We start from the raw sequence: 982500 nt of genomic DNA, 5'->3' as shown, positions 1-982500 counted from the left end.
TCCATATTCACAAAAAACACTAAACAGAATACTACACTGAATATGACAAAGATGATGATTATATTCAGTTACTATTGCTTATTGCTCTCAAGATGGTCCTCTTCAATAAAAAAAAAAAACTAAATCAAATTGAAAGATTAGAATTATTTTTTGACTGAGTGAAGGGAGGTCTAAGATTCAAGTCGACGGTTTAGCATTTCTCTCAATGTTTAAATGTTAAAATGTTTATATGTTTATATGTTGCGCATTTACGGCCGAACGCGGTAATAGATTTTCATGAAATTTGGCAGGTATGCTCCTTTTTGAATTGCGTGTCGACATATATACAAGGTTTTTTGAAATTTTGCATTTCAAGGATAATATAAAAGGAAAAAGGAGCCTCCTTCATACGCCAATATTAGAGTAAAAATCAGACTATAGAATTATTCATTATAAATCAGCTGTCTAGTGGACTATAATACTACCCGTTCAAAAACATTGAGCATCTTGAAAATGTATCTTTTCATCAACGTTAGTAGCAGACTATGATACTACCCATTCTAAACATCAAAATCTTGAAAATGTATCTGGTGGATTCACGGAGGATCGGCAGCCTTGTTTGTGGGCTGATTAGTTTGCGCTTTCCTCCCCTTCCCCCTCTCCCAAAGAGGCAAGATAACCTCTCTCCCTCACCCCTCCTTCATCCTTCCCGTTTATCTTTCCACCCACCACTTCAAGAAGCGTTGTCGAGAAGTCAACATCTTTTTTCGTTCCGTGTCTCCCGTTCCGTGGCGTTTGAGTTGAACGCAATTACCTCGTTTCGTTTTGTGATATATGTGCAATATCATATAGGCCTACGCATAAAGACAGGATATCGTCAGCAGTAACCTCTACACACGAGATACAGTCCACTTCCTCGCCAGTTCCAAGGTTAGTGCAAATTAAAGACTTACTTTTGGGGTTGTCGACGTTAACGTGAATTAAATCTTAACTGTACCCCAATCCATAGGTTTGGAGACAGGACGGGATTACCACATGGTCCACCAGGCCTGGGATATGTTCTATTTCCAAGAGATTTATTTTTCAATTTAAGTTTCAATTCGTTAATAGTAGAGTTACTTGATGATACATGCACTGATATCCATGTTAAATCCAGTTACAAAGTTCCTTCCCAAATCTCCTTGTTTATCCAATCAGTTACTTAGTTACAATGGCAAGCCCACAAGCCTTGCTTACTATTCGAGTGAAGAAGAAAGAAACTTTGTTCAGCCGTGTTCAACAAGCCTATGACTTGTTGAAGGACATCAATGATCCTAAAATTCAATCTCAATTTTTGATAAGAAGCATATCTATTGAAAATACTGTGAAAGAATATTCTGCACTCTTAGATGAAATCAATGAATTATCTATTCAAGTTGAACCTACTAAAGAACCTGAATATCAATCACTTACCGTTATTGATAATTTATCCTGTGCAATAATAAATGCTCGTGATAAATTGAATCAAATGAAAAATGAGAAGCCGAAGGAGAAAAGTGAACCTTCACCTTCAACCTCTCATTCTCCCCGTTTGAACATGATATTACCTCCAACTGAAATAAAACCGTTTGATGGCTCTGATATTTCAGACTGGCCTAGATTCAAAAATATCTTTTCATCATTGATTGTGGATGATAAATATTATTCTCCTGTTCATAAATCTCATATTTTGCATAATTTGTTGAAAGGCGAAGCAGCCAGAGTAGTGAAATCTTTTCAGATAAGTAGTGATTTTGATTTGGCATGGAAAACTCTATGCAAGCGTTATGAAAGTGATAGGGTGCTAGCTAACTACTACGTAAATGAGATTTTGAAAACTAGTTCAATCCCATTTAAACCTTCGTTACAATCGCTTCAAGATTTTCTTGTTAAAGTAGGTGATAGTATTACCACTCTGAAATCGTTGAAAGTTCCTGATTTGGCTGATTATATCTTGTACTCATTAGCTATTCGTCAATTAGACAAAATATCACGTGAATCGTTTGAGCTCGAGGTAGCTGATAAGAGCTTTCCTTCTTGTCAACAGTTGATTGATTTCGTGAATAAGACAGTTAGATCTTATCAATTATCTGATCTTCTTTAACAAGAAAATCTTGAAGCGATTGTAACGAAGGTTTAAATGGGATTGAACTAGTTTTCAAAATCTCATTTACGTAGTAGTTAGCTAGCACCCTATCTGATGTGCTGTCTGTTAATGAACAAAAATCTATCAAAAAGCCGAAAAATAAGTCTTTTCAGAAAAAGGTTGTCTTATCTACTCAGGCTGATAACAGCGTTCGAAATAAAAGCAGCTCAGTTAGTTACTTCTGAATTAAATGATAGTGCTGAAACAAAATGCTCATTTTGCAACTCAATGAATCATTCGTTATTCAAATGTCCTGCTTTCTTGAAAAGAGATCCAAAAGCTAGAAATGAATTTATTAAATCATTGAGAGTCTGTTTCTCCAAATTTCACGCTGTAAACCAATGCAAGTCTAAATCGTTGTGTTATTGTGGTCGTATGCATAATAAATTACTTCATTATCCTCGTAGTAGTGATAATAGCCGTTCGAATTCTCCTGTTCGTTATCAGAAGTCTACTGATAACATCTCTAAAGTTGCTTTGAAATCGAAATCCGTTGATTCGATCACTCAAACTGACAGCACTATGCATGTTGTTGAGAATTCAAATTCTTCTAAGCATTGTGGTATCACTGATAATGTTATTGATAAGTCATCAATTGTTAGTTTAATTCCTAAAACGAGTGTTGTTCTAGGTACTGCTCAAGCAGTTATTAAAGATTCATCTGGTTCGTTTATTGGTGTTCGTTTAATGATTGATTCTGGTAGTACTGCTAATTTCATCACAAAAGATCTTGTTATGAAACTTGGTTTATCTGTTCATGATTGTCATCAAAATTTCTCTGGTTTGAATTCCTCGAGTGTAGGAAATTCTTCTGGTGTTGTGAAATGTTTGTTGGAACCTAAGGGCTCAAATCACCCTCGTCTAGAAGCTGAGGCTTACGTGATTGATAAAATAGTTGGTTCATTGCCCCCTATTTATCTCAGTTCGAAAGTGCAAAATGAGTTGAAAAAATTCAACCTTGCTGATCCTGTGCTCTATGAACAACGTTCCGTTGATCTTCTATTGGGATGCCAGTTATTCAACAAAATATTACGTCATCATAGTCAAGTCTCATCTAGTGAAGAGTGTTCGTTTTGCGTGATTCCTACCGTGTTTGGTGACATTATTTTGGGTGAATTTCCAAATCATTCCGGTCTTCTTAATCAGTCATTGACTGCATTAATGACGTGTCCCACCTCTGAGAACTCGTTGATTAATTTGGTTCATAAGCTTTGGGAAAGTGAAGAAATTCCTAATCATAAATTTCCTAGTCCCGATGATGAGTTTTGTGAGAAACATTTTGCTGAAACTCACACGCGTGATACTGAAGGAAGATATGTTGTTCGTCTCCCTTTCAAAGTTGACACTAATCAACTCAAGTTTCATGAATCTCATGATGTTGCTTTAAATCGTTTTCTGTCGTTGGAGCGTCGTATGCTGTGTGATGCTCGTTTGAAATCTGATTGCATATCATTTATGGAAGAGTATCTTCTTTTGGATCATATGGAAGTTGCTAAAAAACCAGGTAAATATTTTATTCCTTATTTTTGTGTATTCAATCCGTCATCACCCACAACAAAGGTTCGTGTTGTATTTGATGGGTCTGCTAAAAAGAGTCACATTTCGTTGAATCAAGTTCTTCATTCAGGTCCAAAATTGTTAAATGACATATGTGATGTGTTAACTAGATTCAGACTTCACTCATTCGTATTCACGTGTGATGTTACGAAAATGTATCGTGCTATCCTCGTTGATGAAGAAGATCGTTCTTTCCTTCACATATTGTTTCGTAAAGATCCTTCCGATGATATTGTCGTTTATGAGCTCAAAACAATAACATATGGTTTGAAACCGTCTGGTTTTCTTGCTCAACGTGCTCTCATTCAATTGGCGAAAGATGAAGAAGATAAATTTCCGTTGGCAGCAGCAGCTATTCGTGATGACATATATCACGACGATTTTCTCACAGGTGCTAATTCGTTGGAAGAAATCAGTGAAATAAAATCACAACTTTGTAATCTTCTAAACTGTGCTTGTATCTTCTTGAGAGTTGTGTCATCAGAATCTACGGTGAAATGCTTCCTGTTGAAAGCTAAAACTAAAGTTGCGTCGTTGAAAACTCTGTCTATTCCTCGATTGGATCTTCAAGCTGCGTTGTTGCTTTCGCGATTGTATGTTTCAGTCCTTCCTTCACTGGAAAAAATCAATCTTCAATCTACGTTTCTGTTCAGTGATTCAACTATTGTTTTATCTTGGTTGCATATACCTCCTTACAAGTTGCAAACGTTTGTTGCAAATCGTGTTGTGAGAATATTAGAGTTGACTAATATTTCTGATTGGAATCACATTGCTACTGATTTCAATATTGCCGACGTTGGTTCACGAGGCGTTTCTCCCCAAAACTTGTGCAATTCGCAAGATTGGTTCAATGCTCCAACGTGGTGTTCTAATTCGTTGTCATGTTGGCCGTTGTCATCTATGACTTACCCTGCTACTGAAATTCTGCCTGATGTGAAACAAAATAAAGGTGTTGTTTTGAATATCACTGAAGAGACTGCTGTTATTCACATAACACGTTTCTCCTCATACATGAGATTGTTACGTTCCTGTGCTTATGTTTTACGTTTCGTGAATAACTGTGAAGCATCAATTTGTGGTGTCTGTCATAAATCAGGCGCACTTAGTGTTCAAGAGTTGAAATGTGCACAAATTTATTGTGTTAAAATTGTTCAAAAGTGTCATTTCAATCGTGAACTCGACCTATTGAAAGAGGGTAAACCTTGTGATAAGAGTTTCCAAAAATTGTCTGTATTCTTGGATTGTGATGGTGTGATTCGTGTTGGTGGTAGATTGGTAAATAGTGCTTTAGGATATGAAGCCAAGCATCCTTGTTTGATACATAAAGATAGTCATTTTACTAAACTCCTCATTGAGTATTATCATATTTCTCATCTTCATGCTGGACCAAGAATAGTGCGTGCTCTTATTCGGCGTTATTTTTGGATTGTTGGAGCACACAGTGTTATCAGAAATGTGATTTTCAATTGTACTCGTTGCCGTTTATTCAATGCAACTCCTGTTGCTCCCGTCATGGGTGATCTTCCCAGCTCTCGTGTTGTTCCCAGTGCTCCCTTTCTGAAGGCTGCGGTCGATCTAGCTGGTCCTTTCACTGTCAAAGAGAGTATTCGGCCCAAAGCTCGTCCGTACAAGGCATACTTTGCACTGTTTGTCTGTCTGGCAACAAAAGCTTGTCACATTGAGGTGCTTACAAGTCTTTCATCCGAAGAGTTTATTAACACTCTCCATCGTTTTGTTTCTAGGCGTGGATTGCCTAAAGAAATATTCTGTGATCAAGGGACGAATTTCAAAGGTGCTGCGCGACAATTGAAGGAAATTGTTGAATTTCTCAGATCATCAGAAAATCAATCCAATGTCTGTGATGCGATGTCATCTAAAAGCATCCAATTTCGTTTTAATATTCCACATGCTCCTTTCATGAATGGAATCTGTGAGTCTAATATTAAAAATGTGAAATTCCATTTGTTTCGTGAAGTGGGAAATTCGGTCTTAACTATTGTTGAGCTTTCCACTCTGTTGGTGAAAATTGAGGCGATACTCAATTCGAGACCGTTGTATGCGCTCTCTTCATCTCCTGATGACTACGAGGCGCTGACTCCCGGACATTTCCTTGTTCATCGCCCTCTGTTGGCGGTTCCTGAAATTGACGTGAGTGATGTCAACGAGCACAGACTGTCTCGTTGGGAAAAGGTTAATCGCTTCACTCAGAGATTGTGGAAGAGGTGGGAGAGTGAATACCTCCACACTCTTCAACAGAAGAATAAGTGGTTTGAGAGTGACACAAACCTTCAGGTAGGGCAGTTAGTATGGATTAAAGAGGACAATTCATCACCCTTATCATACCCGTTAGGTAGAGTCACCCAAATCATAAGTGATGCTAAGGGTGTTGTGCGCTCAGCTCACGTGAAAACTAACTCTGGTGAGTATGTTAGGCCAGTTGGGAAACTCGCCCCCATACTTCCCTATTAGTTCAACCCACACCCCAAGTTTTCCGTTTTCCTTTCCTATTCCTTTTTCCCTTCGTTTTTCCTTTCCTACCGTTCAGTGCTTGTTGTTCTGTTTTTTTCTTTTACTTTTAAATTTTAGTTTTTTTTGAGTTTATGTTCTTGGAAATGGGGCATTCCAAGGCGGGCGGAGATGGTGGATTCACGGAGGATCGGCAGCCTTGATTGTGGGCTGATTAGTTTGCGCTTTCCTCCCCTTCCCCCTCTCCCAAAGAGGCAAGATAACCTCTCTCCCTCACCCCTCCTTCATCCTTCCCGTTTATCTTTCCACCCACCACTTCAAGAAGCGTTGTCGAGAAGTCAACATCTTTTTTCGTTCCGTGTCTCCGTTCCGTGGCGTTCGAGTTGAACGCAATTACCTCATTTCGTGATATATGTGCAATATCATATAGGCCTACGCATAAAGACAGGATATCATCAGCAGTAACCTCTACACACGAGATACAGTCCACTTCCTCGCCAGTTCCAAGGTTAGTGCAAATTAAAGACTTACTTTTCGGGTTGTCGACGTTTACGTGAATTAAATCTTAACTGTACCCCAATCCATAGGTTTGGAGACAGGACGGGATTACCAGTATCCTTCCATCAACGTTGTAGACAGTTGCAGCCAGACCTGATAACAGCATAGCACTCACACTCACATTCTGGGACGACACGTCACGGTACGATAGGACAGAAAGCTCTATGTTTATCTAGGATTTCTTCTATACATTTTAAATTGATAAATAATTATTTATTAATTTTTGAGAAAACATAACAACAGGTCAATGTAACTTACTGAGCGCGAGGTCTACTATTCACAGAGCTACTAGTACCTACTTTAGTTGGAAAAAACATTGAATGACCGTCTAGGTAAAACATCGACAAGTTAAAAATATCGAACAGTGAATATCGATGTTAAAAACATCGATGTATCTATACCCATCCCTAGCTTTTTTTACCGTACCTCATTTTCGCCATTTCAGCTTGAATTGCATTTGTTCGAAATTGTTCGTGTCGGATCCTTATAGAGGAAGGACCTTAAGTTCCAAATTTTTGGGAGATGAGATATCGTGTACACAGACTGATATACATACACTCATGCATACACACACATACAGACCAATACCCAAAAACCACTTTTTCAGACTCAGGGGACCTTGAAACTTATAGAAATTTAGAAATTGGGGTACCTTAATTTTTTCGGAAAGCAATATTCTCCTTACCTATGGTAATAGGGCAAGGAAAGTAAAAAGTTTGAGTGCAATTTTTAACAATATTGAAATAAAAATTTATTTTGCTATTGCTAGCTAGCCTACTAGTAGTTCTGTGAACAGTAGACCTTGCACTCAGAAAAGTTACATTGATCTGTTATGTTTTCTCAAAAAATAATTTATCAATTTAAAACGTCTAGAAAAAATCCTAAATAAACATAGAGCTTTCTGTCCTATTGTACCGTGACGTGTCGTCCCGGAATGTGAGTGTGAGCGCTGTTATCAGCTCGAATCTTAGATCGCTTGAATCTTAGACCTCACTTCGCTCGGTCAACTATGAATTTTGTAATTATCAGTTTTGAATTTTCCCCTAACAGGCGTTATATTTACATTATCCTATTATATTAAGCGAGCGATTTCTGTATGTCTGTTTATATTTTTATATCTGGTTATTTATGTTCAACGGATCTCGAAAACGGCTCGAACGATTTCCACGAAATTTGGAATATAATAGGTTTATGATATCGGAATTCGATTGCACTAGGTCTCATATCTGGGAAAACTCGCTGAAGGACATTAAAAGGATAATACATCCTTGGCTGAACAGCTGTGGATAGTAAAAAAGTGAGTGAGCGAGTTAGTATGTGAAAAATCAAAATATCGCATCCCCAAAATCCATAAGATGACATATAGCCAGCTGTGGAATTTAAACACAATCAGTAGAGAATTGTGTTCTGTTTATCAATGAATAAAAATAACGAGCGAAGCTCGGTGCTCCGATATTAAATTATTGATGAATCCATATACAAGATGCTAAAACCCAAAACGTATGATGATCTAGTCCATTTCTGATGTAAAATATGACTAAACAGGAAACCACAGGATCAAACATAACCTATTATATTGAAAGAGAAACATTTCTGGTAAAATCTTCATTTATTAACACTTCTTCAAAATGATTTTCTGTTATTTATACTACACTACTACACTGCTTCGGTGCTTCTTCTATGGACATTTATTAATAGGCCTAGTCATTAAGCATAAGAGGTTTTTTCCAACTAAAGTACTAGTAGTTCTGTGAACAGTAGACCTCGTGCTCAGTAAGTTACATTAACCTGTTGTTATGTTTTCTCAAAAATTAATAAATAATTTATCAATTAAAAATGTCTAGAAGAAATCCTAAATAAACATAGAGCTTTCTGTCCTATCGTACCGTGACGTGTCGTCCCGGAATGTGAGTGTGAGCGCTGTTATCAGGTCTGGCTGCAACTGTCTGCCAACATTTTCGGCATTTAGCCGCCATCTTGAATTGAATTTGATCGAAATTGTTCGTGTCGGATACTTATATTGTAAGGACCATAAGTTCCAAATTTCAAGTCATTCCGTTGATTGGGAGATGGGATATCGTGTACACAGACGCGCACATACACACACACACACACACACACACACACACACACACACACACACACACACACACACCACACACACACACACAAACAGACCAATACCCAAAACCACTTTTTTGGACTCAGGGGACCTTAAAACGTATAGAAATTTAGAAAATGGGGTACTTTAATTTTTTCGGAGAGCAATACTTTCCTCACCTATGGTAATAGGGCAAGGAAAGTAAAATCAGACTATAGAATAAATTATTCATCATAAATCAGCTGACAAGTGATTACACAGATGTGTGGAGAAGCCAGTCTATTGCTGTATTTCCATAAGGTCTATAGTTTCAATCAGGTACTTGTGGATGAGAATACTGCGTGAGGTCTTCTGTTCACAGAACTACTAGTAGTCCACTAAACAGCTGATTTATGATAAATAATATTCTATAGTCTGATTTTTACTCGACTTGAATCTTAGTCACCTCACTTCGCTCGGTCAACTATGAATTTTGTAATTATAAGTTTTGAATTTTCCCCTAACAGGCATTATAATTTACATTATCCTATTATATTAAGCGTGCGATTTCTGTATTTCTGTTTATATCTTTATATCTGGTTATTTATGTTCAACGGATCTCGAAAACGGCTCTAACGATTTTCACGAAATTTGGAATATAGGAGCGCGATGTATGGAGGCGTCATGTTCAGTAGGCCAAAGTTCACCCAGGACTGTAGAGCTAAATGAAGTAAAATTAAGTGAGTATCAAATTTATTAATAAATAGGTCTACAAATAAATTATTTCTTTCCTATGAAATAAAAGATATTGACATAATGTGGTAGAAGTATGAAAAAGTACAGAATAAGTGCTTAAGTTCAAAATTCATGTTTCTAAAATTAAGTTTTTTTTTAAATTTGATGAGTTTATAGATTGATTGCTTGATAATTATTGGAAATTATAAAAGTTGGATGACTTATTGTTAATCAGCAAAGTATTTTGAATAAAGTGCAGGGGTTTGAGTGAATTTGAACAATAAACTTTCTGAACATGTTTATAGATTTTATCTTCAATATCCTAACACCATGTACAATATTCGAGAAATAACACAACAGTTACATTTTCATTGTGAAAACAAAAGAGGAAAGATCTATATCCGTCTGGAAGGATGAATGTTCCATTTATAACAGAATTTTATCAATAAAATGGAACTATGTCTATAAATTATTGTCTATTGACTATTCTATTTATTATGAATAAACTATTCACGCCGATGTATGCCAACAAAAAAAGCTAACAAAATCTAATAATGTCTAGCTGTAAAATCATAATCCATAATAGTTTAAGATGTGGTTTTAAAAATCTTGTCAGTCATTTATTTGTTAAAGCTTTACAAAGCTTATCATCGTAGAGTAAGGTAATATGGATAATTCATCATTTCTATACTGAGTTGGTGAAAATTATAGAAACAGCTTGATATTTCTTTCACAAGGATAATTTGACAATAGGTTTCATTGGGGATTGTATTTGAGTAAAAAATACTACTTTGTTGTCGCTGAAAAATTTTGGTCCGCTATCCTGAATCCGCCATTCTGAATCCAACTTCTTTTTATTAATGGGAGGTGGACATATTGTGATAATGATTCCGGGATTCCGATACAAAATTTAAAAAGGAAATGAATGGAAAAAACCGCCCAACAATATATCGTACCGTTTCAAAGATAGTAACATTGAAAGATACTGATAAATCATAAACAACAAACGAAGAGTTTGATTTTTAATGTAGGCCTACTCATTCATTTCATTTCTAAGATTCATTAGTAATATGTTTCAATATCTCTGAAACCGTTCGAGATATCGATGTGTGGTTATTTTGCCATTCATTTTCACTTTATTTGATTATATATCAAAATCATGTATCACATGCCCACGTTCCTATAAAAAATATTCAATTCAAAATGGCGGACCAAAATTTTGAAGCGACAGTATAGTAGAGTAGTATTTTCAATTTGAATAGGATCCCCAATAAAACCAACTGTCAATTTATAATATAAAAGAAATAATATATATTTAAAAAATATATTTCAAATATAAAAGGAGCTGTTTCCATAATTTTCACCAACACTGTAGGTAGAAAATAAACAATTTTTTTCGCATATAATTTAGGTACCAGAAATGTGATTGCTGAACAAAAATATTTTGTGCAATAATGAATATAATTCATAAATACGAAGTGAGAGTCTTAGAAAATTACAGTACCGGTATCATGAATTAGCCAGCAATAGGCTACAAGTGGAGCAGAAACCTTCACCATACTATACAGGGGCAATATATATTGATAAAAACTCTTTTAAAAAATAGAAAACCCTATTTTTCAAAAGTACTGTACAAGATTTTCTAAACTAATCTAGACTAATCTAATCTTGTGTGTTTAAATTGCAGTTGTGTTTGAAAATGTTGAGTTCAAATAATTGTCTCCAGAAATTCTAAATCTCATATCGAAGAACGATGCCCAATTTTCTACAACTGAAGGCAGTTGGATGGATACAATCAGCAATGTTACAAGCAAAGACACAATCTGGAAGAATAAAAGAGAGTTTTATTAAGAAATAATTATAAATAGTTGAGAGTCACTTTCTATTATTCAACTTCGATTGAGTGGAGTAATATATATCGTGGAGTGGAGTTCATATGAATATCGTAGATACGTTCATTTCAGGCATAATCATAGTTGAATATATAGATTTAATTCGAAACTACTGTATATCAACAACAAGTTTAGAGAAATAATTTTTATTTAATTTACTAATTGTTATCTAGTCATGAGACTATAATGAGCAAATTTTTTATCGAACCTAACCTACTGCTAGCCTAAATCAAAATAAAATACAGTGAAACTCTCACTAGAATCTCTTACTGCTAATGATAATATTATGATTTTATAATATTGCTTCACTCAATCACTGCTCTGCTTTTTCACTTGAAACCACTTGCACTACACTAATTCAAATGGCTTCCTCCTTTTGAGCCTCCGCACCGTTGTCTAGCAGCTAGAGAAATAAATGAAATAGAATAATAATATAATGGATTGAAACATGGAATTTATAGAGCTGAAGATTTAACAATAACAAAGCTTCAGAATGTGAAATTCGATATCTCTTGAACTCATTACTAGACCTGTGAAATTAACCTTCTGGATTGAGACGGAATGAGTTGGATTTAACAATAGATAAGCACATATTGGTTTTGTGAGACCGAGACAGAGCCACCGAAAGCCCATGGATGACAGGTACCGATAGAAGTTATATAGTGACCCTTCCAGCGGTCGCCAATAAAGGATAATCAAATCAAATAATTCATTCAACAGAGGAGAATATTACATTCAACAACAAATTCTTCCATGTTGGGTTTTGAGGGCCCTATGACCCAACATGTTGCATGTAGTCACATAATAAAATATAATTGCTAAAGCATGAACATTCTAGTCAATTCAACCTTTCTAATAGTTTCATGGATTAATAATAATATATACCGTAATAAAGTTATATTTTTTTTGAAGGTAACATTTATTTGCAAAAATCTTTCCTAATAAATGGATTGATTTTTATTGACATGTGAAGGGTCCTTGGCCTCAGGTCCCCGGATCCCAGAGACCTGAAGTCAAAGACTTCAAATCCCAAGAAGGTGCATTTTTGCTGTTGAATGCAACATTTTTTCATACTAAATGGATCCATTCATTATTATTTATTTCATCCCTTCACGAATGGCCCAGGGCTTTAGGGCCCCCGCCTAAGTACAAGGACCCCTAAGGCCCTGAAGACTTATCAAGGTAGAATCGGCTTTCTTGAATGCAACCATCATTCATCTGCAACATTTCTTCCTGCTAAATGAATTAATACATTCTTTTCATAGGGTCCAGGGAATTAGGGCCCTCCGCGCGGGGATCAAAAATCAATTAATTTTGTGGATTATAGATCCTTGAATTAGAGGAATGCCAAGAGGTATATTGTATATATTATGTATATTGCTTCTATTGGGATTTTTTGCTGAGGGTGATGCCCACATGAAATCTAGGCTTGTGTGTTTGTAATAAGGCGAATGATAATGAGAGATTAATGGGCCTACAGTTTTAGGTGAGTCTCCGAACCACCAGCAGGAGTGATTTTACAACTCATGAATAATAAAATTCATAGATTTATTATTCATAAAATATTATCATAATGATATAATATATTGTATATAATTAACTGAAATAATCTTGGGCAACTTAATAAATAAATCTTATATTCAAGTACAATGAATTTTATTTGAAATACAATGACAATCATTACTTGAAATAAATTGAAATAATAATAGGCAATTAAATAAATGAATTTCATATTTGAATGAGATTGTATTTGTAATAAAATGTCTGTCATTACTCGAAAAAATGGGAAAAATTATATTTTAAATAAATAAAATAAAGATAGCGATTGGCTAACTGAAACACGCTGCATTAACTTCAATATTTTTGTGCTTTGTTTACTATATGCTCATTCTCAATGTACCTAGAATACACTCTAGAATATATACCAAGTACATTGCTTATTCTAAACTTTCACTAAATGTGGAGAAACCGTGAAACAAATAATTTATTTGTGTAAACAAAGAAATAAATTCATAATTCAGTATGAAAAACATTGTAGATAGAAACTGAGACTAGCAAAACGTTAATCAACTACTCCTTTCAGATGCAACTTATTTGAAATTTCATAGAGTGATTATTCAATTGCCACTGCAATACCTTGACATTTTAAGGGAACCATTAATAGGCTCAGTAGAAATTTCAAAAATGTTTTATATTTATTTCCTAATCATCCAAAACAATATCATTCCAATCAACACTTGCAAAGTTATATTTTTTATATTACTGATCAGTATTTTATCAATTTCACAAATTTCTTACCATTTATCCCAATAATTTCCAAATTTTTCCCCATAGAAGATGACAATATGAGTTTACAGAGAAAAGAAAAATTGAGAAATCTACTGTAACACATAAGATTCAGAAATCCTTTTTCCTGTGTTATCATTATTCTTATTTAGTCCAGTCAAGGAAAGGTTTTAGAGGGAAAAGTTGGAAAGACAATTTTTGATCCCACAGTTCTGTTTAGGGTGGTAAGGAGGTAGACATATCAAGAGTCCTCATCCCTACCCACTGTGCTAAGGGGTACCATTGAAGGTACCATTTTTTGGTTTCTCGCATAAAACTAAAAAACTATGTATCCTAAGGACTTGACTGTCATATAATAAATTAGAGCTTACATAATTTCCTACAATATTCATTTCAAAACTTTTTTTATATCTCTCCTCTAGTTTCCGAGATATCTGCTCTTGAAGGTGTGGTGACATTTTTGAAAAAATCACGTTAGCCACCGATTTTTTTCTATTTTTCCTATTTTAATTCTTTAAGAATTGACGGGGAAAATCCATGCTGATTATGAGCTTATAGAGCATTAAATTTTCTTCAATTTTATGTATAAGTTCACGCTTTTACGTATTTCCCTACACCTTTTGCAGCAGCTTTAGTGTTGAGTGTGAAATCTCCATTTTTGCAACAATAGCCCAATCGACAAAGGAATTTTGGAGGGTATGTTTTAAACAAAATTTTGAACTTTGCAGCTTTGTTGAGACTGGTTAGGAGGAGAACATATCAAAAGTCCTCATTCCTAACTCATGTGATATAAGGGAATGGGGGTGGTTTAAAAGTTGCATTTTTCAGGATTTTGCTTCCACGCTCATATCTTGAGAAAAATGCATTCAACCGACATAATTAACTATTCGAAAATGAAGCTTGATAAAGTCTCTACACTTTTTGTTCAGTGGAATTTTGTGATATTCCCAACAGTTCACGAGATATTCGCTCTTGAAGGTGTGTAATTGTTAAATTAAGAGGTTTTTATCAGATTTTTTGCTGTTTCAGGGCTCATAACTATACAACAATGCATCGTCAAGATATGAGCGTGGAAGCAAAACGCTGATAAATAATTATTCATCCCAATAATTTTCAAATTTTTCCCCATAGAAGATGACAATATGAGTTAGGAATGGGGACTTTTGATATGTTCTCTTCCTAACCAGTCTCAAAGCTGCAAAGTTCAAAAATTTGTTTAAAACATTCCCCTCCAAATTCCTTTGTCAATTGGTCTATTTTTGCAAAAATGGAGATTTCACACTCAACACTAAAGCTGCCGCAAAAGGAGTAGGGAAATTTGTAAAAGCGTGAAATTATACATCAAATTGAAGAAAATTTAATGCTCTATAAGCTTATAATCAGCATGGATTTTCTCCGTCAATTTTTAAAGAATTAAAATAGTAAAAATAGAAAAAAATCGGTGGCTAACGTGATTTTTTCAAAAATGTCACCACACCTTCAAGAGCGGTTATCTCGAAAACTAGAGGAGATATAGAAAAAGTTGTAAAATGAATATTGTAGGAAATTATGTGAGCTTTAATTTATTATATGACAGTCAAGTCCTTAGGATACATAGTTTTTTATTTTTATGCGAGAACCAAAAAATGGTACCTTAAAACCACCCCCACCCCCTTAGCACAGTGGGTAGGGGTGAGGAATTTTTATATGTTTCCCTCCTCACTACCTTTAACAGAACTGTGGGGTCGAAAATTGTCTTCCAAACATTTCCCTCTATACCCTTTTTTGAGCATTCATTGCCTGGACTGATTGTTCTAGATCTTATATAACATACAATGCAATCAATATGGATTACAGAGCAAAAAAATGGTTTTGTTGGAATTCGAAAGAGATCATCCAGGTCATAGTTTTTCGTTCTTGCAACAATTTAGATGAGAACAGATAAAAAATAGAGAAAGATTCAAACAAAATAGAAGCCTATAATAGGTAGTCTATTGTTTCTTTATTTTTAGGTTGTGATTTATCATCTTGCTAGTTTATATGATTTTTGTAAAATTTTATTTATTTATCACAGAACAACTATTACAGACTACAGGCATTAAGCCCAAAACAGTCTTCACTACCATTTACAATCGAATAAAGTAAGTTACTAAAAGAAATAAAAATGAGAGATACAGTTCATGCAATTCACAAATACATAAGAAAAATGATGAGTATGAGTGAAGCATAAGTAATTGTAAGTAGTCTAAGCATAAATAATAAATACAGAATAAAACTAATCTAACTTATCCAAACTTATCTAAAACTTATCCAATAAGTTATAAAAAGAATAGGCCTACAATTGAGCATAGAAACAGGTTAAGGGAAAACATGTGCCACTGTGGGAAGAAAATTGATGAAAGCAGAGAAGAAAAAGAAAAAGTTTTAACAACAAATATTCAAGTATAAAAGTTAAGTGATTTTAACTGTAGGTTTGATCAACTCTATAAAATTAATAAGAATCATGGACATCATATTAATTGGATCAATTCAGAAACTGAATTCAAATTCAATTATGAATAGCCTCAATAATGCGCCTTCTAACCTCACTAACAGGGCCATGCACATCAACACCTTCACAAACGCTATTGAATAGCCTCAGAACCCTATTAATTGGAGAGCAGAAGTTATGAAGGGTCCTTGATCTTGGTACATGAAAGGTCCTAACTCTTCTGACATTGAACGTGGGTACCTGGAAACCAATCCTAGAGAGAAGAGCGGGTGAATTAATGTAATTTTTCAAAAGTGACACCACAAACATCAATGAAAACCTGTCACGTCTAGCCCTCAAAGAGTCCATATTGAAAAGGGATCTCAAACGTCCAGAAGGAAAACCCAAGGGACAGGCTCTTCTAAACTGCATATAAAATAGGAAGCGAAGAAGCTTATTCTGTACTTGTTCCACTCTTAATGTATCCTGATGAGTAGAGGGACTCCAGACAATAGATCCATACTCTAGGATACTTCTGACTAGCGACTGATACAGAGTTGCAACAGTCTCAACATTATTGAAGCCGGTAGAGTTTCTCAGAACAAAGCCCAATAGCTTGTTCGCTCTGCCAATGATGTGATCAACATGTGCTGAGAAGGACAATGTACAACTGAATACATTACCAAGATCCTTACACATTGCTACCCTCTCCAAGCACACACGTCCAAGAAGGAAATGAGTAGGAATGAGTAGGGATAACGAGCTGGATCAACCTTTCTGGAGAAAGTCATACATTTACATTTTTTTACATTGATATCAAGCTTATTCACATGGCACCACAATGCAACTCTATCAACATCAGCCTGCAAGGAATAGCAATCATCCAATCCTCTCACCTCTTTGTAGATCTTCATATCGTCAGCGAATATCAAGCACTTGGAGTTGGGTATCTGAAGTGGTAACTCATTTATTAATAGCAAGAACAAGAGGGGTCCCAGATTGCTACCCTGGGGGACACCAGACGTACTGAAATAAGCATGAGAGACCCTTCCTTGAACAGTTATAAAATTTTTTCTTTGAAACAGGTAACTTCTCAATAAATTAACCAAAGCACTACTAAAGCCCAGCTGTGACAGCCTCTTCAGCAATATACAATGATTAACACGGTCAAAGGCTTTACTAAAATCAGTATAGATCACATCCATTTCTCCACCGGCATCAAGTACATTGGAGGCATGCACTGTAAACTCCAATAAATTTGTCACAACAGATCTTTCAGGAAGAAAACCATGCTGATTTTCAGACAGTATTGGTCGTGAATACCATAGAATCTCATCATAAAGAGCCCTCTCATAAACCTTAGCAAAGACAGACAATATACTGATTGGTCTATAGTTCATGATGTCATCTCTCCTGCCAGACTTGAAAATTGGGATTATCTTCGAGACCCTCCATCTACTTGGAAAGACTCCATTTCTCAGTGACAGGTCAAATAAATATTTCAACGGTCTTATTAATAGCTCACCACAACCCTTAACAATGAAGGAAGGAATACAATCAGGCCCAGGAGCTACTCTAGGCTTTAATCTTTTGATTGCATATTGAATACTTTTCTCCGATAATGATGCAACTTCCAGAGTACTATTGGCTGTATCATGCAAAAACTCAATCCCATCACCCTCCTCAAAGCAAGCGGTGACTGGTGAGAAAACAGATCCGAAATAATTGGCGAACCCTGAGGGAATTTCATCTCCAACAAAATTTTTGTCATGCAGAGTCATTTTCTCACAAAATCCATCGGACTTGCGCTTCTCATTAACAAACTTCCAAAAATTCTTGGAATTGGAACCGAGGTCAGACTCAACTTTCAGCAAATAATTCCGATAGGCAACTGCAATCAAAGACTTATTGATTCTCTATGTAAATATTTTTTTAAATCTATAGCTTTGTATGCAAATAAAATCTTGAATTTGATAGGGTAATAAATCGTGCAATTAGTACTCACGCCCGAGAATGTATCCCTATCAAGTTTGAACGTTTTTCTTTCAAAGATCCGCTTTTTCAAGTAGTTAGCCTCAGCTTCATAGAAAAATATCTGTGAAATTTTAACAGACAATTATTCTAAGAATGCAGTTCAACTGAGTTGATAACAAGTTATAGTAGCAACTCTAAGACAACTCTATCAACTAGTAATGTCTCGCAGCTGAATAAATTCAGCAAAATCTTTCGATCATTATTGGTATTATCAAAGACAATATGAATATAGGGTGATAATATAATTCAATTACTCTATTGTACTATTAGTATTGTATTACTGAATGAAAAGTTACGAGGATGACCAAAATGGCCTCTATTCCAGACAAGCGACTACGACAAGGTTTGTTAATTCTAAATATCCCTCACATCATATAAACCATTGAAGAGAAATTGATTGACATAATAGAATGTAACAAAATTATTAAAATTTTTTTGTGAATCAACTAGTACCAATAACATTCAGAGTGTCTACTGGGTCTTCAAACTGGCATTCCCGCGACCTTTTCTCAACCATATTTTATGATAATCCAAACCTCTATTGAAGTTCTATAACAACACTTGTTCTAATTGTACAGGTATAATCACAGAATAATAACTAAAAACTCGCTCTATAAAGACATGATGGTATTTTTATTATTTTTGGCAAAAATTATATGACTAATTATTGTTAAGCTCTCTAGAGTCTCAAAAACTATTGAGACAAAATGACTTGAAATTGTGTAAAAAGTGTGTTTTCAAATTTGTAAGATTGAAAATACAGCACTGAATTACATTTTAGTAGCCGATTATAATAATAAAATACATGTATATATTAATTAAATTCACTGTCAACGATATGATATTTTTTACAGATCTTTAGTGTATCATAACAAAAGTTACATAATATTAATGACTTAGCACTTATATTGTAATTCAAGTACAATAAAATTTCGATTATCTTGTAATAATTAAATGGTAATACTAGCACAAGCGACCACATAATACAAATAGACGAGCGCGAAGGCTGAGAATTTAAATTAATTGTACCGGTACGGTAGCATATAACAAAAAGTGACCAAAATAACTTCTAGTTTTTTTTCTTTGTAAATGGAATAACTTTCTCAAAAATTTATATTTTTATGAAATTTTTGTTTTACGTTCAACCAACAATACCATTATGTAGAACTTATCCTCAAAATGTCATGAATTTATCTCTCACCGAATTTGAAATGATCTGTCACATAAATTTGAACTTTAGACGCTCATATCTCATAAAGTAATAATTGAAAAAAATATTTATCCTAAAAAAACTTTTTCACTTTGATAACTATATAGTACATATACAAATCAAAAACTCAGTAAAAAGATACCAGTATAAAAAGTTGTTTCAGCCTTTTGCACAGCCTTAAAGTAAATGTGAATAGAAGATTACTTGTAATTTCCTTCATGATGAAAAATATTGAGTAACAGCCCTAGATATACTCTAGAAGATACCATAGTTAATAATTATTAATGAAATAATTTATATCTGTCAAAATCAAGGAAATGCCATGCATAATTCAAAATACAAACGAAATTGGAAAACAATAGAATGGTCTCAAATTTCAATTGCATAGAATATAATACCTATCATGTAATATCAAATAACCGTACCTGATTCCTGAGTTCAGGACAGTGGTCTTCCGCATCCATATTTCTAACAAGAAACATCACTGCTCTATTCTGTGATAAATAAGACTTGAGTTATTTTTTATTAGGTACTTTATAGAGAAATAGAAACGAAATTATAGAGATGAGAGATTAGTATAGCTTACTTCATATTTTTTCAATTATGAAGACAAAAATAAAAATCCCAAAAGGTGATAATCATTTCGTCAATATTTTTCATTCCGATTAAAAAATAGTTTTTTGTTTGTCAATCTCTAGCAGAATTTCCTAATTATAATTCACGAATTATTTTACTCTAGTCTCTTTTAAGTACTCACTAATATGTATCTGAATCCATCGAATTGTTTAAATACTGTACTTATTTTATTGCATGATCCTGATAAAAATATTAGTGAGAAAAGTGCACCTATTATTAGTATATGTAGTAGTAGCCTATTATATAGAAATTGGAAACTATATTTTGTGCCAAAATATCAAGTGTAGTTGCAATTCTACTACAAATCAACCAATACCATTCAATAATTGACTTCAACTAATTTCATATTATTCTCATCTATGATTTAAAATGCAGTAGAGAACATATTAATGGGAAGTTCAGAAATGAATTGCGTTAGAGAGCTCTTGTCTATAAGCTCTATTTTTCTTGTATGATGTTTTGTTTTAGTGGTAACTTAGAATTGAATTGGAGGTTAACTGTAAGAGAGGGCCGGCTAAGCCCTAATTATTCTGTCCTCCTAGGTTTTAGATAAAGGCAGCTAATCAATCTTTACTGTTACCAAACCTTTACAAAGACTGTAAAATCAATTTCAAACTACAAATAATACACAGCCTACTATATTGGTTCAAATAATTGGATCTTCATCCATACATACCTATGTTAAATAATTGATTCTATGTAAAAAGGCTACTAATACTGACCTCATTGAGAAAGTAGCCAGTTGAAGACGTCAATACATAAATATTGATTAACATCAAAGACACATCCAGAAACATTTTTTTGTGTTTAGCCGGATTGGAAGTGAACAACAGAACGTTGCAATGATGCAGGATGATGAAAGTTCTCAACAGTATGAAAAGCATAATTCTTTGCAGAAAAGCATCATAGAAATGTTTGGTGGCCAAGCATAATTGACCATGTAGGATTCTCAGCTCCTCCAAGTTCCTTGCCATTAGTTGACAATTTCCTCTGGCTTTCATTCCATATTTAAATTTCATTGTAACATTCTTCATGTCCGCAAATCTTAATGATATTTCGTAACAGATAAGCAAGTAGAGAGTATTCACGTCAATGTTCCATAGAATTTCCATCAGAATATTGAGTAAATATTGAGCTAGGAAATCGATATCGTTAGCACGGTATCTATGATAAGCTGTTTTTGCCATTCTAAGAATACCTAATGACATCAAAATCAATATCCAGCAGTAGATTTTATATTTCTTCCATGGAGTTTTGGTGTAGTATGAGTTCAGTTTTAATTGTATATCAAAATCTTCTATGGCTACCAATGCTTTAAGCAATGTATTATCCGTCAGATTGCAGTTAAAAAAATGAGCACAACCCAATATAGAACAGACAAGATTGAAGACAATGGCAGGCATTGGGATATCATCTCCAAAATGATAATAAACAAAAACATTCAGTAGCAAGAGTAGAACAGTGCCTATTGATATCCCTCTGGAAGGCTTCAGATCGTAGGCATGGTGGCAAAAGACATTTCTCAGAGATATGCCACCAGTGAATTTCATCAGGATAACCAGTGGACGGAGAGTTGAGGAGTAGAGGGAGAAGTCCAGGTCTTTGTTTAGCTTCTCCATAATCTACCTACGGCGAGAAACAGAAATAATTGTGATTTTTAATGAATTGAAATGCAGGTTGACAAACTAATTATTACAATTAATCATGGTGAGCAATTAATGCATGACTGTATAGTAGTCTATATACCGGTAACTATTATATAAAGTATTACTATACACGGAATCCTACAATGTCTATGATACTAATTTGTATTATTATAGCCTACCTATAAAAAGGTATTATTGTATTACTACTAGCACAGAATACAGCAGTTATAGTAGTTTTCTCTGCTACTAGTATGTTCCTTTTTAAATGAAGATCATCTTCACTTTTTAATACCGTACTGGTCACAACAAACTATATCAAACTGGCCTGCTAAATATTGGAATCATTGTTCCTCGGTTGGTAAAATCATTCACTGCTAGCTTGGTCTGATATATGAAGCGAATATTTTATTCTTGAAATTACCGGAACAAATTATTAAAAACCCACATTAATAAGAAAATCGACCATTACAAAGAGTATAGTGGATAGCTGGATTTGAAGCATTTATTGCAATGAGCTGGAAGAGCATAAACCTATGTTGAATCGATTTATATTTGAAATAAGGCTCAAATCCTCGTCAAACTTTTCTCCACAAGTGTGCGTGCATGAGTGTGACTGTGGAAGATGTGTCTCGTAGATGTAAAGATTATGTTTGTGTAACGCATTATGTCGAGTTTTTACGTTCCTCATGTGAACCAGTTTACCTAAAATTTATTATATTAGGTATGCCAATTTATATTACACAAAATAGTTTTATCATACTGAATAGTCATTTATATTATTGAAATATTGTAAGGTACTTATGAATTTCTAGAAGAAATCCTTCCTCAGTCACAGGCAACTAGGCCAACTACCTACTAAAGTGAGGAACCTTTTCCGATGTCTCTGTACGCTATATAGTATTGATATTTATACAATATAGGCTAAAGGATTGTTTGATGAAGAATAGAATATTATTCCAATTTCTATTATTCAAGTGGTTTAAAAATGGATAATTTTATCTAGAGACATATGGAATGATTATGAGAAATTTCAGCATACAATTTGTTGATACAAACATTGCTGTGATTAATCATGGTAATTTTAACATTGTAATTAGCTACAGATTCTGTAGTCATATTTTGAATAAGAATAATTTTATTCATTCAATGCATTAACAATGCTATCGGAAACGTCAATTTGACCGTACATAACTTCACATTACAGGATTTTAAAGAATATCAATTTTTTATTATCTCTTTTTTTAATTAATCCTGTTTTTGATAATTTAATATAGGTACAGAGTAACTAATCATTTATGTGATCCTTCAAGTAGCAAGGTGACATTTTGTAGTAGTATTTTTTGTGATCAAGTTGTTAGCTTATATAGAGCTGAAAAAATAAGTACATTCATTTAATTAATTCTGAAGCAATTTATAGAGTTGTGAATTTATGGATTTATTCATAAATCTATATTTATGTAATAAACTTATATAGTTTATTGCAATCCTATTGCACTTTTTTAAAGTTAAACGGAGTGTAAGAGCAAGATCAACTTTTATCAAAAATTTGATTCCCTTGTGTTGGGATAGCCAAATATTCGATTAATAAAAATCAAATTTCTATGATCTGATAAAATATATATGGTCATAGCATTTCAACCTCATGAAACTACCTTTTATAGTACCTTACGTCACATGTCCGGTAACGATAATTTACTGAATAAGTATGATTGTTTCTGCCCGAATTGTAGTTGAGGGCATAATTATAATACTAATGCGGTAAATACATTACCGTACAAGTAAGGTAGATATTTTTTGTCATATTTATCTGAGAAAGAATAATATTTCTGAGAAACAGAAACTATTACCTGCTGATGCTCGAGTTACTGCATTTTATAAACATGACCTAGCCCATAGCGCCTAGTTCATAACAGACACCATTCAAACCCAAATAGAATATAATTATAATAAAGGCCTATATTGTAAGATTTCAAATGAGTTCTTAAATTATTCGAGTTATTATATTGATTACTCAGATGTTATTAGGACTCAGTGGACAGTGTCTCCTAAAGCTATTTTCTAGAAGGCTGAATGAAGCACACACTGAGACACTGTTAAGTTAGGAATTTGAATCTGGATCAGTTTGATTGGGATAAGAAACGTATTCAGATGTTTTTTGATCATGCGGTAATGAAGGTTATCTTCTCAATAAAGTTCTTAATAATAAGAAGTTAAAATTTTTGTTACCAAGTAAAGACTATACCTGCAGGCTATTATGCAAACTATTTTGGAATAAGGAATTTTGTAGTTGTAGTTGACAAAACTTTCACCTGGAGCGCTGAAGGCAGCTGTTTGAATCAAGGTCTATAAATACAGGTCATGACACAATCCCATGATGCATTGCAAAATCGCCATTTTATGGAGTTCTAGTTCACCAATTTTCAAATTTATCAGCTGTTATCATTATAGATTGAACAACATGATGTGTTATTTTATTATATTGTTCAAGGGATATTGCTTGGCTTTGAATTGTAAAATGAATTGTTCTGACAGAATAATAATATTTAGATTCCAAATAGGAACTTAATTGTTGATCTCTAGATTTAATTGATTGGGAACTTGAAACTCTTTTTGAAGTTGGCCTCACATATTATTTACTGTCTAGTCCCAATGCCTTATAATAATCATAATCATTAAGATACTAGAATAAGAACAATTTTTAATAATAAATAAAATGAATAATTGAAGTATTTATTATAGAAATTTTGTTGTTAAAAAATTGAAAACCTGAATTCACATATTATTTGAACTAGAATATTGTTTTTAAAATGCATAATTTTGTTACAAGCAAATTGAATTAGATTGGATTTTCAAATGTACTGCCATAAAGACCCCATAAAATGGCTGCTCCATAAGGAACACAAGTGTCATGACCTGTATTTATAGACCTTGGTTTGAATGTTCCTTTTTTGAAACTAGGAAACACACTCGACTGTAAAGAAAACATATGATCTCTTTACAGTATAGTATGATGTAATGAGAATCATATATTTATTTGTTCCACAAACAGCTGTTTACCGGCTTGATTTCATGCATGTAAAACAGCTGATATTGAATGACTATGACAAAATAGTATATTTCGCACCTAGAGCAGAAAATGAGATTTTTCCGGCTCAAAATCGGTTTTCAAGTCCGAGGCTGAGGACTAGAAAAGATTGAGAGCCGGAAAAACATTTTTGCCCATGGTACAAACGATATTTTTCACCACACTACAGGTATTGCTGACAAAATAAATAAAGAATACTTGTTATATTGTAGGCCTACCTATCTCTTGATTTTAGTGGTAGAAGATTTGCAGTCAGGATTTCAGATTCTTTTAAAATTTCACTTGGAATATCACGGGCATCATAATCTTCAAGCATTTTTGAAAATTCGGAATGCTCTAATCAACAATAAATAATTGAATAAAAATGGTTGCACAGCAAATGCTTAATTAGTTTGATTCGAAATTCGAACTGAAATAATGGCGACTTCAGATGAAGAAAGTTGACACTCGCCCGATCTCTCAGATGACTTATTAACTACGGACTTCCATGTTAGCGGCTGGAAAGAGTACTCTTTCCGGCCTAGGCCGGAAAGAAACCTGTTTCTTACGTCAGACGAGAGTCGTCTGCAAACAAGGTCTTTCAGATCTATGTAGGGACTGGAAAACAGCTGCTTTCTTTGCAGTGTGGTGAAAAAATCATTACTGTATCAAAAATGTATGTATGTGGCTTTTCACCAACCCACCTGTATAAACCAATTCCCATTTAATTCATTTTGGGAAAGGATAAACGTGTGATGAATTATTTTGGTAGCTATAAATTATACTCATGAAGAAATAAGATTTATTAAATGATTTGAGAAAAATATTAATTGTTGTGTATTTCTAAATCAAGAGCTTGGCTTTGATGGTGTAGTATCGAGATTACCTATGTAGCCTATTATCTTTGTTCCATTATTAATAACAGATCAAATTTAATTCAGATCAAACAGAACAGATTTAATTTACAGCATTTCACTTGAATTTGCATTTAACTAATTGATTGATTGACTTGATCTTCTAGTTGTGTTTTTTTTTTTTTATATTCATGACCAATTTATTGTTTTTATTGTTGTTATTTTTATATACCGGTAAGCTTATGATGAACTGCCAAAAATTGAAAACATGAACATGCAAGGAATAAGTTGATTGATTGAATTACAGATGAAAGTGTAACGATGAGGTATCATGAATCGAAAAATGTGTATCTTTTTTGTATCAAAGTGTATAAATATTTAACAAAAACATATCATATTCACAACTCTCCAAGTAGTATTCTTGGGTACATTTTTGATCAGTTTTTGGTACGGTAGGTACCCTATTAAGGTAGGCGCACACAGATCGTCATCGGACGGACGGCACGCATCGGACGGATCGTACTTTTTTGAGGTGATGCGCACACTAATCGTCATCGGAGCATTGGCATTTTAGTTCATTGCGACGTATGTCGAGTCGAGTGTGAATTAGGAATTTGATGAACAAATATTACAGTATATAAGTGATGGATAGCAGTAACGGAGAAGAAGTTATAATTGTTACTTGTTTGTTAGCCGAAGATGAAGAAGAGGTACAGCGACGTAGGAAGAGAAAACGAAAAATGTGGATCCATACAATTAATCAGAAAATGACAGAATACGGAGAATTTAATCATCCATTTCCTGATTTAATTGAATACGAAGTTAAATTTTTGATATACTTCCGCATGTTGCAAGTAATGTTTTTTGAGCTTTTGAATGTCCTCAGACAACATATATAGTTGAACTGAAAGGCTTATCGCCGTGCGATTGAGCCTGAACAGAGATGAGCAATCTGCTTAAGGTACATATTTTAAAACTTTTTAGTTAAACCATTTCATGTCTGGATTTCTATATCTCGATCAAAAACTTCTAAAGACGTTTAAATTAGCATTGACATAAGGCAAAATTTCTAACTAGTGACATTAACTAGTTTCTTAAGTGACATTATGCATAATATCGTATGTTATTTTTTTGGTGTGATTATGGATTTCTATTTATTCTAATATTATACTATACTAAATATACATTACCAATTAATTATAGTACATTTATGTAATACAGTATATTAATAGCTGATATTTTACTCTACTGTATTTTGATACATTATTATGTTAAGGACATAGTTAGTTTTGATACTGATTTAGGACATATTTAATAACAATCAAAACTTTAGTATATATTTTTAAAAAATTAAAACCCTATCAAATAATATTTATTTTTACACTCTACAGAATATACAAGGGAATAAATAAATGCCGGTGAGTCATTCAATCCGATCGGAGCCGTCGGCTTCAATGCTCCTCTCGGAATTCCTGACGGCATTTCCGATCTACGATGCGTATACGATGCGGATAGGTATGCGCACTCCAATTGAAAATAATGCATCAAATCTAATCTTCCGATCCGTCCGATGCGTGCCGTCCGTCCGATGACGATCTGTGTGCGCCTACCTTTAGTTTTCTATGGTATCTATTTTTTATGTTCTATAGTATATTATGCAAAAATTGCAATGGATTGATCTAGCCATGAAGTAGGCTTTTATACTATACTTACAAAATAAACAAGCTATTCATTCATCCATATCAAGAGGACACATAATGCTTTTTGTTTTGAAGTTCCAATATACCAGTTGAAGGAACCTGAAAAAATCACAAATTTTAAAAATCCTTTTCAAATAGAAGGGACAGCTTCACAGATTTTTCAATCTCATCGATGAATAGTTAATAACTCCATCAAGTAGAAATCTCAAAAAGTGCCCTGAGGTCAAGTGTTTTGATAGTCATCAGAAATAAATAATTCTCTTATCTTTTTTTCTAAGACTATGAAGACAAAAATATTAATTTTCTAATTGAACGAGCCACCTATAAGTTATTTTCCGACAAAAGAAGGATGATTTAAAAAATTCATGCTCCAAAAATTAAGGAGGATGACAGGTTAGAGATTGATTTTGTAATAATTGAAGGATGATATCTCGTAAATCTGAAACTAGATAATGAACTAAGTCCTTCGAAAATAGTCGGGGAGTGCAGGTGTCTGAGTGTAATCGAACAATGAACTTTTTGAACATTTTTCTTGATTTTATCTTTAATTTCTTCATTCCACCATGTAATAATATTATTATTTATAGAATAGAATTATATAGTACCCTTTGAAATTAATAAAATAATAGATTAAGAATCTTAATCTATTATTTTATTAATTTTAAATGGTACTATATTATTACATGGTGGAATGAAGAAATAAAGATAAAATCAAGAAAAATGTTCAAAAAGTTCATTGCTCGATTTCACTCAGACACCTGCACTCCCAGACTATTTTCGAAGGACTTTGTTCATTATCTAATTTTAGATTAAGATTGTATTCTTAATCTATTATTTTATTAATTCCAAAGGGTACTATAATACTACTTTTTTAATAAAAGAAAGTAGCCCTGAATTCATACATTTCAAGAGAATGTTATGGGTTTGGGTTGTTTGAAGTTGATTTTGCTAGTGGCTACATCCAATGAATGAAGGAACAATGATAACTCCTCATAAATACCTACCGTACCCTCATCCGAGAACACGTATGCTGGTAGGCCAAATACGGAAAATAGATGAGTAAAGCACTTCATAACAGTAGTTGAGCAGAGACAGATGTAAACAAACGGAAAACGAGATTATTCATCAACAATTGTTAATATTCACATTTTCTTAGTTCTCAGTGTTGGATGACAGTCTGAGATCGTTTGAAATCCACATGGAGGCGGTTCATTGGAGCAGTGGATTCTAGCCTATTGGATACCACTCAGGAGTTGGCGTGTTTAAAAGAGGCTCTATCAAACATTTGGGATCAGATTTAATTTAGTTATCAGTGACGAATAGACCAAGATTATTGAGTAGAATGTTTATTGAATTTCCATGAGAAATGTTTGCTTATTATAAATAAAAAAATCCCAATTTCTCAATACACTAAATCTGCGTTTACACCAAAGTTATTTAAAAAAATGTTAATAACTTAATCCTTATAGATTCTATTAGATTGAACATCACTTATCATACACATAATGAACTTACTGTATGTGTTTGTCAAGCTCTGTTCAATCTGATAGAATCTATAAGGATTAAGTTATTAACATTTTGTTAATAACTTTAGTGTAAACACAGCTTTAGAAAAAAGTTTCTAATTCAAGTCATATAAGTTACATCGATTTTTTCTTTGTTCAATGCCTTCACATGTTGTAAACGTTTTGTACTAATGACTCAATTTCAAACCCACAAATGATGAATTTTGGTTTGTCCCAAATCATTCATTTTTTTAATTGAAGAAATTTTTTCATGGTTCTCAACTCAATTAATTTTACTGGTCAGTAAAATCAACATGATAACAAGAAGACAAGTTCGTAATGTTTTTATTGCCTGATTCAGAAAAGATGTTGGTACAAGAGGTAAACAGGTACACTGATATAAAAAAAAGAAACAAAAGTAATACAAAAATACACATACCGGTACAAGATTTCATTTGTAATCATGTGATCATAATTAAATCATTTTAAAGTCTATTGTAATTTTTGAGCTCAATAAAAATTAATTTATTTATTATAAGGTAGACAAACGGTAGAAACCCATTTTGCCATTTTATATAGAAAAAAATATAAGTTTTTCTACATCAGCTAGGTACACATCAAAATTGAATATGATTAGTCCTATAGAAAAACATATTTTTAAATGATTAATAAAATATGATATAAACAATAATAAATATCAAAAGCTCAGATACCAAATGAAATTCCTAACAATAGCAAATTATAATAATATAGCAGATAGAATTAGCCAGCAATACAAAAGCAGATAATTCAGAAGCCCTCCACCATACCAGACGTAATATATATTTAATTAAAGCAATATTATCAAAATCGACAACCCACATTTTTAAAGTATCACAAGATTTCATTTAATTGGCTACTTTACATTCAAGAAAATAGTTATTTGTGCAACTAGTGCGCAAAGTGACACTTTGCTGCACTGAAAGAAACGTTTACGCAGGAGCCGTAGGCGAGTGCAGAATGGTTTCCTGAGTACAGGAATGGAAATTTTATGCACGTATTTCTCATTAAATTTTTCCTACAGTTACCATTAAATAATATGGAAAGTGAGTAAGTATGGGAAGAATGTCCTGAAATCCATCAAATGTTTGTCTGTATGATTTTGTAATTAATAACAAATTTAATTAATTTGAAAATTCATTTGTTCAAAATAAAAATGTTCTATTTGTAAATTTTAAAATTTCTTAATCTTTAAATTTTCAAACTTTTGAATTTTTCAATTTAAAATTTTGTAATTTTTGTTTCAAATTTTGAATTTTTTCAAGTTTTAGTTTCATTTTTTTAATTTTCAAATTTTTATATTTTCAATGTTAATTATTTATTTTGTCAAAATTACATAATTTTCATTGAAGTTGAAAATTCTCAGCCAAAAAAAAAAACTGTGAATGAATTTGAACTCCCAACCTCATCATCCTTGTCAATATTTCCTTTTTGTCATAGTCATTCAATCTCAGCTGTTTTCCATGCATGAGATCAAGTCGGTAAACAGCTGTTTGAAGAACAAATAAACATATGATTCTCATTACAGCACACTTCACTGTAATGAAACCCCATATGTTTTCTTTACAGTCGAGTATGTTTCCTAGTTCGGAAATGGGAACAGCAAAACTGCTACAAAAAAAAAACCACCTCCAGGTGGAAGTTTTGTCAACTTCCACAAAATTCTTGATTTGGAATATGTAAACTAGGTTATGTTTATAGAATGCATTTAGTAACTTCAGCACAAGCAGGTAATGTTTTCTATTTCTCCTCACAATTATTCTTCTTTGGATTATTATGACAAAAAATATTGTACGTTACTTGGACGTGAATGTCTTTTGCAGTGCTTGAATGAAATTCTATTCTCGGCTAATGCCTCGACTAGGAACATCATTCTCACCTGCAAAAGGCCCCTTCCCGTCCATGTGACATAAGATACTATTACCAGTCCAGTACGCTCTCAACTAAGCTACTGAGCCACTCTCTGATGATTGACTACTATTGAAGGGGGTTCATCTTATGTAAGCATTGAAATTACTACCACAGTCAGTGTTACCAACTTAATTTCTATTTTCCCGCACTGGTCCTCTATAAATAACCTACTAACTATTTTGCATTGTCATGCTGCAAATCTGGAGTACACAAAGTACTTACTTTGCGCACTAGTGCGGAAAAGTGATTCTTTGCGGCCTGCAATCGGAAATGGTCACTTTTCCAGATATCAGTAGGAAGAAAACATTTTCAGAGTAAGCCAGCCTATGTTATTCACATAAACGTATGTCATTATTCTAATAAGCACATAAGAGTCCTAGAAGTTGATAGAATTATTGGTAATTCCACACAAAACACTCTATCCCACATAATTATTCTCAAAAGTCAGATATCAATAGAAGTCACTAAGTTTGAATTAGAAAATATTTCATCGTTATTCCATTTCTGAAGGTAATACAAATCACTCATTCCATGAATTGGAGTTGAATTGTAGGTTCAAATTATAGTTGTGTTCAAAAATGTTGAGTTCAAATTGTCTCTAGAAATTTTAAATTTTATAATGAAGAATGAAGCCCAATTCTCCACCACTGAAGGCAGTTGGATGGATACAATCATCAATGTTACAAGCAAAGTAACAATCTGAAAAATGAAAGAGAACTTTAATTCAAGATAGTTGAACTTTAATAAATAATTGAAAGAGTCACTTCTATTATTGAACTTTGATTAAGTGGAGCAATAATAAAAAATATGAATACCAAAATTCAAGTGATTTCTTCATTTCAGGCATGTTTGCAGATAAAGAAAAGGCTGTCACCACTCGGAAAAATTCAACCACTTGAGTTTTAGAAGAATAAAATAGAGTTCACTGTCATAGGCTGCATTAGTTTTCACATTATATTATTATGTTTGTGCACTACAAGCTGATTCTGAACCTTATTTGAAACACGGTAAATAGAAGAAGTATAGAATACTTCTATAAGAATAGAATAGTTTTCATCTAAATACCGTGATTTGAAATTTCATAGACTGAGTGTGAAAAGAGTGATTATTCAATATCCAATGCCAATACATTAAAATTCTAAGGAAACATTGCACTCTGCACAATAGAAGTTTGAATGTACGGTATATATTTTTTGGATCTATTATTATCTATTCATTCTGAAAAGATAATCTAATCAGCACTTGTAATGTTGTCAATTTCGGGTGAAGTTATTCAAATTCAAATTCATTCTATTGAGCCAAAAAAGAACATACAGGCCAAGTCAAAACATAAAAATAGACAGAATAACAATAATAATGTAAAATTAAAAATTTAAGTATATAACAATGGTAAGAATACATTCATGATACAACATCGCATGATATATTATCGCACAGAGTTTAGAATTACTACATTAAATACTTACATTTTATACTCTTTACATACTCTACTTACATTGTATACCGGTACTCTCTGCACACAACACATTAATGGATAAAAGTACAATACAACAAATCTAGTGCTGTTGAAATTCGAAAGAGATTATTCAGATCATAGTCGTTTATTATTCTTCAAAAAACTTTCAAGAGGATTTGAAAAAATATAAAGTCGAATAATATAGCCTACCGATTAATAGTCTGTTGTCTATAATAACTTAATTTTTAGCTGATGATTTATCATATGTAACTGTATTGTGTGATCTTATAACTTGATTTGTGTATGAAGGAAATTTCGAATCTCATTCTGTAAAATTTTGTGCAATAAGTACTTACGCTAGAGAATGTATCCCTATCAAGTTTGAACATTTTTCTTTCAAAGATTCGCTTTTTCAAGTAGTTAGCCTCTGCTTCATAGAAAAATATCTGGAAATTTCAACATGACATTGATTTCGAGAAAAGATTTCAACTGGTAAAAAGTTGAGTTCAAATCATCACAAATTTTGCATCCATACATGAAATGAAATGATTAGCCTATGAGACTTCCTATTGATTGTGTGTCCTCCCTCTCTTATTTGTCATCTTACCAATATAACTCTTCATCAAATATCAACCCCCCCCATCAGATATTGCGCTCGCAGTAGGTGAACTGTTTTTAAAAACATAGCTATTTGTACGTTCGCTAAAGGGACCTAACCGCTCTATATATTGTATCATTGAATAAAAAGTTACTTACTTACTTTACTTTACTTTATCTGGCTCTACAATCCTGGGTGGACCTTGGCCTCCTCTACATGACGCCTCCATACATCCCGCTCTTGTGCTCCCTGCCGCCAGTTTGCCACACCTAGCACACAGAGATCTTCTACCACTTCGGTGATCCATCTTCTTCTTGGCCTCCCTCTTTTTCGGGTGCCCATCATCCTTTCATCAAGCAGCTTTCGTGGTACTCTTCCATCACTCATTCTTACCACGTGACCCAGCCATTCTACTCTTTTTGCTTTGATACACCTTATAATATTTCTTTCGCCAATTGCTTCATCAATCTCATTGTTAAATCTGGCTCTCCAGTTTCCTTCAACGCAGACCGGTCCCCATATCCTCCTGTACATCTTTCTCTCAAAAGACCTCAACGCTCTTTCATCTTTATTCAAAATTTGTTTTACCTATATTTATTCCAAGGCCTAAAACTGTAGCTTCCTCCTTGAGTGTGCAAAACATTTATTTCAGGCTATGCTCATTCCTTGCTAACAAAACAATATCGTCCGCATAGGCCATAGCTTGGCAGGTTCTATTTATGATTGTTCCTGTCGTACCCAACTTCTGCAGTGTTTTTTCCAGCACTAAATTGAAAAGAGTAGCGGAAAGAGCGTCTCCTTGCCTAACGCCAGTTGTGACACTGAACACTCGGCTCAGCTTATTTCCGATCTTCACTTGAGCTGTTGACCCGGCCATTGTTGCCTCTATGAGATTGACAAGCTTTCTCGGCACTCCATACTCAAGCAGTAGTCGTATCATTTTGCTCCTCTTGATGCTGTCAAAAGCCTGTCGAAAATCCACGAACAGCATATGGAGATCCGTGTTGTATTCAAAGCATTTTTCCATGCACTGCTTCATTGCAAAGACCTGATCTGTTGTACTCCTTCCCTGTCTGAAACCGCATTGATGCTCACCAATTATCTCCTCAGCATACACCACTAGACGCCTCAGTATCAGAGCAGAGAGAACTTTGTATGACGTAGATAGTAATGTTATCCCTCTATAATTATTACAAACCATTTTGTCTCCTTTCTTGAATATGGGATATATTGTACCTTTGGACCACTCTTCAGGCATTTTATCCTGCTCCCATATCCATATTATTAGGGTATGCAAAGCTCTCAAAAACTTATCTCCTCCGTACTTTAGTAGTTCAGCTGGTATTGCATCACCGCCTGGTGCTTTATTATTTTTCAACATTTTGATAATGTCCTTTACTTTCTCAAACGTTGGCGCATGAAGCATGGGTTCAGCGCTTGAATAACAAGTAAAAAGTTACTTGGAAAACGAAAAATTGTTTTTATACTCACAGTATACAAACCAGTGAGAAAATATTGATTGACATCATTATTATGATTTGTTATTATTGGAATTATCAACTATTTTGTCTGTGTGAATCAACTATATAGTAGGTACCCTATGACTTATCGTTTTGTAGATAAGTAAAAAATAAGTGAAGTTAAGTGAAAAATTACAAGTTTAATTCTTTAAAAGTATTTAGGAGCCCTAGAAGATACCATCCATTAATATAATTATTCATATCTTCGAAATCCATTCTATGTATACCGGTACTCTAGTACAATATACTTTCAAATTTAAATATTATAAGATGGGCTATATTGTAATTAATAGAATATACCTGATTTCTAAATTCAGGACAGCGGTATTCTTCATCCATACTTTTAACAAGGAACACCACGTCTCTATTCTGCAAGAAAAAAGCTCCAGTTATATTCATATATAATTATTTTATGACATAAATTATTGTCATTTTATTTCATTATTTTCACATTGTAGTTATATTTTGTAATTATTATGTATATAGTAGTCACTGTGCTCGTGCTAGTGCACTGTTTTCTATTCTTCCTTTTTCAAATTGTTATTTTGTAAGTATTTTTATTTTTCATAACTTTATTGTAGTTCATAACTTATTCTCACTCATTTTTTATTTTCAGGTTACAATAAATTCTCTTTTGTGCTTCAGTATTTTTTTTCTTAATACAAGCTCACGGTCAGACATTAGTCTTGTAATCTTCAAGTTTTTTGTACTGTTAATAATTTTATTTTTGTTAATATAATGCAATATTGTGTATAGGAATAAATAAATTCAAACTTGAATTTGAGTTCTATAGGAAAACAGGAAATGAATTATAGAGTGTTCAATATAAATCGTATAATTTTGAATTTCTCAAGCTGAACGTGGAGATATCAAAAGGTGATAAGATGTTTTTCTTTTCCCAATAGAAGTTTCTTTCTTGTCGAAATTCATGCACGATATTCAAACTTGGGAGTTTTTAACTTCATCCAAATCATTTATATGTTGGAATATTTTCACTGAATTTATTGCACTAATTGTATCACAGTTACATTGTGAAATTTCAAAAAATGTAAAATGTAAAAAATTTAACCAAGTATACAAATACTTAGCAAGCCTATAGCATTCAAAAAAAATTATAAATATATGAAGGAACCTATATTTCTACATAAACAGCACTTCTATATACAGATTGGGTGAAAAGTCCGAGAACGGCTAAATATCTCATACACAAAGGTAATTTGTTGGTGGGTGTTATTGGGGATCCTACTAAAATTGAAAATACTACTTTACTATAACTTCAAAAATGTGGTCCACCATTTTGGATCCACCATACTGAACGCAACTTTGTTATTTTAAATAGGAAGGTGGTCATGCGATTCATAATATTTCGATACGGAATTTCAAGAAAAAATTAATGGCGAAAACCGCATATCGATATCTCAAACCATTCCGAAGATATTCACATTATTAATCAATACTATTCAAAGCAGAAAGAGAAGAAAAAATATGAGAACAGCTTAGTATCTCATGGAAAAATGTGATTTCAAGGTGGGTGTGGTTGGCGATCCTACTCAAATTATAAATACTACTTTACTATGAATTAAAAAATCTGGTCCGCCATCTTGGATCTGCCATTTTTAATGCAACTTTATTTTTTTAAATAGGAAGGTGGTCATGCGATACATGATTTCAATACCGAATTTCAAGACAAAATGAACGACGAAAACCGCGCATCGATATCTCAAACCGTTTCGACGATATTCACGTTATTAATCAATACCACTTATCTATTAAATTTTATTTTTGATCTGATGGTATTGATTTATAATTTGAATATCTTCAAAACGGTTCGTGATAAGGATGTGCGGTTCTCGACATTCGTTGCCTTGAAATCCCATATTGAAATCATGTATCGCATGACCTCCTTCCTATTCAAAAAATAAAGTTGCATTCAATATGGCGGAACAAGATTTTTGAAGTCATAGTAAAGTAGTATTTTAAATTTTAGTAGGATCCCCAATAACACCCACCGTCAAATTACCTTTGTGTATGAGATATTAAGCCGTTCTCGGATTTTCCACCCACTCTGTTTATAATGTATAATATTGATGCGTATTTCTTACTATATTGGTTAAGTAGTTGAATCTCTATCATGATATCTACATTGATTAATTTTAATCTACGCTACTTAAATAGATATAGGATGGTAATACTCACCCGATTAAAAATATAGTCTGTTGAAGACGTCAATACATAAACATTCAGCAGCATCAGGAAAACATTAAAGAATATCACTTTGTATTTACCTACATAGGATGTAAACAAAATGAATCTTGCTTTGAATCAAGTTGATGAATTCAACTTTCAACTGAAAATTGAAAAGGTGTATGCAAAGCATTATCTAGTCAACATGACTGACTTTTGTGAGCAAAATGGCTTTGTTGAAACAAATGAACCCATGAATAAAATCATGTTCTTGAAGAAAACAAAGCACAAAGTCTCCATTGATGTGTTAGTATTCAAAGGTTGTTTCAAGTTGCTTATTTACAAGATGATGACTGTGAATCACATGATGAAAGGGTATTCCCCAGCACACAATGATTAGGAATCCTGTGTTATGCCGGGATTCAGAATAGCATAATTGCTACGCAGTGTATGGTAAGAGTCCATAATTGTGTCTTTTTTCTTTCCTGTAGCCTATTTTCTTGGCCCTTAATCTTTTCAAATTTCGATTCTTTCCTGTCTTTGTGTAATGTTCAGTAAATTTCTTCTATTATGCATATCTTAACCAATCTTGTCCATAGTCATTTAAATTTGTATTTTTCTGAAATAATTTTGGAAGTTAAAATAGTAGCTTATTTTCCTAATCTTTAAATTGTTGATAAAACTTAACTTTTCTAAAATCTATACATTGTAGTGTAAATAATTGTTTGCTTGTGATATATTTTTTCATCATGTATCACTTATGTGAAGTGTATCAATTTTGTGTATATTGTTTTAGGGAATTTATTTACCAAATTTTCTTTTTCTCTTGTTTGTATTTTTTAGGGAACTTATTTACCCATTATCCATCTTGATCATCTTTGTATTGTAATCTTGAAATGTTTGTATTTATTATACAGTCTTCAAATTATGAAATTATTTAAAAATAAATGGTTCAATTTAGAACATGCTGAAATCTATTCTTATGTATAAATTCTTTTGTTATAATAAATAAACTTAAAAATTTGAAAGTATTAATGAATTGTGTAGCTATATATATGAGATGTATTAATGAAAGTTAACTTGAATAATAATGTTTTCATTAAATAAAAACGTCTTGTTATATTATTAATTGAAATGAGTTAAAGGTTAAAATTTCTCTAAAGTTTTTGTAATTGATGTCTTTTTCTTAATTTTAAAACTGTTTGTTCTATAAATTTTGATATGATTGATTATCGTTTGAAATGGATGCTGGAGTGTATGTGGAATTTTAGTGGGGTTTGTTGATTAGAATTTTGCTGGTATGTGATTGTTTTTTGAGATGGAAACCCATTATTGCCTAAAGAAGGAATAACAGAGGTTATGACTTAGAGAGGCAGTAATGAGATAATATTTTTTGTGTTGATTACTTATGTTGATTGCCATAGATGCAGATGATTACTTACGAATATTGATTGCCTTTGAAGCAAAATATTATTGATGTTTTGAATGATTTCTTGTTTAATGATTGATAGTAAAGTTTTGTCATGAAATGTAGTTTGTGTTTAGAACATTGAAAAGTCGAAATAAACTATAGTATCCAACAAACGATGATTAATAATATTGAATAATTCGCTTTTTATAAAATATTTGAACAATGAATAAATGGAAATGAAATTATTTTTTTTTCTAGTGAAATTTTGTAATTGATGTCTCCAAATTTCACAATTTATGTATTGCTGACTGTATAATAAGATGTTCACAAATTTCAATTTTATATTGATTATATACTTAAAAATAATTTTCATATGTATTAGATTGTATTGATAGCCTAATCAAAATTTTCCTTTTAGTTTATAAGCATTTTAAGATAACAGGTACAGCATGGACATTAACATCAAAATAATTAGCACGTGAATCTTGAAATCAACAAGTGAACGCCATGAAGAGTGTTAAGAACATTTGGGTGATTTTTGAACTAGTGTGACTCATCAATTGAATATCTACACCAATATCTATGCTGATGCCTACACCAATAACTACGCCAATATCTACACTGATGCCTATGCCAATATCAACGCCAATATCTGCTCTGATGTCAATGTCAACGCCAATATCTACACCAATAACTACACCGATGTCTACACCAATGCCTGCGCCGATGCCTGTGCTGATGCCAATGCCAATATCTACGCCGATGCCAATGCCTACGCCAATGTTGATGCCAATGCCTACGACAATGCCAACGCCAATGCCGACACCAAAGCATACGCCAATGCCGACACCAAAGCATACGCCAATGACAATGCCAACGCCTATTGCTGACCATGTAACTCAAACTTCAACACTACCACATTACCTGGAGCTAATTGCCATCCATGTTCACGTTCGCAACTTTGAATTCAGAATAACAGTCACAGTATCATGAAAGAATTGATTCAAAAAACCTCTCCTAAATTATTCCTGTATGCAGAACTCTAAACCTTGAAAGCTGAAAATATCAAAAAACCAAACCTTACCTAAATTAATCCTCACCTAAGTTAATCCTGTATGCAGCGTCTATCTCTTTTCCGAAAAACGAATTACATGGTCATTTCAAGCCTGAAATGTACATTGTATAATTACAAATATGATACAAAATTTACGTGACTCTGTATTGAGTTTGGTATGCAGCCGTCTACTACAAGCATGAGGCAATGCTAACTGAGATGTCACCTGTATCGAGTTTGGTATGCAGCCATCTACTACAAGCATGAGGCAATGCTAACTGAGATGTCACCTGTATCGAGTTTGATATGCATCAGTTGACTACAAGTATCAGCCCAACACTACGAGTATTCGGATCAGCCCAACACTAACATCATCACACTGAAGTCACACTTAACTGAAAATCATACTGAGTGCCTTAACGGACTGTTTTCCAAAATTTGCATCGATAAAATCAACCGCATCAATAGTGAAGAAATGAACATTTTTGATTTATTGAAATTTTATGTGAAAATTCATCAATTCATTTGAAAAAAAAAATAATAATAAATTTTTTATTCAACATACTAATTTTTTTCATGCAATAAAAATTGAATTTTTCTATCTATTAAATTTATGTGCAATTTCAAAAAAATATTCTTTATATATTAAACTTTCTGTTGAGATATTTTCCTTTAAATTATAAAGCTAAATCAAAAGTAACTTTGATATTCTATACTTTGAAATATTGTTTGAAACATATAACAAATGCTATTGATGAATTTTTATAATAATTTTCAATATTATAGGACAACATGTAATGTTTTTATAGAAAAATTGTTACTGTTCTCGAATTTACAATTCAAAATTTCCATTTGGGTCAATGTAATTTTTTTCTTTAAATTTTCAAACAGTAAAAGTTTTTTATGTCAAGAGGGGGGTATTTGTAATATTACATTTTTTCTTGATTGGAATCGAATCTTCAATTCGAGATCTATAAAACTTTATAGTAAATATCAGAGTCATCGATATACAGACAACTTTTTGACTGAGAATTTATCGTAAATGATTGTGTTGCATGTTCAATGGTATCACTGAAAAAACAAACTCTGTAAACAGAGTTAACAGAATTAACAGATATATAGAGGATATATAAATTTAAAATAACAGTTTCAAAATAAAGTTTTATTGAGAACAATATAAAATGTGAATTCTAAACTTGTAATTTATAATTTTTTTGGTGACGTGTCCATGACATCGACACTGTTTGAAGTTGGTTTGCTCTGTACCTTTGTGCCTGCCAGGCTTCCGTCTCTCTGAAAATAATGGCTGACTGCGTGTATTCTAATTTCGTGCTCTCTGAATATTTTTCTGTTTAAGTGAATTTTTTTTAATGTTTTAAATTGAGTTTTGAACAGTTTTATGGTGTTCTAAGTTTGTGTATTTTGATTTGTGTGTATACAAGCCTATAGCCATTGTTTTCAACTATATAAATGGATAAGTATTTAGCTTGTAGTGACTTTAGATGCTTAAGCGTGTAAGATATTGTTCTTTGTGTATTTGTGTAGTGTATTGCCAAAATTCTTCTAAAGATTATAAGTTCATTTGCTCTGAAAACTGGATTTCTCATTCATAGGCGATAGATCCATTCATAGTTTACTAAGAATCTATTATGTTGGAGCCGATAACCTTCCTTAGGTTAATAGGTGTGAAATGCTATCCAACCGATTTAGGAGAAATTGGTAGCACGGCAATACCATCCATTAATATAATTATTCATATCTTCGAAATCCATTCTATGTATACCGTTACTCTAGTACAATATACTTTCAAATTTAAATATTATAAGATGGGCTATATTGTAATTAATAGAATATACTGATTTCTAAATTCAGGACAGCGGTATTCTTCATCCATACTTTTAACAAGGAACACCACGTCTCTATTCTGCAAGAAAAAAGCTCCAGTTATATTCATATATAATTATTTTATGACATAAATTATTGTCATTTTATTTCATTATTTTCACATTGTAGTTATATTTTGTAATTATTATGTATATAGTAGTCACTGCTCGTGCTAGTGCCTGTTTTCTATTCTTCCTTTTTCAAATTGTTATTTTGTAAGTATTTTTATTTTTCATAACTTTATTGTAGTTCATAACTTATTCTCACTCATTTTTTATTTTCAGGTTACAATAAATTCTCTTTTGTGCTCCAGTATTTTTTTCTTAATACAAGCTCACGGTCAGACATTAGTCTTGTAATCTTGAAGTTTTTTGTACTGTTAATAATTTTATTTTTGTTAATATAATGCAATATTGTGTATAGGAATAAATAAATTCAAACTTGAATTTGAGTTCTATAGGAAAACAGGAAATGAATTATAGAGAGTGTTCAATATAAATCGTATAATTTTGAATTTCTCAAGCTGAACGTGGAGATATCAAAAGGTGATAAGATTTTTTTCTTTTTCCAATAGAAGTTTCTTTCTTGTCGAAATTCATGCACGATATTTAAACTGGGAGTTTTTAACTTCATCCAAATCATTTATATGTTGGAATATTTTCACTGAATTTATTGCACTATTGTATCACAGTTACATTGTGAAATTTCAAAAAATGTAAAATGTAAAAAATTTAACCAAGTATACAAATACTTAGCAAGCCTATAGCATTCAAAAAATTATAAATATATGAAGGAACCTATATTTCTACATAAACAGCACTTCTATATACAGAACTGCACTTTTCTTTGGGTGAAAAGTCCGAGAACGGCTAAATATCTCATACACAAAGGTAATTTGTTGGTGGGTGTTATTGGGGATCCTACTAAAATTGAAAATACTACTTTACTATAACTTTAAAAATGTGGTCCACCATTTTGGATCCACCATACTGAACGCAACTTTGTTATTTTAAATAGGAAGGGTGTCATGCGATTCATTATATTTCGATACGGAATTTCAAGAAAAAATTAATGGCGAAAACCGCATATCGATATCTCAAACCATTCCGAAGATATTCACATTATTAATCAATACTATTCAAAGCAGAAAGAGAAGAAAAAATATGAGAACGGCTTAGTATCTCATGGAAAAATGTGATTTCAAGGTGGGTGTGGTTGGCGATCCTACTCAAATTATAAATACTACTTTACTATGAATTAAAAAATCTGGTCCGCCATCTTGGATCTGTCATTTTTAATGAATGAATGAATGAATGAAGTTTTATTCTCAATAAGCACAATACAAGGAAATGTAAAATACATGCATATCAAAAACAAACAATCAAGATTATTATATACAAAATCTTATAATATGAGATATTTAATATTATAATGCAACTTATTACTTATTGAGAAAAATACAATCCAGCACGTAAGATGCAACTTACGGACCGCTGGAGGGAGTCTAACACACTATTTTACTAAAGCAATAGAATGGACTGAAAAAAAAAGAAAAAAGAGAGATAAAAAAAAACATTTATGGGCTGTAATCAAAATAGGATATTATTATTTAATTATTAAAGAGATGATGCTAATTAGAGAAAGCAAAAGAAAATCATTAAAAATAGAGATTCAAATTGTGTGAAAAGATTAATTTATTGATTTATGTTGCAAAAAAAACGGTAAGAAGAGCAGGGAAAATACAAAAAAAAAATAAAGAGGAGAAAAAATAAAAAGAAAAGCAAGATAACAGAATGCAAAGTTAACTGAATGGAAAGAAAAATAGACGGATTAAACAATAATTATGAACAAAAACTCTAGAGCTTCGGGAGTGAGTGACAAAAGCCAAATTTTAATTAATCTCTAATCTTATTTCCACAATTACATGCAGCAATGGCATTCTTGACCTCAAGCGGCAAAGCATTATAAAATCTAGGTGCCAGGAAAATGAACGTTTTACGAAAAAGAGTGCAATTGGTAATGATAATTGATAATGCAACTTTATTTTTTTAAATAGGAAGGTGGTCATGCGATACATGATTTCAATACCGAATTTCAAGACAAAATGAACGACGAAAACCGCGCATCGATATCTCAAACCGTTTCGACGATATTCACGTTATTAATCAATACCACTTATCTATTAAATTTTATTTTTGATCTGATGGTATTGATTTATAATTTGAATATCTTCAAAACGGTTCGTGATAAGGATGTGCGGTTCTCGACATTCGTTGCCTTGAAATCCCATATTGAAATCATGTATCGCATGACCTCCTTCCTATTCAAAAAAATAAAGTTGCATTCAATATGGCGGAACAAGATTTTTGAAGTCATAGTAAAGTAGTATTTTAAATTTTAGTAGGATCCCCAATAACACCCACCGTCAAATTACCTTTGTGTATGAGATATTAAGCCGTTCTCGGATTTTCCACCCACTCTGTTTATAATGTATAATATTGATGCGTATTTCTTACTATATTGGTTAAGTAGTTGAATCTCTATCATGATATCTACATTGATTAATTTTAATCTACGCTACTTAAATAGATATAGGATGGTAATACTCACCCGATTAAAAATATAGTCTGTTGAAGACGTCAATACATAAACATTCAGCAGCATCAGGAAAACATTAAAGAATATCACTTTGTATTTACCTACATAGGATGTAAACAAAAGAATGTTGGAATAATACAGGATGATAAGAATTCTTATCAGTATGAAAAGCATAATTCTTTGCAAAAAAGCATCATAGAAATGTTTGGTGGCCAAGCATAATTGACCATGTAGGATTCTCAGCTCCTCCAAGTTCCTTGCCATTAGTTGACAATTTCCTCTGGCTTTTATGCCATATTTAAATTTCATTGTAACATTCTTCATGTCCGCAAATCTTAATGATATTTCGTGGCAAATTATCAAATAAAGAGCATTCACATCAAAGTTCCATAGAATTTCCAATAGAAAATTGAGTAAATATAAAGCAACAAAATCTAAATCGTTAGCACGGTATCTGTGATAAGTTGCTTTTGCCATTCTAAGAAAATTTAATGACATCAGAACCAATATCCAGCAATAGATTCTGTATTTCTTCCATGATGTTTTGCTGTAGTTTGAGTTCAGTTTCAATTGTATATCGAAATCTTCTATGGCTACCAATGCTTTAAGCAATGTATTATCTGTCAGGTTGCAGGTGAGAAGATGAACACAACCCAGTATAGAGCAGACAATATTGAAGACATAAGAAGGTATTGGGATATCATCTCCAAAATGATAGTAAATTAGAACATTTAGTAGTAAGAGTAGAACAGTGCCTGTTGGTATTCCTCTGGAAGGCTTCAGATCGTAGGCATGGTGGCAAAAGACATTTCTCAGAGATATGCCACCAGTGAATTTCATCAGGATAACCAGTGGACGAAGAATTGAGGAATAGAGGGAGAAGTCCAGGTCTTTATTCAGCTTTTCCATGGTTTACCTGCGGTGAGAAACAGAAATAATGTTGATTGAGCCTATTAAGGTTGTACACTACGCTTTTGAAATTTTAATACTGTTTTTTTAATAATGGCGAATTGAATACTAGAATGGAGTGGTATTAGCCACCAGAATAAAATAAATTTCCAATGAAAATAGTTTATCTATTTCACCTTTTGAGATATGAGCGCCTAAGGTAGTGATCTTTGAGATAAGTCGCTTCAAATTGGTAGCAAAGAAATTCATGCGATTTTGTAGAAATATTTTTCAAGGTACTGTTTATCAAATAAGATATTTCATTTCTCAGAATATAATTTCTGGTAAAACTTTTTCCAATATAAAAAAATCTAAACTTTAATTAGTTTTATATACTACAATGAAATTTTTTGAGATTTATATTCTGAGAAATGAAATTCAATTCAATAAAAAATAATATTTTATACAGGACGTTTCCTCAAAAATTCATTCATGGATTTATTTGCTATAAGTTCTGAAATGACTTATTTCAAAGATTTCAACTTTAGATGCTCATATGAAACCACAAACATATATTCCTACAATTGGAAGCTGTAACTCAATTTATAGAAAAATGCTGTATTTCATTTTTTGAATCCTACTTCACTGAGAGCTACTTCAGAGTCATCAAATATGGAGATTTGTATTCTGATCTGAGTATCTGAACAGTTACTGTTATATAGTTAATATAGTTAATATCTGTTAAATATTCAATTTTTGATTATATTTAATATGTGAGTATAATATAATAATTTACTACAACCGTTTCATGAATGGCGGCTTTTAACAATTTTTATCATAATGTTGAATCAAAATATTTAAAGTCAACACAACCGAAATTTGTAGTTGTGACTTCAAGTAGGCCTACCTATGTTTCTTGAATATGAATTACTAGCAGAATATCATCTAGACTAATACTCAAAAGATGATGAACCACAGCGCTTGAAGACGCAAAAGTGATTCAGTGATAAGTTTCAAAGATCTTGAGAAAAAAATATATTATGATAATTATTTAATTCTCATTACACAAGCATAACGTGTGTAATAAGTGGGTTCTGTATTTGTAAAACCATATACATCACACAATCTAAATTTTTCAGGAAACAATAATTTTAATGCGCTATTAATTGTTTGTGCAAGTTATTCCTTCACAGTCACAATTTCGCCCTCAAAATACATAACTTAATTTGTGTGATTTGACTTGTTCAACCAATGCTCTAGACCTACAATTCTCCAATTAATAACATTATGACTTTATGCAGTTATCGAAAAAGTGATGTAGACCTACGGTATCTGGCTTTGCAAGACTACTCAAGAAACGATTCAAGTAATAATAATAAATCTTCAATTGTTATTAAAACAATAACATACAAGAAAGTAATAATGCCTAGATAACGCTATGAAACACGAATTAAAAGCATGCGAAATGAGAAGTAAGTAAACCTTTTATCCTCTGTCCTGACCTATACATTCACATTAATTTAATTAAAAAATAGGAGTTTCAATTTCAAAAGTATTTAAATCAGTATGTATTTCAGTTTCCACATCATCAATATTATCGTCATGTAGGGAGTGTGATTGACAATATTATTCTACATTTTCCAGGCTTATCTACCTTTCCATAAAAATTGGATTAAATATAAGTAATAAATTAAAATGATTAATATTTTGTGGCTACTTAAAAAATGTTATGAAATGTCAAATAATAGATACTTATTATTAATTCAGAATTTTGACGACGGATTATTAATTCATCAACACTTTATAATAATCTTTACTATAATAAAGGAAAGAACTGTCTTAAATATACACGAATACACGTACGGGATAGGAAAACTATGTTTGACGCATCATCACGTCTGAACTACTTAATTGATTAACTTGAAATTCTGCTTATAGATTCTCAATTTACCGAGGATAATTATAGGCCTATTTTGAATTTTTCTAGATTTCAGTAAGTCCAGTTTTCAGTTTATCAAGTTTTTAATTTGACCCTTGCGGAGCACGGGCTACCTTCTAGTATAAAATAAACGGGATTCCTGAGCATGATTCAATTCTTGGATTATAATAACAGCATACTATCAATTGATCAGACTTTTGTAAAGATTCTTGGGAAAATATGAAACGAAGCTATAGGATCTGAATAGTGAGTATATTACTTTCTCAAATTTAAAAATCAAATCTATTATTTATTTTATTCAGTTTATGTATTATTATGATACTTTATAATATGTCAATAATCTCATCTAAAATATCGTTTCACTCCACTGTTATTCCCTCTCTGGGTAGGCCTACTGAGTAGTGACGTTATATGATATTGTGGAAGGTTGCATGGAAAGACTTGAAAGTTTGTCACTCCACTCCTTCACTCCATTCATTAGAATGAGGAGGAGCTAATTTCAATTGTTATACATTTATAAATATTCCATATATATAAATATAGAGAAAAATAAAATTATCTGTGCAACAGGGGCGTATTTCTTTATTAAACTTGATGTTTGATTCTATTAACATGTGAATAATTTATTGATTTGTTAAATTTGAACTGTGATTATAGGCCATGAAAACCAATCAGAGAAGCATTCTTTCAAAAAAACCTTTTCTGATTGGTTATCTCAATTGAAATTTAACAGGCTTTTGTACAACTGGGCCTTACAAGAAATAAGATATTTTATTAATTCAAATACGTATATGCTGTAATTGATTCGAATTACTAAATTTAAATTATTCAAGTCTAAATTTTTTGGCGTAACATGTAGATTTTGTTTTATCATTGTTCAAACTATCATATTCAAATTATAGTTCATTGTTAATCAATATGTTTGGTATTAGCCTATTATCATAGTTTACTATTTATTATGCTGTGCGTCATGTTATGCGACGAGTATTAACATGCAAATGAATTGATCTATGAAGTATACTTACAAGTAGTGTATAAGCTACTTATCCTCTCATATAAAGAGCATAGAGAATTCGTTTAGTCTTGAAGTTCTAATATGAAAAAATAACCTGAAAAAATAATACATTTCAAGTAGATTATGGACAAACATTTTTCAATAGGAGGAAAGCTTCACCAATTATCAAATCTTATGGTTAATAAATGACCACTTCATCATGTAGAAATCTGAATAAAGGATTATCATCTTTGGGTTAACTTAATTGTTTTGATAGTCACCAAAAAAAGATTATTTTCTTCTCTTTTGTTTCAAGACTTCATGGAGGCGAAAATATCAATTTTCTGATTGAATTAATTACTTAAGCTATCTTCTGACAGAATATGGGATGATACAATATTTAAAATGTATGTTCTGAGAATAGAGAATGGGTGACGAAATTGATTGCTTGATAATGGAAGGTAGCATACGTTCTAACTCTCTATATCTATGAGCTTCTCAACAAAAGTCTTTCAAAAGGAAGTTTCGGGAGTGCAGGGGAGTGAGTGAGTTTGGACAATAAACTGTCCGGCCATGATATAATCTAGATTCAATTTTGGGAATGATTCCTCCTAAAAATTAATAATTAAGTAGCCTACTGTTTTAAAAATAATGAGGACCGTTCAAGATATTCAAACGTTTTTCTAGACTAAAATATAATATCGGGGACCGAGCTTCGCTCTGGAGTACAAAAGCAGAAAAAATTATAACGAAAGAAGAAATTATAATAACATTCATAGTTCATACAGAAATGTTCTATCTAATCACAGTAAATTGAGAGTAATTCCCAGAGGAATGCAAAAGCTTCCCTCACAAAGGCCCGGTTGCACAAAAGCCGGTTAAATTTTAATCCTGATTAATTTCACATGAACCAAAACAGAGAGGACCATTTCAAAAACATGGATCTACTGGAATTAATCAGGATTGAAAATAACCCGGCTTTTTTGCAACCGGCACTAAGAAGCTGATTGAATGATTACAAAAGTTCAACAGCTGAGTCATAATTTTGACACAGTCCCACACACATGAAATCGCTCACTCACTTCCGTCATCAACAGACGACGAAGTAATTTATTATAATCAGCTGTTTTTCTAAGGATCAATAATAATTATTATCCTTTTAATGTCCTTCAGCAAGTTTTCCCAGGGATGAGACAATGTGCAATCGAATTTTTATATTATAAACCTACTATGTTCTGAATTTCGTGAGAATCGTTAGAGCCGTTTTCGAGATCCGGTGAAATACAAGCATATAAACAGAACATATAAACAGAAATTGCTCATCCTATTATATTAAGCGAGCAATTTCTGTATTTTTATATATGGTTATTTATATTTATTTAAATCTGGATATTTATGTTCAACGGATCTCGAAAACGGCTCTAACGATTCTCACGAAATTTGGAACAAAGTAGGTTTATGATATGAAAATTCGATTGCACTAGGTCTCAACCCTGGTATAACTCGCTGAAGGACATTGAAAGGATAAATACTTCCTTGGAAAAACAGCTGGAAATTTTGTCGTCTGTCGATACCATGATGGAAGTGGGTGAGCGAGTGCATGTGTGGGTTATTCCTCAGCTGATCCCACGAGAAGAATAATTCAGAAAGAGAAATTTATTATTGTTTATTTGTCTTTTTTTAGAAAACATGTTTACTTCATGTTACATAATAGTAACTAGATGCTGTTAGTGTAGAATAGTACATAGTATATTAACAAAAATAGTGTAGCAAACATAGTATATCATTCTAAATAGAATTCATAGTATATCTATTTGTAATTGATGATGTGTTTGTTTTTGAAGTGTGAATAAATTGTTATTTTGATGAGTGATAGTAGCTTAACCTAGATTTTGATTTGGACTGTAGTCTAAATTTGAAAAGGGACAGTTTTGGGCATAAGCCAGTTGTGCTCCTCATATAACTGTAAAAATAATTGTATGACTGAGAAAATTAATAAATATATATATATATATATATATATATATATATATATATAATATATATATATATAATATATATATATATAAACTATGAATTCAATCTTTCGTTACAAATTTTTTATGCTTTTACACTCCAGATCGAAACTCGGTCCCCCGATGTTATCATTTAATCTGAAGATAGGATTAATTGACCGAGCGAAGTGAGGTCTAAGATTCAAGTCGACGGTTTGGCATTTCTCTTAATGTTTGAATGTTAAAATTTTTAAATGTTTATATGTTGCGCATTTACGGCGAAACGCGGTAATAGATTTTCATGAAATTTGACAGGTATGTTCCTTTTTTAATTGCGCGTCGACGTATTTACAAGGTTTTTGGAAATTTTGCATTTCAAGGATAATATAAAAGGGAAAAGGAGCCTCCTTCATACGCCAATATTAGAGTAAAAATCAGACTATAGAATAATTCATCATAAATCAGCTGACAAGTGATTACACAGATGTGTGGAGAAGCCAGTCCATTGCTGTATTTCCATAATGTCTATAGTTTCAATCAGGTACTTGTGGATGAGAATACTTCGTGAGGTCTACTGTTCACAGAACTACTAGTTGGACTTGTAAAGCCGTATTTGACTTACATGTGCCCAGCTGGCAGTAGTCGGTATAGCAAATGAGATTTGAATATTTTTTATATTTTTGTGCCTGATGAAATTCAAATTCAAATTCAAATTTATTGTTTTCATTTTCCATTACAATCAAATTTGATAAATCCATACAATTATAAAACTAGCTGCAAATAATAATCAGTGGATATAATGAACAACAAAAAAATTATATTTAACAAAATACCAAACCACCGTGATGCTGATTATCAAGGCCATTCCACACAGCACGTGGCGTGCGTGGCTGGACGCACGCTAGCTACTTTTCAAAACATCGCTTCCCAGCTAATCAAATGAAGCAATTCACATAGCAGCCACGGCCACGCGGCAACGCTTGCTATACTAGCCACGCGTGGCTACCAATCGCTCTCTGAGCGATCTTTTCAAACGTGTCCGGCCACGTTTTGGTCCGAGCATGCGCAGAACGTATACTAGACATATACTATCGTATAGAACATATACTATCATTGTCAGCCTCAAGGTCGCGCATTAAATGATTGAATTCGCCATAGGTCTTCCTTTTTTTATTGATTGGATGTACCCACTGGTCCCGTGCTGTCACCGAATACAATAAAACCAGCTCATTATCGTTACTACTGCTGCTGCTGGAGTCATCAAACCAAGGTAAGCCACAAGAAAATCCAGATTCACACCACGGGACCGTCGGAGTTGACATCTTCCTGCATACTGACGGGAAACGTGGTCGGTATAGCATCGCAACAGTCGTGGCGGTGTGAATTGGCATGTGGCTAGCGTGGCCGGCGTGGCGTGCGTCCAGCCACGCACGCTACGTGCTGTGTGGAATGGCCTTCAGTTGGATGATACTGACGTATGATGTATGACGTTGGATGATATAGCTTCAACTGGATGATGGAGATGATCAAATTTGAAGCTTCATGGAATAAAATTTATTGCAAACAATAATGTTTTACTACTCACAAAAAAGCAAGAAGCTTTCGTACGTGAGTAGGAGTTGAAAAAAAACACATTCACACACACAATCACACACAAGTATGTTTTTCAATCATAGACATATTTAATTTTCAATGAAAATAGATATTAGTATTATATATACCGTATCACTAGTATAATTTAATTAGTATGATTTAATTAATTGGAGCCTATAAGATCATAAGAATAATTTGAAAAAAAAGAAATTTTGTATTTAAAAAGTAGGAAGTACAACAAAGAGGAAAATCACAAGGTTTTTTCAAAGAGAAAAGGAAGGGAAAATTGCAAAAGCTTATACATTCATTCAAATTAGAAATCATCAGCCCACCACTCTAAAAAGGTTTTCTAACTCTATTGGTGACTGAAGCCATAGCCAAATTTTCAATTTATTGTAGAATTTCCTGTAATATCTCTCACTTCTAATTCCATTTGGTAGAAGATTAAAAAACTTGGGTCCGAGAAATGTGTAGAAATGTCCGATAAATTTCATCTTTGAAATGTAGTGGAATTTGGCTTTGGGACTTTCAACATCAGTTGCATTGATTGATGTGTCACCCGATGATCATCTTCATGAATGGGTCTAGCTGAAAGTCCTATACTACCACTCATTCTGTAAAACAAGGATAACACCTTCAGCACATAGATGTATCTGAAAGGGAGGATTCCCAACAGTTGGAAAATTGGAAAGGTATGAGTCCTTCTATTCACACCATGAATAATTCTTACCACTGATTTCTGCAGTGTGATTAGGCTTTTAAAATGAGATAGGAAAGTAGACGCATAACAAGAAATTCCATATTCCAGTCGACAATTGAAAAATGCAAAATACATGACACGTAAAATACTCACTGGAAAGAATTGCTTCAATTGATGGAATCTTCTTAGCAAATATAATAGGTACATCTTGATTTTCTGTGTATGTAGATTCCAAGATAAAAATGCCTTATGGTTCTTACCAGCTCTTCAGGGAGCTTATATAAAATTCTGCTATCAATTGGTGCAAAACTGCTGCCACTTTATCAATCTGCAATTCTTATCGCTGCTCTGATTGACTCCACAATATTATAGATGCTGAAGATATAGATAAATTTAAGGGTTCTAAATATTGCACAAGACAATAAATATATGGTATCGACACCAATCAAACTCACTACCATCTGACAAAGGGGTCAGCAGTGTGAGATAATACCGAGTGTGATCGAAGACGGTATTTGGTTAGAATTCCTTATACCTTCTATTGATTTGTAGTACTGTTTCAACTTAATTCTATGACCCTGTATTTCAGTCAATTCGATTTCAGTAATTATGTTGAACCATTTAAATTAATCTTGAGAACGTAATATTTCTGAAGATTTAACGATCAATGCTGTATATCGCTGATGTATCCAACACATTTGATGAAGAATATTGTTGGTTAAAAATTTTATTAATTTGTCAATAACGATAAAATATGCTAGTTCTAGATTAGTCATGCATGAAGACAGGATTATAAATGAAAGGTACACCATTCAACAAATAAAATATATGATTTACACAAATATATATTATATCCAACAAGCAATAATAAAATATGAAACAATAAATATAAAAACAATATGAGAAAGTATGCAAGAAAGTAAATATCACAGATAGCTCACTAGAAAATCTTACTATGCTTACTAGCATCGATTGATAAATCTTGTATTTTTCCTATCAGCATATATTATATATATTTATATGGCTCAATGCTCAATCTGTCAACTTGCTTTCGCTTGTCGAATAAAATTCATAATTCTGTATTTCAACAATATCAAAAATCAAATATTTTTAAATCTCAGGGTTTGAGTTCGACCGTCAGTGGAATTTAGATAAAATGAATTATCTTAGGAATTTTGAGCTTCTGGTAATTCTTTTATAATTATATTACTGATGTTAAAAAATATTAAATGAGCATATAGAGTAAATTATATTTCAATGAATATTAGTTCTGTGAATACTTAAACATTTGGTTCTCATCAATGTTAATTAATTCTCATAAATTAATTAATTTTTAATTAATTAATTGTGCAAGTGAGTGCAAGCTTGATTTTCAATTATGACCCTCGACGAGCTAGCTTCATTTATATTCACAAATTCGCAGCACTGAGGATTCTCTAAATATTTATAACTCACATGTGAAGATTTTCCCCAAATTTAAAGATGTGGCATGGGTTTCACCTCGTGTGTCCTGTGCCTTATTTCTGGTGGGCTGATGTCATCCTCTCCAGTAGGGAAATAATTACTAATTTATTAACTCTTGTCATACAACGACTTCACTGAGTTATGATAATTTAATTTAATTATAGCTAAAATTTTAAAATTGGTATAAATTACTATAAAATAAGGGTTCAGTCCAAGAGTCCATGGATCTCAATTTTTGCTGGTGACTCTCGTGACCCCTGGCAAGCAAGTGAAGAGATCTCGCTTTCACATTTTCTTATGATACTTCCTTTTTCTGAATTTGCATAGTAATTTGCATAGTTGCTACTATTGGTGGATTTCAACATATCCCCAATGACGTGATTTGACTCTATCAAATAGTTAGCAATACAAAGACATAATACTCAATTATACATAAATATTTTAACACTTAAATCTGATCCCATGCCAGTTATGATTATACATAAATTTTACAATAATTGTATATTTTTGTAATTTTAAAAAAGACCACATGGTGACTTTCTGAAATATATATTTTCAGCGCCTACTAAATACTGGATTCTGATTGGTACATCACCAGTTTTTGTACAAAATGTGCTATTGTATTACTGCGCTTAATTAAACTAGATTCCGTTTCCTTTTCATTTTCATTATATTTTTGTAAGCTTGTCTGCTTGTATATACACAATAAATATTTTTATATGTTTTCAAACGTTTATGTCCCTTATTTAGCATGCTAGAATTTACAAAACCCCTTCGTCCTCGCTTTATTGAGTACTGTAAACTTGCAATTATTTTGCTGGAAAGTATCTGACTGAATTTCAGATGTACAGCTTGACCGCTGTTGATGTTGCCGACAAGCTCTATTACCAAAGAGCCTAACCTCGATACTTTATTATTGTTTTATATTAAATAAATAAAAAATGACTTCCATTTTCGTATTGTTGCAAATAATCATAGCCTTTAGAGTCGTTATTTTCTTATCTCTATTATTCGACTGATAATATAACTGATGATAAAAGTTTCTGGTTTCTTTCCATGAGACCTAATAATTCATTTTAACAAATGAATTTCATGTGTGCCAAAATGCACCGTTATAGACTATAGAATTATTAATAATCAATCAGCTGACAAGTGGATTATTTATTGAATTCATTACACAGATGTCTGGAGAAGCAATGTCTTTTTCTATAAGGTCTATGGTTTCAATATTTTGTTTTGCATTCTTGGTATTATTATGCGTGCCCATCAATATTATATCAATATCCTCACATTTGAAAAAACAAATTTAATGAGTGATTAAAAATAATTGGATGAACTAAATAATGCTGAAGAGATTATTATTTTTGATTGAAAAAAATAGTCTTCTAATATTTTTATCAGATGGAAAGATTATCACGGAACTGGATGATTTATCATATTATGGAATACAAATTCAAACGTGAACTGAATTTGTTAACATTTCAAACAGGATACTTGAATAGGATACTAACATCAGATACTTGTGGATGAGAGAACTGCGTGAGGTCTACTGTTCACAGAACTACTAGTAATTTTATGAGTAGCTTAATATTCCTTGTATTGATATCCGTTGGGTCCATGAACATCCACATTTTGTTTAAGAATGTAGGTTTTATAGAGATTTGCTTTTCTGAAATAAATGTATTTATAATGTATAAATATAAATGTATTTAAATATAATTATACATATAAATGTATTTAAAAAGTTAATAATAGATTATTTTTAAATTTTTAATCAACCTTCAGTTAACTGTAATATATTATTTCATTAGTAAATAAGTAAAACACTTCATTTTATTTCATTAATTTATTTGCTGAGTGTAATGCCCACATGAGCTCTAGGCTTGTGCATTGGTAATGAGGCAGATAATAATGAGAGATGAACACAGTCCGAGCCACAACATAAAATCATAGAACTGTTTATACAGAGGTTAATTAGCATATAACAATTTTGCACAGAATATGATATCCACTTCAAGCTTCAAGCTTGGGAGAATTATTTATATGAGCAGTTTTTCAATCACAAACTAGTGAAAAAATATTTAATTGTTGAAATGAAGAGAATTATTTTTGAATATGTGATAACAGTTTGAGATTGTGGCACTGACTGAGTTGAGCATGCGATGCATGCTGTTAGTTGATGGTTGACGCTTTATTAACGTGTCCGAGCTGGTCTCCGACTCTACAACAATTCATACAAAAAAGAAGTCTTCTCTTCTTCCTTCCATTCTCCTCTTCATCATCACGTTATCATACTTTCGCTCTCACTCACTTTATCACACTTTCCCTCTTTCTTTATCGAACCTTCCTTTATCCTTGCATCCTACTCTTTCACTTATTCGCTCACTCACTCACCCATTCTCTCTCTCAGTCTCGTGTTATCTCTCTCACTCTCTTCAGCATGCTCCCCTCTCCTCCACAACAACGCCCCATCCACCCAATCCTGTCTCATCAGTATTTCCATTATAGTATTCTAAACAGTGTACTGTATAGCATTGTGTTGGAGTCGTGTACATGTGCTATTCCCTCTATAGTACGACAATACCTACAGTAGTAGTTCAAAACCATGAACGCTTACATACAGATGCTAAGATGAATGTTGTTCAAATCTAGTTCCATAGTAAGGTATCTATTATGTATTATTGCAAAGGACACTAGGACAGAGTGGATGCCTATAGATCGCTAATATATGCTAGAGCTCCTAATAATTTTTCATATTATCATGAACTACCTATTAGAGAATTTTGTCTCATTAGAATAAATTTTATTCAGTCATCATCAAAATTGCGTCGTCGTCATCCTAATGTTCATCTTCATCATCATCATAATCATTAACATCGTCAGCCTGATCTTCATAACAATTTTTTTAATAATAATTTTAGTGGTGGTCTGGTGGAACTCGAACTCCCGCCTGCACATGCACAATAATGTGAAGGTACGCGCAATCACACACGCACACCAACACAGGGCAAGCTTTCCCACGCGCAGGCGCTAGCTGACCCAGCTCCCACTGACCCTCCTCACCTATCAAACAGCCCCCTCCTCATAACCCTCCCCCCTCCAACAACCCATCCAGAAGTGAATATCAGGACCAAAATACTACTACGCAGTAGTGACTACACTACACAATATTACAACAATATAGGACCAACCGAAACAAAATATTCGTCATTCTGTACTCAACTCAGCTGCTCTCAGCTGTGTTTTGCTTGCTTTGTTCTGTTTACATCGTGCTTCTGTGCTCCTCCTCTCACTGCATCCTTCTTGTTTCCACTTCCTTCTCTTCCTACTCCTTCATGCATCTCTGCTGTGGGGTTACAGTTCTTTTATCGTATGAATTACAGTTACAGTATTATAGTCTACAACAAATTTGTAGCGCAAGTAGTCGCACATCTACTTTTATTATTTTCAACAATGTGTGGAACTGTAGAATTGAAAGGAACATCTGATAAGGTTCTCAACTTCAATTATTGTCACAGACTTAAGACTTTGGAGTAAAGTTTTGCAACAGTAAAACAATAACTGACAAATAAACTGTGAATAACAAACCTAAGTCATTTTTCAGTTAATCTCTTCTGCTGCTACCTAGTGATTAGCTTTCAGTACAAAATTGTTGAAAGATATTCATGAAAATAAAACAGAGATTATTTCCTATTTGAGGCCCGAGTCAGAGGCATCATTACGTCATCAGATCATCACTACAAGCAGTAAACAACTGGAACCTTTCAGTACCTAATAAAATTAAATTACGTGTCTTTTATACCTTTTTCTTTGTTCCTCTTCCACCTATGCACCTGTTTCCTTTTTCACCTACAGTACTTGTTCTTTTCCGATTTGTGACTCCTTCAACATCTGCGTCTTCCTTTATGGCTATCATTTCAAATAATTCAATATACAGACATGATTTTCCACTTATTTCCTTCTCTCGTTATTTTGACTCATTTCCTCCATTCTCTTAATTCATTTCTATTCTTCGCTTCTTCATTATACTTCATTTGTTGTAATGTTGAAAAAATGAAATACAGCTAATTTGATTTTTTTACGTTTTCTATAGTGTTGGTGTTCTTTCAATTCGTTATCCACTCCCTCTAAATCTCTAGAATGCTGATAAAACTATCAATGAACATTCTGATAATCTCTAATTCTAAGCAAACGAAGAAAAGAATAAGGAGTATTGAATAAATTTTTATCCCAACTTAATGATAATGAATTAATAAATGGATAGGCTACCAAGTTAGAAGTTACCAATCTATGCATTACTTATGACTATGCACTTTGTTTTATTCTCTACTGCATTTTTGTCTTCTCTGTTTGTATGATAGGATAGAGTAACTAGAGTGGTGTAGTTAATTTTCGATATTTTATGTTATGCTTATTCTCAGTTTCTTATCCATATTCTGACTTTTCTAGTTATTTTTTGGAACAATATAACTTATTACTATTTACTTATTACTCTTTGAAATTTCTCTTGTTTTAAATTCTTATTCCAGTACTTATTTTTCTGTTCAAATTCTACACAAGTATCTGTTACCTTCAAAGAGAAACGAATTTTAATTGAAAACTCTATTTTCGTATAACTCTGCTTCTACTATCCTTTTCCAATCTGATAATCTCACTCGAAGAGCACTGCACAATGTACATCCACATCAGCTGTAGTGATCCAATTTTATACAATAATGCAACAGTAACCTTCATAGCAGTTCCACACTATACTGATAAATCATCGCGCTCATCCAATACTTAAAAGAGTTTCTTCTCTCTCTCTCACTCTCACGCATCCCGTTCACCATCTTCAACCATCCTCCGTTACTCACACTCACTATTATATAGATTCACTTACTCCTTCTCCATTTACTATTTCGTTCTCACTTATTTGTGAATATTGTTTCTCGCCTTATCATTCCAACTAGGCACACTCCATTTCTCTCACTCAGATAATTTTTATATTCTGTTATCTCTCTATAATTTGTTCTCACTCATTTGTGTTTGTGCTACGAAGATTGAAACAAGTCTCGCGACCCGTACAAGTCAGCTGATCAAGTTGCCTCTCTCACTCAGTCTTCTCTCTCACCCTACTCACTCACTCTTTATCGACCCTCAATTTGACGCGCTCTTTCTCTACTACACTTCCTTCTTCTTTCACATTCTTTCTTCTTCTATTAGTGCTCGGCCTGGATCGTTTGTTTACGAGATATCAGCTGACGCCTCTCTTCTCTTCATTTTCTTTCTCTAGTCACTTCTCACTTTTTCTCTATCGCCTTCTCACTTGCACTCGTGTCCGTTTTCAGCCGGGACCAACTCTGTGAAAAGTGAAGTCAGCTGACGTCGCCCAGTCTGTTTACTTGGAGCGTTTCACAAAACAAGGATCACTCACCTTATTCTGTGTCATAATCATAATACTTTTTTCGATGCCCTACAGAAAAATATTCAGTGGCACAGCTAGCGTGATCGGCGATTCTGCTAGCGTTGGTGCAGATTAGCGAATTTAATTGGGAGTAAAACATTAGTTTTCTGGTTGGCTTACGATTTACTGAACACCAGAGTTAGTAAAAACTTGTCTCCATCAACCTTGCTGAAAAGTAATATAATTAGGGTTCGGTTTTTTGATAGATTCTATTGCTTCATGTAAACATCCGTTTATGAGAACGTTTGAGCAGTATTAGAAGAAAGATAGGTACACATTATGGAATAAATGTAATAGGCTGATACAACATATTATTATGTATCATCAGATCACACAAATTTGAAACGATATATCTTTATGCGCTGTATGTCAATAAATATGTGTTCTCCAGCGCCCTCCAAAGAAATCACTGCATGATTGTATTTCGGGTGCGTTTTTTTCATACGCATGAGGTAATAAGCTAGGAATATAAAATCGATTTTTTCATGACTACTTTAAGATAGAGACTTGCAAATGGACTCAATCTCTTCTTTACAACAGGCCGAATAAGAATATTGATGATGGAAACGACAGAAATATTCGACATCATTAAAAAATTCAAGATGGTGGTCATTATTGACAGAAATTTTTATATCGCTTGCTATTCAGTTATTGTGAAAGATATCGGATTGATTTTACCACCAGAGTGTTTAGAATTCACAAAACTATAATTTTCGAGAAAATCGTCTCATTTGGAGTATTCTTTTCATGATTAATTAAATTTCAAAAGCTTGAAACCTACATTTTTCGGGGACAATATTTCACTTTCCACTCTGTAAATGTATTCGCAGTGGATATACACTAGTATTATTGACCTAGTGATGTACAATATTTCCAAACCTTCAAAATGGCATCTGATTGAAGGCTTTAAGTCCATCTTCTATGACTGGGGCGTCATCGGAAGAGAGAAAAGTACTGTTTGCAGTGGAAAACACGCTTTTTCACCATATGCCAAACCTAAACAATTAGAAAACCGTGTAACTAATGACTCCATGAAGGTAAGGGCTTGCAAATGAAATAGATCTCTTCGTAATGATGTGTAGATAGAGAATATACATTATGAAAATCTCAAAAATATTCGTCATGATAGAAAAATCCAAGATGGCGGGCATCATTGGAAAACACTTTTTTAACAGGTTTTTTAAGGTAATAGTGAGAGATATCAAATTGATTTCACCCTCAGAGTATTCAAACTTCAATGAACAACAAAATTTAATGAATGAATCCCATTTGTAATATTTATTCCATAAATGAGCATTATAAGCCTGAAAACCCCAATTTTTCTGGGCAGTGAAAATTCACTTCTCTCCTTATAAATGATTTTTCAACAGAAAAATGTCAAACTTATTTCAACAATACTGAAGTATCCTTCTCAAGCGTTCATTACGTAGGCCTGCAGCATCAATAGAAAAATATAACAAAGTATTGCATGCCAGGCAAAACTTATATTATATTCCAACATGATAATAAACTACCAATATGAAATTTACATGGTTATCACGATTACTAGATACTTTGAAATATTTTTAAAAATCAATGTTTCCATTGATTGATTGATTGATTTGATCACTTATATATTCATAGTTGGCTACCAAATATACGGTAAGTATGTAAGTGAAAGACCATGCAGTAGATGGTAGAAGATTCATAGCATAAAATATGGTGCTAAGAGTATTTGAAAAGTGTTAGTCTTAAGTATGTTGAAAAACTGTAATATTGTACATCCCCTCTTTCTTCATATGCAGTAATAAAAAAATATGAGAGGGTACTACATGTTTTTTATTCCATTAGTGTAATTTCATGTATGCAAGCAAGCAAACATTTCACAAGAACTATTATAGAAGATTAATATTATTAATAAAACTGTTTCGGAGCTCTCAAATAGAGAATTCGACTGTATTATTGAAAAGTGTTGATCGTTTATATCAGTGGATGAGTTATAGGCCTAGTGAGTCCCAGTATATTGATATTTATTCCATTGACAATCACAAATATCATCATTATTATAATATAATATGAATATCGGGGACCGAGCTTCGCTCTGGAGTACAAAAGCATGAAAATGTATTACGAGAGAAGAAATTATAATAACATTCATACAGAAATGTTCTATCTAATCACAGTTAATTGAGATTAATTCCCAGAGGGAAGGCAAAAATTTCCCTCACAAAGGCCCAGTTGCACAAAAGCAGGTTAGATTTTAATCCTGATTAACTTCACGTGAACCAAATCAGAGAGCACAATTCAAAAAAGATGGATCTACTGGAATTAATCAGGATTGAAAATAACCCGGATTTTTTGCAACCGGCACTAAGTACCTGATTGAATGATTACAAAAGTTCAACAGCTGAGTCATAATTTTGACACAGTCCACCACACATGAACTCGCTCACTCACTTCCATCACCAACAGACGACGAAATAATTAATTATTATCAGCTGTTTTTCCAAGGATGATTAATAATTATCCTCTTAATGTCCTTCAGCGAGTTTTCCCAGGAATGAGACCTTGTGCAATCGAATTTTTATATTATAAACCTACTATGTTCTGAATTTCGTGAGAATCGTTAGAGCCGTTTTCGAGATCCGGTGTAATACAAACATATAAACATCCAAACATCTAAACATATAAACTTAAAAACAGAAGTTGCTCGTTTAATAGTATAGGATTTGGAGAAGACTACAGGCATAGCACAAAACTGTATTTCTCCAAAATGTATCAGGTTTCGGCTTTCTGTGACCTAATAGTAGGGATAAATGAATGAATTATGAAAACAATTAGTGGCAAAACTGGCTGGTATGAGGAGCTGGTAGTGGTAACTGACGCCAGTCACGTACGTCTACCATGTCTGAGGTTTCTTTCTGTTTTGCCTTCTTCCGTTTCTTGTCCTTTTTCTTTTCGGGTCAAAGGGGCTCATGAATGAATGGATTTGCGAGGAGGGATGCAACGACTACTGCATCAACAATTTCATCCCCTTCCTCCAACTATTCCACAAACCCCAACCCTCTGCAAAAACTAGACTCAAAACAAGTACCTTTCAAGGGAAAGGTTTCTGCTGGATTAAGAGTGTCAACTCAATTTTTCGTTTCATGATCGTGATCGTGTCTCAACAAGAAATATCTTGCATTTCGAACGGTTAATGAGGAGGCTTTCACGAGAAAAACGTTCTGGGTAGTAGATGGATGGATGAATGAATGATTGTGTAGAGTATAGAGTAGATTGATCAAGCAGAGGCAGTAGACTAAAGGCACTAATATTAAAACCATTCAAATTTTCATTAAAAGGAGTTCATATAGATTTCCGGGGAGAATATTTACTATATAGTAATATTATTTACTAGTATTAATAATATACTAATATTATTTACTATATATAACTCATATAGTTATAGAAACCCGGGGTGAAGTCTTGTTCACTCGAAATCCTTTACCATTCTTTGCTCTATCCTTCCGGTAATTCTCGTTGTTGTACTTTCTACAACAGTTGAACATTTTTTAGTTTTAAATTGATTTGAAATGATTTCAGGAGTTTTCAGTTATTTTGAATTCCCCCAAATACTCCAACCACTACATCTCATTACATGCTGAGGTGAGGCAGTTTTACATTGTACAACTGCCTTTTACAAATGCCTGTTATTGCCGTTTGTACTTTTTACAAAAGCGCTAGTGCTCACATAGGCTAGTACTTTCTTGAAGGCCAGTGAGTGGCTTAAATAAGAGGAGAAGTATTCAATTATAGTTTTTTAAATTCAATATTGACGTTGATAAATCTATTTATCTTTCATCTAAATAATTGACTGTTGTGAGAAGTACAACACACGGGTACTCATGTAATACTACCAATACTACTAGTAGTTCTGTGAACAGTAGACCTCACGTAGTTTTCTCATCCACAAGTATCTGATGTCACCTGTTCTAGTTGATTCAGTTGAATCATAATTTACTCTTAAAAACTGCTATTTGTTTTCTCTAAGATCAAAAACACACTTATGTTAATAAACTCAGTTCACGTTTGAATTTTTATACCATAATATGATGATTTATGCAGTTCCGTGATAATCTTTCCATCTGATAAAATTATTTCTCAACTATTTCAATTTTTTTTCAATCAACATCATTATAATTTCTTCAGCATTATTTAGTTCATTCAATAATTTTTTTAAATTTTAAATCACCTATAAAATTTTTTTTTGAATGTGAGAATATTGATACTGATGGGCACGCATCATAAAAAAAATTGAAACCCTACCTTATAGAAATAGACACGGCCATACATCTGTGTATTGCATGCAATGAATAATCCACTTGTCAGCTGATTGATTATGAATAATTCTATAGTCTGATTGATCCTATCTTCAATGTAAATGATATATAGTGATATTTGAGTATGGAGCAATTACTTTCCTTTTCATATTATCCTTAAAATGCCAAATTTCAAAAAAACCTAGTGTATACATCGACGCGCAGTTGAAAAAGGAATATTCCTGCCAAATCTCATTGAATTCAATCAACGCGTTTGGCCGTAATCGCGTTACAGACAAAAGAAAATCCGAGTTAAAGCATAGACCTCACTACGTTCGGTCAATTAGCACTAACTCACTTATAGGAAAGGAGATTGTGGAGATGGTGTTAACCATTTAAAAATTCACCTTAATGCAGTGTGAGTTGATAAATGCATTTGATTAGCTGAAAAATGTCCTTATAATAGTGTAAGTTGATAGAATAAGAATGCTTTGAAATATTTTATACTTTTTCAATATCTTATAATTGAATAAGTCAACTTCATTAGGTGTCTTCTTCATGTATAATTCAGTTGTGCATTGTAGATCAACCTGGAGTCAACACTCATTCACACGGAAAGTATATATGGAAGATACCGGTTTATTGAGAAATACAGTGAGTGACACGAGTAAATACCAAACCCAGAGACTAGATACGAATTTCTAGCAATATGTGCCGGGAGCCGGGAGAGGAGATTCAACTCAAGGTTGCATTCAAAAAAGATTGCATTCTGGTTTTACTTCCAGTTGGCAGTGTTTTCGGTTTTCGATTTTATTTGATTACCTGGAAAAGTGATATTGAAATCTATCTGAAAAATTGAACGTCAATATGAAATAGAAATCACAGTGTAAACGTGCGTGATTGTAGATGTAGAGAAGGTATTATTCATTGTTAACTTATATATTTTCATCAGCGAAATACGCGTGTTGGTGGCGCATAATTCTGTACGCACCTTTAGATATAGACCATTTAACACATGAATCAAATAAAAAGTGAATATAATTTTAAATTCGGGAGAAGATCAAAGGTTTGAGCCTCCCGTTTACATATATAATTTTTTTCAATTTTATTTACATAATCAGAATCATGATAATTATCAAAAGTGTAGACATTTATCTACTCAATAATTTTCATTATCCAATGAAATAAATTGATCTTTTCAATAATGAAAAGTTTTTATGATTGAGTTCTGTATGAGATGAATAAGTAACGGCTCAACAACAATATGGATAACAGCTGAGCAAGTTACAGTCCTTATTAGGTATATCGTGATGATTCTTGGGTGAGAATAAGATTTTAATTGTGAATTAAGTGTTTTCAACCCCTGTTGAGTAGATATCATGAATCGTGACACGGTAATACGCTAAAGATTTAAATGTTATACATATGTCCTCTGTAAATACCGTACTATGCACTTTCTTCTGCACAAACTTGGATTTGGAGCAATTTGGCGACAGGCCAGAAATCGCAAACGAAAAGGTTGGAGTAAAAACTTGAATTTCAGCAAATGGCTTCACTCATCTCATTGTTAACTTTGCAATTTAGGTTTCCAAGGTTTTGTTATTTGTTGTGTGCAGATATTCATAAGAAGAATTCCAGTACTCTATTATATTCATAGAAAAGTGAAGCCCTAGGTACATGATGTACGGTAGTAAATTGTTCATTGATCACGATAATTTTCGGATTTAAATGGAATATAAAGGCCAGTACCAAGGAACCAGACCTACAGACACCTCACATCTCATTTATTTTCTTCAGTTTATTTGAAAATCCCAGTCATCCATAGTTACAATTAGTTACAATTATTGTACAGTACTTTAAACTGATTAGAATGCGACCTCTATTTTCCTATTCAACAAAGGAGGAGACAAAGACGAAGAAAAATAAAAAGGAAAGAGATGATAAACAAGAAGGGCTATGGATAGGGGAGAATGGCTTGTATATTGTCACCATTGTTGGTCATATCGACCGTACTGTCTCTCTCCTTCAACTACAGTACTGTACTTCTCTACCATAACTTTTTCATCCTTTTCTCTCCAACTCACTCACTCTCACACACTTTACCTCTCTCGCTTTTCCTCCTTACCTCATCTTCATCCATAGTTCTTTAGGTCACAACTGTCATAGGGGAAAGACTTGCAGCTTTTATTCAGTGGCTTCGTTACATACAAAGTATTTGTGCTTGTGGTGGATGAGTAAGGCTATAGTGAGAGGAGTAGAGGGGAGGGTTGGAACGTGAAGACTTTTCTTTACAAACCCACCATTTCGTAGATTAAAGTTGGTAGAAATTGAAATGTTTAAAACTGTATACTTTTGCACTAATGCCCATGTACAAATATTTTTGCTCCTACCATTCGTTGAATAATGTTGTGGAACTTTTTCATGGTCGAGAAACACTGATTTTATTGTCAATTCCACTTTGTTCAATATTCCATTTACAGAACTGCAGGTTCATGTTGAAACAGGTTCATAATTAAATGAAAATTTACAATACAACGGCTCAGTGTCTCTCAGTTATTTTTGCTCAATCAGAATCCAATCACACCTCGTGTATGAAGGTACATATGAAGGAAATTCAGATCACCTGAAAACTTAATAGAAAATTTTAATAACTTTGGATTTATGAGATCTTTTAGTATCCATACTGAGAAGAGTATAGATATATAGACTGTAAATAATAATATTTAGACTGTAGATTAGAGTGTAATGACAATGAATTCTCTGAAAGTATAGTTTAATAAGAAAGATCTCATTCACTCAGAACTAAGCGTTTTATAAGTTCAAAGATAATTTTTTCACATTATAGTAAACAAAGACATTCTATTCATATAACTGTTATGATTTCTGATGGGTAATTATTTCTTCAAGTTAGTTATCTACTGCCATTCGAAAATGTGATTATTGAGTTACTGAAGAGAGAAACGAATGAACTGAGCTATAGATGATTTTTATGGGGTGGAATTCATTAAAATTCAACAAAGAAGGAGATAGTGACATAGCGTCAAAAAGAAAAGAAAGCATTTGCTTTACTGTATGAGAATTTCTTTTTGATAGTTTTTACAATTTCTGGAGAAGTTCATGAACTCAACATTTTTATTTCGAGTGTTAAGAATGTCTGAGACGTAGAATTTGCACGTTTTGAAGGAAATTAGCTTTGATCCTTTGACGGAAAAATTCAAACTCAGAAGTACAAAAGTCACAATCCAATTGAGCTAGTTCACCAAAAGTAATGGAGAGTTAATCCAAAATTGGAATTCCTTAATCCTAATGAAACCTGGCTGCTGGCTTACCTATTCAGTATCTATTTCATAGTAGAATATTCGAGAAAGCATAACCACAGCATAATACGAAGCCATAATAAGGCATAGAAAGTTGGAAACACTGTGATTTTGTATTGGAGATACAAGATATAATCCACCGTGACATTAGAATTCAAACGATATTGGGGAGATAAGTAGATGAGTTTTTGTGAACAAACAAGATGTTCCTCACACCATAATCTTGAAGACACCAATGTATTGAAGACACCAATATAGTGCAAATAATTTTGTAGCAGTAAGGTATCAAGGCAATTTCGTTCACCTCTTATGAGGTTTCGAGTTGAGTACACAACATTTTACCCAGTTTAAAATTAAATTTCGTTTAAAGGACATACTCTGTTTAATAATTATTGTTACTTAAACTTCTCCCAAATTCGGACAACGGTGGAAGTGGATCAGTTGTAAAGTGGTCAAGGAGAAAAATATTACTTTTCAGAGCTCCAGTCCGATCTTTATGGTGTTCTATACTACAGTAGTGTTCCTCGCATGATGAATGGAACAGATAAAAGAATGTTCGTAGGCCTAAATCTCACTAAAAGGTTTCTGTGGAGGTCAATAAAACTGGAACTAGCGAAAGATTGACCTCTCTGAGTTGGACAGGAGGAGAAAGCGCTCTAGGATGAAATAGGCCTGTGCTGAGCTGAACTGTCCTGTCACAGCATGCAGGCTGACAAATTGAGTTTGGGTCTAGAGGAAAATACTCGCAATTATCAATTTTATTCCTAATAAACTACAGTATTTTCTAACGAGCATCATTGATTAAATAATTCAGTAAGATTAATAAAGATGACGATGAAAAGATAATGCATTCAAATTAACAATAATGACTACTGTATTAAAAGATAAGGCGGTATAATTGCTAATTGATAATGATGACGATTAAGAGGTAATGCAGATTAGTTGAAAAATAGCCCTGATAAGTAATCGATGCAGGAAACAGACTTTGACATTATGTTTGCTATTTTTATATCAATGCATCATTTATTATAATTATTGTTATCATCATGGAGTCTGTAACATAATTTTGAAGTTTGTGAGTAGTAATTCTAGTCTTGAGCAATGGAAACATGAAAAATTGAACAAACAAACTTCGGATTCAACGATGCAGATGACTTCGATATAAGTTTGAGGAGCCTCCATACTTCACTCCAATGACTAATTTCAAATTTTCATTATTTCGGACTTTGATAAGCAAACATCAAGCTGAAGATTTCAAGATTGATCCAATTGTTCTATTTCTCCTCGTATAACCATCAAATAATCAGGAGAATAGTGTTATAGAAAGCATTTCTAAATTTTGAAATTATCAGTTATTGTTAATGTATTTGCTAAACAGTTATCTATCGAGCTTTACCATGAAATAAAAATGCAGAAAGTACCTAAGTTTTATTTATGGCTTTAATAAGTGAATACTGCAATCACGTATTGGGAGGTCATGATAATGCTTACACAAACACTAATGTTAGTAATCATATCTGCAGAGGGAATGAGAATAACTTATAAATAGAATGCAATGATAAATAATCTATATGAGAGAATGAATGTAGAAATATCGGATAGGAACAGTGATTATAGAATATAACATTCCAGGTAAATAGAATGTAGAATGTAACATTCTATACTCACTGGATTGGAATGATGAAATATTCTAAATGAACATTTATTAATGCACGATAACCAATTTATTGTTTCGCTAAATCAGAAGTTTTCAAATTTCTTTTGTTAGACTGAACTCTGAAAATGTTTGTTGACAATCGATTTTGCTGAAAAGTATATTTTAATATGTTATTGTCTACCAGATTTGATCTTGATAATCAAAGAGTATAGATATACAGTAGAATGTATTACTTTCTATACTCTTCGGTGTAAATCCAGTATAGAGTATAATATTATAGCCTAAACCACTCGAATGATTTACTTCATTCGATCATATTAGTGGAGTCAATGACTTATAATTTTTAGTAGAATGTATAGGTATCAATAAGGTGGGGGGGCTATTGAATGTGTTCAGGGCTTCAGGGGGAAAGTTTGTGTATGAGCTGGAGCTCAAAAACAAATCTTGAAATCGAAGAACAGAAACTACTGAATAAAATATAATGTTACCTTCAATTTGTAAGAAGAATGGCACGGATGGTAGACGTGAATTTTGAAAATCGTCAATCGAATGCACCACAACTGGGTCTTTGAACTAAGAGTCTCTGTTGTGATATTTTATCGAGTGATTAGTTTGTTGTCACCTTGATGTACTACATGAAACCTTCATCGCTCCATTGTCAATTTTTTCATTCTCCCAAGTAATTCCATCCCCCACCCTTTTCGTATTGTCGTATTGTCAGCGTATTGTCACCCTTGTCGTATTGGAAGCTTCTGATTCTGATTCACAGTGTACAGTGAAATCATGTTGTGTAGTGTTTTTGTTTTAGAATTATTGTATTGGAAGGTTAAAAGTGTAAGAGAGGGCCGGCTGCGACCTAACTTCACCCTCCTAGGTTTTAAATAAAGGCAGCTAATCAAACAATCAATCACCTTTTTTCCATTGTCCCGATCTTTCCACAAGTCTCGATTTTCAAATGTTTGTCCCGATCTTCTCTTTAGCTGTCACGATTTCTCGGAAAACCTGGAAAACCAATATTGAAAATCTTAGCATTTGAATGGTCGGTTTCGAAAGCTTCTTATACGATCTCAAATTTGAATACTTCTTTTCATCTCTTACATCTTCTACAATCTACATAATTGCTTGCCTGACCTTGACAAACGTATTCTGGCGTATCGCGTCATGACACATTAACAATTATTGAATGTGACTCTGCTTTGCAATAGTGATCGATCTACTTTATGTGTGTGTGTGTGTGTGTGAGTGGGAGTTGAAAAGAATCAGTAACAGTGAGTAATGCAGTACCTAGGTAGAATGATAGAGACTGAGAGTGGGAGAAGAAGAGTGATCGGATGCACAAAGTAATATAAATATCGAGTATGAGAGTAATAAAATATGAAGCCGGAACCGATATTGTTCTATGCTGGCACAAAACGTCATCAGCTTTCAAAATTATTGAACTCTGACGTCGAACCTTTCAATAAACAATAGGAGTGAATTAAAATTGACTATGTTTTCAATCAAATTAATTGGCACAGAGAATCTTGAATATTGTTGATAGAAGGTGTAAATAGAAAAAAGAATACAAATAACTGAGTTACTGAAATATTTGAATAAGATCTTATTTTGATTCAAATAAGATGCTATTTTGAGAGTTAGCTATCATAAAATAATGAATAATCTTATGTCTTGAGTCCCATGACATGAGACAGATGCAAGCATATTTATGTAGCCTAAAATTGTTTTGGCAAATGAGAAATTCAAATGCATCATACATTTTCCTAATATGATTTGGAAAAGATTTTAGTGAATTCTGTATAAGACATAGTAAGTTATTCCGCCAGGTAAATAAATACTTAGCTGCACCTCTAAACAACAGAGTTCTACTTTAGGTGAGGGTTAAGCAATAAAATAAACTGCGGTTGAATCTCCTTATTCATGTTTCATTTCCAACTTCACAAGTCAAATTCGAAATAATTTCTGCTCAGCTCATTTCTAGGTGAATGTTTTACTATCTCAAAACTTGGAATATAAAACAATATCTCAAAACTCGTGACAAGCCTTACTATCTGAGATAACAAACTTGGGGAAATGCTGTATTACCTAGCTACAGTAACTATTTCCAACTTTAAGATAGTGGAACAAAAGCAGTATTGTGAGATACGCTTTCATTGTCAGCATTTTTCGAATGGAAAGCATTCATAGGGAATGCTCACTGTTTCAAGTGATTCTCACTATAGCAATTGACACGAGTCAGCAAGAATATATTATAATCAAGACATAAACTTGAAATGGAATAATGGACTTGAAATTTATTACGGGAAAATTGAGAAAAATTAAATTTTTGGAAAGCATTCTCATGAATTAACCATCAGTATGTCCTGAATAAATAAGAAGGCCAATATTTTTTATACTGTTTAAATTTTAATACCCTGATTCACAGACGAATATGTATGTATTAGTCATAGTCATACTAGTATTCACATACTAGTCTACATTGAATATGGATTGATATGATGAACCCCACAATCATGGCATACTGCGTCACTATAATTACTCCACTTCCGGCTATTGAAATACAAATTTGAAGTAGCAAAAATAATAGGCAAGGAGTATTTAATGAATGCCAGCTGGAGCGTTGCCATCAGAACTTAGGACAATAAAAAGTCAGACTGTTTGTCGTCTTGAGTTTTATTACCACTTGTGCAAGCACTGTATTTACTCCTCTTATCTACCGTGTAAATTCCATTATTAACCCATATTTTCGTTTCAAATACAATTTCTTCCATTTACCACTTTCATGTTTAAAATTTTCTTATACAGTTTATCAATTACATGAATCAATGATTTAGTGTACAATGATATGCTAATCGAGCTCTTTGTAAGCAATATAATTTATTCACTTTGATGATATCCACTGTCTACTACACGATACTGATGGTCAATTTCCTAATATAGGCTACTGCAGGGTATTTTCTATAGTATAGTGTGTACCGCTTGTACATGATTCTAACAGTTTAACACCTGTCCAGTAATGGTCTGCAATTTTGCTTTCAATCAAAAATGAAATATAAGAACTGCTAGAATCTAACTTTAGATTAAGAAATTGTATTGTCGAGAAATGTTATTATTATATTTAGAGAATCTATGAAACCATATACGAGTAATATAGCTCATAATAAAAAATAGTGTATAGTATAGGTAGTAGTATAGGTATAGGGTAATTCGAGTTGCCTGAAGCTGTGTCCAGATAAGGAATTCTATAATCCCGTAATCTACAATCTAAGGAATGAATATGTCAAGAAAATACATTTCTCATATTTGAGAAACTGTGGCCTAATTTCAGCTGTGCAGTAATATTCAGTGTGAAACAGTATAACACTGGGATAACATCGTGAGGATTATTCGCAAATGAATATTGTAGGAAATTAAGTTGGAAGCTGTGATGGGAGGGGAGATGTAGCAGGGAAGTCTATGAAAGGGATATTTCATTGTGGAGGTGGTTTCAATGAAGGGTCATCTCACTATATAACATAATAGCACTAGAGGGGTACTTTCCTATGTACCATGATCTAATATTATAAAGGTTGGCAACGTAAGTAAGTATAAATAAGTGAGTACTTAGCAAGCAATTAATGATTACCGGTACTGTATCACATAGTTTCCAATCCTATTCAGTTGACTTTTTTAAAGTTTTTTGCGTTGGTTCAGTCAACTGGAAGTCTGTATTTGACGGGAGCAATCAAGCTCAAATGAAGAATGCCTGATGTTTTTAATCCTGGTTCTTCCAGTCGCGGGTCCGACTGGACCCTGGCTAGACGGATAAGGCGAGTGAAGCCGGCTAGTTGATATATATTATAATTACACATTATTGTGTGTACTGTGTGCTTGTACTGTGTGAATCGTCATTGATACAGTTTGTATTTTATACATTACAGGATTTAACATTTTTTTATAGGTTAAGCTTGAATCAATATAAATTATTGACTGTAGTTTTTGCACTTGTGTTACCTGTATAGATTGTGTACTCTTTCCCCGCGCACGGATCAACAGTCCATGCGGGGAAATAATTATTCTGTTCTATATATATTGGAAATATGTACCAAATGTACCAAAATATGTATTGAAATGTATTCATTCATCCAAATCCTTGACCTATTTATCTTCACTATTTGACCCCCCGTACTGTTACTATAAGTATTAATAATTTGTTCATTCTGTCATTCTACTTATGACCTTATTCGGTATAACCCTGATTGAACAGTTGGTCATTATTTCTAATTGAACGAGCGTTAGCGATTTCGACTCATGATAAAAATCGTTTTACGTCTATTTGTATCTATTTGTATGTTCTACAATCACTTTGGAAACTTTCTTTTTCAAATTCTGTACACATATTCTTCGAACCTAGCTACATTTGGACTGTTGTATAAATTAGAATTTGAACCGTTTTGGGCTTATAAGCCTGTGGTACTTTTCTGTAAGTTGTGTAATTCTAAATGATTGAATAAATAAATAAGCCTTACAGATCTGGTTCGTTGGACAATGAAATTAACTCACTCTTTCGTTTTTTTTTTCAAGATATAACAAAATAACATTGAAAGTTCATAAGAAAAAAAAATGTTGTAATTTATCATTAGTCACCTGCCTTATTAATTGCATGCAATTACTACAATTTTTTCATCTATTTATAGCAGCTGACGCTATTTGGGAACTATAATTACATACACACTGTCCTAATCCTATTATATTAAGCGAGCAATTTCTGTATTTTTTATTTGATTATTTATATTTATTCATGGTTATTTAGGTCCAACGGATCTCGAAAACGGCTCCAACGATTTTCACGAAATTTGGAATATAGTAGTAGGTTTATGATATAAAATTCGATTGCACTAGGTCTCATCCTTGGAAAAACTCGCTGAACGACATTAAAAAGATAATTCATCCTTGGCTGAAACAGCTGAGACTTTCGTCGTCTGTGGATAGTAAAAAAGTGAGTGAGCGAGTGAGTCTGTGGAAAATTAGAATATCACATCCCCGAAATTCATAAGCTGACGTATAGCCAGGTGTAAAAAATAAACACGATCATTTTAGAGAATTGTGTTCTGTTTATCAATAAATAAAAATAACGAGCGAAGCTCGGTGCTCCGATATTGTTCACGATATTGTTCTCATACTTTTTTCTCTCCTTTCTGCTTTGAATAATATTGATTAATAATGTGAATATCTTCGAAACGGTTTGAGATATCGATATGCGGTTTTCGCAATTCATTTTTTCTTTAAATTCCGTATCGAAATCATGTATCGCGAGACCACCTTACTATTTAAAAAAATAAAGTTGCATTCAATATGGCGGATCCAAGATGGTGGACCAGATTTTTAAATTCATAGTAAAGTAGAATATTCAATTTGATCAGGATCCCCAATCACACCTACCGTCAAATTACCGTTGTGTATGAGATATTAAGCCGTTCTCGGACTTTTCACCCACTCTGTGCCTACACATGGTTTTTGCTGATCAAGACTCATCATTTTACAACTTTCACATCAACCACTGTCTGCTGCTCTATCGTCTGTCTGTTGCTATACTATGACAGTAGGCCTAATATTAGTTTGAATCTGAATTATTTACCAATACGGAGTAAACTATAAAATCTATGGATTCGCATATTAAGTTTACAAGTTGTGGATTTCAAAGATCAATAAAACATTTTTCATGAGCGAGTTGTCCAGCCCAGGGGGACACTAGTATTCAAATAGTAAGTACATATTTTTGATAATAATTGCTAATAGGCAATGATAAGACATCTGGTAAAGGTAATACTATAATTATCATATGATATCAAATACCATCGTTCATTGTTTTCTTTAGAAAATCAATTGCAATTCGCAATCTAGCAACTGCCACACTTATACAGCAACTGATTAAAAGGTTGATTTGATTCGCCAGTTGTACGATCATGTTCACTGCTTCAATGTTCAATCTCACCCACTTATAGGACGATTCGATCTGTATTTACCCGCTCGGGGAAATTATTTACCTGCCATGAGCTGAGAATTCGAGTGAGCGAACAGAGGGCACTTGAATATTCTCGGCAAATGGATGGGGAAAAGGGGAAGCAGTGATGCAGACAGCACTGCGCTGAATAAAGTGAAATCAGACGAATATTTCCCGTCTGCTTCCGCCGATATACATAGATAAGAGGACACTTATAACGCGCCAGTGAATCGGGAATTTATTATTAGAAATTTCCAATCAATTTTCTATGTTTCTTTCATCAAACAAGATCGCTCCGGTCTTCAAGTTTATTAAAATATGAAGCGTTCATGAGCACTTCTTATCAATTGCTGAAGAATATTGTTGATAACTGAACTGAGCCACATAATCTCATTATCATATTGATGAGTGTAGACTCCACCTTGGCATTGTATGAGTCAATGTATTATTTATATCGCTAATCCTGATGTAACACGCATACATAATGTAATGGACGGTATCGAATCTTTTAACGTTGTCAATGTTAGTAATGCTACTAGGCATTTAATTAGGCGAAAACGCTGAAGAAGAAATCGATGAACGCTTGGAATAAAATATTACTCATTCCACTGAGATTGAAAGGAGAATAATATTTCTTGGACTTGGAAGATCTATACGAAACACAACACGGGAGAAAGAGAACAATCAACATTTATAGGAGCCTGATTATGAAAATTGTAATAAAAAATAAATATGTTATAATTTTCCAATTATTACAGTTTAAGAAATTAAAGAATGAATCATTTAAAATTTATCACTGTTTACTGTATGATATGTAATATTTATATGATACTACTCAGATAAGATCCTTCTTTCCTATGTGGATAGGCCTACTGTTTTTGTTATGAGTAAATTAGAGTGATTAGTTTTTATTATACCGTACGTAAATATTGATAGTATTAGTTTCGTTCTCGTAGCTTATATTTGTGTGCATTCCTCTTTCTCACAGCTATTGTGATCATTTGTATGATTCGTTTAAAAAAATGAATTAATTATTTGAATTAAATTTTGGGAATATGATATATTATGAGGGAACGGATTATTATGATGAGTGATTCAGTAGATTTTTTATGATTGAGGATTATGTGAATTTTGGTGAATCACTGATTCCGTAGATTCAGCATGTTTGGTGATTTCATAGATTCTGATAAATGGTGATAAGATTACGACTGATAATTTGCAGGAAGTCTATCAGGAAACCTGTCCACGCTGCTAATCGATAAGTCTACATTTCACCGGAAGTAGTGATAACGTACTGAACACTACTCATAATTTTGGAGTGTATTACAATTACAGTATCTATTATGAAAGAATGGATAGTTTCATAGTTCCTTTTATGAATTCAACCAAAGAAAAGAGATACTAGAACTGGGTGTTCCCTGTTCTTGAACCATTTTTCAAATGGCAAGTAAAAATCAAATATATTCCGAATGTTTGAAATACCGTATCAATTCATGAGAAATCAGTTGAACTCGACTGTATAACGTAACTTATCATTATTTAATGAGCTATTATTCATGATAGTGGTGGAATTGAATGATATGAAAGCTACGTGTAAAAAATAAGTTGTTATGATTGATGGAAACCAGAGCTCTTCGTTGATAAATAAAGAAAGTTGAATTAACTCTTTGGCTGATATTTTCGCAGACATGACGTAATCCATTCATGTTAAACTTTTAGAGAAAATAATTAGTTTGTAGAGATATTTATCAAAATAGATTAGAAATGACAAACCTACAACTTCTCTCTGAAAATAATTTATTGCCCAACAAACAGATTATAATTAGTGGAGTATTGGAGAATAAATTTAGGAATATTAAAGGTTGCATTATTTGAACTCTTTTGTTCTTTTAAGAATGTAAATAAAACTATATTATTATTATTATTACTATGATTATTATAATTTGAACTCCAGAAATAATATTAAAATAACATTCACCACTTTTGAAATATCCATGGATACCGTGTTATCTTTTTTCCAGTACAGTAAAACTCTTTTTTTAATGTTCAATAATTCTGCAATTTATCAATTCATTACCAACATAAGATGATAAGATAAGTAATACTCTCAAATTGCACATTTTTTGAAGGTTCGAATTAGAGAAGTTTAATTGCATGACTTTGAATGAAAATGATAGATTTGAATGATCGATCTATCGATCACAATCCTCGGTTTCAGGATAACAATCTTCATAGTTTCACAGAAACCCCATATAGGTCAAGTTGATTTACTGTAGTGTGGTCCACGTTATAATGGCAGTGAATAAAGATAGAAGAATAGCGATACCGATTCTCTGCATTAATTAATTATATTTCTACACTGTCAAAAACATAATTGTCATCGTTGTGGACCTAGAAAAGGATAGTATCACCGGCTTTGTCGAATGATAGACAAGGATAGCAAAACTAAAGTTGATGAAATACTGTCATTATAACGTGGACCTCACTATAGGCATATTTTCACTTTTTTACAAATAGGATGATGCAGTACTAATCTTTGAAATCACTCTACTGTAGTACTCTATCGATAAATGTTCCCATTAAGACGACTTTAAAATTACTAGTTGAAAGTGTAATTGTGTATTCTGTCTGCAGCTAACAGTGAGAATTATTTCAAACTGTATGAATAGCATTAACACTTCCAATTAAAACAATGCTGACACATTCAAGTGAATCTCACTACGGTAAAGTTGTGAAAGCGACACCCCTCTTCAACTAAAGTTGCAAATATGGTTTCCCTTGATAAATCGATAAAGTGCTACCAGCTTTTCCGAACCCCATTCACTCAAAATGTATTCTTTCACAATTTTAATACGGTTCCTGATGGTCCTATTACCTAGTAGCATAGAGGAAAGAATACTTTCCCATAGTAATCTTCTATAATATAATAAAGGAAAAATTCGGCTTATGCAAGTAATAGATAGAAAATTCACGAATGACGCATCATCACGTCTGAACTACTGGACTGATCAACTTGAAATGTTGCATATGATTCTCAATCCACCAAGGATGTTTATAGGCCTATTTTTAAATTATTCAAGATTTCAATAGATAAAGTTTTCATTTAGACCCTTGCAGAGCACGGGTTACCTGCTATAGTGAGGTCCACGTTATAATGACAGTGTTTTATTAGCAATGGTATTGCTATCCTTGTCTATCATTGAACAAAGCGGATAGCGCTATCTCTTTCTCGCTGTGCTCTATTGCCAGATCGCTTTTATTAACAATGTAGCATTAATAATTAATTAACAACATATTTCATTATTTCATCCTAATTATGAAAAGTCATAATGAAATTGATGAAAAATATAATTTCTTGCTTAATAAAATATAATTTATTATTTTAAATGAAGATGAACAATTAAAATTACATTTAATAAACCTGCATCAGCTACCGTCAAGAAGGCAAGACAGTGAGGATCGGCAACGTTGTTCCCCTATCTATCTCCACTGCCATTATAACGTGGACCTCACTATAGTATTTAAATATAGTAATATTTCATCTCTACTAGTAGTGTATGGAATACTTCTACAGAAGAGAGAAGAATGATAGGTAAGTTGAATTTTTGTCAGACCAGAATTCTGATTATTCGGAAATTCGGAGTCGTGCTTCATCACAGCTCCACTAATTACGTACCGTAAACCAACACCTGCAACAAGATCATCTCGACTCAAAGCCGCTACCACTTTCCTATTAATGCACCGCCCAGGCCATCACCTCACATTACACGTTTCAATTTTCAAATGAGATAATCGTGTGAGTATTTGTGATAATTATAGTGGGTTGTAACATAGTATAGCATTACATCATTACAATAATGTTCTAAATAATATAATAATAATAATAATGTAGCAATGATGGTTAGACCTTAATATACTTATGATGGTTGACGAAATTATACTCAGACAATGACTAATCTTTTGGAGTGGCTAATGTATCTATAGACTGGTTAAAAAAATATAGATGAGTCATATAATCGCAAATAATTGTTATAATAATGGAGAGGATGTAATGATGTTAACAGTAATATGAGGAGCATAATAGCTATTTCCGACTTCCTACACAATATTTTATTCAATATAAGTACAAAGTTTCAATTAATACTAGAATCATATTCCTCATTTTTTAAATGAATTTTTGTATTGCAATGCCCTTGTTTATTATTTGAAGAATAATGGAAGCCAATCGACAGCTTTAGGCTACTTGATAGGAAATTTGATGATGTACAAAAATGTCAATCAATCATCTAGCAGCATTAGGCTGGATTCGCATTTATCAGTATTTGATAAGTGACTAGTTCAGTGAAAATATTATTCCCATGAGTAATAATGGGAATTTATTACCATATGAGTACTAAACCGTTCCCACTCAGCGGCGACATCTGGGTGAGAATAGTCCAATTAGAACTCAAGGGAAGAATATTTTCACTGAACCGGACACGGATACTGGCAACTGACAGAACTGGGAACTGATACTCGGACTGACATGTGGGAATCCATTCTTATACTGTGGGTATTTTAAAAATAATGCAAGTGATTTCTTCTCTTATTTCTCTAGACGCGATAGCGCACTTGCAGTGTGGCCTTGCTGCTTAAAAACGTTCCTCATAAACATATACGACTTGCCCTTGAAGCATCGTTACAATTTACGTTGAAGTTGAAAACGTATTCAAAACGTACTCGTTGCAGGATTGTTCTCCAGAAACGTGATACTAACGCTACCGGAAATCGAAAAGGAAAGGCGTTACAGTAACGTTTAGGTGACTTGTTTGAAAGAAGGTAACGTATTACTAACGTATGGTAAAGCAACGTAATACTTACGTTAACGACGGTGTGTATGGGCCAGCCATTCATTGGCTCTAACACGGTGCATTAACGTTACAGAATAATAATGTTACCGTTTTCGATTGGATATGGAGTGAAATAAGGGATATAAAAATGTGATTGTACAATATTATTCCATATTAATTAGGTACTGTATATTAATAAAGAAAATATTGTGGTTGTAAACTGCTGACTGCAGTTTACAACTACAAAAATTATCTTCAAAATTGATAGATGAGAAGTGATTTGCTAATTTTTGCCTCATGTTTCAATTAGCCCACTTACTGCGAAAGTCTGTTCAACTGAAACTAAATTACATGTCTATTTTAAAAGATTAATATCGTGACAGTAATTTACGAGTTAAGTTTCTTATCACTACCGGTGCCGTACTAAGATAGTGTAGCCTACAATATTGGAAGAGAGCAGAGTTTAGAGTTTATTGAAACTTGGATTTTTTTCTTGGAGGACTTCCGTGAAATTATTGTATGGCACAAAAAATATACTCGGTGTCCAATTTTAAAAGTATAAGATGATTTTCATTTTGTATTGTAAAAAGTGAGTATTTGAGATTCTCTAATGTAAAAATTTCAATATTCCAAAATGTGAGCGTTGAGCTTTGCATCAAAAATATTTTGCTAAATGATCTAATGCCGAAATTGCTTGATGTGCTGGTTGCTAAAATATTACAAGTTCTCTCGTTTTGTGCATGTTGCCTGCACTAGAGAAACAGAGCAAAAGGAAAAGGGCCATTGAGCATGTTAAAAACTGAGAGAGGGGATCCGATGGATGAAGGGAGAAAGCTGTAAAGACTGCAGCGCTCCAAAGTCCAACTCCAACGGCTTACTACTGAACTAAACACTGCAATGGGAACACCACTCAGTCGAACAGTTATCGTGGCGTGCTTGTGAAGTGACTTTCAGCTCGTAATCTCTCTTAATTCGGATTGTATTTTGAGTGATGTGAACGTTTAATTTTGTTAAAAAGTGCGTAATGAACATGGGTGATATTGTGAAAAATGAAGTGTTGACGAATAAGGACAATGTCGAAAACAACATGACGAATAACGCCATAGCAAAGTGCACAGATCAGATTAATCTCTCAGCAACGCCATCTGGTGGCGAGAATCGGAACTACAGTTCAAAACAAGCCGCGAAATTAGCGGATGGCGAGCGATACGAAAGGAAGAAGAAAACCCGTCGAGGTAAGCCAAAAAGGAAGAATCCCTACAACAAAGAAGATTCATCCAATCGTTCAAAATACCAGAAACGACGATCTATCTCTAAGTTTAGAAATAGACAGCCAGTTGCTCCCTACAATACCAATCAGTTTCTTATGAACGATCACACCGATCTCCAAGGATTAGATGAAAGACTTCTTACAAAAACAAACACATCCGTCGAAGTCGAAGCCCCAAATTCACCAAATTCCGTAGGAAACCGACCTGCGAGAGCTAGGGATTCTAGTTTTACAAGTGCTGATTCTGTTGAAGACTTTTTTTATTCATCACCCGACGACGAAACTGAGTTTCTAACCAAAGAGTTTTCCAACACCTACAAAGATCTTCACGTTGAATCATTGGCTTCCATGAGCAAAGCCGATTTAATACAACAATTAATTCAGCTGGAAGAAAAGGTTGACTTTCTGCAGAAAAAAATGAACTCCAGAAATAATGATGACGACAAAATAAGCGAGGATGAAGCTCAAGTACGTGTGAAATCTAAGCGCGACTATGAAAACGAAATATCAAGGCTGTCAGTGATCAATCAACAACTGGAGGCCGAGAACGAGAGGTTACGGAAGAGGATTCAGTCCCGAAACAGTTCTATGGACTCAGAAACTCTAGATTCTGAAAGTGATAGCTCATCTTCATCAGCAACTTCATCACGTACATCAGGAAGTGGAAGGAATTCACCCAACGTCAAAGAAGCCCCTGAAGAAGTCATCGTGAATGGAAATCATTCACTTGAAAGTTTCATGGAAAAAGAAGATATGACCTGAGCAGGTACTCTCCCTAATGTTTCCACTGTAGAAATTATTGTGTTGATATTATTTTGTACAAATTTTTCTGATGATAAGGTTAATTTATTTTTGAATCGACTTCCTTGATTTTTCCATTAGGCTATATCCAAGCACCCAAGACTAATTCATTGAGAATTGAGTATGAGTATCAATGATTTCTCTCTATACTCAAAAGGTTACAAGCATCGCAAGTTTTTTAATTATTACAATTTCAAGGATGATTGGTAGCCTACAGAAGACGTTTTCAAAGACCTAACTTCGTTTGATAAGGGATAATCCTTTTTAGTGAAATATCAATTTTTCATAAAAAAAAACTATGACTTGCTCAGAATTGGGCATGAAAAATGCTATTTTTATACTATTATAATGTCATTAACTTGGATAGCCTATATTTGAAATGTTTAGAAGATAATAATTAATTGAACAATAATCCAAATGTTATGTCCGAATTCAATACCGTATAATTTTTTTCAAGTTTTTCTTCTACTTATAATCTAATAGTAACTGAGTTCCTTTTGCAAAAACTCAACAGTACAGTAGGTACTTAAATTTTGAGCCAAGTCCGAACGCGATTCATGGCACTGTCCCATCTTCAGCGTGAACAAGGATTATCTTGGTACTGGAACACGTGTTACCTTGCTTAATACTCAAGGTTTATCAAGGTACTCCTTCTGCTCTGAAGATCGACCTAGCACCTTGAAACGCGTCCATTCCTTGCTTCAAGTACTATACTATTGTAAAAATAAAAGTAGTGATCTATTAAGTTTTTTGTTTTGAAAGAACTGTTTCTTGCGATATTATTTGATGCTGACCATTCCACTCAAATGTAGATGATTATTTGGTTGGTGAATTATTATTTTGAATACAGTATTAATAACTTTGTTTTTCAAATATTCCGAAGAGTAGAAGAATCCAAACTATATTAACAAATAAGATGAAAATGAAGGAAATGCACTATAATGAAAATATGCATTGCAAGATGTGAAAATCAAATAGGTATCGTAGCCCACCGGCTTACAAAGGTTTAATTGAATGGTAGAAGTAGTATTTAAATTCAAATGTCATTTGAAATGATTAGTAATCCATTACTGTTATATTATTGTGTAGACATGTAGGCTCAGTAGTACCTAATTAATATTACTCACGCTTCGCGTTAATATTATTCCAAACACATCTACTTATTTTATATTACGTTGCAGAAACAATAATTTCTTTACAAATAAAATAGTATTATTGCCGATAAGGATCTATATTTTCAATTTTTTGAATAGGGATGATGTTTAGGTTTTTTTACTTGGTATTGTAAATCAAACTATCTTTTTGCATTTATTAATCCATCTTCATTTACGTTACCTTTAAAAATAGGAAACTGCTGTGCTTAAATGGAAAATGTTTCACATACAAATTGCATCAGATTTTATTTCAATTTCCATAGCAGTTATTAAGCCATATGTTACCAAATTAGAAATCTAACGTTTGTGATTTTCTATAAAAATGGTTTAAACTATCTAAAGAATATATATTTATGTAAAATATTTTCATGTTTGTCTGTAATATACTGAACTACGTACAATATTTGCTTCATTGATTAGCCTAGTCTATTTTTCTATGAATCAAATGAATAAAGTTATGTACATTTCAAATATTGTGTTTATCTATTAGGCCTACTGTCCCGGAAATTTGATTCATAAAAATTATTCCTGAATATAATTAAAATAAGGATTATTATGATAATAGCCTACAGCTGAGGGCCGGTTTCCGAGCTCGGGATTCAGCTAAGTTCTAGACTTATAGACTTAAGTTATTTTTAATTATTTAGGAATGTTTCATTTCGTCAAGGAAAAACGTTTCCAATTTATTGTAGAAATGAGAAAATGAAGATTATCATAAAAACTACGACTACGTCCCGATTCGGAAAGCCAATTTTCTGACTCCAACTGTTTTAAGTCTAGATAGAACTTAGCTGAATCCCGAGCTCGGAAACTCTTATGCCGAGTTTAGGCCCGCCGGAAAGTAGACCCACGCTAATCCACGCCACTCCAACCCACGCCGTGGGATGTTTTTTTTGCTAGGCTTCTCCAGACATCTGTGTAATGCATGCAATGAATAATACACTTGTCAGCTGGAGATTAAAACCATTCAATCGGATTCGTAACTTGAAATTTTGTGATACAATATTAATTTATAGTATTTGAAACGGAACAAGCTGATCTTCAACTCTTCATGCAACATACAAGGCTACGAACATACAAGCTGATTGATTATGAAAAATTCTATAGTAATGGTTTACAAAACCTTCCACGGCGTGGGTTGGAGTGGCGTGGATTATCGTGGGTCTACTTTGCGGCGGGCACACCAGAGTCGTCAACTGAGTTTGCGGTAAGTTTTCCACTGCGTTGCTCTACATTTCAGAACATCAACATATTCATGGCATAAAATCTCTTTGTAGAAAACTATTTGTGGACAGCTTTGGTGTAAACGCAGCTGTAATATACATTTAAAACTGTATTAAACCAGTATTCATCACATGCATGTACGTTGCTAAATAATGTGATTTTTTCTTGAAAAATTGATTTCATTATATTCAGTATACTATAGTTAATTAACTATTTTAAACTTGTTGAAAATTTTCAATGATGGAAGAATTGCACAACTTGTCGTGTGCAATTATTATTAAGCTGCGTTTATGCCAAAGATAATAACTTAATCCTTATGGATTCTATTAAATTGAACATAACTTATCATACACATGATGGACATATGTGTTTGTCAAGTTCCGTTCAATCTGTGGAATCTATAAGGATTAAGTTATTAACATTTTGTTAAACCCAGTTAACATTTTGGTGTAAACCCAGCTTAAAATTACATATTCAAATTTTCTTAAGAATAATGAATTTATAGAAAATTATTTTGTCTACTAATTTTTGAAACTGATATTCCACTCTGATAAAGCTAGCCACCTAGCCTATACTTGTAAGGCTGGCCACTAACGATAGAACTTGTTTGATATACATGTTGCGTCATCACAGCTTCAAGCAAAATATTTTCAGGTTAGGTTTTCGTATCTCCGATTTTTATGTTAATTTTTCTTCGCCGCTCTATTTGAGGTTAAATTATTTTTCTATCCTAATTTGTTATTTTCCAATGGTTTATTTATTGGTATTGGTTGTTTATTATTTATGTTAGAAGTCTCTCGCTGATAAGAAAACATGCATGCATGTGTGTTATGTTCATGCATGTTCTACCGTTAGTGGCCAGCTTTAGAATAAACAAGAATTAAGAAAAATCAGTAAACCCTGAAAGTTGGTGACAATTTTGCTGCCATTATTGAAAAATTTAATATTTGGTGAGATCGGTTTGCTCTGCAAACTGAAAAATTGTTAGATTTTAAGCACCGTTATTGTTATAATGGTTACTTTGTAACAATCGAAACTAGTACCTCATTGTTCAAAGTTAATAAAATATTCTATTAATAGAAGGCTAATAAGAATAATAAGAAACCCAGTTTCGATGAAGGAAAGTAGAGACAATTCCAAGTCTCATAATTCTATAATATAGGCTATGTAGGCCTATAAAAATACTGAGAGGAAACTTTTAGCTTGTTACTTGCTGCTTTAGTGCTTGTAACCTGTAGCTGAATAAAAAACTTATGTACTTGAAAATATTTATAACTGGCTTAATAAAAACTTCTGTACTTAAAAACATTTATAACTATGGCTGAACGTTGCAGACGACATAACAGATGCCTATTTTTCTTGAGCTCTGAAATCTTCTTTGAATTAGGAGAATAGCAGATAATATAATAAATATATTATGATGATCATCAATATTTATCTGTCTAGGGATTCTCTTGGACAAACATAATATAGCCTGAACGAGACAGCCCAAGTAACACAAAACGTTAATTGTTCATTCAGAGTGGAATAAATATTTCAATACCTAGTTAATTTGATTTTGAATATTCTTTCAACAACATGTTGGTTTATTTTCAATTTTGAAATGGTAAAATTATCAATTAAATAAGTTTCTGAAAACTTAGTACGAAAGGCTACCAATAGTAATAATAAAAAATTAATAATATCAATGCGAAATATCAATGTGAAGACTATGTAGTTGGTGATGATGGTTGAAGCTGAAAATGAGGTGTTTTTCACAATACAAGGAGCATTGTTGTCAGGTGAACCTGGAAATCTATATGAGATAGAGCGCTCTACCTGATCTCAGATTGTAGAGCACAAAAATACGCCCAGAGGGATTTTGAATTATACATCTAAATGGTAACAATCGGAAGATATTGTTGATCAAAATCTAAAATTCATCAAAAATTGTTTTTCTCTTCAAATTTCACTCATTTTTGAAAATTCATAACTCAGTACTCATTGGAGATAGAGAGCTCCGAATGATCTCATTTTTTATATGAGAATATTTTTATAAATATTTCTGAAAATAATTTTTCGCCCCACTTGGATGTAATGAGCTGGTTTACGTGCGTCATATGGAGGCCGAAAGTGATTGTTTTCCGACCAGGCCGGTAAAAGTTTTACGGCCCTAGGGCTGTAAAATAACCTTGAAGTCAGCTGATTCTGATTTGATGTGAACGTGTTTACAAAATAGTTTATGAAACTGAATCAGTTTATGCTTCTAGAATTGAATAAAGTATTTTGCAATAAGATTCTATCATTTTATTTGGATGAATGAAATACAAATAAGATATTATAAACTATTCAAATTCAATTTTCAGAGTATAATAGAATCTAACCTCAAACCTCATACTACTTCGTTTATCACGAAACATGGTGAATAATTTTGGAACTACTTGGGCAATATCCATGGTGCTGAACGTTTTTACAAATAATTTATGAAACGGAATCATTTTAAGCTTCTAGAATTGAATAAAGTATTCTGCAATAATATACTATCATTTTCTTTGGATGAATGAAATACAGATAAGGTATATGTTATAAACTATCCAAATTTGATTTTCAGAGTAGGATAGAACTTCTAACCTAAACATCCCAAGTCGACGACAACAAGCATTGTTGACGTTGACATTCAGATTGGCCAAATTTCAAGTGTGCTAAAACAGCTGATCAAAAAACTTTTCATTATTTGTGTTTATTATTCAATAATTAAAACATTTATAAGAATATCATCTTATTGTCATTTGAAAGAATAAAAAAGTATAAACTCAACCTCCCACATAATTGAACTTAATCTTTTAGGTTATTTTAAACAAATCAGAATAAAAAATAAAAATACTTGGACAATTTCCTGATATTCAGATTACCTCAGATTTGCTAGAGCTATGACCTTCCTGTTTTGCTTTCGGAAGTGCCTAATGAACAATTATTCTCATATTTATATTGTTTATTTTTCTGTGTGGCGAAAAATAACGTTCTCACCATGGGCAAAAATGTTTTTCCGGCTCTCAATCTTTTCTAGTCCTCGGCCTACGGCCTCGGACTTGAAAACCGTTTTCGAGCCGGAAAAGTCTCATTTTCGGCCCTAGGTGCGAAATATACTATTCAGCTGATAATTTCTTTTAAATATTTTTTTATTTGATACAAAATAAATCAGCTGTTTTGGAACAGCAGTTCTTGAAATCAATGTTCTATTTGCAATCAGCTACAACCTAAAGGTGCGTACAGACTTTCGTTCTGCTCCAAGACCGAACGTCACTCCAGCAGAGCGATTGATGATCGACCGGGGATCAACAGTGGTTCGACCGGGGAACGCGAGAAGATCTAACATTTTCCGTAACGTTCATGATGGGTGCGTGGGCGGTGCGACTGTGGTTCGATGTTGGTACGAGGGCAGTACGAGGGCGGTACGAGGGAGGAGCGTGGTCGGTGCGGGTTGGAAGCGCGAGTATGTGTACGCAGCTTAAGAGTTATCAGTTCTCTCCTCATAAAACAGCAAATTTTTGTGGTGTAATGTACTACATAAGAATACATTTTATCCAACTTTTATTCAAATTTAGTTTACACAGCTTACATCATTCTTTTCAGAATTAAATTCTCTACTATTTTTATTGCCAAAAATTATTTGTTTACTGGTCATTAAAGAAAGTTATTGGGCATCAAACGTAGAAGTCTGTGTTTTTCTACTTGAATTTTTTGCATATTTCAACTTTTTTCTCAAAAACTACTCACAGAACAGATTCCAGACTAGTTTTATTCAATTTTTCAGATATTTTTCCATATGAATCCAGCATAAGTTTTTCAAAAACTAGTCCCCAAACAATTCAGCATCGGTGTATTTCACCAGATGAACTGAATTCCGGGCGAAATCTTTCACCCTGTATAGCTCGCTAATGAAGCGTTTATGGATACATGTTTATAAGAACTTTTTTTCTTATTTTTACCTCTACTATCACGTATTAAATTATTTTACCATAATTATGAATCAACCTGTATATATATATAAAAGCGAAATGGCACTCACTCACTGACTGACTGACTGACTCACTCACTCGCAGAACTAAAAATCTACTGGACCAACAACGTTCAAATTTGGTAGGTATGTTCAGTTGGCTCTTTAGAGGCGCACTAAGAACGGATTTGGAAAAATTTCCAAAGATACGTCCAAGATCTGCGTTTTTTGGCGTTTTCTCAGCTTTATCGAGAACAAATGAACAGAAAATGTTAAAATTCAGTACAGAAGCTCAGCTAGAGTGTAAAAATTTTTTGTTAGAAGGGATTTGCAATAACGTCAAAGATTCGCCCAAAATTAGCGTTTTTCCAGCGTTTTTTGCTTTTTCTCAGATTTATCGAGAACAAATTAACAGAAATTGTACAGAAGCTAAGCTAGGGTGTAATAATGTTGTGTTAGAAGGAATTTGAAATAACGCCAAAGATACGCCCAAAATCTGCGTTTTTCCAGCGTTTTTTTGCGCTTTCTCAGCTTTATCGAGAACAAATGAACAGAAAGTGTTCAAATATATTACAGAAGCCCAGCTAGGGTGCAATAATGTTGTGTTAGAAGGAATTTGCAATAACGACAAAGATATGCCCAAAACTAGAGTTTTTCCAGCGTTTTTTGCTTTTTCTCAGATTAACAAATTAACAGAAATTGTTCAAATTTAGTACAGAAGGTAAGCTAGGGTGTAATAATGGTGTGTTAGAAGGAGTTTGAAATAACGCCAAAGATAGCCTACGCGCCCAAAATCTGCGTTTTTTGCGCTTTCTCAGCTTTATCGAGAACAAATAAACAGAAAGTGTTCAAATTTACTACAGAAGCTCAGCTGGGGTGTAATAATGTTGTGTCTGAAGGAATTTGAAATAACGCTAAAGATACGCCCATAATTTGCGTTTTCCAGCGTTTTCTCAGCTTTATTGAGAATAAATGAACAGAAAATGTTCAAATTTTAAAAGATTACGAGATTTGGCAGAGATAGCTGAAAACTGGAAAATGAGCCGAAAATACGAGGTTTTTGGGCCACTCTGTATCTAGCACAAGGAAATTTTGCATGAAGAAATTGGTTCTGGACTTCTCTTATGTACGCAAATAATATATTAAAAAATCAGAACTACAATATAAATTGCAAGCACACTCCTTTTTATGTCTATATTGACTGGACTATATGAATCAATTAGACTACCTAATGAATTTATGCTCCAATTTATGAAAATTCATTACAGTAGGCCTACTGTACCTCAATATCTTAAATGGATGGGATGTAGTTCTCAGTTTATTATATAAAGAATTTATGTTTATAATATGAAGACATTGCTTTAAGAAGCATTTTGCATTCCAATCCATGATATAATTAAATAAAATGTTTTATAGGCATATGACTATATGTCTGTTTTGATAGGACTGTTACAAAAGAGGTTCATATCAGGTTTGCTAGCTCAAGTTCTGCTACCCTTAGTCATAGGCCTATTCAATAGAAATCTTGTAAATTTTCACTAACTAGGAATAATTAGTTTTTCTAGACACTATCTAGTCATCAGCTTAAACTTTTAATGGCTAAAATATAAAGGTGCATTTTCGTTTGTGCGTAAACTTCCGCAGTCGACGACGACAAGCATTGTTGACATTCATATTTTCCAAAATTCAAGTGAGCTAAAACAACTGATCAAATAACTTTTCATTATTATTTGTGTTTATTATTCAAGAATCAAAACATTTCTAATATCAATATACTACAATTTAAAAGTATAAACTCAACCTTCCCCATTAAAACATAATAAAACATAATGCGGTCGACGACAGCATTTACGCACAAACGAAAACCCAGTTTAAATCTGCAAGGGGGTCCATTGGATTTTGAATCTATTGTAGCTTAGTTGGGGGGGGGGGTGATTAGCTGAGAGGTTAGAGCTTAGAGGAAATAGTTATTATTCTATACAGAGTTGGGGAGGATTATAAAAACGGCTTAGTAATTATTTGTTAATGATAATTTGACAGTAGGTTTGATAGGGTTTGATATTCCATTAAAAAAAAACTTTTCTGTGCCTTCTTAATTCTGGTCCGCCATTTAGAATCCAAATTCAATTATATTTTCTTAAACGAGAGGAAATATTACCTTAGTGCCAGTTTCCGAGCTTGGGATTTAAGTTCTAGACTTTAAACAGGTGAAGTAAGAAAATTGGCTTTCCGAAACGAGGCGTAGTCGCAGTCCACGTCTAAATTAAATTTAGAAAAATTAGAAAACTGAAGAGAAAATAGTGTAAAGTTTCAGCTATTTTGAATTATTTAGGAATGTTTCAAAAAGAAAAATTGTAAGTGAAGAATAATAAATTTATTTAGAAAATGAACATTGAGAATAAAGACTTAAAAAAAATAATAATTGAAATAAACCATTTTTGTTATGCACTTCAAATTGAATCCTGTTATATCGTCAAAAAGGACGTAGGAGTGAGTCGGCTTGTTTGGCTAACCAACTCGACAAGTATAGCCTAATGGTTCAAATAATATACGCGTATCTTGAAAATTTGAAGTTGATTGAAGGAATCAATAGAAAATATTTCGAACGTATACAGAGCCCCTGAAAAGGACAACGGAGCCAGGCTCTAGTCATCAATAAGGACTCGCTACGGTCGTTCAGTTATAGATGTGATTGGAGATCGTCCCACAATTTTTATTATAAAATCTGTTTTAAGATCTACTATTTCATGCTTACAGTTCTCATACCTTAACTTATGAGGCTTAATAATTTGAGGATTGGTTTTATTAATTGAAACACAGGTTTGGTAAAATGAATGTTACTAATGATATAATGAGCAGTGGAGTAGCTTGGCCTGGAGGGGTATCAGTGGAAAACCTCAAGAAATAACCTTGTATAAAATATAAAAAACGATTAGAGTGAGTAGCTTGGCCTGGAGGGGTATCAGTAGAAAACATCAAGAAATAACCTTGTATAATATAAAAAAAATATTAGAGTGGAGTAGCTTGGCCTGGAGGGGTATCAGTGGAAAACCTCAAGAAATAACCTTGTATAAAATATAAAAAAACTATTAGAGAGAAGTAGCTTGGCCTGGAGGGGTATCAGTGGAAAACCTCAAGAAAATACCTTGTATAAAATAAAAAAACGATTAGAGTGGAGTAGCTTGGCCTGGAGGGGAATCGGGGGAAAACCTCAAGAAATAACCTTGTATAAAATATAAAAAAACGATTAGAGTGGAGTAGCTTGGCCTGTAGGGGTATCAGTGGAAAACCTCAAGAAATAACCTTGTATAAAATATAAAAAAACGATTAGAGTGGAGTAGCTTGGCCTGGAGGGGTATCAGTGGAAAACCTCAAGAAATAACCTTGTATAAAATATAAAAAACGATTAGAGAGGAGTAGCTTGGCCTGGAGGGGAATCGGGGGAAAACCTCAAGAAATAACCTTGTATAAAATATAAAAAACGATTAGAGTGGAGTAGCTTGGCCTGGAGGGGAATCGGGGGAAAACCTCAAGAAATAACCTTGTATAAAATATAAAAAACGATTAGAGAGGAGTAGCTTGGCCTGGAGGGGAATCGGGGGAAAACCTCAAGAAATAACCTTGTATAAAATATAAAAAACGATTAGAGAGGAGTAGCTTGGCCTGGAGGGGAATCGGGGGAAAACCTCAAGAAATAACCTTGTATAAAATATAAAAAACGATTAGAGTGGAGTAGCTTGGCCTGGAGGGGAATCGGGGGAAAACTTCAAGAAATAACCTTGTATAAAATAAAAAAACGATTAGAGAGGAGTAGCTTGGCCTGGAGGGGAATCGGGGGAAAACCTCAAGAAATAACCTGTATAAAATATAAAAAAAAACGATTAGAGAGGAGTAGCTTGGCCTGGAGGGGAATCGGTATGTGCGTCTGTGTACACGATATTTCATCTCCCAATTAACGGAATGACTTGAAATTTAGAAATAATTAAGGTCCTTACACTGTAAGGATCCGACACGAACAATTTCGATCAAATACAATTCAAGATGGCGGCTTGAATGGCGAAAATGTTTTCAAAAACAGGGTTTTTCGCGATTTTCTCGAAAACGGCTCTAACAATTTTGATGAAATTTATACCTAAAATTGTCATTGATAAGCTCTATTAATTGCTACAAGTCCCATATCTGTAAAAATTTCAGGAACTCCGCCCTATCTATGCAAAATTTGATTTTAGATTCCCAATTATCAGGCTTCAGATACAATTTAAACAAAAAAATTAAGTGGAAAAGATTGAGCATGGAAATCTCTACAATTAATGTTCAGTAACATTTTCACCTAATATTGAAAATAAGCTCGAAATTCGAGAAAATGTGATTATTCAATTGCAAACTGTTGGCAACTGTTGATTCTATTAAATCATTCACTATGAAGAGGTAGCAGACCTCGTGTGTCTCCAGCATTATTGTCCTGTCACCAGCTGACTCAGATCTTCGAATAGTAGACTTGAGATGCGCGTGAACACTAGCGTCAGGTGATCAATTTCATAACGGCAAGGAAAGTTGTGTGAGTGCGCCACACCAGATTTTTTTTCAATGCAATGGTTAAAAGGTTACCATTTACTGTACAATAAGTGAAAAAAATATTTTTTGAATATATCATCTGATAAAATATAGGCTAATGTCCCCCATTGGAATCTATACAACTCTCAATTTTCCCATGAAATTTTGCAGCATATTGACTAGCATTCCATCAACTTCATACCGAACCCGTTGTTTTTGGGCTGGGATAGTTCTTATTCCAGAGTTTATCCAGATCGAGCAGTAGGCCGTGACTTGTTATGTAAACAACATTGCCCTACAAGAGTTGCCGTGAATGCTTTGTTTCCTGATGGGGATAAATACATTGCACCCCTCGCGTACCACAAATTTGACAAACAACAATCTTATTCTATGAAGCTACTTAAAAACAAACGTTTTCCTAAACGGTTCATTCAGAACTATCCCAGCCACGAAACAATGCATCCGGGACGAAATTGAAGGAAAACCAGTAAATATGCTGCATAATCTGATGGGAATATAGAAAAATTGCAATATTATATTCCAATAGTGAACATTAAGCACATGATATATTAAATAATGACACATCTAACATGATAATACTCCGTCCTACGGAGGATGACGAAGTCGCACATGTACAGAGTGCGGCAGAACCGATTAAGCAGTTTTCGGGAGTATAAAAAGTGACTCTGGGTAGATAGAGAAGATCTTTTTGCATTATTTTTATTAATTGGTAGAGGCACATTTTATATTGACTGAGTTGTGAAATTAAAGTCCTGAAGATGGCGGCCGTTAGTATCAATACATTGTTTGCGATTTCTGAAGTTTTTAGCAGCTCTTGCACACATTTCGAGGAGTATGACATTAACTTCAAAAATAGTTTGTTGTTTTACGGTCTTTCATGGATTCGAGAGTTTTCTTTAGCCGAGTAGCAGTAGTGTTGCTTATTCACTCATCTATCGAGATGAAAACATGCCTGGCTACTGCTAAGGAAATCTGAATTTGGAGGGATCTGAGCAAGCAGCTTTGCTCACATAAATTTTGTCAGTTGCTGTAGTCTGCAGGGCAGACATGTGACAATCAAAGCAAACTGCTTGATCGGTTCTGCTACACCTTAAAGTAAACTTGTAAGCCTGAGTTGAAAACAGTGGAAGGTAGATCTTAAGACATAAATATCACTGAGCTAAATGAAAATTTGAGGTAGCAGTAGCTATTGCTACTATACCAGACCAGAGTTACATCTCATTTTATCGTTTGGCAATAAGATGAGGACATTTATATGGAGTTGAAAAATGAACTATGAATAATTCGATATAGAAGTTATACACTCATTTTCAAAGGGTACTTAATTTCTTTTCTTCTAGTGTTACCATTTTTACAATGAAAACAACAGTAGCATTATATGTACACTAGCCGTCAGGCTCGCTTCGCTCGCCATATCCGTCTAGCCAGGGGGCTCCGCCCCCTGGACCCCCGACTGGATCGTCCAAGAATGAGATCAGCAGGCTCGCTTCGCTCGCCTGCATTTTTCATTTGAGCATTTTTATCATGTTAGGACGATCCAGTCGGGGGTCCAGACTAAACGTCTGGCTAAACGGATATGGCGAGCGAAGCGAGCCTGACGGCTAGTAATATAATATTCCCAGGGATAGCTCTGATTGAAGTAGCAGTGCCCAATCAATTTTTTCCGCGATAAATGCATTTCAATCTTCAACTTGGTGCCAACCTATCAAAGTCAACTCAACTTAATGCCAACCTGACAAAATTATTAATTTAGTTACCAGTTAACAACTGTTTCGAAGAGGTACTCTCTCTAGATTATACTGTAGTTCTATATTAACATATGGTTTGGACATTTTTCAATTATAATTAAGAGAATAAGAAGAATATACATGCTAAAAGAAGAACTTTAAACCCTCAAAAACCACCCTTAGAGTTAACATATTGCCAAAAGATTTCTTAGTGTGCCTCTAAAGGGCCAACTGAACATACCTACCAAATTTGAACGTTTTTGGTCCGGTAGATTTTTAGTTCTGCGAGTGAGTGAGTGAGTCAGTAAGGCAGTCAGTGAGTGAGTGCCATTTCGCTTTTATATATATAGATAAAATAACACCTGTAAAAATGGATCACGATTTTGTCAAATCACTCTTGAACACGTGGGGAAAGATTGATGACGGAGTCCCGTCATCTGGCCTTATCTGCTGCCATGGGAGAAACGGCGATGGTTAAGTTGTAGATTGTAAATAAATAAATAAATTTAGTTTTCTATGAAAATGGATTGTAGTTTTCTATGATAATAGATTGTAGTTTTCTATGATAAAGATTGTTTTTTTTTAGGTTTCTATTACTATATTTATATGTAGTAATGACGAATAATTCACTGTTTGGTGTAGCATTTCTCGAAACTTCATTATTGTGTTGTAAAAAGCAAATGCGATTCTCAGTATGTCTAGGAAATATGAAAAATAGAATAATGTTTTATTTTTTTTGTCAAAATCACGTGAATAATCTCAATCAGAGTTGAGAATTATCAGAAAAATGTTTGATTCGTCACGAACCCACAACTTCTCTTTCATTCATAAGTCACGCATGATATCAATTGCGCCAATGAATCATTTGGCGAAAGCTCTGTTTCGGCTTTTATCGTTTCATAAACTTGAATCATAAATTGACATTTTTTCTTTACTATTCAATTGTAATTAATTGATCAATAAGAATGAAAATAGGCCTTTAATCATCGTCGGTAAATTAAGAATCTTTATGAAAAATTCCAAGTTAATCAGTTCAGTAGTTCAGAAGTAATTAGTGTATTTCCATTTATTAGTGTATTTTCGTCATAATATACATGTATAAGCCAATTATTTTCTTTATAATATTATGTTGATAGATAGATAGGTGACCACTCAAGCAAAGCTTGTATCACAAATTGGAAACTTGACGAACTAAAAACTCGACGTACGGTACTGAAAATCTGACGAGTTGTAAACTTGAGAACTGAACATAGGTCTGTAACCATCCTCGGTAAATTAAGCATCTTTATGCAAAATTTCATGTTGATCAGTTTAGTAGTTCAGACGTGATAATGCGTCATTCGTGTATTTCCTATCGCGTACATAAGCCAATTCTTTCGTGATTTTTTCTGCCACAATAATTGAGAAGACGACATATCAACCTTCTGTATGGTTTCAAAATGCCATGCATCAAGAGAAGCTATTCCATTTCTAAGCAGTGGTGGCGCTTCCTTAAGGGCCAAGTGGGCCGGGCCCACCCAAATGAAACAGTAAAATACATTTTAAAATGCTAGGTTATGTGGATGATTATTATTGAATAACATACAATATAAATTAATTTTGAACTGTCAACTGGTAAAAATTCTCGTTGAAATACCATGCAAATGCATCCATGGCCATCGTAGAATACGTACGAGTTCAACGACGGCCACGGATCATTACGTAGCACATTGAAGGGCCTCAGAATTCGGGCCCTTCTAGTTCTCATAAGAACGTATTGACAAGACAACGCAAGCCGGCGGCGCTAGACTGGCTGGGAGCAATGCATTGATATACGGAGCAAGTGGGCCAGTTTGATTCACAGTATTCTCGCTCAGACTGCTGAGCGCTAGTATAGATTTGTGTTTGTTTACATGCCAGCCATCATGTAAAATGTGAATTGCATCCGAATCGGCAACAGGTTTTTTATTATTTTATAAAATTAATAAGTTAATACCTTCAACTACTTTTGTGCTAATATTTGCATAGATTAATTAGCAATAATCCAACTGTAGTGATTGTGGTTGTGAATTTAAAGGCGTGATTTTATTGTGAAGTGCTATATTAGTGTGTGGTGATCATGATTTAAATGAGGTTAGGTCTACTTTGACAAGTCTTTTGGTGAGTTGCATATTATGTTGTTTTAATTTAGTTTATAGAATAATAAAGTTTAGTTTAGTTTTTTTAGAAGAATGGGCTGCGAGGGTAATCTCGCTAACTAACAATGGCAACGAGGTAACTAATCGAATTCACTCAATCGAAAAACATCAAACTCATCTTCTTGCCACCAAATAGATTAATAAAGTTTAGTTTAGTTTACTTCAAACTAAAGTTTAAGTCTACCTGCGTAACAACTTGTAAAGTTGAATATGCTTTATAAAGCACCCCCCCCTTCACATCCACGCCCCAACAATTCCCACCACTGGCCCAACCAACTGTTCAAGTCAAGCGCCGCCACTGTTTCTAAGGCACTGTTTCTCGTTTAAAAATGAGTGTAACTAACTCAAATTATCCATAATTCACTGCCCAACTCTGTATAACAAGATTAATTTCTAATAAATAACATAATAAGACAGTTGGCAATAAGATAATGACTTATGATGTGTCAAAAATACTATGGAATGAATTGGAAGAATCGCTTCTGTCTAGTGCTACCTCCAACAATTATTTAGCGCAGTCCATATAATCAAGAATCAGTAACTTTTTCACCGGGTGATAATGATTATTGATTAGAAAGCTATAATAAATTTTAAACGGTTTTAATCCATACAAAGAGTGAAAGAGACGATTGCAACCCTACACATAAATTTGATAGTGACGAAATTACAAACTTGGTTACGTTGAAAAACTAAAGAGAGAAAAGCACGATCCGTTCAGTTGTTTGAAGGTAGATAAATAGTTCGACTGCCTGAAAAGTACAGAAGTACTAGTAAATACAAGCTTGTTGTATGGAACTAAAAACTTGAATTTCAATAATTTTGATTTATACAACGCACAATAGGCCTCAGACCAATAGTTTTGGCTGTAGGGAGGACTGGAAACAAAATTTCCTAATAACAGCCAGTAAACCATTGACTGATTCGTCAGTGAAACGAGTGAAGTCATGTAAAAAAAGCTATGAACAAATTTACAAACTTCCATTGATAGCTATTTTGTTTGGCAAATGTTATTTAAGAATGATGGTATATGTGTTCGTATATAGGAGCAGCAAGAACAAATTATATTATTGAAGAGAGCTTTTGGACTCGACAGCAAAACATGAATTAAGTTCCAAGAGATGTTTGCTTATTTCCCATTCAATATTGAAATTAATACTTCCAAGAAGCGGAAAATTAGTTTTGAGGAAACTATTCAATTCTATGACATCGTATTGATGAAGTGAATCAATATAAAAGCTGTGGAATGTCTCAAGTGCAAGAAATCTTCAACATAGAATTATGCATTAAAAGATAATTCTCTTTCAGATCGATATAAATGTGAATTGTCATAAAATTAATTTTAAACCTACAAAATATGAAATTTGAGATCAGGTGGAATCTTGATATTAATTTTTTTCTATCCTTTTAGGCTATTTGATCATTTTCTATTGTAAATCAGGGTGTCATGTGCCCGCCCCATACAGTCTTACCTAAGGGACTCCATTTGGACTTTGATATACATGTATTGTGCATGCGTAGGTGTTTGCTACACCAGTTGTTTTCCATTTTCAAAAATTGATTGTACGTATATTGGTTTGTTCGAATAAATTATTATACTAATCATTACTTTTATTCAAATACATTGCACATAATATGAATAGATTGTAAACATGATTCAATAGACGAGAATAATTCACAAAATTCTTACTTACATAGTTTATAGATCTAGGAAGCCACCTTCTTTATTTTCACTTTATTTTCAGGCGCATTGGGATTAGTCTGCTTATAGAACTCCTTCAACAAGTTCATAGCTTCATCACCAAACACTCCACTGAACACTGGACACGGATTTCGATAAAATTTAGATGTATCCAAGACAGAATGACATCCTCCAAACCTATCATTAGCGCATCCATAGGTGATTCCCGCGATTTCTAAATTATGTAGAGCACTAGCACACATTATACAAGGCTCAACTGTTACAACCACATGCGTCTCTTTGAAGACCGATTTCCAATCGCGGTATTTCGCGACGATTTCGTCGATGCAGTTAATTTCCGCGTGTCGGGTCGCGTTTTTCGTCTCATTCACGATATTACTACCCTCCGCTATTATTTCATCCTTATAAATGAACAGACAACCGACGGGGACTTCACCCGAATCTAGAGCACTTTTTGCACGGCTCAGAGCTACTCTCATCCATTCTTCCATCATAATATCTGAAATAAGAATATATCTGATATAAGAAATTGGAATAAAGTATGGAAATTGGAATAAAAATAAAAATGAAATAGAACTTAAATAGAAATAGAAATAAGAATTTGATGTGTTATTAAAGTGTAATTCATCACAAGTATTGAGACAGATAAATCAATGTACGCATGTAATATTAATATGGTGTTGGAATATTGTCAGATTGCTTTTTCTTCATAAAGAGAAGTAAATGAAACATAGAAATATTAGGAAAATGTAAAATCTAATAAAAATAATAGAAAGGGATATTAAGAGAGTATTTTAAAGAAAAAAGTAGAACAAGAAAAAATTGGAAGAGTTCCTTCCAGAATTGTTACGGCAAGGAACTACAATTATTCAAAACTTCCAAACTTACTTTTACGAATCCAAGTATTTTATAATTTTTCAACACTAGATAAAATACTAGGTTCAATGGTAACATCGTAGATGAAAAATGTTTGTTAAAATCAAAAAGGTGTTTTTCCAATGCATGAAATTCTTTTCAAGTTTTGAAAAAAGGATTTTATGCTGCCGCCCTCTGTGGTAGAGTAAAATAGAACAAACAAAATTTATAAATTGATCTACATATTACAGAACAACATTATTTCATTTATTGTTTTCAGCATAAAGTGATAACCAAATGCAACAGTAGGTAGGTGCTCCTAACTTGATACAAGGCATCCCACCAATTAGAGCCATACGAATATCATTCGTATCATTACATTCATATCATTATTATCAGTACAGCGATTATATATTGGAATTAACTCTTACAAATCAATCGCCACAAAAATGCATTGATACACAGAAAAGAGCATGCTTGCCACAAGCATATCGAATCTTAAAAAAAACAAACAATTATTTCATGTTTGCCAGGTTTCAATAGCAGTGCTGACAATAGAACCACACCGACCACACTCATTTAGCTTTATAAATTGATAGTATTCTTTATTAACCTCAAACATCATGTAATCCAATTGCTTCTATTGGTAAAACGCTTATGTGGTTTCAAAGGGCAGAAAGGGATGTGTGAATGCTAATCATTCAATTCAATTGCCAGGGCTGACCAAAGAGCAGGGTGACCGGGGCCAATTTCTAGTAGTTGGTGATGATGGTTGAAGCCGAAAATAAGGTGATTTTCACAACGCAAGGATCATTGTTTTCAGTTGTACCTGGAAATCTATATGAGATAGAGCGCTCTACCTGATCTTAGATTGTAGAGCACAAAAATACGCCCAGAGGGACTTTGAATTAAACATCTACCTAAATGGTAACAATCGGAAGATATCGTTGATCAAAAACTATAATCCATTAGAATTGATTTTTTAAAAATTTACTCATTTTTGAAAAATCATAACTCAGTACTTATTGGAGATAGAGAGTTGGGAATGATCTCATTTTTATTCAGAATTTTTATAATCTAAAACAAAGGCTAGAGCAAATTTTCCGTCCGATTACTGGATTTGGCAGGAATAGCTGAAAACTGGAAAATGAACTGAAAATACGAGGTTCTGGACTTTTCTCATGTATCCAAATAATATATTAAAAATCAGAACTACAATATAAATTGCAAGCACACCTCCTTTTTTATGTCTTTATTGATTGGACTAAGGAGTTCATGTGACAACTATAGAGGAATCAGCTTGCTAAACACTGCTTACAAAATCTATAGCATGATTATCAAGGAGAGGATGCAGTCCATAATGGAAGTTCTCCTCCTGGAAGAGCAATGTAGCTTTACTTTTAAATAATACCTTACCGCGCTATACTTGGGGGGGGCATATCAAAATCTCGCCCCGGGCGCCTATTAACCTCGGGGCGGCCCTGTCAATTGCAATTGAATGTATAATTGAAGCCAAGAATGTATATCTATATAATAGAAACGACACTACAATATGTCAGCTGCTACTTACCTTTGGAATTCAAATTTCGTTGTCAATCCTCCAGTTGCAATGAAATTTGTTACCAGGTTTTTGTTTCTTGGAAATAATTTAAAAGGCCATTTTCACTCAAACAATTTATAACATTTGGCATCCATTCTTGATTGCTCTTCGGATTTCGAGGACTTGGATGCATTATATATACTACCTGAAATTAAGACATAGCAAGAAATTAAGACTCACAGTACAAAATTAATTATGTTAGAGATCCAATTTATTATTAAATCACAGAAAAGAATTGAATTGAATGACTGCCTTTATTTTGACCTAAGAGGGCGAAGTTAGGGCGCAGTCGGCCCTCTCTTACACTCAACCCTCCAATACAATACTAAATCATAATTTAACGATACTCAGTGAAAGAAAAATTAAACAAAACAATATTTTATATGAAAGAATAGTAAAAATAACAATAATAAGTGGATTAATTGAATAAACTTGAAAGTAGAGCATTCTTAATATGTGAAATGGCAAAGATCTGTTAGGAAATAAATAAAAAGTTTATGACTAAATGATAAGATCGAAGAAGCAAAGAAAAAAATTCCAATATGGCTACAAACCTTACAAGCAAGATGAGAAAATTAAGGAATTTATATTAAATACTTCTAGCATGAAATTAATTTTGAGAGAGAAAAAGAGTATTTCTTACTATCTCTCTTTAGAGTTTTCTTTTAAAGTTGAACTTGAATTTCTTAAAATTTCACTAAATTAATTAATTTTGAGACTGAATATAGGAGTATAATTTCAAAAAGGGTACTGAGATTTTCATTTTTCTTTATATTTGTATAAATGGAAGTATCAAAACTATGAAAAGTATGAAAGCAAGAAAAGAAAACACACACACACAAGCGCGTGCACCCGCCGCTAAGCCCAGCCACCCCCACCAACCCTGATCCACCGGAAGACAGCCGGGCCGAACCGACGACTACCCTCAATGCGCTTCAATTCAGCCGGCAATGAATTCCACAATCCGCAAGCTGTCACAAGAAAGGACTTGTTGAACATGACTGTCCTGTGAGTTGAGACAGCCAGTAGATGGGAACCATGCCGTGTACCACCCCGACCGATATCACTCAAATATTGAAAATCCTCCGCAATAGACTTAGGGGTTCCAGTTTTCAAGGTCTTATGCAGGAAAATAACAGCATGAAGCCTCCTACAATCATGCAGCTTCATGAGATTAAATCTGTCAAAGTATTCAGTCACATGGTCATCACGTCTAAGGTTGAAGATGAAGCGTACACAATAATTGTGGGTACGCTGCATCCTCTGTAAAAGTTGAACTGTCACATCAAGAGTCACTATGTCACAGTAATTGAGAATCGGAAAAATCAAGGTCTTGACCAACAAAAGACATTATTTGGAAAGAGAGAAAATTGAAAAATTTTCCAATTTATTTATCATATCACAAACAAAAACCATAATTAGAACGAGAGAAAATGAGAAATTGTACTATGCTTTATGTTAAATTATACAAGGGATAATTATTTTACATTATAAAGAGTGAGCACAAATTATTGAACACATTTCAAGGTGAATAAAAAACAACCAAAAGTATTAGCGCGCCTATTTTTGTGGCAAGCATTGGTGTAGCTTCTATATATAATTTGTAATGACCTTCATAGAAACACAGTTGACTTACAGGTGAGGGTGACAGAGTGTCAGGAGAAAGCTATGTGCGTTCTGTGGTTTCACAAAATCGGTTATTATCATTCAAAGATGTATTCGTTTAGAGTATGGCCGTGAAAAATAAGTTGTATGCAAAGAAGTTATGTAATATTGATGAACTAAAAAGAAGAATTCAGGACATCAATCCAGATCGACAATGTATGGCGTGAAATCTAATATCGTCTAGATATTTTATGTGCAACAAAAAGTGCTCACGTAGAAATTTGTCATGGTTGTTCAAAAGTTGTCATGTATTATAGATGAAACTATTTAAAATTGGCTTTTTAAAAAATCAATATTCATGTAAGTACACTTATTCGTTATTCTTTATTCACTTATGAAATGTGTTCAATAATTTATGCTCACCCTATATTATCTCCTACTATAATATTTCAATCATATCGGGAAGTTATAATCATAGTCGATGTAGCTTGATAAGAAACAATTCAATCATACAGAGTAACTTATATTTTTGAAATGTGTATTTAGATTGCACCGAACAAGATTACATTAAATTCGGAATCAGCTCACGTCAAGTAAGTAAGTGCTAGATTGAATCCATGGCGGTCTGGATTCAACTACAGGACTAATGTAATTAAAGTACAGTAGGCCTACATAACCAAATCCACGGAAGTCACTCTGAACAAGAAACTTAAGTAATAGTTGGGATATGAAAAAAATGAGAAAACCTTGTATAAAGGATGATTGTGAATGTGCGGAGGTAAAGTAAATGATTGACTTTACGAATTAAATGAATTTAAAAAATCTACTATTTTATTTTTTAATGAAATAACCTAAATATAATTTTATTCTCACCTCTACTACTTACATGAACATTTTTTGGCGTTTTCTTCAGAGCAGCATTTACTCGTTTCTCAGTATACCTTCCAATGGCAATTATAACTTCGATTTGCAATAAGTCTATCACCGAACATAAACTCTCATCACAAACACTTTCCAGTTCCTTTTTTTCAGCCGGCTAGAAAATAACAATAAAAAGCTCTTATGAATCTATTAAAACTATCAATAATATGGTACTCTATCAAAGATGAGACTTGCATGTCTCGCAGGGAAACGTTGATTTTTCTACAATATTGATGTAAACACATTTTCATTTATTGAAAATAGACCATTGGACTGGAGTGGAACGTGCATTAGCATAAGAAAATTTTATAACAATGGTGAGATGATTATATTCAGAATCATCCACACAGAGAATATTCTGACAGAATAACAAGAATTCGACGTCATAAACGAATTAAACGTTTCCCTGTGAGGATATCTTGAAGGCAAGGTGCACAGTATACATTCTACAACAATAAATAAACGATAGTTCAGGTTCAATACAACAATAAGATATGATCTTCCATGCTGAATGAACACCTTTGAATTGTGTAACTGATTTACACGGAAAATTGCGACAACATATTCTTAAGAAGACTTACAAGCGTTTTCAACATCAACAAGCATTATATGAGAAGGTAACCCGTGCTTTGCACCGGGGAAAATTTTGTGTTGTAAAATGCAATATTCTCATACATTAAAAAAATAATAATTACGTAGATAATATTAATCAGAGTTGAAAATTTGAGCAGAATAAATTAGTTTAATTGGTCTCGAACCCTCAACCTTTCATTCATAAGTCACGCATGCTACCAATTACGCTACTGTCACTTGAAAAAAGCTCTTTTATCGTAGCGTGAACTTTGAATCACAAATTGAATAAATTTGTTTCAATTATTAAATTGAAATTGAATTATATATGCAGTATGGATAGGCAGTGGTATAAAAAATAAATAAAAAGAGACAAATAAGCTATAAATACATGCATTTTTTAATTTTTTAGCAGGATTATGGCCTCGTCATCTGCTACATGCAACTTCTGTAACCCTCCCTGAAATCTTGTCAATGAACACTCGGCAATGATGCGGTTCATAATTTGCTCCTGACTATGTTATTTTGTCACCTCTCCTGTCCTGTTTTGAATCTGTTCAGTCTCACCCACAACTGGCGAGGCAGCTCAAAGCCATTCACTCTCCTAGTTGGATCATCAACTATGTCTTTGTTTCCCACTGAAACAGATTGCCAAACCTCGGTCCACTGTTGATGTGTTCGAGGGTTTGCTGACTGTGGGGAGGATCTGCCAGAAAGATTTTCTGGATTTGAGCCTCAGTGGAGTTGGCAAATTTAGAAGCAAATCTTTGTGAATTGGAAGCTCTGGTAGCTTGCTTATCTTACTCATTTCTCTGCAAGCTAACTCTTTCCTTCTGAAATGTGGTGGGCAAATGTTACTGAGAACAGGGAACCAGTCTGTCTCAGTCTGCATCAAGCAGCCAGTTATCACTCGCATTGCACTGTTCAAGGCTATATCAATCTGACGAGTGTGGCAGCTACCCAACCATACAGGAGCTCCATATTTTGCAGCACTTTGAATGAGGGCCAAAGCTGCAGTCCTCAGAGTATCAGCCTTACTCTCTCATGAAGGACCCACCAGTCTCTAAAGCAGGTTCACTCTAGATGATAATTTTCCCTTAACTTCTGTAGGTGCTCTCAGGTAGGTCAGGATGTCCCAAGGTAGGTGGAGTGGTGGTTCATTGCGATCTGCTTTTGACAAAAATTCACAACAGGTACTTTACTCGCCTGCTGGTTTTTCAGGTGGAAGGATGTGATTTTCGTCTTGCTAGGATTTGGCTTCAACCCCCAGCACTGCAGGTAGTTAGTCAGTGTTGATATCGCTTGAAGGATCGTTCCTGTCTGTTTGATGGTGATAGCCTGTGCTGCTATTGCAATATCATCCGCATATATATATTTCTTGCGTTCAGTATGTGGGATGTCTGATGTGTAGATCTTGAATAATACTGGGGACAGAACTGATCCCTAAGGTACTCCATTGTCTAGCACTTTCTTTCTGCTTACCTGCTCACACAGATATACTTTATACATTCTATTTGATAAGAGCCTATCAAATAGTCTGATGAGTTTCGAACATCTGAACATTCTCCCCAGCTTCAGCAGAAGACCTGTCTTCCACACAGTATCAAAGGCTGCACTGAGGTCCACAAGCACTGCTGTAGTTATCAGTTTTTTCGGAAGCCCCTTTCAATGTGAGTGGTAAGAGCCAAAACCTGATCAGTGCAGCTCATGTTTCTCCAGAAGCCAGCCTGCTCAACAGGAATTTCCTCCTCCACTGTAGTTTGAAGCATATACAGAGCAGTGATATTGGTCGGTAGTTTTTAGGATCATTTGGTACCTTGCCAGGTTTCAAAACTGCAATTATCCAGTGAAGTAAGGATAATCGTTAATGTACTAATGATTAGTACATTAATCATTGCCGAATAGTACAAATTAATCAATCATTAATGATTGATTCACTCAATCCATTAATCAATCATGGAGTAATGTTTAAGGAGTGTAAGACTCCTTACACTCACATGGTAGTCTGCATGTTCTAATTACATCTGAGTAGAACAGGACAACCATCTGACTGCTTTACCTCCTAGGTTCCTAACAAATTCTGCGAGAATGCCATCAACTCCTGGTGCATTGCCAATTGGTATTTCTTTGATGGCAGTAGAAGCCTCAGCCTCATGCACAACCACCACAAAATTGGTAGCATTCTCATGTTGGGAAAGAACTTTTCTTAGCTGTGCCTTCACTCCTCCTTTAGCTTCTTTGCTGATAATAGGCTTGCTGTTATCTTTTAGCACTTTGGCTACACTGTGGGCACAAACAACTGAGCTAAGCGAGGCTATGTTAGTAGTAGCTGCGCCTCGGAAAACAGACCAAGCCTTTCTAGTGGAATGCTTGAAGTCAAGGTTGGCTGTGGTCTCCTCCCAGTGCTACAAACGTCCTGCATCAAGTTCCAAGATTAGCTCATCAGCAGCCTCCTGGTCTCCGGATTGAGCCCTCTGCAGCAGTGTTTTGCACTTGTCAGACCAAAATGGAATGTAGTTATTTCTGTAGCCTCTTGGGATTGAATTTTAAGCTGAAGCATTTATAACGTCAAGAAACCACCGATAATTATCCACAACGGGAGGGATACGGTTGATAGAAAAATTAAATGATTGATAGCAATGAGAATACGTCTATATCCATCCTCTATGAATTCGGAATCTTCATGTGGAATCGCAAGTTAAAAGGTTCAGTAGTTACTACATGATGATGCGATAATCATGTCAATCGATTTCTTATCTTGTACATGTATAAGTCAATTATTTCCTTTACAATATTAAAGATGATAGATAAGGAGAACATGGAAGATGAAACCGTTGAATACCCAATTCACTCTATGACCACTCAAGCAAAGTACGGTATCACGAACTGAAAATAGGTCTGTAGCAATACTCGGTAAATTAAGATTCTTAATGCAAAATTTCAAGTTAATCAGTTCAGTAGTTTAGACGTGATGATGCGTCAATTGGGTATTTCCTATCTTCTACATGTATAAGCCAATTCTTTCCTAGATATCGATAGTTAGATAGAAGATAAACCCGTTGAATACACTATTTCATCTATGAGAACTCAAGCCAAGTACCACAAACTGTAAACTTCACGAATCCAACTCCATAAAAACAAATTCAGCATAGTAAATTCCATTGATTATTTAATTATATTTCGTCGAAATGAGAATAATGTTTCAAGAATTGTCTGTACTCTTTAGGCCTCCTTGCAGTTCTGTGCTTTTTATCTGAAAATTACACTACAAAACGAGAATGTTTGATCACTGTTCCGATCCATTCCAGGAATGGAATATGACGATATTTGAATCAATGTTCGCTGTTTCAATTGCTGTAGACATGCAAATGTTAATAGAATAAATACCACACAAGATGATTAGCAGTTCAGATTAGCAAAAAATCCCAGAAAAAATGAAATCTCTGATCTTGATTAGGGCCCGGGGATAGAGGTTCAATATCCCCCCTCCCCCTGTGGGGGCCATGTGGTGAACACCGTCACAACATCCTTGGAGCATTTCACGACATCTAGCAGTCGAACAGAGTTAGGTTATATTTGTTTTCAATAGCCATGCGACTTGTTACTTCTTACCGGAACACAAATACGCTTGCCAAATTCAAACTGACATAATTTATTATGTACAGACACTGCGATTGTCGACGAGGCAACAACATGTCGCATGTTGGTGTGTGAAGGCTTGCATTTGCCAGCATTGGATCTCAATCACAAGGACCGGGACGACATGAGTGTCGCGTGTCTGTGTGTGAAAACGCCCATTGGAGACTAAGAAATTAATATTCCTTTTAGAGATCTACTGACTTACCTTGAGATCAGCAGGAGTCACGTTCTTGCCAGATTCAGTCATGAGAACGAGCGGGAAGTAATTGTGAACGAAGCAGTTACTGAAGAAAAGTGCAGGGTTTCCATGACTGAGTTGCTGAGCGAAAGCCCAGAATCTTTTGCCGCTGACTTCGATTCGTTTGCAGTCAAAACCAGAGACTGGTCTGAGACGGTGTTCCTTCAAAGGCTTTCTTATGACACCAGTTATTTTCAGCCATTTTTTCACTGATATCACATCACCGAATGGTACCTGCAAACGTAAGAGATAATTCTAGGATAATTGTGTCATAATTCTGTGATAAGGAAATCAAGCTCTAGTTTAAGCATGTGTAATATTTAAGACATGTATATCGCATAGCTGATACAATAAGAGAAAAATTGGATTTGCTTTGAAAAATGTGTGTCATATCAGAAAGAAACACTAGAGGCTCTGTAGGATTTGACTTGCCAGATCATTCAATGCTCAGGGAACTGGATGTGGATATATTGATAGAAAAGTTTGAATATAACTAAAACTAATGAGCTTATTCATTTTGGATGAATGGTTGGAAGAAGGAAGAAAACAGTTGAAAATGTTTACATTGTTTTAGTTCAAATAAACTGTTGTTACATTTTTAGTTTTTCCACTAAATGCTTTGGACCATAGTATTTATGTTTATATGGGAGTGGAGAAAGTACGTGAAACGTCCGCGCCATATGCCAATCCTGAGTGAATTGGTGCCCCTTTAAATAGCTATTGCATTCTTCTCAACTTGTCAGCTCTACGACTGAGATCAGATACTAGATAATAAAATACATGATTTCGATACTACAGAGTTTGAGTGGTCATCATCTTATATACCGGTAGGGGAAAACTTGGTACAAGATTCAACATGAAGAATTTCAGTGATGACCATCAAAACAATCCTAATTTACAATTGTATTTAATTTCACAGCAACAACTTCAACTATTTAAAGTATGAAGCTTCAAATAAATAAAAACCTGAACAAAAATAAAAATGTTAGCCCCAAATTAATTTAATGAAATATCAACTGTCAACTTTTCCGCCTACGTGGTCTGGTGATCTCAAGGCTTACAACTTTAGTCTGTTTCTATCTTCAAACACACGATATTATCATTTTTATTACTTTCTTCCGTTATACAAAGATGTCTTTTAAAAATATTGAGATATTTGAAAGATATCGATGTATACTGGCAGAAAGTAGTAACTTGTTGATAATCACCGCACTCCTTTCATTAACCAAGCACAAGTAATAAAAATCTGGTTTGGCGCACTCACACAACTTTCCTTGCTGTTATGAGAATTGATCAATTGACGCTAGTGTTCACGCTCATCTCAAGTCTACTTATAAATAAAGATCTGAGTCAGCTGGTGACAGGACAATAACGCTGGAGACATACGAGGTCTGCTATCTCTTCATAGTGAATCATTTAATAGAATCAACAGTTGCCAACAGTTTGCAATTGGATAATAACATTTTCTCGAATTTCGAGCTTATGTTCAATTTTAGGTGACAATGTTACTGAACTTTAATTGTAGAGATTTTTATGCTCAATGTTTTCCACTTGAAAATTTTTGTTCAAATTGTATCTGAAGCCTAATAATTGGGAATCTAAAATCAAACTTTGCATAGATGGTGCAGTGCTCCTGAAATTTTTACAGATATGAGACTTGTGGCAGTTGATAGAGCTTATCAATGACTTTTCTAGGTATGAATTTGATCAAAATCGTTGGAGCCGTTTTCGAGAAAATCGTGAAAAACCCTGTTTTTGACAACATTTTCGCCATTTTAGCCGCCATCTTGAATTGCATTTGATCGAAAATGTTCGTGTCGGATCCTTATAGTGTAAGGACCTTAAGTTCCAAATTTCAAGTCATTCTGTTAATTGGGAGATGAGATATCGTGTACACACAGACGTACATACACTCATACACATACACACATACAGACCAATACCCAAAAACCACTTTTTTGGACTCAGGAGAGCTTGAACGTATAGAAATTTAGAAATTGGGGTATCTTAATTTTTTTCGGAAAGCAATACTTTCCTTACCTATGGTAATAGGGCAAGGAAAGTAAAAAAGACATACAAATATTTGACTAGATATAAACGATCAACTGTCTAGTAACTTCATAATATGATAGTACATGTTATGACTGTGTAAATTGATGGCGCACTAAGACAATACAATATTTCATGAATCCTATTTTCCTTGTTTCCTCCTGGAACAAGAATTCTCTTAATCATATAATATATAGCCTCATCACATCCTAATTTACATCGACTAGGTTGAAAAAATAAGTAGCTTATTCGATCGAGATATCGACAAGATTGTGACAAAATATTAGGACTTGCATAAATACATATCTAGTCTGAGAAAAACCTCATACGAAATTCGTATGTATTTAAAGAAAATGTATTTTTAAAGAAGGATAAATTATTTATAAATACATTTTTTTTAAACAAATCACAAATAATATTGAATACAAATTGTATTATTCAATGAGGATAAATATATACTCAAAACTTTCAATTTTTACTAAATAAGTAGGCAAATATTTTACTAGAAGACCAATGACTAAATATGGGCGATCAACTAATAAGCACTAAATCGTTTTTTTTGCTGAGAGTGATGCCCTCATAATCATATAGGCTTATGCGTGGATAATGAGAGATGTATGGAGCTACAGATTTAGGTGTGTTCCGAACCACCGGGAAGCGATTTCACAACTCATGAATCATATTCAGAGGAGTTGACGATCATGAATCATATTCAGAGGAGAGAAGACGATCAAAAGATGATTCCTAACTTATCCAAGAGATGGCTTATCAGTGCGACCACTGAGTAAAGCCGCTCCCTCCAATCCATGATTACTACTCTCTACTGTAAAACCAATCCGTCTTACTAAAATTGTTTGTATGTTGACTTCTATAGTGAGATCACGTTATAATGGCAGTGAAGGAAGATAGGAGAACAACGTTGCCGATCCTCTGTCTTGTCAATGCCTTCTATAGACGGTAGCTGATAAAGGTTTTATGTAATATTAACTGTTCATTCTCTTTTTAAATAATAAATTATATTTTATTGAGCAAGGAATTATATTTTCAATAATCTCATAAATCTCATAATGTATTTTCATAATCAGATGAAATATTTTGTTAATTATCCTCATAGATTCTATTAGATTGAACATAACTTATTATACAATAATGATGAACATATGTATATGTCAAGTTACGTTCAATCAAATAGAATCTACAAGTATTAAGTTATTAACATTTTGTTAATAACTTTGGTGTAAACGCAGCTTTAGTAGGTGATTCAGGATTTCATGGAGCATGAAAATGAAGATGAATGCACAAGCATTAATTGTTAATTCAGGACTAAAAGCTTTCAAGTTGAAGTTCTAAAAGATTTAAGTAATTGGTTTACTTATTGGAGAAGTTCAGGCAAAAAACTTTTAGGCTACTGTAGTATGTTGAATTTATAACATGAAGTTACTGTAATTGTGCATTGATAGCTTCAAAACTCTTATTAGAAATCATTTTCAAGATAAATTTGTTTTTTAGTTAAAAATTTTTTTATTTGAAATCAAGTTTAATTTAGTTAAAAATATTATTATTAAATGAGGTCAGCTATCCTAAGAATAGGAAGAATGAGAAGTTCCAATAAATAATTTCTCACCCCTGTTTGCATCATACCCCAAGGTCCAGGATTCATTCCTAGAAATAGTATTTTCTTCGATGATGAGCAATATTTATGTACAAAATTTTTATGAACATCGTAGGCATATTCCAAGGGGTTGTAAATATATTCTACTGTTGACCTAAGAAGCAATGTTGTATTAAAATCTGTCAATCTATTTACTAATTCGTTTTCTAATCTTAAAAATTCGTCAGCAATAGAAGAATTATTATCTTTAACAGTATTTGAGATTGAAATACTGGAATTACTGTTATTTGAAAGATACATTGAAATTTATAAAATTTTAGTAGCCTACCGTAAGCCTAGCCTAGGTACCGCAATTTAGTTTTACTAGAATTTCAAAATTTGTATTTCACAAAAAAAAACTATATTAAAATTAATTGGTCCATTTTTAAAACACATAAACTTACAAACCAATATTCTATTTGAAGTTTTCCTAGTCTATTTTATTAATTTTAAAACAAAAAGCAAGTTACTGTCAATTTTTTAACCTAAGTTACGAGTTACGAGGTTATGAGCAATAAACAAAACACAAACCGATCAAAATTTACGAGTATCGAGACTCGACCTATCAATTACAAGGAAAAGAGAAATTCGGTATCGATTATCGATGTATGCCATTATCAATATAATTCTAGATTGGTATCAAACATTCTTGACATCGAAAGAAATTCTGACCTTTTTTCCAGAAAATTCTATTTATCGGTATTTAAGATATCAAATAATATTCTTGAACTCAAATAATATCAAGCTCAATTTTCGAAAAATATCGGTATCTGATATTTCAGTAATCAATTCAAATTCATCGGTCTTTGAGGATCGATATTATAATTACTATCGATGGTCAGACAAATTAATCGATAGCCGATTCAATTAGTCGATATTAGTTGGTAGACCAAATTAGTCGATACTCTATTGATAGATAGCGGTAGTTTTAAAAATGGTACATCAATATCAATAAATAAAATTGAAAAGCTTTTAATTTTCAACCCAGTAAGTTGGATGTTCTCATGGCTATTTTTATAGGTTACAGTTGAGCTGATAGTGTTTGAAGGAATACAGTGATACTGATAATTATTCTGTAGGCTACATACTATTATAGCTTGATCTCCTGGAAAGAAAAACGCCAAACTCGCCTCTCCCTTGAAGCATTGCACACAGCACACGCCGTTGTGTATCGCGTGCGGGACGGCGACGGCACAGTATACATATCTATTCTTTGGCGACGGGAGCAGGACAATTAGCCGTGATCATATAGTTTGGAACTACCTTGCAACATAATTCATCCTTCAACTCTTTAGAAAAGTGTTCGGAACAAAATAACGTAGGCCACTGAATTGTGCCTTTCGCAAAGAGTTGAAGGATGAAGTCGCCGTCCATTTGATTTTGTTTTTTTTATGAGGGCGATGCCCTCATGAGCTTGAGACTTGTGTGTGGGTAATGGGGAGGATGAATAATTAGAGATGAATTTGATGGTTAAGTTTTGCTACAGCCTTTGGTGGGTTTCGAATCACCGGGAATGATCCACCGCACCGGAAATGAAACGAACGACAAAAAGAAAACCAAATATTCATGATAATGTTTTCAATTTTATCGAAAAAATGAAATTTCCTTTTAATGCTTCAACTCTGAAACTTTTTCAGCATTACTGGGAAATGGGTATGATATTCTATACATCCAATTCTGAGGATAAATTGAAAATTAGAGAAAGTTGCAGTTTTAGACGATTTAGCAACTCTGTAATTTTTTGGGATGGAGGGCCAAGTCCGAACTTATATTATACTGAACATAGTAGGACATTTTAAACAGTTTAGTTGACTTATTATTTACGATAACTAACGATTTCATGGAATCTGCTAAAAAGGCATACTACACAATCATGCAGTACGGTAATTTTATACGGGATATTCTTGAAACTCAACTTACAAAGCCTACGGTACACGTAGTAAAAATAAAATAAAACCATATCAACACCAAGAATGTTTCAACTACTTTATTTTACAAAAATATAACAATGACATGAAAAACCTATTTCTATACAGGATAAAAACAAATTGTTGCACTTGAATCAATTATGAAATATGTAAGCTATTAAGTCTTTGATATAAAAAACTTGATGAAACCAAACCATTATGGATGGGGAAGAATAAGTATCCTCACAAAATAAGTTTCATTGGCAATAATATAAAAAATAATCGATACTGATAGAGTTTTAGTTCATGAACAACAAAATCAATGAGACATAGCCTAATCAATAATCAATAACACTATATCAATAATAAATATAATTATGTACGATAACTAATGCTTCAAAGTTATAAGTAGAGATTCTGCTTAAACACAATACATTGTAGATTACCGTCATGTAACCTATTAAATTTTTAATATATAAAATTCACTTCTTTGAAGACAAATTTTTGTTTCATCACGTCACTCCCCCTCAACAATCAGATTATCAATCTGTTGTGTAGATGAGGGGGAGTTCTCATTAGGATGATGGTGCTTATAAGTGCAAGCTGAAGCAGAAATGCACACATTGCACACCACGGCTCCTTATACTAAACGCTGTCATCATTTTGTGAAATGCTCCCACTCTGAACACACTGAGCTACACTTCCTGCACCTTGTGGTGTCAGCACATTGCTTGAAATACCAGCCTTTTGAAATTCACATTCTTGCTCTTTTACTCTTCTCCTTTTTTGTTCAATCCAACGCTTCTCATTCTCAGCAACTGGAATCTCCCTCCTTGCAAGAAAATTATAATTTTGATGTCTTGTCTCTTCCCAGATGTCCTGCTCTGTCTCCTCAAATGATAACCCACAAAGAATAGATGAAGACCCTTCAGTGTAGGAGATTTCAACATCTTCTTCACTGATGGACACATCCTCCATCTGAGTAGAATCATTATTAGAGATGACAGAGAACCGATTCCATGACTCAGGAATTCCAGGAATAGGCAAGACAGCAGTATTCGTCTTGAAAGGGTGGAGAGACCATTTGGCTGCATGTCCTAATTGTCGGATTGGATGCCTCATTGAACACTTATTACTCCGTTTTCTCTCCTGAGGTTTGGAAGGTTCCACATCCTTCCTGAATTTCTTGGCTGGTACATTTTATGCTGACACAACTTGTGCAACCAATTCTGAAGGGGGCGTTGCTCTTGCCACTGTACTAATCGATTGCATCGGTAAAAGACTGCAGGATTATTCGACCCCATTGAAACGAAACATTGAGACCATGAAACGTCATTCAATTCACATTGTATACCAATAATGAAGCACATGAATAAAAAACGCAGCCCACGATATTTAAGCACAGGACATTTTATAGTCTTTGGCACCAATGTAATAAATGACTTGCTGTCAACAAAATCCCGATCTTAAACCACTATATAAAAGTTAGTTTTCAGCTTTCATGACAATAGACTATAGTTTGAGTCAGAAGTTTTGAAGGTCCAAAATCGCTGGTAACGAACAGCATTTCCAATTGAAGTACGAGTCACTTTATCTGTACGTTTTTCATGACTGATTGGCACTCAATCTATGAACTAATCGAATTTGAATTCACGTTTACAGATGGGACACTTATTGGAGGTTTTCAGACACTGCCTGAGGCATTCACCATGGAATATGTGATGACAGGGAGTGATCCTAGCCACTTGCATCGAACTCAAGCAGACGGCACAAATGTCATCGAATTCGGCCAATTCCTCAGCTGTCGCGTAACGGTATTGACCCAGGACAGCTCTTTCCATGTTCAACTCCCTCAGACAGTTCAATGTCATCTCTTTGTATCTGCAACCAAAATTTCAAATTATCAATAAGAAAGTATAACATATTGAGCATCAGTGAATTTTCTAATTGCATTTGACATTAAGTTAGTTGATAGATAGTAATTCAATTGGCTTAAGTCAGCCTAGTTTGATAATAATCAGCCTAGTAAAATAATCTAGCAAATTACGCAGATATTAATCTGCAGAAAAGAATGCAGTGGTACGGACATGTGGTAATGGACATTTTGATTATTATTCCTTCACCTTCTAAATGCATTCCATTATATTTTATTAATCATACTATTGTTTAACGATTCTCATCTATCTCATTATCCATGACGGACTGCAAGTAATAATCCGTTTTTGAACTATTTTTCACGACACTACAGTCTAATATATTTGAATATTAGTTATTAAATTTAGTACTCACTGTGGAGCGCTTTCGGATTTTTAGAAATCCATTCTCAACACTGATTTGAAATCCATCTCACAGTTTTGAGGATGGATTTCTAAAAGTCCTGAAGCGCTACAAAGTTACTACTAGTTTTAATAACTAATATTCAAATATATTAGACTGTAGTTCCGTTAAAAATAGTTCAAAAACGGTTTAAAGATTCTTATTAAAATCCGTATATTGATTATGTATGTAATTTGTAAATTTTGTTGTTAGTTTTCCTGCGCTCAGGCTTATGCCTTTGCAGGGTTTTTCCTAATTATTCTGTAAAATGTTAGTTCGTGAGATTTTATTCTATTCAATTTATAATTATAGCAGAAAGGAAATAAATTTGATTTGTTTTGATGTGAAGAGAGGGGAGGAAGGATAAAAGATCGACCACTTAGATGTCGAAGGCACTAGGAAGAGGGCAAGACCAGGGAAGAAATGGGAAAATTGTATTGCACAAGATCTTGTAAAGAAGGGAAATGCATTCACCAAACTGAACTTTTTGATTAAGAACGTATAGTCCAGTCACTATATACATTGGTGTATGCAATTTTTATCATAGTTCTGTTTTTAATATATTATTTGGGTACATAAGAGAAGTCCAGAACCAATTTCTTCATGCAAAATTTCCTTGTGCTAGATACAGAGTGACCCAAAAACCTCATATTTTCGGCTCATTTTCCAGTTTTCAGCTATTTCTGCCAAATCTCGTAATCGTACAGAAAAATTTGCTCCCGCCTTTTTTCTAGAATATGGAATTCTGAATAAAATGAGATCATTCGGAACTCTCTATCTCCAATGAGTACTGAGTTATGATTTTTCAAAAATATAGAAATTGGCCATTTTTTGTGTATTGGAATATGGGCTTTAGTACACTCAACAATAAATTTTCCACTTTTCGACCGAATTTGACTTATGATGCATGATTTTGGACCGCCTTGACGAGCCGAGAAGAATGAAATGTAGTACGATGAAATCTGAGCATTGTTTCAGAAGTTATAAGTGTTTGAAATTTTGATCCTTGAGGTGTCCTTAAGCGTGCCTCTCCACTAGGAAATACAGAAATGAAGTGCATCTAACGGGTGATTTTCATAGAACATAATCTTATGAACTCATTTCATTCTGCGAAATATCAATGTGAAGACTATGTAGTTGGTGATGATGGTTGAAGCTGAAAATTAGGTGTTTTTCACAATACAAGGAGCATTGTTGTCAGGTGTACCTGGAAATCTATATGAGATAGAGCGCTCTACCAGATCTCAGATCTTAGAGCACAAGAATACGCCCAGAGGGATTTTGAATTATACATCTATATGGTAACAATCGGAAGATATTGTTGATCAAAATCTGAAATTCATCAAAAATTCATTTTCTCTTCAAATTTCACTCATTTTTGAAAAATCATAACTCAGTACTCATTGGAGATAGAGAGTTCCGAATGATCTCATTTTATTCAGAATTCCATATTCTAGAAAAAAGGCGGGAGCAAATTTTTCTGTACGATTACGAGATTTGGCAGAAATAGCTGAAAACTGGAAAATGAGCCGAAAATACGAGGTTTTTGGGTCTCCCTGTATCTAGCACAAGGAAATTTTGCATGAAGAAATTGGTTCTGGACTTCTCTTATGTACCCAAATAATATATTGAAACATCAGAACTACAATATAAATTGCATGCACACCCCCTTTTTTATGTCTATATTGACTGGACTAGTATTTCTTCAGGGCTACTTGATTTGTTAGTTGTATTGCATTGGAACGTTTTTAAAAGGGTACTATGGTATTATTTTACAACTCAACTATCAATGTTTATTTAGTTTTAGCTATTATTATAATTGGCTGGGAACTTGACTTACCTAAGATGAACATTGAGATAGAGGGATGCGAAAGCTAATCGATAAAGGTTCATGAAGAAGAGTGGTAAAGTCAATACCATCGATACCACAATAGTGAACGCCTTGAGGCCGACAGTTATCCATAGAGATTCTAGACTCTCGAAAACTGGTAACTGCAGGAATTTCGACAATCCTATGATCAACTCCACCAGGACCTGAAACAAAATTCAAGGATTGAGTAGAATTATATCGTGAAAATTTTACCAAAAGAAATGAGTAAGATGATTAATGACTGTGAATTGACCAATTTATTGGACAACTAGAGGCATCCTCTATGACTTAATGGAAATTAAATAACGTGAAATAACTATTATCTGCACCCAGTGGCGTATCCAGAGAAAAATTCAGAGGGGAATCAAAACATTGGAGTAGAAAAAACTTAAATTTTGTGGGAGACACCGGGGGGCATGGGGGTATGAAATACCCCCCACCAAAGGGGGGTCCGGGGACACTCCCCCGGTAAATTTTGAAAATATACCTCGAAAACAAACATTCCATTCACGTTTTTTGGTCTTCAAAAGGCTACTTATTTCGATTCTCCTCTGAAAATGTCTTAGGCCTATGGTTTTTCGATTAGATAACAAATAGAATGAATGAAGTAGAATTTTATTAGTCACATAAAAAAAAATCGGCCAAAACCATTTTTGGGTCCCATTTTGGTGGAAGGGGTGGTACATCCCCATATCCCCCCCCTGGATACGTCACTGTTCTACACCGGATATGTAATATATAAAGATCGATTTGGAGAATAATACTTGAAAAATACACTTTTGCTGAGAATACTTCTTGGAGGTAGAAAACCAAACTGTTATATTATAAAGTTGACCAAGAATATTTTTTTATCTTGCTCAGACAATAGTTCTGCTCTCTCCAGCTTAAAGTAGCAAGAAGTGCAAAATAATAACATAACTTATATAATAATTAGATGAAATTTAGTGAAATTTGTAAAATACTGAAAGTAGCTAACATTTTGAGCATTCTGATTTCTAATTAATAGTCTGAAAATATTATCCTAAAATTGAGATCACTTGAGGGGTGAAAATATAATTTAAAACCATATGAACGGAATGCTGATTACTAAATAATGCATACAAGTAATAAATTACTAGCTGAGATGTGGAAGAATGAAGGAGATAAAATTCTACTGCTAATTTTGATGATATGGAGTAAAGAGGAGTTACCCAAGGATTGTAGGATGGTACTTATTTGTCCAATATATAAGAAAGGAGAGCAGATAGAGTACAGCTACTATCAAGGAATAACACTTTTAGATGCTGCTTATAAAATATTGACTTTACTCTTGAAAAGAATGAGCTCAATATCTGAGAAAATTATTGGTGAATATCAGTATGGTTTTAGAAAAGGAAAAGGAGCAACTGATTAAATTTTCGCAGTAGACCAGTTGATGGAAATATGCACAGAATTCAATGCAGATTTTCACATGCTATTCATAGATTACAGACAAGCATTTGACTCTGTGATAGATAAAAAAATTCTTAGAAGTCCTCGAAAATTTTGGTTTCCCTAGAAAAATTGTGAGATGGTGCCTATGGTGCCAAAGTGCTAATTGAAGGTAAAATGAGCAGAGAATTTAAAATTTGTCAAGGAGTAAGGCAAGGAGACGCTTATTCGGCACTGCTTTTCAACCTTGCTCTCCACAAAGCTGTTGAAAAGCTGAATCTTACTGGCAATATAGTTTTCAAATCCAAGCAATGGCTAGCATAAGCCGATGATATAGTAGTATTGGTAACTCGTAGCATTATAGCTCTGAAAGAATTAATGTTCCACACTTTGAAAAATAAAGAGCTCAACATAAATGACAACAAAACAAAGTATATGAAAGTGACTTCATCTATGGCAAGGAGAGTAGCTGAAGATCTGGAAATTGGTAATTATGGATTTGAAAGTGTTGATAAGTTAATTTACCTTGGTACTGAACTCAATGTGGATAGCAATCTCACCAATGAAGTAAGAAGGAGCATTAACCATGGTAACAGAGTCTACTATGCCAACAGGAAGTTGATAAAATCCAGACTGATATAGAGAAAAAATGAAAATATATCGAACACTGATAGGACCTGTTGTGACTTATGATTGTGAATCTTGAGTTCTTAGCTCTCAAAACACAACCCCATCAAGGATTTTTGAAAGAAAAGTTTTGAGAATTTATGGTTCGATATGTGAGGAAGGTGAATGGCGAATAAGAACCAATGCTGAAATCAATACCATTCTACAGGGAAAGGATATAAAGCGGTACATAAAGTCTGGACGAATTAGCTGGCCATGCGCAGAGAATGGAGGTGAGTAGGATGCAGAGACAAATGCTGGCTGGAAGAATGGAAGGAACAAGGAAGAGAGGCCGCACTAAACAAGCTGGCTGCAGGATGTGAAGAGATATTTAACATACTTGGGAGTGAGGAATTGGAAGAGGCGGGCATGTCAGCGAGTAATAAATTCTAGTCAATACCAGAATATTATCATTGATATTCAATAGTAGGAGCGGATAAATACAAAAAAATAGAGCGTAAATTACCACTCTTAGAAATAGTTACATTTCTTTTGAAATAAGTAAAAGAATAATAAAACTTGAAACAAAACAATCTTTAAATGTTGAATAATATGACTATATTCAACGCTTTGAGTATTTTATCAGTTTTATTATTAAGTTACAACCATTATAAATTCAACCTCTCCAAGTAGTGTCACAGTGGCTCAATGACAGGGCATTTTATAGTATTGGTGAATATTTTGATTTTGATGGACAGTGTAGATTTTGATTTTCTATGTTATGATGTACTATACTGTATTCAATGGCGAATAAGTATTCTATTCTTCCACAGACATTCATTAGGTATGTCACATATCAGGCAGTTCTCAATTTTTAATACCATGAGAAGCAGTTGAATAATTATGTGAAGTACGGTACTTCATAAACTTTGTATAAAGTGTTTTGCCATATATGGTGAAATACTGTTATTACATTTTATTACTATTTTAATAGTGTCATGGAAGCTTACGAACTATACTATTCTTACAAAGGAATAGCTAGGTTTTTGTTTTACCTTTTCGGTAGCCATATAGTAGAGCCACGTGAAAATAGTGTAGAAAACTGTTGGACGATAGTTATCAAGTCCCTGTTCTAGGCCGAAAACTAGAAGCATGAAAACCACAGTTATGATGAATGTGACGGCTTTGGTCCATTCTAGCACAATTTTTGTGGCTGACATAGCCAGATGCTTGATATTGGAATGATCAGTCATGTTCACATAGGGTGACCAGTCTTCTTTCTCTATTAGCTCCTTGATGTAAGATATGCAGTAGGCGATCACATTGTAGAACATCAACGAGTAAAGAGAGGTCACCTTCTGATCAGGTACAAGTAGTCTGTCACAAAGCATGAAGAATACCAGCTGAAAAGAACAATAGTTATATTTTCAAAAAACAAGATGTTACAAACACTTGAAATGTAAATTACAAAAAAATAGTAATAATACGGAAGGACACCTCACCATGAATGAGGGACATTATACATTATAATAAAATCTAAATTGAAACTGTAAGACGTTTTTCACTTAAATTTTAATACCATCGATTGAAAAGGTATCCCAATTAATTTTAAAGTATCTCACATTACACATAGTGACAAGTTTAAATTATTTTCTCATGTGCAACACAATTGAAGCATACAATTCATTCAGGAAAGCAATTGAGAAAATAGCAACTTAAAAAATTATGCAAGTAGGTAACCAAAATAGAATACTCGGATCTATCTATCTACCTTGTACTCATATATATCTATATATCAATATATATATATATATATAATATATATATATATATATATATATATTATATATATATATATAATATAGAATAAAAAAGGGTTACATATAATGTGAATTGTATACATGACTAGCAAGGTACCCGTGCTTCGCTACGGGAATTAAAATATCAGATTTATTTTGAAAAATATTTATAACCTTAATTCTACCAAAGTCATTACAATCGCTTTTGAGATCCATCATACAAACAAAAATTGCTTGCTGAATATAACTTGAATAATGAATTAATATAGTCTCCTTACTGTCATAGAATTTTGTATCTGAAAAGGAGCTCTCCCTAGATTAAAATGTTATTATATATAGGACCGTTTCAAGTTTCATTCAAATACATTTCTAAAATACTTGGTTACCCAAAAATCGTTGTCAGTAAGTGTGATGATTAGTTGCGTTGCTATCACCTCACTTTGAACCACGGTAGCCTATATAGAAGAATATTTCATCTAAATACCGTGCTTTGAAAAACATATTCAACACTGTTGAAATATACATTCAATTGCGTATTTTAAAAAGCAATCAAGTTAGCGATGCCTTATGGTGTCACCCAGTTGCTCTTATTGGTCTCACTTGAGCGAAGTGAGGTCTAAGATTCAAGTCGACGGTTTGGCATTTCTCTTAATGTTTAAATGTTTGTATGTTTATATGTTGCGCATTTACGGCGAAACGCGGTAATAGATTTTCATGAAATTTGACAGGTATGTTCCTTTTTTAATTGCGCGTCGACGTATATATACTAGGTTTTTGGAAATTTTTCATTTCAAGGATAATATAAAAGGAAAAAGGAGCCTCCTTCATACGTCAATATTAGAGTACAAATCAGACTATAGAATTATTCATCATAAATCAGCTGACAAGTGATTACACCGATGTGAGGAGAAGCCAGTCTATTAATGTATTTCCATAAGGTCTATAGTTTCAATCAGGTACTTGTGGATGAGACATGAGAATACTGCGTGAGGTCTACTGTTCACGGAACTACTAGTGTTCTCATCTTGACATCAGGGAATATTTTTATTGAATCATGCAATGTTTTAAAATTATATTGCTTAAAATTTTATAATCACAGCTGTTAATTTTCCCTCTTCCTCTCTTTAGTTTTCAACAAACGATGGAAATTTCTGTTTCAATCAGCTGCCACTTGGATGATCAATTTTTCCTCTCAAGTTATCTCAGAGATGAGACTCAGCTCAAATTTTTGTATCACGGACCCAATATTTGCTAGGAGCATCTTATGATCCTGCCCTCTATCGGCGATAAATAAAGAAATTAGGCCACAGCTTGGCATGAAATTTATTGAGTCTAAGCATTTGAATAATTAATTGATGTGTTGGAAGTGCTCTGTAGAATAGTAGACTAATTGCAGCGAATTTTGTGGAATATTGGGCGGGGCTTAAAAGCCGACCTCGACTTTATCCATTGGCAATTAATATTTTCCATTAACAGTTATCAAATTAGCAGTGATAATGTTATTTTTGCTTTTGCTTGATGCAATTGAAAATTAAATTCCAAATCAAGTTTATTTGGAATTTGTTGACTCTGGTATCCATGGATCTCTTGCTTATCCTGGATTTTCTGGCCTATCGCTTAAGCTGGTTTACACCAAAGTTCTTAACAAAATGTTAATAACTTAATCCTTATAGATTCTATTAGATTGAACGGAACTTGACAAACACACATGTTCATCAAATGTTTACATTTTGTTAATAACTTTGGTTTGAATGCAGCTTTACTCTTTGTTTTACTTATTCGAAAGTGTAAAAACAGCCAATCCACTGATTATTTCTTACATGGAAGTCCATTTATATATAAGGGTACATTTATAATAGTTAGTCTAACATTTAATGTGGCTGATTTCTCATGTCCTAAACTTTACTATCATAAATATTAAAGTGGGAGTTTTCAAGTGGATATTTTAATGTTAAATTGCATAATTCTGTATAGTTTATTCAATCACTTTGACTATTGACTACCATTATATGATTTCTTTCTTTAATCTTAGCTTGAAACCAAAAGCTTAGGGATGAAAATTTGGATTAAATTAACATGTAACTTGATTTAATTTCTATCTAAATTGACAACTTTAGTATTTACTTATGATTTATTAATATCAATATCAATAGCTGTGTTTTGTGTCGTAACGACATCATGAAAGGAAATAGGACTAGCTGATGGAATATTATGTTTTTTCGATATAGTTTTTAGCTGATTTTGAAACATGAAAATATCAGGCCCAGTAGATCAAAAGCCTGTTCAATTTCAATCATGATTAAACTTCATGAGAACTAATCAGAGCAGGGATTTTTCAATAGAAGGCTTCTCTGATTGGTTCTCATGATATTTAGTCCGGATTTGGAATCAACAGACAGTATAACTGGCTCTCTCAAGGCCATGGCTGCATACAAACATGGAGCAACAGAGGAACCAATACAACAGAAGGTGAAGAAATTAGTCGCATTTCTATCACCTCACAATAAGCATCAATTCAACTACCATATTTTTGGAGAGATCGATTTTAAATTTATTTTGCTATCATCCGGTCACTTTCTGTATTCTTCCAGATGTTCTAAGAATACTGTAATGTTTTAAAATAAGGTCGCCAAATTTGGTAACTTAACTACAGCTATTATAATATTTTTCACTCGCTCACACTTTCTTTCTCACGTTTTCAACAGATTATGAAAACTTTTTTATCACCTGCTACTTGAGGGACCAAAAATCCTTTCTAAAAGAACTTCAGCGAATTTTCCCAGAGTTGAGACCTGTTCCAAAATAATTTTTTTATCGCAAACGTACTATGTTCCTGATTTAATAAAAATCATTAAAGGCGTTTTCGAGATCCATCAGACATACATACATATCCACAAACACACATTTTCAAACATAAATTGCTTGCTTAGTATAATTGACTTCAATGATTATGATTTCATTTAATGAGAGCTTATTTCACATAATAATCATAATAACTGGTATAAAAAGCAAAAATGTCGAACATAATAAATTGAAATCGAAACTAATAACAGCTGGCATAAAAAGAAAAATGGCAATCATAATTTTGAAATCGAAACAGTAGCTATCATCTTATCTTCATCTGATCTAATGTAAACAAATTACAGTAAGATTCACATCAATGTGTCAGCATTATTTGAATGGGGAGCATTGATGCTATTAATGAGGTAATCAGAATTTCAATTCAGTTCAGAGTTTTTAAATCAGTTCAATAATTGAACTCCTGAATCATGAAGTATCTGTACTTCCATGCATCCCTACAGTAGCTTCCCACAATCCTCCAGTTCTTCCCGTCAAGGTGAGTCTTCAATTCGGCGTCGAGCAAGAGACTCCTTCCAAAGTGTTGACGTCTTATCTCCGCCAGAACCGGACACCTGGCGACGAAATGAATTATGTCCTCTTCCTCTTTTAGGCTACACAGAGAGCAAAGCTTCACCGCCTGGCTGTGAGAATATTTATTGAGTTGGACTAACTCCGTCCTTGCCTTCATAAACCATTTAATAAGAGTGAAGTCGGTCAGCTCATGGACGTAGTCTGTGAAGGGTGCCAATTCTGGGTACAATGAACATCTCCTACTTTCCTGCAGTCTTCTCCTAAATCCTGACTGAAGTTCATCGGCCACTCTGGCCAGCACTGATGGTACATGACATGTGATCAGATCCGATGCAGAAACTCCATACATATCCTGTAGACTCAACCAGTCGTTGTATATGAACAGTTTCTTCTCAATGATCTTCTCCAATAAAACACGAGGATATCTGTGGGCAGGCAGCTTCATACTCCTCTGCAAGAACTTAATATGAAGCTTCAATGTATGGACAAGCAGTGGAACCGCCTGGGTCTCAAGATAGAGACAGTAGTTTGGAGTCCACACAGGTAGGCTGAACACTTTCTTGAGGAAGAAACGCTGCACTTTTTCCACCTCTTCAATCATTCTTCCCCCCCAAATCTGTGCTCCGTAGCATACAACCGATCTCGAAACTGCCTCAAAGACCTTGAATTTGGATTTGAAGGGTATATTTTTTTCTGCTAGCAAACCATTGAACATATTTAGTGCCATCTTTCCCGAGGAGGATTTCTCTTTAAAATGTTCTGTCAAAGAAAGTTGCGATGTCAAGTTCATTCCCAGATACTTATAGCTTTTGACCACTTCAATTGGTTCGTTTTTATATCGCCAGACATCATGTTTGCTAGTTTTACCCCCCCTTCGGAAAATCATTATTTTAGATTTGTCAAGGTTCACCTGAAGGTTCCACCGTTCACAATACATTTCCAGGTTCGCTATCATCTTCCTCAGCATCAACCTATCCGGTGCGAGCAGGACTATATCATCAGCATATGCTAAAAGCTGGATGCACACGCCACCAACGCTGACTCCTCCCTCCAAATAATCCTCCAGATCGTTGACGAACAATGAGAACAACAAGGGGCTCAATAGGCAACCTTGCTTTACTCCTGTGTGAGTTTCAAACTTTTCTGAAAGCCCTTCTTGTCCCCAAACTCTAGCTGTTGTTCCATTATACAAGTTTTCCAACACATTTAGCATTTTAAGCGATACTCCAATTCCAGAAAGTTTATAAAACAATGCTTGTCTATCGATCCTATCAAATGCAGCAGAAAAGTCCACAAAGAATGCATATACTTTTTTTCGCTTCTCATGCAGCTTGATGTTGACAATGCTCATCAAGTTGAATATATTATCGATCGTGGAATACGACTTTCTGAACCCGGCCTGAAACTCCTGTAAAATTCTGTGATGTGTAGTCCATCTCTCCATCTTGTCGAGCAGCGTCCCAGTAAAAAGCTTTCCTATGGTGTTGCCAAACGATATTCCTCTGTAATTTTTTGTTTCATTTCTGTCCCCTTTTTTAAATATGGGATATATAATTGTTTCTTTGAAGGCTTCTGGGATCCTGGAAGAGTCGTATAGGCCATTGAAAATTACCACCAATTTCTCTAAGAAGGCAGTTGGCGCGTGCTTGAAAAACTCGTAGGTGATTCTGTCTTCTCCTGGTGCTTTGTTCTCTTTGACTTTCCTAAGAACATTGTCCAGATCCTGTAGAACGATTGGTGAGTCCAGAATTCTATCCTTGACATATGGCACAGCATATAAAACTCTATCAGCTACGATGGTAGGATTCAGCAGTTGATCAAAGTGTCTCACCCAATCTTCTAAACAAATACTTAGTCCAACACAAAACTGTTTTTTCCTGTAACACCTTACAAGCTTCCAGAAATCTCCTGAGTCATTGACCATCTTGAACCTTTCTGTCAATGTACACCAAAATGTCTTTCTCTTCTCTATGCACAGCAACTTAAAAGCTCTATTTGTTTCCAAATACTTGACTCTAATTAATTCCGAGTTTGTTTTTCTGAACAATTTCAACAGACCAAACGATTCTTTTCTCTTCCTTTCACATTCTAAGTCGTACCATAATTGGTTCCCTTTCACCCTTGAATGGCTGTCCATCTGTCCAGCAGAGGCAAACTGACTTATTGCCAACAACAAATACCTCAAATCATCCTCCGGCTCATTCCAGCTCCGACGCGCTCCAATCTTGACACTGAGAACTTGCTGATACCTTATTTTATTCTGTGGCTTCCATTGAAACTTCCCTCTTATTGGGATTGCACAGGTATTTGTCACTCGAGCATGCTCAGACAGGCCAATCGTGGTCACTATCGGCAGGTGGTCAGAAAACATTTCCGGAAGGACCTCAAACGATGAAATGAGGGGCAAGGCATCCATTGATATAGCACATAAGTCAATAACGGATGACCCCTGAGCTCCAATGAACGTAAATTCCCCCTCTGCGTCCGCTTCCGTACGACCGTTCAAGATAACCATACCAAAATCTTCAAACATGGTCAATAATTCCTTTCCATTTGCATTGGTTATTGGTTATTGGAATATATTTTTACATTAGGAAAAGCAACAGCTATTTGGCCGTTTTATAAATTACCCCTTTCTTTCGTCAAGTTAAATTCTGGCCGAATTTCCTCATTCTTTGCACACAGATTCCACAACGGACACTTCTGAAGTTTTAAAAATACCCTCCATTTATCATACTGAATAATTAAAATTTCATCGAAATTATTTGAGCAGTTTACGCGATCTGTCAGATATACAAACAAAATTAGTCTTGATAGAATAGGATCAATTGATAGAAGCAACTCCCGTCATAAAAGTTTGTTTCATGAAACATAAAAATTATCTATACTCCCAGGAATAGAAATAAAAAATATTTATAAATCCGAGTATCCTTTTCAAAATTATTTAGCACAACATGTTTCGGCTATAAATAATGCCATTATCAAGTGATTGGAAAATAAATAATAATATAATAGGCTATTCCCAGGAATAGCTCTGATTGAAGTAGTAGTGCACAATCAATTTTTCCGCGATAAATGCATTTTAATCTTTAACTTGGTGCCAACCTAACAAAGTCATCTCAACTTAATGCCAACCTGACAAAATTATTAATTTAGTTACCAGTTAACAACTGTTTCGAAGAGGTACTCTCTCTAGATTATAGTTCTATATCAACATATGGTATGGGCATTTCAATTATAATTAAGAGATTGGAATAAGAAGAATATACATGCTAAAAGACAAACTTTAAACCCTTAAAAACCACCCTTAGAGTTAAAATATCGCCAAAAGATTTCTTAGAGAGCACCTAGGACTTACAAGGAAGCTATATTTCAAGTTTTGTTACAATCCGTCCAGTAATTTTCCAGAAATCGTGATCAGTGAGTGAGTGAGATAAGAATTTTATAAGTATAGATAGAGATATTACAGTAACTATATTACCCACAGTATCGCCATTGGAATTTTTTCCCGCCACCGCCATGAAGATTCCAAATATTTGAATTGTACAATGGAGCTTATAGGAGATTATAAGTAAAATCACGTGCTTTTACTTATTAAAGTATATTTTTGTAATTATTAACTTTGATATAATTTCTTCCATGTTTTTTCTATATTCCCAATATAGTTTTGGAACTTGAAAAAAGTAAATCGTAGATAATGAGTAAAAATGAAAGGAAGGTAACGTAACCTAAAAGCTGAATTTCCAAAAAAATAGCATAAAAATTTTGAAATGTGTCATGATATTGCAATAAATTTTGTTCTATTGGCAAGAAAATGTATTTCTCATATATATATATATATATTATATATATATATATTATATATATATATATATATAATATATATATATATATTCTAGAAATATGATGGAATTCTCATCAAAATAGATTCCATAACATTTAAATAGTTTGTTTTATTCAGCCAATAAGTCTGACGAAAATATTGTAGAGCACAACATTGGATATAAATTTTGGAAGAGCTACTAATTGTTCTAGCCATAGTAGGCCTACTACTTGATGAATTTAATAAACATGTAAGCAATTGAAAAATAAAACACATAACCATTATTGTTTATATTTAGTGATATTTCAAATCTTAACCACTCCTCGTGGTAATGCAACTCGAAAATCATATCAATAGCCATTAACCAAGTGAACATGTTATGGGTAGGGTACTCAGTACTGAAGAGAAGTCAAGACGTCTCAGCACTTAATCATGGTTAAATATTTCATAAAATTTTATATTCAATTGAGCCACAAGAAATATTTTGAAATTGGATTATTTAAAGTTTGATCCAATAAATTGGATGAGGAAATACAACAAATTCAAATTTATCTTTCTGCATATTTATAAAGATCACTGGTTCCCAATAAGTTGTCTGCGAAAGCTACAGAAGTGGTCTGCGAGGTGTCCGAGGAAAGGAAAATTGATGTTTCAAGCTTTATTAGTGATTTTTAAAATTATATTTTTTGTCTATATCAAAGTATAATCAATTTATCTTCGAAAATGATATATCAAACTCATCTTAAGTTCATAATCTGTTTCCAATGGGTAAAATAAGTGATAAATTCCAAATGTCTAATGCTATAAGATAGGACTTAAAAGTTTGTTTGGAATCTTAATGGCGGATTTGTACCATGTGACCGAGCTAACCAATCAGAAGCGTGACAGTCAATGGCCATACTGTGGGTAATATCAATACCTACTATTACTTAGTATTACTATTACTATTATACCTAAGTAATAGTAGGTATTGGTAATATAGAAATATTGGTTACTGTAGAGATAAAAGTTACAAATTGTGGATAACCCGTTTATAAATCAATTTAATTTTTTTTAATTACGTCTTGGAAACTCCAGTTGTCAAATATAAGACAGATTGGTAGGTAAAAAATTTTATACAATAGATACTTGAAATTTTATACTTATCTAAGTCAACACTAATTCGAGTCAGAGAGGAACTCTTGTACTCTATACAGGGTTTTATCTACTAAATACTTTTTCAATTATTTTTAAAAAATTTCCATTGTTATGAAATTCCATTCCAATGTAATAAGGTTTTTGTTTAAATAAACTACTATTATGACTGATTATGTGCTCGAAAAGTGGATTATGTGTGTGAAAAGTGGAATTTCAACAAAAATCAAGTGACAAGAAGAATATAGCATGTTTTTCTCATTTAGAAATGCTCTTGTTACACGAGTATCAATACTTTCATAATGTCTTATCAATTAACTGGAGCAATTTCAAACCATGTAAAATTTTAATTTTGAACTTCAAATTTAAAATTAGTATAATTATTGACATTAGTTCAAATACAGTACCTGATTAGACATGGTGAAAATGTTTGATAGTCTAATGTATGACTGTTCAAGTCTGTTGAGTGGCCCATACATCCAATAAAGAAAACTCAACGTGGGATTCAAATAATATTGGCTCCACTCTGAAAATAATAATGAAAACTATCATCATCATAGTAAATGCAGAATAACCATAGAGAAAAGATAACATAAGCTTATTATTTTTCTACTGTATAACTAAAACAATATTACTTTGAAGATATACAAATGTTATCCTATTATGGATTATTGAATACATAATTGTTGGATTATATACATATTATTAATAATAATATAAGTGAGTGTATTTATTAAATTCTTAGATATTCAATAGACAATGAGAAATACTAGCAGAGAGAATATTTCACTAGTATTCATGAATGATGAAAAAAATTAGGTCTATTATTAAATTTTGCCTTCAACTTTCCATTTATACTGTACACTCTATTAGTAAAATATACTAATACTCTATATGAGTATTTGAAATCTTTACATTTTGCTCAATCTCAATTCCTTGTAACTACCTTATGACATGAGAGCCCAGAATTATACGGTACGCTAATAAAAACATATTTATTCAGATTCAAAATTCATAATTTATTCAAGATAAACAAATTTATTAAAATAATTAGGGAAGGACCAGCAGGCAAATCCCAAAACTGTTCCTACCCCGAATTTTGATTCATATTTATTTATTTAATTGACAATCACAAATCATAATAATAATATATAATATGATTGGGAGAAGACAACAGGCATAGCCCAAAACTGTCTTCTCCCAAATTTTTACAAATAAAAGTTTCAAAAAAGAATTAGGTTAAGATTTCACTTTTCACTTCAAAAAGTCTAATTTCCACTTCAAAACTAATAACTGAACTAAAAATTTTAAATTTTGATATTTAAAAACTAATTAAAAACAAAACTATTTCACTCAAACCTCTACAAATTGGAAATTTTTAGTAATTTTGCAAAATTTTGAGTACCTATTAGAATTCAAAGTATACTAATTTGAAAAGGTTTTTTCCAATGTCGACGCAATAAGTATCAATTTTTTAATTCTATTCTACATTGATTAGTTTTTCAATCTGAATAACCTGAAAGACTAGGGAATAATACTTTAACCTTGAAGATGGTCTATAAGTGATAACGATGAAATGAAACAAGTTCCAAATAAGAGAAGGCAGTATTATAATAATTGACTTATTTACATAATGGAAATTCTTGAGGAAAATGTGAACTGATCGATGCTTGCGCTTTCTCTTAGCGTTGATGTCTTGTCAGATTACTTCCTCTCAATAGAGAAAAGATTATAGTTGCAAAGAGGAATTGATGAACGTTATTAAAAATAGCATTTACTAAGAAGAAAAGAATGAATGAGGCAGAAATAAATAAATTAAATATTCCAGAATCGACTTGATCTAATAGAAAAAATCAAAACCATTACACACAAAATTAATTCTACTGAATCCTGAATAAATATAATTTTCCTATGAGATCTTTCTTCAGAATTCCATTCTATCATTATTTATTATAAAATTATGAAAGAATTTCAATCAAGAACTCGATCCACTTAGTAAAAGTGACATTTTTGTAGAACGTAACTTTGTATAGTAACAAGTGTATAGTAACTTCTTCAGTTTTCAACATTATATGAACTGGTTCAGGTAAAATTTTTATATTGTCTCCATTTAATACGTTCAATATGTTCATTGCTAAAATTAACACTCACTATGAACAGAGATGTTGTGGACATTTCTGCACAATAAGGTGAAATGAAAGAGATGTTGTCAGTTCCCCATAATTAAGAAGAAAAATGATGTGGAGCTAACAACAATATATTTCTTTGATTTTACCTTGATAATTTATATTTCGAGAATATGTTTTATGAATACATCATGAGCCTGAGACTAAGCGAGATTCCTCAAGTACCTATTACTAGTCTGTAGCTGAACCCATGAATTATGATAATTAAAAATGGAATTAAAATTGCAGAACATTTTTGTTCACTAAAAGCAAATTCGGCATTGAAATAAAATAATGTATGTCTTGGTGGATTAAAGGAAAATGTGATGATGGTTTTACAAGTTATGTAAAATACAGCAAGTAGAAGGTGAAATGAATAGAATGGATAAGTACTGTATCTGAATGAAGAATAACTTGAAGAAAAGTTAAATTACCCTCATGAAATCATATTAGTTTTCATAAAGGGAGAATAAGATAAAAATGTCTAAAGTGGGTAGGAAAAATTTATGAAGAAGCTAAAAATATTAAAGTAGGCACATGGACACTAAGAAAATTGATTTTGTCATCTTAACGTTTGACAAGAATAACTTTCAAGTAGAAGACAGTTTGATCAATTTTCTTCTGGCAAATTCTCAGTATGAAGAAGTTGATGAATTAAAAAATGACCTATTGACCTATGGAATGGGTTAAGGAACTTCAGATCAGTTCAGCAGCAGAGGATGACAATGTTCTTCATGCTTGGGTGACCAATTGATGGAAGGAGTGAGATGGTGGATACGCTTCTCATTTGCATAATCATTTCATTTTTTTCGAAGGGGTTGGAGGGTTTTTAGTGACGTCTTTTCTAGTATAAAAAGGAGCCACAAGATACCAGAGTCACTTGTCTGGATCAGTCAGCTACACAATCCATATCAACCGTAAGTAGAAGACAGAGGACACCTCTGTACCAAACATTCAATAAGTTGCTTCATCTAAAATAACATTAAAAAACAAACAGAAACTGCTAAAAAAAATCCAGTATATCTATTTAAACGTAGTATAATATAAGACTAAGCTTTAAAAGCTATTTAACCATTTCAAATACCGGGTTTTAACAATATTTGAAACTACTATACCTTCAACTTTCAATACTACCTATATCTTCAACTTCTCAACTACACTAAAAATAATATTTTATTCACTTGTCGTTTCAACCTCATTTTAAAGCAATTCTGTTGAACAAAAATCTTTATAAAGTGATATGATAAATAATGAATATATTATGTAGCCCACTAGCCTGATTCCAAAACACAAGAGAACATGAGCAATATGCACGCTGACTGAGTTTGGTGATTTGTGAACAAAAGTTGAGTATCCTTTGTTGAAATTTCATGTCTGACGCTACTCTAAATTTAGAATCATTGGACAATGTCCCTCTCTACTCTGCCTGTTTTGGCATGACATCTTATTTATTTTTCTCGAGATGAATTTCGAGTGGAAGATTCTAAGAAATAGCATGTGACTTAAATTCAAAGGCATAAGCAAATATTGTCCTTCATTGTTTTATGTTTTGAATTCTGAGTCAGCGAAAGATTCCTGTTTACTTAGCTAATACGCTTCGAATTACTGTAGTTCAATTTTTTATGTAAAACAGTTGCCAAATTTAGATTTGGAAAACGTCTCTATAACAGTGGAAAAGTACAGCACAGCAGTAAACGTAGCCTACATATTGCACTTATCTTGCGTAGGAACAAAGAATTTTACAATCTCCACTACATAATATGAAAAGAACAAAACAGAAGGGGATAAAAAGAAGGAAGCTAGTACGAGATGTAGGCTACTACAGACATAGTGCAGACTTCATCCTTATCATCCTTCTTCATCATCATCCTCAAACCGCACGGAAGTCATTAAAAAAGAAAGCTTTTGAACGTTCAAAAATAATTTTTCTAGTAAATAAGTTATTCAAAACTCGAAATGTTCGGATTAGTCCTTAAACAATACATTTGAAATTAAACAGTACGATTGAAAAACATTTTTTGATGGGCTCAGGTTTCTTATTATTAGTAGACCTGTACAGCTGAAAGTTCTTCATCTGCATTGAATGGAACTCATTCAATAACATTGAACTTTACACTTGAGCACAGCTTTATCAAGACGGTACCGTACTAATTATTATGTAAACAATAGTGTTGAAAGTATCCAAACAATTCAAAATAGAATACAAACATATAGTTCCTCATCAAATAATCATTACTGGTAGTTTTGTTTGGCAATCACAAACACAACATCAATAAACGTTATGAAGAAGTCAACTAAATGAGCTGGTCAACATTGATAAAAAAATAAATTGACAAGAGCAGAGTAGGGAATTTTTAACAAACATGAAATACAATTAGTAAACGAAGAACATGCTTCTAAACAGTTATCTACTGTTTAGATATGCATGTTTTAGAAATGTTCAGATCAATTTATATGAATTTTTCAAGACTTATATATGTGACTATAGTTATTAGTTTGTTCACAATTCTATTGTTGGGCTCGTTTACAATATATGGGTTTCATATGTCAACACTGATGATCTATTCTGATTTTAGAATTTTATTCAACACGAGATAATAAGTTTGATCTATGAAGAAATAACTACGATAAATGGCTACCAATGAATGAAGGATTCTACTTTAGTCATTGTAAATTGTAAAATAAGTATAGGCTAAAGAAAATGAATTACTTGATTGAATAAGAAATAGAATTTCAAAAAGATCTTGAATGAATATTTCAAGAATAATGTTAGTACTTAATTCATAATTGAGTGTTTCGCTATTCTTACCAGATACTTGAGTGGTGAATCCCTTGAAAGCGCTAACTGGATATTTGTAATTGGCCGAAACCACCATTGGAAGAACAAGACATGTATAGATCAGTCCAACCAATATGGAGGCCTGACATCTTGCAAAATAGGGCAACAGTAGAACAATTGACAGCAGGCATACTGCAAATAAATTATTAAATTAGAAGTTTGATTCCATTAAAAAATATGAACTAACACTTATCAAGGGTATACTCACAATTATTAAGGAGGCTGGATACCATCCAAAATGATCAAGTTTCACATTGAATCTCTCATTTTATAAATTTGAGGCAAATCCCTCAAATGGAATCATTATATTTTTTCTTTGTTATACAAACTAGTACCGATATTCAAAAATCATTATAATTTCTATTGATATACAAACTAGTATTGGAAAATCATGAGAAAATATATTCTCTGGAAAAACTTTCTCACACCAGTAACAATCAAACATAAGGTATTTATTTATCAACAGAACCACAAATCATAATATTATACTATACAATAATATTACATGATACATACTATTAGTATATGATGGGAGAAGACTAGGTACGGTTGGATTATTGGACTATGACTGATGTCCAAGGATAGACTAAATTTGAAATTTTTATTTGGAAAACGATAAAGCAGAAGAAAAATAAATGTAATCTATTTTTAAACGAAATACTTCAAAATAATCTAGCATGTGTGTATTTCTTGGTTACCGTGAACAAAAGAATTTTTCATGTAGACGAATCTTTCATCCATTTTCTATTGATAGCCTACAAGCTAGGAAACAGAAATATGACTAGGCTATGAAGTTGGAAACAGTATCAATAGCACAGAAAATAACTAGTTGGTAGAATTTTGAGCATACAGTATTTAAAAAGATGAATGAGAATTTAAGAGATTTAGATGTTTTAATATCTAGCGATAGGCCTAAATGACATATTAAATTAAATGCAGGCCTTGAACAGATTGATCCTAGAATAATAAAAAAGCAATAGGCTGTTGAATTTGCGCTGAAGCTTCTGTTTCTGTAAACCATAATCTTCAAAAAATCAATGCGAATGTATCATTATAAGTTATTAGAAATCGTCATATCGTAAAAACACACTTGAAGAGGATAGGTATTTATAACAATCAGAATTGAAGTAGGCCTATATGAACGAGTAATCCACATTAGCCGCCTACTTCGTCATCGCACCTCAATAACGTTTTCTACAACATGCGTTTATATCTATGAAATAAAAGCTAATAATTCATATTAAAATTTGGATATATAAGCTGACGACGACCCACTTCTCAAATAGGTTATTATCTTCAATAATAAATAATGTTTCAAGTGTACAGGATACATTATGTGTTTGTGGTAGCAGACACGAGCTTATAGAAAAATTCCTGAGAGAAATAAATTTCGAATACAGGTCAATGTGTGAGATGTTGTTTTGGAAGCTTCACCAGCCGTCATCATTAACAGCCCCTTTCTCTCACAGTAGCCAAGATTTTTCTCTCCCTCGCTCACAACCTACACTAATCTACCCTTCCTCACTGTCATTCACAACCTAAATAGAAAAGTTTCTGGTTCACCACGAATATAAATCAAGCAGCAGACAACCACATACAAACAATACAAACTGATAGAGCGATTGCTAAAATATATATATAAAGATATGAACAAGTAATTTCAATACTCCGACTCAATTGATGAAAATTGACGAAACGAGATGTGTGTTGTTTACAAATTACGTTCTTACTGATAAAAGACCAAATTAATTCAATTAATTAAATTCATTCCTTCAATGATCTCTTCTAACTCAAATTCAAATATTTTATTAAGTTGTTTTCTGATTCATTTCAAAATTTCTTTTTACACTTCATTAGAGTCAATATTATCTGAGTTTATTAGTCATATAATGTATTATTTATGCTGAAAATATTACTGCAATAGTAATTTTCATGATGATATTAATTTAGAGAATTTTACTATTTGAATGAGTTATTTTGCTGGCTGATGTCCATTTAGGCGTTTGTTTGTAGTTGGGTGATGATGATGATACTGTACTATATGACCAATAACTTGTTTTCTAATCAATTTTGCTTACTTCTAATTCAACAATTGAGTTAAATATGACAAAACAGGATACCGAAACCGTATAATAATAATGCCTCCAGTGATCTCAATTGGTTATTTCCAATAATAACATTTTTTAAATCAATTTTTGAGAGGCCGTAAGTTATTTACTTTTGATATACTTCGTGTTTGGAAACATATTTGAAGAAGAGTCAGCTTCTTATTAAGAATTAAAAGAATCTCACCTTGATTATAGTTGATTCGTGAAACCGACAGAGAAATTCTATCAATCATGCAATAGTCTATTTAAATTGTTATATCAGTTGAGAAACCACAGTATCAGTGTGTAAGCTATGACTTCTACTCACAAAGAGTCTCAACTAGTAAAACATGAAAAATGGTCTTTTTATCTTTTCAAAAAATACTTTGATCAATAAATAGTATTTTTACAGAAATTTTCCACCATGACTAATAAGTGTCGTCTGGGGGAGAGTCTCAACTGGTTATTTCTATAGTAGTAAATAATGGATCTTAATTCATGAAACTTAATTCTATCGAAACTTATTGATTGAGGAGCATTTTGACGACGACGACGACTCACCTGTTTGTGCAGTCTTTTCAGCTTGCAGTTGTGAATCTAGTTTCGACACATATTGTAAATTGTGAAGACGGGCTCGGAACCTAGTGATTATTGCCATCACTATTTCTTATTAGAGTCCTACAATAGGAAAAATCGGAGATAATCATGATCTGATACACAAATAATCTCAAGTTGACTAATAAAAATAATACAAATTATTCAAGTATTTCTGGTTTGTTGAGGAACGCAGATACTGAGATATATTTTATATTATTGTTCATGAAGCACCAAAACAGTAAATGAAGTTCATAAACATGAACAATAAATTGTAATAACAAGCTATTTCTGTAGATCCAGCAGAACGCTACTGAATTTAATTTTCACAAATTATATCAAAATTGGCAGAATTCCAAAAATTATCATTTATTGGGAAATTTAGTAGTACCATAATTTACTAAACATTGATATAGTAAGATGGAGAGTAAGAGTTATATAATTTATAAAGAGGTTGCTAAAAATGTTGATGGTACATTACATTATTGAGAAGGACTGCCTTGTAAAACATAACATAGCCTTGTTTAAGGTATCGTATTTGAATTTTTATAACAATAAAACCAGCTTATTATTAGAACTGCATAATTAATCTTATGCAACTAAACTAAAAAAAAAAACAATTTTGTCTATAAAAACAGCAAAATCTGGGATAAGGCAATTTGAGTTTTTATTCCCTGTAAAAATTAGTTTTTCAATTAACATTTTTTGAAAATGAAAGGTATTATCATCGATAATTATCTTGTATGTGGTTTCAAACGATAGATTCCAAATAAATTTGTAACCAAATCGAAGTATCTATAGCAAACTATCACGCTAAATCATAGTTCATGTTGGCGCTTCCATCATATCGATCAATCAACAAAACTTCAATTGAACAAAGATTATATAAACAGAGCGCTAAACATGAGCAAACTGGCGGTATGTGAATGAATAATTTGTTGAGAAGAGGAGTGAATTATGCATGGAAATAGATAAATGTGAGACGGAAGAAAAGTCATCTGCTGGAATCACCACCAGGACCAGACACCAGACACGAGACACCAGACCAGGCTTGCAGGCCAATCATATTTACCACTATAGTGAGATTCACTTTAAACTGTCATCATTCCTTATATTAATAACACCAACGCTTCTCATTCAGCCAACACTGACAGTATGAAGTGCATCTCAATATAGTAGTCACACTAATAATCAGAATCAAGTAGTGGTCAAATAATTATTCTAATGAAACTACCCGAATTCGAATAATATAGCATATTCAACAAGGAGTTTTAAACAAAGCTTTTTTATTGCAAACGATCAAGTATTTTATTTTGTTGATATAGCCTATTCTACGATATCATTGTTGAGTATTATGTTGCATGCAACTTATAGGTTTAATATAAAGTTGACCCAATCAATCAATCTGTATCCCGTACGGATAAAAGTAATAAGGTGATGCTAATCCTATTATATTAAGCGAGACATTTTTGTATTTTTATATCTGGTTATTTATGTTCAACGGATCTCGAAAACGGCTCTAACGATTTTCACGAAATTTGGAACATAGAAGGTTTATGATATAAAAATTCGATTGCACTATGTCTCATCCGTGGGGAAACTCGCTGAAGGACATTAGAAGGATAATTCATCCTTGGAAGAACAGATGTCTGTATAATTTCGTCGTCTGTCGACAACAGAAGATGCGTGTGCCTGTGTGGGAGATCAGCTATGTAATCATTCAATCAGCTTACCGTATCTCGCGAGAAATATTATCTAGAAATTTTATCAAAATAATCGGTTTGTTGACATGACATGGTTTATCACTCTAAATTAGAGTACATCATAATATTCAAAGTTAATCATTATTTTACAGTTTCAAGTGATTAGTGAGTGTTATTTTGTTATTCAATTTGGTTTGTGAACAATCTAAATTAGAACTTTTCTATTTTCAAATATTTTGATTCAAAATTGGACCTGAATTCAAGTCCAAACACATGTCCAACACACAAGTCCAGTTATGTTTCAATATGAAACATAACTTACTTTTTGGACCATTTATAGTGTATAAATGAAAATTCGGGGAAGAAACAGTTTTGGGCTGTGCCTGTTAGTCCTTCCCCAATCATTTTAAATAATTGTGTTCTGTTTATCAATAAATAAATAACGAGCTCGGTGCCCCGATATTTATTAATGAATGAGCCAAGATGAAATATAATTTCATATTATGAAAGATTCAATGAAGATGCTGACAACCCTATTCAAGTGATTCAATCCACAATGACAACCAATAATCATTTTAGTACCGGTACCAATAACAGATTTTATTAGAGTTTATTGATTATTTCCACAACAGTTTTTTTCAGGCGATGTGAGAGTGTTCACAAGTTTACTAATAATATACAAAATACAATGTAGGCTATAGAATATTTAGGGGTGTTTTGTGTGATTTTTCAAATAATACAAAATTTTATCCAGATTTTTATTGGTAATTCATAGAGAGCACATTACCTACTGAAATTATTCATTACACTTTGAAATCTACCTTCACCTTTAGAAAATTACAACTTTTCATGGGTCAGTATGACTATAGAAATTCCTCTATTACTTTATTTATGGAAATATTGTTTTCAATATTATCATTTTATAGAGATGGAAGCAAACATTCTTTTTTATTGCAATTTTTTAACAGACTACAGCAATGTTTATATGTTGTGGATCGTATATCGCCATAGTGGTTATAAATCGATTGAAAAAATTTCTTGACCTACCTGCAATTGAGTAATTCATAGATCCTGTTTGGTTTCACCTTGTGACTCAATAATGAGTGGAAAATTGAAAAACTATGTCCAACAAATATATCCGTTTCTTGTACAAAACACTTTGGGGAAAATCAGAAGGAACCTCCCTGACGTGTTGCTAATCACAAACTGAAATGATTTCTGATGCAAACCGAGAAAACATCTCTACTCATCGTGACCTGTAAACAAGCAAAAAACAGCAACGCTTCTCTGTTGGGTGAGGGAAGGAGACTTTACTTTAGGGGAAAAGTGGGGTAACCCAAAAATAGCATGTGTGCTAGTACTTTCAGTGCAACTACGCCGTTTGAACCCAGATCAAAAACTTATTTCAACCTGTTGACAAGCCAAAAAGAAGAGAAAGGCAAGAAAAATAAGAAAGCGTAAATGTTGTGACGTAGATGCAGTGTGCCTCCACGTACACACTTCCGGCCAAATCATCATGTTTTGCGGCCTTCAACGTGTTGTTCTGCTGCTAGACCGAGACCCACACATTTAGTCTCCATTGATTCAGATATTATTTCATGTGGGTCTTTTCTCTTTTCACAGGCAATAGATGGGTTCACACCTCGTCACAATTAATTCAGGAATTATTTTTTACTGGTCTGTGGGTCTTTCCATTTTTTGGAGACAATAGAGGGTTTTGACTCGTCTCAATCGGTTTAGAAATGTTTTTAATACTGGTCAGTGGTTTTATAATTTTTTGAGGATTATAAGTGAGTTGATAGAACTGACATATTGCTGTAGAAGCAATATAAAGTAAACAAATAAATATAATGTCACTACATTACTTCAAGTAAACAAGTCAACAAATGTACAAATGTTTGTAGTTAATAGACAATGAAAACAAACGACACATTAATATCGGGGAATTCAAGTGGGATATAATTTGACTAGGACCCCTAATGCAGTCAAGAAAGAAAAATAGAATTGAAGCTAATTTTCACCGAACTTAAGCGTAAGACTATTATTAATTCAAGATGAAAACCCTACAGAAATGATCTGTGAATAAATCAGGATGGTAAATATTGAATAGAAAGAATTTAACAGATCTTATAACAGGCAGGAAATTCACAAATGATATTCAAAGGTTCACTGAAGAGGATCCAATGGATAAACAGAAAACAGTTGTTGAATTTTTCAATTTAGAATAATTTACGACATAAAACATGAAAAATGTCTCAAGCCTCCCACTTCTCCTTTTAACGACAATGTTCAGAGGACTCCAGCTCATCTAGCCTATCAACAAAAATAGCGAAACTTCAGCTACCGTACAAAAGAAGATTTATAGAAGATTAAAAGTAAAATTTTTAGAAGAATTTTGAGTAGAATTTTTCAATTTAGAATAATTTATGGCATAAAAACATGGAAAATGTCTCAAGTCTCTCACTTCTCCCTTCAATGACAATGTTCAAAGGACTCCAGCTCATCTAACTACAAAAATTGCGAAACTTCAACTACCGTACAAAGAGGATTTACAGAAGATTATCAATTATATTGGAATTCAGAAAACCATTACATAAACTGTAGACATCTTGCATCACTATTTGTATTTTCTCATGAATTACCAGCGTCAAAGTTTGACATGCACAGAATCACGTAGATTGCGTCAACTAAGATGCAATTGTTTTTGTTTTATAACATGTTACAAATTCCTTTTATAACTAATTTTTCTAAAAAAGCTACTTATAACAAAGTTACTCAGTGTAAACTTAGCTTAAGGCTGTGCTTTTAATGTCGCGTATGCGGTCTATTAATTTGAACATTTGTATCAGTTGAATCGTTTCTATTTTTATGAATGGGGGGAACTCGCGTTCAGGCACATGACCACACATTTGAGTCACAGGGAGAAAGAAAGGTGCATGTGATTCTTTACAAAATAGATTCTAAAATAGTTCTACATTAAAAAAGTGAGCAAAAACATCAGTTCTTTTAATTAATGTTGGGAAATATTATTTTGTCCAATACTAATAGATACTTCTAATAATTATTTTCCACTTAAATATTGATAGGTACTAATTAACTGATGACAATAATAGAATTTTAATTATTAGAAAGAGAACAACAATAACTTTTCTTATACCCAATTGTCAAAATCCATTTTTCTTAGATGTCTGTTGGTCTAGTATCTTATCATATTAATCAATTATTAATCATCATTTATCTTGCATCATTGTCAATAAATACTTTGAAAAATATAAGATTGGACAATACTTGCATGATAATATTGAAAATAACCTATCCTACGTGTTGGCTTTAAAATTTTCATACGAGAAAATTATAAAAAATATCCAATCTTTTGTGACTTATCTTATTCTAAAGATAGAAATTCGTAAAATATTAATACTTCCATAGTATGTATATCACAAAATAGAAATAAAAATCTCAGTACCCTTTTTTGAATTATTTTATTACAAAATGTTTCAACATTCATGCCATTTTCAAGTGATATGAAGTAAATAAATAAATACTGCTGGAAGAGTAAATATTTATTTACTTCTTATCACTTGAAAACAAAGACCTTAAAGATGCATGACCTTATCTCTTTAAGGTCTTTGCTTGAAAATGGCATGAATGTTGAAACATGTTGTGATAAAATAATTCAAAAAAATCTGGTGTGGCGCACTCACACAACTTTCCTTGCCGTTATGAAAATTGACCAACTGACGCTAGTGTTCACGCGCATCTCAAGTCTACTATTCAAAGATCTAAGCCAGCTGGTGACAGGACAATAACGCTGCAGACACACGAAGTCTGCCATCTCTTCATAGTGAATGATTTAATAGAATCAACAGTTGCCAACAGTTTGCAATTTAATAATTTTATTTTCTCGAACTTCGAGCTTATTTTCAACTTAAGGTGAAAATTTTAGTGAACATTAATTGTAGAGATTTTCATGCTCAATCTTTTCCACTTTAATTTTTTTTTTGTTTAAATTGAATCTGAAGCGTGATAATTGGGAATCTAAAATCAAACTTTGCATAGATGGGGCGGAGTTCCTGGAATTTTTACAGATATGGGACTTGTGGCAGTTGATAGAGCTTATCAATGATTGTAAATTTGATCAAAATCGTTGGAGCCGTTTTCGAGAAAATCGCGAAAACCCCTGTTTTTGACAACATTTTCGCCATTTTAGCCGCCATCTTGAATTGCATTTGGTCGAAATGTTCGTGTCGGATCCTTATACTGTAAGGACCTCAAGTTCCAAATTTCAAGTCATTTCGTTAATTGGGAGATGAGATATCGTGTACACTATTCAAAGTTTTCCTCTCATTGTTACAGCAGCTTCAATGTAGGGGGTGAAATTTTCATTGCTGCAACAATTGATCGTTTGACAATGACATTTAAAGAGGGTGTCTGTGACATAATTTTTGACTTTGCAGCTTGATTTGGACTAGTTGATAGGTGAACATAGCAAAAGTGCGCATCTTTATCCCCTCTGTTGAAGGTGTGGAACCGCTGAATTGACACTTGTTGCAGCAATGAAAATTTCACCCCCTACATTGAAGCTGCTATAACAATGAGAGGAAAACTTTGAATAGTGAAGTAATACATCATTTCGAAGGGAATTCAATGCTCTACGAACCAAAGATAAGCATAAGTTTTTATGATGCATTGTTGGAGAGTTATAAGCCATGAAAGAGCAAAACATTGGATAAAAACCTGTTATTTTAACAATTACACACCTTCAAGAGCGAATATCTCGGGAACTGTTGGGAATATCACTAAGTTTCACTGAACAAAAAGTGTAGAAAATTTATCAAGCTTCAATTTTGAATAGTTAGTTATGTCGGTTGAACGCATTGTTCTCAAGATATGAGTGTGGAAGCAAAATGCTGAAAAATGTACCTTTAAGCCACCCTCATCCCCTTAGCACATAAGTTAGGAAGGGGGACTTTTGTTCTCCTCCTAACAACTAGTCTCAACAAAGCTGCAAAGTCAAAAATTTTGTTTAAAACATTCCCTTTAAATTCTTTGTCAATTGGTCTATTGTTGCAAAAATGGAGATTTCACACTCAACACTAAAGCTGCTGCAAAAGGTGTAGGGAAATTCGTAAAAGTGTGGAATCATACATCAAATTGAGAGAAATCAAAAAGAGAATTCAATGCTCTATATGCTCATAATCAATACGGATTTTTTGAAAAGTTATAAGAGCAAAAATAGAAAAAAATTGGTGGCAAACGTATTTTTTTCAAAAATGTCACACCTTTAAGGGCGGATATCTCGAAAAATAGAGGAGATATAAAAAAGTTGTGAAATGAATATTGAAGAAAATTATGTAAGCTTTAATTTGTTATATGACAGTCATGTCCTTAGGATACATAGGTTTTGAGTTTTATGCGAGAAACCAAAAAATGGTACCTTTAAACCACCCCCACTCCCTTAGCACAGGGGGTAGGGACTTTTGATATGTTTACCTCCTTACTACCCAAAACAGAACTGCGGGGTCAGAAATTGTCTTCCCAACTTTTCCCTCTAAACCCTTTTTTGAGCATTCATTGCCTGGACTAGAGGTATTGAATTTAGTTAGTTTAATGACTACTTTAAATGCTTCCTCATCTGAGCTTAGACCTTCTAACCTATTTCAAATGTACCTTTTTAAAATAGAGAGCATCCCATGCTATTTAAATGGAGTTACTTTAACGCTCTAGGGAGTTTTTCTGTTTTTCCTCCCGAGAGCAAAAAAGCGACACTTTAGTATTATGTTCCAGGGAGTAAAGTAAGCACTTTAGACAGGAGGTGGAGGAAAAAAAGTTACGTGTCAACACATAATTATTATCATAATAAATATTTAATTGAAAAAATCATATGGATTTTATTTAAATGATAAATAAAAAATAACGCATTTTACATGAGTATTTTGCAAGTGTTGTGTGACTGCCATATTTATTCTAACCAGAAATATGATATCTATCATTTGATTGAATGGGGGAGGAGCTGGAAGGGAGTATAATACTTTGTAAAAATATCGATTGATCATGTTTTTCTTGCTGAAATTTGAACAGTACAAATTTTAACTCATTCTGAATTTTTTAATTGATATCCATGGTTCCGTTCAAGCATTGCTTACTTTTTGAAGGCTGCCTTTTCTTTTCCTTTGTTTTTTGTTTCCATGACTTACAAAAATAACATTGACAGGAATTGAATCTTATGCACAGAGACAACAAATTAATTAAAATGCCTTGCATCCATTTGACCACAACGAAGAATACAAGATATATTATATTCGAAAAATAAATAAAAAAGAGAAATAATAAACTGCTAGTTGGATTTCCTTGTTTTATTGATACATTTTTATTGATCACAGAATACAGGAATATAGCTTGAAGGTATTACTATCAGTATTACTTGACACATGATTGAGTAAGTATAGATTTGGGAAATTCTTATCCACATTAGGAAAATAATAATCAACTAAACTAACCATAATAATATTGTTTATTATTTTATCAACATTTTTGAAAAGATCTTTCTTTCAAATTCCCATTTTGAAGTTTAGTAATTTATAGCTAGAATGCTTTCCAATTCTCTTCGTGACACGAAAGTTTTAAAAATCTTCTACATTTGCTTCTGAAACAACATAAAAAACTTCTACTTACGTTTATGATTATAATAAATACCAATAGAATTAGGATACAAAAATAAAAGTAAAGAGTAACCTGGCTCGCTCAGATCTGTAGTATCTATTCAGGTTGTACCTAATCGATTTCAGGGCCTGATATGACTCAACGGCTGTTGAAATAAAGCTATTTTAATAGAACGTTCTTTTATTTTTTAAAACGCTTTCAATAATGAAAATAATTTAGTTTTGAGAAGACCACTATAATCATCTAATTTCAACGTTCAACTACCAGACCGGTGCATAAATGTATCAATGTGTATTAAAAAAATAGAATTATTTGCTCTTCTAATGAGTTAATGGTATTTGAATGGAAGCGCTATTAATTAATCAGCTCGATAGGAATTTTCAATTGAAACCCATACTCATTTGTATTTGTGATTAATATATAGCGTATACAACATACTGTTTTTGTACAACAACCATGTTGTTGGGGGGGGGGGGAGGAATACTGACTATTGAAGAGCTGGCATCGCAATGTGATAGTCGTGTACTTCAAGAATGAACAGTAAAGAACAAGACATAGTAAATGTTTAGAGTAATGAAGAAGCAGATAAATACAGTAGGTACTGTACCAGTTAGCACCAGTGCCATAAATTCAAGGTTGTTTAATGATTTAAAAAATTATAGAATCTCGTAACTATTGGTAGGACTATGTAAATAATATCAAATCAAAGATTTCACTTCAAATAATCAATATGAAATAATATTACTTATTTTGACATTATAACACAAGTCATTACAATCAAATAAAACAAAATTCTAACTAACTAATCTAAAAGTAAATTATTTTATCATTGAAATCGGCTGAGCGGTGTTCAGGTAATTTGGCATCGTGGCTTTTCAAATTTTCGCGAAGTCATCATCAAAAAGCTGAATGTCTTCAATAGACTTAATAATGTCCAACTTCTCTTGTTTTACACCTTTAATTTCGTTGAAAATAGTCATTAGCTTATCTTCCAATGATAGAGAGAATTCAGTAGACTTACCAACCGATACTTTATCATCAGAGATAATCTTATCACTTCCGCTGTCCAACGTCTACGAACGAAGGCCAGATCTCAGTTTCTTGTTAACTTCAAAGTGAACAAAATGATCTTATTAAATTTTGAATCATGCAAAGAGAGCATGAGAAAATTGTTCGACTGCTACACCAATCAGAAATTGGTACTATGATATTGGTTCATAAGAACTACGATGCTAAAATTACTGACTTTCACATGTAACACCAACATGAAGTCATTAGTTCAACATTTGATTGTTGAAGATGTCTTTAATATAGCATTCAAGTGCTCCGGTTAGTGAGTCGTTGAAAAACTGTTTAAAACCGTTTATATCCATTTGAAATTATGTTTGCATGTTCGGTATTTTGAGTGAAAATTGTTATCGGCTATACTAAAATGTAATGATTGTACTCAACGTCATAAATAACTTGAAATTTATTGTTAAAATAAAAAATATATGAAACCCAAAATAGGAGATAAAAATCATGATCTCAGAATTTTAATTAGAATCGAAAGATACGTGGAAAACTCACACATTTTAAGCCACTCAATTTACAAGAGAATTTATTCTAATAAATAAGAAATAGAAAACTACAGCAAATGAATGTTGTAAACCAATTCACCGAGACCAGAATTCATAGACTGGAACTTACAAAACAGAAGCTTATCTCTTCAGGATATTTACAAAATATAAGTATCGTAAATATTACAATGTAGTATTTGCAGTGAGCTCTTATCGGTAGTTGATAAATATTGGACACTAGTGACCGGCTACAAAACCAACTGATACCGGTATCAATCGTTTAAAAAGCCGACCAATCAGAGGCGTAGGACTCAGTTCTGTCTGGACGGCACAAGGGAATCTATAGTTAGTTGAGTTCTAACCTGGCTCGAACAGCAGTTCTAAAGGAGCATCACTAGAGAATGGGTTGTGTAAAAGCAAAATTTTCTAATTTATGCTTATGAGCCCAAGAAATCACTCGGATCATAAGCAGCTCTGGTTTATCTTTGAATGATTGCGAAGGTAAGAAATATTAGTAAATTTAAAATCAATTTAAATTTTACTTGATGCTGGTACTTTTTACTTGATATGATTGGAACGAATTATTTGAATTTATATGGCCACTAGCCGTCAGGCCCGCTTCGCTCGCCATATCCGTCTAGCCAGGGGGCTCTGCCCCCTGGACCCCCGGCTGGATCGTCCAAAAATGAGATCAGCGCGCTCGCTTCGCTCGCCTAAATTTTTCATTTGAGCATGCTTCGTTCCATCAGAAAGTCAAAATACTGAGAAAACGTAGGAAAGCTGAGAAAAACGCTGATTTTGGGCGTATCTTTGATGCAATATTAAAGGTTTAGCTAAACCTCTGTACCAAATTTGAAAATTTTCCGTCTATTACTTGATGAAATAACTGAGAAAACGCTAATTTTGGTAGTATCTTTGTCGTTATTTCAAATTCCTTCTAACACAACATTATTACACCCCAGCTGAACTTCTGTACTAAATTTGAACATTTTCTGTTCATTTGTTCTCGATAAAGCTGAGAAAACGCTAAAAAACGCTGGAAAAACGCAGACTTTGGGCGTATCTTTGGAATTTTTTTCAAATCCGTTCTAAGTGCGCCTCTAAAGGGCCAACTGAACATACCTACCAAATTTGAACGTTTTTGGTCCGGTAGATTTTTAGTTCTGCGAGTGAGTGAGTCAGTCAATCAGTCAGTGAGTGCCATTTCGCTTTTAAATATATATATTTTAAAAATTCGCGGATGGATGAACATGCTAATATATCAACCGGGTACATCCGATAAGCAGTTTCACTTACTTGCTGACGTTTCGCCATTATAACAAATAATGAAATTACAGGGTTGCCAAATCGTGTGAAATTGCAACTTTTTCAAATTTCCAATTCAACGTCAGAATTGGATGTATAATATCATCCCTGATATCCTAATGGTGCTAAAAAAGTTTCAGGGTTGAAGGATTAAAAAGAAATTTAACTTTTATGATAAAATTGGAAACATCGTGAAGATTTGTTTTTCTTTTGAATATCACTTCTCTCAGAATCATGTAGCGTCGTAATGCGTAATAATTTTATATAAAATCAACGGGGAGACTGTCTCCTTTCTATTGGTGTCTGGATCATTTTTATCCGACCCATAGATATTTTTTAATTAATAATTATGTTCGTCAATGTCGAGACATTTCGAGCAGAAAGCATGAAATTTTCGACATGCTGGAAACTTTTTTGTTTCGAAAGATAAGTGGGTGGTGAAAGCGAGAAAGTTTCTCAGAAATAATTGAAATTGTTTTTTAAATTGTCAAAAGTGGTCAGAAGATCGTATTTTGGTCTCAAAGGAATTTTAAAGTTAGAAGAGTGGCTGCATGGTATGCATTGTGTACCAAATTGTATGCTAAAGGCTGGCAATTTACAGGATTATTTGACTGAATTATATTTCAAACGCAAGCAGCTGATTGCCTCTAGAAAGGCTGTAATGAAACACCGCTTGGATTATTCAAGGCGAGGTTGTCATTTTCACTATTATTATGATCTTCTGGCTTGCAGTTGCTGAATTTTTCAATCGTTCTGTATTTTGAATTTGTTGATCCTAGCTATTGATAGCATAAATAGCGGAACACCATTCAGCCGCTATCCTTGACTTTGAAACTCCTGAGAGGCCAAAATACGTTTTTCCTAGTACGTTTGACAATTGGAAAAATAATTTCAATTATTTGTATTATGTTTTAAAGATGATTTCTAGCATGTCGAAAATTTCATGCTTTCTGCTCGAAATGTCTCGACATTGACGAACATAATTATCAATTGAAAAATAACTATGGGTCGGATAAAAATGATCCAGACACCAATAGAAAGGAGACAGTCTCCCCGTTCATATGATATAAAATTATTACTCATTACGACGCTACATGATTCTGAGAGAAGTGATATTCAAAAGAAAAACAAATCTTCGCAATGTTTCCAATTTTATCATAAAAATTTCCTTTAAATCCTTCAACCCTGAAACTTTTTTAGCACCATTAGGATATCAGGGATGATATTATACATCCAATTCTGACGTTGAATTGGAAATTTGAGAAAGTTGCAATTTTACACGATTTAGCAACCCTGTAATTTCTTCGGATGGAGGGCAAAGTCTCAACTTGTTTTACACAAACTATAGTGTCCAGGAGTTTCGCCGGTCTCATCATTACATTGCAGAATGATTCAATTCAATTTGCTTCAACATATCTTAAATTTAAGAGTATTGTGAAGACTAGTGTAATATTATTCCTCCAAGTATAATACTCTTCATAATAATGTTCTAGTATAATACTCCAAGTGGAATAATATTTATCGTTTGTTCTTAGAATTATTTATTTTATGAGATTCCTATTATGCACGTTGTGAGTTATATAATTTTAAATTCCAGTACAGTATGCTAAATGTATCCACTTGGCATCTAGAATTGGTATTTGAGTTATGTTTGCTAATCATTCTTCAATAAAAATGTTTTTCGTGTTCACTGAGTTTCTGTTAGTTAGTTTTTTTTGGGGGGGGAGGTGATTTTTTAAATAAAATACTTTTATAAATTTAAATACTTTCAAGAAGTTAAATACTTTTTCAAATTACTCAAAGAAGGTTGTCATGAAATGTTTCATTGCCTAGACAGCCTAAACAGTTTGGGTCTTACAATTTCAAGATAATAAATTCGGCTGAAAATTTCCAATTAATTACACAATATATTATTATTATCGATGTTGAAAATGAAAATTATACCAAACAACCTGGAACGATTCTATAGTGAAACTGAACATTATTCTTTGAAGGTATAAATCTCACTCTCTAAACAAAGACATTATATTATTAGAGTATAATCCTATGTACCGCATTATTTGTCTACACACTCTCGCGTTTATTATGGGTATTGTACCTACACATATTTTGTATTTCACTGTTGTAATCACTCAACATCCACATTGAGCAGTGCACATTTTTCGAATAAATTTTCAATAAAACTTAATTTATTAAAACTTCTAATTTTATTTACAAAATTTATCAGTTGGGAGGATAAATATGAAGTGTTATACGAGATCTTGACCATTGATCAAATTTCTAGTTTAATGAATAGGTGGAGTTATGATAGACATAAAGCAGGACTTGAAACAATGATCGAATTAAGAACATTCGCAGAACTGATCAGTTCAATAATTTGAATATTTTTCAAGCAAAAGCATGATTGGCACAGGTTAATAATGGTTGCAAATTTATCGGGCTTCGAAATCGAAAGACAAGTAGATATCAAATTGAATTTTGACTGAGTTGCAGCTGGGTCAGGTCAATTCTCGCCACCCTTGAAATCATGAAAATTCTTGATCGGTGATATTTGATATTTGTGCATAGTTTTCACTAAGTAAAACTGTTTACTACGGTACCCAAGTAGATTGCGTTAATAGGCCTATGGTTGTACAAGGTACAATCTTATCTATCAAGGTGTTGTTCAGGTACTAATTAAAAGATATCCGATAATATTTTATGAAGCATTCAATATCAACATTGATTATAAAATATTATATTAATAAAATATTGGAGTTATCAAAGCTGAGAAAAATATAACAGAGGGTCAAACCATTATAGCTCAATTAGTTGATAGCCTAAATGGGTTTTAATAGATATGAAATCAACTTGATAAGAAATTACTAATTATTTCGAGTTTATATTATAACTACATTGATCAAGCACTTTCACGTAAACAATTGAAAGAAAATGCAATCGCTGTTCAATTGGCATGTCAAATTCAATTCCATTCATTCCAAGCTAAACTGACAACTATTTTCTAATGACACTGAAATACTGTTGAAAGCAATGTTGATCATGGTCAGTATTCCTGCTTCTATTTGTCAGTTTATAAAGTTTCTTTCGAATGATTGATTGGCAACTGCATTTCAAAACATTTTGGCATGCTGTTCGAATTCTCCAAGTGTTAGTAACTTACATAGCTTTTTTCAGTGAATTAAATAAAGACAGTATTAGGCATTTTAAACGTTGTTTTCAATCTGAATTCAATGATGAACTATCAATAAATAACCTTCAACTACTTTCACTCACCGCAAACTGCCAAACTTCCCATCGACTGCAACATGATTTCAAACTGCCAAACAGTACGAGTGTTATTCTGAACCTATGAAAATGATAAAAATGCATTTATCAACCATCATGATACTTTATGTAAGGAAAAGAGAAATACCAAATCTATAATTCAACATCTTCAACTAAAACAAAAACTAAGGAAAATGTGAACAAACAACTAGAAAAATTACAAAAAAATCATTGTGGAATATTTGTCACATTCATTATGAGGTTGTAAATATACATGCATCATATTCTATAAACAATTAAATAACAAGTATTTACTATGGGAATACCAATAATTATATTATTGTGAATTATTTCGATCACAATCAATAATTAGTAATAGTAGCAATCAACTACAATTCATTTCGATCAATAATGCGATTCGGCTCATTGACATTATCTTATAACCAAATAATCTCTTCTACACGTTCCTTATCTGAATAATTCTTGTTTTTCGATAGAAGAAAAACAGACTATACAGGAAATTCCAACTATCATTAGTTGTTTTTCATTTTCATTTATTAATATGAAACTCGTTTTTCAATGATTATTTTCTAATCGATAGTCATTTAACAGTATTCATGCCTTTAGCATCAGACCATATAACCAAATGTGCAGATCCAAGAATAAATATGATAAACAGAATAGGTAAAATATGATAAATTGATTTCAAGATTAGATGCAAAACAAAATATAACTACTATAAATATCAGATCATTTTTGCCAGTCTCACTGCTTTTAAAACCTTTCTAGAGTAATGTTAGTAAACTTTTGCAGTAATTTGATTGTTTTGTGTTGTCAGGCCACAACATGCAGTCCCTCTTCCTCACAGCACTCCTTAGCTCAATCGTCATAGTTCTGGCACTACCAGAATGGTAACTATACATTTCTATAACATATTTAAATAATTATCAATAACTACTACAATACTTTTAATTTAAAGTATAATTGAATTCTAGATTTATTGTTGATTAAACATGAGATTTAAATTACATTATTTTTATGAACTATTAATGAATGATTTTAAACTTTTCAATTGTATGTTGATCAGTTAAAAATTATTAGAAAATTTAATTGAAGAAATAATAGAATTCTGCATAATATTTTAATTGTTTTATTAATTTTTACAGCTTTCCATTTTATCGTATAAAATTTAACAAACGCTAGTTGATGATAAATTTGTTGATGATTATTGGGCTTTTGATGATCTTGTGGGACTCCAACGAGATACAAACGAATTGACATTTCACCCGATTCTCAGATAAAATGAAAATTAGAAGTACCGGCAACGGTATTTATGCCATTATTCAATTTCAATTGGAAGCTTGTAGACTAGCTTCAAATTTTCGGAAGGTTTCACATTTTTGAGCAACTACAAAATTTTAAATGTAGGCTACATATTTGTAATGCTTTCAAAAGTTACGGTAGCCTCTAATAGTAATTGAATATTTATTATTGAATATTTATTATTGAATTGATGTTATTAAAAATTGAATGTTATTCCAAAATTCATTTCACGGTACGTACGGTACTTGATTAATGGAAAAATGGGAGATTAGAGAGGTTAAGAGTATTGCGAGAACTATGCAATTATTAAAAACTTTCTTGATTTTGTTGTCGAGGAGTTTCTTACGGGAAGGTCCAACCTAGCATAATATATATAAGTTTCATTTCGTGGATATGGAATTTAGATTTGCCAAAAAACCCAGAGTTGGAATAATTTTATGGGTATCAAACGAGTTGATTGACAGTTTTTATTGTGTTATGCAGGTACGAACATAGAGGAGAAGTGCCTCTGCAATCAAGGAGTGCAGTGAATGTGTGCGGAGATGACGTCAAGTGCCACTTTGGAGGTTACGTCATCCGAAGAGGACAAGAGTCAAGATGTTTTTGCTACAAGGTGAGATACCTCACTAGGTCTACTCAAATTTCAATACTTCCATTCACAATAAAATAGATTTCGATGAATATGACGGATAATACGTGGAAAAATGTTTTGAATTGAAAAAATTTGAACGAAATAGCTTGAAAAAATTCAAGCAATTAATGAATATTACTTCTTACTGGGAATGAGTCTGTGAGAGAGGAGGGTAAACTATAGAATTAAAACAATAAATGTAAAGCTGGAATAAAAAGTATTGTGCAAATTTGTTTTCTGAATAAAGTACATGTTTTTACTTAGACATTCTGTAATGCAAGAACAGTGCATGGGCACTAAACATTCCCTTTTTTCGCAAAATCTCATTCTTCAAGATACCGATATATTTTGTACGCTGTAACCGACATTTTATTGATTGCTAAGAATGATTTTGCAATTACAGGGTCCAGGCGAGGTCTGCGGAGGACACGACAACATTTTCGGTGCATGTGAAACAGGATTAGAATGCAATTCTTGCGGGAAATGCATAGGTTGCGCACACAACATATCTTATGGCTTCAAGTGCTACGATGACAACTGCATGTAGGCTAAACGCAATTTCGCAAATAATCACCACACTTGGCATGTTCGATTCTGGATCGAACCACCGACTTAAACCACATTCCCAATTTACCCAGACAAGCATCTCCAGGAGGAAATTTCTTTAGCAAAAAATTGACGTCAAATCTAGGCTAAATGCAATAACACCACAACTGGCATGTTCGATTCTGGATCGAACCAGTGAACCACCGACTCAAACCACATTCCGTATTTGCCTGAACTGCTCCAGAAGAAAATTGCTTTAGCAGAAAATTGACGCCTATTCTAGTCAATAATGTGATTCTTAACGAGAATTTCCATTACAATTATTTTTGTTCGGTAATACAATTAGTGCATAGAAAATCTAATTTTCTTTCTACAGCGAGAGCTGAAACTCATTTAAATTACCTTTTTTTCTATGTTCGTTAAAACAATTACAAATACTGTATATATTTTTATGTCAAGTTTTAGATTCCTCTCGCAATGTTTTAGATTTAGTTCAATAGTAATAGAAATGTATTATTTGTAAAATGCAAGTTGACTAAATTTCTTACTCGTATTAATCTTGAAACCTATCTTAATAATAATTATTGTTGTGTGTTAGTTTTTCCATGACTGTGTTGAATAAATCTTGCTATAATCCTAATTTTATCTGTGATATGTTTGAATTTATCTGTTTCTAATGGTGTAAAAATATGATTTAATTTGTTGACTGAATAACATTATTGGAAAGAATTGATGTTTTGCATAACTTTTCTTGTAGGATGTGTTCTGAATTGATCCAAAATAATATATAAACTTCAACTGAGCGTTGAGTTTTCATTTACATTCATACCAGATTATTATTAATACAATGACTTCATAAATGATGAAATAAAAACTTTCCTTTTCATTGAGGAAAGTTTACAGATAGATATAAAGTTTAGTTGTTTAGTTAAGAAAGTTTAGTTGTTTTGCATGCATGTATGTACGAGGTCATTGTCATACATGAATAATAATAATATTTTCAGAAATAAGTTTACTGAATACAATTCGTTCACTGATTATAGAAAGGTCTGGTTACTCAGTCGTTCCACTTTATAGTCGTTAATAACTTTATTGAATCTATAAACATGAGAAATGCTTTTCTAGAACGCTCCATGAACTTATTGAATCCATAAGCTTAAAAAGCTGCGTTTACACCAAAGTTATTAAAAAAATGTTAATAAATTAATTCTTATAGATTCTATTGGATTGAATATAACTTTTCTTACACATGATGAACATATCTGTTTGTCAAGTTCCGTTTAATCTAATAGAATGTATAAGGATTAAGTTATTAACATTTTGTTAATAACTTTGGTGTAAACCCAGCTTGAATCTCTCGATAAACTATAGTGCCAAATAGGCTGGATCTATATTTATGGAATGGATAAATGTGTCAAATTTTCGGTTGCAAACGGAAAATTAAGTTACAAAAATTAAATAACAATTAGTGTAATCACCAGTATTATAAAAATAAAACAGATTCAAAGTTGTACTATATTTAGCATTGCTAGCTCTTATTGGTGTCAGCCATCTTGTTTTGGAGAAATCAGCCAAAAGATGTCAGTACCGTGAATTAACCTTCAACTTAACCAATACCTACTATTATAGAGTAGAAAAACGTTTATTGAATAAGCTACCTTAAGCGAACCTCAAAGAGGCTGCTTGACAAGGTACTATTATACAAAACATGTAAATTCAAATATAATTATACATATATCAGTGAACTTTATTTTTACTTAACAAAATTTAAACTTACGAACTTTAAATTTACTTACAGAATTTACTTAACAGTAAAAATTATCATGATAATACCTAATACCTAAGTAATAGTAGGTACTGACTTAACTCCCATCAAGCAGAAATAAACAACCAAGATTTGGTTGGTTACCATGGTTAACATAACATCAAGGCCCGGTTTCGCAAAAGCCGGTTAAATTTTAACCGTAATTAATTACACAAGAACTAATCAGAGAAGGCTTTTTTGATAAGATGGCTTCTCTGATTGGTTCTCGATAATTAATCACGATTCAAATTTAAGCGGCTTTTGTGCAAGTGGCACCAAGTTTGTTTACAAAAGTGGCCGGTTTGGGATCATGCCATGTTCATTGAACAGATAAATCGCTCCATAGCTATGGATTCTATAAATATGTTTAAAAATTTATTGAATTCATAAAGTTATTGAATCAATAGCTACAGCGTTGTTTATTGAACGACTGAGAAACCGGGCATAAGTCAATCAATTGATTGGAATAATTCACAGGGAAAAAATCACAATTAAATTGATATAACACGAAATATTTTGTTAATTCTACAATGAGTATTTGACATGAATAATATTGCAGTATTATTGACAGCGTATTGTTTATATATTTCCAGTAGAAAAATTGTACAAGTATCTGTATCGATGGGCATACTACAAAAATCTAAATTGAACATTGAAATGAATTTCATGTATATAATTATAATCTTACATTATCTTCATTTAATTTAAATAAACGTAACAATATAAATTATTCAATCAACTAACCAGCCAACTAATAGTCCACGCTCAGTAGCTGATACTGATTTTTGCCCTTTTTTATGAGAAATCCATGATTGTTCAAGGATGAGAGGAAAGCGAAGAAATCGTTGACTACAATATTGTTTGTGGCGGCCGTGTCTTTCATCTCATCAACACTAAACATTGAACTGCCTTTGTGGTCCGCTTGTCTTTGTAGAACACTTATGAAACGTTTGGCCTGCGAAAAAAAAACACCGGAGATTAGATAAGTATAAATAATTGATATTACAATAATATCAATTGTTGAATTATACAGTGTACGTATTATAAAGGTTCTATCAAAAATTAGTAAATATATTATAATAGAAATGACATAGGTATATTATGATATTATAATATTGGGAACTTACTTATTTACTACTTTATTTATAATACTGGAAAATTATTTCGATTTCTCTTCATATTATAACCGCTTTTCAATCTTTCACTTGTAAAATCATGCTGAATCTTGAAAGTTTTATGATTCACTCCATTTGTTGAAATGAATAGGAAAAAATAGAAGTGAGTGGATTTGTAATGGATCAAGAAACAAGCACGAAACTGTAGGATGCTATACTCTTATAAATCTGACGAGGTATACTCCATGGATAGAAAACAAATACCATGGCTCAGAAGACCTTCTCATATACTTTGGATATTTTTGAAATTCATTTCACAACAAAAGTTATTTACTTGCTCAATTGTTTCCAATATCGAACTATTCATAGCCAAACTAATAAAAAAATCAGTAGTCCATCACTTGCGAGGCACGTCAATGACTTGCACATTTTCAAAGCATAGCTCAAGTATAGGCCTAGTTAAATTTTTCTGACAAATCAGTATTGACACTAGGCATACTTATCAAAATTTGAGGATCTCAATTGTCATATCTATTCATGTGAAAATTATAAAGCACAGCACAAAGCTGTAAGACTTATAGACTTAGGACTTTACACTTAGTGTAATTTGCTGTCAAACTATTTTTACCTGAGCCAGCCAGGTCACTCGATATTATTATTACTTTTATTTCAATTCATCAAGGTAATACGATGGTTCATATAAAATATATTATACTCTGAATAAAATGTGAGACTTTGACAAAATGTTCGTGCTGCCAAATTGTGCAAAATAATTTCAATTTTTGAATGCAAGCTCATACGACATGATATATTCGATTTGTCAACACAGTCGATGCAGAGATGACAATTTGAAAACATCCAGTCAAGGCTGGAATGAAAAGATTGAAAATTTTCACAATTTGCGAACACGGTTATTTTGTCAAAGTCTCAGCATGTTTTATTCCGAGTATAAAAATAAGACTAGTAGTATTCGTTTTAATCCAAACAAGGTAACCGGCTTTCACTGGAAATGATTCCAAACAGAAAAAAGTATTTGTAGGTTCATTAATAATGATATAATAATGAACATCTAGAACTATAGCTCAGCCAAACCTCACGCCAACAATACTTACATTATTTTATCTCTATTTCTTTTCCATTTTATGGATTGACTCTATTCATCAATTAAAGAGCTTTATGCTTATATCTTCTTTGTATTTATTAGGATTTTTTATAAAACTTTCATTAATTTATATGGAACAAGACTTCTTATTACACTTCTTCTTGAAATCTTACTACGAAGAAAAATGATCAGTAATGAATATTCACATGATTTCACAAGGATGCTCAAATAACACGTTATTACGGCCAAAATCAATTGTGTGATTAGTACCAAATTGAAAATAATGCATAATAATAACTAGTGACCCCCTGGGTTGAAGGTTATAACTAATAAAATATGTTTGCCTGTGATTTCGACTTATCATCATCACGATCCTTGTTATGCTAGACCTAACGAAGAAATTGAGACATCTTCCACGGCTGTTTCTCAAAAATGAGCACGGATTGCCTATTCATGACTTTTGCGCCCGGACTATAACAGCGACAGACTACTGATGTTTAGCAAAACCCGTACATCGATATCTCAAACTGTTTCAATGATCTCAACATTTAAATGAAGCCTAATAATAAATTATACAAAAATAATATGAGTATCTACATTGAATAATTAAGTGTTAGTAAACACTAATAGTAAATGTACTCACAAATTCAACACTTTGAACAAAAAAATTGTAAACGTAATAGCGATTGCTTTCACAAGTAGTATTATTGATTACGCGTATGTTACAGACAGACAATAGACAGGCTGACAGACGTTTACGGAAGTGAGTGAATATAAAAATTATAGATTGAATATGTATATTATTCAGCTAAAATCATGTGTCGGCACATAAAGTCTGTCAGTCTGACAGTATGTGTGATAACTCCCAAATAGCATCAGATTTTTTAAACTAGTGATCCCTTGGGTTTGAGATCTCGCTCAAGAACTGTTGTATTGTAATCTTTGAAACCCGCAACTTGTAATTATACAGTTGATGAAAATTATGGAAACAGCTAATATTTATTTTACAAGAATAATTTGACAGTAGGTTTCATTGGGGATCCTATTTCAAGTGAAAAATTACTCTGTCGCTTCAACATCTTTGTCCCTCACATGAACCCAAATTCATTTTTTTTTAATGAGAAGGCTTGCTTGTGATGCATGATTTCGATACAGAGTTCCAAGGAAAAAATGAATGGCGAAAACCGCACATTGATATCTCATCCCATATCAGTTGATTATCAAACGTTGATGATAAAGTTGTAAATTATGTTGTATATTAACCAGCTGAAATTTTGTGTCAGCGCATGAAGGTCTGTCTGTATGATAGCATAGAGAAACAATATGTTCTCTATGATGATAGCTTCAAATAGTCTCAGCTGATATTATGAATGAATGGAAAAACTGTTGCAATTGCATGCAATGAACTCTTAGCTGACTAAATGATAAACCAAAACAATTTTTTTCCCTAGGCACTTTCAATGTTATTTGTTATATCCTGAGAAAGAACAAAGGAGGGGGTCAATTTTGTTGTCCAACGAACTTCATCATCTAAATGATAGGGAGAGAAAAAATAAGGTAGCATTGTGCTATTCCTCTCCCTAATTTAGATATAAAATAAATTTAGAACTGAAATACAATAATTCTCATAATATCCCAATCAAGAGATTTTCGCAACCCTGCACTACATAATTCAAAGAAAACTAGTAATTGAATCGAGCCTGGAAGTCTCTTTTGACTTTTTGATGGAAGGAAGAAAGCTGAATTGAAAAATTTCTGGATGATCTAGCCGGGGGGTCCAGGGGGCGGTGTCCCCTGGCTAGACGGATAAGGCGAGCGAAGCGAGCCTGCCGGCTAGTGATGATGATGATGATAATAATAATTGAAGCTAAAGTAGTAAAGTTGTTAGTTTCGAACCGATATAATGATAAAATGAAGGATAAATATGGCGTTTACTTGATTCCTCGAGCTCATTCCAGAGCCATGCTGGGATCGCTGGAAATCGAGACCGCCAATATCGGTGGTGAATGTGTCCACCATGCTCCATCGCATCAGCTCCACCACTTCGATGGCATCCAAAGCAGTCGCTATTTCTCGTAGCTCCAGTTTGGCTCTAGCCTGCAAATTATGCAGCGATAAATTAAATAAAGTTTCGTTTTTGAATTATCTGGAATGACAGGGTTAAATAAATAATACCAAATACTTTTTCAAATTTGTTATATATGTGAAAAAAATTTATAGGTGGTTGTCACGAAACAAAATTTGGCTGCCATTGCAATTTCAAGCTTTTCCTTGTGACTGAACCATATATACTTATGTTACAAAAATCTATAATTTGCAATCTTGCTCACACTATATGTAACTAAAGTACATTTCATTGAATACAGCATAGAATTATAATATTAAGAAAAGAAGAAACAGCCAAATGTCCGAAACGTCTTCCATGACTCAATTTGTCTCATAAATGTTCCAAATATTAAGTTTTCAAATTATTTATAATAAAAATTGCAAGTCATTACTCTTATTGCTAATGACGCATCAGTTTAAAATTTGAATCGTTAAGGTAATCGGGAAAACAAAACAAATTTAAAATTCACAGAATGAAGGATGAATAAATAAATCAACCATTCTTTGCAATAGATCTCCGCAAAACAGGAATAGGAAGAGTTATTTACTTTTGAGATGTGTTTTTCAGATAAGCGATATATTATTTCAAGATAAGTAATAATCAAAAAATATGTTATAAAAATGAAATTAGAACTGTTACCAACTCTACTCAAGATGTGAATCAAATAGAATTATAATTAAAATAAATTATTTGAAACATTCATTATCACATTAAAAAAACAATTATAAGATATTCACAGTAGAAAAGGATTGGCAAAATAATTATCAAGATATTGAGGCAATAAATTACTGTTTGATTCTCAATTATCAGGCTTCAGATACAATTTAAACAAAACAAATTCAAGTGGAATAGATTGGGCATGAAAATCTCTACAAGTAATGTTCAGTAAAATTTTCACCTAAATTTGAAAATAAGCTCGAAATTCGAGAAAATGTGATTATTCAATTACAAACTGTTGGCAACTGTTGATTCTATTAAATCATTCAATGAAGAGATAGCAGACCTCGTGTGTCTCCAGCATTATTGTCCTGTCACCAGCTGGCTCAGATTTTTGAATAGTAGACTTGAGATGCGCGTGAACACTAGCGTCAGGTGATCAATTTTCATAACGGCAAGGAAAGTTGTGTGAGTGCGCCACACCAGATTTTTTCGTGATGCTATGTGCCGCTGGTAGTCACATACTGTGCAGTTTTTGTGTAGTTGAGAAGTTGATATTGTGGTATTAATTCATATTGAATGAAAAAGACTAAGAAATTGTCAAAAAACCACAGATTTATTCATACTTAGAAATTCCGGATTCGGTTATTACACCATTGTCAATCTCTGATAAACTAAAACTAAATACAATAGCAGCAGAATTTATACTAGTAGGCGAGTACTGCTATTCTAGAGGCTTTAGATCAATAATTGATTATGTTATTGTCAATGATAAGATGAAGAGCTTAGTACAGGACGTCAGGGTATTTAGGGGATGTGATATTTACAGCGATCATTATCTCGTAATTAGTAAAGTTTTGATATTAAAGAAATGGAGGACTGTCAGGAAATGCAAAATACAAAAGGAAGAGGTATTCAAGATAAACCTTTTACAGGATGAGAGCATACGCGGTTTATATCAGCAACGCTTACAAGAACACCTCATGCTAATTCCAACGGCAGAAGACATTGAAACGGAGTGGCTCAATATAAAATCTTGCATGCAGAAAGCTGCTACTCAAGCACTTGGGAAGAAGATAATGAGAAGAGGTAGAAGACAATTGCGAATTTGGAATCCCGACATAGAAGAGGCTATTCATGAAAAGCAGAAATCATATCTCATTTGGTTGCAGAAGAAAACTCCACAAGCAAGGATAGAGTACATGAGACAACGTAATTTTGCAAAACAAGTTGTCAAGCAGGCTCAACAGGACTCATGGGACAGGTTTGTTAATGTTATTGAGACATGGCAGGCAGCAATGTGCGTATAAGATCATGAGATCAATGAATAAGGTTGAGCGAGACAATGCTCCTTTAAACATTATATCGGATGAGGAATGGCTACATCACTACAAGGCGCTATGGTACGATGAAAATAGTCATACAAATTATGATGCCGAGGCCGACCCAGTCATCAATAAGTCAGTGGACCCAATTACAACTGAGGAATTGCAGTATGCCTTAAGAAGCATAAAACACAGGAAGGCTGCTGGATTAGATGGATTAAACGGAGAGCTCTTTAAATATGGAGGCTTGTTCTTTGAATTACGATTTCTACACCTGTTGAATGAATGCTGGGGTATCCAGTATTGTATCCCAGAAGAGTGGAGGAAAGCAGAGGTTATTTCTCTTTTCAAAAAAGGAAGTCGGAATGACTGTAAAAACTATAGAGGAATTAGCCTTCTGAATGTGGGATATAAAATTTATTCCAAAATAATCAACTGCCGTGTAAAAACAATAGCTGAAGCAATTCTGAATGAGGAGCAAAATGGATTCAGGAAAGGAAGATCTTGCTCAGACAATGTTTTTGCAGTGAAGAGAATCATTGAGAAAAGGCGTGAATATAATTTGGAAACGCATATGGCTTTTATCGACTTTGAGAAAGCGTTCGATAGAGTTGATCGGATTCGGCTTTGGGAGATTCTGTGGAAGAGAGGATATCCAAGGCACCTGGTTAATATTGTCAAAACCTTATACCGCGATACAAAGATAATTATAAATACAGGTAAGAATAGACTAAGAGAAATTAATGTTAATCAAGGAGTTAGACAAGGGTGTAGTTTATCGCCTACTTTATTCAACATTTACATTGACGACATTTTCAGAGAATGGAAATACAGAGTAGATTTAGGTATTAAATTAAGTGAAGACGTTTACCTGAACGCACTATTGTTCGCGGATGACCTTTGGATAATACAAGAAAATGAAGATAGCCTCCAAAAGTCAGTCCATGTACTAAATGAAATATGCAAGGGTTATAATTTCAGGATTTCTTAAAGTAAGACAAAAATTATGGCATTCACTGGCAAGTATCCCACACGATCAAAGATAGTTATTGATAACAAAGTATTAGAGCAAGTGTCACAATACTGCTATCTTGGTTGTGATATCAGTTTCAAAGATGATTTAGATGTTGAAAGGAAAATCGGAAAATTCCAATCGATATGTGGTAACATCAGCAGAACTTTAGGGAAGAAAGCGAGGAAAGAAACTATAATGAAGTTCTACAGAGTGATGGCTGCCCCTGTTCTCCTGTATGGAAGTGAATCATGGATCACCACGAAATCACAGGAGAGCAGGCTGCAGGCAGCAGAAATGAGATTCCTACGCAGAACGAAGGGCTGTGACAGACGAGACCACATAAGAAATGAAGAAATAAGAAGAGAATTGGGTGCCTTCAACATGAATGAAAAAGTTGTATGTCATCGAAACGAGTGGAGGGAACATATTATAAGAATGCCAACGGAAAGAATTCCTTTAAAAATTTTAAATTACCATCCGATAGGAAAAAGAGACATTGGTAGACCTCGGAAAAGATGGCAATAGAGGAAATCAAATAAGAATATAGAAAAAGCTGATAAAGAAATTCAAAATTAATAACATTTTATACTTGTATAAGCTATAAATTTTAGATATAATATATTCCTCCAAAACATTTAAATTTTTTGTAGAATGCTGTTGTGAGTCGGAACAGGCAAAAGCCTAATCCATGAAGGCAAGAAGAAGAAGAAGAAGAAGAAGAAGAAGAAGAAGAAGAAGAAGTAAATTTTGTTATCATGGCGATTCTGTTGCTTAAGCCGCCATTTCGTCACACCGTTGAGTGGGAGGAGACTGTCTAGCTGGGCCAATGGCAGGCGTTCATGCCCTTGACCAATAGCAGTACTTGCCTACTAGTATAAATTCTGCTGCTATTGTATTTAGTTTTAGTTACCAACTGATGTTAATTACAAAAGTCAATAACATCATGTTAAGTTGCGTTTAAACAGGAGTTGATAACATCAGTTATTAATAAAAAGTTGTCAACTTGACTGAATCGACAAAAATTTCTCGTAACAAAAGTTAATACCTAACTCGTGTTTTCAACAGAAAATTCCTTGTTATTAACAAGATTTATGTTATCCATTGAAAGTCGGTGAAGATCAAAGGAAATGTGTTATGTTAATAACAAACGCCTCTTTTAATGCATTATTTTTGTTAATAACAGATTACTATCTTCCCCGCAACCCCCTCGCCCTGCAACTCTACCCTACAACTACAGCTGTTCGCTAATAACTACAGCTGCAGACGAAACATGTGACAAAGTTATTAACTTTTGTTGATAACAAAACTAGCAGCCAAAAGAGAATGTTATTAACTTATGTTGAAAACTTTTGTTTTGAACTCTGGTGTAAACGCATTATAATTTACGCATTATAATTTATAAGCAGGACGGGTACCCGTTCTTCGCTACGGGAATTAAATGATCAGATTATTTTTGTAAAATATTTATAACCTGAATTCTAACAAGCCGTTATAATCGTTTTTGAGATCCATCATACAAAAAAAATTGCTTGATGAATATAACTTGAATAATAAATAAATATAGTCCTGTCACTGTCATAGAATTTTGTATCCAAAAAGGTGCTCTCCCTCGATGAAAATGTTATTATATATGGGACTAATACTTAGTTACCCAAAAATCGTTGTAAGTGTGATGATTAGTTGCGTTGCTATCACCTCAGTTTGAACAACACATTCAACTCTGTTAAAATATACATTCAACTGCGTATTTTAAAAAAACAATCAAAAGTTAGCGATGCCTTATGGTGTCACCCACTTGCTCTTATGCACTCATCTTGACATCAGGGGATATTTTTATTGAATCATGCGATGTTTTAAAATTATATTGCTTGAAATTTTATATTCACAGCTGTTAATTTCCTCTCTTCCTCTCTTTAGTTTTCAACAAACGATGGAAATTTCTGTTTCAATAAGCTGCCACTTTGAAGATAAATTTTTCCTTAGAAGTTATCTCAGAGATGAGACTCAGCTCAAATTTTTGTATCACGGACCTACTATTTGCTAGGAGCATCTTATGATCTGCCCTCTATCGGTAATAAATAAAGAAATTAGGCCACAGCTTGGCATGAAAATTATTGAGTCTAATCATTTGAATTATTAATTGATGTGTTGGAAGTGCTCTGTAGAATAGTAGACTAATTGCAGCGAATTTTGTGGAATATTGGGCGGGGCTTAAGAGTCGACCTCGACTTTATCCATTGGCAATTAATATTTCTCATTGACAGTTATCAAATTAGCAGTGATCGTGTTATTTTTGCTTTTGCTTGATGCAATTGAAAATAGAATTCCAAATCAAGTTTATTTGGAATTGGATGACTCTGGTATCCATGGATCTCTTGCTTATTCTGTAATTTCTGGCATAGCCTATCGCTTAAGCTGGTTTACACCGAAGTTATTGACAAAATGTTGATAACTTAATCCTTATGGATTCTATTAGATTGAACGGAACTTGACTAACACATATGTTCATAAAATGTTTACATTTTATTAATAACTTTGGTGTAAACGCAGCTTTACTCTTCGTTTCACTTATTCAAAAGTGTAAAAGCAGCCAATCCACTGATTATTTCTTCCATGGAAGTCCATTTATATATATATATATACGAGTCCATTCATAATAATTAGTCTAACATTCAATATGACTGATTTCTCATGTTCTAAACTTAACTACCATAAATATCGAAGTGGGAATTTTTAAGTGGACATTTTAATGTTAATTTGAATAATTCTGAATAGAGTTTATTTAATCACTTTGATTATTGTTGACTACCATTATATGATTTCTTTCTTTAATCTTAGCTTGAAACCAAAAGCTTGGGGATGAAAATTTGAATGTAAATTAACATGTAACTAAATTTAATTTATCTAAATTGAGAACTTTAGTATTTACTTGTGATTCATTAATATCAATAGGTTTGTCTTGTGTCATGTAATGACATCAATATCGGGGACCGAGCTTCGCTCTGGAGTACAAAAGCATAAAAAATGTATTACGAAAGAAGAAATTATAATATCATTCATAGTTCATACAGAAATGTTTTATCTAATCAAGGTAAATTGAGATTAATTCACGTGAACCAAATCAGAGAAGACCATTTCAAAAAGATGGATCTACTGGAATTTATCAGGATTGAAAATAATCTGTTTTTTTTTTTTTGCAACCGGCACTAAGTACCTAATTGAATGATTACAAAAGTTCAACGGCTGAGTCCTTGAATCCTAATTTTGACACAGTCCCACACACATGAACTCGCTCACCCTCTTCCATATGACAAAATAATTATTATCAGCTGTTTTTCCAAGGATGAATGATAATTATCCTTTCAATGTCCTTCAGCGAGTTTTCCCAGGGATGAGACCTAGTGCAATCGAATTTTTATATTATAAACCTACTATGCTCTGAATTTCGTGAGAATCGTTAGAGCCGTTTTCGAGATCCGGTGAAATACAAACATATAAACATCTAAATATCTAAACATCCAAACATCTGAACATCTAAACATATAAACAGAAATAGCTCGTTTAATAGTAAAGGATGAAAGGAAATAGGACCAGCTGATGGAGTATTATGTTTCTTTCGATATAGCTTGTAGCTGATTTTGAAACATGAAAATATCAGGTCCAGTAGCTCAAGAGCCTATTCAATTTCAATCATGATTAAATTCCATGAGAACTAATCAGAGCAGGGGTTTTTTAATAGAAGGCTTCTCTGATTGGTTCTCGTGGTATTTAGTCCGGATTAGGAATTAACAGACAGGACAACTGGCTCTCTCAAGGCCATGGCTGCGTAGAAACATAGAGCAACAGAGAAACCAATACAACAGAAGCTGAAGAAATTAGTCGCATTTCTATCACCTCACAGTGAACATCAATTCAACTACCATATGTTTGGAGAGATCGATTTTAAATATATTTTGCTATCATCCGGTCACTTTCTGTACCTATTCTTTCAGATGTTCCATGAATACTGCAATGTTTTAAAATAACATTGCTAAATTTGGTAACTTAACTACAGCTATTACAATCTTTTTCACTTGCTCACACTTTTTTACTTTCCTTGACCCATTACCATAGGTAAGGAAAGTATTGCTTTCCGGAAAAAAATTAAGGTACACCAATTTCCAAATTTCTATACTTTTCAAGGTCCCCTGAGTCCAAAAAAGTGTTTTTTGGTATTGGTCTGTATGTGTGTGTGTGTGTTGTGTGTGTGTGTGTGCTCTTGTGAATGTGTCGGGACGAGATCTGGTATATGGTTGCACACCCACGCAGCGAGATCCGCTGGCTCGGCGAGATCCTATCCCCCGGATCTCAGTGAGCGAAAGCCTCTGATTCGTTGTCTACGCATCGAATTCATAGAAAAAAAGTCCCCCACTTTGTTTTTCAACTTGGATCTCATTTTGACTAATATTGTCTGTGCGTGTGAGGTGTAAAGCTTTTGAAAATTGATACCACGTCGCGCTAGCGTCGCCTACACACAGCAGCTCAGTGTTGCCAAAGTAGGGAATTTTTTGTAGACCTAGGGAATTTTTCTCTAGCGTAGTGCTTGGACTCCTGGGCTGTTCCCGCTTCCTTATCCTCTTCACAAACTCCTGGAATGTTCATGTTCATGTTCTGTAGGAGTGATGTTTTGTTGTGGCCACTGCAGTCAGAATTTTCAGAAAAGATGTGCATTTATGGTTCACGTTTCAAAGTGCAGAGAAAGAGACAAGGTAAGTTGAAAAAATGCTTCCTCACGTCTTAGTTGGTTTGCAATCTAGCCTATCTAAATAAATTACTATCAACATTTTAGCATAAAATGTTCCATTAAAAGGCTCTATGCTATGGTGTCTTGTAGCTGTAGGCCTATAAGTAATTCAAGGTACTTGCAATATCAAAGATCTATTTTAAAATATTTATATTATAATACAGTAGGCTATAGGCCTATATAATATAATTATGATCGTTTTATAAGGCCCTCAGATTCTGTAAATCTACTATAAAAACTATTGTATCGGAGTGAATTGCTGACTGGAACAAGTTTCAAATAGATCATGTCACAGATTATGGAATAACTTAATAACTTGGTAGCCTAATAAGTTTATTCAAGTTTTGATAAGTTACTAATTTTAGAGCATTGCAAACAGGTTAGCAATACCTGCCTAATCGTTCCATAATTCAAATTATATGTGAGATCTTTTTCATGAAACTTGAAACTACCTACCTAATAATAAGTTACAACAATTTTCTGTATGAATTTTATCTGTTATTTTTCTTGAATTTTGAGACTTGAAGTAGTCTTTTAATAAGGCCCTTATCTGGCTTAGCATCATCTGTGATAATAGAGATCCCATAATATCTATTATAATAATGACTGTGGCTACGATATAATGCCCAGGCTTTGATCGAGAACATGGAAATTATGTGTAATTCTCAGCTTTGTCAGGACAGTTGTCGAGCTGTCTACGAGAGTACATGTACATCGAAAAGAGAGTGACCCCAGCAATACTAATTTGCTCTCAAAGACAGCTTCAGACTGTCCTGACAGAGCTGAGAATTAATAAAAGGCATTTGCCTACCTCCTAACTAATTGGCGTCAGCTGTATTTATTCATGTATTTTACTTGGACATTCATAAATTTTAATGTATGAAAATAATACAAAAAACTTTCTCACTAATCATATACTATTTAGGCCCACGTAATGAATGAAATAACATTTCAAAATTATGAACTCAACAAGTTTCTGAAACTTGAATACAAAAAAAACTCATAGCCTACACAAATTATCAACCACAACTCAGAATTTACAAATATTGTGCTTTGAACTGAAGCTTTATTATGCTTTTAATTCATGGAAAAATTTCACACAAGAACCCATTTTTCACCGTTCTTGTTGTAGCAAACCTACTAATTGTACCGTAATTATTATTTGTAATTATTTGAGTTGGTAATAAATCAGTTCCAATTAAATTCTTGTTAAAAATATAATTGGGGAAATGGTTTATGCATTGGCGGTATTCTTATTGCATTAGATGAATCATTTTTCAAACAATAAATTAGGCCTATATGTTGTTTGTTTAGTTTCCTATTTTTTAAATACAATATAACCTTTAGCTATCATGGTACCTACTACCAGTACAAAAATGGTTTAATGTTCTAGGTTGCAGCTGAGTCCAAAGATAGTTCAGATAGTTCATTGAATTATGACTCGGACAAGGATCCCCCTTGGAGTCCCTCTGGGAGTGAATACTCTTCAGGTAGGCAATTTTTCTCTATCGCTTACTATCTTTTTTTTATTCATGTATTTTAAAACATGATTGGAATTTTTTCTGTTTCAAGGCTAGAATATCCAACATTTCAATTTACTTCAACTTATGGGAAATTTTTTGCAAAAATCTTTTACATTTAAAACAAACTCACATTCATATCATCAATTTAAATTATGTGGCATTGACTAAAAAATTATTGTCTGGTTGTTATTTATGAGACTTAAGTTACAGCTGGGAAAATTGGGAAATTGTTCATTTCAAGGAATAAAAGGGTCTTATGCCACGTTTACACTGGAATGTTAATAACATTTTTGTTAATAACTTCTTTGAATAACGTACATATTATTATGTAGACTTATATATTATATAGGCCTAACTAATTATAAAATGTTATTAACAAATGTTATTAACATTCCAGTGTAAACGTGGCTTAAGGATGGTATTACACATTAATATTTATAGTATCATAGTTCATCATGATTATGAAAAGAGTTGAAAATCATATTTTCATATCATCAACTATGATAATAGAACTATTACTGTGTGGATCTTGCACAATTTATTGTAAACAAGAGTAGTGATGTGAAAGAATGCCCTCCCATTTAAGTTAGGACAAATTCTCAGGTTACTGTACAGTTCTCAGGTTACAAACTTTTATTTATTTTGAAGATCAAGTTATTATAATTTGTATGTAATGTTTTTCATTATTCAGCCTAGTAGGCCCAGGGGATATTTTTCTGAATAACTTACTTATAAATTTTTTGTTTGGTTTGGCCTAATGAAAATGTTGTTTGACTAATTACTTGTTTTTTTTCAAGTCCAATAAATGGTAAAGCTATTTATGAAAATTTTATTTGTTCAAATAATAGTCACATTTGACCTATCATTGTAAAGCTATGTTTATATCAAGCACAAATTTCTAATCAGAGATATTTTACGTCATTAGTTTGGAGAATACAGGCTGTTCTGTATTTATAAGTTTGGTTTTAGCCAAAACAATTCCTTCCAATAGACCTTGAATAATGCACATCATACTGAGAGCAAACTGGTTTATTTATTGCTCTTGAATTCAATGTGTGAATTGTTGTGCTTGATTCCTGCTAAGAGGACCCCCAATTAGTTTTGTACCATCCCAACCTTGAAACAGACAATACAATTTCTCTTACTTGAAACCTCAGAAAACTTGTTTGAAGACAAAACTCATTGTTTGATTTCAGACTGTGAATCGCCATTGACACAAGAGCAGTTGAATGTTGTAACTGAAGCATGTAACTTCGTAAGTAACTTTTGATCTTTGTATAGGCTACGTGTTAATAATGATATGTTTTTTCAAATATTCATCTTCCAGTGTTTTTCAGAACTCAGCTGAATTATACCTTAGGTCAGCGGTTCTCAAACACTAGTACAAATAAAATATATATTTTTAAAAGTCCCAAAAATGCTTTGTTACTAAGATAAATATGGCGGAAAATTGCAGATTTTATGTCAAATTGGCTGGGAAATCTGTTAGAATCAGATGTTTGTGAGTGCAGTGGTTATTGAAATTTCATTATTATTGAGATTTGTCAAAATATGTTGGAAAACTTGATGTTTCAACTTTGAAGGGATAAAACTTGATTATTTGTTCGATAAACCAGTATTTTAAATTGATAAGACTTGTAGAGAATTCAATTCTGGATATAAAATGGCCTGTCAAATAACTCACCCAAACCTAGATATCAGGATTAAAAGAACAGACAAAAACAGCAAAAATGAAAAATCATTTTGTTCTGTTCAATAGAATTCCATATTCATGAGATTTAGATCAGGTTTTAACAATCAAATGGGAAATCAAGTTTTTTTTAGCCCATCATGTCAAATTTGCATAAAATTTGTCCATTTTCATACCTGAAAAACTCATATTGGTATACCCATATACCACTAATATTTCATAAAATTGCATATTTTTCATAAAATATACAGATGAAATATATATATTTTCTATAATTAATTATTAATTCCCCTCCTAGTTCTCTTCTAGTGCCTAATATGTTTCCTTATCCTACATTTGAAACTTCTATCCGGCTTGACTGGCCTGTATAACAGGCTTTACTATCAGCACAGTTTAACTTTCACTCTTATACCACATATTAATTTTGTCCTTACTACAACTAAATAGGTGTTGTTCTAAAAGCTACATCAGGACCATCCTGAATGTCTGCTAATTTTATGAAATATTCTATCCACCATGAGTTCCTCATACCCATTTTTGGCAGCTATTTGCTTAATGATCCTTATCTTCTGACTAAAATTATTATGGTGGGTCAATGGTATAGTTGAAGCTCTATAAATCATAATATTGAAAGCAGCAAGTTTGTGGGAAATAGGATGACATGAATGATGAGGAATTATTAAATACCTTAGTAAGGTCAGTACAATACCTTTGATTCAGTTTTACCATGAAGTAGTAGTCTAATAATTTCTAGTCTTTATTCACTAGAGATATCTACCACAATATCATCTCAACTACTTATTACACATGAAGTAGTGGTTAATCTTTTGTTCCTCTTTCTAGCTTACTGATTGGGATCCTGATGAGTTTGAAGAAGAAGGCTCAGCTGGTGGGCAGTCTACAATTGCTTCTGGTGCAGGCCAATCTACCATCTCAGCTGGTGCTGAAGAATCTACTGGTGATGGGCAGTCTACAATTGCTTCTGGTGCAGGCCAATCTACCATCTCATCTGGTGCTGAAGAATCTACTGGTGATGGGCAGTCTACAATTGCTTCTGGTGCAGGCCAATGTACCATTTCAGCTGGTGCTGAGGAATGTACTGGTAGTGGACAGTCTACTATTGCTTTGGGCGCATGCCAATCCACAATTTCAGGTGGTGTAGAGGAATCTGCTGGCGGTGGGCAGTCTACCATTGCTTCTGGCGCAGGCCAATCTACCAGTGCTTCTGGTGCAGGCCTATCTGATGGAGAGAACATTAATGTAATGGTTGCCAAAAAAAGACAAGATGGAAAGAGGATTTGGGACAAAAGAGATTCTTGTATTTTTTGTGATTTACTAGTCACAAACTTCATAAGACATCTAACAAGGAACCATTCTGAAGAAATGAAAGTTGCCGAAATTTTAGCTCAACCCAAAGGTTCTGCAATGAGGAGATCTATGATCGAAAAGCTCCGAAAGAAAGGAAATTTCAATTATAACACAAACGTTCTGAGAGAAAAATCTGGTAATATTATTACCGTACAAAGACCAACTAATGATTGTAATATTGAAAAATATCTCCCATGCAAATTATGTCTGGGATTTTTTTCCAAAAATCGACTGTACCGACACATGAAAGACTGCAAAGAAAACAGTGGAAAAGAAAGCTCTAGGAATGCGCAGAGTGCAGGTCAAGCCTTATTGGTAGTTGCTAACTTTTCATGTTCAGACAGCTTGAAAACAAAAATTTTTCCTATTATGAGAAATGACAAAATAAGCAAAACTGCACAGGAAGATGAACTTATATGTGAATTTGGGTTGAGGTTGCTCAAACAACATAAAGAACAACATGTAAAACCAATAATATCCCAAAAGATGCGAGAATTAGCAAGACTGAAGATAGAACTTCTAACAAATAAGCCAACAGCAATAGACAAGTCAGGTAAAATTAAAAAGCTTCAAACACTTGAAGACTATTTAGACCCTGACTTTTACAATGATGTAGTTAAGGCGGTTAACACAATTGCCGGATTCAATGAAGAAAATGGTAAATACAAAGTGCCTTCATTGGCCTTGAAACTAGGGCACTCCCTTAGGAGCTGCTCCGAAATCATTGAGTTCAAGGGTACAACAACAAGTAACGAATATTTACGAAAGAGAGGAAAGAGGTTTCATCAGCTTTTACCCAAAATGTGGAAGTATGATGTATCTTCCAATGCATCAAAAACTTTGAGTACAGCAAAGTGGAATAAACCCACAAGAATTCCCCTTGCTGAAGATTTGAAACAACTTCATGATTTTATAATAAAAGAAGAAAAGAGTTTGTATGACCAAATGAAAAAGCTTCCTTCTGAAAGTGTATGGAGGGAACTAGGAAAAATATCTTTAGCCCACATCATTCTACTGAATAGGAGAAGATCTGGCGAAGCCCAAAGAATTGAGGTTGCTCATTACCTAACTATAAATAACCCCAAGACTACTTCTGACATTGACACTCTGTTAACAGAAACTGAAAAAAAATTGTGCAAGACATGGGCTAGATTTCAATGTCGAGGCAAAAGAGGCGCCCCTGTCCCTGTTCTCTTAACTGAAGGGATGAGAAAAAATATGGAACTGCTTATGACAACAAGGGACATAGCAAACATCTGTATTGAAAATCCATATTTTTTTGCCATACCAAGAACCAAAAACAGTTGTTTTCGAGGTTGTGATGTTCTAAGGCATTTTGCTAAACAGTCTGGTGTGCAGTACCCAGAGCTGATCAGGTCCACCAAATTGCGTAAACATGTAGCAACAATGTCTCAACTTCTGAATTTGTCTGGAAATGAGATTGAGTGTTTGGCTACATTTATGGGTCATTCTGTCAATGTTCACAAAGAATATTACCGGCTCCCAGACGATGTGGGCCAAGTAGCCAAAATAAGCAAGTTACTACTAGCTTTAGAATCAGGTAAGTTGAAAGAAATGAAAGGACAAAACTTTGATGACCTTCAAGTTGACATGGGCAATGATAGCTTAACAGAGTCAGATGCTAGTGATCATGAAGATGAGGGGACAAGAAGTGTTGAGATAAATGAAGATCAACCTTTGACATCTCAAACTTATGAAGCTGACTCAAACACTTCATCCCCAGAAAATAAAAGTGAAAGGCCTCATGATGGACAGTCTACCGTTGCTTCTGGTAGAGCCAACACTAGAGTGAAGAAACGTAGAGTTACTGTTGTAAGAAAGATGTGGTCCCAAGAAGAAACCGATGCTGTAGTAAGACACTTTCAAAAACATATAATCATGAAAAAGGTTCCAAACAAAGAAGAATGTGACCGGTGTTTGGAAAAAGAAGCTTGTTTGAGCAATAGGTCATGGTCTAACATTAAATATCATGTGAAAAACATGTTTAATAAACTGCGTTGAAATGCAATTAATACCTTAATCTGTGCATACATTATCAATTTTTTCATCAAATTCCCACAAATAAGAGAGCTTCAAACTCCTCCCAATTGCTTCAATTTCCTTCAAAGAAATTCTATTATTAAAAAACAGTTTTCCCTTTATACTGTTTCAACTTGTGAAGAACCTAACTATGAATGTTGTAGTTTTTAAAGCTTAAACTCAACTTCAAACTTATTCTAAAACAATATCTAAATATTTTTAGCAACGTTTATGCACGTGATGTCGAAATAAAATACATGATAGGCCTAAACCTTTTTTGCTATTAAAACTCCATAATAAATTTGATTTTGTATTATTTTCCATGTTCATGGAATGGTTTCTCTCATTCTATTTCATATATAATTGATCACATGAAATAAGGAACTCTGGTTATATAGTATAAAATACTTCTTATTTTGTCTACAAATAAACTAAACTATTGAATATGATTGTACAGTTAGCATTAAGATTATGATTATTACTTTTGTGAAGTGAACTAAAATTCCAACTTGTCTAGAAATTCTTACATAAGGAATGTGAAGCTTTTTTATTTGAACTAATTTGATGATGAATTTGAACATGTACTCTTAGTACATTCTATAAAACATTTGGTTTTGGATTATTTTCCACATTCATGGAATTGAATTTTTGTTTTATTTCGAGTATAATTGATCATGTGAGATAAGGAACTCTGGTTATATAGTATGAAATATTTCTTATTTTGTCTACAAATAAACTAAACTATTGAATATGATTGTACAGTTAACATTAAGATTATGATTATTACTTTTGTGAAGTGAACTAAAATCCCAACTTGTCTAGAAATTCTTACATAAGGAATTTGAAGCTTTTTTATTTGAACCAATTTGAAGATGAATTTGAACATGTACTCTCAGTACATTTTATAATACATTTGGTTTTGAATTATTTTCCACGTTTGTGGAATAGAATTTTTGTTTTATTTCGAGTATAATTGAGAATGTTTTATTTTGAGTATAATTATACATGTGAGATAAGGAACTCTGGTTATATAGTAAAAAATACTTGTTATTTTGTCTATGAATAAACTAAACTATTGAATATGATTATATAATAGTTAGCATTAAGATTACGATTATTACTTTTGTGAAGTGAACTAAAATCCCAACTTGTCTAGGAATTCTTACATAAGGAATTTGAAGCTTTTTTATTTGAACTAATTTGATGATGAATTTGAACATGTACTCTCAGTACATTTTATAATACATTTGGTTTTGAATTATTTTCCACGTTCATGGAATGTAATTTTTGTTTTATTTCGAGTATAATTGATCATGTAAGATAAGGAACTCTGGTTATATAGTATAAAATACTTCTTATTTTGTCTATGAATAAACTAAACTATTGAATATGATTATATAATAGTTAGCATTAAGATCATGATTATTACTTTTGTGAAGTGAACTAAAATCCCTACTTGTCCAGAAACAACTACATAAGGAATTTGAAGCTTTTCTATTTGAACTAATTTGATGATGAATTTGAACATGTACACTTGATACATTATATAATACATTTGGTTTTGATTTTCCACGTTCATGGAATGGTTTTTCTCATTTCATTTCATCTATAATATTGATCATGTGGAATAAGAAACTCTTTTTATATACTTTAATATGGTTTATATGAAATGTTCTATGAATTCACTACCGTATGTAATATGATTGTATGTTCTATACAATTGTTTGTTTTAAATTTTCCATGAATTAACTATTGAATATGATTATATAGTTAGCATTGCCATCACCTATAGTTATAGTTATTAATGCATGTATTGTAATATGCTACCAGCACGTGGCTTTTTTCCTCTTCTCCTGTCAGGACTTGCAATTTATGATTTTTGATATCAATGTAGCCTTATATAGGCTAATATAGACTCTATTGTATTGTTTTGTTTTTCACCACCACAAAATTATACAAAACCAACCTCTTTTTTTGTTGTTCTAAAAAAGTATATACAATTTTTGGTGACTAAAAACTTTTTGGTGACTACAAATTTTATTGTGACTGACATCAGTCAGTATTTAGATTTTTTTGATTCTGATATAAATTAGAGCTGAAATTTAAAAAAACTAAGATCCATTGTCCGCTGAAAGTTGAGTCTGGAGATCTAATGTTTTGATTTCAAATGAATTAATTTATTAGTGAAATGTTTATTTAAATTCAATTGTTTTTTTCTATCAAGCTTGAACTGATTTCTATAATAAGAATTTTATTTCACTATGTAAGCCGTTTTGGGTCATCCCGTGGCTTAATATTGTAACTTTATAATGTAGGCTATTATTATTATTCATAATTTTGATAATTAAATGAATATGGAATAAAATTGATTTTTTTTTTCATTTATTTGATGGTGTCCAATCTTAATTAGTGATAATTGGAGTCCTACTTTATCAGATCAATCAATATCATTCATTGTTATAAGGAATAAAGAGGAAAGATTATTCATTCATGCTTATAAATTGAGATGGCAGATGGCAGACTACTCTAGTTCTATATTCTGGTACCCAAAAGGATGCCATAAGAGATTTTTAGTGGAAACTACTCACTTTTAAGATGGAATTAAAAAGAGTCCTTCAGCAATTCCATTGTCGCTATTTTATCCTCTACTTTAATTACTCAACATTAGATAGTGAACATTGGATATTTATTTTACTGATTATAAAATTTGATCAGAACAGTCAAACAGAACTTTTCTACAGTAAACTTTTTGAATAAAATGAGTGAAAGTACAATGTATAATGAGACATTCTCAACTCATCAAGTTTTTTTTTAGTTCTATCGATAGCCCACAATTATTCTCATTTTTTTTCTAACAGCGTTTTATTCAACTTGCTTTGGGGGTTGTTGGTCAGGTTGGAATTTTGTCAATTAATTTTCATCCACTTCCTAACGAGCTAGAGACTTGAAACTTTCAGAATAGATCAGAACCTGTTGACATTGCAACCTTCAATAGTTTTTATTATGATTCATTTTGTATTTAGACTAATTTTTAAAAAACTAAATTCTATATGGAGGATTTAATGTGTATAAAAAATCAAAATAAAGATTCATTCCATCAAAATAATAATTCAGTTTATTATAAGGCCAAGGCCACATGTGCAGCTATTTGCTGCAAATTTTGTCAGCACTGTGAAGATGCCCCCGCCCTGAAAGAGGTACAAAACTTATTCAGCACCAAGTTATGGCACAATTTTGATTGAAATCTGGACAAAGTGATTTTTGTATTATTATTTAAAAAACACCTTAGGCCTATATACTAATATAATGAAATGTTTCATGCAATGCAAATTAATCATATTTATTGATGTCTTTATAGTCAGAAATAATGTTGCTGATTAAAATTATATCTCATAATAATAATGATAATTGAATAATATCACACATCAATTAGTGGATCTCACAGTGACCATGTTGTATTGTTCAGTGTGTGAACAGTTTGGATGACAAGAAAGGGAAAAAATACGGTGCGCCTCTAAATTGCTGTTTAGTTCAGATCTGGCAACACAGGTATCACTTGGCAACGTCGCATTAGGCGGATCTGCTTCCAACCGCAATCAACCAAGGATGTGTATTAGTCGGATCTGCTTGTGACCGTAATCAAACAAGGGTGTGCTCTCCCCACCACTTTTCAAAGGTTGATGGATCTCACAGCGACTCACATATTGGATCTCGCAGTGATAGCACCCAACTCATTTTGATTATTGGAATAATGATAAAACAAAAGTGATTGCAGTGATGTAGAAGATTGGAACTACAAAAGTGTCAGGTATTTTTCCTCTAAAATGGCTCCTTCTGCTGGATCTCGTTCAGCTGGTGGAACACATGGATCTCAACTCGGCTTATAAACACGTATGTGTGTGTGTGTGGTGTGTGTGTGTGTGTGTGTGTGTTGTGTGTGTGTGTGTGTTGTGTGTGTGTGTGTGTGTGTGGTGTGTGTGGTGTGTGTGTGTGTGGTGTGTGTGTGTGTTTGTGTGAGTGTGTGTGTATTAGTGTATGTGTGTGTGTGTGTGTGTGTGTATTAGTGTATGTGTGTGTGTGTGGTGTGTGTGTGGTGTGTGTGGTGTGTGTGTGTGGTGTGTGTGTGTGTATGAGTGTATGTGCGTCTGTGTACACGATATCTCATCTCTCAATTAACGGAATAACTTGAAATTTGGAACTCAAGGTCCTTCCCCTATAAGGATCCGACACGAACAATTTCGATCAAATGCAATTCAAGATGGCGGCTAAAATGGCGAAAATGTTGTCAAAAACAGGGTTTTTCGCGATTTTCTCGAAAACTGCTCCAACGATTTTGATCAAATTTATACCTAAAAAAGTCATTAATAAGCTCTATCAACTGCCACTAGTCCCATATCTGTAAAAATTTCAGGAGCTCCGCCCCATCTATGCGAAGTAAGATTTTAGATTTCCAATTATCAGTCTTCAGATACAATTTATAAAAAAAATTTCAAGTGGGAAAGATTGAGCATAAAAATCTCTACAATTGATGTTCAGTTACATTTTCACCTAAAATTGAAAATAAGCTCGAAGTTCGAGAAAATAAGATTATTCAATTTGCAAACTGTTGGCAAGTGTTGATTCTATTAAATCATTCACTATGAAGAGATAGCAGACTTCATGTGTCTGCAGCGTTATTGTCCTGTCACCAGCTGGCTTAGATCTTTGAATAGTAGACTTGAGATGCGCGTGAACACTAGCATCAGTTGATCAATTTTCATAACAGCAAGGAAAGTTGTGAGAGTGCGCCACACCAGATTTTTTCTCACGTTTTCAACAGAGTATGGAAACTTTTTTTGATCAGCTGCTACTTGAGGGACCAATAATCCTTTCTGAAAGAACTTCAGCGAATTTTCCCAGAGTTGAGATCTGTTCCAAAATAATGTTTTTTGTCGCAAACCCACTATATTCCTGATTTAATAAAAAAAATTTAGAGGCGTTTTCGAGATCCGTCAGACATACATATATCCGCAAACACACATATTTAAACAGAAATTGTTCGCTTAGTTAATTGACTTCAATGATTATGATTTCATTTAATGAGAGCTTATTTCACATAATAATAACAATAGGTATAAAAAGCGAAAATGTCAAACATAATTATTGAAATCGAAACTAATAACAGCTGGCATAAAAAGCAAAAATGGCAATCATAATTTTGAAATCGAAACAGTAGCTATCATCTTATCTCCATCTGATCTAATGTAAACAAATTACAATAAGATTCACATCAATGTGTCAGCATTATTTGAATGGGGAGCATTGATGCTATTAATGAGGAATACTGACAGTATCAAGTGAATATCAACCAACTGTTATGCATATTATCCAATATTTTTATCGAAGAAAGCTACCTTCTATTTTCTTTGGTAACACAACTAATGTTTGGGAATAATTGATTCATGGGAAATGCGCCTTACTTCTATGGAAGATATTTTTACATTAGGAAAAGCAAAAACAGCTATTTGGCCGTTTTAATAAATAACCCCTTTCTTTCGTCAAGTTAAATTCTAGCCGAATTTCCTCATTCTTTGCACACAGATTCCACAACGGACACTTCTGAAGTTTTAAAAATACCCTCCATTCATCATACTGAATAATTAAAATTTCATCGAAATTGTTTAAGCTGTTCACGCGATCTGTCAGATATACAAACAAAATAATTAGTCTTGATAGAATAGGATCAATTGATAGAACTCCCGTCATAAAAGTTTGTTTTATGAAACATGCAAATTATCTATACTCCCAGGAATGGAAATAAAAATATTTATTCTTATATTTATAAATCGGATTACCCTTTTTGAAATTATTCAACACGACATGTTTCGCCTATAAATAATGCCATTATCAAGTGATTGGAAAATAAAATAATAATATAATATTCTCAGGAATAATCTTTTTAATCTTCAACTTGGTGCCAACCTAACAAAGTTAACTCAACTTAATGCCAACCTGACAAAATTATTAATTTAGTTACCAGTTAACAACTGTTTCGAAGAGGTACTCTCTCTAGATAATAGTTCTATATTAACATATGGTATGGACATTTCAATTATAATTAAGAGATTGGAATAGGAAGAATATACATGCTAAAAATGAACTTTAAACCATTAAAAACCACCCTTAGAGTTGAAATATCGCCAAAAGATTTCTTAGTGAGCACCTAGGACTTATAAGGAAGCTATATTTCAAGTTTGGTTGCAATCCGTCCAGTAGTTTTCCAGAAATCGTGATAAGAAGTGAGATAAGAATTTTATAAGTATACATTTACACTAGTAGTTCTGTGAACAGTAGACCTCACGCAGTATTCTCATCCACAAGAACCTGATTGAAACTATAGACCTTATGGAAATACATCAATAGACTGGCTTCTCCACACATCTGTGTAATCACTTGTCAGTTGATTTATGATGAATAATTCTATAGTCTGATTTTTACTCTAATATTGGCGTATGAAGGAGGCTCCTTTTTCCTTTTATATTATCCTTGAAATGCAAAATTTCCAAAAACCTTGTATATATACGTCGACGCGCAATTAAAAAAGGAACATACCTGTCAAATTTCATGAAAATCTATTACCGCGTTTCGCCGTAAATGCGCAACATATAAACATTTAAACAAATGAGAAATGCCAAACCGTCGACTTGAATCTTAGACCTCACTTCGCTCGGTCAATTAGATCAGATGAAGATCATTATGTTAATGATCACACATGTTGCAATTTAAAGTATTTTGAAGACTATTTTTGCTTTTTATTCCGGCTGTTATATCATATGAATACTCTCGTTCAATGAAATCATATGGAAGTCAATTATATTGATAACAAGATTTTTGACGATTCAGTCAAGTTAATAACTTTTAGTTGATAACTCGTGTTATTAACTCCGGTGTAAACACAGCTTTACACTCTCATTCCAACAAAACAAGGAATTTTCAGTTAGAAACATGAGTTATTAACTTTTGTCAAGGGAAATTTTTGATGATTCAGTCAAGTTAATAACTTTTTGTTAATAACTCGTGTTATTAACACTCTCATCCCAACAAAACAGTAATAATCGACAGTAATCGGCTTGAGTTAACAAGAAATCAGCTTGAAACTTTTAATCAGCATGGGATATCTTCTTGAGCTATCTTTTCTCTATGATAATAGTAAAAAGTGACTATCACATGTTATAGTCACATGTGACTATCTATGTTTACCTGTGTTAGTCGAATAAGCGATTCGAGCTGACGAGTTGTGATGGGCGTGGCATCGAGAGTCTGATGCTGTCTCCTCAGCTCCAAGTAGAAATTCTGTAGCACGGTTGCCGCCTCCGCCGACAGCTCAGGAGAAGGAATGTACTTCTTAGCATAAGCGATGTATTTCCTCAGCAGCACTGCTGATATGGGACTGATCTCTTCTCCGGGACACAGTTTTAACCGTTTACTGCAAAAATATCAAACCATAGATATTTATCATTCCAGTAATAATATTCGTATTCGTATAACTTTTATTGGTGAAAGTCCGTGCCGGAGTCTCCACCTCGCTCAAGTATATAATTCAAGCCGAAAATTGGCATCACGACTGAAATACATGCTGTCTATTGAATAATTAATATCAGCCTAATCAATGTAATTAACATATCAATATACTGTATACCTAATCAATATAAAAACACTTTACTTATATGGGCTACTTTTGTACAAATTAGTAAAAACAATATGAACACTTGTAGTACCCTTTATTATTTGAAACTTTAAAGTATTACAACAACTAGTTTCGACCATAACTTGGATCATTTTCAAGTTGAAGGGTACTACAAGTGTTCATATTGTTTTTACTAATCAATATACAGAATATACTATATATCAGCCAGGTTAACCAGGTGCCCATCCGATAACAAGGGAGTGGCTGGCTGACCTGGCTGAAAACTTCTGTTCATATCCAGGTTTGAACCAGGGACACCTGGACTGCTATGCAAGCACTATATCCACTAACCACGGATCACTCCATTATCAAAATTATTGAGATTATATAAATTATAATAGACCACAGTAGTAGTTATTCAAAGTTAAATTTTTGAAAGTCAACAGTTGCTCAATGAAACTTTCAATATGGGATATTTAAAAAAAGTAAAATTTTTAAAAATCAACCATTGCACAAAAAATTAAGCTTCCAATAGAGGTTATTTTTAACCTGTAGAATAATTTATTGTAAATATGAGTATTGTTCAAAATAAATACCATATTGTGCACATATAATGCTTTAAGAGAAGTTACTCTACCACCGAACAGTTGATAAATAAGATTTGTGATGTGATGAATAATGTGTTAACATAAAACGTCATCAAATAAAAAAGTTATTCATTCTTTATATGTATAGCCTATTGCATTTAACTATCGCTTCTACATGAAAGTTAGAATTGAAAGCATAGTTGTTGAACATGAATAGTGGCAATTGGAAAGCATAGTTGTTGAACATGAATAGTGGAACCATAGAGCTTACCTGAGTGGAACATTTGGATTGAATACATCGGGTTCAGTGCACGACATGCTGCCGACAAACGAGGAAGTCTCATCTGCGTTACTCGAATGTTTCAGATTTGAGTAGAGAGACATCACATGCTCAGATAGAAGGGTATCCAAGTACTGCAAAAATTGAAACGTCATTTAGAACTATTTTTCAATCTGCAGCTATTGGAGATAGTTTATAATGTCACGAACATCACAGGTGAATAACATTGTTACTTTTGTAAATACAGAATGTCCCAAAATTAAAGTGCCAAACTTCGGGAATAGGTTTTATCGGTCAAAATAAAGAGAAAATGTAGAATATTTTTTTCCTAAAACGCTTCGTTTACGAGATATTCGCCATTTTGTATTTTTTACAAAATAATTTTTATATTTATTGTTTTCCAACCGATCGCTATAAAAGTCGGTAGGTATGTTCAAATAAGAGAGATGAACTGTAGAAAAAATATTCAACTTTGTCCAATTCAATTCCAATTCACTTTAAACTGGCCGCCATTTTGAATTGGACAAAGTTGAATATTTTTTCTACAGTTCATCTCTCTTATTTGAACATAACTACGGATTTTTATAGCGATCGGTTGGAAAACAATTGTAACCGCCCCAGAATGGGGGTGGAATTAAGAGATCTCTAAATTCTAAAGGGCGAGTCATGGGACTTAAACAACAAACTTTAGCATTCTATTAAACTTGTAAAATTTTATTAAATGAATTAAACTAATTTAAATTTGGACTATAACAAACATAATCTATATCGGTTCATTGCACATTCTAAAAATTCAAGATGACTGCATGTAAGATTTTGCTAACTGCTTATTTGGATTCCAACTGTTCACGAAGGTAGCGTGGACTTTACTCATTTCTCAATTACAAATTTATGACACTAGGGACTCGGTCATTCAAGGGTTTTTAGCATAAGCTAGAAAATATAATGGTACTATCAATCGATCAATTTATAAATTCATTACTATTTAGAAATTTTCACTACACTGATTACTCATGGATAACTTACTAATTTAAACAAACATTGACATATTCACTTCAAATAATTAATAAACTACTTCAACTTAACTCACGGCGAAAAATAATACATATTAACAAACTTAAACAGCAAACAAATTCAACACACACGTTAATTTTGAGCCCTCGAGGCCCGAGGCTACATCTGGATTTTAAATGTGAATTCGGCCGCGGCTTGATTGGAACTGAACTATTCCACGCAAATTATGTTCCCCTTCCACCAACGAGACAACGGTCCACGTGGAGACGAGCATAATTCCGTGGGAAAGGAAAATAATGCAAGTTTAAAATATTCCCAAATACTCGTGTATTTTCCATCGCTAACGGAAATACAGTTCCGTGAGAATACCTCAACCCTGCATAAAATTGGAGTCTTCCCGGACGCAAGTTAGCAAAATCTTAATGTGAGAAAATTATTTTTTAACAGAAAAATAAATTTCTCACGATAAAAATTTACACACAAAATTCAGCTACAAGATCACTAAAGTCTCATTGTTGAAGTCCTAATTCTACACTTTTCGAATGAACCCATACTAAATTTATCTCTATAAAAACACAAAACCGTAATTAATTAATTTATCTCAATATCATCACCATCACACAATAAATATTAAAATTATTTTGTAATAAAAATGGCAAATATCTCGTAAAAGAAACGTTTTAGGAAAAAATGTATTCTACATTTTCTCTTTGTTTTGATCCATAGAACCTATTCCCGAAGTTTAGCACTTCAATTTTGGGACACTATGTACAGGGCCCGGCAAAAAAACCTGACGATTTTTGAGGGATAATAACTAAAGAGTCTTTCGTACAAATTAATCATATAATATATCAAATTGAAGATCAAGTTTTGCAATTTATAGTGAATTACATAGATTACTCACAAAGGTTTTTATTTGTAGATTATGTCATCCAAATGATTTCCGTTACTTTACACACACTCACTTAACCTAATTCTAAAATTTGCCATTGCTCGCTCAATCATCACTTGTGGAATTGCTTCAATTTCTCGTTGAATGACTTCCTTTAGTTCTGTGGATTATTGGCTGCTCAATAACGGTAATTTTGTTTATTCACAAATCCCAAAAAATGAAAATGTTCCTATAATCACTTGAAAGAATAACGGCATCCTGGTGGAAATTTTTGAGAATGATCTCGCAAGCGGCTTTGCAATGTGCCCAATAATTTGCATTAAGTTGTTACACTAACATTATCTTATACAGATGAAATTTTAGGCCGGAATGGAGAATTCGTCGTACACTTCAATCAGAAATGGCTAGCGCAACAGCATGTTTCGCTGCTGTACGTCGTGGAGACCGTGTAACACCTACTCAGGCGTTTTTGAGGAGTTATCACGGTTCGTTTTCGTCCTGTTGGTTTCGTTTTTAAAGCGGACAACGTGTTCCTGGAATTCTTTACCCACAACAAGATCGTATTCCTACTGGGAACAGGCGCGTGTCGATTTAAATTATTGAAATGTCTGCGATATAAAAGCTGTGTTAAAATAACTGAGTCTTTTAAAATAAGCTTCAATCACAATCGCTTGATGTTCACTTGACCACGTCATACTGGCTACTGAAATGGCAAGAATTGATGTACAAAATTCCCGCCTTTTCAATGACAGTGGTTCAAACATAACAATTACTACAACATCGTCAGATTAATATACCGGTCCCTGTATAAATGCCACACAGCTAAAACCGAAATATAACGTCGTCACTGGAATAAACGTCGCTAGCTAGGATTTACCACCTTTCATTTGTGTTGTCAGACATCATACCACATGGATAGTTCGATTCAATTCATTCTTTATTGTCGAAAGAATTTGTTCAAATACATGGACATAATCAGGTACATAAGAGCAAATATTACAAAACAATTAATTACAGTCATACAATAGACTAGATATCTGATTACACAGAGGTTTAGTCAACACTACAATTCAACACAATACAATATGCAGTGAGACAAACGTTAGCGGAGAGCCACTCTCTTCAACACCCGTACATTTCCAAACCAAACTAAACATCCATCTACTTCGTATGCCAGCAAATAGACTTCCAATTCAAGCTTGGCACTACAAACCCGATGGGAGAAGAGGCGTCGGACGACCGATAAAGAAATGGATGCCGGAACAGGCCAACAGAGCCTAATCCTTGAATGACGACGATGATGAACTAAACATTTTCACTATAAATATTCTCATTTGAATGATAAACAATTGAAATTGTAATATTACATTTTTCTTCTCACATTTGAATCGAATCTTCAATTCGAGATCTATGGAACTTTATAGTAAATGTCAGAGTTATCAATAGACAGATAAACTTTTTGACGGAGAATTTATTATCGTAAATGTTTGTTGCATTGTTCCATGGTGTCACCGAGGCAGGGTTAAAAAATTACTAAATAAACAGTTTATTTAATTCGAGATATATAAAAATTTAAAATAACATTTTCAAAATAAAGTTTTATTGAGAACAGATGTAGAATGTGAATTCTAAACTTATAAGTTATAATTTTTTTGATGACGTGTCTGTGGAGATCGATATTGAACAGGGCGTTGTCTTTGTGACTTTCAACTTTGCTTTTCCTGTTCAGCCCTTCTTTCTCTTCGGAAAACATGGCTGGCTGTTGCTTGTGTAATTTTGTGCTCTGAATTATTGTCTGTTTAAGTGAATTTATTAATGTTTTAAATTGAGTTTTATATAAATTTTTGTGCATCATTAGCTATTAGTGTAGTAAAGCCAATAGCCACTGTGTTTCAACTGTAAACTAGATAAGTATTTTAGTTTGTAGTTATTGAAATAATTAGTCTTAAGATATTTTCTCTTTCTGTATTTTGTGTATTTTCATCTGAAGATTATAAGTAATTTGCTCTGAAAACTGGATTTCTCATTCATAGGCAATAGATCCATTCACAGTTTATCAAGAATCTATTTTATGGAGCCGACAACTGTCTTGGTTGATAGGTGTTAATGCTATTCCAACCGTTTAAGGAAAAATTGGTAGCACGGCAAATGTTACCCCTGTGGTGGACCGAATTACAAAATAAATATGTCCCTAATGGTACACCATGAAATCCCTGGTTATAGAAATTATTAGTGGATAGATATCTTGATAGGTTATGAATGGTTTGTTGCTGAGTGGGAAGTCGGTTCAAGGGGATCAAGTTTTAATGAATCAGTGCATATTACAAAATGGCAAACATTAAAAATGATCTGAATCTTATAGCATTCTTAACACAAAGTTTGATAAGCTAGATGCTAGATTTGATGAGCAAAATGCTAAGTTTAATGCTAGATTTGATGAGCAAAATGCTAGATTTGATGAGCAAAATGCTAGATTTGATGAACAAAATGCTAGATTTGATGAGCAAAATGCTAAGTTTAATGCTAGGTTTGATGATATGAAGCAAGAATGTACTAATATAAGACTAGAGCAGGTTAGTATAAACCTTCTATTGAAAAGTGCACATGAAACATTGAAAGATGAAGATGAAGATGAAAACAATTGAAGCAGGATGATAGTAGTGTTAAGTTACAAGATCAACTCATTCAAGTTTCTGACAATGTAGGCCTAGTTACTGTTGTTGAAAGGGTCAACCATAGTGAAAGTGTAGAATTGAGTAAAGAAGTAGGTAGGGAGTTGTCTTCATTGAAAGTCAACTATCAAGAAAGTACTATTGCTACATTGAAGTTAAGAAAACAGTAAACAAATCGAATGTTTCTATGGATCAGATTACTACATTGAAGGTTAGGAAAACTATAAATAAAATGAATGATTACATGAGACAGGTTTCTGTAGAGGTAGGAAAAATGTAAACAAAATGAATGTTGCTTTGAGTCAAGTTGATGAGTTCAACTTTCAACTGAGAATTGAAAAGGTGTATGCAATGCATTCTCAAGTGAACATGACTAACTTTTGTAGGCAAAACTGCTTGGTTGAAACAAATGAACCTATGAATAAAATCATGCTATTGAAGAAAACAAAACACAAGTCACTATTGATGTATTAGTATTCAAAGGTTGTTTCAAGTTGCTTATTTACAAGATGATGACAGTGAATCACATGATGAAAGGGTATTCCCCAACACACAATGATTAGGAATCCTGTGTCATGCCGGGATTCAGAATAGCAATGACCGTAAATACTACGTATGGTAAGAGTCCATAATTGTATCTTTTTTCTTTCCTGTAGCCTATTTTCTTGGCCCTTAATCTTTTCAATTTTCGATTCTTTCCTGTCTTTGTGTAATATTCAGTAATTTCTTCTATGATGCATATCTTACCAATCTTGTCCATAGTCATTTAAATTTGTTTTTTTTTTCTGAAATAATTTTAGAAGTTGAAATAGTAGCTTATTTTCCTAATCTTTAAATTGTTGATAAAACTTAACTTTTCTAAAATCTATCCATTGTTGTGTAAATAATTGTTTGCTTGTGGTATATTTTTTCATCATGTATTACATATTTTAATCATGTCTATTTTTTTTTAGGTATCATATTAGGTAATTAGGTTTTTCAGAGCAATTTTGTCCATGTTCTCATCTTTCATTGCATATTGTGCCATAAGCCATATGTAATTAGGTTATAGTTTTCTTCTGGGCTTTTAACCCATTTTGCATTTTATTTTTTCTTTGCTGTCCAATACTTTGGATTTTTGGTAGACAAGTAGGTGTGATTCTTTTAGAGGTGTGGGCGTGAACCACATACGGCTGGACTCGATTATCTGACCTACTTGTTTGCGATATAAAAACCTTATGACTGCAACAACAAATGTTTGTAAAACCTTTTGCATACTTTTGTTTTTGTGGTCCGATACTAGAGTCTGCTATCACATTGCCTTACAGACATCTAGGAACTATCCACCCAGTCACAATAGTCAACATATTTTTTTTCTTCACCAGTTGTTTTTGTGGGAGTGATAGCTCACAATTATAACAATTAGAGTCATACTTGGAATTTACAAAATTCCATAGTAGTATATTTTATTAAATATACTTCCTCATGAAAGTTCAGTACTGACATGTAGGATAGGCTCTAATTAATCTTTCTCTTCTTTGTATTGTTTTAGGGAATTTATTTACCCAGTTTTCTATTTCTCTTTTTTGTATTTTTTAGGGAACTTATTTACCCAGTATTCATCTTGATCATCTTGGTATTATAATCTTGAAATGTTTATACTTATTATACAGTCTTTAAATTTTAAATTATTTTAAAAAATATATTGTTCAATTTAAAACGTTTTGTTATATTATTAATTGAAATAAGTTTTTGTGATTGATTTTTTTTTAATTTTAAAACTGTTTGTTCTATAAATTTTGATATGATTGATTATCGTTTGAAATGGATGCTGGAGTGTATGTAGAATTTTTAGTGGGGTTTGTTGATTAGAATTTTGCTGGTATGTGATTGTTTTTTGAGATGGAAACCCATTATTGCCTAAAGAAGGAATAACAGAGGTTATGACTTAGAGAGGCAGTAATGAGATAATATTTTTTGTGTTGATTACTTATGTTGATTGCCATAGATGCAAAAATAATGATTAATAATGTTGATTGCCATAGATGCAGATTACTTATGAATATTGTTTGCCTTTGAAGCAAAATATTATTGATGTTTTGAATGGTTTCTTGTTTAATGTTTGATAGTAAAGTTTTGTCATGAAATGTAGTTTGTGTTTAGAACATTGAAGAGTCGAAATAAACTATAGTATCCAACAAACGATGATTAACAATATTAAATAATTTGCTTTTTATACAATTTTTGAACAAAATTAAAACTAAATAATTTTGAAACCCTGAATGATAATCATAAATGTGAAATGAACTTGCTATAAATGCTATAAATGAAATGTTATATTAAATGATAATGAAATGCAGACATATTATGAAATGATTGTGAATAGAAGACCAAATGTCTGAAATTATTGAAATATGTATTGAAATTAAATTTTGTTGTGATGATCTGATGTGTTTTACAATTTTGATAATGATATAGGGTGTTATGAAATTATATTTCTATTTTGAAGAATGGATTAAAATTTTGATAATTGAACAGTGAATAGATGAAAATGAATGATTTTTTTTTTTTTTAAATTTATCATTGATATGTCCATATTTCACATTTATGTATTGCTGACTGTATAATAAGATGTTAACAAATTTCAATTTCATAAATATTTAAAATAATTTTTATGTGTATTAGATTGTATTGATAGCCTAATCAAGTTTTTCTTTTTAGTTTATAAGCATTTTAAGATAACAGGTACAGCACAGACATTAACATTGAAATAGTTATCATGTGAATCTCGAAATCAGTAACAAGTGAACGCCATGAAGAGTGTTAAGAACATTTGGGTGATTTTCAAACTAGTGTGACATAACTACGCCAATATCTACGCCTAAATCTACGCTGCGGCCTACACCAATAACTACGCTAATGTCAACACCAATATCAACACCAATAACTACGCCAAAATCTACGCCGATGCCTGTGCTGATGTCAACGCCAATATCTGCGCCGAAGCCAATATCTGCGCCAATGCTGATGCCAACAACAAAAATCAATGCCAATGCCAAAATCTGCGCCAATGCCAACAACAAAAATCAATGCCAATAGCTACGCCAATGCCTGTGCCAATGCTGTTCAGTTCAGTTCAGTTCAGTTTCAGTTCTTCGCCACAGTCAATTGACCGGGGAATTGTCAAGTTTTATTATTAATCTCAATATCAAAATTTGATATAAATAAAAAAAAATATATTTATTTATTTTTAATATAAATAATCTAATTGTCAAATCTTAATAGTTTCTTAATAATTTTCGCAAGTGCTGGAAAGTATGTTCCTCTGTGTATTCAGAAACTGCATAATATGGCCTTACAATCAAGTATTTTTTTAATTCTGAGACAAATAATTTTTTGCTCTCAATAGTTTTGAGATGTAGCGGGAGAAGGTTGAAGAATCGTGATCCTGTGCAAATTGGAGATCTTCGAAATTTATCTAGTCGGTGCCGAGTGATATTCATATTGGTCTTATTTCTTGTGTTGCAGCTATGTTGATTGCCTCTTAAAGGTGGATTTGAGTTTTTTGCTAGTATTATAGTTTCCAAGATGTATATAGATATTACTGTAAAAATTTTGTTTTCCAGAAACAGAGGCCTGCAGTGCTCAATTACATTCGTTTGAAAAATTGTTCTTATTGCCTTTTTTTGTATTCTAAGTATTTGGTCAAGACAGTTTTGGGGTGCAGCTCCCCAGGCAACAATCCCATATCGCAGGTGCGAAGTAAACAGCGAATAGTAAGCAGTTAGAGCCGTTTTTTCATCCGTAGTATTTCTTATTCGTCGTATCACATAAAGTGCTGAGGATAATTTCTTAGATAAGTAGTCGCAATGCTGTTTCCAGCTCAAGTTCTTATCGACCATCACACCAAGAAACTTAGTAGAGCCCACCGCCAGCATGCTGTCCTCTCTCAACTCCTCATCCTCTCTATTGCAGTTGTTTGGTGTGAAGTTGATGAGCGTTGTCTTTTTCTTGTTGATATTGAGTTTCAGACTATTGCAGATTGATGTGGCTTCTTCAAATGCTAGGCTAACTCCACTATTGTTTGCTTTCTGATTGGTAGGTAAAATAATGGTAGTATCGTCAGCAAAAAGGATGCACGTTTTGTTTTCTGTGAGTAGCTCTGGGAAATCATTAATATAAATAAGGAAAAAAAGAGGTCCTAAGATTGACCCCTGAGGTACTCCCCTAGTGACTTTCTTCATAGATGAGTGGATGTTTTGTAAGCTTGTTTCGTTCTGGTATAATATGTCCACGTATTGAAATCTCTCAGAGAAATAATTCTGGATCCAACGTAAGGCCAGTTCGCTTATGTTGAGCTGTCTGAGCTTAGAAATCAGTATATTTTGGTCAAGATTATCGAAAGCTTTTTGGAGGTCCAGAAATAGTCCTGATGCTATCCTTTTATCCTCCCAGATCTCATTTATTGTGCTGCATAAGTCGGCTATAGCTGTGTTAGTACTCCGCCCCTTCCTAAACCCATGTTGGAAACTTGTTATCAGTTTATTATTCTCCAGATGGTTGACTAACTGATCGTAAACTGTTCGTTCCAGAAGTTTTGATACAATGGGCAGGTTGGCTATCGGCCTATAATTGTTAGGATCTTGTTTGTCTCCCTTTTTGTGTGTGGGATGTACCTTGGCTATCTTTAATTTCGTGGGTAAGGCTGCTTGACTAAGAGAAGAATTTATAATATGTAATATGGGCTTGATTATTTCTTTTTTACAGTATCTTATCATCCTTCCCGATAACTCGTCAAATCCAGTTGAGTTATTTGATTTAAGTCTATTGAAAAGAATGTCCAAATGAGACTGTGTAATTCTTTTGAATGTTAAGAGAGCTGGTATGTTTTTGTTTGGAACTATTTGAGTACTATTCTGTTGGTTAGGATGAGGGTTTGGTGTTGTAAACTGTTCATTGAAAATATTACTGATCAAGTGTGGATCCATAATTTGATTGCCCTTGTCAACAAGGCTGATGTTTTTGGAATGACTGCACTGCTTGTTCCGCTCTTTATTTACATGTTTCCAAATTGCTTTCGTTTTATTATCAGACTGCATGATTTTGGTTATGGCATGTTGTTTTCTTCTCTTTTTCACTTCCATATCATAGATTTGTTTAGATTCTTGGTACTTTATTTTATCATTAGTTGATCCTGTAAGTGTATATCTGTCTTGGTCTTGTTTTAAATGGGCTTTCAATTGGATAATTTTGCTGTCCCAAAATATGGCTTTCTTAGTTGTATTAATCTTTTTTGATATCCTGGGCATAATCTGGTCAAGAGAATTGCGCATTATCCTTAAAAAGTTGTTATATTTCATCTCAACAGAGGCTGGTGTGTATACTGATTCCCAGTTTGTTGATTTTAGTAGATTTTTTAAATCAGACAGTTTTGCATTTGAAGAATTTCGAGAGTATTGAAATGTTGGTTCCTGGGCTCTGTTCTTATTTTTTATTTTACATATTAAATGGTGATGATCGGATATAGCTGAGCTTTCTGCTAGAACGTGTATGTCTTCCTTCTGTATGTTTGTGTAGCAGCCATCAATACTGGATGCTGTGCTCTGAGTTTTCCTTGTTATAGGAATGTCACAAATCCGGCACCCATATTCAATCAGTAAATTTTGCAGGTCTTTTACTCCTTGGTTGTCTGTTTTTAAAATATCAAAATTCGCATCCCCCAAAATAACAATATGATTATTATTTCTTGCTTGGTGCTGTAGAAGATGGGCTAATTTTTCTAAGAATATAGCTGTTGTGTTAGCACTTGGGGACCGATAAGTTCCTATCAGAATGAGGTTACGAGATCCATATTTCAACTTCATTGCTACAGTTTCAAAGATTTGTTCAGCTGGCTCACTTAAATCACCTAGTTGAATCTTTTCAATCTCCAAAGATATGTCATTTTTTACGAATAGTGCAATGCCACCCCACATTTTTTCTGACCGGCAGTACTCACTTAACAGTCTATATCCTTCAATATTTGTTATATTTAATTGCTCAAATCTCAAACCATGTTCCGAAATGATCAATATGTCTGGAGAATATTTGTCTATCTCGATAAGCAGTCTGTCTAGTTTACTTTGCAGTCCTCTTTGGATGTTGAGATGGAATATTGTTAATGGTCTATTATATCTAGGTGAGTTTTTTGTTATTCTATCATTCCTATTCTTATGGTCCTGCTTATTGTTTCTATGAGGATGAGTCTTTTGTCTGTCTATTGTATTTGCTTGATAATCTGCACAAGATTCACTGGCACTTATAAAAAATTATTTGATCTGCTATTATATGAATCCAAATTTGAAACTCCAAAGCAGCCAATTTCTACACTATTTACTCTATTTACATGTGATTTACTAAGCCCAGTAACATCCTTATTGGTTCTTTTGCCAATAACGTGTCTTGTAATAAGTTTCCTCAACTTCTCTTTTCCACTACTCTTGTTCAAATGTAGGCCATGCCGAGTATAATCTCCTCTTTCGAATTTCGCTAGGTCCAATATATCTATATCATCAGTACGAGATATTGCCCTGGTCAGCCATTCATTAAATTTCGTGACTTGAAAGTTCATTTGTGGTCTGTCATATCTACAGGGTACAGTACATATTGATAGATTCGTTCGTTTTGCAGTTTCAAAAACAGGTTGCAGGTCAATTTGAGTTTTATGTCTCGTGCACTCGTCGTCCATATCATTGGTTCCGGCCATTACCAAAACTCTGTCTTCAAAATCAAAGTCTTTTGTCATTTGAGCCAAGTCACGTGTTACTGCTTTGAAATTTCCGCCAGGTTTAGCAACCACTGTCACTTCAAAGTCATCATTTCGCAGATCGTTGTTCAGATCCCATCCCAGGTCCCTACCGTGACTGTCGGCCATCACCAACAATTTTCTCCTTCTTTTTTTCTTCTTATGAGTTTTCTTAGTTTCATTACAAACTCTATCAATTTTGTCGTCCGCCTCCGTGTTACCGCTCTGAAAGATTCTGAAAGAGTTATCTGTCGGTACTGTAATGAGATTCTGTTGTCGGCGCTGGGCTGTGCTGCCTGGTGAATAGAATGATTTTAGGTCTTTTATCTCTAGATCGAGTGTTTCTTTCTCATTTTTTAAAGTGGAGTTCTCAGCTTCCAGCACCTCTATACTAATCTTCATGCGATCAGTTACCTCCCTGCACTCTATTAGCTGCTTGTCCACCTCAATGCAATGGTTCAACGCATCATTCCATTGCTGTCTCAATACAGCCATCTGTTCAATCAAGTCTAGATTTTCTTTTTTCAATGAATCAATGCATGTGTTATTGTTTAAATTCAATTCATTCGATTCATTTGGACCAGGGTGGAGGGAAGAATTTAAATTTATCGGAGTGCTGCAATCAGTATCCGTCGGTACACCAGAAACGGAGGACAGAACATTATCCGTATCGTTGAGAGAGTCGAAGTCGTCAACAATAGTTGTCTCTTCATTAAGAGAGTCTTCGCCGATATAATCGGATCTGTTGTCAGGAGGGGGGTGATTATGTGAGATTGACTGACTCATTTCTACTATCTTTGTTATTTCCCCGTCTGTTTTCAAAGCAGCCTTACATTTTTTGTTTAAGCAACGCCATTGGCGTAAACCAGCAGCATTAATATTTGTAAACCTGTAAGTAAAATAGCGAAAAGTCAACTTAGGGTTTCCCTTATTAGTTCTCCCTATTATGAAATCCTCCATTGCAATCCTCTCTTGTAATCAGAGTATCAATAGTAAACCTCAATTAGGTATGTCCTGAGATTTAGTAGAAAAGAATATGAATAATAACTTACAAATATGCTCTATTTAGGATGAGAGAGAAAAAAAATAGTATGATTGGATTCAAGTGTTAGTAATGTAATATTGATAGAGGAATTAAATTAGAATTAGAAACATCCATACAGACGATTAATTAGGATTATATTTGACAGGATTAATAGTAATTATTGTAATAGTGATGTAATTAAAATTACATGTAATGTGTTATTCACAATAAATATAAAGCAGTATGTGGGTGAAAAATAATGCAAGGAGTCTTCAGAATAAATACATGGAAGATGATTAGAGATTTAACTTTTACAGATACCCAATAACAGAAAGTTATATTCAAGTTATAATGTATATGTAAGTTATATTAAAGTCCAATTTATTCTGTTTATGTAACAGAAAGTTATATTAAAGTACAATGTATTCTGTCTATGTAACAGAAAGTTACATCAAAGTTATGTTAAATATTACAGAAAGTAATATTCTGATTCAGAAAGTAATATTCTGATACAGAAAGTGATATTCTGTGATAAAAACGTTTGAAAATTTATTCTGTCTGGTCAATAATAGTGAAAGTTACAACTGATATCAGTCTGCACGGCGTCAGGAATCAATATAGCAAGTTAAAGTAACGATTTTTTATAGAGGTTAGAGATGCCGGTTTATCTCTTGTTTTGGGACTCTATCACACGATAAGCTCCAGAGTCAACGTCGACAATCAGAGATAAACGCTAGCTAGGAAAGAGACACTCAAAAACACGAAACGGTAGTACTGTACTATATTGTAGCTTGATGTTGAAAGGAAACGATAAGAAATTAATTTACTCGTATTCTTTTATAGAAATCTTTGAAGAGTTCGTACCGTAGAGTATGTATAGAACTTTTCAGTTAAAATATCCTATTTCAAGCAAACACCGAGATTTAGTCTGCCCCTCACTGAGAACCAAGTTACTGTTAATTAATGTGGCCCTTTTGATTCCAACAAATAAATATCGGGCGTATCCCGTCCGCCTCCGGGACAAGCCCGAAAAATGCCCAGAGCAAGGCTGCACAGAGTTTACAATAATAATATACCCCTGTACACCGCTTACAAGGACAAGTGGAACACAAAAGAATGTATGTTTGCCACTTAGAATATCGAAAAAGTCTCTGAAATAGGTAATTGTTGTTTGAAAAGTTATTGAGTAATTAATTAGTTGATTCGTTGTGAGAAGCAGATCAGTAACTAATCCAAATCCCAATGGAATTACAATTTATTAAAAACTTATCAATCAGCCTAACTGAATTGTTCAACTGTTTGAGATGATAAAGAAATAAAATTTGGAGTGTGAATTACCAGAGATCTATTGAAGAATAATCACTAGAAACTCTTCACGTATTGTAACAGTCTATTAACAAATTTTCTAGATGAGCTGAGGTTCAGAAAAATATTTATATATTTTTAATGTTCTCTATTATTTAAAACTGGAATAATAAATTCTGACAACTCTCAATGCTGCCGTACAGACTCAGTAATATCAGTCGACGAATTAAAAGTATAGGAGTCAGAAGGAAAAATAAATATTAAATAATTATGGTGTTAAGTGATTAGTAATATTTGCTACGATTGGGCTATATTAATCAATATTTATACATAAAAAAGAAACAATTTCTAGGTTATGAGAAAGTTCAGTATTAAAATTGACAATCAAGAAATAGAAGTAAACAGGCTATCTTATCTGAACCGGAGCTGCTTGGAAAACAACCGTCCTCTACCACTGCCTCGACTCGACTCAATAGGCTGATGCCTACACTAATACCTACGACAATATCAACACTAATAACTACGCCAAAATGCCAAAATCTACGCCGATGCCTGTGCTGATATCAATGCCTGCGCCAATGCCAATAGCTACGTCAATGCCTGCGCCAATGCCAAAATCTGCGCCAATGCTGCACCAATGCCAATAGCTACGCCAATGCCTGCGCCAATGCTGATGCCAACACCAAAATCAACGCCGATGCCTGTGCTGATGCCAAAATCTGCGCCAATGCTAATGCCAATGCCTATGCCAATGCCAATGCCTGCGCCAATGCCAATATCAACGCCGATGCCAAAGCCGACACCAAAGCATACGCCAATAGCAATGCCAATGCTTATTGCTGACTCTGTATCTCAACCTTCAACACTACTGCATTACCTGGAGGTAATTGCCATCCATGTTCACATTCACAACTTTGAATTCAGAAGAACAGTCACAGTATCATGAAAGAATTGATTCAAAAATCCTCTCCTAAATTATCCTGTATGCAGAACTCTAACTTTGAAAGCTGAAAATATCAAAAAACCAAACCTTACCTAAATTAATCCTCACCTAAATTAATCCTGTATGCAGCGTCTATCTCTTTTCCAAAAAACGAATTACATTGTCATTTCAAGCCTGAAATGTACATTGTATAATTACAAATATGATACAAAATTTATGTGACTCTGTATTGAGTTTGGAATGCAGCCGTCTACTACAAACATGAAGCAATGCTAACTGAGATGTCACCTGTATCGAGTTTGGTATGCAGCAATCGACTACAAGTATCAGCCCAACACTACGTGCATCCAGATCAGCCAAACACTTAACGTCATCACATTGGGGTCACACTTAACTGAAAATCATACTGAGTGCCTTAACGGACTGTTTTCCAAAATGTGCATCAATAAAATCAACCGCGTCAATAGTGAAAGAAATGAACATTTTTTGATTTATTGAAATTTTATGTGAAAATTAAATGTAACAATTCATCAATTCATTTAAAAAAAATATATATATATATAAATAATAATAATAAATTTTTTCATTCGACATACTAATTTCTTTTATGCAATAAAAATTGAATTTTTCTATCTATTAAATTTATGTGCAATTTAAAAAAAAAAAAAACTATTCTTTACATATTAACTTTCTGTTGAGATATTTTTCTTTAAATTATAAAGCTAAATCAAAAGTAATATTGATATTCTATATTTTGAGATATTGTTTGGAAACATATAACAAACGCTATTGATGAATTTTTATAATAATTTTCAATATTTTTGGATGACATGTAATGTTTTTCTAGAAAAAATTGTTACTGTTCTCGAATTTAAATTTCAACAATTTTCATTAGGGTCAATGTAAATTTTTTCTTTAAATTTTCAAACAGTAAAATTTTTTTATGTCAAGAGGGGGGTATTTGTAATATTACATTTTTCTTCTCACATTTGAATCGAATCTTCAATTCGAGATCTATGGAACTTTATAGTAAATGTCAGAGTTATCAATAGACGGATAAACTTTTTGACGGAGAATTATTATCGTAAATGTTTGTTGCATTGTTCCATGGTGTCACCGAGGCAGGGTTAAAAAATTACTAAATAAACAGTTTATTTAATTCGAGATATATATAAAAATTTAAAATAACATTTTCAAATAAAGTTTTATTGAGAACAGATGTAGAATGTGAATTCTAAACTTATAAGTTATAATTTTTTTGATGATATGTCTGTGGAGATCGATATTGAACAGGGCGTTGTCTTTGTGACTTTCAACTTTGCTTTTCCTGTTCAGCCCTTCTTTCTCTTCGGAAAACATGGCTGGCTGTTGCTTGTGTAATTTTGTGCTCTGAATTATTGTCTGTTTAAGTGAATTTATTAATGTTTTAAATTGAGTTTTATATAAATTTTTGTGCATCATTAGCTATTAGTGTAGTAAAGCCAATAGCCACTGTGTTTCAACTGTAAACTAGATAAGTATTTTAGTTTGTAGTTATTTGAAATAATTAGTCTTAAGATATTTTCTCTTTCTGTATTTTGTGTATTTTCATCTGAAGATTATAAGTTAATTTGCTCTGAAAACTGGATTTCTCATTCATAGGCAATAGATCCATTCACAGTTTATCAAGAATCTATTTTATTGGAGCCGACAACTGTCCTTGGTTTGATAGGTGTTAAATGCTATTCCAACCGTTTAAGGAAAAATGGTAGCACGGCAAAATTGAAATTGAAATTTATTCACAACACTGACATATTTTACAAATATTTTTACAATGTAATTATTATAAAGAAACAGTATCATGATGGAAAAAAAGAAAAGAGCTTCAGTAGCTTAACAGCTGTGATTGAAGTTCTACACTATTGTTATTGTACATTATAATATGAACGAGACAGTCACTTGATTTTGGTAACTAAAATAAAAAAAAGAAGTCTTTTTGCAATTTCACACAAACAGAATTAGAGCAATAGTAAAAAACAAAAAATAAATAATAATAAAACCTGAAAAAAAAACAAATAAAATATAATTTCCTGAAGTACCTAAACATCTATACAATAAATATATAACATAAAAAGAATAAATAAAAAAATGAATAAATAAATAAACCTCTGTCACCAGTCAAATTTTTAACAATTGAGTCTAAAACCAGTCAAATTGAGCATCAGTAAAGTAACAAATAAAGGCAAAAGTTAAATTTAGTACAAAATTGTTCAAAATACTACAAGGAAATACTGAGGGAGAAATACTATTAATTCAATAAAACCGATTTACGCGGGAAAAAAATGAAGAAAGTCTAAGTAAAATCAAAAACAGTGACAAGCGTCTTGAAAAGATGGGAAAAAGAGCAACGAGAAATATATGATATTCTAAAGAAAGGATTAGTTGGCCTCTAGAATATTTCCTCCTCAATGTCAATCCCACATATCCACTCCTCAATTTCATTCCTGAGCTTTCTGCTACCGCTCATATTTTCTATGAATTTAGTCGGGATTAAATTTATCAGCCTCTGAGAGACGTAAGAAAATTGTCTTCTACTCACATTTAAGTCCATTCTATTTTGCTGAAATATTTCTCTAGTAGGGCGTAAGTTCAAGTTGGAACCGGTTACACGCTTATTAAATTTATGTTTATTGTTTTTTATGTAAAATATTAGGTTTTTTATGTAAAATATTAGGTTTTTTATGTAGAGCTGTCGAACGGTTAACACTTTAAAATCATTGAATAGATCACAGTTGGGATAACGTCTGGGCTTGCCTAGCATAGTTTTAATTACTGTATATATTTTTGAATTATAAATAGCTTTTTGAAATGTGTATCCAAAGCCCCACCCCAAGCCCGTATACCATATTGTATAACCGATTGTGCATATGAGAAGTAAATTAATTTTGTAATTTCCAAGTTATTCAGTTGTCTAATTTGATAAAATTTATATATTAGGTATTTAAGTTTTAAGCACATATTATTTATATGAGTGTCCCACCTGAGATGAGGATCTATCAGAATCCCTAGATATTTTACTTGCTCTTTTTTATGGATCTCTGGACAAGGACAGAAGTCTGTAAGACTCTGATTATTACAGTCAACTCTGTGTATTTTAATGCTTTCCAATGCCTGAGGTTGTGTTGCGGCAGTAGGTGAAAAAGTCATAAAGACGCTTTTGTCAGTATTTAAAGTTAACAGGTGTTCATTAAGCCATGATTTTGCTACCTTCAGACCACTCTCTGCCACTTGTTACACCTCTTCCCAAGAATGGCCAGTAAAAGTTAACGCGGTATCATCAGCAAATGATATAATATTACAATGATCAATATCCAGTTTGAGCAGGTCATTTATATAGATCTGAAATAGAATCAGAGAAAGAACTGTTCCCTGTGGCAAGCCATATTCTGTGAGTTTTTTATTACTAGTAACGTTATTTAGAGTTAGCAGTTGATGACGATCCGATAGGTAGCTGTTGAACAATTTTCAATTTTTTTTTAATTTCAATATATTTATTCACGTATCATACAATTTTAACAACACAATTACAATTATAAAATGAATATTAGAACCCACATAGACTATTACGTCCGTGTGTGGGAGCAGTTCTTAAGATTAGTTGTGTTACAATAAAAAATATTGGGCTATAAGTATAAGATACATATGGTAAATGAAATAAAAATAGATTATATTTAATATATTTTTAGGATTAATTATATAAAAAAAATCAATTTGAATTTGAGAAGGAAGAAAGATAGATCCATTGGAAGAAAATTAGACAATCGGCTTGAATAATACCTATTTTTATAATTTATTAATAATTATTATTTTCATCACACCAGAACAGCCGGAATTGCTTTTTGCAAGATGTATTTGGTAAGAAAAACAGATTAAAATTTGAATTTCAAACATAAGGTGATTTGATTAAATTCTCTGCATCCTGCCATCCAACATACATTAACCATTCAGAAATTCTGTGCTTTAACACTACAGTGACTCGGCCCGCCCCAGCCTCAACTATTTCTGGAGGAAGGTTTCTATACAGCCATTGCGAAATGTAAAATGAATTGTGCCTTTGCAAACTGATACTAATAGTAGGATTAAATAAACGTGACATTGTTTGGTTTCTGGTTAGATGACTGTGTTGAATCTCTCTGAAAAAAGTGTCCTTATTATTGAAAATGTAAATTACTAAAGTTTTTATGAAAATCTGCCTAACATTCATTACTGGAAATATATTGAATAGTAGATTGGTGGGAAAACGCTGGTTTTTTTGTAATATGGTTTTAATTATCAACCTCTGGGCGACCGAAAGAGGCTTCAAGACCGCCAATGACGCACCTCCCCACGCCAGAATGCCATACTGCAGCAAAGACTGCACATACGCAAAGTACACAGTCCTGCAGCGATCCACAGTAAGCACTTGGCCCAGCCGTGAGAAGGCATAGATTAATTTTCTCAAACGGTTCTTCAGCCCTTGTACATGAGGAACCCAGCTTAATTTACTATCCAGGATGACTCCTAAATATTTATAATGAGCAACCCGTTCAATTATGCCACAGCCGCAGGCCTCCGACTGAGGATCGTCACAGGTGTGCATCCTTAACACATAGCGATCACAGTCAATATCTTGTCGACCAATAAATGGAAGATGTTTGGTTTTTTCAATATTGACTGTAAGAGAGTTATGGTCAAACCAATTTCTAATTTTGGCAAGGTCATGGGATGCGTGCTTGTATGCCTCACCCCACGTGCAGCCCTCAGATACCACAGCCGTATCATCCGCAAACAAGAACAGTTTCCCTTTAATTTTCAATCTGCTTATATTATTAATATAAATCAAGAACAATAGAGGGCCCAATGTACTGCCCTGGACTACTCCGTACTCTATTGGTAATAGTTTGCTAAGAGATCCATTGATTGAGACAATTTGTGAGCGATTCCCTAGATAACTAGAGAACCACTCCAATTCTCTATTTCTCACTCCTATTGTTTCTAGTTTTTTGTAAAGCTTTGTCCTATCAATCGCATCAAAAGCTTTTGCTATATCTAAAAATGTAATCAAAACCTTCTTCTTATTTCCTAATTTTGTAGCTATCTCTTTGGTTAGGTCAAACAAAGCATCTGAGGTGCTTTTGTTGGTAATGAATCCATATTGTTCGTCTGCAATAATATTTTCCCTAACAAGGTATCTTGTGAGCTGAACTTTAACACATTTTTCTATTATTTTACTAACAACTGTAAGAAGAGAGATTGGCCTATAATTGCTTATTGTTGACTTTGGTCCTGCTTTGTAGATGTTTTTAATGATGTTGGAAATTTTCCTGTATTGATACTCAGGTTTATGATGTGCATTAAGGGTTGTTGTAATTCATTAAAGTTATTTTTAATCATTTTAGTAGGTATACTATCTAAACGCAGGTTTGTTGAACAATGTAAGTGGTGAGTCTCTAATTCCTAGGTGTTCCATCTTTTCCAAGAGTCTAGACTGCGATATGGTATCAAAGGCTTTTGCCAAGTCTAAAAAAGTAGTTAAGGTTTTCTTTCTATTATTATCTCAAGTAACTGAGTTAAAGCATCTTCTGTCGATTTTTTAGTTTTAAACCCATACTGATTTATATTTATAATATTAAATTTGTCCAAGTAGCTTACAAGTATTTTTTTAATTATTTTTCCATAACTTTAGCCAGATTATTTATCAAGCTTATTGGGCGATAGTTTGTAGGATTTGTTGAACACCTGACTTATGAAGAGGCACTACTTTGGCCACTTTAAATTGTTTTGGAAAATGACCTATGAGAAAACATTTATTTATGATTATTCTAAGAGGATTCAAGATGTGAGTAGCCACTCTTTTCAGGCATACTGGACTCAAATTATCAACTCCAGGAGAAGAATTACTTTTCAGAGACATTATTGTGTCCAATATTTCATTATTATCCGTCTCAGTCAAATAAAAGGAATCATGTAGAGGGATTATCGAATCAATATGAGTTCGTGCCCTAGGATTTTCATTCATTATTATTTTATCTGCATACAATTGACCTACATTCGAAAAATGATGGTTTAAAACTTCTGCATCTATGCTGGGTATTTTTTTAACTTTTTTAGCATTTAACAGGTCATTAATACATTCCCATGTTTTTTTAGAGTTTCCTCTACATTGACGCAATTTATTATTGTAGTAGTCATATTTTGTTTTTCTTAGGAGGTTATTTAAAAGGTTTCTATAATTTGCGTATTGAGATTTAAGAACGGAGTTCAAAGGTTGTTTTTTCAGCGCTCGATGCATTGTATCGCGCTTTCTTATTGATTTAATGAGTCCGGTCGTTATCCAGGGCTTGAGTGGTTTAAGTCTATTTGCTACTGTTTTTATCTGAGTCGCCCTATCCATCTCTTTGATTAATGTATTGAAAAAGATATCAACTGCATCATCGACATTTGATTCAAGCTGTGAGTATAAGTCAGTCCAGTTATAATTCTTAAGATTCCTTATTAATTCAATGCAATTTATAGATTTTTTTAAATGTACACTTGGATTTGTTTCTTTTCTATTCTCGTCAAGACAGAGAGTAATGCTTGTTAAGTAGTGGTCGGTAATACTTGTTTTCATTATCGACCCGATAATGTATTTATGATAAAAATATATTGTTTTTTTTGTAGAAAATATGATCAATTCAAGAATTTGATCCGTTTGACTCACGAGTGGGTTTGTTGATAAAAGATTTGAATCTATTCGATAAAAGAATATCGAAATACTCACTTACAGTGTTCGTGTTTTGGTTTATATCAAGATTTATATCACCAGTAATTATTATATTCTGGCAATTTATATGATTCAAAAAAGCAATACAATCCCTGAGGCAATCTAGGAAAATCTGCAAGTTTGAAGAGGGAGATCGGTAAATAGCAACAATAGTGAATCTTATATTTGTATCGGGCATTATTATACTCAATATTAAAGAATTTGACTCAAGTATATCGAAAATTATAGTCTCTACTTTAAGAATATTTCTAGTAAAAATGCAAATCACATCACATCTATTTAGTTTACCTGGTGCATTAAGAATTGAATAGCCACTCAAATTATAGTTCGGGGCACTATTTACAATCCAGGTCTCACTGAGAGCAATTATATCAAAGTTCGTCTCACAGTTTTGCAGAATATAAGCTAGGTCGTCAAAATTCCTATTCATACTCCTTATATTCATGTGACAAATGTTTAAAAAATTCTCACATGCTTCATCTGTATGATTCTGTGGATTAAAAGTAAAGATATCATCCACCTCAATAGTGTTGTAGGACTCACTTGCTATTTCATCTTCGAAACTATTTATCAGATCATTCATCATAGTAATAATGGAAAGAAAAGTTTAAATAATAGAATGAATATATAATGCTCAAAGTAGACCCAAGACACTCTCTTCTAGTGTGATATAAAAGAACATTTGGGATGACCAAGAGACTGAAAATTGAACAATTTTCAACATAATGACAAAATATAAACATGAGAGGATGAAGATTGATTACAAGGAAACGAATCACCGTATAAGTAGATTTCAAAAACGTTGGCAGTGACAGTAGGCCTACTGCAAAATCGGATTTTAAAAAGGATAATATAAAGGTAGTCATTGGTATTTCCTGGTTGAAAGGCACTACTATAGAACAAGAAAGTCACAATTTTTCAAAATCACTCAACGAAGAAATTTTCACACATGGTTTGCCCTGCTCTTTCCTCATGAAGATCCTCCCCTTGTCCACCCATAGATACGTGTAGTTCTTACTCTTCTTTGCGTCCCTGGCAGCAGCGTATATCTTTCTCCTTCCTGGACTGAGACTCTCATTGATGTAGACCGGAGCCGGGGGTTTCTGTTGGAAACCGAGGTCCTGAGTAGACAAGTTCCGCTTAATCTTCCTCTTTCCTATTACTGCAAATTTGTCCTCTCTTCTGACAAACTTCACAATAATTCCTACGGGACGTTTCTCGTGTTTCTGCTTCTCCAGTCGATGACACACATCAATCCTATCTCGCGAGATATTAACGTCGAGCGCGGAACACACCCTTCGAACCGTCTCATATACATCCTCGTTTGCAGCCTCAGGTACCCCATGAATCTCCAACGAGTTGGACCGTGAGTACTGTTCTACATCCTTGAGCCTTACCTCGAGATCACAAACTTCTCGTTTGAGTTTAGCGTTTTCCCTTTTCAAATCCTCAATCAATCTGAGACACTCATTTAGTTTTATTATCTGATTTTTAATAGTGCTTGTTTGGTCATCTATTTTACTGTTAACGAATTCAAATGAATTATTGAAGTCCTTCTCCATCCGATCCCTATCCCGCTTTGCCTCGTCTAGCATAAAGATTATCTGCGATAGGGTAGGGTTGCCGTCTTCAGCTGCAGACACGGCTTTCATGCTCTGTCTCCTCAGCTTGGAGCATGGAGGACATCTCCATAAATCACCTTCGGCAATGATAAAATCCACATCCGCCTTCAATTCCAAGAAATGATTTGATATTACTAAGGAGAATATTGAAAACTTCGAATGACTATTCTCACCTCATCTGGTCGATCTTGAAGAATGAAAACCAGGTCAAATCTGGACAGTAGAGCAGATCCGAGTCGTAAGTTTTCTGAAACAGTTTTTGCCCGATTGTAATGGCCGCCAACCGGATTGGCTGCTGCCAAGATGGATGTTCGAGCTGGCAGCGTGCAAATTATGCCCGCCTTCGTGATGCTGATCACTTGCTGTTCCATTGCTTCCAGCAGAGCCTGTCGACAATTCGCCACTTACTGAGATTCACTTCAAACTGTCATCATTTCTTATAACCAACACCAGAGAAAGTTGGTTTATTCTATGCTAACACCATAGCTTTCCATTCAACCATCGCTGATAGTTTATGGTGAAATCTCACTATAGTTTTTTTATTATTCAATCTATCACTTAATCATGTTTCATTGCCAAAATAAACTATAGTGAGGTCCACGTTATATGACAGTGGAAAAAGATAGGAGAACAGCGATGCTGATTCTCTGCCTTGCCAGATTATATTTCTAAATTGATGGATAACGATCTGGTAGCGTTGCGGAGCTAGAAAAGGTTAACGCTATCTGCTTTGTCGAATGATAGACAAGGATAGCAACACCAATGTTAATCAAATACTGACATTATAACGTGGACCTTACTATACATTAAGCTCAAGGGATTCATTGCAAGAATTAAGAAAAATTGAAAATGTAAATGTTAATTGAAATTCATTTCTTGAAAAAATACAGTTAACTTGATGATATTAAAACAGTATAAATAAAATTGAAAAATTTTAAGATACAACATTATAAAATAATGTAGAAAACAAAACAATACATACAACTTAAAACTAGCAAATTAATTTTCCTTCAGCACTGCCAAGATAAGGAGAATTTTGTGTATGACAGTGAGTCGCAGGTTGACACTCTCTTCTCACAATATGAACCCTGGTTTCAAAATACAAAAAAAAGAAAACAACCCAGTTCAATGAAAACAAAACTCAGGAAGCAAGAGAGGGGATAGGACGTGCGAAAAGAGACATACGGTACCAACAGTACTCAGTGGAGCAAAGCCAGACTGAAATCTCCTCGGTGATACTGATCTTTTTAAATGCTATTTGGGGGGTAAATAGTGTTTTCCTCCATCTACTGTCTAGAGTGCTTACTTTACACCCTGGAACATAATACTAAAGTGTCACTTTTTCGCTCTCAGTAAAAAAAAAAACTCCCTAGAGCATAAAAGTAACTCCATTTAAATAGCATTAGAAGCATCTTTATTTTAAAAACTTACATTTGAAATAGGTTAGAAGGTCTAAGCTCAGATGAGGAAGCATATAGAGTAGTCATTAAACCAACTAAATTTAATACCTTAACCAGACATTTGATCAATATCAAATGATCATATCAGTATACTATAAAAATGTTTGAATATTTTTTTATATTCCATGTTATTCAAAATACCAGCCAACGAATATTCCTCATTAACTAATCAAATTTGAACTGGAACTTCATCATAGTGTTGTAGTTGAGTCGGCCATTGTTGTTACAACTTTTGTCGACAGATAGCGCTGTCGACGGTGAACTGTGATTACAAGCCAGTTGTTTACTTTTTAGGTTATGTTATAACACATTGTTACTGGTCATGTAAGTTTTTGAAAATTATTTTATTTGCAGTTTTTATAAAAATGTAGGTGGAGGAAAAATGTTGTGTATATCACGAGTGAAAAATGCTTTTTCTGCCTCAGGGAAATTGTTGCCCTCGGATTCGCCTCGGGCAACAATCTTTCCCTTCAGGGAGAAAAAGTGGCATTTTTCACTCTAGATATACAAATAACTATTTATTCTTATTGAATTCAGTGAATGACTGAATAAGATTTATGTTGGGCCGAAGTAGCAAATTGATTGAGGCATAAGAGAAAACCCTAACAATCTCAATGTGAAACCAGTAATGATTTAGCTCTTACAATGAAACTTTTTTGACCAGAGAAAACTAAAGCAATAATAATAATAATTATTAAGAGAAACCCTTTTTCTTAAATGTGAAATATTTGTAATTAATGTTAAATTATCTGTGAACTCAGTGTTATTGAAGAGTTCGTAATTGTATTCATTCCCCATAAAAATATCTTTAATTCAGAGAGAAATCTATAAGAAATCTGGACCGCGCGTTAGCCCAGCAGTGACGAAAGGGACCTGCCTAATTAATTATTGGAAATAATTAATTCAATCCACGAGACCATCAAGAACGTCATTAATGTGAGTGATAAATCAAACGAGCTCGTTTTAGGCCTTTCTACGCATAATTAGGGAATTAATCAAAAGCGCTATACAAGTTAAATTAAATTAAAGGAAAAATCACAACGTGTTGAGTGCTATCACATAATTTATAAGAACAGTTTATGAATTACTTGATATATGTAGGAAGCTTACTTCCATGCACGGCCTGAACTCATATAAAACCCTGAGATCTCATCGGTGATACTGATCTTTTTAAATGCTATTTGGGGGGTAAATAGTGTTTTCCTCCATCTACTGTCTAGAGTGCTTACTTTACACCCTGGAACATAATACTAAAGTGTCACTTTTTCGCTCTCAGTAAAAAAAAAAACTCCCTAGAGCATAAAAGTAACTCCATTTAAATAGCATTAGAAGCATCTTTATTTTAAAAACTTACATTTGAAATAGGTTAGAAGGTCTAAGCTCAGATGAGGAAGCATATAGAGTAGTCATTAAACCAACTAAATTTAATACCTTAACCAGACATTTGATCAATATCAAATGATCATATCAGTATACTATAAAAATGTTTGAATATTTTTTTATATTCCATGTTATTCAAAATACCAGCCAACGAATATTCCTCATTAACTAATCAAATTTGAAACTGGAACTTCATCATAGTGTTGTAGTTGAGTCGGCCATTGTTGTTACAACTTTTGTCGACAGATAGCGCTGTCGACGGTGAACTGTGATTACAAGCCAGTTGTTTACTTTTTAGGTTATGTTATAACACATTGTTACTGGTCATGTAAGTTTTTGAAAATTATTTTATTTGCAGTTTTTATAAAAATGTAGGTGGAGGAAAAATGTTGTGTATATCACGAGTGAAAAATGCTTTTTCTGCCTCAGGGAAATTGTTGCCCTCGGATTCGCCTCGGGCAACAATCTTTCCCTTCAGGGAGAAAAAGTGACATTTTTCACTCTAGATATACAAATAACTATTTATTCTTATTGAATTCAGTGAATGACTGAATAAGATTTATGTTGGGCCGAAGTAGCAAATTGATTGAGGCATAAGAGAAAACCCTAACAATCTCAATGTGAAACCAGTAATGATTTAGCTCTTACAATGAACCTTTTTTGACCAGAGAAAACTAAAGCAATAATAATAATAATTATCAAGAGAAATTAGAATAATTGATATGAATGAATGAAACTTGTAATTATGGGCCTACCTGATGTTGAGATGACATTTTGTCGAACTCATCAATGCAACAGCAGCCTTGGTCTGCCAGCACAAGAGCTCCGGCTTCCAGTGCAAAATTGCCTCCACCCTCCCGCGTCAGGGTCACTGTTAGTCCAGATGACGTACTAGTGTTGCCGCACACATAAACTCCTAACAAACAACAAATATTTATTGAATTTTAATGCCAAAAACTTTTTCTATATTTGAAAAGGAAAAAACCACCGATGAATGATAGGAGAATAGCAACAATCCAATACGTTTTTCAAGTGAACTTTAAGCCGGGTCCACCACAGAAACATGTTAGTTGAGGGACTCGGACAAAAATTTTTAAAAGTTTGAACAATAATTGTTTGTCAAACAAAAAATTACTGTTTTTCCAAACTGTGTCTCCTGAATTTGCGGCGCACTCCAAAACCTGTTCTCCCCACTTACAAATATTTTGTTTGGTGTCGCGTCCACACTGGCCACGGGCAAACATTGTTTGTCAAACTTAATAAAATTTCAGTTGTGTTGTATTTTGTAAAATTTGTGTTTTCATAATAAAATTTGACCACACTGCTTCTACAAACATGTTTGTCGAACAATTGTACAGTATGGAGGTAATTTAGGACCTTGAAGAACTATAAAATTCTTTCTAATTCAACAGGTAGTATTGGAATTCATTTATAGATGAGAGTTCCAACGAAATTTCATTAAAAAATGGATTAGATCCATATCAAGTTTCGCTTGTTACAATGTGGTTGATTTTGAGTTTAAACCAGCAGATTCAATTTAGTTTAAGTTTTTACTGTGCAAATGACCCTGAAGCAATACCTAATATTACTTAGTAATAGTAGGTATTGCCTGAAGCACGGAGTAAAGATCACTTAAATCATTGTTAATCAATTTTAATCATTGTTATGTATTCTGTGCCTGGAGTAACCAATATTTGATTAAAGCTATTGGATTCTTAGTGCCTACTGATTCTTATCAGAAGGGCCTTTATAATATTGCAATATAACTCCAAGTGCCGGTTGCACAAAAGCTAGTTGAATTTTAATCGTGATTAATTCCACGAGAACCAATCAAAGAAGCCGTTTTATCAAAAAGTCCTTATTTATTTGTAGAATAACATCATAGTACCCTTCTTGAGAAGTTTTTAATATGAAATAGCAAAATAAAAACACAAATTAAAAACAACTAGTTTTAAAATAAAGTGGATTTTAGACAACATTTCAAGTCTCTTCAATTAGGAAATATCAACTAATGAAAACTAAACTAACCAACCATTGAACTGATTGTTCAACCAAATAATTAAAAAGTTAATAACCATACTATCCAAGTAATTAACTAACTAACTAATCATATACTAATAAATAATAAGAAAATGGTTGATTGATCCTTAGTTCAAAATTTCATTTCTTGATAATCAGCAAAACAAATCTTCTTCTCATTGCAGCAGAGATGGACTTTGCGAAGAAAGCAGACTGATGTCGGTTTTGATCAATCGCTTTCATTGCGCAAACTTCATATCGGGCACGACTGATATTGTACTTTGGCCAATGAACTCCCAAGTTTCCCAGCCGGACATCCTTCAACGTTGAATACCCTGCTTTGCACCTCTTTGTTGGTCTTGTTTCGGACGTCCCTGGTTGATCACTATCTGAACGTCTGTTTGTTTTTTTCACATCTCTGTAAGTGATCAGCCCCATTGCTACCTGCCGGCGGACATCTAGCACACTCTGCTTTCTATGCATTTCACATGAAATTATGCAGAGTGGGTGAAAAGTCCGAGAACGGCTTAATATCTCATACACAAAGATAATTTGACGGTGGGTGTGATTGGTGATCCTACTCAAATTGAAAAAACTACTTTATAATTACTTTAAAAATCTGGTCCGCCATCTTGGATCCGCCATATTGAATGCAACTTCATTTTTTTTAAATAGGAAGGTGGTCGTACAATACATGATTTCGATAGGGAATTTCAAGAAAAAATGAATGGTGGAAACCGCATATCGAAATCTCAAACCGTTTCGGAAATATTCACATTATTAATCAATACTATTTCAAGCAGATAAGAGAGAAAAAAGTCTGAGAACGGCTTATTATCTCATAAAAAGAAATGATTCCAAGGTGGGTGTGATTGGGGATGTTACTCGAATTGAAAATACTACTTTAATATGACTTTAAAAATCTGGTCCGCCATCTTGGATCCGCCATTTTGAATGCAACTTTATTTTTTTAAATAGGAAGGTGGTCATGTGATACATGATTTCGATACGGAATTCCAAGAAAAAATGAATGGCGAAAACCGCACATCTATATCTCAAACCGTTGAGAAGATATTTACATTATTAGAATAGAATAGAATAGAATATTCATTTTATTCAACAATAATACAGAAAATGTCCATACAGTTGAATAACGTCAGGAAGATTTACAGTCAAAAACTTTATAAAAGATAATTCACACGGCAAGTTATTATGTAAATCATACATTAAAATTACATTGGCATACATAAATAACATTGAAACACACTACATTCCATTTAAAAATTCGTCAATACTATAGTAACTCTTATCAACTAAGAACCTATATAAGTCTGTTTTAAAAAAATGCGTCCTAGGATTTAAATGAGTTGGCAGCCTATTCAATAATTTCACACCAATATAACTGGGCTTTTTCTTATAAAGAGAAAGTCTATGATACTGAACACTGATATTATTTCTATGCCTGGTATTATGATGGTGTACATCTGAATTTGTTGTAAAGCTGTTTATATTTTTTACCACTAACATAATCACTTTATAAATGAAAATACAAGGAAATGTGAGAACTGAAAGACTTCTGAATGCATCTCGGCAAGTGTGGTTAAAGCCTAAACCTGCTAGGTATCTTATTGCCCTTTTCTGCAAAATAAATATTTTATTCATGTTCTGCAAAGTTGTAGCTCCCCAAAGTTCAATGCCATAAGAAATGTGTGAATAAATCAATGCAAAATATAGGACTCTTCCCGTGTCTAGGGGTACATAGCGTATGATGTTTCGCAGGACAAATAAATTAGTACTTATATGGCTGGCAAGTTTTTCAATATGAGCATCCCAAGAAAGGCTTCTGTCAATTACCAGACCTAGAAGATTTGCTTCTTTGACATGTTCTACCTTCGAGTCTCCAATATTAATGACCGGTTCAAAGAAATAATTTTTAAAACCAAATTGCATATATTTACTCTTATTTGGATTGACTGACAAAAACGACTCGTTATAATACTGAACAATGAGGTTAGTAAGAGTGTTGGCATTTATTTCAAGTTCATTGAGGCTCTTATCATTAAACATCAAGGTTGTATCGTCGGCATACAGAGTAACATTAACACCTACTGGGACAGATGATTGCAGATCATTGGTGTACAACACAAAAAGCAAAGGTCCCAGAATAGATCCTTGTGGTACACCTCTTGTGACCCTGAGAGGCATTGAATCAGCTACCTGGGTATCAGAATTTATTGTAACATATTGATAGCGGTTGGACAAGTAAGACTTGATCAAATTACCCCCAACACCTCTTATTCCGACGTTTGAAATCCTACTGATAAGGGATTTGATATCAACACTATCAAATGCTTTAGATAAGTCTAATAGCACCCCGATTAATAGATGGTATTAATAGATACCACTCATGTATTTCATTTCTGATTTGCATGGTACTGATTGATAATGTGAATATCTTCTGAACAGTTTGCGATATAGATGTGCGGTTTTCGCCATTCATTTTTTCTTGAAATTCAGTATCAAAATCATGTATCACATGACCACCTTCCTATTTAAAAAAGCTGCATTCAAAATGGCGGATCCAAGATGGCGGACCAGATTTTTAAAGTCATAGTAAAGTAGTTTTTTCAATTTGAGCAGGATCCCCAATCACACCCACCGTCAAATTATCTTGTTATTATGTGTATTATTATGTGTATGAGATATTAAGCCGTTCTCGGACCTTTCACCCACCCAGTATATGCATTGACAAATGCTATAACAAGCAGATCAAAAAATATTCTGTGCCATCATTTTTTTCTATTTTATGTTGACACCATACAGTACTCTGTACCTGTCAGCTTGATCAACACCACCCATGTATTCGTTGTAATCTGAAACGGCAGTTGGACAAGGGCCTCTTTCTTTATCCCATATTTTTAGGTTCTCTTCACCTCTGTTACTTCTGTGCCATGGTAGTTCGAAAAAAATTGATTGCATTGTTGTCCTGCCACTTGAAAAAGAAATTCCCATATCTGAGACTCGGTAATCATGATCTCCCCGTTTCAACTCTTCATCAGGTGTCATTTTTTCTGGTACACCTTTCCGGTTATGGCGGATTGTACAACATGCTAAAATATTTTCAGTCTTCAATTTTTCTACCAATCCCACTGAGCTGGAATAATAATTGTCGAACCAACCTATTCTATTTGATCCCTAGAACTTTCGAGTGAGGCTCAACACCACTCTCTCCTCAAAGCCCAAAATCAATGGAATCATTTTGGATTTTGTCGTTTTTCCCCTGATAGATATGAAAATTTAATATATAACCCTTCAAGTCAGGAGCGACATCGACTAGAGCCAAGTTTCCCTTCCCGAAAACAAGCGCCCCAAAGCCACTGTCTCATCAGTCACCACCGGCACACTCGAGAGGTACGACTGCCAACTCTGCCCAGCTACACACTCTGTTAACCAAACCTGAGGACGACTCAACCAACTACCTTGGTCACACCATCGGAGGCACCAGCCTCTCTTTGTTCGTGAAGACAGCCACACCGCCTCTCCCTACACCACCAGCTCCAAAGGTACACACAGACGTCATAGAAGGCACCCACCCCACACAGAGTCCAATGACGATGCAACCTACCGGCCAGCGCATCCATGTCCACCTCATTGTGAAACCACTGTACGCCCTGCTCGACTCAGCAGCCACCCACAACTTTGTGAGAGCATCCCACCTTTCTCACAGCCCAGATGTCCAGACAACGGAAAAGAAGGTGATGTTCGCTAATCAGCCCACAAGTTGCTCCACCACTCTCCAGGGGCACCTTGACCTGAAGATCCAGCAACGGCCACACTCCATATTCTTCCTGGGTCTACAGGACTTACGAGAGGAAGTGATCCTGGGCCACCCCTGGCTCACAGATATCCACGCAGTGATGGACTTCGAACGTGATCGCCTGATCATAGGCCGCCAACAACGATAAGCCATATTCAGGACGACTCTGCCGGTGCCCCCACAGGAAATAAATCTAATTCAATGTAATCTTAAAATGATAACAAAAATAAGAGTATGGGAAACGCATGGTAGCCTACATACCTCGGGGAGCTATCATGGAGCAAGCCTGTAGCATCTGTGACTTTCCCAGCCCGGGGTCACCGACCACGAGTATGTGGGAGTCCCCCCTCCGGCAGCCCCCTGCACCCCCCAGCAGGCCCAACAGCAGTCCCGCTTTCACCATTTCGTGGCCGTAGATCGAAGGACACAGCGAGTTCACCGCCAGCCGAAACAGCTGTGCGTTCGCTTGCAACTCCTGACAACAACCAAACATGGAAATCATATAAATATTTATTGACCAGAGAAAAAATACATCTGCACATATAATTTGTATTTATATTTTTTTGGAAATTATTGTATTGTGTGAAAGAGGCGAAATTGGTTTCTACGTGTTATATCTATTCTCTATTAATAACGACTTCACTGAAGCCCAGGCAATGCAGTACATATCAACCGTTGACGTGCATTTATAACAGTGTGCAATCTTCAAAATTTGACAAAAATGCCATATTATTCTAAATAATAAATCTCCATTGATAAAGATTATTTATTATTGTTGAAAAATAAAATATATATTGAAAAAATTTAAATAGTGATTGGATCATTAATATCAATAAGAAGACGGTTCAACATTTATGAAGAAGCGCTGACAAAATTTAGGGCCAAGTCATATGAAGCGTTTTTCAGGCCTTTTCAGACGGTGTTTTTAGAGTCGGCAGGGCAGGAAGCTCTCCAATTGGCTGATTGGGTTAGCATTTGGGAATCAACCAATTGGAGAGTTTCCTGTCATGCCAACTCTAAAAAATCCATATGGCTTGTCCCTTATTGTCATAATAATATATTCTTCAGAACCTTTTCAAACAAGAACGCTATTGCCAAGCAACCAACAAAAGAAAGTCAATCAGAACGAATTTGGTAGCTTGTTCATCGATATTGATTGCTTCGTAGAGCGTCAGGTTTTTTATCAAGATTATTAAAAATAGTTTATAAATACGACCCTAAATGTTGTCAGTGTTTTACAGCCGCATTTCTAAGAGCACTTGTGATTGAAGAAGAGTAAACCTACATCATATTCTTTTTTGTTTAATATTGTGATATTGTGGTCGGTTTCTATACAAATCGAATGTAGTTTCTTAGCCTGGGTTTCTCGTAGCATTAAGATCAAGAAGAAAATTCATAGGCCTATAGTTAAGTTGAAATAATATGCGCTATTCATACATTGTATTTCTTCATTCTATAATTGACCAAATTTATTATTATAACGAAAGGCTAGTTTACGTTGAACAATTTGATGACCGTAGATTTTTTAATGTAAGAAATTGCAGTTAATTAGTGAAAGAATGTAGGAAATTACCTGAATTGCATAGTAGTCGTTTGTAGTGAATTCGACATCACTACTTTGCTTAGGTGCAGATGAATAATTCTTCGTGTTCAAAACGGATTTACCTTCAATATAAATCAGGTAGACACTTGGTGCTTTACTTTTTCTATATGAGCTTTCATCACTGCTGCGTATCTGAAATTGACAAATTTGAATAGATCCAAATCTTCATAGGTAATTAACATTGTGCATGCTGCATCACTGCTGCGTATCTGAAATTGACAAATTTGAATAGATCCAAATCTTCATAGGTAATTAACATTGTGCATGCTGCATCACTGCTGCGTATCTGAAATTAACAAATTTGAATAGATCCAAATCTTCATAGGTAATTAACATTGTGCATGCTGCATCACTGCTGCGTATCTGAAATTAACAAATTTGAATAGATCCAAATCTTCATAGGTAATTAACATTGTGTATACTGGCTATATAAGAGAATACGGTGGAATATGCGAAAATGAGATGATATCGTTACAAATTATACTTTTGTATTATCACAATTGGCTGAATGGCAGAAACTCAATCATGTGAACGAAGCTGCTTAGAATTGAAAACAAATCACACTCAACTATTTTTAATCAATATTTTTCCAACTATTGCATCATAATTGAGGCTTCGATCTTGTATGGCACGAAGAATTTAGTGATTCAATAAGTTATAAATTATCTGGTGACAGATATTTGAAATATTTTTGTAAGTTATGCAAAATACAAACGTGCTGTAGACGAGGTTGAAGCATGAAAGCCTCTTTCACAGAAAAACGTTTGTTGAGAAACAGAGAGAGGTTTTTGTGACATTTGTGGATCTGAAAAAGCATTTGACAGAGTCAGATGGACCGACTTATGGATACTCTGAAAAGAAGAGGTGTGGAATGGGAGGAGAGGAGACTAATCAGGAACCTGTATGTCAACCAGACCAGCAGAGTGAGAATAGAGGGCGAAATTGGAGAAGAGAGTAGAATGGGAAGAGGAGTGAGACAGGGATGTTGTATGTCACCAATCCTTTTCAACGTTTACCTAGAGGATATATTGCAGGAGTGTTTGGATGGCAAAAGAGGAGTCAGCATTGGAGGAAGACACATAGAGTGCATAAGATTTGCAGATGATATGGCGATCCTGGCTGATAGCTGGACAATGATGAATGGAATGTTGAGAGATGTGAATGAGGCTTGTGAGAGGTATGGAATGAGGATAAACGTCAGGAAGACAAAGTGCATGAGAATTGGTGCAGGGAGAGCAAGAATGGGGAATGCTGTACTGGAGGGTGAACAGTTGGAACAGGTATCATCTTTCAAGTATTTAGGAAGCATAATGGAAGAGGATATGAAATGCAACAAAGAAATCAAAGTAAGAATTGCTATGGCAAAAACAGCATTCAATAAGAAAAAGAGAATTCTTTGTAGCCAACTGGACAAGACACTAAGGAAAAGGCTAATAAAGTGCTATGTTTGGAGTGTGGCACTGTATGGTGCAGAAACTTGGACGCTGAGAAAGGAGAATAAGAGGAGGCTTGAGGCATTGGAAATGTGGATATGGAGAAGGATGGAGGGGATCAGTTGGAGGGATAAAGTTACAAACGAGGAGGTGTTGAGGAGGGTCGGGGAAAGAAGGAGTCTGCTGGATGTGATAAAGGGAAGAAAGAGGAGATGGCTGGGACATTGGATGAGACGGCAATGCTTGTTGGTGGATGCCATGGAGGGGACCATTCAGGGAAGAAGAGGAAGAGGGAGAAGAAGATACAAAATGTTGGACGACATCAAGGAGGGGATGAGCTACTACGCAACGAAGCGACTGGCAGAGAATAGAAGAGAGTGGAGGGCTGCTGCCATATAGAAGGACCTGCTTACGAGCAGAAAACTACAGACAGACACAAATGGAGCTCTAACTTGTTGTTTGGCCTTTGTTCATTTGTATATAATAAAATCCTATAGAAACTTTTGAAACAAAAATGATGCTCAACTTATATTTATACTTACTTTAACGATTCCAGTGATTGAAACAACATCACCAGGGGAGCAGCAATCAACCAGTTCGTCATTGAGTTCACACTCAACTGTTCTAGGCACTCTGCCTCTGTCCCTCTGCAAAAACCATTCATTGAAAAGAAAACTGGATTCAAAGTTCGTATACATGTGATGTTTAGTGGAAAAAACTGAAAATGTTCATGTAGCCTTTCCATTGCAATTTCTTTTGAAGATGGACAATTTATTAAAATTTCAAATTTAGATTCGAATCTAGATAATTATTTATCAGTGTCAAAGATTTTATCATTCATAAAAGTTGAGGCTTTTGTACATAGTGCACACGACTGCGATTCGCATGACGGCGACAGTAACTGCGACGATTTCAACCATTCAATCACTGGTTAAAACTTCTCCCGCTCCCGAAACGCAGTGGTGTGCACTGGACTATAATAAGATCATTGTTATGATAGTTCTCTGTTGATGCTGATTAAGCTGGCGAACGGTCTCATTCACAATTCAACGATACTATACAGGAAAGTAACATACCAAACATGAAACAGAAACGACAAATTACATAACAATGCCAATATGATTATATGACAATTTATCTTATTAACAAATTAACAAATCTTATGTAACTGATATTTTACTGTTACTGGTATAGTTCAATCACTCAATTTCCTTATTCAATACATACAATGTTATATTAATAGAAACAATTATTAAAACTTAGTTTACATTGTTTTTACTTTCCTTGCCCTATTACCATAGGTAAGGAAAGTATTGCTTTCCGAAAAAAATTAAGGTACCCCAATTTCTAAATTTCTATACGTTTCAAGGTCCCCTGAGTCCGAAAAAGTGGTTCTTGGGTATTGGTTTGTATGTGTGTGTGTGTGTGTGTGTGTGTGGTGTGTGTGTGTGTGTGTGTGTGTGTGTGTGTGTGTGTGTGTGTGTGTGTGCGTCTGTGTACACGATATCTCATCTCCCAGTTAACGGAATGACTTGAAATTTGGAACGTAAGGTCCTTACACTATAAGGATCCGACACGAACAATTTCGATCAAATACAATCCAAGATGGCGGCTAAAATGGCGAAAATGGTGTCAAAAACAGGGTTTTTCGCGATTTTCTCAAAAACGGCTCCAACGATTTTGATCAAATTCATACCTGAAATAGTCTGCAGGACTACTACTAGGAATAGTTTCTGCAGGAGAGGCCTTTGGCCTATATACTGCAGGGGTGGAAGGTGGATTCAGGAGTCGGCTCCTGTATCCGGGAATTTTGGGTTTCGGCCCCTCACACCTGAAATAGTCATTGATAAGCTCTATCAACTGCAACAAGTCCTACATCTGTAAAAATGTCAGGAGCTCCGCCCAATCTAAGCAAAGTTTGATTTTAGATTCTCAATTATCAGCCTTCATACACAATTTAAACAACAAATTTCAAGTGGAAAAGATAGAGCATGAAAATCTCTGCAATTAATGTCCAGTAACATTTTCACCTAAAATTGAAAATAAGCTTGAAATTCGAAAAAATGTGATTATTAAATTGCAAACTGTTGGGAAGTGTTAGTTCTATTAAATCATTCACTACGAAGAGATAGCAGAGCTCGTGTGTCTCCAGCGTTATTGTCCTACGCCAGCTGTCTCATATCTTTGAATAGTAGACTTGAGATGCGCGAGAACACTAGCGTCAGGTGATAAATAACGGCAAGGAAAGTTGTGTGAGTGCGCCACACCAGATTTTTATTAATTTGAATAAAGTAGCCGATATAAGTGAAGTGATTTTAATGTTATATTGTACATGGATGCGTCATATTTGTATTAAATAACAATTACAGTAGAGCACCGTTTACCCGGACATGGGCTATCCGGACGACCACTAGGTGATGGAATTAATTGAAACCAAAACTACTCTGTATAAAAGAACCTTTACTATTCTCTGTATTTCAAGCGGCTGAATGATCCACCTCAATCAAGATGCAGTACAACATATATTGGTAAATGAGATGACAGATGAATAAGATTTGGGTTACTGTGCTTTATTGAATTACACAACATGGTGTCAACTTCACCTAAAATGTGAATGAAATATAAGTGTATCACATATATAACACGGACCTCAAACTTATACTTTATTCCAGTTGTCTGCAAAGTTTCAATTACGTCTACACAAGAGCTAGTAAAATCGATTATCCAGATACTGTCATGCATCAATTAGTTCAGAAAATCGGTGCTCCACTGTATAACATGAAAAAAACATAAAACAAAGAAAGAAAACAAGAGTAACAGTCACTCATGACTGGATTTGCCAGTTGACAGTTGAATGTATTGCTAACCTGATCATCAGCAAGTATCTCCTGGAGCTTGACAGTTTGCCAGTTGACAGTCTGCGTGTAGGGCGACGAGTAGAGCGGCGTGAATGATCGCGACTGACAGGTGGCCTGCAGACATGAGGTGGGGAGGGTGCATGCGCCGTCTGTCTGCGCCACGCACTGCACATGCGCACACCGTTTGCAGCCAAACGCAAGCCATGCGCACAATAGCTTCATCTGCCCCACACGGATCACTGTGCCCTCAATTGCTACCAGTTTACCTGCACATCAAACATTTTCAAGTATACTCACTCATTTCAAGAATCATCTTCTATTAACTTGAATTGGAATAACCGAACTGTTCATTAACCAGAGTGTGAAATTGCAGTCAAATTTCATGAGAAAAATCAAGAGTGCTTCGCAAGCTTGGAGAATGCAGTCCAAAAGTGACAGACATTTTTTTAGAAGAACAAAAGAATTATGCGAATATATTTCAAAAAACACGTATTAATAGATAAATTATTAGAATTGCAATAAAATTTCACGTTACATTATTTTATTATTAATATTATTATTACATTACCTAAATAACATGAAGACCTATCAAAGATTTCGTAGATAATGACTTTGAATATTATAGTGTTAGTTATTAATGTGAGATAGGCTATATTTAGATGGTGATTTGCATCTCCTAATTTATGTGAAATTGGCAAGAAATCTGTTCTGATAAATTTTATTGTAATTTAGAATGTAGTTGTTATTGCCGATTAATAAAATTAAAAGAGCCTAACGCGAACAACCATGCCAAGCCAAGCCATGGCTTAGGGTCATTGAGTATCTTAGTTTACTAGAGTGGTCTTAAAAAATTGGGCTTGGTAAGCTAGTGAACTCAGTAGGTTGAATTGACCGGTTTAGCGAACAACCATGCCAAGCCAAGCCATGGCTTAGGGTCATTGAGTATCTTAGTTCACTAGAGTGGTCTTAAAAAATTGGACTTGGTAAGCTAGGGCACTCAGTAGGTTGAATTGACCGGTTTAGCATGGTAGACTGAAACTACTGCTACCTTAGGTTCTACTAGTCTAGAGATGGCCGGGATTTGATATTGTATTTTGGATTAGTTGCAAACCAACCTTTCAATTATCAAAAAAATATTAATAATGAGTCAGGCTGAACCTTGTTTGGAACTAGTTAACAGAGTGTCTATAATTTACTCAAGTCAGCATTCTTCATATATAAATATAATATCAACCTAAATATAAAGCTAACATTCAACCAATCCTGACCGTCTGAAGTGATTTCACTATAGTTATTGTGCTTGAAGATGACTGAGGTATAAAAATAATTCGAGCACTAGGAACAGTACCGGCAAAGTGAGTCATATTTAGTTATAAATACATAATATAGACAGTGAGTTACCGTATGTATTAGCGGTCAAATGCTTCATCTGCACCACTGGCTCGTAATTGATGAGTCTCACTTTTATCATTGGAAGACTTATTTCTGTTACCACATTCTCTTCTTCAAGTTCTTTTTCCATATGAGTCAAAACAAACTGGAAACCATACAATAAAAACAATTTGATTTCAAATTTACTAACAGTTTAAAGTATATAATATAATGCATATTATTTGTATATTGTATCTAATATAAGTATACCATATTACTGATCTATTAGTCAAAATGTATCTGATCGACTACTGATTCTTCGACCCAAATACAGACCCTTGAGGTCAATATGGGCGATTAACAAATGTTTGCAATTTATATGCTTGTTTTGTTGGAAAAAGAATTTGAATTTGAAAAAAGTGAATCACACTATGGACATCCCAAAAGAGAATCCCACAATAACTCATTCTCACAGCCAAACTCCATGAGAGCCGACCTCAACTAATGACAATAACAAATAAGATGAAATTTAAACTGGAAAAGATGTATCTGATAGAATTTGAGAATGTAATCAAAACTATAGTGCGTTCAATAATATTCTACAACAAGCAAATATTTTTGTATAATAATGTGAGTATTTGAATTTACCTGATGCATAGCAAGGGACAGACAATTAAGAGAGAGATCAGGCTGATTGGATAAGTTCTCTTCGAAATCTGACCAGTCGTCCATAAATTCGACGTCTCTTTTCAAAACTTTCAGATCTAGATTGAAGGCTTTCCTTTTCTCAATTTCAGAAATGATGAACAGATCTTTGTTTTTATTGATGTACTTCTCGAACGATTTTATTTTGTTAACTGTTGGCGAAGCTGTGTTATACTCTGAAACAAATGAGATTATGAAGCTATTTCACAAATTATTGGATGTCAATATATCGCTCACCATATTAAATAAATGCGTTTTTTTCTATGAGGTTACTTAAAAAAACACGATTTTTCAAAACGATCCACCCAGAACCAATTAAAGTTATCTCAAATAATAAATTTATGAATTTTGTGTTTTACAGACAGTACATAGCTTAGTATTCCTTTAGATACTAATAAAATGAGACTTTATCGGACATTTATTAGTCCCAAAAAATGAGACTAGAAACAAGAAAAAATTTGGCACACAATCTTTAGCCAAACGGCGAGATTAAAATCTATATAAATAAAAATCGAGCCTCAAATTTTTACATTCAATAACTTTTTTATCTGTGCAGCGAAATTGATGATTTTTTAGCTGTGTTTGTTATGTTCAGGAGCAGGTTTTTAGCATATCAAATTTATGATCCGACTTCAGGACTCTTTCCTACGGTCCTTCAAAGTTTATATGTAATCCTTATGGGAGAAGATTTGTGAGCTGGCCACACACAGAGATAAAAATCAGCTGTTATAATCATTGCGTCATCCAACAGCCGTCGGTAGATCTGTTTTTACTTTCCTTACCCTATTACCATAGGTAAGGAAAGTATTGTTTTCTGAAAAAAATTAAGGTACCCCAATTCCCAAATTTCTATACGTTTCAAGGTCCCCTGAGTCCAAAAAAGTGGTTTTTGGGTATTGGTCTGTATGTGTGTGTGTGTATGTGTATGAGTGTATGTGCGTCTGTGTACACGATATCTCATCTCCCAATTAACGGAATGACTTGAAATTTGGAACTTAAGGTCCTTACACTATAAGGATCCGACACGAACAATTTCGATCAAATGCGATTCAAGATGGCGGCTAAAATGGCGAAAATGTTGTCAAAAACAGGGTTTTTCGCGATTTTCTCGAAAATGGCTCCAACGATTTTGAACAAATTTATACCTAAAATAGTCATCGATAAGCTCTATCAACTGCCACAAGTCCCATATCTGTAAAAATTTCAGGAGCTCCGCCCCATCTATGCAAAGTTTGATTTTAGATTTCCAATTATCAGGTCTAAAATATAATTTAAACAAAAATTTCGAGTGGAAAAGATTGAGCATGGAAATCTCTTCAATTAATGTCCAGTAACATTTTCACCTAAAATTGAAAATAAGCTTGAAATTTGAGAAAATGTAATTATTCAATTGCAAACTGTTGGCAACTGTTGATTCTATTAAATCATTCACTATGAAGATATAGCAGATCTCGTGTGTATCCAGCGTTATTGTCCTGTCACCAGCTGGCTCAGATCTTTGTTTATAAGTAGACTTGAGATGCGCGTGAACACTAGCGTCAGGTGATCAAAGTTGTGTGAGTGCGCCACACCAGATTTTTCTATTTTCTTTCTACTGATTTACAAAATTTAAATTCTAATAACAATGCCACGGTACGAACGACATCCAAGCTTGGGTCGTAGAACTCGAAATGCTGTAAATTTAGAATATGCATGGGAAAATCAGCAGCAAGGAGATATACCATTCAATTTCCCAACAAGCTGCATTCAACTATATCTAAAAATACAAACTGCTGTTAGTTGTGTACAACTAACAAAGCACATATGAAATCCATATTGAGATATAAATGTAATTACTGATTGTTGGATAATTTTCATAAAAATATACTGCATCAGATTAAGCTAAGGCTAAGCACACCTGAGGAGACGCGGCTTGGTGAAGAAAGTGTTGATCTTATGGAGATTGCCTTATCACACCGTTCCATGCCATGCCCTATTCAGTGTGTATGAGTTCTTCAATTCAAACCAATAAGCAAGAAGCACCTGGATGCAAAATGCCGCATCGCGCCTCCTCAGGTGTGCATCCAGCTAAAGTTGGTCATGAGATGCATTTATTAACTATTTGGCGGTACGAAGTTCGCCGGGCCAGCTAGTGATTAAATGAATCTTCAAGATTATTTTAATTTACTAGTTCAAAATATGGAATAGAAGAAAGGTACAATAAATGAAAAAAATTATATTCTACACAATTGATAGATTATATACCGTAGATGAAATTAACATGCACGGGATAGCGAAAACATTTTTGACCCATCATCACTCCTGAACTATCAAAATCATTAACTTGAAATTTTAAATAAAGATTCTGAATTTACCGAGTATGGATATAGGCCTATTTTCATTTTCATCAATTGATTTCAATTTAATAATTAAATGAAAGGCTGTGGGTTTGAGTACAACTATAGTCCTTTTTTTGCTGAGGATTTTCAACTCCAATGAAGATTATGTTTTACTTGTCCACGTAATTTTGTCAAAATAATAAGAACATTTTTGTTTTTAATTGTGTTGACGCAGTTTGAATTTAATGGAGTTTGGCACTGAGTAGTTAGGTTCAATCTTCCCCGTCTACTGGCGCACTCTAGTGCATAATTGTTTAATTGTTTGTTTTGTAGTTTTCAAGTTCAGTTGGTTTGCATGGCTGCCTTCGTTGACAGGATAGTTCGACTCGTTCGTTGATTTGTATTTCAATAGGAAATTATTAATTGTAATTCCGTGTTTCCGATCATAGGGAGTAATAATTGATTTTAAAGTACATGTGAGAATTTGAGTATTTTTTATATTGGAAGTAGTGAATTAATAGTAAAATTGAGAAGCAGAATTCCATGCATGATTCAACAACTCTCAGCAGTACCTGGCTACATCATAAATCATCAGAGGTGATGATTTATATTTATAGGTTATTTACATTTCTCTATTCCTTAATTCTTTCCTTTACCTTTTTACCACCCAAACCTATAGGTAAAAATCACTTTGACTTACAGCATAGATCATCAGCCAGGGTAAGTTTTAATAATAGAGATTTTCATTGCATCATGAATGGATTCATTAGTATTTTTCTGTCAGAATATATTGAATATTAAATCGATTAAAATTACAGTCCACTTAATCAGGAATTTGTATAACTAAATTGAATTGTCTATTCTTGGTTTTCAATTTTAATTTTCAGCTCTAATTCAATCATCACAGAAACTTTGGGAGCGTGGTTTACACCTGTTAGTTTTAATATAAAATCTACTAAATAACCTCGAATCTTCTTAAGCTTCCCATTAAAATTTTGCAGCATGTAGACTGGTGTACCTTCAATTTTGTCCCAATTTTTTTGTTTAGGGGCTAGGAATTAAGATTACTTAAAAAATACCTTCCATAGGAAAATACAGCTTCCATGCTTTGTAGCAGCCTGGTATTGGAGTGAACAGTCTGTCGATGGCAATCTGTTTGGTGAGCTCTGTGGGCGTTGTGTACGACTCCTCAGGCGAGCACTGAATTCCATCATTAACTGTCCAATAAAAAAAAACGTTTTTTAGTTTTCAAGAGAATAAAAATTAGATCAATTGATCAGCATTGGGAAAAAATGAAGAAATGTAGAGTGTGAAGTGGCTCAGTTTAGTGTCAGAGTTTCCAGGTAGTACCTGGTCGATTTCAGGGCTTCTAACGAATGATTTTAGGCAGCAGGAAACGACTACTTAACGTATCTATCAGAAACACGAGAAGGGCACAAGAAAAATATCCGTCCTGGCTGAGATTTATACCCATCGTTTATAAATTATAAAGCCAGAGTCTTGGTGTAAACCATTCAACTACAGCCACTTCACAGCAGGCAGAGTAATAAAATGGAGAAAGCATAAATGAATAAATGAATTTATTTCCTCCTCAAATTACAAAATTAGAAATTAAATAGTATCTTGGAAATTATACTGATCACGTATCCAGTTGTGTGATCAGATAATCAAAGTATAATTAACAAGGTAAAAACATAATCAACTTGAATAATAAATAATAAAAATAAAAATAAACTAGTATAAAAATAAAAGCTGTGAGTCTAGTCTAGGTAATTAAGATTGCTAAATCATTACTGAAACTACTGCCTGTAGCGCATGAGATAAAAAAGACAGAAAAACAAATAAATTGAAACAGCCCAGAAAACAAAAAACTGGAATAAATGAAATGCATTTAAATGTAATAATTAATGTAATTCATATAATACCGTACATGCCTTAGTGGAATAATGATTCTTAAATTGAATAATAATATTTTTATGAGAATGGTGCCGTTGAACAATGCTAGCTCAGCCTGCACCATTATCTAACAACATTTCTAACCATCCACACGTCGTTCACTGTAAATAAGCAGCTCTTTGCTCTCTCACAAAAGATAATACAGGAATCACACCTTCTCAATTCAATTGGCAATTTATTGTAAATATAAAACCTGTGCATGCTTTCTCTCTGGTCATATGAGAAATAATAAATGATTTGGACAATGTCACAAAATCTCTTAATGAATTCAAATAATAAATCAACTCCAATTCACGTACTTGAATAAATATTTTGTCGATTTTTTGGTACCTCCAAGTACCAAATTCTACCTATAAATGGTAAACAAGCACAGTGAAGAAATCAAGTATAAGAGCTAACACCTACTAAAACATTCAATGGCTTATCACGAGATAACTCAGCAGCACCTAGTTAGAGATTAATTAGTTAGAATCAGTAGTTGAATGGAAAACTTCATTTCCAGTTTCATCAGTGCTTTTTATTGATTCTTCCACTAACTTATTATGTTTTTCTATCTTATATTCTGATTGAACTGAATTATAAATTATACGGCTGGCATTCAATTGAATCGATCGCCAATAGATTATTGAAGAAAGAAACGGGTTTAAATTGTGTTTCAAGTAACTATTTTTCTATAGTGGGAAATCAATACCTTATTCCTGAAGTTATAATAAAATTAACAAAAACGTTAATAATGTAATTATAGCTACTGTAAACACTTACAAACAAAAACTAACCTGATATACTACCTTATCTAATACCATTTCAGTTTTAGTCGGATTCAATGTTAATAATGCATTTACCTTGTTCTCGGTCGTTTGTGTTGTTTGGTCTGTTGTAGCCTCCATTCCCTCTACCCCTCCAGTTTCCTCGCGCTTTCCAATTTCCTCTTCCTCTCCAATTTCCCCTTCCACGCCAAAACGATGATCCCCTTCCCCTCTTTGAACCCGAATTTGAGTCACTCATGATGAGACATCAAATTTCTAAAAAATAAACATCTAATAGTTGTAACAAACATTATAGCATAGTGAATAGTTATTTAACATATAGCAAACATTTCAAAATAAAACAATTCACATTATCGTTTGTTTTCTAGAGCGGCAGATCTCATAACAAATACGTAGGCTAAAGCTTGGTTGATTTGCAATTTATATTCACTGAGATATTTGATTGTGATTTTATTTTGTTTTCAAAAAATTATTGCAACATATAATTGCTCTAAAAATAAATCTGTAAAAAATCAGTTAACGGATCTGAAATTACTTATCTAAGATTTATAATTATAACCTACGGTACTTGAAACTGTTAGGTCTATTCTTTATTATCTCATACTAGGCCTATAGGTATAGCCTATCATTTCAATATTTTTTCTGATAACAAAGGAGAAAAATTAAGGCGGCGCCCTATTTCAACACGTTTTATGTCAGAAATGACATAAATGTTGAAGTTGCCAAAGATAAGATCACCAACAAACCATCGTTACTTTGTTTTGTGTTGACCCATTTGGGGCCCAACGTTGTGATATGTGGCAACTTAACTGCACTGATATAACCTTTATGAGGAACATAGCTTAGGCACGGACCAATTAAATATCACAAATATCGAAGGTTTCAAACTGTCCTCCAGTTATTGCCTGAGTATGTGGGGTGGCATAGCTTTTTTTGAAAAAAATTTCCTGTTGACATAGATGAGCTTCAGTTACCATAACAATGCAAACCAAAGAAACAAGTGTTTGAAACTGTTGGATTAATACTCAGATATCAATCAACAAAATTGAATAGGAACGTACAGATCTCCTAGCACTGATACAGCGGAATTTTTAGAAAAATTGGAACAATTACTGTGACAACATACAAAGAAGCCAAATGATATAATAATACTGGCAGATGCAAACTTTGACATACTCAGACCAGATGAGCGTAGTGTAAAGGTCCTTCGAAATGTGTTATCTGAGTTTGGATGCAGAATAGATCACATCCTTGAAACAAGGAAAACCCGCACTACTGTATTCAGCATTGATGGGTATTACACAACTATCAAACAAGAGAAGATTGTGGTAAAAGCACACAATACACCACTGTCAGACTACCATTTGTTGCTATGCAAAATGAAAAATAGAAGTAAAAGTTGCCACACCACTTACAGATATTCTAGAAATGTATCAAAAAACAGATTAACTGAACTGAAGGAAATGTTAAATACAACCAAAGTCTGTTGTAGTAAAATATTTCTACATACTTTATTAAATACTTTACATACATATTTCTAAATACTTTCTACAAATAATGCGCCATAGCCTTGGCCACATTATGCCTCTAGGGCAGAAAAAAATGAATATACAAAGTGGAATGATTTTTATGGATTGTGAGTTGCAGAGGATGGAAGTTTGCATGACAGATACCTGCTGACAGGATCAATCGAAGAGACAGGTTTCAAGAATCAAAGAAAATCGATGACATTGAAGTGAAGAGGAAGAGAACAGATCAACCATAATAATCCCATCAGACAGAGAATCCGAAAGCAATTATATAAGCTCCGACACTTGAAATGGCCACAAATGTATGTAGGATACTGAAGCTATCAATCAATAAAGACAAGACAGTAAATATAAACTTCACTCCAAAGGGACAGATATTCAATATAGACAATGTAACCAATGAACCAACAAATACAAAGGATTGTACAAGATTTCTTGGTATTATGATGGACAAGAACCTAAACTGGAATGAACATATTGACCTTTTGTGTAAGAAACTAGCTTCAACCACATAATTATGTACTTCGTAGAATAAGATGTACCACTCATGTCAGTACCGCTACCACATGTCCACATTTAGTGCGTATCATGCCCTATTCGCATCACAGCTGCAATATGGCATTGTTGCCTGTGAAGCTTCAGCCCAGGTGCACATGGACAGAGTTCTACGAAGTCAGAAATAACCTTGTGAACCATCCTAAGAAGAGATGCATTGGAGCACTGTGGACCATTATTTGGTGAAAACAAACTGCTTACAGTGGTCCCAATCTAAATACTTGAAACCATAACCCTTGTCATAGACTCAATACCGAATCTCAGAAATAGTTTACATACACACAAGAAGCGAACTGAACGTTGAACTTCCGCAGCACAGGATCAGCAAATTCAAGAATATAGACCTACGCTGGCTCACACTTCTTCAACTACTGACCAGATATCCTAAAGACTTTGAGGGATTCCGGACAACATTCCACAGACAGCTGAAAAAATACCTCATTGCAAGACCGTACTATGCAGTGACCGAATTTATTGAGGAGCATACGTACCACCACCTTAGAGTAGGTAGTGCAAGATACTTTATACACCTTAACGACCCTGACAGAGAAGACCAAATCCATTGACGATTCCCCAATCTCAGGACCGTGAGGAAGACATCGGAAGTACCCTAAGAGTAAGACTAAAAATTTGACTTCGTTTCAATTATTGATAAAAAAAAATTTAACTTCATTATATTTTATCTATTTAACTTTATTTTCCAATTTTGATAAAAAATATAAAACCATAGCAAAAATTACAGTAACAAACAATGATATTTATTTAAGTCTTGATTACAATTTTATAAAGTCAAGAAGTAACTAGGTACTTACTTAATATGTAGAGAAGTTTGTTAACTTACCAACTTTAGTATGAAAGTAGTAGTTTCACGAAAATTGTAAAACAACAGAAATTGATATGGTTATAAATGTCTTTACTATTAGTGTAGTGACGTTTATGGATTAGAAAATTTAATTCTACAGTACGGTAACCCTCTATAATTTGTTTATTTTTTTAAAAAGCGCTCAATAACGATTATTAACGTTCCTGTTCTTAATTTAAGTAGAGTAACCGTAAGTATGAAGTTAACTTAAAATAAATAACAAAGAAAAATTAACTTTAATATTTATAAAGACTTGACTAAAATTGAAGTTTACATTACAGTTTATAGGGTGAAAAATGTTGGATGATTGCCGCCAAACTTCAATAGGCCTACATGAACATGCGCAAAACATAACCTAAAAAGTAGAAAACAGCTGGGTGAAATTCATTTTGACACGTATTTCAAATTGTCCATATTTCAACTTTTCTTCAAAATCTATAAGATATTTTAACAAAATCTTGAAAAATGGTCATCTACTTTTCATCTACAGAAAACCACCAGCCCTGAAAACCACCACAACAAAAAAATTGGGCTCTCTCGTCAAACTTGGAAGACGACAAACTAGGTCTATTTTCGATCCGGCTTGTCGCTTCACGCACACGACAATAGTGAGGTCCACGTTATAATGGCAGTGGATAAAGATAGAAGAATAGCGATGCCGATTCTCTGTATTAATTAATTATATTTTCACACTGTCAAAAACATAATTGGCATCGTTGTGGACCTAGAAAAGGATAGTACCACCGGCTTTGTCGAATGATAGACTAGGATAGCAAAACCAAAGTTGATCAAATACTGTCATTATAACGTGGACCTCACTAAAGCTTGGGATAGTGAGGTCCACGTTATAATGACAGTGGATAAAGATAGGAGAATAGCGATGCCGATTCTCTGAATTAATTCATAATATTTCTACCTGTCAAAAACATAATTGACATCGTTGTGGACCTAGAAAAGGATAGTACCACCGGCTTTGTCGAATGATAGACAAGGATAGCAATTTCAAAGTTGAACAAATACTGTCATTATAACATGGACCTCACTATATACATCAATTTGTATGAGTAATAAATGATATTCCATTTTAGTCATCATATTCAACTATCAATTTTGAGTAACTGGTCAAGCAGTCAACGGCTCAGTCAATAGAATTTTTCAGTTGAGTGGAGCCAGGATGATGATCATTAATAATATTAGAACTAACCTATAGAATAGATAACTCAAATTCAAATTGACCACTTTCTCTGATATGCGCATATTATATCTATAAATATCTTAGTTTTGTTTTCAATACAGTTAGATAATATTAGAACTTAAAAAATCAAGTTTATCTGTTACTCACTGTCTTCTTCATTTCATCTTCCTGACCTTCTTAGGTATCATAGTTTGAATTGTTTATTCCAAGAGAGTGAGGAATGTAACTGTAGTATAGTGTCCAAAACCATATCTATAAAGTATTTGGGCTTGACTGTAGATGAGCTTCTAACTTGGAATTTGCATATCAGGAAACTGAAAAGATCTTGCTTCCTTCTCCTAAGAAAGTTTTATTACATCAGAAATGTTTCCCAAATAAAATTATTCGGAGCATGTATTTTGCATTTGTGCAGTCCAGGTTGAGTTATGGTATTTCTTGTTGGTCCTCGACATATTTATCACATTTTATGTCAATTATTATATTGCAGAAGGCTTTTATTCGAGTTATCTGTGGTGAAAATGGACGTTCTCACTCTTACCCCCTTTTCAGAGAAACATCTATATTTCCTCTGTGTCATTTATATGTATTCAAAATTCTTTCCATGTTTTTTAGGCTAAGTGGCAATCAAGGTGCGGATGTTTGTTTGTTTTTAAAGCTTCCCAGAGACTCTAATCAGATTATAGGAATTGTCAAAAATTTATAATACATACAGTATTACAAAAAAAGAAGAAAAAATCACACAAAGGAACCCTCTCTACACACAAACTCTTCTGTGGTATAGAATACTCCAAGCATCAAAAAACTTTTTAATTCCTTCTCAAAAACATTGACATCTTCACAATTTTTCAAGTGAGTAGGAAGCTTTCTAATATATTTAAGGCTCATATATGTAGGTTTTTTCTCAAAAAGAGCTGTTCTGTGATACAGTGAAGCATAGTCTCCTCTATTTCTAGTATTGTATCCATGCGAATCAACATTTCTAGTCATTGTCTGTCTTCTAACATGCATAATCACCTCATAGATATAAATAGAGGGCACGGTTAGTATGCTTAATTCTTTTAAGTGGTTCCTACAGGACTCTAAAGGCATAATACCTTTGATCGCTTTAACAGCTTTTTTTTGGAGCTTGAACACCCTCTCCAAATTCTTGCACAACCCACCCCACACAATAATGGCATAGCGGATGTGTGACATTATGAGTGAGTGGTAGACTGCCATTGTGAGTTTTGTATCATTCAATCTTCTTATTTGTCGGAGTGCAAAGACTCCAGATGCAATCCTCCCACAGAGCTGATCAGTATAGAAATCCCAAGAGAGATGCTGATCCAGAGCAACCCCTAGGAATTTCACGAAATGAGGCTGGTTAACATTTTTTTCATTTACCTGTACATTAATAAGTTGATCTATCCTGGAATTATTTCTATGTTTAAATAGTAAAAAATGGGATTTTGATTCATTAATTCCTAATTTGAGTTGAGAGAGGTACTGGGCTATGGCATTAATGTTCAAGAAAGATTCTATTTCTAACACACTTGCATCCTGAGAGCTGTAAATGTGTGATGTGTCATCGGCATACATTAAAACTTTACCCTGGGATATAACTTTTGGCACATCATTTACATATAGCAAAAACAACAAAGGGCCAAGTATAGAGCCCTGTGGTACACCAGCCTTCACTGATACTCTATCCAATAAGTAATGAATTATCTTCCCTTTCTCTTCCCTTGTTATTTCCACACACTGAGACCTATCCAGGAGATAGGACCTGAACCATTCCAGTTCAACATCTCTCACACCCACCAACTCCAGCTTCCTTAACAAAATTGAATGGTCAACGCAATCGAAAGCTTTGCTTAGATCCAGAAAAAATCCAACAGCTTTCTCACCCTTATCCATCATATCAATTATATCCTCAAAAATGGATACAATTGCCGTCTTTGTTGATCTTTCTTTCTGAAACCCATGCTGCTCCTTGGCCAGAATTTGATTTTCAGCAAGATGTTCAACAAAGCAAAACATCTCTCTACACTTCTCAAAAACCTTACCAATAGAATTCCCAAGAGTAATAGGTCTGAAATTATTTGCAACGTTTCCCTCACCGCCTTTGTGAATGGGTACTACTTTTGACTCTTTTTATTATCAGGTAACATATTCAAAGATTCATTTATCAAATGGGTGAGTGGATCTAATAAATATTCTTTACAAGACTTCAACACCATAGTAGATATCCCATCCAGACCAGTTGACTTTTTACCTTTCAGACTATTAATATCTTATCCATCTTCTCTCTTGTAAAAGGAGCAGCTATGAATTTATTCACAATACTTGTTCTGTCATCGTAGAGTCAGAGAAAATGTTGTCATTCAATTGTACAGAAACATTATTCTTTATGCCAGCCTCCTGAAAAAATGTACGGTATTAAAAAAATTGGAAACTTCAAAGCCTCCTCTCAAAACCGTTCCCTCTTCTGTTACAACTTCGTCTATATAACAGTTCTCATTCCTCCGTTTCAACACACCCCTCTCTTCATTTATCACCCTCCTGACAGAAAGATTCAAATTGTTGGACTCCCGTAAAGAATCTGCTGTAAATTTACGCTTAGCCTTTCCAATTTCATTCGCATAAAACTTCTTCAATCTAATATACTCTTGTTGGTGTGCATGGTCTCTACTTTGTGTGAAGCGTCTAGAGGCAGCTCGTACATTATCTCGCAACTGCAAGAGCTCATCATTAATCCATTTATTCTTGATATTTCCTCCACTTATTATAACTTTTTTAATTGGACAACAGACATTATAAAGGTAATTCAGAGTTTGTACAAAATTTGAATACTTTTTGTTGAGATCATTTCCATTATAAACTTCCTGCCACTTTTGTTTTGATAAATGGATATTTAGACAAACCAAGTTACAATCACTTACATCTCTCAAATTTTTCGAGATAACTCTCTTATCCGGAGATACAAAATGATCGCCCCGCATTTTAATAGATTGAAAAGTGTGGTCAGATAATTCAGAATTTTGTACTGCAACAAAACTATCCTCTATATTTGTTATAATATTATCTATTATAGTCTGAGAGTCTCTTGTGATTCTGGTAAATTCACTAACTTTTATTATCAGGTCGTTTTCAGCAAAAAGGTCTTTGAAAGCATCACTTAAAGGGTTTTTCACATGGAGATCAACATTAAAATCACCTGCAATTACTATCTTATTAAACTTTGGTGTTAGGTTTTGCAAAATTGTGTCCATTTTGTCATGGAAATCATTCCACTGGGCGATCTATATACTCCAGCAACAGCAATTTTCCCTTTTCCTTTTCCTATTTCTACAGCAGTGATTTCTAAATTCATTTCAGTGGAGAATTGATTCAAGAATGAGAGTTTCTGAACTTTAATGTTTTTCTTTACCAAGATACAAACGCCGCCACTCCTGAGTAAAGATCTACAATAACTTGCACTTATGCTATAGCCTTCAAAACTTAATTGCGTTATTTCAGATTCTTTGAGACCATGTTCAGTAAAAACTACTACATCTGGCTTTTCAGCTCTTGGGAAGACATTTATTCTGTCCACTTTATTACTCATATACTGAATGTTCTGATGTATGATAGTGCATACTCCTGTAATATTTGATTCAGTTAAAGGTCCAGAGTATCTAAAGAATAATTTCCAGAAATATCATTTAAAATTGGAATACTGGAACAGCTCTTTGTTGAAAATTCGGATTCCTTTACTATAAATGTCTCAGTGCTTTTCTGGTTGCCTATTAAATATTTTTTTATGAGTTGAATGAGTTTGGGTTTGCCCTTGTGCTTGTTGAAATGTGAGTGTAATCTGTGATGTCTAGCTCATTCAGATCAATCATGCCAATTTTATTATCACTCATTAACTTAAACTCCTCAGACATCCATGTGTTTAATCTACTCACATTTACATTCATTAGAGGTCTGTCATACCTTAACGGAATCGTTGATATAGCCACATTTGTTTTCTCAGCTATTTTCTTTATTGAGTCAAAATTCAGGTTAGTGGGCTGATCCACTCTGTCAACTACATCGTTTGTCCCTGCTAAAATAATCACAGTGTCGTCCTTTGTGAAATCCTCAGTAAAATCGTCAATATCATGAATTACCGTATTAAAGGAGCATCCAGGTCTAGAAAGTACAGTTGCCTCATAGCCTTCACATTTCACTTCATCATTCAAATTCCATCCTAAATATCTTCCATGACTGTCTGACATTACTAGAACTCTTTTCTTATAATTTACTCTCTTTTTGTTTGCAATTTTTCTTGCAACATGATTTTTTTCCTTAATCTTTTTCGCTATCTTATTTATGACTGGTTCACTAGGTTCTTCCAACTGATTTAAAATAGGTACTGAATGAGTTTTCCGTATGCACAATTCCGCCGGTCAGAGATTCGTTTGCAATTGTTTGACCTGGCGAGTAAAAATTGTTCAATTCTTCGTAATTTAACTGGATTGTCTTATTTTTAGCTCGAAGACAACTGTTATCGGCTTCTAAAACCTCAATTGTAGTCCTCATCTCGCTTAATCTCTGCTCAAAAGTTTGATTTTCTCTCTTCCTTTCCTCCCTCATTTGCCTTTTCAACTCATCCATCAACGATTTATAGTGTTCAATCTCGCTCTCTTTATCCATTTCACAAGCTTTCAATCTCGAATCGAGATCCCTTGCATGCTCAATTACATCGACAGACTGTTCATGTCTCATCTCCCTTAGGGATGAAACCGCTTCCAATGTATGTGCAGGTGATTCAGTTTCCAAATCAATCAATTTTTGTTCCAAGACAACTGCTCTATCTTTTAGTGCATTTTTCATGAACTCCAATTTAGCTACTCTCTGTCTAAGATAATTATTTTCTTCGGATATGGATTTATATTTAGGTGGATCGGGCGTGAGTGTAACATAGGGAGAGAGCAAGCTTGTTAGGGATGGCGTCTCATCATCAGGTGTTTTTTGCGGTGACCCACCAAATGATGAATCACCCGCTGCATCACAATCAGCCTCCTCTGCTTCATTTTGCTCTGATGTTTTTTGTCCCGCCGACTATGTTTTATGATTATGAACACTCGGTTTTCCGACAACAGTCGACTTGAGCGAGTCTGTTTTGATAGTGGATGAGCAAAGCTTAACTAAAACGAAACCCTTCATACATGATTCCTGGTTGATCTCTTGAAGTTCTTATTATTTTGAGTGTCATAGTTAACTGCGATGATGACTTACAAAACAAAATAGCCAGTAAGATAGGGAAACAGTAACAATAGGAAGATATATATTAGTAGAAGCAAAAAAAAAAAAAAAAAAAAAAAATTATAATAATACTGGACTACGGAATTATATTATAATTACGAAAAAGTGTTATCAAATTAACAACAATTTATTTATTAGCTGTAGTAATAGTATTTTAGCAAAAATTAGTCTGTAGACATGCGAAAGAGAAAAACAAAACCATCATGCTTACGTGCAGCAAAATAGAAAAGGAAACTTTAAATTGATTGATTCTTATTTATTTTTTTTTAAATTCTAGAAAAGGGAAAGAGATTGCAATTCTTCTTAAACGTCAAAGTATATAACTGACAGTCTTTGTGATTAAAATAGAGATAATGTTGAAAACGTTTTTATTTCTATTTTTTTTATATGTTGCTTATAATACAAGAGGTAATACTAGAGGGTTAATAATTCCACCCAGATCATACTGCACTCTCTTTCAAAAGAGCTTCATTTTCTTGGGTCCTAAATTTTTCAATAGTCTGCCCGTCGAGATTAAAAATTCAAATAATCTTAAATCTTTCAAATCTAAATTACACCTATGGTTGATGGATCATTCTCCGATTGAGATTAATGAGCTTTTTGTCATTCTTAGATGAATACACTTGACAGTCACTTGTTTCAATTCTTCCATATTTTTTTTAATTAATTATGATTTCTCCATGGTGTGTGTGTGTGTGTGATGATTATTAAGATAATTAAATTTGATTAAGATAGTATTTTCATTTGAGTTTATAGATAAGAATTTTTAGTTGAGTTCTGAATGTATTTCACTCCTGTTTGCAGATAAGATTTTTCTTAGGCAAACAGTATTGTATTCAATGATCTGTAATATAATTTGTATAATGGAATTTGTCATGTAAGTGATATCATTGGATAAAACTTGATTTGATTTGATTTGAGATACTAGAAGGAGATTAATTTGATTCCCTGAATATGGTGGAATTCCCCAATATGCGAATATTACTAAAACTCCCAATAACTTCCATAATGAACACTTTTAATAGGCCTATTTACTTTTCAGCCTTTCCAATGTTACTACAAACTAAGAGGAAATATCGGGGCACCGAACTTTGCTCGTTATTTTTATCTATATATATAAAAGCGAAATGGCACTCACTCACTCACTCACTCGCATAACTAAAAATCTACCGGACCAAAAACGTTCAAATTTGGTAGGTATGTTCAGTTGGCCTTTTAGAGGCGCACTAAGAAATCTTTTGGCAATATTCCAACTCTAAGGGTTGTTTTTAAGGGTTTAAAGTTCGTCTTTTAGCATGTATATTCTTCTTCTCCCAATCTCTTAATTATAATTGAAATTTCCATATCAGGAAACTGAAAAGATCTTGCTTCATTCTCCTAAGAAAGTTTTATTACATCAGTAATGTTTTCCCAAATAAAATTATTCTGAACATGTATTTTGCATTTGTGCAGTCCAGGTTGAGTTATGGTATTTCTTGTTGGTCCTCGACATATTTATCAAATTTTATGCCAATTATTATACTGCAGAAGGCAGTTTTATTCGAGTTATCTGTGGTGAAACTAGACGTGCTCACTCTTACCCCCTTTTCAGAGAAACGTCTATATTGCCTCTGCGTCATTTATATGTATTCAAAATTCTTTCCATGTTCTTTAGGCTAAGTGGCAATCGAGGTGCTTATAATACAAGAGGTAATACTAGAGGGTTAATAATTCCACCCAGATCATACTGCACTCTCTTTCAAAAGAGCTTCATTTTCTTGGGTCCTAAAGTTTTCAATAGTCTGCTCGTCGAGATTAAAAATTCAAATAATCTTAAATCTTTCAAATCTAAATTACACCTATGGTTGATGGATCATTCTCCGATTGAGATTAATGAGCTTTTTGTCATTCTTAGATGAATACACTTGACAGTCACTTGTTTATATTCTTTCAAATTTTTTTAAAATTAATTATGATTTCTCCATGGTGTGTGTGATGATTATTAAGATAATTAAATTCGATTAAGATAGGTATTTTCATTTGAGTTTATAGATAAGAATTTTTAGTTGAGTTCTGAATGTATTTCACTCCTGTTTGCAGATAAGATTTTTCTTAGGCAAACAGTATTGTATTCAATGATCTGTAATATAATTTGTATAATGGAATTTGTCATGTAAGTGATATCATTGGATAAAACTTGATTTGATTTGATTTGAGATACTGGAAGGAGATCAATTTGATTCCCTGAATATGGTGGAATTCCCCAATATGAGAATATTACTAAAACTCCCAATAACTTCCATAATGAACACTTTTAATAGGCCTATTTACTTTTCAGCCTTTCCAATGTTACTACAAACTAAGAGGAAATATCGGGGCACCGAACTTTGCTCATTATTTTTATTTATTGATAAACAGAACACAATTCTCTAAAATGATCGTCTTTATACTTTACAGCTGGCTATACGTCAGCTTACGAATTTCGGGGATGTGATATTTTGATTTTCCACAGAATAACTTGCTCACTTTTTACCATCCACAGATGACGAAAGTCTCAGTTGTTTCAGTCAAGGATGAATATTATCCTTTTAATGTCGTTCAGTGAGTTTTCTCAAGGATGAGACCTAGTGCAATCGAATTTTTATATCATAAACCTACTATGTTCCAAATTTCATGAAAATCGTTAGAGCCGTTTTCGAGATCCGTTGAACATAAATAACCAGATATAAAAATAACCATATATATAAATACAGAAATTGTTCACTTAATATAATAGGATACAGGTTCAGTGCTGCCAAGAAATTATAGATGTAAAATAGGAATAGACCCAGTTAGTTTGTCACTACTCCACTTTTCAGGGCTGATGGAATTCCGGCAATCCGTTTCACTTGGCAGCAAAATGACTATAATTGAATGTACCCGAAAGACTATCCACATACAGAGCTTTGGTAAGGTTTAAGTTTCAATGGCAGTATTCGATTAACATTGGTGTTGCTATCCTTGTTTATCAATCAGATGAAACTATCCTTCTCAAACTTAGTAACGTTGCCAGATTATTTCTTAACAACTTGAAAATAATATAGGCCTAATTAATCTACAAAATATCTGATCTCAATCATGAACATTTTATTATTAAATCATTGAAGAATACATTTTCTCGACAAATAGAATATAATTAATAATTGATTATTTCAAACACGAATAAACAATCAATAGTACATCAGATTCACTGATATCTATCTATTCACAGCTACCTTCTATAGGAGGCAGTGCAAGGGAGAGAATCGGCAACACTGTCGTTCTATCATTTTCACTGACATTGGAAAAGTGAAATTGTTAAAGTTCATTGTTATAAACTAACATAAAAGTCATTGTCTATTGTGTTATTAAAATATTTACTATTATTGAGATTATTTATTCTATTTTGTAGCATTTATCTGAATTTCTGGATAAAAAATCGATTTGAGCAGCTTTTTTGTTCAGTACTTATACACTTCAATAAATTACAAATTGGAATAAATCAAGTATTACATAAATGACATTAAGGCCTGATTAATTACAAAAATGCATTTAGGAATGTTGATACTCTCATAAAACTCACTCAGTATTAAAATGGGCTCTATACCACCAACCAAACATGAACTTTTGTTTTAAAGAGCTTTAGGGGTGTACTCCATATGAGGTTAGCAGTAGGTTATTGAGCATCTCGTTTTGCCCAACAGTTTCAAAACTGATTCTTGACAATCTCTGGTACTGTAGGCCTATTTACGGAGTGTAGATTTTCTAATGTATAGAAAACAGAATAGATTATGCAAAGATGAATTATAGTTAAAGTTATATTTTTTTATTAATAATAGTCTACAGCGTTCTAAATATAGTGAATTGGTAACTAATTATTTGCAGGGTTTTTCGCACAATGAAAATTTCGTTTATGAAAGCTGAATTGTCCCATAAAAGAATACCATAATATAATTATTATTTAACGAAAATCCTAGATAAATGCTGTAAATCACCCCGAAGACTTCTGCTACTGCAGACATTGACAATAGGGTTAACAGCTAGATGGAAATTCGATGAGAACTACTATCCAAAAATTAGTTGCTAGCCCGTAGTAGTTCTCATCGAATTTCCATCTAGCTGTTAACCCGGTTGTCAATGTCTGCAGTAGCAGAAGTCTTCGGGGTGATTTACAGCATTTATCTAGGATTTTCGTTATATAATAATTATATATTAATTAGCATTTGAATAAATGCATTCTCTATTTAATTCCATCTGTAAACACCATAATACATGATGCTATGAAAGGATGAAAAGTATGCTGTCCTTTGAAAATATTTTGGGCACTACATTGGCTAGACTTCTCAGCAAATAGATTACTTGGCTACAGAGCTTAAATATTCTACACAAGGCTCTCAAGTAAATTTTGAATCCATATGAAAATCTGGAAATTCCACACTAACTGGATTATTGTAGCGGCTCAATATTTTTAATTGAAATTGATTTGTTTAGTATCCTCTGTATTTGATGCAAAGTCATTTGTCCTAAACTAGAGAAATGCTCGATTCATTGTATAACTTCAATCTCCCGCATAAGGCCTCTCAGATCAGCGCATGGTGTGAAGGAATGTGGAATAATCTGTTTAAAGTACTGCTGTAAGTTATGTATTGGACCCTATGTGGGCTGGCAGGTCGTTTATCATTACAAAAACTCTGTGGCACATTCACATTACTCTTCTTACCATAATAGTACTTATTCATAATAATCGTCACTAGTATGCAGCCTACATGTGCTTTACACCTTTGGAACTCCTTTGTTGTATTTGTAATGTTATCCAATAGAAGTACGGTACTGTATTTACATTTCACATTTTGCTAAATGTATATTGTCATTAGTTAATATTCAATTGATCTTCAATTTGCTTATTTCATTCACAGTTATATAATTCTCATCTTAATTCTTATGCACAGTGAATTTTCCAAATTAGATTATCATTATTTAATCCAATAATTCAATTTTGTTTGACTTGCGCTTCACAATAGGCAGGGGCTTTGCCATCTGGGTATAAAAGCCTCCGCGCTTCACGCTTGGTAGGGGGCTTCTCCTGCTTCACCGAGGGTGAAGACCCTTCCAATCACAAATTTTCCCTGCAGTCGTCTATTTACTACTCATTCAGATGGTTCTTTTAGTATTATTTCCTAAAAGGCTATCATCATTTAGTATTATTGAAATATGATTAATGTTATTATGCAATAGAACTCATTTGAATTTTGGAATCATGGATTCTCACGACTACTGAACTAGATTACTGGAATGGGAAAAAACAATAATTATATACGACAGCCAATACAAAATTCCTTTATTTTATTTATGTTCATCTGGTGTATACTTTACAAACTTTTAAATTCTTTCTGAATATAATATTTTGTAACAGACAAAATAAAAAATCCACAGGTTAATTGAGTTTCTGTCTCTATATAGATAACAACATGATTATGCCACATGAACCAGTACAGTACTATAGCCGAATAATGAGAGTCTCAATTTATAATTCTTTCATAGCACTGATGAGGGGATTGATTGGGCACTCAGTCAAAGATAATTAATATTTTAAAAATTGAATCGTAAATTCTCAAATTTCAAAGCATGCAGTACCGGTATTTAGGAGCTTGGGTAGGGAACATCGATTCAACAAATAATGGGATGAAGACTGGGATCTAGTTGACTTTCAGTTATTGAAAACATTTCCTTTCAATTCATGATAAACTTCACGTAATTATGAAATATTCGACTTGGCGTGATATTATAAGAACATGGCAGATTATTCATCGGGGATTCAATATGATGATTATTCTCAATAATAACGATATTGGATAGCTTTTAATTATTACATAGCTCAGTTGGAGTAATCAAAGATGGTAAAAAATGTGTATTGCACAGAATGAGATTCTCACACCAGGATTTCCTATAAAGGTACTACTGTATGTAGGAGGTCCTGCTCATATCCAATATAATATCAATATCAAAGATTAAAATAATCAATTTGTATGTCATGTGGCATATATTCAATATGATGATAATGATTATGAAGAAGACTCAGTTGTAAGAAATATATTAATAAAATACTTGATTCAATAGTGATGTTATTGATGTTACAAAGATTTCATTTGAATACAGTACTGTAGTACGTACTACTAGACAATATCTTTAGATGTACCAAAATATTTACATTGAAAACATAACACATTATTAAAACACTTTTCAAAAATAAATAATCAAAGTTTATGCTACATTTTCTAAATACTAGAGACTCTAGGCGATAAAACACTTTTGAATACATATTACAAATATAAACAACTGATTAAATTGCAAGTTTTCATAGTGGATACATTCTAATCTTTCTTTACCATTTAACGAACTTACATTGAAAACCTACCTTTTCATGCGAATAGGAAAATTACAAATAAAACTTTATTATGATTATTCTGCACGACATTCATATAGGCCTACTATGAAGTTTTACAGCTACATTTTAATGCATGTAGAGGCCAACTATGATAATATTAAACGTGGTCTATTTACATTGCTTTACAAACATTGATTTTTTTTGTATGGTGAAGAAATAAATAAATTAAAAGATTAAAATTCACGGAATAATGAAATGAATTAAGAATTAAACTCCGAATAGAGGCCTGTTTAATCATCATTAACAGTAGAATTGTAGTTAGCTGTTGGAAAATTACTGTATGCAATACAACTTAAAAGTAAAGATAGTAGAAACCTTAAAAATATATAAATTCTTATTAAAAAAAGAACAAGAATTGATTAGTCGATGTGATGATTGTGTGGTTTATGAACTTTATCAATCCTTTATTGAGTAATACTGACTGAGAATACAAATAAAATGAGAGTAGATAACAAGTTTTGTTAATTCCTTTGAATATAAAGTAGGTCTAGTAAATTACTACTTGAAACTTTGATGTTGAAAATGTTAAGAATTTTACAAGTAAGATATTGATTTTCTTGGATTAAGTTATTTCATTTCGGAATCAATCAAATAAATGATCTCTTTCCATGAGGTAGTTTGTTCAGAGCTATTGGAATAATGAAATTTAATGAGTATGACACTAATAAGACACTCCTAGTAAGCTCTATGTTGTACATACAATACATATTTTCAATGATCAATGCTTCGCAAGTTCATGAATTTATTGACAAATTTACTGATAAAACGGGTAAATCACAAGAGTAATCGGATTTTGACAAATTCGAAACTTGATTATACAATGTTGAATATTATTTAAAATAGATAGATTAAAAGTTAAGTTGTATGTGGAGTTGAAGTGGATTTGTTACTCGTACAACAAAGTTGTAAATAACTTACTGTTCACAGATTATACATTTTCGTACTATATAGACTATTGATTATTCAGAGCAATATTGTGCATATTCTTTCGAATACGTCATAATATTCTATATTTCATAAGATCAGGAACAATACTACAGTTCACACAGAATACTCCCCTGACATAAGTTAATTATTTGTTGAAAATTATCTCTTGAATACTATCACAACAATAATTATATAGGTGTTCACACCAATGCATAGCTCTACAGAGAATATATATTGAAATATATTTTCATAGAGGAAAGTATGGGTAATCATGCCTTTTTATAATTTTTTTCAATGATCCAAAATGGTTCAGCATGTTGAGAATTGCATCACTTTTACTAATAGAACATTGTAATAATAGAATTGTTAACAAAATGTAAATGCATTTTTCCCAATGGTGGAGGGATTAATAACTATATAAAATCTAACTGTACAATTCGCCTTTAGTTTAAAGGTGTAGAGAACTTAAGAGTATTAATGTAATATCATTTCACATAATATAGAAATAATATAAAACATATATAGATATGAGAGTGAAACATGTATCCAGTTTATTTCAAAAAGGTATGTTATTTACAAAATAAAAAAGAAACTGGCAAATCAAATCAACTTTTCAATGGCTTATTAACAAAATGAAGTTGAAGACAAAATTGTTGCCTTACTTATACACAAATCAAGAGGCCCCTCCATAGAATGTAGGTACACACGATTCTCTGCGCTGCGCTGGTCACGCTTGCTGGGCTGGCATAGGCTACTCACTCACGCACCACATGTTCATACTGATTGCAAAAACCAAAACCATCACTGGGCCTGCGTTTGGGCATCCGGTATTCCATTTCACTAAAACGTCTTTCACTCAAAACTCTATGACTGCTCGTTGTCAACAAAAGAACACTGCTGATAATAGTATTAAAATACACCATAATAAATTGTTAAATACAAAAATAGAAAATGTATAAAAATTTATTTTCAAATAAAATATTTCGTTAGAATAATTAAATGACAATGAAATAGATAAGCAAAGACTAGTGGGCAAATTAATTGCAAAAAAAATTATAAATTATTGTGGTCTAAATTTAAGCCAGAACGATGTGTTGCAGTCTGCTATTGAGTATTGTGAGCACATATCGGTAATTCAATATCATGTCATTATTTTTCTGTCAGATAGAATATTTGGATATTCATTTTGAAGGCTATTGAATTGAGTTTTAATAAAAATTAATACCATACGTAAAGTTCAATGTTAGAAACTGTTTGAACAGAATAAGCATCAACTGGGAACATCCGTCATGTAACTAAAATTCTGTGAGATTTTCATACGGTATCTAATAATTTCATATTGTAAAAAACCATCCATTTTCACAAATATATTATTCTCCAAAATTATAATAATTAAACATGGTTATGGTTTATGGTGGAAGGGTATGAACAATCTCTGAATATTTTCTTGTTTTTGAGAATGGATAAAATAAATTTGATCGATCATTTTCGTTCCATTCATACAAATTTGACATGAGTTTTCGTGCTATGGATTAGGTGGACTGGATTATTTGTTTTCGCAGAATTAAATAGTTATATCCTTTATAAATAGGGAAAAGAAACGATCTTAATTGCTTGAACAACTGCTGCTTCATTTGAGTGAAGAGATTGAATAAAATATACAAAAGGGGCCTCAATTTACTGAGTGGATGAAAAAGATAGATTTTTAAATTTCAATTGGAATATGATAGGTAATCATTTTATAATATATAGACCTATTTGTATACATTGAAGCTGCATCTTCACTTTAAATTACAGTTATTTGACTAAAGTCGAACATTTAGGAAAATTGACATAGGTACAAATGAACAGAGTTAGCGTGAAGGTGAAGGTGAATTCAAAAGAGTGAATTCTGAAATAGAATATTGATACAACTGTTTGCTGACTTATTAGTTGTAGGCTAATCATAATCCCAATTATTATTTTTGGACGAGGTTTCAAGATTCAAATAGAGATTGACGAGAATAAATTTTTCTCTAACGACCGACATCTTATAATTCGTTTGAGGTAGCTAGTTTGTGGAATCAACTTCAAACTTTGAAAGATTCTGTTTTTATTTAATTATCTCCAAATGTACTGTAGAGGATGTTGGTAGATTAAAAATCAACTCATCCTTCTTGTTTCGAATTGTTGGTATTGAAGTAAGGTCCATCTATAGAAACAGGAAACATTTTTTTTGTATTTTTTATATTAAATTTCAGGTTGTTTTCCTCTTACTACAGTAGGAACCTTCTTTCCCGAGATAATTTTGTCTTTCACTCAAACTATGCTTCTCAATAGATCTTCAGTCATATTTTTATCTCTATCAATCGGTGTTTGCGGTGATCTCCAAATTCTACTGTTGAATAGACCTACTTACTTACGATTTTCTTAGCTCTCAATTAGTTGAATTCTGAATTTTCTGCCCATGAGCTCTTGTAGTCAAATTGGAACTATGCTACATCATACGAACGTATTCCTGAGCGTCCGACATCTCAAATTGCCAGATTGGCCCGAGACCACTGGTGTGTTGCACCTTTCAGTCTGCTAGCGCTACTTGTCGTGGGTACGAATCCTGCCGGTAGGCAAGGACGTTTGGTCATCTCATCAAATCACTCACGCACTTTCTACTTCCCACGCACAAGCTAGGAGTTCATGTGGGCATCATCCGAAAAAAAACTATAAGATACAAATAGTAGAGGCATTGAAATAAACTCCCGTTGGAATGGTGGCTGCTTGAGTCAACTTCTTTGAATATAATTCATGAGTTATAAAATCACTTTCCGGTGGTTCGGAACCCACCTAAAACTTTAGGTTCATTCATCTCTCATTATTATTTGCCTCATAACCCACGTACAAGCCAAGAGCTCATGTGGGGATCACCTTCAGCAAAAAAAAAACATATAAAAACAACAATTTACACTGTTCTTATGCAAAGTAGTCTAATAATTGTAGAAAAAAGGCTCTGTCAAGTAGAAACTGTTTTTTTTTTGTTTTTTCTTATATTTTTGTTTCTTGATTCTTTTACTACATTATGCGATTCACATGCCAACATTTGGAATCTCACCTTGTTTTCACAATAATTCTGTACTGAGATTGACATTTGGGTGCATTGACACACACTAGCAGGCTGCACAACATCGCTAAAGGCCAAGGCTAACTCCTAAGGAAAGAGAAGAAAGAGACAGACACACAGTGACCACATGACGATAATAAATAGAGTACTGAGCACAGAGATATATACAAAGAAGGAGAAGAGCCGGCTGGCGGCAGTGATTGGCGGTGGTTGGTGCAGTGAGTGGGCGTTGACGATGTGCGTGGGGCGTGGCTGTAGGCGTGGCAGAGCTATGTGGGAGGGGCCAGATAGTCAGTAGCATTTCTTGGTGCAGGCGCACTTGCGCACAATTTCGACGTCCTTGGTGTAGCGCGTGCCGTCGTTACAGATGAGCCGCACCTTGCGGCGCTTGGACTTGCGTGGCCGGCAACAGGTGGCGCCACACGAGCCCTCGCACTTGGCCATCTTGACCGGCTTGCGGCTGCGGCACCCGTTCTCCGAGTAGTACTCGCGCGTCTGCTCCTTGCGGCAGCTGGGCGCTGCTGCAACAGGCGTAAGCATGTCTGCGCAACTCTTTTACTCAAATCAATGGTTAATCACGTTAAAAGCATGCATTAGCAATATTTGATTAGTTATTCATTAGGTATTCATCTATTATGTACATAAGCATAGGCTACTCTTCTAATCATATTCTTCACTATATAAAAGTAAAATCATAGAGAAAAGATGGGATCAGTAGATATCCCAAGGTATAGGTCGTTTATATTCCAAATTACAAGCCGATTTTTGAAAACGGCTTGTTTTTTTCAGTAAATAGCTTGAATTACTGTCGGCTACTGTCTATTATTACTGTTTTTGTTATTCTATCAGCAATAACAATCAATTGTATTCTTCCAAACAGGTAGGCTATGTTAAAAGGAATTGAATAACATTATTATTCTATTAATTTCTTGCAGGAGGGTGAAACTAGGGCAATATGCGCTCTCACAAAATAATTGACCTATAGTACCATTGCAAATTCTTGTCACAAATTCTACAAAAACCATAAGGTAGGTACTGAATAAGGAAAACATTCACTCTGAATTAGCTATAATAGCTAATAGCATTGGTTGTTAGAGAAGTTCCGAAAATTTGTGGTCTGCAAATGTGTTAAGATTTTCATAAGATCCAATGATACCTGTGCTCTATTTCTGCAGAGCAGAAAGTGTTCAGAATGCTCTCATGAAGAACTAATGAGTTCACACATTGGCAGACTGTAAATCCTTCAAGATCCAATGGTATTAGCTACTATAATTACAGTAAATTTTTTCCTATTAGAATTCATTAGAAACCGGTGTTTGAATATGAATGTAAGCATATTAACACGCTCACTAACGAAAATAATGTTTTGAAACAAAAATGTGCCGACCTAGAGTTACAAAACACGGACAATAAATCACATATTTACCGTCTGGAAAAGGAAATTCACAGTCTCCAACAGTACACTAGACTGGATAACTTGGAAATAGTTGGGATTCCCGAAACTAAAGAAGAGAATTTGCCGCTCATCATGGAATCGGTAGCTAAAACGATAAATGTGAGCTTCAAGAAGGAGGACTTATCCATCGTTCATAGAGTTCCCAATGCTAAAGGGTCTTCTTCAATTGTCGCAAAATTTACTTCAAGATCTAAGAAGATTGAGTGGATCACAGCTTCGCGAAAGAAGAGAGTCATTAAATCCAGCGATATATGCAGTAAACTACCTACCGCAACGGTCTACGTCAATGAACATTTATCTCCATTCTTCAAACGTTTACTGGGTAGAGCTAAGGACCTGAGAATGAAGAAGAAACTCGCGTTTGTCTGGGTTCGTGATTGCAAGATCTTCGTAAAACAAACTGAAAATTCGCGAACAAGAAGAATTATGTGTGATGAGGATTTGGACGAATATAATAAGTGAATAATAATAATTATGAGAAACCGTAAATTCTGAATTAATATTTCTCGATGCGCAGTGAACTGGTTATTTGATTTTGTTTTGTTCTATATATTTACAATTTTTTCTGTCTCTAACATTTTTCCATTTGTTTTTTTTTGTTTTTGTTTTTGTTTTTAAACATATATATTAATGAATCATGAGTATAATTTTGATGAGGTGATTGAATTGGAATGTTTTAATGCAATTGAAAGTGATGATATCTTCGGTTTTGATCCAGTGGTTCATGTGGATGGGCATGAGATGGGCAATACAAATTTCCTAAATATATTACACATGAATATCCGCAGTATTAGTAAAAATTTCGATGAATTCATTTACACTGTACAAAACTGCAAGATTAAATACGATTTAATAGTATTAACCGAGACGTGGATGACTGAAAACAGATCTTTTGATTACAGAATAGACGGTTACTCGGTTATTGATAAGCCAGGCCAGCTGAACAAAAGTAACGGTCTGTGTTTGTTTGTGATGGATGGCATAAAGTTTGACTGTGTCAATTGTGAGAGCTCGGAGGCTGATATCGTCTCGATTAGATTACAAGCATTCGACTGCTTCGTATCGTTGATTGCCGTGTACAGATCACCCTCTGCTAATATTGAAGTTTTCTTTAACGAGTTAGATATTATTCTGAGAAATATTGATAAGAATGAGAATGCGGTTTTAATAGGAGATATAAACATTGATATCTTACGTAACAGTAGTTTGGCAAATGAATATAGCGGTCTAATGCAAATGTATGGCCTGAGATCTCTTATTAATATACCTACTAGAGTAACACACAATACAGGTACATGCATAGACCACATTTTTTACAAAAATGCTAATTTTAAATATGAAAACATAATAAGCTCTGTTCAAAGGACCTGTATTACTGACCACTTCTGTACTACACTACACATAGGAAATTCAAACCCAGTCTATATCGATGTAAAGGAGAATATTATTAAACGGATAAACTATAAGAACCTTACGGACAAGTTGAGACAGGAAAGTTGGAAGAATGAAACTACTTTTAATGAGGCTAATCTTGATTTGGATGACAAAATAAATGCTTTCTTTAATAAACTGATGGACCACATAGATTCTGCGACCGAACAAATTAAAATGACAAATAAAAATAGACCATTAAAAAATGGATAACTTCAGGGCTAATAAAATCCATAAGAGAGAGGGACAAACTACATAAAAAACTAAAAATCCAACCATTTAATGCTACACTGAAAGCTAGATACAAAAACTATAGAAATCTACTTAACACATTAATTAAGAAAGCTAAACTAGACTACTTTAAAACTAAAATGTCAACTTGTAAAGGGAACAACAAAAAGACGTGGCTCTGTATAGAGGAAATTTTAGATATAAAACGAAATAGAAAAGCTCCTGACATCGACCCTATAATATTAAATAATTATTTCTCGCAAGTAGGTAGAAGTTATGCAGAAAATCTGAATAATAGTTTGAACTCAAGTCACCCAGTACCAACTTTAGTTCCACATACTCAACATTTTCGAGATTCGTTTTTCATTTTCCCTACAAATTCCGATGAAGTTGCTGCCATGATAAATACATTAAAAACTAATTCATCTCCTGGTATTGATAATATAAGCAATGTTTGTTTGAAAAATATATCAGAATACATATCTCAGCCTTTATCAATTTTGTTTAACAAATGTTTCGAAACAGGTCATTTTCCTTCACACTTTAAGGTTGCAAATATAATTCCACTATTTAAATCAGGTGAGAGACAAGCTCCTGAAAATTATCGCCCTATTAGTTTAATAAGTAACCTGTCTAAGATTTTTGAAAAATTGATGAAGGTACGTATGATGAAATATCTTCAAAGGCATAATTTAATAGCAGAAAATCAATTTGGTTTTCAAGAGGGAAAATGCACTGAGGATGCAATATCAGAGCTGGTGAGGATTGTGACAAATAATTTTCAGATGAACAGAAGGACCTTGGCTGTCTATTTGGACTTAGCCAAGGCCTTTGATACTATTCCTCACATCTTTCTCTTGAGAAAGTTGGAGGGTATAGGTTTTCGTGGCACAGTTTTGAAATTTTTTGAGAATTATTTGAAAGACAGATCACAAATTCTGACTATAGATGGAAAAACCAGTAAACTAAATTTAACTGAGTTCGGCCTTCCACAGGGAACGGTTCTGTCACCAATTCTATTTCTCCTCTATATTAATGACCTATTGAGACTTGATATAGCTGGTTGTCATTCGATCTCTTTTGCTGATGACACGGCATTGGTCTTTACTGGTTCAAGCTGGGATGAAGCTAAGCGCTTGGCAGAGTCTGGTCTCACGCGTGTTAAATCATGGCTTGACCAACACATTCTTACACTGAATGCCAATAAGAGTGTATATATGGTATTCTCACCAGCAGTGAGCTCTCTCCCCAGAGATATTCTGAATACTGGTATCAGAATACACTCTTCAATCTGTCTTGAACGGGAAAGATTGCGGACTGGTGATGGAGATTGTGATTGTCACTCATTAAAAAACGTGAAAGAAACTAAATATCTAGGAGTCTTTGTAGACTCTCATCTTAAATGGAATGCACATATAAATAACATGTGTAAGAAAATGAAACACATAATTCACAAATTCCATAGATTGAATGAGCTCAATGACCCAACTATAATAAAGATGGCTTATTCAGCATATGCCCAGTCCATATTGCAATATGGTATTAGGGTATGGGGTGGAGCATTGGACATCCATTTTAATAAAATCTCCGTAATTCAAAGATATATTTTGAAAGCTGCACTTGGAAGACCAAGACGATATCCCAGCCATAGCCTTTTTGCAGAGTTCCCAGTTTTAACAGTGAGACAACTTTACGTGAAAAACTTAATTCTAGCCGTTCATAAGTATAAAAATCTCTTTGAAACTAACATTCCGTCGTATAATTTCCGTTCATCATCTCATTACCGCATTCCTAGAACAAATTTAACAGTATGCCGCAGGCAGTTCATATACATGAGTAATAGATTGATGAATATTTTGCCAGACCAATTAATCTCAGATAGATTTAATAAATCAGCCATTAAAAATATAGAGAGATGGATCAGAAGTAACAATGTTTTTCGCCTCATGTACAGTTAGAATCTACTTTATTAAAAAAAAACTTTTTTCTTTGATATTATTTTCACTAAGTTCTATTTTTTTCAGATATTATATTACCACAATTATTATTATTATTTAAGTTATTTATTTATTCATTATTGTTATCTTTATAATTGGCAAATAAATGATTTTGATTTTGATTTTTTTTTTTTGAGTAAATTGTTTCCTATTAGAATTCATTAGAAACCGGTGTTTGAATATGAATGTAAGAAGATGTTGTAAAGTTTTAGTAATTCTTGCTTCACCAATGAGATTCACTTCAATCTGTCAGTATCCCTAATAAATAGCAGTGACACGTCACATTTAAACAGTTTAAAGTACGGTAATCATTCTCGCTATATTGATGTCTGCCAGGTATTATCATTAGCACAAGTCAGTTAGTTCTATTAAAGTATCAGTATCCGATATAAAGAGTCCAAAAAGTCACTACACTATATCATAAGTATTTCTATAATATAAACTTTTCATTAAACTTCCTGTTTATTTATAATATTGTTTCTAAAATTGTTCGGTATTAAACGAACAATGCCCAATTGCATAGGATACCGCTCCAAGCAACAATATCAGTTTCATTATAAATAACCGTACCTTTCAATAACAAGTAACTATAGATGGTTTTCGGTAAAACATCAGGTAAGTTACAATAGTTGTGTCTGTTGACATTAAACTTGTCTTAACACTCCAAATGGTTTTAGAAGTCAACTAATAATCAGAATTGAAAGATTAAGACGTTGATAATAAGTCTGGAAAGTTTTGACTTTGATACAATCAAATTATTGACTCATAATCACTTTCTAGTAGCTTATTAGAATGGTCTTGCAAAATTGAAGCCTATGATCAACAAAATCTCCCAATAGCTCATGTGAGAAGCACGTTATGTAATAATTATCGAAATTTGGTGGTAGCCTATTCTTCTCTATAACTCACCCTTTCATAATAACCTTTTTTCAGGGTTGTGTGGCAGAGAGGACCTAGAGTCCTAACTCCGCCCTGAATAAAGGCAATCATCCAATTCAATTAAAAAAAGGCGGAAAGTTTGAAAAACTGAAAATGCATAAAAGGTTAGCTGAGGTGAAACTATCTTATAAGCTGTGATTTTTAGGCCACTATTATTAGTCTGTGTATCATGATTATATTGATAAGGGTACCAACCTTGTTCGCAGTACTTGCCAGTCCAGCCGGGCGGACATTTGCAGACATACTCGCCCGGCTTGCGAGGCATGCACTTGCTGCCATGACGGCACTGGTTGTTGGCACAGGGGTCGCTGTCCTCCGCCTCCTCGTCGTCGTCCTCGTCCTCGGGGTCATTGACCCGGCCCCCCTCCTCCTCCACCATCTGCTCCTCATCCTGCAGCAGTGAGCAGCCCGGGGTCACCTTCTGCTGGCGGGCCGCGTTCGTGAAGTCCACCTGCTTGTGGTTCACCCACAGCTCTCGCATGCAACCTGTCACCAACATGTCATTGCAAGTCAAAATGTAAAACATACTATCATAATGCTGTTGATCCATTCATTTCCCTTTCAGCAGAATATTAGGCTATACACAATTTTCAAAACTAAGCTTTTCAGAATATTACTCACTGCCATCTGATTAAGATGCAGTCAGTCTGAGGATTCTAGTACAATACAACATAGCGAAACGGTCAACACTCCCATAGTCTATACAAAATTACTTTTGACTTGGAGGGACATGCGCAGTAGAAAAAGGTACAAGCGCGATGTTGCCATTCTAAACCGGCCAGCGTTCTCTAATTTCTGGTGAGTGCTCAAGTGCTCATGCTACACATAGTAGTTTCCTGTCTGAAAGCTCTGAGTCGACTGAATCTAATAGACAAATTGGCAACTGCACTTCTACTTATTCATCACTGTAATTGGCTGATCTCCCTCCATTCCTCTGCGCCGCATATATTCCTCCAAATCAAAACTAATTTTGTATGGACTACATCAGTAATGCCCACAAAGTAAAAAAGATCTTCCTTCTCTGTATAATACCGCAGCCACATGTTCACCCAGTCACTGGCCTAGTAAGCTGGCCCAGCCTGGTAGCCCAACGTGTAGAGGTCAATGAAGGCCAGTGGAGGCCAGCGCTGGCAAACCACCCATGCCACACACTAGCGATGGTCGACATTGGGCCAACATGTAGATGCGGTATAACAGTGGGTAGACGCTTTATTACTACTTCAAGGTTTCAAAAATTGTGTATAAATAATTATATTACCACATCTCTATCAATTCAATTTTCAAAAATTATTTCTCTTATGGTTAGGCATGAAGGGTTGTCAATGATAGACGTGAAATGTATAGATCAAACTAAATATATAAATATTATATGTTCGAGAATTCTAGAATTGGAATTGAGATATTTAATTAATCCATGCATTACAATGGAAATTAAATACGAGTTAGAAAAATAAATTAATAATGAATGCATTTTACTGTCACGAGCGCTTGAAAAGGTAATTAACTAAGTCAATTATGTTGATACGAGTAAAATACGTTGGGTGAAGATAAATCAATTGAAAACATAATTTAAACCGGCCTTATTACGAGCCGAATGTAGAATTATTATGTCTAATTGAGCTAAGTCATCACAAAATTTAATCTATTATGGAACCTGCTGGTTTAAAAACTAAGGCCCATATAGAGGCCGCAAAATTTGTTGTTGCTTCTGGCCCCTCAAACGCTGGAAGTGAGTATAGTAGGTAAGTAGGTATTTGTGGAAGAGGTAAAGTGTGGACTTCAATGGAATGTAAGTGTCAAACGTGAAATAGTTTCTTACCGTTGAAGCTGGTGAGATTCCTGAGATGCCATTGTGTGAAGGCATTCTGGCCTGGCTCGGGTGGCACACCTCCAATGAAAAGCGGCGTTGTCAGTTTCAGAAACTCCTGAGATCCTTCATTGATGATTGAGCGTGCTAGCCCTCTATTCACTCGCATCGTGAAGTTCTTCTTTATGGCAAGTAGCTCCACCATGTGGTACTTACCATCAGACACCATCTCAAAGCTGCAATCATTAATAAAGAATGTACTAATTGGAAGATCACAATCATAATTAAACCACATCCCAATAAAAGTTGAGAGTTCCACTCGTACAATCGTATCAAAACAATAGATACTGTTGATGGTGAGATATTGTGATAGCTATCCATAATGAAAACACTGAGTTGTTGTAATGTACTAATTTGTTTATTATTCATTTATTTATTACGGTACTCTTTTGTGCCGGCAGGCGGCATGGCTTGTCTCATTGTATTTACAGTATAGAACAATGAGTGATCTGATGGAGCCAATTGATGCTTCACCAATTGAGTGCACTGAGTGGACGGATATTAATGATTTTTCTTTAAAATTTCCTATTTTAACTTCTTCCGGAAATAGGGACAAGACGATTTCTCAGTAATTCACATGAACATAAGAAGTTACAAAAAAAACATAGATGAATTTTTAATAGTTTTAGAGAGTCTAAAGCATCGTTTTGGCTGTATTATTTTGACCGAGGCATGGCTGAATGACGATAGTGACCTGCTGGATATTGAGGGTATAGGCTCCTTAGATCCTACAAAAGTCTAAATCAATGCGATGGTGTTGTAGTGTACATAAATAATGAGCTTTCAGTGTCTTGCAGGGAGCTTCAGCTGTGGTGTGGCCACCTGTCTATCAATTGAATTCGACTGGGAGGGGTCTCCCTGTGAACTTCTTGCAGTTTATAGAAGCCCAAACTCCAATATTATCAATTTTTAAATGCTCTTGACACCCATTTCAGAACCACATCAGGAAGCAATAGGAAAATTCAAATTCTAGCAGGGGATATTAACTGTGACATTCTTATGTTGCTACAGGATCTATAGAGGAGCAATACATTGATGTACTGAACGATGCAGGATTAACGGCCTGTATAGATAAAATTACCAGGCCAGTTAGTGGAACTTGCATCGACCATTATTTTGTTAAACTTCCTCACTCATTTGATGTTTCAACCACTGTAGTCCAAACCTCTGTGACTGACCACTATGCTATATGCATGAATCTAGCAAAAATTCTACAAAAAAATATCTTCACAAAATAACAACGAATATTTTTCCAAGATTGACTGGCATGGTATTAATAATGATATTTCTTCACAAAATTGGAGCTCTATCCTTGATGAAGGGGACGTGAGTGTGGCAACTCGTCTCTTCAGATACACTCCAGAAAACAATAGAAGTGAACACAAAACTAATTAAAGTGACAGCAAAAAATAGTAAATTGAAGCCCTGGATTAGCTGGGTTTAGTTCAATCAATCAGCACCGGGATAACTTGAAAAAAGATTAAATAGACAACCTTTTAATGCAACTCTAAAAAATGAATTTATTCAATACAGAAATAGGCTACACTCTCTTATTAAACAAACAAAATATAATTACTATAAGAATAAAATAATTGAAGTCTCAAATAATCCTAAGAAATTCTGGTCAACTGTGAATGAGGTCTCGGGGAGGCCTGCCAGGGTGCATGCATTTCCTGTCAATGTGTTCGCGCGGGATGGTCGGGCTCCTGCTCAAATCACTGCAACCGAGGTTAGCAATAATTTCAATGAGTCTTTGCCTCTGTGGGAAGCGCTTGGCTGATTCTTTAACTCCCCTTGGCGAGCCAGAAATAAACGATTCCGATCATGCTGTTGGTTCTGTGTTCGAGTTTCGACTTGTCACGCGAGAAGATCTCATGCAGGTGATCGGTAGCATGAGAGGTAATAGCGCCCAGGCCATGATCGTATTCCAGCAAGAGTAATCAAGGACAATATTCATACCCTAATTGATCCTATTCTTCACCTAATTAACTCAAGTATTCAGACAGGTAAATTTCCGGACATGCTCAAAATCTCAAAGGTAATACCCATCTATAAGTCAGGTTCAAAAAATGATTACACCAACTACCGTCCCATTTCTCTTCTGCCTATTATTTCTAAGATTCTTGAAATGTGTAAAGACCCAGTTAATGCAGTACTTGGACCAAAATAATATTCTATCCACATCACAGTATGGTTTCCAAAAATCTAAGAACTCTTCTGATGCTTTATTCGACCTATCAAAATATATAGCTGATAAAGTAAAAATAAGAAGCAATTAATGATAACTTATCTTGATCTTGCTAAAGCCTTTGATTCTGTTGATAGGGAGAAGCTATTGTTCAAACTTGAAATGGTTGGGATCAAGCAGACTGCTCTACAATGGTTTAAGAGCTTCTTACAGAACAGGACACAATATGTCCAGATCAATGACAGTGGAAGTGGTTTGGAAAAGGTTGATTATGGCGTTGTGCAGGGAAGTACCCTTGGCCAATTCTCTTCCTAATCTATATTAACAATCTCCCATTGCTTGACATAATAGTAAAATCTTTCTATTTGCTGATGATACAGCTGTAGTATCATCAGGAAAACAGTGGGACGATGTATTCAAAAATGCTACTTCTGATTGGCCAGAATAAAGAGCTGGTTCGACCATAACTCCTTAACGTTAATATAGATAAGACCAAATACATGCCCATCACAACCCGTAACCAGCAAGATCCAGAGCCAGAGACTTAATACTTCATTCGTGCAGAGATCCAACATCAACTGTCTGTAATTGCTCTAAACTAGAAAGAGTAAATAAGTACAAGTACTTAGGTATTATAGTTGATAGTGGTTTGAGTTGGGGTCCGCATATCCAGTTTGTGAAGCAGAGACTTAGAAGGTTATTGTATGCATTCTCCCAGCTAGGCCATGTTTTGTGTGAGGCGCACTGTAAGACTGTATACTTCGCTTACGTCCAGTCAATCATCCAGTATGGCATTCTTGTCTGGGGGGGTCTGCACGCTACTCTCTTGGAGCCGCTTGCGGTGTCGCAAAGACATAATTAAAACAGTTTTGAAAAAGGAAAGTTTTGACTTTGATACAATCAAATTATTGACTCATAATCACTTTCTAGTAACTTATTAGAATGGTCTTGCAAAATTGAAGCCTATGATCAACAAAATCTCCCAATAGCTCATGTGAGAAGCACGTTATGTAATAATTATCGAAATTTGGTGGTAGCCTATTCTTCTCTATAACTCACCCTTTCATAATAACCTTTTTTCAGGGTTGTGTGGCAGAGAGGACCTAGAGTCCTAACTCCGCCCTGAATAAAGGCAATCATCCAATTCAATTAAAAAAAGGCGGAAAGTTTGAAAAACTGAAAATGCATAAAAGGTTAGCTGAGGTGAAACTATCTTATAAGCTGTGATTTTTAGGCCACTATTATTAGTCTGTGTATCATGATTATATTGATAAGGGTACCAACCTTGTTCGCAGTACTTGCCAGTCCAGCCGGGCGGACATTTGCAGACATACTCGCCCGGCTTGCGAGGCATGCACTTGCTGCCATGACGGCACTGGTTGTTGGCACAGGGGTCGCTGTCCTCCGCCTCCTCGTCGTCGTCCTCGTCCTCGGGGTCATTGACCCGGCCCCCCTCCTCCTCCACCATCTGCTCCTCGTCCTGCAGCAGCGAGCAGCCCGGGGTCACCTTCTGCTGGCGGGCCGCGTTCGTGAAGTCCACCTGCTTGTGGTTCACCCACAGCTCTCGCATGCAACCTGTCACCAACATGTCATTGCAAGTCAAAATGTAAAACATACTATCATAATGCTGTTGATCCATTCATTTCCCTTCCAGCAGAATATTAGGCTATACACAATTTTCAAAACTAAGCTTTTCAGAATATTACTCACTGCCATCTGAAGATGCAGTCAGTCTGAGGATTCTAGTACAATACAACATGGCGAAACGGTCAACACTCCCATAGTCTATACAAAATTACTTTTGACTTGGAGGGACATGCACAGTAGAAAAAGGTACAAGCGCGATGTTGCCGTTCTAAACCGGCCAGCGTTCTCTAATTTCTGGTGAGTGCTCAAGTGCTCATGCTACACATAGTAGTTTTCTGTCTGAAAGCACTGAGTCGACTGAATCTAATAGAAAAATTGGCAACTGCGCTTCTACTTATTCATCACTGTAATTGGCTGATCTCCCTCCATTCCTCTGCGCCGCATATGTTCCTCCAAATCAAAACTAATTTTGTATGGACTACATCAGTAATGCCCACAAAGTAAAAAAGATCTTCCTTCTCTGTATAATACCGCAGCCACATGTTCACCCAGTCGCTGGCCTAGTAAGCTGGCCCAGCCTGGTAGCCCAACGTGTAGAGGTCAATAAAGGCCAGTGGAGGCAAGCGCTGGCAAACCACCCATGCCACACACTGGCGCTGGTCGACATTGGGCCATCATGTAGGCTACATGCGGTATAACAGTGGGTAGACGCTTTATTACTACTTCAAGGTTTCAAAAATTGTGTATAAATAATTATATTACCACATCTCTATCAATTCAATTTTCAAAAATTATTTCTCTTATGGTTAGGCATGAAGGGTTGTCAATGATAGACGTGAAATGTATAGATCATTATTATGTCTAATTGAGCCCAGTCATCACAAAATTTAATCTATTATGGAACCTGCTGGTTTAAAAACTAAGGCCCATATAGAGGCCGCGAAATTTGTTGTTGCTTCTGGCCCCTCAAACGCTGGAAGTGAGTATAGTAGGTAAGTAGGTATTTGTGGAAGAGGTAAAGTGTGGACTTCAATGGAATGTAAGTGTCAAACGTGAAATAGTTTCTTACCGTTGAAGCTGGTGAGATTCCTGAGATGCCATTGTGTGAAGGCATTCTGGCCTGGCTCAGGTGGCACACCTCCAATGAAAAGCGGCGTTGTCAGTTTCAGAAACTCCTGAGATCCTTCATTGATGATTGAGCGTGCTAGCCCTCTATTCACTCGCATCGTGAAGTTCTTCTTTATGGCAAGTAGCTCCACCATGTGGTACTTACCATCAGACACCATCTCAAAGCTGCAATCATTAATAAAGAATGTACTAATTGGAAGATCACAATCATAATTAAACCACATCCCAATAAAAGTTGAGAGTTCCACTCGTACAATCGTATCAAAACAATAGATACTGTTGATGGTGAGATATTGTGATAGCTATCCATAATGAAAACACTGAGTTGTTGTCAAAATATCACTTATTTATTTAAAAAAATCACAAACATGTTTCAACACCAATGGTGTCATCTTCAGTGTGAGAAACTGAAAACTTGATGATAAATAAGTACAGTAAGTAATGATGAATAAGTATAAGTATAGAAACTTACTGATAAATAAGTGATATTTTGACAACAACCCAATGTTTTCATCAAAACAATAGTTTTAATCGTATTACACAAGACAATTTTCACTCTATGACAATTTATTCTTACTCTCAGAAGTGAACCAAAATATAATACCTGCTTTGCCATGAAACATGCTTTACCCTCGGTGAAAAATTTAAATCGACGGATTTTGTATTATTGATGTGTCTCTAATTTATTTCAAAAAAGCAATACAACTTTGCAAACAACAGGCATGATAGACCAAAAGTGTTTCCTCTACAAAAATTATTACACTGTAAGATATATTAAACTGAACAATTGAGACAATTTAAGGTTGTAGAGGAAGGGTGAGTGGTAAAGGAGGGGGTGGAGGACGAGAAGAAGGAGACGAGAGAGGAGGTGATGAAGATTGAAGAAGTTGTGTAGAAGCAGAAGGAGGTGGTAAAAAAGATAAGAAGGATGAGGAAGAGGAGGAGAAAATAGATGACTAGAAGGCAGAAAAGAGGTTCAATTTGATTACCGACTTGTAAATCTTTCTTATCCACACCATCATTTTCAGATGTATTTGAGATAATTACTCACCTCAACAATAAATCTGAACAATTTCAACACTAAACCTGATTCAGCCTAGACATACAATACATTTTTCAATCCATTCCTGATATTCTAAAAAAAATTGTTATTCATTCAAGAAGAAAAGCATGATTTGAATGTGGAAAGCAATCGCTGTACCTGTACATGGTGGATACTGGATGATTTCCGATGTCATAGCTGACTCTTATTCGTCCGTTGAAGAGTTCGACAGCGAAATGTTCGGACTGGCCGTCGTAGAGCAGCACACCGTTCTCCTGGCTGGTTGAGAACACAATGGTCACATTCGCTTCCGGCTTGGTTCGCAGCGGCTCCAGCTCAACAAAAGATGTGTTATGAACGAAGCTCAGGCTCGTTAGATATTCACATCTCTTACCTGACAAATCAAACAGAAATATTTCAACATCTAGCTTGCAATTGGAATTTGACAAAGTTTTGTTTTTGAAAAAATGAGATATTGCCTTCATTCAAATTAGGTTATTTTTATTTTGGAGCAGAATTCAATTCTATTTTAATAAATTATCACCAATATTACAGTATAATATTTGAAACATCAAAACGTGTCATTTAGTGAACATATTACCCAAGGTACCTAGAATACATCAATGTATTGATGACATGTGTCATCTCGGTTGCACGATTTTCTCCAAAACTGTATAAATATGATCTCCGATTTTGTATATGAAGTTGACCATGCATTTTTGAAAACGTGTCCAATGTCAATGAAGTTATTTCTATAACAAAGTTTTGCTTTGATGAGAAGTTTTATATTTTTCATAGTATCTATTACTGCTCGCATTGAGACAAAATTCTGTTTGATTTCAAGTAGCTACTAACCTGAATACCCAGGAGCACACTTGCAGATATAGTCATTCGATCCCATTGGTTGAAAACAGATGCCATTTTTGCAGTCGTGATGCTGGCAAGGCGAAGTCTGGGGATAGAGCATGGCTACCATGGGTGCAATTTCACAGAATTTGCCCACATAGTCACCAGTGCATTTGCACGCATAATCGTTCACTCCATCAACACACATGGCACCGTTCTGAAAAAATCACATCGAATAATCAATATGAATAGCTAATATTTCTTTGAGATGGAAGATTCTATTAGAAATTCCACTTAACCAACTGCTAGGGTATTATTACTGTATAATAATAACAACTTCAAATATCCAATAAAAGCTATATAAATAGAACCAAGAAAAAGCCACTCCGCTGGCAATGGAGAGGTACCGGGTTCAATTGCCGGTCTAGGCACAATTTTTGAACGCAGTTTCATTCTTCAAATTCCCTTCATCTGCTTGTATGCTCTTTATTTAGTATTGTAGTAGATACTATTGCAGTAGCAGAAGTCCTCAGTTCTATTTGTATAGCTTTCATTGGATATTTGAAATAATTACTATACAGTAATAATATTTTTTAATGATTTGCATATAAAGAATAATCAGAATGAGAAAGATTATTCATATGTTAGCTGAAATGAGTTAATCAGAAGGATAATCAAGTTTTTCTACTAGATTAGCTAAGTTTAGCCTGAGTTACCTTAAGTGAATTCATGATTCAGTTGAAGCATATAAACCTGCAACTTAAATATTAATAATAGTCCTACCAAATACATTCTAATTTAGATTTTTTAGTTTAATTATTCATTTTTTATTCAAGTTATTCATTTATTGTTCAAAGCACTATAACCATAGTAGCCTATAAGCCCATACGTAAGACCATGGAGGAAAAATTAGTCATTGCCTGTACATACAGAGAAACAATAGCGTAAGTAGATATCCCATGGTATAGGACGTTTATGTCGCAACTTATACTGTTACCTCAAGCCGATAGTATACGTAGTTCTTTCCCGTGAAGCTGTGTGACGCTCGTAGTCTCTCATACTGTGCCGTTCATTCACTCTCACCCCAACAAAACAGTAAAAATCGACAGTAATAGTTGAGATAACAGTAAAAGCTGCAACATAAACGCCTTATACCATGGGATATCTACTTACGCTATTGTTTCTCTATGGCCTGTACGATTTCTCTCACAAACTTTTGATTGAAAGTTAATGATAACCAATAGTGTCTAATATTAGGTTATAAATTCACACATCACTGTTTTCCACTTAATTTGCGGCCCAGGAATAAAGTTATTAGAAAATTTTAAATTTTGTCATTGTAGAATTGTTTTGATAAATAAATTGTCTTTTATTCCATTGCTTTTTTATGGAATTCAAAAAATAGAATCGAATCAATTCTATTCAAAAAGTCACTAGAAATTGCTTACTTGGCACATATGGTTCTGGCAGTCATCAATGTTGACAGTGCAGTTGTCGCCTGAGAAGCCAACGGCGCATTCGCACGTGTAGTGCGTGAAATGGTCGCTGCAGCGCGCTCCATTCTTACACGGATTGAATTCTTTGGTGCAGAACGGTATCTTGGTCTCGCAGTATTCACCTGCAACAAACAGTTATGACAATTGAATCGATTAAGGGAATAGTAGTTGAGTGCACTGTTTACAGGGTATTGGGATAGATATTGATTGGGTGAAACGAGTAGAATGAATGAAGTTTTGCTGCTACAGAATCATTTAAAATCTAGGTCAGATTTTTATAATTTCCAGCTCCAACTGGTGTATGGAAGCGGTAGGAAGGGGAAGGAAAGGAAACCATTTTTTGTAATAAATCCTGCTTATTAACAAGTAGACAATGTACATAAACATATTATAAAATCACCTAAATTACCTAGTCCTTATCAATACATGAAGTACCTTTATTAAAGAAGTTATTTAATATTGGAAAAGAGATAACATCAAACTTTGAAAGATCGAACTATATCTTTAAAATACTGACAGCTAGTCTATATTGATAGAATTTTACAAATTTTGTACGATTTGTTGTAATATTTTAACAAAATGCTTTCAATAATACTATCATATTCTTATGGCTTTTATAGGTGGGGAGTAATGCTTTAGTTTTTATCATTTTTTTTAATGTTATAATTCTATTTCCTATCAAATTTTGAAAACTCGTAATGAGAAAAGGCGATGTCACGTGGAGGGAAAGTTAACTTGTATGTATCCCGTATGCATGTTGAAATAATGTTTGAAAATATTCAAAATTCCTTTTTTGTAATTTTCTTTAACTACAGGGATAATTAATATAGATCTTCACCTCACAGTAAATATAATACGATAAAAATGGTCCAATTCGATAGAAATCTACTCAATTTCAAGGTTGGTGAAGAAAGACCACTGCTTTGAACTACACGGTAGTAGTTCACAAAGTTTCTGGCTCCAATTTGATGTCCATTTTCACAACATTAAATAATATTACATTAAGTTACATCGTTAGAAGTAGTTTCACCCAACTTTAGCTCACCCATAAATCCTGGTGGACACTGGCATTTGTAGGCTTGCACCAGATCGATGCAGGTGGCGTTATTCTCACATTTGTTCTCAAGGCAATCGTCAACATTACTCTCACATCTGATTCCGGTGAAGCCAGGAGCACAATGACAACTGAAAAAAGAACACAGTGAACGAAATGAGTTTCCTCAGACCTCTCATTCAAAAATTGAAAGTTAGAAAAAAAGTTCATCAAGTTGAAATTATTCCTACTTACTCAATATTTTGTTCATCTATTGAAGAAAATTGCACTTTCAACTTCATCAGGGGTTCACCACATTACTTTGATAACTAAATTACTGTAAAAAGTCACTTCAAATTGGAATCCACGTCATTTTTGTTTATTTTACAAAATAGTCACTTGAACTATTTACATAATAAATTTCTCAATTATTACATTTTGGAATACCGAAGTCGATCAGATTATTTCATTCTTGAGCTGTATTTTATCATTGCACTATTCTAATATATTTTTTAACATATAAGAATGATTTGTTTATTTGATTACAATAACATATATTGAATATCTAGTTGTAAATATATAGTAAGAGGGTTATAAATTTATCTAATATAAGTCAAGAAATTTAATTGATTCTAAACTTGACTGGACATATTAACCACATTTGGTAATAATATTGATAAAATTTAGGTTAAACAATATTTATCTCTGTTAAGGTACGTTTTCGTTTATGCTATCGTAACTGATAACTGAGAAAGAATATAGGCCTACCTTATATAAGCATTATAATATTGAAAATATAACGAAAGAGTCCTTATTCTTAGTCTTTCCATCTTTGCAAATTTTAAAAATATTAAAGCTTTATGGTCTGTGTTAACAATTATTTTCCCAACACCCAAGTAGTTATTTCATTTTGTCAAACCAAACAAAACTGAAAGACATTCTTCCAAGAAAATCTGTGAATAGCCTACTCTCTTATTTTTTGGTCCCAAACACGAGAACCTATATGTTAAATTAGAACCCACTCAGGTCCAGGTATAGGAGGAGCTTGTTCAATGCATATTATAACAATTTTTCAAAGTTTTGTTCGAATTATCGGTGTCCTAAACTTGAATAACTGAGTGTCTTGGACTGTATTTATGTGTGTAGGTGTTGTCCTTTGACATGATCTTATGCATCAATATATTCTAAAGATCATGAAAGATATCTGGTATCTATCTATCTATATGCTAATTATGCTTTTTTTTTTTAAGTGTGACTGACCTGAACCGGCCTTCCTCGAGCAGCTTGCATGTGCCGGCGTTGCGACAGGGATTGCCGTAGCAGGCGTCGATCATGTGCTCGCAGTGAGGTCCGTGGTAGCCAGGGTTGCAGCGGCACTTGTACTGCCGGTCGGCCTGTGGCTCGCACTGGCCCTGGTTCGAGCATGGGAATGTGAAGCATGCGTCGCACTTGGACAGGATCTCATAGCTCACCGAACCTACGCACAAGTCATTTGAAATAGGCTATTGAATAAAAAAACTTAAATGGGAAGTCGAAATAGCATCTATATTATTGGCACATGATATATTAGCATCTTAATATTTTTCATTATCATTACATACGGTACAGTATGATACCTACTTGAAAAAATATAGAAGAAAGTAAGCATGACCTGGCCTAAACTTATTTGAAAAGGCAACAGGAGGTTCAACTTATAAATATATTTTTCATAAAATAATAACACGCACGCTATATGCTTCGACTAGTAATAATTAGCAACTGATAATTCAATTGACAATACAATTAGCAATAAGACAATAAGTAATTCGCAAGATAATTGGTAAGTTATAATTCAGCAGCAAAAATTGATGAAATCATTGTGCGCAGCGTTTATTTATCAACCAAGAAAAAATTTTTTTTATTTTTTTTAGAATAATAATAAATTTATTGATTCTTCTTCACTTTGACAACAATTTATTGAAAAAACACAAAATAATTTGTATACATCATAAAAATATAAAAAAATCAAATGACATTGAAATGCAGTTTGACTTTACATTATAGCTCTATATTATTAGCTCATTATAGCAGTAGATTCTAGCAATTCACACTCTACGATGCAATACGGTGGTGGTAGATTGAAAAGCTACAGCAATAAAGTTGATCTCTTTGGCCCGGTTGCACAAAAGCCTGTTAAATTTAAATCATGATTGAAACCCACAAGAAACAATAAGAGAATGGTTTTCTGAGAAGAAGGCTTCACTAATTGGTTCTCGTGCCATTTAATCCTGATTAAAAGTTAACAGACTTTTGTGCCACCGGTGTATTATGTATAGTAGTTAGTTATACGTTTTATTAGTTGGTATGTTTGTTGATAGTTCATTATAGTTATTGAATAGTGTTTGGATCAGGCTACCTTTGCACTGGAAGGAAGAAACAGGCGCCGAAAGCAGGAGTTTGTCCTTCATGGTGGGGGGCTCGGCACAGCTGGCAATGCCTGGCTCAACAAAGTCGCGCTTCACCCACTCGGCCAGCCAGCGAAGGCTGCAGTCGCAGTACAGTGGATTCGCGCCCAACGCTCTGCAGTCAAACATTACCTATTTTTAACTAACTTATCACAATCCATTATTGTGAAAGGATTCGAAGTTTTTATTGGAAGGCTATACGGTATGCAAAAATAAATTTAATATTGAAAGTTTTAACGAAAACTGCAAGTCGCAATAAATTATAGTGCAATTCACTTCAAACTGACAGAATTTCTTCAAAATGATATTCATGCTCTCCATTCATCCAATGTTGAATTTGAAGTAATTCTCACTGTATAAGAAATATTATTCAAATGGAGGCTCCTATTTTATTGTGAATATCTTGCGGGAAACAACGTAATTATTATAAGTTCCCATCGCATATTATAAAAAAGCAGAATATTATGATACAGTAGATCATCAAAAGCCCGTTTCATACCTGCACACATGGAACGTTCACTAGCAGCATTTGAGATGTACCGTACATTTCCGTACCTACATTCCCAATTCCCCGTTCCCGTAGCAGCTATAGTGGACGCTAAATGTCCCTGATTTGAGCAGCGTGCTTTATGAATTATGATAACCAGAATGAATCGATAAGTAAGGTGTTGAGAGCCTTGGTTAATAGAATGAATTATACAAGAGAAAGTGTTCTAGGCAATTTTTCAATTTTTTCTGATGAGCAACAGCTATCAAATAGATTATTTGAATAGTATTAACTAAAGAGATAGTGAATATTATTATAAATATTCAACTTACAAATGAGTAATGGCATGAAGATCAGAAAATGCTCCATCAGGAATCATAGAGATGTCATTTCCATGCAGTGATCTGTGGAAAATAAATTCATTAATCATGATTGATGTGGTTTGGAGATCTGAATCGCAGTAGTAATGGAATAAATGTCCATAGTTTATAGTTTCATAACTACAATGAATATAATATATGATTATCATCATGACAGGAGTGGACTCACATCGAGGGTTAGGCTAATCTCTATAATATGGTACAGCATTCTATCAATCTTCAAATTATAAGCTTTTGGCAACGATCAATCATACTCTGTTGAAGATCACTCTGAGTGTTGTAAGTGGTCTTAATTATTTTAATTAATTACTGTGATTCTTGATAGGAATCGAGAAACTTTAGAATTACAATATTATGCATATATTCAGTGCAGAGGAAATAGACGCATAGGCCTACATTTAATTTTGGAGATGGATACGGTATTCAACTTACATTATTCTGAGCATCTTCAATCCAGCAAGTGCATCTCTTTCAATGCATTGCAGTTTATTGTAGCTTATAATTCTGAAACAAACAATTTTTCATAATTAATTCAATCAATGATGGAAAAATACACTGAACATGCGTGAAACATCTTTCGAGAAGAGGAATAATTAAAAAAAGAATAATGAATTAATAAACAGCATATGCTTATATTCATTCTTCATTTCTGAAATATTACTTACTGTATAATGTAAGAAATTTCTAACATTCACAATAGAAAATGTAATAATAACATGGAAGTAGACCAATACACAATACCGAGGCTATAATGTAAATTAGCATGGAAAGAAAAATCACAAAGCTGTACTTACAGAGTGGAAAGTTTCGATAGACTGACAAAGGTGAAGTTCGAAAGAATCTTAATTTGGTTGTTGCTCAAATCTCTGCAAAAAATCAAAAATAGACATGAATTAGTAAACGTACCGTACCGGGTATGTCAATCCTGCAATGAATCAATATTCAATAGGTATACTAAGGGGCATTTTCGTTTGTGCGTAAATTTCCGCAGTCGACGACAAGCATTGTTGAAATTCATATTGTCCAAATTTCAAGTGTACTAAGACAGCTGATCAAATAGCTTTTCATAATTTTTGTCTTTATTATTAAAGAATCAAACATTTCTAATAATACTGCCAAAAAGTATAAGAAAGTGTAAGCTCAACCTGCCCCATTAAAATACAGAATGGGTGAAAAGTTCTAGAACGGTTTAATATCTCATACACTAAGGTAATTTGACGGTGGCTGTGATTGGGGATCCTACTCAAATTGAAAAAACTACTTTACAATGACTTTAAAAATCTGGTCCGCCATCTTGGATCCGCCATATTGAATGCAACATCATTTTTTTAAATAGGAAGATGGTCATGCGATACATGATTTCGATACGGAATTTCAAGAAAAAATGAATGGCGAAAACCGCACATCGATATCTCAAACCGTTTAGAAGATATTCACATTATTAATCAATACCACTCATTTATTTCATTTCTGATTTGCATGCTACTGATTGATAATGTAAATATCTTCTTAACAGTTTGAGATATCGATGTGGGGTTTTCGTCATCCATTTTTTCTTGAAATTCCGTATCGAAATCATATATCGCATGACCACCTTCCTATTTAAAAAAATTAAGTAGCATTCAAGATGGCGGACCAGATTTTTAAAGTCATAGTAAAGTAGTGTTTTAAATTTGAGTAGGATCCCCAATCACACTCACCGTCAAATTACCTTTGTGTATGAGATTTTAAGGCCGTTCTCGGACTTTTCACCCACTCTGTATAATTGAACATAATCTTTTAGGTTATGTAGACAAATTGAAATCTACCTACCGTATCCAATCTTAGATTCTCTCATTGTAGTGGTCGACGACGCATTTACGCACGAACGAAACCCCAGCTTCACTTAACCGTCTCCTAACTATAGACCTACGCTAATATAATATAGGCCAACCGTTTCAGAAGCTGTCCTGGACTTTTTTGAAACCATATAGTAGTTAATCATGGGGGAACAAAAACATTTTCAACTTTTGAATGTAAGGATTCTTACGAGTCTCAAAGAGCACGTCACATTTAATTCTCATTTTATTCTTTCTCTGTTTCAAAATTCTTATGCCTATTCCTGTACTGATTTTATTTTTTTTTAGTACTATATGACATTGTTCTACTTGACTCATTGTGCACATTTAACACTTTAACTCATTTTTCTCTTGATACTAGTTATCTTATGAGTTCGGTTCATATAGTAGGTAGGCCTATACTAGGTCCTATACTATTATTGTGACTACTATAATAAATTGTATATTCAGCTAATCGAATAATAAATTGAATTGAAATAATAATGCTATTTTCAGACAGAAAAATTAAAAATTATTGTTAATTGGTAAATATTGTTATTGTTTGAATGGGAAGAGAACCAGCAGCAGACAGATTTCTCTCACTTCTATTCAAATTTGTAGAGGAAAAAATAAAATACATGGAACATTTTATTAGTAATTGCAGTTGAAAAATTGCTGGAATATCAGCACTGTACAATAATTATTTCAAATATACAATGAAAGCGATATAAATAGAGTTATATAAATCTCGTATTTGCTGTAGCAGAAGTTCTTAGAAGTTCTTATTCACGGTATTTAGATGAAAACGGTAGGTAACACGAAATATGGGCGCAGTGACCAGCCAGCTAGATTGCGTCATCGCCAACAACCGAGGTTTTTAACACCTATTGGCAATTTATGAAACTTATTTATTAAAAACAGATGATTTGATATAGAATGACGTCAGCTACACCGGAAATTTAGCACAAACATGCGCGTGACACCTACCGTCTTCTATATACCGTGGTTCTATTTATATAGTTATCATTGGATATTTGAAATAATTACTATACAGTAATAAAAATAGAATTATAGCTGTGTTAACAATAAGATACCCCTGAACGCTGGATACACTTACAATCTAGTCAACGACTTGAGGTGATTGATGCGGTCGACGTGAATCTTGTGTATCTCGTTGAAGTCGAGGTAGAGCTCGGACGTTTCGGGCGGAATGCCACGCGGTATCTCGGTTAGCTTGGCGCGGGAGCAGCGGACGACAGTGCCGGTGCAGACACACAGTGGCGGACAGTAGTTGTCGCCCAGACAGCCCTGGTCGTTGTCATTGGTGCACTGCAGCTCGTGGTGTGGCAGTTCGTGGATGGCGGCGTCCTTGACTCGGGCCGGGCCTGCGCACTTCGGGCCGCCTCCACCGGCGATTGTCGCTTCGTGGCCGCGAAGCCACTCCGCAAACCACGCCAGGTGGCAGTTGCACATGAACGGGTTCGACAGCAGGTTTCTAAAAAACAAGCAAACTCATACATTCAACCTTCAAATGAAATTGGGATTCTTCAACTAATTAGGTACAACTACTATAAAAATGAAACTTCATTCTGCCTTTTAAAAATACACCAATTATCAATACAATATATATTTCAAAATTATACTGACAGCTATTGTATAATATCATAACCACCTCTAATACAATTAATATTGTATTAGAGGTGGCTAAGATAATATACATTGCATCATATTATGACGCTGCCAGTTAGAGATTCTTCCAAGTATACATTTTATAATACAGTGATAAGAGTTAGTACATTATTATTAGCTACAGCCATTGAGGTACAGTACAATAATTATTATAAGAATCAATGAGAAAACACTTCTTACAGGGAAAGATAGTTGAAGAATCTGTTTGAATTGATAATTTTCCATCATCACTACCTACTAATAAATATTATTCTTGTATACGTGAGTTACCGTGTCGTAGTTCAGTGGGTTGATATCAATAATAATTCTTATTAGCCATACGGCTCTATGAACTTCGATTATCTGTGTATTGTTATTTCTGATTTTATATTCTATATCTTGTGTATGCAATCATTTGGTTTGAAGATGATAAATTTAATAATTTATGTATTGATTGTCGTAATTGTAGATTGAGTATTGAATACTCTATGGATACTGATTCAACAATTGACAAAGTTGTAGGAGAACCTACATTGTTCCAGCCAAAAACTGTTTCTCTCGTAAATCTTGAAAAAATCAATCCAATTTGAGGTTGAATATACTGGATCGAGGTTGTCTCAACTGAGGAGTTTTAATACGATAGAAATGACATTTGAAAATCGAATCAACAATTGAAAATCGCAATTAAAGAGAGACTAATTAGTAGAAACCTCATTATAACGTTATTAAAAGATGGAATCCCCTCTCTTCAAATTCTGATTGATGAATAAGACTTACATGAAAATGATAGATAGCTTAAAACTTACAATGTCCGTAACGTAGACATGGAGTCGAATGATCCAGGCATCACACAGGTTATCTGGTTACCGTAGAGGTTCCTAGAATTTACATGGAAACATGTTATTCTCGAAAACCTCAGTATAAACAGGCATACGTGGCATAGACCTGTATACATCACTAATAGTTGTATCCACTTCAAAATAGCAAAAAACTTCACAATAGTTTGATAAATCAATTAGATGATAAGAATCAATGAAAAATTCAATTTTTCAATTTTTTTCAATTCAAAAATTAATTTATTTCGCACACAACATATTATTACAAAACATTGTACCGGCTAAAAATACAAGAATAGAAAAAATCTATAAAAATCCACTTTGAAAAACAACTTATTTTAACATTTTTTGTTTTGAATACAATATAAAATTGAATACAGTGTAACTGTTATCGAAGATAAATGCTACATTGAGTAATGAAATTATTATTATTGCTGTCGTTGGTAACAAAGATACATTTTTCAATGCCATGAAAACTCGAACTAAAGTTACAATACTTCACTTTTTCCAAGAAATATTTATTCACTGAACTTAAGGGGACAAAAAAATAGACGATCAACATTCTCTTCATAACTATGTTGGCCAGGAATTGATTCACAGAAAAGATGAATAGCACTATATTGAACGCTTACTCGCATTAAAAACAATACTCACAGGGTCTTCAAGTTGTGCAATCCAGTGAACATTTTATTATGCACTTCTCTCATTTTGTTTTCAGCTAACAGAAGCTCTGTTAGTTTGGAACAGCCTTCGAAAGAGTTTTCCTCGATTCCAGTCACGTGATTTCTCCTCAAGTCCAACTTCTGCAGATTCGGCAGTCGTCCGAACAATCCATCAGACTTGATTCGTCCGATCTCGTTATCATTGAGAAGTCTGAGAAATAAATCAAATACATCAACTATATAATACTTGGAATAATAAAATGGGGGAAACACAATTCGTAGAATTCATCTTTCACATGATTCGAAAATAATAATGATTGTTAGTCCATAATGTAATGTTATGAATATTCTCTACTGGCAGAAAAATCAATATAAAAAACAATGATATCCTGATTTTAATAAGTTATATTCATAAAGTATTTTTCTGTCTTCACCAACAGTCGATAGACTGGAGGAATGTAGGAACCATGGAAGTAGTGCATTTTTGGTATTCACCCAGGGTGAAAGTACTTTATGATTAACGTGCAGTCTGATCATAGTGAAACACTCATAGCATAATAAAGTTGGACACTCTTGAGAACATTTCAAACATATCATGTTATTGAAAAGTGGTCAGTTGTTTACACTTAAATAATCAGGCTTGGCATTTAGAGCTTATATAGAATACAGTATGTCTGCCAGTGTATTAAAATAGAAATTGGATGGAACTGACGGATCAAAATTTAATTTATTATTGTTGGTGAATTGAATAAATAGAAGGGAAAACGTAAACTATGACTGACCAATAAAATGAATAAAGCAATTAGAATTAGAATACCAAAATTAATTATTATTTGATTTATTATAATTCCAATGTACTCACAGTTCGGTGGTGTACATTGGTATATCTTTTGGTATTTCCTTTAGACCACGGGCTGAGCAGTCAACGATGGTGTTATCACAAGTGCAGCCACTAGGACAGGCGCTGTCTATCAGGCAATCACCGGCGTATCGCGTGCGGAAATCTTCGACACCTGCAAAATAATATTAAATGAGTAAAAAATAAAAATAGCGTAGCAATAATAATGAAATATGCTAATAGCATTAGAAGAGTTCATATTTTGAGTAGGCTATATAATATTATTATTGTGCGTCAAATTCCCTTATATGGAAATCGCTACTTTGGATGCCGTACTAGATCCTTATTTCTTCGATTCTCCCGATTTTTTTATTTTGGCCGATATTGCCTCTCTTCTTTCTTGGGAAAAGACCACATTCCTCCTCTTAATTTCTACTGGACGTATTTCCCACTTTGCAATACTCCTTCTGAATTGGGTTCTGTCAAATATTATGTCATCATCAATTCCTGCATCAGATAAGTCCTTCGTAAGTATGAAATCAAAGATATGAGCTTTTCTATGGAAAATTATCTGTGATAAATATTATTTTGGAATAAATATTGAGTTTAAAACCGTTTTTCATCTTTGTAGGAGAATAAGACGTACCGTATCCTACGTGTTGTCATATAAGAGAGGTGTTATGTGTCCAAGGCTTATTTTCCATTGAAGTATTTTGAATTAAATTTTGGTTACCTTATAAGCACAAAACTTTTACTTGCACCTGTCAAGTAAAGGCTAAAGAATATAATCATCTTGTTGTGAGATTCCAACAAATTCAGTGAGTGTTATTGTGTTCTAACCGATCAACTTCGACTTTAACTTTGCTTTAAATTGACTTTGAAAATAAACTCAATATAAAACTTGATAGATCACGCAAAAGAAGAATAATTTATTCAATTTATAAAATCCAGAAGCATAAATTTCATTAATTCAACAACATTCAGAAATATTACAGTAAACTATGATTAGATATTAAAAGAAGCCATTCACCCAAGTTACGGTATTAGACGGTAGATACTAGGAAGCTGGGATAAAGGTTCAGGGAAATGGGTCAGTTCATAATATATTATATTTGTGCACTAACAAGATTGAAACTACTCTCATTCTTCTTGTTGATTTCATTTGAACGTGGGTACCTGCTGTTATATTTCTGTGATAATTAAAAAATCAAGCTCCTCAAAGGAATTACTAATCTCATATTGTTCCTGAAACATGTTACTAGACATGATCACTGAATTTATCTTTTTCTGGAGTTATGAAAGATTTGATTTGAATGTTGAATGCTTGAAAAAATGCTATTCAAATGATACTGCGTTGATGAATATGATAAGATATCACATTATAAGCATTGAACATGATTTGACAACGTCATAATAGTATTATTGCTTCTATTTTAATATTTCTTGGGTAATTTTTTCCAATTTGAGATGCATCTATTTGATTATTTTATTTTGAAATACTTATTATTATAAGGATATAATAATATAATACTTATTGGGATCTAATAGAATTAATAGTTAATCATACCATCACGCACAAATATCAGTAAGGCAATATCATTTTCTCTAATTCAACAGTATTCTTGTTTATGTCTGGTTTCGATTACAAAAATTCTAGAAATGATTCGCTTCGACTAAACTGTATAGATGGATAGATCATTTAGAAGCCATACTGACCTCAGTATGACAGTTGTAATGTGGAGTCCATACTTCTATCAGTACTTATTATAGTTTTGAGTGTTTTGAAATTATTTGCTCTTGTTCAACTGAACTCAGGATTAGATGAAACAAATTCTAGTGAATGTAATATTATGATATAATAATATGAATATATGCATAAACTTCTATTTAGTTTTATGATGAAAAATATAAAGTTTTGATATACAGTATTTTAGTTCAAACAATTATTGAGGCCTGCTAATAACACATTTATTAGTATATTAAACATTATTTTATTAGCTTTAGAGGGGTTAAGGAAGCGGTGGAGTGAGAGGGTGGTCACATACCGTATCGAACTGGGCTGAAGAGAATGGCTTCGCTTACCCTTACATTTGAACTTTTCGTCGCGAAGAGCCTCGATGCGACGCCGCTGCATGCGCTTGGGTGTCTCGCAGCGGGCGCCCGACGTCTCGATGCCTGGGTTGCGGTGCAGGTACTCGGCCAGCCACCGCAGGTTACAGTCGCAGATGAACGGGTTGCGACCCAGGTGTCTGCCAACACACAAATCGAATCATTATTCTTGAAAAAACAACAATGAATTGGTACAAGCGACCCCGTAGAACTACAGTAGAATCCCGGTTAACCAAAATAAAGGGGTGGGGGAGCCATTTGAAAGGGTATAAGCCAGCAATCCCGTAGAACTATGCACTAGAGCCCCAGAATAAAGATTTGGCGTAGAAATTGAAATGGACATAACCCATGTATAATAATTGGACAATTTGAAACTAAATTGGAAATTGAAAAAAATTTGGGCAATAGCAGGCTTTTTCTTTTCCGATTATTGAATTGTTTGTGCTAACATAATAAATAATAAGTAAATAAAGGTTGAAAAAAATAACAATTTTTTTGGTTAAACCTTCATATTATTATGCCAAAAATAGCCTACTAATATAAGGTGTGTATTTCACAAACAAACTATATTTAAATAATACAGTGTTTCATTTCAGCTAGAAAAAAATTATTAATGGAATACAAAAAATATAAACTGGACAATTGAAGTTAATGGAGAATCATGAATAAGATTGTAAACTAAGGAAGTAAAATAGATAATGTACAATAATAATTAGTCTCAGTTGGACAAAATTCTGTTAAATTTCAACCGAATACATTGAATACCATGTGAACCGATCAGAGAAGCCTTCTATCCGAAAAAGTCTTCTTTGATTGGTTTTCGTGGCATTAAATCATGATCAAAATACAACTTGCTTTTGAGAAACCGGGTCCAAGTGTTACAGTAATTAGTGATATGTCTGGAATTATGTAACCATTTTGTTTGACCCAGGTTTCGGTTAACCGGGTTTCGGTATATATGTTGACTTTTAAAAATTCGCGGATGGATGAATATGGTAAATTATCAACCGGGTACATCCGATAAGCAGTTTCACTTACTTGCTGACGTTTCGCCATTATACCAAATGACATCTTCTGAGCGCAGTCACTGAGTCACACCTACACTGACTCCTGCCTTTGCTTCGAAATTCTTCCTCGTGGTCGAAGGGAGTACTTCCTCCCTTCTCCTTCTTCCACGTGTTCGGCCTGGCGCTGCTGGGTGAATGGAATACCCGGAGAAGTGTCTGGCTTTTGTGATGTGTTTGTTGTGTTCAGAATGATTTTCCAAAGAGAAGAGATATTTGTACTGTCATCCCTTTTGTTAAGGCTACCTTGTTTCTCTATTTCCAGAGCCTCTCGTATAGTCCTAACCCGAAAATCTTGAATATTGGCTATTTGTTTAGAATTGTTGAAGTTTATTTTGTGCCCTGAGTTTTTTCGTGGTTGTAAAGAGCTGAGGTTGATTGTTTGTTTTTATGCTCAGTTTGTGTTCCTCTATCCTGGCTGAAATTCTTCTATTTGTTTGACCTACATACATCTTGTCACAATTCAGGCATGGGATGTTGTAAACGCCTTGATTTTCTAGCTCTAATCTCTGAACGGGCTTCTTTAGTAATTTCGAAATAGTTTGTGGACAGGTTTGATTTGATGTTTTTTTTAGTATTCTCCCGATACGGTCGGTGGTACCCTTAATGTATGGAAGGGGGAAGGTTTTTTCAAATGCTTTCTCTTCCTTGAGTTTTTCTTCAGGTTTTGAAGGTGTCAGGTGTTTTTCAATTATTATATTATTGTAACCATTATACTTCAGTATTGATTTGATTGTCTTGATCCTTGATCTTTGATGGAAATCATGGGCCATGGGGTACATGGATGTTGGGGTACATGGGTACATGGATCATTTCCATGTACCCCAACATTCCTGTTGATGAAGCCCTAATCATCATGGATCAAAATGCACACTTTTCTAAATCAATCATTAACCTGACAAGCCACTGCCTGAAAAATACATATTTCATCCACAATAACCAATACTACAGACAAATTGAAGGTGCCCCCATGGGATCATCCCTCTCTCCAGCCATAGCCAATCTCTCTGATGGAATGAAGCATGCTCAAATTAAAAATGCAGGCGAGCGAAGCGAGCCCGCTGAACTCATTTTTGGACGATCCAGTCGGGGGTCCAGGGGGCTCCGCCCCCTGGCTAGACAGGTATGGCGAGCGAAGCGAGCCTGACGGCTAGTTTCAATATAAAAAATATATTCACTAGGGTAGGTAGTCTTGATTTGTTATAGAATTCAATTATGAGAATTTTTTCATATCATTTCGACTTCTAAATATCATTCAGAAGAAATTGATCGAGATTCTTTTACTTACAAAGTTTGTATACTTTTCATAGGATCGAAGGTGCCGTTCGCCAAAGATTTGATGTTGTTGTCATAGAGAGATCTGCGAACAAGGAGCAAACGTTAACGTCATCAACATCAAAATAATAATACAATGTTATAGATTATCACTGTTTCAATATCATGAGCCGTCTTCTATCCATTTTACTACAGGAGAAAATTGACTTTTCATTTTTCAAACGGACAATAAATAGAGAAACTAATTCCATACATCATATTCAAATACTATAACGAGTCTCGAGGTCCTGCCAGTAAAATATGACAGATATGTAAATTGTGGTTTTGTAGCCAACAACGATTGATAAATTATATACTGTATGATAATAATACCTCGATTATTAAGTAAAGATTATAATGTAATGATCGCACAATATTATAACACAAAGAAATATAACAGGGCAAAAAACCAGCGATATAATAAAAATGTGGAAAACATTATTGTCGGAGTAAGCTATTCAGTGTTATATCGGTTTACGATGAGTAAGAAACTGTGAGGCAAAGAATACGTAGTTGGTATTAGCTGCTAGGTAGCTCGCACTCTCTTTTCCCCCCAACGAAAATAAAAAGGGGGTACGCGGTTGTAAAAATGCGTTTTTACGCGACGTCTACGACAGACCGACCGACGCGACGCGATCTGATAATATCGGCTGCAATAAAAAGGTTTCGCTTCAAGAGTCATGATTGTCTGAAATCAGCAGATACGCCTATCGGTGTTTTCTTAGACTGCGAAAACGTACTTCTCAATTATTTATGGTTTACATGTTATATTTTACATTCTCATTTAAATTTAAAAAGGTATGTTTCAAAAGCGTGAAATCTAACTGGTACTGTGCAATGTATTATAATGTTTATGAGTCACGTTTAAAAGTGCTACTGAAATTGAAAAAATTAAATTTTGATTCAATCGAAAATTGTCCGTTTGAGCTCAATGAATCAATTTTCATAGTTTTTTTATTAGACTATTTATTTCCTGGAAATATACAATTTTTTAGATGGAAGCTTAGTCACAGATTACACATACAGAAGACCGTCTATTCAAGTGGATAGTATTTGAAGACTAAGACACACACACACACACACACACACACACACACCACACACACACACACACACACACACACATACAGACCAATACCCAAAAAACACTTTTTTGGACTCAGGGAACCTTGAAACGTATAGAAATTTAGAAATTGGGGTACCTTAATTTTTTTCGGAAAGCAATACTTTCCTTACCTATGGTAATAGGGCAAGGAAAGTAAAAACAGCCATCTTAAAAAACAGTTTGATATCTATAACTTAGGTAAGAGGAAATTAAATTGGTTGTCATATGATTATATCCATTTATGAATTATTCATTTGGTTTGATTATGAAATTATTCCAGTGCAGAGCAATAACATTTTTTAAAGTCATTGTTTAAAGATAATATTATTATAACACCAGATAATTGGATGAGTTTACATGAATAATTATTAGAGTGGAATAATTGAAATAATAGTAAGTGGAATTGGACAGGGGTTTACAAGATTATGGAAGTGGAATAATTAAACTTCAGGACAACTAAAATAATTTTTTAAATTTATAATACTGCGTGGAAGAATAATTTTGAACTATAAAATGATGATGATAATAATGAATTAATAAACCAGCAATTGTTGAAAAATATATAATTATGTGTTAGGCTACTTTTCTTGATGAGGAGGGCAAAATAAATTACAAATATGTAACAAACTAACAAATTTCTCAGCAAATGATGGATGAATACAACCTACAAATTATATTATCAGCTCATTTTTACCTGTGGTAAACTTCTTAAATCAAACATTCTGCAAGTATTAATTCACTCAGTTTAGATTCAATAGGATCGCGAAATATTGACTTTCAGCTATATTTTGTCAATAAAGACCTTATAACATAAGTTATTCCACAAATTGTCAATAAAGACCTTATAACATAAATTATTCCACAAATTGTATATGGAGCTGATATTGATCGACGTGGACTGTTTCAGGTTCTTGAAACATGACGTTATACATATACAAACAAACAGAACAGTAATGAATCATACAGTTTATATTTTATAACATCAATCGATCAAACCCAAGCAAATTTGTACATGCAAAGTGTGTATTAAGACTGGAATATTGTGATACACAATATAATGGAGAGTTATCATAATCATGTTTATAGTGGAAGAAAACAATCCAAAATTCTTCTTCACCCCCTAGGGTTCACTGAACTACGAAAACTGTTTCATCTGCAAGCAGAATACTTCCATATTTCATTTTCCATCAGAGTTAAGCAGCAGCAGCAGCAGCAGCAGCAGCAGCAGCAGTGAAGTGCAGAAGGGTGGTCTGCACTTTCCGAATAACTGACTTGCGATACTGACAAACAGCGCTTCAAATATGAAACATTCGACGTTTATGTGACTTTGAGCAATGGAAGAAGGAAGTCGAAATGACGTATTGGGAAGAAGTAAGATCACCTTCCCGGGTCCCGCTCTTCAATATCGAGTTTCTTCCTCATCAGTCAGGGAGAGAACTCTGCGACCAATCCTCAACCATCTTCCTAAGATTATGTTGGTTTATATCTCTGTTTCTAGAAAATCGTACAGTCAGTTTCTGTTTTCACAGATTATTTTATTTACAATACCTAATATTTTCATAAATTAAATCATGGTGAATTCTGATGAACGAAATAAAGCTTCGGTATATATAGTAATAGTATTAATAGATAGAATCGTACAGGATGCTTGTTTCAATTATAGAATAATATCATTTTCATCCAGTCGATATTTTTCATAGTAAAATAGTACTTTAATTCAGACAATCAATTATCATTCTCGAAAAATTCAAGTAGATGAACAATTTCTACATCATACAGATAGATATACACCAGAGTCTATCTCTGTCAATGAGAGTATATTAATTGAATGAAAATTGAAGTATCATACAGGTATTAGTAGAATGAATGGGAGGATATGGGGACCAGAAGGCGATAAGAAAACAAAACAAACCATAGATAAAAATTGCGAACGCTTCAAGGGGAAGGGAATAGACGTTCTTTTCACAATGACGTTCACAACAAATTTCGCACAATAAGGATCACGTTTTTTTAACGTGGGTCTAGGAATGAGAATGACGGAGAAGAAAATTGAGAGGCATGATGAAGAAGAAAGAGAGGAAGGAAATTACGAAATAGTGGTGAGAGGTACAGCTCAACAGGTAGCTACAGCACTTAAATCCCCCAAAATTCCCTCCCCCCTTAACAACTACAGCAGTTGAATACTGAACAGTTGCTGTAGTATGCGTCTTCCTTATTCTATTTTACGCCCTGAACATGCTGCCCTCTCTTTCCCTTCACTCACACACGAAAGCACCCACAGCCATTATGTAAATATTTCCATTACAGACAACGCGGCGATCTCAACCTCAGGGCTGATCTCGATTTACGATCCAGCAGGAAGACAAAGTAGGAGGAAATTCATTGTTACCCAATTTGACAAAATTATCACTCTTACTAACAACCTCATCATGGAGATAAACAACTTTTCATGAAGTACGGTAATATAGGCCTTAGTTGGTGTTCAATTGGGTGTAAACAAAATTTTTCTCAACGAAATTTAGTATTAAAATTATGTTTGGTACAGTAATAGACTATCGGTATGTGTTTTGTTTTTGTTTTCGCGAATAAGGATTTTTGGTTCTAAAACAATGAGATAAGAACTTTTGATTCCTTCAAAAATACACATTATACACGCTTGAATGAGAGCCGTAAATAATTAATATACATATTCGAAAAATTTATGTCGGTTTTGCAAGAGACATTATCATGATTGATGATTGTGATCTAATGACTGTAATTACTGTAATGTAAGTGTTGTCCAGGATTATAATATATAAGGATAACTCCAAGTGTTACTATGGTGATAAATAATATAGAATAGTGCATAAAATTTATTGATTGGGAAAGGCATACTGCAGTGAAACATAAAATAACATGTAAACTTACAGTAATTTCAACAGATCCCAATGCCATGATCTAGTATGATTGTTGAGTAATTATTATTGTTTCGTAAAATATAGTACCGTACTACAGTACGATGTATTTGATAAACAATATTGCGAAATATTCTGCAAGTTGTGAATATGATCAGTATTATGGCTTCTCTCATCTTATATGTTCATATTTCTTATCTACATTCATCCCCTAGAAACTCTATATTTGTGAGATTATATAATCAATATTTTTGTATCAAGTTTTCAAAGTCTCTTCATTAATAGTGAGTAGGTTTGTGATTTTGTATTCAAATGTTTTCAAATAAGTGCAATCTTTCTTAATTTTTTTATTCATTGTGATACATTCTGTGATTCATTTGTAGTATCATGTCAACCTTCAAAATTCTAAATCTTCAAATCATTATTCCTTGACAAGAATCAAGTGACAAAGCAGTGTGTTATAACCTCAAACTTTGGACAACATTAACTTTTTATCAAATTTTTTGGAGAGAAATAGTACAGGCTCAGCCTAGTTTTTCCTTCAATGTCATAATTATTTTACGAATGTAGTATTTTGTACAATAGATGAATAAATAAATGAATAATAAAATAATATCTTGAGGGATGAGGAATCTCAGGTTTCTCAAATCTTTCAATAGCCACCAATAAAAATCAATACAAATATGCTATCGTGCTATGAAAAGCCAAACAAAGCAAATTTCAAACGATCTTGGAGAAAAGTTGGAAGCAAGATTCTGGACGACAAGAAATAAAGTAGAGAAATCGCAGTGTCAGCGTTGTTTGCCGACGTTCTCATCCGAACGCTACGAACAACGCAGTGAAGCAGCTATACTGGGAAGCATGCAACCCAAATCTTGATAGAAGCAGATCGAAGAAGAGGCGGAAAGAAAAGAAGGTCCCCAACATAAAATGGCGATGCTACGATAAACAGGATTTTCCAGTCAGTGTTTTCCGTTCTCGAAAGAAGGAAAACATATTTTCCTATTTCTTTGTATATTCTCAGGTTTTTGCTGAAATCTAAAATTCACAATCTAAATCCCAAAGTTCTTTCAAGGTTCAAGCTTCAAGGTGACAGAAATTTTTCAAGAAGTAATGTCCATTTATCTGGATGTATTCTAAGAAGAAAATCAGGAAAATGTCAGACGTTCTCAGAGGTTGATAGAACCATCATACCTGAAATATTGAATTATCATGACTGGTAATCTACTTGATCCTATTGGTATTTGTATCATACTAATGCATTTATTTTCAAAAGAAAAAAATATGAAAAGTGAGGAACATTCTCATATTTTATTTTGCTGATGGAGTCCACATAATTGAACGACTTATGCTTGAGTACTATGGTTAGTGAATTACATGCCAGATGAAATGGGAATCGAACCCATGACCGCTACAGAGTTATTCAGTGTGATAACACACTGAAGTTGCGACGGCAATAGACTACCTACACTCATAGGAGTATATTGTGTTAAATATCCTGTCACTATATACATTCAATATTATTGAATAATATGAGCACTATCCAATACATGTATTCAATGTAAAGTATAGGTACTTGATTCTTGAAGATGAAGCTGAGCAATATTGATGGATGGAAATAATCCATAACTCAGTAAAATATAACAACAGACAGTTGTATTAACTGCAGCCAATATTGAAACAAGATGTACAGTTTCCACTGAGCTGGAATATTAACGAACATTACACAATATTCCGTTACATAATCATCAAGTCAATGAGACAAGAGCCTTGTATATTTTTTTATTCTTTGCAAACTACTGCAAAAGATAACAAAAAAATGAAAGTTGATCGATAGGCGAGGAAATATTAGATACTAGGAAATGAGCAATGGAAGCATATGAATAACGAAAAGCACAAAATTGAAATAACAAGGAAGACTAACTTAACGGAGTGCAAGAATGTCATAACGAGGAAGAGCAACAAAGAAGAGAGGAGAAACTGATGAATGAATGATTTGAAGAAGTGCAAATTATAATCGAGCCAGATTCGTTCTGCCTGCCTGATCTTGCAAGGCAGCGAGCAGATGTCACATGATGTCACAACCCTTTGTGCTGTTAATTAATGCAAGGCAAGGCGCTGCTTCAATATGGCCGCCTTGTCACGTCACGTCATAGACTACACTTCACTTCACAGACTGCAAGTCGGAGGGCACGTGGGCTAAATAATATTACTTATTACTTGTATATGTATGCACTGATCGTGTACATGTCCCTCTCGTGATCAGGGTGTGGGAGTGGTTTTCTGGAAGAATTTTAATTATAAAAATTTTTCGAAGATAAACCTAGTGAGATGATGAAATATAATGAGATGTTGATCAAACTTACAATAAATTCAAGCTATGTAGGTCTTTGAAAGTGTCCTTCCTGATGCAGGAAATCTCATTGGCGTTCAGTAATCTGAAAAAATAAAAATAACATTTTAGAAATTGCTCAAGTAGGCTACTTGAGGTTTAATATCATTTTTCCCACCTCATAATTCTGAATGAAGAAGAATGCTGCTATTCCAATTTACAATAAGACACTACTTGAATAAACGATCAAAACAGAAGAATATTTGAATGCGAGTGCACGATATAGCATTGTTTACTCTTTTTGAATGATTGAAGTCTGACATTCCTAACCAAGGAATTTTCAACAATGGAAATATTAAAAAAATTTAATGGAGATTTAATAATTCCGCTACAAATATCATGAACTCACAACTCACAATATCTGGTTTTTATTATGAAAAGTTTTAAGTTCAATGTCACATCAAGCACATACTCAGAACATCCCACAGGAAAGTATATATATATAGTGTCAAGTATATTTTCTTTTCTCAAGGATAGAAAAGCTGTACTCAATCTTGGTAGATATTTACTGGTAAATGCTCCAGAGCAACCCACCTGTATATAGCACTCTCTTCTTCTAACAAGAACTGAGAAACAGCTCTCAATCTTATTAGATACTATTAAATGTGGTAAGGAAGAGACATTTCGAATGAGCTGAGACCAGTTTCTCATTTTCAAATGCTGTCTCATATAAAGCTTGCATCCAGCCAACACACAACAACTTGTTCAATGTTGAAGACTGCACCGGAGTTGTAATAAAAGTGGATTACAGTCGTAAGCTGCTTACGTTCGTGCTAGAATTTCAAACTTATTTTGTACTCAAATACCTACTCAAGTCAGAACATTTAAACTGCTTCAAAGTATTAAGCGCCTGAGAGTTATGTAAAAGAGAAGACTTGATTCTCAGTTCAACTCTGTATGTATAAATAGACCCCATTGAAATCTCACATACACAACATGTTCTGCATAGGCATGGTATGGGTGAGAAAGAACATTTCAATTTCTTCTAGTCGATAAACTCCATATCTTCTTACAAGATGAGAAAGATCAATATAATTCAATGATTGATTTGATATTGAAACAAACTGCTGATATCTTGTCTTGTAAAGGAATATCCAATGAAATTTGATTACTTTCTTTTTGCAATTAATTGAAATACCAAAAAAATCAATCATTGACGGGATGTGACACGCATACAGGAAAACATGGCAATAATACACTAAACAATATTGACAATTATAATAATAATTGACAATTGAAAATCATTGATGTTTCAAGTGAGATTTACATATTCATAGAATAGAATAGAATAGAATAAGTTTTAATGTAACCGCTTCTGAGGTCTTCAGAAGCATTACCTCCGTCACAATGTACAGCAAATATCACACATACAATACAATAATAATACAATACAATAATTGGAAATATACTATTCTAAAAGAACTACAATATCATGATATATTAATATCATGTCCAAACAAAGAAAGATATTAAAATATATATATATATATATATTCAAATATAAGATATTCTGGTCTTGAAATATAATGCAGTCACACAAATAAAAACGAACAAACAGAAATGAAAAGTAGCAGTAGTTGATACAGTATTTACTTAATGTAGGTACCTCAACATAATATTAATAATTTTACAAAGTCCTAGCCAGTTCATAGAACTCCTGGAAAGTGTAAATGGGGTTACTGATTAGGAATATCTTCAGCCTCTGCTTGAAAACTAGATTTGGCAAACCTCTAAATTGTTCAGAGAGCATATTAAAAAGCTTCACACCAATGAATAGAAATGTTTTTTGCGTGCTAGAATACTCGTAGCGGCTGGTGATCAAATTATTCCTGCCTCTAGTCTGATGCTCATGGGATACTCCCTGCTCAACAAAACCATTCAAATTCTCCCTCACATAGGTCAGACACTGAAGAACAAAAATAGAGGGAAATGTCAGTATTTCTAATTCTTTGAAGCTCTCTTTGCATTGAGCACGTTTTGGCAGACCACAAATAAGCCTGATTGCCTTTCTTTGAATACGAAAGAATAGCTTACAAAATATACTGTAATAGCATAGCTACCTCTAATATTAGAGGTGGCAATGGTAATAGTGATGTTCTGATTGATAACTAGTCTACCTATTGATCATAATAGTAGAATTGGTAAAGCTGAGTTCCAACGTGATTCGCGTTGCAAATTTATTAAAGCCTTGAATTTATTTTACAATGTATCATGCAATATTAATCAGATAATCTATTTTACAATGTATCATGCAATATTAATTGGAGAAGCACTCATCTACAAAATACAACTCAACAATGGAAAAACTGACAAACAGAAAATTTGTTCAGTACATCACCTAATTTTAACAAATTTGGATTAATTAGCATTGGGGTTTTCCAAATACTCTAATGAATATTACTTCTTCACTTGTTCATATTTTCACTAGCTCGATGAAACTACTTATAAATGGAAGGGAATCCAAAACCCCACACAGAAATTTGGAGATTTGTGAATCCATAGTATTGAATCATTCATCAATACTATCACAAATCAAAATAAAGATATGGGTGAGAACAATAGGTCAAGCCCAGAACTGCTCTACTGCCAAATTCCATAAATAGGGAACTTTCTAAAAGATAGGTCATATTTATCTTTCAAGAATTTAAGTCCAATTTTATGTCCAAAAAGGAGAGGCTAGAAATTTTTGATTTGGGAAGATGAAGTACTGAATAAGAAATTAATATTAAAATCATTAAAAACTTTGGGTATTTCAAAAAATTAAAGTCAAAATATATATGTATTAATGTGAGCTGTGAATATAAGTGATTTAATTTGAATATTTAATCACTATTCCGTCATTGATTAGAAAAAATTTTCATCATCTACCACAGTTAAACGAAGTATATTGATTTATCTCAGTATCATTTCAAATGCATGATCAGCTACGATAAAGTTAATTAGCTATGCTGGAAGTGTACATAATCAGTGTTTGAACATTGTAGATGGAATCAGGTTCACTGGAATACAATATCGTTGTCGCATGTATTAACTCGGGCTAACCTTTGCAGTGTGTCATACCTTGTTCACATTGTTGACTATATTGTTGGATCACTCGTCAGCGTCACTCGACTAAACTGAGCTACCTACGACGCCTCACGGTTTGGCTCCGTGGTTCTCAAACTTGGGTTGCCTACTCAAGAAATTTCAGGCTTTGGGCGTAAGTTAATGGAAAATTCTATTACTTCACTTAACAAACATTCAACAAAAATGTTCAAATGAAATTACTTGGCACATTGACTTTTAAATACTTGGATTTTTGGCTCACTTCCACAGGAAGGAGTAAAGGACTGTAGCAAATAATGATGCGAAGATCTTACTCCACTTTCACACCTAATATGTGAAAGAGCATGAGCAATATCATCCTTATCTATATTTTTCGCCACGGGTTGGAAGAATAACACACCATTCTCTAAAAACAGTGAGAAGAGTTGAAATTTGATGCGAATTAGTCATTACTATTTCAGTCTTAGAGGATGAAAAATTGAAATTTCTATGTATCTAGTTTAGCTGCATGTTGTTGCCTGAATATAATAAGTGTAGACATAGAAACACATGAAGAAATAAATTATTGTTTGAGATATACTCTCAGCTCATAGAATAGCTTATTATGAAGCGGATTCTATATCTGAGAAATGTAAAGATGAATTCAAAATCTACTTCAATCAGGTTAAATATAAACGCAAACATTTAACGCACAATCGCAGTAACGGGCATTATGTGCCCTTTTCGGGAGTCTGCAGCACTGATAGAAAGATCGAGCAAAAGAAAACAGGACACTATGAATGCCTCTTTTCTATTGCTACATGTCCTAAATGTTGTTTGCTTTCTCAATAAGCAGGGAGATTTACTGCAAACAACTAGAACGGTTGTTCTGTACTGCACTCTTTTCAATTCTCCCTCTTTCTGAGCCCTCCGTTCCACCACCATTGAAGAATGTCAGAAAGAAGGAATGGAAAAGGAAACGGAAAGGTTAAGAAAATAAGCGAACAGGAACCTCAAGGGAAGAAACTCAGATGAATTGATGGAGAGAGGGAAGAGGTATGAATGAGAGGGTGAGGGAGACAGAAATACAATCTTGAAGACGGAGTGATCGAGGAAGAAGGAACAAGAAGGCAAGTACCCTTCTCCACATCTTTGCAGGGTCTTTGAAGATCCATAAACTTTCCATTTATCACTTTCAGTTCATAGAACTACTGTTTTGTTTAGACAGAGAATAAGCCAGATGCATCAAGTTACTGTTGATTTACGAACATGTTCCAAAAAACTTTAAATCTCAGTTATGCTCTTATAGCTCATAAAATAAGAACGTATACGGTAGTCTTTAGTACATATTGTTAAGTATTCGTTTATTCACTTAAATAAGACAAAATACAACATTAACTTGATGCCATTAGGTCAGAACAAGTATTAACTATTTATTCTAAATTACATGGTAACGTTCCAATTAATCATATGATTTCCCAATACAGCCAGGTCACTCGATATTTTTATCATTATACTTTCAGATATTTTATCATTTTTAGTACATATCCCTGCAAATAAAATTGACAAGTAGACTGTAATACTAAATAAAGTTACCTAACAGGCATGAATGTGAATGTGAACTGCAGATGCTAGACCACCAGTATTCCATTGTTATTTTCTTGAGCTCATGTGATTTTCTTTCCTGTATCTGTACACTTCTTTGCCTCTATCTTCTTCTTTCTTTTCTTCCATTGCAATATTTCTCTCCTAGAATTTTGTTCACTTTCTATTCATCCTACTTCTTCATCATCAACTCTCATATTCGAATTCTAAATATTCTGCAGAGCTAAATTGTAAAAAATATTCTTGACCTATACAATTAAAATTTGATATCGTTAACTTTTTTCTATTTTTCCATTTCTTCCATTACCGAATATTGATATGTTTGATTCTAAAGGATGGTTCAAATGCAAAGTTACAGGATGAGATCTTGAGTTGAATCTTTAATAAATTAAATTAGGAATTTTCTACTGGAGTTTGCATCACTATTAGCATGGTTCCATATAAGTAAATAGCCCAGTTACAGAAACACTGATATATCATCATAAATCTCACCCCAGTCAATACACCCCAATTGAGTTTTTGCAACTGACCAAATGCAATTTCATCATACTACTTTTTTATAACTCACTTCAAGATTCAGAATGTAATTTAGATCTCATCTCGCTAACTGTAGATGAACATATTGTTTGATGGCCAGGGTATTGAACTGGGATTCTAATGACTAACTATATTAGTTCCCGGGCGAACAACACATTGACATAAAACATAAAACGAATTATTTATCGCTCCACCTATTATTTTATCGTCGGATTGCCCAACGTCTCTGGTATTAAATGAGAATAAAAATGCCCTCTTTGTAGTCGCTTGGAAAGCGAGACATTATTACATTAATGGCTGGTTGGCCTTTGAACTCATAGTGTTCACTTTTTGAATCAGCTCTTTAGCTTAAACTTCCTCGGATTTATATCTGCAGTGACTTGTATCTTGAATAAAATAGAAGTAATAAAACTCAAGTACATCAGATTTATAAATAGATGCAAAAAATGAATTTTGAAAGACTTCATAGGCAAATGGAATTGAGATAAAGGATAGAGTAAACCTCTAAGTTTGGGGGTGCACCTACATCAAACAGTTTGTGATGTGGGAGCTATGGATCTGTATGATTAGATATGCAAAATATTTACTATTTCTAATTTACTGGAGCATCCAACCGAATAGAATCCAACTTTTTGGATCATTTCGATCATTTTTACTTTCCTTGCCCTATTACCATAGGTAAGGAAAGTATTGCTTTCCGAAATAAATGAAGGTACCCCAATTTCTAAATTTCTATACGTTTCAAGGTCCCCTGAGTCCAAAAAAGTGGTTTTTGGGTGTGTGTGTGTGTGTGTGTGTGTGTGTGTGTGTGTTGTGTGGAAAGGTTAAGAAAATAAGCGAACAGGAACCTCAAGGGAAGAAACTCAGATGAATTGATGGAGAGAGGGAAGAGGTATGAATGAGAGGGTGAGGGAGACAGAAATACAATCTTGAAGACGGAGTGATCGAGGAAGAAGGAACAAGAAGGCAAGTACCCTTCTCCACATCTTTGCAGGGTCTTTGAAGATCCATAAACTTTCCATTTATCACTTTCAGTTCATAGAACTACTGTTTTGTTTAGACAGAGAATAAGCCAGATGCATCAAGTTACTGTTGATTTACGAACATGTTCCAAAAAACTTTAAATCTCAGTTATGCTCTTATAGCTCATAAAATAAGAACGTATACGGTAGTCTTTAGTACATATTGTTAAGTATTCGTTTATTCACTTAAATAAGACAAAATACAACATTAACTTGATGCCATTAGGTCAGAACAAGTACTAACTATTTATTCTAAATTACATGGTAACGTTCCAATTAATCATATGATTTCCCAATACAGCCAGGTCACTCGATATTTTTATCATTATATTTTCAGATATTTTATTATTTTTAGTACATATCCCTGCAAATAAAATTGACAAGTAGACTGTAATACTAAATAAAGTTACCTAACAGGCATGAATGTGAATGTGAACTGCAGATGCTAGACCACCAGTATTCCATTGTTATTTTCTTGAGCTCATGTGATTTTCTTTCCTGTATCTGTACACTTCTTTGCCTCTATCTTCTTCTTTCTTTTCTTTCATTGCAATATTTCTCTCCTAGAATTTTGTTCACTTTCTATTCATCCTACTTCTTCATCATCAACTCTCATATTCGAATTCTAAATATTCTGCAGAGCTAAATTGTAAAAAATATTCTTGACCTATACAATTAAAATTTGATATCGTTAACTTTTTTCTATTTTTCCATTTCTTCCATTACCGAATATTGATATGTTTGATTCTAAAGGATGGTTCAAATGCAAAGTTACAGGATGAGATCTTGAGTTGAATCTTTAATAAATTAAATTAAGAATTTTCTACTGGAGTTTGCATCACTATTAGCATGGTTCCATATAAGTAAATAGCCCAGTTACAGAAACACTGATATATCATCATAAATCTCACCCCAGTCAATACACCCCAATTGAGTTTTTGCAACTGACCAAATGCAATTTCATCATATTACTTTTTTATAACTCACTTCAAGATTCAGAATGTAATTTAGATCTCATCTCGCTAACTGTAGATGAACATATTGTTTGATGGCCAGGGTATTGAACTGGGATTCTAATGACTAACTATATTAGTTCCCGGGCGAACAACACATTGACATAAAACATAAAACGAATTATTTATCGCTCCACCTATTATTTTATCGTCGGATTGCCCAACGTCTCTGGTATTAAATGAGAATAAAAATGCCCTCTTTGTAGTCGCTTGGAAAGCGAGACATTATTACATTAATGGCTGGTTGGCCTTTGAACTCATAGTGTTCACTTTTTGAATCAGCTCTTTAGCTTAAACTTCCTCGGATTTATATCTGCAGTGACTTGTATCTTGAATAAAATAGAAATAATAAACTCGTAGCTTGGATCAAATGAAAAGTACATCAGATTTATAAATAGATGCAAATAATGAATTTTGAAAGACTTCATAGGCAAATGGAATTGAGATAAAGGATAGAGTAAACCTCTAAGTTTGGGGGTGCACCTACATCAAACAGTTTGTGATGTGGGAGCTATGGATCTGTATGATTAGATATGCAAAATATTTACTATTTCTAATTTACTGGAGCATCCAACCGAATAGAATCCAACTTTTTGGAGCATTTCGATCATTTTTACTTTCCTTGCCCTATTACCATAGGTAAGGAAAGTATTGCTTTCCGAAATAAATTAAGGTACCCCAATTTCTAAATTTCTATACGTTTCAAGGTCCCCTGAGTCCAAAAAAGTGGTTTTTGGGTGTGTGTGTGTGTGGTGTGTGTGTGTGTTGTGTGTGTGTGTGTGTGTGTGTGTGGTGTGTGTGTGTGTGTGTGTGTGTGTGTGTGTGTGTTGTGTGTGTGTGTGTGTGTGTTGTGTGTGTGTGTGTGTTGTGTGTGGTGTGTGTGTGTGTGTGTGTGTGTGTGTGTGTGTGTTGTGTTGTGTGTGTGTGTTGTGTGTGTGTGTGTGTGTGTGTGGTTGTGTGTGTGTGTGTGTGTGTGTGTGTGGTGTGTGTGTGGTGTGTGTGTGTGTGTGTGTGGTGTGTGTGTGTGTGTGTGTGTGTGTGTGTGCGTGCGTGCGTGCGTGCGTGCGTGTGTGTGTGTGTGTGTGTGTGGTGTGTGTGTGTGTGTGTGGTTGTGTGTGTGTGTGGTGTGGTGTGTGTGTGTGTGTGTGTGTGTGTGTGTGTGTGTTGTGTGTGTTGTGTGTGTGTGTGTGTGGTGTGTGTGTGTGTGTGTGTGTGTGTGTGTGTTGTGTGTGTGTGTGGTGTGTGTGTGTGTGTGTGTGTGGTGTGTGTGTGTGTGTGTGTGTGTGTGTGTGTGTGTGTGTGTGTGGTGTGTGTGTGTGTATGAGTGTATGTGCGTCTGTGTACACGATATCTCATCTCCAAATTAACGGAATGACTTGAAATTTGGAACTTAAGGTCCTACCCCTATAAGGATCCGACACGAACAATTTCGAACAAATCTAATTCAAGATGGCGAAAATGTTGTCAAAAACAACATCGCGTTTGTCGCGATTTTCTCGAAAACGGCTCCAACGATTTTGATAAAAACTATAAATAAAATAGTCATTGATAAGTTCTATCAACTGCCACAAGTCCCATATCTGTAAAAATTTCAGGAGCTCCGCCCCATCAATGCAAAGTGTGATTTTAGATTCCCAATTATCAGGCTTCAGATACAATTTAAACAAAACATTTTAAGTGGAAAAGATTGAGCATAAAACTCTCTACAATTAATGTTCAGTGACATTTTCACCTAAAATTGGAAATAAGCTCGAAATTCGAGAAAATGTGTTTATCCAATAATGCAAACTTTTGGCAACTGTTGATTCTATTAAATCATTCACTATGAAGAGATAGCAGACTTCGTGTGTCTCCAGCGTTATTGTCCTGTCACCAGCTGGCAGATCTTTGAATAGTAGACTTGAGATGCGCGTGTACACTAGCGTCAGGTGATCAATTTTCATAACGGCAAGGAAAGTTGTGTGAGTGCGCCACACCAGATTTTTACTTTTCTTGCCCTATTACCATAGGTAAGGAAAGCATTGCTCTCCGAAAAGCAATAGTGTGTGTGAGTGTGTGTGAGTGTGTGTGTGTGTGTGTGTGTGTGTGTGTGTGTGTACACGATATGAGTGGAAAAGATTGAGCATGAAAATATCTACAATTAATGTTCAGTAGCATTTCCACCTAAAATTGAAAATAAGCACGAAATTCGAGAAAATGTGATTATCCAATATTGCAAACTGTTGGCAACTGTTGATTCTATTAAATGATTCACTATGAAGAGATAGCAGACCTCGTATGTCTCCAGCGTTATTGTCCTGTCAACAGCTGGCTCAGAACTTTGTTTATAAGTAGACTTGAGATGGCAAGGAAAGTTGTGTGAGTGCGTCACACCAGATTTTTAATCTAATATTGGCGTATGAAGGAGGCTCCTTTTTCCTTTTATATTATCCTTGAAATGCAAAATTTCCAAAAACCTTGTATATACGTCGACGCGCAATTTAAAAAGGTCAAATTTCATGAAAATCTATTACCGTGTTTCGCCGTAAATGCGCAACATATGAACATTTAAACATTTAAACATTCAAACATTTAAACATTAAGAGAAATGCCAAACCGTCGACTTGAATCTTAGACCTCACTTCGCTCGGTCAATAATTCGAAATAGCTCAAACCTTACACTACTTCTCTTTATTTTATTCTGTGTTCAATATTCTAGTTTTTCGAAATTAAATTCGAACGTGGACTGCTGCCCCGTTTCGGAAAGCCAATTTTCTGACTCCAGCTGTTTAAAGTCTAGAAATTAGCTAAATCCCGATTTCGGAATCCGGCCCTAAATCTTCTTCATGGATAAGCTTGCTATTCGTACATGAATATATAGATAACATACTGTTGAGTACTCATATTGGGAGGAACTAATATTTCGTTAAGTAGTCATGAATGGACGGACTCTACACTTACAATTATTAAACTACACGGACACTAACTGTAACAGTAAAATGAAGCTACCAACGAAAACTTCCACCATAATCCGACAATGAATACGAAGTCGATGTTTGTCTCACCACTACAAGCAATCATACTCATCCTCTTGCAAATGATCGTAAATAATAAGAGTCTCTCGACTAGAACTGTTCTAATGCTCTTCTACAAAAGTTTGAATTGATCCCGTCTTAACCCAGAAGCGATCGTACGTACGGTTCTTCTTTTTGTAGTGGACGAAAACATTCGAATTGGGAATTGGCGCGAAAATAGGATTACTGTAATGAGCTTGTAGTCAATAAATCGCAAAGTTCAGTGCTGTTTCCCCAGTGGAAAATCAAGACCTCTCTCGTGATTCCGATTCCCAGTTGCCGCTCAACTATTCACTCAACTAAGCTGATATCCGTAACGGTACCGTATCGCTCTGAAGGGGATCGCAATTAATTTCAGTAGTTTTATTCATAACTAGTATACTACATAGTTTAGTTACTCGGAGTGGGTGAAATTTTACATTAGTCAGGCTGTTAACTACTTCAAGATTCGAACTATTATTCAGTGATTAATAATACGTTTTTCATAATTTCATTATATTTATAGTATCCATGCGGTATAGTTATAATTTATATGTAATTAAATGAGATAATCTTCTTGTCTTGAATTCGGAAACAGTATTTCTCATGCAATGGGCTTTCATATAAATATATGTCAAGTCTTTATCTCTATTTATCAAAAGATCTGTTCAGAACCCTTTAGTTTGTAGTATGAAATTACTATCATACCTGGGACATACGACTACTGTGAAGGTGAAATATGATGTCCCAAAAATCAGATGACTGCTCGAACTTTACTATCACAACCTCCTTCAATGCATGGGTCGACTCAATCTGAGTTCTTCCCTATTTTCTTCCTCATATTTTATTATCACATTCCACTTTCTAGATCTCCGTTGAGAAAAATGAAAACAGTATCTCCTGATATCTGATCGGAGCTAAATTTTTGTCCTCAACCACTATTACTCATTTTTTCCCCTTTTCTGAAGCAAATTGAACATTTCTATTAATTCACTTTTTTGTGTTCTCACATCAAAATGATTAATCATTTTACGTCTGACTGATTATTGAAAAATAGATGAATTACTATATTCAAATATATGAAGGATTTATATTGGACTGCAAGATCTTCCATGGCCAAAGTAGCCAAGTCATCAGAAAAAAATTCATTCAAGACAAAAACTGCAACTGCGTTTCGTAGTTACCGATAAATTTTATTTCAATTGCAATTGATATCCCATTATCAATCAGAAATAGAAAATTAAGGTGATGATATGAATCAAACTGATATCAACTCTTTCTCCAGCTAAGTGAATCATAATAATCTTGAAGGATGGAAATTGATTCTTTTCTTTCATGAACCAATACCATTCAATTGGATCGCGTGAAACCGTTCACGTCTATCAATTTCTATTCTCATGTTATTCCAATTTAATACCTAATCCACTTCTACTTTAGAGTTATTTCAATCATGCTCTCAACTGGCTCGATCAAGTCAACCACTTATATCACGGCACGATCATATCAGCCATATCATCGTACAGATTGGCAGCAGGGAATCAAACGAGACTGGAAAGTCGTCTTTTTGTTCCAGTTAATTGATTGCGATTAGCAGCCGCTGACCGCCGTTAGCTGCGTTGAATCACGATCGACCTCTTAATTGCAGCGCGCACGACGCGTTTTGACCACTACAGTCCATCTTCAGAAAACTATTTAACGACTCTTGTGATTGGTTGGTGCTCGATTAATAATAGTGCACCAATCATCACCATAGCATCACGCGGCAAATTGTGAATCGAGCCTGTAATCTACTGAGAATCATTAAAAAACAAATTTAGCCAATTTCGATCTTGAATGGACATGTTACGCTTATTTGTCATGGGAAAGGGAAAGGGTACATCCTCCTCACATGTTTCCCGAAGCTACTTTTGAGCTAAAACCGACCGAATTAATATTCTCTGCTACTTAAAAAGTCGTTCGATAAATTGGTCTCATGAAGCGAAAATATTAGAGAGGATAGGTTTATTAGACGCCATTAACTATAATTTAGTGCCTGTAAAATATCTATTACCTTTTATGAAGGATGGACCGCAACTTTCTTTTTCGATTGAACTTTAGTGGGTTCATGGATGTGTGAGCGTGTGAGTGTGACTGAGGAAGAGTAGAGAAGATGAATCGAGAGGGATATGAAAGAGAGCGAGGGAGATAATGAATGAAAATGTATTGGATGGGAGAGGAAAATCAGAGTAATAGAATAGAATGGAAGTGAACGAGAAATAGATAAAAATGATTACGAGCTAAAAGAATTTACAGAAAAAAGAGCTGCAAGAGGAATGGAGAGAGGAGAGTGCAGATTGTGAGAGAGAAAAAGAAAATGCATATAAATATGTCTTAAGAACTGCAGTGAAAATTAATCCAACGTCATGTTCATAAAAACTTTAAAACTTTCAAAATAATGAAGGCTCACTCGGTGTACTGGAGGACATACCTGCTCATTCATAATAATAATGTATGAGTAATTTCATAGAGTTTAATTTTTGACCGGATATCATGTTGGATCACTTGATGATGATTATGATTTAATCATATGAATAATAATAATAGTGTCACTGATTAAAGATACTGTCATACTGTGAATATATTCAAAGTTTATTATCAGCATTGAACAAGAGTAGATTCAATTCCAATTCTGAAATAATAAAAAATCAACAAGTTATCATTAAGAACACATCGAAGTTCACATGGAGTTCAATTAAAAATTTGTGATTTATAAAAATGGAAACATAGTTTGAAAGTGACTTACAGTGACGTGAGAGACTTCAGGCCTAGAAAAGCATCCACCGCTACTTTCGAAATTTGGTTCTTGCTCAAGTCTCTGAAATAGAACAAAGTAAATTATGCCATGAAAAATGAACGAATAACAACATATTGAACGTACAGTGATAATGAATTAACAAAATATAGAGGGTTAAACATTTTTTTTAATGTAATAGCTGTGCTTGTAGATTTCTATTCAAATAAGTTAATTCATGATTTTGATAAATAGTTGTACTGTATTTTGCCTCTATCATTAACTGTAACTATTATTTGTTTTGAGAGATGTACACAAATGACCAAGCAGGTTTCTTCCAAGGCGTGATAATAGGCCTATGCACAATATACTACACCATGAATGAAACTACAGTACCGTATACTAGGTTATGAAAATTCTACTCGTAAAAGTAGAGACCTATCCTTGTATATACATTTACGAGCCATCCTTCTGTGTCTGCCAGCCAAACAAACTTCCCTCACTCCTTGTAATTCCATGCGTTGGCTTTTCCACCCCCAAGAAACTCAGACTGGCTTACATTAATATTAGAACAAACGATAGGAACGCTCTTCCATTCCCTTCTTCTTTCAATTTTCCTTAATGATATTTCTCTTCATTCGTCTTCTCCATTCTATTTTTTTTATTTATATCTTATTCCAACCTCTCCATTCTATTTCATTTCTGTTTCTTCTTTACGATTTATAATTTCTTTTCTAGTTTCATTTGTCTCCAATCCCCTTCCAGTTTTTCTTCCTTGAGTCCTTCATCTCTGCTCTCTTTTCCACAGTTTTATTTTTTCTTCTCATTTATTTTTACCACTTCATGTTACTTTTCCATCTCTTTATGTTCATCACTTTTTTGCAGGTATTTTGCTACTTTCTCTTATTCACCTACCTTCATCCATTCTAATTCTCGTCTCCTTCTTCTTCTCCATCATCATCTTCTTCTTTTTCTTTTTTCTTCTTCTTCTTCTTTAATTTCATTCCCTGCAATTTGTTTTTTTCATTTTCTTTTCACTTAAATCTACCATCTTCTCCGTATTCTTGGTTGAGCCCTTTCAAATGCACTTTTCAAGGCAGCAAAATAATGTCTATTTGTTGCCTCAGTAGTGAATTACTCTCTGCTTGAAAAGTATATAGGCTGTCACCCCACTCCGCCCCTCAACAGCAAGCATCCCTCTTTTCCAACACTCTTCACTTTGAATAACAATCACCGATTTATCACTGCTGCTTGAAGCACTTTCAAGTATACGGCAAGTCTGATGAGTTGTAGCCGCTAAGGACTGATGGATTATTATTTTATTAATAGTATATCAATCTATTGGAATTTATCTGGAAGTTCAATTAACAAAATATTTAGCTTCACAATGGAAAATGAAGTTTGTTTCATATTTGTTAGAAATTGAAATAAAATACCCTGTAAATTCTATCACTTTTAATACCACTGTGTTTGTATACCAATATCATATTTTAATGGTATTTCTGATACCGTACTTTTAAAGCTAAATATCACTCAGACTAATAAGAGAATCTATCAAAAGAGAGTGGTCGAGGAAACTCTGATGTACAAAATGAAAAAAATATCAATAATTATGCTTAAATATGCACATAGTCAGATAATTTATAACGAAAAAATCAATACTTACATCCTTCTCAATCTTTTGTAGGACGCAAATGCTTTGGCAGGCAGCTCTGTAATCTCATTTTGCTCCAAACGCCTGTGAAATGAAATAATACGAATGAATCTTTGATACTGTATTCATGAACTCTATATTGTTGAAATAGCACAAAATATTGCTTAAAACAGAATGTCACTGTGAGTCATAGTATACAAGGAAGATTTTATTCAGAATATAAACGCTGAAGAGGAAGATAATTTTTTATTGATGAGAGTAAAGTGGACTCAAAAACTTATTAAATAGGTGTGGAAGTGGATAACAACTGGATAAGAATCCTTGAAGATATTGATATGGCGCGAAAAAATTATTTATAAGCCTTGAATAATAAAATAAAATGTGTTGTTCAAAAGGGAATTCTAATTATAACAAAATGAAATCTCTATAAAAAATGAATAACTAGTAATTATTAATTACATAATCAATAAGTAGATGATTCCTAGATTGACATGGATTAGAAAGCATATTGTATAAATAAATAAATGAATATCTTTCAAATTCGAAAATATGTTGTGTTCTATGATTTTCATACTCTCGAGATATTAATAATCATTCTGATGGCAATGAGATTTGTGTAGGCTTCCAGATAACTATTTTTATTGTGGTTCGCAATTGAGAGGGAAGTTAAATTTTGTCTATACGAAAAACGAGAAATCTTCGCAACTTTCAAATTCCAATTTAGCACAAAGTGGAAGAATATTATCGTAATTGAAAATACTGCGAGAAGAAATAAATATACTGATTGTTCGTGAATATATCAAAATGCTATCTTATAGCTAGATGTACTATTTGGCTGTTCCTAAAACCATAAATAACATCATTCTCCAGCAAGGTCACTCAAGTAGAGACTGGTCATGTAAACATAGGACAACTCCATTCCAACCGGATCAAATACATAATACTTTTCCGCGCAATGAATTAGATCTGCTGGATGTGGTGTGTACTGCATGAGAGGCCACGCACGCATGCGAGTGACAAGAGAAGTGGACAGTTTATGATAACTGGCGAGAGAAAGAGAGCACTCGAAGAGAGAGAGAGAGAATGATAGAGAGGGAGTGAGTGGATTGTAGGAATATGACGGGGGAGAGAGTAAGATAAAATGAGTAATGCAAGCGGAGGGAGAAACACCCTCCGTAAAAAGAGTTATGAACCACGCTGTATAAGCCGACCACACAAGGAGATTACAGTGATTCGCAACGCTTATAATGTATTGTTATTATATGAGTGGAAGGCAAATAGACTTGTACTGGCCTCTGCAATAACTTTTTAGCTCTTTAAATAAAAAGCCTCCTCAAACTAACACTAACGCAAAGTCTCTAAATGATTTACAGTATTGCACTGTATCTCTCCAGACATTTATCGTAGGATGAGACACTACAAAGAGTTATTCACTTTGATTTATATTACATGTAATTTCCAGAACAAGCACAATCAACGGATAGAATTTCTCAACTAGTGAAGGATTGCAACAGAGTCCAATAATATTTATATCCAGTTCTAATGCAGTCGTACTTATAAGTGCATCTATCGTGTAGTGCACGTATACTAAATTGGGAAAAGTACATTCATCAAGCTAGTCAAATCAATATTTCGCTGGCCAGATTCTATTTACAATTTGATGAAATTGTTGGCAAATCGCCTGGGAAAATGGTGAAAGAGTGAAAGTAGGAGCCTTGGCGGAATAAACAGCATCGTCTGGAGAAATTGATTCAAGTTGACCTGTTCGAATTAGAGAAAGAAATCGATTACAGTACTTGGATAAAAAAAATATCAATTATTCAACTCCACAAAATGAAAACTCGAATACACTAAGTGCCGTTTGCACAAAAGTCGGTTAAATTTTAATCGTGATTAGCTCCACGAGAACCAATCAGAGAAGCCGTCTTATCAAAGTAACCTTCTCAGATTGGTTCTCGTGAAATTAATCACGGTTATAATTTAACCGGCTTTTGTGCAACCGGGCCTAAGACTTCATTAACCTATTTATTAATGGAGACAACAGGTGGAAGGGAACAACTACAAGATTCAACCTATTTCGGATTATGTGTAACCTTATCTAAATTTGGGATAGGAATAGCACAAGGTTACATTATTTTTTCTCTCCCTATCATTTTGATGATAAACTTATTGTATGAATCAATAAAGAATAAATCCATTTTGCCCTCCCTCACACAATACAATAGTTTTTAACATAATAAAATTTTTAATAAAAAGAATATGGAAAATATGAATAAATTAGAAATATACAACTAATTATGAAATAGGATGAAAAATAGAAGAAATATACAGTTACATATAAAATAGTAAAAATGTAGTGACTGAGTATGCATTATTTTGTAAGCAACAGTAATGTTAAATTTGATATTATAGTTTTGACAGAGACGTGGGTTCATAGTTCTTCTGCTTTCAACTTCAATATTGATGGCTATTCCGTTGTCAATCAAAACAATAGATTCACGAAATGTGATGGCCTATGTGTTTTCGTAAATAACGATATTAAATTCAATAGAATTGATATCACAATAGACTTTACAAACACAATCTGTCTGGATTTTGAATTTGATAGCAAAATGTACAAATTGTTGGCTCTTTATCGATCTCCGTCCTTAGCTGTTAATAGTTTTCTTATCAGTTTGGATTCATATCTGCAGTCTTTACGGCCAGACAGTTCCGTCATCTTGATAGGAGACATAAATATAAATATTCTCGACAATGATAATTTAAGTAATGAATATCTAGGTGTCATGCAACTGAATGGATTCAAGTCATTTATAAATAAATCCACTCGAGCTCAAAACTATAGCAGCAGCTGCATTGATCACATATTTTTCAAAACAAGATCCGTTAAAGAGAGTGATACATTTGCAACTATTATAAAATCTACTATCACTGACCACTACTGTACCTCATTCCATATAAATTGCCTTTCTAATTCTATCCAAATCCACCTGTTAAAAATACCGTTATGAAAATAAACTACGAGACATTGAAGAATGACTTAGTGGGAGAAAATTGGAATTGTTTAAATATGATACACTCTGAGGGCATTGATAAATTGGTAGATGTTTTTATTGACAAATTAACCTATTACATAGTTAGACACACTGATATCATACACATATCACATAAGAAAAGGCCATTAAAAAAATGGATTACACAGAGTATGGTGAGTGCAATGCGCAAAAGAGATAGAATGGCCCAAAAACTGAAAAAGCAGCCTTTCAATACAGTTCTGAAAAATCATTATAAGAATTACAGAAACACCTTAAATAACATTGTTAGAAATGCAAAAATTGAATATTTTAATAATAAGTTTGAATTGAACAAAGGTAACACAAAAAGACATGGGAAAATATTAGAGAAATTTTAGAAATAGAAAAAAACTCAAAGATAGAACCAAAAATAGATGCTGAAATATTTAATGATTATTTTGTAAATGTTGGGAAAAATATGCAGAAGCACTAGATAACAATAGAAATACATCTCCCCTACGATCATCATCCATACCTCCTGTAAATAGTCTCTATCTACATCCAACAAATGCTGTTGAAATTTCACTCACGATAAATTCCCTAAAAATGATGCTTCACCTGGAGAGGATAAATTCACTGGTCGCTGCCTGAAACAGATCTCCCCTTATATTGCTGGCCCACTTGAAATAATAATAAATAGATGCTTCAGTGAGGGTTACTTTCCAAAACGTTTTAAAATAGCCAAAATGATATTAATCCATAAAATAGGCGATAAGACCAATCCAGCAAATTATAGACCAATTAGCCTACTTAGCAATTTTGCTAAAATAATAGAAAGACTGATTAAAAAGAGATTGGTTGACTTCCTAAATAAAAATAATTTAATTGCAAAAAATCAGTATGGTTTCCAGTCTGGTAAATCAACCAAAGATGCTGTTATGGTATTGATTGATTCAGTTAACAGGAATTTCAATAAGAACATTAAAACACTGGCTGTTTTCCTAGACTTGGCCAAAGCTTTTGATACCATACCTCATTCGACATTGATAGATAAGCTCAATGGATGTGGTATCCGTGGAGTGGCAAAAAGTTGATTACCAGCTATCTGCAGGATAGATCACAAACTATGACCTTTAACAATAAAACTGATACAAGAATTCTAACAAGTTTTGGTCTTCCTCAAGGAACGGTCTTATCGCCAATATTATTCTTGATTTATTTGAATGATCTTCTCAAATTAAATATCCCGAATTCCACCAAGATATCTTTTGCTGATGATACAGTATTGTTATTTACTGGATCATCATGGAGAGAGGCATATGAAAACGCAAATGAAGGATTAAGCATTGCTAAGCGATGGTTTGATGAGCAAACTCTCACATTAAATTCAAATAAGACAAAATTTATTGCTTTTACTCCAACAAAAACTGGTGAACCACCTATTGAATTAGATATAAAATTCACAACCATGACTCTCATATCGTCTCTAGACCCAATAATTGTATCTGTGGAACAATCGAAAAAGTCAATTTTCTAAAATATCTTGGAATAATAGTTGACAGTCACTTGAAATGGAACTTTCATGTACAACACATAATATCTCAATTAAAATACCTAATATACATTTTCTATAAATTAATACTCTAAAGGATATCAAAATCATAAGAACCATATATCATGCATACGCTCACTCCTTGTTCCAATATGGAATAGAATTATGGGGGGTACCTTTGACACACACTTTAATAGAATATTTACCCTGCAAAAGCATTTAATTAGAGCCGCTCTAAAACGGCCTAGACTGTATCCAAGCAGGAATTTGTTTGTTGAATTTGGGGTTCCAACGCTACGACAGGTCTTTGTAGGGAAAATCATTACACATGCCAATAGAAATAAGCAGCATCTTACTTTGAATACACATTTACACAACCTTCGTCCGTCTGTACTCAATCCTTATACTCGAAACTTTACAAGATTAACTATAAATAAACATCAATTCACATACTTCATGGAATACTTTGCTAATATAGTCCCATATCACTTTATAAACAATAGAATAACAAAAAACTAAGTAGTGAAATAGAAGAGTGGGTAAAATCTAGAGTTTATTTTAAGATAAGTGTATGAAATGATATTTTGTAATAACTATAAGATCATAGTGTATAATACGTCTGTTATAGTACGTTTTTCTTGATTCTCTACTATGGATATTATAGTATATATCCACTTTTAGTCTTGATTAATGTTAGGCTATAATATTTGTAATTTTCAATCGCACTCACTGCTGGCGAACAAGTTCCACTTATGCCGGTAGTGCCTTTTATATAAATTCACTTATTTATAATATTACTTATAGTATCTATCATATTTTTAATGTAAGTACTGATTGTAAAATGTTATGGCAAATAAATTTCAATTTCAATTTCAATTTCAAAATTTCAATTTCAATTTCAATTTCAATTTCAGGTGTGGAAGTGGATAACAACTGGATAAGAATCCTTGAAGATATTGATATGGTGCGATGAAATTATTTATAAGCCTTGAATAAGAATAAAATAAAATGTGTTGTTCAAAAGGAAATTCTAATTATAACAAAATGGAATCTCTATAAAAATGAATAACTAGTAATTATTAATTACATAATCAATAAGTAGATGATTCCTAGATTGACATGGATTAGAAAGCATATTGTATAAATAAATAAATGAATATCTTTCAAATTCGAAAATATGTTGTGTTCTATGATTTTCATACTCTCGAGATATTAATAATCATTCTGATGGCAATGAGATTTGTGTAGGCTTCCAGATAACTATTTTTATTGTGGTTCGCAATTGAGAGGGAAGTTAAATTTGTCTATACGAAAAACGAGAAATCTTCGCAACTTTCAAATTCAAATTTAGCACAAAGTGGAAGAATATTATCGTAATTGAAAATACTGCGAGAAGAAATAAATATACTGATTGTTCGTGAATATATCAAAATGCTATCTTATAGCTAGATGTACTATTTGGCTCTTCCTAAAACCATAAATAACATCATTCTCCAGCAAGGTCACTCAAGTAGAGACTGGTCATGTAAACATAGGACAACTCCATTCCAACTGGATCTAATACATAATACTTTTCCGCGCAATGAATTAGATCTGCTGGATGTGGTGTGTACTGCATGAGAGGCCACGCACGCATGCGAGTGACAAGAGAAGTGGACAGTTTATGATAACTGGCGAGAGAAAGAGAGCACTCGAAGAGAGAGAGAGAGAATAATAGAGAGGGAGTGAGTGGATTGTAGGAATTGACGGGGGAGAGAGTAAGATAAAATGAGTAATGCAAGCGGAGGGAGAAACACCCTCCGTAAAAAGAGTTATGAACCACGCTGTATAAGCCGACCACACAAGGAGATTACAGTGATTCGCAACGCTTATAATGTATTGTTATTATATGAGTGGAAGGCAAATAGACTTGTACTGGCCTCTGCAATAACTTTTTAGCTCTTTAAATAAAAAGCCTCCTCAAACTAACACTAACGCAAAGTCTCTCAATGATTTACAGTATTGCACTGTATCTCTCCAGACATTTATCGTAGGATGAGACACTACAAAGAGTTATTCACTTTGATTTATATTACATGTAATTTCCAGAACAAGCACAATCAACGGATAGAATTTCTCAACTAGTGAAGGATTGCAACAGAGTCCAATAATATTTATATCCAAGTTCTAATGCGGTCGTACTTATAAGTGCATCTATCTTGTAGTGCACGTATACTAAATTGGGAAAAGTACATTCATCAAGCTAGTCAAATCAATATTTCGCTGGCCAGATTCTATTTACAATTTGATGAAATTGTTGGCAAATCGCCTGGGAAAATGGTGAAAGAGTGAAAGTAGGAGCCTTGGCGGAATAAACAGCATCGTCTGGAGAAATTGATTCAAGTTGACCTGTTCGAATTAGAGAAAGAAATCGATTACAGTACTTAGATAAAACAAAAAATATCAATTATTCAACTCCACAAAATGAAAACTCGAATACACTAAGTGCCGTTTGCACAAAAGTCGGTTAAATTTTAATCGTGATTAGCAAGATGAGAACCAATCAGAGAATCCGTCTTATCAAAGTAACCTTCTCAGATTGGTTCTCGTGAAATTAATCACGGTTATAATTTAACCGGCTTTTGTGCAACCGGGCCTAAGACTTCATTAACCTATTTATTAATGGACACAACAGGTGGAAGGGAACAACTACAAGATTCAACCTATTTCGGATTATGTGTAACCTTATCTAAATTTGGGATAGGAATAGCACAAGGTTACATTATTTTTTCTCTCCCTATCATTTTTAAGATAAACTTATTGTATGAATCAATAAAGAATAAATCCATTTTGCCCCCCTCACACAATACAATAGTTTTTAACATAATAAAATTTTTAATAAAAAGAATATGGAAAATATGAATAAATTAGAAATATACAACTAATTATGAAATAGGATGAAAAATAGAAGAAATATACAGTTACATATAAAATAGTAAAAATGTAGTGACTGAGTATGCATTATTTTGTGAGAGAGTGACACGGTAATTTCTTTAAATTTGATTTATTCATGTGGTTACTGAGTGATTTGGTCATGTCCCACAGTTAAATAAACAGGAAGGACCGGCCGCTTTTCAAGATTTTGGTGAAGACAGAAATTCAATCCAATAAGCGATTCAGCGCTTGGTAGAATCTGGTCTCACACTTGTTAAATCATCGCTTGACCAAAACATTCTTACGCTGAATGTCAATAAGAGTGTATATATGTTATTCTCACCAGCAGTGAGCTCTCTCCCCAGAGATATTCTGAAAACTGGTATCAGAATACAATCTTCAATCTGTCTTGAACGGGAAAGATTGCGGACTGGTGATGGAGATTGTGATTGTCACTCATTAAAAGACGTGAAAGAAACTAGATATCTAGGAGTCTTTGTAGACTCTCATCTTAAATGGAATGCACATATAAATAACATGTGTGAGAAAATAAAACACATAATTCACAAATTCCATAGATTGAATGAGCTCAATGACCCAACTATAACAAAGATGGCTTATTTAGCATATGCCCAGTCCATATTGCAATATGGTATTAGGGTATGGGGTGGAGCATTGGAAATCTATTTTAATAAAATCTCCGTAATTCAAAGATATTATTTTGAAAGCTGCACTTGGAAGACCAAGACGATATCCCAGCCATAGCCTTTTTGCAGAGTTCCCAGTTTTTACAGTGAGACAACTTTACGTGAAAAACTATATTCTAGCCGTTCATAAGTATAAAAATCTATTTGAAACTAACATTCCGTCGTATAATTTCCGTTCATTATCTCATCACCGCATTCCTAGAACAAATTTAACACTATGCCGCAGACAGTTCATATACATGAGTAATAAATTGATAAAAATTTTGTCAGACCAATTAATTTCAGATAGATTTATTAAATCAGCCATTAAAAATATAGAGAGATGGATCAGAAGTAACAATGATTTTCGCATCATATACAGTTAGAATCTACTTTATTAAAAAAACTTTTTTCATTGATATTATTTCCACTAAGTTACATTTTTTCAGATATTATATTACTACAATTATTATTTTTTAAATTATTTGTTATTATCAGTACCATTTAAATAAAATGTTTAATCATCTTTTATGTTTATTTTGAATTAAATGCCATCTTTTGGTACTCGATGCTAGCACACAAACTTAGGTTTTGCTGGCAACGCCAATTAAATTTTAAGTTTAAATTTTATCTTCATTCTGTATAAGTATGAAGTATTTGTTTTATTTATTATTGTTATCTTTATAATTGGCACATAAATGATTTTGATTTGATATGAATACGTCCCATTAGAAACAGTTTGTTTGTTCTCACTCATTCAAAACTTTTATCAAATACACACTATGTAGATTACATGAAGTGGAATCTATGAATGAACATCAAGTAAGCATACTTACAATTCGGTAGTTGTTTCGGGGAGGTGGTCAGGCACCCTGGTGAGTGCCTTCTCACGACAGTCGACGATGCCATCAGCACAGCGGCACGGGTGCGGGCACTGCGGCTCGGCGCGGCACTCTCCGCTTGGCCTCTCTGCCAATCCTGCAACAATCCACAAATCGGTCAAATTGGTCGACAAACAATCGTTCAGAATAGTTGAAGAACGAATGTTCAAAGTACTTGAAGATATTGAGAATAGTTGAATAACTATTGTTTCTAAAAGTTGGAGATCGATTGTTAAAGGCAGTTAAAAATGTTCAGAATAGTTGAAGAACTTTTGTTTATAATAGTTGGAGAACGATTGTTCAAGGTAATTGAAGAAAACTGATTAAAAAATCTGGTGTGGCGCACTCACACAACTTTCCTTGCTCATTGAACTGTAAGCCTCATTCTTAGACGAGAATAATTTAGGGGAATAACATAATGACGATTGGCGGCAGAATATTTGACACTACGATCAGACTACTGTATAATATGTGTATATATATAATTGTTTTCAGAGTACTTTTTCCTTCGTGTAAATTGTGAAATTCGATGAAATTTTTAAAAGTCGTCAAAACAGCTGTTCTACAGATGAAATATCTCGACTATGATTGTGTTCTTTTTATGAACTGCTTTACCTACCTACCTCATGCACGAGAAGGAGGTTACAAAGTCCATTTCTCAAGGATGGGGTGGACCCCCCATCAGTTTCCCAGAAAGGAGACTCATGCCAGTTAATAGAGCTGATAAATAACTATACAGGATATGAATTTGAAAAAAATCGGTCAAGCTATTTTTGAGAAAATCGTGAAAAACATGGTTTTTTAGTAATTATCCGCCATTTTTCTCAAGAATATTACGGAGCTCCTGCGATTTTCGCAGGAAATGATAGGGCTTATGAATAATAATATTTATGGTATAAATTTGAAGAAAATCGTTAGAGCCGTTTTCGAGAAAACCGTGAAAAACATGGCTTTTCCGCCATTTTTCTCAATAATATTACGGAGCTCATGGAATTTTCCCAGAAATGAGACTCATGTCAGTTGATAGGGCTTATAAATAGCTATCCATGGTATGAATTTGAAGAAAATCGTTAGAGCCGTTTTCGAGAAAACAGTGAAAAACATGGTTTTTTAGTAATTATCCGCCATTTTTCCGCCATCTTGAATTGAATTTTACTGAATTTCTTTTATTGTCGGATCCTCATGGTATAAGTTCCTTAAGTTTTAAAATTTCAAGTCAATCGGTTAATTAGGAATGGAGTTATCGTGTTCACAGACATTCACACATACACACACACAGACCAACACCCAAAAATAATGTTTTTGGACTCAGGGGACCTTGAAACGTATAGAAAACCTGAAATTAGGGTACCTTAATTTTTTTTGTAAAGCAATACTTTCCTTACCTATGGTAATAGGGCAAGAAAAGTAGAAAGTTGAAGAACGAATGTTCAAAAATGTTGAATAACCATAACTTGACTAACAAATCGCACAATTGATGAGTGAATACTCATTATTTGTTTGATTGAATTAGTTGGACAACTATAGTTTAAAATAATTATTGCACAAAACTTGAGAAACGTGCATTTGAATAATTAATGAGTAAAATAATTGTTGCATAGTTCATGAGTACAATTTTGATTGTGTGATTTATGCTTGACTTATTTTCTTTAAATAGTTGTAAAACTAAATACTAACGCATTGTTAGAATATTTATCGCCCAAGAACTCGAGAAACAGACATTTTGTGCAGTTGATCAAAAATATTTATTATTTGTTCGTATTTTGGAATGATTCCTCATACTTGCTATAAGTGAATGAATAAACTGTAAGTGGAATGATTGAATTAGGGTAAAATTTTGCATAATTAATGACGAAATATATTCATTATGATATTTGTTAGTATTTTAAAACAATTCATAGTAACTCGTTATAATTCAATACATAAATAATGGAATAGTGGAAAAATAATATAGGGAATTGAATTAAAAGACGAATATCAATGATATTTTTAAGATTCTCATTTGATATTTGAAATAATATTCCATTGAGATAGCACGATTCTTTAGGTGGTGAAAACTTGTATAATGTATAATATTTCTCTAAAATCCTTTGGAAATATTTACTTGAAGCATGAAAATTCTTGTTACTACAAATCTTCAAATTTGTTATTGTGGCGATTGGATGGAAATACATGAGCAATTAAATGTTTATAAATTAAATCTCTATATCAAACGTAAAATTATTGTTCAGATCCTGAATGCCATAATAAGACTCAATGAAGTTACCCGTAACATGAGTGCATTGCTTATAGTTTCTCTTTAATCTTGAATATTGTTGTTTTTAAATTGTGAATAAATGAGGTGAAACGTATATTTAATACAAGGGCTAAATTGAAAAAAAAGAATCCGTACAAACACAGCATCTCATTACTTTTTCAAAAACTACAAAGTCATCAAACTATAAACAGGAGTGTGCTTTGTTGGAACACAGTAGGCTGCATGTTAAACACAGGGAACACATCGTCTGCCAATCAAACAATCATACAAGCGCAATGGCATGCCCGCGGCGTTTGTCTTAATTAAAACCAAACATTGCAGTCTTCGTCCCCTACAACATTGAACTAATCAATTGAATAACATAATAGTTGACAGTGGTAGTATCTACGTCACACTTCACCCAACAATAATTTATTGGGTGGAAAGCGATAATTTTGGGCTTGCATAGTATCATTTCGGTAATTGCCTAGCTTGTAACTGAAGCTCAAGGACAAATTATTAGAATGGGCTTCAATTCAAATTGGAATAAGGAATTATCTTGTGCAAAAATCATATTTGAGGTGGAATTGAAGTCTATTGATATACTAGTAATAGAGTATAGTAATATAGTCTAATAATAGATGCTCTCTAGAAACCAGAATTATTGAAGTATATAGCGCGGAGCCGAGAGAAAACTAGTACTTTTGAAAAATATGTACCTACTTCTGAATCGCAAGGATTTATGGATTACTAGCAGGTAACCCGTGCTTCGCAAGGGTCTATTTTAAAACTTGACGTAATGAAATCTAGAAGAATCAAAATAGGCATATAAGAATCCTCGGTTGATTAAGAATTTATATGCAGCATTTCAAGTAAATCAGTAGGCCTATGACCACCTTTCAATTAGAAAAATAAGTTGGATTCAAAATGGCGGTTCCAAAATGACAGAAAAAATTTGGGTGCGACCGAAAACCTGTTTTCATCATTCGAAAAGGATCCTCAATCATACTTATCTTCTAATTTCCCTTTTAAGAGAAATGTTTTGCTGCTTCCATACAAGAGAAATGTTCTGCTGCTTCCATACAAGCTGGAAGCATGACAAATAATTTATTGAAAACTTGACAAACTGAAAACTTTATGTAATCAAATCTTGAAGAATTTAAAATAGGTTTATAACCATCCTCGGTTAAGCAAGAATCTATATATGCAAAATTTCAAGTTAATCAGTCCAGTAGTTCAGACGTGATGATGCGTCAAACATAATTTTCCTATACTTGACACCTGTATACGTGTATAATCAAGTTCTTTCCTTTATTATAGTATAAAAGATGATAGATGAATGGATGATCATTGTTATTTTACTAAAAGATAGAATAAGTTGGATAGTTTCCCTTTCAGAGGGAGTTTTGACAACACACAAAACTAATTTTTCATTTGAAGATATAACGAAAAGGTACATATGACCTAATTTTTTTGCTCAGCTTGCCAAAATACCCCTCATTCCAATATTTAAATTTTCGACTGACTGTACAGTGAATCAGTCATTCTATCAGGGCTCGAATAATTTTGAAATTTCAATCCAATAAAAATGGAAGAGAATTATTTCTTTAGGTAAATATCAACACCTTTATTCAAAGACATATTAACTGCATGCGTTTTCATATTGCCGATAGAGCATTGATGAAACTGTGGACGTTTATTTAGCACTTTGTCTCAAAAATCTGTTCTAGCTGAAAAATTAATAATGCATGCCACGTGTAGGCCTGAACATTGCATCAGGAAAACGAAGTTTCAAAACTATGGGCCAGTTGCACGTAGGGTTGCCACCTTTTTTTAAGAAAATTAAAGTACTTTGGTAATCACAGGCCTAAAAAATATAGTACATTAGGTTTAAATAAAGTACATGTCATTTTTACCTGTATATTCAAAAAGGCAGCAAAGTTCTTTGTGGCATTCTTATATACTCACAAGAATACACATTATTGACATGAATATCACTGATTACTATTAGAATCCATTATAATTATTCTATTAATAATGACTAATGATAGAATAATTCGATTTATCCAAATAAGAACATGATAGCTAGGAAAGTTATTAACTACATACTGATGACGAAAATAATCATAAATCCTTAAAAAGATAAATTGATTTCATTTGTTACAAAGAATAATTGTTTAATCTGAAAAAACATATAATTTATTTTATTTAATCCAAAAAGTTTTAGAGTTGATCTTCTTAATTCAAAATGTAAGTTATATGACTTGAAAAAATGCATGATATTGTTACTTTTCATCAATTTAATCAACTCTAGGCTATTGCAAAATAATTTGAGGAACACAAGATTGAGAAATTCAATGCAAAAAAATTGCACCCCTCTGGCTAAAAAAATATGTACTTCTCAAATTGCAATTTTAAATGATTTATTAAAAATATAAAGCACTCTTTATTTATATGAGATATTTTAAATATTTTAAAAGAAAGACCGGTTTCAGCTTATTTTAGCCATTTTCGAGTTCAAATGAAAAATGAATAAATAAATAAAAAAGTACTGACTAATTTATGTACATATAAGACTAGTCTCCATATTATGTTCTACTTCTAGGTTTTCATAATTTTATAAAAAATGGAATTATATAAATCGAATTGAATGATATTTATTAGCTTATTACCTTCAAATTTTTCTGTAGTGTAGATATGAAATCTTCTTTTAAATTAATTTAATTTACTGCTTTTGCTTCCAACGTTTAAAATCTTCATATTAGCATTTATATCAATATATTTATGGTTTTCTTCTATCAAGTGCTCCACAAGGCTGATTATTCAGTAGTATTTTTTATTACTTTCCTTGCCCTATTACCATAGGTAAGGGAAGAATTGCTTTCCAAAAAAATTTAAGGTACCCTAATTTCATGTTTTTTATACGTTTCAAGGTCCCCTGAGTCCAAAAACATGATTTTTGGGTGTTGGTCTGTGTATGTGTATGTGTATGTATGTGTGTGTGTGTGTGTGTGTGTGTGTGTGTGTGGTGTGTGTGTGTGTGTGTGTGTGTGTGGTGTGTGTGTGTGTGTGTGTGTGTGTGTGTGTGTGTGTGTGTGTGTGTGTGTGTGTGTGAACACGATAACTCCATCCCTAATTAACCGATTGACTTGAAATTTTAAACTTGAGGTCCTTATACCATGAGGATCCGACAATAAGAGAAATTCAATAAAATTCAATTCAAGATGGCGGATAATAACTAAAAAACCATGTTTTTCACGGTTTTCTCGAAAACGGCTCTAACGATTTTCTTCAAATTCATACCATGGATAGCTATTCATAAGCCCTATCAACTGACATGAGTTTCATTTCTTAGAAAATTTCAGGAGCTCCGTAATATTCTTGAGAAAAATGGCGGATAATGACTAAAAATCCATGTTTTTCACGGTTTTACCGAAAACGGCTCTAACGATTTTCTTCAAATTCATACCATGGATAGATATTCATAGGCACTATCAACTGGCATGAGTCTAATTTATGGGAAAATTCCATGAGCTCCGTAATATTCTTGAGAAAAATGGCTGATATAACTAAAAAGCCATGTTTTTCACGGTTTTCTCGAAAACGGCTCTAACGATTTTCTTCAAATTTATACTTTGGAAAAAATGGCTATTCATAAGCCCTATCATATGACATGAGTTTTTTTCTGGGAAAATCGCAGGAGCTCCGTAATATTCTTGAGAAAAATGGCGGATAATTACTAAAAAACCATGTTTTTCACGATTTTCTCAAAAATAACTTGACCGATTTTTTTCAAATTCATACCCTGTATAGTTATTTATCAGCTCTATCAACTGGCATGAGTCTCCTCTCTGGGAAACCAATGGGGGGTCCACCCCTTCCTTGGGAAATGGACTTAGTAACCTCCTTCTCGTGCATGAAAAAGAACACATAGTCGAGATATTTCATGTGTAGAACAGCTGTTTTGACGACTTTAAAAAAATGACGACTAAAAAAATCATTGAATTTCACAATTCACACAAAGAAAAAGTACTCTGAAAACAATTATATATACACATATACAGAAGTCTGATCGTAGTTTCAAATATGAGCAAGGAAAGTTGTGTGAGTGTACCACACCAGATTTTTCTGATTTTAGATCTTGAATGTGCTCCTAGAAAAAGTAAATGAAGGGTGCTTTATGTTTTTAATAACTTTCATAAGTAGCCCATGCAAATAAAGTAATTTCAAATGGATATTCAAAATACAATAAATGAATATAATGGAATACAAAATGAGTTTAATAATTAATTTTTAATTCAATAAAAAATCAATTGGTTATTCTTGAAAATTTATTTCTTATTGCTTTTGGCCATCATCAATGAATAATTGTTACTGGTAAACAGTTGCAAAGCATCTTTGCAATCAAAATTCAAATTGAAATAAATCATTAGGTAGTTCATCATTTGTTATGAGATTCAAAGATGCTCTGCTCCTCTCATCTCTCCACTTATTATTCATCACCGAAAAAACCCTTTCTACAATAATGTTGAAATGGCAGAGATAAAGAGTAGATGAAACCACTTTATACAAATTCTTGAACTCATCAGCATCACATGCACTGAAAAATGTAGCCAATATTTAGTTTAAATCTGACAGTCTCCGCCATTCTACTAACCTAAAATGTTTTTATTTCCTCGTACTTTATTTTATAAAAAATACTTTATACTTTATTGAGCAAAATCAAGTATTTTTGCGTACTTACTTTATCTTGCTTACAAAGTATAAAGTACAAGACCTCCAAATAAAGTACAATACTTTATTACGGTATATAGTACGGCAACTATATAGTAGTGGCAACCCCATAGTGAGATCCACGTTATAATGACAGTGGATTAAGATGGGAGAACAGTGTTGCCGATTCTCTGCCTTGAATAATTATATTTCTACTTTGTTAAAAACAGATTTGGCATCGTTGCGGAGCTAGAAAAGGATAGTACCACCTGCTTTGTCGAATGATAGACAAGGATAGAAAAACCAAAGTTGATCAAATACTGTCATTATAACATGGACCTCACTATAGCTGCATGTAGGCCTACGTCTGTATATATGGACATTTTAACGCTGATTAACAAATCAGCGTTAGTTTTACGGATTCATTTCTGTTCCACAAAGGTCGGTTAGTTTTTAATTCCGATAATGTTTTCTGATTAACTTACCAAGATTTTAACGGTTTCACAATTCGGCAACACTGTAATATAACCGACAGTGGAGTTATTATTTTGAACAATTGACACAAAAGTGAGGTTATGTTATTGAATTTGTGACTATTCATTACACATGCGCCAAAAAATGTTCTGTCTGTCGCCAGTGTCGTGCTATCTGCAGACTAAATACTCTTTTCTATTTTAAAATTCATTCATATATTTACATGTTAGCTCATACTTTGAATTCTGTAGTTTTTTTTACCAAAAACTAATTGGAAGATTGATTGATTGATTGATTTTTATTATGACGAGCTAGGTCTCGATAGACCCATTGCACTACACAACAGTACAATACAAAACAAGTATCAGTGACAGCTATCAGTAGGTACCTGGACGGCATTAGTTGGATTAATTCCCCGTGAATGGCCTGTTGAAATTTTTTCAAGTCGATTAGTTTAACAGGCGTTATTTTTCGATTTTTCACTTTCCTTGCCCTATTACCATAGGTAAGGAAAGTATTGCTTTCAAAAAAAATTAAGGTACCCTAATTTCAAGTTTCCTATACGTTTCAAGGTCCCCTGAGTCCAAAAACATGATTTTTGGGTGTGTGTGTGTGTGTGTGTGTGTGTGGTGTGTGTGTGTGTGTGTGTGTGTGTGTGTGTGTGTGTGTGGTGGGTATGTCTGTGAACACGATAACTCCATTCCTAATTAACCGATTGACTTGAAATTTTAAACTTAAGGTCCTTATACCATGATGATCTGACAGTAAGAGAAATTCAATGATATTCAATTCAAGATGGCGGAAAAAATGGCGGATAATTACTAAAAAACTATATTTTTCACGGGTTTCTCGAAAACGGCTCTAACGATTTTCTTCAAATTCATACCATTGATAGCTATTCATAAGCCCTATCAACTGACATGAGTCTCATTTCTGGGAAAATTACAGGAGCTCCGTAATATTCTTGAGAAAAATGGCGGATAATCACTAAAAAGCCATGTTTTTCATGGTTTTCTCGAAAACGGCTTCAACTATTCTCTTCAAATTTATACCATGAATAGCTATTCATAAGCCCTATCAACTGACATGAGTCTCATTTTTGGGGAAATTGCAGGAGCTCCGTAATATTCTTGAGAAAAATGGCAGATAATTACTAAAAAAACCATGTTTTGCACGATTTTCTCTAAAATTACTTTACCGATTTTTTTCAAATTCATACCCTGTATAGTTATTTATCAGCTCTATCAACTGGCATGAGTCTTTTTCCTGGGAAACTAATGGGGGGTCCACCCCATCCTTGAGAAATGGACTTTGTAACCTCCTTCTCGTGCATGAGGTAGGTAGGTAGAGCAGTTTATAAAAATAACACATAGTCGAGATATTTCATCTGTAGAACAGCTGTTTTGACGACTTTTCAAAAAATCATCGAATTTCACAATTTACACAAAGGAAAAAGTACTCTGAAAACGATAATATATACACATATAAAGTAGTCTGATCGTAGTTGCAAATATTTTGCCGCCAATCGTCATTATGTTATTCCCCTAAATTATTCTCGTCTAAGAATGAGGCTTACAGTTCAATGAGCAAGGGAAGTTGTGTGAGTGTACCACACCAGATTTTTCCTTTGTGTAACCAAATTTTCTTCATTTCAGCTAATAGCCGTTAAAATGGTGCCAACTAATTACCCCCAGCTTTTCATATGTCGGTTAACATTTAATAACAATTAAATGCTGTACTTTAATCGAGATGTGTTAACCGATGCATTTTGGTTTCACAAAACAAAAATTTCAAGCGAGAACGCCGATTAAACTAACCGGCGTAAACAATTTTTAATTCTGATTAGTTGGCACCATTTTAACCGCGATTAGTTGAAAAGAAGAAAATTTGTTTGCACAAAGGTAAAAATCGAAAAATAACGCTGGTTAAACTAATAGACGTAGTTGATTTTTAACAGGCCATTCACGGGGAATTAAATCCAACTAACGCCGGTTAGGTACCTACTGATAGCTGTCTTCCAATTGGTTTTTGGTAAAAAAACTAAAAAATTCAAAGTATGGGCTAAATATATGAATGAGTTGCATTCATTAATAAAATAGAGAAGTGTATTTAGCTGATATTAGCATTCAAAATTAGATCTGATTTTCAAGGTTAGTTTTCGATCTGTTATTGTTATTGTCGTCTGTTAGCAGCATAGCACTTGACACTGGCGACAGACAGAGCATTTTCATGGAGCATGCATCTGTATTGGAATGGTCAAATTCACCGCTTCAATAACATAACCTCATTTTTACCTTGAAACATACCTATTATTATCAGTTTTCTATTATGTAAATATTCTCTCTTATTAGAATTGAAATTAAACTCATTTTTTCATTGTGTAATAATATTGGACCATGATCTCGTTTGTTAATATTTTTTCATTTTAAAATTCACTGCTTCATTAACATAACCTTGATTATTTTGTGTAGGTTAAATTACAGAGTTGCCGGATTGTGAAACCGTTAAAATCTTGGTTAGTTAACCGGTAAACTTAATCGGGATTAAAAACTAACCGATCTTGGTGGAACAGAAATGAATCCATAAAACTAACGCTGATTTGTTAATCGAGGTTAATGTCCATATTTAACAGACGGACGTGCAACTGGCCCTAAGAGAAGGAATTGTAAAATCCTGTAATAGATTTATAGGATAGGATAAAAAAAATCTGGTGTGGTGCACTCATACAACTTTCCTTGCCGTTATGAAAATTGATCAACTGACCCTAGTGTTCCCGCGCATCTCAAGTCTACTTTTCTAAGATCTGAGCCAGCTGGTGACAGGACAATAGCGCTGCAGACACACGAAGTCTGCTATCTCTTCATAGTGAATGATTTAATAGAATCAACAGTTGCCAACAGTTTGCAATTGAATAATATTATTTTCTCGAATTTCGAGTTTATTTTCTATTTTAGGTGAAAATGCTACTGAACATTAATTGTATAGATTGTTATGCTCAATCTTTTCCACTTGAAATGTTTTGTTTAAATTGTATCTGAAGGTTGATAATTGGGAATCTGAAATCAAACTTTGCTTAGATGGTCCAGTGCTCCTGAAATTTTTACAGATATGATACTTGTGGCAGTTGATAGAGCTTATCAATGACTTTTCTAGGTATATGAATTTGATCAAAATCGTTAGAGCCGTTTTTGAGAAAATCGCGAAAACCCCTGTTTTTGACAACATTTTCGCCATTTGATCGAAATTGTTCGTGTCGGATCCTTATAGTGTACGGACTTCAAGTTCCAAATTTCAAGTCATTCCGTCAATTGGGAGATGAGATATTGTGTACACAGACGCACATACACTCATACACACACACACACACACGCGCGCGCGCGCGCGCGCGCGCACGCACGCACGCACGCACACACAGACTAATACCCAAAAACGCTTTTTTGGACTCAGGGGCAAGAAGAGTAAAAATCTGGTGTGGCGCACTCACACAACTTTCCTTGCCGTTATGAAAATTGATCACCTGACAGGGTGACACTCGCGCATCTCAAGTCTACTATTCAAAGATATGAGACAGCTGGTGATAGGTCAATAACGCTGGAAACACACGAGGTCTGCTATCTCTTCGTAGTGAATGATTTGATAGAACCAACAGTTTGCAATTTAATAATCACACTTTCTCGGATTTCAAGCTTATTTTCAATTTCAGGTGGAAATGTTACTGAACATTTATTGCAGAGATTTTCATGCTCAATCTTTTCCACTTGAAATTTTTTGTTTAAATTGTATATGAAGGCTGATAATTGAGAATCTAAAATCAAACTTTGCATAGATGGGGCAAAGCTCCTGAAATTTTTACAGATATAGGACTTGTTGCAGTTGATAGAGCTTATCAATGACTATTTCAGGTATGAATTTGATCAAAATCGTTGGAGCCGTTTTCGAGTAAATTGCGAAAAACCATGTTTTTGACAACATTTTCGCCGCCATCTTGAATTGCATTTGATCGAAATTGTTCGTGTCGGATCCTTATAGTGTAAGGACCTTACCTTCCAAATTTCAAGTCATTCCGTTAACTGGGAGATGATATATCGTGTACACAGACGCACATACACACACACACACACACACACACACACACACACACACACACACATACAGACCAATACCCAAAACCCACTTTTTCGGACTCAGGGGACCTTGAAACGTATAGAAATTTAGAAATTGGGGTACCTTAATTTTTTCACAAAGCAATACTTTCCTTACCTATGGTGATAGGGCAAGGAAAGTAAAAAACTGGCTTCAACGAGATTAATGATTGATTGTAAAGATCAGTAACAGTTGTGAAAAGGAGAACTTCAAAGAAGACCTGGAAATTGTCAGCAAAATCTTATTTTTTGTCATCAAAGCAATCATTATAGATATTCATTTTCTACTGAAACAAGAAAGAATGAGTTGAATTAGAGTGACAGAACTCCAATTGATTTATTATAGAATAGGTTTACATTCGCTAGCAGTTAAAAGTGCGTTAGCCCCTAAGGGTAAATCCATAAATGGTATGGAAATCAGTTGTACATGACCAATGAAAAAAATAGATTAATAATAACAAGAGAAATGATTTCATATTGACTATCTCTCCAGGTCTAATATGAGCAGTTTAGACAAATTGCGTCTTATTATCCAAATATAGCCGATATAATGGGCCGCTAATAAGGTGAAATTGCAAAGACCTCGCGGTACCGACTACCTACAGGTGAGAGAATAGCAAGAGCGTGACTCACCAATCATCTCTCCTATATCTATAACAATCTTTACTCTACCTATAATCTAACCGTCCACATCTATGCAATGTCGTTAATGAATATTTAACGAATTTACGCTCATACAGGCAAAAGAAGCACATAATAGTTATTGTGGTTGAATATGCTCTCCTTTTCTGCAGTGATGAAAGCTGCGTACTACTGCTCACATCCACGACACCCACACTTTTCAAACCACAAGTTGAAGATTAAAGGTATGGGTTTGCCTTGTGCTGGTGGTATAGAGAGGATGGGCGTAGCTGGAAGATATGAGTGCTCCACAAGGAATCAAGTAGGTGTTGGTCCATTAGTGTTTTACAACCCAGTTAAGACCATTTAGAACGCCTTGATAAGAAAAGTACTGGATTTTTTGCTCTGGTCAATATCCGCAGTAAATAAACTGCGCGCCTTGTATAAATGTAGCAATTTTATTGCCGATATACCTACTCATGTGGCTATTTGAACTAAAATACAAGTAACAAATGTTTTAAATAAGGTTCAAGCTCTCGAGAGATGGCTTTGGTTGCATGTGCAGCCATTATTGTAATAATCTCAAGATGACCGTCGTAAATATCATTAGAGGTGGAAGACACGCTTTAAGAAGTTAATAGTTGTCTTCCCATATCCACTTGTTTTTCACACCTATGGTTGGAATAGTAAAAACACCAGCAATAAGAGAGACAAACAACAACTCCATACCATTCAATAGACATTATTAAGTCTTTTTCTCTCTCTTTTAGATCTCATTCTTTCAAAGATAGAGTTCAGAACGAAAACAAGATTTGTGAGCGTAGTTTCAGAATACTGTCATCAGTATTATTTATTGTTTTCTCAGATGAATGGGCAACTCTAAAGAAGGTGCTCAGGATATTTATATTTCCAATCATGATAATATGATCATTTCTCACATGGATAAATGATGGAGGAATAAAAACTTCAATTTTATAGCTCAATTATTTTATGTAGTTTTATAATAAATTATCCAAGAATATGGGCAGGTTTTGGTAATAGGCATATCTCAAGTTTTAACATTAGTAAAAAAAAATATTTAAAAGTAAGTGTTTGCATGATAACTGTATAGTACCGGTACCTATTGTATGCTTGTTTTTATAATGATCAATACAGCTTAATGGTATACATGGCTAGTATAAGGGAGCCTCTCCATTTTTAAAATATGCTCTATTGAATTTCATGGACAAGCTTGTTTTGATGAAAAGAGCTCTATAACTAAATTTCAGCTTCCAAAATCATGATGCGCCATCATAAAATTCATCCTATTTTTCATAATTGAACAAGCAAAGTTTGTGAGAATATTGTTTCTTAATGCTTTGTTTGATTGGTTGTTGTACTATGTTTGTACAGTACCCATATTTTCATCCAATTACAAATCATAATATAATTATGATGGGGAGAGACCAACAGTCTCAACCGAAAACTGTTCTTCCACAATGTTTGAATAGTCTATAGTCGATTTGAAACTACTTCCAGCTTGGAGGGACATGCGGAGTAGGGATAGAGCGGCGGCGATGTTGGCTGGCCTGCTAAAGCGGACAGCTTTCTGTAGTCTTTAGTGAGTGTTCAACAGCTTATGATACGCATACGTAGTTCCTCAGAATGAACAATCTACAAGTTTAAACAGTATAGAAGTTTCATCTGGTAGTTTCTTCTCTGGAAGCACTGCATCAACTGAGTCTGATCGACAACTTGGCAACTGCGCTTTTTCCTATGATTCTATTCATCACTGAGATTTATTGTCTGATCTCCCTTCATTTCTCTGCTCCACCCATCCATCCAAATCTGAGGTTGTTTAATACTGTTTATTGTTGATGAACGATTGTTGCTTACCAGAGCACTTGAACTCCTGCTCATGTAGGTCGGCGACATTCTGGCCCTTGAGTTGGTTGGGCGAGAAGCAGCGGGTGTAGAGGGCGAGGCGCGGGTTGCGTCTCAGCCAGCGAGCCAGCCAACCCAGGTGGCAGTCGCAGATCAGGTTGTTCTCAGACAGACGCAGTGTGCGCAGTCGGTATGCGTCCGCGAACAAGTCCTCCGCCAGCGTTGTCAGGTTGTTGTTATTCAACGTTCTGCAACACACAAACGAACATACAACATTATTATATCAGTAGATAGTCAACATCAATGTTAGTTGATATGTGTATATAATTCCTTTGTAATGAGTGAAACACATTGATGCAAAATAATTTTTGCAAAGATAATGTAATGGTTTGGTAATAATTTTTTATATTTAAATGATCTCATGTTAACCCTTCAAATCAATAACTTATAACAAAATTCGAACTCCAGGCTTGAACAAGGGTAATGCGACAAATGATCATAAGAGATGAGTTCAAACGAGAAATCGAAAGTCGAACATAACTCCTCCACGGAAGCTGGTGCGTGTGTGTGGAGTGGGATAGACGAATTAGGATAATTTGAAATGTATTTGCACAGATTGTTTTCGATTACAGTCATATACTAGCTTGCCCGGCAAACTTCGTACCGCCAAAAAGTCAATGTATCTCATGTCACACTTGACTTTATTTGGTGAATCATGGAATTTATCTGACAATCAATATTTTCATTTACATCTGGTGAATCATGGAATTTATCTGACAATCAATATTTTCATTTACATCTCAATACGGACTTCCTATGTGCTTATTCATGCAGCATTTATTATTCCGAAAACATATTCTTCTCAATCCATTGGTAGTAATATCTATTAGTAAAGTGTTGAATAAAAAAAATATATAGGTTAAATCAGTGTTTCAAAGATGAATTCAATGTGGTCATAGTTGTTGATTGTCAATGGATGGTCCAGGAAATATGTAATGTACGATGAATCACACAGAATTCCATATTCTTTCCATCTTTCATTTAAGGATGAATATAAGCTAAGCTAAATTAGAAAAAAATAGATTATTCTAAACTATATGAGCAATATGAACAACTCTCATGAGGTGAATAATTTTTTCCAACTTCTCAATTATAATAGGGGACTGATAATAATTATTTGTATAGGTCTTCTAAGGATCCATTATTATCTACAGCTGGTACCAATCAACTACACTTCAACACTTGTGGACAATTTATCACAGGGTGACCTGTTTATTACAGCTGGTAACTTTAGATGCTAAAGCTCGGTCGGCCGAGAATTTCGAAAACATATGTCTGTGAAATGGATTAATACATAATTATTATTATTATTAGCCCCCCTATTAAAATTTCTGGTCAGAAACCATCCCTAATATTCACACAACATATTCCCAAAGTTTCATGCCGTACTGGTCAAGTAGTTTTTAAGTCTATAGGGAACAAACAAACAAACACACAGACATTCATTTATATATATATATATAATGATATATATATATATATATATATATATATATATATATATATATATATATATATAGATGAAGATCATCTTGGGAAAGTGCAATTAGGAGAACAGTGAACAGTGAATTAGGAGGAATATTTTGACTAAACTCTATTTTATTCCATTATTGTGATGTAATTCATAAGTTATTAAATTATTCAATAAGTTAGAATGGTCATCCTAAATGGATTCTCATTATTCTTCTGGTGTTCAATTTATAGCCATAGACTATTACAAAATGAACCACCAAAAACCGTAGTTACAGAATAGATTATCTTTATTACTTTTAGTTCATAGAAACGCTTTAGACTTTAAAGTCTTGATAATGTAAGTGAATATTGTGGTTCTTAGAATGAATCTGTAGTAGTCGTGCACTTCCTACACCTATGATAAGAGCCAAGAGTAGAATTTCTAGGTTGATATAAGGACGGCACTGAAATCTGCATTCCTCAAGGAAATTAAGGGCCGATCAAGTCACTAGACTGGACCAATGCTTTTCAAAGACCCAAGTTGTGAAACAATTTCCCATTCGCCGAAAAAGCCCACAGTCGCACTGTTTTCTCCGAGAACATGGCTCGTTTATCAGGAAGCACATTTGGAGAACCAGAAAGAAAAGGAAGGAGCACATCAGTAAAGTATAAGAAAGAGTGCGATAGAGGAAGAAGCATCCCGTTCTTATATGCACACAAGCCAAACCGCAGTGTTAACTCTGCTATGTTGGAAGTATACCCAGTCAAGATAACAAGACTGTCGGTTCTGAATTTATTGGTTCGACTGGGCGCTCTTCACAAAGCTGTTTCCTTTCCACTCACTCGAGCAATTTCTTGCTCTGCTCTGACACAGCAACAAACGTCACCGAACGCTTTTATTTGCAGCTGTCCTTCTATTGTAATTAAACAATAAAACCCTTTATTTCACGACTTCCAAACTCATAAAATTTCTATGGATTCCATCAGCTACAGCAATCCAATCCTGAAGTTTGGAAGAAGACTCTGAGAGGGATAACTCCCTCTAAATTCAGTGGCAAGGCTTGCAATTGTTCAATAATCATCGCATTGAAAAATATCTGCATGGCTTTTGCTTTGGAGGTTTACTCAAATTAGTAAATTGATTACGGATAAGTTTTTGATGAGTTGCATTATGTAATTATTTTACAACATCTTTTAGACTAACTAAATTGACAAAAATATACACGAAACTAACTAATTCGCCAGTATTAATATTTTTATCTCATCATAATCTCTGTGGAATAGCCATAAATACAATGGAATACAGAGAGCCTGGTTGATATTTCCTGAATTAAAACTCTCATTCAATTGAGCTCTCCCAAAGTTGATTTACAATGTAGAATAATATCGTCTTGAAGTTGATTGCAGACCAACCACTTTTCAACTGCACAGTGCAGATCTCTATGCGTTCACTGCAGTCAAGACAGCACACCTCAGTTTCATATAAATGGTTGTATAGTAGAAGTCGTGATGCAATGAACAGTCCTATATCGAGCATCGCTCCAACTGAAGGCCCAATCTCTCCAACTCTGACACCTCTATCTTTTCCTCAGCACAACCAACCAAGCAGTCCGTTATATCTTTTCACAACAGCTGACAGATAACCCCTTCGTATCCTCATCCTCATTTTATATATTCTCCGCGTATATTCAACACCGACCATCCATCTAAACTGAAGCACGACAGAAAGTCTGGCAGCTGTTTCCAGATTAGACATTGGACCACGAATCATATCACGACTCCTCTCTTCATGCCTCTTCTTATTATTCTCTCTTTCCCGTATTCCTATAGTGAAGTCTATAATGGCAGTGGGGAAAGATAGAACAGCGTTACTGAATCTCTGCCTTGCCACTGCCTTCTTTAGAAGATAGCTGATACCAGTTTATCTTATGTCAAACTATTAACTGTCCATTCTCGTTAATAACAATCAATTCGTCTAGAAAATATACTTTTATATTATTAAATAATACATATTAATTTATTTATTTACTAGGAATTATTTATTTACCTAGGAAGAAATACTTCTCATAATAGCCCTCTTGACACAACAGAAATTACAATCCTAATATATTAATAGTATAAGTCTAATCTAATATAGTAAAATTCACTAAATTAAAGAGAGATAGAAACTACAATACTTTTTTAACTAAAATAGGAGATAAAAAAGAGGAATATGATGATGATAAGTATAAATAAATAAGAGAAAAAAGAACAATTTTATGATTGAAAAATGAATATTTTGTTGATTGATCACAGTTCTACATTGATGAGAAACGATCTGGAAACGTTGCGGCAATGAATAAGGATAGCCCTATTTGCTTTGTCGAATGATAGACAAGTATAGCAACACCAATGTTGATCAAATACTGCCATTATATCGTGGACCTCACTGAATTTTTCTCTCCGCCTCACAGGTCTTATGAGTTGTCTTTAATATCTTAAAGTTGCGATGTTCATTTTCTTCAAATATTGATAAATTGGAAGTGTATGATTCTCATGTAATTAATTGTTAGCCTGGTGAGGTAGTGGAGAGAAAATGATGCTTTGCCAGGCAAAGCGAACCATGAGGTAACCTATTTAATAAGCATGTTATTATATTTTCATACTATATAATATCATTTGTGATACATGCACTAAAATATTTCAATCTTTCTTGATATACAACTTATGGGAGCAATCTGTTTCTTCCTTATCAATCATATATGTGAACTGATCGTCAGTTCAGATAGCTCACAAGAAGATGAAGTATTCTGAGTCGGGTACTTGTGCTGTGTAAATCATCATTCATACAGTTTGTATTTTATACATTACAGGATTTAACATATTACAGAAATATTCTCCATTTCCTTATACCTTTTCTACTTATTTCATTTTTTTCTACTTCAGTTCCTTTCCTAACTAATTATCTAATATCGTATTCTCTCTTTCTTCCAGTTTTTCCTTGTTTTATTTTCAATTCCATTCCATCAATTTGACCATACTTCTCCAATTTCTTTCCTATTTCATACTTTTCCTATTTCTCCGATTTCTTCTCCTATTTCTTCTTCCCCTTCTTCTTCTGCTTTTTCTTCTCCTTTCTCTTTTATAATCTCCTCCTTCATATTTTCTCTATCATAATACGATACATCGTCTGCACAAATGAACGAATTTATTCTCATATACGAATAGAGAACGGACTGACAGCTCTATTATGAATCTGGCAAAACACTTTACGCACGATCTGTCCTGATGCTCTCTTCCTCTTACACACTCTTCCTCCCACTTCCTCTATAAATCTCAGTCTCCTTTGAAGAGGACTGTTCATACTGGATGATGATTATTTACTTCAAATATGGAACCGTACAGAAATCGGTCAGGAGTATGAAATACTCATTTTCTCATAAATATTGGATAGCAGTTGGATAGTTTGATATATTATAAAGAGTTTAAATTCAAATGTTCGCAAAGTAAAGAGAAGAGGGAAGAAGAAAAGAGGAGAGAAGAAGAAGAATGGAGAAGAGAAGTGGCATTCAATCAAGATTCGTTGCGAAACTCGTCAACATGTAATGGAATGTACTCCAAACTCCAACACAGAATTATTATGATTTTTTATGAAGTAAAGAGTTCGAGGGACTGGTCGATATCAATTGGACGAATCATATAAGTTATTTTTCAACAAGAAAGATTTTGTTATCATCACGGGATCTTTCTATTGATGTCATCTTTCTTGTTTTAAGAAAGGCCTTAAAAATGATGTATCACACTGGTTATTAACATTTGAAATATTTGAGTTACAACACCTCATCTCCTTAAAAACTAAAACTTCAATCAGCCGCCATTTTGGATACAAGTATCATAGAACATTTTTATTCATGGCATCTTTCTTGTTTTAAAAAAGGCCTTTAAAATAATGTACCACACAATTGGTGTTCCATTTGATATATTCGAGTTACAACCCCTAAGTCATCCCCTTATGAGGGGTTAAAATTCAGTTCTATGTCAAAAGGTAGAGTATTTGACCAATAACTTATCCTGAAAGTTGAAATATTATATCTACAACGGTCTCCAACTTATTAAAGGGTTCCCATTCACTCTGTATAATAAACCTTCAAGTTTAGAATGGAATATTGTTGTTGGTGGATCATATAATATGGTTCCAATCAGGTAAGAACTTGATTACTGTTTTGGTCTTGACTAATTAGAGGAAGGTGAATTAATTTACTGTAGTTTTTGCTGATACTTTTTTAATCAGGAGTATGTCAGTTTGTCTTTTTCACTTCAGATACGAAGCAGTACCTTGTAGACCGTTCGGAAATTGATAGATTGAGTCAATATTTTCCATTAATGAGAATAAATTGGATCTCATGATAAAATCAGTTTCTCATCGACCTCCTGTCTCAAGCAAGCCCAATTAATCAGCAATCAAGTGGAGCGGTGTTCGAGCTTTTTCAAGGAAAAACAAACTCAAACTTGATCGTGATGTTTGCGTTAATAATATCCTCAATTCACAAAATGTTCCGCTTTATTTAACAAGGAAATAATGTAGGGTATTTATCATGCCATTCTATCTATGAACCACTCATTTCGAACCACACATCTAGGATACTCTCATTAGTTTCATCGGATGCTCTATAGTGATATGAAAGATAAACAAGTCTCAATCATCCTTTCCTCAACTCAACCAAAAATATGAAATAGAATATGATAGATGTTTATCACTTCTTTGCTATATCAGCGTAAACTGGAACCAAACAGATATTTGGTTAACTGCAATTTGAAATGAATCCTCCATCAAACCCAAACAGTTCGAGGTTGAGGTTTACTAGTGGTAGAGAGGACTTAAAAGTCCTAACTCCGCCTAATAAAGATTTTTTCATTTCAAACAGTCATTGAGAACTGATTATAATTGAATAGTGATGAAGAACCAAAAGTAATGCGATTTCAAATCTAGTGTTGGATCGAAGAACCATATAAGGGATATGCTTCAAATAAGGGATACTAAATAATAAGAAAGTTATATAAATAATAAATAATAAATAATAAATAATAAATAATAAATAATAAATAATAAATAATAAATAATAAATAATAAATAATAATAATAAATAATAAATATAAATAATAAATAATAAATAATAAATAATAAATATAAATAATAAATAATAAATAATAAATAATAAATAATAATAATAAATAATAATAATAATAATAAATAATAAATATAAATAATAATAATAAATAATAAATATAAATAATAAATAATAATAAATAATAAATAATAAATAATAATAATAAATAATAAATAATAAATATAAATAATAAATAATAAATAATAAATATAAATAATAAATAATAAATAATAAATAATAAATAATAAATAATAATAATAATAAATATAAATAATAATAATAATAAATAATAAATAATAATAATAAATAATAAATAATAAATATAAATAATAAATAATAATAATAATAATAATAATAATAAATAATAAATTTGTGCAACTAGTGCGCAAAGTAACAGTTTGCTGCACCGAAAGAAACGTTTACCAAAAACCTAAAGAAGCGGAATGGTTTGTTGAGTGCAGCAGAGGAACTTTGCACACATTAAGTTTTTCCTACAGTTATCATTGAATATGAAAAGTGGGTAATTATGGGTAAAATTCCCTGAAATCCATCAAATGTATATCTGTGTAATTTTATTATTAATAATTAAAATATAATGTATGTGTGTTTGAATGGCGGGGGGGGGGGCGGCTGTGTACTGTCAACTGCTGTCATCCAATGTTGTCTACCACCTAAAGATTCTTATAACGTGCACCACAGTCACAGTTACCAACTTAATTCTGATTTTGCTGCACTGGTGCTCCATATAACCTACTAACTATTTTGCGTTGCCATGTTGCAAATCTCGAGTGCAGGAAAAAGTTTTCCCGCACTAGAGCGGGAACTGTAGGAAAACTAATTTCTGACAGAGTAAGAATAGGCCTACATCGACCCTCTCACAGTCATAGCTACAACGATAAACATTGTACAAAATGAAATTTTCATACAAACTAGTTTACTTTTAGTAACTTTATAAGCATAGAACTATAATTTAAAGATTATTCTATAACTGAATTTTCTCTAGGACCTAATCAGGCCTCTTTTGTCACAAGGAGTCCCATCAATACCTAAACCTGGAATTAAAAAGTGATCCTCCCCTGCCAGCCAATAGGTAAATAATATATGACTGCTAATGTAATACATGGTTGATTAACATGCTATTGTTGGTAATTGCCTGTTATTATTGGTCATTTCACAGTAGGCTATCAAGTACTGTACTTGGAAAGACCAAATTACTTGAATTATTTCAATTTTTGGTATTTGGCAAGAGTATTTATTGAAATATTATATTCATCATTGGAAAATTATCAAGCTTGAAAATTTTTCAATTCAGCCATAATTGTAATTGTTGAATTTTTTATAATTGATCAAATCTGAATGTTTAGTGTGACAGACTCCTTGAAGAAAAAATAAAATACAGCGAAAATAGTATTTCATAGACAACTCGGCTATCAAATATGGAAAATGTTGATTTTCAGAGAATCAGGACTTGGGTATCAGTCAATAATTAGCATCCTTGACAATATCAGATATAATAAAAATGTTTCCTGGTGACAATAGAGGAAATGGAATGAATATGTAATGAAGGAAATCAAATCCCTATACACACGAATCGCGAATCTACATGGTTGTACGTTAGCTGATAATTTCATTCAGATTCATGATAGAGGGAAAGAAACCACATCAGTCCAAAAAACCGCTATAATTTATCAGTTCCATTTCCATTTATGAGCAAAAGTTCGTTAGCATGAATTTCACAGTTTGATTCATCATTCGGCATTCGGCAGTGCTGCATACATGATATTGCAATTAATATGACAATGAAGTATACTGATGAAACATCAGAAATTACAAAGCTTCTAATAATTGAGTTTATCGTTCAGCAGCGATGTATGCTGGTATTTAATTAGCGAATCAGGAGAGGAAGAGAGATAAAACTAGATGAGAGGAATTCCAATCGACGTTCTGAATTCTAATCTATTTTTTTACTATTTTATTAATCGTAGCTTACATTGTACTAGTAGATTCAACAATCTAATCCAATAAGCCTCAAGATTCTGATGAAATATTGATTCTATCCAATATTCAACACTATACAATTCAGATTGAAAGCGGAGTATTAAAAAATCTCAGAAAGTTACAAAGTGAACAACTTGATTCAACAACTAGATGGGACCCATGGATGGAAATAATTACACACTTAGATGCATACTAATATTCATCTGAGCCGCTACCGCCCTCACCAATGTAAAGTAATAAATTTTCCGGGGAATTTGTATGCTATAACGCATAGCGGTCGGCCAACCGCATACATCTTTCCTCACGCCTCAAAGTATTTCAATAGAAACTAATCTTCCCCAATGCTTTATAACTCCAACTGAACGAAATTATAACAAATGTCGCTGCACAGTCTGACAAATCCAGTCGCTTTCAAGGTACCACTTTTAGACTGAATAGAGCTATACCGAATATTTTTTCATTGGATTAATAATATTAAGTGATGCTTTTAACATAATAGTTACTGCACCTTGGCAGCATTACAAGAAAAAAACTGATTAGATTCTCTATAAAGATATACATCATTGATTAATAATCTACAACTGTATTTTTCAATGATGTCGAATATTTTCGTTATTTCCATCATCAATATATTCGTCTTGTTGTAACGAAGAGATTGAGACCATTTGCAAGTCTCTATCTTAAAGTAGTCATGAAAAAAAATCGATTTTATAGTTCTAGCTTGTTACCTCATGCGTATGGAAAAACGCACCAGAAATAAAAAAATCAGAAATAATAGATGCAGAAATAATAAATTTCTCTGTATCTCTCGCACAAAAAAGTTATGATGGAATGAAATTTGAACAGATTCAAAAAAATATTTTTTTGGGGTCGAGTCTAGAATAATTATTTACTCATTCAAAGAAGGAAGCAGTTTGGATAGAAGTCATTGGTTGGAGCCAAGAAAAGTAAGGAAATAAATAGAAATGAAATAAATTTGATTGGTGGGATGTTATGGTTAGTGGTGTATTTCAGTAAACGATGATCGTGGAAAAGATTTCTAGCAGTGACTGGCAAGCTACTACTCAAATACTGTACAACTTCATATAAATGTGGATTTATACATTATATATATATATATATATATATATATACTATATGTATGTATACCATAGACCACACTTTACATAAACGCACAGCACTCACGCGCAAGATCGCAGAAGAGCCGCTACCGCCCTCACCAATGTAAAGTAATAAATTTTCCGGGGAATTTGTATGCTATAACGCATAGCGGTCGGCCAACCGCATACATCTTTCCTCACGCCTCAAAGTATTTCAATAGAAACTAATCTTCCCCAATGCTTTATAACTCCAACTGAACGAAATTATAACAAATGTCGCTGCACAGTCTGACAAATCCAGTCGCTTTCAAGGTACCACTTTTAGACTGAATAGAGCTATACCGAATATTTTTTCATTGGATTAATAATATTAAGTGATGCTTTTAACATAATAGTTACTGCACCTTGGCAGCATTACAAGAAAAAAACTGATTAGATTCTCTATAAAGATATACATCATTGATTAATAATCTACAACTGTATTTTTCAATGATGTCGAATATTTTCCATCATCAATATTCATATTCGTCTTGTTGTAACGAAGAGATTGAGACCATTTGCAAGTCTCTATCTTAAAGTAGTCATGAAAAAAATCGATTTTATAGTTCTAGCTTGTTACCTCATGCGTATGGAAAAACGCACCAGAAATAAAAAAATCAGAAATAATAGATGCAGAAATAATAAATTTCTCTGTATCTCTCGCACAAAAAAGTTATGATGGAATGAAATTTGAACAGATTCAAAAAAATATTTTTTTGGGGCTTTTGAAGGTTTTAACTAAAAAATATGCGTTTTACGGGAAAATTTTATAAAACAAAAATTGTAGAGGAAGATTTTAAAAATATTTTCGTCTCCAGAAATGGTTGAATATATTGAACGGTTATTGAAATACAAACGATAATGATAAACCCTGAAAATTTTGGCGGTCATCTTGTTTCCGAGGTGTTTGCCTGTGATTTCGACTTATCATCATCACGATCCTTATTATGCTAGACGTAACGAAGAAATTGAGACATCTTCCACGGCTGTTACTCAAAAATGACAACTATTTGAATACTTCCAATATTCATTTTCGGGACCCATTTCGAGACATAGTTTAAAGTTAAGTCACTGGATTGTGAAAGTTAATGTGTGAAATACAAGATTTAGAGGTTTTGTTTACTCACATCATAGACTTAGCCTGCTGGAGAGTGGCCCGTTTTATTTTGGAATAAAAATATTTAATTCAATCCCATCTCACATAAGAGAAATTGATGGCTTGAAGGAGTTCAACACTCAGGGAATTCCTTATTGTATTGTTTCCTTACAGGTTAGCAGACTTCTTTGTTGATTAATGTTTGATCAATGTGTGTTATGTGAAATCTGTTGTGTTGAAATATGAAGGATGGTAGATATTAGATTAAACTTTGACGTGTCATATACTGCGGGATCGTTGCTCCCTTTATGCAGTTTAATAATTGTGACGAACAAGAAAAGTGAAGTAAAGTAAAGTGTGTTATGCAAGGCAAAACATCAATCCTCCCCCCCACCACTTACTCCTTATTGGTCGGAAATTAATAGAAAGTACTGAGTGAAGAAGAAGAAGTTTACAACTTCTTAAAATACTAGAATATAAGATTTCTCAACTCTCTTGATTGGTGAACAATCGAGACGTACAGTAGTTCTGAATTCTGCAACTTGATGGCAGTAGTAGCTGAGTGTTCCACAAATCTTCAAATACATTTATGGAAACAGTCAATTTAGATGGGATATTTTCAAACACCCTTAATACCGTGTGATATTTTAATACCCTTAGCTGTACATATGAATAGAATATTGGAGATGGTCTGTCCTCAAAAAATATCAAGATAACGCTGAAAATACTTTGGAAATGTTATTGAGAATCAAAAATTTGTCATCCAAGAATGTCAAATCGACTGGAAAAGTATTTATTGAATTTTAGAACACGCGATATTTCGATCAAACTCAAAATATGGTGATTGAAATAAAGCGCAACTTACTGATTTTATATTGTTAATCCAAACATTACTACAGTACTTATATTACCAAAATATTGCAATAACAAATACTAATTAACAAAATAAGACTGTTTCACAACTATTACTATTAAATGATACTCTCATATTGTTCAATACTACCTTGAATTTCAATGTAAAATCATCAAGTCAATGGATACAGTTCAGAAAAAAAAAGACTAAAAACTGAACTGTGTTTTCTGTCCTCAGTGGTTACAGGTAGCTGGAGAGTATTGAATTATCATTTTACTACATTCCAAAAACTATTGTTACGATGTTAAGCGAAGTTGATCATTCACAAATGACAAACGGAAACAATTTATGCAAAGAAATAAATAATAGAAATGATTCCATTGTCAAGAATGCTATACTTGTTTTTCTCACTAAGTTATAACTTTTGGAATTTTTTGGGAGTAGTAAAAATACTCAATTTGATGGAACTGAAGCCTAAACTCACCGAATGGCCTTTTTATTACATGCAAAGAGTGTGAAAAACTGGAGTGTCTTGAATACTTGTCTGAGAAACTGGTTTCACTTACAGAGAAAAGTACTTTACGTAATTAGATTTTGAAAAACCATTGGTTTTGTGATTCTAAACATCTGAAAAAGCAGCATGCAAGTCCAGTCAAAACTCTCAGCATGCACACGCGTAAATAAGAAAACATAAAACTAAAAAAAGGTTCAGCGGCAGAATGAGAAATATAAATGTGAACAGCAAATCAGATCTTAAAAGTTTGTTGGAGAGATAAAACGATGAAGATTTATTTTGGTAAGGGTCCATTTCCTTCGTAAAGAAACGTGCAAATTTCTCTCCTTCATAAATTTCAAATGATTTCTGATTTTCTACTGTATTCTAATGATTATGAAATTATTCCAGTGCAGAGCAATAACATTTTTTTAAAGTCCTTGTTTAAAGATAATATCATTAGAACAACAGATAATTGGATGAGTTTACATGAATAATTATTAGAGTGGAATAATTGAAATAATAGTAAGTGGAATTGGACAGGGGTTGACAAGATTATGGAAGTGGAATAATTAAACTTCAGGACAACTAAAATAATTTTTTCAATTTATAATACTGCGTGGAAGAATAATTTTGAACTATAAAATGATGATGATAATAATGAAGAAATAAATCAGCAACTGTAGAAAAATATAGAATTATGTGTTAGGCTACTTTTCTTGATGAATAGGGCAAAATAAATTACAAATATGTAACAAACTAACAAATTTCTCAGCAAATGATGGATGAATACAACCTACAAATTATATTATCAGCTCATTTTTACCTGTGGTAAACTTCTTAAATCAAACATTCTGCAAGTATTAATTCACTCAGTCTAGATTCAATCGGATCGCGAAATATTGACATTCAGCTAGATTTTTGTCAATAAAGACCATTTATATTCATTTTTATTTATTTATTTATTCGTAACAAATTTATTAGTAACAAACTCCTATAATTCCTGTTATTTTAGCGATAAATATGCAATGTAAAAAATTAGTATGACAAATCAAACATCGCAAACATTCCACAAATTGAATATGGAGTTGATATGTTGATATTGATCGACGCGGACTGTTCCAGGTTCTTGAAACATGACGTTATACTCATACAAACAAACAGAAAAACAGAACAGTAATGAATCATACAATATATATTTTATAGCATCAATCGATCAAACCCATGCAACTTTGTACATGCAAAGTATATATATATATATATAAATATATATAGAAGTGGTTACTGGAATATTGTGATACATAATATAATGGAGAGTTATCATAATCATGTTTATAGTGGAAGAAAACAATTCAAAATTCTTCTTCACCCCCTAGGGTTAAGTGCACAACGAAAACTGTTTCATCTGCAAGCAGAATACTTCCGTCTTTCATTTTCCATCAGAGTTAAGCAGCAGCAGCAGCAGCAGCAGTGAAGTGCAGAAGGGTGGTCTGCACTTTCCGAATAACTGACTTGCGATACTGACAAACAGCGCTTGAAATATGAAACATTTGACGTTTATGTGACTTTGAGCAATGGAAGAAGGAAGTCGAGATGACGTAGTTGGGAAGAAGCAGGACCACCTTCCGGGGTCCCGCTCTTCAATATCGAGTTTCTTCCTCATCAGTCAGGGAGAGAATTCTCGACCAATCCTCAACCATCTTCCTAAGATTATGTTGGTTTATACCTCTTTTTTTAGAAAATCGTACAGTCAGTTTCTGTTTTCACAGATTATTTTATTTACAAAACCTAATATTTTCATAAATCAAAGTATGGTGAATTCTGATGAACAAAATAAAGTTTCGAATGGATAGAAGCGTACAGGATGCTTGTTTCAATCAATTGAAATTTTAATCAGACTGAAGATATGATATTCCCAAATACAAAGGAAGATATTATAGAATCAGTGATGTAAACGATTTTCACACAGTGATTGTTCATGGAAGTTTCGTGTTTGATTGAATATGAATTTTATAAAATCAACATGAGACTGTTGATAAATCAGAGAGTGACGAATACTCTACTATTAAGGATAATATTGACAACTAAGGATGACTACTAATAAACGATTGTGGATTGATTACTTTTCATTTGTTTGTTATTAGTCTGATGTACACAAAGATGTGTGAACTGGGTATTAAATGATATAATATTAGCGAATATATTGCGAAAATGTTATATACTGATCAATCAAAAAAGATTAGATAAATATGATCGAAACAACTAGGGAGTACAACAAAGAGTGCTTTTAAGTGCAATAAACAATGCTTCTTGTAATTAGAGTATGATTGCTTTACAGATTCATCATCACAAATATTATTAGATATTTTCATTTCCAAGATAATGCAGTTTACTTACAGAACTTCGAGATCTTTCAGACTTTTGATGGCCATTTCATCCAAACACGTCAAGTGGTTGTTGTCAAGTTGCCTGGAAAAAAATTATGATGCTTAGTAAAACAGTAATGAAATCAATGGATACAAATATTGCAGGATCATGATTATGAGTAATGAGTATATAGCACTTCAAATTCAAAGATTTGTTTGCAGTAAATTGAACCAATGAATTTTTTCATTAACATCATCTTATTTTCTGTGATTTTTATTTCTGGTTGATCATTTTCTCGATATGCAGGATTTTACCATTCTACCAACCTTATTCAGTTTGCAAACATTAAGATACTCATTTTTCGTTTTCTCCCATAAAGGCTTCACCATTATTTCATGTAGGCTCTTATTTTTATTTTAACTTCTACTATCATGTTCACAAGCTAAATACATCTTCATCTTTCTCAGGAATAAGTTTTCTGACAAGCTTGTTCCAGATATTCAATTGGGAGGAACTATTCTTCAATAATATTCATTATAGATTCTTCTTCTTAAGGTGCCAATCCGTTACGAATGTTGGCGATCATCATAGCGATCCGTGCTTTGTTTGCAGCAATCCGGAACAGTTGTGTAGATGTTTTGTTGAACCAGGTCCTGAGGTTTTTAAGCCACGATACCCTGCGTCTTCCTGGTCCTCTTCGTCCAAAGATCTTCCCCTGCATAATTGTCTGCAGCAAACTGTATCTCTCCTCGTTTCTCATGATATGACCCAGGTATTCCAACTTACGTGCCTTGATTATGTTCCAGGTCCTTTTTCACCATCCTCAAAACTTCTACGTTTGTCACCCTGGCAGTCCAAGGGATTTTCATCATTCTCCTGTATAGCCACATCTCGAAAGCGTTGATCTTTTTGGTTGTGGTTTCATTAAGCGTCCAGGATTCTGCACCATAAAGGAGAACGGAGAAGACATAGCATCACAGGAGTCTCAATTTAGTGTCAAGGGTGATGCAATTGAAGGTAGATCTTGCCTTTCCTATGCGTGCTTTTATTTCCTGTGCATTGCTCCAGTCCTCATTAATAATGGTTCCTAGATAATTGTAGTGATCAACTCTCTCAATAGCGGCTTGGTTTATGAATAGTCGGCTTCCTGTGATATTTTGTTTGCTGATTATCATAAGTTTCGTCTTATTTACATTGACTTCAAGCCCATATTGACTGCTGTGATGGGTAATTTTGTCCACCAGGGCTTGCAAATCTTCAAGATTGTCAGCAAAAACAATGGTATCATCAGCATACCTGATGTTATTCTGTCTACATCCATTTAGCAGAATTCCCTTGTCCATGCCATCCAGGGCTTTACCGAAGATGTGCTCCGAGTAGAGGTTGAAAATAAGAGGTGAGAGTATGCAACCCTGTCGGACACCTCGTTTTATTTTTATGTAATCCGTGTGTTCTCCTTCCACTCTGAGGTTAGCGACCTGGTCCCAATAGAGGTTCCCGATTATTCTCAGATCTTTGTCATCGATACCTGCTTCATTCAGTATTTTGACCATCATTTCATGTTTTACTCGGTCAAATGCCTTTTGATAGTCAATCAGGCATGCGTATACATCGCAATTCATGTCGCGGCATCTCTGAAATAAGACTTGCACTGCAAATAGTGCCTCTAGTGCCGACCGCCTTTATAAAGCTAAATTGAGTTGGGGATATTTGGCTCTCACACTCACTATATATTCTCCTGTGGATGACCTTGAGGAACACTTTTAAGAGGTGACTCATAAGAAAAGGTGACTCGCACAAAGTATTGTGCGATACTCTTCACACTTCTTTGGTCTTGTATTATAGATTATCAATAAGGATTTCCAACTATTGAATGAAGTTTTGCAAAAATCGTTCCAACACGACATACTCAGCACAACGTAAAAGAAGGTTAGTGGAAAAATAAAGATAGAGACTTTGAAACTCTTCACCAGTCTAAAAATAAATGCATCATTTCGCTATGCTAGTTTCTGAAATGAGAAAAATAAGGCATGCATTTCATGAAATTAAGAAGTCTCTGGTCATTTTTATAATGACTTTCACTTTCGTACCCTCGACTTCCAACCAGCGACTTATTTTGCCTCAATCTATTTCTGGATTTCAACAAATTCCTCCCCTCCCTTCTCTTTCTCTTTCCCTAGACATCAATCCTCCATTCTTTCAACACTCTCCATATCCCGTCCTAACAATTTCCTACGTCTTATAAACCGGCAAGAGTAATGCAGATCCATTACACTAGAAGCACACGCACACAGACTAGAACGGAGTAGAAAAATAAGTGAATAAGTAGGAAAAGTAGAAGACTGTAGTCATATGAACGCCAGCAAGTGAAATTGAAATTCTCCAGCCTCTCACTAATTTAATATATTCGCTCTGCTTCAGTATTAAGGCAATGTAGGCTATATCTATGCATCGTACATAGTCTACAATTTATGTCATCCACCACTTGTGACTTCTTCTTCATCAACATTTGGAAAGACGACTTATTATTTTATTCTCCCTCTCTCTCTTCCTCTCTTCTTATTTCCTCTTCTTCTTTTCCTCCTCTTCTTCTTCTTCATCATCTTCTTCTCTACAGTCACGCGAGCATTCCGATTCAACGTCTCAATTCATAATATCTCATTTCTTAGTTGAGGATTAATTACCGAGTAGTCATAAATAATATTCACAGTCATGCACTGGAATTATTAGACAGACGCGTGCAGACAAGAACTGGACTGTAAATGTGAAGGGAGACGGGGCATAGCGGAGATATGAGATAGAATGAGAGGCTGTGAGTGTGAAGAGCATGAGATTAAACTGAGTAGGGTGGCGGTGGACTGCTCTCTGTCTGTGCAACAAATGGATGAGTTTCGAGAGGTCTCCTATCTGGTATTATTTTATGGAAGAAAAGCTTTAGTAATAGATGTCGCAGCAATGTATAAGCTGATAATAATAATTGGAAGCTGTAATAGCGCAATGACTATAAAGGGATATAAGCATACAGGCATTCATGAGGATGTGAAGAAGTTGTCTTGAGAAGACAGACGATTATTTCAGTTTTTCCAATAATTTTCACAATAATTTGGAAATCAGTCACAGTTGATCCGACTGCGCACTCTTTGAATCGATTCAGTGGATTGATTAAACATTCTAAGCGGGTTTTATTTAAAAAACAGATCAAGACAAACTTGAATGATCTACGTTGATGTAGGCTAACAGTAAAATTGACACATGAACAAAAGTTGTACTGACTATTGGTCGAAACTTCATCAAATGCACTTCCTCATCTACAATCATCTTATTCACAATACTATCGGATCAGTTCAATAATGAAAAAGAATGCATCTACTAAGTGTATGAGAGCTAATAAATGAATTATCAAATATCATTTAAATAAAGTAATACGTAGTATGATCTCAGTTGATGATTAATATCTATGAATAATTATGAACTATGTGATTTGAAAAGTGATCCACTGGCACTGCTACACATCGTGTTGCTATCGAAAGAGAATATTAAAACTCGAATAACAAGGAGACAAGACTGGGTATCTTTTACCTGAAGTTTTACAGAACAATGGCAATATCGTTAATAGCATAGGGTAGCGAGGCATGGGGTTTAAACAGACAAACTGAATCTTGTATACAAGCTGTTGAAATGACATTTTTACGAGCGGTCAAAGGTTGTAGTAGACTGGATAAAAAAGAAATGTCAACATAAGAGCTGAATTAAATGTAGAACCGCTATTGGATATTCTGAAGAAATATCGGGAAAATTGGTCTACTCATTTATTCAGAATTGCATCCAATAGGCTCCCAATATAAGCATGGGAGTACAAACTCGGAGGAAAGCAAGGCATAGGAAGACCAAGAAAGAAATGGATGCCCGTACAGGCCAATAGAGCCTAATCCTTGTAAGAAAATGATTATGATGATCTATGATTTGAAATAATAAATATCTCATGTGTTGCATTGCCACACGAGACTTGTAACAATAACACACTACAGTAACAGTAGCAATGTAACAATATTACACTATACAGGGTTAGTATTCAAAGGTCCTTCACGTCCTTTCTCACTTCATGTACGATTTATTATTGGTACTAAATCTATCACGAGATGGAAAATAAGAATGACAAGAAGGATGAGAGCACAAGTTTGGGAGAAATGTATAAGAGCGAAAAGGGATGAGACAACAACTCAGTCACTAATACTCATAAAAGAGTGCACATGCCAATAAAATCCTTTTGTGTATTTCCTTTCCGAGGTGGATTTTGGAGCGAAACCCACCCTAATAAAGTGCTTAAATAGCGCTCGTTTTATTATCGTGTTCAGCAATGAAGATAAAATCGTAGGCGGCTCACCGCTGCCAGAAATGACCATTCCAGTCGCTGTCATCGGCATCACTGCTTGCAAAGAATTATTGCCACTCAACGTTTTTCGAAATTACGATTCGCTAATCTAATTCGAGATAAAGTTTGAGGTGTTAAAATATATTTATTTATTGACGATCTGCTTGAAAAATTTATTGGTTGCATGTTTGTTGCATTGCCGTCAATGAGATAGCGGTGATAGTAATTTCATTGTAGCCTACTTCTGCTCTTAATGAATTCAGTTTCCGAATAATTAAAACTCACGGATAATAATTGGAAATTTTTATTAAATAATCGTCAGATTCATCTATTGATTCCACATTTTTACAGGAAGAGGATTATTTGGAAATAATTGGACATTAAGAAGTACATGATGTGAACAAAGATGTGAACTTACAGAGAATCACTCATTACAAGATTGGAATGGGTCAGAGCACACACCTTTTCATCCAATCAAATCATAAGCAAATGAATGACACTCTTTCTTTGTATTTTTCTCCACCCATTATCGTGGATGAAACTGAACAATTCAATGAATTCTCCCTTATTCATTCTAAGACTTTAATTATACAACTTATATCAACCCTATATTATTTCATGTGAATCGTACGGTATGTTTCCCTTCCCATACCAGAGTTATCTGATGATAATACATAAGAATTTGTTACGAAACAGATTACTTACAATGTCTTGAGAGCTGGTATCCCCCTGAGCGTCTTGCGACCAATCATTTGCAGCTTATTGTGACTCAAATCTCTGAAACAGACAAGAAACACAGAATTTGAATTGAGTGCAACAACAACAGTAGTAGAACATTCGATTTAAAAAAATGCTGATGGAATACCATGCAGGTTTGAATATTTAATAAATGAATTGATGAAGAAAGATATCATATCGCTGTTGTGACGTTGAAACGCACAAATTTGAATAATAGAACAACAATAATTGCGATTGCGAACATGGATAAGTTTTCCAAAGCGATCAAAAACTGTTTAACTATAAGAAGAGTCCTGAAATCGAGAAATGAGAATCCAACATACACCTTCGTTCTAAGTTTAATTGATATTACAAGTCTAATCACTTTCTAATTTCATCCTAGCAACAGATAACTATTTCATTCAATCTTCTTAACTCCGAAACCAAAATACCCACTAAATTTTACATAAATCAAGTATCAAAGACCTAGTTTTAAGAGAATAGTGGATAAAAATCATGAACCAGAACAAAACAGAAACTATTTCAAGCCTACTTTTTATGGCGAATAGCAGACGAAGTGAACCCTCAAGTTATGAGCGCGACTTAATGACTTCACATAATAAATTTGAAGTCGGACTATGAGCTGAGTAGAGCATGACAGAGAACATATTATCAGTGGAGCTCAAGATCAAAGCAAAGAGATATACCGAACATCCAGATTGGTTACATTCAATTTATTTTGTCAGTAAAAAAGTGACATGACCAAGGCTGTATGTAGGTGAGAATGTGATCAATCAAGATGAGACACGGTCAGCTTGGCAGATCACTGAATTTATGTGAGCCCAAATCTGAAAGTTGAGAAAAGGAAAAAGGAGGAGATAGGGTTGAGAAGTAAAGACTGGTGAGGTGGGTAGGAGGAAGATGGATACGACAAAATCAAAGAGGTAATAGGAACATGGATAAATAGAAGAGAGAGAAGAAGAAACATTAAAGCCAATAAAGGCGAATAAAAAGGAGTTAAAAAGAGGTGGGCAAAAGAGAAGGTGAGGAGGAAATGAAGAAATAGGGAACTTAGAAATATAAAAAACATAGGAAGAAAAAGATGGAGAAGAGAGATAACAAGGAGATGGAGTATAAGAAGATGAAAAAGTGAGAGGGTAATAAGGAAGAATCGGGATATTTTTTCAGTGAACCACTTTTACAGTGACGTTTGAAGCCACCTATATTACACGCGTTAGTAATTTTGTGGCGTAAAGTACTTAGCGTACGATATACGGCGCACAGTTGTGTCAAAAAGCGGTCGGTCTCATTTTGAGAGGCGTGAAAGATTTGTCTGGAACCAACATCACAAGAAAAAGAAGAGTTATGGGAATCGAGAAGGAGAATCTAGTAGAGAAGGGAGCTAGCAATACATCCTGTCTCGCTCTGGCGGCCAGATTACAATGTAAAAGTCAACCCGTCCCACAACATGAGAGGCGCTAATTAAATTTCATAAGAAGATAGATGACAGGGCTGGCTTATTACCACTAAACACTGCTGGAGGGAGCGCTTCAAAAATAGTCAAGCCCAAAAATAAATATCAATTTTTGAGTGATGTAAGAAGTACGATAAATGAAGGGTAAGGGTCGATTGTACCAATATAGGATGCAGAAGTCGGGTAGTTTTCGTTACAAAGCATTCGTTGATGTGCATCTCACTAACTAGCAGACATGTACTGGAGCTGCACGTGTTTTATGAAACATTTTTACGATCCAAACACGTGGCCAATACCTCAGACGAAACAGATGCCTGTGATGCATAGTAGTTATGATGCGTGTGTCAAGACTGTGCAAGGCGTTTGGAAGGATAATAGTTACTCAATAATGATTCAACAGATCGACAATGACCAACTTTCCAAAGAAAGTAGATTATTTGAAATTTCAATAAAATTATTGAAATCATTGCACACAGCTATTTGTCTAAAAATGCGTACAGACTTATGCTCCACGATCAAGCGCATTTCGCTTCTCATCAGGTGATGCTATGCTTATTATATCTGTATTTGTACAGAAAAAGTAATATACAGATATAATAGGCATAGCATCAGCTGATGAAGAGCGAAATGCGCGTGTTTGTGGCGCATACGTATGTACGCAGCTCAAGATACACAAACATATTCTGCAAAATTCACGCTGTTATAGACCACAATCCACAATCCAGAGATCAACAACATGTGGATCAATCACCATTCAAACATTCTCAAGTACATCACGCAATGTGCGAACGGGCGCAGCAGCAGGCCAACACGATGCACCAGCCCATCAATATAATAATCAAGTAGAAGCAATCATGAATCGTTTCCATTGCCATTCATGAATCGTGGCGGAACTTGTTAGCGATCATGATGATCGCCACTTCATCAATGAATATGCATCCGGAATATCCAGAACCTGCTGCAGTTATAACAGTACATATAGTTATAGTTTTAGTTACAGATATATATATATATATATATATATATATATATATATATATATATATATATATATATATATATATAGTGGAGTATAAAGCAAGCGATGGATGCTGATCTACATAACAGACTAAGTTGATTCGTATAACTTCATTACGAGGTGGAATGCACTCGATTTGAAGAGAAACCCATCAATTTATGAGCATACAGCATACTAAGAACTATCAATAATAATAAGAACATAAACTTCGATAATAATAAGAACTATCAATCTTCTAAGCACTAATGATGGATTGTGGAGCTCCGTATATTCTAGAAATTTATAGCCTAGTAGTAGGCATCCTGCTCTATCACAAATGGAATTGCTTCTATTGTTGAGCCATTAGAGAGGTTTTTGTGTCCTAATAATTCGATTGTGACAAGGCTAGCGATCTCTCTAAGATAATAATGTTCGAGATTCAAAAGTCTTTGAACTCTATCAAGTCTTCGTAGTTTGCAATCCTTGATGTGATTACACAACAAATAAATGTACACGATTGCAGGAAACGTATAAATGATAGATGAAACGTTTTTTTGATTAAGTTAATGGTTATATTTTGTTATAAGTTTCTCGGAAATTTCTAATTGTTGTAGACGAAAAACGAGTTACGAGAATCGAATAATAAAAAAAATCAAATCAAATGTTAATTAATCAGTAGTAGTTCTGAGAATAGTAGTCCGATGATAATATTATAGTAGCAGAACTCACAAAATGGATGGAGCGTTCATGGAATAGAACGAATATTGAGTAGAGAGATATGCTGATTCTTTTTCCAGTTCACTGGAATAGGCCTGCTGTATGAATCGAATCAGATCAACGCTGTTCCACCAACAAAGCACATCCCTGTTTACATGAGAACTTGGCAAAAAATGCATAACTCGTCACGATCGTCATTCAACTGCTGCTGCAGAGACAAATGGGTCAAGTGTGCACACCAAACCCAACAAACGTCATTTACTCAACAATCAATTGTTTCCTCTCGTCCGAATTCCCATCAGCGGGGTGAAACATCCCCTCAAATCAATCGCGAGCCAGTTTCAACGACAAACATCCCATGGTGCGCTCTCTCACTCCTGAGGGCGACTGCACAAAACCTTCGGCTTTTATTTGAAAACAGTCGCGGTAGTTTTTGTTGATGCCGTTTCAACGTTTCCACAGTTTAATTGCTTTTGATAATGTGTTGATGCATGCTAGTCACCACAGCCCCATAGAGCACGCTGGGTTTATTTCACACTGGGGAAATAAGCAGCCCTTGATCATGATGATGCTATCGGGCACTCCAGGGTACACAACGTCAAACAAATGTACGTACATATTAGAGTCATGTATGTATGATTTGTTCTACAGAATCAGAATGGCAAAACGCTCTTGTAACACATACAAAATCACGCATGCAATGAGCACGTGAATACATTAGACGACTCCCTAAAGGCGAAATGAACACTTTTTCACGTGTGCACTTCTGTTTCACATCATGTGAATAGCTTCATACAGGAGCTTATTCGTTGAAAGGTTCACGGATATGCACATTTTGTGTGAGATAATTCGACTGGATTATCGAGCTGTTTGCCGCGAATTATATGCTATTACATGATCCATGATTTGGTTGGGGAATATGTGAGGTTCATGAACGTGAGAGAGATTGGAGCTTATATTAGAAACAATGGCCTTTATAAAGAATACTGTGTGGAACGTACAAAAATCCATTCAATTACTGTCGATAATGGAATCACTGCCTCACATGTGAATTATTGGAAAGATGCCAATACATCCGTTCAAAGGTAAATTTTTAAATGTAATTCAACTATTTAATCATTCACCTCCATTTTTCTAACAAATCAGACTCAGTAGACTATGATTGTAATACTGTACTTTCAGATTTTTATTTTACTCAAAACAAACGAAAGCCATTTTTTTTAATTAGAATTATCTATCAATGTTTATGAATGTTGTTCAATTCAAGAAAAAGATTCTGTTCTGTAAAAATATATTATTTCATTGAATCGCAATTTCATAGAAGTACTGATAGTTCACACATCCCAGTGTAGATGTGTAGGTTTATGCATTTGAATTAACTTTTAAATATTTCAACAACTTTTGGCCGAAAAGTGAGGCCGAACACTTTTGACCTTATCTTGGAGAAACGTAGAGGGTATACTTCGTATTTTTACGACCACAGGTTTATCACGTGAAAAAAAAATGTTTATGAACTAAAAAAATGTATTCATCCATTATATACTTTCATCATTTTGTCAAACTAAAATCAAAAACATTACAAGAAAAAATTGTTTATCTAATAAAAAAAACAAAACTATTACCATTCCTTGGAAAAACACTGGAAATTAATATATTTTCGAATATTTACATACAAAACGTTCTTGATTGTTAAAAATATTATGTTCTATTGATAGTTATATGTGATTATGGGAAAATGTATCAAATTGCATCTAGTTTTAATACCTGCAGAGATCAGTAATATTTACTCCTGATTTGTAATATTGCAGAAATGATGTGTAACCTCTATTTGTCAATTTGGAGTTACTGAGCGGCATTTTGTCGAATTCAACAAAGATTCAACGGAAATCCTAGGTAAGCACTGTCAAATGTTAATTATGATTATGAAGATAAATGATAATGAATGACTTGAAAAGATTAGATAATATACCCCGCGAAAAGTTTCATAAAGGTATACATTCGTAGAAAAATCTGCAATCCCTGTCCTAACTCAATAATTTATCAATCAGGCACTCAAGTCAGTACTATAACATTGAATACAAGTGGTTAGAATTGGCACAATAGCTTTCGTTCTTGTATAACAATAAAATTGATCGATTGTAGAAAAATTACGAATGCATACCAATTCAGGTTATAACGGTGCATTTTGGCACAAATAAAACTCGTTCATTGAAATGGATTATTAGGTCTTATTTAAAGAAACCAGAAACTTTTATCATCAGTAGTTGTATTATCAGTCGACAGTAAAGATAAGATAATAACGACTATAAAGGCTAAGATTATTTGCAACAATACGAAATGGAAGTCATTTTTCAATTATTTAATAAAAATAATAATATTGTATTGGAGGTTAAGTGCTTTGTAAATAGCGCTTGTCGGCAACATCAACAGCGGTCAAGCTGTAAGTCTGAAATTTAGTCAGATACTTTCTAGCAAAATAATTGAAAGTTAACAGTACTCGATAAAGCGAGGACAAAAAGGGGTTTTGTAGATTCTAGCATGTGTAACATATTAAAATTCGATAGGCAAGCAAAATCGCTAATTGGAAGAATTTTATAGGTCTGAAGTAAAACAGCTATTCTATTATCACCAAATGCGATAACAACAAATGAAAGATTAGATAATAACGGGTACCATGGCTAAACTTAGAACAGCCGAATAGAAAAGAATTTTATTTGCTACTTATTATATTATATAAAGTATTGGAAAATTTGAGGTTAGGCTTAAAATACCTACTGATCGGCGACCTAATAATCGAACAAGTCGTGTAATGTGAAATCTAGCCAGACAACTTGGCAAAAATTTGTTGTAAACAAATAGTATTCAACTAGAGGATTTTGGAAAGCAAATGGCTAATTGTTGTAGGGGGGAGAAACAACTTATAAATTCCAAAATATTTATTATCTGTAATGAACATACATAAACCACCAAATAAAAATAAATTTGAATATTAAGGAAGTAGGATATTCCTAGGCGCATGGATACATTAGAGAATTTGCATGAACCAATAAAATTACAGTAATCGATGGGCGGCAATAGAGAGCCGATTCAAATGTATATATAAATATTTTTATAAATGATAAGAATTTGTAAATTATCACTACTCAGTTTATGTATCGGATATGGTCCGAGAAATTATAAAATGTTATACCTAAGATATAGGTAATAATTTAGTAGATTGGCACGGACTATTTGATCCTTTTAATGGCGTAGTAGTGAATTATTTAAATATATGTAAATTTGTAAGTCGGAAATGGGATTGTAGAAAATAAGGGTAGGACCTGCCCACTTGCCTGCCAGACGCCACTGTGGAACGACACTAAATTTTGTAGAGCACAAGCCCCTTTGTTAAATTGTACTTTTGAAAGACTTGAAGTTTAAATTCATTAATTAATTTTTTATGAGACTTAGTGATGCTGCATTAAAGCGAAAGTCATTTAAATATTTATTTATTCCCTTGGAGAGGACGACTTCGGCCACCAAAAATCCAGGACGACCAGGAAATTCAGATCGCCGCCAACATTTTGTGAAATTCAGCACGTGAGTGATCGTAAGAGTTGTATCAAATTTATATATCTAAAGATGCACAGATTAAAGGAGTATTTAAATTTAATATTATAAATGTACATATGCTCACTCAATCTATATTCAGAAATATACTGAGATCTATAGATATTAATATATTTATAATTTATGATTTGTCAATTGATTATTTTTATGATTTTTGGAAAGAAGATATACAGTGAGATTTTTAAATCGACAAGCAGCAGCAAGTCGATACCTAAGCTGCATATACTAAATGCATACTATTAATGAATTGAAAGCACATGGTAACGTTTTGTGCTAAAGAGCTGAAAAGTAGTGAGTCAATCTGTGTTATTTTATTTTTGATATATTTGTTCTTATTTTCATTATTTTTGTTTGTTGCTCTATATATATATTTCTACATTTATTTGGTCATTAATGTTTTATTGTACAATATATGTATCAAATTTTTTATGGTGTATCCTTTATTTGATTCTCCACTTCCATGCATGACCAATCTCATATTTATTTATCGAATTATCAGTATTGAAATATTAAGAAAGTTACCATCCGATTTTATTCTTCACAGAATAAGCTGGTTTACTCAGCGATATATTGCATTGATAATCAAATCTTTGGAAATAATACGTTCCAGAGATTTATATAAATTGTCCAAGAGCAGTGAACTGTGGGAGCTCCTGAGCGAGCCTATGAGAATTTTATCTAAGTTGTATTCTAAGAACCAAAACCAGAGTTAGACTATATATTTTTGTACTCATGCTTTACCGACTGCAGCCAAGCCAGGCAAACCGTTATTCACAAAAATAACGTCAGACATGCTGAATAGAGGACATGAGCGTTTGCATGCATATATAAGTATTTATTGTATATATACGAGCAAATAAAAATCATAAAAATATAATAAAAATGAAAAGAAAATGGGATCTAGTTTTATTAGGCGTATTGATACAATAGCACATTTTGTACAAAAACTGGTGATGTACAAATCAGAATCCAGTATTTGGTAGGCGCTAAAAATAAATATTTCAAAAAGTCACCACGTGGTCGTTTTTTAAATTATAAAAATATATAATTATTGTAAAATGCATGTGTGTTTGTTACTAACAAACAAATCAAATTTAAATGTGAATTTAATCATATATAACTCATTACTATGCCTTTGTATTATGAACTATTTGACAGTATCAAATTACGTCATTGGGGATTTGTTCAAATCCACCAATAAGAGAAGCTATGCAAATTTTATGTAAATTTAGAAATAGGAAGTATGGTCGAAAAAGAATAAGGGAGGATCACCTGCCCACTTGCATGCCAGAGATTGACTGGGACACCAACCAATATGAGAGCATTAGACTGAACCCCTTATATTATTTAATTTTATTTTTGCCAAAGTTTAAATTTTAAATGTTCCTGTTAAATAATCGACATAACTCAGTGAAGTCGCTCTATGACATGAGTTAATAAAGTAATTATTTCCATTCGAGAAGACGACAGCAGCCCACGAGAAATAAGGCATAGGACACATGAGGCAAATCCATGCCCCATCATTGAATTTGAGAAAAATCGGCACACATGAGTTGTAAAATATTTTAGAGGGCCCTCAGTGCAAAGAATTTATAGAAATTTGATAAAGCTAGCTCGTCGAACATTATATTTAAAAATGAAGCTTGATTTAAACTTATTTGCGCAAGTAATTATAAGTAAGGGAAAAGTCTTATTAAGGTGCGTACAGACTTTTGCTCTGCTCCGCAACCGAACGTCACTCCAGCAGAGCGATTGATGATCGACCGGGGAGCAAGAGTCGTTCGACTGGGGAACGCGAGAAGATCTAACATCTTCCGTAACGTTCATGATGGGTGCGACTGCAGAGCGGGGGTGGAGCGACTGCGGTACGATGGAGGAACGAGGGCGGAGCGTGCTCGGTGCGGGTTGGAAGCGCGTATATGTGTACGCAGCTTTAAGGACATTGATGAGACTTAAATATTTAAGTATCTATCACTATTTAATTCATGGTATGTGCTCATTTAATGTATTTGAATGTCAGTCTTATTTTAAAAAGAATTACCAGAAGCTCAAAGTTCCTAAGATAAGTTATTTTATCTAAATTCCACTAATGGCCGAACCCATACCTTGAGAATTAATATTAAAATTTTGATATTGTTGGAATACGGAATTAAAAATTTTTCATTCAATGAGCGAAAGCAAGTCGAACGATTGAGCCATATAAATCTATAATATATGCTGATAGGAAAATTACAAGAACTATTTATCGATATTAGTAAGCATAATAAGAGTTTTAATTGAGCCATCTGTGATATTTTTTCTTGCATATTGTTTTTATATTTATTGTTTCATATTTTATTCTTGCACATTGATTCCATATTATGTATTTATATGTTTCATTTGTTGAATGGTGTACCTTTCATTTATAATCCTGTTCTCATGCATGAATAATCTTGTACTAGTATTTTTTATTATTACTGACAAATTAATAAAATTATCAACCAACTATATTCTTCACTGAATGAGTTGGACAAATCAGCGATATACAGTATTGATCATTAAATCTTCAGAAATATTACGTTCTCAAGATTTATTTAAATGGTTCAACCTAATTTCTGAAGTCAAATTGACTGAAACACAGGGTCATTGAACTAATCCTAAGCAGTTTTACAAGTCATAGAAAGTACTGTATAAGGAATTCTAACTAAAATACCGTCGTCGATCACACTCGGTATTATCTCACACTGCTGACCCCTTTGTCAGATGGTAGCGAGTTGGATTGGTGTCGGTACCATATTGTGTTGTGCAATATTTAGAATCCCTATATTTATCTACCTCTTCAGCATCTATATTTGTGGAGTCAATCAGAGCAGCGGTAAGGATTGCAGATTGATGAAGCGGCAGCAGTTTGCAGCAATTGATATAGCAGAATTTTGTATAAGCTCCTTGAAGAGCTGGTAAGAACCATATGGTATCTTTATTCCAGCAGGCGCATAAATATAAATATAAAAAATATTCAAATCTCATTTGCTCTACCGACTAATGCCAGCTGGGCACATGTAAGTCAAATACGGCTTTACATAAACTTGTCACAACCAACGTGGGGCGTATATTCTATGTGTACCCAAAAGTGACATTACAAGGTTTAAGAAACCAAACATGAACAAGAAGTCTAGTTTCAAAATTTTTTGGACGCCCAATTGACGTTCTTATAGTGAATTCTAATAGATAGAACATGAATTATTGGCACATAAAAGGTGTGTATCTGCACACATCATGTCTTTGCCAAGTTCCATTCAATCAGGGAATTCATATACATGGGAGGTCCTGGGCCTTAACAATCTTATACAATTTATAAAGCATCATAAGAAGTCATCATCAATTTGAAGCAAATAACAATGAATCTAATTCGATATTTTTCAGTTGAATTTAGAATGTATTGGAAAATTGGAATACCCTTGAAACAGAAAGTTTTTTCTGCGAAAAGAAGATGATGTTTATCGATCATTTGAGACAGGCGAGATGATATTTCCTACCGGGAAAGCAGATTCAATATAATACAGGCATTATCGATCACCAACAAAAACTTTTCCTTGTGAAGGCATCTATAAGGGAAAATTATGAAACCAGTAATTCTTTTCTTATTTTTTCGTCTTCTTCTTCCTTGAAGGGACTTCTAATGAGAACTCAGCGACACGTTAATAATTCCGAAGTTATTACAAGAGTTGGGCAAAACTTTGTTTCTCCATTGTCGTTTCCGCTTCATTTGAGATTATTATGCCTGTGCGCCCAAAGTAAAGACCAGCCACTCCACTTCAGTAAACAGAAATTTTAATATCTAGAGAGAACACTCTACAATAGAGTTCTGCTGGACTGCTTTTCAAAAACTCAAAACACACATTTGATTCTGGTGAGTGAACTTGTTGTTACAACTGATCGGTAGTTTCTTTCTCATAACAATGTTTTTCTCATGACAAATATTTTTCACAGAGTGCGATGTGATGGTTTGAGGAGTTTTGAAACTGTGTTTTCCATTGAATTGGAATGAAGCTTCCACAAACTTTTATTCTTCTTGAATCATATTTTTCAATAGATTTCTTCAACCATGACATAATTCACAGCTTCACCAATTTCTATAAGTACTTATGTATCTGTTTAGAGGATAATTTATTGTAGAGTAATTCGTAGAATAGTTTGTATCATAAACACACTTCAAAAGGAATACTGATCATATCCAACCAGTTGAAATCATAATTTTTCTGTACTCGCATAGTAAATTTCAAATTGCATTCTCCATTTGATTCATTTCCTGTATCCATGAACACTTTACTTGTTACACTGATTTCATGAATCTCTCTATTCACTCACAATAAATAAAATATCCATTCACGCTCCATCCTTCACTTCCGTCAATGTACGTACATTTTCAAACTCACTTCAAACCCATTCTCACCATAACATGAACCACATTCTAATTCCAACTACATTAATTACTACACAACAACTTCGCGCAAACTTACCCGAATATTATTACCATTAGTGGTTGCTGCTAGCAGCTGACATGGCCAAAATCGCAAGACGACAAGAAGAAATTTAATATCTCGCCAAGAAAGTTCAACGAGCTTTAATCAGAAGACGTGAAAGCCACACCGCAGACATCTGGATGGTAATATCCTTGTCATACGGGTTAATGGCTTATTAATAGTCTTCGTAATACACATAGCGCTTATGAAGTTATGAAGTTAACCCACACATACACCCACCCACCTCTGCGACCTGCGACCACCCAAACTCTCTGATGACATCCAATGTGATTCTCGCTCTCTCACTCTCTCTCGAGATCTATCCATCAATCCTTCTCTCCCTATCACTGAGTGCTGATCTCTGAAAGGAAGCCGCTTTGGTAATTTTGTTCAGTGAACTGGAGCGCGAAAGCCATCAAAGCAGCATCAACTCTCAACCTCAGCCCACACTTCTCACCTGCCAGTTCACCACCTTAATTGATCTCGAATATCTTTAATTATCATAACTGTGTGTGAGCTATTACCTATGAATCAAAGCCGAGCGAGAATGTTTGGTGCATGTTCAGTTGTCAATCAAACTGGGAACCGAACTTCCTGCTCGATATCATTGACAAGCTGTAGTGAGATTAACTTCATACTGTCAGTATTTGCTAAATGGGGAGAATTGATGTTATTTATGAGAAGTGCTGCCAGTTTGAGATCAATCTCATTATACAGGTGTTTAAAGAGGTTTCAACCTGCCTGTAAAGTTTTGGTTAGCTACTCGAGTTATTTTTATTTCCTGGAAGGCATCTTTTGATTTGGAGGTATCTTTGGAGATTCAAAAATGTTTCGAAAGTTCAATCCATATGACAATAACGAGTAAGATATTATCACACGGAATAGAATGATTGCATAGAACTAAAATGAATAACAAACTCGACTGTCAGGGCCAGAAAGGTGATTTTCTTTTACTTTTTGGAAACCGAAAACGAAAGATCATGTTGTATTCACTCAGCTGTTGAAGAATTTAAATTGAACTCCCTGAGTGCATCATCAGAAAGATGCTTTGTTGGGATGGCATGAGAAGACTAGAAAAAGGTGGAATCAAGAATCTAATAAATTTGAAGAGGTAATAGATTGAAGGGTGGTCGAAGTAAGACTGAATTAATGTTTAGGGCGCTCACTAAATCTTTCTAATAATAAGAGGTCTCGTTTCACCATTAATATTCATTAACAGTCAGTTTGAGTTTAATATATGTTGGTTTTTCGTGCACCGGAGAAGTAAATTACCAACTAATTATAAGGAACTGACCAGAGGCCTACCGCAGGTATTGGGGTGCTAAGTGTACTTAACGAGCCTAGAAACCTCTACGATCTACAATTCAATTGACTATCAAAGGTCAGGATAGAAGGCAAAATTGAATTATGTAGTGATCTTTATTGCTCCCACACATATGAATAACTTGAGGCCCAATCCTTGTAAGAATTCATTAGGCAATCTTTAATCATAGAGAAATCGTGTTCTGATAGAGAGTTGGAAGAACATCACTGTGATGATGAATTCAATAATCTTTTCAGAATAGATTGATTTATCACATTAGACTTTTCGTATTCTAAGGCAATTCTAAATATCACTCTGCTGGAAGCTCATTTTCATAGAGCAGAATATCGAATATTATTGGTGAAATCGTTGCAATTTCAGTTCTATCATTGTACTGGGTTCGATACTCATACCATCAGAGATTTATTACTTATCCCTCAAACACAAGTAGTCATAACATGATGCACATGATGCAGCATTCATGCACAGATGCAGTTCACAAGTGACTTTGGAATTGTTATGAAAATCTTTTTTGAACGCTATTCTACATTTTTTCCTTTACTTGCTGATCATGATTGATAATGATAACTTCCGTAATCCATGATTCATCATCATAAAAATGTACACTTTATTCCATCCATACATTCAATAGATTTAATGTTAGGCATTATCGCCTATATTGGAGAAAACAATCATCTCAGTCGAAGGCCCAACCAATAGTCTTAGAATCAATTCATCGGAGAGGATACTTCTCGATTACTTTTATTTCCTAGGGATTTTTTATTCCCTGTTGAACAGAATTTGAATTCATAGGCTACATTGTAGCATCCGCATAATCAATTATATTGTATCATCATGATCATTGTAAATGGGAATGTTACATAATGTATTCATAATTGGAACTCAGCAAAAATACTTGTGATTACACAAAGATGAACCCACAAAAAACTCTTGAACCATTTTTTGGAAGATTTGTGCACACTACTGTTCCATAACAGTGCACCTAATGTTCGGGAGTCCTTTGAATTTCCAAGTATTTTTTCAGGTCACTTCATATTCAACACAAGGATTTCCTTATGAAAGATTAATATTTCTTCAAAGGCGAAAGACTAGAGCCACAAAAGTAACAAGAGAAAAGCAAGTTTATTCAACTTGGGTGGGTGAGCCTGTCAACGATGCGGAAAAGGAAACGTTTTAGTAAAGTACGGAAGGGGTGGAGAGGGAGTAGGTGAAATGGTGGATGAGAGGGAGATGACACGTGACAGAATGAAGAGGAGAATAGGAAAAAATGGAGGATAGAGATAAAACCAAATCGAGGTTACAGAAAATTAAAAATAGAAAGAGAAAGATGGGTAGGGTAAGATAGGGGGGAATATGATACAGAAGAGTAAGAAGAAAAGTGATTAGAAAAAAAGAAGAACATGATGGATCAAGAAAAAGAGAAGTGAAGAGGTGGATAAGAGAAAAAGTAAGTAAGAAATGAAGAAAATGATTAAAACAGAATGAGTGAGGAAAGTGAAAGCGAGAGGAAACGAGAAGATGGATGATTAGGTGAAGAAGGAGGAGAAGCGGAAGAGGAAGAAAAAGAGGATGAAGAAGAAGTAGAAGAACAAGAAGAAGAAGAAGAAGAAGAGAAGAAGAAGAAGAAGAAGAAGAAGAAGAAGAAGAAGAAGAAGAAGAAGAAGAAGAAGAAGAAGAGAAGAAGAAGAAGAAGAAGAAGAAGAAGAAGAAGAAGGAAGAAGAAGAAGAAGAGAAGAAGAAGAAGAAGAAGAAGAGAAGAAGAAGAAGAAGAAGAAGAAGAAGAAGAAGAGAAGAAGAAGAAGAAGAAGAAGAAGAAGAAGAAGGATGAGAAGGAGAAGGAGGAGGAGGAGTGGTAGGAAGAGGAGGTGGATAAGGGGGAGAAAAATATACAGATAAAAATGAGATGATTTGAATGAAGTTAATCTGAGAGCGAATAAGGAATACATATATTTGTGGAGGATGGAGGACGAGGGAGTAAATAGTGATGGGGTGCTGAGAGAGAATAGGAGTTAGAAGAGAGAGAAGTTGATGGAAAAGGAGATGACTCAAATAGGAAGCGGCGCAGGAGAGAATCGGAGGAGGAGAGAGGGAGGAAAATCGAAAAGTAGAGCTAGTGGAGACGAGAAGTAGAATAATAAAGAAAAAAGATTAATGTGATAAGGTGATGCTGAAAAGTAAAGTATGAGGTCGAGAAAAAAGTATGAGGAAGAGGAGTAGAGTAATTCAAGAGGTCTACAAAAGAATAATTTGAATAGGAAGAATGAAGAAAAGTACAATGAATAATAGGTTAGTAAGGAAGGAAGAGGTGAGACATTAGGGAAACGCCGACTGGTTGTCTACTACGTCGTCAGGGGCTCTTCTGCGAGATTTGGCCAGAAATGTATGGTATGGTAATCCTCGGGCGAAGCAAGGCTGGATTTATCGGCGCCGGCCAGCCGAGCAGGCGAGCGAGCTGCCCCTGATAAGGAGATGCACCGCAATCCGCACTACACACTGCCACCAATATGAAAGAGAAAGAAGATAGCACCGAGAAAGCAGACCTGGAAGAGAGCGACATTGATCGACATTGTAACACTACAACTGTAGTGTTAAACATTGATCCAAGTTTTCATTTTATCCTATTTAGAATCTCCTACGTAAATAACATGATGATATTATCATAATATGATATCAAAATTATATTATTAAAGATTAGTGATTTTGTGATCAAAATATAGGCTATCGACAGCTGAAAGTGAGAGAGTGCAACAAATCTCTGAAATAATATGGTTTTTTATAAAATTTAAACAAAATCCACATAAAAAGAGATGAATCTACTCATAAAACAAAATTTCGTGATTTTCAACGTAATGGACAATGTCCCTGTTCACTTATTTAATCACACTTGCTCATCATGTAACTTTTTCCAGATCTTGGTGGAGATTACAACCGGAAATCGATAAGATAATCTTTTTCTTCAACACAGTACACTTTATAATATACAGTTGAATAACGTCAGGTCTTAATAAGTAACAATAATAAATACACAATAAAAAGCACACATGGAAGATTAGAGTAGGCCTACCTACAAACTATGCTACCTTCTATCACTAAAATCCTTCACACTGTAGTAGGCTTGTGAAACCAGGAATTTATACACTTTACTCTTAAAATTTTTTATATCAGACAAGGACTGCAGCTCGGTAGGTAAGTCGTTAAACAATTTAGCTCCAATATAAGAGGGCATTTTCTCGTACAGCTGCAGTCGGTGTTGTCTCAAAAACAGTTTATTCCTCCCTCTGGTGTTATAAGAGTGGATATCAGCAATTGTATTCAGATCAGATAAGTGCTTGTGAGTGAAAATTAACAGTTTGAATATAGTATGAACACATGAATACAGTTTCAACAGTTTGTATAAATTGATGGTAGCGTAAGTATATTTAAGTCAACAAAAGCCTGTTTACAAGAATCCTTGACTTCAGCCCCGCCAAGTAGCGGATTGCTCTTTTTTGTAGTCTGAATATTTTTAAAAAGAGTAGCTCTGCAGTACTTCCCCACAACTCTATGCCATAAGCCACATGTGAATAGAACAGTGAAAGATATACCATTCTTGAAACTGACATTAGAACAAGTCTCACAATGTTTCTGATAACAAATAAGCCTTTACTGACCTTGTCGATAATAAAATTCACATGCTCATCCCATGCAAGTTTTGAATCAAACTTTAAACCAAGTAATTTTACATAGTCTGTATTGCTAATAACATCGTCCCCTATGTACAACTGAGGTTCAAAAGCGTTATTTCTTCGGCTGAAGTCAATGAGACTACTCTTCTTTGAGTTAACTGTGAGGGAAAGTGAGTTGAAAAATTGAACGACTCTATTGCATATCAAGTTACAATTAATCTCCATCTCATTCAAGTTTTTATGTGAAAAAATCAAAGATGTGTCATCCGCATATAAGGTAAGTTTATTAAGAGGGACAGTTTTTTAATGAGGGATAAGTTGAAATTGGGAATAGAATGCGCATTTACCGTTGCAAATTTAAGCAATAGTCTAATTTGCTTAATTTCTTGTGTTATCCAATGAGCACTACGCGACTTCCTAACTGAGGATAGAGCTTTGGTCATGACAGGGCAATGAATATTGTAGTAGTGGAGGAAGGTGCAATGGAATAACCCGTATTTTATGTTTGTGTCCTTTTCCTCGGTAATGAAATTCCAATTTATTCCAGACAAAACCGCTCTCAAATTGGCCAGATTATGAACACTACAATTACGGAAGGTGGTGCGTGTAACATTCTTTGGTTGTCCCATACGAATACCTTTTGTTAGATGCAATTCAATGGACTGGGCTGTATGATCAGAAAGCCAAGAATCTATGACGTTAATATTCTTATGCATTAATGTAGAGCTGGTGATTATATTATCTATAGCCGTTTTACTGGTTACTGTTATCCTAGTGGGAACTCTGACGTTATATTCCAAATTGAATTGATCCAAAATATTCAAAAAAGTTCTACGTTTAAAAGAGTCAACCAAAAAATCAACATTGAAATCTCCTGCACATATTAATTTAGTTCCAATATTGATCGACAGATTTTCTAAAACATTTATAAAATTGTTAAAAAACAAATGTATATTACCATTAGGAGGCCGGTAAACACCTAGGAGCACGTACTACTATTGTTCCTCATTTATATTGAATTTAAAACATACTAGTTCGATGCAACCCTCCTCACAGAGATCACTCACATTTAGTTCAGCAATATTTCGGAGCTGTTTATTGCAGACTATTTTGTAAAAAATTGCAACACCACCCATGCTTAACTAATGCTGGTTTAACTAATCCACTGACCGAATGCTTGAAATCAGATTCAAAGCAATTAACAATGTCACGGCCATGGCTACTCCCAAAAATTTCCACAAGTAACGTGACTAGCAGAATAACTCTTATTAACTCTACAATAACAATCAATGAGATGCATATTTTCTATATTGATACAACCTAGTTCATAATTTTTTAGGCCATGCTCAGTCAGTATGAGAAAATCTGGTTTTTCCAAGTCAATGAATATTTCCAATCTTTCTATTTTATTGCTCAACGAACGTATATGTTCTGGTGGACAACCTTGACCATGAGAGAAGCTGACTTTGATTTAGACCGAAGCTGATTGTTGCAAGTATTACTAATTGGAAAATCAGAAAGGTTATACGTAGGTCTATTAGTTGTAAAGCTGACCGAATTATTATATTTTTCAGTCTGACAAGATATGGAATAATCACCCCTATAATTCATGTTAACTGTTTTATTTATATTATTCTCCATTAATTGAGCTCTTTGGTCCTGCCTAACTAATCGTTTAATTTCTTGCTTTCCACAAGCAGGACCGTAATCTAGTTTCCCACAAAGCTATGAAATCCTAAACTTCCTGGCTGCATCATTATCATGTGCTCCGTTAATAACATTTTTTATTTTTTCTGCGACTGCAATCCCTATTCTATTCAAATGCACGCCATGCCTTGTTAACTTGTCTCTCTCAAGGTCAGTGATATCAATAATCCGTGCATGATTAATTTTGTCACAAATTCTTTTTATTTTACCATTCATTTCTCGTATCTCGCGGTTCACACAGGACCAGTCAGGAAGATCAATCATATCGGATAGGTATGGTGGTGACAAGGACATTTGTGAAATTCATCACAAGAAGAAGAGGCAGTAAACCTTTTGGAAAGACTGAAGACTGATTGCAATGTACATCATTGGCCCCTCCCATGATAATTACATGATCGCTTTTGGAGAGATCCTTACTATCACTCATGATGTTAGTTGCAATCGAATTGAATTTCGCCCCTGGTTTAACTAATCCACTGACCGAATGCTTGAAATCAGATTCAAAGCAATTAACAATGTCACGGCCATGGCTACTCCCAAAAATTTTCACAAGAAACGTGACCAGCAGAATAAATTTCATGTGCATATCAAGTACGGTAATGTAATGCAGTAATGCAAACTATACCGTGCAAACAAAAAAATATCCTAATCTCAACTTGGCCAATTTCAAGAGTAATTTTTAGTGGAAATATCTTGAAAATCTAATATCAGGTATTGTTTAAAAAGAGTGCGTGGGACTAAGTACAGAGAAACACATATTGCTCTATTGTTTTGATAATCGAAGCATAATAAGATGAGCTCATCGAGCAGTAACCTTGATGTTCTTTGACATACTTCTCATGCGAAGTTTAGCATTGTTAAACAGTAATCGTAGTTTCTATCCATCCTATTTAGAAGCTTCTTCATAAATAACATTATAATTATTATTAGGTGACTTCATTGCTCTTTCTACTCTCGAGTCTGAGCAAACTCATTATAAATTAATATTCAATATTTACTATGAGAAGAAATGTTTCAATTAGACTTGAATTACTGAAGCGATAAAATGACATTACTCAAATGACATAAAGTCATTACTCTCACCATTCCACCATCGGTATTTGGTATTGACCGACAAACTGATACGCCAAGAAAGCAAGATATAAAGAATAACATAACTTAAGTCATAGTTGTTCTTTGATTTCCTATGAAATAATGCATAGAGATTACACCAGTTGTTGAATAATTTCAAGAGACCCACTGCAAGCTGACAATGTTTTGAAAACAAGTTCTTCAATACTGAGAGAAATAACAGACAATAACATAGGAAGATTGTGGGAGTATCTAACCAATAGAAAGTTAGACACAAGCTTATAGCTGAGAGTCCCATCGGGTTGCTACACACCAGGGGGTAGTTAAAGGTTCCCTTTGCCTCACCAATCGACCTTTGACCTCATATTACAGTCCTTTAAGCTGCTAATGAGACAGCGATGCAACCGCTGTCTCACCCACGATCGAGAGAGGTCTACTCCTTCACCAATTACACCGACAGCAGAGCTCCTCCAATAATTAGTATCCTCCATACCACCCTTGAGATCATATACTCGACTGCAGACCAGTAAAAAAGCTACAAATTACGTCTGTAATAGTCGAAAATTATCTGTTATAAGAGTATGATTACCAGTTACCATAGAAGATACGCTGACCCCACGTATATCAGTCTCGTTGAAGAAATTGGAATGTGATGCACTCCTATATGGGTGCTATAACTTGTTATCCATAAAGGACTCCAACTAGCAGGTTATAGACTGTATTCCTGATCATCACAGGAATATTATTGAAGAGGAAAGGATTTTTAATATTCCAGTGGAGTTTTCTAGGTCTCAATAATTTTTGAGATTATAAAACCCAGATCAAATCCATAATATCCATAAGAATTAGAAAATCTGAGTACCCTGTTTTGGAAAATTCTTTCACAAAATATTTCTACTTATTGATGCCACTTTCAAGTGAAACCCTTGGAAATGGCATTAATGTTGAAACATGTTGAGAATAAAGGTTTTCAAAAAAGGGTACTCAGATTTTTTATTTCTTGATAAATAAGAGTAGTTTTCACCAAAAAGTTAATAGCATAATCCGATCATATTTCCAAGACAATGCAATGAGTATGAATTATATATGAACTCTACTGAAAAATTTATACCATGTAATAAATTAATTTTTATAAGCAAGCAAAATCGCTAAATGAAAGGATTTTATAGGTCTCGAGCAAACAGCTGCTCTATTATCGCCGAGTGCGATAGCAACAAATGAAAGATTAGATAATAACGGGTATCCTGGCTACAATTAGAACAGCCAAATAGAAAAGAATTTCATTTGCTATTTATTGTATTATATAAAGTATTGGAATTTTGAGGTTAGGCTATAATACTTACTGGTCGGCAACCTAAATAATCGATCAAGCCGAGTAATTTGAAATTTAGCCAGACACCTTTGGCAAATATTTGTTGTAAACAAATAGCATTCAACTAGAGGATTTGGTAACCACATGGCATGCTATTATAAATGGAAAAACAACTTAAAAAGCTCATAAAAATTTATTGTATAAAATGAGCATGTACAAAATACATAAAATAAATGAAAATATTAAGGAAGTATGTATATTCATTGGGCGCATGGATACATTTGTGATTTTTAGAGGAACCAATCAAATTGCAGTAGTTGATGGGCGGCAATAACGAGCCGATTCAAAAATAACCATCAGTAATTATATAAATGATAAGAATTTATAAGCTATCACTACTCAGCTCATGTATCGGATATAATCCGAGTAATTATAAAATGTAATACCTAAGATATAGGTAATAGCCTAACAGATTGGCACGGACTATTTGATTTTTATAATGGCGTAGTAGTTGGATATTTAAATATATGCAAATTTGGAAGACGGAAGTATGATCATAGAGAATAGGGGTAGATCAAAAAGCCCACTGGCTTGCCAGACGCCACCATGGAATGCCACTAAATTTATAGAGCACAAGTCCCTCTTTGTTAAATTGTATGTTTGAAAGATTTAAAGTTAAATTCATCAATTAAATATTTATAAGACTTAGTGATGCTGTATTAAGGCGTAAGTGATTTAAATATTTATTTATTCTCTTGGAGAAGATGACTTCAGCCACCAGAAAATCGAGGACGACAGGAATTTCGGATCGCCACCATCATCTTGAGATTTTCAGCACATGAGTGATAATTATCGAGAAATATATAAATCTAGTGCGCCCTCAGTGCTTCGAGTGAAACAAAAATTTAAAAAGCTAGCTCATTGAAGGGTTATATAAATATTGAAATAAATATAAAACTTACGCAAGTCTTCAAAAGTACAAAAAACGTATTTTACTAGTTAAGAACTATATCAGATTTATATATAAGGATGCACAGATGAAAGAAATACTTAAATTTAAAGTTGTAATATATATATGCTCACTCAATCATTAATTTTATTAGCAAACTATAAAGATATAAATGAAGCTCATGTACACCAGACAAATTGATTTATCCAATATCCACCAGAGGCCGAACCTTTAGCCCTGAGATATAATTATACTGAGATATATAAATATATATTAATATATTTGAGATTTATAATTTATCAATTGATTATTTTTATTAATTTGGAAAGAAGATATATATGAATTTTAATCGACAAGCAGCAGCAAGTCGATAACTGAGCTGCATAATCTAAATGCATATGGTTAATGATTCAAGAAGCACATGGTCACGTTTCGTGCTAAAAAACTAAAAACTAATTTCGAGCTAATCTGTGATACTTTTTTTTTATATATATATTTAGTTCTTATTTTTGCTTGTTGCTCTATACATATCTATATTTATTCATTCGTTGATTTTTGTGTATATATATATATATATATATATATATATATATATATATATAAATTTTTATGGTGTATCATTTATTTGTTTGCCTACCTCCATGCATGACCAATCTCATTTTAATCTATCTAGTTACCAGTATTGGAATATTAATAAGATTACCATCCGACTATATTCTTCACCGAATAAGTTGGTTAAGACAGCGATATACAGCATTGAAAGTCGGATCTTTGGAAATAATACGTTCCAGAGATTTGTATAAATTATCCAATATCATTAAATACGACCAGAAGAGTCTCAAATTCATAGAATTAAGTTGTAGCAGTGCAAATTCTCGCATCTATACTTGCGGATTTCGACAAATCAGTCACAGAAATTGTGAACTGTTGGAGCAGCCGACGGCAGTAACCGGCAAGAGCCGGCAAGAGAATATATATTCTAAGAACCACAACAAGGGTTATACAATTTATTACTGATGCTCTATCGACTGCAGCCAAGCAGGGCAACCCTTTATTGAAAAAAATAACGTGACAACCACCATGAAAAAAGCTGAAGTGACTGGATTGACTGGATTGGATACATTTGACTAGATTCTCCGAGTTTTTTCCTACGACTGTTATCAATTTAATGTCTAATTTGCCATCAGTGACAAGAGACAATAATAATAATGAAAAACATGACTAATTTAGTGGAGAGAAATCGAGAAGGTAATTCAATCCAATTGTAACAATCATTCAACCAATTAATTTGAACTCCTAGTTCTTAAAATTTTGAAGCAACTAGTGATGATCTGGTATCAGCTTTCCTTTTTTTATGACCAAATAACTCATTTCTCATCATTTCGTGTATGAGACAGAGTTTATTGTACGTTATTTGTTTAATGGAGGCTGCTCGTAATTGCCCATTCTCACCCTCTAGTCATTGTAATTAGCTTTATTGCTGAATGGCGTCAATTAGCTCATTGTTCTTTTGCATATTTGGGCAAATAAACACACATCTGCCGTCTGCTAACAATTTTTAATGGATCTGGTAAAACGCCGGAGATGATTAAATTTGATGTGACAACCTGATTTTGGACATGAAGTCCATTCCTCATATCTCATTATAATTATGCATAGATTCTTCATTCATTCATGAAAATATGATATTCTTTTCCATTTTCAAATTTGTTCAGAGAGACGATAATTTATTTGATGAAATTTAAATTCGTTTCTATTCTATACTAATCACTAATTTCGAATACGGTTGAAAAAAATTCAGGCCGTAATAGTATATTTCGCACCTAGGGTCGAAAATGTACGTTTTCCGGCTCGAGATCGCGGTTTTCAAGTTCGAGACGAAGTCGTGAACTTGAAGTGTTCGAGAGCCGAAAAAACATTTTTGCCCGTGTTGCAAACGCTATTTTTCGCCACACCAAAAAAAAAAAAAATAATTTCATTTGCTATTTATTGTATTATATAAAGTATTGGAATTTTGAGGTTAGGCTATAATACTTACTGGTCGGCAACCTAAATAATCGATCAAGCCGAGTAATTTGAAATTTAGCCAGACACCTTTGGCAAATATTTGTTGTAAACAAATAGCATTCAACTAGAGGATTTGGTAACCACATGACATGCTATTATAAATGGAAAAACAACTTAAAAAGCTTATAAAAATTTATTGTATAAAATGAGCATGTACAAAATACATAAAATAAATGAAAATATTAAGGAAGTATGTATATTCATTGGGCACATGGATACATTTGTAATTTTTAGAGGAATCAATCAAATTGCAGTAGTTGATGGGCGACAATAACTTGCCGATTCAAAAATAACCATCAGTGATTATATAAATGATAAGAATTTATAAGTTATCACTACTCAGCTCATGTATCGGATATAATCCGAGTAATTATAAAATGTAATACCTAAGATATAGGTAATAGCCTAACAGATTGGCACGGACTATTTGATTTTTATAATGGCGTAGTAGTTGGATATTTAAATATATGCAAATTTGGAAGACGGAAGTATGATCATAGAGAATAGGGGTAGATCAAAAAGCCCACTTGCTTGCCAGACGCCACCATGGAATGCCACTAAATTTATAGAGCACAAGTCCCTCTTTGTTAAATTGTACGTTTGAAAGATTTAAAGTTAAATTCATCAATTAGATATTTATAAGACTTAGTGATGCTGTATTAAGGCGTAAGTGATTTAAATATTTATTTATTCTCTTGGAGAAGATGACTTCAGCCACCAGAAAATCGAGGACGACAGGAATTTCGGATCGCCACCATCATCTTGAGATTTTCAGCACATGAGTGATAATTATCGAGAAATATATAAATCTAGTGCGCCCTCAGTGCTTCGAGTGAAACAAAAATTTAAAAAGCTAGCTCATTGAAGGGTTATATAAATATTGAAATAAATATAAAACTTACGCAAGTCTTCAAAAGTACAAAAAACGTATTTTACTAGTTAAGAACTATATCAGATTTATATATAAGGATGCACAGATGAAAGAAATACTTAAATTTAAAGTTGTAATATATATATGCTCACTCAATCATTAATTTTATTAGCAAATTATAAAGATATAAATGAAGCTCATGTACACCAGACAAATTGATTTATCCAATTTCCACCAGAGGCCGAACCTTCAGCCCTGAGATATATACTGAGATATATAAATATATATTAATATATTTGAGATTTATAATTTATCAATTGATTATTTTTATTAATTTGGAAAGAAGATATATATGAATTTTAATCGACAAGCAGCAGCAAGTCGATAACTGAGCTGCATAATCTAAATGCATATGGTTAATGATTCAAGAAGCACATGGTCACGTTTCGTGCTAAAAAACTAAAAACTAATTTCGAGCTAATCTGTGATACTTTTTTTTTATATATATTTAGTTCTTATTTTTGCTTGTTGCTTTATACATATCTATATTTATTCATTCGTTGATTTTTATGTTATATATATATATATATATATATATATATATATATATATAAATTTTTATGGTGTATCCTTTATTTGTTTGCCTACCTCCATGCATGACCAATCTCATTTTAATCTATCTAGTTACCAGTATTGAAGTATTAATAAGATTACCATCCGACTATATTCTTCACCGAATAAGTTGGTTAAGACAGCGATATACAGCATTGAAAGTCGGATCTTTGGAAATAATACGTTCCAGAGATTTGTTTAAATTATCCAATATCATTAAATACGACCAGAAGAGTCTCAAATTCATAGCATTAAGTTGTAGCAGTGCAAATTCTCGCATCTATACTTGCGGATTTCGACAAATCAGTCACAGAAATTGTGAACTGTTGGAGCAGCCGACGGCAGTAACCGGCAAGAGCCGGCAAGAGAATATATATTCTAAGAACCACAACAAGGGTTATACAATTTATTACTGATGCTCTATCGACTGCAGCCAAGCAGGGCAACCCGTTATTGAAAAAAATAACGTGACAACCACCATGAAAAAAGCTGAAGTGACTGGATTGGATACATTTGACTAGATTCTCCGAGTTTTTTCCTACGACTGTTGTCAATTTAATGTCTAATTTGCCATCAGTGACAAGAGACAAGAATAATAATGAAAAACATGACTAATTTAGTGGAGAGAAATCGAGAAGGTAATTCAATCCAATTGTAACAATCATTCAACCAATTAATTTGAACTCCTAGTTCTTAAAATTTTGAAGCAACTAGTGATGATCTGGTATCAGCTTTCCTTTTTTTATGACCAAATAACTCATTTCTCATCATTTCGTGTATGAGACAGAGTTTATTGTACGTTATTTGTTTAATGGAGGCTGCTCGTAATTGCCCATTCTCACCCTCTAGTCATTGTAATTAGCTTTATTGCTGAATGGCGTCAATTAGCTCATTGTTCTTTTGCATATTTGGGCAAATAAACACACATCTGCCGTCTGCTAACAATTTTTAATGGATCTGGTAAAACGCCGGAGATGATTAAATTTGATGTGACAACCTGATTTTGGACATGAAGTCCATTCCTCATATCTCATTATAATTATGCATAGATTCTTCATTCATTCATTCATGAAAATATGATATTCTTTTCCATTTTCAAATTTGTTCAGAGAGACGATCATTTATTTATGAAATTTAAATTCGTTTCTATTCTATACTAATCACTAATTTCGAATACGGTTGAAAAAAATTCAGGCCGTAATAGTATATTTCGCACCAAGGGTCGAAAATGTATGTTTTCCGGCTCGAGATCGCGGTTTTCAAGTTCGAGACGAAGTCGAGAACTTGAAGTGTTCGAGAGCCGGAAAAACATTTTTGCCCGTGTTGCAAACGCTATTTTTCGCCACACCAAAAAAAAAAAAAAATAATGTTAAGTTGGCAATTTTGAAAGCAAAATTTTAAGGTTATGCTACTATAAATCATACAATGTTAATGAGGCTATGATAGTATCATTGTATTCTATTGTTCGGTATCAAAACTACAAAATAATTCATATCAAGTTATAGAAATGATCATCTATTGATAGTTTAAATACCTATTTAATTATATTAGATACATAAATACAAATTAAATTATAAAAAATGAGCATTATTGACAGTTAATTCTTTGTTTTTCACGTAAAATAAATTATACAATCATTATACTTTTTATACAAAAAATCTCTATTATTTTATTCTTTATTATTTAAATAGAAGTTGAATGTGCAGTTATGATTGTTTGAGAACATGAATCCTCTAGCAGATTCTACTACTTTTTTCTGAGAGGTCAAATGTACATTCAAATTGTTTGTATTTACAGTCTATTCTGATTGGTTTTCATGACATTTAATCTCAAATATTTAACAGACTTTTGTGCAATCTGGCCTTATAATACAGTATTATAAATAATACTTCCAAAATAAATAATAATTCATCCATTTATCCATGAAATATTGCACTGGGCGCAAAAGGCGAAAAATAGAATTTTCATTACTATTTTGAAATAAAGTGATGAAAAAAATAAATATAATTGTATGTTTCACAGTTTTGTCTCAAATTACTCAAAATATATCTGAAAAATTGATTGAAATTTAAAAAAAAAGTAAGTACGGTAACTAATATAAAAAATAGCTAATAAAAGTCGAAATTCATCGACAAAAAAAAGACATTGACTGAGATTCGAACCTTGATCATGTTGTTAATCACCGAATTATGAATACTGTTGTATTACGCCTTTATGCTCTCGGCCATTGCATATTGTTGAATGGCAGGGCCTGACTCATAAGACTTAGCAGACACGTAATACTGTACTGTAAACTAGACTTCTAAAGTTTACTTCACTCCTAAAAAGCGTACAACAGACTTTGGCTCATGACTTATATTATTAAAATTAATATATTATCTGTCTCACAATAAAATTTTCACTCTGAATTAAGTCAGGTAACGTATCTAGGCTACTACTATAATATAGTGTATAGCGGCAAATTTGAAGCCGGTTTGCCGGCATTTTCACAACAAAATATTGCTCTGAAAATAGTTAAATCATATAGAAAACATTCGAAGATTCAATCTTGAATGGGCCTAATGTTTTCTCCATATGGTTTAATATTGAAGAAAAATATTATCTAACAGTTTTAATAATGAATTTCGGAAAAATTACTAGGAATTTTCAGTCAAGGATGAGTTTCACCAGTAGGCTTACCTTAAACTTCAGAACTCTGCTGTATTTTCTTATTATTATTGTTGATTGTATTGCATTAAGAAGTGGAATTCGATAATAAAAAGAAACAATAATTGTTAATAATTATTATTACTTTTAAATATTGATACAATTATTGTACTTTGATTTCAAATTCGATTCTTCACTTTTAAATACTAGTGATACGTACCTTTCTGACAATGGACAATGCAACCAACATTATATTGTTGAGGCTATTCATAAATATTAAATTATGAAACAGTAATTTATAAAATATATTATAGACATAATACCGCGATTCACGTTACATTATTACAGTTATTATTAAAGATTATTACAGTCGTTATGAGATTATCTCTCTATGATTTGTGAGATCGGACACGATCAGCTGTTATTCAAGGTCATTTTACAGCCTAGGGCCGTAAAGTTTTACCGGCCTGGTCGGAAAACAATCACTTTCGGCCTCCATATGACGCACGTAAACCAGCTCATTACATCCAAGTGTGGCGAAAAATCTGTTCTCATGAATCTAGAAAAATAAATTATATAATTCCCTATAACAGTTTTTATCCTACATATCGACTCCAAGATCTTTTTCTTGCAGATTTTCTAAGCCTGTGACAATTTTCCTATTCATTAAAGTATTTCTTCACCCTCCGAGAGTGGAATGTAGTATGAACTTCTCTCCTGAGTCCTGATACTTACTTACATAATATATATTTATTTAAATCCAATAGATTATTTCTCCGATAACATTTGATCTCATTCATTGTATTATTGTCGATGCAGTGTAGAAAAAATTATAATGAGTATTACTTCAATTCTCTGTATAGTGATTCTAGGTGGAAAGTATTCTAGAGCTATCGATCTATACTACAGTATTCTTATTCCACTGCTTCATTTCCGATAAACTCTCCAATTTCTATAATATTTCATAAATCAATAAAAACTCCAGGAATGATTGTTCTATTGCAAATTTTTTCCAATCCATACTTGCTAGATGACTCTTCCATTGCTACAATTTTCATGAATCTATACTAGAATGATCGTTATTGAGAAATGATTGTTTTATGCTTGCTTTCAACTTTCAAACTTCTATCATGTTCCTTCCCAAAATGCAATACCCAGGAAACAAGGAAGTGTTGCCTCTTCCTGCCTCACATCGCGCCAAGAAGTGAAGACAGGTGAATTCTTTGTACAAAGGGCTTCATAATATTCGAAGCCAGTTGGAAGCCGAAACAGGTGCGTGTGGTATTTCGCGCGCGTCCTTTGAAGTGTACTACGATTCACTTCCTTCTGTCAGCGTCAGTTGAATGTGAAGCGTTGATTCGATTGATGAGGAAAGCTGACAGTTCGAATAGAAGCTCACAATAGTAGTCTGCCATCCGAAGTGTGTTGCTCAATTCTGGGTCTGCCACGATTTTATTTCGACGTTGTAATAATAGCAGACGACTGAGAAAAGAGCTACGAAGTGCTCTGAGTGAAATCGTCCCGGCTTTCTGTTTGAAGAAATCCGATATTGTTTCCTCAACGGAAAGCAGTTTCATTTCCCTCTTTGAAAATACTTGTGCACAGAGAACACTGTGATATCTGTAAATAACTCTCCTTCTGTCCACACTCTTTGTCACCTTTCTCTCTTCTGCTTTATCTTCTTTCACTGTTTCTGTTGCGTTTCCCATTGAGCAGGGAAGGTTCAGTACAATATTAATGCAGATTTGTCTTTGTAAAATATAAACTCATTCCAATACACCGATGAAACCGTTCATAAAATCTTCTAGAATGATCAAAGAAGGCGCATAAAGGTGCAAAAAATTACGATTAGAAGAGCATTATGGGCCGACGAAGACGAATAATAATCCAAAAATGATTGAAAATAGCAATAATTTGCAACTGATTCCTGATTTTGTTATTTATAAGTATTTTTCCAGTCGCATCGTGAGTTTATGTATAACACGCAATGTAATCCTGGAAGCAACTTACTTCCTGGAAATACACGCTAGCTATGAAACTGACTCATGAAATACTACAAAGCAATAATTATCAGAAACGTTCCTTTTCAAGTTTGTAATTCACTGATAACGAGTTTGACCCACTTGAATTCGAGTTTGATCTACTTGTTTAATGAGTTTGATCCACTTCAATTTGCTGGTTCTATCAAATTTGAAATAGGAGAAAGTGAGTGATTTTTCAGTGGATTTCAAACTTTGAGTGAGCATTAGACGTTTTCAATACATGAAAATGAATTGCTGATAAGGGTTGAAAAGGAAGAAACTTTCGTGGAATCAAGTGGAATTTCCAAGGTTGAATGAAAACCACTGAGAAACTGGGATCGATAACAAGGTAAGATCAAAATAGCCGTGGAGGAAAATTGGTAATGCTACTTGAAAAAACATGAAGTTTCAAGTAGGAGCGCATCAAATTTTGAAAGTTTTTGAAAGTGTCGTGAGAGGGTCAAACCCATTGGGATTACAAGTTTTCGAGGGTTACAGAGGACACGGTTCACCAAGAAAGCTCGTCATTGCATTCATGAAATTTTAAGACAGTAGGGCTGCAGACGATAAGTAGAAGCAAATGGAAGGTCATGGGGCTGGAATTCTATTATCTTCATGTGAATTGAATAAAACTATGCTCTCTAGATACAAGACATTCGTCAAGCATGAGCCGTAAAATGGACATAACAGTGTTGAAAGAAAAACCGAAGTTCTTGCATTTATCTCATTGTACGGTACTCATTATTCTGTGCTACTGTTCAAATCACAAAAATGAATGGATTTGGGAAATATATCTATGAACTGGAGTTTTAAGACATTCGCAATAAATGTTATGCTAGTTTACATTTTTAAACATATTTATACCTTTTATCGAAACTATTAGAGCAATATCATATATGCATGGAGTTATTCAGTTTTGTAAATTTGGAGTCACTCATTTGAAGAATGATAACAATATTAATTTCAATTACTCCTTAAAAAATTCGTGTGTGTCAAGACGATAACTCATGATTATTTATTGTCAGGTTGATGATTTAAAGGTTGAGTGGTGGAGAGGACGAAAATGTCATAACTTCGGTAAATAAAGAATGTGAATGATAGCCTAATTGAGATGTCTTTCAATAGTGTGTTAATGGTTATTTAGTCCACGAATATAGTGCATCTTCTATCGTAAAAAGCAGTCTACATCATTATGATGAAATGTCCTGAAAATCACGATATTAATAATTATAATAATAATAAGTTTGAATTCAGCAATGCATACGAGATAATGCATTATTCCTAAGGAACAGAAGGTAGTGCGAGATCGCGAGATATTATACCCTGCGTGAGGATTAGAAATAACGGATTAGATACCGCTCTTTAGTAGTGTAGGCTACTAATGAATGCTGCACACTCGATTTAATAATTTCAGTTCTAATTTTCACCCGGAAATCAGTGCATATCCCATCAATGCACAAGTCGATTATCACGAATTCCCCACCTGTTTTGCCTCATCTCCGACATAAGTCTGTCGGAAATTATCTCAAATCATCGTTTAATGGCAATTAGAACTTGTCCAAGAGCGCATAAATTGATAGCAATCGGCCATCTCTTGATGGATAATCGTTGCAGAAAAGCGTGTGAACGTGTATGATGGGCCATGAACATTCACTTAGTTCCACGATAGTCGGGATCAGGCTCTACATTTTGCTAGCTGAGGTGAATTTTGATGTGAGTTATAATCAATGCACCGATAATTGAATTAAAATGAGAGAATAGAGGGATTGGGATAGATTGAATTATGTATAATACTGTGAATTTCCACAATCGGGAATAGACGGATTTAGGCCCAATGCCTAACAGTTTGAAATTGGATGAAGTCATAATTCAACTGTCTGTCACTGGTGTTTACGAAAGCCAAAACAAAAATGATAGGGAATTGGAACAAAACTTGAAACAACATTCATTCGAGATGCAATTATTTTCGCATAATTCTAATTATGTGAATTAAAAAACAAACTGGAAGTATAAGAATAAGACAACATTTCGGAATAGAATTAGAAAAAAAGTATTAAAAAATATAAAATTGTGAAAAAACACACCTAAAGCCGGAAGCTTCTTCTTTTCTTAACAATCAAAACCCACTGAGGTTATTGCCACCTCTTTATTTCATGACTAGTCTTCATTTGACCTGGATCATGAGCAAGGTCGATTTGAAGGCCAGCTTGAGAGCAGCAGCTCATTCTTGCAGTGTACCTTGAAAGGTCGGACTGGAAGTTAGTGAATGAACCTGGCCCTGAATCCATCTTAGTTCCCCCAACAACGCGTCCCCTGGTGACAGAAGTCGGTAATAGAATAAGTCGAGGCACCCAACAAGGGTTGAGGCTGAAAGTAGAGAGGAAGATGATGTGCCCCAATAAGTGTTCATTGCGAGAACTGCGTAGCTCACCGAGAAAGAAAGACGCGGTGAATAAAACAGGAAGGAAAAACCTTACGACGAACATAGACGAAGAGAAAGTGTTGGAGAGGGACTGAATAAGACAAGGAGGGATGATGACACGTGGTATTTGGCTGATCGCTGTGTTAAGGGGAGAATATCTTAAGATGTGGAGGAAGATCAAGACCCTAAAAGAAGGCCCCTGGGTACAATGATTTCTGGAATGTCTTCTAAGGTCCCCAGTACTAACAGCAGATATGTCTCAGCCTCCAGGCTAAAATATCTGGTATTTTCAAAATCGCGGAGAAACCATTACATATCGAAAATAGTGTAGAAGTAGGCCTGGAACCAACTAGAAAACAGATAAATCGAATTATTTTTCAAGGTTTGTGGATAACACCATAGAGTAAAAATATCTACTGTAGTGGATATTTTCTCCTAGATTATATTTGTCTCTGATAACTCTCAACCTTCAGAAAAGACTCTCAACCTTCAGAAAAGACTATATAACAGAATACTTGAGAATTATCCACCAAAATATATCTCCTATCCTTTCCAGATCTTTCAAGATACCTTGAAGACCCAAATGCTCCCAAGGAGTGGATGGTTAAAATAAATTATATTATTTCCAACGTCATAACAGTGACAACAATTTAAATGAGGAATGACATTTTCAAGATATATGAATTACGAATAGGTAAGAAAGATAGGATATCTGAAGATAAGGAAGATGAATGTGATTAGGAGATAGTAAACATGTAATGACATAATATGATATATGAATAAGGAAGATAATCTTGTTATCCAGTGTGAATGATTATAAGTTACTTTTTACTTTGACTTCCAACGAGAAACGCACATGCGGCAAAATCCAGAAACAACCTTTTTGGATTGCAGTGAAGACGCGAAAATAGTAGAAGTGCCGGCGGACAATAATCAGAAGCGGATAAGACATTATTACGGCTAATAGAGCTATGAGTCGAGATTTATCCTTGTAGCAGCAGTGGAAGCAGTAGTAAAACGTAATGGAGCAGACAGTAGTGTCTATCTTGGCCGGCCACCCTACACTCGCTCTCCTATTTAATCTGTGTGGAGTTGGAGTTGAGTGCCCCCAAGGCAGACCCCTCTATCGGCAAATAACAATTCTAAACACTCTCAATCCTGCCCAGTGCCAAAGCTCGACTATTTTTACGGATTCGGAGGTGAGACGGGTGAGGGGATAGGAGGACTAGGAGCCAGTGAGGAAGAGGAAAAGCAAAACATGAGAAAAAGAGGAGGAAGGTGTGTGGCGAAAGTGATGTGGGGAAGAGAAAAGTGAAAAAGGAGAAACAGAAAGAAGAAAAGTTCTAGGTCTAACAAATGTTGGGAGAGACAGAAATTGTGAGAGAAAGAAAAATTTTAGTAAGATAAGAGGAATTTCAGTAGAAATGATAGAAAGAAGAAAAGATAACCAAAGGAAGGAACAAAAGAGAATTGAGTTAGAAGGGTAGTCGGAAGATGAATGTAATAGAAAAACTGAAGGTAATTGAATGTGCTGATGAATGAGGTTGAGGTAAGTGAATAATAAAAAAGGAAAAGGGAGGAGGTGAAGGAATATGTGATATCAAGTAGGATATCCTTAAGGTAAGGATGGACATGGTATGAAGAAGCAAGAGAGGAAGATGAGAGAGGCGAAAGAAAAGTAATTAGGAGAGAAAGAAGAGGGAAAAAGGACGTTTGAAAGAGATGAGTTGTAATGAGCCTGGAGATATAGAATATAGAAAAGCGATGTTGAGGAGTGAGTAGCAATGAGAAGAAGGAAGAATGGTAAAGATGGAGCAGGTGAGAAAATGATGAAGAGAGACAACAAGAACTGGAAATCGAAGAAGACAATAAGGATGTGAGAAGAAGAAGAAGAAGAATATGGAGCAGGTGAGAAAATGATGAAAAGAGACAAGAAGAACTGGAAATCGAAGAAGACAAGAAGGATGTGAGGAAGAAGAAGAAGAAAAGGCTGCAAGAGTGAAAGTTATGAGGAAATGTAAGAAGAATGGGAATACGAGTGCTAAGAACCCTTGTTGGAGAAGGGAGAAGTGCGAGCGCAACGATAATCTACTTATAGGACAGAACACATAGCAAGTGTCTGCGTCTTGCCTTATGGAACCATCCACATTCATTATTACCTTCGACTAGTGCAGAAAACTGTGATTCCACGTGTATTATTGTCTAGCCAACACATGATTTCACACGCTGCTCACACACACACAGTAAGAAGGTGAACTTGATATTCCAATGTCAGACGGAAATAAAATATGAATCAGTACAAATTCATACTTTAAATTTACATCATTATGGGAAAAGTTGAATTAATTTGTCAATTTCCAGTGGAAGTTTGATAAAACATTCACATTTGACTTCAATTATGGTCTCTTGAAAAACATTTATTTGAATGTGTGCTTTAATCTTGTTCATTGATATTCATGCTGAATTTCAATCCCTTTTCCAGAAGCTGATTCATACAACTAAAAGCCCATGTAACTTAAAAAGATTAAGAGAGAATGTAGGATAAAAATTTATTATTTGGCAAAGTTAGGACTTTCATGTTCTCTCTACCACTCATCCTTGAATATCGTGATCTAAGAACTAATTTACCCACTTGCCTTACAATAGTGGTAATATCAAGTTCATATTTTACTTCCAGTTTTTCAATTGAGGAGAATCGACCATTTCAACCAATATCCATCTCCCAACATGCAGTCGATATATTTGGGAACAAAACTGATCTTGTATATTTGAAACTGTTGACAAGATAGGGAGAACTCCTCCCAGGAAGTCAGTCTTTTCTTTGCTTGGTAATGAAGTTTACAAAGCGACCAGAGCTAATCTGTCGTGCAGAAAGCAGTGTCAATATTAGAACTGACCGAATCTGATCCAAAGGTGGACGAGCGACGAGGCCGCCAGAGGAAGGAAATTGCATAACTACGTCGTCGTGTGGACGAGATTCGGGGGAACGACCATGCACTGAGCAAACACCACGGATCCAATTACAAGGTGGAGGGTCCAGACGATCTCGGGGGTGAGTGAGGTTGGGTCAGGTGAGGCAGAGGCGTAATCAGAGGTCGTGCCTCACCGCAGAGAACCCTCAACCCCTCCCCCCCACTCCAACACAGCAACATACTGCCTCAGGAACGCATTTAAAATCCCATTAAGTGGCAGAATCAGGTCATGAATCATCACCCACTTGCAGGCGTACCTTGTTCACATTACCTTCACTATTGTGATAAGTATGTTGTTAGTAATAGTATTGTTGTACCTCCGTTATCGTGATTCATCCCCCTTTTCCCCCTTAATAATTATTATGATAATTCCTCTCACATTTTTTCCCCTTCTCAAAAACTTTTTTTATAGAAGCTCTAGAAATAGAAAGAAAAACCAGCCCTGGAAAGAATGCATGCGTGTTAGCCAGGGACACATTAGCATCAAATACAGATATTATACATATTCAGATAAAAGTTTTCTATTGTAAGCATGAATAGCTGCTACTCGTTCACTGCTACCAATGTTATTATTGTCCTCTTTTATGCTACTTGAACCTGATTTATCCATTATTGAGTCGAAGTGAATGCAACTTATTGAAATGTATGTTGGTTAAGTGATGAAGGCAATAGAATAGAATAAGATAAGTGAAAATTGAATATAAGCTGGCTGATTGAATGTATTTAAGTTACTGAGTTATTTGAATGTGTTGAATCTATTTGATTATTGATTAGGGATTACCTTGTACCTTCTAATGTGAGCTTGTTGAATGTTAGCAATCCATGGTAATATTGTTTATTGATTGTAATGTGGGTACTTTCATTGTTCGTGGTTGTATGCAAACTTATAATTTATTGGCTCTTGTTATTAGTTTGATCTATTGCCAAAACATTTTGTTCATGTGGTTTAATTTAGTCATTGTTAGAATTTGTTATACTCAACTCATTTGTATGGTTATACCGTGTACAAATAAAATGATTTATTATTATTATTACTATATAAGCTGGCTCCAAATTATGTACCATAGAAGTAACTAGTTGGCTATATTGCAACACACAAGATCGTAAAAATGTATTGTTCACAATATGTGAACAAATTGTATGTGTAAAAATTGTTCACAAAATAGAATACTTCATTTTGTTGACCAGCAAATAATTCAACCGCATCATCCTAAAATTAACTTTTACAATTGAATTTATTTAATGTCTCAAAAGAGTAATTGAGATCACCAATATCTTCAATAGATACTATACTATAAAGGCCAAATACTCGTGCAAATGACTCAGATTTTCAGAACCTTTACTGGATTAATCGATAAAAAGTAGAAGAATTAGTTTTTCATTTTTTTTCACTAGATTCATACATTCCAAAAATAAATGTCTCTAGTGGTAATTTTGGGAGCTCGAGAATGTGTTTTTCATAATGGTCAATGTGGAAAGATTGTGATAAAATCATCCTGAAAAGTTGAACATGTTCAAATATTGATAGAGAAGATTGAGGAAATTCTACTGGCCAAATCATAATATTACTTCCTGAAGAAATGATATGTATAGCTGGAAAATATTATTTGAATATCATCTACCGTATATAACAGATAATATGTAGCCTATTCGAGTTCCCACAATCAGTGTAACTCTATTAGATTTGAAATTCTCTCACAATCGAGAATTTGAACATTTCTGATCAGATAATTTAATTGGATAAGAAAAAATAAGTTTGAAATGATATAGTTTATGATAAGCATTATCATAAGAGACAATATTGTTTCAATAAGCAATGTATTCCACTTTGTATAACCGGCCTGAGCGCGCCTAAACTTTGTTTATTAGACATGCAATTTCCATATAGAAGATATTGTTTTAAAAATGTTACTAGTTCCCTGCTGATAGCCCGTTTTTTACAAAGTCTTTTTATGGGCCTCTCTCATATGAACTGAAAGCTTTACCGTGTCTTCTCAGCCCACAAGCCAGGTACTCGCTCCCTTCCTCTGACTCCTTACTCCTTCCTACTCCAATTTTTCATCCATCCAATGTTTTCTTTCCTCTATTCTTGCAGCGTCGCCTTCCTCAATCTTTTTTCTTTACTTTACATTGTGTATTTTCCTACCGCATCATACTAACTTGAGAAACACAATACGGCATCGTTTATGGCACCTTAGAAATAACAATAACCACCTCTTTGAACGTTTTTCTTGTTGAGCTTGTGTGAATTTATTATTGATCAGGCTACAATGTTACACAAGTATCAAATAAATTAGAGGAGGAAGTCAACTCCAACTTCCAAATTCACTCCAGTATTAACAAAATACTGTTATTCGTTCAGAAACGTAATACTTCCTGATCACAGAATTTTCATGAAGAATTCTAGTATAGGGATGTAGAAACAACAAATATGTTGATGGATTATACATGAAAATGGAGCATACCATGGATGCTCAATATAGGAATAGAGAAAGTAAGAATTTGAATATAAAGTAAGAAAGAACTAAATGCCCCGTTTTTCAATCACTACCAAGTACGCAACCCCAAAATTCTTTCAACAATTCAAACAACCCTTGACACTAAGTACTCGTCACACACTGATCGATCAGTGAGAGCTTTTTGAAAGCTGAGGCGTGCACAAAGAAAGAAAACAATACTGAATTGTTTGCGACACCCATTCTATTCTTCTGACACTTCACGAGTCTTTCCACCCCTCCGCATCCGTTCACGAAATCAATTCTATCGAATTATCAACCAGTTGCAAGTAGTACTTAAGTGGCGAGGGAGGTAGGGGTAGCGAACTAATGTGATCCCTTTCCCGTATTCAGCTGCCATCTACAATTTAAGCAGTGCCACATTCGGCTAACGGAAAATTGGGAGCGACTATTATAATGGCCGTGGCGCCACTCACCAATAGATAGAGAGGTGACACAACGTCACGTTGCGTGTAACAACGCCCTCTGTTGCGTGGCGCGTTCTCTACGTGTGTTGCATTCATGCTGGCATTTAAAGCCAGCACACGCACACACGTTCCAATCGCTTCACACATTCGTCTCTTCTCCAACTTTGTATATCCTATTCTCTCTTCTACTATTTGTATGGCTCTCCTCGAATTTTCCATTTCCTTTTAATTACGTATTTTTCTTCACTACTCAATATCACGTTAATTCTCCATACATCATTCATATTTTATTTTTCTCCAGTTTCATTCAATCTACAAAACTCATAAGTCTTAAATAAATCTATCCCTTTCACTTTCATTCTGAAACATCTCTTTTCAATTTTCAAAACTCTATCTATTCCACTTATTTCTTATTCTCTCTATCCCTATTTCTTCAATCATCACTCTTCCTCAATTGAATTTCCTCATCATCTATTATCTATTGCGTTTCTCACTTCTTTTCTACTTTCCTCACAAGCATATAAAATCAAAATCATAGTTACAATGTATGCCACTATGCAACAACCTATAAGACTTGAAGAAACTACAACATTATTATTCGCAGTTCAATTGTTCTAATCTAAAATGAATTTCTCGTTTCTTCTCAAGATTGTATGGAAATATCTATCAATTCTGATACTCTTGCAGCCAATTGAGATATTACTGTGTATCATTCTTTCTCTGAGGGTCGTATCTCTGCTCAAGGGCATAATTTCAAGTTGATGCGATGAACTTACTATACAAGAAAAGAAGCTTTTAGTGAAGTCATAGAAAATGATTTAGGGTTACTATAGTTTTTCCATCTGTAGTAAAGCTTAGAGTACATTGGATCATTAGTTTTCCAATTTCTTGCTCTCTAATCATCGCATTACATCTGACAAAGATAGATCCCTTACAAGGAAAATTGAAGATCTGACTCTAAAATTGATTAAAATTCATTCATCATACATCATCTGAACTTCATACGCAGGTTCAGAAACTTCAAACTGGTCCTTGAGAAATTTCATACGATAATAGCAAATTTGAACAAATACAGTCTATACAGAAATTCTAATGAAGCAGAAATGTCGAATTCACATTCAATTTACATAGAAACACAAGGACTTCTTTTGAAATCATGAACAGATATGAAGAAATCACTTCGATTCAAATGGAATGAAATTGTGTTGATGGTGGGGGGGGGGTGGGGGTTGGTTGGCGAGTAATCGAAGCCAGCTGAATGGTAACTGCAGTCGCCACCAATGATTGGAAGCCTATGAATAAAATAATGTGTCAGGTGAAGAGAGCAGAACAATGGCTGGCTACTACAAATGGAATCCCCGCCCCTCTCCCTAGAAACGTGGGTAAAACACCCTGTTTCCATTTCCACAACTACTACCACCACCCACCTCCAGTCATCCCACGTTTCAGAGTTTTACTTTAATACAATCGCAACCCCACCCTGTGCTATAAGAATATCAGCAAACAAAAGGGCAACGGGGTTTGTGACCCCTGAACAGTCTCTTTGGCACCATTATTCAATTACCGAACAGTATATTACAAGCGAAAAACGCGGCCCTCTTCCAGATCGCTCTGCTCTCCCGTTTTCATCAAGAAGTGCCGCCGACAAATTCGATTCAATTGAATCTTTGCATCGAGAGCATTGTTCATAGAGGCTGACAGGCCAACGCTACACGTGCAGTTTTTGGAAGAATGAAGCTTGTCGAGCTCGAGCGGTCCCCATCGATTATTATTCATTGTTTGAGTTTCCCCAAGTATGTTCTGATTTCTACCAGTATGAGATATTATTTGAATTTACTTTATTGAGAAAATAACATTGTTTTATTGTAACATTGAGCACATAATTCTATTTGAGAGAAAGAATACATTGAAAAACATAGAAATATTTGATATTACAGTAGATGCTTTCCCCGATAAATTAATAAGACTTGTTTTCTAAATTTTCTAAAAATTTACGTTGACTTGATATTGCTCTTGTTAAATGGGTATAGTGACTGCTTGTAGTGAATTAATTAATGAATTCTCATGCATTAATAAATAACTACTCAAATTCAGAAAGTATAAACAAGATTAGAAAGTCTCACTCTTCTGCCAACATTTCCCACGATAAAGTTGAGCCAGAATCTCAAACTCACCTGAAACAAAGCAAAACAAAACATTATCAATTAGGCCTATCAAAATTTTCAATTTTTCGAAATTATCAAAATCATCAAGTTCAACAATTAATGAAAATTATTACGATGAAATTACCAGGAAATAAATGATATGAACGATATATTCTCAATATTCAATATTGCGTATTGCATACAAATACATATCTGACTAAATTGCTCTAATAGGGATATTATCGTCTTTGCTCTAGTCTTAGTAGGTTGATGATGATGCTAAAAGATGCTTTCAATAATTACTGTTAGAATACAAATCTATCTGAATTTGAACCCAATTGATTAATTAATTATTTTAGCCCTTGATCCTGATATAAATCTAGTCCTTCATTCAGATAAGGCTGATTGGTAGGCTTAAATATACTATTAGCCTCTACTCTAACTAATTCATTGAACATTTTTTCTATCCCAAATTAAATCACAACTTAATTTTGAACTTTCCAATTACTGATAACATAAGACACCGGTCCAATTTCCATTTATACCCCACTGTATAAGCAGAGGAAAACGTAGAAGAAGCCTCGTCCTCGTCATGTTTTATAGCGTAGCAGGCGCAAATCCATAACAACGCAATTAATTACGCTGATACGCTGAGGACGGGTGGTGGAGGGATGAATTAATGGAAGAGCGGGCGTTGAAAATCCAGTGGAGGGGCAGGGGAGGGTAGTCAGGCGCCAGGATGCTGAACGATAATATAAAGCAGTTGTAAACAAAGCAATCCCCAGCAAGCTTGTTAAGAGAGTTTGTCGAGCTGTGTTTAAAGAAAGGAATCGTTTCAATTGAAATTAGTTAACACGTATGTAGGTGGGTGGGTAGTCACTCATACAAACAGTCTCATGTCGTGCATACAGAGACGCTTTTTCTCGCTTCACTGAGTGCAAACTAGCACATTGCACACTGCACTTTGCTCACACATATACACAGACAGACAAGCAGCGAAACAAATGTTGCTAATGATTTGTTTGAGATGAACCCGGAAGGAATCTGGTGACAAATGAGAGCATATTATTTGGAAGAGTGTCTCCTCCACTACTATTACGCTACGCTTGAAATAACAACATTATTAATTATACAATTGATACACGATCTGGAATAATTAATTCAAGCTTTTATTTTCAATATTTATTCTACTTTCAATTTGAATAATTAATCTAATCACTGATTGAAATTAAAATTTGAATAGTATACTGATATTGTTGAATTTCAATAATATACCGATGAATCAATAATATTAATGGTATTAATTGATCGAATAATTCTTCATAATTTCACTTAAGAAAACCGTTAGGAGAAGAAAAGCTATTTTTCAGTAGGCTACCTTCATAGGAAAAGGATCATGAGTAGAAATTATTGTTCTCAAATTGTTTCCTATTGATTGAACTCATATTCAATATTCATATCAAATATCCTATTGAGGTAATATTTAATACTAACTATTATCCTGATTCAAGCAGTACGATGAAAGAACAATAAAATATTGATAAAGTCTGATAGTTATACATTTGCACAGAAATAATACTAATATTGAGAGTATTCTTGTATTTATTTCCAAGAATTCTTTTATTTGGAAAGAGAAAATAATTTATTCATGATGGTGAGAGAACAACAGTTTGCCCAAAACTGTTCCTTCCCTGATTTCCATAAATATGATGTATCAGATTTGGATGGTTTTCATTTCCTAGATTCAAGTCTAATTTTATTTCAATGTTGTATTACAGTAACTAGGACCCGGTCACACAAAAGCCTAAATCTAACGAGAACCAATCAGAAGCTTTGATGAGAAGAAGTCTTCTCTGAATGGTTATTTAGGCATTTAATCGCGGTTAAAAGTAACAGGCTTAAGTGCAACCGAACCATTGAATTTTTTATTTAACAGTCGAGAAGTTATCCAAATGGATCCAATGATTCCATAAACTCGTTAATAAGACAAGATAAGATAATCAAGGATGTGACTGAATGTCTCATTACTTTACATTATCAGTTGTGTTGCAAACATGATCTTGAGTTCAGTAATGCTAATTTTTCAGTGGGGCTCCATTCTGGCACCTCGCTCTCATGGGGGTTAAATGCCGTGAGAGGTGGCCAACAGTTGGTGCAGCTTGTAACGATGAGGCGCTTGTGTTTCAATTGTTTTGTGCGGCTAATAACAGCGACAAGTCGAGCCGCGCACATTGGCCGAGTGTGTGTGTGTGTGTGTGTGTGTGTGTGTGTGTGTGTGTGTGTGTGTGTGTGTGTGTGTGTGTTTGTGTGTGTGTGTGCTTTGTTTTGTGCAGAATATGCAGCGCTAGCCTCCAGTACAGAACAGTACAGTACAGTGAGGCACGCATTCAAGCCGAACAACAATGCTGGAACATCGTGATGCAGGTGCAATCCACTCCCACAACAAGAATACGATAACCTAATGGGAAGGGAATTGAGAGGGAGGTATGGGCAAGGAAAGAGAAATTGGTGAGAGATAATGATGATGAAGATGATGACGATGAAGAAGAAGGGAAAGAAGACGAAGGGAGAGAGAAAGAAGGGAAAGAAGAAAGAAGAGAGAAGAAGAAACAGTAAGACTGGAACGTCAGGAGGAGGGGAAGGACGAAGTGGATAAGGTGGAGGATGGAGAGTAAGATAAGGAGAAAAATGAGGAGGAGGAGCGGGAGGAGGAGAAGGAGGAGGAGTAGGAGAAGGCGTAGGAGGAGGAGTAGGGGGAGGAGTTGAAGAAGGAGTAGGAGGAGGAGTAGGAGAAGGAGTAGGAGGAGGAGTAGGAGGAGTAGTAGGAGGAGGAGTGGGGGAAGGAGTAGGAGGAGGGGTAGGAGGAGTAGGAGGAGTAGGAGGTGGAGTAGGAGGAGGAAAAGCGTTGGAAGGAGGTGGTGGAGGTAAAGAGATATGATAAGTATTAGAAGAAAAACAAGGAGGAGAATGAGATTCAAACTGAAGAAAAAACAGAGAGGAGCAGAAAAGGTATGAAGCCCTAAAGCAAAGGTAGGGGAGAATAGACCAGGGAAAAATCGATAAGGATAAGCCGAAAAGGGAACATAAGGATTGAAAACGAGAGAGCAACAGAATAAATAGATGAAATATTGGAAGAAAGTAGAAAAAGAATAGGAGGGTGGGCAGCAGGAACAATGGAATGAAGAATAATATCAAAAAATAGAATAATAAGAACAAATATAATGAATGATGAACGGAAAGTACTATGAAGAATGTGAGACTGAAAAAAAAAACAAGAAAAATGAAAAAGAGGAATAGAATAGAATAGCTGCCTTTATTTTTACCTAGGAGGGCGGAGTTAGGCCCTCTCTTACACTCAACCATACAATACAAAAGCTGAATAATTCAAGATTAAATAAATCAAATTGTGAGAAAAATATATACAACATTACAAACAAGTTTAAGAATTAGGATAATGAAGAAGGTAGCCCACGATGACAAATTAAAGAAGAAAGAATTGAAGAAGAATGATGATAGAAGTAGGAAATGGAGAAGAAAGAAAGGAGAAACTGCACCTCACTCCGGAAGTAGTCTCCATACTATAATATATTCTTTACTTGCACTTGCTCCAACGAGCCCTGGGTCAACCTGTACATTGTTTACAGCAGTATGAATATGATATAGGTATAAAATCAATTCTACAAATGGATTCTAGCTGTTGATTATAGGTATAACGAACACTGGTGCAATATCCTCCCATAGGTCCTTGGCGTTTGAACGTTGTGCTGTAATTTACTGCTCCATTCATAGGTAAACCCTTGTTTATAATTTCCTATGCATTGTATCGGTCCAGCCAGATTGGTGTAAGGCAGGGTTGATCACGAACGTTTAGCGGAATGCCAATGCGAAACAATGTATTGGAGGGGGGGTGAGAGGTGTACATAGTGCAACAGAGAAGTAATGTAGATGGGGGAGAGTAGGAGGCTAGAGGGAAGAAGGGGTCAGGTGATTGTTGTCATTTGGGTGGGACAAGAAGAAGGAAGAAGTGTCATGAAGTAATAATAAGAAGAATGGAAAAATGCTCACGAAAATAAAGTGAGCAGGCCAGGAACAAAAAGGATACAGAAAACTAAAAACACATGGAAGTATTGTTATCTAGGTAATGCTGGTTAGACGGATATAGTAACCGTCTTTCCATTTCTTTTTTTGAAAGAGTAGGAGAGCAGAGGTTTATGGGAAATAAACATTTATATGATGAAGAATGTGTTGGTGAAAGTAATGGTGAAAAATGAAATGAGATAGAGCAAAATCATGCACTGTTAATATTATTAGGAAATTTTGTCGTTTATGATAATCTGTGCCATTCATCAATCCATTAATCAATCGTTCCCATACAGTAACAGCAGTGAATGGAGTGATTACACAATATGAGTTGTTATGATCATTGATTATCAAAGGCATAAAAACGCTTATGAAATAAAATTATTGTTGATTAGATGGGTTTTCAAATACCAGGGTGGTGATTTCATTGATAATATTTCTAATCTGAGGTGGTAGTTAAGTTATATACTACAAGACCAGACGTAATCTATTTCGGACTATGTGTTATCTAAATTTGGGAGAGGAATACCACAAGGTTACCTTATTTTTCCTTTCCCTATCATTTTGATAATTTACTTATTGTATAAATGAATAGATAAGGAATATACCATATTCTTACTCATGATACTATTTAATATTTAATTAGATGAGATGAATGTCATTGGCATTTTATATTTCAGGAAAACTCAAGAGAGACACTTTATGAAACCACAAAGTTTTAAAAACATACAAAATTTCCCAAACGGAAAAGGAAAAAAATAAACGACAGTCAGGATTCCTCCACCAAGAAGGGACAAACAGAAAGGGATTCGAGCAGCGACAAATAACTTTGTCGTGACTAGTTGATTAGTTGTGATATTGGACAAGTAATCTGTAACTCTCGGTGAGACTCCACTCATTAGTAACACGCGATTTTCGAGTTTAGAAACAGAGTCCACAAATAACCTGATTTGAAGCTGAAGTTAAACTTGAACTAGAAGTAGGAAGGTGATCAAAACTACTTCAAGTGAGTTTGAGTTGGAAGTTTATTTGAGAGTTAATAGGTTATTGGGAGTTGTCAACTTAATAATGAATCAGATATAGTGAACAGAGAGTCCATGCAGTTACTAGAAATAGAAATTACGACCCAAGAAAAAGGAAAAGAAGATACTTTTTTCAATACGTTAGAATGAAGATTATACATGTAACTAGAAAAGGATGGTAATCATTGTGTAATGACCTCTTAATTGCTCGATTTTCAACTGAACTAAATAATAATAATAATAATACGAAATAAACAGGAGAAGGTGAGCAAAATCAAAGCGTACGAGTTGAGAGTTCATTTAAAGTTGAGTACTCAACTTTTATTATTTGTGAGTTGAAACATGAAGTTTCCTTAGGAGAAACGTTAAAGAAGAGACTCTATAGGAGAAGAGTTGTCCAAGTCCCAAGTTTCACTTGCCGCCTTAGTTGAGTGGGACCATTAGTGAAGTAAGCGAGAGAAAAAGAAAGAGTGAGTTGGAGGAGGAAGGAGAGCATCCAAGTCGTCCGACACCAATTTGTAGGCAAACAGCGTTAATGAGCAGGTCGCAGGTGTGCAAGGTGTACAGGAGAGCACAGATACAGATCGGTATGTCGCTGCTGTAGTCTACTTGCTTGAAAGGGTTCAGGGTGCAGTTCACAACCACTTGGTCTGTGTGGCATCCCACTTGCATTTATGCACTGTTTACCGTCTTCAGCTCCTTGGAAAGACCTTGGATTACCTTTTCTTCTTGTTACCTACTCATAAACTGGACTCTGTTCTGAAACTGTTGAAGAAGGTTTTTTTTAGAAAATATCAAACCTTGAATTGGTAAAAGTCAAAAATATTAATTGTTGATTATTTGAAGTGTAAGGTATACCTTACTATTTAAGGTATATCTGAAATGTAAGGTATCAAGATCTCTAAAAATATTGTTTTAAACTTCCAGTTCTGAAGTTCTATGAAATACTGGAAAAGTGAGCATACTCTTGATGATCTTTTTACATGATAAAATTCAATACGGTACCTCAAAAAATAGATATGGCTAATAACTGATGAAAAATATAAAAACTGACAATCAATTGTATAAAAAATCTATGGCTGAATTGTATAGGAACTAACTGAATAATACATTATTTTGATGTGTGAAAAATATTTGTTCATTGATTGTTCTAGCATGAATTGCGAATGCGGTTGTTGTATGAGTTGAATGCGATGCGTTATCATTTATGAATTATATCCAATCTTACATATATTATACCATAGAGGCATAGAGTAAAACTTTTTCATAGATTTTTCGTCTCTGATTATACCTAGTTGCGGGAATATTCTCAAATATTATATAGTGAGGTCCACGTTATTATAAGGGCAGTGAAGAAAGATAGGAGAATAACGTTGCCAAGTCTCTCCATTTTGTAACTGAGTGTACACAGCTGTTACTCAATTCATCCCATTAAATTTGATCTAATAATGATTATCATATCCTTGATAAAATAATCAATTAAATGTAAAATTAATCAAATTTATCAAGAAAATATATTTTTTTCATAATTTGATTCAAAAATTTGCTTTCATAACTGAGATCAAATGTTTATTTTTATACAAACCTGAAATGGCGGCTAATTTAAAAAGCTGTGATACACCAATCTGAATTTCAAAACAACAGAAATTGAGTTATATGGTAGGTATTCTATTCCAATTTCTTTTAAAAATGCAAATCCTATTCAAAATAAGTAATTTCATTGGAAATAATTCTGAAATAACCTTGCAATATTATTTATACCGGTACGATTAGGTGTAACCTTTACGTGTAGGCTAACTGAAGCATGAATGAAGTCTAGGATGGTTAGTTATCAACTTTTAAAATGTCATTGAAGGTATTTCAATTTGTGTTTCTTATACGGTAATGTCTGAAAATTATTTCATTGTTTCAAAAATACATTTAAAATCAATTAAGTTATACGACTTGTGAACTAAAGTATTTTGATAGAATTAAGAAAAAAATGGCAGCTGAGAATTGTTTGTTTACTTTTGTACAGTCACTGTCAAAAGTAAAAATAAAATATTCTGGCAAACAGACAACATTGCAAAGCTAGAGAGAGATAGCGCTATCTGTTTTGTTGTGCGATAGAAAAGGACAGCAACAGTATTGTCAATCGAACACTGTCATTATAGCGTGGACCTCACTATAGGCGTAAATATATATATTTTTTATTAAATATTTTTCATATGATATTATATTGTTGATCCATAACGAAAATATCTCAGTTCGATTTTGTAGAAAATTTTGATTATTTTGAAATATTCCATAGTTTCATACGGTTCTAAAACAAAACGAACCTAAGCAATATTTTGGCATTTTTTGTAAGATCTATTTGAACCTAATGGCGGAGGACTAAGATATTTAAATTTTATGCTAATTTGAAAGTCGGAAATAGGATCTGTAAAAATTGAGAAAGGAGAACCGAGCACTCGCCAACCAAATGCCACCAGGAGAGGACCCCAAATATTGTAGAGCGTAGTACCTTGATAATGATTTTGTAAAAGTTAAAGTTAAATTAAATTATTAAATTTCTTAAAAGACTTCGTGATGCTATTGTGAAGCGGAAGTCATTTTTATTTTTCAATTAAATTTATAACCCCTTGGAGGAGATGATTCCGGCTACCATATTCCCAGACCACATGGAGTTGGATCGACAACGGCGGCTTACAAGAAGATTTTCGACACGTGAGTGATAAATTTGAATTAGTGATGGGCGCCCTAGTGCTTCGAATTAATCTAATAATCAAAGCTAGCTCGTCGAAAGGGTTTTTATTATAAATTAAGAAATTAATAAGAGTAACACTTGCGCAAGTAAAATTAGTATTAAAGGTATTTTATTGAAAGAAAAATATAGATCAATATTTCAGAAATTTCTATTAAATCAAAGAAGTATAAAATCTAGGCTATTAAAACATATGCATATGACATTTAATTTTTGCAATATAATTTGCGATAGTTTATTATAGCTCTAATTCACTAGATGAATGGCTCTACCTATTCCGTCAGGTGCCGAATCTTGCACCCTGAGATAAAAATATATATTCGATATAAAGAAATCTACTAAGTACTAGAGATTTTAATATATATATATTTGGATTATTAGTGGCTAATTTATCAAGCTGATCTTAAAGCACACATTTTTAATTGAATTGTCCAAGTCGACAAGTATTAGCAAGCGCATATCGCAGCTACATGCAAAAGAATGCATATGATTTTAAGATAAAGGCACATGGTAATGATTCGTGCCATAAATCTAGAGTATAAAGTTTAGCCTGTGATATTTTATTGATTTCAATTATTGTTCTATTTTTATATTATATTTTTATCGCTCTTTATATATTTCTTGCCTCGATTTATTTTTTGCATTATTTGTGTAATATATGTATGAAACGTTTATGGTGTGCAATTTATTTATTATTCCTCATCACTATTGTATAAGTATCATATTTATATATATTTATTTTTTATTGAATTACAAGAGTTATAGGAGAAGCCCATACCTAGGCCTATCAAGATTTTTTAAGACTGAATACTATTAGAAAACCACGACCTAATTATATAATTATATCAAATCTCATGCTTTACCGACTGATGCCAAGCAGGAGGCTAATCGTTATTTAAATATAAAGAATAACGTGACACCACTAATGCGTTGTATTCTTCCAATACAGTATAAAAGTGACGTTGATCATTATGACAAAGGTCTTCAGAAGCAGTTATAATGACCAACAAAAGAAATATGGGAAAGAAGATACGAGATCGACATCGGATAAGCTCGTTTATGGGATTGGAGATAATGGAATAAAAAGTGCATAAAAGCAGTCATTTTCACCCTATAATTCGACGTCTTTAAACTTGTATAACAGCCGCAATAAACGGGTAATGTGATTATTGAGAGCCGAAATATTCTAAGGTGTGAAAGGTTTCTGAGATGTAAAAAGTGTAAGGTAAGACAACCTGTCATGTCGACCTTTTCCAGAAAACATGTTTCGGGTAATCCGAATGTTACAGTTCCGGTTGTAACAAATTTGTAACAAAGCTATTTACGACACAGTTCACGTCGATCCTCGTTTAATGATACAATAAACGGATCCAGCGTTTAGATGGTGCTGAGAGTGTTTAGATGATACTTCACTTTTGAACCATCAGTAAAATACAACCTACAGTGTCCCATATTACTCATTGGTAAATTACAAGATAAAAAAGAAATAGAACGAGGTAGAACTTAAAGAGGTAGAACTTGCCCCAACTTACTTGTAGAATGTTGTTCATGGGAAATGTTTTGTACTTGATTGGGTTGATCATGTCAAAAGTAAATAGTGTTGTAAGATCATTTGCTTTCCTTCATAAGTAACTAGTCTTACCATAATATAAAGCCATTCTTGTAACTTGATCTCAAATTGGCTATGTTCATTACTTATTTGGTTCCACTGAACCTAGGCAGTAGGCTGCTCAAATTTTAGAGGATCAGTAACTTTTCATGGGAGAAAACGTTTCGACTTTCAAGGAGTAAGCTAGTGCTCTTCATAAGTACTGTGGCTCAATTTTCCATAAAAATAATATCATAAGGGGGGAACAAAGTACTATAGAACTTGTCCTTACAATAACTTACTGTCTCAGGTGACACTCTGAAAATACTGGTCCATTCAGTTCCCATAGTTGATTACAATATTATTCTGTCGCAAAACCCCTTACCGATCATTACCTTCCAAAGCTACTTTTTATTCCTCCACGCAACCTCATACTCTGTGTGGGTAGAACTTGGAACTTTCCCTCTCATCAGGTTAAGGATGCCAGCATTAATTCAATCGCTTTGTTATGTTGCAGTCGCAGGACTCACATTTTATTCCTTCAGTTCACAAATTCACCGATAGTGGCGCCAGTGTCGTCTTTATAGGCGCGTCTACTGAATTTCCCAGACCATAACACTTTCTCTCAGCCTTCCTCTTTTCTCCCCATCTTTCAACTTTCCATCTCCTGTTTCTTATTTACTGCTTTCAAAACAACATTTCCAATGATTATAATGTTCTTATAGCGTCAATAAAATTGCAATTCCAATGTTTCCGGATGAAGTAAATCGAATAAATAATCCGACTTTCAGCAACTTTGGAAAGTCTTCTGGAATAGCTCCCGGAATAATATTATCGATTCAAAAATAATGGATTGAGCTTCAAATAGAGAAACATACTACTTCATATTCTGAAAACAGCAACACATTTTCACATGTAGTTTAGTTTGGAACTCAATTCTAGAAAGTAGAATTACTTATCTAACTGAATGCTTCTTTTACGACGTTGTATTTTGTATACAGAACAATCCTATTCAACATCAATTTCAATGTATACAAGAATCTGTGATCCGATCGTTTCAATTGGAGTCGGCATTGAAGGATTCCAATTGTATCCATTTGAAGGATTTCATTAATACAAATAATTCAATTACTGACACCATTATCAGATCATAGAAGCGCTGGCATTGAAGGATTCAAATTGTATCCATTTGAAGGATTCCATTAATACAAATAATTCAATTACTGACACCATTATCAGATCATAGAAGCGCTGGCATTGAAGGATTCAAATTGTATCCATTTGAAGGATTTCATTAATACAAATAATTCAATTACTGACACCATTATCAGATCATAGAAGCGCTGAAGACGTATGGAAAGCTGAATTCCCTACATCCTGAAGAAAGCCAAAAAAATCACCTCAATCGCCATTATTGAATGACTTTTGTTGGGGAAGACACTCAAAAGGTAACCCATCAGTTCACATAAATAATTTCCAGAACTCCTGGGCTGGTTTGAGGTCAGAAGCATGTTCCTTCTCAATCAATCAAGCTCCTAGGATCGTTTCCTCACAATAATTCTTTACTAGATTCGGAGCCATGATTCCTCCTTCTCAGCTTCTTAGTTAATTAAAATTCTCCCCAATTCTCGACTATGAACGAGTATAATCTCAATAAAAGCAACAGTGTTAGCAGTCATGATCGGGGCTTATCCCACGCAAGACTGAAATCCCAGTGGGATTAGCGGAGATGCCGATAGTGCGGAAGGATAGGGATGGAAATGTAATCAAAAGATGACGTAATAACCTCCCCTCCATACTGGAGAAATTTATTCTATAATAGTGACGTCACATCCCGCAACTGTGGTACAACATATGGTTTCTTATATGAGTTTTCGGGGGATGAAGGGGGAATGGAGTGTGAATGATTGGAAATAAGACGGAATAATCTAACCAGATATATACTAACATCGCTACCGCGGGTTGGGCATGCTGATTTTCATTCCGTTATAGTTGTCACCCCTCTGCAGGGGGTAGATGACCTCGTGAACATAGACTGCCTACATAGGCATAGTTGTACTATGAGAGCTACTATCTTGATTGCATCCAACTATAACAAGTTCAATATTCTATGTGACTCAGCTGTCTACTAGAATTCACCCCTCCCACTTTGTCGCCCTCACACTCACACCTACCTCTCTCCGCCCAGCCAATAACAAAATCATCCACGATCCTCCCTCTGCATCATGCAGTCGAGAACAGAGAGGGTGATTCGAGGGTTGGTTGTGAGAGAATGCGATGAAAAGTGTGATAGTGGAAGAGTAATCTAGCACATGATGCATTAGGTTGCAGCATTGTGACACGCATTGCCCTTGGGGAACCGATGATAATGTCCTCCAATTTTCTGAGTCACAGCCTTTTCTCCGGCGATATTGTCGGTTTTGGGCCATTCAATGACCCCGAGTGCCACTTGAATCTCAATTGTTTCACTGTTTGATGCCAATGCATCCTATTGAAACAACGGTATAATTAATACCATCGTCGATGCTGATGACGATCATTGATCATATTGATAAGGGTGGAGGAATAGCATGTTTCAATTGAATAGAATAGAGCTTGAATAATATAAGTTGGATAAAGCAAGCCATTTAGCTGAAATGATTTGGTCGGAGTTTCAACCGGCAACTATCGATTAATAAGCATCCTTCTGCATTTTAACAATTGAGCATTGAGCCTATTATAACATTAACATTTCATATGTATTAATTTTATGTTCATTCGTGAATCACAATACAGCAATAAATACAGAACTGTTGCTGCAATTTTCGTTCTCCTGTGGCTTTCAAATTATTCATGCATGAAAACTCCACAATACAGATTAAAACTTGTTCGTTAATGATTATTTGAAGATCCAGTGCTGATAAATTACATTGAATAAGACTATGGAAGAGTGAATCGTATGCAAGAGAATATATTTATTTGAATATCGGGAGAAGACATTTACAGAACGTACCCAAATTTCGAAGATTTTGAGAATCTACTCTTCCAAGTTGAATTGGCAAATTGATATTGCATTTGAATAATATAGTTGCGTCGAATATTGTATTCTCTACAATACTGGAATTATATATCAATTCAGAATAAACAATCAAGTATAGAAGTTTTCTCTGATACTACCCACATTACAATGATTTCAATTCCAATGCATGTATAACTGAAGATATTTCTTATTAGACTAATTCCGTCACATTTGAATATTGAAATGAAAATATTAACATGTGTGAATGGAGGCTTGGATGAGTGACATTGTCGATGCGAGAAGAGACAAACTGGATAAAACAAGAGATAGATAGATGGCAAAGGATGAAGCGAGAACGAAGGAATGTGTCAGAGATGACTGGTCGTCCCGAGGGAATGAGGGAGGGGAGGAGAGCATGTGTAACCTCACCAGGATACGAAGAGGGTGCCCGTAATTTATATGTTAATATGCATTCCTGTAATACGGGGTGTCTGGGGTACTACTGCGACACCTCCCCTACTACATGAGCCCCCTCATCCCATGATTCCTCACTGATGCATCCTGTCTCACTGGCTTCTGCCTTTAATCACAGATTGAAAATCCTTTCGCCCTCAGCCATGTCACGTTTGGCTGGTGATGAGGAACACATCTACTGACTCATTCCAAAGTGAACGAAATTTGGAGTCAGGAAAGCCTAAAAGAAGTTAATTCCATGTTAAAAATATGAAAAATGAGCTGAAAGTCAAAGGTGATGTTCTACTCAATAATGATATCCCACTCATTTATGAATAAAAATCAGTAGACCTATCTAGTCATTACTCGCGGTAAAAAATGAACTATCATCCCTTCATATGCCAATATTTCATCATTTCTGGGACTATCTATTGTCGATCGAACTATGTGAATATGTACTGTAGTTGAATGAGCTAATAACATCCAATACATTATCTCTTTCAAGTTAAATAGGAGTAGTCGTAGGTAGAATATACATATAGGAAGGAAACCTTAATTCACTCCCTCACATCTACAGCAGTATCAAAAAGGTCAAGCTATTAATAGGCCTACTAGGGAATATGTTCTCTTGACGAAATGCGAACTGAGGCTAACATTAAAATAATAATTTACAATTCAATCAAATGATTGGATTTACCTATAACCATTCAATCATAGAAATTATTATTCTATGATTAGTTTGAAGAGAGCACGAAACAATATTTATTAAGCTCTAGCCAAAAATAATGTTTTATCGTGGAGCTCAGATAGTGGAGAGGTTAACAACTGACTACAACCACAAACAACTCGGCTTCCAACACTCATTTAGAGGCTTTGGAAGCACTCTGAGGCATTACAGTAGTCTGAATGAGATAATCAAGAAGTGGAACACAGAAAGAGAGCGATCCACTTAAATTCCACGTCTGGAGTCTGTTAAGTGGATGGAAGGAAGATACAACTCGCTCTAATGCTAATCAAATGGGGATCTAATCCGTGACTGGCTCCAAACTCCGAATCGAAACTTTTAAAAGCACCTCTTAATTCGTCAGAAGGCAAGAAATCAACGCAAAAAGCTACTTTGAGGTTAGACAGAGAAGTAGAAGTGAGGGAAACAGTCTGTTGAGGAAGGATAAGATTCAGAACTCATTTAAGAGTGGAATATTGCTAATACAAAGAGAAGAATGATCAAATTATATTTTCCAATTATCAAATTCATTTTATGAGTTTCCCATTAGCCTTTTTTTGCAGTTATTTTGAGAATACTTCAGTATTAGCTTGTCTTGTTGTGTATTTTCGAGTTATGTTTGAGTGAATACCATCTTATTGGGTTTCTCACATTGTATACTATTGAATACTTGATCTAGATTCTAGATTAAATATTCTAGAATACACTCTTTATTGAATTTCGAGGTATACCATTTTTATGATCATGATTACAGATTTGTTATTGTGATATGGTGCAACTGATCCTTTCTGAAATTGATTCTTTGGAATGTTAGCTGGATTATATTCTTTAGTTGACTTATATTGTAGACTACTGGAGGAGAAGGAAACCAAGTAACCTTGGAGTAAAATAAAGCGCTGGAAAGGAAAGAGAAAAATATTAATTTGAAATTAACATAGTATATGAAATTTTATCATAATGAATTTCAACAAGACACTTTTTATTTTTAGAAGTATTGGAACAACATGAACATCTGAATTCGTGTTGTCTGAATTGGGGTAAGTTGGAAAAATGTGGAGAAATGCAGTTCCACTTGTTCACTTCAAAGTCGCAATCTGCTACGAAATTGCATAATCAACAGCCTGTAAGAATTTCCGATTTAAATGTACAAAAAGCGTGAAATAATGTAAAACCAACTTGCTGATTTTACTTCCCCTCTAACCTACAAAACAGAAAGGACCCCACCAAATATCATCATCTTTCACAAGCACTCCAGCTTTGTAGTCGCTACCTCTGTGCGAAATCGCTTCTAACGATTCCCCCCCACTCGAAAGGGTGTGTGCCGGAATTATTATTATCATCACCATCATCGTCGTCATTATAATCAAAATTGGGGGGGAATTTTTGTGGTGGTGGGAGGAGGAAGGTAGAATTGAAGTTTTGAAGGAAATTCTTTGAAGGCGCAGATCAAACTGACGACGCTTCTTCCATGAGTTGCAGGCGGAATTGGATTTGGCAAATGGCAGTCAAGGCAGTCACCAACAAGCAAGACAAGAAGAAGAAGAAGAAGAGAAGAAGAAGAAGAAGAAGAAGAAGAAGAAGAAGAAGAAGAAGTACAAAAATGTACTCAGAAGAAGGTATGATAGTGGAGAGGAAGAGAGGAAGGAATGAGAGAAACAAAGATGAAGAAGTGAATAAGAATGAAAGTCGGATTGAAATGGAAAACAGATTGGGAAGTGTAGAATGAGAAAGCCAAAATCATGTGAAGAGTATAATAGATTGAAAGAAGAGGCAAAGACGAAGCTGACAGAGGTGAAAATAAGAATGAGAAAATTATAAAGGAAGAAGAAGATGCGAGAGTATGAGGATAAAAGTGTGAGGTTATGATTAGAGAATACAGAGAAGAGTTGATAATGATACAGATTTAAAGTTGGAATAGTAAAAGACTGTCAATAAAAATATCACTTTATCATTTATATGAATATGTCTTCAACAGTATATTACTAGAAGTAAGAAGTAAGAAAAAGAAGGAGACAAGGCGAGGAAACAAAAAGGAAAAGAAGAAGAGAGGAGGGAGAATAGATGAATTATAGAAAGAAAAGAAAATATGAAGAAATGTAAATTGAGTATTGAATGGAAGAGGTAAAGAAGACAAGAGATGGAATGAACGCCATGAGGAGAAATGAACGAGAGGATGAGATGTGGGGCAGAGAAGAGAAAGGGAAAGATAGAAAGTAGAAGTAGTAAGCAAGGGTTGAACTGCAAAAAAGTCGTCGGGATGACTGTGATATGGAGGAAGGGGTTGTTGATGAGGGAGGATGGGGAGGAATATTTTATTTCGTTGAGAAACATGGCAAAAGGTGAAAGTGACGGATGATGATGATGATGATGATGATAGCAGTTATTACGACGTTGCTGACGTGAAATTTTCCGCGAGAGATGAAAGAATTCAGTCATTTGACATTGCTTCCTCTGTCAAAATGCAAAGCGGCAGCAGTAACATCATGCATAGCGGTCTTCCCCCCCACTCCCAACTCATCATTCCACCGCAAGGGTAACAGACAAGAAATAAAATTTGCCAAATCTTCGCTCATATAACGAAGTAAACCCCTCCTGCCCCCGCGAATGTTTCTCTACTCGTCTGGTTTCATACGGAAGCCAACTCTCTTCCAGTTCTGAGCACGTTCTAGTTCCTTCCAGCCTGAAATGAATTACCTGTTTGAACATTTCTATTAATTGTCGATCGTAGTGATATGATAACTGCGACATTATTATGAAAAACAAGAAACAGGATATTATCAGCCCGAATTGCCTTCTAAGATCAATTATTAATAATAATTTTACTATGTTATAAAATAATTAGTTACTTCATTGATATTATGATTTAATGGTGAATCAATGAGTCAATCAATCTTCCAATTGCAAGCTATTATTAAAATTATCTTTCTTATCGGATGAGCACGTTCAACTGTCGGTCCCCACTGATTCAACGATAGTCCCATTGAATCATATAGACCTCCTCAGGCGAGATGGAGCTTCCATCAAGGACTACCCACCAATAAAAGCCATACGATTATTATTATTGGTATTATTATTATCAAATTGGAAGAAATTTGACTTCAACTGATGAATATTTTTGAAACAATGAACGCATTACCGATAGTTTAATCGATCAATATTGACTAGTGTATATATTGATGGATATAGTGGATTAAAAAGATGTATATTTTTTATAACAAGAGAAGCGTTTCAAATACCAAAAGTACATTTTCATTGGAGGAAAGAGAGACCATCTGGATGAGCAGAGACCTCCTTCTTCCGGAACAAGAAAATTTGAGCCACGTGTCACTAACCTAGTGCATGTGTGAGCCGAGTATTTTCGAATTCAGTACATTCGGATCCAGCCAGCCGGAAATGGGTGTTACTCATTTCAGAAATCCAGTGACCATTTAATCAAATATCTGACAAAATTTGTCACAAAAATAACTTTGGATATATTCTAAAATAGACAAGCGTTAGAAAGCTACTTCATTCATGAGATAGTATAGCAGTTTGTAGATATCTTTCAGTGCAGACTAGCGAATTATATTAATGTTATACAACTGAGATCTACTAATGACATTGTATGGTATTCTATTGCATCAAAAATTATTATAAAATGCGGTTTAGAATTCCGATTTCGTATGTTATTCGAAGCTTCCAAAATGATTAATCCTTGAAATCATAGTTATGAAGAAATTGAACAGTAAGACGTTCTCTCCTAGATTCTTCACTTTAAAAGTTGGAAACTATACCGGGAGGAAATGTTCGATAGTAATGTCATTATAAATGGGCAATCTTATATTGGATAACGAATCGTTAGCAAGAAAAATGAAAAAAGTATCTCAGATTCAACCTTATGGATAGAATAATCTAAACAATAAGAGAGTGAGTTGAAATACTGCAGGATTAACATCAGAATGAAATGACAAAGCGCGAATGTACTAATCAAAGCATGCTTTCGATTTGTAATCTATTATTACGTTCATAAGTCATATTGAATGTGTAGATAACCCCCTACTTTTTTATATATTATAATGTATTACAAATTTATTGATTTTGGTTTCCTGTGTTTTATGAATATGTTAATGAAGTCATATAAATATATTATATGAAATAATATATGTGCTTGAACTTGACCATTTTATGTAAGTTTTAATAGTATTCTGTACCATTTAATCCCTTTACGAATCAATTTTTACTAATGCAAACTTTGCATTCAGTTCTGACCAGTTGCAACAAAAGTCTCCACAGGCCAGTTTTGTGATGGAATGAAAATTCGTATCAAGTAGAAACTTGGAAAAACACGAGGGTTGAAAAGATATCCACTCCGAAAACGGATATACACCGACAAAAGTCAGGTGGATAGGAGTAAGAGGAGAAAGGAATAAGTTTTGAGGCAAGATTTAATAAGAAGTTTGTGAGGTTGGGAGTATTGGGGATGGCGATTTGAGGCAAAGGCAGTGGTCAGCTTGGAACCTGATGAGGTTTCTACGTGAGTGAGCCAGTCCCGTGAGGTTACGTGAGGTTCGGGCAAGACGATACCCTCCACCACCTCACCGCCTCACGCCACCTCACATTCCGACTGGAATCGAATTCATCTTTATTTCATTTATTCCGGTCACCTCTCGTTGCTACTTTCCAGCCGATATTTTCTCCTCTCTCTTTGCTACTTCCTTCTCATAAAGGAACTACTCCTCTCTCATTCTTCTTTTTGTCTGTGCGTCTGTCATCTCAAAGGACTGGAAATGAGCGTGAAGAAAGGAAACAGGGCGCACTCGAAGGTGAATCAATTTGCGGTGGATAATTGAATCGAGTGAAAATCCCAAGAGTCGCGAGGTCGATCATCAGCACCACAAACACGTCATGGGTATCGTTTTCAAGTAGAATGAGTTTGACAAGCACTTTTCAGACACTCAAAAATTATGAGGAATGGAATGACATGGACTAGGCCTATATTTAATTCATAAAACTTTTGTATTGAGTTCACGAATTCATCATAAAAATAGTAGTAGCAAAGTTCATTCGATTTTTAGTAACTTGATTTCATTCAAGAACACTGAAGCGTGAACAATATTTGATTTATAATATCAAGAATAGGAAAAAATGGAATTAAAAAAGACCTAAAACATACGAATCTAATTTGAACCATGAAACTGTCAGCGGATTAACAGATTTCATAGAATATCAAATCTATCAATTATGAATATCAAAGATGTGCTACACAACAAAAGAATATACCGCACCAATTATTCCATCAACAGTGGTATTCAGTGGTTGTTCAATTTTCGTAGTGACAATACTTTCAAGTTCCACAATTCTAACGTTGAGGACAATGAATGATAATAATCTTTAGTCTTTGAAAAAGATAAATTGAAAAATCAAAGTTGAATAATGGAGTTTAAACACCATTTCAGAACTTTCACATAATTCAATGATTTTTCTCCATCTTACAGTTCCATTCACTTCAATTACTCGTAGATATGCCAGACTTCAATTACCCAATAGACATGGCAGGCTATTTACGCAGCATCCGCTGCAGGGATCGTCCACATAAGTTACTTTCGTTTGCGCAATAGAATACAGTCAAGCAAGGAGAGAAACCAGCAAGGCAGATTCTGTTTGGGAGAGAGTGCTTTTGTAATGGGTGGTGCAAGGCAACCGATCAGGGGAAAAAGAAGGAGAAGTGTCTTAGGAGATAGATGTGACAGATACTTGCTGCTAATGAGGAGCATCTCTCTGTGTGACAAGAAAAGAAGAAAGGATAGAAGAAGCAGAAATATTTGAACAGTAGTCTCATCACTTGTTTCTCTGTTTCCAGCATCATATATTGAAGCTCCATTCCCCTCTCACGCACCATAATGAATTTCCCAACACCACCCTAATTTCACCAAACCCTATGTTTCCTCCATCTTTAAACGTCATTAATGTAAACATTCCAAAACTTAGTATGGAATTCTTCCCTATTTATTCAAGGTCTTGTGAGATTAATCAACTACTGCCATTGATTTTCACATAAGCTATCCGCTTATCCGAAACAACAACAAAATTGAATAAACCCATCTCAAAACTTCTGTTTACTTGTTTCTTTTTTCATCCGCGAATCTTCATCATTACTTCATTGAAATTCATTCTACACCTTTCATATGCATTAATAAGTTAGGCATGTCTGGTACTCAACAGAAATCAGTTCCTTAATTTTTCCGAATAATGAGTAGCTGTGGAAATATCAAGAGGTGCATTTAATAAGGATATTTACCACAATATTTAAATCACCTACAGTTGAATATCCTAATAGTTGGTTCTCCAACTCATCCTCCAAATTGCTTTGTTTTTTCGTCTCATTATCAAGAATGTGAAAGAACCTTCTGCCCAATCAGGGCCATGCTTTCTCTATTATCCCTACTTCTTAAGTCCCCTTTTCTCCTTGTACCATCCTCATCTCATCACTCCAACTTTATCTTTCTCTTTCTGCGGTCTGTCCCACTGCTGATGCAAGCATCCCGTATTTCTTGTATTTTCCTCTGCCCCATTCTTCTCATTACAAGTCTCTTCCACATAAATCTGAGATAAATTGGTTTTGAATGTATTCCAAGTGTGGACATCACACCACATTTGAATAACACGTACCTTAGCGCACCTGCAATTAGAGTTAACTAACAAGCTACATTGAAAAGATAACAGCCATTAACGACGAATTTCTTGTGGATGTGATTAATAAAGCTAAGTAAGTGGGTGACAGTAACAGGTTTCGTGCGTATCCGAAATGGAGGAGAAACATTGGCTAATTAGAAGTCATTGAAATAAATACTAGAATCAGTGGTAATTGACTAATGGGAAGCTGCGGGGAGAGCCAAGATTAAAAATGAGGTGAACTTCATTTCAAATACAGTTAGGCGCTTGTAGTTAAAATCTAATTGGAATAATGTAAAGTTTGAAATTCCTGGAAAATTAAAGACAAGACAGTTAAATTTTGAAGAAGAAGAAAGGCATGCAAAGAATTGGGATACGTCCTAAAATGATAATATATTGATGATTGTTGCTAAGACAGATTATAAAACACATATTATCTAGTATTGTTATAATGTGAGTGATTGAAGGTGTGCAATGCAAACAAATCATAGAGAATTCAACAGTTCGTCGGCAAGAACGCACAGCTTTCGAAAATAAATTGATGAGAAATATTCTGAGTCTAATGATATTTGATAAAATTCGACTTCAAGAATGGCCTTTCCCATACTCAACGAGAATATGGAGATGGCACTCATAAAAATTGAAGACTGTTGATTCTAAAAATGTTTTAAAGAGATGAATTGAGAAAGAACTTATTGATTAGGGAAACATTATACAATGTAGAAAGAACAATAGTATGTTTGAACTATCGAATGAAGGCAAATACATTAAAACAATGACGCATTTGGCAGCGTATTAACCTAAACAACTAGCATAGACTACGAGAACAAAGAACGACATTCCATGCTTTATTTATGCGTAGAGAAAAACTGATAAGTGCGAAGTGGTACTTATGGGTTTCAGTGAACCAGGAGGAGGGGAAGGGCAACAATCGCTGTTGAGATTCAATTTAATAGGACACGGCAGACCTGCAGATGCAGCCAGCTGAGAAATAAAGCTCTTGTGCGATGTCCTTGTACCTCCAAGAGGTTCCGGGGTTCTTGGTGGAGAGAGGGACTTACTTTAGAACTGATGAGGGGCAGGGTGAGTAAGCAGGCGACAGAATAGGATTGGAGGGGTGAGTGGAGGCTAGATTCGCAAAGACAACAAATCGCGCTGCTTTGTCTCACCAAGGACGGTGGAGAGATTCCCTTCCAGCTATCAGCGTTCCTTATGAATTACAACTATAAATACCATTCGAACAATGCTGACAGATCAAAGTGGATCTCTCCACAGCTTCTTCTCAGAAGGAGGATGGATGCGCTTCAGTCGTGAGAGAGCTTAGCTTAGCTGCCGCGAGCTTAGGGGAAGCTAATTGAATACTCGACTAAAACCACAAAATAATATACTCACAGCCCTCCAAGTGATATCACTCTATCCTCCTTGTTTCTCTCACCGACACAATGCAGAGTCTCTCTCTTGTTTTTACACTCTCCACTTTCATTCTCTGCTCCTTTCATTTTATCATTGTGTCCATCAAGCCAATCTCTTCCACTCACTTACTCATTTCTATTGTTCATACACTTTTCTCATTTTCTCTTTTTTTCTTGCATTGTTCATTTCTAAAAAGATCATCCAGCAGATAGTGGAAAAATATTGATGAAGGAAGGTGAGAGAAAATATGCAAACCTCAACATGCAGGGTCTCATTTAAGTCTCTTGTAGATTTGTAGAACTTACCTGAAAAAGAAAAACATTCATTTAAAAATATGGAAAGCAGGAATATAAAATAATTCACACTTCATCTTTGGATAATCCATAAAGAAATGGATGGGATATCAATTTTCACTCGAAGAGTAAATTAAGTTTAATACATGGATATGTAAGTTAACAGTGTACTCCACTCAAAACATGCAGAGTCCCCGGAGTATATCAAGACAAGTTGCCTCCGTAGAATCAAATCAATAAATTCAACTTAAAAAAAAACAAAACAAAAAAAAAACAGTGGAAAACATAGAGAAAGCAATGATGAACATATTAAATTGAGTAAATTTTCTTGTATGATGGATATGGTGGAGTGTTCGAGATCCAAATTACCATTTAAATATTTGAATTTAAATACTTGATATTCATGTCAGCTTCAAATATAGTCATACAGTATCAATATTCTGTAACAATGTTTGTTGAGTGCACTTAATCCTAGAGAGACTACATTTCCAGCTTTTTAAAACCTATTCTAGTATCTGTAAGCCTGAGGGGAAAATGTATTTGACACTAATCACTCAATAATTTCAAGAGTTTTCGATTGTTGATATTTTCGAACTTCCCAATGAATTCATCTATTTCCCTAAATTCCAATGTCAAAATTTTGACCACAGGGAGACATGAAAGAGGACTGCTTCCGTGAGTTTGTGAGTGGATTTCAGCTTTGTTTTGATATCATGTTGTGGGAGTTCTGAAGGATTAAACCGCTCACGGACGAGATTAGAAGTATTTGAAACAGCAGTTTAGGGACACGAGCACAACTGACGGGGGCTACTGAGGTTCCGACTATTATTCGGCAAAGTTTTAATCTCGGAAATGTGTTGCCCCACTCCTGCGCTGTCAAATACATTCTCAACAGCTGAATAAAGGTTGTTGGACTCAGTAGTGAACCCAGCAGATTTATATGGTTGGATGTATGTTTGAATATACATATGGACTAAATATAGTCGTATAAGTCTTAATCTGTGTTGCGAACGATTCAAATGAGAGTTTAGAGCAGTGGATCACTGTTTATGGCTCCTTTGTCTTGGCAATGTCACATTTGTTGGAATTGGCGCATTTCAAAGTTCGGTCCCCTCTTAATCCCGAGGTAATCATATGGAGACCGCAATATTTATGAAAGAAGAATATAAAAGGAAGACTAAAAATCTTTTCAGATTGAATACAAGAATCATTACTAGATATTTCCGTGCCTACTGTCGTAAAGATTACATGCTCATTTAATTGGGGATACATTGGTTTCAATTTTCAATGATAGTTAACATTTTTTATACATTTGAATAACTCTGATCGAAATTCACTATCCGACAATCGATCCGAATCACACTAAACGTTTCGAAATTCAATAAGGAAATCTATTATATGCTTTATAATTATAATATTTTAAATTATTATATGCTTCAAAATTCCGGATTCCAGGAAACATTTATAGAAAAGTGTAATAGAAATAAAGTCTTACAAAAAAGACCACTGAAGATGATGTTCACTTAGTGCATTGAAACTTGAGTTTGGCTTGAATAAATTATGTGGAACTGACAATATCGTTTTTATCTCACATTAATATGGAGAAATGACACAATTATTCTGTACATAGTGGGAATTACATTGATAGAATTGGAAGTGATTTGTATCGAATTAAAACGGAGCATTGCACAAAAAATATATTCATTCCAACACAAAATTAATAATTATGCAATTCAATTCTAGATTTATAATGAGTATGAGTATATGCCAGCGGTACCAAAGTGTACGACAAGTCATACTTTAAAGCAGTATGGTTATGGTCATAAAAGCAGCCTCCTTTTTGTGGTTTGGTCCTTCACATAAAAAACGTCTCCTTCCACCGTTGGAAGAAGCATATACGGTTGTCTAGTGGTTTTCCTGTTCGATGCTCGCTTTTCAAGTTCCAGTACAGACAGTGACACTAATTAATTATAGGCTCTTTGGTGCTCGGTCTTCTCTTCAATATCGGACACCCACTTTCTCGGTGTGTCTCTATTTCTCTATTTCCTTCTACCCTCCTTCTCCGATCCTAGCTCCCACTCTTCCTCTTTGTTTGATCTTTCTCTCTTGTCTTTTAATTAATCTTTGTAGGCCTCCTTTGTCCAGCGACGCCCAAAAGCGTTCATAAATTGTTTCAAGGATCCAACCACTGGCTGGTCGCTTCTCTCTTCGGTTTTTCTTTATCGCATCCCTTTTTGTCGTGGCGTTTTTCTCTCCATTATCAAGTGTGCAAAGCTGAAAGAAAATGGACTGGCTTTGACAGCTTATTAAATTGAATTCGTGGCCACTTTGCTGGCGAATTCGGTTCTGGAGCGGCGACACCACAAGCGAGTTTACCCTAATTTCTGGCTCATCAAGTTCAAACCGGGTTCAAAGTTGGAAAAGGTGCGGTGATAGCATTTTATTAGAACAGCTGCTAACAGGATGGAAGTGGAGGAAGTTGGAGTTCAGCTTCAACCTTCCTATTCACATCTTATTAATCCATATCACGCTATTCAATATAATTAATAATAGAGATATCTAGCGGACGATTTATAGGACAAGTACATAGTGAACACGAATAGTAGAGAAGAAACTAGAATTTGAATGCTGTATTTTTCTTGATTAATACAAAGGTATATTTCAGCAATCGCTACTTTCTTGTATGAGTCTCTATCGATAGATCAAACTTCAATGGAAACATGGTTAATGATACTTTGAGCTTTCATTGATGGAGAAAGCCTAGTGCTTAAAAAGTATTGGAATGAATCAGTGGATTACGGTTGGCCAGTATTGGTTTATTCTGAACCTTATTCTACAAGTGGATCACTTTCATAAACATACCTCAGCAGAACGAGAGATTAAATTTATCTGGATTTATTATTCGCCAAGTGACTATGGCTATCTTAGTGATATGTGTACTACATCCTGGAGTATTATATATATGGTGTAATATTTATGACTGCTATTCAGGAGTGTAAAGGCGACGGGGAGTGTAAGAGCAGTCAGCAGTCATGCGGAAAATTCAAAAGAGTTTCCTCCGCATGAGAGACAGAACAAGAACATCAACTCACAAACAGGGATGGAGAAGGAAGAATGTATATGGGAGGAGAGGGTTGGGCGGAATTGGAATTGATGATGGACACCTCAATTTTAGCTGGACAGTGGACATGCCCTCCCTCCCAAATCTGAGTTCAGTGATGCGAACACTGAAATTCGCGAAGAGGGATTCAAAAGGAAGAGAGAAAGTTGTAGAATGGAGAAGGAGAGGGAAAGGGACAAGAGATTGACGAGAGGAAGAGAGAGAGAGAGAGTGAGAGTGTGTGTGAGAGATGAACACTAATATATTACATGTGCAGAAGCATTCAACTAAATTTATTGTGAGATGGACAAATTGAATAGTAAACAACAACGGATATTCACAACCATAAACTGAAGCTGCGCAAATTTTAATGCCCCCTATTCATAAGGCAGCGTCACATTTGATGTGTTCTTACAGTTTGGTGCACAATTATCCCTCAGTCAAATGAAGTTTGATCATCGCAATGCGCTTAACTGGATTCACACTTTGCATCGCAGTTTAAAAGTGATGGATTGTAATTTTATAATTTGGATTACTATCCACAAAAATAATTATAAATATTCATGGAAATGTGGAAAAGTAGTTTTCATAGTTTTTTATGAAAAAAATATGAATAGTTGATAATGGAAATTATAGCCATGGAAAGTCTGCCATTAGGAGAGAAAAGAAAAGTCTTCGCACTCTATTCCTTTGATGAAGAATTATTATGTTAATATATTTTGGATAGAATACTGTCTTGTATGGGAGAAAAATGTCCTGGATATTTACCAATACACTCAGTGATGTAAAAAGTTCTGATGGCTATCACGAATTCCAGATTTTTAGTTTAGTTAATTCGACTATCACCACTCTACAGTAATCTTGTTACAAAATAATGTGTGTTCGTTTGGAAGATTCAACGTTATGAGAGTTTCAACTGACTTGGATGTTTCCAGAGACAGAAATGATACAAGTTTTAAACAGCATTTTTATACTCTATGATGATACTATTACTTTAGCATCAATGGCCGGCTACCCACGTTGGCATGAGTTTCAAGAACGATTCAAACAGTGGAAGACACAGAAATGTAATCATTCTGAACTTGCCACAAAATTGAGGGTAGTTCAACCCCTCCAATAATAATAATAACATTGTCCGAACACAGATTTCAGTAGCAGTGATGCGAGAAAAGAGAAAGTGTAATAGACAGAGAGACAGACTGATACATGAAGAAAGGGCGAGAAAGAGAGAGAGTGTGATTGTGAATGAGTAAGTGGGTGGGTATGTCACAGGATGGTGGGAGAGGAAAGGAGAGCTCAGTTTGTTTACGAGATTTTTCCTGTCCGAGTTTTTATTAATTGTTGGTGGGATGGGAGGACGATGGAGATTGGCGTTTAGTTGAAGGGGGGCAATTAGCCGGGGGCGACCCCTCACCACTCCCAAAACAGCTTATGCTTTCCGCGCGTCCGCACCGCGCGCGCCCGTGTTGATTGTCGAGTTTTCACCCGTAAAATTGGATTACATTCCTTGAGACCTCTGCGCCAGGCCACAACAAAGCTGTGCCTCTGTTGCTCTGCCCTCCATGCGCCTTCGGCCGTTCCTCTGTACCATAATGTTTGTCAAACACCCTCCAAACTCCTTATGCTGCATCTCCACTCAATCCTTCTCTATCAAGTTCTCCCATCCTCATTCTCCAACATCCACTTCTTCCCCTAGACTTCAGTATACTTTCAATTTTTTCGTTCTTTCCCTTCTTCACTCCCTCCAACGTGGCTTATTCCACATATTTAGCATATATTTTCTACATTTTACTTTCTCCTTCGTCTTCTCATACCCTCCGTTCTTATTCATGATCACTTGCACTCTGTGCTCATTGATCTTACTGAATTAACCATTCACTCTTGAATTGAAACAGAAGAGTTCTTTCTAGAACACTCTGTATCGTTTAATACTCTTATTCTTGAGTTTGTGTGAAAGTTTATAGTTGATTTTGTTGTATGTGAGAAAGAGAAATTCTAGCCAAAACTGCTTGCTCCCTGATAAATGATACTCGAAATCAGTTACAAGGCCAGGTCAAACCTCCGTTTACCTGGAACGCACCAAATTTTTTGGAACATCTAAATCAGCTTCGCAAAGTAAATTCATGAGATGCTTTTTGTTCAGCTCGTCAATATTAGTCAATATAAATTAGAAAAATTCAATCGGGTTAGAGAGATCCAAAAAATACTTTCGAACGGACCTTCATCTACTTTGAAACGTTTTTTATTTCTTACCCTATCCAGTCATGAATTGAATAATATGTTTTTGTTCTACTGAGATATCATAGACACTTGAGAAGGTTGAATTATGTTGAATGAGACTCTCAACATTTCATCAACACGACTCAGATAACTCGCCTACGCAATTTGACAACTCCTCAACTCCCATTCGATAAAGCAGAGTCCAACAAAGGTCTGCCAGCACCGCTTATCGTCACACAGATCGATGAATAAATTTCTTTAATCTCATTATGACTGCTAATAGAAGCAAACGATGAAATTTAATCTTATTAAAAGTGTAGCGGTCAATAAAGAGTTGAAAGAGTTGCCCACATTCCACTCGAGACCTGAGACAGCTTGTTACTTGCATGCAATTATGCATAATGCAACGCTACTCTAAATAGCTGGATACAGTACCCAGTCATTCAGGTCCAAACGTTCATGCAAATTCGTCGCCTATATAGATGTAAATTGCTGAATTAAATATTATCCGACTCATAATAGATATTCACGAGGAATTAATGAGCTGTTATTGTGGCGCGAATCAATTTATCATTGCAGGTGGGTGTTGTAAGAACACCGTAACCACTACTACTCCATAATACCAATACAAAACTTTCATACACATTTTTGTCTGTAGCATTATCCAACTATCAACAAAGGGTGTCTGATATTATTCTCTATCACCTTCTGAATTTGATCATTTCTTTTAAATGAGTCACTGATTTCCATTGTCATCAACATTTTTCAAAGTTCACAAAGCCCACACCTACAGTTTCACGGTCAAAACACGGTTACCTTTTTCTACCAAAACCATAGTTGATATGAAATATGGAACTGTGAAAAAAATAGGTAAATGGAAGTGAGTGTATTATAATATATGTCAATGTTTATCCATTCTACAGCAACAGTTCTTATTGACTTCTCAATCTTATTCAATTATAATAAAGTGGGAGTAGTTGATGTATTTTCATTCTATTCAAATACTGTGACCCTATTTGTGACCAATAAAAAATGTTCAATGTTTAGTTATCGGCATCGGTGATGGGATAGACAGGTTCAAACTAAATAGATAATGTAAGATTTCATAATACGACTTGAACTGGTAACTCTAACCTAATTTCATCTTTTATAGATCAATAATGACATTAAACTTTCTTCACCTTATTCTTTTTTGAAACTTTTATTTGTTAAAATTTGGGAGAAGACAGTTTTGGGCTATGCCTGTTGTCTTCTCCAATCATATTATATTTATTATAATTATGATCTGTAATTGCCAATGATATAAATAAATAAATAAAACTTGAGACAATACTGTGGGTTTCATCCTATAATTTCATACGTAATAACCACTCCAAATTTCGTCATAAATATCACTTGTTTTCAATCAATTGAAATGTCGATTGAGATCGCTCAAAATAGTTGAGAGATTCGCAATCATTCATTCGAGAGAAGAATGACTCCCTGAAAAAAGTAATATAATCAGCAATTCAATAAGTTTAATGCTTTAAATTAAATTATCACTCACAAAATGGAATGTGATTCACACTGAATTTAACATGCTATGTATTGTCAATATATTTGTTCGTTTAACATACAAAATATCATCAATATTGATGAGAATTTACCACACTATATATATAATAGATCTATTGTTCTCAAAGATATTCATTAATTGACCGAGCGAAGTGAGGTCTAAGATTCAAGTTAACGGTTTGGCATTTCTCTTAATGTTTAAATGTTTATATGTTGCGCATTTACGGCGAAACGCGGTAACAGATTTTCATGAAATTTGACAGGTATTTTCCTTTCTAAATTGCGCGTCGACGTATATACAAGGTTTTTGGAAATTTTGCATTTCAAGAATAATATAAAAGGAAAAAGGAGCCTCCTTCATACGCCAATATTAGAGTAAAAATCAGACTATAGAATTATTCATCATAAATCAGCTGTCGAGTGGATTATAAATCCCATGCTATCACGCATGCAATTCAATATCTCAATTTAACTTGGTAAAAAATCAGCAGCTGTTTAGACTATAAATTGCATGCCTCATTGAATGCAATTTTTATGCACTATTAAAAATAGGATGCAAAGAACTTATAACTGCTTGTCTGGGTGCCTAGATGTCTTCTGGTTTTCTCGCGCTAAATTCCGGAAATAAATATGATAATTGAATCTTGTGTAAACATGATCTGATCAAATAAATAGTTGGTGTATCAGTGTGGATGTGCTTATGGTTTAGGACGTCGTTCAGTTATAAATGTTATTTATTCTATTGATAAAATTTTTGTTCATTATTTGTTATTATATTCATTAATTTTTATAAGTTTTGGAATTTTGAATTCTCAATTTGTTTTATTTTTACGTATTTGAAATATTTGTATTTTTCATTTTTGAATTAGGTGGTATTTTTGTTGTTTGTATTATTTATTATTGTATAAGTTCGTATTATTTTTATCATTATTTTTTTTTCATTTGTATCTGTACAATTTTTATTGTTAAGGAGACATATTTGGGGAAACCCGTTGTCTCCATTGTGAATGAATAAATAAATGAACTATTGATTGCGTGCAATAACGCATGCAATTAATAACTAAAATAACATAGTATTGTCTCTCGAGCTTTCTCTGCTTTGAACTTGGGCTGTCCTGTTGCCAGTATGTCTTGAAGGAGATTAGCTTTTGATGTTAGCATTTTTGATACACCGCCGACACGACATACAGACAGGATTTACTCTGATGGACAGTATAAGAGGGGGCTGCGATTTATAACTGTGCGAGGTCTGTTCACAGAACAGATTACTGTTCTGAATATTACTGTTCACAGAACTACTAGTAATATTGCTCTCATTACAGACTGGAAGATTGATATCATCCACCCTCTCGTACCTAAACTTTTTTGGTTTGACTAAGTTTTAAGAAATTCGATTCAAGTATAACGTGTTGAAGGAAGGTATTTGTCAGTGCCTTTGAGTTGGTTGAAATTGAGCATGTCAAAGTGAGAATAAAAAAAGCTCACGCTTCCATTAATTGGATGTTCCTGAAACTAAATTACATGCTGTCAGCAGTTATCAGTTGGCACGTGAGCGTCAGTGCTAACTTAATGACGGTCCATTGAAATATGTGATCACATGTATGTGAGCATTGTAAGCATATAGGTGTCAGTGAGCAGACATGAATGATGAATTAATTACCGTACAGACGTTTGCTATCAAGAGCAATTGAGACAGGTGTGTTTTGTTCTTCAACATGGTCTCATTATTCGAATAAACGAACATACTCATGTGAGTAGACAACCAACCTGCAGACTAGAGTAAGCACTTGCTATATACTTGCTCGTATTGTAGAATTCAAATTTAGGATCAGGATTCTTTAGGATTTAGTGTATTTCCAATAGTATTCTATGGAATAATGAACATTGATGAGAATATTATATAATAAGAATAATAGTCATATGCTAGTGGGGAATTTCGAAGGGAAGTTAATATGTGCTTCCGATCATATTAGCATGTTGACAGACATCGATGTTCATGAATAGTTAGTTATCTGATTATTGTATATTGTACATAATTAGTTGAATGATAAGTTGTTGAGGGAAGTGATAAACAGAGTTACAAAGAAGCTGCTGGGAAGGGAAAGAGAATAAAGATGGAAGTGTAGCCGAAGAATCGATTGGAGGTTGAATATGCAGCCTTCCGCGAGAGTGAAAAGGAAAGATAAGGAAGATGGAAAATAATCAAATTCCAATACTAGTTTTTGTATAATGTTTTTCGATATAAAACCAATTAATTTTGAGGAAATATTGCAAAGTTGGTGATAATCCAACACGGAAAACAATGCTCCATTTTCAAGGAGGAAACTGCTGTTTGGAAGGGAAAGTTTATGTCCAACGTTGAATTCTCAAGTGAATTACGCAACATTCCAACTTGCTAACAAGCTGATAAGGGAAGAATTTCTCGGAAACTGTGGCATGTCAGTTTTTATTTCGATGTTTGGAGACAGTAACCCGATGACTGCTGACATCTGTATTGGAAGTCCTTGTCAACTTGCACTACTATGCCAGCCTGGTTATAACGCTTTCCCAAGTCACCCCAGCGGGGAACAATAAAAGATTTCCCGTTCCCGGATTTTCTCATCTCATTTTCCGCCGAGATGTTTGACATGTTTGTCGTTTCTATCGTTTTCCAAATATCTTTCTACAGATTTCTTTTCTCATGTATTTATAGCGCTGATCTCTGATCTGATATCTGTTTTTAATCCTAGGCTTGTTTTTCTCCTATTATTGAGAGGTTTGCCGATTCTCAACAAACATGTCATCTCTCATACAGTCGATATGCTTGGGAAAGCTACGAGGCATTTTCTGTTATCACGAGGAAAAAATTAAAATGTTGATATCACAAAAAATGTATTTTATTATTCACGAAGATATTCTGTATTATTTATTCTAAATTATGAAGGTTTTCAACGTCTTTAAATGTGCTTCAATTAGTGCAAGTAGTTTCAAGAAGTATCAATGGATACCATAGTAGAACAGAGTTAGAATTATTGCTTTTGAAAAATTGACAATATTATAGTTGGAATTTGATATCCAACCGAAAGAGTAAACCACACTTATAATCGATGAAATCTCAGCTTCTTAGAATACTCAGAAATATCAGCTTCCAACATTATTAAAGGATGATAACAACTATCCTGATTGTTCGAAAAAAGTTTTGAGCACGAATTGTGCTAACCTCCCTAAATTTAAATTGATATCTTTCACTCCAAAGTTATAACTCATTTAGCTCCTGTTCGATAAGAACTGAATTATTACATGTTCAATAATTGAATATTGTACAGAAATTATTTTTTTCTTCTTTGCCCATTTTTAGGAGGCATTCTCAATGAATCCTCTGCAACATCACATGTTCCTTGTCAAGATTCAAGTGTGGATGCCTTTACCGCAGATCTTCGAATTAATTAACAATGGTGTGGGTGCGGCTAGTGCCTAAGGGCAGAGGGATGCGCATCGATTAAGGAAAGTATTATGATGTATGCACGGGGAGTGACGAGACAAAGGGTTAAGGGTGAGCTGATGGGATAATTGCATGTTTGAGATCAAAGCTTCTGCCCTTCGTCATTCAAGTCAAACGTCGGTGAACATCACACTCATTCTCTCTAATTCGCTCCAAACCTCTCTTATCCCTCTCTCTTCTAATGGCCATTTCTATTTCGTTATTTCTTGCATCCTCTCTTTGTTTGTTTCATTTTTCTACTCACATTCCTGTATCATTACAATTCCTGATTATGCATGAATGAAAATTATTTACCAATTGTCACTATTCCATATCGACGATTTGTTTCCTCTTCCCATTCATCAACTCTACATAGTCTTTCTCTCCATGACTGTTTGTTCACCTTTTTGCAGTTGCTGTTACTCCTAGAGGTCTATTCTCTATCATTCTAGTTCATATCCTAATAGATTCTTGTAACCCTTTCTTGCCTTTCTTCGAATCTATCCACATATTCTATCTCTGCCTATTCATTTTGCTCCTCTTTATCGTCCTATCTCAGTTCCCAAGCTATACTATTCTCCTTCTCTATTCATATACATTTAACCTTTCTACCTCTTTCGTACAACTCCTTATTCGATTTTCTGTTCCACTCCTCATCCTTCTTCATTATGCATTCTCTTCACTCTTCATCTTCTACATTTTCATGTTTGCATCTTCGTAACTCTTCATTTCTTCAACTCTACTCATTCAATCCTTCTCTCAATCTGTTTGGTTTCTCCTTCGTAGATTTCCTCCTTTTACAATTATTATTCGATCAAATATTTTCTGCTTGTTATTCTCCCACCTTTTATCCTCCAGCCCTTCCTATTCTAATAAATAAATTCAACTCCCCTTTTTCTCCCTTGTCCTCCATGATTAACTCCTTCCATTCCTCCATTTTTTCTATTCTAGTTCCTGTATAATAATAATTACTCTAATAATTTCATCTTTATACCATCGAACTCTCAACTCGTGTTAAAATGATACTCTTCCTGTCTTCTCGTCCGTCTCTCTTTCGCTCTCTTTCTTTATCCATTCTGTTGTCACCTTTCTCTCTACATCTCTAGCTTCCTTTATCTATACGCGATCTCCCAATTTCGAACTCATCCGCCTTATCACTCTTCCTACTTCTCTATCATCCATTCTCTTCCCTTTCCTTCCCTACATCCAACTAACTCCTCCTCTCCATGATATATTTCTCTCTTTTGATTTCAACCCCTCCCATCATATTCTCTTCATCCGCTAACATTTCCTAAAGCACGTGAAACAGTCACAAGGAAACAGTGACACGAAATCTTGAACTTGAGCTTGCAAGGGGTTTTGTCTCAATGGCTGTTGAACAATGAGCGACTTGGATGCTCTTCCTGTATTGTGGCAATGCTCCAAGAGTTCCCCACTCATTATTGCACTACTAAGCTTCAAGAAACTAACAGTTTCCGTCGATCTTCACCGTGAATGCACATCAGACATGGATACGAGTAATCGCAGTTATTAGCGGTTGAGATTGTGTTTGAAGGGTTGCCCATCCTATATAACCCGACATGATACATTCGACATCATCATTGATGAGCTGGCAAGCAGGAATTGGTTAAAATACCCCCTCACATTCAATACTGAGCTCCTCTGAAACATTCAATATATTTATTCACTTTTCTGAAATAGAATAATATTGAACATTGCACCACTCGGTAAAGTGAATTTTCTCATGATTAACACTTTTGCTAATAACTCAACACATTGTAACTCGCGACTGAGACCTATACAACACATTGTTTTAGTTTGCACTTGAGAGCCTAAATAATTGTCAAAGTACTGAATTCTGAATGTAATGATGCTATTTCTGTACCTCTGGGGTTTTTAAAAGAATGAAATTCCATTTTTATTCAAATCATTGAGTTGTAAAATTTAACGCATCGGATAGCTCATGGAAACTTCTAAAAATCCTAGTTCCATCAAAAAATGAGTAAGTTATTTAAAATTTTGAATCTATTGCATGAGAATATAATTCCTTCTTAGAATTGAGAGAAACTGTATTGAGAGAATTCTTAGTGCTTTTGAAACAAATTGATAAAGAAAATATTAATTTCGAAGAGCATGGAATAAGTACTGGCCTATGATTGACAAAACATGCAAAGGTTACAGTGATTAATTATCACTGTTCACACTGACCGACACATTGTACGATTCATTGAATCTCACAGACTACAGCCACACATTTGCAGTCACAAACAACTGCAAATTCACTCCAAACAGCCAGAATTTCTTAGATAAATAACATCATCGCTTTACATCCAACAAATGCTGACATTATGGAGTGAGTCCGATTCACTTCACTATAACACTGATTGCATACATTTGGATTCATAGAATCAGGCTTTATCTTACTGGGACATCAGTCAATTTGATTTTCATTCACTGTTCCTTTGAGATAGAGCATGATTTAACACAGTTTCATAATACTTTGTACAATTTGTATGAATATGGAACAGTTTATTGTACATTGAAATCTCGATTTTTCAATCTCAATGGAACATGGGATTTAGAGGGTATATTTTCAGCATTAGTCCTGATGTCTCTATAAAGTAAGATATGAGAACATAAACATTTCTGCCGGAATTATCAAATATATGAGCACTTTGTCCACATGAATACAAGTGCTTCATAAGAACCTTGCGCCTTCCTTTTGAAACACGTCGGAATTTAAGAGGGAATAATCAGCACTCGAATCTGTTAATTAATTAAATTGGATTGCGTGCGTGTAGTGAGTGAAGTGCAGGCTTCACCAGTGTTGGAGCGGAGGTGGTTTCGTGTTCAACAAAACTTTTATTGCTGCCACAAAAACACGAAAACTGGCCGGGAAACAAAGAGAGGACAAGAAGATCTTTGTCGATAACATAATAAGGACATGGTGATGGTGTTGGCCCCTAGCAATGGGGCTATGTGCTACACGTCACTCTTGCGCCTTCACAGCGCCTTTCTATTATGTGATGTAGCCTCAGTTTCTACTTAACAAGGCCTATCCCCAGGTCAAGTGGAGGAAGCTCAAATGAGGAAACGTTTGAACGAATTTAAACTGACAGAATAGAGGTCTTGAAGAATTCGAACATAGTAAATGGAGAGGTAATAAGATCGTATGATGCTAGAGAATTCAATTAATATAATACTTTGATTTGTTCAGTTGAGGCATCCTAATAGAGCTTTTGCATAAAAACGGAATTTTAATAATAATGTGATTGTGAATGATTTTGACTCTATATTCCAGATATCAGAAATTAAACGGACTTTCAAGATGTTTGTAAACCAATTTATTCCTGGTAGTAATATTCCTAACAAATATCAATAGATAATTCACTCGATTCAAGAAGTTAAGCTATAGATAAATAGATAAATATCAAGTGGGATTTATTGTAACACACAATCCCGAATTTTCTGATACATAAATACATTGACAACACAAAATTCCATTCATATAATCCTTTTACTGTCGTAAAGAACACTGCCATGCTCTGCGAATATGAATCTGTCAGAATTGATTAGAAGAGACCAAAATAGCCCGAATTTTGAATAAATTCTGTTTTCTGTGGGTACCATGCGATAAGTGTTGATAAGCTATAATTACTATGCGATAAGCTATTATTCATAGTATTGTTACCATGCGATAAGCTATTATTCATAGTATTGTTCTGTAGTTCCAACTTGATTTAATGTTGAAGCTCTCGAGGTTGGATATGAATACCACAGAATATAAAAATATTCTTAAATACAATGAACTAACTACGTTACGACTGACTGAATAATCGATAGATATACAGTTAACTGTCAGTGTATACTAACAACATCTGAATTGATCTTCTCTTTCTATCCGCAGTCACTCCTCTTCCTCACACTACTCACTACTTATTCAATAATCATCAACTAACACTCTCACCTCTCACTCCTCACCCCTATTCACTTTGCCTCTTATCCGTAGATCTTTCTTCTTCAATTCAGAGAAAACATTAATTCCTGGTTTGTTTTTGTGATGTACGAGAAATTATTGAACCTACTTTCGGAGAAGAGGTTGAATGTGTGTAAACAAGATGAAAGATAAAACGAACATCAATTACATCACACAGCGTGTGTGATTATGTTAATCAACTTCCCATTTTTATTCTAACTTTCCAGACTCAGTAAATTATTACTCCCTCATGAATTCATGTTTCGTGATAACTGTTTCTACAGAATTTTTCACTCCTGTACAAAGCTCATCCCCCTTCATAATCATTTCACGAGGCCTAGATTGTTGTCCAGTATAATTATTAGAGGCCTCAAAATATTATAATAGTTTCACTAGCCATAGGTTTCACACAAGTTTCATTTGAACTATATTCAATCATTAAGAGCAAAAGTAATTCGTTGAAAACGAAACATATAATAAGGAATACTGGACTCGAAATCAATCACTAGAATGTAGAAGTTCACTATCTATTTAATTCCTGATATAATATGATCTTTGACAGATAGAAAAAAGATTCTCCTAAAATCTTGAGACTACAATTCTATTGGATCAACTATCAGTCCATCCATGTGTTTGAACTATTTTCGAACCAAAACGTAGCTAATCAATACATTTTTGTATAGGAACTAGATTCACCTGGTATTTGTGATTGTAATATTCTATAAAATGATTATATTGATATGATTCATTATAAGGCAGAACAATTGTGTCTAACGTTGCAGTTTCGTTTGAGGATCGTTCATATCAGCTCTTGAGAACCACATCTTTCCTCCAGGTTTGACACTGATGAAGATACTTGAATACCGTAAACCAGTGATTTTCGTTGACTAAATAAGTGAGGGGTATGTACAGTATATCATCAGGTTTTATAATCAACATGCTCAATTCCCACAAAATTCGATGTTCTTTTGAATATCTCTATCTAGTCTATTATGAGGTTGGCTAGTCCACAATTTCCGACTTCTCTTCTCTCACTCACTCACACACTCACTCTCCGACTGTCTCTCTCCAACTTATTTACTCACTCATTCCACAGCTAGTTTGGCTAGCTGTCAACATAATAACATTGGAACCTGCAATTTGGTCGCTATAACAATCTAGAACCGGTGATTTACGGCTTGATAATGTAAGACTAGTTTGCATTCAGTCAACATTAATCAAAGGGGTGAATGCTTGTTATGCGTAGGGGTCGATTTACAATAGTGATACACTAATAGCAATTAAGGTGGTCAACCTAAAACTAGCAATATCACATTCAGTAATATTGTTATGTTAATCTTATCAATAAATTATGAGATAATAATCAACTTACAGTCTTATCAGATGCGGCATGTTTCCAAACAGAAGATCAGGGAGATGCCTCAGATGGTTGTTGTTTAGTTTTCTGCAAAAGAGGAAGAAAACTTCATTGTAAAAAATTGCAGGAGACGTTACTTGATTCAAGTTACTTAAAGTATATGAGAGATAAATTTTTGAGTTTATTCGAATGCAGGATGTATTGGAATTGGAATGGAATTATGGATAGTTTCAGTGTATATACAATACACTCGGATGTATGCAATTGTCTTAGATTAAATTCACTAGAAAATAACTTGATAACGTATTGGTCATCAAATAATATAGTGAACTCAGATTACTTTATTGCAATATTGCCATTTTCCAGTGTATATAATCATTATTTTCTGAACTACAGACATGTGTGAGTAACACAGATTTATATTTGCTTCCAATGCGACGATTCTATACAACACTCATATAGAATGAATAAAGAGAATGCTGAACTGGAGGCCCAAACTGATGGACATTTCTAGGCCATCCACAATGGGCTGTATCGGCTGACAATCAAACTTGGTCGATATGCTTTATCAGAAGGAGACGTCGCAGACAGACAGACATAATGTGTAACAAACGCCCAATCCCAAATCCAGCATTGTCAGAGGCAAATAGATGATAGCCGCCAGTGCAAACAGCAGTCAAGCTGATACGCGTACAGTCTGCAGACTTGGTTTATGGATCCAAGTGGCCAGGATACAAATACTAAATCGTCATAGAGAATGCGGGCGGTCACTACAGAATGCTCTCTCGCACACTCTCTCTTCCTCTCTTCTCCTATCACACTCACTCTTTCTTTGTCCCTCTTATGCTTAGGAGTGTATTTTTGTTTCTTCTCTTACATCCCTCATTTGACGATGCTCCTTGTGGCTAGATGGACACACATACTCGATCTCTCTCTGTCTTTGTACTCTGAAAAATAGTAGTATCTCTCTCAAAATCCTTACTATAGACTCATTCTATTATTTACTTCTTATAATATTTTCTCTTCAAACTGGAAAAGGGGATATCTCCTCTTTCTTAATCTTATATCAATGTATTTCAATTTCTATCGTTCTTACAACTGCTTGCTTTCTTCCAACTTCTCTACATTATAGAGCCCAATGCCTATCTTCCTGTCATCTCTTAACTCTCTTCAGACTCTCTCTACCCAGATTCTATGCCTTCTCTAGCATCGTTATTCACACGCATCGTTATCCACATGATGCCACATGCCACATACCACATGTCCTCATGCATTATGTCCATCACGCACTGCAAATAAGGACTATCACTGTCGCCCGGAGACAATTTCGTAGAGAATTAAGTTGGCGTGACTCGACACTGCAACAGAGAATATATTAGATTGAGCCCTCAGCTCTCAACTGCCTAATTCGTTTATGCAGACAGCATTATTGAACGAAATTATCTTCCAAATTGTTCGATTTGATTCTTTTTTCACCGGGACAACGTTTAGGAAGCATGTCATCTCATATCAGAATGCTGTACGTGTACGTGATGTCAATCTCAATTCCATTAGTCTTTGTTCTTAGTATCACATTATTCATCTATAATTTGGTTTTTAAAATATCAAACAATGTGCTAACAGAGCACTTGAGCGTTGATCTGTAACTGTACGTAAGTTAAGGTTGACCACACATAACAAAGAACAAATGAGTGTATTATGTTTAGGATCAGCCTTCGACACTGATGTTATTAACAGACACCGATTAATATCGAATTGATTCCTTCAAATTTAATTCAATTTGCTCACTAGAGTTCAAGTATATATAATTGTAACGTATTCAAGATTCGTAATCAGTTAATTTTCCCAGACAGTTACAAATTCAGGATTTCATCATTCATTGAAGATTGATCATTGATTTATAAGAAGTGAAGAATTGTATTTCTAATAATTGGAAACGAGAGTGGCTCCCTGGTAATACGAACAACCTGCCCAATGTTAATCTCTATTGAATATTTTCTCGTAATATTCTCAATTTAAGATACTGCATCAAATGGATGAAGAAGTATAACGTTTGAAGAGATATATCAAATTGCAAAACATTGTACCTACAACTTATTTCCTAGTAGCATCAATATTATATGACTTGTGAACAAAGTTTAACTACGAGATATAGCTCTCTCTATAGTCTACATTCACCCATCACCCTTACGAAAGCTTAAACTGGCTCAATGCTGCTTCGCAAGAGATAAAACGTAACGTTGCCTTCTATACTACTAGGAAAACAAATCACATTTGGAACATCTAACGTCTATCTACTTAGAAGTATCGATAATACGTCATCAAGTTGAAGAAGAATATCTTCCAATATTATGCATGTGCAATGAAGTATCCTATCATAGGGAACACAATAAGCTCAACCTATTTTTCATGGAGAATTAACAATAAACAATTATGGATATAACAAAATATCATCATACAATGAATTATAGCAGAATCTAGACCAATTCGTAAACATGAATGTTACTGTTGTGTATGTTGAGAACAAAACATGACTCCAGTTGATAAGTTATATGTGTGAGTAGAGGGGAAGTGCACGAAATTGTAGGTACAGCCTACAGGCTCAACATGATAAGTATTATTACCGCCTTCTCCAACTCAACACTTTCAACTGAAATCTCTTTGCATCTGATCAACTAGCCCTGAAACAAGAGGCATTAACTCAGCCACAGCGTGAGATCGCATAACAAGGGCCCATGTACTAGCAGGGCAGGTCTATCCTAGAACTCAGAGCTACTATCATCTCCGTCATCGAAACTATTTCTCACGTAGGTCTATTTCGGAAGATGGAAATGGTGTAGAATGTGGAAGACGCTAGCTGGCTTCTATGTTTGTTCATGTCCGTTCCCGAGATCTATGATGGTGGTTGTTTATGTTCATTATTTCACTGGTACCTGGGCTCAAAATACTTTACTTTTCGACCTACAAAGCAACGGAGCGTAGTCTATGTTTTATGGAATGTTAACTATAGGCCTATTCCCTTACATTAATGTTATGAGTAATATCAAAATATATTAAGCAGATGATTATGACCCTTCTTTAACAACTAAAATTGGAATGATAGGACCTGATGAAATGTATAATTATACCAATTGATTATGCTGGTGTTGATGGAGGGAGAAGGAATGACAATATTATAAATCTTTTGGAGTTTCAATTATTGTATCGATATCCATTTTCGATCAGTACTCATCATTATATTTTACCAAGATATAGACAATATTTTAACAAGAGAATAAAGTTATTTATCAAAAATGTGACATGACGAAAGGTATGAATTGGAAAAAACGAAATTGAAACAGAGAATCCCACCTATTTGACAGGAAGAGAGCAGGTCTTGGCAGGGTATGTCAATAACACAGCTCAGCTGTCAATCGGGTTGCGACCCCTGGCCAGGCTGAGCGACTTGAAGAGATTGGCATGAAAAAGGGATGTGAGAGAATGGTGAGGTGAGGTGGGAGCAATTGATGGATAAGGGAATGTGAGGGGTGAATGAATTTGGTGGTAGCACAGTGGGGTACTTTTAATTAATTCTCCAAATGCAATGTGACAACTGCCAGTGTCAACCTGTTTCCTGAGGGGGTGTACAGAAGGGTTATCCTCCCCCCCACAGGAATGAGGGAGAGAAACAAGCAGAAACATTCATACGGTTGTGATTTTTTCCCGAATTTGGTCAAATCCACATTCATGGAAGAGACCTGTGCCACCCACCCTTGATTATTGTTGAGGCTACAGTCTAAGCTTGAAAACAATGAATGTTCTACCAACTCAGCGACAAATTGCTAGTATCCACTATTCATTATTTTCACACTTTGATTGAAAAGTTGAGATTTGATTTTCAATTTTCCAAATGAAATTTTCATTATCACTTGAATTGGATTGAGACTCGTGGAATATTCATTAATTGATTCAAATAAATAGACATGATAGAAAGATAGATGTTTTCAAGCAATAAATAATAGAAAATTCAACACAAAAACATCGCTGACAATTCAACTGAATAAATCAAAAAGTTTCCGATCCACATTTTATTACAGACAAGAAAGGAGCACAACTGATTTTGATTCAGAGTCCTGTCTATTCGGAAGTACAGTCAAACTAATGTATGTTAATCTAATTGGTGATACTGTATGAAATTGATCAATTGGAAACTTACACTACAGCTATTTAAAGCTTCTCATTATCTTGATTATTTCTGTAGCAATTCTCATGTATTCCTTTATCATCCCCTGAGGAATAGCTATCCTTAACTGGAAGAGGGAAGCGTCACTGGCAAAAGAAATGATTCGAAAATAGGAGCAAGAAGGATAACTGCTGACTAACAAGAGGTGATTACCGAGCGTGAGAGAGTGTAAGAATAGAGAGCATGTAAGAAAGGACAGCAAGAGAGGTAAAAATAGAGAAAATGGTAAAGAACCGGGTGGAAAGAAATAGCATGAGGAGCAGAAAGTGGCAGTTTTGTTACGTTAAGTTGCGTTGTGGTCGGTTTTAAAGCAGTTTTATCTGCCAACAGTGTAGCGGCATCCTTATATATTTCACCTCTAATTAGTACGGAGAACGAGTCAGAATTAACGCATGGTCTCCTATCTCAACACTGCGTTACTTTTCGCTGCTGAATATATATTTTTGTAACACACGTTAAATGAATGCAGCAACTTTTCTCGTTAATAAAAGTGCCTTGGGCCATCCCACCAATCGAGGCTTATCATTTTTACTTTTTTCCAGCTCCTCTCAACACACTGCTCTGTCGACACCTTGGATAGCAACACTGGAAATATTATTTATTTGAAGTGAAAATCGGACTTACTATGCAATGCATAACAAAAGTCGCGGCTGATAATTTTTTGCAAAAAATAGTTCATACATAAGTACACCTGCAACTCTGAGAAAATGATAACGAAGTTAGAAGTTAACCGGCTGAGCAAAATTATCTATCGTATTTTTAAACTGACGGAGCTGAACTTGAGAAAAGTTACGCCATGTCCTCCTCGAAAGAAAGTCTAAGGTTATTCTTGCTATCGCATCGAAAGAGAAGTTTCAATGTGAGAAAAGAGATATAATTAATAAAGATAAACATGTGGAAAAACAGTGAGATTCAGTTGCAGTAATTCAATACGATTGAGAATAGAATAGAAGTAGATATGAACTTTCTCCTGTGATGTATGACTACCTCAATAATCATTCATTTCCAATATACGATAGAAAAATGCAAACCAATCTTTTCCATTTATTTATTCGTGGATACAATCACAAATCATATGAATATGATTGAGAAGGAACAACAGGCCTGGCCCAAAACTATTCCATTCCCAAATTTTGATAATGATTAACATGTCCAAAAAAGTAGGTTATGTTTCTACTGCAAAAAGTTCAAGCTCAATTTTAGTCCAAAAATTTAGTTAGAAAATCTCTCACAGGAGAGATCTATTTCCCCGAATTGAGATGCAACTCAACTTCAAGTGAGATGGATAATGATATTTCAGTCTTGATCAAGATAAAACAATAAATCATTCTTAATCCATACAATGATCAGAAATATAATTAATGGAATGAAGTTTCATGAGATGGAATCAGATCTCAATCTTCCAAAATTCTAAAGAACCCATAAATCAAACAATTTATATTATGAACCAAAGGAGGAAACAATAGATACACATGATAACAAGATACTATAGATGCATCAAAGTGAAAAATAATAAAACAGTTAGAACATTAAGAAAATTGAGTGAAAATCACTGACAATTTCACTGAAATATTGGAAAGGTTCCGATTCACATTCTAGTGACAGCTAAGGGAGGGGAACTGCTGATTTTGATTTAGAGTCGTGTCTATTCGTAATATGGGACAAAACGACGTGGATGCGTTAGGATAGGAGCGTGATTGAATAGAGCTACTGAAGTGTGATCCATAAATTGGAGACGAAGATGATTCGCTCCTGGCGCCTCCAAGTCGGCGAATCTTGTCACTGTCCTTCTCTTCAAGTGCGATGAAGATGAACAACGATCGAGAGAACTCCTCACCAGTTTGTTGTATCTCTTCACTCTTGTACCCCTATACCCCCAATACATTTCAATAATTTAGTTATTTGAAAAATGGAACTAGAATTGAATTGGAGAATACTGTACATCGAATTACATAATACTGTTTACTACCAATCTAGATAAGTTAGTGGTTATATTACTCAATCGCAATTGGATTTTATAATGTGGTGACATAAGTGGAATAGACATTTTTAGAATGAGCAGTACAAGATCAGTTTATAAGACAATAAAATAATTTTGCTTTGCTGCACAAATAAAGAGCATATCTTACCATTTCATGTGATTATGTGAGAAGGATTTTAGGACTTTTTATGTTCATGAAACGATATAGTTCTATCCTTGTTAGTGCAGCAAGAAATAATTCTAACTTGTAAGTTGATTTTGTACTGTTCATTTAACAATACCAATTTCCAATAATTCACACTATTAATATATGAGAATAGGTACATTTTAATGACAAATCCTCTATATGAGATCAATATTGAAGATAATGCTTCGATAAACAATTTTCGAAGTGGGGAAAGTAGCTATTATTCCAGCTTTAGTTATAGATGATCTTGTCAAGGGAAAGAGCTCGGTTCTCTTTGGGCCGCTAAAGTTTCAAGATATTTCTCATGACTGATCCATCTGATATCATAACTTTGTCATTATAAAAACTAAGATAGCCACAGAAATTATTCCAAGTGGATGTTAACATAACTCCTTCCGCATGCAACTACACAGTAATTCTAGGAATGTTTCAATATAATAAATAAGACAAAAATAACATCTAGCAAGAAGACATTCAACCGAGTCTATTTATTCAGATCATCTAATATTTTCTGAACTTGTTTCCATTTGGGAAGATCAATGCTCTAACAGAAGGACCGACAAAGAAATTTGATAATAAATATGTCAGTAGCACTCACCTCCTCTCACACCCCCCAGCGAACCTCCTTCTATTTCTTTTTGCTATTTTTCAAACTCATAACAGTTACCGGAGTCTACTAAGCATTTGGCAATGACTCAAACACGGTAAAAGCATCAGTGAACGGACTTAAATTATTGTCCTCTGTTGTAGTGAGTCAAACCGATGAATGGTTGAAGAGAGAATACCAGAGAGAAGAGAAAATGAGTAGACAGTGGAAAGGATAAAGATGAGAGAGGACGATGGAGACATCGTGAAGGAGAGAGAGAGAGAGAAAGTGACTGGGTGATCAAGAGAGAGAAACTTGCAACACATGACTTCATCCACTATACAAATAAATTATGCAAGCAATTGCGTTGGGTTCACACTTAATTTATTGTCGTGACAATTAAATAGCTCGTTAGGAACCCAGAACAGTGTCCAAAATCGTCTTGTTATGCATACACAAATAAGAAGATGATTTATTTTGAACGAAAGCTTTGAGTTTTTATTGAAGTGTGTTACGATCAACTCAATTTTCATGCATCCTACATTACTTTGATGACAGTAGAAAATGCTATGAACAATGGAGTCAGGTGAAATTGATATTGTACCATTCATCCTCAAAAAACCTTATGTGATTCAGGTATCTTCCTGATGGAAAGTTTGTCTAGTGAGATGGAGAAGGTTGAATTTATTTTGATTCTTGTGCTGTTTGTAAAATGCATCTTGAATTATTTATGAAGTTATTCATAACTTCCTCTTTTTTTGATCCGTCTATTCTCCTTCTCAATCACGACTTTATTAGTCTATTTTTTTATCATTCTTGTTAGTATAGTATCGTAGTTGAGGAAGAAATAATAAAGTATAACTGATTTCCACAAAAAACTAAATCATCCATTGTGAATTTCAATTAAATAATGAAAAAAATCATTTCAAATTTAAATGATAATAATGACCTCAAGATGTTGAGAATTCATTCTTTTCCAATGATTCAAACTATCAACTACTTGAATATCGATGAGTAACAAGAATAATTCAACAATTGAAGAATTGAATTCATTTCAGCAATGAAATATTGCAATATTTTCATTTAAATCTATATTCTTTGTCATCAAAATTTTCAATTGAGAATTGAACGATTGAGAGACTATATATTTTTTACATATGTGTATTTCAGGTCGGATTATGTGGTTGCCATTGGATGAATCACTCACTGACCTTCCCTCTGATACCGGACCAATAGAAGCATATCACGATTACTGGAACTTGACTCTGATTCATAAATCAATCGTCTACTGTCTAGTCATATAGTCGAACTGACTACAATATTCTCCTATTCATTAAATTCAACTTATACGATTCAAATAATGAAAATTCATTTTCAAACACATTTTGGTGTGAGACTTCAATTATAACTATAATTTATTGCTCTTGATAGAATTAAATTTCAATACAAAAACGATATTATTCATAACAGCACAGTCAACATACAATAAAAGATCCTACCAGACAATGCTTTCTGAGACATTAATCAATTGCTAAGTGAACATCCTCACCACAAACATTCCTCTCCAGCAGCTACAAATCAAAATGAATGAATGGAAACGAGATAGTGAATTGAACTCTGATCAAATTCCATTGACATCAATAATCCGCGTTTGATCAATGTGGGGAGGGAACTCATCTCTCAAATGGGTTGCTTGTATCTATCTGAGTAAGATGTACGTATTATTTATTATTTCAAAGTCTACATTTATAATCGCGTTCTATGTGACTGTACACAGAATGACTCATCATCTGAAAATCATAAATCAATAGTTATTGGGCTCATTTTGGGAGCGCGGTCAACTCAACCCGTTCCATCATTAGGAGCAATTGTTCAAACAAAAGATTCATCATGTCCCAATAGTGAGTGGAGTGCACCAGAACTGAGTAGACAGGGACAACTCAGTGTATCAATATATCATTCAGATTATTACTGTAACATCTACAATCGAAAATGGCTGATACCTCCCTTACGTACAATATAGGACAATTCATTAGTGAATAGTCCTTTTAAATCATTTAGAGCCATCACCTACTAAGCATGAGACTTGACCAGAGCATTTCAATTTCGTACATCAGATTTTATCAACGACGTTCTATTCTAACGCTCTCGAAAGTGATCTTTGTCCCCTGCACCTCTACTGATATGAGGTGGGTTAGCAGCTTCCGCGCCTTGCGCTCTGACTTGGGGGCCTTCGATTCTAGTTTGTTCACTCAAAAGCTTTGAGAGTAATGCATTGAAATATTTTATAACTTATAGATGAGATAATATTCATTGGATAAATTCAATCATTCTATCGAACTATTTGAAAAAATATACTTGGATTTCATACAATAGAAAAATATTCCTTGGAAATCTTACTATTTGTTTGTCTTGGATGACATTGCATTTATGGTTCTCCTCTTCTGTCATGTTTAATACATTCCGATTACTCTCATCACACTAGATTGGTCTGATAAATGAGTTTCAATAAAAATAAATACTGAATTGGAAGCATTCAACTTCTAATTGACTCAGAGTTCAATTATCAGCCAAAGGTTTGAGTAGAACTGGTTACTATTTACCATTATTTAGGAATTCAGGAAAACACCCTTCTGGTCAACGTTCATAATTCCGTGACCAATCAGCTACTCATTTCAAAATGTTAATGGAACAGTTAGTCGGATTATAACTCACACAACATGTATAATAATTCGAATGGTTGAGAGTTATGCAGCTGCGGCCCAGTTCTCCCTAGGGATGGATTAAACAGGAATATTTAAGCTCATATAAAGGGGTGAATTGTTATTCCGTTAACAAGCTAATACCTCCCCGGTGCAAGATGAATGAGATTCTCGTTTGTGGAACTACAAGTTATTGAAGAAGAATTCAAAGCCGGTAACTCACGGCATTCCTGAGCCACAGAATGAGAAGAGATGAGATGGGATGTAAAAGGAAACATTGGATATGGGATGTTTGAGTACAACTACTGTTCTCCCTGTTGCAATAGATAGAGAGCTTTCTGGTTGCAGAAACTCGATGTGGAGTTATGATTATCAAATACGAGCGATGATAATTTTCTCGGAATTGCGAGTTATTTGTTGAAACGTATCTCGAAATAATATTACGAAGCATTTTGAGGGTGTGAGAAATATATAGATAGATCACATGAATTCAGGGCTACTTTCTTGTATTTATAAAATAGAATTATAGTAGTCTTTGGAATGAATAAAATAATAATTATTATTATTTTATTCATTTTAAAGGGTACTATAATTCTATTTTATAGATAGAACACAATTGCATCAAATTAAAGATCGAGATTTTGATGCAGGTATTCAATTGTTATGAATAGTTCAAATAGCATTCATAGCCAATAATAATTGGATAGAGCAAATAACCAGATAGGAGCGATCAAACAATTCACCTAAGTCAACATGCAAAGCACTATCTCTATAATATCCATTTCAGATGAAATTAAACATGACGTTTTCGTTGAATACACGTTTTATTCGAAAATAATCAAATTATTTTTGTGAATCAATTGGTGAGAGATTAATCGTAACTCAATGACGTGTTGAGATGAGGCAATCTGTCAACGCCATCAGTCGGATTGCAAATGATAGCGGATTAGAAGATAAGTGATTTCACATAGTCGTCCAATAGAATTGTATGCAGATGAGAAAGGGTTCAGCGAGAAGTCAATCCAGGGCTCTTCCTGAGGCTTTTGGGATTTTTTGGAAATCACCACCACTTCCCCCACCCTCACCACTATGGTAGGGATTAATGGAGCAACTCCCTTCTCTGAGAATTCCCTGATGGTGACCCGATGGACAGGCAGCCAGGCGGTCTCCAGGGATCGATTCAACATTTGCTTTTCTCCAACACCCAAAAACGCCTGTAACTGGCTCTCTATCTCTTTCTCTCTCTATCGTACAGGAATATTACTCTTCACACTTTTTCTATTTCAATGAAATACTCGTACTCACTCTACAATGCCTACTATTAATTTTTTCGTCTTCCATGTACTATTCTCCTCCTACTTTTCTTTACTCCTCATCAAATATTTATCTTATTTTAGTTCAATTTCCTTCTTGTACGGGAGTACTACAGCCCAATATGAGCTTTGGCCGCCTCCACTACCGCTCTCCACGCTTCTCGGTCCTCTGTTAATTTCATTACTTTGTTCAAAACTCTTTTCATCCCCATTTTTCTTGTTTCTCTTCTCCTTCCTCTCTCTCCCCTCTCCACAATCATCAACTTTTTTCCTCCTGTGTTCTCGATTTTTCTTATGAGCCCTTCTCTTTCCATCTACTCCAATTCTCATTCTCTTTTCTTCCCCAGTATGATCTTCTCTCTTCTCATATTCTATTATCACTGTTGTTATTCTATTAACACTATTATCAGTTCCACTGTTCTCACTCTAAATATTGCCCTTTCATTTTCACCTTCTATTCTTCGCCATCACCAATTTATTATCAGTTCTCCCAATCGTTATTCATCACTCGTTCTTTGTTATTCTGCCCATAATTCCGCTTCCTTTTTTATTCTTCCTCTCCCTCTTTGTCTCTAAATAAATCCTTAGTTTAATTAACGGAATTAACGTTTTGGTAGAGAGTTAGTGGGGATGATATTTTTAATATTCTTTCCGAAGAATTGACATTGATATGTCCAAAGCTCCGCCAATTTATGTAGATGCATAACAATATAATTATCTACAGTTATTACAGATTGCTTTTCATATCATATACAGTTCAATAATTATTTTCTTAGTCTATATTATGCAAATTCATCTATAATTTTGCTCTATTGTAAGCTATTGTATATAAGTGTATAAGCCAGTATATATTGTAATCTACATAAATAAAGTACTCAATCAATCAATCTCTTCCACTTTCTTCCCTCTTACAATCAAGCTCACTTTCTTTCTCTTTTTTCCTTTCTCTATTTCGGAGTTTTCTCCCCCTCCAGGTTTTCTCTTTCCCTCCTTCCCTCCCCCTAACTCTTTCTCTCTCCCGGTCTCTGTCGTTCTCTGATATTTGACTTCTGGATAAAACGTGAGGCGATTGGCCACGTGGGAGAATGCCATGACATTAAACGTGTACTAGTTGCCACCTTACTGTTCAAGGCGGAGTCCACGTGTCATGTCAGGCCCACACCTTCCCTGAATAAGGTTGATTACTGTACCTTAATGAAAGTTTGAATAGATGGATGGGGGAAATTATGAATAATCAGGAATATGTCAAACTTCCTCTTTTAATTATGATTAACTAGCAGATACCTTGATATACTCTAGTACTATTCCTTCTTTGTTGTTTCGGATATTTTCCCCCATTTGCCTTCTACGTTTTGCCATCCTTTTGCCTTCCAATATCTATTTTACAATCTTTCAAGCATCATGTCAGAAAAATGAGATGAGAAATAGCTGAAATAGCATTAATTCATCAACACACAGATGAAGTCTACTTCTGATAATCAATCAATAAAAACGAATTGATGACAAGGAATAATATTGAAGAAATGTAATCTGTAGAGTTGACTTCTAAAACAAATAACCAGAGAATGAATGTTCCAATCCTATTAAAACGAAATATATGATGTGCCTGTATTTTGTATTCTAAATGAAAATGAGAGGAGAAATATGGTGAAAATAGATTGAGAAGTTGAGCACATCAATCTTACAATCCAGTCTATTATATTATTTTGCAGATTTTGAAGAGAATAATCTACCCATAAATTCTTTTGACGAATACTGTGTGTTGGTGTAAAATCATATAATTTGTGAATTCTGAATGTATTTGAGCCATTACACATCATGTCTTGAAAAACAAAACAAAACATAAACACAAGAATTAAATCATATTATAATCTCAAATAGATGTATATTTAATTCTAGTTACATCTCAGAGACTTTCTAAGATATTGATGAATCGAGCCCTCCGCATCAATTACACATTCTGAATTCGTCCACCATGATTTTCAAATCGAAACAAACGTTACAATCATCGCAAAAAGTGACAAAAGCCGAGCACAATCACGCTGAGTGCAGTGTCAGAGCAGTTCGCAGTTCGGGTTTGGAGAGCTTCAATTGATGCTCTGGAGGGAGTGGTGAGGAGGGGGAGCAGGAGGAGAATGTTTCCCTTAATCCTCGAAACTAACGGGTCATTTTCCCCTCGACAGAAAAGCTTTTGGTGGTTGCACATTGCACTACGATCAGTAGCAAGGACACACGAAAGAAGAAGAGGAGGAAGAAAGAGCAGAAGAAGAAGAAGAAGAAGAGAAGAAGAAGAAGAAGAAGAAGAAGAAGAAGAGGAAGAAAAAGAAGAAGGAGAAGAAGAAGTGGGAGACGAAGGAGTAAAAGAAGGAGAGGGGAAATAAGAAGGAGAGTTGGAAGAAAAAGAAGAAGAAAATCTCAATGATGATACCTTCTGGTGATCGCCTTCCCTTTGAGCACATGAGCTCTTGCCAACAATAGGCCGGAATATTAGGGATTGTGCATTTCTACTCTTTATTCTCCGACTTTCCAACTCCTCTTCTTGTCCAAGAAACAATTGTCAGGGTAAAAAACTAGTGAAGTCCACTTCTGATCCTCCCTCTTCTCGCACAACCACACAAAAGTACAGCCTTTCCAGTTTGATGCTCATTCTCTGTAATATAAAGTACAGAACAAGCTTCACAGATGGATTGATTTCTGAATGAACAATCTCTTTCAAATGAAACTATGGATCCATCTAGATAGGCTTTCCGAATTGTCATAATAGACAACCGACTGGTTCCTAATGATACAGGCAACAACATGAATCCACTTCACAAAACGTTCTGTTTTTGAGTATAAGGAACATTTTTGAATGATGTGTAGAGTGAGCTTTGTCAGATCTAGATCATTCAGCTATTATTCACATATATTAGCTCTTTTTGTGATTTGATTTTCTTCTCTACGAATATTCTATGATAGAAAAAGGTCGGAAGAAGAGGCGTAGACCACCCGAATTTTGGACCAAACAGGTATATTCTGATATGGTAGACAGAAATCTTAATTAAGGAGATTAAGGAATTAAGGAACAAATGACATCTAGAATGCTAGAGACAGCTAAATGTGTAATCAAAAACTCATATAAATACATTTATGGAAATAGGAATTGGTTCAGAAATATTCCGATTAGGGCGTTTTCAAAGTCAATTCTGAACCGCTTCCCAGGTGAATGACCACAAAACGTTTATTCTTGCTGTGTCAAAGGATGAAGGTCTGCTAAAGTGGCAAAGCACTTATCGTTTGGAGCAAAAAGGAAAAAGATGTTAGAAGCGATGGATTTGGATGAAGCAATTTGGCAGACGAGTTGGCCACCTGGACTTAGCCGCTTTGAAGCCGTGTGCGATTCCAATTCAATTAAGTGAACAGCAAAAAAATAAAGAACTATTAACGCTCGCAGATTAAAATGGATTAATTTATAACAAGAAGGTTGAGGAAGGCACGGAGTACTGGAAAACGTTCAGTAGTAGCTTCTCTTTTTTGTGGTTCAGGTGTCTTGATGATAATGGCTTTTGATGGCTTAATAGAATAGAAATACTTAGAATATATTATGACTAGAGAATTGTGTTGAACAGAATTCTGATACCATTGTCAAGACTTAAAGTATGCATTCTTTCATGTATTCTGATAGTTTGATATATGGACATAGATTCATTCATAGCAAGAGAAAATTGATCATCATTATATATCGGGTTTATAGTTCATTGATACATTGATGTATCACTATAACTTGTACGATACCTATGAGACTCTTTCTAAACTCTGTATTTCCCGTAAACTATAGATTGGTGAGAGTTTACAAAAAAACAACAAATTGGAATCTTTTGGGAGCTCAAAACACGCCACCCCATTCCACGGAAAAAAATAATCACCAACGCACAAGTTATGAGTTTAAATGAAATATTCCATGGAAAACAAACCTCCACTGATAAATAAATCTAGCACAAACCTTCTCCTCAGTAATAAATTACAAGACGTTAAAATAGGTCGAAGGGTTATAAAAATGCAGATAATATTGTAATTTGTTAAGTCCGGCGAACTAAACCAACAAAGAGGCGTTCATATTAGTATGCATTTCAACAGGCGATGCGTTCTAACGAACCTTATTGATTAGGTTAGAGCACCATTTGTCTTGGATCAGATTGTGCATACATTGACGACTGATCGATCGACCTGGACATTTTATGGGTATGATGTCTTGTGAAATGTTGAATATGTGAGAGTGAGCACCGTAGGGAGAGATATCATCAAGTAGATGTGTGAGAGTATGTGTGTGGTTTGTGTGTGTGCGTGGAGGCGGTGCTATAGTGAGATTCACTACAATCTGTCAGCATTCTCTATGAATAACATGTATTCTTCCCATGCAACCAATGCTGACTGGAGTGAATCTGACTATAGGGCCACAAGTCGACGTCTCATTAGGTAGACAATTTGACGGCTTGTGAAAAACGTCCACCATCGTTCTTCAGTCGCCTCCAGTAACCATAAATCTCACTTTCCTCTCTCTTCTTTCTTCTCCTCATTTTTCTTTTCTCTTTCCTCACCTTAATCCTCCCACAACTAATAAAGAAGCTGGAACAACGTGTGTGTCCCATTTGGGTAGACTGCTGGTGGGAGGTGCATGTAAATTAATTGGATTCTGTGGATACTCTTTTACACAGTAAACGGAATATTGATTTTTATGGAATGTATTCAGAGATTTTGTTAAGCTTAAAATGATTCATTGCGATCGATCTAGGTTCCATTTTGAATTTTGACATTGTGATGTCTACCCATAAATCATATTGAAAAATTAACTTATTGTAGTAGAGCATGTTTTGCAAAATTCAGTGATGGAATTCCACATTCTTTATCATGACTTGATAGTTTTTCAAACGTTTTCCAGAAAAGATAGGAAGAGATAGGGGTGATCAAGTTCCATAAAGTGATTATGCCTTTCTTTGTACATGCTGTTTTCAAAGATTGCAGAATTTATTTAAAATAAATTATAGAGAGAAACGTATCAACGGTTGGTAACATTGACTATTCAAATCATCAATTGGAATAATATATTGTGGGTACTTACTTTGATATCATAATTTTATACCCAATGAACCTAGAATACATATTGATCATACCAGATACTTTTTGCAATAGTTATTTAGATAGCATGCTTGTAGTAGAAAATAATATAATTTTGGAGATTTACGCCAGTAAAAACATGATTTTTCCAATATTGGTTTACCTGAATCATGGAATTCATTATCATTGCTGGATATTATAATATCAATAACTTCACGGCTAATTATTTGCAGTTTCAATGAGACGAAAGTAATTCTACAGAAATATTTTTTTATTGTATTGAATACAAAGAAATTGTGACTTCCTCTTCATAGTTCTCTAGAGTTAATGAATCTGTGGAGAAATCAGATAGATGAGAAGCTATTCTCCACTCATAACTTACTGGTTGTAAGCATTTTGTTTATCACAAAGTAATTTCAGTCAGACAACGATATAGGACCGAAAACTGAAGTCAGAACACAGGTATCTTATCTGATACATAGAAAGAGTGCTTACACACCCATTAGGAAGGGTTTGACTCTTAGTAGCTGATTTTTCGAAGAATTTTTTTGTTCAAACTCGTGTAGGCTTTGACAATAAACAAAACATGTTATAGATAAGGTTTAAGGGGTTCTGGCGTCTCCGCTTTCAACAATATAGACGAAGGTAGGAGGCTTTAAAAGAAGTTACAACTTTCAACAGTGTATGACAATCATTGAGATGTAAATAACTCACAACGGTGGGAAATCTTTTTCGGATTTGAATGAAATTATAATTTAAAAACTTTATCAGAGAAATGAATGGAATGACGCTCATCAATCCCATCGTGTAATAATTTTCATACTGCGAAATTTGTCCTCATTTATTCATTTACTGATACACAATCATTGAACACATACTCTCATTATTAGCTGATTGGAGAATCGTATTATGTGATGTGCTATCGCTATGATTTGGCAATTACCTAATAGGAGAATGAGAATTTTTAAAATTATTCTTTCTCTTATCTATGTCACTGAATGCAGATTTAAATATTATTGAAACATTTGGTGAGTTATCCTCTTATGTATTGGCATCCCTCTTTTTTACATATTTTGTATTCAATTATTCAAACAGTCCTAATTTGAAATCTACTTAGCCTTAGGTTTTCAAACAGTGAGCGATTTATTATACAAAATTCATCATCTATATGATAAAAGAGAGTAGGGTTGTGTTTGTTCGTGTGTTCGTTTGTTCACATCAAAACATGTCAACTTGTGGATTGCATACCGGAAAAACGGGAATGATTTAGATCTCCAAATTTTGCACATAGATTCTAAAAATATCAATCTCGTGCACCTGGAAGCCCAAATTTCAATTTTCCTTCCATATTTTTCTAAATATTGTTAAAATTCCATCAATGGTACATACGATTTCATAAAAAAATCACCAGATCATATGGTCGGAATTAAAAAAGGAACATCTGTTTCTATTATTGCTTTCCACCTGATACCACTTAACCTCAATAATATTGTTTTGATAATCTATAAATATTTTCATTGAAAATATAATAATAGTATTGTTTTGATAATTAATGAATATTTTCATTTTCACAAACTCTGTATAATGATATGTTGAATGTGAAACAGCTGCATCAAAGAAATTATCTCAAAAACATCTGTTTAGAAAAAACATAGTTTTGAAACTTCGATTTCCTGATGCAATGTTTAGGGTGCGTACAGATTCACGCGCCGCGAACATGAGCAATTCACTTTTAATCAGCTGATGCCAAGCTTTTTATATCTGTATCTTACCGTTTCTGTAAAAAAACAGATATAATCAGCTGATTAAAAGTGAATTGCTCATGTTCGCGGCGGTATATCTGTACGCAACTTAAAGCTGCGTACACATATTCGCGCTTCCAACCCGCACCGAGCACGCTCCTCCCTCGTACCGCCCTCGTACCACCATCGAACCACAGTCGCTCCGCCCACGCACCCATCATGAACGTTACGGAAGAAGATGTTAGATCTTCTCGCGTTCCCCGGTCGAACCACTGTTGCTCGCCGGTCGATCATCAATTGCTCTGCTGGAGTGACGTTCGGTTGCGGAGCAGAGCGAAAGTCTGTACGCACCTTTAGGCCTACACGTGGCATGGATTTTTAATTTTTGAGCTAGAACAGTTTTTTGAGTCAAAGTGCTTAATAAACGTCTACAGTTTCATCAATGCTGTATCGGCAATATGAAAACGCATGCAGTTAATATGTCTTTGAATAAAGGTGTTGATATTCACATAAATAAATTATTATCTTCCATTTTTATTTAATTAAAATTTCAAAATTATTCGAGCCCTGATAGAATGACTGACTCACTGTACAGTCAGTAGAAAATTTTAATATTGGAATGAGGGGTATTTTGGCAAGCTGATCAAAAAAAAAATAAGATCATATGCACCTTTTCGTTATATCTTCAAATGAAAAATAAGTTTTGTGGGTTGTCAAAATTTCCTCTGAAAGGGAAACTATTCAACTTATCTTTTCTTTTAATAAAATAACAATGATCATCCATCCATCTATTATCTTCTATACTATAATACACGTATACAGGTGTAAAGTATAGGTAAATTATGTTGGACGCATGATTACGTCTGAAGTACTGGACTGATTAACTTGAAATTTTGCATATAGATTCTGCTTAACCGAGGATGTTTATAAACCTATTTTAAATTATCCAAGATTTGATTACATCAAGTTTTCAGTTTGTCAAGTTTTCATTTATTTGTTATGCTTTCAGTTGTTGTAAGGAAGCAGCAGAACATTTCTCTTAAAAGGGAAATTAGAAGATAAGTATTAGATTGGGGATCTTTTTCGAGTGATAAAAACAGGTTTTCCGTCGCACCCAATTTTTTTTCCGCCATTTTGGAACCGCTATTTTGAATCCAACTTCTTTTTTTAATTGAAAGGTGGTCATATGATACATGCTTCCGATACAGGATTTCCAGAGAAAAGGTATGGTGAAAACCGCACATCGATATCTCAAACCTTTCAAAATTTATTCTCATTCATTCCATCATCCACATATCTATCATCTTCGATATCATAATAAAGGAAAGAACTGGCTTGAACACGTATACACGTGTAGAGGATAAGAAAATTATGTTTGACGCATCATCACGTCTGAACTACTGGACTGATTTACTTGAAATGCTACTTATAAATTCTTAATCAACCGAGGATTCTTATAGGCCTATTTTCATTAATTCTTCTATATTTCATTACGTCAAGTTTTCAAATAGACCCTTGCGAAGCACGGGTTACCTGCTAGTAAGCTATAAAGAAAACGTATGCTTAAATAATTTAATTGACCAAAAGGATCCATGAACCTCAAAAAAGCAGACCTGAAAATAATGGGCTGAATTGTTTGGCGGAAGATTGCGCGTCTGTGTTGTCAAGGATTCTATTTTCTTATTTATTTATAACCATCATATTATATTGGTCGTCTCTTGTTTTATTCCAAAGCAGGAGGTGATTGAAAACTACAATAAATACGATAGTGAAGTCTAAATACTATTATCGATAAAATAATTCAAAAGAGCTCATTTCATCCACTGTTTATCTGAATAATACTCATTCAATTAATCTTATTCATTTTTTTTAACAAAATCGAAGCAGTTAACCCATGATCTGATCGAATACCAAAATTTCTTGATATACCCACAACCCTCAAATTCGTATTTCTATCACTCAGAAACAGACATTCTGAAGAAAGCTCAGAAACTCACGCATGACGAGTGCAAAGTTAAGAGGAGGGGAGAACGGTGAAAATGATTGTTGTGGCTGGAAAACGACGCGATTTTTCTCAATTGTGTTTTGTCTGGTGGATAGAAAAATGAAGTAGAAGAGAAAAACAATAATGAAAGGAGAAGTGGAAGGAAACGAAGGAGGAGAAGAAGAAGAATAATGGAGAAAAATAATAAGAATGAGAGACGAAAGAGCTGGCAATGTCCGGGTGCCGGAGACGAAAGAAATTTAATGAAATAGAAAGAAAAGTAAGGAAAAGCACAGTCAAAGGAGAGTCTGTAGTCTGGTGGAGCGGATAACGTTTGAGAAAAAGTATTTTTCACTTTTCCGGGGTGCACAAGGTTACGCTCGGATGCTTCCGGTGACGATTTGTTCTTTGGTCCTTTTACTACGAAAAAGAAAAAGAGAAGAAGGAAGAAGATCTGGCAAAAGAATAGCGACCTGTACACACTCTCGGCGACGTGTTTAAGGACGGTGCATTATACGGACCAGACTTGGAACCACTCTACTACAACTTACTCCGGCCAAAGGGCCGAGCAACCCTTTTCTCCTGCTCGCCTTTCATACGGACCATAAATAAAGGCCCACTTCGATATTCGGCTCGAAAGAGTTCTCTCTGTCGAAATAAGTGCTTTGCAGCGATTTGGAACAAGTTTGGCAATAAAATTTGATAACCGAGCGCACTTTATCAATCGGAGGGTGCAGCGATTGTTCAGTCAGATCGTGTATACAAAGAAATATTGATTCATTTGGACATCGGTCTACGTGTGCGATCAGAGCTATAAATAAAGTTAGCGCCGGAAATTGATGGTGCTTTATCACAGATTCAAGTATGGAGCCAAGAAACCCAAAGTTCAGAAATGTATGCTGTACGGTACTTTGTAAGATCGCAAGGATATGAGAAGGATGTGACGTATCGGATATTAAGCTTTTACAATTTCATTACGTTAAAAGAAAACAATTATTATGATCACCATTTGTAACCAAGTTATATATTTTTTAAATATTGGGGGCTCCACCACTTCCCAGATGGGAAGAAGAGTTACAAAGGAGAAACATAGCTAAAGATGGTAGAGCAGATATTTTAAAAAAATAAAAAGAAGAAATCATTCTAAGAAATACAAAATTTATTGGTTTACAATATTTTAAAATAAATTAATTTGAAATGTATAAGTTAAAAGTTATATAATTTAGGCTATGAAGAAAAGGAAAACAGATTATTATCGAACAAATCTTAATTATCTTATATAAAAAGGAGTTTTATTTATTTTCAATTTGATTAATTTTTAAAACTATTTAGGTATTTAATATTTTGAGGATTTTCCTCTTGGTTAGAATTCTCTACATTTTATTTATTATTCTTCAACTCCTATAAAAAAGAAAAACAACATGACATTATAACTAATAAAATTATGAATAATTAATTGAGTACTATACCAATCCCCTTTATGATGACCATCTCGTCAGCTTTGGCTGGAAGGTGAGGTCTAGAGAAAGGTTCAGGTCCTGGCCAGTCAGAGTATTTGGGTGTTCGGAGGAGCGGCACAAAAGAGACTGACTCAAAAAGTGGAAAAAGTGGGAAAATCTAATATGAAAATGCCGGCTGGTGGGGAGACTGGAAAGTTCCACCACTCTGAAGCTCTTCGATTTTTCATTCAGTCAGCGCAATTTGGCTTTCTAGTGATCCTGATTTTATTATTGTAAATTAAAAAGTAAATTTTGATATGCTTGAGGATCTGTCAAAACCCATAGTTTATGACAAGGATTTTACATCAATTTTTGTTTATGAAGCATTCAAAAACTTTGACATCGAGTCAATCACTGATCAATAAAATTACTGATCATTGAAGTAGGCCTAATCTATTGGATTTGGTGAAATCCAGAGACCTCTATCAAACCGACTTCGTATTTTACAAAATGATTTTATAGTACTCACTCATAATATGCAGTGGAAAGAATGATTCAGAAATGTAACAACTCACCTGGAAATAAACAAGAGAAAATTAGAGTGATGCAATTTGAGCAATAATTGGAATTGAAAACGAACAGGTTCACCACAAGTTTAATACTTCATAATAAGTTTAATACAGCCCCGACAAGGACATTACCGATCAAAAACAGAGAAGAAAAATAATGAACATGTATTTAACATCGTATATAAAGTATATAAAGCAATGTCAAACGACTATGAAATGCTTTATTCATCAATTGTCTGTACTTGTGAGTTTTTCTGAACTTGAATTCATTTAACGATCATCCTAACAATATTATTTTTCTTTTCAGAAGTGGAAGTAATATAGTGCTAGGCACAAGCTTACTATATTACTATTTTACCTGAAAATTTTGAATTGCAACAGACACTTACTTATAAAGTTATAATAAACTTTCAATAATATCATTTCAATCCTTATCAAATCTATCAGTTCTTCGTAGATGAAATAAAAATTATAATAAAACATATTTTTTCAATATTCCTACAATCATCCTTTCACAATATCACATCGACAATAAGTTCTACTTTTCCCGAACATGATAATATATCAGTTTGAAATCTCACAACATCCTTATCACAATAAACATATATATTATGGTAATTCAACATTTTAAACGACATCAGGTTTGTTCAACAGCATTTGACAAGGAACTGAGTGCAGAGAAAATATTTTCACTCCATGTAGCAGCCCCGACAAGGACATTACCGATCAAAAACAGAGAAGAAAAATAATGAACATGTATTTAACATCGGCTCTCAATGTAACGCCATTAATTCATTTCAAGGGATACTGTTATTTTTCCCCGGCAAGTCGGTCCATTGTTGTTTCAGTCCAGTCCCCATGTCCTGCAGGTGGAAACATGCTTATAAATTCAAGCAGGCGACATCTCAGCATAAGTCACACGATTAAATGTGGCCTCAGCACATTCATTCAAACGAGTTCCTCGTCCTTAAAGGGTCTAGTGCATGAAAAACGACAAAAACTCCTATTAAAATCGTACGTGATGTTCTTCAAAGACATTTTCAAACCCTTGGTATGTGGTCCTTCATCGGAACATGAATGACTGGTGAAGATATTGAATAATTATGATAAAAATTTTCATTATAAGGTATGATGCATAGATTCAGAAGCTAATAGAAGAAATTCATGCAAGTCTTTCTGATTGGTATAAAGTTTGAACGATATGCTTTGCCAATTCCAGCGTTAGAACTTAGTAAACCTGAGTACCTTCGTTGATGAATTGATATTCCATATTAAATTCAAATTCTGTTCACTGTTCTACTATGTTTTTTCTTTTCAATTTAAAATTACACGCACAACATCACATTGACATCTAGGATCAAAATCAGCATCGACATTGGACTATTCATCTTTATAGTAAGGATAATCAATCCAATTGAGAAAGAAACTGAAATTCTGATTATAAAATCATATATTGGTAAGTTACAATGGGAGCTTGAAAAATAATAAAACCAATGAATGAATAAATCTATAACAGAACAGAAGAAGCTGCTCACCATGTTTAGAATGAAGGGGAAGAATTGGAAGTGAGTGATACAAGAATGAGAAAACGATCAAATATTTGTAGAGCAAGCAAAGGCAGGCGCAAGCCTCTGCGCTCACATTGGTCTAGTCTGCTTTCTAGGCACGAGCAGAATGTAGACACAATACATATTCACTTGGGACGATCAGCATAAAACTAACATTAACTTTAGGAGAGGCAAAATGTGAGAAAAGGAAAAGATAAAGGAATAAAGGCGGGAAGAAGCTGGTTAAAAAGTATAACAGACAAAACCAACCCCTTTGGTACACATCGACTAGGGAACACACGGGCCGAACAAACAATATTGTCTGGAACAGAGTGAACGACGCTCAAATGATATTCACGTGAAAATTGTCTTATTCCATGAACAATGCCCATTTGAACTAACATTTTAAACATGAGAAATTCTATTCAATTTTTCAATTTAGTATTCTTACAAAGTGATACACATTGAAGTCTTCATATGTATTATATTAAATGCAAGGTTACCTTATTTTACTTCTCCCTATCATTTTGATAATGTACTTATTGTATAAATGAATAAAGATTATTTGTCTTTTGTTGCTTATTTTTGTGCAGCAGAACATCCGCTTATTATAGATACTGAATTTCACAATAAAACCATACATTGAAAGGTCTCTTTATTGAAATAAGTATTCTCAAAAAGGCCTTCTCTGATTGGTTCTCGTGGAATTAGTCATTGTTGAAATTCAACTGGCTTTTGTGCAACCGAGCCTCAGTGTTCGAATGATACATTCAACACTAGTATTCTCAACTTTTCAATTTTTCAACAGAATATTGTGATGCGTTGGGAAGTGCTATTTCCAACTGATCTCTTGAATCATCAATTCAAAATAAATCGGCAATTATTTACATCGTTGAAATTAAAAGATAGTTATGTTCTAAGATAGCCTACTCGATTTCTTATATTCAATGCGGTTCATACCATACTGAAAAAACGTAAATTCTATCTATCCAATATAGTATCCGATTTCTCCTAGAACACCATGGGAATTAAAGGGGACCTCATTTGTATTTATGCCAAGAACACTCTGCAATAAGCAGCTATGTCACGTTCCAGTTTGATGATTCCCTTCATATCAAGTACAGAAAAGTTGGCTGGCGGAGTGCATAAATTGGCTCAACTGAAGATCATTGGGCCTGCACTCAAAATAGGCATCACAATATTTTGGAAAGTTTGAGTTCTTATCCAGATATATCAACCCTAGATTGAATGTATATCAAAATGGATTGAAATCAGACTCTTACAAATAAAGAATATCATCACGATAATTCATTATTCAGAATGAACAAAACTTTCTTCCTCTATATTCAATAATTTGAATAGATTTCCATCATACTTCAATTCTGAAAACAAATAAATATACAATTTCCACAGCCTCCTACAACTTTTACTCCATCAACAGATAAGAACGAAGATTCTCTTTCACAACACCTATACTATTAGGGAATTCTTGCACAACTACGAAAGTTGTAATCCATTTAGATTTGTACAAATTCTAGTCGAATAACTAATTCACATCTGTTCCATCGCTATCAGTATAAATTGAATTGGAAATTTCTTATTCAAAGTCTACAAACGAGAGGCATCTCGATATCTGATGATGGTATAGCGTATATTTATTCAGATTTATTCAGCTGAGATCTGAATGTAATGCCGAATCTAGCGCTGCTCCAATGCCTGCTTCGTCACCCTTCACCCTCAGCCCCACCAACTCCTCCTCTACACCATCTCAGTTGTATTATCGGATTTCAGATTTGCGTATTCGCCTCGTCTGATGGTATTAGGACTTGTCGCCTCTCACCTTGGATTAAATCAGCGCACTTGTCTTACCGCCTGTTATCTCTTATCAGACGGAGTTGCTTCTCTCCAATGCATCTGCTAACCTTTCACTGTTGCTCGATTTTATGATCAAATAGTTGAATTCCCGTTCAATATTCAAATATTGTCAGTTATCCGTATTCAAGTAGTAAAATCCTGGATACTTAACTTTGTTTTTATGTTTCAGTACAGATTTCTGTAGACTATTCAAAGTTGCATGTTTGCTTAGAAGCATGCTGGAATATGCTATTTTGCTTGAATATACTTTACAATGCTATTCAGTCTTCAACAAATCCGCTTTTCGAATATTAAAACAATATCGTAAAGCGAAATAATAAAAAAATTGTATAGATATAAAGACCCTCACTTCCAATACCCCCCAATTTAATGAAGATTCCAAGTTCACTTATACTCGCTATGCTTTACACTAGCCGCCAGGCAGAAAACCAGACCTATATAGCCTAGCACTTTTCTTGTGACTGAATCTATGAAGAAAAAAATCTATGATGAAATCGATGGATTGAAGTTCTAGTAGAATTAACAAACAGAACCCGAAATTAAAAAATTGTATTATAAGGGATGACTAGTAGAAGCCTTCATTTCTGGAGCAGTTCGACTCCAATCTGCTAACGCTATTTAGTACACAGGTCTCATTTCCATTCAGTTCAGTATTCATTTTAATAAATATAGGTGATTCCTTGGAACCATTCTACGAGTACGATGAACATTGTCAGCATAATTTATACATGTATGTAGATTGAACGAAGAAAATTTTGTAAAACAAGAGTATATTTTCCCACAAGAATCAATGAACCGACTGATTCAATCGTGAAATCTGAGCCACTCATTCAAAATAAAAGTGAGCAGATGGTGGTTAGCCAACACTCTATGATTTAGTGGTAACCTAATCATGCGGGTTCCCATATGGAACCGACCATACTAATTCAAAATAGCTATGATGCCGATGCTGATAGTTTTAACAACGATAGTGTGGATTATCAGCTTGATGATAATCAATTGAAAATCAATAACAATGAATCAAATTTGACTAGGTAGAACCCATGAACCATACCACACAATTAATGTCACAGTAAATTTACATCAATCCCATTCTGGAATTGAAACCTACTGACAACAATAAGAGCGGCAGGGAGTTGAATCAATTTATGCAGGAAGGATTTTCATTATACGGTTTGAAATACGAACATGATAATTTGTGTTTCAATGTAGAGATAGTTTGAGAGATTGAAGCAGACGGTATGCATCTGAAAGGCACACAGGAAAAACAAACTTCTACCTTCCATGGAAGCACAGCGAAAGACCCCGTCAATATACACTGAATACATACTCGAACTCAATATGGAAGGGCCATTACACATACTTGTGTGCAATGCAATTCAACCAGAGTTGGCATAGTTGATCTGGTGAACTTTCTGTGTGAACTATGCTGTTAGAGCGAAATGAGGAAGACCATTCGTTTGTGCATGTGGACAGGACAGCATAGTCGGCTCAGTTCGTACCTTGTTTGTTATTCAAATGCCAGCAGGAATTGCAGATCAGACAAGCGCATCCATTTCGTTACTACTTCTTGCGCCATTTGAATAAACGCAGTACGTAGATTTGTTGTGGTGTGCTGTAGAGGGAAAAGATGCAAGATGAAGTGAGAAGTGGTGAAGCTGTATAGGAAGGATGGAGAGTGAAAAATTGAAGTTGATGCTCAAAATATAAACATAGAGATAAATAACGAAGAATCTAGGGTGAAATGTGAAGAAAAATATTGCATTCTTTGATATGAATATATGAAGAGATGAAAATGAGATCTTGTAAATAGGAAAGATGCTCATTTTGAAACAGTGCATATTTTCAATTAATAGTGATCAATTATCTCATTAATATCGATAGCCAACTTCTTGTTTTATGAATATTGAAACTCTAAAATTCGAGTCATAATCATGAATATCATTTGAATATGTATAAGCATTCAAGAAAAAGTTACTGAATCGATACTTATTACAAAATGATTTGAATGGAATACTGCAAGATAATCGCCTTCCTCGTCATTGCTCGCAAACAGTCATATCGCTAACTAATCGCTCAGTTCACTTTCCTCCCAAAGGTTTTGCTTCTGTGCAAGTATAGCCTACATTGTCGTTGATCATATCGCCATATCCATCAATACTTGCATTTATCTAATGATTGTTTCTGATAAGAGCAAGTGAGAAAAATCATTATTGCAATTTTATTGATAATGAGGGAGTGAGTGATGACGTCACACACCCCTTAATATTGGGGTTGTTTTCATCCCTATTAGATTGCATTCTCTTATTACTGCACTACTTGGCTGCCATCCATGTTCCTCTCGCTCCCCTTTGGGGTTTCTCATCATTTGTACCCCTCTCCCTCTTCCATCAACATTTTCCATTTCTGTCAACACATTTCTCCTCCACGCGATACAGTAATATTATTTATATTTACTTGAATAGTGGCAACCCTCTTCTGAGACCACACTCCCCACAATTCCACATCCCTTTCACACAAACATGTGATTCTAATCCATGGGATTCCCATTTGATGAAGCATTATGATATTTTCATCAACACATGAAATTGAAATTAAATTGAGTGGATGAAGTGGATGGTCCAATGCATGTAGACAAAATATTGAATATTCGAGTTTTGAAATCTTTGAATTGGTGTTATGGAAGTAAATACTTTTTATTCTCCTAACCGAGTTGTTGATCTGCAATGGAACATTGCAGTAAAAAGAAATCGTCTCGTGTGTTAAGCCAATTTCAAGGGAAACGTGAGCTCCGTTAAGTACTTGTTAGCCCATAGCTCATAGCAGAAAGCTGATCATACGAGAAATCCACTGCACTGACTTGTGGAGGAAACAGAGATCAACGAAATTATGTTCTTAGTAAGGGAATAATATAGTTCATGCTAAAGACAAACTACGAAGAAATTTTCGAAATTGAAATTGAAATTTATTCACAACACTGACATGTTTTACAATATCATTATAATACAAAATTATTATAAAGAACAGTAACATGACGGAAAAAAGAACTTCAGTAGCTTAACAGCTTTGGTTGAATAAAGTAAAAACTTTCAATATATTGTAGCTTGTACAGTAAGGAACAACATTTCGTTTGATGAACGAAGACAATCCTTTCAATGCAGAATCCGAGTCCCAATTCAACTTTGACAAGATATTGATTTGAGATCATGTTCCTTAGAATAGCATGATTTCGCTAATGTCAAATCTCATTAGCTCATTATTTTGTGAAATTTCATCAGCTAAATCTCTGAACATTCTCATCGAAATGTTTCTAGGAAATACCTTTCTTCATTGACATTCACTCTATCTTCTTATACCTCTGCTTTGTCCAGGTTTACTTCCAAGAGTAATTCCACCTTTTCACTCTTCTAAGCGGATTCAGAATTACCAAGAGACGGAGAGGCAGCACTGGACCCCGAATTGACTTCACTTAAGGTATTACTTCCAGACAAGGCATGCAAATTGAATCTTGCTCATTGTTTATGTATTGAGATGGGATGAGGTGCTGAATTTGCAATATTCATCACTGTCGTTGTCTTATTCTTATTATTCTTCCTCTCTTATATGCGTTTCCTCATTCTTCCTCTCTGATTTCTTCTTTCTTCCTATTAATCTTTCTCGTCTTGCTCATTCTAAATGAGCCTGTTCATTCTTGGAAGTGTTCAACATAATTTTCATCAATTGTTCTACACAGAGATCCACTTCGACATTCTACAAAACTTCCTTCCGATGAACAAGATTCAAATATTCATAAAAAATACTCAATGTTCTCACTAAAAATGGAAAATTACAGAAGAAAGCAACAACATAGATTATTTAAGAGGGTGATCGAGATTAGTGATGATTTCAACAAGTTAATTATATATTATTTCATCAAATAAAGAAAGTGTAATGTAATATGGGGAATATAGAGATGTTTGAATTGTAGATTTTTGTGCATTTCTTTCAGGTTGTTGAACTGATCAAAATTGAACTAAATTTTCCCAATATGAACCCCAGTGAACCTTGTTTTTGATAGTTAAAGAATTTATTCATATACCAAGTAAGCGCCTAAATTTTGCGACGCCATAAGAGTTTTGCTAACTTGCTTCTTATTCATCCAAATTATTGCAGTCTTCTACCATTCCCATAGTACTGGTTTGGATTTCGTTATGAAATTAATGCAAACGTATTTGGAAATGGGTACTGCAAGTGGTTGGCTTTTCACATGGATAGGGTACTGGCCTATGTCACAACCCCCTGACTAGGAGGACCAGAATTTTGGGTTTATTCCCTGGAGTATCAGCCGCCCAATATGGGTACAGACGCTGTTTGAAGCCGCCCAATCTCTACATGAAAGAATTATTCAAAATAGAGGCAACTGGTGCAGTCATTTGGATAGAATGCCACCTGGAAGAATTCCCGTTGTAGTCCAAAACTATAGACCTACAGGAAAAAGAGATGTAGGGAGACCAAGAAAGAGATGGGTACCGGAACAGGTTCATTAATGAACCTAATCCCTGAAGTGAAGATGATGATGATGTATTTGGAAATGTTTAAACCGTACGACCCCACGACGTTTCAACTTGAAATTAGGCCGGGCGCTCCACGTGTTTTCTTGCCAATTGGAAAATTTGAGCTCCTGCACTCCAGCAGTTCTAAACGAGTCGTCACCGCGAGAAGATGAAGTCACAGAACAAGTCTCGGCCTCTAAATTAGGCTTCGGCCTATTTAGATGGGAAATATCCTTATTATATTTTATTTTGTATAATTTAAAAAATATGTAGTCTGGAAATAGTAGTTAAAATGTAAACGTGAATGATTGTGAGTGCCGATTTATTTGTTAAATTTTCGATTCCATGGTGTGTGCCAAAATTAATTTATTAAGCTCGAATAGATAGACCAGATTGTAGGATGAGTTAGCAAATTGTTGTCTGAATATTAATTATGAATCATTACGATAAAGTCTTTATTTGAAAAATAATAATTGGGATTATTTTCTAATGTAATTTTTGAAACAAGTAATTCAATAAATAACTGCATTGTTTACAGTGAAAATTATTATTGGATGTAACAGAATTTCAAAGATGACCGATAATTATTCTATGTTTGAATGCAACTAATAAATCAATGTCCGTAGCATTTCTACCAAATCTTTTATTTAAAGTTTCTGGCTCGTGATAAGTTACTTAGTTGCTGAAACAGGTGTTGTTAAACAATAGTGAAAATCTTGACATTATTTGCATGAACGAATCCATCCAAAGCTCCCAATCGTGGATTCGAATAATTTGAACAGGTTAATAGTTGACATTTTTAAAGCAATTATTATATTTTTCATCGTTACAAAATGGGGTGACAAGCAAGTTCCCCTGGCCTCGCACCGTTACAAATGATGTCAGGTGTGGGGTAGTGTAATAAATACCTCCACCGGTTACAGTAAGAAGAAATAACACAGAGTACAAGCCAATCATTGTATTGCTAATTCATGAAAAGAAAAACATGACATTTTCATGGGGATTGGATATTCTGGCAGTTTATGATGATAAAAAAATATGATTACAAAACAGTGAATGTTGAAAAAAATATTGTAACACCTATCTTCTAACACCAAGTGAGAGGAATTTAGCAGTATGTTACGATGTAGTGGTAAGCCGCAATAACATCAAAAGAAAATGAATGGTGTTGTTTCCTTTGGGTGGCTACGTTATTGAGTTCTCCCCTACATGACTGCATGTTTCTTTCAATTTGTTGAAGGAAGTTCGCTGTCTTCGTCGTCTATCCTACTACTGCTACTCAAATCCTTCTTCCTTCTTCATCCTACTCTTCTTTCACACTGCTACCGTACTATTTTCTCCTTCTATCTCCATACTTCACTATCATTCCTTCTTTCTTGATTTTCTTGTTACTTCGTCTCTCCTTTCCTCCTGCATCCATTATTTATCGATTAAGAATGGCGAGAGGAGTTGAAAGGAAGGCGATATTGCCTGGGTGCATCCAATAAAAGAGGCCGGCATGTCTTGCTGCAATGCTACTGGGAATATCCACCCCTCGCAAGATGGAAAACCTTTCTGCATTGCACTGGCTCAGTTTTCCTTGCACTCTATCACTCTCCTCCACTAACCCTTCTCACTCTCCAGACACTTCTTATCGGCGTCTTGTTCCTCCTCCACACTCCGTCTTCGACCTTAACCGGAACAATTCCTTTCCTGCCCCACCGTTCATCCACCAGAAGTTCATTTGGTCTCGAATTAACCCGTCATTAGACGTCTCTTATCGTTTCTTTTCTTCGCCCCTCTGTTTTGTTGAAGGTAACTCGTGTTTCCTTTGTTGTGAGCCTATCGTTTTCTTGTGTGATGAGGTTGTAAACATGCTGGCCTGGCTGACTGTGAGTGCTGATCGTTTGCTCTGACATGCGTTGGCTGCTCTCTCTTCATTTAGAAGCAATCTACTGTTAGAATGATGTGAGATCTCTGGTAATTTAGCGGGTGTTCAAGTTTATCCCTCCAGTAATGAGAATTGTATTGCTATGAACAAATATGCAGTTCAAGAGTTATCTTTTATTCGAACACTATATTGAAGCGAATGAATGGGATAAGTATCTGTAGATAAGATAAATATTTTTTGAAAACCTACAATTCAAAAATAAATTAGGAATTTGGTGTATGGTTGTGTCAAGCTTTATTACGAAACACTCCAGACTCTAGCATTAGCTTTTGTAAGTATAGTATTTTCTAAATCTAGTTTTTGGAATCTGAGAATCTGATGATTCGACATTTCAACAAACACAAAGTTATAAAAATATGTCACAGACTGTAAGATTTTGTTGTTCCATTTATAAGATTATCTATGATTATGGTGTGTTGATTCCCGTACTCATCATTCGAAATTCAAATTCACAGGTTTTAAACTTGTTAATTTGTTGAGATAGTCTGATAGAAGGTTCTACTTTCAAAAACAAAGATTATTCTTAATTTAAATTGATTTTCTGTTTTTATTTGAACATTCTAAATTAATATATTACAAAAAATAAATCAGAAATGAAAGTCAGAAGTCTGTCTTTAAAAATTTACCTACATATTATATTCTGAAACACGGTTAAATCAGCGAGTCAAAAAGCCCTGGATTCTGCAGCAGGTGAGAGTTAAATATTTTCAAAAGGAAGTGCATCTCGTCAAATGAAAATGGGCAGGACACGTGGTGAGGATGGCACCGGAACGCTGGGCAAAGATCTGCACCGAATGGATTCCGCGGGACACAAGAAGAACGAGAGGACGCCCTGTCATTAGATGGAGGGACGAGATCGCTCAGCGTGTAGGAGATATGTGGCCGACAACAGCCAGGGATCGGAGAAGGTGGCAAACAATCATGGACAACTTGTAAAATTTGTAATTTCAAGATGTTTTTTAGTAACTGCCAACCAAAAATTGCCTCAATTGAGAGGCGTTTGTCCATTTCATGAATGCCAATAAAGCTATTATTATTATTATTCCTTTTATAAGCACGCTCTTGCGGAAATATTTTCAAAGAAGGGGCACTTTAATGCCACCTTCCTTCCATCTTTATAACACTGTTTGACTATCTTATGAACTTGCGCACAATACGTGCAGTGTCAAGGAGGACAGCTTTTTGTATTCTCTTCAGCACCTCGTCTACCAAGTCAATACTTCGATAAATTTCCACAACCGACTTGAGTATCAGGCCATTGACTGTAATTACAATTGGAAGTACTCTCTCACTGTATTCAGTCCATACATTTCCTTCAGCTCAAATGATAGCTCTTGGTATTTTCTGATTTTATTATTATTATTATTATTATTATTATTATTCTTATTATCATTATTATAGTAATTCAGTATCAGTTCAGCACTCGATGAGAACGGTTGTGTCGATTGTATCCGTCTAATCAGTGACCTTTGCCGCTGCGCGCGATTGCTCAAGTGAAAACTTTTCTACTAAATTTACGCAAACTTTTCAACTAAGTTCCGTCATGGCTCTGTGTTTTGAATGTAAGATTTCTTTTACTGTGAATGAACCATCGATTGACTGTAGTGAGTGTAAATGGGCTTTTCACCCAGCATGCACAAGACTGGAAAACATCGAGAAATTCAAAAAGAGGAATCAACAAGCCAGAGCTGCATGGAAGTGTGATTACTGTTTGCCAGAAAGGAGTAGTTCTTTGGGTCAGTCGGACATTAATATAAAACAATTCTCTGATTTACTAACAATTTTAAGAACTGAACTCACGGCAAGGCTAGATGAACTCAACTCAAAATTAGAAAACTTAAATACTAAAACTGATGATATTAAGACACATATTAACACGCTCACGAACGAAAATAATGTTTTGAAACAAAAATGTGCCGACCTAGAGTTACAAAACACGGACAATAAATCACATATTCACCGTCTGGAAAAGGAAATTCACAGTCTCCAACAGTACACTAGACTGGATAACTTGGAAATAGTTGGGATTCCCGAAACTAAAGAAGAGAATTTGCCGCTCATCATGGGATCGGTAGCTAAAACGATAAATGTGATCTTCAAGAAGGAGGACTTATCCATCGTTCATAGAGTTCCCAATGCTAAAAGGTCTTCTTCAATTATCGCAAAATTTACTTCAAGATCTAAGAAGATTGAGTGGATCACAGCTTCGCGAAAGAAGAAAGTCATTAAATCCAGCGATATATGCAGTAAACTACCTACCGCAACGGTGAACGTGAATGAACATTTATCTGCGTTCTTCAAATGTTTACTGGGTAGAGCTAAGGACCTGAGAATGAAGAAGAAACTCGCGTTTGTCTGGGTTCGTGATTGCAAGATCTTCGTAAAACAAACTGAAAATTCGCGAACAAGGAGAATTATGTGTGATGAGGATTTGGACGAATATAATAAGTGAATAATAATTATGAGAAACCGTAAATTCTGAATTAATATTTCTCGATGCGCAGTGAACTGGTTATTTGATTTTGTTTTGTTCTATATATTTGCAATTTTTCTGTCTAACATTTTTCTATTTGTTATTTTTGTTTTTGTTTTGTTTTTTTAAGCATATATTATTAATGATTGATGAGTATAATTTTGATGAGGTGATTGATTTGGAATGTTTTAATGCAATTGAAAGTGATGATATCTTTGGTTTTGATCCAGTGGTTTATGTGGATGGGCAATACAAATTTCCTAATTACACATGAATATCCGCAGTATTAGTAAAAATTGCGATGAATTCATTTACACTGTACAAAACTGCAAGATCAAGTACGATTTAATAGTAGACGTGGATGACTGAAAACAGATCTTTTGATTACCGAATAGACGGTTACTCGGTTAATAGAAAAGCCACGCCAGCCGAACAAAAGTAACGGTCTGTGTTTATTTGTGAGGGATGGCATAAAGATTGACTGTGTCAATATTGTGAGAGCTCGGAGGCTGATATCGTCTCGATTAGATTACAAGCATTCGACTGCTTCGTATCGTTGATTGCCGTGTACAGATCACCCTCTGCTAATATTGAAGTTTTCTTTAACGAGTTAGTTATTATCCTGAGAAATATTGATAAGAATGAGAATGCAGTTTTAATAGCAGATATAAACATTGATATCTTACGTAACAGTAGTTTGGCAAATGAATATTGCGGTCTAATGCAAATGTATGGCCTGAGATGTCTTATTAATTAATATACCTACTAGAGTAACACACAATACAGGTACATACATAGAACACATTTTTTATAAAAATGCTAATTTTAAATATGAAAACATAATAAGCTCTGTTCAAAGGACCTGTATTACTGACCACTTCTGTAGTACACTACACATAGGAAATTCAAACCCAGTCTATATCGATGTAAAGGAGAATATTATTAAACGAATAAACTATAAGAACCTTACGGACAAGTTGAGACAGGAAAGTTGGAAGAATGAAACTACTTTTATTGAGGCTAATCTTGATTTGGATGACAAAATAAATGCTTTCTGAAACTGATGGACCACATAGATTCTGCTACCGAACAAATTAAAATGACAAATAAAAATAGACCATTAAAAAAATGGATAACTTCAGGGCTAATAAAATCCATAAGAGAGACTACAAACTACATAAAAAACTGAAAATCCAACCATTTAATGCTACACTGAAAGCTAGATACAAAAACTATAGAAATCTACTTAACACACTAATTAAGAAAGCTAAACTAGACTACTTTAAAAATAAAATGTCAACTTGTGAACGGAACAACAAAAAGACGTGGCTCTGAATAGAGGAAATTTTAGATATAAAACGAAATAGAAAAGCTCCTGACATCGACCCTATAATATTAAATAATTATTTCTCGCAAGTAGGTAGAAGTTATGCAGAAAATCTGAATAATAGTTTGAGCTTTAGTAGTACCAACTTTAGTTCCACATACTCAACATTTTCGAGATTCGTTTTTCATTTTCCCTACAAACTCCGGCAGCAACCATGATAAATACATTAAAAACTAATTCATCTCCTGGTATTGATAATATAAGCAATGTTTGTTTGAAAAATATATCAGAATACATATCTCAGCCTTTATCAATTTTGTTTAACAAATGTTTCGAAACAGGTCATTTTCCTTCACACTTTAAGGTTGCAAATATAATTCCACTATTTAAATCAGGTGAGAGACAAGCTCCTGAAAATTACCGCCCTATTAGTCCAATAAGTAACCTGTCTAAGAATTTTCGATTATTCCTTAACCTGAGTTCGATTATTCCTTTAGCCCTTCAGATTTTGTGTTTGGCACGTTTGTACTTGTTAAGCACCAATCAAAAACGATCATTGGAATAGTTGATCCAAATTTGGTTCAAGGAACAGATCTAAGTGAAGGTATTAAGTGGGGTCAGATCGAGATCATACGTTCTCTGTTCTTACCTGTTAATATCTCAGCTTCTATCTGAGCCCTTCATCGACTTAGGAATAAAAGTTCCTATCACAGAGCAGAAACAATTACAGCGTAAAGAATCATACATTAGAGCCTGAGACTTGGAAAGATTCTGTCCGCGAAGTATCTTCCGAACGGCATTTGGTATATCAAACCTAGCCTAGACCGTCGGAATTTATTAGTGGCGCAATCCCGCAAATTATATGCACCAAGTTCCTTGCTCGACCTGTTTGATTTTGTACACTGTTCACAATACAGGTGATAATTTAAGGTCTCAGAATCTGGTGTCTAGCAATTGCTACACTACGACGTATACTTGCAAAGAATATTATTCTCATAGAGATAGTCATTGAACAGATCAAGGGTGTGCAGGAGTTTGTGCCTCCCGCGATTTGGACTATAAAATTGAATCTTATATTGAATCTCTCAGTCTGGTGTTCAGTAGAATTCATACACATACTCATGAATTTGAGATTACAATACCGAGGGTTCAGTGTAAGATTTTATACCTGTGTGACGGCATTTAAATAAGACCACCTCATAATATCTAGGAGTCTTTATAGACTCTCATCTTAAATGGAATGCACATATAAATAACGTGTGTAAGAAAATAAAACACATAATTCACAAATTCCATAGATTGAATGAGCTCAATGACCCAACTATAATAAAGATGGCTTATTCAGCATATGCCCAGTCCATATTGCAATATGGTATTGGGGTATGGGGTAGAGCATTGGACATCCATTTTAATAAAATCTCCGTAATTCAATGATATATTTTAAACAAGCAATCCCCTTTTTTTATAATCTGCCAATAATAAACAAGCCGCTTTATAATTTTATTTCTGCCAAAGAATTTTCATTACTGCATGATTAAAAATTTGCATGGTTCTCTTATCGCTTTATAGATAATATGACTACTATCATGAATAATATTCAATTTTATTTGAGTGATACCTTGACTAGGCTATCTATTCTTTCAATTCCACAATTCCACTGAAGATTAGTTGTTTACCTCAAAATTATTTTATGGTGAAAAGACACAACGTCATAATAAGTATGAAGTATTTGCTTCATTCATTATTGTTATCTTCATAATTGGCAAATAAATGATTTTGATTTGATTTGATTATTATTATATTCTGAGAATAAGTACAAAATATAACTAACATCATATATTTTTTCTTTATAATAACAAAGACAATAAAGTTCATTGTTTTCACTCATATTCAGAAAGACAGAAAATACTTTCACCTTTCTACCTATAACTGATTTTTCTACCTTCTAAATATATCACATTCTCTAATATTAATGGAAACAATATGAAAACTTGTAGTACCCTTTATTATTGAAAACTTTAAAATATTTCGACGACTAGTTTCGACCATAACTTGAAATGTGGAAAATAAATAATAGTTATCGAAATATTTTAAAGTTTTCAATAATAAAGGGTACTACAAGTTTTAATATTGTTTTTATTAATTTGTACAAAAGTAGCCATTTTAAGTGATGTGTTTTTATCACATTCTCTATATCTGAAATATTATTGAAGGCACCTTTTACAATTCAATTCAATGCAATTTATTTCACCAAAACACAGAAAACAGTACAAAGATGTGACAATCAGAAAAAAAACAATAATTATTATTCTTAATATCTTTATCAACTATCTGTAAAATACGACTGGAGGTGAGAGTTTGATATATCTAACTCAACTGTTTCTGAATCTTAAGCTAATAATTCTAAATGGAATCTTTTTATTCAAACAATGGTAACTATATTTAAAATAAATGCTATCAATTGTAAATTAATCCTGACAATGATGAATAGTTTTAAAAGCTGAAAAAGTTTTGAACTCATAAAATATTAAGATGGGAGTAATAGTTGTGAAGTATCCAGTTTTTAATATTTATTGGAGCAAACTTAATAGGTACACCGATGAGCTCGTTCGGGATGCAGTCTACAATCTTTGGAGCGATGTATATCAGCTGCTTACGAATGACCATTGAATAAGAATCATAAGTAACATATCTATGTAGATTGTATCTTGTTCTGAGTTACATTGATTCTTGAAAATGAACTTCTATGTTTATTGAAATATTTAAATATGCTAAGCACATAGAGTTGACGGATTGACATGACTCTCAGTTCACTGAATGCAATTTTTGAGGGGAACAATATGGGTTTATTTTATATGGTTTAAATGATAATTTTCTGGATAATGGATAGTGGTAACAAAAAGTGTCATAAGTACCTCCCCAAACTACCAAGCCATAATTTAACAGAGATTGTACAATTGCAAAATAAAGCATTCTCAACTTTGATAAATCAAGTATCGACCTCAACTTATAAAAATTATAGGAGACAAACCTTAGTTTATGCCATAGATATTTAATATGAAATATTCTTCACTTGAATCCCTCCTCGATTATCAAGCCCAAATATTTTATTTGACTATTCCTTTCAATCTCAGGACATCTACAGGAAGCATCATCAAATAAATTACAATTTAAATGAAATTTAAGTGTTCAATTTGTCTCTTCATGTCCAGAGATATTTCTTGAAATGCGATATAGTTGAACCTTGTACTATATTTGAAGGCGATACCTTGAACTGTTGCTGATTCTACAAGTGAAAATTCCATATTTCTCTACAAACTATCGTCTGGCTTGAAATATATCCACGATTTTCTCGACATACAGGAGCAAACGGGCGACATAAATCATGGGAATTCCACAGCGGAATAGAGCAATCGAGATTACAAGTCGTAAAAGAACGTTTGCAATATTATCAGTGAGAGGTTTATGGGTTATTATTTTCGGTCTAATAACTAATGGCCGTTTCTGAATGTAGCATGCAATACGTATTGCCAACTTGCACGGCCAACGTTCAATTTCTTCCGCTACAGCATTGCTTCTGGAAACATGGAAGGGTTTAGCAAATCCAGAAAATAAAACTGTTATAATCTCTAAAGTAGATCAAGCTCGGGTTTAAACTTAGCCGCTCTTTTAAAACTTGATTGTAGTTTTCTGAGATATGTGTTCAATTTCAGTGTATCTAACACAAATCATAATAGTATGCAATGCCCTTTCCTTCTCAAATACAGTTCTTATAACGTGAGAAAGAGAATGAGAAAGAAGATTCATTCATTTTTCTTCAATGGTAATACACTGATAAATATTTTCATCAATATTAATATCTGTGGATTAATAGAATACTGTCATATGATTCACCCCAACACATATAATATATAGTGGGGTGTATATTTATTCATTGAAATTATCATTTATTCATTGTTGAAACACCGCTGATTTATGTAGTTATATTACAATACTATATTATCAATATTCTAATGTTGCATTCAATCTTCATTGTAATTAATAAGTTTTCATAATATGTGAAATTTGTTGCATAATTGGCTGTTGTACTGTAATTTATTGTAGATTCGTGTATGTAGAATGTATATTGTATTATAATTTCTTCTATAATTTATAATCTTAGGAAGATTTGGAAATGCACTTTTTTTTTTTTTATTACATTTCTTGAGAATGTATTCACCTTTAAAACTTTGGAAAACTAAAATTTCACTGCAATACGGTAATCATGTGAGAGTTGACTTGATACTTAACTTCTCTAAAGCTCAAAATAAGTTGCTGAGGTACACAAATTTTCAAAGTAGAAGGAATAAAATTACATTTGAAGGTCTGTTAACAAGAGAAGATGTGTAGAAATAAAGTGGGGAGCGCTTCTAAATACTTCCTCAGGGAGCTCCAGATACTCCTCCCAAATAGGTTTCAAGCAAAAAATTACAGAACAGTGTATAACGTTGACACAGTTTTTGTCATTGTTCCATCATTTGTGTTTTAAGCGCATAACTTCGCTTGAGTAATATGCTTCCGGTTCTTCCGGACAAGTAGTATCCAATAAAACACAAGGTTCCCCCAAAAAGATAAGCACCGAATCACACCCTGGCGCTATAAATAACATTTTTCAAGTAGTGTCAACGTTACGAATCTGATATTGTAATCGGATACATGTTCGCTCACGGAAGTTGTAAAGAGCTTGTAAGATAAAGTTTTTTCGCTGCGTTGTTGTTTCTTGGAGGCCATTTAATCCAATTTTGGTTGCGCTGCTAATGTCAGGGGAGTAATAATCCCAAGGAGCCCCTCTTTTAATTTCGAAATCCTCCTCGTTGGTCGATGATCGTTGTCTTCGGGGTGGAAAGAGGCCTCTGGTGGAGGGTGATGTTTGATGATATAACGCTCTCAGTTGTCCCATTGACGGACCATTATTGCGTCGCTCTTAAAAAGAGGGAAACTATTGCCTTGGTGGGGGGGGGGAGAGGGCTGACGTCGTCTTCAGGGATATCTATCTTCTAAGATATGAGACAAGTACGATTTTGGTGAATAGAGGCTTTTGGGAATTCCACTGTTTTTAGAACAAATTTATATTCCACTAATAATCAACTCAATTATTGTTCATGTTGATTTATTGCACGGCGTTTGAAATTTTTCTCTATTGCGTCAAACTGTAAGTAGAATCACTGCCATAGAGAGAGCCATTACATAGAGGAATTAATCTGAATCGAATACATTTAATAAAGATTTGATGGTCCATTTTGTTCAATAAATGACCTGGAAACCAGTCCTACACTAGTAGTGGTACATCAAGTCATAAAGCATGCTTCCTTTTCACAATAATTATATAATTTTTAATCAATCAAACTATATTGTAATCTTATAACAATAGGTACAACAGTCCTTAGGTACAATTCTCTCTTATACGATTCAATTCTATCTGTACTGCAACCTTAATTATTGTAGGATCTTTGTATTAAGTATACCACACATATCCTATACTATTAAACGAGCAAGTTCTGTTTATATGTTTAGATGTTTGGATGTTTAAATGTTCATATGTTTAGATGTTTGAATGTTTAGATGTTTGGATGTTTGGATGTTTAGATGTTCATATGTTTATTGACCGAGCGAGGTGAGGTCTAAGATTCAAGTCGACGGTTTGGCATTTCTCCTGTTTAAATGTTTGAATGTTTGAATGTTTGAATGTTTGAATGTTTGAATGTTTGAATGTTTGAATGTTTGAATGTTTAAATGTTTGAATGTTTGAATGTTTGAATGTTTGAATGTTTAAATGTTTGAATGTTTAAATGTTAATATGTTTATATGTTTTGCATTTACGGCGAAACGCGGTAATAGATTTTCATGAAATTTGACAGGTTTCATTTTTTAATTGCGCGCCGACGTATATACAAGGTTTTTGGAAATTTTTCATTTCAAGGATAATATAAGGAATAAGGAGCCTCCTTCATACACCAACATTAGAGTAAAAATCAGACTATTGATTACCCAGTCTAATTCATCATAAATCAGCTGACAAGTGATTACACAGATGTGTGAAGAAGCCAGTGTATTTCTGTATTTCCATAAGGTCTATAGTTTCAATCAGGTACTTGTGGATGAGAATACTGCGTGAGGTCTACTTTTCACAGAGCTACTAGTTGATCGAGCAAAGTGAGGTCTAAGATTCAAGTCGACGGTTTGGCATTTCTTTTAATGTTTAAATGTTTGAATGTTTAAATGTTTATATGTTGCGCATTTACGGCGAAACGCGGTAATAGATTTTCATGAAATTTGACAGGTATGTTCCTTTTTAAATTGCGCGTCGACGTTGTCTATATACAAGGTATTTGGAAATTTTCATTTGAAGGATAATATAAAAGGGAAAAGGATCCTCCTTCATACGTCAATATTAGAGTAAAAATCTGCTGTGGCGCACTCACACAACTTTCCTTGCCGTTATGAAAATTGATCAACTGACGCTAATGTTCCCGCGCAACTCAAGACTACTATTTAAAGATCTAAGCCAGCTGGTGACAGGACAATAACGCTGCAGACACACGAAGTCTGCTATCTCTTCATAGTGAATGATTTAATAGAATCAACAGTTGCCAACAGTTTGCAATTTAATAATATTATTTTCTCGAATATCGAGCTTATTTTCAATTTTAGGTGAAAATGTTACAAAACATTAATTGTAGAGATTTTCATGATCAATCTTTTCCACTTGAAATTTTTCATTTAAACTGTATCTGGAGCCTGATAATTGGTAATCTAAAATCAAACCTTGCATAGTAGGGGCGCAGCTCCTGAAATTTTTACAGATATGGGACTTGTGGTAGTTGATAGAGCTCATCAATGACTATTTTAGGTATGAATTTGATCAATATCGTTGGAGCCGTTTTTTGAGAAAATCGCGAAAAACCCTGTTTTTGACAACATTTTCGCCATTTTAGCCGCCATCTTGAATTGCATTTGATCGAAATTGTTCGTGTCGGATCCTTATAGTGTAAGGACCTTAAGTTCCAAATTTCAAGTTATTCCGTTAATTGGGAGATGAGATATCGTACACACACACACACACACACACACACACACACACTTTTTTGGACTCAGCGGACCTTGATACGTATAGAAATTTAGAAATTGGGGTACCTTAATTTTTTTCGGAAAGCAATACTTCCCTTACCTATGGTAATAGGGCAAGGAAAGTAAAAATCAGACTGAAGAATTATTCATCATAAATCAGCTGTCGATGCAATAATTCTTTATCTCAATGTAACTTGGTAAAAAATCAACAGCTGTGTATACTATAAATTGCATGCCTCATTGAATGCAAATTATATGCACTATTGAATAGGATGTAAAGAACATTATTATAACAGCTTGTCTGGGCGCCTAGATGTCCTCTGGTTTTCTCGCGCTAAATTTCGGAAAGCGTTATAAATGATAATTAAATTTTGTGTAAGCATGATCTGATCAAATAAATAGTTGGTGTATCAGTGTGGATGTGCTTATGGTTTGGGACGTCGTTCAGTTATTTATTCTATTGATAAAATTTTTGTTATTATATTCTTTAATTCTTATAAATTTTGAATTCCCAATTTGTTTTATTTTTAATTTTTTCATAAGTACTTGAAGTCTTTGTATTTTCCATTTTTCAATCAGGTGGTATTTTTGTTGTTTGTATTATTTATTATTGCATAAGTTCGTATTATTTCTTCATTTCTATCTGCACAATTTTTTTTTTTTTTTTGTTAAGGAGACATCTTTGGGGAAACCCGTTGTCTCCATTGTGAATAAATGAATAAATAAATGAACTTTCGATTGCATGCAATGAATAACTAAAATAACATAGTATTGTCTCTCGAACTTTCTCTTCTTTGAACTTGGGCTGTCCTGTTGCCAGTATGTATTGAAGAAGATTAGCTTTTGATGTTAGCATTTTTGATACACCAACCCCAACAGCCATTTGCCGTTTTCACACCGATATCTCGCCGACACGACATACAGACAGTATTTACTCTTATGGACAGTATAAGAAAAGGCTGCGGTATATAACTGCGCGAGGTCTACTGTTCACAGAACTACTAGTATGTTTGTATTTCGCCGGATCTCAAAAACGGCTCTAACGATTCTCACTAGATTCAGAACATAGTAGGTTTATAATATAAAGATTTGATTGCACTAGGTCTCATCCCTGAGAAAACTCGCTGAAGGACATTAAAAGGATAATTATTATTCATCCTTGGAAAAACAAATGATAATAATTATTTCGTTGTCTGTTGATGATGGAAGTGAGTAAGCGAGTTCATGTGTGTGGGACTGTGTCAAGATTATATGACTCAGCTGTTGAACTTTTGTAATCATTCAATCAGGTACTAAGTGCCGGTTGGGTAAAAGCCGAGTTTTTTCCAATCCTGATTAATTCCAGTAGATCCATCTTTTTGAAATGGTCTTCTCTGCTTTGGTTCACGTGAAGTTAATCAGGAATAAAATTTTACCGGCTTTTGTGCAACTGGGCCTTTGTGAGGGAAATTTTCGCGTTCTTCTGGGAATTAATCTCAATTTACTGTGATTAGATAGAACATTTCTGTATGAATGAATGAATGAATTGAATATGATGTTATGAATGTTATGAATGTTATTATAATTTCTTCTTTCGTAATAAATGTTTTATCCTTTTGTACTCCAGAGCGAAGCTCGGTCCCCGATATTTGAATCCTATATAGGGTATTATAAGTTTACTAGCAGATACCCGTACTCCGCAAGGATCTATTTCAAAACTTACAAACTTGACAAACTGAAAACTTAATGAAATTTTGAAGAATTGAAATAGGCCTATAACATAACCATCCTTGGTTAATTAAGAATCTACATGCAAAATTGCAAGTTTGTTTCAGTCCAGTAGCTTAGACGTGATGATGCGTCAAACATAATTTTCCTATCTCGTACGTGTATATGCCAGCTCTTTACTTTATTATAGATATAGTTAACGACTGCAAGTGGTAGGACTGTGGAACAGAATAGTGGTAAAACTATGATAGCGCGAGAAGTGTCTCAAACACAATAGTAGGTTACTGCATGAAATTTTTGAAAATGATTTTGAAAAAAATGTTAAAACAACAGAACTGAAAGTTGTGAACCTTTACCTCTACCTCCATTTAGAGATACTTTTGTTTGAGCCGAATGTAAATCTATATACATAAAAATGGATGTCTGTTTGTATGTTTGTTTGTTCCCTACAGACTTGAAAACTACATGACATAACGGCATGAAACTTTGGGAATGTGTTGTGTGAATACTGGGGATGGTTACTGAAGAGAAATTTTAATAGGGCGAGTAATAATAATTATTTATTAATCCATTTTACAAACCTATGTTTTCGAAATTGTCGACAGAGCGGCTACCGAAGAACGGAAAAATGATCATGATTCAAGATCATATTGTGATAATATGATTGAGCACCTGAAGTTACCAGCTGTATAATAAACACATCACCCTGTGATAAATTGTGTACTGGTATTAAAACAGTAGTTTGGTGTTGAAGTTAGTGTAGTTGATTGGTACCAGCTGTAGATAATAGTTCCTTAGGATGACCTCAAGGACGACCTTAATCGTTCCTTAGAAGACCTATACAAATAATTATCACTCTCCTATCATTGAAAAACTGGAAAATGTTGGAAAAAAATTTTCAACTCATGAAAGAGAGTTGCTTATATTGCATCCATCAATTACTGAAGAATAAAAGAATAATTTAATTTTTTTTTTAATTTAGCTCAGCTTATATTCAATTATTCATCCTAAAATGGAAGATGGAAAGAATTTTTTGTAACATTGTAAAAAATTATTTTCCAATAAAATTGATTGATTGATATGGAATTCTGTGTGATTCGTCGTACATCGCATATTTCCTTGACCATCTATTGACAATCAACAACTATGAGAACATTGAATTCATTTCTGAAACACTGATTTAACCTATCTATTTTTTTTTTAATTCAACACTTTACTGATAGATATTACTACCAATTGATTGAGTAGAATATGGTTTTGGAATAATGAATGCTGCATGACTAAGCACATAGGAAGTCCGTATTGAGATGTAAATAAAAATATTGATTGTCAGATGTATTTCATGATTCATCCAAAGCTTTTGATTGTGTGAACCATAGAATATTATTGGAAATACTAAAAACTGTAGGTGTGAATGGTATAGAACTAAAATGGTTTGAATCATATCTCATAGGTAGAAACCAGTGTGTTGAGCTTACCAAGGTGGATGGGAATGAAATAGTAAAAATTAAATCTCAAAAACTGGAGGTCCAGGCTGGAGTACCTCAAGGCTCAATTCTGGGTCCCTTACTGTTTCTGTTGTATGTGAACCAATTACCAAAAGAGTTAAAAGATCACAGAGCTCTGTTGTTTGCTGATGACACATCGCTTATCTTTAACAATTATTTATTAGATAGTCTAGAAATAAATGCTTTTACTGGAGTACAGTCAATTGTCCAATTCTTGAAGCAAAGGCAATTAACAATAAATAGTAAGAAATGTCAATTCCTACAATTCAAAAGTAAATATAATTCAGTAGAGGATAGAGAAATAAATGTGTTTGTAGAGGAAAATGAATTAGACCAAGAAGAGAAAGTAGCATTCTTGGGAATTTTATTGGACAGGAAATTAACATGGCATCCTTACATTGAGAGGATATGTAATAAGATATCATCTGGGGTATTTGTCCTGCGGCAGCTTGCTAGGCTGAATGATAAAAAACTACTGTTAACTGCTTACCATGGACTTATACTATCTCATATTAGGTATGCTATTTTAGTATGGGGTAATTCATCTCAACAAAATATGGACAGAGTGTTTAAGATTCAAAAGAAGGCACTCAGATGTATAGAGAAAGTGAATAGGTTAGACTCTTGTAGGCCTTTATTTAAAAAGCTTGGTCTATTAACTGTGCCATCTTTGTATGTATATGAAGTTGTAATGCATGTGAAAAAGAGTGGTGTGATCCAGAATTCAGATGTTCATGAGTATAATACGCGAAACAGAGCAGATTATCATATAATGGGTCACAATAGTAGGTTATTTGAACAAAAACCAGATTATATTGGTAGGAAATTTTATAACAAGCTACCTCATATCTTGAAAAGTAATGATGATTTGAAGATTTTCAAAAAACAAATGAAAAAATATTTAGTTGATAAAGCATTTTAGTGTGTACAAGAATTCCTTTCAAACCTAAACTAGGTTGAACTACTTAGTGTTAGAATTACTATGTAATAACATGACTTGTCTTATACTCCATGACTGGAGTCTTTAGGACGTAATCTTAAAAAAAAAAAAAAAAAAAATATATATATATATAACTGCGCGAGGTCTACTGTTCACAGAACTACTAGTATGTTTGTATTTCGCCGGATCTCAAAAACGGCTCTAACGATTCTCACTAGATTCAGAACATAGTAGGTTTATAATATAAAGATTTGATTGCACTAGGTCTCATCCCTGAGAAAACTCGCTGAAGGACATTAAAAGGATAATTATTATTCATCCTTGGAAAATTGCAAAAACAAATGATAATAATTATTATTTCGTTGTCTGTTGATGATGGAAGTGAGTAAGCGAGTTCATGTGTGTGGGACTGTGTCAAGATTATATGACTCAGCTGTTGAACTTTTGTAATCATTCAATCAGGTACTAAGTGCCGGTTGCGTAAAAGCCGAGTTTTTTCCAATCCTGATTAATTCCAGTAGATCCATCTTTTTGAAATGGTCTTCTCTGATTTGGTTCACGTGAAGTTAATCAGGAATAAAATTTTACCGGCTTTTGTGCAACTGGGCCTTTGTGAGGGAAATTTTCGCGTTCTTCTGGGAATTAATCTCAATTTACTATGATTAGATAGAACATTTCTGTATGAATGTTATGAATGTTATTATAATTTCTTCTTTCGTAATAAATGTTTTATCCTTTTGTACTCCAGAGCGAAGCTCGGTCCCCGATATTTGAATCCTATATTGGGTATTATAAGGTTATTAGCAGAAACCCGTACTCCGCAAGGATCTATTTTAAAACTTGACAAACTGAAAACTTAATGAAATTTTGAAGAATTGAAATAGGTCTATAACATAACCATCCTTGGTTAATTAAGAATCTACATGCAAAATTGCAAGTTTGTTTCAGTCCAGTAGCTTAGACGTGATGATGCGTCAAACATAATTTTACTATCTCGTACGTGTATATGCCAGCTCTTTACTTTATTATAGATATAGTTAACGACTGCAAGTGATAGGACTGTGGAACAGAATAGTGGTAAAACTATGATAGCGCGAGAAGTGTCTCAAACACAATAGTAGGTTACTGCATGAAATTTTTGAAAATGATTTAACAGAACTGAAAGTTGTGAACCTTTACCTCTACCTCCATTTAGAGATACTTTTGTTTGAGCCGAATGTAAATCTATATACATAAAAATGGATGTCTGTTTGTATGTTTGTTTGTTCCCTACAGACTTGAAAACTACTTGACATAACGGCATGAAACTTTGGGAATGTGTTGTGTGAATATTGGGGATGGTTGCTGAAGAGAAATTTTAATAGGGGGAATAATAATAATTATTTATTAATCCATTTTACAAACCTATGTTTTCGAAATTGTCGACAGAGCGGCTACCGAAGAACGGAAAGATGATCATGATTCAAGATCATATTGTGATAATATGATTGAGCACCTGAAGTTACCAGCTGTATAATAAACACTTCACCCTGTGATAAATTGTGTACTGGTATTAAAACAGTAGTTTGGTGTTGAAGTTAGTGTAGTTGATTGGTACCAGCTGTAGATAATAGTTCCTTAAGATGACCTCAAGGACGACCTTAATCGTTCCTTAGAAGACCTATACAAATAATTATCACTCTCCTATCATTGAAAAACTGGAAAATGTTGGAAAAAAATATTCAACTCATGAAAGAGAGTTGCTTATATTGCATCCATCAATTACTGAAGAATAAAAGAATAATTTAATTTTTTTTTAATTTAGCTCAGCTTATATTCAATTATTCATCCTAAAATGGAAGATGGAAAGAATTTTTTGTAACATTGTAAAAATTATTTTCCAATAAAATTGATTGATTGATTGATTGATTGATATGGAATTCTGTGTGATTCGTCGTACATCGCATATTTCCTTGACCATCTATTGACAATCAACAACTATGAAAACATTGAATTCATTTCTGAAACACTGATTTAACCTATCTATTTTTTTTTTTAATTCAACACTTTACTGATAGATATTACTACCAATTGATTGAGTAGAATATGGTTTTGGAATAATGAATGCTGCATGACTAAGCACATAGGAAGTCCGTATTGAGATGTAAATAAAAATATTGATTGTCAGATGTATTTCATGATTCACCAAATAAAGTAAAGTGTGACATGAGATACATTGACCTTTTGGCGGTACGAAGTTCGCCGAGTAGGCTAGTTGTAAATAAAGCTTTATTATTAATAGTCAACGCTGAAGAAAGACAGGCTCAATCACCAGGAATACTATAAATTCTATGATGGACCAGTAAGCCATTAATTTTGAGTAGTTCAATCACTTCCACTATGGACACTGGATACATTATGGACAATCAATGAATCAATACGTTTTGGTAATTCAATTCAATTCAAAAATACGTATGAAATTTATTAGCTACAGAATAAAAAACTTTTGATTGCAGTGACCCCGACTACTACAATATGAATAGCCATTTGGATCAAATATAAGGAATTACTCACATCTCTCATTAACTCGTACTTTTTATTCACAAAATATTAACGAAAAAAGTTATATTGAATGAGCTCACGGCTAAGGTTTGCCTTTTTTGGCCGTGCTACAAATAAATGTAGGTATATGTTCGACATTTTTTTTTGTAATCTTGTTGTCTATTAAGAAAGTTTTCAATGTGATTTTTGATGGCAATAGAATTTGAATTTGAAAAAAGAATTATCTACAAACTCCTAACAGAAGAAAATCTTCGTGCTCTGTTCTAATCGGAATGCATGAGACTTCATAATACAGCTGAAAAAAGGCGCAAACCGAACTGGCCAAGAATACAACAATGAAACATACACGTGACAATAAGCTCGCGCTCTCGATTTACGAAAAATTAATTTGATCAGCTGATTGATAAGATTATTTTAAGCTTTCCAATAATTACAACATATGTTAGAATATGATGTATCAATATTATCTCAGTTTCATATGGCGTTCACCTTACCATGTTCATAAACTTACTTAATAGGATCCTTTTTCATCCTTTGAAATCCTTAGAGGCAAAATATCTCAAAATCCGTTCTTAGTGCGCGTTTGGCATATTTGAAGAATATTTGTGCAAAGTTTCAAGTCTGTAGGCCAATAAGTTTTAGCTGTAGTGTGATTTTACATGAAAATTTTCGAAAAAACCCCTCTTCTGAACCCCCCTGTGCTCCTGATCGGAATTTTTCTGCATAGATCTAATTATTTTTCGTAGCTGAACAAAAAAGTTCCTCATGACTTTGCTGTGGAATGAGCGGTTAAAAAGTACAACATTTTTGGGGGGCCCCAGCTCCCTCAGGGGGGCAAATTTCTGAAAATCCTTCCTTAGTGGATGTTTTGAGGCTACCATAAACAATTGTGCAAAATTTCAAGTTTTCAGGCTCAGTAGTTTGGGCTGTGGTGTGATCTCAGTCTGTCGTGTCTTAGCCTTTTATAGATATAGAGAGAAGATAGAGAGTATATGTGTGTAAGTTACATTGATTGGAACTATTTTCAGGTAGTAATTGAAGCCGATTCATAGATAATTTTTGGATTTCCAGTTAAAGTCACTTCAAAGCATCCCCAAAGAACATTTTGGAAGTTCATCAGACTGGAGTAACGACCCCTGGTAATAAATAATTTTACCTAGTTTCATTCAATTTGAATATTCTTTCTTAAATAGGAAGTGAACGTTATTGTATGACTAAGGAAGGTGCTATTGGAACATTAAGGAACAAAATTTGTCAAAGACTTTGACACGGTTCAGGCATAAAGGTTTGAAGTTCCAAAATTTCATATCAGAATGAAAGTAACAAAGGCCGAGATAATGAAATTTCTAGTTGGTCTAATAGCTCGTGACACTCTTCACTTGTTGATTGCTCCTCTAGTAGTTTTGGTAGAAGCACTTTGTTTCACGAGATGTCACCGCTTTTGCCAAGAAGCTCTTCGCCTGAGTGCCACTATCAAACCAAGTTCCACTATCGTTTCTCTTGAAAGTATGATTCTGGTATAAGTGCTCTTCAAAGTTCTCTTGTAATTTGAGACAAGGTGCTGTAGGTAATTTGTGAAAGGCTTCACAAGAGTCAAACAGTACAATAAATATGATCAGTTTGAAAAGGGTCACTTTGATTTTTGATCAGTGATTTGACAAATTAATAAAATAATTTTAACCGGAAGTATATAAGCAATTATGATAACGGATATTGTACTGTTTCACATTAATAATAGTTTTCGTGAACATAGAAATGAAATTATAATAGTAGCAGTGAAATAGCATACGTTTATAGTAGCATTCACAAAGATATAATATTAAGAGTAGTGATATCGTCATTATTGGAATATTATTAGAGTGGTATTAGTGAGTGATATATAATAGATTAATATGAGTATGAAAGAGATTCTCTCATATGGGTATAAGAAGAAACTTGATAGAACTGATGATAAAGAGAGAAGACAATATAATCTTTATCAGAAAATTGAATTGAATTGAATTGAATCGCTGCCTTTATTAGAAACCTAGGAGGGCAAAGTTAGGGCGCAGCCGGCCCTCTCTTAAACTTAACCCTCAGAAACATGGAATTTCAAAGAATATTAATAATGAGATAATTATGAATACGAAAATGAATTTATTCCAAAACAAGTACCAATATAATACCAAAATAAGTATCGAACTACTGGTGATGCATGAAATGGGTGAAGAAAATAGAGAAGTATGATAGGAAGTGATGCAAGTTCCGAGAGAGCAGATTATCCTACAACGGTTCTCATTGATCTTCGTTGAGAACTTATCAATCAATCGCTTTAGAACTGATCAAAAATCTATGAAATGCTCAAGATTGGTCCAGTCGGCTCATATTTACAACACACAATGGATGGGTCAGACCATCTATAGTATAATATTATAGATAGATGGCCATGGTTAAACTGTATTTAATCGAAGGAAATCATTTCTCCAAACGAGAACCGATAAATGAAGTTGTGATACAAAACCACCAGCTGCTGTTAACTTTCAGATGAGTCACGATCGCAAATGCATTTCCTATTTACATCAGCCTACAGTATCAAGTGTCGGTTTGCTACTATTGACTCAACTCTTGAGAGCAAACTGACGACTTAAACTATAGCCCACACTATACACATTAGAGCAAGAGAGATGGTAGAAAGAGTAGGAAACGACAAACCTAGAATGAACAGGAGTAGTTGTTGAACAGTGGCCACGTGTCAAGGGTTGATGAAGTGGGATGGGAGCATGAGGAAATTAGAAGGATGGTAAGAGAACGAGAATAAGTAAGAAGGAGGGATTGATGTTTTCTAAGAGATCGCTCTTTATCAAGGATGCATGTCATATTTTGAGATATAAAACAGGAGTTCCGGTTGCTGCTATTAAATTGAAGAACACTGTGATTTGTCTAGATCATATAAATTACGATTAGACTAGCTGAGATAAAAACTCCTATTTTTTCAAACACAGTTCTAGATCTTGAAGCATGAGATCAGGTTCTCTCAGGTCCTATTCACACTGCAAAATTGTCCCCTGAGCCACCTTCCTGTGAAATCATGATTTGAAAAGAAGGAAAGCACACAGTTTCATGAACATTAAGCTCACCATCCATAAATATCACTCATAAATTTAAATAGCATGATTCTTGAAACTCGAATTTATCCAATATTCTAGATTGGAGGAGAGCATTGAATCTTGAGCATAAAGCTGATTAATCAATTGAAGTAAGTATCATGATTTTGGTCACTAGGAAAAATTCATCTTACACTAAAATACTCTACTGGAGCGTTAACGGGAAGCTTATATATTTTTTTAAATCTCTGCTAGAAGTTATTATATTGTGAATTTCAGTTATTCAAATAAACGTGGTATTTCCCTCCAAGAGCCACTATTGGCTTTCTAAGTAGACTATTGAGAGTTTTGTCTCACTCCAATATTGAAGCCAGAGTGATTAGGCACACGAAATTTCAATTCCGTATAAATTCGATATTATTTTATTGAACCTACTCGAATTCAATCTGAATTCAATCCAGCTACTCATGCAAATAATCCTCCGAACAGGTCCAGTCTTTTCTCCCAAGTGATTTGAAAATTGTGTGCGTTTGTTGAAGCGTATTGTGTCTGACCAGAAGCTTTCAACAGCTCCGTAGCAGGACAGAGCCAGCCATAGGGCCTAAGTTGTCTGGCTAAGTTCATTTGAAAGCCGAAGGGATTTCGTTGAGAGCCGGCCGGACGAACGATGACATTGGTGTGGAACCATTTGAATAATTCATGCCACCTGTATATGTATAGAGACATCTATTATTGACTGTGTTGCATTATATAGATGTTGGCTAGGATTTTGTTCGTGTTAAATTCAAAGCGCTACATGATAGGTCTACAATGTTCAAAGCAAAGCGGCCGTACTCTTCGTCATGGGAGAAATGGGCATGACAGCAGAAAAGGAGGAGGAAAAGAATAGTGAAGACAGAAAGAGAGGAACACAATTTTCTCTGTTTTAATCTTTATCTTATTCATCATTCTCAACTTCTCCACATTATCCATTTAACTCACATAATAGTATGTTCGACTTATCCTGTTATTGATATTGTAATGATGTGAAGTCATTGAAATCAATTGTTCTAATGTTGACAAAGTCATTTTCTAGAAAGCAACGTTTATTCTGGACAGCTCGCTCTAAGGAAATTAGTTTCTTCAACTAAATCATGAATTTTAAATCGTGAAATGATCCTGGAATCACATCAATTTTTCTTCTTTTAGGGAAGCGGGTGGAATAGAATTACGTTTCAAGAGAGAAGTACAAGTCAAAACGAGTGAAGGTTTCTTGAACTATTCAGACAATCGATGGACGAAGGACACATAAAACCTCATACTTCAAGCACGTACAGGTGATTCTTTTTGGAGGCACTGAAATAAAGTTCTTTCAATTTGTTTTTCACAGCACCCAGTAAAATAAACCGTAAAAGTGGACACAAGAAGTTAGGCGTGAACAATTACGTATACGGTAGTCTGAATAGAACAATGGCGTGGGAAAGGCGCGACTCCATCCTATATACATATATAGGAAGAGTGCGATCGGGTCTGCTGGGATACCTGTGTGGCGTTTAATTGTCAAACGAAGGAAAGACGTCTCTAACTTATCGGCTACTTCGTCTTCGTTCAGCAACCTCCCTAAGTCCCTTTTTGGTCGTCCAGTACTTGCCGATAAGCACACCCCTCCGCACTGATATCCAGCTAAGCTCACGAAGCCCGCTAAATCGCTACTGCACGAACTTACGAAGTACGGACTTTGTGCGACCGCTATCTCAAATATAACACGTGTCTTTCTAGTATAGCTACTGTATACTGCAGATGGCTGCACTTACCTGCAACGCAGTAAAAAGTTAAAAACGTGTTTGGAAACATTTTCATTGCTGGATTTCACATCAATTGATTTTGGCGAAAAAATCAAGAAATTATGCAATGAGGAAATCTACTCGCACACAAGAGGAAAAAAATAAGCAAGCAGTGATGGATGAACTTGTCTACATATCTTCCGAACTATGAAGTTCTATCTTTCGATCACTTGGAGTACCAACGAAAAATAAGTTTCAAACCTCCCATTCAAATGTTGAAGAGTTTTATCCAAAAATCAAACATAAGATATAGTTATGTACTAGTGAACAGATGTCACTTCTACTCAACTGTCAAAAATGAATAAGTCGAGTAAAGAACGCGTTGAACCTCTATACCTAAAACAGGTCCACCTTCCAGAGGATTAAGGCGTCACTATTTAATAGATAAGAGGACGTGGTAGCTAGAGTTATAGTGAGAAGCATCAAAAGGGGAGCTTAATGCGTGCTACGCACAAGTAGTTGTTCAGGATTATATTTTGAGAGGCTTCTGAGGGATAGGTTATTAGACAAGATAGAGATGAGGGGAGTGTGGGAGAGAGAGAAGAGAGCGAGAGAGAGAGAGAGTAAATGCTTAAAAGAGGGGTGGAGATGAAAAATATGGAAAGTTGAGAGCAGAGAAGTGGAGGAATGAGTAGCATGAATCAGGTGGAAAGAAAGAGTGGAACGTAACGAGTTGATCATGAATCGAAGATAAAATTTAGAGCGAGAAAAGAAGAACCATTGAGACAGTCTGAAAGGTTACCTGATTATAAAATGAAAAAAATAAAAACATAGGAAAAATTTTCTGTTATTGATGTTATTATTAGAGTGAAAGGAAATAAAGCGGATACTCAAAAAATATCATAATATTGAGAACAATATATTAAGGGAATATAACTGGAGAATGATATGAATATAATATGTAAGCTGAGAAGTGGAATATTGAAGACTGACACACTTGAACTATCAGTGAACTACATATGAACTATGAAAAAGACGGAAAACCAGTTAATGGAAAAAATTAAGCTTCAAACGAGAGTTCTAATTATTATTGATCGGATGGTTAACTCATAGTATATAACCCATGCTGAAATAGAATTTCAATTTGATAGATAAGTACAGCTCAGATTGAATCCAAACTCAAGAAAATATGCATCGACCACGAATGGTATTGAAAGATGAACATAAAAAGGCAAAGAAAAGAATAATGATGAAGAAACGTTGCGAAACAGTGATTTCTCTCACAGTAGTGTATCATGGTGTTCCGCCTTCCAAAATACAAAACGTTGCACGTGCAAGACGAGTTTCAAGTGCTTGCCCCATAAATATATGATAGACCTTAACGACGCTAATGATGCCAGGTTACACAGCTCACCTACCTACTCAAACTCCAGCTACAAACCAAATAGACAGCCTAGTCACAATTCTCATGTCTGGAAGCCTTCATCAACTCATCAGAAGATATGTGGTGTTACAATGTTTCGATAACCGTGTGGAGTTTTTCATTACACAGTATAGTACATTGTGAAGTGGGACCGAAGGAGGAGCGCATGCAAAAGTTCTGTCAAGCTGTCAGAAGGGACACCTTCAGTGGATTTACTTTGCATTGTTCAACAGGCTGTTTGTACATTGTTGTAAAGATAAAGTTTCACAAATACAAGTGAAACTAGTTTCCCTTCTGAAGTGAATTTTTTTCTACTCATTTCTCGAATTCTTGGGAAATTTTCGACGATTGTGAATGCTAGAAACGATTATACTAAGGAACGGATTTTTGTTACATCAGACAACAATAAGTTACAAATCATGAAGATCATTTGCATCATAATTAAAGTTTCAAAGCTTTGATCTCCGGTGAAAATGAGCGCAGAAAATTTTATTACATCATCGCTCAGCGGGAGTTCAAAATTAGAATTAGCTGCGCGCAGCAGTTCTTAATTTTTTGATTTAGCAAAATGAAAACAGAATGAGGGCTGGTCGTGAAGAACAGGGGTTCCAAGTCGTTATTAAAGCCTTACTGAGGTATCTGATGATGTTTGCCAAATGCGGAGGAAGTGAATGAAATAAAGGCGGGTTTTGGGAATCCAGCAACTTTTTAATAAACAATGGATGGGGAAGAAATGAGTCAATGGAAGGAAGGGATTATTGGTTTTAATTTCAGAGGGTTGGATTTACAGGCACGGATCGTGAATTATGAGGAAGTTCAGATTAGATTTCAAATTGAACTATTTTTAATATAGGAATATAAGAAGTCTAACTTCATGATGTCTTCAACTAGTACACTTCATCATGTAAACTAATAATTAATTATTTCCATCATATATTCCTATAAATGGACGATTCTCAATTCAATTTGGCGGTATTTTCGCGTGATTAAAAATCAGTAACTAAAGTAGTAAGTAACAGGTTACACAAAACTAAAAGGCTTGCAATCAGTATGGCTATCAACCTTTCTTTAATATAGTCTCCAACTTATAACTCAAATAAAGACTTATATATCATAATATTCCTTCACCAGTATTATTCTGCCCAGAACCCCTTTCAAAAATTACTATAAATCAACAAACCCTCCAACATCCCCTAAAACAACAACGAAAAGTCTGTGCTCATATTTATTTCGTGAAACCCATCTGCTGGCGAGCCGGCTTCAAAATTAAGAGTTCGATCAAGATCAACAGGAAGGGTTGAATGGTAGACTAGATTCAAACTTGCAGCATCACTCCTCATGAATAACACCACAGCTCCCCCCCCCCATCCAACTAATGCTGACAGTTAAAGGAGAATCCCACTCTAATAGGACTGCAACAACGAGAGATGGGGCACCGCTTACACTGTTTTAAAGGGTAGTGTGGAGTGTGGAGTGGGAGGCAATGGCAGTGGAGGTTGAAATGGGGAGTGATAAGAGGGGAGGGAGAAGGGAGTCGCCGCCAAGATTGTCTTGTATGTCGTAATTATTCATTAGACAATTTCCGGAACAACAATGTGTACAAGTTCTCCCTAACCAACTCTACACGTGCTCTAGATGTGGGCATATTCATTCATATTAAAGGGTAACTCAGCACGCTACTGCAGCCCGCGCTAACACAAAGAAATCAACACCAGCCAAAGATAAGAGATCCAATCTCAATTATCTGACATCTTCCGGGATCACGGATTTACTGTTGCAAGCTTTAATGTACCGCTCTACCTCTCTCTATTGCTAAGTAACTGAGTGATGCCCGGTTACAGAGTCGTCACATAAATTTAAAATCAGGCGTTTAACTTATTTATGAAGCCATAACTCCACTTTTCGTTGCACATATGTCAAAGTAAACTATAGATCCCATAAAACTGAAAACGCCCAATTAAACACATGATTTCGTTGCAGAGTCGTCAAAAAGAGCTTATTTATGTCCCCAATAGCTAAAAACGGTCATTTAAGTTAAGGGCCCGAAGTCGTGCTGTTAAATTCAATATCTACACTCGCCAAATGCATTTTAGAGGTTGTGATAGCTTTTTTTGAAACATGTTTATTAAAAGCCATATTTAATATTATCGCTAAATATGGTGAGAAATCTCGCCAAAAGCCAAGATTTTAGTTTATCAATATGGCCAATATAAGCCAAGCCATATGGTTTTGACCATAAGACCAATTTTATGTGAGGTCTTTTATGTCTGTTCACAGTAATGTCGATCGAAACTTTCCCCGATGTCTGATTTTAAACTATGTCTCACATAGCTATGTTTGATTTTACGTAACGACTCTGCAACCGGGCATCGTGTATTATGTGTGCGAGTGATGTGTTGCCCAGACGCAAGTGAGCTGATCAGTATTTCTATGAATGATGGATTTCACATAATTTTTAAACAAACTCTTACATTTGATGCAAGCACAGTCCTCGTAATCCTCGAGAATGTTGTAAGTTATAACCATCACGAGACTTTCGAGTATCCAGTGTTATTAAAATGGATGGAACATCATATATTTAACAGCCTGCCTGTACACTGAAAAACAATATAAAATAAGAAAAAGCTATAGCTAAAGACAACAATAATTTGATAAATAATAGCTATAAATCATCATCAACTTGGGAAAAGCAATGTCAAGTCAAATAATTGACATTAGCAGAAAATTCTATTGTGAAAATGCATACAGTTCTTTTGAACAGTTGGGTAACAATAGGAAGACAATAGCGATTAAATTATGTTGAACTGACATGAATAAGTATCAATATCGGGGGACCGAGCTTTGCTCTGGAGTGTAAAAGCATAGAAAATTTGTAACGAAATATTCAATTTATAGTTTATATTTATTTATTCATACAAACTGTCCCTTTTCAAATTTATACTACAGTCCAAATCAAAATCTAGGTTAAGCTACTATCACTCATCAAAATAACAATTTATTCACACTTCAAAAAAGAATGATATACTATGTTTGCTATTTGTTAATATACCATGAATCACTAACAGCATCTAGTTACTATTTTGGACTTTCTGAAGTAAACATGTTTTCTAGAAAAAAGAGAAATGAACGAAAATACGTTTCTCTTGCTGAATTTTTCTTCTCGTGAGATCAGCTGGATGATCCCACACACATGAACTCGTTCACTCTCTTCCATTACGGTATCGACAGATGACAAAATTTCCAGTTGTTTTTCCAAGGACGTATTTATCCTTCTAATGTCCTTCAGCGAGTTATCCAAGGGTTGAGACCTAGTGCAATCGAATCTTCATATCATAAACCTACTTTGTTCCAAATTTCGTGAAAATCGTTAGAGCCGTTTTCGAGATCCGTTGAACATAAATATATACCCATATAAATTAATATACAGAAATTGCTCGCTTGATATAATAGGATAGGATGTCCGAGTTTGGAACAAGCTTGTAAGCCCCGCTCACACACTAAGGGCCGGATTTAGCTAAGTACTAGACTTTAAACAGCTGGAGTCACAAAATTGGCTTTCCGAAACGGGCGTAAACGTAGTCCATGTTTAAGTTAAATTTCGAAAAACTTGAAAATTGAACACAAAATGAAATAAAGATAAAATAGTGTAAAGTTTCTGCTATTTTGAATTATTTAGGAATTTTTAATTTCGTCAACGAAAAACGTTTCCAATTATATGAGAAAATAAAGATTGTTATAAAAACTGCGACTACGCTACGTTTCGGAAAGCCAATTTTGTGACTCCAGCTGTTTAAAGTCTGACGTTTTTGTTCAGTCTGTACGTTTTGTTCGTTTAGTATTGCTAATATCGGGGCACCGAGCTTCGCTCGTTATTCATTCAATGATAAATAGAACACAGTTCTTCAAAATCATTGTGGAAGGACAAACAGGCACAGCCCAAAACTGTTTCTTCCCCGAATTTTGATTTATACACTATAAATGGTCAAAAAAGTAAGTTATGTTCCATACACTTGAATTCAGGTCCAATTTTCAGTCAAAATATTTAAAAACAGAAAAGTTATAAATCGGATTGTTTACAAACCAAATTGAACAACAAAATAACACTCACTAATCACTTAAAACTGTAAAATAATGATTAACTTTGAATATTATGATATACTCTAATTTAGAGTGATAAACCATGTCATGTCAACAAATCAGATTATTTTGATAACATTTCTTGGAGATACGGTAAGCTGATTGAATGATTACACAGCTGATCTCCCACACAGGCACACGCATCTTCTATTATCGGCAGACGACGAAATTATACAGACATCTGTTCTTTCAAGGATGAATTATCCTTTTAATGTCCTTCAGCATAGTTCATAAACCTACTATGTTCTAAATTTTGTAAAAATCGTTAGAGCCGATTTCGAGATCCGTTGAACATAAATAACCAGATATAAATATAAAAATAACCAGATATAAAAGTATAAACAGACATACAGAAATTGCTCGCTTAATATAATAAGATTCTCCGACTACTCATTATCCAGTACGATACCTCTAAATAGGAAATCTCACAGATTCCAAGTTCATGCTCCCCAATAGCAGTACAAATATTGAAACAATAAAAACTCGCATCCGAATTTCTTATCCTGTCTCAATTTCACGTGATAAAAAATAAGAGCAGGCCTGTAGCGCATAGCAAACAAAAACCGTACAGCCACTACTACCGAGGAAGAAGTAATCATGGATCTTTATATTTGTTTGTCGAACAAAATAAACCCCTCCGCTCATTTCTGAATCCCCTCTCTCGATATCACTCATCTCCACAGCATCAAGCCACCCCCCCCCCACCAAGACCTAATCGGTATTACTTTACCCCTCACACGTTTCTGTTGCCTTTCTCCTTCTTCTTAGCAGTTTCGATCATTTCCTTCACTATTAATACTCGTATGTTCCATTCTTCAATCTGTGCTCACGAATCAAGAAACATATATGGTTAGTAGTTATGGGCCAATCATAGAGAAAACATGCAGGAGTGTTACTGAACCTGCACTCGAGTATATCTCCTCTATCAATGGTACTTGAATTTTTGGATATAATATACTGGAGCATCCAAGCAACCCCTTCTTCCTTATGCGGTTTCGAAACACAAATTTCTTCGATTTGAGAGTGGTTTAATCAATGATCAAATCCATCATCATCACTAGTGGGATCAATTGAACGATCATTGAAATTTGTGTAGAGCATGAGAAACACAGTCGTGATTTACTACTCACATCACTAAGCTCTATACATTGAACGTGATCCAAGAAGGTTTTCACAGACAATCTGCAACAACACTGCATTTTGCTCAGCAATTGTGTTCCACCCACCCCCCTCCATTAATCATCCATGATCTCTCATTTGTTATCCACAATCTTGAATCGCATAGATGATAATTGACGAGTAGTATTTTATCACAGCCATAGAAAGTGTACATTGACTCATAGAATCGATTGGGTACATTCCTTCATCCAACACTTTTAAAAATATAGAATTCAATCATGACATTCTTTGACTTCTGGAAAAGGGATGTCAAAACTTGGAAAATTATTAGAATAAGGGAGGCTACAGTGATTGATGAGCATTGAGTTGGATAAGTTAAAGCCTACATTACTGTTCACATGCTCAGTTCAACTGAATATCATAGCTATTCGTATATACAAATTCTCTTCAACTCTTGAATACATGTTGGACTTGTTATACAACCATTCAACAACCGCAACACACAGAGTTACTTGACTCCCAATTAGAATCAACAATCAAAACGCAGATGATAGCTGACAGAACATTTCAATTATTTGAGTGAGTGTTGACGACAGCTCCAACATCAGTTTGACAGTTGCGATTGAGCAAATCAAGACAAACCCACAAGACGAGTAGATAGGGTGTGCTCCGAGAGTGTGCAATTCAAAATTAACTGAAGGAGATCGATTCAACAAGATAGGTGGAATTGAATGAGATGGGGGCGTAAGCATTTGTTCAAGGAAGACACTACTGTGGGTTTGGCAACTGTGTTCCCCTCACTCATTAAACTTACACTGTCTATCCATTCCTCTCTGTTATCTACCTTGAACTATCTCTTTCCTTCAAGAATTACCCTGACAATCGATCTCTCTCGTTTTACACTATCGACCTGCCTCTCTATCAATCCATCTCTCTCACTCATTCCTCAGCCATTACTTATGAACGGTTTCAAATTTCCGGACGATTAAGTTTGTAGTACGGAAGGAAGTCGAGGTCTTGGCTGTAGGCTTTTTCTTCCCTCCACCCCTACAGTATTGCAGGGGGTGGTGAGCTCCCCCAACGCACCCCGTATGAGGAAGAGAAGTAACTCGTATATATAAAAGGACTCGAACCCAATACGCTCAATTCATCATGCACTTGCCAGTTTCTATCCCTTAGGGCTGCACCTCACTGCTGGTCCCTTTTTAAAAGAATTGCTTTACAGTTCCTCCTAAATTCCCCCTTTCTCCCTATCAAGCTATGATGGCTTTCGAAAAATTTGATTTTCTTTTTCCCTGTTGCAGTGCCCTCTCCCACATCCGGGAATTTCAATAACATCGCCTGTATGTCAATACAAAAGGCATGTAAGTAGCTTAATATCAAGAGTTCAGACCGGTTTTTTTGCACAATCCGCGAGAAATAAGGAAAAATTTTTGCGCAAATCCCCCTCCCCCTCCCCCTCCCCCTCTGCGCCCCCCTCTCCTCCCCCCTCTCCTTCTCCCTCTCCCTCTCCCTCTCCCTCTCCCTCTCCCTCTCCTTCTCCCTCTCCTTCTCCTTCTCCCTCTCCTTCTCCCTCTCCCTCTCCCTCTCCCTCACCCTCACCCCTCTCCCAGTGAGGACGAGGGGGAGGGAAAAAATAATTTCCCTTTTTCCCTTTTCTACTGTCAAATTAAAGTGAATCCATCTTTCTACTGTCAAATTAAAGTGAATCCATCTTTCTACTGTCAAATTAAAGTGAATCCATCTTTCTACTGTCAAATTAAAGTGAATCCATATTTCTACTGTCAAATTAAAGTGAATCCATCTTTATACTGTCAAATTAAAGTGAATGCTAAATGAATGAATCCATCTTTATACTGTCAAATTAAAGTGAATCCATCTTTATACTGTATGGTTTGCTTTCCACCCGACAGTTAAGAAAAATTTCACAAATTTTCTATGTGCTGTACAAACCTGCGGGCGTTGCTTTTTAAGTGTGCTCTCCGAGAATATCTATAGTAAATTTAGTACGAACAAGCATTCCAAAAATGGCTATAGATATTCTCAGACCTATATCACTTGGGGTATCAACATCATCAATATCGGTGCAGTTCTCTTAGGAAAATTCGATTTCCACTGACATTAAGTTCCCACGAGCGTGAAAGAAAACTTTTAAGTTTATGCTTGTTTAAGACTAGAGAATACTCATTGGGCAAGTTGATAACCTCTTTAAAGTCTCCTTCACTATCAATTATGTGTATGCAAATTTCACCACTATCAGGAAATGTGACATTGGTTACAGTATACCAATCGTAAGCCAAATGGTCAAAACCCCAATTTGCTTGTGGGTCTGCATCAATTGAAAATTCATTAAAGCTTGTGCAATCGAAATAAGCACTCATCTTATCAGTTCGAACGTTTCAAAGCAAATGACACCTTCTGTTGCTGCAATTCGACGTGTGCTATACTTTCCTTATCTAATGTGATGTCCAGCAATGCTTACCACTCGTTATAGATTTTCTTTTGGGGCTAATACAAACCCAGCATATTGAGCAAGACCCATTTTCGATGTAATCAAATCTCCCACCTGTTCCTCAGTCAAATTATGTTGTTTAGCTTCTATCCAATTCATATTAAAACTAACTTTTGCGTAATTCCTTACAATATCGTAGGCCATTTTGTGAATGAATAATTTTAAATAATCTATAAAAGCGGGTGAACATTGCAGTCTCATCACAGTATCTTTTTCAGAATTTGTAATCAAGGTTGTTAGTTCATCATTAACCTTTTTAACAGCAAGATCCAATTCATCTTTCTTAATAAAATCTTTTAAATCAGTTTTTTGTGCATATTGCTCAGTAATTTGTTTAATCAGACCATTAACAGCATCCTTTGTAACGAATTGTTTAATCCCATCAAAAATAGTAGCTTTTATTGCGTCTGCCATTCCAGATAATCTTTTTTCAAATTCTTCCTTAGTTATATTTTTACTAGTCAATTTCTCCAAAACAGTATCTAAATATTTATTATCAATTACTGACGGTTGTGTTTCATTCACTTTAGTAAAAATTTCTGTACTAAGCTGTTTCAGTTTAGTGTTAAGATAGTTTCTGTCCAAGATCTCTAAATTTTTAATTTTATCAGAAATGGCTTTCAATTTTTCGTCCAAATAAGATTTATCAACCTTATTTTTGTCAATACTAACCAACTGGGTTGAAAAGGTATCTGATAAATTTTTCACTTCTCCTAATGCACTCTGTAGAGTTTGTGTTCTCTCTATGATAACTTTATCAATATTTGCACTAAAAGTCTGTAATGAACTTTTAACAGCTTCACTGATTCCCTGCTGATTTATTGAATCAATTATAGTCTGTGTTATGACATCAATATTACAGGAAACCTCAGCAGTTGAAGCGGTAGCAGTAGGTGTTTCAATCCGTCCGAATCGATGCAAGGTCATCGTGACACTAAATAATTAGTTTTGCTTCTCTGAGCTCTTCTAGTATAGATGAAATCTCAACATCATGAGCAGAATTCCCAGAAGCTTTTGAGGAATAGAGTAAATTTAATCTTTCCACTAGTTCATCAAAACTATCAAAGTATTGGTAATTTCTTTCATGAGAAATATTTTTTGCAAAATTCAACAAACCTTGTCCCTTCTTTTTAACAAGTTTTTTACTGGGAAATAATTTCTGAATCAATTGCGATTTAATTCCATGATTACGTTTAACATAGCCTCTTCGATCTAAATGTACACCAGTAAGTAATAAGATACGTTTGTACTTGTCAAGGTCATCATTATTATAAAGATTTCTGTTTGGTCTCGCTTTGAATAATAATTCGAGTAATCCGCGAGTTAATTGAATTCTTTCTTTATCAACATCTATATATCCATTATCAAATATTACCTGTATATCACCGATATAATACTTTTCACTTTGATCTTTGTATGAAACTCCATAAGTAATTGAATTATTCAACTTTTCCTTATGAAACACTGTTAGGTATTTGCTCAACAAATCATTGATTCTGCTAGCACCAACATCATCATCATCATCATCATCCTCCTCTCCCTCTTCCTCATCTTCATACTCATCATCATCATCTTCATTATCAATTTCCATACTCTCTTGTTCCTCTTTTACTTCTTCCTTTTTTACATCATGATTAGAATGTAATGTAGATTTGGTTTTTCCCAATTCAATTATAGGTTCAATTAATGGCGAAAGAGATTTCCTATTGAATTCATCCGTTCGTTTTTCAAAATTAATAAGGCTTTTATGCTTGTCACTAATCACCTTTCGTAATGTCTTAATCGTTTCTATTAAATTCTCCTTCCTGTTATTTACTAAGCTATTTCCTCTCCTCTTCCTCCCCCTCCTCCTCCTCCTACTCTTATGTGTTTTAGACAACATGACTGTACAAAGAATTAATCTCTACTGAGGGGAAAGTATCGTGTCCAGTGAATCCCGATATTTTCAATAGATTATTTACAATTGATTATTTTTCATCTAATAATTGATCTTTACTAATATAGCTAGGTTTAGAAAATCCAATCCATTTCACTAACAATCCTTTTTTATCACGTTTTAATATTTTTTCAATCAAATACACTTGTCTCTCCATTTCGTTTAATTGCGTTTTTTTAATTTCTTCTGCATAAAACCGCCCACTAATTACTTCACCGTTTAGATCTCTCAGTGAGTAGGTTATAGGTTTGGAAGGAAATATAGAATGAATCACAAAATACTCTGCGCTCCAGTTTATGTTATAAGATTTATCGAAAAATAATCGTTTCTTCGAGATTCGCACGATATCGCCTAGCTTAAATTTTGGTTTTGAATTTTTCAATTTATATCGTCTATTGAATGCAGAATTCAATGACGATAAAACATGTGTACGATCTTTTTTCCCCACATCTTTAGGTTTCATTCTAATTGAACTGTGCACTGTAGCATTATAATTTTTAACTAAACTGTCTAGATTGGTTAACCAGTTTTTTGTTCCATGCTCAGTTAAATATCTATAAATTTTTGCTTTAAGTGTTCTAATCAGCCGTTCAACTATGGATGCTTTCTTATCGGTAAAAACATGGTAATGTTTAATACTATATTTATCTAATAATGCTTTAACTTTTGAATTGAAGAATTCTGTTCCCTGATCTGTTTGGAACAGCTTAATGCCCTTATTTTTAGAAATAATTGGTTGGAGAGCGTTAAATACAGATTGACTTGTCTTGTCTTTTAATGGTACACAATATGCAAATTTTGTAAAACAATTAATAACAACTAAGATATATTTATAACCCTTATTAAAACGTGATAAACTTATCATTTCAATAAGGTCTGCTTGAAGGAGATCTTTTTCACTTTTCAGTTCATATTTGCGAGTGGGATAGTTCACACGCGGCACGCTATGAAGCTCTAAAGCTAGCTTAGATCTAATAATATTCATGATATTTACAACAGACAAATCAAATTAGTGGTGTTGGATGATTGTCACAGCACATACTGATCAATCAGTTGAAGTGTTGAGACTATAATGACCGAAAGGGAGAGTATTCAGACCATCTTCTGCAATGTATCTTTTATCGTCATAAGGACTCAGACAAATTTTTGCACATTCGACCTGAAACATACTATGGTTATAGGATCTTAACATACTAAATTTTTCTACATGTACACTACGTTCAAACAATGATTTCTTATACAAATTAAAATTAAGTTTTCTACATTTAACCGATGACTTTACTCCTTTTGCTACGCATTTATTTACAACCTCGTCATCATTCTCATTACCAACTAAAAAGCTGTAAAGTTTCGATCTAAGACCTATAAATTTAGAGATCGGCCTTGAGCCCGTTTCATCCTTAAACTTACCTACAACTTTATTTCTTTCCATGGAAAAGCAAGGGTGGGTAGGTGGATAGTTAGAAGTATCGAAAAGGGTCAAATTATCTTTGATCAACTGATACACATCTTCGACTTTTAGGTTTAGAAGAAAACTGTCGGTGTCGGTCATACAGAGTTCTACGCGGTTCCAGGGTACGATTTTTTGTAATTTGCAATAAAAGAATTCGTACATATGGAATTTACTCAACTCCAGTACACTGAAGCCGGAATAGACAGGTTTGTTCATTTTAAGTTCCAACTTGCGAGAGAAAACCGCGATCACGTCCGGACTAATTATTTGCCAGCGTTTGCATAACGGATTTGAAATGTACTTGTCTAATCGTTTTTCGTCTGTAATAATTTTAACATTAATGTGTTTCCGAACTGATTGTATAGTCTTACCAAAACAAAGATTGCAACAGGCCTTAAAGAAGGATATTTCAAATTTATTTTTCGCGTTCTGTCTATTCCGGATATTGAAGTCGATGTAGCTTTTCAGCCAGGGAGATTGGGAAAAACTAATGACGCGATGCACTTTCAATAATTTCAAACCGAGCTGAAGGTAGAGTTTTAAATTGACATAGTGTACAATGTACTTTTCACGGTTAAAAAGTGTGTTCATGAGTTTTCTGGTCACTCCCTGACCGTTCTCATTTGTCTGATACTCGGACAGCAATTCCCGCGGGGGAGTTAAGTGTAGCGGCGCGTACTCCAGATTACATTTCGTGTTATTTCCATAATTTCTCCGGTTTTGATTCGCATTTTATTCTGAAATCGCTCGGTAAATGTAAAAAAGAAATTTCCTGCATCGCAAATACGTCAGAAAGATTTTTGACACTTTCAGTAGGCAAAATTAAATTTCTAGATTCCTACAAGTTTATGTCTGAATCCTTGGAAGTATTGGTGAGTAATTTGGTAGAAAGTACAGACATGGAAAAGAAGTTCGAAAGATTATTTTCGGTGTTTCATGATCCACCTCGCGAACACAGACAGCTCTTGTTGAAAAAAGGAGTATATCCCTACTCGTACATGAGCTGTCCCGAAAAATTCGCGGAAACATCGCTCCCTCCCATTGAATGTTTTCATAACGACTTAACTGATACACCTCTGTCTCGCGAAGAATATGAGCATGCGCAAAGAGTGTTCTCAACATTCAAGCTGAAAAATCTGGGTGAATATCACGATTTTTATTTATGTTTGGACGTAATGCTATTAGCAACAGTATTTGAATCCATGAGGTCTACGCTTTTTAGCTCATACGGCCTCGATGTGACCCATTTTCTTTCCCTCGCGGACTTCACCTGGAATTGCATGTTGAAGTACACTAAAGTCGAATTGCAATTACTTACAGATCCGGACATGCATCTCATGTTCGAAGCGGGAATGAGAGGCGGGGTCTCATTTATCGGTAAACGTTATTGTGAGGCGAATAATAAACATCTACCTGAGACATACGATCCCTCAAAACCGTCTAATTATCTCCTTTACGTGGATGCTAATTCTCTTTACGCGGATGCTATGAGCAGACCCCTCCCTTTTGGGAATTTCAAATTCCTCACAGAGGAAGAAATTTCCAAACTTGATTTCGCGAATTTGGACAGCAATTCAGGAACTGGTTACATAATTGAATGCGATCTCGAGTACCCGAAAGATTTACACGATAAACATGCCAGCTTCCCTCTCGCGCCGCTACACTTAACTCCCCCGCGGGAATTGCTGTCCGAGTATCAGACAAATGAGAACGGTCAGGGAGTGACCAGAAAACTCATGAACACACTTTTTAACCGTGAAAAGTACATTGTACACTATGTCAATTTAAAACTCTACCTTCAGCTCGGTTTGAAATTATTGAAAGTGCATCGCGTCATTAGTTTTTCCCAATCTCCCTGGCTGAAAAGCTACATCGACTTCAATATCCGGAATAGACAGAACGCGAAAAATAAATTTGAAATATCCTTCTTTAAGGCCTGTTGCAATCTTTGTTTTGGTAAGACTATACAATCAGTTCGGAAACACATTAATGTTAAAATTATTACAGACGAAAAACGATTAGACAAGTACATTTCAAATCCGTTATGCAAACGCTGGCAAATAATTAGTCCGGACGTGATCGCGGTTTTCTCTCGCAAGTTGGAACTTAAAATGAACAAACCTGTCTATTCCGGCTTCAGTGTACTGGAGTTGAGTAAATTCCATATGTACGAATTCTTTTATTGCAAATTACAAAAAATCGTACCCTGGAACCGCGTAGAACTCTGTATGACCGACACCGACAGTTTTCTTCTAAACCTAAAAGTCGAAGATGTGTATCAGTTGATCAAAGATAATTTGACCCTTTTCGATACTTCTAACTATCCACCTACCCACCCTTGCTTTTCCATGGAAAGAAATAAAGTTGTAGGTAAGTTTAAGGATGAAACGGGCTCAAGGCCGATCTCTAAATTTATAGGTCTTAGATCGAAACTTTACAGCTTTTTAGTTGGTAATGAGAATGATGACGAGGTTGTAAATAAATGCGTAGCAAAAGGAGTAAAGTCATCGGTTAAATGTAGAAAACTTAATTTTAATTTGTATAAGAAATCATTGTTTGAACGTAGTGTACATGTAGAAAAATTTAGTATGTTAAGATCCTATAACCATAGTATGTTTCAGGTCGAATGTGCAAAAATTTGTCTGAGTCCTTATGACGATAAAAGATACATTGCAGAAGATGGTCTGAATACTCTCCCTTTCGGTCATTATAGTCTCAACACTTCAACTGATTGATCAGTATGTGCTGTGACAATCATCCAACACCACTAATTTGATTTGTCTGTTGTAAATATCATGAATATTATTAGATCTAAGCTAGCTTTAGAGCTTCATAGCGTGCCGCGTGTGAACTATCCCACTCGCAAATATGAACTGAAAAGTGAAAAAGATCTCCTTCAAGCAGACCTTATTGAAATGATAAGTTTATCACGTTTTAATAAGGGTTATAAATATATCTTAGTTGTTATTAATTGTTTTACAAAATTTGCATATTGTGTACCATTAAAAGACAAGACAAGTCAATCTGTATTTAACGCTCTCCAACCAATTATTTCTAAAAATAAGGGCATTAAGCTGTTCCAAACAGATCAGGGAACAGAATTCTTCAATTCAAAAGTTAAAGCATTATTAGATAAATATAGTATTAAACATTACCATGTTTTTACCGATAAGAAAGCATCCATAGTTGAACGGCTGATTAGAACACTTAAAGCAAAAATTTATAGATATTTAACTGAGCATGGAACAAAAAACTGGTTAACCAATCTAGACAGTTTAGTTAAAAATTATAATGCTACAGTGCACAGTTCAATTAGAATGAAACCTAAAGATGTGGGGAAAAAAGATCGTACACATGTTTTATCGTCATTGAATTCTGCATTCAATAGACGATATAAATTGAAAAATTCAAAACCAAAATTTAAGCTAGGCGATATCGTGCGAATCTCGAAGAAACGATTATTTTTCGATAAATCTTATAACATAAACTGGAGCGCAGAGTATTTTGTGATTCATTCTATATTTCCTTCCAAACCTATAACCTACTCACTGAGAGATCTAAACGGTGAAGTAATTAGTGGGCGGTTTTATGCAGAAGAAATTAAAAAAACGCAATTAAACGAAACGGAGAGACAAGTGTATTTGATTGAAAAAATATTAAAACGTGATAAAAAAGGATTGTTAGTGAAATGGATTGGATTTTCTAAACCTAGCTATATTAGTAAAGATCAATTATTAGATGAAAAATAATCAATTGTAAATAATCTATTGTAAATATCATGATGTACATTTGTTGAAAATATATTAGCTCCTCATAAAAAATTGGTTCTCATTTCGTAATATAAGAATCCATAATCTGTCTGATGATGTGGAGAGGAGGTGGTCTGCATTCCAATCTCTGGGAAACGCCTCTCTATACATCATCATCACCTCGGTCATTGTTCAGTGGCTTATCAGATCACGCTCTGTACGTTTGTAATCATGAGCCAATTACCAATTGTTAACTTTGATACCTTAATTACAAATAAAGAAAAGCCTACATTTTGTAAAAATGGGAATCTGCTACCTCACAATGCGCGAATGTTAATAATTTCTCCTAGTGCTGGAGGAAAAACAAATCTCTTATTTAATTTAGTATTTGCTGAAAATGGTTTAAAATTTAAGCACATTTACTTATTTAGTAAAAGTTTATATCAACCAAAATATGTCTTTTTAAAACAGGTATTTGCAGGTTTGAAAAATATCGGATTTCACATGAAAGATGATGTGAGCCAAATTCCCCATCCAAACCGAATCCCTGAATATAGCTTGGTAATTTTTGATGACTTGCAACTGAGTAATGTGCCACAGATTAGAGAATATTTTACAATGGGTCGTCATCGTAATATTGATACTGCATATTTAATTCAGAGTTATGGTGCCACACAGAAACATTTCACTAGAGATAACGCAAATATGATTATTATTTTTAAGATGGATTTATTGAGTCTCAAATTAATTCACAGAGATCATGTTGGAGGAGATATGTCTTATAAAGATTTCAGTAAACTTTGTCATACAGTTTGGAATCGTAAACCACATAACTTTCTTACAATTTTAAAAGAATGTACTATAAAGGAAGGAAAATATCGGGATTCACTGGACACGATACTTTCCCCTCAGTAGAGATTAATTCTTTGTACAGTCATGTTGTCTAAAACACATAAGAGTAGGAGGAGGAGGAGGGGGAGGAAGAGGAGAGGAAATAGCTTAGTAAATAACAGGAAGGAGAATTTAATAGAAACGATTAAGACATTACGAAAGGTGATTAGTGACAAGCATAAAAGCCTTATTAATTTTGAAAAACGAACGGATGAATTCAATAGGAAATCTCTTTCGCCATTAATTGAACCTATAATTGAATTGGGAAAAACCAAATCTACATTACATTCTAATCATGATGTAAAAAAGGAAGAAGTAAAAGAGGAACAAGAGAGTATGGAAATTGATAATGAAGATGATGATGATGAGTATGAAGATGAGGAAGAGGGAGAGGAGGATGATGATGATGATGATGATGATGTTGGTGCTAGCAGAATCAATGATTTGTTGAGCAAATACCTAACAGTGTTTCATAAGGAAAAGTTGAATAATTCAATTACTTATGGAGTTTCATACAAAGATCAAAGTGAAAAGTATTATATCGGTGATATACAGGTAATATTTGATAATGGATATATAGATGTTGATAAAGAAAGAATTCAATTAACTCGCGGATTACTCGAATTATTATTCAAAGCGAGACCAAACAGAAATCTTTATAATAATGATGACCTTGACAAGTACAAACGTATCTTATTACTTACTGGTGTACATTTAGATCGAAGAGGCTATGTTAAACGTAATCATGGAATTAAATCGCAATTGATTCAGAAATTATTTCCCAGTAAAAAACTTGTTAAAAAGAAGGGACAAGGTTTGTTGAATTTTGCAAAAAATATTTCTCATGAAAGAAATTACCAATACTTTGATAGTTTTGATGAACTAGTGGAAAGATTAAATTTACTCTATTCCTCAAAAGCTTCTGGGAATTCTGCTCATGATGTTGAGATTTCATCTATACTAGAAGAGCTCAGAGAAGCAAAACTAATTATTTAGTGTCACGATGACCTTGCATCGATTCGGACGGATTGAAACACCTACTGCTACCGCTTCAACTGCTGAGGTTTCCTGTAATATTGATGTCATAACACAGACTATAATTGATTCAATAAATCAGCAGGGAATCAGTGAAGCTGTTAAAAGTTCATTACAGACTTTTAGTGCAAATATTGATAAAGTTATCATAGAGAGAACACAAACTCTACAGAGTGCATTAGGAGAAGTGAAAAATTTATCAGATACCTTTTCAACCCAGTTGGTTAGTATTGACAAAAATAAGGTTGATAAATCTTATTTGGACGAAAAATTGAAAGCCATTTCTGATAAAATTAAAAATTTAGAGATCTTGGACAGAAACTATCTTAACACTAAACTGAAACAGCTTAGTACAGAAATTTTTACTAAAGTGAATGAAACACAACCGTCAGTAATTGATAATAAATATTTAGATACTGTTTTGGAGAAATTGACTAGTAAAAATATAACTAAGGAAGAATTTGAAAAAAGATTATCTGGAATGGCAGACGCAATAAAAGCTACTATTTTTGATGGGATTAAACAATTCGTTACAAAGGATGCTGTTAATGGTCTGATTAAACAAATTACTGAGCAATATGCACAAAAAACTGATTTAAAAGATTTTATTAAGAAAGATGAATTGGATCTTGCTGTTAAAAAGGTTAATGATGAACTAACAACCTTGATTACAAATTCTGAAAAAGATACTGTGATGAGACTGCAATGTTCACCCGCTTTTATAGATTATTTAAAATTATTCATTCACAAAATGGCCTACGATATTGTAAGGAATTACGCAAAAGTTAGTTTTAATATGAATTGGATAGAAGCTAAACAACATAATTTGACTGAGGAACAGGTGGGAGATTTGATTACATCGAAAATGGGTCTTGGTCAATATGCTGGGTTTGTATTAGCCCCAAAAGAAAATCTATAACGAGTGGTAAGCATTGCTGGACATCACATTAGATAAGGAAAGTATAGCACACGTCGAATTGCAGCAACAGAAGGTGTCATTTGCTTTGAAACGTTCGAACTGATAAGATGAGTGCTTATTTCGATTGCACAAGCTTTAATGAATTTTCAATTGATGCAGACCCACAAGCAAATTGGGGTTTTGACCATTTGGCTTACGATTGGTATACTGTAACCAATGTCACATTTCCTGATAGTGGTGAAATTTGCATACACATAATTGATAGTGAAGGAGACTTTAAAGAGGTTATCAACTTGCCCAATGAGTATTCTCTAGTCTTAAACAAGCATAAACTTAAAAGTTTTCTTTCACGCTCGTGGGAACTTAATGTCAGTGGAAATCGAATTTTCCTAAGAGAACTGCACCGATATTGATGATGTTGATACCCCAAGTGATATAGGTCTGAGAATATCTATAGCCATTTTTGGAATGCTTGTTCGTACTAAATTTACTATAGATATTCTCGGAGAGCACACTTAAAAAGCAACGCCCGCAGGTTTGTACAGCACATAGAAAATTTGTGAAATTTTTCTTAACTGTCGGGTGGAAAGCAAACCATACAGTATAAAGGTGGATTCATTCATTTAGCATTCACTTTAATTTGACAGTATAAAGATGGATTCACTTTAATTTGACAGTAGAAATATGGATTCACTTTAATTTGACAGTAGAAAGATGGATTCACTTTAATTTGTCAGTAGAAAGATGGATTCACTTTAATTTGACAGTAGAAAAGGGAAAAAGGGAAATTATTTTTTCCCTCCCCCTCGTCCTCACTGGGAGAGGGGTGAGGGTGAGGGAGAGGGTGAGGGAGAAGGAGAAGGAGAGGGAGAGGGAGAGGGAGAAGGAGAAGGAGAGGGAGAAGGAGAAGGAGAGGGAGAGGAGAAGGAGAGGGAGAGGAGAGGGAGAGGGAGAAGGAGAGGGGGGAGGAGAGGGGGGCGCAGAGGGGGAGGGGGAGGGGGAGGGGGATTTGCGCAAAAATTTTTCCTTATTTCTCGCGGATTGTGCAAAAAAACCCGTCTGAACTCTCTAATCTAAGCTACTAATGCACTTGAACGCTCACGAACTTTCCTCAAAACTTCAAAATTAGATTTTATCCAACATCAATGCAGAATACAGGTAACATTCTCAACATTATTTCCTACAAATAATATTATCAAAAGAGAACTGTTACAGCATAAATAGTATTCATCGAGAATAGAGATCTACAAGATGTGTGGGATAAATACTACATCTATTATTATTTATTGTTGTTAGTTATGTTATTGACTGTTTTGATTATTTTAGAGTATCATTTTGTACAATAGACAATAAATTTAGTGACTGTTCATTTGACAATAATTCTGTCACTGAAAATGATTAAGGTAATAATATCCAAAATTACTGATATCCATAAAATGATCGAATGATATGCATAGTGATTATTGGAAAGTGATGGCTATTGAAGCTTCTCATAAAGCTGTCCCATGAATGATGAATTCGTACTATATAAATCACATAAAGACACTGTTCACATCCCAATTTATTCGTCACAGTGTATATCAGAGAGCTGAATAACAAAGCTCACCAATAAATTAAAATTCGAATTATGATTCCTCAATGATATGATCACCCAAATCAACAAGCAATGATTAATGTTAAGCCCATTTTCCAAAGCGTTAGTTATCCAGCCCGAACCAATCGACCATCGTAATGCCAACTTACAGCCTCTCCATTGCCTTCATGTACTGGAACGATCCGCGCTCTATAGTGTGCAGTTGATTGTCCATCAGATGTCTGCAAATCATAGCAAAATATTCAAACTCTACCATGCAATCAATGCTGGTGCACATAGGCAAGTGACATACTGAATGAATATCAGTTCATAGAAAAAACATTAATACAAATACAGGAGTAGTGCATCTGCAAATTTCAAAATAGTGCAGGAAAAGGTAGGCCTACTTACACTAGGAAAACAGCGAAAAAATTTCAATTCACGGAAAATGCAAAAACTTTGTATAAAAGTTGGCAAGAGGTGAAACACTTATGAAAAAACTACAGCGATACTACTGTATAACCATCAACCAGTACATTTTGATTTCGATTTACTTATTTGAGAGTGCAGTGAACTATAATTTCTTATTGCTTTTTTTTAGATTGATTTCCACGGCTGTTGTAGATTTGACGCCTATTGAGATGGTAATTCTCAATTTTAGATCGCCAATTTTCATTATATTTATATATACCTGTATGAAGTGTCTCGAAAGAATTTATAATCCTCGAATAAATATTAACAGGCTTTTATATGGGAGAATTATTTTTCGCCATTGTGAAGGGTTTATAACTGGAGATTGACAGAAGGTCCAAATCAATTCCATCAGTGATTTATGAAGCCGTAGTGCAAAATACAAACAATCGAAAAAATCCCTACTAATACCTAATCAACAATATTACTATTCATTTATGTAAGTTAGTTAGTATATTGGATGACTGGATCTATAATTCTCCTCAACTAACATGATATTATATTATTTATATTGGAATATTAGTGAAGTACAGCAAAAATAATAATTCATAAATTCATCTTTACTTACAAGTAGGAAGATGTTTGTGGACCTTTTAAAATAATTGGATAGTTGGAAAAAGTATTAAATTGAAATAGTTTCGGAATACACTTGTTTGAATTAGGAGCAATCAGACACAACTTGGATCAAAATTGTTCATGATATCAACCATAGAGTTTGTTATTAAAAATGAAAAAAAAACATGCAACATACTAATGACCTTCAACAAAACACTACATTATTTTCATAATATTCCGTGACATCCACTTTCCAAGCTCATACAAATGCACAGTACAACTCATTCTTTTCCCGCTTCGTGCCGCGAATAAGAGCAGAGAGCAGCGCTTCAAGATAAAATCTGAATGTAACAGTCGTCGTGGCTCTCGAGGAAAACAACCTGAACCCGCATTTCAACTGAACACTTTCAAAAGAATGATACTGCGCAGGCGCGGCAATCCAACGATGTTCTTCGGAATGGTCGCACTGAACTTCATGTACGTTATTGTGTTCTTCAAACCAACTACTGCTCAACATACTATACAATACTGTACAGAATACATCCATGAAAAGCACGACGCGAATTTGCTGGTCTCTATGCTTTGCACAAGTTACATGGCTCTCATCACCATATCTACGACTCTCAATCGGAATAAGCAAACTACTTTACTCTGAACAAAATTCATAACGAACGCTTTTTATAGTGCTGCACTCTGCAAAGGAGTTATTGGCAAAACGTTACTGCCAGGACATTCAGGATACTCGAACATATATCAGGATGAAAGGAACGTGAGGAAAGAACTGCTGCTAGAGCTTCGTAGAAAGTTATGTATACTGTTTTGTTGTCGTACTTGGTTCTGTTATTACTTGGTCTGTGAGAAATGTGTTCGTTTCTCTTCTTCTTATATTCAATTTCTTATGAATCGAGAGAGTGGACAATAGTAATCAGATATCTCACACAAACCATTGCGATAGAAAAGTTTCCAACAATCATTTGAGTGAGATACACAGTAAAATAATTGAATTTATCGTGATTAATGCTATTTTTATATGCAATTCCCAGTAGACCTATTACAGCATTTTTGAATGTCTCTCTTCATAATGGAATACAGAAGGAGAGAGAAGTTACTGAGCAACACTGGGAAAATAATTGAGCATTGGGCAACACTCTTGTCCCGTCTTTTCCAAGGATTGAAGAAAGGTTTTCAATGGAATCTGAATCTAAAGTATCTTAAAGAGTGCTATCAAGTGATAGATTTGAATTGAAAAAAAGAATTTCTAATGGAAAATTCAAATTGACAATAAAGATCATTATCCTAGTATATTGGGGAAGTAATTGAATGTTTGTGGATATGTTGTACGTTCGTGAATATTATGTTGTATTTTTGTGAATTCAACAGAATTCACAGAATTCAACTACATGATCACTGAAGACTCATTGTTGAAGTCCTTATTCTTCACTGTTTTGAATAAACCAATCAATAGATAAATCTTGAGGAACACAAACTCCAATATATTCCTTTTTAATATTATAACTATTACACGTAGATGGTACAGTATTGCAGAAGTTCTTGTGTGAAACAAATATTTTTCTTCAATGAGAATTTATTCTCTTTTGGAAATAGTAGATAGCTTCCACGGGTAGTATGCATGGGGAACTAGTAATAAAGCGATAATAAAATTGTATAAAATACCTAAGTGATTTAAATTTATCCATGAAAGATCTCAATTCCAATAACTGAAATGAATACAAGATTTCATGTGATAATTCTCATTTTCCGTGCTGCTTAAGGCTCTAGGTGTGGCAAATAACACAAAAACTTATTACAATTCAAACGACCAGAAGCCATAAAAGCTAATCCTGAGCTCAGACGAGCTTCCTCATGCAAGCAAACTGAAAGAGCATAATAAACGCTTGTTGTTAGCCTCAATTGCACAGTTACAAGCATCATTATCAACATACTGCAGACAGTCAAGTGCTTGTGCTAAAATATTACTTGTAACTATTTTTATTATTTGCCTATAATTTCCTGCTATGGGGATCAGTATTATTGATTCATTTTGACTGGTTATTCCTCACAGCACGTGGCGTGCGTGGCTGGACGCACGCCACGCCGGCCACGCTAGCCACATGCCAATTCACACTGCCACGACTGTTGCGATGCTATACCGGCCACGTTTCCCGTCAGTATGCAGGAAGATGTCAACTCCGACGGTCCCGTGGTGTGAATCTGGATTTTCTTGTGGCTTACCTTGGTTTGATGACTCCAGCAGCAGCAGTAGTAGTGATAATGAGCTGGTTTTATTGTATTCGGTGACAGCACGGGACCAGTGGGTACATCCAATCAATAAAAAAAGGAAGACCTATGGCGAATTCCATCATTTAATGCGCGACCTTGAGGCTGACAATGATAGTATACGTTCTATACGATAGTATACGTCTAGTATACGTTCTGCGCATGCTCGGACCAAAACGTGGCCGGACACGTTTGAAAAGATCGCTCAGAGAGCGAACGGTAGCCACGCGTGGCTAGTATAGCAAGCGTTGCCGCGTGGCCGTGGCTGCTATGTGAATTGCTTCATTTGATTAGCTGGGAAGCGATGTTTTGAAAAGTAGCTAGCGTGCGTCCAGCCACGCACGCCACGTGCTGTGTGGAATGGCCTTAAGACGGACAAAATATACTTATTAGATTCTAACGGAAGTCATTTTATCAGCATTTGAAAGTACTGAGTCAGTGTAAAGTTTGCAGTCACTTTTCATTCTAGGAATCTTACTCAAAAACTTCAATTAAGGATCAATGCCTATTTTGTGCTTCAATCATTCAGTATAAGCATTCAGATTAATGTAATTAATGAAACAGTAAGAACTCCACATTGACTCTCCTAAACACATTGACTCCTCAGGTGAAGCTGGGGAAGAAAGAGCACCTCATTTAAAAATTCGTCTTGAAAATTTTCATTGGGAAATGTTATTGACTGTCAGTTGAAAACATCATCTGACAGTAGAAACCAAATGCAAGGTGATTTCGGATGCGTCCGCAAACTTGTAATTGATTCTTTCGATTTTCACTGAAAAAATCTACAAGTGCGATTGAGCTGAAGGTAAAAAACATCCGACAGCGGAGAAGTCGAGATAAATAGAGGAAAAACCAAAGAATCCGCCCCTCTCAACTTTTTCCCAGCATGAGAGAAACTTTTGTGCGGAAAACCGAAGCTTAATGGGGTTTTTTAATGCCGCTCCACAGGATCACTGCCAAAGTAGAGTATGCCTCACTATATTAGACGCGCGCGTACCACCAACAGACTTCAAACAGTGTTTGGCCGGCTGAGGAAAGAGTGCGCTATTAAATTTTCACAGGTCACAGAGCTTCACCAATAGGAATGAGAGAGAACAGAGATGCCGTCAAACGTCCGAGATTATGGCTGACAAAGAAAGAGGATGGATTTGAAGTGACTATCAGAAGAAAGTTAGAATAGGTATGCGGTTGATTGCCCAGAAGTAAATGTTAAGGAAAAGTGAACTATGAAAGTGAAGTAATTGGATAAAAAGATAATAAATGGTTGGATTATCATGAATAAATATTGTGTTACAATTTTTCACAAGTATTCAATATCAATTAGAGAAGTTTTCTTATCGATTTACCACTCAGGACAATTTCAGGAGAATAATTCATGTTGATACCTAATCACATAGGTAATGTACAGAATATTTGGACTGTGAGTTTTCTTGATAATCAAAAAAACTTTCTATATAACTTCATATATCAATGGAACAGCTCTAAAGTAGGGAGTATGAGGAAGACATGTACTACGGTTTATCAAAATAAATAGAAAAATAATTACGTGGAGATTTTTCATGCTGGAGGATTCGCTGAGATGCAAATGAATGGAAGAGGGAGAGTAGATATGAGTGAAAGGTTTTTGATGAAAGGATAACGCCGGTTAGTGGACCGCATGTACAGAGTGAGGTCGGAAATAGCGTTTCATTCCAATCGGAAATTTTATAGAAGTTGGATTGCTCCGAAAACATTCTTGCTTCCATTCATTCACTCGACTGAAGTTATTCTAATTGGTGAACTCCACTTTTACTTTACAGAACAAACTTTTCATTCTTTCTCTCTTCCCTCTATCCTTCTCCACTCACTTATTTTTGCTCTCTCCAATCTGATACTCAGTTACTTTCTTTCAACGTCTAATTGAAAAACTCTTCCTGGCAGCCTTTGTCTTTTATTCTTACTACACGCTGTCCACAAGAGTGGCATTGGAGGTTGCAGCTTGCAGGTCTGTGCTTTTGAGTTCGTGTTTGCTGAATTTTATCCAGTTAGAAGCACCATAAAAATCAGCTCCAACAAGATATAGATATAAATACAAGTGCTGAAACATTCCCAAATTCACATAATATAGTACAGTGTTTTTTGTCTCCATTGATTGGGCTATTGGACTTTATATGACGCTAGACAGGATTCGGGCTTGGATTGATCATCCCAGATGAAGTGAGCAGTACACATGTATGAGCCACGGTATTCAAATGAAACGCCCATTTTCACTAACTTCGAGTATTGGAAGTGCCTATGAATATACGATATCGAATACGATGAATATACGGGAAGATTATACAAGTAACTACTATTGAAACTTCCTAATTCAATAATGTAGGTCTCCTTTTTTGGTCACCACATCATTTAAATCAGAATTCCAAATCAAAGAGAAATTAATATTACTATTACTAACACTGATTTCATTAAGAAAAATTGTTTTGTTTTTTAAAGTTGTTCCCAACAGCTCTGTACAATATTTTCGAATCAATTGATTATTGATTGGATAGACTTTCTCTCATTTTTTTAATACATTTTATAAGATAATCAATTCATTCAACAAGATAAAGATACAAAAAGTTTATATAAGAATTTTATAATGATTTATTAGCTCAGACAAGCACCTACAAAGCTTTTAATAAGTATTACTAGTCTAGAAATACTTTTTCAAGGATTAAAGCAAAAACATGTAAAACTACTCACAGAATTCGTAGATTAGCCATCCCCTCGAAGTCATGTTCGAAGATGACCGTCAGGTTATTGCCCTGTAGGTCCCTGTTAACACAAGAAGAAGAGAATTAGATAACGAACTAAACATAGGATAGAATCAATATACATAATAACATATAAACTTCTTCATGATCCTTCTCACATAATAGCCACTACAAAATAGCTGGACATGAACAAAAAGCTGGACAATCAAGATCGATCCTCAAAAATATATTATTTTCAATCTTTAGAGACAACCAATTTTAGATTTTACTGTAATAATAGAAACCAATGTGGGTTTTTATACTTTGATGAGTTGAAAACTCAAGTTTCAATGCTCATGGCATCTTCAGTTGTATGTTGAGTTGGAAGGTTTCTATCAATCCAGATAACAACTCAAATACAACTTACTAACAATTACCACATCAATTTGTAATGTGGAAGATTGCATATTGAATATTTTGTTTCAATCAATCCAATTGTGATTTTGTGACAAGTCGGACTCGAAATATCCACTGATGAATTGAATTCAACTCATAAAATTTTGTTAGTGATCATAATTTGATTTTTCAGTTTAATTTGGCTATAGGAAATGGTATCGATTCAATGATTCCATACAATTTAAGCCCAAAATTCGTATGACAAATAGTAGATAACTTATTTAACTATTATATTCAATTTGAGGATGATGCAGTTGCATGTTGAGATGAAAGTTTCTAGTGAACATTAAAAAAGAAAAGTTCAAATGTAATTAAATACTGTTATATTCTATTCATTTCAGAATTGGGCTTCATTGGAATAATTGAGATATCAATTTCCGAGGACAACCGGAAGATGTCATGTACCAGAGATAAAAACAAAACAGGAGACGTTAAAATTTGTGACTATCACTTGTAACACAAAGGTTAAAAAACCACGAGTTAATAAAGTAACAAGAATTGTGTGACATTTTGACACTCTCGCTGATAATTTTAGCGAACCGAGACAATGCTACATGTGAGCAGCTTTTAGCAAAGTTTTTTCATGATGGTTGATGTTGAGGGATCCTCCAAAATAAGCTATTTGTTTGCAAAGAGGGTCATTATTTTTTTCAAATGATGATCCTCTGTTTTGAGGTATTATATATTGAGGATGTTGTCCCATTCGTTTTTTGTCCTATATGTAATAAATATTTGAAGAATCATCAGGTCTACGAAACTGACAGAGGATGAATCGCCACAAGCTGTGGTTAGTTTGCAGGATTGAAAATGTCAAAACATATTCAACCTAAGGTACTTCCAAGAGCAATGATATGATAAAAGAGATTAAACATCTATGAAGATTTTTGTGATATCCCACTTCCGATTTTTTAATACTAGTCTAGAAAAGCGGGTCTAGTTTTCAATGAAACGAAGAATGGATTCAATTGAGTATGATTATTTTTTGCATACATGGATCATACCTCAAATCAGGTAATTTATTCTCTTAATCATTGTTATTTCAATACTTGAATTTCTAAGCAGCCAACTGGATAAAATCAAATTCAAGTGTGATTGAAATATTTTTTCTTTATAATCGATTTGATGAGCTGATCATTATTGAAAATGGATCGTTGATATCCTCCACATGAATGCATTTTCAACTGGGAGAAGACTGGAACACTGAAACGTTGAATTGAAATAGTCCATGTAATATTCCTGTGCTCCATTCACACTTCTGAGGCACAGAAATAGAGTCGAGCATATTAATTTAACAGAAGATGACATCTGAACATCTATTTTGAAAATGACATCTATTTTGAAAATTTTCGGATCCGTTCCAAAACGATGATAGTCTATGATTTTTACAGAGAAGCATGAAATCTAGAAAGATAAAAACGTCGTAGAAAATAGATTTCTGAATATGCTATGGTAAATTGGAAATATTATATTTTCAACAGTGGAAAAACCAGCTCAGGGATATTTTTCTGACTTCACCAAACTAATGTACGTAACTACTATTTGAACAAGCTATTTCCAAGTCTGTCATGTCCTTGCGAAGGATGATTCAAATCCTATCAATGTAGAAAATCCGCAATCCCTGCCAAACAGGTGTCATACTTATGAGTTTTATCCTACAAGCAATGAACCTGCTTCAAATGAAATGTGATCAACATGAATACAAATCCTGTTGAACTGGTTCTGTTTATTGATTATTATCTTCATCTTGAAAATAAACGGCTTGACACCTGAGATTGTGAGGTATTTTTACGGCTACTTTATTGTACGAGTACACCAGCTTGTCAATAAAGCTTTGAGTAGGTGCCAATGTCTCATACTTGTTATACTACTGATAGCTGACATATCTATGAATGTCAATACTCGTTCTCGTGTAGAATTATTGCAGGCAAGATTGACGAAGTTCTCCATATTCTTGTAAGAATATGAAATGTTTCTATCTAATACTGAGAATTTACATGCACTACTCATATTATATATTATCGTATCACTTGATAGACAGCCCCATCTATTTCAAATCTTGATCATTTAAATGTAGATCTGAATGATTCCACTAGGAAAATTCAAAAGTAAACTCTGTGAATTGGAAATAACACTTAGAATTATAAGGGGCATAGTAAATAGTGTATGTTCGAATGACAATATGGAATGAAATTGCTTTAACATAGAACCGTGTTGGTGAGCTAGAACTAATTTTGAGCTAGAAGGTTTATTTTGATTTTTGTAACAGTAAAGTAGTTGGCCGAAACTGCTCCTTTGTTAGAATACTATTCCTTAGAATAGAAAATAACTCATTCTCAAAAACTACGCTAGGTGAAAATTGTTTTCCCCAACAAAATTCGAGAAAAACAAACGATGTAGACGATAAAAACGAGAAGTAAAAAATAAGGGAAACTAAAAAGCAAGAAAGAAAAGTTGCAGCCACCAATTCGCAAAGCACAAGCAAGAATTTCTACGCTATTCATATGCAAATATGACGCTCTATAGCGAAGACACACACCCACATGAGGGAGGCTTTAGGCTGTCATAGTGCAATTTACTGATATTGTGACACCCCTGAAACTCCACTTTCCTTCCTTTACAACAAACCAGTTTCCTCTTTTCATTTCTGTTTCCCACACGATTTTCCTCTTCTCCTCTCAGTCGTACACAGCGTTTTCTTCTTCCCTTCCCTCACTGCAGTTTCCACAATCATCTCCTTCCTCATTACCAGACGCGAGCCGGTTGAATCCACAAAAGCGCCGCCTAAGAGTTGTTTCCCGCCACTTTTCACCACAGGAAGGAAAAGCGCGGGAAACCGAATGTGCGGCCGACACTCGCCAGCACAATAACATTTTGCCACTTCCTCTCCTCTCCACCATTCTCTTACACTCACCAACTTTATCACATTCTCTCATGCTATTTTACTTCTCCGTTTTCACCTTCTTCATCTTACTCTACTAAAATTCTCTTGAACGTCCGCTATTCTCTCCAAATTCTTTTTATTGTTTCTCCTCTATCTCATGCTTTATTCTGCCTATTCGTTTCTAATTTTCTGCTCCTTCAATCTCAACATGGGAATCGAATGATTTATCTCCCACATACCTCCTCTTTTTCTACTTTTTCTCTTCCATCCTTAACTCTTCGCCATTGGCGTTTCATTCGGCATATTCGCTTACAATTTCTCTGCATCACCAGTTTTTTGCAACTGTTCCTTTTTCAATCTTATGATTATTCCCTTATTCAGCCTATACTGTTATAGAAATAGCATCAATCCATTCAATCAACTCCTCTCACTCTCTAGTTATTACACATCCTCAATTTTTTAAGTTTTTCCTTGTATCATCTTCTTTCATCTTAAACTTAAATAATTTTATACTTCCCATATTTCTATACTTCTATTGTGTATGCTCGTCTTCTTTTGTTCCATCCTCCATTTTTCTCGTTTATCATTATCCTTATTCTATGATCTGATTTCATCACTCCTCATCTTTCACCAGTTACGTTTCTCACCCCTGCTTCACTCCCTGCCCACTCCCACCTCCTTCTTTTCAACCTATTTTACACAAGCATGAACAAACCCTCCTCATTCCACATTCTGAAACGGAACCTGATTGCGAGATCTCCAGAATTACAACACCTACTCAGCATCTCTGGTGCAAATCACTAATCTCACGCGAATTTTAACAAAGCCGCGCCGCCGCTAAATAAAGTACCGTCTTTTCAACATCTATTTGTCAGCTCCCATTCACTTGAGCCAGCTCTAGCTCGGCTGTTGAATGCCTTACATCCCCGTTCAACTGAACCATTTGTCGTTTCAAAATCAAGTTACAAACTGAACTGTGCAGCTTTCATTCTGCACATGACTGATTGCTTCCACTAAACTGTCCGACGCCTTCCCATTAATTGCACTCCCTTCACAGCTTTTAACACATAAATTATATGTACTCGGTTTATGTGCACTTGTAAAGTGATATTCCCTCACGCCATTACTGCAAATGCAAAAGCTCTCTGAGCAAGTCAACAACATAAAGGTCAGCAGAACAGAAAACAAATTATTTAAACATTCTTTCAAAATTTAACGCGAACGGGATATTTTTATGTTTGGTTATTGACATCTCAATTTCACATTTATCAATCCATCATCTCGAATGATTTCATAAACCTCAATAACGATCCATAAGGAAAAATATATCACCGAAGAAATGAGAGGGAGAAAATAAAGAAGGGTATAATAATGAATCAATGAAGGTTTGGACTGAGATAAATTATTTTTCTGATACTGGCAAACACGTTTGTAAAGTCTGGAAAAGGAAGTAGAAAATTTAGAAGATAGATGGAACTATGACCATTATATCAAGGATACTAAATGTAAGTTTGGAAGCTATCAACGTTTCAGTCCTTAATAAGTCGGAAAAATAATCATATTTATTTTAGCAAATATTGAAAATTAAGAATCGATGTTAGATATATCGGAAAAGTATTTCCCTGAAGTATAGACTTTAGAGTACAGGACTGGATCACGGAAAACTATCTAGATTCAGCTCTTGTAAAAGAGAAAAATGAAGAACAACTATAAAAACATGGAACCTATAAAGTGACGATGAAGGGAATAGAATGAAACCGACAAGGAAATGCAATAAATCTCTGGTAATAGAGATTCAAATAGCTGCCGCATAATTGAGTGATACCAATTACCCGCTCATTTATATGCTGCAGCTAGTAATGGTTGTATCAACACCACGATCTTCTTTCAGCTTCCGCCAATGGCCCTCAAGTATTGCGATTGCTCTACTCCACAAACAATCTGCCTGGTTCTCCTATTAAAATAACGTTTAAAACAAGCATAAAACTGATTGCATCCAACTATAAAAGGCCGTGACTTGATTATTCCACACATAAAATTTATGAGTTGTTGGACTTGCAGGTTTGAATACAGGATAAAAGCAAAAAGGTCCATACTTACTTAGTATTATCTTGAACTTTTCACAAAAAGTTTGGGGAAAAAATTAGTTCATCTAATTTCGTCGCAAAATTTCCTGATTGGTACTCAATCAGTAAGCTTCTCTCATATATCCGTTTCCGTCGAACTGAGAGTGCTAAATGGTTAATGGAGAGGCCTCACACTGATTCAGTTGGATGATAATAAACACAGGTTGAGAGAAAACCTGGTAAAAAGTTCAGGTTGGGAGAACTTTATGCTCTTGATAACACCGTCAACACAGAAAGTCAAAACAATGCATGCGACCAGAGTGTATATTACAAATATTTTATTCTATCCAGAGAAAAATCAAGTCCATAAATTCTATCAGAGTAATAATTATCTACTGATTTTGGTCTGAAAAACCATGATGAACTGCTGCTATTAGTTGAATTGATTACAATTGCATTAGAATTATTGTCATTCCTAATGGAATTTACTATTATTCGGAGAGGAGGACTGGAGAAATCTTCTAATTGACAATAATAATAATGATGATATCCTAAAGGCTTAAAAGTTATTGATTTCAATAGAACAAAAAATTTGAAAATTCTTACTTGAATACTTCTATACGAATAAATTTTAATTGAGAAAAATTTTTCTAAACCCATGACTTTTTTGGAATTGGGAAAGGATTCAGATAAATCTAAATTAGCAATGACATTGGGTAGAGCCTTTAAAAGAATGTATCCAACGCAGTTTGCACTCATAAGTGTTGTAATATTACACCGGGTATAACTTACTTCAACCTTCAAGAGGTATAATATCACAAATTGTAACAAAGGATAATCTTTTCCGTTTCATTATTATCTGCGAACGAGATAATGAATACATTTTATACGGTAACAAGGACTATTTTCTATTATATTCAAAATAACTGGAGGGAAATAAAAAAATCTGCATTCGAAATCAAGATACAGTGTGCATGTTGCAATATTGTGACTCACATAAGCTGATAGTATCAGTTATAGTATACAGTAGTCTAGGATTAGTATTACATGACAGAGAGATTGAAAGTCCGCAGAGTTTAACGCGACAAGACTGATTTTATCTTTATTCCACTGTCACTGATATTGAATTTTTACTGATAGTCCACTCCCTGCATCTACATTACAAAGAAAAAAATTGTTGGACTGCATATAGTTGGCGTTAATAGAGAATATGATACAGAGCTCCTACATGGTTGGAACTCACATTTCAAGCGAGATTTATTATCATTGTCATTATCAACTAAGTATTCTATTGGTTTATCTGATCTTTATTGGATAGATGATCGACAAATCTTGAATAACAGAAAGTTAATACAGTTGACTCAACAATCGAATTTATTAGCATAACATCTTTTATGATTTATATCTTAATATCGGGGCACCGAGTTTGGTTTTTTTATTACTTTCCTTGCCCTATTACCATAGGTAAGGAAAGTATTGCTTTCCAAAAAAAATTAAGGTACCCTAATTTCATGTTTTCTATACGTTTCAAGGTCCCCTGAGTCCAAAAAAATGATTTTTGGGTGTTGGTCTGTGTGTGTATGTGTGTGTGTGTATGTGTGTGTGTGTGTGTGTATGTGTGTATGTCTGTGAACACGATAACTCCATTCCTAATTAACCGATTGACTTGAAATTTTAAACTTAAGGTCCTTATACCATGAGGATCCGACAATAAGAAATTCAATGAAATCCAATTCAAGATGGCGGAAAAAATGGCGGATAATTACTAAAAAACCATGTTTTTCACGTTTTTCTCGAAAACGGCTCTAACGATTTTCTTCAAATTTATACCATGGATAGCTATTTATAAGCCCTATCAACTGACATGAGTCTCATTCCTGGGAAAATTTCAGGAGCTCCGTAATATTCTTGAGAAAAAAGGCGGATAATGACTAAAAATCCATGTTTTTCACCGTTTTCTCGAGAACGGCTCTAACGATTTTCTTCAAATTCATACCATGGATAGATATTCACAAGCACTATCAACTGGCATGAGTCTCATTTCTGGGAAAATTCCATGAGCTCCGTAATATTCTTGAGAAAAATGGCGGATAATGACTAAAAAAACCATGTTTTTCACGGTTTTCTCGAAAACGGCTTTAACGATTTTCTTCAAATTTAAACCATGGATAGCAGCTATTCATAAGCCCTATCAAATGACATGAGTTTTTTTCCTGATTTTCCTGAATTTGACCTTGAGGTTGTGAATGAAAGTCATACATAATTTCGCTCCTGGGTTTTGGAAGATTTTGTGTTATAAATAGTCACGGATAAGTACAAATTTTGTATTAATTTCATTATTAATTGTTTCTTGATCACGTTTTATCATTTTGTTTTAGATTTTAATTCTTAATTCTATTTTATAAGCCAAACATCGTTTAGAGGTTATTTTGAGGTTAGGTTTTCGAGATTTAAAAATAAACATAGATAGTTTACTTGACTAAAATTATAACCAAATTAAAATCCTATCATTTATAAATCAATTATTATTATTGCAAGTAATATAATTTCTTAGATAGGAAGATGAGCTCAAGTAAAACACCGAAGGTTATTAATAGAAATGTAAACATAGCGGGAGTACTTACGCGTTCCCAAAACCAAAATTCTAAAACGCCAAAACCAAAAACCCCAGTTCCTCAAACTACTTTAGCCGAAAAAGTTGCTCAACTACAAAGTAGCCACACTAATTTAAAAAACCAATTAGAAGTAACTCTAAAAACGTCTGAGGAAGAAAGGTTAGGGATGGTAGAAGAAATTAAATCTCTGGAACTGATTATAAAATTACAAGATGAAGACCATAAAAAAGAAATACTAAATCTAAAAAATCAATGTAGTCTAATGTCGGAGGAAATAAAGAAACTAAAATCTAAATTTGATAATACTAAATGTATGATAGAACCTCCGTCCAAATGCAAAAAAAATAGAATCTAACCTAAATGATGGGAAATGCTCTGAAAATGGTCGAAATAAAACGTACAGTGAGGTTTTGAAGACAGCAACCAAAAATGCAGCTGAGGGAAATAAAGATAGGAAAGGGAGAGTTCTGCTACTGACGTCCAGTCATGGACGTGATTGCAGTGATCTCCTTGATAAAAGATTGAAAAATAAATTTGATGTCCAATGTTTTTTCAAGCCAAGTGCATCAATTAATGCAGTTGTAGAGTCAGCTAGGGAACAAACTAAAGACTTTGATGAAAATGACTATCTAATTGTACTGGGTGGCTCAAATAATATAAATGAACCTAACTTGAATCATCTTCCTCAAGTAACAGAAAAAATCAAGGAAATTGTGCCACTCAGCAAAAAAACAAACTTAATAATAAGTACTATTCCTAATAGGTTTGATAGGCCAGAATTAAATGAAGCAATCAATTCGACAAACAAATCAATCCATAATACAATCAACAGCCTAAAAAATAAGAATTCTAAACAACTGGGGATTTGTTTTCTAAATGAAAGGCTGAAAAGACATAACTTCACTAATCATGGGTTGCATCTAAATCGATCTGGCAAAGTAATCTTTTGTAATAGATTGGCAGAGCTGATTGAAAGCCGTTTGCAATCCTCTGGTTTAAAAACAGTCAAAAAAACAAATAACGATTTTTTAGTAAATTGGCTCAAAACAGGGAAAGGGAATTAGTTACAAATGCTAGAGATAGAGTAGCACAAGATGGTAAGGTTTTTAGTATTTATCATCAAAATATTCAGTATCTTCACAACAAAATTGACAGATTAGAAGTATTTCTTAAACAGGAGGATCCTGACATTGTTATTTTCACAGAGCATGGCTTAAAAATAAAGGAAATAAATCAAGTTAGGATTCCAGGCTATTCACTGAGATCAGAATTTTGTAGAATAGCTCATAGAAGTGGTGGTGTATGTATATTCACTAGCAATGCTAAACATACCCAAACTTATGAACTGGATTTTGTTAAGAGATTTTCTGTTGAGATGGATTTAGAGGTGACGGGACTAAGGTTAAAAATTGATGATCGATTTGAGGTAGCAGTGTTAGGTATCTATAGGTCACCAAATGGAGACTGGCAAAAATTTTGTGAGCTGCTCCATACACTTTTGGAAATTACAACCGCTCGTTTCACAAATGTTATAGTAGTAGGAGATTTCAATACCGATTTTGCCAGGCAGGATAAAATGACAGAGGATATTAGAGATATTATTAATATGAATAATTTAGAAATTAAGGTCCACGAATATACAAGAGTAACTCGAACTTCACAGACAATTATTGATAATATCCTCACAAATATAGAAGGTTGTAATGTCAGGTTAGGTAGCTCAGATCTATCAGATCATAACTATCAAATTTTAGATGTTAAGTTGCAGGGCCAGAATCCAAGCAGAAAAAAACTTTTGTGAAAGAAATTCAGCAATATGAGCTAGGAAATATAAATTGTTTGAAGCAGGAACTGCTTCAAGAAAATTGGAGTAGTGTTTATAACAGTTGTAACCTAAATTACAAATATAAGCAATTCATTGATACTCTAAGATTTCACATTAGTGTATGCTGTCCAATAAAAAAAGTCAAAGTAAAAAGTAAATTAAACAAAGTAGATGAATGGATAACTGAAGATATTCTTACTCAAAGAAATATTGTTAGGGAAGCTTATGAGGAATTTAAATTAGTGAGGGATGTTCCGAGTGAAGTCAAATACAAATGTCTAAAGAAAAACTATGCAAAAGAAGTGAGGAAAGCTAAGTGTAAGAAAACAGCTGAAATATTAACAACTAGTACCAATTTTAACTCTGCTGTTTGGGAGGTAATTAATAGAAATAGGAGAGCAGCTCAAAAAGATACAGTTACTAATGTCCCTAGGATAATCGATGAACATGGAAATTATATAGATGATAGTATAGACATTTGTAACTTTTTCAATAAGTATTATCAACAGGTTGCATATAATCTCCAAAAGTCACTGAACACTAATACTTATAATACAACTACATTAAATGCTGAGCCAATTGAAAAGGTATTTAAATTTCATCCATTATCAAGAGATGAGTTGTCAAGAATAATAAAAAATTTGAATAACAAAAAAACAGTAGGATTGGATGGGGTCTCAAGCAAAATTTTAAAAGAATGTGAAAATGAATTACTGGACCCTTTATTGCATCTCCTTAATACTTCACTAGAGCAGGGTATTTTCCCTGATGATCTGAAACAAGGAAAAATTTTGCCAATTTTCAAGAGCGGTGATTCTGAAAGAGTTGAAAATTATAGACCCATTAGTATTCTAAATGTAATAAGTAAAATTTTTGAAAGAGTAGTTTTAAATAGGCTATTGATGCACCTGGAAGAAATTAATTTCATATGTGATGAACAGCATGGGTTCCAGAAAGGGAAATCTACTAAGACTGCAATAGTATCCCTTGTTGAAAGACTAATAGATATAATAGATTCAGGTGAGAAGGCAGCCGCAATATTTCTTGATTTATCCAAAGCTTTTGATTGTGTGAACCATAGAATATTATTGGAAATACTAAAAACTGTAGGTGTGAATGGTATAGAACTAAAATGGTTTGAATCATATCTCATAGGTAGAAACCAGTGTGTTGAGCTTACCAAGGTGGATGGGAATGAAATAGTAAAAATTAAATCTCAAAAACTGGAGGTCCAGGCTGGAGTACCTCAAGGCTCAATTCTGGGTCCCTTACTGTTTCTGTTGTATGTGAACCAATTACCAAAAGAGTTAAAAGATCACAGAGCTCTGTTGTTTGCTGATGACACATCGCTTATCTTTAACAATTATTTATTAGATAGTCTAGAAATAAATGCTTTTACTGGAATACAGTCAATTGTCCAATTCTTGAAGCAAAGGCAATTAACAATAAATAGTAAGAAATGTCAATTCCTACAATTCAAAAGTAAATATAATTCAGTAGAGGATAGAGAAATAAATGTGTTTGTAGAGGAAAATGAATTAGACCAAGAAGAGAAAGTAGCATTCTTGGGAATTTTATTGGACAGGAAATTAACATGGCATCCTTACATTGAGAGGATATGTAATAAGATATCATCTGGGGTATTTGTCCTGCGGCAGCTTGCTAGGCTGAATGATAAAAAACTACTGTTAACTGCTTACCATGGACTTATACTATCTCATATTAGGTATGCTATTTTAGTATGGGGTAATTCATCTCAACAAAATATGGACAGGGTGTTTAAGATTCAAAAGAAGGCACTCAGATGTATAGAGAATGTGAATAGGTTAGACTCTTGTAGGCCTTTATTTAAAAAGCTTGGTCTATTAACTGTGCCATCTTTGTATGTATATGAAGTTGTAATGCATGTGAAAACGAGTGGTGTGATCCAGAATTCAGATGTTCATGAGTATAATACGCGAAACAGAGCAGATTATCATATAATGGGTCACAATAGTAGGTTATTTGAACAAAAACCAGATTATATTGGTAGGAAATTTTATAACAAGCTACCTCAAATCTTGAAAAGTAATAATGATTTGAAGATTTTCAAAAAACAAATTAAAAAATATTTAGTTGATAGAGCTTTTTATAGTGTACAAGAATTCCTTTCAAACCTAAACTAGGTTGAACTACTTAGTGTTAGAATTATTATGTAATAACATGACTTGTCTTATACTCCATGACTGGAGTCTTTGGGACGTAATCTGAAAAAAAAAAAAAAAAATATACATATACAGAAGTCTGATCGTAGTTTCAAATATGAGCAAGGAAAGTTGTGTGAGTGTACCACACCAGATTTTTTATTAATAAACCATAGCCTACTATCTAAAGTAAGCCATGACAGAGCACAATTCTCTAAAATGATCGTGTTTATAATTATTTTACAGCTGGCTATACGTCAGCTTATGAATTTCGGGGATGCGATATTTTGATTTTCCACATAATCACTCGTTCACTTTTTACTATCCACAGACGAAAGTCTCATCTGTTTCAGCCAAGGATGAGTGATCCTTTTAATGTAGTTCAGCGAGTTTTCCCAAGGATTAGACCTAGTGCAATCAAATTGTTATATCATAAACCTACTATGTTCCAAATTTCGTGCAAATCGTTAGAGCCGTTTTCGAGATCCGTTGAACATAAATAACCAGATAATAAAATATAAACAGATAAACAGAAATTGCTCGCTTAATATAATAGAATGGAAAAAATTGTTCATTCGTCAAGCATCTCACGTAGTCCATGAAACTAGCAATGCAGATGAAACAGATACATGATAGTGAAATACAATGCAGTGATAGCCAATCCTATGTGCAATTTTCTTATTCAGCACATACACCAAGACCTTTATGGAATACCAAAATCTTATAACTTCATAATATGAAGTGAACTGTACTCATAAACGATTTCCTTGTATTGATCAACAAGCTAAGAACTGAACTCTTAAAATCTATTAAAAATAGTTTATTTGTGATTGTATCTCGTATTTGTCAGAGAGGTGTTTGTCATAGAAAATGAACAGTTCCAAATCTGATGCAACTCGGTCTTGTCCACAAAATTATTGATAGAAATATCAATGAATCTCGAAAAACGAAATAGTATCACTGAGAATAACTGAATGAGCTGCTTTTGGTCTAATAATCGGAAGTAAACAGCCGGTTATCATCCTAGAACCAGGAAATAGGAGGAAACATTGTACTTATTCACCGCTCCTATTCCTACTGCCTAGAAATCAATGGACAATGCAAACATAGTGAGGAAATACGTTAAGGATTACTACTAGAAGGATGTTGACCGAAACGAAGCACAGGCACGCTTTACAGCCATATACGGTGCAAATGCAAATTTCTGGAAGATCTCAAGACATCAGAACTTCGTATTGATGTAAGTAAATGACCAACGTTGAGAACAGGAGAGTGTGTGAGAAATTGAGAGAATGGAGATAACGAGGGTGAGAAAGGAGAACAGGGAGGAAATGAATCGAAGAAAAGAAGATGTAGATCAAGACAGACAAAAGACGATGTGGAAGTGTATTATTTTCTCTCAAGAGAAGAATATTCTTCTCTGAAGAAAATAAGGTTGAGGAAAAATAGAAGAGTAAAAAGTAGGAAGTAGGAAGATAGGAGGAGGCAGGAGATGGATTAAACAAAGATTTCTCTGTTTTCAGCAGAAGATGAGGGGAATGAGTTCCAAGAGAATAATGATTAGATAAGGGTTTCAAAGGGAGGAAGTTTGCCAAAATGGACAAATCGAAAGATCATATATAGGAAGAAGAGTCAAGAAGAGGTGTCGAAATTGGATGATAATACAATGAGAGAAGGAATGAAGAGAGCAGTATTAAAAGAAGAAAATAACATATGACAATCAACATGAATATGGATCAGGAAACTGAATGGGAGTGAAACAATATTGAGAGATAGTAGATGATTATGATGGAGATGAGTGAGAAGAGAAAATTGAAAGAATGGAAGCAGTAAACAAGTAACAGAATGAAAAAGGAGAAAGCAACATCTAAACAAGCAAGGTAGAGACGAGCCAAAGAATGAGAAGCTCGCTCTTATTTTAGTGACTACCCATAACAAACACAGCACACTGTCAATTAAAACAGGACAGGCTCAACATTTAAAGACGGAAGCTAGTTGTGGTGTCAAGATACTATCTCCAAACAACGTATGTAGGACTAGAACAACTTGCGTCCGATTGACTTTGACTACGAATACGTCAAGGGTGGTCGCTGATTGTAGGACTTGGGATGGAAGGCGTGGGAGAAAAGTATTTTAATTGGGTTGGGAGGCGATCCCGGGTGATATGAGCCCAGAAAGAGGAAGTACGCTGCAACTAGCAGACAGAGACAGACACTCAACCACGTGATAGCTGATCCTAATTTGGGTGTGACATCTGATCTGTTGTCACTCAACACCTGTAAATTCAATCCTTAACTGGGACCACATCATATTGCAACCCTGCTCTTCCCCCCCCACCGCCAACACATCACCGGGCGTCATATTTTGGTAACCTGATGACACAAATTATATTAGAAAACACCAGAAAAAAGCTCTCCTATAAATCTCCTCCAGTTGCACTCAGAAGGTAGACTCACAAAAACAAGCATTTATGGACTGCTGGATAATTCGTTTGTTACAAAAACTTGTTGAGGCACCACCAAAATGAAATGGATATTGTGATAGCTGTGCGGTTTGAGGTGGATATCACTTGCACCTGTCTTGTATGAATCACTTACTGCATTCAGCAGCTAGTCAGCTATGTTTCATATTGTTTGTGAAGATATTTGCGGTTGAAATCAACCGCTAATATCATAAAAAAGCGTTTTGAATAGAATGAACAGGAATAATAAAAAGATTAGAACATGAACACAGCCACATTTAACACCATTGATGCATACAGCTAAGAAATCGGGTAGTCTCACTAGGACATTATTTTTTTGTTCTCAACCTATCAGATCGATCAATCAACATTCAGAAGTGGAACCTGAATTGCACAATAGTCTCATATATTTGGAGAATAGAATAATCTACCATATATGTCTAATAGTAAAAAAAAGTACATTCGTATGGCTTTTGTTGGTGGGGAGTCCCTTGCAGGAAGGTCCTACCTCGCCTGAATATAATATAATTTAAGCCGTCAATGTGACTGTAATACTTCAGCCGGCTCCGACAGTTTAACCTGGTCATCAGATAACACGGGTGTTTTTGGTTAAAAAAACTTTGGGTAATAAGAGGGTTTGAACCCGGGATCTCTATGCTGCTACGCAAGCACTCTATCCACTAGACCACTAATAGTGATTGGATATTTGTTCAGTGATCAGTGATCAGTGTCTTCGAAGTCAGTTCAGAATCACTGAATGGTTCAAAATATCCCAGTTAGTTTTAAGTACTACAGTACTACAAAATTATTTCAATTCCAAAGTTTAATCACAAAATGAACACAATATTTCCAAGGGGAAGTGAATTTCGCCACGCTGTTTACTATTTCATGAATAAATATCTTAATGGTTGAATAACATTTGATGGTTGATAAAACTTTGGGGTTGAATAATTGAGAGTTGGAAAAAATATAGGAGACCCCAAAAACCACTGATAATCCCATGACAACAGAATACTGATGTTTCACAATTACCAACATTTGATTTTATCACTTTCAAATCCAGTTCACACCACACCCACATCAAGACAGCAATTTGTAAGTTTCAAATCGCCGACGAATCGCTCATTATCTCTCAACATCGTTGGTCAACAAATCACACCAACACTTCTCCACCAGAAACAGCGAAATGGATAATTATTTGGCGCTCTCTTAGTGAGAAAAAGAGCGAGAAAAACAGGGAGTGAAAAAATGTTAGAAAAAGATGAACAAATAGAGGTTTGATGAGAATAATATATCGAGGGAGAGGGGCTAAGGAACCGTACGGAATTGGTGAAAATGGATTGGATGTAGGTTGGAATAGAGAAAAAAAATAGAGAGACATGATACATAGGATCATAAGAGATAGAGAGCTAAAGTGAGACAGACAATGGAGAGCAGTATCACTTGGGAAAATAAGAACAAAGAAATAAGACACATTGAAGTAGATGTGGGGAATAAAACTGAAGTAAGAATTGACAAGGATTAAAGATCAACAGAAAAAAGAGGAAGAACAGCAGAAATGAAGAGAAGATGAGGAATGAGACACAGAATTGAGGAAAATTAGATGTATGGATGAACTAAGAATAGAGGAGAGACTGAGAAAAAAGTGAGGTGAAATAATTAATAGGCCTAGTATCACAAAGAACAAAGGCCAAAAAAGAAGAGCGGAGGAAGAAGATAGATGGGAGAATTAGTAGAATAAGAGACAAAAAGAAGATTAGATGAGAAATAAGAATGGAAAAAACAGAGGACGAGATTCATAAATATAGAGTCATAAGGACGAGATTCATAAGTATAGGAGGAGAGCTAAGAAAAGGATGAGAGAAAGAGAAAATACTGGTACTCTTAATCGCAACGTACTTCAATCAGGTAGAACAAATGAAACAAAAATCCAGTCTTGTTGAAATAATCGTCTGCGACCTTGTGCGAGCATATGGGGCGCTTGATTCCAGATAACATCTGAACATAATGTGCTGGATATCACAGAGTTGTTCCCCTACGTGCAGAGGCAGTCTGGCACTGTCTGCAGCATTGCTCGAGAAACCTGAAATCACGTAGAAGGACGGAAAGTAAGTGATTCTGTGTTTCGAGCGTGCAGCCCACATCGTTGTGTTGTGTCCTACCTAATCCGGGGTAGTCAGTCGATCTTGTAAGGCTTAATGAGCGGGAAAAAGCCAAAAGACAAATGGCTTCTTGAGGTGGACACAAGCGGCCATGCTGGATTCAACTTGCCATCGTCACGCTGACACTCCATTTTTCAAACCACCTACAACTTCAACTGTTCTACCCTTCACCCAGACCACCAAACCTTACCTCACAGAGACACCTTGAAAGTGAAAAATTGACGCCGCTACTTGGCAACACTCGCGTACATCTACAAACACAGCGCGCCGATTCGTTATTTTGCCACTGAAATTAGACAACCATCTCTCCAGGCTACAACATTTTGACCACAATGCCTGTTCGGGAGTCAAAGATAATTGTCAGCTTGGTGGAACTGATTGCGTTCGTATATTCTTTAACGTTTCAGGGTACTAAGATGTTATTACTGAACATTGATGGAGCCTCGTAAAATTCGCAAAACAATATTTATTCATTTACTTATTTATTGAATATAATAATATATTGCATTCTTCTAAATAATTTTTTTTCATATTCTGATGAACTTCAAATTTTCTATAATTCTCAAACATTAGGGTATGAACAGAACGGTCAGTCAGATCGATATGTAGATTACAGCTCGCGACCAGCTTCCTATATATTTATTTATTCATCTATATCAATGACTACAGAATATTTTTGTCATTGCCATCTTTTTATTGGCATCGTGGCGTTGACCGCGACTTACTTGTTCTCTTCGCTCTCTCATCTTGAATGAAAATACTGGACCACATACATTATCAACATTGGATTTACAAAATCAGACATTAACACTTTGAGAAAAATAATATGGGTCAACAAACAAACCACCTACAAGGGAACCAGACCACACCTCTATCAATACAATAAGGCACTCAGTGTCATACATTCGTGTCACCATAGGTCACACGCACAGCGTGAGTGGAATCAGTCTATTATGGCAAACATTGTCACACTCAGAGAAAGGGTTGTTTAGAATCGGATCTCTCGCTATTCAATAGACAGTATTGTGTGCTCTTTGGAAAGCATTGGAAAGAAAGCTGAGACAAGTTTGCTAATACATTTCCACTTTCCAAAGTAGACGTGAGAGTTTTATTTTGAAGATTCATTCTGTTCAAAAATAATTCAGTCATTTTGAATAGCCGAGTTAGGAGTATATTGCGATATTTGAGTTCGGTATTTTCTCATTTTTTGAAAGATGGAGATGCATCTTGACAGCACTATAGCCAGAGCTTCAGTTCAGGGTGATTGAATGTAGCAATATTATTGTTACTTATCTAAATCATTTAACTTAAAAATAGATGAAATAAAATGAAAATTTCAGAAAATAATTCTCCGAATGTGAGTACGTTGTAATCGACCAGAAAATTGATAGATATGATCAATACATGACGAAATTGATCATATTGAAACGTTTTCTAAATGTCTATCTCTCATTCCTTATTCGTTGTTCGCTGTAGCAACTGATACTTATGGTCATTGACCTGGCAAGTAGGCCTATGATAGAGTGGACAGACTGATCAGGGATCCATTCTCTAATAAATTATTAATCAACTCCTGAACCAAACTCCAATTAGTCTTGATCACGACTCCTTCGCTCTTAAAAAAAACTCAGAAGATCTAGCTGTGTTTGATAAAGTGGTTATCTTTTAAACTTTTCATTTTTTGAAATGTCTTTATTCTCTTCTGTGGTCGGTTAGCCTTCATAGCTTACTACCACTTGAATCTACTACACCCAAGATTCGTTTTAGTTTAATTTCAGTTCGAGTATCATGAAACGAAGATTCAATATTATGAATTTACAGTACTACATGGAAGTTATTTCTAGAATCGAGGAGAAGAAATTTCTAGAGAATCTCTCGCAAATCTTCTAACTTTATCCTTACAATGAGGTAAAGCTCAGTGAAACCGTTACTTCAATGTAACGGACACATTCTATCTGGAAAGAACTCAGCTTGCAACTAATGGCGGATGATAGCTAGAAACTCTCTGTTCACTCTATTGTGATGAATGAGCAGCATAAAAGTGATCATTACAAAGTATGGAAATGGAAGTATATACTTTCAAGGAGTCTTCAGTTTTCTCAGAGTGCAGACAACTAACAGAAATAAGAAGCTGGGATGAAGCGATGGTTGAAAGATAATAAGCAAGAAGAAGGAAGATAGATAGGAGAAACAAGAAGTTGAAGATGCGTTCTGGTGAGCAAGGAGCATGAAGAAGAAGAAGAAAAGAGAAACATTAGAAGGAAAGAGTAATCAGAGTAAGCAAAGGAGAACGAAAAGGTGAAGGATATAATAGAAAGAAAAGGAAGACAAAAAATAGAAAAAATTAACAGTAAGGAGTTGAAGGATGATGATAAAGAGGTGAATCAGGAGAATAAGATGAAGAAGAAGGAGATGCCAGTCTTTGATTATGAATGAGCGTTTAATTTGAAGAGTAAACTTAGCTGAGAGCAAGTCTCGCGTCGAAACAAAGAATCTGCTAATGGAGTCTTTGCTTTGTTGATAGGACGAACGGCTGCTAACCGCCACGGTCATGATACAATTTGAGATAATCGCCCTACAATGTTTTTGTCTTGGCTCCTCCAGCACTGCCGTCTTTTTAATTCGGCTTTTAGCAGACTCTCAGCTGAAATGACTGAATATTGCTGGGCATCAGTCTGGAAAAAGCGGTCTTGACTTGTGTGATTGTTGAGGTTGTTCAACCAACTCCCATCCAATGATTGCTCGATCTTATTTCGAGTCGATTTTTGTATTCAGCTTTTCAAACCATATAAGACTAATCATTCTGGTTATTGAAAAGACTTCTTGTTAGATTATAATAATATAAAATATAATCTAACAAGAAGTACTGTATCAATTATTTTATTGTAATATCAAGTTCTTACTTTTTGTGATATAATGTGTTTCAATAATGGACTAAAAGTATGTCCAGTTTCAGTGAATTGATTGATTTTATGCTAATTTTGTAAATTGTTGATGCAATTCATGAGTATTGATCCTCGATTAATCTAATAAACAAGTTGGGATGACGATTATAAGTACGAGATTTAAACACTGTATGAGATGAGAGATGTTCTTAAATTTTAATCAATGATTGGAAGATATGTTTCTTCCGACGATATCAGAGTTGAAGATATACTAAAGATTGATACTATAGATATTAAACTTCACTATAGAGAATAATTCAAAATACAGAAGTAATGAATACTTTTCATAATTCGGAAATCAGTAAATATGATAAGTGACCAGTGAATAATTAACAATAGTTTTCAAAACCACCTGCAAATGATGAAACTCACACTCACTTGAAAATCACAAATGAAACCTTGACAATAATTTGAAAATATCATATTCATAGTTGATATCCGGGGATGGTCTATCCAAGAATTCGATTGTAGAATGTGTCTAATTGGAAAAAAAATTTCATCCATCACGACAACAAAAATTAACAAAAAAATACAGGTAGCGTTCCAGTTTGGTTATCCACCTACCACATTGATATTAGACCAGAAAAGCTTGGAGAAGAGAACAGATTGGGATCAAATGGAGAGGATTCCATGTCCAAACGGCCCTTTTCACGCCCTATTCCGTTGAAATCTCCGTCTTTTCAATTGGATTCTTCGCCACGCCTGCATCCAAGGTGGAAGATAAACCAAAGAAGGAAATAAAGAATGTAGAAAAGAATAAGAAGGAAAGATGGTCCTGAAGCACGAGGAAACGAAGAATAGTAGAGTTAATAAGAGAATGAGGAGAGAAAATAGAAAGGTTTGTGGCAGCCATCCCTTTATTGTCTAGAATTCCAATGTAAGGTTTTCAATTCAAAAATTGACAATCACTTGAAGTCAATAGAAGACAGAACAGCAGAACACAATACGAGGGAAAGAGTGAGGATTGGGCGTTTGCGGCCTTAGAAGGCAATTACAGCCCGGGAGGGTGTCCAAAAATGACAGTAAGGGTGGGAAAGCCAGTGTATTTGTTTTTGGGCGGGTTGAAACAGGAGTTACGTAGCCTGAGGATGATTTTACACATACAGTTGATGAAGTGCGGTTTGACAAGTGAAGATACAAAGGCTGTTAACTACTAATAATTTCGCCTAAGATAGATTTTCAAAGTTTATTTTTAGTGCTGTATTGTTGTGGACGCAAATTATTGTTCAAGTTGAAATACAATTTTAAATTAAGATAGAACCAAATCAAATAGAATTTATTTCTTTTCTGCTATAATACAAAATAAAATAGAATAGAATCTCACGGACTAACATTTGGAAGAGAAGTTTGAATTACCAATAGTCATTCATCTGAGATCTCTCAGCCTGGTATGAATGAATACTGTTATTTAATATAATAATTTTGATAAATGCATTGAATATTATACGCGTTACCCGCTTATAGGTCATTACTATATCAGAATGTGATGTTGCTGACTTCCAAGAGCATTGATATCTCATGATTACTGTTCTCAATTCCACGAAGTTACTGAAGACTACTATTAAAGCTGTAGAGTTATACCACTTGATTTGCTGGCCCATTCAGATGTTTCGTACAGCGAAAATATGTACATACATTATTCAAAATTCCCCTCGGCTTCTTCTCCTCTCCACCATTCTGGGGAATCAGGGTGTGAATGAGAATTGATTGCTAATTTTATTCAAGACTGTTTCCACACAATACCTTTGACAAAGTACTGTATTCTCCGGAAATGAGCCCACCCTTCTAAAGCTTCTTTCCATTCTCTTCTCCTTTTGCATCATTTTCTTCTTCTCCCCGCTACATCTCGCTTTCCCTTCTCTTCCGGCTTTTCAATTGTGCAATCAATTTCGTCTACTATTTTTCCATTCTCCACCCTCACATCGGCTTTAGCGGCTTTTCTCTGTCTCCCCTTCGCCATAAATATGCAAATTAACAACACAAAAACTGCACTTATTGTTGGTAGCATTTATTGCATTGTGAAGCGTTGATTACAAGAAGCCAAGTTCGCTCTTGTTTTGAGCATGATTAAGTATTTTATATTCATATGGTTGTGTTTGATATGAAATACAGTTGACAATACAAGAATAAAAAAATGATACTCTATTTTTGAATTGGTTTATTTCTTGATTTATACGTGTTCTTACAAATAGAGGGGAAGACTTGAACAATTAGTGTATCACTTTTTCATCCAAAGATCAAATAAATAAGTGAATTGGAAGGATATTGATGACATCCATTTTTTTTGTTCAAGCTTGAAGATTATTATCGAATTTGTATGAATGCCGGAATACTCTTTTCTTTGGTATTTTATTAACCATTATCACTTACTAAGAACTTGGATGATATTGATACTGCTGGAGTGCTGATGATGAGAATCATGATAATAAGAAATTCCAGAATAGTTCTCCAATCATCTTCTCCAATCTTGAACTTGGTAGAAAAATGTACCGAACAAAAAATCTCATTTGACAAATTATAACCGAAATTAAGTCCAGACTCATCAGTTGTGGACAACTTTGATATTATCAGGTTGATTCATTGTTAGCTCTGACATTTTACTGTCTGCGGTAGAATGTAATTGGGAATTTATTAACGACTGTTGTGGAGGAGAACAAGTTTATAGTTGACCACATGCACAGATAGGAAAGTGAGAGAGAGAATGAGATTGCAGGAAGAGGAATTATAAGCCTTTATTAGGGCGGAGTTAGGACTCCTGGTGCTCTCTGCCACTCAACCCTGAAGAGGGAATGGGGGACGAAAACCATCAGTACTGAAAGGAGGAACTGGATCAATGTGAAAGGAGTTCTAAGAAAAGAGCATGATGAATTTATACGATGTGAGAGAAGGAAACAAAGATTAAGAATAACTTCAAAGAAGAGCGAATAGTTTAAGGAAACAAAGATTAAGAATAACTTCAAAGAAGAGCGAATAGTTTAATAGTTTTACTAGTTAATCAGACACATTGTGAAATTGGAATCTCCCTGATGAAGTTGAATAATAATAGGGGGTGAAAAATTATAGGATGGATGAAGCAGGATTAGAAAAGATGAGAACAAAGATTTTAGATTGAGTAGTAAGGAGAAAAAGGCAAATTGGAGATGATGAATGAGACATATATATATATATATATATATATATATATATATATATATATATATATATATATATATATATATATATATATATATATATATATTAGAGATACTAGGAGATGACAATGAACTATGAATTGGAAAAGAAGAATGAAGATATAGAAAAGCAGGAGGACAAGAGGGAACAAAAACTATAATGTTCTATAAAAATTATAGAACTTTCAACTATAAAGGTGGAAGAGAAAACAGATTACAAGGACTGAGAATTTAGGATCATTAAAAGGAGAGAGAAAGCACAAGAAAAGTGGAATAGCGAGTAGGGAGAAAGTTTGAGGACAGTAAAGAGAATTGGAAGAAGGATTAAGAGAAAAAAAGAGTGATATCATTACAGAGAGGGAGCAAACAATAGAAGGTGGAGAATCGAAGTCCATGAGATGAAAACGAAAAAACTAAGAAAAAACAAAGTAAGAATGAGTGAAGCGGAAGAGTAGAATGCCTTAGAGGAAGATGAAGAATACGTGTGAATGGTGATGGAGTGAGAAGAAACATTCAAGGAGAAAGAATGACTGGTAGACTGATGAATTGTAAATGTGAAAGGGTAGATTGATGAGCGGCTGATTCCGATGTTATGTGAGTGGAGGCAGTGGAGTGAGGAATGCACCGCTGCTTGTTGGGCACCTCGACATCTGTACTTGTCAACCGATACTTCCACAATTCCTCTCTCGAGAGAGAAGAAAAGTACAAGAGACTAGCCGCATATTGAGAAGGGACGCGACCCGAGTCTGATGGACGAGTTTGTATGATCGTATTATAATTTGCATATTGAGACGAAGCTGGCACATGTGAACATTATAATACGATCATATATAATAATTGAATCATTTAAAAGTCACGTCGCATCGTGTCTCAATTCAAGACAAGTCTGATTGTTGTTGAGTTTTGTGGTCAAAGACTTCAGTGATAGTCAGTAAGAGCATCAAAATTGGAGCTGACTGCTGGGCTTACTTGTGCTCTAATTGTATGATTCTATAGAAACTGGTATAGAACCATGGATAGCACTAATCAGACGACCAAATTGAATGTTTAGTTTCATGGTCAATGGATTTACTTTGTCTGTCTATGCTATCACCATACACAAAATGGAGATCTCTCCATCTTTTCGCTACGCTATTACACTTATCATATTCTTACAATGGCAAAACAGTTGTTCGAAAACGAAATATACATAATCTGATACGAAAAAATTTGATTCCCAAATCAACAAGCAGAAGTTCTTGATCCAGATAGAATGCTCACGGATCAGGGGATAAAATATCTTCTGTTGAGGCGTGCTAATCACAAACTTACTCTCTGTTTCTGTGAGCATTGGAGCGAGGGTGAGCATCTTTCTGCTTGAAATACCCTCGAGGATACACACGTAGCAACCGGAGAAACGAACCTCGTGATTAGATTTGCAGCGGAGGTGGCGAGTGATGAGGGGAACGCTCAATGAAGAGATTATGGAGATGAAGGCGGGAGATAAGGAGGAAGCAGGAGATGCAGAGAAGGAATGAGGTTAAGAAGAGGAGAATATATGGAAGGAAGAGATAGGAGATAAGAAATGAGGTACAAGATGAAGGTGTATGGAAAGAAAGAAAAAGAAGAGTAAAAAGCATGAACATTTTGAAGATGAGGAAGATAGGAAAGTGAAGTAAGAGCAGTAGAGGCGTAAAGTATAAAGAATAATTATATTCGGGTGAGAACTTGACGGAAGAGAAGAGAGAGAGAATTCAGTACAATAAGGAGTTGAAATAAAAGAAATGAGGAGGTAAAGCGGGCAAAGAGAAAGAAAATGGTGAGAAGGAGTGATTTCGAAGGACACAAGAAGAGGAATAAGAAGGAACGGGAAATGGAAAAAAGAAAATGAGGTATATAAAATGAGGGATGGGAGTTGGAGTGAAAAATAATAAGAAATGGAGAACTATTAAAGGATAACTTTAGAAAGATCTTCGTAAAGGAATCAATAGGAATGAATAGCCTACAGGGTGATGTAAAAGTAGAAGGAGATAATTCAGAAAAATGGAGCTGTGAGACAAAAATCAAAATATTATTATGACCTTGAAGGGGGCATAAGAGTGAGATGATGAATAGTGATGGAGGTAAATTGAGAAATGGTGATTGACATAGACTGTGGAAAGAGCAATTACTGAGAGAATAATGAAGTAAAAAAACTGATTAAGGTGATGAAAAAAGAAGTGGGAGTAGAATAATGTATTAGAGAGGACAAAAAAGAAGATTATAAGAGTGTAAATAAGTTAGAGAAGGAGGTTTGCTGGTCGATCAACAACGAGTGACAGAGAAGTGGAGTTGGATAACAATGCTAAGTAGGAACCAATTTGCAGGCGGGATGCAGACGTCTAGTTGTCCCGACAAAGTTGTCCCCGATAAGGGAAACACGCAGGATCCGAATTTCAAATGAGAGTGGGACAAACCCCCAAGCTCCCCTCATCCCTCACCGACCGTCTGTCACTAGTCTGGTTCTTCTAGGACTCCCCTCAGAAGGACAGGGGCTCCTTACACCCTAATACGAAGGAAGAGGGGGTCGCCATCTTCTCTACGCTACGCAGTGTTCCTTCATAAAAAACGCATCAAACATGCGGCCCGGATGCCATGGGGGAACAACATAGAAAATTGTTAGTTGATGACGCTGCGGCCTTTTCCCGAGTAAGGGTTGTTGATTGACGAGTAACTACAATAACTCCTGTTTGTTCACGGAAAACCAATACTGTCACATGTTTGGAATCAAGCTAGCCACTTCTGACAAGAAAACTGAATATGGGATTCCTCGAAATATAGTCTTATTTTCATTCTCCTAGAAATATTATAAGAAGTGGTACCATAACCTTATTCAGATCTGCTCTTCAACTATCTAAATTCGTGGGAGAAAGAGTTTTGGATTGATTCTCCCCTAATCATTGTTTTGATTTTGTGCATGTGTAAATGAAATATTAGCAAACTACTATTATTTCATATTGTAACAAGTAATTACTTTGCAACGCATTCTCTTCATCTGTCTAACGTATTTTTATTCATTGAGTAAAATTAATTGGATACTTGAATATTTCAGTTGTCTTATTCAACAGATATATTGATCACTTCAGATAAATAAACACTAGGACTCCTGGTGCTCTCTGCCACTCAACCCTGAAGAGGGAATGGGGGACGATGGGAAATGGGGGGAATATATATATTAGAGATACTAGGAGATGACAATGAACTATGAATTGGAAAAGAAGAATGAAGATATAGAAAGCAGGAGGACAAGAGGGAACAAAAACTATAATGTTCTATAAAAATTATAGAACTTTCAACTATAAAGGTGGAAGAGAAAACAGATTACAAGGACTGAGAATTTAGGATCATTAAAAGGAGAGAGAAAGCACAAGAAAAGTGGAATAGCGAGTAGGGAGAAAGTTTGAGGACAGTAAAGAGAATTGGAAGAAGGATTAAGAGAAAAAAAGAGTGATATCATTACAGAGAGGGAGCAAACAATAGAAGGTGGAGAATCGAAGTCCATGAGATGAAAACGAAAAAACTAAGAAAAAACAAAGTAAGAATGAGTGAAGCGGAAGAGTAGAATGCCTTAGAGGAAGATGAAGAATACGTGTGAATGGTGATGGAGTGAGAAGAAACATTCAAGGAGAAAGAATGACTGGTAGACTGATGAATTGTAAATGTGAAAGGGTAGATTGATGAGCGGCTGATTCCGATGTTATGTGAGTGGAGGCAGTGGAGTGAGGAATGCACCGCTGCTTGTTGGGCACCTCGACATCTGTACTTGTCAACCCTTCCACATTCACTCACTGCTCAACTAAAACTACTATCAGCACACGCCACATTGTCAGTCCCATACGTTGTCCAACAAATGCTATCACCTAACAACACCTGAGCTACTCAAAAAAAACCTTATACCTATTATTTGACAAAGGATCACATTTGAGGAGGAACAATTCATAAAGAAAAGTAATTATTACTTGTATGGGGATTAACACTGTTGCAATATGAAATCTTATTTATTCTCACAACTTGTGTAGTGATTGATTGAGGATTCAAGCATTTACTGATCAATAGGTGTGAGTATTTTTTGTAAGTGTCTTGAATGATCCAGTGTTCTAGCTTTGAACCGATATATTTCCATCAATCTACATGTTCAATCACTATATAGGACCCTTACAAGAATACAAAGTTGCAGCCAGACCAGCGTCTTTATTATAAGCACACTTGTTAACTCAAATCAATCCTAATCAATTCCACGAGTCAAATCAATCCTAATCAATAGGATACCTTTGATTAGGTTCAATAAATTCCATATATACATTGTTCTTCACTATCTTACGTAACGATGATTACCTTAAAATCGACAGAGAAGTCTACCCTTGTTGACCGATACTTCCACAATTCCTCTCTCGAGAGAGAAGAAAAGTACAAGAGACTAGCCGCATATTGAGAAGGGACGCGACCCGAGTCTGATGGACGAGTTTGTATGATCGTATTATAATTTGCATATTGAGACGAAGCTAGCACATGTGAACATTATAATATGATCATATATAATAATTGAATCATTTAAAAGTCACGTCGCATCGTGTCTCAATTCAAGACAAGTCTGATTGTTGTTGAGTTTTGTGGTCAAAGACTTCAGTGATAGTCAGTAAGAGCATCAAAATTGGAGCTGACTGCTGGGCTTACTTGTGCTCTAATTGTATGATTCTATAGAAACTGGTATAGAACCATGGATAGCACTAATCAGACGACCAAATTGAATGTTTAGTTTCATGGGCAATGGATTTACTTTGTCTGTCTATGCTATCACCATACACAAAATGGAGATCTCTCCATCTTTTCGCTACGCTATTACACTTATCATATTCTTACAATGGCAAAACAGTTGTTCGAAAACGAAATATACATAATCTGATACGAAAAAATTTGATTCCCAAATCAACAAGCAGAAGTTCTTGATCCAGATAGAATGCTCACGGATCAGGGGATAAAATATCTTCTGTTGAGGCGTGCTAATCACAAACTTACTCTCTGTTTCTGTGAGCATTGGAGCGAGGGTGAGCATCTTTCTGCTTGAAATACCCTCGAGGATACACACGTAGCAACCGGAGAAACGAACCTCGTGATTAGATTTGCAGCGGAGGTGGCGAGTGATGAGGGGAACGCTCAATGAAGAGATTATGGAGATGAAGGCGGGAGATAAGGAGGAAGCAGGAGATGCAGAGAAGGAATGAGGTTAAGAAGAGGAGAATATATGAAAGGAAGAGATAGGAGATAAGAAATGAGGTACAAGATGAAGGTGTATGGAAAGAAAGAAAAAGAAGAGTAAAAAGCATGAACATTTTGAAGAGGAGGAAGATAGGAAAGTGAAGTAAGAGCAGTAGAGGCGTAAAGTATAAAGAATAATTATATTCGGGTGAGAACTTGATGGAAGAGAAGAGAGAGAGAATTCAGTACAATAAGGAGTTGAAATAAAAGAAATGAGGAGGTAAAGCGGGCAAAGAGAAAGAAAATGGTGAGAAGGAGTGATTTCGAAGGACACAAGAAGAGGAATAAGAAGGAACGGGAAATGGAAAAAAGAAAATGAGGTATATAAATTGAGGGATGGGAGTTGGAGTGAAAAATAATAAGAAATGGAGAACTATTAAAAGATAACTTTAGAAAAATCTTCGTAAAGGAATCAATAGGAATGAATAGCCTACAGGGTGATGTAAAAGTAGAAGGAGATAATTCAGAAAAAATGGAGCTGTGAGACAAAAATCAAAATATTATTATGACCTTGAAGGGGGCATAAGAGTGAGATGATGAATAGTGATGGAGGTAAATTGAGAAATGGTGATTGACATAGACTGTGGAAAGAGCAATTACTGAGAGAATAATGAAGTAAAAAAACTGGTTAAGGTGATGAAAAAAGAAGTGGGAGTAGAATAATGAATTAGAGAGGACAAAAAAGAAGATTATAAGAGTGTAAATAAGTTAGAGAAGGAGGTTTGCTGGTCGATCAACAACGAGTGACAGAGAAGTGGAGTTGGATAACAATGCTAAGTAGGAACCAATTTGCAGGCGGGATGCAGACGTCTAGTTGTCCCGACAAAGTTGTCCCCGATAAGGGAAACACGCAGGATTCGAATTTCAAATGAGAGTGGGACAAACCCCCAAGCTCCCCTCATCCCTCACCGACCGTCTGTCACTAGTCTGGTTCTTCTAGGACTCCCCTCAGAAGGACAGGGGCTCCTTACACCCTAATACGAAGGAAGAGGGGGTCGCCATCTTCTCTACGCTACGCAGTGTTCCTTCATAAAAAACGCATCAAACATGCGGCCCGGATGCCATGGGGGAACAACATAGAAAATTGTTAGTTGATGACGCTGCGGCCTTTTCTCGAGTAAGGGTTGTTGATTGACGAGTAACTACAATAACTCCTGTTTGTTCACGGAAAACCAATACTGTCACATGTTTGGAATCAAGCTAGCCACTTCTGACAAGAAAACTGAATATGGGATTCCTCGAAATATAGTCTTATTTTCATTCTCCTAGAAATATTATAAGAAGTGGTACCATAACCTTATTCAGATCTGCTCTTCAACTATCTAAATTCGTGGGAGAAAGAGTTTTGGATTGATTCTCCCCTAATCATTGTTTTGATTTTGTGCATGTGTAAATGAAATATTAGCAAACTACTATTATTTCATATTGTAACAAGTAATTACTTTGCAACGCATTCTCTTCATCTGTCTAACGTATTTTTATTCATTGAGTAAAATTAATTGGATACTTGAATATTTCAGTTGTCTTATTCAACAGATATATTGATCACTTCAGATAAATAAACACAAAAGATAGAAACCCAGGGTTTGAGAGACTTTTGGCTCAAAATATCGCCAAATAAAATATGTAGATACATTCAAATACATTCGAGTAATATGTAGAATGTGGAACTATACTGTGTATTACTTAATAAGTAGAAAATTTTTCATTCACGGATTTACAGCTTTTTCGAAAAAAAATACTCGGTTATTTCCATCTTATTTCCATCGGTTATTTCTATCTCTTGAAAACGGAAATCCGATATCTAGGAAAGTATATCGATAATTTCAGGTTACATAGCGAAATCTGGTAATTTCTTGATAGGATATTTTGCTCAACAAATCAAAGCTCATCATTGCCATCATGCCAATCCAATCATCTGCTTCTTTGCAATAATTCCAGGCTCATATTCATAATGCTTAGAATGCTGACATTGGCATTCCGTACAAAATCTGGTAATATGATTTTTGATGCACGATGAGCTGTGATGGAATTTTGTGAAAGAGCATTTCTGGCTAGCTTCTGGTCTGAAAGGATATGATGTGTGGTTGTGGAGAGGGGAGGGGGCTTTGTGAGCTCGTTCCAGAGATGTGAAACCTGTATGCTGGACTTTGAAGAGTGTAGGAAGGGTAGGGAGATGGAAGAAAGGATGCTGGACCGGAGGAGGGTGCAGGAAGTAGAGGATGTTTGGAAATAGAAAGATAGCTAGTCTGACCACCGCATATCGCAATTTGCTACTTATTTTCATGGGCTTTCGCTCGTCAATCTGGAGAATTTGAAACCCATATCAGTAGCTTTCTAAGCTATGGTGAGTATTCTACTCCCACCTCTTCTCCATTGCATATTTTGAAACATTCTCTTCTCCATCAAACAAACCTCCTGCCCTCCCGTTAAACAACGTTTTTCTTTACTCTTTAGTTGACTATTACTATAGAATGCATGATATTACCCACATTCCATCCTTCATAATTGATTCCATCCTTTTGTGACAATACACCACAGTACCTGTGATCGTTACCATAAATCATGGCAATTTGCAACCTCGGAGCACAAATAATGGAGCCCACGTGATTGAATAGTTCATTTCATAGATATTATTGAATGTGAAGCTAATTTCACATGAAATACATACAAACATACTGAATGTAACCTTCTTACTCTAACCTAATATAATATTGTATTATACAGAGTGAGACATATGTATGGCAATAGCTTAATATTTTTTCTAAAAGGATTTGAAAAAGGGCTTTTCTGAAGCTTTTAAATTTTTGAAAGCTTTGAACTCCCGACATTTTTTGAATCAAACCTCATTTTTTCAAGGAAGGTGGTCATGTGATACATGATTTCGATACAAAATTTGAAGAGGAAATGAATGATAGAACCTTATATCGATATCAAAAACCGTTCGAAGGTATTCACATTTAAAGGTACTAATAAATCATACAAAAGAGAAATAGATGAGTAATTGTAAATCTAAAAATGATCTAGAATATGGAACTTGTGTTATTAAAAAACATTTATAGTAGCATCTATTCACATCTTAAACACTTGAAAAATTAAAAGTAAAGTAAAAAGTATTCAAGCCAATGAAGAAATGAACCATACCAAATTCCATGATTGAGATAAAGGATAGTTTACAATCATTAGAACTAGCATTCCTCCCATGTGATCATGCCAAACTCCAAATTATCATAAATTTCACGGAAATAATTATGCTTCGATTGGTTTCATCAGTGATTACCCTTTGCATATTTATTCGAATATATTAATCCATGATTCGAGAATAACATTCTATCTTCTCTTTTTTAAAGGAATCTCCTTCAATTTTCAGCTTTCCGCATGAAATACAGCATCACCGGCAATATCCGACAGATTTGAGCATTGTCTGACAAACGTGCTTTGTTTGAAATAATACTTCTTCAAAGAGTTGAGATCGTTGTCGAGAATTCTTGACGTGTATTATATGAATATAGCAAGCTGTATGTTATGACAAAGGAGCACCAAGTCACAAGAACTGGATGAAACGAGACCATAATGCGAGAAGAATTATTAATGTTTTTCCTATGCTGTGGAACCAAGGTGGATGAGATATGGCCCAAACAGTGACTTAATAGATGGGAGGTGAGGAGATGGGGTTGATGGAGGAACGGACAGAGAGAATAAAAATGAAGTGAGATGTGAGGAACATGGTATGAGAAACGGAGAGAACGAATGGGTTGAAGTAGACCATAAAAGAAAAAGAAGAATGAGGAAGTGACAAACAGAGGGAGAGAAGAGCGATACAGAGAGGTCATTATGAAGGAGGACATATAATAAGAGAAAAGACAGATTGAAGAGAGGAGTAAAGGGGAGTCAGTGGCGTGGTAATGAATAGAGGACAGAAAATAGTATTATCCAAAAAGTCAATTTGAGGTAGAAAATGACAATAAAGAGTGATTGATGATTTTAAGGGAAAAAAGGAAATATGAAAAAGCTTAGGAAGAAGAGGAAGAAAAAAAGGCATGAATGAAGGGAGAAGTAGAAGTGCAGGAAGAAGTAGAGTTAAAATATGGAGTAAAATAAGAGAAAAATGTTTAAAAAGAAGAACAGAACATGAAATGGAAAGGAAGGAAAAATGAGAAGAAGAAGAAGAAGAAAATTAAGTGATGAGGAAGCAGAAAAGGAGAATAAGGAAGAGGTGATGGAGGAGGGAAAGTTGAGGAGGAAGAGAAAGAGCAGGAAAAGAAAGACAGAGAAAGAAGAAAACGAACAAAAATGATGAGAAAGAAGGAGTAAAACAAATAGAACTAGAAAATGCTGAGGAAAAAATAAGAAGACAAGAACAAAAATAAGGATAAGAAGTGGTGGTGAGAAAGAAGAAAGAGAGTGTGGATGTGACTTGGCGTGAGCAAGCGAGCATTGTTGGCCATTATTTATGGCGTGGACTAGTGGTGTGGCGTGGCGTGGCGCGAGCTGCACCAACCTCCAAGTGTCGTGCTCCTTTGTCTCGCCACAAACAATACGAGACACATCAAAATATGTCGCTTCTTCTGGCCAAATTGGAGCAGGCGACAAAAAAGTTGCGTCGGAATCTCGGCGACAACTTGTGAGAACATGGTGTTGTACAAGGCGGGCGGGGACCAACGCGACCTTTGATATGAATGAGCTTAAGCAGCGAGTTTAGCGTTTCAAGCGCATACTTGCCGCTCAATGGAATTCGGTTACCAGAATAATAAGGTTCGAACTTCGAACTACGACCTTTCATGTAACCCTACAAAAGGGAAATCATAACCTTATTTCGGAACTTGTTATCTAAATTTGGGAGAGAAATAGTACAAGGAGTATCCTTACTTTTTCTCTCACGCGGTCAGTGCTCTCTTTTAGAAATGATAAATGGAAAATAAAGATAAATATCCCTAGGAGAAGGTCATAATATTTCACCGTATCACAATTGAATATATCAATGTAACTAAAATACCAGGTATTATGAGTACCTTGGAATATATGGTGCAATAATACTGTCCCAACATTTATTTATTATTTCACAATGGGAGCAACAGGTAAAAACCCAGATATGCTCCCTTAACATCACAATAAGACAAGTACAATTCGTATTCAAAACAAAATTCACTAAACTAACCTCAGAAGAAGTACTTAAAAAACCTAATTGAAAAAAAAACAATTTGATAAAAAACAACTTGAAAAAAATGATATTGAAAAGTAGAGATAAGTGAAAGAAAAGTTGAGAAAAGACATGAAATGGTGATGGAGAGATGATAACAAGCATGAATGAGAAGATGAAGAAGATAATGATGATGATGATGATGATGAGATGATGATGATGATGATGATGATGATGATGATGATGATGATGATGATGATGATGAGATGATGATGATGATGATGATGATGATGATGATGATGATGATGATGATTATAAATGCCAATGATAAACTATGACAATAGAGGGATAATTAAGGGGCTATCACAAAGTATAAGTGTAAAAATTGTGTGCATTCTTATTTTCAATTGTTTTGATTTAGTCTCAAAAGCAAAGTCACTTTGTGCTTGAAACTTAATTGACTATTGGAAAACACATCTACCCCGCCCCCAAGTCCATTCAACAATCTTGGAATATGGTTGAGGGGGAAAAATATGCACCCACTGTCCTACAACTATGAACAGAAAATGGGGGATGCCATCTCCGCCTCAGAGTGGGCGCAGCGAAACCAATTTCTTCCCAGGAGGTAAGAAGAATCAAGCTCATGAGAATCTTCTCAATAATAAAATCGAATAAATGGAAGAAAGGAAGATTAAAAGAAATTAATGGAAGAAAGGATTTTGAAAGTGCATAAACGGAGTTTCACATGCTAAAAGATAGGATAATAATCCGTACATCCAATTGGCATTGTAGAGTACCTGTGGGTCTAGAAAGTTGTGACTTCCCACTAACCAAAATGACTAACACTTAACTAGCCTCAGACTATTTGCTTAAAAACAAATGCTAGAAACTTTTTTTCGAGAAAAACTTATCTTTCCTCATGCTGGAATGAGAATCGTAGTATAAAATGCGACGTCAACAGGATTTTTGTTACAATTTGGGAATTCATTTGGAATTTGAAAATCATAAAATCTAGGAAAGTAGACTCGAATCTAAACGATCCGTTTAATATTGCACTCTCATTCACAAGAAACCTAAGCTTTGACATTCTTGAACATCCATTTTATCACTAACAAACTCCAAAAACGAACGCATCAAATCGATGTTTTTCGATCGAACATCGGAATGCGATATAATTCTGACACCTTCACGTCTCATCAAACAGACCGCTTGTAGTCTGATCCATTCTTGACGACTATTCAGGCATTTCAACATGATTTTTTCCCAGTCTCCTTAGCCCATACATCTACTTCCACGAGCGAGTTCCAGGTAAGTTGATGTTTTCTGCTGACTCGAACTCATTTGTATGTGAGCCTTGTTCCAGAGAACAGCCATTTTGGTGTATTTTATTAAGCTGGATTCGAAAACAGCAAGAACGCTAATTTGGACATGCATAGGTCACTTTTTGTTTTCATCATTGGGTTTCTTCAGATTTGTTTGAACAATTTTCATGAATTGGCTGAATTCCACTAGAAATAAAAGTGCAATTAACGAAAGTTGTTGCATCCATGGCTTGAATAAAAAAGCTCTCGCCAAACTCTAGCTTTTGGGAGTTTTTGAAGATATAATACATACAGGAGTGGGAGAGAGATTGAATATAGAATAAATAGATAAAATGAGCCCGCATAATAAGATAGTAGTGTGTACTAACTCAATCATTTCTCAAAGCATATACTTGTGCAGTTATAGAGTATAGAGTAGTACAAGAATGGGAAATGAATAACGACTAAGAAAAAGTTCAGATACTGTTGTTGTTGAGATGTTGTGATATATATCCATAATGAAAACACTGAGATATGTTGTCTGGAATATCACTAATTTAGTGATATTTGAATTATAATGGAAACACTGGGATATGTTTCAAGAAATATCACTAACTAAGGGTTTCAATAAGAGAATTGTGCCTGCACCTTTTAAAAGATAATAGATAAGATAATTTATAATAAAATTTAGAATTTAGAAATAGGCCGACACATCTAGAAAATACCTGAGTCTATACCTAATTCATGCAGGTGAACGGGCTAGAGTCAAGAAAACTTCAATTAATCTTGCCATCTACCTAAACTTATCAAAAAAAATTTCCTATTTCCCTCAAACATTCTCCCATAATAATTTCCGAATTTTCCTAATTTACTTGGGTTGACCTTAAAAATCTCAATATTCACTTTCACTACTACTATAATGATATTCAACTACCAGACGTGAGACCAGAATACGTACGTTGACATTACAATAATTTCTATCATCCTTCACGGAATTACAGAATACAAAAAATTTATTCAGCACTTAGAATCAGTTTTTTCTCACATGTCCTAGTTTCTTCTACTCATTTTTATTCTAACGTTAAACCTTTCAATATCAATGATCAATTTCAATATGAAGTTTCAGAATACTTTCAACTTAAGCATCAATGATACTTGACTTTATCTTTAAGCACTTCAAAAGATTATCATTTTAATGGTTTAACATAACTGAATAACTTTCCTGTTTCATCTACAATTATTTAAACTTCAGAAAAATTGGAGTAGCAACAATAAATTATTCATTCAACTCCAAACCTAAAATATTGACAGTTAACACGTTCACAGAATGAATTATTAAGTATAGACTCAGAAAAATTGATCTAGTATGATTAGAGTAAGTTATGAAAAATTTAATTTTTTAGAAAATTTGAATTCCAGAGATTTAAATATCTCTAGACAGCAGAGTCGGCGCAGTTGTGTGCCTGCACCTTTTAAAAGATAATAGATAAGATAATTAATAATAATTTTTACACATCACCAACAAAGGTAAACTACTGAACACCCTTGAAGCCATGGAGATCAGAATCCTTGAAAATGACTCTTCTTTAATTAGTCTAAATGATCACACAAACTTTGAGTCTCTAAAAGTATCCAGTTTTTTCTTATAATCCTATTAGCTCTCATTTCACAATAACTTGCCTATTTCTCTTGAACCCTTTGTTTTTAATTTTTTGTTTCTATTTCTGAGTCATCTCATTACATAGTCAGTATTATAATCCTTGTCCTTATTACATCAGATAGCCATTTATCAATTGTTTTTTCATATTACATTTATTTCTGCTACTTTTCTTTTAGGTTACCCAACTCCAAATCTCAACACCCTCCCCCTTTGGAAATTGTTATTACACAAATTATATCTCATCCTTATATTAATTAATCATATGTATTCCATTAAATATTTTCACTATTTGTTTGTATGTTTTAATACTGTAATAGTACTTAGTTTATATTTTTTATCAAATAGCCAACCTTTGTAAATATTGCCACACCTGTAATGTGAAAAATAACCTTTGTTTTTAATTTTTGTTTCTATTTCTGAGTCATCTCATTAAATAGTCAGTATTATAATCCTTGTCCTTATTACATCAGATAGCCATTTATTAATTGTTTTTTCATATATACATATTACATTTATTCCTGCTACTTTTCTTTTAGGTTACCCAACTCCAAATCACAACACCCTCCCCCCTCCCATGTCTAACATTTCATTTGGAAATTGTTATTACACAAATTGTATCTCATCCTTATATTAATTAATCATATGTATTCCATTAAATATTTTCACTATTTGTTTGTATGTTTTAATACTGTAATAGTACTTAGTTTATATTTTTATCAAATAGCCAACCTTTGTAAATATTGCCACACCTGTAATGTTTCCCATCTGCTTCCTGTCAATATCAGCTTCAGTTGCCACTGAAGATGTTGCCATAGGCAACGAAAACTAGTTTTGGTGAATAAAAATGTTATAGTGGAATTCGACAACATCTTTTTTCTTTTTCCTTTCTTTATCTTAATATGGAGAAGTTCCACAATATCTCTGATAAAAGTGTTAAATTTATAATAAAATTTAGAATTTAGAAATAGGCCGACACATCTAGAAAATACCTGAGTCTATACCTAATTCATGCAGGTGAACGGGCTAGAGTCAAGAAAACTTCAATTAATCTTGCCATGCCTGATTTAATAGGTTTATAGTATAGAATAACACTACAATTTGAAATAATTGAAAAATACAAACAGCTTCAATAAACATTGGCAACTAAAATCGAACAACAGAAACAACAATTTCATGTTACTTTGGTGACATTCTTCATCTGATTCGGGGGCGCATTACTATCCCCGTTTAGATAGCAATACGTCACAAAACCAAACAATATCAGTCATCAAATAACAAATAATTAACTTCAACATAAAATTACTCAAGAAAGAAAAGCCCGTTGAACCCAAATTTCGTCGATAGTAACCCATATAACCCATTTCATAATAATTTTGAATCCCCACTTTTTATTGACATTCTCGAATGAACCTTTGTTTCACTACACTGCACTTTCGTTGGTTTGTACGTTGCTTTATCGTCGGGGTTACAGTACCTTGTTTTTGGCGGTGAGCTTTTACCGGTTGAATTTGGCTTGACGGCGACGTCCTCTTACGTCCCTAGACCTGTCGTCTGAACGGGTGTCTTGAAGCGGTTTTACATAAAGTTGCGGAACCAAAGGGGTGGTAGTACAAGAAGTTGGTTTGGGGACACACATGAACCGCTGTAAATAAATGTATTACAGCATTAATTTCTAACTCTTCCTACAATTCATCAAAAGCTAAAACAGGAGTTATCTATTGATTACAATTAATTAAATTCTTTCATTCTTCGAATCCTCATTTTATATAGATTTTTATCTTTAAACTACTGATTCTTTTTATCAGAATTAATGGATCTTTCTTCACAAATAATTCAAATTGAAATGATGCTAACTTATATGATATTTTTCGTTTGGTTTGCGAAATCAAATATAATTTTCATATAGTAGCTCGGCTAGTATTGTTGGAAACTTGTGCGCCAGCCAACATTTATTTTATTTATTATTTATGAACTATAGGACGCAATCCAAGTGTAAATAACGGGCATTCGCCCAAAACTGCTCAGAACCTTAATTAAAAATGAACATTCCAGAGTTTATGATTTGATTTACCTACAAATACAAGTCCAAAAACTGGTATCAACTGAAATTATGAATTTATCACCTAATAAAACAAGACACTTTATAACACAATAAAAGAAAAAAATATTGAAAATTTCACTTTAAGGAAAGATAATGTTTGCCTTATAAGATTCACCTTTAATTAAATAAAATTAGTAGACACATAGAAAATAATTTAAATTGTATTAAAATTTGAACATTCATTAATATTAATTTCCTGGAGAAGAAAAACTTTCTTCTTCATCTATTAAGATTTCTATCATAAAAAATTTACTAAATCATTCAATAGCCTTAATGACATAAGAAAACAGAGTCTGAAAAATATAAATTAAAAAATGTCATAAACTCAATATGAACAATTCTTAAAAGTTTCATTTCAATTTAAAGGCTATCTTCCTGACTTTCAGCAATACTCTACGATAATATATCTCCAGGAACAATAACTCAAATGTAACGTAACTGAAAACTTTCTATACTTCTGTAGAAAAAAATTATAAGTATCTTCCATCACTAATAAAATCAAAAGGATTATTCTCAATCAATATTATTAACTTGAAAAATAACAGGCTTTGTTGATAAAATCTTTTGATTGAAGTTTCACTTAATTAATTTCCCTAAATTATATTTTAACCTTATTTTACGTACCTTAGCGGTTATTTGAAGAAACAATTATTCGTACATGATGAAGAAACACAATTAAACCTTTCAGGACATGGCACTACTAGTAAATTTAAACATTAATAAAAATAAAACTAGCTCCTACATTAACTACTGAAATAAACTTATAAACCTGCCCAAAAAGGGGGAAACATAGTGACTACATCTTTACTCTCGTAGTGCTCCTAGCAAAGTGTCCTCCGGAACGTAATCTGGTCTCTCGACTGGGGAATCCCCACTACTGTATTTAGAAACAGGTCTCCTATTGGGCGAATGGAATCAATTTGACCAATCGTCGCGTGGCTTCTACAGCCTTTGGACCAAATAGTAACTGCAAAATCGGTAGTTTGTTATAATTTCAATGCTTGCTGTTTTCCAACTTATCGCATTTTATGTCGCGACAAGAAGGCTAAGTTTTAGAGATAATTCCATAATCTACATTCCTCGACGACTCGGAGCCACAATTTTTAAATATCTATCATGGGAAACTCGAAGTCATGGCCGTTCATAATAGAGAGAGAAAATAATTTATTTCGCTAACTCACTTACAATAATGGCTCTAGTCTATTGCGTATTAAATTTACTATTATAACTTGGGAAAAGGCCTGAATTAAAGAGAGTGCCCGGCACACTCCCCTTCCTTCCGGTGTGAAACACGCAAAAAGAAATCTAATCAGGATATGTTACCATAGAGGCATTCTGTATGATTTGGAGAGTCGAATTTCTGGATTGATAGTAGGATCCAATTTGAAGCGGGCCCTCTTCAAAAGAAATCTCTTAAATCATTCCGAAATTCAGCCAAATGTGTAACTAATTGAGATTTGTGGCAAGAGTCTTTAAAACTGTGGCAAGAGTCAGGACAAAACAATATGGACGTGTCCACCTTTTAAGTAGGTACTAAAGACAGACCGAGTAGAATAATCTTGAATACTTCAATCACTTTATTGAGTCCCTGGTTATTTTCTTGGCAAACTCTAACAAGGGAAAACGTTTAAAAGACATCATAGTTTTAATTGGTTCTATGTTACTCTGCTGTTGTAAAATATGAAGTACATTGATTATAATAGTAAAGGATGAAACTTTTTCACTCTGCTGAATGTATTGAAATCTAACTATCATTACTATAGAGTTGAGAGTGCAACATATTTTTAACAATATAAAGCAATTCAGTAGGCAATACTATTCTACATAGGCTACGATTCAAAGATAATAATGGTTGAAACTGCAACGCTAGCGAGTCATCGGAGAGCAATGACACACGCTTGATGTACATTCCGTAGCTATGAAACTTTTCTATCCATTATTGTATTCCAGCCGGAAATCTCTACCACTGAATTATATTGAGTGAACTAAAACGGAAGCAGTTAAACTGAATACACCTATGATAAGATTATAATTGTATTAATCATGGAAGGTAAACTAATAAAGAATAGGGATATCAACAAAATAATATGAAATATAAAGCGAATAGAATATAAAATATGAAGCCTTAGACATTATTCTTATTATTTTATGAATGAGAATATATTCTATCTATATGTACTAACTCCTAACTATGTGAATGTATAATTCTTAACTATGAATGGATGAGTATTAAGCTATTGAAAATGGGTATAGTATAGAATATTATGATAAATCGTCTTATGCTAAATAACTTATTATTATTAGAGACATCACATACATACATTGCTACATAGGATATTTGACTGTTGATAACTTCAAAAATTGATCATCACCCGATTTGCCAAACAATCAATTATCTACTACCGTGAGAAAACTGTACAATTATTTCATTTACCGCGAGTATGCAGCCGTGCATGAAATAAAATTAAACCTAATTCACCTACCTAAATATATTTAATATTACGAAGTTAATAACATAATTTAATGACTAATCTAGTTGCGCAAGTTATTTACATTCCGGAATTTCTTCTATATACATTATATTGTCACGTAACAAAATCTTTGACTAATAAACCCTTCATGAACCCGTAATGAATCCTTCTAACAAATACGTAAATATCTCTATCATAACTCTTTTTCTCTTTTCTCCTTCTCATTCATTAGGAATCATCTCGTTGAGTGTATAGAGACAAGGCTATAGAGTGGCGCCATACTCACAAAAACCTATCCAATTATAACTCACGACAACAAAACTTTTCTTCAATAGACTGATCTGTTTCCTATTTTTTCCTGATCTGTTTCGGATATTTTTCAACATGACTCAAGCGTGATTTAGCATTCTACAATCATGAAAAAACACTTTTCATTATAATAATCCAGTAGGATACTTTTACCACAGAACGCTAGTCAAAACAAAACTATGATCGAGTGCCAGGCTATTATTTATCGCAAACTCAAAGTACGTGACATTTTCTCTAAACACTGGAAGAGTAATTCTCAAGGCATGATTTAATAATATTAAAGTTCAGCTCTAACTTAGCATTGATGAACTTCTACTGCTTGCCTTCTGATTACCAACATCATGAAATTTACCAATACACTAACACATTAATAGACTACTATTACTCTATTACTGATTTACAAGTGCAATGACATTTCCAACCTTACTGGAGCCTCACATAATTATTTCTCAACAATAAACTTCATATCCAACTAGTTTCAATTACTATACTAGATCTCAAAATATCTCAACTTATTCACATGGAAAACTTGATTGCAATTTTACTATTCATCCTTAAAAAAAAATTATCATTTCATAAGAGATTTTCTTATTTTTTTTTTATTTATCTATTCTTTTTGACTACTTATCTCTAAAGGGTCCTACTACTGTTAATTACCTCAATTCAATTTTCCCAACAAAAATTCTATTTCCTTTTTGACACGAATTTTCCTACATATTTCTACCTTATATCCCCATTTAAATTTTTAATCAACCTTTCAACTCTCAACTACAGAATAATTTAAACTCATGCTTAACTCAAGAGATTTTCCCTTTTCATTTCAAATTCAACTAGAAGAATTTCACTGTTAATTTTATTTTAATTTAACCCGTTCAGTACTGTTCCAATATTTATTTCTACTTTCACTGATAACCATTTTAACATTACCTAGGTACTCGAAAAAGTTTCTCTGTTATTTTATTTGTATACCTTAACTAATCACTTTAAATATTCATTGTCTAAAACCTTCAATTTTCGTTACCATACCAAATTTCTAAGCAACTTTAAACTCAATAATACCCCTTTTTTTTACCAATTATTACTTGTGTTTTTGCGGCTGACTTTCCTACCAAACATTAACGAACCTTTTGACTGGGCTTCCCTAAACTGCATTACGCTGATTGTTTTCCTTACAATCACTACGAAGACTCACTAAATATTCTAGATTTCGGTTTACGTTATTCTACTGACGAGCCCCATAACTCTCGAATGAACCAGACCGTTTACTAGATACAAAAAAATCTTAGCTCACACCATCTTCGGTGCCTTTCGCTAAAATTATACAATTCCACCGTACAAATTTGCAAGGTTAGTCACAGCTAAATTCCTTGATTTGTTACATGGACAACTTTCGGGCAGTGCTCCGTTCTCTCTGGACACGGACCTACACTCGCGCCGATTACCTAAATTCAACAACACACACAGGCAGGACATCCCCTTGTCCTCCTCTAAATCTTGAGTCTCAACTAAACAAACAAAAAAATTCCCCACAGTCTACAGGAAACGTACCAACACAACGGATCTTTACACTATCACTACGCATGCCTACCGCAAAAATCACACCTAAAAAAAATATTTCCAATAATAAAACTGATTCACCTTTTCGAGAATAAACATTACTGATAAAGGGACTTAACAACCTCATCTGAATCAACTTATTTTCATACAAATTCCCAAGGATTTGATTATCGTTTCAACTTTAATCTACAATACCCAATTATTTAGTTTAAACATCTCAAGGCCAAAACTACTCATCAACTTTTCAAAACTACATATCAACAATAACTAATAAAACAGTTTCCTATTTATTCTCTGATTACCTTCGATCTACCTAAACTTATCAAAAAAATTTCCTATTTCCCTCAAACATTCTCCCATAATAATTTCCGAATTTTCCTAATTTACTTGGGTTGACCTTAAAATCTCAATATTCACTTTCACTACTACTATAATGATATTCAACTACCAGACGTGAGACCAGAATACGTACGTTGACATTACAATAATTTCTATCATCATTCACGGAATTACAGAATACAAAAATTTATTCAGCACTTAGAATCAGTTTTTTCTCACATGTCCTAGTTTCTTCTACTCATTTTTATTCTAACGTTAAACCTTTCAATATCAATGATCAATTTCAATATGAAGTTTCAGAATACTTTCAACTTAAGCATCAATGATACTTGACTTTATCTTTAAGCACTTCAAAAGATTATCATTTTAATGGTTTAACATAACTGAATAACTTTCCTGTTTCATCTACAATTATTTAAACTTCAGAAAAATTGGAGTAGCAACAATAAATTATTCATTCAACTCCAAACCTAAAATATTGACAGTTAACACGTTCACAGAATGAATTATTAAGTATAGACTCAGAAAAATTGATCTAGTATGATTAGAGTAAGTTATGAAAAATTTAATTTTTTAGAAAATTTGAATTCCAGAGATTTAAATATCTCTAGACAGCAGAGTCGGCGCAGTTGTGTGCCTGCACCTTTTAAAAGATAATAGATAAGATAATTTATAATAAAATTTAGAATTTAGAAATAGGCCGACACATCTAGAAAATACCTGAGTCTATACCTAATTCATGCAGGTGAACGGGCTAGAGTCAAGAAAACTTCAATTAATCTTGCCATGCCTGATTTAATAGGTTTATACTATAGAAAACACTACAATTTGAAATAATTGAAAAATACAAACAGCTTCAATAAACATTGGCAACTAAAATCGAACAACAGAAACAACAATTTCATGTTACTTTGTTGACATTCTTCATCTGATTCGGGGGCGCATTACTATCCCCGTTTAGATAGCAATACGTCACAAAACCAAACAATATCAGTCATCAAATAACAAATAATTAACTTCAACATAAAATTACTCAAGAAAGAAAAGCCCGTTGAACCCAAATTTCGTCGATAGTAACCCATATAACCCATTTCATAATAATTTTGAATCCCCACTTTTTATTGACATTCTCGAATGAACCTTTGTTTCACTACACTGCACTTTCGTTGGTTTGTACGTTGCTTTATCGTCGGGGTTACAGTACCTTGTTTTTGGCGGTGAGCTTTTACCGGTTGAATTTGGCTTGACGGCGACGTCCTCTTACGTCCCTAGACCTGTCGTCTGAACGGGTGTCTTGAAGCGGTTTTACATAAAGTTGCGGAACCAAAGGGGTGGTAGTACAAGAAGTTGGTTTGGGGACACACATGAACCGCTGTAAATAAATGTATTACAGCATTAATTTCTAACTCTTCCTACAATTCATCAAAAGCTAAAACAGGAGTTATCTATTGATTACAATTAATTAAATTCTTCATTCTTCGAATCCTCATTTTATATAGATTTTTATCTTTAAACTACTGATTCTTTTTATCAGAATTAATGGATCTTTCTTCACAAATAATTCAAATGAAATGATGCTAACTTATATGATATTTTTCGTTTGGTTTGCGAAATCAAATATAATTTTTCATATAGTAGCTCGGCTAGTATTGTTGGAAACTTGTGCGCCAGCCAACATTTATTTTATTTATTATTTATGAACTATAGGACGCAATCCAAGTGTAAATAACGGGCATTCGCCCAAAACTGCTCAGAACCTTAATTAAAAATGAACATTCCAGAGTTTATGATTTGATTTACCTACAAATACAAGTCCAAAAACTAGTATCAACTGAAATTATGAATTTATCACCTAATAAAACAAGACACTTTATAACACAATAAAAGAAAAAAATATTGAAAATTTCACTTTAAGGAAAGATAATGTTTGCCTTATAAGATTCACCTTTAATTAAATAAAATTAGTAGACACATAGAAAATAATTTAAATTGTATTAAAATTTGAACATTCATTAATATTAATTTCCTGGAGAAGAAAAAATTTCTTCTTCATCTATTAAGATTTCTATCATAAAAAATTTACTAAATCATTCAAAGCCTTAATGACATAAGAAAACAGAGTCTGAAAAATATAAATTAAAAAATGTCATAAACTCAATATGAACAATTCTTAAAAGTTTCATTTCAATTTAAAGGCTATCTTCCTGACTTTCAGCAATACTCTACGATAATATATCTCCAGGAACAATAACTCAAATGTAACGTAACTGAAAACTTTCTATACTTCTGTAGAAAAAAATTATAAGTATCTTCCATCACTAATAAAATCAAAAGGATTATTCTCAATCAATATTATTACTTGAAAAATAACAGGCTTTGTTGATAAAATCTTTTGATTGAAGTTTCACTTAATTAATTTCCCTAAATTATATTTTAACCTTATTTTACGTACCTTAGCGGTTATTTGAAGAAACAATTATTCGTACATGATGAAGAAACACAATTAAACCTTTCAGGACATGGCACTACTAGTAAATTTAAACATTAATAAAAAATTGTCCAAATTGAACAAAGGTTTTTGGACTTTCAACTCTGTACCCTTCCAAGAGTACATATCTTCAATCTCTTGTGCTTCCACAGAAGCGGAACTGAGTTTCATCTGCATGGAAACTGTCTGAAAAAATTATACTGAAAAACCAATCTTAATTCATCCTTAGAGCATAACTCTGATACTGAATTCACATCTATCTTGATTATGAATGGTGAGTGTCCTTTTCATTGATTTTAAATGTTAAATAATTTTTAGTAATGTTGCAGATAACAATGAATTCTTCCATGATTGAAAAATCATTAACAATTATTGTTCCCAGAGTTATTTGTATTTCAAGGCTACTTTCATCAACAACTACAGTTTTAAATTCCATAGTGAATAATTTGAATATTGGAAGTTAGTGGATAATTGGCCCAAACCTTAAAGCGATGAATTGGATTGAATTCAATCGATAGAAGAGACGTGATGCCAAGAAGATTATTCAAATAACTTCTTCCATCATTACACGACAAGTACAGACATGCAATTGATTATTCATACAGAATTAAGTACTCGACCGATTTAATGGAGCCAAATTGATTCATATTTGACAAAAACGTAATTATACCCGTTCCACTCACAGAAAACAATGGAAATATTGACAGAAATGATATTTTTGGCTTCCAATCATTTTTCAAATCGAGTTCATCTTATAAATAATTGACATCAACCAGCGCTATGCCATTACTGTCTTGTTGGGCTTTTCGAAGAATTTAATGAAAGTAGCTTGAAATAGAAGAGACCAGACTTTTCTATAGTTTTTTCATAACCAATGCCGATAATGTTCGTGGAGCACAATATTGGAGGAATCGACAATGAACCCATTGGACATTAATTTGATTGGCTTTTAGTTGAAAAGATCAGTGATTGTACGGTATTCCAGCTATTGTATTTTTCATCGGAGCTTCAAGCTAGATATAAAAACGGAAAGTTTTAGAAAGAGTCTTTGTCCATAAAGTGTGAGGAATAATGCTGTAGAAATCAACGGTGGGTAATAATTTCTATTCAACATATATGAGACTAGAATGACAAATCATCAATCATCATTGTCAATCATCAATCATCAATTTGTCAAGTATCATTTTCAGTATTCTGTCTATAAGACCTTTGCAGAGGGCCTCCCTACCAGTCTCCAGTGAGACATTTCATGGCAAGACATACACTTTTGTTTCATCGTTTTTGATACTGTATCATTTCGGTTATAGAGATTTCCAAACACTCATGGATTTGAGGGTTACATAAGCAGCATATTTTGAATGGAGAAATAAATGCATATTCTCATTTCTTGAACAATGTAATACATTCTGTTCATTGTAAAATACGTGTTCCGTTTTACTGGATATCGAGTAGCCCTAAAGATACTTCATATTGATTATCATGATAGGAATAATTGAAACTTACTCACTCCCTCCGTATAAAACATGATCCACTTCCATTTGAGAAATGGTTACACATATTCCAATAGATTACTCACCTGCAACAAGATGAAGAAATAAATTAGAATACAGTTATTGATACAATATTATAAACCAATGTCAATGATAGTGAATTTATTAACAAACTGAATTGTTCCACATGTACAGTAGTAATGCATTCTCAAATTTATTAATCATCACATCCAAGACAAGTTTGGAATTTGTAACAAATATTCCCAAATTTAAAATATTTGAAAAGAGTGCCCCGGTTTATCGGAAAAAAATTCCCATTGCTTCTATTATCATCGATAAACCAATTGGAGTTTAAGATACACAGTGTACCATGTTACCGGTCAACTTTGAAGACTACTAATAATTGCCCCTTCATATCAGCGTGATGCAATGTGCAGAGCACAACTCCACAGCAAGCACCAAATGCACAGATTCACCTCAGAATCGAAGTCGTCGATTTCCAATTCTCAATACATTTTTGCATCTACTCCAATATCCCACATATGATATTATTGGAACTTCATGTTCAATTCCCCTAATCAATCCAATTTTTCCAAACTCTTTCCTAATCGGTAAAGCCTTTTGATGAACAGGAAATGTATGAGACGGATTAAAAATAACCGCATCCAAAATTTTTGATATATTGCAGCCACAAATCTTGGTTGCAGCCATGGAGGCTGGCACGCAGCACGTTCTGGATATTAATTTTTGGATGATGCATTGTAGGATATTCTCTTACAAGATTTACATGGGCCGCTTTTGCGGCTCTGTCAGGAATTAGGGAGAAGGAAGTTTTTTTCTTGCCATCACACACACATTTCCAAAAATTCAGAGTAGCCCCTACCTTGAGAAAGTTATATTAACTCTGAGATATGTAATTCCTGCTATCTATTCAAGACTTTCCTCAGTCACGAACATTACTATAAAGTTGCAACTACTCACAACATTGTATTAATTATATCGTCATAAAACTTCAACAAGGCTTCCGCACTTATTGTTACATAAAAGTGGTTTATAATAAATAGTCACAGTAAGGTGATGTTACACTTGAAGTGAGGTGTTATTATGATAAGGATCTTGGATAGAAGATATTGAAGTTACAGTTTAATGATGTGATTATATCCAGACAGAACAAGGCCGTTTTGTATGGAGAGCAAAGTCAACATTCCCAGAGCAATCATTCTATGAACAGTTGTAAACGTTACCCTTGTTTGAACTGTTTCCGATAAGTATATTTAACAACCGATACTCGAGTATCTTATTTATTCAACAGCATCGATAGCAGTCGATAGAGCACGATTCAACTTTTTTCTACTATGGGAAAAGAATTCTCGCTTATACTTCATTTATTGTACTTTAAATATTTACTCGGCCTTTCGTTACGTTACCAGTTTGTAGTTTGCCTTGAGTTAACCTTTCTCAGCCAGGCAAGCAACGGTCAAGCAACCGCCTGTTTAGTCATGCTTAGGCTACCGTTTAATTCTTCAACTGCTCATAGGAAGCTAAGCATAAATTTAAAGTGCGAACTTAATAAGTTTCTCGCCTCACCGTCATCCTACGAAGCAGACAAAGCAATACCATAAATAGCCCTCATTCAGGAACTTACTTACTTACTTACTCCTCGGCTCTACAACCCATTAAGGGTCTTGGCCTCCCGCAATATGCCTATCCATTCGTCCCGATTTTGAGCTTTCCTTCTTCATCCTCCGATACCCATCTGCCTCAAGACGTCATTCTCCACGTCGTCAATTCAACGCATTCTTGGTCTTCCCCTCAGTCCTTTTCCTCCAGGATTCATTCTGTGGACTATCTTTGCGCTCCTTGAGTCATCCATGCGCTCAACATGTCCTAACCAACCTAGACGTCTCATTTTTATTTCAACTACATTGTCTGGGTTGTTGTAGAGCTCTCGCAACTCTTGGTTAGTGCGGATCCTCCACTCTCCACCACTATAGTTGGGTCCGTAGATTTTTCGGAGTATCTTTCTTTCCCAGACATTGAGTATGGTCTCGTCCCTCTAAGTAAGTACCCAGGTTTCTGCACCATATAGTTCCTCATTCAGGAACACAGTACGTAATCTGCTGCAGTTTCCATCTCGAATAAGGAATAAAAACTAACAGAAATTTCTATGCGAAGATTTCAATATTACGGATTCGATATTATGAAGATTACAGACCCACTCCTATAAAAAGGATGATATGAATAGCAACAGTTGATTTCATAATTAATTACAGACGAAAAAACAATGCCTATTGATTACTTCTCAAGAGAGAAAACAAACTAAACTGTCTCCTTTCATTGAGATTATTCAATGAATCAAAAGGCTCTGGTCAATTATAGAAACACCGGTTCTATAAATTCTAAACCCTGGTCTCTCATGGATGATTCAGGGGAGATCTTGAAACTGGTCGGTTTTAATGAGATCACTTCATGACAGTGATATTTTCTGTGATTGTGTATCAGATTGCTTGTGTATTTCATAGAAGACTTGTTGAATAAAGTTCAACTGTCTCATGAGAAGCATTGCATTGATTTGAATACCTTTTCCCCTCTCAAGATACAATGTATCATTCATAATAAATGATTTCGGTTTCTAAAAAGTAATCTGAGAGTGGCCCATCCAGCAAAAGTTCAAGCAAGTCAAACCGCACATCGATTAAAACCTGCCGCATTCCTTACAGGCCTGCTCATGCCCATTCATATGAGCCGGTTCACACACTTCAAAGTATACAATCTCACAACCTGTCGAAACTTAACACCCACAATAATTTACGCATTATTGGTTGTTTTTTCTTCTAGATTAGACAGCAAGGTATAAAAAAACAGTGGTAGAAGAAGGAAAAGATGAGGAGAAAGTCAATGATCATGAGGAATGAAAGAAGATAAAAGTGAATGAGGAAGAAGAAGAAGAAGAAGAAGAAGAAGAAGAAGAAGAAGAAGAAGAAGAAGAAGAAGAAAAAAAAAGAAAAAGAAGAAGAAGAGAAGAAGAAGAAGAAGAAGAAGAAGAAGAAGAAGAAGAAGAAGAAGAAGAAGAAGAAGAAGAAGATGAAGAAGAAAGAAGAAGAAAAGAAGAAGTATAAGTAGAATAAGAGGAAAAAGAAAAAGAGGGAGGAGAACGGGGAAATGATGAGGAGAAACAGTGGCGGTAGTGAGAAAAATGAGAAAAGGGTAGATGGTGAAAATATAATTATATTGTGGAAAAAGTCTTTCAGGTGTTGATGCGGGACGTGTAGACCCCTAAGTGTAGGCCTACCTGTACGTACGGACTCGACCTATAGGTCACAATCACAGTGAATGGAGAGAATACGTTGGGTGGAAGAAGAAAGATAACATATATAATATAAACTTGTGAACATGAATTCAAAACTAGCAATGTGCATAGACATCATGTAGTTTCACCTGCGTGCCAGTAATCAAACATAAGATAAGGTGGGCAGGCGAGTTAGATCACCTTCCAGCTCCAGTCACGACAAGCCATATACAATTTGAGTTTTCACTGTATGGAATCCATGTATTCTATTCCTCTCCATGTACACGTTCATACCATGTTCATTGCAATTCATCGACTATTGGTACTATAAACTATCAGTTTGATTATAATCATATGAAGTGAACTATTTACAATTAAGGTGGTCTTGTTGAATTTCTTTACATCTTGATTACTCCTGGATAGTATCATATATTTTCAATCTCAATATATTTGCAATTGGTATGTAAGTAATGATCAATGTGATCATGTCGCGTGAGGCCAGGAAGTATTATTAAAAAAATTAGGTAACATGTTGTATGAATAAAGTGTAGCCTATAACTTACAATATACGATAGATATACGATGAAATATACATGGATATAACTTGGAATATACGAATAATTATCAACTTGATGAGTACCGGTAAGGTTGTAACTATTCATTCCTCCACTAGCACTTTCCCGACCAACAATGACTTCCATTCAAAATTTCCTCTCATCATCCAACTCAAATATTTTCTTAAAATTTTCGAATTTCATCCTTTCAAAATCCCTTTGAGTGATAAAACTTATTTTAATTCCTTGATAGATCCGTTACTGAACTCTTTCAATCTGAAATATTTTTGAACTCAAATGACGATATCCCTTCAGCTTCACTGAACACGTCCCATGTCTGATTATCTTTCTCCTGATTTATATATCCATCTGATTACAGTAACAGATTTGTCATTCATTCAAAATAGAAAACATCACACTTTCTTTCTAGAACCAATACTTTTTCTTCTCCAAATAGACTTTCAATTACAGTTTATGTGATATTTTCATCACTGATGATGATTGGAAAGTAAAATGAATTCCACGTTATCATAATCAACAATATAATTATTGCAAACACATGAAATATTCTATTTTTTCAGACGGATTGCAAGCAAATCCCTATCACTGTTTTGGTATGTACACTATTTCCCCATCATCATCATCCTGGACAATTATTGCAGTTGAAATTCGCCAATTTTAGCATGCAAGAAGGCCAGAAATTGCAGAGCCGCGTGACAACTAATGCTTAGCAACAGGTGTTGGTACAACTCAACTCGGTCACTACCACTACTGCAACGCCAACAGAACTGAGCACCTGTCACAGAGTCTACTATTAAAAGTGTATTTATTACCAGCCAGCACACACCGCAATATCACTCTTTCACTCTCACTCAACCAATTACTCCTTCAAAGTTCCCCGACAGCTGTCTCACTCATTCTCTCATCATTATTGAATCACGGCTTGTAGCTTGTCCACCTAATCCTAATCCTACATCACATTGTGCATATTCAGTAGAGATATAGATTGATCGTTATGCAGTTGAATAGTAATCATCATACTAGGATTCTGCCCACCTGAGAAATCACTGTGCCTCTCTCTCTTGGTTATGTCGAGTGAGTAAACGTGTGTCAGTTCGGCTCCGTCTTCTAACAGATATTTCGTAGGGTTATACAGTTCAATTCACTTCAAAATTATACATCTAGTTATTCAGTTTCTCGAGCCTTATTCAATAGTGAAATTATATTTTTGATTAACTCACACTCTTTTTATTTATCTTGAAAAAACATTCCTAATTCTTCAGTCTACCTTCTCGCCTGTAAAAGTGTAAATCCACCTAACGGTACACGATGGGTCGACCGAACAGAGGCACGCCAAGGAATGAGGTCAATGCTCCGAAGCCAGGGCCAGCTATTTCTGGATCACTGTCTGAAGAGACCCTCCGAATTATTCGACAGCAAATCGAGGAAACTGTGCATCATGCCGTATCTATGGCAGTGAAGTCCATTTTTGAGGAACTTCAGGCATTGAAGGAGGAGAACAAACAGCTGCACAATAGAATTCGTGAGCTAGAGGTGTCTTGTCACCTGAAGGTCGACGACCTCGAGCAATACGGGCGCCGACATTCAATACGTATTTTTGGGATCCCGGAGAGTGACAAAGAAGACACGGACCTGCTGGCGCTTGATGTCTTCAACAAGAAGCTGAACGTGCCCGTGACTCTGGCGGATGTCAACCGCTCGCATCGCGTTGGAAGGCGTCAACCACCTCAACAAGGGCAAGCTAAACCCAAGGACCGACCCATCATAGTACGACTCTGCAGCTACCGGACCAAGAAGATGATCTTCGACGCTAAGAGGAAGCTGAAGGGTTCCGGCGTCACCATTCGCGAGGATCTGACTGCGGAGCGTCTCAAGATCCTCAACGCTGCGGCCGACCGTCATGGGCATAGGAATGTCTGGTCATCGGACGGGAGGATCAAGATCTCTATCGGCGAGGGAGGATCCAAGAGGGTCCACACAGTCGAGAGGATGACCGACCTTCAAAAAATAAAGGTAAATTAAATCATTTCAGGATTCGATGACTAAGGTGCCCTTCACTACAATAATAGGAAATTCGTATTAATACATTTCACAGTAGATATACCTTGGCATTTTTCATGAGCTGGCTTTCTGTTCTATAAATTAATCTTTCCACTGCTATTTATGATTATATATGAGGCTATTATTTCAAACTAAGGAGATCCACATTTGTTAATACTGATTAATAATTTATCTTGATATTAATTCCCAAAACTACGTTCAATGCATCAACTACTATACTCCAGAGGGTACTTAGAGAATCATTATCTCTATTATCTCTATTCTTAATAATAATTATTACATCTCTTACCAAAATTATTTCCATAATTAATAATTTTCGAAATGCTGAATTTCAAATAAATTGGATGATTAACATACGTTATAGATATGGATGTAATCTATAGGTAAAGATAGTAATCTCGTATATAATGATATCTTCTACTGTTGCCACAGCTTGAACAATAGAAGCTAATGTGTGAAGAATTATTGATAGAGCAGAGGGGTGTGTAGTCTGTTCATATGCTTATATAGGGGCTGTGTTTCATTTAACGTTATCTTAGACATTCATCACTTAACTATTACAGTTCTCAATTTACTACTTTTATCGTTACTGCAACTCCCAATAGTTAATTATACTTCTAATACTATATAATATTTTTCACACTTCACCGTTCAATACTATTTAAAACTCATCTAAAATAATCTAGCACTTTCTCCATCGTCTCCTCTACTTCTTATTTTTTCTTTCTCGTTTCTCTTCTTGATCTTATATTTATAATGATTACTTGAATATTGTTGTTTGTGATGATGATTATTATTCTTTTCTATTCTTCTTCTCCTTCTTCTTTGTCTTCTTCTTCTTCTTCTTCTTCTTCTTCTTCTTCTTCTCCTTCTTCTTCTTCTTCTTCTCTTTCTTTTTCTTTTCTTCTTTTTCTTCTCTCCTTGATTAATTCAAGATCACAATGCGATGTTCTATTCTTATTCTATAGTTCAGTTTCATAAGTTCTTCGAAATTTGTGCACATTCCTTCTTTCTCTTCTTTTCTTCCCTATTATTATCATTATTTTCCCTGTGATTTTTCCACTTGCTATCCAGCATGTTCAAATGTTTATTTCTCTTTCTATATCTATTTATCTTTCTACCTTTTCTCTTTCTATCTGATTACCTTCTACTAATATCCATATATTATATTATAATATCCATATATTTATCCGTATAATATTCGATTCTCTCCCACATTAAATCATACTATTCCTCTTCAATTTTATGCGAATATTATTCATTATCAGTTGTATTATGTATCTTTCCTCTATTGATAACTTTCTTCAAAGATTTTTCGTTTTTCTGCTGGCTTCTTCTTCTCTTTTTCAGTTGTTACTGGATCCCATTTCGCTCTATCTCCACCATGAACACGATCTTCCACTACTGGATTTCATCTCTCTCTATCTCCACTTGGACTCGATCCTCCACTACTGGATTCCTTCTCGCTCTACCTCCACTTGGACCCGATTCTTCCACTACTGGATACCTACTCGCTCTATCTCCACTTGGACCAGATCTCCCACTACCAGTTCTTCCTCAATCTTCATCTTATTCATCATTAGGATTATTCATCACCGAAACTCCACACATCTACATCTTATTGTGTTTAGTGAATTTTTGAACTAGTGCTTTAAATAGTGAAGGGAGCCGAACTGTCAAGGCATACTGAATGCACTCGAATCAGGAGACTTTTTCATTTAGGTTAAGTTTTATCAGTTTCATCCCCATTTCCCCCGTCATGTGTCGTTCTGAGGTCGGTTCACGATTGGTCTGCGGCTTCCATGATGCCTCTCACTGACACGTCAGCTCGCTCGCCCTCAAGTAGGTATGATTATTTTAATAATAGTCATAATGACGCAGGTATGTTTCTAGCTCCACTCTTTCAAAAAACTTTTCAAGGCTGCTCACCTTAACGTACAATCCCTCAGTTGCCACATTGATGAACTCAGAGCAATCTTCCGTTTTCAGGACTTCAATATAATCGGAATTTCCGAATCATTTTTGAAGCCTAGTATTTCATCAAATTTTGTTGCATTGCCTGGATATAATCTTTTCCGGAATGATAGATTAAATAAAGCTTGTGGGGGTGTAGCAATTTATGTGAAAGATGGTATCAAAACAAAAGTTTTAATCACATCTAAACAAGAGTATTGTTCCAGACCAGAGTTTATGCTACTTGAATTATCCTTATCTAGTAATGATAAATTACTCGTTGGTATCTGTTATCGCCCACCAAAAATAGGTCATTTCACAGATTTCGAAAATGCCTTGCTTTCTCTTATGCCTTGTTATAACCGTATACTAGTTATGGGGGATATGAACACCGACTTGAACATGACGAATCGTAACTTTGACTACTTTCAACTGACTACAATTTTCCAATGCCTAAACATGACTATTTTACCCCTCGATCCAACTCATCATACTAATGAATCAGACACACTCATTGACCTTCTCATTGTTAGTGATCCCAATGAGGTTGTTCAAGCAGGCCAAATCTCAGTCCCAGCTATTTGTAGACATGATTTGATCTACTGTGTACTTTCCCATAAGATACCCAAGCCAGAACAGAAAATTATCACTTATAGAGACTTCAAAAACTTTGATGAAGCCGCCTTCCTGACTGATGTGGCTCAGACTCCATGGCATCAAATTGAAGCATTACCCTCAGTTGATGACATGGTCAAGACTTTCGAGAATTGGACTTTGACTTTGTATGACAAACATGCACCTTATGTGACAAGGAGGATTAATAGAAAACGACGAGTACCGTGGATGACTGAAGACATACTTAAGATGATGGGACGTAGAGACAAAGCACATAGAAAATTTAAAAAGACATTTGACTTGGACAGTTTGATAGAGTATAGGAGCCTTAGAAATAGGGTTAAACAGGAATTACGGAACTCAAAGATTAGGTATTTGAATTCGTTTATGACAAACAATAGACAAGACTCTAAATCACTTTGGCAGGGAATAAAAGAATTCGGGCTTGGCAAACAGAAATCGAATCCACAAATTGACTTACCATTGAATAATATAAATGACCATTTCGTTTCACACTCTAACCAATGCGACGAAGTTGTCATTGCTAATCATATAGATGATCTTGAAGAGCAGGTTACAAACTTAGATTAACCAATCACTGATCAATTTCATTTCCATCCAATCTCAGAAGAAGACACTTTCAGAGCAATTCAACGTATTCATAGTAATGCTATGGGTGTAGACAAAATTCCTATTAAATTTATCAAGAAGATGTTATTTGCTGTTTTACCAACCATCACATACATTTTCAACAAGTCACTTGAAGAAGGCATTTTCCCTGAAAACTGGAAGTTTGCTCTGGTTCGCCCTCTAAATAAAGTTCCATCACCCAATAAAGTTGAGGATTTTAGACCAATCAGTATTTTACCTGCATTGTCCAAAGTGCTAGAAAGACTCATTCATGCTCAAGTTGTAAAATTTCTAGACAACAATAGTAAGCTTCATAACTTTCAATCAGGCTTTAGAAAATTCCATTCAACTGAGACAGCTCTGCTTCGTGTCACTGATGATATAAGGTTAGCTATGGACCAAAGAAAATGCACCATCCTCACCCTATTTGATTTTTCTAAAGCATTCGATACTGTTGATCATACAGTCCTTCTGAATAAGTTGACTATTCTTGGTTTCAGTCACAACTCGTTAGTTTGGTTTAAATCCTATCTATTAGGTAGGAAACAATGTGTATCTGTCGGTGACAAAAAGTCAACTTGGAAAAACGTTATGCATGGAGTACCACAAGGTTCAATTTTAGGCCCTCTCCTCTTCACTTTGTATGCTAATGACCTTTCTTCCATTATCAAATTCTCCAGTTCCATAATTATGCAGACGACCTTCAAATCTATTTAAGCTGTCCCATAACAAAAATTAATGAAACAGTTGGAATAATGAATCAGGATATCAATTCGATAGTGGAATGGACAAAGAAAAATGGCCTTAAGCTTAATCCCATCAAAACACAACCCATTATAATTGGATATTCTCGTCTTATAAACAATATTGACCTTGAATCGATTCACAAAGTTAGTGTAGACGGTAATGACATTCCTTACTGTAGCTCAGTTAAAAATTTAGGCATTATTATGAATAATACTCTTGACTGGTCAGAACAAGTGAACAAAACTTGTAAAAAGGTATTCTCAGCCATGCATGCATTGAAGAAAATGCACGATATCCTCCCTAGAAACATTAAATTATTATTGGTTCAATCTCTCATCTTCCCACATTTAATGTATTGTAATTCTGTTCTTAATGATATGCAAGTCACTCTGAATGATAAACTACAGCGTTGCCAAAATTATTGTCTACGTTTCGTCTACTCTCTCCAACGCCATGATCATATCACCCCAGCCCACATTGCTAGTTCAACATTGAAGCTTCCCGATCAGAGGCTTTTACGAATAGTCAAGCTTGTTAGAGATATCTTGAAATACGATAATCCGAACTATTTTAAAGATGATTTCAAATTTGTCTCTGAAGGTAGGAGGATAGATGCTTCACATACTAGAACCGGAGAAAGTACTTTAAGGATACCCAATCATCGAACTACTATTTTCACAAAATCCTTCTTAGTCAGTGCCTGTCGTGCATGGAATACACTTCCTGTTTCTATCAGGTCTATCGAGAGCCGAGCGAGCTTCAACCTGACTTTAAAAAATCATATTTTGGAACAAATGACTGAAACTGTCCGGCCCTAGAACGATCACATGACAACCATCCCTCACCCATTCCACCAATATAAACCTTTAAACCATGTTATAGAACGAATTATATATATATATATATATATATATATATATATATATATATATATATATATATATATTATATAAACTCATGTTATTTCAATTATCCACTGCATACTGCTGTATATTACTGAAATTTGATAACCCTGATCTACTTTCAGCCTACTTCATTTTATTAATCAATTATTTGATCTTATCTACCTATATAATTATTTTACTTTATCAATTTTCTGTTTTTTTTATCTTCAATATTCATATTGATTAAAGCTTTTACAATATTTCCATTAATAAATAAATCCTTAGTTTAAATAACGAAATTAACGTTTTGGTAGAGAGTTAGTGGGGAGGATATTTTTAATATTCTTCCCAAAGAATGGACATTGATATGTCCAAAGCTCCGCCAATTTATGTAGATGCATAACAATATGATTATTATCTATAGTTATTATATTACAAATTGCTTTTTCATATAATATACAGTTCAATAGTTATTTTCTTTGTCTATATTATGTAAATTCATCTATAACTTTGCTGTATTGTAAGCTATTGTATACAAGTGTATAAGCCAGTATATATTGTAATCTACATAAATAAAGTACTCAATCAATCAATCAATCAATCAATCAACGAGTATTGAATTGCAATACATTGACAGCTAATACCCATCTGATTTTAAATCCAATTTTCAACCTGCTTTTGGCTAGAACTGTTTACAATGGAAAAGCTTGACAAAACCTCTTTCAAATTTGGAATCTGTATCTTATTGACCACAGCAAAATCCTTGCAAGGAATTTGAATTTCATCTAGATATCTACAATACTAGAGGAAGAATAGTGTACAAACATGATTCCCATCATCAGATCATTTCAAGATGACGCCTTTGAAATTTTCGATTGGCAAGAGAATGTTGGTCGAGGACATATTACGAAAATCTAGTAGAACAGACAATACTCAGTAGGCTAGATGGTTTGAATTCTGTTGCAAGAAAGGTGAATGTTATAGAATTTACTCGTACACTTTATGTCAAGTAAAAAATTCGAGTATCTACTTCATCCCTAGCAGCTCAACGAGGTAGCAGGATTAGTGTTAATATGATTTGAATATCATATTGCAAAAAATCAATCAACAAGACAAATGAGTGTAATAATTTCAATGACTTTGCATCAAGGCTAGCGGCATAGAGTAGAGAAGAAGGGTTCCTTCTTCTGTGCTAGCAGTGAGTCTTCTGAATCTGAGTCTAGTGGAGAGAGGTGGAGTGAGAGGTGGACTGGAAAGTAGGTGGGATCACGAATGATGAGAAGTTATAAATTAGCAGAGAGATAATGTGAAATATGATCAAGAGTGAATGGAGCCAGATTCATTTGATAGGAGTATCAAAACTGGGAGTAAGTAAGGGTAATGGAGTTGGAAAATCGAGGGATTAATAGGAATATTCATAGTAACATTCAACAAGCTATGGGTAGCTCGAGGGTTCGAAGTTGGGAGTTCTGGGTTAAGACCATGGACAAGGGAGTTTGAAACAGGAGTTAGAATAGAAGTGGATGTATCAAGAGAAATCTGAAAGGAATAATTGGAAGATGAATTTGAAAAAAAACGTGAGAGAAAGAGAAAATTGGTGGGAGAAGAAGGAATGATCAGAAAAATTAGAGAAAGAATAGGGAAGTAGTAAGAGCAAGACGGAAGAGGTGTAATTACGACAAGAAGTAAATTGATTTGTTAAACAAAAGAAATTTAGTCATGGAGACTGAAGACATACAGTGAACACTGAAGAGAAAAACGATAGAGTGAAGGCAGAGGTTGAATAAGAAAACAAATTACAATATTAGACCTGAAACATAAATAATTTTAAAGTTGGAAATAGAATAAAGGGAAAGCTGAAGATAAATGAAGGAGTAAGAGTGAGGACGAGGAGCGAGTTGGTAAGGCGATAAGCATTCGAACATGTACAATCTTCAGGTACTTACACTCAAAACTCTTGGAGAAATACAATTGTTGAAGTATCTGAAATCTGAATAAATTTGAAGTATCTGAAATCCAGAAAGACTGATTTTCCAGTTATTGCCCAATAACAAATTCTAGCAACACTACTTGCCCCCAATTACAAAGCCGGCTCCTGTAGTCGGCTAAGAATTTCCATATTGGATTATAATATTTCATTGTGCGAGTGAAGGGTGCGAATTTGTGAGCGTGAATCGAACAATAAAGGAGGTGGAGGTGGTTTTGTGTTGGCCAACACAGCTGACAATAGATCATCCCCAGCGACGAGACCTCAGTGGAAATATTCGTCTTGCCAACCCTCCTCTACTCTATCAACCTCCTCCACCCGCCACTGCCCCAACAACAGACCCAGTAGAGGGTTGCCCCCTTGCCCTACCACTCTACACCCCATAAAGCAGCACCTAATTCGTAAGGGAGGATCAGCCGGCTGCTTTTTGTATTTTATTAGATCTGTATGCATAATAACGGCTGCGATATGAATGCACAGCGTAGGTTGTATTTGGATTTAATTGCATTATTACATCCGAAACACAGTAGTAACGGAATTGAGAGGTAATAATGAGATTTGAGATTGCTTCCTTGCAGTTTCTTCCCAGAGTTGTTTTCAAGTCTACTTGTCCACTGCCAAAAATAATCGGTTGATAATCGTATATAGGTACGAGGCAAATAGTTGATTTTTTTAACCATAAAATACAAAAATCTTCTACGTCACACCTAAATAAATGCGCTGAATTTTTGTACGGGCACGAGCATACAATCAATAAAGATAAGAGACCCTCATTTCACAAATGATGAAATGTCAATTTCCATCTCTCTATCCTATCCAGGATTAATATTATTTTGGAACCCATTGAACGTGCATAAACCTTTCTTTTGGTATAGCAAAGTGTCACTTTGCACACTAGTTACACACATAACTATTTTCGTTCCTCATCACATATTTGAATAAAACTTGCACGATGCGCATTCATTTTTTGTTCCAAGTTATTTTTTTTTCAACAATAGATATGAAAACTAACTTTCAATCATCGTCATGAAAAGGAGCTTCGAAATAAATTATTATATCATGAAATAGTATTCCGTAAATTGAATAAGCATGTACGAGAGCGATCGAGAAAATAAAGGATTTATATTCCTCAAACTATTGAGGTAAGAAGATAATATCCGTCGATTTGAACTGCGCTTGAAGATTTAAGTTGAGCAGAGCTCATGCTGATATGAGCAGACAGCACGAATATCATTAGAAGATTGGAAGAATGCATTGATCGGCAGACATACGTGGCGCATCGAAAGCGAACGGGGATTAGTGAGTGATATTATGTAACAAATCGGCTTGGGGCTTTTTGAGAATAGTGCGCAATAAATAAAGAGCGCACAATCATAAATAATACGATTTAGACGCAAGGATGGATGGATAGGAGCCTACTCTGCGGGATTCAAAACTTGTACAATGGGAATCGCCGCCCCTCAACTCACATCCACCTTGGCATCAACGACCACGTTCTATTTTTCTCTCGTTCAAATCACTCATCCTTTTCTCCCATCCACATCTCTATCGGTTCATCTCTCTTCTACGATATCTCACCATCACAAAACATACAAACGTGACTGCTTCAAAGATGTGTCACCAAACACAAAACCAGATCACAGATTTTTCAAAGTAGGATCGGAAGTGGTGAGGCACGCTCGCGCATTCATACAGCTAACAAAAATGTCCACATGCTGTTTGTTAGTAATGGGTAGCCTACATTTTTTCCCATTTCAAATGATCACTGGGTTTTCCTATCCTTTTTGAACCCTAATTATTATTGAAATTCCATATTCACATTGTGTCAGTTTGTTCAACAATATTCAACTGATTCAGGTTAGATAGTTGAAGCTGCGTTTACACCAAAGTATACCACAGTCAAGGTGTTGATACGTTTGCAGTCTGCAAACAAATATTTCAATAGATACATTAACACAGAATGATATAAAGTTAAAAACAGACCCTATATATTCTATATATTCTATATATTCTTTTCAGATGCAAACTTCTTAAACACATTAATATACATTGATCTTACATTAATTCAATTATTTCATTATTTTTACATGAATTCATGAAAAACGTTAGTGTTGATCATATTTTTTTGTCAGTCAGAAATCATTGGCTTTGATCTTTCGCTTAGATTTGATAAATAACGTGCATTCTGTTCCTTCTGCTATATATTATTTGCTGATTTTTTGAAAATTATGGAAACGTTTTTTAAGACTTTTTTACACACAATTCAATTATTTATGAATATATTTTTGTCTCTATTGTCGTTTTCTTATACTCTTATACATTCTTAGATAGGTACTCTCTATTCCATTCTTCCACTCAATTCATTATCAAAGGATTCATTTTTTGCAGATTATTTAGACTGATTATTCAAGCTCCTCAATCTTGATACTAAATTATATCTTCTCTGTTATGCAATCAATAACGTTTTTCCTCAATTATACGGTCCTGAGATCTTTCACATTGTAAATAAAACTTTCATATAACAAGTCATAAATACCCAAAATAGAGAAAGTGTGCAACAAGAAACATAAATTCCATTGAATAATCATTTGATCAATAATTAATTATCATAATCTTAGCAACATTCTATCTACACATCTCGAACTTCCTCGTTAATATTTCAAAATATCACCACAATTTGCATAAAGCCAAAAAACGACGATGATTCCAGAAATTATTGTACAAGAATTTTAACAAAAAATCTCACACAACCAGTTCTAGTATCACAAACCAGAACTGAATAACACATCGTCTTCACATATCTATACATGATTCACTGTGTACCCTACGGCTAGTTACACACACATCGATTTTTGGTCGTACGATATTTTGTCGTCACTATGAATTCTATGAGATTAAACGGAACTTGGCAAACATCATATGTTTGAAATCATCTGTTCAATCTAATAGAATTTATAAGGACGGTAAAATATCGTACGACCAAAAATCGATGTGTATGTAACTAGCCTACATCGTCATATCATATATATTCATGCAAACTCCACATAATCGTGTAAATTAAATATTTTATAATAATAGTATGTTGTTTTTTTATCTGACAGTTATCACCTACTACATGGAATACCGATCATTGATTGTGAAGTTTTTATATAAGTTACTGTGAAGATCTAAGTAGGAGTAGAGTTCGAAAAGCGAAATATGAGCTAAAACCTAGAAGTGGAATACGAAGCGGCCAGAAAGCGAAAGCTGTAAAACAAGTAGCCACTCAGCTGTGATCGTGAATGAAACGATGAATGAAAGGATAGAGAACGCCAAAGATCATGGATAAATCCGCTCAACATACTCACTCTCACCAGGACCGACCCAGAGGAGCAGGGAGCTCCGTTAAATGAGGCGTAGATGTCAACATTATCCGGAAATAAATATATATCGGAGAGGTGGTAGACGTGTATTGTATTCGCGCCCCAAGACAGATTGCTGTTGTCTCTCTCCCCTCTACGGTCTCTTTTCTTCGGTGCCCGTCCTTTTTTCTTTTATTCGTGGTACTCCCATTCCTATTAGTGGACTGCTATTATACAGAGATATTGCATGCAGCATACAAAACCCAAATTGATTAATACACCTACAATGTTAATGGGCAAACTCCCTTCCAGGATCTCTTTCTCTCTCATAATGTTCTCTTCTCCCCATTCCATTCTATCTATTCTTCCTCTTTCCTTCTTCACCACTCTCACTAACACCATCCTCTCTCTCTCTCTCACACACTCCATTCTTTCCTCTCATTCCTTTCTCTTCACTCTTTTCCAATTAGATTAGCCACTGTCGTCCGTGATCCATACAATACTTATTTTCGTAGCCAGATTTCCCATCGGCTCCCACCCCGCAAATTATGATTAACATGGCTACTGGGCGCTACTATCATTCATATTTTGCACCTTCCTTATTATTATGGAGGCGGTACGGCTTTGTCGCTATTCATCTGTGATCATAATTCAACATTAAAAGTTTCTCTCTCACGGCCAGATGATTGAGGAGGAGGGGGCTTATCTGGACTTCTAATAATATATAAGTTTTGATTAACGATAGAATAAACTCTATGATGTGAACCAACTTTATGAAATCAATGAGGCATCATCAACACATCGATTGGAGAGGATATGCAATATATTTATAATGATAACATATACTTTATGTACACAGTGTGTTGATGTTCCTCAACTACGTCTTACAGTTATTTGAAATGTTAATACGAGTAAGATCTTCGTTTTTGTGAAAGGTGAATGAAGTTTGTGATAATAGTTCTTTTCCAGTACAGTACTATAATTGGAAATTGATGAAAGAAATCAGAGGAAATGAAAAACCTTCCCTTTTTGAAGCAAATAGTATTAGAAGATTATTTCAAGTCAGATAATTGAAAACTCACCAATAAATGATTTACAACATCTTAGCAAATCAAACCAACAATGGAAATTTATTATGCAACATAATCATATTGAACAACATACAATTTTGTGATATTATGGTTGAACTTCCACTACAAAAGAAAGCCAATTTGTGAGCTCAGAAAGTTAAGTCACCAAGAACAACAAACCTGGCAGTAGTCAATGATGTTGAAGGAGCCACCATCCGTGAACACTTGCACCTAATCCTCGTGAAACATGTTAGAATCTCCAATTACAAAGGCGTGCGGCCTTCCTGGAGCAGCAGAGCCAGAGAATCTCGAACTTTCGAGCCCGGGACTAATCGGTGTAAACGAGTTCGAGGCAAACTTTTATAATCTGAAGCCTGCTAACCGTGAAATTAATCGTACGTCTCGTCAGGCCACCAATTTCATGGGACTTTCGTGAAACTTTTCTCCGATTTCAATTCCCAAAAGTGTTTACAACTTGGCGAATTTGCAGAATAAAACTGTTGGTCTTATCAAAGTGTAATTTTCGTTGTATGCACATCAGTGCACATTGCCAAGAGATTAGGAAAAACATTCGCTTTCAGAAGCTGAGCTTTCATCAACGAATCAATCTGTGAAGTACTATTACAAATTATAACCATTAAAAACTGGACGCGCATATAAAAACTATACTATACTTTAGGTTTTCATGAGGAGCATCGATCCAACATTTTCCCAATATAACATTAGTAATCTCGAATAATTTTCTATCTCTCCATAACTATCATGTTCTTGGTCCCTCTTTTAATCGTGTCTTCCATTCATCGATTTTATCAATTTATTCATCAATACAATCACAAATCTTAGATGATATGAATGGGCAAGAGCACAAGACCTAGCCCAAAACTGCTATACTCCCATTTTTTTTTTTTTAAACATAGGTTATATTTCACTGCTGGGAATTCAAGTCAAATTATAATTATGTTGAAAGTGAAAAAACTATGAATTTTGAACTTGAAATATAGAAGAATGAAGCACTGGATTATAAACTGATGTTACACTTCAAAAATCACTAAGAAATTGTAAAATTCAGTTGAGAATTAAAAAGTTCAAAAGAACCAAATATATCGATGGTGCCTTCAAAATTTACGAGTTTGGATGAGATTAAGATTAGTTCATTGGCCAACGATCATTTACAGTATATCATGATTATCATAGATCTTGAAGCATTTGAAAAGTTTCACAAAACAGCAACTCCCCACTCAAGAGAAAGCTAGATTATAATCCCAATGTTTATTTCGATGAGAAAATAGACATATTCAAATAACAGTAACAACTTTCATGATGTCAGCACCTATCTACCTTTTATTGTCATGAATTATCATTTATAGCTAAGCAATGAAATCAGCATTTTGATTCGCTAGTTGATCAATGAATAAAGAAGTGCGCACACCTACATGTTGAGCCACACAAGCCATGGGCGTAGCTGTGTAGGCATCAGTCTTATCCGTTGAGTAATTCGCGTAGGCTTTTTTGAATAAGTTGACCATCATCTCGAATTTATTATCACGAAATCAATATTTGACTTGCTAGTTTGATTTGCTAATTCTGAGTTGAGCAGATGTTTTCTTGTAGCGACGAACCAGTTTTTGGGGCTCATGCAAGTCTTCTCCGGACAAAATTAATAGCTCAAGTTTATTTATGCAGTTCTAAATTTCTTCTGCGAACGTTGTAATTACACTTAACGTTCATGGAATCGATGAATTGAATTAGGCCCGCGATTTAAAACCACTGAGAGGGGGATGGTTCATGAAATAAGATCGATCTTCTATTTCTCAAATTATACAGTTTCATATTGCATTGGACACAATCGAATTCAATCCTAACCTCACGATGATTGTCAATATGATTGCATTTGTAATGCATGGTATTCATGGAAAAACGTGTTGTGATGTTATTCTGATATCTTTATTCCTTGATATTGTTGGGAACATGTTCTTCGACCATAGAAGCATGTTTTGAAGTGTGTTCTCTCTAATCTTGACAAACAGCAATGATACTTCAATACGATCCTTACAGCATAGGAAGAATCAAACCTAATTCTCTTCCATAAGAAAGTCGTATGCTTTCCCAATAGCCTACCTATTCAACCATCAATCATCGATCAATACAGCACATCAACAATGAATAAAGAAGTAATTGGAATAAATGGCCGCATAAAGGAATTCTTTATTCAATTGAGTGAACACTATTATTATACTCTGAGGCATTCCCAAAGGCTCTCTTAGTACCTGTACTACAGTGGAACTCAATTATTGATGAGAAGACGTGGAGGAGACTACAGGTAGGTAGTACTATTGTATGCTACCCTCGACTGCAAGTATTTCAATTCATTATGTATAGTGGTTCTCCTCACCTGGTAGTCACACGCACTCACACTCACACGCAACAAGCACGTGATTGAGCACGTGTAACTAGGCCTACTGGAAAAGGAAGCCGTACTAACGCACGAAGATCTAATAATTTATTGAATAGTTCATGACCGTGTAGGGTCGGAATTCCGTTTCTGGATAGGGTCTCGATATCTCAGTTCAGCATCTCAACTGATAATTTATAACTCTTCCCCTACAAGTTTCAATTCCAACAAATAGATGTATTACTTTCGTGACGAGTGTTAATAATTTTTATATTAATTTTGAACAATGCGGGATCGAATAAAATGATCACATGCTGACCATAGTGGCTGAATATATTTATTGGAGCCATTGCACAATACATTATAGTTCTCTGTAGGTTACACTATCATAGAAATTGTAGGATGTTTCCATTTGTGTAGCATGTCTTCTGAGAATTCATGTACTCACTGGAAAAATAAAGAGGCTTTATTTATATCTTGATTCATCAAATCTCACATCTGGATTCCGTGAGGTTCAAATCGAAACATATGATGAAATGGGTAGAAAATATTGGTGTCTCTCCAATCACAATGATCTTAATAACATAAGAATGAGTTGAGATTGGTTATTGCGGAGGAAGGGGAAGGAAAAAGAAGAGTGGGAGGTGGTTGGGAAGGAGAAATTGGAGAAGTCAAAGAAGGAGGAAGTGCAAATGAAGAGGATAGTAATAGTAGAAGCAGTGGTAATGATAGGAGGGAGATAAGGAGGAGGAGGAGGAGCAGTAGGTGGAGTGTGAAGAAGGGCGATCATTTCGAAGAAGGAGAAGAGCTTGAATGGAGCGATGATGATTGTAAGGCCATCAGAGGATGGAGAATCATATGAGGTTGTAATGTATTAATGAAGATGTAGATAATGCAGGTTGTAGAGATAAGATTGACTTCATATAAATGATCCAATATTGTGCTTGGGATTAGTTTATGATCGTCTTGTTTCCAATGAACAATTGCTTTATTAGTCGATGACTTGTATTCGAAAACATAATGAGATAGTCTTTATACTACATATAATCATTTTATGACTTCATGAAATTATCGATGAGAGTGTGAACGTAGACATTATGTGCAAATAAACAATATTTGTGGCTACTGAGTATATATAGAGAAATTGACTAGTACATTAGAAATACTCTGAACGATAACAAAATCTGAAGGATATACTGGAAACTGAAGACCTATCTCATGAAACCAGTGAAGTTTATAGAGTTCCACATAGAAAGAAGAAAATCAAGCCATGGAATATTTTGCCAAGCCAAGCCATATTTTAATAGTATTTTTCTTGTATTATTCTTAGATGCTATAATATCATATTATTATAATTGTGTATGTTTTTTGAGAAAGATTTTGAAATATGAGTTCGAAGATGAAAATTAGAATTAAAATATACCGCAGTTAACAAATACATATACTGAAGATGGTAGACATTTCAAGAAGTGGAAAAATTTATTATCACTTATTAATTGAATAAAATTGATGAAATGGTCACATTTCATCGATTGCATACCAAATGTAGATAGATATCAATGTGAAATCAATATCAGAAGTATTTTTCAAAAGAATCGATAGCATATCAAATGTAGATATCAATGTGAAATCAATATCAGAAGTATTTTTCAAAAGAATTATTTTGTTTCTGTTCGTTTTATTTTAACTTCATGCTTGCATTAATAAGTTACAGGTGACAGCATAATGAAATGGAGAAATTAATTTTATTAATCTCTGTACCACCAGAGATTGAAATTATTAGAAGCCTCTTCAAATGCTTGCTACCTAATCAAGAATATACATTTCAATTTGATTCCTTAATCCAGTGTACGATCACCCACTTCATGAAGTGTTTCACTTTCTAAATCAATTTAACTCTTTATTTCATTAAAGCATGGTAAAAATTCAGGATTATGGAAAAAGGATTAATCGAATATGGGGATAGCTCACCAGAAATACAAGCCCAACTACCATAGTCAATATAAATAATACTTAATTGAAGTCAATAATAGTACGGAAGTAATTGTGGAGATGTGGAGGTAGCTCAACCCTGAAGCATCCACAATGCACACTCGAAAGTGGTAGTAAAATCATAATATAAATATGCAGTATTGATTGAAGTCATATTATGTAAGAATGAATAAAAGAATCAAGATATATAGCTTATGAGCGACCTTCCCATTCACACACCCGCTCTCAAAATAAGCGCAGCGATATCAATCAGTGATAATGGAGAATAATTTAATCAGGCAAGAATGACCTTGACTGAAGACAAGATTTCGCCACCGAAGCCTCCACGATCTCAATTCCAGTCAAGTTCAAAACTATTATCAATAAATACGCACACCGTCAAATGTCAAGTTCACCTCACCACTCACTCTCTCTCACACACTCTCATGAGCTAGTATTAAAACGAATACTTATTGAGGAGCCGATGAATGCTTTGACAGCAGGCTGTCAAGTAACTTCTTCTCATGTCGTATTATAATTTTCGTCTATTTTGAACGTCTCCTCTCCATCAACATCTTTTTTTAATATATTTTTTCTCTAACTTCAACCCTTCTCCTCTTCGAAAAGTCATTCTGATGGTCGTTTTATGATGGTATTCCTATATCTATGTTTCTTCTTTCAGCATATTCCCATCTTTGTTTCCTAATTTCAGTCTTAATTGCGAATTCCTTTTCTTCATTTTTATTTTTGATTCTTGCTATTTCGAAGGTTAACAACATGAATATCTCCCATCATTCTTACATTCATTAACATCCAAACTCCACTGCATTCACTGACTGTTACTTCTATTAGTTGAAATTTTTTCAATCTTGTTTCAAGTTTTGACTGTTATTTCCATACTATTTATTCAAGATATCTATAGAATTGGAAGATTTATTTGGAACCTTGGATCTTGTGATATTCAAGAACATCTTGAATCACATCACTACAACTCTGTTGGAATCGATGTGTGAGACACAATACCTCTATTGTAGTCTTGAAGAGATGATTACTAATATTCGTTGAGAAAAAAACGGTCACCCCTGAAATGGTTTTACAACCCCAGCCACTATGAATCTACCACATAGTTCAATGTATTCAAGAACAAAACAACCCACAACTTTCTTTCATAGTAGGGAATCAATCATATTAGCCGGACATGTGAGAGAAAGGATTTGAGGCGAGTGTCATGTCGAGATCGAATGGATGTCATCGCAGGAGAGAGAAAGTGTGAATAAGAGGTGAAAGGAGAGAAAGAGACAAGAAGATTGTGGATGAGCAGCGAAGAAGCAGCATTCTATGCTTGTTTCCAGAGCCAGGGATGATCTGATTTATAACACTGGTCTGCCCTGACAGGCAGTTACACGTTTCGGGGCAAAGGCAGTCAGTCATCGGATGGATGGTGAGAGGGGGCAAGGGTTCAAGGGGGCGAGGGGTCTAAGGTCAAACTGACTCGTCACATTTCCAAAGGCGCCGCGAAGTGTCATCGACGCTGTCGCTCTTTTTTGGAATGGCGCTCACTATCCTCCAAATCTACGGATGTGGAAGAAATTTGAATCAGGAAATTGAAGGAGACAGTTCATCTCTTAATCGAAGTTCAGGCTCTGTAGGTAGAATCTATTTAGGATGTGAACTGAAATTTCGAAATTATTTGGGATTTAAGAAGCAGAAGAAAGAGAAATAAATGGTTTCCAACAGAAGTTACCTCAATGAAATGAATGGACAAAACTATATTGAGAATGAGACGAATTTGAGAATGGCTTTATTATAGAACAAGAGAGATGTCCTGAGATATCTAGAACAAGAAATAGTTTGATGAGAACAGTTTGATAGTTTGATGGGAGTGATCATGAAAATGAAACGATCTTTGTGAGGAGATTTGAGTTTCAATTATTGATAAAAAGGAGAATCATCATCTCACAACTTTCTGCATATTCTGAATTTCATACACCAGTTCAGATAAGAAGTCGTGTACAATACAATAGTTACCTGATAACTAAAAGATGCATTATAGCACGGTGATCTTCAAGCTTCCAAATGATACAGATATACACATTCTGTTGTTTATTAAACATCGTTACAGCCAAGCAGTAGCTTTGGATCCTACCTAACTGATATTGATAAGGGCATGGCAGCCAAATTGGGCTTTGTTGTGAAACATGAGGCTTCTCGAAAATATGATCTGCTTGCGGTATTTCCTCTGGGTGGGCGACATCTTCCCCCCTAAGATACCTTTGAGAGCCCTTTTCCTACACGTGGAGAGGGTCACCCCTTGGCCCTTAAGGGCTGTCACCCGCTCTCTGATAATAAGCTGTCATCTGTCGATAAGGCATGGATCCAATAAGGGGGAAATGTGGGAGACCAAAAAGCCAGATGAATGGGGGAAAATGAAATTCAAGGGGAGTGTAGGTTCTTTCTCTTTTTCAAACACACAATCACTATTTGGAGAAAAAATTTCCAGAATGTATTTGATGAGGTGGAAGTTCACATATTGAGAAATTCTCAATCATGATTCTTTGATGAGATACCTTTTCAAGCTCTGCTGAGCTAATTTCTAGGAATGCGATAAATTAACCTTATTTCCTATTGTTGGATCATGCTCCAATAATTGTATTCAGACGTAAATGAAAATGAATATGTTATGTGGAACAATGAGATATATACATGTTTTCAAAAACTGTTTCCATTTGATTTGATGCCTACAGGTATATTAATTCACCATTACTGTTCTTCAAGAATATGTAACACAACATGGCCACTCAGCTAATGACTCAACAATATGTAACACAACATGGCCACTCAGCTAATGACTCAACAATATGTAACACAACATGGCCACTCAGCTAATGACTCAACAATATGTAACACAACATGGCCACTCAGCTAATGACTCAAGAATATGTAACACAACATGGCCACTCAGCTAATGACTCAAGAATATGTAACACAACATGGCCACTCAGCTAATGACTCAACAATATGTAACACAACATGGCCACTCAGCTAATGACTCAACAATATGTAACACAACATGGCCACTCAGCTAATGACTGAACAATATGTAACACAACATGGCCACTCAGCTAATGACTCAACAAAATGCAACACAACATGGCCACTCAGCTAATGACTCAAGAATATGTACCACAACATGGCCACTCAGCTAATGACTCAACAATATGTAACACAACATGGCCACTCAGCTAATGACTCAACAATATGTAACACAACATGGCCACTCAGCTAATGACTCAACAATATGTAACACAATATTGGCCACTCAGCTAATGACTCAAGAATATGTAACACAACATGGCCACTCAGCTAATGACTCAACAGTATGTAACACAACATGGCCATTCAGCTAATGACTCAACAATATACATGCTGAAGCACTTGAAATTACAAAATGATGTTTCGAGAGTACATTAAAAACATTTTTTTCAAACCTTACATATTTCGAATAATTAAAAAAAAATTTTAGACTTCACTCTGTTCAAGGAAAAAAATTCTATGATAATTTGTTCCGATCGAAGTAAAAGTATATTTATTCCATTTTCTACATAATATATACAAGTCCAAATACGGAAAACATTGGTTGTTTCGCTCTTGCAGCAAGCAAATGAAAATTGGGAGAAAAGAATGAAAATTCCAAGCAGAGAAATGAAATATTCTAGATAACTAAATATGAGTTCCACTCTAAAGTAGAAAACATCCGTAATCTGGGAAAAAGAAAATGAATCTTTGCAACTAGCTTATCGATCTTATCTGAGTAAGAAGCAGGAAACGAAAGTCGCTTGATGTCATCTAGCTTGGGTCACGTTTCTGCAAGTAAAAACTGTCAGGAAAAACAGTCAAATCAAGAACGTCAGCTGATACAGTTATATTTCCAGTTTTGCTCTATATTTTAGCACCTGGATAGATATATTTTGAATCAGTACAAGTCAAATCATTATGATGATTAGTTCCGGTGGTTGATATTCATTTATAATGAATCTTCCAGATTCATTTCCTGAGATTTTCAAGAGTATGCGGTAGGTTTTATTATTCGCTCGTCTTAATCGCACACTCTGAAAACCGTTACACCACTTTTACGAGCTTAAGCAAAGTTATCTACGAATGAAATTTTATTGCTTTATATACTGGAGAGTTTAGCAAACTCATTAGAATGGAAAGCTTGATTATTACTTGAAGCATTAGACTAAATTCGTTTTGGTTTTTTCCGTTCGATTGGAAGATTGATTGAAAGGGAGCAGGAGTCTTCCCAATTTCAATCAAATGAGAATAGATTGCAATTTACAGGTTCTTATGGGATATAATCTCAAACTTTGAAATTAAATATGAATCCGTTATTGTACTAGAGCAATCTCTGGTGATTTCAATTTTATCCATGGCTTTCAAATCTTATCAATGTTCACAGATTGATGGAGCCACTTTTTGATTGAAAAAGCATGTTGATACTCTAAGACAAAACTATCAATGAAATGATTGGAAGATGTATAGCGGAATATTCATTTATTAATTAACAAGGAGAGGTGTGGTGAGGGAGGACGGGTTGAGTGATATTCCATAGAATTATGGATAATTTAGAAGAAAGATTTAAAAAAATACTAATGTAAAGGAAGTTGACGAAGTGTACCCTTTACATTCTACAGTATCAATAAATACAAATATAAGATTCATTATAAGAGAAACTTGATGGCAACAAATACAAGAATGGGACATCCTACGCGAATATCGAGAAATATTGATCTAATAATATTGAACCGTATAAATAACAAATACTGATCAACTCAAGAAGGATACAGTGGTAGGTACAGTGGATGGATTTCAAGGTCCAGCTATTATCGAACACTAAATCAAAGAATATTGATCGATTAAATTTGGAATCTGGGTGTGACCTTGCTATTCAGCCAACTGGAAGGATATTTATTAAGATTATAGGCCTTGTTTGGGCCACCGAAACTTGCCGAAGGCGCAGATCGATTCATGTCGAAGCACGTACGAATATTTTATGAATGAAGTTGAGTTGTGAGGAGGGGAAATCGATCTCCATCATTTAATTCCTTTACAATTAAAAAATAAACGTTCTAGTGTATCGTATTTCTCTCTTCACCCTCCTTCACAAATTTCCGTTCCAATTCACCCAGGTTTTGTTGCCATCGTAATGATCTAATGATTTATTCATTCCCTGCTTCAGTGTATCGTAAGTCGATTTTAATGAGTGGAATACTTAGCGAACTAAGTGAAGGAAATGAGAAGACCAGATGTATCGGGAATCAATAGGCTTTGTACAGATGTCCAATGTTAAGGACATATTGTTCAAACTCTGCAAATTGTCATGTTTTCTGTAAAATTCAGAGATATTATGTATTCTCAATTTTCAACTCAATTCAACAATGAACAGGGAAATATGCTCGACTTTGTCAAATGGAATAATTGGAAAGGAAATTAGAGTTCAAAAGAGACTGGAAGTTGGAATTCAGGATTATTCTGCTTCCACCCAGAAGAATTAAAAACCCAGAGGCTGTACTCCTCCCTGGATTCTTCAAGAGAATTGAATAAGAATTTGAATGGATTGAGTAGCTGGATTTAATTGCCAGCAGCTTGATAATTCCAACCCACAAGCTTAGAACAACAATGAAGCTGCTTCCGCACTTGGATAATTACGGCTATAAGTGATTCAGAACACGTTCTGTGAGAATGCTCGCAGCTGCAATGTTGAATCTTCTTGTCGTCTAATCACGAACGTTTTGAGACGATTGATTTTCGTATTGGACAAAAATGAGACATTAATTGGAGGATCTTTTCCTATTCAAAAATTATAATAATCGATCAAATTGAACAGAATATATCATAATTCAGTAAAAGTAGTTTAACATCAAAACATAATAGTCATATTATTATTGTGTTCAGAGTACTCTTGAGGCTCCCGGAGATAGCAATCGAGAGTACTCTAAACAGAGCAGGGGCGAGGCGTGACTTTTTGGCTCAGTCATCTCCAGGAACAATTCAGTTGAAAGTTTGAATGAAAGCTGCACCCATCTCCACTACTCAAAAGATAATGTTTCATTTTGGACGATTATTTATCGAGCAATATGACATCTAGTATAAGATAAGCTTACTATTAATAATCCTAGAGTTGAAAAGTCTAAAACTTGTCTAAATCTCAAGCTCGGAAACAAGCCCTCAATAATTAAAATTAATTTGAAAAATTAAAATGAAATTCTCTATTGATTCATACAACAAGTAAATCATCAAAAATGACAGGGAGACAAAAAATGAGGTAACCTTGTGCTATTCCTCTCCCAAATTTAGATAGGTTACACATAGTCCGAAATAGGTTAAGTCTTGTCTGTTGTTCTCTTCACTAATATTTTTCAGTTCTTAATTATTTTCACAAAGTAGATTTTTGAATTTGGATGCTTCAAAACCAAACATAGAAGAAATAATAATAATCAATCACAAATTATCGTACGGTTTGCAACACTGGCGCGGAACAGTGGAATCGCAGAAAATAGCGATGTCTTTGACCGTTTTCTCCATCATTGTTCACGGGGAGAGGGAGAGTGATTATGCAGAAGAGTGGTGGTAACCAATGCTAAATAGCATTACTGGAATCGCATATTTTTGAGAACGGATTGAACTGATGATGCAGTAGTCTACTACTCTACTTTATTCAAACTTGGAGCGCTCGCAAAAAAACGTTTCTCTTTTGGTTTCTTCACAATTTTTTGTATTTATTTTAAATATTTTCAATTGAATAATATACACATTACATATCAATTTCTGTCCAGTCATCGGCGAATCCAGAGATGACCGGACGCCTTGCCTCTGAAACAGAGACTACTCATACTCTAGAAAAACTTACTAAGGGTGGCCTCTAACGACAGGAAAAGTGTGTCGAGCATGTGTGAACGGACATGTCTGCCAACGAAGAAGACATTCATGTGAAAGGCTTGGACCGGAAAAAAGTTGTTTGACAGCAGCTTCTAACTTCTAATATAAAATAAACAGCCAATAACAATAAATTACTGGGGAGTGATTAAAAATGATAATGATACTGAGATAATTCAACCTCAAATAGAGCAGGTAAGAAATAAACATGGACAACAAAAATCAAAGATATAAAAACTCAACTTCAAAAATTTTGTTCGAAGCCTTTCGCTGATGAGACAACTTGTGTGTTCAAAAATATCCTATCGTTAGTGGCCACCCTAAGAGCTACAAGAGTAAATTATTATGAGTGAATCGAATCATCATCATAACAAATGATCTGTGAACTGCCTATTGAATTTAAATTGGTGATAGAAACAGTTTTGGTCGAATGACTGTTGGCTCATCCCGAATTATTGCCAACTAATAAATAAACTCATAAGCAAACAATATGTGGGGAATAATAATATCGATTTTTCCATTGTGAAATCCTAAATCTATAATCAGATGTCACCTAAAGTCTCTCAGTTCACATTGTCTCTCTCTGTTTCCCGCACAGCTTCAGTCATACCTCACTCTCTCTCGCTTTCAGTGGCACACCTCATTGGTGATCCACTCCAGGCCCATCTCCTGTCACCTACACACTAACACACACGTGTATGACACGAGAGATTATACAAATGTTGGCTTGTTTTCATTACACATCCCTTTATTATAGCCTAGTCTCATCCAGCCCGCAAACAATTATATAAATTTCAGCAGAGCTAACTGCTAGCAGCTAGCACCAGCAGCAGCAGTAACAAAAGCTCGTTGAGCATCTCCACTCTCACTCTCACATGGTGCGATGGTGGCAAAACTGTCAGCCATAACTCGTGCCTGCTACTGGAAGCTGGAGCTTCTCATGGTGACGGAGTGCACGCGCCAACCCATGGATTAGCACGTAATGGCTCCTGTATTAAACGTGTTCAAGTCACCTGTACGAGATGGCTCAGAGCTCATTCATCATGACTCTCGTTCCCATTTATAGAGAAGTGTTTCAATTTGTTATCAAAATCATCAGTTATCTGTACGCTTCATATCGTTCAACAATTATTATTATTATTCGCGTCTAGCTCCCTTAATGGAAGTCGCTAAGTACGTCTATGAACCACATTTCTGGGTATTCTCCGCTTTTTCTACTCCCAGTATGCCTCCATTCTCTCTGAGAATGCCTTCTTTCTATCTCCAGTCCATCTAGTCCCGCTCCTTCTACAAGCTTCTACTGGCCTGACCTCTCCCAGTTTTCAACGTATTTCCGATGTGCGTTGTGTTTATACTTTTTACACTTGAGACTTGAGCAGCGTACTACATGAATAATACTTCAGTTCAGGGAGAAGCTCATTGTTAAAAAGTTGTATTTAGAGAAACACTGGAGTAGATGAATACATCCTGCTTTTGAACTGCATTTACGGAGAGGAAATAATAGTGTCACTACCACACAACAATGTCCCACTATGACTGCGTCACTACGATTTTTCGATAACTTAGGTCTTTACTGGTGGAAATTTCTCAAATTTCCGGTGATGGCAATCATGAATAAAAGCTTGATGGAAAGAAAATAGCACTAGAAGAGGAACCTTAATGGATATAATATGTGAAAAGGTTATTTCTCTAAATAAGGAATCAGGGTATGAACAGGGAGCTGTATTTCAATTGAACGATTAAAGTGATAATTCCAATTAGAATAGAATAGTATCTGATCATGGTAGGATGGCAGAGAAAAGAATAAATAGGATATGGGAATAAGGAGGATGAGACTGAGACGGAAAAAGAGGAAATCACAGAAATCCACCAATTTGAAAAGGGAGAGGGAATTAATAAGCCGGAGCAGGAAAATGAATATATAAAGATAGTACAGGATTATAGGAGTTTTCCTAGCTGAGAATATATCTGTTGGATTGTGGCTCCACCACAGACGTAAATAATGTTCAAAACGCAAAATCCATGTTCTTTTAATGGATAAGTGGAAATTCCCAGACATTTTTGGAACACTAGTCAATATATCTTTCTCTAATCAAGCTATCCAAGACACATTAAGGTATACATTAAATTCATACTATCATCCACCCTTAATATGGCCCCTTAGGTAGAATTTACCACAATAGTGATGATAATTGGAACTGATAAAAATGAGTTACTTTCAAGTGCACCGTGAGTAGCAGATGGATTTATAGGTAGAAGTAAGTTGAAGTGATATGAATAAGACATTAAATTCAGGAGCAAGTTGAAGTCCAATAAATTTCAAAAGAATTCTCAAGTAATAATTTGAAAGGCGAGTTTGTTATCAGAAAAGTTTCCGTTATCTTCTTCGAATGAGCTTTCCGACCAGAAGCGTCTACTTTTCTTGAATTCTCTCTCCCCTCGCAGTTTATTACTTATGCCTGCATTTCGCAGAATATTTATACTCCTTCTTTATGCAACACTTTCTTCCCATTTTTCTTTCCAAACTTCTCAGAAAGTTCTCTTGTAATGTAGAACACGTGTCACTATGAGTTCCACCGTGAGACAATTATATGAAGTTACTCTGACACATTTTTTTTCAAATTATTACAACTTGAAGACATTTAAACACACATTGATGATAGTATATTCTACAGGACTTTCACTTTGACATCCATCCCTAATCAAATAATAATCGGATGCATTTCAAATGAGAAGCGATTGCAAGTCTTCTTACCCAAGCTGGGAATATGTTATCAGAAACCAAGTCCTAATTATTATTAGATCATAATCGTAACCACTACATTCTCATAATAGTCCAGTCATTATATACATTGGTGCATGCAATTTATATTGTAGTTCTGATTTTTTAATATATTATTTGGGTGCATAAGAGATGAACCAATTTCTTCATGCAAAATTTCCTTGTGCTAGGTACAGAGTGGCCCAAAAACCTCGTATTTTCGGCTCATTTTCCAGTTTTCTGAATAAATATTTTATTACATAAATCTAATATTTTTATTAAACATAATTCTAAATAAATGAGATTATTCGGAACTCTCTATCTCCAATGAGTATTGAGTTATGATTTTTCAAAAATGAGTGGAATTTGAAGAAGAAAATCAATTTTGATGAATTTTAGTTTTTGATCAACAATATCTTTTGATTGTTACCATTTAGATGTATAATTCAAAATCCCTCTGGGCGTATTTTTGTGCTCTACAATTTGAGATTAGGTAGAGCGCTCTATCTTATAAGGATTTTCAGGTACACCAGACAACAATGTTCCTTGTATTGTGAAAAACAACTAATTTTCAGTTTCAACCATCATCACCAACTACATTGTCCTCACATTGATATTTCGCACAATGACATTGACATAAGGTCATAAGATTATGTTCTATGAGAATCACCTGTTAGATGCACTTCATTTCAGTATTTCCTAGTGGAGAGGCGCGCTTAAGGACACCTCAAGGATCAAAATTTCAAACACTTATAACTTTCGACACAGTGCTCAGCTTTCATCGTACTAGACTTCATTCTTTTCGTCTTGTCAAGGTGGTCCAAATTCATGCATCATAAGTCAAATTCGGTCAAAAAATGGAAAATTTATTGTTGAGTGTACTTAAGCCCATATTCCAATACCCAAAAAATGGTGAATTTCTATATTCAAAGCTGCATGTCTTATGAAATACTTCTGATAAAATTTCCAAATCTAGTGAGAATGTGAAAATTGTTAGAATTTTATAATCTAAAAAAAAGGCGAGAGCAAATTTTTCTGTCCGATCACGAGATTTGGTAGAAATAGCTGAAAACTGGAAAATGAGCCGGAAATACGAGGTTTTTGGGCCACCCTGTATCTAGCACAAGGAAATTTTGCATGAAGAAATTGGTTCTGGACTTCTCTTATGTACCCAAATAATATATTAAAGAACCAGAACTACAATATGAATTGCAAGCACACCCCCTTTTTTATGTCTATATCAATTATAATGCTGTTGATTTCTCTCACTTGATGACTTGATAATGAGTAAGAAATGAGGGTTCTCACAAACCAGAACATTTTCATGCCAGCCAGGTTATTTGATGTTTCTTCATTTTCGCAAATTTTTAAAACAAAACGAGAAAGATCAGTAAGTTGAACTGTGAGTCGAGTGAGATGACCGAAATCTATTGATGAATGTGAAAAGACGTTACATTCCACTTTTAACAAATACTATCAAGATAATTTAATACTGAAGACATTATTTATACATTGAATATTTGATGTCATCATAACAAGATAAAGCTGTGCTTTTATAATCCAAGTTGAGGAAAGATGAGAAATCTAAAACAAACATTGTTCTATTCAGAGCTACTCAAGATTCATAGCAAGTCCACAGTTTATGATACCCAGACTCATTACTGTTTACAGTCCTCGTAAACATTCATCATCGTTACCACTCAACAGTGTGTCGAATACATTGAATGAGTAAATATAACTATGCAGTGACTACTAAATTCTATTCTCGTGAAATATGGATGCTGAAGAAGTTGAATTATGAAGTGAATGATCATAATTATTCATCTTCTGATAGAATTATCTGAATTATCTGATCTTCTGATAGTTGAATATCAAATCGAGTTGATGAACCAACTGAAACTAATGTTTACTCATCACTAGAAAACTATAATGCATCTAAATTTAACAATAAGTCATAAAAGAAATAGAATAATTGATTGATAAATGTATTAATTGAAATTTACACTCTATGAGATCAGAAGTACAATCTTCATCAACAAATTGAGAGGTTCATCAAGAATTCGAGTATTTGTTAAATGTGAAATGTGAAGTCTTTTCACAACTTGACTTATAATATAACCGAAGCACATTATATAATAAAGAGATGGAATCATATATCATAATTTATAGAAAAAATTCCAATTTTTACAATTAAAAGTTGACAATTGACGAAAAATTGGGGAGTTTTGGAAATTAACGAACGAATTGAGAGATTAATACTGTTCAATTAAAAAGTTTGGAATAATCTGCAACATTTCAGTAAATAGAACATGCCACAATAATATGGAATCCAGCATGCTGTACTCCCAACTGCATAACCGTGAACAATAGCATTGAAAGATAGGTGCACGATATGAAAACGTTGAAACAGTAGCGACAGTGGCGCCTTCAGGCGGCAAGATTAGTCGTTTGGAATGACCAGATAAGACGCGGGAGAGAGCGTCACAATGAGAACGCAAGTGACTAACCGTGGCCCTGACGTTGGAGCTGGCATAGGAAACCCTTGAGCGGTTTCTTCAACTCGGGAATCAAATGAATGATGGTACCAGATAGACCTCAGAAACGTGTGCAGGAAATTGAAATGATAGTGGCCAATGATAGCCCACTCGAATGGAAAACTCTTCTAACTTCTTTAATGAACGAACTTTGCAGACAATAGATGAGTTTATGAGTACCTTATTGAAGATAGGCTGCAAGAGTTTCTCACAGTTAGGAAGAATGTACATTGCGAGCTACGAAAGAAGTTTAAAGAGTGTCAGGAAATCAAGATGCACTATTGAATTAATGGGGACACAGTTACAAAATCATTTATTGAGATAAAAAAGGTCAATTACTATAAATAAGTATTTCATTATTTTTTAATAATAATTTCAATGGTTGGACGGAGATATGAAAGTATTCAGCTGTAATTATCAGAAAGGGATGAGGAAGGAGCTCAAAACAAATTAATGATATAAGTAGATGAGAAGCAAGAAACTATAACGAGAAATTTATAGGTAAAAAATTCTTTTCAAGATGGAGGTCAAAATTGAATTTGTATTGTAGGAATAGTTTTATTGAAATATTTGATCCCTATTACAAATACGTGGGTTTTGAAAGTTACACGTTTTTAGTCTATTTAAATGAACAACTTTCATCTTGATATGAAAATTTCCAGTTTCACCGCTATGCTTCAACCAAAGTTATTTCTATTCCAATTATTTCTGAAGCACAGCTATTGTATTACATAGATCCCTCAGAGAAAATATGAACTTTGAGAAGGAAACATCAGCAATAAAAGAATTCTAATAAACTTGCCAAGTTTCCGACACGGCCTTTGAAAAAGGTTATTTGGTGGCTTTCAATTGAGAGAAACTTCAATAACAAGAGCGACAGTTCAAAAGACAGCACTTTAAATAACGATGAAGTAATAATGTTTTGACGAAGGATTATCCTCAGGCAATTTCTTTCTCGCAGCAACGAGAAGCAAAGTCAGATTAAGGTCTTGAAGTGAGTGAGATTGAAGGAGGAAAACTGTGAGCAAAGTGCACGAAAGCATGGAAAAGCCTCTTGAGACTGGAAAACATCTCAGAATATTTTTCTGAGTTTTTAAACCAGAAAACCGCCAGCTCTCTCAAAGTTACGATTTATTAATACTTTGTGATTGAATTATTATTCAGCCGTTATTACACCAAATAAATATCGCTTTCAAGAGTGAGGTTTTTGTTGAAAAGTTCTAAAGTTTCAAAATAGATAGGAGAGTATATGAAAAATCCTATAAATATGATAACTTTTTATGATGAATGGAACTTTCAAAATCAAGAATGTTTTTCCAAACTATGTTTGAAAGGCCATCTGAAAAGTAGTTACTTAGTAAAATAAATCAATCTGACTAATGTAGGGTAGTAAAACGTTGCTAAAAAAATCGGAGTAAAAATTATATAACTTCAACGATACTGAATCATGCAATAAAAAATATTGTTACCTTGATGAATTATCATTCTAATATATGGGACTAAGATTCCGAGTCATAAGTTCAGCCTACAACCGTATGAAATTCAATGACTCCGTGACAAAACATTGGAAATTCTTTAATATAGAAAAATAATAGAGAACTCTTATTTTTATTTATTAATTTTTTCAACAGTTACAATCATATTTCTCAATTAGAGCGAAACATTATCTAACTTTTCTTCTATTGGATCAATAAAAGTCAAAAACTCAATCACTTTCCTTAATAAATAAAATTGCAACATTTAAACCTTCTCGATCCATCTTCGAGAACTAAACCCAACTCGAAAGCATGACATTACTGTGTTAGTGCAACCATCGTGTTACTGCAACAACAAACAATTAGCAGCCATCTCTCCAATGCTCTGTATAACTCTATTGTATCAGCTACACCTTTCATTCAGGTTCAACGAATGATGAATGCGTTTTCGGCGAAAATTAAAATCACTCGCTGTCCGAGTTTCAGTGAAATTTGGCGAACAGACAATGGAAGCTGATATCAGTGAGTCCTGGGGAGGGGGAAGAAAAATGTTGATGGAGAGGGGTGATCGTGGGAGAAGGGGGGGATACGATTTCAACAGGCATTGAATATTTTCAAACGCTGGGACAAAAGGCCTGCAGGCCAGGAACATCATAGGCACTTTGTATGGAATGATGTGCCAGTGAATAATAAAGGGTGGCGCAATTACATGACGTGGGGAGATGTGCCAGAACCCTGATCCTGAACCCAAAACCCACCTGGTTCACCCAGCTCGGACACCCTCGACGCTCGCGGCTGCAGCCCATTTGCATAGCGGTCTATTTCGTGGACGATTTGCATATCACTCTATCATTTAGGTCTCTTGTCACCTACACATTATTATATTCTTCTTTTGGCGGTGCACTACTACTCCTATATTAATCGGAAACTACGTTTCCCCTGAATGAATAATACGGTTATGATTGGAACGGGATAGGTTTGAAATATTCAGCTGAATCTGTACTGGAAATGGACAACTGCGAATGGGACTATCATGTTTGATGAACCTCCATTTACAATTGTATGTAAAACACAGGATTGTTTGCAGCGATTGATAGGAATTATAAGTGACACGACTGACAATCAATGGCAAAGATTCTTTGGACTCTGAACGATTTTTAATATCTCCTTATATCTCTAATATAACCTATGAATAAATACATAAATTATAATTTATCAATCATGAATTCATTTTTTCATGTATCTTACTAATTCTTACTAATTGCTCCATGACTTCAATCGAATCTGAAGCGCATTTCTTCCATCATCATTTTATAAAAATCAAATAATTTCAAGTTAACCTCCGAGTCCACGTCACAAACAACACATTCTTTCACTTGACAACTATAGAGGAAAACCAGTATTGAATAAGTTATTTAAATCAATTTTTATTCAATGATTTAGTATTACTAATAAAACAGATTACATTACACTGTTTATCAGGTCATTGAATACAATACTGTCTGCTTAGGAAACTTCTCGTCTGCAAACAGGAGTGAAAAACATTCAGAGCTCGAATAAAAAGCTCTTAAAATAGACTCAAACTAAATATTTTTCTGAATAAGGTTTAATTACCTGAATCAATTCCACACAATTAATTATTTATTGAAATTGATCTGAATTGATAAAATACATCGATTTGAATAGAATAAGTCGGGCCACTACCACCATCTGGACCAACTTTCCCTTCCATAGTTGTTTATCAAAAGAGTGTACGCGATATTAAATCTCGCGCATGCACTCTAGAAGTGATATTGCGACGTCGTTCAAACGTCGGATACGGCACGACAGGCGATCACGTTCAAGTGGCTCGGCCTGTAATTAGATGGAGGAGGATGATCACTCCTTCAAACTGAAATTGGGAACAGAAAAGAATCACGACTCCCGACTATTAATCTCTTCCTCCCCTTCCTCTTCTTCATTTCTTCTCCTTCTTCATCTTCTTCTCCTTCTTTGTCTTCTTCTCCAATCTTCTCCCCCTCTTCATATTTCTCTATCTTTTCTCCCTCTTCTCCCCTTCCTTGGCCAAACCGTGACCACAGGCTTCATCCCACATAAATCACAACCGATAATTATAATTCCATCATTATCTGCATTCTGCAGTTTACAACATCATCATCGTTGTTGAACATGGTGATTCCAAATACTATCAATGAATAATAACAGTAATTATTATTGGCAAATAGAGGAGACTGGTTGGAAATTTCCAAATTGATTTAGAATAATGAGTAACAGGAACTGTGGTGCTGGTATAACAATATCAGTCAGGGAATACAGATTCTATCCCACATAGATTGGAAATAGAAAATATGTTCTATTCCTAAATACGTATTTGCATATACATTGGATTTGATAAGATGATTTTAAAATTAAAGTAATTGCAAAATTCATAATGAATTTTCATCATCTGAAAATTATATTTAGAATATTGTTAGAATCATACGATAGGATTCATCAATAGTGAATTATTATCCTGCTCTTGTGTTTTAGAGTGGAATATTCTGCACTCTTCATGTGTTTTAGATTGAAATAATCTGTTCATATGTTTCAGAACTCTTTAGTGCTGTACTGGGTGAGTTGGAGTTGGAAAACTAGAAAAAAAAATACTCATATAGTTATTGGTATTTATTTCACTCTTATTTATAGAATTTGGAAAATATCTCATGAAAACTCATTCTATCTCACGAAAGATCAATGGAATGGAATAGCCGAAATGATTCTTCTAGTAGTTTCTAATAGAAAGATCAATCATGAGCAGATTGAACAAATTCAACAAAAGTCAAGTAAATTCTCATAGCTACAGAGTTAGCAAGAGAAAACCTAAAAGTTCATTGCATAAAATAACCAATCCATCGATCTCTCCAAGTATACTTTAAGTCAGTGGTCGCCAAACTTATGAGCTTATGAGCTAGAATAGCATTTATAAATCTTCTAGTGAGCTACCAAGGAATATTAGAATAAAGAAAGTATCTTTTATCGCCTATAAAGATACATTTCTAGTGTAGAGATCTACTTATCTCATAGCAAAAAGTACAACAAAAGTTGAAATGTACATTTCAATGAGAGCAGTGGAACTCTTTTTGGTCATCAAGTATTTTCTTGACGTTGTAGCCGCCATTCTGATGCAGTTGTCCAAAACATGTCCCTATATCGATTTTTTATGAATTTCATACTTGAAAAAGATGATTTACACAAGTAGGTAGAGCTGAGCATAGCTTTCAACCTCAATAATAATTGGATATTTTTCTTTGGGGACTTGAGGCCAAATATTTCCAGTTGTAGAAAGTGATCTGAGAGACAAGATCATTTTAAAAATCCACAAATTCCATTTCAACTGAAGCCTGATCTCCACCAAAATATTTTACAACACAAGCTGCAAAATCTTCTGCATCGATCTCTACAAAAGGAGAGTTGACGAATTGTACCATATTCGATATGCTTTTAAAATCTTGAATTCGTTGATCAAACTGTTGTCTCAAGTCTGAATTGTAACGTATTCTTGGTTATGCTGAGGTACTGTGAAGGATTTTTCTCGTCATTGATTTTCTTCAGACTGGAAAAGTGTTTATATTCAAACTGGACGACATTCTTTTCCCACATCTCAAGCTCCTTGGAAACCGATTTTACAGTTCAAATCATTTCACCGATGTCCTTATCTTTCCTTGAAACTGCAAATTTAAATCATTCAACTTCTCAGTTATATCTGTGAGGAATGCAAAATTTTGTAGCCATGTTTCTCAATGCATGGTTGACAACCCAAGCATTTTTGTGAGCTACCAAAAACCACCCCACGAGCTACCGGTCGCGATCGACTGTTTGGCGACCACTGCTTTAAGTATTGATACTCTTTGGTTCATACAATAAGTCGCAATCAGAATTTTCTTGAACGAAGTTAAACTTTTTTCTGGCATAATAAATATTCTTGGAACAGCCAATACTATCGAGTGACGTGGCTGGCTCAGGTCTGGTAAGTGTCTCAGTTTCTGAGTATCTGAGAAACACAAGTTTTCACGTCGCACAATTTCTTATCAATTTCAGGGCCTCTGACATGACCAAACGACTATTTTTGGGCAGCCGGGTCCGACGAATTAAAGTGTCCACCCGAAATAGGTTAGTCCCTATAATATTCATGACTATTGAAGATAGAATAAAATGTTAAGGAACTGGAACTTCAACCCTGATCAGAAGGAATTATTATGCTTTCTCTCGAAATTTTTCAATTTTACGACCATTGGAGCTCGTAGTGTGAACACACTTGATCAAGTTTCAAGCACAAACAAAGACGACATAATTGAAACTCAAATAACATACCGAACAAACACAAAGCATTTGATCCAACTATCTCGAAAATTTTGTTCCAAGGGCATACCTCAAGATAAATCGTATGAGTATTTTGGGAAGACAGTTGGTGATAACCGATGTTGATAGCGTTCACCTTCATGGACCATCTCTATCTTTGTAAGATCTCTGCTCTCTTTGTCTCACTCTATTTCCTTTCTCACACACTCCTCACCAGAGTATTCCAAGTCCTGTTCAAGACTTTTTCCGACTACATAATGAGAACTATTTTTCACTTCAAGGATCAGTTGGCTCCTCTGTTAGACCTTCTAGCTACTTACACTATTAACTTATAGAGCATCGCCCTTCAACGAGTGAGAAATAATTATAGAACTAAGAGGAATAAACGAAAATGAGGTGGAAAAGAGAATCAATCCGAAGACTAACTGTAAAGGACAGTTGATCTGGATGAAGAGAGGGATAGTTTGAGTAAGGAAAATGGTGACAGACGTTCAACATAAAAACGGAAGAGAAAAATGGGAAGAAGAAACTGAATAGATAAATAAATTTCACGAGAGAATGTTGAAGCGTTCGATTGTCAGAATTGTGATCGGTGCAGAATGTACAGAGTGTGTCATATGAATGGGAACCCTTCAATGAATTAGAGAATATTGTAGATATAATACTGTAACTTTTAGGATAAGTTATTGGTTAAATACACTCTCTAACTTTTGACGTACAACTGAATTTCAACCCCTCATAAGGGGGTGACTTAGGAGTTGTAACTCGAATATTTTGAATGTAAACACCCATTGTGTGGTACATCATTTTAAAGGCCGTTTTAAAAGAAGAAAGATAACATCAATTAAAATGTCTATGATACTTGTATCCAAAATGGCGGCTGATTGAAGTTTTAGTTTTTTAAGAAATGAGGGGTTGTAACTCGAATATTTTAAATGTAAACACCCATTGTGTGATACATCATTTTAAAACTCTTATCCATACGAGAAAGATGACATAAATAGAAATGTTCTATGTTACTATTATCCAAAATGGCGGCTGATTGAACTTTATCAATATATTTCTTTCGAAACTAAAACCTCAATCAGCCACCATTTTGGATAAAATTATCATAGAACATTTCAATTTATGCTATCTTTCATGTTTTAAAAAGGAATTTAAAATGATGTACCACACAATGGGTGTTTACATTTGAAATATTAGAGTTACAACTCCTAAGTCACCCCCTTATGAGGGGATGAAATTCAGTTGTACATAAAAATGCAGAGTATTTGACCAATAACTTATCCTGGAAGTTACAGTATTATATCTACAACAGTCTCCAATTCAATGAAGGGTTCCCATACTCACTCTTTAGAATGAAAGTAAACTGAATAAATAGAGGTCAAGTAAACTGAAAATGAACTGGGAAGAAAATAGGAAGAATTTGATAGTATGGTGTATCATAGGAGCGAAAGAGAGATTGGAGGTACAAAGAAAGAGGATGTAGAAAAAGGGAATGGAGGAGTGGACGAAAGTGAGAGAAGAGGAGTGTAGAAGGAATAAGTAGTATTACAGAGGTTGAAGTTAATGCGTGGGGTAGGAAGAAGGATGAGAAGGAAAAAGAGTAGGAGCAGGAGGAGAACTGGAAGAAATATGAAAAGAAATGTGACGAAGAGGAGGATAAGGAGGAGTAGGAGGAGGAAGAGAAGGTGGAGCATGAAGAGAAGGAGGAAAAAGTAAAGGAAGGATAGGAATAGAGAAGGAACACAAACGAAAGGAACATATTCTAAGTAGGAAGAGGATAAGGAGTAAAAACTAAAATCTAAATGTAAAAAAAAGAGTATAAGGTCGGAATTTATTCTCAGATGCAGGTAGAAAGGTATTCCCACTTACGTTGATAACAAGTGCTGATAAAGTGCCGAATGAGATAAAAAACGAGGAATACTTAACGGTCAGTTAAAGTCTCGTTAGACATTCAAATACTTCAACGCTGGCTCTCTTTTGAAGTCGGCATTACTAGCTGAAGACAAAGTGATGACTGCTGCGCTGCTTCTGAGTTGGAAATAATGAGGTAATGAGTGTAAGATCATTAATCACTCATCGTTTGAGATAAGAGTAAAGCATGAGGATCAAAGAAGGAGAGTAAACCTAGTACTCAACAAATGTCTATCTGAGCCACAGTAACATTAAAGTAACACTACTCATTCAAATCTACTCGTAAGAACTGTAACTAATTAATTCATGTATTAATAAATAATTATTAAGCCTTGGCAGGAAGAGAACGATACTCAACTCTCTCTAGATCCACAATTTCTTCCACTAAAACTTTCTATCTACCTCAGTGCAATTTACTCATAGATTAAGGTGTGTAACTAGCAATGCCATGATTGAGCTCCAAGTTGCACAGTTATCAAAAATTATTATTCCACTAACCTCTCAGTAGACAAAATGATGTGAAGGCATTTTAAAATCAGTATTTTATTGTATGTTACTCACCGATTCACTGTCGACTTTTAAATGATACAGGTGACTTGATTTTGGTATTTGGTACTCACCTGCAATAGAAAAAATAACACATTCATTAGTAGAATTGTTCAAGTTGTATAAATACTTGAATTATAAAGTTGGAAGGAGAAATGCTTCAGAGCAGCTCTATTGAGAGACGATTTTATTGTACATAAATTTCAAAATCTATCTGCTTCGAAAATCGCCTAAAACTAGAAACCAGCTAAAACTTTATGTTGTTCATTTATCTTTTATTCAACTCACAATCTTTCAATTGAACTATTGACTTATTCAGACAGATTCTAAAACTCCTTGAATATGATCTTGAAGGATAAACATTCTATATTATATGACAATCATCATGTTGCCAACAAAGAAAAGCCCCTCACAAACTTTGTTCTGTTAACAAATTTTCTACAGAAGCTGGAGTGAAATCCCATGAGTTTTATATCCTGAATCAAGTAAACCTCCGATTCACGAACAGGACCATTCATCACATGCGTCTGGGAATTTGGGACTCTTTCAGATTTCAGAAATAAAATCTCAACGCTTGCTCCTCTAGTGAGTCGTCAACGCAACTGAATCCCACCAAATCATGAATTCAGCCTTCTTTTCAAATATATTTCATATGAGCTAAGTTTGATTCCCAGGTGTTGAATGAGCAATTTGTGAATACTTTTTCCTAAATTTAGGTTTCCCAAAATGGTTTGAAATTAATATAAATGTAATTATTGCTCATTACGTAGGATTGCTATTTGTACGATATTGATTCTACAGCATTCGGCGAGGAGTTATGCACAACAGGCGATGTTTTTATGTTATATTTCTCTCTTTCATCAATGAATGAATGGAACACTTCAAGTTCCAATTGAACAATAACATTGGAATGTTGGATTGATATGCAAGTTTACACTTGAAAGTTCATTGCACAAATAATAACGAGATTAAAAGGTACAATTTCTCTGGTATTTTTCTGTGCAATTTATCTATTTTCGAATCAACTGAAATGTTATTGTTTCAAGAAATACTCATTTCAAGGAATACCATAATTTGATAAGGAACATAATAGATTCATATAAATGAAATCACTATAATGTACACCGTGATGGATGATTCTTTGTTTCGAAAAATTATATTTTTTCCATCGTCTTCTCTTTATCAAATGAACTGGAAGGTGATAATTCAATTTTCGGAATAACTAGAATTGGGATTAAATATTAACCTCCCATTTGAAAGATATTGATGCTAGTAATTCATGAATGATGATAGGCTTACGCTTACGAATATATTCAACTGGCTCACTTATGAAGCGAGCCACATAATTTAATCCAATTCAGTATACAGCCTGAAGTTGATAGAGAACGAATCATCAAGGACTGATTGAATTTCAAAGCATTCCAACAATTTCAAATCCGATACCTGAAACAAAACTTTTTGTGAGTGCGAGGTTACACCGTTATCGGGCGTTAAGCCAGAACTTTATTGAATATTGGAGCATGTAGGTCGGTCCATTGTTTGCAGCAACAGATTGATACAAGCCCAGAGCCCAGAGAAGAAAAGACTATAACTCTATATAGCGTCCATTCAAGCACCACTACTATCGCACACAGGAGACTATCCCCATGTATCTTGAAGGCTGGAATTCTGGTTCCAACAACTCACTTGGCTTGTTATAAATTTCTAACCGCTTCGCATTTTCAAAAGGCTAGCGATAAAATCGAGATAACACACCCACACCCACACATTCACCAGCTAGTTTGTTCCACGGCAGTAGAGGTCTGCAACATTATTATGTCAACATCGCCAAAACAGATCGTTATCAACCAGTATGTGTGTGTATGTGTGAGACATCGATCGAAACAAATAAATCGGCAGCCACTATATGGGACTAGATAGTAAAACTGAGGGCTACTATAAAACGGTGGAGCACCTTTGATGACCTCCAAGCTTTCTTGGATTTTGAGGTGTGACTGATCACTTGGAAATGATCCTCCAGACAAATCTGACAAATGATAGTTAAAAATAGACAGTAAACTTGCCTTACAGAAAATTTTCAAGGAGACAATGAGCTCCAATAAAAATACAAATAGGAGATTGACAGGGTTGAAGTCACAACTTTACACATTGCGTGCGAAGATATATTTCGAACTGAATTGAAAATTCTACCACTTCAAGGTACATTGATATTTATAGGGGGAAATTGTATTGAGAAACTATATGTAGTGAATATTTTATGAGAAATAGTGTACATGGGAACCACCCTACATTAGAAACTTTCAAAGATATCTTAATCTAACCCGTTGAACTACAAATGCGGAAGTTTCTAGTACCTAAGTCCCAAACATATGCTTATAACTTCTCAACTCCAACAAGTGGCTAATACCTGCTGTGTGGAGTGAAGTTCTCCACCGCCTCTTTCCCGTGAAACTTGCTGCTCAAGTACTCAGCGCTTATTACGAAGTAGTTTCTCGTACATTACAATCTGACTATCCACATGTGGAATATTACATGGGCCAGTGCACGCTTATCAGTTGAAACGTGCACACTTCTGCACTAATTTATGGTCTCACATGTTGCATAATTATTGGAAAAATGCAACAGGATGGAGCAGATCGGCCATGCTTGAAGTAAGCTGAGGTGTTCTAAGCATGAAGAACACTGTTTCTCAGTGAATATAAACTGATATTGCTACTTCACGCCTCGTACAAATTATGTACTTTTCATAATATCGAATGTAGGTTAGTATCATGCACATTATCGTACATCGATCGATTTATTCTCACTTTCTATTGAATAATTCATTTTCTACAGAACATCTCGAGGAGACTTACTCATACTCTTGAGTAGTGAGGGTTCAAGCATCATTCTATCATTCATCAATCTCCTTATACTTTTATTTTCATATTATTTTTATAAATATATTATTATGAACATTATTCCCAAATGACTGGTCACAACCACTTCAACAATCAATATCGATTGTGTGGTATATGTATTTGTATTTTGTATGATTGATTATGCATATATATATTGTAGTACATAATATATTTTAATCATGTACTGTATGTATGTCAAAAAGAGTACTGATCATTCTTAGTTGGAGGTATCTTATCTTGTTATATGTAATCCATGTGCCACATATATAGATTTGAAAAATCAATTGCAAGGACAATTCGAACAAGGTATTCCAAGATAGAATAAAATATAAGGCACAAAAACTTACAACAAAACAAGCTTAATAAAATATCTAATTAATATTTCTAGTAAAAGCTCAATATTTTTAGTAAAAGAGAAAGATCTCCAAAAAATGCTAAATTTCAAGCATTTGAATGTAGCAAACTCCTTTCAGAGAAGAATCAGTGTTGTACTACAGAGAAGAAATAGTAAAAGAAACACGACTTTTAGACTGCTACAGACGTTCTGTTCAGACATTGAGAACAATTCCAGAGCTTGGTTCAGTCATGAACTGTTTCGGTTAACAAAATGTGGTAATTGAAGGGAAGTGATGGCTGCTTTGGCGGAACGGAATGCGATGATGGAGAGGAAGGAAGAGAAGCATCAAGAGGATAAAAGAGAGGGACAAAAAGTCTCAAAACTGACCGGAAAAACAGAAAAAGAGCAGCCGAGGTCTCATCAAACTCGAACAAAATTTTGGGAATGGTCATAATATGAGTGTCGACTCCATGGTATAGTTTTGGTGATTGTTGTTGCACTTGTGTGATGCATCGGCTAGACGGTGAATATAGTGTATACAGTTACACTGTATAAGTATATGCAGTGAATACACTGTATACTGAATACAGTGTATATTATTTCATAATAAAATAGGAGTGAAAAATATATTACCAGTAATAGTAAAGAATTAACCTCAATATTCTCCCAATTACGATTTAACGAGCAAAAGCAGGAGGAATCGGAAAATTTTTACTCCAACTAAACTGTTTCATCCACATCAAAATAATTACTGGATTTGTATAGAGGATGGAGAGAAATAAGACCACCAAAACTCGATTAATGATTTATTTTATGCTCTCTATTTTCCTTGTTTAAAAGTTGTATTGAACATTCCAATATGCTTATTTTAATACTATAAGAAAAGCAACTTGGGCAAGGTGAAGAAGATGACGTGAAAACCCAACATCGTTAATGTGATACATGCCTCATCCAATCCTGTAATTTACTTGGAACTACCCTTCAGTTCATCTTTCAATATGAATATTTTCAATGAAGATGATCTGAAAATGTTTAATTTTTTTTAAAGATATCCCCAATTTGTAGCTTGCTTGTGACTGATATAGAAGCAAAGTACCCCATTCCAATAACTTTTTCTGAGCCTCAATATGGGTACTTAATATTAAATATCAAGAATTATAAAAAGTGTTTCAGAACCGTTATAAGAACGTACTCGAGACGGAAATGCGTCTGGCTCAACTTCCGTCTACCATAAAATCGTTTTATATGGGCACATCGACCAGGTATAAAATTTTTTCAAACCATCTTCAAAATCAAAAGAGGTGAGACTCTAAAATACCGCTAAGTTATCTGATTATGACTGAGAATGACCTAATTGAAGTATGAAAATTTCCCATTGCTATAAATAGTATCACTTTTATATTAGTTTCATAAGATTGTGTGTTGGAATCATACAGGTTGAAGTACAGCCTGCATAAAAAGAATAATTATACATCAATGCATAATTTTATCAAGTTGACAATGCATCGAAATAATAGGCTAAATAGTTTGAATAATAGTCTGAATCTTCATGATACTCCAACTTGATGTCAAACTTTAACTTTTAAATCAATGTACAATTTCATATTCATTTGTTGAGATTTCATCAAGTATTGCATGAAAATTATTGGATGTTTCGATTTCTATAAACTATGTTTTGTTCATTTATCGAATAAATTGCAATACCATCTATTCATTTCAATGTTATCCATTCATATCAAGTACAGCCATACAGGTAATTTTCAATAAAATCTCGTTAGAAGTGGCTTAATGATTCAATAAATTCAAATTATGATAAAGATTGATCATTTGAGATTTGAAATTATAATCATGGATGAGGATCTGGTGGGTCTGCGAGGCCTAGTTGGTTGAAGTATCCAGTTTCGAACTCTACCATCGCTGCCCTGGTCATGGGTTTCATTCTCATTCCGCCCGAAATTCATTCCATATCCCCCTCTCTACCCAAGCACGGAGTAAAGAAATACACTACATACAGGTACATCGCAAAAAACTGATATTCCCACTTCACTCCTCCATTCCAATTATTACTAGTAACTCACGAAATACTATCACATCACAGGAGCACATCCTGCTGAAGCTAATTTCCCTTTTTGGTCCTTCAAAAGAGGTTACACCCTCAACAGGCAATGAATTGAATTAACGAGGGTGCCGAATGGCCGGTAGTCAGTTCGATTGGAAATCGATTGTCATTTGAGCAGATAAGAGTCGAATTTAGGAATCGCCAATTAATTGGGAAACTTTTTCTCTTGACAGCTGGGGAGGGAATGGAAATTGAATGAGCCCTATTAACAGGCGTAGAAAGAAATTCAATGGAAGTTGTCACAGAGTCGAAGAGAGAAGGAGTAGTACTATTCTTGTTCAAAAAGTGGAATAGTTGAGAAATTTCAAAAAATTCATTTCAATATCGCGAAAATTGACTTTAAATTGGAGATTCCATTCCAATTAAATGGAATTTTGGAGACTATATTATAAGGCTGTGCATTGAACGATCAACCAATATATAATATATACAATATATCAGACTTCGAAAGATAAATAATTGCGATTAACAATAAACAGTTTCTTCAACCTTAGCAATAATAGATACTCGATAATTTATTTTTCACGTTAGTAACTCCTGAATTATATCGAAGTTGTAATCATAATACATTTTATACAGTTCTCATTTTTGGTGCACATGTACAAGTATATTTTTCCAGGGCAGGACAGAGCTTATTCACTTTTTATTTTTCAACCATTTTTTTCTAGTGAAAGATCTTTCCAGAGATTGAGAGAAATGATATTGTGAATTTTCCCGTGAGATTTTCCATCTTCCAGATACATAATAAATATTGGTATTGGAGTATGAAGAAAAACTAAAGTATTTAAAGGAAACTTCTATAATAAATCGCCCACTTATTACAAGTTTCCAGACTGCTCTTTCAATCACATAAAAGTTCATCCATTCTAGGACCACACATTTGTGATGCGAAACAATGTTTGGCCCACATTGTCAATTCCGTCAATAACAGGGCATTAGCGGCTGGCAAGTTTAGGTGGAATTCTAGTGTATCGAAAGAGCTCTCTATCGCATCTGCCAATCAGCGAACACATTTCATGTGTCCGGCGTTTAATGACGTAGCGCATGTGTGCGCAAGCGCGTGTTGTATTCTGGGCCAAGCCACAGAGCGACATGCAAATGCTTTTATGACAATCCGCATTTTTGACGGCTGCCCCACAACGACAAGAGTTAATCGACAGCAGAACCGCCACAGGAATTATCACACGATCTGATAACTTGGATTCCGCACGCTGTTAAGGCCGGTATTAAAATTCTGGGTGGCCTTATAATTTACGAGTGATCAACTCGCTAGTTATATCGCAATAGAATTTTTTCCAATTGAAAGCAGCTATCATACAATTCTTTGGGATTACCACTTCTAAATAGATAATTGGATGAGATCTATTGAGAACATTTTAATATACCATGCTTCTCAGTAGTAGAATTAATTTATTTCCATCAATTAGATGAAACGTACAGGTTTGTTTTTAGGTTTGTACGAGCCACGAACGAGAAATATAACCTCAATGTACTGGTGGGTTGTAAAAAAATGAATTCCCTGTAGAATTCAGCCTTCTTGATATTGTAAACGATGCTATTCCATTACCAACTGAACGCTAGACTAGTTTAACTTAATTGGTTTAGTAAATGCGCTGAGAAACCCGATTCAAGTTCAAACTTTCAGATTAACTTGAACTCCATCAACTTAATTTGGTCTAACAATACTGTGCAGACGGCCCTTATTATTAAACTGATTGTTTGCTGGATATGGATTCCCTATTTATATCTCATCCTTACGCATTGTACAAAATAATGATCCTGTTAAATTCATTTTTCCAGAAAATGGCTCAAATAAGTAAATACTCAATGCATTCCGAAAATTTTAGAGTTACCATCTATTATTTATTATTTTTCTGATATTTTAATTGGAATAATATAATTTAAATCATGGCCCATTCTTCTTTCACGAGGGCCATGAATTTTGTCAAATACAATGAAGGACTTATTTCTTTCTTCATCAAAAAAGGATTGAAAGATTGGCTCCAGGGACCTAGAGGCTTTTCAATAATTATTATTAATATTTCAAGTTTCGTGTTGTCCTGATTAATTATTATGGTTGGAAGCAAATGATGAAATTTAAAACGTAATCATAAACCATGATAATAAGTAGTAGAATTTATCAAGAAACAGAAAAAAGACTGAAAACTGTTGAAATTTAAATTTTGTAGGATTTGGTGTTATTTGTATGGTCTTGAGGTCGAGATGATTGAACAAGTTTGTTTGAATGGCAGGAAACAACTGAAGCACTTTGAGAGTAGCTGAGGAGGAAGTTCAATATTTGATTAGCGTTTAGTACAAGTTCGAATCAAACAATTAAAATACTTAAAATTGAATTAGAACTCAACGAAGACATCTACACTCTTTTCTCAAATCGTCTGAAAACAGAGTGGGTCGCTAATTTTCATTTCGAGTTGGCCATAATTGAATTCATTACAATCTGCATTTGCACAGATTAAGTGGGATGAAAGTTTAGAATGGAGTTCTTGCGGCAAGACTGAACTCAATTATAATTCAGCTCTATCAATCTGTGAGTTATGGAATGGTGGATTATTCTATCCAGCTCCTTTTTCCAAGAAACTGGGAGTGGATAGCTGAACTAACTGAACTGAATAAATGTTTTTTGTTACTTGAAGTTCACCATTCATGAAATGGTGAAATCCAACGGAACATAAATTTCAACAATTTTATAATTTTTTCATGTTTCTTGATAGATTCTACATTATTATGGTTAATGATTACGTTTTTGAATATCACTTCGAAAAGAATCAATATCAATATCATTTTCCCTAATGACATCATCTATTTGACGTATCAATCAATAAATATCATATCAACAATAAATACACTCATGTTTCCATAATCCTCTCTCATCATTCAAATCATGATAGAGTTGTTTATAAATTACCATTCTGCAGAATGGAGTTGAAATGAACTATTCTTTCTTGATGAGTGAAGACAGCTACATTGCAGGCCTGTTCAATTTATGATAGTAGACTGTCATGAACTCATGACTCATATCGAATATTTCTAGCTCCGATTTCCATTCGTTTATGCTCTGAAATGTGAAATCTGGAGTATATTCGCCTATTTATTGCAGATATCTCCAATTGATTATAAGTTCAATACAGTATGAAATAAACATTAAGATTGATGACAAACTGTCATCTTCAAGTGTTGACTTAATAATGCATCTCTCACGCCAGAAAATTAGCCCAATTTCTCAGCTTCGTGAACACAGAAGGTTTCCGGAGATGAGTGGCAATATAATTTATACAAAATCCCTTTTAACGTTCAGCTTAAATTTATTGAGGAACTTATAAGTGCGTAATTAATTCGAACGCACGCATTTATCCCATATACGCTTTCAAAGTGGAGGGAGGATAGTCTTATGAGAAAATTTAATATGAACCGTATAAGTTGGAAGGGTTGTACAATAGAAAGGAGGGGAGGATATCTGAGAGATGAAATCATGAATGAATTTAAATTTTTATTCAAAGAATGACAATAGAGTAGGAAAACACTCTCCTCTTCCAGGAATCATTCTGCAATTTGTCTTTCCATGCTGAGTCCAATTTCAAGGAATATACTGAAAACATTGAATGATTCTACTCCTGTTTTTTAATCGCCATTGACAAAAAACAATTTCAGTTGTGTTTTTCGATCATTGACATTGTAGCTGATTTACGATGCCAACTTGCATTGCACAGCCAACTCCAACTATAGTGGGCCGTTTCCCAAATTTTAAACAATGGCTACAAACGTCGCTCTGTGTAAACACAATATTTTACAGCCCGTCGTTCAGTTGTTTCTGCTGATAAACGCTCCAAAACAACGCCACGCCACGGCCTTCTACAGTGTTCCGTTCAACAAAAGCTAATTTCGTCGATGGCAGTGGCTACTGGCCATATTGACGCAGCACGAAAAATTGGTCCCTAATTGTAGACACAGCTAGATGGGACACGATAAATGAAGATGATGATCATTTTGCCTCAATTTGTGCCGGAGTTGGATGAAACAGTTCTACACAAAAAATTCTGTTAGTATAGTGAATACCTCACATGAAATTTGATGGTCATCAGGTAGTTCTATGACAATTTTGTCCTGTGCTCATATTGGTTTCGTTTTCTGGGCTGAATAATCATCACTTTGGAGAAAAAATATTTTCAAAAATTATAAAAATGAGATAAGAGTGACAGTTGATGATGAATGATGGTTAAAAACCAAAGTCTCGAATATTGCTGCTCTACCAGAGATAATTTCGTAGCATATAATAGGCCATATTATGCAATTTCTATGTTAAACGCTGATCTACGTTTACATGTAGGATGTAGGCATGGTCGCAGTTAATAAAACGTGTTCCACTACGGGTTTAAACCAACAGCTGATCGATCTCTGTTTGAACCGAGATGGGCCTGAGGGTTCTTTGCACAGTGCATCCGTTTAAGGCCGGTTGCAGACCTAGTGGTTCGTCTGCAACCGGCCTTAAACTGGATTCATAGTCTCGTTTGTTGTGATTCATTTTCAGATTTAACCACGAGCTGGTTTCATTCAGCTTAGGCCGGTTGCAGACGAACCACAATCGCATGTGGGATGTGGGACCAACATACCCCAGAACAATACGACTAACGCAGAGAGACTTTCACACTACATTCGAGAAAACGCACATTAGTGCAACAGATTTTAGATGTTCGTATCATACTCGGATGTTTTTATCAGATGTTTTTATCAAATTCGAGGGAACTCTATCAAAGCGACTGTGATTGTGTTACAGAAGCTAGGGGAATCGTAGTGCTCAAACCAGTGGTACCACAATCGCAAGGAAAATAATCGCTACCACAGCGCGTAACGTCATGTGGAATCAGGACTTCCTATATAGGAGGTCCTGCCCCCTGTGGGTTGGAGGAGTTTTGAGTCGATCATCGTACTCAAGAATGTATTGAAAACGAGAATTCATCTAAAGTATCCATGCTTGTCGAAGGAGGCGACTAAAATGAACCTCAAGGCAACTCCAGAAGTTGCCTTGCCTTTCAAACCCACGGGATCTGCCCCATCAGGGCAGTTTCGGAGGGGCAAAAAACCCCAGAGACCAGAGATGGTTAAAACTCCAGGCACAAATGTAGGTCAAGAGGCTAAGTCAAGGGTGGCCAGGTGCCCTAGAGGCAATTTGGCGACCCCTCCATCAGCGGAAGGACCAACAAAGAAGCCAGGAGTGGAACTCACGTAGGTCACGAGTTTGAGGGTGACCAAAACTCACCACTGCTCAGAGAAGGGCGGCCATCAGAGTGTATGTATAAACAACTAGTAGTTCTGTGAACAGTAGACCTCACACAGTTTTCTCATCCACAAGTATCTGGTGTCACCTGTTCACCGGCTTCTCCATACATCTGTGTAAAATGCTCTATGTACGAACAATGCAAGCAATGAATTTGTGCACTTTCAGCTGATTGATTATGAATAACTCTATAGTTTGATTAATTCAATCTTCAGAGTAGATGATAATAGTGATATCGGAGTATGGAAGAAATTCTTTTTCCATTCATATTATCCTAAAAATGCAAGATTTCGAAAAAGCTTGGGTATATATCGACGCACAGAATCCTGCCAAATCTCACAGACGAAAGAAAATCCGTATTAAAACATAGACCTCACTGAGTTCGGTCAATCAAAGTATGGGGAAAGAAATAAGTATGAATAGTTCAAAATATGGCTCAGTTTATTTCACTGCATATATCAATATGATTGTACATTATTATCAAACAAGTACAACTACAAATAAAAAAATCTGGTGTGGTACACTCACACAACTTTCCTTGCTCATTGAACTGTAAGCCCCATTCTTAAACGAGAATAATTCAGGGGAATAACATAATGACGATTGGCGGCAACATATTTGAAACTACGATCAGACTTCTGTATAAGTGTATATATAAGTGTTTTCAGAGTACTCTTTCCTTTGTGTAAATTGTGAAATCCGATGATTTTTTTAAAAGTCGTCAAAACAGCTTTTCTACAGACGAAATATCTCGACTATGTGTTATTTTTATAGACTGCGCTACCTACCTACCTCATGCACGAGAAGGAGGTTACCAAGTCCATTTCTCAAGGATGGGGTGGACCCCCCCTTAGTTTCCCATGAAGGACACTCATGCTCATGCCAGTTGATAGAGCTGATAGATAACTATACAGAGTATGAATTTGAAATAAATCAGTCAAGTCATTTTTGAGAAAATCGTGAAAAACATGGTTTATAGTAATTATCCGCCATTTTTGTCAAGAATATTACGGAGCTCTTGCAATTTTCCCAGAAATGAGACTCATGTCAGTTGATAGGGCTTATTAATACCTATCCATGGTATAAATTCGAAGAAAATCGTTAGAGCCGTTTTCGAGAAAACCGTGAAAAACATGGGTTTTTGGTAATTATCCACCATTTTTTTCCGCCATCTTGAATTGAATTTTATTGAATTTCTTATTGTCGGGTCCTCATGGTATAAGGACCTTAAGTTTAAAATTTCAAGTCAATCGGTTAATTAGGAATGGAGTTATCGTGCTCACAGATATACACACATACACACATACATACATACACACACACACACACACTCACACACACTGTAACGTTTGACTTTCGGAGGATAAATAAAAATTCCTATTTGAAGAAATTTATAGGTCTAAGTGGAATAATAGGCTAATATCGCCAAAGATGATTATGTTTAAAGATTAGATAATATCAGGCATCATGGCTAAATTTACAACGGCCGAATAGAAATGAAAATAATTTTTGCTACCTATATAATATTATATAAAATATTGAAAATTTGAGGTTAGGCGTAAAACATCTATTGATCGGCGACCTAATGATCGACTGAGTCGCATAACGTAGAATCTGACCAAACACCTTGGCAGAAACTTATTGTAACGAAATAGTATTCAACTTGAGGAACCAAAGGTTCCACGTGGCTAATTGTTGTAATATGAGAATCAATCTATAACCTTTAAAAAATTACTTTGCATGTAAAAAACGTATCAAAAAACCCAGACAAAAATAATTTAATGTATTTAGGAAGTAGGAGGTTCCTAGGCGCATGTATACTATAATAATTTGCATGCACCAATCAAATGGTAGCAATTGATAGGCGGTAATAGTGAGCCGATTCAAATATATTTGTATATATTTCTACAAATGATAAGAATTTATGAATTATTATTGTACAGTTTATGTTTTGTATATGGCCCGAAGGCAGACAAATTATCAAAGATGTAACATAAGTAATAATTTAATAGATCGGCACGAACTATTTGAGCCATGAATGGCGGAGGAACAGATTATTTAAATTTTATGTAAATTTGGAAATCGGAAATGAAAAATTGTGAATTAGAAAAGAGAACTTCCCCACTTGCCTGCCAACCACCACCATGAGATGTCACCAAAAATTATAGAGCGCAATATCTTACTGTACCTTTTAATAACTTAAAGTTAAATCGAATTACTAAATTTTTTCATAAGACTTTGTGATGCTATTGTAAAGCAAAAGTTATTTAAATATTTTTAATCCCTTGGAAGAGACGACTTCGGCCACAAATAATCCAGGACCCCCAGGAGTTTGGATCGCCATCAGCAGCTCATAGAAAATCCAGCACGTGAGTGAATAATATTTGAAATAGTGATAGGGCGCCCTCAGTGCTTCGAAATGAAATAAGAAATCAAAGCTAGCTCGTCGAAAGGGTTTTATAAATTAAGAAATTGGTAAAAATACTTGCGCAAGTTTAAAGATTGTATAAGAGGTATTTTATTGGATAGTAACGAGTCAATTCATATATCAAAAGATACACCAATCAAAAGAATACTAAGTTCTAGGCTGATAATACAAATGTTCATATGATCATTAATTTTTATAATATAATTTGCGATAACATAATGTAGCTCTGATTCACTAGATGAATTGATCTATCTATTCCGTCAGGTGCCGAATCTTGCACCCTGAGATAAATATATTTATTATAAGAAATCTATTGGAAACCATAGAAATTAATATATATTTGGATTATTGATTTGTCAATTTATCATGCTCTGATTTGAGAAATAGAATTATCCAAGTCAACAAGCATCAGCAAGTTGATGTCGAAGCTACATGCAGATAAATGCATATGATCATGAAATGAAAGCACTTGTTAGCGTTTCGTGCTATAGAACTTAAAAAATAATATTAACCTGTGATATTTTATTGATTTCGTTTCTTGTTATATTATATATTTCTGTCGCTCTACATATTTTTGTTTTGACTTATTTTTTGAGATATTTGTTAATATATGTATCAAATTTTTTATGGTGTACTATTCATTTTATTCCTCAATACTATAGGATATAAGTTTTATGTATATATATTTTTTATAAATTATCAGTATTATTGTGAAAGCTCATATCTGGGCCTATGAAGATTTTAGTGAGATTATATCCTAGTAAAGCCACGACCAGATTTTATAATTATTAAAATAACTCTCATGCTCTACCGATTGACGCCAAGCAAGAGGCTAAACGTACTCCACCAAAAGTAACGTGACAACACATACACACATACACACACACAGACCAACACCCAAAAATCATGTTTTTGGACTCAGGGACCTTGAAACGTATAGAAAACTTGAAATTGGGGTACCTTATTTTTTTGGAAAGCAATACTTTCCTTACCTATGGTAGTAGGGCAAGGAAAGTAAAAAATCAATCACCAATATAAAAATTATGATTTCAGGTAATTCTTCTTTGGGGAAACCTGGTGAGGTGGGATGTACTTATTACTTTGAATAAGGCTAATTATCAGTATGGTGCTAAGGGCCAAAATACTTTAGCATCATATGATCTTCAATACCTTATTCAGTCCTCTTGATAGATTCAAGTCAAAAGTATCTGGGTATCATCCCCGAAAACCACACAACATATTAAGGCAATAATTCATAATAAATTGAAAATCTACAAGTGTTGGAGAGTTCATGCTTGACTGACCTTCTTATTATCCTAATGAGTGAAAGCACATATTAGCCCAGACAGCAAACACAGGTGTTTCCTCTTACACCTTTCCACCACCTCCTCATCCTCTTTATACTAATCCTGCTCTTCTCTCTCTCTTACACCTCATATTTCTCTTTCTCTTTCTCTTACTCATTTCCTCTCACCTCCTGATCTACTTCCTCCTACTCAGACTATACTTCTTCCTCACCTTCCGAAACTCCTAAACTTCTTTCCAATGTTTCATGTGTTTGAGATCTGTCTTGTGTGATACATGCCTAATATAATACGCATGCCACACATTATCGACTGCGGCCTTAATTTGTTTGAACATCGCGCAAGGACATGTCACACACTAGACGTTTCCACACTGGTGCTTTTATCTTTGTTGTTAGAACAACACATGGCTTCAGAACATAGATACATCATCGAAAATCTATTGTCTGCTCCAATATTATCCTAATTTACTCTATGAATCAATTAAACAAATATCGAACGTGGAATAACGTAGGATCTCGACTAAATCTTAAAAATATTGAATGAACGCTACTTCTCTGGAATACATTGTAAAGAGGAATAGATGATGGCATACAATGTTTCTGAATTTGAATTGAGATTAATAAAAATCAAATAATATGGTGTCTTCAAATTCACTTGAAATAGCATCCAATTTCAAGGGATTTAGTTTATTTCAATTGATAAATAACTCAACTTTAAACAGGTCCCTCCTGATTGATTGTCAAAATATATTAAATAAAATACTGCCCAAGTTATTCATCAATTGAAGAGAAATGATGCTTCCCAGAGCAAACATCTGATAGAATTAGGCCTAATCGAAAAAAGACTCCATTAGGAGAAGTAATAAAATTCTGAAAAAGTATCGTAGTAGCCTAATATTGAATGCTGATTGAATATGTGTATCTAGTCAGATAGGTTTAGTATATCTCTTTCAAAAAAAAAGTATATCACATTAAAATTTCATAGGTTGAAGGTTTCACGTTCATTATTCATTTCCGAGTCAACTACACTCCCTCCACAAATAAGTCATTATCTCGAGATGATAATCCACCGCAAGAATGCACCAGTTCAAAAGAATGGAGCTCAGTAATAAAATGAGCGCTAAAAGAGGAGGATAAGGGCAATATGATAAATGATTATAGATCATCGATTACACGACTCAATCGCAGCCACCCCTGGATCCGTCCAGTTTTATTATCTAGATGAAAGGTGGATGAGAGAATGATGCGTCCACCATGAAAAAAGATGAAAAAATAAATTCGATACCTGTTCTGGCCCTGCTTTATCGAGTGATATTAATACGAAAATAGCCGGCTCCGAAAATAAATAACAATACTATGGGGTTTTGTTTTTTTGGAATTCATTTTTTCCTGGATGTTATATTGTTTTGGACAAAGTTCTCGCCGTAATATATCTATACTAACTAATTCTATACTTTTATATGCAGAGCTAATAATTACTGTCGACTAGAATAGAAGTTTCCATTTCACATAATAGTAACGTAAACGAGTTAATAAAATATATCATCGGATAATTATGGACGTGCTGACAACGGAGCAAGCCAACATAGTTTATGAAAATATTCATGGGTTTCGATATAAGGGAGCGAGGACACCACCCTTCGATCCAGTTTAGGACCGCTAGAGGGAGAATAGAAAAAATAATTCGAAATGTGAAAAAGAGGTGGAGAGGAGCGGGAAAAGAGACGGAAAGAGAAAGTTGAAGTGAGAGAAGAAGATAATAAAGAAAACTAAAAATGAAAATTTGGGTAAGAAAAAATATAAGAGGAAAGAAATGGAAAAGAGAAGAAGAGATGAAGCATAGAGGATAAAAGCTAATGTTTGTGAGATAGAGATGTGATGATGAGGAATAGAATTGAGAATATTATAATGTGAGAAAGACGAAAGAGAAGGGAGCGATGGAAAAGAGAAGGAATATTGAGAGAAGCGAATGTGCATGCTGAGGGGTATAGAAAGAGCGGAGAACATAAATAAAGTGGAGGATATGAAAGTTTTGGGAAGGAGGGTATTGTAAAAAGAGATTATGGAAAAATAAAGGAAGAAAGAGGAGACGATAGGATGTTGAATGAGCACAAAAAATTAGAAGAGGGTTGAAGATTCGAAGGTGGAAAAGACAGTCTCGCAAGATAGGGCACGCTCTCACCATCTGAGAGTCTTCAACAGAGTCAGCGCGTATTGTACTTACTTCAAAAAAGAGCATATCTAGGATTTTTTCAGGTTTAGGAAATTTGAGATTCAAACGCCAAAGATAACTGCGTTTTTCGAATGTAACACAGTATGGCTAATATCATGATGTAGTTTGAATGCTTGAATTAGGGAACGACCCCATGGTTAGAAACATGATAAGAGTAGGAATGTTTAGTAGGAACCATCAGTAAGCTGCCAACCAGCGAGGAGCGTCTAGTTCACTATCCAAACTGGTGAAACAAATTATTTTTCAAACAACTGTTGTGAAAAAGAACAATAATTGTTGTTGCGGTACATTATGGAATTGAGGAATGATTCATTGTTGGTAATATTGAATTTATGAAAACTCATGAATCATCTGCAAAGAATATAATACTGCAAATAATTATTTTTCTGTACTTTTGTTGAATCAAGCAAATTAATAAATACATTAAAAAATTGATTTCCGAGAAAATATAAATAAGAGGATAACCATACAGAAACAACAATATTGCCCTGCATCCTTTCTATTCCTTCTATTCTTAGTTCAGAAATAATACTACTGTTCGGAGTTGATTTACAAGAAGATAAAAAATCAAAATCCCATTGTTTGATGTGAGAATAAAGTAGAAATTAAACCAAGTTATAGTTTTCTTCCAACAAGTCAAACCATGTCCAACTTATCAAACAATCTAAAAAATGTTAGCAGTTGATTAAAAGAAATCCAATTCATAATTCGTCAAAATTCATTTGAGAGGAAATTCCTACTGACAAAGACAAAGTTTTCTGTTCAACTTCTTGAAGTTTCTGACAACTTCCAATTGGAAGATGGACCACGTTAATACGGAAATCACTCATTCCGTATCCGTAGGATACGTTCAAAATTCAGATTTAGAGTTTCAGTTTCACATTTCAACCCAATAGGCTGAGACTGAAATTTCAGATCCTAGCTCAAACTGACATTTCAGATTGATGGAAAGTTTCTAGAGTGACTGTAAAATCACGACATCTCAAATACTGTAATCATACATGCTTTTGCGCTTAACGAGTCAATCTTCGGTCATGTTGCCTTAATCTTTTTCCATTTAGCTCAATCCCACTGACTACATCTTCTCAGGTTGATCGATTTCTCCCTACCGTGTGGATACAAGTATACTGTGTTATTGAATAATAAATTTGTAGAAATAGTTATACTGATAATGTTTGTGTATTGAGGTCTGAGGTCTAATAATTCGTACATTTCAGAGAAGACGAGCGAAGTAATTTATCCCTGTCGTATGTCGGTCACGATTTAGATGCTTTCCAGTTATTATTTTTCTTCTATTGATATAAAACGTTGAGAGCCAGCCAGGCAGGCCAGGTAGGTGCCATCTATTTATCCTCTGTCAGATCTTGCGAAGTAGAGAGCTGTGTAGTCGTGAATCGGATGGAGGTGTCACGAGCTTGCCTTAACTCTCAACTCACATTGTCCACTGCTATGCAATGCACTGCTGATCCGATAAAAATTGCACCGTCACAAACAGAGAAATTGCCAAGCTCTTCTTTCACTTCTTGCAGCTAGCAAACCCATTCTTTCAGCCCTACACTCTACACCTTTCACACATCCTTCTCATTTTTATTTTCCTTCTTCAATTCAATCTTTTTCTTCTCTCTTTCAACTTTTCCTCCTACTCTCCTACCTCATTCTACTATCTATTTTTTCAAAGTTCAGTCACAGATGATTAATAATTTTGACAATTTATGACAATTTTATGTTGAAGATTTATTTTCCCTTAGGACATTCAAATGCATAGGAAATTTTTTTTTAATAACAACATTGGCCTCATAACTTCATCAATTATCAGAATGCATACCTATCAAACTGTCCTTTCTAAAAGATATTGCTCTGACACTCAAAGTGAACATTGAGTCAGGAAGATTCTGAAGATGAAATCATTTATGTTGGCTTAAAAACAAGTGCCCGATAACGAGAGTTTTCAAATAGGCTAGCACTTTTCTTTGATGAAAATCTTCAAGAAACATTCTATTGTTGAGAGCACATTCAATTCATTTAATATCTATTTGATAATGATTACGTATGTATGTATATTTATCCATATTTGATAGAGAGAGGATACCTACAAGTTTTGTCAGCAGATAATGATAAACATTCAGCTTATTAACTTTACATTAAGTAGACAGTCCAATTTATTGGTACATACATCCAAATACCAACTATTAACTGTCTCAACTAACCATCTATCAAAAGCGTTCCGCACTAATCTAACTAGCCACATGTTCAGTTAATAGACAGAATCGATTTCAAGGCTTTTCAAGTATGATTTATTGGGTATGACATTGAAACCACTTACAGGGCATCCGCTAATGTGGAATCGAAACCTTTTTCGTTCACTGACACTGAAATATGACAATATCCTGGTGTACTATGCAATGCGTCGGCTGGCATTTGGATCACAACAAACAGCCATAGCCAATCGACTGCCAGCAATTTGATTTATTGGATGAATTGCCGCAGGTTGGCTCCAACGATTCTGTTGTTACGTACTCTTATAATAAGGTACAACATTATGATAGAAAATTCTATATATTATAATGAAGCTTACAAATAAGATTGAAATTCCACATCACTTCAAAATACAAGAAGGAAGAATGCGATAGTGAGACCTAACATATAAAAAATTCGAAATATTTTGGATATTCTAATTTGAGAATTCAATTCACTAATACAACATTTTATGACAAGAGATCTCCACAAGACCTTAGTTTTTTCTATGGTTAACCATACATTTATAATTATAATACTCATTCTAGGATTCTTTTTTAGGGTTTGTAAAGTTATTTTAAGGTATAATATTCATTAAAACTTTTTTCCAACTTTATTAATGTAGTTTTCCATATCTGAGAAAAACTTCCCCCTTTTCTACTTTGACTTATCTACTCTACGCAATGTCTTCCTTTGTTCCAATTTATATGCAGAAAAAACTTTCTCGTTGTAAAAACCTATTACATATTATTTTCAGGTTTTTTTAAAAGTTGAGGTCTCGCCATTCAAACTTATCTTACTTCCCCAATTTGAATATGTAATTTCCAGTATGAGATTCCATTCAACATCACTCCAGTCATGATAATGACAGAAAAAACGTGTAACAAGATGTGTTGTTAGAAGGATTACAGTTTAAATTGGAAAACAAATATTACTTTTCCCAGCAAAAAAACATCAGTAACCACATTACAAGAATTCTTTATGCAAAGTGTATCATGCATGATGTATGGAGCTCATATTTCATCCATTACATAATAAATTTCAATACTGGAATGAGCAACATTACCATTGACACACGCTTGAAATAGCTAACCAGAAGTTAATAAAATGAGTTGGTCGCATACAACAACTGGAGGGAACTGTTCATTGAGAAGTCAAAGTTGGCTGACCACAAGTCTCTAGCATATTATAAATGTAGTGAAAAGAGGCAGGGTTGGATAAAGATAGGTGAAAGATGGAGAGAGAATGATTGATAGGAGTATATAATGTCCAATGCCACCCTCAACACTCACTCAAGTGACTACCGTTTCGCAGAAATGGAACCATCTATTAGGGACCACTTACTTGTGACATAATTTGAAGAATCATTGGTGCGTAAGACCTAACAAGCAGCACGTGTTGTTGCCAGACCGAGCTTAATAAGAAACTTTTCAACCCCCTGTTAGGAGCCGGCTACAGTTTTGCGGCTTCATTTGGCCGGAGCACCTTTGACTTTGTCAAAGTCCTGGCACCCCTAGTACTACAACGTCTATCCAGGATGTTTGATCCAAATTAGTTTTTATAAATGATGGTATAGTTTTAGAGCAACTCCATAGTATCGAGTATGACTGATAAGGAGCAGCTGCTTGAAAAAACTATACTTGACAGCTCGTTTTTCCTTCAGCAGTTGGTTGTGAAGAGTCATTTTTTCAACTCCAGGAGGGCTGGAAAAAATAGGGAAGCAAACAAAGGAATATCTGATCCCGATGAACATACTGAAAACAAACTAGGAGACCATAGGAGCAACAAACTATAAAAAATTTTATAAAGTCTGTTATATCACTTAAATAAGTAGGCTACCATAAGATGAAAAGTACGTAGCAGTTTACATGATTTGATATTACAGGATAATTATTTTTTTCAAACGCAGAAAATTAAACGATTGACTGTTGAACCAGACCTATAATCCAGAACATAGACACTTGGATAATAGACCAACACATGTTGTGTTAGAAAAACAGAATAAGGGTATTAGTTCATTCAATAAAAACTATCAGGTACCCTTTAAGAATCAATAATCTACAATATATCCTATATTGGGAGTTTATAAATGGCTCACGCAGTTTAAACATGCATTAAGAACAGTTCTTCCAGTTCAATCAACAGAAAAGCTTGTAAAGTGGATATTGATGTTGTGGAACTTTTCCATAATTCAAGAGATTTGAAATGTTGTCAAAAATCCACTTTATTCTAATAAAAATTATTATTCTACAGGAGCATGCCTATTTAAATGAAGTTGATTTTTGAAAAAAATTCAAGAGTCTCTTCTTTTATCAACAGAAAAGCGTAGGTATACTCCTAATTTGAGAATAAAATATTTCCACCTTGCCGATTAACCAGAGAGAACGATTGATTTATTGTAAGTCTCAAGTTTTAATTACTGGAAGAAGAATTCTGATAAAAGGACTTTCAGCACCACACGAAAATGAGAGTCTAAAAAGCTGGCAATTTATTGGATTCTTATTATTCCTTTTCGATAGAACTACTAATAGAAATGTTCTGAACTGAAAAACGTGAATTCTAAGGCAATCATTCTTCTTCTATAGCACTTGAAGCACTCTGGAAAAATATTTGAGAAAAGCTTTGAATTCAGTGAATTGGAAGCTCCACATCTTAATTAGTATTAACGTTTAGCTGAACGCCAGTCAATCTATCTGCAAAAAAAACACGAAAAAAGACAAAATATTCAGAGATTTCGGAAAGGAATTCTCGATAGAGACATCTGAAAGTCTTCCAAATGCTTGCTTTAATGAGATGCACCAATTGTTATTCAGATCACAGAATAGTTGCTTGTATAGGAGTTGCATAGTAATAGGTGGACTCTCGATAAGTATGAAAGCGGGTAACAAATTCAATTAAGATTGAGATGTTTAAACATTATGTAAACAAATTATGGTCTCTCAAGGATGAGAGAATGATTTTATAATAATGATGGATCAGTTTAGTATTATCCTATTATGTTAATATTTGAAGTGATGCATGGAATGAGGTTGTATCGAAGATTAAATATAATAATAAAATAGGATGTATTCGAATGTAGGCAACATTATTAGGCATTTCTCTAGAAACTATGTTAATTAATTCGGAGACTGAAGACATTTTGACTTTTTCTCTTTTGTTATTGCAATCTAGTCGGAAAGGCATGAGCCACTTTTTCTGATATAATAATAAGTTTGATCAAAATGATAGCTTGTTTTCACCAGGACTACTATAAACTTTTATCTACTAAGACATTAAATGAGAAGTTTTTGGAACTTCATGAATCCCTTGTCTTTAAAATCTCTAAGAAATATTCGCTTGGAAATGCTCAAGCAGAAAAATGGAAGTGAGGAGAAGGATTCAATCAAATACTCCAAGTTATTGAGAGTGGTATGAAATGAACCATAGATGAAGTGGAAGCCAACTTACGAGGTGCATGGCACCCCAAGCCACAGCTTGTACAAATCCGACTGGCTGTCACAAGAGTGTGGAGAGTAACTCGAGCGAATTCCACCCTTAGCCAGAAAGTCTCCTTCTCCAGTTAGAAGTGGTGGAACCGAAGTTGCCGGACAGAGGCGGAGTACAGATGAAGAGATGCACACTCTGTGGTGGGCTCAGTGAAGACATGCGTCAGCGTCAGAGTCGTACTCACAACCACCTCTCAACTCCTTGGCGAGGGTCGAAGTTTTGGTAACGGTTGTTCACGATTATGCTCACTCTGTTGATTCATCTACCTCTCCTCACACCATTTCTCTCTCTCCAGAACATTTGTCCTCCTGTAGTTTCCTCTACTTGTTCATTTTCTTGATTATGAATAAACACTAAATTTTCACTCATTTAAAGGTAATTCAGGGGGAATAGAAATTACCAATTGGCTATGTTAGGGGCTTCCAACCAATAAAAGTCATACGAATATTATTATTATTTTCCTCAATCCCAAAATCGTCATCCTCCTCATGAGTTATTCACTCATAGAACATAAGTTATGAATTGTTGTACAGTCTACGCTACACTATTCAGACGAAATTTCATTGTCAAGTTTTCATTGTTGCCAACATCTCAAGATTCACTCCAAAGTGATAATATTATTCTTCTTCAAAGAACGTGTTTCCCACTTCAAAGTTGAGTGATGTGAAATTTTGTGTATTAATTTCTCTTGCATCCTCATTCTTCATCATTTTTCTCTCTTCATATTCCACTTAATGCTTCGTTTATTACAAAAAAACTTAGTTTTCTCTTCATTCTACATTCTCGAATTCTTCTGTAACTACCAGAGAAAATATATAGTATTATAAGATACGTTGTAAGCTACCTTTTCTCTATTGTTTACCTCTTCTTCTGCAACGTTTCTTCCAATATAACAAACACGCATGCTTATGCAACCAGCGCAACAAAACAGGAGAGCTCAGAAAACTAAACTCAGATGTATTATAGAATGTAGACTTGTGGAACCTCCCTTCCCTTCCTTCAACACAGTCATCCAATATCACATTACGTTTGTGCCCCAGGTAGACAGGCGTTCTACAGTGAGATTCACTTTCAACTGTCAGCGTTAGTTGAATGGGGATCATTGATGCTATCCATAAGGAATGCTGACAGTTTGAAGTGACTTTTACTGTAGAAATTGGGGGAAGTTCCAGTTTGGACAAAAGGGATGATGAACCCGACTGGAGGAAGCCAACGCCAACTGCCGACCTTCTGTTTCTGATTATCATGATTATCGTTGAGAAGAAGTAGGGGAAGAGAAAGAGAAAGAGAGAGAGAGAGAGTGAGTGAGTGAGGAAAAGATAATAACGTGAACTCCTGACAGGCCAAGGTGGGTTCCGACTCACTTTCGGGTCGATTATCATATTACAATGTTTCTGACTGGCCAGATAGTAGCCTATATTCAGAAGGTTTATGATTCCTGATGCCTCCACTATTGCTGTCTATGACTGGTGTTAATTTTAATTGGAGATAGTTTGGAAGGTGTGATAACATGATTGACAACTTACACAACTGTTCAACCCAGAGCCAGATATCTAGTCACTTTAGAATCGGTCTGAAATTATATCTGTATCGATATTATATCTGTATCCTGAATAGAGATTTAACAATCACTTTCCAAAGAGAAACTCTCAAGGGATAGGAGATAGGAGATTATCAATCATGGAATAACCAATCTGCTATCGATACTCAATTTTATCAATATTGACTATAGAATAATACCTAATATTCATATCAGATATAAGTATTTGAAAATAGATTCAAAATTAACTCGTATTAATTAAATAATGGAAAATACTATGTGTAATTGTGACTTACAGTCTTTAATATAGTATAAATATTAAGAAGTTCAAGAATCAAGAATAATAATATAATATAAAGATTATTCTGGATTTTTTTGTATAGCTGGAGTACTATAACCTTTGAAGAGGCATGTGTTCAATCTAATATTGGATTGCAAGTCATTCTCAGCATCATATCTTGTGATTCTATTATTTAAAGAACTGACTTAAGTATTGATATCAATTTTAGATTTTAGGCCTACCTTTTGCCATTAATTTAATTTTTTGTGAATGAGCGACCTTCAAGGGCTTCAAGGGTGAGATGACATAATCACCGTTACTTGCAACTTCCGTGCACATAAATGTCACAGTTGAAAGGTCAATTATGACTGGAATTTCGCAACAAAGAGTGACAAATTAAGCGGCAGTAGCACAGACAGTAGGAAATGACACATCGCACTCCAGACACCGGTACAGTACACTTTTCAAGTTCAGTAACTTCACTTGCTATATATATTTACTGTTTTTGATCTGGCTTAACAATTTTGTGAGTTTTGTCTTGATGTTTCAGTTTGAACCAAGGAGTAGGACACTTGAATATTCACTCTTTAATTCAGCTTCTCTCTGGAACTAATTGTCTGATGTCCCACACTTTTCATTGAATTATTAATATTTTTTATGGAATATTCTTATAATTAAATGAAGACTATGATTCTTTTCTGTGATATCATAGAATAAATTCGTACAAGATATGAACATTAGAAGCGGAATGGATGAATTCATTAGAACGGTCTCAAAGATCCTTATGAATAAATACGACTTCAATAGTTTAGATGAAAAATGAAAATGTTTAATAAATTTTTGTCATGAAATAAGCTAACAAAATTCAATAAAATGATCAACTTCTTGGATTGAACAGAGTATGACTGTAATACAGGGTGACTACGAGAAACATTTACATTTAAAAAAAAAAACAATATCAATTTTTAATAACGTTATTCAATTTTTAATTACGTGAAGTGAATAGCATATTCTAACAGCTGTTTTACTCCAATTGAATTAATAGTATCTTGAAAAATTAATATATTTTTTTCATTTCCAGAATGTGAATGTTTCTGGTGGCACTAATGCATTTATTGTTCAGGATCGATTCTGACAAGAAATGACTACAAGCAATTTTTACTGCAAAAGTTACGTTTATTATAAATTGTAATTAACGATGAATTGAGGGGCTGCATAAAGCTTTTTATTCTTTGTCAGTGCGACGTGGGTGAGCTTTAAGTTGTATAATTTCGTGGTTTGTACAAATGATCTAGACTTCTAGGATAACCTATTTGAAAATTATAATCTGAATAAGTCCAACAAATCTCAAGGTGCCCCAGAACAGTCATATTTACAAAGCATGTTCTGAATATAACAGGCCATTAGCTGAGTCCCGTCGCTTATTCAATATTAATGCGTACAACAGCCAAGGTAGATAGGTGTGAAAAGGGAGAAAGTACGTGTTGAAGAGAAAGACAGTGTCAGCGGGAGTTGAAAAATGAATAAATATGAACGAAAACGTAACAGAGACTGAGGATACTCTTTTTTAAGCTTACTGTTACACACATCATTGCATAGGATCCTTTCCAAAGAAGCAGAAGCTATTCAATATCAACGGGATATCTGTTTAGAATATATTCAGAATTTTAATGCCACCCGAAATTATCTCTGCCCTCTCATATTTATCTCTCTCCTTCTCTCAGCAGGATTTAGCTCTCTCCATCGCCTACGCCTGCCCTTAATCGATTAACTGCACCGTAATACTTATCAAAGCGTCACTAATATAATTCAAAAACTTAGCTCTGCCCACCAACAGATTGAAAGTTATAAGCCTCTGCTTGTTTTGAAAAAGCACTGTTGATAAAAACTACTCTATGATTTATTAGCTGGAAACCTTAGCTGTTTTTACTTCATTTGATTAATTACTGTATAAAAGAATTTTGTATCTGCATTATTCGTCACAATAATTTGAAATATATTATTCCACTAGTCTACGCAATCAATTCAAGTAAGTGATGCATTCATTTTCCACTAAATTTAGCAATAAGTTGATATGAACCAGCATCAATCGATTACGAATTTGCCAATTTGTGGAGAATAATGAATACATTTTTTAGGCATTCATAACGTTTCTGTCATTAGTTAGAGATCATTCATCCCGATGATTAATGTATTGAGAAATATTTCATTTGGATATAATATTGATAGTCCCTCTTCAAGATTTCTCATAACTTAGAATAAGTAGAATAATTATTAATGCGGGTTGAAATTTGATAACTCCTCATCCATTAGAGCTTCATTGAAATAAAGTTAGCAGCTTCATGCGAGGACTGAATGCGGTCGTTCAAGTTGAAACTTGCACTGAATGAAAGTCGCCCTTAAAAGGCGAGCAGCCCCCTTCATATTTTCCAACAAGAATATTCCTCCAGTATTATTATCAGAAGTTTTAGAAAAAACCGCTTAATTCTATGTTACTCATATCTAGTAAGGTTGTAAGAGTGAGTTTTGAAACATGAAGTAAAAAATTTTTGTGTGATAAACGGGCTTCGAGGAACACTCCGACACCCGAATGAGTGAGTCATTGTCCTCGGTGACCACTGGAGATGTGGAAAAGAGGAAGAAAAAGAGAGTGATAACAGTGCGTGGGAAGGGGAAAGGGAAGCTAATGGCCGTCATTAGAAGAAGACAAGAAACGCACAACGCTAATTCGGCGGACAGAGGACAACACAACAATAATACAAAGCGAGCGACACTCCAGGGACAAAGAGAGGGTATCATTATTTAAAAGTTGCGCCATTACTTGTCGAGCTCTCTCACGTCACGCGCATGCGTAGAGCGAGAGACTGTACAAAGGTGCGTCGACACAGACAACATAATTCACAAAGTTTTCGCCGTCATGGACAGGATGGGTGTCATATATAGAGAAGTGGAGGGGGAATTGGGAAATAGAATAAGAACAGATGAGGTGACAGAGAAGTAGGCAATTAGTATAAAGAAGAAGCAATAGAATCAAGAGAAGAACTCAAATGATGAAGAAAGAATGGAAGAGTAGAATAAGAAACATAATATAGACAACAAACAAATAGAATAGGAAATAAATTCCGTCGATTACGGAAAAGTAGCAAGAAGGGAGACGACCTAACAGGCAGATCATAGAGAGATATGGGGAACAAAGGACGAGCAAAATTGAGAAAGAAGAAAAATAGTATGGGAGGAACGATAATATAGCAGAGGAGAAGAACGTTCTATGATATGAAGGTAAGAGAAGAGGAGTTAGTGAGAATGGAAATAATAAGAGATGAAGAAAAAGGGAGAAATACGTACAGTGAGAAATACTGCAATTGAAGGAATAACCAACTGTGAAAGAACGAAGTGGCAAATTATTGACCAGTTAGAAAGATGGTGAAAGGTAATAAAACAAATTGGGGCATAGGAGAAAGACAGGAGAGAACGAGGAACAATATTATAAGAGGGAAAAGAAAAAGTAGGAAGGAAAGAGAGAAAGATAGAGCTAGTGAGAAAGAAATTGAATGTGATTGTTATTGAATATAATATCTAGAAGGAGGGTGATGAGAGGGGAGAAGAAGAAGGAAAGAGTTGAATTGAAGAATAGAGAAGAATGAGGTGGAGAAGAATAAGTTTCAGAGAAACAATAGGTTGGAGGAGAGAGAAGTAGACTGAAGAAGAAGCAGGAATAAGGTCAGAGAGCAGGAAGAAAAGACAGGCAGAGAAAAGCAGGACAACAAGAGGCTGGAGATACGAAAATTTATTAAGCCATTTCTCAGATTACAGGCGCCCGCCCGTTTCGGGCAGCAACGTCTTTTTCTTAATTTCTCATAAACACGTTTTTCCGCTTCCCGGAGTTTATTTTTCATTTTGAGGAAGTAGGCCTATGGCTGTAGCCACAGATTAAGCTAAGAAAAGAGAAGGCCGACTTTCTTTCAAGTCATAATTCTACACGTTAAATTCAAAACGACAAATTCTTAGATATTCCTGGGTTATTTCTGCTTCTGACAGATTCTAATTGAATTGCAGTAATCAAAAAAGCATAAATTTCTACAGCCGAATAAATAGATTGGGATGTTTCGAATATTATAGATCAATAGGTATCTACAAGTAGTTACTTTATCGCTATCAAAGATCAATAACGATCATTACAAATATGAATATTCTGTACACTATTCATGCAATTCACGTAAAGAAATACAAATCAGAGAGGTGATGTGTGATAATTGAAAAGTGCAATTCTTCAGTGCAGTTCTTTGTGCAGCAAAAAAAATTGCACTGAAGAATATTACTTTTCAATTATCACACATCACCTCTCTGATTTGTATTTCTTTTCGTGAATTGCATGAATAGTGTACAGAATATTCATATTTGTAATGATCGTTCTTGATCTTTGATAGCGATAAAGTGTGATAACTGAAAAGTGCAATCTTCAGTGCAATTTTTTGTTGTTGATTGTCAAGGATAGTATATAAAGTATAGCTATATACCATCCTTGGTTGCTGATTTGAATGGCACTCAAACATAGAACCCCTCGATCTCGTATTTGAATTGGTAATATTGTGTTGCATGCATAAATTAGTATTTGTTGGTTCAATAGCAAATTCTCTAATGACCTGATAATCTATTATGCCTTAATAAATTCGGCTCACTGGAAACCCTACAAATTATTGATTACTGAAATCTATGCAACAAGTAAAAGTTCGCGATTGAAAGAATCAAACTAGAACGTAATGCCCCATTACGTCAAAGTAGCTACCGAAGTAGTAACTACCAAACGATCTCAAAGTCAATGACATAAAACCAGCCACAATCCAATATTCATTATAAGCAGACCAGTGCGCCTTTTAGTATTTAGTTGGTCGGTTGATTCCCAAAAAAGAAATACCAATCGCTGTCGAAAAAGATGAAGAACTTCGTTGGGAGTGAAGTAATTCACCTGAATAATTCAGAAGTGGCCCAAAAGAGAAGTAGAATGGAGGAGTAAAAGAAGGTGGATGAGGGGGAAGGAGTAGAAGATACAAGTGGAGGGAATTTGTCATCGAACGAATAAAACAATGACAATTGGAATTTATCGTACAGTAGCTCACGCTATATTTTCTCAGAAGTATATCTATAAGGTGCTATCTATAAAAGCAACCAATTGAATATCCGAATCAGGGACAAAGTTTGAATAATTCAGTGGATATGCCGACTTGTGACAGAACTCCGACCGCTGCTTCCACCACTAGCTAGCGACAAAATCCAACATCGCCACACTACAATAGTCAGTCATACAATTGATTGATTGATTGCTGAACGCCCTTTCGGCAAGTTTTATTAATAATACAAAAGCCATGATGGTGCGCCAATAATGAATAACCATTATCATTGTTCTTATTCTAGTCATTAGCCTAAATCTTTTTTAACAAATACAATCGTCTAGACTAGTAGATGTTGAATATTTTATGAGTAGGTGGTTCTTAAATTATATAAGGTGTTGTCAGTTACAATATATTCTTCAAAGAGTCTGAATAAGTGGAATTTTCCAATTCAGTGGATAATTTTCCGTGATTACTGTATTGTCAATGAATGATAGATAAGATTGGAGAGATTGAACAATAGATACGGAGAGAGTGAAGACTCCCATGCAATACTGGAATATAATGGAACTTTTCCTTGATCGACTATTATTTGATCGAGACTATAATTTTTCCTTGATCGAGATTTTATTTCGCCATAATAACAAAAATGATACAATAGAAATAATAAAACATAATACAAAGTTGAGCAAAATAATAATCAATCCTCAAATAAGAACGAGTAACTTTGTAAATAGAAATAACACACTAGGCGCTGCCTGTAAAACCGAAGTTTGAGTGCTGACAGTGAGTATCAATATACATTTACAATATATCAATATTCATACACTGGTTTTATTCTCATACACTGAAACTCCTCATTTTCTTGAATGAGAAACTTCAAATCCCTATTTTTCTCATCCCTACATATGATTACATAACTCATTTGTAATAATCATAAGATACATTCTAGTAGATGGTACCGTTCAGATGGTTCTAGCATTTCATGAATAACACAAGTCAAACAACATTTGAAGAAACTAACTAGCGCACCTTCATTCCGAAATTCTTCTGAATAAGTGACATACAGAGATTTTAAAAGCAATATAAACAATAGTATAAGCCTATACTAACAATTCTTCAAACTTGAATATAAGCATTGTTTCAACATAATCTTCTACACGATACTTAAATGTAAGATTGATGGCTTGCTGAGGCTTTCACCCACTCAGACATCCAACACAGATCGGTTATCGGATTAGAGAACTAACTAGAAAGCACACAGATGGATAATAAAGATCTTGGTCTTGTTGAATACTCTTCAGGATTCAAAAGTTTCTGATAGTGAATTGATAGAACCAAGAGGAGATGAATGATACGCAAAAGCGTTCAGCCTCCTATATTGGTCAAGGATTAACCAAAGGTTATTTTTCACATAAAATAGCACAATGATGAGAAAAGAATGATGGAGAAGAATAAGAGAACGCAGAGAGTATAAGAGGAATTGGATAGAAATGAAATGAAATATGGAATTGGATGTTGAAAAGAAGATAATCAAATTAGATTGAAAAAATAGTTTAAGGATGTGGCAAGATATGAAAATGGGTAGGAAAAATAAGTTCAATTCAAAGAATAATAGAGGAATTTAACCAGGAAGATGAGATTGAAATCAATACAGAAACAGGAAAGGAAGAATTTATGTGCATTTGGGGGGTGGGATGTCACATGAGTCCACATTACCAAATTTTTTTTCCGAGAGAAGCAGACCTCAACCCACTTTCAACAAAATTTCCACAACCCACAAATCACACCTTCCTCACTAATCTCGCTAATGTAAACATCCGGCGCACAATTATAATCTCGTAATAAGTAGATTGTCATCTTTCGTGGTCTAGTAGTATCTTCTCAATTGTAATAATTGAAGTGTTTTGTCCCATTGTTTTTACAAGCAGATTTATATCTCTGTATGCAAGCATTGTCGCGCGCGCAGAATACAAATGAATACCAACCACGCACTCATCACTACTCCCTCATTCCCTCGCTCACACTCTTTCTGTATCTTTGTGGTGTATCTTTAATAATAGGATTTGTTTTGCTTGAGCGGATCCCACACACAAGAATCTCCACAGACGCTTCAATACCACAAGCAATATGGTAAAGGTGTAAAAAGTGGGATGGGAATGTCTAAATTTTATCTTCATTGTAGTATTGTATCTTATTTTCATCCATACAAGTTATCACAGAGTGAGGCCAGTGATAGATAGCGGCTTTTGAACTGCATTGCATTGCTATGATCTTCGTTAAGTTGATGTAGAGATGAAGTGAAGATTTTGACGAAGATGTATAACTTTAATCCGAACTGCTATAATTTACATTAGGATAATTTTAAGATAAAGAGAAGATGTTGATGAATATGTTTACCTTTTATCAACTTATTGGAATTGTAGTTGTAGACCAATAACATTCTTCTACTCGACTTTTACACTAGATAACAATGCAATTATATTACAATGAATTGAAATGTACTAGTTGGAATGAGTTACAATGACTATGAGGAATTGAATCTCATACTTTTGCAATACTCCCGTTTGATGTATTATCAAGTTGAGTAATTATTCTCCCTCGTGCACTTTTTCAAACAAGTTTAATTATCCTATGATACTTAGGAATCAGGCAATGTTTGACTCAGTCGGGGGAGCTTTTTTGCAGAGACTGAAGGATTAATGCTGGCTATCCAAGATCTTGCTACCAGAAACTATCAAAAACACATAGTCGAGGAAGTCTTGACAGTGGTACTTGTTTCAGATGTCACCAGGCATCTGAAACAATCCAGCAGTAACAAGTGCATGTCAGGCTTTAGCCTGACATAGTTGCCTAGTAGCAACTGACTATCTTCACTGACACAGCAAGGAAGCAAAGATCATACATCAGAGCTTAACATGCCTGCACAGCCTGTTGCCAAGTTCAGTATAATATTAGTAATATACTTCCAATGCAGTTTTGGAGAATGCTACTCAAAAGCTGTACTGAGATCAGTCTGTCCTCACAGACAAAAAAATAGCAACAATAGACCGGACATCATACTCATAGATAAGCAAAAACTGACCACTTTCCTCATAGACATTGGCATTCTCAATACGCACAATTTGGAACAGTACAGTGAAAAGAAACTTGTCAAATACCTGACTTAGCAGAGTTGAGATAAAGCAGCTGTGGCGGCAGGGAAATGTTACAATTATGTCATTATTGATGTCAGCAACAGGGGTGGTACCTAAGTATCTGACTGAGAAGTTGAAAAATTAGGATTATCAGCATGGGTGTTGAATATAATGCAAAAAGCAATCATGTTGTACACAACATCAATTGATAGAAGCTTTTTGAATATTCCACAAGAGAGAAAAAGGTATCATTTTGCTCAATAGCCAATGTCATCTTCTTACCCATAAAAAGGAGACAAAACAAAACATATATTAAAGTATTATTGTTCTTTAATAACAGACTATTCAAATCTTAGATTGAATCGATTTATTATTGAACAGCACCGTTCCCTTCATTTACTACTTGAGTGATTATTGAAATAAGATATGCTACTAGAACCAATAGAGGAAGTCGGCTAAGTTTAGATTGAGTCGGTCCTATGCAAACTTGGAGTATTGGATGAGGCGATGAGCTGGCCCACAGCTAGATTTCAATTGCGTCTATCAGTTTGATATCAGCCTTCCATTTTGGTCGGTGATTAGTTAAGATATCCTTACTTGACTAGCTATTCGGTGCAATCTAGTTCACTGCGACACTAGTATGAAAAAGTGAATGAGGAAAAAATATACTGATTGGTATATAAACTTGAATGGTATCAGTTTTCAATTTATTGGTGGATAATCACACTCACAATGTAACACAATATAACAATTATAATCCTCATGGGTATATATTATAAGAATAAAACTTTTTTTTCAAAAATATTATTCTTCCAACAAATATTTTTTTAAAACAATTACTATTATGATTTCAGATGTCGAATAGAGATTACCGTATAAAATAGACCAGTATGAATCGAAATTCTATGAGTGTTCGAAATTCAGCATTTGCCAATCAAGAGAAATAAGCTTCTTATTTATGGAGTGGTCTACATATAAGTGGTCTAAGTATATTTGACAGGATGGGAATCAAGAGAAAAAATGAACGACTTTGTCTCCAAACCACTAGAGTACAAGGGCTTTATAATATATTAAAATGACACTAGAGCACTAGTGCTCTAGAATGTATTGGAATGACTGTCCAGAAAACAAATTGTATACGAAAAATCAAGAAGAATTCGACAATTAATAGAAGAAAGTTTTGGTTAAAATGATAATACCAGGAGATAAAGTGAAATTGATTCAATTTTGAAAACTAGAATAATACATAATAGACGGAATAATTATATACCATCCTAAAATGGAAACTACAAATAGATTATCGAACAAGCTTAATCGAAGTCCACATAAAATCGAATTTTGACAAGAGACCTCCCAATTTGGATTGCCAAATACAGCTGTATGTCTTCAAGGCACTTTTGAAAAATTATTAAAATATGAGACATCAACTAAAGTAAGATAAGAAGCTGCGACCACCCAATAAATTTTACTTTAAATCAGAAATCAAAACGAACAAACTTATTCAGGAATTTGGGCGCTTCTCTCCAAAACAAGCATCAGCCCACATCATCTTGTTATCATCTAATCAATATTCATCCCAAAATGGATCCATCGAGGCTGAACATCTCTTTTCTTTGTCGTATTTCGCTACCGAATCACAAAACACACCGACAAATAATGACAGACTACTTTTAAATTGAATATTTATTGCTATGGCTTTGGCATAGTCGAATCTGACTACAATTCAGTATGAAGATGTTTTTGGTACCGAAGTCTGCCTAGAAGGTGGGAGATAATAGATTCATCTCCTTGCTTATGCATCAAGGCTGAATAGATGAGAGCTGACAAATATGAAGTTTTGGAGTTTTAGTTCATAGTTATATCACAAGGAATAATTCAATTATTATCCTACACACCACTGAACTGTAATTCATAGATACTAAGTGATGTAAAAGGTAGACCTAGACCTAGAAATAAGTGTGCCAAATGTGTAATCCAACTAGTGCATCAGAAACTATCAAAATCTGAGAACATAGAATTCTAAAACAAGAAACAGAATCTATCAATTTTTAGATTATTCTATGAGTCCACCAGAACACAATAATATAATATAGCAAATGGGACTGGAAGGTTCTTTTGAACATTAAAAATTCATCATCTCGAAGAATAATGATTGTATCTGTTCAACGGTGAAAGATTTTACAGAAGTCTTCCATTCCTGACTTAATTCAACTTACAGCAACAGTTAAATAAACAATCATATTCCATCGAAAAATCTCTGAATAATAGGATTCAACGGACCTAATTATGAATGAATGTACGATGAACATTAGGAATTATCCAATGAATATTTCCTAGTAGGAAGCATGTGTAAGGCATGTTCACAATCATTTACTTTTACATTGAAATTCTATTTACGAATCTGATTGACATTTCTTTTCTATTCACAGCTCAGCTATTCACTATAATATATAGTAATAAATAATGATTTCAAGCATTAACTCATTGTTCTACATCTTCACAATTATTACTGACAAGATGAGTACTCTTCCTCCACAATAATCATCCATATGAATGAGTTTCGAAATGATTATGATGATGAAAGTACAACCATGACATGACATGTTATGAGCATGATAAAGAAAATATACTGGACAAGAGTAAAAAGGGCCATAGATCCACTGCGCATATATACAATCAATTATTCTGAAATTATTATCTTGACCGAATCAGACTCTAATCAGATGCTTCAAATTCTACTCGCAACGGAGCCGTGACAGACAGAGGGTGGTCCGCCGCGCCGCATTCTTCCAGTCTGTCAACGCGCTATTCAATTTTTTATTCTACTCGAGACATGTGGAGCAACTCAGACATGACTTAAACTTCATTCGGCAGAATGATCTAGATAAGTTTTCCACTCTGACTGACGTGCAAGGTCGATTTTGATGGCTACTGATCGATTTATGGAGCAGTTTTTTCAAGTTGCAATAATTTAACGAGAATTGGGGAAAGACTGATGGTTTTTTAGAGTTTTTCCGACAATTTACAACAGCCCAGTTCAATGGTAAATTGAACTGATGATGCATCCTGAATGAGAATCGTAATGTGGAAAGATTGTATTTCAGCGGTGTACCTGACCTAGTATCAATCATACGCCTCTTAGCTATAATATGACGATTTTACAATAATACAATAATTATGACGATTCAGATTGATTCAAGTAGAGATTTGAATGAGGAATGGAAAGTACAATGAACAAAAAATGCATGAACTCAACATGTTAATGTATTGAATATCTGAATCCAATTATTTATTTTTCGAGTAATAATTCGTTCATGAACACTTCCTTGAAACCACAGTAGTATCATAAAAGAGTAGTATGAAACTAAATAAATTATACTACTGTATAATGTGTAATGTTAAGTTCCCAGTATAACATAGAGAGAACTGAAAAAGTTAGTTGATACATGAATGCAGATGTATATAATTTGTGAATGCAATGAGGTTCAATATAAAAAATGAAAAAGTTGATTGTTTGGGGGCTGGAAGTTTCTAAAATATATTATGAATAAGTAGCTAATACTGGAAAAATAAATCAATATTAATGAGAGTGGATGATATTCATATAATTATAATACTTTAGAGATTAGATATCAATATAATCAACAGATGGCTGATAGATGTCACTTTAGTGGATCTCAGTGATTATTCAGACAAAGAAGATCATGAAAGAGGCTAATAATGATTTTGGAGGAATGCTCTTCTTAAGATTCTGATGCGTAACTAACTCATAGTAAAAGGAGGTGATCCAAATTTAGAATCAAGTGACATCCTTGAGAAATTTGTCAGACTAAAATCTGGGAGTGGATTTAAATATTATCACTTATCATTAACAAGACACTCAACTCACTGGAAACATATCTGATGTGTCGTTAAGTCAGTGAATGACAAGTTACTTGTCAAACTATAGATAAATCAGGAACCAAGGAGATAATATGAGTTGAATGATCCGACCACAAACATAATATGAGTATGTGAACTCATAAATCTTCAAATTATATGTCACACAGAATGATAGCGAGAATACTTGAATACTTCAGTTAATAGTTAATGTCTTATTATTTAATCTATGAGAACAAATCAAAAATTTCGAGAACAAGAAAATATAAATAGCCCTCGAGTTCAACAAAACAACATTTAATTCATCTATGGAAATGCTAGCATTAAATTTGAATCTTTATCAAGGTTTCTAGGGGGAAAAACATTTCAACAATATAAAAAATAATCAGTAACTGTGATAAAACTTCAACTAAAATCAAGTACCATAGTTACTTCCACCAAAATTCAAGAAACTTGAGGAATTCACTCACGATACACAGAGATATGATATCTTTTCTCATATTCCTGTATGGAATCTGGCACACCATGCAACGTATAGAATCCAAAACTCACCTGCAAAAAAAAATATTATCAGAAAACTTTCATTCAAACGCGAGAGGAGAAAATGTTTAGAACAATTTTCCTTTTATTTTATTTTATTACATTATATGAATAATGAGAAGAATGCGATGAACTAATCAAGACTACTTAATCAAAGTAAATGAGAAACTAGACAGACACATTCCTCCAGTTCTACCATTCTTACAGCATTCACAAGTATTTTTCCACCTAAACCAGCTTCATTATCGCATAGTTCACATACTCTGTCCAAGCTTTCGACAATCGATAGAGTTGTCCGGGTCCGGTCCAGCCTACTGTCACCGACAGATGAACATCTCAATTATTTTTTACCTTCGAAATAGCATCCCACCAAATTGTTTATATACAAATTTGGCGAGCTGTATCAATCGACGACAACTCAATCGCAATAGAGACTCACAAAAGCAGAAAAAACTTCGTCGGAAGACAATAAAGTCGAACCTTGAAAAAATATTTGAGACAAAAGGCTATTCTTTTGAGGAAAAAATCGATGGCACCAGACATCTCCGGACCACACATTGAGTCTGGGATGAAGACTTCATTTGGAAAACCAAGCTTCGGAAGCCAACTTGTTTTCATTGCACGATCTTTTGTCAAAATAGAGAGCACTCACACTCTGATTTAAGTCTGTAATAATAGTCACTACGATCAATAATTACCAATAATCCATGACCGACCACGTTATCAATATTCTCTGATAATGATTGCATCCGTATTGGCAAGATGTAATAACAGGTTGTGTAATGACACGTATCGTCGTCATATGCCGTCTTATTGAAATCCCCTTCACATGTTATTAGCTTGCACCAAGCGACGCCCATATTTGATTTGCTCGTCCAATTACATCGTTTCCACTACTAACAGAGGGTACTCAGTCCAACCTCCTCTTAGGAATCACTGTTCGGACTACAGATAATTTGCTCTACTGAAATTGCCGAATCTAGCAACATGAGATCATCTCTACTCCTTCTTTCTTACCAATTTATCTTTATTGCTGATGATATTTTGTAGGATATTGAGCTAATTGATGACAGCTCATCACAAGCTAACAATCAATAAAGTTCATTAATTTTTTCCTTTTCTGAATGTTCCTCTTTCAAAGAGGATTTATTGAATTTTATGAAATATTTTCAATATTTTTGTAAATTCAATGAAGAAAGTTGAAAGATATTTGAAGGAAGATGAGATATTTACTTGGCAAACGAGAAATTGTAAATTAAGTGCGGTTCAACTGTTGAAGGAATACCTTACGAATACTGAATACTATTACATAAGAGATGAGAAGTCATCACAAACGAATATCCTGATTATATTTTTACGTCCAATTTTTTTGTCAAGCCCTTATTGGTAAAATCCAGGGAGTATGGAATGTATACTCTATACTCTAGGCAAATCGCATTTTTGTAAAGACCTTATTGGTCAAATCAACTTTCTTTGTAAAGCCCTTATTAGTCAAATCACTTTTCTCAACTGGATGTTGCCATACTACATAATAATCATGGAATGATTCAGAAGAAAGATTCCAGGAAGTTAGAATCACTATATGTATGTATGTACCAATTTTTTATTCGTGTGAAATCTTGGTTCAAGTAGAGAAAGTTGTTTGAAGATACTTGAACACATCCGAAATTTCTATTGCAAAATGATCAAACCAATACAGGACCCATAGAAGAGAGCAGATAGCCAGAATTTGGAGTATGACTGTCAATGTATGAGGAAATGGAGAATATTTATGACACTACTTAAATATCAATGACAAGATTCGAATATTTCAATGGAAAAATTGAAGGTGGATGAATGGACATCGAATTCCAACTTTATTTTTATCATGAGCAGTTCTAGAATCCAAAACAACCAACAATAATATTGGGAAAAAACTATGCTCTATTCAAGGCTGCATATTGCGGAAACGAAAACCACTCGCAGTTATTGATGAGAGTATTGATAAGTAGTTTGGAGTTCTCACGATTCGCGAACTCTTTGACATCGGCTAGAGCTTGAATAGACCGGTAACTCCCCCCCCTTTCATCAACACTTTCAAAGAACACATGCTGCGAACCAAACAACTATTCAAACAGTAAAAACAATGCGCTCAGTTCTTTGTTCCAATATTTTTCTATTGGACGTACTCCATTCAGGAATAATGTACTTTCGTTTTCAGAAGAGCCGTCGCTAACCTCTTCACTCGAACAAAAATTTAATTAAGAAAATTTTATCATTTATGGTTCCAAACACAGCTTGAATAATCTATTTTTCTCGTTCGATTGTAGAGTAGTTCTCAAAGATTTTTTCTCCATTAGATAGTATTATTACAACTGTAACAGTCGGAATTTGTTTGTGATCTTCAATCTACCTGCATAATAATATGTATTAACACTATCACGAGCGGAGCTCATTCATCTGACACAGAGATAGTTCTTGAACAAGTGCCTTCCTAGAGAAATTAATATCGCAAAAAGTGATAGTTGATATTTAGAGATATGATTCCAATGAAATTATTATTGTCACTAGTATGAATGTTGATAGTTGACTTGATTCAACCTGATGCTAGTCCTATTTCTCAAGGTGAATTTCAGCTATCATGAAAGAGCTCTAGTTTTTCGGAAAATTGTTTTATTTAAGAGCTCTTGTTATCGGAAAACTGTTTTATTTCATTAAAAAAATTATTGATAAGCTACTATTCATTGTTGCGAGGAAATAAGATGAACTCTTACTATGATTAGCAAAATTATGATATTCCCTTAGTATAGCTGGGAAATCGGGAAATGTTCATGTGATCTCAGAAAATAGTCTATTGACTTGCTCATGCTACTTTAATAAGATTGCAAAAGTTGGAAATTTTTTCGACTCTGAGTCATTTCGGAGACTGGAAATTCTGCCAAAACTATTATTTCTCTATTAAGACATCAAGTTGAGACTTGTTCACAGTAATGACACTGCAACAATAGTCAAGCCCACCAGTCCACCATATTTTCCACTCATTATTGTAACTGTAATAGATATATCCAGATAAGATGGCTAGACTGCTAGATAGCCGTTCATGGCACGCAATAGAATTGTTAATGCCACAAACAACTGGAACCTCAATGAAATTTATTGTTGAAAAAAACGTAATAAGAGAACTAAGTACATAACAGCTGTTTAGAATTCCTAAAACACGAATTCTCCCGATCATTTCCTCTCCATTTTTGCCGCCGTATCATTATAGACAGGTACTTTGCACAAATAATCATAATTGGACAATTTTCAATATATGAATTCATGAGTTAAGTACTGCATTCTGGAAGTAATCAAATTTGATATGCTTCTTTTGTGTCAAATTAGATAAATATAGTATATTACATCATGCTGAGATTTTTATAATTTCTAAAATCTATTGAATTTTGGATAATCAATATAATTATTATAATAGATATGCTGTTTAGGGAAAAATTAATGATCGTGATGGTGTCAGTCAAATTATTTGAAAAATATTAGCACAGGTAAATTACAATCATATTCAATTCTCTAATAATTGTCATACTCTACAAAGAGACGATTTTCTGGTTGGACTAATGCCCATAATTCATTATAATAATGTGTCTCCTTGGCTATAGACGTACTTATTCCTTGTTTAATATGCCTAATTGAATATACATTTTGAGAATGTTCCAAAGTGAACGTGGAAACGATAGACCTTCTAAATTATTTAAACTTATAATTTCAGATAGTGGATTGAGTATCAAAGGGGAAGACTTCTCTAGTACATTTAACACAACGCGTTGAACATATTCATATAATTTTTCGATAAAAGATACTTTCTACAATGAGGATGATTGCTCCAGTGCTTGCTCCAAACCGCCTCTCATTTTCATGTATACAGGTGAAGAGTGAGATGCTTTTATTACTTGGGCGACCACCGTAAAGAACGGAAGTTATTTGATGTTTCTTCCGCCCTTACACATTACGAGCCTCTGTTCATTCACCCACAAGACGCCGCCACCGCTTACAATAAAACACACGTTTGAAGGCAGACTGTATCAAAAGGTAACCAACAACACACATAAACAGAAGGCTTAACTAAACCAACAAACTTTACGACGGGATGTGAATTACCGTAGCTAGGTTTTCCAGAAGTGAACCTAGTATTCTTCTGTTTCAATAATCCGCTTTTCTCGGAGTTAATGTTTGGCCAGCCTGTCCCTAATAGGAAGTAGGCAAGTTGAATGCGAGAAGAAGCACTCCAGGTAACATGCTGGTTGCCGGACGCCTCGCGTGTTTACATTGGACTGTGTAGGAAGATCAACTCTGGCATGCAAATCTGACTTGGTCCTCTATCGAGTATCGACAAGGAAACACCCTCCTTCTCACACTCTCTCTTTCTATTTCTTTCTTATCCAAACGATGACACGTGGGCGAAAAAAGTCAGAAGACGAATTTCGTTATTCAGTGTTTGTTTAAACGACAGCCGTCTGCAACTTGCGACTGAACATGTTTATTCGAGAGCAGTCCTTGAAATCAACAAGTAGGTAAATCTTGATTCTTGTTGATGTGGATCTCACAATTCGTGTTACAAATGGCCAGATCGAATCGGTGATAGTGAACAATGGACGAATCTGGCTTGGCATGAGTGTGTGGGAGTGGGCAGCATGCTACCTCATTTTTCTCGCTGATTTTGATATCTACAAAGGAACGTTTAACAAATAAGGGGATCCTGGAGATTAGGGGATAAGTGGTTGAGATTTTTTATATTTCTATGGAAATGCATATATTTACTATCTATAATATAGCCTAATTTTATAACATTTATTGACAGTACTGACACCGCTTAGCTGAGCAATAAACTGAGAAATGAAGTAATTACACTTCCACAATTCACAATCTCATATATAATATGAGACATGGAGTTCTATCAATTTTGTATGAGGTAACTGCCTGAAAATGAGATGATTCTCATGTTATTTACGGAATTCGAGGTAAGACAAGTATTTTAACATCGCATGAAGTTGGAATTACGGTATGTATTTTTAATTGAAATAAATCGAATTTCATTACTCTGAACATCTGAAGCAATGACAGAGCTCTTAGGATAGTCTTTCTGAGAGGTTTACTTGAAGATCATAATATAATTTTGAAACGGCTCTTTCGAATCCTTTTCTGAAGAGTTTTAACAAATTCATAGTTTTCATCATTGCTGGTCAATTCAAGGATAATTAACGTTTATTCATCATCCAATAATATTGTCATTTTTTAATTTCTTGCAAGTTCGAACGAAATTTTGTTTCAACGTTGGCATGAGAAACATCATCCGTAGGGATCCGTTCGCCGATTCCCTAGCAAACGTGCTAGACATAGTACTGTGAATTGGTGAACGATTTTCCTATTCGAGTATTGTATAATATGTGAGGCCATTGAATGGAACATGTTATGGACATCCGCACGCGCCAGAAAATACACTAGTATTGCTCAGGAATATTAATTTGCACTACTGAATCCTACAATGGATCAAGTACATACTAAGTATTCTAAGGACGAAATACGATGCCAATCAATACCTGCTGCATCAAGTAGGAGGAAGTACACTTTATGACAATCACAAGAAATACTATGGATTGTACATTCTCAAAGAGGAGGAAAAACGACGAATATTGTATATTTGAACTTAAAGATACAATATACAGAGTAACTATAGAGATTAATTAATTTGAATTGGCTAGAGACAAGTGAGACAGATAATTAGTTGTTAATGGTTGGTATATTAAATCAAAAAAGAAGGAATGGTGAAAGCGAATGAGGCATCTGATTATTGATGAGTGTGAAGGAGTTGATAGTGTAGGGATGATTGGAAAAACTGTATTTTGGGTAAGTTTTCGTCATGACTGAGTTGGGAGTTATTTCCTACCAGAATTCTATGATCATCGACTTTCACATTGAACACCGTTGAATTTGGTTTTTTTCCATATTTCTGAAATTTCATAGCATTTTTTCTATTAATTATTAATTAAAGGTTTTCCAATTTTAGGAGTTACCTATCCAGAGCCTTTCCAGAATAATATAATGGGATCTTTAGATGGTAAATGCAATCAATGAAAATTCAACATCGCCTGCGAACGTGCAGGTTCGATTATGGGTGATAATTATCACTTCTGGGTATAAATAAATGAAATTGATTTTAACATTCCGACTACCTGTTGAGAAAATTATGCAGCGTGGAAGATAAAACTAACATTACAAGTGGAGTCGATGCAAATAAGCCAGCAGCAGCCGCGTCCCAATGAACTGAGCAGCCAATGCTTGGATTATTCTGAAACAGGATGTTGATGTCATGTGCCCAAGTCAGCATCTTGCAGATCTTGTAAGATCTTGCAGACCACGAGAGAGTTAAGGTAAGCAACTTCTCCGCTAGAAAATTTATTGCAGAAAATATAATTAGCCGAGGTCTCGGTGAACTTGCAGCTGGTGGGTCGGCGGCGTATTAAAGCTCTTCTGGTGGATGGCAAACATCAAGTCTCACCCGGGTTAGTATCGTTACACCAGAATAGAAGAATAGGATAGAGTTTAAATGGGAAGGCAATGTAGGTGAGGATCGCGAATTTATATTTTAATTTTAAGAGGATGGGAATTAATGGGCATAATTTCATAATATCTCAACATCTACTTTCTACTACTTCAATTTATATTCCACTTCGAATACTTGTAGGCCTATTTATGAGACACTCATCTTTGCTCAATTCAGTATTGGTAAGCTGGTTTGAATTCCAGAATTAGAATAGGCCTAGTATTTGAATAGGCCTACCAAATCACAATATGAATATAGAATGCATTCCTTTGTAGAAGTTGATAAATAGATCAACAAGTGAGAGTCACTGTTCACATTATAATACAAGCTTTCACATTATAATAATATATCATGTGTGTGGATATATATATATATATTATATATATATATATATATATATGGATATAAATATCTGGATGCAAGGAGTATAAAAAAATAAGCCCTGAATTCACGAATGAAAAAAAGAAGATTGATAGCGGGTCCTCGAGGAAGTCTTTTGAAGTAAGACAGTTTCAAAGTTCAAGAGGGCAAAAGTGAAAGATTTCATGTTGAAGAGACTTGTTTCACCTGCCAAGTATCTTGAGTTAGCGGTCAAGAGGATTCACGTTTTTACCGCGGCAAAGAGAACGTAACTGTGTGGAAAATGTGAAAGATTTTAGAATTAACGTCCAGAGTGCAGTATGACTCTACTCTCACTTTCTCATGACTCATCTTAGATGTTTGAACGATAAAATGCGAATCCTGCATCTAGTAACTAAATATTCCATTGAGTATGTAGATTCCATAGATGAAACTTTTAATTCAAGATTAGTTTTCCATGTCAAGTTTAATCTTATCACGAAGATTCTTCTTCCTACAATTGAGTCGAACGATCAGCCCTATTTTTTCTCTGTATGTAATTATATCAAACTTTGAGGAACCAATCTAATAAAATTTATCAATCATCTCCCATATTCCAATGTGGTGATTTCTGAGGATGTTTCTCTAGTCCTCTTCTATTTCCTACATGGTTAGGATGAAACTCCCTACCCTTACAAATGTCCGATGACATGGTTAGAACTTACTTCCACCAATTCCTCCTCTTGCTTGTCCTGAGAGATTTCTCCACTCAACAAGAGATTTTATAAATTAACATTATATTTTTCGGACACTACATTTTGAGTTTCGTCGCTCGTTACAAAGGCCAAAAACACAACACCTTCCTGATATGTGGCGCCAGTGTTCATGATTTAAATAGCTTGAAGCCAACTCGTTTCCTCCACACATGACTCAAACCAACCATTTCAACGCAAACCACACAAATTCCACCCATTTCGAACGAATTGAATCCAAGAAGTAGTTAGTTTACTTTTTCCTTTTCAACTAGACACCTACGCGGGTTAAACAATAAATTTTTACGAGCGCCGTAAATCCAACAACTAACGTTAAAACGCACAGAACTCGACTGTTGTAGACAAAACAGTTCAAAAGGAACCCAGAATGTGAAGTTGAACATGAATCAGTTTCCTCACAGAACGCTGTATTAGTATCTAAGAAATCTTTCCATTGTTCGCGCACTTTCACTTATTTTTGTTTATTTCTTTTTTGGTTTTGGTTTTGCATTTGGAGTGCTCACCGACAAGAAACAGGTTTTGCAAGTCCCTATTTCACAACTATAGCTCTATGAATGATGAGGTAGGCACAAAGGTTTGCAGCTCCATGGGGATGGGCTCTCATTGAAATTTATTAAATGATCGTAAATCATACTGAAGCTTATGGAAAATATATTAATTCTAGGTGAATGAGAAGATACTAACACGTATTCTTCCCAACATCGAAACAAACTGTGATATTGATAAGCAGAAAACTCTACAATGAAGTATGAAAATGCATCGCAGCTTGCATGATCAATTCCTTCTCTAGAAGACATGTTGAGAGGCTTATATATTTTTATGGAAATGGTGTGGTTCTATAGACATTGAATTTGACAATAATTCAATAAGTATTCAGCTTATGACAACTTTTAGACATTTTTGAGAGCTACCAGAAGATTGTTTGTGATGTAACAGAATTTCTGAATGGATTTCAAAATCCTCGATTCATGCTATTTGAAATCTGATATGAAGTTTGAAAACTGAATATTATAGCTAGTTGAGAAAACACAAATATAAGTATAGACAATTTTGATCACTACAGACTCTTCAGCAATTATTATTATTCCAAGATTCAAGATTTTCTAATAATGATAAGCATGATAATAAGAAATCATTAAATATGATTTTACAGGTGGGGTGTTAGAAATTAGTTGCACTTGAGAAAAGCAGAAATCACAAGATTGTTGTGTGAAACAACTAGATACATCAAATTTAGATACATTTGCTAGTTTCAAGCTACAAGGATATTTCTCAATGGAGCTTTATGATTATCATCAGAGTGCTGTTCGTTATGCGTTCGTTATGCATGGAAAAAACCATTCTTACTTCATTGTGAAAATATGTGTTCATTGAAATCTTATGCAGGAGAAATTTATAGTATGAAGAGTTGTGAACGGAATGACTAGAATATGTTAAAAGCACATTTGATTATAATTGTCCACCATCTGAATAAAGAAACTCATGGTTGAGAGTCATAGTTCAAACAAAGCGAATATTATGAATTGGACCTTGAAAATAATTATTTTATTGTTTTTAACTGAATTTTCTACTCACGTTATTGTTCAAGAGAGGAGTATTTTCCTTCATTAATAACTTCATTTGAGGTTAACCTTCAAATTTAATACGGTACATTAGAATAAATAGAGAAAGACAGAGGAAAACTGATAAAATAGTCCTGAACCTAATCAGGCCTAATTATTTTGTAACATAGATCAGTCTAAACTTTATATTTATTTTTGCAACTTACAATATACAACTTATTATAGTTCGCTTTTTTGAGATTTCACTTGAACCATTATGTAGGTTCTTATAATTTTAATCAGTCTCCAACCTTTTTTTCAACCCTATTGTGAATCCTAACCTACAATTTCAAATAATTGAATTTTTCACACTAAAGATGACACCATTGGTGTTGAAACATGTTTGTAATTTTACAATAGATTAGTGATATTTCTGACATCATCCCAATGTTTTAATGATATAATAGTTTATCAAAAATTATTATATTGTTACCAAATATAATCTATTGCTACTCATTTAACATAATTTTGTTTCTCACTCATTGATTTTGTAAATTATTTCATTTTTATTGAAAACTTAACGTATGTTCTCAACATGGGTTAATACTTGATGAGATAATGAACTCGGTATTAAGAAATGAACCCAATTATTCAAGGTTTAGACTGCAAACTTACAGTAAGTTAAGTGAATGAATGAAATACAAATTATTTGAATTCCATAAGCCCGAACAATAAGAGATTGAAAATATCAATTATGTCTCCACTCTACTTGAATTGGTAAGCACTTAATTGGAAAACAACCTACTTCTTATTCTATTTGAGTTTTCAAATTCAAATTGCAGCTCTTTATAGGGTCGGAACACGTACCTAACCCATGATAGCCTACAAATACACAATGATCCATGTAACAATCGAATTAAAGGAGCAGTAAATTACGTGGAGATTAGTCACACCTTCCCGAAACGTATGACAAGAGACGTTTGAAGCATCTCGTTAAAAGTCATGCTGGGTGTTTAGTCAGCTTAACTGTACGCACAGCCCACACTCACACCTTTATAAACCTCACAGCGATTAAGCCGATTCGATATGCATTGCACAAGAATGGATGGCATACTTTGTACCTGTGCCCAACACCTGTTGGATAATGATAATTGTTAGAAAGTTAATACTCAAGTTATTTGATTGAAATAGATTTAAATGGAGTTTACCATAGCTGTAGAAAGAATGTTAGACGATCCAGAACAAGTATAAAAAGCTCACAGAAAAAATAGGTTACTTCTATTTTCATGAATGCCTGAAAAAGTGAGATACATGATTCCACAAGGATCAGCATGAAATATGATTAAGATCACGTATAAATGAATTAAACAATCTAGTATTGTACTGTATAGAAACAATATTCACGCATGAGTTCTTTTGAGCAACTGCAGGAGAGAAAAGATGGCTCTCACAAAAACTCTGAACTTGCCTTAATTATTATTAAAAAAGATCTGAGATTTGAAAACTCTCGAAGCAGAATCAAATGGTGGAGAATAGGAACAATAATTATGTTTTCATCATTCTATGAATAGCACAATCTCAAAATCAGAACTTGAAAGTAGCCCGTTAAAAAGATGGGACACTCAGCATCCTCAGCACCCTATCGCGATTCTAAACATCATCTGTGTGATGTGCAATAGAATTTCCTCGAAATACTTTTTTTTAACATCACGTCTTATAAAGCCTGGTACTCAAATTGTAGTTCCAGTACCTGATAACATCTGATCGAACATAGTACGAGGGAATAAAACCAATATTTTTATTTGCTTTCAGTTTGATTAGACTCCTAATGGCTGTGTGAAGATTCCTTGTCAAGTCGTTTTATGGTTCAAGATCTTAAAACTCTCTGGATGTTGCTTTAAATTATGTGGATACACGAAGAACGGCTGAGCTCAAGTTGCCCATTGCCTCTGAATGGTAATCAGGATGAGATTGTATCACGAGAAGCCCGATTGAAATATTAAATTGATAAAAACAACTGACTGGGAGAGCCTGAGAACTACCTCCTTCTCAGCTTCTCCTCCAAAAGATTAGAAATAAGGTATTTTCTTCAAGATATTCATGAAAGATTGCAATGTGATTGATAAGAATTCATTGATTCCAGCTATGCCGAGTTTGAGTATGTAATAAAAATGCATACAAAGGGCTACAGGAATTATCATCGGGATTGGTTCCTTGAACACTAAAAAAATGTGTAAAAATTTGATTGATTAATATAGGATAAAAATAAAAATTTACTTAATACTATAATAGATATTTGAGCACAGGAAGCATCACTTAACAAGACAGATAAACAATTCACCGAAAAATATAAACAAAAATTGTTTGAGTAAGGCCACAAAAAGCAAGGCAAAGAGCAAGAAAGAGAGGTACGATAGGAGACGTGGATGAATAGTGGAAGAAAAATTGATAAACCACAATGAAGGAGACTGGAAGAGAACCTTCAGAGAAGCTGCAAGCAATTAATTACAATGAACATAGTGGATTGTGACCAATGAGAGTACAATAGTGGGTTGAGCAGACGGCTAGTATCTCTTTTGTATTGAGCAGGCAGACATCTGCTTCTAAATAGATGGCTCCAGCATTTCATTCATGCTTCAAATGTTGTCAGCCACCCTCACATGCTGAGAGGTGAGAGCACAAACTGACACACATCAACTAATAGCAAACAAACGTCAGCCCAGTGCTAAACGGTTGTAGGGAAGTGCAGAGTCCCATTTGGAAAGAAATTTCAATTGTCCACGAAGTTCCCAACAACATGACAGAGTTGTTATTGATGGTGGAACTGTATTTTATTTCATGGTATTGACTGACAAATTTCGGTATGGTTAGTTCAGTTGTCAATGTTTGAAACTCTTAGTTTTTGATGTTTTGGTGAAGGAATTGATCTAATAATTCCAGAAAAGTGAAATATAACATGTTTGGAAACGTTTATCTATAAAAACTTGGAAGAAAGACAGTTTTTGGCTCACTCTGTTGTCGCCTTCAGCGTCTGTATCTTTCAAACAGGGAGACATTTTAGAAAATGTCTTTCTGTTTGAAAAATAATAATGAATTGGACAATTAAACAGCGATGAGCTCATCAGAAAGTAGAAGAAAAAAGTAAGTTGGGGAAAGAGTAACAGAAACCATCAACTGCAGGGTACGGTAAGTTGGTAATCGTTGCGAGTGACAGTTCCAGCATCTGACAGTAATTATCTCAGACATGCAATTCTGTCAGGTGGCAATCGCTTAACAAAAAACTACAATATTTTATTGACAAATATTCGATCCCCTTGTCGGTTAACGTGGAATTCTTCCACATTCTAACAGTTTTTCGATGACAGAAGACAATTATTTATAACCGTGTCGACGGCGATGAAGGGCGAAATTATAATCGATGCAAGCGATGCGGTTGGGAAGAGAGAAAAGAAGAATGTGGAAGAAAGAGGGGTTGATAGAGGACATGTACGAGTGATAAAGGTGGAATGAGGGAATGAGAAAAAGCCGTCGTTTAATTGCAGTTTTAATTGCAATATTGCGTGCAGCATTCCCGTGCAAATGCTTTAACCGCAGTCGGCATCCCGACTTACTCGAGTGGCATCGCAATATCGATTGCTCCTACATCGATGTATCGATATATCAATGAACGGTTCGATTGATTTGTGATAGTCATGATGGGGCAAGTTTTATTATCATTCATTTGTATTGAATGAACTTCTCAAGCGTGAATTGTATCTGTAATATTATGCTATAATGTATTTTCTAATGAAAACAATAAAATTCCAGTTTCCAGGATGAATTTTGCATTAGTTTCACCAATTCAGCGTTGAAAATAATTGTTAATGAAAGCTTAACCACTATAGAATATAATTTCAAAGTAGAATAATTAGTATACTGTTATCAAGCAATATCAAACCTATTATATTACCCTGTCCACGAATAAATAAATAAATAAATTAATTAATTAATTAATTATACATAGAAAAGTATTATAGCAGTAGCCAGCCTACTTTACTTTAATCTGCTGATATTCCAATCAAGAATAAAAAAATATACATTGTATTCCATAAGTACCTCCTGCTGGGAATGACTCGTAGAGATAAGTTAAAAGTTCAAGGATAACTTTGCATGTATTGAGAGTTCAAGGGAAGATAAATTACTAGTATTAAGTTTGAAAATTAATGTGAGTTTGTCCAATTAACAGTACATAAACACGTCTGCAAGTTGATTGACTAAATAAACCCGAAATTTCGATTGTGGAAAAGCATGCATAATTTGACAGCAAGTGAAATCCGCATCATTATTCATGAGCAAACGTACATTAGTTTATGAAAATTACATAATCTCTTTTAGTTGTAATTATGTTCTCTATTCATTATCACCATATAATACGAGTTCAATATTTGGTTCACTCATGGAAGGGAAATAAGCATTCATGATACAATAGAATATTATGAACTATATCGGTCGATCAGTTGTTGAGTGACTAAATTTATGTCTATTGCGCTATAGTTAGCAGACTGGAGACGACCGACCTTGAAGGTGGAATGCCCACTGGCAGACAGTCTGTCGCCATACACCACGTCTTTCTTACTGATATTATCACTCATTAAACATACAACATTCTATTGCTCTTGGAGAGATCTTGCACCAATATATTCAACCACTTTTGATAACTACGAGAATCCATAACTTTATTTTTTTGTGGTACTAGCAGTAGGCCTATCACTACTGTAGTATAGTATTTAGCAAACATTAGTAGACAGACTACTAACATTGTCTACTACAACTCTGTATGCTAACGTTGAGTATTATAATCATATGCTGATAGTGAATGTTTTTGTGATTTTTATGGCTTCAAATTTATCGAGTTTTTTAATATTTTTCAATTTATTAATGCATTTTCAAGTGTAATAATAATTTGTTTCATCTTTCTGATCAACCGAGATACAAAATTTTCAGTATAATGTATATTTGGACTGTAAATTTTTGTGATCTTTATAAAAGTGTTTTCATAACCTCATTTGGACTATTTTTATCAAAATTAGGGAGAGGAACAGTTTTGGGTTTATCCTGTTGATTCTCTCCCAATCATTAATTTGATGTTGTGATTAAGGAATGTAATTTAATACTAGCAGAGAAGACTCATAGATTGTTTTACTCTATGATACTAAAGATGGTCTCCTAGTATAAGCTATTTGTAATATACTAGAATAGTATAAAAGGAATACTAGAGACTACTCGTAGTATGAAAAATTCCAAATAACCAAGAATATTTCTTGTTTCAATTTCTCATATACATTGAAAATATAAATAATCACTTCAAATTAATTTCAATGTAAAGTTGTTGCTATTGGTAATTCAAGTGTCACGCACTCTGGAATACAAGTTTCCATATTCATGAAACTGAATTGGATTGATTCTCAAAATATCAGGATCTACAGAATTTCATAGAATCATCTCCAGGTATTCTCCAAATTATTGATAAGTTGATATGGTTGAAATACGTGCTGGTATTGTTCCTTCCAATCTCTGTCTCTGATGGTAGCGATGATGACATTTCGTTAGTGCTGTGCAGTGCAGTGGATTGTACGATTACATTTTTTTGCATAATGCTAGTATCATTCTATATCGTTCATGGACTATCGCTTGGCGAACACTTGAGTTTAGGAATGATTGTACTTATTTCCATAGAGGTGAGGTGGAGTGCATATTCCAAATATTCTTCTAAATTATTTTCCCAAGTTTAATTTTTCATAATTTACTTTCTTATTGAATGAATATTTTCTTCTCAAACAAGAGACACGTTGCATATCTGTGCCACTCTGCATCACGTTGTGGATCTCCATCAACTTCACAGATATCAATCAAATGGTGAGTACCGAAATTGATATTGTATTCATAAAAATACTTCCTTAGAGGTAAATGTTGGATATATTTAATTAGTATTATTCATATCTTGAAATTGAATTATTAAAAATGATTTTTGCAAAGGTAAATAATGTAGTAGAATTTATTACTTCTTGACTGTAGGCCATATTTTATTTATCTTGGAAACGATAAGTATTGAACAAAGTATTTTGATGATATGTCGAGTTTTTACGCTAGTACTCTCCATTCTTCTTACTTCGAAGTAGTAAGGTCAGCTGGTACCCTTCAAGTACCTCATCAAGTTACAGTTCCTACTCTTCCAAGCCTAATCCACCCTTCGAAGGTGCGATGAAGCCGTACATTATTATCAACCATTTCATTCACAGACGTTTATTCAAGGAGTGACATCGATCATGTAATAATACTACTACTCAAGGGTTCAATGAAAAATGTTTAGAGTTAGTTTTATAGAAAAACAATCAAGTGTACACTTAAGAAAGTAAATAGAGTTATATTATGAGTCTAAAGAAACAAGCAATGGGGTATGAAGAGTGTGAATGGAGTAGAATCCTACTAAAGTAGAAAGAATGCTTTGATTGCGACCAACCTGATACTTTCCAGCTTCGAAAGAGATTCGGATTCATTTGCTGTGTCAAGTTGAATGGGAGCATGATGAGAATGATAAGATTCCCATGTAGTTTATAGAAATTCATGATCGAAGATGCATCTATCCCATTTACGAAAATTATTCTTCAAAAATAACACGAAATCACCTCGACTAAATGTTTTAAGCTTGGATTGAGCAACTGGAGAGTTCATAAATGTATAAAAATGTTGTTGGCACAAGACCAAATCATCTACTAGAACTGTACTTGAGAGTTCAACTAGCTACAATCAATGTTATCTAATAACACGTTACTAAATAAGAACAAACTTGAAGCCCAACAACCAATTGCGTTGGTCCAAAAACAGATCTAAAATCACTCGAGTAGCAGAACATCATGGAAGTACTCTCTGAAAGTATCCGGTTCTTCTCTTATAAAGGTTCCTGTCTCTCGCCTATAAAGGCTGTTGTCCTCCCTTTTACACAATTGAAAGTCCATTTATAAGCGAGTTAACGTCTACTCTAAAAGGACTTCTCAACGCGTGCCAACTCTTGACAAACTGAATAGAATCCTTTCCTAAGTTGAGAGGTGAATCCACTCCAACTTAAAATGGAGAAAGAGTAGAATAAAACGCGTGGAGCACGAGCAAACATATACACTGAGAGCAGGATCGCAATGAAATAAATATAAAATAACTGCATTGAGAGCAACAAGGAAGGTCAGGAAATAGTAGATCCCCAATAATTATTATTCCATAATCCGTAACATTGAAGGTAGCGAGTAATTGATTTGTGTGATTAATAATGACAACTCAATGTCGATCAACTTGTCAAACAACATTCGCCAAGTACATTTTAATACTCTGTTGCGAAACGTTATAAATATCAACAAGGAAGACTGAAAATTTGTTTCATTTTTTTCAAAATAGAAATTGTTCAAGTTCATTGAAATCACCATTATTGTGAGCTAAGATGTAGTTAACCTTGGATGAGTGGGATAATTTGTGTAACTCACATGTTAGCCATAGAGCTTACAGCGAATGCATCGCTTATAAATTTCATGAGATGACATTCGACTTATGTGACCTTTTCTGGTTTCTTCAGTACAAACATAAATATAAACAGTGTTTTTAAGCATTGATAAGTTTGCTGTGGAGTCAACTTTGCCTTGAAAAGCTTCAACAGTATCTCTGAATAGAAGATTGGTGCTATTTGTGGTATCCTATAATTGAGCGAAAACTATTATTGAATTGTAGGAGCTCTCCACCTCTAAGGTGCGAAATTTTCTGTAGAGATTCAAGTTTGAATGTCCATGTCTAACTCATATACTGTATGATCTTCACAACTATATAGCTATATACGCTGTCATATCCATTCAAGAATTAGTTGTGATATGTTTATGAAATTTTGTACAAGGCAAAAATTTATTTTATGGCAGGAATCCAACATTTATTTGTGATACTCCTCTAAACTATGAATAGATTCGTGGGTTTTTTCTACAACTAATACTATATATTATTTTTCCAAAAATTCCCATAACATTATAAACATATGCATGTGGATTTGACAATACTCACTGATATCGAGACTTTGAACTAGTAGATTGATCAATTTTTTGAACTTACCTGAAAAAGAGAAGGTAAAAATAATTGGTTGCACATGGAAACAGAACTTGACAACAATAATTAATGTATCAATGAAATTTTATTTATTCATAACTCTCCAATGCCCTCTCCCTACAACCTCAGTACAATATACCACTGTACTTCTCCAGGATACAAAACGGAACAATCACCACAACTACAGTAGGATAACTGAAATAGGAAAATTCAAATTTGCATTATCGGGTGTGAGTACATTGCAAATACTGTATAAATAGCTTGAAGCGTATTTTGATATATTCAATCTCACACGACTAAAATTCATTCTATTTTCTATTCATTCATTCTCACTCATTCTATTTTTTTAGAATGAAAATCTCTTGAATTTAATTTCAGGACGTGGAACTATCCCATCTGTTCTGGATTTATTCCATTGCTCTTTTCTGAATTATTTTCGAGGATAAGAACGTGGAAGCAATTATCTGAATGTGGAAGTTTATTCAGTTAGAAGATTAGTTTTTTCAACTTGAAATTATTAGAGAAATGGTCCAGCTGAAAAAGAAGACAGGGTTCAGGGATTCACAATCATTTCAAAAAGAAAATGTTTATTCTTTCTGAAATATCTTTGATGCAGTTTTAAGTGTGTCGTAAAACTAATTTATTACTAAGTTCCGAGTCCATGCGTTTCAAAAGAAGGGTCACAGTTCTAAGTTTTTTCTAACATCTAACAGAAAAGCAGACTTCAGGTTATGAACTAACTACAATGATGAATAACACAGTATTTACTTTTCAAATCATTGCAAGCTGATCAACCTGAGCACTATGATAGGTTCAAAATAGATTAAATTCAAGCTAGATAAGAATAAATTTATATTTTATAAATTCAAATTGAAATTATCTTTATTCTTCTTCTTAGAAAGTACAAACAATACACAATATACATAATTATACAAAACTTGAAGAAGGTTCCTTACATGGGCAAAGCCTGTGTGCGAGGAACGAGTTCTCTACATTTACATATACTTAAATATACAATGATAGATATGACAATGATACAATACTGATACAATACAATGATCATTGAGTAATCATCTAACAGGGTCAGAATTCCTTGAATATTTTTCATTATTCAATCGTCAACATATTTCAAGTTGTCGAACTATCTATTCGAGATAATTTAATTATCATTGCAATAAAAGTTCATAAGATGATGAGGATGTTAATGGCCAATTTAAACTGAATAACAACACCCAATCTACCTGATGAGAAATGTATAGAAGCATTCCCTTATACAAGGACATTTGGATTCGATAATCAATTCTCTCTATTCGCTGGCATTGGAAACATTTCCAAGCAGCCTCTTATACAGAACTTATGAATGAGTTTATAGTTTGGTCGTATCTGATGCATCATAAACGTCATTTGGGAACGCCCATCCAATTCTAGAGAGAGAAATTTCTCCAAACCTATTCATATGCTGACAAATTAAATGGAAGACAAATCATAGCTTTATGCTATATAAGAATATTGGAGAACACAAACTTTGAGTTTTTATTGGTGGTCAAGCGCATAATAGAAACCCGTTAAAGTCCATTCAATGTCAATAACTTTCTCGTATTTTCTAATGATTCAATAAACAAATGAATGGAGATCTAATGAATTGCCTAGCAATGACAAATTTAATACGACCGCAATCATAAATTTGATTTTGATAGCGACTTAATTGTACAATATACATGACAAGAAAAGGCATGTGATAAAATAAAAAGTACAGTGCACACGAAGTTGCTTGAAGAATATGGAGCATGAGTTTCAAGTGAATAGAAAATCTCAAATTTGAAGAAAAGTTATGTTTCCCTTCAAGAGCATTTCAGTGAATATCATTTGATAATTTATCTGCAATATTTACATGAGATAGATAACCCTATCAGTACACTATCATCCATTTGCATTACACTATCGATAGAGTTGTTTCAATTTGGAAGATGGTGAGGATTTCGAGAATTATTGTGATAATAATAATAAAAATATTTTAGAGTCATTGGTGATTTATCACAGACAAGCTTACGTTTTCCCCATTGGAACACCCCTAAATAACGACCGAAGATAAACATGGGTTGAAATTCCTTTCATTGAACTTGGTTGGCTTCCTAGCATAGATATGGATCACTATGACGTTGTAAAGATGGAGGTCTCAACAAGTAATCCTATCGAACAGAATTCTCGGATATAAGAACGCTTGAATTTGGCTGATGTGTGGTCGTGCGTGTGAATATCAGGAACCGTTGCGTCGATTAAATATATTAGCTGACAGCAGACAGAGGCTGATAAGTAGATCAGCCGCCAATAAACGGCGACTTATATATCTAATGCAGACGAATTAGGCGAACGGGAGACAGGTGGACACCCACAAATCATCATTCAAACCCACACACTCTCTCTTTCATTCTCTCTCTTATTTTCCGCTCTTTATCTACACTTCCACACTGCACAGCTGGTTGCAGCCAAATTCAGCGTACTGTCACCACACAGCACACTGCTCTTACTGGCTACCTACCGCACAGCTTTGTTGGCACAAATCTCCGCGGAAAACTAACTGCGTATTTGCTACATTATTTTAGTGTTTTACAAGGTATATTATGAAGATATTTCTTTTCAAATAATAAGAGAGGTTATTATTATTCTTTGTTCACTAGTATCATTAATACTCAAATTAAGCACAAAATATGCATGAGACGCAATTTGATTATTTGGATGCTACATGATAAAAGTGCATTGCTTCATTTTGGAGATAAACATTACTGAAGTAATTGCAGTATCTTATTGTATAAAATCAATTTCTCTTTCTACTTGAATTTGTAGTGTTTGCTCTAAATTCATCAACCTTTAACAATATTATGACCCTAATGCATTGAAGATTAGTAAAACTGAATTATAAGATACAACTCATTTTCCAATTTTGACCCTCATTCCTCACAACACTCAAATCCGACTGTCTCCACTGTCTACAATCAACTCAAAGGTTTATGAAACTCAAGCAACTCATACTTCAACTGGTGTCTAATGTTCCATCTTACAGTATTTTCACACACTGTGGATATCTGCATTTCTAAAGTTGACTTCTGAAGATAGCTGTTAAATCAAATTCTATTTGAATTAGCTGTGATTGAAGAAATATACAGAGTTGTTTGAATGAGTCAAGACTTTGCTGATGATGATTTTTAATGTGTGAATTATCGTTATGTGTAATGTGTAGGCCTATTATCGTGAAGTCTTTGTCAACAAGGAAAGTTTATTTTGGAATACTTTTGACATTTTATGGGTGTTTTAAGGAAAATACTGCTTTTCACCTCCATGTATTGATCTATCTTTGATATGTGACACACTTGGCTAGTGGGGTCAATCATTCATCAGTTTGTATCAGCTATTCAAAACTCATCATGCACGCTTACATTGGCAATAGAAGCTCTCTGTCAACGAACAGTAGACTACAGTTTGGCAGTGTGATATGGATGGGTGCATTGCATACATGCACTGCCGACAATGGTGGATCTCATGGCGAACTGGTAATGTCTTTAGATATTAGAGAGTTGGCGATTGAATATCGATGCAGCGTCGGTGATTAAGGTGGCTGTGACAATCTCGCCAGCAGGAAGGCCTTCGTCTGGAAATGTGATAAGGAAATTCTGATGACAGTCTCTTGACGGCGCACCGATACGCTCTGTCAACTAAACATTCTTCTCACATCGCTTTCTTTCCATCTTCTTATTCAATTTCTTCTACTTATTCTTATTCATTGTTCCTACTATGTCTTCTTCTTATCGTTCATACACATTTACAAGCTGTTTTCTTCTTATGCATCTTTTCATCCTCCTATCTTCTCCCTGTATGTGTCTCTCAAATACTTTCCCCCCTTCCTAATTCTCAACATTTCATTGAATTTTCCTTTTCCCAATTTTTTTCTTTTCCTCCTCTCTTTATTCTCTCCAACTACCTTCAACACTACCTTCACTTTATTTCTCTTTGCTTCTACAGGAATTTCTTCTTTTAATTCATTTTTCTGTCCCTTTCATTTTTCCCTCTTTCTCATGCATTTCTTCCTTTCCCCTTTCTGTTTTTTGATCTATTCCCCTTCTTCTCAATTCATCCAAAACTTCACCCTCTCCTTGCTGAACCATTTTATTTTTTAATTATTCACACGTCAGTTTTTCACTCAATTATTATTCATTCCATCAACATATTCAATCCCATCCTTTACAAATTCCTTCTTTTTTCCTCCCTTCTCTTTATGTTTCTTTGACTGTGTCGAGTCTCTTCAAGTTTCACGTCCTAATCCCCGTTTCTCACTCCTCTCTTTGCTTCAAAATTTCCTCTCCCATCTCTTCTCCTTTTTTTCTTGTTTTCTTCCACCTTGTATCTCCCTTTACTTAATGACTTTCTCATCTTCAGGTCCTTCTCTCCTTTTTAGTTCTTCAACCTTTCCTACTTCATCTTCATCTTCGCTTCGGCTTCATCCTCGTTGTCGTCTCTTTCTTCTTCTTCTTCTTCTTCTTCTTCTTCTTCTTCTTCTTCTTCTTCTTCTTCTTCTTCTTCTTCTTCTTCGTCTCCTGTCATATCATTTCCACCGCCTCATCGCGTACATCCACTTTGGCAAACAAGAACCGTTACACTTTTGCATCACCCTCGCTTTTTTGTCATAACGGACGATTTTGTAGTCGCGCTGCAAAACTTATCGAATTTCATGTTTTTATAAAGCGAGTCCTTTCAAGTTCTCATCCATGTCTGATCCAATCCAACTGATAGCCACTCTCCATTATTCTGATGATGATGATTATGATGACGATAGTGATAAAAAGTCAGTTTCCACTTTTATCTGTCAGCATTGTTCGAATGAGGAGCATTTATATTTTTTTAAAGGCATATTGGCAGTACAAAGTGGATATTACAATGGTTTCTTTCTTCTTATAAGACATTATAAGACTTAAGACACGTTTATTATCCCACACTCTCTTACATGCTTCATGAACTCTTTTTAAATTGACTTTCTGACATTCTCAGAAAGTTCATACTGAGCTACAAGGTAAATTACTAACTCATATAAAATAATAATTATAAAGTGTGGTTCAAAATATTCATTATACAGTATGAATTAATAGATCAATAAATAATTTTAATGAATGAGTTGAATGCTCTCAACTTTTCCAATGTTCTTTCCATGAGAAAAAGTTATTAATTGCAATTGGCTTTAGTTCCCCAAAGAATGAAATATATGAAATAGTCATCAATATAAGAAAGCTTTTTGATAACAATTAAAAACGTTTCTATCATTTGATAGGACCTTTCATTCCCATCATATTTTACAAGTTCTACATTCTTCTTGAAAACTAAATTAAAATCGTTTCTATCATATTTGATAGGATACATATTTCATTCCTATCATATACAAGTTCTACATTCTTCTTGAAAACTAAATTAAAATCGTTTCTATCATATTTGATAGGATACATATTTCATTCCTATCATATACAAGTTCTACATTCTTCTTGAAAACTAAATTAAAATCGTTTCTATCATATTTGATAGGATACATATTTCATTCCTATCATATACAAGTTCTACATTCTTCTTGAAAACTAAATTAAAATCGTTTCTATCATATTTGATAGGATACATATTTCATTCCTATCATATACAAGTTCTACATTCTTCTTGAAAACTAAATTAAAATCGTTTCTATCATATTTGATAGGATACATATTTCATTCCTATCATATACAAGTTCTACATTTACCAATTGTGAAAATCACCATTGACGTTCCTAATAAGAACACCAGTCTCGCTTCGTTCCTTGGATTATTTTAACTAGTATTTTAGTCACTACAAGTCCTATGCATATTATGTTTCTCTCTTCTTATAAGACATTATAAGACTTAAGACACGTTTATTATCCCACACTCTCTTACATGCTTCATGAACTCTTTTTAAATTGACTTTCTGACATTCTCAGAAAGTTCATACTGAGCTACAAGGTAAATTACTAACTCATATAAAATAATAATTATAAAGTGTGGTTCAAAATATTCATTATACAGTATGAATTAATAGATCAATAAATAATTTTAATGAATGAGTTGAATGCTCTCAACTTTTCCAATGTTCTTTCCATGAGAAAAAGTTATTAATTGCAATTGGCTTTAGTTCCCCAAAGAATGAAATATATGAAATAGTCATCAATATAAGAAAGCTTTTTGATAACAATTAAAAACGTTTCTATCATTTGATAGGACCTTTCATTCCCATCATATTTTACAAGTTCTACATTCTTCTTGAAAACTAAATTAAAATCGTTTCTATCATATTTGATAGGATACATATTTCATTCCTATCATATACAAGTTCTACATTTACCAATTGTGAAAATCACCATTGACGTTCCTAATAAGAACACCAGTCTCGCTTCGTTCCTTGGATTATTTTAACTAGTATTTTAGTCACTACAAGTCCTATGCATATTATGTTTCTCTCTTCTTAAGGTATTATTTCCGGTTAGTTCCGGACGTGACTTACATCGTTAATCTTCAGTAATAACTGAGGTTAACTCCAGGAATAAGCTGTTTTGTCCAGTCTCACTCAGCTGTTAGTGTCTCTCTGTGCTTAGTTGGCGATGTTAGATAATTCTATGAATAATGTTCTCCAGCTTCAATCAACGATCACATCCCGCAAGTCGCCGAAACTTCAATCTCAAACTTTGGCAAGTAATAATGTTGCTTAATAATAGAGCCTGACTGCTCCACGGTGAGCTATTCTCCTATTCAGCTAATCTCTCCAACCTTCCAACTCCTACGAGCAACGTTTGCAATGCATAATAAAACTTGATTCAGAGTACTTATTCCTCTAAGAGGGGGTTTGATTGTGCAATATCAAAAAAGTCTACTGCAATTATAGGCCTACCAATTATCATCCAAAAAGTATAAATCATAAATTCATTAATTTATTCTTTTATCTGTTAATATAATAACAAATCATAGAGTTATTATTATCACAATATAATTATGTTATCATTGATATAATATATTATTATTCTTATCATATATCGGGGGACCGAGCTTTGCTCTGGAGTGTAGAAGCATAGAAAATTTGTAACGAAAGATTGAATTTATAGTTTTTTTTTTTTCTCAGTCGTACAATTAGTTTTACATTAATATGAGGAGGCACAACAGGCTTATGCCCAAAACTGTCCCTTTTCAAATTTATAATATAGTCCAAATCAAAATCTAGGTTAAGCTACTATCACTCATCAAAATAACAATTAATTCACACTTCAAAAAACAGACACATCATCAATTACAAATAGATATACTATGAATTCGATTTAGAAAGATATACTATGTTTGCTACAATATTTGTTAATATACTATGAACTATTCTACACTAACAGCATCTAGTTACTATTTTGGACTTTCTGAAGTAAACATGTTTTCTAAAAAAAGAGAGAAATAAACGAAAATAAGTTTCTCTTGCTGAATTTTTCTTCTCGTGAGATCAGCTGGATGATCCCACACACATGCATTCGTTCACTCACTTCCACGGTATCGACAGACGACAAAATTTCCAGCTATTTTTCCAAGAACGTATTTATCATCCTTTTAATGTCCTTAAGCAAGTTATCCCAGGGTTGAGACCTAGTGCAATCGAATCTTCGTATCATAAACCTGCTTTGTTCCAAATTTCGTGAGAATCGTAAGAACCGTTTTCGAGATCCGGTCACATACAGATATATAATTATATAAACATAAAAACATCTAAACATATAAAAAGAAATTGCTCGTTTAGTAGTATAGGATTATGCTATTTTTTATGACTGATATACAAAGTTAATTTTGTACCTTGTTCTAATTGTGTGACATTTTGAAAACATTTTCATGTCAAGCTAAATGAGTATCTGAAAATTTAGCCTAATTTGATTGATGATTCTGTGGATCATCAATTCCCTGATTCCTTGATCAATTCCTTGTTTTCCCTGATTCTAGTGAAAAGACGAATCAAATGATTCAAATTCAGGATATAATATCAAATTATAATCATATAAGCTAATAAAAATCTATATGCAATCAAAATTCGGGAATGGAATAGTAATTGTCGTTAAATAAATAAATAAATAATAAATAAATAAATAAATAAATAAATAAATAAATAATAAATAAATAAATAAATAAATAAATAAATAAATAAATAAATAAATAAATAAATAAATAAATAAATAAATAAATAATAATAAATAAATAATATAATATAGGCAGTAGAAACATATTGCCTTCTTGTTCCACACATTTTTTCTCTCCTTTATATATTTCCAATGAGGGCTAGTTTGAACAAGTTATGTATGGAAAGTGATCATTTCCACTTTATAACACAGTAGTATATTCCCAAATCTCTGTATTATCAGCTATAAATTGTGAGAGAGCAATTAATATCATTTTCACGTTACCGTACATCAAATGTCTCTCTGTCTTCACAGCAACAAATTCAAATACAAACCCAAGAAAGCATTTCCAAAATTATTATGGAGAGCGTGTCATTCCCCCCCCCTCTACACCAGGTTACGGTCACGGTTAATTCACAGATTCTCTTCTCGACTGGAGATTAACATTTTTTTTTTCAGTAGTAGTAGCCGTTAGCGGTTGCGCTACGGTATAAAATCCATTCAATCTATCCCGGACAAACATTGTGGATGGAGAAAAATCCTGTTACACAGAATTTCCTGTGCGGCCGGTATTTTAATATCATCCAGACAATAATGCACTCCGAAAAGGACTCCCGTAGGGAGTGGGAGGAGGAGGAGGAACACAGGGCTATGCCAAAGAGCAATTCATCACCCCAAAGCCATCGATCATACAAGACAAATTATTTGTGACAGCCAGAAATAGCTTTTCTCCTAAGCGAAACGCGTCGGGCATGTTTTATATACATCATGAGTAGTAGTAGACAGCGGCTAGTTGAGTGAGCAGCTCTGCTGGATCAGAAGACCCCGTGAACATAAAGCAATAAAATGATCTGAATGCTTACGTTGGAATTGGTAATTATCAATAAATTATTATCAATATGGAGAATCACGGAATAAGAGTAATTCGAGAATATTTTTGGTAAATCATGAAATCTATATAATAAGAGAGAGTAGGGTTGTGTTTGTTCGTTTGTTCGCATCAAAACATGTCAACTTGTGGATTGCATACCGGAAAAACCGGAATGATTTAAATCTCCAAATTTTTAACATAGATTCTAAAAATATTAATGTCGTGCACCTGGAAGCCCAAATTTCAATTTTCCTTCTAGATTTTTCAGAATTAATGTTCAAATTCATCTTTGCTACCGTACATGAAGTTCCATAGCCCAAAGTGTATTTTTTAATGAGGAGGTTATAATGCTGTTACAAGACTAACATTTTCGCTACAATATAACGCTAGCTTATGGAGCGATGGTTCCTGGGTTCGAATCCCGATGCTTCCCAATTTTTTTGTTCTTAATTTTTTCCCCTCGAAACGTATTATATTATCAATTATTTTTTGAAGGAATTTGTTTTCATTACAATTGAACTTGGATTTTATCAAATAATTATTTTTAATGTAAAATTTTGCCACCAGTACAAATGAAATGGACATAGTCTTCATGCTGTAGGCCTATCATTGGCCTTCGTTTGTAGCATTCGTGATGTAGGAAAATTATGTTTGACACATCATCACGTCTGAACTACTGGACTGATTGATTTGAAATTTTGCATAAAGATTCTCCATTAACCGAGGATGTTTATAGGCCTATTTTCAAATTTCAAATTTTTTATTACGTCAAGTTTTCATTTTGCAGTTTTAAAATACCCTTAAAGTTTTAAAATTGACCCTTGTGAAGCACGGGTTACCTACTAGTGTTTGATAAAATTTCGTTAATTCACTTACAAATTGAATACAAAGTTGTAAAATCAACTCTGATGATTGTTTTACCGCACTCATAAACAATTTCAAAATGAATAAAAATTTATGTAAGAATCACGACAACCAACGTGAGCCTATCATTCAATTTTTGTAGAAATTATTTCACTCATAGGAAGATGTGATCAAGGAACTAGAGATGAGGGAGGATCAAGATAGTATAGAAAGTAGCCCCATTTAGTTACCTTGTATTATCTCTGAGGGAACACAACAATGAATAACAGCTGTTACCAGAGAAAAAATGAATAATTTGTTAGTTGGAACTCTAATGTAGAGTAGTTCAAATGCCGTTTATAAATAGATGTGGTATAAGAAAGGGAGGTTTCAAGAATAAGCATCTACATTTCTATGTTGAGGATATAACACCAAACTAAACTAAAATTACACGGAATATTACAGTAAGACTTCCAAAAGTAGTATCCTTTTAATGCAAGGAGGTATGGATTTTCCAACTTATCATATCCAGATGCAATTTCAAATAGGTTGTGAAGTGGAGGATGATAAATTAAGGGGGCAGTAGTAGAAAATTGAAGTTGTAACGATCCAAACCAACACGCTTCTTCGTTTGACATTTAATAAATTATACTGTTCACACTTGTTTTGATAGAAGTATTTTTCTATAACACATGACGATCATTTGAATAATAATAATACAAGAGATGACCGTTAACGCTTTCAACAGGCTAGCTCGTTATTTCAAGCTGTCATTTCAGCAAGTAGTCAACAAGCCAAGATTATTCTCTCACATTATTACAAGTCTGAGCATCTATTAATAGAAGTGTTAACGAGCACTTCCCGAGTCTGGACCTTGTTCACAGTTTGAATGGGGTTTCAATGGAAGCTGAAAAAAGGATCAACCGAAATAAAAGAAGGGAAAGGAATAGAGAACAATTAGGGCATGTCGGAACAAAGGCAAATATTGGACAAGGGATCAGAATTGAAGAGTGTGTGTGAGTAAAAAATATTATAAATAAAAATGGGATAAAAAAGACAGAAGTGGTGTAGTCATGCTTTTCTAGCTGTCCGTTTTGAAAGCCACGTTTTTATCCATTCATCATCCAACTGACAAGCAGAAGACTACATCTTCATAACTCGTGTCCTAATACACAGCATCCACCACTCCATGTGCCAGTCACCTTCAACAAATGAAGTCTTAAACTTCGCTTCAACTTCCAGTCCATTGTTTTCCAACGCATTAAAGATTGAAGATAACTGATAACAAAAACGTGGGCTATAATACAACTCCAAAGGTATGCTAGAATGATGGGTGTCTTGGATGGTGAGGTTGAATAGAGCTCGCCTTATCCTGGCATGGTTTGATATTAGTTTCTAGTTCAGTAATTACTTTTGTAATTGAGTAATCAACTGAGAGACGTGAAAAATCATCAATTGATCAAGAATCTCTCACCAAGAAGTGTATTTCATCGAACACCAGAATTATTGAGCAGTGAATATTGAATAGACCTTCAAAATCTAGTAGATAGAATGTTGAATGTATGTTCTTGGCCAAAATGATCAAGATAGGTTGTTGATTGCAGTTTTCGTACAGAAATAATTTAGATAATAACGTTCACTTGTTTCAACTTTGTCGATTCATCTTGGATCGCCTTTTACTCTTGTAGATATTTCCTCATAGTCTCCTAATAGTCGGAAAATACTATAAAAAAGATTCATGGACATTATTCTATTCAGTTCGTATTCAGCTGCGACTGATTTCAAACTTCTTGTACGGAATTATAATAAACGCAGAGTTAATGCCAAATAATATTGTTCTAGCCATGATCAAAACTCACGTAGATCCATGCAACATGGAGCATAGAGAATTGATAGCATTCATTTTTATTTTCACACATCATGTTTCGAACTTTCAAGTCTTGTTCAAGTGTGACTCACAATAGAAAAGATAGCATAACTCTATATTTTATCTATTCTTGGAGTCAACTCTGTTCTGAAATACTTAGGTGGAAGTAGCTTCATGTAGCAGTTACTCACTTTCTTGTTATTTGTATGGAGCGTGAGAATATCGCATCTTAAATATTTATAAATCTTGCAGCTATTATAAACATTTCAACGGTAACTTACTATTACCGCCATATTCTTCATCCATACTTATACCCGATGTTTGGATGGGTGCTTCATATTTTCAAATACTTACAAGTTTTCAATTTTTACTTCAACAAGGTAAAGACGTAAATGGATCTTCTACTTCATGTGCATCTACTCACATTTTTTGTATTTCATGTTACGAAGGGAGTTTTATACATTGACTGAAATGGCCATCTTCTTGGATCTACTTAGAGCGTAGACTGACAATACGATTATATGACGTTTGCACATCTTACATTGCACATAAAATACATCAGTTATTGGCTCGTTTCCTTCTTCTGCCACTGCTGCAAATCGAGTAGGAAGTTGGCAAATAAATCGTTCGGATGTCACTTAATTTATGCGCCTGCAGAGAGAAAGATGGACAGTGAAACATTTTACGGTCGCACTGATTGACGTTCAGTCTGCAATAAAAATGAAATCCGTGACCGATAAAACGGCATGAAATATTCATGCGATAGCTTTTATTGAAATATAAATAGTCAGTCCAATGTACAGGCGCTGTGCGATTAAAGTCCAACTTTATTACCGGCTGAGAAGCCCTTAAAGGATTTGTATCACGAATGCGCCGCCATTGTCAGGAATCAAGCAGAATTGCAGACGACTTTGAGGAGGAGGAAAGACGAAGAAGAAGAAATGCAAGAAGGAGAAGGATCGGTGGACAGAATAAGAAAGAGAGGATCACATCTTCTTAGAGCAGTATATATACATACACCATAATATACTATATTTACACCATATATATTCTATAACGATTGACAATAGTTCTGAAACAAAGTGTCCGAAATCAATCATTTGCGTAGCATAAATCATATAATGGAATATTGTATTTTTCAGTCAAAGTAGGTTGAAGTAGTTTGATATTTATAGAGAAAGGCACAACGTGAGAAAGGTAATATACTCAAAAATTGAATCTTGCAATATTTTAATTGATTCCGAATAGTTTCAATGAACTATCTTCAAACAATAAACCAGTCAAAGACTTATTGACTTTCATTCTAAAAATTCAAGAAACTATCTTTTCATATACATCCTCCAATATGAATATAATAGACGATTTGGGCTGACATTCATGAAGAAGTACCTGAGTAGTCCAATGATTTAGAGATCACACTATAGTGAGGTCCACGTTATAATGGCAGTGTTTGATTACCATTGGTATTGCTATCCTTGTCTATCATTCAACAAAGCGGATAGCGCTATCTTTTTCTCACTTTTCTCCAGGTTTCTTTATGTTGCCAGATCGTCTTTTAACAATGTAGAATTGATAATTAATTAACAAAATATTTCATATCGATTATGAAAATTAATTATGAAATTATTGAAAAATATAATTTCTTGCTTAATAAAATATAATTGATTATTTTAAACGAGAATGAACAGTTAATATTACATCAATAAACCTGAATCAGCTACCGTCTATAGAAGGCATTGACAAGACAGAGGATCGGCAACATTGCTCTCTTATCTTTTTTCACTGTCATTATAACGTGGACCTCACTATAGTGATTCATTTAAACAATTATTGTTATAGAATGACTCAAATCCGTTTCTTTTAATATATAATGCATTTTTAAGCTATAATTCTAGTATAGCAAATAACATTGAATGCATAGGTTGCAATGACGTGTAAAAGGATTCTGAGATGGAAAATTCAAATGTTATCATCATAGAGAATGATAGTTGAGTTGAGTTTCATCTTGAGCTCATCTTGCATGAGAGTAATAATTTTAAAAAAATAAAATGTATATATATTATTCATGAGTATTATAAATATTATCATTATTACTCTTGTCTAGATTATTTATTATTTTTTGTATACATTGTTTTTTGGGAATAAAGATTTATCCAAGAAAGATTCCATTGAATTATTTAATCGAATCAAATAAATGATTAAAAATATAATATGTATAAAGTTGTAATAAAATCTAACAAGGAAATCACTGAATTCAAGGGTGGATAGAGCAGTGAGATGAGATAATCAAAATTGAATAGCTGAACTGTCTTATTCTGTAATACTAATAGAACGCTAACAAAAAATGTATATTATACAGAAACGACATAACTTCCAATTACGCCGGGACGAATTTAAATTTAATTGAACAATTTAAATGCGGCCACAGCTATTGCTGAAATACAGCCATCTTATCTAGTAGCTTTCTACACGGTTTATTCATTAAAAGGCGAGATATGTATGGCTGTTCGATAACCAACACAACATAAAATACTTCAGTACTTTCTCGTAACATATACAGTAATATTAATTTTCAACTATACACACCAGTCTCTCGTACTATATACAAAGATAGAACAGTCTCTCGTACTATTTACAAAGTATATCTGGCTTTGTTGTTTCACTAATGACACGCAGGCGTTTTTCATTCACGAGATGCGCGATGATATTCTCTCGTGCTATTACAATGATAGCGCGCTTATCGCGATTCAAAACTGGAAAATCCAGTTTGAAGATCATAGCCCAAGTTGGCCCTGCAAGTCTCACAACTGATGATAGTTCTAATTTAGCTGTATGTTCCAGAAACTTTTGATAACTTAAATTTGTCGAGTTTATCTCAACCATAGGGCTTTTAGAATATACTTACAGCTCTTTTGTTTCTAGTTAATAGTTTGCATGACAACAATTAAAAAGTGCCAAACGCAGTACAGCACTTGATGAACAGAGTACAGAGTACGAATAGTAGCCTATCTTACTCCTGACTTGCATCGTTCCAAGAATACTATTCAAACATCACATTGGAATAACGTTGTAAACAGAAACTGATCTGTGAGTTATTAGAAAAAACTAAAAAGTGTATTATAATAATTATGTTGTATCTGTAGAGCAATACAATTCTCATTCATTCAAATTCATTCAATATGAGTGAGCTATAATTTGATTCTATAATAATTTGATTCTATAATAATTTGATTCTATAATAATTTATACTATTATAATTTGATTCTATAATAATTTATACTATTATAATTTGATTCTATTGATGAAGCCTCCGAGCGTAGGATGATGGTTGATATATAGTTTACAAATTAACCTATTGGAAAATCAAGCATTGATCATGAGAATATCCATGGCAATCATTGGCAATATTTCAACAATGATCTTCAACATTAATATTTATATATAATAATTTCAATAAGTTCAAAAATCAATATTATGAAATTACAATTTGTGTATCGAGAAACTCCAATAGAATTCAGAATATAGGCTACTTCTGTCAAAAAAGGAAACTGATTTAAATTATGGGAATTAAATCTGAATTTTCCATCAAAATCAAAATTTTTCTTTCTTTATGTCTATAAACTTGTTTATAGAATGAATGCAGATTATTCTTCATTATTCATACATTAATCTTCAGATATATTGGAAATGGTGGATTATGATTCAAAGAAAAGAATGTTGAAACGTTTCCAAGGCACTCATATTACGTCGTAAAGTGTAATATGCTTCTCCATTTTCATGGAGCCCAGCAGGAGTTATTACAAACATGAGTCGAACATGATTCAACAGGTATTGATCAATAAATGTGGAATAGATTAGAACAAAAATGAGAAATTACGCTACCGACAAGTAAAAAAAGTGACTTTGAATGATAAATGATAATTTCATTGGGAAGTTGAAAAGTACGAAAAATGCATCTCTGTTGTAGTCTCTGCAAACTCACTTGCTTCCAAATGTTTTAGGATTGGAAATAATGGAAATGAAATGAGGCTTAACCGAAGAAGGGCTTCAGATTTGAAATAGAGAACCTGTAGCCCGGTTGCACATAAGCAGGTTCAATTTTAACCGTGATTAATTGTCACGAAAATCACAAAGCCTTCTCTGATTGGTTCTCGTGGTATTTAATTATTGAAAAAAAATCTTTGAAATTAAGGCTTTTGTGGAACAGGGCTTTTAAGAGGGTGAAACTATGGGGAAACAAATATTGACAATACAGTACTACAAATAAGTTGCATCTACACATGTGCAATTTCCTACGCCGCTTCAAGTTATTCAGTATAACCATCATAAATTCCATCTAAATTATATTTGCAAAATATTATATGTTGTGATAAAAACTTAAAAGCGCAAACCAGCTCTTGCATAATAGCGACTGACAGAAACACCTAACTTATTACCTTTATCTATTTCACTGGAGGCCCTTGTACAGCATCAGCAACCCAACAAATGCACTTGCTGCAGTAGGTCATGACTATTATTACATGTATAAACTATTCACATTGCACTAGAACAAGATGCAAATTTCGTATTCATTCATGATTGAAGATTGAACCACGAACCAATTGCCCATTCACTAATAGCATTAAAGTGCCCATGCATTAACAGTTCAAGTATTACCCAATAATTCTTGAGACTATACCGAATAATGGCTGAGTATAACTGGGAGATTATTTCAGGCTGTGGTAACCAACAGGTTCTTTCAAAAAGCCCCCCAAGGAACCGGCATAACCTATTCTTTCTCTCAGCTCACACGAGATTATGCTTTAAAAGCTTATAATATGGTTTTAAAAACAGTCTGGGCGGTATAAATGAGCATCGAAACGGTTTTATCGCTGCAAAGCTCGAGGTTCCAGCCACAGACGATTACACACATCCTGGCAGAACTAATCACGAGTAAATTCTACGTTTTGAGAACGCACGTTTTTTCATCACCTACTTGACATTCATCATTCATCGAAGGAGAGTTTGCTTCCAGATTGAGTCAGGCACGTACCAGTTGTACCATGTCCGAGCACTAAAAGCCACCTAAATTATATTTGCAAAATATTATATGTTGTGATAAAAACTTAAAAGCGCAAACCAGCTCTTGCATAATAGCGACTGACAGAAACACCTAACTTATTACCTTTATCTATTTCACTGGAGGCCCTTGTACAGCATCAGCAACCCAACAAATGCACTTGCTGCAGTAGGTCATGACTATTATTACATGTATAAACTATTCACATTGCACTAGAACAAGATGCAAATTTCGTATTCATTCATGATTGAAGATTGAACCACGAACCAATTGCCCATTCACTAATAGCATTAAAGTGCCCATGCATTAACAGTTCAAGTATTACCCAATAATTCTTGAGACTATACCGAATAATGGCTGAGTATAACTGGGAGATTATTTCAGGCTGTGGTAACCAACAGGTTCTTTCAAAAAGCCCCCCAAGGAACCGGCATAACCTATTCTTTCTCTCAGCTCACACGAGATTATGCTTTAAAAGCTTATAATATGGTTTTAAAAACAGTCTGGGCGGTATAAATGAGCATCGAAACGGTTTTATCGCTGCAAAGCTCGAGGTTCCAGCCACAGACGATTACACACATCCTGGCAGAACTAATCACGAGTAAATTCTACGTTTTGAGAACGCACGTTTTTTCATCACCTACTTGACATTCATCATTCATCGAAGGAGAGTTTGCTTCCAGATTGAGTCAGGCACGTACCAGTTGTACCATGTCCGAGCACTAAAAGCCACCAACTAGCTGCACAACTTTCGATGTTTCCGATCACATTCGAGCAGACTTGAAAATACGTACGAGAACACTCAAAAGATTATTAGTTGCACGCTCATAATACCACACCATAGACATAACATAGTCCATTTCTATATTGGTAGACCTGGACCTTGTACAACTCTTCTTTTTCACAGTTTCCGACGTACACTTATCACTCAATAGTATCATCTATCACTGAATACTATTCATATAGTATTTGTACAATAGTGAAATATGCATGTGATAAAATACTATAACCAAATCAAACGAATGGATATTCCTCAAATTTTACACTTAGTCGTAAATAAGATTGTGAATGGTGTTGCAGCTGAGTTTACACTACAAGATTACTAATATTTGAAGCAAGAATATCAATATCATAAGCCTTTGAAACTCTCATTGCTGATCGCAACATGGGTTTATATTCATAAAGGGAGATATTTAAAGGAAAATAATCTCATAAATTCTTCTAACAAAAAATTGAACCAATATGAACATTGAAGAAATAAAAATTCAGAAATAATTGTTATAGGATGTTAAGAGAAATATAGAGTACAGAAACATAGTATGAATGTTGGGGAATGCATAGTGGATGCTAACAATGAAATCGAAAGTATCGGCAAGAGAATTGTGTTCACATGATACGTCGTTCAAAGTTTGAAGAGTACTAAAGATTCGCATGAACGGAGACGTTTAGTATATCAATACTCGTCGGTTTCTGCCATAATAATGAAGATAAGGAGATGAAATGTGCACAGAGGAGACGACTCAAGTGCTAAAAGCTTAGTTTCACCCAACTTGTTAGGGAAGGCCGCGGGGGGTTGTCAAAGTTTGACTGTCGACATGGCCTTGGGCAATGTTTTACGGGTCCTACTACTCTCTCGTTCTCTCTCACTCATTATTACTCTCTTATTCCCCCCCCCCCACTTTCTTATATTCAATCCCTCTTACTATCTCTTTTCAAGTTGACAAAGCGAGGGAGGAGGCAAACACACTCCATTGATAGAGAGATGGGTACTTGAGATATGAGCACCCAACTGAAGTGGCGAGCATGTATTGATACTGCATGAACATATAGCCAACAACTAATTCCACTCCAATTTGGGGGTTTCATTTCATTTTCTCGTTCACTCTCGAAGAAAGACAGTGGAGCTCAAACCAGAACTGAAAGAGCCACTTGACAGAGATCTGGGTTGTTGTCTCGTAGAGTGAAGCTGCAACTACCGTTCAGGAAGATTAGAAGCATGAAGTGTAAAGGGCAGCCAGCATGTGAGTTGAACGAGTGCCACTCTAAGTAGGATTATTGATGATAATGAGTGAATAACAGCGTCGAATTTCCAGAACAGAAAAGGTTTCCACATTAATCAACAGAAGCGATACTAACTTTCGATGCCACATTTAATGATACCCAGATACCATATAACCAATTTTCATTATTATTATGAATTTCTTATTGAAATTCATGAATAGAATGTTTCAGCAGCTGTATATATTATTCAAGAATATATCAAACTGAGAGGATGATGACGATTATTGTCAGAATTGATTTTCAAGGTGAATTTTCAGAGAGGGCTGCCCTATCTCAAAGAATCAAGTAGACTCAAAAAATGATAAAAAACAAAGAAATTGAAGACATAGCAATGAATTAACAATTGATGAAAAATGAATGATAGATTGATGAAATTGCATTGGATTATAAATATTGAAGCAAAGATTCAAAGAATTTGAAATAAGCAAGATATCCTAATAGCTTGCGAGGCTATTTATAAGATATCCTGACTTAATTCGATAACGCAACGATTGTTGCAGCATGGTTATTAGAACACTGATGAGCTAGTATATCTAGAATATACATGTATAACCTAAATGTATCTATGGTTTTGGTTATAGCAGCGTGGGTGGCGGAAGTGAGAGGAAACCACTCAGCTCATAACTCACTGCACTGTTCTACCGTAGCAGGACCGCTCACCTAATCAGCTGATGTGTCCGCCTATTCAATAGGCAGTTACTATGGAAATTACAACAGCTCATAAGTTCGGTTGAGTTTCATCATATAGGGCTGGGGGCTCAATTGTCCCAACCCCTACCAAGAATGGAATTTGATTGTATATTCTTGATTTGATACTCACAAAAATACATCCAGTAATATGGTCATCAATGTTCGTTCGATTCTTCAAGAATCAATGTGATTAAAAATCTTTGATTCCTTCACAATTCCTAGAGGAGAAATGTTTCCTGATCATCTCATGGAAAGACATACTTATCACTTTCATGTAATAATTGATCATACTCTTATGTAATATGGAGATTCATAATATGGAGCTCTGTAGAGTTCTCATAGGAAGAATGTACATTTATTCAAATGTCGAGTTTTCACAACAGTCTGTCGTTGAGACTTCAAGTCCAGTCAATATAGACATAAAATAAGGGGGTGTGCTTGCAATATATATTGTAGTTCTGATTTTCTAATATATTATTTGGGTACATAAGAGAAGTCCAGAACCAATTTCTTCATGCAAAATTTCCTTGTGCTAGATACAGAGTGGCCCAAAAACCTCGTATTTTCGGCTCTTTTTCGAATTTTCAGCTATTTCTGCCAAATCTCGTTAACAGACAGAAAAATTTGCTCACGCCTTTTTTCTAGATTATGAAATTCTGAATAAAATGAGATCATTCGGAACTCTCTATCTCCAATGAGTACTGAGTTATGATTTTTCAAAAATTAGTGAAATTTGAAGAAAAAACAATTTTGATGAATTTTAGTTTTTGATCAACAATATCTTCCGTTTGTTACCATTTAGATGTATAATTCAAAATCTCTCTAGGCGAATTTTTGTGCTCTACAATCTGAGATCAGGTAGAGCACTCTATCTCATATAGATTCCCAGGTACACCTGACAACAATGCTCCTTGTATTGTGAAAACACCTAATTTTCAGCTTCAACCATCATGACCAACTACATAGTCTTCACATTGATATTTCGCACAATGACATAAGTTCATAAGATTATGTTCTATGAGAATCACCCGTTAGATGCACTTCATTTCAGTATTCCCTAGTGGAGAGGCGCGCTTAAGGACACCTCAAGGATCAAAATTTCAAATACTTATAACTTCTCATACAATGCTCAGATTTAACTACACTTCATTCTTCTCGGCTCGTCAAGGCGGTCCAAAATCATGCACCATAAGTCAAATTCGGTTGAAAAGTGGAAAATCTATTGTTGAGTGTACTTAAGCCCTTTGATATTTGATATTTTTTGATACTTTGATATTTTTCGGAACAGGGGGATGAGGTGGATGAAGTTTGACAAAAAATTGTCAGAATGATGATGATTACATAAATATTGTTGGAATGAGAAGTTATTTAAGAAGCAATGAGTTAAGTTCATGATAAGGCTGAGATATGGATTTTTAGTGCAACACATACGCTATCTTGGATGCTCAGCAGGATAAGTGTATATATATTAGTTCACTCGAAGTACAATGCTTGAACAAGAATATAAAAGAAATTCAAGAAGTACCGGAGAAGATAGAAAAATAATAAGCGGGTAAGACGAGAATGAGCATCATTCAACAGAGCAGTTTGCAAGGAGATAGAAGATGTCTCAGAAATGTGTGATAAACGAGGATGGCACGAGAGAAAGGGAAGTAAGAGGCGTGATTTTCCCCTCGAGCAGGAAGCAATAAAACTCAACATAATGTTGCAAAGTCGTGGGAGAATATATTGTTGAAAAAAAGCGAGAAAGCAACACGAGCAATAAGTACAGTTAGAGCAGCAAGCAACGAGCTAGGCAAGTTTGCTAGAGACAGCGCGAGACCACATTGCAAAGCGCGCATTTGAGAAATCGGCACTGATTGTTAGTATGAGCCGGCCCGACCTATCAACCATAACCTACAAATCTTGCCATCCATGTTCATATGCTGGAAAACTGCGCGGCTTGCATATCACACGAACTTCATACTCATGCTAGTGAACTTTCAAAACCTGTAAAAAGCGGCTGATATAACGATTGAGCACTCGGTGAACGAGATAGTAAATCTATCAGGAGGTGTAGTAAAATTCATTCAACTTGACAGCATCAAGTGGATGGCCCAGCATCCTGTACCTACACCTGACCGCTGTCGACTTAATTGAAGTTAATTTGACAATTTTCAATCATTCATGTCTTGGTATTTCGTAGGATCTTTGTATAAAAATATATTTATATTGAAATATATATATTTTTTATGAATAACTCGATTCCAGTGAAGAGAGGATCTTTGTATATACATATATATTTTTTCATTCTTCTTCTTCCTTTTCTAATTCTTCTTATTCTTATTCTTCTTCATTTTCTTATTCCTTGTTCTCGATTATCCTTTCTCTGCTTCTTTGCTTCTTATTCCTTTTCCTTTATTGTTGAGCCAACGGCAACAATGCAACGGTAACAAGTGCGTGAAATTCTCTTCTTCAAATCTTGTCATTCGTTTCTACCAATCTTCTCCAATAATTTTCATTCTATCTTGCGCCGTTGTTTCAATCGGATTATTTTTACCGCACCTTAGAAACTAATAAAATTCATAATCTTATACTAGTGAATTATGTGAATTTGAGATTGCCGTCATAAAATTAGGTGACTCAGCGTTTCCTATACCACAATGTAACGACTTCTTGGTTTCTTATGTTATTAGAAGGGTGTAAAATAATACCAAGTTATAGAAAGGAAAGAGTCTATTAAATAACGTTTTTGTCACAGACTAATTTCCTGTTTTTTATTACTGCTTCAAAGCGAATAAACTCACACCGAACTCTCATAACCATTCGAATCACGCAACACTCTTGGCTTGCCTGGACATTCGTGTACGAGTACATTCATTTCTTCACATTAAATCACATTGTTAGGTGTTCTGTTATTTTGTTTTGCATCACAAAACCCTTATTTCCTTTCTTTTGCTTCACTACACTAAATTCAATCATCAAACACTTTCCTCCTCAAGTTTCTACAAAAGGAACAAAGTAACATTCTAAGAAGCTATTCCTGACAAACAGAATGTTCCTGAAACGTGCGACCAAGATATATGACCAAGATATTCTGTGCTGGAACAAACAAAATTTTCATTCTGTGGATATAAAAAAAATTACAGATTGATAGATTACAAGAAACAGTGGAAATTTTCATTTTTATCAAGAATTGTTTTTTGTGTTTTCAGCTTGTTGAGTGCTGGTATGGGATCAGTTTTTGATGGAATTATTTGCAGCATTTTTTTAGGATTTTCGTTAAATAATAGTTATGGATCAGTTTTTGCTGGGAAACACCAAAGACAGTAAAATCAGAGCATCTTCCAAAACATAGAACAAATCCACAATACTTTCAAACTGTCAGTCACTAGAATCGCAGTTTCTCAAATTCTCGTCAATTTATTCTTGAAAATAAACACTCATGTGCAGTGAAAAACGCATAAACTTTAGCACAGCAACCCGAAGTTGATGCACATTGGTGCTCATATATTACGAAAGTGAACACCACCCCCGTATTATACGATGATGGAGCTCACTCACCCAGCACCGAAATACCGTTTTCTGACGCACATTTTTACTGCCCAATAAATATCACAACTGTTCCTGATATTATATATGTGCAGTCTGTACACTGCGCCCTGCAGTTGTAGGCGTTGTAATTTTTATTTACAGAGTGCATCGCGAATAGTCCAACGATGTGTTTTATACCAGGTATATAAATAAAACATCGGACATGGTAAACGTTCGTAGACAGGTGAAAATTATGCTGATTGAAACAGATCAGTCGTATAGGTTTGTTTCGAACCAATAAAGCTTTTTTGAATACTGTATCAAGGAAATTATACTTATTCTGTAAGTAGTACCGGAGAAGATAGAAAAATAATAAGCGGGTAAGACGAGAATGAGCATCATTCAACAGAGCAGTTTGCAAGGACTTAGAAGATGTCTCAGAAATGTGTGATAAACGAGGATGGCACGAGAGAAAGGGAAGTAAGAGGCGTGATTTTCCCCTCGAGCAGGAAGCAATAAAACTCAACATAATGTTGCAAAGTCGTGGGAGAATATATTGTTGAAAAAAAGCGAGAAAGCAACACGAGCAATAAGTACAGTTAGAGCAGCAAGCAACGAGCTAGGCAAGTTTGCTAGAGACAGCGCGAGACCACATTGCAAAGCGCGCATTTGAGAAATCGGCACTGATTGTTAGTATGAGCCGGCCCGACCTATCAACCATAACCTACAAATCTTGCCATCCATGTTCATATGCTGGAAAACTGCGCGGCTTGCATATCACACGAACTTCATACTCATGCTAGTGAACTTTCAAAACCTGTAAAAAGCGGCTGATATAACGATTGAGCACTCGGTGAACGAGATAGTAAATCTATCAGGAGGTGTAGTAAAATTCATTCAACTTGACAGCATCAAGTGGATGGCCCAGCATCCTGTACCTACACCTGACCGCTGTCGACTTAATTGAAGTTAATTTGACAATTTTCAATCATTCATGTCTTGGTATTTCGTAGGATCTTTGTATAAAAATATATTTATATTGAAATATATATATTTTTTATGAATAACTCGATTCCAGTGAAGAGAGGATCTTTGTATATACATATATATTTTTCATTCTTCTTCTTCCTTTTCTAATTCTTCTTATTCTTATTCTTCTTCATTTTCTTATTCCTTGTTCTCGATTATCCTTTCTCTGCTTCTTTGCTTCTTATTCCTTTTCCTTTATTGTTGAGCCAACGGCAACAATGCAACGGTAACAAGTGCGTGAAATTCTCTTCTTCAAATCTTGTCATTCGTTTCTACCAATCTTCTCCAATAATTTTCATTCTATCTTGCGCCGTTGTTTCAATCGGATTATTTTTACCGCACCTTAGAAACTAATAAAATTCATAATCTTATACTAGTGAATTATGTGAATTTGAGATTGCCGTCATAAAATTAGGTGACTCAGCGTTTCCTATACCACAATGTAACGACTTCTTGGTTTCTTATGTTATTAGAAGGGTGTAAAATAATACCAAGTTATAGAAAGGAAAGAGTCTATTAAATAACGTTTTTGTCACAGACTAATTTCCTGTTTTTTATTACTGCTTCAAAGCGAATAAACTCACACCGAACTCTCATAACCATTCGAATCACGCAACACTCTTGGCTTGCCTGGACATTCGTGTACGAGTACATTAATTTCTTCACATTAAATCACATTGTTAGGTGTTCTGTTATTTTGTTTTGCATCACAAAACCCTTATTTCCTTTCTTTTGCTTCACTACACTAAATTCAATCATCAAACACTTTCCTCCTCAAGTTTCTACAAAAGGAACAAAGTAACATTCTAAGAAGCTATTCCTGACAAACAGAATGTTCCTGAAACGTGCGACAAGATATATGACCAAGATATTCTGTGCTGGAACAAACAAAAGTTTTCATTCTGTGGATATAAAAAAAATTACAGATTGATAGATTACAAGAAACAGTGGAAATTTTCATTTTTATCAAGAATTGTTTTTTGTGTTTTCAGCTTGTTGAGTGCTGGTATGGGATCAGTTTTTGATGGAATTATTTGCAGCATTTTTTTAGGATTTTCGTTAAATAATAGTTATGGATCAGTTTTTGCTGGGAAACACCAAAGACAGTAAAATCAGAGCATCTTCCAAAACATAGAACAAATCCACAATACTTTCAAACTGTCAGTCACTAGAATCGCAGTTTCTCAAATTCTCGTCAATTTATTCTTGAAATAAACACTCATGTGCAGTGAAAAACGCATAAAATTTAGCACAGCAACCCGAAGTTGATGCACATTGGTGCTCATATATTACGAAAGTGAACACCACCCCCGTATTATACGATGATGGAGCTCACTCACCCAGCACCGAAATACCGTTTTCTGACGCACATTTTTACTGCCCAATAAATATCACAACTGTTCCTGATATTATATATGTGCAGTCTGTACACTGCGCCCTGCAGTTGTAGGCGTTGTAATTTTTATTTACAGAGTGCATCGCGAATAGTCCAACGATGTGTTTTATACCAGGTATATAAATAAAACATCGGACATGGTAAACGTTCGTAGACAGGTGAAAATTATGCTGATTGAAACAGATCAGTCGTATAGGTTTGTTTCGAACCAATAAAGCTTTTTTGAATACTGTATCAAGGAAATTATACTTATTCTGTAAGTAGTACCGGTGCTGTGCTTTTACACTGGAATGTTACACATAGAATATCAGAGTCTATAGCTTGGATGAGAATTGAATAATCTCTAAGTAATCTCCACAAAAGATACATTCCTAATGTTGTCATCAGCAATTCTCATTAGTGGAATTTCCATTTCTTGACATAATTCATTACTGAATAGTTGATAGTACATGACGATACGAAAATGAGAAGCTTTTTCTAGAGAACTTGGTATAATTATAGAAATATAAAATCTTGGTGAATATAATCAATGTTAATTCACTTACATACTCAGAGTTCCATATTATTTTATGTATTTTTATGTATATATTAAGTTACACTGTATTATTTATTCAATTGCATTTTAATGTCCAAGTTGAGTGGTAGAGAGGACTTGAAAGTCCTAAGTACGTCTAATAAAGATTTTTTTCTTTTTCATTCATTTTCATACTCACGAATTATCATTTAATTATACGTTTTTGATGCTCTCATCGCTTAACCATGATCATTTTTAGAGAACGAATGTGTTTAGCAAAGTTACTCAAAAAATGTTAATTGGAAAGCATACTTTAAAGTGCAGGTACAACTCATTTATACATAGTGATGAACTATATTGGCTAGTAAGGAACTTGATGAACATTCGATGCAAGTCAAATACAGGGAGAATGATCAAGATATCAGAAACTTCCACAAAAAATTAAACTCAATTATAAGCTTTCTACGATGCACGCCTCAATAAGCTTCTAACAAACCAGAGTTTGATGAAGTGATTATTTACAGGATATTACCAACTCACTCATGCATCGTGTGGATCGATTGCTGGTGATCATTATAATGAGAAGAACTAGAAATACAAGTTGAATAAGAAAAATCACAAGTTGCGTGCATGATCAAGCTGTGAATAACTGTTCTCCGTGTTGTCTAAAAGCTAGAAATGAACATCATAGCTGCATTCATCCGTGAGAACAAGATGCTGAGGAAGGAGCTCAAAGAATATTCTGAGCACAATTTTTCTTGTTTTATTATATCTACTACTCGAGAGGAACGTGATAACCGACCACGCCTCATACAGTTATAGTTTTATAGTTGGGGAATTATAGTTATAACGATCAGGAAAAAAAGAAAAAGGATCATTGGGGAAGCTTGTTAATGAATATAAAGGCCCAATTACATTTTTTTAATTACTCCCATCCCATCGAGGCCATCTAGTCGTCTAGTGCTATCAACTTTGAACTGTCAGCATTCTCTATCAATAACAGGAACGCTTCTCATTCAATCAATGCTGGCAGTTTGGAGTGATGTTCACTATAACAGAATGTAATTAAAAGAGTTGTGCCGAAACAGATGACCAATGGGTGACCAATGTTACATCCCACTAGACAATACTCTCTAGTGAGATTCATTCACAACTGTCAGCATTGGTCAAATGGTGAGCAATGATGATATTCATGTGGAATGCTGCCAGATGTAAGTGAATCGCTGTCTTGCACAAGATCCCAAGCCTCTCGTCGATCTAATGGTCAAAGGGATTAACAATGCACACGGCAATTAGATTGATATCAACACGTTCCGAATTGTAATCAGAGTGGATACAGGTGGAAAAGCTATTCAACAGTGGGCTGTACTGGTTGCAGTGAGATCGTTCTTCCAAGTAATTCTATTTGCTATTGGAGTTTCTTGCTTTGAGTTTGATGGTGAGGAAATTGATTATAGAAGAGTTGGTGCATCCTACTTCATAGAAGGTACCTTCATGAGGGAGGGGCTAATGAATGAGTCGAACAGATATTTTGTTTTATTTCACTGAGTTGAGTGATTTAATAAATCAAGAGAAGCGTAACGAAGTATTAATATATTAGAAGGAAAATGTAATACCTCATAGATGTTACCTCATGAACGGCACTTCATAGACGTTTCATGAAATAGGAATGGAGGGGAAAAATATTGAGTTATTATAGTAAGTCCAAAAAAATTGTTTGAATGTGGGGATTTAAGAGAAAGGAAAATGCAATACCCCACTTCATAGAGGTTTCATAAAATAGGAATGCAGGGAAATTTTTATATTTAGTGAAAAGTATTTCATGAATTTGGGAGAGATATGAAGGGATTTATAAATTGATAAAAACTATGTGAAAAAATTGAGGAGATCATGCGGAAGAATGTCTATCAATCCTTTTAATTTCAATCTAAGGGCAAGATATAATAAAGAGCCAATCTGGTAATGCATGTGAATAGGGTTTAACATCACCAACTATTGATAAAACTCAATACAGGGTTTCTCTAAATATAACAAAGAAACAACAATTGAGAACCAAAATCCATGCTCCAAGAACAAGAACCGATTGCAATGCGAATCAAGCTTCTATTCATGTGTAAGACGCTGATTTCCATCTGGAAAGAGTGGAGCATTCGCAATCACGTATGTCAATAGCTAGCCAATAATAGAAGCTTAATGAGTGAGAAGAGCCAATGAATGACAACTAATCATTGCAAATTTATGGAGCTGAGGACCTGACAGGACTACACCCATCTACGTGATGTGCTCTACTAGCTTGAAACGTTGACCCACATGACAAGATGTGAGTTGCAAGATGTGTACTAGTAGTTCAAGATCTGGCACTAAAACAGCAGATTCATCTAGTCAACAAATTGACATTATATGATCAATATGATTTATAATGTAGCATAGAACAGAGATAATTAAAATACATTCTTACGTGATTCTACTTAGATAGATAATGTTTGAGAACAATATTTTTAGAAAACAAATGGTGTAATGAAATCAGAATTGGATAATTTAAACTGAACTGGAAACACAGAGAATAGCTAAATGTTCTTTATACCAGAGTGAATCCACCATAAATAATCAGTTACAATGAAATATTAAAGCACTTCATCCACAATTTTCATCCAACAGCAACAACACCAGTGCGTTATAATTAAAATCAACATATTTATTTTGGCAGCAGTCAACTGAAGAGCAACCGGAAAGTGGGAAAAAGTGAATCGTTCTCAATAATTCAGTTTTTTACCCGGTAAATAAAATTCATAGCACCGTTCCGAACTGCAAGTTGGTGTAATAAAACTATCTTAGCTGGCTTGCAGCCAATCGCTTCAGCCATCTATAAAAGCTTTGACCAACGATGTGATATGTAGCGAGAAGTGACGATAAAATAATATACCTCTTCTCTTTTCTGAGTGTAAAAACCCCATTTCGACCAGTCGAGTAACGGAGATAAGCGAATGCAGTTTTTTATCGTTTCCAGCTCCTGCAGCTCACCAACAGTCGATTTCCACATTTGAACGATTGATTTGGATTGGGATTACGGGGATTAATATGGCATATCACAGTTCATGTGTGACAGAAATGATAAGGGAATAGTTCAGACGTAAATGATAGAAAAAATATCTGGAATTATGGGGAATGTGTGACAGAAATGTTAAGGGAATAGTTTAGACAAAATGAATGAAAAAGTACCTGAAATTATGGGGATACTTAATACTATGAATGATCTTTGTGAGTTCTCCATGAAAATATAATGAATTAAAGGTAGGCTGGCTTGAACAACACTTCTGATATTATTTTGATTTGAAAAATTTAGTTCAATACCAATAATTGGTATGCATATAATTAAAACTCACATTTAAAAGGAATTTCGATCGTAATCGCTCAATAATTGTTGGGAGGGATCGCCAATATTAATTCTCTATTACTCTGTAGTTGTACAATAATTATTATTATTCGATGAATTCTGATCACCAATACTTCGAAAATTAACACTTCAATGTGTAATGTAGATAATAGATTAGAAGTGAGTGCAGTGTAGATGTATCTCGGTGTTCAAGGGCAAGGAGTCTCCACTTCTAGTTTCTCGATAGTAGATAGAGATATTTCACCAAATCCTCATGATGGAGAGGGATGAAAAATAGTGTTACATCGTCGACTGTAGCTTGAATTATCTTCAAATCACGAAAATATAATGCTCCTCTTGTTTTCGTGATCAAGGAGAATTACTTACCGTATAATCAGAGGATCGTTTTCGAGAGATGAGTTAATAAAGTCCAATATTCCACTTCTAAGGCAACAATTTCATTTCTCCGGCCTGTCATTATCCATTTTAGAAATAACTTGTCAGGAATTCCATCCTCCATATGTTGTACTGCTTTTAAGGTTACTCGGTGAATTAAAAAGTTTTACAGTGAAAGGATCTCGTATTGAAAATATAAATGCATCAATTCAAATAGATTTACTTAATTTTTGGAATTTTTATAATATCAGAAACTATCACGGTATTCGGTATAGTTTCATATGGTACCAGTGATACCAAATGAGAGCTGAAACGTGTCAGAAGGATTAATTAATTATAAGATATTCTGTGTGATTTTTGGGTATTACAATCTTTAGATAAACACAATTAATAATTTCCGTAAGGAGAGAGAACAAATTAACATTTGATTGAACAACAATGAGAAGCTATATGGCTATTCCAGCTATTCATAAATAGACTGGAAAATGGAAACATCTTTAAAAAGCACTAGAAAAAAATCTGGTGTGGCGCACTCACACAACTTTCCTTGCCGTTATGAAAATTGATCATCTGACGCTAGTGTTCACGCGCATCTCAAGTCTACTATTCCAAGATCTGAGCCAGCTGGTGACAGGACAATAACGCTGGAGACACACGAGGTATGCTATCTCTTCATAGTGAATGATTTAATAGAATCAACAGTTGCCAACAGTTTGCAATTGAATAATAACATTTTCTCAAAATTCAAGCTTATTTCCAATTTTAAGTGGAAATATTACTGGACATTAATTGTAGAGATTTTAATGCTCAATCTTTTCCACCTGACACTCTTTGTTTAAATTGTATCTGAAGCCTGATAATTGGGAAACTAAAATCGAACTTTGCATTGATGGGGCGGAGCTAGATAGCACAGATATGGGACTTGTGGCAGTTGATAGAGCTTATCTATGACTATTTTAGGTATGAATTTGATCATAATCGTTGGAGCCGTTTTCGGGAAAATCACGAAAAACCCTGTTTTTAACAACATTTTCGCCATTTCAGCCGCCATCTTGAATTGCATTTGATCGAAATTGTTCGTGTCGGATCCTTATAGTGGAAGGACCTTAAGTTCCAAATTTCAAGTCATTCCGTTCATTGGGAGATGAGATATCGTGTACACAGATGCACATACACTCATACACACACACACCACACACACACACACACACACACACACACACACACACACACACACACACACACACCACTTTTTTGGACTCAGGGGACCTTGAAACGTAAAGAAATTTGGAAATTGGAGTACCTTAATTTTTTTCGGAAAGCAATACTTTCCTTACCTATGGTAATAGGGCAAGGAAAGTAATAACAGGTTCAATTTGATGGAAAAGCAGAGTAAACATTTAGTATATTCAACTTAACCTAGTATTAAAAGCATAAATTCTATTCTATGAACTGTTCGTCCCGCTCTATAAGGTGGCTAACCTTCTATCAATGTATTTCCTACTCGATCAAATAATAGATAAGCCAATCACACTGCATTATTCACGATTTGAGCCGTCTTGTTACGATTATTCAAATAAGTAAATTGCAACTAGAGAACATGTTAATCGGTGCGAGCGTGCTTCATTGATAAAAATGATAACAAGTTGCGCGACTATAACGAATTGCTTATATAATCTCCAGTGGGGATGTCGTGGATATCATTAGAGTAAATTCAGTCCGAATAACACGCGAGCAGATACGATTCAGCAAGTTGCAACTGGAATCGCAATGAACGGACCATTAATTCATACTTGAATCGATAATCTTCTCAAGTCTATCTGCTACTTGCTTTCTAGAAAATCTAACTGCTAGATTTCACCTCACATTCAGCAGTCATGCATTGAATGATGTGTAGGCACTGCAAATGCAAATCTAGAGAAGCTCGCGATAGTGATGCTGACGGGACGCGCGAACAGGATAAATATCCATTAGTACCTTTCTTACCATCGCTATTTTTACCAATTCTTCTCAGACCGTTCTGTCAGGTCGACATGAAGGGAAAGAACTTGCTCATACACGTAAGGGATAGGAAAATTATGTTCGACGCATCAACACGTCTAAACTACTGGACTGATTGATTTGGAATTTCGCATAAGATTCTTAATTAATGGTTCTAGGCCTAGTTCAAACTCTTCAAGATTGCACTCGGTCAAGTTTCCAGTTTGTAAAGTTTTAAAATAAACGCTTGCGGAGTACGGGTTACCTGCTAGTTATCAATAACTTTGGATTGCATAACACAAGATTATCAATCAATACCTGCATTCTATCTCTACTTTGTCCTACTAAGCAAAAATACTATCTAGTACTGATTTATTCAATTGATATTAAACTGCTAAATATGCTCAGAATTTTCCATGATAACTTTGTAATAGCTTGAAAATGTTTTCGTTACTTCATCGGCATATTTTTTAAACAAATTTCATACGATTCATCGATAAAGCTCAAATGGATCTCAAGAGATCATCGAAAAATACTTGTAATTCAATGATAAATCATTAGCAGCAAATTGCACAAAACAATTATTCGATTATCTAAGAAGCTTCAAGTCATAAAGAATATGTTATTTCTTGGAATTGTTGAATCAATGGAAGAGAAAAAATAGGAGACGTTTGATACCAACAACAAAGAAGATCGCAAAAATAAATATTAAGAGACGTCGGATAATGAAGCTGTCCCAATTTGTGCCAAAATGGAACTGTATTAAAGCTTATCAACGGTAATAACGAATTCAGGTTTAAGTGGAAAAAAGTTTTATAAGCGAAGTAGTTGCGATGAATGGCACTAGAGCGCAGCAGTGAGGACAAATTTAACTTGTCATGAACAGCACAAGCCGAAGAGAAGTGTTTAAATTTTAACTAGTCGTTCACAATGACGAAGCCTAATGGAAGCTCTCCAGCGCTCCTACTTAATGAGGGTTAATATTTAACGGCAGAATATTTCAGGTGGATACAGTGTACTGGCCCAGTAATGGCCCAGCCTTTGTTCGACAATGTCCTTGCTTATAATGGGCGCCTTTCATATTTTCGCTCCACAAATTGAATATTTAATCTCCCGCAGCGACGATTTCGGAAGAAGAAATAATAAAGGCAGAAGTAGAAAGACATTCCAAATGAAGAAAATGTCGAGGAAGAAGACGACTAAAGAGAGTAGAGACAGAGAATAATGTAGAAGGGGAAGAAAAAGTGGTAGAAGAAAAAAGAGGAGGAGAACGAGTAGGAGGAGGAGTTGGTGGAGGAGGACGAGGAGGAGGAGGAGGATGAGGAGGAGAAGGATGAGGAGGAAGAGGATCAGGAGGAGGAGGAGGGGGGGAAGGAGTAGGATAAGGATGATGAGAAGAAGGAGGAGGAAGAGGATGAGGAGCTGGAAGATGGAGAAGGAGAAGGAGGAGGAGAAGAACAGGAATGAAAAAAAAGTTGATGACTGAGGAGCAAGAGAGGAAGAAGTAAAAGTAGCAACTAGCATGAAAAAGAAGCTTGTTTTATCAGAGTGGCTGGATTGTTATACCGAAAACACCTGGTTATTATGATTTGAGTGGGCTGTTGGTCTATAAATGTACGAAATAATCTAGAAGTTTAATGGATGAACACGTCCTGTATTAGTCATCACAGAAAGTTATAAAAGACCCAAAGTATTTTTAAAACATTGAAAAATAGTTTTAGTAATATCATTTGACTAAATAAACAGACTTGAATCCGTGGTAATACCATAGAAAGGCTAACTAGATATTATACTTCAAAAGGTATCAATTAGTGCAGTTAATTATTGTTAATACACTATGCTAATTTTTCAAGTTAAATAATAAGGAGAATTCATCATTGATTAAATTATTCATAACATTTGAGAAATGAAATACCAATACTTAGAGATGATTGTTTTATTCATTTCACTCCGACATTACTTTAATTGTTCTGAAATGAGGGTGGTCATCACTTTTATGATCTATTGCTTTCATTTCATCTCATTTGTCTTTCTGTACTTCTTGTATTCTTCCCCTCTTCCCATATAAAGTCAGACTTCTTTTTCTCTTCTTCATCTACGTTTTCTACTTCTTTCTTCTCAAGTAATGTCTTGGCTTTTCCATCCTCTTCTCAGTTTTCTTTCTCTTCTTTCTTCTTCTCTAGTAATGTTTGGAAGGTGGCGGGGTGCTCTGTACATTGCAGCTGCTAATGTAAGCTTATTACCAAGTCGGGTCCATTTCAGCAGCGCTGGGCGTTTTTCAGTCGTCGTCATTTGGAAGGTGCGGCTACTTGCATTTTGTAGCCATAATATCTCAATGGGCGTTAGAGGAGACGACAGGAAATAAAAATGTCCAAGGTCGGTCGCGGCTACCCAGCCAGTGACCGTTGTCACACCGGTCCCCTTCATCTTCTTCTACTTTCTCTAGTTTATACTCTCTTCTTCTTCTTCTTCTTCTTCTTCACCTCTTCTTCTCCTTCTTCTTCTTTCTATTATTATCATTCTCCTGCATATTGTCCTGTTGAATGTCCAGCAAATATAATAATTTAGCTAAAAATAACTCAAGTCAATTCTAGCTGTATGAAACTTCAACTTCTCCTCTGGAAGATCAACGGTACCATTTTTAAATATTCCATGTTTGGTTGATGATGTGCTAATTTTTTAAAGCATATTCTGTACAGTGATGTTAGATCAAGAAGGTTAGAGATTGGAGTTGAAGATACAGATATATTGGACTTGCATTAGCAGTGGGTATCTTCAGAAAGTATTCAATACACAACGATCACAAGATCCTTACATTCCAGTAGTCGCTCCATAATAGTATGATGGGTATAGCCTAGTATTAAAAGCATCAGTGAATCATCGAAGGAGACCAAAAAGAATAGGAAACCAATCAGAGAGTTTAAGAAAAGGATAGGAAGATTATAAGGAGTCGAAGATGAAGAAATTGAGGGAGGGGGAAATGACGTGACGTTGAGGAACGGCCTTTTCTGGTAGAGGGGTATTTCCTCCAAAATAAAAACTATCATATCCAGACGTATGAAATTATAAAATACGGTATCTATCCGACAAGCAGTGACCGAAAACAACACTTGAAGTATTGAGTAGCTGGTTTTTTTTAGAAATCACTTTATAACAACATTTGAGGAATGGAGTAAAGACAAAAAGAAAATACTCCAATAAACCTATGAATCAACTTTTCAATCATTCCTGTATCTAGTGATTTTGGAAGTTCATTCAGATGGAGGACCATGGAGTTGATGTTTCACAGAGCACCGTACTGTGAACCTATGCAGCGTTATTACACAAGTTGCAATCATTCACAACTCGCATCATAACTTCACTTGAATGCAGACATAGTTGGATGAGACGTCACTTCAAAACAACCGCTGCATAGTTACAAATCGCGATAAATTAAACCGGTGAACATTTAGGCGATGATGATGATGATGACGAGAGCCGCGAGTTTTGAGTGAGGAGATCACTCACGTGAGGCGGCAGAAGCACTCTGATTAAATTCCAGCTGTTCTGGACACAATGGCTCGGTTTGAGCGGTCGCGACCGACCCTTCAACTGAGCCCAACCCTTTGCTAAGACTGAGGTAGCCTAGCGAGGCACCGGCGTTGGGCGCTGTAGTCCATGTGAATGTGATGGCGGTGTCAAAACTTACAAAGCGATGAGCAATACTGACTGACAACCGAAATTACTCTCTCTCACTCTCTCTCACTCTACCGCTCATTCTAATATACGAAACGACTCTTTCTCTCTCTCATTAGCTCTTTCTTATACTCACTCTCTCTTTTTTCCACTCACTCTTTCACTCTCTCAATCTTTCTTCCTCTTTCATTCTTTCTCCATCTCACTCCCTCTCATCTTTCAATCTTTGTTTCTCTTTCATTCTCTCTCCATCTCACTTATCGATGAGTCGAGTTGTAAACGTGTGGGTAGTCGGCTCCGTCTTCTAACAGATATTTCGTAGGGTTATACAGTTCAATTCACTTCAAATTATACATCTAGTTATTCAGTTTCTCGAGCTTAATTCAATAGTGAAATTATATTTTTGATTAACTCACACTCTTTTTATTTATCTTGAAAAAACATTCCTAAATCTTCAGTTCACCTTCTCGCCTATAAAAGTGTAAATCCACCTAACGGTACACGATGGTTCGACCGAATAGAGGCACACCGAAGAATGAGGTCAATGCTCCGAAGCCAGCTATTTCTGGAGCATTGTCCGAAGAGACCCTCCTCATTATTCGACAGCAAATCGAAGAGTCTGTCCACAGTGCTGTATCAATGGCTGTGAAATCTATTTTCGAGGAACTTCAGGCATTGAAGGAGGAGAACAAACAGCTGCACGATAGAATTCGTGAGCTGGAGGTGTCTTGTCACCTGAAGGTCGACGACCTCGAGCAATATGGGCGCCGACATTCTATACGTATTTTTGGGATCCGGAGAGTGACAAAGAAGACACGGACCTGCTGGCGCTCGATGTCTTTAACAAGAAGCTGAACGTGCCCGTGACTTTGGCGGATGTCAACCGCTCGCATCGCGTTGGAAGGCGTCAACCACCTCAACAAGGGCAAGCTAAACCCAAGGACCGACCCATCATAGTTCGACTCTGCAGCTACCGGACCAGGAAGATGATCTTCGACGCTAAGAGGAAGCTGAAGGGTTCCGGCGTCACCATTCGCGAGGATCTGACCGCGGAGCGCCTCAAGATCCTCAACGCTGCGGCCGACCGTCATGGGCATAGGAATGTTGGTCATCGGACGGGAGGATCAAGATCTCTATCGGCGAGGGAGGATCCAAGAGGGTCCACACAGTCGAGAGGATGACCGACCTTCAAAAAATAAAGGTAAATTAAATCATTTCAGGATTCGATTACTAAGGTGCCCTTCACTACAAAAATAGGAAATTGTATTAAAACATTTCACAATAGATATACCTTGGCATTTTTCATGAGCTGGCTTTCTGTTCTATAAATGAATCTTTCCACTGCTATTTATGATTATGTATGAGACAATTATTTCAAACTAAGGAGATCCACATTTGTTGATACTGATTAATAATTTATCTTGATATTAATTCCCAAAACTACGTTCAATGCATCAACTACTATACTCCAGAGGGTACTTAGAGAATCATTATCTCTATTCTTACTAATAATTATTACATCTCTTACCAAAATTATTTCCATAATTAATAATTTTCGAAATGCTGAATTTCAAATAAATTGGATGATTAACATACGTTATAGATATGGATGTAATCTATAGGTAAAGATAGTAATCTCTTCTATATTAGGTGTACATAATGATATCTCCTACTGTTGCCACAGCTCGAGCAATAGAAGCAAATGTGTGAAGAATTATTGATAGAACGGAGGGGTGGGTAGTCTGTTCATATGCTTATATAGGGGCTGTGTTTCATTTAATGTTATCTTAGACATTCATCACTAAAATATTACAGTTCTCAATTTACTACTTTTATTGTTATTGCAACTCCCAATAGTTAATTATACTTCTAATACTATATAATATTTTTCACACTTCACCGTTCAATCCTATTTAAAACTCATCTAAAATAATCTAGCACTTTCTCCATCGTCTCCTCTACTTCTTATTTTTCTTTCTAATTTCTCTTCTTGATCTTATATTTGTAATGATTACTTGAATATTGTTGTTTGCGATGATGATTATTATTCTTTTCTATTCTTCTTCTTCTTCTCTTCTTCTTCTTCTTCTTCTCTTCTTCTTCTTCTTCTTCTTCTTCTCTTCTTCTTCTTCTTCTTCTTCTCTTCTTCTTCTTCTTCTTCTCTTCTTCTTCTTCTTTTCTTCTTCTTCTTTTCTTCTTCTTCTTCTCTCCTTGATTAATTCAAGATCACAATACGATGTTCTATTTCTTATTCTATAGTTCAGTTTCATAAGTTCTTCTCAATTTGTGCACATTCCTTCTTTCTCTTCTTTTCTTCCCCATTGTTATCATTATTTTCCCTGTGATTTTTTCACTAGCTATCCAGCATGTTCAAATGTTTATTTCTCTTTCTATATCTATTTATCTTCCTACCTTTTCTCTTTCTATCTGATTACCTTCTACTAGTATCCATATATTATATTATAATATCCATATATTTATCCATATAATATTCGATTCTTTCCCACATTGAATCATACTATTCCTCTTCAATTTTATGGGGATATTATTCATTATCAGTTCGTGCCTCGGGAGGAAGACTGTTCCAACTCAAAAAAGTCGTTTATTCAGGAGAGCAGTTTTAAAATTTTCATAGGTATTCAAACTTGATTTTCTGCTCTTAGAATTTTCTGCTCAATTTCTCTGATTCCAACTGTTTTAGTTCACTTATTACTTCTTAAAAGTGGCCTGTATTTATGTTTTCATTCATAATATGACTTAGTCTTCCTGTAAATGATTGCATTGGTGTTCAAAATAGGAATACTGAACATTCTGTGATATATTATAGAATAATTGGAACGAGTTTTGACTTGGAACAGTCTTCCACCGAATAAAGTGCATAGAAACCAACTAAAATACACAAGATCAAAATTGACAATTTTCGAGTTGGAGCAGTCTTCCTCCCAAGGTGCGAGTTGTATTATGTATCTTTTCTCAATTGATAACTTTCTTCAAAGATTTTTCGTTTTTTTGCTGGCTTTTTCTTCTCTTTTTCAGTTTTACTGGATCCCATTTCGCTCTATCTCCACCATGAACACGATCTTCCACTACTGGATTCCATCTCTCTCTATCTCCACTTGGACTCGATTTTCCACCACTGGATTCCATCTCTCTCTGTCTCCACTTGGACCAGATCTCCCACTACCAGCTCTTCCTCAATCTTCGTCTTATTCACCATTAGGATTATTCATCACCGGAACTCCACACATCTACATCTTATTGTGTTTAGTGAATTTTGTTTTGAACTAGTGCTTTAAATAGTGAAGGGAGCCGAACTGTCAAGGCATGCTGAATGCACTCGAATCAAGAGACTTTTTCATTTAGGTTAAGTTTTATCAGTTTCATCCCCATTTTCCCCGTCATGTGTTGTTCTGAGGTCGGTTCACGATTGGTCTGCTGCTTCCATGATGCCTCTCACTGACACGTCAGCTCGCTCGCCCTCAAGTAGGTATGATTATTTCAATAATAGTAATAATGACGCAGGTATGTTTCTAGCAAATAAGCTCCACTCTTTCAAAAAACTTTTCAAGGCTGCTCACCTTAACGTACAATCCCTCAGTTGCCACATTGATGAACTCAGAGCAATCTTCCGTTTTCAGGACTTCAATATAATCGGAATTTCCGAATCATTTTTGAAGCCTAGTATTTCATCAAATTTTGTTGCATTGCCTGGATATAATCTTTTCCGGAATGATAGATTAAATAAAGCTTGTGGGGGTGTAGCAATTTATGTGAAAGAAGGTATCAAAACAAAAGTTTTAATCACATCTAAACAAGAGTATTGTTCCAGACCAGAGTTTATGCTACTTGAATTATCCTTATCTAGTACTGATAAATTACTCGTTGGTATCTGTTATCGCCCACCAAAAATAGGTCATTTCACAGATTTCGAAAGTGCCTTGCTTTCTCTTATGCCTTGTTATAACCGTATACTAGTTATGGGGGATATGAACACCGACTTGAACATGACAAATCGTAACTTTGACTACTTTCAACTGACTACAATTTTCCAATGCCTAAACATGACTATTTTACCTCTCGATCCAACTCATCATACTAATGAATCAGACACACTCATTGACCTTCTCATTGTTAGTGATCCCAATGAGGTTGTTCAAGCAGGCCAAATCTCAGTCCCAGCTATTTCTAGACATGATTTGATCTACTGTGTACTTTCCCATAAGATACCCAAGCCAGAACAGAAAATTATCACTTATAGAGACTTCAAAAACTTTGATGAAGCCGCCTTCCTGACTGATGTGGCTCAGACTCCATGGCATCAAATTGAAGCATTACCCTCAGTTGATGACATGGTCAAGACTTTCGAGAATTGGACTTTGACTTTGTATGACAAACATGCACCTTATGTGACAAGGAGGATTAATAGAAAACGACGAGTACCGTGGATGACTGAAGACATACTTAAGATGATGGGACGTAGAGACAAAGCACATAGAAAATTTAAAAAGACATTTGACTTGGACAGTTTGATAGAGTATAGGAGCCTTAGAAATAGGGTTAAACAGGAATTACGGAACTCAAAGATTAGGTACTTGAATTCGTTTATGACAAACAATAGACAAGACTCTAAATCACTTTGGCAGGGAATAAAAGAATTCGGGCTTGGCAAAGAGAAATCGAATCCACAAATTGACTTACCATTGAATAATATAAATGACCATTTCGTTTCACACTCTAACCAACGCGACGAAGTTGTCATTGCTAATCACATTGATGATCTTGAAGAGCAGGTTACAAACTTAGATTTACCAATCACTGATCAATTTCATTTCCATCCAATCTCAGAAGAAGACACTTTCAGAGCAATTCAACGTATTCATAGTAATGCTATGGGTGTAGACAAAATTCCTATTAAATTTATCAAGAAGATGTTATTTGCTGTTTTACCAACCATTACATACATTTTCAACAAGTCACTTGAAGAAGGCATTTTCCCTGAAAACTGGAAGTTTGCTCTGGTTCGCCCTCTAAATAAAGTTCCATCACCCAATAAAGTTGAGGATTTTAGACCAATCAGTATTTTACCTGCATTGTCCAAAGTGCTAGAAAGACTCATTCATGCTCAAGTTGTAAAATTTCTAGACAACAATAGTAAGCTTCATAACTTTCAATCAGGCTTTAGAAAATTCCATTCAACTGAGACAGCTCTGCTTCGTGTCACTGATGATATAAGGTTAGCTATGGACCAAAGAAAATGCACCATCCTCACCCTATTTGATTTTTCTAAAGCATTCGATACTGTTGATCATACAGTCCTTCTGAATAAGTTGGCTATTCTTGGTTTCAGTCACAACTCGTTAGTTTGGTTTAAATCCTATCTATTAGGTAGGAAACAATGTGTATCTGTCGGTGACAAAAAGTCAACTTGGAAAAACGTTATGCATGGAGTACCACAAGGTTCAATTTTAGGCCCTCTCCTCTTCACTTTGTATGCTAATGACCTTTCTTCCATTATCAAATTCTCCAGTTTCCATACTTATGCAGACGACCTTCAAATCTATTTAAGCTGTCCCATAACAAAAATTAATGAAACAGTTGGAATAATGAATCAGGATATCAATTCGATAGTGGAATGGACAAAGAAAAATGGCCTTAAGCTTAATCCCATCAAAACACAACCCATTATAATTGGATATTCTCGTCTTATAAACAATATTGACCTTGAATCGATTCACAAAATTAGTGTAGACGGTAATGACATTCCTTACTGTAGCTCAGTTAAAAATTTAGGCATTATTATGAATAATACTCTTGACTGGTCAGAACAAGTGAACAAAACTTGTAAAAAGGTATTCTCAGCCATGCATGCATTGAAGAAAATGCACGATATCCTCCCTAGAAACATTAAATTATTATTGGTTCAATCTCTCATCTTCCCACATTTAATGTATTGTAATTCTGTTCTTAACGATATGCAAGTCACTCTGAATGATAAACTACAGCGTTGCCAAAATTATTGTCTACGTTTCGTCTACTCTCTCCAACGCCATGATCATATCACCCCAGCCCACATTGCTAGTTCAACATTAAAGCTTCCCGATCAGAGGCTTTTTCGAATAGTCAAGCTTGTTAGAGATATCTTGATATACGGTAATCCGAACTATTTTAAAGATGATTTCAAATTTGTCTCTGAAGGTAGGAGGATAGATGCTTCACATACTAGAACCGGAGAAAGTACTTTAAGGATACCCAATCATCGAACTACTATTTTCACAAAATCCTTCTTAGTCAGTGCCTGTCGTGCATGGAATGCACTTCCTGTTTCTATCAGGTCCATCGAGAGCCGAGCGAGCTTCATCCTAACTTTAAAAAAACATCTTTTGGAACAAATGACTGAAACTGTCCGGCCCTAGAACGATCACATGACATCCATCCCCCACCCATCCCACAAATACAAACCTTTAAACCATGTTATAGAACGAATTGTATATATATATATATTATATAAACTCATGTTATTTCAATTATCCACTGCATAATGCTGTATATTACTGAAAGTTGATAACCCTGATCTACTTTCAGCCTACTTCATTTTATTAATCAATTATTTGATCTTATCTACCTATATAATTATTTTACTCTATCAATTTTCTGTTTTTTTTCTCTTTAATATTCATATTGATTAAAACTTTTACAATATTTCCATTAATAAATAAATCCTTAGTTTAAATAACGAAATTAACGTTTTGGTAGAGAGTTAGTGGGGAGGATATTTTTAATATTCTTCCCAAAGAATGGACATTGATATGTCCAAAGCTCCGCCAATTTATGTAGATGCATAACAATATGATTATTATCTATAGTTATTATATTACAAATTGCTTTTTCATATCATATACAGTTCAATAATTATTTTCTTAGTCTATATTATGTAAATTCATCTATAATTTTGCTGTATTGTAAGCTATTGTATATAAGTGTATAAGCCAGTATATATTGTAATCTACATAAATATGAGCGGCATTTTTTATAATGCAAAACATGCGGCGCGCATGTCATTTCTATGACCGAACCGCTCACCGAAACGGTCAACTTCAAAGGACCACCGAAATCAGCGATTAGCCCTCAGGCAGGCCACCCAACTAATTCCAACTGGAATTTCATAATTAATTAATCCGTTCAATTAATTGAACTATGAATGGGCAGCACATTGTTGTAAAGCGAACTACATGATTGTTGTTTGCTGAATGTGACCTCCCCTTTCTTCGATAGTGTTGGTGACATATTCAACTGACCGATCAAACGAAAATACCGAGCAGTGGTTGGTCTGCCTGCCACCCACGCTTCAAACAACAGGGCCTCTAAAGGTAAAACCCCAGTACACTGGATGGGTTTTGAAAGGTATAAAAAACAAAAATTACACTAACCCAATACCAATAACATTCTTTTTTCTCCCATGAACCACCATGAATGTTTTTTATTCAATGATCATAGTTGAGTAAATAACGGAAACTCATTTTGAAAATGAGCAATCAAAAATTATCATGATTGTAATAGATCATGATACCCGTAGTTACACTATCAGAAAAGAATATTGTTATTATATTAAAAGCAAAATTTTGGTAACGAGAATTTTAAGTATTTAATTAACTTTTTTACTTTCCTTGCCCTATTACCATAGGTAAGGAAAGTATTGCTTTCCGAAAAAAATTAAGGTACCCCAATTTCTAAATTTCTATACGTTTCAAGGTCCCCTGAGCTCAAAAAAGTGGTTTTTGGGTATTGGTCTGTATGTGTGAGTGTGTGTGTGTGTGGTGTGTGTGTGTGTGTGGTGTGTGTGTGTGTGTGTGTGTGTGTGTGTGTGTGTGTGTGTGTGTGTGTGTATGAGTGTATGTGGGTCTGTGTACACGATATCTCATCTCCCAATTAAGGGAATGACTTGAAATTTGGAACTTAAGGTCCTTTCACTATAAGGATCCGACACGAACAATTTCGATCAAATGCAATTCAAGATGGCGGCTAAAATTGCGAAAATGTTGTCAAAAACAGGGTTTTTCGTGATTTTCTCGGAAACGGCTTCAACGATTTTGATCAAATTCATACCTAGAAAAGTCATTGATAAGCTCTATCAACTGCCACAAGTCTCATATCTGTAAAAATTTCAGGAGCACTGCAACATCTATGCAAAGTTTGGTTTTAGATTCCCAATTATCAGGCTTCAGATACAATTTAAACAAAAAAATTCGAGTGGAAAATATTGAGCATAACAATCTCTACAATTAATGTTCAGTAACATTTCCACCCTAAATTGAAAATAAGCTCGAAATTCGAGAAAATAAGATTAGTCAATTGCAAACTGTTGGCAACTGTTGATTCTATTAAATCATTCACTATGAAGAGATAGCAGATCTCGTGTATATCTAGCGTTATTGTCCTGTCTCCAGCTGGCTCAGATCTTTGTTTATAAGTAGACTTGAGATGCGCTTGTACACTAGCATCAGTTGATAAATTTTCATAACGGCAAGGAAAGTTGTGTGAGTGAACCACACCAGATTTTTTCTGTGTGGAAATTGACCTACTCCACTATGGCGTACCATGTTCTAGAGTAAGTTTTGCTTGTTTCTTTTTTTTGTGCGTATTATTAATAAGTTAGTGTTCAGTAAGTCATTAGGTGGTTAGTTTTTGTTTGAAATAATGTTTTCTATGTTCTGTCTTCCTTTGCTCATCAACCAATTGTGTACTATTGTTTTGAGCTTTCTAATGAACTCTCAAATAGAATACCAGTGAAATTTGTCTGGACCTTGTCAGAAACATTGCCACACCTTTAAAAAAATTCAAAATTGTTCCTCTGACTCCAAATTAAAATTGACTACCGCGTCTAATGTCCGTTCAATGCATTCCAGCTCCTGTTCATTGATAATGAATTATAATGAAGGTCATTATCACTATAATACGTAATGAGGCGAGAACAAGATGTGGAAGATAAATTTAAATTGTGCCGGCATTAAATCAAAATCGCCCAAGGTGAATGGAATGAATAAATTAATAAATAATATTCTCATTGAATATATCAAAAATCGTCTACTATGACTCGGAAAAAATAATATATCGTTTTTTTTCAAGAGTAAGAGAGGAGAGAAGAAGAATAATGGTTGGCTTGAGAGAGAAAGCAAGAGAGAGAAAGAGAGAGAGAATGGAGGTGAGGAAGTGGTTGATCTGTCAGTAAGAGCGCGATTATCCCTTGCCTAGAGGCTGGTTTAGTGAACTAGTTATGGCCATCAATGCTAAGCAAGCTATAAAGCAAGACGAGAGAAATAAGATAGAGAAAGGAACTGGTGGGGAGTAGTAGAAGGAAGAGAGCGAGATAGAGAGGTAGAAGAAAATAAAAGACGGGAAGTCCTGGACTGGAGGCTGCAGTTGGATTGAACAGTGAATGAGTGATGCGTAGTGAATGGCTCTTATCATTTACTACGAGTCTTTCAACTTGGGCTCTTACGACTGTTCTCTTCTTCACATTACAAAATAGAGAGGGATTTGCCCTCTGAATAAGATCTCTACTGCAAGATATATGCGCCCTTTTTTGAGTTTTTGAATATCCCAACATCCATCAGTACAATTGCTAATCAGAGTACGAAATTCTCTTATTCAGAAATGAAATCAATCATAGCAATATTGTTATTGCCAATATAGATTAAATTTTGTTTTTGTTTAATGCCTTCATAAGCTTTCAATTCAGCGACTGTAAAAAATTTTAATAAGTGATAATTAAGACATTAGCAAATTTGTCGTGATTCGACTATTATAGAAGCAGTTTCTCATACGTTGATGAAGCCTCATCCGCGTCGGCTAGAGCAGCCGCATATACAATATCTTAGCAATCACAATCCTGAAATTGTTAGGATTGTGTAAACCCAATCCTAAGAATCCTAGGATTGAATCCTAAGTATATGTAATGTGATAATGTCTATGTGAATTCTCATCCGAGCAAAGGGTATCATCTCTATAAGATGCGTATAGACTTTCGCTCTGCTCCGCAATCGAACGTCACTCGAGCAGATTGATTGATGATCGACCGGGGAGCAAGAGTGGAACGCGAGAAGAGCTAACATCTCCCGTAACGAGCTAACATCTCCCGGAGCGATGGCGGAGCGAGGGCGGAGCGTGCGCAGAGCGTGTTGGAGGCGCTTATATCTGTACGCACCTTAAGATGATCACAATGAATAATTGTGTTAAATAGTGCAAATAAAATAGGATAGCGAAACAAAACATAATGACAAAATGAATCAACAGCAAAGCAATAAGCATCACACCGGGAAACAAGTCAATATTAATGAAAAATGAGTGGAATATCAGGATAAATATCAATAGTGGAATATCGATATCAATGAGTGATCATTTTAACAACTCTTCTTTTGCTACTATTCAAATGACATTATAAAAAGATTTCTCCTGATTAGTGTCAGACCAAATATCAGAAAAAGAACTTCATGGATGGACCTCTAGGACCTCTAAGTAGAAAACGTTCCAAACCTGAGAGTACTGTCTTGAGTTAAGTGAATATATCAGTCTGAAAATCATAATATTAATCTACTAACAGTCTAAGAAAGTAGTTTAGTAATTGAAAGTAGTTGAATCTAAGAAAGTAGAATCCAAGAAACCAAATGCAACTTTTCTTCCCTTTACCATTCCCTCATCACAGCTCATCTATAAAGTAAGAAACAACAAGATGACGAAACCTTCTATGAAGAAGTTTCGAAGTAGATAGAATCGGCTTAGTGAGAGGGGAGCAAGTGACCGAGAAAAGGAGAGAGAGTGAGTTTATTGGAGTAATTGGGTTGGGCAGACACAAAGCGCGCTCTGATTGGTTTCTGATTAGTGCGGCGATGACAGGGGGTAAGGCGGGGGTCCATCTAAGGCTGAGGTGCCGGTCTGTGGTGACAATTGTCACTTCCTCGTTATGTTTATTGGATGTCCCAACACTCCCCTACCTACCCACTACCCACACACCCTCTGTAACATCTTGCTGGTCCCAGTGCAGTGCGTTGCCTCAATTCACTGCCTACTTGGATAATGCTGTCACTCGACACACAACATAAGCACATCTAAGCTGACAGCCTAATTCAAATCACTTCTAAAAACAAACAATATTATTCTGTCAGGACTGCTTAATACCTATGAAAAGAGCGGGAAAAATATATTTCCTACCGAGTCTAATGGTCCATCCGGCTAATGATTGTTAGCCTATTTTCCACGTTAGAAATTGAGACTGATTTTCGATTGCATAATACAGAACATAATACAATTCCACTGCAATTATAAGTCCTTTTGAAAAAACTTGGATTCAAGTTCATAATATTAAGCATGTGTTCATTGACTTATTCTTATAAAGTAGGTTGAAAATTCGAACTTCTAGGTAGCACAGATATCTTCCAGATATTTATCATTATTATTTTATAATTCATCTATTTATAGGTAGAGGAATAGATGGTTGATATTATCAGCAATCGACCACATAACACGCCAAGCTGAACTGGTGGGATTAATCAACCAATGCAATAATTGTATGGTTTTTGGTCATAAAGTATGAGGACTCAGGTTGAAGTAGATTCTTATCAATTTCTGAGGAATAAAATAATTTAATGCACTCCACATGTATTGAAATCTATGAATGTCTGTTTGTTTGTATGTTTGTATGTTTGTTTGTATGTTTGTTTGTATGTTTGTTTGTATGTTTGTTTGTATGTTTGTTTGTATGTTTGTATGTTTGTTTGTATGTTTGTTTGTATGTTTGTTTGTATGTTTGTTTGTATGTTTGTTTGAATGTTTGTTTGTATGTTTATTTGTACGTTTGTTTGTATGTTTGTTTGTATTTTCGTTTGTATGTTTCTTTGTACGTTTGTTTGAATGTTTGTTTGTTTGTTCCCTATAGACTTGAAAACTACTTGACAGAACGGCATGACAATTTGGGAATATGTTGTGTGACTATTGGGGATGGTTTCTGACCAGAAATTTTAATAGGGGGGCTAATAATAATCATTTATTAATCAATTTTACAGACCTATGTTTTCGAAATTTTCGGCCGAGCGGTTACCGAAAAACGGAAAGATGATCATGATTCAAGATCATATTGTAATAATATGATTCAGCATCTAAAGTTACCAGCTGTAATAAACACGTCACCCTGTGATAAAATTGTGTACTAACACAGCCTACTATAGATAGAAGTAAGTATAGTATAATATTATCTAAAGTAAGCCATGGTACTGGTATTAAGACGGTAAAAAACATTAAATTGAAGATGGAAAGAATAAGAAATTCTGTTTCATCGCCTATCTCCTGGACCATCTATTGACAATCAACAACTATGAAAGCATTAAATTCATCTTTGAAACACTGATTTAACCTATCTATTTTTATTTTTTTTTTAATTCAACACTTTACTGATAGATATTACTACCAATTGATTGAGAAGAATATGTTTTCGGAATAATTAATGCTGCATGACTAAGAACATAGGAAGTCCGTATTGAGATGTAAATGAAAATATTGATTGTCAGATAAATGTTATGATCCAACAAATAAAGTCAAGTATGACATGAGATACACATTGACTGTTTGGCGGTACGAATTTCGCCGGGCAAGCTAGTTTCTAATAAAACTATTACAAAAACAGCTACCATAAATCTATTGGAAAGGTTATTGGAGCACTGCAAATATTCCATCGCTAAATATAATTTATTTTGAGAGTTTAGATCATAATTAGGATAACACTCAAGTTACAAGAATAGGAGGGAAAATTATCCATAATTGATGAAAAGTGATTAACTTACTTGAAACAAATTGTTACTTCAAGTATTTAAGTTTTGTTAATCTGATACTTCTCACTAGAAGATAAAACTGTGAATGAAATTGCACTAAATTGCACTATTAAACTTGGGGTACTATGTCAAGTACGCATAAGTCTGTATAGAAAAACCTACTGTGTTACCACTGATTCAATGGATAAAATAATGAATATTTCACTTGAATGAAGAGTGTGGCTATAGGACAAGACAAGTTTGAACATGTTCAAAGTACTGATCATTGATGATTAATGTACTGATGATTTTGAACAGCATTCATTGATGTTCATTTTATTGAATAAATTATATCGTCTTGTTCAAACTTGTATTTTTGTCAACTGACTGGTGGGCCCACATAACAGGATCTAATGAATGAAGCGACAATTCGTTTGAACCAAAATAAAATGAATTATTTTGAATGACGCGACAAGTCGTTTTAAAAAAATATATAATTAACGACAACATTTTTAGAACAATTATTCATAATACTCTTCGTGATTGAAATGACTAAGGTAATGTCGATTCCTTGATTCCAACTTACAAACTCTATTAAAAGGTCACGGATTTCGTAGACATCACCTTGGTTTACTAAACACAGTTTCGGATGTATTTCTACCGTACAGCATTTACCTCTACTGGAACACGTAAATAAATGGCCTCAAGCTATTTCAATAAAATTATTGATTGAATGAATTTGAATAGTGATCTCCAGAGATCATTCAAATAGGGTAGGAAATCCATCAAAGACGGAAAGCCATTGTTTCTACAGGCGTTTTTATGTTTTTCAAGTCGCATGGTCGTTCCAAGAGCGCGACCGGCCTCAATCTCGTACCTCGTACTATTTGTTTAATTTCTCCAACGGTATCAACAAGACTTAAAGATTACTCTGGATATTATCAACGAGGTATATATCGATATGGAAATTGTAAATTCATGGCTACAAATCTAACAAGGTTTCACTTGATTTTTTTTTCAATGAAATGTACTGAATTTGCATAACTCTCAAACATTTTGTGTCGTTTCCTCAAACCAGAAATGTCTCATCACAATGAAGCCCTGACATAACGAGTCCCTCGTATCTGTTTTAGAGATTCATAAACATACCTGAATACATAAGAATCAATGTAAAAATAGGATCTTAGTTGAAACTACCCCGATACAACAGATTTTTTTTTTTTTTTGATTCTTTGAAGTACATTGTACAAGTATCCTTGCTGATAGGGATAGGGTCATCTACCAGGAATATAGGAGAGGTAAATAGGAAAGTATAGATGGGCAATGTTCGAAAGGAGATGGAATTCAGAGGTTTACGAGAGGAGGACTGCAGAGATAAGGAGCGATGGCGGAGGGGATGCGAGAAGCGACTTTCAGTTGCAAAACTTGTAAAAAAAATAGGAAAGTCTTTACGAAGAACATCCCTTTCACAAAGTTTTTTGAGGATGTATGATATTGTTTGAAATGGTACTTACACTCTCTCGGCATCAATGGGCAAGTTCCTGGGCACCTGGGTGAGTCCCCGCTTGGAGCAGTCGACAGTGAGTCCGATGCAGGCACAGGCCCATGGACACTTGGACAGTTCGTGGGGCCCCCCCGAGGCTCCCTCGGCGATGATCGGGTGACCCCCGATTCTCGTCAACTCGGCCCTCGCACCCCACACAACAAAAACAACCAAGACAAACAGATGCATTCTGTCTCCTCCTTGTCCGGCAACTACCATAGTCATTTCACCATAATAGCAACACGGGCAACTAGTTGATAAAACACAACACAATTTTCATTCACCAATCACCAACCATCGCCGGGAGGGCGACCGGTATCAACGTGCTGCAAGTCACCTAACTGACGCTTCGTGTTCCGTGAACAAACGACAAAACGATCTCCTTCCTGAACCACGGCTCTCGCACGACTGACGAAAACAGACGGCGCGTCGCGACTCAATAGTTCCAGTTCACACCGCTAGGTGCCGCTGCTCTGCAGCCGACTATTCAAACTTACCCTTCCACTGTTCTACGCACGCGCTAGCTATTTTTCTTTCCACATTCCACCCCTTGTTCAGTTCATCTTTTTCTTCGAGAAACAACGTCTTTACTTTGATCTTCTTCTGCCAACATAATGAGATCCTCTTTTCCACAACGCGTTATCAGCTAGCTATATGGGCCTACATCAGTTGCACTCACATGCTTGCAAGTGACATGCTTATAGTCAAATTCTTACGATACATTAAGATCCAATGGTGAAGTCTTAATGATTTTCTACAGTGAAAGGATCAGAGTTCAAATTCATGATTTATAATGATGATAATTTCGTCGTCTGTCGATAACAGAAGATGCGTGTGCATGTGTGGGAGATCAGCTATGTAATCAATCAGGCCGTAATAATCAATCCGTATCTCGCGAGAAATCTAGAAATTTTCATAGACTCGATCAAAATAATCTGATTTGTTGATATGACATGGTATATCATAATATTCAAAGTTAATCATTATATCACAGTTTCAAGTGATTAAGAACAGAGAACCGAGAAAATAGTACAAAACTATTTTATAGCTCTACATGTGAATAATCCATTATACCTGATCTAATCTTCTATAGTGTGATCCATGTTATAATGGCAGTGGATAAAGATGGAAAAATAGCGATGCCGATTCTCTGCATTAATTAATTATATTTCTACACTGACAAAAACATAATTGTCATCGTTGTGGACCTAGAAAAGGATAGTACCACCGGCTTTGTCAAATGATAGACAAGGATAGCAAAACCAAAGTTGATCAAATACTGTCATTATAACGTGGACCTCACTATATATAATAAGAGAGAGAAGGGTTGTGTTTGTTCGTGTGTTCGTTTGTTTGCATCAAAACATGTCAACTTGTGGATTGCATACCAGAAAAACGGGAATGATTTAGATCTCCAAATTTTGCACATAGATTCTAAAAATATCAATTTCGTGCACCTGGAAGCCCAAATTTCAATTTTCTTTCTAGATTTTTCAGAATTGATGTTCAAATTTTATTAATGGTTGTAACGTTATTTTTTTCAGTCACGTGTTGCCCTGCTTGGCTGCAGTCGGTAGAGCAAGATTTGTAAGATATATAACCCTTTCTGTAGTTCCTGGAATAGTAATAATACCAATTTCTTACCGGCTCTCTCAGGAGCTCACACAGTTCTCTGCTTTTGCTGGTTACTGACGTCGGCCGCTCTAACAGTTCACAGTTCCTGTGACTGATTTGTTGAATTCCACAAATACAGATGCAGTAGATGTAGACAGATAATAAGGGCTCTGATTATCGTGCTAGACGATGCGACACCGCCACCAATGCCAATCGCCACCATTCACCAAAGTGGTCAGCAATGAAAAATGATACCGAGTGGAATCAAAGGCGATATTCTATCAGAATACCTTATAAATTCTATGAATTTATGCTGCTGCAACTTAATACTATGACCTTGAGATTCTTCAATGCTGTGATAATCAATGCTGTATATCGCTGTCTTATCCAACTTATTCGGTGAAGAATATAGTCGGATGGTAATCTTAATAATTTTTCAATACTGGTAACTAAATAGATTATAACGAGATTGGTGATGCATGGAGATAGGGACATAAATAAAAGGTACACCATTCAAATAATGACACAAATATATTACAAAAAAATAGATAAAGAACAAAGATATATATATATATATAACCGTATATAACCGTTATATATATATATATTATATATATATATATATTATATATATATATATAACCGTATATAACCGTTATATATATATATATCCGTTAGATATATATAACCGTTGGCAGGACTGTACTGCCCGGTTTGTATTCTCTGTATTACTACTCCGTATTTATTTAGAATTTCAACTATTTAACCGAAAAATTAATAGAATTGGTAGTTTTAGACGTGAGTAATAGTTGTTACAAGTGAGTTGAAGCAGTAAGTTACCTGGATTTCCAAGTGTTTTTATCACAGTGTGTTTCGGGAGATTTGCCTATTTCTGTACAGGTTAGTTTTACGAGTTCACTGTATTGAGAAACTGTTAAAAACTCTAAGCTGAGAAAATAGTGTGTACAAGCACAGTACTGTATTGAAGTTGTTATTGCCATCGTAAAGACTCAGTAAGCGACTTGTTGATTAGATAACATTGTGTTTCGGACTTTGTATTTTGCGACTCAGCGATCAGCTGCTTTTGGAACACCGGTAACTTTTGTTTACCTGCGTAACCTAGCAACGCTCTGCTTGCAGACCAATCAACGATCGAGACGGTAGGGTCTGCTGGCGGTTTTGTTTTGAATTGCTGTACTCTCCACTTGACGCTGTTTTTACGAAGGTTTCTGATAGTTTTTATTCTGCTTGTCTCACCAAATGTAATAATATGAACTCGGCAATAAAGCAATGCAAAACGGCAAAAGGTATTCCGGCTATATTATACAAAGGTATTAAATTTGGAAAGGACTCACACACTGTAAAAGGTGATATTACGTGGAAATGCTTGAAAAAGAACTGTACTTTTACGATAAAAACTAGTTCGGATACTTCTGTGATTCATAGTTTAACGGGTCAACATTCGCATGAAACAGTGTCATATACCGAAAATGATTCTGCTCCCAGCTTAGAACAGGAGAATGAACATTTAAAGGCGCGAATCAAAGTTTTGGAAGAACAATGGAATGCCGCAATTAATCGGTCTATGGATCTTGATATTCGCCTCATGGAATTATCATCTTGTGAGTCGCGAATGAATGATAAAACTGAAAATGTGGATAATTTCACACACGTAAATCCACTTATAGATCGATTGAGCCAGTTTCTTAGAACGGAACTCCTTTCGGATGCGGACATTGACTGTTTTTGTAGTTATTTAATTGATTCGTTTCCAGGAAATTATGTGGTCCTACCAGCAGTAACAGCAATGATTATCAATGACGCGGAAGCTGATTTATCATTCTTAAGAAATAATGTAAAAGAAAATAATTTCACTGCTTTCGTGATAAATGACGGTCGGCAGGAAGAAGCAAATGACGGCTGGTGTGGTTCTCATTGGAGTGTTGTTTATGATTCTTTACACTGTAAATTTTATATTCTGGACTCAATGAACAAATGTAATGAGAGATTCTCCATGTCTCTGATAAGAAGAGTTAGCTCAATCCTAACCTACAAGAAGATAATTACCCTTCCATGTCCTCAACAGACTAATAACTACGATTGCGGTGTTTTTCAATGTATTTTTGGAAGAAGTATTTAAATATAGGAAAATGTGTAGTTCAACCTGTCTCGAGGATGGTCTCTCTCTTAATACAAACTTTGATGCTACGGTATATAGGTGGAAGATTCTGTGTAAAGTTTGTAATTTTCTAAAACCCAAATCTTGTGATTTGTTAGTCTCTAATGATTCTCCATGCAGTAAGAACATATCATATCCTAGCTCTAAACAGATAACGATTTCCAAGACTAGTGATATTTCTCTGGGAACTAAACTTGAAAAGTCAGCTAGCATGAAACCATTAAAAAACGTAGTCAGAATCTTTGGCGACAGTCATGGTCGTGATTTAGTAGATAATTTGAATAGATCTGAACTTGAAAAGACAACTAGTGGTTTTATCATGCCAAGTGCCAAATTCAACCCCATAGTAAATAATATTAAGAGTGGTACTAGAGATCTATCCAATAATGATCATGTGGTCATTGTTGGAGGAGCGAATGATGTATACTGTAATCAAGCTGGTAGTTTTCTAAAAAGCATGCTTTCTCTACTTCAGGTGCTAAATTTTACAAATGTATTAATTTCTACAATACCAATAAGATATGATTTACCGGAGTGGTCATGTGTTAACGAAGAGATTAGAAAAACTAACAGTAGAATAAAACAGTATTGTGGAAGGATGCAAAATGTTAAGGTAATAGATCTTACTGATCTTAAAAGAGAGCATTTTACTAGGCATGGGCTACACCTGAACTGGAGAGGCAAGAAGAGGATGACTGATAAAATCAAAACAATATTAGATGAAAAGGGTAATAATACAGTTATCGAGCTTCAATATGACCTGAGTCAACGGGGAAACTAATTAGTGGTCCTGTTCATATAGGTAGAAACACAACGATCCTAGAATATACTAGAAAACAGGACCGTAGCTCTGATTTGAAGGTTTGCGCTCTAAATATTCAATCTCTGAGAAATAAGTTACTTGAACTTGAGACTATTTTGAGTCGTAATGAGTTTGATGTCATTTGCTTGAGTGAGCACTGGTTACGTGAGGAAGAGATTAATTTTTATGTCCCTCAAAACTTCAAACTAGCTGGTTTTTACTGTCGACCGACTCCATATGGTGGTTCTTTAATATTTGTGAGAGAAGGAATTGATTTTAATATTATTGACATTACCTCTTACTGTTATGAGGGTTCTTGTGAGGCAACAGCTGTTAGGATTGGTAGATTAAATACTCTAGTAATTAGTATTTACCGCACTCCTGGCTCCCGTTTCAGAGATTTTATGGTTAATTTGGAACAATTACTGGAATATGTAACAAGTAAGGTAAATGGCTTTAAATTCTTGATACTAGCAGGTGATCTAAACGTAGACATTCTTAAAAATTTTGAACCAGACACACAAGACTTTTTAAATTTATTGAGATCTTTCAACCTTTACTGTACGAATTACTCTCCAACTAGGTATGAGTCATGTCTTGATAATGTAATTACAAATATATCTGCGGATTATTTTAGAGTAACGCTTTTAGAACAAGGTTTAATATCTGACCATTCTGGTGTTTGTGTTTCGTTTGATCTAGAAAGAAAGTCATCTTCAAAACTCTCTAATGAATGTAATAAATTAAATAGAGACATGACTATAAGACTTCTTACCAAGAAAAGATTGCTACATTTGAGAAAGTCTCTTATGAATATTTGTTGGGAGAAAATTTATAAAACTGACAATAATGTTGATATGGCAGTTAATAGTTTCTTAAATATCATAGTTGAATCCTTAAATCGCTCCTGCCCTAGAGTTTTGGTGAAAAATAAAAGTAAAAAACAATCCTCTTCAAAATGGCTCTCACCTGAACTGGAAAAATTACACATTCTATTATTGATTTCTTACAGTAGATTCAAGAATACACTTAGTGAATATGATAAAGAAGTCTATAAAAATATAAGAAAGCACTACCGATTCAAGTTGAAACAAGCGAAAATAAAGGTAAATAGTGAATTTATTGCAAATGCTAATAATAGGTGTAAGGCTGCTTGGTCAATAGTCAAGAGAGAATCTAATCTCATGCCTGCTTGTAAAAAACCAATACAATCTCTCCGAATGTATTGAATGAGCTCTTTGTTAATGTACCAACCAGAAGGTTGGATGATAGACAGGACCAAATTGATACGTCATTTCAAAATTTCTGATTAATGCTCCAAAGCCTTCACACAATTTTAAAATTAAGACAATTGATAAGTTAACCGTTAAATCCATCGTTAATAGAATGAGTAATTCTCGTAGTGAGGATGTGTTTGGAATGTCTAATTACTTGATCAAAGAAATAATTGACTCAACCTTGCTTCCTCTAACATATATTATAAATCTTATTATTGTCATGGGCTACTTTCCGGATTGTTTGAAAGTGTCCAGTGTTACACCTGTTTTGAAAAAAGGAGATCCAAAAAATCCTGAAAATTACAGACCAATTGCTCTTGTGCCTATCATCAGTAAAATAATAGAATTTTGTCTGCTAATGCAACTCTATGAATATTTCATTTTCAATGGCTTATTATATCCCCATCAATATGGCTTTAGACCAGGTCACTCTACAATAGACGCTGTTGAGAAAATTGTAGACTTTGTACATCAATGTTTTGAAAATAAATGTGCAGTAGGGGCAACCCTATTAGACCTTAGCAGAGCATTTGAGAGAGTTTCACATGTGATTCTCTTCAAAAAACTGGAACATTATGGTATAGTAGATAGAGAGTTAAAGCTATTGAAAGGTTATTTGGTTGGCAGAAAACAAATGGTAAAGTGTGCAGGTAAATGCTCTGATGTATTGAACATGAATACAGGTGTACCTCAAGGATCGGTCCTTGGGCCTTTCCTTTTTCTGGTTTTCGTGAATGATTTCAGTTTCAATATACCAGGTCTTTCTGTATTGTATGCTGATGACACCTCAATAATCCAATCAGATGCTGAAATTGAAAAACTTCAGGATAAACTTGACATTTCCTTGAATCAGGCAAAATCATGGTATTTATCTAATGACCTAGAATTAAATGAGCAGAAAACAGAGAAAATAACATTTTCATTAGGACATACTCTGAACCACAATAATCTTAAGCCTGTCAAATTACTAGGTGTAATATTGGATGGTAAACTCTGTTGGGAGGAACATGTGAATAGTCTCTGTAAAAAACTTTCAAGGGTAACATACCTCCTCAAGAGATTAAATAGTTCTGTTAATCTGCAAGTATTGTTGATGACCTATCACAGACTTTTCCATTCTCATCTTAGTTATGGGATAAGAATGTGGGGCAATTGCCCAACACATAAAAAAGTTTTCATATGGCAGAAAAGGGCAGTTAGAGCTATTTTGAACCTTTCCCCAAGAGAAACTTGCAAGCCTCACTTCATCAAACTGGGTATACTGACTCTGCCATCTCTATATATTCCAATTTGATAAGTGTAAAGAAGAATTCTAACAACTTTCACAAACATAATGAATATCATGCTTACAATACTAGGAATAGGGAAAAAATTATGAAACCAAATCTCAGATTGAGTAAGAGCATGAAAAGCTACCCCTATTTACAGTTGTTATTTTACAATAAACTACCAATTGAAGTTAAGAACCTGCCTCAAGAAAAATTTAAAGTTGCCATTTCACAAATGCTAAAAGAAAAGGCTTACTACTCTACTGAAGAGTTTTTAATTGATAGCATATAACGTTTTCTACTTAGAATAAAAATGTAACTTACATTGTAAGAATAGTATTGTGATTACTATGTTATGACTTTATATAGTAGTACTAGTTGTAGTGTTAGTCTTTGTGTTTCTCTTTTAATATATTACGAATTGCTATTTATCTATATGCTGTGTAAATGTAATGTTTCGAAATATTTTGCTATACCTACTGATGTTATTGAAAATGTTCATTCAAGTTTTATTAAGAATAAGATGTTGACGAAAAATGTATTTATGCTAGTGACTTACATCATATAATCTTGAACTTTTGACGAGGCCTGAAATGTACTGTACAAATGTATTTATTGGTCAATAAAACAAATTTATTATTATTATATATATATATATATATATATAATATATATATATATATAATATATATATATATAGAAAATATCACAGATAGCTCACTTATTGACTTTGCTTTTAGCACGAAATATTACCATGTGCTTTGTGAATCAGAATCATATGCATTTAAATTATGCAGCTCAGTTATCGACTTGCTGTGCTTGTCGAATAAAATCTTATATATCCTCTTTCCAAATTAATATAAATAACTAATTATAAACTATAAATCTCAAAATATATTAATATGTATCTCTCAGGGCTAAGGTTCGGCCTCTGGTGGAAATTAGATAAATCAATTTATCCAATGAACATGAGCTTCATTTACATCTTTATAATTTACTAATAAAAAGAATGATCGAGTGAGTATATAAATTATAACATCCAAATATAATAAACATTTTATCTGTGCATATTTAAACATGTAAATCTGATATATCGTTCTCAATAGAAATCCCCTTACATTTCAAGACTTGCGCAAGTTTGATATTAATTTCAATATTTGAATAACCTTTCATCAAGCTAGCTTTATGAATTTTGATTTATTCGAAGCACTGAGGGCGCCCTTGATATATTAACTATAGAACTCATGTGTCGAATTTCACAAAGTATGATGGCGATTCGAATTCTTCAATGTCCTAGGCTTTTCTGGTGGGCTGATGTTGTCTTCTCCAAGGGAATAATAAAATATTCTATATGAGTCATGCCTTAATACGACCTCACTGAGTCTTATGAAATTAATTATTGAATTCAAACTTAAACTTTTAAAACGTACAATTATTAAGAAAGGGATTTGTGCTCTATAAAATTGGTGGCTGTTCCCGGTGACCTCTGGCAAGCAAGTGGGCTTTGATCCACCCCTATTCTTTCTATGATCATACTTCTGTATTCCAAATTTGCATATTATTTAAATATATAACTACTACGCAATTACATAATCAAAATAGTCCGTGTCAATCTGCTAGGTTATACATGAATATTACACATTATATTTTATAACTATTCAAATTGCATCTGTTACATGAACTGAGTAGTGTATAACTCACAAATTCTTATCATTTATATAATAAATAAAGTATATTTTTGAATTGACTTGCTTTTACCGCCAGTCAGTTACTGCATTTTGATTGGATTATTCCAAATTTATAATGTATCCATGCACCAAATAGAATATACACAGTTCCTTAATATTTTTATTTATTTTACATATTTTGTACATGCTCATTTGACATAATAAATATTTTTGTGTTCTTTAAATTGTTTTTCCTTTTACATTAACATGCCATGTGGTTACCAAATCCTCGGATCACATTTTAAGTGAATGCTATTTGTTTACAACTAAATTTGCCACAGGTGTCTGGCTAAATTTCAAATTATATGGCTTGATCGATTATTCAGGTTGCCGACCAGTAAGTATCATAGAGCCTAACCTCAAAAATTCATTATTTTATATAATTAAATAAATAGCAATAATATTCTTTTCTATTTGGCTGTTCAAATTGTAGCCAGGATACCCGTTATTATCTAATCTCTAACTTGTTGATATTGCACCCAGCAATAATAAAGCAGCTGTTTGCTTGAGACCTATAAAATCTTTTTCCTCCACCTACTGTCTAAAGTACTTACTTTACTCCCTGAAACATAATACTAAAGTGTCACTTTTTCGCTCTCGGTAGTAAAAAACAGAAAAACTCCCTAGGAAGTAAAAGTGACTCAATTTAAATAACATGGGAAGCATCTCTATTTTAAAAACTTACATGGTGATAGGTTAGAAGGTCTAAGCTCAGATGAGAAAGCGTAATAGAGGTGTCTGTCATTTAGTCAACTGAATTTAATACCACAACCAGAAATTTGATCAACTCATGAAATATATGTTTGTATGATATTATATTCTTAATATTAGTAGACGATAAAAATTTATACAATTTTTAAAATATTTTATTCTATTCAAAATACCAGCCAACAAATATTTTTGATCTGCATTCTGCAATCCAAATCTGAACCGCGTGATCTGGAGTCAGCCATTTTTGGTACAACTTTGGCCGATAGATAGCGCAATCGGCAGTGCCAATCTGACGACCGGTTTTTAGGTTTTAGATTTTAGGTTATGTTGTTAGGAAACATTGTCACCAATACGTAAGTTATTAGAATGATTTAATTTGCAGTTTCTATAAAAAAATGTAGATGGAGGAAAAATGTTGTGTACATCACAAGCGAAAAATACTTTTTCTCCCTCAGGAAAATTGTTGCCCTCGGCTTCGCCTCGGGCTTCAAACTTTTTCCCACATGGTCGTACTTTTCACTCTAGATATACAAATAACTATTCATTTAGCGATTTTGCCAGTTATTCAAAATATTCTGTTACGTGGTACATACGATTCCATAACAAAATAAAAAAACCAAATCATATGGTCGAAATTAAAAAAGGAACATCTATTATTGCTTTCTATTATTGCTTTCTACCTGATACCACTCAACCTCAATAATATTGTTTTGATAATTGATAAATATTTATAATAATAATGATTATATTTTTATTATAGATATAACAATAGTATTGTTTTGATAATTGATAAATATTTTCATTTTCACAAACTCTGTATAATAATATGGTGAATGTGAATCAGCTGCATTGAAGAAATTATCTCAAAAACATCTGTTTAGAAAAAACACAGTTTTGAAACTCCGTTTTCCTGATGCAATAAAATGCATACACGTGGTATGGATTATTAATTTTTCAGCTAGAACAGTTTTTTGAGACAAAGTGCTAAATAAACGTCTATAGTTTCATAATGCTGTATCGGCAATATGAAAACGCATGCAATTAATAACATGTCTTTGAATAAAGGTGTTGATATTTACATAAAGAAATTATTCTCTTCCATTTTTATCAAATTAAAATTCCAAAATTATTCGAGCCCTGATAGGATGACTGACTCACTGTACAGTCAGTCGAAAATTTTAATATTGGAATGAGGGGTATTTTGGCAAGCTGAAATGAAAAATAAGTTTTGTGGGTTGTCAAAACTCCCTCTGAAAGGGAAACTACCCAACTTATTCTATGTTTCAGTAAAATAACAATGATCATCCATCCATCTATCATCTTCTTTACTATAATAAAGGAAAGAACTGGATTATACATGTATACAGGTGTAAAGTATAGGAAAATTATATTTGACGCATCATCTCGTCTGAACTACTGGACTGATTAACTTGAAATTTTGCATATAGATTTTTGCTTAACCGAGGATGGTTATAAACCTATTTTAAATTCTTCAAGATTTGATTACATAAAGTTTTCAGACTGTCAAGTTTTCAATTATTTGTCATGCTTCCAGTTGTTTTGTATGGAAGCAGCAGAACATTTCTCTTAAAAGGGGAATTAGAAGATAGGTATGATTGGGGATCCTTTTCAAATGATAAAAACAGATTTTCCGTTGCACCCAAATTTTTTCCGCCATTTTAAATCCAACTCCTTTTTTTTATTAAAATGTGGTCATATTCCGAAACAGGATTTCCAGAGAAAAGGTATGGTGAAAACCGAACATCGATATCTCAAACCTTTCAAAATTTATTCTCATTCATTTCCTTTATTATAGTATAGAAGATGATAGATAGATGGCCATCCATCTATCTATCATCTTCTATACTGTAATAAAGGAAAGAACTGGCTTAAACACGTATACACGTGTAAAGGATAGGAAAATTATGTTTGATGCATCATCACGTCTGAACTACTCGACTGATTTACTTGAAATGCTGCATATAAATTCTTAATTAACCAAGGATTCTTATAGGCCTATTTTCAATTCTTCTAGATTTCATTACGTAAAGTTTTCAGTTTGTCAAGTTTTTAAATAGACCCTTGCGAAGCACGGGTTACCTGCTAGTATTATAAATAAAACTGGAAAAATAATATTGCTGCAGTAAAACAATACTTTTCATTTTATTCGAAATATATTATATTGGTGAGCCTTCAATTTTTCAACCCAATTTCTTTTATAATATAGAATACAGGAATTCTTAAACAATGAAGACATTGTGCGGTCGATAAAAGCTGGCAGAATAAGATGGTAGGGGCATATGTTGAGAATGGGAGATGGAAGAGTGGTGAAATGTATTTGGAAGGAGAAAATATATAACAGAAGAAAAAAAGATCGACCAAGAAATAGATGGACGGATGATGTGGAACGCGATCCAAGGATGCTTGGAGCTCGTAACTGGAGGCGGCAGGCCGAGGATCGAGACAGATGGAGAGGCTATGTGAGGAAGGCCAAGGGTTGTAAAGACCTGTAGAGCTGAGGAGTAAGTGAGTAAGTAATGTATAATATAGAACTGCAAAATAAAAGTATGAAATACATGAATTGGAAATTGGCAAGAGCAAGGAAAAATTTATAAACAAAAGTTAAAAAAATATCTCGTCTTCTACGCTTTGCCCCTAAGCTAGAGGTGACCCTATCAATTTTTTTTTAAATGTATGTCATTATAATACATATTCATTCATATTTTTATCCTGATTCCATTATACTCTCATTCACACTGATAATATTAAAAAATTATATTATAGCCTACTAGTGAGCCCCCTGTGCTGGCAGAAAAACTCACTCATGTATACCGTATCATTCTGATTTTGAAATCCGCAGCTCATGGGCTCATCTGAGAGACTTTGAAAAACCTAAAAACAATGCTTTGAAGGAATTTTGCCACCCACTGGAAAATATAATACTTTTATTGTGAAGTGAAATTATAATACATACTTTACAGTATAAGTTTATTCTTATAGTATTATTCTTATAGTTTATTCTTTATATTGCACTACAATATTAGATTATATGCCATCTACTATCAATACTTGTCTACTAATATATTTTTTTTGTTCCGAATTAATTTATCTGAATTCTTTTTGAATTTATAAGTATTTTTGATCGGCGAGAGGGTATCAAATCATCCGAGGGATTTACTTGTCTATACGTTTTTCGTTGTCCACCTATTGGAAAGAAAACAAGGGGAGGTTTTGCAGACTCCGTCCTTGAGAGGAGTTGCTCAAAATCAATAAATGGATAAATTGGGATAACAATTTCTACAGAATTGATGGATTGAAATTTACTGGTATCAGATTATAAATATCCATATCAAATTTAGATTCTATCAGATTCTTTCTAATCAGGAATATTAAACTTGACTTGTGGTTGAGAAATCGAATCAGAGGATAGAAACTTAGTAATTTAATTACATCCTCTAATGTTTGAAGCTCAGTCAACCATTCAATTGAGACAGGGGCAAATATAAGAAAATAAAGAAAAATAAGTACATCAATCTAAATCTTTTAACGAATCATGTGCGAAGGCATCGATGTGACATTGTTAAAGTCTTGACCAATGTTTGAAGAATAGTAACTGAGATCTTTCTATTATCTGGTTTGTTTAGAATATATATTTTTTATGATTTAATGTCAACAGTAAAGAAGCATGATCTAGGTGAAGTAAAAATGGCGTTCAGCGCAAATTACCATAGAGAAACAATAGCATAAGTAGATATCCCATGGTAGAGGGTGTTTATGTTGCAACTTTTACTGTTATCTCAACCCGATTACTGTTGATTATTGTCGATTTTTACTGTTTTGTTGGGGTGAGAGTGTATGAACGGCACAGTATGAGAGACTACCAGCGTCACACAGCTTCACGGGAAAAAGAACTACGAGGACTATCGGCTTGAGATAACAGTAAAAGTTGCGACATAAACGTCCTATACCATGGGATATCCACTTACGCTATTGATTCTCTACAAAATTACCCTCTGAATATGAACAGCAAAATTGATATAAAGTGTCAGGTGGTGTTTACTTAAGATCACTTAACCATACATTAATCTTGAGCCCCTTTCCCCCAAGCCAAAAAAATCTATATTCGTCTTTGAATTGAGGTATTATTTTTGAAAGAGAAAAGGAAAATAATATGTGATTTTTTCCCATTCGAATCATCCTATTCACTCTTATTCCTTTTCACGTCAATGTTAAGACTTTTATCCATCACTGATATAATTTTGAAAACAAAATCTGAAATCAGAAGTTATAAATTCGAAAGGAAATGTACCGATTATATCTTAACGTCTCTGAACGAAAAAATTGATCAACCAGTTAATCGATAAACTGACCAGTTTGACTTCATTTATATCTTAGATCTGATCATCCTTTAAATAGTGCAGCTTATTGCTCATTGAATTGATACAAAGGTTCCCGTTTGCCGGGCTACGGCTACTATTGCTATTAATATTGTATTATTATGAACTCGATCATTAAAACCAAGTATAATTCAATAACGGAACTTATTACAAACGTGGATTGCTTTTTAATGTTTGAGATGCTCACGTTTCAATGATAGACTTTAACCAATCCAGTGAATACAATTGGATGAATTGATTAAGTACAATTGATTGAAATCGAACGGAAGCACCAAAAGGTATGTGAGCTGATGTTCAATTTGAATTGAATCATTAAACACGCAACATTAACAATGATTAGTTGAAATGATTCTGCCATCAATGTTCAGATAAGAAAAATGTATTAATTAATAACACTAGACTGTTTTCAAGGGACTGTTCAATTTAGATTAGTTCAACTGTAACTGGTTATTATGATTACTGTTCTCGACTATGTGTTATGCATACCGGTAGCCTACTATATATTATTATACTATACTGGGTACTATACTAATACTATTGCACTAAGATCTAATTAATAAAATATCATTCCAGTTTTGTTAAAACTACACTGAACTTTTCAACCCTTTTTCACATTCCTGTAATTAATTGTTTCTCTGCATGAATTAAGAATATTCTTGGGAACTTGATTATATTTCTTTTCATCTTGGATGTCAATACATTATCTCTGATTCATTATTTGACATTACATTATTTCTGATTCATTGAGTAATATTCATTGATCATCTCTTAAATTGTAGTGGATCTATTCCCTTCCATTGTTTCAAAATGACTATTGCCTACTAGAACCAATCAGAGATAGAATTGGAGAATATTCCAAGTTTCAACACAACAATAATAATTATTGATATAGATGTTATGAATTGGAAAGAAAAAGGTAAGAGTTCCAATCACGAAACACCGACATAAAGATCACTATTGTGATCTATGAATGGATGTTGATTGGTAGTAGTTCTGTAAAAATCTCTAGTTAGAAGATGCCTTTTTAGATAGAGCAAGAGAATAGAATATTCAGGAAGAAGAAACAGGCAATTGTCCCTCGTGAATAGAAATTTCGATTATAGAAACAAAAGTTGATCGTGAGCTCAACAAAAATGGTCGCATAAAAAGTGAGTTGTCCATTGAGCTTCAAGTGTGTTTGTTGGGAACTGCGCCCAAATACTTATTGTTATTGCAAAGTGAATTGATCCGGGCAAGAAGAGCTGGAGTTCAAAGTCAGTGCTGCCTTCTGCCTTGTGACTTGAGTCCAAGTGCAATCGCAATCGATTGACTGCTGACACCGAGCTGTTGGCACATTTCCTCCCCACCCCCCTCACACCAACAACCTCTCCAAAACTTTAGATAAACCCTCAACATGCTCCCTTGGGTTTGTTTCATTCTCCTGCGGGGACCTAGGGTCCCCTTCACTACCAATATCCCAGTGCTCCCCAAGTCCTCTCAGCTTTACATTTACTGAAAAGTAGGAAAGCTTGATTTTCATTTGCAATATGGATAGTTTTTCAGACTGATATAATCAACATTGAAACAAGATAGGGTAAGGAATAAGACGATTAGAAAACAGATTGTGCAATTTAATTGGAAAAATGTGACGTAGAACTCTAATTGATTATTTTATTATTTCAATTATCTTCCAAAATAATGAAATCGATTTAAATGAATAATTCAACATCCAAATATAGCATCGAAGGACTTTTATTCCTATAAATATTTATATTTTGTATTATATCATTTTTCCTATTCGTCTTTTAACTAATCACTTGTTCAACTAATCATTTTTATAGGAAATTTTTCTATTATTCTGTTCTAAGTTACGTGAATAATCTCTATAAGAGCAGCCTTTGATTCATGAACCGTGCGCACTTCTAACAAAGATTCGGAGTCACTTGGAGTAAGACCTGTTTGGTTGAGATTTTAAAGTTAGTAAACACTGAATCACAAATCGAATAGATTTGTTTCAATTACTCAATTGGAATTAATCGATTGATGACAATGAAAATAAGCCTATATCCATCCCCGTTGATCTCTATAAATAATCCAGAAAGTAGTTTATGTTCCATACACTTGAATTCAGTTTCAATTTTCAGTCCAAACATTAATAAACAAAAAAAGTTCTGATTTAGATTATTTACAAACCAAATTGAATAACCAAATAACACTCACTAATCACTTAAAATTGTCAAATAATAAATGACTTTGAAAATCTATATAAATATAAAAGCGAAATGGCACTCACTCACTGACTGACTGACTCACTCGCTCACTCACTCGCAGAACTAAAAATCTAACGGACCAAAAACGTTCAAATTTGGTAGGTATGTTCAGTTGGCCCTTTAGAGGCGCACTAAGAAATCTTTTGGCGATATTTTAACTCTAAGGGTGGTTTTTAAGGGTTTAAAGTTCGTCTTTTAGCATGTATATTCTTCTTATTCCAATATCTTGAAATTATAATAGAAATGTTCATACCATATGTTAATATAGAACTATAATCTAGAGAGAGTACCTCTTCGAAACAGTTGTTCTGGTAACTAAATTAAAAATTTTGTCAGGTTGGCATTAAGTTGAGTTGAGTCGATATAGTAACAGGTGTTTTTCGAGATCAAATTGACATAATACGTTCAAATTCGGTACAGAGGTTCCGCTGAGGTCTACATGCAGGCGAGCGAAGCGAGCCCGCTAATCTCATTTTTGGACAATCCATTCGGGGGTCCAGAATTCGGTACAGAGGTTGCGCTGAGGTCTACATGCAGGCGAGCGAAGCGAGCCCGCTGATCTCATTTTTGGACAATCCAGTCGGGGGTCCAGGGGGCTGAGCCCCCTGGCTAGACGGATATGGCGAGCGAAGCGAGCCTGCTGGCTAGTCTATATATATAAAAGCGAAATGGCACTCACTCACTCACTGACTGACTGACTGACTCACTCACTCACTCGCATAACTAAAAATCTACCGGACCAAAAACGTTCAAATTTGGTAGGTATATTCAGTTGGCCCTTTGGAGGCGCACTAAGAAATCTTTTGGCAATATTTTAACTCTAAGGGTTGTTTTTAAGGGTTTAAAGTTCGTCTTTTAGCATGTATATTCTTCTCCCAATTTCTTAATTATAATCTCCATATCATATGTTACTATAGAACTATAATCTAGATAGAGTACCTCTTCGAAACAGTTGTTAACTGGCAACTAAATTAATAATTTTGTCAGGTTGGCATTAAGTTGAGTTGACTTTGTTAGGTAGGCACCAAGTTGAAGATTTAAATGCATTTATCGCGGAAAAATATTGATTGGGCACTGCTACTTCAATCCTGGGAATATTATATTACTAGCCATCAGGCTCGCTTCGCTCGCCATATCCGTTTAGTCTGGACCCCCGACTGGATTGTCCTAACATATGATAAAAATGCTCAAATGAAAAATGCAGGCGAGCGAAGCGAGCCTGCTGATCTCATTCTTGATCGATCCAGTCGGGGGTCCAGGGGGCGGAGCCCCCTTGCTAGACGGATATGGCGAGCGAAGCGAGCCTTACGGCTAGTATATTATATACTCTAGTTTAGAATGATTATCATGTCATGTCATCAAATCAGATTATTTTGATCGAGTCTATTAAAATTTCTTGATCTCTCGCGAGACACGGTGTGCTGATTGATTACACAGCTGATCTCCCACACAGGCACATGAATCTTCTGTTATCAACAGACGACGAAATAATTATTATCTGTTTTTCCAAGGATGTGTAAGTTAATCAGTTCGGCAATTCAGACGTGTTTCTCCTATATCCCGTACATAAGATGATTCTTCCCTTCAAATAATATTGTAGATCTATCAAGTATCAAAAATCTAGTGTGAATTCATGGAATAATAGACTTTGGTCCGGTTGCACAAAAGCTGGTTAAATTTTAATCGTGTTCAATTTCACGAAAACCAATCAGAGAAGGGTTTTCAAGAGGATTCTTATTTGATTGTTTCTCGTGGAATTAATCATGATTAAAATTCAACCGGCTTTTGTGCAACCGGCAGTTGCAGTATATAATTACTGTATATACTTCATTTCCTACATTAAAAAGATGAAATGTAACGTACATGAACTTTCCAGAAATATTGTGAGGTTGTATGCGGATGCATAGATAACCAAAAACTCAAACTGAGCAAGTTCTTGAGTCATTCCAGTAAAACTTAACTTAAACACCTCAACAGCCATGTGCAGAAAAGAATAAGTTATGGTAAGCGGAGTCGACCTTGGAAAATGGTATGCGAAGGATAACACTATAATTGGCTGAGATTCCTTTTGCTTGGGGCATGAAGTTTATATTATTCCATCTATCCATTGTGGAGATTGCACTGGCTGTGGCAGAGAAAAGACAAGAGATGGGCTTTGTGCAAAGCCGCCATTTTGATGATAACAAAGAGATTGGCACGCAAATTGGACATGATCTTTGATACGTTGTGTCATTGTGGACCTATTGTCTCAGCTTCACCATCTCTTTCACTCACACGAGCTGGTCTCAAGTCTGTGAATCGCAAGCAAGTAATAAAAAACAATATGACAACAAATCCAAGCTCTGTGTAAGAAGCCGGAGGGTTGCAAAATAATTCTTCATCTTTTCCTGATTCTCAATCCTCTCCTTCTTCTTCACCCTTATCCCCCTCTTTCTTCTTGATCTTCTTTTCCTTTTACTTTACTCTTGCTCTTCTTCAACCTTCTTTTTTTATGAAATTTATTCTTTATAACTTTATCTGTAAACTTATTTGCATGTCTTTATCATCATGTCTTACTGCCTCCATTCCATATATGTTTTTTCTCTCTATTCCTATAACCTTTTATGTTATCTCTCATTTTATTCTCACATTTCCCATTTTTTATAGTTATTTATCAAAAAATGTATTGAGTATTTTCTTTTTCTATTTTTATTTCCATTCTCTTCTGCATCTTTATTTATTTCTTCTATTACTCCTCTCTTCTTTTTTCACACGTTTTATTCATTTTCTTTGTCTCTTTTCTCCTCATCCTTCAGCTCCTCCTTCTCCTCTTTTCCAATCCCAACCTCTTCATTCTAGTCCTCACAGTTCGTATATTGTTCAACAGAGTGTAATCCAAATCTTCAATGTGATTACAATTCTTCTTGATTGCTGCACCTCTCCGTCAAGATTCACTCTTCTTCTTTTTACTTTCTCTTTTTCCTGTCGTTATCCCGTGATCTTCTCTCTACCTCTGGAAAGAGACACAAATTCATCACTTGATTGATGTATGTGACTCAACTACAAGTTTCTATCGAATTTGAATATCAAACTAGTATAGACAGAAGCAGTACTTCACCTCAAGTATACCCACAATTTTTGCTCTTTCCGAGATTAGGTCCCTTTGTGATGTCACCTTGTACTTGATCCTATAAATCTAAAGGTATCATTGGTATAGGTGCGTTCTTGTTTGTCACTTGGAATTAATCTCAATTTTTACTATATTTTATTGAAGAATAATTATGGTGTTGAGATCTTATCAACTTATTGTGTCACAGTCTTAACACACTTAGTAGTGTGGGAAAAGGTATTGGTGATAGTAATCAGCAAAGGAACTTTGCTTAAATTATTAAATTATCTAAAAAAAAATTGTTTGAATGCTAGGTGTTCAAACTTATTGTCCTACTCTCTTTAGAAAGCCAATCGAATGTATGACTGTTCAAACCATCGTTAAACCATCGACAAAATATTCCCTGGCCAATACAATAATTCAGATCTTACGATTTTTGGTTTGACGGTTTGCAAAACCCATTCCATTCAGCAACCATGATACGATTTTCCTGATCACATAATTTATCTAAATAGGCTATAGGGTACATAATTGGTTACAGGGTGAGTTTTATTCTTCATTTCTTTGGATTTCTAATCCGGTGAAGGTTGTTTAAATCATTATTATATTCAGTGACAAAAATGATACTACAGACAAGAATGTGAAATTTGAATCTCATTTTGATAATAATTGAAGATTTTCAAACACTATATATTTGAATATGTTATAATTATAATTATATGTAGAAGAGTGTAAGTGTAGAGTGTACTAGACTAGTTCATTAGCTCCATTTGATTCATCCATTAGATCGATTAGCTGGATCTAAGCGTAACAATGCTAACAATTAGCTGGTTTCAGCCTGGCATAAGTTGCCAACTGAATGGATTGTCGAATGGAATGGATTGGAAACTAAAATTTATTTTGACGGCAAATGGAAGCAGTAGCTGATAATACGAATTTTATCAGCGTCACAAATGTGTGCCGTACAGTTGTTGAGAAGTGATTTTCGGCCGCATCTTTCTACGTTCAAACTAAAAACTGTTCTTCATACATAGAAAACATGCACACTGCACATTGTTACGAGAGGCAACAAACTGATGAAAATGATTGGAAGGTTTGAGCAAGTGGTTAACAAATAGTTGAGGGGTGGCAATGCTAATTCCAAACCATATTTTTGCTGCGAAATGAGGCGCAAACTTTCTTCTCTGGAGTCTTTTTTCTTTTTTTGCAGACGTTTTCGGTTTGGCTCTTGAACTGGTAATAATTCTTCATTCGCATTACCGTCACCAGCAGGCAAAGCTCCACAGTCAAACCAATTGTCCTGAAAATCGTGCAGCCTGCTTTCCCAAGTCACATTCCGCTCGCTTCTGCTCAAGACTAATTGTTCAATATTTTGTGCTTTTGAAAGAATCGGAGAAGTTTGGTCAATTTGCTGATAAGAAAATTGCGAGAAAGAATTAATCTGGCAATGTTGTAATTTATTACTAAATAAATCAAGTCTCTCAGAAAACTCGGCCCTGATATATATAATGGACAAAAATTCATTTCTAAAAAATAATTCGATGGAATCCACTTCACACAAGAGTTGCTTGTTTTCCTTCCTTCTATAAATCGATGATTTACTTTCATAAATATAGGCTACTTTTTGCACCAAAAATTCAAATTGATAAAAATGATGCATTCATGAACTATGAGTGCAGTAGAGTTTATTCCTCCATCACCGTAGTTTTGGCGTAATCCTGTTGATTCTCTCCCAATTATTGACTTGATTATGTATTTTTGTGAATGAATGAATAAATAAATAAGTTAACTACATTAGAAAAAGATAAAATCACTTGAATGATGCCATTATTATTTGATTGGTATTTTATTAAAAGTTCCTTACTCACCTTACTCTTTTGACATGAGTTATATTTAAGTAGTAGAGCTGGTATAGGGAGAGTCCCGAATGGATGAATGAAGTGAATTTTCACATCAATTATCATTACTATTGAGTTGATTAAAACTGCTGAGACCTGTAGGATACATTTTCGACTTGAAGAATGTTTCAAAATATGCTTTTTCCAATAATAAAGTCCAAATATGTTGGAGAGGAAGTCCTATAGAAGACTTTAGAGCTGTATGAATTATTATTTTTTTCGTAGAAGCGGCAGTTAGTAAAATATTGTGGGTGGGTTTATTAATAAACAAGGATTTTTTCTAAGATCAAGAGGAGAAGGACGCAAAGTCAAACACGTGTCCTGCTGCTATCAGCAATCTATATTTTTTTCTATAATGCTTCTTACATTTCTCTCTTTTTTCATGATATTCTACCAAGCAGCCTTAGTACTTTCACGCCACTCAAGTCGTCATTCCCTTCTCTTTCTCTCTTAGTTTACCTTGTTGAAGAAAATGAAGAAGAGTTATTTTAGAACATTCTTTTCTCGTTGCATGTATTTTTTCCTCAAAAATATTCTGAGGTAATCTCTTCTGCTCTTCACTTCTTCTGCATTTCATAATTCTCACCTATCTGCTTCTGGTCAATTCTGATTTCCTTCACTGAGCCTATCATTCTTCAAAAATGGAGTAGTATACACCAATAACCTCTACAACCAACTCTAGGAAACCTTACTGAATCTTACCTCACTGAACAGCTTGTTCCATCTATATCATGAAAGATTGGAAATGGGACTTGAACATTTTCGCCTATGGCGAATTTGTAGGTATTTCAATTTTTCAATTACATGTTTTCAACAGAATCTGTTCCATTTCAGTTGAACACAGACAGAACATATACTTATGGTTCCCATTCTCCCACTTTTAATTCTTTCCATAGACTTTTCTCTATCATGAGGTCTTACAAAATGGTTCTCTCTTAAACGTTACAAACCATTCCTCAACCCTAAAATATTCCTCTTCTCTTCCTCCTCCTACTCTCTCCTTCCTTGTATTCTTTTCTTTTTCTTCCTTTCCTTCTCCATCTCCTCTTTCTCTTTCAATTCAACCATTTTTCCTGCCTTCTCTTTTCTTATCCTCTCTGTTTTCTTTGTCTCTTTCATCAACTTTTTTCTAACCCTCTGCTTCCTTTATTCTCTGCTTGTTCCTTTCATCTCCCTCCACTTCCTCCTTCCACCGTCTTGCATTCCCCATCCAGATTTATAGCTGTGTTATGGCTAGACGGGAAGCTAGACCATGTGAGAGCAGCCGAGCTGCCTTGCCAGTTATATAATTGGACAATAAATTACCGCATAATATGATGTACGGTCTGAGAATATTTTTGTGGTCAAATGTGCAGCAAAATCTCAAGATGCGTTCGAAATCTGTTAATAAATTTGAACAGATGATAAACGGCTCTCCACTTGTGTGTCAGGAAGACCTCGAACGACTTATTCACAGCACAGTTCTTTGATAATTCTATTATATTCGCGATGCAATAAAATATTATTGTTGTCTTCAAAGCAGATTATAACTGATATTATCTAGTCTCATTAATCATAGCTCCCACTGACTTTCAACAGCTATTATTTGTAATCCTATTTCTGGCTCTTGAAATTATACCCTTGAAATTCGCACACTTCTACTTTTCAACACACACTATTTCCAACTTATTTCTAGTCCATAGAACATTTGAATGCAGTTCATTTGCTGGTAGATGTAGCAAGAAATTGTGCATGGAATATGAAAGTGAGATTGTCACAGTTTCAATGTCTGTCAAAAGTATTTTTATGATGAACCCTACAAATGTAGCAGTTTGCTGATATAGGCCTACTTGAAAACTTGAAAATGTATCAAGCTTGTTCAGTGTTCATATCCAGCTGAGCTGCAGAATTTATCATTGATTATTTTGTTAAAAATATTATTAATTATGTTCTCAATATTGAAATTCAAGACATTACGGAATCTATGGAGTATTGCTGAAATATTTCATTTTATTATCTTCACTCCTTAGTCCTCATTCACATTTTGATCAGTTATAAAATATAATAATATTTTTTTATTATTATCAAATGAATTGTCTTGTGAATCGGCAGGCCACTAACGGTGCATGACATACATAATGAACGGGCATGCACATGCACTTAATCAGCGAGAGGCTTCTAATATAAAATGAACAACCAATAACAATAAATAAACCACTGGAAAATTACAATTTATAATTTTTTTTATTGAATATAACTGTTACTAGTACTGGGACTAACGATCAGTTTTTTCTATCCTAAATTAAAACTTCAAGTCATTTTACAAAAAGAATCTTGTAATAGCTTCTCCTCGAATTAAATTAGCTCATTCATTAATCACTGCACTAAATTGATATAGGTATTAGTTTTTTCCACCTTCACTAAGCACTCCTGGAGGCTTACACCAGATCTGTTGGCTTCTTCCTTTCCAATCTCCTCATCAATGTTGAGTTGTCCAAAAGCTGGATTGCCTCAAAATGTTGGTGGTCATGTAGAGTCTCTTATTAGGTCCTTGCTGTTTTTACAATCATCTTCTTGACTGTCTCCACCTGAAGGTCTCTATGAAGGTCAGCGTTCCTGATGAAGTATGGAGCATTGACAGCATTTCGCAGAAATTTGTCTTGGAATCGTTGGATGATGCCAATATTGCTCTCTGCTGTACAGCCCACAGTTGCACACCATACAACCCTCAGTATTTGTTTGTAGAGTAGAATTTTATTGTAGGTTGATAAGCTTGAATTCCTTCCTATCAGCCAATACATCCTACTGTACTTGTAGTTGAGCTCATCCCTCTTTTTCTTGACATTGCTTTTCCACCGAAGTTTGGCATCCAGAGTAATGCCGACATATTTTGCCTCGTAGGCATAAGGTATCACGTGGTTGTTGGTTCTGACTTCTATGTAATATTGTGAAGGGCACTTCTACTGGTCTATTTGCGAAGGGCACTTGCACAGACTTCTTTTCATTCAATTTAATTCTCCAGTCTATGGTCCATTTTTTTTTATTTTTGTGAGACTTACTTGAATTTTTCTTGTTGCTTCTTCATTGCTGTCTCCTGGAGCTAGGACTGCTGTGTCGTCTGCAAACGTGGCGATGATGTTTTCTTCTGGTACAGGAATATAATTTGTGTAAAGAAGGTAGAGAATGGGCCCCAAAACACTCCCTTGAGGCACTCCTTCTTCAATTTTCGTTAACTTCGAGTAGCTATCTTCTTGTTTCACACTGAAGTACCTGTTTAATAGGTAGGATCTCAATATTGTTGAATACTGGATGGGTAGTATTTTCTGGAGTTTTCTGATCAGACTCTGATTCCATACTTTATCAAACGCCTGAGCTACATCAAGAAAGACTGCTGCACAGAAATTTTTCTTCTCAAGAATTTTCTCGATGAACAATTTATAATAATAGAAAAATAATTTAACCTCAAATAGAGCAGCGAAACTCAAACAATTTTGCCGAAGTGTTTTCTTGTGATCAAAGCTGTTAATGACAAAAGTCGACTGTGAATGTGCATGCTCGTTCAATAGTTAGTGGCCAGTCTTGACATTAAAGAGGCACTATCGGAAAATTTGATTTGAGTGCTATTTCATCAATGGGCTAATATACTAGTTTTATTAATCTATTATTTAAAATAACATTTCAAAATTTCCCGTTTCCTGTATTTGAAAATAGATTATCTAAATTGTTCGATCACTTCTCATTCTATAGACTTTTCCCCTCTTCTAATAGACTCTTATAAACTCTTTCTTCAATATTTATCCCTAGTTATGACCATTCGTGTGAGACACATTCGATTCGTTAAATATTTTCCCTTCAAACACCAGACTCTTCTTTAATATTAGATATTATATATTAAATTACTATTCGTATTTGGTGGGGGCGCAGAGCAGAGCACAGATGTTCACAGTGGATAGGATCGGAGTCTGAGAGATCTGTTGGTGGAGCATTCGCTACTCCGAACAAAAGCGAGGACGCGTGACACTGCATGCATTAGACAAGCCTTTGCTACCGGAAGATATCTCCGCCTAATCCGAAAGACGTGTGTCAAACATCCCCTATGCAGATTACAGACCGGGCCGGTCTTATCAATAGAGACTTATCAAAACCCTTTCCTTGCACTCCCTACTCTCCCTCTAACGGTGTTAGTACAGCGCGACTCACACGTTCTACAATTGACAGACAGTTGCCCACGGATGCTAGACTTGATCCAAACCTGGTCCTCTCATATTTACTTCCACTCATATGTGCTGCATCATTAATTCGAGATAATCCACATTTAATACTGTGCAAACTATACCCAGTGTTACATTATATTATCATCAAATACAAACCAATCACTTCGTCGAGTGTGTAATGTGTGATTACATATGCGGAGTGAGCTCGTTATTATTCATGTTCTACGAGTACACTCTATTCCACGGATGGATGTAATAGAGATTCGGACCCATTGTTTGTGTGCAAACAGATAACTGAAAGATAAACATACAGTATCTCCAGTCAGGTTTTATTCATCCTAAATTTTTTTTATCAGGATTTTCTTACGTCTGTATGTATGTAACGCATATACTGCCAAACGTGTTGATAGAATTCTATGAGATTTGGCAGGAATATTCCTTTTTCAACTGCGCGTCGATGAATATACAAGGTTTTTTATTTTTTGGATAATATGAAAGGAAAAGGAATTCCCTCCATACTCCGGTATTATCATCTACTCTGAAGATAGGATTAATCAGACTATAGAATAATTATTCATTATAAATTATTCATCGCATGCATTACACAGATGTATGATGAAGCCGGTGAACAGGTGACACCAGATACTTTTGGATTAGAAAACTGCGTGAGGTCTACTGTTCACAGAACTACTAGTTACTAACGAACGCCTTGACCAAGAGAGAGAGAGAGAGAGAGAGAGAGAGAGAGAGAGAGAGGAACAGAATGTATTCTCAATGATATTATCGTCAAAATTAGTTGAGTGATAACGATTGTGTTGTTACAGCTGTCCCATGGGTCACCCAATAAACTACTGCAACCATGTGGTATAGGAGCAGACCTCAGCTTTCGGCTTAAGGATTATTGAGCCTTGACAAACACCACCCAACAATACAAAACTGGTCGTCAATGAGTGGCGTGCCCAGCAATATCAATTGCAATAACTATTGTGAACAGAAGGCTAATGGCCCTAGCCATTCCACCTATTTTACACCATCAGTCACTTTCATTAGCAATGCTACCGAAATCAACCCAGACTGATTATTATGTGATATCATATCCTAATATTATAAATATGATAAATTTTCAGTGGTTCATTGATGATAAAGTTTCTATGGAAAATGTATCTATGTGGTATATGTGAGTATGCCTATGGCTGAGTACATACAGAGACCAACTGCAGGTGAGAGCAACTTGAATTGCGAATTGAGTTGCTTGTTTTTCTCCCACAAGATACAAAATTGAATGTGTTGTTCATAGTAGGGTGATAGCAACACGACTAACAAGTAACGTTGGAAACTAGAATTGCTCCAGTTTCCGTTTCGTTGCTACCAACAGTTGCTTTCTGTATGTAAACAGACTCACATTCAATTTATTATCCCAGTCTAAAGATTCAAATCATATCAATGAAACCTAAATTTTTTCACGGTTGACGACAAAATATTTTACAGTTGGTTTAACAAACATTGAGTAGAAATGCCTTCCAATGGAAATCCACGGAAAGTAATAAATCATACTACCATTCACAAGAATGCGATATTATAAAAAAAGTTTCTCATCAAGCATATAATTGATGTAATAGACTCATAGCTTAGAATGAAATTCTATCCATGATCTATTTTGGGGGTGCTGTTGAATCCGTAGTCGAGCTGATAAATTATCGTTCAGATAATCAGATCGCTCAGATTTATGCATCTGCTACTCGGGTAACCACTTGAAGAGACAACTCTGCTAAATATCACTCATGAATTTAGAAAGAGCTTCCCAGTGGTTCGGAAAACACCTTAAGCTGTAGGCCCTCTTACCTTCTTATGATCGTCATTCTTATCACCTAAGCACAAGCCTAGACGAGCTTGTGTGTGTACATCAACCTTGGTAAAAAATTGTTTTTCACTTCTAGAATTAATAAAATCCACGAAGAATTTTTTCTTGGATGTTCAAGAAATTCATAATTTGAAAAAGCTTGAATATATTTAGCATTCACTGAAGACAATGTGTTTGCTCAGCACACGGATATTGTGATCTGAGTACAACACACCGGGAACGCCCCGTTTGCTTGATGAGAGAAGTTAATAATTTCTTGCAGTTAATAATTGATAGCAACCGACGTGGTAGGTGCGGGGAGCGGGGCCCGTGCGGTTTACCTGCGGGACACAGTTTGCCTCTACTGTTGTCTTAGCCCAACTGTCATAAATATTCGATGCCCAGTAGCAAAATCTGATCTCACCGGTTCGAGATTTCAGGGTTAGAGCCCGCTTCCTCTTACAAGTTGCCCTCAATTATTTCAAAGCTGGTCAAATGATAATATGAGAGTGTGCTATCAATGAATCATCAGATTTGTGTGATTGGAACGAGATGTATGTTTTCTGAATAAAGTTACCTAATATTTAAAATAAAAAATTATTATATCATCTATGTTTCAATAATATCATCATCATTATCATAATACGTCGTTCCACTACGATCATCTACAGTGGAATTCATAGCTGTCAGCATTAGCTATATGGGAAGCATTGATGCTATTCATATGGAATGCTGACAGTTTAAAGTGAATCTCACTACATCTGGAATGGAACTACAAATAGCCTACTATAGAATACAGTGCGGTTCCTACAATAAACTGACTATACCTATTCAACCACTTCAAGAATTACGTGGGTTTCCCGAATTGGATAGATGTGTTATTCAATAATTTATTCCTATCATTTGATAATGCTCCCACATTGCTAATTCTATTTCAAAGTAGTTCTTCCATAAATTGGGTAGAAGACTATGTGGTAATTAGTAGACTATGTTATTGAATCCTCAACCCCACTCAACAACTTTTCGTCGACATAGGCCTACAATGAAGAAACTCCCTCTGAACTGGCCCAGCTATTCCCTTGTATAAGTTGAGTGAGGGTTCATCTTCATGCCCCCAGTACTTCAATTGCTATGAGTCGGCTCTCTTCCTTTAGCCTTTCTGGAAACGTAGAGTTCTTTTTCAAAAGAAGAGGGACTTCTCTTTCTTTGAAATCAAATCCGTGTGCCCAAGATAGTAGCTTCATTCACTTCCTGCAGTTGAGCAACTGAATCTGAAAGCATCGGAGTGAGTGGCAAATAAGTACCCATGGGGCCATGGCAAGGGCTTCAGAATACGGAGTGATCTTTCTGATGGCTAGTTAGTTTATGCACAGACACTGAATTTAAGAATTATTGTTATCACAATTCAAATTGAATTGGAATATTTTTTAAGTATAGAACTCTATAGTTCATCTTTGTGTATTATATTAAAGTTTCAAATTAGAATATAGTAGGCTACAACTTGATAACTTAATTAGACAATTTTTTCTAGTCGTCTTTTTGTCTTTAGAAGAGTGGTTGGCATGAACATTTTTTCTCATAATAATGATTATAGTAAAACTTTATTACAGCAAAAATAGTAAAAAACAAAATTAAATTGAATTAATGAAAATTTAAGGTGTAAAAATGTTTATTTTACACTAGCGAACTTCAAGTCTTTCTTCTTGTACTTGCTAGGAGAGGGTTGGCAAAATCATAAGTATTGCATTGCTATCGCCCAATATCCATAGATATCATGCTTGAATGAAGTTCATATAAACGCTTTATATGAATGATTATAAAAAATAATATTCTCATAACCTGATATAAACAAGTGCAGAACATGAAAGTTATCAATGAAGCGAACCAGTGTTCTTCAAAGATAGAAATCCAACTTTTATGAGAGGGGATCGAAATAGGAAGTGTACTCCACTAGCAACCTCTAATTGCTGTGATAAGGGAGCGATGGCGAAAGAAATGTGTTCGAAAACGGGAAGGGGCTGAAGAGGAGTGGGGAGAGAGAAATGTGCATGGAAGCATTTTTATTTATGAGGGGAAGAATTGGTGAAGAAGATCTCACTGCGTTAAAGAAGATATTGAGAAAGTAGTTTAAAAGAATTGCAGAGAAATGAGGGTGTAAAGAGAGAGGGTTTGTTTGTCAACAGAAGAAAAACCCATAGAGGTGGAGGAGAAAAAGGAAGTGGGAGAAGGTAGTGAAGTTGGATGAGAAAGAGAGGGTGGAGGATTAGTAGGAGGAGTGGTATTATGAGGAAAGAGGGGCCAAGTTATGTAACTTGGCAACTGTCGTTTTTCACCAATTCAAAATACATTCTTTTCACGCTCGATATTTATTGCCTCTCTCACTCTCTTCTCCCTGTTCATTCTTTTGTTAGGTATTTCACCAGAAAACTGCTTTCAACATCACAGATCCCGAGGGAGTCGTCACTCTCCTTTTTCAGAAATTGCTTCAGTTTGAATTAAAAGAATAGATTACAATATTTCTAGTGTTTAAAAAACTTTACACGAGAAAATGTCAATGAAAAAATATTTATTTACTATTATAATAGGCCTATTTGATCACGGAAAAAATAAAAATTCCAAGCCTGCTGTTCAAAACGTAATATCGGGGGACAGAGCTTCGCTCTGGAGTACAAAACTATAAGCTGGAGTAAAAGCTCTGGAATATAAAAAAATTATTACGAAAGAAGAAATTATAGTATATTATTTTATAGTTCATACAGAAAGGTTCTATCTAATCACAGTGGATTGAGATAATTTCCCAGAGGAATGCAAAAATTTCTCTCACAAAGGTCCGGTTGCACAAAAGCCGGTTAAATTTTAATCCTGATTAATTTCACGTGAACCAAATCAGTGAAGACCATTTCAGAAAGATGGTTTCTCTGATTGGTTTTACTGGAATTATACAGAATTGAAATTTAACCGGCTTTTGTGCAACCAGTACAAAGTACCTGATTTACTAAAGTTCAACAGCTGAATCATAATTTTGTCTCAGTCCCACACACATGCACTCGCTCACTCACTTCCATCATCAACAGACGACGAAATTATCAGCTGTTTTCACAAGGATGAATAATAATAATCCTTTTAATGTCCTTCAGCGAGTATTTACAGGCATAAGACCTTGTGCAATCAAATTTTTATATTATAAACCTACTATGTTCTGAATTTCGTGAGAATCGTTGGAGCCATTTTCGAGATCCGGTGACATACAAATATATAAACATCTAAACAGAAGCTGCTCGTTTAATAGTATGGGATTTAAACCATCTAGAAAACTTTTAGAAAACATGCTAGAGAACTTTTTGTCATACTTCTAGCTTCATTTTTCAGACATTTGCTCACCAGTGAATGAATGAGATGGAGTTAGCCGGTTCATAGCATTTAAAGCCGATGATGTATGATAAAGTGATAGTTAAACACAATAATCTTGGGCAACAGTTAACGCTAATGGCTGCAATTCAATTGAGCTCCACGTAGTAGGAAATGTATTGAAATCTGGTTCACTTCATCCTGTTGGAGTATATAGTTAACTATCTCGTGAGTGACAATAGAACGTATTTACTTTCCCTATTTAAATTCATCTACATTCAATTCCAATAACGGTAATGATTTTGAGATTCAATTACAACGTTTCAACTTTCAATTCAACATCAATTTTCAATTAAAATTCAAAAAATATGGTAGGCTATTAATAAAAAAACATTTAGTATATTGTACGGGTCAAGCCGGCCAATAAATGTTGAAATAATATATTTACATGTAGGTTTTTCAAACCTGGTGTGAATGTTATTAATGGTCACCTACACTCATTCACAGTTTCACTCACTAATAACATCCATAGTTCTCCACACAAATCAATAAGATTGATTTTATTTGCTTTTTTCAAAAACTTAAGGACAAGTTTTTTAATAAGACACTATTATTTCAGTAGAGTGAATTTTGATCAGAATTGATGATCTGCTCGACATTTTGCTGGGTAAGAATTATTATAAATGGGTATCAGGAAGTGCAATGATAAAGATCGTATTTGGAACTCGAAACCTGTCGAGATGGATGATTCGGTTATAATGAGGAAGACATGGCGGAGAAACACGGAGCAGCTCATTTGAGAATGTGATCTTGCCATATTTCCAACAAACCAGCAATGGTCAAGCGAAGGGCTGAAGGGGTCTTGAAAAGGGAGCGACCAAACAAGGGTTCATGAATCAGGCGTATAATTGGGGGTAGGGATAAGTTAGCACTCTCTTGGGATTGAAAGAGTGGTAGGGGGGGTATGTACCCTTTTCCCACCTCCGATGTCCACTAGAGAAGTCCAAGTTCTGTAAAAATGGACCATCACAGCATCTCTGCTCGGTCAGCTTCTAGAAAGTGAGCAGCAATAAAGGACCCGAAGCCATTAAAAACACCCGTTCTGATCCCGTAGGCTAACAGTGTTATTCGCATGAATTTCGAAAAGGTAGATGACAAAGACTGTTTCAAATGTGAGTTATTCCTGCTCCTATATTATTGACTATCGGCGATTTCCGTAAGATCCTGTAACTTCCTATTATAAGATTTCGTGACATATTGGAGAGGTTACACGTGTAAGTGACATCTATCGCAGACTATGGCCTAGAATCTTTCTTTCAGTTTCCACATGAATTATACAAATAATACTTCTAGAAAACTTATAGAAATGGAATAAAAACAAGATAATGAGAATAAAATTCAAAATGCTACAATTAAAAAGGTTCAACAATTTAATTCATGCAGACTACTATTGAGATATTTTTCAAATTGAAAAGAATTATTATAGTTTACAGATGAAAATGAATTAAAAATTGCATTCGTTCAAATGCTAGTTAATGAATAATAAATAGTGGCGCTCATCGAGTTTTCATCTATAGCTGCTGTTCACGCTGATTTGTCAATTTTGCAGTCGCAGAAGTCTCAGAAGGGGTGATTTACAGCATTTAATTAGGATTTTCGTTTAATAATAATTAATTAGGATGGTATTTATGTTTCGGTTTGGTTTTTTAGTTAGTGGACTACAATATTTTAAAATTAGAAAAAAGTCATATACTGATTTCATAATGAAAAAAGTATAAATGTATCAAATTAGGAGGTTGGAAAGGGATGGAAAAACTCATTTACCACAATATCAGGAGTAGCCTATTATAATAATATGTTATATTCAAGATAGTTGGCAAATTTTGTTAATTTGTTATAAGGAGAGAAAAATAATTATAGATTAATGGAAAAATACAGATTCATTTTTGTCTGATCCACATTTATTAAATTTACTAACAGAACAGCAGTTTCGTGTTGAAACCAACACATCTTCATCTGAATAAACCAACGCATCTTCACCTGTGTTTGTTTCAACAAGAAACTGCAGTTCTGTTAACTGTTAATTAAATTTAATAAATGTGGATTAGAAAAAAAATAAAACTGTGTTTATCCATTTGTGGAGAAGTACCACAAGATCAAAGCATATCATACATTTTATGAGGGATCAATGTTTGAAAATAAATGATAATTCTATAAATCTGTTACAAAATTCATGGAATACAGTTTTGTATTTCACTTCGATCACCTTCTAAAAAAGTTTTTTTACCCCTCACGGGGGGGGGGGTTAAGACACAAACTGGGGGGAGGGGCACCCTTGAGTTCTATATTCCTTGTCCGTGCTTGTAGACTGTTGTTAACAGGATAGATTGAGTATAGTTTCATTATTGTAAATGTAGATGTTTCAAAGCAGCAGGGATGTATTGATTGCAGCAAGTTTCAACTGGTCACTTATCCAAGTTCGAAAATGTGCGACATCGACATAAACCGAGGGGTAACGATAGCCGCATCCCAGACCCCAGGCCACCATGCCAACCAACTGAAACACGCCCGCCTCCGAGTCGAAACTGCACATCAGAGGACTGCCGCCATCACCCTGCAATTCAAACAAAAATCAGAATATTTTTAAAATCTCAGAAAACTCCGGTCAGCGGAGAAGATATTTCAATATAGCTCTTAAGATAAATAACTGAAAACTAATTTTGAATCCACAATATCCTTATGGCCAGAAATAATACGGTAACTTGTCCTAGTGGAATTCGGGAAATTAAATTTTAAGGTGAAATAAAAAGATGTTGTCAATTCCACAAAATTTATAAAACACATATTTTGTGGAATTGGCATCTTTTTATTTCACCTTATTAAGGAGAAATTCCACAACATCTCTGTGCAAAGAGTTAAATTAAATTTTTATCAAGCTTGATGATAAATACCTTTAATTTTCATTATGAAACTGTTTTAGGATTTTTAATACTCGTACTTTGTAACTATTTCATTGTAATGTAAATAAATAGACAGATGAAGTAAACAGGCTACGTGTAAGGTTTATACAATCTGTAAACTTTATTCAAATAATAAAAAAGGGGTTTCAAATATTTAAGTTTCAAATTGATGTAGATTTTCAATTCTAATACCAGAAACAATTCATATTCAGTTAATCACAGTTTATAGTAATTCAGAAATGAATTGAAACATCTTAACTGCAAGATAATTGTAGACTTCAATCACGAATTCACTATGCTTCTCCTTTCAATAATTATTATGTTTTTATGGGAATCCATTGTCTAACCGATATGAGGAATAAACAATCACAAAACAATAATTGGCATGATCTTTGCTGAACATATTATTACTTAATTGTATAGTTGTTGTTGTTGTTGTTATACAAACAAATGAAGTAGGAGTACATCGTACAACATTTATTGATCATGGTATTTGAGATATCAAAGATTATAATCTTTAATGAGTAATTGAAGTTTTACTCAATTATTGTAAACTTGTAATAATTTTTTAATTGTCTCAATATGTTGAATAGGCCTATAACTTCAGTAGCAACAAGTTTTTAGATAAGCAGGTTCAAAAATTCAAATTCATTGAAACAGACCGACCAATATAATATGATGCCGTGAAATTCTTTTGAATCAGAATAAACCATGGACAACATTCATAGCATGGACTACTTTAACAAATAAGTGAGTCAAAATTAATGGAGTAATAAAAAACATGCTCAATGCTAAAACTCAACTTATAAATGCAGAATTTAGTTTTAAATTTACATTTCTTAACTACTTAAATTTGTTTCATCACCTTTCTTCCCGTGAGATTAGTGTAAGACTACAATCTAAGCCTACTATAAAGTTCAGATAAATAGTTCACATTTCCAAATAAATGTAGCTTACAGAACAAGTATCGTTGTCATAGGCACAGATGAAGCTTTTATGCAGATTAAAATATTGTCCAAGTCTGGATTCTCTAAGTCGTTCTTGGCATTTATCGTGTTCTACAAGTTTCAAGCTTGATTTTTTTGGAACCACGTTCAACAAACTTTCGCTATCTGCAATTGAGAAAAAGAGAATTATAAATTAGTTCAATTTGTTGTATTCAAAGAAAAACAAATTTATCAAGAAAAACCCTATATTTTATTTTATAATAAAAGAATTTGCCTAAAAAGGATAATGATAACCAATAATTTTTTTAAATCCTTGTAACTGATAATTTAATATTCTGTTTCAAAATGCATTTTATTCTTCATGTAATCAATCGATCAATTTTCTTCATCTCTTTATCTTCTACATAGCCAACAAAAATAGTTCATATGTTACTCCTCAAAACATCTTGATCAATAGATTTTGAGCATTGTTATTCATATATTTTATAATAAAAATTTATCCAAAACGATTTAATATTTTTATTAAAAAATGAAAAAACATAAACATGTTTCCCCCAAGGCAACTGACCGACCGCCACTGTTGAAATGAACGCTTGCCGCCGAAAGTACTCCAGTCAGTAAGTAAACAAAAATGGTTCATTTAGGCTCAACTCACACTTACGCGACTCAGGTCGAGAAGAGACTCGACTCAAGTCGAGAGTATGTGTTTTCATAAAACAATCAAATGGTGACAGTCGCGGAGACTAGAATCGACTGGTCTGAGTGTCACCATTTGGAAACACATGCTCTCGACTAGAGTCTAGTCTCTTCTCGACCTGAGTCACGTACTCTAATAATTGACTGTATGTCGTTGTATAAAACATTAAAACGGTGTGTTAATACATTTCAGTTTCTGAATAGATTGAGAAATCATTATAAAAATAATGAGTTGAAACCATCCAATTGCTATAATACAGTTCAATACAGAGTAAAATTGAATAAAAATCCTCTTTAAAGCAATAAAATATTTCAATAGTTGCTCTTATATCTTATATAATTGCTAATAATTAATCATCGAATTCTCATCTGTTGACATTTCACTGCTCTCACTGTTTTAGAAATAAGAAAAGTTATTCTTATAATTAGCCTACTTCTTTGAGATTATGATAGTTATGGCAATATTAATTAAGTCACTTCTAAAGTTGAACTATATTACTTTTTCTTTTATCAAACTTATCAGCATTGGACTTCTAATCGAAACTAACTCGAGATCCTCCTCATTCGAACTCCTCCATTAAAACAGAGCGGTTTGCTCCTTAGTCGCGCTTGTATCTGGAGTGAGGTCCACTCATCTATAGTGAGGTCCACGTTATAATGGCAGTATTTGATTAAAATTGGTGTTCATATCCTTGTCTATCATTCGACAAAGCAGATAGCGCTATTTTTTCTACCACCGCAACGTTGCCAGATCGTTTTTCAACAATGTAGAAATATAATTAATTTACAAAATATTGAACTAGATCTCAATTATTTTGAAAATTTATTATTAATCCATTGAAAAATATATTTTCTTAACATAATAAAATTATTATAATTTCATCACAGCTAGTAGTTTCATCATTATATACGACAGGTATAAGCTATATTCTACAGAAGGCAGTGGCAAAGCAGAGAATTGGCAACGCTGCGCGCCTATCTTTTTCCACTGCGATTATAACGTTGACCTCACTCCATTATCATTTCAACTACACAAGCACAAACGTAGAGCTCATGTGAGCATCAACCTTAGAAAAACTACTTATGCTTTTCTCTACATCTTAATTGATTTTTTCCACCTTCTCATGATAAAATATGTGTTAGTGATCATTTTGAATTTTGCCTATAGAATTTATTCCTTACCAAACGATCCTTTACCCCAACCAGTAGAGAAACAAGTCGGATTGGCAGGAAATTGATCACGTTTGATGTGGAATTGAGGTAAACAAATTCTTCCAATGTGGATGTGGTAGTTCAGTGGTTTCTTCAATATTAAAATTGCAATATCGTTATGCACGTTTTTAGGGTTAAACTCTTCATGAATGATAATTTTCTCTAGAAAATAGTCTTGATGTGGGAAAAATTCTTCAGAGTTTCGTGTATCCCATTCACCAACACGAATTTTAATATCGTATTCATTTCGCCTGAAACAAAGATAAATTCGATTATTATTTAATCAAAATATCTATTAAATATAAATTAATTACTGCAATAATTTATTGATCTTATTGAATAAGAGGCCACCAACTCAGGCGACTGGATTAAGTGTAGGAGTATCCAGAGCTAATTCCATGTTTTTAGAAAGTGTTTTATATGTTCCATCTCTTAAGAAGCAAATGTTATTAACTAATTGCTACGAACAAATGTTTTCATGTAAACTAGATTATCAGATCGTTTAAAGCGTGAATGAGGAAAATGTTCATGGAATATTGATACCACTTTTTTTATTCGAAAATATTTTGCAATTGAATATTATAAATTATGTAGTTTGTAATCTCTTGTTGACGCTTCTCTGACGATGCAGATAAATCAACTTGAGTTTATAGAGTGTGTCAATGTCAATAAATCAATATGTCAATGTGTCAGTATGTCAATACATTCTGCATACTGTAAATTTGCAGAGTCTAAAATATTGTATTTTTTTATTAGGGCTACTTTTGAATAGGAATAAAAATGAAAATCCAAGTACCCTTTTTTTAAATAGTTTACATACATGTTTTGGCTATGATGCCATTATCAAGTAACTTAGCATTAAGATACTCTTATGCTTCATAATGGCATGATAGCCGAAACATGTCGTAAAACAATTTAAAAAAGGGTACTTGGATTTTTATTTCTATTTATAAAATATTGTACGATTGTAGACTATTATCATTGAACTGTAATTAGAGTTCGATTTCATTATCATATTGGGCCTACCATTATTTTTTCAAACAATTAATAAATATAGAACAAGCTCTGAAATTATTACTGGTAAGTAGTTCTGTGAACAGTAGACCTCACACAGTTATGAACCATAGCCTCCTCTAATACTGTCTATCAGAGTAAATTCTGTCCTGTCAAGTCGTGTCGGCGAGATATCGGTATGAAAGCGGCCAATGGCAATTTGGGTTGACCTACTGTATCGACAATACTAATCATCTGTTGTAACACAAGTATCACCAAAAGCTAATCTCCTACAAGACATACTATCAACTGGTCAGCCCGAGTTAAAGCAGAGAAAGGTCGAGGAAAAATACTAATAGCCCAGTCAATAAAGGTTTTTTCGATCCGAAAATTAAATAAAAGCTGAATCTCTCACCATCGAGAGAACCCTCCCAGAGGGTCGTTCTCCCAAAAGTCCCAAGAAATTCCTTGGAGCTTTCCCCCCTAGCCCCCTTCAAAGTTGAAAAATGCAGGTAATCACGGAAAATCAATTATCTAAATAACCATTGATCGGGGAGAGTTCTAATATATGTCATTCGATTCCTTACATTATGGACTACAATATTAGTTGTATCAATTTGTTCAATACTTACATTATGGACTACAATATTAGTTGTATCAATTTGTTCAATAAAATGAACAGGTTTCTTGATAAAATAATATATACATCTAAAAATTTAGGGGGTTTGCGAATTGATTTTTTTTGTTTTCTTCGATTAACTTCGAATAAAGTAATTTTTTTAAAAGAAAAATGAGGCAAATAATTTATGTAGCCACTCTCATTGCGAACACATTGATGTATATTGTTATGTATTTGCGAATCGATTTGACGCTGTGGAAGGGGAAAAAGCCGACGCGGTTCGGCGCCGCTGACTCTCTTCGCCATAGTAAACAGTGAACAGGAAATCAATTATCTCTGTAACCATTAATCGAAAAAAATCTATCATATATGTCATTATGTTCTATTCGTTACATTATGGACTACAATACTAGTCGTATTCATTCTCTCTATAAAACAAACAGTTGCCTTGATAAAATAATACATATGTTAAAATTTAGGGGTTTTTCGATTTGATTTTTTTTTTTGTTTTCTCCGATTAACTTCGTAGCAAGTAATTTTAAAGAAAAATTAGTCAAATAAATTAATGTAGCCACTTTCATTGCGAATCCATTGATGTATATTGTTATGTATTTGCAATTTGATTTGACGCTGTGGAAGGGGAAACAGCCGACGCGGCTGACTCCCTTCACCATAGTAAACAGAATAGTACTGCTTTCTACATTGCATCTCATTTACACTATGGCGCTCGATACAATTAATTTTGTCTATTGTTTTGACATGCGCTGAATCTAGATTCTCACTTTTCAATACTCTGAAAAATATTATAATTTTCTTGATTTAACCACGCTGATGATAAAAATCAGGATTTCGTTGTCTGCTCACAGAATTTTTTATATTAATTTGAAGTGTGCCTACTCAATACGAGTCAGGGGTATCACAATTATTTGATAACTCTATATAGTTTCAGATAGTGATGTTTTTCAATGAAGTTTGATGATATATTATGTGTCCGACTCCTTCATCTTATCCTTATTTTGTGAAAAATAAAGATTCAAAATTTCATTTCATAGCTTTTTTCTGCTTTTATTTGTTTGATTACTCTTTATAATTTGAACACTTGATAATGGAATGAATATCATTAGATCATGTGAACAAAGAAAATAAAAGGGTAGGCCTACCTGTGATACTATATGATAACACTGTACTCCTGATAAGTTGAAAATTTTCAAGCTGAGAGTAGATTAATTTGTTGCTCATTCGGTTAAAATATTACCAAATATTACCAATATTATCACATACAGTGAGAACGAATTATTTTGAAGCTTTCTTATTCTCACTGAACATGAAGAGGCAATACCAAGCCAGAATTGCAGTTCCGTTCACAATCATTATTATCAGAACATTCAAATTGATGCTATGTAAATTTAACTATCGGGATTATCCCCATTCTCACAATCTCCCAATTTTATCATTATCGTGATTTAGAATAAAGTAGTAGTTAATGTCTATGATCACAAAAATGAATGTACAGTACCTATAATAAATATTACAAATAACAAAATTTCTAGTAATAAAGCAACTTTTTCTAGGTACGAATTTCAAGGCTCTAAAACTGACTTTTTCTCAATTACAGACAGAAATTCAAATGATTATCATAATAGTTATTTTATGAAAATTGTTTGTATTGTTCGACGTAAGATAAACTACAACCTTAAGGAAATCAATTTATTTAGGATTATCATGCTTATGAATGAAAACGAGACTGTGATAAGAGATTAGTCAAACTGATATAAATATTATATAATGCATATTTCTGATCAACTCAAATTAAAAATGATAGTATCAAGCCGAAATGAATTGAGAAACTGAATTCCAAAGTGACTATCCACTGTTCAAATTGCAATGTGATTTCCTTTTACTTCCAAATTGATTAAATTGCTTGACTCTTCAATGTAAAAATTATTGTAAAAAATGTGAACGCCATCCAAATAGCATTTAAATTTAAATTCTCAGATATGAAATTCATAACAAACTAATTCTTGAGAGAATAGTGATGAATTGCAAACAGTGCATGTAACATTGATATGAAGCGATATACTGAAAAACAGCATCGATTAATTTAATACTGGACTTATCAAATTTATATTACCGTTAATTTATATTATTTATAAAGCTTATAAAATGTAAAACCAATATTTTAAATTTTCTCTACTGGAGCAAAACATCGATAGAAAATAAAGAAGAGCCCATTATAACCACAAAATACTTGTACTAGAATTCACTTGAACTAACTCACTTCAACCCTTCAATGATCACAATGAACTAGAATGGTATAATAACTATGAAGTTGATAATCAGGTACATTTTTCAAATAACTTCACCCAACTAAATCTGTGAATGCCAAGTCATAAGAAATAATGTTCAATACTTCAATAGATTTAATTTGAATGCTTCAACATATAAATATAAATTGATCTATTCTTTTGGTGCCCGAATAAAAATCAATAACAATCAAAATTAATCGACATCAAGAAAAGCTTCTGCCAACCTTGTAATTCCAGTATGATTCTGCTCATGCTTTACTTCCATTTATAAAGTTCTCATTAAGGCCCTTGTGTAATGAATGACAAGATCGTGTGGGCGTTTATTGCCATTCTTCTAACAATTGGTTTCGCCTCTTGAAACTCAAACTTTCAAGTTCATCATCTCTACCGTTTGGAAATCAATCTAAAAATTCCACAACTTGAAATTTGGATTATTTGTTTGGAATTCTACATGTTCCTGCTCACATTTCCACTGGGGGATTCGCCTACTGTTGGACGCTTCCATTCTTGTCTTCGCATGGCCAGATCACATCGTCGCTTGCTGATGTCCTGCTCTTTGGGTACCGTGGATTCCTTGCCTGTCTGCCTGGCTGCATCTCTTCTTCAAAATTTTATTCAGGTTACGTAAATCGTTTTAATCAACTTTCATTTACGCATGTATTACATAATTGTTCATAAAATGCTACAGCGTTTCGATAATGGACCACACTCTCTATTTCTAAGTCAAACAGTTTTATGTGCATTTATATAATTTTTGTAGCTATCATTCAACTTTTTCGGCAATTAAAAACATTTAATTGTCCATACCTTTGGCAATCGAGCCTATCTTCATGAATTCAATATATTACAGTGCATGTCTCATTGAGAGCACTGTCCTACATAATGTCAAGGTTATAATATGTACTTCATTCCATTTTGATAGCTACCCTTGGCTTTACAAGCGTATTAATATCGACCAAGATATTCAATTTTGTTGATAGCTACCCTTGGCTTTACAAGTGTATTAATATCGACCAAGATATTCAATTTTGTTGATAGCTACCCTTGGCTTTACAAGCGTACTAATGTCGACCAAGACATGCAATTGTATTTGATAGCTACCCTTGGCTTTACAAGCGTACTAATGTCGACCAAGACATTCAATTTTGTTAATAGCTACCCTTAGCTCTTAAGTGTCATTTTAAGGCCACTGACGCCTATTAATTGTTCTATTGATGTCTATCTTGACATTCAATTCACTGAAGGCCCATGTCGCCTGTATTCAACTTTGACAATCTTTACATTGTATTTGATAGCTACCCTTGGCTTTACAAGCGTACTAATGTCGACCAAGACATTCAATTTTGTTATAGCTACCCTTAGCTCTTAAGTGTCATTTTAAGGCCACTGATGCCTATTAATTGTTCTATTGATGTCTATCTTGACATTCAATTCACTGAAGGCCCATGTTGCCTGTATTTAACTTGGACAATCTTTACATTGTATTGATAGCTACGCTTGGCTTGCAAGCATGTTCTCATATTTGAGTTGTTCTATTAATGTCTAGCTTGACATTTAATTCACTGAAGGCCCATGCCGCCTATATTAACGTATTCTATATTAGTAATTATTTCACTGTATTGATAGCTACGCTTGGCTTGCAAGCACATTCACATATTTGAGTTGTTCAATTAGTGTTTAGCTTGACATTTAATTCACTGAAGGCCTATGCCGCCTATATTAACGTATTCTATATTAGTAATTATTTCACTGTATTGATAGCTACGCTTGGCTTGCAAGCACATTCACATATTTGAGTTGTTCAATTGATGTCCAACTTGACATTTAATTCACTGAAGGCCTATGCCGCCTATATTAATGTATTTTATTTATTGAGCACTATCTACAGCTTATTGTCATTTATTACTATTCCTTTTGTAAATCATTAAGATTGAATTTTGCAGCAGTAACTTTTTCATTACAGCACTCAATTATATTCGCAATTCAGGCATCATTAATAATATCTTTTCGATTATTGTCAGGCTTCAATGGTCATTAATGTCATTGACCTAATTTCATTTAAATTTTGTATTTCTCTAACGTTTTTTATTACATGTTGTAATTGTCCCAAGATTTTTCGATTCAATCTACTTACATTTGTTTTTGTATGTGGCCATCTGCCTATTATTTTATTATTATTAAATCTCATCTTGTTGACTCATTTTGTCTTTTATTGGCGTACTTACCACACTTCAAGCTATCAGTATTTTTATGCACAGAATTCAAAGATTTATTTGTAGGTATTAATACCAACTATCATTCACAGTCCACTGCCCTGACTTTGGATTCTGTCATAAAAATTGGTTTATCCAGGCCAGATTTTTTGATCCAGTGTTTACCTAGGATAAAAATTGGTCCTCCAGCCCGTTCATTTTTGATCCAGTGTTTACCTAGGATAATTGTTAATTTTTATTACCCATTTCTTGGTCCATTGAACCTTAGGGTTTCAGTGACCGTGTGCCTAATAGTCTAGCTTGATGCCAATGATTAGGTCCCACACTAGAGTATATTTTATTCCATTGTACCTTTGTATGTTTGTATTGTTTAATATTAAGCATTCACACACTTGTTTCAAATTTTCAGTACTGGCTGCAACTCAAAGCACGCTGCGACGTGTATGCACCAGCTATCAACTATCTTGTACCCTGAGAGACTGAACCACACTGAACTGGTCACAGACGGCTATTGCGCATTGAGAAAACAACACACGGCAAACTACACCGCCTTACGAGCTCGCTACTTGACTCACCGCACAGCAAGCTTGATACAACTTGCCTCAAACGCACAGGCGTGCCTCTCTGCGTACTGGACCAGCCACTACCTCCGTAAACAAAGCCATAGTGCATTCATGTGACGTCAGCACAGGTAGGGCTCCTGCACCAATAAAAACACTAGCTGATATAGATCAGCTGAAATCGACGAATTTTTATTGGTGTAGGAGTCCTACGTGTGCTGACGTCACACGAATGCACTACGGCTTTGTTTAAGGAGGTAGTGGACCAGCGCCCAAAGTTGCTTATTGGCACAGCAATCGCATTGCTACAGTGCAGTATCGTTTCGTTCACTCAGGTTTTTTCTGTTAGTTTTTAAGCATGTCTGATCATGAGGAAGATTCACTTCCTGAGCCTTCTGCTCTTTTCAATGCAAGAGACAATTTACACCAGGAAATAGATTGGTTCATAACCAACTATAACGATCATGTTGTGGACACTGAAGCCACTTATTATCAATTGTTGACTGTCAAAAACGAACTAGGTTCACTCAGAATTAAGTATGATAAGATTCATGAACAGTTATGGAATGCAGAGTTGCAAGCACAAGATACTTCAACTCATTTTGAAATACTTAATAAGTCATCTCCATTGCCTCTAAGGCAAACGCTGCATTAACTGCCTTTGAAAGCAGACAATGCAACAATGAGGCCACTGCTGGTGCTTCCCAGCGGCCAACATCTCAAAACTCACATTTGGCAAATTTTCAGTTGCCTCAGATTCCGCTTCCACGCTTCAATGGGGAGCTTTCAAAATGGCAAGCATTCTCAAGTGCTTTTACCAATATTATTGGTAATCAGGATAATATTAATGACTCATTGAAATTTTTCTATCTTCGTCAATCACTCAGTGGTGAAGCTCTTGCTAGAGTGGAACACATTGAAGCTGACGAAAATTGTTTTCAGCTTGCATGAAACCTCTTAAGGGAGAGGTATGACAATAAGAGATTAATTGCTGCCAGGCACGTCACGGCAATTGAATCTCCTCCTACCATAAAACGTAACTGTCTGCAATCATTACAGGCATTCATTGACTTTTGCAAGTCCCACATTACCGCGCTCGAAGCGCTTCAACTTGGAGTCCAAATCAAGGACTTATTGTACATGCACAAAATGTTGTTGCAGTTGGATACTGCTACTGTTCGAGAATGGGAAAAGAGTGTTGGTATACACGACATTCCCACCATTGATAAATTTTGGATTTTTTTGGAATCACAATGCAAAATCATGGAAGCTGTTGCTTCAAGCTCAGCTAACCATCATCAAGGAAATGTACAGCAAAGTACATCCAACTCGGTTGGTGCTCATAGCAAGCCGAAGTTCAATCAAAATCAATCGAATGTTCAATCTTGGATGCAGGTTACTACCTATTCTATGTCACCTTGTAGTTTTTGTAATTCTGTTGGTCATTTTCCAAATCGTTGTAATGAATTATTGAAGTTGCAGGTTACTGATTGTTGGAATGCTGTCCGTGACAAAAGGTTATGTTATAATTGCCTCAAGCCTTTCACACCCAATCATATTTGTTCGGACAAATCATGTACACTTTGTGGCAAGAGTCACCACATTGTTCTTCATAGGTCATATCCTCAATCACGAGACACTCAGCCTACTTCTAAGGATAAGGTAACTTCAAATGTTATTCATTCTCAATCTTTTGCTCCCTCCAAGGGTAAGAATGCTGGCTTGAATTCTGTCATGGTTCAGAATGCAGAAACAACTAAACAAGCTGTTTCTCATGCAGAACAGCCTCAGAAGAACTCTCATGTCACAATGAGCTCCACTTCGTCACTGTGTTTGCAACAGCAATCAACTGTCGCTTTGTTACCTACTGCCGAAGTTTTGGTTCAATCTTCTAGTGGAGAATTTATTAAAGCAACCGCGCTTTTAGATTCTTGTTCTGATTGTAATTTGATGTCAACTAGGTTGGCTAAAAAATTGTCACTTGTTACTTTGTATTCGGACACTTTGATTCATAGTGTAGGTGAGAATAAGACCAAATCATCTATTTCTCATTCAGCTTGCTTATCTTCATCTGATTGTTCGTGGTCGGTTGAAGAAAATTGTATTGTAGTTGATAGCATATCATCTAATGTTCCTAGTGTGAACATCGATCTTTCCAAAATTTCAATTCCCGTTGAACTTAAATTAGCGAATCCATTGTTTGATCAATCTAAACCTGTAGATTTGTTACTTGGTGCTAGCATATTCGCATCTATTATTAGAATGTCCTATTCCACCCTCTAGGTTTCCTAATAATTGTGAAGTATTGCTACAACGTGGACTAGCTACAGTCGGATATGGGTCGGGGTCAGTACTGACAGGTGGAGTAACCGGACCTACACTTCTCCCTCTATCCTGATTCTTTACCCTCTGCTTCTTTCGCGAGATTTTTACTTTCAGGGGAAGAGTGTTTGCCCGTGCCGTTGCTGGCCGATTCGGCCCTCGGCCTTTGGAATACAGGGTGGGTGTTAAGGGAGATTAAGATAACCCTATACAAGGAGACGGATCTGACTATCAGATCCCTACCAATAATTCTATTTATAAAGGTAGTACGCAATCTGAACCAACTGCGAATTGATGGCGAGCAAGCTGTACCTGCAAGCCCGGGATGTGGTTTTTCTATGGGGTTTAAGGTGAGGGCTATGGAGTAACGGTATGGCGGAACTATGGAGTTATTAGTAGTATTTGAGATGTGGTTAAATAGGGCACGGTATAGGGTGTAAGCTATAGAGAATAGGGTGCAGGGTATGAGGTATACGGTATAGGGTATAGGGAACAGAGAATCAATAATAAGATTATTATTCTCTACAGCAAATAAATGTCTGCTCAATAATCCGCAATCTGAGAATTGCGCTCTAGCTCTCAGCAGGCTGGACCTGCTAGCTAAATACAGTATATCAATTTCAATTATGTGGTAATTAAAATTTAGAGAATAAGGTTTGAGGTGTGGGATTTCTGAATCGCGAGCCTGCAGCTGCGAAAGGATTTTCAGCAATTCTGAAACTGCTAAACAGGATTCCCGCGCTAATCTGAAGACCGTGCGCCGGTTATTAAGGGCCAATCTGTGACTGCCCTTAAGGGTATGGGAATCACTCTCAATCGTCTGAAACGCTTTTAAATTAATAGTCAGTATGTCGACTATTATGAGAGGATAGAAAAGATTTTTCACAGACACAGTCTGTAGAATAATATCGGGAAGACAACAGTCTGTTGTTGTCAGGGTAGGAAAGGATTTTTCCAGGATTTTCCACAAGGAAAATATCGAGTCAGAGACTCCTAATTCAGGAAAAGATTTCAATAGACTTTTCCAAGTAATTGCCAGTCTAAGGACAACCAAAAGATCGATCTCTAATTTACAACTGAGATCACGGGAAAATTCGTGAATTTTCCACAGGTAAAGCCAGCAAATAATATTTGCTATTAAAGAAGACAGGTTTCTGAGAATTTTAGAAAGGATTTGCGGTTCTGAAAACCCGCGACTGGGACGATCTCGAATCTGAAACTGAGATCAGGAAGGATTTTAACACAGGAAGAATTAAGAGAAAGAAAGAGAAAGGATGCTGCAGTCTAAAAACTTCGGCGAGGAAGTCCTCAAGCTGTACCTGAGAGCTAGAAGGACTTTAGTAGAGGGAAAGTTGAGAGAAAGAAAGAGAAAGGACGTCGCAGTCTACCAACTTCGACAAGGACGAACTCAAGCTGTACCTGAGTTCTCTAGGAAATGATTGGAATTTTCCTACTAGGTATTACAGCAAGTCAGAAACTGCTAAGAAAAGTTAAAATACTGGGCCACTCTATAGTATGAAAACCAAGCAAGGAAAACTTACTATAAATGATAATAATTTCTCTGCAGGGACAAAAATTAATCGAGAAAACTATTCTCAAAAGGAACAGGGATTTCCCTACAAGAATAAAAATTAATTGAGAAAAACTATTCTTAAAAAGGACAGGGTTTTCCCTACAAGAATAAAAATTCAATGGAGAAAAATTACTCTTTAAACTAAAGGCCACCTTACTACAGAGAAGGAAAAATATACGGACTACCAGTCCTGACATACAATTACCTGAATCGACATGGATACTGATACGGAGAATAGCGAACCGATTCCCACTTCCCGTATTATAATTAAAAACGTCGTGAAGTGACAGAGTCGAGGCTTATAAATTAAGTACTCAAAAATAACCCGCTATAAGAGCCTAGCTAAATTCCCCACTCAACTATTTGTAGCACAAACTTGAGATCCCTTACAGGTTTCAAAACCAAGGATAACTCGTTCACCCCCAGTGATACGAATTTAGGAAAAATAACCGACAAGAAAGAAAATCCCCCAGGAGAATCCACCTTCAAATACAGTCGGCAATTCGACATACAATATTCCATTCACTAAAATACAGAATAGAATATTAAAACCCTCTAGTACACCACTATTAGGAGCGCCGCTCTGAACGCGGCCGTACACAAACCCGTTCACCGAACAACTGCTTCTCTCCCAGGTCTTCTTGAAGCAGTACGGGGTCGCTGAAAATTAGGAGGCCGGGGGAAAAAAGATTGCCGACCAATGGGAGTCTGAAAAGACGATCACGCCACTGGTCATGTGATGGGGTTTGACTCAGCTGCTCCTGATGCTAGGGTGCAGCTAATGATGACAATGATACTAATTGCTACACTAATTCAGGCCGGTAAACAATATTCTCACCAGAAATTACAAGAAGAATGATACCGACTCAACTCGGTAGCCGCTTATCGTTTGATGATACGGATGCTGCTAATGCAATACAAAATACGAGAACGCACAGAGTGGTAAACAAGATCTGGAAATTTCTGGTTAGATGAATCCGCTGCTGATGATTTAAAGGGGTTGACGGCGATGGTGATAATGCATATACACAACTACAAATCTAACAAAATATATCCGGCAGTCGATCCAATTCCTATTCTAAAACAGAATAAATTCGCTAATTTCACACTAGACGACGGCTCTCTATCAGTCACAAAAATTCACTTTGTGACACCCCACTCCTACTAAGGAGGGGGGGGGGGGTTGGCGATGAGAAGAAAATACAGCATCCTAGGTACCGGTTGACCCCGTGTTGAACCCATGATCACACACCTGAAGTACAGCACTCAAGAAAACAAGAAGGAAGTGAAAGAGAGAAGATAACAGGACGAATAAAGAGAGAGATGAAAGAAGAATGTCAAGCTGAAAAGAAGAATAATTAGTGCAGTAGGTCAGGCTTCTCGAAGCCACAAGATAAGCATCACCTAACGCTGAAAAAGGAATAACCTGTTGCTCCAACTATTATAACAGCAATTAGCAATAGACTTCATCGCTTGTTATCTCCGATAACACCGATAACGACAGCCCCTGGCTGACAGCAGCTGTATAATAATCTGAAAGAAAAGGAAAAGTAAAACGGCGCAGCACCTGTGAAGAATGAAAAGAAAAAGGAGAAAAAGATAAAAGAAGAAAAGAGAATCATTCACCCCTCATACGTGGCACATTAGAAATCTACTTAGTACTGCTCCTACACTCGACCACCTTTAAACGCACATTTGGCAACCCGCTCCACACATCAGCAATACTACCTATCTCTTTCGCTCTTCTCCTTGGCTCCTGTACTGTTGACAGCTGGAATACAATGAATTGTTACCAAAATCATTCACCCCTGATCTCCTTATCACGGATCGGGTTTTCAATTCTCCTTTCCCACTAAATTCGCTACCGCAACGGCGATTTTCAATTGAATGAGTTACACTACAACCTGAGGTAACTCTATTCAACTCGCCCCCCTCTATATGAGGAAACCGTGACAGTACATCCCGTACCACAACCTATATCCTGCCTATTCTTAATATTTAAAGCATTCCCCTGCTTCTCTATATTTAGGACAGGTATAAAGTTTAATAGATTCAACTCTTTATGGAGTTTTACTTTTTTCCCGCTTACAGGAGCTTGTTCAGAGATAGGTGAAAACTTTTCAAGTTTTCTTACAGGGGATTTATCTACCTTCTCCATCCCGGAGACAACTGATAATTTTCCTCATCATCCCTACTCCTTAAGCGAATACCATGAGGCTGTAACTCTATACAGCTCTCATATCACGGAGATTTTTCAATCCTAAAACCATTCGCGATTTTATATCGGATGTGATAGATACTTTCCAATTATAATTTTTCCCACAAACGATAACCGGTAATATGGGCTCCCCCTCTACTCCAAGACGGTTGGCTACTTCAGAAGAGATAAATGTTCTATCTGTCGTCGTATCAATTAAAGCATTGAGATCCATTCCACCTACTCCCACATGGACATAAATTCCACCTCCATCACTCTCACTCTCCCGTCTCTCGCTAGCTACTGTAGCAACTTTTGAGATACAATACTAGGTTCCCACTCTACAATTCTATTACGCATTTGAATATTCATATTATGATGCTTCATAAATGACATACTCAATGACACATCGTGGGAAAGCCCCTCTACAACTACCGGTTGAAATGAAACTAAAATATTTTCTACTTTTAAATTAGTTATAATTTTTGTGGAAAAATTATTATACTTCCCATTGGATAATATTTCATGGTGACTACAATTTTCTTTTCTAACACACCCTACTTGCTCTAACACTTTAAGAGCTTTTCCACTAATACAGGATACCTCTACTCCCATATCTAATAGTGCAATAAATTTTTGCCCTGCAATTTCCACATCAATAAAAATGCGCTCATCCCCCAACTTTGACCTCGTACTTAAAACACGTGACGACTTCACTACAGCGATTCCTGATATCTTATTGGTTTGTGAGACACATTTACAATAATCAAAAATTTCTCTACACTTTTGACAACTAGAAATTTCGGGACAACTCGACTTCCAATGCCCTACTTTATTACAATTCCAACACTTAGGCTCTTGGATTTCTCCTACCTTATTTTCTCGCGATGTCGGTGCGTCTTTAGACTGAAAATCACTCCGTTTTTGTTCTTCACTTTTCGTGTTTTTCAGAGATAACCTCCCGTTTTTCTCTTCAGCACGAATCGCCTCATACTCCCGGGTTACATCTAACAACTCATCCACATTTTTAACCCCTACACTACGAACATATAATTTATACCGTGGTAATAAATTTAAATACAATCTTTGAAGCATCCTATCTCCCTCATAACTACCTAACCGTCTCATTAAGGTAAGCAAGGCTTCGGCATACTCATCAGCCGGTTCGCCCTCCCTCTGCTTCCTTGCAATGATCTGACTCTCAAGGTCGTTACTATAAGATGAGGATAATAACGGAGTTTAAATGCCTCTACAAAATCAGCCCACGTCCTCCACTGGGAGCGACGATTCCGCATCCAAAGTAGGCCCCTCCCTCCATCAGCTCCGGCAGGGCTATAAGAGATTGCTCCCCAAGATCCATATGCGCCCTGGAGTTCCGCGAGCCTCTCGATGAAACTGGGAGCATCCGATACACCATCAAAATGTAAATTCCAACTTCTTACCTTGTCGCAGACTTCTCCCTGACTATACGTGCCTGAAGAGCGGGACAGTGCCGCTCTGTACCTGTTGAGAGGCAGCAGCGGTCCGGGATCGAAGGTGCTCGACCATCCTCCTCCTCAGCTCCTTCAAATTCCCCCCTGCCGACAGGCCGAGACTCTCTAGGTAGCCGACCGCTTCCTCTATTATTCAGCCGATACACCCATGACACTCTGGGGTCGGCTTCGCGTTCCGCGAGGTCCTCTTGGCGGACCACCTGTACGACTTCATCAACCTGATGAGTAGTCTCTTCTCTGTGTACACTCATCGCGGATTGGGATTCACCTGAACCCTCTTCGCGATTTCCTTGGGCGCCAGACGTCTTAGCCCCACGTTCGGAGACGTCAGTTTTATTAGAATGTCCTATTCCACCCTCTAGGTTTCTTAATAATTGCGAAGTATTGCTACAACGCGGACTAGCTACAGTCGGATATGGGTCGGGGTCAGTAGCCGTACTGACAGGTGGAGTAACCGGACCTACACTTCTCCCTCTATCCTGATTCTTTACCCTCTGCTTCTTTCGCGAGATTTTCACTTTCAGGGGAAGAGTGTTTGCCCGTGCCGTTGCTGGCCGATTTGGCCCTCGGCCTTTGGAATACAGGGTGGGTGTTAAGGTAGATTAAGATAACCCTACAAGGAGACGGATCTGACTATCAGATCCCTACCAATAATTCTATTTATAAAGGTAGTACGCAATCTGAACCAACTGCAAATTGACGGCGAGCAAGCTGTACCTGCAAGCCCAGGATGTGGTTTTTCTATGGGGTTTGAGGTGAGGGCTATGGAGTAACGGTATGGCGGAACTATGGAGTTATTAGTAGTATTTGGATGTGGTTAAATAGGGCACGGTATAGGGTGTAAGCTATAGAGAATAGGGTGCAGGGTATGAGATATACGGTATAGGGTATAGGGAACAGAGAATCAATAATAAGATTATTATTCTCTACAGCAAATAAATGTCTGCTCAATAATCCACAATCTGAGAATTGCGCTCTAGCTCTCAGCAGGCTGGACCTGCTAGCTAAATACAGTATATCAATTATGTGGTAATTAAAATTTAGAGAATAAGGTTTGAGGTGTGGGATTTCTGAATCGCGAGCCTGCAGCTGCAAAAGGATTTTCAGCAATTCTGAAACTGCTAAACAGGATTCCCGCGCTAATCTGATGACTGCACGCCAGTTATTAAGAGCCAATCTGTGACTGCCCTTAAGGGTATGGGAATCACTCTCAATCGTCCGAAACGCTTTCAAATTAATAGTCAGAATGTCAACTATTATGAGAGGATAGAAAAGATTTTTCACAGACACAGTCTGTAGAATAATATCAGGAAGACAACAGTCTGCCGTTGTCAGGGTAGGAAAGGATTTTTCCAGGATTTTCCACAAGGAAAATATCGAGTCAGAGACTCCTAATTCAGGAAAAGATTTCAATAGACTTTTCCAAGTAATTGCCAGTCTAAGGACTACCAAAAGATCGATCTCTAATTTGCAACTGAGATCACGGGAAAATTCGTGAATTTTCCACAGGTAAAGCCAGCAAATAATATTTGCTATTAAAGAAGACAGGTTTCTGAGAATTTTAGAAAGGATTCGCGGTTCTGAAAACCCGCGACTAGGACGATCTCGAATCTGAAACTGAGATCAGGAAGGATTTTAACACAGGAAGAATTAAGAGAAAGGAAGAGAAAGGATGCCGCAGTCTAAAAACTTTGGCGAGGAAGTCCTCAAGCTGTACCTGAGAGCTAGAAGGACTTTAGTAGAGGGAAAGTTGAGAGAAAGAAAGAGAAAGGACGTCGCAGTCTACCAACTTCGACAAGGACGAACTCAAGCTGTACCTGAGTTCTCTAGGAAATGATTGGAATTTTCCTACTAGGTATTACAGCAAGTCAGAAACTGCTAAGAAAAGTTAAAATACTGGGCCACTCTATAGTATGAAAACCAAGCAAGGAAAACTTACTATAAATGATAATAATTCTCTGCAGGACAAAAATTAATCGAGAAAACTATTCTCAAAAGGAACAGGGATTTCCCTACAAGAATAAAAATTAATTGAGAAAAACTATTCTTAAAAAGGACAGGGATTTCCCTACAAGAATAAAAATTCAATGGAGAAAAATTACTCTTTAAACTAAGGCCACCTTACTACTACTAATATAATAATAATAATAATAATAAAGCTTTATTGACATTCTAAATAGAACAAAAGCCTCTCATATGAGGTAATGATATTTTGTGCTGGCAGCTTGACAGTAACTTCAATAACTATTTACAAATTTACAATTTCTTGATGATTTTCTCCCATCTCTTTCTGTCCCTGGCTATTGTCGGCCACATATCTCCAACTCTTTGGGTGAGCTCGTCTCTCCATCGGCACGCTGGACGTCCTCTCCCTCTGGCCCGATCTCGTGGTATCCACTCCGTGCATATTTTCGCCCATCGCTCTGCTATCATCCTTACCACATGGCCGGCCCATCTCCATTTTATCAGGTGAGCTTCTTTTTGTAGGTATTTCACCTTCACCTGCTTCAGTAGTCTGTGTTTCGTCTTCTATGATGCAGTCACAGTCCCAAAATACTCCTTATCATCTTCGTCTGCGTTGTCTCCAATCTCTTGTCTGATTGAGCCGTCAGGGACCAAGTCTGAGCACCATATAATATAGCTGGATAAACACATTTCAGAAGCAATTTGGCTTTCACTCATTCGAAAAGTCGCCCTTGATATCTTCTTCAGTGCCCAATATTTTTTCCAACCCTGTTTATCCTCAAACTCACGTCCTTTCCTTTCGGTTCTCAAAAGAAAGCAGTTGGCCCAAGTACTCATACTCATTCACATATTCTATTCTACCACCTGTAACATCAATTCTTTCCGTGTCTGAATTCGTCATTGCTCTTGTTTTGCCTGCATTCAGACATAGACCAATTTTCTTGCTGGCTTCTATAAGTTCAACAAACATTTCTTTCATCTCTTCCGCACTTTTTGCCACTAACATCACATCATCTGCAAATCTTAAGTTGGTTAGTTGATAGCCATTTATGCACAAGCCTTTGCTCTCCCAACTTAAACGGCGAAAAGCATAGTCCAAGCAGCAATTGAAGATTATTGGTGACAATGGACATCCTTGCTTGAGTCCTTTCCTCACTCTAATACTCCTTCCTCTTCGCTCCAACTCGATGTACATTTCATTATCCTCATACAAGCTTTTCAATACTTCAATGTTTTCCACTTCAACACCCGACTCCTCCAGTGCATTCCAAATTTCGCAGTGCTTAAGGCTATCGAATGCTTTGTGGAAATCTACAAATCCTATGTACAAAGGCATCTTATACTCATTGCTCTTCTCAATTATTTGGTTCGCAGCTTGTAATTGATCCGCTGTGGAGTAACCTGATCTAAATCCGGCCTGTTCTGAGGGGTGGTTTCGTAGATCTTGTTGATTATTCTGTTCTTGATTATGCTGGCGAATATCTTGTACAGAGCCGAGGTTAGAGTGATTGGCCTATAATTTTTAATATCCGAGCGAGATCCTTTTTTGAATAGAATTATTACTTTGCTTCTTTTCCAGGCTGAGGGCACTTGTTTCTCTTTTAGTATTTTATTGAAAAGTAATTTTATAGTGCTCATTAACATATCCAACCCGGAGATTATCACTTCGTTTGTAATGTCATCATCTCCAGGCGCCTTGTTCTTTTTCAGTTGCTTGGTGGCTTGTTTTATTTCCTGCTCCAATATATCTGGCACTCGAAGTTCTGGCTCCTCTTCTCTAGTGTTCCTTCTTTCTGTCTGATGATCCATTCCATTTCCTTCTTCATAGAGCTTCTCATAGAACAATGTAACTTGTTCTAATATCCTCCCTCTTTCCGTTGTTGATGTTCCATCTTCTGTGTCCAACTTTGGTATCCATCTCTTCTTAACACTGCTTATTAGTTTATGGATGCTTTTTGTAGACTCTGAAGTGGCCATTATTGTTCTAATTACATTCTCCTCGTAATTCTTTATTTCCTTCCTTATTCGTTTCCGAGCTTCTTTTCTGAGATCTTGATGTTTCCTCTTTTCTTCTTCTGATTTGTTCAAAATTCTATTCAATCTTTCTCGCTCGTCGATCAGCTGCTTTGTCTCTTCAGATACTTTATTGCTCCTTCTTGCAGCATGCTGACGAACTCTGTTTAGACTTCTTGCTGCTTCCGAAATTGAATTTACTATTCCTTCATATATTTCCTCAACTGAACAGTTCTCTGAGAGGTCTCTGTTACTCATCTCTCTCGTCAGATTCCTGACAAATTCTTGCTCATTCAAATCGGTTGTTCTTATTTGCTTTTTCTTAATAAAATATCTCCTCTTTGGCATTATCAATTTTCCCATCAATAATCTATGGTCAGTATCGAAGTCAAGCCTTTTTTGCACCTCTAGCTTTTTATAAAATTATTAGATTTTTCTACTATAAAGAAATCTATTTCATGTACAGTATCTAGTGGAGACTTCCATGTCCATTTGTCCACTAACTGACCTTCAAAGAACGTGTTCATTATCTTTAGATTATTGCAGAGTGCGAAATCTAACAGTTTTTCCTCCTCTCGTTTCTAACTCCAACTCCGTAGATTCCGTTTGTTCTGTTCTCTCCAAGCCTGCTTTTTCCTATTCTTGCATTAAGTCTCAAATATAATTACTTTCTCTCCAGTTGTTTTTGAGCTCAAAAGATTATCCAACATGTGGTAGAACAGATCGACTTCCTCTTCTGCGCTGTCCGAAGTTGGAGCATGAACTTGAATCACAAATAGTTTGATGTTACCTATCATTAACCTCAGGATCGCCATTCTGTCGGATATCCCTATAAACTGTGTTATATTATTTTGATATTCTTGTTAACAAGAATCCCGTACCTCTATGTCCCCGGGTGGCTGCAGAATGACAGAATAAGTGGCCGCTATTTCGTTCTTCCATGCTTTCATAACTTCTTCGAATTTCCGCAAGTCCTATAATGTGCCATTCCTGCCCGTCTAACGCCTCTTCAAATTCAATCAATCTCTCTTCTCCAAACATCGTTCTTACATGAGTGTTCCCAAAATAAAATATTTCCTATCTTCATTAATCTTGCTTTTACAAATATTTCCATCTCTTGTAGTCCTATTTTTGTTTTCATGTAATTGCTAATTTTATTAGTTCCATCTTTGTTCTGTGTCTCATTCTTGTCCTCCTCTTTATTTATTCTCTTTTTTGCCTGTTTCCATGTTGGATTTTCATCAGTACTGTTCTTGAAGTATCTCTCTAATCCCCTTTCTCCTGTACTTTTTCCGTTTCTACCATTCCGATTCCCAGTTGGTTCTTTGTTTACTTCATTATTTCCAGGTGGTGAAGCCTCTTCACTTCTCGCTCTTTTTCCTTCAGATGGAGTTTTGCCTTGTTTGTCCAATTCTACCAAAGATAAAAATTTTCCGTCCACATTCAATTTATCTCTCAGCAACCTAACTTGGTTTCCTTCCTTTTTAAGACGAGTCATATGTGCAAATAGCTTTTTCCTTTTTCTCTGATGACCAGAGATAGGTCTTCTTTGATTTTCACCATTCTAAAATTTTCTGACTGTGAGAGTTTTATTTGTTTTCTTAATATGCTATTTTTGACAATAATTGAATTTAGTTTGACAATAATTGGTGATTTTCCTTCTTCCTGTTGGTCTTCCAGATGTCCCTTATACTTCCAATGTCCACATCTGGGATCAAAAACTGCAGAAAATAATCGAGAAAACTATTCTCAAAAGGAACAGGGATTTCCCTACAAGAATAAAAATTAATTGAGAAAAACTATTCTTAAAAAGGACAGGGATTTCCCTACAAGAATAAAAATTCAATGGAGAAAAATTACTCTTTAAACTAAGGCCACCTTACTACAGAGAAGGAAAAATATACGGACTACCAGTCCTGACATACAATTACCTGAATCGACGTGGATACTGATACGGAGATAGCGAACCGATTCCCACTTCCCGTATTATAATTAAAAACGTCGTGAAGTGACAGAGTCGAGGCTTATAAATTAAGTACTCAAAAATAACCCGCTATAAGAGCCTAGCTAAATTCCCCACTCAACTATTTGTAGCACAAACTTGAGATCCCTTACAGGTTTCAAAACCAAGGATAACTTGTTCACCCCCAGTGATACGAATTTAGGAAAAATAACCGACAAGAAAGAAAATCCCCCAGGAGAATCCACCTTCAAATACAGTCGGCAATTCGACATACAATATTCCATTCACTAAAATACAGAATAGAATATTAAAACCCTCTAGTACACCACTATTAGGAGCGCCGCTCTGAACGCGGCCGTACACCAACCCGTTCACCGAACAACTGCTTCTCTCCCAGGTCTTCTTGAAGCAGTACGGGGTCGCTGAAAATTAGGAGGCCGGGGAAAAAAGATTGCCGACCAATGGGAGTCTGAAAAGACGATCACGCCACTGGTCATGTGACGGGGTTTGACTCAGCTGCTCCTGATGTTAAGGGTGTAGCTAATGATGACAATGATACTAATTGCTACACTAATTCAGGCTGGTAAACAATATTTCTCACCAGAAATTACAAGAAGAATGATACCGACTCAACTCGGTAGCCGCTTATCGTTCTGATGATACGGATGCTGCTAATGCAATACAAAATACGAGAACGCACAGAGTGGTAAACAAGATCTGGAAATTTCTGGTTAGATGAATCCGCTGCTGATGATTTAAAGGGGTTGACGGCGATGGTGATAATGCATATACACAACTACAAATCTAACAAAATATATCCAGCAGTCGATCCAATTCCTATTCTAAAACAGAATAAATTCGCTAATTTCACACTAGACGACGGCTCTCTATCCGTCACAAAAATTCACTTTGTGACACTATACTTCAGCCTGGTAAATTATATCTAGCTCAAAACGCTCCCATTCTTCAGAAAACCAGTCTAGGTTGGGTCATATTTGGTTCTTGTAAAACTATTCGTCCTATTGCAGCACCTCGTTCGTGCCTCCCTGCTTCACCTGTGGCCGCTCCCCTTAGGGTCATGTCGAATTTTCTAACTTCAAATGATGTCTCTCATCAGTTAGAGAATCAGTTCAGGAAATCAGTTCTCAATCAGTTCAGGTATTAGCTACCACTTCGTCTCATAATGATATTGTCTCAGGCATAATTAATAGTTGCTCCACTTATCACAAAATTGTTCATACAACGGTGTATGTTCTATGGTTCATTTATAATTGTAGGAAACAAAATTCAGTCGCTCCGCGCTTTGGTCAATTAGCTGTCTCTGAAATTTTAGAAGCTGAAAATTGTATCTTCAAATCCATTCAAGAAGAAGCTTTCTCTGCTGAACTTAAAACATTGCATCAAAATCAGGAGCTATTGCCTAATAGCTCTATTAAAGCCTTGTCACCATTCATTCACTCAGATTCACTGCTCAGAGTTGGTGGACGTTTGCAAAATGCAAATGCTTCATTTGATTATAAACATCAAATATTGTTGCCTAGCAATCACAAATTCACTCGTGCATTGATTGTTGCTCACCATCGTCATCTAAGTCATGCTGGTGTACAGGCCACCATGGCCAGTGTAAGACAACGATTTTGGTTTCCCTCCACCCGTCGCACCATCAAAAGTGTATTGCGGCATTGCATAATGTGTTTTCGCTTTTCGGCTCTTCGTTCTGAGCAAATCATGGGTAGTTTACCAGCGGCCCAGGTAGTAGTCTAATAGCTCTATTAAAGCCTTGTCACCATTCATTCACTCAGATTCACTGCTCAGAGTTGTGGACGTTTGCAAAATGCAAATGCTTCATTTGATTATAAACATCAAATATTGTTGCCTAGCAATCACAAATTCACTCGTGCATTGATTGTTGCTCACCATCGTCATCTAAGTCATGCTGGTGTGCAGGCCACCATGGCCAGTGTAAGACAACGATTTTGGTTTCCCTCCACCCGTCGCACCATCAAAAGTGTATTGCGGCATTGCATAATGTGTTTTCGCTTTTCGGCTCTTCGTTCTGAGCAAATCATTGGTAGTTTACCAGCGTTTATCAGGCTAATTTTCCCTTTTACAATTGTGGTTTGGATTACACCGTCCTATTTCCATTCGTGTAGGCGTCCCCAAATCTCGTACTTTTTCTCCACCACTCTTCAGAAAAAAGACCCATTCCTCCACCACTCTTCAGAAAAAAGGCAAATGGCTAAACAATTGTGAAAATTTGAAGGTCAGTACAGTTGTCATCTTGAAGGATCCTGGTTCCGCGCAGTCCACTTGGAAGCTGGCGCGCATTACTGAAGTTCATCCCGGTAAGGACGACAAGGTTCGAGTTGTCACTGTTCTCACTCCCTCCGGCACTTTAAAGAGAGCTATTTCGAGTTTAGCACCTCTTCCCATTGATGAGGATTCTAGTTAATTCCCTTGCTCTTATGGTTCATTTCGTATTTTCAGGTTTCATTGTTTTTCCCCTGGTTCTCACATGGGGCCCAGTTTTCAATTTCCAATTGCCTTGCCAGATTTTACATATTCTTACTTTTTTATTGTGCCATACCCCATATGACACAAGGGGCCCAGTTTATGTAAAATCTGACAAAGCATTTATTGGAATGGTTCCACTTGTTACTCATTCCACTACTACGTAGACCTCATGTCGTCATTTTGTCCATCTGCGCTGTCCGGTGACGTCACAGTCACGGTTCTACGGCACTGCCGTAATCAAGTTGGTTTTCTATATTATTCGTCGTGTTATTTGTCGTTTCAATTTTAATATTTTTATTATTCAATTTTTTGCAATTTATTTTGTCTTTAGGCATCTTACTTTCTAGATATTTGCTACCTTTTCACCAAACGTTTGTAAACGTTTTACTTACGTTTCAAACACTTCCGGCATGTCCCTTTTTCAGCCGAGCATTAGCGGTTTCCTTGTCTCTTGATCAAGTATAGTCGGAGAGTGCATTTCGCTCCCGGTCTAAACTTTTCATCCATATTCATCTGATCTATGGAACGTTTTTAAAAAGTGAATTATTCCTTCAAATTAACTCGTTTATTCTATTCTTCAATTGTGATTCAATTATTCATCGATTTCTTCACTTATTTACGCTGATAAACTTTGTCAAAATCACAACCTCGTGTGGGGCGTTTATCGCCATTCTTCTAACAATTGGTTTCACCTCTTGAAACTCAAACTTTCAAGTTCATCATCTCTACCGTTTGGAAATCAATCTAAAAATTCCACAACTTGAAATTCGGATTATTCGTTTGGAATTCTACATGTTCCTGCTCACATTTCCACTGGGGGATTCGCCTACTGTTGGATGCTTCCATTCTTGTCTTCGCATGGCCAGATCACATCGTCGCTTGCTGATGTCCTGCTCTTTGGGTACCGTGGATTCCTTGCCTGTCTGCATCTCTTCTTCAAAATTTTATTCAGGTTACGTAAATCGTTTTAATCAACTTTCATTTACGCATGTATTACATAATTGTTCATAAAATGCTACAGCGTTTCGATAATGGACCACGCTCTCTATTTCTAAGTCAAACAGTTTTATGTGCATTATATAATTTTTGTAGCTATCATTCAACTTTTTCGGCAATTAAAAACATTTAATTGTCCATACCTTTGGCAATCGAGCCTATCTTCATGAATTCAATATATTACAGTGCATATCTCATTGAGAGCACTGTCCTACATAATGTCAAGGTTATAATATGTACTTCATTCAATTTTGATAGCTACCCTTGGCTTTACAGGCGTATTAATATCGACCAAGATATTCAATTTTGTTGATAGCTACCCTTGGCTTTACAAGCGTATTAATATCGACCAAGATATTCAATTTTGTTGATAGCTACCCTTGGCTTTACAAGCGTACTAATGTCGACCAAGACATGCAATTGTATTTGATAGCTACCCTTGGCTTTACAAGCGTACTAATGTCGACCAAGACATTCAATTTTGTTAATAGCTACCCTTAGCTCTTAAGTGTCATTTTAAGGCCACTGACGCCTATTAATTGTTCTATTGATGTCTATCTTGACATTCAATTCACTGAAGGCCCATGTCGCCTGTATTCAACTTTGACATCTTTACATTGTATTTGATAGCTACCCTTGGCTTTACAAGCATACTAATGTCGACCAAGACATTCAATTTTGTTAATAGCTACCCTTAGCTCTTAAGTGTCATTTTAAGGCCACTGACGCCTATTAATTGTTCTATTGATGTCTATCTTGACATTCAATTCACTGAAGGCCCATGTCGCCTGTATTTAACTTGGACAATCTTTACATTGTATTGATAGCTACGCTTGGCTTGCGAGCATGTTCTCATATTTGAGTTGTTCTATTAATGTCTAGCTTGACATTTAATTCACTGAAGGCCTATGCCGCCTATATTAACGTATTCTATATTAGTAATTATTTCACTGTATTGATAGCTACGCTTGGCTTGCAAGCACATTCACATATTTGAGTTGTTCAATTAGTGTTTAGCTTGACATTCAATTCACTGAAGGCCTATGCCGCCTATATTAATGTATTCTATATTAGTAATTATTTCACTGTATTGATAGCTACGCTTGGCTTGCAAGCACATTCACATATTTGAGTTGTTCAATTGATGTCTAACTTGACATTTAATTCACTGAAGGCCTATGCCGCCTATATTAATGTATTCTATTTATTGAGCACTATCTACAGCTTATTGTCATTTATTACTATTCCTTTTGTAAATCATTAAGATTGAATTTTGCAGCAGTAACTTTTTCATTACAGCACTCAATTTATATTCGCAATTCAGGCATCATTAATAATATCTTTTCGATTATTGTCAGGCTTCAATGGTCATTAATGTCATTGGCCTAATTTCATTTAAATTTTGTATTTCTCTAACGTTTTTTATTACATGTTGTAATTGTCCCAAGATTTTTCGATTCAATCTACTTACACTTGTTTTTGTATGTGGCCATCTGCCTATTATTTTATTATTATTAAATCTCATCTTGTTGACTCATTTTGTCTTTTATTGGCGTACTTACCACACTTCAAGCTATCAGTATTTTTATGCACAGAATTCAAAGATTTATTTGTAGGTATTAATACCAACTATCATTCACAGTCCACTGCCCTGACTTTGGATTCTGTCACATGCTTATGAATGAAAACGAGACTGTGATAAGAGATTAGTCAAACTGATATATATATTATATAATGCATTTTTCTGATCAACTCAAATTAAAAATGATAGTATCAAGCCGAAATGAATTGAGAAACTGAATTCCAAAGTGACTATCCACTGTTCAAATTGCAATGTGATTTCCTTTTACTTCCAAATGGATTAAATTGCTTGACTCTTCAATGTAAAAATTATTGTAAAAAATGTGAACGCCATCCAAATAGCATTTAAATTTAAATTCTCAGATATGAAATTCATAACAAACTAATTCTTGAGAGAATAGTGATGAATTGCAAACAGTGCATGTAACATTGATGTGAAGCGATATACTGAAAAACAGCATCGATTAATTTAATACTGGACTTATCAAATTTATATTACCGTTAATTTATATTATTTATAAAGCTTATAAAATGTAAAACCAACATTTTAAATTTTCTCTACTGGAGCAAAACATCGATAGAAAATAAAGAAGAGCCCATTATAACCACAAAATACTTGTACTAGAATTCACTTGAACTAACTCACTTCAACCCTTCAATGATCACAATGAACTAGAATGGTATAAAAACTATAAAGTTGATAATCAGGTACATTTTTCAAATAACTTCACCCAACTAAATCTGTGAATGCCAAGTCATAAGAAATAATGTTCAATACTTCAATAGATTTAATTTGAATGCTTCAACATATAAATATAAATTGATCTATTCTTTTGGTGCCCGAATAAAAATCAATAACAATCAACATTAATCGACATCAAGAAAAGCTTCTGCCAACCTTGTAATTCCAGTATGATTCTGCTCATGCTTTACTTCCATTTATAAAGTTCTCATTAAGGCCCTTGTGTAATGAATGACAAGATGCGAGTGGAGTTGAAGAATCGATGTGTTAACAAATAATAGAAGATGATGAATCATCTTTATCAATTCATCTTATACGGTAGGCTACTTGGTTCATGATTATTTACGAATTTTCCATCTCCAATGGACTGTACATCTGGTTTTCAATATTGAATATTCAATATTTTCTACCCTACTTGATCAACTTGTGATTATGAGGGTGTCATGTAAAACACTTTCATGATTTTCCTACTTTTTATCCATGCTTACTCTTCCTTAATTTGTATGTTGCATGGCCTTCATCTTTAGAATGTACTAAATTTTCATATTGGACTGTTTAGATATGTAGATTCAACTAGTAAGAGCGGAAGATGAGCTACTTTACAGAGAGAATCAAAGAAAGTTTCAACTCAACAAACCCGATTTATAACTTTTTGATGCCCCAGCCGTCATATATATTTGCCTTAACTGGAGGTATATTATCAACCTGGATGGAGAATATTAACTGTGGAAAACAGCAAAAACTGCACGCTATGATTTTTCAGGAAAATGCCACTGTTAACATTATTGTAATCTATGATTCATCTCAGTTTTTGACATTCATAACTTATGATAAATTATAGCATAGAATTATGATCATACACATTTATATACGATCTATTTTATTATGTAATAGTATGAATATTTTATTTTAATATCTTTGTCTGTCATAGAGTGCATGATTAAGCACATATATGACAACAAAATGATGAGTTAATTATCACATTTCATTCAAAACATAGACAGCAATATGATAGCCGTATTATGACAGTGGCATTATAATTAATTCACGTAGAAAAATATTGATTTCCTGAATAAATTGCTGTAATCAAATTGGTTAAATCTCAAACATTTTAATATTTAGAATTAAGAGAACTAAGGTGTAAATTTAGTTTCAGCGCAAGTCAAAACAATAGGTTTTGATAAAATTGTTTCGAGCGCCATAGTGTGATAAGAGTGCAAATTAGAAAGCAGTACTACGATATTATTATCTATATTATCGATATTATTATAAATACCACGTATTTTACTGCTGTTTACTATGGTGAAGAGAGTCAGCCGCGCCGTACCGCGTCGGCTGTTTCCTCTTCCACAGCGTCAAATTGAATCGCAAATAAATAACAATATACATCAATGGATTCGCAATGGAAGTGGCTACATTAATTATTTAAAAATTACTTGCTTCAAAGTTAATCGAAGAAAACAAAAAAAATCAAATCGAAAACCCCCTAAATTTTTACATATATTTATTTTATAAAGGATACTGTATGATTTATTGAGGAAATGAATACAACTAATATTATAGTCCATAATGTAAAGAATTGAATGACATATGATACATTTTTTTCGATTAATGGTTACAGAGATAATTGATTTCCTGTTCACTGTTTACTATGGCGAAGAGAGTCAGCGGCGCCGTACCGCGTCGGCTTTTTTCCCCTCCACAGCGTCAAATCGAATCGCAAATACATAACAATATACATCAATAGGTTGCAATGAAAGTGTCCAAATTAATTATTTGGCTCATTTCTCTTTAAAATCATTTGCTTCGAAGTTAATCGAAGAAAACAAAAAAATCAATTCGCAAACCCTTTAAATTTTTAGATATATATAATTTTATCAAGAAACTGTTCATTTTATTGGTAAAATTAATAGAACTAATATTGTATTCCATAATGTAACGAACTAAAAGACATTCAACAGTTTATTGAAGAATACAACTGTTTCCGATCAATGGTTACAGAGATAATTGATTTCCCGTGATTACCTGCATTTTTCATGTTTTAGGGGGCTGGGGGGGAAAGCTCCAAGGAGATTTCTTGGGACTTTTACGCTACTGGTGGAACATGTGAGGGTGAGTCATTGCACCCTAACTCGGCAGTGTCTTGAGCTATGGAGCTCTATGACTGCTCAACGTAATAACAGTGCTGAAGTGGGGGTTCCTGATATATAAGACCTTTAGTAGAGCTTGGCAATTTTATTTTTATTTTATATATTATTCATTTGTCCATAATTAAAATGTTCTAATTTTTTCATTTCAATGTGATTCTGTTTTTTCTTTTTCTAATTCAATAATTTCTGATAATCTAATTCTGATAATTTCTGATAATTCAATTTTCATTTCATTTTCAAAATACATTTAAAAAGTGAAAAAAATATGTATATATATATATTTTTTTTTTTTTTTTTTTTTTTGCCAAGTCTACTTTTTTGGGAGAAGTGGTAATGGAGAAGGGTTCTCTCCTAGGGAATTTAGTATTGTGAACAGTGGCTGACTGTCAATCAGCTGTTGGCACCTTCACGGTCCAACTGCTAACTGTCAATCAGGCCACCATTGTTGAAATGGGAGTGGCTTGTGGGTCTAAGCTGGTCGTGGTATTTCGTACATCTGCCTTATTGATGTACGCCACGAGATAAAAGCTGTATCATGAAGCTTTCGAGATGTGAGCTGAATGAAAGTTGAGTAATTGAGGGGTACTGGCATATTCATAGAGTAACCTGTTATTCACAGTGTAGTGAAAGTTGCAGATGGTTCTGATGAGTCTGTTTTGAAGGCCAAATAGACGTTTTCTATTGGTCTTCGATAGATATGGGAACCAGACTGTGGCGGCATAGATCAGGTATGCCCTGATGATGGCTGTGAATATGAGCAGCCAAAATTTCAGGGGGAGTGAAGGGGTGACAAGAAGGGGGAATAGTTGTACAAACAGCACACGACAGTGTTGTATTTCACGTTAATGTGTTTTTGAAAGTGAGTGTTCTGTCCAGAGTTACACCTAGGTGCTTGAAGGTATGGGACCATGGCAGGGCGTGGCCATGGATTTTGAGAGTGGCAGGAAGTTTAAGTTTTCGAGAAAAGGCGATAGCCACACATTTAGTTGGATTAATCTCTACCTTCCAGGATGAACACCAGGATGTAAGCAGGTTTAACTGCTCTTGAACATTCCTGGCCGCCCTATTCAGATTTATGCTGCTCGAGTGGAATGTGGTGACTTGTTTGGTCTGAAGGTAGAGATGGCATGTCGTTGATGAAGAAGAAGTAGAGGATAGGTCCAAGCACAGATCCTTTTGGTCCAAGAACAGGGACTTTTGGGAGAATGAACCTCTGGGAGGGTTCTATCGATGGTGGGAAATTCAGCTTTTATTTAATTTTCGGATCGAAATTGCTTTTTTGGACCTTCATTGACTGGGCTATAAAGACAGCTGATTAAAATCATGAATTTATAGTCTGATTTTTACAGTAATATTTGACTATGAGGAAATTCCTTTTCCTTTTATATTACCCTTAAAATTCAATATTTCAAAAAAAACCTTAAATTATTATTAATAATGCAAGGTATGATAATTATTATAATAATTATTATACCTTACATTATTATTTCGACGCAAAACCAAAAATGAAGCATACCGTACCTTCAAATTTCATGAAAATCTATTGCCGCGTTTCACCGTGTAAATGCAGAACAAACATAATAAACATACATAAAGAGAAATGGAAAACTGTTGACCTGAATTTTGGACCTCACTTCGCTCGGTCAACTAACACACAACAGTATGAGTACACACAACAATCTGTAGACTTGAAAAATTTAGCAATAAATGATGAATGAATAAAAAATGAACTCACTTTGCAACGCAATGTGCCGATGTGAGAATTACATTGCGGTCAATAACAGAGCCAGCACAGTGATATCTGTATCGATTATCTATCCTCAACAATATGGCTGCAACCCATGGAAACTCTCCATAATCAGCTGAGGAATCGACGGCAGATGACTGATTGGCCACACCACCTGCATTCCTAACTCCACAACGGTCGGCTGGTTCTCCTGACGTTTTGCTGTCCACAATGATGGTGGCATTTTTCCAGCAGCACACCTCAGACGATTGACTGCTGCAATTTTCCATTTCTACTCTGAAATTCAAAAACAATATGTTAAATATTAGAAACAATAATTTTGTTTGAGTGCATGATTTATAATTTATGCTATAAAGCAATGCCTAGTAGGCTTATTAATAATAATATGGATTGAACAAGAATCAATCTGAATACTACCATAATCTAGCTGTGCATCTGCGATCATTACAAAACTTCATAACTATTTAATTGATAATCTTATTAGTAAAACAAAAATTATAATTTCCAGTCAATTTTTATAAACAAATGTTAGAGTAATATAATATTTGCACCACAGTTCCCAATCAGTATATAATTATGATTGTTGTTAGTGTAACTCTTTTTTCTATACTCAAGTCAAAATTTGAGTCTAATCAATTCTATTTTAAGGTAAAAATAAAATTAATGGAGAGAGTAAAAATAGTTCAAAATTATTACAAAAAGTTGATAACTATGGATAGCCTAATAGATGAAAGCTTTCACACAAACATAGATATTTCACCCCGACCATGAAATATCATGTAATTCTTTCAAATATAAAAAGTTTCTGAAATCTTCAGAAGGTTGGTAGCACTTATTGAGCTGTTCTTGTTGTATAAAATAGTTCTATTGAATAAGTTCAATTTGGTTCTAACTTTTATTTCCCTCATACCCGGTTGCTACTGTCTTTGTAACACATATTACACTTTACTTGTAATATACAGGGTGTTTCAGAAGTAGTGTCGAGAATTTTAGGGTATTGTACCTGGATGCTAGGAGACTACAAATGTCATATTTGAAGTGTCCAAAACTCAGCGGTTATCCTTATAGCTGCCATTTTGTTTTTTTCACTTAAAAATTTTTATCTCAAGAACGAAATGTTGTATTGATCTGAAATTTGGCATGAATATTCATGCTATAAAGACTCAACTATAAAAAATAAAAAAAATTTTTTCGTTGAAATTTTTCAAAATGGCGGCCATTTTAAATTTTTGATGGCGAATATCTCGAAAACCGTCCATTTTACAGAAAATTTACAAGAGACAAAAAAGTTAGCAAATTTTTTCACGATTCCAATGATACCTAATTTATTGAGATTGGTCGAAGAATAACAGAGAAATTAATTTTTTTCGTACTGCATGCATGACCACTTTTCACCATTTAAAGATCAATATTAATTTTTTTTATAATTTCATGAAAACCGTTCTTATTACAGAAATATTCAAGAATAACTTTCCTCCAAATTTTATTTTACATTGAAAAATATTAATTTCACTCAAATCGGTTCACTGATACTAATGCAGCAATTGCTCAAAATGCCGTCCTTCAACTTGATTACACAGTCTGCACCTTTCAATCATGGACCGTCGAACTGCTATAAAAGCATTTTCATCATCTTGAATGGCACCTGCTGCAGCAACCACTCTTGCCACAAGGTCTTCTTCGTTTTCTACTTGCGTGCTGTAAACAAGGTCTTTCATATGGCCCCAGAAAAAAAAATCTAAAGGGTTGAGGTCAGGTGAACGTGCGGGCCACGGTACTGGTCCACCCCGCCCAATCCACCGCTGACGATAGGTCATGTTCAGAAAGTCCGTAACAACATTTCTGAAATGAGCAGGGGCACCATCATGTTGAAACCAAATATTATATCTGTTTGCAAGAGGCACATCTTCCAAAAGTTCTGGTAGTATGTCTCTTAAAAAAGTAATGTACGTGGGAGAATTCAGACGATTAGGAAGAATGTATGGTCCAATCACGCGATTACCTAAGATACCCGTCCAAACATTCAGCGAAAATCTATGCTGATAACCACGCACTTTGACCTCATGAGGATTGTCTAAGGCCCAGACGTGACTGTTGCGAGAGTTGAAGATTCCTTCTCTTGTAAAGCTGGACTCATCGGTAAATAACACATTTTCTAGAAAATTTGGTTGGATGTCTTGCTGAAGAAACCAACGGGCACAGTTTACTCTTGGCTCATAGTCGCGTTCAACCAATGAGTGAACTTTTTGAAAGCGGAAGGGGTGAAGTCTTTCCTTGTTTAGTACACGCCACACAGAAGAAGCACTTGAATTGATTTGCTTTGCAACTGCTCTCGTACTCGTTCTAGGATTGAAATCGAATTTCTGCAATACTTCCTCTTCAAAAGCAACATTTCGAACTGCTCGAGGCCTACCAGCAATTACCCTGTTCCGTTCAAATGAACCAACTTCTCTCAGCCGATTGTGAGTTCTTGTGAACACCTTGTCGGAAGGGAGACGGCGGTTTGAAAATGCAGCTGCATACATTCTTCTTGCTTCGGTCGAATTGCCATGAGCTGCTCCATACATGAAGTGAATATCGGTGTACTCCAGCAAACTAAATTCCATTACAATAATTAAATATTTGTGTAGAAGCAACGTAAGAAAATATTGAAACTGGAAATTTAAGATAGAAATAAGACCTAGAAAACGTGAGACTAAGAAATAGGAAGCACTACATCTGGTTCTTTACTTTTAATGGTGAAAAGTGGTCATGCATGCAGTACAAAAAAATTAATTTCTCTGTTATTCTTCGACCAATCTTAATAAATTAGGTATCATTGGAATCGTGAAAAAATTTGCTAACTTTTTTGTCTTCCGTAAATTTTCTGTAAAATGGACGGTTTTCGAGATATTCGCCATCAAAAATTTAAAATGGCCGCCATTTTGAAAAATTTCAACGAAAATTTTTTTTTTATTTTTTATAGTTGAGTCTTTATAGCATAAATATTCATGCCAAATTTCAGATCAATACAACATTTCGTTCTTGAGATAAAAAGTTTTAAGTGAAAAAAACAAAATGGCAGCTATAAGGATAACCGCTGAGTTTTGGACACTTCAAATATGACATTTGTAGTCTCCTAGCATCCAGGTACAATACCCTAAAATTCTCGACACTACTTCTGAAACACTCTGTATATATATATTGTCCAGAATGTCTATAGGCAGCAGTTCCTTAGATTGTGCATACTGGATACAATTTATCATAATATATTGTATATACAATCCTCACAAAAAATTATTGTCATTCATTTAGAAAATAGTTTACCTTATTTTTGGAAACACATTTACGTTACGTAACTGAGGAACAATTATATTGTTTGGGTCACAGCGATAGTATGGAACGCAAGTGCATGTTAGGACAACATCTTGTTGACTGGAATTTCTCAGTGATTCTATCAAGAAATCGAAGTCGTCAATGGACGTTGTTTCTAGATCAGTCGAATTTTCCGACTCAGAATTCCACTGAGTTGTCAGTGCTCTCGCTGGTTCTTTAGTCGAACTACCAACAATATTCACTTGTCTAGATTCTCTTCCCAACCTTTCTTGTTCTGTTAGTCCCAAGCAACATACATCTAATACACTCATGTTACCGCAATTTTTCATTTCCAACCTGAAAATGCATAAGATTGATGATCAATAAAATATTATTCATGAACTTGCAGGAATTGAACAAAGATACGGTAGGAAATATTGTTTTCGCGGTCATGTATATGGATAAAAACACATTATGTTATTGATGATTGATAACAACCTAATCTATCCAGTTTTCCTAATCTGTGAAGGCAGTCAAATAGTCTTATCCACTTGCAAATTTGAACTTTTCATTTTGGAATATTAATCTACAAAGGATTTACACTGAAATTGATAAATATTATATATATATGAATTTAAATATGTTACATGAATAAATAAGTTGAAATAAGTTTTAACCATTTGACTCAAATATACATGGTAGAATTATATAATATTGTTCAATTTGAAAGGTACTGTAATTTGAAAAAAATCTGTGAATAACAAGAACGGTAACTTCTAATAGGGCACTATAAAACCTATATAGACTAAAACAACAATGACATGCAATATGACCTACAGCTATTATGAATGTATCGTATGCATATGATGAGTATAGCCTACAGGAAAGCTCACCGAGCTCATTTGTGCAGGCTATTGAATCAGAAGTGTAAATTATTTATTCCATAAAGGTCGATGAGAACATTAGAATTATTCTCACAGTTTTATCATACTCTTTTTTACTTTCCTTGCCCTATTACCATTGGTAAGGAAAGTATTGCTTTACAAGAAAAATCTAGTGTGGTAGACTCACACAACTTTCCTTGCTCATTGAACTGTAAGTCCTGTTCTTAAAGGAGAATAATTTAGGGGAATAACATAATGACGATTGGCGGCAACATAATTATTTGAAACTACGATCAGACTTCTGTATATGTGTATAAAATATTGTTTCCAGAGTACTTTTTCCTTTGTGTAAATTGTGAAATTCGATGATTTTTTTCAAAATCGTCAAAACAAATAATGTTCTACAGCTAGCTGTTCTACAGATGAAATATCTCGACTATGTGTTCTTTTTATGAACTGCTCTACCTACCTACCTCATGCACGAGGAGGTTACAAAGTCCATTTCTCAAGGATGGGGTGCACCCCCCATTAGTTTCCCAGGAAGGAGACTCATGCCAGTTGATAGAGCTGATAAATAACTATACAGGGTATGAATTTGAAAAAAATCGGTCAAGTCATTTTTGACAAAATCGTGAAAAACATGTTTTTTTTAGTAATTATCCGCCATTTTTCTCAAGAATATTACGGAGCTCCTACAATTTTCCCAGAAATGAGACTCCTGTCAGTTGATAGGGCTCATAAATAGCTATCCATGATATAAATTTGAAGAAAATCGTTAGAGCCGTTTTCGAGAAAACCTTGAAGAACATGGTTTTTTGGTGATTATCCGCCATTTTTCTCAAGAATATTACGGAGCTCCTGCAATTTTCCCAGAAATGAGACTCATGTCAGTTGATAGGGCTTATAGATAGCTATCCATGGTATAAATTTGAAGAAAAAACGTGGAGCCGATTTCGAGAAAACCGTGAAAAACATGGGTTTTTAGTACTTATCCGCCATTTTGAATTCAATTTTATTGAATTTCTTACTGTCGGATCCTCATGGTATAAGGACCTTAAGTTTAAAATTTCAAGTCAATCGGTTGATTAGGAATGGAGTTACGTAGGTATCGCAGTTCATAAAAAGAACACATAGTCGAGATATTTCATCTGTAGAACAGCTGTTTTGAACACTTCTAAAAAATATCGAATTTCACAATTTACACAAGGAAAAAGTACTCTGAAAACAATTATGCACATATACAGAAGTCTGATCGTAGTTTCAAATATGTTGCCGCCAATCATCATTATGTTACTCCCCTAAATCATTCTCCTTTAAGAATGAGGCTTATAGTTCAATGAGCAAGGAAAGTTGTGTGAGTGTACCACACCAGATTTTTATGAACTGCTCTACCTACCTACCTCATGCACGAGAAGGAGGTTACAAAGTCCATTTCTCAAGGATGGGGTGCACCGCCCATTAGTTTCCCAGGAAGGAGACTCATGCCAGTTGATAGAGCTGATAAAATAACTATACAGGGTATGAATTTGAAAAAAATCGGTCAAGTCATTTTTGACAAAATCGTGAAAAACATGTTTTTTTTAGTAATTATCCGCCATTTTTCTCAAGAATATTACGGAGCTCCTACAATTTTCCCAGAAATGAGACTCCTGCCAGTTGATAGGGCTCATAAATAGCTATCCATGATATAAATTTGAAGAAAATCGTTAGAGCCGTTTTCGAGAAAACCTTGAAGAACATGGTTTTTTTTGGTGATTATCCGCCATTTTTCTCAAGAATATTACGGAGCTCCTGCAATTTTCCCAGAAATGAGACTCATGTCAGTTGATAGGGCTTATAAATAGCTATCCATGGTATAAATTTGAAGAAAATCGAGCCGATTTCGAGAAAACCGTGAAAAACATGGGTTTTTAGTACTTATCCGCCATTTTTTCCGCCATTTTGAATTCAATTTTATTGAATTTCTTACTGTCGGATCCTCATGGTATAAGGACCTTAAGTTTAAAATTTCAAGTCAATCGGTTGATTAGGAATGGAGTTAGGTAGGTATCGCAGTTCATAAAAAGAACACATAGTCGAGATATTTCATCTGTAGAACAGCTGTTTTGACGACTTTAAAAAAATCCATCAAATTTCACAATTATTTTACACAAGGGAAAAAGTACTCTGAAAACAATATTATAGATACACATATACACAGAAGTCTGATCGTAGTTTCAAATATGAGCAAGGAAAGTTGTGTGAGTGTACCACACCAGATTTTTTCTAATGACGATGTCCACATTAACTCAAGGCTTGTGCGTGGGTAATGAGACGAATGATAATGATGAGAGATGTATGAACACCTATAAACAGCTGAAGGTGGGTTCCAAATAGAAAATCACATCCAACGACGAGACAAAATCTGTTCGGATATGAGATGCTGAACATGTTTCAATATGAATTAATATAGGGTTATAATAGAAGTACCTAGTACAATACCTTGCTGTGAAGTATAAAATAATACTAAATCACTAATGTCAAATACTTCATAAATATTTCTTTTGAAATAGAGTATTTTCTATTTACATCATATTTATAAGAACTACTTATCAATGAAAAATCAAGTCTACCTGATGTTTTGAGTCTTATTGTTATCATTCCGTAATTTGTCAGGGTCAAGAATAGATTTGTCTGAATCACATAAATAGTAAGGAACACATTTGCAAGACAGCTCAACTTCGGATTGATTTGAGTTTCTCAGCAGTGAGTCGATGAGATGAGTTGTTTCAATACCGCTCATTGATGAAGTGGTTTTTATTGATAACTCAGTTGTGGAATGACCATTATTGCCAGAATTATTATGAGTGGGTGGTCTACTTCCAAAATTTTCAGATTTGTTTTGCAAATTTGTAATCATAAGATCTCCTTTTAAACAACAGACATCAATCGGACTCATATTGCTGCAGTTTTTCATCTCCAGCCTGAAAATGTAAAATATACCATTTTTAAACTTTGATCAAAGGGTGGATTTGAAATGTTTCTCAACTATAACTATTCAGAAATAATTTATAGGTAAAAATAGTGTCTTCTTAATTCACTTCAGTAGAAGAGAATGAGCTATAGGCTACCAATTATAATCATAACAAAAGAAGCAATAATCAAGATACAGTATAATTAACATCAATAATGTATATAGTTTACATGATAGTTAACATTTACAAAAAGAGATTCGAATAGCTCGATACATATAGTTTTACTCTGCTTTAGCAATGGTTCTGATACATCCTTTTCGTCATAAATCCGCTATTTGGTGTCTTTTTGAACATTTCCGTTACAAAGATCTGTGAGTTAATATAAACTGATTTAATAAAGGGTTGGATGATGCATGATGCATTCTCTGGCCAATTATTTGGTACTGGTAGCCTACAGTAGTTCTCGCAGCACATTTTATTATATTTTATATCTTTCTTTGGCTATATCCACCTATCTATCTAGTCCAGTGAAAATTTGACTTTTTTCAGGAAACAGATCCGAAATAGTTATTTGTGCAACTAGTGCGCAAAGTGACAGTTTGCTGCACCGAAAGAAACGTTTACGCCCGAGCCGTAGGCAAGGGCGGAATGGCTTCTTGAGTGCAGCAGTGGAACTTTGTGCACGTATTTCACATTTAATTTTTCCTAGTTACCAATGAATATGAGAAGTGGTTGATTGAATGATTATGGGTAAAATGATGGCTGAAAACCATCAAATGTTTGTGTGTGTGTGTGTGTGTGTGATGCTGTTATTAATAGCAACTTTAACTCATTTAAAAATTAATAATTCAATTGAAGTTGAAAATTCTCAGCCAAAGTTCTCATTTTTATTCATTCAAGAATCAGAAAAAATACAGATGGAACAAAAACTTCACATTCATAATACACACAAACAGCTTGTTGGCTGAACCGAGATGCAAGATGGCTGAACACAACAAGATGGCTGAACCGACAAGCGCACGACCTAGCGGGAAGAATTGTACCTAAGTTTGTTTCATCCAGCTAAAAATTACTGAAACACGATTCAGAAATTTTGACTTTTGCTCAAATTAATGAGAAAAATGCTCAAAGTAAACTAAAAAATATTTATAAAAATAACATAGACAACAGAGAATATTTATTGTAGTATTGTTATGTTTTTTATTATTTTTATTTATATGAATATCGAACAGTAATCATTTAACCTCAAAATTCGAATTTTATAATGTATATTTGCTACTTTTCTCATTTCTTGGAGTTGAAATAATAATTATCAATAGAAAAGAACTATTATTTATTATTTAATGATGAGAATTCGTACATGATGATTATTTAATTATGATTTAGATGAACATTATTCTTGTTTTGGGTTTCTAGATTGGGATTTTATCATAAATAATGTAGGGTAGCCATTGAAATGATTCTTATCTAAATCTAACCACAGTCATTTTTACAAACTTAATTTTTGCTTTCGTGCACTAATCCTCCATATAACCCACCAACTATTTTGTGTTGCCATGTTGCAAATCTGGAGTGCAGAAAAATGTTTTCCCACACTAGAGCGAAAAAGTGAATCTTTGCATTCTGTAATCAGTGCAGGAATCGTCACTTTTCAAGGTAACTGTAGGAGAAATTTTTCTCGTCGGTTTTATATGTATTTTGGGGTAGTGAATTCGAATCTTAAATCTGCTGGCACGCCAGGGGGCGGCCTTCACCACTAAAAATCCAAAAATTTTGGGACTTTTTCCAATTTTTCCATTTTAACTATTATAATATTTCACTTAGGTTTATTTCTCACACTGTATATGAGAAAAACTCCAGCAAACTGTAGAAACATCTCTCTTGTAGCCAACTCCTCAGTAGTCTCTTGAATGTTCTTCTGTATGAATGTTCTTGAATGTTTTTTGAAGTATCGAGAATTTCCACTGGTAGTGCGTTAAGATCCTTCGACTGACATGCTCTGGCTTAGCTTCAAAAAATCTTGTTCAATGAGGTTGGAGTCTCAGCATATTCCTTGCCCGTGTGTTGTAGCCATGTACGGTAGCGCCTGTAGTCCACTCATCCTTGCGGGAAAATCTATACAATGCAGCCTCCAAGATATACAGACATGGCAACGGCAGGATCTTAGCTTCCCTGCATGGGGTTCTTGGTGGCTTCCTAAACATCATTCTCAGTAGCCGTTTTTGCACTCTAAAGGCCATCAATGAAGCGGGTGCCGCACCCAGAATATCAGGCCATACGTTAGAGCTGGCTGGAAATATCCATAGTATGCTATTCAAACTATTCTCTGGTCCACCTCCCTTATCAATCTTGATATTGCAAACCCCGCTGCATTGAGCCTTTTTACCACCTGATCAATGTGACTGTTCCACTTCAGTCTTACATCAACATTGATTCCCAAGAATCCACATTCTTCCACTGGCATTATACTTGTTGAATCCACAGCAAAATTAAAGTTATTGGGTGTGTCTAAATAGCCAATATTGAAGCTCATATACGATGTTTTCTTTACGTTGACTATTAACTCATAAGCCTCACATCACTCCTTCATGCACTTGATTACTTCTTCTCCTTCAATTTTTAATTCTTCAAATGTATCACCTGTCAGTAGGAAATTAGCATCGTCAGCAAATAATACACTGTTTACGGTTGAGGGCAAATTTCAGGGCAAGTCATTAATATACAGTGAGAACAATATCGGGCCAAGTATAGTTCCCTGTGGCACTCCTTTTTCCAATTGCCGGATTTCTGACCAATATTTGTAGTTGATGATTCCCCCATTTCTCTCTTCAATCTCAACTAATTGGGACCTTTCACTAAGAAAAGACTTCAGCCATTCAAAAGCCAACCCTCTGATACCATAAAAATGAATTTTCTCCATCAGAGTTTCATGATTAAGGCTGTCGAATGCCTTTTTCATGTCTACAAAGAGTCCTAGAGCTTTTTTCCCTTTGTCAAGTGAGTCATATACTTGGTTAATGAAGTCATTTACTGCAAGGATTGTCGATTTTCCCAAACGAAAACCAAATTGACATTCAGACAAAATCATATTATTCTCCAGGTAATTGGATATTGTTTTTTGTGCCAGGTTATTTGTACAGTTAAACTCTGCATTAATGAACAATAAAAAAGAGCAAAAACTCACCAGATTTAATCCAATCTTGTCTACTTGCCCTTCGAAGCCTTTATTAGGTGTTTTGATCAGGTTCAGGGTGGGATGAAATCTGGGAATAAGACAGGTTCTGGCTTCTGGGCTGTCTTTTCACGTTCAACTTGCAGGCTATGCACTGTGTTTTGAACAAAGCTCAAACTGGATTCTTTATAAATTCAAATCTGATTCAAATTAAATCAATTCAACACTATTTATGCTGTTATACTCATAACTCACACACACGACACTCAAACAATCATTTACAAGAAATTTCCGATCAAAATTACATGACAAACACACAATTTTGGTCTTGCAACAAGACGGGCTGACAAAACAAGATAGACTGGGGCTTTTACATCGGCAAGGCCAAAAACAGCAGGACGATCTGCGCTGTCGCAAACAAGCCTGCTATTGGCAGAACTGCAGTCTGGCATTTTGGTGCTACAGTTCGAATTCTCTGGCCAGACCATACCCCCGCCTCTGAAAAACTATTTTTCAGCCAAGTTACAAAACTGAAAAAACCAAGGAAAGGAAAAATCCAGACATGCCAAAAGGAACAAAACACCAACACCAAAAAACAACACAAAAGAAAAAATGCAACAATGACAACAACTATCAAGTTGGGAGTGGATATAATTTTGTTACTAGGTCAAATACGGAAACAACGATTACACTTAAAGACACAAATACGAATAATAGAGCGAGCAGACAGTATCCAGAATTTCTGTCTGATCAAGGACAACAATAACGAAATCCCAGCATGACAATTCTTCTTGTGATGATAATCAATTAACATCGATACGAAAGCGTCGGATTTTGGTAAGATCATCTGATGACAAGTCTCAAATTCAAGTCCAGCATGAGACAAACGACCGCTGACACGAATCACGCCTTTATCAATGAATGGAGACAGGCAACGTAGGCGCATAGAACAATCTTCTCCCTTCTCTAATTGCACAAATTCAGATGAAAAATGTATCTTCTGTACCACTTTACATAGATACCTCTCAGCAACATCAAAATCTGATTCTTCTGATTGGGGTAAGATTCGTAAGAATTTGAGAACAAGAATTACAATTCTCAAAAGACGACCATAATCTGAACAACGACCAATCAATGAATATACTGCATTGCTGTTACAATCAGGAGATTTTGTGACTGTCAACACTGACGGTTTTTTCGCCTCTGGTGGATCCACTATCTCTTCCATTTCAGTTCGGACGGGCCAATCGCATTCGTCCTCTGCTATCCATGATGGACCTTAGAGCCACAACGGGAAGTTCACAAGCTCAACTGGTGATAAACCTCTAGACAAACAGTCAGCGGGATTTTCAATTCCGGCAACATGCATCCACTACTGTATACAAGAATCCTGTATTTTTGCGACGTGATTACCAACAAAAGTTTGCCATTTTGCAGATGGAGCATTAATCCAACACAAGGTGACTGTAGAATCAGAGAGTGTGACAATACGAGACACATGACAACGTTCACTAATAATAGTGACTACTGAATTCATGAGTTCTGCCAACAAGAGTGCCGCACACAACTCCAAACGAGGTATTGAAACAACTTTAGATGGTGCTACCTTGGACTTTGAACACAATAATACAACTCTTGGCTCCTCGCTCTCCTTCTGCGACTTCACATAGATAACTGCACCATAACCAGACAATGATGCGTCACAAAAACCAATCAAACTGATGTGAGAATCCTGAAACAAACCAACATGACGTGGAACAGCAAATTTCAACAATAGAGGCAACTCTTTTTGACAATTCTCCCAAAGAGTGCAGATAGACTCAGGCGGCTTCTCGTCCCAATCCACTCCTAATTTCCACAGTTTCTGGACAAGACACTTTAGAAATAATGTAAACGGTGAGAAGAGACCAAGTGGATCATAGATACGAGCCATCACTGACAGAATAGAATGCTTAGTAGCGACGACCTCACCACTCTTGACTGAAAACTGAAACAGATCAGTACTAGGTTGCCAATTCAATCCCAAGATAGCCAAGGAGTTGTCTGCTTCGAAATCCTTGTATGAAAACGATTTCTCTTCCTCCGAGAATTTCTCCAACATTGATGGTGGATTTGAAGTCCACTTTGTGAGCGAGAAACCTCCTCCCTCAAACAGCTGCTTGGACTGACGATACAGCTCCGCGGCCTCTGATTCTGTGGCGACAGATGTGACTAAGTCGTCCATGAACATGTCTCTTGGTATTCTCGCCTTGGCTGCTGGAAAACGATTTCCATCCTCCTCTACAAGCTGGTGGACGGTGCAAAGCGCCAAATATGGAGAGCTTGAAACACCAAAAACAACACAATTGAGCTGATAAATTTCGATTGGATCCTCCAGCGAAAATCTCCACAATACACGCTGATAACGACGGCAGGAATCCTCCACTAATATCTGTCGATACATTTGTTTAATGTCGGCAGTTAGTGCGATTGGGAACAAACGAAAATTAACTAACAAAACAAAAATGTCAGTTTGCAATTTGGGACCAGCATGAAGAACCTGGTTCAATGACAAACCGATGATGTTCTGGAACCAGCATCAAATACAATTTGGATGGGCGTGGTAGTGCTGCTTGCTTTCACGATGGCGTGATGCGGTATGTAGTAACCACCTCGGTCTGTCTGATCTGCTACAAACGACATGTGACCCTGACGTAGGTAATCGATCAATATTTCATGATATGAAATACAAGTATTGCTGTCAAGCTCTAGTCGTCTCTCCAAAGTCAGCAGTCTGCGTTTGGCGACAGCATACAAATCTCCCATGCTGCTGGGCGGCTCCGCAAATGACAAGGCAACAACAAAACGACCAGAATTCACACGATGTACAGACTTCCGAAAATTTACCTCACACTCCAACTCTTCCGGTTTCAGTTGACAGCTTGGTGCAGGGCACGATTCCAACTCCCAAAAACGTTCCACAAAACTATCCAACGATGGACTACTAACGAATGGACTACAGATGGCTGTAAAACAATTCGACACATTCCTTGTTGAAGTGAGAATCGGCGCTCTCCCCATCAGAATGTGACCAAAGACACTATTAACAGTCATCAATTCGTGCGATTCACCTGTACTAGGACTCCCACGTAGCAAGTGAGGAACTAACTCCGCACCAATGATGCCATCTATTCTACTAGGAAGGTGGAATTTGTCGTCAGCCAGTGTGAGATTTTCAAGATGATGAAGTTTGGATCTGTCGATTTCACAAGAAGGCAACTTGTCAATGATTTTATCTACCACTGTGGCATCCATCGAAAACTTGACGGTGGGATCCAACTTCGACTGAATCGACACACAAGTACGACCTCGAACTTCACTAGTACCACCACCGAATCCACGAACAACGGTTTTCATGGGCTGGAATGGTAGTCTCAAACGCCGACACAATTTGGCTGTAACAAAATGACACTGACTCCCGGTGTCAACCAAGAAACGAACATCACAAAGCTGATCATTACAATCTCGAACATGTGCAGTGACAGTCGACAACACAACGGTCGAATTTTCTACATCGTTTGATGTAGAACAACAACTAATAGGTGATGTGCCACCTGCCTTGGAGTTCGACGAGGACGCAACACCTTCATTGGAACTTGATCTGGAAAAGTGCAATAAAGAATGATGAGATTCTCGACATTGAGCACACTGAGTTTTACTACGACAATCTCTACTCAAATGATCCACATCAAGACAACGAAAACAACAAAACTTTCCTTTAATCAAACAATAACGATCCCAAGGAGTCATTTTCAAGAAACTTGCACAATCTACTAACCAATGACCCGGTTTTGAGCACTTCAGACAATTGGGATTTTTACTAGATGCATCGTCAGATGAATCATTAGATTGAACCACAAACACCTTTGATTTATTATCCTTTTTGTGCCTCATATTAAACGATTCAGTCTGTTTCTTATCAGAAGGAAGAGTCTTAATTTGCTTTTCAATGAATTTGACATAATCGGTATAAGTTGGCATAGCCTTGTCACGGATGGCCAATTCAAAATTTCTACGAGAACTTGGATCCAGCAATCTCAAGCCATGATAGAGGAATATCGAGTCTGACAAATCAGTGAGTGGCAATCTCTTCACTGCATTGATTGAACTGCAAAACCCATCCAAAATCGCAATACAACCTGCCTTTAATTCGGATTTTATTGGACGAAATTCAAAAATTTGTTTGAAATAGGCATCGACTTGCACCCGTGGATCGTTATAGCGGGTCAATAATGCCTGCCAAATTATTTGATAATTGTTAGCCAATGGTGGCAAATGACGACAAATATTTGCTGCTTGTCCAGTAAGTCTACTTACAAGATATTGGACCTTCTGCTGATCGTTCAAACTCTTGTTGTCATGTACCAATGCCTTAAATAGTTCATAAAACACCGACCATTGAGTCTGGTTCCCATCAAATTTCGGAAGGTCGATTTTAGGCAGTACTGACTCGGACATGACCAGCTGTGCACTAGCTGCTGTAGCTGCCAAAGATTGAGCAATAGCATCAGTCGCCTCTTTCTGTTTGAGAGTGTTAGCCGCTACTTCAATATACTGAAACAGATCTAGGTGTGAGTCGTTGAATGCTACAACATGATCTTTATTCAACTCAAGTTCCAACTCATGAACCACTAATTCTGTCTTTTCATAATCCGAAATGGTCTGAGACACCCGAGGATACAAGATTGAAAATTGCTCAGCAACTTTTGGATCAGAGACATTTTTAGACAGTTCATAAATTCTTTGCAATCTGGCATACAATTGTTCCAGTTTAGCGCGATGCACCCTGATTTGTTTCTGTATTTTTTCCTCCACCTTGAACTCATACACAAAACAATTCAGCCCCGACAATACAAACAACAGACAAATAAAACAAGAATGAGTTCAAAACTAGATGAAAGGAAGAATCACGACTAGTAAGTTATCAAAGTTAAACTTTGATTATCAATTCACAAGATAAGTTACTGCTGAAGACAAAACTATATGATTATATAATGTTCTTCCAACAACTCACAAACAAACGATAACTTGTTGAATTGAACAAACAAAATCATGCTGGTGATTAACCTTCACTAACATGTATAAAAAAAATGGACAATACAAATTCCAACAAACAAACAAATTCCTGAGAAAAGAGCACAATGCGCCTAGTTTCAGGGAATTACAATTTTAACTGAAATAAATTTAATTTCAGACAAATACAAATTGACAAGAAACCTTGCTCTAGAACAAGGCTACAACAAACTTAAGTTGAGCATAGATCAGACCATTCTCAACATGCCCTTCGAAGCCTTTATTAGGTGTTTTGATCAGGTTCAGGGTGGGATGAAATCTGGGAATAAGACAGGTTCTGGCTTCCGGGCTGTCTTTTCGCGTTCAACTTGCAGGCTATGCACTGTGTTTCGAACAAAGCTCAAACTGGATTCTTTATAAATTCAAATCCGATTCAAATTAATTCAATCCAACACTATTTATGCTGTTATACTCATAATTCACACACACGACACCCAAACAATCATTTACAAGAAATTTCTGATCGAAATTACATGACAAACACACAATTTTGGTCTTGCAACAAGACGTGCTGATAAAACAAAATAGACTGGGGCTTTTACATCGACAAGGCCAAAAACAGCAGGACGATCTGTGCTGGCGCAAACAAGCCTGCTATTGGCAGAACTGCAGTCTGGCATTTTGGTGCTACAGTTCGAATTCTCTGGCCAGACCAATGATGCTTGTCAGACCATGAACTGTAAATCTCTCTAGCTTTTTCTTCTTACTTGAATTTCCCAGAAAATCTACATTAAAATCTCCTACAACAATATAAGCTTCAAACTTATTTGCCAGGCTGAATAGGAGCTCTTCTAGCTTGTCGATAAAAATCATGAAGTTATTATCTGGGGGTCTGTAAATACATATGACAGCACATTCCATGTGTTGAATCATTGCCACCTCAAAATCAACCTCACAAGCCTGTTTTAACTCCAGTCTTGTAGCTGAAATTCCCTCTCTGGCATAGATTGCTACTCCTCCCCCCTCTTTCTCTTGTCTATTAAAAAATGAGATTAGGTGGAAATTGTGAATTTTCACACTATTTTTCTCTTTCAGCCAAGTCTCTGTGAAACATAAAAAGTCAATCATTCCCGATGTCTCTCTGTTCTCCTCCAAGTTCTCCAGCTCAACAGCTAACTCATTTGTTTTATTTCTCAGGCTTCTTACATTATAATGAAGCAGTTTGAACTGAACTTTCACTTCTCTCTCTCCTGTATTATGACCACATAAATATATTAAATTATTGATGTTGCTGCCCCGCTGACCTCTAAAAAATTTCTACTTCTTGAAGACTCTAACAACTCGATCACTGGAATTCTTTCTCCAGCATTCTTGCTTATTAAAGGGGTTATTGTATCTCTCGTTAATACGGTGCTTGAATCTCCTGCTCTATATGACTCAGTCTCTGCTTCTTCTCTAGTCAAGTGTTTAATTAGCTCTTCAACTAAAAACTTCTTTCCGTTTTGATTCAAATGGATTCCGTGTTGTGTGTGTAGCCTTCTATGCACCGTCCATATACCTATTACACTTATTGACTGATTTCGGAAATACATTAGGAGACAATGGATTACTCTGTTTATTTTTTCGCGATTTTCTCGAAAACGGCTCCAACAATTTCGATTAAATTTATACCTATAGTAATAATAATAATATTAAGTCCATATTAAGTTAATATTAATAGTAAGGTCCACGTTATAATGGCAGTGGATAAAGATAGGAGAATAGCGATGCCAATTCTCTGCATTAATTAATTATATTTCTACACTGTCAAAAACATAATTGGCATCGTTGTGGACCTAGAAAAGGATAGTACCACTGGCTTTGTCGAATGATAGACAAGGATAGCAAAACCAAAGTTGATCAAATACTGACATTATAACATGGACCTCACTATAGAATAGTCATTGATAAGCAATATCAACTGCCACAAGTCCCATATCTGTAAAAATTTCAGGAGCTTCGCCCCATCAATGCAAAGTTTGATTTTAGATTCCCAATTATCAGGCTTCAGATACAATTTAAACAAAAAAATTCGATTGGAAAAGATTGAGCATGAGAATCTCTACAATTAATGTTTAGTAACATTTTCACCCAAAATATAAGCTCGAAATTCGAGAAAATGTAATTACCCAATTGCAAACTGTTTGCAACTGTTGATTCTATTAAATCATTCACTATGAAGAGATAGCAGACCTCGTGTGTCTCCAGCGTTATTGCCCTGTCACCAGCTGGCTCAAATCTTTGAATAGTAGACTTTAGATGCACGGGAACACTAGCGTCAGGTGATCAATTTTCATAACGGCAAGGAAAGTTGTGTGAGTGCGCCACACCAGATTTTTAAAACGTACGAATCTAACTTCGCAAAAGTATATTTTTATGGAAATCATTTACTTTACACTAGAGAAAATTCTGTTCTACAATATTAAAGACCAAGTACCATTTTTATCATAACTGGTTACCGAGATGCACTGCTTTGAATATAAAATTTGACATGTTTTTGTGTTTGGAAATATGGGTTGAAGTAGCACTCAACACTCAGAAATAATTAATAAAATAATAGATAATTTCCATTTTTCCATCAAATTTCACATGATTATGATCCGCCTTGAGCTAAGAAGAACTAGCTGTGAAACGAGAAGATCCAATCATTGTGTCAAAAGTTATAAGTGTTTGAAATTTCTATCATTGAGAGGTGTCATAGCGCCTTTCCACTGGGAAATCCTGAAATCTGAGACCTGGGGAATCATGTGCATCTAAACGGGTGATTCTGATAGAATTTAACCCTCTAATAATAAATATGATGAAAATATCAATAACAATTTGATTAGTTAGGAAGGCCTCGATAACTATAACAATGGAACATTTTTATTTTGGCTGTAGGACATGGTTTTCTATTTTCGCTAGTACACGCCCTCTCCACTATACCAAATTTAATAATTTCTGACAAATCTTGTTCGAAATTAATTTTAATTTCACATGATATATGACTTTTCATCATTACTGTATAATGCTCCAAGTTGGATTGGATGTAGTGAGTTTCCAGAATTTTCAAAAAAACTTGAAAAATACCCCTTTTTTAAAATATGTAGCTCCAAACCCAGAAATCCTAGAATCCTGAGCAACCACTCAATTTATTGAAAATTTCATTCTCGGCAATTTTGTAAAGAATGTTTTTTTTCGAAAAACCTGTTTTCGAAATAAAATGGAAAAAAGTCCTAAATTTTTAGGCTTTTAGGGGTGAAATCGCCCTCTAGCATGTCAGCAAATTTAATATTCGAACTCAGCGCCCCAAAATACATATAAAATCGACGAGAAAAATTCTTTCGGAGCTGTTTCCTGAAAAATGATCATTTGACTGGACTATTATATTAATTTATATAATTGAACATAATCAGCCTCTACAATCCCACTTTAGATGCACAACTACTAGCTTGTGTGAACAAAAATGTAGCCTACCTTACTTTTGGATTGTCATTTTGATATTGTTGAGGATCGAGGATAGCTGCATTGGTATCGCATAGATAGTAGGGCACACATGTGCAAGATACCCCTTCACCGTCAGCTGAAGTTTTCCTTGCAAATTCTTTGAAAGCTTCAAAGGAAGAACTCGTTGATGTTGATGCTTCAGATTTGGAATCAACATCACTCAAAGCAGAGGGTTCTTTTCTCAGACCCCCAAACCACTCTGTAGGATCAGCAGTTGTTAAACTTCCATTTTCACCACTGAATGTTGCGATTGTTGAAGCAGAGCTCATGATGGAAGATCCAACTGGACTGATCATTTTATCATAGTTTTTGTCTCTGCTACCACTTTCCAATTTCAAAATAGAACCATTGATTGGAGATGATCTTGCGTTTCCTCCACAATCAACTAAAAATGGAAGTGAGATGATCAGAATTGCATAGATAAATACACTGTTCCTTGTATGAGCCATCTGGAATTAAATGAATGATCATAAATTCAGTTTAGAATGATGTATTGATGTGAAATAGAATATGATGCTAAAAATAAATATATATTTTTTAGTTAAAAAATAATCCGATAGTACCCTTTTTTTCTCATATAAAATACAAAAACAACTATACTTTCGAATGTTTAATCCATTTTCAAGTTTTCTTCAACTGAACATCCGAAACTAGTTGTTTTTATATTTATTAATAAGAAAAAAGATAAAAAAATACTATTCGATTACGGTATTTTTTAACTAACAAATTAAGTAGCCCTGATGAAATATGTTATTAGAATATATTTTTTATCTGTGAACTCTTATTAATTCAGTAGTATAGTATATTTACTTATCTATTAATATGTATATAGCCTATCGAACTAGTCAACACTGCGAATTAATAAAGAATCATGAGCATCACTTACTACCCAGTGCAAAATACTGTGAAAATGCAACATATTTAATTCTATTGAATGTGTTACCTACAAGAATAATTAGATTACTATACACTGTAAAATTACTATATTTTTATGTGATAATATCGATTAAAGTTTTTGAAGCCTATTAGACTATTTGGAAGCTCACATTTAATGATAAAAGAGGTTTGTGAATATTGATTAATATGCCGTTCTTTACCTTCATTTAAATGTAGTAGATACCGTAAGTGAAATGTTACTGCATCAAGTGAAGTTTCCTTAAAGCATAGTGCTCGACGACGAAAACATTAGCCTATACACGTTGAATAATTATTAGAACCTGATTAACTGATTACTCCTGTTTAATCACAAATCACGTGAAATATGAGATGCTACACTGAACCGAACTGATCAAGTCATTTGACTTCTTCTGCCGACTACGATAGGTAACTTACACTACCTACTGTTTTGCTACAGAGAATATTCGCCTTTAAAACCTGTTTCAAAGCAATGAACGAGAACTACCTACAGGAAAAGTTACAGTTTTATATGCCCGAGAATCTGAACTTGAGATCTCTTGTTCACACGCAAGTTCACAAACTGATGGCTGACATAAAAAAGTAAGGTTTTTGCAAAGTTCCAGACGCAACAGGAAACTTGAGCTGCTGGTCAATAAAGAAGTTGCTTTATTATATTAGTCTATATGAACGATTTATCAAAGCTGTAAAATGTCTCAAAAACTGAAGAGATATCCAAACAAGAAAAGTTTAACTTAAATCGTCTGATCAAGATTAAGCTGCGATATTTGAAATTGATATTTGGTTGATATGTATGATAAATTGTTGCAGATTGTAACTCTTCGAATAAATAAGTAAAATATTAGTTTTGTGTAAACTTGTTCTGAGGAAAAATATAATTTTTGCTTGAAACAAAGAGTTTTCTTGCAAAGTTGAATATTCTTTTAATTAATTCAAATGCATGATAGGTAATTTAGATCAACAAAGTAAGAAAAATTATTAAACAATATACCGTAGGCCTATATTTGAGATTGGACTATCTATAGAGGCCGCGAAAGTAGTTCTGGACCCTGTGCTTCCCTAAATCACTAAAATTTTTGAGGTATGGAGTTTGGCAGTCTACTTCTTGTCTTTATAATCCATGTTTTTTCTATGCTTATCTCTCGTCATGCATGAAAGATGGAATGGTATATTTGCGAAAACTTCTACCAGCTCACTTTCAGTTTTTTAGCTTGGGTTCACAACTCTATTTTGGCGGCTTCTACTTGTTAGGGTGGGAGTGCGTCAGCCACCATAGTTCATCAAGCTTGCATCACTTCATGTGGCTTGTTCATTAATTTAGTGAGTGAAATACACCCGTTAGGGTTCACCATAGTCGTATGAACATCTTAACCATCAATAATTTATTTTACAGTCGACAAATTAAAATTTTGAAAATTATAAACTCTTCTGTATTAATAATTTTAGGTTGGTAAAAAATACATTCTTCCCTAATGGTATTTGTCAAGGTTTATGAATGATTCATTTTTTATTTCAATTTTGTGTAACTCAGTAGAGATAAGAATTTGTTATAAGGCAACTGTAACCAGTGGTCAGAATAAATCTTCCTAATTTCTAACAGTTTTTCAAATAAATTGTCATATCGTAACTCTTATCGTTACATTACTTTTTTGTTAATTTTGTAAAGAATATTTATCCAAGGAAAATTGAGTTGATAGACTGATTGAATGATTATACACAATTATATTACTTATGTTTTATTAGTTTTTATTTACCTACATTCTAACAATCTATTTACATTATTCAGTAGCTACTATAGAATTCTACTTACAATATAATCATAATTTACAAACTATTCCAAGTAACTCTTTTTATACAATTTAAGTATATGAGTAGTACCATAGTCTTTTATTAATTCACTTGGAATATTCTTATTGACATTTCTTATCCGGTTAAAGTGTATTAAATCAGAAAATTAATATTTTTTCAAAAAATAAATAGTAATGTTGCATGAAATAGCCGTGCTAAACATTGGATAATAATAGGACCAATAATTGAGTTTTGCCTGATTGTGGATGAGATGCAGAAACCAAAATTTAGCAGGTATTTACTGGATAGTGATTTAATGAGCCATCTCATCAAAATTAACATAGCAAAGTAATTAAAAATTGAATTGAAAGTTCAACTGCTGCACGATTAATTACACTACAACACTGTTTCCTTCCAATGGAAACCACAATATTGTATTTTGTCTGAATAAATGCTTCGAATAATAAAAAAAGTAAAACATTGACAGACAATGCATTTTTCATAAATGAAAAATATTTTTTATTTATTTCACATTTTTCTCAAGCAGGAAAACTTGCCACAAAACTTTAAGGATATAAATGCAAAGTTCCTGCTTAAAAAGAGGTCAGTTCATTAGAGGCAAGTGTGACAAAATTGTATTACAAGAGATGTATAAATTAATTCTATTTTTTTGGCTTAAATTTTCCGAAATAAATTATTTTTTCAAGTTCTCAATGATTCATAAAGTGTAATATTAGCTTCTAATTCAGTGCTTCGTCCTTCTAAATTCAAAATTTCTAGTTTCTTCATTTCGGACATATTGACCGAAAATTCTGTTGAGTTTGTTATTGTATTGTATTAATAAATGAATGAATAAATAAATAATACTAAACAGGTTGTATTTGTATGTATATGTAAACCCCTTGTGGTTTATTGCCTGATCTCCGCGTCTATTACTTTATAGTCTTGACTACATAGTCAAGACTATGTAATTACATTTCTTGTAGTTACTAATGTAATTAATAGTAGCTTTTATTTGCATAGTATCAATTTTATTGTTACTTTTCAAGATTATGGAGAAATAAGTTTTAAATGAACTAACTTAAGTTTGGTTTTCGAATTGATAATAAATTGTATGTGAGAACAAGAACAGCAAAATACTTGGGCAAATCAAAATATAAGTTTGTCGATTTGTATATCATCAAGCTATCAAAATGAAAAAGTTTTCTTGGGAAAACATTTATTTTCTGATCATTACTTTTTGAGATATGAGCGCCTAAAGTTTAAATTTTTGGGACAGAACATTTCAAATTCGGTAAGAGATAAATCCATGAGACTTAATGGATGGATTCTTCATGGTATTGTTGATCTAGTAGAACAAAAATTTTCTGAAAATATAGATTTTTGAAAAATTTATTCAATCTACCAAAAATGACTCAACTGAAAGTTATTAACTCAACTAAGATAACTGAAAAATAATAATAAAAGTTATTTTTGGTTATTTTTAGTAAATTGAACAACTCTCTTAAAAATTGATATTTTCAGAAACTTTTAGTTTTACTAGATCAACAACAACATGAAGAATCTATCCTCTAAATCTCATGGATTTATTTCTTACCGAATTTGAAATGTTCTGTCCCAAAAATTTGAACTATAGGCGCTCATATCTCAAAAAGTAATGATCAGAAAAAAATGTTTTCCTGAGAAAACTTTTTCATTTTGATAGCTTGATATACAAATCGAAAAACTATGAAAAATATCACCAGTAGAAAGTTTATTTTTAGCCTCTGCACAGCCTTAAAGTGAACATTAAGTGAAAATAGATAGAAACTGCTGGGCACTGTTATACTATACTGGACACGGTGTCACTATTTATACTATATCTCAATTTATGGTCGAGCAGACAAGACTGATGTAGATTGAAATAGTGAATTACACGCACTAATATGAAGGTATCCTCCTTGAGTGTAAGAATATTCTCAAAAAGTCCAAGCTTTTTAGTTATTGGTTGATAGCATTTCAAAAATCTCCTCGAAAATTATTTAGGGCACCAGTATTATCACACGATAAGTTATTCTCAACATTTTAAACGGCTGATTACAGTTCATCGATAGCCAATGTGATGTGAGGAAATCAATTTGATGGACGAATTCTGCAGTAAAGATCCCTTAAGAACTACATCTTTCTCCATTATTACTAACAATCAAACATCCATTTATGCTAAATAATTCTATCCCTATGAGATAACTCACTAAAATATATTAATAAAAATGTAGTTCCCATGATAAGCCATAATATTCATTCAAGTTTATATTGAGTCTATGGTAGTGTAGGTCTATAATAGATAGTATACAAGACAAGTGTAGATTGATGAGTGAATTTGAGAGTATAATACGATAAAATCAATCAAATCCTCTTCCCGTGACCGTAAAATTTATATCAATTTTCGTAATTAGTTGAATATTCATTATTTTATTCTTCTGCTTCTCAAGTCGCAAGTGAGAGATGAGTAAATTTATAAATACGAGTCAAATATGAGAAAGGAAATTTATGAATATCAAGAGATAGTTTGATCAAATCGTGTAGGAGAGCTGGAGTGAATGAATGCATTATCGAAATAAGCAACTTACTCGAAGAGGAAGCAAAATGTGATTTCTGGTAAAAATGGCAGTAAAATAAATGTATAGTGTAACGATATCTAGGACGACTGGCTAGGGTGGCAGGAGGCCGACGCGTAGAGACTTTCGGCCTTGGCTTTGGCCAGATCGGAGGCTTTCTTGGCGGCATCCTTCAGCTTCTCCTTGCCAGTTTGGACTGAGGAAAGGTTGACGGCACTCGCATTGGCGGTGGCCGCACTCTGGCCGAGGCCGAGGTCGTCGCTCTTCGCCTTGGGGAACATGGCGTTGAGCACGTGGTTGAAGCCGATCACCATTTTATGGCAGTTCTTCTTCATTCGCTCCAAACCGAACGCCTGGATTGCACGGCCAAAGCCGAACACACTCGAGTCGACCCACGCACTGCGAGTCGCCACCGTCCAGTTCGCATTCTCCTCGCTCGGTTTGTACACTACCTTCTCGACAGCGGTCTGAAATAGACGATTGAAAAAATATTCAATACAAACATCATAAATATGTTTTTGTTCAAATGAATAAATTGTTTATGAATAAGATTAGCCTACTAGCTAAATCTAGACGAGGTTATAGTTGTTGAATAATCATCATCATCATCATCATCATCATCATCATCATGTATACGTTCTGGTCCGATAGACCCTAACCTTAACCTAATAGACTGTCGTACCACAAATTAGTTGTTGGTGAATAGTTCAGTTTTAATATTTAGTTATTCATTAGTACAAAATTACTTATAATTGAAATTATATTGAAAGAACAAAAACAGGCGAACCATTTAATGTTCCCGTTCCAAATTTAAGTTATGAGTTCGAAATGAGATGATAGTTTTTCTTTACACTCCACATTACAATTTTCTGTAAAAAATATTTTCACTTGAAATTTATAATTTGGAACGATTAAAAAATAAACAACAAAAATAAAATCCTACAACTGAAAAATAATATTGAATGATTATTTCTAATTAAATTAATTAACAGTTCATTAATTTTTATGTATGTACTTTAGTTTAATGCAGTAGCATATTTATATTTTTTCTGTTAAGCTTATTTGTATTTTGTTTTGGGCAAATAAATAAAATCATTTATTCATTCAAAAAATATTGAATTAACTGAGAAATTTGTAACGTAGAAACAATACCGCAGAATCGACCACAGCTGTGATTTGTCATTAATAAAGTATTAGCCCCTATTATGCCGCAGCCACATGTTGGCCCAATAAAGGCCAATAAATACCAGCGCCAGTGTGTGGATGGGTTTCAGCATAGAGAAACGAAAACTGAGTGGATATTTCATTCATCTCTGGACTCTGGTTCCAGGTTTGCCAGCGCTGGCTTTTATTGACCTTCGTAAGGAAGTGCACCTTTATTAGGATGAGCCAACATGTGGACTGGACATAAAAATTTCTTATAAGAAGCCGATGTTTGCACAACATATCATCAAAGATTCATACAGATTGGGCAGGTAGTTATGAAACAGCGATTGAAGCGGGACAATTTTAACCTTAAAATTATTAGTTTACGGGCTTTAAAATTGCCCCGCGTCCCGCGTTGGTGTGTGCAAGGCTTTGAATCTGATGGTGGAACCCAGTCTTAAGGTGCAATTCCTTAGAGGCGTTTTGAAACGCACCGCTCGAGAGGCGTGGCTTTAAGCAAGCGTGTCGAGACGCGCGCGGCTATAAGCAGGCAGCTCGAGACGCGTTGTTACAGTTATCACGGCTAGAGCACATAACCCATTAATTCATTAGATTATTCTATACTATTAAACGAGCAATTTCTGTTTATATGTTTAGATGTTTTAATGTTTATATATATATATATATATCTGTATGTGACCGGATCTCGAAAACGGCTCTAACGATTCTCACGAAATTTGGAACAAAGTAGGTTTATGATATGAAAATTCGATTGCAAGAGGTCTCAACCCTGGGATAACTCGCTGAAGGACATTGAAAGGATAAATACGTCCTTGGAAAAACAGCTGGCAATTTCGTCGTCTGTCGATACCGTAATGGAATTGAGTGAACGAGTGCATGTGTGGGATCATTCAGCTGATCTCACGAGAAGAAAAATTCAGCAAGAGAAACTTATTTTCGTTTATTTATCTTTTTTTTAGAAAACATGTTTACTTCAGAAAGTCCAAAATAGTAACTAGATGCTGTTAGTGTAGAATAGTACATAGTATATTAACAAATATTGTAGCAAAACTAGTATATCATTCTAAATAGAATTCATAGTATATCTATTTGTAATTGATGATGTATTTCTTTTTTGAAGTGTGAATAAATATTGTTATTCTGATGAGTGAAAGTAGCTTAACCTAGATTTTGATTTGGACTGTAGTATACATTTGAAAAGGGACAGTTTTGGGCATAAGCCTGTTGTGCTTCCTCATATAACTGTAAAAATAATTTTGTACGACTTAGAAAATGAATAAATAAATATAAACTATAAATTCAATATTCAATCTAGTTACAAATTTGCTATGCTTTTACACTCCAGAGCGAAGCTCGGTCCCTCGATATTGAATCGTAAAAGCACTAAAATAGCCAACACTTTTAATTCATCTGTCACCATAACGTTCATACAACATAAAAATCTAATGAGTCAACTAATCTGATAAATTTATAGGTTATGTGCTCTAGCCGTGACTGCTCTAACGCCTGCTTAGAGCCGCGCGTCTCAAGAAGCCTCTAAGGATTGCACCTTTAGAGATTCGACTAACAGATTGTTTAACAAAATTCACTTAATAAAGTCACCCTCACCAATCATCTATAACTAGTAAAATACGGGAAATCACAATGGGATTAATCGACAAGTAGGCCTACGCCACTTACCATAACAGAAGCATATCCAATGTTTCTAGTATAGGTGGTGAGTGTTTTCTGCTTGAGATCGACAATGGACTCCTCCACTATTCGGACAGTTCTGGCACTGATGAATTTTTCACCCCATTTCGGTGGTCTGTTAGTCTTTGTAAGCAGTCTTTTAGATATGAGCTTGTTGTCTCTCACCTCCCTATGTACTGTGTCTTCAGACAGAACATGTTGACTGCAATAAATAAAAGCAAATAATATACAATTGCATAACAATCAAACCTCTGAGGAGTATTGACAAGTTAATAATATAATGGCGAGTACATGAGTAGTATCATACAAAGCCACATTTGGGTCACCAAAGAGCCACCACTTTCAAATTTATGAAATGCTGGTTTAAAGATAAGTTTGTGTTATAATAAAAATGGGGGGAAGTTCCGTATCTGGTTCACGTATTGTGAATAATATTGAAAAATTGCTATTTAGAAGCAAAAACTTGATCTCCCTAATTTACCTTCAAAGCATAATTCAACAGAATATAGATTCTGAACATAAATGTGTGATTTGATTATTTAGGTGTACATACATACATATCCGTGTCCCGTTCTAGCTAGTGCCGGGTCTGGGTACGAACAATGTCTCTCCATCTTCCTCGGTCGTCCTAAGCCTGTCGCCATCTGTATCCTCTCTTCTCCAATTCGTTGACCACTGTTTCTTTCCATCGTCGTCACGGTCGTCCTCTTGGTCTTCTTCCTTCAATCCTCATCTCTTCCATTTTCTTTGGCAGCCGATCCTCTCCCATTCTCCTCACGTGTCCAAACCAGCGAAGTCTCTTGCTTTCTATCTTTCCCCTTATACTTTTCATGTCTAAAGTATTCCGTAATCCATTCTTTTGTTTGGTGTTCCAAATATTCCTATCCGCAAATCCAGTCCGGTTCCGAGGCTTGTTATTAGTTGTGAAAGCGATTTATATCTTCACTACCGACTTGCTAGGCCTGACGTAGCTACATTGGAGTACTTTTCGTTTGGCCCCTATCAATCGACCTGACCGGCTAGGGTGGCCCTACGGCCGGCATAGCTCTTTGGGTCATTGGGACACGCAAGCTCCACGCAAGGTGTTGTACTCCTTAGGTGGAGTATTTTGATGTACTATCAATAATTTCAATATCGATGTACGAATAACATATATTATTACCTGATATGTAGACCCTAAAAAAAGCATTATTGAATCCAAATTTAATCAAAGTTTTATTGTAATAAACTATTCCAGGTTATCTCATCAATATACTGTAAATACAGAATAACTGATTCAGCCAAAAACAATATTTACAAATAAAACAATTCTAAAACTGTATTAATAGCCTAGTCCATTTTTCAGGGAACAGCCCCAAAAGAATTTTTCTTGTCTGTTTTATATATGTATTTTAGGGCGCTGAATTCGAATCTGAAAGTTTCTGACACGCCAGAGGGCGGCTTCACCCTTAAAAACCTCAAATTGTGGGACTTTTTCATTTTTTCATTTCATTTCGAAAACCTCGGGGTTTTCGAGAAAAAGCAGACCTACAAAATTGAAGAAAACTAAATTTCCAAAAGGTTGAGTGGTTGCGCAAGAATCTACGATTTCTGGTTCTTGAGCTACAGATTTTCAAAAAAGGGGTATTTTTGGAAATTCTGGAGACTCACTACATTCACTCTATACAACTTGGAGTACCGGTACGGTAATGATAAAAAAATCACATACCATGTAAAAGTAGCCTACAATTGATTCTGAACAAGAATCCTCAGAAATTTTGAAATTTAGGATGGGGGGAGGGGAGTACTAGCGAAAATAGAAAACCATGTCCTACAGCCAAAATAACTAGTAGTTCTGTAAACAGTTGGTAGACCTCACGCAGTTTTCTCATCCACAAGTATCCAATGTCACTGTTTGAAATGCTAACAAACTCAGTTCACGTTTGAATTTGTATTTATCCATTTCCGTGATAAACTTTCCATCTGATGAAAATATTCCTCAAATATTTGAAAAAAAAATTTTTCCAGTCAAAAATATTATACAGATAGAAATTACTGAGATATTGCAATAATTATTCAAATGGTAATGAATTAATTATTATTACTATAATTGAACGAAAATCCAAATCCCGGTCTGACAAATAATTTTTGTATAGTAGCGCTCATCGAATTTCTATCTAGCTGTTTACCCTGTTGTCAATATTTGCAGTAGCAGAAGTCTTTGAGGTGAATTAAAGCATTTATTTTGGATTTTCGTTTAATAATAATAATAATAACAAATATTATAATTTCTCCAGCATTATTTAGTTTATTCAATTATTTTTAATTTTTATTTTCAATTTTCATTTAATTATTTATGTGGACAATATTTATCATCATAAAAATTGATCAACTAATAAATCAAAAACTATTTTAGTTGTAGGCAATATTTAACATCATAAACATTTCTTTAATCTCCAATTTCTTTTATTTAGAATTATCGTAATTTTTTTTAGTTATTTTTCAACTGAATTTTCAGTTTTTATCAGGTACAATAATTATTATTAGCCTATTCAAATTGAGAAAGACTCATTTATTGAAGAGAGAAAGCAATAGGAATGCCCTATACACACATTAGTGCATCAATTTATGAATGCAGAATGAATGAATGCAAAATTCTGAGGTGTAGTAGTCTCGCTCGAATTCGCGCTGTACATATGAGACCATGAGACAGCTCATGTGAAAGCACGAAAGTGCGGCTACGAAGTACGATTGAATACAAAGCGCATGCGCCGTTAACTGGTGTATTTCTCTTGTGTCGCTCGCCAGTGTCAAGTGAGATAGACCAGGACCTCCTAATCCTAAATATTTAGGAGGTCCTGGATAGACACGGCTTCTCCAGCCATCTGTGTAACCCACTTATCAGCTGATTGATTATGAATAATTCTAGTCTGATCAATCCTATCTTCAGAGTAGATGATATACAGAATGACACAGAATAACGGGAATTTTTAAAAACGCCATAAAACATTAGTGGCAAGGGCAAAAATGATTTTATTCAAACAAATTCCAAGTTCAAGACATGCCATTTGAGAATTATTAATAACATCTATCACTTTTCAAGATGTCTTCCTCCTGCACGAATACATTCTTGAAATCTGTGTTGAGATTCCTGAACGATTGCTGCAACATTTCAGCTGGGATATTGTTAATTTCATTTTGAATTGTCTGTTATGATTCAACTACAGTTATTAGTCAAGTTGTAAAAACGTTTGATTCGAGATAGGTCCACAAAAATAAAATCGCATGTGGACAGATCATGGGACCAGGAAACGCAACCCAATCGTGAGATTAGACGGTTACTAAACAATACTCGCACAGTTGCCATGGAATGCCGTGCAGAGTGGATTTCACTCACAATTTCACCAATAATTATTTTGAATTGATTAAAAATAAAAACAGAATAAAATGTTACAAATATAAAAAACCATGGGCTTTGTGGTTGGGTGTGTTGGAGAAGAGAAAAAAAGAGAGGAAGATACCTAGCCAACTATGGTTTCCCATGTAATAGGCAGGCAAAGAAGAGAAGAGAAGTAATGAGGGAAAAAGGTAAGGGAGAAATGGGGGAAGGAAGAAAACAGAGGAATAGGTACTCAAAATAAAGGTAAGCGAGTCCACTGAAAAATGAAAAAACAATGCTGGAGCAGAAATCTCGAGTCATATATCTAAATGGAAGAAGAAATTACTGTATGTCCAGTTTTTTATATCCAGTTTAATTTTTCCGCTGATCTTATTGTCCATGAGAAAGTGATTTGGAATGAGGTTTATTATTTTAGTACCTATGTAAATTAACTGCCTCCTTATACATTCAATATTAGTGTTATAGGTTACATATTTGTTAGCAGTGGCCCTTAGATTATAATAATTAAGTGTAGAGTTTATTGTGAGAGGAAAATCGGATCTATATTTTATTAAGTACTCAATTACGGTTTTTATGTATAATTGACGTATAGTCATGACCTCAAAATCACTAAAAACCATATCCGTTGGATAGAGCCTGGGTTTGCTTAATATAGTTTTAATTATCAGTTTTTGTGCTACAAATAATTCAGCAATATGACAGTTGAAACAGCCTCCCCAAACAACTATGCCATACTGCAGAATTGACTTGACTAGAGCATGATACATCATTTTCAGGTGGTTCTTATTAAGAATTCTGTTAACTTGGTAAAATTTAAAAGATAAATATCTAATTTTTCTACATATGTATTTAATATGAACATCCCATTTAAGGTTTTCATCAATTATGATTCCCAAGTACTTAGTATTATTGACTTTTTTAATGGTGGGACAATCACAATTACCCAAGTTTAAATTGCACTGAGAATGGAGTCTCAAATCTTGATTCTCGTTGGGCTGTCCTACTCTATTTGCAGAGAAAGTTATGTAATTCGTTTTTTCAATATTTAAACTCAAGGTATTCTTATCTAACCACTTCTTGATTAAAAGCATATTATTTTCAGCTATGGTATGAACTTCATTCCATGAATTACCGTGAAAAATAGCTGCAGTATCATCTGCAAAGGATATCACAGTTGAGTTTAGAAGTCTTAAATTTAAAAAGTCATTTACATAGAGTATGAAAAGGATGGGAGAAAGTACAGTACCTTGAGGAAGACCATAAGAAGTTAAGTTAGTTACACTAGATTGATCATTTATGGTTAGGGACTGGGTTCTATTACTCAGATAGCTTTTGAACAATTTAAGCGAGACTCCTCTGAAACCATAGGACTCCAGTTTATTGAACAAAGTATTATGAGGTATTGTATCAAAAGCTTTGCGTATATCCAGGAAGACTGCAATAGTTTTCTTATTGGAGTTTATTTTATCAGATAAAGTATTGACGAATTTTATTAGAGCGTCAGATGTACTTTTACCATTTTGGAAACCGAATTGGTTCTTGTTGATTATTTTGTTAAGATTCAAGAAAGAAACAACTCTTGACTTTATTAGTTTCTCCATTATTTTAGCAAGGTTGCTGATAAGACTAATCGGTCTATAATTACAGGGATTAGTCGGGTCACCTTGTTTGAATAGAGGTTTTATTTTGGCTGACTTGAGGTGCTCAGGAAAATATCCCTCCTCAAAGCATCTATTAAAAATGAAAGAGAGAGGTTGAGATATAAAATTGGCTATTTTCTTCAGCGTAATATTACCTAGACTATCAATACCAGGACTGCAGTTGTTCTTTAGATTTTTAATAGTTGCCTCAACCTCAACTGGGCACGTTGGTCTCATAAAAAACGTGTTATCGATCTGTATTTCAGGAAATCGATCACCAGTATTATCAGGGATATTGATAGTTTGAGCTTGTAATTTACCCACATTTGTGAAATAATTGTTGAGGGATTGAGCATCAAGTTCAGTACTCTTGTCGTTGATACTGTCCTCACCTATAACTTCGTTTATGCACTTCCACAACTTCATGCTGTTGTTATTACAATTTTCAATTTTCCCTTTATAGTAGACTTCCTTTGCATGATTTATGATCTTATTCAAACCATTACGATAAACTTTATATTCATTCTTTAATATATTGTTATTAGGATCTCTTCTGAGTCTAGAATGCATTTTGTCCCGCGTGATTATTGATCTTATGATGCCTTCAGATATCCAGGGCTTCAGGGGACGAAGTCTGTTAGGTATCTCTTTTACCTTTCTGCATTGGTTGATGAGACTGGTCAAACGATCGACAAATTTGAGGCAGCAAATGAACTGATCGAAATTAGCATTCAAACTACGTATATTCATAGACATAATATTGAAACACTCAGCATCTTTATTTCTGTCCTCGAGAAAATGATAGTTCAAATAATCGTCGATTACATCTGTTTCATTTTCTGTTTCTAAAATATTCAGAACTTCTTCAGTGTCACTCATAACTTATATCATCAGGTCCACTTCTCTTTTCCTTGTTCCATTTAACAAGCCCCTCACTATCTATGAATTTAAGTTTCTTAATTAGTTTGTCCACAGCATCATCTACTAGACTGGTTGTTAAATACCTGAAAGTTTCAGTGTGTCTAGACAAAGCGACAATCGCATGGGGCATGCTGTTATAGATTTCATTCTCCTTGTACTTAATTCTGATTAGAATAACATTTTTATGAGTTAGCCCTTGTGCTTCATGGATTGTGTGAAGTGCAACATCCTCTCTCCACTTTATAGTATCACCCACCATAAGTTTTTCCTCTTGGGTGAATGTCAATATCAAAGTGTCGGGTTGTATCAGATGGTATTCCCCATTTCTGTAAGTAGGCAGAATTGAGATAGCTCTTTCATTAATCGTCGTAATATTTTCATAGACAGTGGAAAGGACAAAACAAACATCGATAGGACATCTACGAGTTACCGTTTGCTTTGTAAAAGGTTCGCAGAATTCTGAAATTTTATGCCATCTTGTGGCATAATTACTTCTCTCAATATAGGGTATTTGGTTTGCGTCACCAACAACAATCATTTCTGAGGCCTTACTCAAGTTAGCAATAAACCCGATGTAACCCGCATGCATAAGTAGAGCTTCATCAATAAAAACTCTATCGTATGTTTTATTCTGATTATGATTTATTATATATGAGCCAACTGTTCTGTAATCAAGCTTAAGACGATTACAATGTTTTCGACCATACCTTTCAATGACAGTTTCACGGATTGCTTTAATACCTGCCCGTGTTTGAGTGAGTACTAGATCCTTGCCAGGCTCATGATGCGAGACTATAAAGTAAGATTTACCACAGCCGGGAACACCGTCATACCACTTTATTTTAGGAAGTTTACACTCATGAAGAGTTATTCTATTTATAGTTTTTATTAATTCGCTATTCAGCATAAGTGTAGTATTACGTGTGACTAAAACATATCGTTCTTTAGTAGAGAATTTTAAAGTATCCTCTTGAAATTCTACGTAACTTCCACCCTGCTCCAAGCAATATCCCATTCGGTATTTAGAGTTTGTTTTGAATAGGAATCTTTTCAAATTATTATCATAGATGTTCATATTGTTATTCAGGACGCTTATTAGTTCATCACCTGATATTGACATGTTTCTATGCGTGATCCTAAGAAGAATATTTTTATATATTTTAGCATTTTCGTTATCAGTGTTTTGAAGTAGAGTCCGTAATTCAATCATAGAGTTTATGAATGCTTCACGTTTATTATTACCTTCAAAGAATCCTACAGGGTACTCAACTCCCGGACTATCAGATAGCTTAGGTATATTAAGAAAATTAATTTCACAATAACCTCGATAATAAAAAATAAACTTCAAATCTCTAGCTCCTATGACAGTACTCAAGAGTTCAGTGGCAGGAATATCAAAATAAGTTTCACCAAGATTGTTAAAAGAATCAATTCCTATAATCAAAGGGTAATTGAATTTACTCCAATCATTTATTCTATTCAAAAGATCAATAAGTACCCCATTTTCACCATCATTTGATATGAAAATAGGAATGTTTTTATTAGAAAACAAAACTCTTATACAATTAGAATCTCGTAACACATTCAGGTGATTCCATTCTTCAAGAGAGAAATATTTTTTATTTCTAAGCAGAGAAAGTCCTTTGGATGTTTTAATACTATTTCCTATTTTTGTAAAAGATATCATAACATCAACCCTCTCACCAAAATTATAAACCAGACTTATCTTACTTTTATCAGTATTAGTTGTTACGTAGAAACTATCAATTTTGTTAAGGATGGAATTTAAAGTAATCATTTTGTGTTGGGTTGATTGCTTGATTTTACTATCACTTTTATTTATTTATCCTCAGTATATTGAATAATTTTCTTTCAGATTCCATAATCAGCATTACATAGAGACAGACAAAAGAAAATTCGAGTTAAAAAATATACCTCACTACGTTCGGTCAAAAATGTTCTATTGTAGTGACTTTTGAGGCCATCCTAGCCGATCGAATTAATATTTTGGATCACTTGTTATAAGTTGAAAATATTATTTTTTTATCAGTAGTCAATCCTTACCAATAGAACCTACCACAGAAGATACAGCTGGAGATGTGCCTGTTCTGGAAGCATTTCACTATGTTACAGATAAACAAATCAATGAAATTCTTCAGTTGAAGTCAAATAACTCCGCAGGGTTTGATGAAATATCTGGAAAAGTGCTGAAATTTTGCAAGGATGAGATAGAGCAACCAATACTTCACATTGTGAATAGCTCTCTGCTTCTATCGGCCTTACCAAAGAAGCTAAAAATATCACGTGTCCATCCAATCTACAAGAAGGGTAATAAAATGGATCCAAACAACTATAGACCAATATCTAACCCACCAATTGTCTCCAAGATCTTAGAGCGTGTGGTTTACAATAGACTAATTGCCCACCTTGAAAATAATGGTCTGCTATCAACATTCCAACATGGATTTAGAAAGGATTACAGCACAAACACAGCTATAGCCTACCTGTTAAAGGTTGTGAAGGATACATGGGAGGAAAACAATATAGCAGCAGGGGTATTCCTGGACTTGCAGAAAGCAAGTCACGATAACCTTGACAAGGATATACTGATAAAAAACTGAAACATCTGCACATTCAAGGCAAAGCTCTAAAATGGATTGAAAACTACTTCACTGACAGATATCAATATGTGGAAATAGGCTGCGAACAGTGATAACTAGTGCAAAATAAAATGTTTCAAGAAATTAAGAATAGTGTGACTCAAGTGTCAATCCTGGGTCCATTGTTTTTCCTCGTATACATAAACAACTTGCCAGACTATCTTGAAAAGCAAAAAATGTGTCCTATTTGCGGATGATACAACTATAATAGTACCCATAGCTATAAGAAAAAAGGTGACTTAGCAGCATCAACTCAACTCTTCATGCAGCGTCTAAAATTTGTAACAACTTAGAACTAACAATAAATGAGGGCAAAACAGTCAAGATTACATTTACACCTGGAAATCGAAGATCGTATCTATCTATATATATATATAAAAGCGAAATGGCACTCACTCACTGACTGACTGACTCACTCGCGGAACTAAAAATCTACCGGACCAAAAACGTTCAAATTTGGTAGTTATGTTCAGTTGGCCCTTTAGAGGCGCACTAAGAACGGATTTGAAAAAAATTCCAAAGATACGCCCAAAATCTGCGTTTTTCCAGCGTCTTTTAGCTTTTTCTCAGCTTTATCGAGAACAAATGAACGGAAAATGTTCAAATTTAGTATAGAAGCTCAGCTCTGGTGTAATAAAGTTGTGTTAGAAGGAATTTGAAATAACGCCAAAGATACACCCAAAATTGAAATTTTGAAAAAATTGAAAATTTTCAAATTTGGTAAGCTACATAGGTTTAGCTCGGGTCTAAAAATTTGTGATGAGGTGACTTTAATATTCCATCAAATATACGCCCAAAATCAGCGTTTTTCCAACGTTTTTCTCAGCTTTTCTGCGTTTTCTCAGTACTTTGACATTCTGATGGAATGAAGCATGCTCAAATGAAAAATGCAGGCGAGCAAAGCGAGCCCGCTGATCTCAATTTTGGACGATCCAGCCGGGGCTCCCTGGCTAGACGGATATGGCGAGCGAAGCGAGCCTGACGGCTAGTTTTTTATATAATGGAATAGACATCCAAATAGACACAGTTGATAACACTAAATTATATATATATATATATATATATATATATATATATATATATATATATATATATATATAATTTAGCGAGTTTTTGCAACTTCAGTTATGTCGCTTCTTGCACCCCAATCGCCATCTTTCCTTATTTATCCAGTCTCCTTCAAAGAGACCTCTACTCTCCATTTCAATGTGGACATTGGATACCCATTTCTTTCGCGGTCTTCCATGCCTATTTCTGTTCGCTGGTACCCAATTCCATACTTGCAAAGGAAGTCTTCCTTCATTCATTCTGCGCAGGTGTCCATACCATTTTAATTGTTTATCTCCAATGACATCCATTATTGTGTTTTTTGCGCTCATTCTCTCTCTTATTATATCATTCCTGATTCGATCCAGCAACGTCAATCCTAAACTCCTCCTCCAGTACATCATTTCCGCTGAAAGAAGTTTTTGAGAAGTTAATTTGTCCACACACCACACTTCTGACCCATACGTCATGACTGGCTCAATCATTGCCTGGTATATATATTTTTTTTGTAACACTAAATTCCTAGGCATAATCATTGACAAGAATCTGAACTGGCTGGACACACTAGGCAATTATGTAAAAGATTAGCCTCAGCTTTATATGTTATCCGAATAATCACGGAAACAACGAAAAACTGCATTCACTACCTACCATGCGCTGTCTGCCTCACTCCTGCGCTATGTTATTGTTGCATGGGGCGCAGCACCAATTAGCTGCATAAATAGGATACTTCGATACCAGAAGAAGGCCATCAGAATAATACGTGACAACATGGAACCCTGCAAGCCGCTATTTCGGGAGTACTAGGTCCTCACTGTAATATCAATCTACCTACTAGAGACTATACTACTAGCGACAAGTCAAAACCCTTCTTTGAGGAGCAGTCAGCATAGTGTCAACATAAGGAATCACCATAATATAGATCTTCCACAGCACAAGCGGAACAAATTCAAGGCAATATCAAATTACTCAGGGTCATACTTCTTCAACATGTTGCCGGAGCGAATAAAATTACTTAAGCACACTGAGCAGACACAATTTGTTAAGGAACTGAAGAGGTACTTCACAGGACGTCCTTTCTACTCAGTGGAAGAATATGCTAATGAGAACTCATACCGCCACCTAAGGACCCGATGACTACATTGCAGGTCGCCCTAAATGCCTGCTCGACAATCTTGAGTGGATAAAACCAATGACAACTCTCCGTTTCTAGGATCGTAATGAGGACGCCGGAAGTAAGAATCACCCGTTAGATGCACTTAATTCCAGAATTTCCTAGTAGGGAGGCGTTTATAAGGATACCTACCTTAATCTATTGAAAAATCTTTCAAAAAAAGTTTTTAAAATAAACTAGAAAAAGTCCCAAAATTTTAGTGTTTTTGGGGTTTTGAGAGGTGAAGCCGCCCTCTGAGGTGTCTGCAAATTTGAGATTCGAATCCATCGCCCCAAAATACAGTACCTACATATAAAACCGGAAAGAATAATTCTTTTGGGGCTGCTTCCTGAAAACGACCATTTGACTGGACCATAATTTATATATTATAATAAATGGTATTCATCTATGTACCTATAATTCAGAAGTTTAAAATCTTGAAAAAGTAATAGAACCATACGACCGCATTTCAGTAAAACTGAAAATGACCTTAAAACGATCTTCCAATCAAAATTTAAATATTTAAGAGTTAAATACCAATTAATATTAAAAATTCAACAAAGGTTCTAAATTAATTAGCATATTATAAAAAGCAACATCATTTGTAGCCTATAAACAATAACCTAAAAACTGATTACCGTACCTTTCAGGATTAGGGTACCGTTTCCAAAATCCTTGAGCAACTTGCTCCCATGTGAAATGAAACACCGTACTTGATTCAAAATATTTCACCATGACAATGAATTCTTAAGAAGAATAGTGATGAATTTTCCTTTTGTTATAAATAAAACCCATCAAATTTATTGAGAGATATTTAGAGAAACGTAAACTAGAACTGTTATCGTTCTTTACAATTGTCTATCCGTCACCATTCTCCTCCCCGTCCTTTGAAATCAGAACTATAGAGTACTGATAATTCGTATGACAGTTTCTGTAAATACAGACTCTATTATGAACTAGAAGTTTTTCACATCGAGTTCTCATTTTAAAACTTACACTTCAATAGGAATATCTTCAACATAGATATAAACAAAGAGATTTGTGGTTGTAAGAAAATATTTATTATGAAATAATCTCAACAGAAGTACGGAACGATCACAAAGCAACTTTCACAACCTTGGAAAATGTTTATGGTTTGTATCTACATTTTTATGTATGCTATTGTCATCACGTTCTTTTTAGCATTTTACCAAGTTTCTAAAATTATTGGCTTTCTGACTGAATCAAATTATTTAAAAGTTTTGACTTTTTAATAAATGATTCAAATAGTATTTTCTTTCAGAAATTTACAGTTTATATTTTATATTAAAATCATGACTTTATTATCAAGCAAGCATTGAACTTAGCAATCAGCTAATAATATTGACAGTTATAGGTTAGGAAATTCTAAAGAAAAACAATGAAAGACTATACATTGTACAGATTATATTCCATTACTTTCAGTTCTTATCATGTATTGATGTATAGACAAGAGGTCTGACAAAGACAATAATATTAAAGATCGTTATAGTGAGCTAGTTATGTATAATAACTGTTTGCTTTTAAAGTTCAAAGTTCTGCAAACTGTTCCACATTTCCTTTCAAGATTAGCATAGATTTTAGATAAAATAAATGTGCATTGCTGCAGTGATCACATAATATCGTGCATTCATAAAAAGATATTATATCACAAAAGTATGCCAATTTAAAAATGCATGTAGAGCTTGTAATCAAACTGTTCAAGACGGAGAAAAGCATTAGGCCTACTGCTGTTTTATGATGTTGGGTTAGTGCTTGAAATTTTTTAAATAAAAATTGTTCTTGTATAGAGAAATATGAATAATAATAATAATTGATGAATCGCCTGCGGGACCTTCCTTCTAACCAGTAATCCAAAAGGTATTATAAATTATTATTGTTCTATTACTAAGAATAAATTGATAGGCAAATTAGAAATCGGATTTAGTAAATTTGTACTTGCAGCAAACTATAGATTCATTATCCTGTTCATTTTATTAACGTAGCCTATCAAATGTAATATATATAAAAGCTAAAGCTCCACGTTTTATAATTTTAAGGTGTTTTATGGTAGTCTACCGTATTCTTATAAGAATAACCAATTTTATTAGATTTTTGTCAAAACATTCTGATATAACTATCTTAAAAGTAGTACAATAAACAAGATACAACTTTTTTTACAAAATCAATCCAGCCTTTCACTTTCTTGTCAGTCACAATATTGTCAATTACTTTTCATTTAGCCTCTAGAAGACTAGGATAATTACTTCTAATATTTGTCAATACAACCATCATATTTTTCAGAAAAACCAACGGTACTATGAGAAAAATTGTCAGTTTTGTTGGGTAATCACCAATACTCTCAATAAGATGGGTAATAATGCAGACTATATTGCACTCTCTGATGAATCATTTGATAAAATCGTCATCAAAAGAAAAGAATCCGATATTAAAGGTTTTTTAAACTATTTGGAATTTAAGGACAATGCTTTAAAGGTAAGAAAAACAAATTTACTCCTATTTTTTTATCACATAATTGAAAACCAGAATTATTAATCTAGATTTTTAAATATTAAGATTTATTTTTAATTGCAGTAAATCATTTTCTGTATTATTAGAGCAATTTTAATTTTAAAAGCAAAAAGCAGGTGGTTTTTGTTAAAATTTGTAAGTGAATAATATAATCAAAATCGGAATTCTTATCATTCACTTTCGTATAAGATATAAGATTTATCTCTTTTAAAATAAGATTAGAACTCTTGACGAAATATTGTTTTTCTTTTTTAAGAGCTGTCTCAATGACTGTACTGTAACTTGAGCACAGAGGAACAATAGCGGTGTCACTAGATCTGGCCACCAGGTGACGGCTACCAAAAATCCCGGTTTAAGGTCCCTGTAAATGGTCCCTGGAATAATGTCGTTTTGTCACTAATGGCGGCTACCAGTAGACACAACAATAATTGTTGACGCAATTATTGCGTCTACTACTACTGCTACTTCTTCTACTGTTTAATTTTCAAGGCTTCAATTCTGAATCTTGAAGCGGGATATTAACCAGACTCCAATTCGGATACAGTACTGTAATTGATTGGTTCAGATGAGAAAACCTTTATTTATTGGTCTAGTATTTATTTATTAAAAAACAATAATAGCCCAAAACTTTTCCTTTTACAAAAATATCACATTGTAAAATATATTACACTAAATTATTAAAAAAAATAATATAAGAAAATATCAAATAGTAGAATTAAAAACTATCTATAATCATATGTGAGCTCAAGTAACCTACAACATAAAATAGAAGATAAATATGTAATACCGGTATTATAAAATTAAATCATCACCGATTATAAATATTAATAATCACAAAGCAAAGGAAATATCAATTAAAAATATGAAAGCAATGAATAAAAACTATGAAGAGACAAGTCAAACAACTCAAGTGTTATCTACCACAAAGGTAGCCGCCCTAATTCTACATACGCGCACAATCGATTCACCAAAGACCGACACAGCTCACATTGAAATGGCGTTGCATCCTTTTCAACGGCTCATTATAACTGTACATTCAATTTTATTATTTTAATAAAATAAATAATAATAGGTTAACATTGTTAAAAGTAGGCTAGCTTGAAAATTAAACTTTTCCGTGCAGATACTGTTATTGAAACACTGTTTCATAGTCATACAGTAGTCATTTAATATTTATAGCCTAAACGTTCTTTGGCTACTTAACACTTCCAATAATTCATTACAATAATTGGATTCAGTAGATATTCTGAGAGTTTTAATAGAACAACTATCATATTATGTTAATTCAATGTATACAATCACATAATTAATAGAACACTAAGATAAGAATAATATCTTATGTTGAAATTTGAGGCAATACAAAATAATTTCATATGTGATATATACACCAGAATAGAATCTTTGGAAAACATTGAAATTTTATCTCTCTGTCTTTCAGGAATATATAGAATACAAGAATATACATCTTATTCTTTATCTTGTTTGCATTCTAGACTATCTCTTACAAGCTACAATATTCTCTCGTTTCCACTATCATTGTACATATTTTGATCTTATAATGTACTTGACGTCATCAAATAGAAATTTTATTCTATTCTTCAGGAACTAAATCATCTCCATACACAGATATGCAGTTGCAAGCATATCACTCGCCTTCTACCAGGATTTACTCACCCTACTATGAGTGCACTCGAAAAAATCTCAAAGAAAACCCGGGACTTAGTCAGGACGTTATTAAGCAACTGATATGTGAGTCTCCTCCATTCGATGCCACAAACCAACAACTCTCGGCCATTTCAAAGAATGTTGTCAGCAATCTTCTTCACGAACTTCTCAAGCCAACAGAAGGTTAGTGTCGAAATAGTATATTTCGCACCTAGGGTCAAAAATGATACTTTTCCGGCACGAAATCGGGTTTCAAGTCCGAGGCCGTAGGCCGAGGACTAGAAAAGATTGAGAGCCGGAAAAACATTTTTGCCCGTGGTGCGAACGCTATTTTTCGCCACTCTGAAAAATAAACAATATATAGGCCTACCGCATATAAGAATAATTGTTTATTAAGCACTTCCGAAAGCAAAAGTGGAAGGTCATAGCTCTAGCAAATCTGAATATCAGGAAATTGTCCAAGTATTTTTATTTTTATAAATGTTTTTTTATTTTTAGTATAAATAAATGTTTTAATTATTATTGAATAATAAACACAAATAATGAAAAGTTTTTTGATCTGTTGTTGTCGACTTCGGGAGTTTAGGTTAGAAGTTCTATCCTAATCTGAAAATTAAATTTGAATAGTTTATAATATCTTTTTTGTATTTCATTCATCCAAATAAAATTTTAGTATCTTATTGCAAAATACTTTATTCAATTCTAGAAGCATAAACTGATTTCGTTTCATAAACTATTTTGTAAACACGTTTTCGCCACACTTGGATGTAATGAGCTGGTTTACGTGCGTCATATGGAGGCCGAAAGTGATTGTTTTCCGACCAGGCCGGTAAAACTTTACGGCCCTAGGGCTGTAAAATGACCTTGAATAACAGCTGATCGTGTCCGATCTCACAAATCATAAAGAGATAATCTCATAACGACTGTAATAATCTATATAATTATGTATCGTGAATTGCGGTATTATGTCTATAATATATTTTATAAATTACTGTTTCATAATTTAATATTTATAAATAGCCTCAACAATATAATGTTGGCTGCATTGTCCATTGTCAGAAAGGTACGTATCGCTAGTATTTAAAAGTGAAGAATCGAATTTGAAATCAAAGTACAATAATTGTATCAATATTTAAAAGTAATAATAATTATTAACAATTATTGTTTCTTTTTATTATCGAATTCCACTTCTTAATGCAATACAATTAACAATAATAATAAGAAAATACAGCAGAGTTCTGAAGTTTAAGGTAAGCCTACTGGTGAAACTCATCCTTGACTGAAAATTCCTAGTAATTTTTCCGAAATTCATTATTAAAACTGTTAGATAATATTTTTCTTCAATATTAAAACATTTAGAGAAAACATTAGGCCCACTCAAGATTGAATCTTTGAATGTTTTTTCTATGATTTAACTATTTCAGAGCAATATTTTGTTGTGAAAATGCCGGCAAACCGGCTTCAAATTGGCCGCTATACACTATATTATAGTAGTAGCCTAGATACGTTACCTGACTTGATTCAGAGTGAAAATTTCATTGTGAGACAGATAATATATTAATTTTAATAATATAAGTCATGAGCCAAAGTCTGTTGTACTCTTTTTAGGAGTGAAGTAAACTTTAAGAAGTCTAGTTTACAGTACAGTATACGTGTCTGCTAAGTCTTATGAGTCAGGCCCCTACGTTCAACAATACGCAATGGCCGAGAGCGTAAAGGTGTAATACATCAGTACTCATAACTCGGTGATTAACATGATCAAGGTTCGAATCTCGGTCAATGACATTTTTTTGTCGATGAATTTCGACTTTTATTAGCTATTTTTTTTATTAGTTACCGTACTTACTTTTTTTTAAATTTCAATCAATTTTTTAGATATATTTTGAGTAATTTGAGACAAAACTGTGAAACATGCAATTATATTAATTTTTTTCATCACATTATTTCAAAATAGTAATGAAAATTCTATTCATCCATTTATCCATGAGATATTGCACCGGGCGCTTTGCCCGGTGCAATATCTCATGGATAAATGGATGAATTATTATTTATTTTAGAAGTATTATTTATAATACTGTATTATAAGGCCAGATTGCACAAAAGTCTGTTAAATATTTGAGATTAAATGTCATGAGAACCAATCAGAATAGACTGTAAATACAAACAATTTGAATGTACATTTGACCTCTCAGAAAAAAGTAGTAGAATCTGCTAGAGGATTCATGTTCTCAAACAATCATAACTGCACATTCAACTTCTATTTAAATAATAAAGAATAAAATAATAGAGATTTGTTGTATAAAAAGTATAATGATTGTATAATTTATTTTACGTGAAAAACAAAGAATTAACAGTCAATAATTTATTTCATTTATTCATATGCAAATACAATTCAGGTAAAAACAACAGGCATTTGCCCAAAACTGCTTCAAACCTTAATTTGGAATACACAGTCTAAAGGTTATGTAACTTACATAACTTAAATAATAACTCATTCGCACACAATTTTAAGTCCACAAAAATTACACTACAATTTTGAATTTATAAGATTGATCATTTCCAAATAAAAATTCAACATAAATCTTCCTTCACAATTGCAAAAAATATTGAAAATTTTACTCAAGTCCAAAATTAAACTATATACCGTATACAATAAATAATGCTTATTTTTTATAATTTAATATGTATTTATGTATCTAGTATAATTAATAGGTATTTAAACTATCAATAAATGATCATTTCTATAACTTGATATGAATTATTTTGTAGTTTTGATACCGAACAATAGAATACAATGATACTATCATAACCTCCATTAACATTGTATGATTTATAGTAGCATAACCTTAAAATTTTGCTTTCAAAATTGTCAACTTAACATTTTTTTTTGTGTGGCGAAAAATAGCGTTCGCAACACGGGCAAAAATGTTTTTCCGGCTCTCGAACGCTTCAAGTTCTCGACTTCGTCTCGAACTTGAAAACCGCGATCTCGAGCCGGAAAACATACATTTTCGACCCTAGGTGCGAAATATACTATTTCGCCCCACTTGGATGTAATGAGCTGGTTTTCATGCGTCATAAGGAGGCCGAAAATGATTGTTTTCCGACCAGGCCGGTAAAATTTGTACGGCCCTAGGGCTGTAAAATAACCTTGAAGTCAGCTGATTCTGATTTGATGTGAACGTGTTTACAAAATGTAATCAGTTTATGCTTATAGAATTGAATAAGTATTCTGCAATAAGATACTATCATTTTATTTGGATGAATGAAATAAAGATAAGATATATATTATGAACTATTCAAATTCATAAGATGTGAGATGAAAAATGGAAAAGCTCCTGGCTCAGACAATATCTCACCAGATGTTTTAAAAGTTGATGTAGAGACGAGTGCTGATATCTTGTATCCCCTAATCACCAAAATTTGGGAAGAAGAAAGAGTTCCTGCAGAATGGAAGACAGGTACTATAATGAAGATACCCAGAAAGGTTGCTCTACAGATTGTGTAAACTGGAGAGGGGTAACACTGCTCTCAGTGCCTAGTAAAGTGCTAGCAAGAGTAATCCTAAACAGGATAAAGGATTCTGTTGAAAGGAAATACGGAGAGAACAAGCTGGTTTTAGGAAGCACCGTAGCTGTGTAGATTTAATAAACACACTGAGGATAATTTTAGAGCAAAGTGTTGAATGGCAGAGCACTGTTTACCTGGCTTTCATCGATTTCGAAAGAGCTTTTGACTCAGTTAACAGAAGAGTGATGTGGAGTACACTGATTAATTATGGCATCCCACAGAAGATGGTGAGCATTCTGAGAAATATGTATGAGGATTGTGAGTGCCGTGTCCTCCATGCAGGAATTTTGAGTGAACCCCTACCTGTCACTTCTGGAGTCCGTCAAGGCTGTGTGTTGTCTCCCACGTTATTCTTGCTGGTTTTGGACAGTGTGATGAGAAGAGCTGGTGGAGGTAGGAGAAGAGGGATACCTTGGGGCCTAAGAGGGCGGCTAGAGGTTCTGGACTTTGCTGATGATATATGTCTACTGGCACAGCGCTTTACTGACATGCAAGAAAGCTGAGAAATATTTCAAATGAGGCAATAAAGGCCGGCTTGCAGATAAATGCTAGAAAGACAAAGGAAATGAGAGTAAATGCAAGAACAGACATGCCTTTGAAAATGGGCGACTCCAATATCGAGCTGGTAGAGTCCTTTTTATACTTGGGTAGTATGGTCACTGTAGAAGGAGGAGCTGATCAAGATGTAAAGAGTCGAATCAAGAAAGCAACGGAGCTTTTATACAATTGAGGTCAATTTGGGCAAATAAAAATATATCCAAAGCCACAAAGATTCGACTCTTTAATAGCAATGTAAAATCAGTCCTCTTATATGGATGTGAACCTGGAAGGTGACTACAGTGACCTCTAAAATGTTACAAAAATAATATAAGAAAATATCAAATAGTAGAATTAAAAACTATCTATAATCATATGTGAGCTCAAGTAACCTACAACATAAAATAGAAGATAAATATGTAATACCGGTATTATAAAATTAAAATCATCACCGATTATAAATATTAATAATCACAAAGCAAAGGAAATATCAATTAAAAATATGAAAGCAATGAATAAAAACTATGAAGAGACAAGTCAAACAACTCAAGTGTTATCTACCACAAAGGTAGCCGCCCTAAATCTACATACGCGCACAATCGATTCACCAAAGACCGACACAGCTCACATTGAAATGGCGTTGCATCCTTTTCAACGGCTCATTATAACTGTACATTCAATTTTATTATTTTAATAAAATAAATAATAATAGGTTAACATTGTTAAAAGTAGGCTAGCTTGAAAATTAAACTTTTCCGTGCAGATACTGTTATTGAAACACTGTTTCATAGTCATACAGTAGTCATTTAATATTTATAGCCTAAACGTTCTTTGGCTACTTAACACTTCCAATAATTCATTACAATAATTGGATTCAGTAGATATTCTGAGAGTTTTAATAGAACAACTATCATATTATGTTAATTCAATGTAGCCTATACAATCACATAATTAATAGAACACTAAGATAAGAATAATATCTTATGTTGAAATTTGAGGCAATACAAAATAATTTCATATGTGATATATACACCAGAATAGAATCTTTGGAAAACATTGAAATTTTATCTCTCTGTCTTTCAGGAATATATAGAATACAAGAATATACATCTTATTCTTTATCTTGTTTGCATTCTAGACTATCTCTTACAAGCTACAATATTCTCTCGTTTCCACTATCATTGTACATATTTTGATCTTATAATGTACTTGACGTCATCAAATAGAAATTTTATTCTATTCTTCAGGAACTAAATCATCTCCATACACAGATATGCAGTTGCAAGCATATCACTCGCCTTCTACCAGGATTTACTCACCCTACTATGAGTGCACTCGAAAAAAATCTCAAAGAAAACCCGGGACTTAGTCAGGACGTTATTAAGCAACTGATATGTGAGTCTCCTCCATTCGATGCCACAAACCAACAACTCTCGGCCATTTCAAAGAATGTTGTAAGCAATCTTCTTCACGAACTTCTCAAGCCAACAGAAGGTTAGTGTCGAAATAGTATATTTCGCACCTAGGGCCGAAAATGATACTTTTCCGGCACGAAATCGGGTTTCAAGTCCGAGGCCGTAGGCCGAGGACTAGAAAAGATTGAGAGCCGGAAAAACATTTTTGCCCGTGGTGCGAACGCTATTTTTCGCCACTCTGAAAAATAAACAATATATACCGCATATAAGAATAATTGTTTATTAAGCACTTCCGAAAGCAAAAGTGGAAGGTCATAGCTCTAGCAAATCTGAATATCAGGAAATTGTTCAAGTATTTTTATTTTTATAAATGTTTTTTTTTTTATTTTTATTTTTAGTATATTATAAATGTTTTAATTATTATTGAATAATAAACACAAATAATGAAAAGTTTTTTGATCTGAATGTCAACGTCAACAATGCTTGTTGTTGTCGACTTCGGGAGTTTAGGTTAGAAGTTCTATCCTACTCTGAAAATTAAATTTGAATAGTTTATAATATCTTTTTTGTATTTCATTCATCCAAATAAAATTATAGTATCTTATTGCAAAATACTTTATTTAATTCTAGAAGCATAAACTGATTTCGCTTCATAAACTATTTTGTAAACACGTTTACATCAAATTAGAATCAGCTGACTTCAAAGTTATTTTACAGCCCTAGGGCCGTAAAAATTTTACCGGCCTGGTCAGAAAACAATCACTTTCGGCCTCCATATGACGCACGAAAAACAGCTCATTACATCCAAGTGGGGCGAAAAAACATAAACTTTTGGAACATGTAATGAATGTTATTTCATTGTAGTGTTGTTTCTCCTGATCTAGACAATCTAGGATAAGTGTGATTGATGTTCTCATGAGAACTGACATTATTGTAATCAGAATCACATTCGATACAATTACAGAGTCACTCCATCACAAATTATGATAACACAACTATGTTCCAATTCATTAGCATGGAATTATCATAAATCAGAATGAATCTAATTTATGAACCAACTACAGATGTATATTGCAACTACCTAAACAACTACATTGAATTTCTTACTTACACACATTCCATTTCCACCTAAAATAACTATTCAAAATGATTGTTAATTGATATTTCATTGTCTGACTTTGAGCCATTCAGTAAGCGCTCCAAACAGTGCTAAATAATAAAGAACTTTAAAATACATCTTTCGACATATTTCTGTCTTATTACATTTTGTCTGCTTGAGTGCGTGAGCTTTTCATTCAAACTCATGCTTTATCCTTCTCTATAATTATCATATTGTTTGTTGAATCACATTGTGTACCCTCAGATGTACTTTGCTCACATGCTCGTTATTTACTCGTATGACCTGTGATGTGAAAAAAGAAACCAATATATAAAATTGAATACCGTTATCAGAAATGGCAATGAATATGAAATAGAATAGAACAACAATATAAATAATTCATAAATTTTAAATAATTAAAACAAGCCAAAATATTATGTTTTTATTCTAAAGTGCGTACAGACTCACGCGCTGCGTGACACACAAACGGAATTCGCAGGTCGCTCGATTCCGGTTCGCGCGCAACGAACTCGTTAAGCTCCCGCTGGCAAAAATTGAACACGTGGCAAACTAGCGCTGTGATTGCGATCACCGTACTTAGCGAATCCATGTTGGAGAGACGCACGTTTGTCTCGCAGCACGTAAGCCTGTACGCAGCTCGATATATTATGCTCCTTAACCTACGATAAAATTTACGTTTTTATTCAATTTCCCTTTTTAACAGAGAGGTCCAGTGGTGACTCTTCCAGTGAGATAACTCTTCTATCACTGATATCACTTGCCGACGACAAGGAATGCCTGACATTCCTCGAGAGCCAATGCAACTTGCTATGCAAATTGTGCAGCAGAGGTCGTCTGTCTCTGTGCAGGGTCCTTGTTGCTGCCGCCAGCCAATCCGACCTCCATCTCTACGAACGGCTCGTGGAAGCTGGTGACAGCCGTCACTATCGTACAGTCAACTGTCTCAAGAGGCTAGATTCGATAACGATATCGAAGATCTACTCTGAAATTCTCAAGGAAGGAAATAGATTGAATGTGAGCGAACTGTACTTGAGGACGGTGAAAAACAAAGTTCACTGGATTGAAGACTTGATGGTAGATATCCTTCTTTTTCCACTTATTAACTATTGAAATAGTGTAATTGAAAAATTTATTTGATGATTTGGAACTCAAGTTGATATTAATCCAATATTCTTCTAACTGGTTTTGAATCAGTTTGTAAACGTTTGTGATGCGAATATATATTATTCAATATCAAATTAATTGAACTATGCATTCCAACTATTGATATATCATTATTTGGAATATTGAGATTAGCTGTTTCACTGTCAGATGAAGAATCAAACTAGTGTAGCCTAATTCGAAATTGAATAGCACATTCGAAGCTACTCTTGAATAGTTCTTATCTAGAACAAATTTCATCTTGATAAAATCAATATTTCAATAGAGACCCTTATGCCTTTAACTTGGAGCAAGTACTGTGCATTTTCCAGTTGATGCACTCATATTTTCTTTGTTACAGCTTAATATCCAATTGATAAATTGATAATATTCATTTTATATTTATAAATTTGAAAACTATTATATTTTTTACAAATTCATAATCCTACTCTAGTAACCTTCAGAATTCAATGTAGTTCAAATCTGTTGTTTCTAAATGCCAAGTACTTCTATATACTTGATTACAGGGCCTATGCAGTCAGTTGCTGTTATACTCTGAACAGTGGTCGGCAGTTGATAAATTGATTGACCATCCCCTTTTCGATAAATTGAAGCCAATCCTAGTTTTTGAGCTCTGGAATACCGCCATTCAACGCAGTAAACTGTCCCTCATTTGTTTGGTACTGGATTGTTGTAAAGTAAGTATCGACTCTCCCAAAACATTTTATGCTGTAGAGTTTCTATTCTCATCATGTAGATCAGTAATGCTTATATTTATAGGCAGATTTCGCTTATTTCAGGCTTCCTGTACGGGATATAACAGAAGAAGTAGTTCAATAGCGTCATAAGCTCTGTGAGGTTTTCATTGAGAAATCGCAAACTAGTAGCAGATCGAAGAACTGACCGTAAAAGTAACGAAAAATTGTAAAACCTCCAATCTATAATAACCATCAGTTAAGATTACATATTCCTTTTAAATTTACCCATATCCTTTTCTTGTTCTCCACTTTCTTTGGAAATGCATTTATGTATTGTTTACAGATGGGAAGAAATGAGAGATTGCGTTTGTTCAAATGCTGATGAGTGTTTAATTGCATCCGAATTGATACTTTCAACCACCCCAAAGACTGCTTCTACATCGAAGATGAGCCTCATCTAATCTCCTTCTATCTGTTACCCTGTTGTCGATATTTGCAGTAGCAGAAGTCTTCGGGGTGGTTGACAACATTTACTTTGGATTTTTGTTTGATAATAATCTAGTGTATACAGTTGACAATTTTTCCATTTTTGGAATTTCTTGAATTATTGATGTATTGCATTTGAACTCATGCTATTTACATTGTAGGTGACGTTATTGGTATAATTTCCTAATAGATGAAACTTTATCAAAAAATATATTTGTATTTAGAAAAAAATGCTTAATATCAAATTATTCATAATGGCAATCTACAATAACTTTTCCTTGAACAGAGTACAGGAATTCTGGCAAGAAAGTGTATTTTACATGTATGATGAATTCATACATCATCAACATCGTCAAAGTTTCCTCAAAGATGCGAATAATTATTACAGGCCTGCTACATAATTCAGATTATGAACTTATTATAATCTTGCCAGCCGGGTTGGTCTAGTGGTAAGGAGCGTTACAAACTTTGGTCTGCTAGTACAACCTGGTTCGTGGGTTCGAATCCTGCCGATGGCATGATTGATCATCTCATCAAATTTACCATCGCACTTTCCATTACCCACGTACAAGCAAAAAGTTTATGTGGGCATCATCCTCAATAAATTAAAAAAAAAAACATTATAGACTAATTTTTGAATTAAATAAATGTTTATTTCTCAAAAAAACTAAAACTACTACATCAATTACAGAAAATATGATATAAATTACAATTATATTTAATAGTTAGTTACAATAAAAATTTCTTATGTGTACTCTACATGCTTAGAGTACATGTTTCTACATGTTTTCTGTGTGGAAATTGACCTACTCCACACTATGGCGTACCATGTTCTAGAGTAGGTTTTGCTTGTTTTGGTTTTTGTGCGGATTATAGAATTTTTGATATAAGATTATTAGAATTGATCAATATTGTTAAAGGAGTGATTCTCTTTTTTGTTTATAGGGCGACGATCCAGTATTGAATAGACTGTACGAGACACTGGAATGGCTCAGTTTCATAGTGGAATGGGTGGAGAAAGAAAGCGAGTCTCACATTGCCGATGTGAATGCTCTACTGTTACCGGCCAAGAGGTGCACTGTGCTCCATATGCTGAAAACCATGTGCGATATCACAAAACTGGATTCAGATCAAGTGAAGCAGTTTCTGACGAAAGCGCATCAAAAACAGAACCGCAATGAAAATATTGAAACAGAGTCGGCTATTTTCGATGGATTCTGTATTTTAACAAGCATTCTGGAGTTGGTTGTGATCGAGTCGAAGCTTAGCAATAAGAGAGACAAGATCCCAGCTCCGAAAAATACTTCCAAAGTTCCAAATGTAGACGACAGTCTCTCAGAGCTGGAAAAGAAAATTGGTGGTTTGAATCCACTGTATTTTAGGTAATTTAATCATTCTTATTGTGTTGTAAATTACTTTTTTCTTTATATTTTCAAATTTCTCAACATGAAATAATTAAACTCAAAGTTGATTTTCAAATTGGTAGAATGTGAAGGATTGGACCTATTTAAATGCAGTACTTTCAACCCTTAGTAGAACCATTTAAAATACAAAACAAAAATGTTAGTATTTTATTATTTCATGAAAAGTTTCAAAACATTTCATTAATACTGAATAAATCCAGCTTCAAGATACTTTGGAATTCACAATCTCAATTATTGTATGTGTAGAATAAAAACACAATATATATCATATTTTATAATCATCAAGTATTAGTAGAAAATACAACATATTGTGGTTTTGTTTTATCATGGATGAATTCAACAACATCTCTTAATACATCGTTTAATCAATCATTGGTTTCAAATAAATTTTGTAATTTTCAACAAAATAAGAACTTGAATTTCAAGTTTATTTCATAATTTACCCTGTAATTTATTATTTGCTAGCATCTCGAAATAAGAATTTGCAATAGTTCTGCCCATTCACAGATCAATAGTATTACTGAACTTTTTTTTTGATTTCTTATCAAACCTTTATTTTATAACTTATTTCATAATTTTACAGGTTAGAAATTCTGGAAAACATTTTCTCGCTGCTATTCCTGCGTTCTGAAGACTTCCGAGAAGATCCCATATCCGACAGTGGTGCCGAGGATGACGATAGAGTGATACGGGACTCGTCATTGAATATGTTTTCTCCAGAACGTCAAAATACTTTTGAAACCTCGTTTAAAGAGACGAAACTGGCTGTGAATATGGGAATGACATCGCAGTCTCTACCACCCATCGGTGAGGTGCACTCTCCTCAAATATCGAGATCTGACTTGCCGCTCTATGCGTCCCCACCAGTGCGCAGAACTCTATCGACTTCGAATCTGGCCAGTGAGAGTAAGACAAAAGAAGAAAGAAAGAAAAAGGTGAGTAAAAATAGAAAAACAGTTAATGAGAGTGAAAAGTTAGTAATATACCCCTTCTCTTGTTATTAGCTTGAGAATCTCTCTGGTTTGACTATAAATAAATAGATCCAAATTATTGAAATAACAACACTATCTTTTGCCCTTTCGACTTTAAGGGCCGGTTTCCGAGCTCGGGATTTAGCTAAGTTCTAGACTTTGAACAGCTGGAGTCAGAAAATTGGATTTCCAAAACGGGGCGTAGTTGTAGTCCACGTTTAAATAAAATTAAAAACTAGAAAATTGAACACAAAGTAAAATAAAGAGAAAATGGTGTAAAGTTTCAGCTATTTTGAATTATTTAGGGATGTTTCATTCCGTCAAGGAAAAAAGTTTTCAATTATAGAAATTAGAAAAAAAAGATTATCATAAAAAACTACGACGACGCTCCATTTCGGAAAGCCAATTTTCTGACTCCAGCTGTTTAAAGTCTAGAACTTAGCTAAATCCCGAGCTCGGAAACAGGACCAAATAGTTTCATTCACACAAAGCTTGAGTTTCAATGCTCATGGCACTATAAGTGACACTCAACTTCGAATCAAATCATATCAATTTATTTTCAATTTTCACAGTATATACAGAGCATGAAATTACCATAGTTACGGAAATAATTACAAGATAACTAAAAAATCACAATCATATCCCAAAGAACATCACAAAAATCATTATGGAAAATAATCTCAAAGGTTACAAAAACCTGTTTGGGCTGAAAAAAGGAAGTGTTACTGTTAACTTAACACAAAGCAAATTAAGAAAGAAAAAAAAACTTAAAAGACAAGAAAAAAAGGAAAGAGAACTTCAGTATCAGAAACTTAACTTTAACTTTAATGTTTAACTTTTATGTTAATAGAACTATTCAAGTAGAAAAGACAACTTATTCTGCTTTCATCTTATTGTGGACAGTGGTGCATGGAACAATTCTTCGAAATATTTGAAGCAGTATTCAACTCAAGTGTTCTTATTACATAGTTTCACATCATGAATTCCATTCTTATATATTCTGTATTTATTGTAGACTAGCAGTTAACCAGTGCTCCGCAAGGGTGCATTTTAAAACTTGATCAACTGAAAACTTGATGTAATGCAATCTTGAAGAATTGAAAATAGGCCCATAACCATCCTCGGTTCATATGCAAAATCTCAAGTTAATCATTCCAGTAGTTCAGACGTGATAATGCGTCAAACATAATTTTCCTATCCCGTACGTGTATAAGCCAGTTATTTTCTTTCTTATAGTATAGATTTACTTCATAATAATTCATATTTCTCACTCTTCAAAATGCAAGCTCTACACTGTTGTGGAATAAATACTTATTACAAATATATTTTGTAAAGCGTAGTTCATATTATATTGCATAGCATCTCTGAATTAATTACTTCTATATTGTTAATAATACGTGAAATTCTTGCAGACAAACATCTTGGAAAGAGGCGAAGGGTTCCTTTGCAATGGAACATTGGTGAAGAAACTTATATTGTTGGTGAAGAATTGTGTTGATAATTTCGATTGCACATCCGATGGTTACCATGAGATTCAAGAATCATTTCAAAGGTAATAAAGGACAATCTATTATCTATTATTTTTAGTTCTTTAAATAACTCCTTATTTATCATGATTATAATAATGTTATTTATTAACTCTATTTCTTTTTATTCTAATTATTATGTTTCTTATAGTTTCCAATTATGATTGTAATCCTTTTATTTCATTTATTGTATACTAGCAGGTAACCCGTGCTTCGCAAGGGTCTATTTTAAAACTTGACGTAATGAAATCCAGAAGAATTGAAAATAGGCCTATAAGAATCCTCGGTTGATTAAGAATTTATAAGCAGCATTTCAAGTAAATCAGTCCAGTAGTTCAGATGATGCGTCAAACATAATTCCCCTATCCTCTACACGTGTGTGTACGTCTTTAAGCCAGTTCTTTCCTCTATTATAGTATAGAAGATGATAGATGGATATATCATCCATTTATCTATCAGCTTCTATACTATAATAAAGGAAATGAATGAGAATAAATTTTGAAAGGTTTGAGATATCGATGTGCGGTTTTCACCATACCTTTTCTCTGGAAATCCTGTATCGGAATCATGTATCATATGACCACCTTTCAATTAAAAAAAGAAGTTGTATTCAAAATGGTGGTTCCAAAATGGCGGAAAAAAATTCGGGTGCGACGGTAAACCTGTCTTTATCATTCGAAAAGGATCCCCAATCATACCTATCTTCTAATTTCCCTTCTAAGAGAAATGTTCTGCTGCTTCCTTACAACAACTGAAAGCATGACAAATAATTGAAAACTTGACAAACTGAAAACTTGATGTAATCAAATATTGAAGAATTTAAAATAGGTTTATAACCATCCTCGGTTAAGCAAGAATCTATATATGCAAAATTTCAAGTTAATCAGTCCAGTAGTTCAGACGTGATGATGCGTCAAACATAATAATTTTCCTATACTACTTTACTCCTGTATACGTTTATAATCCAGTTCTTTAATATAATAAAATTTTTTAATTCCGATCATATGATTTTGTGATTTTTTTATGAAATCGTATGTACTATTAATGAAGTTTGAATATTATATTCTGAAAAATCAAGAAGGAAAATTGAAATTTGGGCTTCCAGGTGCACGGGATTGATATTTTTAGAATCTATGTTCAAAATTAGGAGATCTAAATCATTCCCGTTTTTCCGGTATGCAATCCACAAGTTGACACGTTTTGATGCGAACAAACGAACACACGAACAAACACAACACTACTCTCTCTTATTATATAGAAGAAGAAGATTACTCTTGATTCACGACAAATAAGCTATTTTATTTTATTTATACTTAATTTAAATTCAACGTTGTGAATAATTTTGTTTTGATCTGGCACCTGCTGAAAAACCCACGGGTTTAGCAGGACCCAACAATGTAAAAATGTTTTTCTAATAAAATTGTTTGATTGTTTGAAATATCCATTAGAAATGAATAAAATAGAATAATAATTTCTAAACATTTCACTTACATGGTGGAGCTCTTTCGAACTTAACATTCATCATTGACACTATGTGATAATAAAGGTAATGAAGTAAAATGTATTATATAATATCATAAAGTAGAAGTGAATCAAACATAATTTGTAACAATTTTACTCATTTGGTGGAGCTCTTTCGAATCAAGCATCCATCTTTGACATTGTGTAAGTTTTCAACCGTGATACACGTTACCTGAATGAGGCTGCTGTTTCATGAAGATAACATAGCATTGGAGTGAACCAGGAAATTGTTGAAATGAATCATTATTGTTATGCCAGGCTGAACCGGGCAGTTGAGGACGGTTTGTGGAGGTTGGAGATGCTGTCTCTGGACACGGAGCACACCCATCGCGCCGAGACGCCGGCGCCGCCCTGCCAGACCGAGTGGGTCTACCTATCTCATGCACGAGAAGGAGGTTACAAAGTCCATTTCTCAAGGATTGGGTGGACCCCCCATTAGTACCCCAGGGAATAGACTCATGTCAGTTGTCTCGTGAAAAACATGGCTTTTTAGTCATTATCCGCCATTTTTCTCAAGAATATTACAGAGCTCCTGGAATTTTCCCAGAAATGAGACTCATGCCAGTTGATAGGGCTTATGAATAGCTATCCATGGTATAAATTTGAAGAAAATCGTTAGAGCCATTTTCGAGAAAAACGTGAAAACATGGTTTTTTAATCATTATTCGCCATTTTTCTCAAGAATATTACGGAGCTCTTGAAATTTTCCCTGAAATGAGACTTATGCCAGTTGATAGGGCTTATGGATAGCTATCCATGGTATAAATTTGAAGAAAATCGTTAGAGCCATTTTCGAGAAAAACGTGAAAACATGGTTTTTTAGTAATTATCCGCCATTTTTTCCGCCATCTTGAATTGAATTTTATTGAATTTCTTATTGTCGGGTCCTCATGGTATAAGGACCTTAAGTTTAAAATTTCTAGTCAATCGGTTAATTAGGAATGGAGTTATCGTGTTCACAGACATACACACATACACACACACACATACACACACACACACACATACACACACACAGACCAATACCCAAAAATCATGTTTTTGGACTCAGGGGACCTTGAAACGTATAGAAAACTTGAAATTGGGGTACCTTAATCTTTTTTGGAAAGCAATACTTTCCTTACCTATGGTAGTAGGGCAAGGAAAGTAACTAGAAAATTGAACACAAAGTAAAATAAAGAGAAAATAGTATAAAGTTTCAGCTATTTTGAATTATTTAGGGATGTTTCATTCCGTCAAGGAAAAAAGTTTTCAATTATAGAAATTAGAAAAAAAAAATTATCATAAAAACTACGACGACGCTCCATTTCGGAAAGCAAATTTTCTGACTCCAGCTGTTAAAAGTCTAGAACTTAGCTAAATCCCGAGCTCGGAAACAGGACCAAATAGTTTCATTCACACAAAGCTTGAGTTTCAATGCTCATGGCACTATAAGTGACACTCAACTTCGAATCAAATCATATCAATTTATTTTCAATTTTCACAGTATATACAGAGCATGAAATTACCATAGTTACGGAAATAATTACAAGATAACTAAAAAATCACAATCATACCCCAAAGAACATCACAAAAATCATTATGGAAAATAATCTCAAAGGTTACAAAAACCTGTTTGGGCTGAAAAAAGGAAGTGTTACAGTTAACTTAACACAAAGCAAATTAAGAAAGGAAAAAAACTTAAAAGACAAGAAAAAAGGAAAGAGAACTTCAGTATCAGAAACTTAACTTTAACTTTAATGTTTAACTTTTATGTTAATAGAACTATTCAAGTAGAAAAGACAACTTATTCTGCTTTCATCTTATTGTGGACAGTGGTGCATGGAACAATTCTTCGAAATATTTGAAGCAGTATTCAACTCAAGTGTTCTTATTACATAGTTTCACATCATGAATTCCATTCTTATAAATTCTGTATTTATTGTAGACTAGCAGTTAACCAGTGCTCCGCAAGGGTGCATTTTAAAACTTGATCAACTGAAAACTTGATGTAATGCAATCTTGGAGAATTGAAAATAGGCCCATAACCATCCTCGGTTCATATGCAAAATCTCAAGTTAATCATTCCAGTAGTTCAGACGTGATAATGCGTCAAACATAATTTTCCTATCCCGTACGTGTATAAGCCAGTTATTTTCTTTCTTATAGTATAGATTTACTTCATAATAATTCATATTTCTCACTCTTCAAAATGCAAGCTCTACACTGTTGTGGAATAAATACTTATTACAAATATATTTTGTAAAGCGTAGTTCATATTATATTGCATAGCATCTCTGAATTAATTACTTCTATATTGTTAATAATACGTGAAATTCTTGCAGACAAACATCTTGGAAAGAGGCGAAGGGTTCCTTTGCAATGGAACATTGGTGAAGAAACTTATATTGTTGGTGAAGAATTGTGTTGATAATTTCGATTGCACATCCGATGGTTACCATGAGATTCAAGAATCATTTCAAAGGTAATAAAGGACAATCTTTTATCTATTATTTTTAGTTCTTTAACCCCAGAGAGACACACTTACTTTATGCTAACGCAGTGGACACACTGGGGTGTTAAACACCCCAATTTTATCTTGCATGTTTCTTTGAAAAATATAGAGGAAAAAGTACTTAGCCCATACTTGATTATTTTTGTTCCAAGTGCATACAAAATCGAAAGTAAAGCACTGCTTATCAATATGTATACTAGTTTTAGAAGTACGTATGTCCCGCCTGAGTGTTGGAGCTCCTAATCTGGGTTGAAGGAATGGCTTGATCATTGCCAATGACAACTTCATCAAAAACTCACGTCTCTTCATTTTATTGTTTAGAGCCTCAAGTGGTAGAGAATCATAGCATTTATTCCAATTTGATCCATCATCCCATACCACATTCGTAGTGGTCAATACAAGTAAATCTTTGTAAAAAAGTATTTGATAAAAGTCCTACGTAAAAGACACTCTGGGGTGTTGGACACCCCAAACGAAGAACAAGATTAGCTGGTGACCTTGTAGAATGCTATTACTGACTGGAAGTGGTGGTGAGCAGTTGATAATGCTTCAAACCTAATTTAGACTGAGCGAAAATTCCCATCTGTTTGATATTGTCAACTGCAGGACAGAAAAAAAATCCCCGGGGTGTGAAACACCCCAGTGTGTCTCTTTAGGGTTAAATAACTCCTTATTTATCATGATTATAATAATGTTATTTATTAACTCTATTTATTTTTATTCTAATTATTATGCTTCTTATAGTTTCCAATTATGATTGTAATCCTTTTATTTCATTTATTGTATACTAGCAGGTAACCCGTGCTTCGCAAGGGTCTATTTTAAAACTTGACGTAATGAAATCCAGAAGAATTGAAAATAGGCCTATAAGAATCCTCGGTTGATTAAGAATTTATAAGCAGCATTTCAAGTAAATCAGTCCAGTAGTTCAGACGTGATGATGCGTCAAACATAATTCTCCTATCCTCTACACGTGTGTGTACGTCTTTAAGCCAGTTCTTTCCTCTATTATAGTATAGAAGATGATAGATAGATGGATATATCATCCATTTATCTATCAGCTTCTATACTATAATAAAGGAAATGAATGAGAATAAATTTTGAAAGGCTTCAGATATCGATGTGCGGTTTTCACCATACCTTTTCTCTGGAAATCCTGTATCGGAATCATGTATCATATGACCACCTTTCAATTAAAAAAAGAAGTTGTATTCAAAATGGCGGAAAAAATTCGGGTGCGACGGTAAACCTGTCTTAATCATTCGAAAAGGATCCCCAATCATACCTATCTTCTAATTTCCCTTCTAAGAGAAATTTTCTGCTGCTTCCTTACAACAACTGAAAGCATGACAAATAATTGAAAACTTGACAAACTGAAAACTTGATGTAATCAAATATTGAAGAATTTAAAATAGGTTTATAACCATCCTCGGTTAAGCAAGAATCTATATATGCAAAATTTCAAGTTAATCAGTCCAGTAGTTCAGACGTGATGATGCGTCGTCAAACATAATAATTTTCCTATACTACTTTACTCCTGTATACGTTTATAATCCAGTTCTTTAATATAATAAAAATTTTTAATTCCGATCATATGATTTGGTGATTTTTTTATGAAATCGTATGTACTATTAATGAAGTTTGAATATTATATTCTGAAAAATCAAGAAGGAAAATTCAAATTTGGGCTTCCAGGTGCACGGGATTGATATTTTTAGAATCTATGTTCAAAATTAGGAGATCTAAATCATTCCCGTTTTTCCGGTATGCAATCCACAAGTTGACACGTTTTGATGCGAACAAACGAACACACGAACAAACACAACACTACTCTCTCTTATTATATAGAAGAAGAAGATTACTCTTGATTCACGACAAATAAGCTATTTTATTTTATTTATACTTAATTTAAATTCAACGTTGTGAATAATTTTGTTTTGATCTGGCACCTGCTGAAAAACCCACGGGTTTAGCAGGACCCAACAATGTAAAAATGTTTTTCTAATAAAATTGTTTGATTGTTTGAAATATCCATTAGAAATGAATAAAATAGAATAATAATTTCTAAACATTTCACTTACATGGTGGAGCTCTTTCGAACTTAACATTCATCATTGACACTATGTGATAATAAAGGTAATGAAGTAAAATGTATTATATAATATCATCAAGTAGAAGTGAATCAAACATAATTTGTAACAATTTTACTCATTTGGTGGAGCTCTTTCGAATCAAGCATCCATCTTTGACATTGTGTAAGTTTTCAACCGTGATACACGTGACCTGAATGAGGCTGCTGTTTCATGAAGATAACATAGCATTGGAGTGAACCAGGAAATTGTTGAAATGAATCATTCTTGTTATGCCAGGCTGAACCGGGCAGTTGAGGACGGTTTGTGGAGGTTGGAGATGCTGTCTCTGGACACGGAGCACACCCATCGCGCCGAGACGCCGGCGCCGCCCTGCCAGACCGAGTGGGTCTACAACGCTAGCGAGGGCTCCGACAGTGACCCGGAAACGTCGCAGAGCATCCCCTTTCAGCGGCAAACATCCGTCCGCCGATCCAAAAGAACCGCCACTGAAAGCACCGACAAGTCTAGCGAATCGGGATCCAACACAGGTATTAATTGTCAGAGACAATAAAAACTAAATTGGAAATAGCATTTTTTCATATGCTAATTAATGAATAATTATTATTAAACAAAAATCCCAATTAATTGGGATAAATAATAATTAAAAATAAATAATTAAAAATGTCAATTCCTGCAATTCAAAAGCAAATATAATTCAACTAGCAAGAACCCGTGCTTCGCAAGGATCTATTTTAAAACTTGACTGACTTTCATTACTTGACGTAATGAAATTTTGAAGAATTGAGAATAGGCCTATAACCATCCTTGGTTAATTAAGAATCTATAAGCAAAATTTCAAGTTAATTAGTCCAGTAGTTCAGACGTGATGATGCGTCAAACATAATTTTCCTATCCCGTACGTGCATAAGCCAGCTCTTTACTTAATATCAAAAAAAATCAAAATCAATTTATTTCCATGAAGAACAAAAAATACAAAATATTCATTTTTTACATTATACTTGGAATTTACACTGCAAGGTCTTGGGACCCGTGCGCAGTGTAAGAGTGTTGTATTTTCATTGAGTAAAATTACTAAGAAATTTTTTTAATCGTACTGTATTTGCTATGTTTTGATTTAAACTAGAAGAATATGAAAACTGTAAAAAATAAAAGAGAAAAAGACAGAAAGAACTGATAGATAAAGAAAGAGAAAAAGACAGAAAGAACTGATAGACAAAGAAAGAGAAAAAGACAGAAAGAGCTGATAGATAAAGAAAGAAACTGAAAGTTTAAAAACTAATATAACTGAACGAAACGCCATTGTTAAAGATAAGTTAAGTTAAGAAATTTTCTGTATTGAGAAATAATAATATTGAGATATAGTAGAAAAAGGGAAATATAGAAAGATATATAGAAAAAAGTGACATAATAGATTTATTTTTCATCCAAAATGTATTTTGATCCTCCATATTCAAGCATTCACTCAGAAAAGGCGATCTGTAATATTAGATTCATTGATCCATTTTTCCATTTTAACAATGAGCTTGTTATTGATGCTATTTGTTATAAAGTGATGAGGGATGAAATTTACCAATCTAGAACAAGTGAACATGAACTGTCTCCCACAAACACTCAAATTTACTCTGGAAATTTACTCTTTCTAATATAATTATTATAGATATAGTTAACGACTGCAAGAGATAGGACTGTGGAACAGAATAGTGGTGGAACTATGATAGCGCCAGAAGTGTCTCAAACACAATAGTAGGTACTACATGAACTTTTTGAAAGTGATTTGAAAAAATGTTAAAACAACAGAACTGAATCCTTATCATTCTACCTTCATTTAGAGAGGCTTTAGTTTGAGCCAAATGGAAATCTATTTATAAAAAAATGAATGTTTGATTGTGTGTTTGTTCCCTGTAGACTTGAAAACTACGTGACATAACGGCATGAAACTTTGGGAATATGTTGTGTGAATATTGGGGATGGTTTCTGAACAGAAATTTTAATAGGGGGGCTAATAATAATTATCTATTAATACATTTTACAGACATATGTTTTCGAAATTTTCGGCCGAGCGGCTACTGGAGAACGAAAAGATGATCATGATTCAAGATCATATTGTGATAATATGATTTAGCATCTAAAGTTACCAGCTGTAATAAACATATCACCCTGTGATAAATTATTGTGTACTGGTATTAAAACGGTAGTTTGGAGTTGAAGTGTAGTCGAATGGTACCAGCTGTTGATAATGGTTCCTTAGAAGACCTATACAAATAATTATTATCACTCCCCTATCATTGAGAAACTGGAAAATGTTGAAAAAAATTATTCACCTAATGAAAGAGAGTATATATAAATATATTGTATAGTATATATGTATAGTATTCATATTGCATTCATTAATTACTGAAGAATGAAAGAATAATTTACAATTTTTTGAATTTAGCTTAGCTTATATTCATCCTAAAATGGAAAGAATATGGAATTCTGTGTGATTCATCGTACATCGCATATTTCCTGGACCATATATCGACAATCTACAGCTATGAAAACATTGAATATTTTTCTTTGAAACCCTGATGTAACCTTTTTTTTAATTGAAAACTTTACTGATAGATATTACTACCAATTGATTGAGAAGAATAATATGTTTTCGGAATAATGAATGCTGCATGACTAAGCACATAGGAAGTCCGTATTGAGATGTAAATGAACATGTTGATTGTCAGATAAATTTCATGATTCACCAAATAAAGTCAAGTGTAACATGAGATACATTGGCGGTGCGAAGTTCGCTGGGTAAGCTAGTTGTAAATTAAGCTTTATTATTAATAGACAACGCTGAAAAAGACAGGCTCAATCACCAGGAATACTATAAATCTGTCAGTTTGTCGGGGCTTAGCCTTTTAGTATAGGTAGAAGAAGAAGAGGAAGAAGAAGAGAAAGAAGAAGAAGAAGAAGAGAAAGAAGGAGAAGAGGAGTAAGAAGAAGAAGCAGAAGTAGAAGAAAAAAAGAAGAAGAAGATAGATTATTATGTTGCTTTGGCCTGTGATCTGTATAAATGTCCTGTAACAACTAAAGGTGCGTCCACACATGCCGAACCGAACCGCGCAGCAAACCGTGCATTCCTCCGAACATCTTGCCTTTCAACGAACATGAGCATATGTTTCATAATGTTAAAAATCAGCTGTTAATCATTCGCCGTACCGTACTCCGAACCATTCGCCGTGCCGCTTGCCTCTGTTCTAACTGCTCGCCTCACCTCACTCAGAACGCTGAACTTTTCAGCCAATCAGAGCCCTCGATACAATTCGCCGTGCAGCTCGCTCCACAATATTTTGGCTATCCATCACAAGTGGAAAACATGCGAACATGAATACAGAAGTATGGGCAATTTTTTATTTGATTAAATTCATGTTTTGAAGAATTCATTGTTACGAATGATAAATTGATAGGAGCTTATAAATATTTTCTAATTCAAATGAAATAACTTCTGAAAAAAATAATGATTGGATAAATACCAATATTGAATTATTGTTGATCAAGAACTAAGTACATCGACAATTCATTCAACTAATTCTGTATTGATGAAATTATAATCATTTTCTCTATTGATAATCAATTCCATCAACTAATCATCAACTAACTGAAAAAAGTACTTCAATTTCCATAAATTTATTAATAGAATTATATAAATCTAAAGTGTAGGTCATATCTAAATTCACAAAGAGTTCCATTCTTGTTGGCAAGATAGATGTTATTCAATGCAGAAATCATTGTTATTTTACTAAAAGATAGGATAAAATGAATAGTTCTTTTTCAGGGGGAGTTTTGACAACCAACAAAACTCATTTTTCATTTGAAGAAATAATATCAAAAAGGTGCAGAGGACTTTTTTGTTCAGCTTGCCAAAATACCCCTCATTTCAATATTAAAATTTTCGACTGATTGTACAGTGAGTCAATCATTCTATCAAGGCTTGAATAATTTTGAAATTTTAATAAAATAAAAATGGTAGAGAATAAATTATCATGTAGATATCAACACCTTTATTTAAAGACATATTGAGTGCATACGGATAAGTACAAATTTTGTGTTTATTTCATTATTAATTGTTTCTTGATCACGTTTTATCATTTTGTTTTAGATTTTAATTCTTAATTCTATTTTAAAAAGCCAAACACCGTTTAGAGGTTAGTTTGAGGTTAGGTTTTCGAGATTTAAAAATAAACATAGATAGTTTACTTGACTAAAATTATAACCAAATTAAAATCCTATCATTTATAAATCAATTATTATTATTGCAAGTAATATAATTTCTTAGATAGGAAGATGAGCTCAAGTAAAACACCGAAGGTTAATAATAGAAATGTAAACATTGCGGGAGTACTTACGCGTTCCCAAAACCAAAATTCAAAAACGCCAAAACCAAAAACCCCAGTTCTTCAAACTACTTTAGCCGAAAAAGTTGCTCAACTACAAAGTAGCCACACTAATTTAAAAAACCAATTAGAAGTAACTTTAAAAACGTCTGAGGAAGAAAGGTTAGGGATGGTAGAAGAAATTAAATCTTTGGAACTGATTATAAAATTACAAGATGAAGACCATAAAAAAGAAATACTAAATCTAAAAATCAATGTAGTCTAATGTCGGAGGAAATAAAGAAACTAAAATCTAAATTTGATAATACTAAATGTATGATAGAACCTCCGTCCAAATGCAAAAAAATAGAATCTAACCTAAATGATGGGAAATGCTCTGAAAATGGTCGAAATAAAACAGTGAGGTTTTGAAGACAGCAACCAAAAATATAGCTGAGGGAAATAAAGATAGGAAAGGGAGAGTTCTGCTACTGACGTCCAGTCATGGACGTGATTGCAGTGATCTCCTCGATAAAAGATTAAAAAATAAATTTGATGTCCAATGTTTTTTCAAGCCAAGTGCATCAATTAATGCAGTTGTAGAGTCAGCTAGGGAACAAACTAAAGACTTTGATGAAAATGACTATCTAATTGTACTGGGTGGCTCAAATAATATAAATGAACCTAACTTGAATCATCTTCCTCAAGTAACAGAAAAAATCAAGGAAATTGTGCCACTCAGCAAAAAAACAAACTTAATAATAAGTACTATTCCTAATAGGTTTGATAGGCCAGAATTAAATGAAGCAATCAATTCGACAAACAAATCAATCCATAATACAATCAACAGCCTAAAAAATAAGAATTCTAAACAACTGGGGATTTGTTTTCTAAATGAAAGGCTGAAAAGACATAACTTTACTAATCATGGGTTGCATCTAAATCGATCTGGCAAAGTAATCTTTTGTAATAGATTGGCAGAGCTGATTGAAAGCCGTTTGCAATCCTCTGATTTAAAAACAGTCAAAAAAACAAATAACGATTTTTTAGTAAATTGGCTCAAAACAGGGAAAGGGAAATAGCTACAAATGCTAGAGATAGAGTAGCACAAGATGGTAAGGTTTTTAGTATTTATCATCAAAATATTCAGTATCTACGCAACAAAATTGACAGATTAGAAGTATTTCTTAAACAGGAGGATCCTGACATTGTTATTTTCACAGAGCATGGCTTAAAAATAAGGAAATAAATCAAGTCAGGATTCCAGGCTATTCACTGAGATCAGAATTTTGTAGAATAGCTCATAGAAGTGGTGGTGTATGTATATTCACTAGCAATGCTAAACATACCCAAACTTATGAACTGGATTTTGTTAAGAGATTTTCTGTTGAGATGGATTTAGAGGTGACGGGACTAAGGTTAAAAATTGATGATCGATTTGAGGTAGCAGTGTTAGGTATCTATAGGTCACCAAATGGAGACTGGCAAAAATTTTGTGAGCTGCTCCATACACTTTTGGAAATTACAACCGCTCGTTTCACAAATGTTATAGTAGTAGGAGATTTCAATACCGATTTTGCCAGGCAGGATAAAATGACAGAGGATATTAGAGATATTATTAATATGAATAATTTAGAAATTAAGGTCCACGAATATACAAGAGTAACTCGAACTTCACAGACAATTATTGATAATATCCTCACAAATATAGAAGGTTGTAATGTCAGGTTAGGTAGCTCAGATCTATCAGATCATAACTATCAAATTTTAGATGTTAAGTTGCAGGGCCAGAATCCAAGCAGAAAAAAAACTTTTGTGAAAGAAATTCAGCAATATGAGCTAGGAAATATAAATTGTTTGAAGCAGGAACTGCTTCAAGAAAATTGGAGTAGTGTTTATAACAGTTGTAACCTAAATTACAAATATAAGCAATTCATTGATACTCTAAGATTTCACATTAGTGTATGCTGTCCGATAAAAAAAGTCAAAGTAAAAAGTAAATTAAACAAAGTAGATGAATGGATAACTGAAGATATCCTTACTCAAAGAAATATTGTTAGGGAAGCTTATGAGGAATTTAAATTAGTGAGGGATGTTCCGAGTGAGGTCAAATACAAATGTCTAAAGAAAAACTATGCAAAAGAAGTGAGGAAAGCTAAGTGTAAGAAAACAGCTGAAATATTAACAACTAGTACCAATTTTAACTCTGCTGTTTGGGAGGTAATTAATAGAAATAGGAGAGCAGCTCAAAAAGATACAGTTACTAATGTCCCTAGGATAATCGATGAACATGGAAATTATATGGATGATAGTATAGACATTTGTAACTTTTTCAATAAATATTATCAACAGGTTGCATATAATCTCCAAAAGTCACTGAACACTAATACTTATAATACAACTACATTAAATGCTGAGCCAATTGAAAAGGTATTTAAATTTCATCCATTATCAAGAGATGAGTTGTCAAGAATAATAAAAAATTTGAATAACAAAAAAACAGTAGGATTGGATGGGGTCTCAAGCAAAATTTTAAAAGAATGTGAAAATGAATTACTGGACCCTTTATTGCATCTCCTTAATACTTCACTAGAGCAGGGTATTTTCCCTGATGATCTGAAACAAGGAAAAATTTTGCCAATTTTCAAGAGCGGTGATTCTGAAAGAGTTGAAAATTATAGACCCATTAGTATTCTAAATGTAATAAGTAAAATTTTTGAAAGAGTAGTTTTAAATAGGTTATTGATGCACCTGGAAGAAATTAATTTCATATGTGATGAACAGCATGGGTTCCAGAAAGGGAAATCTACTAAGACTGCAATAGTATCCCTTGTTGAAAGACTAATAGATATAATAGATTCAGGTGAGAAGGCAGCCGCAATATTTCTTGATTTATCCAAAGCTTTTGATTGTGTGAACCATAGAATATTATTGGAAATACTAAAAACTGTAGGTGTGAATGGTATAGAACTAAAATGGTTTGAATCATATCTCATAGGTAGAAACCAGTGTGTTGAGCTTACCAAGGTGGATGGGAATGAAATAGTAAAAATTAAATCTCAAAAACTGGAGGTCCAGGCTGGAGTACCTCAAGGCTCAATTCTGGGTCCCTTACTGTTTCTGTTGTATGTGAACCAATTACCAAAAGAGTTAAAAGATCACAGAGCTCTGTTGTTTGCTGATGACACATCGCTTATCTTTAACAATTATTTATTAGATAGTCTAGAAATAAATGCTTTTACTGGAGTACAGTCAATTGTCCAATTCTTGAAGCAAAGGCAATTAACAATAAATAGTAAGAAATGTCAATTCCTACAATTCAAAAGTAAATATAATTCAGTAGAGGATAGAGAAATAAATGTGTTTGTAGAGGAAAATGAATTAGACCAAGAAGAGAAAGTAGCATTCTTGGGAATTTTATTGGACAGGAAATTAACATGGCATCCTTACATTGAGAGGATATGTAATAAGATATCATCTGGGGTATTTGTCCTGCGGCAGCTTGCTAGGCTGAATGATAAAAAACTACTGTTAACTGCTTACCATGGACTTATACTATCTCATATTAGGTATGCTATTTTAGTATGGGGTAATTCATCTCAACAAAATATGGACAGAGTGTTTAAGATTCAAAAGAAGGCACTCAGATGTATAGAGAAAGTGAATAGGTTAGACTCTTGTAGGCCTTTATTTAAAAAGCTTGGTCTATTAACTGTGCCATCTTTGTATGTATATGAAGTTGTAATGCATGTGAAAACGAGTGGTGTGATCCAGAATTCAGATGTTCATGAGTATAATACGCGAAACAGAGCAGATTATCATATAATGGGTCACAATAGTAGGTTATTTGAACAAAAACCAGATTATATTGGTAGGAAATTTTATAACAAGCTACCTCAAATCTTGAAAAGTAATGATGATTTGAAGATTTTCAAAAAACAAATGAAAAAATATTTAGTTGATAGAGCTTTTTATAGTGTACAAGAATTCCTTTCAAACCTAAACTAGGTTGAACTACTTAGTGTTAGAATTATTATGTAATAACATGACTTGTCTTATACTCCATGACTGGAGTCTTTAGGACGTAATCTTAAAAAAAAAAAAAAAAAAAAAAAAAAAAAAAAAAAAAAAAAAATATTGCCGATACAGCATTGATAAAACTGTAGACGTTTATTCAGCAGTCTCAAAAAACTGTTCTAGCTGAAAAATTAATAATACATGCCACGTGTTGGCTATAAATTCCATCAGGAAAACGAAGTTCATAACCTTACTTAATAGGATCCTTTTTCATCCTTTGAAACCCTTAGAGGCAAAATATCTAGAAATCCGTTCTTAGTGCGCGTCTAGCATGTTTGAAGAATATTTTTGCAAAGTTTCAAGTCTGTAGGACAATTAGTTTGAGCTGTAGTGTGATTTTACATCAAAATTTTCGAAAAATGCCCTCTCCTGGACCCCCCTGTGCTCCTGATCGAAATTTTTCTGCATAGATCTAATTTTTTTTCGTAGCTGAACAAAAACGTTCCTCATGACTTTGATGTGCAATGAGCGGTTAAAAAGTACAACATTTTGGGGGGGGCCCAGCTCCCTCAGGGGGGCAAATTTCTGAAAATCCTTTCTTAGTGGATGTTTTCAGGCTACCATAAACAATCGTGCAAAATTTCAAGTTTTTAGGCTCAGTAGTTTGGGCTGTGGTGTGATTTCAGTCTGTAGGGGCTTAGCCTTTTATAAGTATAGAGAGAGAAGATAGAGGATAGAGTATAAACGTGTTTGTAGAGGAAAGAAGAAATATTCGCGTTCTTGGGAGTTGTATTGGATAAGATATTAAAAAGCATTCTTACATTGAGAGGATATGTAATGAAATTCCTTCTGGGATATTTTTCTTGCGACAGCTTGCTAGGTTAAATGATAGAAAAATACTGTTAACTGCTTATCATGATCTTATACTATATCAAATATTAGGTATGCTACAAATTCAAATTCAATTTATTTACAGCCAACAATACAAAAATTGCAAACAAGGCAAAATCAGAATATATAGTTATACAAGGTTTTGTACGGGTAGTCATTTGAATAGCTATTTTAATGCTATTGCTATCTCAGTATGGATAATTCATGTCAACAAAATAAGGCACTCAGGTGTATATAGTGGATAGGTTAGATTATTGTAGGCCTTTATTTAAAAACGTGGCTTTTTGATCTTTGTATATAATATATATGAAGTTATAATGTATGTAAAAACGAGTGGAGTGGACCAAAATTCAAATATACATGAGTACAATATACAAAACAGAGCTGAGTAGATTATTTGAACAAAAACCAGATAATATTGGAAGGAAATTTTATAACAGACTACCACAACTCCTTAAAAGTAATGATGATTTGAAGCTCTTCAAAAAACATTTGAAAAAATATTTAGTTGATGGAGTATTTTATAGTGTACGAGAGTTCCTTTCAATCCAAGACTAGGTTTGATTTACTTAGTGTTGATTATTTATTATGTAAAATATTGACCTGACTTGTCTTATACTCCATAACTGGAGTCCTTAGGACGTGATCTTTGAAAAAAACAAATTAAATGACAACAAATGAAACATTTCGAAAAGTGTTTTGAATACATATTGTGAAATTTTTCCATGATTGAGAAATCTGGTAGAATGATACATTTTATTTTGTAGGTGGTAGCTCGAACCTGAACCCAAAAATTCGAAAAATCAGGAAAAGGAAAAATAGCCGTAAATCATCGGTGCCAGTTTCTTGTACTCTGATAAATCTCATGCTGTCATCTGAAAAGAGTCTAGTAACATATTTTCTAGCTCGTAAAGATGTTGCAAAAGCAGTAGATGTCATCCAGGTATGTTTGTATACATTTTATATTTTTCATGTTAATTTAGATAATCTGAATCTTTATTTTCTTTGGTTGGTTATCTAATGTGAATTACTGAAATTATTTTTCATTGACCTTTTTTAAAATGTTAATTTTATAATTTTCCATTTTTTTTTAATTTACCTTCTCGAGATGTGTCTTTTCTAGTAAAGGATTCCATTGAATCACAATTAATTACGAATATAATTTATTTCGAATATTGATAAACCCTCCTGAGTGCTATTCGATTTATGTAAACAAATTCAAAATGAGCCTAACTAATAGCTGGTTCATATCTTCCACTAATTGCTTCTCCTTTTTATGATATTACATAACAGAAGACTTCTTATTTTAATAAGAATAATTACAATTGAGCGGCAGCTCCATCATACAATCAAGAACTATACAAATCAAGAATTGTACGCCTACCTGGTCCGGTTGAAATCAGAATTGAAACTCGGGGGTCATGATGCAGCTTCAATCTCCTTGTAATTCTCTCTCACATTAACTTACTTTGTCATGATTTTTTAAATTCTTTTTTCATTACTTTATTCTCTATATTGAATAGAAATTGTGTAATATATTTTTAATCCTCTATTCCATATTACAGAGGTTCAAATTGGAAGATAGTTCAATTGCTATTGAAGTGAAGTTCATCAATAGTTTTGCGGACTTGAAAGGAAAGCTTGCAACCGTAAAACGCTCATTTCCGAATGAGACATCTCTTCAAAAAGATTCAACATTGAAGGTACGTTGAAATGCTCTTAGCTGTCGAATTTTACAATTGCAATTTAGACCAGTCAATATAGACATAGAAAAGGGGGTGTGCTTGCAATTTATATTGTAGTTCTGATTTTTTCATATATTATTTGGGTACATAAGAAAAGTCTAGAACCAATTTCTTCATGCAAAATTTCCTTGTGCTAGATACAGGGTGGCCCAAAAACCTCGTATTTTCGGCTCATTTTCCAGTATTCAGCTATTTCTGCCAAATCTCGTAATCGGACAGAAAAATTTGCTCTTGCCTTTTTTTAGATTATAGAATTTTGAAAAAAATGAGATCATTCGGAGCTCTCTATCTCCAATGAGTACTGAGTTATGAATTTTCGAAAATGAGTAAAATTTAAAGAAAAAATCAATTTTGATGAATTTTAGTTTTTGATCAACAATATCTTTCGATTGTTACCATTTAGATGTTTAATTCAAAATCCCTCTCGGTGTATTTTTGTGCTCTACAATCTGACATCAGGTAGAGCGCTCTATCTCTTATAGATTTTCAGGTACACCTGACAACAATGCTCCTTGTATTGTGAAAAACGCCTAATTTTCTGCTTCAACCATCATCACCAACTACATTGTCCTCACATTGATATTTCGTACAATGAAATAAGTTCAAGAGATTATGTTCTATGAGAATCAGCCGTTAGATGCACTTCATTTCAGTATTTCCTAGTGGAGAGGCGCACTTTAGGTCACCTCAAGGATCAAAATTTCAAACACTTATAACTTTTGACACAATGCTCAGATTTCATCGTACTACACTTCATTCTTCTCGGCTCGTCAAGACGGTCCAAAATCATGCATCACAAGTCAAATTTGGTCGAAAAATGGAATGCGTTTTTCACAATACAAGGAGCATTGTTGTCAGGTGTACCTGAAAATCTATAAGAGATAGAGCGCTCTACCTGATATCAAATTGTAGAGCACAAAAATACACCCAGAGGGATTTTGAATTTTACATCTAAATGGTAACAATCGAAAGATATTGTTGATCAAAAACTAAAATTCATCAAAATTGATTTTTTCTTTAAATTTCACTCATTTTCGAAAATTTATAACTCAGTACTCATTGGAGATAGAGAGCTCCGAATGATCTCATTTTTTTCAAAATTTCATAATCTAAAAAAAGGCGTGAGCAAATTTTTCGGTCCGATTACGAGATTTGGCAGAAATAGCTGAAAACTGGAAAATGAGCCGAAAATACGAGGTTTTTGGGCCACTCTGTATCTAGCACAAGGAAATTTTGCATGAAGAAATTGGTTCAGGATTTAAGGTTCTTCTTCTTATGTACTTAAATAATATATTAAAAAATCAGTACTACAATATAAATTGCATGCACCAATGTATATAGTGACTGGGCTAATTTCATTTGCAGTTTCATTTTCAGTGTATATTAAGAGAGAGATATTTTTTCAATTTCCGATTGGCCATAAATAATAGAATAATATTCTCACTAAAGTTGCTGACATTTATGACCTCTCTTCAATATAATTGCTGTGGGGTATTTTGTTTAGGTTGAGGTATTTTTCATACCAGTGGGCCAGCCTACCAAAACCCTCTCCATAAAATGCTGCCGCTGAATGAGTTTAAGTGAGCTTTGAACTTATTTTGGAGCTCCTCGTTAGTTTGGAAGCTCTTCCCTCAAATTCGTGTATTGAGTTTGGGGAAGAATTAAAGTTACTAGTGGCCAAGTCAGGTCTGTGTGGCGGGTGATCAAGAATATCCTATTTGATTTGCTGAGAAGCCATTTGGTTGCACCAGCACTGTGAAGCCGAGTTGCCACAACTTTGGTTGCACCAGCACTGTGAAGCCGAGTTGCCACAACGTTTCTTCAAGTCATTTCAACTGACGTCTTTTATCGAGACCATTCACACATAACGTTTCCTGCTTAAACTCAAATCATTCTTCGTAAGATTTATTGCTTGCAAAAATCAATACTAAAGCCACCATTGTATTTGTACTAATATTGCATTGCATTTGTATTTCCATTAAAGAACCAAAGATGAAAACTTATTGACTTTTCTTCAGATATTTACCAACAACTCAGTCTGATTTTCTAGTTTGAAATATAACATACGGAATAGTACTTTTCGCCACCTATATTTGGACGCCCATCGCCAGAATCTCACTCAATCACAGGTACAGATTGTATTAAGAACTGTTATTGAAATCTATATTTTAATTGAGATGTCTCAAAAATGTTATTTTCAATTCTGAATGCAAATAATCTTTTTCTACCAACAGACAATCAATGAAGCCGCATCCTCTGGATTATTCGTTGCGTCTTTGACCAGTGAACTCGAAAGATTTTGGTCCACGACTATGCTTCCTGAAGGTGAGATAATAATAATCCACATCTTCATTAACAAAACTCTGACTCTGGTTATTTATCACTGAATATTTACTGTATCAACTACTAAATTAAACAATATATATTTATCATACACATTCATTTGTTATAAAAAAATAATCTATAACTTCTATAGCTAGAATTTTTTATAAATATCTTTGAACTAAAACTTTCCAACACTTGTACTTATCCGAGTGTTATTGTGATTCTCTCTTTTTTTCGAAAGATTCTAGTCCATGACTCTGCTTCCTGAGGGTGAGAAACTTTGAAAAAAAGAGAGAACGTTTTTCTTTTTTTTTCATCTTTCATCTTTACTTATAGTTTATATTTTTGGAAGAGGAAATATAAAATTTTCCTGTATTTGTCTAATACACGGTTTTCACAATGTAACTTCTTCTTACTAAAAATGTTGATTGATATTGAAATATAATAGTTATTATAAATTAAATGAAAGTTTAGTATTATCTTTCGGTTTTCAACTAAGTAATCTCCTCTAACTAAAGCTTTTGATTGCTATTGAAATAAATTGAAGAAAATTTTAATAAAACTTATCAGTATTATCAGTAATTTCTTCCAACTAAAACTTTGATTGTTTTGCTATAATACTATATTTTTTATTTTCAGTTGGCTGTAAAGATTATTGTCGCGGACTTGTCGTACTTGATCTAGCCCTAACACTGGATGCGTCTTTGGGTCACTCTGAAACTCTCCTGAGTATCGCCAGCAAATACATCTCAATGAATACTCAAAAAGGTAATATGAATAATTTATCATCTACTAGCGGGGTGGCTTGCTTTGCTCGCCTTATCCGTCTAACCATGAATATCCCAGTTCACTATTAACAAGATCTATTCATCCATAAACTTTAAAAGAACATGGTTATGTTGTTGAAAATGAATTGTGTGAATTACTTTTGAATTTCTCAACATGATCATATCAGTTGCGATTGCCTACACGTTATTTTAAAAACCAGTTTCACAAATTAAATAAGATTTGAGGTAAGCCGAAAATTCAATATAATCTCTTCAATAATAGAAGGAAAAAGTATATTTGTTTTGTTTCAAATTCGGCTTCAATCATCCCAACTACAACTTCTCAAATACAGTATCAGCTCATTTTTTGATGATTTTTTTCATTAAATTTCAGGTGGAAATGTAGGAGCCAGTCTTGAAAAGTTCATAACTGGCCTCACTCATAATTTACGAGAATCGAAAGTTGATTTGGCACTTCCCAGTGTTTTCTGCTCGCCGGAAATCGAAGAATTGGTGAAAAGCAATAAAAAATCACTGCAACGAAATATGTGGGCTTCTCTCGAAGAGGAAATCAATCAGTTCACTTTGTCATTGGAAAACTCACAGTCAAGCTCAGCCATCACTCATTTCTCTCAGTTGGCCAATTTCCTTACAAGAGTCAAGGGAAAAGGTTTGTCTTGCAACTTGCATTATCATCATTATGGATTTCTGTTTCCGTTTTACATTGTACCTTCTTAATCTAAATTGGCCCCTGAGTTACTTATAATTTAAAAACACAAATATTTCAAGTTTATGTCTATTCACATGAATCATTGTACGAGACACACACATATCAGTAGGCTATTCAAAACGATTTTAAGAACTTTTCAGCCAAGAGTGTTAGTTCTCCTAGCAAGCAAAACATAAGCCAATCAGAACGATCCCAGTACCTGATTGTGATTGTCTGAGATCGTTTCAAAGAATCGTTTAGAATACGGCCCTTAGAATTATTTCTTAATTCACTTTAATTTTACATTAAAGGTTTGATAGTTTAAATATAAAAAATTATGAATATTACAATTTTCCCCTAATGCACGAGTATCAGAATTATAGGATACTGCTCTAACAATTATTATTGCTTTCAATTATACAATTCAACACAATGAAACCTTGATTGTGAAATCAGGAACATTTACAAACAAACAAAGAAATTAAATGCATTGAAGTTGACTGGGTTTAGATGATACTGTTATTTAGAGAGGTGTTTTTAAAATTTTATGATTGTGGACTATTGATGTAGATTTTATTTAGAGAGATTTTTGTACTTATTGCTACAAATGTTACAAATTAGATACAATGTGTTTATTGACTAGAATTCTATAATCAATAATATAATGCCTGTCGGATGATAGATGATTATTCCATCTTCTCTGTACTGATAGTGATGGATTGTTTTTATTCCAGGGTCAAATGAAGTAAAGTGTGCCAACTATCTTCACCAAATGTGTGCCTACGTTACCCATCTCACTAGAATAACAGCTCCTTATTTATTTCTAGGTGAGTATTCTATAAGTTCTCCTTGACAGATTGGAGAAAATGTATTGACGCAACAGCTTCATTCAAGCTGGAGAACGAAATAATTTCAGTTTCTAGTGAATAATATTGATTAACGAAAGATAATCGGTTTTTGTTGATATTTCTTTCCAACTTGAATAATTTTGTAGATGAAATGTGAGTTGTACAATAAAATAGACTTTCATCTCAAAATACTAGAAATACAATACAACTTTTTGTATATTCCACCCAAAAGTATCACCGTAATTACTTATAATTTTTAGGTTGGTCTAGTAGTGTGGGGATTTTCAATCTTTATTCTGCTAGCAATGTCTGCTTGTGGATTCGATCCTGCTGCTGAGAATTGATATTCTCATCAAACACACACACTAATTTTATTACACACACCCACAGGCAAATTTGTGCTCATTATCCGCATTAAAAAGAAAGTTGGTTGAATGGTCTCCTTATCTGCTAGCATTGATTGTCATTGTTATTCCAGTGTAAATTATTAAATACTCTATGTTATTCATTTTCAATTTTTTGAATTAAATTGACGTGTAATGAACTAGGAGTATTATTATATTTTTACTTATTTTTGGCACAAAGAGAACACAAGAGTTTTTATTCCTGATTCGTATAAATTATTATATTTTATCAGAAGTCTATCAGGTACTATTCAATCTTCATTGGACTGAAATCAATGAACCACCGAAATATTAACATGCTGTATTTGTCAATTTATGCAAATGAATGAAATTTATCTGAAAATATTACATGTTCAACAAATAGGCTAAACCTCTCCTTATAAATCTAGTAATTTTCTTTATTATCCAATCTAAAATATATTTCCATTTCCAGTATCATATTAATGATAAGTCATTTTGTACAAATGAACAAATATGTTTTGAAGGGACAGATTCAAAGATCCAAAGGTTCAAAGAACCTCACACGTCAACCGAAGTTTATTAAATAAAACACCAGTTTTTAATCCGGTTAGAGTATTGCACTGTAAATTTTCAACTATTACAAAATATTGTCTTTTTTCTCTTTTAGATACGCCTTTCTCACTTCTCAGCAAGGGTTGGGTCGAAATAGTGCAAAAACTTCTATTCGAATCAAATGTAGACCCTGAGGATCTAGAACTTATGATGATACCGCTCAATGTAGATCTTTTAGGATATCTTGTTCAAATTTGTATGCCAAAATTGCCTGTCATACCACTCAAACAGCAACCTGGAATAATAATTTTAAATGAAACCAAGGTAAGAAGCTCATTTATTATAATCGAAAATCATGTAGTTCTAATAATACCAATTTAATGTTTCTTTTAGTTTAAGATGATTGACACTTGCTTGTGTGAATGGTTCAAACACGATTTCATACAAATATCCTCAATTCTCCAACTGTACAAAGATTGCATCAATTTCTAATTTTCCTTGAATTGACTTTCGAAAAGTTTGAATTTTTCATTTAGAGATAATCAATCTCTAGTAAAAACATGTTTCCTTGATTAATAATGCCTACTGATGATATTTAATATTTATTTATTCAATGATACACTACACACAAATTATTAAAATGATTGGGGAAGGACCAATAGGCACAACCAAAAACTGTTCTTTCCCCGAATTTTGATTCATACACCAAGTTAGTATCGATCGAGCAGTCGTAGCGAGTAGACGTAGTTTTTGTTTTAGTGAGAATAGTTAAAATAGTGTATGCAATAGTTAAAGTGCTGAGTTCAGTGTTTTAATTGTTGTGCGCGAGTTCAGTGCCCTGCGCCGAAAAATCAGTTCAGTGCTGAATTATCATCTAGTCCGGCTAAGGAATGTAAAGAATGTGAGGAATGTCGACTCCCAAAAGATTGCCAACTTTCCTCGTGCCAGAGTTCGAGGAGGAGGAGGAGGAAACCGATGACGACACGATGAGTCAACTTACACCGGCTAAGAGCGTTGATTCAGCGTCAATGACTGTCAACGTCAACGTCAACAGTTCCCCGGAATCGTTTCTAAAAACGAACCAACTGAAAACTGCAACAGAGCAGTTTTTGTACAATGCATGGAAAGAAGTCACTTGTCAACAGAGTGAAGTGAGAGAAAGAATGAATAAGCTGGAAAAGGAGTTGGAGAGTGCACGGTTTGAGATCAATCAGCTGAGAGAGATGTTTTCTTCAGCATCTTCAACAACACAGAAGATTCAATCATCAGCTTCAAATACAATGCAACCAGCATCGTCTATAAGTAGCAATAAAAGTTATTCACCACCGAATTGGGAGGAAGAAGAGAAAATGGTGGCATCAGAGACTGCATGAATTCTCCCTAAACAAAAGAAGAGAAAAATCCGTGACTCACCAGAAAAAATAAGGCCTGCAACTGAGTCTACAAGTATGAAACCGACAGAAAAGAAAAACAAGCCTCCACCAGTCATATTAAGCAATGTTCAAGAGTATTCGAAGATTAAAGAGGCATTGAAATCGAAAAATCTCAATTTCAGTGCCAACATGATGAACAACAACCAGCTAAAATTGAATGTTGAAACTGAACAAGAATACAGAGATTTAACTAAGATGTTAAATGAAGCTAAATATGAATGGCACACGTACGAAAACAAACAAACTCGTCCAATTCGTGTCATGGCTAAAGAGCTTCATCCATCATGCGATCCAGAGGATATGAAGAACGATCTTCTAAGCAGAGGCTTTCAAATAATCAGTGCTGTCAACAAAATGAAAAAAGTGAAGAAGGATGGAAAAGAACACATTATCAGACTCCCAATGTTCATGTTAACATTCAAGAATACTGAAGATACAAAAAATATATGAAATTAAACATATTTGCTATATGAAAGTGAAAATTGAATCAATTAGAAGCAATAAAATGATTCCGCAGTGTAAACGTTGTCAGCGGTTTGGTCATACTCAGGCATACTGTCAACATGAGCCTGTGTGTGAAGTGTGCTGGAAAACACTGGACCATTTCATGTACCAAGGCTAAAGAAACCCCAGCCAAATGTTTCAATTGTGCTGAGGCTCACCCAGCTAACTACAGAGGCTGTCTTATCGCTAAAGAACTTCAGAGAAGAAGAACTGAAAAAGACAACATAGTTAGAAGAAGTAGCGGAGTACAACATACAACCCAACAGAGGAAATTCACTTCTAGAAAGTACACTGGAGAAATATCCTATTCTCAAGTAACAAAACCCACTCCAAGCCTACAACAGGAGAGTCAACCAAAGCAGCAACAACAGCAACAACAACCAGTTGATGTTAATAAGGTTTTGCAGGAAATTTTAAACAGTTTAAACATTCTTTCTGGACGACTTGACAGCTTGGAAGGGAAGAGTAAGAGTATCGAGAAGAAAACTAAAAAATGAATATTACAAGCCAACAAGATATTAGGATTGCCACCTGGAATGCCAATGGAATAAATAATATCAATAATAATAGAAAACAAGAAATAGAAATATTTCTAAAGACCCGAAATATGGATGTGTGCCTTATCTCTGAAACCCATTCAACTGAGCAGACTCACTTCAAAATCAATGGATATAATGTTTACGAAACTATTCATCCTCAAAATCAAGCAAGAGGTGGAAGTGCTGTAATAGTGAAGGAGAGTATTAAACACTATGAAGACTCCAGTATTCAAAGTAATGAAATACAGCTAACTGTAGTTGGAATAGAGTCTATCAACCAGAAAATACTTGTTGGAGCTGCATATTTCCCACCACGTTACAATTTAAAGAAAAATGATTATACCAGTATTCTTCATCAGCTTGGAGATAGATTCATTGTGGGTGGAGATTTTAATGCCAAGCATAAGGATTGGGGTTCAAGACTCACAACTACCAAAGGAAAAGAACTCAGAGAGGCTATCCAGGAGCTGGGCTGCGAATTCCATTCAACAGGGACACCTACTTATTGGCCAACAGATTTGAATAAAACTCCAGATCTTCTAGATTTCTTCATAACAAAGAGAATATCCAGTAATTTTATTGACATTGAAGTGAGCTTTGACCTGGATTCTGATCATTCAGCTGTAATTCTCACACTCAGTGAACGAATAATAAAGAAAGAAGACAGACCAATGTTAGTCAACAGAACAACAGACTGGGAAGCTTTCAAAGTGGATTTGGAGAATGAAATCAACTTGAATATTCCACTTAGAACAGCTGAGCAGTTAGATGAAGCCGCAGAAAATTTCATGTGGCAAATCCAGAAATCAGCCTGGAAAAACACTAGACAATACACCAGGAAAACAAAAGGATGCAATTACCCACTGGAGATTCGATAACTTGTTTTAGAGAAACGAAGGGCAAGAAGAAGATGGCAACAAACACGTGATCCTGCTGACAAAAATATATTGAATAACAAAACACAACAATTGAGAAGAGAGATAAGGAAACTAACTGAGGAGTCCATTAATAACTACCTTCAAAATTTGACAACTGATGCCAGTACAGATTATTCATTATGGAAAGCAACAAAAAGAATTAAGCGACCAATATCACAATCCCCTCCAATCAGAAAACCAGATGGTACTTGGGCAAGAAATAACAGAGAAAAGGCAGATATATTTGCTAATCATCTAGAAGAAATCTTTCAGCCAAACAACATTCAATCTGAAATTGATCCTGAAGAAGATATAATAGATGATTTAGATACAGAGATTGATCTAGTTTCTATAAATGAGGTTCAAGAAGAAATAAAAAAATAATCTGAATACCAAAAAAGCACCTGGGTTTGATCTGATTACAGGTGAAATCTTGAAGAAACTTCCAAGGAAAGGTATTATCATGCTAACATATTTATTCAATGCATCACTCCGATTACAGCATTTTCCTTCAATTTGGAAGGTGGCAGAAGTCATTATGCTGCAAAAGCCTGGGAAATGTCCTCAAGAAGCAAAATCGTACCGCCCAATATCTCTTCTACCTGTAATTTCAAAGCTTTTTGAGAAATTGCTAATGAAGAGATTGGCTCCCATCATAAGTAGCAGGAATCTGATACCAGCCCATCAATTTGGTTTCAGGCAGAAGCACTCAACCCTGGACCAAGTACATAGAATCACTAATGTAATAGAGAATTCATTAGAGAAAAAATGTATATGCTCAGCAATCTTCCTTGATGTGGCACAGGCATTTGACAAAGTGTGGCATGAAGGACTGATCAATAAACTTCATAAAATTCTTCCCACTCCACTTGTAAAACTTTTAAAATCATACATCACTAACAGATTGTTCAGAGTAAAACAAGGTGATGACGTCTCTGAATTAAAGGAAATAAGGGCTGGAGTTCCACAAGGTAGTGTTCTTGGACCAGTTCTTTATGTGCTGTACACAAGCGATCTTCCTGAATTGGATGCAGTGACAATTGCTACTTTTGCTGATGATACTGCAATACTGGCAGAAGGGGAAACAGTACAAGAAGCAGCCACAAAACTACAGAATGCTAGCAACAAATTCAGTGACTGGACAAAGAAATGGAGAATCCGATTGAATGAGATGAAGTCCATTCATATCAACTTCACAAACAAAAATATCAATGATCCGATTCGTATAAATCTAAATGGGAATGTAGTACCACACAGCAACACAGCAAAATACCTTGGAATGACTCTTGACGCCAAGTTGAAATGGAAAGAGCATATCAAGATGAAAAGGAGTGAGCTGGGACTCAAATACAGTAAAATCTATTGGCTGTTGGGCAGACAATCACAACTCTCATTGGACAACAAAATATTGATTTATAAACAAATTCTAAAACCTGTCTGGACGTATGGAATTCAGCTTTGGGGCTGCTCTAGAACATCTAACATCAATCAGATTCAAACATTCCAAAACAAAGTACTGCGGAACATGGTGAATGCGCCCTGGTACATAAGGAACAGCGATTTGCACCGAGATCTACACATCCCCTATGTGACCAGTGAAATAAGACGATTGGCAGCCCATCATGAGTCACGTCTTCATCAACACGACAACACCGAAGTCATCCAACTCCTAGACAGCACTGAACTCACAAGGAGGTTGAAGAGAACAAAGCCCTTCGAGTTGGTGTAGTGCTAGTGAAGTGAAAAAAGTATAAATTAAATAAATGTATAGCGAAAGAATTTAAAGTAGAAGAATTATAGATTAGAACTGTAGGCTTCACTGGAAGACTTTAGCAATAAAAATTAATATTTTAGGATAAGAAATAAGAGAACAAAATTAATGGTTAGTCCTAGTGACTAGTTTTAATGGAAGTAATAAAAAATAAATAAAAATAAAATACACTAAGTTCAAAAAGTAGGTTACGTTACATTCACTTTTAAATTTGAGTCTTATTTCCAGTGCAAACACTTTAAAACAAGACATTTTGAATTCAGATTGTTTAAAACCAAATTAAATAACGAAATTACACTCACTATTCATTTAAAAGTATAAAATATTGATTTACTTTGAACATGTTAATTCAAAAAATTAGAAAGAAACTTATTCATTCATATGCTATAATCGATACTAGTTTCTCAAGAATATTTTTTAAATAATTTTTGTTTAAGTCATTCTATTCAATATTGACACCTCAACATCACCTTCAATGCAAATGAATGAATAAAAACAACACAACATTATAGATATTCCCCCTTGAGAATAAATCTTTATATTTAAGAGGTAACTGAATACTGAATAACCTATATTATTTTAAAGGTATGTTCTATATTTATTATCTTAATGTTTCAGTATTATTATAATTATAATGGATAATTAAATTATTGACAATATTATTTTTAAGGTTAGTTCCATATTCATTGCGGTATCTTGATGTTTCAGCCAACGAAAAAGCTATCATTGAAGAACGATGGATGTGCTCTTGTCAGCCGTCTGCTGTTGAGATTGATATGCGCCATGCAGAGCGATGGAACAAACTTTGACCGCGAGAAGGCCGCCCAGCTGTGTGAGAAGGAGGCCATCCAAGAGGTGCTGCATGAGACATTCCTGCTCTCCACGGTCGATGTGTCCGCCGTTATGATGGCAAACGACAGCCTCGCATTCCTCATCAACCTTGCTAATCTCATGTGGACTCACGCGCTATTAGTACTCGAGACTAAAGGTGTGCACGTCTAATTCAAAATAACTCATTCAGTTAATTAATTCATTTATCCATACATTCATTCAACAGTTGACACAGTCTTAGTCGGCGATCAAGTTGGTCTTTATTGTCCCCACACTATATTTTTTTTACAAGAAAGATCTCTGATCAATGATTTTTGATGATGTAATGACTTTATGAAATTTTCTATGTAATAATGAAATAATGAAATTTATTCATTTTTACAAAAACATGTATTTTGATAGGACTACTTGGAAGTTTAATTAGAAAGAATTTAAGTACCCTTTTACTATTTCAGACTAAATTAATGAAATACAGTCTAAAAAGTATCTAAAAGTGTCAAATTTTTGTTAATAGTTGGTTAAAGATGTTTTATAAAATGTTTTGGACCGATTAGGCTATAACTAAAGCGCTGCTACCGAATGAATATCTGTTCTGCTGAGAAAAAACTGACATATCAATTGATTCTTGTTAGAGTATTACAACATTTGTCTGCTAATATGTTACCACTCCTATAAGTACCAATGCTTTTTAAGGTCTTCAATGATTTAGAGAGTTAAACAGCCTACTTCCATTTTTGATAAAATTGTGATTTATTCACATTAGAAATGTTACTTCATAATTTAAACTTTATGTTTATTCATGATAATTACAGAAATATAATAATCCAAAGTATGATGGACAAATCCATCATGCACTATACTCCCAGTTGAAACAGTGACCACATCTTAGCCATCTGGCAGCTTAGTAAAATTAAGTTTTACGGTGTTGCCAGCTCATTGAGAAGTTCATCCAACTAAAGATGCTTTTGCTGTATCTTACACTGAACTCAAACTGGAGTTTTCTTCAAAGATACTTGTGCTCTACATGTTTTCACGTTTCAATTAAAATTGCAATTAAAACTTAAATTAAAATTTCTCACTATATTGAAGATTTTGTGGAATTTCTCTATATTGAAGTGTGAAGAAAAAGATGTTATTTTTTCCACATATTGATAACATTATAACTTCAATTACTTTGCTCGAACCGTCCACTCATTCATTTTTCGATTTCATCTGGACCCCATCTAAGTGTCGGAAAGCCTACCGACATTCTTATTATTCAAATTCCAAATAACATATTATTTTTTATTTGAAATTTAAATTCTTTCTCAATTTTACAGTGTAATAAATAAAAATACATTTAAAGTGCATCACAAAAACACAAAGAAATCTCAAACAAGGAAGGCCCCTGCAAAGTCAACTGCCTGATAAGCATATAATATAAAAGTGAGGAAGAAGTATTTCAAAAAATGAACTAATTGTGTTGTGACATTATGAACAGGTAAAGGCTGTGGTCTGCTATCGAAAAGCAACACTCTGAGGGATGTGAGTAGCAGTATGGTGGGCTACAACATCGGTGGCATTGGTTTCATTTCGCTGGGTCAGCTGCATTCGGCTCTCATCCACCCTTGCCTGCCGCCCACCTGTCTCGCATCCATGTCTTCGCTGTTGCCAATCACACCCAACTCTGATCCTCGCACGCTGTTCGCCATTGCCAACGCATATCAACTCACACCAAGGCTACAGGTAGCTAATTCTGAGAACGCGACTAGGTGCCACCCCGACTACTTGACAACCCGTCAACCTGTCCTCTTTTAAAACTGGTTTTTAGGGGACAAGTTGACGTGAGCCATCCCCGTCTTCTAAGGAGGTGACAACTAGTCGGGGGGACCCTCTGACGCTGACGCGAGGGTGCGAGGTGTCAAGTTGTCGTTTACGGTCATGACTAGTTGGTACCTTTGGTCCAGTAGGTGACAAGTAGTCGGGGGGACAACTTGACGGCAATGATATATTTTTACGAGGGTACAAGTAGTCGCCTATGGCAAAAATGACCTGGTGTCAGGTAGTCGGGGTAACACCTAGACGGCGACCCGTAATTCTGGTTACTGTTGTATTCACAATTCCACTACAATCTGCATATCAGAAAGCCATTTATAATATTCTTTGAATATTACTAATTTCGGATTAGCTGCACCAAGGTTATTCAAGGTTACAAGGTTATTGAAGGTTACAGGTGATTCTAGCTGTAATACCTACCTATTTTTGCTAACGAAGTGGTAGACATTATTGTTCAAACTTTGCCTCGTCAACAAATAAAAAAGTCATTCTATTTATTATATTATATTCTATATTTCTAGTTTAAGTTATTCTACTTATTGCATTGATATCAGTAGTTTTAAATATTTAAATACGTAAAAGCTGAATTGCCAAACAACAGTGACAGTGAAATATAATTATCATAAGTACTGATGGGATTATTTATATTGTTTCGGCCTGACTGATTGGCAATAGTCAGTCCGATTAGAACTTATGGCAATTATATTTTCCCTGTTCACTGTCACAGGAATCCAGCTTTATACAGTATTCCAAGTATAGTCTTGGAATAAGTCTGTTAGTAAGCCATTCTGGCGTTCAAATATAATTTAAAGGTAATTTAATTTATTGTAGTGTTTCTTGTTACATTACAGTCTACTTAAATTGATGACACTTTCTACTTATATTATTAATGTACTTACTATATCATTCATCTCCACAGAACAGTTTTTTTATGAAAAAGCCAACATATATTGGTCTCAAATTTATTATAAAACTTTCTAGTCATGAAGATCTCAAAAATGGTGAAGATCTCGACGTTTTTGTGAAGGATTTGTAAAGTTCATTGATTGGTGGAGTCTTCTACACCATGCAGGAGCATTTATTCAATCATTCAGAATTACACAACTTTCATAAGAGTACCACAGGCTTATAAGCCCAAAACGGTTCCAATTCTAATTTATACAACAGTCCAAATGTAGCTAGGTGTGTAGAGAGAGTACTTTGTGTGATTCTTCCTTCTTCTTTCTTTGTGCTATGTGTTATAAATGTTTTGGTAATTCCTACTCTGATAAGAGTCTCTGGGAAGCTTATAAAACAATCAAACATTTCGGTTACAGTAATATTTGTCACGGTTTGCTTATCTTCTTCTTCTTCGGCTGTGCCTTATCCCATTTAAATGGGGTCGGCATTCCTTTCTCTTAGTCTGCCTCTCCACAAAGCCCTATCCAATGCTTCCTCTCTCCTTCAACCACTCTCTCACGGTGTGCTTATAATAATTAATAATAATATTATAAACTTGGCAGTCCATTCGGGCGTTGAAATAGAACAAGCAACTATAACTTATTACATTGTCTGTTCTCTAATAACAGCACAATCTATTATTAGGTACTATGACAATTAAGCCCAGATTCGTTTAAAAATACGACCAGGTGGAATGGGAATCGCTGGACCTCATGACAGCCGCAACAATATACAAATGAAGTGGCTACGCTACAATTCACTAAGCTACGCTAGTTCACCAAAACGACAATTCATATTTCACAAATCATATTTGGAGATTACGTAATGTGTGCAGTCACATAACTTGAGAGAATCGAACATAATTTTTGCCAATTTTCAATATTTCAGGTGTTTTATTCCGCCAGCATTGAAAGACAACTGGAACTGTGTGTCGCAGATTATGTAAAAGCAAACGTCGAGTTGGAAGACAAGCAATTGGTAGTTCCAATTGTGATGCAGCTCTATCTTGAAAACGCCATTCTCACGCAAAAGCCTGAAAGTGAAGACAATCTTGAAACATTATCAAATATTAGTCGTGAACAGATGTCTTTCCTCTACGACTTTCTTAGAGAAAACTCAGTTTTCAGCGCTGTCGATTTCAGTGGAGTAGGTAGGTTGATAACCATTCAAGATGAGCAGGATATGGGAGGAATCAAACTTGAACTTGATAATCCATTCCTACTAGCATAATTATTATTGCTATTAATTCTTAGGTTTAAGAAGATCCTGCTGGTTACAATGAATACATAATCCAAGAGAATAATATAACTGTTCCAAGTTGGCTTTCCTAGGAGTGAATTTTACAATCGTTACTTTTAGAATTTCCAAAATAAAATTAATATTTTATTCTATTTATCGTTTTAGCCGCAGCTGTTGAATTTTTATTTTTCTATTAATATGGGAAGCATTTGAAAACATTGAAGCATTTAGAAATCAAATTTATTTACTTCAAATTAATAAAGTATTTCAATATTGCTACTTGAATTGATAATTGATGAAGAAATAATTTCATAGTACCCTTTTTCCTTAAAACTTTTCAAGTACAACAACTAGCTTCGGCTTTCAAGCCATTTTCAAGTTCTTTTCCAAAATGAACTTTAATTTCTAGTAAAGAAATATCGTCAAATATATTCTGATTACTTTATTAATTAACTTTGAATTCAAGAAAGTTCAATTAAGAAAGTCATCTCAACATAACTCTAGGACACATTCATATCCTTCATGAAACCCTTCATATGCTTCTATTCGTCTACTAACTACAGTTTATTTATATTTCAGATGTTCAAATTAACGAGGATATAGAATTCCACATTAGTATTGACTACACTCGACATGTTTCTGGAAAAACTATTTTAATGGAAGCTTCAAGTACAGCCATTGACAACAGCTGGATGACTTTTGATATAGAAAACACAATACTGAAGTACATAACTTCCCGCTCACCTCTGCTTGGAATGCTGGTGCAGAAATTCCATTTGATTGATGAAACCGAAGACTTGTCAGAGAACTGTCAGAAGCAATCCTACTTCGAAAACGAACTGACCAGTGACCGCATTGAATCTGTGGCTTGTGTTTTCGACAATAATCCGATTATGACTGTTTTGCTGACGTACCCAGATTCGAACGAGTTGTGGATGTGGCTGGACACAACGCTACAAAACAGCGACTGGGAGAAATGCATCCAGTTGCTGCAACTTTTGCCGGAGAAGTTGTTTCTGGTCGAGCCCAAACTTTCCAAGTTGAAGGACTATTTGTTTTTGAAAATGGCGCCGACTAAAGATGGCTGGCACTGGTGTCAGAGTATCAATGACATTGAGCTGATGGCGCACGGGGTGATCAGCAACGTGCAGCAGTGGACGAATGCGGCCGGCTGCAAGGCTGCCCTGCAGACGTTGGTCAGCAAACCGGGCCTCAGTCACGAACAGCTGCAGCTCGGCAGGAAAATGCTCAATGATGTCACAATCTGCCACAAGGTAAAATCTATTTCAGTCAATAAGATTTTTTCAATTAAGTAACACCATTTTTGTACTATTTCTACTACTTAGAGTTTAGTACTACTACTAATCATCTTCTTGATGTTTTCGGACTCTCACATAGCCTTTGAAACTCAAATTTAATATTCAATTTTTGCTAGATGAAAGGCGTACAATGACGAAATTGTACGCATAATTGTTCACTTATTTGACAGACGCAAATTATGTGCGCATGATTATGCGCTCCTAGCCACCTTTCACTTTTTCAAATAAGACTATTTATTTTAAAATTTTGGATTCAAGGTATAATATATCATAAAAACAAAAGAGTGTTCTATTTATAAAAGCCCAATCCTATGCCCGGTTTCTCAGTCGTTCAATAAACAACGCTATAGCTATTGATTAATAACTTCATGTATTCAATAAATTTTTATTGGTTTCTTAAACATGTTTATAAAATCTATAGCTATGGAGTGATTTATCTGCTCAATGAATCTGGCAACATGGCGTGATCCCAAACCGGCCACCTTCGTAAACAAACTTGGTGCCGGTTGCCCAAAAGCCGGTTGAATTTTAATTGTGATTAATCCCACGAGAGCCAATCAGAGAAGCCGTCTTATAAAAAAGCCTTCTCTGATTGGTTCTCGTGAAACTAATCACGGTTAAAATTTAACCGGTTTTTCTGTAACCGGGCCTTGATCATCCAAGTAAGCATCCAAATGTTGATTGTTGTGAGCAGCATCCATGCTGCTTGTTGTCAGGTAGTTATTTCCTACGGTCCAAAACAAGATGGCTGATGTCTCCAAAACAAGATGGTTGACACCAGATAAGGGCTAGCAATTCTAAATGCAACTTTGAATCTGTTTTATTTTTAAAATACTGATGCCCTACACTAATTTTAATTTTATTTTTCGATTGCAACCGAAAATTTGATCCATTCCGTTTCATTCCGAAAATTTTACACATTTATCCATAAATATTTATAGGCTGGATATTGGCACTATAGTTTATCGAGAGGTTTATGGATTCAATAAGTTTATGGAGCGTTCTAGAAACGCATTTCTCATTTTATCAATTCAATAAAGTTATTGAATGGATAAATAGTGTATGGAGCGACTGAGAAACCGGGCACTAGAGTGATGGTTTACTTAATTCATCCCCCACTCACAATGTAATCAAGCATACAATTGACACGATGTTTTCTCATCTGGTTACAGGTTCTGGATGCATTGGGCGGAGATGATTGGCTCAACATCTACAGATCCGACTGCTGGAGTGTTCTACAAAAATTGCTTTCCAAGAAGTCGATAGATTTGACGTTAGAATGGATTACTATGCATAACATGCCATCGACAGAGGACGAACTTTATGTTAGTGATGAGGTATGTTCGTCAATAGTATGGCATAATCTTCTTCTTCTTCTTCTTCTTCTTCTTCTTCTTCTTCTTCTTCTTCTTCTTCGGCTGTGCCTTATCCCATTTGAATGGGGTCGGTATTCCTTCCTCTTAGTCTGCCTCTCCACAAAGCCCTATCCAATGCTTCCTCTCTCCTCCAACCACTCTCCCGCAAGTCAGCCGCTATTCTATCTCCCCACCTCATCCTAGGTCTACCTCGTCCTCTCACACCATCCAAAACCAAATCCTGCACTCTTCGTCCAACATAATCCTTCTCCCGTCGCTGTACATGCCCAAACCACCTGATCCTTGTCTCCTGTATTTTCTTTCCCAGTGGTCCAACTTTTACAGTGCCTCTAATCAATTCATTTCTTATTTTATCTCTTCTTGTAACCTCACACATCCATCTTAACATTCTCATCTCAGTTTCTTCCATCTTTCGTTCCTGTTTCTTTGAAATGGGCCATGTTTCTGTTCCATGCAGCATATGTATAATAGTATGGCATAATATGGCATGTAAATTCTATCTACATTTAAGATGTGGTGTGATCATTCTCTTTGATGTTGTATTGTTGTGCTCTCAGTTATTGCTAATGCTCAGCTTTTTAAAGAATCTCTTCTCTTATAAATATGTGATAAAAATATATACCATTGGTTTCTCAGAGTGTTCATACATTTTCAGTTTACCAATGTGTGAAATGAGGTTAGTTTTCTCCTACCAGAGCAGAAATTTATTGGAAAGCAGGGCTTAAGTGATAAAAAGAAGCTGCATTGAATTCTATTATTGTTCGTTATTCAAAATACGTGAACTTCAATGGAACCTTCAACAGTTTCCTGTACACTACTCATACATTCTGAACTTTTTCAGATCAATCGTAATGTATAGTACAATCTATAGTAAGTAGTGGTGTAATACCTAAAGGAAAATATTTCAAACACTTCAAAATGTAAAAAATCTTTAATTTTAACATTGGTCCCTTACTTGATTTGTATAAAATTGTGGAAAAAAACTGGAATTAATAATAATTATTTGAAATCTTTCATTTCAGTTACTAGGAAATCTCATTCTGGCCCTCCTTGAAAACTCTCAGACGGCTGCAGCTTCAGATATATTGAATCGGTTGGGCTCGAATGAAATGGTCGTAAGAATATGCGACTATGCAATGGAGAAATCAAATTCGTTGACCACGTACCGGGCAATTGTTACCCACGTTATGCAATTCACTGATCTTCCCCTTGAAACCAAAAATAAGTACACAATGTTTGATATTGGCATTGATATGCTAAAGTCATTACCAGCTAGAGATCAAGTGAGTATGTTTAGCTTAGGTCCACTAGTAAATTCAGATGTTATAGAAACACCCATCAACTAAACCGACAAATTTCTATTTTTCTTTGTCCAGAAACTGAACATAAAATCTGAATCCTTTGGAAGGTGATTCGCCCATGACAATTTAACTTATTGAGAGTATTGAGACCGGCTAGACCATTCGGTGGACAATCCAACTTGAACCAAACTAGCAGAAATCTACTTATAAGAAATTGTATCCGTTATTTTTGGCTCTTTATTAACCTATTAAAATGCAAAATTATAAGTAAATATGAAATTTATATCAATCATTTAATCTTATTAAAATTTAAAATTGTTAATTTTATGAACATAACTCTACATTGGATAATTTAATGGACTAATTCAGAAAAGTAATAAGTGTTGTGCTACCGCCTGTTTTTCTTAACAATATTGTGATGTTTTTGACTTAATATATGAATTATTCTATAACCTGTATAAGAAAAAATCTAGCGTTTCTATCCACGATTTATATGAATATACCTCATTATCTTCAAGAGGTCTTCCTTTCCCTCAAACCGTTCTCCACTAATATAAATACCATTGAAAAGTGTATAGCTGTATAGTAATGGATTTCATCTTCCCCAAACACTTATCAAAACCTGTTGGATATTAGGACTTTCCAAAACAAATTCTACTTTACATCATAGGTTATCCACCAATCATTATCGAGTATTCGTAGATATCTTAACCGTAATAGAACAAAATGTTACTAATCACTTTCAAATACTCGAATTACGACATAGCAGTCTGATTTTTATGATTAAAAGCTATTAGCTTCTATTTACGTTTGTGGAGCGCTTTGGGACGCTGGGTTCTTTTTCAACAATGAGTGTGTTTTTGAAAGTGATCATTCACAAGCAGTTCGTAATGGAAAGAAAAATTGAAGAGTTATATGTTACTAAATAAACCAAAACATCTTCCCATACACTATCTACATTATAACATGGGTTGATCGATCTATCAGTTCCGAGTATTTGAAGATGATAATATAACATGTTGTTTTGTCAGAAACGCTACAACATGCTGATCAGCCAGCCGATGCTGCTGGTGGAGCAACTGCTGATGTGCACACAGCTTTCCTCGCTGGAGACGGCGCTGCACTGTGTGCGAGCCAAGCTGGAGAGTGTGCCACCTACTAGCCGAGTGTCGCAGGCCTCACTCGACATGGTGCTACGCAACTACGCGTCACGCGCCCTCGACGTCAGTGTGTGCAGATACAACAAGCCCAGGGTCAAGGTCTACGCCACCAGGCAGGTGTCCAGGACATCGTTCGTCATCCCCGAATCGCCGCCCACCAAACAGGAGTGGGTGCCTGATGATGAGGTCTGATTCAATTTATTTATTCCATTTTCGTATGCACAAAATCAAACAATGATTTGGAGATAAACAAAAGAATCAAACCAAAGCTAGATCTCTCCAAAATTTAGATAGTTTATGAGCAAGTCTGAATGGGATTATAGTACCAGTTCTCACTTTATTGCCATCAATATTACAGTTTTTGCTTCTTGTTTCCATAAAGAACGCAGAATGCATTTACGCAGAGATGTAAAGCCTAGCAACATGGTAGTGGCAGTGATTGTTGGCAGCAAGCTAAGCCCAGTTAGCCCAACTTGTGTGGCACTCTCTTTTCCTGAGTTGAGAGCCCAGACATGTTTGTGCGCCCCCGGCATAGCCACTATCTCAGCGTTCACTCCTCAACCACAGGCATTTGCCCATGTGCCTTCTTTGAATTATGGTATTACGTTTGTAATCTGTAAACATAAAGGAAGCAAGTCAAACAAATCTTTATTCTCCAAATAAATAAATGTATCATCATAGATATGTCGTGGACAAAACAAAGACAAAGAGTCTTGTTATTGTAGATTGTTTCAATGGTTCACATGGAGTTTTTTATTGAATGGCACAGAATAAAATAAATATATGGATGATCGTTTAGGAGCTCAGGTTTGCAGAGTTTATTGCCAAATAATATAAAATTGATGACTGGTAAAGATTTCAGAGATGGATTTAGGAAGGAACTGCTGTCCGTATACGTTTTTACTGAGTGGGAGTTGAAAAAGTATTATGCATCTTGAAATTGGGGTTTTTGCAAGGGAAGGTGAACTTATCTTATGTTCGGCTTCCGCAAAACATACACAGTGAGTTGTAATATATTTTGAAACTGCTAATCTATAATGTAGGGTCAATTCTAGTCAAAATTTGGGGGATTTGCAAAGTAAACCAATTAAGCCTCAAATACATTAATCGAATAATTCTGAAAAACGAATATGCATTTTTTCCAATAATGAAACAAATTTTACATTTTTTTCTTAATTTTCCATTTGACATTGAGAAATATGAATGGGGTTTCTGTGTTTTTTCTTTTATTGCTTATTTTCTGCGTGTGTATTCCGTTGCAGGTGACTGAGTGTATGTGTTGCCAACAAACCGTATTTTCCATGTTTAATAGAAGACACCATTGCCGGCGCTGCGGTAGGGTGGTGTGTGCTGGATGCTCAAATAAAACAATGAAGGCTAGTATAAACATGATGTCAACTTCAAAAACTTATACATATAATTTTCCATAATAAATTATTATAGAAATTACTAGTACTAGAATATATAAAAGAATAAAAAATAGAATATTATAATATTAAATATAGGAAAATTCTCTATATAGAATATAGTGTATAGGCTAGAGCATATAGAATAACTAGTGTATTGAAAGTACTAGTAATTTCTATAATAATTAAACAATTCAAGTAGCCTTATTAAAATACTTTTAGAAAATTCCATAAGTTTAATTGGATATGAATTTTTTATTTCAATTATGTACATTTATTAAACTTTCAGCAGTACTGATATATTTCATATAAATCTAGACGAATGTAGCTTCATTTTCTGTTCCAATTATTTGCATGTACTACCTACTCTTTTGGCAAGGCATGACGAGCTAGTTATAGTAGGTCAAAGTCTATTGCATGATTTTAATAATTTTTTAATATGCTTACTTCATTTACTTTCTCCATTCATCATCACACTACCATCCTCAATATACAGTATTAATAAATACATCTTTAATACTAATATTTTACCGTGGAAAAATCTATTAGCAGGTGATCGCATGCACGAAACCTTTCTGTTTCTGCTGAATTATGAAATTCAATTAATCTTTTTTGAGATTTGATATATTCTGAGCTATTTTATGAATTAATTTATAATCAAGCTAAATGAGTCATGAGATGTTTCATTGGGGCTTCTTTCCTAATTTTAGTTTAGTAAGTAATTCAATTAAAACATTTAGCTAATATACAAATTATTGAATTTTATAAATATTTTACTTTCTTGTTAAATTTTTTAATATTAATTTTTCACAGGTCGCTGGGTATGGAGATGTTCCCGTTAGAACTTGTAACGTTTGCTTTGACTATGCAAAGCCTAGAACTATTGAGGTTTGTGTCTGACTGCATTTTCAATTCCTTTTCTTCTAATTATATATTATAGCGTATGGCATTTTATTATTCGTAAGTCCTTGTAATTTCGCACTGTTTACAAGTGCACGTCCAAATTTAAAATGTATTGGATCGCCTGAGGGCTTGCCACAGTAAAGTCATTACTGTCACCCAGGTAGGCACGTCTGTCACATTCATAGACAATGTGTTTCATTGTCTGCAATGGAGCTCCACAATCGCACCCTGGAGAGTCTAAAAAGCCCCATTTGAAAAGAGATGCTTTGCATCTACCGTGCAATGTTCGGATTCGGTTTAATGTGACCCATGCGTGTCGAGGAAGGTCAAATCCTGGTGGCCTGGTGCACTGTCTGAGAGCATCTGGAATTATAGGGGGTGCCTCCTCTCCATCTCTCCATCAGACAAAAATTTTCACTGTTGAGGCGCTCTGCCAGCCTTATTGTTGGCCTTCTGGATTTGAGGCTCCTCATATTCAGGTGTGGGATATCCTCATGAGTTGGAAGCTGCTGGCTGGAGCATATCCTGTTGTGCAGTCGCAGGAGGGTCTAATTGTATTATATTTATATACTTTGAAAAAAATTAATAAAAACAATATAAAAATCTTGTAGTACCCTTTATTTTTTAAAATAAATAAAAAATACTACACGATTTTTATATTGTTTTTATTAATTTGTTAAAGAGTAGCCCATGTGAGTGAATTGTTTTTATAATTATACTTTGATACACGTATAGGCCTACTCTACAAAACTGACTTGGTTTCTTATTGAATCCACTTCAAACTATGACGAAGAGTGTCAACATTAGATTCCTATTAATATGATTTGATAGTCATAATTTACAGTATTACAAGAATTTTAAAACGTAACTCACACTTATAATAATTTCTGAAGCGAAAAAACTTCAAAAAGTTAATCCAGTATCACACTGGTGTGACGAATCCAAAAACTCAAACTCTGTCTAAATTAAAATCTTCAGCTCAGTGTTTTAAGTAATATTTCTATATCAATCATTACTCACTTTGAAATCTTTTTATTAGATTTTCAGCTAAAATTTTGCATTAGAATAAATTGTTTTTGTTACTGTCTGAGAATTCCCAAAATCAGTATGAAACAGCTATAGCACAGTATTGTGATTGATATTTTCATATGTATTTATTATTCACATTCAACTGAATATAATATATATTTCAATTCCCAGTATAATTCTACAACATATTGCTTAACTACTAGTTGTATATTGTTCTACAAAATCAGAATGGAACAATTTTAGCACAGTATTAATTTCCTAACTTTTTATTGTAAATTATTATTTTTTACCTCAGAAGGCTGTAGCACAATCAGATAAAGCGCTGTGGGGTACTATTGAAATAGTAAAAAATTGCTTACTAGCATTCACATTAGAATAAGTATTCATTAATTAATGAATGACAGTAGAATATTACCATTATGAGCCTATTACACTACAATATCAAGTATTTTATTAAAAAATTACCTGTTATTCTGTAAATGGTCTTTTTGAATATTTTATATCGGGTGATTCAAAAAAGACTTTACAAATTTGAAAATTCATATTTCAAATTCATATTCACACTTCAAGTTTTTTCACCTTGAACTAAAGATTTTCTATGTGACTTCCGTTGGTTATCCTGCAGACATCCCAGCGATAGTCGATTTCTTCCCAGACTCGTACTAGCATTTCAGGTGTAACTTGCTCAACAGCAGCGCAAATCCTTGCTCTAAGTTCAGGTAGAGTGACTGGGAAGGAGGTACATACACTATATATTTTATGAAACCCCACAAGAAAAAAATCCAGCGGTGTTAGTCTGGGGAACGAGGGGGCCATGCAATTGGCGCATTACGGCCAATCCACTGATTTGGAAAGCAGTCATTAAGAAAATCCCGGACGTCAGTCAGATAGTGTGGTGGTGCGCCATCTTGCATAAAGAGAACATTTCGTTCTCGGTCATCCTCATCGATTTGTGGTAACAAAAGTTTTGCAACATATCAAGGTACATAATGCCGTTATTCAAACCAAAACACACAGCTAGCACGCTCGGGTCCAGTGAAAGCAGCCATCTTTGACGTAACTGCCGCTAGCGCTTGTACGGCGCGACCAGGCACTAGCGGACTACGCGAGTCAAAACTTGGAGTGTTTTCCTTTAAAACAACACCAAACCAGCTGTGTACCTTGTTTAATAAGATTTATATGGATTTTCAAAGTTGTAAAGTCATTTTTGAATCACCCGGTAGTTTAATACGTGCCTAAAACATATTTTAATTAGTTTTTCTCTTTTCCAGGTTGCCATAGATGGTGAACATGATAAGCAGTGGCCGCCACCTTTGGTCGATGAGCCCGAGTGGCTGTTGACGACTGACGAGTCGCGCAACAAGTTGATTCGAGGCGAATTCATCTACGAGTATGCGCCCAGTGTGTCGCTCTGTCTGTCAATCCTCAAACTGCACTCCTTGGACACTGTACAGCCAAGGTGGGTCTCCTTCAATCTAAATACCATCGGTCATCATCAATCAACCACCACTTTAATCGTCATTGCTGAGTTTAATATTTTTTAAAATCGAATTGAATATTATATCCAATTTTAATCCATTAGGCACGTTGTGACGCTGAGAGTGTTTGTTCTCAGGACATCTTTCTCATTTTACTGTACTCTTATTCATTCATTCAGTCGTATGGTCCGACGCCAACACCAGCCTTGAAATTCTTTTCAGGAAATGAAATAATAATCAGGTCTTAGACCCTTGTCTCCAAAACATAAAATATCAGTTTCAGGCCTAACCTGAAAATGAAAAAATATTCAGTTCTTCTTCCAGAGTCACTCACAATTCTATTCTTAGCTGCTTCGTCCTTCGAGTGTGTCTCTTGAAGAAGAACCACATCTGTGTCCTTATATTTAGTAGATGTCAGTTCAAATCCCATTTCCTTCGGTATAAAAACTTCCTGTCGAGCTATATCTGGCTCACTGGTCGCTTTTTCCAATCATAATCGCCATACTCATGGCAAGGATATCTGACTGATATCCAAAGAGCTGAGTATCTTCGTTATCATTCGTTACTCTTTTACTTCTGTTTCTATTCGTTCATGATTCAATTATGCATAATTTCTAAAATGTATTGTCAATAGAATTGAAGTTTATCAGTCATTCAATATTTACAAAAATACATCGACTTCGTCAAAATATAAAGAAAATATATTCTATAATAGTGATAACACGTGTCCAATAATAGGGTTAATAGCGAATAACAGTATATTAATAATAGAGATAACGATCTCTTCGATCTTCTTCGAGATAATTAATAAATATGATCATTCACTTGTATTTTTATTCGATATAATATTCTCAATTTCAAGATGTTTTAGTACTTATTATCTAATATTTACATCATGATTTGTTATTCTTTCAGGTTTCTAATCAGCAAAAGTGAAACTATGCTTGCCCTACTCCGACCTCTTGAAGTGGGTGTCGTCAATCCAGAAATAGACTATGCTCTTCTTGTTCAAATGATAAGGTAATTGATTCATATACATACATACATACATTCCCGTGTCCCCGTTCCAGCTATTGCTGAGTCTGGGTATAAACAATGTCTCTCCACCTTCCTCGGTCTTCCCACCATCGCTCGTTCTCAACCTGTCGCCATATGTATCCTCCCTTCTCAAGATCGTTGACCACTGTGTCTTTCCATCGTCGTCGCGGTCTTCCTCTTGGTCTCCTTCCTTCAATCCTCATCTCTTCCATTTTCTTTGACAACCGATCCTCTCTCATTCTCTTCGCGTGTCCAAACCAGCGTAGTCCCATGCTTTCTATCTTTCCCTTTAAACTTTCCATGTTCAGTTCTCTTATCTCCTCATTCCTAACTTAATTTACATATTATTTATTTCATTCATTCAATAGCGATATTTCAGGTACCGGTATTTCATTTAATTTTTGAGCTATTATATCAATTGTAGCTTATTAATTTTTTCATTGGAATAACCAGTACCCTCATGTCTTTTCTTGAAAGATAGATACCGGTAGTTATTTCAATCGAAAAGTATCAAGAAACCCTATAAATATAAATGAAAAATTATTCTTATTTATTCATCTATTATATTTACAAGAACCATGTAGTTTGGAATATTTTATTGAGAACCTGTCCCTTTTTTATTCCAAGTCTAGATTTTCAATCAATTATGGTATTTAAAGTATTCCATTCTATTCACATATTTCCAGGGCAATTGTAGCTACCATCTTTTATTTCGATTCTCCCACTTCCATGGGTTCTAAGATTGTTGCATTGCAATGTTTGCTATTTTAATCCTGCACTGTCTATTTTGATTGGAATGAGTTGTGGGATGGGCTCAAACTGTTTAAAGCCTTGATTTAAAGGCAAAATTATAAGCATTCCAATCCTAGTTATGCCTGATGTTTCTATTGAGTGGAGGAGTGATAGAGCAGGTCATGACGGACAGGTGAGGCTTGCCTCATTCTGTTGTCTATTTTGGTTTCGTCTCGGTGATCGGAGTGGAATCGGAACGCTGCATGACCGGTGTATCTCTGGCTTTACTCAACCTACAACTAATTTCGACATAGGCATTAAATTTGGATTTTGTTTCATTAACACCAAACAGAAACGACAACACTGTGTTTTTATTGTGTTTCTACAACATTGTGTTTGTATTCCATTATAGGTAATTTTTACAACATATCTGATATATAGGTGGTTCAGTCTCGAGAAAATGCTCAGCCAGTAAAGAGTTTGTCATGTTCTTGAGAAAAATGGCGGATAATCACTAAAAAACCATGTTTTTCACGGTTTTCTCAAAAACGGCTCTAACAATATTTTTTTTTTTCAAATTTATACCATGCATAGCTATTTATAAGCCCTACCAACTGACATTAGTCTCATTTCTGGGAAAATAGCAGGAGCTCCGTAATATTCTTGAGAAAAATGGCGGATAATCACTAAAAAACCATGTTTTTCACGGTTTTCTCGAAAACGGCTCTAACAATTTTTTTCAAATTTATACCATGCATAGCTATTCATAAGCTCTATCAACTGACATGAGTGTCTCATTTCTGGGAAAATTGCAGGAGCTCCGTAATATTCTTAAGAAAAATGGCGGATAATCACTAAAAAACCATGTTTTTCACGGTTTTCTCGAAAACGGCTCTAAAATTTTTTTTCAAATTTATACCATGCATAGGGTCAACTTCCATAGGGGCATTTCCTATCAACTGACATGAGTCTCATTTCTGGGAAAATTGCAGGAGCTCCGTAATATTCTTGTGAAAAATGGCGGATAATTACTAAAAAACCATGTTTTTCACGATTTTCTCAAAAATGATGACCGATTTTTTTCAAATCCATACCCTGTATAGTTATTCATCAGCTCTATCAACTGACATGAGTCTCCTTCCTGTGAAACTAATGGGGGTCCACCCAATCCTTGAGAAATGGAATTTGTACCCTCCTTCTCGTGCATGAGGTAGGTAGAGCAGTTTATAAAAATAGCGCAGTCAATAAAGGTTTTTTCGATCCGAAAATTAAATAAAAGCTGAATCTTTTACCATCGATAGAACCCTCCCAGAGGGTCATTCTCCCAAAAGTCCCAAGAAATCCCCTTGGAGCTTTCCCCCCTAGCCCCCCTCTAAGTTGAAAAATGCAGGTAATCACGAAAAATCAATTTTCTCTGTACCCATTGATCGGAAACAGTTCTATTATATGCTATTCGATTCGTTACATTATGGACTACAATATTAGTTATATTCATTTTTTTAATAAAATTAATAGTTTTCTTGATAAAATAATATATATGTATAAATTTAGGAAGTTTGCGATTTGATTTTTTTGTTTTCTTCGATTAACTTCGAAGGAAGTCGTTTTAAAGAAAAACGAGCCAAATAATTAATGTAGCCACTCTCATTGCAAATCTATTGATGTACATTGTTATGTATTTGCGATTCGATTTGACGCCGTGGAAGGGGAAACAGTCGACGCGGAACGGCGCGGCTGACTCTCTTAGCCATAGTAAACAGCAAACTGGAAACCAATTATCTCTGTAACCATTAATCGGAAAAAATCTATCATATGTCATTGGATTCGTTAAATTGAGGACTACAATATTAGACGGATTCATTTCCTCAATAAATCGAACAGTTTCCTTGATAAAATAATATAATGTAAAAATTTGGGGGGTTTCGATCTGATTTTTTTTGTTTTCTTCGATTAACTTCGAAGCAAGTAATTTTAAAGAACAATGTGATGAATAATTATTGTAGCCACATTCATTGCGAATCCATTGATGTATATTGTTATGTATTTGCGATTCAAGTTGACGCTGTGGAAGGGGAAACAGCCGACGCGGCTGACTCCCTTCACCATAGTTAACAGAATAATACTGCTGTCTACATTGCATCCCATTTACACTATGGCGCTCGAAACAATTAATTTTGTCTATTGTTTTGACATGCGCTGTATATAGATTTTCACTTTTCAATACTCTAAAAAAATATTAGGTACAATTTTCTTGATTTAACCATGCTCATGATAAAAATCAGGATTTCGTTGTTTGCTCACAGAATTTATTATATTAATTTGAAGTGTGCCTTCTCCATACGAGTCAGAGGTAACAATTTGATAACTCTAGTTTCAGATATTGATTTTTTTCAACGAAATTTCATGATATATTATGTGTCCGACTCCTTCATCTTATCCTTATTTTGTGAAAAATGAAGATTCAAAATTTCTTTTCATAGCTTTCCTTGTGTTTTATCTTGTTCCATCACTCTTTATAATTTTAACACTTGATAATGGAATGAATATCATCAGATCACGTGTACAAAAAAAAATAAAAGGGTGGGCCTACCTGAGATACTATATGATAACACTGTACTCCTGATAAGTTGAAAATTTTCAAGCTGAAAGTAGATTAATTTGTTGCACATTCGGTTCAAATATTAACAAATATTACCAAATATTACCAATATTATCACATATAGTGAGAACGAATTACTCTGAAGCTTTCTATTCTCACTGAACATGAAGAGGCAATACCAAGCCAGAATCGCAGTTCCGTTCAAATCATTATTATCAGAGCTTTCAAATTGAAGCTATGTGACTATGGATGTTATCCCATCTCACAATTTCCCTATTTATCCTTATCCTGATTCAGAATAAAGTAGTTGATCTCTATAATCACAAAAATCAATGTACAGTACCTATAATAAATGGTAAAAATAACAAAATTTCTAGTAATAATGCAACTTTTTCTAGGTACGAATTTCAAGGCTCATAAAATGACTTTTTCTCAATCACAGGCAGAAATTCCAATGATCATCATAATAGTAATTTAATGAAAATTGTTTTTATTGTACATTGTTCGACGTAAGATAAGCTACATCTTTAAGGTAATCAACGTATTTAGGATTATCATGTTTATGAATGAAAGCGAGACTGATAGAAGATTAGTCAAACTGAAATATAAACATTATACGATACAATGCATATTTCTGATCAACTATAATTACAAATGATAGTATCAAGCCGAAATGAATTGAGCAACTGAATTTCAAAGTTACTATCCACTGTTAAAATCGCACTGTGATTTCCTTTTACTTCCAAATCGATTGAATTGCCTCACTCTTCAACGTAACAATTATTGTAAAAAAATCAGTGGAATGTGAACGTCATCCAAATAGCATTTGAATTTCAATTTTCAGATCATTAAATTCATAAAAAACTAATTCTTGAGAATTGTGATGAATTGCAAACAGTGCAAGTAACATTGATACAAAGCGATACAATGAAAATCAACATCGATTAATTTAATACTGGACTTATCAAATTTATATTACCGTTAATTTATATTATTTATAAAGCTTATAAAATGTAAAACCAACATTTTAAATTTTCTCTACTGGAGCAAAACATCGATAGAAAATAAAGAAGAGCCCATTATAAGCACAATATACTTGTGTACTAGAGTTCACTTGAACTAACTCATCACTTCAACCCTTCAATGATCACAATGGACTAGAATGTTATAAGAACCATGAAATTGATAATCAGGTACATCTTTCAAATAGCTTCACCCATCTAAATCTGTGAATGCTAAGTCATAAGAAATCATGTTCAATAGATTTAATTTGAATGCTTGAAATAGAAAATGATCTATTCTTTTGGTGCCCTAATCAAAATCAATTTCAATCAACATCAATCGACATAAAGAAAAGCTTCTGCCAACCTTGTGTAATGAATGAAAAGATGCGAGTGGAGGTGAAAAATCGATATGTTAACAAAAATAATAGAAGATGATGAATCATCTTTCAAATAATCTTATACGGTAGGGTACTTTATGGTTAAATGTGAAACACTTTCATGATTTTCCTACCTTTTATGCATGCTTACTCTTCCTTAATTTGTATGTTTGCATGGCTTTCATCTTTAGAATCTACTGAATTTTCATATTGGACTGTCTAAATAATGTAGATTCAACTAGTAAGAACGGAAGATAAGCTACTTTACAGAGAGAATCATAGAGAGTTTCAACTTAACAAGCCCAATGTATACATTTTTTTATGCCTCAGCCGTCATATATATTTGGCCCAACTGAAGGTATATTATCAACCTGGCTTGGAGAATATTAACTGTAGAAAACAGCAAACACTGCACGCTATGATTTTTCAGGAAATTGCCACTGTTAACACTATTGTAATCTATGAATAATCTCAGTTTTTGACATTCATAACTTATGATAAATTTTAGCATAGAATTATGATCATACACACATATTTTAAATATGTATATTATATTATGTAATAGTATGAATATTTTATCGGTTGCAAACAATATCTTTGTCTGTCATAGAATGTATGATTTAGCACATATATAACAACAAAATGATTTTAGAGAATTTAGAGAATTAAAATGTGAAAAATTAGTTTCATCGCATGTCAAAACAATAGACAAAATTGATTGTTTCGAGCGCCATAGTGTGAATAAGATGCAACTTAGAAAGCAGTAGGCCTACTACTATATTTTACTGTTTACTATGGTGAAGAGAGTCAGCCACGCCGTACCGCGTCAACTGTTTACCCTTCCACAGCGTCGAATCGAATCGCAAATAAATAACAATATACATCAATAGATTCGCAATGAATGTGGCTACATTAATTATTTGTCTAATTATCTTTAGATTATTTGCTTCGAAGTTAATCGGAGAAAACAAAAATCAAATCGAAAAACCCCTAAATTTTTACATATTATATATTATTTTATCAAGGAAACTGTTTGATTTATTGAGGGAATGAATACGACTAATATTTCAGTTCATAATGTAACGAATCAAATGACATATGATAGATTTTTTTCCGATTAATGGTTACAGAGATAATTGATTTCCAGTTTGCTGTTTACTATGGCTAAGAGAGTCAGCCGCGCCATTCCGCGTCGACTGTTTCCCCTTCCACAGCGTCAAATCGAATCGCAAATACATAACAATATACATCAATGGATTTGCAATGACAGTGGCTACATTAATTATTTGGCTCATTTTCCTTTAAAACTACTTGTTTCATAGTTAATTGAAGAAAGCAAAAAAATCAAATCACAAACCCCCTAAATTTTTACATATATATTATTTTATCAAGAAAACTGTTAATTTTATTGGAAAAATGAATAGAACTAATATTGTAGTCCATAATGTATCAAATCGAATGGCATATAATAGAACTGTTTCCGATCAATGGTTACAGAGATAATTGATTTCCCGTGTTTACCTGCATTTTTCATGTTTTAGGGGGTTGGGGCGGAAAGCTCCAAGGGGATTTCTGGGGACTTTTGGGAGAATGACCCTCTGGGTGGGTTCTATCGATGGTGGGAAATTCAGCTTTTATTAAATTTTCGGATCGAAACTGCTTTTTTGGACCTTCATTGACTGGGCTAAAATAACTCATAGTCGATATATTTCATCTGTAGAACAGCTGTTTTGATGAAAATCGAATTTCACAATAATTATTTACACAAAGGAAAAAATACTCTGAAAACAATTAATATATAAACACATATACAGTAGTCTTATCGTATAGATTCAAATTATGTTGCCGCCAATCGTCATTATGTTATTCCCCTAAATTATTCTGGTTTAAGAATGAAGCTTACAGTTCAATGAGCAAGGAAAGTTGTGTGAGTGTACCACACCAGATTTTTTCATTAGCTAACTCTAACTCTTCACTTTTTCCTATATTTCTTCTTTTTTCTTCTGTTTCCTTCTTTCTTCTTTCTTTTTTCCTTGTTTTCTTTTTTTAACGTTCTTCTCACTTTTTTATTTTCTTCTTTCATTCTCTCTCCTTTCTTTCTTCCTTTTCCTCTTCTTTGTTTGTTTGTTTCTTTCTCTCTTCTTTGTTACTTTCTTCTTTATTTTTTCACCTTTTTTCCTTTTCTTCTTGCTTATTTGATTTTCCTTTCTTTACAGTATTCACTCTTATTTTCTCCCTCTTTTTTTTGGTGTCTGAACGATGTATATGGTTTCAGGTCGCTGATACTGGGCGCGAAGGTGTGCTACTCGGGACTTGGTCTGTCGGCGGGGATGGCTCGCTGTGACCTGCTGCTGGGTGAAGTGGACATTCTGCACCTGTTGGTCACCGCCCACTGCTGCCACCTGCTGCCTCCCTTCCCCCTGCGCAGTCAGCCCGCCATGCGCGACCTCCGCGACACACTCATCGATCACGAGCTGTGGTCGCTCGCTCTCGAGGTACCGTGACACCTTATAAAAATGTCTACAGTATTCATTCATGTTGTAGATAACCCTCCCCTATTGATAAAATTGATTATGTAGTTTTTTCAAGTAATTTACTTGTATCTACCGAACCATGGTTCATATTATAATCTATAATATAATAAAGAAAAGAATTGGCTTATACACGGGATAGGGAATTCACGAATGATGATAACTTGAAATTTCGTATATTGATTCTTAATTTACGGAGTATGGTTATAGGCCTATTTTAAATTCTCCAAGTTTTCAGTTTGTCAAGTTTTTAATTAGACTCTTGCGGAGCATGGTTACCTGCTATTCGTATCATAAATTAGTATTCCTGGAACGAAAATAAAGTGACGAAGCAGTTATTTATTTATTTATGTATTTATTATTTATTAGAACAGTCACTAACACGATATTTGGAAAGAGAAACAGGCAATTGCCCAAAACTTCTTCAATTCCTTGATTTTGGCACATAAATAGTCCAAAGTGAGGTTAAGTTTAAAATTTCTGTTTTCACCAAAGATTAACACTCAGAGAATACGTATTCGAGATATGACTGATGAATTTTGAATTTCGAAGGGTTGATAAGAGCCGGAAATAACACTAAACAATCCGAAAGTTTCAATAATAAAAGTTTATGTGTGATTTCCTAACCTAATTTATTGATATTAGAAACTTTGGACAACATTAACTTTTTATCAAAATTTAGGAGAGAAATGGCACAGACTCAGCCTAGTTTTTCCTCCATGCTCATATAGGAAAATCTATGGCGACATATTATTATTATACTATGATTATAGCGTTTTGTACAATAACTGAGTAAATAAAATGGTTTCAGCAGCAACTGTACTGAGCTTCGATCATGAAACCATAGATCTGTAATTTAAAGTGCTCAATAAAGTAGAATTCATCATATGAATAACTTTTTCAACTTCAATATAAATGATTTACAAGTGATTTTCAAGTCATGATTCAAATTAAACTTTCGATTTCTGACTTCTTTACCAACATGCAATCATTGGCCGATAATTACTTTTTTCAAAGAAGGCTTCTCAGATTAGTTTTTGTAGCATTCAATCACGATTAAAATTTAACAAGCTTTTGTGCAACTGAGCTACAATTTTTAAAATAAGGTAAACTAGCGATTTACTTCAGCGAAGGAGCAAAGTGTATAATAGGAATTCTCTTCGGATATCGATACCCATACATATACAGAAAACTGAGGCAGCAAGGCTGGAAAAAATGTAATTTGTGAAAAAGTGCTCAAGATTGGTGAGATTTGTAGGCGGAGGGTTTGAATTTGAAATTTTTCTTAGAAATCTCTTCATGTAATATAACTTTACGTAATAAATCGTATGACTAAAACGAATCTAATTATGAAGCAATTCATATTATGATATTTCAATAATTTCAGGTGTCAACGAAAGCTGGCTTGGACTGCGGGATAGTGTGGTATGTGTGGGGGAAAACTTGCCTGAAGTGTGGCAACTGGGAGGAAGCCAGAGTCAAGTTCCTCAATTGCAGTTTGCAGAAGAAGGATTTACAGAATAGTGGAATGCTTGCTGATATCCTTCAAATTCTACAGGTTTGCTCCGATTCTATTCAATAAGCAATGGTTAATATATACAGTCTATCTATTCTGACGTTATTTTTTCAATGAATAACGATTTGCGTGGCTTGGCTGCAATCGGTAAAGCATGAGTGCAAAAATATATAAGTCTGGTTGTGGTTTTTAGAATACAATTTAGATAAAATCCTTATAGGCTCGCTCAGGAGCTCCTGCAGTTTATTGCTCTTGGACAATTTATAGAAATCTTTGGAATGTATTATTTCCAGAGATTTAATTAACAATTCAATATATTGCTGAGTAAACCAGCTTATTCCATTAATGATAAAATCGGATGGTAACTTTCTTAATAATTCAATACTAATAATTTGATAAATAGATATGAGATTTGTCATGCATGGTATTGGGGAATTAAATAAATGATACACCATAAAAAATTTGATACATATATTGCACGAATAAATATTAAAAAACCAGATAAATATGGAAACATATAGAGCAACAAACACACACAATAAATACAAGAATAAATATATCAAAATAAAATATGACAGGCTGGTACACTACTTTTTAGCTCTTTAGCACGAATCGTTACCACGTGCTTTTTTAATTCATTGATAATATGCATTTATTTGTATGCAGCTTAGGTATCGACTTGCTGTTGCTTGTCGATTTAGAAAATCTCACTTTATATCTTCTTTCCAAAAATCATAAAATAATAAATTGATAAATCATAAATTATAAATATATTAATTTCTATAGGCTTCAGTATATTCCTCAATAATATATATATCTCTTAGGGCTTAAGGTTCGGCCTCTGATGGAAGTAGATAAATCAATTTATCCAGTGAACAAGAGCTACATTATATCTTTACAAATTGTTAAATAGAATCAATGATTGAGTGAGCATATGTATATTATAAGATTAAAATGAAATATTCCTTTAAGCTGTGCACCTTTGGATATGTAAATTTGATATAACTCTTATGCAATAAAATATATTTCTTGTACCTTCTTAAGACTTGCGCAAGTTTTATAATAATTTTTAATATTTATAACCTTTCCGATGAGCTACCTTTTTATATTTGTTTCACTCGAAGCACTGAGGGCGCCCTAACTTTATATATATCGATAATATATCACTCACGTGCTGAATTTTTACAAGTTGTTGGCGGCGATCCGAATTTCCTGGTCGTCCTGGATTTCTGGTGGCCGAAGTCGTCTTCTCCAAGGGAATAAATAAATGTTTAAATGACTTTCGCTTTAATGCAGCATCACTAAGTCTTATAAAAATTAATTAATGACTTTAAACTTTAAGCCTTTCAAAAGTACAATGTAATAAAGGGTCTTGTGCTCTACAAAATTTAGTGTCGTTCCATAGTGGTGTCTGGCAGGCAAGTGGGCAGGTTCTACTCTTATTTCTACAATTTCATTTCCAACTTACAAATTTATATATATTTAAATGATTTACTACTACGCCATTAAAAGGATCCAATAGTCCGTGCCAATCTACTGAATTATTACCTATATCTTAGGTATAATATTTTATACTTTCTCGGACCATATCCGATACATAAACTGAGTAGTAAAAATTTATAAATTCTTATCATTTATAGAAATATTTATATATACATTTGAATCGGCTCTCTATTGCCGCCCATCGGTTACTGCAATTTGATTGGTTCATGCAAATTCATTAATGTATCCATGCGCCTAGGAATATCCTACTTCCTTAATATTCTAATTTATTTTTATTTGGTGGTTTAAGTATATTCATTACAGATAATAGTTTTTTTGGGGTTTATAAGTTGTTTCTCCCTTTACAACAATTAGCCATGTGCTTTCCAAAGTCCTCCAGTTGCATACCATTTGTTTACAATAAATTTTTGCCAAGGTGTCTGGCTAGATTTCACATTATGCGACTTGATCGATTATTAGGTCGCCGATCAGTAGGTATTTTAAGCCTAACCTCAAATTTTTCAATACTTTATATAATATAATAAGTAGCAAATAAAATTCCTTTTCTATTCGGCTGTTCTAATTTTAGCCATGGTACCCGTTATTATCTAATCTTTTAATTGTTGTTATCGCATTTGGCGATAATAGAATATCTGTTTTACTTCAGACCTATAAAATTCTTCCAAATAGGGATTTTGCTTGCCCATCAGATTTTAATATGTTACACTAAATAGAGTCAAATGGGAGATGAGGCTCTCATTGCATCAAATTCACCTTCAACACTTGTAACTCATGAAGTATGAAAGTAAATGCATTTATCCAATTAACTATTTCTAAGTCGCCCACTAAGTAAAATATAATAATATACTACTAATGTAACAATCATAGTTTAAGTTATAGTCAAATTTATATTTCAATCACCAAACTACCGAGTATAATTTAGAATTTAATCTTTTCCACTTCATGCCATCTAACATTTTACTATACCACCATAATACATGTATTTCTTTGGACAGATACCATCAAAATCTTTCCTATCTCATGTTGTCTGAGTTATTCCATCAATCCTACGCTGCTGTATGTTCGCTTCACTCTTTGTATAACAATTTATTAATTATTCATCAATAGTTTGTTTTAAAGTAGTTTACATAACCAACTGACTTTTCTTCAATATCATCTGTCTATTTTTAGAGAGGAGACGGCTTTGTGGATTTGAAAACCAGGTTGGCAAGATTGAAATCAGAGCCAGCCAGAAAGACGAGCATCGCTAGAGACACGGGAGACGACAAACGCGTTTACAACGAGTGCCTCTACTATCTCACCAAGTACGGCAGCCACGCTCAGAACCTGGAGTTCCTAGTCAGTCACGGCGAAATTGCACAAGTGCTCGACTACACATTGGAGAAGAACATCGATCCAAACACCTTTATTGAAAATGTTTATTTACCTTGCTTGAGAACAGCTCGAGTCCAGAATTTGCATCAAATAATGCTATCCATCGATCCACAGTTGACTGTATGGAAGGTAATTTTATTTCCAGTTCTGTAATAAATCTATTTCTTTGAACGGATTTTATCTGACTAGCTTAGTCAATAATAATGATGATCATAATAATATTCCTGTTTTTTTATGTTTTACGATTATTATATGTCATAGGTTTATTTATCCGAGAATCAATGATAAGGAATCAGTGATTCTTTGACTCTTTCACTCATCACACCAATGTCTGAAGTATTGAAACTTGTTATTTTTATGAACATTCTTTCCAGGGTATATGCGCAAACTAAGTGCACAAACCAAGAACAGACTTGAAGACTTGTTTTTGCAATCGGCCTTTGTCTTCTGGCGCAGAGACACAGTGATATGAGAGAGAATCTGCGAGCATTGAATGATGTTGCTAAAAACGTAGGCCTGAAGATAAATGGGACAAAAACAAAAGAGATTGTGCTCAATAGTTATGGAGGGGAGAGCTTTGTAATAAATGAGAGAAATTAGAGAGGGTGGACTCATTTGTTTGTTTGGGCAGCATGGTGGATCCTGAAGGGGGGGCCGAGGATGATGTCAAAACTCGCATCAGAAAAGCAAATGGGGTATTTTCACAGCTGTATGCAATATGGAGAAACAATAAAATCCCAAAGAATCCCAAAGCTGAAATCAGTAAAAGACTCCAAGTTCTCATCAATCGTTGCCTGCGAAAGATTGAGGGTGTGGGGTGGCCAAATATAATCTCAAACGAAGAGCTCTCGCACAATATAAGTTAGATGCCCATAGACATTGGGATCTCTAAGAGGAAATGGAGGTGGATTGGTCATAATTTGAGGAAAAGTTATGAAGCAATAGAAAAGTATGCCTTACAGTGGAATTCTCAGGGGAGATGAAAAAAGAGGAATTCAAGAGGATTTCTTAGAGACGAACAATAGAAAGCGAGCTTGACAAGAGGTGAGGAAGACTATACTCCCTATACTCCAACCGGAGTTGAAGGAATCAATAGAAAAAGGAATAATATACTCTAGCTTATGGATTGAATAAATCACTATTCATAAATTATCTGGTACTGATTCATTTCCAATCATTTCTAGAAAGAACTTTTAAATTCCAAATTTAAGCACTACACACATTGCATAATATTTCAGCTTGAATACTTAATTTCTCAGAAAGGGACATTTTGTTTTTCTAGATTAAAATCCCCTGAAATCCCCTCTAAGGAATGTCAACTCATTAAATTACCAATAAATGAAGAAAAATCACAACATTCTTGCACTCTTTCAACACTGCCAACCTTAGAATGGATGCATGAATTAATCCTTTGCATTTTATATCATTAATAGGAAAATCCAATGCATTTCTTGTATATTCAACCTGAAGACTTATTATGTGAATTATAATGATGATATGATTGTAATTGACAGGCACATTTGGCCGCCCTCTGCGTCTGGTGTGAACGACGCAAAATGCTGAACGTATTGTATCAGGTGCAGCTCTGGCTCAAAGACCATGTCAGAGCATGCATGACATGTATTCGATTCTTCTATTCTAACGCCCGCAATTACAGTGACTTGAAAGATTCTGTATATCATCTGACCACAGCGGTTACTCACCTTGAGTCTGCCGCTAAACAGGATACGTCAGCTTATGGTGAGTCTCTTCAAATGAATTTCCCCCATTTTGCAAAACAATTCCCAAATTACAGTATTTTTGTTATTCACTTACTCTTCTGTATTATGTCAAAATACGCTTTTATGAATGTGTATGTAAAAGAAATGAGTAAAATGAATAACGTAATTTGAATAATATAGTGGATCATACCTGCATTATTCATGATCATTGGAAAACTTCACCAAGACTTGAATTTACAACTAAAATTTGGAATACCTACTATCAGTCATTGAAATATTGTCATCCCTTGTCTAAAATGACTATGAAAACTATTTCCAATGTTGTCACTCAACCACAATGTTTTAATGTACCAATATGTTTATCTTAATGATGATTATAGTTTTTTTGTGAAATTTTGTGTTCTATTACTTGTATTAACTGAGCATTGATCAATGAGTTTGCTTGTGTTTGTGAGAAGCGTTCGTTTCGTATTATTTATCAATGTTCAACAATAAACTAAACTAGGATGTTTTAATTTTTTAAGTAGCTCCCAGCTCTTTACGATCAATTAATGATATATTAGGTAGCTTTTCGTAATGATGGTTTCAGTTTAATAATCTAACACTATTACTGACAATATAATTTTGATTAGTATATTTCTTTTTTCAATTTTCCATTGTTTATTCATTCAAGAATATTATTATCGTGAAAACATATCAACAATTATATATGGTGCTATGTTGACAAAATTGTAACGTGCTATAAATTTTCGGCTCCAAATTTATTGTCTAAATTCAATATTTTCTAAATTTGGCTTAGTGGTTTTGTGTTTTGTTTCGGTTTTGTATATGTTTGGACTCTTTAACATCAAAATAAACTCTATTCCGAAATGAAAAGTGTAAATTTAAAGTATTGTGCTCACTATAACCTAGTGTCCGGTTTCCCATTTGGGGAATTTTGGACTATATACGGCGAGGTGGAACTACCCGTGGGTCTCCCCACCATTCAAAGCTATACGCTAATAATAATATGGTGCTATTCAATCATCATATCGATAACTTAAATAACTAACTTCAAAATGTATGAATTCAGGGCTACTTTCTTGTATTTATAAAATAGAATTATAGTAACGAAATAGTTACGTTACAATTTGTATTCTTGTTTTTTAATATTTTATTAATTTTAAAGGGTACTATAATTCTATTTTATAAAAACTAACTTCAACTTATTTTTACAAAAAAAAACTATTTTTTTCACAGAAAACTTGTTCTTTCTTTTTAAAGATCCTGGGATAGTTATGAGTATGGACAAAGACGAACTGAACAGACATGTTGCAACAGTGAAGCTACAAATCGAATTGACCAGTTTCATAAATGAAACGGAATTAGCCAAAGATGTTGAACCGCTGACACTTTTTGGGGATAGCAGTGAAAAGTCAAAGCTAGCCGCAATCGTGCTATATAGTGGCAAAGATATTCAACAGAGTTTGGCCCTGACAAAAAGGTATATAACAGTTGCATTACAGTAGAACCTCAGTTATTAGAGCTAATGAAATTCAATTCTATATACTTAATTTCAAATAAAATGAAAAGGATTGAAGTAGTGAGAAAACATTTGTTTTTGAAAAAAAATAATTATCTCAATTCACTAGTTGTAATTAAGTGTTAGGATAGAGAAATCATACGTTATTACCTGTATGCTTATTCTATGTTAATAGTTGGATATTCTGTGTATCTTGGTCAAACCAAAACCCTGTTAGTCGGGGCTCCGATGAACTCAATAATATTAGAGGGTTCAAGGTTATTTAACAAAATAATTCATAAACAGTTCGACTTTCAATCAAGTCGATTTCTGTCTTATAAGGTACCTCCTGTTGAGGGGTATAAATTGCTTCCACTATCATTTCCAGATCTTTATTTAAAACTTTCTAGTAAATGATATAAAAAATACTGCATACATTATATATTGGTTTCTGTTTATCAACTAGTGAATGTAATCCTCCAAAAGAAGAAAAAATCCACTCAATCTAGTGAACACAATAACTTATTTCAATCAATATTATCGATTTCTGTCAAATATGCTGATCCTATGTATGATATTCTCAGGATAACAGAATCGTATAACCTACAACCAAAGAATGTTTATTGTATTGCTGCAAAGAAGTTGATCAAAGCTAGAAGGATACATGATCTTTTGAGACTGCAGGCGGAATTCCAATCGAACGTGTCCCTCCGTGATGAGATTTTGCTAGCCGCCTTGCAGGAAAAACCTCAACAACCAGAAACTTTGATCAATCAATTATCAAATATCTCAGTAAAGGTAAGCTATCTCTACTTCAGTAATTCGAGCAATATACTTTATATATCAATTCAAGTTTGTATAAATAATAAATAATCAGGAAATATCTTTAATTGGTAACTACACTGATGAGCGTTCATATTATTAAATAATATTATTTGTTTGTATTAATCATCAGTTCTGCATTCATTACATCCCCTTTGATAGTGTCAAGCCTGTCAATAAACCAGTAAAAAACTACATCTTTATGTTTTTTTGTTAGTGGAGTCCCTTGCGGGAAGGTCCTACCTGGCTTGAATATATCATTTAAGCTGTCAATGGGCCTTAAGACTGCCATACTTCAGCCGGGACCTACAGTTTAACGTTCCCATCCTGTTTAACATGGGAATGACCTGGTTAAAACCTTTCAGTGATAAGTGGGCTTGAACTCGGGATCTTTGCGCTGCTACACAGAGAAATAGAGTGAAAAATAATTTGAGTAAGGAAGAAACAAAACAAGTAGTAGCAGATAAAATCCTAATCAAGATTAAGGAGAAAAATACTTTGAACATTTGAACGTCTCCATTTTTATTAAATGAGAGAGAGAGAGACTCATAAAATTTGCCCCAATTTCAAATAAATTCGGTAATTAGAATAATGCAGATTATGTTATCAAGAACTACAATTCTAGTATTGTAGATTCTAGTATTGCGGATAATGTCCACATTAGCTTTTTGCTTGTGCGAGGGTGATTTGATGAGATGATGAAACGTCTATGCCTACTGGCGGGATACGAACCGGTGACCAGGTAGCGCTAGCAGGTACTGAGGGGTACAACTCCTTAGTCGTCTAAGCTATCCTGACCTGTACTCGTTAATATAATCCAGTTTAATTATATGCTTCCAAACTGTGAGACTTGATCCTTGCAATATCGGAAATTGAACCAAAAGAAGAGATAAGTCTTAATAAATCTGAGTCTCAATAAGCTATAATAATAATTTGTTATTCTTGATTCTTGACTTTTGAAGTCTTGTCTGAAGTGAAGAAGTGTGGCCAGCAATAATTATTTTTAGTACTATTTTTTTACGTATCTCTAGGCTTTCAATTATGTCGCCTAATATATTTGAGTGCTTTCTAAATCGAACGTTCGTTTTAAAATGATTTATTTTACAGATTGATGCTTACATTGAGTGTGAACTTCTGAAGGCTGCCTACCTATTAGCAGCTAAGCACAATCGCCTCACTGACATTCGAAAAGTATTGACCGCCGCCGAATGCCTCAATCAGCCTTCGATAAAGAAGATCTGTCTGAAGCGACTCAATGCTGGAGAGATAGCCTCAGAGTAATTATTATCTGTGATAAATATACTATTCATTAATTGAATGTATAACAATAACTAGTAAGTTTAAGAAAATTCAAACTATGTGCCAAATTGTCTTCTGTAGATTTTAACTACCATATCAACTCTAAAGAGTTCAAATACCATCTTCAACAAAAATATTCTTCTCAAGTGATTTTATCTACCTAGCCTTTTTTACAAGTTATATATATATCTTATCAAACACATTACCCAATAATAATTTTATACAGAGATTAAGGTTTTATTTTTAAATTGTACTTCTTAATTAAATTTATGTGTTGAGATTGTTATTATTCAGCTCTATTCGAAAAGCAATGTTATTGATAAATTATTTTTTAAACTAGTAATAGTTTATATTTTTTCTTGCTTGTTGTGTAAAACTGCTTATGAAGAACAGAGCACTACTAATAATTATTATATGCAATAATAATTTATTATTTAAAACTCAACAAGGATTTCCTGTTTCTTGAGGCGGGTTTCAATACCTCTTGATTTGTTGGCTTGCTCTGCTGTAAGTTGGTTCTCATTATGCTACGTGCATTTACACAGCCAGTACGTGATTTATATTTCTAAATTTCAGTACCGTAACTTTTTCATAGATCTACCAATAATAATGAACTTTGAATATCTTACTTGAATGCAATCAATATTTTCTTCCCTCTATTAGCAGTGTCATTCAAAACATGCTTAAACTTAAACCGCTAGTTTTCCTTACACGTCTTGTAGATGTTGAGTGTCATTTATTCTCAATGTTTTCTGTTAGTTGCATTAATAATGTACGTGATTTATGTATTATCGTGATATTTTTATACAATTTCCATTGTTATCCTAATGCTGTACATAACAAAAGTATATTTTTGTTGATTCATTTATCAGAATATAGGAAATTATTTATGTTATACCGTTCATTAACTTCACCTCTACCTCTAACCTCCAACTTACTTTTATGCGGAAAAGTACAGCTGTTCTAATGCTTGTTTCCCACATATTAGTGTCATAGTCCATGTCCGGTTCAGTTGAAATATTCGTCTCATAAGCTCTTATGGAACTATTCATACTTGCACGGCCGGGCTTCGTGGGAATAGTAGGCTACCATTAGAACTCATGAGAAGAACATCTTCACTGACACTGAGCCGGACACTGGCTCTTATACTGATATGTGGTCTTAAAGTTACAGTATTTGCTTAATTCCATTAGACAGCATCAGTGGATACTATTAGGTTCGCAAAATTATTGTGATGAATAACATCGGTTATCAACATTGTGATAAGAATCATCATTGTCATAACATCATCAATATTGTAATAAGAATAAAGATTTTTTCATTCATTTTTGTAGAATATAAGTACTCTTCAGTAAGACGTGTTAGTCAGTTTAATACCTGATCAAGAGAAAATATTTTTCAGTATCCTTTCCACTAGTTATAATAATATCGAGTGACCTAGTTTATTGGCTCAGGTCTGGTGTCAGAGTTCTTAGGTCCAGGTTGCACCTGATCAACTGTTATACTTTAAAATGGATGATGACATCAAAAACAAACTAAATCCACTTCAAAAAATCACAAATTATTCATCGAAACATATTTCAGTTTCTGCTGCCCAAAGATCTTTTGTAGCGACTAGACATGTTGGCTCCAGCTGCGTAATATGCAAAAAAGAAATATTCAGAACGTATTCATTTTAAGCAAGGTGGATATTTTGTTCTATTATATAAAATACATAATATTCATCATATTTTTAATTATATTTGCATCATACCCTGCATAATATCATAATGTTTATACTAAGACAAAGTCACCCCAAATTCAACCTAAAAGTGTGAGGACCTTCTTGTATCTAGTAGGTACTGTAACAGAATCCTAACCAGTTCAACTATGGATATTATAGATATATCAATTGTAATATTATGCAATAAAAAGGCAAAAATGAAATGTACTTGCCAATATCATCAGTCTTTTAGAAATAAGTTTTCTAATACAAATTTTTTAGACAACGAAATAACATGCAGTTTGGTTTTATGTCGAAAGTTCAACTAATATATTGAGATTCGTCAAGATATCGATTGTAGATCCTCGATAATGATTAGGGCTACGACTATCAATGTTGATCATCGGTTTTAAATATTTTTCCGCGAGGTGGGACAAAGTCACCCCGGTTGACGGTATAGGTAGCCTAGGTACTACAATTTTAAAATGTAGGTGCAAGGTACAATAATGATGGCAGTGTTTGATTATCAATTGTATTGCTATCCTTGTCTATCATTCAACAAAGCGGGTAGTACTTTCTCTTTCTCGCTTTTCTCTGTTTTTTTGAAAATAACAACAAACTATAATAAACTATAACTATACTTTTAATTAACAAACTACCTATTTAATATTTATTATGAAATCATTGAAAACTATAATTTCTTATAAAATATGATAAAATATAATTGATTATTCTTTACAAGAGTGAACATTTAATATTACATCAATAAACCGGTATCAGTTACCCTCAATAGAAGGCATTGACAAAACAGGGGCGGCAACGTTGCTCTCCTATCTTTCTCCACTGCCATTATAACGTGGACCTCACTATACAGAGAGTTAACGAACTCCCTACCAATACTGTAAATACTCTAGGGCATTGTTCCTGGGTAACAAACATATCTAAATATTATATTTAAATTGTCCGGAGATCTTCAGTTACTCACACAGGGCCATTTTGCTTTTTTCACTTATTTCTAAATAATGGTTAAACATACGAAATTGAAACTTTACACAATAATTTATAACATCTAGAAAACACAAAAAATTATGATAATTTTTCAAATTCATAAAACAAAATGGCGGTCAATTAAAACTTTTTTTCTTTAATAACTCAGAAACGGTTTGTTTTACAAATAAAAAAATCTGGTGTGGCGCACTCACACAACTTTCCTTGCCGTTATGAAAATTGATCACCTGACGCTAGTGTTCCCGCGCATCACAAGTCTACTATTCAAAGATTTGAGCCAGCTGGTGACAGGGCAATAACGCTGGAGACACACATGAGGTCTGCTATCTCTTCATAGTGAATGATTTAATAGAATCAACAATAATTTGCAATTGAATAATCACATTTTCTCGAATTTGAAGCTTATTTTCAATTTTAGGTGAAAATGTTACTGAACATTAATTGTACAGATTTTCATGCTCGATCTACTCCACTTGATTTTTTTTGTTTCAATTGTATCTGAAGCCTGATAATTGGGAATCTATCTGCATTGCTGGGGCGGAGCTCCTGAAATTTCTACAGATATGGGACTTGTGGCAGTTGATAGAGCTTATCGACGACTATTTTAGGTATGAATGTGATCAAAATCGTTGGAGCCGTTTCCGAGAAAATCACGAAAAACCCTGTTTTTGACAACATTTTCGCCATTTTAGCCGCCATCTTGAATTGCATTTGATCGAAATTGTTCGTGTCGGATCCTTATAGTGAAAGGACCTTAAGTACCAAAATTTCAAGTCATTCCGTTAATTGGGAGATGAGATATCGTGTACACAGACGCACATACACTCATACACACACACACACACACACACAGACCAATACCCAAAAACCAGTTTATTGGACTCAGGGGACCTTGAAACGTATAGAAATTTAGAAATTGGGGTACCTTAATTTTTTCGGAAAGAAATACTTTCCTTACCAATGGTAATAGGGCAAGGAAAGTAAAAATTACAATAATAACTTTTTTAGTAAATTTAGTTACCGTCTTACCTATCGATTGGTGCCTGACTTTTCAAGATTGGACCAATATTAACTGAGATATGGCACCGTTTCTAAACTTCTACCAATACCAAATTGGTTATGTAACATTAATAATTATATTGATTGATATAATCTAAAATAGATTACAAATGACATGCAAAGAAAACTGACACTGTTGCATTGTTGTGGCAGACTTTAGCCGCATGCCTTAGCATGAACTGCATATAAACCCCAGTGGTCACCTATCCCATCATTGCCATATCTTTGTTATTATTGGTCCAATCTTAAAAAGTCACGTAGGCCTACCAATCGATACCTGTTGTAAATTATTGTCATAATTTTTTTGTAGCTTTGTCTACAATTTCGTATGTTCAACCATCATTTAGAAATAAAGTGAAAAAAGCAAACGATGGCCGCTGTGTGAGTAACTGAAGACTTCCGGACAATTTAAATATGATATATTTAGATATTATCAGTGGCGTATCCAGGGGGTGGATATGGGGATGTATCCCCCCCCGAAATGGAACCTGATTTTTTTGTGGCTGGATCAGTCACAAAAATTAGCATCTAATACCATATTTTCTTTATATCGCACTATGTAAGTCAAGAAATATTTTATAAGGGATTGATTGATTGATTACTTTATTTATGTAGATTACAATATATACTGGCCTATACACTTATATAAAATAGCTTACAATTCAGCAAAATTATAGATGAATTTACATAATATAGACTTAGAAAATAATTATTGAACTGTATATGATACGAAAAAAGCAATTCGTAATAACTAAAGATAATATTGTTATGCATCTACATGGATATTAGGGATAAGAGAATAGCACTGCAGTAGCAATAATAATAATAAAATGAGCTATTTTCTTATAGACAGTGACGAGTGGTCTAGTGTGCGTAGTGACTATCTAGTCCCTAAAAGATAGAAAAACTAAAGATAGCACTTCAAAGTTAGATCACTTTTTACCATCTATTATTATAAAGAAATTCAATATAGCTTATATTGCTCTAGTTGATTATAGTTTATTCAGTTTAATGCATATCCTAAAACAAAGCTCCAGCAGCTATACTTCTAGAGAGTAGGCTACCCCCGAAAATTTCACAGTTTTATGATGAACGCAAGTAGTTTATACCGTACCATGGACAGGAGGGACACATCCCTCTAATATTTGAACCCCCCTCCAAAACACTCAAGTGAACTTTAAAAAAAATTGTTAATAGAGTTAAAACTAAGCCTATAAAGTTGGTTGAAATAGCACTTTATTGGAGCCAAAATTTCAGCATTCTAGCTTGTTGTCAGAATAATAATGAGAAGACCTTCTACAAAATCACTATTTTTAAACAATTGAATGACAAATAAAACTCCATTCCATTCCATTCAATCAAATACCAATAGGCCTATGAAATTTTCAAGGGAAAATCGAAATAATAAGTGGCTTACATACTGATCACCAAAAAAACTTGAATGTTTGTTTTCAAGTGGAAATTGCGTAAAATCGCACCATATTGAAGGTATATTTTGAAAATTTTCCCGGGGGAGGACTCCCTTTCATGGGGGTATTCCATACCCCCCACACCCACCGCCGGGTGACACCCTCAAAGTTTAAGTGCTTTCTACGCCAATGTTATGATCCCCCTCCGAATATTTTTTTTCTGGCTACGCCACTGAATATTAGGTTTCTTACCCAGGAACAATGCCCTGAGTATGGTAGGGAGTTCGTAGACACTCTGTGTAAAGCAAGGTTTACGTTATAATGGGCAGTGGAGAAAGATAGGAGACAACGTTTCCGCCTCTGTCTTGCCAATGCCTTCTATTGAAGGTTACTGATATCGATTTATTGATGTAATATTATCATATTAACTTTTCATTCTTGTTTCAAAATAATCAATTATATTTTATCAAGCAATAAATTATATTTTTCAATGATTTCATAATCATTATATTCTATCAGTCTATCACATATCATTATAATCTTATCACATAAGATTATAAACATTGTTTTTTACAGTTTTGTACATTATTTGATAATTATCATGTAGCCTATACAGTGAAAGCAAATTTTGAATTTGCCGCCTAACAGAATCAGCAATTGAGTTATATAAAATTGAATAACTCACTTTCTTATCGTATATTTAATCGAAAAATAATATAGATAGAATTTAAAATGTAATATTGGATTTGATTTTATATCACCTATAATGCTTTTGAATAATCAATCTTTTTATCAGCTGGGTTAGGTTAGGGATCAGGTTTCTTCAATCTTCATAATCATAATAAAATCATAATCGTGATTTGATATTTCCGTCTGCCAGAAGGCCCAAAATTTTCTAGTATTTATTATAATTATTGTAATTCTAGTGTCCAATTCTCTTATTTATTATGTAAATTAGTATTTAGAGTAAAATAATCTAAACAAATTTCTATCTATCCAAGTGCCTTGATGCATGAATGGTTTTACCATACCGTATTCACAAACCTGGAAGCGGTGCATTGTAGTAAAAGTTTTTTCAATCTCATATTTTTGAAAAATATCTTATTTTGTAGTTTTAAAGGTTTAACATGAATATACTCAATCGTCTATGGATTGCACTCTGATATTGTGACATGTTCAAATGCTTGTTCATAGGGATAGGAGGCCTAGGATAATCTGTTCAAAACTAACCTCATAACATTTTGATATATAGCAGATTATCGTCTGCTAGCTCGTCTATGTGAAAAGGTGAGTGATTTGACACATATATTTTAAAAAGCATTGCTTTATATCAGGATTAAATTAATTTGTGAATTGATGTCAATTACATCAGAATCATTGGATGCTTTATCCAATTATCAAATTAAGTTACGTCTGTCTTATTAACTGTTAACAGTAGCCTAAGTTATTTCTTTGCATTATTCTCACGTGATTTGTTAAGATAGAAAGGTGTATTTCTATACTGAATAATTGATTGGATGTTAACTTATACTTTAAAATGAATTTCAAGGTATATTATTTCAAATTAGTGATATGGTATTATATATCTGTGATATCCTGTGAAGGAATCATAGAATACAGATTTATGGTATTAATCTTTATCTGTAACTTGGTGTCTCTTGTAGTACCTAGTAGTGATATTTGCCTTTAGTGTACAATGTTATATTGACAATTTTAATAATAATAATACCTACAACAGGTACAGAACTAACTGTACCCACATTCTTTCTCAATAATCTTTTTAAATACGATTCATGATATTAAGGAAAACTTGCTAATTTAGTTCAGTTTGATACGATCCATTTCAATCACTATAGTTCTCAAAATCTATTAATGAAACTATAAGGTAAATTGATATCTATAAGCTCACTCCTGTATAAATATTTTTTGCTTAGCAAATATGTCCCTACAAAGGTAGTATTTATACTATCAACCAATATTATTCTTTATAATTACATCATCATCAATAATATTTCATTGTTTACAGGTAGACGACGACGAGGACGAATGCTTATGAAAATTATAAATATGTAAGTTATTTATGAAAATCCAAATTCAAATCTATATAATAAGAAAGAGTAGGGTTGTGTTTGTTCGCATCAAAACATGTCAACTTGTGGATTGCATACTGGAAAAACGGGAATTATTTAGATCTCCAAATTTTGCACATAGATTCTAAAAATATCAATCTTGTGCACCTGGAAGCCCAAATTTTAATTTTCCTTCTAGATTTTTCAGAATTAATGTTTAAATTTCATTAATGGTACATTCGATTTCATTAAAAAAATCACCAAATCATATGGTCGAAATTAAAAAAGGAACATCTGTTTCTATATTGCTTTCTACCTGAAAAACATAGTTTTGAAACTTTGTTTTCCTGATGCAATGTTTAGGCCTACACGTGGCATGGATTATTAATTTTTCAGCTAGAACAATTTTTGAGACAAAGTGCTAAATAAACGTCTACAGTTTCATCAATGCTGTATCGGCAATATGGAAACGCATGCAGTTAATATGTCTTTGAATGAAGGTGTTGTTATTTACATAAAGAAATTATATTCTTCCATTTTTATTTAATTAAAATTTAAAATTATTCGAGCCCTGATAGAATGATTGACTCACTGTACAGTCATTCAAAAATTTTAATATTGGAATGAGGGGTATTTTGGCAAGCTGAGCAAAAAAATAAGGTCATATGCACCTTTTCGTTATATCTTCAAATGAAAAACGAGTTTTGTGGGTTGTCAAAACTCCCTCTGAAAGGGAAACTATTCAACTTATTCTATCTTTTAGTAAAATAACAATGATCATCCATCCATGTATCATCTTCTATACTATAATAAAGGAAAGAACTGGATTATAAACGTAGCCTATACAGGTGTAAAGTATAGGGAAATTATGTTGGACGCATTATCACGTCAGAACTACTGGACTGATTAACTTGAAATTTTGCATATAGATTCTTGCTAAAACCGAGGGTGGTTATAGACCAATTTCAAATTCTTCAAGATTTAATTACATGAAGTTATCAGTTTGTCAAGTTTTCAATTATTTGTCATGCTTCCAGTTTGTATGGAAGCAGCAGAAGATTTCTCTTAAAAGGGAAATTAGAATATAGGTATGATTGGGGGTCCTTTTCGAATGATAAAAACAGGTTTTCCGTCACACCCAAATTTTTCCGCCATTTTGAATCCAACTTCTTTTTTAATTGAACGGTGGTCAACCGAGGATTCTTATAGGCCTATTTTGAATTCTTCTAGATTTCATTACGTCAAGTTTCAAGAAAGACCCTTGCGAAGCACGGGTTACCTGCTAGTTTTATATATAACTTACTCTTTTGGTCGATAATTATAGCCTAATCAATATTTTTTGTACAGAGTATCAATTGAGAGTCATGAGGTGTTACAGGTATTATGCCTGGTGTAATACTAGGCATTAAACCTAAAAAATCAACTATACCTTCTTCATCCGTGAACTACATTTGTAGGTTTGCTGGCATCATTCAAATAAAATACGAAAAGTAGGCCTAATACTAATATCACACCTTACAACTCATGAACCGCAGTTTAAACAGTATAATTTATGTATTTTTAAAATGCATATTTATCTACCCAATGTCATAAACTTTTAAGGTTCGTACTGTAGTAAGAAAATAAATATATCTAAATTGTACTTGATTGTTTTATATTTTCTATTTATTTTTGTAGGGCTACTTAATAGCCTAGTCCTTCAATTCAAATAGCTAAGTTAATACTCTCCTATTCTTGAAAACTTATTTTTTTAAACTGAATTGATTCTTTTGCAATAAATCAATAATACATAAAATACAGTAGAACATGAGTAATACAATATTATCAATGTAATTTTTGCCACTACCATAAGATGCCCTGTATCCGGGCAGTGATTTGCAGTTATCTTGTTTCAGTTCTGGTTAAGTACAAAATAAGCTATAATTCAAATTTGATTATGCTAAAGAAAATAATTATACCTATTATACAAAAATCATTGTGGATCAAAATAAAATCTGATAATAGAGAGTGCACCAGGGGAAACGGACGGTTTTGAATCGCGCAGTACTTGGCGGCTGGTGGTGGCGAAAATGCGCTGTCAATGACACTACTCCCCACAATCTGCCATTTAGTCGCTAATTTATTATTTCGAACAATAATGATCAGTTAATATTATCAAATCAGATATACCTCTAGCTATCCTCTAGCCTATAGAAGGCAGTAGCAAGGTAGAGAATCGGCGACTCTTTTCTCCTATCTTCCTTCACTGCCAATAACGCGGACCCAACTATAAGAAACAAAGTGAAGAAGAATCAATCACTTTGGAATTTTTTTCAAACTAAACTAAAAAATAGCCAGTCAAACATTGTTAAATTTGTTTGAAATTCCGTCCTAGATATAATAACTAGAAACAAACTAAAATCTGATAAGAGAGATGGAAGCGACTGATGGATGGTGAATCTCCTGTATTTTTGTAAGACTTTTGAAAAAAATATTCGTAAATTTATGTAACAGGCCCAGGACCTACGAACATTATAAACTCATCCTCACTCCTCTTCATTTGTAATACTTCTCGAAATATGACTTACAAATGCAAATCATGTTAATGTTATTTTTTCGAGATGATTAGTTAATAAATTCTAACCAAGCATACCCTCTTAAGAGTTTCTTATCTCATCGTTGAAACTCAAGAGTGCACTGCAAGGTTTTGTAGCTTGAATCGCCAATATTTTGTCCATAAAGGAAGGCAGAATGCCTTTACGAACAGTTATGAGCATAGCAAGCTAATCCCGTCAATAAAATTTAATTTGGAGCAAACGGCGTTAAATAGAAAAAAAAAACATTATCAACCTACAAGCATGATCAAGAAATTCATTACTTGAATATCAGTTTCATCATACTAGTTTCTGATCTATTCTCACCGTAATCAATCACTAAGGGTTTTTGATTTTCAATACTTTTTACTTTTACTATTTCGAATTCCTGCAAATGACCAAATCGTCATGAAATGATGCAATTATGTTAATCACCTATTATGATGCTGTATTACCAAGTGATTATTCTACTGTTGTAAATCTGTGTGGCCCAGAACTTGACCTTAATTAGACTTGTTATGTGAATTGTGCTCCACTGCGCATGACAATAGCTCAAGGCTGTTGAGTAACATTCCCAGTTTTCACTAATTTATTTCTGTGCCAATCCACACGCTATGTCCAATAAGTACTCGTTTTTTAACGGATTAAACTCCCATTATTGATGATTGAATCGCTCAAATTAGATACGTTATGTGACGAGTGCTTAGTACTCTCGTAGGACGGGTGACTTGGAATCCCAATTACCACTTTAAACTATAGGTTCATTCTTCTTATCTTTTATAATCATCTTCAATCTTATCATCATTCATCATCCCTTATATTACTGGGATTACTAGACTACCAACCCATTTGTGTTGTGAAATGTTGAGCGGTATTCAGAAGAAAATGTTGAAAAAATAATCTATCAAGTCTTGATTACACTAATTTTAAAACATTATTTTGTTCTCAGTTCTAAAAATGTGTTAAATTGTTGTACAAAGTCTCTTGTATTACTTATCAAATGTAGGCAAGTGATAAAACATAATTATTTAAAGACAATTGTCTCTCTCAATCTAGTTCTTCAGGGTCATAAGTTTATCATCACTTGCTATTATATTATTAACAATTATTTATGCATTTGGCCTTGATCTGAAGTGTGTAAATACTTGAGACTAGTAGGGCAAAATGTGATTTGGTGCTGTTCTATCTCTGTCTTGTTTCAGAAATGTTTCTTGTGAATGCTACTGAACAATTTTCAGTTGAATAATTTTGTCTCTGTTTTTCAAATTTATTTCTCTTGCTTAACCTGTGATTGATTCACTTTCATTCATCAAATTTATAACTCAAAATATGTGCAGTATTACTGTGTTCACTCATCAATTCAAGTACGCCTGTTTTATTGATTCCAATCTTATTCTCACATTACAAGTTCAGTCTTTGCTGGTCTTTTACTAAAGAAAAACTATTTTTTGTTAATCTGTATCAACTCGGAAATCTTCGAAGTGATTTCAAGTCTAGCTAACTGTTTTCATTAAATATATAACAGCATGAAATTGCGAACACTACCCTACCCTTCCACGACTTACTTCAACTTAACTACTACTGGAATTTTGCATTCAAGTAATGGCCAGTTGTTTTGGAGAAACCAAAAATTGGTACAATATTAATCCCAGCTATTGAAATTCTATTATTGAACAAAAAACATGTAGAAAAGAAAACATCTAAAAACTGAATATATTGTTGAGTAATAATCTAATCTTTCAACTTGTCTATCCGTGATCTTCTTTCTTGTTACGTCAGTCTCTCTCATATTGTGAATGTGTGTTTTATGTGCGGTATGCGTATGATGATAGTTAGTGGTATGAACGATGGTTGGGCTGAGTCCAGCCGGCAACAATCCAATGATTATTTTTATTCCAACACCGCAAAGAATGGAGAGTGGTAGCCAGCTTTCAGTGAAGAGCGAAAGAGAGTAGACGAGAGAAAGAGAGAAATAAAGATGAGAGCCAGAATGTGCGTATTTCAGTAGCACACCATTTGCGTTGGTGGCTTCACTGAGATTTGCGTTCAGGTCAGAAGATTTCATGTATTGCCCAGCTTTTGTGAACTACTTTCAACTTTCAAGTAGTGTGTTCTCAAAATCACTTACCCAAAATTGTAGGCCCATCAATCTCTCATAATCATCGTTCACACACAAGCTTGCGGATAATGTGGGCATCATCCTCAATCAAAATGTGAATCAGCTGCGCTTCTAAAATACTTCGTGACGATCCCAAACATGCCAACTGTAGATATACTGTATTTTTATCAACACCTCATCCTTGATACTTCGGCCCTTGCAGAACTCCTATCCTATCCTCCGCAAGCCTCTTTCAATAACCTCTGTCCTGTAAAATCAGCCCATCTGGATCTCACCTCTAGTTGATTATTAAAGAAGAAATAATCAACTAATTTTTACACTAAAAAATTATGTTTTTGTAAATATTTTGACGTAAAACATTTCAGATCTGCATATGCAGATACTTTTCTTATTGTTAGATGGATAATTCCTTTTCATTAGATAATTTTTCTATTTGAATTTTGAGCTAGTCGTCCATTTGTGAAGGGCGTACAATAAGTACTTACTTGATCCAGGCCTACCAAAGCATTACTGTATAAGTAGGCCTACCATGCTTCATCTTTCAAATATCTGTCTATACATCATCCCGCCATTATCTCCCATCTCATCACCTAGCCACTAATGTATAGGCATCATCCTTTGCAAAAATATTATACTAAGTTGATCTGAGGCATGTTTCATAAGCTGTTCAATGTAGTTGTGATGGTACGCCAAAGGCGCATTCGGTATCAAACATGCTTTAAGCTCTTCGATTGCGATAGTGAGTTAACTGTGTTTTCATTCAGTACAGTACAGCTGAATTTTCATGGAGTAGATACCAGAAAAATAAGATGAACTGTAGATAAACAGATACACACTTACTGTGTGTCTGACATTGTAGGTAGGATAGTTAGGATAACAATGTGTATATCATATGAATAAATATGTCAAATGTTATTACAGAGAGTAGGTTTTGCTATTGTATGCGATTGTATGCTACTCGAAATTCATAGCAAATATTTCAGTGCCTGTCGATTCTAAACGTAGAGAGTCATTGGGCACCTTTCCAAAATGCTTGAATGTTGATAATCTTCACTAGGAACTCGCCATCTACAGTTGATCACTTCATTGACCCAGCTTTCATAAAGTTCACAATAAACGGTTCAATTCCTACGCCTTCTTCTAATTTGAGAATGTAGATAATAATATTCTTGAAGTTTTCACCTACATATACAAATCAGACATCTATATTATTGGTTGATGTTCAGGAGAACTTCATTTTTTCATGCAAATTTTGCTTCTGTTGTTGAGTAGCTTATTTTGTGGTTTCTTATAAGCCTGTTGTATTGGACGTTATGATGTTACCGTCGTATATTACAAGAATACTGGAATATAATACAGGTCACTATTATGAAAAAGTTTTATCTATAGAATATGAATATTTAAAGAATATGTTTGTCTATGAAAGATCTTTCAACTTGCAATTATAATGATTGGGTAAAATATTAAATAATCAATTAACCAATTGATGATTGGATAAATAAAATTATGAGAACAGAAAAAAATGAAAAAGATCACAATTTGAATGGATGAAAACATATCCTACATGGAAATTAAATTCTGCAAGAAGAATGGATATTGGTGAAATAATGTAAATATCCAACAGTTATAAAGGAGTTAACATTTTGATCAAGTAAAGAAAAGAGGGAAAAATTATTGTAAACTGAGTTGAGATTGACAAGCATAAAGTAAAGCAATAGTAACGAATAAATAAATATCAATTGGTAGAAAATGATATAATTATGAGCAAGAGGAGGCAAGATATTTTTGCGAGGAGAAAATAGTATTACTATTAGAGAATAACTTATTCAATTTGGGACGGAATAAAATAAAATGACGTTTTATTTGATGAAATTTTGAAGTTTCGACAGTAATGTAAGCTAACTTGAGTAATTTTAAGTTGGGATTAATATTTAAGAAAATCATTTGAAGAACCTGTCTTGTAGAAACCTCTTGGTATTAGCTCTTTTACCATTCAGTAGGCTTATAAAGCAATTTATTGCGAATGAGTCAAAATTTATAGGAAGCCAAAATACATAGTTACTGTTGTCAACTCCCTGACACTTTTCATTCATTTGGACAAGTAGGCCTTTGGGTTGTGATCTACTGATAATACTTCAAATATTTCCACTACTCCCTCACTGTTCAGTACCTCATATCAAGTGTAAAACAATAGTATTCATGCTATCAGTTGATGAATTCATTGTCCATGACCTATCACTATGTATTTCGGCTTTCAGCCAACAAGTATTATGACCTATAGTCCATTAATTCTCACTTGAGCATTTATATAGACCCTCCCAATGTTGAGCAGCCTCAAGCCCCCCACACACTTCAATACCAGACCTTAGACCAAGACCGTTTAGAACATTATTATATGAAATTAATGATTTAAATTACTAATAAATTTATCAACTTCTACTGATGGATAATAGATTACTGATAATGATTTTATAAATTTATTTTTAATTCAACAGAATTACAATATTACTAATAACAAATTACAATATCACTATAAGGTTAGCAGATTTTTTGTTTCACTACATTAGTATTTCAATCAAGTATAGTAAAGTAATCAGTATTATGCCTTTACAAGTTATCATTTTCCATCAATTTCATATTATGAATGTTCTAGCCAATTTAAGGCTGTGCAAAGGCTAAAAATAAACTTTCTACTCGTGATATTTTCCAAAGTTTATCGATTTGTATATCATTAAGCTATCAAAATGAAAAACTTTTCTCAGGAAAATATTTTTTGTCCGATCATTACTTTTTGAGATATGAGCGCCTGAAGTTTGAATTTTTGGGACAGAACATTTCAAATTCGGTAAGATATAAATCCATGTGATTTAGATGATATATTCTTCATGGTATTGTTGATCTAATAAAACATAAATTTTCTGAAAATATCCATTTTTGAAAAAGTTATTCAATTTACCAAAAACAACAAAAATAACTCATCAAAAAGTTATTTTTAGTAAATTGAATAACTACCTTAAAAATGGATATTTTCAGAAAATTTTTGTTTTACTCTCTAAATCTTATGGATTCATCTCTTACCGAATTTGAAATGTTCTGTCCCAAAAATTTAAACTATAGGCGCTCATATCTCAAAAAGTAATGATCGGAAAAAAATGTTTTCCTGAGAAAAGTTTTTCATTTTGATAGCTTAATGATATACAAATCGAAAAACTTTGGAAAATATCACGAGTGGAAAGTTTATTTTTAGCCTTTGCACAGCCTTAAATTGGCTAGAACATTCATAATATGAAATTGATGGAAAATGATAACTTGTAAAGGCATAATACTGATTACTTTACTATACTTAATTGAAATACTCATGTAGTGAAACAAGAAATCTGCTAACCTTATAGTGATCTAATAATTATTATAACTATCCAATTGAAAAAATTCCACAATTTCGATTATTTTTGAGTACTTGCGAAGCATTTTATTAATTTGAGGGCGCTGAATCCGGATCGGAAATCACAAATTTTCTATCTTCATTTCTGGGCAATTTAAGTTTTTGACCAAGATCGACGAGCTACTGAAAACCGTCTGCCGTTTAAAGACAGTGCTACACACTACAAGACCCGAACAAAATAGTGTTGAGGGAAGCAAAAACCGTCTGTGGTCTTTGGTTCAAGTCGGCAGACGGTATAAAAATCATTGATCGGACCATAGACAGCCCTACACACTACAAGACCAGACCTTAGACTTAGACCGTCTCAAGTCTGGTCTTGAAGTAGTAGGCGGCTTGTAAGTGGAATAGAATATCTTTATTCTTCTATTGATTCAATGATACACGATTATTTTAAAAATAATTTGGTGTAGGATCGACAGGCAAAGCCCAAAAGTGTTCCTCCCCCGAATTTTGATTCATTAAAATAGTACAGAAAATAGGTTATGTCTTCTCCACTCTAAAAAATGTTGTCTAATTTTCTGACCAAACACTTGAAACAAGAAATTTTGAATTCAAAAAGATTGAAATAAAAATTAATAACAAAATTCCTCTCACTTAGCACTCAAAACTGTAAAATAATAATTTGAAAAATTCTTATTATGTTCAAAACTAGCCGGCAGGCTTGCTTCGTTTGCCTTAACTGTCTATCCGTTAATAGACAGGCTTCTTCCTCAGAACCTCCAAGGAGATATTGAAAAATTAACCTCCAGTGCATTTTATTTTTATTTTTATACCTGACACAAGTCATCATTTATGTGGGATTTACTTCAACTATACAGTATTCATATTAGTTCTTCAAGTTTTACATACACTACTAAAATAGTTGAATAGTTCAACTTTCAGTTGCAATAATGAGTGGTAAAAGCATAGTAATAAAAGACAAAATAGCTAGCTGTCTCAAATAGAAAGTTAATAATTAAAGGGATCTTCTCCATCACATCGCTGTGTTGAGTTGTAAAACCTATTTGTTATTCCCATTTGAGAGCATCATATAGTGTTAATAATTGTAGCAATGAAAACAGGTCTTAGCTAAGTTAATTATGATTATATACCACTTATAGATCAACCACAATCTAGAATGTTGAAGGTAATTGCAAACCAAGAAGGGTGTGGCATATTCAATGCTGCGATCTAGATTGATCAAAAATAGAAAGTAGAATTTGATTTGTGACAATAAGCCATGGAAATACAATTAAATACATCTTACTGTAGCCTTTCTCTTTCTTGGCTTTCAGTGGCTTGGGTTTTAAGTTTGAGCCAGTTGATTATAGAATATCTAGACACCGAAACAGTTTGGCTGTCACTCATCAAATAATTTTCAACAGAAGTAGAATGCAATGGATACATATGCAACTTTCTCTCAGTTTATGAAAATATTCTGTTATTGTTGAGAATGATTATCAGCAATCTCAGTTTTATCAGTTATAAATTTTTCCAGTTAATCTCAGTTTTCCTATAAAGTATCATACAATAACTACGTCTAGGTATTAATCTAATCTAAGTGTAACGAAGTTAACTAACTAACTAACTCTATAACATTTTTTACGAAATAAGATTGAATTTATTCAGAAATCGTGCTTATTGTTATTCACTATTATTACAAAATTTTGACGAATAAGAGATAGCCAAATTAATCTATTTAGAAGTCAGGATATTCGAAACAATAATCACTACCGGTATCTATATAAATGCTTTGTTTTCCTACTCTTGTCTGATTTTTATATTGTTTCAATATCCAATAATGTAAAAATAGAAAAAAGCTTTGATCCATTTTGATATTTTATTCTTTTATCTTATTTTGTTAAATTGTGTATGATTTGATTACTATAATCAATATTCATTAGTCTGTTCTGAGAGCTGAGAGACGATGTAAACAAACATGCGCGTGTGAGAGTGGATCTTGGAGCAGCAAGACCGATTCACAGTACACCACTACAGACCACCTAACATTTTTGTTTTGAATAATCTCAGTGCTCGATTCAGTGAGAATGTACGTCCTGAGTAGCATTGTGAGCTGGTATTTACGAGTCGAGCAATTTGAAGCGGATATCAGTCATCACTCTTATACGCACACAAGCGCGAACTTTATGTTATTGTTGGCTCTCATTTCGATGAATCTACTTTGAATGCTTTATTAGTTCTCATATTTCCGTATTTTACAATTTTTTTTCATGCTGTACAGGTAATAATATCAGGTCAATATAAATTTCAATTTATATCTTCTTAGAATGTATGAATTCAGGGCTGCCTCCTTTTAATTATAGTACCCTTTGAAATTAATAAAATAATAGATTAAGAATATAAATTATAATTCTATTCAATTTATATATATATGAATTGCAATTACACATTTAAAATACTTTTATTGTAACAGTAAGAAAAGATCATCTGCCCATGTGAAGAAAATGGTTCAATTGAATGAAATATCCCAGATATTATTCATAATCCGCAATTTGGAACCATTTAAAAATTTAATGAAAACAGACTTACAAAATTATATAAAAAGTAATTTAAAGTTTTAATTTCACAGATTTTCTACCTGCCCTGGTTGACATAAAAATAAGGTCTGGATCCGTCCAGCCATTCTCAGAGACAACATCAACTGCAGATGTTTGGATGTGGCGATAACAACATCTCCCACATTCTAGAGGTGAGCATTACTTGCAAATTCTCCAACTCTCTAAGATTTGCTTCTAGTCTATAGTCCATTCAAAACAACCTCCGACTTGAAGGAATATGCGGAGCAGACAAATGGAGGGATATCAACCAATTACAGTGATGTATAGAGTTATAGAAAGAAGTGCAGATGCCAAGTTTATGCCAAGATGAGCCTCAGTCGACTCAGTGCTTTCAAATACTAAACTACGTATGCGTATCATGAGCAATTGAACACTCACTAGAGACTACAGAACGCTGTCTGCTTTAGCAGGTTTAGCACGGAAACATCGCCGCCGCTGCATCCCTAGTTTTCTTTGCTCCGCAAACTCAAAGTCGGAAGTTGTTTTGTATGAATTTTAATGATTTGATACCTGAACCTTATATTATAGGACGTCCCCAAATACATTATAATGCTGTTACTATTTATTATATCGTTTGATGAGAAGTATTGTTAAGTACTCCTCTTTTATTAATTTATGGTTTCACTCCAAATATTTCATCTCTCAGTTCTTCATTCTCATGTGCAGTTCCTGGCTAGTTCGAGTTTCTATGTTTGACATAAACATGAATTAAACTACTACAAATCTTTACACAACATATTTTGCTTTTTTTTAAAGGAGGATCATGAATCAAACATTCGTCAAAAAACGGACGCCATACCATGACCCTAATCAACCTTGATTGTTGATGAAGTTCCGTTATCAATTGATTGTTTTAATAGAATCAACTGAGTTTTATTGTTTGTTAGTTGACTGATTTTGAAACTTATTCAACATAAATGAATGATATAAGTCTGTCATCTTGAAGGTTGTCATAATTAAAAATTATTTCAATTGCAACAATCTATTCAGAAAGTGATGGATGATTGACTTTGAAATTTCGAATCGAATCTTGAATAAAGTATCGTCCTTGAATCCATGTATGTACTATTTAGGGGTTCTATGTGAGAATCTTGCGTTGATAGAGCGTACGATTTTTAAAAGCAAATCTGAATCTTGAACCGAGTTTCAAACAAGCAGGCAATTAAATCCAAGAGGTTTTTTGATGGAATGAATAAAATACTTCTCTTATTGGTTTATCATGTTGGTTTCACAACTAAACATTTTGAAGTGGATTTGAGCTATTTTTCTCTCTTGGTAAAGTTTCCATCTCTTACCACTTACATGGGCTGTTCATGGGCTTACCACTTCAGGCCTGTTGTGAGGAGTTTTTGTATTGATTTTATTTGTCCCTGTTAAGTTTATGAGTGAAAATTAATCTTACGGCAAATTTTCCTCTCCTTACTTCACATCTTTGTGTTTTCATAGTATTACTCCAACTGTCATTCATGTCAATCAGAGAGACAATAACCTCAATACCTCATTACAACCTCATTACAATAATATTTCACAAATTCAAAAAAATTTCAATTCTTGTAAGCTACTTTGATAGAGGGAAGACTTTTAGATACTAGTAAAACATAGTTAGTTTTCCATTGTCTTTTGTCTCAGTGATTTTTTTTCTCACTGCGGATGATTCCCACATGAGCTTTTTGGTTGTGCGTGAGTAATGGGAAGTGCGAGGATGATTTTATGAGATGATCAAACCTTTACGAATGCCTTCGGCGGAATTCGTACCTACGACCAGGCAAAAGTAAATTTGTATGGCTTTAGTTCGTGTGGACTGGACTCCCTGCGGGAATGTCCCACTTCGGCTGAATTTGAGCCGTAAATGGGCCTTGCGACTGCCATACTTCAACCGGGACCGACTATTTAACGTGTCCATCCGATAACATGGGAGTGACCTATGTTTAATGGTAGCGCTAGCAGACTGAAGGGTGTAAAGCCTTAGTCGTCACGGCTATCCTGGCCAGGCATAATTTTCTCTAACTAGTTATGTTAAAATCACATTTTGCTGTTGTTTTTCTCCTTTTTTCCACCATAACCGTCGCAGTTGGACCCAAACAATATTTATTTGCATATTTCTGTTTCACAAGATTACTGGAAATGTTTTCTGTAAATTTTGGTTGGTGTGGGTAGAGAAGGTAAAAGACCTCTTTTACAGTCAACAGAGTCTGTGCTTGCTGCTTGGACAATTTTCCTGATTATTGAATGGGTGATGATAAAGTATAGGCCAGGATGAATGGGGATCTAACTCATGATCAAGGCCTTTGACGTTTTAGTTACTGGCTTCACTCGTTGTATGTTTGCTGTGATTTGTCAGTTTTGAAGATGATTTTTTTCAGTTGTGAGGATTCAATGATCTCTTTTACATGTTTTTTCAATGTTAGTGATTTACTGGGCTTCAATTTTCAAATTTGCTCTACCTTCAAATGAAAAATTTCAAGTTAATAAACATGTTTTACCTTCTATTTTGATTGAATAGTGCCTTATGAAACCCTGTATTAAGGGTATGAGATTCGCTGATCGCATAATCATATACATAGTTGATAAGTCTAACTATAGGAGTGCACCATGTTTGTTATCGATTCAACATTTTGGAAACCTTAAGTTTGTGACATTTGTTATGATGAGTGGGACTATTTCGATAGACCAATAATTGAATTCGCCGTTGACCGCAGCGTTTCTTGCAGCTTGCAACGCGGTGATGCCAGCTACCAGCTGCAGTGAGGTTCACTTCAAACTGGCAGCATTCCTTATAAATGGCATCTATAGTTCCCATTGAACTGATGCTGACAGTAGACAGTAGACAGTAGCCAGCTACAGCCGCCACTCTGCTATTTATACGCGGCTAGTGTGACGAACGCGCTCTCACGCACGCACGCCCGCCGCCATGAATAGGAGGAAGTTCAAGGCCGCCAAATACCTATAAGAGAGTAAATTCACGGTCGCCACTGTATTTATACTGCCTCCTCTTCATAAACCTCCCCCCCCTTGTATCACCGCATTATGTAAACGCTCAGCTGGGATGACTTGCTAAGTCTCCCCCACCCCTCATCTAATCTCCTCTTTCCCTGTCCAGTTGAGGAACTCAACTCTACTTCTTTTAGAAAGTGACCAACTTGAATATTGTTGAAAGTTTTGTAGATTCGCATTTGTCAGTTATCTTCATATAGAAAGAAGAAGTAGAGGGGTTGGAAAATTAAAAGAAAACGAAATTATACTATATAAGTTGATAGCTTTGCAGTGAGAGTATCTTTAGGGAAATTCCACCTCGTCACAGCCGTCGAATGTGTCTCAATTTTCAGAGTTACTCGCATGTAACATCCGGCTCACAAATAAAACAAATGAAGAGAAAATATGTTTTGTGAATACATTTGTATTACAAACGTGTTATACCATCAGCAATAAATCTGTATCAAAATAATGAAACTATGATGAATTGATTTATATCTCGAAATTCGATTGGTTTCATTTGAAGTTCTAGGTGTTCAGGGAAAGTAGACTCCGCTTTTGAAGGATTAGTCTTTGTGAGTTTCTTTCATTTTAGTTGGCAATTCAAATCCTTGTTCGACGTTGTGGAGACCCCATTGAAAGATATTCATAGCTCTGAATAATACATATTGCATCTATCTTAGTTGACTTACATTATTCATAAGAAACTTGTACAGCGCAGCTAGCCAAGATAAACTGAGTTGATATGAGTGAATTCAAGATACAACTGTCGAGAATCTTATATTCTGAAAGATGGATATCGTGGTTGTTTGTCTAGTCTTTGGAATTCTGAATTTGAACCATTTTAAAATTCGAATTTGGCTTCCATCTTCATTTATTCAAGTGATTTGTTTTGTCAATCGCTGGATTTATCTGTTTCTTCTCAAGTGAATAAATCGTCAAATTTTTTTCTGAAAGTTTACCGAATTTTTATAGAGGAAATCCGCTTTAAGAATAATGTTGATTTTATAATATACAATTTTGTTTCAGTATTCCTTTCTATTTTCTCTTACACTCCTTCGTTCTCATAAATCTGTTTTCAGTAATATTATTGAATTGGAATATTATAAATATTATGTATTGTATTCAAAATGTACAGATGTTACACAATTATTACAAGCATTTATATTGTAGTGGTCACCAATAAGTGTAAAAATTTAATTCCTTCCTGAAAGATATATTGATCAAGAGGCTGTTGTCGAATCTAGTATAAAAAATGTATTTTTTGTTATAATTGCCTAAAAAATAAATTTGATGAATCAACCCTGTTGCTTCATTCAAAAGTTCATGGTTGTCTTTATTGCTTTTTTCTAATCTTTCTCTGTTTATGTATTTTATTCTAGTTATTAATATTTCTCGCACATTGGAAAATATTAATATTGAATTTCTATGTTTCTCATATCCCAAAAATTGTTTTAAAAATGTACTTAAAGTGAAATCATGTGGAGAATTCAATTTTCTATTGACATTGCTGCTTATGAACTTTTGCAAGATTATGTATGATAAATTTTCTCGATCCATTCATGCGATAACGGTAAAACTATTATACATTTTTTCATTGTTAAATAACTCTGGTCAGATGGTTAAAGATCTTTTTTGTTTTGTCATGAATTGAATGCGCTTCAATAATAGTAAATTACAGTAATACAGTAATTAATTAGATTATATAACAGTCAATAATGTCGTTTTGTGTGGAGAAAATGATTTAATTTGCCGAGAACATGATGATGCTGACCATAAACCACTACGATGAAGAGCGCCAAGGAGTCTAGACTCTCGAGATATTTGGTGAATATTTCCATTAAAGAGAATGTGTTCCATTACTTTCAAGCTTTAAAATATAGCTATTCTTGGCAAGTGTTAGGGTTTTCAGTTTTTTTATTGTTGTTTAAACCGAAACAACTACATGATACTGGACTTGACTTGACTCAACACTCGTGATACCTGCTATCCTTGACACAGTGCTGTTAATAGAAGAGGCCCGCTGTCCTAACCGAATACTTTTATTTTCAGAAGAAAGTCCAACTGATTCACAATCCGTTGCCATTTTCAGTGCTGGATTTGATCATATGGTTTTTGGTTGGGGCTTTGTAAAACAAATAAAGACTCGATTAGTATTCTTAGTGATCTTTATCTATCATATATGGATACTAGCATTTTTCAAAAATAATTTTGGTTTGCTTTTTGAAGTGTTTCATGTAGTGAATCACGTACTTTACCAATTCATTGTCAAATATAAAATTCTAGTTCAAGCACATACTTTATTAATTCATTGTCAAATGGCACATTTGAGTTCAAACACTTTTAAGCCCGGTTGCAATGCCTGTTGAATTTTTATCATAATTGAATCCACGAGAACCAATCAGAGAGAGCTATTTTTTAAAGAAGGCTTCTCTGATTGGTTCTCTTGGAATTTATCACGGTTTACCTTGGAATTTAACAGGCTTTTGTGCAACCGGAACTCGGAGAATACACACCACCAGTATACACTTTGTTTACAGCGTACATTATAAGAGGTTTCAGCTAGGAAAAACTCATAAACATGTCAATATCATTATTGGGAACAAAAAATTACAAATACAGTATGTCTTAATATCAACATTATTGTGATACAAGAAACAACACCGCTTATTATTAATGTAAATGCTTGTCAGTTTTGAATTGAATAATTTATTAAATTAAGATACAAAATCGATTTATCGTAATTTTTTTTTGGAAATTATGATTAAATTTAGAATAATGTGTGACATTGATAAGCAAATTTGTGCTGCTGCTGTGTGAGAGGTCAAGAAACAAAATTAATATTATTAACGTATAAAGTATAAGAATTAATACTGCTATGTTACTTAGCATTGCATTGGGTTATATGGATTTTTCTATTTATATAAACATAATAATTATACAGTATCTACTACAATTCACAGTTTCCTTTTGAACGGTTTCAAAAACACATTAAAATTTTCAAGTAAATAATTAAATGAGGATCTCATAGTGTTTTGGAAGCTCAAAGACTGAGAAATTCTGGATAAAAAGTTTTTTGATGTGATATTATTCCGACAATTTTATTTTCTTTCAAGATCATCATTAGAATATTTTAGGATCCGTTTAAAAATAATAAAATTATACTTCTCTTTGATATTTTGGGGTTCTTTTAAATCATTCATGTCCTGTAAATCATCCTGAAGACTTATGCTACTGCAAATATTGAAAACAGGGTTAACAGCTAGATGGAAATTCGATGAGAGCTAGATGAAAAAAATGATGGATTTTCGTTTAATAATAATTATGCATTAATTAGCATCTGAATAAATGCAATTTATCATTAATTTTCATCTATTCCTGTCGTTTTTTGGGAGGTTCTATTTTTATTTTTATGTTAGTTCAAGCTAATTATAAAAATCTAATTTCCTATTACACAATTATTGTCAGCCACAACCGTTGTCTTGATGCCTATCACAAAACAAGTCCTATCAATAATGTTCAACAGTATCAAGCCACCAAAGCTCCCAAGTCTTTGTTGTAAATTATAATTTTATGTTTTGAAAACGAATACACCGCTATCACTTGATAGCTTACAATGTTTTATGATAATGGAGAAGACATGACACTTGGATATGCATAGAGTTATTAGAATATGAAAGATGATTGCCAGCGAAAGTATGATTGGCAAAGAAGTGACCTTAGTCTCACTCTTTCCTTTCCCTCTTCTTCTCCTTCTTCTTCACTTTGATTAAGCTTCCTTGCTTCTTGCCTTCTGCCTCCTGTTTGTGTGCCTCTGGCTTCTTGTCTTTTCTACGTCTTGACTCTGCCTCTTTCATCTTCTTTATGGCTTTCCTCTATTCTTGTATTGCACTAAAAGTGCAGGAGACGTGAAGTGGAAACGTTTCCAAGTTCAAGGCTAACCTGTTCATTTTCCTCTTCTCATTCTTCTTGCTCTTCTCCGCCAACATTGCTCTCTGCATTCAAAGTGGTTGGACTGCACTCTGTACTCCGTACTCTGCTCTGTACTCCAAGTTCACATCAGCATTCTCAAGTAGGCCTACTGTACTTGTAAGTTCAGTAGCTCATCACTCTTGATCTTCGGTTAAATTATTTTACATGACAACTACTGTAACTTCTCTATTAGAAACTGATTTGAAACTGTTAATCATAGCTAATATTCAAATTGATGTTAACATGTGGGACTTACAGCCCAACAAGAATATTGACAAAAAATTGCATATGCCTCATCCATCCTCCAATGCAGCATTGTTCTAATCATATTTTGTTTACTTATTCATATAATGAGGAATAATATAATAATTATTATCAGTATAGAAACTAAAATTCATTTAAATACACCACATTGCATTATAAAATTCTGGATTGATTTTGATGATTATAATTATATGATTTGTCATGATAGCCTACAGTGAATGTTATGACCGTACCAATAATGGAATAAAACAATGTTTTTCAAATTCAAAATTGACATGCCTTCAATATACAGAATACATTGAATTTCTATGGAAGTTAGCTAATGAATTGGCTTCTTATTATCATTTTTCTTCTATCATCAGCACGGTCCACATCACACCTTGGGTCAGATTTCACAAATGAAAAAGGATACTAGATAGAAGAAGTTAGAATAAATGACCAAGGAGGGCCGACTGATAGAAAAATAAAGAATGGCACACAGCTCAATAGAAAAAGTGCCGTTCCAGAAATAAAAAGTTTCAAAGAATATTAAGAAGAAGAAGAAGGGTTTTGGAAAGGGGGGTCCCTTTTAGTCGCCTCCTACGACAAGCAGGGACACTGTGGTGTATTCTGGTTTTCAACAAATTCTTGTTTCCTATGTTCGACTCAAAGCTCCCTCAACCCGTAGGGAGCGAATAGGAGTGAGTAGTAAATATCAAGAATAAATAGATCAGGGGTGGAATTCTTTATTTTTTCGAACTGTAATATATTCAATATCTTTGTTAATTTTTGCGTAATTAAAAAATAAATTTTTTAGTTCATTAGATTTAAATGTAATGAAATAACATGAATGTTTAATGCATTGAATTTTCATATTTTGTACAAAGGGGTCAGATTTATATCCTGTTCTAATAACAAACTGTAGAATCAATGCCATGAAACCACTAATTCCATCATCAACAAACCCTAGACGTTTTGTGTTAGTTATCATTAAAACCTGAAAGTTGCCATTTTCCTTCTACCACTTCAACTTCTATCTCAACTTACATGAAGATAATAAGAGATTATGAACACGCAATAATTCTAATAATAGTGTTTCTATCTGTATACCATCTTACTCCACCATCCACATCCTATTCTAAAATTGCATATTTGAAACGATCCATTATGAGGATTAAATATTTCCCATTGTACCCTGCACTACATTCCTACATTCCTAGCTCTTGTTCAATATTGGGGGATTCAAACTGAATTTTATTATACTAATATCAATTATTATTAGTAAGGAAATAGTCAATATTATAACAAGAACCGTTAAAAATATTATTCTGTATATTGAATGGAATGTGAATTCAACAAACTTTGAAATTTATTTTTTGTATTTGTAAAGTGCAACTGAAAATTATTATTGTTTTGAATCTCTAATGAAAGAAATTCCATAATAAATGAATTTATTCTATTATTCTTCAACACAAATCTATCCTATTTATTTTTTCTTTCTGTCGATACATTATAAATTTTCTACATTTCAACACAGTGCATATGAAATTTTAACTCTATGCAATTGACATTTACACTAATTATTCTCTATTCTGGATGAATCAGGTCATAGTAGTGAAGAAATCAATCTTTGTAATAGAAAACATAATAAATTCATGGAGGTGAAATTACTGATCAATCAGTACTTTTACGAGCAATAAGTTCGTTACCCGAGACCATACAATATGTTTTTTCCCAAGCTCACAAACATACCTAATAATGTCATTATTACATTCACAACCCATAAACATTTTTCTCTAGGTCTTGTTTCAACAATCAAGTGTTTTTACCTCGATGAACAAATTCCTTCAAATTAAAAAGCATAGAAAATTGGAATTACAACTTTGAATAATTTCAAGTGTCATTTAGTCTATATATACTACTACTTCTTCCCTCATGGTGAATAATAATTATTAAGGGACTATACGTATTTTGTGTTCAATGCAATCAATGTTTTCATTATCAATCACCATCAATTTGAAATTTTAATTCATAGATATAATTAGTCGTCGTTGGCTCCTTGGATGAGACGCTTTTACTAATGAATTTCAAAGACCAAGTCTTTCTAAGTTTCTAAGTATTATCTGAACTTTCTAAGTTTAATGTCATCCTATTCGATTTTAAATATCATCGATCATTCAGTTACTAGGCTCCGTAGTGTTTCATTATTTAATTAGATTTCATTAAATTAAAAACATATTTGAATATCATTTTTTTTAGAAAAATTGTGGCAAATTTTGGTTACATTCAGATTTTTGAGGTAAAATTATTTCTCTATGCTCATAATTTGTAATTTTCCAGTGGTTTATTTTATTTTTATTGGTTGTTAATTTTATGTTAGAACCTCTCGCTTCGTCGCTGGTGACAAAACATACATGATGAACATGTGTTTGTGCATGATAAACATGCATGTACATACCTGTCCTACCTACCGTTAGTGGTCAGTCTAAATATATTTTAGAGCTGTGAATAACAAATAGGTTTTTGATTTTGTATTCAAATTTTTAAATAAGTGCAATATTTCTAAAGTTTTTGATCTTGATGGATCTTGCATGATACATCCCTACTATAAAAATATGATATAGAGGTTGGTTGTATGAGATTTGTGATAAATTCTATTGATTATTGAGTGTCGATTACATTCAATATGTTGGAGGTAGGTTATTTCCATTTTTACTGAACTAGGAAACATTTGAACAATACAGTTCAACTTTCTTCTCTTCGTATGTAGCTTTTTCGAGGTGAGATCAGTACTGGTACTTTCACTTTGTCGTCATCTTCTTCTTATAGAATAACTGGCGGCTAAACGCGTTTGGCTTTCTTTAATCGTCGCGTTGTAAGCGAGAAATTAGTGGTGAGAGTAGTCAAACATCAACTAAAAGCCGACTCAAGTTCCTGGTGAAATGTTGTAAGTAGTAGGCTATAACTTATTCTTCCTTCAGGGAAGTCTGTTCTTCCAATTTGTTTTCATGGTGTCTCCTTTTTCTGTCTGGGTCCTAGCTATAGTCATGAAATATGATTGTCTTACATACGATTATTAATAGTAAACCTGATAAAATTACAATATCATATACTGATTCCAATTTCCTGTCAATCCTTATGGGATTGTATTAAAACTAAATTTGATTATCATCCAGGAACCAAGTATGTATTCCAGGTCAGTATGTATTCCTTTATTCATTAGTAAACTTTCTGAAATTCAATTGGTGAAATCATGACTTACCGTTTAAAAAACAGAATTCACTAATTTTTATTTTGCCTTTAAATTGAAAATCCATTAATGAAATTCCTTATTTCTCCTAGGCATTGAATCAAGTATATTATAACATAGAAGTTTATCAATAGATTTTGATTATCCATTAATTCTCAATGATTCTATTCATAGGTACCATCATCGTCAATTAGTTATAAATCTTGCATTATCAAACTGTATTCATAATGCTCTGATATATGAACATCTTCAGGTTTAGTTTAGTCTAGTTTGTCTGTTATTTAGATACATCTTCTATTTCCTTAATATTCGCATGTAGGGTATTGGGCATTGAAAATTTTTAATTTAATAAGGATGCCGTATTGAATGAAATTATTAAACATTTTCAAAACTACATAAATTTTAAAGTGGGTTGATGTGAAACTAGTTTTGGTTGTTAAACCATTATCAATCTCTAAGCCCTAGAGATCAGAAGTCACTAGAGAGATTTCAAGAAATATGTGTTGTGAAAAATTCAAGTATTTTCATTCAGTATTAACTTAACATAGCTAAAGATTTGAAAATGTGTAATATGAATGCAATATTCACAAGACTTCCTTTAATTTATACAATACCCGTTCAAAATTGTTACAGTTAGTAGGAGACTTCAATTTCTATCATTCAGTATCAAGTTTACACTGTCAAAGGCTGTAGGATCCTTTAGATTCCTTGAAATCTTGTAGTGTGTAGATGTTTCAAGATGAAACATCTTCCCACCCAACCATAACAAGCGATATCTTTGCTATCTTTGGCAAATTGTCATTTCCAAAGTAGTCAAAGTTTTATGGCAAATTGTAGAGAAATCGGAAACCAGCGTCCAGTCTCCACTGCCAACTTGTGTTGAAACCGTTGCCTATCCTGATTGGAGGCTTGGTTTGCACTGCACAGCTGATCGTGACCGGTTGCGAGCTAGGCTGGCGGGCGGGCGGGGACCCGGCTTGGTGGATTGCGGTAGTGCAGTGTAGTGGCGTACTCAGCCGAGTGCTGAGCTGATCGGACGTATCTGTCTTCTCTCTTGCTCTCAGTGCATCCACACTACTCTCACTTTGCGCCATACATCAAATTCTTCCTTTCATTTTTTCATGCGCTCCTATTGACTACATTATTTTGCTGTGTACCCCCTGACTCCTCACCGGCTTCCAAGTTTGAATATTTTACCATACTCGGGTTGATTGATGTTTTTGATGTGTGTGTGTTTCTCGCGCCCAATATCATCATCAATCTGTGATGTGTTGTGTTGTGTGGTTGTTAGCTTTACTGTTTGATGTGACTCAGAAACCAGTATGGAACATATATGGATCGATCAGATGGTGAGTGTTGATTGCATTATTGTTCATCACTGATTGAACAACTTTCATTACATGAAAATACAATACATTTTCTTCATTAAAAGGAAATTAACTAAAAATGAGCTGAATCTGCCTTGATCAACTGTCTTGAATCAGCAACATGGAATTATTATGCTGATCTGGGATATAAATAAAAAATGATTATCTCTTGTTATTCAGACATATCTGTGTAATTGATTGAGAAGTAGTTTTTGAATAATTGTCATAAAAACATCAATACTATCTTAAGCATCACGCTGATCAGTGATTAAAATTGATCTTATTTGCTGCACATCCTGCATAAATTATTTCATTAATTAGCAATATTTTCACTGATTCTTTGCCAAAAAATTAATGTAAGAAGAGTTTGATGATATTTAGAATCAACTTGAATGTTGCTTATTCTACCATATTAACAATTTGGATTTGCAGTTGACCAATTTCCACTGTAGTTACTCTGGTGAAATTACAGTTACATTGTGACAAATTACATTGACAATGTTTCAATTGAAACCAAATTAAAAAAAAAACAATAGATTCACTGATTTTATGTTCTGGTGTAATTTGTTGCTGTGAAACCTTAGACATATGGTAAACCATTTGATAAAAATTATAATTAACATTTCGCCCAACTGTTTCAACAAACGTCCCGTTAATTTTCTAAAACGTTTGTTAAACTTTCGCAGATTTTTTTAATATGCTTCAAAATTTATCGATGAACTGTCTAGCATTGTTTGTAAACATAGTTATCAACGCTTTGAAAATATTTTAAATAATTGTAAAAAAAATAGAGAAAAGCAATTAAAATAATTACCAGTTGGTACTGGCATTCGATCAATTCTGAATTAAATTAGAGTATCAGAAATGTTGTATTTATAATTAGCAAAAAATGTTTTATTTCTGTTGCAAAAGGTTGCAAAAAATCTCGTTATTGTCTAATTTGATTTTTCTACATTGTGTTGATCGGACTTCGAACCTGATAATTTCAATACCAACCTTGGATAGCTACACACGTCATAGATACAATTTTGAGATGAAATCAATTTTTTAATTGGCACTCATTATTATTAGTTTCTATCACTGAATAATTGTAACTGTGATTGAGATGAATAGGCTATATTTATAAAGTGAATTGTATGTTTTTCGAATTACATTATTGTTTTATGCATGCCTTCAATGTATTTATAACTAAAAAATACCAAATTTCTTATACACTCATCATTGATTCTTCAAATGCAAAATTATGTTTTTTATCCAGTTTCAAAATTATTTAATCTCATTTATTCTCCTTAGGAAACCTGTTGAGTGACAGGTTATATGCGTGTTATGGAACCTGATATAAAACAAGAATAGTAGCTGTTTCACTTCGTTTTGAAACCAGTTTTCACTTTTCGTAAGATGAGTAATGAACCTTCATTTAAGATAGTTTCTGTTCTCAAAACTTGTTTACATAGGAGGGAACTCAGATATTATCAAGATTTTGAAACTGCAATATTTACATCATAAATATTCATTACTTTCGGTCAACTCAATCTTAATATTATTCTAATGTATAATTTATAGTTTTAATAATATAATATACCGTTATATTTTGTTCAGGGTTATAAGATTTAAAAAAAAAATTGGAGACTGCTGCCAGAGATGTTATAGATTTGTTTTATGATGAAATAAAAACACAAAATATTGTTTCTTCTACTGAAAAGGTTTTATTGATACACAACCTTGGTTTCATTGCCCAAGGCATCATCATCATTAGTTGTCTGTTAAGTTGATACAACATGGATGATAGTTAGGTGGAAACAACATGGATTGCGGTTCCGAGGTTCAATTCAACCTTACTTACTGTTGATGCCTTGAAACCTAGGTTTTATTCCAATAGGAGATAGGCAATACCTTTATTACTGTGTTTTCAGTATTCCATGGGATTTTATATACGAAGAGTGCTTAGCACAGTGTTACCAATGTTTCTAGAGATATTAATTTGTTGCACTTAATAATGTAAACACAGAATAATAATAATGGTTGCACAGAATAATGGAAACACATCCTTCACCCACATGTCCATTATACTTTGCTAACTTGATGAAATGTTGGAAGTTTGTGCTTTGTTTTGGTTGATAATGTTATGCCATAACGAGTAAAACGAATGTCAGTGATACCCTTACATACCCTAAAAAATAAAAGGCAATAAAATCCCCGAGGATTTTAGAATTTTTAGAATGTCTGGAAACAGGGGTACTTTCCCATATTTGAATCTAGAGGAGGAATTTCATCCCCAAAATTATTATTTTATTGCAATCTCTCTTACTACTATCTCTCTATTGGTATATCTCATGAAGCATTGAAGCATGTTCATTTTCATCCGTCCAACGTCTGAATCTGTGATATCGATTTCAGTTTCAATATGACGGTGACAATGTATCTAAACTGAAATATTATCAACATCAGTTTGAGTAGCTACGGTAGACCTAAGACATATAGGTGAGCTGACGGGTAAAGTTGAATATCGTTTTTCAAAGACATCCGCTGTTGACAACTGATTCATGCATGGCAAGTTATTAATAACCATTGCTTGCCTCCACTTGTGGGTGAACGCTAAAAGCAATTTGACATCGGCATGGGCACAGTGTGCTTCACTGTTTTACTTGTGAACATCTGGTTTCGCTCAGATAACAACAGTGCGGTGCCGATGCTGGCTATGATACCTCTTATTGAAGAATTTGTCCAAGAGAAATTAGTGGACTGTATCTTATTTGTGTGGCAATGAGCCGAATGAATAAAAATGATGAGTAAGAAATAAATAAGTCTTATTACTTGCATGGACGAAATTCCACATATCCGAGATGAGTAACCACTGTGCTTGCAAGACTGATTGCAGCTTGGAGGCAAAATGGTAACTCTGATAGTAGCTAAGAAAAAAGGGTAAGACACCAAATGAAAAGATTGGTTAACAATATTCAATTTAATAAACAACAGAAAATAGTAAAAAATTTATATGAACAAAAACAGCAGTTGCTGTAACTAGATTTCAGATGGGCACATAAGCACAAAAGCAGAAAAAAGAGAATTTGATGTATCTTAAATACAAAATTGACTTTAAAATAATTGTATGAAATTAGATAAATTGCAAAGTTATTTTAATGCCTACTACTCAAATTGACCATGAATTATTAAGAAAATATAATTTTCAAAGGGGTGAATTGCTTTATGAAAATTTAATTTAGGTACTAGACCAAATTCGTAAAGACAAAACAATTTGATAATTCAATAGGTATACAAAATATCTACAGAGAACATTAGCTGTAAATACAAAGGTTAATTAGTACAACAAAAGAATAATACAATATAGGATGATATGTAAAACAGGGTATGCGCAAGATGCTAACAAAATGCTTGAATGATTAGATCGATTTGAGTCTTGAATAAATCGAGATAAAGACTTGAAACGTCTCAATCGTAGAAAACATAAGTTGACAAAAATGTTGGTAAAAATGAAAATTATTTAGTGCTGTCTAAAATTGGTAGAAAGCTCATCAATACATAATTATTACACACATCAAAACAATAGCACAATTATTTGAACGCTATATTGCGGTAGCAACCTAATCAAATTACTAAGTCAGTAGATTCAAAACTAGTAAAAATGTGACTTGAATAAAGATATAATAATAGCAAGGGCTAATTATTGTAATAACTGCAATAGGAAAAGATCTGTAGCAAGGTTACACATAGGCTAGCAAATAAAACGTTGTAAAACAAAGTAGGTTATGTAAATGGAAATGTAAACAAAACAGATTACACAAAAGAAAAATACGCTGAAGAGCGATGCAAAGACAAGTCCAAATTTGTAATGGCTTGTATCAAAACTAGTAAAGCAATACTTAGAATGCTTATGTAAATTGGGTTACAAAATATAGGTTATTATGAAATATACGCCGAAAGGCGATTTAATGACAAGTCCGAGAATTTGTAATAGCTATTACCAGAACTAGTAAAGCAATACTTAGAATGCTTATAATACAATAAACATAATTAGGAAAAACTGAAAAGTTCACTGAAGCGCTGTGGCTTCAAGGTAAGGTTATGTAAAAATTGAATTTGCAATGAAAATTGCTGTTCAAAATATGAAGCAAAGGTGAAGCTTCAAAATGCGATGTTTCAAATATATTGAACGATTAATTGTGAATCCAATAATAACACACATTAAACGGGAGATTATGACAAAGTAGCCTAAAAAAATACAAAATGAAATTGAGGATAAAATATAAAATTACTCAGCTTGAGACATGTTGAATTGAAGAAGTAGGAATGCCCAGGAGAGGACAAAGTGCGACCAGCCTCGACTTGTAGACTTGTGAACATGGAGGTCCACCAAGTATGTGTTCAAATGGATTGAACACCCGATGAAGTTGAACTCCAGACGACCTTCTACGACGAATACTGTGAGTGCACAGTAGAGATGTTGAAGCAGCAGAGTACTATCAACGGAACCTTCTAAGGTTGAAGGCCCCCCGAGAGGTGACAGCGTGGTAAGACCAAGACTGACAAGAGAATAGAAGACGATCCAGAACAGCTTGAACTGGGAACGAATTCCTCGTAGAAGTTATCCTAAGCTGCCGTGCTTAGGAGGAAGTCTGAGTTTTGCCGAAGGAAACGGCCAATGCGGAGAAAACACACTTTGAGTAAAAGTTGTCCACGAGGACGCGGTGCACAAATTGAAATATTGAGCTATTTCAATAAATAACGAAGAGAAATTAATGATTTATGACTCAAAACGTCGAATATGATTAACGTAACAAGATTTAAAACCAGACATTGGTAAAATGTGAAAAATACGGGAAACTCAGAAATTTTGGTGACTGTGACTTATGGAGAAAGACGCTAACGAACGGCCATGTTGTCGACGAGTGAAGATCCTACAACCAAAAGGGCGGATGCGGAACGATGTGGAACTAACAGGAAATGACAAGAAAAACACAACGCAAAGACTCAAAACTTCACAGAAAGTCTTGAAAGAGATTAAAAAAATACAATCGCAATGACCATAAAATGATTAAAGAGTCAGACGATAATAATACAAGACACAAAAGCAATAAATGCGTGACGAACTTACGACTGGGGAAAAAATAAGGGGAAACACATTAAGTTGGCACTGGAAGCGCGCCAGATTCAAAAATGACGAACCGAACAAAGATACAACTGAAAACAAATGAAAGTAGTGCATACATCTAACATAGAGTGGGCCCGTTGGGAAATTCAAGGAATTGCACAACAGATGAAAAATAAAATATGTTAGATGGATGCGATACTTTCAGACTCTTCGTCCAATGGAAGTGGAGCGATGCTGGAGATTGCACGCTTATAAGTACCAGCTTCAGTAAAGACCATGACAACTCTAACTTTGTTGTCCACACCTTTAATCACCTCAGTGATTCGACCTAATTTCCAGACCGCGGGAGGGGCACCTGGATCTTTGAGCAGCACCAGCGTGCCGACGACAATGTTGTCTGACGACGATGTCCATTTTTGCTTTTGTTGCAACGTAACAAGATACTCCTGTGACCAGCGATCCCAAAGTTGACGATTTAAGTCCGCAATCCTTTGCCAACGAGCAAGATGATTTATGTGGTTGGTTTTAGGTTGTTTTGTAGGAAGTGCATTTAGGGGACGACCAATTAGGAAGTGACCTGGTGAAAGATACGCCAAATCATGCGGATCTTCTGAAAGCGGAACGATGGGCCTAGAGTTCAAAATAGCACCAATCTGAGCACTGAGGGTATACATCTCTTCAAAATTAAGTATTTGATTGATAGTGATAATTTTAAAAATACTTTTGAAACTCTTAATGGAGCGTTCCCACAAACCTCCGAAGTGGGGAGCACGAGGCGGGATGAAATTCCATTGTATCCGCCAACTAGTGGCTGCGGTTTGAAGAACACGTTGATTTTGCGAATCAGCAAGAAATTTGTATAGCTCTTGAAGCTCACTGTTAGCACCTGCAAAGGCAGTGCCATTATCGGAATATATTGAATTAGGAATACCACGGATTGAAACGAAACGAGTAAGCGCGGCAAGAAAGGCCTTGGTAGACAATTCTGTGACCACTTCAAGATGTACGGCACGTGTGACCATGCAAACAAATAAAGCTATATGAGCTTTAGCAAATGTGCGAGACTTAGGGCCGCCTAAACGCAAGGTAAGAGGTCCCATGTAATCGACGCCTACATTTAGAAAAGGTGAACCAATATTCACACGAACTGCAGGGAGTTGTCCCATAATCTGTTCAGCTTTGACATGAGAAAAACGGAAACATTTGACACAGGAGCGTAGAATACTTTTGACTACACGTCTAGTAGATGGGATCCAGAATCGCTGTCTAAGCGAAGCCATAGTAGCTTGTACACCAGCATGACACAAACGTTGATGAGTGGCTATTACTAATGCCTTAGTGAATTTGTGCTTACATGGGAGCAATATCTGATGTTGAAAGTCAAAGGGTACATCAGCATGCACAAGTCTACCACCGACTCTGAGCAAATTGTCAACATGCAAAAACGGCGAAAGTGAATGCAAATTATTGCGAGAATCCAACTCGGTTTTCGCTCGCAATTGATGAAGTTCAGGACCAAAGGATTCCTGCTGAACAATTTTCAAGACATGAAGTTCTGCCTCCTGAATTTCAGCTACAGACAATTCACCAAAACAACGTGTGCTAGAATGCCGAACATTGTGAATAAAACGCAAACTGTAGGCTACAACTCGTATTAATTTGAAAGGGTTAGATAATCGAGAAAATAATTTTGAAAATACTGACACTGAAACCTCATTGACAATTGCAATGTTAGCAACATTGGACACAGCAACATTTGAAGAAAATGAATCCCAATGATCTGAGGGCTTGGCTAACCAGGAAGGACCATGCCACCATAGGTTATTTTTAGCAAGCTCTGCTGGCGTCAAACCCCTTGAGATTACATCGGCTGGGTTATTTGAAGTGCGTACGTGATTCCATGTACAAAAGGATGTAGTCTCTTGAATTTCAGCAACGCGGACAGCTACGAATACATCTTTTCTATCGGGTATAGCACGTATCCAGTTGCATACTGTAGTGGAATCAGACCAGAGAAATACATTTGAAATTGATATACCAAGTAAGTTAAAAGCTTTGACAACTCGATTTATGAGACGCGCTAACAATAAAGCGGCCTGAAGTTCCAACTTAGGAATGGAAAGTATTTTGAGTGGAGCTACACGTGATTTCGAACATATCAAACGAGTTTGTATGTTATCTGAGACAGATCGAGCATAAACGCAAGCGCCAAAAGCGGTGGAACTGGCGTCTGAAAAACCATGCAGTTCAATGGCTGAATTTGCATGTACACTGAGAACACAACGAGGAATTGAAATTTGCGGCACATCAGGTAATTGATGGAAAATATTGAGCCATTCTTTTAACAAATCGGTAGGAAGCTTTTCATCCCAGTCTAATTTCAGCAACCACAATTTTTGTAGAAAAATTTTGGGAAGAACAACTACAGGACTTACAAGACCAAGCGGATCATAAATACTAGCTACTACTGAAAGTATTTCACGTTTGGTGAAAGACGATTTTTGCAAATCTTTAGAAACGTTTGATGCAATGGACAATTCATCCAAACTGGAATTCCACATTAGACCTAATGCTTTTGTAATACTTCCATCAGCTTCAGAGACGGGCTTGATGACTGAAGTTTCAACTAAATGAGATGGAATTGATGCTAAGAGCTCAGATGAGCAAGACATGAACTTTCTTAATTCAAAACCTCCGCTTTGAAGTAAGAGAATTAATTGTTGAGCAAGTGAAATAGCTGTTTTGACATCAGGTCCGCCCGTGATACAATCATCAATGTAGAAATCCTGGTGAACGGATTGATAGACCGGAGAATCGGGACTAGTCTCTAATTCCGCAAGCTTATTCAAAGTGCGCGTAGCAAGAAATGCAGCAGGAGCGGTACCATAAGTAATGGTGTTCAACTGAAATTGTTGTAGCGGCAATGACGGATCATCTCGCCAAAAGATTCTATGAAAATTTCTATCAGAAGACTGAAGAAGAACTTGACGGTACATCTTAGCTATATCAGCTGTGAAAGCAATTTTATGCATACGAAAACGTAACACGATATCAAACAAGTCTGGTTGAACTGTGGGCCCTTTGAACAGGAGCTCATTGAGCGACACTCCAGAATTCGTTTTAGCACTGGCATCAAAGACTACTCTTAATTTGGTGGTGGTTGAGTCCGGCTTGAAAACTGCGTGGTGGGGAATGTAGTACACCTTTTCATGATCAGATGGGGGATCAACCAGAGTCATATGATTCAATTCTTGATATTCGCGCATGAATTCCACATATTGAGATTTCAACTCAGGTTGAGTGGAAAGTCGTTTTTCTAATGAACTGAATCGCTTTCGCGCTTGAAATTCGGATTGCCCTAAAGTGAAAAAATTATCCTTACGTGGAAGGGCGACCATAAATCGACCATCTTCTAAACGCATTGTGGTTTCATTGTAATGTTTTTCAACCTTGACTTCTTCAGCAGTTAGGGGTGCAATCGGAGTGAGCTCTTCAGTTTTCCAGAATTTTTCCAATTGATTAGAAATTTCAAAACTAGAGACAAAGTTCGAATTTGCATGATTGGGGCTGCAAATAGGCTGAGAAAGTTTCAATTTACCAAACACTATCCAACCTAGTCGTGTGTTTTGAATGATGGGACAACATGGATCGACCTTGATTTGTCCACCAGTCATGATGGATGCAAAAACTGACACATTAAGAAGAATATCAATTCCCTTGGGTTGATCAAAATGAGGATCTGCCAATTTGATTGTAGTAGGAATTTGAAATTCTGAGAGATCCAATTTGGATGCTGGCAAATTTAAAGAGATTTTGTTCACAACTAAAAATTCCTCTGTGGTGGACCAACTTTGGTCTGTCGACTTGACAGTTACTGAATGCACAACAGTGGATTTTACGGGAGTACTGGAAACAGTGTGAATCATGATATCTTTGTGCAACATAGGAAGTCCTAGGCGAGTAGCTAAGTGTCCAGCTATTAAGCAAGAATCACTGCCTGTATCCAATAATGCGCGGCACAAAACGGGTTGACCTGTCGAGTCCAAAACCATAACTTCAGCAGTAGGCATAATAGAAAGAGAAGACCTCTGATTGTTGTTGCTGAAAGCAGAACAACTGGAATAAATTGCAATATGATTGTTGGATGCTTTAAAAACTGGATCCGTATGAGCGGAAGACTGATGCGAACTGCCTGAGCAACCTAAGTCACTGATTGGGTATGTGCTAGTGGCAGGTTGATAACTGCTAGTCTGGTGACTGTCAACTTCTCTTGAAGACCTCGATGTCGACGGCGAGTTAATTGTTGAACATGCGCAGGAACCTAACACAGGTTGCACAGGACTAGATTGAATACTATTTGAAACAGCATTATTACCATTTCCTACGTTGGCATTGAAGGAACCTTCATGCAGCAGAGTGTGGTGCTTCCTACCGCATTGACGACAGGCACCTAGACAGGAATGTCCAAAAGCATAGGGCTTCAAACAATTGAAACAGAGTGACTTTCTCTTGACAGCTTCTCCACGAGCACTGGGAGCCAGCTTGAGCAATGATGGACAGCTGAAAACGTTATGACTTGTTTCTTTGCAAAACAAACAAGCAACACTTTTCTGAAATTGATTAGATTTAAACCTATTATTGTTATTGAATTGCTGCTGAGCAGCAGGCTTACTTGTGGAATGCATTGCCTTAGCATTGTTGCCATTATTAATAACAGATTTATGAAATTCCTTTGAGTTGCTTGCAGTACTTGAAGAAACGGCTTGCGCTACTTTATGTTGAGCTTCCATGAAACTCCATAGATTTTCCATTGAGGGAACAGCAACTAATGAGATGTGTCTTTCCCAATCTCTCAATGTGCGAGCATCAAAACGAGAAGTAAAAATATACATGTAAAGCAAACTTTTGATATCAACTTCTAAATTGATTGACTCTAAAGCATGAATGTTTGTTTTGAGATGGTCAATGAAATTTCTCCAAGAGGGAGCTGAATTTGAATTCAGAGCAGGTGGCGTTAAGATAGCAGCAACATGAGTGTCTGCTATTAAGCGAGGGTTGTCATAACGCTGCTTAAGCAAAGTCCAAGCTAAGTCAAAATTTCCATGTGGAACGTTCAAAATACGGTTAAGAGCTTCACCACTGAGGGCTTGCTTTAAGTATTGAAACTTTACACTAGGTGACACAGAAACGTTATCAGCAACTATAGCCGAGAATGATGAACGAAATTCTAACCAACGCTCAAAATCTCCTCCGAAACTGGGGAGCGGAATCTCTGGGAGTTTAAAACCCTGAAATTGAAAATCGGGCTGCCGAGTATAATGAGGTGGTGATTGAGGTTGAGGTTGATTGACTTCAGCCACTGAAGGTGACATTTGATTATGAGTGGGATTTCTCACTACTGGTTGATTACCAACAGCTGTTTGCTGAGACACATTAGGATATGTCATTTGATTATTTATGTGCAAATCTTGTACGGGCATATCTTGTGATATGTCATGAGATAAGATTTGGTTGTCACAAGTTTGATGCTGTAGCATCTGTTGCTGACTTTCGAAAGATTCACAAGTAATAGTAAGTTTAGCTATAACTTCAGTGAACTTTTGCATACAAGATACATGAGCGTCATGATCGATAGATTCATGATCGATTTGAAAGAAACAATCATCATAGAGCTCTTCTAATTTAGATAGTCGAGATCTTACGGTTAACAATTTTTGAAAATCATCAGTGTTTCTAATGATTGCATTCATATACTCGCTATGAATTCGCACAATTTCTCTAGCTACACCAATCCATTGTTGAACCATGGATTTTGGTTTTGTACTTGCTTTTGACTTGGACGACATATTGAAAAATACTAATTACAAATATAAATTTATAATACGACCTGAGCACCATCCACAGTAATAGCTGTGCGCAAAAATGTTCTTGTCACATAGAACAGTAGCAGGTTCGTTGATCTTGGGTGCAACGAAGAGCGATTGAGCGGCAAGACTTGGGCCAGCTTGTGCGCAGTGCGGTGTGGTGAGTCAAACAGGTGGTTGCAATGTTGTGCCAGTACGTAGCAGTGCGCTCGGCAATTGCAGCAATAGCATGAAAACCAGAATACACAGTGCGTTAATCCTAAGTAAGTTTAACACAATACACAGACATTTAAAAAATACACAAGAGATCCAATCATTTGGCATCGATAAAAATTTCAGCAATTACTGATTGTCCAGTGAAAGTGAAATGGGACTTTACAAATGGAAATATGAGGATGGCCTCCAAGGATCACTGAGATCAGCCGGCACGCGAGGACCAAAAACATGAAGAATTTGTCCAAGAGAAATTAGTGGACTGTATCTTATTTGTGTGGCAATGAGCCGAATGAATAAAAATGATGAGTAAGAAATAAATAAGTCTTATTACTTGCATGGACGAAATTCCACATATCCGAGATGAGTAACCACTGTGCTTGCAAGACTGATTGCAGCTTGGAGGCAAAATGGTAACTCTGATAGTAGCTAAGAAAAAAGGGTAAGACACCAAATGAAAAGATTGGTTAACAATATTCAATTTAATAAACAACAGAAAATAGTAAAAAATTTATATGAACAAAAACAGCAGTTGCTGTAACTAGATTTCAGATGGGCACATAAGCACAAAAGCAGAAAAAAGAGAATTTGATGTATCTTAAATACAAAATTGACTTTAAAATAATTGTATGAAATTAGATAAATTGCAAAGTTATTTTAATGCCTACTACTCAAATTGACCATGAATTATTAAGAAAATATAATTTTCAAAGGGGTGAATTGCTTTATGAAAATTTAATTTAGGTACTAGACCAAATTCGTAAAGACAAAACAATTTGATAATTCAATAGGTATACAAAATATCTACAGAGAACATTAGCTGTAAATACAAAGGTTAATTAGTACAACAAAAGAATAATACAATATAGGATGATATGTAAAACAGGGTATGCGCAAGATGCTAACAAAATGCTTGAATGATTAGATCGATTTGAGTCTTGAATAAATCGAGATAAAGACTTGAAACGTCTCAATCGTAGAAAACATAAGTTGACAAAAATGTTGGTAAAAATGAAAATTATTTAGTGCTGTCTAAAATTGGTAGAAAGCTCATCAATACATAATTATTACACACATCAAAACAATAGCACAATTATTTGAACGCTATATTGCGGTAGCAACCTAATCAAATTACTAAGTCAGTAGATTCAAAACTAGTAAAAAATGTGACTTGAATAAAGATAATAATAATAGCAAGGGCTAATTATTGTAATAACTGCAATAGGAAAAGATCTGTAGCAAGGTTACACATAGGCTAGCAAATAAAACGTTGTAAAACAAAGTAGGTTATGTAAATGGAAATGTAAACAAAACAGATTACACAAAAGAAAAATACGCTGAAGAGCGATGCAAAGACAAGTCCAAATTTGTAATGGCTTGTATCAAAACTAGTAAAGCAATACTTAGAATGCTTATGTAAATCGGGTTACAAAATATAGGTTATTATGAAATATACGCCGAAAGGCGATTTAATGACAAGTCCGAGAATTTGTAATAGCTATTACCAGAACTAGTAAAGCAATACTTAGAATGCTTATAATACAATAAACATAATTAGGAAAAACTGAAAAGTTCACTGAAGCGCTGTGGCTTCAAGGTAAGGTTATGTAAAAATTTGAATTTGCAATGAAAATTGCTGTTCAAAATATGAAGCAAAGGTGAAGCTTCAAAATGCAATGTTTCAAATATATTGAACGATTAATTGTGAATCCAATAATAACACACATTAAACGGGAGATTATGACAAAGTAGCCTAAAAAAATACAAAATGAAATTGAGGATAAAATATAAAATTACTCAGCTTGAGACATGTTGAATTGAAGAAGTAGGAATGCCCAGGAGAGGACAAAGTGCGACCAGCCTCGACTTGTAGACTTGTGAACATGGAGGTCCACCAAGTATGTGTTCAAATGGATTGAACACCCGATGAAGTTGAACTCCAGACGACCTTCTACGACGAATACTGTGAGTGCACAGTAGAGATGTTGAAGCAGCAGAGTACTATCAACGGAACCTTCTAAGGTTGAAGGCCCCCCGAGAGGTGACAGCGTGGTAAGACCAAGACTGACAAGAGAATAGAAGACGATCCAGAACAGCTTGAACTGAGAACGAATTCCTCGTAGAAGTTATCCTAAGCTGCCGTGCTTAGGAGGAAGCCTGAGTTTTGCCGAAGGAAACGGCCAATGCGGAGAAAACACACTTTGAGTAAAAGTTGTCCACGAGGACGCGGTGCACAAATTGAAATATTGAGCTATTTCAATAAATAACGAAGAGAAATTAATGATTTATGACTCAAAACGTCGAATATGATTAACGTAACAAGATTTAAAACCAGACATTGGTAAAATGTGAAAAATACGGGAAACTCAGAAATTTTGGTGACTGTGACTTATGGAGAAAGACGCTAACGAACGGCCATGTTGTCGACGAGTGAAGATCCTACAACCAAAAAGGCGGATGCGGAACGATGTGGAACTAACAGGAAATGACAAGAAAAACACAAAGCAAAAGACTCAAAACTTCACAGAAAGTCTTGAAAGAGATTAAAAAAATACAATCGCAATGACCATAAAATGATCAAAGAGTCAGACGATAATAATACAAGACACAAAAGCAATAAATGCGTGACGAACTTACGACTGGGGAAAAAATAAGGGGAAACACATTAAGTTGGCACTGGAAGCGCGCCAGATTCAAAAATGACGAACCGAACAAAGATACAACTGAAAACAAATGAAAGTAGTGCATACATCTAACACTTATTGCTGACCATATTATTTGAATCATTCTCATCTATTGTCAAGTTGGATCAGTTTATGAATCTATCAAAGTTCCAATGCAAATCAATATGGTGATTTCAATCAGGTAAATTATATATTATGGTCTCATTGAATCTGTCATTGTAGTCTAACTTTTGTAGTTGAAATTCATTGTAGTTAATGATAAATAATAAATACTTATTGTAGTAGAGAATTGCTTTCAAAATGCAATATTTGAGTCAGTAAAAGTTCCTTCCATCAAGTTTTTCCTTTTTTCAATTTGGATGGAGATTATTTCTCCAATTCCTTTGAAACTTTTCCTGCTACTAAAAATAACAATGATTTTCTTTAATATCTTCTCTGGTCAAATGATTGTAGCGAAAAGTATGTGAAAATTTATATAATCACGATGTTTTTTATTAGGAGGATAAAAATGATATTATAGCGCAAATATGTACTGCATTTTTCGGACTGTATCCAACAAAGATTTTACCATTACCATAAGTAGAAGGATCATAATTTACGGTATAATATTTTATAGAAATCATTCGAAGTTGGTGTAGTTTTCACTAAATATTGATAGCAAAAAATGTTGTTAAAAATTTATAAATAATAAAATTTATATTCTAGTTTTTATTTTTTAAACACAGTTGAACTAGTTTATTTCGAGCTTATGAATCTCATATAGTCAAGGTTTGATTATTGAAGTAGGCTACCTCTAATTCTTGGCTTAGACATCAAATACCATTTATTGTGCCGCTAGTTTTGGCTGTGATAGGCTAACTGAATAACTCTAATTTTCGTCCTCTCATTACTCTTATTAATTTGTTCCATTGGAAAGATAGTTGTATAATGACAAAGTGAAATACGGTATTATTCATGTGCCGTATTATAAATTCAAATTTTGACAAATTCAATTTCATTCATTTTTGAACAAATCGATTTTTGCATTTTTAGCCTACTTCTGATTCTTATCGGATATAAAAGTCAAATTCTAATAAAAATGTGACCGATATCCGAAAGAATTACCGTACGCAGTTGAAAAACTAATAAAAATATCTTGATGTAGACCGTAGACTTTGAAGCTATCCAGAAATAAAAATTATGTTAAGGGTCTGTATTGCCTAAATCTAATATTATATTTACTTTGCTTGATCCAGTAAAGATATCAATTCAAATTCGTTTTATCCTAAACAACTTTCTCTTACATAAATATTTCAAGTTGAACAAGATTAAGGTTAATAGATGAGGATGAATACTAAATTAATAATAAATGATTACTTCAAAAAATGAACAACTTGTAAAACTTGAAAACAAAAAGACAAATTAAATCAATATAAAATATATTGAAACATCTACCCATTTTATATTGTTACAGAGTTTTAATTGAAGACTAATCTATATAATAAAAGTTCCTAGGGAATTTAACATAAACAACCTTAAACCTCTTCTCTGAGTATTGTAGGTTCAATCAATTGCTGAAATTGATAAAGTAATAATCGTAATAAGTGTTGTCAGAGTCAATTACTGTGATTTGAACAATAAATGAATAAATAAATAACAAAAATTATCATGACTACCATCAATAATAAATACAAAAATAATTTGAAAAAAAATTAGATGAACCACTTCTCCAGGATGGCATCTGAATGACTTTAAGATGAAAAATTCTATTGCATTATAAATAATGTCAATGTGCACAATGTGTAAGATTGATTGTTGTGTTCCAGGGTGTGTGTGTGTGTGTGTGTGTGTGTGTGTTTGTGTGTGTTTTGGTAGTTGCTGGCATGGGGCCCTGGCTACTGTAGACTGCATACTGGCTGTGATATAGGTTTATAGGTGGCACCTCCTTCATATCATTATATATACTGTAATGTGTTGTATATTGTTGATGCCTACCTGCCATAATTTATTTCACATGGCTGTTACACTGCTACCAAAACTAATGCAATCCATAAGCGTGGTTCTGTCGCCCTGTTAATGCACTGAGCAGAGGAAAGCAAGTAGAGGTCTGTCCAAAACGAGACACATATTTTGCTAGAGCGCTCTCGATTCAGCTTGCAATTCATGTATTCCATGTTCCTATTCTAGGAATTGCTGTCTGTATTTTGTGGATTATTAGTATCATTATAATATTTCATGAAGAGCAGTGTAGGTATGAGGCGATTCATTTTATAATTCTGTTATCAAGGTGTAAACTATATTATTATTATTTCCTGTCATATTATTCATTATCTATTTGGATGGTAGACTATCTTTGTTTCATGAGCAGTTCTACATAAATACTACAAATGAGCAGTGCATAAATAAAATAATCTATTCTGGAAAGAGTCGATTCTGAACTTAACAAGAAACACATTTTTTGAAATTCATTTAATTTTTATTTAGGAAATTCTTCAGAGTTCAAAATTAAGACTAGCAAGATAATGTAAATCCAAAAACAAAATTGAAATCGTTTTGCATTTGTTATCTCACTTGGGAACAGTGTGTCACAGTTGACATGGACAAATAATTAGAAATAAGCTAAGGTTACAAAATACTTCCTGCCATACAGGTGCACTATTTCAGTGCCTTTTTCCTTCTATCTTTTTCCGTTTCGAGTGGTGATTGTTCTGGTTTACTGTGTTTTTAGTTAATTCGAAACTCATCCATGTGTCCAGTTTCCAATGCCACAAACTACTGTCGTCGTCGATCTACTGTTATAGAACATACTTGGTTGAATTTTATTCTGTGGGACGTTTTATACCTTTCTTGTCATCCAGCTGACCTACTGTTGAATAATATTGAAATTCTGATTTGTAAACGTTCGCCAAGTTCTGATATCAATTGTTGTACTAATACATGTATTCTATATTGTTCAGTATACTATTCATCAATAGGTTTGTTATTTCAAGTTTTAATTTTATGTACTTCAAATAGATTGCGAAACATCTTATATAGAATTTGGAAGTATTATTACATGATTGACCCAATTGGTTTTCCATTGTATTCTTTACTCTCATATTTCAAATATGGGAATAGAATTTCGAAAATACATACCGGTACTGCCCAATCCTAATAAATTGACAATCTATTCTCTGTGGAATTCCTACAGGCTATTAGGATCAGTACAAGATCCATATGGTTATGTGAACATAAGTAACTTCATTCCAATTTTGGGTCTTGTAAGTACTTGAGTACTTGAAAGAGATACAATCTGAGATACCTCCATGGTATGTATTCATGAGTGAATTTATGCTTGTATACTTATGGCTTTTATTGGCAAAGAAATCCTCTCGGTAACATAGCATTAGAATATCAACTTGTATAAATATATTCCACAGGTATTTTATATTCTTCAGTATACTGTTCATTATTAGGTTTGTTATTTCAAGTTTTAATTCTACAATTAAATTATATTTCAATCATTCTTCATGAATATTATTACAATATTTCATATAATGTTGAATTTTATTAACTGTTTAGAGAATTCATTCAAGGAAGGAGTTGCCTAAGGTTTCTTTAATAATTCATCTGAATACTGTATTTGTCTTCCTTCCCACATGAATTATCATTGCTTGAATACTTCTTATTAAAAATTTACTAGACTATCAAAATATGACATATACTACGCTTACTTATTCTTTTGATATTATTCAATCGAATGATTTTTAATTTAATTGATTAAGATTAACAATTTACCAAATTAAAAGTAGTAGTAGTAGTAGTAGTAGTAGTAGTAGTAAGTAGTAGTAAAAATGACTTTATTGATGATTCAAACATATTACAAAAAATGAAATTCATATAAAGAAATAGCAAAAACTAAATAAAACACCTTTAACATAATAAGAAAAAACAAGACATTATTATGGCATATCCTGTCTGCCAGGAGTCGGTTTTAATAGTTGAATTCTTCTATTAAATCTTTTCTAAGTTTAAGAGCCAATTTCAAGAAACTCATCAATTTTCCCCAATCTTTCCCATTTATCCACTCAACTACTTCTGCCTCAGTGAGTACATATTTACCTAAGTATACTCTACGAACACCCCCTAACATCGGGCAAGCCCCCATAAAGTGAAGCATATCCTCTATCTCGCCCCTGTTACATAATGAGCATCGCCATTGTGTTACTTCTCTGCCGTGCGAAAAATTGAGGTGGAAAAGATACCCCCTAGCCTTAACTAATAAACTTATCTTCCTCCTATCAAAATGACCTTCAAGATAAGATCTACTATCGTTCTGCCGCTCTAACCGTTTATACAATCCGTGAAACTGGGCTTCATTCATCCTTCGTACCCACTCATCTCTCATTTTCTCACACAAATAACTAAATTTATTCCTCCATTCACTCTTTTCATTCAAACATCTTACTAGATTACACCCAAATTCATCATCCCATCTCCTCCATTCCTTGTACCATGAAATCTTACTTATTAATACTTTCTCTGCTAATACTCTAGGCAGCCTTCCTCGGGGCAATTTCATAACTATTCTAAAAATAAATTCCACGTGTAACTTTATTATAAATAAGAAAATTGGTTCAATATCCAGTTCTAAGTGAACTATGTAATTGGGAGTCGATTGCGGTAACATAAAAAGTTTTTTAGCAAAATATCTTGGCAAGGTTTCTAGAACATCATAGTTTTTACAACCCCAGACCTGTGCTCCATATGTTGCCACTGTTCTTACTACTGCTCTATAAACTTTCCACTTCACCTTCATATCTATGTTATTGTTAGCAATGAAGTTACGCCAGACACCATTCATTCCAAATTTTGCTAGTGACGATCGCTCTCTAATATGTTCGGCAAATGATAATCTTGATGTTAGGATAACGCCCAAATATTTGTACCTGTTCACCACTTCTATCTCCTCACCACCTAGATACCATTTCTCATGCTCCGCCAAGCGTCCTCCCTTCCTAAATACAACTATTTTAGACTTTCCTCTATTTATCACTAGACCCCACCTTTCACAATAACACTGGATATCATCAACCATTCTCTGCAAAGCCTTTGGTGTAGATGCTAATAAAACTAAATCATCCGCATACAGCAGAACCTTTACGTTTAAATCATCCAACCAGATTCCCTCCCTTAAGCTATCACTCAAATCATTAATAAACAAGGAGAAGAGCAACGGGGACATCAATCAACCTTGTTTTAATCCGCATGTTGTCTCGAAAAAATTCGACATCTTTTTTCCACACCAAATACTGGCCTTTGTGTCTACGTACAAACTAGAAATAATTCTAATAAACTGGTCTGACAAGCCCATCGCATAAAGTTTCTGTATGAGCGCTACTCTAACAATTTTATCATACGCGGATTTCAAGTCTACGAAAAAACAATACATTTTCTTCCCTCTACCTTTAAGTTTCAAGTTAATTATACTAACAAGGTTGAAAATATTGTCAGCAGTCGAATATCCCTTTCGGAAGCCTGCCTGATACTCACATAACACTCTATTTACGTTCACCCACCTTTCTAGTCTTCCAAGCATCACCCCTGCAAACCATTTAGCAATCGAGTTTACAAACGAAATCCCTCTATAGTTTTCTACATCTGATAAATCACCTTTTTGAATATGGGGAAAATAACTGTTTCACTAAAACAACTTGGTATTTCTGCGTTTTGGAGTATAAAATTGAATAGCGACAAAATAATATCCAACAGTTCAACGGGAGCTTTCTTAAAAAATTCTATCGGTATTCCATCCGTACCAGGGGCTTTTCCATCTTTACCTCTTTCCAGCGCTACCTTTAACTGATCCCTTCCTATAATTGCATCCAAGATCTCACTCCTATTGCTAGGGCCCACATGTGCCTCAATACCTCTTAGAGCCTCTGCTGTAAACTGGCGCTCAAAAAATCCTATCCACTGTTCCGGTGTTATTTCATTACTAGTTAACCTTCTTGATGATTTAAATAAACTCACAGTTTCCCAAAAGTTTTTGGAGTCTCTTACATTAGCCAATTTTTCTGCCGCATCTTGATAATACTTCTTCTTTTTATTATCGCACAATAATTTATAATTACATTTTAATTCTAAATATGTACGTCTAGTGATCTCGGAATTACTATTTCTAAACAAATTTAACATTTTAAAACACCTCACTCGCGCTCTTTCACACTGCCAATCATACCACAACTGTTTAAATTTACCATTCACTCTATTACTCTCCCGCTGTGCATTCATACTCTCCTTAATTATTACAAGTATTCGATTTGTAGCGCATTCAACATCACTAACCTCAATCACATCTGATTCATTCAATTTATTTCTTATACGCTCTTGATACTGTCGCTCTATATTTCCTGGCCAACCATACCTCGGTAGCGGCAACAAATAATCCTCATTCACTCGCAGCTCACTCACAATGACTTCTACCTCTACAGGGAAATGATCAGAAAATATTTCTTGTTTCACCTTAAAATCATTAATATCATTAAGCATAACTCTAGACACACAACATAAATCTATTACTGACGCACCTGAACCTCTCGTGAACGTAAACTCTCCTAACTCATCACCCATAGTTCTTCCATTTAATATAACTAAATCATATCTTTCACAAAAGTCTAAAATCAATCTACCTCTACGGTTCAATACTAAATCTTTTGATCTTCGATCCCATGTTATTCTACATTCTGGATTTAATAATTCTTCTGGTATTACCTGGCTATTCCCTACTCTACAACATATTTTAGTCCTTTAAAAATGAGATTATTCCTTCTGGATCTATCTTCTAAATTAATGAGCCTACTCTTAAGCTGAATGTTCTCATCTCGTACAACTTTAAGTTCCTTTTTCAGTTTTTCATTCTCCGCGCACATATTTCCTAAACTGTTCTTCAAATCCTCAATATCAGATTTAGAAGCTACCATTTCAAGTTTTTGATCCAATAACCTACTCAAAACCTGCTCGATATTCTGAGATTGAACCGCTTCTGACGAATTTCCAGTCATTGTAGTTGTCGATTTTTTGGGTTGTTGCTTTCTATTTTCGTCTGGTGAACTCAAAGGTCTCTTACCTTCTCGCCTTCCACTCGTAGATTTAAAATATTTATCCACTGTATTGCTCATTAAAACCAAGCAAAAAATAAAATTAAACACTTCACAAGTCCGAACACAGTTGACACGATTAGGTTAAAGGCGATAAGAGAGCTCGTCAACAATCCAACCGTTCACTTAGGCAGCTGATAGCCGACTCTCTTAATTAATTAACAGTAGTATCATTCTATTTATAAAATCTGACAAGGGCTTACTCCTTTTTTTGATGATTTAAGAAAATGTACCTGAGAAGATCCTTGGGTATGGGTAAAATCTTCCGATTCACGCTGGTTTCCAATAGGCGAGTAATCTTTCAAAACGAATATGAGGTTTGCGTCAGCAGACCGCCTTTCTCAATGAGAACCACTTATCAATGTAGACTATTTTGGCAATAAATTTTCTGGTTGGTCTCGATTTTCCTCAACTTCTCTAGTCTTTTTTCCTCAACTACTATTCGTCGTGTATGTTACCCAAGTTGAAATAGAATTAGTTGTATTGGTAGATTGGTACCGTGAAACCTGTTGGTTGGTTGATTGTTGCAAGTTGAGTTTCTAGGCGAACATGGTCGGTCGATTTTATGTTACATAATCTTAAACTGGACTTTCTCTCTCCGTTGCTTTAATGTACAATAATTATTGTCTCAATACATGTTCTCAACATATGTAAACTGAATCGTTTTCCATTGACTGTAATGTATTGAATTGTAATCCTGCGGTTGAGTATTCTATTTTTCTATTTAATAAAATTGTGCAGGAACTTTATAAGCAATTCTATCGGCATTCATCATGGATATTCTACTATAAGGTGAGCGTTATGCCAAATTCCTAACAGCGAGTCTTAGTCATAGGCAATCGAGTTGATTTTCTATTTGCAATTTTTACTGAAGTCAACTGTTTTCTTTGTAGACACAACAGTTGTAATGTTCAACAATTCAATCATTAATATATTGTTTTCTGTGGTACATTCATTTATTCTATTTCTCACGTCAAACTTCAAAATTCAACATTTTCAAATAACTATTCCTAGACTGGAAATTAAGTGGCGAATCAGTGATGTGTGATTTCATACCTTTGGACAACATTAATTTTTTATAAAAATTTTGTAGAGAAATGGTACAGGCTCAGCCTGGTTCTTCCTTCATGGTCATAATTATAGTCTTTGGTACAATAAATGAAATTCAAAATTTGTACGTATGCCTCCCTGATAGAAAAAAAGTAGCTTACTCCCTACTACTCACACTTTATACTTCAATTTTTTATACTTACTTCCTAGTTGTAAGAACTTTACTTGTAAGAAATTGTAGCTTCCTCCCTACTGCTCACACTTTATACTTGAATTTGTTATACTTACTTCCTAGTAGTAAGAACTTTGAGAATACTCAAATCAAATCACTTTTTTATTTTGACATCATCATAAATAAATGACACTTTACATTATATAACATTTTGTAGATTAATAAACTTATCCAACTAGGATTTGATAAAACAAAATGAATTTTGTTACTATCATACAAAATCACTATAATTTATTAGTCAAAACAAAAATACTACTTGCTAAATTATAAAAAAATTTGTTTGCAAGTAGGAGTCTCTTGTGAAAAAAATTTAGTTAATGCTACTATATTCACTCGCAGATTCACTCACCATTCATGCAATTGAAGAATAGAAATTACATGTGAACAAGTGCTATTATTTTACAATTTAATTAGTTACAATGAATAAACTTTCAATAAGTTCTGGTGAAATACTAATAAGCCATTAGAAAATCTGTTTTTTAAATGGAAAAATATTATTAGTTCTTTTAATTGAATCAGGCACATTGTTGAAAAATTTGGGGCCAAGGAAAACAAATGATTTTTGGAAAAAGGTTGTATGTGGTCTAGGAAGCCTTAAAATGTTATTAGTTGCACTTCTTGTGCTATATAGGTGATCCTCCTCATATACCAGCCTACTGCGATCACCTTATAACAAACAGTAAGAAGGCAGAACCTTAAAAACAAAAATATACTGCAGTGGTAGACATTTGTAAAATTGGAAGATTGGGAACGAGTGTTCTGTTCTCCTAACACCTTTCATCACTCGGATTATTGATTTTTGTAAGGTGACTAGAGGCTTTAAATTGGTTTTATATGTAGAGCCCCACCAAGTTATACCAAAGTTAATTTTTGAGTCAACCAAAGCAAAATACAATTCCCTCAAGACTGCCTGAGGAAGCATTTTTCTAAGAAAATAAAATTTTCTCAGGAGAATAAAAATATATGTTCTCAGATTTCTAATATGATTAGACCAAGTCAGCCTATCATCAAGCACAACACCAAGATATTTCATAGAGTCGGACTGTATTACAATGTCGCAATCACAGTTTCTTCTCTTATCACAAGCACCATTATGAAATTCCAATTGTGATTGTAATTGCCAGGCGTTAGACATGGAGAAAAGCAAATATTTAGTTTTTGATACATTGAGAGCGAGCCCGTTGAAATTAAACCACACAAGCAATCTATTTAAATCTTCCTGAATCTTAATATAAAGATTTTCACTATCTTGGCTACAATATGAGGAAGCTGTATCATCAGCAAATGAAACGGGGGGATCCATTGAAGTTCCCCTGAAAAAGGTCATTTATGAAAATTTTAAATAGCACAGGACCCAAAACTGAGCCCTGTGGCACTTCATATTCAACATTCAGGATTTCACTCTTAGCATTCCCAATCACTACATACTGTGATCGACCACTCAAATATGAGGCAAACCAATTGTGCGCCACACCTCTTATGCCCGCTCTGTACAATTTCTCAAGTAATACAGAGTGGTTCACTGTATCGAACGCTTTCTTTATGTCGAGAAAAAGACCAGCAACACAGGGTGTAGTTTTAGAGTTAAGACTAACATATATAGTAGCCATAAAGCTTTCAAGAGCCATCTCAGTGCTAAAGCCCTCTCGGAAGCCAAACTGGCGACTGTAGAAAAAATTGTTCATGTTTAGAAATTCTAACAGTCTTTTTTTTATTATTTTCTCTAATAATTTAGAAAACACTGAAACCAAAGAGATAGGTCTATAATTGCCCAGAATGGAATGAGAGCCATTTTTAAAAATACTCTCATTATCATTCATACTGATCTCATTGGAGTCATCTAGTAGTGCATATCTCATACACTCTTCAATCTTCTCATATTAACTAGACTAGGAGCAATTAAAATAGGAATTGCATTAATTTTTCTGCTCCATCCGTGTCTTGCTGTACCGTCCCAATTTATTTAAAAATCAGTTTTGCACGATTTGATTTGAATAATAGTTGTACAATGACAGCGACCTTGACTTGGCTGGTTAGAGGCGGCATCAGTAGTGCAATGATGGCAGGTGGGAAGGGCCTCTCTCTCTATTCTATAACCTGAGCGATTTTATATCAAGCTGTGCCATGCACCTCTCCTTGTTTTCCCTTTCAAGGAGTCGCATAACTTACGCAACTGATCGTTTCAATTTATTTTATTTGGCTCGGCAATCGCGCTCTATTGCTTCTCATCTTAATGCTCGACTGTTTTTCACGAGCATTGTCATCTTCTATTGACTGAAATATTTCAAAACATTGAGTTTTCTCGATTATACTGTAGTGTCACCTTCATAGCTGAGGTACCTTTTAATAGGTCTACCAATATTCGGATTCAGGTTCTTCTTCAATTAAAATAATAGCAAAGCTAACAAGAAGAAGCAAACAAATACAAGCTGAATTTTTCTTAATGCAAACGAAAAGCATGAATATAACAACACACACGTTTCTCATTCTTGATAATGAATCATTTTCACCCATAATCTTCCACGTTGGGAGCTCTACGCTTAATAATAATTGAAAAAAATTATTTCAGCTTTGATTTCAAATGCCTGAAAAATATTTCTTCCTTTAAAATAATTATTCAATGAATCGTAGATCTATTCAGATGTAATCAGGAAAACCATTGAAATTACTGAAGAAATTCGAATATTGAATAGAATTCCATGAATCTCAATGAACTCTTGAATTAAATTGATTTTAATGAATCTCAATTGACTTTCATAGTTAAGGTTTATTTAGAATGCAATTGTTCAGTGTCGGTAAGTCCTGAACCTGTTGGAAGTAAGGATATTGACATGATTTGTTGAGTTTATGATGTTCGTAAGTTCTGGACCTGCAACATAAACTTACAAATATTTTCTTCTTACAAATACGGGAGAATCACCACTTCAAGTCACTTACATTATCTCTCTTCCTAGATTTTCTTGTGTTACTACTTATTGATACTCTTATTGTTACTCTTGATTTATTACTTATGTATTTGTTTTTCTAGTAACACACTTCTTTACAATATATTGACAGACGAATCTGGGTCGCCCAGAGGTTGATAATTAAAACCATATTACAAAAAAACCAGCGTTTTCCCACCAATCTACTATTCAATATATTTCCAGTAATGAATGTTAGGCAGATTTTCATAAAAACTTTAGTAATTTACATTTTCAATAATAAGGACACTTTTTTTCAGAGAGATTCAACACAGTCATCTAACCAGAAACCAAACAATGTCACGTTTATTTAATCCTACTATTAGTATCAGTTTGCAAAGGCACAATTCATTTTACATTTCGCAATGGCTCTATAGAAACCTTCCTCCAGAAATAGTTGAGGCTGGGGCGGGCCGAGTCACTGTAGTGTTAAAGCACAGAATTTCTGAATGGTTAATGTATGTTGGATGGCAGGATGCAGAGAATTTAATCAAATCACCTTATGTTTGAAATTCAAATTTTAATCTGTTTTTCTTACCAAATACATTTTGCAAAAAGCGATTCCGGCTGTTCTGGTGTGATGAAAATAATAATATTATTAATAAATTATAAAAATAGGTATTATTACAAGCCGATTGTCTAATTTTCTTCCAATGGATCTATCTTTTCTTCCTTCTCAAATTCAAATTGATTTTTTTTATACAATTAATCCTAAAAATATATTAAATATAATCTATTTTTATTTCATTTACCGTATGTATCTTATACTTATAGCCCAATATTTTTTATTGTAACACAACTAATCTTAAGAACTGCTCCCACACACGGACGTAATAGTCTATGTGGGTTCTAATATTCATTTTATAATTGTAATTGTGTTGTTAAAATTGTATGATACGTGAATAAAAAATAAATATTGAAATTGAATCGTCCTATGGTGAGGTCCACGTTATAATGACAGTATTTGATCAACTTTGGTTTTGATATCCTTGTCTATCATTCGACAAAGCCGGTGGTACTATCCACAACGATGCCAATTATGTTTTTGACAGTGTAGAAATATAATTAATTAATTAATTCAGAGAATCGGCATCGCTTTTTTTCTATCTTTATCCACTACCATTATAACGTGGACCTCACTATAGTCCCTTCAGTTGGATATTCGTCAGTTGTAGCAAAGAGGATGAAAATACAGTACATTCTATTTTATTTGGTTGTAGTCATTTTGAGAGGGGCATCTCTAGCTGTGGAGCATCTCGTCTGCAAGTTCTTTATTTTGGAAGGTTCCAATATGAACTCTTGTATTTATGCAATTTAATTTGATGTATAAGATTCCTATAATCAGTATACTCCAATCATTATTGACTCCACAGCAGACGCTTGAAATGTTTGCTATGGAATTTTGCAGCAGTAAAACAAGAAGATGACTGGCGGTCGTGGACTGTTGGTAGCTGAGTTGCCGAGCAGCAGCCGGACACGCCATCAACTCAGGCACCGTTCTTTCCTTATTTTCTAGGTGCACCTTTTATTTTTCATTTTATCCTTTGAAAACTCTTTCACTATCTGTTTCTCTTGGCTTCGCTTATCCCATTATTATCTTTCGTTCTCTCTCTTTCCACTTTTTATAGTGTTTTTCTCTCTCGTACATGCATGCAGTTTGACTGTGGTGGCCGCGGCCTTCACGGAACCAAGTGACGCGCGCACTCACAGCGCATGCGCATGCGCAGTCAAGTTCAAGGACGACAAGCAGAGGCTGCACTTCTCTACTTCCTCTGTTTCCTATTGGCTCTCTCTTGCACACTCTTCCTTTTCCTATTGCTAGTCTCTTCTGCACACATTTTTCCTTGCCTAGGCCTACCTGGTATTTCCAGACCACTCTCCTGGCTCTGCTAGCTTTCCTTACAACGCGGCTGTTTGCTTTTTATTGCTAGCTAGGAGGAAAATGTCTGATTCAGGTGAATGTCGTATCCAGATCCAAAGGGATACCTGTTGCAATTCAATTCCATCAATTTGAATACTGAGGATTTAAAGCAGCTTGAGTAAAGAGAAAAGCTGGTTTCCATTCACAATTCGCAAAAGCTAGCCATTCACAATTCGTTTTCTTGTCCAATTTGAGGTCTAACATCCAATGTTAGATTCGACGTCGGACTAAATGGGTTTGTTGATGTTGAGTCGAGTGTTGGATGTCTAGCCGGACGAGTTGGATCAATATTGGTCAGAGCGTGAGTGATGAATGATCCGACTATTGGTCTTACTACCGCTCCAACATTCTTAGACCTTCAGTCGGATAGTGTATTTTGGATTATTTATGTCTTCTTGAAAAAGTAATTGTGATAAGTATAGTGTGATTTCCTTTTTCACAAAATTGCAAAACTATCCCATATTTATTCCAGAGTCAAACTTATTCTAGAGCCCAGAACTTTGTAATATTTGTTGATAGTAATAGTAGATTGCAATTTGGTAGTAAATAATAATTTGATGTGTTGTGTTGCAGGTCTCGATGATGTCTTCTGACAGCTCAACCGGGATGGTTCACATAAAAAAAGAAGACGAGGTTAGAATTTGTCGATCAACTTCAGACACTCTGGTGGTATCAGCCACATTGGAGTCTGAAGTGAGTCTTGGTTGTTGCCCACCCCACTAATCCACTAAAATGTGCCTTACACCCTCCATGTTGGTTTTATCCTGTGGCAAATTTCTAATTATTATCATCAAAGTTGCATGATTTGTACTAATTCATAGAAGTTATTTGGGAGACTTGATTTACTTTCAATTGAAAAATAAATCAATTCAGTTGCGTTTGGTGCTCGCAGTAGTATATTATTTTCGAGTGTCTGAGAGTTTGTAATGAATAAATCTGTCTATTTTCAAAGAACTGATCACTATACTCCTTACATAAATATAAGGATTATGCAAAAAATTAAAATATGGCGGCATGTAAAGGTCCCTACAGACTTATGCGCCACGAACAAGCACATTTCACTTTCATTAGCTGATTATTCTTAGTAGCCTATATCTGTATTTATACAGATGCAGTAGGACACAGATATGATAAGCATAGAATCAGCTGATGAGAAGTGAAATGCGCGTGTTCGTGGCGTTTAAGTCTACATAAGTTCAACTTCACAATTTTTGCTAAACATCTGGACCAATTGAAAACTAAAAACCAGGGGTTGAGTGTATCCAGATATTTTCAAACAATCAATACATATATATGTGAATTTTAAAGCCCAATCTGTATTTTGTTTTGTGAACAAAAGCGTTGTGTCGATGTTCAAGCATTTTACTACTTTATACTGGTTTTGTAACTTTCAAGTAAAAATGTTGTCAGTATTTTTCTGTTAATTAGTGCATGATTGACTGTCTCGTACTGGATACTAAGAAAATCCATCGTTTCACTCAATTTCAATTCACTTTATTTTATGGAAGCTCATTTCATTCATAAAATACTCGCTTACTATACACGATACATGTAATCGTGACAATATAATAGATTTATTTACAACGATCTTAATTTATGAACATCAACTATTGGCCGTTTTCACACTCACCGATTTCTCACCAACACGACACCCAGAAAATCCTATGATTGGCTGAGAATCAGCTAATAGTAATTTAGCTGATAGCTAAATAGCTGTTGGTGAGAATTAGTCAATCTGAGGACATTCTGGGTTTTTAATATCGGTGAGTGTGACAACGCCCATTATCTTGGTTTTTAGTTTTGTAGTTTAGTAGTGTGACAACGCCCATTTTTTTTAGTTTTGTGTGCTGTACTGTTGTTGTAAATTGGATGCGAAATAAAGAATCTTATCTTATCTTACTAAAAAGAATCTCTAATCTGAAGAATTACCGTAACTTTAAATTCAAATCAATCACCCTTCAGATTTATTTTTAAAACCATATTACCATGATATTATTCTAATTTTCAAAAGTATACCAGTAGGCATAGGCTATTCACACCTACCGCTCTGAATGTGTGCGATGCATGCATACTTACTTCCTGTTGCAAGGCTATCGGAACTCACAATAACTAGTCGCAATTCCAGTTTCAGTTTTAAAGTAACTATTGAGCATCTGAAAATAGGAAATTGTTTGCAATGACCCAGTTTTTCTTGAAGAAAACGAAATTATTTGGAAGATTAGCATTGCAAAATAAGTTGACTGGATGTTCCATTGACATTTGTAGTAATTACATTTGAAATATACATGAGTTGGAGATTCCAATATTTAAAGTTTACTGTTTTTCGTGAATTTACTTCGGGCTTCAAGATTCCACAAAGTATTCTAGTCTAGACTGATCGTATTTATAAAAAGTGTAACTTTCAAATATTAAAGCTTTTAATATATGAACATTTTTGCTTGTTGATCTAAATTCGTTCAATGTTAGTCTTGTTTTCGGCTATAATTATGATGTGTTGTCTCATTCATAATCTTGCTTTAAAATGCATTAACAGTAATTCATAACAACTAAAGCGGGCTATTCACTATCTGACAATTTGGTCCAACTACATTGGGCCACCACGTTGGATCTTTCACCACTCACGCTCCGGCTGGTTAGTCCACCATTCCTCCCCACTCACGTACCAAATCGGACCTGACTAGATCATTGAGGTCGGGGACAAGTCAGAGGAACAGTTCACTAGGCTTGGCCGACTCGTCTGCCAGCATTCGCCCAGCTCACGACAACTCAATTCACGGTCCGACGTCGAATTAATGCACCTCAAGATGGACAAAATATCGGATAGTGAATGGCCCGCTTAAGTAAATAGTATTATATTTCTACGTATTGTTTTGTCCTTTTAACTTTAGCTAAATTTTAAATAAAACATATATTTTAAATTAACACACCTTCACTTACAGTATATATGCAATACAGAATACTGCAATATGCATGCATTGGACATTCGTCTAGATCTAGAAGTTTGGTTTTCAAATTGTATCTCGTAGTGCTCAGACTACTCCAAACCTGTGATCTTTTTTACAATCTTCAGACTCATAAATTAGTAGTGATTTTTCTTTCAAAAGTCTATATCTATTCGGGGATTAAACTCAGCCACCCTTATAATTATGTCTGATTAGTACATTGGTATCTTGTCAAAAATGGCCTGTTAGTGTTTTTGCTGTTAATTATATTCAACCTGCATGAAACCAAAATGACGTTATACATTTGATTTTCGTGTTCAAATTTCTCATGTAAATGTTTTTAACAATCACCAATATTCCATTATCTTGACTATCTCGTATTTTGTTTCCTAGCGAATAATTTGATGATTTTGAAACATTAGCCGTTTTTTTGGAAGAAACTGTCTAATTTGGGCTAAATTTAAATGACTAATACTGACTACTAAGTAATGAAACTAAATAAATTTTACTAAAAAATAACATCATGTTTTTTCGAATAACGCATTCCGATTCCATCATGAGTTTTGCGTATTTCCCTGTAAAATATTCATGAAAACCAAATTTTAATAGCGTTATTTATGTTATTGTTTAGTATAGGGTGTTGTTCTAATTTAATAGCTTCATGTTTTTAAGCACATTATTGATTTATCCTTGTGCAATTAATTAAAATCAAATTCTGGAATCTAATATTCTGTCAATCATGAAATTAATCTCAGTACGGTTTGTTTTAAAGAATTTAATTTATTATTTGAAGTATTTTTAGAGTTTTCTTACTATAAATTGCTTTATAACAAAATCAGAGACAAAATCACTATACTTACAATTACTGTAACTTGTAAATTAGGTACTGAATATGGAAAGGGAATGCAATTCATCCAAAGTAATAAATCAATAATTGAAATATACCCAAGGTATCTTTCATATGCACAAAATTTTAATGGAAAACCAATATAATAATAAATAGTTTATATTAGTATAAAATTCGATTTTCATGGAATATGGGTATCAAAATATTTGGAACATGTTGAAAGTTGGAAAATGAAACGTTGAACACGTTTGAAAATGAATCCCTTATAAAATAAGCGCAATTAATCCTTATTAATGAATCAATATTTAATATGTATCCAAAATATCTATCACATTCACAAGTGTTTATAACAGAACAATATTAGCCCTACCAAATAACTTATAATAAGTATAAAAATTTATTTTAATACAATATGAATGTCACATTATTTAAAACGTTGAAATTTGGAGGCGACTAACGATACGTCAGGCATCTCATGTACATGCAAACATGGTCAAGTATACGGATACCTGACCTGAAAGAACACACTAAAAATACGATGTTTACATGAGTCGAAATGACATAGTCGAAATAACTACATGGTATCATTTTTACACCTACCAAACGGTGTCGTCCGGACCCGAACGACAGATGTTGAGTCGTTGGAGGGAATCGCTCTGGCATCGACAATTTTGAACATGATTTTATCAGTTTTAAATTGGATAGTAAAGTAGAATTTGTGTTCCAGTAGCAAGTTAAAAGTTTCAAGGAACAATTAGAATGGTTATGGAGAACAAATATGACATTTTTACTCTTATGAAATGATGATAATAGTGAAAGTCCTACTGTGTGCTTAGATTACAGAAATTGTGCCCCCGTCGGTAAGTGTCGATGTCGTCCGGAGTCGTCTGGAAACTGGACGACAAAAATCGTCCCAGAATAGTTCAGTGTGAAAGCGACCATTCGCCGAAGACACAAAAACTTATACATGCGTAAATGACATGCCTAACTTATCGTTAGTGGCCAGCCTCAGACATTTTCTTCAACAGTCGTGAAGTACGTATAAGAATATTACCATTCGGTATTACTAAATTAGTTCCTATTTTTGCAGTATTGTGATACAAAGGCCTTCATCGAAATGGGGCCTCACTCGCCAGGAAGTCCTGATCAACAGCAGTTCTGTTCTTCTACAACTCAATCACTGGGAGACACAATACTAGGCCATATAGAAGTAAGCGCCATCAAACAAATGTGCATGCTATCTCGCAAATTGTGCTTGTGTTTCAAATTATTGTTCATTTACTCCTTTCCTTCTATGAAACAAATAATGAGATGAAAAATAAACACTCCTCTAGATTTGTCGCCCATTTTCATTGATAAATGGAGAAAGTGAGAAAAACTGATGAGAAAGTATTTGAAGAAAATTCTAAGAAATCGATTGAACATTTTCCAAGAATCTAGGGATTTTTCATGCTCAACTAGTCGAGTTTCTATCCTTTGAAAATAGTCTGTGTGACTCCTGCCTAGATCCGGAGCGATAAATGATCATTCATATTGTATCTATATATATAAAAGCGAAATGGCACTCACTGACTGACTCACTCACTCACTCACTCACTCACTCGCTCGCATAACTAAAAATCTACCGGACCAAAAACGTTCAAATTTGGTAGGTATGTCCAGTTGGCCCTTTAGAGGCGGACTAAGAACGGATTTGGAAAATTTTCCAAAGATACGCCCAAAATCAGCATTTTTCCAGCGTTTTTTAACGTTTTCTCAGCTTTATCGAGAACAAATAAACAGAAAATGTTCAAATTTAGTACAGAAGCTCAGCCAGGGTGTAATAATGTTGTGTTAGAAGGAATTGGGAATAACGCCAAAGACACGCCCAAAATCTGCGTTTTTCCAGCGTTTTTTTGCGCTTTCTCAGCTTTATCGTTAACAAATGAACAGAAAATGTTCAAATTTACTACAGAAGCTCAGCTGGGGCGTAATAATGTTGTGTTAGAAGGAATTTGAAATAACGCCAAAGATACGCCAAAAATTAGCGTTTTTTGCGTTTTTTCAGTTCTTTCACCAAATAATAGACAGAAAATGTTTACATTATGCAGGCGAGCGAAGCGAGTACATGCATAAGCGAAGCTGTACAAAATGCGGCAGCGTCGCATTTTTGGACGATCCAGTTTGGGGTCCAGGGGGCGGAGCCGTCTCTGGCTAGACGGATATGACGAGCGAAGCGAGCCTGACGGCTAGTATTCTTATATATGTTATGTAATGCTCCAATACGTTTGAAAACAAATATTTGAAAATGCAAATTCAGTTGTATTTTTTTAAATAAAAGAAAATGTAATAAGTGCTTTTCTGTGGATATTCTAAAGGTGCGTACAGATATACGCGCCGCGAACATGGGCAATTCACTTTTAATCAGCTGATTATATCTATATTTTCACAGAAACGGTAAGATACAAATATAAAAAGCTTGGCATCAGCTGATTAAAAGTGAATTGCGCATATCTGTACGCACCTTAACCCTTTATTTCATTGGAAATCAAGTCAGTTCCAAACTCGCTGTAGAATTTCTGAGCGATTGGTATCGCGGTCGCGCTGATAAGCTATCGATAAGCTCCATGCGCTTGCTATCCCCGTTGTAATGGTGAAACTCTTTATTCAATAGAAAAAAAAAATTCATCTCCACTGAAACATCAACAATATGTCCAATGAATATTTACAACTTGTCTAACATCCTTCAAATGTATCATTCGATAAAGCTTGCGATAATAATAAAATAGTCTAAACATAATAATAAATACAGCGAGTTTTAAAATGCGAATATAGCAGTATGTTTGCTAGATTGGAATAGTTTATGTAGTATTAATGTGAATATTTCCAAATTATCACTGGAACCATATATTTAAAACGCTTTTTATAAATATTCACAAAAGAGTTACTGTCAAACAACTGTATATGTTTATACAATATATAACAAAGCAAAAGTAATTTAATCAACATTTTTAACGTTAATCAAGGAAAGTTTACTATATTCATTATTCTTTATTATATTTTTAATTTATTTATTAATATCAATTCATTTATTATATTCTTCACGTGGATAAGTACCCTAATTATTCCTTGTTATCATGAATATTTCCATTAAAGCAAATTTTGATTGCAAGAGTTCTGCTTATAAAAATATTTTCGATTTTCCATTATTCCAAAACTGACATACATATCTCAACAAATCATATTAACTGATCTCGCTTATCAGCTTGTTTATCTATTGGAAATTTCCTGTCGTTGAATAAGTTGAGAGATTTCTGAAACCGGGACTCCAATTTTGTCCTGGTTTTCTAAAACTTGTTGAATCATTTTCCTGTTTCCCTGAATTATTTATCCTTTTTGTCATGGCGTCCCACCATGTGACTGGTCGATCTCTTAAATATTAATTTTCATCGATTTGATCGAGCCCTCCTCAGATCGGCTGCATAGATATTTGCTGGCTCCTAAAGTTCTGTTTTCCACAATGAATGCATAATATACCAGTTTATAACTGTCGTTCCTTATCGTTTATAATGAAGATGGAATTTTTATTTTTCAATTCCCGATGAAATATTTAAGTTGATTTCGTTCAAAAGTTTTTCAACTGACTGCTCCACTGATATTTTAGGTATTCCAAGATAAACAACATTTATGTCGTTTGGAAATAAATGAATAAATTTAGATTTAAAATAGTTGAGTACAAGTTATCTGAGGGGATTTATTGGTATCAACATTTCAAAACAATTTGCTATGACTGTGTGTGTAAGATGGAGGCTCAGAGTGGTTTGAATAATGTAGAAGCATGTCTACATAAAACATATTTCGGCAGTTTGAAAAAATAGTCGATTTTTCGAGAAGGACAGCTTGGTCAAAGTAGTGAGAGAGTGTATGTGTAAAGGGTACAAATGGTAATAGATGTCACTTATGGATAGCTAGTGAATGGGAAATGAAGAGTGCGGATGTGCATGTTATACAAGTATACGATGGACATTTCAAAATCTGATTCAGATGCAGATCCGCAGACTGATTGATGACTTTTCTCTTCACCTGGCTAGACAGGCCTCTGCTTTACCTTTTTGGAATCAACATTTCTTCATTTTTGTCCATCGAATTGCTTTTTGAAACATTCAGTTCGGTTGAAGTGATTTGTCCTTTTCTGATTGTGGCTGCGTCTGCTGATTCTCATTCTTTGACTCGACGCCGAATATTCACTCTTCTCCATAATCTCCTCAGTCTTCGATCTGCTTCTACATACAATTTTCGGTGTTACGCTCTAACCTCTCGGAAACTATTGTGAAATGTAAAGTGTTGAATTTTGGTGATATTTTCATATCTTGAGATAAATCTTATGGTGATTTGCTTTTATATGAAGTTGATAGTGTAGAAGGATTCAATGGTAGCCTATACAGACATTTAATAATTACAAATAACATATCAGTATTGCCTCAATATGCAACTAGGCTTATTATGCAGGATCCTGTTTTTAGATTGAATATTTTCACTGTTAAAAACGGTTTATTGATTCAATTCAAAGGAGTTCTGTACTCAACATACTCTGAATATTGCCCTCCATATAGGGGTTTTGGAATCTATCAATTCTGTATGGTCGAGCATTGGTGAAGTTATTTACATGACTATCATGGGCTAAACCAGTTCTCTATTCTTTTAACAATATTATTTAATTTATTGTTTTTGCATCTGTGAATGAATGAAATTAATTATTTGATTGCATAAAGTTCTGCCATTATATTAAACATGTCTATGAGGAATGCTTTTTAAGCCATTTTCAATTGAAAAAGCCGTATTATATATTTTTCCCTCTGATAGAAATAAATTGTCGAATATAACTCAAATTTAAAAATCATGTTGCTTTATCAAAGCATTTCGGTTTCCAATTCAGTACCTCTTACACCACTTTCAATTTAACTGATATTACTTTCTAGAAAGTTATTTTATTATCTGAATTCAACAAACCGATTTATTCAAAATGTTTGATTCCAGTGATGTTTCTCATGAAATGTATAGTGCATACATGATGTGATGTGATATGACATGAGTATAGTTACTGTTTTCATAACATGCTCATCTGTAGATTTTTTAATTTCAACTCAATTCAATTTATCAAAAGTATTTCATATTTTATTATCCGATGTATATTTTTTATAGACTCTGTTTTATTGAATACTCAATTTGAGCGTGTCATACTGTAATGTTTAGTTGTGATTTACAGGAAGGTATAAAAGAAGAAGATCTTCCTCGAAGGCTGTGCTTGGTCTGCGGCGATGTGGCTTCTGGCTTTCATTATGGTGTCGCATCCTGTGAGGCTTGTAAAGCCTTCTTCAAAAGGACTATTCAGGGTCAGTAAAAATAAATCTTTTTTCAAAAATAATAAAGTCTATAAGTGCATTAGTTGTCTATGACTATTGGTTGTCTATGAGCTAAGTGAAAATTGCGTTGAATATAGATTGAAAATTCACTTGCATATATAATCAAAGCCAGATGAATGGATCAGCCGGTAAATGGTATCTAAACTCTTACAAGAATGTGGTTACAAAGTTCATATCTATTTACCCACAACATTAAGTCGAGATGCATTATGAAGCCATGGGATTAAACCAATACGGCTTACATAAGTTGGTACAACCTCCAAGTATAGTACAGTATTACAATATTATTTCTGGTGATGGAAAACATAATTCATCGAAAGAGCGGTTGTTTTTTCTTTGTTTTTATTTATTTTTCAAAAAACTAGAACTGGTGACATAAACTACTGATGACAGCAGAGATTCAACCTATCCCAAACTTTTTTAACAGGAATAAATTTTTTTAGTGGATCTTACCCATTTGAATATCATCAATAATTTGTAAAAAAATTCTCAGTATTAGTACATTCAGTAAATGCTTAGTACAAAACTGGTCTTCATTCAAAAAAGAGAAGCTGTGAGATGTGAGACACGATTACAGTTGTTTGAAACTTTAAAACTCTGATATGAGATCACTCTTCACTAGAGAACTGGGGTTGGCCGGTTATCACCATTATACAATATTTTATATCCTAGTAATATTCTGTCCTTTGCCTCTTGTATTTGTTATTAATTTAAAAATAAATCTTCGGTGCCAGAATTGTTGTACTAATTAGTGAAACATTAAAAAAAATGTGTACGCTCTGTGAAACATTAAAATAAAATTTGGTGGACCAGGGTAGCCTAGTGTTTTGTATTTTATTTACCATTACTGCACCGGTCAACCTATAACGTAGGCCTACGTTTATTGGAATCATCAATTCCCTCATCAGTTAGCTGCCCATTCATTCAATAAGATATTTTTAAATTCGATACAGTGGAACTTGGCTATAACGTCATTTACGGCACCACATTTATTGACGCTATATCTGAAAGACAGTATAATCAGAGAGGGAAAATTAAAAAAAACATAGATTTTTTTATTGAAAACGTACTATCAATAAAGATAATTTAGGAAGTACATACTTCAACATAATGCAGTATATGTGTAGCTGAATTTTATCTAAAAACTCAAATCTTAAAATCAAAATAAATTATGAATAGGCCCTAATGTCCAAGTACGAAAATGGTAATGACAATTAACAACGTATAAGCACGATCATAGAGGGTCCCACTTCACTAAGAAGTCTGTAGTTTTCTTCTAAACAGTCCTCTCAGTCCTCGGCACAATTTTCTTGACGTTATATAAGAGGTTTTATAATTTACTGACGATAAATCTGAGGTTTTCACAATGTAAATTCTTATAGTTCGGCGGGATCTATTTATAGATGACGTTATATCCGTATGGCCGAGGTCGCAATAACTGAGTTACACAGTATTTTGATATTTTTCCTGATATTTACCTAATTACTCATTAATATAATCATTGTATTTTTTATGTTTCTACCCTATATTGCCTCACTGTCTATTTTTATTTCATCTCATATAACATAGATTACACATGACAATATGAAATTAACATTTTACATTGAATGATAAATTGGTATTGTTGTAATTGTAGGTAATGTAGAGTACACGTGTCAATATGAAATGAACAATTGATTGAATGAGCTCTCATGAAGGAAATACTGGACTAAACAGCACATTTACTTCAGACTACCTAAGGTTTAATAACCATTATTACAATAACCACAATAATGTAAATACCCAGAATATATAAGGACAGAAAATACATTGTAATCTGTGGTAAACCTGATATTATTATACCTTTTTTATTTGTTTCCACAAATGTAAAACTTTTATTCTTAGTTTTGAACTCGCAGCAGGCGCTCAGATTTGGTCCTGGACGGCTGTGCCAAAGAGAAATATTCATTTTAATTAATTGAAAAAAAACTTATTTGATTAGATTTTTCTAAATTTTCTTATTTTGTTATTTATGTAAAATGAAGAATTATTATCTATTATTATAATGATGTAGGTAACATAGAGTACACGTGCCCGGCGGCAAACGACTGCGAGATCAACAAGCGGCGGCGCAAGGCGTGCCAGGCATGTCGCTTCCAGAAGTGCCTGCGCATGGGCATGTTGAAGGAGGGGGTGCGCCTCGACCGCGTGAGGGGGGGCCGCCAGAAGTACCGCCGCAACCCCGACCAGCCCTACTCCGCCCTCCAGCACAACTACGCCTTCAAGTTCCCTGTGCCCTTAGAAGGTGGGTACAACATCCTAAACCATCAAAAAGTATATGAAATATGAATGACCAATTTGTATCATTCTCTGCCAAGGGTCTGTTTGAAGAACGAATAGATTCAATTTAGTTTTATAGTATTATTCTGATATTGAATGTTATAACAACTTGAATTATGTAGAGTAGAAAAACAATTTGATTGGACTTTTATCTTACGTAAACTTTGTATCACAAACCGAATAAATTTGTTTTAATTATTGATTAACAAAAAATCAAATATACCTATAACCAACCTCGTCAAATTAATAATCTTTAACAATAGTTCAAGTTGATCAGTTCAGTAGTTCATACGTGATGATGCGTCATTTGTGTATTTCCTTTCCCTTACATGTGTAAGCCAATTATTTTCTTTATAATATTATGGATTTTATTTATTTAGCGTATGTCAGATACACAACAAATATATAGCTAATGTGTCTCAAATGCCTAGATATACACTGTATACAGTATTTCCAATTTCTTTGATATGTTGTGTAGTATTCGGTCAGGAGAACATAAGTTTGTCTGACCGCCATTATTTGCTAGCCCATTTATGGATTATAGATAATGTCTAACTTTTCATTATATTATAGAATATGTATTTGATGAAAGATAACCTATAAATCAATCAAATATCTTTAGTTTCTTTACTTCTAAACCATTAGTTACTTCACATTCTTATCACAATTTTTTAAAAGAAATTTTGACAGTATTAGTTCATTCTTTTCCCATCTTTGAGGTGAGAAACATCCTTTTCTATGTTGCTACTCCTAGTTTTACTTGATGCCAGTAGTTTTCCACCATAGTGAGGTCCATGGTATAATCAGTGGCGAAGCTAAAGGGGAATCTAAGAGTCTGAGACTCCCCAAAATTAATTATGATTGATGTGATTATATTATTTTTTATTAGTAAGCATATATTTCTTTGCAAACTTGGATAAGAGCTGGCCAGACCTCCTTCCAAACTGTTTTATCGCTCTCTGTCTGGCCGACAGCCGACTAGCTATCTATTCATTCAACATGATGAGTCTCTTATTTATTGGACTCTTAATTCATTCATAATGGGCGTGGCGTATTGTATGGTTGCTATGACAACGTGACGTAGCACCATAGCTACGTAGTAGGACTTGGAGTCTAGGCTCTCAGCATCTCTCTACAGCTGTGTTCATAGTTAGAGTTCCGTCCGTATCGATGTCTAGATCTCGATGTATCCAACGGTCGACATCGAAGCAATCGTCTTCAAACATCGATGCTTTTCAAAATTTGAAGATTTCAATATTTCAAATAAATCAGTTGGTTTGTGGCTGGTGTAACACTCTTGTCTTTTTCTCAACCTACAACTCGTTTTGGCGGTTTGCTTTGGTTTACTTAACCAACGTTTTGAAATTTGGTTTATGAAACCAAATCCTTTTTCAATTTCGGAATTTTATCTTTAATTTGTTGAACCTTTAGCATAATTTCTTGTTTCTTAATAATTATACAATGGATGGGTGTAATGATCTAGTGAATTATACAGCTCTGAAAGAAGTAAGCCGTAAGCTTCAGTTTTCCTAGACTCCCCTTTTAGTTATAGGTAGCTTCGCCACTGGTTATAATGACAGTATCTGATTAATTTCTGTGTTGCTATCCTTGTATAACATTAGACAAAGCAGATAAGGACACTATCCTTTTCTAGTTCCGCAATGATCGATTTTGAACAATGTAGAAATATAATTATTTACCAAAATATTTAATCTCAACTATGAATATTTATAATTTAACTCAATCATTGAAAAATATATGTTCTTGGTTAATAAAATATAATTGATTATCTTCAACAAGAATGCACGGATGATATTACATCAGATATTCCGCTTTAAGCTACCCTCTATAAGGAGGTATTGGAAAGGAAGAGCAGCAAGCTGCCATTATAACGTGGACCTCACTATATTTTCTTGATAGTTGAAATGCTCTTTACAATCGAAACATTGAACTAATCTATTATTAATTCACTTTAAAATTCAAGAATCAGTAAATGCTAATGCTATTCAATCGTTCATTAGTAAGTAAATAAAAAAGCATAATACCCTTTTTTGGACGGGATTGTAAGAGCAATTGATAGACTATGTTCAAATTCCTGAGATTTATGTAGATACTAGATACAACACAATATTATATTATCATAATTTCTCTTCCTTTTCATATCGTTCAATGTTATTCATTATGATTTTTGGTGTAAACCAGCATATGTTGTTATCTGCATAAGAAAGAAATGTAATCAATCAAATATTTCAAATTTATTCATAAAATATCATTATTTGCAGTAAAATGTTATATTGAGATTTTGTCCAATTGTTGCAGATAATAAAATGCTAGAAATGTTGACGACGTGCGAGCCGGAAGTGCTGAGCTGCCTCCAACCCACAAACCAAACGAATGACTCGAGTTCGCCCGGCCTCAGTATAATCGCCATGCTAAGCGACCTCTACGATCGCGAACTCGTTGGCATTATTGGATGGGCCAAACAAATTCCTGGTGCGTATCGCTTTTCAATCATTATTATTAATCATAAACAATTAACAATCTGTGTCCGTGTGTGAAAGCAGCGATTGGATTTAATGTGTTGCGATTATTCTCGGACACCAATGGTGTGCCAGATGTGGCGAGGACTCCAGTCTTATAAGCTCCATAACAACTAATGCCCCGCGATTCGCTTGGAAACTAGTATTCCGACTGGTTTTCGAGCCTACCTTCCTATTGTAATAAAAGCCTAAAACAGTTCAAAATCAACTCCAAACTAGGCCTATAGGTTTTGAATGAAAATACTTGTGTATTCTGTATAATCACTACTGTATTACGCATTTAGTAAATACTAGTTCACTATGCAGTGATAATGGCTTAGTAACACTAGCAAACTAGTTTCTCTTGAAAAATTAGTGACTGTAACAACTTTGTGGTTCTATGGATACCTACTGCTGCTATCACTACTAAATGAGAAACTAATTTCATCATTTCCTCTGGATAGATTTTTCGGGTAGATATCTTGGGTTTGAACATGCAGTTTACCTTGATTATTTTTAAAAAAGTGGGTGTACCCTGTTTTACTCCCCCTGGGTCGTATGCAATAACTCAGTTTAAACGGTGTTAGATCAACTGATGGTTTGAGCTCGAAATGAATAACATTATAAAAGATGCTAGCATTTATCCATCTAATCATAGATAAGCGTTAAACTGAGCATATTTTGTATTAATTTAATGTATTGAATATCCCATTTTCCAAATAGTGAACTTTGTGATTTTGTTTGTAGGTTTTACGGATCTTACACTAAACGATCAAATGCGGTTGCTACAAAGTACCTGGGCCGAAATCCTGACGCTGAGCCTCGCTTACCGCTCACTCCCCCACACTGGCAAACTCAGGTTTGCCGCCAATTTCAGCCTCGACGAGAGACAAGCAAAAGACTGTGGAGCTTATGAGGTCTACCAAGTGGTGAGTTGTCAATTCACAGCAATCATTCATTTCACTGATAGTTCAGTCTAATAATGAAAAAATAAATCTTTTGTAACTGACTGGAAATGATGAAATGTGATAGTTCAGTCTAATAAAGAAAAACTATTAAATTTTGAACGAATATAAAATAATAAATAGGAACCAATTGAGACTGAGAAAATTACTGAAGATGCTTCAATTGAATTCACTTATACTATTTCCCAAAAATTCCTATATTTAAAGACTATTGCTGTTTTCTTAGACATTAATAATCTTTTGATACTGTCCCTCATAGATCTCTTTTCAGTAAACTTGAAAAATATGGTTTTAGAGGAATATTTTTTAGAACCAATTAGAAGCTTCTTGCAGATATAGAAATCAATCTTCAACAGTAAGTATGAATGTATCTTTGAAATAACTCCCTATCGCTTGCCACAGGGCACTGTGCTATCGCCAATACTTTTTATTATATGATTATGTTAATGATGTACTGAACTTGAAGCTAAAAATTAAAGAACTATATCATTTGCAGATGACATTACGTATTTTCAATAGGAAATCATGGTTTTAGGTACATCAAATCGCAGAACAAAATTTTTTGCTTATATAAAAGTGGTTGGACAGAGGTACACAGAGCTTGGATGTTGATTGATTTTATCACATCACTTTCGCATTAAATAAATCTGGTATACTCGATGAGAATCTTAACTGCAATCAAAACTCAAACAACTGTAATTTTCCTCATATAAATGAAGTTAATAGCACTAAATATCTCCTCATCGACGAATATTTAAATGGGACATTTTAACCATTTGATATTCATCTGCAAAAGAATAAGATACCTTCCCTAAGAATTCTATGAAGCAAAAAAATTATCTTTCAGCTAAAAATGTTGTACTTTGCACTAGTTCAATCTGTGATTCAATTAGAATGGGATAACCAACTGTCTAGTTCAGTGTATAATATTCAATGTGGGATAACCAACAATAATACTACGAAAACTTACCGATAAGCCTACTGTAAAATGTCACCACACTGTCACTGTCCACTACATAATTAACATTTCAGAGTAGTGCTATCTTCTCATCGCCCCTAACAATCTCATGATGTGCCGACTATACTTACAATATTGATAGTATAGCATAGCATTTGAAATAAGAATATACAATGAAATAATATTTGTAGTACACAAATATTTTATCTCATTTAAAAAAAAGGTTCAGCAATACTTTTTATAGATAGAGATTCGATTTCTTAGAAAGCAAGTAGACTATCTAAACGAGTTTTCTGTTTTATTCCAGTGTGTACAAATAATTGAAAGGTTGGAAAGGCTATCAATAGCGAAGGAAGAGTACTTTTTATTGAAAGCACTTGTTTTGGCAAATTCTGACGTACGACTGGATGACTTCTCATCGTTGAAGAAATTCAGAGACTCAATACTCTCAGCACTGACTGACTGTGTCACATTTATAAGGTGAGTTATATAGTTATAAGAGTACAATAACTCTATTAAGTGAAGACAAATAAATTGAGTTCCATATATATATATATATATATATTATATATATATATATATATATATATATATATATATATATTGAACGCTACGAACCCTAAAGACTTATTTGCAATAGAATTATTTTAAATAGATTAACAGAATAACAAGATAAAATTGTATTACTTCTTGTATAGGATAATTCAAAGTAGATCGACAGAACATTAAGATAAAATTAAATTACTATCTACTTGTACTTGAAGTTTTTATTGAATTAGCGTTTCACCAATGCAGCTATTATTCACTTGCTTCCGTTTTACGAGCTGCTTGCAGGGAAATGTATACAATAATGGAGCATATTTAAATACGTTAACATTTTAATATATCAATTTTCTTATAATTATCACTCTCCATTATAATCCACTGCAAAAAGCTCATCAACTTTTCAAAACTTCATGGATTTTGTCCCGCTTATATAATCATATTCTATTGAATTCTAACTAAAATAATATTTTTATACTTATATACTATGCATCTCTTCTGTGGAGGTTTAAATAATTCATTTTCCCTGTGATATGTGATGTATCTACTGTTCTTTTTGGATTGTTTTTCTAGCTACTTCTTATTGATAGTTCGTGGAGTACATGTGGTATGCCCATGTTAGGAAATACTATTATTATTACTAAAATATCAGTAATAACTATAATATTAGTTGAGTACAAAGTCTCAATTAAAAAAAACAACATAGATGTTTGTTGTTTTACGAAGGGTTTCTGTTCCAAAACAGAAAATATCCTGTACAAATTGTATTAGAAGTGGTTTGTTGATTTTAATTCCGATAATTGAAAAAAAAAATGATGGACTTGTGATGTTTTAGGCCAAACACAAGTACAAGTCACATGCAGAACCTGTTGCTGTGTCTGCCAGCTCTACGCCAGGCCAATCAGACGGTGCGCCGCTTCTGGGTGGGAGTGCATCGCGACGGAAACATTCTCATGAACAAATTATTCGTTGAAATGTTGGAAGCCTGCATTCGGTAAGCCAGCCTGTCAGCAAGCCCAGCTAACGCCTTCCGGGATGCCTTCTCGTTTCACTCAATTTAGTAAATTATTAGGAAGCTTTATGCAAAGTACTTCTTCGAGAGACCAAATCGATCGCTGTCATACAACTATCATCGTCATTAACTGTTATTAGCCTTTTTTATTTTGATAAGTATGTAATGTCAGCAGGTGTACCGCCATATTTACGAATTTCAAATTCGCAGGTCGAAAATATTATTTTAATGTGTAGTATTTTTATTTTATGCATTCACAAGTTTTACATAGTACTCCTGCTGCGTTACATGCCTTTTAATATAATCACAATATTTAATATTGTGAATGTTATTTTTAGATGTGTATATTGTAGTGATATTTTGTTACCTAGTTGTAAATTACATAGTAGTGAGCTATATATTATGTTGAGAATAGTTATGAGAATTCATGTTTGCGAATTGAATTGAAGTTTTAGTTTACAGTATCGGTTTTGAATTCGGAATTCTAATTCTATAACTTTTTAATGATGTCTGATACGTAATCAGTATCATTGTATGAAGCATAAGCTTATCCAAAGTTTACATTTCAGACGTTGTTGAAGCAATTTAATTTTTAGAGGGTTCCAATAGAAAAGTCTTATTTTCGTGTCTAAGTGAGTTTAATTTATTTTAAGGGATTTTTAGTCTCTGAAATTGTATTGAATTTCAGATGGCTTAAATGTTTGTGGAACTACATTTTTTAAAGTAGCATAGCAAGTTTTATCTCTTTTAATCTTTTTCAAACACAATAACATGAACTTTAAGCTCATTTACTTTCAAATAATATTATAAGTCATCAATTTATTCGTATTATATCATCTTATTCATTTATAGCGAGATCTTTGTATCTAAAGTCCATTTTCCCCTCCCATCTCCCTCCACTGAGCATCACAATTCATAAAGTGTTCATCTTCAATGTTTCATCATAATGTTCTACTTATAAGAAGTGGGGTTATATTGTGTTAATTCTAATACATGCATTAATTAAAATTCATCCCTTTAACCTTCGATATCTAGGTTGATTTATATACCTTTGAACTCTCTACTTCAAACCTTTACTTTGTAACTTCTATTTATTTATTTATCTATCTATTTATGTAAAAGTCTCAAACGTCTTCCTAGAAGATTTTTATTTCTTCACTTTAAAAATTCAAAAGAGTTGTATGTCAAGTTTATGAATTTTACAGAAAACCCAAAGATCTAATTTTCAACGCTCATGTGTCAAAGCGTTTTATTTTTTAAATTAAAAATTTGTCTTAGTTGGACTTGGAAAATAAGAAAAATGTTTAAAATTATCAATGTAATTAAACATTTGTTCGTATCTACTATAGTGCCTTGATCCTTGGCAAAATCAAACATCGATTTGCGATTACAGAAACAAATTTTTGCATAACGTTTACTTAGTAATTATAATATAGCTTTAGTCGTTGCTACCAATTGATTTTTTCGTCTTAATAAGCAAGTTTTAAGCAATATTCAAAGCAGTGTATTTTATTATTGAAACATTTGAATGTAATCAAGTATATCATTCAAATTACTGGTTAAACTCACTAAGCTTATTGACGCGCTTTGAACAAGCTTTCTCATCTTTAGAATTGCGAATTCCACTTGTGCTGAGGAGAAATGTTGCTAGGATTTACGCACAATATTATGCCGGAATACTAATTTCAAGCTGTGCAGTACGTTTTACCTTGTTTAGCAGATTTGTTACAATTTGCAGGATTAGGAATTAAGTTCAAAGATTATTTTTTTTAGATGAACATTTGAATTGAAAATAAATTACTATCAATTTTATTTCACTGTGAATTTGCTCTTGAATACAAAGAAAAAACTCTCTTGTGAAAAATATTCTATTATGATTAGAAAATTAAATATATAAGATTATTTAAAGACTTCAAGTATTATAGATAATGCCTACATTGATGAATTATTGGCAAATCCAATTCGATGCATACCAGAAAAATTGTGAAATACAAAAGTTATGGAACCAATACAGGTAGCAGTTTACTATCATATATATTGGTCTTCATTTATCTTGGTCTTTTGTCATATATGCTTACTCCGGATAAGAATTTTATCTCATTTATTTCTTTGTTGAATTCTTACTGAAATTTGCGATTACTGTATCGATTCTATCATTTGTAATATAAGTTATACCATTGCTTAAACTTTTGTTCAGTTTAATTTTTTTAATAAGACTGATAAAAAGTATAAAACAGTTGTTCCTCATTTTATAGTGATCAATAATATTGACAAGAAAGAATATAGCTTTGGAACCGCTCATTTTTAAAAGCCTTATCGGGAATGGTTTACAATTCCTTTCTACGGAATCTGCTTGACATATCATATATGTCATCTGTTGAATTTATTATTAGATCGTTTTAATCTAGTTCGATTGGTGTGTTGATTGACAATAGTTTATTTGGCGAAGAATGTCAAATAGAACAAATAATCTTAAATTGTGTCATAAAAATTGATATTTCCATAGAGTTGGTAGAATTCAGATAAGGCTACACGTTCCACTCCATAATAAGTAGCTCTGAATATTGTAGATTGCAGTAAAACTACTGAAATATTTATTGATAATAGGAGAAATATGTTTACTGCAATTCATGAAATTTCATAAGTGATGTTGATTGATTTTAGTTTTGTGATTTGCAAGTATTAAATGCGACGTAACTTCCCAAATCACGCTAGAATTATGAAAGTGAATCTATTATGTGGAAATTATGCTTCGTCATCTAATATAGAACTTCTAGAGAGTACCTACTAATTTATTACATAAGATGATGTATCACATAAATTATGTATTTTAAAACAATATCGTTAATATACAGTATATTATGTAAATGTTGTTGATCAAAATAAAGAGATTCACGATTTTTAGAGGAATTAGACTTTATTTTCATTGATCATAACCATCACGTTGCGTTTCAGAGACTATTTAGAAGTAATCAACTAACTTGAGTGTCGACTGACAAATGGTTGCCATTAAAGATTACACACTCAACGACTCAACAATGTTAATGCTATACGCCAAGGTAACTTAAGAAAATATTGAAACAATTTATATCATCATTTAAGAAACATGTACGCTCTATAGTTTCAGAATCAGAATTATTTTACTTGTGCTAATTATGGTTTCACTGTTTGCATTAATTACAAAACAATAACAGCTCTTCGACAACAGTTCAACATTGGACGCAACAACACTCTTCCTAATAATGCTTGATATGGCCACCGAGCAAACAAATTAATTAGTAGCTTCTAAAAGGTAAAGCCAGGCTAGATTGAGTGAACACAAGTTGAAACGAATACACTTTTATTAATAATCGGAGGACCAGACCAACAATAAGTGGTTCAAATTAAGTATTCAAACACATAAATCAAGTTCAAAACAACAAGGCGGTGTAAAACAGAGTCTTTCATACGAAGGTGGGAATCTCACTACTAGGCGGGAGCAAAACTTGCTTGGTTCTTATACTGTCTTTATGAATTATACACAACAATAATAAGGCTCAGGTTCATTAGGATGCGGTATCACAGGAATAAAACACTTGGATCGGATTAATCTTGTAGAAAATCAATATACATCCAACTTGGAGCGGGAACGACACGATACGTTGCAGGAAAGCGGGATCGACTCTTTGTACTGTGAACTGAGTGAACGATCACTCGAGAACGACTCCTTCAAAGAACGGTTCCTAGGTGAACGACAGTTCAATCAGCTCTGCAGGTTCTAGAGGCAGCGCTCGTAGCGGTTACTTACCGCAACTGGTTGGCTGTAACATACTCCCCCCCCCCGAAAACGGACAGTTTTCAATCCGCCTAGGGGTGAGCAAGCAATGATTGGCGGTGATCTCATCACTGGAGGCGAGTGAATCAGCATGAGCAGGCAGCGAGCTGTGAAGTAGGGCAGCATATGGCAACAGCGTTGCGGTCATAACTCATCATTATAGGCGGCAGGCGGCGATAAAACAGTGCAGGCGGTAGTTGCGTACAAAATAGCTTATGCGATGGATGCGGTGAAGTGGAGTGTAGCGAAGCGAGGAGGTAGCGGCAGTGCAACAGTGGGAATCCTCAGCGATGCAGACATGAACAGGCATTAGTCTGTGCTGCAGATCAAACAGTGGTGCGGTCATCACAAGATTGAGTAGGGCGGCGGTCATCGTTAAGCGAGCGGTGAACCAGAGTGGCCACAATAATGAGCAGCAAGTGGTGACCCAGTGAGATGTCAATGGCGGGCAGTGAGTGGCTGTACATTAACCCAGAGGTGCGGAGGCGGCGGTGACTCAAATACAAGAGCATCCATAGCGCGGGAGGCATTATTTCTAGTAGAGGTGTGCAGAAGACTTGAAACTGTAGGAAACCGTGAAACAGGAGGTATTGACGAAGCTGCATAGCAGTAGTCTTTAGATCTCGACAGAATCTGGTGGTACATCTGCTTACAATCGTTTTTATTCTTACTACAAGCATTGCAGACAACACAAATTTTCTGGCTAGGATCATTGTTCACCAAAAATGGTGTGATGCGGAATTACATAGTTGACAGCAGTATCAGAAAGCGCTAAATGCCCAAGTTCTTGATATTCATTCATAAAATTGGAGTATTTCTTCTCTAGCTTTGAGGATTTATCCAGACGCTTCAACAGACCAAGGTGACTTCGGTAAGCCTGTTTGCGGTTTGAGACAAGAGGGGGTGCTTCAGGTTTGAATGGAAGCGCGACTACATATCTTCCTTCATCATTGCGGTAGGTGGTGGCTTTACCGTAGCTTTCACATAGTTCATCAGCAGGCGATGAAATTTTCACATCTTCACGTCTTTAGTTTCCCAGAATTTGTTCATAACATCGGAGAGCAGTTCTTTTTGAGCAAACATTGTGCAAATTAATTGCATTTCTTTGAGCAGGGCCAAATATGGTGGAAAATGCGGTAGGATTTCCAGGTATAATACAACATCCCGATGTCACGAAAACATTGGGATATATGTCAGCTCCAATTATCATATCTATTCTGGCGGGCTGGTCAAAAGTGGGGTCAGCAAGGTCCAAATGAGAGAGGGAATTTTTAAGCTCACTGTTGATAGGAAATGCGGGCAAATCTCCAGCTATTTGTTCCAATACTAGAGCGTCGGTTTCAAAGGCGGCTTTTAATTGTGGTCTAGACAGTAGTGTCAGGTGAGCGGTGCCTTTTACAGCGGTTCCTTGCTCAGAGATGCCATTAAGCCGAATTTGTGCGGGTGTAACTTTCAATCCAAGTTGCTCAGCAGCTCTTGCGGTGATGATTAATCTCATGGAGCCACAATCTAGGACTGCGCGCAGGAAATGTTGCTGATTGTACTGGTTATCAACAGCAACTATAGCTGTGCCTAACTGAACAGATGCATGAATGGCCTTAACTTGAGCACAGCCACTGAAAACGTCGGGAGTGGTGGCAGAGGACACAGGAGTCATAACGGCGCTGGTTGAGACTGGCGGCAGCCTGACAGGTGTAGCAATATTATTGGCCACAGGCAGTGACGCAACAGGCGGAATGTAGCTAGTGGATATTGCCGAAGAGACAGCAGCCAAAGGCGGTGTAACAACAGAAGAAACGTGATTGTAATTTTATTACTTACAGCATTAGTTGAGTGCAAAGATGGAACTAATAAAGATTAGCAATTACATGAAAACAAAAATAGGACTACAAGAGATGGAAATATTTGTAAAAGCAAGATTAATGAAGATAGGAAATATTTTATTTTGGGAACACTCAATGTAAGAACGATGTTTGGAGAAGAGAGATTGATTGAATTTGAAGAGGCATTAGACGGGCAGGAGTGGCACATTATAGGACTTGCGGAAATTCGAAGAAGTTATGAAAGCATGGAAGAACGGAATAGCGGCCACTTATTTTGTCATTCTGCAGCCACCCGGGGACATAGAGGTACGGGATTCTTTGTTAACAAGAGTATGAAAAATAATATAACACAGTTTATAGGGATATCCGACAGAATGGCGATCCTGAGGCTAACGATAGGTAACATCAAAATATTTGTGATTCAAGTTCATGCTCCAACTTCAGACAGCGCAGAAGAGGAAGTCGATCTGTTCTACGACATGTTGGATAATCTATTGAGCTCAAAAACAACAGGAGAGAAAGTAATTATATTTGGAGACTTTAATGCAAGAATAGGAAAAAGCAAGCTTGGAGAGAACAGAACAAACGGAATCTACGGAGTTGGAGTTAGAAATGAGAGGGGAGAAAAACTGTTAGATTTCGCACTCTGCAATAATCTAAAGATAATGAACACGTTCTTTGAAGGTCAGTTAGCGGACAAATGGACATGGAAGTCTCCACTAGATACTGTACATGAAATAGATTTCTCTATAGTAGAAAAATCTAATAATTTGATAAAAAAGCTAGAGGTGCAAAAAAGGCTTGATTTCGATACTGACCATAGATTATTGATGGGAAAATTAATATTGCCAAAGAGGAGATATTTTATTAAGAAAAAGCAAATAAGAACAACCGATTTGAATGAGCAAGAGTTTGTCAGGAATCTAAAGAGAGAGATGAGTAACAGAGACCTCTCAGAGAACTGTTCAGTTGAGGAAATATTTATGAAGGAATAGTAAATTCGATTTCGGAAGCAGCAAGAAGTCTAAACAGAGTTCGTCAGCATGCTGCAAGAAGAAGCAATAAATTATCTGGAGAGACAAAGCAGCTGATCGAAGAGCGAGAAAGATTGAATAGAATTTTGAACAAATCAGAAGAAGAAAAGAGGAAACATCAAGATCTCAGAAAAGAAGCTCGAAAAAGAATAAGGAAGGAAACGAAGAATTACGAGGAGAATGTGATTAGAACAATAATGGCCACTTCAGAGTCTACAAAAAGCATACATAAACTAATAAGCAGTGTTAAGAAGAGATGGATACCAAAGTTGGACACAGAAGATGGAACATCTACAACGGAAAGAGGGAGGATATTAGAACAAGTTACATTGTTTTATGAGAAGCTCTATTGAGAAGCTCTATGAAGAAGGAAATGGAATGGATCATCAGACAGAAAGAAGGAACACTAGAGAAGAGGAGCCAGAACTTCGAGTGCCAGATATATTGGAGCAGGAAATAAAACAAGCCATCAAGCAACTGAAAAAGAACAAGGCGCCTGGGGATGATGACATTACAAACGAAGTGATAATCTCCGGGTTGGATGTGTTAATGAGCACTATAAAATTACTTTTCAGTAAAATACTGAAAGAGAAACGAGTGCCCTCAGCCTGAAAAAGAAGCAAAGTAATAATTCTATTTAAAAAAGGATCTCGCTTGGATATTAAAAATTATAGGCCAATCACTTTAACCTCGGCTCTGTATAAGATATTCGCCAGCATAAGCAAGAACAGAATAATCAACAAGATCTACGAAAACCACCCCTCTGAACAGGCCGGATTTAGATCAGGTTACTCTACAGCGGATCAATTACAAGCTGCGAACCAAATAATTGAGAAGAGCTGACAGAATCCAAGGTCAGGGCAGTGGACTGTGAATGATAGTTGGTATTAATACCTACAAATAAATCTTTGAATTCTGTGCATAAAAATACTGATAGCTTGAAGTGTGGTAAGTACGCCAATAAAAGACTAAATGAATCAACAAGATGAGATTTAATAACAATAAAATAATAATAGGCAGATGGCCACATACAAAAACAATTGTAAGTAGATTGAGTCAAATATCTTGGGATAATTACAACATGATAAAACGTTAGAGAAATACAAAATTTAAATGAAATTAGGTCAATGACATTGATGACCATTGAAGCCTGACAATAATCGAAAAGGTAATATTAATGATACCTGGATTGCGAATATAAATTGAGTGCTAAAATGAAAAGTTATTGCTGCAAAGTTCAATCTTAATGATTTATAAGAGGAATAATAATAAATGACAATGATTTACAAAAGTAATAATAATAAATGACAATGAGCTGCAGATAGTGCTCAACAAATAGAGTACATTAAAATATAGGCGGCATAGGCCTTCAGTAAATTAAATGTCAAGATAGACATAAATAGTACAAAAGGAATAATAACTGTCACGTGGTAATTTGAAACCACCAAATATTTTTAAATGAGCCAATGAAATGTAATAGAACTATAAAATTGGAAAGAAGGTTAGACCTATCCAAAGAGTAAATCAACTCAAATCAAGTATTATTAGCGAGTAGGAGTAATAGCATTATCAACAACGATAAGAAAACATGTATTATTGTGATTTAATAATTATGAGAACCCATTGGTAAGATCAAAAAATTATAAAGCGGCATAATTATTATTGGCGGATTATAAAAAAAAAAAAAAAAATAAAATGCATGAACATTGAGGTTAGAGTTACTTGTTTACGTTTTGAAAAGAATTAGTCGATCTTGGATAAATCGATAATTATTAGAACCAATACTGAACGAATCAGCTGATTATTCGATCAACCCATATGACCGGTTGAATCATATAAAATTCACTCATAAAGGATATATTATGTATACTAAAGGAAGTCGATGTGTAGAAATACAAATAACTATTATTTCTGTATAAATATTTATTATAATCCAAAAAAGCATGATAAATCAAGAGTATACAAAACTCATATAAAAACTAAATGTATTATCTATTAAAATCGTATGTTACGATTTATTTATGAATTCAATTTAAGATAAATACTCCATATATTTGTATAAAAACTTCTTTTATTTAATTTTTTCTATTATAAAGCCGAGGAAGCCCTGATTCCCAAGGCAACCAATTGTATTGAGTCTATTAAATTGAAGGCCAATCAGAGAGTAGCTTACAGAATTATTCTAAGAAGAGGCAAATTTTTCTGAAAACCTCTTTCTTCTGGCTTAAGATCCCAACCCGAGAGGATGCACATGGAGTTTAGGGCTTTTTCTTCTTCCTTTTAAAAAATTTTTAATGAATTATTAAGCCAAACCCTTTTTTAAATGTAATGTATGTTTGTTGAATGTTAATTATTTGTGAACTCAGTGCTGTCAAGGAGTTCGTAATTGTAAAGATTCCCATAAAAATAGCTTTAATTCGAAAGAAACTTATAAAAATCTGGATCACGCGTTAGCCCAGCAGTGACGAAAAGGAGCCTACCTAATTAATTATTGGAAATAATTAATTCAATCCACGAGAACATCTAGAACTTCAGTCAGTGAGTGATAAGTCAAACCAAATGAGCTCATTTTTTCTACGTTCAGTGGGGGTAATTATTAAAACAAAAAGCGCTATTCCAATTAATTAGAATTAAAATAAAAAGTCACCACGTGTTGAACAATATCACATAGTCCATAAGAACATTTTATAAATTTATTTAATATATGTAGGAAGCTTACTTCCATGCACAGCCCGAACTCATATAAATCCCTGAGATCTCATGTTTGAATATTAATTTATTAAATATTAATTTTTGTTTATTGAACAAAGTATACCATATCAAACTTATAGACCGAACAGGTTTTTATTGGTAGAATTTTGTATTGACTGGAAGTCTAAGTACCAGTATTAAAAATAATATATTTATGAATTTGAAACTCACCATTGTGAATGTTAGCAAAGCCTGTGATAATTATTCAGATTTTAGGAATAGATTATTTAAGTGAATTATAGAGATATTGAATATTTATGCATATCTGTTTTATGGGAATATATTTTGTGTTTTATGTCAGCATACAAACTTATAGAATTTTTTATTATATCCCAACTCATCTCGTGTTATATAGTTTGAGCTGTTTTGGTACCAACAAATATTTAGCAGCACTTAAAATCATAGAATCAAATAATATTAACCTTATTCAGAGCACTCAATATTTATCATCCTTTGATGATATTCATTTTATCAGCCAGAACAAGTATATTAAGAAATTATATTAATAAGGTTCCAGTTATATCATATAAGGATCCAGAGAGCTTCAAGAACTGGCGTTGTAAGTTCTAAGGAATTTTGAAAGGGTATATTGGTGAATACTTGTATTCACGACGAGCGTTTTAAGAATCAACTAGAAACAACTATAGTTGGTCCTGATTATTCTCTAGTGGTACATGGTTACTGATAATCAGTCATCAAATATTCTTTTAATTTCCTTACTGGTATTCTTCAAGAACTTCATAGAAGCAGCGGTAAGAATTACCAATTACCGATCACTGAACCTTATGGTGATTATTTGTATTTATAAAATTCATGTTTCTACCACTGAGCTAGAGCTGAGGTTTGAACCCAGTAATTTTGCGAGCCGGAAGGCCTTAATTTTTTGTGAATTTATTCGCAAAAGAGGGAATTTAGAGACTGCTCTTATAAATACCAGAAACATCGTATTATCTGTGAAGGAATTACAATCCACAACTTCTCACAATAGCTTCATAACGTGGGACTCTATCATAAGAGATAACCCCCCCAGGAGCACAACTTCACACAATGGCACCCAACCAGTGGAGCGTGATGAAAAGCTTACCTACTCAATCTTACTATCAATGATTAATGAAATTATTGATAAAACTGAAAGCTGCAAGAAACATAATCTGAAGTTGTTTCGACAAGATATATCTGATAATCTATTGTAAGTTCTGGCTAAAATAATTGAGTTGCTCTTCAAATTAAAATTTTTCAAGCTGCATAAATACAGACAAACTGTATCACACGAGTTTGATAACATAATTCTCATAATAGAGAAAATTGGATGGAAATTTCCATAAAAGTCTATAGTAAAATTTTGATTTTGATCTTTGAATCTAGACATTGTATGCTGACCAGGGTTATAGGTTATTTGAGGCATTATAATACTATCGTTATTCAGGAGGATAAGACCCTAATTAGAATTTTAAGAACTATATTAGTGTAATTTGTAAGCCATATCTGTCTATGTTGATAAGCGTACCTGTAGCACTCGAAGGTCTTTTTGTAATATATGTACATGACACTTGAAACTTTAACACAACACAATTTTATCCAGAATAGGCACTATCACTGAATCCATTTTAATATTCCTGAGACTTGGCAACACACTTGGCTATTTACTCGAAGTATTCCATAATAACGTCACCATGAACCAGTCACCAGCTAACTCGCAAATCTCCTACTTCAGCGACCACCCCCAAAACTATGTAGCTACGACACCGGCCAATCAACAACCACAGGACAACGTCGCGGAGACCCCACGAGAGAGAGAGGGAGGCAGCATATGCTCCATCAGTTTCGACCCGCAAAACTTAGCCCTTCTACGAAGATTGATAACGTCGTCGATGCGATTAATTCCGATGAGAGTCCGGCTGAGGGAGATGAGGGAGTGAGGGCGTCCAACCCGGTACCGGCGTCTTCGCAGATCGCTCCAAGCATCGCCGAGGGAGCGGAGAGTGCCGCCACCCAGTCGCCATCCGACGTGACCAGTCAACCACCAGCCGCCACCAACCTGGAAAAACGCAATACAACATTAGACTCTTCAGTCGGTTATGTTACCAATCTTATGGCAAATGAGTCTACAAACGAAATACAACTCATGTTCAGTCAACTCTTAGCAGGACAAGCTAAAGGAGCGGAAACAGCCCGGGAAAACAGCAAAACTATCAAAATAATCCAGGACAAATTGGAAGAAAATGCCAAAGTCCTACAAGAAGAGATCAAAACAGTCAGACAGGATGTCAAAGCTATGGATGAAAAATTTTCTAGCTTCAGGGAGGAAGTGAGAAATATAATAGATACCAAAATAGATATGCAATCTGCAGTCATCAAAAAATTAGAAACTCGTATAGATGACGTCACCTGTCAAATAAATGAACGGTTGGATGACGTACCAAAGGAAGTTGAAAAACAGGTGGACGTATTGGGTAAGGAGCTGGGCACCGCTATCATGGGAACTGTCATGGGAAAGGTGTTAGAAAATAAGGGCGAGATAGATTCGAAAGTGGAGGAAAATAATAAGAAAATAGTAAAAATAGTCAAGGAACAAAGTAACGTGCAGGCATGTATGGCAAATTTAGCGGAGGAGGGGGCAAAATCAAGTGAGAGATACGGCATGTTGGAGAATGCTATAGGCGGACAGCAGTTGAAGCTAACCGGATTGTATGATGAAGTGAATACACATAAGAAAATTATGAATGATAAATGGATCGCAAATGAAGAACGAGTCTCCAGAATAGAAACACGCATGGAAAATATCCCAGTCAGTTGAGTGCAGTATACACCGAATGAAGTAGTAAACGGCACTCAACTTTTTCAAAGCCTTGGAAAATTCGATAATTCCCATCGTCATATGCAACCCAAATCATTTGTGGACCAAATAAGAGCCGTTCAAGAACTGACACCCACCTCTTGGTTAATGTGGCGTTTCCAATTATCCAGTCTACTACTCGGCGAGCCGCTGATGTTTTTCCAGAGCCGGATGCGAGATATCAACAGCCTGGAGGACTTCATCTCCCAGTTCCTGCAACAGTATTGGAGCAAATGTAAACAGATGGACGCATTATCAGAAATTATTTTATGCACTTATGATAGCAGAAATGGACAATCCTACACTGATTTTATAACAGATTTGATGAATAGAAACTATCAGTTAGACGAATATCTAGCTGATTCATCACTGGTCCACATATTATCAAAAAAGCTTCCTTTCAATGTTCGTATGACACTGGCAGTATCTTCGATTTCCAGTTGTGAAGAATTGATAGAACATTTACATTGTATCCAGTCAGCTACTTCTGAGTCAAATTATATAAATAGACAAGCAGGAAATTTTACTCAATCTAAAAACAATAATAAATAGTCATTTCAGAAAAAATTATAATAGTGAAAATTATATTGCAAACGCTGGAGCAAATGCGCAAAGTGCAAAGTACATTGAAAATAATTCCAGGAACAGATCCCAATATTACAATAATAAACGGTATCACAAAGAAGCACATTATGACAGCAGACGTCATTGGAAGAGAAACGATAAACAGGATATAAATTTCACAAATCAGGACGATCATAATCAAAATAGCAATAGGCTAAACACATCCTATACAGTGGCATGCACAATAATAACAGACCAACAAAAACCTACAGTAAATCAACCACCAGAACAAATCCACCACCGCACCAGCCCGCCACCAAATAAAGAAGCCAAACATACATCAAAATCAATCTGCAAAAAGCAACCCATATTAAGCCTACTATTTCCCCCCGAGGATCTACCACCAGTAACCAGCCCACCACCGAAAATATTTTACAGCATTGACACAGAAATGATTAAAGAATTGCCAATAACCAAGCCTAAAAATAATGAACCACAGTCATGCACCGAACCTGTGTACCAGCATACAATAACCCCACAACCTACCCGGTTTGAGCAGCCACCACCCAAGCATCGTTGGATTCACCCGCGGCACACTAGGTTCAAGGAGCAAACCGCTACCAAAGCAAGCCGAAAGTGTGACCGGCAGGACGACGTCGGAGCGAACCCTAGAGTCCAACACCGGAAGGCCCACCGGAGAAAACAACAAAGAAGGCCCCGGAAGAGAGGTTACCGTCCGCATGCCAAATTCAAACACCACAAAAAAGAGGCACAGGAACCAAGCGACCAGGAAAAGAAGGCAACATGCAGGGAGGAATACCGACACCAAAATGAAGTGGATAACGATACCAACATGCACCCGAAGCACACACGGTTCAAGCAAGCCGCTTACCGTCGTGATTGCACCTACGGAATAAATAAAAGGAATATGCCAAAAGTAAATGGAGAATTAATAACGGATACGGGTTTAGAAAATGATAAAGGAAGAAATTATTATAGGAAGCTATTGGAAGATGGAATATGTGCATTAAAATTTAAAGAAGGAATGAATTGTTCATTGAAGGAAAGAACATCTGTGTATTGTTCACCAAGAGGTTATGTTACAAGCTTAACAATTATGCTGATTCATTTTGTTATGACTATTAGTACGACTATGATGTCAGGTAAAAATTATGTTGCAAATATAGTAATGGAGGGTAAAACGTGTGAACTAAAATCGAAAGGAATAGTACATTGTTTATCAAAAATGGAATTATACGATTGTTGTTTATGGAAAGGTTATGTTGGAAGAAATACAATAAATACATTGATTTATTTCGTGAATATTATTATTATTATGGCTGTGATAGCAATTAAAGAAAATATTATTAAAGTACTGATGGATGAGGGCGTGATATATGCTAAGAGAATCAATTCAAAAATTTTCAAAACCAATTTGAAACCCAGAAAAGTTGAGGATAGACAAAGCAAATATTCTAAATTATCCAAGATAAGAGAGCTGATGGAGAATCGGTCGTCAGAGCCGCCAAACAATTCACAGAATCAAAACAAAATATTTCTAATCTCAAGCCGTATTATCGGGACAATAAGCGATAAGGATATAAACAATAATATTTGGTTAAACGTCATTGGCCTACCTGACAAGATATACATACCAGACGAACGCCAACAATAAACTTAATTAGCAGACGAATATCCACTTCGAATAACAACACCTGAAAATAAAGAAATAAAAAATTTTAGAAACCATTTTTAACACCTTTCTTATTAATGAAACAAGAGAATAAATAACTTCTAATGTTAAAAGCCAACTTACCTTCATGTAGCAGGAAGAGACATCAAGATGGCGACAAGTGATAAACCGAAGCCAACATAAACCAGCTGTCCACTACGAAAACCAGAGTAGTCAATGCCTATTAAATCATCAAAGTTGATACCCCGAATAAGAAGATCAAGTGTCATATAAATGTGAATTGCATGTAGAGATATTATAAAAATATTATATTATTATTATTTATGTATAAACTATTAAGAAAATCACTAAAATTATCCGCCAAATGATCAAACCGCATAGTTACCACCAAAAGCATTAATCCCAAGTCTCAATGTATTAGAGGAATAAGAAGTTCTTGTTGATAAAACCTACCAAAGATTATCCTTAAAAATATCCATTATATGAAAACAAAGCCCAATTTCTGCAAGAGAATGAAATGAAAATGTACAAGTCACTGTTCTATGTTGAGGGAGAAAATATGTTATACTCTGCAAGTCGGAGAATTACCAGTTTGTTAGGTTGGCAATGATTTTGCACCAACGTTCAAATGTGCTTCTGGCCTGAGGGCGGAGCGTGGATTAGAAAAAAGATTTATATTATGTATGGAGGAGGAGATAGTTTATATTGTGTATTGTGTGTAGAAGGAGATTGGCCGATGTAAGGCGTATGTATTTGAATTGAATTTATTTATTGTTGTATATGTTGTTGAATTGTTAGGAGGTAGGATTCTCAGTAGAGTTATTAGCAGACTTTGTAACATGTATGATTTCTGATCCAAAACCAACTGGATCATAAAATTTATATTATATTCTCGAATTGTCGTTTTAAATCAGAAATCAGAGGGCGTTTTGTGTCACGTGGTAATTTGAAACCACCAAATATTTTTAAATGAGCCAATGAAATGTAATAGAACTATAAAATTGGAAAGAAGGTTAGACCTATCCAAAGAGTAAATCAACTCAAATCAAGTATTATTAGCGATTAGGAGTAATAGCATTATCAACAACGATAAGAAAACATGTATTATTGTGATTTAATAATTATGAGAACCCATTGGTAAGATCAAAAAATTATAAAGCGGCATAATTATTATTGGCGGATTATAAAAAAAAAAAAAATAAAATGCATGAACATTGAGGTTAGAGTTACTTGTTTACGTTTTGAAAAGAATTAGTCGATCTTGGATAAATCGATAATTATTAGAACCAATACTGAACGAATCAGCTGATTATTCGATCAACCCATATGACCGGTTGAATCATATAAAATTCACTCATAAAGGATATATTATGTATACTAAAGGAAGTCGATGTGTAGAAATACAAATAACTATTATTTCTGTATAAATATTTATTATAATCCAAAAAAGCATGATAAATCAAGAGTATACAAAACTCATATAAAAACTAAATGTATTATCTATTAAAATCGTATGTTACGATTTATTTATGAATTCAATTTAAGATAAATACTCCATATATTTGTATAAAAACTTCTTTTATTTAATTTTTTCTATTATAAAGCCGAGGAAGCCCTGATTCCCAAGGCAACCAATTGTATTGAGTCTATTAAATTGAAGGCCAATCAGAGAGTAGCTTACAGAATTATTCTAAGAAGAGGCAAATTTTTCTGAAAACCTCTTTCTTCTGGCTTAAGATCCCAACCCGAGAGGATGCACATGGAGTTTAGGCTTTTTCTTCTTCCTTTTAAAAAATTTTTAATGAATTATTAAGCCAAACCCTTTTTAAATGTAATGTATGTTTGTTGAATGTTAATTATTTGTGAACTCAGTGCTGTCAAGGAGTTCGTAATTGTAAAGATTCCCATAAAAATAGCTTTAATTCGAAAGAAACTTATAAAAATCTGGATCACGCGTTAGCCCAGCAGTGACGAAAAGGAGCCTACCTAATTAATTATTGGAAATAATTAATTCAATCCACGAGAACATCTAGAACTTCAGTCAGTGAGTGATAAGTCAAACCAAATGAGCTCATTTTTTCTACGTTCAGTGGGGGTAATTATTAAAACAAAAAGCGCTATTCCAATTAATTAGAATTAAAATAAAAAGTCACCACGTGTTGAACAATATCACATAGTCCATAAGAACATTTTATAAATTTATTTAATATATGTAGGAAGCTTACTTCCATGCACAGCCCGAACTCATATAAATCCCTGAGATCTCATGTTTGAATATTAATTTATTAAATATTAATTTTGTTTATTGAACAAAGTATACCATATCAAACTTATAGACCGAACAGGTTTTTATTGGTAGAATTTTGTATTGACTGGAAGTCTAAGTACCAGTATTAAAAATAATATATTTATGAATTTGAAACTCACCATTGTGAATGTTAGCAAAGCCTGTGATAATTATTCAGATTTTAGGAATAGATTATTTAAGTGAATTATAGAGATATTGAATATTTATGCATATCTGTTTTATGGGAATATATTTTGTGTTTTATGTCAGCATACAAACTTATAGAATTTTTTATTATATCCCAACTCATCTCGTGTTATATAGTTTGAGCTGTTTTGGTACCAACAAATATTTAGCAGCACTTAAAATCATAGAATCAAATAATATTAACCTTATTCAGAGCACTCAATATTTATCATCCTTTGATGATATTCATTTTATCAGCCAGAACAAGTATATTAAGAAATTATATTAATAAGGTTCCAGTTATATCATATAAGGATCCAGAGAGCTTCAAGAACTGGCGTTGTAAGTTCTAAGGAATTTTGAAAGGGTATATTGGTGAATACTTGTATTCACGACGAGCGTTTTAAGAATCAACTAGAAACAACTATAGTTGGTCCTGATTATTCTCTAGTGGTACATGGTTACTGATAATCAGTCATCAAATATTCTTTTAATTTCCTTACTGGTATTCTTCAAGAACTTCATAGAAGCAGCGGTAAGAATTACCAATTACCGATCACTGAACCTTATGGTGATTATTTGTATTTATAAAATTCATGTTTCTACCACTGAGCTAGAGCTGAGGTTTGAACCCAGTAATTTTGCGAGCCGGAAGGCCTTAATTTTTTGTGAATTTATTCGCAAAAGAGGGAATTTAGAGACTGCTCTTATAAATGCCAGAAACATCGTATTATCTGTGAAGGAATTACAATCCACAACTTCTCACAATAGCTTCATAACGCGGGACTCTATCATAAGAGATAACCCCCCCAGGATCACAACTTCACATAACAAATGACAATGAGCTGTAGATAGTGCTCAACAAATGAAATACATTAAAATATAGGCGGCATAGGCCTTCAGTGATTTGAATGTCAAGATAGACATCAACAAAACAATTAATAGGCGTCAGTGGCCTCAGAAAATCACTTGTAAAGCCAAGGGTAGCTGTCAAATCCAATGAATTAATAGGCGTCAGTGGCCTCAGAAAATCACTTGTAAAGCCAAGGGTAGCTGTCAAATCCAATGAAATAGTTGCTACTATTGAGTACAATTATATAGGCGGCATAGGCCTTCAGTGTTTTGAATGTCAAGATAGACATCAACAAAACAATTAATAGGCGTCATTGGCCTCAGAAAATCACTTGTAAAGCCAAGGGTAGCTGTCAAATCCAATGAATTAATAGGCGTCAGTGGCCTCAGAAAATCACTTGTAAAGCCAAGGGTAGCTGTCAAATCCAATGAATTAATAGGCGTCGGTGGCCTTAGTGAATTGAATGTCAAGATGGACATCAATAAAACAATTAATAGGCGTCAGTGGCCTCAGTGATTTGAATGTCAAGATAGACATTAATAAAACAATTATGATACATACGTAAATGAAAAATGAATAGAACGATTTACGTAACCTGAATAAAATTTTGAAGAGGAGATGCAGCCAGGCAGACAGGCAATGACTCCGCAATACCCACAGGAACAGGACATCAGCAAGCGATGATGTGATCTGGCCATGCGATGACAAGCATGGAAGCGTCCACCACAGCAGGCAAATCCCCCAGTGGAAATGAGAACAGGAGCAAGTAGAATTCCAAACGAATAATCCGACCTTCAAGTTGTGGAATTTTTAGAATGATTTCCAAACGGTAGAGATGATGAACTTGAAAGTTTGAGTTTCAAGAGGTGAAGCCAATAGTTAGAAGAATGACAATTGAAGCCCACACGAGGTTGTGAACTTGACAAAGTTTATCAGCGTAAATATGCGAAGAAATTGATGAATAGTTGAATCACAGTTGAAGAATAGAACAAACGAATTAATTTGGAGAAGCAATTCACACTTTAAAAACGTTCCGTAGATCAAATAAATAGCGATAAACGCCCACACAAGGTTGCAATTTTGACAAAGTTTATCAGAGTAAATATGTGAAGAAATCGATGAATAGTTGAATCACAATTGAAGAATAGAATAAATGAATTAATTTGCAGAAATAATTCACACTTTAAAAATGTTCCGTAGATCAAATAAATAGCCATAAACCCCCCACACGAGGTTGCAATTTTGACAAAGTTCATCAGAGTAAATATGCGAAGAAATCGATGAATAATTGAATCACAATTGAAGAATAGAATAAACGAATTAATTTGAAAGAAGTAATTCACTTTTAAAAACGTTCCGTAGATCAGATGAATTTAGATGAAAAGTTTAGACCGGGCGCGAGATATGCACACCCGACTATACTCCATTGAAAGACAAGAAACAAGCTAAAGGCGCTAGCAACAAAAAGGGAAGGCGGAAATGTCAGCCACGTACGAAAACGTTTGCAAACGTTTGGTGAAAAAGTAACAAATATCTAGAAAGTAAGATGCCTAAAGACAAATTAAATTCCAAAAAATCAAATAGTACAAATATTAAAATTGAAACGACTAAAAGTATAGAAAACCAACTTGATTAAAGCAGTGGCAAGAACCGTGACTGTGACGTCACCGGTCAGCGCAGATGGACAAAATGACGACATGATGTCTACGTAGTAGCGGAACGAGTAACAAGTGGAACCATTCCAATAAATGCTTTGTTAGATTTTACAAGAGCAATGAGTATAAGATGCCTTTGTACATAGGATTTGTAGATTTCCACAAAGCATTCGATAGCCTTAAGCACTGCAAAATTTGGAATGCACTGGAGGAGTCGGGTGTTGAAGTGGAAAACATTGAAGTATTGAAAAGCTTGCATGAGGATAATGAAATGTACATCGAGTTGGAGCGAAGAGGAAGGAGTATTAGAGTGAGGAAAGGACTCAAGCAAGGATGTCCATTGTCACCAATCATCTTCAATTGCTGCTTGGACTATGCTTTTCGCCATTTGAGTTGGGAGAGCAAAGGCTTGCGCATAAATGGCTATCAACTAACCAACTTAAGATTTGCAGATGATGTGATGTTAGTGGCAAAAAGTGCGGAAGAGATGAAAGAAATGTTTGATGAACTTATAGAAGCCAGCAAGAAAATTGGTCTGTGTCTGAATGCAGGTAAAACAAGAGTAATGATGAATTCAGACACGGAAAGAATTGATGTTACAGGTGGTAGAATAGAATATGTCAATGAGTATCAGTACTTGGGCCAACTGAGTTTGAAGATTCCATTCCTAGTGATCAATTACCTACATTTGATGGATTAAGAGTTTTGTTGCCAATCAAGAAAAATGTCTGGAGGTGACTAACCTTACTAGCAATGAGGAGCAGATTATCAATGCCAGTATTCAGTATGTGCAACCTTCTACTGTGAAATCAGAACCCACTTGTTCCAGTTATGCTATGAAGAGTCAACCTGTCAATTCCCAGAGTCATACCAGCATCAATGGTCACAATTGCGTGATATGCAAGGCCAATCAACAACTGTATAAATGCGACCAGTTCAAATGAGAAACAATTGCTAAGCGTCTACTAATTGTGAGACAAAACAAAAGATGTTTTGTGTATTTGGGATGGCATCTAAAAGCTAATTGCAATTCCACTATCTGTTGGAAAAATTGTAGATCTATGCATCATCACACGCTGCTCTGGAATAATGCTAATAATCCTCATTCATTATTAGCCACCCAGAAATGGAATGCCTGCTCCAATTACAACCGCACTGCTTCATTAATGTCACCGCCTACCTCATTGATGCCACCGTCAGGTTGTCCAGTATTCTCAAGCTGTCACTGTCAGCCTCCAACCAGAGCTGCTGTTACGTCCTTGTCGCCGGCCGCTTATGGTTCACTGTCTGCCCTAGCTCCTGGCAATGTGCACTCAACTATAATAATAATAATAATAAAGCTTTATTGACATTCTAAATAGAACAAAAGCCTCTCATATGAGGTAATGATATTTTTGCTGGCAGCTTGACAGTAACTTCAATAACTATTTACAAATTTACAATTTCTTGATGATTTTCTCCCATCTCTTTCTGTCCCTGGCTATTGTCGGCCACATATCTCCAACTCTTTGGGTGAGCTCGTCTCTCCATCGGCACGCTGGACGTCCTCTCCCTCTGGCCCGATCTCGTGGTATCCACTCTGCATATTTTCGCCCATCACTCTGCTGTCATCCTTGCCACATGGCCGGCCCATCTCCATTTTATCAGGTGAGCTTCTTTTTGTAGGAATTTCACCTCCACCTGCTTCAGTAAGTCTGTGTTTCGTCTTCTGTGATGCAGTTGCAGTCCCAAAATACTCCTTATAACCTTCATCTGCCTTGTCTCCAATCTCTTGTCTGATTGAGCCGTCAGGGATCAAGTCTGAGCACCATATAATAAAGCTGGATAAACACATTTCAGAAGCAATTTGGCTTTCAATTCATTCGAAAAGTCGCCCTTGAATATCTTATTCAGTGCCCAATATTTTTTCCAACCCTTGTTTATCCTCAAACTCATGTCCTTTCCCGAAAGCAGTTGGCCCAAGTACTGATACTCATTGACATATTCTATTCTACCACCTGTAACATCAATTCTTTCCGTGTCTGAATTCATCATTACTCTTGTTTTACCTGCATTCAGACACAGACCAATTTTCTTGCTGGCTTCTATAAGTTCATCAAACATTTCTTTCATCTCTTCTGCACTTTTTGCCACTAACATCACATCATCTGCAAATCTTAAGTTGGTTAGTTGATAGCCATTTATGCGCAAGCCTTTGCTCTCCCAACTCAAATGGCGAAAAGCATAGTCCAAGCAGCAATTGAAGATGATTGGTGACAATGGACATCCTTGCTTGAGTCCTTTCCTCACTCTAATACTCCTTCCTCTTCGCTCCAACTCGATGTACATTTCATTATCCTCATGCAAGCTTTTCAATACTTCAATTTTTTCCACTTCAACACCCGACTCCTCCAGTGCATTCCAAATTTTGCAGTGCTTAAGGCTATCGAATGCTTTGTGGAAATCTACAAATCCTATGTACAAAGGCATCTTATACTCATTGCTCTTCTCAATTATTTGGTTCGCAGCTTGTAATTGATCCGCTGTAGAGTACCCTGATCTAAATCCGGCCTGTTCTGAGGGGTGGTTTTCGTAGATCTTGTTGATTATTCTGTTCTTGCTTATGCTGGCGAATATCTTATACAGAGCCGAGGTTAAAGTGATTGGCCTATAATTTTTAATATCCAAGCGAGATCCTTTTTTAAATAGAATTATTACTTTGCTTCTTTTTCAGGCTAAGGGCACTCGTTTCTCTTTCAGTATTTTACTGAAAAGTAATTTTATAGTGCTCATTAACACATCCAACCCAGAGATTATCACTTCGTTTGTAATGTCATCATCCCCAGGCGCCTTGTTCTTTTTCAGTTGCTTGATGGCTTGTTTTATTTCCTGCTCCAATATATCTGGCACTCGAAGTTCTGGCTCCTCTTCTCTAGTGTTCCTTCTTTCTGTCTGATGATCCATTCCATTTCCTTCTTCATAGAGCTCGAATATTCAGTGGTAATTTCGGTAGACAGAACATTGTTATCAGAAAATCAGCTTGATCAATCTTGTGCCGTGCTACCAATTTCTCCTAAATCGGTTGGATAGCATGTCTCACCTATTAACCTAAGGAAATTTATCGGCTCCAACATAATAGATTCTTGATAAACTATGAATGGATCTATCGCCTATGAATGAGAAATCCAGTTTTTAGAGCAAACCAACTTATAATCTTCAGAAGAATTTTGGCAATATACTACACAAATACACAAAGAACAATATCTTATACACTTAAGCATCTAAAGTCACTACAAGCTAAATACTTATCCATTTTATATAGTTGAAAAACAATGGCTATAGGCTTGTAGACACACAAATCAATTAATTATAGACAAAATAGAACACTATAAACTGTTCAAAACTCAATTTAAAACATTAATAATTCACTTAAACAGAAAAATATTCAGAGAGCACAAAATTTAGAACACACGCTGCCAGCCATCATTTTTAGAGAGAAGCAGGAAAAACCTAGCTACAAGGAACAGAGCAAAGCTTTGTAGACACCTCAAACCAGTGTCGATGTCATGGACACGTCACCAAAAAATTATAAATTACAAGTTTAGAATTCACATTTTATATTTGTTCTCAATAAAACTTTATTTTGAAACTATTATTTTAAATTTTTATATATCATCTCTATTTAAATAATCCATTTATCTGTTAATTATGTCAACTCAGCCTCGGTGACACCATGGAACATGCAACACAATCATTTACGATAAATTCTCAGTCAAAAAGTTGTCCGTATATCGATTACTCTGATATTTTTTATAAAGTTTTACAGATCTCGAATTGAAGATTCGATTCCAATCGAGAAAAAATGTAATATTACAAATACCCCCCTCTTGACATGAAAAATTTTACTGTTTGAAAATTTAAAGAAAAAAAATTACATTGACCCAAATGGAAATTATTGAATTGTAAATTCGAGAACAGTAACAATTTTTTCTATAAAAACATTACATGTTGTCCTATAATATTGAAAATTATTATAAAAATTCATCAATAGCATTTGTTATATGTTTCCAAACAATATTTCAAAGTATAGAATATCAAAATTACTTTCGATTTAGCTTTATAATTTAAAGGAAAATATCTCAACAGAAAGTTTAATATACAAAGAATATTTTTTTGAAATTACACATAAATTTAATAGATAGAAAAATTCAATTTTTATTGCATAAAAAAAAAATTAGTATGTTGAATAAAAAAATGAATTATTTTTTTTTTTTTAATGAATTGATGAATTGTTACATTTAATTTTTACATAAAATTTCAATAAATCAAAAAATGTTCATTTCTTTCACTATTGACACGGTTGATTTTATCGATGCAAATGTTGGAAAACAGTCCGTTAAGGCACTCAGTATGATTTTCAGTTAAGTGTGACTCCAGTGAGATGACGTTAGTGTTGGGTTGATACTTGTAGTCGACTGATGCATATCAAACTCGATACAGGTGACATCTCAGTTAGCATTACCTCATGCTTGTAGTAGACGGCTGCATACCAAACTCGATACAGGTGACATCTCAGTTAGCATTACCTCATGCTTGTAGTAGACGGCTGCATACCAAACTCGATACAGAGTCACGTAAATTTTGTATCATATTTGTAATTATACAATGTACATTTCAGGCTTGAAATGACAATGTAATTTGTTTTTCGGAAAAGAGATAGATGCTGCATACAGGATTAATTTAGGTGAGGATTAATTTAGGTAAGGTTTGGTTTTTTGATATTTTCAGCTTTCAAGGTTTAGAGTTCTGCATACAGGAATAATTTAGGAGAGGATTTTTTGAATCAATTCTTTCATGATACTGTGACTGTTATTCTGAATTCAAAGTTGCAAACGTGAACATGGATGGCAATTACCTCCAGGTAATGTGGTAGTGTTGAAGTTTGAGATACAAGGTCAGCAATAAGCGTTGGCGTTGTCATTGGCGTATGCTTTGGTGTCGGCATTGGCATAGGCATCAACATTGGCGCAGGCATTGGCATTGGCGTAGGCATCGGCGAAGATATTGGCATTGGCATCAGCACAGGCATCGGCGTAGTTATTGGCATAGATATTGGCGTTGACATTGACATCAGAGCAGATATTGGCGTAATTATTGGTGTAGATATTAGTGTAGATATTGGCGTTGACATTGGTGTAGGCATCAGCATAGTTATTGGTATAGATATTAGTGTAGATATTAGTGTAGATATTGGCGTTGACATTGACATCAGAGCGGATATTGGCGTAGTTATTGGTGTAGATATTGACATCAGAGCAGATATTGGCGTTGATATTGGCATAGACATCAGCGTAGATATTGGCATAGACATCAGCGTAGATATTGGTGTAGTTATTGGTGTAGATATTGACATCAGAGCAGATATTGGCGTAGTTATTGGTGTGGATATTAGTGTAGATATTGGCGTTGACATTGGTGTAGGCATCAGCATAGATATTGGTGTAGACATCAGCGTAGATATTGGTGTAGATATTCAATTGATGAGTCACACTAGTTCGAAAATCACCCAAATGTTCTTAACACTCTTCATCGCGTTCACTTGTTGCCGATTTCGAGGTTCACGTGATAATTATTTCAATGTTAATGTCCATGCTGTACCTGTTATCTTAAAATGCTTATAAACTAAAAAGAAAATTTTGATTAGGCTATCAATACAATCTAATACACATGAAAATTTTTTCTAAGTATATAATCAATATAAAATTGAAATTTGTTAACATCTTATTATACAGTCAGCAATACATATATTGTGAAATTTGGAGACATCAATTACAAAATTTTAATAGAAGAAAAATAATTTCATTTTCATTTATTCATTGTTCAAATATTTTATAAAAAGCAAATTATTCAATATTATTAATCATCGTTTGCTGGATACTATAGTTTATTTCGACTTTTCAATGTTCTAAACACAAACTACATTTCATGACAAAACTTTACTATCAATCATTAAACAAGAAATCATTCAAAACATCAATAATATTTTGCTTCAAAGGCAATCAATATTCATAAGTAATCTGCATCTATGGCAATCAACATTATTAATCATTATTTTGCATCTATGGCAATCAACATAAGTAATCAACACAAAAAATTATTATCGCATTACTGCCTCTCTAAGTCATAACCTTCTGGTCATTTCTTCTTTAGGCAATAATGGTTTTCCATCTCAAAAAACAATCACATACCAGCAAAATTCTAATCAACAAACCCCACTAAAAATTCTACATACACTCCAGCATCCATTTCAAACGATAATCAATCATATCAAAATTTATAGAATAAACAGTTTTTTAAAATTTAGAAAAAGACATCAATTACAAAAACTTTAGAAAAATTTTAACCTTTAACTCATTTCAATTAATAATATGACAAGACGTTTTTATTTAATGAAAACATTATTATTCAAGTTAACTTTCATTAATACATCTCATATATATGGTGACACAATTCATTAATACTTTCAAATTTTGAAGTTTTATTATTATAACAAAAGAATTTATACATAAGATTAAATTTCAGCATGTTCTAAATTGAACCATTTATTTTTTAAATAATTTCAGAATTTGAAAACTGTATAATAAGTACAAACATTTCAAGATTACAATACAAAGACGATCAAGATGGATAATGGGTAAATAAGTTCCCTAAAAAAATACAAACAAGAGAAAAAGAAAATTGGGTAAATAAATTTCCTAAATAATACAAGGAAGAGAAAGATTAATTAGAGCCTATCCTACATGTCAGTACTGAACTTTCATAAGGAAGTATATTTAATAAAATATACTACTATGAGAAAATGGGACATAATTTGCTCTGAAAAACCTAATTACCTAATATGATACTTGACAAGAAAAATAGACATAATAAAATATGTAATACATGATGAAAAAATATACCGCAAGCAAACAATTATTTACACTACAATGGATAGATTTTAGAAAAGTTAAGTTTTATCAACAATTTAAAGATTAGGAAAATAAGCTACTATTTTAACTTCCAAAATTATTTCAGAAAAATACAAATTTAAATGACTATGGACAACATTGGTTAAGATATGCATCATAGAAGAAATTTACTGAATACTACACAAAGACAGGAAAGAATCGAAATTTGAAAAGATTAAGGGCCAAGAAAAATAGGCTACAGGAAAGAAAAAAGACACAATTATGGACTCTTACCATACACTGCGTAGCGATTATGCTATTCTGAATCCCGGCATAACACAGGATTCCTAATCAATTGTGTGCTGGGGAATACCCTTTCATCATGTGATTCACAGTCATCATCTTGTAAATAAGCAACTTGAAACAACCTTTGAATACTAACACATCAATGGTGACTTTGTGCTTTGTTTTCTTCAAGAACATGATTTTATTCATGGGTTCATTTGTTTCAACAAAGCCGTTTTGCTTACAAAAGTTAGTCATGTTTACTAAATAATGCTTTGCATACACCTTTTCAATTTTCAGTTGAAAGTTGAATTCATCAACTTGATTCAAAGCAAGATTCATTTTGTTTACATTGTTCCTAACCTCTACAGAAACCTGTCTCATGTAAACATTCACTTTACTTACTGTTTTCCTAACTATCAATTTGGCAATACTACTTTCTTTACTGTTGACTTTCAATAAAGACAACTCCCTACCTACTACATTACTCAATTCTACTATCTCACTAGGATTTACTTTTTCAATAACATTAACTAGGCCTACATTATCTGAAACTTGAAATAATTGATCTTGTATCTTAACACTACTAAATAGGCTATTCTATCTGGCTTTTTTGGTGGGGAGACCCAAGGGTGGTACTGTAGTTCCACCTTGCCGTATATAGTCCAAAGTTCCCTAATGGGAAACCGGACACTAAGGTTATAGTGAGCACAATACTATACTTTTTGCACCAAAAATTCAAATTGATAAAAATGATGCATTCATGAACTATGAGTGCAATAGAGTTTATTCCTCCATCACCGTAGTTTTGGCGTAATCCTGTTGATTCTCTCCCAATTATTGACTTGATTATGTATTTTTGTGAATAAATGAATAAATAAATAAGTTAACTACATTAGAAAAAGATAAAATCACTTGAATGATGCCATTATTATTTGATTGGTATTTTATTAAAAGTTCCTTACTCACCTTACTCTTTTGACATGAGTTATATTTAAGTAGTAGAGCTGGTATAGGGAGAGTCCCGAATGGATGAATGAAGTGAATTTTCACATCAATTATCTTTACTATTGAGTTGATTAAAACTGCTGAGACCTGTAGGATACATTTTCGACTTTAAGAATGTTTCAAAATATGCTTTTTCCAATAATAAAGTCCAAATATGTTGGAGAGGAAGTCCTATAGAAGACTTTAGAGCTGTATGAATTATTATTTTTTTCGTAGAAGCGGCAGTTAGTAAAATATTGTGGGTGGGTTTATTAATAAACAAGGATTTTTTCTAAGATCAAGAGGAGAAGGACGCAAAGTCAAACACGTGTCCTGCTGCTATCAGCAATCTATATTTTTTTCTATAATGCTTCTTACATTTCTCTCTCTTTGTACATTTCTCTCTTTTTTCATGATATTCTACCAAGCAGCCTTAGTACTTTCACGCCACTCAAGTCGTCATTCCCTTCTCTTTCTCTCTTAGTTTACCTTGTTGAAGAAAATGGAGAAGAGTTATTTTAGAACATTCTTTTCTCGTTGCATGTATTTTTTCCTCAAAAATATTCTGAGGTAATCTCTTCTGCTCTTCACTTCTTCTGCATTTCATAATTCTCACCTATCTGCTTCTGGTCAATTCTGATTTCCTTCACTGAGCTTATCATTCTTCAAAAATGGAGTAGTATACACCAATAACCTCTACAACCAACTCTAGGAAACCTTACTGAATCTTACCTCACTGAACAGCTTGTTCCATCTATATCATGAAAGATTGGAAATGGGACTTGAACATTTTCGCCTATGGCGAATTTGTAGGTATTTCAATTTTTCAATTATATGTTTTCAACAGAATCTGTTCCATTTCAGTTGAACACAGACAGAACATATACTTATGGTTCCCATTCTCCCACTTTTAATTCTTTCCATAGACTTTTCTCTATCATGAGGTCTTACAAAATGGTTCTCTCTTAAACGTTACAAACCATTCCTCAACCCTAAAATATTCCACTTCTCTTCCTTCTCCTACTCTCTCCTCCCTTGTATTCTTTTCTTTTTCTTCCTTTCCTTCTCCATCTCCTCTTTCTCTTTCAATTCAACCATTTTTCCTGCATTCTCTTTTCTTATCCTCTCTGTTTTCTTTCTCTCTTTCATCAACTTTTTTCTAACCCTCTGCTTCCTTTATTCTCTGCTTGTTCCTTTCATCTCCCTCCACTTCCTCCTTCCACCGTCTTGCATTCCCCATCCAGATTTATAGCTGTGTTATGGCTAGACGGGAAGCTAGACCATGTGAGAGCAGCCGAGCTGCCTTGCCAGTTATATAACTGGACAATAAATTACCGCATAATATGATGTACGGTCTGAGAATATTTTTGTGGTCAAATCTCAAGATGCGTTCGAAATCTGTTAATAAATTCGAACAGATGATAAACGGCTCTCCACTTGTGTGTCAGGAAGACCTCGAACGACTTATTCACAGCACAGTTCTTTGATAATTCTATTATATTCGCGATGCAATAAAATATTATTGTTGTCTTCAAAGCAGATTATAACTGATATTATCTAGTCTCATTAATCATAGCTCCCACTGACTTTCAACAGCTATTATTTGTAATCCTATTTCTGGCTCTTGAAATTATACCCTTGAAATTCGCACACTTTGTCACGTGGTATTCTAGCACCACAAAATATTTTGAAATGAACTATTGAACCATAATAAAATGATAAAATGGAAAAGAAAGCTAACCTAGTCAAAGAACCGCTCAAATAAAATCGAATGTTGTTAGCGATAAAGAATAATCGTATTATCTAAAATGATAAAAAAAACATGTATAATTGTGATTCAACAACTATGAGGATCCATTGGCAGAATTAAAAATTATAAAGCGGCTTATTTATTATTGGCAGATTATAAAAAATAAAAGTTTGCATGTACATTGAGGTTAGAATTGCTTATTTACACTTTAAAATGAATCAATCGATCTAGAATAAATCGAAAGTTACTTGAATCAATACCTAGCGAATCAGCTGATTGTTCGATCAACCCATATAGGTTGAATTATAAAGTTTACTCATAAAAGATGTATTATAATACTAAGGAAGGTTTATGTATAGAAATACGGACAACTATTATTGCTGTATAAATATTTATTACAATCTAAAAAAGTATGAAAATCAAGAGTATACAAAACTCATAAAAAAAACTATATGTATATTACATGTTAACATCGTATATCGCGATTTATTTATCTGAATAGTTTAAGATAATCACTCCATATATTTATATAAAAACTTTTATTTATTTTTTTCTATTATAAAGTTGAAGAAGCCCTGAATCTGAAGCAGCCAATTGTATTGAGTTTGCTAAATTAAAAGCCAATCAAAAAGAAGCTTACAAATCGTTCAAGGAAGAGATAAAATTTTTCTGAAAACCCTTCTTCTTCTGGCTTGTGATCTCATTCTGAGAGGATGCACATGGAATTTAGGGTTCTTTCTTCTTTTAAAGAAGAAATTTTGGAATTTAGGGTTCTTTCTTCTTTAAATTTTAAAATTATCAAGCCTATCCCTATTTTAAATGTGAAATATTTGTGATTAATGTGTATTTATCTGTGAACTCAGTGTTGTTGAAGAATTCGTAATTGTAATCAATTCCCATAAATATATCTTTAGTTCGGGAAGAAATCTATAAGAAACCTGAACCACGCGCGAGCCCAGCAGAGACGAAAGGGACCTGCATAATTAATTATTGGAAATAATTAATTCATTCTACGAGACCGTCAAGAACATCATTAATGTGAGTGGTAGATCAAACGAGCTCGTTAAAAAGGCCTTTCTGTTCAGAGTTGGGGAATTAGTCAAAGCGCTATTCATATATTAACTTAAGTCAAGGAAAATTCGCAACGTGTTGAGTGCTATCACATAGTTTATAAGAACGTTTTATAAATTTATTTGATATATTATGTAAGAAGCTTACTTCCATGCACGGCACGGACTCATTAAAAACCCTGAGATTTTATCTTTTAAACGTCAATTTTATTAATTATTATTTGCTAGTGGATCAAAGCACGTCTTATTAAATCTACAGACCAACAGGTTTTAAAGTGTAGAATACTGAAATGACTGGAAGTACAAGTATCAGTATTAAATACAAATTTATAATTTTCAAAGCTCACAAAGGTGAATGCTATTAAACCTTCTGATAATTATTCAAATATTAGAAAAGAATTTATTCAAAGAAAATTATAGATATAGGAAGATTTTATATATATATCGTTTTATGGGAATATATTTTGTGTTTTATGTCAGCATACAAATCATAGAAGTTTATTTTATCCTAATTCATCTCGTGATATACAGTTTGAGCTGTCTTACCAAGAAATATTCGTCTGCAGCTTATAAAATTATTAAATCAAATGATATCAATCTTATTAAGAGAACTCAGTATTTATCATCCTTTGATGATAGTCATACTGGTCCGCCAGAAAAAATACATTGGTAATTATAATAATAAGGTTCCAGTTATATCATATAAGGATCCAGAGAGCTTCAAGAACTGGCGTTGTAAGTTCTAAGGAATTTCAGAAGGATAAATTGGTGAATACCTGTATTCATGGCGAGCGTTTTAAAAATCAACTAGAAAAAACTATAGTTGGTCTTCATTATTCTCTATTGTATTACATGGTTACTGATAATCAGTCATCAACTATCTTTCTGATTTCCTTATTGGTGTTCTTCAAGAACTTCACGGAAACAGCGGTAAGAATTATTAATCACCAGTCATTGAACCCTGTGGTGATTAATTATATTTGGAAAATTCATGTATCTACCACTGAGCTAAAGCTGCGGTTCATTTTCTCGAGAATCCATGATGTAAATCTCAGAAAATCCATGATGTAGGCTAACCATCATGAAAATCATGAAAAATTGAAATTTTTTATTTTCTCGAAAATCCATGATGTAACACCATCATGAAAATCATGAAAAATTGAAATTTTTTATTTTTTCGAAAATCCATGATGTAAATCTCAGAAAATCCATGATGTAGGCTAACCATCATGAAAATCATGAAAAATTTAAATTTTTTATTTTCTCGAAAATCCATGATGTAAATCTCAGAAAATCCATGATGTAGGCTAACCATCATGAAAATCATGAAAAATTGAAATTTTTTTTTCTCGAAAATCCATGATGTAATCTCAGAAAATCCATGATGTAGGCTAACCATCATGAAAATCATGAAAAATTGAAATTTTTTATTTTCTCGAAAATCCATGATGTAAATCTCAGAAAATCCATGATGTAGGCTAACCATCATGAAAATCATGAAAATTGAAATTTTTTATTTTCTCGAAAATCCATGATGTAATCTCAGAAAATCCATGATGTAGGCTAACCATCATGAAAATCATGAAAAATTTAAATTTTTTATTTTCTCGAAAATCCATGATGTAAATCTCAGAAAATCCATGATGTAGGCTAACCATCATGAAAATCATGAAAATTGAAATTTTTTATTTTCTCGAAAATCCATGATGTAAACCATCATGAAAATCATGAAAAATTGAAATTTTTTATTTTCTCGAAAATCCATGATGTAACACCATCATGAAAATCATGAAAAATTGAAATTTTTTTTTTCTCGAAAATCCATGATGTAAATCTCAGAAAATCCATGATGTAGGCTAACCATCATGAAAATCATGAAAAATGAAATTTTTTTTTTCTCGAAAATCCATGATGTAAATCTCAGAAAATCCATGATGTAGGCTAACCATCATGAAAATCATGAAAAATTGAATTTTTTATTTTCTCGAAAATCCATGATGTAATTCTCAGAAAATCCATGATGTAGGCTAACCATCATGAAAATCATGAAAAATTGAATTTTTTTTTTCTCGAAAATCCATGATGTAAATCTCAGAAAATCCATGATGTAACCCATCATGAAAATCATGAAAATTGAAATTTTTTTTTTCTCGAAAATCCATGATGTAAATCTCAGAAAATCCATGATGTAGGCTAACCATCATGAAAATCATGAAAAATTGAAATTTTTTATTTTCTCGAAAATCCATGATGTAAATCTCAGAAAATCCATGATGTAGGCTAACCATCATGAAAATCATGGAACATTTAAATTTTTTATTTTCTCGAAAATCCATGATGTAATTCTCAGAAAATCCATGATGTAGGCTAACCATCATGAAAATCATGAAAAATTGAATTTTTTTTTTCTCGAAAATCCATGATGTAAATCTCAGAAAATCCATGATGTAGGCTAACCATCATGAAAATCATGAAAAATGAAATTTTTTATTTTCTCGAAAATCCATGATGTAAATCTCAGAAAATCCATGATGTAGGCTAACCATCATGAAAATCATGAAAAATTGAAATTTTTTATTTTCTCGAAAATCCATGATGTAAATCTCAGAAAATCCATGATGTAGGCTAACCATCATGGAAATCATGAAAATTGAAATTTTTTATTTTCTCGAAAATCCATGATGTAATCTCAGA

General features: G+C 34.4%; 14 protein-coding genes and 1 long non-coding RNA gene across 37 annotated transcripts; 7 read left to right on the top strand and 8 right to left on the bottom strand.

Moving 5' to 3' along the window:
- Positions 1-10982: 10982 nt before the first annotated feature.
- Positions 10983-31188, bottom strand: LOC111045326. Of its 2 annotated transcripts, none has more exons than XM_039427374.1 (6): positions 30988-31188; positions 27324-27409; positions 20769-21672; positions 19836-19904; positions 18172-18261; positions 10983-11362 (listed from the first exon to the last, which is right to left on the bottom strand). In XM_039427374.1, the coding sequence occupies exons 3-6, from the start codon at positions 21663-21665 to the stop codon at positions 11216-11218; spliced, it is 1203 nt and encodes a 400-aa protein (XP_039283308.1). In that variant the 5' UTR covers positions 21666-21672; positions 27324-27409; positions 30988-31188; the 3' UTR covers positions 10983-11215. The 2 variants fall into 2 exon arrangements, with proteins under 2 accessions (XP_039283308.1, XP_039283309.1); XM_039427375.1 differs by lacking the exon at positions 30988-31188 and adding an exon at positions 28315-28708.
- A 100-nt stretch (positions 31189-31288) lies between these two features.
- Positions 31289-54232, bottom strand: LOC111045327. The gene is made up of 7 exons (XM_039427376.1): positions 53034-54232; positions 47323-47406; positions 43572-44386; positions 36536-36624; positions 34640-34708; positions 32578-32667; positions 31289-31464 (listed from the first exon to the last, which is right to left on the bottom strand). Exons 3-7 carry the CDS (start codon positions 44377-44379, stop codon positions 31321-31323), a joined length of 1200 nt encoding a protein of 399 aa, XP_039283310.1. The 5' UTR covers positions 44380-44386; positions 47323-47406; positions 53034-54232; the 3' UTR covers positions 31289-31320.
- Positions 54233-79424: 25192 nt separating this feature from the next.
- LOC111060430 (protein HEXIM1) lies at positions 79425-82244 on the top strand. Its single transcript, XM_022348094.2, has one exon. The coding sequence runs from the start codon at positions 79573-79575 to the stop codon at positions 80578-80580; it is 1008 nt and encodes a 335-aa protein (XP_022203786.1). The 5' UTR covers positions 79425-79572; the 3' UTR covers positions 80581-82244.
- Positions 82245-96021: 13777 nt separating this feature from the next.
- LOC111045331 (tRNA-specific adenosine deaminase 2) lies at positions 96022-110815 on the bottom strand. 6 transcript variants are annotated; one of them, XM_022330716.2, is made up of 6 exons: positions 110569-110793; positions 106547-106813; positions 102098-102247; positions 99577-99751; positions 97144-97650; positions 96022-96201 (listed from the first exon to the last, which is right to left on the bottom strand). In XM_022330716.2, the coding sequence occupies exon 5, from the start codon at positions 97643-97645 to the stop codon at positions 97157-97159; it is 489 nt and encodes a 162-aa protein (XP_022186408.1). In that variant the 5' UTR covers positions 97646-97650; positions 99577-99751; positions 102098-102247; positions 106547-106813; positions 110569-110793; the 3' UTR covers positions 96022-96201; positions 97144-97156. The 6 variants fall into 6 exon arrangements, with proteins under 6 accessions (XP_022186408.1, XP_022186404.1, XP_022186401.2 ...); XM_022330712.2 differs by lacking the exon at positions 96022-96201 and adding an exon at positions 110253-110394 and having other exon boundaries at positions 97040-97650; positions 110684-110795; XM_022330709.2 differs by lacking the exon at positions 96022-96201 and having other exon boundaries at positions 97040-97650; positions 110253-110815.
- A 1436-nt stretch (positions 110816-112251) lies between these two features.
- LOC111045334 (E3 ubiquitin-protein ligase RNF139) lies at positions 112252-139453 on the bottom strand. The gene is made up of 7 exons (XM_022330718.2): positions 138952-139453; positions 136169-136285; positions 133491-133652; positions 128924-129042; positions 119444-119791; positions 116343-116536; positions 112252-114067 (listed from the first exon to the last, which is right to left on the bottom strand). The coding sequence occupies exons 2-7, from the start codon at positions 136263-136265 to the stop codon at positions 113821-113823; spliced, it is 1167 nt and encodes a 388-aa protein (XP_022186410.2). The 5' UTR covers positions 136266-136285; positions 138952-139453; the 3' UTR covers positions 112252-113820.
- Positions 131551-153998, top strand: LOC111045335 (neuroparsin-A). 3 transcript variants are annotated; one of them, XM_022330722.2, is made up of 5 exons: positions 131565-131598; positions 135723-135725; positions 151534-151606; positions 152502-152631; positions 153053-153998. In XM_022330722.2, the coding sequence occupies exons 3-5, from the start codon at positions 151542-151544 to the stop codon at positions 153194-153196; spliced, it is 339 nt and encodes a 112-aa protein (XP_022186414.1). In that variant the 5' UTR covers positions 131565-131598; positions 135723-135725; positions 151534-151541; the 3' UTR covers positions 153197-153998. The 3 variants fall into 3 exon arrangements, with proteins under 3 accessions (XP_022186413.1, XP_022186414.1, XP_022186415.1); XM_022330721.2 differs by lacking the exon at positions 135723-135725 and having other exon boundaries at positions 131551-131598; XM_022330723.2 differs by lacking the exons at positions 131565-131598; positions 135723-135725 and adding an exon at positions 146405-146627.
- Positions 143827-230216, bottom strand: LOC111045333 (DNA helicase MCM8). 6 transcript variants are annotated; one of them, XR_005571205.1, is made up of 18 exons: positions 229889-230216; positions 227039-227218; positions 225320-225457; positions 221866-222098; positions 221248-221383; positions 219856-220112; positions 217531-217635; positions 215526-215687; positions 214214-214427; positions 208872-209032; positions 205450-205662; positions 182249-182391; positions 180964-181189; positions 159152-159313; positions 155744-155954; positions 150705-150777; positions 145589-145675; positions 143827-144550 (listed from the first exon to the last, which is right to left on the bottom strand). XR_005571205.1 is itself a non-coding variant. In XM_039427371.1 (15 exons), exons 2-15 carry the CDS (start codon positions 227199-227201, stop codon positions 155751-155753), a joined length of 2517 nt encoding a protein of 838 aa, XP_039283305.1. In that variant the 5' UTR covers positions 227202-227218; positions 229889-230216; the 3' UTR covers positions 155496-155750. The 6 variants fall into 6 exon arrangements, 1 of the variants encoding a protein (XP_039283305.1); XR_005571206.1 differs by lacking the exon at positions 145589-145675 and having other exon boundaries at positions 143827-144571; XR_005571203.1 differs by lacking the exon at positions 145589-145675.
- Positions 166572-174008, top strand: LOC120351152. The gene is made up of 4 exons (XM_039427369.1): positions 166572-167068; positions 168497-168593; positions 169823-169881; positions 171160-174008. The coding sequence occupies exons 1-4, from the start codon at positions 166982-166984 to the stop codon at positions 173704-173706; spliced, it is 2790 nt and encodes a 929-aa protein (XP_039283303.1). The 5' UTR covers positions 166572-166981; the 3' UTR covers positions 173707-174008.
- On the top strand, positions 224537-265727 carry LOC120351153. Its single transcript, XR_005571207.1, has 3 exons — positions 224537-224837; positions 247774-247866; positions 265330-265727. It is a non-coding gene; the product is annotated as an uncharacterized LOC120351153 (long non-coding RNA).
- On the bottom strand, positions 241694-693369 carry LOC111046664 (protein slit). The gene is made up of 25 exons (XM_039427372.1): positions 692931-693369; positions 500096-500167; positions 494242-494313; positions 419188-419259; positions 341524-341595; positions 336477-336548; positions 321854-322089; positions 307748-307889; positions 298759-298830; positions 297105-297176; positions 272366-272584; positions 271682-271753; positions 270325-270702; positions 268185-268256; positions 267823-267894; positions 267343-267414; positions 266475-266638; positions 265340-265556; positions 264092-264231; positions 262999-263168; positions 261560-261767; positions 260864-261098; positions 259604-259827; positions 258228-258522; positions 241694-247388 (listed from the first exon to the last, which is right to left on the bottom strand). The coding sequence occupies exons 1-25, from the start codon at positions 693182-693184 to the stop codon at positions 247130-247132; spliced, it is 3933 nt and encodes a 1310-aa protein (XP_039283306.1). The 5' UTR covers positions 693185-693369; the 3' UTR covers positions 241694-247129.
- Positions 693370-724957: 31588 nt separating this feature from the next.
- On the bottom strand, positions 724958-779592 carry LOC111058903. Of its 2 annotated transcripts, none has more exons than XM_039427367.1 (8): positions 779291-779592; positions 778164-778642; positions 766103-766453; positions 762619-762963; positions 759301-759588; positions 729336-729616; positions 727468-727622; positions 724958-726164 (listed from the first exon to the last, which is right to left on the bottom strand). In XM_039427367.1, exons 1-8 carry the CDS (start codon positions 779294-779296, stop codon positions 725973-725975), a joined length of 2097 nt encoding a protein of 698 aa, XP_039283301.1. In that variant the 5' UTR covers positions 779297-779592; the 3' UTR covers positions 724958-725972. The 2 variants fall into 2 exon arrangements, with proteins under 2 accessions (XP_039283301.1, XP_039283302.1); XM_039427368.1 differs by having other exon boundaries at positions 725382-726164; positions 778164-778578; positions 779291-779590.
- A 3051-nt stretch (positions 779593-782643) lies between these two features.
- LOC111058902 (PRELI domain-containing protein 1, mitochondrial) lies at positions 782644-798282 on the bottom strand. The gene is made up of 3 exons (XM_022346484.2): positions 797796-798282; positions 786341-786554; positions 782644-783960 (listed from the first exon to the last, which is right to left on the bottom strand). Exons 1-3 carry the CDS (start codon positions 797885-797887, stop codon positions 783574-783576), a joined length of 693 nt encoding a protein of 230 aa, XP_022202176.1. The 5' UTR covers positions 797888-798282; the 3' UTR covers positions 782644-783573.
- A 234-nt stretch (positions 798283-798516) lies between these two features.
- Positions 798517-875781, top strand: LOC111062947. The gene is made up of 36 exons (XM_039426980.1): positions 798517-799030; positions 799454-799645; positions 801284-801529; positions 808692-809062; positions 809656-809826; positions 811258-811694; positions 812320-812671; positions 814120-814259; positions 816013-816121; positions 818079-818218; positions 820618-820868; positions 830366-830541; positions 831164-831301; positions 833578-833668; positions 834308-834436; positions 834830-835105; positions 835879-835971; positions 837025-837233; positions 842782-843061; positions 844385-844629; positions 846547-846808; positions 847477-848171; positions 849389-849553; positions 850615-850875; positions 851925-852239; positions 853316-853429; positions 854273-854347; positions 856663-856850; positions 857785-857889; positions 864895-865114; positions 866538-866708; positions 869340-869672; positions 871058-871283; positions 872528-872747; positions 873350-873563; positions 874695-875781. Exons 3-36 carry the CDS (start codon positions 801310-801312, stop codon positions 874866-874868), a joined length of 7566 nt encoding a protein of 2521 aa, XP_039282914.1. The 5' UTR covers positions 798517-799030; positions 799454-799645; positions 801284-801309; the 3' UTR covers positions 874869-875781.
- A 5088-nt stretch (positions 875782-880869) lies between these two features.
- Positions 880870-952202, top strand: LOC111054858 (steroid hormone receptor ERR2). 9 transcript variants are annotated; one of them, XM_039427365.1, is made up of 12 exons: positions 880895-881351; positions 882091-882133; positions 892837-892956; positions 902843-902960; positions 932359-932418; positions 936665-936784; positions 940820-940946; positions 943030-943260; positions 945615-945788; positions 946562-946743; positions 948045-948217; positions 949116-952202. In XM_039427365.1, the coding sequence occupies exons 5-12, from the start codon at positions 932365-932367 to the stop codon at positions 949276-949278; spliced, it is 1224 nt and encodes a 407-aa protein (XP_039283299.1). In that variant the 5' UTR covers positions 880895-881351; positions 882091-882133; positions 892837-892956; positions 902843-902960; positions 932359-932364; the 3' UTR covers positions 949279-952202. The 9 variants fall into 9 exon arrangements, with proteins under 9 accessions (XP_022197669.1, XP_022197710.1, XP_039283299.1 ...); XM_039427363.1 differs by having other exon boundaries at positions 932359-932478; XM_022341977.2 differs by lacking the exon at positions 902843-902960 and having other exon boundaries at positions 880870-881351; positions 932359-932478.
- Positions 952203-955303: 3101 nt separating this feature from the next.
- Positions 955304-956575, top strand: LOC120351042 (craniofacial development protein 2-like). Its single transcript, XM_039426979.1, has 2 exons — positions 955304-955613; positions 956334-956575. The coding sequence occupies exons 1-2, from the start codon at positions 955304-955306 to the stop codon at positions 956573-956575; spliced, it is 552 nt and encodes a 183-aa protein (XP_039282913.1).
- The last annotated feature ends 25925 nt before the right edge of the window (positions 956576-982500 follow it).

This window comes from Nilaparvata lugens, chromosome 4 (assembly GCF_014356525.2).
Source record: "Nilaparvata lugens isolate BPH chromosome 4, ASM1435652v1, whole genome shotgun sequence".
Lineage (NCBI taxonomy): Eukaryota > Metazoa > Arthropoda > Insecta > Hemiptera > Delphacidae > Nilaparvata > Nilaparvata lugens.
The sequence above is the reverse complement of the archived record's forward strand: the minus strand, read 5'-3'. Positions and strand labels throughout refer to the sequence as shown.

Excerpts from the sequence above, each read along its gene's own strand:
- LOC111045333 (XM_039427371.1), bottom strand. The coding sequence starts at position 227,201 with ATGAGTGACTCAAATTCGGGTTCAAAGAGGGGAAGGGGATCATCGTTT. Across the intron at positions 217,636-219,855 it reads AGATACTTGCTGATGATCAG|AGGGACAGAGGCAGAGTGCC; the intron begins GTTAGCAATACA and ends TGGTTTTTGCAG. Across the intron at positions 215,688-217,530 it reads CAATCACTGGAATCGTTAAA|ATACGCAGCAGTGATGAAAG; the intron begins GTAAGTATAAAT and ends TGTCAATTTCAG.
- LOC120351152 (XM_039427369.1), top strand. The coding sequence starts at position 166,982 with ATGTTTTGTTGTGGCCACTGCAGTCAGAATTTTCAGAAAAGATGTGCA. Across the intron at positions 168,594-169,822 it reads TGGGAGTGAATACTCTTCAG|ACTGTGAATCGCCATTGACA; the intron begins GTAGGCAATTTT and ends GTTTGATTTCAG. Across the intron at positions 169,882-171,159 it reads TAACTGAAGCATGTAACTTC|CTTACTGATTGGGATCCTGA; the intron begins GTAAGTAACTTT and ends TCCTCTTTCTAG.
- LOC111046664 (XM_039427372.1), bottom strand. The coding sequence starts at position 693,184 with ATGACTATGGTAGTTGCCGGACAAGGAGGAGACAGAATGCATCTGTTT. Across the intron at positions 261,099-261,559 it reads GTGTGCTCCTGGGTATTCAG|GTAAGAGATGTGAATATCTA; the intron begins GTTAGTAGCTAC and ends TTGATTTGTCAG. Across the intron at positions 247,389-258,227 it reads AAGTACTGCGAACAAGGTTG|TTGCGCAGACATGCTTACGC; the intron begins GTACCCTTATCA and ends TGAGTAAAAGAG.
- LOC111058903 (XM_039427367.1), bottom strand. Across the intron at positions 766,454-778,163 it reads AATGACAATCCAAAAGTAAG|GCTGGAGATGAAAAACTGCA; the intron begins GTAGGCTACATT and ends TTACATTTTCAG. Across the intron at positions 759,589-762,618 it reads AATGTGTTTCCAAAAATAAG|AGTAGAAATGGAAAATTGCA; the intron begins GTAAACTATTTT and ends TTTGAATTTCAG.
- LOC111045326 (XM_039427374.1), bottom strand. The coding sequence starts at position 21,665 with ATGGAGAAGCTAAACAAAGACCTGGACTTCTCCCTCTACTCCTCAACT. Across the intron at positions 19,905-20,768 it reads CTGGCTACTTTCTCAATGAG|AATAGAGCAGTGATGTTTCT; the intron begins GTCAGTATTAGT and ends TATTTATCACAG. Across the intron at positions 11,363-18,171 it reads ATAGGGATACATTCTCGGGC|ATTGTGTCTTTGCTTGTAAC; the intron begins GTGAGTACTAAT and ends TTATTCTTCCAG.
- LOC111060430 (XM_022348094.2), top strand. The coding sequence starts at position 79,573 with ATGAACATGGGTGATATTGTGAAAAATGAAGTGTTGACGAATAAGGAC.
- LOC111054858 (XM_022341977.2), top strand. The coding sequence starts at position 892,915 with ATGTTTGGATGTGGCGATAACAACATCTCCCACATTCTAGAG. Across the intron at positions 892,957-932,358 it reads ACATCTCCCACATTCTAGAG|GTCTCGATGATGTCTTCTGA; the intron begins GTGAGCATTACT and ends GTTGTGTTGCAG. Across the intron at positions 936,785-940,819 it reads CAATACTAGGCCATATAGAA|GAAGGTATAAAAGAAGAAGA; the intron begins GTAAGCGCCATC and ends TGTGATTTACAG.
- LOC111045334 (XM_022330718.2), bottom strand. The coding sequence starts at position 136,265 with ATGGCAATAATCACTAGGTTCCGAGCCCGTCTTCACAATTTACAATAT. Across the intron at positions 129,043-133,490 it reads ATTCACCACTCAAGTATCTG|AGTGGAGCCAATATTATTTG; the intron begins GTAAGAATAGCG and ends TATTATTTTCAG. Across the intron at positions 119,792-128,923 it reads TTTTCACCATGTCTAATCAG|CTGGTATTCTTCATGCTTTG; the intron begins GTACTGTATTTG and ends TGTTCTTTTCAG.
- LOC111062947 (XM_039426980.1), top strand. The coding sequence starts at position 801,310 with ATGCAGTTGCAAGCATATCACTCGCCTTCTACCAGGATTTACTCACCC. Across the intron at positions 801,530-808,691 it reads ACTTCTCAAGCCAACAGAAG|AGAGGTCCAGTGGTGACTCT; the intron begins GTTAGTGTCGAA and ends CCTTTTTAACAG. Across the intron at positions 811,695-812,319 it reads TTGAATCCACTGTATTTTAG|GTTAGAAATTCTGGAAAACA; the intron begins GTAATTTAATCA and ends ATAATTTTACAG.
- LOC111058902 (XM_022346484.2), bottom strand. The coding sequence starts at position 797,887 with ATGGTGAAATATTTTGAATCAAGTACGGTGTTTCATTTCACATGGGAG. Across the intron at positions 786,555-797,795 it reads CGGTACCCTAATCCTGAAAG|TCAACATGTTCTGTCTGAAG; the intron begins GTACGGTAATCA and ends TATTTATTGCAG. Across the intron at positions 783,961-786,340 it reads TTGGATATGCTTCTGTTATG|ACCGCTGTCGAGAAGGTAGT; the intron begins GTAAGTGGCGTA and ends CGTCTATTTCAG.
- LOC111045327 (XM_039427376.1), bottom strand. The coding sequence starts at position 44,379 with ATGGAAAAGCTGAATAAAGACCTGGACTTCTCCCTCTATTCCTCAATT. Across the intron at positions 36,625-43,571 it reads TTTGTTTACATCCTATGTAG|GTAAATACAAAGTGATATTC; the intron begins GTAAATACAAAG and ends CATCCTATGTAG. Across the intron at positions 32,668-34,639 it reads GTCCTGAATTTAGAAATCAG|ATATTTTTCTATGAAGCAGA; the intron begins GTATATTCTATT and ends TGAAATTTCCAG.
- LOC111045335 (XM_022330721.2), top strand. The coding sequence starts at position 151,542 with ATGCAGTCCCTCTTCCTCACAGCACTCCTTAGCTCAATCGTCATAGTT. Across the intron at positions 151,607-152,501 it reads GTTCTGGCACTACCAGAATG|GTACGAACATAGAGGAGAAG; the intron begins GTAACTATACAT and ends TGTGTTATGCAG. Across the intron at positions 152,632-153,052 it reads CAAGATGTTTTTGCTACAAG|GGTCCAGGCGAGGTCTGCGG; the intron begins GTGAGATACCTC and ends TTGCAATTACAG.
- LOC111045331 (XM_022330709.2), bottom strand. The coding sequence starts at position 110,540 with ATGTATCTTTCAAATAACAGTAATTCCAGTATTTCAATCTCAAATACT. Across the intron at positions 106,814-110,252 it reads GGGGTATGATGCAAACAGGG|GTACCATTCGGTGATGTGAT; the intron begins GTGAGAAATTAT and ends TTACGTTTGCAG. Across the intron at positions 99,752-102,097 it reads AAACGCCAAAAAATGTTCAT|GTAGTATATATAATGCATCC; the intron begins GTAAGTAGTAGA and ends TCTTAATTTCAG.
- LOC120351042 (XM_039426979.1), top strand. The coding sequence starts at position 955,304 with ATGGCGATCCTGAGGCTAACGATAGGTAACATCAAAATATTTGTGATT. Across the intron at positions 955,614-956,333 it reads AATGAACACGTTCTTTGAAG|GAAATGGAATGGATCATCAG; the intron begins GTCAGTTAGCGG and ends TCTATGAAGAAG.